The sequence below is a fragment of the Loxodonta africana genome, chromosome 25 (assembly GCF_030014295.1).
Source record: "Loxodonta africana isolate mLoxAfr1 chromosome 25, mLoxAfr1.hap2, whole genome shotgun sequence".
In the NCBI taxonomy this organism is placed as follows: Eukaryota; Metazoa; Chordata; class Mammalia; order Proboscidea; family Elephantidae; genus Loxodonta; species Loxodonta africana.
In genome coordinates, this window is record NC_087366.1 from 44,640,730 (window position 1) to 45,794,162 (window position 1,153,433).

Below are 1,153,433 nucleotides of genomic sequence, written 5' to 3' on the forward strand. Positions count from 1 at the left end.
GTTAAATGATGTAACTCCTTTGGAAAACAGCCTGGCAGTTCTTCAAAAAGTTAAACATAGAGCTACGATGTGACCCAGCAATTCCACTCCTAGGTTTACACTCGACAGAAGTAAAAGCATATACCCACACATGACTTAACCACTGATATTCACAACAGCATTATTCAAAATAGCCAACAAAATGAAAACAACCCAAATGTTCATCAGCGGAGGAACGGGTGAACAAAGTGTAGTATATTCATACAATGGAACATTATTCGGCCATAAAAAGGAATAAAATACTGATACAAACTACGACACGGATCAACCTTGAAAACATTATGCTAAGGGAAACAAGCCAGTCCAAAAAAAAAACCCCACATATTCTATGAGTCCACTTATGTGAAATGCCCAGAAAAGGCAACTCTATAAAGACAGAAAGTAGATTAGTGGTTGCCTAGGGCTGGGGGATAAGGACAAATGAGAAGTGATTGCTAACAGGTATGGGGTTTCTTTGTGAGGTGATGAAAAAGCCCTGATGGCACAGTGGTTAAGAGCTACAGCTGCTAACCAAAAGGTCAGTTCGAATCCATCAGCTGCTCCTTGGAAACCCTATGGGGCAGTTCTACTCTGTCCTATAGGGTCGCCGTGCATTGGAATCAACTTGACAGCAACAGGTTTGGGTTTTTCAGTTTATGGGGTTTCTTTGTGAGATGATGAAAATGTTCTAAAATTAGATTATGTTGATGGTTATACACAGCTCTGTGGATATACTAAAAACTCTTGAATTGTACACTTTTCATGGGGGCAATTGTATGGTAGGTCAATAAAGCTGTTTTTGAAAAAGATGTGTGTTCATGTTGTATCATAGCATACCACCCATGATTTCAAGTTGTCCCTCAGTTAATGATGCTTAGTTTGACCTCTTGGTTAAGGTGGTCGCCTTCAGAGCTCTCCAGAGTAAAGGTATGTTTTCCATTTGCAAATAGTAAGCAAACTGTGGAAGTGACAGATTAAAATCATGCAAATGGCCTACCCCTCAAAAGACATTGACAATCACTGCCTCGATCAATCATTTCTTTGGGAATTGCAGCATGAACATTTCTTTCAACGTTTCTTTCTGCAGATTCAAAAACTCACAGGGACAAACAGACCTGTCAGGGTCAATAGGCAAGTTGGTAGCAGAACAGGGACCAGAAGCCTTTCCTAGTCCACTGCTCATACCATTGTCTCAGGCTATGGCTCTACATAAGTAGAAAAAGAGCTTCTGTTTGAGGGGTAGGGAAGTGTTACACGAGGGGTGTTCGCTGCAAGGATACAGTAGCAAAAATCAGTGCCTCACTACCTGGAGGGAATCCAGGGAGACTTCCTGAAAGAAGTTGGACTTGCTTTGGGTCCTGAACGTTAATTGATAATAGACAGGAGGATTCCAGGCTGGGGCAGAACGAGCAAAGAATCCTACCAGGAACAGCTCACGCACAAAGAGGAAAAACAGGTGAGCAGCTGAATTGCAGTTAGTAGTAAAGTACCAGTAAAGAGCACAAACTCTACAGCCAAATTGCTGGGATTTGAACCCCAGCTATGCCACCTACTACCTGTGTAACCTGGTAAGTTACATCATCTCTCAGTGCCTCGTTTCCTCAGATGCAAAAAGGGGAAAAATAATAATCCATCCTCAGGAGTTCTGAGAGTATTAAATGACTTGAGAACATTTCTTGGCAATAATAAGGCCTCAAGAACATTGGCTATCATTACATTCCACAAAATGTTTGGATAGCAGTTTGCAAATAGGAGTACTGCAGAGACAAATGACAGAGAGCCATCTTTCCTTCTGTAAGAATGGCACCCTCCTCCCCTACCATTGCCCCCCTGCTCAGGAGGCACCCTGGGGACTGCTATTGCAAGCGACAAAGTAGATTCTAGAGAATGAAGTCAGGGTTGGAACAAGGAGATCTGGGTTGTAATCTCTCATCTGCCACCAACCACTGGGTGATCCAGGGCAAGTCCCCTTTCTTCTCTGAGCCTCAGTATCTGCAATGCTAAAATGCAGAGTTCAGACTAGCTCATACCCATGGTCTTTTCCAGCTCTCATCTTGTGATTCTAGGGGTTGTCAATGGGTGCCTCAGCCAGTCTGTCCTTGTCAGGGCTGCTAGGGTAATGAAGAATTGATTGGCTCTTAGAACTGTAAAATGTTGCTTCCCTGAAGTCAGGGTTGGCACACATTTGGGCATCCAAGGCCACCTCAATGTATCCTTCCAGCTCAGAAGAAGCCACCTTATTTAGCCGTAAAGCCCGCCAATGTTGGAACTCCTCTTGTCTTCTGCTTTCAGCAGCTTAACCTCAGCACAGGGCTTGTTGATCTTAAAAGGTCACAGCACCACCCACAACAGCCAAAACCAAACAAAAGTCCTCTCTAAAAGCCCACGAAAAGTTGGAGAGCGATTGTTTTGGTAGCTAAAGTTTTTTAAATGAGAATCTGAAACTCCTTCTGAACTCAGTCCCACTCGTTGCTCTCCCTAGCAAGAGTGTCCAGGGTTATTCTACCCCATGTTTGGCAGGAACTAAGAGACTGATATTCTCCACAGAGATGGTGTCAACTGTGGTAGAATGGGGTGGAGAGAACACTGAGCAGGGGACCTTAGAAACAGAAGTCTGAAATTGAGCCCTGGCTTCTCCACATCAGCAAAGATAACTAACTGGCTGATGGACTGATGTTATTACAGCCAATAGTGGGAAAGGGGGTAGGAAAAATGTCTTGAAGTGGCCCTTAACATCAAGTGCTAATGTTCATTCATGACAGCTATTCGGATGAAGCATTTGTTCTATTTACTGCTGGGTCTCCAGGACTTAGCGCCTGACACAAAGAAGACACTGGAAAAACATTGGATTCTGGAGTGGTTTTAAAATATGTTCACAAATTTTTTGATACCCTTCCCTTCAAGAGATGGAGCCTAACTTCCCTCCCCTCGAGCTGAATAAAGCAGAAGTTGGCAGTGTATGACTTCAAAGAGTAGGTCATAAAGTGTCCTGCAGCTTCCTCCTCTTTCACTCCTCCTTGGATCACCTGCAGGGCAGGAAGTTAGCCAAGACACTGTGAGCAACCCAGTGGCAAAGCCCATGTCATGAGGAGCTGAGGTCTCCAGCCAACAGCCATGTTGGTGAGCCATCTTGGAAGTAGATCCTCAGCCCTGTCAGGCCCTCAGTTTACTGCAGTCCCTGGCTGACAGCTTGACTACAGCCTCATGAGAGACCCTGAGCCAGAACCACCAGCTAAGCCACCACTAGACTCCTGAATCTCAGAAAATGTGAAATAATGAATGATTGGCATTGTAAGCCACTGAGGTTGGGGTTATTCATTATGCAGCAATAAGTAACTAAAACTGATCCATACATCAATGAGTGGAAAGTGTGTTGCATACATAGAAGAAAGCCAGTATACAGAGGTCTTCCTTTTTTTTATTTCTCCATTTTATTCCTTATTTGGTTGTATTGGGAAATATACAGTCCTTGGGTTATTTTCTAGCAGAGCTGTCAAAAGTGACCATAAAAACATAATGGAATATGAACAGACCTGATTAAGATGAAGTTAGAAATATGAAAAGCTTAGCTAAGTGAAAGAAAAGCCCTAAAAAATCATACTGACAAGAGACAAAGATTCTTTGCCTTCTCTGTTGTTTCCATACTCACATATAAGCTGCCAGGCCCCTTTTTCTTCTCTTTACAGACAGTGAAGTTGTTTTTCCTGCTATTTCCTTTTTACTTAGGAAAAAGAAAAAAAACGCCTGTGGAGTGAGCGGTGTTATCTGTGAGAAACAGGGACATTTCAATCAGGGCTAAAATGATTTCTCTAAGGATAAAGGGACAAAGATATCTCAAATGGAATTTTCCAGGAGAGGAACAGATTATGAGTCTAGCTCTGAAGTTAGTTCATGAGCTAGCTGACTAAGAAGTCCGGATTTTCTGGTTGCATCTGTTTCAGACTAGCTGGGCCAAGTTCATAGTTTATTTCAACCTGGTGTAAATAAATCCAAAATTCTGAGTTTAGTAACTGCAGTATTAAAGGTAACACTGCTTTAACAATGAGAAATTAACTGCATTGAAGTTTATTCCCCACTTGCATGAAGACCAAAAAAAAAAAAAAAAAAAGTGTTCCTGACCAGCAGGGGGCTCCCTTCTGAGACAGGGATCAGCCCCTTACCGCCTGTGGCTCCGCCATCTTCAACAAGTGGCTTTAAGCTCACTGCTTTCCCGCATCACGCCAATGGAGGGGGAACGCACAGAAAGAACCTCATGTTAGAGAACGGGTAGGCCAGGTCTTAAAGTAGCAGCTATCACATGTCATTGACTGAAAGCTTCTTGACCATAAGGAGGACTGGTATGCCCAGGAAGAAGGGGAGATGGATCCTTGAACAACTCGTCAGTGTCTGACCAGTAATGCCATCACTTAACCTTTCTATAGACATACCTCACCTCCTCAGCTGACTCCTTCCCTGGACCCCTACATGCACCCTCACCCACCCAGAACAGCGTCAACTTCAACCCCCTTCCTCTCTGCTTCCAGAGAACCTGCATCTATCTCCATCGTATCGCTCATCACCCAGTTACCTTCGTGTGTGAATCTATCCTCCCATTGCTCTATTAGCACCTGGAGAGCAGAGATCACATCTTTTTACCTATGTATCTATGGCGTCTGGCAAAGAGTGGGGGCTCCTTTCGTGGGACAAAAGGATGGATTGATGAATGAATAAAATGTTGGTCACGACAAGGCCAGGTAAGAGAGTTTAGATAGTTGTATGTGTTGGCCACTCTAACACAATATGAAAAGAAAATGTAAGAAATCCCTTAGCTGGGCCATGGACATAAACGAAGGCTCTTCTGGTTCTGCAGCCTATCTGTGGAGGGCTTACAAGTGCCAAGAACAGAGCAAGAATTCTGGTGTTCATCACAGTCTGGTAATGAACGGGCAATGTAAAATCTCACTTCAACACTCAAACATTTTAAAATTTCCACTGTTTACTGGGGACCTGACAGGGACAAAGTTGGAGAATAATTACAGGGAGGCCAAGTTTGGCTGAATTTAATAAAGAGAATAACATGGGATTAAACAGTAGGAACCCTGAAGCTCTAGTGCTGATTCTGCCTAGAACTGGCAATATGACCTTGGATAAGTCATTTAATATTTCTGTGCCTCAGGTATCTTGCCTGTAAACTAATGGTGTCCAACTAACTGGTCTCTCATATCTAGAGTTCTAAGATTCCTTGAACTAGCATTTTCCAACAAGCTACTTTATGAGGTAGTCGCTCCCCATCACGGAAAGTATTGACCTTAATAAGAGCCACATTTATCAAGTGCTTACTCGTTCCTGGCAGTGTGCTAAACACCTCTTTGCATATTTCCTCTTACAAACGCTATGAGGTAAGTACCATTATTATCCCCATTTTACAGATAAGGAAACAGACGCTTACGGAAGTTAAGCAAGTTACTGAAAGTTCCCCTGTTGCCAAATAGTGGTGCCAGAATTTGGATGCAGGCCGCTGTTCTTGCTCTGCACACTGGATTTCTACACTTGGGTCAGGGGTCTGACTGAGTGACCTCTTAGGGACACCTCCTACTTAAAGATTTTATGTATTAAGAAATTGAGCAACTGACTTAAGAAGGAGAAATTCCTGACCGAATTAAAACGAAAAAACCCAAACCTGTTGCCATCAAGTCAATTCCAACTCACGGCAACCTCATCCTGTATTACAGGGTAGGACTGTGCTCCATAGTGTTTTCTTGGCTGTAATCTTTACTGAAGTAGATCTCCAGGTCTTTCTTGCATGGCACCAGCGGATGGGTTTGAACCACCAACCTTTAGGTTAGTAGACAAGAGCAAACCGTCTGTGACACCAAGGGGCCTTGACCAAACTAATTTCTCATATCTTTAGGATCCCAGAGTTTACGATTGCACTTCAGTTACCAGTAGAACTGTACAGAGCCCCAGTGGCGCAGTGGTTAAAGAGCTCAACTGCTAAACGGAAAGGTCTGTGGTTCCAGCCCGCCAGCCACTCTACTGGAGAAAGATGTGGCGGTCTGCTTCCATAAAGATTTACAGCTTTGGAAACACTATGGGACACTTCTACTCTGTCCTGTAGGCTCAGAATTGACTCGAAGGCAATGGGTTTAAATTTTTGGTTTATTATGAGTATAGGGAAGATTTCTGAGCTAGGAGGAGTAGCTGCTCTGTCTCTCTACCAAAGTAAGTAACAAGTGCTTGGCAAAGTCTTCTGCTCAGCAACAGACTATGGAGCACCTGAGGCTTATTTTAACTTACGTGGAACAAATAGGAATCTTGAGATGATTCCGTTTCAGTGGGTTATTTAATGAGACATTGCCTTTCTAGTGAGCTTCAGAAAGCTGACGTAGCAACTTGTACCTGATGACAGCAGCTTCCTCGGTCCTGTACTCTAAGGTTCCTCAGACACATAATAAAGAACCTTTCATAAAGGAGTCAGTAGAGGGTGTTGTGAAGATGCAGGTTCTGAATACACTGCCTGCACTCTTGTCTTGACCGTGTGCTTTGGGGCAAGTGACCTGTCCTCTCTGTACCTCACCTTCCCCACCTACAAAGTAGGAGTGGTGACAGGACCTGCCTCACTAGGGTTGCGATGAGGATGACTTGAGTTCAAACATGTGAAGTTCTGACAACAGTGACTGGCACATAACGAATACTTAATGTGGCCATTCATTTAGATTCGAGTGATTTTGGTTGCTGACTGGAATTTTATTTATTTATTCCACCCCCCCACCCCCACCCCCCCACCCCCGCTCCATTTGGAACCAATGATTCAGGGGGAAAAAAAATTCATCCCAAAGTCATAAAGTGAAAGAGTGAAGAAGGTGAGTGGGCAAGAGCTAACTCAGCAGCATGGTACTGTCCTGGGAAGCCAGGATTATTCCAGAGTCATCTGGTCTCGATGTCACAGCCGTTACGAGACTGGCCAGTCCTGCCCCTGCCTGAGCCCTTGTACTAGGAAGGCCCTTTTAAAACAGCTCTACCTTGTGAAACTATTTACAATTTTGCAGAGTGCATTTTCGTTTTTAAAGATACATCCAACTGGATATATAGCATCGCTGTTGAAACTGTTTTGATCATCTTATGGAACTACAAGAAAGCTTAGGGATGAATTAGTAAATATAGAATTGACAGGCACATAACTGTAGAATAATGTCAGCCATTATCCACACATACTAATGGAAGTGGGATCCCTGGGACAGACACAGAACGTTCCCAGAGGGAGCTGGCCCATTTTATTATCTTTATGTAGGTTCAGAAGTTATTTATTTCTCATATGAGGTTTAAAACGATATCTTATTCCATCAGCTATAACCCGGGCACACAGACTCATGCCATTTCCCAAAACAATACAACCACACAAACCTTTAGGCAACGAACGGAAGTGCATTCTCCCTCTCCCGGCCTTCTGAATTAGCAGACCTTCAGAAGAGAAGGCTCTGCTCTCTCAAGGCCCATCTTCAATCCCCAAAAGGAGCAAAATGAAATCAACTCCCATAGAGATCTCCAACCCAGGGCCTTTTAATTCATTAATAAGAATTAATAAAAAAAAAAACCAAAAACTAGTGCCATCGAAGAATTAATAAAAGGACTCAATAAAGGCTGTGTTGACATGACATAAACTGCTCAATTCCATGAAGACTTAGTAAAGATGATTATTTTGCATGATGTAAACCAAACATCTTGATGGTTGACTTACTCAAATGTTGATCTGTGGGTTTTGATGTCCTCTGTACAAAGCTTAGGACAGCTATATTTTAACCAACACACCAGCTCCTCACTGAGCAATACTACTGAGTGGGTAGGAGCCTCTGGGGGTAGGCTGACCTCTCTGCACTCAGTTCAGGGGGCAGAACAGCAATGACCTGACATTTATGAAAACTTCCCTGTGGCCTGGCCTCACAGGAATTTGTTCAGTTAGTTTTATAAAAAGCCACTTGATTCCACTGATTAAGAACAAAGGAAGTCATATGAAGAGTTACAGAAAACAAACTATTTCCCTAATGGACAGCGTCGGTCAGAACTGGAGCAAGTGTGGAACTCTGATCCCCTGCTCATCTCATCACCCAAATGAAAACAAAACCAAAACCCACACTGACAGCTGGCGTCCTGCACTGCGCTCACGAACAATGCAAAGAAAATTAAAATAGGCTCCCTACCTGGAGTCTTTTCTTGGATCAGACACTTGGCTGTTTTTGTCTGACTGGCATTCTCCACAAATGCGCTCAAAATGATTGAGTCAGTAATTTGATGTGCTGCTTTCTGTAAGATTCTAAGGCACTCCAAAGAAACACTATAAAAAAATTTTCACATTTCTGCACATCTGATGCGGTCCTCTTGTTCGCAACCAATATTGGGTTCTCTGGCAAGAGACCCACAGCAGCCCTGCAAGATAGTCCTCGTGGATATTCCAACATTTTCCAGCATCTGGAGAGATGTGAGTAGGAACTGTGGCTCTGAACCCAGGACAATGGTGCCATCAAAGTGCCACCATTACTGGATGTCACCTTCTGAGATCCATCCCCACAGGGGGGCCAAAGCAATTTTGCCAGATAACTGTTCCTCCACCTCCGCCCTGGCTGGCCACATAATCATCTCTCCATGCTAACACACTCCTTCCCTGGGGCTGAATGTGGCCGCACAAGGAAGACCTGGGAAATGCCCAGATTGCTTGAAGAAAGCCCCATTTTCCAGACCTCTGCTGCTCCCTCCTCCCCTAACCCATAAAGTGGCCCATTCTGCATGTCCCGGGCAGAATCTCATGGACCTTAAGGGATTTCAAGCCAGTCTTGGTCACCTCCTGTCTTAGTCAGGGTTCTCTAGGGAAACAGAATCAGAAAGACATATATAGCTGAAATCTGTCCACCGTAGGCGACACTGTGGTATTTGAAATACCAGTGGTATAGCTTCCAGCATCATAGCAACATGCAAGCCACCACAGTATATCAAACTGACAGCTGAGTGGTGGATATATATATATATATATATGAAAACCCTGGTGGCGTAGTGGTTAAGTGCTACGGCTGCTAACCAACAGGATGGCAGTTCAAATCCACCAGGCACTCCTTGGAAACTCTATGGGGGAGTTCTATTCTGTCCTATAGGGTCGCTATGAGTCGGAATCAACTCCAGGGCACTGGGTTTGTTTTTTTGGTTTTATGTATATATACGGGGAGCGGGGGAGAAGCAGAGAGAGACCCAGGTTTGATTCCCCAGCACCAATGTACCTCGTGCACAGCCACCACCCACCTGTTAGTAGAGGCTTTCGTGATGCTATGATGCTGAACAGGTTTCAGCAGAGCTTCTAGACTAAGGTGGACTAGGAAGAGAGGCCTGGTGACCTACTTCTGAAAATCAGCCAGTGAAAACCCTAAAGATCACAACAACCTGATGTCATTGTGCACGAGGTCACTATGAGTCAGGAGCTGACTAAACCACAGTTAACAACGAGAGACAGAGAAATTTATTTTTAAGGAATTAGCTCAAGAAGTTGTGGAGGCTGGCAAGTCCAAAATCTTTAGGTCAAGCAACAGGTAGGATATTCCTGCAGCCTTGTGTCCCAAAATCTGTAGGTCAGGCACCTGGAAAAGTGAAGAGCAAGAAAGTTCTCATGAGACGTCTGTTTTTAGTTTGGAGACAGAATACATCCTCAGGAAAACTCCCTTTTTTGCTCATAAGGCCTTCAACTGATTGGTTGAAGCCCACTCACATTATGGAGGGTAGTCTGCATTATTAAGGAGCCCTGGTGGAACAGTGGATATGTGCTCAGCTGCTAACCGAAAGATCAGCGGTTCAAATCTGCCAGCTGCTCCACGGGAAAAAAGATGTGGCAGTCTGCTTCCATGAAGATTTACGTACAGCCTTGGAAACCCTATAGGGTCACTATGAGTCAGGATTGACTCTATGGCAGTGGTTTGGTTTTTGGTTTCTGGATCTGTGTTACTTAAGATCAACTGAATTCACAAAATTAATTACTTCATCAACTACTAGCCAAAAGGTTGGCAGGTCAAACTCACCCAGAGGCGTCTCAAAAGACAGGCCTGGTGATCTACTTCCAAAAAATCAGCCATTGAAAACCTTATGGAGCAGTTCTACTCTGCACACATGAGGTCACCATGAGTCAGAATCAACTCAATACCAACAGCAACAACTAGTTCATAACAGTATCTAGACGAGTGTTTGACCAAACAACTGAGCCCCACAGCCTAGCCAGGCTGACACATGAAATTAGCCATCATACCTCCCTATTCCCTCTCCCTAAAAGGAGATAGAAAGCCCATCAGTTGCCGGTGACAAGCTCCTTTGGTCCCCAAAGTTCAGGAGAAGCATCCATATTTTTCCTTCTTCGCCGTCATTCTGGCACCTTGGTTACTTGAAACAATCCATTTCTAAGCACTGACAGAGGCTCACTGTCCATAAGCAAATTCCACCTTGCGGGCTTCGCAAATGCTGAGTGAAAGAAAGTATAACCAGCCACATGACCTGGGGCCCACCTCTCACTCCCACAAGAACTCGGCACAGGCCTGGTGAGGGAGCCTACCTGCCAGGACTATCTCAGCCCATTTCCTGGTGGTTCAAGTATACAAAGCCCGATCAGGAGTCAGGGGTTTGCACCTAGTTAGTGGTTCAGAGCTGCGTTTCCTTCTGGTCTAATTACACCCGCCCTATGGGGTCCTGGTGGCACAGTGGTTAACTGTTTGGCTGCTAACCAAAAGTTTGGCAGTTCAAATCCACCAGCCGCTCCTTGGAAACCCTATGGGGTAGTTCTACTCTGTCCTATACGGTTGCTATGAGTCAGAATCAACTCAACAGCAACAGGTTTGGTTTGGTTTGGTTTGGTTATGGGGAATAGAATTTTCCAGTAGGTGTGCCCTCTGTGAAAATTTGTCTCAGCCCAAAAAGTGAGAAAAGGTTAGCAGTTAATCTCTCCCCCACACAGTGAACTGCAGACACTTATAACCCCTATTGGAATCCCCTGCTGATCCAATCCAAAGGCAGCACTGTGGGCTCCTGGCAGCCCCAGTCTGTTCCAGCTCCGCTGTGTAGGGGAGAGAACAGAGGTTCCTCCCTGCCCAAGTCTTCGCCCCTTTTATTATCTTGACCTTCAAGGTCAGCCCTCAGGGTTCCCACTGTTTTGTCCACTCCAGCAGGGCAGGAATGGGCTCTCTCAAGCTCTCTCTTTGGGGAGCCCAGTGCTGCCTCTTATCTTGCAATCGCCTCCTGTGCCTCAGGCCTTCCAGCCCTTCCTGGCACAGTACAGCCTGGCGGGGGTGAATTATCCCAAGCTGTTAAGAGTTTGAGTGAAATCACCTCTAACAGATGGAAAGGATTTTAAAGAAAGAGGTTCCCTCATCCTCGGTTATATCTGAATTCAGCTGATCGCCTTCCATTCTGGATTTTAAAAGAAATTCCTGTTTTGCTTCTGGGTTTGGATAATGGTAAAAATGGAAGGTACCTAGATGGCCCTGGGCCTGCTGAAACAGCTTGGCACCCAGAGGAGCAAGGTTGATATGGCTGAGAGTGAGGCAGGGAGCCAGGGGTCAGAAGGCCATGGGGGCTGGACAATCCTGGGAGCCCTGTCTCAGATTCAGGAGCTGACCCATAGAGTCAGAACATAGGACAGAGTGACGTCACAACAGTCTCTGTGCCAAGTTAGCAAAAGGGATAAGTGGATATTTGCTGTTTTACATCACTTAGCACCATTCATACTTCTTCTGAGAAACATCCCAATTTTCCTTTGGAAAGGAACCCCCTCCCCCAGTCTATATATTTTTGGTAGAGCTAACCACCACCACAGGAGTCCCTGGGTGAAAAAAATGGTTAAGCACTGGACTGCTAGCCAAAAGGTTCCCAATTTGAACCCACCCAGAGGCTCCATGGAAGACAGGCCTAGCGATCTGCTTCCAAAAGGTCACAGCCTGTAAACCCTACGGAGCAGTTCTACTCTGCACACATGGGGTCACCATGAGTCAGGATCAATTCAATGGCAACTAACAACAATAGTAACAATCACCACCACACCCAGCTCCAGGTGTGACATGTGACTAAGATGTGGTCATTGAGAGCCACTCATCCTCCTGAGCTCTTGTGGCTGGCTCAGGACACACATGTGACCCCATCAGAGCCAGAGAGATGCCAGGAGATCTTTGCTGGGAATTTTGGACTTGAGTTTTCTACCACACTTGAATCTGATAGGGTGTAAGGTCTAGAGTCGCTGTGGCCATTCTGTGACCATTCTGTGACAGTCATTTGTATCTGAGAATGAACCAACATAGAAGAGAGTGCAGCCAGGTGAGGAGAGAGAGAGAAACTGCCTCCCATGAGCCCCTAGATCAAGCCATGCCTCAAAGTAGTTTACCCCTGAAATTTTTAAATAAATTATCTTTTTTCTTAAATCATTTTGGATTGAGGTTTGTTCCCTTATAAACAAAAGTACACTAATGACACAGGGAATTCCAAGACAAAATTCAGAGACCCAGAAATGGGGAGTGTCCAGCACCAGAGTCCAGGCCAGCAAGGGAGGCAAAGAGACAGGGAGCATCTGAGAGGGTCATGCCCAGTATCCAGGCCCTGGATCTATGGTGTTCAAACTTTAAGGTGTGTAAGAGTCATGTGGAGAACTTAATAAGAACATAGATCCTCAGCCATTCCCATGGCCAATTCTGATCCCTAAGCCTGGAATGGGACCCAGGGTCTAGTTTGTAACCTGTGTCCAGGGAATTCGGAAGCAGATGACCCAGGGAATACACTTTGAGAAACACTACCCTACACTCTGAGCTGGGAGTTAAAGGGCTGGGTTCCATTCCCACACAGGAGTGAAGAAGAACACTTAACTGTTTGCACCACACGGGGACTCATATATATAAGCTAAAGCCCAAGCCTTGAGCAGGAAAGCAGGGACAAGCATGGCAACAGCAGCTCAGCTGGTACCTGGTGGCACACACACAGCCTGGACCACAGACAACGGTTTTAGCGCTGGAACATCACACTGCAGTTCGGAGAAGGACAAACAACGGTTTGATTAGAAGTACCATGTGAGCGCTTCCAAGTCGACAGATACCTTCATATGTTGACCTAACTGCTCCTACCAACCAATCGGAGGCAACCAGAGATTACCACCATCGTCACCAGCTGCTGTCGAGTCTGGCTCATGGTGACCGGTAGTACTATAGACAGCAGGGTTTTCAATGGCTGAGATCTTTCAGAAGTACATCACCAGAACCTTCTCCTCAGGCACCTCTGGGTGGATCCGAACCTCCAACCTTTCAGTTAGCAGCTGAGCACTTAACTTTTTGTACCACCCAGGGAGATTCCAAAAACAAAACCAAACCAGGTGCCTTCAAATCAGTTCCAACTCATGATAACCCCATGTATGTCAGAGTAGAACTGTGCTCCATAGGGCTTTCAGTGGTTGATTTTTTGGAACCAGGTTGCCAGGTCTTTCTCCCAAGGCACTTCTGGGTGGATTTGAACTGCCAACGTTTCAGCTAGTAATGGAACACTTAACCATTTGTACCACCGAGAGAGTCATATAGAAGGTAATGAGTGGTACAATAGTGATGGGGGTGGAGGCACAAAGAGGGCATGCAGCCAAGCAAGTTGGTCCCAGAATGGTCTTGGAGGCTGAGTGTTAAAAAAAGTTATCCAGATAATGAAGGAGGACCAGAATGAAAAAGAGGCTATGTCTGGTCAGAATTTTCTTCAAGGCCATGGAAGGAACTTCTGATCAAGGCATTTCAACACTCCTTAGAAATGCAGCCTAGAACTGAATTACTTTCCTAACCTGCTAAGACCAGTAGTCACCCTTCCTGACCTCACCAAAGGTCCAGCAGGTGACCCAGCATACCTTGTTCATAGCCTCTACCTGGGTAGCTCCAATCAGGGAACCTCCTGACCCTCATTGCTGGACAGTCAATCCTTGCATGTATATATAAGTGTTAAAACCAAAATCATATTACACGAATAATAGAAATTGATTGAAGTTTATTGGATATACTATTTGCAAATTGGGGTAACATTTCAACTAGAGTCAAAATGTTGCGAAGATGAGAGAACACTCTTATACCAAATCTTATCAGCATTTCTATGGAAAAAAAGTATTGGAACAGAACTGATAAACAAATTTGTGATCAGGAAGGATTTTCATATGCCATTGTCTTGAAGAACAACTAAAATAATTACCCGTTTACCCTAAGCATAGTTCCCAGTCTGACCCCTGGAGTCTGTTTCCTGAAATTCACTGAATTCTTCAAAAGAACATAAAGCCCAAGGCAAAATAGTCTTCCTGGTTTATCTAGGCCATTGTTTGACCCAAAGTTGACTTCCAGGAACCATTTCTCCAAGGTTCATGGTTCAAAAGGACATCTAAGGGCAAATGGCCTGGGTGGTAACCCCAACTCCATGGACCCAGAAATCTGAATTCCAGGGGAATTAAAACGGTTTCTCACAAGCAAGGAAATGGAACTTACCTGAATACTATTTTCTTTTTTTGAATTAACAATAAAAAAATATAAATTTAATATCAGAAAAAAAAAACTTCCCAAAACTTTATCACCTGAAGTCAACCAGTGTCTTTTTTTACTTAAAAAAAAGTGAACATATTATGCATACTGTTTTATAAACTGCCTTTTATAAGTATTCAGTGTAAACATCTTTCCATGTCAAATATGTAAACGGAATATAATTTTAATGCTTAAATAATATTTCATGCATCACTAAACAATCTCTTATTATTAAATATTTAGATTGTTTCCAATTTTGTGCTACATTAATCTTTGTATATAACCTTAATTAAATCCTTAATAGAAATCCCTAGAAATGTTATCTCAGGGTCAAATGGCTTGGATATTTTTTGAACTCCTAATATTTATTGGGAAATTGCCTTCTAGAAAGGTTATAACAATTTACCCGGTTTGGAACAGCAGCAAAATCTGGGAAGTACACCAAAAAAAAACAAATCCAGTGCCGTCGAGTCGATTCCGACTCATAGCGATCCTATAGGACAGAGTAGAGATGCCCCATAGAGTTTCCAAGGAGCGCCTGGAGGATTTGAACTGCAGACCCTTTGGTTAGCAGCTGTAGCACTTAGCAACTATGCAGTTACCTAATATTTAACTTTGATAGATGTAAATCTCTTTCTTTTTCATTGTGTCCCACCCACTTGTCAGTATCTCTTCACACTAATAAGACAGTTGGCAAATGCTAACATTCACAGCTTGCAAAGCACTTTTACATACTTTTAATCCTCCTAAGAACTGTGAGAGATAGGACTCGTGTTTCTTATTCCCATTTGCAAATGAGGTCCAGAGAACTTGGATTTATCAAAGATTAGGCAGTCAGTAGTGACCGGTAATGAGATAAAAACCAAATCACTTATCTCTCCAGTCCAATGTTCTTTCCACATCAGTGGTTCTCCATCCCAGCTGCGCATTAGAATTTACCATGCCCAGGTCCCGTCCCCCGAGATTCTGATTGAATTAGCTTGGTTAGATGTCTGGGATGGGTGAACACTCACAGACCATTTTGAGAATCTGATGAAAATAATGGATTCTCTTCCCGGAAAAGTGGACACACATGCAAAAGTTATAAACAGAATTTCTAGAGGTAATCAAAAAGACCTGACACCACAAAGGTACCCAGGGTACAAAGACTCAAAGTTAAGATTTAGGTAGTGGATTATTGATTAACCCTTATGTGTAGGCCGAGTTTTAAAATTACCCCCAGTGCCCCCCCCCCCCTTTCGAGCAAGGATGGAACCTGTGTATCCCTCTGGGGACTATGTTAAATTATAAAACAAAAGAGAGATTATCCTGGGTGGGCCTGACCTAACCAGAGGTCAGAGACTCAGGGAGTCAGATACGTGAAGCATGAGAGAAATTCCACGAAAGGGAAATTCTCCTTTTGACTTTGAACATGGATTCAACCATGTGACAAGAATCTAAGAGTGGCCTTTAGGAGCTGAGAGTGACCCTTGACTGGCAGCCAGCAAGAAAACAGGAATTTCAGTCCTATAACCACAAGGAACTGAATTCTTCCAACAACCAGTGAGCTAAGAAGAGGGTCCTGGGTCCTAGGTGAGAACACAACCCTTGATTTCAGCCCTCTGAGACTCTGAGCAGAGAATCTAGCCATGTCATGCCTGAACTTCTGACCTACAGAAACTGTGAGGTAATAAATGGAGGGCATGTTGTTCTAAGCCACCAAGTTCAAGGTAATTTGTCACACATCGATAGAAAACTAAGATAATGTAAACACCTGCTAAGTTACCATTAAGATTCCTCTTGAAATGAATAAAAGAAGACTTTCAAATGTTTATTCCCTGCCTTCTATGAGCATTTACTGATGGATGGACAAACACAGCACAACACACACACATGCCTAAAGAAGGCAAACTATGCTGAGTGCTTAAACAAGGCTCAGACTTCCTTTGCTCCGGGCGTCCAGGGAAAGGAGAGCTTAAATGGAATAGAGTCACCATGAAAAGAACACCCACAAGCAGCAGGATTGTGAAGGGGCTTTGAGGGAAGCATGGAGGGAGGTGTGCTCCGAAGGTAGGACACAAGGAACATTCTAGCCATAGGGAACTGCCTGGAGAGTAGAAACAACACAGGCCATTTTCTGGAAGTCATGATTAGATCCACCTTGCTGAAACCCAGGATAAGGGATGGATATGCTGTGGTTGTTAGGTGCCAGACTCATAGTGACCCAATGTATTGAAAAAAACACAAAACAAAACCAGTTGCCAGTGAGTCGATGCTGACTCATAGCCATCTATAGGGCAGAGTAGAACTGCCCCACAGGGTTCCCAACGAGCAGCTGGTGGACTCAAACTGCTGACCTTTTGTTTAGCAACTGTAGCTCTTAACCTCTGTGCCACCGCAGCTCCCAATCATTGTATAGTGGGAAATAATTCCAGGAAGGTAGGAAAAGATCAAATCGTGGAAATGGTTGAATCTTTGAGTGAGGCATTTGGACATCTCCCTGTGTGTAGTGGGAAGTCATGAAAGTGTCCCCACCCTAGTGGCTTTTCCAAGGTAGAAGTTACGAAGGCTGCAGCAGTGTAGAGGGCTGGGGGAGGCCATTCCGGAATCAATGGACAGATGGACCAATGTATTAATAGCCATCTTGTCATTTAATTTCTGTGGTTTCATATTCCTGAGATAGTGAGGGCTGTGCTGAGTAAGTGACAGAGGTGTGGGTCCATACCCCTTCCCACCTCACCCCACCTCTGCTGATCCGTTCTCTGATCTGTAGTTTGAGCCCCAGAAGAAATAATCTGGTTGTCCCCTCATTTAATCCTCCCTCAGGGCTGTCCCTCCTCCTCCGGCGGTGTTTCCTGGTGACTTGCTCTTGAAATACTCTGCCTCAGCAGTAGGGAAGCAGTGATGAGCTCGCTCTTCCGAAAAGAGCACATCCCCACCGGTCCCGCCCAGGCCGCCTCACACCCTTCTCTTTCTCTCCTCTCCTACTCCCTCTTCTTCACTAAGTGGGAAGGTACACTTTCTCAGCGTGTGACAGATAATTTAATCTGCACAATTGCTCTTTCTGCAGGATGGTCTAAACCAGAGACCCTTGACATCCATTCCAAAGTACATGTGGTAACTGTTAAAAGGGTTGCCATTGCTTGGAATATTCCATCTGTCTTGTGCCAAACCATCATCAACAGCAGATCAGAGTCCATCTATAAAGAGGAAAAGTAATACCAGCCTTCATTCCATCAGCTCTGGGGAGTTATAACTACCATCAGTCAGCTCCAGAGTTGTGAGAACCAAAGAAATTGAATTTAAGGCTTGGAGTTGGCTCTTCTGAGCAGAAATTTGATGTGAAAGCTCTAAATTGTTGACCCTTTTTAAAGGGCTAGATTTGGAAAGCATTCAAAGTAAAATTTGTTCCTGGTTTCCCTTCTCATCCGACAGTGGAGTCCTCAGCACACACACTGTTCTGCCTCTTCCAGCTAGTGACGTAGCAGATTTTACCTATCCTTTCTGAGTCTCAGTTTCCTTCTCAGTTAAATGGGAATAAGAACATGATCCAGGATATATCTGCCTCATGCTATGTCACAGAGGTAGACATTCTCTCCCAGGAGAAGATCATTGTGGAGGATTGAATTCTATTGCCCAAAGAGATATAAGTCCTTACCCCTGAACCAATAAATGTGACCTTGTTTAGGGAAATAACGTTTCTCTTTGCAGATGTTATCAGTCAAGTTAATGAAGTCATATAGGAGTAGGGTGGGCCCAAAACATAATCCCATCTGAGTGGTGGTTTGTAAAAGAACAAAACAGAGAGACACGGCTTGTGTGGTGCGGGGGTGGGGGGTGTGGGGGGGGGGGAACACCGAGGAGTGCTGGGAGCCCCTAGAAGCTAAGAGAGAGATGTGGAAAAGATTCTGCCTCAGACCCTTCAGAAGGGCCTGAGACTAAGACACTGATTTGGACTTCCAGCCTCTAGAACTCTGAGAAAATAGTGTTCTGTTCTTTCAAGCTACCCACTTTAGTAGTATTTTGTTATGGCCGCCCTAGGAGGCTGACAACCGTGCTACCGATTCATCGCCTGTAAGGCATGTGTGTTCATTGCACACACCTTAGGCCTATGCCTATTGCCAGGACTGTACAGGCCTGACCCCCTAGCTGTGTTTCCATCTGTGCTCTCAGCTGACCCACCATGACTCTTAGTGCAGCGGGCCTCCAGCTTGCCTGAACACTGGAAACCCCTGGGAAGTTTAAAGCATTACCAATACCCTCCCCATGCCCAAATCTGATTTAATTGATCCAGGTGAGCCAGGGCACTGGGATTTTTTAAATCTCCCCCAGATTTGAACACGCAGCCAAGTTTGAAAATACACAGGAGCCAGGGCTAGTGATGCTGTTACGGGCTGTTAGCCCAGTGGTAACTGCCTTGCTAAGTCCTTGAACTTGGCCTCATCAGCACCCAGCTGGTAACCACCTGCGCAGAAGGAGGGTGAGGAGCTGGGTCAGGAAATACCACCAGGGAGGAAGGAGAAAATTAAGAAACAGGAACCCAACAGTGACATTGTGTCCAAGGTGCCAGTACCTAGACCATGGCCTTATAATCAAGACTATTCCCCAAAAGTGAGAGCTCAGGAGGCATACCTGGCATATGACAGGTACAGCAGGTATTGCACCGGCCCTGCGCACATGGCACCACTGAGCAGTTTCTTTTAAACTGGTATGGGCAGCAGCACATCTACAGTAAATGGTGTCTGTGGCAAGCACTGAAATTGTGCCTCTGTCCAAATATCTGATACCCCTCTTTTAGGTAACTTTATCATAACATCAGGAAACCCTGCTGGAGTAGTGGTTAAGTGCTATAGCTGTTAAGCAAAAAGTCGGCAGTTCAAACCCACCAGGCGCTCCTTGGAAGCTCTATGGGGCAGTTCTACTCTGTCCTTTAGGGTCGCTATGAGTCGGAATCGACTCGACAGCAGTGGGTTTGGGTTTTCTTTTCTTTTTATCATAATATCAGCTGAAAAATACAAGTCAGCCTTGTTAATCTTTTAGTTAACATATTGCTGTGCTTGAGGAAGGACGTTGGGCCACACTGGGTTACTAGAAACTGCTCAGTAGTGCCACATGCCCAGGGCCGGTGTAATACCCTAGCTACACCACTGCCAGCCTTTTGGGGCTTGCTGTCTTTCTCATCCTTCTTTTTCTCACGTCCTGTGCAGAACACCCTTCCAACCCAATGCACCACGTTCTTGGTTAATAAATCCTGGCCTGTTATCCTCATTTGCACTCAGAATCCGTGCGAGTTCCTTGAAGTGGTTAAAATATAAAGTTGATATTGGGAGGCCCTGTTAATGAAACAACCAACCAACAAAAAGTCCCCAAAACCTTTGAAAAAGAAAAAGCAAATACCTTTCTGGTAGAGACTCCAAAGCCCCAGGAAACCTAGACATATTTGGGATGTTACAATCTCAGGACTTTCTGATCTTTCTAGATTACGCATTGTAAGCAGAAAAGAGCCCTGGTGGTACAGTGGTTAAAAGCACTCAGCTGCTAACCACAAAGTGGGTGGTTCAAACCCACCAGCAGCTCCCCGGGAGAAAGATGTAGCAGTCTTCTTCTGTAGAGATTTACAGCCTTGGAAACACCATGGGGCAGTTCTACTCTGTCCTACAGGGTCACTTACGAGTCAGAACTGGCTCGATGGCAGTGGGTTTCGTTTTTTGGTTTTGTAACCCTTCAACAGATGAAGCAGCAAGCTTAAGGGTGGGCTACATAATTAAGGTTTAATTACTGCCATGCCCCCTGTGCTGAGATTTCGACTTAATATAAGTGCTGATCTCTTAACATGAATTTTAACTCAGCTACTGATCATACAAAGGTGACTGCTGACTCCCATCCAAGTGAGTGAACCATTTCCAGGCTTCGTGCCATCACTTCTCTGAAGCCGCATAGGTACAGCTCAGGAGAGATGAGATGCCAACTCTGACCCCGAAGGAGCTGACCTCTCTTCCCCTCCAGGGCTAAAAGAAACCCCAAACTTGTTGCCTTCAAATTGATTCCAACTCATAGTGACCCTGTAGGACAGGCTAGGTAGGACTACTCCATACACTTTTCAGGGAGCACCTGGTGGATTCCAACTACCGAGCTTTTGGTTAGCAGCTATAGCTCTTAACCACAACACCACCAGGTTTCCATACCGGAAATGCAGGCAATGATTCTGCTACTTCTTGCATGCTAAGCGAGCGCTCTACCAACCGAGCTAAGAGGGCGAAATCACACCCACCACCCCTGGAATGTGTGAGTTAAGTTTTTGGCTACAAGCAGTATGACTGTTTCCAGCAGCTCTGCCTGCTGCTGTGCCCACTTCTGTTTGCCAAAGGCTCTAAAACAAAGAGACTGCAGATGTTTCTATGAAATCTTCTGGTTCTCCAGGCCAGAGGAAAGCACCGCGGGAGAATGGGTTGATCGGCGCATGAGAAAATTGCACAGCTGTTGGGCATAAAACAATAAACATGAAAGCTGTATTTTCTTCAGAGCGTTTACTGCCACCAGAGATATATTTCTTTGATTACTTATTGCATCCCTCCTGCCAGAATATAAACTCCCTGAGAGCAGGGAATTTGTGAATTGCTATATTCCAAGAGCCTAGAAACGGTGCCGTCTACCACCATTAGCTGCCGTCTAGTCAGCTCTAACCGATGGTGACCCCATGTGTTTCAGAGACCGCTCCACAGGGTTCTCAAGGCTGCGTGTGATCTTTTGGAAGCAAGGCACCTGTGAGTGTGTTTGAGCTGCCAACCTTTCAGTAATCAAGGTCTTAACTGTCCGTGCCACCCAGGGACAGAGCCTGGCACCTGGTAAACCAAAAACCAGTTCTTTGGAGTCAGTTCTGACTCATGGAGACCACATGTGAGTCAGAGTAGAACTGTGCTCCACAGGGTTTTCAACGGCTGTTTTTTCAGGAGCAGATCACAAGGCCTTTCTCCTGGGGCTCTTCTGATTAGTAGCTGAGCATGTTAACCATTGCACCACCCAGGGTTCCATGGCAGGTACTCAATAAATGTGTGAGATAGAAAGGAAAGAAGAGAGGGAGGGAACGAAGGAAGGAAGAAGGGAGAGAGGGAAGGGGAAGCCACGTGGACTGTGGAATAAGACAGACTTAGATTTAAACCCTTCCTGTACCAATTCCTAGCTGTGTGAGAAACATGAATGAATGATTGAATTTGTTTGAGTCTCTTTCTCTATCATATTACCAATTAACGGGGTAAAGATCAGCAGCATATGTAAAACTGCTTGTCGTATATTAGGCATTGGAAACATGGGAGCTAATTACTGACATTATTAGTAATATTATCATTGATAATAAGTACAGCTCTGAACACCACTCATAAAGGTATGAGTATTAGCTTCTAGCGAGAGCTTATTGGATAAGAGATGTTCATCAGTTTGTCTCTGCTCATTGTGTTGTGTTGTTGTTAGGTGCCGTTGAGTTGATTTTGACTCATGGCAACCCCATGTGACACAGTAAAACTGCCCTACAGGGTTTTCTAGCCTGTAATTTCTGCAGGAGCAGACTGCTAGGTCCTTCCATTTGAGTTGCTCCGTGGTTTCAAACCACCAACCTTTTGAACCGCCAAGCTTTTGGTTAGCAGCCAATTGCTTAACTGTTGTGCCACCAAGCTCCTTTTGCTCATTGTGTTAAGGACTCCAATTTATCCAGCAACACTCCAGGTTTTTCCGGTTTAGTGAAAGGTTTGATCTTTCCTCTTCACTCTCGTCCTTCCTGCTTTGTTGCTCCCAGTATCCCATTTTTTCTCCTGACATGAGTGTGTTAGCCATGATCCCACCCCAACCAACCTCCATATTTGGCTCTAGTCCAAGACCCTCATATCCAGAAATTAACCTCAAGTTAGCCATGAGAGAAAACAGCCCGTGTCTTAGTCATCTAGTGCTGCTATAACAGAAATACCGCAAGTGGATAGCTTCAACGAAGAGAAATTTATTCTCTCACAGATTAGCAGGCTAGAAGTCCAAACTCAGGGAGTCAGATCCAGGGGAAGGCTTTCTCTGTCAGCTCTTCCCCTGGATTAGGAGCTTCTCCACACAGGAACCCCAGGTCCAAAGGATGCGCTTTGCTCCAGGTGCTGCTTTCTTGGTGGTGGGAGGTCCTCCCTCTCTGCTTGCTTTCCTTTCCTTTTATCTCTTGTAAGATAAAAGGTGTTGCAGGCCACGCTCCAGGGAAACTCCCTTTACATTGGATCAGGGATGTGACCTCCGTAAGGGTGTTACAATCTCATCCTAATCCTCTTTAACATAAAATTACAATCACAAAACGGAGGACATCCACACAATACTAGGAATCATGGGCTAACCAAGTTGGCGCATATTTTTGGGAGACAAAATTCAATCCATGACAGCCCATTTCTATCCTTTTTACTTCTGACCAAGGGCTGGATAAAACAATTCTCATAGAATTCTTTCCAGCCTGTTTGGTTGAGTGGTCAAAGTATAATTTTCCACAAGTTATAACTGATTCTCATATAAGCACAGAGTGAGCATGTGTTATTCATTTAAGGAATGAGAGAATCAGAGGATGGTAAAGCTGTTCAAAGGATGATTTGAAGGGCAGAATTTTAGATGGCTATTCAGGGATGCTGAAGTAAGCTTGTTAACTTAGAGGCCAAACTGGTTGTTGTCCTATAGGCACTAGAATCTTTCTATGGGACAGAAATTATTCGCATCTCTACCCGACAAAAATCTACAAGTTACCATGCAACTTTGTAGAGTCTGGGCCCTAATCAATAGTAAATAGTAAGTGGAGCAAATGTACATTCCCCTAGAGAATTAAATATTAGGCAGTGTTTCTATATGATACTGAAAGGACATGTAGTCATCTTATTTTATATTTCCAAGTTTTGGATAAGTTTTCTTAATAGAGTTGACCCCAAGAGCCTAATAGATGTCCCTGAAGTATACAAAAAGAATTGTTTTGCTCTAGATGCCTGACAACACCAGATTCTTGTAATAGAAACTACCCATCCCACACCCCCTACTGACGGAGAAGCTGTGAGTGGCCATGTTCTACACTACACAACTTCCTGGAAGCAGTTAATTAGACCAGGAATAGAACCTGGCTAAAGGACAGCCCATCACATGATGGTCAATAGTCTACAACATACTCCAGGGCAAAAACTGTGTCCCAGCAGGGGCTACATAGCCCAATCCATTGTTGTTTTTTGTATGTTATAGAATTTGTCTGAAGATACCTTGAGGAATTTGTATGGGAGTTATGGGGAGAACGTCTATTAACATTGGAAGAAGAGGAAACACCAGAAAAAGAGGCAGAAAAAGTGTAGCTGAGTCACAGAGATGTGGTGTCTTAAATAAGAATCCATAGACACCTCATTCTAAGGGCACAACTTCCTTTCAGGTCAATAGGATTGGTAGCAGGGACAAGAGTGCTCTGCTGCGTCCTGAAATCTCTCTGGTCTCCATGAGCCAAGCCCTGGCCAGAAGGTTCAAATTCTTGCCTTCCTTATTTCTATGTCTTATGGGTATCCTTACCAAAAAAACATTCATTAGTCCAGGTAACCTGAGTGATTGTCTTTTTTTAGCCATCAGTGGAAACTCACAAGCACAGAAGTGACTCCTAATCCCCAGAGGTTACACAGCCCGAATTACATTCTTATCTGGAATGGCAGACACAAAACTGTCTCTGAGGGCACCAATGCTCATTTGAGTTTTGGGGCCAGAACAAGGCAACACCCAGTGTCTTATTCAAGGATCATTAGAAAAACAGAAACTCAGTCAAACTAGCTCAAGTGAAGGGGGATCTGTGGGACGGACACAGGGAGAACCCAGTTTAGTTCTAGAATCTAGGTCTCACTATACAGTTTCCCTTTCTGTCTTTCTCCCTGGGGTCTGTAATCTCTGATGTCTGCTGCTTTCTGTGGTTCTCTTTTTTTCTTTTCTTTCTACAGACTGATTTCTCTGCTCCAAAATGCCAATCTGAGTACTCAGGTCAACAGGACCTTCCAGTTACTAGTCACCTAACTTCCAGTTCTAAATTGCCAGAAGAGGGTATCTGCTCGTATCAGGTCAAGTGTCTATCTTGGTCCAAACAGCTGTGCCCAGGGAGGTCTTACTGGGCACACAAGAATGTCCATTTTCTACTACTGATACAGCACCAAAAAGTAATTGTCCTCAAGTTACCTCTGATTCATAGCAACCCCATGTGTGTCAGAGTAGAACCGTGCTCTGTAGGATTTTCAATGGCTGACATTTCAAAGGTAGATCACCAGGCCTTTCTTCCAAGGTGCCTCTGGGTGGACTCGAACCTCCAATCTTTTGGTTAGCAGCTGGCACATTTACAGTTTGTACCACCCAGAGACTCCACTAGTAGAGCAGCTTCTCCAAAAAGAGGAATAGGCTGGTATAGAAGAAAAGAGTACGAGAGATAGCACTTCATCTCATGTTACCAGAGGCTGGCCTCAGACGAGAGAATTGTGATTTCCCCAAAGTTCCCCTCTAAGAGCAATGGTTATATCCTCCAACGGCTCTAGAAGAATGTAGTGCTGCCCCTAGAAGGCTTTTAAGAATGGGGAGTGGGAGAGTTGACACGATGACTTACGACGCAAGCTGCAGTTTGAGAACAGTCCTGCTCAACAACAATTATTTCATCCCAAATATCAATATGAGAGACACCGAAAAAAGGTAAATGCTGCTTTGGCTAACATCCCTGTGCCTGAAGCAGGAAGCAAAGTATCAGAGGACGAGGCCTGACTATTATAGTCACCAGACTATTATAGCCACACAGTGGCCCACATCCAGTCCACACAGTGGCCCACAGCCAGTCCACTGGGGTTAGAAAGCATTGCTACAGTCCAAAGCCATCCATCAACTACCCATCTTCACCTGGCATTGGGCCTTTAGGTGCTCCGACAGAGTTGACCCACAGACGCTGTCTTCGATAACCTCACTGTGAGTAAAGAGAAAGAAATTGCAACAGGGAGAAAATGGCATTCCTTACAGTTACAGGAAGTGGTCCTGAGAGAGCCCCAGTTGAATGCTGCCTTCCTTACACATGTACCCAGCAGAGGACGTGTCTTAGGCAAGTGGGTAGAAAACTGAGGATCACCAGCTTGGTGCCCACAAGGGCATGTGAGCATTCAACCCTGGGTGGCGGGGGCATGAGCCCACCTAGGAGAGCCACCTCGCCCCTCCAATTCTACAGGTTTGACTCCACACTCCTGTAGACTTGTCACTAAAACCACCCTTTAGAGAGTTACACGAAATGGGAGATTTTCTGTAAAAGGAGCAACAAATGGGGCTAAGTCCATTTGGCTCTCTCCCCTCTGGGCCTCGATGGCCAGCCTTTTATTGGTATTCTTCTTATCTTAGTATAACTAATGGATCTATTTTGAGTCAGGGCAGGTACAAAGCCTTTTGAGATTGCAGGAGAAGATGAGAAGCACAAAGCATAATTATAGAATTATCATCATCACCATTATCTCCAATCAACAAGTCATTCTCAGCAACGGTTCCTAAGAGGTTTGTTTTGGAAAGGTGTAGCCTCTCGCGCAAATGCGGGCCAACCAGCGCTGCACCTCGGTCCCATCAGAATTAGGAATGCAGGTCACTATCTAGCCCCTGTGATCCCTGGGGAAGGCAGGGAGCATCATTTCCATTTGCTGAGCAGAAAGAAATGGAAACACCGTGAGATGAGGTTAGGGCAAATATTATCTGTTCTTGAGACAACCAGTCAATTTGGTATCAAAGAAAAACTCAGTCAACTCGCATCCCTTGCTGTCAACACTCAAAATAGCTAGAGTCAAAGAAAGAGCACAAAGCGAAAGGAGGATATGGTCTAGTTCCTGTGAGAGCCTGTTCATATTTACTTGTTATTGTTAGCTGCTGTTGAGCTGGCCCCCGGATTATGAGCACCCCATTCACAAAGGAACTAAACACTGCCTGGTCCTGCACTATCCCCATGATGGCTGTGGATCACACTGTTTATGAGCCACAGGGTTTTCGTTAGCTGATTTTCAGATGTAGATCACCAGGCCTTTCTTCCTAGTCTTAGTCTGGAAGCTCCGTTGAAACCTGCTCAGCGTCATAGCAACATGCAAGCCTCCACTAGCAGATTGGTGGTGTCTGCGCATGAGTGCTTTGGCTGAGAATTGAATCTGGTCTCCCACATGGAAGGCAATCTCTTCAGCCACCACTGCCCCTTCATGTTTTGTTAGGCATTGTCTAATCCAGATGACTCAGTTTCCAAAGGATCTTGCCATTTCTGATTTCAAAGCACATAAACTACGGGGCTAGTTAACCCAGTCCTTAGCTCTGTGCTCCTCCTCGGATACAAGCTCTTTGCAAGTCAGAAATGGTATGGGGGAGGCAGTGGTGACGTGCAAAGGAACAGAGCACTTAGGGTCAGACAAACCTGAGCTGACATCCGGACTCTGCCACTTGCTAATTTAACTGTATTGAGTTTCAGCTTTATTTGTAAAAATGTCCAAGTTGATTAAATCAAATTAAATGCTGTAATACACCTAAAGGACTTAGCAAGAGCCTGACGGATAATAAGCAGTTAATAAATTAAATGTTGATTCTCAAGAAGAATTTTCCAGAAAGATTCACTTTCAGTCTACTATTTTCCCAGGTTCCTTGGTCGTGGGTAGAGGGAAGGATGATACGAGGGCAAGACTAAAAGGGAGAGAGTGGGCACAAAATACCACAGGCCCTGCCAACGATAAAGAACCTGTGCCTGTGTGTTCCCGTATCCATAATTTTAACTTGAAGCAGTTGTTCTCTCTGGAGTCCCTGGATGGTACAAGCAGTTAATGTGCCCAGCTGCTAACCCAGATGTTGGAGGTTCAAGTCCAACACCTCAGAAGAAAGCCCTGGCAACCTACTTCTGAAAATCAGCTGTTGAAAACCTATGGAGCCCAGTTCTACTCTAACGCACATGAGGTCACCATGACTCAATGGCAACTGGTTTGGTTTGGTTGGGTTTCGTTATTCTCCCCAAACGCCCATCGCTCTGCGTATACCACTTACAATATTCATGAAATGTGCTGTGTTTATTGGAATGCATACATCTCCCCAAGAGGTGGGGAGCCTGTCCAGGTCGGGGGCGAGATCCATCCCTGGCTCCTGGCTTAGAATCTGGCACTTACTAAATAATAAATGTCTGTTGAATGAATAGATAAGGAAAGGTAGGAGAGTATGAAGGTGGGGATATAGGGCTCAGTCGGTAGAAATCTTAGCCGTTGTGCCTGGGCCCCATCTCTCTGAGATGAACTAAAAACCCCAGCTGCTTTCGAGCTGATTCCGACTCATGGAGATCCCATGTATGTTAAGAATAGAACTGTGCTGCGCAGAGTTTGTTTGCTATGGTGAGAACGTATGCGCTAAATCATTCCCCACACAACGACTTCCACACTTAACAGTTCGGTGACATTGACTACATTTTTCAGGTCATGACACCGTTATCTCTATCCTTTTCCAAAATATTCCACCACCGTTAATATAAACGCAGTGCCCCTAACCTAGAACTTCTCCTTTCCCTCTGCCTCCCACCCCTGGCGACCACTCATAATCTCTGGAGTCTTTTGTTTGTTTTGCTTGTCTTTAACATTTTATTGTGCTGTAGATGAAAGTTTAAAGTTTACACAGCATATTAGGGCCTTCCTCTTTTTCACCAACCCTCTCCTTTACCAAGCATGATGTCCTTTGCCAGGACTAATCCCCCCTGACATGTCCGAAGTGTGTGAGACAATTTTTTTTTTGCTCCTAAGGAGCAGTCTGGCTGTACTTCTGAGACAGATATGTTCGTTCTTCTGTCAGTCCATGGTATAGTCAATATTCTTCGCCGACACCATAATTCAAAGGCGCCAACGCTTCTTCAGTCTTCCTTATTCACTGCCCAGCTTTTGCATGCATATGAGGCAATTGAAAACACCATGGCTTGGGTCAGGCGCACCTTAGTCTTTAAAGCGACATCTTTGCTTTTTAACACTTTAAAGAGATCTTTTGAACCAGATTTGCCCAATGCAATTGTCTTTTGATTTCTTGAGTGCTGCTTCCATAGGTGTCGATTGTGGATCCAAGTAAATGAAATCCTTGACAACTTTAATCTTTTCTCTATTTGTCACGATGTTGCTCATTGGTCCAATTGTGAGAATTCTTGCTTTCTTAATGTTGAGGGGTAATCCATACTGAAGGCTGTGGTTTTTGATCTTCATCAGTGAGTGTTTTAAGTCCTCTTCACTTTCAGCAAGCACGGATGTGTCATCTGCATAATGCAGGTTGTTAATGAGTCTTTCTCCAATCCTGATGTTGCGTTCTTCTTCATATAGTCCAACTTCTCAGATTATTTGCTCAGCATACAGATTGAATAAGTATGGTAGAAGGATACAACCCTGACACACACCTTTCTTGACTTTAAACCATGCAGTATCACCTTGTTCTGTTTGGTCAACTGCCTCTTGGCCTATGTACAGGTTCTTCATGAGCACAATTACGTGTTCTGAAGTTCCTATTCTTTGCTATGCTATCCATAATTTGTTATGACCCACACAGTCAAATGCCTTTACATAGCCAATAAAACACAGGTAAACATCTTTCTGGTATTCTCTGCTTTCAGCCAGGATCCATCTGACATCAGCAGTCATATCCCTGGTTCCACCTCCCCTTCTGAATCTGGCTGGAATTTCTGGCAGCTCCCTGTCAATGTACTGCTGCAGCTGCTTTTGAATGATCTTCAGCAAAATTTTACTTGCATGTGATATTAATGATATTGTTCGATAATTTCCCTATTCAGTTGGATCACCTTTGTCTTTATGGCCAAGTAATATTCCATTATGGTATGTATACATCACATTTTGTTTATCCATTCATCTATTGTTGGGCATTAAGCTTGTTTCCACATTTTGGCTATTGTGAAAACTGCTGCAATGAACATTGGCGTGCAGGTTTCTATTTGCTTTCCTGCCTTCACTTCTTCTGGGTATGTCTTGGTCATCTAGTGCTGCTTTAACAGAAATACCACAAGCGGGGGGCTTTAACAAAGAGAAATTTATTTTCTCACAGTCTAGTGGGTTACAAGTCCAAATTCAGGGCGTCAGCTCCAGGGGAAGTCTTTCTCTCTCTGTTGGCTCTGGAAGAAGGTCTTTGTCCTCAATCTTCACCTGGTTGGGGAGCTTCTCAGGTGCAGGCACCCAAGGTCCAAAGGACGTGCTCTGTCCTGGTGCTGCTTTCTTGGTGGTATGAGGTCCCCAACTCTCTGCTTTCTTCCCTTTCCTTTTATCTCTTGAGAGATAAAAGGTGGTGCAGGCCACACCCCTGGGAAACTCCCTTTACCTTGGATCAGGGAGGTGACCTGAGTAAGGATACTATTACAATCCCACCCTAACCCTCTCAACATAAAATTACAATCAAAAAATGGAGGATTACCACACAATCCTGGGAATCATGGCCTAACCAAGGTGATACACACATTTTTGAGGGGCCATAATTCAATCCATGACATCTATAAAATACCAACTGTTTATGGAGCAGGCATGTTTTTAAAATCCAGCTTGTGCCTACAGACATAATTTTTGAATTTGCTTTGTTTCTCAATGAATAACTTGAAAGCCATTCTAATATACCAAAAAAAAAAAAAAAAAACCCAGTGCCATCGGGTTGATTCCGACTCATAGCGACCCTATAGCACAGAGTAGAACTGCCTCATAGAGTTTCCAAGGAGCACCCAGCGGATTCGAACTGTCGACCCTTTTGGTTAGCAGCCGCAGCACTTAACCACAATGCCACTAGGGTTTCCAAACAAAGGAAGGACTTAAATAAAAACCAGGAGGTGATTTTGACTATCCATGTACATACCTTCTGATTCAAGTGAATTTGCAAATAAGGACGTTAGAGAGAGTCAGCTCAAGGAAATTAACGAGCATTCTAATCACGCCTGCTGGCTGATGAACTCTATGTGATTTCCAACAATGATTTAAATATTGCACCTAAAATCAGTATACCTTAGGTATGGAATTGGATCTCCCTAAAGATAGTGGTAAAGTGCTACGGCTGCTAACCAAGGGGTCGGCAGTTTGAATCCTCCATTCGCCCTTTGGAAACTCCATGGGGCAGTTTTGCTCTGTCCTATAGGGTGGCTATGAGTCGCAATCGACTCCCCAGCACTGGGTTTGGATTTTTTTGTTTTAAAGATTACCGGAGTCCTAAATGGTCATTGTAACCATGACCGTGACAGGGAGACTTCTTGAATTTTGACCGATCACAACATACTTTACAAATTCATCTCAGGATTTCTTAGCAATAGTCAGTTGCCACTGAGTAAATTCAGACTCATGGTGACAGTAGAACTGTGCTCCATGAGGTTTTCAATGGCTGATTTTTTGGAAGTAAATTGCAGGCCTTTCTTCCAGGGAGCTTCTAAGTGGACTTGAACTGCCAACCTTTCAGTTAGCAGCTGGGCACTTTAACTGTTTGTACTACCCAGGGATTCTTCCTGAGGAGTACACTTTTTAGCCATATTCTTATCTCTCCTGCCCACCAAACAGGACTGGCTTATTCAAAATACTCACTTATCCTTTGGCCCCACTACCTAAAGTCTATAAACAATGAGATTATTTTCTTGGGTGGGACTTGACTGCTTAATAAAATAAGATGTCAGATATTTCCCCAAAACAAGGCTCAGTCTAACTTTTTTAAGCAGTATTTTTTTCAAAATACTTTCCATGGAACTTAAGTATATCAAGAACTTGATAAATAGAGAATTCTACTATATAACAAATTTGGCAAATAATGAGTATTAGACCTTCCTCTTGAGTATTTAGCCTCTCAGGTTATTACAGTCTAAGTAAACACCACAGTATTTGCTCATTTTTTGAGTGATACCTATTACCATTATGAAATGAATTCTCTATGAAATCCGCTTTGGAAAATGTATTGCTCAAGGAGACTCTTGCACATGAAAGCTGCTCATAATAAACCCATTCACAAAATCACACCAAATATATAAAATCACACCAAAAAGCTCCTAGAAATAGGTAGAATTGCCCACTTCTGAAATTGGGTGATTCTTTAGTAGCAATGACTGCTGTTCAGTGGGCCCTTGCTATCTCATTGTCTCCTCAGCACTATCTCACAAGATAGAGACAGTCCTTTTCATTAAATAGAGAAGAGGAGAGGCTCAGAGAGATTAAGTAACTCGCAAACTCAAACCTGGAAACCCTGGTGACATAATGGTTAAGTGCTATGGCTGCTAACCAAAAGGTCGGCAGTTCGAATCCACCAGGTGTTCCTTCGGAACACTATGAGGCAGTTCTACCCTGTCCTATAGGGTCACCATGAGTCAGAATCAACTCAACGGCAATGAGTGAGTGCGTGAGTGAATGTCAAACCACTGGGAAGAGGAAGAACCAGGATTTTGAAACTAAACTCAAAGATCAAGTGCTTAAAAACTATACAGTGATGAACTTTTGCACCAGAGCAGACCCTCCCTCATACTGTCTAAACTAGAGGGCACCTCTTCCTCAGAGAGCCTGGCCAGGCCTTCACCCAGGTGTTATGGATTGAATTGTGTGCCTGCCCCCTCCACAAAACTTGTGCTGGAATCCTAACCTGTGGATGTAATCACTTTCCACAATGCAATCTTATGGTATGTTAACGAGGCCATCCATATCAGTGTACGATGTGCCCTAAACCTAATTACTTCTGAGGTAGAAAAAGAGCAGATAGACACAGAGACAAACAACCAGGGAAGAGAGAGGCCACATGGAGATCACCAAGGAAGTGAGCAATCCCAGGGCTACAGAAGCTGTCCTCCAGGGCCTACAGACAGAGAAAGCCTTCCACTATAGCTGGTGCCCTGATTTTAAACTTCTAGCCTCCTACACGGTGAGAAAACACATTTCTGTTCTTTAAAGTCACCCACTTGTGGTATTTCTGTTACAGCAGCACTAGGAAGCTAAGACACTAGAACTCATGTGATGCAAACCAGACTGCAGCCCTCACGCGTGTCCAGGGAGTGCGGAGCCTGGGCCACACCAGGTCTTTCCACATCTTTCCCTCCCCCACCAATCATAGACTCAGGATCCAAGCTCAGCTCCTTCCCAGTGAGGAGCAAATGATAAATGACTTACGGTGGCCTCTGTGTTACAGTGGGGATCAAATAAGCCAACCTAAGGAATGGACTCTGGTGTGTAACTTTATAGTTGTCAGGGTGCAGTGTGAACCCTGAGATCCCAGTACTCGTCCTGGATCATGATCCAAAAACACAAGCCTGTTGCCATCAAGTCAATTTTGATTCATAGCAACCCTAAGGGGACAGAGTACAACTGTCCACAGGGTTTCTAAGGAGCGACTGGTGGCTTTGAACTGCCGACATTTTGGTTAGCAGCTGAGCTTTTAACTACTGGGCCACCAGGGCTCCGTCCTGGATCATAGGCCCTGCTTAACAAAACAAAACAAAACAGCTGTGTCAAGTCGACTCCAACTCGTGTCAGAGTAGAACCGTGCTTTTCAACGGCTGTGACCTTTCTGAAATATATTGCCAGGCCTTTCTTTCAAGGTATCGCTGAGTGGGCTCAAACTGCCAGGCTTTTGGTTGGTAGCTGAGTACTTAACCGTTTGTACCACCCAGACAGCCTGTGCCCTGCTTAGAGCTGCTGAATGCTTGGATACTCCTGAGGTTTCTTTTCTCCAGTCCTGACCTCGGGAAGCCTGAGCCCCAATACTTAACTGTCATGCAGTAAATACTTAATGAGCCCCTAAACTAAGTCTGGCCCTTTGAAGGTGCTGGTACTACAAATGAATGTGGAAAAGTCCCTGCACTCATAAAGCTTCCTTTCAAGTGGGGGAACAGTTAATACAAAAAATAAAGGGAATAACATAATGTCAGGCAGTGTTACGTACTCTAGAAAAATAAAGCAGGATAAGAAGTTGAGTGTTCTATAGGGTGCCCAGCACAGTCCTTTGTGAGAATGTTGCTTGTTGGGGTAGAGAGACAAGAATGAGGTGAAGGAGCAGCAATCAGAGGACGTCTGGAGGAAGGACGTCACACAAGGCCCTTCTCAGCTCTGTATAGCAGCGGCTGCCTACCTGCTAGATAGATGGCTCTGCACTGCCATCTTGGGGGCTGGCACAGGCTGGCTCTGGTCTGGGGAAGAGGGCTGGGCGCCGGAGGCACAGAGAGCAGGACTGTGTATTACTGCTTGCCGACCTGCTCTTTGTTTGGGAGTGAGTAGAGCAGGGGAGATTAGAAGGAACATTACGATGGAATTCAGTTGCTGAGACAGAGCTCCATTTGATTCTTTACACCTACATTCCCTTTGGTTGGATTGGACTCTAGAGCCAGATTGCCTCGTTTTGAGTTTTAGCTGCACCTCTCAACAGTCTGGCGACCTTGAGAAAGTTACTTAACCTCTCTGTGCCTCAGTTCCCTCATCTGTAAAATCAAAAGGAATGATAAAAATACCTACTTCATAGGGTTTGTTTTTTTAATTTATTTATTTATTGTGCTTTAAGTGAAAGTTTACCAATGAAGTCAGTCTCTCATACAAAAACTTATACACACTTTGCTCCATAACCCTAGCTGCTCTCCCCCTAATGAGACAGCACACTCTTCCTCTCCTCCCTGTATTCCCCGTGTCCCTTCAGCCAGCTCCTGTTCCCCTCTGCCTTCTCATCTCGCCACCAGACAGGGGTTGCCCACATAGTCTCATGTGTCTACTTGAGCCAAGAAGCTCACTCCTCACCAGGATCATTTTCTGACTTATAGTCCAGTCCAGTGCCTGTCTGGAGAGTTGGCTTTGGGAATGGTTCCAGTCTTGGGCTAACAAAAGGTCCAGGGACCATGACCTCCAGGGTCCCTCTAGTCTCAGTCAGACCATTAAGCCATAGGGTTGTTATGAGGATTAAATGAGCTAATATATATAAAATATTTAGAAGCAGTACCTGATACATCAAGGCTCTGAACAAATAATAGCTTTCGTTAAAATCCTGTGTCTGTGTCTAAGTTTGTATGCGTGGTAGATGGACCAAATGATCTCTAAAGTCTCTTTTAGCACTAATTTTTTTCAGTTTCAAGGTTTGCCTGATACTTCACATTGATAGCTGTCCCATAGGCTATCAATAAGACCTACTAATTTAGGGTCTTACTCCCATTGTCATATCAGATTTTATAGTGAAGAAAACTGAGGCAAAGTATAGGCTTACTACTCAGAAAATTAATAATTACAATGGTAATCACTGTGATTATTTGAACGGCAGCATCAGGATAAAATTGAAGCCACCTGAAATATAGAAGAGTCATTTCCCACGGCTAAAACAAGGGTCTCTTTATTTGCTTCTGCTAATTAAAAAATCAGAGCTAAAGATACTTACACACTACAGTTAAAATGGCATGGTTCTCTGTTGGCTTAACGAATTCTCTTATGAAATCAACTCGAAAATGTTACCCATCATAAATGGTGAAATGCAATCTTCCTTGTTCTCTCCTGAGCTATGCAGTTAATTTTAAAGATCCCACAGTGTTTACATCTGTTCTATAGGTTGCGGGGTAACTTTTGCCCAGAAGAAATAAAATTCTGGCTTTCTGACTTATATGTGTGCTCCTCTAACCAAAAAGGAAAATATGCTTTATTTCAAGTTGACAATTATTAGTGGTGTCAATTTTCTTGTTAGTCCACTTCTGAGGTCTATAAATGTATACTGTCTGTACAACTGCCCATCAAAATTCTACATGGGAATGCTTTCTACATCTGAATGACTTCAACTCCGGTGGCCCTGATGACATCCAGGAGGCCTAGAACTGTGGCTAGCTAAGGCAGAGAGGGTTGCACTCTGGATAAGGTGGACCTAGAAGCTCCAATCACAGAAAAATACTCTGGTTTTATTTATAGTCATTAAAAAAAAAAATTTAAAACATATAAGATACATCTATTGGTCCCATCCTGTCTGGAACAAAGGAGAATAACGAAAACAAAAACACACGGAAAACATTAGTCCAAAGGACTAAAGGACCACACAAACCACAGCCTCCACAGCCCGAGCCCAGAAGAAACAGATGGTGTCCGGCTACCACCAACCGTTCTGACATGGATCACAATAGAGGGTCCCAGACAGAGTAGGAGAAAAATGTAGAACAAAATTCAAATTCACAAAAAAAGGCCAGACTTACTGGTTTGACAGAGACTGGAGGAACACCTGAGACTATGGCCCTCCATACAACTGGTTAACTCAGAACCAAAGCCACTCCCAAAGTGGCTTTCAACCAAAGATTTTTTTTTTTTTATAAAACAAACCCCGGTGGAGAAAAAAACCCTGGTGGCGTAGTGGTTAAGTGCTACAGCTGCTAACCAAAGGGTCGGGAGTTTGAATCCGCAAGGTGCTCCTTGGAAACTCTATGGGGCAGTTCTACCCTGTCCTATAGGGTCTCAATGAGTCAGAATCAACTCGACGGCACTGGGTTTGGTTTTTTCTTTTTATAAAACAAACAATAACACAGATGAGGAACGTGCTTCTGACCAAATGGGCAGCACCTGCCCAAAAGTGAAGACAAGAAGGCAGGAAGGGACAGGAAAACTGGATGAATGAATACTGGGAATCTGGGCTGGAAAGGGGGAGAGTGCTGACACACTGTGGGGATTGCAGCCAATGTCACAAAACAATTTGTGTATAATTTAATGAGATAAATAAATAAATACCGTTTAAAAAACTAAACCCACCATCTTTCCTTCTAAGTTTTCCCTCATTCCCCCAGGATTCACTATCTCCAGGGTTGTCACCACTCTCTACCCAGTTTCCTCATCCAATCATCAAGTCCCACTAGTGTTGCCTTTTGAATATCTCTCAAGTTTTGGAATCTACTTTCTTCTCTGCAACTTCTGCTCCAGTCCTCAGCCCAACAAGTCATAAATAGACTACTACAATTGCCTCCCAAATGTTCTTCCTGCCTCCAGTCTGGGTACTTTCAAACCCATTGCCCACATAGACGACAGAGTAGCTTTCTAACATGAAGATCTGACCATGTCACTCCCTTGCCTAAACCCTTCTATAGCTTCTGATTAAGTCATAACTCCTAAAAATACGGACTATAAGGCCTTCGTGTTCTGTATTCTGATCACTGTTTAACAACGTCATCTGCAATCAATACCACTCCCACATCCATATTCTCCTAATCGTGTATCTACATGACCATGATGGGGGCATGGGACCATTTCAGTTATCCAGGGGCAGTGGTGGTACAGTGACAGAATTCTTGCCTTCCATCAGGGAAACCTGAGTTCGACTCCCGGCCAGTGCACCTCATCTTCAGCCATGGCCCACTTTTCAGTGGGGGCTTGCATGTTGCTTTGATGCTGAACAGGTTTCAGCTAAGCTCCCAGACTAGGACAGACTAGAAAGAAAGACCTGGTGAAAATCAGCCAGTAAAAACCCTATGGGTCACAACAGTCTGATCTGGTTGTGCATGAGGCTGTCATGCATTGGGGGCTGACTCGATGGCAGCTAACAATTTTAATTATTAATTGATGTATAATAAACCACCCCAGAGTTGAATGGCTTAAAACCACATAATTTATTTTCTGCCTGGGTTCATTCATGTGGCAGCATTCAGTCAGAGGATTTACTGGACTGGAAGGTCCAAAATGGCTGCACTCATATGCCTAGATATGGACTGGGGCCTCTATTCTCTTCCATTGCCTTCTCATCTACAAGCAGACTCAGCCTTCTTATTTATGCCAGTCTCAGGTCACCATTTGAAGACAGTGAAAGCAGAAGCTCCAAGGCCTCGTAAGGTTGAGTCTAGAAAGTCACATAACATCACGTCTTCCATATTTTACTGGCAAAGCAAGTTGCAAGGCCTGCCCAGATTCCAGGGTAGACAGCTCCTCCCAATGGAAGGAATGCCAAGGCCTGTTGCAAAGGGATATTCATAGCAGGTTAGAAGGATTTTGCAACCTGTGACATGTACATAAACTAAATGTTTTCCAAAAGGGGTAGGAGAAACAGGGGGAGTCCTTGACTACTCCTTTGGCCCTGATGACGTGCAGGAGGCCTAGGACTGTGGCTGACTGAGGCAGAGAGGGTTTCACCTTGGAAAAGGCAGACTAGAAGTGCCACGTACAGAAAGGTGCCATGGTTTGATTTATATTCACCACTCCCAATGTGCTGTGAGCAGGGTAGCCAACAGGAGGAGTACAAAGGAAGTAACCAGCACACCCATTCTCTCTCTGAACCTGTCATTTTAATCACTTGGAACACTTTTGTGTTTAAAATTTCCCAGAGTTAAGATATGTGTTAAAATGAATACATTTCTGGGAGAGTCAGGTTTATATCATTATGTATCAGACGTGTCTTAGTTTCTTAGTGCTGCTGTAACAGAAATACCACAAATGGGTGGCTTTCAAGAACAGAAATTTATTTTCTCGTCATTCAGAGGCTAGAAGCCTGCATTCAGTGCACTAGCTCTAGCGGAAGGCTCTCTCTCTGTCCTCTCTGGGGGAAGATCTATGTCTCAGCTTCCTTGCCGTTGTTCCTCAGCTCCTAGGAGTCGTCACATGGCATCTGTCTCCACTCCCACCCCTGTTCATGCTTGCTTATCTCTGCTCCTTGTAACTCAGAAGTGATTAGGTTTAAGACACACTGCACTGGTACGGCCATATTAACATAATAACAAAACTTATTTTCAGACAGGATTACATCCACAGGTATAGGGGTTAGAATTCCAACACACATTTTGGGGGAATACAATTTTAATAAATAACAAGAAGCAACCATTGCAATAAGAACAAAAACAGCAGCATGATGCTAGGGCACTTTCTGAGTAACAGCACATATTTCATTTGTGTGTGCTCATTGCAGAAAGTGCAGATGAGTCTAAAGAGGAAAATAAATATTTCCCGTGAGACCATAGCTCACAGATAACCACTATATAGAGTCTGGCGTAATTTTAACTAATAGGCCAATCTTGTTAAGTACCATCAAGTTGATTCCGACTCGTAATGACACCATGTGACTGGAGTAGAATGCTCTATAGGGTTTTCTAAGCTATAATCTTTACGGGAACAAATTGCCAGGTCTTTTCTCCCGGGCTACTGGTGGGTTCAAACCGCCAACAGTTCAGTTAGCAGCTCAGAGCTTCACCATTGTGCCCCCAGTGCTTTAATAGACCAATGGGCACGGTCACTTGCTGTTCTGGCCTTCCTGAGTCCCAACATGAAACACCAGCATCGCAAGTTGCTCCAAGGCTGCAGGTTTCTCGGTCTATAAAGTCTGCTCTAAGCTGGGGCCAGAGTAAACTTGGGGACCAAGCTGAAGAATCAGGGTATCCAAGCCACACTGGAGAGGGAGGGAGCATACCTACCCAAGGACACACAAGGACAAATCAAGCAAAGGAATTCAAGGAGGAGATGACACTATTTACTAGTTCTCTCCTGCTTCTCAATGTCGCTGGAAGGAGCAGTGGGAGGTCATCAAAACTGCTGAGGGGTGTCCTCCATCACAGCCTGAGAATTTTCTGCTGCCTGGGAGCCAGGAGAGGAAGGGGGTTGGAATTTATCCACACCTCTTAGGGAGATTGTGGGCACCTTCAGTGTTAGGCATACTGGGAGCCAGTTTCACAAAGGAGCCTCTGGAAGATGGAAATGTTAAGTACAGGCTGGGAGATTTATAGGTCCCAGGAAAATGTAAACTGCCAATGGAAAGAAAAAAAAAAAAACCCTCTCAATGAACTTATCTTTATGTAAGTCTTATGCCAACAGAAATTGAGATTTCCCTGGAGATGACAAGGTCACTAAACTGATGAAGTTGAAAGGGAAGCAACCCTAAAGGCAGCCCTCTATTTACCTGAGAGGGCACAGGCACAAGGCAGGTGTCTGTGTTGCTGGGGATGGGAAGGTGCTTCGAATGTTTCCATTGTTTCCTCGGTAGATAATAATGAATGGGCAAGGTCCCTAGTCCCTGTTGTTTTTGTTGTAGCTGCCGTGAAGTCAGTTCTGACTCAAGGTGACCCCATGTGTGCAGAGTAGAACTTCTCCATAGGGTTTTCAAGGCTGTGACCTTTCGGAAGCAGATCACCAGGCCTGTCTTCCAAGGAGTCTCTGGGTGGGTTTGAACTACCAACCTTTCAGCTAGTAGTAGAGTGCAAAACCATTTGCGCCACCCAGGAACCCAACAGTCACTGCCAGTAGGAGGAAATCTAAGAAAGTGATTTCTGATGCCCTTTATACGATACAGGGAGACACACACAAGGCAAAATCACAGTGAGTTATAAAAAATGGTTTTTCAAGGCTAGCAATAAATTCTGAAGGGCGAATATGGGCTCCATACTGCAGAGGGGCACACCAACACTTTACTTGCCACTGGGTTGAAAATAATTCACCAAATCTCTGCTAGTCACCACAGTGGGCTCAAAGCACACTTTTTATAAGAGCAACACCAAACTATAGACTTTGAGACTTAATGAGCTCTCAGCTTTCATTATTATTTTTTAAATATTATAGTAGCAGTTATAGGTTCCAACAGGCTAAGAAAGTGTTGATGAGTTTGATTGAGTCTGAACACATGGGTCACCATGAATGGGAATAGACTCCATGGCAACTCCTAACAACAACAAAGAGAAAGTAGCTCAGAAGGCTAATCCCTCATAAAAATAAAGCTGCCAATGTGATTGAAATTTCTGGGTCTTGGTGTGTGTGTGTGTGTGTGTGTGTGTGTGTGTGTGTGTTAAGAGACCAAGTGGTAAAAAAATGAGAAATAAAGAGTAAGAATCCTAGATCAAAGGCCTTCTATTTAACAGATGGTGTAAGAGGGGCCCTGGTGCAGTGGTTAAGTGTTTGGCTGCTAACCAAAAGGTCGGCAGTTTGAATCCACCAGCCACTCCTTGGACACCCTATGGGGCAGTTCTACTCTGTCCCATAGGGTCATTATGAGTCGGAATTGACTTGATGGCAAAGGGTTTGTTTGTTTTCCTTTTTTTTCTTTTTTCTCCCTGTAAGAAACACTAGTGCTATCTTTAGCTAAAGCTATACTTTATACTTTAGCCCGAGATGATATTTCCATAACGACACCTTGTGCTTGCTTTGTGCCATCTCTTATGTTCTTCCTGCATAGGCTCAGAACCCCAGTTTTCAGCAATAACATTCCAGGCAAATTTTGTGTTCTGAATGAACATTGGCTGTACTTATTTGATACCTAAGCTACTGCTTTATTTTGTCAGTTCAGCAAGAAATAAGACCAAACGGTGGTTTCATGCTGTATTGTCTTGGCTATCAACTTGTTTTCCCTTTTCAGCAAATTATTTAATACATGGTTAAATTGAATGATACTGATGCCACAGTCATTCCACAATTATCTTAAAAGGCTGTTTAATTTTTTCCTTTGGCCTATGTTATTCAGATTTCAACCTCAGTTCTCAGTATTTCATTTTATTGAGGATATTGAGCCCATCAGTAAAATCTCCATCAAGCCCACCATGTCAGAGTTGTAAAGTAGATCTTTAAAGGAAATGCACAATTTTTTATTTCCTTTTAAGAGCTTCCTGCCTCGTTGATAATATAGGACAATCACACAAAGAAAATAGAGTAAACTTTATAAGACAAGCTATAAGCAAGGACTGTGGTAGTGACTAGAGCTGGTTCTCCTTCCAGAAATATAATAGGACTGCACATTCTCTCTGCTCTTGAACTTAGGAAGTTAGGCAGGGCTATGTGACTTGCTTTGGCCAATGAAATATGAACAGCATATTCATTTCAATGAAATGCTGTTTCCAGCAGAAACTTTAAGAGCCTGTGAGCAATTTAATTTTTCACCTGCTGTAGCCAATAGACCATGATGGGCAGAGCAACCTGTGTTAAACCACAAAAATCGGGGGACTGTTTGTTAACACCACATAACCTAGCCCATCCTGATTGATCCAATATAAAAATGTATAATAAAGAAGTCTATCAAAGCCGAGAGAGATTGTATCAGTCAGGACCTTAGGCTCCAAGTCTCAAAATCCATTCTGAATATTATAAATAGGTTAAAAAATTAGAGAAAGTAGGAGTCAGAAGACTCACAGAAGTAACGGTGAGTTGGAGAGCAAGGCTTGGAAAACAGGTCAGAACAGAGTTCCCTACAGGAACACAGCCTGCCACAGGAACATTCTGGTCTACCTATGCCTATGTAGCATGTCTACCATCTCTCATTCTTCAAAACCCCATTGAGAATGTCTAGATGGCCAAGACTAAGTCACACATCTCCCCCACTCCAACTATACTCCCACAGTAAAGAATTCCTGATGACTATACTAATCAGAATTGTGAGATGTTTCAAAGCCAAAAAATGATAACTACAAAGGAAGATGAAGAAATCCTTTGAGTGCTGTTCATCATTTACATCAGAATCTAGACAGAAAATTAGGCAATTTATAATCCCCGGAGTTCTCAATCTCCTACCGTCCCATCCTAATATGACAGAAGCAACTCCTCAGCTACTTCTTAGACCTGTGGCTTACCTCCAAATGCTTAGCCTGCCAGATGACTTCTTGGAGAGATCACATTCACTTTTCTCTTTCTTTTATCACTGCTGACTCATTCTAGCTTTTAAAAATGCCTTCTTATCCAGGAACCTCACCTCTAGAAAGGTCATACAAGTAGTACTCAGGAGGCTACATGGCCCCTATATTCCTCCAACCATAATCAAGAGAACAACTACAATAGATAAGAGAAGCTCCAGTAAATATTATGATATGGCAGGTTAGGATACTGAAGTGAAGGTCTGTAAAAAGTGATTTTCCAATTTTCTGATATTTACTGCATGCTGTATTCTCAGTGGCATTCAGCAAATATCACTGACTAATTGATGAAATATGGCCACTTGACTTCATCATGAAAGATGCCCTTTTCCTGGCATTTAAGACATCAGAAGATGGCTTAGAGAGCAGAGCTACCTTAATTATATCTGCATAGGAGAAATACATTGATGTGTCTTACTAGTAACAGTTTTTTGAAAATCAAATATAAATGAACTTCAGTCTATTTTTGTGCATGTGATAAATGAGAGACAAGTTTATTGCTCTGTATTAAGGGGAAAAAAATGCTCTTGAGATCATAACAGAAGAGCAAAGTTCTACTCTCACCAGCCTCAGTAGCCTCTGCTTTGCTTTTCTGGCCATTGCTCAGATGCCCACCGTACACACAATGTCATTTAGCCCTTGGGAATATTCAGTGCTAAATCTGGAAAATAATGACACGGATTCAACACTGATGCTCTCAGCTGAGAACAATTAGCAAATCCTTTGTGTGTTGCTTGCTCTTCTTCAATCACATATAAACATTGTTAAAATTTCCCTTCTTTTTACCAAAAATTGTCTCCCAGGATATGGAATGAGGTTTGGTTTCCCACATGGCTGCTTGAATCTCACACCATTTCATGGTTTCAGGGACCCAGATCCAGTTACAAAATTGCATATAATAGTGAGTGCTGGTTAATACAAGTCAATGTGAACTGGGAGGGGACGCTGGTAGAGTACCACAGGGTCTCCCCTTGATTATACACGGTCTATGCTTTCATTGGGAAGTGTACGGTGATGTCAGAGAGTCTCAGGATAAGACTAGTTGTCAGATTTCCAAAAGTCCTCACACGCAATGGCTTGCTGAATTCATAAAGTTTCAAATTCTGGCTCTGAGAAGGTTTTTTGTGGGTACAAAAGATAATTTATAAATACCTGAGAGAAGATGAGTCTTTCTGGCGGTGATGTCATCACACTAACTAAGCTCACAGATAGGAATGTATAGAACTAGGTTACCAGGGTACATCAAATATAGTGAGACTTCTGTAGTCACATGGGCTGAAATGTCAGCATTGTCATACCTAGCACATTCTCTCCCTGAAGATGAAATTATATGGGGTGCTGAATTATAATAAGAATAGTATTTGGTAAGTAAGGAACCACAACAAGGAACGTTAATTGGATAATTTTTTAGAAAAATGTCTTAGTCAAAATAGCTTAAGGCTTTCTCCTTCACCATAAGGATAATCTTGCCAACGAAACAGTAATATTGAAGATGCTAGGAATGATCCCTCTACTAGGACTAGTCCTGGGCTTGCACAGCCCAGAAGCCTTCAGTTAAGCCTTATACAAGACCAGAAGTCAGTTTACCATCTTAAATTCACTCTCTATATCTCTGTTCTACTATTGCACAGTGCTCAAAACACTGAAGCAGAATAACCACGATGTTTCCTGGACCATGTGTGCTGTCCATGGTGCTGAACCACTGTTCCACCCTGAGAACTTGCTGACTCCTAATCAAAATTCCCCCAGAATTTTTAAACTTGTGCTCTAAACATCAGGCAAGGTTATATTCAGGGGGAGGGGGACAGATCTTTGTAAAGGGCAATATCCAAAATTTTGCATACAAAAAAATTTATGTCTAATTTTTATGCGTAAAAAACCATGAAGAAAAAACTTCATGAAATAAAAGTAGATACAGAAAAATGCTTTGGTAAAATGAGACGTTAATGCACGATAGAACAAGAAGTCATCAAAGAAAAGATACACATATACAAAATTATATAGCAAAGCCCATAACCAGAAAAATGAAACACACTGCATTTTTATATGTCCATGAAATATTTACAGTCATCCTTTGGAATCCATGGAAGATAGGTTCCAGGACCCATACCCCTGTGGATACCAAAACCCATGGAAGTTCAAGTTCATTATATAAAATGGTGTAGTATTTGCATATAACCTATGCACATCCTCTTGTACACTTTAAATCATCTCTAGATTACTTACAATACCTAATACAATGTAAATGCTATGAAAATAGTTGTTATACTATATTGCTTAGGGAATAATGACAAGGAAAAAAAAGGCTGTTCTTTTTTTTCCCCGAATATTTTCTATGTGCAGTTGGTTGAACCCACAGATGAGGAACCCCCCAAAATGGAGGGCTGATTGTACAAAATTGAACATATATTAGACCTCTAAAAAATCTGAGCAAAGTAGAGAAGGTAAAAAAAAAAATGCTACAGATGATGTTCTCTGATTATCATGCAATAAAACCAAAATTACAACGTGTTGTTGTTGTTGTTAGGCACTGCTGAGTCAGTTCCAACTCATAGCGACCCTATGTACAACAGAACAAAACACTGCTAGGCCCTGTGTCATCCTCACCATCACTGTTATGCTTAAGCACATTGTTGCAGCCACTATGTCAATCCATCTCATTGAGGGTCTTCCTCTTCTTCACTGACCCTATACTTTACCAAGCATGATTTCCTTCTCCAGGGACTGATCCCTCCTGATAAAATATGTGAGATGTAGTCTCGCCATCCTTGCTTCTAAGGAGCACTCTGGTCATACTTCTTCCAAGACAGATTTGTTTGTTCTTTTGGCAGTTCATGGTATATTCAGTATTCTTTGCCAACACCATAATTCGAAGGTATCGATTCTTCTTCGGTCTTCCTTACTCGTTATCCAGCTTTCACATGCATATGAGGTGATTGAAAACCATATGGCTTGGGTCAGGCATACCTTAATCTTCAAGGTGACATCACTGCTCTCCAATACTTTAGTGGGTGCAAATACAGTGAAATCCTTGACAACTTCAACCGTTTCTTTGTTTATCATGATATTGCTTATTGGTCCAGTTGTGAGGATTTTTGTTTTCTTTATGTTGATGTGTAATCCATACTGAAGGCTGTGGTCTTTGATCTTCATCAAATGATAATGTGGGGACTTAAAACCTCTCTCATAAATAATTTTTGTGTCAAAAATTAACAAAAAATTTGCAGAATATAAAGAAAATAGTGAGAATAAAAACATGACATAAAAATATCTGTAGCAGAATGAAAATGAATACTGTATATTAAGTGTTCAACAAGAGAAGGTAATAAAAGATGAAGAGCTACTCCTAGGAAAGCAGAAATAATGCATCAACAAACATGAAAGCAGAAATTAATTCATTAGAAAACAAAAACATAGAACTAATTAATAAATCAAAGTGTTATGTCTTGGCAGGAAGGTGGAAAAATTCTGAATTAGGGGAGGGAAGAGATGGCTGGAGTGAAGAAGAAAGAAGGCAGAGAGGACTCAGTGAACAAAGGCAGCTAGAGAAGGAAAGCCACTGAAAGACCGTTGTTGTTAGTAGCCGTCAAGTCTCAGCTCCAACTCATGGTGACTTCATGTAAAATGGAACAAACCATTTCCCAGTCCTGCTCCATCTTCATGATCATTGGTATGTTTGAGTCCATTGTCCTGGCTATTGTGTGCTGTCTTCCAACCTAGGGGGCTCATCTTCTGGTAGTATACTGGACAACATTCTGTTGTGATTTGTGGAATTTTCATTGGCTAATCTTCAGAAGTAAATCACAAGGCCTTTCTTCCTAGACTGTCTTCCTAGTCTGGAAGCTCCACTGAAGCCATTCCACCATGGGTGGACATGGTGGCATTTGAAATACTGGTGACATAGATTTTAGCATCACAGCAACATGCAAACCACCACAGTATGACAAACTGATATACAAGTGGGACTGAAATATTCCTGGGGTCAAAAAGAATTATTCAGTTTGCCGTCTTTTTCAAATAACTGCAGTTACAAAGAAATTCTTTTTCTCCATGGCATAGTGGTTAAGAGCTATGGCTGCTAACCAAAAGGTGAGCAGTTCAAATCTACCAGGCACTCCTTGGAAACTCTATGGGGCAGTTCTACTCTGCCCAGTAGGGTCACTATACGCTAGAATTGACTCGACGGCAATGGGTTTTGTTTTTTGGGGTTTTTTGGACAGGGAGTTACAGGGCAGGTCATTTGTCTACTCTTCTCTTTCTTTCTCTGTCTCTCTTTCACACACACACACACATGCACACAGTCCATGCTTCTTTAATTCTATGCTTACATCTCAAATGCCATTCTTTTTTCCCTTATTTCTTTTGGGGCTAACTCACACTTTCTTCCTGTAATACACATCACAGCCCCCATTTATCAAATGCCTGTCATTAGCCAACGAGGGCAAAGTGGCTTTACATTTTTGCGAAACTCACATCAAATTTTTCAGGCATTATGCTATCTTATAGATGAATAAATTAAAACTTGGGGACTTTAAGTCACATGGCTATTAATTTAAATACAGCTCTACCTACTCTAAAGACTCTTTTCCGTCCTGATATCATACTGCCCCTCCATGGATGGAAGCAGAGATCACATCTTACTAGAATTCGTATGCAGTTGGCAAATTGTTGGGAGACAATGCTAAGACCATGCATGATTAAATCAAGATCCAAATAATCTCAACAACCTAACCTAAAATGGTTAGCTGACACCAACATGAAGAGCTCCTTGAGGGGTAAATGGAAAGTACTGTATTTGGGAGTTAAAAAAAAATATATTATTTTATACATACAGAATTAAGAAGATCTACCCTGGTTGGCGTACCCTGGTGAGGTTAATGTGAACAATTGCTTAGCATTTTAATGGTTTGTATGTCTCTGTGTGCTGCAAACAGTTAAGCCCTTGACTACTAGCCTAAAGGTTGACAGTTCAAACCCACTCAGAGGCTCCTCGGGAGACAGGCCTGACGATCTGCTTCCAAAAGGTCACAGCCTTGAAAACCTTATAGAGCAGTTCTACTCTGCACACACGAGGTCACCATGGAATCAACTCAACTGCAACTAACAACAACATGCTCCCTACAGCACTCAGGGTTCCAACAGGAAATTGTGGCACTCTCAAAGTGTCTAACAGAGAAGAGTTTAATGAAGGGACTAACAAGAAATGGTGAAACACCCAGGGACTGGCAACAGCTGAAAGCCTTTACCATCCCTAGGCCTGAAGGGGTAAGAAAAGGGAGTGGTGTTACCAGAATGTGGCAAAAGCTGGGACTATGGAATAGGAGCTTCCAAACAGGAGCTAAGGCCATATATGGAAGAACACAACCACTGTTTGTTTTAAAGATCCAATATCTCTTTGCTCTTACTCTCTAAACTTCTGCCTAGGATTTTCACTGGCCAAACTCAACCTGAAACTAGAGAGCAGGGGAACCTGGATAGTGAATTCAGTAGAGCTCAGCCTCCTAAGGAATATTACAGAGAGGAGAAGGGTAGAAACTGTATCTGATAGGGGAGCAAAGAGAGAATAAGCAACACATCCACCCTTATCCAACAGAGTAACTCAGATGCTAAAAAGCAAAGCTATTTCAGTCTCAGGGTCTATTAATGTATATTCTAAGGCTCAGTCACCAGGGATCACAGTCCTACTGTCCTCTGCACAGACAAGAACACTCTTGGAGGTCATGATCAATCTGATTTGCACAAAAATAATGCATTCAGAGGCACTTACAAGAACTAGGATGTTTTGGGTAGAAAAGAGCCTTCCGTTTACGCACAAGTAGACTAATTTATGGTCCAGAAAGCAGACATTATGTACATTCAAGAGAGTAATTAAAAAGCAGAATTTATCTCAGTATAAACAATGAGTTCCTGGTCTCTGGAACTATCCATCAGTGACATGGATTGCAATTGGCAAACATAATCCCCTGCCACTTACAGGGTCAATTATAGGCTAGGCTACTACCTGCTGTTGGGGCTGCTGTAGAAGAGATGCCCTCACTTGAAAGAACATTGGGCAGGAAGAGCATTTCATCCCCTTCACAGCTGTAAGGGTCTGACTAGGTGACCTGATGCCAGTACTACACACACCAAGCCCCACTTAAACAAATGACTGCCTTCACACTGAAAGCCATGTAGACAAATCCTGAATGTGTTCAGCTTTCTTCCCTGCTAGTGATACATAAACACCTGTGGAAGCAGCAGTCAGGAAATCAAATGGTGCATTGCATTGAGCAAATCTGCTGCAAAAGACCTCTTTAAAGTATTGAAAAGCTAAGATGTCACTTTGAGGCCTAAAGTGTGCCTGGCCCAAGCCATATTTTCAACCACCTCATATACATAGGAAAGCTGGACAATGAATAAGGAAGACCGAAGAAGAATTGATGCCTTCAAATTTTGGTGTTGGCGAAGAATATTGAATATACCATGAACTGAAGAAGAATGAACAAGTCTGTCTTGGCAGAAGTACAGCCAGAGTGCTCCTTGAAAGGGAGGATGATGAGACTTTGTCTCACGTACTTTAGACATGTTATCAGGAGGGATCAGTACCTGGAGAAGGACATTATGCTTGGTAATGTAGAGGTTCAGCAAAAAAGAGGAAGACCCTTGACAAGATGGATTGACACAATGGTTGCAACAATGGGCTCAAACATAGCAACAATTGTGAGGATGGCACAGGACCAGGCAGAGTTTTGTTCTGTTGTACATAGGGTTGCTATCAGGTGGAACCAACTCAACGACACCTAACAACAGTAACAAATGACACACAAGCATTAAACTATTAATCCCTCCATAAACAGTCTTTAAATTTTGCCACTCCTCAGAGGCTAACTGTTGGTAACTAAGTACCCTGAAGCTCAGAATGGTTCTAAATCCTCTCAACACACAAAAATATTGCACAAAACAGACCAGTTCTGCACTTTAGACTTCATCTCGCATCTCCTTTCTTGGCAATAACCGCAGCCACAATAGCTCTTTCCAAACAGACTTGCTGAAAGTATGGGGCCTCCAGATAAAGAATAAGATACCTGATTCAAGAGAAGGCCTTGGCTGTGGTAATAACACAGATAGCTATTTGTAATCTATTCAGTGAAAAAAACTTATGAAACAATATGTATATAGCATGAAATTGTATGGATATAGATTCACACACCTGTATATGCATATATAGGCTCGTGTGTATTTATATATATATGGAAACCCTGGTGGCATAGTGGTTAAGTGCTACAGCTGCCAACCTAAAGGTCGGCAGTTCGAATCCACCAGGTGCATCTTGGAAACTCTGTGGGGCAGTTCTACTCCGTCCTATAGGGTCGCTATGAGTCGGAATCGACTCGACGGCAACGGGTTTGCTTTTGTTTTTTGTATGTGTATATACACACACACAATCTACATAGAGAGTTAAAAATATATATACCCAAAGAAATAATCATCATATCTGAGTAGTGGGATTATATAGTTACCTTCTATTTTCTTCCTTTTGCTTCTCTATATATTCCTTAAAAAAAGTGTATTTTTAACAAGAAAATAGAAACTTCCTGTTGTGCATTTTTGTTGTCTTTTGTTTAAGAGAGAGGGAGGCTACATAACTACATGACTAGGTAAACTTTCAGGTCACTGGGTGGCACAAATGGCTTGCACTCTATTACTAAGTTAGCAGTTCAAACCCACCCAGCAGTGATGCAGAAGAAAGGTCTGGCAATTTACTCCTAGAAAGATTATGGTCAAGAAAACTTTATGGAGCTGTTCTGGCCTGTAACACATGCGGTCACCATGAGTCGGAACTGGCTCCACGGCAATGGGTTTGGTTTTGGTTTTTAGGTAAACTTTTAGAAAAACTTGGCTACTTTGAAAGTTGATATATCCTTATGTCTTCTGTGGTTTGGATTCTGACCTAGAGGGGGCATAAAAATGTGGATTTGAGCCCTATCTCGGGTGAAACACTTCTACTGCTGAAGGAGTTTTATGGACCATGGGCTGAAAACGCCACTTCAGCAATAAGAGCATTAAAAACAGAAAGCACACGTGATCCAAGACAGACGCCAGAGAACAAAGAGCAAGTCAGGAAAAGCAGGGGCCTTTGAAAAGCCCACGATTAATTACCTTTTGAAATGAGGTTGCACTCCGCTCTGCTCCCCAAGGTCCCCTGTGCAATTATAACTTGAAATGCCTTATTCTGTAAAACCCAAGAGTCCCCCAGTGATGTACCTAGGGCAGAGCGGTGGGAGCATTCAGCCCAGAGGAACCAATAAGGCATTGTCCGTAGAAAAGTCAAAAGTAATAATAAAGCTAAGTAAAATCCACTTTCTCAAAATCACTATGCATCAACAATTCTAAATAATGCCAGTGCTGAAGCAGATGTTCCTGTCACCCTACCCTTGGGACACCGCAGAGGACATAATAAAAACACCCCAGGGGGGAATTAGCTGATGGGACAGGGGCTTTCTTTTCCAGTCTTGAACAAGATAACCATTTCTGATTTTTGTTCTATACCTTCATTCCTCTCTTACTTTTGTATTTCCTTCCCTCTCTTAACTACTCTTCCTCTCTTTCAATTGTCTTTGGGAATATGTATTCCTTTAACCCTTTTAAGCTCCAATTTTTTTGTGTTTTGCCGTTTTGGATGATGGCATGTGTTTTCTGTAGTGGAGTGAATGCTTACTAATTGAATGTGTTCAAAATTGTGGGTGGTAATATGGATTTTGAAAATTTCACTTGGGCATACATTTTCCCACAAACCGTTGGTGGTAGTCGGTGCAATGTTTAGTGGGCTTCATCTGTACGAAGGATCTTTGGAGGGTGGCACCTTCCATTTTGCTACATTGGTTTTACGAATATGACACACACACTCAAAAACCAAACCCACCAAGGCTCCCCATTAACCACACAGGAAGCTATAAATCTGCTTGCAAGGATTATCTAGCTGTAAAAAGCCGAAAGAGACAAAGGTTTGGCCCATTCACACTTCCTGCATGTACGGCCTCATACCTAAACCTTCTAGCTTAGTGAATTTTTGCCCAAGAATGTTTCTATCATTTTTTACCACATTACACAAGCCCCCACTGAAGGGCAGCATATATTTTCAGTGGGAAAAGCAGCCTCCCGAGAAGCCTGAAAATTCAAAAATATTTATGGGCACATTTTGTCCCAAGGAGTATAAAAGAGTTAACTAAGGTTCCTGGGTGGTGCAAATGGTTTGCACTAGACTACTAACCTAAAAGTTCATGGTTTAAACTCTTCCAGCAGCCCCTCAGAGAAGTAAAGACTGTTGTTGTTGTTGTTAGTTGCCATCAAGTCAATTTTAACTCATGGCAACCCCATGCGGACTTTCAGAAACAGAGCACCAGGCCTGTTTTCCTAGGTGCCTCTGGGTGGGCTCAAATCACCAAGCTTTTGGTTAGTAATTGAGCACTTAACTATTTGCGCCACCCAGGCTACAGCCAAGAAAACCCTATTGAGCAGTTCTACTCTGTAACACATGAAGTCATTATGAGTTGGAATCAACTAGATGGCCATGGGTTTGGGTTTGGGTTTGGGTTTGGGTTTGGGTTTTTTATTCCTTTAACTACAAATAGTGTCAAGAAATCACCTGTGTCCCAAAACCCTGGCAAGGAGAGATTTCAAGATGGAACCATTTCTTTTATTTATTGCTTTCATTGGCATGACAGTCCATCTTAACTGGATTTTAGGACCATATTACTTTTTCTCCACTTCGTGGCAACACATGCCCAAAAAAGCTCCCCAGTTCCTTGAAAAACTAGTTTTCTTTCTTCTTTTATTCACTTCTGCATTTGTATGCATCTTTTCTGCAAATATTAGGGTTCGATCACAAAAGAACACTTTTTGAGGTAAATTTTATTTTTTACATGCTGTACATTGTTTTCCAGATGTCTTATAATATTTTTATGCTAGTAAATTCAACATCACTATGTTATTAGACTAATGTCACCTTGTTTTTGAAAAGCTAAGCACTTTCTTACTACATCTCTGACTGTACAAGGTCGGTATAACTACAGATTTTCCAGGGATGGAAGTATCTTCAAAAATGTATGCTTTCCATTTTTATTCATATGATATTTTTAGGTTTGAAATTCTTTTCAGTTAAGGTTCAATTCCAGGTACTAGAAAAAACACCCAAAGGAGCAATTCTATTATTAAAATCCAATTGTTCAAGTTCAGCTGGATTTTTCTCATTTTAGCCACAATGAAATCTAGACAGAGAAGAATATATTTGATTTATAGACTTATATCATCTCCAAATCTTCAACCTTTTGCAAATAGCAGTGAGAAAGATCAAGGTGTTGGAAATGCTAGAACCGGTAGTTTCTCTATAACCCAGTTATATCCCATTTAAAATGTAAACTTTCATGGATTTTTTGTTTTTCTTTTCTTTTAGCATTCCTTATAGATAATGAAGAGAACTTTGGTGGTTCAGTGATAGAATTCTCACCTTCCATGCAAGAGACCCAGGTTCGATTCTTGGCCAATGTACCTCAAGCAAAACCACGACTCGTCTGTCAGTGGAGGCTTGTAAGTTGCTATGATGCTGAACAGGTTACAATGAAGTTTCCAGACAAAACAGGACTAGGAAGAAAGGCCTGGCGATCTACATTCAAAAATCGGCAAGTGAAAACCCTATAAAACACGATGATCGGATCCGCAACTGATTGTGCAGATGGCGCAGGAATGAGCAGCATTTGTTTCGTTGTGTATGGGGTCACCATGAGTTGGGTGACTCACCAACAGCTACAGCAACGTTGTAATGAGCTAGGCTCTCCCCAGCATCTAAGGTATTATCAGTCTGGAAACAGAGGAACTGAAGGCAAGTATAGTCACGTTGTAAGTTTCTAGGGCTCTAATCTTTTCTCTTTCAGCTTAGTTTATTTATGAAACCTAGCGGTACAGTGGGAACCATGGATTTTTTCAACAAAGTTATTCAGTAGTTTCACTTTTGTGAATTTTTTTTATCACAAGGTTGAATCAATTAACAAAGATGGACAAAATCTCAATGTACTGGAATAGTACAAAGAGTGTCAAGACAATCCTCCTTGTTACACAACCATATCCCCTCGGGTAGATTTATAAAGGTACAGTTCAATATTAAAAATCGTAATTATCACAAAATTAATAAACATCACTTATTGACTACATGCAATGTGCCCGGGACTGTACTAAGCACATTTTATACATTTTCGCATTTAATTCTTACAATAACTCTGGTATGTAAGCATTACTAAGCCGTTTAATGGATGAGGAAATGAGACAGTTTCATCCATGAGAACACACTTGAAAAATAAAGGTTAATATTTGCTTTACCCAAAAAGTCTAGTACTTGATCTACCTTACACAATTTGACCTTTCACGGAATATGACCTAGTAACCCTCAAAAAAACTGTATGCTTATACTATGTGTTTTCTTAGAGAATGCCTTTACTACCACGGAGACTTTCTCTTGTTCATTTTCTAAACCTAACAAAGGGTTCCTAATGTAGGCACATTTTTAATTTCCAGTAAAGAAACAGTCATGCAGACATTTCAAGTGCCTTCCCCAAATGTTACAAAGCAGGATGGATGACCAAAACTGGAACACAATACACATTTCCTTACCTCTTACCCAAATCTGCAAACAGGCAAAGGTGTACTATTTGTTTGAAAAATACGCTACTATTAAAAAATAGCTTTAGACATATTACCTTAAAATTGTGGTTTGATATAAATATCTCTTCTATTTTCTTTTTTTTTTTTATAAATGTTCTTGAGAAATAATGTTTCAGGGTACACCACAAAGTCCTCATATGGATTTTTATTTCTTAAGCCCAATGGGCCAGGAGCTTGTGGCATGCAGTGATCCTATAGTGGTTAGTACTTTGCGTTGTGGCCGCAGTAACCTCGGTTCGAGTCTGAGTCACGGCATTGTCTGGTGTCTACCATGGCTGAACTTGGTGTATCTTTGGAAACTCTGGTGGCATAATGGTTAAGTACTGTTGCTGCTAACCAAAAGGTTGGCAGCTCAAATCCTTGGAAACTCTACGGGGCAGTTCTATTCAGTCCTGTAGGGTGGCTATGAGTCGGAATTGACTTGAGCACAAGGGGTTTGGGTTTTTTGTTTTTTAAGCCCAGTGGTTGCAGCGGTGGCTCATGATGTGTGGCAGTGGCCCACCAGTAGCAGTGCTTCCTAAGTAGGGGTACTTGTGTCATGACCTGGACTGTGGTGGCAGCTACCTAACTGTCCTTAGTCCTTGAATATTCATTTTCCAAGCCTAGTTCTCCAGTCTTCCCATCCAGTTCATGAGCTACCTGATGTTCTTTTGGTAAATTGCTTTTCTGTTGTGTTCTTTCACAAGACTTGGTTTCTATTATTTGTGACCAGGAAGGCTACTACACCCAGTTTATGATACTAAACAGAAGTCAAAGCAGCCTAAAGGCTCTGTGTACTTTGTGTAGCTGAAAGTCCCAGTTGATTTTTTTTAAGGAAGTTACCCCCAAAGATGAATTGAATTCTCCCTTTGTGGTACAAAACACTGCTACAAACTCTTAAATGGCAGGCACCTGGATTAAAAAGATAATCATCTCATTCTCTGTCAAACAGCAGATTTCACCAACATACCATTGTGATACCTGCAAGTGGGTGGAGTATAATGTTAACCACATCCGGTATCTGCATCAGGACAGGAGAATTGGCTTACCTGGCTTTTGTTATTTGATTTCATTTATCATACATTGCTTGCTTGAGGCTTAACTAAAACATCCATAGAAAAGGGGAATAAATGTTTCACTTTAAGGAGGGAAAAAAACAACCCCTATTCCGCTCTACACACACACACACACACACACACACACACAGAGGGAACTTTTTTTTAAAGATATTTTGGGTACATGCCACAACATGGATGAACCTTGAAAATACGCAGAGTAAAATGAGCCAGACACAAAAGGACAAACATTGCATGATCCCACTGACATGAAATATCTAGAATAGACAACTGCATAGAGACCAAAGTTTATTAGTGGTTACCAGGGGAGAGGGGAAGGGGAGAATGCGGAGCTATTAAGAGTTTCTGTTTGGGGTGATGAAAAACCTTTGGAAATAATGATGGTGGCAAAACGTGTTGGGTGTAATTAATGTCACTGAATTTTACACTTACAAATAGTTAAATGACAAATTTTACCACAATAAAATTATTAAAAAAAAAAAAAAGATTTTGACTTAGATATATTTAGGTGACTTGGCTTAGGCAGATTCTCATATTTCTTTGCACTGAAGTTATCTTCCCAGGCAACTGTGCGCTCTCTCCACAGAACACGGCGTTGTCAGCACTCAGGGGGCTTTATCTCAAATCAAAAATGGACACCGGCCTACCAGGAAATGCTCTCTGAGGCCAGCAAAAATAGGGCAGGCATTCTTTATGGGCTGCCATTACTTCCCTGACGAAGACTTAACCTGATAACTCTCTTTCTAAATTAATGTTCTGAGACAGCTTGGCCGCCAGAACCCACTTGGTTAATCACATTCCTCTCACACTCCCCACTCGTTCCTGGCCCGGTGAAGATGCTCTGAGTATTTCTTGCTTGCCAATTACTGAGGAAATCTAAGTTCACTTCGAAATATGGAACACTGCCATGTTCAGATATTCATGACACTCAGGGAAATCTGAAGTTGCCACCCTTTCTGCAAGTTCTGTAGAAGTTTTTAATCCTTTCCCTGTACTCACTCACATCATCCCCCTGGCAGCCTGTTAGAGCCCACTGCTGATACCCAGGTTCTCCGGATCCTATCAAACAACACAACGGGGCTGCACTCTTTCCCACCCATCACACTGGCAGCTGGCCTAGGAAATACTTCCTCCCCAGATCTTGATTCCAGAGTGAATATGGGAGATTTTCTGCCTCCCTTCCACTATTCGATCCCCTCCTGCCCCGTAGAAAATAAATAGATTAAGGAGGAGGGAAGACAAAGAAATGAAATTCGTATACCTTCAGCATTCTCCAGGTGTCAGATTTCTTATCATGTCTGCATGATCATGTACCATTTATTTAGCAAGCACTCTACAAAGTGCTTTATATTTGAAATGTTGCTGTCAGTTGCTGCCAAGTCAGCTCTGACTTGTGGTGACCCCAAGTACAACAGAAGGAAACGTTGCCCAGTCCTGCACATCTTCACAATCATTGATAGGCTTGAGTCCATTGTTGTGGTCACTGTATATTTTGAGCGTCCTCCAAACTAGGGGGTTTATCTTTCAGCACTATAGCAGACAATATTCTGTAGTCATCCATAGGGTTTTCATCGGCTGATTTTCAGAAGTAGATCACTAGGCCTTTCTTGCTAGTCTGAATTTAGAAGCTCTGCTGAGGCTGTCCATCATGAGTGACCCTGATGTATTTGAAATGCCATAGCTTCCAGCATCATAGTAACATGCAAGCCACCACAGTATGACACACTGACAAACAGATGCTGGTGAGAAATGCACTGTAATTCTCTTTACAACTCCAAGAAAGGGGCCTTGGTGGCACATTGGTTAAGCACTATAAATCAAAATCAACTCAATGGCACACAACAAAACAACACAACTCTTAAGAAATTGATACTGTATTATTATCAACCCCATTTTACAGATGAGGAAACTGAGGCACAGAGAATTAAAGTTAGGTTCTGTTAAAGCTCTGAAATTCTTGCTCTTAACCATCTCCAGGCTATTCTGCATGACTACCACACCATGGGCTATGTGTTATAATTGGGTATGTACGAAATACCTTGGGAGCATCAAGGATGTGGTGATAGGCAGAAACATTTCCCCCCAAAGATGTCCGTGTTCTAATCCCCAGAACCTGTGACTAAATTAGGTTATGTGGCAAAAGAGAATTAAGACGACAGATGGAATTAAAGTTGCTGACTTTAAAATAGGGAAATTATTCTGGACTATCAGTGTAATCACAAGGGCCAGAGAAAGAGATGTGAGATGGAAGCAAGGCCAGAGAGATGTTCTGTTGCCATCTTGAAGTGGAAGGAAGGGGAGCACAAGGCCAGGAACACAGGTAGCCTCTAAAAGCTGGGAAAGGCAAGGGAATGGATTCTCCCCTACAGTCTACAGAAAGGAACACAGGCAACACTTTGATCTTAGTCCAGTGAGAGCAGTGTCACACTTCTGAACTATAGAAGTGTGAAATAATAAATGCGTATTGTTTTAAGTGACTAAGCGTGTGGTAATTTGTTATGGCCGCAATAGAAAACTAATACGGATGCCCTGTCCTGGGTGTTCAGGGAAACAGAAGAGGCAATATCGGAGCAAAGTTGGGAAAGATGTGTAGGAGCTCACTGAACAAGGAAGAAGTATGGAGAAGGGAATCCAGAAGAGGAAAAGACCAACGCTGAGGCTCTGTCATGACCCAGCATGGTGTGGGGAGGGAAGCATGGTTGTCCTGGCAGGGCTGGGCACGGGGTGTGAGTCAGCAATGGAAGGAGGTAACTCCAGATGGGCCTAAAATTCCAGGATAACAGTGGAGATTTTGTGTTACAGGTAAAGGGTAACTGTTAAAGGAATTTCAAGTAGGGGTATGATATAGTCAAATTTCGGTTTCAGAAAGCTTTGGTCACATTGTTTACCAATAGCATCGAATATGGGGAACGGGCTGGAGGAGGATTGGCCCAGAGACTGGGAGATCTAATCAGGTTTATTTGCTAAGTAGATGTAGGCAGTAGAAAACGTCAGCTTAAGGAACCCGGAGAGAAAGGGTATGAAGAGTGGTGTGGAGCTTGGTAGGAAATGAGGGGAGGGGTGGTCAAGAGCTAGGTAGAAGGATCCACCTTGGCTAGGAGGAGAGACAGATGGCTCGTCCTTCAGCAATAGGGGATTAGAAATAAAGGAAGAGAAGAAGGATGGAAACACGCAAGTTTAGAGGAAAGAGTAGAAGAAGTTGAATTTGTTTACATTTAATGTTCTGGTGGCATAGTGGTTAAGTGCTACAGCTGCTAACCAAAGGGGTGGCAGTTCAAATCCACCAGGTGCTCCTTGGAAACTCTACGGGGCAGTTCTACTCTGTCTTGTTGGGTCGCTATGAGTCGGAATCGACTCGACGGCACTGGGTTTGGTTTTTTTGGGTTTTTATGGTCTCTAGGAAGGAGCTGTGGTAACATAGTGGCTAAAGTCATCTGCTAACCAAAAGGTCAGCAGTTCCAGCCCACCAGCCACTCTATGGGAGAAAGATGCAGCGGTTGGCTTCTATAAAGATTTACAGCCTTGGAAACCCTATGGGCAGGTCTGCTCTGTCCTACAGGGGTTGCTAAGAATCAGAGCCAATTTGATGGCAATGGGTACAGCCTCTAGGGAGTCCCTGGGTGATGCAAATGTTTAAGTTCTCAGCTACTAAATGAAAGGTTGGCGGTGTGAACCTACCTAGAGGCACCTTGGAAGAAAGGTCTGGCGATCTATTTCTGAAGGTTCACAACTTCGAAAACCCTATAGAGCACAGTTCTACTCTGCAACACATGGAGTCTCCATGAGTCAGAAATAGTTTGGTTTTCAGGTAGACTCTTTTGCAGGGGGAGCAGTGATGGTTCAGTGGTAGAATTCTCGCCTTCCATACTGGAGACTTGGATTCAATTCCCGGCCAATGCACCTCATTCTCAGCCGCCACTCAACTCTCAGTGGAGGTTTACGTGTTGCTATGATGCTGAAGGAAACCCTGGAGGCATAGTGGTTAAGAACTACCACTGCTAACCAAAAGGTCAGTGGTTCAAATCCACCAGGTGCTCTCTGGAAACCCTATGGGGCAATTCTACTCTGTCCTATAGGGTCACTATGAGTCAGAATTGACTCGATGGTGGTGAGTTTTGCTGGAGTTTATGATTAACATCATAGTGTTGCTGTAAAGCTGACATGAGATGATGTTTTTAAGGTGCCCAGTACATTACCTGGCAAATAATACAGGCAGTCAGTAAACTGTCTTGGAAGAAGTACAGCCAGAATGTAACTGCTCAGGACAAACTTCATGATTCAATTTCTTTGAGTTTTTTATTAATTTTTAACAGTTTGAATCCTGAGTCCTCCATATGTTGGGAAAGATCTTCTAAAAACAAAATTTACTCCCAACCCAGAAAACCCATAGGCCAAAGCCCATTGCCGTGGAAGCAAATTGCCACATCTTTCTCCCTTGGAGTGGCTGGTGGGTTCGAACCACCAACCTTTTTGTTTAGCAGCCAAGTGCTTTAACCACTGTGCCACCAGAGCTCCTTAACTCAGAAAAGCTCTCCACAAAAAATAGAAGAGAAAAAATAGTTTTGTTATTGAATAAGCAGTAAACCAGAATGGGGTGCACCAAGCGTAATCCTTAAAGAAGTTGCAAAGACAGAAAGGAATCTGACCCTTAAATAGATGAGCGAATCTAGCTCATTACAGTCATGTTCTCAGGCAAGATTGCTAATTTTCTAATATCTTTATGGCAGGATATCTGAAGTTATGCTAATCTCCTCCCAGGAAACTAGGGGATTAGAAGTGTGATCTTTCTTGATGATTATATTTCAAAAGAGATGACTCCCAGGTCCCTGAGGAAACATCCTTTATTTATATATTTTTCAAAAAGATGAAGATTTTTACAATTTTAAGTTATCTGAAGCGAATTCTGAAGGAACAGGAGAGGGAAAATCTTCTCCAAGGAAGAAAATCTCTTCCCTTATCTTCAACAAGAATTTAAAACCTCTCGTTTTTAATTTCTATTTGTCCTAACATACTAGAAATGTGACTTTGGGAGTCACATAATTTCCCTGAGCCTCAGTTTCCTCATCGGTTAAATGAGTGTACTAAAACCTAATCTAGTGGCTAGGAGGATTAAATAAAATAATATGTGTATGAAGTTCCCAGGTCCAAACCAAAAACCAAACCCCTTGCCATCAAGTTGATTCTGACTCATAGTGACCCTATAGGACAGAGTAGAACTGCCCCACTTAGGTTCCAAGGAGCACCTGATGGATTCGAACTGCTGACTTTTTGGTAAGCAGCAGAGCTCTTAACCACTATGCCACCAGGGATTCCATAGTGTGTGACCACCGAAGTTCACTGGGCTGAACTGCAGAGGAGTTTGCTTTTGCACTAGCAGCCCCTTATATCTGGTTCCCCGCTCTGCAGATTGAGGAGCCTCAATACGTGCCTTCTTGCAGTGTTCCTGGTTGCTGATAGCTTGATGGATTTCTACTCCAATGCCATAGTCTCAGAGAGATTAAGAGATTTAAATCAATATGGTTAATTCTCTCATTTTATAAAAAACTGAGACCCACAGAGATTAAACAAGCCGCCCAGGTCACCCAGCTAGCAAAATGCAGCATGGCACAGAAGAAAGGGGAGTAAGTACGGATTCGTCTGGGTCTGCCACTTGCTTGTTGCTTGGCTTTGGGTAATAGCAATAATTACCATTCGTTGTTATTAGATGCTGTCGAGCTGGTTCTGACTCATAGTGACACTACGTACACCAGATAGAAATACTGCCCAGTCCTGCACCATCCTTACAATCATCGCTATGTTTGAGCCCATCGTTGCAGCCACTGTGCCGATCTATTTCCTTGAAGGTCTTTCTCTTTTTCGATGACCCTCTTCTTTACCAAGTGTGATGTCCTGCTCCACAGGCCAGTTCCTCCTGATAACATGTCCAAAGTATGTGAGTCGAAGTCTCGCCACCCTCGCTTCTAAGGAACATTCTGGCTTCATCTCACATACTTTGGACATGTTATCAGGAAGCACCGGTCCCTGGAGAAGAACATCATGGTTGGTAAAGTAGAGGGTCAGCAAAAAAGAGGAAGACCCTCAAGGAGATGGATTGACACATTGGTTGCAACAATGAGCTCAAGTACAACGATTGTGAGGATGGCACAAGACCAGGTAGTATTTCATTCTATTGTACATAAGATCACCATGAATGGGAATCAACTAAAAGGCACCTAACAGCAAGAACAGAGTCGCTGAATCAGGAGGCAATGGTTTTGTTGTGACTGTCCTTTTCTAGCAAGAAAAGACAAATTAACGTTGCTTTAGAGCAGGTTCTGGCAGAAACCAAATCAATGTTTTTTGCAGTTTGGGTCAGGCTTTTTAGGTTAATATTTGGTTTTGTGGACAAGAAAAACCTTAAAATCCAAGTAAGATATCTGTTCTTAATTTTCCTCTTCAACAAAACCCAGATATATTTGAATCCAGAATTCATGATATTTCTCCCACTTCAGGTCCCAGAAAGCTTCTTAAAGAGTGCCTCTCTAAGGAAAAAACAATCAGTTACAGGCATGGTGAAATTACAGCCCTTAGGTAAACTCAAGAAGGTGGACAAATTATAATAGGATAGTTCTTTTAATATACTAAACTGTAAGATAAATTGGGAAAGGCTTTGGAACTTAGTAATGAGATCATCCTTTAGAGCTATCTCCACATGTCATTGTCTTTGACCAGGCTATTTTACAACTCTGTGGAGATAGAAGTTGTGATCTTCAAGGTTGTGTGTCAATTTGGCTGGGCCATGGTTCTCAGTAGTTTGGCAGTTATGACGCAGTTTGGCAGCTATGTAATGATGTAATCATATCCATAATGAGATTTGATATAATGTAATCAGATCCATGATGAGATCTGCTGTGAGCAGCCAATCAGTTGAAAGGGAGTTTCCTTGGGGGTGTGGACCACATCCAATATATGTGGACTTTCTGGCAAAGCTCTCTAGCTTTTGCTCACTCTGGATCCTGTATCTGACCTCCAGTTCTTGGGATTTGAGCAAGCAGCTTACCTGCCAATCTTAGGATTCATGAGCCTCTTCAGCCTGTGAGCCAGTAGCCTGCCACCTTACCTCCAGATCTTGGATTTCATAGGCCTCCACAGTCGGTGAGCCCGAAGTCTGCCTTGTGACCTGCCCATCTGGGGTTCATCCACCCTGCAGCTACATGAGTCAGGAGAAGCCTCCAGTCTGACCCACGGACTTGGGAATTTTCAGTTTCTATAACCACATGAGCCATTTCCTCAATATAAATCTCTCTCTCCCTCCACACAGACAGACACACAGACACACACACACACTCTTCACTGGTTTTGCTTCTCTAGAGAACCCAGCCTAAAACAGAAGCTAACTATAGAAACCTAACAGTAATGCAAATAATTTCTGCCATAGAAATGCAAATTACATCCTTGGGCAGTTCTATTGACTTCCCACCCTGACTGTACAAGAAGCCAGTTTCTCACCTATTAAGCAAATACGCTTCAGTATTCTCGGTGGCCTATAATTGTTTCTGCTTTTGAGTTTCTCCTTTGAGCCTGTTGCAATATCTTTCTGGTTCCCACATTAATTAATGAGTTAAATAAAATCTTTAACATCTGTTCCTTTTATATTTGTGCAGGAGTCATAGTTTATTCTTTTTAAAAACCAATGCATTTTCATCCTAGGTTGTCCCTACTTTCAAAGGACTCCCTAACATTGGAATATTGTCTGATACAGCAACGATTGTGAGGATGGAGCAGGCCTGGGCAGTGTTCTGTTCTGTTGTACACCTGGTCCCTCTGAGTTGGAACCAACTCAAAGGCACCTAACAACAACAACCATAATTATAGTCTCTTCCTTAGTGTAACAGAAAGCAGCTTGTCTACTGTTAAGACTAAGCCACGATCTGTGTCCCTGCGAAGATGGAGATGATGTGAGCCAAAAGCCTGGCCTTAAGCCCTGATGGAGTGGAGAAAGAAAAAGCGAGGTGAGGAAAGATCACTCAGCAGCACCCTCCTTTCCTCATGCTTACGAATTGAGGGTGGCATGGGGATGGGTCTGAGGAAGGAATGAGGTAGGTACGAAAGCATTCAAGAAAACCGGGCCCCATTGGTAGGGTGGAAAAACCACACTCTTCTCCTGGAAATTCCATGTTCAGATTGTTAAAATGAAATTTCCACAAGATTAAATTTGTGTACAAATTTATAAACTTCATTTGCAAGTCATGAATTAGGGAGCATCTAGTTTGAAAGTCAGACTAGAGCTTTGAAGGACAAGGGGAAGCTATATAGGCAAAGTTGTATAAGAACAAGGAAGTAACACTGGGCAAATGTGAAGAGTTAGTTCTAAGTAACTTTCCTTATATGGCATGGTGGGAACTTTCATAGCCAGGTCATGCACTATAGCTGAAGCAGCAAGCTTGGATTGGTTGACTTAGGTTTCAGCTCCTGGGACGGTCAGGCATTATAGAAAATAAAAACTTAGCTAGGTTTCAGGTTTGCCAACACAGGGCTTAGAGTAAATGACTCTATCTTGGGCCTAAGTATAGTCAGGTTAACAAGATACACAAAGGTGCTGTGGGGTGGTACTGGTGCTGGTAAAAGGCTGGAGAGTTGAGCCTGAAACATCTTCTGCTCCTCTCAGCCTGTACTGGTGTGCCAAGGTTCTAGAAGTGATGTCTCCTGGCCCTTCTCAGCCTGTACTGGTGTGCCGAGGGTCTAGAAGTGATATCTTCTGGCACCTTTCAGCCTGTATGGGTGAGCCAAAGGTCTAGAAGTGATGTCTCCTGGCCCCTCTCAGCCTGTACTGATGGGCCGAGAGTCTAGAAGTGACGTCTCCTGGCCTTCTGGCCCCTCTCAGCCCATACTGGTGTGCTGAGGGTCTAGAAGTGATACCTCCTGCTCCTCTCGGCCTGGACTGGTGGGCTGAGGGTCTAGAAGTGTCTGTGCATCAGTGCAGGATGCTGCGGGGCTCCCAGACCAAATTCAGGACACCGAGTTAAATCTGAATTTCAGATAAACCCCATAAACCCATTGCCATTGAGTTGATTCCAACTCATGGTAACCCCATGTGTTACAGAGTAGAACTGCTCCGTAGGGGGGTTTTGGCTGTAATGTTAACAGACGTAGATCTCCAGGCCTTTTCTTCCACAGCGCCACTGGGTGGTTTCAAACTGCCAAACTTTAGGTTAGCAGTTGGAGCCCTTCGTGACACCTGGAGACCTGAAATATAAATAACCTGTTGCCATTGACTCAGTTTTGACTTATGGAGACCCCATGTGTTGCAGAGTAGAGCTGAGCCCCATAGAGTTTAAAATAAACCAGACTTGTTGCCATCAAGTCGATTCCAACTCACGGCAACCCAGTAGGACAGAGTAGAACTTCCCCATAGGGTTTTCCAGGCTGCAATCTTTACAGAAGCAGACTGTCACATCTTTCTCCTGTGGCTTCAAACTGCCAGTCTTTAGGTTAGCATCCAAGTGCTTAACCACTGTGCCAACAGAGCTCCTTTCCGTAGGGTTTAAACCTGAAACCAAACTCGTTGCTGAGTCAATTCTGACTCACAGTCACTCGTATAGTAAAACTACCCCATAGGGCTTCCAAGGAGTGGCTGGCTGGTAAATTCGAACTGCTGACCTTTTGGTTAGGAGCCGAGTTCTTAATCACTGTGCCACTAGGGCTCAAAATTATAAATAGACAACAAATAACTTTGAGTACTTTTTTAGTCCCATGCTTAATTTTAAAAAATTATTCATTGTTTATAATTTTTATTTGCTGTATCTGACAACGTTGGCTGAGAGGACTCAGTAGTCAGAGGCCAGAGGATATACAGAGAACTGCCCCATAGAGTTTCCAAGGAGTACCTGGAGGATTTGAACTGCTGACCTTTTGGTTAGGAGCCATAGCACTTAATCACTATGCCACCAGGGAGAAGGACAGACAGGAGAAATCTGAAAGCTAGTATAACCCAAACAGGACCACTTAAAACGGAAGAAATTTTGTTCCCGTTAATGGACAAATTTAAAGTTGTTTCCACCTCTCCTGTAGATAGGACTCATGCAGAAGACTATCGGTTGTAAAGAAAAAAGAAGCTATGTTTTTCTTTGCACATCTAAACAGTGTGGGTATTCGTTTTCACCCTGCCACATTGGCTGGAGACAGATATGTATGTGTATGTGGGAGGAGGTGGGGGGGAGTAGGTAGGGTTATGGAAATTTCCTAACAGGAAGAGCCAAGGATGGTCCAGCGTCCCCACTGAAAGAAGTGCTCAAAGTTCAAGATACACCCGAGATCTGGGCAAATGCTGCCTGCCTGCTGGAGCAGCCCACTCCGCTCCTCCCTGTCAGCGGGGCTGGAAAGTGTGTGGCTTCCCCACTTTCTATCATATAACTGTGAGGACCTGATCTCTGGTTTTGTATATTCATTGCTTTTGCCTTTGGCACATCCAGAGAACCACAGGGAACTTTTGCAAATGACTAATAGAGTAATTAAGTTAAATCCAGCAACTAAAATTTCCCTTAAACGAAAACACCTGAGGTCCTCTCGGCAGGAAGGAATTATACTTTCTACTTCACAAAGCTTTTATGAAGATTAATAAATTGATGCTTTCCAAGGTGGTTGAGAACTCAGGATAATTGTGTCTATATTGCATGCTTTAGAAAATACAAGATTTACATTAATGAGGCACTGACTTTGGATCCAAAAAAACAAACCCAAGAGTACCCAAGTACAATATGGTAGCCACTTGCCATATTGAACTATAGAACAATTAAAATGTGTCTAATGTGACTGAGAAACTGAATTTTTATCTTTATTTTATGTTAATCAAAATTTAAATGGCCACATGTCACCAGTGAGTACATGTTGGACAGCACAGCTCTAGAACAATCACAAAATAGGTACATTTAATATTTAAACGGTCTGGCTCGTGTTGTTGTTGCTAGGTATTTTAGATGTCTAGAACAGAGTTGGTTGGGTAGAACAGAGTTCTCAAATTGGCATTGCAAGTAACACTTTTCCCTCAGGAAATAATAAGTGGGCTCAGTTTAGTAAAATGATTAAACAGAATTAAACAGGGCTTGTCAAATCCTTTAAAGTTAATACGCACTGTGATTATCCAGGAATAGGTCATAGTGGGAAACCTTTTTCAATGTTTCTCCCAAACTTTAATTATTCCCAGAATCTTTGTCTATTAAGTATCTATTAATATTTCCTGAAACTTGTATTTCAGAAATCCCCTGAAACACAATTTTGTTGCTGAACCTAGAAAGGTGGGTCCTTGCCCGGCACACTCAGATCTGCCAATAACCTGGACACCAGTCTTTGAGAAAGAAACAGTAACTTTATTGCAACGCGAAGAGCAAGGAACCAGGAGGAAGCTCCTTAGATTCAACTCTCAAAGCTATGTGGAAGCAGGCCTTCTGTTGGGTTTGGGCAGTAAGGTGGCGGCCGTGCAGGCAAACCGAGGAAGGAAAATTCTAGAAGGAAGACATTGCAGGAATCACAGTGGCCAGGAAACGGGGTGACATGGTTCTTGTCAGACCTCTAACTTCGGAATGGGGTCCTGGTGATGATTTCCCTCCTGATTCATTCCGCCTGTTGCTGCGTCCTCTGTTGAGGTCAATTAACAGACACACCTGGCCTTTCTGGGCATTCATGGCAGGCCAAATCTGGTTTAAGGACTAATGGAAATTTACTGCCATTCAGGGTCAGGTTACAATTTGAGAAATGCTGGAGTAGAAAATAACAGAACTAGTCGCTGTCAAGTTGATTCCAACCCATGGCGACCCGATGTGTCTCAGAGTAGAATTACGCTCCATAGGTTTCAGTGGCTGAGAGACACAATAAAATTTAAATCTTGAATCGACGCAGTACTACCTTTGAAACGAGCCATGTCAGGGCACAGCAGTAGGACTTAATACTCTTTATTGCTTTTAGGTTTTTTTTTTTCTATCACTATTTCTCTTTTTCTATCACTATTTTTTCCTTATTCCTTGTCCCTCAACTGCCTTACCCTGAATTCTTTCTTGGTTGCTGTCTTCATCTCTTAGTGCTGTATAACAGAAATACTTCAAGTGGGTGGCTTTAACAAACAGAAATTTATTTTCTCACTCTTTAGGAGGCTGTTGTTGTTGTGTGCCCTCGAGTAGATTCCAATTAATGGCAACCCTACAGGACAGAGTAGAGCTGCCCCACAGAGTTTCCTAGGCTGTAATATTTATGGGAGCAGATCGCCAGGTTTGTCTGCCCGAGGAGCCACAGCTGCGTTCAAACCACCAAACTTTCAGTTAGCAGTCAAGCAGCAGATCTAGGGGAAATCTCTTCCGCTATAAACTCTGGGAAAAAACCTTTTTCTCAGCTTCTCTAGCTGGCCATCCCTGGAGTTCCTGGGCTTGTAGTCTGCCTCTGAAGTCTTCAAATAGTGTCAGTTTTCCCCCTGTGTCTGCCTTCTTTTATGCCTAATCTCAAAAGTGATTGGTTTAAGATATATTGTAGAGTGACATGGCCTCATTAATATAACAAAATCAATCTTATTCCCAAATGGAATTACATCCACAGGTATAGGGGTTAAGGTTTACAGCACATATTTTTCTCGGGATGCAATACAATCCGTAACAGCTGCCCCACAGAAATAATTTCCATGATAGAGCCTGTTGTTGTTAGGTGCCATCGAGTTGGTTCTGACCATAACGACCTTATATACAACAGAACAAGACACTGCCCAGTCCTGCGTCATCCTCACAATCATTGTTATGCTCAAGCCCATTGGTGCAGCCACTGTGTCAACCCGCCTCATTGAGAGTCTTCTTTTTTGCTGACCGTCTACTTTACCAAGCATGATGTCCTTCTCCAGGGACTGGTCCGTCCAGATAACATGTCCAAAGTATGTATAGACGAAATCTCGCCATCTTCTCTTCTGAGGAGCATTCTGGCTGTACTTCAAAGACAGATTTGTTTGCTCTTCTGGCAGTACATGGTATATTCAATATTTTTAAGCAACACCGTAATTCAAAGGCATCAATTCTTCTTTGGTCTTCCATATTCACTGTCCAGGTTTTGCATGTATCTGAGGTATCATGGATTGAATTCTGTCCCCCAAAAATATGTGTATCATTTTGGCTAGGCCATGATTCCCAGTATTGTGTGATTGTCCGCCATTTTGTCATCTGGTGTGATTTTCCTATGTGTGGTAAATCCTATCTCCAGGATGCTAATGAGATGGGATTAGTAGTAGTTATGTTATGAGGCAGGACTAAATCTACAAGATTAGAATGTATTTTAAGCCAACCTCTTTTGAAATATAGAAGAGAAAGGTGAGCAGGGAGACATGGGGACCTCATACCACCAAGAAAGCAGCACCGGGAGCAGAATGCTCCCTTTGAACCTGGGGTTCCTGCACAGAGAAACTCCTAGACAAGGAGAAAATTGATGACAAGGACCTTCCACAGAGCTGACAGAGAGAGAGAGCCATTCCCCAGAACTGATACCCTGCATTCGGACTTCTAGCCTACTAGGCGGTGAGAGAATAAACTTCTGTTCGTTGAAGCCATCCACTTGTGGTTTTTCCGTTAGAGCAGCACTAGATAACGGAGACATGAGGCTATTGAAAATACCATGGCTTGGTTAGGCACACATTAGTCCTCAAAGTGACATCTCTGCTTTTTAACACTTTAAAGGGGTCTTCTTTTGCTCCAGATTTGCCCAGTGCAACAAGTCATTTGATTTCTTGACCATTGCTTCCATGCACCTTGATTGTGGATCCAAATAAAATGAAATCCTTGACAACTTCAATATTTTCTCCATTTATCATGATATTGCTTACTGGTCTAGTTGCGAGGATTTTGTTTTCTTTATGTTGAGGTGCAATCCATACTGAAGTCTATAGTCTTTAATCTTCATCAGTAAGTGCTTCAAGTCATCTTCACTTTTAGCAAGCAAGGCTGTGTTGTCTACATATCACAGGTTGTCCTTCATATAATCCAAGCTGCACTGAAGGTACTGGCAAAAAACAAGGCTCTGGGAATTGACAGAATGCCAATTGAGATGTTTCAACAAACAAATGCAGCACTGGGAGTGCTCACTTGTCTATGCCAAGAAATTTGGAAGACAGCTACCTGGCCAATCAACTGAGAGAGATCCATATTTATGCCTATTCCAAAGAAAGGTGATTCAACTGAATGCAGAAATTATCAAACAATATCTGTAATATCACAGATAAAATTTTGCTGAAGATCATTCAAAAGCAGTTGCAACAGTACCTTGACAGGGAACTGCCAGAAATTCAGTCCAGATTCAGAAGAGGACACAGAATGAGGGATATCATTGCTGATGTCAGATGGATCATGGCTGAAAGCAGAGAATACCAGAAAGATGTTTACATGTGTTTTATTGACTATGCAAAGGCATTTGACTGTGTAGATCATAACAGATAATATTGCTAAGAATGGAAATTCCAAAACAGTTAATTGTGATCTGCGAAAACTATACATAGACCAAGAGGCAGTCATTTGAAGAGAACGAGGGGATACTGAGTGGTTTAAAATCAAGAAAGGTGTGTGTCAGGTTTGTACCCTTTCACCATGCTTACTCAATCTGTCCACTCCCCGTCTGTCAGTTTGTCATACTGTGGTGACTTGTGTGTTGCTGTGATGCTGGAGGCTGTGTCACTAATATTTCAAACACCAGCTGGGTCACCTTGGTAGACAGGTTTCATCAGAGCTTCCAGACAAAGACAGACTAGGAAGAAGGACCTGGCACTCTACTTCTTAAAAAAGTGGCCATGAAAAACTTATGGATAGCAACAGAACGTTGTCTGATATAATGCTGGAGGATGCGCCCCTCAGGTTGGAAGGTACACAAAATATGATTGGGAAAGAGTTGCCTCCTCAAAGTAGAGTTGACCTTAATGACTTGGATGGAGCCAATCTTTGGAGACCTCCATTTGCTGTTGTGGCATGACTCAAAATGAGAAGAAACTGCTACAAACATCCATTAATAATCAGAACGTGGAATGTATAAAGCATAACTCTAGAAAACTTGGAAGTTGTAAAAAATGAAATGGAACACACAAAAATTGATATCCTAGGCATTAGTGAGCTGAAATGAATAGATTTTGCCCATTTCGAATCAGTCATATGGTCTATTATGCCAGAAATGACAAATTGGAGAGGAATGGCATCACAGTCATTGTCAAAAAGAACATTTCACCATCTATCCTGAAGTAGCATGCTGTCAGTGATAGGATAATATCCACATGCTTACAAGGAAGGCCACTTAATATGACCATTATTCAAATTTAGGCACTGAACACTAATGACAAAGATGAGGAAATTGAAGATTTTTACCAGCTTCTGCAGTCTGAAATTGATCAAACATGCAGTCAAGATGCATTGATAATTACTGGTGATTGGAATGTGAAAGTTGGAAACAAAGAACAGGTATCGGTAGTTGGGAAATATGGCCTTGGTGATAGAAATGATGCCAGAGATCACGTGATAGAATTTTGAAAGACCAATGATTTATTCACTCAAGTACCTTTTTTCAACAAAATAAATGGCAACTATACATGCGGACCTTGCTGGATGGAAAACAGGAATCAAATCACCTATATCTGTGGAAAGAGATGATGAAAAATCTCAGTATCTTCAGTGAGAACATGGCCAGGAGCCAACTGTGGAACAGACCCTCAATTGCTCATATGCAAGTTTAAGTTGAAACTGAAGAAAATTTAAACAACTTCATGAGAACCAAAATATGACCTTGAGCATACCTTACCTGAATTTGGAGACCATCTCAAGAACAGATTTGATGCATCAAACATTAATGACTGAAGACCAGACAAGTTGTGGAATGATATCAAGGACAGCATACATGAAGAAAGCGAAGATCATTAGAAAGACAGAAAAGATCAAAATGGATGTCAGAAGAGACTCTGAAACTTGCTCTTGAATGTAGAGTAGCTAAAGTAAATGGAAGAAATGTTGAAGTAAAAGAGCTGAACAGAAGATTTTAGAGGGCGGCTTGAGAAGACAAAGGAAAGTAATACAATGAAATATGCAAAGACCTGTAGTTAGAAAACGAAAAGGGACGAATGTGCTCAGCATTTCTTAAGCTGAAGGAACTGAAGAAAAAATTCAAGTCTTAAGTTGCAATTTTGAAGGGTTCTATGAACAAAATATTGAATGATGCAGGGAGCATCAAAAGAAGATGGAAGGAATACATAGAGTAACTGTGCCAAAAAGAAATGGTCCAAGTCCAACCATTTAAGGAGATAGTATGTAATAAAGATCTGATGGCACTGAAGGAAAAGTTCCAAGCTGCACTGAAGGCACTGGCAAAAAGCAAGTCTCCAGGAATTGACGGAATATCAGTTGAGGTATTTCAACAAATGGATATAACACTGCAAGTGCTCACTCATCTATGCCAAGAAATTTGGAAGACAGCTACCTGGTCAACTGACTGGAACAGATCCATATTTGTGCCCATTCCAAATAAAGGTGATACAACAGAACGTGGAAATTATCAAACAATATCATTAATGTCATACACAAATAAAATTTTGCTGAACTTCATTCAAAAATGGTTGCAGTAGTACATGGATGAGGAACTGCCAGAAATTCAAGCCAGATTCAGAAGAGGATGTGGAGTGAAGGGTATCATTGTTGATGTTAGATGGATCTTGGCTGAAAGCAGAGAATACCAGAAAGATGTTTTCCTGTGGTTTATTGACTATGCAAAGGCATTCGACTGTGTGGATCATAATAAATTATGGATAACATTTCAAAAAATGGGAATTCCAGAACACTTAATTGTGCTAGGAGCCCTGGTGGTGAAATGGTTAAAATCTTGGCTGCTAACCAAAAAGCAGGCCATTCAAATCTACCAGTTACTCCTTGGAAACACTATGAGGCAGTTGTACTCTGTCCTATAGGGTCACTATGAGTTGGAATCGATAAATTGCAAAGGTATTGGTTTTGGTTTGCTTAAAATCGTGCTCATGTGAAACTTGTGCATAGACTTAGAGGCAGTCATTCAAACAAAGCAAGGTGATTCTGCATGGTTTAAAATTAGGAAAGGTGTGTGTCAGGGTTGTATTCTTTCACTGTATTTATTCAGTTTGTATGCTGAGCAAATAACTAGAGAAGATGGACTATATGAAGATGAACTTGGCATCAGGATTGGTGGAAGACTCATTTCAACCTGTGGTATGCAAATATCACAACCTTGCTTGCTGAAAGCAAAGAGGACTTGACGCACTTACTAATGAAGCTCAAAGACTACAGCCTTCTCTATGGATTACACCTCAACATTAAGAAAACAAAAATCCTCATAAATGAACCAGTAAGCAACATGATAAACAGAGAAAGGACTGAAGTTGTCATGGATTTCATTTTACTTGAATCCACAATCAATGTCCATGGATGCAGCACTCAAGAAATCAAATGACATATTGCAATGGGCAGATGTGCTACAAAAGGCCTCTTTAAAGTGTTAAAAAGCAAAGATGTTACTTTGAGAACTAAGTCGTGCCTGACCTAAGCCATGATATTTTTAATCACCACATATGCACGAGAATAGTGGACATTGAATAAGAAAGACTGAAGAAGAATTGATGCATTTGAATTAAGGTGTTGATAAAGAATACTGAATATACTATGGACTGCAGAAGAACAAACATATCCATCCTGGAAGAAATACAGTCAGAATGCTCCTTACAAGTGAGAATGGGGAGACTTTGTCTCACGTACTTTGAACAAGTTATCAGGTGGGACCAGTCCCTGGAGAAGCAGGTCAGGCTTGGTAAAGTAGAGTGTCAGTGAAAAAGAGGAAGACCTTCAACGAGAAGGGTTGACACAGTGGCTGCATCAATGAGCTCAAATATTGCAAGGATTGTGAGGATAGCGTAGGATCCGGCAGTGTTTCATTCCATTGTACATGGAGTTCTTATGACTGGGAGCCCACTCGGCGACACCTAACAGTAACAGGAAGAAAGACTGCTCTGATCCCATCATCCTCACAAAAACAAGTCTCAAAATAGTCACTCTGTTTTCATTTAACTTAACTGAATATGACAACAAAGCTCAAGAATATTTATAGGAATATAAAAATATCCAACACTCCAAAAGGTAAAATCCAAAATGTTCAGTATCTGATCAAATATTACCAGGCAGGCAAAGAAGGAGGAAAATGTGATCCATAATAAGGACAAAAATGAATTAATAGAATTGAAAAAAATGATAGAATCAGTAGGCAAGGACATAAAAACAGTAATTATAATCATATTTCTTTTTTCTATATTTTATTTATTTTGTTGTTGCGAGAATATACACAGCAAAACATGCACCAGTTCAACAGTTTCTACACTTACCATTCAGTGACACTGATTATATTCCTTGAGTTGTGTGACCATTCTCACTCTCCTTTTCTTAGTTGTTCCTCTCCCATTAACACAAACTCACTGCCCCCTAATGTTCCCATCTAATCTTTCAAGTTGCTGTTGTCAGTTTGATCCCATATATAGAGTTCTTAAAAAAGCATACTGCCCAAGGCAGACCTTTTTAAGCTAAACTCTTGTTTGGTTTTAAGATGGCTTCAGAGGATATTCTTGGTTTAAGGTTTTAAGTTTCAGGGGTTCATCCACCCTCCATGGTTCCAGAAAGTCTGGAGTCCATGAGAATTTGAAATTCTCTATAACCATATTTCATATGTTCAAAAAGGTAGAGGAAGGATGGAACATGGTAAGTAGTCATACTCATTACTGTTGAGTCTATATCTGACTCATAAAAAAAGTGACCCTATAATACAGGGTAGACCTGCCCCATAGGGTTTCCAAGGAGTGGCTGGTGGATTCCAACTGTCAACCTTTTGGTTAGCAGCCGAGCTCTTAACCACTGCTCCACCAGGGCTCCAAGCAGTCATGGAAGATATAAAAAGATATTTTTAAAAAGAGACACAGATCAAACTGTCTGAAGCACAAACTGGACCCCATGAAAACAGACTGCGATCCTTGTCAGTTTTTATACCTGCACTGGGTGGCATGGGTGTCGTGCAGAAGCCAAACCCTTTGTCACGAGCTAAATCCATACCCCGGCCTAGAAGCAGAAGGAAGATACAGGGGAAGGTGGTGCAGATGTTGGCCTGACAGCTGTTTCACGTCAATGAAGTGAACCAGCAGATAAGGGACAACGTGCGTGAGCTACAAAAAAAGCTGCAGCTTCACTTGCTCACTCTAAGCCTCCCATAAGAATGTGTCTTGTGGCCCACACTCACGAGAAATCAATGGGAAAGGGAATTCTATGAATGAAATTCAACCTAGATAAATTGACACATTAAAAAACCACCACAGTAACTAAAATAGCATTTGTGGGATGGCAGAGAATTTCAATTATCCATGCTCTTTCTGGTCCTAATTAGCATTGATAATCAAAGTGTGTCTGTGGGTGGTCTATTTCAGTTTATTGCATAATGAATTGCTTTATAATCACCTTTCCCTGTATTTACAGAAATCTTGCCAGAGCCCTGTGATGAATTCACCGTGTACTAGTGGCTCACATTGCCTTTTTAATGGAGAAGTCACACATTAGATAAAAAGATTACAAATCCACTAAATAATGCCAAAGAAAGATCCCATCTGTAGAGACCTTCCCCTCTATAGCCACAAAGATGCAGGAAGGAGGTGAGGGAACCTGCTCTCTGAAAGGAAGATGTTGTCAACCTACAGAAAGAGCTAGAATGGAACTAGGTAGTTAGTGAACTTGAGTCTTGCTGCCTCTAAAGGATGGTTTTCCAAGCATGAACTCTAGAGGTTAATGTCGTCTGATACAGAAAAGAGGTCAGTGGTTGACAAAAGAGGCAGCACGATCTCTCTTTCTTGGGGATGACCCAGGGGTCAGTGTCCCTATTAAGGAGGAAAACAGGAAACAGCTTAATTAGGGCCTCAGAGTATTTCAGTGCTGTTAAAAACTGGTGGGAGAAGGAGCCAGAGTTCTTCACAGACATGGTGGCTAAGGAGGTCCACTAATGAGAGCCAGACAAATTTCAAACAGTCTCCAGTGGAGGTAACTTTGGAGCAATCCTTGGTTGTCTGAGGACAGGAACACAGTATCCGGAAGAGAAACATGTGGAGATCAGCAGGCAACAGGTGGTGGTGGGGTGAGGTCTTCTCCTTAGGAATAAGGTTTCTGGGAACCAAGTAGGAAAACAGGCAGACACATCACCGCTATCACCACCACTGTTGTTGTTAGCTGGCGTCAACTCACCCCAACTCATGGTGACCCCGGGCACAACGGAACAAAACACTGCCAAACCCTGTATCATCCCAGTGATCGGTCATGGACCGAACCATTGTGATCCATAGAGTTTTCACTGGATGATTTGCAGGAAGAAAATCTCTCTGGAAGTTTGGCTGCAACCTGTTCAGCATCATAGTAACAGGCTTGTCCTTCACTGACAGACGGGTTTTGGGTGCACATGAGGTCCACTGACCGGGAATCAAACCAGGTCTCCCTCACGGAAGGCGAGAATTCAACCACTGAACTACCGCCGTCTCCCACCATTGTCTCTGTTAAAGAGTGAAAAGGACACTGTAACAATATGCGGCTTCAAGTTCTGAGTGTTGGCAACATTTTTACTTTAATTCCTATCAATAAAAAGATAATCAAGATGGAACAATGACCTATATTAGGTCATTCAAGGACTATTGACTTTTTAAAAATTCAAGGAAACTTGGGGGCAAATTTTTGTGTTAATGAGCTAAAGCATTTGTCAATTTCTTATTTCCAGGGGATCCAGGGCTTCAGATTTCTGTCTCGAGTTCCTGTTTCCTGTCACCATTACAGACAATACACTTTTGATTCTTAATACACCCCACTGAGGTAATCAGTTTGATTTTCAGAACAATTCAAGTTGACAAAAGCAGCCTAGTGACTGAGACATACTGAGGATCAGTGCACGATGGAATAGGCCAGAGTCATCCATCAGCTTCCACCAAGAGGCACCTCGTAAACTGCGTTATGAATTGGACACCTGCACTTAAGATATGCGGTGAGCTTTTTATCTGTTGACATAATTACATTTGCCCAGAAAGGATTAATGGTTTCTCAGCAGGAGGAAACTCTAGTGAGATGTGAGGTGCCTGCTTGTGGCTAAGTGAAGATTAATGAAGTTTTAGTGTCATTAAAGGAGCCCTGGTGGTGCAGCAATTAAGTGCTTGGCTGCTAAGCAAAGTGTTGGTGGTTCAAACGCGCTCAGCGGCTGCATGGGGGAAGGACCTGGTGCTCTGTTCCCTTAACAATTACAGCCTAGAAGACCCTGTGCGGCTGTTCTGCTCTGCCACATGGGGTCTGTATGATTTGAAAATCAGTTCACAGCACCTAACAACAGGAAGTGCCCTCCGCCAAGTATTAAATCACGAGCAGGTAATTTCTAGGCTTGACTACATCGATGCTTGGGTTTCAGTTCAGTTCTCCACTACACACACAAATCCCAGGGAAGCGCAAAATGGGAGGACTGAGACTATTTTTTTCTCTCTGCTGAAAACTACTATTGGCCCTTGGTATTCTTGTATTTGGTTTGTTAAAAACGTCATATGTTATGAATTATCAGTAAAAGTCTTCATCAAGCACATGAGTGGAGTTCATAATCAGTCTTATATTAGGCTTCCTAATGAATCTATGATGCAAGTAATTCACTGTCCCTCATTTCCCCAGTTCTGCACTCCAGCAAGGATTAATAACTTACTTTTGTTCAGGAATTCGCTAGCTGTGGTAGATTGAATTATTGTCCCCAAGTGATCCTCCCTCCTGAATCTGTACTTTGTACCATGTAAATTTGCAGTTCTTTCCACTAAAGATACAAAATTTACCAACCTAAAACTTTAGAGGTAGCCATGTGTCTTAGTCATGTGTTGTTGTTAGGTGACTTCGAGTTGGTTCCAACTCATAGTGACACTATAGGAGAGAGTAGAACTGCCCCGTAGGGTTTCCAAGAAGCACCTGGTAGAATGGAACTGCTGACCTTTTAGTTAGCAGCTGAGCTTCTTAGTCATCTAGTGCTGCTATAACAGAAATACCACAAGTGAATGGCTTTAAAAAACAGACTTTTATTCTCTCACAGTCTAGGAGGCCAGAAGTCCAAATTCAGGGTGCCAGCTCCAGGGGAAGTCTTTCTCTCTTTGTTGACTCTGGAGGAAGGTCCTTGTCATCAATCTTTCCCTTGTCTAGGAGCTTCTCCACGCAGGAACCACAGGTCCAAAGGACGAGCTATTTTCCTGGCTCTTGTTTCTTGGTGATACAAGTCCCCTCCCCACCCCCTCCCGTCTTTCTGCTTGCTTCTCTCTTTTGTATCTCAAAAGAGATTGACTTAATATACAACCTAATCTTGTAGATTGACTCCTGCCTCATTAACATTACCGCCTCTAATCCTGCCTCACCAACATCATAACCCAATCAACATCAACATCATAGAGGCAGGATTTACAACGCATGGGAAAATCACATCAGATGACAAAATAGTGGACAATCACACAATACTGAGAATCATGGCCTAGCCAAGCTGACAGATATTTGGGGGGGACACAATTCAATCCCTGACACCATGTAACTTCCTTTGGCTAATTGAATGGTATCAGAAGTGGTAGTTTGACAGTTCTGTGCATGACCTTTAAGAAGCTGTACGAGTTTTCTTTTTCCCTCTTGGGCTTCTTCCATTCCCATGAGAAGAACATGTCCCAACTAGCCTGCTAGTCTAAGGAGGATGAGAGACATGTGAAGCAGAGCTGGACCCAACCTGCAGCTCACAGCCAAGCCCAGCTGAGCCAAGAATAGATCAGCCCACCCCCAGCTAACCCACAGATCCTGAGTGAGAATAAGATAATTGCTTTAAGTCTTTGAATTTGGGGGTAGTTTGTTGAGCTAACTGGTCAAAATTGCTGAGCCTCTATAATATTCCAAACATGGGTTAGGAGCAGGGCACACAGAGCTACGCAAGATAAAAGTCCCTGCCCTCAAGGAGGTCCACTTTCACCCAAAGGTTCTACCCGTCCACAAGGAGACGACTTCTGATTGGGCAGGAGTTATAGGGAGTCTCGGGTTTGTAGAGACTCCAGCTTCATGTGCTCATCAGCGGTACTAATATGAACAGTAATTGCCGCCGTGCCCATAGAGAAATCTTGTTAAAGCGTAGTGGGAACTCTTAGTAGCAGCCACATTTTCAAAGGATTTTTTTTTTTTTAATTTACAAAAAACAATCATCATAGAATTCCTTTAAATCTGTGGTTCTCAAAAAGCATCATAGAAATCATTTTGGGAAGTATTTATTTTCATTTTAAGTTCAGAATTCTCAGGAATTCTGGTTCAGTACGGTCTGGGATGGGGCACCTACATCTCTGTATTTTTGCCTTTACCACGTGAAATTATGGTGCAATAAGTCTACAGGCCACATATTGAGAAAACTTGCTCAAAATAGCAAGGTTCTTGGAGACCTCATGTGACAAATTTACATACTCCATTATGGATTGGACACCTGCAGTTAAGTTTGCAGTGAGTTTTTTGCCTGTTGACATAATTGCGTTTGCCCAGAAAGGACTAATGGTTTCTCAGCATGAGGAGACTATAGCAAGATGTGTGGTGTTTGCTCGTGGCTAACTGATGATTAATGAGTGCCATCCATCAAGTAGATGAAATCCTAAGTTTCTTACTGACAGAGCCCTTTGGCCTTTTTCTAAACTTCTACCTGCTTTCTTGTTCCATTATTCCCACCATCTTACCTTCTTTCCTGATACCTGTCTCTTGACCTGATCTGCCTGTATGCTGGATATTGCTCTGCACTTAGTAGGTGCACAATAAGTATTTTTTGAATGAACCAGTAAGCTGACACCTGTCAGGACCCAGAGCCCTGCCTGTACCTTCTGGCCTAGCTGATCCATCTGTGGATTGAACGCTGGCCTGACTCTATGGGCTGGCCCACCCATGTCCAGCTGATTTTACTCTGGGCTGTGACTCATCCTCACTCCTTCGTCCTGTCCCCCACCCCACTTAGCCTTCCTGGTTGATAATTCTCAGTGCTGAGACTCTCTGCGTTTTTTGTTCTATAGCCAGTGGAAGATTAGACCCCAGACCAGAACCTTAGCTGTTGTGAAACTGGTCTGAACACCCACAGCTTCAACATCTTAAGGAGGGAGATGGAAGAAGTTGAAAACTAGTTTCTACTTGTAAATAATAACTGGCCACCTGTGAGTTGGCTAAGGCAAAGCAGAACCAAATGCCACCCCGGACATGTCAACACAGCCACAGTGCAGCAGGCACGTTTACATGCAGTTCTATGCCATGTGAGAAGCATGGAAGCACAGTCCAGAATACAGAGCAGCTGGCTCCTTAATAAGGATCAATAAATAATTCCAGCACACAGAGAAATGACAACTCAACATTGCCATCTGGGACTTGGTGCTCACACACTGACTAGAAACCAGCTACCTGGTGCCATTATATTTCTACCCTGCCTATTTTAAAAGAATTCCACAATATGCCAGAGCATAAAAGGAAAAAAAATTAGAGAGTATGAAGTTCAAATCTGGTCTTTGTGTTTAGGAGTTGCTCTCAGACATAAAACTGAAATTTGTTTTGCTCTGTCTTTATAAACGGAATTCTTTATTTAGTGGCCCCTCTGACTTTGGGATTCTGCCTTTTTAAGATGCTGTTTTACATTGTTGTTGTTGTTAGCTGCTGTCGAATCAGCCCCCAACTCACAGTGACCCTAGTACAACGGGACTGAACTGTTGTGATCCGTAAGGTTTTCACTGGCTGCTTTTTGGAGATAGATTGCAAGGCCTTTCTTCCTGGTCTGTCTTAGTCTGGAAACTCCACTGAAACCTGGAAAGTATCAGAGCAACACACAAGCCTCCACTGACCGATGGGTGGTGGCTGTGCATGAGATGCCTTGGCAGGGAATCGAACCTAGGTCTCCCATGCGGAAGGCAAATTTTACCACTGAACCACCACTGCCCTCCACTTAACATCAATTATCGCTTCAACTCAATGCAAATTGAGGAACTGTATTACAAGGAGGTCATGGAGTGATATCCTTTACCCAGTAAATACGAGGATAAAAGCGGCACATAAATTTAGTCGTGGTAGATCAAATTACGTTTTTAATTCAACCAGGAAGGCTGCCGTTTACAGAATTCCTATAGTAAAACTAAAAATCCTTTTGAAATATGTAAATAAGAACTGTTCTTTTATATTTTGGTGGACACAAATTTCACACAAATGTACACAGTGTTTTTCTGTAGCTCTCCAAAGGCACGGATTCCTTTCTTTTGCTCTAGCATCTGCTGTACTGTATGCCTGGCCAGTCTATTCACTCTTCTAGTCATGGGTCACCCTGATCTTTGAATTCTATTAGCACCGAACTCACGCCATGAGTAAAGTAGGCATTGGTATTTGTTAAACGAGTGAATATCTGGAGGGTACAATTTGTGTATCTTTATGCAGCAACCAGGACACATATAACTCTCTTTAGTATCAAGAAGTGGCATCAACTGAAAACATGAATCAGCTTTGGGAGGAGTTTAGCTATTTTCAGGATGGCAGATCTGCTGATGGTATTATCAGAATGAAATTGCCCTGAATTTTTGAGGGCAGTTAACATTTTCTCCAATAAAATTCCAGCAGTGTCATTGTCAGAAAAGAAATTTTAAACAAGTTTAGTATTCTTTGCATCATTAGGTTCCCAGAGTCATTCACAATTCTTTAGCTATAGCCCAAATAACCTTCAATTACCTCCTACAACCTGGTAAGCCTGCCTTTCCTCACAAACCTTCACTGTGCTGTCACTCAACCTTTATCAAGTGTTGTGGCATCACCTTCATGGTATTTAAATCTTGGGTTTTTTGTTTGTTTTTGTTTTTTAATTCCTGAGGTCAAGGACTGTCTTATGGTTTCGTCTGGGAGTTTTATTGTTTATTACATGGATTGTCATGGTTGTATATGCAAAATGCAGAGGGTCAGTGAAAAAGAGGAAAACCCTCAATGAGATGGATTGACAGTGACTGCAACAATGGGCTTAAACACGGTAACGATTGTGAGGATGATGAGGACTGGCCAATGTTTCTTTCAGTTGTACGGAGGGTCGCTATGAATTGGAAGTGACTGGACGGCACCTAACAACAACAACATGTGCAAAATAGGCACTCAAGGAATAAGTTTACAGATTTTGTTGAAATTAGGCTGGGAAGAAAACACACCATGGATGAGATTTTTCATGTAATTGTTGTGTGCTACTTAAATACTTTTTTTTCGGTACCATAAAGAGCAAACACACATTCAAAGTTTTGGTCATGTGACACACTCCTAAAATATTTTCCCATAAAAAGAAAGATATATTAGGTAGCACTACATACACAGAGTCATCGTGAAACTAATGTTTGAATAAACATGTCTGTGATATAGTCGTAAGGGCGTTAGTGTTGGGAGACTCTATGCATCTCCATGGGTCTCATAGCTCTCATAGGCTGGAGAAAACTACCGTAATTTTAAACTTCTTTCTATTCCTTGAAAAATCATTCTTTTTAAAGAAAGGATGAAAAGGAGCATTGATTAAAGAGAACTAAAGGAGACATGACTGTTACTGGATTTTTTTTTTTTTTCTGTAAATTGCAGGCAAAGAATTCTAATACAGAAGGAAAGAATCTAGTATTATATAAAATATTTTGACTTTGTTAATCTTCTCTAGTTAAATTTTTAATTTGAGCACAATTGTTTTTTGTATACCATTCACAATATTCACACAAATTTTATGCAACCCAAAATAGGGCTGCACAAGGGAGATCATCACAGAAGGGCAACCATTGCAGAAGCATGAACTCTCAATAAAACAGCAGTAGGTATACTTGGAGACATGTCACTTGAAATAAACACCAACTACGGATAGAGGAAAGCTACTCTGCCATCCCACCTGGGGATGAAGAGACCACATGATTCTGATTGAGGCAAGGGGGAGAGATTTGTCAAAGCTTTAACACTCAAAATGGACCAATATCAGTACTTTTCTAAACTGTCAATGTTCTAATAAACAAGGAAAGACTGAGAAACTGTCATGGATTAGAGGAGACATGATAACTAAATGCAATATGGCATCCTGGAATAGATCCTGGCACAGAAGGAGAACATTAATGGGAAAGCTGGTGAAATTCAAATAAAGTCTGGAGTTTGGTTGACAGTGTTGTTGTTAGATGCTATTGAGTCAAGAAGAAAAATTTGCTCAGTCCTGCACCACCTTCACCATCACCGGTATGCTTGAATCCACCTTCGTTAACAGTAATGTATCAACATTTGTTTCTTATTTTTGACAAATGTACCATGGTAACATAAAAAGTTACCAATAGAGGAAACTGGGGAAGGGGTATACAAAAACTCTCTATACTATCTTTGTACTTTTCCATAAATGTAAAATTATTCCAAAACAATAAAAAGTTTATTTTTAAAAAATGGATCACTAACAATTATGAGAGAAAGAAATTCTCTTCTACAGCTGTTGAAAAGGCAAAAATTTGTTTCACCCAGTCATCTAGTTGCACATTTGTTTGTTGAGTAATTATCATGATTAGATACTGTTAGAGGCACTGGACATATAGCAGTGAATAAAACAAGTGTTTTGCTCTCTTGGGGCTTGCATTTTAGCTGTGGAAAAGGTTTACCAACAATAGGCTGGTAAATAAATCAGTGTATGTCAGGCAATGAGAAATGCTATGAAGAAAATTCAGGTGAAGAGGAACAAGGGTGAATAGCTATCCTATAGGGTGTTATAGATTGAATTAAGTCCCCCCAAAACATGTGTTGAATCCTTGGCCCCTGTACCTGTGGACATAACTGTGTTTAGAATCAGATTTTTCTTTTGTTATGTTAATAAGATCATAATAGAGTAGGGTGGACCTAAACCTAATCACTTCTGAGTTATAAAAAGAGCAGAATAGATACAGAGACACAGAGGGGAAAGACAAGCACCAAGAAATGCCAAGAACACCAAGAAATGCCAAGAACACCAAGAAATTCAAAGGAGCTCCAAGAAACTTCTGGGGTTACCAACAAGAAAGAACTCTCCTGTAGAGCACATGCCCTATGTGGACTTCTAGCCTCCAAAAGTGGAAGAAAATAAGTTCCTATTCTTTAAAGCCACCCACTTGCAGTATTTCTGGTATGATGGCACTAGCAAACTAAGACAGAGGGTATTCAGAACAACTAAGTAGACCCATAACAAAAGAGATGGAAAAGGTAATCAAAACACTCCCAACAAAAAAAAGCCCTGGTCCGGATGGCTTCACTGCAGAGTCCTACGAAACTTTCAGAGAAGAGTTAACACCACTACTACTAAAGGTATTTCAGAGCATAGAAAAGGACGGAATACTACCAAACTCATTCTATGAAGCCACCATATCCCTGATACCAAAACCAGGTAAAGACACCACAAGAAAAGAAAATTATAGACCTATATCCCTCATGAATGTAGATGCAAAAATCCTCAACAAAATTCTAGCCAATAGAATTCAACAACATATCAAAAAAATAATTCACCATGACCATGTGGGATTCATACCAGGTATGCAGGAATGGTTCAAATTAGAAAAACAATTAATGTAATCCACCACATAAAAAAAACAAAGGAGAAGAATCATGTGATTTTATCAATTGATGCAGAAAAGACATTTGACAAAGTTCAACACTCATTCATGATAAAAACTCTCAGCAAAATAGGAATGGAAGGAAAATTCCTCAACATAATAAAGGCCATTTATACAAAGCCAACAGCCAGCATCATCCTAAATGGAGAGAGCCTGAAAACATTCCCATATTGAGATTAGGAACCAGGCAAGGATGTCCTTTATCACCACTCTTATTCAACATTGTGCTGGAAGTCCTAGCCAGAGTAATTAGGCTAGATAAAGAAATAAAGGGCATCCAGATTGGCAAGGAAGAAGTAAAAATATCTCTATTTGCAGATGACATGATCTTACACACAGAAAACCCTCAGGAATCCTCCAGAAACCTACTGAAACTAATAGAAGAGTTCAGCAGAGTATCAGCTACAAGATAAACATACAAAAATCAGTTGGATTCCTCTACACCAGCAAAAAGAACATCAAAGAGGAAATCATCAAATCAGTGCCATTTACGGTAGCCCCCAAGAAGATAAAATACTTAGGAATAAACCTTACCAGAGATGTAAAAGACTTATACAAAGAAAACTACAGTACACTTCTGCAAGAAGCTAAAAGAGACTTAGATAAGTGGAAGAACATACCTTGCTCGTGGATAGGAAGACTTAACATTATAAAAATGTCTATTTTACCAAAAGCGATCTATACGTTTAATGCAACTCTGATCCAAATCCCAAGGACATTCTTTAATGAGATGGAGAAGCAAATCACCAATTTCATATGGAAGGGAAAGAGGTCCCAGATAAACAAGGCATTACTGAAAAAGAACAAAGGGGGAGGCCTTACTTTACCTGATTTTAGAACCTGTTACACCGCCACAGTAGTCAAAACAGCCTGGGACTGGTACAACAACAGATAAATGGACCAATGGAACAGAATTGAGAATCCAGACATAAATGCATCCACATATGAGCAGTTGATATTTGACAAAGGCTCCAAAACAGTTAAATGGGGAAAAGACAGCCTTTTTAACAAATGGTGCTGGCATAACTGGATATCCATCTGCAAAAAAATGAAACAAGACCCATACCTCATTCCATGCACAATAACTCGAAATGAATCAAAGACCTAAATATAAAACGATAAAGATCATGGAAAAAAAAATAGGGACAATGTTAAGAGCCCTAATACATGGCATAAACAGTATACAAAACATTACAAAGTATGTAGAAGAAAAACTAGATAACTGGGAGCTCCTAAAAATCAAACACCTATGCTCATCCAAAGACTTCACCAAAAGAGTAAAAAGACTACCTACAGACTGGGAAAAAGTTTTTAGCTATGACATTTCTGATCAGCGCCTGATCTCTAAAATCTACATGATACTGCAAAAACTCAACTGCAAAAAGACAAATAACCCAATTAAAAAATGGGCAAAAGATATGAATAGACACTTCACTAAAGAAGACATTCAGTTAGCTAACAGATATATGAGGAAATGTTCACGATCATTAGCCATTAGAGAAATGCAGATCAAAACCACAACGAGATTTCATCTCACTCCCACAAGGCTAGCATTAATCCAAAAAACACAAAATAAGAAATGCTGGAGAGGCTGTGGAGAGATTGGAACGCTTATACACTGCCGGTGGGAATGTCAAATGGTACAACCACTTTGGAAATCGATTTGGTGCTTCCTTAAAAAGCTAGAAATAGAACTACCATATGATCCAGCAAACCCACTGCTTGGAATATATCCTAGAGAAATAAGAGCCTTTACATGAACAGATATATGCACACCCATGTTTATTGCAGCACTGTTTACAATAGCAAAAAGAAGAAAGCAACCAAGGTGCCTATCAATGGATGAATGGATAAATAAATTATGGTATATTCACACAGTGGAGTACTACGCATCAATAAAGAACAGCGAGGGATCTGTGAAACATTTCATAACATGGAGGAACCTGGAAGGCATTATGCTGAGTCAAATTAGTCAGCTGCAAAAGGACAAATATTGTATAAGACCACTATTATAAAAACTTCAGAAATAGTTTAAACTGAGAATAAAACATTCTTCTGTGGTTACGAGGTGGGGAGGGAGAGAGGGTGGGAGAGAGGCATTCACTAATTAGATAGTAGATAAGAACTACTTTAGGGGAAGGGAAAGACAGCACACAATACAGGGGAGGTCAGCACAATTGGACTAAACCAAAAGCAAAGAAGCTTCCTGATAAACTGAATGTTTCGAAGTCCAGAGTAGGAGGGGCAGGGGTCTGGGGACCATAGTTTCCACGGACATCTAAGTCAATTGGCTTAATAAAATCTATTAAGAAAACATTCTGCATCCCACTTTGGAGAGTGGCATCTGGGGTCTTAAATGCTAGCAAGCAGCCACCTAAGATGCATCAATTTGTCTCAACCCACCTGGATCAAAGGAGAATGAAGAACATCAAGGACACAAGGCAATTAGGAGCCCAAAAGACAGAAAGGGCCACATGAACCAGAGACTACATCATCCTGAGACCAGAAGAACTAGATGGTGCCCGGCTACAACCAATGACTGCCCTGACAGGGAACACAACAGAGAACCCCTGAGGGAGCACGAGAGCAGTGGGGTGCAGACACCAAATTCTCATAAGACCAGACTTAATGGTCTGAGACTAGAAGGATCCTGGTGGTCATGGCCCCCAGACCTTCCATTAGCCCAGAACAGAAGCCATTCCTGAAGCCAACTCTTCAGACATGGATTGGACTGGACAGTGGGTTCGAAAGGGGTGCTGGTGAGGAGTGAGCTTCTTGGAACAGGTGGACACTTGAGACTATGTTGGCATCTCCTGCATAAAGGGGAGATGAGAGGGTGGAGGGGGTTAGAAGCTGGCGAAATGGACACAAAAAGAGAGTGGAGGGAGAGAGTGAGCTGTGTCATTAGGGGGACAGTAATTGGGAGTGTGTAGCAAGGTGTATATGGGTTTCTGTGTGAGAGACTGACTTGATTTGTAAACTTTCACTTAAAGCACAATAAAAATTATATATATATAAAAAGATTTTGCTTAGAAATCTCCTTAGCTACATATTCAAGTTCATCACTTGCAAGCCCTACTTTCCATCAAACATTTGAGCATAATTCAGACAAGTTCTTTGCCACTGCATAAAAAGCATCACCTTTCCTGCATTGGTCCAATTACATGTTCATTATTTTCTTTTAAAGTCTCACCAGAAGCACATTTAACGTCTACATTTCTAGCAACATTCTGTTGCTGGTGCCATATGTATTCTCTAAGGTGATAGAGACCTTCTCTATAGCACTCCTCACTTCCTTCTGAGCCCTTACCAGAATTGCCTTTGACATCCACAATTCTACCAACAGTCTCTTCAAGGCAATCTAGGCTTTTACTATTAAGCACCTTAAAACTCTTCCAGCCTCTACCCATTATCCAATTCCAAAACTGCATTCACATTTTAGGTATCTGTCAGAACAGCACCCTATTCCTGGTACCAAATTCCGTCTTAGTTATCTAGTGCTGCTATAACAGAAATACCACAACTGAGTGGCATAGCAAACAGAAATTTATTTTCTCACAGATTGGGAGGCCTAAAGTCCAAATTCAGAGCGCCAGCTCTAGGGAAATGTTTTCTGTCTCTGTCATCTGGCTTCTGCTTCCTGGTCCCTTGGGGATTTCCATGTGTCTTGGCATCTATCTTACCCCATCTCTGCTTCTCTCATTTGCTTGTTCAATCTCTTTTGTATCTCAGGAGTCCCTGGGTGGTACAAACAGTTAATGTACTTGGCTGCTAACCAAAATGTTCAAATCCAGCTGAGGGACCTAGGGAGAAAGATCTGGTGATCTATTTCTGAAAAATCAGCCATTGAAAATCCTACGGAGCACAGTTCTACTCTGACACACGTGGGGTCACCATGAGTCTGAATCACCTCCACGACAACTGATTGCAACTGGAGGGAGTTTCAGCTCCACCTGCCCACCATGCTCTCACTGCGTGCGCCCTGGTCACCAAGACCTAGTGACAAGCAATCTCTCAGCAAGTTCACAGCATCAGCTCTGTATTTTGGTTTCCTTTTTAATTCCGGTTCCCCGGGAACTGATGAATTCAGTTATGCTGTTACAATTATTTTTATTATGTTTTATCCAGTGTTTCTATATGTTCAGAGGGAGAGGGATTTGGAAATCTGGTTGACATTGCTGGAACTAGAAGACCAGTATAACATATCCTAAAATATATCTTCTTATGGATTCCTCTCCTCCTCGGGACATACTGATGACTCTACCAGAGTTTTAATAAAATGCAATAGCTTGAAAGTCAGAGAAGGTGGTAAGTTTAGAAGCACCTTGGGGACAGATTTGCTGATCCACTGGCTACAGATTCTGAATATGAAATACTGGGATTTCAGGACAAGGCATCCATCACTTGCCTCCCTGAAGCCTCTCAAATGGGACCTTCCCTTAGAACCTACTGTAAAAGTAAATAAGTAGAGGCGATATAAGGTTTGATCCTGGAAATTCCTGCAGATTTGGGAGGAAGGCAAGAGAGATAAGTGGGCTAAAGTTCTCTCTCCAACCCACAAACCCCCAAGAGGCTTTGGGAGCTCTGAAAATTTTGTATCAGAACTGATTCCGGACTAGGAGATCAGCTTCAGCTTTCAAAACCCCAGAAAGCTCCAGAAGCTCAGGAACTTTTCTGACATTCTTATTTCTGTACTCCAGGCCAATCACAGTGGCCATAATGAGTAGATGTTCGATAAATTGTTCCTGACGAAATAGATAACCCAGTACATTTTCAAAGGACTGAAGCACTCTGGCTAGAGAGGCAGGGGGAAAGGGAAACCAAAGTCATGTTAGAGGCAGATTTACAGTGAATCCAAAGACGCTTTTGTTTAATGGCCCTTCACTTGCATAGGCCCCTTCCAAAGCCTGGGATGGACCTAGCAATGTGTTCACAGGGTCACTTGTTTTATGTAAAATTTGCAACTGGCTAAGCCTATTGTCCCTGTCCACTTTGGATACTGCTCTACCATACTTCCCCTAGTGTCAGGTGACACTGAAGTGGTCATGGACATTTTGGGGATCCAGCTAAGGGGAATTTGAGTTGGGGATATATTTAGTTTGGGTTTAGTAGGCTCCATATATGTGGTTCACAATCTCTTGTGTGCATAGTTGTTACTACCTAGTGTAGGGATGGCCTCAGTAGGTCCTCCTGCCAACCACTGGTGCCAACTCAACCTGCACAGTGACATGATGGTGCAGGCAGGATATGAATGTGTTCTGTAGTGCCCAGCACGGGAAGTATGTGGATAGTGTAGGAGAAACAGAGCTTGAAATGCAGAGCTGGAAGCTGGTCTGTATGGCATTCTTTCAGTCATCAGATGTACAACACTGTAAGTGGAGGAGTAGGTTTTCTACCGCTTAGTCAAAATTGGGGATGAGTTGCAATTGACTTGACAGCAACGGGTTTAGTCAAAATCAAAGTTCTCCTCTGCCAGGAATATGCTTGCTAGTGCAACATTAAAAAAAAAAAAAAGTTGTCATTGCATCCAGCTCACAGTGACCCCATGTGTGTCAGAGTAGAAGTGTACTCCATAGGGTTTTTGATGGCTGATTTTTTGGAAGAAGCTCACCAGTCCTTCTAACGTGCTTCTGAGTGGACTTAAAACTCCAGCCTTTCAGTTAGCAGTTGAGTACGCTAACGATTTGTACCGCCCAGGGACTCCAAAGCAGCATACACGATTATAAATGTACTATTAATAGTTTTTCTTTTTTTGATGGGAATAGCAAAAAATAGATTTCATCAGAATTTGTGTGTTTGTATGGAACAAATTACAGCAACACTATAAATACCGAGTACACCTAGGTGTAAAGTCACTTGCTTTGTGTACCCTAACAATCAAAAACTTAACTTGATCAACCATGCTGAAAGACTGAAATGTCTTTCTATCCCCTCTAAAAAAAAGTTATATTATAAAATTGTCATCCTATGTGTTTTTGTTAGGTGCTGTCAAGTCAGTTCCAACTCACAGCAACCCTATGCACAACAGAACGAAACACTGCCCAGTCCTGCACCATCCTCACAATTGTTGATATGCTTGAGCCCATTGTTGCAGCCACTGTGTCAACACGTTCTGTTGAGGGTCTTCCTCTTTTTCACTGACCCTCTACCAAGTGCGATGTCCTTCTCCGGGGACTGATCCCTCCTGACAACATGTCCAAAGTGTGTGAGACGCAGTCTTGCCATTCTTGCTTCCAAGGAGCATTCTGGTTGTACTTCTTCCAAGACATCCTATGTAGAGTCTATCGAAGGCAATGCAGCCAAAAATGCAGTGGAAAAAGGTATTGTACAGGTTTCTTTTTCTGGATTTGGTGATGCTATGGCACCTGTCATCTTGTTAAAACTTGAACTTTGTTGTAATTCCTTTTCTTATTCTAGATAAATATTTACTTCAGTGCCAAATTTTGTATCAATAATTTTATATTCCTTTTCTTTAAAATTGCACAGTGGTTAAGAGCTATGGCTGCTAACCCAAAGGTCGGCAGTTCAAATCCATCAGCCGCTCCTTGGGGGCAGTTAGTTCTACTCTGTTCTATATGGTCACTACGAGTCAGAATCGACTTGACAACGTGTATGTTTTTTTTGTTTTTTCTTTTAAACAGTATAAGCTACAGGTCAACAGAACCTGTTGGACTGGCTGACCCCAGATACTGGGGACACTAATTGAACCAGAAATGACTTATACCTCCCTTGGTGTTCTTCTGAGTCCTTCTCCTGCATGTGTCTGCAGGCATTCTGAGCATGCCCTGCGCATGGTGATGAGGGAAGAGACACTCAAAAGCCACCTCTCCAGCTGCCAGGTGCCTGACTCCATATGGCTGCCAGTACCGAGGACTTTGAAGAAAGCATCCCACCTTCAGTCCACACTGGAGTCCCAGCTTCAAGCTCCTGGACTCACTCTGGTACTCTCAGCTTTCGAGAATGAGTCAGCAAGCAGTGATGGAAAGCACTGTAGGCATCAAACTTGGGTGATCATATAATTTATTGCCCAGATGGAGACACTTTTGGGAGTGAAAGAGGTTGCTACTAATAATTGGTCAGCACTGTCCCAGACAAACTGATCTGGGCTGAAACATTGGCTCTGCTTCTACTAGACGTGTGGCCAGGGGTAAATAACCAAATCTACACTTGCTTCACTTTACCTGTTAAATGGGAATAAGAACTTCCTCACTACATTTGTAGAGCCCTGGCAGCCCAGTGGTTAAGCGCTCGGCTGCTAACCAAAAGGTCAGCAGTTCAAATTCACCAACCACTCCTTGGAAACCCTGTAGGGCAGTTCTACTGGTAAAGGGTAAATTGCTTGTATATAGAAAATAAAGCTAATATATATGTGTGTGTATATATATATATGTAACCCAAAAAACCTCATAATGACTCTATATACATAGAGAGAGAGAAATATCACATTTTACGGGTGGTACAAACAGTTAACCCTTTTGGCTGCTAACTGAAAGTTTGGAGGTTTGAGTCTACCCAGAGGTGTCTAAAGAGAGGTCTGGTGATCTACTTCTGAAAAATCAGCCATTGAAAACCCTATGGAGCCACAGTTCTACTCTGATACACATGGGGTCATTACAAGTTGGAATCAACTTGAGGGCATCTGGTTTATAAGCCCAACTTAACAATCATTTCAAGCTCCCTATCATCGCAGGCTGGGAAGATACTTTACTTCAGCCTTTTGAATTATCTCACTGACCCCCACAATACACACTATGTCACAATACACAGAATCCCACTGTGTCAAATTGTCCACAGAATTTACCCGATAGACTTATCTATCATCCCTAGGAACTTGACTCTTCAGTCTTACTGCTCTCTGCTCCTTTCATGCAATGCTTGATTAAAAAGGGACCTTTTCCAGCCTGCCCACAGTTCTGACTGCTCAGACACACTGTGAGACGGCTTTTCCTCTGGGATGCGGCCCTCAGGTGGCTCTGCTGTGATGCTATAGCAGGTCCCCTTTCCCTCTGGGGACTAAGGGTCTTCATTTTCTTGTGTGGAAGAAATCTTCTATTCAAATTACAGCCAAGACATTTTGTCAAAGCCTGAGAATTTGTTTTCATTTCTTTAAAAATCTTATCAATTCCCTTAAGGGTTTTAGTCTGTTAAAATCCTAGAACTGGAGAGAATTGCAACGTAGTTTTGCTTTCTACTCCGCCATATTCCAGAGACTACGAGCAATTGGTTTGGCCAAAGGGAGAAATATGGGGGAAAACAAAATCTCGAAATACTGCCCTGGCCACATAGTACCTCGCATATACAAGGGCTGCAGCGAGTGCCAGTTCTCTTACCCCCTCTTCCTGGAAATGTTGCTATGAATTCTAGGATGTCCTGGTTCGTCCAAGCCACCGGCGGTCTCTGTACCGGCAAAAGTGAAATGAGCAAACTATAATGGTGAAAAAAGTGAAAGATTTCATCTGGGAGAAGCAGCTTAAGGAAGAATGACATGAACAAAAGGGTGAGCAGCTGAGAAAGAAGGCGAGGAAGTGGGCAGTAAGAGAGGTCGTTACTGTACAGAAAACAATATGTGTTTCTATCATGAATCTGGGGGGAGCAGTATCTGAAGGTCACAGAAGTATAAACTAATACAGTAGGAAGATACCTTAAAGATCAGCTCATCAACTCTTGAAGAAAATAAGGCTACAGTTGAGATCACTTGCCCAAATCCAGTAACACGTTTAGTTGCAAGACTCCCAGCTCTACTGAGTGGCTTCGTACAGCAAGTGCACTAGGTTGTCTCTTCATGACTGAAAATAAAGAGCATTGAAGTAGTTGGCTGGACTCAGGTCAAATCCTGACTCATTTTGTAGTCTAGAGCCTCCTACTTGACTCAAGCTTCTACTTTTCCTGGAAAAGGAGACTAGCAATTCTTATCAAGCTGCATTGTTGTGAAGATTAAATGAGGTAACAGAGGACCTAGCACAGTGCCAGCACATACTGGTTGCTCATTTTGGGGATGATACTAAAATTCTTTTGTAGGGACCCAATATTGACTCTGAAGGTTTGTCCTGGCTTCCGGTTCTCCCTGTATAGTTCATTTTGATAAACCAAGACATTCATGAGAAAGATACCATTTTCAGTCTTTTCAAAAAGTAAACACATATCAAAGATTTTATTTCACTCATTAGTTAATGAATTGAGGGAAACAAGACCAGGCAAAGGAAAATCCAGAGGACAGATATACATAGGCAAGGAGGAATGCTAATAGATTGCAAATCTGGCCACGTTCAAGGCACAGTAACGTTGCATTTTCACCTGAAATGCATTTCTTCTTTTTTGTAATAGATTTGTTGAAATATAATTTACATACCATAGATTTCACCCATCTAAAGTGTACAATTCAATGGTATATTGGGTTGGACAGTGTCCTTCCAAATTTCATGTCCCTCCCAGGACCTCAGAAGGTGACCTTATTTGGAAGCAGGGTCTTTGCAGATGTAATTAGTTAAGATGAGGTCATACTGGAATAGGGTGGGTCCTTTATCGAATATGACTGGATAAGAAAAGATACAGACGCAGGTAAGACAGCTTCTGTGAAGACAGAGGCAGAGATTGGCCATAAGACAAGGACGCCTGGGGCTACCATAAGCTGGAAAAGGCAATAAATCATTCTCGCCTTGAGGTTTCAGAAGGGCCTGGTAGTGCAGTGGCTAAGAGCTCAGCTGATAACCAAAAGCTTGGCAGTTTGAATCCACCAGCCACTCCTTAGAAACCCTATGGGGTATTAGTTGTAATAAATTTATAATAAAACCCATTGCCATTGAGTCAATTCCAACTCATAGCGACCCTACAGGACAGGGCAGAATTGTCCCCATAGATATTCCAAGGAGCGGCTGGTGGATTCGAACTGCTGACCTTTTGATTAGCAGCAGAACTCCTAAGCACAGCACCACCAGGGCTCCTTAGTAGTAATAGTGACTCTGATTTCAATCAATTCACAATGTTTGCTGAGCATTTCATCAGTACGTACATGAGTACTAAAGAGAGTACTAACTTACTAAATACTCAAAAAAATTCGTTCTAGGTGTGAAGTGTTGTGCTAGTCAGATTGAGTGGGACAGCTGGGAACTTTTCCTTAGGGGCAAGATACAGGAAAAGAAGCTACAAGAGGTATGAGGCTAACTAACCATGCCTCAGTATTACAGATAACATTGAAAAGAACAGGATGCAAGAACACTTAATTATGCTCATGTGGAACCTGTACATAGACCAAGAGGCAGGCATTCAAAAAGAACAAGGGGATGCTGCAGGGTTTAAAATGAGGAAAGGTGTGTGTCAGGGTCATATCCTTTTGCCATACTTATTCAATCTGTATGTTGAGCAAATAATCCGAGAAACTGTCTATATGAAGAAGAACGTGGCATCACAATTGGAGGAAGACTCATTAACAACCTGTGTTATACAGATGACACAACCTTGTTTGCTGAAAGTGAAGAGGACTGGAAGCACTTTTCGATGACGATCAAAGATCACAGCCTTCAGTATGGATGACTCCTCAACATAAAGAAAACAAAAATCCTCACAACTGGACCAATAAGCAACATCATGACAAACAGAGAAAAGACTGAAGTTGTCAAGGAGTTCATTTTACTTGGATCCACAATGGTAGCCCATGGTAACAGCAGTCAAAATGACATACTGCATTGGGCAAATCTGCTGCAAAAGACATCTTTAAAGTGTTAAAAAGCAAAGATGTTACCTTGAGGACTAAGCCGTGGTATTTTCAATCACCTCATATGCACGCAAAAGCTGGACAATGAATAAGGACGACCAAAAAATTGACGCATTTGCATTATGGTGTCAGTGAAAAATACTGAATATCATGGACTGCCAGAAGAACTGGTGGCATAGTGGTTAAGAGTTCAGCTGCTAACCAAAAGGCTGGCAATTCTAATCCAACAGCAGCTCCTTGGAAACCTTACGGGACAGTTCTACTCTGTCCTCTAGGGTCACTATGAGTTGGAATCAACTCAGTGGCAATGAGTTTGGTGTTTTTGGTGCTCAGAAGAACAAACAAATCTCTTAGAAGTACAGCTAGAATGCTCCTTAGAAGTGAGGATGGTGAGACTTCCTTTCACATACTTTGGACATGTTACCAGGAGGGACCAGTCCCTGTAGAAGGACATCGTACTTGATAACGGAGGTCTCAGCAAAAAAAAAGGAAGACCCTTGTCTTAGTTATCCAGCGCTGCTCTAACAGTAACACCACAAGTGTATGGCTTCAGCAAAGAGAAATTTATTTTCTCAAAGTCTAGGATGCTAGAAGTTCGAATTCAGGGTGCCAGCTCCAGAGGAAGGCTTTCTCTCTCTGTTGGCTATGGGGGGGAAGGTCCTTGTCGTCAATCTTCCCCAGTTGAGGCGCTTCTCAGCACAGGGACCCTGGGTTCAAAGGACCCACTATTCTCCTGGTTCTTGTTTCTTGGTGGTATGAGGTCCCCATGTCTCTCTGCTCACTTCTCTCTTTTATATACCTCAAAAGAAACTGATTTGAGACACAATCTAATCTTGCAGATTGAGTCCTGTCTCATTAACATAACAGCCTCTAATCCTGCCTCATTAACATCATAGGGGTACTATTTACAACACATAGGAAAACCACATCAGATGACAAAATGGTGGACAATCACACAATACTGGGAATCATGGCCTAGCCAAATTGACAGGTATTTTGGGGGAACACAATTCAATCCATCACAATTCTCAGCAAGATGGATGGGCACAGTGGCTGCAGCAATGGGCTCAAACACAGCAATGATTGTGAAGATGCTACAGGACCAGATAGTGTTTCATTCTGTTGTATATGTGAGTTGGAACCAATTTGATGGCGCCTAATAGCAACGACCATGTCTGGAGGTAGGGAGGGAGTAGGGGACTCATTTAGGCCAGCTCAAGGAGGACATTAAACAGGCTTTGAATTGAGAGCTACAGAGTTCAGATATTCCTCTGCTGGACTCCCATTACTGGCTATTCCAACATCCAAAACACAAAAACAAAAGCAAGCATGGATTTCTCCAAAAGAATCAAAGGATTTATTCTTTCCTTTTTTTGCTAAACCTTGGAGAATATATAAGTAGTTATTTGGTTAACTGATCAGAGTATCAGCAATTCAAGTAGCAGAAGAAATAAAATAAACAATCATTGTATAAAGTTCCAGAAACACTTTATTTAAAAATGGAGTTTAAATGCATAACAAAATAACATAAGTAATAAATGTAACAAAAATAAATAAGGAGAATAATGTATTCATACAAAATAAAAATAACATAGTAAAAGGCCAAATGCTTATCAATGAACAAAACTGTGTAAACACTTAAACAATAATGTAAGTAGATTCTAATATTTTCTTAAACAACTCCTTACCTTCTACTTCCATGTGGATATAAACGGTACCCAAACATTAAATAAGAGGGAATAATGGTGATTATGGTGTTTGCTTTTTTTTTTAAATGGTGTTTGACGTTTTAAAAAATGGATTGACCCTGTTTTAATGTTTTGTTTATTCCTTCAATGCATTGTTATCTTTCCATTCGTGTTCTTTAAAACTTCTTTTTCAGTCTTCCTTTATTAGAGAGAATGAAGAATTTAGCTTTAAAAGAAATTCATTACCTTTTTTTTTACATTAAAAAAAAAATGAGATCCATTATACAACAGACTTTTGTTTTCACATCTCTACAAAAGTTTTTTTGCATCTTTATTAACTCGTCCATCAGTACAGGATTTTAAAAATCCTATAAAGTTTTGCAATGTACAGGATTAGTTTGTTCCTTAAAGAAGTGTAGCACAAGATTATGCTGAAATATTAAAGACCATTTCATAAAAGTTGCAGTTTTAACCTTTACATACTGATGGGATCAAGGGAAAAATCCTGGTCTACTAATAATATTTAACTGTATTACGATTCACCCAAATTATAGTGCTCTGGAAACACAAAGATAATTACTTTCTTATTAAACTTATCCAAATGTGAACTTACGGGAAAGAAAAAACAAGTCTATATAGAAGATAATTTTCATAGGCTTCCTGTTAAGTAGCAGGGGCCCCAAAGCCTTTGTCATTGTCGTCTTCCAGAGTCCTTATAAATGTAAAAGACTGAGGCAGGAATTACTAGTGGGTCCTACAGGGAAACACACAAGCAATTTATTGCTTGGGAGTGCAACTACCAACTAATCTTATGCCTACTGGTTCTCCAAGTCGCCTAAAAAAGACAATTTTAACCTCATGATCATTGCAAGGGAATTTTTTTTCAACTGTCACATATAAACCTGGTAACACAGGACCAATATACATGTTCTTGGTTTTAAAAATATACTCCACCTAAACTATCTGTCTAGTTTAATCTTTCTAGCTATCATCTGACCTAAAATGAGACAAAAACCTTATTTCCATTTTAAAAAAAAATTGAAAAAAGTGCCAAATTGATCTTTTCGAAAGTGGAGCAAAACACTGTGGAGTTAAAACAAATACAGTATTAGCAATTTCCTATGTACAAAAAAAGACAATTAGTCCTTATCGATATATAGATACGTCCACCTACCACTCCCAGCAAATCTTAGTGCAAACATAATAGTTAATCTCCATAAACCCCAAGACAATTTACGTAGCAACAAAGTTTATAAATCACATATATGTTGGAAAATTTCAAGACACAATGAATGTTTTGAAGGTCTGTTTTACTGTGAAAGTAATATTTCATTGTATCCAATGGTAATGAATACTAATATAAATCCTAGTATTAAGAAGCAAATATAACTGTTTAACAAATCTGTACAGATGAGGAGGAAGTCCATTTCAGGGAGCAGCTTGGCACAGGAGACAAGGGGTTTCAGAAATGTTGGGTATTTAGTTTGCTTGTAGGTCACAGCATGGCTTTAAAAAAAAAAAAAAAAAAGATCTATGAAGGGAAAGGATGCAATTATAGAATTCAATTTGAAAATCATAAAACCGCAAAAGGCAAAAATGCCACATCAGCTTTTTCCTATCTGTGCATCAAACAGTTATCTAAATGTCTTCAGAGGATTAATACACCACATTACAGATAAAAAAACAAATAAATAAAATTCAGAAGACAGGGAGAACGAAATGGTAGTTGACCAAGCTGTCTTGTTTTATGTAAGTCAACACTATGCTCCTTCCAATATTCCTAGTCACTTCACAGGTAATTATTTTTTAACAATCAAGAGAAAGTCATTCATGTACTGTAACATCTTCCTCTTCCCCATCAGGGTTGAACCTATTGAAATGTATACTGAAATCGGCTTCAGATTCGGCATTCTCAAACTCAGCTGAGACTGAGACAGCAGCAGGATGAAGAACCCTAGCTTCTGGTTGGCAAAGTGTCAGTGTCTGACCGGGGCTGCTGTGGTTATTCACAGGACTGGACTTCTGTTTTGGCGGAGATGGCAAGATAGCACTGGGAAATCCCATGTTATTCAGAGCCTCCAAAGTTCCATCTGGGTCAATCATAGCATTGATCGCTGAAAGAAAGGAAAACAAATTAAAAAAAAAGGAGTTGGGGGGAAAAATATAATTCTAGACACAGTTACATTTGGATACGAACACTGCTTATGATTTGGATAATATTTCAACCATCGGTACTTATGTGATCTTAAATCTGGCTAATCCTTTCAATACTCTATTTAAAACCCCATTCTCAGCAATTATGTGGCTGACCTATAGTACTGACTATACAGACCTGAATGCTGTTCCCGGTTGCTTGGCTAGGCTCACTTACGGGCATTTCAGAACCTGTTAGAAGACTGGGATTTGGAGATGTGAAACTCAAGACAGACCTTTTTGAAATTCGCTTTCATTAATGTGAGAGGACAGTGGAAATACCAGTTCCAATTTAGATAAATACTCCCAGCCCTACTTATCCCTCAGGTAACTGTTGCTAACAGGGGGTTCAGAGTAACCTAAAGGTTGGGGTGGCCAGAATGCTCTCAGCATGCTTTGAAAGCTACCACAGCATGCTGCTGCTCACCCTGGTGAGAGAGCTAGGACATCAGCCACGTACAAGCGTATATGTATCATTGAGCCACAAAGGTCCCCTCACAGCCTAGGTACTAATACCCCACGGCAGTCCCAACAAGCTAAACAGACTTTGTTCTCTTCCTGGGAGGAGCCAGTTAAAGACCAGCTTTCAAGCCAAAAGACCCTTCGCAGGATGAGAAAGTTCTTGGGCAGTGATTTTCAACTTCACATTTGGTAGGGTGGGGAGTTGAGAAAAGAAAACATTATAGAAATAAGAATCATTTAGGAGGTCCTTTTTTCCTGTTCTACCAGCTAACAATCATTATGATAGCAAGCCACTTTTACTCTTGGGAGTATATCAGAACCCTCAGGTGTGCTGGGACTGAATGAAAATGAAGAATCACATAGATAACCCAGTGCCGTCGAGTCGATTCCGACTCAGAGCGACCCTATAGGACAGAGCAGAACTGCCCCACAGAGTTTCCAAGGAGTACTTCGTGGATGTGAACTGCCGACCCTTTGGTTAGCAGCCGTAGCACTTAACCACTATGCCACCAGGGTTTCCATCACATAGGCAGGATCTACAAATTACGCCTATTATCAATAAGGACTGAGAATTAGCAGGTGGCTCTGGAACCTTCTTGTTGCACCACTAGGGACTTTTCTAGGTCAAGACATACAGAGCCATTCATGCATGATCTAAATGTGACACTAATGAAAACAATGTCCCTGGCAAAATTTAGAGGGCAAATTGTCTCTTTCATTTTCTTCTCTCCTTACTTTTCTCGTCCCTATGTTTGCATAGTGGTTAAAGAGCTATGGCTGCTAACGGAAGGTCAGCAGTTCGAATCTAGCAGATGTTCCTCGGAAACTCTATGGGGCAGTTTTACTCTGTCCTATAGGGTCTCTAAGAGTTGGAATCGACTTGACAGCAGTGGGTTTTTCGTTTGGTGTGGCCAATACGGAGCCCCAGTGGCTCAGTGGTTAAGAGCTCGGCTATTAACCCAAAGTTTGGCAATTTGAATCCAGCAGCTGCTCCTTGGAAACTCTATGGAGCAGTTCTCCTCCATCCTATAGGGTTCGCTATGAGTTGGAAACAACTCGACCACAAATTTTTTTTATGGCCAGTATGCACTTATTTCTTGTGGTCCATCCGAGCAACTATGATTTGTATGAGTATAAGTTTACTTGAGGTTATACCCCCAAATATAATTTAAGATTTTTCAAATCAAATAAATAATGCAAATTGCCAGTATTAAAATAAGACATATTAACAATGTGTATGTGTTTGTAGAAGTAGAGACACCAGACAAAATTTTTAACTGCATACACACATTTAATTCATTATTTTATATATATTTATACATATTATAATAGAAAACAGAAAATTGTGAACTCTTTTATAACATTTAGCCCATTATCAAATTTAAGCACCAAAACATGCCCCAAACTTAACTTTACTATCTTTTTAATTCTTTATATTAGGTTTTAAAACTTCCTTTTGATGAGTAATTTGGATATACAGAACTCTATATTTTATCTACATGTCATTACATTTAATCAAATGATAGCTTAATAAGAATATTTTAAGAAATACCACTTAGAACACACTTATCCTAAATTATTAGCTTTTTATACTTAATTCATAAATAAATATACCTTGTAGCTGCTTTTCAACTCTTTTCAGTTCTTGTAAGATAGAAGAAATCTCCTGCAGTGAAATCAATGATAAAAATTAGCTTACTTTAACTAAAACATTCTTATTTGACAAGCAATGAATCTCACTCTCGTTTTATTTGTAACAATGTTATCTACATGGTACTACATTAGTACCAATGTGAAAAAGGTAATTATGATATGTAGTCAACAAAATTCAAATTTTAAAATCTTTAATGTTGAAATATAATTTTTCAATGAAACAATGTTAGTGGGTGATAAAAAGTTCAAGACAATTTACTACCGTATGAGCAAAGATTTTGTAAAATCTCTTATAACAATGGCATAAAAGCACCTAAGGATTTTCTTTGGAAAAAAAATGCATAAACTGCAACCTCAATATGTGGATGACTCTGAGCAATGAAAATCTACTAAAATGCTTGAAGAGGAGACAAGCATTCCAATAAGTAAATGGAAACAAATCAGACCAAATGAATATTTGAGTTTGGCTCTTATTTCACAATTACATATTCATAATGCATAACTACATAAAGAACAAGAATGTGTAATAGTGAGAAACACAAAAGGTTCCTCCTTTATGCTCTGCAACTTTGAAGCAATCAATATTTTAAAGTCCTATAAGAGGGCTGAAGGCATAAACTTTCCCAAATTTGTATATTAATATCTTTTTATAAATGTAAATAAAAAATGGTTCAAAAACAGGCATGCTATCTTTTCCTTAAAACAAAACCCTGCTATTAAAATGTTTTAATATTCAGGAAAAACTACCATACCATGCTTGAAGTTTTCACAATAGGGACTTCACTCTCAGTTCTTAACTTGCTTTCTATTTCTTCCCAATTCCGATCTTTGTCTTTAAACAATATTCTATAAATAAATAAATATAACCATGTTACTTTTCATATTTAAAAAGCCTATCACACATCTTTGTAATTATAATACCAAAAACATATCTCTTTTAGAAGCTACACGAAGTGAAAAAAAAAAAAAAAACCAACAAAAACCCAACCATTGCATAAATTGAGAATACTGAGTCAACATTAACAATAAAATCATGTATGTGAGAGATCTATATTAAAAAGGAAATGGAATGATTAATACATGTATAAACACTTCACTATTTATCTCATTCTTTAGTGAAAACTAAAAATAAAAGAAATGTAGATAATGATAACCCCAAAACCAGACCCGTTCCCGTCGAGTTGATTCTGACTCATGACAAACCCACAGGACAGTGTAGAACTGCCCCATAGGGTTTTCAGGGAGCGCCTGGTGGACGTGAACCACCAACCTTTTGGTTAGCAGCTGAGCTCTTAACCACTGTGCCATCAGAACTCTGTAGATGATGATATAACCCTAAAATTTTATCTAATACTTTTAATTAATATGACTTACAATAAAAATACAACTTTATTCAGATACATGCATTATAAACATAAGATGAAATTAAGATGTAAATAGGTTGAATTAGGTATGACATAGAAAATTACATAGAAAAAGCATATCATATTACATAGAAAAAGCATCTTATTGGTTGAACAAAATATGGACATTATTTAAAAGGTTGAAAATTGAAATACTGCGCTTTTCTTTAAAAACTTGAATTCATTAAAGTATATTTGTTAACAGTAATCTATTAGAAGTTAAGATCCTTTTGATAAAAGCAATTGTCAAAAAGATAATTATCCTTATGTTAAAAACTAAATTTGAATATATTATAAAATAAAGAAGTACCACAAAATTTTCATTTTTGTATACCTTTCTCCCCAGTATTTTGGAATTTATGAGACATGATTCAACAGTTTTAGATGTAAATTCTCATCACTTTTTAGACTTCTTTTTAAATGTCTTCATTGAGTCTGGAAATCTAGTTTAACTGTCCTATATAAACATCAGTATTGTAAAACATTAAGTAAATTATTACCACTGGAAGCTGGTTAGTATTTAAGTTGTTGTTGTTAGATGCCATTGAGTCAGTTTTGACTCATAGCGACCCTACATACAATTGAACAAAATGCTGCCCAGTCCTGAGCCATCCTCACCATCATTGTTATGCTTGACCCTACTGTTGCAAGCCACTGTGTCAATCCATCTTGTTGAGGGTTTTCCTCTTTTTCTCTGACCCTACACTTTACCAAGCATAATGTCCTTCTCCAGGGATTGGTCTGACCCTGTACTTTACCAAGCATAATGTCCTTCTCCAGGGATTGGTCTGACCCTGTACTTTACCAAGCATAATGTCCTTCTTCAGGGATTGATTCCTCCTGATAACGTGTTCAAAGTGTGTAAGATGAAGTCTTGCCATTCTTGCCTCTAAGGAGTGTTCTGGTTGTACTTCTTCCAAGACAGATTTGTTGGTTCTTTTGGCAGTCCATCGTATGTTCAATATTCTTTGCCAACACCATAATTCAAAGGCATCAACAGTATTTACGTAGTAAACTAAATTAACATTCTTATTTGTACTTATTCCAAGGTCAATATGCCAGGTTCACCTTATTTAAATACATGAAATTCATCAGTATCAAATCAAGTCTGGAACATGCTTAAAAAGGTAATAATGGCTCTAGAATCTGGTTTAAGAATAGTCTTCTGACCTACTACTAAATTTTCTAAATTGAAAACATCCCTGCCAGCCATCTTTCTAAGAACTGCTATCCTGTGATATTAAAAACCGGTTGCCTTCAAGTCGATTCTGACTCCTGGTGATGCCATGTGTGTCAGAGTAGAACTGGCATACGGAGGGTTTTCACAATGGCTGGCTTTTCAGAAGTAGATAGCCACGGCCTCTCATCTGAGGCTCCTCTGGGTAGACCCGAACCTCCAACTTTTTGGTTAGCAGCCAATCACATTAATCGTTTCCACCACCCAAGAACTCCACTATGATATTAAGACATAATTATGATGTGAATTTGGAGACTTTATTTCTATATAAGATTATTTAATCAATGTTTTACTTATTCCTTTAGTTATTTCATTTATTTATTCCTTTTTTTTTTTTTGTTAATAATCCTTTTATAATGTCCCAGTTTTGGAATACAACTCTAATGGAATTATTTTCAAAATGATAACAATTAACCTTCAACTACACATTGACTTCTTGAGCCAAATCTGAGGCATGAGCCCTAGTATTAACAGTAGGCAGGTGATTGGGCCCTACAGATTTTTTAATTCAAGTATAATAACTAGTTATCATGAAAAATTTTCACAAATTTCAGCTGGGCTCTAGCCCAGAGAATAGTGGACTACGTCTGTCTCTGGCCACATGCTATATGCCCGATCAGGTGGATGGGTTGTCATAGTAAAGGAGAGCTCTCACAGTTGTGAAAGAAGATGAGATTAGCAAATCTGGGAGTGACATGGTCATTGAAGGAACCTATAAACGATACCAAACTTAAGACGGTGTTAGAGTACTAATCACTTTATCACTGAGCATGATTAAAATAAAAACAATGGGCTCATTTACAAGCCCAATCAGACTTCATTAAAAAAAAGTTATTTATAAATAACATATACTATTTCCCTAAAAGCAATTAAAAACTTAAATGTACATAATTCTTAACCTAAAATGTATACATTCAAGTGAAAAAATGAAAATAAGACAAATCAGACATAGACGGTAGAAACAGCTAACTTTAACACAAGTTGACTGGCTCAAATGAATGAGCTAAAATGTAAATTCCATGTGAGCAGAGAGATTTGTTTTGTTTAATGTCTAATTAAACAGTGCCTAGAAAGTGCTTTATGGCTATTTGTTAATGAATGAATATTAAAAGTATTATTCTATAAAAAAAATTTTATTTAAAACTTGGATAGGTGAGAAATGATAAAGGTAATTATACTAAAACACAATGTATCACAATATAATGGTAGTCATTAAAATAGTTTTTAAAACTATGTTTTCATAATCCTTACAAAAAGCCAAGCATGCAATTGCTTTTCACTATTAAGGCAGTAAGTGCCTTGTATCCCAAACAAATCTGGAGAGGCTGTCTATACGCTTTACTGATATACTCTTTTGAAAAAGTAAATATATTATTAAGTGAAATGACCAAAGTACAAAACAGTAAATATATTTGGTCCCATTTATAAAAACCTTTGAGAAATGAACCTGGATGGAAGAAGTATTCATTATACATACGTCTCCATGCATTACTTTTGTTAAAAATGTAAATTTAAAAATAAACAGAAAAAAGGATAAGATAGTGCCGATTACATTTCTTTTTAACATAGTAAGTTTTAGATTAGTATTTTTCTAGAATGTAATAAACTGAACAGAGGGTTTGGTACATTTTTAGGAAATATAAAGACATGTGTTCAAGAAGGCTCAATCCATTACTTAACATGCCAAGTAAAATTTAGCTCCATAGATCAACCTTTCAAATTTGACTGGAAGATAAAGCAAACTTCTTTTACAGTAGCTTAAAACATGTTTTTAAAATGGTTGTTCCCAAAAAACATATAAAAGTTTTAAAAAAGATACTTTTAAAATCATTTTGAAAATATCTTAATTACTTCTCTTAAACTAGATAATTAGCATTATAATACAATAAAAATGGTGTTCAATGTGCTTTTACTGTTTACTGGTACTGATGAAACACTGATAAAATGTATTATCTCAACACATAAGCAATACAAAACTACATTTGCATGTAATATTACAATTCACAAAGCATGTGCAGACATGGTTTCATTATATTTAAAATGTTTAATTATAGGAATCAGAAATAAATTATTAAAAAAACACCCACTGTCATCGAGTTGATTCCCACTCATAGTGACCCTACAGGACAGAGTAGAACTGCCCCATAGAATTTCCAAGAAGTGCCTGATAGATCCAAACTGCCAACCTTTTGGTTGGCTGCCATAACTCTTAACTACTATGCCACTAAGGTTTCCAAATTAAGTTACAGACAGCATCAATGAATTTCTGAAATATTTTTATGTAAAGTCTTCAAGTTTATGCTTTAAACGATTAATGAATTTAAAGTTGTAAAATAGGACTTGATATTTACTTTGAGGCTAACCTTTTCCAAGGTAAGCACACTCATTCCAAAGGTGGAAAATTTAATTTTGAGAAAAAGAAACAAAAAGCAAAAAGGGGTGATATTTAGTTTTAAAAACACACAGGAGATAATTATATATATATATACACACACATAGCAAAAACATAAAAAAATTTCTCATTACATACATGCACACATATATGTATACATAGTAAAAACAAAAAACTTCTCATACATACACACATGTATATACAGTAAAATAAAAATTTCATATATACGCACTTATACATGTGGGTATATATATACACACACACACATATATATATATAAGAAATTACTTTCCCCTCTCACAACAAGCCCATGAAGTATACAGTGAAAGTATACTTATTCCTGTACAAGATGATGAAATTGGGGCTCAGAGACAACAGGTAGCTTGTTCAAGGTTACATAGTAAGCGACAGAGGTAAAATGTATGCTCAAGTGTTCTGCTCATTAGTCTGGCCCACTATATTCTACACTTCATTAGGTCCTCTTTTCCTCCACCTCCTTCACACCCCCAAAGTTCATTAATATAATCCTTACTTTCTCCAGCCCCCTTTTCAATGGCTCTTTTCTAGCAGCAGTCAAGCTATAAAGAAACAAAGCTATTTCTTCATCCATTCAATTCAACAAATATCTATGGAGTATGTAATCCATAGCAGGGCACCGAGAAACATAACATTCAATACTACATAGTCCCTATTTACCATAATTCAGGCTAGTGAAGGGATCAGACACTGGAAAAATTAATATAATTCAGTATAAATACATAATTAAAAACAAAGCAAATCCAATGCCGCTGAGTTGATTCTGACTCATAGCGGCCCTACAGGACAGAAGAGAACTGCCCCATAGGGTTTCCAAGGAATGGCTGGTAGATTTGAACTGCTGACCTCTGGTTAGCAGCCTAGCTCTTAACCACTGTGCCACCAGGGCTCTAAAATATATAATAAAGGTATTAAAAAACATGAAACTAAAACTGCACCACCTATAGTATTTTCATTTTCAAGAGGTTGCTACATAAATTTTCTCTCTTGAGTCTCCTAAGAGTTCACATGTTGTCTCCATTACTGATGAGGAAAATGAGACTAGAGTGAAGTTTTAGGTCATATAAAAGAAACTCCAGAAGTCTGTTAATTTAAAATATTTACTATTATTTTGCAGAAGAGTAAAAAAGTTTCCAGTAGTTAACAAAATTAATCTATGGAATCACAGCTGTTAATTCTCAGTTATAAAAAGTCTGATTATCTAGGACATTTCTTTCTCTTCTTGTCATCTTCATGACGTCTAGCTTACGGTTATGACTTATACACAAAATGTAAGGAACATGGTAGTAGCAGCAGTGAGATTCAGTTCCAATGGCTTTACTAGTTCCCAATAGCTATGGTAGCAGATGTGAAAAGAGTTGAAAAGGTGATGGTTAATAATTTAAGTGAAAAAGGTTTAAGGAATAGAACAGTACCTGATCTTTCCAGCTGTTTTATCTATAGATTGTCTTATTTTCCTAGAGAATTGAAAGACAGATGACAGCAGTAAATTATCTCCCATGACCTGAAACATCCAAAGAAAAGAGTAAGCATTAAAATATTACCACTGTATTACATAATCACCGAGAGTACTAGTCACAGATCTATAGGGCATTTAGTATTTATGCTAATTTTAATTAAAAAATAATTGAAGAATAAAATTAGAGTAATATGTAACTAAACCGAGAAAAATAAACATTATTAACCTAGGAGTTTCTTTGTTAATTAACTTATCAAGTTTCCAGTTATTTCGGTAATATCCATTTTAAAAAAAAATCCATTTTATTCTATCTTCAGTTACTATCATAACCCTGTTTCTCATACCTTCAATTCAAATGATCATAATAGGAAAGGTGCAGTTTAGAGTACTGTATTTTTTATTCATTCTTTCACCAAATAATGTGAATACAAAGATCGAGAAGAATATATTCCTTGTACTATAACGCAGAGTCTAGAGGGAGACAGACACAAAGGTTTCCGCAAAATGGTTTATGTTTTGGTGCTGGGCGGGGGGTGGTAACACACCAGCTGAGATTCATGGGCTAACCCAGGGGTTGGCCAGCTTTTGTAAAGGGCCAGATAGCGAAGATTTTAGGCTTGCAGGCGATATGGTCTCTGTCACAACTATCCAACCCTCCTGTTGGAGCGTTAAAGCAGCCACGGGCAACACACAAATGGGCAAGGCTATATTCTGAGAAAACTTTATTTTCAAAAGCAGGTGGCAAACTGGATTTGGCCTATGGGCTGCAGTTTGCCAATACCTGGGCTTGACCTTCAAAGTCCTAACTAGTGTACTATGCTCGAAGCAGCACTGAGTTTTGGGCTGGATGTGGGTATCCGAAGCAGCTCTTACACTGTCAGAACTGCACCCAGATTCTGTAACAAAATATTAAGATGCTGTATCAAATATCAAGAGATATCAAGGAGCTTTACAGACCAGTGGAGGAGATAATAGTAATACACAGGAAATGTTAGATATTTAATAAGAAAGTATGTAAAAAAAGTTACATTGTAGATTTTGTAACTCAGTGTTATAAAAAAGAAATGGAGTTCAATGAAAAACCCGTTGCTGTCGAGCCATTTCCAATCTCACAGTGATCCTACAGGACAGAATAGAACTGCTCCATAGTTTCCAAAGAATGGCTGGTGGATTTGAACTGCTGGCCTTCTGGTTAGCAGCTGAGCTCTTAACCACTGCACCACCAGGGCTCTGGAGTTCAATGAAGGGCGACATAAATAAAGAAGTCATCGAGGAAAAACTGGAACTTCGGAATAACAAGTATTTGAATTGAGTGAGGGACAAAAGGTCATGTAGGATGTTTAATGCAACAGAAACAAAGGCAATGAAAGGATAAACAGGCAGTATGGTATTTTATGAGCCTCGAGGAAACAAGCCAAGTAAGGATGGAAAAAACCCAAAACCAAACCCAGTGCTGTTGAGTCGATTCCGACTCATAGCGACCCTATAGGACAGGGTAGAACTGCCCCATAGAGTTTCCAAGGACCGCCTGGCGGATTCGAACTGCCGACCCTTTGGTTAGCAGCTGTAGCACTTAACCACTACGCCACAAGGGTGGAAGATACATACTAATTAGGAGAAATGAGAAAGGGCAAGATAGCTTAAAGAAAGATTTTAACATAGAATAGGACATCTCCCTTTTCTATCCCATTTAGTTCAGTACCACAATTTATTAAAAATACTAAATAAATTTCTGCTATCAACCTTGAGCTAATTATCAACCTAGATGTTTCCATCCTCTTTAAAAATATAAACTTCATCTACCACCCAAAACAAAAGTGAGGACTTTACAATAACCACTGTGGCAGAGTAGATACTGTCAAAAAATATTCGCTCCCTCTACTGTCCCCACCACCACGGGAGTATACTTCCATTCCTCGCCTTTGGCTTCAGCCACATGACTTGCTCTGGCCAAGGGGATGTTGGTGGATAGGACACAAGAAAAGACTTGGAATGTGCTTGCTTGGTGGGGCTCTCTTGTGCTTCTGAGATCACCTGACAAGAACCAGTCCCAGCTAGCCCAGTGGTCCAAGATGCATAAGAGAACTTGCAGCAAACCTAGACCCAAGTCTGCAACTTTGAATTGCCCAATTGAATCCAGCTGAGTTATCTAGTAAACCTACACGTGAACGATAAAGTGCTTGTTGCTTGAAGCCATGGAGATTTTTGTGGTTGTTATGTAGAAATAGCTGACTGACATAATCTACATCTAGTCTTATGATTTCCTCCACCCCATCATCCCATCTTCCTGACTCCCTCCAAGGAAGGTAAGCATTATGCTGAATCCCATTCCATCATTCCTTTGCTTTCCTTTTTATATCATTTTGTTGGATCTTCTTTGTCCCAAGTATATATTTTAATGTTTTTATTTATGAAAAAAATCACACTGCATATAATTTTTTGAGACTTACTTTTGTTCATATAAAGTTACAGTGGTAAGATTGATCCATATTGTTGCATGTTGCTATAGTTCACTTGTTTTGACTATTTTACAATTGTTCAATTTGTGAATATACCAGTTTATACATTCACTTTTCTGCTGATATAAACACTTAAGACTTCCCAAGTTTTTATTATTGCGAACATGGCTACTATAAACGTTTTTATGCATGCCTTCTATCATCAATGTGAAAGGGTTTCTCTTGGGCCTACAGCCCCCCTGCCCCCCCCCCCAAAAAAACATTGCCGTTGAGTCAATTTCAACTTATAGTGACCCTACAGTACAGAGCAGAACTGCCACATAGGGTTTCCAAGGAGCTCCTGGTGGATCTGAACTGCTGACCTTTTGGTTAGCAGTGGTAGCTCTTAATCACTACGCCACCAGTGTTTTCCTTGGCACTACACTAGGAGTAAAACTACTGGGTTATGTGGTATGCATAAGTTCAACTTTAGGAAATAGTGTCAAATTGTTTTCCACGGTGGCTGTACCAATTCACCTCCCACCAACAACATATAAGAGAGCCTATGTATCTACATCTTCATTAACAATTAATATTTTAAGACTTTTCAATTTGTTGCCAATTGAATGGATATAAAATAATCCCACTGTAGTCTTGAAATACACGTCCCCAAACACTGAGACTTTCCCTGAATACACGGTTTCAAAGAGGTAGGTAAGTTGCCCAAAGTCAGAGTGATTAAAAGTAATGAGCTGGGATTCAAATCCAGGCCTGTGTAGCTCCAAACTTCATACACTTTCACTATAAGATCCTGTACCACTTCCGTAAGTGCTAAAAACGTCAACATGATTTGAGAAGAACTAAGACAAGCAGACAAGATGACTAATTCTGGTGTTAGCATGTTAAAAAGTTTTAACGTAAAAAATTATTGGCATATTCTGCAAAAAAAATTACGCTGCATAGCCAGAGACTATTACATACATAAAAAATGAAGAACAATAATAGAAAATTAGTGTCCACAGCTAGATTTACTTAGTTAAGGGAGAAGATTCTATGGGCAGACCCCCTTGTTTCAAATCCTGACTCTATCATTTACTAACTATGTCATACCTTGGGCAAATAATTTTACCTTTCTGTACCTTCATTTCCTCATTTGTAAATGGTACTATTTCAGCATGCTGTGAGGATTAACTGACCTTCTATTTTTATCAACTCATCATAAAGCCCGAAAAACGCTGATAGCATCTCCTCTTCTGCTGAGGAGTCAGGTGAATATTCTTTTTAAAAATAAACAAATCACTTTTCCTGATCTTTAGTCTTTTTGAGTAACCATTTTGCTTGGCTTATGTTCTATGACTTACTTCATCTCTGCTCCATGTTCTCCGCCTTGTAATTGTTAACTGATCGGGAGTCTCTGTTGGTTGAGGTCTTGGATCACCAGACCGACAGTTGTTTCCTTCTGGTGGTTTAGAATGAACTAATGGAGGAATCTTTCGGAAGTTGAGGCTTTCATCAAAAACACGATCAACCAACTAATGGGACAAAAGCAAATCCTTATGAGAACAGAGTAATTTGGAAAAGTAGAGATAATGGCATAATTTTTTTATGATTAGACAGATGTTATTCCATTCTCAAGTATTAATAGAAGCATGATATCTTCAATAAACCAATTACTCTTTCTTTTTTAAGTACTTCAATGTTATCTGCTTTATAAAATGTTTGTCCAGATAGATTTCATTTTTATAATCCAAAACATGTAACTGTGTTAAATTAGATTCTTCCATGGATAAGATTTCCCCCCTATGGAAAACAGACAGTAAACAGAAAAAAACTGAGCCATGTAGATGGACTATGAGTTCATTTTGGTCACATTGCCTTACCGGTATAGAATAATGTTTCTTTTTCTTTTAGTTTCCTAGCTTGTTTTTTTCCTTATTTTCCTCCCCAAATTCAGGCACCAAATTTCTTCACAAGATACACAAATTGCAATTAAGTTTACAAAAAGAAAAAAATTTTAAATCTACAAAGTAAGTATTTCAATCTTTGTCAGATAAACTTTCAAAAATGCTATAAAAATGACATATTCTGGTAAAAATGATATACTGCCATCTACAGTGCAAATTATACAAATACAATAGTAACTCAGGTTTACTGAAGAGGGAATAAACTCTAGTAGGATAATTTAAAATAAAAAAAGGAAAAATGGAAATATATTCAGTGAAATGTCTGAATAATTCTGCTATGTCTGAGTGAATGTATAATTGTGTTAGGTAAAATTCAGTTAGACAGCTGAAGAAATAATATCTTTATCATTTTAAATGTGCCAGAAGAATTGTGTATGTCTTGCCACCAGGAAGATCCTTTTGTTCTTCATCAATAAGGATGATTTTATATACATTTACAATTGATCGATGTGGTAACAAAACTCTACACAAACAGACCGACAAAACAATTTATGAAAATTAGATAGCAAATGAAAAAAAAATCAAACTAACATAAAGTGACCATTAAAGAACTAGATTAAAAAAGAAATGTGACAAAAGGCAATGAAAGAAAATATTATCAGCACAGGTTACCAAAATTCAATCTGTCAAAAAGGCTACCCATTTTTGGCTACTATTTACATTATTTTAAAGATTAACAAAGTGGAGTTATCTATATCAGGCTGGTACGCCTTTCTGTAAAGCACCAGATAATAAATATTTTAAGCTCTACGACCATATAGTCTCTGTCTCAATTATCCAACTGTGCCACTGTATAAAAGCATCCATGATGTTGCTGTGGGGCCGAGTTGATCTCAACTCACAGTGACCCCATGTGCCACAGACGATAAGTGAGTGTGGCTGTCTTCCAATAAAATTATTTACGGAGACTGAAATTTGAATTTCATATAATTTTCTTATCACAAAATATTCTTTTGATTTTTTTTAACCATTTAAAAATGTAGAACTCATTCCTAGCTTTTGGGTCATACAAAAACAGGTGGTGGGCCATAGGTTGCTGACCCATGAACCTCAAAAATTCATTCTCTCAAATTCCAAGCCTTTGCTTGCACTTCTGCCCCAGATCAAGATGGTCAACATGGCCAGAAAGTACAATTCATTTTGTATTATATGTTAAAGACACCTTCTGGAGCAATGTTATGTAAACAGTGCCCCCTGACGTTGTACAATAGGAAGACTTGCTTTTACATGGGCAACAGTAGTCTATGTATGTTAACTTAAGCTCCAGAGTTTACAAGAATATTTGCAACTGAAGAGATATGTATTTGTGCGTGTGTGTATGCATTTCAATTTTCAAAGTATCTTTGTGTATATATATGCATACATACATAACTCATCAACAGGATTATATAAAATAGTGAATACTGTAGAATTTTTCTATTTCTTTGCTATTAGAAATACTTCCTAGTTACCTAGGTATAAAAATATCTTTTTAATTATAGTATTTTCATAGCCAAACCTTATACAACCATTTACCAAATTTTGGTTTGCTTTTCAGGTACCATCTATATTCGTATTTTAAGTGAAACCATGGACCCATAATTAGCAAAGTATTTATTCTAAATAGTTTTACAGTTTCATGTTAATAGTAGATCAAATGTCAGCCTTTACTAGTTTGGTTACACAAACAAAAGAAATTTGTTAAAGCAAAGTTGGAAAATGCAGTGCTTCATGCAAACAGGGTGGGTGGATATAACTAAAATAAACTAAGCAAAAGGCTAAAAGCAAAAGAAATAAAGAAAAGAAAGAACCTTATGCATTTCTCCATGAAGATCTCCTACCTCTTCTCTAGTGTCTATGGCAGAGCCAGGGGTGGTGGCAGCAGTGCTTACTGTGGTACTAGGGGCAGTGCCTGATGAGGTCACTGAATCTATCTCTCCTGCTACATCGTTGATCTCCCGAGCAATGAGAGCAAGATCTTGGCTGATCCTGGTAACAATTTTAGAAAAGAAGTTTAATCCCTTTTAATTACAGCTCTAGAAAAAAAATCACGTATGACAGAATCAGTTACATACATTACATATCAAGTTAAAGGAGTTTGTACACAAAACTTAAGATTCTTTGGAAACACTATTAAATATTTTGATACTCAAAATGTTAAACTTTAATTTCACAAATTAATATTAATGAAGCTAAATTCCAAATAATCTACAATATACTACCTTAAAAAAATATATTTTTAACAGCGTAAAATAGTGCTATGTCATATTTTAAAATACCCTGTCAGTGTGACTGACCAGCATTTATATATCACAGGGGTTCTTAAATATGAAGGTGGCGATGGACAGAACTCAAGGAGGGGTCAGTGAATTTGGGTGAGAAAAATAAATCTCAACTTCATTTTCACTTCTAACTGAAGTTTAGCATTTCTTTCAATTACAAATAGAGACAATAAACTGTACTGGTATTAGGAATACTGGTGACTTTTGTCACCAATAAAAATCACATTATAGTTGCTATGAGTATTTCAAAGCATCATTTACACTCACTGTTTCTTCAAAATTACTGCAGTCACTAAACTCATGGCAATGTTTTATTTACATGTTAATAAAGAACCACATATTATTATATTACTTTAAAAATATTTTGATGGCTGTATTTTAATATAATTGAATTCCTTTGTTAATTCTAAGTTATTTTATGTTTATGTATTTAAAAATGTTATTCTGAGAAAGGAGTCCATAAGCTTCACCAGACTTAAGGTACCAAGAAAGTTAAGAGCTCGGAAGTTAGTAAACCTTACACACTACTCTATGCTAGCACTTTATACCAATACACAATTGAGGCTCACAAGATTTTTACGAGGTAGGACTCAGCTTATGATTTTTTAAATGAGGACACATTCTCAGAGAAGTTGAGTGACTTGCCAACAGACACAAAATTTAAAAGTTGCTAAGGCAGGACCAGGTTCCAAGTTTATAGCTAATTTCCATGAAGTCTTTTGTGTTTTCAGCCACATGGACTAAACCCAAAAACCCACTGTTGTCGAGTTGATTCCGACTCCTATTGACCCTATAGGACAGAGGAGAACTACCCCATAGGGTTTCCAAGGAGTGCCTGGTAGATTCAAACTGCTGACCTTTTGGTTAGCAGCCATAGTGCTTAACCACTACGCCACTAGGGTTTCCACATGGCCTAAAGAACTAAATAATTATCACTGACAATCAAAGAAGAAATAGAAATTTTTTTCCTTAGCATTGTTGCAAGTTTTCCATCTTTGACAGGGTGCAGTCTTACCACTTTTCTCTCTCTCCTTTTAGTGGAAAATATATGAGTTTTCCTTCTCTGACAGGTTTCTGCCTTTACACGAGTTCCATCTTTTAAGTTTTACTGTATACAGTTTATAACAAATGACAGATGGTTAAGCCCTCTTTTATTTACCAACACAAAAAGGCAGGAAGAAAGCCAACAAATATTTACTGAGCCCTTAGCATAAAAAAAAAAAAAAAAAAAAAATTTTTTTTTTTTTTTTTTTTTAGCATAGTGGTTAAGAGTTTGGCTGCAAACCAAAAGGTCAGCATTTGAATCTACCAGGCACTCCTTGGAAACCTTATGGGGCAGCTCTATAGGGTTGCTACGTGTTGGAATCGACTCAACGGCAATGGGTTTGGTTTTCTGGTATTATGTGCCAGGCACTGTGTTAGGCCTTTAGAGTCACAATGGTGAAGAAGGCAGACGAGGTCCCTGTCCTCATGGAGTTTAGAATAAATATAATAAGCAATATTATATCATAATATGAAAAGTATCATTATATCATAATCTACTAAGCACCATTATAGAGAACCTGTATATTCATTATCTCATTTAATTCTCACAACTACCCTGTAAGAGAGGTATAAATCATCTTGTTTTACAGATGAGGAATATGAGGCTTAGGAGAGGTTATGTGACCATCTTCTGGGCAAGGTCACAAATAGTAAATGGCACAACTAGATCTTTTTATTATGTCATGCCAAATCTCACATTATCATTCACGTGTATGTGTGTGTATACATATGTGTATATCCATATATATACACACACAAATTTTTTCTAAACTAGTTAACTACTGATGTTATTCTTTTGAGAAAGGATTTAAAATGTTCTCGTAGACACTAGGTTCAGTTCTTACCATTTTCTATAGTAAATGAATTAGGATGAGAAACAGAATAACCAAGCTTAATGAGATAAAAAAAAAAGTATTAGCTTATCTAAAAATCAATTTTTCCTTTATTTAAAACTTTTTGTGCAGACATTTTACACAATGAAGTTTCTAGTATTTATGAAAAGCAATATTAGAAAAAACAAGGACGATAACAATCTCAACATGTTTATGCAGTAAAAATTATACTCAAACATCTCTTAATGAACACAGTAAGCATCTAAAACGCATTCTTTGAATACAAGTCTGTTGTGTATATCCCAGCTGTTTTTCTGCATGGCAATTTCTATTTTAAAGCTTACTCAATAGTATAAACCACTAAATTAATTCAAATCCACATTCCTAAAAAAAACTTAGCACCTACAAAACAAGTATTGTTGTTGGTGTGTGCTATCCAGTTGATTCTGACTCATAGCGACCCTATGTGACAGAGGAGAACCGCTCCACAGGGTTTTTTAGGCTTTAATCTTTACAGGAGAAGATTGTCAGGTCTTTTCTCCCACGGAGCCAACTGGGTGGGTTTGAACTGCCAACTTTTTGGTTAGCAGCTGAGCTCGTAACTACTATGCCATCAGGGCTCCTTAAAAACCAGGATACGAATTCTAAAAGGCAAATAAAATTATGGAGAAAAAACCCAAAGTTACGAACATCTTACAAGTAGAAAAACTAGATTTAAGATTCAATACAGAGTATGGGTCTATTCATACGGTTGTTAAAATAAATCTCAGCTTTCATATTAATTTTGTAATTATTCTAGATTATGCTTACTTGAATATTTTATAGTATTGTGTTTCTCTGTATCTCTTATACATACGTCCTTCAAACTCCAAGTACACAACCTGTCCTCATTCTCTACCCCTTTCAAATCTGCTAGAGGAGGAAACTCTAGAATAACACTAAAACATTTTCTTTTGAGCTTATTTGGATTTTATAATCTATCTCCTTCCTTTGCACTACCAATAAAAATTCAATTTGAAAACCTAATAGGTAATTACATTTTATTAAGAAATTTGGATGATACGATAGTCCCTAAGGAACAAAATGTAAATTAAGGATTAAGTTCTATAACATTAATGCTAGTCTGTCAGAACCACTGATCCAATGTTAAAAAGTCAAGCATACATTATTTGTAAAATGACAAAATTTAACACAAAGGAGGCACTTAAAGTCATGAAGTTTATGATTTTCTTATGTAAACTATCTCAGCAATATTGTCTTCTCTAGATCAATTAAAGGTTATTTTTCACTGAAGGAATACACACAAGGAAAAATAATAATATGCTTTTGGTATATCTGAACTTTAAAGGAAACAGTGAAAATTAGATTCCCAGTGAAATGTATGCCTTATTAAACATAATATTTGTAACCAAAACGCATAACAAACTTTCAGATTTCATTGATTTAAACTGCCAACATAAACACTCTTTTAGGTTTTAAATTAACTATAAAAAGATAAAATCTGCTTTATCTTTTTAATAGCATATTAAGTTTCAAAAATTTTATATGTAACTAGAGTTCCAAAGGATATACTTAAAAACCATTAGAATCAAGTTTTCTTTGATGTTAATGGAAAAAAAGCAACTGATGGGCTACAAATGAAGCATACTAGCTTCAAAATCCTAACACTGAAGTTAATATCAGCAAATCAAACCTCCTGTTACCTTAACGGAAACCCTGGTGGGGAAGGGGTTAAGAGCCACGGCTGCCAACCAAACGGTTGTTGGCAGTTTGAATTCACCAGGTGCGTCTCGGAAACCATGGAGCAGTTCTACTCTGTCCTATAGGGTCACTATGAATCGGAATCGACTCAATGGCAACGGGTTTGGTTTTTGGTTTTGGTGCTGTTTTTATAGATTAGCTTTTAATCTCCATCTTGGTCATAAACTCCTTTAGATATGAGTGGTAAAGTTTTAAGTTTTTTATCTCCCCAATAGTATCAAGTACCAGGCAGGTGATTAAGAAAAAAGTATCTGATTTATAATAGGAAGTACCAGAGGAACATTTTAACTGATAAATAAAAGGGATCATGGTGATGTGACATGAAAAGAATAAAGTACTGAAGAATTCAGAAATTCCTGTTCCTCCAGCTCCTGGCAATGATGGAAACACCATTAACCCAAACAATAAAGAACCATAGTTCTTTCTGAAAGCCAAGAAGCCTGTGCTGGGCACCAAAATTTCAGAGGCAGATAAGAAGAAAAAGCTATTTGATATATAAACCTGTGACTTAAATACAAGTTTTCTTTCATTAAATGTTTGCTTTCACTTATATTTTTGTCTCAAGTGACTAGCTTCCATACATGCTTGCTTTTTCTCAAATAGAATAATCAGTATAATGGTTTAGGATTTAGAAGGCATGGAAAAAAATAAGGGCCATTGATATATTGACTTACTAAAATTTTATTTAAATTTTTAATTATTTATAATCTAGGAAAATGCACTTTTAAAAGACCATACAATAATACAAAAAATCCATTGCTGTTGAGTCGATTCTGACTCATAGAGACCCTACAGTAAAAAGCAGAACTGCTCACAGGGTTTCCAAGGCTGTCATTTTTATGGAAGCAAACTGCTACATCTTTCTTCCATGGAGTGGCTGGTGGATCCGAACCACAAACCTCTCGGTTAGCAGCCAAGCACTTAACCACTGGGCTATTATATAGGCTATTATATATTATATATGGGCTACCTATATAATAGCATACAAAGGTGGGAAAACCCTCAAGTTAAAAAGTACCCAGATGTGGCTTTAATGGTCATAAAACTGTAATTTTTAACAACTTGCTTGGTTTATAAGTACTCATAAATATATGTTCCCTTGGAGCCTTTTCCTAGTTTAGGTCCATCAATTTCAGATTATTTTTCTCAGCTGTTAAAAACAGAGACCATATGCACATTTAAATGACTACTGCACTACTTAACTAGATCTCTTCTTTCTTCTTTATTAGAAATCACACAGTTTTGATAAGGCCTTTGGCTTGTCGTGAAGCTACTCTCCAACTTCAGTTCTTCATGACATCCCTTTCATACAGGAGACATGTTATCACTGTGAATAGCTCAAGTGGATCCTACCAAATTCATTTAAGTTTTCCTAGAAATGGGATTCAGCATGATTTCTGAATTTTAAACTCTGATTTTTAAAATGAGCTAAACTATTTTGTAATAAAATCAACATATGTACGTGTGAATATAAATAGGCAAGACTGACTTCATACACGGATCTGTGAAATGTTCCATTACTGGTTAATCATATCTTATATAGTGATCAATGTAATCACTGTAAGAAAGACACAGAACTTCTCACATCCGATCCTGTTTCCAAAAAGCTTCATAATAATGGATCTATGACAAAGGATTTATGAGTAAAAACATTTTAGGTTTTGATTTTAAAAATTTGAAATTGGATGCCCATCAATAGAAGAATGGATAAACAAACACATAATGGAATACTATGCAGCCATAAAGAATAATGATTTCTCAAAATATACTATAACGTGGATGAATCTGGAAGACTTTATGCTGAGTGAAATAAGTCAATCACAAAGGAATAAGTACTGTATGGTCTCACTATTATAAAAAAACAAGAATAGGTTATACACACAGAAAGGAACATTCTTAGGTAGTTACCAGGGATGGGATGGGGGAGGGAGGGGAAATCACTTTCTAGATAGTAGACACTTGTTAGTTTTGGCGATGGGTAAGGCAATACTGAATGAGTCAGCACAACTTGACCAAGGCAAAAGATGACACTAAGAAGTACACAAAATAAGGTATGATTTTGATAAAAGCCACAACATATGCAGTTCTGCAACAACATAATAACAATCAAAAAATGTGTGTGTGGTTATATAGGTAGATATGTACGCTTATATATGTAATAAATTAATATATGGATATGCATATACCTGTTTCTGTAGGAAAATGTATATACATATTTATATGTGCTGCATGTACGTTCATATATAAAATAAAGCATATGGGGGCACAGTTATGGATACTTCCTAGACATAACCAAACACCTTGTGGGACTAGGGTACTGGTGTGAGGGCTTAGGACCATAGTCTTGGGGAACAACTCGGTCTATCGTCATAACATAGCTCATAAAGGATAATGTTCTACATCTTGGTTTAGTGAGCAGCGTCTGGGGTCTTCAAAGCTTGTGAGTGGCAATCTAAGATACAACTATTGGTCTCTACATGTCTGAAGCAAAAGAGAAAAAAGGAAACCAAAAGACTCAATGAAGAGCTAGTTTATAGGACTAACAGTCTACACAAACCATGGCCTCACATGCCTTGAGACCAGAAGAACTAGATGGTGCTCATTTACCACTGCCAACTGTTCCAACCAGGGACACAACAGATGGTCCCAGATAGAATAAGAGAAAAATGTAGACCAAACTCAAATTCCTAAAAAAGGCCAGACTTACTGGGCTGGTAGAGACTAGAGAACCCCCCAAGGCTATTGCCCTGGGATACCCTTTAAACTTGGAACTCAAACCACTCTTGGTGGTCACTTATCAGCCAAAAGACAGAGTGGCTTATAAGATAAATAATGTCACCCATGAATACTGTGCTCCTGTAAACAATCATCTAAATGAGACCTAACAGTCAACATTTACCCTAGACCAAAGACAAGAAGGTAAGGGGGGGGAGCAAAGGAAGCTGGATTAACGGAAAGAGAACCACCAGAACGGGAATGAGAACACTGACACACTGCAGAAAGTGTAACCAATGCCACTGAATAATATATACAGAAATTGTTAAATGAGAACCCAATCTGCTATGTAAATTTTCTCCAAAATCACAATAAAATATATATTTTTTAAAATTTTAATTTGGAGTCTTAGGTATTTAAACTAGTCAAGGAACGATAATGAGTTGTGAATGGACATTTTAAAAAAATACCGAAAGGAGACAAAGACAAATTTGGAGAGAATCTAGGCTTCGTTTATTCTACAACATAATTTGACATCTACAAAGCCGCGGTTATGAATGGTTCCACGATCTGACACTATAGTGAAGAATCGGATGAAGCCCAGCCCTCCTGAGTCTTAGAGATTAACTCATATATTAGATTTAGGTACAGACTAGAGGGAGGGTGAAAAAAAAAGGTTTTTTATTATTGATAAGGAAAGCTCTTCCTCTTCTTTTGGTGGAAATTGTCAGTTTACTACATGTTGTTAGCATTTTGATCCAATGTTGGAATACCTTGATGAGAAAGAATTCTGGCAAGCCATCTCTCACAAACTTTCAATGAAAGCAGAGAGAATTGGGACAAACAGGCAAACCGGATCACAAAAGACTGGTGTAGGGTGGGATAGTAATATGCTGAAATCAGAGGTTTCTCTTGAGCAGCAAGAAAAAATTAGTGGCCCAAACAGAGGGGTGGAATTTGAATCAAGTGACATCAAGTCTATTTATGGACATGAAAAGAAGTAGGGATTTAATTAAAAAAAAAAATAAATAAGGTAGGTCCCATTATTGTCAATAATGCAAGTCCAAATGCTAGCTTAGTACCACAGATAGGTTATATTTGACAAAATATAGAAAAAGTCTTAGAACCAGACTTATGAATATGTTTCAGATAAACTGAGCAAGTCATAAACAAAGAGGTGATGGTAAAATACCACTCTGAAGATCTAGCACACTGTTGTACATCAATAAACACTTGCTAAACAAATGGGAGGTGGTGGAGAACACACCATTTCCACCAGAGAGACAAATACTTGCAAATTAATAGAAGAAGATGGCCTGAAGTCATCTGAAAGGAAAATGCTATCCTTATTCAATGAGTAATATTTGAGATAGCCACACTGTTCACACAAAAGTAGTGCAAGGCACTTTTTACAAAGATGGCGCTGAAAGCAAAGAAGGAAGCCCCTGCTTCTCCCAAAATTGAAGCCAAAGCAAAGGTGTTAAACGCCAAGAAGGCAGTGTTGAAAGGCATTGACAGCCACAAAAAAAAAAGAAGATCCGTACTTCGCCAACTTTTCGGGCGGCCCAAAGACACTGAGGCCCCCAGGAAAATCAAGCTTGACCGCCAGGCCATCATCAAGTTCCCCCTGACCCTGAGTCAACCATGAAGAAGACAGAAGATAACAACACACTTATGTTCACTGTGGATGTCTAAGCCAACAAGCACCAGATCAAACAGGCTGTGAAGAAGCTCTATGACATTGATGTGGCCAGGGTCAATACCTTGATCAGGCCTGATGGAGAGAAGGAGGCAAAAGTTCGACTGGCTCCTGATTATGATGCTTGGGATGTTGCCAACAAAATTAGGATCATCTAAACTGAGTCCAGCTGGCTAATTCTAAATATAAATTTTTTTTACCACACACACACACACACACATAGTAGAACTAGGCACCCCCATGTCAGAGAACAGGACCAAGGGATGACAAAGTTGAAGGAAATGTTGAAAAACTACACAGAAACCAAAAAATAATTTTCACCTGAACCTGCGGGCAGATGTTTTATTCCCGTATTCTTGCTGTTTGGATCTGGCCTAGCCCAAAAGAAATACAGAAACAGGCTGGGTCTAGACTTTAGCCATTATGAACCGATTGATCAGGTCTTAAAACTGACTTAGCAGCTATGTTGTCTTCTTTGATAAAGTAATTTTTATCTCCATGGTATTGTCAAAGCCTGCTTCCACCCCCACCCCCAAACACACTGTCTCCTGCTATACTGTAATTAAAAACTATTTACCAAAATAGACTGCAATACAAAAAAATGTTTTATTACATTAATCTGCAGACTACATAGAAATTCACGCTATTTAATTTTGGCTACCAAGTTAAACTGGCTCTCATCAAAAAACAAAGCTAAACTAAACAAAAAGCACAGGGCATTTAGTAATGTACTTAAATGCATTTCAACTGAAAACAATCTTTTTTTTTTTCCTTTTACTGTTAGGATCAGAGCATATTCATAACTTTAACTGCAAATATTTTAGACTTGAAAAATAAGAGCCACAGCTCTATTTTTAAAATGTTTTAAAATACACTTGGTCAGTATTCTTTCCATTTGAATTTCTCTAATAAAAATAAAAGGCTTAGTAATAATACAGGCCTTTTTCATCTTGACTTTAAATGCCAAGTGATTTTATTCTGGGGCCAATCAAATGGAGGAATGGGACTGGTGAGTGTTCTGTGACACATCTATTCAACAATACTTTTAATATTAAAAAATGGACTACTTATAGACCAGTGTCCTTATCAGGAATTATATAATATTATATAATATCTTCCAGCATAATTTTTGGGTTACATACATTTTATTTGGTCATCTGTAAAGGTGGTATTATAGCTTTGTTTACACTAACATTCATAAAACCAGTATAATCTGTTACATTCACGCTGGAAGGAAATTTATACCTACATAGTAACAGAGAAACTGAGACAGGAGCTACATGTATCAGGGGTCCCTAGAATAAAAGTTTCTTCAAACTGAAAGACCCAATATGCTATACTTTCTTTTACACTTTATATTCCTGATGGATCCTGTTTTTGTGCTTTTGAGTTTAAATGCAGGTAAAGAATTACTGCATACAGGCTGAAAGAGTGATTAGGTGATACAGCCCTAAATGCAAAACAAAAAGAATAAGCCGAAGCATAAAAGACTTCTGTAATAAATTAAAATTCATCGTTACGTTTTTTAAATAAAAGTATCTTGATCTATGGCTCTTTAATAAACAACGCCCTCAGAATGTGTTTTAAGTGATTTATAGGGGTAACCCCTCTAACGAAATAAAATTATCACATTCTATTTAGTTTGTGGTTGACAACCATTTGAAAATAATATTTCTTATGTTAAGCAAGCTTGTCACTGCCCTGAAGGAATATCAAATAGTGACATTAACTTTCTTTCCATGCTTTCTATCTTCCCTTCTTCCACACCACCTCCTTTTTTTTTCCCCCTTAAAAATAACATCTTTGGCTTTGAGATAAATGGCTGAAAAATATACCCTGAAAAGTTAAAACCCCAAAGGCAAGTTTTATGAGAACAGCGCTATTGACAAACTAGTAGAAAAAAGCATAAAATCATGACAGAGTAAACGGCTGGCCTTCAACTGTTACAGACAGTGAAAACACATAATCACAAAATGAAAAACATAATGTGCAGCCCCTATTCCCTTACCCCTTTGTCATGGATTGAATTGTGTCCCCCCAAAATATCTGTCAACTTGGCTAGGTCATGATTCTCAGCATTGTATAATTGCCTACCATTTTGTCATCTGATGTGATTTCCCTATATGTTGTAAAATCCTATCACTATGATGTAATGAGGTGGATTAGCGGCAGTTATACTGAGGAGTTCTGCAAGGTTACATAGCGTCTTAAGCCAATCTCTTTTGAGATATAAAAGACAAAAGTAAGCAGAGAGACATGGGGACTTCATACCACCAGGAAAGCAGCACAGGAGCAGACCACGTCCTTTTGGCCTGGGGTTCCTGCGTAGAGAAGCTCCTAGACCAAGAGAAGACTGATGACAAGGACCTTACTCCAGAGCCGACAGAGAAAGCCTCCCCCTGGAGCTGGTGCCCTAAATTTGGACTTGTAGCCTACTAGGCTTCGAGAAAATAAATTTCTCTTTGTTAAAGCCATCCACTTGTGGTATTTCTGTTAAAGCAGCACTAGATGACCATGACAAAATTTGGTAACTGAGAGTGGGGTGCTGCTGACAGATGCCTAAAATGTGGAAGCAGTTTTGAAACTGTAAATGGATAAAGGACTGGCAGCAGCAGAGAAGCAGCAGCGGCAGAGGACTGAGAGCAGTAGACAAGTGGCAGCAGGAGAAGACCTGCAGCAGGAAAGGACCCGCAGCAGCAGGGAACTGGTAGCAGCAAAACCAGGAGACCAGCACCTGATAGCGCTGAAGCCAACCCATGGAGTGAGAAAGCTGAGTGCCTGTACATAGGAGGCTTCCTGGCAGAGTTGGTGGAGCTAGGTTTACCAATCCATGGAGCGACCGAGCTGAGTACCTTTTGGCCAAAGTTCACTGGCAGAGTGGGGTGCCTTCAGGAACTTATCGTGGAGCTACAGAGCTTTGGAACACTTGCTCCAGTAGGGGAGATGCAGGTATGAGGCCCAAGGGCCAAGAGGCCAAGGAACCAAGAAGCAGAAGCTGAAGAGATGGAAACCTCATGCCACTAAGAAGGAAGAGCAGAAGCATGTGTCCTTTGGACCCAGGGTCCCTGCAATGAGAAACTCCTTGGCCAGAGAAAGAGTGATGACAAGGACCTTCTTCCAGAGCTGAGAAGAGAAAGCCTACCCCTGGAGCCAATGTCCTGAATTTGGACTTGTAGCCTACTAGACTGAGAATAAGTTTCTCTTTTTTGAAGCCATCCACTTGTGATATTCCTGTTATAGCAGCACTAGATAACTAAGATACCCTTGGTATTATAATCTTTTCTATCTGGGAGAAGGGAAGTGGCCTTTCTAGTTTAGGGAAGACAGTTTGAGAGGGGAGGCCTCCTAGAGGAGACAGACATACACTTCAGTTCCCTCAGGCGCCACCTGAGCTTGTACAGCTGGACATCTCATCTCCACAGGAAGAGGAAAAAGGATTAGACAAGAGCAAGCCCTGGTGTTACCAATCATGTCCAGAACAACAAAAAATGTGTCAAGATTGTCTCACTACAGGCACTTTGTGAGCCCATAATGATCCGTAGCTTCAAAGAACATATATGCCCCTCTCCTAACCAGGACAACTGGTTTAAAATGTTTCAACAATTAGTCTCATAAAAAGCTATTTATACGGTACAATAAAAATGTTCTAAGCAGTATAATGAGACTAGAAGGACATGTTCTCCAATAAAAGCAAGTGAACAGTCATTAAAAACAAAAAAATAAACAGTACATTAAACTAATAAGCCAGAAAAAGCACAATTCACAGATGTCAACAAAGAAAAAAAAGACAACCACTGATTAAACTATGGTAAAGGTTTCTTTTTTTAAGCATCTATGGACTACTACATATAACCCTTTTAATAATGTTACCAAGTGCAAAACTCAAAGCATGGCTAAGGCAGAAATAATTTTAGTATGTATACGGTGAAAATATTTAGGCAACATCTAAAATCGGTATAAAACACCCACGGTCATTGAGTTCTTGACTCACAGCAAGCCTCGCTGAGTCAATTCTGAGTCATGGCAACCCATGTGTATCAGAGAAGAACTGTGCTCCACAGGGTTTTCAATGGGTGTTTTTTTGGAAGTATGTGGCTGGGCCTTTCTTCCAAGGTGCTTCTCGGTTAACAGCCAAGCAAACGTTTAATCATTTGCACCATCCAGGTACACAAAAACATGATAAAATCTAATATCTTATAAACCTTTATAAAAAGAAAAAAAAAAACACTTTAACTACTACAACATCTCTTTGAGCATAACCTCTCTTAAATGCTGAGCCATAATGTTACCAATTAAAAATTTTGTCTGCAGCACAAATTTTATTTATTTTATATAATCTGATTTAATATTCAAAATACGTATATTTTGACGTAATTAAAGATACAAGGTTGAACTAACTATACTTAGTGAATTCACAAAAGTCAGAGTAAAAAGCTACCTATTCTAATTCTCCCCAAAGAACATTAACAACCCATCTCTAACAAGCACACTATTAACCTCTTTGGACGTTAAGAATAGTAATTTACCACCAGAAGTCTTAATTATGTAGAGCTGATACTGTCTTTCAATAATTTTACTAATTCATCATCATCTCTATTAGAACTAAATAAAGGGGGAGGGAAAAGACCAAAAAATAATAATTCTACAATGTGTTAGTAGCACTGCAATTAAAAAAAAAAATGAAAAAATGCTGGGTGGAACATAACTACAGATAAAGCTGAGTTCACAGTTATGAGTGGATTTCATTTCTTGGACTACCAGTACAAATCAACTGAAAGCTAAAACTTCACACCAAGATGAAACAGGGAAAAATGTCAACTCTTAAAGATAATTCATTAAAACCAACCTCGCTATCTCCTCTCGGTGAGCAGTCCAATCTCGGATGTAGTCTTCCTGTTCTTTTATTCGATGCTTGAATGAAGAACTAGTAGACATTGCTGATCCAGTGCTCTGCAATCGAGTGGTTTTCAGGGCTGGAGAAGTACGTAGACGGGTATGTTTAGGGGAATTACGGTTTGATCCAAATTCATCTTCTGAGGTGGAAGCATAATCAGTAGGAAAGCGCCTCCATCTTGAATTTACTAAATTAGTTTAATTATTAAAAAAAGAATTATTATGTTATCTTTTAAAGGAGATAAAATAAAAATCATGATTTCAAAAACACCATGACAGTACACACAGCACAATTTTCAATAACTGACATACACATACCTCACAAAAACCGTAAGTTTACTACTCCTTAAAGAGAGAAACATTACACTTAGTGAAATAAAAACAATGAATAATTCAAATCAATTGAAAGACTGTTTTCTCTAGCATGGTAAACAGGCATTCACATGAAAAATTTCACTAATGATAACTAAGCAAGCTCTATTCATAAATGTTTCACTTGGATACCTTTTAATTGCAAATACTTCTTCTCATACAAGTGAAGATGTGGGTTTTTTTTTTTTTTTAATGACAGGAACAACACAACGAAAATAAAAACACAGGAAAAGATTTCCTCATGCCACATGGACTTTCAGCATGGAGATGGTAAAAACCCTCTTTTCCCAACATACAAATGTGCATAATTCCTGCTGTGGAAATTATGCCTTTATGGCAGGAAAAAAAAAACAAAAAAAAAAACATTACCTCTGTCATTCAACATCCTGTTACGCTATGGTTGGAAAAAATCTTTTTACATGGTAAAAAAAATACAACAAAGCATCTTCAGTACAACTCTCTGCTGCTTTGACACTGAAAGCATATGGTGAAAACAGACAATGGCATAAAAACCTACACAAGTGGATCTCTACAAGTTATTCTCACAACTACTGACATTTAAGCACAGGGGATGCTGTGAATACCCACATTAAAGAAAGTGGAAATCACTTTCTTTTTTAAGGTCAATAAAGACAGTTTAAAAATGGTATTGTCAACACATTTGAAAAATCAGAAGACAAAGCAGACACTTCAGTTCTAATATGAGAATCAAACATACAAGTAATTTGTGACACATAAGTAGAGCTAAAAATAGAGCTAAAAACAGGGAGATAATGGCTAGTTCACGTGAACTTCATGAGGGTAGGAACTCTGTACGTGTAATGAGTGGTCACGTATATCTGGCACTTAGCAGAGTGTCTGGCCAATAGGTATTTAACACATATTTTTGAATAAGTAAATGAGTTCCTAGATACAGAACATTTGCTTTTCTAAAAGCAGGAAAAACTTACTAAGCACACATGGATATTTTTGGCGGCTGAAGCGATGAAAGCTTAGCATCTGCTAAAGAGTTACAGCTGTTGTTAATAACAGGCGAGTCCTTTTCCTCTCATTCTCTCTCTATAACACAAACTCACCCTAGGCTGTGTGGGCTGGTCAAGTCCAGAATTCCTTTATCCTACTTCACTAGAATTTTATACCTTTCATGTCTTTTCCTCCCAAAGCTACATTTTTTTATTTTTCTGGCCTGGGGCTCTCTAGAACTGAGTTGGCACTAAGATAAAACATACACTGTCACTAGAGTTGGCTTAAAAAGCAGAGAAATCTACAATTAGGAATACACTATTAGAGTGTACCCATTTCTCCTGATTCTCACCCTTTATGTTTGGTCTTATTTCAAACTCCTGAGGCTTGGAACCAGACTCATGGCTGTGAGAGAATGAGCACATGCAGCAAGTCCATGGCTTCCTTTAAAAATGTATGCAAATACATATACAGAATTGTAGATAATTAATCACAGATTTTTTGAAGAGGGGTTTAGGTATAATTTCTGATTTTACTCATTTTTAAACATTTTAAAACTTCATGCACTGATCTGACCCTGAGACTTGAGCACAATAAGTAAGCTGAGAATTCTTATTTATAACAGAAAAAATCACGTATTTACTTGTGTGAATAACATTAACTGAAGTTTAGAAATAAAAGCAAAGAGGTTTAAGGAAAATTAGGAATGTAGCAAATGAACTGCCAGATTTGTACTCTTGAATAAAATCACAAATTTATTTTTATACCTTAGAATATTTTTCATAAATAAGTAAAAGATCATTTGTTAGATTAAATTTCCTAATTTTTGATGGGGAAACTATGATCACTATGTGTAAAGCTGAAAATTGTTTGTACAGAAAGCCAGTGACAGAGTTTCAATAAATAGCAGGAGATATGAAAACATAAGCAAGTATGATGGAACTAGGGCAGGTAATTTACAGGTAATTTGGCAAGAATGGCATCACTGGCTGATATATTTTATGAATGGCAGAGTACATGAAAACCAAACGAGCAATTGTGTATCAAGTGCTATTAAACAAAAAAAAAAACCCACCCTCGTTGCTGTCGAGTTGATTCTGAGTCATAGCAACCCTACAGGACAGAGTAGAACTGCCCTGTAGAGTTTCCAAGGAGTGCCTGGTGGATTTGAACTGCCGACCTTTTGGTTAGCAGCCGTAGCACTTAACTACTACGCCACCAGGGTTTCCAAAGTGCTATTAATGTATATTAAATGTCAGGTGAAAATACATTAAGTACAAGTAGCCCCCACCTTATGACAAGGTTTCGTTCTGATGACTCTGTCATAAGTCACTTCTGATGGAAGTCTAATATCACTTTTTTAATTTTAATTATTGCCTTTTATTATCAGTATCTTTATAAATCTGATCTTTATTTGTCTTTGGTGGCTGGCCTAAGAATAATAACCTCAGAAAATTATATGCTCTGACACTGTACGTAGTACACATTACTAACGATAAGATGTACCAAAAAAATAAGAAAAAAAGACAGTCACGCAGTTCATCATAACTTGAATACGTCGTAAATCGGGGACAACCTGTAGTCTGAATCTACCTGCAGTCTGTAAAACAATTACATTTGGGGGGAGGGGAGGAGTAAAACTTCCTTTTCAAAAGAAATTCATAAACTTTCCACCTATTTTTATAAGTCAATTTAGAAGACAATAAAAACAGTTAACCTTCTAATGATATCTTCAAAAAAGAAAAGCAATCAAAGGAATAAAACATATTTTAAAAACTGAAAGATATCTTTAGGTTTGTTTTCTTATAAATGAGGGCAGAGTAAGAGGATAAAACACGGAAGTATATGAATAAGTAGGGTATACCAGAGAAATGAAAGTATGATTAATAAATCTTCAGGTTGCCAAGGGATCTCTTTACCAAGGGAAAACAAACCATGCACGGTGTGCTGTGATGCAAAGCTCAAGTTACTTCACACCTCTTAGCTTGTACAACAGCAGAGAATAAAGTTGGGACTGGGTGAAATGATGACTACTAGTGGAAAAGGGACTGGGAAAGGGCAGTTTAATGCCAGGACCTCTAACCTGTTATTTTTCATAGAACTTTCAAAGCTTTTCACTTTCTTGGTCTTTGCTTCCAAACCATAACAGCTATAAATTTTATCTGAAGAAAACGGCCTAAAATTTGCTAGTTAATGCAGAGAAAACTTCAAGTTAGAATGTTTTTAGCTTTCCCAAGCCATCTTAATTTAATATTATTCTAGTACTAGAACGGACAGACACAGTGGCTGCAACAATGGGCTCAAACATAGCAACAGTTGTGAGGACGGCACAGGACTGGGGTTTCATTCTGTTGCACCTAACAAACAAGAACGACTGCAAACATGATAGTCCAAATTCTTCAGTTTATAAAGAGACAGGCTGTGCGTTTTGACTTGTTAAAATCCCTGTATAAGAACTACTGACTCCCAAAGTTCAAAATGCACAAATGCTTTACAATTAAACGTTAGCAAGCCTCTTTATTATATTTCTAATTAGATGAGTTTTTTAAAAAGACTTTTGCAATTTCTGATGGAACGACAGTTTTTCTGTTTTCTACCTGTGGAAAGTATTGAAGAAAAACTTTACTTTTTCCTCCTGGATTTTATTCTGCTTAGCTAAAATTATTTATAAAACTAAACTTAATTTTATATAACCAGGCTTATTTGACAGCAACATAAATATTACTAAGGTATTTAAGATGGATCGTTAAATTGAAAAATTTATATTGAAGATATTTAAAATGCCAGTCTCTAAGAGGTGCCTTGGCTGACAGCAGAGACTTCACCATCTAGTAAAATGAGAGACAGTTCCAAGATAGACAACCAATTCTGTAGCTCACCTGAAACTTAATTTAATTATATAATTATGCAATACTCCCTCTTGTGGCAGTACTAAGCAACTACGTTCACTATAAAAAAAACTATTCATGATTTCTAGAGTATTAAAAAGGGGAAAAGTACTTAGGATCATGTATCTGTGAATGGAAACCCCGGTGGCATAGTGGTTAAGTGCTAGGGCTGCTAACCAAAGGGTCGGCAGTTCAAATCTGCCAGGCGCTCCTTGGAAACTCTGTGGGGCGGTTCTACTCTGTCCAATAGGGTCACTATGAGTCGGAATCAACTCGACGGCACTGGATTTGGTTGTTTTTTTTTTTGGTATCTGTGAATGTTCTGATTTCTTTTGGTGTTAACCAAAACTTCCTTGACATTAACACATATTTATATCTCCAGATTTAACGAACACCTTTCAGAAAACAAACATAACCTCTTCATGCTTTGTATCAGAATATTTCCGTGAGAAATTAAACTACAAACATGTTTCCATGTACATTTATGTGCACGCAGGCATATGATCATTTGGGGGAAAAAAAATCCCTAACAATTTTCTGTATGAGCTTTTGGTATGGAGGAAGAAATAACTCAAGCTATGCGTGCTCAACACAAAATTCCTACCATCTATAAATTTTGACGATTAGAATAAGAAAGGGAAAGTAAATAGTCTAAACAAATTTCTAAGGACATAACCAATGTTTTTATTTTCTAGATTATGCACTTAAAACATTATGAAAACCAAATGTTTTATTTTGATAATTCAGGGTACTTAATCTGAAATATATCTTATGAAAAAATCTGGAATCTCTTCCTAAATGATGCTTTATTTAAATATATTCCTTTTTAAAACTAATTAATTATTTTAACTGTATTCTTAATTTTTAAAAAATGCCATGACAGTTATTTATTACAACTTGACACTGAAGGATTATTTAAGGAATTTTAGGGGAACACCACTAACTCTTAAGAGCAAATCACTTCAGAGCTAAAGAAACATAAAATAATTCTTACCCTTAATTTAGCTAAATCAGAGACTTCCATTTCTCTATTTTTGTGACACATACTTCTTTGAAAAACATTTTTAGACACAGTCTAAAATATGGAATTTGAAATAGCACACAATTATTTTTACACATGCCAATAGGCTCTACAGTTAGATCTTTCCAAGATCTTCAAAGTTTACAGTGGCATAGCAATGTTGAAAAGTCTGATTTCATATTCTTTTAAATCATATTTTGAAAGCTCAGAACTTTTCTTTTTCCATTGAAGGTATTCTAAGTCTTAAAGAGAAATATCATAATATTAAAGACATCTCATTTAGGAATACCAAAAAGGTTTTTTTGTTTTTTTTTTTTAACCTACCCCATGCAACTATTTCAATATCCTCCCCACTGACTGGTCATTTCGAGAATCCAGATATACAACCTTGGATGATCACAATGTAGCCTTAGGTCCATAAGGCAGAACAGATAACAGGAGCTGGGTAAAATACTAGCATCATAAATCCTAAAGTGAACAACACCAAAACCTTCATATGTAAAGTGATTTTGTGTACACTTGGATAGTAATTCAATACATTTTGGCTGTCCTCTGGATGCCTGCATAGGGTTCAGCACTCAGAGACTATTCTGTAGAGCTAAAGTAGATAGAGTAGAAAAAGCAAATGACTGGAAAGTAAGAAACTTGGATTCTCATCTTGTCCTTGCCATAGACAGCTATGTGACCAGGGCAGGTGAGTTCATCTCTTGGCCTTAGTTCCTAACTAAATAACTATCACAGATAACGTATCCTTCACGCTTAAATTTCGTGATTCTAATTCTTTAATACACTGCTGTTAAGTATGAAGAAGCCTAAAGTCATGTTCCACAATTTCTCCTAAGGAATTTAGTTAAGCAATTCAAGGCACTTTTCAGACACAGAAAACAAGAGTGTTTATCAAATTCTACATTTAAAGAAACAAATCAGAATTTATCTCTAAAGACACATACAGAACATGGCATCTTATAGCAGTTACTTAGTCTTGTTTAAGTAATTATATTTGATTTGAATTTCAAATAGGCATCTCCTGTTACACTGAGGAATGAAACCAGATCATTCATGTGTTAAAAGCTAGTCAACCGGTACAGAAGGAAGAGGTGCTTCATGTTATTTGGTACCATACACCTTAGGTCACAGCTTAAGTTAAAGCTGGAATACTTAGACATTTTAATGTACTTAAATGGAGATGAGGTGACTAAACAAACAGTTGACAGAAGAAATTTTATCAGAATACACACCATAGTATGCAGCACAAAGAAAATGTGAACTGAAGAGGTAGAGCCATAACAAACAACAAAATACCACCACCAGATAAACATAAACCAAAAATAGTTAAGTTTAAAAATACTTGGCAATAAATCCATTAATCACCAACCAAAGCTTGAAGTATGGAAACAAAAGGGACCGGGGTAATAAGGAAAATGCCATTTACCCTTTTTGGAACCATGATCTTATGTCATCTATCTGCAGCCTACATCCACTCCTACCACAGACTATGATCATTATCACCACACCCTCTGACCAGCAGAGAGATGGAAAGGTAAATGGGGTGAAGGAAGGCAGCAGTAAAGACAGGAGGTATAAAAAGTGGAAAAAAAAAAAAAAAAAAGCTAAGTACCACTGGTATTCCATCTTCTAGGACATACTGTGGTAGATGTAAAACAAAAATAAAAAGATTGCATACCAACTCACCTTCCACTCAAGACTTAAGGCTCATTTAGTGGCTTGTTGACTGACAATAACTGTAAATCTTCCAAGTCTTATAAACAGCTATCTCCCCCACTGGTCTTTTCAGCTACACCCCTACATGAAGCTGATTATGAAGTAATGTGACCATTCTTTCAGGATACACATCATTATCTGCCTCATTAGTCTGGTCACACATGTCCCCTCACAGTGGCTTCAGTTTTGAATATAAGGTACATAAAAAGACAAATATGCCAAAAGCAGCTAGATTCTGATAGGGAGATAAGTAGCTTCTGCAATTATTACATTTAATTATTACATGTGGCACAGTGGTTAAATGCTTGACTGCTAACCAAAAGGTCTGCAGTTCAAATTCACCAGCTATTCCTTGGAAATCCTATGGGGCTGTTCTACTCTGTCCTACAGGGTCGCTACGAGTCGGAATCAACTTGATGGCAATAAGTTTTTAAATGCTGTAACAACACCTCACAAGATAAAGCTCAGCTCAGTTAAATTCCTCCAGCCCATTCTGACCCACATGCACTGAGTGATTGCCCCATGAATTCACCTTCTTCAAGCTGAAATAAATTAAGGGTTAGTTTTCACCTGTCCCAACCATAAACAGATCTAACTTTTCAAAAAAAGTTTAAGTGAGGTATATGATCCATTTCAAAATAAGCAAAAAAAAAAAAAGGGCAGGGGGAGGGGATGTGTGAATATAGATCACTTCATTTAGCTCTGAAAGGAGAAACCGCTTACTCTAAGGATAGGTTGATCTCCTTCAAGTTCATAAGGCCTCTGAATTATGTGAGGAGACTTAAAGGTTAAAAACATGGTTTTAGAAGTACGATGTTAATTCTTATTATTTATACCAGATAATTCCTAATCTAATTTTGACACACAAATCCAGATACCTCACCTACTGAACAGTAAAAATTTCTAAATCGGTTCAATGTAATTCTAATTTTGAAATCAATATTTTGCCCCAGGACATTAACTGGAGGTCTACATAACTTTTGAATTTTCCACTTACTAATCTAAATAAAAAGTAATTAATTTTTATAGGGAAAAAAAAAAAAAACCCTCTCTCTGTCTTAATCTCTCTGCTGAATATTTTGGGAAAACAACAACTAGAGATTTATTTTTTTAATATGCTAATATTATAAAAAGTCTGAATTCAATTTACCTGAGGGAGAGCCATGCGATGAGGCCATGCTTTTGACCTTGGAGTCTGACAGTCGAGAGATACTGTTAGCTCTAATTCGAGGAGAAAACTTATCCGATGGCACTAATCTGGCTCCGCTCCGAATGACGGCTTCTGCGGCACGTGAAGAGGCACTACCTCTGGATATTGTTGCTTCAGAGTCACTACGAGCGGATAATGAACCAAGCCTTGTTCTGCGGGGCTGAGCCAATAAATCAATCCTAGAGATGCTGCGCCTTCCTGTGGGGGGCTTTGACGTAGAACTTGTCGTGGATACCTCAGAAGCAACGGATGCCTTGTCAGCATCGGCCAGTTCACTGTCTGAAGCTTCACCAAGTCGTGCTCTGCGCAACAGGGAAGTCCTGGTAGGTCGTGGCCTTGGAAGCGTGGTTGATTTACTGGATGACCCAGATGCTGCTGGAGAAGTCTTAGATTTAGTGACTTTACTTCCTTCCAGTTTGGAATGTACATGTTCATCAGCTGAGGTAAGGGGAGTCCTCCCATGAGGTTTACAAGGGTAAGTCTCCTGATCAGATGACAGAATATCAGAGATAGCAGAATGAGGTACACTAGAGGTTTGGTCGTCATCTGTTAAATCTACCGAAGGCTGTCTTATTCTTCCACTGGATTGTACAAATTTACGACCATCTGCTCGTGAGCCTACATCTGTGGATCGACTTTTTGTTTTCTTTTCAACCTTCTCCCTAGCTGAAGATGATGCTTTTGTAACATCTTTGGAAGGAGAACCTGAAGAACACCTATCTTTATAGAGACTAGTGAAGCTCTTTCGCTTTTGGGTTGACTTTCTTTCAGTTTCTCCAGTAACCAGACTGATTGTACTAGCTGTATCCACATCAGATTCTGGTGAAATAGAATTGTCTCTATTATAACTGGGAGTATCTGGGCCGTCATCAGTTTTATTATCTTCACGCAGTTTAGCTTCTAGAAAAGCCATTACTGCTTCTGTGTCTTTGAGAATAAGGGTTGTGTCCATACTAGAATCGGTATCCATAGAGTCGCTTCTGTCTCGTATTCTACTTGCAGAGGTTAATGCTAAGGAAGGGGGGGTAGACGAAGTCTGTTTATTTATATGGGGAATAAGTTCTATGGGTATGTTTGGGCTAGGCTTTTCTATAGTGAAGCTCCCTTGTCGAACTAATGACTTGGAAGATTCCCTCTTGTCGCCTCCCTTTGAAGTTTGACTTTTTAGAATTTCCTCAGCTTTTCTTCTCTTGCCTTCATTTTGTATCATTCTTTCTCCTTTACTTGTCAAATGTCCAGGAATTTTTTCTTGAGGCTGTGACTCTTGTTTAAGAGATTCTTCCCTGCATTTATCTACCTGACCTGAAACATTTTTTGAAGACAATTTAGTGGGTGTCCATTCTGCCTGCTCTTTTTGTTCTTGTTGCTGAATTTTAGCTAACGTTTGCTTTACCAAAGAAGCTTCCTTATCAGTTTCACTTTTCTCCTTCCCAGGAGCAGAGCTGCCGAAGTTAAACAGTGTTTTGTTATCTCCAGCAGTCTTAAGAGTCTCACCATTTACTGTCCTGTTCATTTTACTAAAGCATCTGTCAGCATCTTGTTTATCTTTTTGCGATACCTGTGTTGGTGTTTCTTTCTCCTGAAGTTCTGTGTCTTGTTTTTCTCCTATCTCTGACCTCTGTGTTATAACCTTTGCTCTGGAGCTCTCAAGAGACTTTTCCTCATTTGGAAGCTGGGGAAGTGTTCGTCTTCTTCTCTCTCCCTGACCAGCCAAGGAAGCTGCTAAGCCAGTACCTCTCAATGAAATGCCAGAGTCAATAATGTCTGTATCTGTAAATTAAAAACCACAAATATGAAAGTCATTAGGGCAAGAAGAAAAACATAATACTGTATCACATTACATTTTGAAGTAAGTATAAAATCAAAACACTTAAAATAAGCCAGTATTATAATCAAGTCATTTAAAAAGTACAATTCCAAGGTGCATAAATAGGCAGCTTATTAATAAAGGAGTCAGGAAAGCAAACTGTGAGTGAGACGAAAATTACGATCACTTGACCTTAAACCTACATCGGTTGCTCTCTTTTTCTTTTAATGTGTTTTGTGTCTGGGCAGTTCACTGTGTGCATTCTTTTTGTGACTTTTCCCATCCTGGAAGTTTTACTCCAGAAAACAGACCGGAACCAGTGTATTGTAGAAGAGAGATGATACTTAATAAGCATTGTTTATCTGTTATCTCTCAATTTTAAGAGTAGAAAATTACTTAACTAAAGTGGAATATGCAGAATACTTTAAGAAAAATGCTTTTTCAATTCTAAAGCTGACTAAATGAATTTTAAAATTATTAATACTTGTTATAATTTTACATATGGAGGGATTTTTAAATTTTGGCCTTCTGTTATATTAAGGTCTCAGAAAGAAATAAGATGATCACTTTCTTTGTTTCAACTAAGTAAGAAAATATATACTTCGGTGTTTCAATGTGAGGAAATTAAGAAAATATTAAGGAGGATTCTCTTGGTTGTTAAAAATGAAATAATTCCTAGAAAAAGATATATATTTTCAGGAAAATATAAATTAAAATTATAAAGTATTCTAGTCTTTTGGGAATCAGTGGCGAAAACATGCTTGATACAGCATTTGTGGATCCTTTTATCCTTTATAATTCTAAACGTTTGGCATTTAAAAGTCATGGAAATATAATGGCTATGATGCAGAAAAACATCTACCAAAACTTACTGATTAACTCAGCATTTAATCACGTTTTATCTCATTATTTATTTATTTTTCCTGTATATACATCTTATCTCCTTAGTGTGAACCGAAGCACCTAAAATCCAATGACTGTTTTACCTTTTTGTATTTTTCTAGCATTTCTCCCACGATCCTGCCCCTAAGAGATGCTCAATAAATACTTTAACAAAAAAACTTTTAAGATTTAGGAAGATTTTTCAGCTTATCTAAATTATTTATCTAAATAAACTCATTTAAAACATGGTCAAACAGGAATGAAATAATGAAGGTCAAGTGGCCTATTATTTTTTATAACGAGAATAGAATTTTGCTTTCAACAGTTAATACTTGATACTTTCTATAATGGATTTTTTGGTAAATCTATCTAGCCCCTCTGTCTGGTCTATTTGTCTGTCAAACGGTGCCTAGTGTATGTGAACCAATCTGCCAGTTCCTCTCACTGGAAAGTAAATGAACAGGACAGTAAACGGGTAGACTCTGAAGACTGCTGGAGACAATACAGCCTTGTTTAACGGAGGCAGCTTTTCTCCTGGGAAAGAGAAAAGTGAAACTGATAACGGTGTTTCCTGTACAGGTTGTCTCTTTCCCCCTTTTCCTCCTCAGTCAGGGTCACACTTTAATGCTGTCTGCATCATCAGTCAAAACAAAACCCCATCTCTTGTATGAACATGAGGGTAATATGTGAACGTAACAGTTTATTTCTCACCATCTAAATTTAGTTTGTTTTTGAAAAACTGTGATGTCTGGTCAAAAAGAGTGTGAGAGAGAATACCATTTTCTAGAGGAAGAGACGCAGACAACTCCATTATCCTTTCTTCTTGATCATGTCTTGTATGATTAGCAGCCAAACTAGCCCACTGTGAAACCCAACGTTTATTTCCAGGTGAAGGTGCGCTTTCCTAAAGGTGAAAAGCAAGAGAATAAAATAATGTAGCCTGGTCTACTCTGATTCTCACAAAACAAAATTCCATCTAGTCACAATAACATGCTATACAAAGTAATAATTAAAGCTCACACTGCTATATTATCATTTAAATTTCCTCGTATATAAAATGAAGGTTCTCTAAGGTTCCCCTTTTGACTACAACATTCTATTATTACTGTGAATGTAGCATAATTTTCAGTATTAAATACTAATAATGTTACTAAAATAAACTCTTGGAGCTTAAAATTTACTGCGTTGACAGATAGGTTCAGGTGTGTATCATAGTTTTGCGGCTACACCAGTGAGTTAGTTCCCCAGTCTAAGAACAGGGAGTCCAAAGGTTTATCCCAAGGTTGTTCTCTCTAGCTCTCTAAAGGTCTCTCAAAGTCAGATTGGTTCCAGTGTCTGAGACAGCATTAAATCTGCTAGGTCATGTCTTCAGGATTTCAACAACAAACACAACCTTTAGACGTCTCTCTACAGCACTTTAAACATTTCTAGAAGGAGTTAGAAATTACTCAACCTTTAAGAATCTTTCCATAAACTGGTCTGATCTACACCTGCCCATGTCTAGATCTGTCCTTAAGGCAAGAACTCCTTGAACTTTGAAACCGAATTTAACTCATGATATGGTCTCATGGACTTACTGACATATACTGACAATCTTTCCAACAAAGGCAATCTAGGCATTTAATATGGCAATATCTAGAGGATATAGGAAAGAAAAAAAAAGCTCCCTTTCACTAAAAATCTATGCCAAGGTTTAACACTGAAACTGGAATGACACTAGGGAATGGAAAGCTATGACTGAAAGTTTATTTTGAACTGTTCAAAACAAATATTTTATCAAAAAGTGTCAGATTTATTGTATTAATGACAACAGGTTAAATACTGATGAAATAAGTATTTCATGCAGATTCTGTACTATGTGATTTCAAAAATAGTAGATTAATTATACAGGATGCTGTACATACAATGAAGCCTCTGGGATATTATTTGATGCAAGTAAACCAAAGCCTGCTAAATCCTTGAATTCACTTTCAAGGTCTTATGGTACCTGTCTGTCCTATAGGGTCGCTATGAGTTGAAATCAATTTGATAGCACTGGGTTTGGTTTGTCTTTTTGGTATCCACAGTTCTGTGTACTAAAGACAGTACCAGGGCCATTCACACTATGCCAGGAATACAAATTCATACCATGCTAGGAATACCCACAATAAGGTGGGTTTCATTCACAGACTTTTATTTAGAGCCATTCTGTGAAAATTATTATGATTGTCTGTTTAGGTAACTCCTACCTAGGCAGGTACATGCTGGGCTATACATAGATTTTACATGGCCTGGGTTTAGAAATGGAGAACAGGGGGGTGGGGGGAGTCTAAGTTCACACTCATCAGAACCTTTCCTGGGTTAATCAGAATACTCACACAGTGCCTCGAATAAATATTACCTGTTTTCAATAAGTAAATTGAACACCTTATAGAATAAAAACCAGAGTAAAAATTCTTCAAGATCAAGGTGGGGAAAAAAGAACACTAATATACAATAATTGCTTTGACAGTTTTCAGGATATGGCAGACCATAAAGTGACAATTTTAACATTAATTCGAACACATATAGGTCTATTTACCCTTGCATAAAATAAATATTTATATTTTATTTTACTTGTAAAATAAGTAATTTTATCTGTATTTTATTTTGCTTATATCTTAAGGTTTTATTCTATTTATATTTAATTATCATTTGTATATTTTAAATTAACTCATTTCCCAAGAAGCAGTACGGTATAACAAGTAAGAGAATGAGTGGAGAAATCAAGGCTGCTTACACTTCAAATTTGGCTCTATGAGGTACTAGTTATAAGACTCAGACAAGTTAATCTCTATGTATTTCAGTTTCCTTATTTATAAAATGATGCACTGAGAGCTCTCATTGAGTATTAGCTCTTATTATTTGAATAAATTAATTAATACATCTGAGCGATATACATTTTTTACAACATTTCTGCACATCAGTATGGGATGAAACCCTAATGTCTTTTACAAGGCAATAAACATTTGCTGAATGCGTAAATCTGAAGCAGGTGCTATACTGGGTGCTTTATGTACTTCATTAACCTGTTGCCATCTAGTCAGTTCTGACTCATAGTGACCATACAAGACAGAGCAGAACTGCCCCATAGGACTTCCAAAGCTGTCATCTTTACCAAAGCAGACTGTTAGATCTTTCTCCTGGGGAGTGGCTGATGGGTTCAAACTGCTGACCATTTGGTTGGCAGCCAAGAGCTTAACCACTAGATACCAGGGCTCCTTGTACTTCATTAAACTTCCTTTAAATACAATTTAACAAAAATACTACTTACATGAGTGATCTCAGCTAGTACCTTATTTTCACATAAATAACGCATGCCTTCTACATTTGTTTGCCAACTGCTCCCTCCCCTCAACCCTGAGGTATTTTCCTAAGTGCTGCTGTGTCAGTTTTTCTTTTTCATGTTATATAGTGGCACTTGGGAAAATACCTCACGGAGGGAGGTTGTAGAAGGCACAGCATTGTTTGCATAAAAGTGCGTTAAGTGGCAGTTCTGAGATTTGAGCTCAGGTCTTTCCAGCTCTACTATACCATTCTGACTCCATACTATATTAACCAAACTCTTGTTAATTTCACATCATTTTAATTACGCCCTGGGCTATAGTGCTCTGGCATTTATTTAGGTATCTAAGTTGTATCTATCACATACTACCTTGCACGTGGTTACTGACATGACATGCAGGTCTTTCCGTTCCAGATACATGACCTCCTAGGAGGTATAAACAGTATACAATTGTTATCGACTGAACTGTGTCCCCCCAAAATATGTGTTGTAGGTCCAACCCATATACCTGTGGATGGAATACCATTTGGGAATAGGGTTTTCTTTGTTATGTGAATGCAGCCATGTCAGTGTGGGGTGTGTCTTAAACCAATCACTTTTGAGATATAAAAAGAGCAGATCAGGCACAGAAGCAAAGCAGCAGAGATAAAGGGAAGGCAGATGCCACGCCACATGAAGATCACCAAGGAGCAGAAGCTAAAAACAGACAAGGGCTTTCCCCAGAGCCAACAGAGAAAGGCTTTCCCTAGACCTGTGCCCTCAAGTCTTATTTCTAACCTCCTAAAATGTGAGAAAATAAATTTCTGTTCTTTAAAACCACCCATTTGTGGTATTTGTGTTTTAGCAGCACTAAGAAATGAAGACAACAATATTTCTTGTTTTATCTCATAATGCCAATTAGAGCAGTTACCATACAGCCCAATAACTGTTCATTGAAATTTAACATTTTCCTCACTGAATAAAGAATATAAATTAAAAAAAAAAAAACAGATTAACAAAAACTAAAACTGAATTGTTAAAAAATTGCTTTAGGCTTTCATTAGAAATTGTGAAAATTTGGTTTTTAGAAGTGTTTTATAAGAGGATATATTACTTAATATAATTAACAAATGATAAAAATTTACCTTTTGTGCATGTAAAAAGTTAAGTATGAGAAAGAGATGTGTACCTCTGAGTTGTGAAATCCAGGTGTACTCAGTGGTTTTCTTTCTTCCATTACTACTGCGGCAGAATTGATAGCCCAGTCTTTAATCAGATCTTTATGTTTTTCATTGATAATAGGCCTATTATAATCCTGATTGTCATCTACTCCAAAGACCTAGGGGGAGAAAATTATTTTATAAATAAAAATGGAAAGCCTGAGCACCAGATTAATATGTGAATATTATTATTAGTAACAGCACAGGCAAATAAAAATATTTTAAATTAATTTCAATAAGAAGGAAAACTTTTTAATGACAGAGTAACACCCAACTGGTATGATGGTTGGAGAAAAAAGAGGGAAATGACAGCTTACATAAACATAACTATCTTTTTAAAATATATAGCCAATGTACTATTGGATAAAAAGAAATATTTAGGGTATTATATTTAATTTGTTAAAAGATGTTTATAATGCTGTCAAACATCATAATAATGCAAAGAGGTAGCAAAGAGTACCTCTTCAGCTTGTTTCTTTGCTCTGTATTGTTTGAGAAGCATACTGAAAAACTATGAACATACGACTGACTTTATCTGTTCTTTCCCTAAGAAATGTCTAACATTTATATGAGTTAAATTTATACATACACTTTTGTAAGGGCCCAAATAACAAATTTTACTGTATGATCTTTGTAGAGAGTAGAGCATAACTCTCAGACTTCATTGTGCCTAAAAATTACCTAAAGACCTTTGTTTGAGAATTTCTGAGCCTACTCACACAAATCAGCATTTTCAATAAGCACGTTGTCTTGGTCCAAAGTTTTTAAAATATCCTAAATACAGAGACCACTAATTATGTTTTTTTAAAGGGCAGAACCTGAGTCTTACTCATAAGGCATATAATAGGTACATAGTAAACCAAAAAACCAAACCCATTGCCAATGAGTTGATTCCGACTCACAGCATCGCTACAGAACAGAATAGAACTGCCTCATATGGTTTCCAAGGAGCGCCTGGTGGATTCAAACTGCCGACCTTTTGGTTAGCAGCCATAGCACTTGACTACTGCGCCACCAGGGTTTCTAGGTACATAACAGGCCCTTGGAAACCCTGGTGGCATAGTGGTTAAGTGCTATGGCTGCTAACCAAAGAGTTGGCAGTTCGAATCCACCAGGCGCTCCTTGGGAACTCTATGGGGCAGTTCTACTCTGTCCTATAGGGTCGCTATGAGTCGGAATCGACTCGATGGCACTTGGTTTGGTTTTGGTTTAATAGGCCCTTGGATACCACCCAACAGACTGGAGAAAGGTGTGGCTACATAAACTTTAACATTCCATCTTACTAATAAAATCTCTGCTTCGTTCCCATTGGAGCCCTGGAGGCTCAGTGGTTGAGCACTTGGCTGCTAATCAAAAGGTTGGCCATCTGAATCTACCAGCTGCTCCTCCTAACCCTATGAGGCAGTTCTACTTTGTCTTACAGGGTCGGTATGAGTCGGAACTGACTTGGCAGCAACGGGTTTGGGTTTGGTTTTTGATTGTTCCCAATGCTTATTCTTAATTAGTTGTGGATATGATTATTGCAATCATGAAAAGTATTATGCATTTCAATGAGTAATTTGCAGAAAGGATCCTTGGAATCTACTTGAAGAGCCTTTATTTTCTGTAACAAGAGAAATACCTTGGAAACCCTGGTGGCTCAGTGGTTAAGAGCTACAGCTGCCAACCAAAAAGTTGTTAAAATTTTGTTAAATGGTCATATGTACTGCTATCAGGTAAGTTTTGAAGTCCACATTTAGTAAAATTGGTATTGGATTTTCAAATTCACTAAAGCTTGTAAATTTCACCACTAGATGGCCTTATTACTTAATATTTAATTCAAATAGAACTCTCACTTTGAAAAATTATGATCTAATATTCTGTTGAGTGGCAACTGACTTGACAGAAACAGGTTTGGGATTTTTTTTTTTTTTCTTCTGTTGAACCACTCAGTACTCAAATTATCTTTGCTTTAAAAGCAAATCGTATATTATTAACTTTAAATCCAGTATGAATTTTAATAATACTTGGGAGCAAAATATACAAAAGCAAAAAAAACAAAAACTGCTTCATTTTGTTAAACATTAGAACGAGTTAAGTTTAACAATACTAGTAAAAAAAAAAAAAAAAAACAAAAAACCTGAGTAAACCTTTCTGTATCTTCTGCGTTTAACCCCATTTGTAAAGGAAGCTAATTAGAGCTACTCAAGTTATTTCAATGTCTGTCTTTAAAAAAAAATTAATTAAAATTATTTCTAACACAAGTAATTTTCTTCCCCTAAATTTACTGGTTTGTTTCCTTATTTTTATGATTACTAGAAAAAAAATCTAACAAAATTAGAAATAAAAGGTAAAAATAACCCCATGTGATTATTTGAATTTTTACATATATTTCGCATGTTAATTTAGAAACTGCCGTAAGTAATTACCTGATTTCAGAGATTTAATTCTAATCCATATTCAAGACCTGATTTCCTCAAATATTTATTAAACACACCAGTTTAAAAATAAAATATAATATGCCCTGCAAATCACTTCTGACGCTATTCTGAAATGACAACAAAAGGCATATACAAAAAGAACTAATGGTTTAGGGAAGGGAAGCTAAAAGTTGTATGGAAAGAACATGAACAGCTTGAATCTATGTATTTTAAAGCTATCATACTTTTTAAAATTTAAAAAAGTATATATAATCTGATATATCTAACAACTGGACAGAACTTGAAAGTTCCTCAAAGCTGAAACCTGGCTTGCTTGCTTTCTTATGTTCTCATTCTATATTCTGTCCCGTGGTGATTTCATCCATGTCCAAGGCTTCGTACTTCCATTACCAACTATATATATAGCTGCTTATCTGTCAACTCTGGATGGCTGTCAAAGGTACTTGAAATGCAGTGTTTAATACTACAATTCGTTTCCCCTCTACTCCACCTTGATCTGGTCTAAACCAAAACCCCAAATTTGGTTTTGTCTATAAAATCGTGGTCTCTCACCAGCTAGGGACTTCCTTAGGCTAGAAGCCTGTAGTAAGAAATGGGGTCAGGTTCCTGTCTATTTTTATGCTGCTTCTGTAACAGAACTCACCACCCCAAGTTTGCTAGTTAGTTTCTGACTATTCCAGGGTAGAAGCAAAGGGAAGGGGAGTGGTACAGGAATAAAACATATTTCTGAACTTGTACTATCTCAGCTCTCTGGGGCTAGTGGATGTTTAGAGAGAACTCATTTATCTTGGGGCTGCGGAATGGCTCTCACATGCTCTTTCTTACAGTTCCCTTGACCTAGGAAGATGCATCTCTATTTTGAGGAGTGAACCTATGACACTTCCCCAGCCTCTAGGTTTGGGGTAAGAAGTTAGCACCTCTCTCCCCACCCTACTCCAAAAATTACGGGACATCTTTTTCTATGAATATCTGCATGTGATGATTTGGCATTTCACTTTGGGATTTCACATCTATATCTAGGTGTTTATGCTAAACATCGATTTTAACATCCTGTTGCTGAAATAAGGTACTTATTTATCTGTAGGACAGGAGGCTAGCAACTATACCAAAAAACCAAAACCACTGCCATCGAGTCAATTACGACTCATGGCGACCCAATGTGTTACAGAGCAGAGTTGCTCCGTAGGATTTTCTTGGCTGTAATCTTTACAGAAGTAGATTGCCAGGCCTTTCTTCCATGGAGCTGCTAGATGGGTTCAAACCACCAAACTTTAGGTTAGTAGTCGAGGGCAAACCACCATGACAGAGGATTTAAAAATATTTATGACTTAGTCCCTGCTCCCCCTCAGAGGTTAGAAAATGAAAAAAAACCAAACCCCGTGCCGTCGAGTCCATTCCGACTCATAGCGACCCTACAGGACAGAGTAGAACTGCCCCATAGAGTTTCCAAAGAGCGTCTGGCGGATTGGAACTGCCGACCCTTTGGTTAGCAGCCATAGCACTTAATTAACCACTACGCCACCAGGGTGGTACAGTATAAAACAAACCAAACCAAACCCGTTGCCATCAATTTTATTCTGTTCATAGTGACCCTAGAGGACGGAGTAGAACTGCCCCATAGGGTTTCTAAGGAGGAGCTGGTGGATTTGAACTGCTGACATTTTGGAGGAGGAGAAATTCTTTAAGAGGATAGAGTATCAAGCCCTGTACTGTGACCGAATGTTTTCTTTTCATTTATTGTTTAGCTTTTTGTTCTCACTACAAGTTTTTGTGATTTACCTAGAAGACTAGGAAGGAACCTGGTACTCTGATGGATTTTCTAAGGAGAGGGATATCATAGTGGCAGGAGTCAGGGGAGAGTATTATTATTATTATTATTATTAGAGGTGTTATAGTTGTTAGGTGCCATCAAGTCAGTTCTGACTCAAAGCCACCCTATGCACAACACAATGAAACACTGCCAGTCCTGCACCATCCTCACAATCGTTGCTATGTTTGAACCCAATGTTGTAGCCACTGCATCAATCCATCTCCTTGAGGGTCTTCCTTTTTTTCACTAACCCTCTACTTACTAAGCATGATGTCCTTCTTCAGGGACTGGAACCCTCCTGACAACACATTCAAGGTATGTGAGACAAAGTCTCACCATCCTCGCTTCTAAGGAGCATTCTGGCTGTACTTCTTCCAAGACAGGCTTTTTCATTCTTCTGGCAATCCACAGTATATTCAATATTCTTTACTAATACCATAATTCAAAGGTAACAACAATACCTCTTCGGTCTTCCTTATTCACTGTCCAAAAAAGCTTTCACGTATATATGAGGCAACTAGAAATACCATGGCTTGGGTCAGGCACATCTTAGTCCTCAAAGTGACATCTTTGCTTTTTGACACTTTAAAGAAGTCTTTTGCAGCAGACCTTCCCAAGGCAATCCGTTATTTGATTCTTGACTGCTGCTTCCATGGGTGCTGATTATGGATCCAGTAAAATGAAATCCCTGACAAGTTAAATCTCTTCTGTTTACCGTGATTTTGCTCATTGGTCCAGCTGTGAGGACTTCTGTTTTCTTTATGTTGAGATGTAATCCATACTGAAGGCTGTAGTCTTTGATCTTCATCAGTAAGTGCTTCAAATCCTCTTCACTTTCAGCAAGCAAGGTTGTGTCATCTGCATAACGCAGGCTGTTAATCAGTCTTCCTTCATCCTGATGCCACGTTTTTCTTCATAGGGTCCAACTTCTTGGAGTATTTGCTCCACATACAGACTGAATAAGTATGGTGAAAGGATACAACCCTGACACACACTGTTCCTGATTGCACACCAGGCAGGGTCCCTTGTTCTTTTCAAAAGTCTGCCTCTTGGTGTATGCAGTTTCCACAAGAGCACAATTACGTGTTCCAGAATTCTCATTCTTTGTAACGTTATCTACCTTTGTGACGTTAACTACCTTTAATCCAGGCAGTTAACAGCATAGTGCTCTCCTCAATATAAGTTTGGATATATAATTTAGAGGTCTTCATAAATATCATCAGGCATTATGTTAACATTATAAAACGTGAATCTTGGGACAATACATAAAATAAGGTTACCTACTGAGAACCACACAGAAAAAAAAAATGAACCAAACACTATAACTCCATAATTTGGGAATGGGTGGATAGCTCATGTTTTGAACTGAATTTTGCCCCCAAAAGTACATTGTGTAAATCCTAACCTTTAAGCCTGTGGTTATAATCTCATTTGGGAAGGAGTTGTCTTTGTTATGTTAATGAGGCAGGATTAGTGTAGGGTGTGTTTTGAGTAAATCTCTTACAAAATAGAAAAGAAGTAGATTAACACCAAGCAGAGATGGGGGAAGACAGATGCCAAGACACATACAGATATCCAAAGAATCACGTAACAGAAGCTGAAAAGACAAGGACCTTCCCCCAGAGTCAACAGAGAGAAGCCTTCTCCTAGAACTGGCACCCTGAATTCGGGCTTCTAGCCTCCTAAACTGTAGAAAATATATTTCTGTTTGTTAAAGCCATCCACCTGTAGTATTTCTGTTATAGGAGCACTACATAACTAATACATCTCAGTACCTATTAACTTCTACAGGCACAGAAAAACAAGGATATGGCATTTCCACTTGGTCATCTTTTTACAGAGATCCTATTTTAATAGCAACTTCTCCCAAGTTAAGATACAAATATATATTCTGCTCCCCTTTAGACTTAGGAATACAACGTGTTTTGGGGAAAACCTGATAAGGTGTTAGTGCTTATCTTACATCTGTGTATCATTTGGAACTTTTGCTTACTCTTGATTTCTTTTGACTCTGCTTTGCTTTTGATTTCAAGATTCTATTTTCTCTTACTCCCCTGTATGATCTTTTTCAGTCTCTGTTCACTCTTATTCTTTTGTCCATCCTATAAATTTTGTTGCTAACAATTTCATCTTATGTCTATTTTCACTCTATACATTCTCCTCAGATGTTCTCATCTCTTATTTTGTACTTAGCCATCTCCTATTCTCTAATAATCTCCAAATCTGTATTTCTGGCCTAGACCTCTTACCTAAGATCCAGACCTTTATACACAACTAACTACTGGACACATCAGCAGCTTTCTAACTACCTTCTCTACTGCTGGCCTTTCTGATTTACAATTCATTCTTCATTCTTCCACAGTAATTTGATTATGTCACTGTCCTGTTTAAATTCTTCAACAACACCCCACTACCTTCAGCATAAAAAAATTCTAAAGTCCTTTACACAACAGCCTTCAATATCTAATCCAATTTCATCTCTCCAAAAGTAACTGGGGTCATCTGAACAAGCCCTACTCTCTCTCCTACTTCTGCATTTCTCTACAGGCTGTTTCATATTTTTTTGAAAGCTCTATCCTACACCATGCCTGTTATATGCCTGTTATGGGATTACTGCACACATTTTAAAACTAACTCAGGTGGCAATTAAATTAAATGTTTATTGAGCACATTTTATAAGCCAGTATGCCAGGCACTAGATTCCTGAACTCATGGAGTTTACATTCTTTTGTGTGAGTGTGTTTGGTGGAGGGAGTGGAAATAAACAGGTAACTATCAAGTGACGATAACGGTTATGATTAAAATTAAACAAGTTGATTTGACAGTGACTCTGGGGCTTCTGTAGGATGGATGGCTAAAGAATTCTCTGAGGAATGGATGTTTAAGCTGACATCTCCTCTTGGAAACTACTGGTAGTCTTCCTCTAACATCTCGTGTCTATCAAAGCATTTATCATATTATTTTTAATTTATCTATTTTTATCTGTGTATTGCCATCCCAGTTCTTGAGGGGAAGAATTCTATCTTTTCAATCTGAATCTACCCCAGTGGTGCAATGGTTAAGAGCTCACTTGGCTGCTAACTGAAAGGCTGATGATTTGAACTCCCCCAGTGGCTCTGCAGGAGAAAAGGCCTGGCGATCTGTTCCCATAAAGATGACAGCCTAGAAAACCCTATGGGTAGTTCTACCCTGTCACATGGATAGCTACGAGACAGAACAGACCTGATGGCACCTAACAACAAAAACTCCTAACACAAAGCCTGGCACATAGTTGATGATGGATAAAAGTTGCTAAATGAATCAAGGAAACAAACCAGCTCTCAAATGATGGAGTGAAAAAGGAAAGCATTAGATTGCATGCAAACTTTCAGGACCAAAGAACGTATAAGTTCAAAAGGACAACAGCTGATGGCCTCAATCCCACCTGAGACATCCAAACTTCAAAAGGGAGAAAACAGGTGACAGAGCTCATCCAAGCAATTTGATATGATGCCTATATCTTGCTCCTTTCCTTCCAAAAGGCTTCTTATGCCTTGATTCTGATTATTCTTGGCCTTTGTTTTCTCCACACCCACAGATTACTTCATCTTCTTCAGACATTTGATCCCTGGTTCTCTGGTTTTTGTTTCTCCAGAGACTGACTTTAGTTAACCTGAATTTTTGGCTTTTATCTTTAACTACAGCTAGTGGAAACATCAGTTCTTTTTCTCTGGTATTCACAAGATAATGTAGTGATCCTGGCTTTTCCCTATAGTTATGGTCTAGTTTTGTTTTCTGGTTTATGCAAACTAAGAATGACTCTGTGCTATCTACCCAATCACATACTACTACTACTCCCTTAAATGAACCCTGATACAAAATCTTGGATTTACCTATAGTGTGCCCATAATACTTTGTTGTCAAAACAGGGTCTCTCTTTGAGAACAAAAAGATGTTATTAATAACTACACACTCAAACAACAGGTGTGAACCAGGTTTTATGGTCATCCTGTGCATCCAGGGGGTCCTGGCAGCACAGTGGTTAAAGAGCTCGGCTGTTAACCAAAAGGTCAGCAGTTCAAACCCACCAGCTGCTCCTTGGAAACCCTATGGGGGTAGTATGACTCTGTCCTACACGGTCTCTGTGAGTCGGAATCGACTTGACATCAATGGGTTTGGTGTCTAGCCAGGAGTTTCCTAAAGAGTCTCATCTGCAACAATGACTTGTTTCTTGGCATTCTGCTGTCCTGGCCTAGCGCGTCCCTTGCACTGTAGTTTCCCCCTGCACTTTATATTTGACCCTTTCAGTATTAAAAGCACTTTCAAGGACTTCTCAGTACCCTGCATAGAGAATGATATACAGAAACTTCTAATAAGGGTAATAATAAACACAAAAAAACAAAAACCAAATCCACTGCCATCGGGTTGATTCCAGCTCACAGCGACCCTATAGGACAGAGTAGAACTGCCCCGTAGAGTTTCCAAAGAGCAGCCATAGCACTTAACCACTACGCCACCACAGTTTCCATCGTTTATAAAGCTGTTATGATAAGCTCGGTATTGGGATAAGCCTTTTTACATATCTTACTGAATTCTTTTAATAACCTAAGTGAAATCTGTCCCCTTTTACAGATAAAAAACCTGAGGCTTAAACCCATTAATTTACCCAAGTGCACACAGCTAATACATGCAGAGCTTATACTTGATTTCAGACTTGACTGCTTGCAAAAGTCCATGTTCTTAAATACTACAATATAATCCCTCACTGTAAAATAATCTTTTACTAGAGAACACATCAATCATTATGAATAAAATAGCCATGAATCAAACAAGGGCATAGTAGAACAAATACTAATCTGAATTTTAAAACTTACCATTCCCTTTTTTTTTTTTTAACTTTTATTTCCTGACAGTCTTTAAAACAGCAAACTACTTGTTCTCAATAACCAATGAAAGAAAATTATGGATTTTGAGATAATTTAAAAGAACTATGTATCATTATCAACTTACAATGATGAATATAATTCAAATTCATCAAGGGTCACTCTCTATACCAACAGTGTGTCCTTATTCAACTTTCTTTAACATAAGCAGGAAACTTGCTTTATTCATCTAATGTTTCTCAAATCCTGTATTTCTTCTTCTTAACCACTACAACAGAATTTATTGCATGACATCTTTTCCTAGACTAATAGGTCTCCTAAAGTTTGGAGTCGTACACCTCAATAGTAAAACATTTTGAGCGTGCACTCCTCAATAAACATATATTTAGAAATTACATGTGTATATCAATGTAGTAAGAGAACACACTCTAAAATAGAAATAAAAAATGATATTAAAAGCAAACCTAAGTGCCAACATTCTTCCTGCATCCCAAAGAGTTATCTTGTGCACCTCCTGAGAGATCACTTTGGAGATAAGCTAAACTACAGCATCTCAAACATTATTATGTATATGAATCACTAGGCATCTTATTTTTAATGCAGATTCTGATTCAGTATGTTTGAATAACAAGAACTTAAACGAAAAAATCAATGTTCAGACAAACTTATATGGCTATTTCCGGGGGGGGGGGGGGCAGGAAATAGCTGATTCTAAAGTCAACGTTCTCTTGCTGTGGGTAAAACCGGGGGAAACTACTTTTTAAACCAAACAAAAACTATTATACACATAAACTAATAATACCAAAGAACAATCTGAAACATAAAAAATGATGATTACTAGGCATATACTTGGCTAAGTTAAGAATATCATAAACAAACTGGTTTTGTTTTCATACTTCTTTTCTATCACAAAAGACAACAGTGAATGGAAATTAAGACAAAAAGGATGAAGAAAAAATTAATTTACATATATGTATTTTCACCTGCTTCCAACATGCAATTAGAACACAGGAAACCTGTGGTTAGGTATTATCAACTAACATTTAGGTTTATGATAACAAAGTCATAGCAATCTGATTTTTTGGTTATAGGGTTTTTTTTTAGTGTTTAAATAAATAAGTGAAAATACTATTTCTGAATTGTATCTTAAATTTATACAACTTTAAATATCACAATAGTTTCAATGTACAGGATTTTTTATATTTGAAACTCAGGAAAATTCAGAATACAAGCAAAATAAAATCAGAAGGCATTTTGGTCTTATGGTTACTCTTGCCACTGTCTACTAAAACCCTAAAGTTTCAGTACCACAGACTGCATTAGGACACTTCAAGATGACTTTCCAATAATTTTAAACAGTCAAATATGCCATGCAAGAGCTAACATCATGTACACATTTCAATTATTTACCTTGTCAATCATTTTTCTTGCTTCCACTTCCTCACTGTTGGGATTCTCTAACTCAATGGTATAAGTACCCTTGTCACTTTGGTCATCATCATTATCCTTTTCAGAAGTAGCAGAAGCAGCTTGATTTTTTAACATTTTATCCATTTCCTGGCTTGGTCTGTGCCCAAGACTCCCTGAACTTCTTAATAATGCAGTTTGCAGGAAGGGTATTGACATCGATGGCTCCTCTGATTTCTGTTTTAACAATTTCCCATGTGGAACACCATGCCCCCCTCTCTGATGCGCAGAGCTAGTCTGTAAAGACAAAGAAACCACTTTGGCATCTGCTGTTGGAGAGTTTGCTTTTTCAAGTTTTGTATGTGGTGTTGAATAAGTAGTTTCCTGACACAAGATTCCCGCACTCTGAGTAAAAGAATATGACCGTCTTTTTCTGGGATTGTCTTCATCAAAGAATGCAATCATAAAAGCAGTTTGACTTACAACAGCTTGGTCTTGATGCTTTTCAGTAGCCTGGGCCTTCTGCAGCTTTTTGTGCTCTGAATGGTGGCGCCTTAAGTGTTCTTCAAGAGTTGCCCGTTTGCTACAGCGCCTGTGGGCCCCAGCATTCTCTGAATCGCTTTGTGTGCCATCATCGTGTTTATTTCCTGGACACAAAAAGAAACCATATAATAGACAAGGAAGAAAAAAATCCCATGTAGAAAATTAGAAGCATATACAGAAGTGCTATTTGTTTTGCCTTTCTCTCCCTTTTCAATCCAGAGTCATATGTTCTTTTCAGTAACAGGCTCTGCAAACTTCCCTCAATTGCAATGCTTACATTCAAATTTTATCAGCTAACAATGAGGTCCTTTATAAACAATTGAATAGGATTGCCTTTCTTTCTCCAAATTTTAACTTTATAATGACTCATCAATGCCTTAATAGATAAGCAATGCTATATCATCTGTGATAGTTTGTATTCATAACACCAATAAACATCCTGACTACAAACCTTGCCTTATTTAAGCAATCAAGACTCTAGCATTAGAGAGAACGAGAGATAGGAAAAGAGTGAGCCCACTAAAATGGTTATTTTTATACAGGAAAAGAGGGTACAAATGTAATAAAAATGTGATGAATCTTAACTTTTGATAATGTTCAATACTTCAAAAAGTATATTTCTTTTTTAATAAAAAGACTCAAATTTGTAACTCCCATCAATTATTGTACCATTTTCCCCCAAATATCTTTGGAGCTTTGAAAATTTGCATTTTTGTGCTCTAAACTCTGGTAGCTTCAGAGTTAAATAAAGCATGCCACAAGGCCTATCAAAGAAGAGTAAATCTATGAAATAACTATATAAAGCTATTGAGTAAATGGCATGATGCTAAATAAAACCAGATAAAAAAATCTACTTCTGTCTTTCCCATAAAGAACATAGAGTCAAGTTAGAATATATTTGGTTTTTGAAACATTAGCTTCCTAGAGGTTTTTCTGTATCATAATCAGTAAAAACCATTTAGTTACTCTACGTGGTTCTCTTAGTGATTAGATGTGAAACTATGAAAATTACTTGATTTTTCACTGATTTAGAATTCTCATTACCTAAAGAAGTATATTAAAAAAAATAATCAAATGGTAACTATTATACTATTACAGTATGAAATTAGTAGGAAGTCAAGAGTTATCCTGTGCATGTTTTAGAGTGTATCACAAATCAGGGCTTAAATAATGGCTTCTTTAGAAGCTACAAATGAATCTAGTCAACCAGGTACGTTCTAATACTTCTGGGCCTAAATCTGATTTTCGGATTTCCCTGGGCTACAAGTTTTAATCTGAGTACCTGCTGAATAATGTGGCACTGAACAAGATGATTATATGAGCTGAAAAGACTCAGGTACAGGGGTCTAGGAGGGAAAAAATTGAGTTTTAATGCTCATGGGTTTGTTTCTAACGGTTTAGAGCTTACCAATTGGTGCTAAGTGATTTGCAGAAAATGGCAGGTTAGAAAAATGCATACAAAAGGAAGGAAAAGGCTCAGAAGAGAGAATGGCACAGCACACAGGAAAGGTAGCATTTTGGAAAAGTAACAGGCAAGAGAAACAAAGAGAATGAGTAAGAGGAACAAATGGAGTGAGACTAAAATGAAGGAGGCTGGGGGAGTACTTCCAGCAGAGCAATAGTGACTAATATCATAAAGCTCAGGTATGATCACAAATATGAAAATCTTCCTTCAAATTAGTCATTATTCAAAGTGCAATCTGAAAAGAAAAAGCAGGTGTTTAATAAATGGAACCCTTGCCTCGGGAAATTAGGCTAAGAATCAAAGATATTGGATGGCAAGCAAAACTCAAACAAAACCACTAGTTCAAATACAAAATTAAAAATATTACATTTTACAAGCAATTTCACTGTTCTATTGGCTATATTGGAAAGGTACCTAGTTAGTAATATCTGAAAATAACTCCAATATGTATTTCTTTTGTAAAAAATATGGCATTTAAAAGTAAATTACAGTCTTGAATAATAATATATATAAATACACAAATCATTTTAATGACAATACCATCGTTACAGAATTGAATTCCTGTACCAACATATAATATTTGGTACTTCAGTGGTGTTAGGCCCTTTCAGTGTCTTTCCTATCAGTTATAGTTTAAAACTTCTCTTAGATACTAGCCATTTTCTTTTTCAGAAAATTATATTTCTCAGCATTACACAAACCAAAACTTCTGCTGAAAACTGTAATTTCCTGTTTTCACTCAACAAAAAGATCACTAGAAAACTCCCCTCACAAAGTTTCTTTCTTTCCATTTTTTCTGTCATTAACTAAGTCTACATATGTTAAAGTTCTGTCAGCGTTTTTTTAAGAGTAGAAAAAAAGCCAAATCACTTGTCATTGTTGTTAGTTGCCATCGAGTCAATTCCAACTCATGGCGACCCCACATCAGTAGCTGTACCCAAAAGAAGCTGCAACTCTCCTAAAGGGTAAAAGTGTATGGGCTTTGTGAACAATATTTTCCTCACTGTCCCAAAGCGCGTGCACTTTACTCTTGTAGGAGCAAAGTTTTTTTGGTTCTGTTTTGTTTTGTCTACTTTCAAGCTTCTGACTGATCTAAACAGTTGCTAAAAGTCTAAATATTATAAAATTGTGACTATTTCCTATAATTACAATTTTTTCCGAGTCTGGGTATGTGGGTATATACTTTTGATATCCTAAATTGTGGAAAATCTTTATCTGAGCAGGCCTGATTTTTGGAAAAAGTCAAATGTCATTTGTAAATATGTCTGCAGAAATAAAATGGATCTATCTTGGATCAAAAATGAGTTATAGTCATAAAGACATTTTCTTGGATGGCTTATAAAATGCTCTGAAGGCAAATCCAAAAAAAGGTTCTAAAACAACTTTAAGCAATGGCAATGTACTGGAATATATGTTTACCTATAAATCAGCTTTGAAGGATAATAGTAATTTGCTTGTATATTTCTGGTAAGGTCTTTACAGTCTCAAATCATTAATATGTATTGTATTTTCATGCAAATAACTTACACTTTCTACGTTTGTTTGTCAACCAGAACCCCCTCCAGTAAGGTATTTTTGTAAGAGTACTATGCTAATTTTTGTTTACAGCAACATGAAAAAAAATTGGCACAGTGGCGCTTACAAAAACTTTGTGGGAGGAGGCCACAGTCTGCAAACAAACAAAGAAGGTACATGTTATCTGTGTGAAACTACGATGTATATATACATCAAAATCAGGCTGACTCACAAATGGGCCTTGTTCGAGAGTAGAAACCATCTTAAAATCATTACTTAAAAATAATGGCTCATATAGAAAATACAATAGCACCCTGTCAAAGGTGTAAAACCTGTGAGACCCAGAAAAACAAGGCAGTCCTGTCAAGTTCCAGCTCTCACAGGTTTCACTGTGTTTTCTACAAATAGACAGCAATAGAAAAGTGGTTAGCTGCACCCTGTCAGAGGCAGAAAACTTCTGAGACCCAGAAAAAAAAGGGAGTCCCTCAAGTTCTGGCTCTCGCAGGTTTCACTGTTTTTTATAAAAAAAAATAATAATAAAATAAAATTTTTTTTTATAATGAATAAAAAAGTTATAAAAGGGTTTAATAAACATTTTTTAGAAGTTATCTTTTAAAAGGCTCTTCTAGCTCATTTTTTTGTATATTAAGAGTGGTTTAAAACAGACTAATTGAATTGTTTCTAAATTTTGAAGGTTGACACTGCCTCATATATTATACTAGGATATCAGTATTATTTATTTATTAAATCCATAAAATGGTCAATTTACAAATGGATAGTTTTTATTCGTATGCTTTAACCTACGCATACACATATAGGTCTCGATTATATATTTAATGCTGTTTTTACTTTTTTAGTAGAAGTAAAAGATCATTTGTTGCTTTGTGTGCCACTGAGTCATTTTTGACTCACAGTGACCCCATGTGACACAGCAGAACAGCCCCATGGGGTTTCTTAGCAATAATCTTTGTGGAAGCAGATCATCATATGCCAGGTAATTGCTGGTAACTACATTTTTCATAGAGTAATAGGCCCCAACAAAGAATTAGATAATCATACTGTCTCAGTAATGTAAAATAAGCACAGGAATACATTTCCTCTTTATTTGAGAATCCTAGGGTATAAAGTGCTGGTTAAGCCAGGGATCACACTGTCAATGACAGTGAATCTATTCACCATTCATTCAAATTACTGAATGCATAGCACCTGCACAAGTCCTGGGTGCGGTGTTACAGACAGCAGGTAAGTCACAGTCTGACCTCAAAGCACTTTTTTAAAGCCCATTAGCTCCCCGTATAATAAAATAGTCAGAGTAACATGCAACCACAATTTGCTCAAAACTGTTTTCCTTATGGACAGCTTGTTAAAAGTAACACAGAGAAACACAAATCTGTAGTCAATTGTAAAACAAATTTAACGGGCAAAATCAACTGGGGAAAAATGATCAGCTGACACAGGTGTGAAGATTTACTTATTCGGCCAACTGTTAAATAAAGGATATATATTAAGTAAATCACAATGAGCATTTAATTGTGACTTTCACAAAAATTTTTTAAATTAGATTAATAGATTCCTAGCAGCTATCTCTAAACCAAAAATCTTTGTTCTATGAGAACGGCTTGAAACACTATGAACAATGTGACTACATTCCCAAAGTAAAACTTTTGCCCCATTATCAAATGGCTTAAAATTTCTTTCAAAATCTAAATATTGATATTTTGCTGGAAGCATCATGATAGAGATGAATAGAATGTATCTTTTCCTTAAATTAAGCGAATGATGGGAATTATCTTCTAGGGAATTCCACTAGTAAACTAAACAAATCTTGTATTTCTATAGAAAAAAGAAACATATTTAATGATATAAATACAAATTCACAAAACCAATCTGGTTTTGGCAAGAAAATGAAGAAAGACTATTTTGAATAAGTAAGTTGGACATGAACAGTGTGGCTTGCTTTTAAGCTTTAAACTTAAATATAAACCTTTGAAAAAGCAGAAGTTTTCTACCGAACAGATAGTTCAGTGAAGAGCGAATTTTCTTTATCATAAAATAGGAAGTTCTCAAATGATCAATTCACTTTACCTTTCAACCTTTTCAAGTAAACTGGAACATCACTTTTAATGCTTTTGGAATCCACTTCTGTTCTTTCCCATATCATTTGAGGAGGGTTGTTCTGTGCTAGCCAGTCAGCCACTTTGTTTTCTGGTGCCATCATCCCTGTTTGAATTCCCAGCAGGTCTTGAGTTCCAGGAGAGGACTTCTTTGACTTGTGGCGCTGATCAGAAGTAAACTTTGTCACGTGGTCTCTAATAGTTACCTTTCCTGGGGTACTGTCATCAAATTCAATGGTAAATGAAGCATGCCCTGCACCTGTTGTGTGGGGACTTGGTGTGTCTTTTGTTGGGATTTCATGAATAGTGCTCTCTGTTATTTGTGATGGTTGCTGGAATTCTTTTGTAGGGATTTCAAAATAACTTGGTTCCCTACAGAAAGGAAAAAGTACTTCTTCACTTGCAGCTGCAGGTTGTTCCTCAACTCGCTTGGAATCTATGCTGCACCCTAATGAGAAAAATAAGAGAAAATTCAAAATATTTGGAAGCTTCTAGCACTTGAAGGAGTCCAGCAAAGACCACCTGAATTACTCCTTGAGAACCGAAAGGCAGATCCCAGTCTGGATGAAAAACAATGGCATTTGTATCAGAGAATAAATGTCACAGAGAAGAAGAATCTTGACTATCAACAGTATGCTTTAGTGAATCTGCTGACATCTATGTAGTATTCACTTAACAGGAGAAGATGCAAGTTAGGCAGCAGCAAACGCAAAAGGACAGCAAAGCAAACCGAGATGGACCTTGCATGGCTAGATCCATTATCTTTTCCAACTTGGATCTAGAAATCAGAGTACAAAAGAACTGAAATGTATACATCTAGAGCGACAGAAAAAGGATGAATATCCTTGTCAAGTCATCAGGATGAGATAAATGAAATATCTATGAATATAAGCAGAGCTCCAAAAACAGGTACTCAAAAGAGGATACAGAAGTAAATATGTAAGCGATGCTCTAGAAGTAATGACTGCACTTACCACTCTTCACCGTCACATTCACAGACATGACTTGCAGAATGATATAAAATAATATTACCGATGTATGATCCTTTCAAAGAGATACATACATTTTATAAAGAATGGTTAAAGATAAAACTTGTGGGTTTGCAGCATTGCAATCCAAGCAGCAGTGTGAAAGAAATAAGCTAAAAATAGAAAATTGAATTGCCAACCAATAATTCCTGAAAAAAATTAGTGTACGTCCGCTTATAGAAGGATGTGCACAGAATGTCAAAAATCCTTAGAGGAAAGCTGAATTATAAATCTCAGATCATTAACAATGTGGCTGAAGGAGCAAGCACCTCTAGGACACTATCACTACTCTTCTGTTGCCATAAACACTAACATAGAGGCATAAAAATAAATACATTTACAAATATATAAAGGAATATACATGAAAATAACAATTGGAAAATTTTAAGTATGTGTTATTAGTGCAAATGCAAAATAAAAAAGATTAAACTACTCCTGTTCAGGAAGTAAAAGAACCATGTCTACTATCAAGATGGTGAAGAGTGAATTCAAATGATATGTATTCCCCTAAAGCTCAGAGACGCATTCAGTTTTTAAACAGGTTGACCGAAAAATCATTTGCACAAGAATTTACTAGGAAGAAAAGGCAATACAGGGAGACTAAGTTGTTTTCAACCATTCTCTAACTAAGTGGAGTATTTAGACTTTTGAAACATCTTCTCAAATATTAAACCTTAATGGGATTCATCAGGTGTGATAACTGGTTTCTTGGCAATACTCTGAATATGAAACAATCATAAAATGGTTTCCTTTTAAGTTGTAGAATGGGTCAGCTAAATCCCTGTAATCAAATGTGTGGTGTAGGGTATGGAAGATGTCCATTTCTAAGAATGATAAACTTTCTAAAGGGGGGAAAAAAAAACTAAATAGGAGGCAAAAAGATTATATTAACAATAACAATTTTAATGTAAAAATTATCTTTTTAAGAATCTACTTAGTTTTTCTTTCCACTGAAAACAAAAGAACGTTAGAAAAATGTTATCATAACAATATAGCAATAATGACACAACTCATAATACCCTAAAGTCATTTTAATTTTTTTATTAAAGAGTTAATTTGTCTTTTTCTTATTAATTAAATGTCCACTTGGTGAATGCTTGGGCTGAAGGTCTGTCACTTAAAATTTCTATGAGAATAAAATGAATTACCTACTCCTCATATATTCACAAACTCATTAATGTTATTTGTTTTATTTTTTAGTCATAAATTCATTTACCATACATAATGTACGGAACTTTATCAATTCCGTACAGTATAATTAGTTTGTAAACCTATCCTATCAATCTTTTTGTGCTTTTGCTCATTATTAGGCTAGCAGAGTAACACTGGGGCCAAAAGGTGGTAGTTTCCTACCACTGTCTTGATACCCAAATAAAACTGATGTGGTTGAGCTATGAAGCAAAAACCTCAAATAGCTGGTACAGCATTTGTCATCCACTTGTCACTTATCCATCAAGGGAATATCTCCTCCTTTTTCCTCTAAGAAAAATTCAAAATTAATACACATATTCAATGTGTCCCATTATATTAAAACATCAGAAATGAACAACTCCGCACACCACTTTTTAAAAGGGTGCCATTCCATAAACTGGTCCTACTTCAAAACTGCCTTTACCCACACGACTAGAAGCCTGTAATTTATACAGGGTAACACCTACGTAAGTTATTCAGAACTCGCTTATCCAACAATGTCAAAGAAGCACAAGAGAGTGGAAAGGCAACACATTATGATTTAGCGATCAGAACCAGGCAGCCTGGCTTAGTGAAAACCTGACTGAGATTTGAAATCAGATAAATCCTGTCTCTATCAGTTTTGTATTCTCATTTTCCTAATCAATAAAACGGGGAGACGATATCTACCCATAAGACTGTTGTGGAGGTTTAGTGAGGTAACTATTAAGTGAGATTATTTAAATTACCCAGAACAAAAGCTTGGTACAAAGTAACCACAAAAATAAACTTTTCTTTGAATTCTCTTCCTCCAACTCTCCAACACAGGAAGAATGAGGGAACCAAGAACCTAAAACAAAAACTCTAACTCTAAAAAGCTCAAGAGACAGATAACATTTATACTCTAATGTTCATGAACTTTTCTAATAAAACACATAATCCAGAATAAACGTTCCCTTCCTTTTTATGTATTACAGTAAATAAAAATATAAAACTAATTAGAGATGACAAAGACTATAATTATGAAGGCTCATTTCATTTAAGACATTCATGCAACCTACTCTATTCCAAGTACTTTAAATTAAACAGACTTGGGAATCTCCTTTTGCTAAAAAGGAGTTACAAATTAAAAGTTATCAAAATTGGTTTGATTGGATTAAAATACATTCCTTACAGCTGGACACACATGAACACCTTTTTAAAATCTATACAACATTCAAAGGCTTTTAATTGCAACCTAAATAAATGTTTAAACCAAGCCAGCAAGTAGAAGAGAGGGTATAGCTGAGCATAGGTGAAGATAAAATGAGGACAAATTTCCCTTCTTTATAACAAAAAATCCATTGCCATCAAGTCAATTCCGACCAATGGCCATGCGTTACAGAGTATAACAGCTCCATGGGGTTTTCCTGGCTGTGATCTTTAAGGAAGCAGATGGCCAGGCCTTTCTTCCATGGTGCCACCGGGTGGTTGGAACCACCAACCTTTAGATTAGTAGTCAAGCGCAAAAAAACCAATTATGCCGCCCAAAGGCCTTTCCTTCTTATTAGGACTCAAAACACTCACGCACTTTCGGGAAGCTGTGATTGCTCTAATGTACATATTTGCTTCCAGACTACATGGCAAGCCTTTAGGAGATTTCGGATGCATGTGAACTCACAGAGAGGGACATAAAAAATTCCTACACAGCAGACACCCTATTATCCTTCCTGGAATGCTCACTTCTCAAAATAAGTACTAGATTTTTAAACTCTAAAAATTGGTAGCCAAGAAGAAAATCATTTTTTGTTTTTACCTTAAAAGTATGCTTAGAGCATAAGTTATTAAACTCATTATTTACATTGCATAATCTCAAAACTTTTTTAAAAAACTACTTTAATTTAAACATGATCAAATTAAATGAGAGCTTACTGTGGTACACATTTTCTAATCTGATTCTACAATTTCTGCTTGCTTCAGAAATTATTTTAGGCCAGTAAACTATCTCCCTCACCGTGCATTTTAAGAAAACCTCAACTTAGGAAGTTGAAACAACCACCACCTCATACTCAGATTATTATTCGGATACATCTGACAAGGCTCTTTAAGCTATTTAACACAAGAGAGACCCTCATAAGGCTATTATTCAGATACATCTGACAGGGCTCTTTAATATATTTAACCTAAGACCTTAGTGAATTAATTCTTTATTACTCAAAAACAATACAAGATTATGAGGCAGCTTCTGGTCATCTGGCAGAAATCACACTCCATGAGATACACCACACAGTCATTTAAGAATTCAGTTTCGTTCACATAGCTGGAATTACTGCTGGATGCTTCACAGTTTGAAACGCATTTTATTACAGTGAGGTATGAGGGGCCAAGTTTTTATGCCTAGCTTTCTACAGTTTAAATCTTTGCACCCTATGAAGTATGTCCTTTTGGAGTGATAGTGATTGTGTGTGTATGTTTATTTACAAGAGTATCAATCAATGAAATATCAATTGCTTATGATTAAAACCATGGACTGCCTCCACTTTTTGCCAGCTGGGTGACCATGGTAAGTTAAATTACCAAGGCTGCACCTCAGTTTTCTTATCCATAAAATGAGAAAAATAACAATACCCACCTTCAAGCATTGCTGTGAGGATTAAGTGAGTAAATGTAAGGCAAGCATTAAAAAAAAAAAAAAAAAATGGCTATAAGTCAATACCATAGAAGAGTCAGCTATTATTATAAATCGGGGTTCTGTTTCCAGTAAAAAAAAAAGAAAAAAAAGTGACGTATACATTTTATTATATTCCAGAAATTTATGTTTTTCAGATTACAGAAGTTGTTTTGTATACCGGGTAGGGCCAAATTTTTAGTGTCTACATAAAATCACTATCACAATTATTTTTAGAATTTGCAATGTTTCGATTCCACTATGTTTTCTTTTAAATTAACCACCTAACTAGTAAGGTTGCTATTTTTGTTCTGTTTTTTTCCTACCTCTCTCTACTAGGTGGCTCTAGTTCACCATGATCGTGTAATATGTGGTCCTTGAAGTCAGGAACTTACAGTTTAGATGAGAAGAAACAGTACAGTATGAGACTCACCCATTGATATCGAGTGAATTCTGACTCATAGTGACTCTATAGGACAGAGTAGAACAGCCTAGGGTTTCGAAGACTGTAAGCTTTATGGGAGCAGACTGCCAAATCTTTTTCCTTAGAAGTGGCTGGTAGGTTTGAACTGCTGACCTTTCACTTAGCAGCCAAGCACTTAACCACTGTGCCACCAGGGCTCCTTACAGAATGAGATAGTGTTTGGCAGGCAAAGGGCAGCTACTGTAGTTTCTTGAAAAAAGGGAATAAAGGACAGTTTAGGCATAAAAAAAAAAAGGCATGTTATGTGAAATAAACTGCAGGAGGGGTGAAACTGGAAGTAGGAAGCTCAATTATGACTCAGTGAAAAAAAAGACAACAGAATTAGGTAATATATTTAAACAGATGAGGGGAAGGGAACAAAAGTCACAAAGACGTCAAATAAAATGGATATTCTTGATTGCCTTCCAATATCCATTTCCTGTTCTTCCCTCCTAAAGGTATTCATTCTTCCCTGACACAGTCCACATGTCTGCCTGAGAGGATAATTAATCCCATACTCAGCTTCAGGGTGGACAACACTGGTTTAAGAATATTCTCATATTCCTCGCCAGGGATTGGTTCAGAAATAAACAGATGACCTACTCATGAATCTGTGAGAGGCCAATGAAATAAGTCTTGAGACCTACTGGGAAGTTCTTTCATTTTCTGGAAGTCTCCTGGAAGCAACCTTTGAGCTTTTCTGCTGGAAGTGATCAAAGTAGCATATAACCCTGACGGCTGCTCATAAGCAGCCCTTGACTATGAGGGGAAACCATCTCGGTACGCAGCCACTGTGGACAGCAGGGCTGAGACAGAGAGAAACTAGATACTTGATGCTGGATTCACCTACTCTGAAAGGGTTCAGTTACATGAACTAGCAAATTTCCTTCCTGTTGAGTCTTGGGTAGCATTTCTATAATTCGCATAGGAAGGCATACTAAATAATACTAAGGTTTTGAGATTGGGAAGGAAGAAAACTGTTGGTGACACAAAAGAAGCAGCGATGGAAATTTATTTGCAAACTTGACTTCAGTATGGGGCACTGTAAGATCAAGCTGATAATTCCAGCTTTCTTAGATTTGTACCCTCTTGATAGAGTATATTTAAAGAACAAGTGCTGTTATTTTCCAGCTAAGTGTCTTACTGATTTTGTAAGACTAGTGTCACGAGCAGAAAACTGACAAGAGCTCAGACTGTTTCTTCCATGCTGATGCCTGGTGCCTGTGGTTAATTTCTCCAGGTCTGGATCCTTGTTTGCTGTTATGACAGAAACTGTGTGCTCCATCCTTCAGTTTTATTGTATTTACCAGGTCCTTACGGGAAACACAACTGATACCTCGTTTATTTCCTGGAAATCTTGACTTTCTGGCTTACAGACACTTAGGTCACTACTAAACCCCTCCAACAAAAGAATATGTTCCCTGACTATCAGTCTGAGAATCTGGCCCAGAACTATTTCTTTTTTTCTGATTGCCAAACACAGCTAATCTTCCTGTTACTATATCCCAACACTGTACCCTGAGATTTAAAAAAAAAATTTAATTTCACATCACATTTCTGAACATAGTAGAAATTACTTGTTTTAAATTATGACATGATTGTAAATATAATGAAAACATGGAATATTAGTTTGTACTATTTTGGTTTCATTGATACATTTTAATAATTATTTTAAAATACTAAAAATGGCCAACTATATCATTATTTTATTTTTCAAGTTTTAGCAATCTCATCAACTAGAAAAAAAATAAAAGTGCATTATAAAGATACTGTAATAAATATACAGTGAGACTCATTCAAGAATTTAAAATTAAAATATACATCAATTATCAAGTTACAGAGTAGCAGATAACTCTTTTCAAAGCAGAATTTTGCTTAGATTATAAATTCTTCCCAATATATTCACTTAATGTCATAGTCATTGAGATCTTTTACCTGACATCCCAGTTTCATTTTTCTCTTCAGGTTTGCCATTTGACTTGACAGCACTCTGTTCATCCACCTCATCATCCCCCCACCACGATGGCTGCCCGTATAATGGAGTACCACGGGGCATAGCAGAAGTATCTGGAAAAAGGTGGGAAAAGTCTGTCAAAAGCAGATGAAACAGAAAAAAGGTACGCTTTTGCAGAATGCTAAAATTGCCTTCTTGGTTTATTAAGTGAAAAAAAAAAAAAAAAAGTATAGTCTAGATACCTGAAAAGCACCCTAAGTTGAATAACAGTATTGTCTAAGACCTTGTCAGTGTTGGACATGACTAAATAAATGAAAATTTACACAGCAAGTAAGTAATGCAACCTGCTATCTCCCAATAGTTTTTTCTTCAAGTGTACGGTTTCTTTGGTAAATAACACTTATAAAAAATGGTCCTTGACTTGAAAATTTAGACAGAAAGTGGCCTTACTAGAACAAGTTCAGAGAAACTAGGCAATAATCAGCTAGGGAAAAATGAAACCAGTCTGTCAGCAATGGCTCATTAAGTCTAAATATAAAAGGCAAAATTAACGTTTGCCATGAGCAACCGTTTTTTATTTTTTTAAAAGTCCAGTGGCATTGCACAGTAACTAGATTTAAACTAGTGTTACCAGGAGGACTAATACATTTTTGTTTGGGCAAATTTGGTATTACCTATTAATTAAAAATCTTGCTTTTGTTTGAATGAAATTATGTAAAGTATTTTTCACAGTGCATGAAATATGCTAAATATGATAATAATAATTTCAATGATGTAGCATTATCGGATATCTTATTTTTTTCCTTTAAGTCATATTTCAGTTACAATTCAGAAAAAATAGCAAATGTGAAATAAAAAAAAATTATGTGGTAAACTTTATTTCCCTCAAATAAACATTAAATACACCTACACACAAATGTCATATGTAATTATGCATCTTATTATGCTTTCTAATGAATGCATTAAAAAAATTGGCTACATTAAAACCCACAAAGAGATAAAGCATACAAAACTCTTAAATCATCATTATTATTATAACTCATTTAGTAAACACCTAACAAGACATGGCCAAGTTTTTAAGAAAAAGCATGCCATTTCTTCACACTCAGTTACAAATACGGTATTTTCAAAGAGGCCAACTTACCCATGGATTTTTCCTCAGACTTTAGTGCTTCTGTAGCTTTGTGCTGCACTTCCGTTGCAACGTCTGCTACCTTTGAGTCTATGCTTTTGGCACATGCAGATTTTGATAATTCTGATTCTGAAGATTTTTGGGACAACTGAAGCTGAATAGTAAACTTCTCATGCTATAAAACATTTAAAAATGGAATTGAAACACCCATGAGTGAAATCAACCCTAGTAAGTGGTAGGCAGGGTTACAAAACAAATAAAAATTCTTACCTTAAGAGCTTCTTCAGGGACCCTCATCTCTCCTTGTACTACAGTGAAAAGATTTGTATGTAAACAGGGCTAAGGAAGAATATAATTTCAAAATCTGCTAATTAAGCTTAAAACAATCGGAACCGTCCTGCTTTTAACAGGGAATTACAACAGGATTATTATATTCCTTTTAATGGTAAAATGTTAAAAAAAAAAAAATCCTTACGAACACGAAGTATTTCATTTTGAAATGTGAAAGAAAATACTCTCAAAATCCAGCAAGTGTTTCTAAACTTATGTGATGAGTTGCTTTTTCAAAAAGGAAACAACTAGATGAGTAAGGGCACCAAAGACATTTTCACTTTTAAATAACCACAGTGAGGAAAAAGCACCAGGATCAAATTATATTGATAGCTAATCATATACATGTGAAAAGATGTATCTCACCAGTGATAACTCAACAGCAAACCTTAAAGGAATTTGATTACTCACACTTCACAAACACTGATAAAAATGAAGTTCATTTTGTAAGTGCAAAATAAATGCTATAATTAGGGTCCTTATAGTAACCACAACCACCCCTTTCCACCACAAATTGCAATCAGGGTCATATTACATTATCAAACAACTGACCCTATACAAATGCTAGATATAATGAATGCTTTCATTATGAAACCAAATAGAACAATGCTTCTGTATATAAAAAGGGTCTATTTACTACCCAGTAGAGGTCACATTTCTCACTATTACTTAACCCTGTAATGAAAGGACTTTTTATAAGCATGCACTAAATTCTGTACTTCTTTACCCATTCAAAGCATCCACAACTACAAGGGTTGTTGTTGTTGTTAGGTGCTGTTGAGTTGGTTCTGACTCATAGCGACCCTGTGTACAACAAAATGAAACACTGCCTGGTCCTGTGCCATCCTCACAGCCATTTCTATGTTTGAACCCGCTGCTGCAATCCATCTTGTTGAGGGTCTTCCTCTTTTTCACTGACTCTCTACATTATCAAGCATGACGTCCTTCTCCAGGGACTGATCCCTCCTGATAACATATCCATAATACGTAAGATGAAGTCTCACCATCCTCGCTTCTAGGGACCATTCTGACTTTACTTCTTCTAAGACAGATTTGTTCATTCTTCTGGCAGTCTATGGTATATTCGATATTTTTCGCCAACACCATAATTCAAAGGCATCATTTCTTCTCTGGCCTTCCTTATTGTCCAGCTTTCACATGCATATGAGGTGACTGAAAATACCCTGGCTTGGGTCAGGTGCACCTTAGTCCTCAAAGTGACATTTTTTATTTTAACACTTTAAAGAGGTTTTTTGCAGCACATTTAATCAATGGAATATGTCGTTTGATTTCTTGATTGCTGCTTCCGTGGGCATTGATTGTGGATTTAAGTAAAATGAAATCCTTGACAACTTCAATAGTTTCTCCATTTATCATAATGTTTTTTTATTGGTCCAGTTGTGAGGATTTTTGCTTTATGTTGAGGTGTGACCCATACTGAAGGCTGTAGTTCTTGATCTTTATCAGCAAGTGCTTCAAGTCCTCTTTGCTTTCAGCAATCAAGGCTGTTAACATCTGCATATCACAGGTTGTTAATGAGTCTTCCTCCAATTTTGATGCCCTGTTCTTCTTCAAATAGTCCAGCTTCTCAGATTATTTTCTCAACATACAGATCGAATAAGTATGGTGAAAAGATACAACCCTGACGCACACCTTTCCTGATTTTAAGCCATACAGTATCCCCTTGTTCTGTTCGAATGGGTGCTTCTTGGTCTAAATAACAGGTTCCACGTGAGCACAATTAAGTGTTCTGGAATTCCCATTCTTCGCAATGTCATCCATAATTTGTTATGATCCACACAGTCAAGTGCCTTTGCACAGTCGATAAAATTCAGGTAAACATCTTTCTGGTATTCTCTTCTTTCAGCCAAGATCCATCTGACGTCAGAAATGATATCCCTAGTTCCATGTCTTCTTCTGAATCAAGAGGACACAATAAACCTAAGCATTTATCCAACTAATAAAAGAGGTTCAAATTACATGAAAGAAAAACTTCTGCAAGGAGAAATAGATAAAACCAAAATTAATGTATGAGATTTCAATACCTCTCTCAATAATTAGTAGAGCAAGTACACAACATATCAGTAGGATAAAAAAGATAAGAACAACAGTATCAACCACCTCAGCCTAATTGCATTTGTGGAAGTGAGTAAAAAACTTGTAACTTATGAGTCAAAGAAGGAAAATTAGAAAGTATTTTGGATGCTAAAGCAGTACTTAGGAAGAAATTTGTATCAACTAAATGCCTGTATTAGAAAAAAAGGCCTCAAATGACTGATTTCAATTTCTACCTTAATAAAGTAACAGAAGAGCAAATTAAACCAAAAGTAAGTAGAAGAAATGAAATAATAAAGGTGGCACGAGTCAAACACGAAACAGAAAAACCATAAAGAAAATTCAAGGAAGCCAAAAGCTTGTTGAGAAGTCTTCCCATTTTCTCCAAACTTGCTCCATGCACAGAATTCTCCGTATCAGTTTATGATGGACTCCATTTGACATTTTTCCAATTAAAAAAGAAAAAAGCTTAGGCCAAAATCTTGGATTCAACCTTGACTCTTCCCTTTCTTTCATTCTCTACATCCCACCTAATCAGGAAACCTTACTGATTACACCTTGAAAATACATCCAGAACTCTATCATTTCTTGCCATCTCCACTACTTCCACCCTGATCCGTACCTCCATTATTGCTCACTTGAATTACTGAAATAGCCTCCTAATTGTTCTGTTTTTTCATTCCTGCTCACTCCACCCTCAGTCTATTCTTTGAACAAGAATAGAGTAATCTTTTAAAACACGTAAGTCATATCATGTCAGTCCTCTGATCAAAACCCTGCAATGGCTCCATTTCACTTAGAATAAATATTAAAATCCTTATATTAGCCTATTAGGGCTCATACATTCTGCCCCAATACCCATCCCATCCTACTCTTCCCTGGCTCCAGCTACACTAGCTTTTAATGCTGTTTCTCAAGCATGCCAAACATGCCCCTGCCGAAAGTCTTTTGTACTTAACTCCTCAATCTACCTGAAGAGCTCTTTCTCCGTATTGTCTATATGGCTAACTCCTTCACTTTTTCGACATCTTCGCTCCAATGCTGGCTTCCCAATGAGGTATCCGTGATCATCCTTTTTAAAATAACTTCCCATGCACCACCACTGGTTGTCTGTACGCCCCTTTCATACTTTTTCTCCACAGCACTTCTAACCCTCCAACATCCCTACTTTGTTGTCTGTTGTCTGCTCTCTCCAACCCATTAAGTGTAATCTCCAAGAGGACTGGGATTTTTTTGTCTGTTTTATTCATTACTGTATTCCGAGACCACTGGGACTGTGTCTGGCAACATAGAACAAATTTAATAAATCACTTAGGCTTGCTTATCTGCCACATTTTTGGCCACCTGGAGATTTATTAGCTCTTTCTCAAGTTTATCTTGACTGTTGTGGCATTTTATTACCCCTCACAAGTTTACTGTCACTTTTAAAACTTGGACATCTCACAGAGTACTTGCTTTTGCAAATTATCACTTGATTTCTTTAGTTAGAAAAAAAGACTTTTGGCATATAAATTTTGTTTCCTCGTTCTAGTCTCAAGCCATGGTAAAATATTCTATTGCTGTGGCATTTTAATCAGTTTTACTCTCCAAGGTACAGCAGTTTGTAAACTGGCTAACAACTATGATTAATCTGGTATGTGAATAATGAAGAAATGAGTTAATAAAGAAAACACTACAATTCCTTCAGTCTATGGTAGTCCTATTCTGTCAGATGGGGTTGCTATGAGGCGGAAATCAACTCGACAGCACCTAACAGGATAGCTAAATACAGAAAAAGTAAATGTAATATATAAAATCTGTTTTTAAAATTTCATGCAATATAATTTCTGCCACTGTAACAGCCCAATGTTCACTTACGTATAACACTCAAAAATCATGACCAATATGACATGCTATTTAAAAATAACAAAATTAACTGAGTTTAGCCTAGGCCTTTGGATAGTAGCTCTGGCTCAACATTGACTGTAGAATCCTAAAAAGGACACTTGGGAGAAAACATTTATCCCAGCAATTTTAGTCAGACATATTATGAGCCGTTACATATGAAAGAAATGTTAGCTTTCAGTTAAGAAATTACTGTACAGTTTATAAAAGCATGAATTATTTCTCAATAGTTTCTTCTTGACTTAAATTTCAAAGTTAACCTTATAGAATTTTATCAAAACTTGAATGTCCTAATGTGCATTTTCTCATGTTTTGAAACAGCTGGTGTCAAGTGGATTAGAGGATGTACTTAAATTCAAAAGATACCTGTGCTTCTTTTTGATGATAATTACATAATTAATTACATAACCATAATTATATAATTAATAAGCCTATTAATCAAGACTTTAATGCTAATTCTTAATTTCTTCATGAAATACACATTTTTAAAAGTATATAACTCAAAATTACTAATGTTTAATGGTTTCACCTTTAGTATATTCCTTTGACTCTACAAGTATAAATGTTATATGCTATAAAACTACTTTTTTATAAACTTTAAGCTTAACCTAAAATAAAAACTAGTTATGCTCTAAAAACAATTTTTAAACAATGTTACTAAATTTACTTTATCTGAGCATCAACTCTATTTAGCTGACACTACATTTTCTCTGCTAAAAAAAAAAACCCACCGCCACCAAGTCGATTTGGACTCATAGCAACCTTACAGCACAGAGCAGAACTGCCCCAAAGAGTTTCCAAGAAGCACCTGGCGGATTCAAACTGTCGACCTTTTGGTTAGCAGCCATAGCACTTAACCACTACACCAGCAGGGTTTCAAAAAAAAAAAAACCCCATTACCATAGACTGGATTACAACTCATAGCAACCCTACAGGACAAAGCAGAACTGCTCCATAGAGTTTCCAAGCAGCGCCTGGTGGATCTGAACTGCCAACCTTTTGGTTAGCAGCTACAGTACCTAACCACTATGCCACCAGGGTTTCTCTGCTTGAGTGATCAAAGTCCATCAAAAAGTCCACATACATACAGTAACGCAAAAAACTAAAACTCAAGGAAAACATTCAGCATAATGTAAATATATTTTAATTGAACACAAATAAATCCTTTTGATAAACAGAAATTCTTTTATTCTTCGATCCACTGTGTACCATCTCTTCACTAGTAATTCTAGTCATATCCCTGTTCAGTTCTGAGAATCCTACTTCTAAACAAAATAATTTTAAATACACACTAAATGTATAATGCACTTAATCAGGGAGCCTTGGTCTTAAAAGCCATGGGATATTGAAAAGTTTGAATTAAATAGGCAATACAGATAAAGCTAGAAATGGAAAGAAAAGTAGGTTTAAATTATTCTATTTCTCCCAGGAGGGTGATCTGTGCCACCATCATTCACCTGAAAATATCCCTGGGCTGGGCTAAAATTAAAAATTCCTGTCGTCTCCCCAGTTACACTTTCTGATACCCAAATTACGCATGCAACAGCACTGTGGGGAGATCTCAGCAGAAATGATATAAATGTATAGTTTAAAAAAAAAAGCTGAGTCCCTCAACGTTTTCAGGATAATTTTTAGGAACAAGCATAGCAACCAAAGATAAAATATAATTTTTAAATGTATGTTAATATGCGAAGGCACCCAATAAATGGAGATTTTAGCATATTTATATTGTGAATACAAGAAATGTTCATTTACACCAAAGTAAAGATTTTTTAATATACTTAATAAATGTACAAAATCATGTAAGGATATCATATCCAAATCTCAGCTTATCTTCAAGTTTCAAGGTGATATAAGTCTGTTCTGGAATCCTTACATCATTCACAAAGGTCTATAAGAAAAAAAAGATGTTGGATTACATATGAAATTTTAATTCTTATATTTCAGACAAATTCTCAAACCTGATACTTTAAAATACGTATTATATGGTTTGTATATTGTAAGACATGCCATGCATCCTATAGGCTAATGATTTCATAGTAAGGCTAATAAGTGACTTCATATTAAGGCTAATAAATGATTTCATACTAAGCCTTTTATCACTATTACAGGTACCACAAAATGAACCAGGTTTCAGTGCCTCTACGTCCCCCATGCTGCCAAACAAATTTAGGCAGCTCAAATAGTTTCTAAAAATGATGCCAAGGAAAGCTCTTAACCCAGAATTGGCAAATTGTAAAAGGGAAAAAACTTAACTGGCAATATACCATCAGGGTCCACTGGATCCAATTTTAGCTTTTTATGAAGGCAATTCTAACTATATGTAAAGCGTGATGTATCATGACTTTTATTTTTAGAGAAAATTTACTTAAAAAATGAATAAAACTCATTTCATCCTGCAATTACCACATGGGTTCTTTGGACCCATTTATAAATCTAAGATACATTATGGGATCTTAGTGATCTTATTTTTTCCCTATCTTGAAACATTCTGCTACATCCTAGTAAATATTTCATCATTATTGTTGTTGGGTGCCATCAGTCGATTCTGACTCATAGTGGCCCCAAGTGACAGAGTAGAACTGCTCCATAAGGTCTTCTTGGCTTTAATCTTTATGGGGGCAGATGACCGAGTCTTTCTCCTGCGTAGTGGTTTGATGGGTTCAAACGATCAACCTTTCGGTTAACAGCCAAGCACTTAACCACTGTGCCACCTTATGATTATTCCTAACTATGCTGAAAAAGACTAAAATAATACAAAAACCGATTAATAATAAAATTAATGAGAACAGTCCTACTCAACAGAAATACATTGCAAGCCACAAATGCAACCCAATATATATTAGATTTTCTAGAAGGAAGATTAAAAAGGTAAAATAAAAAAAGAGGTAAAATTAATTTTATTAATATATTTTTTATTTAACCCAATATATCCCAAACATTATCACTTCAACATACAATTAATTAAAAAGTTAACAAGACACTTTGTATTTTTTTTATATGGCATAAGTTTTTGAAATTTAGACGTGTAACACTTCATGTACTCAATAGACACAAATGGCTAGTGTCTACTGTAGTGGGAAGCAGAGACCTAGAAGGATGACCCAAAAGTGAAATAAATCATCACTATTTTATCATCCTTTGGTTTTTTTATTGCACTGTCCAAAATATCATATCACTTTTCTAAGAAGATATAAAAGGCATCTGGAGACAATCTTTTTACTTTCTATTTGTTTTAGTTAGCAAGGACCACCATTGAAAATTCAAATTTTTCATTTACCATCCATAAAAGCAAAGAGAAGAAAAGTGACTAAAAGACATTTCACAATTATACAATGAATACAAAGAGACAGCTAGCAGCACTCTAGACTCCAATAATGATGGTGAAACTGATAAGGTAAGAAAAATGCCAGACTATGAGTCTTTGGATGAAGATATCCAAAATGAATTTTGTCTAACATGAATTTTTCTTAAATTTTTTCAAAATTTTCTCAAAGAGGAAAGAAGAACCAAAAGAAAATACAGTATTTTCATGCAGTCAGTCATTCAGTAAGAAGGGCTTCAGGCAGTATTTTTCAACAAGCACAACCGTTCTGTTTTTTAAAATGACTTGTGACAGTATTCTTTTCTTTATGTTTGTGCTCCAAAACTTATTTGATATGGTTAGGAAGCAGGTAAACACTCAAAGCAAGTACCTATACAAAAGTGGCTACAAGGAAATAGATGGAGAAATAAAAATACTGAATTGATCTTTCTAATTGTTCATAAATCTAAAAATGAGAAATGTTTTGCAATTATGGAACAAAGAAGATGGCCATCCTCTAACAAAACTATGAGCTGTTAAAGTTTTTAAAAATATTGCACTTTGACAATTCAAGAGCAAGAAGAACTAGAAGTAATATTGAACTAGAACCAATTAGAGATGTACTTGAAATCTGGAGTCAACATTTATGAAATGGATATATATCCCAGGTTAATAATGCATGAAAACTGGTATGCAGTTAGGTGCATTCAAAGAACATTGCCCACTTTGTATATTACATATCTTTTGAAAGCAGGAAAATATGGCATAAAAATTTGAATTCACTAGGCCTAAATTTTTACTAAAATTTCAGGCTGTTTTTCACTATTCCTTTCTTCTTACTCCTGAAAATTATCTGTAAAAAGACTATATACATATATATACAATTATATACCCGTTTCTCACTAATCAACATAGTTTAGTTCCAAAGACCAGGTTGTTACGCAAAAACGGAGGATGATCACATCAGATCACAAAAGTGGAGGATGGCTACATCATTACATTACGTAACTGCCAAATTGCATCATTACATAACTACCAGATTACATCATTACGTAACTGCCAAACCACTGAGAATCACGGCTCAGCCAAGTTGACACATAACCTTAACTATCACAGCCAAAGGTACTCTTGCCTCGCACCTCAGCATTCATTATTGCCACACATACATCATTTATGTGCAAAATAGTTGGATAGTGGATTTTTTGCTATTATTATAAATGCAAAATGTTGGATAAGGACAGAGTTGATACATAAGGAGCAGGCGTATACATACATACATGTATATATACATATATATATATACAAAAGGATACATCAAATACAGATGGTAAATGGTGATGACTATTTTTTCCTAGCACACTGAAGATTAAAAACCTAGAATCTGCTAGATTTATAGAACACAGGAAAGTGTTATACTTAACTGCCTGCTATGCAGACATCATGTAAATACCCAACCATTTTTCCTTTGATAAATTAAAACTTATTCTTTCCTTTTGAATTTCATCTTTTCCATCTTCTATTTTATTAGATTTGAGTTGGCCATAATACCTTATTTGTGAAGGCTCCCTCCATGGTGAAGAAGTTTAGAAGGCTCTTGAATGACATGCAGTAAAGCAGATAAGGGGATTTTGTTATTGCGGTCATATTCTCAAATTCCAATGCATAACTGGCACTTTGAAATATGTCATTAAATACTAGTTTCTAAGTCTACACATGCAAAAAAAAAAAAATTAGAAGAAGATACAACCTTGTTTCAAGCACAGATACATGGAAACTGTGAAATACTGCTAAAACTCCAGCTCACACCTTAGTGGTCCAAAATCATGGGCTTCCAATATACTTCACAGAAAAGTGGAAATGGTAACACAAAAAAATCCAAAGGCTTCCTGGACTTACAAACTCTAATTTCAGATTCATTTCCAAAATTAACATTTCAGAGTGTTTTAACTTATGTCTTGAATTTAACTAAACAAATTATTCTAAGTTAAATTAAAAAATAGAATATTAAGGATAATTACAAAAAAGAAAATGATGGAAAAGAGAATAAAATATTAATCCATTTACGTTATGCAGAAGATAAATGACTGGGTATGCCATGGAAGAGTAATGTCGCAGTTTTAAGTCAATTTTATTTAAAACTCTCTAATAACTTAAAATAATATATTTACTCAACAAGGCCTAAGATGACCTATAATATCCATTTAAAGCTTAAGACTGTAAAATTCTCTTAAATATTAAGTACCTAGTACATCAAAAAAAGAAAAAAAATTTTTTTTTTATATCAGGTACTCTGAGAGATCCAGAAACTTAGAATATTATCGGCTGTATTATATCTACTAGTATTTTGCCCTGCTGGCACACACAACAGAAAAAAAGACTTAGGAAGACTTAGGCTAGACTTAAAGTTTCAGCTCACAAAAATGCAAGCGAGAACACCTGGGGCAGAAAACAGGCTCCCAAAAGTCTAAAATTACAAAAAAAGGAGAGGAAATTTTTCAGAGCAGCAGGAATAAAGGCATTTGAGTAAATCAAATACAAAGCATTTTAGTAAGTTAAATACAGAAGAAAAATAGATCTTGTTTCTTATGTCAGTGCCACCTGATCACACCTCTATCTGGTAAGCAGGACAGGTAAGGAGAATAAAGCACAGAGAGTGAAGTAACGAACAATGCCTCAGAGTGAGAAGTGTAATTCTGGGACTCAAGCCTGAGTCTCTGTGATAGTGAAGGCTGGGTGTCAACTTGGCTGGGCCATGTGGTTTGGTAATTATGATGTAGCTTGGCAGTCATGTAACGATGCGATCATCTCCATGATGAGAAATCATCTCCATGATGAGATCTGATATGTGATCACCTCCACGATGGGATCTACTGTGAGCAGCCAATCAGTTGAAAGACAGTTTCCCTGGGGGTGTGGCCTGCATCAAATATTAGTGGACTTTTTGGCAAGGCTCTTGGGCTTTTGCTTACACTGGATCCTGCAGCTGGCTCCTTTTTATCTGATCTCCAGTTCTTGGGACTTGAGCTAGCAACTTACCTACTTTCTTGCCTGCCAATCTTGGGATTCATTGGTCTTTGCAGCCTGTGAACCAGAGCCCTGTTGTCTGACTTGCCGATCTTGGGTTCACCAGCCCCTGCAGCTATGTGAATCAGGAGACCAGTCTGACCCACGTTCCAACCTCTACATCCGCGTGAGTCATTTCCTTAACACAAATCTCTCTATATATATGAGTTGGAATCGACTCGACAGCAGTGGGTTGGTTTGGTTTGGTTTTTGGGTTATATATATACTTATATGCTTTATTGGTTTTGCTTCTCTAGAGAGCCCAGCCTAAGACAGTCTCTAAACTCCAAATCTCATATTCTGTCTCTGTTAAGGTTGGGTGCCCAAGCCAGACCTGCTCTGAATACACTCCTATCCAAACCACTAACCTCATAGAAGCAAACCAAATTAGATAAACACCTATTTAATTTACATAAATAAATTGCATAATTGATGGTAAAAATCATATAACCACTGTCTTAGTTATCTAGTTCTGCTATAACAGAAATACCATAAGCAGATGGCTTTAACGAAGAGAAATTTATTCTCTCACAGTCTAGGAGGCTGGAAGTCAAAATTCAGGGTGCCAGCTCCAGGGGAATGCTGTCTCTCTCTGCTGGCTCTGGAAGAAGGTCCTTGTCATTAATCTTCCCCAGTTGAGGAGCTTCTCAGTGTAGGGAACCTGGGCCCAAAGGGCATACTGTTCTCCTGGCTCTTGTTTCTTGGTGATATGAGATCCCCCCTGTCTCTCTGTTCACTTCTCTCTTTTATATCTCAGAAGAGACTGACTTAAAACACAACCTAATCTTGTAGATCGAGTCCTGCCTCATTAACATAACTGCCTCTAATCCTGCCTCATAAACATCATAGAGGTAGGATTTACAACACATAGGAAAATCACATCAGATGACAATATGGTGGACAATACTGGGAATCATGGCCTAGCCAAGTTGACACATCTTTTTCAGAGACACAATTCAATTCATGACAATCAACATTTATTTCAGTGGTGCTATGGGAAATTGAATAGAGTGGCCAGGGACACAACCACCTCAACCATTGAACCCTTTATTTCAACCCTTTAGTGAGGACCATTCCCCACTCTACGCCAAGTGAGTCTGATGTTGGCAGGAACCCCAGCGTGAAAACGGGTCACAGCAGCTACTGGAATACAGTTAGCTGAGGGGGGCAGCCTAGTAACAACATGCAGAGCTAGAAAAGAAAGAGAGTGGTATGGCAGAGACCACAGTGGCATCAGAGGGGCAAGTGCTCCAGTGGAGGAAGAAGGCAGGAAGAACTGAAGGCAAACAAGGGTTTCCACAAAAAGAGAAGCTTCAAGGGGCTTGCAGGTAAATGGCCCACCAAATGGCCCATCAGCAATAAAGTGTTCCAGCTTCCCTAAGCAGAACCACATCATTTTCACAGCAACAACATAAAGTGTGTATCTAGGGAGTATATTTTTGGGTGGGATTAAATAGCATAAGAGTGTAAGTAGTCACAGGAAGATTTATTTATACATGTGTGTAATCTAGGTCTGAACTCATCTACATCCACAAGATAAGACTCAGGATCAGCACAAAGCTGATTCCTCTGAGGTGGAGGTCAGACATATCTCCACTTTTCACCTTTGTCACCATTTCTGACACCAGCTGTCTCCCAGGACCCCCGCCACCGCTGTCACTCTCTACTTCTTTGCTGAGTCCAATAATTTGTTGCAATCGCCACACAGATATCACAGACCATACAATTATGTCATTTATTAGGGAAGTAACAGGCTACAACTTGTGATCAGGATCAACTTGGAAGTAACAGGATATAACTCAGGAGACAGCATACAGTTCATCAGTCAGAATAGCTTCCAACCAGGATAGCTCTCAGCTCCTTCTTGGTCATGCCAGCAAATGACCCTTCCCTAGGTCATTCCCGCAGGCAGGCACTTCTCTTGTCCCATGCACATAATCTTCTTGGTCATACACGTGCCCTTCTCTGCCTTTGGCTTCCCTGCCATAAGAGTTTCGACTGCTAACTGGCCCAACTCATGGCGGGGCAGCAGCATCCTTAGCTGCTGTCCTAGCAGCAGCCTTCTGGGGTCATCACCAGCTCTGCTGCCAGGCCCCTCTTCCAGACCCTTCTGCTGATAGGTCCCTCTAGGCTTCTGCCCTGCTCAGGCAAGTGTTACTGCTCTTTTGGCTCCATGACAAGTACCCATAGGCACCCCACTCTGCCAACAAGCCTCCTGCCCAAAGGTCCTCAGCTCTCTCTCTCTCTCTCTATGGGCCGACAAGCCCACCATAGCCATCTTTCTCTCTGTGGGATGGCAGGCCCACCACAGACATCTGCCAGTGCCATTGCTCCTACTGCTCATACTACTGCCTCCACTTCTCTGTCACGGGGCCCTACTGAGCTTGCTGCTGTTTCTCGCCATCTTCAGTGTTATAGCTCTCTCTTCTGGGTCTAGGAAGACCTCCATGCAGGGACCCTGGGTCCAAAGAATGTGCTTTGCTCTAGACTCTTCTTGATGGTAATTAGGCCCCCCGAACCTCTATGGGATTGGCTCTTATATAAGCCTGGCAGGTTGGCAAAACTGAACAATCCCCGAGCTGGGCGACAAGGGGCTCAATTCTATTGGATTGATTTTCAAGCCCATATTTGCACAGTAACAGACCAATCCCTTGTAAGATCGTGGCCCAGCCAATCATTTTTGGCAGAATTATAAACCTAAGGCCGGAAAGGCCATATATAAGAGAAACCTAGTGCGCTGTAATGTGTTTGTTAAGTGCTTAAAAAAAAAATTTAGCACCGTCTTCAATGAAAAGTACATAGGCTTCAGGATGCTAAACTTCTCTCAACTGCTTTTCTTATAATAATAATAACAGCAAAGAACATTTTCTGGATGTTACTGATTTATATATAACAAGTTGTTGTTTATAAAAACAACCTCTAAGGTAAATCAGTACCATTTTATCATGTTCATTTTACAGATGGGGAAATTGAGAAACAGAGAAATAAGTGTTTTGCCCAAGGTTATATCATTGGTAAGTATTCAAGCTGGCCTCAGAACCACTACACTGTGTTCCTGATTCTGAAATTACTATTTTAAACCTGATGCTCAAATTTCTGGAATTATATGAATTATTAAGAGTAAATAAGCCGTGAATAACAGTATACGAGTTCTCCTATGAATAAAATGCATGGTAGTTGGTGATTAATAGACTTTCCACATTATTTGGACTACCCAAAGTTCTTTCTGTCTTATTTCCTAGCTGTCATATGCACAACCGTACATTCATCATTTGTACAATGCTTTAAAGTGCTGGAACAGGCGCACACTCAGATGTTTTACCACATCTAATCCTCATAACAGTACTACACATCAGGAATTATTATTTCACTATTTTACAGCTCAGAAAAGCTAAAGAAATTCTCATTAAGTTTTCATTTCCATAAACTTCAACTCACTATGTTGTCAAACAACTTTGGGAGATAATATGAATACATATGAGGAAACTGAATTTCCGAGAGATTAAGTGATTTGTCCCAGGTTACGCAGCTGGTATGTTACAGATGTGGGATTCCAATCCAGGTCCTCATTTCACGTTCAAAACGCAGATAGTTATTCTCTGAGGTATTATATTTCATAAAATTGTTGAGTATTATCAAAGTATGAGAAAGGCCAGCCTAGAGAAATCTAGTTCATATTTCACCTGAGTTTTTAAAAATAGCTATTACAAGTTATGTTTATATTTGATCACAGTCTTTTAAAAGACTACAAGACTGTGATGTAATTCTTACTCGCTATGTTCCAAGATTAAGACACCATACGAGCATCACTGTGGTAAAGATGAAACTTCCTAGGCTTAAAAACAGAATATAACATTGTTATAACAATATTATAAATATAATACTATAAATATAATAAATAATATTATAAATACAGACATAGATAAAAAATTTCTCTGTAAAGTCCATCAAAGAGCAAATTATTCAATTCCACTGAAAACAGATTTACTGGGTTCACACACTATGCTAGCTAGGCACTGTGGTATATTTATGGAAGCAAAAGGCACATGACCTGTTCAGGAACCATAATCCAGCAGAGAGACAAAAGTGTAAAAGTAGACTTAATACAAGTATCCAAAATAAGAGATTAAAACAAAAGTTTATGAAAGTGAAGAAGGAAGAAAGCAATTCTGGAAAATAAGAGCTGGAGCTCGAAACCACCTACATACATGTCTCATGTTAAACCAGTTTCTACCTAGTCTGCCTATCTCTTTTCACTTTAATCCATTCGACATGCTAACAACAATATCAGCAAGTTAATATTCCTAAATATTACACAAGGGCCTTCTTTCTGTTCTCTACTTTCATAAATGGCAAAAGAGATAAGAGAGCTACTAGGCAGAAGAAAGCTATCTGGAGAAGGAAAATAGTATATCAGGAGGACTACTGTTCTGGAGGCAAGGCAAGGCAAGGGAAAGCATGATGGAGCATAAATCTGCAAGACTGAGTAGATGCCAACTGTGAGGAATTTCAATGCAAAGCCAAATAATTTAGACTTAAATCTACGTGCCATGAAAAACAAATAAAAGCTTGAGTAAGACAGAAGATTATGCCCACACATGGAAACCCTGGTGTTGCAGTGGTTAAGAGCTATGGCTCCTAACAAAAGGTCCACGGTTTGAATCTACCAGGTGCTCCTTGGAAACCCTATAGGGCAGTTCTACTGTGTTCTAAAAGGTCGCTATGAATCGGAATCGACTCAATGGCAACGGTTTTGGTTTTCTTGGTTTACACACATACATACACACAATCTCAAAGAATACAGAAACCCTTCATTAGCAGGCCAATTAAGAACTGGGGCAAAAAACGTTGAACTGAGTTTGCCATATTTCTGCACGTTTTTCCATATAATGCTTTGATGTATACTTTGAAAAGCAATAGCATTTTGAAGCAGGTGGGATACACTTCTGTTAAATTCATTTTAAGAATTTCAACAGCACAGACATGAACGATACTATATATAGAACAAAACTGCATATGCTAGTAGAGCCAAAAGAAATTTGAGAAATTGAGAAAAGATAAAATACTCAATACTTCAGCATTCTCTTATATTATGTCAATGTGGAAAAACTAAATGAAAAAAAATTACCATAGTAACACAAAAATATCTTCAAAGTAGGAATTCAAAGAAGCAATAATGAGCATTGTGTTTAGTTCCTGTTAAAGAAAATGGATGTCTCACTTCTTTTTATCCTAGTACAGAAGGTCCTCCACCATCTGGCACCAAACTACTTTTCCACTTTGATTTTCTAAAGTTAACACACACTTTTCTGTCCCCTAAGAGTGCTTTTCATTCTTACTCTCATGACTTCGCATTGTTTTCTCACATAAAAATTTAAGTCAAATATTAAGGTCAAGTGTAGGTCTCATTTCCTTCAAGAAGTAACTTTAACCATTACAAATAGAAACCAACTCCCTTATAAATTCCTGAAGTATTTATTGCTTACACAGTTTCTTGGGAACATAAGTTAGTTTCATATTCCTCTTGTGTGGTCCCCTAAGTGCTATGTACCTAGTAATCATTTAGGAGTAAAATACAAGCTAAAGAAAAAGGAAATACAATATAAACAGGGAATGTAATATAATTTGTCTTCTTATAATACGAAACAAATAGTCACCTAAAACAAAAAATAAACTCTTAACTTACCCCGTTTAGGCTGCCCAAATCCTTGACCAAGTGTTCATCCGTAGAGGCATCGTAATTGATTACAGCATGTTGCTTATCCACACTACGAGACTGAAAGGAATTTTTAAGTTAATAAATACAAGAAAATACTGAAGTGTGATATAATACCAAAACACAAAGATTTTGGTTAGATACCTATTACAATAGTATAATAGCGTAAATACAGGAAAATCTCAAAGTAAACTTTGATTAAATGAGAATAAATCTGTGCTACTTTACAACAAAAATTTGATATCACTCCCCAAAGGGGAAAGTAGACAAATTTTTAAGATACTCCTTTCTACTAAATTTACCTGATGTACTTTTAAGAGGATTTAAATCAGCTGACTTTGTTGAATGTATTAAATGCCAATCATTTTTTTATTTGAAACTGTTATATGGAAATCATGTGAATTATAATTTTATAATATGTTGTGTATCTAATTGTAAAAAACAAAAAGAATTATCTTGTAGGATATTCTTCTTTCAATACTGAAAACATAAACTGCATCAAGAAACAACAAAAAGGCACATGAAAATAAAGGATTTTACCCATAAGTGCAGTGACTCTAAAACAAAGATGAGAAGATAAGGGAGCAGAGAAACTAGAGTACTAGAAATAGAACAAGAACACAAAGAGGATGCTGACACAACTGTGACAAATGTAAAGTCACTGAACAATTTGTATAGAAGTTGTCAAATGGGAACCAAATTTACTTTGTAAACTTTCACCAAAAACACAATTTTAAAAAACTGTATAAAGAGTCCAAAGATTTAAAGAGCCATAACGTGATATGTTCCTGAATAAAATTATCCTTACTTAAAAGACTGGTTCTAAAACTGGAATTCATGAGGGAATGCTAGGACAGATAGTCATAATGAATAAATACTACAATGGCAAACTGCAGTTTCTGAAAATTGCTTTTAAATCTCTTATATTTCCTAAGTCCTCCCGTGCCTGACTGCCAAATAGGCTTTTTAGAGTATACACACACACACACACACATACACCAGAGTTCAATGAGTTGTTTGCAGATGGAAGCATCTGAAAGATGAACTCTAAGCCCATGTAATCTTTTATTGAAAGGAAATACCAGAACAGTCACAAGAAGAAATAGTCTGAGAACCACTTACTCTAAACTTGATAACCATTTATTACAGGGTTACTGTGTGAACCTTGGTAAACTAAAAGCAAAGGGAATATACAAAACGGGGAGGAGAGGTTCAGCAACTGATTAAAGTAACAATACATGGTCTCTGTTCGCCTGGAGCAGCAGAGGAAGCAAGCCAGTCAGAAATCAGAAAAGGAATCAAATACACATTCCAGTGCTTCCATGAACAACTCCCTCCTTTGCAATGAGACCAGAAAACCTGGATGACGCCTGGTTACCATTACTGAACATTCCGATCCAAGACTCTATAAAAGAATCCTGATCAGAACATGGGGATATATAGGACAGAATTTCAAATTCTCATGGAATCCCACTTTCTGGGGCCACTGAGACTGGATGATTCCCCAAAGCTACTGGCCTGGGGTAATCTTTGAACTTTAAACCAAAATTATTCCCTGAAGTCATCTTTAAACCAAACAATACCCATTGCCATAGAGTCAATTTCTACTACAGCAACCCTACAGTAGAGGGTAGACCTTCCCCACAGGGTTTCCAAGGAGGCCCTGGTGGATTCAAGCTGTCAACCTTTTGGTTAGCAGCCATAGCTCTAAACCACTATGCCACTAGGGTTTAGCTTAATTAGTAAAGAATATCTGCCTTGAGCACTGTGCTTTTTTAAAGAGTTATTTCTACGCAATCAAATTGACAACTACAAATAAAAGGTTAGATAAAAAGCTTAGGGGGCAGTGAGTTTATGCTAATGGTGGTGGAATACTGTGATGACTAAGGTTGTGCAACTTGGTTGGACCATGATTCTCAGTGGTTTGTTAGTTATGATGTAGTCTGGCAGCTATGTAATGAGGCAATCCCCTCTATAATGAGATCTGATATAATGCAATCACCTCTGTGATGAGATCTGGCATGAGGAGCCAGCCAATAGAAAAAGAGTTTCCTTGTGGGTGTGTCCTGCATCCAACATAGGTGGACTTTCTGGCAAAGCTCGTGTTTTTTTGCTCACTCTGGATCCTGCAGCTGGCTCCCGTTCATCTGACCTCCAGCTTTTGGGATTTGAGCTAGCAGCTTACCTGTCCTCTTGCCTGTCGATCTTAGGATTCATCGGCCTTTGTAGCCTATGAGCCAGAGGCTTGCTGTCTGATGTGTAGCTACTTGAGTCAGGAGAAGCCTCTAGCCTGAACCACAGGCTTGGAACTTTCCAGCCTCCATGTGAGCCATCTCCTTGATATAAATCTCTCGATATACAAATTTATAAGCTTTACTGCTTTGGCTTCCCAAGAGAACACAGCCTAGACAAATAGTTTGTAAAAGGATAGTGAGAACAGCTGCACACTGGAAAACGTAATCAGTGTCACTGAATTGTACGTGTAGAAACTGCTGAACTGGTATCTGTTTGGCTGTGTATGTTTTCACCAAAATAAATAACAACATAGCTATAAATCCTAGTTGAAGTGATACCCTTTTTTAAATATTATTGAAAATAAAAATTAAAAATCTTTTCCCCAATTAGCTCAACATTCCATATTGAAAAAGTTTTGTTTTTAATGACAAATTAATCATCAGTGATGGTCTAATGACAATTACCATATTTTTCCCAAAAATGTACCCACATAAATAATGTGCACACACATACAATGCACATAGCGCGCCTAGGAAAATGATGCGTGAGGGGCTTGCATGGTTGGCAAAAAAATGTATAATGCGTGTGTTATCTGCATAAAAATACAGTGTATTAAATGTCACTAGGAAGAAACAGTGTATTATCTAAAATGATCTATTAACAAAAGCTAACCATTTATCATACTCTTGTTCTTCTTAAAAATTTTAAACGTTTTATGTTTGTTTTTCTGAAATCTTAATTTATCTAGACCAATAAGTAACATAATGATAAACAGAGAAAACAGTGAAGTTGTCAAGGATTTCATTTTACTTGGATCCACAATCAGTGTCCATGGAAGCAGCAGTCGAGAAATCAAACGACATATTGCATTGGGCAAATCTGCTGCAAAAGACCTCTTTAAAGGTTTAAAAGCAAAGATATCTCTTTGAAGCCTAAGGTACACTTGATTCGGCCCTGGGATTTTCAATCACCTCATGTGTGTGGGAAAACCGGACAATGAATAAGAAAGACCAAAGAAGAATTGACGCCTTTGAATTACGGTGTTGAGGATACTAGGCCATGGACTGCCAGAAGAATGAACAAATTTGTCTTGGAAGAAGTATAGCCAGAATGGTCCTTAGAAGCAAAGATGGAGAGACTTCACCTCACATACTTTGGAAATGTTATCAGGATGGACCATTCCTGAGAGAAGGGCATCATGTTTGGTAAAGTAGAGGGTCAGCAAAAAAGAGGAAGACTTTCAAGGAGATGGATTGACACAGTGGCTCAACAACAGGCTCAAACACAGCAATGATTGTGAGGAAGGCATGGGACTGGGCAGTGCTTCGTTTCTGTTGTACATGGAGTCACTATGAGTCGGAACTGACTGGAAGGAACCTAACAAAACAACAATAAGACAAATTGTTAACCTGAGTATTAAGAGGAACTTTATGGATAGTATTATTACTTCTACTTCTCTACATCTTACCTGAAAAACCATCTATTGTGGCAGTTTACAACTGTCAACACTGTAAACCATCAGTATAAATCCAAAATTACTTACACTTTATTTTTTTTGTTTTAAATTGTTGCTCTGTTTAAATTAATAAAGTAGTAAATTTAGTTCATAGAATGTTAAGAAGCAACTGTAGCACCACCAGGCAAAAGGAGTTGTGGATTTACCACATTAAGTTAGCATAAGGATAAACAACTCTACACGTTACAAAGCAAGTGAAACTTCAAAGTACATGTGAGCTCTCAATAAATACTGAATATATCATCATAAATAAAGTCTCTGTGAGGAAGACAGTAGAAACAGCATAAGTCCTTTGAACAGTGTACTAAAAATTGAGAGAAAAAAACCCCGGAATTAGAGTTGAGGAAAGAAAAAACCACAGAGGAGAGTGAAAAGTGGCTGTTAGGTGTGGGAAAGAAGAGGTGGAATGGCTGCTCAGGAAGCCACAAAAGACAGCTTTCAAGAGGGAGTAGTCAATTCGATTTAGAGATATTGAGAAAGAATGGTTTGGGGAAGAAGTAATCTAGGAGAGGCCACTTCACTAAGTTCACAACTTGCTAGAAACCTGAACAGCCTGAATCTGATGTGCACCCTGCCCTCAAATTGCTTATGGGGGTAGATTAGTACATGAATATCTGTAACAAAATAAAGCACACTTAAGACACAAGAGGCTGTCCCAGACCACTGAGTCAAGATACCATTCCAACTCTGGGGGTGGGGAGTGATGGAGTGGGGAAGTTAGGTGGGATTAGAAAAAGCATCTTTTTCTGTTTTTGCTTTTTTAATAAAGAGGGTTACAACTTTTCAAGAAAAGGAGTCTTATGAATTCAAGGCATGGAAATAATATCAGCTTTGAACCCAGAGAATAAATCATTTCCTTTTGTGTAACTCTTTAAAAAAAAACCCAGTGCCATCAAGTTGATTCCGACTCATAGCGACCCTATAGGACAGAGTAGAACTGCCCCATAGGGTTTCCAAGGAGTACCTGGCGGATTTGAACTGTTGACCCTTTGGTTACCAGCCGTAGCACTTAACCACTACGCCACCAGGGTTTCCAAAACTAATGAAAGCAAATAAAAATGACCATTTTGAGTTATCATATGCAAGCAAAGCATCAATGTGTTTCAGTACTCGTCACAACAATGAAGCAGAAAAACCAAGATTACAGAACATAATGTATCTAGTAAGTGAGCAGGAAAAACCAAGGCAACAAGCAGGATATGCTATTTACATCTAACTATATAAGCGTTAAGCTATTTTCATTTCCTGACAAATTCACATTTCCTTTAGATTAAACTGAGCCAGGAGAAGGCATGTTACAATGTAATTTTTACAACCCATTTGGATGTTTCGATCAAATTTAGTAACAACTTCTTAGAAACATTTAATTTGACCCCAGACAAAGATTATTAACTTCAAGTCTCTAATACTAACGGAAAAACCTGAACAGATCCAGGGTTAAAAACCTCAGGCAGTCAGTGTAACCACTCTCCTTATTCCCCTTACCTTAGGCCTCTGGTGAGAAATGCAAGATCATCCACTCACTGTCCCCTTACAGTCTGTTTTCCCCTACAGGAATCTATGCCTTGTAAAAAGTGCTGTCAATTCTCAAGCTCTTGGAAGACAGTTACCTCCTACTTCCTTCCTTTAACTGCAATCTGGCTCTCCTCTGAGGAGACTATGTCCCCTGCATTCCTTTAGAGTGAATGCTGCCCTTCTCCTAAATCCCACATCCTGTTGAGTTCAGAGATGGAGTGTGAAATCTCCCAGTATACTACTGAGGCTTCCAGACCATTACTTACTTTTCCCCTTCGATGAAAATCCTTTTACTTTTTTGAAGTTCTTGTCATCTACCTGCACACATACCAGCCTCTCCTTGGTTGCTACAATCTATTAAATTTGTAGCCACTCAACTTTTTGACTAAAGATTTTGGATTCTGGTTCAGTTTTCCTTCTCATTCAAACTCCTATTTTATCATGAATGATTTTAAATTTCTGTGCGGATGACCCACACAAAAACTTAGCCTTGTCAGTTCCCACAACTGAAACCCCTACTGCATCTCAGCACACACTCTCGTTGATCCACCTTACAACGTGAAACTGCACCCACCCAGGGAATTCCAAACCACAGTATTTCTCTTCGACTACATTCTTCTATTCTTCCAGTTTTCTAAATTATTTACAATAATTTACAATATCTTACCTCATTTCCTTGACAGCAGCAAGACATCACCTATTCTGGCCTTTTCCTTTTCTCCCAAGGAATCATACCCTCTTACCCTGATTTTACTTCCTTCTCCGTATAACCGAGACCCCTCTGGCTTCAAATATGCCCTTTATGCCCTTCTGCTCCAACTACCCTCCTCAGCTTCAGATACTTATTTTCAGCTTCCTGCTGAATATTTCCATCTAGATGTCCTTTACCGTACCTGTTGCTGATGAGTCAATTCCAACTCATAGCTACCCTAAGGAATAGAGTAGAACTGCCCCCACAGGGTTTCCAAGGCTATGATCTTCATGGGAACAGAATGCCACATCTTTCTACCATGGAGTAAATCTTAAACTCATCATCTCATTCCCCAAAAGTATAATTTCTAAACCTCTATTTCACCTATTTCCATATCAGAAACCTTAGGTCTTTAATTCTTTTCTCTCCCTTTCTCATATATAACTAGAGATCATACTCTAACTCTTTTATCTCTCTCTTACTGTGTCTTCCTTTTCTTATTTCAAATAACACTCTCTTCTTCACAACTTTACCACCTCTTGCCTAGAAAATTAAAAAAACAAAAAATCAAACCCATTACCCTCGAGTCAATCCTGACTCACAGAGACCCTATAGGACAGAGTAGAACCACCCCTAGGGCTTCTAAGGAGGGCTGGTGAATTTGAACTGCCGACCTTTTTGTTAGCAACCGATCTCTTAACCACTGAGCTACCAGGGCTCCTCTAGATAGACTCTCCTAAATGTTCATCTTGGGAAACCCTGGTGGCATAGTGGTTAAGTGCTACGGCTGCTAACCAAAGGGTTGGCAGTTTGAATCTGCTAGGCGCTCCTTGGAAACTCTATGGGGCAGTTCTACTCTGTCCTATAGGGTTGCTATGAGTCGGAATCGACTCGATGGCACTGGGTTTGGTTTTGGGTTTTGGTTAAAAGTTTATCAATCAACTAGACGGCAATGGGAAATATTTATCCTCCTCAAATTCCTGGGGAGTAATACAGAATAGTATTTAAAGCACAGTGCTGGAGTCAGAAAGAGCTGGTCCAGCATCTGCCAGCTATGTGTCTTCGGTGGAATTACTAATCTTTGTTTAATCATCTATTTAAAAGATATGCCTACCTCATAGATTTTTTTGTGTGAGGGATAAATGAGAAAATGCGTGTAAAACATTTGGTAAGGTAATACTGCGCTGCTTAAAAGCTCCTCAGTCTTCCTACTGCCTAAGATAAAACATAAAGTCTTTAATACAGCATACAAGGTCCTCCAAGATCTGGCCTCTTTTAACCTCCAAGTCTTAATCTCTCAAAATGTTTGCCATCACATCCTACATAATAATTACAAGGAATTATATGAATTACCTGAACAGGCACTAAATGCCTGCAATCTTGAATACCATGGCCTCAACTACATGTGTTGTGAGTTGAATTGTGTCCCCCCCCAAAAGATATGTTGAAGTCCTAGCCCCCCGTACCTACGAATGTGACTTTATTTGGAACTAGGGTCTCTGCAGATGTAATCATATTAAAATGATGTCATAATGGATTAGGAAAGGCCCTTAATCTAATGACTGGGGTCCTTATAAGGAGAGATTTGAAAACAGAGACACGCAAGGGAGAATGCCACATGAAGACAGAAGCAGAGACTGCAGTGATGTGTCTACAAGCCAAGGAACACCAAAGATTGCTGTCAACCATCAGAAGCTAGGAGAAAGGCAGGGAACAGATTCTCCTTCAGAGTCCCCAGAAGGAACAAACCCTGCTGAAACCTTAATTTTGGACTTCTAGCTTCCAGAACTGTGAGAGAATAAACTCCTGCTCTTTTAAGCCATCCAATTAATAGCAGCCCTGGGAAACTAAAACAGCACCCTAACCTTCCAGAAGCCATTTACCCATCTTTAAAATTATTCAGCTCAAGTCATCTTCTCCCCATGGAGTCTTTCCAGATTTCTCATCCCCACAGTCCCCTGCAGGCAGAAATGACCAGTCTCTTCTTTTTGCATCCAGTGCAACCCACACAAACTCCCTTCGCTGCCCTTTGTCATGCTATTTATACTTAAAAGTTTACACGTCTGTCACCTTCTACAAGACTCTTAAGCTCTCAAAGATAGAGAAATCATATTTGTGTAAGTGTTGATTCCCCTAGCATCTATCATTGTGCCTAGCACATAGCAGATGATTAGTAAAGGTCTACTGGAAAGAAAATAATCCAGTGTTTTTTTCTGTTGTGCACAGGGTCGCTACAAGTCGGAACCGACTCAAAGGGAGGTAGAAAAAAAATTTTTAGATAAGAACAGAAGTACTGAAGTTACAAAGTTCAGACCAAATTTTAGGTTAGTTGCCACTGAAGCACATGTCTCAAAATAAAAATCAATAAATATTCCAGTAGCCATGATTAAAAAAAACGAAGCATTACTTTCTGGATTTGACACATTATTTTCCTGTAGAAGTCAATAAAATTGTAGGAAATGAGTAAGACACTAAACTACACAGCAAATCACGATCAAGAAATACTGTGACCTATTTTCTAGCACATACAGAAATGGATGCTTTCATGAACATCTGAAAATGCTTTGTACTATTCAGAGAGAATGGATTATACATGGATCATGGCTGAAAGCAGAGGATACTGGAAAGATGTTTACCTGTGTTTTATTTACTATGCAAAGACTTTTGACTGTGTGGATCATAAATTATAGATAACATTGTGAAAAGTGGGAATTCCAGAACACTTCATTATGCTCATGTGGAACCTGTATATAAACCAAGAGGCAGTCGTTCAAACAGAACAAGGCAATACTACGTGGTTTAAAAGCAGGAAAGGCGTGTTTCAGGGTCGTGTTCTTTCCCCATACTTATTCAGTCTGTATGCTGAGTAAGTAATCCAAGAAGATGGACTATATGAAGAAGAACATGGCATCAAGATTGGAGGAAGACTCATTAACAACCTGAGTTATGCAGATGACACAATTTTGCTTGCTGAAAGTGAAGAGGACTTGAAGCACTTACCGATGAAGATCAAAGACTACAGCCTTCGGTATGGATTATACCTCAACATAAAGAAAACAAAAATCCTCACAACTGGACCAATAAACAACATCATGATAAACAGAGAAAAGGTCGAAGTTGTCATGGATTTCAACTTACTTGGGTCCACAATCAACACCCATGGAAGCAACAGTTAAGAAATTGAACGACATACTGAATTGGGCAAATCTGCAGCAAAACACCTCTTCAAAGTGTTGAAAAGCAAAGTTGTTGCTTTGAGGATTAAGGTGCGCCTGACCCAAGCCATGGTATTTTCAATTGCCTCATATGCATGCAAAAGCTGGACAATGAGTAAGGAAGACCAAAGAAGAATTAATGCCTTTGAATTATGGTGTTGGCAAAGAATATTAAATGTATCATGGACTTCCAGAAGAATGAACAAATCTGTTTGGAAGGAGTATAGACAGAATGTTTTTGTTGTAGTTGTTAGGTGCCAGTGAATCGGTTTCGACTCATAGTGACCCTATGTACAACAGTACGACACACTGCCCGGTACTGTGCCATCCTCACAATCATGGCTATGTTGGAGCCCATTGTTGGAGCCACTGTGTCAATCCATCTCCTTGAGAGCTGTCTTCTTTTTCACTGACCCTCTACTTTACCAAGTATGATGTCCTTGTCCAGGGACTGGTCCCTCCTGATAATATGTCCAAAGTATGTGAAACTAAGATTCACTATCCTCTCTTTTTGCAAGATAGCCCAGAACCCCAAAAGCAAGAGTCCAAACAAGGCATATGCTGTATCAACTTTTCTAACTTAGCTTTGGGAATCACACATTTCTGTCACATTCTGTTGGTTACAATCAAGTCACAAACCCACACAAGTTCAAGAGGATGGAGCCAGCTTCAAAGACTGCAATCAGCCATGGGCTCTACAATGTAAAATCCCAACCACCAAACAGTGTTTGCCAGCTCTGTCATTTCTGGTTCCAGGTTAATCTCAAATGTTAATTTCTATCTTGAAGGTTAAGAAATAGGGTGGGTTTTCTCCTTAGGTTTCACCTCTGGCTCACAGTCCTTAATTTTTTGGCCTTCCTTGAGTAAAAAGTCTGTATTCCAGCTTTGAAACAAAACCAAATTCCTCAATTTCAAACTGCCTTTTGAAATTACAATATTATCTACAACTGGATAAAAAATTTCACTGTGAGGAATTCTATTTCACTATCAATCAAAATGGAATCCCTCCCCCACATTGTTGGTACTTTTCAGAATTAGAAGGAATACGATTCTTCCTTCCAAAACCAAAAATCAAACCCATTGTTGTCAAGTCAATTCCAAGTCATAGCAACTGTACAGGACAGAGAAGACTGGCCACACAGGGTTTCCAAGTAGAGGCTGGTAAATTCGAACTGCCAACTTTTTGGTTAGCAGCCCAGCTCTTAACCACTGTGAAACCAGGGCTCCAGTTCTTCCTTCAAGGTACACAAAAGAAATCAAACCAAAACAAAACAAAAATATGGCTCTGAGATATGACCACTGTAAAACCAGAAAAATTTGGAAGCTTAAAAAAAAGGAATTAAAACAAAACAATAATACCCATTCATTTGTTTAAGCAATACTTCCTTCCCTATAAAACAAAACAACAAGGAAAAGCCCGACACTGAATAAAGTCAAAATGTAAAAAACAATTTCAGGGCAAGAATAATGAAAAAAAAAAAAAAAAAATCAAGGACTCAAATCAACTAATTTCTAAATAAAAAATAACACATGAAATGGTATAAATGGCTACCTCTAAGGGTATGTAATGGCTACTGAGCAACATTATTATTACTACTAATAATAATAAAAATTCTTTTTATTACTAAAGAACTAAGAGGAAGAAAAAGAATAAAGACACAGAAAGACATGGATACATAAACTAAGTAAAACCTAAAAGGCAAAACAGATTTCCACTGCGTGCCATCACTACTTTGAATTCTTTAATATACTGTAGCTAAAAGACTCTTTAAAAGCCTAAGCACATTTTTACAATGACAGTAGTAAACAGATTTACCATTTGCTGTGCCCCTAAGGACAGATAAAAATGAGTCACCTATAATCTTCAAGGAAACCCTGGTGGCATAGTGGTTAAGTGCTATGGCTGCTAACCAAAGGGTCAGCAGTTCGAATCTACCAGGCGCTCCTTGGAAACTCTATGGGGCAGGTCTACTCTGTCCTCTAGGGTCGCTGTAAGTCGAAATCGACTTGACGGCACTGGATTTTTTTTTTTTTAATAATCTGCAAACACATTCCATATCCTCCCGGAAAATATTAAAATAAGTAAGTCATATATAATTTCATTACACTTTCCATTATGCGTTAGAAAAAAAAAACCAAACTGTTTAATTGGCATGATGACATTTCTCAGAATTCAAAATTCAAGTATACAGTATAATTAAAAATTCATGAACATAAAATTAGTAATTTAGATGTGAACTTTTCATAATGTAACTCTATTTGTATTAGAAGTATCCAATATGTTGTAACAACAATTTGAGCATGTTTACTTGCATAAGTATGTTATCAAACTCACTTTAGGGTGCATGCATGCAACAGCAGCAGCAGAGTGGTAGGATAGAAAGATCATTTGATCTTGCCTGAGTCAGGATACTGAGGTTCTAATTCCATTTTCCACCACTTAATGGCTATGTGACCTTAAGCCAGTCACAAAGTCTTTCTAAATCTTAATATTATCATCTGTAAAATGGGCATAATTCTATCTTCCAGATAACTGTTGAGAGGAACAACTGAAATAATGCAAATACACACTGAGAACTAGAAAGTATCATTCAAATGTGAAGTACTTTTAGTAGTAGTACTAACATTAACGTGTGTCACTCGAAATAAAGGCGAGTATAATTTTTATCCAGTAATTATACTTCATAGCTTTTATCCATTGCTCACCAAAGATTAACTGTATATAATGTCATGTGAACTACAGTACAAATCATCTTCCTATAGCTGGACAAACAAACACAGCAAGTCTAATTTGCCCAGCCTTCCTGACTACTTGCTAAGTGGCAGAAATAGAACTCAAATTCCAGAATCCCCAGTTAATCACCTCCTTTTTAATCTCCAACCACATTTTCTTTCTAATGATCACATTCTTTAGACTGCATTTTTTAGAATGAGGTGAAATAACAAAGGCACATTAAAAACTCAGGATGTAAATACAAGTATACCCAATGATTTTGAGAAAAATAATTTAAATTGTGGTCAAAGGGATCATGGGAATCACTTGTTTCCTTTTTGCACTGAGTTATAAGACATATGATCATGAAAGTATTTTAAAGAATGCCAGCAAATCTGTTTACAGTTGAAATCCTTATTGTAAGGAATTATCAGAATTATTCAGAGGCAGAGATTCTAAAGCCTAGCCAATTTGCTTCCAACATGTTAAAAATGAGATAAATACTTCATTTGGTTAATCAAATTTTAAGACCTTTTTCTTTTTACTCATTAAAAAGCAATCATACTATTTTTACTTCTAACAACTTTACTTATCACACTGACCCAACTAATGTATAATCATTTAAGCTATGTAAAACCTTAAAATGAAAATATAATCTCATCAACTCTCCAGCTCTAATCTTTCAAAACAAATTATATTTTACATTTATATATTTGTAAAATTCTTTACATTTTTAAGGCTATAATACATACATAATCTTAGATCACTTTTGAGAAATGATATAAAAAGAATATGCTAGTAAGTTTTCAATAATTCATCTATGCACTAACATACTATCAGAAAGTAAATTAACATTAAACCATTTTAAAACTAAAGATAACTTGCAAAATTTTATTCTTACTTACTTCCACAAGATGCGTGTCTCTGTGCTAAGGACAGTTCCATTAATTTGTAACATCGAGTCAGACTACCAGATAACCAGCATGCCAATCTAACTATGGAACTTTTTCAGAGTACACTGCATCTAGGGCAGTGCTAAAAGCACTGTACTTCTATCAGATAAAGATCAGATGTTTAGGGCTGGAGTCACAGGAACAGGTCAAAACTGTCTTGTTTTTTCTTGCCTGATTATGCAGTTTCCTCATCAACTTTATATTCTACTAAAAAAAAAAAAAAATGACAAATAAAAACTGTCATAAATAGGATAGAGGCCCATATCTGAAATATTCCTGAAGTTAAAATAAAGGTTAATTTAATTTTTGGTTTCTTTTCATTTAAAAAAAAGATGTTTGCTTTAAGTTTGTTATAATGGCAGTACTTTAACTATGAGACTTGAAACAAATATTTTAAAATTTTATCACCTTTTTTATTTTGCCAAACTCTTCAAAGCCAACAAATCTTTTATCAGTCCTTACTGTGGGTCACATCTTCCTGCTTCTTTGCAAGCCTGGTAATTTTTGACTGAATACCAGACACTGAGAGTTTTACCTCATTAAAAAAATATTTTTGCATTCTGATATATATTCTTGAGTTTTATTCTGGGACCAGTAAAATTACTTGAAAACAATTTGGTCTTTTTGGGTCTTGTTTTTAAGATTCAGGTGACCAAATAGTGCTCAATGTAGGGTTAATTATTTCTAACTATTAAGGAGTTAGAGGCTACTGTCTGATGAATCATGAGGTATTCCAGTCTGGCACTGGAGAACAAGCACCATTTCTGACCCTATGTTAGTACCAGAGACTGTTACCTCTGATCCTTTTGGGCATTTTTTTCCCCTGGCTTTTTTAGGTAGTTTCCTCACATACATGTGCTGATCAGCTGAATACTCAAGGAGGGCCATCTGCAGAGTTCTTTGTGCAACATTTTTCTCTCTGATACCATGTCCTGAGAACTGACCCCACCTTGGTTTCCTTGGACTCTTAGATCCATCTCCTCCACTCAGAAATTATCAGAAAACTTACATGTATTTCAGGACACAGGTACCTCACTGGTAATGTCTCAATGGAACATTCTTAGTATTCCTTTCCTCCATGTGAGAAGTGACTTATCCTACAAACTCCTAACCACAGGGCCACTCCTACCTTCCTTGGGATGCTTCTCTGCCAGGTGATAAAAGTACTACTCTTCCACTCCACGATGAATGAATTCTCCAAGTCGACCCAGTTCCAAGGAGCCTACACTCAAACAGTATCATTACCACCTTTTTCTCAGTTACCACTCTCACTACTCCATCACTGAGGGAGCCAGAAAATCTACGTCCCACTGTATTGTTCACTGGATTTGTTTAGTCAAGGTGTCACTGTATACACAACTTATTCATACACCTGTATACATGGTGGCCTTATTCAAAATTACAAACTAAATTCTTCAATTTTAAGGTAAAAACACGTACATACACAAATTTGATTCTCCTATGTTTCTCAAGGAAACCCTGGTGGCTTAGTGGTTAAGTGCTACAGCTGCTAACCAAAAGGTCAGCAGTTCAAATCCACCAGGCACTCCTCGGTAACTCTATGGGGCAGTTCTACTCTGAATCGACTCGACAGCACTACACACTACTGACATCTTGGGCTAGAAAATTCTTCGTTGTGTGTGTTGGTTGGGTGTGGGTGTATGCTGTGTGCCGTAGGATGTTTAGCAGCATCCATGGTCTCTACATACTAGATGTCAGTAACAACACCCCAACCCCACCAATTATGACAAAGGTCTTCCCCAGTTGACAACTGGGCTAATAAAATAAAAATTTCGGCTCCAAGTACAATTATTAACCAAATAAAGGGAAGACAGGAATAATACTTTATTCTATATTGCCAGAACCTGTCAGATTCGCCTCCTAATTCACTGCACAGGCTAACTCTAATGATGACATTATTTAGTTTTACCCAACTAATATATAATAACTAAATAACTATAATACCAAGTTCTCAATAATCTGAAGATCCATTTTTCTAATTACCCTACTCAAAAAAAAAAAAAAACCCTACTCAAAGTTATCTTAAAAGTATCTTTTATAAACAACACCTTTACACATGATTCAGTAAATACCAATAATATTTAATTATACTGAAATTACTGGAAGGCATCAGAATAAATATCTCTAAAAGAAGCAATGGAACTAATTTCAGTACCAAAATCCACGATTAAAATTCAGTTTTACTCCATGTTATTCTAATTTTATAAATTACTTGTCTTATTTTAAAAGTGTACAATGTGAAACTTCCTACTTCCTAAGAATGAACGAACTCTATTCTGAGACTTCATTTTGCAGGTCCAAAATATAATCCCCAAGAGTTAGAACTCAGATGGCTCAAGGGGGAGAAATTTACTGAACTGGTAGCTACAGCTAAAGAAGGGCTAGAAAGCCAGAAAGTTCACATCTAAATAGTGTTCTCCAAAGGAGTAGACAAATATTTTATACCAATTCCAAGTTTTGAGTAGACACACATGGAAGGCTGATGCAATTACCTGCAACATGAGCTCACAGTCATCTCTTCCAACAAAAATCATTTCTCGTGGCAGTCTGTGGCGAGTGCCTCCACTGCTCACCAAAAACCAGGATGTTAAGCTCATTTTCTGCTTAGCTTCTAAGTCTTTGGCAAAGCTACGTCATCCTGCAGAGAGAGATGCAGAAAAACACACATTGAGATTTTTTAGCTTTCGTCTCTATTCACCAAAACCCTCAAGGAGACCTAAGAACAGAACTGGATTCATCAGCATTTATACCTGACTAAACAGACTGTCCATGGGTCCCAGGAAATAACATATCTACCAAATACTCATCAGTAAAGTAAGCTCAATTAATTAATTGTGCTCAAGGAACACAAAAAAGAAACACATTAAGTCAGTTAAGCAGGTCATCAATTAGTAACCAGTTGTATACTCCTGAAAGGCTTTGGGGGCCCTGGTTGCACAGTGGTTAAGAGCTACGGCTGCTGTCATGGATTAAATTATGTCCCCCCCAAAATGTGTGTATCAACTCAGGCCATGATTCCCAGTATTGTGTGGTTATCCTCCATTTTGCAAGTGTAATTTTATGTTGAGAGGATTAGGGTCGGATTGTGACACAACCTTTACTCAGATCCAACGTAAAGGAGTGTCCCTGGGGTGTGGCCTGCACTACCTTTTATCTCTCAAGAGATGCAAAGAAAGAGAAGCAAAAAGAGAGTTGGGGACCTCATACCACCAAGAAAGCAGCACCAGGAGCAGAGCATGTCCTTTGGACCTGGTGTGCCTGTGCCTGAGAAGCTCCTCGACCAGGGGAAGATTGAGTACGAGGACCTTCCTCTAGAGCCTACGGAGAGAGAAAGCCTTCCCCTGGAGCAGACACCCTGAATTTGGACTTAAAACCTACTGGACTGTGAGAGAATAAATTTCTCTTTGTTAACATGCCACCCACTTGTGCTATTTTTGTTACAGCAGTACTAGATGACTAACACAGCTATTAAGCAAAAAGCTGGCAGTTCGAATCCACCAGGTGCTCCTTGGAAACCCTATGGGGCAGTTCCACTCTGTCCTATAGGGTCACTATAAGTTGGAATCGACTCAGCAGCAATGGATTTGGTTTTGAAAAGCTTTTAGCATAGCTTATAAATGCCTATGAGGTCCCCAGGTGGCACAGTCTGTGCTCATTTACTAAAGGTTGGCAGTTAAACCCACCCAGCAACACCATGGAAGAAAGGCCTTGTGATCTGTTTCTGTAAAGATTACAGCCAAGAAAACCCCATGGAGCAGCTCTACTCTGTACCAATGGGGTCACTATGGGGTCACCATGAGTCAGCATTGATTTGACACCAATGAATTTGGCTTTGGTTTTATAAAGTTCTATAATCCTCAAGAGCAGCCCTGGTGGTGCAGTGGTTAAGGGCTTGCCTGCAAACCTAAGGTCAGGGGTTGAAGCCACCAGCTGCTCTGCTCAGTGGGACAAAGATATGGCAGTCTGTTTTCATAAAGATTATAGCCTTGGAAACCCTATGGGGTGGTTCTATTCTATCCTCCAGGGTCAACATGAGTAGGAATCTACTCAACAGCAATGGGTTATAATCCTCAAGTAAATGATCATGTGAATATCAGAAAGAAATAGCAATATTGTACAAATAAATGTAACTTATAAATGGTTTGAGAAAGACTCAACTCCAAATGAATGTATCTGATATCTAATTAAGAACAATGGAGACCAAGCAAACTGCTTCTTTGTCTACCAAATATAGAATCAGTGACTGCAACAGTAACATTTCAAAAACATCTCTTCCCTTGAGGTAGAGTAGATTCCACTCATGGTGACCCCATGTGTATCAGAGTGGAACTGTGCTCCACAGACTCTTCAATGGCAGATTTTTCTGGGAGTAGAATTGCCAGGTCTTTCCTCCAAGACACCCTTCTCTTTTCTCACATGTACTACTTTACTTTCTTTATACATTTTCCTAGAGTAGCAATTCTTATGCTTTTTGTTCTTGGGATCCCTTTAGTCTTAAAAAAAAAAAAAAGGATCCCAAAGAGCATTTGTTTACATGGGTTATATGTATTAATATTCGCCATATTAGAAATTAAAGCTGAAAAACTGGTATTTATTTATTAATACATTTAAAATAATAAATTAATTTCATATAAACATATCTAACATTTTTATGAAAAAGAAACTATACCTTTCAAAACAAAAATAGTGATAAGAGTAGCACTACTTTACATTTTCACAAATCTCTTCAATGGTCTGGCTTAACAAAGATTCTCACCATCTGCTTCTGCATTCATTCAATCTATTGCTGTATATTGTTTAATTTGAAAGCATTTGAAGAAAATATGGCTTCACACATACATACAACTAAGAAAAAAAAAAAAAAACAAATTCATTGTCATCAAGTCAATTCCGACTCATGGTAACTCCATGTGTTACAGAGTAGAACTGTTCCATAGGTTTTCTGGGCTCTAATCTTTATGGAAACAGATTGCCAGGCCTTTCTTCCATGGCACTGCTGGGTAGGTTCAAACTACCAACCTTTAGGATAGTAAAAAACCAAACAACCCGTTGCCGTCAAGTCGAGTCCAACTCATAGCGACCCTATGGTTTAGTGGTTAAGTCCTGTGGCTGTTAACCAAACGATCAGCAGTTCAAATCCACCACGTGCTCCTTGGAAACTCTGTGGGACAGTTCTACCCTGTCCAATAGGGTCGCAATGAGTTTACGATAGTAGACAAGTACAAACCATCTGTGCCACCCCGGGGTCTATAGCTATGTCTTAGTCATTTAGTGCTGCTATAACAGAAATACCACAAGTGGGTGGCTTTAACAAAGAGAATTTTATTTTCTCACAGTAAAAGTAGACTAAAAGTCCAAATTCAGGGTATCAGCTCCAGGGGAAAGTTTTCTCTGTCGGCCTCCTCACCAATATTCCCCCAGACTAGGAGCTCCTCTGAGCAGAGACCCCAAGTCCAAAGGATGCACTCTGCTCCTGGCACTGCTTTCCTTGATGGTATTAGATTCCTCGTCTCTCTGCTAGCTTCTCTCTTTTATATCTCAAGAGACTGCCGCAAGACACAATCCAATCTTGTAGGCTGAGTCCTGCCTCACTAGTACAACTGCCGCCCATCCTCCCTCATTAACATTATAGAGGCAGGATTTACAACATATAGGAAAATCACACAATCCCTGGAATCATGGCCCAATCCAACCGATACACACATTTTTTGGGGGACATAATTTAATCCATGACATGCTAGAAAAGGGAGATGTATTCTAATAGTCTTTTCAAATAATTATAGTTTATTTGATACATCAAAACTTCGAAGGTGGTAGTTTCTTGAAGGTTATTTGCACTGTGGAATACGAAACCAATTGTATGAACCTTTCATATTCTATTCCATGAATATCCATTGGTTTATCTTACACTCTGAATGGGTTTGATTTGGTGACATCATGCATTGGTCATTTGGAAAATACAGGTTCCCTGAGTTATGCAGAGCTTCCAAATGTTCACACATTTCATTATATTATTTAAAAACATCACATTCAGTAACATTACCACCTATCACATCACGGAAGTCTTTAAAGTAGTGGGCCTTATCAAGCTCAAAGTGGCAGATTCAAGTTTTCCAAAATTCTAACTTTCTCCCGAAAAGCACAAATGTTATCACTGCGAGCAAATGAGTCAGCTGTTTTCCCTGAAGTGGTAGGCTCACTCTGTCTGCCAGATATCCAAATCTGCATAACCATAATTTGTCTGCCACTCTCAAGTAAAAATGGCATTCTCTAAAACAAGTGGTTGGTTCAGCTCACAACTTAAATAATGACACAAATACTTTGCCATGAGATGATCCCAGTACTCTAGTATGCAGCACAGGTAAGTGCTTTATGTACTAGTTGCACAGAATATTAACAAGTCATGACTCAAGAGTCAAGATTTAATAAAATTAATAATTTTTACTGCTTCATTAAGGTCGTTCTTCAGTGAAAATGACTATTTATTTATTTATTTTACTGCAAATGCATAGCAGTAAAGAATACAATTACTACTAGTACAGTTCTGGTGTCACCGCCTTGACCTAAGGAGCCAGCGGTTGTACCCATTGTTGTTCTTGTACCATCAGTGCAAATGTGAACACAATAAAAAGGCAATGATCTGATATTATGAAAACAGTTTTGACCAGTGAGTCTCTGAAAAGTTTCTCTGCGGCTCCCAGAGGCCTATGGACTAAGCTTGAGAACTGTCTCAGAGGAAATAAGGCTTTGTCATTAGGAGCATAGGCCTTGGAGTCAAACAGACAGATTGAGAGATAAGAGCTTGAGTCCTGGTTCTATCACTTTTAATCTGTGTGACTCTGGGCAAATTATTTATCCCATGTCCTTTAGTTTCCTCTTCTGTAAAACAGGGGTAACTGATAGTATCTAAAAATATTTTTTCCATGAGATGGCAATGGCATATTCTACACATGAATTAGACGGAGACTACACTACAGTGAAATGAAACATTCTGTAATAAGAAATATATCTATATACTAAATGACAATCCTAAAAATATAGGGCTTTATATTAAAGTAAAAATCCTGTATATAACAACAACCAGTTTCACCAAAAGACCAATGTTTTTCTGTAAAGCTAAAAACAATCAAGTCTTCCCTCTTCTCAGCTTATCTAATTGATAGTCAATTTACGTGGATTCTTACGTCTCCCATTCACCTAACTCCTTGATGCAGATGTTATTAGTCTTCCATCTGTCTACTTTGTGCAAAAAGATATCCTTGGAAAAAGCCATCATGCTCAGTGAAGTAGAGGGTCAGTGAAAAAGAGGAAGACCTTCAATGAGATGGATTGACACAGTGGCTGCAACAACGGGCTCAAACATAGCAAGGACTGTGGGAATGGCCCAGGATTAGGCAGTGCTTCGTTCTGTCGTACCTAGGGTCGCTATGAGTCTTGAAGGCACCTAACAACAACAGCCCAACGTTTCACCTACACAGAATGTTTGACCAGCAGTTCTTAATGAATGAATGAGTAGCTCTGGAGCTACTTACTACAAGTCTTCTTGATGAAGATGACATTGAATTCTCCAGAGTTAGGAGGTGAGAATCACCTAACTTTTGTTAGAAATTAAACCTAGTCATTAAATTCTAGTTACCACCCCTTCAGTTGTCTCTCTCTCTTAATTTTTATCCTCTTGACATGGAAGGCTTTGTTTTCAGCAGCTACCTAAAAAAGTTTCAAGCTCAGACATGTGGAGGTCATTCGGAGATAAACACTGACCCAGCATCACAGTCCCATTTCCATATTCCTGGAAGCTATAATTAGCTTTGAAAATTGACTCTCTTCCTAGATCTGAGTTCATTTCAGGATTCAATGGGCTAAAAATTTAACATTTAAGCTTTAACTGCTTCAAAATAAATAAGTAAATAAACTCCACTGCAGATGTTCAGCAGCACTCACAGCTTCACTACAATTCTAGGTTTCAATATAATATGTATTTTAGTGTTTTTATTTACATTTTAAAATGTTGCTTCCAGTCAGTTATGAGTCAAATTGAGGAGTGATGGCTCTGAGTGATCTTAATTACTATAACGCTAGAGCTGAGAGAGAGGCAACAATAGTGTACTTGATGTGGTAAAAAAAAAAAAAAAAATTACAATAGAACTACGAAATAATGCATCACACAACCCACAGCAAAGTAATAGTTGACTCAGATTAGAGGGTTTTTTTTGGGGGGGGGGGAGCTATTATACAAACGATAATAAGTGTACGCAATTACTTCGGCTAAAACACATGTTACGGGCAGTCTATCCTTATGCTTCTGGTAATCAACAGGCTGATTCATCACCAGATGGCTTTACAGAGAAAACGAGCCTCCTCTTAACACCATAACTCCTGCCACTGCAGGGTAAGAAATCACTGGCTTCGCATTAGGACTATTTGTCTACATGTTGACATGCTTTCCTCTAACCTGTACAACTGTCATTTTAATAAACCAGTATCCATTTATGCATCCATGTGTCAACTTTTCCTCTGGTATCAGGACGCATGAAAGGTTTAAGAATTTCCCTGGGTGTGGCCCAGTGCCTAGCTCTGTCTCCTGAATGAACAGTAACCCATATAAATAGAAGGAGAGACAAAATGTGATTTCCATAACAAAATAAATGAAAATTTAAAAGGGAAAAAAGTGACAAACTTTGCCTCCCAAAACTGTCATTTGAACCAGCAATAAATCTTATAAACACTAAGATGGACTTACTAAGCCACATCATCAGCTGACACACAGGCTTTCTTAACTTGTACCATGTCTTTTTAGCCCGTCATATCAACAAGGACCCAAAAGATAATTGAATAAAATTTTAAACAAATGTACAAATTCAGGATTCCTATTTCACTTTTTTTTTTTTTCTTTTTTTACCTCCTGCAAAGTCCTTAGTAGAAAATATACTCAACATAAAGTCTCTGCCTTTTGACACCGTGCATTTCAGGAAATGAAAAATATTATAATTAAGGTTACATTCCAGCTAAGAAGTCAGGATCAAATAAAGTGCAGATATAACCAATCATATGTTATAAAAAAAATACAGGCTTATGATTTTGTATAATCCTATGACTGCTTACTATGTACCAGGCATTGTAGTAAGAACTTCATATACTTATACGTAATTGTTTTAACTACGAAACACTAGTGGTGGTGTGGTTAAGGGCTACTGCTGCTAAGCAAAAGGTCTGCAGTTTGAATCTACCAAGTACTCCTTGGAAACCCTATGGGGCAGTTCTACTCCGTCCTACAGGGTCACTATGAGTCAGAATTGAGTTGACGGCAATGGGTTTGGTTTCGTTTTTTTGGTTTTAACTACAAAAGTTACAAAAGCTTAGAAAATAGACATAAATATTATACACTGATTATGCAAGAGGTCTCCATTTTATAGAGTACTACAAAATGAATCAATCCATTCTTTTCTTCATCTACAAGTACTTAAGTAGTAGGCTCTATACATACTAGAGAGCGCTGCGATCAAGAGAAGTCCCAAATCTCATGAAAGCAAAAACAGATAATAAGAGCTAAATAAATGAGTACGACAACTTCAGTGACAATGGGAAGAAAGCAACCTGAAAAAACAAAGAGAATGGTTTGTTTTAACAGTTTTAGGATAGTGCTCTTTTAGCCTGGGTGGTCCAGGGAAACATCTCTAAGAAAGTGACACAGAAATAGAAAATATTCAAAATTCAGCTCTGATTTGTAATTAAACTGAAAAGGGACATATAACAAAATGCACTCTTTGGAGAAAATTCAACTTTTAAGGCCCCACCCCCTACTTAAAACTGTACAGTTAATCCAAAAGATAAATCCACAGCTGTGCTGTTTTTGGATACCAACCAAAATACTTGTTCCATGCTCATATGAACAAACTCTGTACTACAGAAACTTTTGTTTTCATATATTCATGATTATTTTGGAATGAGTTCTCTGCATTTTACCTTTACTACCTGCCATATACATTATTGGGGCCCTAGCAGTGCAGTGGTAAAGAGCTTGGCTGCTAACCAAAAGATTGGCAGTTTGAATCCACCAGCTGCTCCTTCCTTGAAAACCCTATGGGGCAGTTCTACTCCGCCCTACAGGGTCACTACAAGTCGAAACTGACTTGATGGAAACGGGTTTGGCTTTACATACATTATTAATTAAATCTTTAAAAAGCAATTAAAGAAAATGTACATTAAGAGAAAACGTAATTTACAACTTTCATCTGAAATATCGTTGTTGTTGTTGTTAGGTGCCGTCAAGTCAGTTCTGACTCATAACAGTCCTAAGTACAACAGAACAAAACACTGCTTCGTTCTGCGCCATCCTCACAACCGTTGCTATGTAAGAGCCCACTGTTGCAGCCATTGCATCAATCAATCTCCCTGAAAGTCTTCCTCTTTTTCACTGACCCTCTACTTTACCAAGCATGATGTCCTTCTCCAGGGACTGGTCCTTCCTGATAACATGTTCAAAGTATGTGAGACAAAGTCTCGCCATCCTCACTTTTAAGGAGCATTCTGGTTGTACTTCTTCTAAGACAGATTTCTTTGTTCTGCTGGCAGTCCATGACATTATCAATATTCTTTGTCAACATCATAATTCAAAGGCATTGATTCTTCTTCAGTCTTCTTTATTCATTGCCCAGCTTTCACATGCATATGAGGCAACTGAAAACACCATAGCTTGGGTAAGGTGCACCCTACTCCTCAAAGTGACAGTTTTGCTTCTTAACACTTTTAAGAGGTCTTTCGCAGCAGATTTGCCCAAAGCAATATGTCATTTGATTTCTTGGCTGCTGCTTTCATGGGTGTTGATTGTGGATCCAAGTAAAATGAAACCCTCGACACCTTCAATCTTTTCTCTATCATGATGTTGTTTATTGGTCCAGTTGTGAGGATTTTTGTTTTCTTTATGTTGAGGGTGCAGTCCATACTGAAGCCTACAGTATTTGATTTTCATCATTAAGTGCTTCAAGTCCTTTTCATTTTCAGCAAGTAAGTTTGTGTCATTTGCATATTACAGGTTGTTAATGAGTGTTCCTCCAATTCTGATGCCACGTTCTTCTTCACATAGTCCAGCTTCTTGGACTATTTGCTCAGCACACAGATTGAATAAATACAGTGAAAGGATACAACCCTGACACACACCCTTCCTGATTTTAAACCACACAGTATCCCCCTGTTCTATTCAAACGACTGCCTATTTGTCTATGCACAGGTTCCTCATGATAACAATTAAGGGTTCTGGAATTTCCATTCTTTGCAATGTTATTCATAATTTGTTACGATCCACACAGTCAAACGCCTCTGCATAGTCAATAAAACATAGGCAAACATCTTTCTGGTATTCTCTGCTTTTAACCAATATCCACCTGATATCAGCAATGATAGCCCTGGTTCCACATCCTCTTCTGAATCTAGCCTGAATTTCTGGCAGTTCCCTGTCGATGTACTGCTGCAACCATTTTTTAATCATCTGCAGCAAAATTTTACTTGCATGTGATATTAATGGTATTGTTCGATAATTTACACATCCCACTGGATCACTTTTCTTTGGAATGGACATAAATATGGATCTCTTCTAGTCAGTTGGTGAGGCAGCAGTTTTCCAGTGTTGCATCCGTTTGTTGAAACATCTCACCTGGTATTCTCTCAATTTTTGAAGCCTTGTTTTTTGCCAATGCCTTCAGTGCAGCTTGGACTTCTTCCTTCAATATTGTCAGCTCCTGATCAAATCCTAACTCCTGAAATGGTTGAATACCCACCGATTTTTTTGGTACAGTTACTCTGTATTCCTTCCATCTTCTTTTCATGCGTCCTGTGTCAGTCAATATTTTGCTCATAGAATCCTTGAACATCGCAGCTTGAGACCTGAATTTATTCTTCAGTTCTTTCAGCTTAAGAAATGTGCTTCCCTTTTGGTTTTCTAAATCCAGATCTTTGCACATTTCCTTATAATCAGTGAAATATCATGAAGGTAAAAAAAACACTTCTCATAAAAGTGAAGATGACATTCCAAATATTAAGTCATATATTCTCTCTTATTACATATTTTCAAAAGGAAATAGTTAGATTTATGGTATAATTAGATGATTTACTAAAACATAATTTCTTCATAAATATCATGCTATAAATGCTTAAATGCTTAAGAGAAAACAAGTTACACTATTCCATAAATTACCTAGGCATTAAAAATTCTTGCCAAGCTGTCTCTAACAGTTCATGCAAAACACGAACTCTAACTTACGTCCTGCTATAAAACTGTGCTAGTTTTTAAAACACAAATCATTTAAGACTTACATTCAAACATTTAACAAGTATCTCCTCTGTGCCACTGTACTAGGTGCTTACGTTATCATCCAACTCCCAAAACAAGCATGTTAGAAACTTTTTTTCCCCTTGAAGAACGCTGAAGTTCAATGATCTGTCCAAGCTCACATCATATTAAACAGGAGCCATCTGGATTCCAGCCTGGGCCTTCAAATACCAAGTTCTGAGCTTTTTACACAGCCACTCTCTCCTATGTATTTTTCTCAAATGAAAAAAAAACCAAACCCACTGCTGTTGAGTTGATTCTGACTCATAGCAACCCTACAGGACAGAGTAGAACTGTCCCACAGGGTTTCCAAAGAGCAGCTGGTGGATTTGAACTGCTGACCTTTTAGTTAGCAGCTATGGCTCGCCTTAGCTTTTCACCACAGCACCACCAGGGCTCCATATACCTTAAAATGATGCTGGTGATACCAATTCCTACACTCCGATTTGGCTAAAGTGTTTGAGTATGGCTAATAAGCAATGTATTTTTTACCTAGGAACATGTTCTGTGACACTATCTTTTGGGCAATAAAATGCTGACGGTTCATGCAAAATCCAGGCTCCTCTTTGGCCAACAGTAGGCTCTAAGATCTTCTTCCTTAGGAGTCCATAGGCAAGAAAGAATCGATCAGTTTTGATTAGAACTGGAGACCCAAAATCAAATGACCAAATTAGGGGAATGAGGCATTCTTAGGAAATCAGGGTACAGGCATGGATCAGAAATCTAGAATCCCGGCAAAGGACTTAAAAAGACATTTCTCCCAAGGAGATATACAAAATGGCTAATAAGCACATAAAAAATGCTATATAGGTAAGTCTATTCTTTTATATACTGTAATTCTTCAGACTATTGATGCTTTAAGTGATTACGTTCATCATCACCAGAATACCACAAGGTACGGAATAGTTTGCCGGAAATTTTGTAGTGTGAGTATTTCTGAGAAGGTGAAATATAGGAGTTCTTTTAAGAGAAGAAATTTCTAGGCATAGCTGGTATGGAGCATGATTTCCCACTGACACATTATTATTTAGAGAAGAGCTTCTACAAGTTTGAGGATTAAAATTAGCTAAAAATAGATAAAAAGATTACCGGTATTTTAAGAAGAATTATTACTAGGAGATAATACTCTGAGCCCAAGTGAATATCAGAATATTTCCTCCCCCAAGCCCCCACCCAAAAAAAAGTTTTACCTTCCAAAAACTTCCCTTTCTTCAATTTTACCTTTTCCCCTCCTTTGTCAGATTCTCTTTCTCCTTTACTCATCTCTACTTACCAACATATATCACATACATCTTCCGCTTCCTTTGACATTCTTTTATTCTTGGTTTGTTACTCTAAAGGCCATAAACAAAAAACTGAATAGTCTAAATTTTTCATATAAATAATATTACTTTAAAGGTTGGGGATAACCTTAGAAATTATCTAGTTTAGGCCCTTTATTTTTACAATTGAGCAAAATGAGACACTAAGATTAAATGAGTTGTTCAAAGTCATACAGCTAGGTTGTAACAGTGCCAAAGCTAGAATGAAAACTGTAGCAGGTTGAATTGTGTCCCCAGAAATGCATGTCCTTCCTGGAACCTTCGAATGTGACCTTATTTGAAAATAAGGTCATGGCATATGCAATTAGTTAAGATGAGGTCACAGTGGAGCAGGGTGGGTCATTAATCCAGTATGACTGGTGTCCTTATAAGAAGAGAAAACAGACACACACAGGGAGAATGCAACAATGCAGCCAGAGATAGAAGTGATGGGTCTACAAGCCAAGGAATGCCAACAATTGCCGACAACACCAAAAGCATTGCCGGCAACACCAGAGGAGAAAGGTGTGGAACAGAGTCTTCAGAGCGAGCGTGGCCCTCCCAACACCTTGATTTTGGACATCTAGCCTCCAGAAGTAAGAGAGAATAAACATCTGTTGTTTTAAGTTACCCACCTTATGACGATTTGTTATGGTAGCCCCAAGAAACTAATACAGAGATCTAACTCCACGTGCAAGAATTCTTTTCTTTACACCACGATGACTAAGTATATGTAAGCGCATGTATGCAAATGTGTGTGTTTAACGTTAAGATCAGGAAATGACTGGAAGTGTTCTGTGACATAAAAGAAGCTAAGCCATCTGGTTTTTTAAGTAGCAGACATCTGATGACAGTATTTATTAAATAAAATGATATATGGGTTTTAAATTTATAAAACAGATTTAGGCTCACATAAGCATTGGCTCAAAAAAATTTTAATTATGCTCCTGCCTTCATGTGGTCCCATTTCTTTCCCAACAGTTTTACAACTTTTAACAGTAAAATGGTTCCCATGGCTGCATTAAACAGATAAAATCATGTCACACAACTAAAGACTAATCTATGGGGTAAATATTGGCAAAAGGAAATATATACTAAATTCATTGGCAAAATTTATTATTAGTGAAAGCTATTGGATTGCTACTGTTAATTTTTTTATCTGAACTAAAGTTTACTGCTACCATCAGACATTTGAGAGTCTTATCAAAAGACATAATACTGCATTTCATAGATGTTCATTAATTTCATATTTACTTCCTATAAGGACTTTGATCAGACATTTAGACATGATCAAATAAAAAACAGTCAAAATATGAAAAGAAGCAAATCATTTTTGTGCCTAATAAGTGCTTAGTGACTGATTCATAAATTCCTTAATTATTCTTCCCTGCTCTAGAGGACAGCCCTTACTCTGTCCTTGTCTTTGATAATGATACATTTCATTAAAATTTACATTTAAGCTGGATCCAACACGATACCTTCATTTTAAAACAAGTGATTTGATCAGTATATTTAAATTTTGGCATACAGTTAATAATTTGGCATATAGTAAACTTACTTTTTAGAATGTATGGTATATATAGATGTAAAAGAAAACTACAATCACCTAATCAGAAAGTAATTCTGTAACAGAACTCAGTTCACATGTTAGTAAATTTGAATTTCCAGGGTCAAAGTAACTTTTGGATTTGAACATAATACCACAAAGTTGCTTCACTAATTTTAAGTAAAGAAACTTATTTTCTGTTAAGACCCTTTAATCCAGCTCTTTATGACCAGCTCCTTGGATATGCAGCAAAGTTAACATATAAGAATACAAATGTCCACTAGAATCTGAGGATACCTTAGCCTTTCAGATGCTATATACTAAAATTAACGGACTTTCAAAATAAGGGATTGATGTATTGTGGTATGTTTTAAGAGCTTTTTTTTAATGTGAGTTTTACATGTTGAAATTAGAATTGTTAAAAATTCACCTTAAAAGAAAGTACTTAAAAGCATGAAAATGAAATTAAAAAAAGCAAATAGTTCATTTAAAGGATCATTTACCTTTTTTCCTTAAGTGCTAGGCTTTAAAGAGTAGTCTATGATTTACTAACAGGGTTTCTGTCCTCTCTCTTCCTCTCAAATTGCCTTGAGAAGCTATGGAAAAGAGTGACCTCCTGACTGATAAATCAACGGTCTCTAACATTTCTATCTGACATCAGTGATCGTTACTGTCTTCTAGAAACATCCACTTTGGTTTCCTCTCACTCCCATGGCTACTCTTCAATCTCTTTGAAAGTCTCCACTTTTCCTCTTTGCTTTAAATCTTGTTTTTTTGAATGGCATTCCTTTCTTGTACGTTATCCCTTTGGGACTTCTTTGAAGCTACAGGCTTCAAACACCGCTTAATGCATTAAGTGACGCATCTAAATTTCAAGTCAAAACCTATAAGATCCAGGCCTTACCTCTAACTGACTATAAATCATTTTGAGTTCAATGTTCCCACTGGCACCTCAGATTTAATTTGAAAAAAATTGAACTCTTCCATCACCTGAACAAAAAATCTGCATTTCCTCCTGTTTTCCCTGTCTTGGTGAATGGCATTACCAACCGCCCAAGTTCACTAGTTCTTCTGGGCTCAGGCTGGGGGAGGCTGTGGTTCATGTGCTCCATTAGTTCTTTGGACTAATATTTTCCTTGTGTCTTTAGTTTTCTTCATTCTCCTTTGCTCTGGATGGGATAGGACCAATAGATGTATCTTAGATGGCCGTAAACCAAGATTTTGTTCCTATTAAAAAAAAAAACACACAGTTGCTGTAGAGTCGATTCCAACTCATAGCAACAACAATGGGTTCCAGATGTAGTGTTGCAAACTACAGGTGTGTTTAACTAGGGCGCCCAAAACCAAAAAAAAAAAAAAAGCCAGCACTGATTTAAACACCTTATGAAACAGTGTTAACAACATCCATTTTTTACAGAAATGCCACTAGTACTGAAACAACAGCTTTGTAGATTAAACATATGGTAAGAATGCTCTGTCTCTAAAAAACTTAATTTGAACTGAATTTACAGTTCAAATGTAAAAGTATTTCGAAAGAGGAAACCCTGGCGGCGTAGTGGTTAAGTGCTACAGCTGCTAACCAAAGGGTCAGCTGTTCAAATCCAACAGGCGCTCCTTGGAAACTCTATGGGGCAGTTCTACCCTGTCCTATAGGGTCGCTATGAGTCAGATTCAACTCGATGGCACCGGGTTATTTTAAAAGATGAAGAAGGTAATGTTATGATTAGAGTTAATAAAAAGATTATCTTAACTTCATCACGAAAATGTGTTACTTCCTAATACCTTAAAAAGTCCTTCAGCTTGGACTGGATGGGTTGACAACATACAAGGATGTGGATGGGTGGAATAGGCTGTAATTGCGAAGAACTAAAAAGAAAAGAAATAGAGATACCAGCACACAGGAAATGCACAATGTGTTGATTTAGAATGCAGAGATTGGAGGAACCAAAAACCAAACCAATTATCCTGTATTTAATTGCATTCTATTTGTTCCTACCACTTCAATTTAGCAATTTTGAATTCCTGGTTTGGTACAGTTGATTCTTAACATTCTGGAATTTGTTATATACCACTTAGAATCACGGGATCAAACAGTGCTCTCACCTCAAGCGAAGGCACTAGTGTTCTACTGAACAGTCCAACACAGAGTTCTCTGAAGGGTAGGGGAACAGTGGAAGTGGAGGTAATGAGATGTAAAACCTAGAACAATATTTTCATTCCTGGATTTGCTACTGAAGGAAATAGTACAGCCACTAGATTCGCAAACACTGTATGTTTCCTTCCATAACTCTTCAGCTTAAACAAAAAACAAAATTCTATTTACCGTACTTCTCTTTAAAAGTACACACAAACACACACACATGCACACCGCCCACTCCCTCCCCCCAAAAAGGGAGAGCTCAGTGTCAATTTTTTTAGCTAGTTATTTACAGGAACAGAGTTCAGTGATACTACTGAATAAAAAATAGTGCATTTCATTTTTAAACTGTCATCTGTTCAATACAGCCATGGTAGGCTGGAAAATAATTCAATAGCATAAATCATTCAGAAAACTTAAAAGTGAAACATAATTAACACCAAAGGATTTAAGAGCACTTTACACACACACAGACACACACACAAATACTGATACCTGCATTTTACTTTGAAATGTACCCCAAAAATAAGATGAATTGATGAATAGAATGATGGATAGTTGGATGTGACAAAACTAATTTAATATAATGTTAATGGCAGCTCCAAGTTGGCAGGTATATGAGTAAAAAAAAAAAAACTGTGAAATTCTTTCAATTTCTCTGTATATTTGGTAATTCTCATAATAAAGTAAATTTGGAAAAAACAGAGAACAATAACCATACACACACACACACACACACACACAGAGCTCCTTGGGTTTAAAAAAAAAAAAGTTTCAAAAAAAGAAAAAAAACTTCCAAAATAACTAATAAAAAAGAGAATCAAATACCAAATAATTCAGAAAGTACAAACTCTGAGAATACTGTATGTGAAATCTAAGGGCTGCACCTGTAAGTTGTACTAAGAAAAAAATTATAGCCTTAGAGGTGTTTCCAACAAAACTAGAAAAAATAAAAATAAATTCATTATTCAACAAATTAGTAAAGCATTAATGATCTAAAAAGAAATTAATGAATTAAAAACATAAAAATAATTTAAAAAGCAGATTCTTTAAAAGAAATAAATATAAAAACTTGACAGGTTTTCTTATTTTCTTCACTCATCGTAAACACTTACCGTTGTAAGGAAAGGATATAACCACAAAGACTTTTTTATTAATAAAATCATTACACCTACAACTTTGTGCTTCTAAATTTGAAAACTGCAATAAATTAGTAATCTTCTAAGAAAATAAAAATGACCTAACTGACTCAAAATGAGGTAGGAACTTGAATAGATCTGAAAATACTATCAAAAACTAAGGCACCCAAACACCTATTTCAGAGTCCCCTTATCTTCTTTCAAATAAAAAATAAACCAATAAACTCAGTGCAATCTCAATCAAAACCCAAAAGGATTTTTTTTTAATGAGCTTGTCAAAATAATTCTAAAAGACATCAGGAAAAGATAAGTATATGAAAATAACCAGGTAAATTCTGAAAAAGCAATTGTAGTGTAAGAGAAATAGTCTGTCCATTTATACATATAAACTTATATTTTAAGAATATAGTAGTAATATAGCAGTGAAGGAATAGGCAGATAGGTCGATAGAACAGGATAAAAGATCCTGAAGTAAATCTATACGTATTAAGACATTTCAAATAGTGACAAAATGAAGAGTTATGCAATAAATGATACAGAGACAAAAGGGCATACCTGTCTAAATATATTTTAGATAAATTAAACATTTACATGTAAAAATTAAAATCATAAATGTAAGAAAAAATAGATATGTATTTAATAAATTTTGTGCAGTGGGATTACCTCACAAGGAAATGAGAAATTTGGGTATACACATATTAAAAATTTTAGTGGGTAAAAATAACATAAAAAGGATGAAACGACAAGCTAGACAAAAATTTTACAACATATACATGTAACGAAGGAGCTGTTACAAATGAATATGACAAACATTTCTTTAGAAGAAATGAGCAAAGGGTGCATATACAAGAATTCCTATTAGAATATAATGGACAATAAACATACATTTAAAAAAAACTGTTAATATGAACCACTCATAAGAGACATTTAAATGACATTATTATTCTATCAAATGGGCAAAAACTTGAATAATATATGTAACATCCAGCATCAGTGAAGCATATCCAGCATATTGGTATAGGAGGGCAACTTCATTAGAAAAAGTTCTAGAATTCTGCAAATTCTTTGATTCAATTAATTTCCAAAATATTGCCGAAGAAAAACCATGATATGAATAGAAACTCACATTTAAAAAATGTCCACTGCAGTGTTGTTTACAATTTCAAAATTTTCCATAAATTACAAGTTTGATAAGATGTACTCACTCCTAAGCCACCTTTAAAAAGTCGAATCAGAAAGTTGTACCTAAAGGTAAAATGTTAACAGGTTAAACCAGTATGTACACTGTGATCCCATGATTTTGGGACATGAATATGTAGCAGCGGTGTCACTGGCTGGTGGCATTATGAATGTGTGCTCTTCTTTTGACTTACTGGTATCTCCTAAATTTTACACAATGCATAAGAATTAGTTTTACAATAAGAAAAAATGAATCAAACAATAGTTAAAATAAAGTGGTCTTCAATTTGCAGTGCATTATTTATTTAATGAGAAGTTACTTATTGAGCAAAGGATCCCTGGTGGCACCAACAGTTAAGCACTTGGCTGATAACTGAAAAGCTGGCGGTTCAAACCCACCCAGCAGCTGGCGATCTGCTTCTGTAAAGATTACAACCAAGAAAGCGCTACAGAGCACTTCTCTGTCACACGGGGTCTCTATGTGTCGGAATCGACTTGATGGCATCCAGTAACATTTGTTGAGCAATCAGGGCAAGTAACATTGCATAAAGCCCTCGAGATACATATTCATAGCTATAGCCCTATTTTTGAGTTACAGTCTCAAAAAGCTTACCACAGAATGTGCTCTATTTGCAGTGTTCCTTTTTTCACCAAAATAATTGTTTTATACTTTACATCATCAAGTAGGCTCATTTCCCCATCCCCTATTTCCTTAACGCATTTTCTAGGTGGCTGCCTGGAGTTAAAGACCCCTTAACAACAAGCTTTGAATCTGTCCTTTTTCAATTCCATGTGACATATAAGAAACCGTGTGACAAACTCCTATCTGGTTGGATAACCTCTGAAAAAAACCCAGTCTTTATAAAGGAGGAAATTTCTCCTCACCAACTGGCCTGCTTACTTTTTTCTGCCTTCTTTCTCATTATTTAGATACTCTGCTTATATTGAAGAATGAGCTTAGGAATGAAGAAAGGTATTATCTCGAACCCTACTGTACTTTTCTTCTTCCAGCTTTATGCCCTTTTCTCTCCTCCTGAGAATATTATAAAATGACGTGCAAACTGCCTAGGGGGATGGAAAGCACACGAAGTGAAGAACTATTCTTACAGAGTTAGAATGAAAAAAAAAATTTACTACTTGCCCCAGACAATATATTTCTTCAAATTTATCACAATCAAGTTGGTACCACATTTGGGGCCATGCAAAAAGGATATCCCTAACTGCAATTTCACCGTTCATTTGTTTTTCACATCTTCTTCATTTGGTCAAAACAAACCTCTGAAGTAGTTTGACTATCACTAGCTTTATTTTACAGATTAAGAAAATGAGCTTCCAAAATTAAGTGACTTGCTTAAATCATACAATTCTTTTGTGGCTGTGAGGCGAATCCTAATAGCAAGCTCTTTTCTCTGAAAAGCACTGCTTTCCTGCTCAAATCTCAGTACCAGCAGCCTCCAAGTCCATCCATGGAGAAAACAGCAGAGGTCCCCCATGAGTAAACATTTCTTCAGGGCTTTAGACTTAGTAGTTTCTGGTAGAGAATAATTATGAACCCCCATCAATAAATTACAATCAAGAAAGGTCTAATAAGTAAACCTCCACCAAAAACACAATTAAAATATTTAAAAAAGAAAAAAAGGTCTAACAAAACTTTTTTTTTTTTTTGTCTTCTCAGAGATAGCTCACAAAGAAAGAGAATACCTGATTTCTTAAGAAATATTTAGGTGACAATAGGTGATTCATCACTCCTTGCTCTAAGAACACTTTCTCACTTGGCTTCAGGGACACCATTCTCTAGAGTTCTCATCTGACTGGCCACTTCTTTTCAATCTTTCTTGATGGCTTTTCACTTTCTAAGCTTTCAATGTTGGAGAATATCAGGTCTCCATCCTTGGACTTCTCAAACTAATAAACTCTCCATCTAAGTGATCTCTTCCAGTCATATGGCTTTAAGTATGGGCAAAAGGTGATGCTTAAAATTTAGATATCTTCTAACCTCTCCTTGAAGCCCTGGTGGCACAGTGGTTAAATATTTGGCTGCCAACCAAAGGTCAGCAGTTTGAATCCACCAGCTGCTCCTTGGAAACCCTACAGGACAGTTCTACTCTGTCCTATAGTTGCTGTGAGTCAGAATTGACTGGACAGCAACGAGTTTGATCTGGTTGGGTTTTAATCTCTCCTTCTAATTCTAGACTCGGAAACCCTGGTGGCATAGTGGTTAAGTGCTAGGGCTGCTAACCAAGCAGTCGGCAGTTCAAATCTGCCAGGCGCTCCTTGGAAACTCTACGGGGCAGTTCTACTCTGTCCTATAGGGTCGCTATGAGTCAGAATCGACTCGACGGCAGTGGGTTTGTTTTTTGGGTTTATAACTAACTGCCTACCTGAGATCTCCACTTGGATGTTTAACAGACATTTCCAACTTAAGATTTTTTTTTTCTTTTTAACTAGAACGTGATAACCTTCACTATCTCTACCACTCTAGTCTAAATCATTAACAACTCTTATTCTGGATTACTCCAATTATTTCTTAGCTCATCTTCCTGTTCCTATTCTTGCTCCCTCCAGTCTATTATTCACAAAACTACTAGACAGATCCTTTGAAAATATAACCCAGTCCTCTTGAAATTCCCCTGCTCAAAACCTTATAATGAACTCCAATGGCACTTGCAATAAAATCCAAATATCTATCCAACCTCATTTTCTTCCTACTCTTCCCCTTGCTCATTCACCTCCAGCCACAGTGGCCTCTTTGTTGTTCTCTGAATTTACCTGCCCCATTGCTGCATCAGGGCTTTAGCGCCCAAGTAATATACTCTCCAACTAGATACCTACATGGCTTGTTTCCTTAACTAATGCAGGTCTCTACTGAATTTCATCTTCTCAGAGAGAGGTCTTCCCTTAAAAATAAATTAAAAAATAGCAGCCCTTCATGACTTCCCAACACTTTACTCTGATTTATTTTTCTTTACAGCACCTATCCCTACTTGACTTTATATCATATCATTATAATTACCCATATCTCCACCAAACTGTAAGATTCACCCAATTCCTTTACTACTGGAGGATACAAGGCTTTTCTTCTTATTTAAAAGAACAACATTTAAATGGTTTTCATTATCTCTGTGTCACCTTTCTCTGTAGCATATTTTATTTATGTAACATGTGTTCTATTTATAAAGCTACATGGCTTTATCCTTGGCTATATCCAGAACATGGCCAGGATGAAGTCAGAGGGCTGGCTTGTTAAATTCATAAATGTCAAAAGCCAGGAAGATAGCCAACCCCTTGGATTATAGAATCAAATTAAAGACTATCTCAAGTTTTAACTATGGCTACTTTCAAGGAGATGAAATTCAATAGGGAGCAAAGGGAAAACACTGCTTCAAAAACATCACATATATGTATATACAGAATGGAAGCGACATAACTTAACATGAAAAAGATGTTAGGTTTACGCTGACTACATCAATGGTTTCCAGACAAGAAGTTTCCCAAGAAACAAAATGAAAACCTGCATAAGGTTGTCAACTTTTTTTTGGTTAATTAGGAACATTGGAAAAAAATAAAACCCCAAAACTAATGCCAAAAAAACTTACCACCTACTATCATTTCATTAAGAAGGCCATTTTAACATTAGAGAAGTACAGAATCTCAAAATAAAATATAATCTCTAGAATTATATAAATATAACTTTAAAAGAAACATTTTTTTTTTTTTTGGCCTGGAACTGGCAAAGATATTACTGTTAAAGAGTTAACACAATTTTAGAAAAAAACGAAAGGGATAGTTTCACTACACTCTGCATTCAGACCATAAATGCAGAACTAAATATTGAAAGCCAGATCAGAACAAAAAGAGTAAGACTGACAAATTGGATTGGATCAAGCTAACAGAGATGGGGAAAGGTAAAAGAAACCGTATCACAAGCAGTTATAAAAGTTGTAACATTTAATTTAGAAAAGAAAAAATCTAGCAGGGACCCAATACGTTGGGAGGTGGGATGGAGGGGGGGGACTTTCTGTATCATACACTTAAACCTTAGACAGAACTGGAACCAATGGAAAGAAGTTACAGTAAAGCAGATACTAGCTCAATTTAAGTACGATCTTTCTGTTACGCTTTTTGAAAGTCAAATGGACTCTCCTATGCCTATGCTATGAGTGTGAATGGACTCGACAGCACTGGGTGGGTCTGTCTATGAAAAGGACCCCTGCTGGTGCAGTGATTAAGCACTCCTCTGCTAACTGAAACGTTGGTGATTAGAAACTACCAGTAGCTCCAGGAGAGAAAGATGTGGCAGTCTGCTTCCATATTTGCCTGGAGCAACAGAGGAAGGAGAGTCAGGAATAGGAGAAGGATATGGAATGTACGGCTAAATTGCTTCCATGAACAACAGCCTCCTTTGCCATCACACCAGAACTGGATGATGCCCAGCTACCATTACTGAACATTCCGATCAAAGATTCTACAGAAGAATCCTGACCAAAAACGGGGAGATGTAGAGCCCAGTTTCAAATTCTCACTGACTCCAGGCTTTCTGGAGCCATGAGGGCTGGATGAATCTCTAAAACTACTGCCCTGAGATAATTTTTAAATTTTAAACCAAAAATATACCTTGAAGTCTTCTTAAAACCAAACAACAGTTTAGCTTAAAAAACAAAAAGAAAAAACCAAACCCATTCCGTCGAGTCAATTCCAACTCATAGCAACCCTTGTGCATTATACTCTTTTAAGAACTCTTCTATTTTTTTTTTTAATATATGGAGCCCTGGTGGGGCAGTGGTTAAGAGCTTGGCTGCTAACCAAAAGGTCAACAGTTTGACTCCACCAGCCGCTCCTTGGAAACCATATGGGGCACTTCTACTCTGTCCTACAGGGTCGCTGTGAGTCAGAATCAACTCAACAATAAGGGTTTTTTTGTTTTGTTTTATTTTTAACATGAGATCAAAGTGACAACAGCAACTCAAAAGATGAGACAGAAACCTTGGGGGGAGTGAGTCTATGTTAGTGGGAATGAACTAAGAGAAACAAAAAGGAGGGTGAAAATGGTTGCACAACTCAAAGACTGTAACCAATTTCACTGAATTGCAGATGCAGAAACAGTTAAATTGGTGCATGTTTCGCTGTGTATATTCTCAACAACAAAACAAATCAAAGATTATAGCAGTTCTGTCTATAGGGTTGCAGTAAGTCGGAATCGACTCAACAGCAACAGGTTATGCCCACGGAAATGTTCATGGAGAAGCTAGAGTCTATAAAATTTCAGGAATATTCTAAGTACCCTCCAATTCTAAAATTCTATGATTCAGAATAACAATTACATACATGTGGCCTTTTTAACTTACTAAAACAAACAAAAAAAGATGAATGGAAAGATTTTCAGTTTTAGTCAAAAATAGATCCACAAATGCTTCAAAGGCCAGCATAGCAGGGGAGGGGGTTTGGGGACCATGGTTTCAGGGGACATCTAGGTCAACTGGCATAACAAAATCTATTAAGAAAACATTATGTATCCCACTTTGGAGAGCGGCATCTGGGGTCTTAAACACTAGCAAGTGGCCATCTAAGATGCATCAATTGGTCTCAACCTACCTGGAGCAAAGGAGAAGAACACCAAAGGCACAAGGTAATTATGAGCCCAAGGGGCAGAAAGGGCCACAAAAAGCAGAGACTACATCATTCTGAGACCAAAAGAACTAGATAGTGTCTGGCTACAACCGATGACTGCCCTGACAGCGAACAAAACAAAGAACCCCTGATAGAGCAGGAGACCAGTGGGATGCAGACCTGAAATTCTCATAAAAAGACCAGACTTAATGCTTTGACCAACACTAGAAGGACCCCAGACCTTCTGTTAGTCCAAGACAGGAACCATTCCCAGAGCGAACTCTTCAGACAGGGATTGGACTGGACTGTAAGACAGAAAATGATACTGGTGAGGAGTGAGCTTCTTGGATCAAGTAGACACATGAGACTACATGGGCAGCTCCCATCTGGGGAGGAGATGAGAGGGCAGAGGGGTATAGAAGCTGGCCGAATGGACACAGAAATAGAGGGTGGAGAGAAAGAGTGTGCTGTCTCATTAGGGAGAGAACAACTAGGAGTATATAGCAAAGTGCAGATAAATTTTTGTATGAGAAACTGGCTTGATTCGTAAACTTTCACTTAAAGTACAATAAAAACTAAAAAATAAAAATAGATTCAGTGATTTGTGACACTGAAGCAACGTTATTCTCTAACTCAGAGCCTCAAATTTTTCAACTTTAAGTGTATAAAATCATAACTTACAAGACTTGCGTGAATTAAATACAAACACACACGACACACACACGTACAGCCTAACACCTAGTAGATACTAAATGCATGATAGGTGTTATTTATTTTTTCAGTAAATATTATGTACACCAAAGGGCAATATTGTCTACATCATTAATTACCGATATATTTAAATAATGACTTTTACTCCCTGTTATGCCTCACTTTTTGCTTTTCAAACCTAAACCATGCATGCTTGGGGTTCTTCCCACTTCTATGTCTTGTGCAAACCCTATTTGTATATAAGTAATTTTTCTAAGGTTTTTTTCTTTTTTTTTTTAATCTTGCTTTTGTTCGTTTCCTTTTACCTTTGTCTGACATAAAAGTGGGCTTTACCTTTAGTACGTATTGTCTATGGCATTCATTTTGTCAAAAAATAATTGTAATATACTGTTGCACAACCTGGCAGATTCAAACTGCTGTGACTCGATGGCAATGCGTAATGGGCTGCACAACCACTACGCAACTGTTACACAGATTACTTCAACTATGTTGTTAGCTACTATTGAGTCAGCCTCCAAATCATGGTGACCCTATGCACAACGGAATCAAATCGGTGTGGTTCACAGGGGTTTTCACTGGCTGATTTTCAGAAGTAGATCATCAGGCCTTTCTTGCTAGTCTTCGTCTGCAAGCCCCAGTGAAACCTGTTCAGCACCACAGCAATATGCAAGCCTCCACTCTATGTCCAGTTTAATCAACCATATTATCAGATACATGTTTCCTTATTCTTTTATATCCTCCACAATGGCTAACTCATTGCTGAACACATCCTTCAAGAAATCTATGAGAAAATCAAAACCTATTTCACCAAAATAATTGATACTGGAAATTGGTTAACAAAAAATCTATAAAACAAAAATGGTCTGAGAGTTCTCCCATGAGAGGAAATCCATTTCTTAATGAAACAGATCAATATTTAATACTCCAGTCAATATTATCTACTCACCAACCATTTTCAGATGGCATGTAATTCCCTTCTTGTTATAATACAGGATAATTTACAATTGTACACGTACGTTAACTGACAATTAAACACAGATGACTCTCATTCATAGTTATGTTCTATAAAGTCACTGCGTACAGTAAATTAGAAAATACCCAGGTGTGATGGTTAAGGTTTTGTATCAACCTGGCTGGGTCATGATTTTCAGTGGTTTGGCAGTTATCATGTAGTTTCGCAGTTGTGTAATGATGTAATCATCTCCGTGATGAGATTTGATATAATGTAATCACTTCCATGATGAGATCTGCAAAGCGTGGCCAATTGGTTGAAAAGGAGTTTCCTCGGCATATGGCCTGCATCCAATACATGTGCCCTTTCTGGCAAAGCTCGCTGGCTTTTGCTCTGCTTTGAATCCTGCATTCAGCTCGTCAACATCTGACCTCAAGTTCTTAGTACTTGAGCCAGCAGCCTCCCATCTGACCTGTGGACCTTGGGTTTCTCAGCCCCTGCAGGTACATGAGTGAGGAAAAGCCTCCAGCCTGATGCCTGATCCACGGACTTGGGACTTCCCAGCCTCTACAACCATTTGGGCCATTTCCTTGAGATAATCTCTCTCTCTATACATATGTGTGTGTATATACACACATATACACACACAGAGACACACACACTTCACTGGTTTTGCTTCTTTAGAGCACCCGGCCTGAGACACCAGAGAATACCAAACTCCCAGGGGAAATACAAGGTTAGGTTCCTGTAAGCCTCTGGTCACAACATTTTCCTCAACCAATCAATACATAGCCTTGTTTTGTGTGTGCTCCTGTTTAAAGACACCTTATTTAAGATATATTTCTTACGAATAACTGCTCATTATTTCCTTGTGATAAAACATTAGGTGAAAAAGGTTTAATGTTTTCCTGACCCTAAAAAACCCACTACTGTCAAGTTCATTCTGATTCACAGCAACCCTACAGAAAAGAGTAGAACCACCTCACAGGGTTTCCAAGGAGCAGCTGGTGAATTCAAACTGCTGACCTTTTGGTTAGCAGAGGGTAACATGAATTTCTTTGGTTTTTAGCCTCACGATACCAACCACTACAATTTTTCTATCCATCAACATCTTAGGAATCCACAAATTTAGCTGTGCTTCTTCCATCTTTTCTATAGCTTCATCACCCGCTATAGATACTACTTTAGTGCTTTCCAGAGTGGCCTCACATACAAAGTGGTTAATTTCCTCTTCCTTTTTCTGAATGTACCATACTGTCGATCCATTAATATTGAACTCACAATGGCACTATAACTCATGACTGAATGAAGCTTATATAAACTTCAAGCATGCATTTTCTCTGTAAGGCATATCACAGCCTTCTTACACTTAGGAACACTAGACAGCACTTCAGTACTACACTTGGCGGTCATTTTAAACACCAAAATCACCAAAAAAAAGCACAAAAATGCAAAAAATGTGGCACTAAATAGACTGCTATTCATAAGGTTTTCACTGGCTAGTGCTTTTCAAAAGTAGACTGCTGGGTCCTTCTTCCTAGTCTGTCTTAGTCTGGAAGTTCAGCTGAAACCTGTCCTCCATGGGTGACCCTACCGCTATCTGAATACTGGTGGCACAGCTTCCAGCATCAGAGCAACACGCAAGCCCCCAAAGCACGACAAACTGACAGACATGTCAGTCACCATATCTATTCAGTCTGTATGCTGAGCAAATAATATGAAAAGCTGGACTCTATGAAGAACGGGGCATCAGGATTGGAGGAAGACTCATTAACAACCTGCGTTACACAGATGACACAACCTTGCTTGCTGAAAGTGAAGAGGACTTGAAGCACTTACTAATGAAGATCAAAGACCACAGCCTTCAGTATGGATTGCACCTCAACATAAAGAAAACAAAAATCCTCACAACTGGACCAATGAGCAACATCATGATGAATGGAGAAAAGACGGAAGTTGTCAAGGATTTCATTTTACTTGGATACACAATCAACAGCCATGGAAGCAGCAGTCAAGAAATCAAAAGACACATTGCATTGGGTAAATCTGCTGCAAAGGATCTCTTTAAAGTGTTGAAGAGCAAAGATGTCACCTTGAAGACTAAGGTGTGCCTGACCCAAGCCATGGTATTTTCAATCGCATTATATGCATGTGAACGCTGGACAATGAATAAGGAAGACTGAAGAACTGACGCCTTTGAATTGTGGTGTTAGTGAAGAATATTCAACATACCATGGACTGCTAGAAGAACGAACAAATCTGTCTTAGAAGAAGTACAACCAGAATGCTCCTTAGAAGCAAGGATGGCGAGACTGCGTCTTAAATACTTTGGACATGTTGTCAGGAGGGATCAGTCTCTGGAGAAGGCCATCATGCTTGGCAGAATACAGGGTCAACGGAAAAGAGGAAGATCCTCATTGAGGTGGACTGACACAGTGGCTGCAACAATGAGCTCAAGCATAACGACTGTAAGGATGGCAAGGATGGCTCAGGACCGGGCAGAGTTGCGTTCTGTTGTGCACAGGGTCGCTATGAGTCGGAAATGACTTGACAGCACCTAACAACAATAACAAACAGACCACAAAAAGGACACTTGTTTACAATGTTGAGAATCGAAAAAAAAGAAGGTAGAGCATAGCCTTGTTGGAACTCAGCTAGGATTGTACACATAAAAGAAAAGTGATTCAAATTTTTCGCCACTCCGCACAAGTCCACAAATGACTGTGAAGCACCACAAGTATTGATTTGGGGGTTACAGGTAAATTTTAGCAAGTAGGAAAATTCACAAATACAGAATCCATGAATAAGAAGGATTGATCTTATCATGTTTTGTTAGATACTTATTATTAGAATAGCACATGTATGCTTAATGACCCCAATGTTCAAGTAAGAATAACATCATTATAATTATAATCATAAGAATTATTTTTCAGGAATATAATTTTGTTGAATAAAAACATGTTGATGAAAATAACACAATGAAGCATTATTCAGCTGTAAAAAGAAAGGAAGTTCTGACACATGCTGCGACATGGATAAACCTTGAGAACAATGTAACCCAGATACAAAGGACAAATACTGTATGATTTTACTTATATGAGTTATCCAGAATAGGCAAATGTATAGAGACAAAAGTTTGTTAGTGGTCACCACGGGCTGCAAGGAGCCCAGGGGGCACAGTGGTTAAGTGCTCAGCTGCTAATCAAAAGCCACTCCAAGGGAAACATGCCACTTCCAGGGAAAAAGGTGGCAGTCTGCTCCTGTAAAGATTTAAAGCCTTGGAAACCCTATGAGGCAATTCTGCTTTGTCCTACAGGGTCACTATGAGTTGGAATCAATTTGACAGCAGTGCGTTTGGTTTGGCAATGGGTACCAGGGGCTAGGGAGAGGAGCAAATGGGAGTAATTGCCAAAGATACACAGAGTTGCTATCTGGGGTGACATAACACTTTTTAAAAATGGATAGTCATGACAGTAGCACAACATGGTGAATGTAATTAATGTCACTGAATTGTACACTTAAAATGGCAAACTTTTTGTTATATATATTTTTAACTGTAATAAAATTTATTTTTAAAAAATAACGCTAAGCTTAAACATATACAGTATTGAGTACTAGATAAGTGATGTTTGATTACTATCAGGTGCAACAATTAAAATTATTTCTATTTTTTAGTAGATAATACAAGAAAATGATAAATCACAAATCACTAAACACAGAATTTTTAAATACACTGATATTTGCATTAACAAGTATGCAGAATGTATGCTAATGTCTACAGTGCAATTGAGAGAAAACATGCAGATTTACTTATTTTCACACACAATTTTAAAACACTGAAATTTATCAGTAAAATATATTTAAAGTCTAATTTAATTGTGCATATGGGATTTAATTACAGACTACTTTTTTAAAACTAAGTCGAAATTTAAATGAAGTATTACTAAATTCTAAAGAAAATATGTTTATAAAAATCCAATGTGGGAATTAAAGGATAAAAATTATGAGGCAACATAAAAGGATTAATGGCAAAATCAACTCAATAAAAAAGCTTAAAATTTTGAAAAACAGTCCAACATGAATTTTTTCACAGTAGGTAACTTCTAACTTAAGTTAAAAATATTATAATCCATTAATCAAAGAAAAATGAACTTAATAGGTTTTTCTTATGTGACAGTTTTAGTTTTAACACAGTTTGCAGAACTGATCATACTATAAAATGCTATTGAATACCAAGAAATATATTAAAACATGGTCGCTAATTCCAACAGTCTCTGTCTTTATGAAAAACCGATGTTAAGGCATCTTTCCTTATACCAATAAGTTACTTTAAAAAACTAAGTTCCATTTCAGCAGAATTGCTACTTTCATCACAAGGAAAAAGGACTAGATTAATACAACTGGAATACCAATGAACTTGATTCTTAAGAAACAGTCGAAAAAGCATGTAGAGAAGGTATCCATAAATCTTCACAGCGTAGGAGTACTAGGGTTAGAAGACAAGGCACACAGGAAACAGCACTCTGCAGAACAGATCGTGGTTTTATCCGGCTCTGCCTTCCATTAGCAGTCTGGCTTGGAGACAAGTCAGTTAACTTTCAGACTTTTAGTGTTTCCCTCAGTCAAGTGAAGGAACCCTGGTGATGCAGTGGCGAAGCGCTAAGCTGCTAAACTAGAGGTTGGCCATTGAAACCCACCAGCTACACTGTGGGAGAAATATGTGGCAGTCTGCTTCCGTAAAGATTTACAGGCTTGGAAATCCTATGGGGCACTTCTACTCTGTCCTACAGGGTCCTTACAAGTGGGAATCCATTCCACAGCAGTGGGGTTTTTTTCTTTTTTTTTCTGTCAAGTGCACTCAGACTCTTCTGTTTTAAAATACCAAAATTCTACAGTATCTACAAAGTTGGAAAGAACAAGCAGCAGCCCTGGGGAACATAAAATAATGGCAGAAAAAACAAAATTCTTGTAACCTGCCATTCACCAATATAATATTTCCAGAGCTGAACTCTGAAATCTTTGAAGCATGCCTGTAACTTGGGTTCTATCAGTGAAGATCTAGATACCGTATTCAGAATGTAACTCTCTCCCACAATCTTACATTTTTCCTCCATCTGCTCCTCCCCACCCTGCTTCATTCTCTCTTCTGCTAATCTTAAGTAGAAACGCCCGCAAACGTTGTAAGCTTAACGATCAAATCATCTTAAAAGATTTTTTCCCAATCACATATTATCTGCTTCACTATAATTCCTCCCAAATGGGCGAAATTTCATTAAGAGAATGAAAAATGTTAACAAACGACTTCAGAAAGAGGAAATATACCAGGCCTCTTTTTTTGTTTGTTTGGCTTTGTTTTGAGTTCTTAAAAAAATGTAACGGAAAGATGTGTCCAAATCTATTCTCTTAGGAATACGAATACGTTACCCACCCAATGAAAAAACAATTCTGCTGGTTCATTTCCCTGCTACAAACAGCTGCATTGTCAGTCCCTTCGTAGCCCGCTCTTCATCTAGTAATTTCATATTGATCACCTTGGCAGCGTTTGGGCTCCAGCAGCAGGCACAGTCCCTGCTATTCAGGACCTTACATTCTTCAAATAAAACTCAACTAAACACCCAAAGCAGATTCTACTACCTAGACTACACTTCTTCCCGCCCTGTGTTAGGCAGATATTTATTTATTTTTTTCCCCTTGCATAAAACGAAGGGGACCATACCAAACCCTACACTTGGATTTCAGGACAATGAAACCGACAGGAAGCCACTCTCTCCTCCCCCGGGTTTACTATGGAGCTGGAGCCTACGCGGTTGACATCGCCAGGCGGGGTGCGTGACACCACGTCTTCCACGCCCTCCAACTGCGTCCAAAAGGGCTCCTCGCTCGACCTCCCCCAACCGTCCCACACCCCAAAACCGACCACACGAAAAGGACCGGCTCTGTCCGCTGCCCCAGCAGGGCCGCGGATCTGGGAAAAACCCCCTCCCCGCGCCAGCGCAGCCATTCCCTCGGGCCCTGCGTCCGCACCCTCCACAAACCGCTGCTGCTACGGGGGTGGGGGTGGGGGTCGGGGGTCGGGGGTGCACCGCACAAAGCCGGCGGGGGCGCTGGAAACGACTCTAGACGTTTAGGGGAAGAGAGGCAGCGGCAGTGGCCCGGAGAAGGCCGGGCTGGCGGCACGACAGGGGGACCGGTGCGGGGGACCCTGGGGGGGGACCCGGGGTGGGGGACCCGGGGTTGGGGACCCGGGGTGGGGGATGGGAGGGGCGGGGGACCCGCGGCGGGGGATGGGAGGGGCTGCCCCGCCGAGCCCCTGAGGCGGGCGCGGGGCGGGGTGGCGGCGCCGCGCGGAGCATCCGGGAAGCGCCCCCTTCGCCTCCCGGCCCCGCACCCCGAGCCCATGCCGCAAACCCGAGGCTCTCCCAGGAAGAGGATGTGGAAAAGCGGCGGCGGCGGCGACGACATCAGCAGCGCCGAGCCAGAGCAGCCGAGCGCATCACTTACCCCTGACTGTGGCGAGAGGGACCGGACGGTGGAGGCGGGGCGCGTCGCGTCCCGTGAGTCTTTCGCACGCCGTCCTCCTCCCACCCCGTCGTCGTTGTCGCTGTCGCTGCGGTCGAGCTCCGGGCCCCTCAGCTCCGCTGGGCAATAACGTTATTCCACACACGCCCCACACATAGCGGTAACGGCAAAGAGCGACCGGCTAGTGCGCAGGCGCCTTGGGAAAGGGCGAGGAGCCGAGCCCTATCCCCTCCTCCTGCCCTGTCCCAACAATCTCTTACTGCGCAGGCGCCAAGACAGACAATGAAAAGGGGCTGTGCGGAGGGTCTCACCCACACGCTATTTCAGCTGCCCACTGCGCAGGCGTGTCCCAAGAACATCTCGAACAATGAACACGACCCAGGCATTCGCGGAACCGCAACCAACAAGGACTACAGTTCCCAGCGAGCAGTGCGCTAACGCCAACGGGAGGTCGGGTCGCCGGGCAAGCTAGGATTTGTAGTGTCGGCCGCCTTCACAAGCTAGACTGTCTAGGCTGTTCGGAGATATAGAGCTTCTTTTTCTTGAGAATTTATTTGGCCTTTGTGACAAATTTCGAGGATGAAAAGATTCAGAGCTTGTCATTTGAGTCCTTCAGAAGCCTTAGAGGTCAGCCGCGTATTAGAACATTTCGAAGACTCCCAAGGCCGACCGTGAAATCTTTCCGTCAGTTAGGTGGTCCAGACAGAAGGATGGCATGAAGGCCGAGCTATAAGAAAAGGGCGGGGCCTCCAAGCTGTTTCTTGGCAACCGGCTCTGGCAACCGAACCGCCGAAGTTGCGCCTAGAGCGCGGTGTTCTCTGGGAATTGTAGTGTAGTTGGAAGGGCTCTTAGTATCTCGAGGCTGGAGGTCCTGAGCCTGTGGACTACCACTCCCGACGTCCACCATTAGGGCCAGTGGGTGGGAAGAGCCCCCACGAGCTCCGTCCCGGGTTCCAAGCTCCCCAGTGACAGCAGCTGCAGGAAGCAGGCGGGCCCTCCCCAGGCGGTAGGCCTGTTCTCTGAGCGGAGCCCTCTGGACACGTCCCACTTAACTCCCATCTTGGGCCCCGGGTCCGGGCATGGCGAAGTCCCCAGGGAACTCTGCCGTAGAGGAGATTCTAGGGCAATATCAACGGAGCCTCCGGGGTGAGTTGCTCCGAACCTCTGTGCCCCAGCCCCTTGGTACCCAGGGCCTCGTGGACGGGAACTGACCAGATGCGTTTCCTGACACCTTGGTTAAGCCACAGCCTGGCTGTATAGGAAGGAGATGGGCGTTGCTCTAATCATTAAGGAAGGATGAAATCGTATGAGTTTGTTTCACGGTTGAGCGGCGTTGCTTCCCTTGATTCCACCCGAACCAACTCTCTGATCCTGATTTAGGCATCTTTCTCAACCAGTGCCAGCAGAAACTTGTGGACAGCTCTATGTCACTTTTGCCCAGTTCTCATACTTGGCTCTTTAATCCAATTAGTTTCTGATTCACACTTTTTACACATTCAAATTCTGATTTAGTAAGATGAAAGTGATTTATTGGATGGGGGAAAAACAATAATAATGGTTTTAATCGAAATAGCTTCTATTTAGTGGTCTAGGCTATTTACATACATTAGCTCATTTAAAACTTACAGTAACTTTATGATTATTCCTATTTTACACATGGGAAAATCGAGGCTCAGAGAGGTTTAATTACACGCTAAAGGCCACACGGCTGGTTACTGGCAAAGCCAGAGATTGAATTCAGTCCTGTCTTCCTTCAAAGCCTGTCCTTTTGTTTGTTTGTTTTAATCATGTCACAATCACTGTTACTGAAACCTTATTCATTTAATTCAGATTATTTTAGTACAGTTTCCCATAAGTGAGTATCTATGGAAGTGATGGTCATATTTGTAGTAGATGGCTCTGCCGTCTTGGACAACTTATATAACCCTAGAAAGCTCAGTTTTGTTTTTTTAAAGTAGAGGTTGATGTATTGTCTACAGGATTAAATGTGAGGAGCAAACAAAATAATCCATGTAAAGCAGAAATTTTCCTACTTGTTTTTCCATGGTACCCCAGGGTAAGAACTACATTTTACGTGGGAAGTACACATGGGGCAAATATAACAAATATCGCTAAAGAAAACTTATTCTATTACGTGTAATAGACGCTATTTTCCATTATGTTTCATTTGCATAACCCACAGTTGGAGAAAAAAAATTATTTAAACTATTTAGAACATTGACTCGTTTGGTAAATGTTCACTGCCTACTGTGTTTACACATGCTAGGTGCTGGGGACACAGTAAGGAACAAGCAAGGTCCCTTCCCCAATGGAGTCTCTGGAATAGTGGGAGATAAAGATGATAAAATAATTACAGATTATTATAATAGAAAATAAGGGTAAGAATCAGTGCTTGGCACTTAAGAAACAATCATTAAATGTTAGCTGCTATTTATACTTGGTCCTGCAACAAAGTGAAGATTTTTCTAGGAGATTACAAAGTTTATCTTCTAGTAACTCTAGACTTTATAAAGGTTATTTATTGTTTACAGCTGTCAACAATGTTACAACCTGTCGACATTCTCAATATTCAACCTACAGGAGTAAAAGAATCAGTCTAATGATGTTTCAAGCATTGTTAGATATTTATATGATCACTTAAAACTTTTTGTTTGAAAGCAAGAAAAGTACTGCACTGAATGAATGGTTCTGCTTAGTTTTTGAGGTTGGTAACATTTTTTGGCCTCCATAAAAGTTTCTCCTAATGCTTTTGACGTAATTTTGAGCCTTTATCCAAGCATTGGAAACTGTTTAATATTAGACATTTTGATACAGTAAAAGAGTTAATTGTAAATTAATGTTGCAGTAATATGCTACAGTGGTACTGCTTTCAGTAATCAAAGAGTAAATAATTTTCTTTTGAATGTAACAAAATTTAAAGTCATTTCATTTAATGTGATGACAAAATACTGAAAACATATAGCCAGAAGGCAAAGAATATAGTAAAACAGTGTTTAAATCCTACTTTTAACAGTGTATCAATAAACGGGACCTGAATTTATTGTGGGTTTTTAGGATTTATTTTATTATTTATTTAGTAGCATTTTTTAATTTTTATTTGTTTATAGAACAGCTTCTGGAAGGAAAGAAAACATAACTGACTCTAAACGTACCACTCATTTAAAGAGTTACTCATTGCCTTTGAGCCTGTTCCCACTCATAGTAACCCCACATGGCAGAGCAGAGCTGTTCCATAGGCCTTTCTTGGCTGTAACCATTATAGAAGCAGGTCACCAGGCCTTTCTTCTGCAGTGCCCCTGGGTGGGTTCGAACCATGAAAAGATAATGCCCTTTAAGACAGAAATTTGTATTCCCATATAAAGTATGTTAGAGTTATTTTATATGTGGCACTTCATTATTTTGAGTGTGCCTAATAATTTAAGAATTATGTTAGTATGCAATCAGATAAATTGCGGCTCGAAATTCGTTTGTCTTGTATTGCTTTTGTTGATTTATTTGGTTTTGTATATTCACCACTGTTTTCCCAAAATGCCTTGCCTAGTTCATGCTCAAAGGAAGGCTAATAAATATTCTTGGTCTTCCGTGACAATTATTTCTCTTTTATTAAATAACTGTACATGTCAACATTACTGATACTCCTTCATTTATGTTCAGCTAGGAAATAAAAGGGACCCCTGGGTGCCTCAGTGGTAAGAGCTTGGCTGCTAACCAGGAAGTCAGCACTTCAAATGCACCAGCCTCTCCTTGGAAACCCTGTGGGGCAGTCCTGCTCTGTCCTTTAGGGTCACTATGAGTCAGAATGGACGCGATGGCAATGGGTTTGATTTCCATTTTTTGATTAGGAAGTAAAAATGCTAAATGCTTTCACAGTTTTCCATGATAGTTCTTCCATTTTTATAGATTTTCTTAATTACTTTAAATATAATTTTTTGTACTATTATAGTATTTTAAGATTTTAAAGCTCTGACGTGAAAAGCAGAGTCAAAGTTTACTTTTTTGCTTTCAAAACTTAAGTGGAATTTTTCCTCTCCTTGATTCTGACTGTCCTGGAACAACCATGGAAGCAGTATGCCCATCTGCAGATGCCATTTTCACCTCTCATCCTTTCCTTTAAACTTTTAAATGCAGTCCTTGTTTGACCCCTCAGAGAATAGCTCCTGGTTTGAGTTGTTTGTGGCCTCTCAGCAAGAAATTGGAGAGGTTCAGTGATTCTTCTTTGATATGAGAATTCTAGCAGAAAAACTTAGTTACCTCACAGTTCTGTAATATTGTACCGACATAATAAGTTATCTCAAAGTTTCCAGTGTGATTTAAAAAGAAAAAAAGTGGGCATATCCCAGGTGTTAATCTAGAGTTGGAAGTGATTTGGGAGGTCTCCTGGCAGTATATTTAGGTGTCGTTCACTCTTATCTTCAATTATAAGTAGTTATAATTCAAGGTACACAGAGTAGCTGAGAACTATATTAGTAACTGGGAAGGATAACAAATGCCCCTCCTCTAATTTAAATTCAATGCACCATTATATAAGGCTATGAGGTTTAAAATAAACTACTTTGGGGCCAAGAAGGGGTCAGAAAAGCAAGAATAACAGGCAATCCAGGATCTGGTTTTAAGTTCTGTAAACTTGAGTGTAGGAATATATTGGACTAGCTAGGAAGAGTCTGCCTTAGTCTGGAAGCTCAGCTGAAACCTGTGTTCCATGGATGACCCTGCTGCTATCTGAATACTGGTGGCATAGCTTCGAGCATCGCAGCAACACGCTAGCCCCCACAGTACAACAAACTGACAGGCACGTGGGAGCTAGGAAGAAGGACCCCGCAGTCTACTTCAGAAAAGCATTAGCCAGTGAAAACCTTATGAATAGCAGCGGAACATTATCTGATATAGTGCTGGAAGATGAGCCCCCCAGGTTGGAAGGGACTCAGAAGATGACTGGGGAAGAGCTGCCTCCTCAAAGTGGAGTAGACCTTAATGACGTGGATGGAGTGAAGCTTTCAGGACCTCCATTTGCTGATGTGGCATGACTCAAAGTGGGAAGAAACAGCTGCAAACATCCATTAATAATCGGAACCTGGAATGTACAAAGTATGAATCTAGGAAAATTGGAAATCGTTAAAAATGAAATGGAACACATAAACAATATCCTAGGCATTAGTGAGCTGAAATGGACTGGTATTGGCCATTTTGAATCGGATAATCATATACTCTACTATGCTGGGAATGACAACTCTAAGAGGAATGGTGTTCCATTCATCATCAAAAAGAACATTTCAAGGTGTATCCTGAAATACAACGCTGTCAGTAATAGCATAATATCCATACGCCTATAAAAAAAAAAAAAAAATTTTTTTTTTTTTATAAGGAAGACGAGTTAATGTGACTATTATTCAGATTTATATACCAACCACTAGGGCCAAAGATGAATAGAAGATTTTTATCAGCTGCTGCAGTCTGAAATTGATCGAACATGCAATCAAGATGCATCAATAATTACTGGCGATTGGAATGCAAAAGATAGAAACAAAGAAGAAGGATCAGTAGTTGGAAAATACGGCCTCTGTGATAGAAACAATGCCAGAGATTGAATGATAGAATTTTGTAAGACCAACGACTTCTTCGTTGCAAATACCTTCTTTCACCAACATAAACGGCGAATATACACATGGACCTCGCCAGATGGAACACACAGAAATTAAATTGACTACATCTGTGGAAAGAGACGATGGAAAAGCTCAATATCATCAGTCAGAACAAGGCCAGGGACCAACTGTGGAACAGACCATCAATTGCTCGTATGCAAGTTCCAGTTGAAACTGAAGAAAATCAGAGCAAGTCCACGAGAGCCAAAATATGACCTTGAGTATATCCCGCCTGAATTTAGAGACCATCTCAAGAATAGATTTGACGCATTGAACACTAGTGACTGAAGACCAGATGAGTTGTGGAATGACATCAAGGACATCATCAATGAAGAAAGCAAGAGGTCATTGAAAAGACAGGAAAGAAAGAAAAGACCAAGATGGATGTCAGAGGAGACCCTGAAACTTGCTCTTGAGCGTAAGGCAGCTAAAGCAAAAGGAAGAATCGATGAAGTAAAAGAACTGAACAGAAGACTTCAAAGGGCGTCTCAAGAAGACAAAGTAAGGTATTTTAATGACATGTGCAAAGAGCTGGAGATGGAAAACCAAAAGGGAAGAACACACTCGGTGTTTCTCAAGCTGAAAGAACTGAAGAAAAAATTCAAGCCTCAAGTTGTAATAGTGAAGGATTCCATGGGGAAAATATTAAACAATGCAGGAAGCATCAAAAGAAGATGGAATACACAGAGACATTATACCAAAAAGAATTAGTCGATGTTCAAACATTTCAAGAGGTGGCATATGATCAGGAACTGATGGTATTGAAGGAAGAAGTCCAAGCTTCTCTGAAGGCATTGGTGAAAAACAAGGCTCCAGGAATTGATGGAATATCAATTGAGATGTTTCAACAAACAGATGCAGTGCTGGAGGTGCTCATTTGTCTATGCCAAGAAATGTGGAAGACAGCTTCCTGACCAACTGACTAGAAGAGATCCATATTTATGCCTATTCCCAAGAAAGGTGATCCAACCAAATGTGGAAATTATAGAACAATATCATTAATATCACGTGCAAGCAAATTTGCTGAAGATCATTCAAAAACGGCTGCAGCAGTATATGGACAGGGAAATGCAGAAATTCAGGCCGGTTTCAGAAGAGGACATGGAAGCAGGGATATCATTGCTGATGTCAGATGAATCCTGGCTAAAAGCAGAGAATACCAGAAGGATGTTTACCCGTGTTTTATTGACTATGCAAAAGCATTCGACTGTGTGGATCATAACAAACTATGGATAACGTTGCGAAGAATGGGAGTTCCAGAATACTTAATTGTGTTCATGAGGAACCTTTACATAGATCAGGAGGCGGTTGTTCAGACAGAACAATGGGATACTGATTGGTTTAAAGTCAGGAAAGATGTGCGTCAGGGTTGTATTCTTTCACCATACCTATTCAATCTGTGTGCTGAGCAAATAATACGAGAAGCTGGACTATATGAAGAAGAGTGGGGCATCAGAATTGAAGGAAGATTCATAAACAACCTGTGTTATGCAGATGACACAACCTTGCTTGCTGAAAGTGAAGAGGACTTGAAGCACTTACTAATGAAAATCAAAGACCACAGCCTTCAGTATGGATTGCACCTCAACATAAAGAAAAGAAAAATCCTCACAACTGGACCAATAAGCAACATCATGATAAAGGGGGAAAAGATTGAAGTTGTCTAGGATTTTATTTTACTTGGATCCACAATCTACAGCCATGGAAGCAGCAGTCAAGAAATCAAAAGACGCATTGCATTGGGTAAATCTACTGCAAGGGACCTCTTTAAAGTGTTGAAGAGCAAAGATGTCACCTTGAAGACAAAGGTGTGCCTGACCCAAGCCATGGTATTTTCAATCGCACCAGATGCATGTGAAAGCTGAACAGTGAATAAGGAAGACCGAAGAAGAATTGATGCCTTTGAATTGTGGTGTTGGTGAAGATTATTGAATATATCACGGACTGCCAAAAGAACGAACAAATCTGTCTTAGAAGAAGTACAGCCAGAATGCTCCTTAGAGGCAAGGATGGCGTGACTGCATATTATATACTTTGGACATGTTGTCAGGAGGAATCAGTCCCTGGGGAAGGACATCATGCTTGGCAGAGTACAGGGTCAGCGGAAAAGAGGAAGACCCTCAACGAGGTGGATTGACACAGTGGCTGCAACAGTGAGCTCAAGCATAACAACAATTGTGAGGATGGCGCAGGACCGGGCAGTGTTTCATTCTTTTGTGGATGGGGTCGCTGTGAGTTGGAATCGACTCGACAGCACCTAACAACAACAACAACAAGCTAGGAAGAGAGAGTGCTAGAAATGCAATGTCCTAAACTTAGTAACGAAATCATGTCTATTAGTGCTGTATTAGGTATGGATAGCATTTTTTATTGTAAAAATGGCACAGTGGCAGTGTCTGATCTGCTCTAACTTTACAAGGGAGGAGGAGAATCAAGATCAGTAGCCCAAGGCTGATTCCTATGAGGTGGAGGTCAGACATACCTCCTCTCTCCAACCTTTTTACCAATTCTGACACCAGCCGTCCCTCCCACAGCACTCTCTACTTCTCTGCTGGCTTTGAAATTTTGTCACAATGGCCACACAACTCACAGACAACAGTCACAATTATGGGATTTATTAGGGAAGTAACAAATGACAATTCAGGATCAGAAACAACTCAGAATACAGTACTTTGATCAGGACATCTTCTTCCCAGCCATGCCCGCAGGCAGGCCTCTGTCTGGCCCTCAGTCTCTTGGCCTGGCCTCTGCCCTGGTGGGAAAAGTGTAACAAAGCTCTTTAGCTCTGCTTGTTAAGTGCCAGAAGCACCCCACTGGTTCAGTAAGCCTCAGCCTGAAGGCACTCAGTTCTCTTGCTCCGTGGGTCGGCATGCCCACTGTAGCTGCCTCTTTCAGCGGGCCTGAAAGCCCACTGCAGCTGTCTCGTGTTGGCTGCCTGGTTCTGCTGCTGCCGTTTTTCTACTGCTGGATTCTGCCATGCTTGCCACTGATTCCCATCATCTCTGGTGTTACATCTCTGTCTCCTAGGTCTAGGAGGTTCTCAGCACAAGGACCCTGGGTCCAAAGGACATGCTCTGCTCCCATCTCTTCTTCTTGATGGCAGTGAGACCCCCTCTCCTGCTCTGGGGTTGGCTCACTTTAAGCCTAGTGGGATGACAAAACTGACCAATTCCCTTGTTAGGGTCCCATACACCTTATTTGCATGGTCCCACACAGTCATTTTGTGGGAGTTACTAGACTCACAGCTAGAAAAGACCATATAAAAGCAATTCACTGCACCACAGTTGTTTACCTAGTTCCTAGCCACCTTTGTTCGAGTGGACACACACACAAAAAAAGAGAGAAACATGTAATACGTCAGGAACACAATTTCTTTTTTATATACATTTTATATGTTGGTTCCCCTTTTTCTTTCAACATTTTTATGTTTCAGTGTTTTGATTGAATTTGATGGAAGTAATATGATGTAGTAGAGGGTGAGAGGATAGGACTAAGAACCAGGTCTCGAAAATCTTTGTTGCCTTGCTAATAACCATTTGTGTGACCTTAGAAAAGTTAATGAACTATTCTTAGGTTCCTATTTCATCATCTATAAAATAAAAGGTTTGGACAGATGTGGGAATTATTGTCTTTAGGAGCTAGACAGATGGCAAAATGTGTGATGGAATCAGTGGAAGACAGTAGGGAATGGGGAGACTTATGTCTGTTTTGGACAGTTTATGCTTTTTATTTAAAAAATTCAATTTCGTCTTTGCTCTCTCTATCTTCCATCCCTGCCTTTTTTCTCTTTTCCCTTACTCCCTCTCTTTCTTCCACACTGTGCTGGCTAAGAAAAACACACTGAGAGCAGGCTCATCCTCCAGGCCCCAGTTTCTGACTCCTGGATTTTTAATGTCCCCTCCATCAATAATTGACTCGACGGCACTGGGTTTTCCATCAATACTATTTTAGCGCATGTGGATGATAAAGGCTGGATTTCTCTCACAAAAATGAGAGTAAGGAATTAAACTAGGTATAGAGAAAGTGAGAAGATGAATATAGGAAGGGAATGTATAATTTTAGAGATGGTCCTTTTGTTTGTAAGTTGATGTAATTCAAGAAAAACTATGATAATGATATTCTGTGTTTTACTTGTATATGATTAGCACTTTTCTTCAAATCCCACAACATGTTTTTCTCCTGCTAGGGAAGGGCCCACATCTGTAGTCTTATCAGCCAATAATTTTGGTAAGTTAGCCAGCAGTGATATCATTTGGACCTTTGGCTCACTTGAGAAAACATGTGTATAACTTAAGTAAAAGTTCTTTTTGTCAGTTTTACTCAGAAAACTTAAATTTCTGATTCTAATTTTTCCTTTGCTTTTCTCGAATGTTTTCTGAATATTTTTTGTGTTTTTTATTATATATAAAGAATATATAAGTATAGGTATATATAAATATAGAGTCCTGGTGGTACAGTGGTTAAGAGCTCAGCTGCTAACCAAAAGGTCACAGTTCAAATCCACCAGCTACCCCTTGGAAACCCTGTGAGACAGTTCTACTGTGTCCTGTAGGGTCACTATTAGTCGATTTTGACTTGACAGCAATGGGTTTGGTTTTTGTTTTATATATAAATATATGTGTGTGTGTATATATAAATATATATATAAAACATATGTACTATATAAATATTAAATGTATATATATATTTATATATTCTCCACAGCTAGTATTTGTAGTATTTGTTTTACTGTCAGTCTAATTGAGACCAAATAGCCAACAACTATGTGATTCAGTGTTATGAAATTGTAAAGACATTTTTACTTTTTCTTGGCTATGAAAGGAATAGACAATTGATCTCAAGCTTCTGAATTAATTATGTTCTCTCTTTGGATGTTTAAAGACTTCTGCTCTGGTCACTTCAGTGGTCTGTGCTAAGGTTTCACCGTTTTAGTTATTGACACTCTTCTCAGGATCCAAAGGTAGAGAAGGTGGCATGAAATGTACTTGTGTACTTGCCAAAGTGACCTTAATTATGGAGGAGCTTCATTGAAGCCCACGCCACAAAACAAAAACCAAACCCATTGCTGTCAAGTCAATTTCAACGCATAGCTACTCCGTAGGACATGGTAGAACTGTTTCATAGAGTTTCCAAGGCTGTAATCTTTAAGGAAGAAGACTGCCACATTTTTCTCCTGCAGAGCAGGTGGTGGGTTCACATTGCGGACCTTTTCGGTTAGCAGCCAAGTGCTTAACCACTGTGCCACTAGGGCTCCTTTCAAAGCCCACTGACATATTGTAAAGAATGAATAACTGTGGTAGCTTTGAAAAATGATGGTGAATATTGCTTCATGTGTTAAGCCTTGAAACAAAATAAAGCTACGTATTAATACTGAGCTCCAGATTACAATGGCTACAACACCCTTCGGAGCCCTGGTGGTGCAGTGGTTAAGAGCGTGGCTACTGACCAGAAGGTTGGCAATTTGCATCCACCAGCCACTCTTTGGAAATCCTATGGGGCAGTTCTACTCTGCCCTATAGGATCACTATGAGTCAGAATCGACTCGACAGCAATGAGTGTTTTTTGTTTTTTTTTTTAATAATGCCTGTCATGGCAGTGAGGGTGGCAGGTTATGCCCTACCACCACCACTGCTGTGACAGAGTAGCTCTCTGTCCTGCCTAGCTTTCATCAAGAGTTGGCTGCATTTACAGTGTAGTAATCTCATGGATTTGATGGGAAATCTTTCCTCTAGGCTAATTTGGTAACCGTTGTGTTGATCTAGACCCGTGGTTCTCAACCAGGGATGATTTTGGGGTAGAGACCAGAATGCTGCTAAACATGCACAGGACAGCCCCTACCACAAATAATTATCTGATCCAATATGTCAGTAATGCTGAAATTAAGAAACTCTGGTCTAGAAGTAGTAAGACTCTGCTCATAGTCCTTGCTCTGCAAGAATAATACTTAAGAGTAATTACAATAAGGACACAGATTATAATGGCTGGTGATTTCACCTATGTTCTTCTGCCATCCTGGCTAGGATTACTTCTTTATGAAAAGTGACAGGTGCGTAAGCCCTGTCAGTTGATGCCAAAGAGATACCAGGTGTATCCCTCAGAATACATACAGCCAATCTTCTTGATTTGCCAAAAGCCATACATCATTAATGATCTACAGAGTGCTTTCTTAAGATCTTTATATTCTTGTTCAGATTATCTTTCACTCTTGGCGCCAAGCACTTTAGCACATTTTTTTTTTTTAGCTACGGCATTGGGTATTAGAGTCTTATGATTGTATTTTCTTTGAGGTTTTCCTGTTTCTGCATAGTACTTTTAATCTTTTTCGCCTGTTATAACTGCTGTTTACAAAGCTGGCTTTGTCTGACCTTGGATTATGCTGTTTTATCTTGGTGTGCTACCTGTCAGCCCCCTAGTGAACAGTGACAGCAATCTTCTGAACTAGGCTGAGGCCCAGTCAAGTGTGGACAGACACATATATCTCTTATCTTGCTCGGTTTCATTTTTCTGCCTTTCGGCCCTAGTCTAAGCTTGTGTGGGGAACTGCAGTGCCTCTCCTATCCCCGCCTAAGGAGGTATGCTTCATTGCGTGCTTTCCCAGAGACAGCTGGGCGCTTCACAGGGTGTGGTTTCCTCTCCCTGTCACTAAGGCAATTTGCTTTCACGTTTCCCAGTACAGATGGGGGCTGCAGAAATTAATAATTCACACACGATGTATAAGTGGTGATCCTTCCTAGACTGAGATATGTTTGCATTTTGCTTGAAAACATCTTGGTGAAGAGAAGCCCATCAGTGAGCTAGGAGTTAGAATGTACAAAACTAGATTAGGAAAACAAATAATAGAGACTTAAATTAGTTGGCAGTCATCAGCCCAATAACCAGTACTCATTGTACTGATAAATGTTTGGATTGCAGAATGGCAGTAACGTTATTTATTACATAATGTTCCAGTGAGTCTATGGGGCTCACAGGCCCTGTTTGTATTTGTATTTATAATTACCTTTTTTCTATTCAGCATGCGGTGGGGGGCACTGGGCTAAGCGGTGCTGGGGATAAAAAATCAAAATGCGTGTGAAATACCTTACTGCCCTCTCAGTAGAAAAGACAAATGAGTATTCTTTCTACACCTCTTGGTTGTAGATAGAGAAAGCTGTGTCTCACTAGCAGTGGCATACGAAATGATAACCGGAACCTCCTGTCTAATCTGGTTGCCTTACGTGTAAGCAGCAGGTAATATATCCGGGCAGTAATGCTCTTAGTGAAGATCGGGGGGCTCCGGTTACAGTGGCTCCAGTTGAAGAACAATGGTGTCTCATCTGTGTTGAATGATCTAAGAGTTATTATCTTTCAGGATTAACCGTTTGTATGTTAAAGTGTATAATTATGTTGCTCTATATATATTTGAAAGCACTTACCATGTTTTGAGATGTAGAACTGAAATAACTTAAAATACCACTCACCTCTTTAGTTTTAGTTTAAGGGCACAGTTCTTGCACGTTCCTCCTCTGCCTTTTGTGGATCAGTTCTTTGATTATTTCCTTTGTTCCTTTCCAGAAAGTTGTTTAATATCTCACTCAGTATTTTACTTAATACTGTTTTCATTGTACAGTTTAACATGTGTATGAATGCTATAAATTCTAAAAGATTAAACAAGAATATTAGAAAAGGGATTAAAAGAGTTCATAAAATCCTGCCATCATTGTAATCTAATGAAAGAACTCTATAGGGATTTTCAACTATGCAATTTTTTTTCAGATTTATTCTTTTTCCTCATATAGCTTTTCATCAGATTAGGTATAAATAAATAATTATCCTTTTGTCTTAGATGTGAAATCATTTGATAGCTCCACAGAGCACGCTTTTAATGTTAGTCAACCCATCAGTTTCCTTCCTAATGGATGCAATAAAGATAAGTGCTTGCTTTGTACATTTAAGTACATAAATCTAAAGCTCCAAGAGCTGAATTGCTTTATCATGTAACACCCTGATTTTCCTTTCTGATTAATAAGTCTCTTTTTTTTAGAAAATACTACGTTATTAGAAAACCGTTGCTCCTTTTTATTTTAATAAAACCAGGAACGCATCTTATCTGGACTTTTCTTAAACTCACGATGAGTAAGCAGAGGACAGAATTAGTTAATAAAAATACTTAATTCGAGACAGAGAAAGATCTGTCTGTAAATAAGGTTGGTGTAGGAGAAAATATAGTGATAAATTCACTGGATCTCTTGTGTAGCTGAGTAATATGAACCCTGGCTTGGAAGACCTGTTTTCTTTAGTTTCATGCTTGTCTTAGGCTGGCTTCTTTAGAGAAGCAAAACCAGTAAAGCATATAAATATATAGAGAGAGATTTACTGAAGGAAATGGCTCATGCAGTTGTAGAGGCTGGAATATCCCAAGTCCGTGATTCAGGATAGAGGCCTCTCCTGCTTCACATAGCCACAGGGGCTGGCAAACCCAAGGTCAGCAGGTCAGAGGGTAGGGCTCTTGCTTACAAGCTGTGAAGATCGATGAATCCCAAGATCAGCAGGCAAGACCGCAAGTAAGCTGCTAGCTCAAGTCCCGAGAACTGGAGGTCAGATGAACAGGAACCAGTAACAGGATCCAGAGCAAGCAAAAGCCCACAAGCCTTGCCAGAACGTCCACTTATATTTGATGCAGGTCACATGCCCAAGCGCCCAAGGAAACTCCCAGTCAACTGATGGGCTACTCACAGCAGATCCCATCATGGAGGTGATCACATTATATCGAATCTCATCATGGAAGTGATCACATCATATGACTGCCAAACCACTGAGAATCATGGCCCAGCCAAGTTGACACACAACCTTAACCATAACGGTACTCAAGGTAGAAAATGAAGTGTTATAAGTGAAGAAACTATGTTAGATATTTTGTAACATAGGGTGTATTTTTAACTTCAGTAATGTGGTTATTTTTTTCTGTTCCGAATAGCTAGATGTGCTGTTGGGGGTGCTGAGCCTGTCTCATTCTTTATGTAGTTTCAGGGCTTCTCATCTGAAAATTTAAAATTAATGAGCCTGGAGAAAATGGGGCCTGTTTTTCATAGTCCAGTAGAATATATGTTTATGAATAGGTTCCTATCTCGAAGGTACTGAGTTATATGTGATTGGTACCAAAATATATGTGTATTTGTGACTTTCTTAGGCTTCCCATATAGGTGGCAAGGAATAAATAGGTGCTTCTCCTCTTTTTTCTCCTCTAAAGGGCACAAAAAGAAATAGTCCTAAATTGTTAAAGAAGGGTCTAGGTCAGAAGAGAGCAAGAGCTTCTTGGCCATTATTGTTACATGTGTCTCTTAGGGAAAGTTCCTCCTCTGAAGATCTTAAAAAATTAGTTTAGATGGAATCCACATGAAATAGTTTTGCAAATAGCTGGGGATGTACTTACATGAGTTTCATCTTTTTCAAATACAAATGTCTTTGTGATATGTATGTAAATGATTTGTGAATCAGTAAATTAAAAATAACTTTCAAGTACAGATGTCAAAATTTGAAAGTGGGGACTAAAATCTGGGCCTCTGCTGTACTGTGCAAAGCATATTCTTTTAGTTATTATTTACTAGATAGAACCCAATGAAATTAATCATAAGAGATTAACAGGAACAAGAAATTTAAACCTGAAAAAATAACTGGACCTTAATTAATGAAACTATCAATTGATTACCTGGTTCTCCAGTTGTTGTAATGCAAAAATATCCATAACCAACCAAAAACCCATTGCCATCAAGTTGATTCTGACTCACAGCGGCCCTGCAGGACAGAGTAGACCTGCCCCACAGGGTTTCCAAGGAGTGGCTGGTGGATTCAAACTGCCAACCTTTGGTTAGCAGCCATAGCTCTTAACCTCTGTACCACCAGGGCTCCAAAAATATCCATAAGGGGGGTAAAATTTTTAGTAATGTTATCACCAATGTGTTTAGTATAGTTCTGTTACTAATGTAAGTAATACTTTGCTGCAGGCCCTTTGTTAAAAATGTTTGTAGGTGAGTATTTTATTGAATAATTATTTCTGTTATCTATTACTGTGTAACAAACCCGACTCCAAAACTTAGGGGTAGAAAACAGCAACTACAACCATTTTATTGTCTTCCTCAGATCTGTGGATTGACTAGACTCAGCTAGGCAGTTCTTGTGGTCTTCCTTGGGACCCCTTTCACAGTATTGCAGTTAGATGGCCTCTGGTACTGGAGTCATCTGGAAGCTAGATGGGCTATTGGGAGTGCTGAGCCTGTCTCCTTCTCTGTGTAATTTCAGGGCTTCTCCTCTCCATGTGGCCTGTTCACATGGTCTGTCCAGTAGTCAGACTTCTTATTAGTGGCTTAGGGCTCCCAAAAGCAGGCATTACAAGAGAGAGGAAGCGGGAGCTACCAGTCATTTTAAAGGTGAGGACTGGATCTGGCATGGTTTAACTTCCACTGCATTCTCTTCAGTTTCAGAGTGGGAGGGGACTATATAAGGGCATGATACTTAGGAGGCTGGGTTCCTTGGAGGCCATTTTTAGAGATGAACTGCCATAGTAATTGTGTGGTAAGGATCAGCATGAATCCAAACCCCACAAAGTGGAGATGGATTCAATCCTCACATTCCCATTTCCTTGTCTCCAGCCACCGCTGCAATATTCTCTCTCTCTGACCCTGGCCACCTGGACCTAGGTCAGCACTTACAAGTTCAAAGGTCACTATCCCTTGGCACAGAAAATAAAGGATGTTATCCATGAGTACAAATCAAAAATTAATTGCTATCAAGTCGATTTTGACTTATAGTGGCCCTATAGGACACAGCAGAACTGCCCCATAGGATTTCGAAGGAACAGCTGGTGGATTTAAACTGTCAACCTTTTGGTGAGCAGCCAAGCTCCTAACCACTGTCCCACCAGGTTTCATTCCATGAGTACGGTGCTCCATTAAACTATCTCTATGAGGTCAAACAAGGCCCCCACATATCTGTCAATTTGTCATACTGTGGGGGCTTGCTTGTTGCTGTGATGCCGGAAGCCATGCCACTGGTATTCGGAAACCAGCAGGGTCACCCATGGAGGACAGGTGTCAGCTGAGCTTCCAGACTAAGACAGATTAGGAAGAAGGATAATCCGAAAAGCTGGAAAATATGAAGAAGAACAGGGCATCAGGATTGGAAGAAGACTCATTAACAAGCTGGGTTATGTAGATAACACAACCTTGCTTGCTAAAAGTGAAAAGGACTTGAAGCACTTACTAATGAAGATAAAAGACCACAGCCTTCAGTATGGATTGCACCTCAACATAAAGAAAAGAAAAATCCTCACAACTGGACCAATAAGCAACATCATGATAAATGGAGAGAAGATTGAAGTTGTCAAGGATTTTGTTTTACTTGGATCCACAATCTACAGCCATGGAAGCAGCAGTCACGAAATCAAAAGACGCATTGCATTGGTTAAATCTGTTTCAAAAGACCTCTTTAAAGTGTTGAAAAGCAAAGATGTCACCTTGAAGACAAAGGTGTGCCTGACCCAAGCCATGGTATTTTCAATCTCATCATATGCATGTGAAAGCTGGACAATGAATGAGGAAGACCAAAGAAGAATTGACATCTTTGAATTGCGGTGTTGGCGAAGAATATTGAATATACCATGGACTGCCAAAAGAACGAACAATCTGTCTTGGCAGAAGTGCAACCAGAATGCTCCTTAGAAGCAAGGATGGCGAGACTGCATCTTACATACAGTGGACATGTTATCAGGAGGGATCAGTCCCTGGAGAAGGACATCATGTTAGGTAAAGTACAGGGTCAGCGGAAAAGAGGAAGACCCTCAACAAGGTGGATTGACACAGTGGCTACAACAATGAGCTCAAGCATAACAACAATTGTAAAGATGGCACAGGACCGGACAGTGTCTCGTTCTGTTCTGCATAGGGTTGCTATGACTCGGAACCAACTCGATGGCATCTAACAACAACAGCAGTAACATGAGGTCAAAAGGTCAGCAGTTACTCTAGAGCAAAGATGAGAAGATAAGGGCGCAGGGAAACTAGAGTAGTATAAACAGAAAAACCAGAACGCAATTAAAGAGGATATTGACACATTGTGAAAAGTGTAACTAATGTCACTTAACAATTTGTGTAAAAATTGTCAAATAGGAACCCAATTTGCTTTGTAAATTTTTACCAGAAACACAATAAAATATTAAAAAAAAAAAAAAAAAAAGGACATCATCCTTAAGTCTATCAGATAGGCAGTCACCAGCCACAAGTTTGAGGAGTCCATACAACACCCCAGCCTTCTGATCTGCTGGCCACAAATTCGGGGGTGATTTCCCACTATGCCTTCAAGCTCTGGAGTTCACACAACACCCTTACTTTCTGACCTGCTGGCTCCTACTACCACTTTGGGCTTGATAATTCACTGGAACAACTCACAGAATTCACGGAAAGTATACCATACTTAAAACCAGAGATTTAGACTAGCCAAAAAGGATATAAATGAAGGGATGCATAGGGTGAGGTCTGAGAGGGTTCCCAATGTGAGGCTTCCATGTTCCAAGGGTTGCACTACTCTCCCAAGAGCAGATGTTCTCACCAACCAGGAAGCTCTTTAGACCTCTGTGTTCAGGGCTTTTCTTTGCGAGTCCTGCATGATAGAGTAAATCATGCCTCCTGAAGCTAGGTGATATTTGCCTTCCAGGTGAGTCTTTTCTGACCTGGTCAGCCTCACTTGCCAGCACAAATTCTCAAGTGTCACCTAGAAGTCCCAGACTATGGTATCCCAGTTACTCCTATGGTTATTTCTCCAGAGCCAAGGATGGAGGATACCTTACTTAGGGTAAAATTAGGTCCCTTACCCCACAATAATATACCTTAAAATACTTTATTTTAGACATTAAATGTTATGTATGTGCTAATGAGTTAAAGAAGCCCTGGTGATACAGTGGTTAAGAGCTTGATTGCTAATCAAAATGTTGACAGTTTGAATCCACCATCTGCCCCTTGGAAACCCTGTGGGGCACTATGAGTCACAACTGACTCAACAGCAATGAGTAGTGAGTTGAAGCTCAATTCTAGGGGCAGTCAATTACACTAACAAAGAATTTGTATATGAAGTGCCATATATAGGAAGGACTATACTAGAGGGGCTGCCACTATAAGCACTCAGCTATTCAAATCTTGATCAAAGCTGGGCCAGAGAGGTACAGTCATAAGCAGCAGTTGGAGTCACAAGTGCGGTATGAGTTCAGGGAGCGGGGGGCCAAGAGCTAGAAGCCAGTCAGATCTCTGCAGTAAGGAAGATATCCATCATCACTCACTTCATGTATGACAGCCTTGACTGCGCCTGCCAGACAACCGTTGGAACTGACTTCCTGTCTAAGATAATGTACTTGGAGGATTGAACAGTTCAGCTACAGCTATGGAACACAGCTGACCAGGAGCATTTTTGAAGCCTATTTCCTAGATACATTTGTGATTCAGCTATTACAGTGGTTGTCTATGACATCATGAACAGTAGTTCTTTCAGGAAGACAGATAAATGGATAGAGGATGTACAAGCCGAAAGAGTTGATGATACCATCATGTTGGTGGGTAACAAGAATGATCTGAACAACAAAAGACCAGTCTCTGCAGAGAAAGGGGAAGAAAAACCCAGAGACCTCAACATAACATAATGTTTATTGAGACCAGTGCCCAAACCAGTTACAAAGTAAAATATCTATTCCAGTTTGTAGCTACCACCTTTCCTTTCAAAAGTGATTCACCTCCCCTGAAGGAAGGGGAGAGCCTTGGGTGAAACCTTCTTGCAGCACTGGGGGATTCCACCCTTTCTTCTCTGACTGCTGAAAGATAGCTATAGAGGATGCGTTTCTACAGCAGATGGGATACCTCAAAGGCCAATACAATTTATTCTTCTTTTTCTTTTTTTTTTTTATTGTGCTTTAGATGAAGGTTTACAGCGCAAATTAGTTTCTCACTAAACAATTAATACAAATATTGTTTTGTGACATTGGTTGCCAACCCCATGACGTGTCAACCCTCTCCCCTTCTCGACCTCGGGTTCCCCATTGCCAGCTTTCCTGTCCCCTCCTGCCTTCTCATCCTTGCTGCTGGGTTGGTTTGCCCATTTAGTTTCATTTTTTGAATCTGTTTAATCTTTGGCTGAAGGATGAACCTCAGGAGTGACTTCAACACTGAGTTAAAAGGGTATCTGGGGGCCATACTCTCAGGGTTTCTCCAGTCACAGTCAGACCAGTAAGTCTGATCTGTTTTTGAAATTTAGAATTTTGTTCTATATTTTTCTCCAGCTCTGTCTGGGACCCTCTACTGTGATCCCTGTCAGAGCAGTCAGTAGTGGTAGCCGGGCACCATCTAGTTGTCCTGGACTCAATTTAGTGGAGGCTGTGGTAGTTGTGGTCCATTAATCCTTTGGACTAATCTTTCCCTTGTGTCTTTGGTTTTCTCCATTCTCCCTTGCACCAGATGGGGTGAGACCAGTGGAGGATCTTAGATGGCCACTCACAAGCTTTTAAGACTGCAGATGCTACTCAGCAAAGTAGGATATAGAACATTTTCTTTACAAACTATGTTATGCCAACTGAGCTAGATGTTCCCCATCTCCACTCTTTTCTTATCTGCTCCTTCAATAATGACTGTCCTTTGAGAAAAAAAAAACAAAAAACTAGGTCACGTAGTTGAGTGTCCCTTGGTGGGAGAGGAGTATCTCAGGCCAGTGGGGACAGGGGCTTCCTGGGGCCAAGATTTGGTGTGACAGGGTCCCTGTTATCACTTGACTCCTGTGTCTCCAGGTGTGGTAGGGGATTCTTTCGCCTGGGAGGGAAGCAGCTCTTCCTCTGGCCACGTCTTGTTGGAGGGGGAGTGACTCTCCTTGCTGATGATGTTATATATAGTGAATATGAGCCATTGAGGTGACAGGGACCTTAGAGATCATCAAGTCTAACCTCTAAACCATGAACTTTATCTCCTCGTACTTACCCTGGCATGTTCCTCCACAAGCTAATCACAGAATTCTGCATTTTTTCAGAAGGTTGCTTTCTCATATACAAACTGCTATCTTGAACAAGTGTCCATGTGGTACACCCATATTTCATTGGCCTTGACTTTCATCATGTTTGTTGTAGAACGTGCCAGTAGAAGCATTCACCAGCTGAAATGCGCCCTGAGAGAAGGTGATGGCACAGTTGGAGAAGATACACTAGATCCTTCATATAGTACCAGTGCAGGAAATGATGACACTGGGGCTGCCTGGCATGAACTGCAACACAGCCATGCTGGTGAGTTTGTGAATGTCAGTTCTAGCTGGAACAATACAGAGTGAATTCTTTAACCTCCGTAGAGTAACGTCTCCAGTCAATCGTCCACGTTACTGCTAGGATTTTATTTTCGAAACACAAATCAGATAATATATTCCTTTGCTTATTTATTTATTTTTTTCCTTAGGCAGTTCCAATTCCTGTAGGCTAAGGTCCAAAATCCCTAGAATGACATAGCAATGTTTTCCTAAGGTGGCTGTGGCTTACGTCTCCAGCCTCACTTCTCTATTGTAACCATTGATCCCATGTAACCATGTTCTAGTCATACCAATTTCCTGGCCATACTTCTTTGCCTTTGCATGTTCTGTGCCTTGTAACTGGAATGTTTCTCATCCTTTTTGCTTGGTAATTCTTGTCCATCTTTCATGGTGAAAACAGGCACAATTGGCTGCTTTTCCTCTTCTCGTAGCACTATGTATAGCTCTAGGTCTGCATATAAATGTGTTATACTGTTTTGTATCTGTAAGAGTATCTTTCTTGCTCTCCAGATTCTTAGCTTTTAAGTAGCAGAGATTTTTCTTATATTTATCTTTGTATCCGCAGTGAATAACGGAGTTATTGATGCATAAAATACATTTAAACAATATCTGTTGGATGGGTAGAAGGATGGATGGGTGGTGATAAACCATGGATCTCAAGTAAGGTTAATAAACCAATTGCTTTTGCTCTGTAGTTAATCAGCTCAAAGCTTTGTTGCACCGACAAGCAGCCAAGGAAAGTGAGATATCTCCATCAAGAAGACGAAAAATGTCACCTTTGGTGAGTATCAATTTCTGCAACTGGACAAAAGCATTGTTTTTCTAGCTGTGTTTTAACTTTACAGTGTCATTTTAACAGTACATGTTGTAAGTAAATTCTAAGCGGGCATGCTAATAAAGCAAAACATTAAAAGAAAAAAAAAACAGTAAAAAGAAATTCTCTTCCCTCTGATTACTTTGGATGAAGAAGAGAGACTTCCGTGGCAAAAGGAATCCTAGTAATTTTACTTATTGTTTACTTGAAAAATGGAGCAAGAGAACAGTTTGGAGAATTTACTTTGTGACTGTTAGCAAATATATAAAGGGAACAATACATAGAAAAGATAATGTTTAATCATTCCTTTTTTAGAGGTCAAGCCGATAGCATTATTGAAGTTACTTGATTATAATTCTGCCTCCTTTGTGATACTCTTTTGAGTGTCAAAACTGAAGTGTGTGGTATTATACTGCATTTTAAAATATATGATTATAAAATTGTGAGAGATGAGAAGTTACACTCTATTTGTTCTGAAATAGTTCTTTTACTGCTTTGATAGAATGTATGATTCCTGACAGAAGCAATGTGATATGCTAAAGGCAAAAATAGGTGTGGAAAAAAGATCTCTAGATTCTGCTTAGATGGCTAAAATAAAAACCTGAGCCTTAGATTTATCTCGGGTCTACCATGTACTGTCTAGAAAAGATCTATCTCCAGAGCTTTTGTAATAATAAGATAAGATATTCAAAATTCTTTAGAAACCTCTGAAATGTGACACAGATATAAAGTATCATAGCAACAGTAAGCACTTTGCAGTTTCAATATGTGACTATAACTGGCCACAAACTCTACATGTTGGAAACTATGGAAACATGTTACTTTACTCAAAACTGAAATGTCAAAACCCCCATATTAACTCTTCATTCCAGCCTTTTATGCTTAATTCCTACTTTAGAGCAAAGACCTTCATGCTCTGATTTAAAATCAGAAAAAGCGTGTGTCAAGGTTATATCTTTTCACCATATTTATTCAATATATGCTGAGCAAATAATCTGAGAAGCTGGACTATATGAAGAAGAACATGGCATCAGGACTGGACAAAGACTTATTAACAGCCTGCTATATGCAGATGACACAACCTTGCTTGCCAAAAGTGGAGATGACTTGAGGCAGTTACTGATGAAGATCAAAGATCATGGCCTTCAGTATGGATTACACCTCAAGAAAAAGAAAAGTAAAATCCTCACACTGGGCCAACGTGATGGATTGACACAGTGGCCACAACAATGGGCTCAAGCATAACAACAATTATGAGGATGGCGCAGGACTGGGCGGTGTTTCGTTCTCTTGTACATAGGGTTGCTGTGAGTCCGAACAAACTCAACCGCACCTGACAACAACAACAGAACAACTTATTTTTTTAACTGTGGATATTCAAAATGTATATCCCAAAATGTATATAGCCTTTTCGGGTATATATAAGTGATTTCTTGGCACATTTTCCACAGAATGTTAGCTTGAGTCCCCCCCCCCATTAATTTTTCTCTATGTACACATAATAATAATTCAGATTTGCCTATCTTGTGGATCCAACTATTAATATAAAATATGTAGACATTATTGCTTTCTACTTACCACAGGTAATGCATTTAATTAAAGTTACTTGGATTTTTAAATCTCTTAAATATGTCAAAAAGCAAAGCTGTCCTTAATTATTCTGCCCTCAGAGCTGATACTTCACCATTATTTGGAATCGGCAGGACTGAGAAACAGGCTTTCCTCAGGGATCATCTAACCAAAAAAAAAAAAAAAATACCAGTCGATCCTTATTCTCCCTTTTCCTGGTTTCCTTATCTTTCTTTCTTTTTCTTTTTTTTAGCCTGATGACATGGCATACGATTTTATAAGCCGTTTCAAATTCTTCTTAGGACAATGTCAGATGTACAGTAAAGGTCAGTTCCAGGAAGGCTACAGAAGCAGGTAGCATTAACACTTTTTCTGAAATCTCTTCACTGAGCTCTTCAGAGAAGTGTATCTCACAGTTCTGTACGGTGCTTATCTGCTTCAGAGTTCTGATCTCAGAGGCTTTGTGCTCCAGAACAGCATAGTATCTCTCAAATTGCCTTCAGTACCAGGATCAAAATTCAAAAACCATCTTATTGCTAACATGGCCTTTATAAGAAGCAATTTTACCTCATGGGCATATACTTGGCATCAAACACCTATCTAAAGAGCTCTTCTTTAGAGAGCTGTTATGCAGTTTTAGCGAGTGATCCTCTTCCATGGCAGTTACTAGGAGAGCGTTGCCCCCTTGTATCTGAGCATTACTGAATGGGATGACACATATTCAGAAGGCTCAAATAGTTGGCTCATCCCAAGACTGTTACACTATTCCAGCATTTTTATGTTTGTCATGTACTTTTTAGAGCTACTTTTACTTTCTTTAAAAAATATTATTAGCATCCCTAAATCTTGTCCATTTGTGGAATGTATATGACAGAGAAATAAATACCATTAACTACATGGTGATCTCTTTCTCCTCGATGTATATATATCACAGTGTCATGGGTTAAATTGTGTCCCCCAAAAATATGTGTCAACTAGGCTGTGATTCCCATTATTTTCTGGTTGTCCTCCATTTTGTGATCTGATATAATTATCTTCCATTTTATAATGTGTTGTAAATCCTAACCTCTATATGTTAATGAGGCAGGGTCAGTATGGGGTGTATCTTTAGGTACAGCCTTACGAGAGTCATACCCTTACTCAAGTCACACCCTTTCTTGAGTCATACCTTTTATGTTACAAGAGAGAAAAGGAGAGCAAAGTGAACAGAGAGAAGAGGGACCTTACTACTACCAAGAAGGAAGAGCCTGGAATGGAGCATGTCCTTTGGACATGGGGTCCCTGTGCTGAGAACCTTCTAGACCCAGGGGAAGATTGATGACAAGACACATGGAGATCTCCGAGGAACACCAGGTCTACAGATGTTGAAAGGAGACAAGGACCTTCCTCCAGAGCTGACACAGGGAGAAGGCCTTCCTCTAGAGCCAGCAACCTGAATTTAGATTTCTAGCTTCCTAAACTGTGAGAAAATAAATTTCTGTTTGTTAAAGCCACCTGCGTATTGTATTTCTGTTATAGCAGCACTGGGTAACTAAGGCACACAGCAATGCTATATTGAGTATGGAGAGGTTATACTGATTCTTTGCTAAATTTAACATATTTAATTTGGCCTTTTTACTTCAGAGTTCATCAACAGATGAGGAAAACGATGTGCCTACTTTGCACAATCTTGTCCCTATCATTAATGATCAGTCTCAATACATTCATCACTTAGAGGCAGAAGTAAAGTTCTGCAAGGTAAGTTTTCCACTGAGAGTTTAAATCTACCTAAATTAAAGTTATATATTAATTATTGCTTGTATAAAATTTTGCTATCGTTAATTTTCATTTTTATGCAATACATTGACAATTGCCATCCTTATATGATTGAAGGGAGTCTCTGCTGGCACAAATGGTTATGAGCTGGACTACTGACTGAAAGGTTGGTGGTTCAGACTCACTCAGAGTTGCCTCAAAAGTAAGTCCTGGCTGTCCGCTTCTGAAAGGTCACCACTCTGAAAACCCTATGGAGCAGTTCTACTCTGCTTGCATACGGTTCACCATAAGTCAGAACTGACTCCGCAGCGACTGACAACAGCAACACGTGATTGAAAAGGCCAGTGTGTTACAGCAGCTTGGGGATGCTGGCTCTTGACCATACCACTGCTGAGTGCTTATTTTCCCAGTAGCCCATAACTATGTCTAATTGTTTGATAATATGCTCTCAGGTTTCCAAATTTTTCCTTTCTACCTCATTTACTTTAGCACAGCAATACTTTGGAAAACTAATACCAATCATTCTCCCACACTTGTCAACCTACTGAAACTGTAGTGCAACAAGCAGGGATTCTAAGCTGGTAAACTAAATTTGTTCTGTTGTCAGTATTAAGTGTCTTGCCTTGACCTTGAATAGTAACAATGGCTCATAGAGAATACTGAGAATAATGATGAAGAAGCCCGATGCATTTGTAGCACTGGAAGGTTACACCTCTTGACTATATGCAGCTTAGTATGTCATTAATGCCACTGGAGTCTTTCTGCCTTCCCAAAGCACATTATTTTTTTTTTCTTTTTCTTTCTTTCTCTCTCTCTCTTACTTTCTCAATACCAGTACATCATCAGACAGGGTGATATTTTTATAGAAGTTACTGACAGTTTTTACATCATGTGTTACATTTTTCACATTTTGGCTACTATTAAGATGCAAGGTCAGTATGTAGCATAAGGAGTCTTTAGACATCTCATTGTTTTGACTTTACAAGGACGTTCCTGATCTTAGCTTGTCATTTTCTGTTTCTTCCTGGAGGACAAAATCATTAATACGCAGTGTTCTTGAATTACCAGTATAACTGAAATAATATGCTGGGAATCATTCCATTAACCTTCCCCTAAGGTATTGTGGGTAAAATTTACCATCAGAATAACAAATAAAATAAACTTACCATTTTGTTGGGAAGATAGCACTATTACCTACGAATACCATGGCCAGCAGTACAATCCAAAACCCACTGCCATCAAGTCGATTCCAACTCATGGTGACCCTGTAGGACAGAGTAGAACTGCCCCATAGAGTTTCTAAGGAGCGCCTGGCAGATTTGAACTGCCAACCCCTTAGTTAACAGCTGTAGCACTTAACCACTACACTACCAGTGCCTCCAGCAGTACAACAGAGAATATAATGTAGTCCTTCACTCCCTGGTGCCAACTATAATTATAGTAAGAGGAGAATGTTACTAAAAGTTAAGAATGTTAACTTTTATGTTTTTATGGGAATGTAAGATCTTGACACAGTTTTAAAGGAAAAGGATCATTTAGGTTGGCAGAAGGGAGAAGAAAGGTATAGAGAATGGTTAACAATGAAAGGATACATTCAGGATGAATGTGGTTTGTTTGTGGGGCCATAAGGTATCCTGTCTATCTTCCTACAATGGAGGACATCTCTTAGAAATAAGTAATATATAGCAGAATTGGTAAAGTGGAAGATTATGGAAGCCTTCAAAGTCAGACAGTTTTAATTGGAGACTTTTAATAAGGGAGTAATGTTTCAGAGGCCTAGAAATACTTTTTAATAATAGCTTTGGTCTTTTTTGAATAAAATAATAAGGAATTTGCATATATTACATAATAGCTTTTGATTGCACTTGTAATGAAGAGTAAGTATTTTACCATCTGTCTATATCAATATGTTTGGCACATTTTTTCAGAGTGGCATACCATGTAATAGCAGTTCTAATTGTTCCTTATCTGTAATTCCTTGTACTACACCCTGAAGGGCCAAGGAAGCCCTCATTATCGCATAACTCTCAGAAGAACTGTTTTATTCACAATTTCCCTCCACCTGGCTACCAGTTCATAGATAATCATTTTCATTTTTTCGTGCCTTTCTGTCTCAGAGTGTCCCACTGTGTAGTCCTCTGTTGGCTTTCAACAAGCTGTTAGCATTTAATCATGAATGATAATATATTGTATCATATTTTTTCAGCAATCTAACTTGTTCTTAAAAGTCTTTTAGGTAAATATTTAATTAAAGTCTTCCTATAATCCTTTTTTATAATCCTTGATCCCTTGGAGAAAAAAAGTTGTCAGAAACCATGCATTAAGAGATATGGCTATCAGCAGGCCCTCTCCTACACACCCCCACTTTCTTTTTGTTTGGTAGCTGATGTTTGAATTACCTTTTTGGTCTACATATAATGATTGCATTTCAGGAAATACAGAGCATAAATCTCCCATGCTTAATATTATGTTGAACCCTTTAGTAATCAACAAGTAAAAGCACTGTTTAAAAATATTGAACATATTTGATCTTTACTTCTGTTTTTTATAGGAGGAACTCTCTGGAATGAAAAATAGAATACAAGTAGTTGTGCTTGAAAATGACAGGCTCCAGCAAGAGCTGAAATCTCAAAGAGGAGAAGAGACGATGAGAGAACAAACACTTCTGGATGCATCTGTGAGGATTTTTTTTTTTTTTCTTCTGGCGTCTTTTTTTTTTTTTTAATTTAAAATTTTTAAATTGTGCTTTAGATGAAGGTTTACAGGACAAACTCGCTTCTCATTAAACAGTTGGTATACATATTGTTTTATGACATTGTTTAACAACCCCATGACATATCAACACTCTCCCTTCTTCACCTTAAGCTCCCTATTAACAGTTTTCCTGTCCCCTCCTGCCTTGCCCCTGGGCTGGTGTGCCCCTTTAGTCTCGTTTCTTTTTATGGACCTGTTCAATCAAAAGTGAGCTAAAAGGGGCCATATTCTTAGGGTTTCTCAAGTCTCTGTCAGGCCAGCAAGTCTGGTATTTCTTTTTTAGTTAGAATTTTGTTCTAAATTTTTTCCCCAGCTCTGTCCAGGACCCTCTATTGTGATCCTTGTCAGAGCAGTCAGTGGTGGTAGCTGGGCACCATCTAGTTGTACTGGGCTCGGTCTGGTGGAGGCCGTGGTAGATGTGGTCCCTTAATTCTTGGACTAATATTTGCCTCGTGTCTTTAGTTTTCTGCATTCTCTCTTGCTCCCGAAGGGGTGAGACCAGTGGAATATCTTAGATGGCTGCTCACAGGCTTTTAAGACCCCAGGTGCTAGTCACCAAAGTAGAATGTAGACCATTTTCTTTATAAACTATGTTATGCCAGTTGAGCTAGATGTTCCCTGAGACCATGGTGTGAGCATTTTTTAAAGCCATAAATTTTATTTCCATTTGCTTAATTGGGAAAAAAATTCAAACCTAAAATTTACCTAAAAAAAAAATCATACACAGGAGTGTACAGTGCTGCTGGGAGAGAGAGATTTGAAGTCCTAAGAAAAGAGGGTACCTTGCTCCAATTACATTTGTCTTTCTTCTTCTCACCCCAGACATTCCCTCCTGTCCTTTCTTCTAGCATCTCAACCGCTAGAAGTTTGGCAGTACTATGCCAGGATTTGCTTGAGGCCTCAAAAATTAAAATTCACTGTGGTGGAATGAATCCTGAAATAAAATGATTTGTTAGTGGCTAATATCTACTCCAGTTTCCTCTCTGAACATACCATTTATGTTTTTTCCATATGGAAACAACAGGTTTGAAAGCAGGAAGTGTGTTATAGAGGAAGGACTTTGAGGCCTTGTGTTAAATCCAGAAGCTGCTCAAAACCTTAGCTTAGATTTCTGTTATATTTCTCTAAATTCCCCTTGAGCACTGAAATCCTGTAAGTCTGATTAGCAGCAGGGTGCCACAGAAAGAACATTGGCCTGAGGGTCAGAGGATCAAAATAGTAGTCTTAGCATTGTCCCTAACAAGCTGATTTTTAGCAAGTAATCGTGGAGGGCTTTCCATGGCTTAACCTCTTGTCTCCTCAGTTTCTTTATTAGTAGTTTGAGAAGACTGACCTACATTAGGAGTTCTTAGATTTTAGTATGAATAACAATTATTTGGGGTAATTGTGGACAGTGTAGATTTCTTTTATCCCCTAAAAGTCTGATTGAGCAGATTTGGGTTGGGTCCTAGAAAAATGAACTTTTTAACAAGTTCCCCATTTGATTTTGAGGAACAGTAGACTAGATGATCTCCAATTCTGTGACACAAGATTCTTGTGGTGATATTTAAATAGCACGCCAACTTATTATCTGTTTATGTTCTTTTTTATGTCTTATCAGAGATGCTTCTGTCTTAAAAGTTTTTCACTCTTTTGCTATAAAAACCAGACCAAGCCTGTTGCCATCCAGTCGATTCTGACTCACAGGACAGAGTAGAACTGCCCCATGGATTTCCAAGGAGCAGTCGGCGAATTTGAACTGCTGACCTTTTGGTTAGCAGGCAAGCTCTTAACCTCTGCGCCACCAGGGCTCCAGCTCTTTTGCTGTAGGAGGCAGTTAATCACAGCTTGTTTTGTTTTTTGAGACAAATTAATTCAAGTTACCATGGGGGAAGCTTTAATGCTTGTCTGTTGCAGCTTTGCAATGGACTTCGGTAGTTTTGACTTAGTCGTCATTATGCCTTAATGCTTTACCTAGACTTCCTATAATTTTTATTTTTGAAGTGTTTTTTTAACCTGATAGCTGAATCGACTCGATGGCACTGGGTTTTTTTTTTTTTTTTTTGGGAGCTAATATTTCATTTGTAATCCTTGAGTTCTGTGTGTTTTAGAATTTGCCATTTAGAAGAAGCTGATCCTCTTAACTCTGAATAATAAAGTGGGCTGATTAGTGTTTCAGTTTAGCTTTCCGCAGTTACATTTTAGTTTGTAATCAGTTCTTTTCTTTTCACCATAAAGGTTTATTTCTGAAGGTTTACGTAATTATTAATATTAATGGTTAAAAATTCAATCTTAGTTGCTTATTATTTTTGTGTCAATTTGAGGATGGCATAAACCAAAACCCATTGCGTAGATTCGGACTCATAGTGACCCTATAGGACAGAGTCGAACTGCCCCACAGGGTTTCAGGGGAGTGGCTGGTGGATTCAAACCACTGACCTTTTGGTTAGCAGCTTGAGCTCTTGGGCACTGCGCCACCAGGGCTCCTGAAGATGATATAGCCATATAGAAAATACTTAGAAGTAGCTCATTTTAAAGTTTATTCTTTTGTTTTTCTTCCAGTGATATAGTCACTTAGCAAGCATTGACTCAGTTATTCATAGTCTTCAATATTTATACAAGGCAAAGAAATGGAAGAAGGGGAAGTGAGATGAGAAAGGAAATTAGACAAGTGAATCAGAGGGCAAGAGAAGTGAGTAATGTAAAAGGGGAAGGAAATGAGGGTAAAAGCACATAGGCCTTTCCTTCACATGAACAAAGGAAACTGCAGTCATAATTACAGACGGGACAAGGTCTTAGAGAGTTTTTTTTTAGTGTTCACACGAGCTAAAATGCAATGCAAATAGTTAAATGATTGTTGTAGATATATTGTGTCACCTTGGTATCTGTTTTAAATTTTTTTAATTAAAAATTTTAAAAAATTTGGTGAAAGTATACACAGCCAAGGATATGCTATTTCAACGAATTCTACATGTACAATTCTGGGACCGTGATCATACTCTTCAGGTTGTGCTACCATCCTCGCTGTCCTTTTCCAAATTATTGTACTGTCATTATCTTAAACTCATCGCCCCCAAGCTTCCCGTCCAACCTTGTGAGGCCATTGTTAATTTGATCTCACATAAATAATTCTTTGAAAGATCACAATGCTCAAAGCAGAAGTACTTTACTAATTAAGGTAAGCTATTTTTTTATTTTTTGGTTCAAAGAAGACATCGAGATAGTTTTGGTATAAAGATTATCTCAGGGTAATAGTTTCGGGAATTCATCCAGCCTCAGTGGTTCCAGAAAGTCTGGATTCTATTGACAATTTTAAATTCTGTTCCTTTTTTTTTTTTTTAAACCCCTTTTGATCAGGATTCTTGTATAGAACTTGATACCTGCTTTGATGTTAGTTTTCTGGGTCACTTTGTTGTTACAGAATTGTCATTTTTTACTTGTGTAAGTGAATTTAAGCATATCAGCAGTGCATACATGGTGCTGTACCATGGAGTTTAACTTAAATAAAACTTTTTAGAATATCTTAGATATAAACAGATCAAGAGATGTTCTTTTTCTTTTTTTGATCCTCGTTAATGAGTCAGTTATAATATTGATATTAAATCTTGCCAAAGCAATTAGCTGATTTGAATATAAATTGAGTGTTTCATAATGCCTTCTTTTGCAAAATGATTTAAACAGTTAATATTTAAAATTATTTAATATTACTAATAATAATTAACATTTACTGATGATAATTATTAGTGGTTATAATGTGCCAGGCACTGTATCAGGCACTTTATTTACATTATCTCTTTTTGGCTTCACAGTAGCCACAGAAGGCCAATGTTATCTCTATTTCAGATGAGTAAATTAAGGTACACAGAAGTTAAGTAACCTGAGTAACTGGCATAATGTCACAAAGCTAGAAAATGGCAAAGCAAGGAAGGATTCAAGTCCAAGAATGCCTGACTCCTCAAATCCATCCTCCTAGCTTCTAAGGCTGTCCGTTCTGCATAAATTAGGAATAACTCGTTGATATTGAATCAAACCATCTTTATTTGCCAGGAAATACAAGTGTCCCACCAGCAGAGAACAGAAAAAAGCCTCTTTGTTGCCTCTCAGTTTAGCCTTGGACTTGGATAGGTCTCTACATGACTTTTAGCTTTTTGCCTCGTTTATGACTTAGAAGTTGTAGAAGTGAGCAGATTATGTTTAAAAATATAAAACCGTTAGAAGTATGTTATAATTCATTTCTATCTTCATTTTTTTTAAATCATTTTTCCTTCTTATAAAATTTCTCTTCGTGGAGGGCTTTTCTCAAAAAAAAAAAAAATACATTATTAGAAATTTTGGCATGTGTACTCATTCAAGGAACTAAGGTTTTTTTTCTACATAGAAAGTTTCTGAACCATTTCTTCCATGTCTTTTCTCATTCCCTTCCACTACCAATCCTCCTCTCAATTAAAAAGTCAGAGGCTTTCAGTGATCTTCAGGGATATAAGCATAATTAGATTTTTTTATCTTGGTCAAGTACCAGTCAAGTTTTCTAAATTATCTGTGACAGAACAAAAATTTCAATTAGACTATGACTTTTTCCAAAGACTGACAAAGGTTTTATATCATGTCAGCAATCTGTAGTCTATATGCTTTCTCCAGTTTCACCATAGGAAATTAGTATCTCACTCTCTCATTGTTCTCAAAGGCAAATATGAATGCCATCAAATCTTGAGAGATTTGCCCTTGCCTCCAGAATCAAGTACAAGCTCATTAGCGTGGCATGCTGCACTGTCAAGACCATTACCAGAAGCTTCTGCTTCATCTTCTGACACTCCTCGCCTTGTACTTTAGCCTCTGGTAATGTTGAATTGCCTAAGGGTTCCCTGAAGGCAACGTTACACCTCTGCGACTTTGCTCAGGAGGTTCCCTTTCGTGGAATGCCCTTCGCATCTAGTTGACTCTTATTCATCCTTCAAGATACCACACAGGAGTCAAACTTCTCCAGAAAACTATCCTTGAATCTCCAGTTGTTGTTAGTGTCCTTCTTCTGTTCTGGCATAGTCCCTCATGCACACCTCTGGCAGAACACTTACCTTATTAATTAAAATCATTTGCTTAAGTGTTTGTTTCCCTCCTTAAACAGTAAACTTTTCAGGGCTAAGATTGGTCCTGCTCATTTTTGCCTCTCAAGCTCTTAGCACAGTGTCTGAACATATTAGGTGATACACAAATATTTGCACTAAACTGAACTTCTGGAAGAATATAGAATAGAATCTCAGAACACTGTTTTCACTGAGTACAGTTTACCACATCCTAGCATGAGTGATGCTACCATATGTTCTGTGTACTAGGGGACCTGTCCTCCTTTATGAATATTACCATATCCTTTGGGGCTTAACAACAGTTCAATAATTATTTGTTTAATTAAATGAATGTATTTTAGTCATTGTTGCATCCATAAAGTACCCAGATCTCTGGACTGCTGATTTGATTGGACGTTGAAAGGGTGCCAGAGGTTGCAAACTGACAGTGGGTGTACCATATTCAGCTCGAAGACGTGTTGTGTTTGTTTGACAAACTTTGAGCCAATATTTAACAGTGTTGCAAATGAAGATCCAGATTTCTGGCTTATCTAAAAAAAAAATCAAAAGGTAATATAAGTTTGTGTTCCCCACATGGCAGTACTTGACTGAAACTGAGTATTGGCTGCTTCCTTTGGATGGGACATGTTTCTATGGTTCACTGTGGTCACCATGGTTCACTGTGGTCACCACCACTCCTTGTTGAATCCTTGAAACTCAGGTTGCGTATCCTTTCTGTTTATCACAACACATGTACGGTTTTTCTTATTTAACATAAATATTTTTTTTTCTAGAAAGGAAGACTAGCATAGTAGTTTAGGGCATGGCCTTTGGAGCCAGATTGTCAGGGCTCAAATCCTATCTCTGCTATTTATTAGTCACTTTCTCCCTCTGTGACCCTTAGCAAGTTACTCTGCATGACTCAGTTTCCTCATCTATAAAATGGAAATTAGAATAGAGCCTCCTCATAGGGTTGTTGAAATGATTAAATGAGTTATTATATGTAAAGCACATGAAACTGTGCCTGGAACATAGTAAATACTATGTGTGTTAACAATTGTTGTTGTTATTTCTGCCTCTCTGAAATGTGGGAAAATGAAAGACAAATCAAGAGAGGGCTTTCAAGAATGCATGTCTTCAGAAGAGTAAGGAATAATTCTGCTTGTTGAATATACTGGCATCCAGCCTTCTTTGCTCATTTACATTATTGCATGTACCTGTCGGCCTTTGAGCTGTAACACCTTATGAAGAATATGGCCCTAATAGCCCAAAACTATAAAATGGTTCCTGAGTTGTGGCGTAGAAGCATATGCTCTCCTTTTCCTTTCCTCGTAAATAAAAATCAGCGTTCCATTTGTAAAGCGTGTGTGTTTATCTTAAGTTGAATGGCAGCTGCAATTACTGGCACGCTTTATTTTAGGGGAACATGCAGAATTCTTGGATTACAACAGGTGAAGATGCTGGGGTGGATGAAGCTGCCAAGAGACCATTGTCCCAGTGCAACGCGGATCCGGTCAAAGCTGCATCTGCTGCTGAGGCTGAAAGATGGAAAGTAGAACTGGTGAGGATTTCGTCGCTTCCCTCTTCTGCATCGCTTTCGGTTCACTGCTTGGGTGTTATGTATTTAAGGCTTTGATTGCTAATCTAGGTATGGATACTAACAGTTTGTGGAAAATTATATTTTCGTTCCCAAATTGAAGAATCGTCTGAAAACTACTATTTAATAAATATGAGAAGAAATGGTTATATTTTGAAAAATAAGGCAGAATGATAATTTATATAAAAAGCATAACTGTCGAGTTTCTAAGTTGTCTTCGCTATCTTAATTTCTGTATAGTAAGAAAAGTCAGTGGGAAGCTAGGCTATCACCAGGCTTTTTAATCAGAGGAAGGGAGGCTGGTTTTAAGATTCAAATATTTCCTGACAGCCTCATGAGAATATACTTGGCAGATACTCTTAATATTTGTGTTGAGGGCTCAACTGTTTTTAAGGATACAAATTCAGGAAAGAGCCAAACTCTTTTCTCAGAGACAATAAAATACAACACTATAGATTGTGGGGAGAATTTAAATTATAAGTGCACACAGCACTAAAGTAAGTATTCACTAAAATGTTGCCTGTAAAAAAAAAAAAAAAATTGCCATCAAGTCAATTCCAACTCATAACGACCCTACAGGACACAGTAGAACTGCACCACAGGGTTTCCAAGGCCGTAATCTTTACAGAAGCAGACTGCCACACCTTTCTCCCTAGGAGCAGTTGGAGGGTTCTAACAGCAGACCCTTTGGTTAACATTCCAACGCTTAACCACTGAGTCACCAGGGCTCCATTCTTTAAAGATTATAACCCGTTGCCGCCACCCAGTCAATTCCGACTCATACAGACCCTAGAGGACAAAGTAGCACTGCCCCATAGAGTTTCCAAGGCTATAAATCTTTACTGAAGCAGACTGCCACATCTTGCTCCCATATAGCAGCTGCTGGGTTTGAACCTGACCTTTCAGTTAGCCACCCAGTGCTTAACCATTGTGCCACCGGAGCACCTTAGAATAAATAAAGAGTATTATTAATTTTCTTATGAGATCAAATCACTTGTTAGGATTCTATTCCTCTACTCTCATTAGACTTTTTGTTGTTGACGTGTGAAACATTGAATATACGAGAGATTCATGTTAGCCTATATAGCTAGCAGAACAATTTTTTATTAAAAAAAAAAAAAAACTACACTAAAACCTTAGGTGTCTGGTCTTATTATGTTAATAATTAATTAACAGGTCTATTATTCCTCCTGACTTTTGTCTGTTTGTTGTTATTTAATTATGCCACCTCTATTCAATACCTACTATATGCCAGCACTATCTTGGGAGTTACCAACCAAGGAAAGTGCATTTTCTCTCCCCTGTAAACTCACAAGCATGTAGGGGAAAAAGACTCAAGATAAGTGGCAGCACAGCAAAAAGTGCTAATATAGGTACTGACAAGGAGTCCTGGCCACACTTAGGCAGGAGAGCTTAGGAAGGGATGAGGGAAGAAGAAAAAAGGGACTCAATCCAGGAGGGGAAATTGCTTGGTCTTAATTCTGTTTTAAGACCAAAGGATACTTTTAAATCCTTTGATCTGTGTAACAAACCTTTTTTTTTTTTCTTGCTAACTGGAAGTCTGGCTTGTGTTAAATTTGACAGGTCAGAAAGATCAGCAACGATGAAAGAGCAAGAATGACACTGTAAATGGAATGCTTCCAGGGTAATTCAGAATGAATCATAGTTCAGGCTCTTATTATCATTTACAGGTGTTCCTACAGTTTCCTAAAGGCTCTCTTTGCCTTCCCTCTCTTCCCTATCTCAAACCCTAAGCCAAGCTTTATTTTACATTTTAGGGAAGAGTGCCTTCCTTTAAAAAAGCTAAAAGACTAAATTGTATCTTTTTTTCCACCAGAATAATCTATGGTCTGAAACCCAAACCAAACCCATTGCCGTTGGTTGAGTTGATTCCAACTCATAGTGACCCTGTAGGGGTTTTCCAGTCACTGCCCCTTCATTCCCTTAAAGCTAATCACTGTCCTACTTTCGATGGCACTGGGTTTTTATCCTACTTTATGAGAATTGCCCAAGCATACATCCCTAAACACTCTGCTTGAGTTCTGCCTGTTTGTTTGTTTTTAATTATATAAATGGAATCATATAGTATGCATTCTTTTTCGTCTGGCTACTTTTGTTCAACATCATTTTTGTGAGATTCATTCATATTGTTGCACGTGATAATCTTTTGTTCATTTTCTTTGGTGGGTCTGCTATATGAATATGCCACAATTATTTATTCATTCCACTGCTGTTTCCAGTTTGGGACTGCTGTGAATATCATATCTGTGAACATTCTTTATATTGGTGTGCATTGCATGTATTCATGTGGGATATGTACCTCACAGTGGAATTTTTGATCTTAGCATATATTTATGTTCAACTTCAATAGATAATGGCAAACTTTTCCAAGGTTGTTTTATGAGTTTACACTCCTACCAGCAGCATGTAAGTGATAACTATTGTTCCACATTTTTGCCAACACATGGTATTGTCAGTTTTTCTTGTAGGCTTGTAGTGCTATCTCGTTGTGGTTTTTATTTTGCATTTCCATGATTACTAGTGTGGGTGAATATCTTCTCATATTTATTGGTTATTTGATATCCTCTTTTGTGAGGTGCCTGTTCAAATTTCCTGTGTATTATTTTTATTGAATTATCTGACCTATTGATTTATGAGGGTTCTTTATATATTCTGAATACAAGCCCTTTGTTGTTTATATGTATTATAAATATATTTTCCCATTCTGTGACTTACCTTAGGACTCTCCTGGTAGCTTTACCTCCCTTCTTTTCCTTCCTTCCTTCCTACCCTTTCTCCCCATCTCTCTTTTTTTTCGATCAATAGAATTTCGACTCCACAGCAACTAACAACAGTATATATACCTCACTAACAACAACGTACCTCACTAGAGCAATTATATGTAATTGAAATTATTCTTTTGCCTTTCCATTCCTTCCTAAAATATAAGCTCCTTGGAGTTAGCAGAAACTCCATCTTAGATATCCCGTAAATATTTGCTGAATGAAAGGACAATTGGATATCAGCAGAGCCTTGTAGATAGTGTATCCATTTGGCCTGTCACTATGTGACTCGTAACTTTATCTTTTATCGTCCATCCAGCACATATTTATTGTATGTCACATATACAATAGGCACAATGGAGGATTCCAATGTATATGTAAAATTTGATCCTTGCCCTCATGGACCTTACAGGTTATAATTGAATTTTTCCTTTTAAGAGTAAAATACGATCAATGCAATTTTAAAAAACAAATTTTTTTCCAGTAATCATCATTTTTGCATCTTTGCAGGCATTCACCTAAGAAAAATTAAAAATTTTAAGGGGACTAGGAAAAGTGTCTCCTGAAAGGATGAATATTTTTTTTTCCTTCTTGGGTAAAAAGAGACAAAAATATTGAGTTTAATGTCAGTAATTAAAATTTGCTTGTAAAACACAGGACATAGGGAAATACACCTATAATATTTTTTTCTTTTCTGAAGGAGAGGCTAAAGCTTATTTACATGGACAAGAGTGAAATCCTGGAATCTCAATTGATGTTTCTGAGGTAAAGTGGAATCATCCATTTAATGTCATAGCAAAAACATAATGATCTTAAGAGATTATATTTAAATGTTTGCTGGAATGCCAGTTTTAGTCAATATCAGAATTATATGATGCTATTTTGTATTGTACGCGATACAACTTTTTTTCTCAGATTATTAAAGGGTAAAGAAAGGGGCATGAAATTGTGAAGTCCTTTTCCAAATTCCATTTCAAAGAACCATGAGCTAAACTATAAGTTTTATCCCTTCTTCAATTTTAAAATATTTGTGCTTTCTCATAAAAATAAGAATTACTAGCTGCTCTTACAGAAATTATGGTTTGAAAGTAAATTAAGTAGTAAAAGTAAAACACTCCAGTTTTCAAATTACATGCAAATGTTCTTTTCTAGGCAATTATTCTTCATTTAATTTTAAAATTGCAACAGTAATATAATAGCTTGAGTGTATACATGATGAACTTGCATATGCATTAATTTGATATACATGATGAATTTTCATATATTTTTAATATGTTTTGAAAATCTCTGGTGCCCAGCTACTACCAATGACCTCCCTGACAAGGAACAAAACAGAGAGTCTCGGACAGAGCAGGAGTAAAATACAGAACAGGATTCAAATTCACGTGAAAAGACCAGACTTAATGGTCTGACAAAGACTGGAGGAGCCTCCAAAACTATGGACCTCAGATGCACTGTTAACCCAGAACTGAAACCATTCCCAAAGCCCATTCTTCAAAGATTAGACAGGATTATAAAACAAAAAACAATACACGTGAGAAATGTGCTTCCTTACTTCAATCAGATATACAAAACCAAACGGGCAGCTCCAGCCAGAAGCAGGATGAGAAGGCAGAAAGGGACAGGAACTGGTCAGATGGACGCAGAGAACCTGGAGTGGAAAGGGGGAGTGTGCTGTCACATTGTAGGGATTGCAACTAATTCCACAAAACAATACGTGTATAAATTTTTGAGTGAGAACTTAATGTAAGCTGTAAATTTTCACCTAAAGCACAATTAAAAAAAAAAAATCCCCATAAGACCTATGTTATAGATTAATCATTAGTGATTTATCATGTGAGGTGCCTCTTCAAATTTCCAGAAATTAATTAATTTTTTTAAAGCTTATTTTAAATAGTGGCAATAAAGTAAATATTTTAAAAAGGGTCTAATTTTTGCTTTCTTGCATTTATCTTATTTTTTTATATTTTGATTTCTATTGTGATTTGATTCTTTGGTTTTTGAAGTAACATATTTCTAGGTCATTATACCTATGCAGATGTGACTTATTTTGTCACATTCAGAATTCAAACATGCCGTCCTTAATTACATTAACATATCAAGTTGTAATGAACTAGACTTGTTCTCTGCCTTCTGTTTTTTAGTTTTCTTTTGGCATAGTGTAAGATTATTAAAAGAGGCATTTTGTTAAAGATAAAATCACTACTCTTAGAAACTCTGGCTTAATAGCGCCTTTTTCTTTTTCATTTTCTCTTTTGCCATTTCAAGTAAGCAAATCTCCTTGAGTGTTTTGGGTTTGAACCTGACAGAAATAGTAATGGAGACCCTTTGACTTTGGAATGTGCTCCCAGAGTTCTTTTTATAAAGGCTTTGAAAGTCAGACTTTCTCCACATGGTACTTGGGAGAAAACTTCTTATGTGGGAGATATTATCTTGGGCATAGGGCAGAACAGCTCCCCCCCTTTTTTTAACCTCAGGCTGTCATCAGATTAGCTTGTCTTCTAACACTTACATTGCCTATGGATCCTTTCCATCTCCCCCAGGCTGCCTGAAAGCCCCCAAATCCCAAATGTTGGGGTGGTGTATGACAGCCAGCTGCCTGGGTTGTTGGCTTCTCCTTTGGGACAGTGAGCAAACTGGGATAGCTCTAGATCCCTGAGTATAGTAGAAACTTTAACTCTAGGGAGTAGACTAGTCCGGAGATAAAGTGCCTGCCTTCAGTAGTTCGAGAACTTAAGGACAACTTTCTCCTTTTTGAGCTCAGAAGTTTGTTTGCTTTTTAAACATACAGTAGGACAGTGAGGTCCAGGCAAGGAAGCTCCATTGCCCAAGTTGACTTTCTAAAAGTTTTTCTAAGGGGATGGAGAAAAATATAACCTATACACTTGTCACTTAACCTTAAATAGCCAACTTGAAGAAAAACTTCACCCAGGGGCTATCCTGTAAAGTAAAAACAAACAAACACAATTTCCCATCCCTTTCTTTTAGCCCTGGTGGTGCAGTGGTTAAAAGCTCAGCTGCCAACCAAAACGTAGGCAGTTCAAATCTACCAGCTGCTCCTTGGAAATCCTATGGCGCAGTTCTCCTCTGTCCTATAGGATCACTATGAGTCAGAATCTACTTGACGGCAACAGGTTTGGGTTTTTTGTTTGTTTTTCTTCTTTTAGCAAGCTGCATGCTTCTAGTTAATAGCGCAGCTGCCTATAACTGCTTATGACTGGCAAGTTTTATATAACTTCTTTCTTTAGCCTACTTTTTTTTAACAGCTCTTTGTAAGATAGTGTCATTAGACTTTTTTTTTTTTTTTTAATATTTTCCTCCTGAAGAAAATGAGCAATAATAGATTAGTCATGGATAAAAATCCATACTCTTTATGGTGATCTTTGATGGTATCCTTTACAAATTGTACTTTAAGGGGTTGACGTTTGAAATAGGGTATTTCCGTCACTTTAAGAACGTTGTGTTATGCCTCCTCCATCCCCTGTATTAAGCAAAACTATTTAGTGTTTGTATTTGGAGTTGTGCTTTTGTTTTGTGGGTAACGTAAGTAACAGAGGTGGGATCCTGTGGAAAGACAGCCAGCATCAGAGCCAGATGAATCCGTGTTAAACCCTTATAAGAACTTGGGCTAATTATTTTATATATCCAAGTTTCATTTTATTGAGCATATCAATATAGATACCACACCTACCTCTCAGGGCTGTAATAAGAATTAATAAGGTGTTATATGTAAAACACCTTGTATGATGTTTGGCTAATAAATGATAGCAGTAGTAATTATCACTATTATGGTACATTTGAAAGTTGTGGACTTTTATGTGGTCATTTCCTAGAATTGGTTTTCTGTTTTTTTCCCACTTTTTAGGAAAGACTTAGCTGAATATCAGAAAAAGTGTGAAGACCTTCAAGAACGACTAAAGCATAAAGAGTCTCTTCTGGCTGCTAATATTTCTAACCGTGTTGGTGGCCTTTGTTTGAAATGTGCTCAGCACGAAGCTGTTCTTTCCCAAACCCATAACAATGTTCACATACAGACCATTGAACGACTGACTAAGTAAGTATGCTTATACGCACCAGAGTCTTTGGCAACATAGAAAATTATGTCTTTAATGGGACATTGTGTATTTTTATCCCCCATGCTAAATCAGATGTGATTAATATAAGCTTCAGATAAAACGGATTTTAAAAGATTCCTTCATGGTAGCTTTATTGATGACAGAATTGCGGGGGGAGGTGGGGTTCTGCTAACTGTAGGTAACCATGTCACTTTGGACAAGTAATTTTATTTCTCTTGGTTTCAGTCTTATCTGTGAAATGAGAGAACTGAACTAGAGAATCTTTATAGTTCTGCCCAGCTCTGTGAATCTGTGGCTGTACATTCAATCCCATTAACAAAACATAAATTTGGAAGGTGTTCTTTTTACTTCCACACGTCTTGGATTATCCTGCTATAGTTTAAGTAGAGTCAGTTATTACCACGTCTTCGTTGTATGCCTGTTGTGAAGAATACGATGAGTGCACTGGCATAAGGACCCACTATGTTGTTGTTCTCGAATTATTTGCTCAGCGTACAAATTGAATAAGTACGGTGAAGGGATACAATCCTGACACACACCTTTCCTGATTTCAAACCACACAATATCCGCTTTTTCTGTTTGAGCAACTACCTCTTGGTCTATGTACAGGTTCTGTACGAGCACAATTAAGAGTTCTGGAATTCCCATTCTTCCAAATGTTATCCATAATTTGTTATGATCAACACCGTTGAATGCCTTTTCATAGTCAATAAAACACAGGTAAACATCTTTCTTAAGGAAGACCAAAGAAGAATTGACGCCTTTCAATCGTGGTGTTGGCGAAGAATATTGGATATACCATGGACTGCCAAAAGAACAAACAAATCTGTCTTGGAAGAAGTGCAGCCAGAATGCTCCTTAGAGGCAAGGATGGTGAGACTGCGTCTTACATGTTTTGGACATGTTGTCAGGAGGGATCTGTCCCTGGAGAAGGACATCGTGCTTGGCAGAGTACAGGGTCAGCAGAAAAGAGGAAGACCCTCAACAAGGTGGATTGACACAGTGGCTGCAACAATGAGCTCAAGCATAACAACAATTGTAAGGATGGCGCAGGACCGGGCAGTGTTTCGTTTTGTTGTGCATAGGGTCGCGATGAGTCGGAACCGACTTGACGGCACCTAACAACAACAACAAACATCTTTCTGGTGTTCTCTGCTTTCAGCCAAGATCCATGTATAATCCATTCTTTCTGAATAGTGCAAAGCATTTTCAGATGTTTATGAAAGCATCCATAGGTGGTAGAAAATAGGTCACGGTATTTCTTGATTGTGAATTGCTCTGTAGTTTAGTATCTTAGTTATTTCCTGCAATTTTATTCACTTCTAGGGGATACCTTACTATGTAACTGTGGTAAAGTTATTAACCTCTTGTGCCTCAGTTTCCTTGTTTTTAAAATGAGGATAGAAATACTTAACTCATAAGGTAATTTTTGGAAACCTTGGTGGTGTAATGGTTAAGTGCAATGGCTGCTAACCAAAAGGTCAGCAGTTCAAATCCACCAGGCGCTCCTTGGAAATTCTATGGGGCAGTTCTACTCTGTCTTGTAGGGTTGCTATGAGTTGAAATTGACTCGACGGCAATGGGTTTGGTTTTTTTTTTTTATGAGGAGTCATTGTGAGAATACCTATATAGTGGTTAAAACAGCCTCTGCCATATAGTAAGTCCTCAATAAATATTAAAACTCTTCTGTACTTACCATACTCCAAGAATAATCAATAAGTCTGATAGCTATGGTTTCCACACATGACTAACCTATTAGCTGTTATAAAAATTAAATTCCTCCAGTTGTAGAATGGTATTTTTTATGATCTGTGCTGATGATCCTTTTTTGTTGTTGTTGTTAACTGTTAAATACATTTTTAGATCCAAGTAATATATACCGAACATTAACTATATGTTCAAAAACCATGCCAGGCTATTTAAAAACATAATCTCTGCATCCTAGAGAAGCTTGTGTGAGGTAGATATTATTACCTTCATTTTAAAGGTAGGGAGACTGAGGCCATGAGAAGTTAAAAGTGTTCCTGTTTTTATTGGGAAAGAAAAATAGAATAACACTTAGCAAAAATAAATTCGGGATGGCTTAAGAACTTGGATATAGTTCAGACTATAAAAGTACTAGAAGAAGATACAGAAAAATATCTTTATGACCTTGGGCTAATTATAGTCTTAAAACATGACATGAGAAGTGAAAACCATAGAGGAAAAGATACATTTCTTTAAATTAAAAAAAAAAAAACTTCCCTCTTACAAAATATTAAACATTATATTAAAAGACTGAGAAAAATATTTGCACCATGTGTAACAGAAGATTGGTACAATGTATAAAGACTTTCTTTTGAAACATACAACCAAGAAAAAAAAAAAAGAAAGAAACTAAAACCAAAATCAAACCCATTTCTGTGGAGTTGATTCTACCTCCTGACTAGCCACGAGCAGAGTGTTACAGCGTAGAACTCCGCTCAGGAGGATTTTCACAGCGGTGACCTTCTGGAAGCAGGTTGTTAGATCTTTCTTCTGTGGCACTGCTGGGTGGATTTGAACCCCAACTATCTGTGCCACCCAGCAGCAACTACCCAGTTGCAAAGTACATTAAGAGTAGAATTTGATGACTAATAGAAGAAGATGTCATCAATGGAGAAGGTATTCATTCTGTGAGTATTCAAGAAAATACAATTAAAAATTTTTTAAAAACCCACCATATTGGCAAAAATGAAAGAATGATAATAGCAAAGTTGGTAAGTTCATGAGTAGGTGAATATTTTCATACCCTGTTTGTTTTTATTTTTATTTTTTTTATCTTTGAGGGGTGAGAACATTTTAATTTATTAATAAGATTTGGATAGCCTCCTCCCACCCCATCAGAAGCTAGCCTAAGGGCTGCCCTGGGAGAGGAAGAGAGTCCTGGAGGTTAGAGCCCCCAGATGGAGAGGGAGTGGCAAAGGGCCAGTGTAAGGAGACGGGGGCAGGTCCTAGAGTTCGAAGAAGCTGGTCCTGGGCTCAGCAGTTATTGGCAGAGCCTGGAATGATGAGTAGGGTGGCTTTCTCAGGTCAGGGGTTGTGCTTCTGACCGGACTCACATTTGCATTTACTACTCAAAGCCAGCATGATTCCTGCGATGTACAGAAGCCCTGCACAGATCATGCCACCAAGCTGGAGGCCTTCCCAGTCAGAGTAGAAGGGGTTATCTTTATCAAGGATGTCACTGGCTTCCAAGGCCCCATGTCACTTCTTCCACGTCACAAATCAGGCAGGGCAGGGACAGCTGTGTTGACAGGTTACTAAGACTTTCTGTGCGTTAGCGTTTTGAGCACCCCACACCTGAGAGGTGGCACAACTACTATGGAGGGTGATTTAGCACTATCCATTAATATTTTGTGCATTTCACGTTTCATGATAAAACACTGATAGGGAATGCTTTTGGTAGCATTGTTTGTAATAGTGTGAGCAACCTGAATATCTTTTAACTACATATGATTTAGCTAAACATGATTTAGTCAAACTATGAAATACTACACACAGCAAAAGACAAAAAACAAGAATGAGGTAGATCTACCTGTGCTAATGTGGGACAATATCCAACATCTGTTGTTGAAAGAAACAAAACAAGATGGCCAAAGATGCACCCGGTGTGAAAGCATTTGTGTTAAAGAAAAAGTCCACACACAACCATACGTATTTTTCTCTAGAGTCATACGTATGCGTAGAAAAGCATAGACAAAGATTTGAAAGTTTAAATGCTAAATATTTAACAGTGGTTTCCACTGGAGAAGTAGAAGAAGGCATTACAATCGGAAGTATAAGCCTAATACGTCCTTAACCGTACTGACAATTAATTTTACAATGAGAATGTAATAAATTAATTAAAAAAAGAAAAAGCATATTCAAAATCACATAGATTAAAAAATAACAGAGTTTAGAACTAGGTAGTCTAGCAAAACCAACCAAGAAATAGAACACAGGGTTTTTGTTTTTGTTTTGTTTTGTTTTCCTATTACATTGCCTTCCATATTATCATTGTAGATAACGAGAAAAATATTTTTAGAAAGAACCGTTGGTTCCAAGTCTGGCGGTCATTCAGAAATTACATTCTTGCTCAGTTATATATTCGTTTGTCTCTACCCTAAATTTGAGCTCTTAGCCTCTTAAAGTAAATGTCGACCTTCTTAGAGCAATTTTCTGCTTTGTCAGCATATCTTTGACTCATGTTCTTCTTTAGCAACAGAATACAATGAACGGTTTTTGCTTTTATTGTCTGTGGAAATCTTTGACTATATGACTCGCTTGGCCTAAGCTGGTGTGTACTTCTTTCAACTTCTTAATGCAGGATGTTGAGTACTGAGTGCCATGCTGACTTTGAAGGGTAGCCAACACTTTTTAGGTTTGCCTATCTTTTCCGCATAGTTAGAAATCTGACCCCCTCAGTACGCTGTTATCACAGCATTTCCTGGCTTACTTTCATATGGAATTTATATATGTATATCCCAAATACAATAAATCAGGAGAGCACCCTGGCCTCTTTTGGAAGCGTGGTGTTGTGACAGCAGCTAAACCTCCTTCATCGCTTCCTTTAGCATGTACTATATTGAATGAATTACACGAGAATGAGTAATGCAGTGGACAAGGAGGGGATCAGGTAGGACTTGGAGACAAGACCATCCATATTTGTGATGTTTTGCTAAGACCTTAGGACTTTCTGGAGACTATACTTAACAACGGTCGATGACATTGGATATATTTTTAAAATTGATATGGATGTCTTCATAGTGTTTCTGAACTTCTGCCTTTCGCTCGGGCCTCACTGTACCATGAGGCAGGTAAGGGAAACAGTAACCTCTTTTTCTTAGTCAATAATCAGAACATCTAGGATGGTAATTGAGATGGAACTGTTGTATATTAAATTCCTTTCTGTTGCACGTAGTATCTTGGAGAAGTTTCAGTGTACTTTTCAAAAAGGAGAAGTTATTGCTACTGTACTATCCTGGGACCTCAGTCCAGCTTGTGATTTTGGGATGGATCATTGGCAGTGTTCCTTATGGTTGGCTTAGCAAGATTATAGCCAGGAACTTCCCAGAAATGAGGAACAAGGAACTGTTGTAGTCAGCCTCCTAGACTTGCTTCTTAAAAGCAGTGGTAGTAATGCTTTGAATGATGCTTTGTAATGCTAAACATTGGTCATAACTGTGGAATAACTTAGAAATTATAAGGCATTTTTGGGGGACTCCATATATCAAGATAAAGCTATTGCATACCTATCAAACCAACTTTCTCTTTTTCTTAATCACTTGGCCAAGGTTTTTTAGGGACTTTCTCGGTTCTTTTTGCTCTGACTGTTGCACTAAATTCCTTAAATATTACATGCTCACTAGTGTTGTGTAAGTCCATGCTTTTTCATTCCAGAACTGACACCAAGCTCCTTACCTCATCTTTCTGCCTTAGCTGCTCTTTCATCTGGATCATGAAATGTTGCAGCACCAAGACTGTTTTGCTTGCTTTGCTACAAAAAACTGCTTTACCACACCCATCGAAACATTCACATGATGCTGGTGAGCGGTCACAGAACTTCTGCTGTAGGACATGGTGGTTTGGAAGAGTGCCCGCTCACTCTACATGTTATCTGTACAACTTCCTGGTGTGAAAGACTCACTCAGGCCTGTGGACTGGGCACCCTGGAGCAGGCCCCAGCTGACTGTGTTGTTACCCTGGATGGCTGGAATGGACTGTTGCTGAGGGACAGCCCAGAGGATCTCGAGCCAGATGATGAGTACATTGTTAGACCCAAAAGACAAGTGTGGGGCTGAAAATGGGAGATAAATCAAGAAGGTGACGGCTGTAGGAATAGGTAGTGTGGCTGTGGTGTGTGCTGAGGACACAACTGCCATGTCAGAGCTGCTGCTACTCTTTTTTTGGAGTGCTTGCTATTTGGTATAGGCTATGTTAGAACAAAACAAAACAAATACCAAAATGTAGCCACAAAGTGAATAATCTTAACTTGCCAAAATGGCCCCTGTACCTGCAAGTGTAGGTGTCACTTAGGACGATCTCCTGGACTACCCAGATGGTCTGAGGGCCACCTTGAAGCATATAATGTATTTGCAGGTTGGAGTGTATCAGTCTAGTGGTTACACGGATTTTTGGTACAATTATTTGGTGGTCTCATTGTTGAACCATGAATTTAACAAGACGTCAGTGTTTAGGGGTTTATCTTTGGTGATCATCTGTTGTTCAACAGTCAGATGTTGAGGAGTTAATATTCTGAAAAATTTTTGATCCAAAGGAAGCTAAACTCTTCATTTCCAATTCCAAATAGCCTAGTGACTTTTTAAATTTAGGTAATAAAATCTTAGAACTTGAAGGGAGCTTAGCATCACCTCTTTTGATGCTCACTTATAGCAGATTTTTTATTCATTTGTTATTTTGTCATTCATGTCATTGAGTATCTGCTGTGTGGCAGACACGCTGCACTCTTAGCAAGAGGATATTCTGCAGGACATTAAGTGTGTTAAATATAAGTCCCCCTCATGGAGAAATTTGTTAGATTTTAATCCTGCTGTGATATGTCTATGGAGCCCTGGTGGCTCATCCGTTAAAGCGCCTGGCTGCTAACCAAAAGGTCATTGGTTCAAACCCGTTCTGCAGGAGAAAGATGTGGCAATCAGCTTCCGTAAAGATTTACAACCTTGGAAACCCTGTGGGGCCGTTCTACTCTGTCCTGTAGGGTCAAAACAATTTGGAGTCAACTCGATGGCGGTGGGCTTAGTGATATGTCTACTTATATATTTATAAGCACAGAGGTTTTTTTCTTAATTCTTTTCATTTGGAACTTTGGCTTTGAGGAAGGCATGGTATCAGGAGCAGATAAGGATGCCATTGAATTGTAACTTGCCTTTCACTAGGTTTTAGAGCTTTAAGAAAGGTGGCTATGCGATGCCTGTACTGACTTGCTACTCTTAAAGAGTAAATTTTTATTTTCTTCCAGAACCACAGGTCCTAGCTAGATTATATGTCCTAGGTGAAGCGAGACTCTTTTATGTTGTATGGCTTTTTTTTGGGTGGGGGGAGAATACAGATGAATATTCAATTTTGATTGCATTTCATTTGTGTTTTTTATTTAACTAGAATAATTTAATCTTGCTTTGATTCTTTTACTTTTTCACATTAGTATTGTGTTTGATTATGTATCATCAATTATCTTTGATCATTTCCTTTAGAATTAAATATCTAAACCAAGTTATGTTTCTCAATTTAAAACAAAACAAATGAGGAAATTCTAAAATGGAGCTTACCATGCGACCATGAATTTTATAATACTTGAAGCAATTTATTGGCTTTTTCAACAAGAGTTTTTGTGAAAGTGTTAATAATTATAACTTAGCTCAGTATTATATATTTATGAAAATGTAGCTGATTTTCAAATACTACGAATAGTTTAAATAATTTTATCTTTAAAAGATTTTTATGTATAGACATTGCTTAATTCTGAAAGCGATTTAAGCTGTGTTTATAATTTTCTAAACGATGTCTCCTTAAAGTTAGCTAAATTTTTGAAAAATCACAGTTGGCTTTTGGCAAATAGTTTAGAATTTGGCAGTAAAACAGAAACTGCAGGCAGTATTTCAACTGAATTTGAAATCACCACTGAAGACTTGAGCTCTTACACAGTAGTTTACAGAAGAGTCCAACATGCTTTTTTTTTTTTGCTGTGTGTATAGAACGTGACTCTATTCATAAGAAATAAATTCCAAAAATCCTTCTTCCTATCTTTCCAAATAACTTTTTAACACCTCTAACAGGGACTTAATGCAGCTATCGCCTCTTCCTTTATCAATGTTCCTGCCTGTTATTTTGATTGTGCTTGGTGTATATGTTTAATGTACACATTGTCTCAGCCCCCCTCCCCCTTTGGTTTTCTGGTCATTTTTATTCAGTGGATCAATTGCAGTTAATCCTGGCATGTTTTTATATGGAATTTATTAGCCCACGAGATTGGATCCTTGCCAGTTTACATGCCAAAGCATTTTGGCATTCAGTTCACTTTTACCCCCAATAAATAGCTTAGCTTAGAGTGCTTCTGCAAATTGCTGAGTGGGGGGATGGGACTCGGCAATGAACAAACCCAGTGGGATGCGATTTGGTTAAATTATGAGTTAGGCATGACCAAGGCACTTGAGGGGTTCAACAGTTCTGCCCTTGAAGAAGAGAACGTGTTACTAAATGAGGAAGGATAGAATTTAATTGAAAGGGAAGAGAGAGAAAGAGCGTTGTGGAGGAGGATAAAAAGGAAAGAACATAACTTTGTTCAAGTAAAAGAGAGAGAATCAGCAGTGTAAACAAAACGTTAGTAGCCGCCTTTTAAAGTGTTCATTCAACATCGAGATACAATTCCTACCTTCCCTGTTTTGCTGCTTTCTTCCTTTCCAGCCTTACTTTTTTTTTTCTCCTAATTTCCCCTTTCTGGGCTTTCATCTGCAGCTATGAGTGTGCCAGTCCCTTGCACAATAGGTTATTGTCCCGCCCAGATGCAGGCCTGCCACTAATGCTCTCAGCCTTTCTGGCTGCTCTGCCTGCCTCCCTCTCGCCAAGTAAGGACAGAGGACCTTTCTCTGGGGCGCGCTCTCATACGTGCTGAGCTGGCCCGCCCTTGCTCTTCTAATACATGTGAATGCTTTTCTCTTCCTGACTTATGACTGCACAAAAGTTTGACCATTTCTTGTTGCGAATGTGCTTTTTTTTGCTGACAGAGAAAGAGATGACTTAATGGCTGCACTAGTTTCTGTAAGGAGCAGCTTGACAGATGTGCAGCAAAGAGAAGCAAGTGCTTATGAGCAGGTGAAACAAGCTGTGCTAATGACTGAGGAAGCCAACTTTGAAAAAACCAAGGCAAGTCTGATAAGATTACAATAAAGGCATGGCATAATTGCTTTAGTTTTTCTTTTGTCTGAGTAAGTCTTTGGTTATTCTTCTAGAACTAAACTCTCCTTTGCAAACACACACACAGTGAATACCAACCTGTTAATGTTAACTTTTTTCAATTAAACAATTTTACTATTTGAAGAATTGTTACTCTTCTGGGAACACTCTTATATCATTAGTCACAGAATACAGTACAATGTGGTCAAGTGCTTCCAGAGACTTGCATGTTTAATCTTTTTGTCTGCTGATTACTTTTAATGCTTTCAAAATCTTCACACCCATAGTCACCAGTTTATGTATGTTCATGTGTGACTAAAGACAAATGTCATTCCTCTATATGTGTGAAAATTTTGAGAATATCCAAATATGCCACAGAAAATAAGAAGTATGTTTTAATAGTGTCTTTAGCTATGAGTCTGGATCCATTGTATATTAAATCAAACATATTTAATAATAATGACAATAGTAGTTAACATTTATTGACCATTTACTGGGTTTCAAACATCATTCTAAGCACTTTATATTGGGTTATTTCTTTTCTATATGAAATATTAAAATATTCCATTGAATAATGGTAGGTAACAGTGATTCATTGCTGCGCATGAATTAAGGGACCACATCTTAATCCATTAAAGTTGCCATGTATTTTCCTGGCTATTTAAATTTATGTTAAATAAAATGAGAAACTCTGTTCCACAGATACACTAGCCACACTTGAAGTACTTAATAGATACATGTAGCTAATGGCTGTAGGATTGAATACACAGATATAGAATATTTTCATCATCATAGAAAGTTCTGTTGGACAGCAGTGGTCTAAACCATATAGTATTATCAATATTTTATTAAAAGTATTTTATTAAAAGATTAGGGTTGTTCAATTCTATATTATGCCTCTTCTCAGTAATTGTTTTATCCTTCCAGAAAACTTGCCCACTCTCTCTGTTTAGAAACCATGAATATGGTGGTAGCTGCAAACCCAGTTAGTCTGTAACTTCTTCTAATCAGTTGCTTCTATCCAATTCATCCTTAACTCTTTCCATGTTATTTGACCCTCACTGCCTCCATTACATTGGAGCTGTGGTGGTACAATGATAAGAGCCCAGCTGCTAACCAAAAGGTTGGCAGCTCGAATCTACCAGCCGCTTCCTGAAAACCTGTCGGGGTGGTTCTACTCTGTCCTATAGGGTCTCTATGAGTTGAAATCGACTTGACGGCAATGGATTTGGTTTTTTTTTTTTTTTTTTGGCCTCCATGATTAATGCTTTCTGTGTCTTTTAAAACTTATGTTCATTCTGGACAAACTCCCTAACATACTTGGTTGTTTCCTCAAACATTCCTCCTAGTTCTTCCTTGGTGCCAAATTCTAGCTGTTCCCTGATGATATCATGACCATAAAACCTTCAGTGAAGGTCCTTTTACCACTTACTAACCTCCTGGCACCATGATGGAGAAAGCAGCATTCACTTCACTCGTTACTGCCATTCCCAAATTTGTTTTGGCACCTAATTTCAGTTACTTCAGTTGCTCTTAGGTGTGAATGTCATCTCTCCTTTCCCTAATTCTGATTAATATAAACTATCATTGTAGAAGATACTCTGACACTTTCTAAAAGCTTTAGCATCTAACCCTTTACCCTCTCCAGTCTATCTCCTTTCATCATCCTTAAAGGTTTCAACATCCATGTTGTTAATATATGCAACACCTTACTTATGTGTTGAAAACTGATTCAGCAGCAACTGTAGCAGTCTCAGCATGCCTCTAATATTTTGCCCTCCTCCACTTTAATTCCCACGTGAACTTGTCCATATAATCTCAAATTCTGAAACTAACTGCCTTCTATGACCAGCCTTTTCTTCTCTTCCTATCTCAGATTTACGCTACATCTTCATCTTTCCTCTAATTCTTCAGCCTCCTTTTGTATTTCATTTCATTTGTTGTCTCCAGGCTGGCCTTCTCCCCTTCCTATTTAAGTAGAAATCCCAAACTGAACTCTTTGTGTTCACACCAATAAATCTGCTGCTCTTTCTATGTTCTTTAACTCACCTAATGGTACTTTGTCCACTAATGTGTCCTGGCCAGAAGACTGAATGCCATCCCCTTTCTCAGCCCCAACTTCTAATCAGTCACTAAGAACAAGTCTTACCTTCTGAATTTTTCTTGAATTCTTCCCTTACTGTTACCTTTCCTCTTTTTTTTTTTTTTTTTGCATTTTCTGCTATAGAATTTTTTCCTGTGATGAAAATATACACCCCAAAACATTCTCCAATTCAGTAATTTCCACATATATAATTCAGTGACATTGATTACATTCTTCATGTTGTACAACCTTTATTGCTATCCTTTTCTAAATCATTCCACCACCATTAGCATGCCCCCTAAGCAAAAACTTCTCCTTCCCACACCTACACTTACCAAACCCAAACTAAACTCTTTGCTGTTGAGTCAATTCTGATTCATAGTGACCCTATAGGACAGAGTAGAACTGCCCCATAGGATTTCCAAGGAGCAGCTGGTGGATTCGAGTGGCTGACCTTTTGGTTAGCAGCCCAGCTCCTTAACCACTTTAACCACTGCACCACTAGTCTTTGACTTCTATATATTTGCTTATTTCATATACATGAGATCATAACAGTATTTTGTCTTTTTACAACTCATTTATATCAGTCAGCATACTGTTTTCAAGATCCATCCATGTTGTGGCATGCATCAGGATTTCATTTTTCTTGATAAAAGACTGCATAATATTCCGTTGTATGTATACACCACATTTTGTTTATCCATTTGTTAATGAACATTTCAGTTGTTGCCACATTTTAGCTATTGTGGATAGCGCTGCAATGAACATTGGTGTACAGGTTTCTATTTGCATTCTTGCCTTCATTTTTTCTGGGTATATAACTAGAATTGGAATTGTTGGGTCATATGATGGTTCCAAAGGAGCAATGATAGTGCAGTGGTTAAGCACTCAGCTGCTAACCGAAAGGTCAAAAGTTCGAACCCACCAATTGTTCCATGGGTGAAAAGACCTGGCTATCTGCTCCTGCAAAGATTAAAAACAAAACCAAAACCCACTGCCGTAGAGTCAATTCTGACTCATAGCGACTCCATAGGGCAGAGTGGAGCAGTTCCATAGGGTTTCCAAGGAGCAGCTGGTGGACTTGAACTATCAACTTTTTGGTTAGCAGCCAATCATTATGCCAATTTTATGGTTTTAGTTTTCACATTTAGGTCTTTAATCCATTTTGAATTGGTTTTTGTGCATGGTATTAGGCATGGATCTTGATGCAGTCTTTTGCATGTGGAAATCCAGTTTTCCCAGCACCATTTCTTAAGACTGTCACCTTTCTCAGGCTACTATAATCTCTGGATTTAGGAATTACAACAGCATCCTAACTGGTCTCCTTTCCCTCAGTCCATTCTCTGCACTGCAGCCAGAAGTGATCCTTCTTAAAAGCGATTCGATCACATGACTCTCCAATTGAAAATCCTTCAGTGATTCCCCACTGCCTTCAGAATGAACTCCATCCAAACTTCTTGGCATGCTTATGAGGTCCTGAGCCTTCCCACCATCCTCACTTCCCCAGTTTCACTCTTAGCACTTCCCTTTCAGCAGATGGCCTACTTCTTACTTTACTGAGATCAAGACGAACTGATGAGCTTCCTCTCAACATTTTTTCTTCCCTCAAATATGTCTTCTACTCTTTGTTTTTTTTTCTTGATTAGCTGGCACTGTTATTTCTCAGTATGAATCTTTCTCTGTAAGTCCCTGATAGCCACTCACTTCTAGGTGTTCAGAGACCCTGAGGCATTTGTCATCACATCTTTCTTGTATCTTCAGTCCCACCCACTCAACATTGGTTTTCCCCCTCATTGTATCCATCCTACCTATAGCTGTTTTCTTGTTTGAATAAATAAAACACAGCCCTCCTGTGATCACCTTCCACTTGGTTTATTACCTTCTGTTCATCATTTCACTGGCAGACCTTTCAAAACCCTTGTCTACCCTTGCAGCTTTCCATTCACTCCTCAACACATTGCAGTCAGGCTTTCAACAACCTGTAATCTGATTTTGTGCTACTAAATTGCTCATTACTGATCACCAGTCATTTCCTGAGTGCCAAACCCAGTGACTTCATCTCAATCCTCACTCGACTCAAACTCTACAGCTTTGGAAACCATTAGCTATACTATCATGGAATTCCCTTTCCCTTGATTTCTCTGACATTTCGCTCTTGTGGGCCCTCTTTATATCTCTCTTATCTACTCTTAAGTCTCTTTCAACTTATTTCATGTAAGCCTGAAATATAGACATTGTTCAGAGTGTGTCCAAAGCGCTCCCCTCATGTTGCCCTCATTTCCAGGGGTCTGTATTCCTCTGGAGCTCTGGTGGCAAAGTCGTAAAGCACTGAGGCTGCTAACCAAAAGGTTGACAGTTTGAATCTACCAGCCACTCCTTGGAAACCCCATGGGGCAGTTCTACTGTGTCCTATTGGGTCTCTAGGAGTTGGAATTGACTCTACGGCAATGGGTTTTTTTTTTTTTTTTTTCAGTTTTGGTGTTCTCTGTCATGGCTGAACCATTACCTTCATTTGAACAACTCCAACCCCCATATTATGTCTTTAGTTATAACTGCTCTCCTGAGCCCCAGACCTACATTTCCCGCTGCTACTAGACCTCTTTTATATCAATGATATTTCACTAGCATCTGAAATCTCCACAAGAAAATTAATAATTCTCTCTACCTTCCTGTTTACTGCTCCTTTTCTTTTTACTATCTTCTTTTATGTGCTTTTTCAGGTAGTAGCATCACTACCTTGCCAATAGCCCTAGCTTGTATCCTTTAAAATACCTTGACTCTTCCCATCCCTTTCTTGGCATCTAATCAGTTGCCAACCTTCTCTCTTCAGTGTCCCTTAACCCTTTCAGGACTGACAGTGAATATAGCTTCCACTTCCTTTTTGGACCTCTGGCATTCATTGGGAAGCTGCTGTCCCACTGACAGTAAGTGCCGTCAGCAGGCAGGACCCTATATAACAGTTTAAAACAGAAAAAAAAAAAAAAAAGGCATGTGCTGTAAATTACTGTTACTACAGAGTATTGTTGGGAGAGCTCTGGTGGCGCAGTGGTTAAGAGCTCGGCTGCAAACCAAAAAGTTGGCAGTTCGAATTCATCAACCACTCCTTGGAAACCATATGGGGGCATTCTACTCTGTCCTGTAGGGTTGCTGTGAGTTGCAATTGACTTGATGGCGATGGTTTTAGGTATGAGGTGTTGCCAAACTGCTGAATTTTTGATAGGAAAAACATGAACTTTGAAAATTTTTATTCGGCACACATATGTACCCCCCGGGCTCTGGGGGTAGATTTGGTGTTCAAAAGGGGTACTCAGAACTCTGAGGGTATGATTTATAGAATGAGTCATAAAACAAAAACCATATTACCTACCAAAAATTGACACACACCCAATGATTCAGCATGCCCTCCACTACTGAAAACACTATCAATGAAAAATTAAAAGGAAAAAGTAATTGGGTCATGAAATTAAGTATCTCTGGTCCACCCTTCCATTCCTATACTCCTATCCTGGTTCAATTTTTCACCTACTCTTATGCAATCTGTGCAGATGAGTGCAATAGTCTTCTCTTGGTCCCCTCTGGGTCTCTTTCAGTTCCACTATATATTTCACATTGCTGCCTTGTCTTCCTGAATTGTAAATCTCCAAGTTCAGGTAGCTCGCCATCTTGCAGTAGAATAAAACAGGAATTCCTTAGCATGACCTTCCAGATCTTTCACAGCCTGGCCCCACTCTAACTTTTCCAGCATTATCTGTCACTATTTTTTTTTTTTTATAGTCCTTCATATAACCGATGCAGCTTCCAGAACATGACCTGCAGTTGACCATTTCCAGAATTTTTTCGTGCTGTTCTTTCCTGTATATTCACAGATACATTCACTTGTGAAATATTGATTCAACCTTTGAGAGTCAGCTTAGACGGCAGTCTTCCATAAAGATTTCCTCAGCCCCTTCTTGTTTGAATTAATCTCTGCCTCTTCTATATTCCTGTTAATGTGTTTGTTTCTTGTGGCTGTTTACGTTGTTCTCTCCACCAAAACACGATAAGCCCTTAAAGTCAGGGTCTGTGACATCTATCATTGTATATCTTACATGGTCATTTACATAGTAATTGCACAATTAATGTTTGTTGAATTAAATTAAACTAAATTATTAGTTTTAAATGTTAATGTGAATTTTTATAATTATCACTTTTTAAAATTCATAGGTAAGAACTATAGAGAATATTGTATATTATGAATCTATGGCATTTTTTCACTGAATTACTAATGAATGAAAGAATTGATTACTGAACAGTTTATAAAATATAATGGAGACCTAGTTGTCTTTATCTTGAAGGTTTGCTGAAACGTATTAGGAAGTTTGGTTTCAGAGGGTAGAAAAATGTCAGAAGGCATAGATATTCTAATTTAAAAACCAGCTACTTCACTATTGAGCCGTGAAATGATAGGTACTTTGCTCTGATGGGATAATGGTTGAGAGCTACCGAAAGGTCGCCAGTTCAAATCCACCAGCCGCTCCTTGGAAACTCTATGAGGCAGTTCTACTCTGTCCTGTAGGGTCCCTATGAGTCAGAATCAACTCCACTGCAACAGGTTTGGGTTTTTTTTTTGGTCTTATAGATCATTGATATGTGTTGCCATCTAGTGTTCCATTTGTATATTACATCCTAAATAAATAGAAATTATATACAGTATTTACATTTATAGTGGAGACGAAAAAGCCTGAAGATTTTGTAAGAAAATAATATATGATGTGAGAAAATTATAATGTCATGCTTTCTGAATGCAGTTTCTCTGAAATTGATCATTTCAACTAATCTGATATCTTAATTGTTAATTATTAAATTACTAACTAGACTTCAGTTACTATAAGTAGTCTAAACTATTTTTAAATGATTTCTTTATGAAAACACGGTATAATATATAGTTAGAATGGTAACTCTTTTTCTTGGTGTGAAGCCATGCATAGCTGATAAGGTAAGAGATCCCATGTAAATTCTATAGAATATTAGAAAAAAAGTAATATTCTTTACTCTGAAGACTTTAATTCTGAATGGAGTTTTGACTAAAGCTAATTAAAGGGTGAACTTTCTAAATCCCAGAATACCCTAACAAGGTAACACTTTTTAATTTTGAAAGAGAGCCCCTTAATAAATGAATTTTTTTTTTTTATACCAGTTGCTAATATATGCACCCTAAAAGGATGCGGTAAATTCAGGGATATAGCAAAATCCCAAATTGGTTATTAAGAGGAAAAGAGATTCTTGGATTATATCTCTCCTCTTTTGAAACCGAAGTAATTAATCTTCCCCAACCCCTCCCCTACTTTCATTATTATTCAGTGTTGCTTTCAGCTGTAAACTATTGCACCGTTTGAGACAGGATTTCATATTTCTTTAAGATGTTGCCATTCCGTTTCACCATCAGAACTTAGATGGCATGGGAAGAGAGTGCATTGCGTCTCTAAAGCTCCTGGACTACATGTCTTAGGCACATAGTCATTAGGACCCACCTGTGTATTCTAACTAATTGTGCTGTATTTCAGCAATCACAGACACTTCACATTGAAGTCAGTCAGAAAAAGTTATAGGCTTGTTTTGAAACAGCAGTTCTCTTCCTTTCACCCTCAAAATACTAATTCAGTAACCACACCCAGACCCTGTGCTATAATAGTATGCAATGTTTGCACAGATTTACTATTGTATAACTTTTCCTTGACCATGAAAAATTTGATTCCAGTGTAGGTGGGAGGCTGTATAGTAAGATAGTTAGGATCGCAGATTCTAGTGTGAAACTATGTTGGATCAAATCCCTACTCTGCCACTTTCTAGGTCTGTGATCTTAGACAAGTTAAAGTCTCAAGCCCTCAAATTTCTTCAATTTAGCAAAAAGGACATCTGTGGACTAAAGAATTTAACTTCACTCAGAGAATTTGGTCTTTGTCCTTGGTTCCTGAGAGAGAACCTCTAAAACCTTGGACTTTCCCCAGTAATTGAAATGTCTTTGATAAGAACTCCAGATCACACCTGAGGCATTATGGCTCATGTTGGGTGGGGACGGACTATGCCAGAAAGACCCACTGACTTCAGCAGGGAGGGGCTGAAGTTTGAATTACATAATGAGACCTCCATTGAAAGCTCTGGACACAGAAGCTCCATGTGCTTCCTGGTTGGTGATAGACATTGATGCAGGTGGGAGGATAGTGCATCCTCTGGGCCATAGAAGCTCTGCATTGGGATTCTTCCCAGACCTTACCCTGAGTATCTCCATATCAGATTTACTGTAATAAAACCATGATTATAAGCACAGTGCTTTCTGTAAGTTCTGTGAGTCATTCTAGCAAATTACTGAGCCCAACGGAGTAGTGAGAGCCAGCAGTTCAAATGTGGGAGGACCCCAGGGACCCCTGAGATTATAGCTGGTGTCCTGAGGGGGTAGGGAAAACCAGCAGGTCAGAAGTGAAGGGGAGCACTGGGCATCTCTGAGTTTGCGGCTGGTGTCTGAGGTCTTGGGCAGACTTGGCAGTCTGGAGGCCTGTGTCCTTTAACTTGGGAGCTCTGACCTAGCTCCAGGTGGGTAGGGTCAGGGGAAGAAGTGCCACATGTGTAGCATGTGTTAGGATAGAAGTACTACAGAGAGGAGCAGACCTGACTATAGATTTGATTTGCTTCACATTTGGTGTCAGAGGAAATGGATTTGATTTTCCCCAGCAACCACCTAAAAGTTATTGAGGAGATTAAATAAATTATCCATGCAGGCCATTTGGCAAAGTATCTGGCACATAGTAAGTGCTCAGTAAATGTTAATTTTGTTTGCTTGTATGAAAATTATAAATCATGACAACTGAGGATAATTTTAAAAGTGCCAGAAATGGAACCTGGAAATAAATGAGGGTGGAAAAGTAGAGGCTTTAGCTGTTATTCCTTGGTAAAACTATAAGAAGCAGACAAAAATGTTAATCAGGTCTTAGACCTGCCTGATTGTGTTAGAAGGGAAGTTGTTGAGAGGCTTGTGAGAGGACTGGAAGGCACAGGCTTTAGCGTGAAGCTACCATGAGCATATCCATGAGGTGATAGCCTTCCAAAGAACATTGTTTTACATACAACTGTTTTTTTTAATTCTTTTTCAAGTATTGAATTTATTCTGTTTCTTGAACTACACTGGCATCAGACAATCAGGAATTAGAAACCGGGAGTTTAAAAAAGAGAAAAAATCAGGATGGCATTGAGCATTTGAATACAGGCGCAGGCATAGAAAGTCCTGCCTTTTGGTATGCACGTTATATGCAGCAAAACAAAAACAAATTATAAACACGTTGAAAATAAAAGATAGGAAAAGACTAAGTTTCCAGTAAGCAAGAGATTATAAATTAAAATCAATAGTTTACGTTATTCGTAAGTTAAATGCTTAAAATGTTTTGGTAGTCATTTTTATTTTGTGGGATTCATTTTATTTTATAAATATGAAAACATGTTCATAAGTTTTTAAGTTCATAAGTATAAATCTTGTATTTCTCATAAGATCTTTAATTCTTTAGTCATGAATTTCCCTATCACAAAAATTTCTAGGAACCTAACCCTAACAGTTGGAAAAGACTTTCACATACCCTAAAATAAGTTGTGTATTTTAAACATGGAATTGAACAGATATAAATTTTATTAGGGGAATTTTTTTTTTTACTTGTTAAGATAGTAATGTATACCCTTTGACTTAATAAAACCAGGACTGATGATATCAAGGCCAATAAATTATGTTTTGAAAAATGTGTTACTGTGGCCACCATAGAATGGCTACAAATGAAGAAATTTCCATAAGAGAAAGGGTCCCTTCTGGATTAAGTCTGGTGGGTGGGGGCAAGTGTAATTCTATATAGCTTTCTCCCCAAGACCTGAAGCCATTTCCAGCAAGGAGGGGTTATGCCCAAGGAAAGGAAGAAGCCACCACATACATGCCGGGATCTTCTAGGGAAAATGGCCCCAACTTGGCTTGGCCAACTACAAATATCTATTAATTACTATTGATCAGTTACTGATGTAACCTTTGAGAATTCAGTTATTACGTCTTTATTTAATGGTTAGAAGACTCTAACCAATCAGCTAGAATTCTGGAAACTAGGAGAGGGAGCCCTAGAGTTAAATGAGAAAGCTTCAATGGAAATAGTATATAGATATTGGTTTGGTAGACCCAAATCTTTTAGTATGTGTGGTCAATTATAAGAGAGATGTCTTCGAAAAGATTAAATCACGTTTCTGATTCCAAGTATCACTAAGCCTTAATGCTTTCTTCATTGTGACCAGGCATGTATATTCAAATAAAAGCAAAAATTATTTTATAATTTATAATCATTGGTTACATACCAAGAGACACAGATGGCCAGTTTTTGACTTATGTTTTTTTTATTGTTTCATTTTTCCTGTTATACTTCTTGATCATCACCCATTGGTATACAGAGATCTATAGATACATAAAAATGCCATCCACAAAACCAACGCTTCAGTATTGATTTTATTTAGGTGATTTGCAACTTCTTTCTTTTTGCTTTTGTTTATATCATCTTATCTTGATGTCAGTCCAGTTATCCTGGGCTAATGTCAAGGAACAGGATCATTTCCTGTTCCTTATTCCTTGGTTGACTGAGTTATTTAAATTGCTGCTTTAGGTGCTCTTCATGCTAGCCTGACCTTCAGATCTTCAGCAACTCCCTCCCTTATCCTGTATTTAGTGATGCTGACACCTGTGTTTTTGTTCAGTTAAAAGCCTTCTTTACATAATAGGAGCCCTGGTGGCCCAGTGGTTAAATGCTACAGCTGCTAATCAAAAGGTTGGCCATTTGAATCCACCAGCCGCTCCTTGGAAACTCTATGGGGCAGTTCTGCTCTGTCCTGTAGGGTCGCTATGAGTCGGATCGACTCAGTGGCAATGGGTTTTGGTTTTTATATAATAAATATATAATATTGGTTTATATTCAGTAATTATTTTATTCATTCATACCAGTGTTTTTCATTGTATCAGCCAAAGTTATGGGCATTTTTATTAGGTTCGAATAAAACATTTTTCACAAGAACAATTGCATTCTGAAGCACAATAGTTACTAATTCATATTTCAAGCTCTGAGAGCTTAAAAAAATAGAATTATGCTTTCTCATTTCTTTTAAAGTCTAATTTAAAACTTTATTTTCCAGGCATATTCAGCTAAAACTGGACTTGGGACAAACTCCCTAGGAGAATCATTTTTAGTCGTTGTATTTGCTCATCAGTTAATATGAGACAATTGAATTTTACCTTCATACTTTATGCCTAGGAGAACAGAAACTTTCCAGAAAAGTCTGAAAGAAATTGGGCCTTAATGCTTTTCAGATGAAGAGAGGAAATTTCACATCCTGTATATGTTTTGTCTGTATTTATTTTAGCTTTCACCAGAGGGAAGCATAGCCATATGTAAAACTTAAAATGCTTCCCAAGACCCTTTTCATCTACATTAACAATGAATGTGATTATCAAAGTTATAGTCATATAATATGTAAATAATATGAGACTTGAGTGTCTTTCTACCAATTCAGGGGAAAATAGAGGTTGGGGATTTTGATATTGTAAATAACAGTCACCATACAATGACTCAGATATTCTATGTTAAATAATTTTATTGGGATTTTGAAGTCATATTTTATTCTGGGATATTACATATAAAGATATCATGAATATGGCCAAAAAAAGTTAGAGAGCTTTTATTTCTGGAAATGCCTAATGGGGAATTTAGATTAAAGGTCAATTACGGACTTTTAAATTACCTGAAATGGAAGGCAACGATTCCCATTTTATAAAACCAAGTAGTGAGTGCAGTTTTGAGCCTTTCCTTACCTTAAGTTTTGGTTGTTACCTATGTTTTACATTAGTTATGTGCGCGAGGGGAGTACGCTAAATCTCGTCTTAGTTATCTTTAGGAGACTTGATTATTATATAATGTTAAGCAATGTTGTTGTTGTTGTTAGGTGCCGTTGAGTTGGTTCTGACTCATAGCGACCCTACGCACAACAGAACGAAACACTGCCCGGTCCTGAGCCATCCTTACAATCGTTGTTATGCTTGAGCTCATTGTTGCAGCCACTGTGTCAACCCACCTCCTTGAGGGTTTTCCTCTTTTTGCCAAGCATGATGCTCTTCTCCAGGGCCTGATGCCTCCAGATAACATGTCCAAAGTATGTGAGACATAGTAATGATGTTTCTCATTTAAAGTATTCAAATAATTTTTAATCACAAGCAAGTAAAAATCAGTAATATGTATTTCATTTAGTGTAAATATGACATGTAATAAAAATACTGGAACAGTTGGTTTTTCTGGACACATTTTTTTTTTTTCCCCAAAATTCTGGCTCATCTGTGGCCCTCCTCAAGATCTATGACCTGAATTTTCTTAGCTGATTAGTCAATGTAGCCTTTGTTATGAAAAGATGTGAATAAAAGTAACATTTTAATACTGTTTTAGATCAGTGAGTGGAGCTGGTGAACAAATGTAAAATTATTCTAATGCATTTTACAGGGAACTGTAACTACTTTAAATAAAACTAAGTCTAATTGTCTCATTTTCCCCTTCCTTCTCCAAATTCTAAGCTGCCATTTCACTCTGTCTTCCCCTGGCAGGCTCTAATCCAGTGTGAGCAGTTGAAGAATGAGCTGGAGAGGCAATCAGAGCGACTTGAAAAAGAGCTTGCATCTCAGCAAGAGAAAAGGGCCTTTGAGAAAGAGATGATGAAAAAAGAAAGGACCAAAGAACGGGAGGACATGGAAGCAAAGGTACCCAGGGACTCGGTTTGTTATCCACATTGCAGAAGACACGTTTGTGGTGATGTCCTGATGATTCTGTAGCCTGCAGTTCTTGAACGAACTTTAGATTTTAAAACCTTTTATTAGTGATGCTTGGTAAAGGAGAAGGTCAGCAATAAAGAGGAAGACCCCCAAGGAGATGGATTGACACACTGGCTTCAACAGTGGGCTCAAAGGGCAACGATTGTGAGGATGGCGCAGGTCGGGGTGGTGTTTCCTTCTGTTGTGTGTGGGGTCACTATGAGTCAGAACTGACTCAATGGCACCTAACAACAGCAATTTAGTCAAATTTTCTTATAATTTAGACTTCATAAACATTTTCTGTTTTCCAAGTGTTTCTCAATAAAATTCTATTCTCTGACTTTTTCAAACAAAATAATTAAATTCCCGGATATAGAATTATGAAATTAACTTTCATCCTGCCTTTATGTTTGATTCCCTTTCTCAGGGTTTGCCAGCGGAGACCAGGTGCTCTGCACATACCCAAATTTTATTTCAACCTTTCTTCAACCTTGACTAAATCAGACAGGGATGACCCCCACCTCAGCTCCCACCCCTAAATTGAACTCGCAGAAGGTAACACACTTGTAAGAAACTGAAGCCAAGAGATAGTGATTATACACAATGTAGGATGTAGGCTTTGACAAATTACCTTATGAATAATGAGGATACTAGATGAATTGAAAGGGCAAAAGGGGCAGAGAACTTAAAATGCACAGTGTTTGGAAAAATAGTAAACTAGAACACGAAGGTGACAGGAACATAGCTTTAAAACTGCTGACAGTAGAGTAAAATTGAGTATGAAGTAAACAAAGCAACTGTGTTATATAAGGTTTTTTGTTTTCCAAGTGGACTCACTTGCGAGTTGCTGTGATGCCGGAAGCTATGCCACTGGTATTCAGATACCAGCAGGGTCACCCATGAAGGACAGGTTTCAGCTGAGCTTCCAGACTAAGACAAACTAGGAAGAAGGACCCAGCAGTCTACTTCTGAAAAGCATTAGCCAGTGAAAACCTTATGAATAGCAGCGGAACATCGTGTGATATAGTGCTGGAAGATGAGCCCCCAAGGTTGGAAGGCACTCAAAAGATGACTGGGGAAGAGCTGCCTCCTCAAAGTAGAGTCAACCTTAATGACGTGGATGGAGTAGAGCTTTCAGGACCTTCATTTGCTGATGTGGCATGACTCAAAATGAGAAGAAACAGCTGCAAACATCCATTAATAATCGGAACCTGGAATGTATGAAGTATGAATCTAGGAAAATTGGAAATCATCAAAAAGGAAATGGAACATATAAACATCGATATCCTAGGCACTAGTGAGCTGAAATGGACTGGTATTGGCCATTTTGAATTGGACAATCATATAGTCTACTATGCTGGGAATGACAACTCAAAGAGGAATGGTGTTGCATTCATTGTCAAAAAGAACGTTTCAAAATCTATTCTGAAGTACAACGCTGTCAGTGATAGGATAATATCCATACACCTACAAGGAAGACCAGTTAATACGACTATTATGTAAATTGACAGACCAACCACTAGGGCCAAAGATGAAGAAATAGAAGATTTTTATCAGCTACCGCAGTCTGAAATTGATTGAACATGCAATCAAGATGTATTGATAATTACTGGCGATTGGAATGTGAAAGTTGGAAACGAAGAAGAATCAGTAGTTAGAAAATATGGCCTTGGTGATAGAAACAATGCCAGGGATCGAATGATAGAATTTTGCAAGACCAACAACTTCTTCATTGCAAATACCTTCTTTCACCAACATGAACAGCTACTATACACATGGACCTCGCCAGATGGAACACACAGAAATTAAATTGACTACATCTGTGGAAAGAGACAATGGAAAAGCTCAATATCATCAGTCAGAACAAGGCCAGGGACCAACTGTGGAACAGACCATCAATTGCTCATATGCAAGTTCCAGTTGAAACTGAAGAAAATCAGAGCAAGTCCACAAGAGCCAAAATATGACCTTGAGTATATCCCGCCTGAATTTAGAGACCATCTCAACAATATATTTGATGCATTGAACACTAGTGACCAAAGACCAGATGAGTTGTGGAATGACATCAAGGATATCATCCATGAAGAAAGCAAGAGGTCACTGAAAAGACAGGAAAGAAAGAAAAGACCAAGATGGATGTCAGAGGAGACCCTGAAACTTGCTCTTGAGCGTAAGGCAGCTAAAGCAAAAGGAAGAATTGATGAAGTAAAAGAACTGAACAGAAGATTTCAAAGGGCGTCTCAAGAAGACAAAGTAAAGTATTATAATGACATGTGCAAAAAGCTGGAGATGGAAAACCAAAAGGCAAGAACACGCTCGGTGTTTCTTAAGCTGAAAGAACTGAAGAAAAAATTCAAGCCTCGAGTTGCAGTAGTGAAGGATTCCATGGGGAAAATATTAAACGATGCAAGAAGCATCAAAAGAAGATGGAAGGAATACACAGAGTCATTATACCAAAGAGAATTAGTCAATATTCAACCATTTCAAGAGGTGGCATATGATCAGGAACCGAAGGAACTGAAGGAAGAAGTCCAAGCTGCTCTGAAGGCATTGGCGAAAAACAAGGCTCCAGGAATTAATGGAATATCAATTGAGATGTTTCAACAAACAGATGCAGTGCTGGAGGTGCTCACTCATCTATGCCAAGATATATGGAAGACAGCTTCCTGGCCAACTGACTGGAAGAGATCCATATTTATGCCTATTCCCAAGAACGGTAATCCAACCGAATGTGGAAATTATAGAACAATATCATTAATATCACACACAAGCAAAATTTTGCTGAACATCATTCAAAAATGGCTGCAGCAGTATATCGACAGGGAACTGCCAGAAATTCAGGCTGGTTTCAGAAGAGGACGTGGAACCAGGATATCATTGCTGATGTCAGATGGATCCTGGCTGAAAGCAGAGAATACCAGAAGGATGTTTACCTGTGTTTTATTGACTATGCAAAGGCATTCGGCTGTGTGGATCATAACAAATTATGGATGACGTTGCGAAGAATGGGAATTCCAGAATACTTAATTGTGCTCATGAGGAACCTTTACATAGATCAGGAGGCAGTTGTTCAGACAGAACAAGGGTATACTGACTGGTTTAAAGTCAGGAAAGGTGTGTGTCAGGGTTGTATTCTTTCACCATACCTATTTAATCCGTATGCTGAGCAAATAATCTGAGAAGCTGGACTATATGAAGAAGACCAGGGCATCAGGATTGGAGGAAGACTCATTAACAACCTGCGTTATGCAGATGACACAACCTTTCTTGCTAAAAGTGAAGGGGACTTGAAGCACTTACTAATGAAGATCAAAGACCACAGCCTTCAATATGGATTACACCTCAACATAAAGAAAAGAAAAATCCTCACAACTGGACCAATGAGCAACATCATGATAAATGGAGAAAAGATTGAAGTTGTCAAGGATTTCGTTTTACTTGGCTCCACAATCAACAGCCATGGAAGCAGCAGTCAAGAAATCAAAAGATGCGTTGCATTGGGTAAATCTGCTGCAAAGGACCTCTTCAAAGTGTTGAAGAGCAAAGATGTCACCTTGAAGACTAAGGTGCGCCTGACCCAAGCCGTGGTATTTTCAATCAGATCAGACGCATGTGAAAGTTGGACAATGAATAAGGAAGACCAAAGAAGGGTTGATGCCTTTGAATTGTGGTGTTGGCGAAGAATACTGAATATACCATGGACTGCCAAAAGAACAAACAAATCTGTCTTGGAAAAATTGTGGCCAGAATGCTCCTTAGAACCAAGGATGGCGAGACTGCGTCTTACACAGATTGGACATGTTGTCAGGAGGGATCAGTCCCTGGAGAAGGACATCATGCTTGGCAGAGTACAGGATCAGCAGGAAAGGGGAAGACCCTCAACAAGCTGGATTGACACAGTGGCTGCAATGATGAACTCAAGCATAACGACGATTGTAAGGAAGGCCCAGGACCAGGCAGTGTTTCATTCTGTTGTGCATAGGGTCGCTATGAATCGGAACCAACCTGACGGCACCTAACAACAGCAACAAGTGGACTCACAGCTTATGCTCTGAGTGCAGTGTCATTAAAATATCCTGATGTGTGATAATTAGCTCATTCAGCAAATTTCTGCTGATTATCTGCTTTGCACTAAAAAAAAAAAAAAATTTTTTTTTTTTTTTTTGCACTAGGCAATGTGAAATCCTGAGGATATATAGTCACTAATCCTGTCCAGTGAGTGGTGAGCTGAGGCATTTAGTGTTGTCTTAGGCTGGGTTTTCTAGAGGACCAAAACCAGTGAAGTGTATATATAAATATAGAGAGAGAAAATTATTTCAGGGAAATGGTTCGTGCAATGTGGAGGCTGGCACATCTCCAAACTGTTGTTCAGGGGCTGGAGGCTTCTGACTCACATGGTGGTAGGGCCTGGTGAACCCAAGGACCAGAGGTCAGATTATGACAAAATTAATGCAGGATCGAGAGAGAGCTTTGCCAGAACACACGTTTATATCATGGTGCAGGCCACACCCCCAAAGGAATTCCTCTTCCAACTATTGGCTGCTCACATCAGATCACAAAATGAGAGTTGATTACATAGTGTTTGCCAAACCAGTGAGAATCATAGCCTAGCCAAGGTGGCACATAACATTAGCAATCACAACTATAAACTCTCTTGTCTGTCTTCCTGCCCCGTTTTAAAATTGTGCTATCGGTAAGTGTGTTTCCCTTCTTGGCACTGGCTTAGTGATTTGGGCTGGTGAAAATCCCATGACCTTGCAGATGGCACCCTGTACACTCATGGTCTCCAGTGTCAGTGGTTCTTTCAGTACTTTCTACCAGCCCCCCGCGTTACATACCTCTCTCCCTTTCATTCAACATTAAACAAATATTTATTGAATGTCTCCTATTGCCAGGGCCTGGAAATATGGTAGTCACAGGACCGTGTAATTCCCTCATGAAGCTTTGAGATTAGTGGGAGAGGTAGACATTAAACAATACCTCCATAAATGAGTTTTCATTAACATTGTGTTAAAGATAAGAAGGTACAGTATAGGGCCCTGTGAGAACGTGTATCGGGGAATCTGACCTAGTCTAGGCAGTAATGAAAGGCTTTCCTAAGAAAGAACTTCTGAATGTGAGCCTTGACGTGGGGTGAGTAGGAGTAGACTGGAGAAGTGTTGAAGAGAAGAGAGTTTCAGGACCAGAAAAACAGCACACCCAGGACTCTGAAGCTAGAGTTTCAGGGAACTTAGAGAAGGTCTAGGTGATTGGAGTGTAAGGAGTGAGGGACAGAGTGGTGGAGGATGAGTTCGGAGAAGTATGCAGGAGCCAAATCGTAATGACTTTAACAACCAGGTTAAGGATTTTAAATTTATCTAAAAAAGCAATAGGAAGTCATTGAATGGCTTTAAATTGGGCAGTGACATGATGTCGTTTATATTTGAAAAAAATTATCCTACTGGCACCATTGTCAATAGATTGAAGGGGAACCAGAATAGATGCCTGGAGATCAAGTGGGAGATAATTACAGTACTCTGGGTGGGAAGTGATAGTAACTTGGACCCATTTATTTATGTCACTTTTATTTTCCTTAAATTCTCAACTCTACCATCTCTCTTCCCCTTCTCAGCAGACAGTGTTACCTGATGAAGCACAAACCATTAAATGGTAACTACCTCTACTATTTATCACCCCCCCCTTCTGCCCTAAAATTCACCTGCATCCCAATCCTAACCAAATGGAAGAGGCTTAATCTTAGTCCTTTCCCCTGTGTTCTAGCTCCCCTTCCCCTTCCACCATCTCAGGGACCTCATTCCATTATTTCCCCCGTCTTCTGAACCTTCAGCCTTTCTCTCACTACCAGCCAGTTGCCATCAAGTTGACTGATTCATGGTAACGACCTGTGTGTCAGTGTAGAACTGTACCCCACAGGGGTTTCAGCGGCCGACTTTTTAAAAGTAGATCCCCAGGACTTTCTTCTGAGGTCCTCTGGGTGAAGTCCAAATGCTAACATGTCAGTTGGCAATGGAGTACGTTAACTGTTTGCACTACCCAGGGACTTCTTCCTTCACTGTAGCCTCTCTCTTATAAACAAGAAAATATTCTCAAATTTCTCTTACCTGTTGAAAGAAATAACCTTTCTTCTAGTGATTCTCAGCCTCGGCTACACAAGAAATTCTGAAAATCTCATTCCCCAAACTGCACCCCAAAACAATTACTTCAAAATTTTTTGATAATGAGATCCAGACATCAGTGGTTTTGAAAGTTACCCACGTGATTCCAATGTGCAGCCAAGGTAGCAAAACCAAAAAAAAAACCTGTTGTTATCAAGTAGATTCTGACTCATAGCGACCTTATAGGACAGAGTAGAAGTGGCCCATAGGGTTTCCAAGGAGCAGCTGGTGGATTCAAACTGCTGACCTTTTGTTAACAGCCAAGCTTTTAACCTCTGCACCACCAGGGCTCCTACCTCAGCAATCCCACATCCCTCTTTTCTCTTCCCTTTAATGGTCAAGCTTCTTGAAAGATTTGTCCATACATGCTGTCACCTCCTATTTCCTCTTCAGTCCACTGCGTTTGAGTGTCTATGCTCACGGCCAATAAAATTACCAACGCTATGTTTACTGATTGGAGTCCTGGTGGAACAGCCGTTAAGAGCTATGGCTGCTAACCAAAAGGTCGGCAGTTTGAATCCACCAGCACTCCTTGGAAACCCTACTGGGGCAATTCTGCTCTGTCCTATAGGATCGCTCTAAGTCAGAATCGACTCAGCGGGGTGAATATTTTTCAATTCTTATCCTCATCCTTGAAAGGTTCTCTTTCCTTGCTTTCTCTGAATCCATATTTTTGATTTGGGAGAAAGATGATATGTGCCCTCTAGATTACTCTGAGTTTAAAGTGGCTTTGAGACAATGAAGTAGACACATCTGGAAAGCAGCTCCATAGAAAGTTCTAGAGTTCAGCAGAGAATTGTGGATTTAGGTGTCTTTTATACATCTGTGACTTTAATTCCATATACAGTAAAACCTGCAAAAGCTGGAATCTGTGTAAAGTGGAAACCTATCAGAAGGAAAATGCAAATATTTTCCACTAAAGGAGCAGTAGAAAAGTGGTAAGGCTATACCCTGTCAAAGACAGAAAACTTGTGAGACCCAAAAAAACAAGGCAGTCCTGTCAGGTTCCAGCTCTCACAGGTTTCACTGTATATGCTATTTTTTCCTAAATCTTTAGCTGTCTACTGATCTTCCAAACCAGCTTCTCCTCCCATCTTCCCAGTGGAACCACTGTTCATCACAGAGGAAACACTTTTCATCCAACTGCCCAGCTCAGAAGTCTTGCTGTCATCTTTGTCTCCTCCCTTTCCTCACTCTACACATCTCTGCAATCACCATTCAGTTCTAACAGTTCAGGCCCCTAAACATTTTACATGGCCATGTCTCTCCATCCTACTGCTACCCATATTTCACCCTTGCATTCTTCCTACAGCACCTAATGGAATCCTTGTCTTCGGTCTTGCCTCCTTCTCATCTGTTCCCTAAACCATAGCTAGAGTGATCATTCTAAAATGAACCTCTCACTATCGGGCAGTTCTCTCTCTCCTATAGGGTCGCTATGAGTCGGAATTGACGTGATGGCATACAACAACAACAACAACAAAATATTTGGAGGATATCTTTTAATAATATTATAGTAGTAAAAATAAAATGAACATCTCAGTGTGCCAGTCTCTTGCTTAAAAATGCTTTAATGTCTCCCCGTGACCCCTTGAATAAAATTTAAGACCCTTTAGCATAGTGTATAGATACTATCTTCTTGCTCTTTTTGGCTCTCATTCTTCCTTGTATTCCCATCATACTGACCTATTTGCACTTTCCCAAACATGCAAACGTGTCAATTTGCCATACTGTGTTTTTATTTCAGGCTTTGCATGTGTTTTGCCCCCTGCCTAGAAGAATCTTCTTCTGCCCTCTCTGACTGATCTCGCAGGATTCATCTTCATACGGTTTCCCCTCAGAGCCTCCCACTGCTGAATTGGGAGCTTCTCTGTGTGCTCCCATAACTCAGCTTATTGCAAATGCTTGTTGAATTCAGTCTCTCCTGATTTACTGTGTCTTCAACATATGACCTGTTCACACACTCATTGTTTGGCACACTCTTCTCACATAGAATGTTCTCTCTCTCTCTCTATATGCACATATGCTATTGTTAGGTGCTGTCAAGTCAATTCTGACTCACAGCAACCCTATGTACAACGGACTGAAACACTGCCCAGCCCTGTGCCATCCTCAAAACCATTGGTGCAGCCACTGTGTTAATCCATCTCGTTGAGGGTCTTCCCGTTTTTCACTGACCCTCTACTTTACCAAGCATGACGTTCTTCTCCAGGGACTGGTCTCTCCTGATAACATGTCCAAAGTACACAAAACCTATCTATCTATCTGTCTGCACATATTTTTTTTTCCTTTTCAATGAATGAGTGTTATACAAGGGGGGAAAAGCCCTGTGCCATTAAAAAGGTGTGCCTAAAGTGCTGAGAGTTCAGAGGAACAGAATGGATCCCTGTCTGCGAGAGATCGTGGAAGACTTTGTGGAGAAGGTGGCATTTAACTGAGCATTGAAGAATAGATAAGATTTGGAAATGCAGAGTGTGGAGGAAGGACATCCTGGCTATAACCAACATGAATAAGGCATCAGGGGAGGTAAAGTTGTGAATTGGGTATTGTGTATGCAAGAGAATGGCATCAATAGCAAAGACAAGGTATTGTTTACACCTAGAAGATTTTTATTTTCTTGGTTTATAAGGTAGAAACCTTTTGTCTTGCTGAGTAGTTCTACTGTATAAAACTATGTTGATAAGAATTACTGATATGAAGGGAAAAAGGAAGGCTGAAGCAATTATTTTATGAATAAGGGTGTCAACAGAACTGCAATGCATCAGTCTTTTAAGTTTATTTTGCCCACTCTTGAGTCATGAGTAAAGATGAGTGAATAAAGAGCTGAAAGTGAAGAAAGCACCCTCACCAGGAAATGGCAAAAGTTTAGAGACAGTGGACGTAGTTGAAAGAAAGTGGCTTTAGAATAAAAGAATTTAGGATTGAATCCAAATTTCACCTCTCTGTGACCTTGAACAATTTCGCTTAACTTCTCTAAGCTTCAGAGGAGTAAATAATGGAGTTAATAACACCTACTTCAAGGAACTGATAGGATTAAATGAGATTATGTTTTGAAAATACCTAACATAATGCCTGACTTAGTGTAGACATTAATCAACTTTAGCTTGCGACTAAGAGAATAAAACCAGTAGCCTTATCGGAGAGTTCTTGGATCTTCATGTTAGTAAACGCAGAAAGACTTGGAAATGAAGCTGAGCTTTTATTTTATTAACTTGAATGAGCTTTGGGAAAATTACTTAATTTTCTGAATCTTGATTTTTTCAAACCTGAAATGAGTCCAATATAATCCCTTCACCAAGAGGATTAAAGGAGAGAATCAGTATCAAATTGCCTTTCACAGGGGCTTGGTCTAGAAGGGGGACTGACCAATTGATCACAACATTGTGAAGTGCTATATAGTTGGCATTAGACCAAGCCTCTCTGCATTCCTAACGGTAAGGACCCCTTGTAAGACTTGTAGAGCTTTCTTTTTCTTTTCTTTTATCCTTCTTTCCTTTCTGCCTTTTTTTTTTTTTTTTTTAAACTCCATCTGTATGGACATTCATGAATTACTCTAGGAGAGCAGATGCCTTCCACCTAGACAGGCTGAGTCATTCCCACACCAACGAGTTTGCTTTTGTCTTCAGTAATAGTACTTAGGAACCCTGGTGGTACACAGGTTAAAGTGTCTGGCTGCTAACCAAAAGGTGGGCAGTTGGAATCCACCAGCAGCTCCACAGGAGAAAGATGTGGCAGCCTGCTTCTGAAAAGACTTACAGCTTTGGAACTGCCGTGGGGTAGTTCTGCTCTGTCCTATAGGGTCTCTGTGAATTGGAATTGACTTGATGGCAGTGGATTTGGTTTCTTTGTTTGTTTAATAATAGTAGTTGATTGCACTCAAGTTTGTTAGTTCATTCAATCATCCATCATATATTTACTGAGCACCCCTTATGGTTGAGACATATTCTTAGTTGGTTCCCTTGATAATAGTCTATTGCTAGAGTACTTAATTCTTGTATCTCCTGTGTAGGGAGTACTGCTTCACACCATGTTCACTGCTCTAGGAACTGCTTCAGTGCAGAAATTTCTATTAAGCTTTCCCAACCTGGGTGTCCTTGTCTCTTCCTTGCCCCTGTCAAAGTTTAAAGGACTTACCTGATGTCAGTGCCCTGGACATCCAGCAGTGTTGCAGCTGTGTCTGTGTTACTTCTGTCTCCACAACAGATGTGGATGGAGAAGCTCCTGCAGGGTAATGTTGACTTCCAGATGGAGGGCGTAGGGGAAAAGAAGGTGTGACAACAGGAGGGGAGACCTTAGGAAGTGGGTGACAGGAGGGAGCAGACAGGTAGTGGGCAGAAGACAGAAGTGATGGGTGGCACAGAGAGGGAATCATATGGAAAGGGCAAGGCTTGATACATGTCTTATAATAGAAACTGTCTCAGAATATACAGTTAGAAAAATAAGTGTCTACATATTTACTTAAAAAAAAAACACACAAAGCTAATGTATCTATCATCAGATATATCTCCACATAAATAAGTAATATATGACTTTTAGTAGCTGGCGATTAAGGCTTATTACTGTTGTATGATTCCAGAAAAGCTGCAGTTATACATATATCATATGGATACATGTGAACTTGAATTTTTAAATTAAGGAAATTACATTGATATTTTTGATGTATTGCATTTCACTTCTTTTGACCTTCAACTTTAGGTTCAGACTGTAATGTGCCTAGGAATATTTTGTAACTTGGTATTAGTGAAACTAATTTTATGTGCAAATTAGATTTGTAGCCGGCCTTTTAGTGATGCAAAAGACATGTAAACAACCATAAGTCAAATATACAATTGTCCACAATCCCCAGAAAAGCTAATTAATGTGCCTACTGTCTGAATTAGAGAACAGCTACCAGGACTCGTTATTTTCCTATGTGTCAACATTAGCTAGTTCTTCAATTTAAAGGCAGACACCTATCTTGCTTTTATTGATGTAAGACACTTTATTTACCTAAAACTTTGGTTCACTGTTCGTTTTTATCACAGAATTTTAGTTACTGGTTTCAGTTTTAAGATTGAATTCACACCCATGTCAGTGTACAATGGTAGATTTCAAATGTCATTATTTCAAGTCTTTACCAGTTCTTGTTTTAATAAATACAAACTGGTAGGTATCCCTGAATGTTTTGTTCTGGGGTAGGATAGCATTTCTTCTTTATTTTAAAATTGCTCATACAATTAAGAAATTAAGTGCCCAGAAAATTTTGACTTTCTGAAAGCAGAACAAAACATAAGTGCAAACAAAAAGCCATAAAGGATAAACCTAAGCTCTAGCACTTCTAACCCCGAGAAGAAAAACTAAGAACCTGATACCCATAGAGTCACTTGGAAAAGCCATTTATTGTAATTATTCATTCATGCATCAAATGTTTGATGCCTCTTGAGGAGCTTGAGGACTTTCAGTCTAAGGAGAGAGCAAACAGGCAACTAGAAACAGTGAGATAAGGTCTTAGTTTCCTATGGCTTCCATAACAAAATACCACAAAGTGGGTGGCTTTAAAGAACAGAAATTTATCTTCTCACAGTTCTGGATGCTAACAGTCCAAGCCAGGGTGTTGGCCGTGTGGATGCCTTCTGTGGGCTTCTCTCTGAGTTTCTGATGACTGCTGCTTATAGATGCATCCGCCTCTGTCGTTACATGTTGCATGGTGTTTTCCCCTGTATGTCTGTCCCTCTGTCTGTACTCTCCTTTATAAGACATCACTCAGAAGGGATTAAGTTTAGGACCCACCCTACTTAGGTATGAACTCATTGACATAACACAAGAAAAGCTTTTTTTTTTTCAAACAGGATCACACACAGGCACAGGAGTTAGGACTTCAAGATAAATTTTGGGGGGACACAATTCAATCTACAGCAGATAATTACTGTGATAGAGATATACAGAGGTTGTCATAGGAACACATGCCAGAATGTTCAAAATATTAAACAGCCAGTACATCATGGGCAGCGGTCAGCGAGAATGGACGCCAGCTGTGAACTACAGGAACGGCTGTCGCCGTGCACATTCGCTCTGTATCAACCTGAGTATTTGAAGCGGCACCTATTTTGTACTGGGAGCTGTGGTCAAGGAAGACTTTCTAAAGGAGAGGAGATGACGCCTAAGCTGAATCCTATAGGAGGAATAGGAAGGTGCTAGGTAAATGGGAGGACTGGTGTGGTTTTCCCAGCAAAGGAAACCAGATAGAGCCTTCGTTAGGTTTGGAGGAGGGAGAATGGGATTCATAGCACACCAGTATCAGTACCAGTTGCTATTGAGTTGATTCTAACTCATGGAGACCTTGTGTGTTTCAGAGTAGAACTATGCTCTATAGGGTTTTCAAATGGCTGATTTTTCAGAATTAGATTCCCAGGCCTTTCTTCTGAATCTCCTCTGGGTAGACTTGAACGTCCAACCTTTTGGTTAGCAGCCAAGCACGTTAACCATTTATAAAAAATACCACCCAGAAACTCCTAGAAGTAGCTCTCTCTAAATAAGTCTTCACCTCTAACCCTTTTATGCCCTTCATTTGGAAGAAGGGTTTGAGTTGTATGATTCCTCAGCACCTCCTCTGAAATTTATTCATGGTGGTCTATCTCATAACTGGGTATCTGATACCTGTCATCTTAGGGTTTCAAAGCTGTGATGGTAGCATCTTGTTGTACATTTTCCAAAATGAGGGTAGAGACCAGGGGAATGATTAGGGAGGAAGTACATATTTTGAGTCATTGGAGATAGATGAGATAAGGAGGTGAAGAAATGGACTTATCCAGCCCACAGAGAGAAATCACTTACAGACAGAGCTCAGTGGCCATCCTGAGACTCTCTTAATTCAAGAAATTTTTAGTATTTATTTTTCCAAATGATGTAATTGTTTAGGACATTTATTTCTTCTTACAGATGATGACCTTGTCTCAGAACATTGCCCAGCTGGAAGCCCAGGTGGAAAAGGCTACGAGAGAGAAGATTTCAGCTGTTAACCAACTAGAGGAAGTTCAGAACCAGCTCGCTTCTAAGGAAATGGATGTTACAAAGGTACAAAGAGGAATTTTAGGCTAGTAATTATTTAGATAAATATGTTCTTTTAATAGCTTTTCCTCAATGTACAAAGCTTTTACTGGTATCAGGAAAGAGTTTGGAATGTAAAATTTTTTTTTAATTTCAAGAATAATAAAAGTCTACCAAATGATCATTCAGCAAACGTTGACTTACTCTCAGCAGGCCCTTTGCTGGGTGCCGCAGATACACAGATGAATTACATGTCCTGGCAGAACTTAAGGAGAAAGTGGCAGAGTCAGACTTGTAAACAAGTAAAGTATATTACTTTAATTATGTGAACCAAGGAGTAAAATGTTTAAAGGTCTTAACTGGCTACTATAAACCCGTTGCCATTGAGTCGATTCCAACTCACAGTGACCCTATAGGACAGAGTAGAACTGCCCCATCGGGTTTCCAAGGAGCGCCTGGTAGATTCGAACTGCTGACCTTTTGGTTAGCAGGTATAGCTCTTAACCACTGAGCCACAGGGTTTCCCAGCTGCTGTAAGGCACATCTTTAAGAAACACTGGAAGTCAATCTAGATTTCAGGAGTAAATTGCTTTGAAATTAAAAAAGTAAATATGGGCATACAAGATGTAAGAAATCAATTTATTTTTCACTACATACAGTACACTATACTATATGCTATATACAGATAATTTTTTTTTAAATGTGTCTTTTTCATATTGCACTTTACTCCTTTACATATTTTCCCAAATTTTGGCACATTTTTAGTGACATAATTCCTTTAAAATTAAGTAATTAAAAGCACTTAAAATTAAAAATTTTAAAGTGGTTATAATTACTTCTTATATATTAGGAAAGGAACCTGTTTTTTTTTTTTTTCTTTTTTTCTTGGATTTCTAAAATTCTGCATTTGCTTTCTAAGATTCAAGATAGTTAACGCAGAAGATCATAGCTGCCAGTACACTTGATGTGTTTGCGTGGGAGCAGGGTGGAGGCAGGGGACTGGTGCAGAGAGATGGAAATGGTCACCCTAGATTTATGGGTGAGAGCTGTGGGGAGATAGTTTTCAGTTCATTATAAGGAGACAACTTTCTGTTGAAATGTAATACAGCACAGAATAATTCTCTGTCTCTAAAACTGTCCAAAAGGACTCAAACGTCAGAAGAGTAATTGTACTAACTGGCCTTGAAGTTGCTCCCAACCCTGAGATAACATAATTCTAGCTCAGCTTAATTTGTCGATTCACTTTAGATGGGATTTAAGTATTATAGATAAATTTAGCACAGAGAAAACTAAAAGTAGGAAGGCAAGGGAACTTTAAAAATAAAATTAAGGGATGACATAATTTTTCTAGAACCCCGATGCTTGACATTTAGTACATTATAAGTTTGTAAAGTGTTGGGTTTTAGACATTGTGGTTGTATAATTGGTATTTTCTGACATTATCGATTAGGGATTTATCAGTTTATTCATAGACATAGATCAAATAGATAGAAACAGTGAAACATTGAGAAAGAAAGTAAATTAGGGCCCTTCTAATTGTCTCACTCTTAATTGTTAATTTTCTTTAGTTTTTAAGATTAATAGCATTTTGTAAGTTACTAATTTTTTTTAATGGGAAGTTTTAACTCACATAATGAAGGCATTGAATTTCAAATAGAATTTTTAGTAATTTACTTCTTGTTCCAGCTTTCTGACCAAAATTGAAGTGCTAAATAAGTATAACCACTGGATAATATGATTTTTAAAAACCTAGTTCTTGTACATTAGAAGCAGATCCAGCAGCGAGAGCTGTGTATTAATTGCTATTTGTACAGGTTCTCAGTTACCTCAAAGGCACATAATTTATTTACTGATTACATTTTCAAAATACACCTCTATGTCTGTAGAGGCCCTGGATTGTAAAATAAATAAGACAAATTGTGTAAGTTGTCTTTAAATTGAATTTGTATGTAGGTTGGAACAGTTAGGTACAGTTTGTATCTAATGTCAGTTAGTCAAATGTTTGTCTTAGTATATAGTGTACCTTTCTATGCATAAAAAACATTAAAGAAATGCTTCCAGATACAATAAAACATCTTTAACCTAACAATATGGTAGTAATAATAATAATGTTTTGATGCGTGTCACAAACTAGCACTTGTTTGTTATTATGAACCATTGTATGTACCTCAAATTTTTAATGTAATAGGCATTATGGAGGTTGATTCTTAACCACAAGTTATATGTAAGTTGAACATTTGTAATGCGGTGACTGCCTTATTAAAACCATTTTACTTAACGTGGTGTGTGGTTAGTTCCTGTCTAGTACTTTTGCCGGATATCTTTCTTAAATTGATTAGGCAGTATTGTATGTGATCAGATTGACTTTGTCTAGAAAATTTGCAGTAAATACTAGGTACCATCCATTTAAATGGCCAAGCAGTCTAAGGCCCTGCATTCAGGTAGCAGTCTCCCTCGGTGGCATGGGCTCCTATCCCACTTTGGACTCGAGGACTTTTTTTTTGGAGTCCTGGTGGCACAGTAGTTAACAGCTTGGCTGCTAACCAAAACAGTCTGCAGTTTGAATCCACCAGCTACTCCTTGGAAACCCTATGGGGCAGTTCTGTTCTGTCCTGTAGGGTCACTATGAGTTAGGAGTGACTTAACCACGGGTTTGGTTTGGTTTGGTACATTTAAATAAGGAGCCCTGGTTAAAACACTCTGCTGCGAGCCAAAAGGCTGGTGGCTCAAACCCACCATGGGCTCCATGCGAGAAAGATGTGGCAGTCTGCTTCTGTAAAGATTTACAGCCTTGGGAACCCTGTGGGGCAGTGCTCCTCTGTCCTGTAGGGTCACTATGAGTTGGAATCGACTTGACGGTAATGAGTTTGTTTTTCGTACACTAAATACCAATAGTATAGCCTATCAGCAGACAAAGAGAAAAATCCTTTTATAAGTTTCCTTAAATAGTTAAATGTTGAAGTCTTAAGAGGAAAATTTTATAATATTTAATTTTTTTTTAATTTATTGTGATAAAAATATACATATCAAAACATACGCTAACTCAACAATTTTCACATGTACAACTCAATAACATTGATTACATTCTTCAAGTTGTGCAGCCGTTCTTGCTATTGTTTATAATATTTAATTTAACCAAAATAATTTGAGTTGATAAGAATGTTGTTAAATATTTTAATCAATAATTTTATCTGGTTGCAATTTGGTTGATAGTACATTTTGGATGATAATGTGCAATTGAAATTGTTATTTTACATAATCTTGAGTACATTACTTAAATTCCTTTGTTAGGTGTTTATTTATCCGTAGTTTGAAGTTCTTAGATCTGATAATCCCTGATAACTCTCTCCAAATCTTAGGCTCTTCTAACAGAAAATGCCATTCTTAAGAAAACTTCTATTGTACTTTATTTATATGACCTCTAGGGGGCACCAAAAGATCTAATTGCGGGCATTGCCTGGTAGATTCCAGCAGCTATTGATCTTGTTTTTACAATCTAACAGGTGTGTGGAGAAATGCGCTATCAGTTGAATAAAACCAAAATGGAGAAGGAGGAGGCAGAAAAGGAGCACAGAGAGTACAGAACAAAAACTAAAAGGGATCTTGAAATTAAAGATCAGGTAAGAGATGACAAAAGATGCTTAGAGCAATTAAACACATAACTAATGTTCTTTCTAAAGTTGATGTGGTTTTTTGTTCCTAAGTTGTTTATTTCAATTTTATTGTATCTAACTAATAGAACCATCCGGATTATACTATTAAAAGAGTTTCATTTATAGTTGCCTAAAATTATCACCTTTCATATGAAATGGTGAGACTACAGCTGCATGCATATCAGACTCCAATCTGACAGGTCATAAATATACATTTGGGTATGTACATCTATTACTTACAAAGTAAAAAAAAAAAAAAAATCTTCTAATGCACATTTTGAACCTAAAATATACGTACATAAACTTCTTGAAAGATGCCAACTTGAATCCAATTTTAAATGAAAAAAAAGTTTAAAATTTCTAAGATGAGATGGGTTGATATGTAAATATGTCAATCAAATTGATTGTTGGCAGAGTGAAACCAGTTTAACTAAGATAACCACACGTACTTTTGCTCAGGAAACCTGAATACAGTGAACTTATAAACGTTAGGGAAAAAATGCAGCTTATTTCAGTTTCGGGTGGAGCAGATGTTTTATGTTACATCTTTGGTGCGATCATTTAGATACTCCAGTCTTAACTGACAACGCAGATAAAGTTTTTGGAGAGACAGTTCTAATAAACTGACTTTCGATTTACTATTTTTATGTGACAGTAGAGAACATTGAAGACTCATTTTTTGTAGATTCAATGAAATCAGATTGTTTGATTTGTTCTTATTAAAATAATAAGATTGAGTTCCCAGTGTCAGTATTTTAAAGAAATTACTACAATTTTAAAGTATGTAGCCCCAAGTAAATTTATTTCAAATATATTTCTAGTTCAAGGATTTTTGTCATATTTTTCAACACATCTTCCCTTTAACCTAATTAACTCTTTAAGACAAATAACACGAAAACAATGAGAAAAACATTCAAAATGAAAGTGATATGATAATGAAATTTATTACAAAAAATTGTTCAAGTTGTAACTGAAATCCCAGCCACTAAATTAAAATCCAGACAACTAAAATAAAATTCTTTGCTTGTATCACTATATTCAAAGTGTTTTAATAAGTTTTTAGTTTTCAGAAGATTTTTTCATTGTTAACATGTACAAGTAGGGAACCGATTTTATTTGATCCAGTTGGGGGCGTGCCTGGTAGAGAAATTGAAAATCCTTTCTACTGGGCTGAAGGCCTAGAACTACCAAGTCAAACACAGGGGACTTTTCTTTCCTAATTTAATATAATTGTTTTATAGAAGGTATCATATTGGCATACTCACTAGCATTATTATATTCGTTTTGTATTATTCTACAGCATCCTGCCAGTATAATATTTTGGACTTACTGGAAAAATGTAGCAAGAAAGATTCTCTGAGTTATTTGAAATTACAGTTTTCTAGAGAAAAAAACCCCTATAGGATCTATAAGAATATAATATCACTTGTAAATAAATAACCTGTTTAGAAGTTTTAGCAATACTTTTTAGCACTGTATGTCATTTCAATTAACCGGTAATAGGATGGAAGCAAAAGTTGCAAGATTTTAAAAAGAGCAGTTTTCCTTTATAAAAATTTCCTGATCAATAGTGAACCGTTAGCAATTTCCACAATGGTTTTTATTAATAAGTTTTTTTACATGGAGATGTGCCTTTTGGGGTCATAGCATTAGGAATAAAACCCCTGAACAGTTACAAGATGTTTGTGATGTGATGTGCTTTGTTACCATTTTTCTTGCACAGAAAGTGAGGAAGTCTTATAGGTGCTCTTTGTAACTATTTTGTGTTGGACAGACAGTTTCAGAAAAGAAAGTAGTGGTATCTCATTCCAGGGATAATTTGGACTCCCAAAGCAGCAATTGTTCTGTGGTCTTTCAGCCATGACCTGACCTTCTGTCTGTAAGACCAAAGAGCTACATTGCTTGGTCCCCATCTGCACTCAAGAGAGAAATTTACGTTTAACTTTTAAAAGCTGGGCATGTTCAGCATTAGTCTGAAATACCTTTAACAATATAAAATGTGTTTAATTTTGTCAGTGTTCTATATCATGCAATTCAGAGTAACAGGAAGGATACCTCTAGGTTTACAAACAAGGTGCCCTTCACAATATAGTCATTTTACCCATATTCTAGTTAATCTGACCACTTGATACATTTATAAAGTAAGTGGGAAATTGTGAGATTGGAATGTGGTGAGAACAAGAGCTTTTTTGATGTAGGCAAAATAGGGCAAATGGTTGACGACCAGAATCATTTTCCTTGTGACCTGAGCCATGACTCTGGCATAATTAGAAGGAAAGGTTACGAGAATAACAATGGCAGGCTATTCCTCCCACTTTCTCCTTTTCCTTTTTTTTTTATTGTGTCAGGAACTGATGGGTGGATTATCCTTCCCATGAACTCCTTTGTATCCCTTCAGTTTAGAGAGCTCCTGTCAACCTCAGAGGATGCTTGTTGCACACACACAAAAAAGACATTTGGTATGGAGGAGAAGGAGAAATCCATGCCCTGATTTTATTAGAAAGATTTTGTAGGCAACAGGTATACACACAAACACATACACACATACATAGATACGCACATGTAAACACTCTGTTAGGGACATTTAAAAATATATATAAGGGTAAAAGGACTATTATAATGGATTTCCACATTTTCATCACCGAGGTTCATCATTTTGCCAGTCTCATTCCATCTATGTCACTTTTTTTTCTCCCTACTTTGTCTTCTTCGTCATCATCTTTTTCTTCTTCATCTTCCTCTTCTTCTCTGTCTTCTTTGCCTTTTACTGAGGTTTTAAGGCAGTTCTCAGACATTATGTTATTTCACCCATCAGTACTTCAGAGTTTATCTATAAAGGAAATTTTTTTTACATGAACACTGTCATTATTACACCTAACAGTATTAACAATAATTCTTTAATATCATATAATGCCCAGCCCAGATTCAAATTTCTTTGACTGTCTTAAGAAACATATGTTTTATAGATGATTTATTGAAATCAGGAAAATAGATACACTTTTGTACGTTAGAATGCTATGGGATTGCCTTGTTCAGTAGGAAATAAAGGGAAGTCTCAGTAAAATTTCAGCTTTCTTTGCCTATTGTTGTCTTATGAAATTTCATACATAATATTTTTATTTTGCCCTGTATTTATAAGATGCCTTATAGTCATCGTAAAGAAACATGAATTAACCCTGTAGCAAACTCTTTGGTAGAAATGGTTACCATGCAGCATTCCCGATTACCATATCCAGAAAGCAGCCCCTTAGAGCCTGACACCAAAATGCATAGTTAATTTCAGAGCCTTACGTTTGAGAGTTAGGAATGCTGTGGGAAGCCCTGCTTAACCCTGGCATTACAAGGGTTAGCTGACTCTGAACTGAAAGATGCATGAGTGGAATTTTCTTCGTCAGCCTCCATTTTGGTAGATGAATCTCAGAAGATGATTCTTTTTATCCGTTAACCTCTGACCAGAATCCAGAGCAAAAAGAAAATGCAGGCCTCTTGTTCAAAAACAAAACAAGTTTTACTAAAATATAAAACTTTTTCCTTTCTTCTACAGCCTTTCTCATGACCTGTCATGGTGTTTTTTATTTGCTATTGAATGTCAGGCTCCCTCCAGCACAGGGATACTCACGGGCGAGTACAGACCTCACAGGTACCTGGGGGTCTGCCCCTTGGCTGGGCATGTATATGTAGTCCACTGGCTACTTCTGGGTTCCTCGTCCTGCTAGCCACTGGACCTATACACTGTGGCCCAGCTGGGGGTTGGGGAGTCATTCTTCCCTTCCCAAGGCCTCTAGGCAGGTGCCCTCCAAGAGATTGCACTAGAGCATGTTTGGTACCTATATTAGGGGTGTGCAAGCTCAGACCCAAGTTGCCTGCTGAGTGCACCATGATGTTGCCATCCTGGAGCAAGGATGGTCATCACATGCCCTATCCTGAGATGGCAGAGGTGTGTATTTCCAGGTTCACATCCTCCCACCCTCCAGGGGCAAAAAACAAGGGTAGAAGACACACCTCCCCTTTACCCACTCCTACCACCAATATGACCTAGTCCCCACCCTGGGTGGAGGATAGCAATGGTCACAGTTTGGGGCAGAAAGAAGGAGGCTGGGTGGGGAAGAAGTGTCTGAGAACTGCCCCAGGCTCCAGGGAGGCAGTGGAGAGGCAAGGCTGCAGTGGAATCAAGGCTCCAAGCTCCCAGCGAATGTTCCATTGTCCTATCAGACTTTACTTACAAAACATATTCCAAGGTAAAATTATCAAGAATTTCAAGACTTCTTAAAAATTGCCATGGTCTCGGGGAACATCTAGCTCAATTGGCCTAACATAGTTTATAAAGAAAATGTTCTACATTCTTTGGTGAGTAGCATGTGGGATCTTAAAAGCCTGTGAGCAGCCATCTAAGATACTCCACTGGTCTCACCCCTTCGGGAGCAAGGGAGAATGAAGAAAACTAAAGACACAAGGGAAAGATTAGCCCAAAGGACTAGTAGACCACAACTACCAGGACCTCCACCAGACTGAGTCCAGCACACCTAGATGGTGCCTGGCTATCCCCTCTGACTGCTCTGACGGGGATCATAATAGAAGATCTCAGAGAGAGCTGAAGAAAAATGTAGTACAAAGTTCTAACTCACAAAAAAAGGTGAGACTTACTAGTCTGACACAGAGTATGGCCCCCGGACATCCGTTTAGTTCAGTAATGAAGTCTTACCTGAGGTTCACCCTTCGGCATAAGATTAGACAGGCCCATGTAACAAAATGAGATTAAAGGAGCACACCAGCCCAGGGGCAAGGACTAGAAGGCAGGAGGGGACAGGAAAGCTGGTAATCAGGAACCCAAGGTTGAGAAGGGAGAGTGCTGACACATTGTAGAGTTGTTAACCAATGTCATAAAACAATATGTGTACTGTTTAGTGAGAATCTAGTTTGTTCTGTAAACCTTCATCTAAAGTACAATAATAATAAAAAAAAAAGAATTTCAAGACTTCAACCACAGAGCATTAAACTGCGAGTGCAGGGCCCTTCTGAACAGGAAGCCCTATGCAACTGCGCTTGTCACCTGCCCGTGAAGCTGCCCTGGCTATGGGGATAGGCCAGCAGAGATTTGGTTTGCTAATGTACGTATACAGACATGCATGCATATTTAACATGTCCATGCACCCTGTATCTGTGAAACTAAAAACCGAAAAAACTAAACCCAGTGCCGTCGAGTCGATTCCGACTCATAGTGACCCTATAGGACAGAGTAGAACTGCCCCATAGAGTTTCTAAGGAGCCCCTGGTGGATTCAAACTGCCGACCCTTATGGTTAGCAGCCATAGCACTTAACCACTATGCCACCAGAGTTTCCATCTGTGAAACAGGGTTGGCAAACTACCAGCCATGGGCCAAACCTGGCCTGCTGCCTTCTACAGGTAAAGTTTTATTGGAACACAGTCACACCTATTAATTTACATCTTGTCTATGGCTGCTTTCGTACTACAACAGCATAGTTGTGGAGTTGCAGCAGAGACCGTATGGTTTACACAGCCTAAAATATTTACTATCTGCCCCTTTACAGAAAAAAATTGCCAACTCCCATACTAAGTATAGAAATGCAGCTGTATTTTTTAAGCTTCCCCTGCGTTACTAGACTGTGGAGCTTTAAGTTTGAAGACCCATTAATCTTAAATTCTAACATAATGGTTTTTGAGTATTTTGTAGTACAGCAAATGCGCCATATCCCCGGTCTCTGAGTCATCAAGTGAGTGTACAACTGGCTTTAGTGCCATTACTAGTGGTGCATGGCTTGATGGTATTGTTTTACATTTACAAATTTGTTTTTAGATAGGTACCATTTTTCCCCCCCCAGAGGTAAGAAGAATGGTATAGAAGGCTTACATATCAGTATTGTATAGATTATAAATTTGGAGTTGTGACTACTATTGAGTATGGAGCACTGAAGTTCAAAATTCCCCTTAATGGAGTAATCAAAGGAAATATTTAAGGGTGGAGCACATAGGGCAAAAAAGAATTTGAGGATTGCTCGTGTCTACAGCAGTATGATCCAGCAATTTAATACTGACGTTAAACATGGGCTGTATTAATGCAGAAACGACTTTCTAAGTTTAGTTGAATTAACTGGATAGTTTGTTGGGAGAAACGAGTCTGTTTTTTATGGCTTTGTGTAAGATGAGAGGAAGTCCTGCACGTCCTTTATAAGACAAATTATTTCAGGCCAGAGAAATAAAGGCAGTAAAGAAGAGTTGAAGAATTATATCTTTTTACTTAAAAAAGACTGAAAAATTACTTCACTATCTTCCAGGACTTGACATACTATTTCAAGGAGAAAGTTAAACACCTGTTCTTGATCTTCAGTATGGAAAGAACAAGAACAAAATGATCTAATAACAGCCACTGGAAATCACAATAACCAAAAATAAGAACTTTTTGACAGTAAAAAGATTTAAATAGATTACTACAGCACACTTTGCAACTTTCTTCACTGAAATTTCTAGGTTTAAGTAGTAGCAGCAATATGCTTTTTGCCTGAAGAACCAGCTAATGGACCCCTTGAGGTCCACTGTCATCTACTTGATTCTGGAAACTTCCTAGAAATGTATCATTGCATCTGTTAAAAGTAGATGACAGCAGCCTTTTCTGCTTGTAACCTAGCACCTGCAATGAAAGGAAAGTCAACTCCTGCTCAGCGCTGTTCTCTGCTTCGTATTTGTAAAGCTATGCATTCGCTTAAGCAGGCTTTTTGGGAATGTATTGAGATATAGTGGTGGCTTCTTGAGAGCTAGACTTTAGAGACTTACCCAGCTACCGCCTGCAGTCTCACTTCTGTCTCTAAAAAATGACTGGGAGAGGGGCCATTGTGCATGCCTTCAGCACATGTAATCACTCTGTCCCGGTGATGACAGAGAAGCTCTCCAGTGTTCGTCACACCCTCTTTCAGTGCTGTAAGGCTTAGCACATTCCTTTCCCTGCGCCTCACTTCAAACAATAATTGTTAGAGGGTGCCTGGCTTTCCCAGACCAGTACACTAGACACTGTGGGGGTAATGACCGGAAGATCCGGGTCCTGCCCTTGGGGAGTTTATATTCTAGTTGAGGAGACAGAGTACACATACAAATGCGCCTTGTGAATATTTGCGAAGCAGTGTAAGACAAGTGCAAATTAATGTAGTGTGAACTTCATGCTGGCTACAGCCCATGAGAGGGAGAATCTGGTTCAAAGTGTGTGATGCAATAAAGCTTTTTTTTTTTTTTTAATAGCATCTTCCCTAAGTATGCCCTAAAGCATTGTTCAGCACACTTAGATACATTTGCGTTCTTACCACAGCCTTAATCAAGATTTCTGAGAAAATTCGTCAGCCTGGCGTATGTCTAATAAATCAGCCTCTTTTGTTCCTATCCTATGTGAAGCTTGAATGGGACAAATAGGATTTATTGGGTTATGCAAATAATTTAAATTATCCCCATTTAATGCAAGTCTTAAATTACTGAACTTATTATTTTTCTTAAATTTCATGCCAAATTAGTCTGTTCATTTTTAACAATAATTTTGTTGGTAAATTCACAAAATTAGCTGTGAAAAATTAAGCTTGATTTTTTAATAATATATATACAAAGGAACAGTGTAGAATTAAGTCAGTAAAAAATACCAAGGTTTTTGGAATATTTAGCATTTAGTAAGTTCGTTAATGATTTAGACTGCAGTTTTAGGTGGTAGTATGAAATTGATATGCTCAAAAAAGACCCTGCCAATTTTTACTTGTCATCTAATTTTCCAGAAAATAATTTATTTCAACCACAATGATTTATTTCAAAAAAAAAATCAAATATATAAGCATAAACAGCATCTCTGAAAACAGCCATTTCAGTCTATTTAGCACTGACAAGCATACATAAGAAATAAAATAAGTCCATTTAGAAATAATATGCCTTATAGAATAAAAATTTAGAAATAAGGGTTTGCCCTTGGATAGGGCTATAAAACTGTAAATGAACTCAAGGAATATTTTTGTATTTTAGTCATAAGGCTCGTCTGCTACTGCCCCTGAAGAAAGTTTTTGCTGTATTTTCGGTTTCAGTAAATGATATATATTTTTGTCCCTTAAAAAAAACTGCATGCTTATTGTAACTTTAAAAGTTTCGACTCACAAGGCCAACCTGCCAGCCTTGCAGAATGTCTTCTGAGGAACCAAGTCTGCAAGTCTGATAGCTACCAGGTGGCAGCAGTTTTTCAAATGTGTGTTCATGTGGGCCAGCAGGCTGAGAGGCATAGGAAAGCTACATAAGCTTTTTTACAATACAGAAATATTAGCACCAATATCCATATAAATATTGCTAATTACTACATGTGTATACACTTTAAAACAATATTTATTATATAAACATAAGCACATTCACAGAAGCCAATAATTCCATCACCCAATAGAGCAAACTGCGTTTTTCTGTTTTACCTTCCACTTTTTGTCCATATGCATATATAATATTTGATGGTAGTAAACATAGCCTAGATGTAACTACAGTTTTTGCTTGTTTCACTCCACGTTATCTTAAGCATTGTTCTGTGTTGCTTCCTAGTCTTCATAATATGGCCATTCACATGTACTTTCAAATGAAAATTATAATAGGTCCACTTTTGAAGAGAACACAGACTGTTACAATTTTAGAAATCTTTTTCCTAAACTTCACTTGTTGCTTTAGAAGGAGAGATGACATCCTTGGAGGGAAGTTAGGATATTGCCCAGCATAGATGGGAGAGAGAGACATTTGGTTGGGAAGTCCAACATGGCACCTTGAGCAAAGGAATTGGGGGGTAGGAAAATAGGATATATTCAAGAAACATACATGTCTTATGATTCCATAGCATTTTTGGATAACTGACCTCATTACCTCAAGTGCTACATCTCTGTTATAATACATTGCCTGTAGAAAAGGGGCTTCTCAAAATGCAAGTATAATTGCCTACTTATACTGCATGCTCTATCATCAGACACAGAAGCCATATTATATTTTGGGAATCTTTGAATATGTTTTTCATTTTCTTAGTAGCATCTTCTATGTAATGGAAATTTTTTAAGATTTTCACATTTCAGATAACATATGATAAAATGTAATTTTATTAAAATGTTAGAGTTCAAGTAGAATTAATTTTCTAGAAATAAGGAATTGATGATTTATTATAGATTTCTACATGCCTAATGATGGAAGGTGAAACCCAGAATATAGAGGTTACTCCTTTACCTGTGGACTGGGAGTCTTATAAAGGCTTGGCTTCTTGATTAGGCTAACCTCCTAAGAAAACCTCTCTGAGCCTCAGTTTCTCTCCCTGTGTAGTGAGAAGGTTAGGTAAGTGATTTCTAAGGTTTTCTCTAGCTCTAAACTCTTATGGTTCCAGAAATATTTCCCTCTTTCTTAATTATGAATTATATTATTAAAATCAATAAAAGTGTCACTCTACGTTTTCCAGTTATCCACTCTAAGTTTATAAAAGTAACACTTCTATTAAGATCGTAAGAATGATAATTCTATTATGAAAACATTCTGCATCCCACTTTGAAATGTGGCATCTGGGGTCTTAAATGCTAACAAGCGGCTATCTAAGATGCATCAATTGGTCTCAACCCACCTGGATCAAAGGAGAATGAAGAACACCGAGGTCACACGATAACTATGAGCTCAAGAGACAGAAAGGGCCCCATGAACCAGAGACTTACATCATCCTGAGACCTGAAGAACTAGATGGTGCCCGGCCACAACCGATGACTGCCCTGACAGGGAGCACAACAGGGAACCCCTGAGGGAGCAGGAGATCAGTGGGATGCAGACCCCAAATTCTCATAAAAAGACCAGACTTAATGGTCTGACTGAGACTAGAGGAATCCTGGCAGTCATGGTCCCCAAACCTTCTGCTGGCCCAGGACAGGAACCATTCCCGAAGACAACTCATCAGACATGGAAGGGACTGGACAATGGGCTGGAGAGAGATGCTGATGAAGAGTGAGCTACTTGTATCAGGTGGACACTTGAGACTGTGTTGGCATCTCCTGTCTGGAGGGGAGAAGGGAGGGTAGAGAGGGTTAGAAACTGGCAAAATTGTCACGAAAGGAGAGACTGGAAGGGCTGACTCATTAGGGGGAGAGTAAGTGGGAGTATGGAGTAAGGTGTATATAAGCTTATATGTGACAGACTGACTTGATTTGTAAACGTTCACTTAAAGCTCAATAAAAATTAAAAAAAAAAAGGAAAAACAAAGAAAAAAGATTGTAAGAATGAAATTTTACTGTCATCAGCAGTAAAATTTGGTTCATATTTTTTTCCATTGTGATTAATAATAGAATCATTAACAATAAAATATCTAGGCTTTTAAACAGTTGAATTTAATTACAAGACAGACATTGTTTAATTTGCAATACAGGTTAAAGCCCTATACTGAATTAAGAATGAAGTTCTACTGGAAAGATTATAGGCACCACCAACCTGTCTCTGTCAAAGATAGTATTTTTAGGGAGTAGCCAAACCCACTGCCATGGAGTTAATTCTGACTCACAGAGACCTTATAGGGTTTCCAATGCTATAGGTCTTTTTTTTTTTTTTTTTAATTGTACTTTAGATGAAGGTTTACAGAACAAACTAGATTCTCATTAAACAGTTAGTACACATATTGCTTTATGACATTGATTAACAACCCCAAGACGTGTCAACACTTTCCTTTCTCAACCTTGTGTTCCCCATTACCAGTTTTCCTGTTCCCCCCGCCTTCTAGTCCTTGCCTCTGGTCTTGTGTGCCCCTTTAGTCTCATTTTGTTTTATGGGCCTGTCTAATCTTTGGATAAAGGGTGAACCTCTGGAGTGATTTCATTACTGAGCCAAAAGGGTGTCCAGGTGCCATATTTTTGGGGTTTCTCCAATCTCTGTCAGGCCAGTAATTCTGGTCCCTAATTTACGAATATCTGCTGTATATATAGTGATTTAAGCCCTAACCAGTAAAACCAAACCTGTTGCCAGGAAGTCAATTCTGACTCATGTTGACCTCTTGTATGCAGAGTAAAACTGACCTATGAAGTTTTCATGGCTGTGACCTTTCAGAAACCAGCCTTTTCTTCAGAGGCACCTTTGAGTGGGTTCGAACCACCAACCTTTTCAGCTGGTAGCCAAATGCTTAACCATTTGTGCCCCCCAGGTACTCCTATTTGAGCCCTACAAGGGTTTATATAATAAGAAACAGGTATGTTTTAGTCTAATTTGGGAGTCAGGACAGACTAATGGATGTATCAAGTATCTATTTATGTCTATATTTTAAAAAATCGATATGTGGATATATATACATACATATATGTGTGCATGTATATATATGTATATATGTGTATATATAACTCTATAGGACAGTTCTACTCTGTCCTACAGGGTCACTATAAGTTGGAATGGACTCGGTGGCAACAGGTTGGCTACCAGCTGAAAAGGTTGGTGGTTTGTATCCAGGAACTGCCAGAAGTTCATGTGAGATTCAGAAGAGGGCGTGTAATGAGGGATATCATAGCTGATATCAGATGGATCTTAACTGAAAGAAGAGACTACCAGAAAGATGTTTACACGTTTGCATGTTTGACTATGCAAAGGTATTTGACTGTGTGGATCATAACAAATTATGTATAACATTGTGAACAATGGGAATTTCAGAACATTTAATCGCATTCATGAGGAACCTGTACATAGACCTAGAGGCAATCGTTTGAACAGAACAAGGGGATACTGCATGGCTTAAAATCAGGAAAGGTATGTGTCAGGGTTGTATCTTATCACTATACTTAGTCTGTATGCTGAGCAAATAATCCAAGAAGCTGGACTCTATGAAGAAGAATATGACATTGAGATTGAAGGAAGACTCATTAACAACCTGTGATATGCAGATGACACAACCTTGTTTACTGAAAGTGAAGAGAACTTGAAGCATTTACTGATGGAGATCAAAGATTACAGCTTTCAGTATGGATTGCACCTCGACATAAAGAAAACAGAAATCCTCATGACTGGATCAATAAGCAACATCATGATAAATAGAGAAAAGATTGAAGTCAAGGATTTCATTTTACTTGGATCCACAATCAACACCCATGGAAACAGCAGTTGACAAATCAGACAGTGCGTTGCATTGGGCAGATCTTCTGCAAGAGACCTCTTTAAAGTGTTGAAAAGCAAAGATGCCCTTTTGAGGTCTAAGGTATACCTGACCCAAGCCGTGGTATTTTCAATGGCCTCATATGCATGTGGAAGCTGAACAATGAATAAGGAAGACTGAAGAAGAATTGATGCCTTTGAATTATGGTGTTGGCAAAGAATATTGAATATACTATAGACTGCCAGAAGAATGAACAAACCTGTCTTGGAAGAAGTACAGCCAGAATGCTCCTTAGAAGTGAAGATGGTCAGACTTCATCTACCAAAGAACTTTGGACATGTTATCAGGAGGGACCAGTCCCTGGAAAAGAACATCATGCTTGGTAAATTAGAGAGTCAACAGAAGACCCTCAACAATATGGATTGACACAGCGGCTGCAATAATATGAATATGGTATATTCAGTATTCTTTGTCAACACCATAATTCAATGGCATCGATTCTTCTTCAGTCTTCCTTATTCATTGCCCAATGGGCTCAAGCATAGCAATGATTGTGAGGATATCACAGGACCAGACACTGCTTCATTCTGTTGTATATAGGGTCATTAGGAGTCGGAACAGACTAGACGGTGCCTAACAACAAAAACACAGAGACAGAAAGTAGATTAGCAGCTGATAGGGCTGGGTGCATCAGGAAAGGAAGGAAATGGAAAGTGATTGCTAGTGGATATGGAATTTCTTTTTGGGTTGGTTAAAATGTTCTAAAATTGTGATGATGGTTGCACAACTCTGAATATACTAAAATCTTTGACTTGTAAATGGGTGAATTCTATGGTATGTGAATTATATCTTAATCTGTTATTTTTTTAATGAAGTCTACAAGCAGGGTAATATTTCAGCATAGTGTGGAAGGAAGCAGAGAGAGGTGGGAAGGGAAGGCCATTCAGGCAAAAGGGATGGAATGAGCAAAGTTCCTTATATACCCAGAGGGCAAGAGAAGGTGTAACAGGTGAGAATGGAAAGATATTTACAATGATCTACAAGGTTCTATACAGTCTGGCCTCCTATTACCTTTGTGCCCTCATCTCCTGCTTTTCTCCCCCATTACTCTGCTCTTGGTACACTGGTTTCCTTGCTGTTTCTCAAATAGATACGTTCCCACTTTAGGATCCTTGTACTTGCTGTTCTGTTTTCCTGGAACAGTGTTCCCTTCTATATTTTTATGAATCACTACCTTAATGCCTTCAAGTCATTGTTCAAGTGTCACCTTCTGTAAGCCCTTTTCTGACCACCTTATTTAAAACTGTGTACTATTTTTACTATTCTCCTGCCAAAAAACAAACCAGATCTGTTGCTGTCGAGTCAATTCTGACTCATAGCAACCCTATAGGATAGAGTAGAACTGGCCTATAGGGTTTCCAAGGAGTGCCTGGTAGATTCAAACTGCTGACCTTTTGGTTAGCAGCTGTAGCTCTTAACCACTATGCCACCAGGGTTTCCACTATTCCCCCAGTAGTACTCCCTATTTCCCTTTCTGCTTTATATTACTTATTTCTTTTATTGGTTATCTGTCTTTCTTCGTAATAATTTTAACTTCATGAGAGTGTGTCCTCTTCAGTTCATACTCTACACATTAGCAAAAGCAAAATGTAAATTGAATCACATTGTTCTTCCATTTCACAACTTTGAGTTGGCTTCCCATTTGCATTTAGAAACATAAATCTGAACTCCTTTTCACGGCTTATAAGGCCCTGCATAATCTGACACTCCCTGTGGTCCCATCCTCTTCTTACACACTCTTCCATTCACTTTAGCCTTAGTGGTTTTCCTTTAGCTTCTAAAATACGCCAGAGCCTTTGTACAAACACCTACTTTGTATGTTCTTCCCCACTCTTTCCTTTACTTGATCAGCTCTTTCTTTTCATTTAGTTTCCACTTAAATGTCATGGGCTAAGACAGGACCTTTCTGACTAGTAAAGTTCACCCCCCTTTTGTTATTCTCTCCTCATGATTTGTTTGCTTCCTTCATGGTGAGTTATTATAATTTTTTTGCTGTTTTATTATTTGTTAATTAAACAAATATGTCAAGGAGGAGTCTGGAGCAAGATGTCAGTTTAAGGAGTTCATGCTCCTATTTAAAAAACACCAAAAAAAAAAAAAAAAAAAAAGCAGAAACTGCTAGAACCCAGAACCAACTTTGTCATACTCTGGAAACCAGTCAAAGAGTTACACCAGCTAAGCAAATGATGAGTCAAGAAAAAGGCAACCTCTGTATGAAAGGAAAGCTTTGGTTTTCTACTCACCTATGCTCCATACACTTCCCAGCTCAGTTTAGCTTTCTTACAGGGGGTGGTGGCCTGCCCTCCAAGAGAGGAGCCTGATCTTGGCTCTAAATGAAGCAGAGAAGACTTTATTTGCAAATTATTGTCTGTTTCTTTTTTAACTTGTCTGGGAGCGGCTTGGAAACCCTGGTGGCGTAGTGGTTTAGTGCTTCAGCTGCTAACCAAAGGGTCGGCAGTTCGAATCTGCCAGGCGCTCCTTGGAAACTCTACAGGGCAGTTCTACCCTGTCCCTTAGGGTCGCTATGAGTCAGAATTGACTCGATGGCACTGGGTTTGGTTTTTTGGTTTGGGGGCTGCTTAAAGGACTATATAGCAAGGCATTTGTCTCAGTTTGACCTGTCTTGAAGCTCACACAGTACTGAGGGGTAGCAGGCAGTAATGTAAGGCTGTAACCACCTGTAGTTGCCTGGAGCTAAAGAGTATGATCAGGCATACAATAGGCAACTAAGGATTTGAAGTGGAAGCCAGGGAGAGTTTCTTTTGAAAATTAAGCCTTCCAAAAGCACCTTGTATATGGGGGAGTTGAAAAAGTCACATGCATGTTTAGGGAAAGATACATGCTCAGAAGTTACCTAAGAAGACCTTACATTTTCACCTCAGGCTGGTCCCTAGGTTCAGTACAAGCCTGGCTAAGTGTTAAAGGAAGGCCTGGCACAGAGCCAATTTATAAGGACTGACAGAGGGCTTTTTGTTTGTTTGTTTTATTTTCCTTTCTCAGGTGGTCAAGGAAATCTCTGTCTAAACACTGAATGCACTAAGGAACAGAGACTTCAATGTTCATACAGGTCCAACAAGGCAGTCTTTGCAAAAATAGTTAGGGAAAGTCACTAAAGAAATGGATGACTACAGCCTTCAACAATTAAAAACAAAAACAAAACTATCAAACTTTGGGGAAGGGGAAGAATCTGATTTCCAGAGTTACCACATTATAATATTGAGATGTCCCAGTTTCAGCAAGAAAATCATGAGGTATGCAAAGAAACAGAAAACTGTACCCCATTCAAAAGAGCAAAATAAAGTGACAGAAAATGTCCTTGTGAAAGCTCAGATAATGGACTTATTAGAGAAAGCCTTTAAAACAACAATGTTAAATATGCTCGAAAATATAAAGGAAAATATAGAAAAAGAATAAAAGAAACCAGGAAAAAGATACATGAACAAATTGAGAATATCAATAAAGAGATACAAATTATAAAAAACCATCAAACAACAGTGAAACTGAAAAAGGCAGTAACTGAAGTGAAAAAAAAAAATCAGTATTCAACAGCAGATTTGATCTGGAGAAGAAAGATGAGTGAACTTGAAGACAGGACAATTAAAATTATTGAGTCTGAATAATATAAAAAAAAGAATAAAGAAAAGTGAACAGAGCCTAAGGGACTTGTGGGACACCATCAAGTGGACTAATGTACACATTATGCAAGTCCCCAAAGGAGAAAAGAGAAAGGAGCAGAAAGAATATTTGAAGAAATAATGACCAGAAACTTCCCAAATTTGATGAAAGACATTAACCTACACATCCAAGAAGCTCAGTGAGCTCCAGGTGGAATAAACGCAAAAAGATCCATGCTAAGATGTGTTATAATCAAACTCTCAAAAACCAAAACTAAATAGAAAATCTTGAAAGCAGCAAGAAAAAAAATGAATTGTCATATACAATGGATTCTCAATAAAATTAAACACCAATTTCTCCTCAGAAACTTAGGAAGACAGAAAGCAGCAGGATGACATATTTAAAGCAGTGAAAGAAACCAAACCAAAACCAAATCCACTACCGTCGAGTCGATTCCAACTCATAGCAACCCTATAGGACAGTGTAGAACTGCCCCATAGAGTTTCCAAGAAGCGCCTGGTGAGTTCGAACTGCCAACCTCTTGCTTAGCAGCCGTAGCACTTAATCACTATGCCACCAGGGTTTCCAGTGAAAGAAAAGGACTGTTAATAAAGAATTCTATTTCCAGCAAAACTGTTCTTAAAAAATGAGGGTGAAATTAAGACGTTTAGTTTGTCACCACAGAGACCTACTCCATAAGAAATGCTGAAAGGAGTTCTTCAGGTTGAAACAAAAGGACACTGGACAATAACCTGAAGCCATATGAAGAACAAAAGATTTCCAGTAAAGGTAATTTCATGGGCAAATTTAAAAGCAAGTTTTATGGTATTTTTGGTTTGTAACACTGTTTGTAATACCCTACATGATTTAAAGACAAATGCATAAAAAAATTATAAAGTTATGTTATTGGGCACAAAATGTAATTTGTGACAACAATATAAAGAGAAGGGAAGCAGAAGAGCCATATAGGAATGGAGTTGTTCTAAAAAAAAAAAAAAAAAATTTTTTTTTTTTTTTTTTTTTACTGAAGTTAAGTTGGTATCAATTTAAAGCTAGGTTGTTATAAATTTAGGATGTTAAATGCAAGTCTCATGATAACCACAAAAAACTAAAAATATACGGAAAGAAACGAAGAGAATTTAAGTGATACACTACAAAAAAAATCAACTAAACATAAAAAAGGCAGTATTAGAGGAAATGAAGGACAAAAAATATACATGAAACACATAAAACAAATGATGAAATAGCAGGAGTAAGTCCTTTCTCACTGGAAATTACTTTAAATGTAAATTATTTAAGCTCTCCAATCAAAAGGGAGAGACTGATAGAAAGGATAAGAAAACATTATCCAACTATATGCCGTCAGTAAGAGACCCACTTTAAGGTGAAATAAGTCAGACACAAAAGGACAAATGTCTGATTCCACTTTTGAGTTTTTGATCAGGACTAAGGCAAGGATGCTCACTTTCATCACTCACAGTCATCCCTGTACTGGAAGTTCTAGCCGGAGCAATTAGGAAGAAAAAAGAAAAAAAGGAATTCACATTGGAAAGGAGAAAGTAAAATTATTTCTATTTGCAGATGATATGATCCTATACATAGAGAATCCTAAAGAATACAAAAGAAAGCTACTAGAGCCAGTAAATGAATTCAGCAAAGTTGCAGGGCTCAAGATCAACATGCAAAAATAGGTGTTTCTGTACACCAGCAATGAACAGTCAGAAAAGAAAATTAAGAGAACAATTCCATTTACAACAGCATCTAAAAGAATAGAATACTAGGAATAAATTTAACCAGGGGGTTGACAGACTTTTACACTGAAAACTAGAAAACATAATTGAAAGAAATTAAAGAAGACATAAATAAATGGAAAGAAATTCTGTGTTCATGTATTGGAAGACTGAATATTGTTAGATGTCAATATTACCCAAAGTGATCTACAGATTTAACAAAATCCCTATCAAAATTTCATGAGCCTTTTTTGAAGAATGGAAAAGCTTATCAAATTTATAAGAAATTGAGAAGGGTCTCAAATTGCCAAAACAACCTTGAAAAAAAAAAAAAGTTGGGGTACCCAAACTTCCTAATTTCAAAATGTCCTACTAAGCTCTAGTAATCAAAATATACTAGTATAAGAATAGACATGCAGACAAATGGAATATAATTGAGATTCCAGAAATAAACCCATAAATCTATGGCCAATTGATGTTTTTACAAAGATGCCAGATCCATTCAATGGGAAAAGAATAATCTCTTTAATAAATGATGCTGGGACAACTGGATCACCCACCACACAGAAAGAATGAATTTGGGTCCATACCTCACAACATATATGAAAATTAATTCAAAATGTATCAATGACCTAATCAAACCATAAAACTCTTAGACGAACACAGAAGTAAAGCTCCAGGACCTTGTTTTTGACAATGGATTTTTAGATATGACACTAAAAGCATGAGTAACAAAAGAGAAAATAAATTTGATTTCATCAAAATGGAAAACTTTGTGCATCAAAGGACATTATCAAGAAAGTGAAGAGGCAGCCTACATAATGGAAGAAAATATTTGTAAACCATGTATCTGATAAGGGTTTAGTATGTAGAATATTTTAAAAACTCCTACAACTCAACAACATAAAGACAAACAACTCATTAAAAAATGGTCAAAGGACTTGAATAGATATTTCTCCAAAGAATATATACAAATGACCAATAATCATATAACAAGATGCTCAGCATCATTAATCATTACCCAAAAATTCATTGCCGTCAAGTCGATTCCTACTCATAGCGACCCTATAGGACAGAGTAGAACTGCCCAGTAGAGTTTCCAAGGAGCACCTGGTAGACCACTACACCATCAGGGTTTTGTCATTAGTCATTAGGGAAATGCAAATCAAAACCCCAATGAGATACCATTTCACCCGCACTAGGATGGCTGTGGGGTCCTAATGGTGCAGTGGTTAAGTGTTTGGCTGCTAACCAGCCACTCCCTGGAAACCGTATGGGGCAGTTCTACTCCATCCTATAAGGTTGCTATGAGTCAGAATCAACTTGAGGGCAACATGTTTAGGTTCTTTGTTTTGTTTTGTTTTTTTAGGATGGCTATTATCAGAAAATTGGGAAATAACAAGTGTTGGCAAGGATGTGGAGAAATTAGAATCCTCATGTTTTGCTGGTGGAATTTTAAAATGGTGCAGCCATTGGAAAACAGAAAGATGATTCTCCAAAATTTAAACAGAACTAACTACCATATGACCCAGCAATCCCACTCCTAGTTATGTAACCAGAAAAAATTGAAAGAAGGGACTCAAAGAGGTGCTTGTACACCAGTGTTCATAGCTACATTATTCACAATAGCTAAAAGGTGTGAAACAACCCAAGTGTTCATCACAGATGATTAGATAAACACAATGTAGCATATACATACAATGGAATATTATTCAGCTATAAAGAGAAACAAAGTTCTGTTACATGCTATAACATGGATGACCGTTGAAAACATTATGCTAAGTGAAATAAGCCAGATACAAAAGGACAAATATTGTATGATTTCACATATATGAAATATGTAGAACAGGCAGATCAATGTTTATGAATAGTTACCAGTGACTGGGAGAGCCCTTGGTGGTGCGACAGTTAAACTCTTGACTGCTAACCAAAAGGTCATTGGTTCCAATCCACCAGCTGCTCCACAGGAGAAAAGACCTGGCAATCTGCTCCCATAAAGATTACAGCGTAAGAAACCGTATGCAGTGATTCTACTCTGTCCTATAAGGTCACTATGAGATGGAATTGACTTGATGGCACACAACAGCAAGTGGCTGGGAGGAGGGGTGAATGGGAGTTCTTGCTTAAGGGTTACTGATTTCTATTTTGGGTGGTGAAAAACTTTTGGAAATAGATGGTGGTGATGGTTATACAAAATGGTAAATGTAATTTCTGGCACTGAATTGTGCACTTACAAATGGTCAAATTGGCAAAATGTTTGTTATATATATATATATTTGACCACAATAAAATTTAAAAATCTGTCTCTTGTATTTGAATGTAAATTGTTTGAGGGCAGGGACTCTACATGAATTGTTCACTTTTGTATTCCAGTGCTCCAGTGCCTAGCATAAAATAAGGGTCACAGCAATTATTTTGTAGATGGATAGGTCAATGAGTGAGTGGTTAGCCAAGAGTTCAGGCTCTGAAAGTCAATTGCCTGAGTCAAAGTCTCACTTCACTGCCTACCACCTAGTGAATTTAGGCAAGTTACTTAAGACTTCCAAACCTTAGTTTTCTTTATCTGTAAAATGAGGATAAATATAATCCTACCTTATGGATTTTTGGAAAATTTAAGATAATCTATGTTAACCTCATAGCACAGTGCATGGCATATAATGACTACTCAATAAAGGTTAATAATCGTGATTTTCTTAGTCTTGCTATGATTATTCAGATTCTCCATTCTCACCTCTTTCCCCTGACTTAGTTCCATTTTATCTAGTTCCTTTCCAGAGTCATGATGATAATTGAATACACTTTTGGTGTGACCCAACCAGTACACAGAAGTGGGATTGTCACCTAAATTTACATTAATCTAGCTTCAGAGTCAGTAATCCTTTGGGTTATATGTTTATCAGACATGTCACATTGTGAACTCTTACTGAGCTTAAATTCAATTAAAACCTCCAGTGGCACGTATCTATGGCCAAACACATAGGCAGTAAATACAGGCATTTGCGTTTATCTCTCTGAAACTTGGTCATATTAGTTAGTACTTATTGCTTCAGCTTGTCTGACCCTTTTGGATACTGTTTTTGATATCTCACCATAATAAATTATTCCTGTCAGATTTGTGTCACAGGTAGATTTGATCAGCACATGATCAATGTTCTCATGAAGTCAGTGGTTTAAAGAGGATAGCACCAATCTCAGGGCCGAGCCCTGCGACCCACAGCTGAAGACTTTTTTATAGCTTATTCCATTTTCCATATTATTTGTCTTAACTGACGTGTTTGTTTTCTGTTTAAGAACCAGACATTTGCCTTCTTCAAAATAATTCTAGTTCAGTAAAAAAAAAAAAAAATTCATTTTTGTACCTACTAAAAAAAAAAAAAAAATTATGTACGGTTAAACAAAAAAACAACTGGCGTAGTGGTTAAGAGCTAAGGTTGCTAACCCAAAGGTCGGCAGTTTGAATCCACCAGACGCTCCTTGGAAATTCTATGGGGCATTTCTACTCTGTCCTGTAGGATCACTATGACTCAGAATTGACTCCAGGGCAATGGATTTTTTGGTCTTTATGTACACATATTATACTTAGCTACCACCAAGCCATGTGACAGGAGATTACATTGATCACAAATGATGAAGAAATTATAAAGGGATGGCTAAGGAATCAAAGTGCCTTCGTAAATATGGAGGAAATTTGTAGTTGGCAGAATTTAAATCTGTATTAGGAAGTCCCCAATGAAAGCGGAAAACTGAAGTGGACTGCCTGAAATTCCAATTTGTTTATCTAAATAATCTGGATAAATGGGCTAAATTGGAGATTTGAGGAAGTAGGGTCTGTAAAAACACTTTTTTGAGCTTTCTTCTGTTTGTTCTATTGGCCCACTCTCCTTTTTTCAGTCTGTATTTTAGAAGTGTTTTGTCCTTGTCATTATCCTGTGTTTATCTGTTCTATGCCTATGTTATTTTTCTTCATGAAAATGAGTGAAAGCAAGAATTACGTTAGTATTCTGTCACAGCATATAAAATCAGTAATGTATGTGAAAGTGTTTTCTAAACTATGAAAAGCTGCATCCACACATAGCACTGTTATGATTGAATACATGGTCAGTAAATTGAAGAGATGAATTTACTTCTTTGTATGTGGACGATGTTAATGGAAAAGAATTACATTTGAGATATTTATTAGCTAAAGCATCTACTTCACATTGGAAGCTGCTTAAAAAAACTAGTTAGAAAATACAGGTTATTGGAGGTTAAAGAGCAATAAATTCTTAAGTGCCTCAAATAGAATTTTGCAGAAATATTTCTATAAGCCACAGCTAAAGTGAGTTTTCTAAAAACTCCCCATAAGGTGAGATCACGTATGCTAATGTCTCAGTACAGAAGGAGTTTTTTTTTTTTCTTTCAATCAGTTATGTACCTAAAAATAAACCTGATTTTGTTGCTAAAATTTGCGGTTTCCTGCTCACTTAAGAACGTGCCATTAATTTTGGTGAAAACCTTCCAACAAAATAAGGTTAAACTGACCAGTTTTCCAGTGGAAGAGGCTTCATTGTGTGTCATCTGTGAGTAGCTTTACAGAGTAGCAGCTAAGAGGTAAGTTGCACACAGACATGCTGTGTAAGTGGTCAGAATATTTTCAGTCTGACCCTTAAGTGCTCAGGTGAGAGAGCCTGGAGGTTTGAATGTTCTAGGTGAGATTTTAGTAATCCTTTCTGCCTCGCCTATTCTCTTTTTGGTTTCAGAGCCAGAGCATTGACACTGATGTTCTTGGTAATCAGGTACACCAAGGAGTAACAGAGAGACTGGGTAGGTAGAAAGAGAGGTGACCTCATCCAGGTCCAGTACATTTACACCGGCAAGAACTGTTTTCCATTGTCCGTACTGTTAAGGGCTCCAGACTGCAAAGATGGGGGGTTTCCATTTTCAGTCATTTGAAGCTGATTTTAGTGAGAAATTAAAATATGATTTCCTGTAACGTAAAATTTTTCTATTTGAAGCAAAAGGCTAAGATTTAAATGGGTACAAATGTTTGAAGTTTTATTGGTTTGGGACAAGAGAAATATAGAAAAGTAAACACTATGTTTTGTCCCAGTACCTGTATTAAACAGTAATGTTGAAAAAAACCAAATTCAAGAAAATGTATTTTTCTCTCAACTAAGGATAACCTATAAGGCTTTTTGAAACTAGTTAAAAAAAAAGAGGTCTGAGGCTTAAATTTCTTCTGATTGTCAGAGAATGACGGAGAAAATTTGACTAACAAGAGAATACACAGAGGAAAAAGAAACAGAGATAACTTGTTGAATAACAGTTGTCAGAGGAGAAACAGATGATGTGTTGTCTTTACTGCATTTAAAAAAAATTAATTATTGCCAATAGAAGCTTGTTTATGCTTGTCACTTAGCACTGTGGCTGGCGCGATTCCACATTTGAAGGGAAATGGTATCTGGGAAGGAGGCTGGAGCCTGGGTTCTAGTCCCATTGTGTGGGCATCAGTGAGGGGTTCAGTCTGACTGGGCCCCAGCCTTTTCATCTGTAAAAGAGGGGATGGATTCAGATGACGATGGGTCTCCTGTCCCTAACTGTGGGGTTTTTAAAGGGGGGAAGAGGTTATTAAGCAAATGAACAAAATTTTGATGTAAGCAGGGGAGTTAACTCCCAAATGTCTTAGGGCCCTTTTGTACCAAACCACTATTTAAGGAAGAGGAATTTTATTTGCTGAATTTAAAAATGTACGTTGAAGTCTTGAAAGTTAGATGCAAAAGAACCCAGAATGTTCGTTTTATTTTTCCACTTAGGAGTCAGAATATCAACTGTTGGTTTCCAGACAACTATAAAAAGTAACTCTGAGTTTTAATTTTTCTAGTTGAAAAGTGATAAAAATTTGTATATTATCTAAAAGACAAAGTAGTTTTGTCAGGATTGCCTGTTTTTCTAGTTAAGAATAAGTGGGCCTAATTTTTTTTACATAATAATTTTTTATTGATTATACAATAACTAAACTATGCTTACTATTGAAATAGTAATTGACCTAATATTTATCTAGTTTTTGGGGGGGAACTTGTGGTTTTGTAGATGTCAGAAATTCTATATCTACTAAAAAAAAGTTGGTTTTTAAAAGCATATCATATTGATATTCTTGTAATTATAAGTTTATCTTAAAAATATTATTTTTGAAGCATAAACTGAAAACTTAAGGAATTGTTGAAATTCCATCCTTCAATGATCTTTATAGTGCTAGTCATTTAAGATAATAGTGCCAAGTGTGAACTTACTTTTTAAAATCACAGCTATTTGTTCATTTTAGGATTATGAATAAGCATTCTCATTCTCTTTTAAGTATTTTTAATCTCCTAATGAGAACTTGGAAGCATTATAAATACATTTAATAATAAAAGATATATTTCCTACACATGAAGCAAATAATAAATATCTCCTGTTTAAATTTACTTACAAAGTTTTCCTGTGGCTAAACCAAATCTAATATTTGCAATAGCAATGTTTTCAGTTCATTTGAAATTCATTTTATTTTTATAGATAAAGTATGTTTATCTCACTATGAAAATACCTTTCATACTCTTGTTTATTAAAATCATTTTAGTGTGGTTTTTATATTTAGATTTGTATCGTATTTATGTTTAACCATATTTCTACACATGGGGAATGTTGCATGATTCAGTAACAGCAATGTTGCTAATTATAATGAGCCATGTGACAAAAGTTATTTTAATCTTATATTTCAGTCAGTTTTCAACTGAATTATTCTATTGGAAAATATTAATAACTTTAATAAACAGAGATAAAAATGAACAAAATTACCCCCCAAATATAGTAATATAATGAGAAAATGACAGATAGATTTCATTTTGCATGAATTCAGGAGTAGGATATTTCCTGCTATACATTTATAATGTTAGTTTCCAGTTTTTATAAGTGCTAAACAAGAGCAGTATAATAATTTTTATTAATTTACTGTAGTCCCGATGATTCTAAATTTCAGGGGGGAATGATATGATAAATTAGATGTATCATTGCATTTGCTGTTTTTAATAAAATGATAGGGAATGGATTTTATATTTTAATAGTCATGAAGGGCAAGGAAGAGAGTGAGGTTAATAGGTAGGGAGTTGGACAAATTAGATATTAAGGTGTGTGTGTGTGAGAGAGAGAGAAAGAGAGAGAGAGAGGGAAGTACGAGTGTGTACACGCATATAACCAGACATGATGTTTGGCACATAGTAGGTACACAGAAATAGTTACAGTGTTGAGTTGAGCTCTTGGGAAGGAGTTGTTTAAGGGAATAAACCACTGTAAAGAACATCTACTTTATTATGCTGTGATGTTCTTCTGAATTTGCGGAAAATACAGTTTTTTGGGGTTTTTTTTCCTTAGAAATTCTTTTATCTCCCAGCTTTAGTAAAAAAAAGAGAAAAGCAGATGAAACAATTTCTTGGCTTTTGAAAGACTACTGTTTTTAAATGGTGATGGCCCACCAGAAAAAGGACATTCCTGTTTTTATTATAGGTAATACGGTCGCTATGAGTCAGAATCGACTCGACAGCAGTGGGTTTTTTTTCATTTTTAATTTTGAGAGAAACAATTCCAGGTTTATTTTTCTTTTGAATATAGTTATTAAATGAGCAAAATAGTTTTGAAGTACCTTCAAAAGGATTGGGTCAGAGTCAGGCCTAACATTTTTTTTTTACATGAAGTAAATTTAGAGTTGCTGTAAAAAAGAATTGGGTTAATTTGTTAAGCAAACTCAGGTCAAAACTCACCTGCACTGGTGACTCTTGCTTCAAAAGGCAGTGGGCTTATCTTCAGCAACCACCCTCTCCTGCCTCTCCACCAGAAGGTCAGAGCCCTGTTCCCAAGGAAGGAGTTCCATTTTCTTCTTGGCTCTTTTTTTTTTTTTTTTTTTAAACAGGGATGGCTTATTAAATAGCATAAGAAGTTAACTTTAATATATTATATATATTTAGTATATGCATACATGTATTTTTCTTGTTGTTGCTGTTAACCCAGACCCAGTGCCATCATTGCTGTCTAGGTACTCTCAAGTAGGTCCTACTCATAGTGACCCTATGTACAACCAAATGAAACACTGCCTGGTCCTTCACCATCCTCACAGTCATTGAGACTTGGGCCCATTGTTGCAACTGCTATGTCAATCCATCTCATTGAGGGTCTTCCTCTTTTTCTCTGACCCTCTACTTTACCAAGCATAATGTCCTTCTCTGGGGACTGCTCTCTCCTGTCCAAATTACACAAGAGGAAGTCTCACCATCTTCGCTACTAAAGAGCATTCTGGCTGTACTTCTTCTAAGACAGATTTGTTTGTTCTTCTGGCAGTCCAGGGTATATTCAGTATTCTTCACCAACACCTTAATTCAAATGCATCGGTTCTTCTTTGATCTTCCTTGTTCATTGTCCAGCTTTCACATGCATATAAGGCGATTAAAAATACCATGGCTTGGGTCAGACACACCTTAGTCCTCAAAGTGACATCTTTGCTTTTTAACACTTTAAAGAGGTCTTTTGCAGCAGATTTATATATAAATATATTTTTAAAATATATGTGTATATTTAAATGAAGGAGCATTGGTGGTGCAGTGGTTAAATATTCGACTTCTAATCAAAAGTTCGAGTCCACCAGCTGCTCCATGGGAGAAAGATGTGGCAGTCTGCTTCTGTAAAGATTTATAGCCTTGAAAATCCTATGGGGAAGTTCTGCTCTTTCCTATAGGATCACTGTGATTCAGAATTGACCATAGAGTTAAGTATATTACATAAATATAGTTTATAAATAAAGTTATTTTATATATTAACTTCTTAAATGGAAGATGGTCTTTCCTTTATATCTCAAAAGAGATTGATTCAAGACACACCCTACACTAATACTGTCTCAACATAATAAAAAAACTGTATTCCCAAATGGGATTATAACCATAGGTATATTTTTTTTTTTTCTTATAGTAGTATTTATGACACATATTTTTGGGGAACACAGTTCAGTCCATAACAGCAGGGTAGTCTAAGATTGTATCCACTGAGGCTGTTGGCATCAAGCTCTGGCACAGAAACAGGGGACCATTCAAAGTAGAAAATGAAGAAGGATACAACCTGAGCAGCAGGCAGGTGTGGTTGTGAAATTGTAGGTTCTTTCTTTACCTCATGATTGATGGTTGTTTTTTTAATATTTACCGGTTCTTGATAAATTTTCTGATATTAAACCAATGCAAAATTTATCCTCAGACAATCTTAAAACTCCATGCCATTAATAGATGACAACTGGTGACGCTGACAATTAGCAGAGATATATATGAATTCTTTACTAAATTTAAGAGTCTCCCATTTATTTCAATATTATCTTCTTTAACTTCTTTATTATGTTTTACTCACAATTTTGGGTCTTCTTTGTCTGTTTCAATCTGTGATCTGCACTTAGGTCTTCCAGTCATTCTTAGCTATATTCATGATACCTTATCCGGTCTTCTGTCATGCATCATTTGCCACACATCATTTGAAAAAATTATCACCTCTTTTTTTTTCTTTAACAGTGGCTGTCTAACAATCACGTATTATTTCAGATTTTACCACATTCAGTGTTAAGTTAATGTTCTTTATATTGCCAACAATACTGTAATCCTAACACCAGCAAAAGAGTCAAGCTCTTTATCCATGGTGTTTACAATGTGAATGTCTAAGCATACAATGTCTTGAACACTGTTAACATTTTACTCTTTTTAGAACATTGAAGGAGTATGAGAGAATTAGGGGCAAAAAGGTGTCTCAATATTTTAAAGGAAAAAATTTCAATGTTGTAAATAGCCTGGTATATTGTCTATGATGAGAGAAGAAATTTACACTCAATATAGTACAAAGCAATCATTTTTTCCACTTCTGGAAAGCAAATTGTTTACTAAACCAGTCCAAGAAAGTAGTGTTATCATCTGAGCATTTATTGTAAACTGACTATAGAGCTGCAATGATTCTTATTTTGCCCCTGAATCTCCTGCCATCACAGAATAGCAGTATAAACATGGCTTTTCTATAAAGTCTGCCATATTGTCACGATGTAACAGAATCAACTTTAATATACTCCATTCCAGATATCTTAAATTCTTCTCTTCTTTGGATACATAAGTTCAGAAAGGTGCTTCTTTCTTCCCTTAGTCCTATCTCATCTGTTTTGAATGGTTATTTTGCCTGAAAGCTATTTTACCTCTGATGAAGTCTTTCTGAATTAAAATGATCAATTGATGTCACTTCTCTTAATATAGGAAGAAAAAAACAAACTTTACTTAAAATTCTTTAAAAAATATTTGCTCATAGTGGCCATCTAAGATGCATCAATGGGTCTCAACCTACCTGGAGCAAAGGAGAATGAAGAACACCAAAGACACAAGGTAATTATGAGCCCAAGAGACAGAAAGGACCACATAAACCAGAGACTGCATCAGCCTGACACCAGAAGAGCCAGATGGTGCCCGGCTACAACGGATGACTGCCCTGACAGGGAACACAACGGAAAACCCCTGGGGGAGCGGGGGAGCAGGAGAGCAGTGGGATGCAGACTCCAAATTCTCGTAAAGAGACCAGACTTAACTGACTGAGAGTAGAAGGACCCCAGAGGCCTTGGTCCCCAGACCTTCTGTTAGCCCAAGACAGGAGCCATTCCCAAAGCCAAATCTTCAGACAAGGATTGGACTGGACTATGGGATAGAAAATGACACTGGTGAAGAATGAGCTTCTTGGATCAAGTAGATACATGAGACTGTGTTGGCATCTCCTGTCTGGAGGGGAGATGAGAGAGCAGAGGAGGTCAGAAGCTGGCTGAATGGACACGAAAATAGAGAGTGGAGGGAAGGAGTGTGCTGTCTCATTAGGGGGAAAGCAATTAGGAGTATATAGCAAGGTGTATATAAACTTTTGTATGAGAGACTGACTTGATTTGTAAACGGTCACTTAAAGCACAATAAAAATTAAAAAAAAATTTTTTTGCTTTTGAAAAACTAGATGCTTTCCACCCTGAGATCAGGAATAAGACAACTGGACATCCACAAGACAAAGATGTTTCCTTTTGCTATTCCTATTCAGCATCATACTAGGAATTCTAGCTTAGTCAATTATACAAGAAAAAGTGTACGGATTGGGTAGTAAGAAATAAAACTGTCCTTGTTTGCAAATGATATGATTGTCTATGTAGAAAATCCTGAAGCATCAATTCAAAAAAAAAAAAAAAACCTCCTGGAACTAGTAAATGAGAATAGCAAGGTTGCTGGATACAAGACTAATATATGAAAGTTAATTGCTTTCTATATACCCAGCAATGAAAATTGTAATTTGAAATAAAAATATAACTCTATATTAACACCAAAAAAATGAAATATTTAAGTATAAATCTGACAAAATATGTATAAGATCTATATGAGGAAAACTAAAAAAACTCTGATGAAAGAGATCAAAGAAGTGCTAAATAAATGGAGAGATACTCCATGTTCATAATAGAAAGATTTAATACTATTAAGATGCCATTTCTCCCTAACATGAGCTACAGATTCAATGCAATCTCAATCAGAATCCCAGAAAGTTATTTTGTGGATATCAACAAACGGACTCAAAACTTTATATGGAAAGGCAAAAGACCCATAATAGCCAACACGATACTGAAAAAGAGAAAGTTGGAGGACTAATACTACCTGACCTCAAGACATACTACAAAACTACAATGATCAAGACACTATGGTATCGGTGAAGGAGTGGACAAATAAAAAAAATAGATCAGTGAAATAGAGTAGAGAGCCCAGAAATGGACCCAGACAAACATAATCAACTAATCTTTGACAAAGGAACAAAAGCAATTCAATGGAGAAAGGATAATCTTTTCAAGAAATGATGATAGAACAACTGGATATGCACATGCAAAAAAAAAAAAAAATGAATCTAGACACAAAAATGAATCTTTCCCCAAAAGTAACTCAAACTGATTCGTAGACCTAAATGAAAGACGTAAAATGATACAACTCCTAGAAGATAACAGCAGAAAATTTAGGTAACCTTGGGTTTGATCATTACTTTTTAGGTAAAACACCAAAAAAAACATAATCCATAAAAGAAAAATGGGTAAGTTGGACTTCTTTAAAATTAAAAACTTCTGGTGTGTGAAAGAGACTGTTAAGAGAAAGAAAAGGCAAGCCACATATTTGTGAAACACTTATCTGCTAAAAGACTTATATCCAAAATATACAAATAAATCTTAAAACTCAACAATAAGGAAACAACCCAATTACAAACTGGACAAAAGATTTGAATGAACACTTCACTAAAGAACCTATACAGATGGGAAATAAGCATATGAAAAATGCTCAACATCATGTATCCTTACAGAATTATGAATTAAAACAACAATGAGATACCACTACACACTTGTTAAAATGGCTGAAATCCAAAAAACTGACAACACCAATGCTGGTGAGGATGTGGAGGAACAGAACTTTCAGTCATTGATGGTGGGAATGCAAAATGGTACAGTACACTTTGGAAGACAGTCTGACAGTTTCTTACAAAGCTAAACATAAGCTTACCATACAACCCAGAAATTTCACCCAAATGAGATAAAAATGTATGTCCACATAAAACTCTGCTCACAATTGTTTATAGCACCTTTTTTCATACTTGTGAAATATTGGAAGTAACCAAGATGTCCTTCAGTAGGTGAATGGATAAAGAACCTATGGTACATCCATACAATGGAGTATCATTTAATGATAAAAATAATATTTGTCTAGAGTAAGAAGAAGCAATTGGAAAACTGTAAAGTTACACGGAAATGTTATCTAATTTATTGTGAAGGCTAAAAGGTCAAGTCCCATGTTGGTTCTTTTGCTGGTTGTAGAGTCATCATGTCATAAAAGTTGTAGACTGGGACCTAAGGCTAAGCAAATTCAAACTCCAAGACTTCTTCAAGTCACCAACCCTAATGGAAAAATGTTACTTTAGAGTGAAACTTGGGCCAGAGTTTTGCCAGTTGAGATCCTTGTGTTTGATAGCATGATAGTTGATCCAGTCCATTTTGAATCTTATCTTCTCCAAATGCCTTTAGGTTATTTGAACCAAATGGTGGTTCAGTGGTAGAATTCTCACCTTCCATGTGGGAGACCTGGATTCAATTCCCAGGAAGCTCACCACATGCGCTGCCACCACTTGTTCTCAGTGGAGGCTTGCTATGATGCTTAACAGGTTTCATCAGAGCTTCTAGACTAAGAAAGGACTAGCAATTTACTTCCAAAAATCAGCCAGTACAATCCCTATGGATGACAGTGGTCTGATCCTCAGCTGATCAGATCATGGGGATGATACAGTAGTGGGCAGCATTTCATTTCATTGTGCATGGGGTCACCATGAATTGGGGCTGAGTTGGCAGCATCTAACAACAACAGCAAACCATTCTAAATTGTAGGCCCAGGGGTTGTAGAAAGCAGATGATGTCATTTCCTCTTTATCTTCTGTTACATCTCAAGGGTCTATTTAGGGAGACAATATGGCGTAGTGGAAACATTATGGGACTTGAAATCAGGGCAACTCAGTTTTGAATCCCAGGTCCATCACTTTCTGACTGGATTATCTTAAGTAAGTTACTTAATGTTTGTGCATTTGAGTTTTCTCATGTGTAAAATGAGGATAAACCAAACTCAAATCCATTGCCGCCGAGTCAATTCCAACTCATAGCGACCCTATAGGACAGTAGAATTGCTCCATGGGGTTTCCAAGGAGCAGCTGATGGATTTGAACTACTGACCTTTTAATTAGCGGCCGATCTCTTAACCACAGTGCCATCGGGACTTCAATATGAGGACAGGATACTTATTTTTATAAGATTGACATGAGCATAAAATGAGACTTTAAAATACAAAACGTCTAGACAGTGCCTGGCACATGATAAGCACTCAGAAATGATAGCTAGTATCAGTATTTTTTTTTTTTTTAAGTATTACTCTTAGGCCCACAAAAAAACTTATCAAATCAATGTCATGTGCCCTCAGCAATGGTAACCATGAACAGAACTTCTAGAATGGCATCAGCAACTTTTGACATCTGCTACAGTAAAGAAGACAATCATTTTGAACATTTTTAAAGTGATATATTTATTAACAGTAATAGTCTTTTATTCATATATGCTGGTGCTACATGAGTCTAATGTGGAGATGTGTTTTACAAATAAATTTTTCTGTACTTCAAACCAGAGCCCTGGTGGCACAGTGGTTGAGAGATCGGCTGCTAACCAAAAGGTCAGCAGTTCTAATCCACCAGCTGCTCCTCGGAAACCTTATGGGGCAGTTCTGTTCTGTCCTACAGGGTCGTTATGAGTCGGAATCAGCTCAATGGCAATGGGTTTTATTTTTTTTATACTTAAACCAGTGCTATCTAATAGAATTTTCTGTGATGATGAAAATGTTTTATATCTGTACTGTGAGTTGTAGCCACTATTTATTTTAATAAACTTAAATTTAAATAGTCCAGAGTAGCTGTGTAGCTCTAGGCAAAAACTTTCCAGTGATTTGGTAAGATCATTCTTAATATCTACAAGTTAATAAAAGTATCAACTGGTAAATACAAAATTTCTAAGGAGCGCATGCTTATTACCCACACAGAGCTAGGTACTATTCTCTCCCAAGTGATAGGCTATTATGTTTCAATTTTTAATATCATCTACAACCTTAATTTTCAAAATGTGTTCTCTGAATTTTACATGAATTTTTGAGTGGTAAGTTCATATTGTCAACTTTTGTTAGCTTAAAAACTACCCAGTTCTTACTTACTATGCAAGGACTTCCAGTGTCTGTCATTTTATTGTTTTCTAAACTTTTCTCCCCATTCTTTTGCTTCTCTTACACAAATAAGTCACTGTATATCAAAGAATGTGAAATATTTTAAGTCACGTAATGTTTAGTGGAGGTCTCTGGGTGGTGCAAACAGTTTGAGCTAGGCTACTAACCTCAAGGTTGGCAGTTCAAACCCACCAAGCAGCACCACAGAAGAAAGCCCTGGCATTCTGCTTCCATAAAGGGTTCCAAAAACCAACCCAAGTCCACTGCCATCAAGTCGATTAAGACTCATAGCAACCCTGTGTGTTACAGAGTAGAACTGCTCGATAGGGTTTTCTTGGCTGTAATCTTTTATGGAAGCAGATTGCCAGGTTTTTCTTCCATGGCTATGAGTTGAAATTGACTTGACGGCAATGGATTTTTTTGGTTTTGTCAAATTGCAGGGTTCTGAAATCAGTTTTGTGGTTTGAAACCAAATGTTTAAAAAGAAATGGAATAGGATATGAAGGAATAGGAAATTGAGCGTATTAACACATAATAAGAATTAATACTGTTTCATAAAATTCTTGTTACATTTGTGCGTGTGTGTGTGTGTGTGTATTTCTGAATTGTGATATAAAATGAATTTCTCACTGTGGATCTTGGGGAAAAAAATAAGTTTGAAAGCCACTTCCTAATTTATGGTATGGTATGATGGTTTTTTTTTTTTTTATGATGGAGGTAGCGAAGTCAGATGATATGATTCAAGGCTTGGATCTACTTGTTTTGGAGAAGCATTTAATGCCTTTGACTCTCAATTTCTTATGCATAAACAGGGATGCCTGCCTTATGTATTTGTTATGGTTGTTGTGAAGATCAAATAAAATTCTAACACTCCTTATTTCTTTGAAGTGGTTTTGTCAGTCATTTTAAGTGACAATGCTCAATGGCTTACAACAGGAAGCATTTATGCTTATGTTTATGAGACTTCAAGTCAACTGGTGATTGAACTAGGCCATATTTGACTGGATATCTCTGCTTCAAGTTGTGGGATGCAATTTCCCTGGGCTATGGTTCAGGTTTGGTTCTTCTTCACATGTGTTCATTGTGTGGTCCAAGCTGAAGGGGCAGTAGCTACTGAGGCAAGCTTTTGTCATGGAGAATCACCAGAACACAGTAGCAAAGCCAAACCACATAAACATATTTATGTCTTCTGCTTGTGTTACAGCCATGAAAATTCCTTTGGCCAAGTGAAGTCTCTTGGCTAAGCCCAAAGTCAATGGAAATGGATATTGTATTCCACCCTCAGTGGGATCAGGATGGCAGTGAATATTTGCTGAACAATAATCCAAATCATTACATCACTCAAAAATCATTACACACAAGCTTTTGTTAACTGTCTCACTCTTGAATATGAAAGTACAGCGAAACATCACCATGTATTTGAAGAATGAATATATATCAGAGGAGAACACTTAAACTACTATAATACTCTAGAAGAGAGATAAGAAGAGATAAGATATTGTATTCATAAAACAAAAATAGCGTGCTACGTAGAAGGGTCAATGAAAACAAGAAAATAGTTCGTAGAAATAAATAATAAGGTAGAAATTTTTAAAAAATAGAAAGTTTGGAAGATAAAGTCAAGAAAATTTTCCAGAAATTAGAATCAGAAGATGAAGAGAAAGAAAATATAAGAAAATTAGATGACCATCCCAAGAGCCAACAACCAATGTCCAAGAGTTCCAGAAAGTACAAATATAAAAATGTATGGCATTTTACACGAAAATAAGTCTCCAGATTTAAAAGAACCCACTGAAATATGAGCACAAAGAATAAAAAAGGCTTATTCCTAGGCCCAACACTGTAAAATTTCAAAATACCAGGGGAAAATAGGTTGTTCTAAATATTTCCAGAAAGAAAGAGCAAATCATAGACCAAGAATTCAGAATCAGCATGACACAGGGCATTTCTGCCATGATATGATATAATTCTTTTGGCCAAGTAAAGTCTCTTGGCTAAGCCCAATGGAAATGGATATTGTATTATTCAAGATAGTAGAGTAGTCCCTGAAAAATTCATAGTAAAAATTAATATTTCAACCTAGAATTCTATACCTAGCCAAACTATCAAGTGTATTTATAAAGTAATTTTCAGAAATACAAATACACACATACACACACAAATGTTTCTCATGTACCCTCTCTTACAAAAGCTACCAGGAAAATGTTCTTCAACCAAAAAGGCAAGTAAACTGAGAAACAGGATGACTTGGAACTCAGAAAACAAGAAATGCAATAGGTGCACGGTGAAGGCTTGACCCAAGACAGAAATAAATCTGGCCAGATATTAGGCACCAAGAAGAATATATCCAGGAAAAAAAAAATTAAAAGTGAACTGATAATATAAGTGATGTTTTTGATTATTTGAAAAAAATGTTATTGATGGGTATTTGACAGATCTGTATGTTAAAAAAAAAATTCAGAAAATAATAAACATTCAGAAAAAAAGTCAGTTACTTAGAATAATAAACATTCAGAAAAAAAAAGTCAGTTAGTTACTTTAATGCATACTATTAAAGAAACCTAGGCATTTAATTCCAGAAAAAAAAAATGTGTAAGAAAATTAAGCTAGGTAATACTTGTCTCAGTACTGAACAGTATTTCCATAACCATTAAAGTTGGCCCTCTGTATCCTTGGGTTCCGCATCCATGCATTCAACCAATTGCAGATTGAAAATAATTGGGGAAAAAAGAAATCAAAAAAGCAAAACTTGAATTTGCCATGTGTTGAGCACTACACTGAATCCATGCAAATGAAATTATGTGTAAGCACACCTGTAGCCTCCCAGCATTTCTCAGATCCTTAGTATCCAGCACTCATCATTTGAGCATTGTTTGCCTTACATCTTATGATTATTCTCTAAACAATACAGTACTGTATGACAATTGTTTACATGACATTTACATTGTATTAGTTACTATAAGTAATATAGAGATAATTTAAAGTATATGATAGGATGTGCGTAGGTTATATGTAAATACTACGCCATTTTATGTAAGGGACTCAAGCATCCACGGATTTTGGTATCTGGGGGAGGAGGATTTTGGAACCAATCCCCCTCGGATACCACAGTATGACTGTGTAATGTAGATGAATTACTGACTAATGATTTAACCAAAATTGGTACATAACTGTATAGGAGGATTAGATGCGTATATTGGATGGGTGAAATAAGAGACCTCAATCATTACCTTTTTTAACATAGGAAGTCAGTAGGTAATGTCTAATATTGTAAAATCAAGAAATTTTGTTATTTAGAAATATGGAGATAAATATTAGATGCGTTGATAGCGTTTGCCATTGGGGATTAGGCTTGGAACGGATGAGGAGACAGGCATGGGCACTGCTCTTCTTTGTTATGAGCAATTGAGTACTGTTTGACTTAAATTAGGTACATTACTTTGATAAGAAAATTTAATCAATAATAAAAATAAAGTTACATATATCTGTGGTTAAGAAAAAAGCTTCCTACAGTGTTTTTGTTGTTAGTGGCCATCGAGTCACTTCCAACTCATGGCGACCCCATGAGTGCAGAGTAGAACGGTTCCATAGGGTTTTCAAGGCTTTGACCTTTTGGAAGTAGATTGCCAGGCCTGCCTTCCAAGGTGCCTCGGGATAGGTTTGACCTGTCAACATTTCAGTTAGTAGTAAAAAATAGTAGAAGGATATAAATGAAGCTTCATACCCCATCCCCGGTACTGTTCTTCTGAGGTAACTGCTTTTAAGAGTTTCTACGTTTCATTATTCTGGTGATTACATTTATAACTTGAAGTGTATCTCTTTGGTAAAGCATAAAGCTATCTGGACTTGCCTTTGCCTTAGTTAGCCAAAAGATGTTTAGTTGGCCACATTAAACTACACTGTAGACATTGCAGGTTAATAGTGTACTTTGAGAGCATTCTACAATTGGCCTATGACTCTTGTTGGTCTTTCATTCCTGGACCACTGTATTCAGCCAAGGAAGCAGCCCTGACCTAGTTGGGTGAGGCAAAGGGTTATTTTGCCAGTGGGAGCTTGACATTTCTGGCAAAAGATTTCTCTTCTAACTGTTGGAGTTGGTGCCATGGCAGATTTTCCTAACTCAGGGTGTAAGTGCTGAGCCCTGGTCCAGCTGGTTAGATTATTTGTTGATTTTGATTATCTGCACCAATAAGCCTTTTTGCTGGCACGGATAATCAGAAGCAGGCAGTAATTTTCCATCTTCCTAATAAAAATGCTTTCTGGATTTTAAAATTGTAATAGGTAAAGTTTTATTCCATTTTCACCAAACTAGTGGTTTATAGAGATGGGGGAAATTTTTAATGAATTAAATTGAGAACTCTTCAGTCCTCTGTGATAGCCATATATCTTTAGGCAGATTTTTTTTTTTTTTTCCTGCTTATCACTTGGCTTTTCTTGACAGATAGAGGAAAAAATCAGTAATAATGATGATAATAAAAACACTCATTGTCATTGAGTTGATTCTGAGTCATAGCCACCCTATCGGACAGAGTAGAACTGTCCCATTAGGTTTCCAAGGCTGTAATCTTTACAGAAGCAGACTGCCATATCTTTCCCCTGTGGAGCAGCTGGTGGGTTCAAACCACTGACCTTTTGATTAGCAGCCAAGTGTTTCAACCACTGCACCACTGAGCTCTTCTTATGTGCTAGGCAGTCTGCTACATATTCACTGAATCTTCACAATAGCCTTAGGAGGTTGGGGCAGCTTTCACTCCCATTTGAGACTGAAGAAACTGAGTTCTGCAGAGTGGTTGAATCATCTGTTCAAGGTTACTCAGCTGCAAAGTGCTAGAGCTGTTTCTAGAGCCCTGATTTGTGTTGACTCTAGGGCCCATGTTCTTTACCTTGTGTTTGACTAGCTTACAATTCATTATGCGGCCTCTTGCTGAGTCTTTTCCCCCATGAGAATAAGAAGTAGCTGATTTATACTTAAAACCTAATTACAGTGTAAGGTTGTTGCACAGTGCTTATAAAAATTGTTGTATCTTTTCATTTAAAGAAAGTTTGGAATTTTAGAAGTTTCCCATTTCTGTCATTCTTTTGTATCCTCTCAGTTCAAAACTCTAGAGTCATCTTTGATTTCTCCTGATACCTCTGCTTTTATTCCCATATATTTACTATGTTCTCCTTATATTTCTGTTTTAAGTCACTACTGCTCACGTTTGGAATATTGCAACTATCATTTCATTGGTCTGTCTTCTTCCAGTCTCTGCCACCTTACATTGATCTTACGTACTCAGTTTCTTAAAGCTCAGCTTCTCTCATACTGCATACCTGCTTAAACCATTAACATCTCCCCATTATTTATAAGCAAAATACAGGACCTTTCGTGATGTGGTCTAAATCTATCATTCCATGAGTTTATGTGCCCTTAATCTTCTTGCGTACTTCCCTTTTCTTGCCTGTGCTGATATACCCTCGTCTGGTCCTGAATTTTCTCCACTACTCGTTTGGCATTTTTTATATGCTTTGTATTTTGACAGTCTTTTTGTTTGTATATGTCTCATTTCTCCAACTGAATTGTTACTGAATTCCTGAATGTACCGATGGAGACTCTCTGAGTCCACCACAACATTTAGTACAGTGCCTTGTATTTTACTGTGTAAAAACACTAGTGAGTGAATTTCTGCATTTTTAAAGTCAACATATAATTCTAATTTTATACTTTTTTTTGTTTTTATGGGTTTCATAAATATTAGAGAAGTAAAAATTAATAGACTTTTCTATTATGTCCTTTTATCTCTTTAATTATATTTATAATTGGAAGTACACTGATGTAAGTTTAATAATTTAAAATATTTTAAAGAAATAAATCAGGCTTATTTAATAATCCAACCACCCAAAAGATTTTGCAAATCTACTCCGAATTAAAGTGATATACTCATTATTATATACATTAAAAAAGAAAAAAAGCAGTATTTGAGAACTTGCAATAAGTTTTCATGATTTATTATATTGTCGGTAATGTATGGTTTTGATGGGGATAAACTGAATATTTGTAGGTTACGAACATAAGAAAAAATATAGAGATGAATTGCTGAGTTTATCTTGCCTGATGAACTGCGTACACCCTGATGGGCTGAATAGGAAATTGTTCAGAATATGGAGTAATGACATAGAAAATTTTAAAATGTACTTAAATAGTAAATTTAAAACATTCTACTTTGATGTGATTTTATTTTCCAAAAGGTGGCTGCATTTTTGTGTATTGAAAATGCTTCTTGCTTTCAACTGAATTTGAAATATTTCTGCCTTTTACTCACCCTTCTCTTCTTGCTTTTTCTTGTTGTGAGAGTATAAATATTTTTTAAATGTTCATCTCTTTCATTTTCTTTTGTTTAATTTTATAGCCATTTTATAAATGCAATATTTCTACTTTAATGTATAAATTATTTAAAAGTATGTCCTATATAGATAGGGCTTTTTCCTTGACATATCTGAATTTCAGTAAGATGAGGATAATTTCATCCTGAAACCAAGAAATACACTATCATAAATTTTCATGTATTTTAGATATTCATATTTAATTATTAGCCTCAGAGTGCTTCTGTTGCCTTTTTTAAATGTAAATTTTACTGTAGTAGTTTTTTATTTTTTAGTATTTTACTTTAGCTCAGAAACCTCAGACACTCTAAATGCTTAAAGGTTCTTACACTGTATTTTTCCCAAATTATGTTTTTTCCAAATGATTTTGAACATCATAATGATGCCTTCTTTTACACCTCACATGTTTCTAAAACATATTTTAAATTATCTGATCCTTTATCTTGGCTTTTAAAACATGTAAACGGAACTTTAATTGTATCTTTCAGAATGAAGAGTCACAAATATTTGCTATAAATCCCTGCAAGTGTCTTGTCTAATCTCACAAACAAAATGTTAAATCTTAAAAGTAGTGGCGTTTTAAGTTAATATTATTTTTTAAAGGGAATGAGCCTTAGAATGAAAGGGTAGATAATCCATTTTGACCACGTACTTTCATTTAATCATTTTGTTTTTAAAATTAGGCTTTGTCTGACAATCAAAAAAACCCACTAATGTGTATTTTTGGATGTGTTAATTCCTTTTGTCATAAAATGGAAGCTAGCCTAAATTTTCTAATAATTTTTCATCACATTAAAATTCATGGCAAAAATAAAAATGAAGTTAATTTTGAACTCCAGGGCATACATTTTACATAGATACTTTTTTCCCTTTCTTTCTACCTAAGGAAATAGAGAAATTGAGATTAGAACTGAGTGAAAGCAAGCAGCATTTGGAACAGGAGCAGCAGAAGGGAGCCGGAGCCAGAGCCGAGTGCCTGAAACTGACAGAACTGCTGGGCGAATCTGAGCACCAACTGCACCTCAGCAGGTACTCCCTAATCCCATTATGTGCCACAGCACCGATTTCATTCCACTAATTTCTGCCACAGGCTTCCAAACAGTTGTTAGAGTTAGTCTTAGTCATTCAATTCACACACAGCTTTCAGGCATATTAAGAAAAGTGGGGATGTGGTAAGCAAAACACCCAGACATGTGAATGATAAGTGTGGCAGGGAATTCCTGATATATTACAAAACCTTTCATCTGCAGTGCTCAAATATTTAGGTGATTCTCTATCAATACAGGCAAAATGACATATTTCTCCTACCACTACCTCTTGTGTTAATTCTACATCTAATAAAAAAGCCGAACTGAAAAGTCAGAGAGTTAGATTTAGAAAAATAATCAGACACTGTCAGTGGTGAAAGAGTGAAAGTAAAAGACATCCTAAAAAGCAAGTTGCGATGCAACTGATACAAAATAAGAAATCTGGGTCCTGAGGAAATATAAAATTTAGAGATGAAATACGTCTACTGTCATGGTTTAAAAGTGTATTGTTTCCATCATGAAATATTGTGATGTGATCTTCATTGTCATCAAACTTCAATAAACATATAGCTCAGCCCCAAATTACAGCAAGACTTCAGGTAGCAAGCATCGTGAATTTACTATATTGGAACACACACACGCACACACACAGATAACCACACTGAGAGGAGAATTCAGAAGAGATAGTAGATATTTTACATTACCACTTAAGTAGTTTTTCTCCCTTTGAGTTTTAGTATGGTTTTTCAATTTGCAGGTCAAACCTATGGCTTTGTTCAGTTTTTAGAGAGAATTTTGTCAACATACACATGTAAGTTTGTGGTATTTGGCTTGGCTCCTAAATTAGAAAAACACTGGTCATAGTAATCATAGTAATATGTTGAATTTAGACTATGAAAAGGGGACTGATCCCTTTTACATTAAATATGACAATGTAATTCTGAGCACGGTATGGTAACAGATGGAGAAAAACACCACTTGCACAGTGCCTGCATTTGAAGAAAAAAATATTCGAGAGGTTGGTGAACCCCCCAAAGTTTTGGGTTAGTGTTAAGATGCCTCTAGTTCTGTTAAAACCAAAGTTTGTTAAAAACATTTTGTTATGATAATATTCCAAATGGTTTGCCAACTTCCTTTTTAAACAATGAAAGAAAGAGAGAGGAAAGAAAGGGGAAAGAAATCATCTAAGTGTTTGTGGTATCAGGGAAAAAATCCCAATAGATGAAACACTTCCACGAGGAAACAATCGCTTAATACTGCAGAATAATAACTGCTCTTTTAACGCTCATTTAAAGAATTATCATTGTAGAATTGAGAATGTAATGTTAGCATAGCTCCTATGGTTATTTAATCGGTTACTTAATCTTAGAAGTTTCAGATTTTAGCTTCATCATGAGACTGTTAATAGTTTTTCTTCTCTGTCAGACTTCTATTGAGAATCAACCATTTGTGTGCTGAGCACTACCAAACCACAGAACTAAGACAGCTTTTAATGTTTCAGTGTGGCTTAGCTTCAGTAAATAAATATTAATGCTGGTTTTGCCATTCTGTCTTATTCAGAGAGTTAATTTCTGAAGTCACAGTCCGTAGAGAGTTTTCTGGTGCAGTGTCTATTTGTACTGTCTGACAAGATCAAGTTCTTGCGAGTAGAGCATATTAAGATGCGGCAACTGCTGAAAATGGACGAGTGGTAACTAATTCCTTTGTTCTTAAGAAAAATGATTTTGCTTCATTCCGTGGAACGCTTTTTCTGTTGAGTTGTATTTACAGCAATGCGACAAAAAATTTAAACCTAGTTTTACAAAAAATAAAACGTAATTACCTATTTTCTAAGTACTACCCTTTTGGTAAGCATTTTGTGCTTCTTCATCTGTGTTCGTGTTTTTCCAAACTGACACCCATAAATTTAAAAATGACAATTTAAAATGCAGGGAACTGTGTGTCTATCTCTTTTGCACTGAATATGTGACTTGGTCATTGGCCTAAGTATTTCTGACAACACTTTTCAGGGATTTTTAGATTTTGCTTTCCCATACCATTCTATGTTGATTCAGAATATACAGGTGCATAACAATGAAAAGGTATGTCTTTCTTTTTTCGTTGTAAACTGGATGAAATAACTCCCAGGCAGGTGGTTCCTCACTACTTAGTCTCAAAATTTCCAACATGCTCTAAACAAAAGTTTAAAATTTAATATGGAAACCGTGTGATAAAGTAATGATGGAATAGGGACCCAGATCTTCAGGGACAAAGAAGATTTTAAAATGGGAGTAGAAACCTGTAGATTGCTTTGAAAGAAAAATAATCTACTGCCTCCTTGGTGTTTCCCTTTATTGTTCAATTGGACTTAAAAATGGAAAATAGAAATTGAGAACTTATGAAATAGGACCCAACTGACAAGCATAACATTAATTTTTTCCACAAATATTTATTGAGCACTTAATATCTTTTGAATCCTTTCTTGGCCCTGGGAATAGAGAGATAAATAAAATCCAGTGTCTACCCTTCGTTTGCTTACGCTTTGCTAGAGGAGCCAGACTTCTACGTAGCAATATAACAGAGTGTGACAGTAAGTGCAACATTAGAAGTAAAGATACCACAGGAGCACGTGGGAGGGACAGTTGGCTCATTCTGCATTGGTGGTAAAGGTGATAGTCAGGGAAAGCTTTCTGGAGAAGGAGATGCTTGGTAGGAATCTTGACTAATGAGTTCATGAATAGAACTTACCAAAGTGGAAAAAGTTCCATTAAACACAGCCACAGATGTCCTCTACATAATATCTCTGGCTGCTTTCTCACTACCATGGAAGAGGTGAGTAGTTTCGACAGAGACCAAATGGCTCTCAAAGCCTCAAAAATTTACTCTCTGGCCTTTTACAGAAAACATTTAGCAACCCCTGATTAAGAGACTCTTTAATTCAAGGAAGAAGCCAAGAGAAGCTGAACTAAGACAAGTTGAAATGGGTATTTATAGAAGGTTATTGAGAGGTATTGTGGAAAATCCACTGTTTGAGGAAGAGATCATTGGCAAAGACCCCAATTAGAGTACAGCACAACAGTCCAGGGGATAGTAATGAAATCTGGGCTGTGGCTGTACCAGTGAAACGGAAAGGAAGCTGCATATTCGAGAACTATTTAGGGTAGCAATAGGAGAGCACAGAATTAAAGGTGGTTCCAAGGTTTCTAGCCTAAATTGACTAGATGATCCATTAATCCAACTAAGGAATTTAAAAAAGATTACCAGAGAAAAATAATGAGTTTTATTTTGGAACTTGGTGGAGACGTCCAGTGCAGTCTGGTGTGAGGAGAAAGGTCCTGAGTAGAGGCTTTTACCTAAAGGTATTAGTTGTAGCCAAGGGATTAGGTGAAAGCACAGAGAGAGTACCATGTTTTAAATGTAAGGTTGAAAAAGAACCACCAGCCAAGAAGACTGAAATGGAGCCTTCAGCTAAAATATTAAAAAATGTATTATTAAGGGACCCTTGAAAGGGGAATGATTTCAAAGAATGCTTTAGTGAAGTAGCAATTAAAACCATATGCCTCTCCTCCCCAGGCAGCCTGGGGTTGAGGAAACCTGAGTTTTGGGATCCTCCCCAGGCTTTCACTATCTTTGCAACTTTTGACAGATTACTTAATTCTTTGGGCCTGCTTACTTATTTGTAAAATAAACTTAAACTAGATGATTTCTAAGTTTGCTTTTAGTTCTGATAGTCAAGCATTTTAACAATGATTTGAGACAACAATAATTAAGTTCCTGTTTCTGCATGTTAGGCATTTAAATTGTTTGGCATATCCTTTGTCTAAGAAACTTCCTTAGTTCGAATTTCAGAGGCTTTATAGAAGCGTCCTTCGTACTGTCCACTTGGATTCATCGTAATTTAGGTTCTTCTGACTTCTCAGAAAGGTTATGAAAATGCCTCCTCATACCCTTCCAGTCTCTTTTGCAAACCACTGCCAAGTGAACATTCATAAAGCACTGCCTCGACTGTGTCCCTCTACTCTCCAGACCTTCCATGGGGCTGCTCTGCCTGTCACAGAATGTTCAGATCATTCACATGGCAATTTAAGATAATTCTCGGTGAACTCCCAACCCTCCCGTCTTGCTTCATCACCACTAGCCGTCTCACATGCCGGTTTCCAGCCGGATTTGAACACATGCGTCCCCCCTTGCACTTTTAGACTTTTCTCTCCTTCTGCTGTTCCTGAGACCTAGAGCACCCCTTTGACCTTCTCTCGCCCTGTTAGAATCTTACCTTCTTTCCCAGGCCTCCCTGAAATCCTGTTTTTTCCATTGTAGCCCTCCTGGCTGACCCCTGCCAGAAGAGAAGGCTTCTCCTTCTGAATCTTCCGTCCCACTTTGAGCTGATGGCACTCACTCCATACAGAATGAATCACTCAAAAGAGGAAAAATGGAAATCTAAAAAAAAAAAAAAAATGAAGTAATTCTTTGAAGTTTTTTATGTACATGATTTTCTTCCCTTCTGGATTTCTTATCCTTCAAGCTGAGGAGAGGTCTTATTAATATTATATTTCTCAGAACACCTACCTCAGCATTTTTCAAAGAGTTGGAACTCAATAAATCATTATTATAGGAATGGTTAATATATTGCAAATTTGACTCTTTTTTCAAAGTCTAATATCCACATATAACTAAATAGATGTATCTTCTCAGATATATTAAGGTAAAAAGTCTGAGATGGAGATAATGAAATTTTTAACTGGGAATTTTATTCATTCATATCATACTACTTGTATTAAGATTTTGTAATAGTTTGTTTTTAACTTTACGTGCACATCCATATTTAAGTATAGCAGAATCAAATGATAATCATTTTAACAATGCACATTGGGTTGGTAAAGTGTACCACACATCTCAGTTAATTATACACATTTAGCACACACACTGTTTTAAACTACAGTTCCCTGTGATTAGTCAACATGATTTTTCAGCATACATGTTGTTGTTGGGTGTCGTCAAGTTAATTCAGACTCATAGTGGCCTCGTGTAACAGAGTAGAACCACCCCACAGGGTTTTCTAGACCATAGTCTTTACAGGAACAAATCACCCAATCTTCCTCGTACAGAGCCATGGACTATGTTTGAACAGCCACCCTTTCAGTTAGCAACCGAGCGCTTAACTATTGTGCTACCAGGGCTCCTTTCAGAATACATAACCTAGGCATATATCAAAACAAAGGCAAGGCTGCTTTCTTCCAGTTATCTCTTTATTATAATATTATTCAAAATACTTCTTTTGTTGTAACAAACTTTCAAGTACATTTTTATATCTGTTCATTTATTAATTTTTATGTCTGTTCATTTATTAATCATTACACATGGAGCATTTCCTGCTGCAAGACACTGTGCTAGGGATGATGGGAGATAGAGAGGTAAGATAGCCTCAGATGCTGCCCTTCAGAAGCTTATAGGCTAGTGGGGAAGAAAAGATCATACACACATAGTTGGTAAGGTAAAGGATAGGTCCAGAAGGACGGTTCCAGATAAAGTGTTAGAGGACCGCAGAAGAGGGTCAGGTTACTTCTTGCTGATCTTGGTAGGATTTGGATGTAGGAAAATGGGAGGCGAAAGACATCCATGCAGGGGAAGCAACGGCATTTGGGGCTACACAGTGTATGTATGAAAAAAAAAGAAAGGTAAATACAAGCACCCTATTATTTAAATTTGTAAAACTACAAGTCTCTGAGGTTGAGAATATTTTAGTTTCTGCCTAGTACAGTGTTACATGTAGTAGTTGTTATTATTGTTAGGTGCCATTGAGTCAGTTCCAACTCATAGCGACCCTATGTACAATAGAGTGAAACACTGCCTGGCTCTGCACCATCCTCACAAGCATTGTTACGATTGAGCCCCTTGTTGGAGCCACTGTGTCGATCCATCTCCTTGAAGGGCTTCCTCTTTTTTGCTGACCTTCTGCTTTACCAAGCATGATGTCCTTCTCCAGGGACAGGTCCTTTGTGGTAACATGTTCAAAGTATGTGAGATACAGTCTTGCCATCCTTGCTTCTAAGGAATATTCTGGCTGTATTTACATGTATTACATGTAGTAGCTCTTTAAAAAATAATGATTGAGGTAGTAGTTAACAGCAGTAGCTAATATTTACTGAGCCCTTACTGTCTTCCAGGAACCAAACTGAGTACTTTTCATTTAGTCCTTCCAATAGCTGTATAAGGTGCAGACTATTATTTTCCCTGTTTTACAGCTGAGGAAATTAAGGCACAGAGAAGTACAATGATTTAGCTATGTTCACACAGCTGATAGGTTATGGAAGCAGGCTCTGAACCCCAGTAATTTGCCTATGTAAATTATTAGGAAAATGGATTAATGCGATTATTCCTAAAAAGACAACTAAGAGAAATGGTAACAAATTTATAATAGAAATGTTAACTGCTCCCTTTTGTACTAATATAAATATGGGTCATTGGATTTTTGCCTTGGCTTTGGCACATCATTTGCCTTAATCATTTAACATACTACATTACAACTTTCTCTTTGCTTCTTCACTTCATTTTTACCCAAGAGGAAAGAGGAACTTTTATTTTTAAAAGAAAGTAGAATTTTTTTCACGTATTTGTTATTGACATGTCAAATACCTTCAAAGACCTAGGGGATTTAAATCCCTCTCACAAGATTGACATGTATGTGGGCAGATCATGAACGTTTATGTAACTGTTTTTAACCACTTACTGAGGAAAACACCCATCTCCATACTTATTGCATATGAATTGAAACACATTCTTTTGAATCCTGCATCTTTTTCTCAGAGATCATTTGGCACTGATTTGGAGGGGAAATACTGCATGAAGCCTTCTTTTGTTTAGAACATGAATTGCCCTCGGTACAAAAGGGAGACCCACCTGCCGTTATACCTGCAGTGAAGTTCCAGTTTTTATTAGCAGAGCTCTCCTTTAAAATTCTTATTTCCTGTTTTACATAAATGATGTTTTCAATGATTTATGCTTCAGAGAATTCCTCAGAGTAGGAATCTAAGTGAGAGTCCATAAACTGGATATTATGCTATGACCTACTTACACAATCCAAATGCGAAGGCCTGACCTATGGCCTAGAGAGGTAGCAACTTGAACTGTAGTATTTGTATCTTTTCCAAAAGGAGAAAGGTTATAACAGAGCATTCACCAGGTTACCCTCTCATGATGGATGGATTACCTGGGGAGAGATGATTAACGCTTCCTTTCTAGAGCTTATTATATTAACCTTTAGCTTTCACATAATAACCAAATAAATAAAACCTGGTACCGTCAAGTTGACGCCTACTCATAGTGACCCTAAAAGACAGAGTGGAACTACCCCATAGGGTTTCCAAGGAGTGCCTGGTGGATTTGAACTACTGACCTTTTGTTTAGCAGTGGTAGCTCTTAACCACTACGCCACCAGGGTTTTCTTCCACATATTAAAAAAAAAAACATAGTAGATATTATAAATTCTCTCATGAATTTAATTGACTTTTCAGACTACCAGTAGAAGTCAGGACTCTTTGGTTGAGATGACAGAAACTCAAAAAGAAGGAATTGGTTAATTTTTATAACCAGACCATGTAAGATCCAGATGCAGCTGGCCTTGGGGTCTCTTGGGTCAACACAGCACCAGAATGCTGTCTTTTCTAACTTTCATCCATTCTTTTGGAATGTCAGCTTAGTCTTCCAGGTTCTTCCACACCATGGAGTCACATCCTTTAGCCTGAAATTGAAGAAAAAGGAGATGCCCTTGATATCAAACTGTAAAGATGTGACTTACTAGCTCCTCTACTTCCAATTTTAAAAATGTCAGTTCCAGAACCACCCCTGGGACCCAGATGGAGTCATGTGCACACTGTGGGTACTTTGGCTCACAGCCTCAACAGAACCACGTGGAGTAAGGGAAGGAGAGTCACACTAAGGAAGGGGAAGTATCTTTCTAGGGGAGGGTGCCAGGGATACTGGGCACATAAAACAACAGGTGCCACTCTATTCCCTCTATTTTCTTTTTAAAAATGCAATCCTTGGTTTTTCCTTTGACTGTAGGAATGGTTTGAAGAGGGAAAACAAAGGATATCTCTTTTCATGCTGGTTTGAGAGTAATATTCCCTATGGCCAACATGTTATGTAAGTCTAAGGAGGCATAGTCAGTTCTTCACAGGGTGGTTTTTTGTTGTATTCAGAGAAATCCGAGAATATAAAAAGAGAGATGTAAAGGACACATCAATGACTGTCTAGCACGTGCCAAGCCCTGTGCCTGGTTCCCTGTGGCAGTGCTACACACAGGGTGGTCTCTGGTGGGCTGTTTGTTACCAGTTTGCGACAAGAGAAAAATCGACAAGGGACAAGTACAAAAATCAAGAGTGAGTATTTGGAAACATTTTTATCAATTTTAAGTTACTGCAGTATTCAAGGGCATGATCAGTGACTTTAAAAATATGTATTATTTTATTGTGTTTTTGGTGAAAGTTTACACAGCAAATTGGGTTCCCATTTAACAATTACTGTACCAATTGTTCAGACATTAGTTAAAATAGTCTTTCTCTCTTTTTTTATCTTTAAAAAAATCTTATTTTTCTAGTAATTCATTTTTAATGCATTTTGCAAAACTAATGTTGCAAAGGATTAGAACTTACAAAGGAAAACAAACAAAAAACCCAGATTTTTTTTTTTCTTTACCATAAAGAATTTGAAAAGCTCTGCCTTCTTAAGCCTCACAGCAACAAAAGCCTGAGGAAGAGCTGTACTTCATAGATGAGGAAGCTGAGTCTCAGAAAGATGAAGCATGAAGTCATACAGCTGGGAGGGCTGGAAAGAGTGAGCAGGGGAAGCAGGATTTGAACCGAGCCCACCAGTTCCAGACCCTGTGCGCTGGACTCACGTTCACAAATAAGTGCGAAAACATATTTCAAAGCTAAATCTCAGCTGGAGGGTCAGAAACCACAGCTCTTTCATTTTTCTGCATCCCCAGCACCAAGTTAGGCAGTAGGCATTTAGCAGATTCTCTATAAATGTTAAATTCACTTCTGGTCTGTTGTTAGAGAAAATTAAGAAGGAACTGCTCTCATCTTCAGGTGACAACTAGCTTAGGTGAAAACAACAGACTCCAGTCTCCGTTCGTTTGAGGAGAGCACCATTGACATGTAGTCTTGCAGTGTTCCACAGTGAACTTCAGCTGTTTTTTTTCCTCCTGAGTTTTATTCAAGAATTTTTAGCCTAAAGTTTCCATTTTTTCCCTTGTACTTCTTTCATGAATAAATTAAGCAGAGAATGTGTCAAAAAATAATTTTAAATGGATATATGTGCAACCAACATCTTCAAGTCTTGAAATAGATGGCCTTGGTGCTGTTTTAAATTGCGTCCTCTTCTCCTTCCCCCACCCAGTATCAGAGAACAGGCTGTCAGAGAGTCGGGAAAGAAAAATTGCATTTTACCCTGGTGGACACCACATTGCCCGAGCCCACTCGGCTCCACCTGTCTGACAGGCTGAGAACCCTGGTCTCAGGGAGACCCAGGGCAGGAGAGGCTAGAGAGCCAGAGGCTGCCAGGGAATGTGTCTGCAGGTTCAGCTTAACGTTCCATGGCTCACTTCTCTCAGTTCTGCGAAGACCAAATGTGTGTGCAAAGAACATCGGTGCTTGGGATGCGTTCTTCTCCCCTGCCACACAGGCCCACAGCCTGGAGCATGGTGGCAGTAGCAGCCAACTCATTTTCTGAAGAAGCCCAGAGGAAACTGAACAAAGTATTGCCCACACCACTTGCCTGACTTAACAACAGTGAGCATCAAGTTCAATAAAAATAGAAAAAAAAAAAAAAAACATAGAGTTGTCATCACAGTCGTCCTAACTCATAGAGTATTTTTCTTAAAAGAAACTTTTGATCTCCAATATTATTTTAAGGTAAAAAGAATAAAAGGATAAAAATCACCAACTTAATGATGTTTCATTTCTTCTTAAACACCTCCTCCTAATGGAATGTGTTGGTTAGGCCAATTATTAAGCATTACTCACTTGTTATTTAATGTTTCCCTGATACCCACAAGTGTATTACACAGTGACTCATTGATTGATAAATCTTGGATTCAAAGCTCAATTTAAGGATTCTGAGAAAGGAGGAGGCTTGGAAAATATCCAATCTTTTCAGCACCCCGTGTCAGTCTATGTCTCATGGGGGACCAGCACCCAACTCAGGTAAACATGTTTTTATTAACTACTCTGTTAGATCAGCTGACTTGAGGATACAATCGCCTGAACTCAGGAACTCAGAGTGGGCACCAAATGGATCAGAAAATGTTTGGAAGGAGGCTGTTAAGGTGTCATCCAGCTAAGGGGACAACTCTGCTCCTCCTTGACTCTGCGTGGCCTCTCCCCAGCAAGCGTGGGGCCAGCCCATGAGAAAGCCCAGCATCTCCTGCCTTGACCAAGCCATGGGCTGTTAGGGTTGCCAGGTCTCAAAGGGATTCCTTCTACAGGGAAGGCACTGGTGTCTAAGCAATGTATACCTGTAACACATGTGTTGTGTCTTCCTCCATGAAGCATATTCCTCACCAGGAGACTTACCAAACAAAAGTGTACCATGTTTTGAGGGGGTAATTATTATAAATATAATTAGACAAATGAAGTTTATAAAATAAAATATCAAGTCACTGTTGGAACACATACAAGGGACGGAGGTAGAAGGTGTTCAGGATGAGGACTTAAAAGTGAGTGTTAGAAGTGTTTAAGACTAGCCCATTTTTAATCTAGACATCATTTGACTTTGGCACTAGCCATATTTCTGTTTGTGATTATCTTTGGTCATCTTGGCAAAATCTCCTTCTGTACTTTATTCCCTACAGATCTTAACTGCAATTTTTTGAGTACATGTAAGTGTGCAAAATCACTTTAACTCATTCAGGGTTCTTGTAAATCTGTGGTGTGGTTATCTGTTAAAGGAACTCCAATTCTATTAATATAAATTCATGTAAAATAACAAAATCTGCAGTCACAATGCATTGATCAAATCTAAAAAACTTCAGGGCAGTTGAGGGTATATGATCAAATTACTCCAGCCTTTTTTGCCAAGAGGGTTGTGTTGATGAATTAGGGACACAAAGAGAGTATATTGTTAAATATATCACTTTCTGTTTTCTAAAGCTTCAGTGGCCGTCTTTGTCTTTAGAGGGAAAACCATCTTGCCATTCCTGATGTTAACTCTTTGTCAAAAGAGCATCTCATGGAAGCAGCTCTGCAACCTGGGGGCTCTTTAAGTCTGTTTTGTTGCACCAATGACAATTCTCTATTCTTATTTCTGAAATTAGGCATTTATTCAGAACCATTCTCTTTTGAATCAGTGGGCAGTGTTTGGGTTGAGGAAAGATGATAAATATATTAAGTAATAATAAAATACACGTACAGTGAAAATAGAGCCCATGGCAAAACTGTAGAGGCACTCAAATTCAGACCCTGCACCCAGACCGGTTTGCACAAAGAATTATCTGTTAAAAATGAGAGAAAGAACAACAGCATGAGACAACTCATGTAATTAATAAACTTTTTAGTTGCTGTTTCATATGTTTGCTTTTCATTAAATTCAGGAATGGTTGCGACTGTGTTGTTGTGATTCAGTCAACACTGATTCCTATCTGTTTTTCATATACAAAGGCTTCGGGATGCCAGAAAATAAACTGTTAACGGAGAATTAACTTCTTTGGCATGCTTTCATACTTATCTTCCAAATTAAAGAAAATGAAATGGGCAGAAACAGAGTGTAGATTACCTCCTTTTTGTCAAAAATGGTGGGAATTTGAAAATTAATAATAAAAAAGGGAACAGATGCAGTAACATGCCAGAGGGAGATTAATGTGGAGAGTAGAATCTGTGAGCAACAAAACTGAAGCAAACTGAATCAGTGGGAGGTGGTTGTACAATCAAAATCAGGATAAAAGAGAAATTACAAACAACCCTGCACTTGTCAAAGTAGTAGTAATGAAATCCTGACTCTGCCAGCAGTGAGAACCTGTGTTAGCACTTTGGGGTAAGGATGGTAGCCGGGTGCCAGGTAGGAGGGCAGTGTTAGGTTGCTGGGCAGCAGCCATCTTGTGTAGAACAGATGGCACTGAAAGCTGGCAGGGGAGGGGCTCCTTAGCAGAACTAATCAGACAGTAACAGATAGGGCAGCTGGGAAGACTGACCACAGAGAGGGAGTCTGCGGGGTAGCCGAGTGCCATGATGTTTGCAGTGGTGTGCCCATTGGTCTGAGATAAGACCTTGCAATGTCTTTCCCATCTACGGAAGAACTGAAACTTTTGTTCAAAAGGAAAAAATTGAGTAGAACTATCAAAATTGAGGTTGTGTGGGTTTTGGGGTAGAGACTGGGGAGGAAGAATTTGTCCATCTCTGGATTTGTTGTGAGTTTTGAATTCTAGCTTCCATGGCATTTTGATTTTTGCTGTTTGTAAATGGTTCTGCCGTTCTAATGTATACAGCGTGGCACATGGAATGATCACTTTATATATTTTATGCATCAAAGAGTTTGCAGTATCAAAGCCATAGTTAAAATTAGAAAGGACATTGGATATGATTTCTATCACATAATGCCTTTCATAAGTGAAAACTAAAAAACAACCACACAATACATGCATTTATACTTAATAATTTTTTATAACCTAATTCTGTTTGGCTCAGAGGCACTTGCCCTTCTCTTTTTCCCATGTAACTGTGGGTAGAGTATCAAAATATAAGCATAATTCAGAGTAAAAAAAAAATCTTAAAACAAAAATTAGGTTAAATCATTCTGAAAGAAATGAAAGAGAAAATTGACCTATTAAATGTAATAGCAAATTAAAGAGTCATGTTTTTTAAATATAGAGTTGGGACATTCGTGCTAGAATTATTACTTCAACAAAGAAATCCATATCTCCTACATCTGTTTTTGAACTTGTATATTTCTTTTTTTTTGCAGAAGGTTTATAGTTTGGCTCAATTTATTCATTTTGGAGGGGGAGGGGGAAACATTACCAGGATTTGAAATAGGTGGTATAACATAGCCATATGCTATTTATGCAGCAGTTTCTGCAATAAATCTAATTTGGTGCTGTCAAAAAATTAGACTTATTTGATGTAGCAGCACATTAGTAAATGATTGTGGCAGATTTAAAGTTGTCATTTAGTCTCTTCTTACTCTTAACAGAATCTCACAAATCCTTTTTTCCCCCTTGATCAACTCAGTGAAAATGTCTCAGTTCTTTGTCCTGCAGTCCTGCAAATATTTCCACATCTGAAAGAAGGTCTTGCCTTAAGGTAATTGAGGAAGGGGGTGGAAGAACAAATATCTTCTGTTGTTGAAAGGCTTCATGAATGCATAGGCAGAAAAACCAATCAACCAGAGGAAAAAATAAGTTTTTATTTCCTTATTTTCAGTTCTTAGAAAAGCAGAAACTGTTGGTCTCATTCAGAATGTAGATAAATTAAAGGCAGTTTTTTAATGTGTGAAGGAGTTTAAATATTTTTACCTCCATCCTTCATCTATATGCCATTTTAGGAAAACTGGTATTAAAGAACATGAGCGACATCAGCTCTTCGTCTTTACCTAGCAGTGCCCTTAGGAACGGCTACCCTCCTGTACTGTAACCTGGCAGCATTGCTTCGGTGCCTCTTTGTTTTCTCCTGTACAATTTGTGTTTCAGGTGTTGGTATCAAACTATCTAAAACTCTTCCTGGTTTTTCTCTTTAAAAGTAAAATAAGCATATTACACCTTAGGCAGATACGCATTAACTGTATTCCTAAATTAGTCCATTTGTAAAACTAATTGTAACATCGTTTCCCTTTTCTTTTTCTTAAATATTTATGGAGTGGAGAGTGTGTGTGTGTGCACACTCAGGCATCTGTGCGTGACTGTAAATGATATTAAACCGGGTGTTTTTTCATTTCTGTTCTTATCAGACAAATCTTCCGAAAGAACGCTACTAGTGTGTTTTTTTGAAATGCAGTTTGCTAAGATTGAAGAGCCTCTTCATGGTGATTTAAGCAGCCTCTATTAAACTAGCGTTTTGCTAATACTTCTTTTTTTTATAAAGCAAATCAGACCACGGAAGTGATCAAATTACCAGTATTCTTTCAGTGCTGTTCAGAAGCAGGTATCCAGGTAACCAGACTACCGTCAAGCACAGATTACGCTAAAGGGAAAAAATATCCAGAAAAGGGTTAACAAACTTCCTGGATAAATTAGGTAATATTTTCTGAAATATTCTCCACATAAACAGAAATTATTTAGAAATTATATTTTAGGAAGATAACAAAGAAAGCACCTCTTAGAATTCATATTTTGAGTTCAAAATCTATATTTTAAATGATGTTATATATTACATAAGAATGATTTATAGTACCTAGGATATCTTTGAGGCTAGTAATAAAATGGAAACTACAAGTCAGAAGAATGTTTCTGTGCTTGGATTTCGAACTGTTTCTTTGGGGTTATTTGCTTTTGTATTTAGCATCACAGTGATTTTCTTTAACACATTAAAAAGTTGAGTTGATAAAGTCTTTTTTTAGAAATTATAAATATTTAGTCAGGAATTTATTTTCAAACTTCAAATTTAAAATTTCATCTTTTCTGGACCACTTTTATTAATAAAATCTGCTTTCAATTTTATATCAATGAAAGAAGTTTTAATTTTTATCTAAAAAAATAACAGGAAATTTTACAGATGATTTAGTATAAGCACATACAATAAGATTAAACCTTGTAATCATCCTTCAAAATATAAAAGCAGCATTATGAACGAGGTGCCCTTTAGGTTAATATATCATGTTCACATTTGTAAACAATACTTTGGTTAAGATTTTTGCCACATATTTTCTCCTAAGAAAAAGATTTTCCTTTTTCTTAAAAGAATTTGAATTAGGTCATTGCTTTGCCTTTTTTTCCAAAAAAAAAGATTATCTAAAATAATGGTAAATAATTGAACATAAGTAATTTCATGTCTGATTTATGAAGGGAGGGTGACCACTCTAATAGCTGTGAATGACAAAATAAGTTTGAGATTATAAATTTCACTTAACTTCTCTGAGTTTTTTTTTTTTTTTTTTTCCCCACAGAGTGGGCCTGTTGATACAATTTATATTTCTTTCAGTAGATTATTCATTTGTTTGGCAGCATACATTTCAGTATTATTGAATCAGGACTGTTTATCTTTAAAATGGTGGAATCTAAAATATACATGAGTTGATTTGTATACTATGGGCTAAATTTTTCTAAGCAGTAATGGAGCTGTATGTTAATGTATGACCTACAATTGAGATGGTACATATTTATACATTTTAAGCATTTCAGTGTATAATTTCTTAATTGGAATACTTTCTCCCTTGGCTAATTCATTAGTGAAAATATTTACTCCTCAAGTTAATGCTATATAGTATGAAGCAATTTTTACATAGTGTAAACTTGTTTACAATATTTTGATTTCACTTTGAAACTTTTATTTTGCTTCCTATCCATATAGTTCATACTCAATATAATAAGAAGGGCAGACACACATGAAGAAAATACTTATCAGCTGTCTGGTTTTACAAATGATCATTAAAACACCACGTCTTCCTACTCTGACTCCAAGTTATTGTCTTCCCAAACCCAAAAAGTAATTTTCACAAGTACATTACACAACAGAACTTCATCTTTTGCTGGTTAGCAGTGGAGGATTTAAATCCGTGCCGACAGTTCATTTGACAATGACCTTGAGGGGCTTTGCTTCTTGAAGAAGAAAGCAGAAGCTTGCGGTAAACAAAGTTCACTTCTGACAGATGGATTGAATGACAGAAAGGTTGCGAGTGCCAGAATAGCCCTGGCAGAGGAGGAAATGTTCAGTGGAATCCAACAGGAGAGGAGGTGTGAACAGGTGCAGGGTTGCTGACGGAAGGGGAACCAGATGGAAGGAGCCAGAGCCAGTTTATTTAAAGGAAAAGGCAGAAAACATTGAAAGGCTGTGCGATCAGTGGCTAAAAGTGTTCATAGAGGAAGGTAAAAATTCACAAAGCAAAACTGCACAGTGGGGTAGCTCGCACTTAGCATAATGGTAGTAATTTGTGAGTTTAGTTTGGAAGTTGCAATTGAAATACATTCATCTTGGCTCTTGACACCATCAAGTATAGATATTTAAAAGTTGTTTATTTTTTTTTTTAAGTTTCTAAGCTTTTTTTTAATCCATCCATTAATTTAATTTTTTTTTTTTCCAGCCAGAAGCTCAGTTGAGATAATACTAAAATTGTATCATCAGCTAGGAGAAGATGAAAATTTTAAGTGAAGGTTAACATTCCATTCAAATGTCTCTTGCTATGCCTCAGTTTTGTTCACATATGGGAAGCAAATGCACGCACTGTTGGGTGACATCTGTAATATCTAAGAAATTTGCAATGTTAGGATATGATGCCTTTGGCTGCTTTTGTTGTTTTGAGCCCCTGTGTTCATTTCGTGAAGTCCAGTTTGACTGTTCCAGTTGGAATAATACCCTCTAAAATATACCTTTGCCTGCCATGATCCGTAGGTGAATTTCTGCTGCTGAGTTTGCCCTGATTTCCACTGACTTTCAATGACCTGCCTTCGGGCAGACACCTGCAAACTCGAGTACGATTTACAGTGGGAACAGAAGACAGTTAGATGAGGAAGGAGAACTTTCCCAGTTTCTTAGAGCTATTCAAATTGAACTTTCTCTTCTGCAAACCAAAGGCATCCTTGGTAATTCTGTGCGTGGTGAAATCAGACATGCCCTTGATGTGGGCCCAGGCCTAACACAGTTGTCCTTGAAAAGCTCCCCTACATTACACTACCGATAAAGAGATGCCAATGGAGGAGCAGCCATTACGAAGCAATTGCCAGGAAAAAACATTAAAAATGCACAATTGTTTAGAGATTTTAAAGATCTAGTAATTTCTTCACCAAAGTTTCTGCACACTTTTCACAAAGATTAAATACACAGAGTAAATTAAATGGACCCAGTATTCACATGTCCCATCTCACAGCAGCTTGGATTAAATACAGGGCATTCCATCAGACTTGGGTTTGGGGGACACTTTGGTTTTAGGGACAATGTCTGTGACCATGGCAGGCTTTTGGTCAACAGTTAAAGAAATGCGATCAGCAGTTACAGAAGTGTTTATTTATCCCTCTGTTGTTTATGGTAATCGATGGCTAACCAAAAGGTTGGCGGTTCAAAACCACCAGCAGCTACGAGGGAGAAAGCCATGGTAATCTGCTTCCATAGAGATTTACAGCCTTGGAAACCCTATGGGGTTGCTATGAGTTGGAATCAACTCGACGGCAGTGGGTTGGGTGTTGTTTATGGAGATCAGGACTTTTGGTCATTTTTGTTTGTTTTAGTCTGGGTGACTATTTTGAAGAAAAAAGTAGCAGGTGATTTCTTCTAATAAAAGGAAATTGATAACCAGCATTTTAAAATCAGCTCCAAAATGTGCCTCTCTCTCTCCACTTGTTAGAAAATTTTCTTCTAGTAACTGTTCTTATCCACATAAAATTTTACTGAAAATTGATTGATTGGTATATACTTGTTTTCATTGTAACGCACTGATTTTGCCATCCGTTCTGTCATAGCTACTGAATACCTTTGTATAATAATGCTACTAGCATAGTTGTTGTTGTTGGTTGCCATCAAATCGATTCCAACTCATGGCAACCCCATGCATGTCAGAGTAGAACTGTGCTCCATAGGGTTTTCAAGGCTGTGACCTTTCAGAAGTAGATTGCCAGGCCTGTCTTCCAAGGTTCCTCTGGGTGGATTTGAACCACCAGCCTTTTGGTTAGTAGCCAAGTGGCTAACTGTTTGCGCCACCCAGGGATTACTATTAGCATAGTGCTGCTGTAAGAACAGAAAACTTATCTGGATATGGGATTCAAATTGAAAAGCAGAAAAAAGAAACTGTAACAATTGATGTCATCATTTGATATTCACACCACAAATTAAATTGTAAGCTCTTAATAGGTGGAACTAATAGCTTCTTAGTAATATTTAATTTAGTTGTACCCAGCGTAGTATCTTACATCATAGGAATCTTGAATGTTTTTGAATGAAGGAATAACAGGTTTACTGCTGTTAAACAGACATTCACTCACCGTTTATTGAGTACATGTTCTGTTCCAGCTATACTAGGCGCCATGTAAATTTTAGAAATGAAGAAGGCATGATCTTTTGTTACAGGTATCCTATAGCCTAGTGGACAAGATTTATATAATTCCATATGTGTGTTTGTGTGTGTCTGTATGTGTGTAAAATCTAGTACCCACTATGTAGATTTACAAATTTTCCGTAATTCAAGGTCATCGTAAATGAATGAAATAATAAAACTATCCATTTTGCCCAACACTCATTATAACATATAAGAACTGAGATGCAGAGAAGCTAAGTGACTCGCTCAAGGTCAGCAGTTACTTAGTGGCAGCTAAAATGAGAATCTCCATCTCCTTGCTCTTAGTCTAGTGCTCTTTCTTGTATTCCACATTATACTCCTTTGTACTTGTTGATAATGACTTGCATGAATAAACCTATTAAGAATCTTTCTGTAGAAGTCTTCTTCAATCTTTTACTGAAAGAAAAAATCATTTTATTTTTGGACTTTGGCATATGGTTAGTAGTTCTGGACACAAAAAAAGCAAAGGAGCTGTAGCTTACAAACAGCATTTACCAAATTGTATTCCTTGGAACACTCCTTCTGGGGATGGTAGTAAAGATAGCTCCTCGCATACACTGCTTACTCTGATGGGCTCGCTATACACGTTTACTCCTCTAATCCCCATGCAGCCTAATGTGGTAGACTTTGCCATGATCCCTGTTTTACAAAGAAGGAAACTGAGGTATCCGAAGGTTAATAACTTGACCATGGTCACAGAGCTACTAAATTGTGGAGCTGGGATTCAAACCTAGGCAGTCAGGCTCCAGACTACATTGTTTTATCCATTATACTGTCTTGCCTCTGGGTATTGTGAAAAGTGGGTTCTGAGGTCAATACATTTGGTAAAGTTGTATTAAGGCTAAACAGGGTTCTTGACAGTAGCCTTTAATAGGCTAATTCACATTGTGAATTTCTTAGGAAATTACTTTGTAGTATTTCCCAAATATATATGATTATTGAGAATTTTCTATTAAATCTCCATACATCTCCCAGGAGCGTATTCAGGAATACACTTGGAGAAAACTGATCTAAATTAGTTTGTGGTAGGACAACTGAGCATTGAAAAGGGTGGAAATTACTTGTTTTTCTGTCTCCTCTGTCTATGGAACATCACTTCCCACCCCCAACCCCTACTTCTCTTCCCATATAATACATGTGGTTAATGAAGAGAACAGGTAGGTAGGTTACTTTCATATTATATTTAGTCTGTCCTCTAAAGTAGGGGTGAAGGGGAGAGTGTTTTTGACCATTACTTGAAGAGTAGCTGTGTTAGAGTTGTATTGCAGTAAATTCTTCCATATCTTACTATCCCAACTTTGCCTTTATGTGTTAATAGTTGTGGAAAATAAATTTGATAAATAACCAGATGCCAATCAGTTAACTGAATTTAGACACCTTTCAAAGCTTGACTCTTGGAATAAAAGTTCATAAAGTGTTTTCATGGATACTTTTCAATATAAATCTTTTTGGACAATCTTCTGCCAGGTATTACTGGCACATATTTAAAGTATGGGCCTCTAAGTCAGATACTGCAATCAATTTTATTCTACTTTAACCCTCAGTGTACCAATATACCCTCCTTTCCGTATGTATCCTCTCCTGTGCTCTGTAGAAATGGAGCAATCATAGGCAGTAGGCGCTAGAAAATGAGTTTAGCACTCGTAGTGTACTAATTCTTCTGTCAGTACAATTGGAGGTGCTTATAATTTATGATTATTTTAAGCAGCTTCTTCAGGTGAGATTTTCTACAATTGATGATCTTGTAATAATAACAATGACTAGTATTGTGATTCTCATGAGGGTTTATTATGTGTGGTCCTGGCTTTCTCACCCACCCCCCTTTCTGGATTCTTGGATTATACTTCTTTCCAACAAATCAACTCCAGCAATTTTTACAGAAGTTTGAAACCATTCACCAGCCTATTTGCTTTCCACAAAGCACAGATAATGTTTTGCAGTAAGTGAAAACTACAAAGGTAACAGATTAACTCACCAGGCAGTGGGATAGATTGCTAAACTGACAGATTGACTGACTGACTAATTTGACCTTCATAATCCTCTTGATGAACTTTGAAAGTGTTAGATTCTTACTGCATATGAGTAATGATATGAGAATGATTAGTGGAGACTAAGAAAAGAAATCTGTGGAGAAATATCTCTCAGAGAAACTGTTACTTCACATTTAACAATTATAACCAACCCTACTGCCGTCGAGTTGATTCCGACTCATAGCAACCCTATAGGACAGGGTAGAATTGCCCCATAGAGCTTCCAAGGAGAGCCTGGCGGATTCGAACTGCCGACCTCTTGGTTAGCAGACATAGCACTTAACCACTACGCCACCAGGGTTTCCTTTAACAATTGTAGATTTTGCAAATTGTACATACATTGACTTATTAGAAGCCTGTAATCCATGTAGATAATTGGACGTTTTTATCTAATTTGCCAGCTTAACTGTATAGAATAACTTTTTCATGTGCTTTATAACTTAATTTTAGATATGAATATATATTTTGGGAGTTGCTTCAAACCAGATCTGATTTACAGGAGAAAAAAAAAAAAGTTGTATCACTTACATTTGTATAGTATGGTGACTTCTTCAGCTGTTCTCAATTTTTTAATCAGAATTCTTCTCCTTTGCTTCTCCTTTCAAGCAGGGTTGCCAGCCGGTTTATTCCACTTCTTACAGTGGTTCTCAAAATATACATAACAATCACCTGAGTATATTGCTAAACTATAGATTCTGATTCAGTATATCTAGGTGGGAATGCACATTTTCAGCAGATGTTCAAACTGGAACAAACCAGTTCAAAGCCGTCCTTTAAAGTAATAGTGATTGGCTGACTTAAATGAGAAACCTATCAAGGTAAAAAAGCCTCATTTTAATAGTTTTTGCTTTTTATAAAAATTATGAGCTTTGATATCTTTATGAGGCGTTTAAATTTAGTAGTTCTGGCAACATGATTTTTTTTTGACTTATGGAACACCGGAATTAAAAATGATGCTTTGGTATAGGGAGGTAGACAAAGGAGTTACACTTTGTCCAACAGAAACATAATGGGAGCCACAAAATTCAAACCGCACGTGTAATTTAAAATTGTCAAATAGTTGCGTTGAAAAAAAGTAAACAACAGATGAAATTAACTTTTGGGTTAGCACCAAGTGCTTTAACCACCGTACCACAAGCGCTCCTCAGTTTTAATAATACAGTTTACTTAACCCAATATATAGAAAATAATATCATTTCAACATATAAGCAATATGTTAAATTAATAAAGACATAATTTTTACACTAAAACTTCAAAATCCGGTGTGTATTTTACACCGACAGCACCTGTCAGTTTAAACTAGCCACATCTGAAGTGCTCAGTAGCTACCTGTGGCCAGTGGCTGTCGTACTGGGCAGCACAACCCTGAACCTTTTCAGTTTTCCCAGCTTTCCCACATGTAGGTGCAGAATTGGTTTCTCATGAATATAAACCCTGAATTCTATTACTGCAATAATTGAAATCACTGTACCTATAAACAAGGACCCTGTCAGCTTTTTTTTATTATTATTTTGGAGTTAGTAACCGGAACTCACTTTGGTTAATCCTGTTCTGAAGATTTGGCTTTTGAGAATAAGGAGGATGAGGGAAGCTGCTACTTTCTGGCTGTTCCTTCAAGAGGAGCTGAACAGTTATCTAGTTACTGATACCAGCATCACATCACAATTTACATGTTAATAAAAACCCATTGCAGTCCAGTTAAGTCTGGCTCATAGCCACCCTATGGGACAGAGTAGAACTTCCCCATAGGGTTTCCAAGGAGTGGGCTGGTGGATTCGTACTACCAACCTTTTCGTTAGCAGCCGAGCTCTTAACCACTGTGCCACCAGGGCTCCCTTACATTTAATAGTTGTTGAAAATACATCTGACAGACGATCAATTAGATAACAATTAGAGGCCAGCCAGTTAACTGAGTTTCAAATGGTTATATGGCCTGGACTTTGCTGGTTCCTTTGTGTGGAATACCTCACCTAATCCTGATAATATCATTTTAGAAGTGAGAAAACTGAGGCTGGGACTGAAGTGAAATGCAACTCTATAAAGTCACATTTTGTACATGGTGGAGCCAGCGTTCAAACGTAGGTTTGTGTGTCTCCAAAGCCCAAGCTCACATCCATTTTGCAATGCCATCTTCCCGTATGTAGCATGTAGCAGTAAATTGAGGGAAACTTTTCTTCTTTCCCCGTGGGTGTATGTCTTAGAGATAATTACATTGATTGTTACACTTTGAGTATCTTCTAGGAAACAATGACAATAATAGTAGTACTAATTCATATTTTTGAACACTCACTATGTGTTGCCACTGTACTAAATATACTTTACTTAGGATATTCTGGTAGTCCTAGACGGAGAGGTACCATTGTTAACCCCATTGTGCATTTGAGTCCTAGAGAGGGTAAATAACTTGCTTAGACAGCACCGGTGGGTGGAGAGCACACAGCTGGGGCAGCTGGGGCTCCGAGGTCAAGTCTGGCTGACACCAAAAGCTGTGTCTCAACCCCTGCCCCCTCCTGTGCAAATGAATGACCCAGCCCTGCTGGCACTGGAGCCTGTGTGCTACGGGATAAAGGCCGAAAGCGTGCTTGTTTTTTTAGAGATATTTTAGGATTTCAGAAAAGGAACCCTGATGGCACAGTGGTTAAGCACATGGCTGCTAACTGAAAGTTTGCCTGTTCAAATCTACCAGCCCTTCCGTGGGAGAAAGATGTGGCAGTCTGCTTCCATAAAGATTTATAGCCTTGGAAACCCTATGGGGCAGTTCTACTCCATCCCTTAGGGTCACTATGAGTCAGAATCTACTTGACAGCAATCAGTTTGGTTTGAGTTTTTGGTTAGGATTCCAGTTGCTTATATACCTTTCCACAGGGCACCCATTCTCCTGGTTTCAGTAGGCCCAGGGCTGGCTCTTTGTGAAAATGGGTTTGAAGATGGATTTGGAATAAAAGAAGAAGAAGGTCTTCAGGAATGGAAAAGGCAGCTCTGCAGCTGTAGGACTGTTGAGGGAAAAGGCTAAGAAATGGCTATCAACAAACAACCAGTGCCGTCGAAGAGGAAAATCCAGCAAACACATTACGGAAGCAGAGGAAACCATAAGAATGTAGATAACAATAGTTACAAGCAAGTGGTGTGTTTTACAGTCAAATATGAACAATGTTAAATCATAAAGTGACTAAAAGGAAAACTGTTTTGATCAGGAAAACAATCCAGTTAGTGGCAAGAACAATAATTTTACTAATCAAAGAGTGAGACTGGACTTGATCTGTTAGAAAGAACACTGGACTAGGAATCAGACAACACAGGGTCAGGTCAGTTTCCACTTCTGTAAATGTAATACTTTTCAGCTCTAGGACTGCGCGCACGAATGGAGATGTTACAGCTCTATAAACGAATGGTGTTTGTTATTACACCAAGGTTATCAGTCAACAAATCATAATCCTAATTTCAATATACAAACACATTGGGGGTCTGATCAAAGGCACACCATTTCAGCAGTAATGAAAATCCTACAGCAGTCAGTTCTCCACTTACTCAAACTTAAACTTCTGGCAAATTCAGCCATTTGAAACATAGCCATAGTTAAGCTATAAATTTAAAAGTACTCCTAAGAGTCAAATAACTATTATGAAGTCCTTGCACTTTCCTCTGCAGGATCAATGGAACTATCCTAAGGCATTGCTTTTAGGCACTAAACAAACAAAAAATGGCAGCAAATTACAACAAAGACAAAAAATTACAAGCAGCGGATCAGTATGGTTGTGTGTGCTTTTGGTTGTTCAGGAGAGCATCCAGGGCCTTTCATGCAGCAAATGTTATTGAGTGCCCTGTGTGTTTCCAGCAACTGTTGGATGCTCAAAGATACAACAGTGAGCTTCCTAGCAGAGGAAAACTTCATTTTAAGTTAAGAACCATAGTAATCAGGAAGCTTTTGTTAGATTTGGTGTACCTTGTATTAAGAAGGCAGACACATAAGTACTATGTTTCAGACATATTTCAACAGCAAATGTTCAGAACCCTATGGGTATAATGTCTGGAAAAGTTTTTCATGTGGAGCATTTTATCTCCCAACAATTCCAGGTAAATGAAGCATTGTTCTATCATGCATGAGAAATAAGATGCTATAATGTGTATTTAATAATTGTAATTATTATTATTACAGCATATTGCTGGATAAATGTAATGGCCTCAAGGTAACCAACATATTCCCCCATTTAATAATGGATCCTGGAAACTAATTTCAGAAACATGTTAATAATAGAAGAACTCCCTTCAGTCAACTGCAATACAATTTGACCCTGGTGCGCATCCATTGGCAGGTTACAGAAATGCCATTATAATGCATATTGACCATACTGATGTCTGATTAGAAGTTACTCATCAGAGAAATTAATTACTAGGAATATCTAGATAAAAACTGATAATTTTCAGAGAGGAAAGGCAAGAGTTGACCAAAGTAATCAGTTAACACAGACAAATCAGAGCTGGAAAATACGAATATTTTGGCAGTTTGAAGGCACAAAGGCAAAATAATAGTCTCATTTATTTTATGCAATAGTGTATGTGTCTTTGTTCTTTCACCTGGAGAATTGGGCACATGGTACTTTAAAGTAGCTCACAGGAGCGCCTTACTGTCTCACAAGAAATTTTTTCCATGCAGTCACTGAATGCATTGGAGACTTCCGAGCTACCACAAGAATTTTAAGGGTGAATACTAGTGAAATGCACACTTGATGGCTGTCCAGCCTCCTATCCACCTATAGCATCTACTGTATCTAAAGAAACAATCACAGAAATTGCTCTTCCTGTTGCTGTAGTAATAAGTGCTCTCCCTGCTTCTGACGCTGTCCCTGCCCCATCTGTTCCCCACGCTGCAGCCAGAGTGATCCTTCTAAAGCGTGAGTGTGATCACAACACTCCCCGGCTTAAAACCCTACATTGGCTCCCTAGTCCCCTCAGGATGAAGTCCTTAAAAATAGCTTCATGTTCTGGCTCCCGCCTGCATCTCCAGTCTCATCTCTCTTCAATCTCCCCTACGCCAACTGCTCGCTTCTACCCCACAACATATATACTCCACCCTCCAGTCATGCCAGACTGTCTGCAGTTTTCCAAAGGCACCTGGTCACTTCTCTTTCCTGGGTCTTTGCACATGCTGTCCCCATCACTTGTAACTATATTCTTTAAGCCTCTGATTTTTTAAGCTTCTGGAAATCCTCCCTCACTGTCCCTAGCCACCCCCCCCAGCTCCTGTCCTATGCATCTGTATAATAGCAGGAACATAGTCCCATTTTAGTGTTTGCCGTACTATTTTAGTTGTTTTTGTTTTTACTTAATATATTTTCTTCACTAGACCACAGACTCTTTGAAGGTAGGGTCTGTGTCTTGTGTACCTTGGTGTTTGTGTTGTTGTGTGCCATCAAGTCGATTCCAACTCATAGCGACCCTATAGGACAGAGTAGAACTGCCCAATAGGGTTTCCAAGGCTGGAATCTTTATGGAAGCAGACTGCCAAATCTTTCTCCTGAGGAGTGGCTGGTGGGTTTGAACCACAGACCTTTTGGTTAGCAGCCAAGCACTTAACCGCTGCACCACCAGGGCTCCAGTACGGTGGTACCGCCATACTTGGCACAAGTAGGTGCTCAAGTATTTGTTGAATGGATGAGCAATACACTGTTTGATTAAACACACCGCCCCTGTGAGGCAGTGCCGTGGAGTGGAGAGAATACTGAACTTGGAGTGAGAAGACAGGTTCTGCTTCCAGCTCTGCTCAGAGTGGCTTTGAGCAAAAGCTCTTAATTCTCTGATCTTGAGATGCCTCATCGGTCCAACAGGGCTATCAGCTTCGTTTCCCTGCCTCACCAAGTTGTTACGAAGAGGGAGGTCAATGTATTTAAATGTGCTTTGTAAACTAGAAAGCACAGACGAACATGGAGGACGTAATGGTAAGAATCTGTGATTTTGTTCTAAGTCAACCTGAGTTGTACAGAAGGTGTAATAGAAGCAGGCAATATCTAGTCAAGCATACCAACCTTTGCCTGGAAGGTAAGAGTTTTTTGAATTATTTTGCAGGTACTGTCAGAGAACATTTCGGGAGGGAAAAATGTTTTTAGGAATGTTTCTGTTAAATATTTCCTTCCCTTTGTGTCTGTTTCTTGGAAACAAGTTGCCCCCTTTCTCTTCCCTGCTTTCTTTCCTAGAAGTGCTACGTGCTCTGATCCCATCATTCATCTTTCAACATTGCATTTAAAATTCTGACATACTTTGCAGTGATGAAAATAGAAATAATTTACTCTAGGAAATATATATGATCCCATTAAGTTTTTTGCATCCTTGAGGAAATAGAGGTCACTGAATCCTAGGTCTCTTTTCCTGTTTGTTCCCTCCCGTATTTCCATATTTGCTCAAATATACCAGAACTCTATTATCAATAAACAGCCATGGGATTTTGGGTTCCCCTCAAACACAGAAAGCATCATACCATCTACTAATTTTCTATTGTTTTTGTTTTGACTTGATTGTCAATAATAACAAACTAAATGAAATTCTAGGCCAAAGTGCAGATTATTTTATCACATTCCCTTCCTGTTGGGAAAATGGGAAAGCAGTCTATTATGCAGTCTTTCCCAGCCCCCACCTTGGTGGTCTAATCAGAAGCTTTGGGGCCTGGTAATGAAAGCTGGGAATGGAGCCTCTCTTTCCCAGTTTCCTCTCCTTCTCTAGGAGCCTCCCTCCCTGTTCTGGGTACACAGTAACTTTCTCTGTTCTGTTCATGCATGGGTGTTATATGGCACCTGGCCAAAGCCACTTCTATCTCTGTTCCTGGTGGGGTGGGAACACGGTCTCTCAACTACAGCACAAGAGGGGTGCACGTGGACCACCAGCCCTGTGACAGCTGTGGGGAGTGATCCACTGGCCACAGGGAGCCAGTGCCCACTCCTGAAGCTGACCTTGCTCTGTCTCTTCTCTATGTCAGTAAAGCGTTTTCTTCTACTGTCTGTGTGTAAGCTATGCTTTCATTTGCAACCCTGAACCCCTGACCTTGGCTCAACAGTTTGGTGCTGTGAGTTGGTGCAGAGAGCAGGATCAACAGTTTGATATTTCCGCTAGTCAGTAGTAAACAGTCCTTTCTGTATCAAAGCAGTTGTTCATTCATTCATTCATCAAATATATTTGTTGACCACACAACTGTGTGCCAGGCATACCACTCCAGGATCTTGGGATAAATTAGCAAGACAGATGAAGGGCGCTAACCTTGAGGTGCTTACATTACAAATAAGAAGCAACTGTCTCATATTCCCTAGGATTCTGTATCTTGAGAGGCAGGAGATGTGTTTGTTTGCCTTTTGTGGTTTTAGCAAAGGTCAATATATTTATTTGAGCAAGTACAACTAATGGTTGGTACTGCTGTAGGAAGAAGTGATCCAGTAACATATGGGAAAAATGGGAGAGGGAACTAGTTTGGGATTTGACTGTCAAGATAGATAATATAGATATGAAGTGACACACACACATACAGATAATTGAAATAAGACTCTTTTGTTGTCCTTTCAACCTTTTCTAATTTATTTGCATCCTTGGTAAAATACGAAATTGAAGCATAAGTGGTTCACACTGCAGACTTTGGCATCAGGTAGACCTGGATTTTCTGGCTCTGCCCATTAATAACTAGATGACTTTGGACAAATGTTATAACCTCTCTAGGCCTCAGTTTCCTCATTTATAACGTAAGAATAATAAGAGGATCTACCTCAAAGGGTTGTTGTGAGGGTTAAATAAAAGACTACATATAAAGAGTATAGTGTATGGTAAACATTAATAAATACCATATTTTTACACAAATAACATGCACCTTCTACGTTCGTTTGCCAACCACACACTCCCACTGTGAAGTATTTTCACAAGCGCCACTATGCCAGTCTTTTTTATATGTTTCTACAAAAAAATTAGCATAGAGTGCTTACAAAAATACCACATGGGAGGAGGACACAGTTGGCAAACAAACCTAAAAGGTGCACATTATTTGCGTTAAAAATACAGTAGTAGTTTACTAAAATTGTCAATCTTTTAAGGTAGGAGTTTTCTGTTTTGCCGTGTTTGAAGAACCCCAGGATTAAAGGAGTTAAGTCATCTGTCTATGATCACAGTAATAGGAGGGTAGGTGCCATACTTAGACCCTGTAGCTCTGTGAGTTTTCTACTATACTCCACTTCCTCTCGACATGATCTTCCCAGAACACCAAAGAGAGTCAACTGAAAATGGTATATATGAATTTGTAAAAATCAAAGTAAAATAAAAATGTGTAAATCAATATTTAATTCTAGTCACTGGTAGATTTCATTCTTGTTACTAGTAGATTTGTTTTTCATAGTACATTAGCAATCTTGAAACAACTTTCTATATATTTTAAGTTTGAGCAAATGAGTAAATATGTTCAGATAAGGGGAGGCAGGTTTCTTACTGATGAGGAAGAAAGTTACAACTATAAAAACCAGGAGGACTCAGATATACCCTATCCTGGAAATGGGAAATATCAGTATGAACATATATGTATGTATTAATGAGAACACATTTATATTCATATTTATACATTTATATTTATGTTCTTATCCTGGTTCTGCCTACAAAGATGACCTAGAAGCAATGATGTCTCAGCAATGAACACCACTTAGAGCTAGATCTTGGTTTCTAAATACCATTCTCCACTAAAGGGCACAAGAGCTCCTGGGACAATGCTGATTCCGAGACTGGTGCAGGGATAGTACAAGATGAGCCTGGAACATCTTGTGGTGCTAGAATGTCAAGACATGCATAAGAATAATGGAGATGTACCATCTTGAAGGAGTTTCCACTGGCCAAATCCAGGGCAATTTGAACATAGAAATAATGGTTGTAATAGATTATAATTCACTGAATAAAATAAGAATCCATGACTCCATTGTGATAGCAATAAATTAATAGATGGGAGAGCAGGGAAAGCTCTTCCTTACAGCAGAATGTTAACACCATTCAAAGGAATGATGAAGTTAGACAAGTTACCATTGAATGCTAAAACTAGGTGAGAGTTCTAAGACTAATAGGATATTTGCACAGTCTTCATATCTCCAAACTACTTATTAATTATAAAGAGAGGAAACAGTAACTTTACGGTAGAGAAACCTGGCAGATACCACCTAACCGGTGGTGTGCTGGGACCAGTTGGCCCCAGCTCATGACAGCCAGTTGTGGGTATTTCCTCCCAAATTTGTGTTCAGTGATGTCACTTTGGTAGCCTGAAACAGGTCATGGTGGTGGTATTGACAAATCCTACAAATCAGGGATTTTTCCCCCGGAGACTATTTTTAAACATTTTTCCAGCACACCACTGACTTTAACCTATGAACAAAGCTAATGTCATCAACGTTGGAACAAACAGACATTATAGGCCTTACCTCACAACAGGACCCAGTGCCTCCCTGCTACTTCTCTCCATCAAGAATGGCTCTCAGCTGGTGAGCATGTTAAAAAGGGTCTGTCTTAGTTATCTAGTGCTGCTATAACAGAAGTACCACAAATGGGTGGCTTTAACAAACAGAAATTTATTTTCTCACAGTTTAGGAGGCAAGAGGTCTGAATTCAGGGTGCCGTCTCTAGGGGAAGGCTTTCTTTCCCTGTCAGTTCTGGAGGAAAGTCCTTGGCTCTTCTGAGCTTCTGCTCCTGCCAGTCTTCATGTGGCTTGGCATCTCTCTTCCCTGATCTCTGCTTGCTTGCTTGTCCTAACTTGCTCTTTTTATATTTTGTAAAAGATTGACTCTAAACATACCCTACCCTAATCCTGCCTCATTAACAGAGACAACTCGTCCCCAAATGGGATTATAACCACAGGCATAGAGGTTAAGATTTACAGCACATATTTTGGGGGGCCACAACTCAGCCCATAACAGGGTCTGATAAATTTCATCACACTAATATGCAGCTGCTCCTAGAACTCTCTACGTTTTACTTTAAAAGGGAAACACCTTTCAATCAAAAGCATTGTATGTCTAATATGAGAACTTCAGACATCAGTAAACAGGTGAATAGCAACATGGCAGGCAGCTTTGCTGCCTTAAATCGCCTTCACCACCAGGTCTTTATTCTCAGGAAGGCCTGAGGCATTCATCATTTCTGTCCCAGGTTCATTATGGAATTTTAGAATCACCAGAAACTCTCAGTGCCTCAGTCTAGCTATAAAATTGAAAATGTATTTAAAAAAATCTGTTTAATAATTCATTTTTGTGTTTCGACATGCATATTTTTAAAGTAGCAAGTTTTAAAATAAAAAAATGATATGGAAAAGTTGAGAAACAGAAATGTAAAATTAATTCTTCAGTTCCATTTTTTAACAGGATGTTAAATATTGTACCAGCCAGTTTTTGGAAAATACAATTATCCACAAGTATAATTAGAAACAAGGAATGACTAAACCTCTGTGGGCCATGTTTGAGGCCATGTTTGAGGCCTATCCAGTATTCGGTCACTCCTTTTAACTCTTTCTTATAAAGAAAACATTGACATGGTTCACACATGTGTGAATTAAAGGCGATAGGAATAACTCGGGGATCAAGGGGGAAATTCCTATTCTAGTGCACTTGCTTTTTTAAAAATCAGCTTTATTGAAGTAAATTTACATATAATAAAATTAAACAATTTTAAGTGTGCAAATGAGTGTGTTTTGACAAATGTATACATCACAATAATGATATAGAACTTTCCCATCAACCAGAAGTTTCCCTCGTGCCCCTTGGTAGTCAACCCCTTCCTCTCCCTTCTTCTACCTCCAGTTCCTGGCAAAATAATTCCGCTTTCTATCACTCTAGTGTTGGCTTTTCTAAAAGTTCATAGAAGTGTAGTCATAAAATATGCAACCTTTTGTTCAGGCCTCTTTAACTTAGCACGCTGCTTTTGAGGTTCACCTGTGTGTTCTGTCAGCAGCTTGTTCTTTTTTACTGATGAGTAGTATTCCATTGTAAGGCCATGCCACAGTTTGTTATCTATTTAGCAGTTGGGCATTTGGTTTTTTTTCTGTTTTTTACTCTTATGAATAGATCCTTCAGCCCCATTTTAGTATTTACAAAGACGTTTTTCTTTACCTCTCTTGCTTTTACTCTAATTTGTAAAATAGGGCTAATTACAGGTTTGGGTAAATGAAGTTATTGATGTTTTGGGTGAACTGAAAGAAGTCTCTTTCAGTCATCTTAGCTAGCCTTCATGAGGCTGTCATAACCCAGTCTCATACCCAGCTAAAATTAACCCCCATTTTCTATGCTTGGAGCCCGCAGTGATGTAAACAGTTAATGTGCTGGGCTGCTGACTGAAAAGTTGGAGGTTTGGGTCCACCTAGATTCCCCTCAGAAGAAAGTCCTGGTAATCTACTTCTGAAAAATTAACCAGCGAAAACCCTATAGAGCACAGTCCTACTCTGACACACACGGGGTCACCATGAGTCAGAATCGACTCAATGGCAACTGGTTGGTTTGTTTCTATGCTTGGGTAGGTTTTATTTATTTATTTATTTATTTACCTTTCTTATGGTGCATTTCACCTTTTAAATTCTATTTTTGGCCGTTTTTAATCCCCTGCTAAACGGTAAACCTCTTAAGGGCAAGGACTTTGCCTTAATTTTCTTTATTTAACCCAGTGCATAGCTGAATGTCTTATATATCAGAGTTATTAAATATATTCAATGAACTGATATGAATTTTTCTCTTCCTTGGATACCTAAGTGGTTTTTTTATTAATTCTTTCAATCCGTTGTTTCATTACATCTATGGCATTATAAATTTCCCTAAATCAAGATATTTTGAATCCCACTTCTGCCTTTAAATCACTCACTATGAAACATTTGAGATTTCTAATCCTTTATGGCTCTCAGTTTTTTCAGCTATAAAGTGAAATTAAACAAATGTGAGATTCCCTTTTATTCTAACATTAAGAGGTTTTATAAAAGACTATTAAGTCAGAAAAAAACCTGTAGTAGGAAAAGGCAACATAATAGGAAATGGGCTAAAGAAGAGGTAGGAAAGCAAGAATATGTCACAGTTTTAAGCAATGAAATGTAAAATGTGTTGTTTCTTAAACAGTGAAAATTGAGGAAGGATTCAAGAAACGTCAGTTGATGTATAACTCAGCAGTTATTGATAGAGAGTTCTTTTATGGAGAACTACAATATGCTGGCAGTTCCTTTGCTATAGTAGATTTAGGATGTCAGTAATTAGGCAGCTTCTCATTCCAAAGATTGATAGTGAGATTGACAGCCCCTTTATGCAAAGGAACCAGAAACCCCAGTTTATGACTGTTTTCTCAGTACAATTATTAATAGTATCCCCTTTCACTCTCAAATAGGTGTTCGTTTTGGACAATGCATTAAATGGTCACCTGATTTTTGAGTTCTGGGAGCCCCAGGTCTCCCTACCTATATTCCCTATTCTAGCTAGGGGTTTCGACTTGGAGACGGTTTCTCAGTTAAAGATGGCACAGGCCGCTTCTTTAGGCAGGCCCCTTTGGCTGCCTGGTCTCTGGCTAGCAAACCCATTAGATCTATTTTCTTCCAAGCACTCTTCTTTGCTAATATGTCTGTAAAAGTTTTTGCCGCCTCATATGAGACTTGAGCTGATTCTCCAGCTTCACTTAAAGACTTCAGCCTTCCTCCCCCCAGCACCCCTCCCATGGCAAGGGTATAAGGCCATATCTTCATTAAACATTCACCATCCACTTCTTACGTGCCAAGTACTGAGCTAGGCTCAGGGTATAGAGAGACAGAGACGACAGAGGAAGACAGACATGTAATCCACTAACTAAAATATGATTAATATTATCTGAGTAGCATGTTCACAACATGTATTGAGATCACTGAGGAAAGAATAGTTAATTTAGGAGCAAAAGGGATGAGAGAGGATGAATTTTGAGGTAGGTCTTACAAGACAAGTATATGTTGTGCTGAGGGTGGAGGGAAGAAGGAGCAACATGTTCAACAGATCTATGGCCAGAAACTATGTGGTGTGACTGGGGAGGAAAAAAGTGGCCATTTGTTGCAATACATTAGTTTGGAACTGAGTGTGAGGCAACACCTTGGACCACATCCAAGGGGTGTTATTAGAAGTCCTAGAGGGACCTTATTTCACATTTAGCATGGCCCCCTGATGTTTCCATTTGAGCAAGGTGTGGGTGTATTTTCATTTTACACTACAACATTACTACATGCCTTGACCAATTTCAATACTGGCTTTCCTTATGTTGCTTTATAATTAGAAGCAAGTGAATTGAAGTTCCACAGCGGTACGTAGACTAGGAGTGATAGCTTTATGGAATGGTTTATTTTTAGTTTGGCAAAGGCGAGACAGTAAATATCTCAATTAGTAAACTAAAGCAGCATGGATGAGAGATGCCCACAAGGAGATCAGGAGTTAGAAACAACTGAGTCAGTTAATTGAAGGGAACTCTCATATCACTTAACCATATTTAGAGTATAAAAAACCAACATAATGTGTATCTGCACAGTGTCAGTATCTACAGTGCTGCCAGCCATGAGGTCCTTTGAATTCCTCGGGTTCTTATTGTTAGGAAATTTCTCTCTTTAGGAGTCACTGTGATTGGCTATTGACCCAGTGGGATGGGGGTCAATATTATATTACAGTGGGATGGGATGTTGTCCCTGCCTATGGAAGCTTTTTTTAATCCAGCGTGTTTTTTCGACTGGACCCAAAAAGGGATTTTATTATCAAGAACCGAGGGGGTTATTAATTTTCATATTCATATTTGTGTTCTTGGTATATGGCCTAATGTCTGAAAATATTTAATGAAAACATGCACTTGGTACCGCAGAATCATTTACTGGCCTCTAAATAGAGTCTCCTATGTTACATTTGACATTTCGTTTTAAGTTGGGGAGGAAAAACGAAGATGGTCTTCAAATCTTAGCTTTGGTGTATTGAGTCATGTTCTTCCTATAACCCCAGAATCTTTGGGAAATATTGACCATTCAGAAGATAAAAGACTGTGTGGCAGTACAAAATAGAGAGTAAGACTGTTACAGAAAAGGGCACTTGTTTTTCAAAGTTGTAAAATGCCACGGTTATAAACTAAACCATTATTTAGTTGAAAAAAATTTTTTTTTTTTTAATTTTTAAAGCTGTGTACTTTTGTCCATTTGGACTTTCGGCATGTCTTTTACATTGTACGAAAAGGTCCTTTGATTTCCCCTCTAAAACAGGTCTGTAAAAAGATGATTGCCTTCTTATTCTTAACCATTTACTACATCTCAGCTCGCTGTGGCCTGTAGGGGGTACGATGGGGGTTGTGCACCTGCAGATTAAACTTCTGTACGTCTCCTCTGTTTTGTAGGCTGGAAAAAGATAGCATTCAGCAGAGCTTTAGCAACGAAGCAAAGGCCCAAGCCCTTCAGGCCCAGCAAAGAGAGCAGGAGCTGACACAGAAGATACAGCAAATGGAGGCCCAGCATGACAAAACTGGTAGGTGGTAGGGAAAGATTAGAGCCTGGGCACTCGCTCACAAGCCAGGCCCACGCCTTACTGTGAAATGACATCAGGAACACCTGTAACCTTTGGCTGGCCGAAGGGAGCAGATGCTAACTACACCGGAGATTCCGAATTACATATTAGTTAGCGTTTAAAAGAGAAAATGGAAAGTATTGCCCACTGTCTGTTGATTTCAGAGTGCTGCTCTCACATCTGTTGCACCATCTGGATTATGAGTTTATTTACCTGTGTTCAAGAAACGTAAAGCTGAGAGAGACCACAACAAAGTAGAAAAACAAAGGGCTTGTTTTTGGCTGGGTTTTCAGGCACACATGTTATATAAAGAAAATAGCATCAGAAGCTCTGCGGGAAATGCTCTGAGCTTACAGTTAGAGTCTCCAGAATAGCACTGAACAGTTCCCACAGTACACACATTATAGCTACTCTAAAAGCCTAATGAGTTTGCTTCAGCATCCAAACTGGAGAAAAGCTTTAGCCATTAATCGGTTCTTAATTCACTGTCGCAGCTGGATGTAATTCAGTGGTTCCAAATTGATATGTTCCTTTATTTAATATTTGCAGCTTCAAACATTTTTAGCATTTGTATGATTTCCCCACCTCCCCCACCCCAGATGAGAGTGATGTTTAATCCCTTGCATTCTTCAAGTTCTCACAACTGCTGTTAAAATCCACTAATACAAGGCATTGACCACAGCTGGCAGCTTGGCTAAAAACTGCCATCTTTCATCACATTGGCACGATTCTGCAGATGGAGTTGGCCAGTAACTCTTTACCTTTAATTTGAAAGTAAAATCCACTTTGAAAATAGGCTGTTTGATTTGTTCAGTCGGAGCACTGTGTGGTGCCTTTCACTTTTGAGTTGTGTGTTCACAGACAGCGTTAGTCAAAACAAGACGGTGTCAGTCATTATAATTCCACACCACATACTCCAAGCTGATTGTACTATTAAAACAAAAGTTGAATTGATCCCGTCTCTTCCAGAAAAATGTTGCTTAATTTTAGTGCCTTGATTTATTTTGCTTTGTATGCTATATGCTTTTTTGCCAATCATTAGCTAATCTTGAAAAGAAATAAAGGGCTTTGCTTAACCTGACACTTAAAGGTAATTTCCACATGATTCAATGTGTACTGTATTTGATGATACAGTAAAAAATGATCTCTCATCCTGCAAGTGAAAAATGGCTAACATAAAATTTATTAAATACTCTATTCACTTATAAAGAGGTAAACATACCATATCGACTCAGAATTCCTTCCAGCATTTTCAGTGGAGATTTTCTTCTAACAGCCTTTGGCTGGAAGAAGTGAACATTCACCAGACTTAGTGTTTCTCCACTAAAAAGAAAAGGAGGAAATTACAGGATGCATTACTGTTTGCCTTCACAGGATCCCAGTGATCAAAGGGTCTTGGACAGAATCTCTGAGTGCTGTAGATAAGAGCATTTAACAGTTAAAACATTTAGACCACTAAAAACATCAATCTCTCTTCAATTTATTTGACCAAATCTTCACTGCAGCTCATGCTGCCGACAATGAATCCAGCCTAAGGAAAATTATGTATCTCACCTTCAAAATTACAGAAGTGTATGCCAGATGGGGGGAATGAAATAGGTGAGCAAATATGAAACATAAGCCTGGGTTACAGGGTAGAAGAGAGTTCCTCAATGATTTTAAAGTATCTGGTTGTGATCATTTTTGAAACCGTGTATAGTAAATTTGTGAAAATATGTTCATAACATCTTGCATATTATAAAGATATAAGCATCTATGACTTCACTTGGGGTATTCGGCAATTTGTTGAAATGTTACACCAACCCGATATGATCAAAAATGTTTCTGGTATGTAATTATCAGGAAAATATATGTCTCGCAAGATTTAGTATCTTGCCAGATGAGAGGTCCTTTGACTTAGAACATTAAAGTAACCTAATGGTTTATAGGAAATGTGTAGTGGGCTTCGTACTTTTGCCACTCTACAAATGGAAGCACTGCAGAGCTACCACCATAAATATCTTATCTTGGCGGGGGTTTATTGTTATTTCTAGAAAATGAACAGTATTCATTGCTGACCTCCCAGAATACATTTTTGACAAAGTTAAAGGAAGAGTGCTGTACATTAGCCAAGAAACTGGAACAAATCTCTCAAAAAAGCAGGTAGGTAATATTATACAATAGCACTGTTTGCACAAATACTGTAATTTTTCCTTAAAAATTTGTATTTCCACTACTTTATAGTCTTAATGTCAAAATTAAATATCTGTTGGTATCAGTTTTCAGTGAAAATATTTTCTTTGTATGGACATTTTTTTAATTGCTCAAACAGACATCTTGATATTTTTCCATGATTACGTATGTATACTATTATTTAACTTTTTTTAATGTTAAGATTGAAAACTCTGAAATTTCAGAAAACAAAGGTCAAGGTGGCAATTATTCTAACAAAGGATGTAGGTAAATCAGTTAAGCAGTTTTAAAATCTTGTCCTGATACAGTTAAGCCATTTTTGTCTGTTATCACAGTTCTTGATAAACACACAAAAGCTACCTTTAGGTGAAATGAGAATAAGCAAAATGTGCATATATAAAAAAAAAAGAAAGTAGATCATTTTTTAGGTCCACTGCTTTTTCACAAATCCATTGATTGGGATCTTAATGACTTTTTTTCCCTGCATATTTTATAGTTAGATTGTTTCACTGAATAAATTATTTTATATTCTAAAGTGTGAGAGGCCTGAGTTCTCATCTCAGCTCTGACAATAACTGGGTAGCCTTTGACAAGTTTATTTGATCTGTTTGGATTGTCATTTCCTCTTTCGTAAATGAATGTTATTGTGCAGAATCACTTTGAATTGAATTGTAAAAAGCAACATTCACATAACTGTGTTGATGTCAAGTATCACATTACATGAGGATCTAATGGAAAAACAATTTTTATCTTTGCTTCTGCATTTTTCAGAAACTTACTTAGATCCACAAAGAGCAAACAATATGCCTCATCCAACAAACTAATGACTTCTGAATCTCATTCAGAAAGAATTTCTATGAGGAGCAGAGCATATCTGATCATCCCGAGCCCTATCTTGGGTTCCTGCATCAACAAGCTGTCTTAGCTGATGGACTCCTCATCCCTGACATTTTAGGGAATCAGAGTGTGTGACTTTGATTTTTCCTGCTCACAGGGAGGCAGAGGTTTTTATAACCATCCAGAAAGTGCTCCAATGCTCCAACACACACACACACATTCTTATCAGATACTGGATGAATATCTTGTTCGGATGAGGGAAAAGCTCAGGGTACCAAAACACCAGATATTTTTAGGAAATTTGGTAAGGAAAACCTTTTTTTGGAGTCATGACAGAGACCCTCATAAAAGATCAGCAGTAGCTATTCCTAGCCAGAAATATTTGATTTGCCTGACATAGATCCAAAAGTTAGGAATTTGTTAGAAACAAACAACCAGGTTATTTAATTTAGGGAAAAAATGACTTTGATCTGGAGGTTATAATATTATATACTCTTTAAGCCTGCCTTGTGAATGATTATTAATTATCTTGCTCTCTAATGAGCTATAAATAGAAAAATTGAAGCCTATAAAAAAGATGGAAGTGCTACATTCCTTGATATATGTTATTTAATTCTCACAACAGCCTGAGACAGGAATTATTATCTTCTTTCACAGATGAAGAAACCAAAACTCAGAGTGTTTAACTGCTAAGTGGCAGAGCTAGAATTCTGACCTAGGTATTTCTGATTTCAAAGCCTCTGGTTTTTCTTAGCATAATTACAATATTTGACATTCACAACTAAAGAAAATCCAAGCTAAAGTAGTTATGCCTGGAAAGTTTGAGAAAGAAGATTTAATCTTTAAATTCTTGTGAACAAATAGGCGTACTTTGCATGTAGAGGTTAACCTGAGCTGCTGGGTGAACCTGTACCCTACGCCCCTAAACCAAAACCCAAACCAAACCTGTTGCTGTCAAGTCAATTCAGACTCATAACAACCCTACAGGAGAGAGGAGAACTGCCCCATAGGGTTTCCAAGGAGCAGACGGTGGATTTGAACTGCTGACCTTTTGGTTAGCAGCCAAGCTCTTAACCACTGTGCTACGGGGCTCCCCCTATGCCCCTATGTCCCCTTTTTCTTGCTTTAGGTCTATCAGCTTACCCTAGTTGAAAGACATAATGAACTCGAACCTCAGCACATCTCTGGCACTTCTTGAATTTGACTCCTATAGTTCCTGAGCACTACTTGAACATGTTCTTTTATGTCTGATACATAGATGACATTCAGTATTTCTTGAACAAATGAATGATGAATGAATGAAACAAGCAGCATTAGTGCTACATCCTACATTTTGATCTGATTCTGATGTCAGCCTGTTTCTTGATGACAGGCAGTGTGCAGTAAAGAACACTGGGGAACTGAGAACTAGGTTTGAATTTCGCTCTGCCTCTTAGCTATGCAACCTTGCATACATTGCCTAATCTCTCCAGACCTCAGCTTCTCAATCTTCAAAAAGAAAACCATGTTGCAGGATTGTTGTGGGAATGAGGGAAAAACCATATGCATACACAACTTGTGGCACAAAGTAGCTGTTATTGTTATCATGGATGGCATTCTTTTAAGAGCTTTGACTGATAATCTTGGTATCATCTCACCCAGCTATTACTGGAAGATTTGAATCTGGTTGTGTTTCCGGTCATGCTCTGCCACCTTGTTTTGTAAACCCAAAGATTTAAAATAGGCATCTATTAAAACTTTATAAGTTGATTCAAAACTAAGGACCAGCAAGTAGTAAACACTTAATAAATTATAAATAGTTAACTGTCAATGCTTTTAAAACTTTTAAACCTCATTGTCATTGAACTGGTTCTGACTCATGGCAACCCCATGTGTTATGGAGTAGAACCGCTTCATAGGGTTTTCTTGGCTGTAATCATTACGGAAGCAGATTGCCAGGCCTTTATTACATGGTGCTGTTGGGTGGCTTCAAATCCCCTATCTTTAGGTTAGTAAGTTAAGCGCAAACCACTTGCACCACCCAACGATCTTTTAAACTTTTAAGGGGCCCTAAAATATTTTGTTTGCAAAGTGTGCATTTTGTGTGCCTTACAAGAAAGATAGGATAAATTGTGATTTTGAAGTGTTCTTTAAAGTTTTTTTTGTTTTTTTATTCTTAATTTCTGTTTCATTTCTCTCTGTGTCCTTATATGAAATCTGTGGCATTTTCGGTTGCTTATTTGTGCAAAATTTAACATTCCATTTTAATGTTAATTTCTGCTTTGAAGCCACCTATAAAACTTGAAATCATTTTTTAATCTTTTAAAATAAAAAGTATAAACTTATTAAGTCTTGTGGAAGCCCTCCAAGAATATATAGCTCTGTACACCCTATACCAAGCTTTTGAAATGAAAAATTTTCCCTGTGCTTTGAGGTGTGTACATCTTGGAGTTTTTGAATCTTCAACAGTTTTATCATTGTGGAAGCTCAGTGTCCAAAAGAATTCTTTAAATCATAGGGATAATTTTGACTCAGGTTTTTCTCAGAGTACTGTATTAAAACTTTTTATGAAAGTAGATGTATTTATTTTTTATTGATCAGTAATTTAAAGCAAAAATTTTTATCCCCATTCCTTGCTAGTGACATTTCAAAATCCCATGTAAACAAATGAACTCCGACCATTTAAAATCATCCTTTTTACTCACAGATCTAGTCATTTGATTAAAGCAGAGGTTCGGTTTGGGCCCCTGCTGAGAATTTGCATTTTTAAAAAGTTCCCAGGCAATGCTAATGCTACTGGTTAGGAACCAATTCTGAGAACCACTAGTAGAGCAGTGTTGTCAAAATTTATTATACATAAGAATCACCTGGGAATCTTGTTAAACTGTAGATTCTGATTAAGTATATCTGGGTTAGAAGTGCAAATTATCAGCAGGGGTTTGAACCAGAGAGAAATGTTGGGAGCCCTCTATTGAAGCCCATGCAGACTCACTAGGAAAGCTGACGAGCCCGTGCATTCTTCCTTACTCTTTGCCCAGCCTCATGCGAGGCCGCTCTAGGAAAGTGTTTTGAAATGGCTCCTCTGCGTTTGTGTCTGCGGTAGTATTTTCTCCCCAAGTAGGCCCTAAGCTGCATTGTGGCAATGACTACTGCTTCTGTTGCCTGGAAGTCCTCCACCGTGATTAGCACGGTCCTTTCTGCACAGTGTCTATGCCACACGGCACACGTAGGCGGGTCCGTAAAGCCAAGGTTTGCGAATGGCACATTCCATTTTAAAACTAAAATTGAACTGCCGATTCTGTGCATTTTATATAGCTTGTTTTGACCATCGAACAAGAGAATTAATTCCATTTTTGCTTTTAATTAGCACCAGGCAGACAGTCTGGCTGATTTTAGTTGAAGCTCACGTACTTTAGATCCTCTCGTCTGTATTCCCAGTACTCTGAGAGCTTATTGCAGTGGCGGGTTTGTTTTAAACGGGGATATTTAAATATCTTTGGTGTAGCTGTGATTTTCCTTTACCAAAGTGGAGGAAGTGTTTCTGTCTCCCCAGACGTTTAGAATAATCAGCAGTAAAACGTTGCAGTGCTATACGCAGTGTGATCTAAAACGTGGCCGGGGGAAGGGCTCTGGAAAGATAGAGCGCTGGCTAGGGGGAAACACTTAAGGCTGCGGAGGGGAATCAACTCCGGGCTACGTGGGGTAGCCTCTCAAAACTTGCAAGTTGAAAAGAACACTGTATAGTACAGAAGCAGGGTCTCTGTGGCTGTGCTTCCCGTTTTTTTCTTCTGTCATGTCACTTTCTGGGTTGCCAGGCTTGTGGAATGATGTCTAACACTGCCCGTTGTGTATTTGTGATTTGCGTTTTGTAATTAAGAGGAACAATGGGAGTCCATTGGGTCTCGTTATATATAATGGTTGGTTTAATTTGTTTCACTTCTATCTTGTTAATTGTAAATTGATCATTAAGATTTGAATTCTAATCTGTCACCAGGGTTGTGAGCATTGAGGCTAGAGCAATGAGCCTGGTTTTAATCACTGATGATGAGAAACAAATTTTATAATTTTGGTACATATTGCAGTTCATATATTTTAACACTGTATTTTATGGTGTTATAAATATTGTTAAATGACTTTTAGTATAGTTTTACAGTGTGGACTATAATGTATAAATTATATTACTGTTTTGGCAACAGTAGGTATCCAACTGTGTGAGTTTAATTGAAGTAAAGAACACACACCCGGTTGAACTATTTTTTTTTCCCTTACATGTTTAGATGATGTTAGGGATTCTACAAAAATTACATTCTACAAGAGAACGCTGATATTGGCCTCTGCTAATTGTTACCAAAATGTCAAATCAGAATTGAAAAGAATAAAAATTAAGGTGTCATGTTTTCCCTTAAAAAGCAATTACCATTGTAATTCCAATTATAGTAGTAAAATATTATCTTATAGTTCATGCAAATGCAATTACGCAACATAACTGGTATATAAAAATGCAGAGAAAAGTTCATGCTTTTATAAAGCCAGATATTACCTAGATTTTGTATGAAAATGGATGAGAGTCAATTATCCTTTTATATGGCACGAATGTAATCTCATGCCACAAATGTAATCTCAAAACTAATGTAGAAGATGTTTAAGTTTGCTCTTTGAACTTTGCAAACTACTTGTTCTATGAATATATCATGGGCTGTGGATAGATAAGGGATAATGGCTGTGTATACACACCAAGTATTTCTTGAACAATGCAATTCTCAGACAAATGACCATTACAATTACATTATAAACAAATACATATACACACATGTACATATATATCCACATACGTAAGCAAAGCTGAAAAAAGGACTGTTGCAATAACACACTCAATAGTAATATATACTTACAAATAACATTTATATTTTTGTGTATATAAGTAATACATTCTCAGTGTAGACAATCGGGAAAATACAAAGAACTAAGGAAAAAATTTCCTGTGACATTAGCACTTAGAGATAGCTATTGTTCACTGATGCCACATTTCCTTTTAGTTATTATCCATGTGCATGTAAATGTGTGTATACTCATACATTTGTGTCTTGTCTGAGATTATCGATACCGTTTTACATCCTGCTTTTTGTCATTAGTGTCATCTAATGAGCATTTTTCTCCACCTTTACGTACTCTGGAAACATAATTTTAATTGAATCGTTTGTATGCATAATAATTTGTTAGACATTTATGGTTCTCCAATTTTTAACTGTTATGAATAATAATATAATAACTTTGTACATAAATCTGAATTTTTGATGATTCCCTTAGTTGAAATGCCTGCAAGGGGATTGCTGGTTCAAAGACTATGAACCTTTCTGAGGCTGTTAATGTGTATTACTCTGCTCAAGTATTACACTAAGTTCTGTTCTGTATGGATGTACCCATGTTTGTATGTGACATTAAAAATAAGTGAGAGACAACATTGCTGGGTGGGTGCAGCATCCCCTTTGGAGCTGGACAGACCAGCATTTGTTTCTGGGCTTGGTATTCATCATTTGGGTGACCTTAGGCCAGTAATTAAACCTCATGTTTACCTCACAGAGAAAAGGAAATAAACACCTTGTAGGGTTAATTGAGATTGTAAATGTAAAGGATGGATTGCACTATCTGGCACAGAGTAGACATACAATAAATATTTGACAATGGTATCTGGTTTTACTATGCATTTCATTGAATAATAGTGAAATTTAATATTTTATAGATGTTTAATGACCATATATGTTCCTTCTTTAGTGAATATCTTATCCTATTCCTTGTACAGTTTTTTAATTGAAATTCTCATGGGAAGGGGTCTACCACTTTAATGATGCTTTTAGCTTTTATGAAAACCCTGGTAGTGTAGTGGTTAAGTGCTACAGCTACTAAGCAAAAGGGCGGCAGTTCGAGTCCAGCAGGCATTCCTTGGTAACTCTATGGGGCAGTTTTACTCTTTTATAGGGTTGCTGGGAGTATGAGTCAACTAGACGGCAATGGGTTTATTTTTTTAGCTTTTGTTCTTTTTATAAATGTTCTTCCAGTTTTCATTTTGTTTGATTATGAATTTTTTTCAAAATCAAAATGACTTTGTTTTTTTTGTTTTAAATATAATACATAAAAAAAATACATATCCACTGTAAAAATTTAGAAAATATGGAAAAGGATAAATAGATTAATCCCACCACCCAAAAATAATAAATATTAATATTTTGATATACATGTCAAACTATTTTAACTATGAAATAGAATCACATTAACTCACTGCTACTGAATCGATTCCAACTCATAGCAACCTCTGGGACAGAGTAGAACTGCCCCACAGTGTTTCCAAGGCTATAAATCTTTATAGAAGCAGACTGCCCCACCCTTCTCCCAAAGAGCAGCTGGTGGGTTCGAGCTGCCGACCTTTTGGTTAGCAGCCGAGCACTGTAACCAGTGTGCCACGAGGGCTCCTTAGAATCCCAGCATACGTGCTGATTTACAATGGCTTTCATTTCTTACCAATATGTCACATTTTAGGTCAATAAATAGCACCAATAAATGGCCACATCATCTGAATAGCACCTTGATATTCTATTAAATAAATAATGTAACTGATTTTCTAGTGATAGATTTCTGGATTAGATTTCCAGGTATTGGATTAAGGAGCAAGTTACTTCTAGAAACAATGCTACAATGAGCATTCTCATAAAAACCTATGCTTTTTTATGTGTATAACTTTTATATTGTAAAATCTATTTTGACCTTTATAAATTTTTCTTTTAAAATGTCTCCTTTTGTGTGTAAAGTACCTGAGAGCAGATAAACATTCTTTTGCATCTTTTTCCTAATCTGATTTAAGGATATTTTTTTCTTCTTTTGGAATTCAGTGCACAATGTGATAGGAGATACTGATCTTGGAGTAGTACTAAATTAACAATTTTGTTATAAATGCCCCTAAATTCTTTTACATTGTTTGCAGTTTTGAAATGAGTAACGTAAGTCATTATTAACTGTTATTTAGACTATTTCAAGTATGGGTAAATTCTTATTAAACATAGCAACTGTAGATTGAGCCCTTAATCTGATTTTGGAAATAAGATGATCCATGCCCATGTGTGATCCAGTAAGAAAGATGAGGCACAAAACACAATTCAGAGGAATAAATTATAAGCTAATATTTGTGTAAAGCCTAGAGGTAGTTTAAAAAAATATGCTAACATATTGAGAACTGGGAGATATTCATCCGGGCAAGCTTCCCTTGAGATGACACTTAATCCAGGAAGAAAACAAAATGAGGAATGAGGTGAACTAAAGTGAGAAATTATACTGTATGTGTGAAGCAGCTTGGTGCTTGGGATGACCAACTCCTGAGGTGAGATTTTCCTTAGCAAATCTAAATCCTTTCCTGACCAAGAAGAGAAGACTATCTTACTTAAGGGAGGAATCCTTTCTTTGGAGAGAAATAATTCTATATCAAGAGCCTTACTTTAACTCAGGCAACAAATCCCCAGTCATTAAGCTGAAAACTACTTATATTACAATATGCAAGAGGTTGTATTTTTCAACTTTCACTTCTAATGATAAGGCAGCGGAGCATGAGGAGATGGTGGCAGTGGGAGCAGTGGGCAACATTTAGACTTTAACTAAAACAAGGACAGAGATATTTTGATCTTCACATTTTGAAACTTGAGATACTCATCATCCAAGACACTGAAAAGGTAACGTATTTCATGAGGGACATCAGCCAGCACCTAAGGAGATACCTGTGATTCCAAATAGGATATGTGAAGAGAGAAAGAAGCCTGGGGGAATGGTACTTGACTTAGCACAGCAGAGGAAAATGAAATTAAATGTCTACAGAGGGGGATACATATATGGGAAGCAAGCTTGTCTGCTCTCAGAATTCAAGAAAAATTTGGAAGGCAGTGTGGGACATAGGGCTGAAACCAAAATTGACAATTTTATCTGCACTCCATGCAACCAGGTGACTGTCCCTCCTTTGCCCAAAAGCCTAGAGGCATTCTCTCTGAAGAGATTAAACCAGCAGGTTCTGGTTAAAATAGGGCATAAAAAAGAATCTCAAACCCACTGCCTTCAAGTCGATCCCAACTCATAATGACCTTACAGGACAGAGTAGAACTGCCCCATAGGGTTTCCAAGGCTGTAAATCTTTATGGTGCAGACTATCACATCTTTCTCCTGAGCAGCAGCTGGTGGGTTCGAACCGCTGACCTTCTGGTTAGCAACCGAGCGTTTTCACCACTGTGCCACCAGGGCTTCTTCAAAATAGCACATGGAAGTTAAAATAGAGGAAGTAATTGAAAGTCTGCCTTCTGAAAGGTAAGATTTCCCATCCACCCTTTCCCCTAGACTGCTTACAGCCAGTGTTGTATATAACAAGCAGGAAACTGGGCGAGCCTTCTCGAGTGGTCAGAGAGGAAAGAGTTACAGATACTGGTATCTTGGAATATGCCATAGGAAAAACGGCTTACCATTCAGTCGCCCTACACTAAAGCTCACTTGTTTGGAAAAAAAAAAAACGTACACACGTACAAATGCAATCATAATACACTCCTTGCATGGCGAGGAGCAGTATTTATGTAGTTACTATAAAATTCCAAACTGTGACATACTGGTAATTACTTGACAAGTGGAGATGGAGGAAGGGGAACAGGGCATATAAAAGAGTTTAACTTCATCTCCCATATTGAGTCAGTAGGAGAATTTTAATAGAACAAGAGATAGTGGTATAAGCATATTTATAAATATGGAAGTAAATAGCAGAAGAAATAGCTTTAACAAAATTGAAAGCATTCGTTGCTGTCTAGCTGGTTTAGGAGTCAGAGGGCAAAGGACTGCTGTAGTGCCATTAAATTAAAACCCACATAAATAACCCACTGCCCTCGAGTCGATTCCAACTCATAGCTAGGTTAAATAAGAGAAACAACTCTTTGTTATAGAAATTAGTCTAAGGATTCCTCCTTTAATAGTATGATGGCTGTCCTATAATAGGCACTCAGTAAATATTTGTTAAATGAACGATTGCCTTTAAAATGGGGGATTTGATCATTAACACATTTGTTTTTCCTTAGAAAAGCCATCTCTATTAGAATAAGTTGTTATTTATTAATCTAATACTTAACCAACTCCATTGCCATCGAGTCGATTCTGACCCACAGTGACCCTATAGGACATAGTACTGTCCCATAGGGTTTCCAAGGCTATAAATATTTACGGGAGCAGACTGTCTCATCTTTCTCCCTCGGAGTAGCTGCTGAGTTGGAACTGCTGACCTTTCAGTTAGCAGCCGAGCACTTTAGCCACTGTACCACCATAGATTACATTTTATTATTTTATAATAAAATATATTATAAGTAATGTATGATAGTATAATGTTTTATATATTGTGTTATGTATATATATTTAAAAACCCAGTGCCGTCCAGTTGATTCTGACTCATAGAAAAACCAAACCCACTGCCATCGAGTCAATTCCGACTCATAGCAACTCTATAGGACAGAGTAGAACTGCCTTGTAGAGCTTTCAAGGAGTGTCTGGTGGATTCGAACTGCCGACCTCTTGGTTGACAGCCGTAGCACTTACCCACTAAGCCACCAGGGTTTCCATATATATATATATAAAAACCCACTGCCATCGAGTCGATTCTGACTCATACTGACATATATATATATATATTTATTTTATATATTGTTATATATATATTTTGTTTTACGTATATATATATATATATAGTACTTGAATCCTTGAATCTCTACAGTTCATATATCCCCTATTGGGCTTTTTGTAATTTCTGAAAATTTTCTTTTGACATAAAATAATTTTTGTTTAAACTGTTATTTTTATGCATGGAATTTAGGATAATGTTATAGTAATAAAAAACTCTTACATCTTTCATTTTCATGTTTTGGCCTCTATAGATCTGAAATAGCTCAGCTCAGTCAAGAGAAAAGGTATACATGTGACAAACTGGAGAAGTTGCAGAGAAGAAATGATGAATTGGAGGACCAGTGTGTCCAGCATGGGCGAGTACATGAGATAATGAAACAAAGGTAATAAAGATCTAATACCCTTTTTTATTGCCACATATTGAATGTGTTTGGTTCACAAACAGAATGAGAATTGCTATGAAATAAACAGAATTCATGCTTATTGTGCTATTCAAGGGACATATGCAAAATCTCAACGCTCTTATTTTATGAATTCATGCCTCCTTAACTTAGGTTGTTCTATAACTGTTATATACAGAGGAGAGCATGCCCCCATTTTGCTGTTCTCTAAAGACAGAATTTGGTTTAATATAATATATTGTAGGAAAACCATTTACCTTTAAGGTATAAGACGATAATACTGTAATAATATGGAGGAATTTAAAAACTTTTGCTCTAGAAATTAGGTTTTGTATTCTTTTTGTAAGATAAAATATGTACTAGGTCTGAAGAGGTAAAATATCTTATTAGAGGTTGTACTGGCAGTATTACTAGAGCCAGGATTTGAGTCCAAACCCTTTGCTTCTTTCTAGTGGTGTTACTTTGAGCAAGTCACTTAACTGCTCTGAGTGTTGGTTTCTTCATCTACATATTGGGGGTAATAATATTTACTTTGCAGTTTGATATAAAGATCAGATAGATATATGCGAAGTACCTGATAATAGCCACCTACTAAGAGACATCAATAATTATTACTCTGTTTTTGTAGATGAGAAAACTAAGGTTTAGAGAGACTAAGGGATTTGCTCAAAGTGACAGATTAAGCAGTGAAGTTCAGACTTGAATCTTGATCTTTGGACTCTAAATTCCTTTCCTTTTTGTGCACTACTTTTTTAAATAAACACTGTAACTTATTTTTTTTTATGTCATTTCTAATTTTTGTGTAATGATGGATTCTCCAGAAAGCAATAATTTGTGGCATACAATGAATTGGCTGCTGTAGATTTGAACTTCCACAGGCAATCGCATACATAACAACAGCCGTCAACCTTCCAATGGAGATGGTTTTCTTGAATTCCAGTTCCCAACTCCACCCTATTCCCCAGCCACCCCATGCCTTCTCTGTTTCAAAAATAGTTGTTGATACAGTTCATGGGAGATAAAGATGTTTGGGGATTCTATTTTTTTAGTTTAAAATAAACATAGAGTGGGGTTGCTTATTTTTACAACTTCAGTTACGTGCTCTATTGGATAGAAGAAAGGCAGTGAGAAAATGGCAAAATATTAAATGTAGGTATATTTGCAAAGTAGTAATTGTTCATTTATTCATTCATTCACTCATTAAAATATTTACTTAAGTCCAGACACTGTTCTAGGCCAGGAGTCAACAAACTTTTTCTATGAGTGTCAGAGAGTAAATATTTTAGGCTTTGCAGACTACATATGGTTTTTGTCACATGTTCTTTTTTTTAACAACTCTTTAAAAATATGGAAACCATTTTTAACTAGACGGTCAACAAAACAAGCCTCAGGATTTGGCCCTTGGGCCACAATGTGCCCTTCAACTAAGCAACTAAGGCATCTGTTTAATATTCCTTTCCTTATATTCGTGTATTGCATTAGAATTCACAAAATGCACTCACATATATAATCTCGTGTATCTCAAAACAAACCCAGGCAATAGCTATCAGTATCATGCCCATTTCCAGATGGGGAGGTAAGGCTCAAAAATATATATTTGCCGAGTGAAGGTCATATAGCAAATTAATGATTTGTTCATATGACAAATATTTATTGATTGTTACTGTGTCCTATGGGGTTGCTATGAGCCAGAATTGACTTGACAGCAGTGGGTTTTGGTTTACTACGTGCCAAGGAGCCCTGGTGGTGCAATAGTTAAGTGCTCAGCTGCTAGCCGAAAGGTTGGAAGTGGAACCCACCCAGCAGCTATACAAGAGAAAAGATCTAGCAGTCTGTCCCCATAAAGATTATAGCCTAGGAAACCCTAGGGAGCAATTCTGCTCTATCACGTGGGGTCGCTATGAGTTGAAAATCAACTAAAGGGCACCTAACAACAACAACTGTGTGCCACACTCTTCACCATAGTACATATGGAATAAAATAGCAAAGTAGGTAGTGTTCCTACTCCAATGTAGCTTATAACCTTATAAGGAAAATGGATTTTGACAAAAGAATTTCACAGATATTAATTATAGTAATGATCAGTACTTCAGTGAAAAAGTGACACTCGAAATGAGTCAGTCAGTGATGGGGGAGGGATTATTAGCCTTCTAGAGCGGAACTGGCAAACTACGGCCCCAGCCTATTTTGTATGGTTCAGGAACACAGCCACGCTCATTCATTTACATATAGTCTGTGGCTGCTTTCACACTGCAGTGGCAGAACTAAGTAGTTGTGACAGACACTGTATATGGCCTCTGGGCCCACAAAACCTGAGATATTTACTCCCTGGCCCTTTCTTAAAAAAGTTTATCAACTCCTGTTTGAGGGAAAGGAAACTGTAATTGAAAGTCCTGAGGTGGGAAGGAGCATGGTATTGCTGAAGAGGAGACGGAAACTGTGTGGTTAAATTAAAGAATAAAGGAAATAATGGCATGTTTAGAGAGGTAGGCAAGGGCCAGACCTAAATGCAGGGCCTTTAAGTTTTCATAGACTTTTTACTTTCCTATAACTGATGGGAGAAAGTCAAGAGGTTTTTTAAAAACAGAGGAGAATGGTATGATCAGATTTGCTTTTTAAAAATAGGGTTCTATCTAGCTCCTCAGTCGAGAATGGATTAGAGTAGAGGCATAGTATTTACACAAGACCAGTTAGGGTACTACTGAAGTAGTTTAGTCAAGTACTGAGTGCCTTATACAGGGGAGATAATAATGGTGATAGAGAGAAGTTAATAGACTGGTGAAACATATAGAAGTTAGACTCAATGTGACTTAGTAATTGATTGTGTAGAGAAGGAAACATGTCAAGGATGACACCAGATTTCTGGCACGAGTGATGGATGGATATCAATGCCACTTATCTAGACATATTCTTTTCTTTCAATTGTGTTTTAGGTGAAAGTTTCCAGAGCAAATTAGTTTCCTATTCAGTAGTTTGTACATAAAGTGTTCCATGACATTGGCTGCGTTCCCTTCAATGTGTCAGCACTCTCCCCATTTCTGCCCTAGGCTCACCATTTCTTTTCATCCAAATTTTCTACACCTTCCTGCCTTCTCATCTTTGCTTTTGGGTTAATGTTGTCCTTTTGATCTTATAGAATTGATTTTTCTAAGGAACACATTTCTCTCGGATGTTATCATTTATTTTTTAGATGGCGTTCTAATGAAGAAGTTAGTTTGTGGTTGAGATGGCCTAGATTTGGGATGAGACCAAGTGTTTGGTTTTGGCCATGTTGAATTTAATGTTTGAGTGCAGTTTACAATGCAGTGGGCATAAGAGACTAGGCTTAGGAGGCAGGTTTGGGCTGGAGATAGAAATCTGGACTATTGAGAATATTTGAAACCTTGGAAGTATATGAGATCACCTACAGACCTACAGGAAAAAAAAAAAAAATAGAGCAAGAAGAAAGGAAGGCTTGCTGAGCCCTAAAGAACACCACTGTTTTTAAAGGCAAGGTAGGAATTGGCAAATGAGACTGAGAAAAAGTAATATGAGAAATAACTGGAAACCAGAAGAATATGTTATCATACATGCCAAGGGGCGGGACTGATTCAGGAAGAGGAAGTGATCAACCAGATGTTGCTGAGTGATTAAGAAGACTGAAAAGTAGACTCTCAGTGACTTGCCATCATCAATTATATTTGTAAAAATATTTTTAATAGAAGAGTGAGTGTAGCAGCCAGATTAGAGTGAACTGACAAATTGGTGTGGATTGAAAAATGTGAAATAGAAAATTTAGACCACCTTTTCATGAGGTTTAGCTGTAAGGGAAAGCAGGAAAGATGGAGACGAATGGACCACCTGGTGGTAGGGGCGTGTATTTGGAGGGAGATTTTAGGACAGGAATTTTTTTAAGTTGGAGTAGATGCAAGTGTATCAAATGCTAATACTGACAATCCAATAAAGTTACATTTCCCAACTGGTGGTTTGGAATACCTGGGATCCACAAAGGTGGTCCAGGGAATTCATGTTGTTAAAGATAATAACGGCATCTTTTTCTATTTCAGTTTTAAAATAATGAGTATTTATTTCCATATCCCCCCTTCCTAGAAAACAGAACAGTGTGAGAGCCCCTCAGTACACACAGAGTCAGTGGAGATCCATTGAGAGTGCTCCTGTGTTTTCATGTACAACAGTCAAATTCTATGTCACCAACCACCAGCAGTCCTGGTTGTTTGGTTAGTTATACAGTTTTACATTGTTTTCCTTTCTTATAATGGTATATTGTTTAAATTATATACAAAATACCATTGTCTAAAGACATAAAGCTATTGATTGAAGCATAAAATATAATGAGTTTAAAATTGATTATAATTCTATAAACTAGCCTCAGAGCAATCCGTACCAAATCCATAAGTCCCATTTTTTCTAATACTACCCCATTGCCGTTGAGTCGATTCTGACTCATAATGACCCTATAGGACAGAGTAGAACTGCCCTCACGGTTTCCAAGGAGCACGTGGGGGATTTGAACTGCTGACCTTTTGGTTAGCAGCCATAACTCTTAACCACTACGCCACCAGGGTTTCCATTTTTCTAATAGAAGTCTTAATTATTCCAAAATCAGTGTTAAAAAGAACTATAGTGATGATTTTATCTAATTTGACATTCATGTTTGAGGAATTAACACCATCACTATTTTCAGAGAAATGCTTGAAAATTGAAGCCTGAAATCTTTTATTTCATTTTTTAAAGACAAAACTAGAAGGCTATAAAAGTAACAGTTGAATTTTACATTCAAAATATAAGAATTGCAAAAATGTCTTGAAGGTGTTTTTATTTTTCATTCTATAACATAGATTTAATTTCAAATCTATGTTTTTGTGTACATTTTGGCCCTAAAGTATATTGTTATTGGCCAATCATGCCTTTTTTCTTATAAAATTAATGTAAGAACTTACATGTTCTTACATGTAAGAACTTATTTTATGTAAATTAGATAGCACACATTATTTGTTAAATAGAAAAATTACTTTTAAAATGAATTTTATGTTGCTGTTGTTGTTGTTAGGTGCTGTTGAGTCAGTTCTGACCCCATGTACTCATACCAACTCTGTGTACAACAGAACGAAACACTGCCCAGTCCTGCACCATCCTCATAATCGTTGCTGTGTTTGAACCCATTGTTACAGCCACTGTGTCAGTCCGTCTCTTTGACGGTCTTCCTCTTTCACTCACCCTCTACTTTACCAAGTATGATGTCCTTTTCCAGGGACTGATCCCTCCTGATAATATGTCCAAAGTATGTGAGACAAAGTATCACCCTTGCTTCTAATGAGCGTTCTGGCTGTAGTTGTTCCAAGAAAGATTTGTTCTTTCTTCTGGCAGTCCATGGTATATTGAGTGTTCTTTGTCAACACCATAGTTCGAAAGCATCAATCCTTCTTCGGTCTTGTGTTTTATGTCTAGCATTTTTATCTGCCTCTCATTGTGATTTATATGGGAGAGAATGGAACTTGCTGTTGCTTCCTGAGGACGAGAGGCAATGGTATATGAGGTTGATTATTAAATTTTTAGAAATTTGTGAGTCACTTAATATCATATTGGTAGTTTAAAATCAGCCATGATTAAGTATTTCTATCACAGAAACTGGTAGACACTATGAATCAGTATTTATTTTTCCCCTCAAGAGCCAGCTGTTAAACATTTACCATCACACTGCCGATGGATTTTGCTTCTACCCCTCACTCAGTACAGTTTACCTTTTCCTAGGACCAGGGCCAAGAGAGTTTCTGTTCATCTCCTAGGGACAGATAACTTTTGCTTCTAATCTTTCCTCTGAGGTAGTGAACCTTTTCCTGGGAAGGTTTCTTGACCCTCTCCAGCAACTTGAAACTTTTGCTTCATATGAAAAATAGAGTCTGGTAACTGGGGGAGTTTTGTGCCTATGTGTCGCCTGGGGAAGATTTCTCAGGTTTCCTGCCGTGCTCCAAATCTTTCTTGTAAGCATCTTGTGGAATCACTTGGAAAAGTACTTAAAAGTGAGGGCAGACTCCTCTTGTGTCTGGGACTCCCAGGGATTCTAGACCCTCCACACTAGTCCACATTCTGAGAATCCATTGTACTTTAGCTGCCTTCTTCTCACCTACTTTGTGGTGGCCATTTCTTTTTGTCATGCTCTGCCAGAGATGAAACAGGTTGAATGCTCTGCTTCTCTGAGAGGAGCATGCTGTCCTTTTGAATTCAGTTCACCTGATTATCTTGCAACCTCAACTCTCTCACTGGCTCAGGAAAGATGATTTTGTAGGTTATCTGACCTCTTCTTATTGTTAGGGTACGAGTGATGCTCTCGTGGCTTCTATATCCTAAGAGGAAGTGGAGCCCCAAGAAGTTAAATCTTTAAGAATCTTTTTCTTGAACCAAGTAAAAATGTTTGAGATTTGAGCACTGTGAGAAACGAGCCCCTGAAGGGTTTTAAGCAAAGGGGAGATGTTTTAAGCAGGGAGTGATGTTAGCCTTTTAAACACTGTGATGCCTGGCTTATGGTTAGTGTCAAGGATTGAGTTGTGTCCCCCTAAAATACGTATAACAATTTGAATAGTCCATGATTCCCAGTCTTATGTGATTGCCCACTATTTTGTCGTCTGATATGATTTTCCTACGTGTTGTAAATCCTACCTCTATGATGTTAATGAGGTGGAATGGGAGGCAGCTATGTTAATGAGGCAGGACTCAATCCACAAGATTGGATTGTGTCTTCAGCCAATCTCTACTGAGATATAAAAGTGAGAAGTGAGCCAAGAGACAGGGGGACCTCATACCACTAAGAAAGCAGTGCTGGGAGCAGAGCATATCCTTTGGACCCAGGTTTCCTGCACGGAGAAGCTTTTAGTCCAAGGGAAGATTGACGACGAGGACCTTCCTCCAGAGCCAACAGAGAAAGCCTTTCCCTAGAGGTGACACCCTGAATTTGGACTTCTAGCCTGCTAGACTGTGAGAGAATAAACTTCTATTTGTTGAAGCCATCTACTTGTGGTATTTCTGTTAACAGCAGCACTAGATGACCAAGACAGTCAGAGTGGCTCCCTGGTAGTTTTCTGCTTACCATTTCCCATCTTTCATTTTGCAGTTTGTTTCTCATCCCTGAGTTTATTGACGTTTTCACCAGTCATTTTGCTTATATTATCAGACTACTTCCATTTCTATATCTTATGCCTCTGTCTTGTATCTTTCCAAATTGTTTTCAGATATATTAACTAACCAATTTAGCGATTTCAATGAAGATTTTGCCAATTTCTTCATTCCTATTTTCTTAGAACCTGAGCAAGGATTAAATGCTAATGTTTATTTTGGCTGCAGTCCCCGGGCAGCAAGAGTAGGGGAAAGGAAGGTGAGGTGTGGAAAGATGGGAAGCCACCTTTTCTTCATTTTCCCCCTGGAATCTCTCCTTTGACTTCTCAGCTCCAAGCAAGCATGGCCGTTGCACTCCTTGCATGCCTGAGACCTCCTTAGTATTAGCTGCCTGACACACTCCACCAGAGACAGCTACTCCACTTTCTCCAAAAGCAATTCAGCATTTACACCCCCTCCTCACTGTCAAATGGTTAGGTTCCAAAGATCAGGTCGTTAGGCAAAAATCAATGTTATGCAAAAATGGAGTTAAAAGGCAGAGTCTACTACCTTGCCTTACCTCGCACTCAAGCAGGTCATTACGCCCTGGCGTAAAGCAGTGTTCGGCTCTGGAGAGGCCTGCAACTGGACTAATGGGGCCCAGCTACAGCTGTGCTGGGCCCGCGACACCCACCTTCAGCCAGTTGCCCAAATTGCAGAATGCGCGACCAGGACCAAAAGAAGTTGACCTTGAGCATGAGCGGGGCCCTCACCTTCGTTGGTCCCAGCCTGGAGGTGTATAAGGTGTTCTCTGCCATTGACCTCCAGCGCCGAGTACCTCCTGGACATGATCCTGTGTGCTCCATCCCCCAATTGGCCACATAGAAATAATGGAGACTTGCCTCCCTCCTCCCTCTCCCCGCATGGCCTCCTCTGCCAAGAAGGGCTGCATTGTCCTGTCCTCCACCTGGAAGACACCAGGGCTAAGTGCAGTTGCCAAGCAAGTGACCTGAGAGGCTACAAAGCCTGTGCGGCATCTCAGCATTCGTTACTGCCAGGCATACATAATTGACGCGCAAAATAGTTGGATAGTAGATTTTCACTATTGTCAATGTGAGATAGTAAATGAGGAGTAGGCGTATTTCCATTTATCCATATTCTGTAACTTTCACCATTCATATTGTAAGCAGGCATCATGTCTTCAATGGAAACAGCACATTATAGTAAAGAGAGAACACTCGATAGGAAACAAAAGCTCAGGATTCGTGGGCCATGTCACTTGCTAACCATAAGATTTAGGATAGGCCAAATAAACTCTTTCAGACTCAACTTCCTTATCCATGAAATAGGGATTAAGTACCATGCAGAATAGTTAGAGGGTCAAATAAGACTATGTGTATAAATTTTTTTTTGAAAAACATAAGTTCTGTGTAAATGTGCCAGTTACCAGTTACCATGGACTCAGCTCCAACTCATGGTGACCCCACGTGTGTCAGAGTAGGACTGTGCTCCACAGAGATTTTAATTGTTGATTTTTCAGAAGTAGATAACAAGGCCTTTCTTCCAAAGCATCTCTGTGTGGACTTGAACCTCCAATCTTATGGTTAGTAGCCAAGTTCGTTAACTGTTTGTACCACCCAGGGACTCCATGTAAATATGTTGTTGTTGTTGTTAGATGCCATTGAGTGGGTTCCAACTCATAGTGACCCTGTGTACAACAGAATGAAACACTGCCCAGCCCTGTGCCATCCTCACAATCATTGCAATGTTTGAGCCCATTGTTGCAGCCACTATGTCAATCCATTTCATTGAGGGTCTTCATCTTTTTGGTTGACCTTCTGTTTTACCAAGCATGATGTCCTTACTTCTGGCAGTCCATGGCATGTTCAATATTCTTTGCCAACACCATAATTCAAAGGCATCAATCCTTCTTTGGTCTTCCTTATTCATTGTCCAGCTTTCACATGCATATAAGACTATTGAAAATACCGTGGCCTGGGTCAGGAGGACCCTAGTCTTCAAAGTGACATCTTTGCTTTTTAACACTTTAAAAAGGTCTTTTGCTGCAGATTTGCCTCAATGCAATATGTCATTTTGTTTCTCGACTGCGGTTTCCATGGACGTTGATTGTAGATCTGAGTAAAATGAAATCCTTAACAATTTCAGTCTTTTCTCTGTTTATCATGATGTTGTATGTAAATATAGTGGGGTATTATTATTATTATCAACTATAATCAATTATTATTATAATCAATCCAATCACTGACTCACAATATTTGTGAAGTACACAGGACCTTGTAAATCTCTAGTTTTATACTTGAAGAATCTGCAGCAGAGTCCATTTTAATCATCAGAGCAATTCTATTGAGATAGTATTGTCTCCTATTTAGATGGGGAAACTGAGGCTCTGAGAGGTTCTATAACTTACCCAAGGTCGCATAGCTAATATGTGTATCAGCAGTCTTGAAATGCAAGATGGTCAGCTGCCAGAGCTCATGCTTTTAATCACAGTGCTGCAGAGCCTATGCAAGGCTCCCCAACAAGCCAGCATCTGAACCAGCATGGACTCTCGGTGCCCAGATTCCCAGTTTCTGAGGCATCCTTCCTGATTTTCCCATTCCAACTCACTGGTGGCAATGTTACGTCTAAGGTCAAATTCTCTTCTGGGAGCTTTTCAGGCTAATGCTATGCCTCAGAGCTCTGCCAAGGTTACAGTAAGACTAAATGAACTTTTAAAAGTTGTTTTTTTTTTTTTTTTTGTAGTTACTAATGGGTCATATGTGCATAGCAGTTAAAATATGCAGTTTCTGAAGCCATTCTTCCTGGGTTCTAATCCCAGCCCCATGACTGAACCTGCCGTGGACCTTGGACAAGCTACTTCACCTCTCAGTGACTCAGCTTCCTCATCTGTAAAATAAAAAGAAAATAAAGAGTCCTCACCTCATAGAATTGTTATGAAACTTAAATGAGTTTCTAAACCTGGCTGATGCATAGAAAGCAAGGTGTTTTTGTTAAAGTTCTTGGGTTTGATTTGGCAGTTTAAACTTAATTGTATTTCATTATTAAATGAAAAATACAGCAATTAAAAAGAAAAAGCAAAAGAGTAGGCTTTCCTATAAAGCTGATAGAGGGGACTCCAAGACCCTCACATTCATCTCAAGAAATACTTAGTTCTAAGCTGCTTTTGTGGAGTTTTGTTCCAAGCCAGACATTTTTCACCTCACTTGGGAAGGGAGGTTAATTCTGTCTGTCAGAGAGTCTATTGGTCAGTTAAAGGAAGAATTGCTGGAATTCTCTGCAATGGTGGGAGGGCTACTTGGTGAATTGAGTATATATGTGCAGCCCTTTTGACAATAATGTTCATTGGGCTCTTTTACTACTTGATGTCGCACAAAAGATTGAAATCTAGAATCAATGGAACATGATGAATTAATTCCTTTGTGGGACACCATGTTGTTTTTGATGTTTCTTTGATAATTTTGAACAAAATAACTTCTGAAGTGATTACATAAGAAGAGCAATGCTTTTGAGTCATTTTTAAAATTGTTTCTCTTTGCTTAGTTGAATGCATATATTTAGTGGGGAAAGAGACTTCAGGCATTGCTTTGGCCTTGTATGGCACGCATACTGCTAGTGATGGAAATTTAACAGATTAAAGAAAATATTCGGGAGGCAGGGCCAAGACGGAGGAGTAGTCAGATGCTTCCAGTGAACCCTCTTACAACAAAGACCTGAAAAAAACAAGTGAAACGGTTATATTTATGACAAGCTAGGAGCCCTGAACATCAAAGGCAAAGTTAGAAAACAGACTGAGTGGCAGGAGGAGGGAGAGATGGTTCAGAAGCTGAGAGGAGTTGCCAGACCTGAATCACCGGGATCCCTCAGGCGCCATTCCTGGGAGTGGGCTGGTAGTAGCGTTCAGCAGCAGGTTCCCCAGGGAGAAACAGCCAGTTCAGCTGCAGTTTCCTCAGGGAGAAACAGCCAGCCGCACAGCCTACTCAAACCTCCGGAACCAGAGAAGAACGGCGCCCTCGGCAAAAGCTAAGTATTTGCGTATATTTTACCATGCCCCCAGCTCCGAAGCTGGCTTCAGTGGCTGTTGATTTCCCTGGGCCTGAGATGCGTCCTGCTGAGCACTCTGAGCCATTCTCCCGGCCTTGGAGAAGAAATAAATTCACAATTGGGGGAAAAGATAATCTGCCAACTCCACTAACCTGAGGAGCTCAGGACAGAAGCGGCTCTTGTCCAAGCATAAATGGTCCATGGACTCTGAATACCTTTCCCCCCGCATGACCTGTGTGAGCCTATTTTAGAAGAATAGGCACACTGCAACTGTTTCAGATGTGTGGTAGAGAGGTGGGTGTTTGATGTTTGACACCACTTTGCCTATTAAGCAGGTCCTCACCTACCCACATCAGGGGCCTAAGGACTGGTGGCTCCACTCAGGTCACCCAGCCTCCTGCAACAGGGGTCCAAGGATAACTGGTATCTCCCAGTCCTTACAACCAAAAGCATTGGGTGCCCAAGGTCCATCTGCAGAACCCACCCACCTGTGTGCTGTAGGGAACAGGGACACGCTTTCCTCACAGACACTTGGGGGACAGTTGTCAGCCCGCTGCCTTGTTCAGAGCATGACCCCCTGCTACAACCAGATACCGGTACCTATGCCAATCACCCCTGCCCCTCTAAGACTGTAGGACAGAGCCTGTACCGCACACTTGATGACTAACTACCTGGACGCCTGCGCTGAATCCATACAAGAAAAGGGAGTGGACTCCTAGGCTCATATACCTGGTATCAGCTCTAGCCATATGGTGACAGGACGTTAGAGCTTCAAGGTGAAAATAATCAAGCTAGCTCACTCAAACAACCTACTTGGGCAAAACAAAGCAAGAAACTAAGATACAGTAAGCAAACATAAAGTAATACAATAACTTATAGATGGATCAGAGACAACCGTCAATATCAAATCACATAAAGAAGCAGACCATGATTGCTTCAACAAGCTCTCAAAACAAAGAATCAAGGGATCTTCTGGATAAAGGTGACTTCCTGGAATTACCGGATGCAGAATACAAAAGATTAATGTACAGAACTCTTCAAGACATCAGGAATGAGATGAGGAAGGAGATCTGGCAATACGCAGAACAAGCCAAGGAACACACAGATAGAGCAGTTGAAGAAATTAAAAAGGTTATTCAAGAACATAATGAAAAATTTAATAAGCTGCAAGGATCCATTGAGAGACAGCAATCAGAAATTCAGAAGATTAAAACAATAAAATTACAGAATTAGACAACTCAATAGAAAGTCAGAGGAGCAGAATTGAGCAAGGGGAGGGCAGAATTGGTGAAACTGAAGATAAAGCACTTGGCACCAATATATTTGAAGAAAAATCAGATAAAAGAATTTAAAAAATAAAGAGACCCTAAGAATCATGTGGGAGTGTATCAAGAGAAATATCCTATGAGTGATTGGAATACCAGAACAGGGAGGGACAACAGAAAATACAGAGAGGATTGTTGACGATTTGTTGGCAGAAAACTTCCCTGATATCGTGAAAAATGAGAGGATATCTATCCAAGATGCTCATTGAACTCCACATAAGGTAGATCTTAAAGTCACCAAGACTTATTATAATCAAACCTGCCAAAACCAAAGACAGAGAATTTTAAGAGCAGCCAGAGATAAACGAAAAGTCACCTACAAAGGACAGTCAAGAATAAGCTCGGACTACTCGGCAGAAACCATGTAGGCAAGAAGGCAATAGGATGACTTATATAAAGCATTGAAGGAAAAAAATTGCCAGCCAAGAATCATCTATCCAGCAAAACTGTCTCTCAAATATGAAGGTGAAACTAGAGCATTTCCAGATAAACGAAAGTTTAGGGAATTTGTAAAAACCAAACCAAAAGTACAAGAAATACTAAAGAAGAGTTTTCTGGTTAGAAAATCGATAATATCAGATATCAGCCCAAGACTAGAACACTGGACAGAGCAATCAGATATCAAACCAGATAGGGAAATCACAAAAATAAATCATGATAAAAAAATGCTCAAAACAGGAAACAGCAATGTCATTATGTAAAAGAAGACAACATTAAAACAATAAAGAGGGACTAAGAAATGTAGTTATTGATCTTTCATATGGAGAGGAAGACAAGGTGATATAAAGAAATAAAAGTTAGGTTTAAACTGAGAAAATATTTGGTTTTGTGATAGTATCTTAATGATATGTAGTGATATTTTCTGGGCTTGTGTTTTTTAGAAATTAATTTCTTTTTCAGAAATAGCTATTATCCATGAAATAAATTTTTTGTGTGAGATGGGCAGAACCATTTCCCCTTTTCACCCCTGGGAAATAAGCAGCAGTTTCAAAAACAGGTATTTCAAGGGCATTTGTTATAAATATAGAAAAGCCATAACAAGTGGCTCTTGAGTAACTCTTTTCCACTAAATGCAAATTTTTGTGTTTTATATGCTAAGCAAATGCATCATTAAAAGAAAGTAGGCCTCCATCTAGCTGATGTATTGCTGACTCTGGCTGCTAAGTGAAGCTCAACCAGTTCTCTGCAAGTGTGGGTACAGGGGACGGATGGGTATTAAGATGCCAAACATGCTATTCATGCTGAATTGTTTCTAACCACCTAGTGCTGTTTATTTGCGCTTTTTTTTTTAATCTCCTCCTCCTCCTTTGCCTGTTATTCCTCTCACCTTTACATTCCTTTCCCTCTTTTACATGGTTCTGTTGATTTGCCTTCACTCTTCATTTCTAGAATATCCACATGTGGCCAAATTTTGTGCTCTTACATAGTGAAATGGTATGCTGGGGTGTGGCATTTTATTAAAATTCACTCTGGTAAGCTGTATTACCCAAAATCTGAGACTTACTCATTGTGAAACATGGACTCTTCATCAAACACCTAGTTGCCAGAAATCTCTGGGTTCCTTAAAAAAAAAAAAAAATCTAGGACATGTAGACTTTGAGCTATCTTAACATTGAGGTTGTTTTATGTAAGCCAGATCAGCACTGAGGAAGAAACAAATCACAACTGTAGCTGATCGTAATGTATTGCCCCTTCTGGACTTCGTTATAGAAAGAAGTGCCTTATATTTGGCTTGATTCTTTAGCATCACAGAAATTCATTCAGGAAGTTGGATGAATAGGAGAAATCTGTATTCACTGGCCCAAGTCTTAATTTATACTCCGTACATAACATCTGTATGTCTGTATATAACATCTGTATGGTGCCTAAATTAATAGTGCCAGTTTTTCAGGACAGAAATAGTCTCTTTCAATATTGAAGTGATTAAAATCTTGTATTTTCAATTCCTCAATTATCTCAGTTTGATAGCAGTTAAACTAAATCCATGATAGTTTATAATTGAGGGATATGGTTCATCATATTCTACCCAGAGGAGACTTTTACACCTATATCAACAGTGTCTTTGAGGCTGAGGGTTTGAGAAAAAGACCTTGGAAGGCTGCAATTAGGGGCAGATGTGCCCTGATACCTCCGGCATGACTGGTTGCAATTTAACTATAAAAACGTTGCAGCCATCTGGGTAGCAAAACGGTTGAGGTCTGCTCTTGCCCATTTTTATAAGTATGGAGAAGATTTGTTTGACTTCATGATACTGGATTTGTTAGAGGAGATATGTCAAGCAGAAACTACCGGTATGTGGTGCGCAGCCGGAATGCATCTGCTGCCAACATCTTGGGGAGGCCTTTCCCTCAGCTGTTCACATGTAACATTCAAGGGTGTCTCAGTGCCTGGGTAACACAGTGTCACTGAATTGTACGTCCATTTTACATTCAGGGTAAAGCTGTGATTCTCATAAATAGCCTAATCATTAGAAGGAAAGAACATTAAAAAAAAAAAAGCCCTTCCTACTACTAATCTGTAGATTTCCCCAATTTTTCAGAGAGAAGAAACCAAATTACAGCCTCACTGTCACTGAACCTTCGAATTCTGAAAGTTAACGGCTGGCTTCCTTTTCACAGCAAAAAGCTTACTAACCTTTTTGAACCACTGTAGCATCAGTTCTGGAGGCCACATTGTCCTTCCTGATTTAGATAAGTGTTTGGCTGTGTACCTCCACATCTAGAGCTACTAGAGTTTTTGCTGATTTGCTTGGCACATCTCCAGTAAAATAGTCCATTAAAATTCAAATCCTTTCCCAATAATTGAGACAATCAATTTGCATTAAACAAGGCACAATTATAATTTTATGTACAATTTAAATTCTATAAGAAATAATCAGTGTGTAATGAAGAGGGACACTTATTTTGATGCAAAACGATGTTTTTAGAGTCTGCATTAAACAAATCTTTCATATTTTCAAAATAGTCCTGTCATTATCTTTGGTGTAGGGGAGCTCTATTGTGTTTTAACATAGGGACTAGTGTATCCTCAGGACCACTTGCTTGGTTAGCAATGTGACTTTCTCTCAGTGGCATTTAAATTGAAAGCAGTGAGATAGAAGAAGTAGGTACTTGTTTGCTACTTAATATGCAACGTTTCTTATACAAAGAGCAAACAAAGAGGACACACCTGGAGTGGGTTTGTTGCCTCTGTACCAGCATTAGCTCAAAAGGCATCATTGATTCATCATTGCCTTTACCTTTTTGTAATAGACCAGCTACTTGTTCCTCAAGCAGAGATCTTGTGTTGGTTCCTAAGGAAATCATTCGAAGGCATTTGAGAAGGTAGCGTAGGATAGGGAGGTTAAGTTGCCCTGGTCTGCGCCTTTGTACTGAAGAGCGCCTGGGAAAGCTTCAGCCCCCCAGCTAGCAGCCGTGCTAGACAGCCCGGCGACAGGACGGTGCCTGGAGGCTCTGCGGAGTTCTCTTCCTCTCATTTGTAAGCTCTTAATGAGACTGGTATTGTCCGTTAGGAAATCTAGAACACTGGAGAAATATTATTAGGAAGAATATAGTAAAAATAATGACAAGACAGAAAACAAATCCTGTCAGAGCCCGAGAATATATTTGGCTTCGGCTTGCTGTGTCTGTCTGTTTCCATAAACGGTCCAAAATAGAAACCGGATGTTTAAAATCTCTCTCCCTCTCACATGCTCTCCTCCCCCTGCAGCCTTTCTTCCTCTTCAGTATTAGGAGACTTACTATTTTTATTTATATTCCCATTTTTCAATATTTGCCATTTGTGTGGATAACACATTAATTTTTAATGAAATATTTTCAGACTCTTGGAACTCTTGGAATAGCTGAATCATAAAAGAAAACTTGATATAGACTCAGGCAGCATATAAACTGAATAGTACACTTAACATTATTTTCCCCATTCACAAATGGCACGTGGTTCTTTTAAAAGATGAAGGCTGTTTACATTTAAATTTCTTATCATTGTATGCAAGTCTAAGTTATATAACTTTTATGATGCGAGGGTATTTAGGCACCATTCTAATTATTCATTTTAGAAAGAAATATAAAAACAGTATGTTAAGCAGTTCTCTCCAGTACTTTTCTTTTTATCTACGAACATGTTTTTGACAAGCTACATTTCTGATAAAGAAATACAGTTGTGACTTTTCATTTTAGCTCTGTTGCAGTTAGATTTTAAAGAAGAATGCATTTGTTTCTTGGGGCAGTTAATTTTTTTCAACCAGTAATTGTTTTTGTTTTGTTTTTTTTATACTTTATTTTATCTTTTCGTTTTTGAGAATATACACAGCAGCACACACACCAATTCAAGAGTTTCCACATGTACAATTCAGTGACATTCATTACATTCTTCGAGTTGTGCGGCCATTCTTACCCTCTTTGCTGAGTTGTTCCTCCCCCATTAACATGAACTCACAGATTACTATCTAATCTTCAAGTTGCTGTTATCAATTTGATCTCATATACATCTTAAAAGAGCATAATTAATACTCAAGACGTTACCGGAATAAGGTTCTTGCTTCTCACTGGTCAAGAATGAGCAGGTAAGGAACGTAGTTTTCCACAGGATCAAAGCTTTATTGAAAAGGCTCGCAAGCTGAGACAAGGAGGGCCTAGAGCAAAGTTTACCCTCCTGTCAGAAAACAAAAGATGGGCCTGAGTTTTTAAAAGTTAATGCGCAGGAAAAGATTCATGTTTATTCATAGGCACAGGCGGGAATATGTTAACTAAGGTGCTTGCGCAGCAGCTTTCCAAGATAGCTCCTGTCCTGGAGGCCTCTGGGGTTCGAAGCAGGACTTATTATGGGGTGTCACGCCTGCACAGTCTGCTGCTCTCTGGGTTCAATTCCCCGGCTGGGGCTATGGCCCCTCACTGCCCCTGGTGGAAGGTCACACGGCAGCCACAGGTGGATGTTCTGTGCCTGTCCCTGGGCCTGGTCTTCCCCATTTGCTTCTGAAAGGCAACTTTAAAGAAGTTTATGGGCTGTTTTTAGATACCCTGCCCGGTTGTTCTGGGGAATGGCTTTGTTTCTGTGCCCTGGCCCATTTCTTGTTACTTTGTTTGCAGATTTGGGGGCTCCTCTGTTTTCTGTCTTACCCTATTACCTCTCTGATGATATAGCCTATTTCTCTTTTACTTGCTTCTCCTCTAACCACAGCAGTCTCTTCACTATTTCTCAAACAGGCACCCTCTGATCTCAGGGCCTTTGCTCCCTGTCTTAAAGGCAGACATTCTTTACTTGTTAAGCTAAACTATTGTTTGGTTTAAGCAGACTTAAGGGGATGTTTTTGGTTTAAGGTTTAAAGATTATCTCAGGGCAGTAGTTTTGGGCGTTCCTCCAGCCTCCATGGCTCCAGAAAGACTGGAATCCATAAGAATTTTAAATTATGGTCTGCATTTTCCTTCTTTTGATTAAAATTCTTCTATAGCCTCTTTGACCAAAATGTTCAGTAATAGTAGCCAGGCACCATCCAGTTCTGGTCACATGGCAAAAGGGCGGAAGGGGGGCAATCAGCCATTCATTCCATTTCCTCCTCGTATTCCTGACTTTCTTTCTCTGATGTTTCAGGTGAATAGATTCCAATTGTTGTGGCTTGGATGGCCGCTTGCAAGCTTCTAAGACCCCAGGCACTATGCAACCAACTAGGAGGTAGAACAGAACCATTAAACACGTTATTAGGCCTATTAACTGGGATATCTCGTGAAACCATGACCCTAAACCTCCAAGCCAAGAACTGAATCCCATGAGGTGTTTGGTTGTACATAAGCAGCCTCAGCAACTATTCTTTTTTGTTGTTGATGTTGTTGTTGTAAATATATCACACAGTTTTTGCCAATTTAACTTTATACATTTGCCTGTTCTTGTCTTTTTATGTAAGTGAAGTCATACAGTATTTGTCCTTTTTGTGGTTGACTTACTTCACTCAGCATAATGTTTTCAAGCTCCAACCATATTGTAACGGGTATCAAGACTTCATTTCTCTAACTGGCTGAGTAGTATTCCATCATATGTATGTACCACATTTTGTTTATCCATTCATTTGTTGATGGAAATTTAGGTTGTTTCCACCTTTTGGCTATTGTGACTAGTGCTGCAATGAATGTTGGTGTACAAGTGTCTGATTGAGTCTCTGCTTTCATGTCTTCTGGGTATATACCTAGGAGTGGAATTGCTGGGTCATATGATAGTTCTGTTTTTAGTTTTTTTAGGGACTGCCACACTGTTTTCCACAACTGCTGTACAATTTTGCATTCCCACAAGCAATGGATAAGGGTTCCAATTTTCCCACATCCTCACCAAGATTTGTTATTTTCGTTTTTTATTTATTTTTTATCTTAGACATGCTAGTGGAAGTTAAATGGAATCTCACTGTACTTTTGATTGTCATCTCTCTGATGGCTAATGATGCTGAGCATCTTTTCATGTGTTTGGCAGCCATTTGAATGTCCTCTTTGGGGAAATACCTATTCAAGTCCTTTGCCTATATGTCTCGGTTATTTGTCTTTTTGTTGTTAAGTCATTGACGTTTTATGTATATTTTGGTTATTAGGTTCTTATCAGATGTATGGTTTATGAAGATATTCTTGTTGGTAGCTTGTCTTTTCACTTTTTTGGTAAAGTCTTTTGGTGAACAAAAGTTTTTAATTTTTATGAGATCCCATTTTATTTTGTGTTTTACTGTTTTTGTGCTCTTGTTATATTAGCTCATCCATTGTTAAAAGCTAGTCCCAGCAGCACTGCCCCTGTATTTTCTCCTAAGAATTTGATGTCAACTGGTAATTGTTTTGAGTTTTGTATTTGTAAAATTAAAATTAATACTAGAAATTATTTAAACAACTTTATATTGCATGTTATTCTCAGAACTAAACCCAGAACTATAGCTTTGTAATTAATTTTGGAACTGTAAACTAATAAAAATAACTTCTTCCAAATGTTTTTCATTGAAGCTAGCATGGACATTTAAAGTGTCACATCTTACAAATTTTTTCCTATTCTCAAATAACAATGATATCATTTATCAATTTTATATTGGTAATTTAAATTTTATTTTAATCTATGTATAAAGTAAGTTAACTTTGTATTTTCTTCTTCTTAATTAAAATTCCTGTATATTTTTACCCTTCCCGAGTAAATTTACTCATTTTCAACATTAAAAATGATATTTTTTCTTCAATTTTTTTTATGTAATATATCCTTAAAAACTAATAAAAGCTTTAAGGAATGCTGCCTGTCATATATGAGTTGAATTGCACAGAATGGCATTTTAAAGAACCAGAGGAGACTGGAGAGATAATCTAGTCTGACTCCGTTTCATAACCTACCACTCACCCTCCATCCCTACCCCTAACACATACACACACATTATAGATGAGAAAACTGAGGCCCAGCAAGGTAAAGTGACTTCCAAGGCTATGGTCCAGGTAATGACTAGAATCTGTTTTCTGACATCTGGTCTAGTATTTTCTACTGTACATACATACGTGGTTTGTATGTTCCCAGAAGCAGGGAGGTGGGGTAATACTAATAATCAAAAGGAAAATGATAAATGGAGGTAAATAATTACATTTTAAGTCGAAGCTGTCTTATCCATTGAGCTTGAGGTCACAAGTAGGATGGTTAATTGGAAGGTCAGGAAATCATAACAAGTGATGTATGTTGGGTCAAGGCGTTTTCTTTGTGTGTGGACAACCTGATTTGGAGTGCCACATTGTTTTTCCTGCATAAACCTGTATCTTTTTTTGTACCAATTTTGGTTTCTTTAAGCCAAATGAGGATACTTAAAGACACTGGGAAGCAGCCTCCATGCAGAATTCTCTATTTTAATGAACCCCTCCCCATAAAGTTTTTTACAGTTCTCTCATTAACACCTACCATGTTTTTACACAAGTAACACACGCCCTCTACATTTGTTTGCCAACCGTGCCCTCCCACCTCTGTGAGGTATTTTCATAAACACTGATATACCAATTTTTTTAACATGCTGCTGTAAAAAGAAATTAGCATAGCGTGCTTATGAAAATACCTCATGGGGGGAGGGCAAGGTTAGCAAACAAACATAAAAGAGTGCGTTATTTGAGTAAAACATGGTAATTTGAGACTTTTTTTTTAAGAAAACACATTTACTGAGTTTTTCTAAATCATTCTACGTTTTTAAACAATCATATTTCTGAGCTCACTAACCATTAAATTATGTTTATGTCAGCAGCATAAAAGAAAATACAACTGACTTTCAGAAGTATAACATAACTGGTGGGAGCAGAAGTGCACGGTTGTCTTAGGGAGTAGCGGCCATTGGCCACACATATTGAGTGTGCCCTGGACATTATTCATTACATCTTACAGAGAGAAAAGGAAAGTGTTGGCGAATTGGGTGATCAGCATAAGTGGTGATCCGTTCCCAGAGCTTCTATTCTACTTCGAAAGGAACTACTAGAGTCAGATAAATGAGAGTACGCAATATAATAACTGGTTTTATAAGAAGGAGCTGCGTTTTTCACACAATCTTTCCATTTCTATCAGAAAGAGACCAACCTGAAGGCAGAAGAAGGGAACTTTTTCTGTTCCTTTCTGCTTTCTCATCCCCTAGGTTAAGAAGCCCAGCCTCACACCAGCCAGGAGCTGGGCCAGTGGAATGTTCTTATACCAAGCAAACATTGCCCCAGTGTGCATGGCAGTAAAAGCAGTGGCCACATTCAGTCTAGAGAATCACCCCTCAGGTGCAAGTTCCAAGTGACCTGCTGCCCGGTTGAGGATGCCTGGAGCTGTAGCCCTGCTTTCTCAAAAGGGGAGCTGGTCTACTCCTTACACAAAGTCACAGAAGGGCTTCCCTAGGGGGCTGCACTGCTGAAGATGCGGATGGTTTCAAAATAGGTTCAGATAAATTCTTGGGTTAAAAGCCCATGTCTAATTCTTAAGAGGTACTGTGAATGTATTAGGGATCATTCCTAAGTAGTGAATAAACAAGTCAGCAAGTAATGAACAACAACCCTCCCTCTCTCAATTAAATGAATATAATCCTTCCACCTTTCCTTTTGTTGTTGTTGTGTGTGTGTGTGTGTGTGTGTGTGTGTTGATGCAAGCATCCATTCATTTTCCTTTTTTAGGACATGGTATTTATCAAGATGATGATTGTACATGGCTGCTTGACACACACACAAAAGAAAATGTTTTACCTAACTCGCTCTTCATTCCATTGCAACATTTGCAGTGACCTAAATAGGTGGTGGGTCGCTATGAGTCGGAATCGACTCGACAGCACTGGGTTTTTTCTGGGTTAAATAGGTGGGGCATAATTTTTCCAAATGTATTCTATGGACACCCAGTCCTACAAGATGGTCTTTAAAGAAAGAATTGCATAATGTTGTAGTTTGAGGACACATTGCATGAACTATTCACATTTTGGAGATTCAAAATGCACATTAATATGTTAAAAGACTTGGTAAGTCTTCGAAGTGATTCATTATTTTTAAAGCTTAAATTAATTTTAATTAAAATCATATCATGGAAATACTAGTGAAAACTTAAAACCTTTGGAATGGGCACAAATATGGACCTCTTACAGCCAATTAACTAGGAAGCTGTCTTCCAAAATTCTTGACAGAGAAGAATGAATACCTCCGGTACTGCATCTGTTTGTTGAAACATCTCTAGACATTTCTCATCAGAATTACTCTTCCAGGGGTGAGGGTTGAGGGGCTGGAAACTGTTAAGGTTTGCAGAAAACTTGAGCTCCCACTAGTGGTTAACATTCCCTAGTTCTAGGCAGTTAGTCACTCCCTGTTGTTTGTAGTAATACCCTTATTTTCTAGCACTTAGAATTCTGTATTTCATGGTGTTTTATGTCTTTCTCTCTCCTTAGATTGTGAGATCTTTAATGAGAAGCATGTGTTTTCAATCTCTGAAGTCCCAGTGCATAAAACTATGTTGAATCATGAGGAATTCACTAAGAACTGAATTTCTTTTAATTCAAAAGCTATTAGCTCATGGTTGGGATTAATACTCACTGATTCCATGAGTGTCCTCAGTTCTTTCCACCAGCCTTTAGGATTTGAAATCACCTGGCCTTATTAGCTGTTTTTCAATCTTTCCAAGCTACGGAAGTTTCATCCATTAGAACAACAACAACAAAAAGTGATTGAATACGTGTCACATGATTGAAACTCTACCAGGCCATATATGTAAGATAAATTAAACAATCACTGACTAACAGAAATTCACAGTCTGGTGGGAGCCAGAGAATTGTTAAGCCCTCACTCTACCCCAAGCGGTCAAGATTTCATAGAAATATGCATGTATCAGTATAAGGTCACAGAAGAGACACAAACCCAGCCTGCGGGACCTCAGTAACTTCATGGAAGATGGCCTATCAGAGCTTAGCTTTAGAAAACATACAGGTGTAAACTAAGGAAAGGGCAAGGATTCATGTCAGGCGTTGAGGAAAATGAAGGAAATTTCTGGAGGAGAGAAAAAAACATTACACAGCTCAGAATAACAAACTGGTCAGTGTTGGAGGAGTGGAAGGTGGGAAGCAGGGAGTGCACTGGACTTCCATGCCAGGGACCTGGCTCTTTAACCTTGTAGGTGTTGGGGAGCCAAGAAAGCATTTAGATAAGGGCATAGTAGTGGATTTGTGTTTCAAATAGCTCACTCTGGTGGCAGCATGAGGATAGATTATAGAGAGCCAGACAGAGAAACCAGATAGGAAATGATGAGTGCAGGTAACAGGAGTGGAGAGGAGGGGGTGGGCTAGAGAAATATTTAGCAGGTAAAATTGGCTAGTTATTGATGGGTCATAAGAGATGAGGAAAAGGGAGGAATCAAGTAATTTTTTCTTCTATTACTGTTAGTACCTGTTTTTTTGATCTAATCCCAGTGACGTTCTTTGTGTCACTGAGAAGGAACTTGCAGAATGCCTTAAAAGCCCATGATTTTAAAATGACATTTGTTGGTTGTGTCTTCATCTGGTTTAAATTTTCCTGAAGCAAGCCTACCTTCTTATTTTCAAATTTAGGTTTCCCTATGTCTATGACTGTTCAAACTAGATTTATTCTTTTTGTAGCATTTTTAAATCCCAAGAAATGGATCTCAAGAATTGTATCAAAAGGGGGATTGGTGCTGACTTTTTGATCATTCTATCTCTAACTGCTCACATCGCCATTATAATGCCTCCCTCATCACCCCACCGGGTTTATCTCCCCTCTCTGCACTGTGATAGCATTTTCCATCTGTGTACTTCACTTATGCAATGCACTGCCATACACCTGGTACTGTTCTTGGTGCGAGGTAGAAATCCTACCTTACAGGACAGATGTTTACATAAATAATAAAATATAGTGTGATAAGTATTATGATAGTTTTCTTTGACCAGTTCTACTAATTAGGACTCCAAAGCAATATTATTTCTAAGAGAAGAACATTGAAAATAATCTAAATAACCCAAATGTCCAACATCAGATTAGTTACATAAACAAGACACAAACCAAAAACAAACTTGTTGCTGTCAAGTTGATTCTGACTCATGGTGACCCTAAGGACAGAGTACAACTGCTCCTTAGGGTCTCCAGGGAGCAGCTGGTGGATTCAAACTCCCGACCTTTTGGTTAGCAGCCAAGTGCTTAACCATAGCACCACCATAACAGGTGATATATATTTTTTTCCTGAAATTGTAAAATGCCATTGAAGTCACTTGGGGGGGGGGGAGTACTTATTGGCATTGCAAAATGTTCAAAATATATTTCTAAGGGGAAACAGGATAAAAGTAGTATATATTATATGATACCATTTTTGTAATAAATGTGCACTCAAAATACTATATATTTTTCATACTGTAGCTTGCATATCCCACATGTGGACTCAGAGTTTCCCCATGCCAACTTATATATAAAACTCAGAATCTCCTTGAGTTCCCCCAAAGACTTCATATGCACAAAAATACTGCTGATCTAGATGGACTTCCCTGAAGATATAAGAAGATGGAGAACATTTATACTACACATCCCTCAGAAATAATGTAACAGGCTCCCTTGATCCTTACTTGTCTCCTCCCAAGTCCTTTCCTTTGTACTCCCACTCTGGAATTTTTTCCTCTCTCCTTTTCCTCCTCCCTCCAGGTAACATTCAGATTCTTTGGCTTCTCATATTCCTGCGAAAACCACAGATTCCTTACTCCTCTATCAAGCAGAATAATCCAACTCTGCCCCAGCTCTTATCTCAAATGTACATGAACTCAAACTACCCTAGTTCTTGACTAAGAGGTAAATTTAACATTGCAACCTTTTACACACACGTGTACACATGTGCACACTAGAATATAATACGTTAACGGTCTCTGGGCAGTGGGATTATTAGTGAATTTTCTTCTTTTCCATTCTGCAATAATTTCTAAGCTTTCTGCACTGGGCATGTGTTACTTTTTTTTTTTAAGGAAATGTAAACTGTTAAAAAAAAAACACTTAGCTCAGGTTTTGCCTCTTCTAGTAAACCTTCCCTGACTAACCCCCTCCAAGCAGGGTTAGATCCCTCCATCCATTTTTTCCATTTTGCCTTTTTAATTTCTTTATCCCTCTATCCATGTACTTATCTCATTCCCTTATAATTACCTTTTTTTTTTTAAATCATGTTTTCCTCCTAGTTCTCAGATCCTTCCTCCTGAGTTCCTTTGACTCGTAGGACCTATCGTAGACCTCTTCTTCTCTCCCTCTGCAACAGATTCTTAAGCTGAAATCCATAGTTGGGTGTGTACCTCCAGAAAATGTATACAGAATTTAATGTTTATTCCTCCCCCCCCCCAAAAAAAAAAGCAAACCCAGTTATTTCTTGAGTGCCTACATTATGCCTGGCAAGGTTCTAGGTGCTAATCCTTTCTCAGACTCTTAAAACCCTTAAAACTACTGCACCACTGTTCCCTGTACTCCCCCTGCTGGTTCGTTGTGGGTTTTCCTTATCTAGGACGTGAGTCCCATAAGGCGAGACCTTGTATGTCTTGATCTGATTGATATGTTTTCCTACTGCCTAGAAGACTGCCTGGAACATAGTAGCCACTCAAATAGTATAATGTTTTGAATGAGGTAGAAGGGCATTTATTGTGATCTCATTTTTCAGAGTTGAGGAGGCAGGAAGTAATCAAAAGCATTCTAAGACTCTGGGACTTCAAACTGGGCTTTACACTTAGTCCTGTCACAAAATTGATCTTGGAGGAGCGTTCAGCTTAGTGCCTGGGTAGGTGTCTGTTTCTTTGCCTATCAGGCTGCACTCTGTGATCTCCTTAGCCCTTTCTGACTCTAAAATTACACTACTCTTGGCTGACTCAAGATCCCCCTCTAGGTCAGCAGGGTCAGTGCAGTATAAAAGCCCGGGCTTCCTGGCTCTTGGGGTAGAGATGTGGCAAGGTGGCAGCTCTCAAGTTTGACGTTCCCTTTGGCTTCACCTAACATGGATCATTGTTTTGGGAGGTAGTTTTTTTCATAGAAACCAGACAGCATATTGTTTAAATAGTAGGCTTGATGTCTCAGTGTAACATATTGGCCCACTGAGATCTCCAGGAGTGTGAATCACAAACCCGCCTCTGTATGTTTCTGATATAGTGTGAATGTTCTGGGTGTAAGAAAATCCTGTTACGAATGATCAGGTTATCTCATTTTGCCATCATCACGTTTTGAAATATTAAGTTGGTAGAATAGCTACTAAAAAAACCCCACTGCCGTCGAATCAATTCACTAGTCCAGGGTAAATAGATTCTTTCAACTAGAGCAAAATATTTTAAAAAATCAGATAGTGCAGTTTCTAGCCCAACTTATATTTCCTTTATTTTCTTCAGACTGTATCTATGCCTGGGATTGTGTGTTTAAAGTTCAGCTTTGTGTGTGGTATTCCTGTGATAATTTCAGTACATAAAATAAGCTGTTTACAAAAGCCAACCTGAGACCGATACTCCACAGCAGTTTAGCAGCAAATTTCTACTCTGGGTATTTAACAATAATTGAGATCTTTCTATTGGCTTTACATAAACTCCGATTAGTAGTAAAATCTAAGTACCATCCCATTTGGCAAACCCTTAACACTTCAAGCAGTCACGAATTTGCTTCTGATTGTGCTTTTCGTTTGCACTTAGCTCAGAGTTTTGCCTGATGCTTTTTTAAATCCTCTAATTTACAGGCTGTGGTAAATTTAAAATGAGGCCAGATGAATGCTGCTGAACCTTTGTATTGCACTGATGAATATGGTATTTTGCTTCAACTATCTACCTGTTATATATTCAATGACCTTTAAAACATGGAATAGATACTTCTTTTTGTATATGCTGTGTAAGGTTGGTTATTAGTATTGTCTTCCTTTTGAGAGACATAGAGGCCAAGCAGAGCACCTGGGAGCTTATTTCAATGAAACAGAAATACAGTTTTCTGTTCATGGAGCTCACAGCTAGTCAGCTGAGCAGAGAGGCCACTTTTGTATTTGGTTCTCTTGGAGCTGTGGAAGGTGATCATCCGCCCTAAAACCATTTCTCCATCCCCTGCAGCCCCAATGTGCCACAGGGTTTGTTATGTAGGCCTGTCTATGTACCTGTTTGGGGTTGTTAGAACTTATTTTGTAGCTTTGAGTAAGAAAAAAGGTAGCTTTTTTTTTTTTTACTGGCTCCTACTAAATGCTTTTAATGTGTTATCACATTTATTATTATGGGTAATAATAGTCTTGTTCTCCAAAGAGCAAAGTGAGTCTTGGAGAGGTTAAATTACCCCTTAACGAGGTTATCTACAGCCTGCGTCATTTCTGTGATCCTGCACTGTCTTCCTGGTTACACAGACCTGTGTTTCCCCCTAGATGGTGAGCGACTAAAGAAAAGTGTTTATTATGTCACTGCATCTTGCGCAGTGAGCAGCACAGTACTTTGCACTAGGCAGACCACCTAGCTATGCAGAATTTCAGTAGACATGACAAGTGTGCCCACCACTAGGCTGGGAGTCTGGGGTGGTCGGAAAAACTTCCTAGAGCTGGTGCAAATAAATACTTGATAAAGTAAGTTGAATCTACATCATATATATAACTTTGTGATAGTGTCGATTTGGGTTACAATAACCAAAATCAATATTAATTTTAAAATTATATACACTACTTAGGATAAAAGTTCCATAATTCATAAGACAAGAAAAGCCTAGGGTACATTTTTAAAGAAAAGTACAATTTTCAAAGGAGGGAATCTTTCTATTTCAGAAAGAAAGTGAGAAAAATTTTAAAGTATAACAAAAAATTCTTAGGGAAAGGGACCACAACTACCACAGCCTCCACCAGACTGAGCCCAGCACAACTAGTTGGTACCCTGCTACCACTACTGACTGCTCTGACAGGGATCACAACAGAGGGTCCAGGACAGAGCTGGAGAACAACATAGAACAAAATTCTGACTCACAAAAAACGACCAGACTTACTGGGCTGACAGAGACTGGAGAGACTCCCAGAGTATGGCCCCTGAACACCCTTTAGCTCAGTAACGCAGTCACTCCTGAGGTTCACCCTTCAGCCAAAGATTAGACAGGCCCGTAAAACAAAATGAGACTGAAGGGGCACACCAGCCCAGGGACAAGGACTAGAAGGCAGGAGGGGACAGGAAAGCTGGTAATAGGGAACCCAAGGTCGAGAAGGGGAGCGTGTTGACATGTAGGGTTGGCAACCAACGTCACAAAACAATATGTGTATTAATTGCTTAATGAGAAGCTAGTTTTTTTTTTAGTATGCCCCGTAAAGCTTCATCTAAAGTACAATTAAAAAAAAAAATTCTCAGGGAATTTTGAGATTTTGTTTTACCCTATCATGAAAAAGTGGACCAGTTGATAAACAGTTATTGTTTTACTTCTATTTGTCTTGATCACACTCAATTGCGTTAAGAGACTGTAGGCTCCAATATTTAGTAAATGACCCTAATTCAAAATGTCTTACTTCAAATTCAGCCAGATAGAAAGCCAGACTGTTGTCACCAAATCTTACTTTAAGCAAACCCAGATTTTAAATCCACATTTACAAAAGAGGCTATTTACGTGGTCATTCTTCACTTAGCAATGTAAGTCGTCGTAGTAAGTTCTCTTTGCAATGCTTGTAAATGTGATTCAGTTCATTAGAAATCTCCTTATGCAGCACATTGCAAGTACAAAGTACATTATTCATCAAACCAGCAGCTTCTGATTGTCAAAGTATTTGGTTTTGTCGTTGTTGTTAGGTGTCATTGAGTCAATTTTGACTCATAGCGACCCCATGTGACAGACTAGAACTGCCCCATAGAGTTTTCTTGGCTGTAATCTTTATGGGAGCAGATCACCATGTCTTTCTCCCGTGGAGCAGCTGGGTGGGTTTGAACTGCCAGCCTTTAGGTTAGCAGCTGAATGAATGTTTAGCCATTGCACCACCAGGGCTCCTGATTTATTTTTTAAACAAAACCAAACTCATTGCCATCAGGTCAGTTCCGACTCTTAGCAAAGTAGAACTGCCCTATAGTGGTCAAGAGCTCAGGCTGCCAACCAGTTTGAATCCCCCAGTTGCTGCTCCTTGCAAACCCTATGGGGCAGTTCTCCTCTGTTCTATAGGGTCTCTATGAGTCTGAACTGACTCAAAGACAATGGTTTTTTGTTTTTTTTTTAAATAGGGTTCCCAAGGCTGTAAAATCTTTATGGGAGCAGACTGCCACATCTTTCTCCCATGGAGTGGCTGGTGGGTTCAAACCACCAATCTTTTGGTTAGCAGCTGGGCGCTTAACCACTGTGCCACCAGGGCTCCTTATTTGTTTTTTAAACATACACACACGCACACACACACACACACATGCATACAATTATATATATGCATGCACATAAAATCCTTCTATTGAGCACCTTCTATGTGTTGGGCACTGTCCTGGGCTCTGATGAAACAAACAGTATGTCAGTGCACAGTCAAGGAGTGAGGACCAGTAAAGCAGGGTGAGGGCAGCGATCACGGTGCCAGGGGCTGGGGAAGCTCGAAGCAGGGGCTCCCTTCTTTGGTCTTCATCATCCTCGTATTCTGTCTCTTCTAATTCCTTACCCAGTGGATGAACCAGGAGCATGCACAGTTCATCTTGGTGGAAAGCCCTGTCCCTCTGGCTCCTCTCCTTGACCTCATCCACAGAAAGGGGAAGCCTAGCGTGATCAGGCTCTCTTCTCATCCTAATCCTACCTGGGTCAGAGGGGAACTTCACTTATGAACAGTGTGGCTGGCCTGGGTCATGCAGGTGACGCAAGGCCACTGGGCTGCTCAGGTCGTTGAAAGCTAAAAGACACAGAGTGCTTCAAGGGGTTAGTTTAAATGAACCTGCAGAAATAGAGCCAGATGACTATTTAGGGATATAGTGGCAGAATAAATAGTATTTTGTTTAATGGATATACCAATTCTAATCACCTAAACCATTTGATAAACCAGGATATGAGAAACTGCTTAGAAAAAAATGTGATTAGAGAAATTAGAAGGAGCTGTTAGGTGTGCCTATAATTATTTTCATGCAAATACATAAGGAAAACCAGTCTTTTAGCTTTTGTTTTGTACCAGTATGCCTAGGTCAAAGGCATATTGAGTCATTCCTAGCATTTAAAGGGGTGTGGTGGTTTGTATTTGGTGGGGGAGAGGTTATTTTTTCTTTTCCTTTTCTTTTTATTTTGGAGACAATTTTCCATCTTTATCACTTTTTTGTTATTGTTTTTTCCCTGGACCTTTTGCTGTGATCATGTTTAACTTCCCATTATGGAATTGGGCTGGAAGAGCTAGAGTTCAGCCTGAAGATCTTTTCATCTCTAGATGATATGTTTTTAAGAAATGCTAAATACACTCATCATACTGTCTTCTAGAGAATATTTGTTTTTAAGATCCTTGTACATCCATCTGGGAAAAAAAAATAAAAAGCAACCAAATAGTCTTTATTCAAATTCTAAATTCTCTGGGAACAGATTGTCACAGAACATACAATGATGAAAGTCCAAAAAGGAAACCTGGGTTAGAGGAATCATAGGTATTCATCACACATGCCAAATACAGTAATGCTTTTTAAGTAATACATGGACCTTCTGTTGTCTTTTGGTTAGATGCGTCCTGCTTTGTAGCAATTCCTTTATTGACTGTTATTGTGTCCCATCTAGTCGATTCCAATTCATACTCAAAGCGACCCTACAGGACTGAGTAGAATTGCCCCATAGGTCTCCAAGGCTGTAATCTTTATGGGAGCAGGTTGCCATTATGCCACCAGGGCTCCTTTTTATTGATTGTTTCATACTTTTTCTTTATGGAAAAAATCTTCTAAATATTCATATTCAGCATATGTCTATTCTGCTGATCCTAAAGATGTGAAAAAGGAGGTTCATTCTCCTTGTCACATCAACAGTGAAAATTATCACAAAACCAAAATAATTGATTTGAAAGCTCATATAATTCAATAATTGGTTTTAGGACCAAACCATACTTATTTCTTTTTAAATCAGTCATTCAGAGCTGACAATTTTAGATGTCATATAGGATCCCTGTGGAAATAGGAAGAATCCATCTGTTAAGTAAAAATGCGTTGGCTTTGCTTGGCCTATCAGTCTCCATATTCGCAGTGACTTTCCAGTGTTGACTGGCATTGTGCGTTGAGAAGCAGTCTTTCAGGTACGGTGTGTGTATGTCAGAGCTTCCTACTAGTGGCACTCCTTGTGTAACCGTGACGTTTGTAATGCTGGTGATTCGTGTCAAAGTACAGTATCTAAGTCCAATTTTTCATTGGTTTTAGAAGGCTTTTGTCTTTAACATATTGCTTTAAGTCACTTAAAATTGACTCTTGAAAGAGAGACCATTCTGTGTTTACATAATTGCAACCTCAAGTGTGCCTTATGGATTTTGGTAGGCATTCTCCAAGCCTTCTGTTGTGTAGTTATCAAGGGTGGTTATTACCATTTACCATGTAGGAAACCAAGAGATGTTTACTGACTTATGCTGGGTGACAGCATTGCTGCTAGGCTTGTTAGCTGTTTTCTTCTCTTTTCTAAATAGATGAAAAAATTTACCTGCAATACAATCAGAAATATAATTGTCAGATGTCCAGGTATGAATAGAGATCTCCATGTAGGAACCTTTGGGATCCATCCCAAAAGGAAGCACAAAACAAAGTTATATTAGATCATGATTTTTGTGTGGGTTAGAATATTTTACTAATTTCAAGAGTATTCTTCTTATAAAGAACTATAGCTACCCAACACAGATAATTTTAAGATTTTTGTTATAGAAAAGCTCAGCCATACCTTTAGCCTTCTTGTCTCAGGACCTCATTTTGTGCTTTAAGCTTTCTTGGTTCCTGGCCCTCCTCTTGGTTCCTCAATTTCCATAATTTGATGGCTACTTGACATTGTATTATATGTCCTGCTACCATGTAAAAATCCCTATACACCTGTTATAATATCATTATTGTTGTGGTTATTGTTATTACAGCAGCTAACTTTATATAATGCTTACTATGTGCCAGCCACTGCTCCAAGCACTTACCTGTATTAGGCCATTTAATTCTCAGAACAACCCTATGAGGCAAATGCTAGCATTATTTACATTTTACCAGTGAGGAAACTGAGGCACAGTGAGGTTAAGTAACTTGCTCAAGGTCGGCTCACAAGTCTATGAAGAAGGGATGTTGATGTTAAAAATCTTAGGAATAGTTTAGTTGCCATAATAGCAAATTTTTGAAAAGTTCCCCCTGTATTTCTAATTAGACATGGCATTATTTTATGTTACCACCTTCTGTGCTCTCTGAGCTGCTTTCCCACCATTAAACCACTACTATTGTCCCACAAGGACCACCTGATCAGTTTCTGAATTGAGTCCCAACATACACGTCTTAAGCTGTTGCACACGTATGTTAAGGCTGAGTGTCCTCTGTCTTACATGAAATTCTTATTTTCTGATGAATGGGATAAAATACAATGGAGATAGTGAAATGTTAACAGTTCCAAATGTGTTTCTGTTACTTTAAATGTAAAGGAGATTGACAGTGAGAAGGAGAAGAAGAGAAGCAATAAGTGGAAATAAGAGAATGGCAGAAAGAAAAATCCAGTAAAGTGCCTTCCTTCTGTAATAAGGAACAAACAATTCCTGGTAATTTAGCACTTACTATAGCATTTTTTTTTTTTTTTTTTATAGCATTACACTATGTGCTCTACAACAGCCCTCCAAGGTTTACCCCAGTTTATAAACAAGGAAACTAAAGATCAGAGAGCTCAGGAAATGTGACCACAGTTGCACAGGCCGCAAAAGGCAAAGCTAGAATTTCAACAGGCTTGCTTGGCTCCAAAGCTGGTGCCTTCTTCACAACACCACGCTGTTTTCCTGCCTCTCAAGAGAAGATGTTCCCACTGGGATCAAAACTAAGTGGCTCCTACAGGCTTGTCAAGATGGAGTCACATGGAGGCCTGAGACTCAGCAGGCATTGCCCGGAACAAAAGTCATGGAAAAATTAGAAAAGAGGAATATTATAAAAAGGCTAAAAGAGGAAAAAAGTAGTTGGATAGAAAAGGAAATAAAATGGACAACCTTTTGAAAGAGTGGGAATGGAAGGCCATGGTAAAATATTTAGGAAAGCTAATAAGAAGTTTGTACTGAGTTGGCAGAGTTCCTGAGTGGTACATACAGTTAATGTGCTCAGCTGCTAACTGAGAGGTTGGAGTCCACCCAGAGAAGCCTCAGAAGAAGGCCTGGTGATTTCCTTCCAAAATAACCAGCCGTTGAAAACCCTATGGAGCACAGTTCTACTCTGACACCCATGGGGTTGCCATGAGTCAGTGTCAACTCAAAGGCAACTGTTTTTTAATCGGTTGGTCCATGGTTTTGAGTATGTTAGTTCTTTTCATGTATTACCAGTCCACAGTGAAGTGGTAATTCCAAGTTTTTTAGGAAGGGCTTTTTACCGTCAAATATCGTTGTCACATCAGGGTTTATTCCATATATGTCTTATTTTTGTTTGTCTTGCGTGGTTTTATTACGGCCTGCTCTGCCTTTCTCCTTTCTGTTACTATGGCAATATCAACACTTTGGATATGGGTGGAGTCCGATGTTATTCACCAGTGTGGCACAAGCCTGACTTATGAAGTATCTATTTAGTAGAGCAATTTATCAGGTGTTAATAATGTTCATATGCTTTATGTTTTTTTGTTTGTGTTTTTGTTGTTGTTGTTGTTATCCCTTATAGAAGCGTCAACTTAAGGTGGTTAATAAAGAGGCACAATTTTTCCACAAAATGCATGGTTTCTTATTTTGAGCACAAAATTTGTATAATGAGCACTACTTTCTAAAGGAGAATTTATAGGAAGATTTGCAGTAGCATGTTTGTCATTTTTCCCTGAGGCACCTGTGAGAATGGAAGAGGTGACAGGCAGAAACAGTCACACTGAGCAAGCCCAACTTGCCAAGTGCTCCAACGCTACCTCGACATTGTAAAAATGGGACATGTCCTGTTTTCAGGAAGTTGAAACAGATCAGTCTTGAAGAACATCTAACTGGGCATTTTAATGTGGAAGAAGATGATTCAGAAAATAAACAGCCCAACTTTCCATTTTCACAAGCTCAAGGAATTGCAGCTTCAGTTGATTTGTGGCAAAGTGTGAATGATGTGTGTTCATTGTTAAGAAAGAGGTGAACAGGCTGGAGGAGGGATTTACTTAACTTCATTTCTGTAATGTCATGGTCATACAAATAAGCTCCAACTTCCAGTGTCCCTGGTAGTTTTTCCTTCTTCTTCTTTTTTGTGTGTACTCCCACCACAGCTTCTTGGGCTTACTCCGTTTCTCTGGTGGCTGAAGGCAGCGACCCTTTAGCCTGTACCTCACAACACACCTAACCAAAACCAAACCTAACTCACTGCCATCAAGTCAATTCTGACTCTTAGCGACCCTAAAGAACAGAGTAGACCTGCCCCCATAGGGGTTCCAGGGTTGTAAATCTTTACAGAAGCAGACAGCCGCATCTTCCTTGCACAGAGTGGCTGGTGGTTCCAGCTGCAGACTTTTTGGTTGGTGGCCCAGCACGTTAACCACTGTGTCACCAGGGGTCCTAACACACCTAAAAAAATAAACCCATTGCCATCAAGTCAATTCCAACTCATAGCAACCTTATAGGATAGAGTAGAACTGCCCCATAGAGTTTCCAAGGAGCACCTGGTGGATTCGAACTGCCGACTTTTCGATTAGCAGCTGTAGCTCTTAATCACTAGCACACCTAAGGAGAGCCACAGTTCCCAGCAGGGCACTGCCTGTTGTGTCTTACTGCTTAATTATTATACCTATTTAATGCTACTTAGAACACTGTCAGCTGTTGAGAAAAGGTAATTATCACTAGTCAAATGAAAAACACTTTTTTTGGCTGCCTTACGGATACACATTTTACTGGTACCTTGATACATAATGAAGCCTGATAGCAAAACTTTTGCTTGTCTCTTCTTCAAGCCACAGCTGTTTCCCTGCTAAATTCATCCCATCTGTCTTCCCTTCCGTAAAGCTGTAGGCAGTATAGCATAAGTACAGAAGCAGTTCAGTGCTATTTTGGATAAACATAGCTGAAATTTGAATCTTTGCCATTTGCGATGCACACATTTTGTTTTACTGCTGTAAAGAGAGCTGTCAAAATACAACTACATGGATAATTTACTAAAATACAGTCAAATATAAGGTTGATCAAAGGAAAAGTACATTGGGTCAGTCTGCCGATTTATTCCAGTATGTGATCTGACGGCGTCACCGCCCTCTTGGTCCCCCGGAATTCTGGTTGGGGAGAGCAGAGTCGGAAATCTGTTTCAGTCCTGCAGCCTGATTTCCAGGGGTTACTGATTCCTTGTAACTGATTGTGACATGACTTGCAGAGTCTTTGAGACTCTGCACTTTCTTAGTCTCCAGAAAAGATTTGCATTAATGGGAAAGGTTTTTTTTTTTTTTTCTTTTTTTTTTGGCACATACAGTCAGATTTGAGCTATCTTACTATTCTACTGTGTTTTGACATTTATTGCATTGAAACCTTTGTTACCAGTGGAACAGTCTATTTCGTTTACATCCTATTCCTTACTTCTGATTATTGGTGCATATAAATGCACCATTATGCGCTTTTTTATCAACAACACCAATGCATTAGACTCAGAGGGGACATTTCTTGTGTGAATTCCTCTTCTGAATTCCAAGACCACTCACCCACTCCTAGACCATTCCCCTCACATGCACATTCACTGCTTGCTTTTTTCCATGTGCAAAGGTCTTATCTAGACCCAAATAGTTGTGACCTCTTTTGGGGAAGAGGCCAACATCTAATACATTTTGGTAGCCACTGTTCATAAAATGTATTGTGGACTTATTTAAACAAAGGTAACTGAAACACAACATCTTTGGGATGAGACCATTGAGTAATTCATTAATTTAAAGTTTAGATTTGATTTGTCTCCTCCCCAGTGCTTCTCAACCCTTTTTCTAGCTCCGATAGTGTAGCTAAGAGAGAGTAAAGAGGATTGCATGAGAGCATTTGGTGGCCAGGCCCAGGGGTGGAGCCCAGCACCAGCTCCCCACACTCCATTGGCCAGAACTGAGTTACATGGTTCCACCTAAGACGTAGAGGGCCAGGAAGTATGGTCTAGAAGATGAGAAAGTGCTGGCATTCTCTGCCCTATCATCCCTGCCCCCCCCTCAAATAATCCCCAATAAATAAAGTGATAGGCACAGGAAGCCCATGTACATAGAGCTGTGACAGAAAGCCATAATTTTTAGGTAAAGGGCTGTATGGCTACAAAGGTGAGGATACTGACCAGTGAGGTTTCTCTCCTAGCACTTTCATAGAAGCATCTTTGCAAAATACCCACAAATGTGGATCCTGTAACAACTCCGTGAGAGTAGAATCTTGTCTGTCTGCTCCACTATATCCCCATACCCGATAGAGAAGAGAAAAGACATTGTTAGTGCTTGGTAAATATCTGTCGAACAAATGAGCGAACAAGTAATAGGACAAATGAGCACTGTGGTATTTCTTTCCCCTTGCCTCAAAGTTCCTGCCTCTTGGTCAGCTAGAAAACACTGGCATCTATAGTGTATTGTATATAAACAGCTTTAGCAAAATTATGATGCTGCTGGGTCCCCAGCTGATACCAATGAAATTGTTGTTCTAGAAGTCCCCAAGGCCTTTTCTATGCACCAAGGCATTGCCCTCTTTCATATAGTTATCTTTTATTTAAAAAAAAAAAATAGCTAAAGCTCTTTGAAAGGCATAAGTAACGTCACTGACACAAATGCAACCATGGAAATGGAAGACTTGCCATTGGGTCTTCAAACTGCCAACTTTTTGGTTAGCAGTCGTAGCTCTTAACCACTACACCACCAGGGTTCCCAGTTCTTTGAAAGCTGTCCATATAAAAAGGATAAGCAAGCATTTAAGTTTACACTGTGATGCCCTCTGATCAAGGGCCAGCAGGTGCTTTAGAATCAGTCAAATGCTCTATGATGTCGTCATTAAAATTCATTCTTTCATTTAACCCTTGCATGTGCCAGACTCTGTGTTGGATACTATGGGTACCAGTAAGATTCAGCCCAAAAGGAGCTAACGTTTTAGTGGTGGAGACAGATTTTCAGACAGTCATCATACCCTGTGGTAAAAGCCATAATGTAGAGCACAGGAAAAGGAACAAGAAGTACAAGGAGACCAGAAAAGGCGCTGTAGAGGAGTGATGGTTGACTACTAAGGTGACCCAGAGTGTAGGCAGCTAGTGGAATATAGGGCACTTTCTCTCACACTATTCTTTGTATTCCACACTTTAGAAGACCATTTTAGAGTTATGACTCAAGATGAGAGCCAGTGCATGACTTCAGGCTGACCACCCTTATATGCCCAATACCATGACATGGTTCTACACCTTGTTGAACTAGCCTAGAAGTGGACCCGCACTATCCAGCTCCAAGACCACTCTGACTCAAACCACTTCTTACAGTGCCTGTGCAACACAACCCAATCACGGTGTGGGCTGATGGGCAGATTTTAACGTTGGGAGAAAATAACACAGATAACAAAAAATGTTATCTATAGCAACATTACTCATTAAACTCACCATTTGATGAGTTTTGCAAGGTTTTTCAGTAATCCTTTGACACCTTCTCCCCATCTTTATGATAATTCTAGAGCATATACCTTTGGCTCTGTTTGCATGAGAAACACTCTCTGCCATCTGTGATAGGGAAGATAACACCATGCTGCCAAATGGGCACATGCCCACACAGGCTGTGTAAATAATGATCTCTCCTGGAACTATCTGTCCAAGTAATTGATTCAGTGCTCCTGAGAGTCAGCAGGCATAGGTGGCTGTTAGAGAGAGGGCTGGAAATAACCGCCTTTCAGAACCTCGTGGAGAAAGTCGGGTTGCCTTGGGCAGGTCCTCTTGACCTGGGATCACTGAAATGGTTGGATAAGATGTTGTTCGTAGAATGAAACAAAGTTGGCTATCAAAAGTTAACAAGACCCTGATTGACGTTTCATCTCAGAATGACGTTTAATTTTGTAAATTCCAATGTAAATTATGTGGTGATGTTGGTTACTTCGAAAACTTTTTTTTTTTTTTTTTTCCTGAATGTTCTGTACTTAGGCATTGCAGTGGTGCTGTTTCTGGGGAGTTTACATACTTCTTACCATCTCTATAATGGGCTAGTTGCTATATTGTTAATTTTAACCTTCCCATCTGCTTCTGTTTATATTCGTGGATGGTCACAGCTTAAATTCTGTTTAGTATTCAAGCAAATGACTACTCAGTAGTGGATTCATCTAACTGGAGTTTGACTTGAAACGGAAAAAAGCAATTAATAGCTGTCTGAGACTGTACTTAATATTTCATTGTGCAAGTAAACTGCTACCACTTAGTCGTTGACTAAGATGCCAAGGAATTACTAAAAAAAACAAATTAATACACGTTATTAAACGTATTTACACACACCAAACTATTTCAAACCAGTAATGCTGGAATAAAGACAAAATAATACTGTGTATTTACATAACACCATAACACCTTTCGTTACAAAAATCTCAAGCCTTTGCAAACTAACTAAGCTGCACAACACGCTGTGAGGTGTGTAGGAAGGAAGGTAGAACAATAAACAACAAGATGATGAAGAGAGAAAGGCAAGTGCCCTCGGAAACGGTAGCAAAGACTCCTGCTGGGTAGTCTTGTGGCATTCAATTTTAGGTTACCCCACAGTAAGGAAATTTGGGATGAAAATGCTTGTAGAGTTCACAGGTGATTATGGATTTTAGTGTTCATTTTTTATGCTATTGTTTTCCAGACTAAAATCTGATTGACTGCAGTGATGGACCAAAAAGGACAGAGCTAAATCCACACTGAGCTATGACAGTGATTCCTCATCTGGTCGTTTGACCCATTGTTCAGCATTCCCTAGGACCAATTTGGAGCCCTGGTTGCTCACTGTTTAAGAGCTTGGCTGCTAACCAAAAGGTCAGCAGTTTGAATCTACCGGCCACTCCTTGGAAACCCAATGGGGCAGTTCTACTCTGTCCTCTAGAGTCACTGTGAGTCGGAATTGACTTGACGGCAACAAGTTTGGTTTTTTCGTTTTAGGACCAACTAAGTTACCTAGGTAGTGCAAACATTTTGTACTTGGGTACTAACATAAAGGTTAGCAGTTCAAACCCAACCAGCAGTTTCATGGAAGAAAGGCCTGGCAATCTGCTTCCATTAAGAAGCCAGGAAGACCCTATGAAGCAGTTCTACTCTGTAACACATGGGGTTGCCATGAATAGAAACCCCCTCAACAGCAATGCATTTTTGGTTTTAGGACCAACTTTCTTTAAGTACTATTTCTGTGTTTTTTCCCTTAGCCAGAATTTTTTATCCAAGTGTGACAGTCCATTCTCAGGAAATGCAAAGAGACAGCCAGTCACATTCTAGTAAGTGGGAAAGGTGTTGGTGAGCTCTGGCCTCTTCTGGGAGGGACGGAGCTGAGGAGAACTGAGTAGAGCTCAGGCCTGCCCCTGTGGCTGCCATGCCCAGCACCTCCATAACAGGCGTGACCTCAGCCCCCTGAGAACATAGAACTTACCAGGACTTCTGTGGGCACCTGTGGCAGGCCTGGAGCTTGATGTAGTGGAGTGCCAAGATGAACCAATTTGAACCCAAGAATATCAACGGGCCAATGGGAACAGTGGTTGTTGAATTTAGAATTTTAAAAATGGCATATATTAGCTTCTTTGAATAAAATTTGAATTAAATATTCTGTTGAATTTCCAAAAAGTTTAGTACTAGAACTTAGCACTCATTCCGTTATCCTACACATTGCATTTATAGACCTGATTCTTTGAGGAAAAAGAAGAACTTTCTATAAGTCTTTCTCTCAATGGAGTATCTTGGCTTAACCTTTCAGATTTTCGGATAATTTAGGTGCCACAGATACCCGTGATAGGATGGTTTTCAGACACTATAATTTAAGTGTCTCTGAAATGTAATAAATAGAGCTTTGTCTGGGTTTTGGAAATAATGTTTTCTTCCCAAACAGCTGTTCATTTGTATTAACATTTTCTCTGTCTCTAGAAAGGCAGCATTTATTTTTTATATATAATCTCCTTTCCCATTTCATCATGTTAGCTGTGTTCGGTCTGTTGCGGCGGTGTTGGTTTTAACGTCACTGTGCACTGTGGGCCAGCTGTGAACCTGAGTTCAGGGGCTTCCAGGAGAGAAGCTTCCACTTGTTCTGCTCTTGCCTATTCTATTGCTTCATCTAATTTCCCACAGTAGCAGTATCTTATTGGAAATGGCTAATTTCATTGCCTTTTCAATTCGTCTGAGACCGTTTTGGTAAAGGCATTTATGTACCAAGTGCAGTATGAACCAGTCCTAAGCAAAGCATCGGATTCTTCATTTTCACTTGGTAGGCCCCAATTGGCACCCGAAGGATGGCAATTTATGAGGCTACAATGAAACTAACATTTATGTGTGTGCGTGCGTGTGTGTGTGTAGAACCTCAGGGGGTCTTATGAGGATTAAATGAGTTATTACACAGAAATGTTCTGAACAGTGTCTGGCATGTAGTAAGGGCCCAGCAGACATTGGCTATGTGAGGTGCTAAAGTGCTCAGTGCAGGGAACAATGTGTAACAGGCAGCAGAGATTATATAATTTTCCAGGAGGCAAATGTTAAGTGGTCCTATCCAGAGGGGACAAGCTGGCTCAGGAAACCAAACTCAAGTCTGTTAGGGAAAGTCTGTCCTACCCACACTTTTAGAAAGTTAGAATAAAAATAGTATTTTAGTTGTAGAGCCACAACCCAGAACTACTCTAGCCTATGAATCAATGAAGGACAAATCGTTTTCAACGTCTGCCTCTGGGGGAGCCTAGTCTCACTGTCAGTGGGACAGTCAATATGCAGACCAGAGAGCTGGTTCAGAATTGAATGCATACCAGAAATACTCTCAAGCAGCTTTCAAGATCTACATATACCCTTTAAGTTGGAAACCGTGGGGCACTTTGCTCTTATCAGCAGCCATTCCAAGAAACATCTCTCCATTCACAATCTATTGTGCCCAGACCCTCCCTGAAACTGCTCTTGACCATTGACTGATGATGTGATCAAAGATGTGTGAAACTGGAAGCTTTGTAGTGATGACAGAGGCTTTCTTTTGTTTGCTTGTTTGTTTTAAATCCTACTTCTCTTTGAACAGGATTTAAGTCATTAATGAAATTAGGGCCCTGGAAGCCATGGTACTGGAGGAGAGACCCAGTAGAAGGGGCCTGGCTTGGGGAAATCATTCCAGATCAAATCAGGTGAAGGAGACTCAGGGAGGGAGAGATGAGAGAGGCAAGCCCACCTGGGATTGCAGCATTCTTATCCGGTGACATCAGTGACAGGGGGAGACTTCACAGAGAACCACAGCGGCATTATTTAAGGAGGCTTGTCTGGTTAAGCACATATGTGCACCATAAATCCAGATTTCAGTTACACCCGCTCACATTTCTTCCTGTTAGCATCTGATCAGCAACCTCCAAGTGTTCTAGCATCTCTCGCAAATGATTTTGATTTGGAAGACTTCTGCTGATAGTTAATTTTTATTGGAAGGCTATTCTCTTGATAAGAAATTTCTGACAATTCCAATGATGTTGAAATGGCATCCAAATATATATTGACAGCTTTGTTGATGTGTGTGTGTTTATGTGTGAGATGCATTCATATGCATACTTCACGTCCTGCCACCTTATAAGGAGCACCGCCTTAATTTTTAACCGTACTCCAAGGAGCACCAGCTTTCGGCCTACAGATGAGTGTGTATAAACACAGGTAGGACTCTTTACCGGTAGCTGTATTGAATTCGGTAGCATTTGGTATAGAATTTGGTAAGGACAAGGATTTTTATGCTAGGAAACTTCTTGTCAGATGTCCAGTAGCTTTAGGCAAGTTTCTCCCAAGGACACTGGTACCAACAAAAGGGAACAGGATTTTAAACAGAGAAAGGTGGCTTTCAGCCCTGTCTCTACTGTCTTACGGCAGTCGTTAGGGTCATGGACATAGGAGAAAAACCTGGGATTGTGTTCTGGCTCTACAACATACTACCCATGTCAACTTAGGCAAGATATCAGTAACATCCCTTGGCCTCCATTTCCTTGTTCCTGAAATGAGGATCATAATAATACCAATAATACCTTCTTTTTTTTACAAAGCATTGAGTGAAGATTAGAAAATGAATATAAAAAGTGCTCAGCACAGTAACTACACATAGAAAGGGCTCAATACATATTGTTAATTGCTTTAGTTATTTTTATTACTGAATCTCAATTACCTCATTTTTTAGATAGAAGAAGTACTTCCTGTGTTAGGGTTGTTTTCAGAATTGAATGAGCTAACATAAGTGAAAAGCATTTTGTATACTCTGGAGCACTATATTAAAATTAACAGCAATAATGACTGTCCTCTCGTTGAAGACCTACTAAGTGCCAATCACTTCCCAGACTCCAATTCTCACAAGAGAATCTCTAATTCTGACAACAGTAAAACCCATTGGTGTTGAGCCGATGCCAACTCATAGCGACCCTACAGGACAGAGTAGAACTGCCCCATAGGGTTTCTAAGGCTGTAATCTTTACAGAAGCAGATGGCCACATCGTTCTCCTGCAGAGCAGCTGGTGGATTCAGCCAAGCTCTTTAACCATGGTGCCACTAACAGTAGGTAATATTATTTGATATTGCAGATGAGGAAACAGGCTCTGAAGAATTTGCCTAGGATAAAAAGGATCACAGCAGGGCTGAAATTCATGCTCGGATTTCAACCCAGATCTGTTTTATTTTAAACTTAAACTTGTCATTCTGCATAGCTACATCTCAACAATAATAATAACCCTGAGAATTGTTAATAATAGTTGGTTCTTGTTGATGATAACACTGGGATCATACTGTCTAGCCTGGGCTGATATGTCACCTTTGAGTAGTATAGCATATTTGATATTAAATGATGTTAAAATATGTGATTTTGAAGAAATACACTTAATACAGACTCATTCACAAACCTGCATATGTATCCACTCACAAAAGACAGCTATTTGCAGCACTTCGCCCTAGGGGATGAAGGCAGTTCCGAAAGAGGAACATGTCAGCAACATCCTAGCAGTGGCGGTGGGTTTAGAGTACATATGCTATCTCCAAGGTGAATAATATGAAGGGCATACATTTTGAATGGATAAATTCTGATTTTCTATTATAATTCTCAATGTTTTTTTAAGTTCTTCTTCATGTTTTTACATTTTAGTTACATGAATTTTCATTCATATTGTAGATTACAAGCAAACTGAATTGACAGTTTGATACCCCTGCCTGCATACTAATTACAACTAGCTTATTTCTCACTAGATAACAGTGATCTACTGGGATTGACAGATCTGATCCTGGGAGTCCCAGTCAGGAAATGAGTTAAAATTGTGTGTGTATAGGTGCACCTGAAAACCCGGAAGCTGGGGTGATGTCAGGAGGGAAGCGTGGGCTTTTGTATTTGGCCGCTTCCTACTTTCAGAGCTTTGAATTTTTAAACTTTCGAAGCCTCAGCCTCCTCACCTGTAAAACTGGAATACGAATACCTATCTCTTAGAGTCCCTGGTCAGGTAAAAGAGCTGTTTCATAGAATGTGCCCAGCACTCAAAACATATAACTTGCTTTTCCACCCTTCTTTTATGAAATCCACTTTTGCAAAACTGGAACATTTGCTTTAATTTTGGGCTGTACCATATTTCCTCAGACATGGAAAACCAGGCACGACAAACGAACACATGGTTCAATAGATTTACAAGATTAGACACGTAGCTCTTCACCTGTGGCTGAGGGGGCCACCAATGGGGCCTTCTTATCAGCAGAGTGCCGTCTGCCCTGATGTGGAGCAAATGTCCTGGCAGCCCCTGATGTGGCTGAAGCTAAATAGTCACCCCGCACCACGGCCTTTCAGGGTTTTGTCCTGAAGCCAGCATCCTGTCCTTCATCACTCACATGTGTCTACCAGGTTTAACTTTTAGTTTGGAAGGAGCCCATTTTTCACCTGTGTCTTTTGGAATCCTGGCTTGACAGTATATTTTTCTAATGTCCTCTCCCACCCCCAACTGCTCAAAGTTACAAATGGCCAGATTTCAGTCATCAGGAGAGTAGAATGCACTCTTTTTTTTGCAGCCTGTCTCACTGGGGGCCGGAGTCCAAGGAGGCAGCCCGTGTGCTCACAGGCCAGGAGAGCCAGGATTTCAACAGTGTCAACAATCTTTGCTCATCATACCAAAAAAGCAGGGTGTCAGTGCCGACTCATTAGCATACAGTCACGCAGTGCTTGCTAACAAAGCAGGCTTCGGGTATTTGCTAGTTTCTCAGCTTGTCTGTCTTCTTTGATCGAAAAGAAGAGGAGAGATAAAGCTTCCAGGAAAGGTGCTGTCCCTCTCCATGGCAGGAAAGCATCGCCATGATTCCAAGAGAGAGTGCTTTGAAGTAATTTTAAAATAATCATTCTTTGGAGAAACAGCCATCATCTTTTGTTTTCCTAATCTTGTTTGAAATCGTTGACAAGCAAATTAAATTGCCATGTTGTCTAGTTAAAAATGATCTAGCCCTGAATAATTCCCAGTCATCCTTTTAATATTTTGTTTTATTTTGTAATAGTGCTTAAAGAGAAATAACGGTCCAGGCAGAGAGCTCCTTGCCTACCCTCCTCTCTGTCTGTCTCTCTATCCCTCTTTTGTTGGGGGGATGGAGGGAAGAAGAAACGTACAAGCAGATGTGCCGCTAGATCTACAGGCTTCTGCCAACCATATGGCATCTTAAAGAAAGATGGTTGGAGCGTCTGGATTAGCAAAGAGTCGGGATGGGAAGCCATGTGTCGTGTTGGTACAGGCAGTTGTTTGAGCTCTCTCTAAATGGCTTCAGGAGATTGTGTAATGGAACAAATGGTCCTGCGAGCCCAGGAACAGCCTTGCCGCTGCTGGAGAGGCAATTGGCCCTCAGGCGGGTACTGCTTCCCTTTTTTCCCCCAGTATTATGTATTCCTCTTTTAATGTTCTTCGAACTCTGAAAAATTAACTCAGAACTTTTCAAACTTATAATTACACTCGTGCGTTCTCCTGTCCCTCTGGTCTGCCTGATTTTCTCTCTCTCTCTCTTTTTCTTTCTCTCATTTGGTAATTAAAAATTTGCTCATCCCACTCTGTAGGACCCCGTCTGCAGGGAGTCCAGACACACACAGCGTGCCAGCCTCCTTGGTGCCCACGCTATTGCTCAGCTATCGGCAGGCCTGTGTTCTTCTACCAGAATTCCCAGAAACCCCAGAAGAAGGGAAACCTTTCATTTCTTAGTGAGTCAGCTGAGAGGTTTATGTGGTCCCGGGTGTCCACCACGTGAGAGATGTGTCCCTTCACCGTTTTCGACCTCGTGTGTGGCAAGTAGAGTGAGCCAAGGGCAGAGGATTGCTTGTCTCAGAGTTTTGTCTGTGGCTTCACGAGGCTGATGGATTTTTAACTCAGTTTCATGGTGCTTGCCCACAGTAAGGCTGACCTTGAAATGTTTCTGTCCCTAAGGCATGGTGCTGCCCCAGAACTTAAGTAAGAGCATTTTACTTTTCACCCATGTTGTAGGTGTTAAGATGTACATTTAAAGTGTGAGTTGGAATGGTGCCTCATGCAGAATTGTCTTTCTAAATACCTAAATAAATGTGTATAGCTATTGCTGTAGATACAGATGTATTTATAGATGTAAATATATATACCCATAAAGAGAGATAGATATATAATCTTTTAATTACGCCAATTCCATAGCAGTGAATCCATTCTACTATTATGGCACATGCCATTTAGTCAGCAATCGGAGACCTTGTGATTCTACTCCCTAATAAAAAGTAAGCTTAAAATGACAAGTTTTAAGAATTGAGACACTGGGATGCTAGCAGCACAAGGGCAAGATTTCAACTGTGGTCAAGTTCTCAGGCCGTTACTCTAGCTTTGAGAGGATGGAAGCAGAAGCAGCTGTGAGGTCCCCTGTGAACCCCAACTAGAGTAAATCTTTGCTGTTTTCTTTGCCAAGCGCTTTGTACATTTCACCTACAGTTCAGGGCAAACAGCTCTCATTCTGTTGCCATTTCAGGGCCGGTGCACAAATAATGCGTATGTGCAACTGCTAGGAAAGCTAGGCTCACCTGGTCAGTGGGATAGAGAATTAGCTCTGAGGCACCAGGTGTGTCATAAACTGTGGGTAATGGAAGGTGAAGTCACTAGTTTGATTAAGTCAAAAAAAAAAAAAAAAAAGTCAAAGAACGGGTCAATTTGGTGGAAGTAAGTAGTCAGTTTGGGTCATTGAGGGTGGCTGGTCAGTGCCTAGTTTATGCTACACACCACAGGAGCAGGGGACACTGAGATAAGACTGCCATAGGGTCTGAGCTCACCAACTTCTTCTCAGAGGCAGTGACACCAACTGTGCCACAAAAACAAAAACAAAACCAAACCCGTTGCAATGGAGTCGATTCCAACTCATAGCAATCCTGTGGAGCCTTGTAGAACCACCCAAAAGAGTTTCCAAGGAGTGGCTGGTGGATTTGAACTGCTGACCTTTTGGTTAGCAGCCTGAGCTCTTAACCACTGCGCCACCAAGACCTCCCAGAAAATGGAATCAAGTAAGAAATGCAACATCAGGTTAAAATGAATCACCTGTAGTCAACTGCGGTCGGCGAGCTGAGTTACTGCTTAGGTTACCAACTTCTATCAAAGGTACTTTGAGCAATGAAAACACATTCTAATTTATTTTGCTGTGTAATGATGAAAAGGCTTCCCCCCTCCCAAAAAAACCTAGAGACTGTGTGACTGGGATCCAATAGGCGAGAAAGACCCAGAGCACTGAGAAGTCTGAATGTGTCTTCAAAGCTGCCACCATGTTTACATACTTGCGTTCAGGAAAGTGATTTTATCATTTGAATCATTTGAAGCTTGTTACCAACTTCATTATAAATAACTATTTCTGCAAGGATAATGATCTCAGAAATTTCAAATAAAGTGCCATTTGAATTTCTTTGTATTAAAAAATTTGTATTTCATCTAATATAAATAGGTTAAAAACACTTTTCTGTTTTTTATTTCAGAGCTGATTTCAGGCTGAATAGGTTAAGTGTGAGAATATTCCTACTTTGTCTTCTGACTTTAAGGTCTGCTGTGGGGGGGGGTCTGTGGGAGCATGATTTTGATATCTACTGATTCCCTCTCAAGTGTGTACAGTCCCAAATTTGCAAGCATTAGCATCCCTTGAAACAATGCAATTAAACAGCAACATATTTCTTAACATCCTTAATTAAGACAGAGACTGAAAAATGTAGATTGACAGAAGTTACTGTTTTTATCAACATATTTTCTCTCTTTCCTGCCACCATCACATCCCCCCCATCCTCTTTTTTGCTTTAAATGTCTGATGTCAGTTTCGTCCACATGTACATTATGCACGTGGCACTGGAGAAACAAAGTAAAAAAACTCTCTCAATTCTGTGCTGTGTGCCCAGCGCCACATGCACTGTCTGTTACATGTCGCTTCTTATGAGGTTCATGCTGAGAGTTTCTTTTTAAAGGCAAAGTGTTTCTGAAGGAAAGAGTTCAGGTTGGGCAGATTGTGTTAGAAAAATCTCACTGTCTCCGAGCGGAATTAATATACTGATTATTCCATGCAGGCTCAAACTGGCAGCCTGTGCAAAAGTTCAAGAGTGTCTGGGAATTGAAATATGGAGGGGAAATCGGGAGAGTGAGCAGAAACAAAGAATTGGAAGTAGGGCTTCGAAGTGAAGCTAAATGGTAACTTTGTGAAGGGGGGAGGGAAGTCAAGTAGGAACAACTGCCTTAAAGGAACACTCAAAATACTGTTGTGGAGTCAGGAAGGCCTATCTTCCGCAGCACGAGAATGAGAAAACCAAAGAAGTGCCATGCCCATCACCTTTGTATTTTCACTTTTTTGGGCTCTTAAGACCCTTGCCAGTGTCAGTTAAGTCATTTGAGAAGTTTAATCGCTAACATAGAAATTGAAATGGATTGTACTCTTTCTTTGGCCTTTATTTGCCAAGATTTTTTTTTCCTGCTTAATTAACATTTGAGTCCTGCATGATCATGAGCACACCATGATTAATTTCTCTATTTACAAATAAGGAATTAAAAGGAAAGAAAACAAGTACAATCACGCAGCGCCTTCCACATCACGGGAGAATCAAACTTTTTCTCACTGCTTCTCAGGGGAAAGAAATTGGGACGTGAGCATGGAGTTAATGAAGCTTTCACCCATCTCCTCCTTCCCTCAACTGCCACCTCGGTTTAATCCTCTCCTTCTGCCAAAGTCCAGAGGCCCCGCGAGCCCCCGCGGAGTCTCCGCAGCCAGCTGCTCCGCACCCAGCCTCCCGCTGACCGCGGCGGGCCGCCCCCGCCCCAGCCTCTGTCTCCAGGTGCTGGGCGCCCGCCCCGAGGCTGCGGGGTCCCCCGCGGGCTGCAGGATGGCTCAGCCGAGGCTGGGGCCGGGCGTTGAGAAGCGGTGCCGCTGCGGAGTCGTGATGGGCGGGGAGCCCCGGGAGGACTGGCGGGTGCCAGCTCCAGCACTGGCTGCTGGAGCCCGAGGCCCTTGACCGTGCAGGGAGAGGGGGCGCCTCCGGGTGCTCGGCAGGGCCTAGGACGGTGGGGGCGCCTGCTCACCCCACCCCCACCCCCCGCCCCGCGCTCTCAGAGGTGGCGGAAAGCAGGTGCTGATGTGTAGGAGGCACACTTAGAACTCTGGCGAGGATTCAACCTGCAGAAGCACAATTGCTCAGTATGGGGGTGGGAGATGGGGCTGGGAGTTCCCTGGACGCAGTGTGGCTCGGCCAGTGCTGTGCTTTGTGTGCCCTCTTGGACTAGCTGAGTATCAGAGGAGGCTCGTCCCGGCTGCACACAGCCACTCCCTAATTTCCCTAAAACTCTAAGACTGAAGAAGCCTTTATTAGCAGCATTTAAGATAGGGGGTAAAATCTACCTCCCGTTTTAGGCAATTGCTCTTTTCTTAAGCAGAAAATTCTCTGGGGGTGACTTAGTTTACAGGGCACTCCCATTGCCATGTGGGTCACAGGATTAGGAGAATGTCAGCACCCTGCCTCTTCCTCTTCCTCCCATGCACCTTAAATTGGTGGTATAGCAGCCTGTGAGGAGAGGGGCTGGCAGGATAAGGCTGCCCCCAACCACCACCCCACTGCGTCCATATCCTGTAGCTCCTCCGCCCCTGTTGTAGTTTTCTGTAGGGGCAATTGTTTCTACTGCCTTTGACCCTTGTTTCTCCTCTGACCACTACCAAGGAGCTGACATAAAGAGATTAAATGCAATATGGACCATGTAACATACCTGGATTTTTTTCTTCTTAACAGCTTGGCAGTATTGTACAGGGAATTCCTAGTGTACACAGTGGGGCTCTTGGGGAATGGGGGACATGGCTGGAAACTGTGGCCTGTACTCTGAGGAGTTCAGGGTGCAATGCTGAACCCACTGCTGGGCAGGCTATGTGCTGCCTGCTATCTCAGGGCGCAGCCCCAAGGCAGGATCTACCTCTGCCCTGATTATATCTGCCGTAATTTAGAAAAACGTGCATTTTTTATTTTATAAGGAGCACACCGGCCAAGGCCTATTGAGAAAGAAAACGCCTGACCCTCTCTGGGACCATCCTGTGGGAATGCGCCCAGCCCTCTGAGTTAAATTTCAGCATCTTCCCTACTACCTGAAGGACTGCAAATCTTGTGCACAGAGGTGGTTTTTGGTTGGAACACCTAAAAGTTGATTGATGACATCGAGATGCTGTTAGACTGTATTATTCCAAAGCCATCGGAAACAGTTCTCTTTGCCACTTTCCTCAAGGCCAGGAGGTCTCCTGGGGTCCATAGGCATTCTGTTTACTTGTGCCACTTAAAAAAAAAAAAATGGAGTGAAGAGTGTTGGAAGTCTGGATTCCTTCCCTCACCACTCCTTAAAATTCAAAATTTGGCAGCCCAAATATTAAAAAATTGACATCGATTGTTCCTTCTTTCCAATGGTGGCATGTAACTTGGCAGGGTCCATCTCTTCTGCTCTTGGTGCCCACTGGAAACCAAATGAGCCCTCCAGCAGGCCTAATCACTCTGATCTGTCATGGACCTTCTAGCTGGAAGAGTTATGCCATCATATTATCCCAACACTCATCACCATGTGGAAGACCCCCTTTTACTAAATGATTTATTACTCTTAGCAGAATTCCTTTGGCTGCAGATTTTATTTCTGAGTCACTCTGTTCAGCTCAACTGGTCGCCTTCAGTTACCGTGGCAACCAGCAGTTGGGGTTCTTTGACAAGGGTCAGCAGGGAGGCTGCCTCGGTATAGACTGAAGAGGAGCTACATAAAAAGCTTTCAGCATTGGTAGTTCTATAGTGGACAGCCAGGAGTCATTATCAAATTACTTGCATTAAAATCTAATTAAGAGGTGTGCCAATAAGTGCGCTGAGTGATTGAATCTGGTTACTTAGCTGTTGTGGGCACCCTCTTGTTTGATCACACCTCTGTGACCAGTTCGCTGCCTGGAGGATGGTCAGTTATGAGGGAAATAGGGGCTGACGTCACCGCAGCATGGAACTTCATATACCATGGGCCTGTCTAGGACACTCCAAGAGGGTTTAGAGTCTGGAGCACCAGAAAGACCTCATCAGCGCACAGTCTTCCAGAAATTACAACTCTGACTCTAGAAACCCAAGGATGACAGTTATGCAAGACCCGATGCGTTCTGATAGTCCCATGTCTTCTTTTAAGACTATAGATGCTTTAGTTGCAAGTAGTATTTATCAAAATAAAAACAGGTCTGTTAACTGTTTCAGATTAAAGGGGCACGGCTTTTAAGTGCAGAGGATCCTTTCTGCAGGGGTAAAAAGGGTTATTGGGTCAATTGATGACATTGGAATTCAGTGAGTTGAAGGTATTATATCAGTGTTAAATTTACTGTAGTTGATAATATACTATGGTTTTGTAAGATAATATATCTTAGAAAGTACACACTAAAGTTTCTAGGGGCAAAGGGCAATGAGGTATACAACTTACTCTCAGCTCGAAAAAAAATCTTTTATATATATATATATATATATACTATACAAAGGGGGCAAAATGATAACAATAGGTGAATATGGATAAAGGGTATGTGAGTATCCTTTATACTTTTTTTGCAACTTATTATAATTTTGAAATTATTCCCAAATAAGCAGTTTAAAAAGGGGGGAGGTGCTTCATTTTAGGTTGGAGATGGATACAGTATGAGAATCAGTGTGGGTTTTACTTCTAGCCCTTCTGTATGGCCTTGAGTCAGATTCTTGACGTGTCAACTCCTATCCCTGTTATTTCATGGTGTCGGGTTCCTCCAAAGGTATTAGAAGTTTAGTCGTGGTCAGATGGTGCTTATACTTACTTTAAGATGGTTGCAAGGTAGCAATGCAATAGATATTCCTATTAGAAAAGCATGAACCTGTACCTCTGTTTCCTGCAGAAGCATTGTTTTAAGCAGTTGGTCCATGAGTGAGTTTGGATGACACTGTCAGAGGCCTCAAGGGGCTCTCGAGGCTGAACATCTTGCCTTGGCCATTTGTCCATCTACTGAGTATGCACTGAGGGCCACCCACTATGACGCTGTGGGAGACCATCAGCAGCAAGAGTTTCCCAAGTTGGTTTTCAGAGTGTCCAATTTCCCAATTTTACATTCTTCACACCCACCTCAATCTATGGACAGGTCAATGCTATTCAAAATGTGGTTTCCAGCCATGGTCAGTCTTAAAACTGTTACTGCTCTGTGACAAGATAAGAACAGAAATCGAGAGTGTTTAGAAACTTTTATAGCAATTAGATATTGCTACAACATTTTTATTGTATTTCACAAAAATTTCAGCCTGCAGCAGATTGGAAATTTAAACAGACGTGCGCGTGCGCGCGCACACACACACACACACACACACACACAAACTGGGCACTTCACTGAACTAGTATGGGAAACACTAGCCTAAGGATTTCTTCCTCTTCTCCTACACCCCCAACTCTCAGAAAATGATCCTATGAGTTTCCTAGTCTGTTACCTTTCTCAAGGAACTTGCCTTAAATCCTTATTTTTCAGTATGGGATAGAAGATTTTTCAGGCTTTCTAAAAAATAACTTTGAAATGCTGCAAAGACCACTGAATTCAGAGTCAAGAGACACAGGTTGCAGTCCTAGATTTGCTACAGACAGGCTGCGTGACCTTGGGCAAGTTGCTTGTACTCTCTGGGCCTCGGTTTCACTGTAATGGCCTTGGATTAAATGATCTCTAAGGTGTCTCTGTTATTGGGTAAGGTGTCTCTCAGCTCTTATATGACATAATTCCTTTGGAGAAAGAAGCAGGGGTCTTTCCCTCCATCACTGCTCCTAGGCAGCCCCTTGTTCCACCTCTCCAGACATCCAAGGCTAATTGGGACTTTGAGGGAATAAAAAATTAAAGGGGCAGTACAGGAGCAAACCCTATGGGGCTGCTCTCCTCTGTCCTATAGGGTTGCAATGAGTTGGAATTGTCTGGTTGACACACAGCAACAACACAGGAGCATACATTCTCTTTATGGGAGGTGGAAACTCTTCACAGAATTGCTCGATCCTCAGAATGAATTTCTCTATTGAAAACCATCACTGAGTATGGTAGATTTGGGTAAAGAAAATGTAAGTGGCAAATCAGCCATTGAAACTGTCCTGACTTCCTGAGTGGGGATAACTAGTAGAATGTGTGCCAGATTCCTAAGCACATTGCTTATTCTTGATGACTCTGTGTGACCATATTAATGAAATGAAATTATGACAAAGGCAGCAGCAATTTTTAAATGTTGGAACAAAGTATGCAACTTTAATGTGATTTATTTACCAAAATTAATTACCTAGATCAGTAACTAGAGTAATTGGGTTTTCAAAACCTTAAACTTGGGAAAACTAAGTGTAATGTTATGACTACATAAATGGCAATATTTGAAGATAAAACCCATTGCCATCAAGTCGATTCCAACCCACAGCAACCCTATATATATATATATGGAGGCCTGGGTGTGCAGTGGTTAAGAGCTCAGGCTGCGAACCACAAAGGTCAGCAGTTCGAATCCACCAGCTTCCCCTTTGAAACTTTATGGGGCAGTTCTACTCTGTCCTGTAGGGTCGCTATGAGTCACTATGATTTGAAGATAGGACACAGTAAAATTCTATAAAATCACAATATTATAGAAATTTGGAGTTGGGCAAGAATTTAAAGAATTTAGTCATCTTCTAACCTAGGGAATGACAATTTTTTTCTGTAAAGGGCCAAGAAATAAATATTTGAGGCTTTGCAACCCATATGGTCTCTGTCACAACTACTCAACTCTGCCATCGTAGCACAAAAGCAGCCATAGACAATACGTAAATGACTGGGTGTGGCTGTTCCAATAAAACTTTATTTGTGGACTCTGAAAGTTGAATTTCACATAATGTTCACATGTCACAAAATGTTATTCTTCTTTTGATTTTTTTTCCCCAACTATTTAAATATGTAAAAACCATTCTTAACTTTCAAATTGTACAAAAGCAGGCAGTGAGCCAGACATGGCCTGTGGACTTAAATTTGCTGACACTTGTAGCTATCCTCTCCTTTCACCTGTCGGGAAACTGAGATTCAGAGCAATCACGTGTTTGCTTACGGTCTGCTAACTGATGTCAGGACATTTTAGGAGCTGACTAGTATAGGTTCATTTTGACAGTTAGCTATTTTGGTAGTGAAAGTTGGAGTGAAACAAAAATTATCCTCCAGAAGAACTCATTTTGTATGTGTAATTAATATTGTGGATTATACTACACGTGAACGTTCATCAGAGTCACCCTGAGGGCCCATAGTGTTGGGCCCCACTCCCAGAGTTTCTCATTCAGTAGGTCTGGAGGTATTATTTTCTTGGTTTTATAAATGGAGAACCTGAGATTGAGAGAGAGATCTAGCCACTTCCTAAGGTGAAATAGCTAGTGAGGATTTTGGGGCCCGTGTTTTCAAGGCCACTGCTCATACAGCTCTTGTAGGGTTTTGTAACAGAATGGCAAATTCCATTAGTGTACTTAAAATTATTTAATATATATGTGATGCTTTTTCATGAACAAAAATATTACATATTAAAATATACTTGTTCTACAGAGGAAATTGCAGGCCTTATATTTAGTATAAATTTTGTCCACTGGTCAGTCCTTCACTCGTTCAGATGCATTTATTGAGCACGGTCAAAATGCCAGGAACCTTGTTAAGTGGTGGAGATGGAGGGCTAGACAAGATCCCCTTCCCGCCTTTAAGACATTCTTAGTTCAGTTGGGGAAGCAGGCAAGCAGTGACAGTGGTCAGCGTGGAAGGGTGCTGACCTACCACGTGGAAGGATGACTCTATGCATAAGTTGCGTGGGAGCGCAGAATAGACCCCTCTTCCTATTGTCCCCAGAGGTGAATTCGGTTAAAGTCTTAGAGGACCGAGAGGATTTAACCGTAAGAGCCAGGAGAGCTAGAGGACATTCCAGACAGAGGACAAGGCACCCTCACAGCACCTGGAGGCACTGGGGCATTTCTGCAGAGGCTGAATGTGTGGCTGGGATGCAGGGTCCAGGTGAGGGCGGGAGGAGTTGTGAGAGAGGCCAGATAGTGAAGGTCCTTGTCACCACTGCAAAGAAGCTGGGGCTTATGCTTAGAGCTATAAAAAAGCATAGGTAGCCACTTCTTTCTAGCTATTGTGGGGAGTATGGACTCTAGGAGGGCAAGTGGAAGCAGACAGCCCCTGGCAAAGGCTTTTCATAAAGTTGGATGCGGAATGCTGACAGCCTGACTTCTGGGAGTGAGGGTGGAACAGCCTGGGGAGAGGTTTAGAAGGCTTGCTGATTTGCAAAACCGGATGGATAACTGGATGTGGGTGTTGAGGGAGAAGGAGCAGGCAAGGAGGACTTGGGAGACAGGATGATTAGGGCCGGCTGACCCACCAATGTGAAAGGGAAACGGAGGTGCTCTGAAGGATGAATCCAGTGTGTACATGGTGAGTTTGAGGTGGCTTTAAAGTGCCAGTGAGACGCCCAACTACATAGTCCCATAGAGGAGATACCTGAGGCAGAGATCCGGTTTTGAGAACCGTCAGCCTCTATGCGGTATTTGGGGCTTGAGTGCATATAAAACAACTCCCAGGCTGAGGGTCTAAAGCTTGAAGACCCAGCCCTGGGGCACACCAGCATTTGAGTTCTAATGGAGAAACAGAAATGCTTGAGAAGGAGGCGCTAAAGAGGTAGGGGCCCAGGAGAGAGTTGTGTCCCGGAAGTCAAAGGAGGAGAGTGATGAGTAGCGAAGTTGGTCCTTGGCGTGTCATTGGTGGCTTCAGTAACCCTGGCTATACATACCATTGCTATCTGTGTGAATTTCGGTAAGCGACTTACTCCTCGTTGCCTCACTTTTCTCGGTGCAAAATGCAAATGATAACAGTACCTACCTTGTGGTGTTAAATTAGTGAATGTAAAATACTCACTGTAGTACTCCCTGGCACCTAGTAAATGCTCAGTATACATTAGAGGGTACTACTGGGAGTAGTAGAGAAATGAGTTCATAGTTCACAGTGAAAATAGTTGCACCTTTTAAACCCACGTATTGGTTGAAAAGGAGCCCTGGTGGCAGAGTGGTTAAGTGCTGGGCTTCAAGAGGCCAGCAGTTTGAACCCACCAGCCACTCCTCGGGAGACTCAGGAGAAAGATGTGGCAGTTTGCTTCCAAAAAGATTTACAGCCTTGGAAACTCTGTGGGGCAGTTCTACTCTGTCCTATAAGGTCGCTGTGAGTTGGAGTCTACTTGTTGGCAATGGGTTTTTTGGTTGAAAGTTTTCTTCATTTACATAAGGAGGCCCCTTCTTTCATGGAAACTGTGGGTCTGAGCATTTTAAAAAGACTTTTCTAAGAAGGGAAAGGAAAAGCTTTGCTGTAGCCAGAGTGACCACAGGAAGGGACTCTGGTCTGAAAACTTTTTAGAACAAAAGACACTTTATAACTATAAAAAAAAAAAAAAAAAAAAACTCCCATCTCCAGCTCCCAGGTGAAATGACTGAGTGAAAGGAAAACCTCTGATTAAGAAAACATGCATGCGTGAGGCTCCCGGCTGCATGTTTTCATGCTGCGCTCTTGGAGAGAGAGAACGGGGCTGGGCTGGAGAAGCAGCAGAGGGCCGTGTCCCGCGGCGCTGGTGCTAGGTTCACAAGTGTTCATTTGATTATTATATCTCATAACTTATTTACACAGTGCATATATTTTGTATGTATCACATACAACATAATAAAAAAATTCAAATATATGTACTCACTTGCTTTCACAGTATTCATAGCAAATGAGTTTGTCTGAAGGAGAGGACCAGAGCTGGCAGCTTGCACTGGTTCTGTTTTGCATAAGATATTTTTCCCAGCCCACTGAGATCTATAAAGTTGTTTTGTATTTCACCACTTGCTCCATTTTATCTTGAAGTTTTGCATATTTTAAAAAAAAATGCTAGTTCTGATCATGCTTTTGGCGTGTGGCTGAGAAGATCACCACTGGACCAATAGAGAGCTGCCCAGGCCCGGTAAGAGTCCTCTGAATGTTGTGTTCCCATGGTAACTGCTGCCCCTTCCACTCCTGTAGTTCCCGGGATGCCTTTGCTTCTGAGACCTGGTGCTGACCGCTCTGCCAGCATGGTTGCAGCTGCTTCTTCCCAAGACTCCCCAGTTCTGGCCTAGGGGTGGTGACTGTGTACCTGCAGGTCCTTAAGGAAATGGGCCCTGAGCCCCTGGTTAGGATGGCAACACTGTCCTGGGTTGCCGAATGGCCTGGAAAGGTCATTTCTCATGGGCTGGCTGGCCTGCCATGCCCCGTGAGGGCAGGGGGAGCACCAGGTGCTTCATGGGAGAATGGAGACCTCCCACTGCGTCGGGGCCAGGCCTGGCCATAGCTCCCGAGCATCACGACACCACTGCACAGATATCCAGTGTGTTCTGGGGGTCTCTGGTGAGACACAGGTCTTGGGAAAGAAGGGTCCAGATTAGGGATTGAGCTCTGAAATGGGTGTTGCTGCTGTCTCTCCTCCTTGCTGTGTGGGAGCCTGTGTGGTGTGTAGGCTGCTGGGTGTCTTTCCCGCGGTGGGAAGGGGGGGTTAGGGGAGAGGCTACTGCCTCCACAGACTTAACATAAGTTAAACGGCCCGGCTAATGGCAGTGGGCTCTCTTAATCGATCACTTTATGCCTGTAGACAAATGGCTAAAAACAAGAGTCCCAAACAGAACAAAAATTGCAACCTGTCGAAATGATAATTATGATCTGAACCTTGAAGTTTCCAGACCTATAAAGATAGAGAGGAGTAACATTCCAGGCAGAGGGAAGGGCAGTTGGAAGGTCTCAGGTGGGAGGAGCAGAAGGCAGGGGGCTTCCAGCAGGGGAGGGGAGGGCAGAGAGCTGGGCAGCACCAGGCCTTGCCTGGGTCAGAGAAGGGGTGGGGTCTATGGAAAGGTTCAGTCGAGAGTGGCTGTGGCCACAGAACCTGTGTTCCGCCTCAGCTTGGCAGGTGTACTCCTGGCCCTAGCCAGTGCTCTCATCCCCCAGGGCAGCTCTCCCACAGCTACCCTAGTGCCTTCCCTCTTTTTCTCAGCAAGCAATCATGCCTTCTACCTGGGAGAGAAAATGGAGGCTACTGAATGTGAGCTCCCTCAGCTCCTGCCTTGGTGCCTGCTTTCCCTCTTGCTTCAAAGAAGAGGCTTCCTTCCATCCATTCATCATCCGCCTTGAGAATTTCTCCTCTCCTCTAGGGTCTCTTTCCCTCAGCTCAAGTCTCTCCCATCCACTGCACTCGCCTAGCTACCCTCTCTTCAGCCAAACCCCTCAGTCTCCCCTTCTCCCACCGCTATAACCACGCCTCTGCTCCTACCTTCTGTGCAGGGCTCTGGCAGACTGCCAGGCGCCTCTTCACTCGCCCCACCACTAGGGGGCATTTCACACAAATTGGTCACTCCTTGAGATCCTGGACTTCCTTGACCTCAAAGTTCTTCTCTCCTGGATTTCCTCCTACCTTCCTTCCTCCTTCCCGGTATCTTCCTGGCTTCTTGTCCTCTTTTCAGTGTTGTCGTTCCCCAGAGCTCTGTCCCTGGCCCTTTCCTCTCTCCAGCACAAGTTCTTAGCCAGCAGGTTGTGGGAGATGTGGATATGTGTGTTTATAACAAGGTTCTCCAGCTATAAATCTCTGCTAGCCTTTCCTGGGTGAACCTGACCTCACTTTCCTGGCCTCATTCTTCAGCAGATAAAGCCCCAGTCCCGACTCATCCTTGGCCCCAGTCCACATAACTGGTTTGTGGGTGTCTCTACCTGCATGCCCCACAAGTCCCTCAGATTCATCCTAACCAAAACTGCTCCTCTTTGCTACAGACCAGCGCCTCCTCCTGTCCTGTCTTGGTAAACGGCACCATCACTGTCTGCAGGATAAAGTCCACGTCTGTCAGTCTGGCTTACAAAGCTTTGCTCAGTTCAGCATTACCTTCGTCTGAGCAGCCCTCAGGCTCTGGTCTCCCCAGGGCCCAGCTCGGAGCTCCCAGATGCTCCTATTCATTTGCAGTGCTGCCTTCCTCATGGCAATGCCCTGCCCCGGCCCCTGCCAGACCAACTCACTTGTCTCTTCACATTCCAGTGTACTAGAAGAGTGACTAGGCATTCAGCCTGTCTGTGCCTCAGTTTACTCATCCTTAAAATAGCCATAGTAGTTTCTGTCTGATGGGATTGTTGTGACCACTAAGAAAGTTTAGAAATGATAAGCACTTGTCACAGTGCCTGCCACGTGGTAAACGCTCAGCAGATGCCATTATTGTTATGATCATGATGAGCTGCCTCCTAAGTAGAACCTTCCAGAACGTCCTGCCTGCCTTGGTGACCACTTGCCTTTCTGCCTTCAGAGTATCCTGTTGAATTCAGCACCTATTTGTTTCAAAATTGGCCTCTCATTAATTCACAGGGAACGCCCTGAGGGCAGGGGCTATTTGTCATTCTTGATGTATTCCCAGGATTGAGAGATGTTTAACAAAGGCTAGTGAATTTGCTAAATTAATTTCATGAATTAGTTAACCACTAACAGTGGTTAGGAAACTCTGGTAGCGTAGTAATTAAGAGCGTAGTAGTTAAGAGCTACAGCTGCTACCAAAAGGTCGGCACTTTGAATCCACCAGGCGCTCCTTGAAACTCTATGGGGCAGGTCTACTCTGTCTTATAGGGTTGCTATGAGTTTGGAATCGACTCAGTGGCACTGGGTTTGGTTTAACAGTGGTTAAGAACACAAGTCACTGGATTTGAATCCATGCTTTACCACTTACTTGCTATGTGACTTCGCACAAGTTAATTTTGGCTCTTTTAGCCTCAGTTTTCTCATCTGTAAAATGGGGTGATAATACTGGCACCTACCTGACAGGATTGTATAGGAATTTGAATTAGATAATCAATGTAAAGTGATAAGCCCAGGGGCTCACTAAATATAAGTAGGGGTGGTAGTTGCAGCTGTGGTTGGCTGAAGACATGAACTTAAAAAGACAACAAAAATGAGAGCCATAACTACAATGGAATAAAAGATTATGTGCTTTGGGTTACCCTGAGAAATCTCTTCTAATTAACTGTAACCAAATATTCATTGACAGAGCGTAGGCTGGGTTGTGCAGTGTTTGGGGGACAGCTTTTCAAAAAATAGCTTTTTAATTTAAAAAATGTATTTATTTTTCTAATCTTCATAATGGCCCTTGAAAGAGCTGCCACTGAAATATATTTTTGTAATAACATTGCTTTTATCTAAAATCCATTTTATTTTGTTGTTTTACAAACGTGAGTCTGGCTTTGTTGTTGTTTTTACCTTTTCCAGGCTGTGATTGATTTCATTGCTGCATGTGGAATGACAGAAGAGACTAACCCCAGAAAAGGAAGGTGTATGATTTAAAAAAAAAAAAAAAAAATTTAAATTTTTATTGTGCTTTAAGTGAAAGTTTACAAATCAAGTCAGTCTCTCATACAAAAATTTATATACACCTTGCTGTATACTCATAGTTGCCCTCCCCCTAATGAGACAGCACACTGCACCCTGTATTCCCCATGTCCTTTCAGCCAGCTTCTGTCCTCCCCTGCCCTCCCATCTCCCCTCCAAACAGGAGCTGCCACATAGTCTCATGTGTCTACTTGAGCCAAGAAACTCACTCTTTACCAGTATCACTCTCTTATAGTCCAGTCCAATCCCCATTCTAAGAGTTCGCTTTGGGAATGGTTCTATTGGGCTAACAGAAGGTCTGGGGACCATGACCTCTGGGGTCCTTCTAGCCTCAGTCAGACCATTAAGTCTAGTCTTTTTATGAGAATTTGAGGTCTGCATCCCACTGCTTTCCTGCTCCATCAAGGATTCTCTGTTGTGTTCCCTGTCACAGCAGTCATCAGCTGTAACCGGGCACCATCTAGTTCTTCTGGTGTCAGGCTGGCATAGTCTCTGATTTATGTGGCCCTGTCTGTCTCTTGGGCTCATAATTATCTTGAGTCTTTGGTGTTCTTCATTCTCCTTTGGTCCAGGTGGGTTGAGACCAATTGATGCATCTTAGATGGCCGGTTGCTAGTGTTTAAGACCCCAGACGCCACTCACTAAAGTGAGATGCAGAATGTTTTCTTAATAGATTTTATTAAGGTGCATGATTTTTAAAGGGAGGAAAACATGCGTAAGAGACACTGCTTGGGGTGTTCATGTTGGAATAGAAATGAGTCAACTGTAAGTCCATGCTTAGCTCTTCAGCCTGGATGAGGGTGAGGGCTTTGGCTTCCTGGAGGGAGGGCAGGCAGGAAGGCAGGTTTTCTCAAGGGCTTCTACTCACCTCTGCGGTGCTTGGTGCTTATGCTGGGAACCCTGGTAGCAGGCTTCCTGCTATAATGCTGGCTCACACTGGGGATTTTATTCAGCCATCTGGGTGGGACCTGGGCCTACAGTTTGCACAGCACAGCCCGCCCACCAAACCCCATCTGGGCTCTGAGGACTCCACAGGAGCAAGACCTCAGCAGGATGACTCTGGATCAGGCAGTGTCCCTTTTCTGGAGCCCACAACCACATGCTGGACCCACCAGCCCACAGCCCCATTACCCCATTGAGCAAAGCCAGGCGAGGCACCACATGGAGAATGGCCACATTGGCGCCCTTCTTGCCATTCATTGAGCCTTAATGGTGGCATTTGTCTATTACGTGTTTCTGTTGCACTCCTTTCGAGCAAGTGGGAAGCCAATGGGCTGTGTCCTCAGTAGCTGTTACACCTGTGGGTCTTCCCCGCCCCACCTCCTTTTGGTTGACGGGAAAAGCCACCTGAGGGTCTAGAGAGATCAACTGCTAATGGAATTGTTGTCACCTGTCTGATTTAAATATTCAAATGGTAGCTCAGTCTGCTTCTCCAGAAGAAGGCAGTTATCATCTCTGCGTCTTCAGATGCATTTATCTGAGTGGGTGCTCAGATAAACAGAGGCTATGTGCATGTGTCAGTGGGCCAGCCTGCCCACGCAGGCTCTTGGGTGCTGGTGCCTGCACCCACCAGGCTGCTGGCCAGGGCTTCTCTCCCAGGGTCTCCCCACTCAGCACGGTGGTGACGCAGGAGCTGGGATAGGAGAAGGTACTGTTTGGTCTGCCACAGTGGGGGGTCTGGAGACCGAGGTCTCAGGAAAAGATGGTCTCATGTCACAGGCATGACCACGTGGGGGACAGATTGTGCTTCCCAAAGTGGCGGTGCCTGTGACATCACCAGAAAGAGACTTACTTCTTCCTTTTCCGAGACAGAGGTAGGACAATGGGGCGGGGTGGGGTGGGGTGGGGTGGGGAGAGTGTTATCATTTATACAATACAGAAACAGGGACCACTCATAACTGGACAGAAGACCTTAGCTGTTCTGTTTAGCTCCATCTGAGCCAGGGAACTGGAAAGCTGGGCAGGACTGCAGCCAACTTGGGGCTGAGGGAACTCGGCCCTGAACAGCTACAGACATAGGAAAAGAGAAACAACCCGTGCCCTTAGTCCCCGCAGCTCTTCTGCAGTCAAGCAGGAAGCAGGATGCAAGTGGGCCCGTGGAATCGTGGGAGGCGGTCAGGCGGCTTGAGCATGCCCAAGGTGCCAAGGCTCTGTGGACAGCTGCAGGTTTCTCCTGTGCCACCACCCCCTCACCTTTGCAAATAACTGAGAGTAGCAGAATGCTGAGAGTGATTGAAAACAGGGAGCCACAGTGTTCAGAGGAGGGGCCAGGGCTGAGGGCTGGAGCAGCAGGAAAGGCTGCCTGCTGTGGCAGCTGGAACAAAGACTCAGGAGAAATGATCCAGGTTGAGAAGGGCAGGTGGGGGCGGGCGGGGTAGAGGGTAACACTTGGCAGCAGTGTCTGAGGAGAGTGTGAGTAAAGCACTAGAACACTGCTAAGTGTCCCAGAATGCAGTTGTACCTGTCCCCAGATGCTATAAGTCTACTTGCCCCCACCCTAAGGACAAATCTGTGGCCTCGTAAAGGCCTAGTTGTGCTCAGAGCCCAGCAAACGCAGCTGCAGGAGAACCTGAGGGCAGCCTGAGGCCAGTGTCTGTGGACAGGGTCTGCAACGTCCCTGACTGTGCTGGGCGTCTGACTGGAGTTTGAAAGGCACCCTGAGCTTTTTATCCCCCTTTCTTGTGAAAACACAGGCTAATTTCCCTGTTGGTGCTTTTAATCAGGGATGGCTGTGAGGAAGGGCATATGACATCTAACTGCTTTTCCGGAATGGTCTGGGTAGTTGTTCCACTCTAAATATAATCCAAAGCCTACATTCCACGTGTGTGTGTGTGCTACTGGCCATCGGAAGCCGTTTGTGGACAAATGACGATAATAGTTTGAGTGAATTAACAAGTCTGGAGAGGAGAGCCCATCAGCAGAACGACAAATTTAGGATCTTTAAAGACATCTGGTCAGTGATGCCGCAGCTCATGATTGACTGAGTGATTAATAATGGAAAGCCCTTACTTTAGTGTTTCCATTGTCCTTCGCCCACTTCCCCAGCCAGGGCGGGCTGTCTGCTCAGCTAGTGAGAGCGTTTCCACCTGGCCACTGGAGGCATGTAGGACCTCATCTCTGACCTCTGCTTGTGAGCTTAAGGTTTCAGCTTTTCCTCTACTTACCCAACTCATCTCTGCATTTTCTAGTTGACCACTCATTGAGAATGTTCCCAGTTCCCTTCCACATTTGAGACCAGTCCAGTCAACTTAACAAATATGTACCAAGGGCCCACTGCTAGCTCAAACTTTGCACCATCAGGGCTTCCAGCTGATTACATTTTGGAATCATAGTGCTGATACAGGTAGCAGTCAAAGGTGTTTAAAGGGCCAGTGTCCTCTCCAACCTCTGATGTCTGTGAACCCCATGTCTCAGGACCTTTCTTTCATTCTGTGGTGGATTTTTCTCCAGGCTAAGGCAGCTGGACAAGCACAGGCAGGCCACCGCGCAGCAGACTGTGCAGCTCCTCAACAAGCAGACCGAGCTCCTCCTGGAGAGACAGAGCCTATCGGAGGAGGTGGCACACCTGAGATCCCAGGTACTGTATGAGCCTGGTGGCAGGGGTGGTCCTCAGTGTGGGGTCACCCACTGGAGGACACACTGGGGTCTGGAGATGGGTCCTTTTTGCAGTCTTTTTTCCAGAGCTCCATTTTTAGAATAGGCTGATGTTCCCATGATCACACTGCTCTGCTAATAAACTGGGAGAGATCTTGAGACTGTACTGGGCACAGTGGGGGACACCAGACAAGTGTGAGTCAGGGTCCTGTCCTTTAAAGGGAGCTGACATCAGGGACCACCACCTGTCTGTCGGTTTGCTGTACTGGCGTGGCTTGCATGTTGCTGTGATTCTGGGAGCTATGCTGCTGGTATTTCAAATACCGGCAGTGTCACCCACGTTGGACAGATTTTGGCAGAGCTTCCAGACTTAGACCAGGAAGAAAGGCCTAGCGATCTACTTCCAAAAATCAGCTGATGAAAACACTCTGGATCACAACAGAATATTGTTTGATATAGTGCTGGAAGATGAGCCCCCTAAGTTGGAAGGCGCTCAAAGTACACAGTGGCCACAACAATAGACTCATGGGGTCACCTTGAGTTGGAGCCAACTCAGCAGCAAGGGCAACTAACAACAACAGCAAAGTCAGGAAGGGAGGAGAGGTCATGGCCATGAGCCAGCAAGCTGGGCTGAGTTCTGAACTGCATCAAGCAGGCTATGCAGCGGAAGAGCAGGAGGGGGAGGGGAAGGGGAAGGACTGCAGGTCCAGGGAAGCTTTGGGGAAGAGGTGGGCCTTGAACGTCCTTGAAGGATGCATAGGATTTGAATTGGCTGAGGAAAGCGGTGTTCCCAAGTAAGGAGTCATCACCAACAGGATGCAGAAGGAATCTTGTCCTAAGCTAGCTGATGATTGAGCTGACATTTTGAGTGCTTGCAGAGTGCCAGGCCCCGTGTTACATTTATGATGGACATTAACTCTTTCCCCTTGAACAAGCCTGCAAGGTTGATATTATCATGTCTGTTTTACAGATAGGTAAGCCTTTTTTTTTTTTTTTAAGCCAAGCCTCAAACAAGTGTATACAGCTAGCAAGTAGGGAACCTGCAAATGGAACCTAAGGCTGATTCCACAGCCCAGGCTTTTGCTGTTCAGGTTAGATCTGGGGCCACCAGCAGGGATAATGGAGGAAAGACAGTGTCCAGGTGAGTTTAGAGTACAGAATTAAAGCTTTTTATGCTAAGTTGCTCTATTCTTGTCGGGAAGACTGTGCTTTCTGCCCCGACAAGCAATTTGTTAGGATAATGAGGAGGTCCATGGGCTGGCTGCTGTTAGTTAGGATTGCACCCAGGTGCTCCTGAGTGCCTGGCAAACTTCATGAAGAAAGTACTTGGGATGTTTAATGGGAGAAATGCATTTGGAAATGAAAATGATGAGAAATTGTATGTCCCATTCTTCTTTCAAAATGACCATGTACTGACTGGATATTGGGGAACTTCTAAATACTGACTTCTCCCACCCAGCCCACCAAATCCCTCTGCAAAGAAGTACTCATTTATGCCACAGATAGGAACTGGGTGCCTCCTGGGTGCCAGGCACTAGCTCAGGGCTGGAGTTGGGGGTTGGTATCTGCACCTGCCCTGTTCCCTCCCATGGTTCTGAAACTGCCCCCAGGGAAAAGCACAGTGCATGCTGCTTTAAGACCATGCACCCCCAGTCGTCCCAGATGCTTGTGAAAGGAATAAATAAATTCAGTTTCCAGGGACCCACCGCACATATACTGAGTCAGCGTTTTTTAAAAAGCTTCTGGGGAAATTCTGGAGGATACTCACATTTGAGAGCCTCTGAGGTGTTTGGTACCAGAAAAAGCAGAGAGTGATTCCAGACTCTGTCATTGTTCTGAGACCCTGGGAAAGTCACTTATGCCTCTTCTAAGCCTGAGTTTTCCACATCTGCACAGTGGGTATTACACCAACCTAACTCCAAGTGATATTGGAAGTGTGAAATGAGTGCAGCTGCACCATGTGTGGCAGGCCTTCGTGCACCTTGTAGGCAGTAGGCATGTCAGGATTGTCTCTTTTCCTCTCTCCTCTCCTCTAACTTGTCCTGGGGGAGAAGCACAGGACAGGACAGAGACCCCGCGGAGCCAGCGGTGACAGGAAGATGCTCACTCCTCCCTGGTCCCTTCCCCCCCACCCCCACTTCTTAGATGCCTTCAGGCATTCTGTCCTCTCTTCCACCTGTGAGGGTCCGGCTTAGGTCAGAACCCAAGCCGCGCTGGCAGTCCTGTGGGAGGGCCCCAGGTGAGCCAGCGTTAGTCCTGGTCAGCCCAAGGTTAGGGCCATTGGGGTCACTGGGGCTCCAGGCAGGTGCTAGCCTCTGTCACGACTGTAGGGACTGTTACTCATGGCATGAGCACACCTTTGGGCCTCCAGGAGCCACGACTTCCCTCAGAGCTAGTATTGTGGGGCGTCTCCCCCCCATTCTGCGCTAGATCACTGCAGTGTGGGGTTTGCCTTCTCACTCTCCATCCGCCTGCTTTACATCACACTCAGATCCTCCTTCACATGGACCATCAATGCCGAGAAACCTCTTCCAGGGCTTTAAAAATCTGGTAATTGCCAAATGAATTGCAAAATTTGCACAAAAATGCATTAAAAAAAGAAAAAAAATTTTAAAAATCCTCAGAAAAACTAGCGAGTCTTTCTTCCCTTGCCTGAAATGACAGAAGCGGTCTGACCATCCTGTGCTGTCTGATGCTGGCCCACCTGGCTCATCTCTAAAGGGACCTTCAGATCCAAATATTACATTTGGAGTTATTTTCGTATGAAGATGACAAAAGAAACTTGGTAGAGAAAATGTTGGCTTTCTGTAGCAAACACTAGTGTCCAAAGAAGAGGCAGGGATCCAGGTTTGCAGCTCTCTGCTGAGCGTCTGAACCCAAAGCCTCTTCTCTCCACGCGAATGCTGCATTAGACTCTACTCGGGCTGTCATGTGCCCGGGCCTCCCCCGGGATGCATTTTCCCACTGAACAAACTTGAATTGTCAGTTAACCTTCAAATCAGCCCTTGAGGTGAATGTGGCTACTGCCTGACACTGAGCAGGTATCTGGGAGTTCATTGCCTCCTGAGGGTTCCAGGCTGACAAGCAGCACCGACTGCTTTTCTGGGGATTCTCCTGTGGGTACAGCTCTTGGGCATCCGGCTTTTGGAGCTGCCGTCTTCTCTGGTTTAGGGCTGGTTTAGCTAAAGCCTCCTAATTTCTTAGCCTGGATGAATTAGGCTTAATAACTCAATTTTGCATGTCAAATTCTAGAAAATCTCTGGCCACCCAATGCTCAAAAGAGAATGGATACTTTCTGGCTGGCCTGGGCAGCTGCTCTGAAGCTGAGTCACTTCCCTCCAGTCCTCTCCCGGGAGCTAAGCCTGCTGCCTTAACCCCGAGGACTAATGGTAGGGCTCGGGGCTAGTCTGCGCCTCTGACAGGAAGTGTCTAGCCTATTTAGAAGGCTTTATTATTCTAAATTGCTTCTGCCTAAATTCTGCAACATGTCTGGCAGAGGGAGATACTCATAAGCGTAACTATGCCACGGTGGCATTTTTGGCCACGAGTGTTCCCATTTTCCCCTTCATTGACGTTGCTGGCAGTTAACCAGCCTGGTGAGAGTGGGGCCGGCTCTGTGGGCTGACGAGTGGGCATGGCTCGGGCGCTAACCACTAAGCTCCAGGCTTATGCTTTGGCTTGCTCTTAATTTAGGGCTGAATAAAAACAGGGTTTTTTTTAATCTGCCTCACTCTGGGGGAAAAAGAAACTTCTAGAAAACAGCTTTCAAAATGTCATAAAATGGCTGTACTGGTCCTTGGAGGAGAAATAGAGACGATAACGCATTTACTCAGCTCTACCCCAAACACACTTCCGTACCTCCCCTTCAGTCAGGTGACCGTCTCCAGATGGGCACTCTCCCCTCAGCTTTTGTGCTTGAGGGCTAGGTTGAACATAACACTCTTAACACTCTTGCCTCTTCTTAGGGAGCGAGGAGGGGTCTGGTTTGGTGGCGTGAGGGGTGGCGAGGAACTTGCCTCCCAGGGGAGGTTAGGCAAGGTCTGACAGCTGGTAGGAGGGTCAGGGGTTTGTGACCCAGAGCCCGGAGGCTCAAACATCTGGCCAGGAAGGGTGGAGCCAGCTGGTGAGGCAATAAGAGTCTTTTCTTGGGGAGGATGGCATCTGGGGAGGGGAGACACAAATTATCTGTACACTGAGAGGATTCTCTTAAGCATTGAGATGATTTTTTTTTTTTTGTTTATGTATGCATTTGGTGACAAATATGGTTGCAACTTGTTTGCACTGTGTAGCAACCATCACCCTGAGCAGGCCGTTTGGCTCAGTCCTCAGTGCTCAGCCTGGGGAGCGATTCCCCATTAGCCCCTCCGTATGAATCACTTTTACAGTTCAGAAACAGAGTCTGCAACTGACTTATCAATGGTTAATCAGTTGGACCTATGACTTTTAAGCATTCTTGGCAGTGAATTTCCTTTTTAATTTGATTTAAAGTTGTGCATGGATCCAGCAGCCATATGTGATTATAGTCAAGATTGTCAACGTTATCTCATTACACCAAAAGACTCAGAGAATAGAGCTGAAAACAAGCACAAGAAGCAGAGACACAGACAGTGATCTAGGGAGGAAAGGCCAGTGGGTGACCTGGAGCAAAGGGAGGAAGGAGGCAGTGGGAGTCTGGCAGCTCAAGTGAGGGTGCACAGGCTCGGGAAGAGCAAGAATGAGTGGCTGCGGCCCACCACGTCAGGACATAGAGGTGTTTGCCTAGTTTGCTGTATGGTCCCTGCCAGAGCCCTGGGTTCTTTGCCCAGCTGACTTAGGAGCTTCCCCAAAGTTAGCTACCTGCAAGACAGATGGTGCTTGAATAGAACAGCAAATACACTGAATAAAATAAATTAAAAAGCCTCCTCCTGAACCAAGATTTTTTGGAAAGAATTCTAAATAGAGGAAAACAAACAATTTTATTTCAACCAAATTGTTGTTTTTTTGTTTTTATCCTGATTTTCACCGGAATTGTCAGTCTCAAAAATAAACACTGATACATTCCCAGAAAATATTTTTCAAATAAAAACTGACTCTGTTAAAGTTTGCCCTGATTCTTTCAAAACTGTGTACAAGACACTGTCAACCAAAGTGACTTGCATATTTTTTTAAATAAACTTGAACATATGCAGCTAAAATGTCATTAACTCCCTGCTGCTGGAGTGTTTCTGCAGAATGACATAAGACCCCTGGAACCGCGTTTCTAACGACCCTCAGAGAAACTTCCCCATACAACTCAAACAGCAGTTTAAGTTGGTCTTTTTTTTTTCAAAGGAGGGCTTTGTGCATAATTAATATTGAAAAGCACTGAGGGCTTCATTTAAGCCAAACTTGCTCTTCCTTTAACAGTTCATTTTGTCCAAGACTGAATAATCTCAGAACAAGAATCACGGAAGAAAAATAAATTGAATTTTATATTGCTTCAGATACATTCGCTCCACTCATTGCTTCCGAAGTCAGACATTACATTTTGCTATATAAATTCACAATCAAGATTTTAAAGGGAGCTAAATATTTTAATCCAATTAGACAAGTGAACAAAACACTGAATATTACATGTAGTGTAGATAAGTGGTTCTTGCCTTTAAAAGACTGTAATTCCGTCACATTACAACCCCAAATGTCAATGTTGTCTTTATTTTTAACACTTTCAAACACGAGGCAGCCAGAGGCTCTGCTCTGTGCTGTTGGTGACACTGTCTGTCCTTTGGGAATTCTTAAAATCTATTTACCATGGAAACATGGCCCACATGAAACACAGACACCTGCCGGTGTGCAGGGGACACCATTGTGACTTGTGTGACTCCAGAACGCTGGAGGACTACTAACTTGGGTTTCCCCGAGTTGCAGAAGGAACACTGCCTGCGCTCTGGGAAGACGAGAAGGCGCGGCAAAGGGCAGGCCCGGTGCTGGCATTTCCTCCTGTGTGTGGTGGGGTGCTGTCCCCCTGGGTGGAGAGTCCCCTGTCCAGCTGAGATGCTATTTTACTGAGACCCGAAGAATCATCCTCTTCTAGCTTCTTGCCTGCCTGCAGCCTTTCCTGTGCTTGCCTTTTAATTCCGCAGCTTCCACAGTTCTGTTGCTTTTCGGGATCCCCAGACAGCCCAGCCAGGCCCCCTGGTCCAGGGAAACCAGGCTTTGAACTCTGTGCAGAGCTCCCATTGTCAGAGTCTGGCCTGGCAGTTAGGAGGAAGAATGAATTGCTGGGTGCGTGGTGACCTTGCCATGAACTCCTGCCCCGCTTTGCAGCTGGCAACAGGCAGATTCCCAGAGAGGCACTGAGGCTACCCCGAGCCAGAGGGAGGGCAGGGAGCCCCGCCGGAGTGTCTGTCACTTGTGTGGGAGGAAGAAAGGCAGAGCTACACCCACAGACGGCAGCTGGCTTGGGCCTGGAGGGCTGGTTGAGAAGGCTGCCTTCTCACAGTTGAGCGTCCACACTTAAGGCCTCATTTTCACAAAGTCTCACAGGATAATTGGTTGGGGCACCTTTCTCTGAAACAAATCAGTGACTACATAGTTCACTTGGCTTGTTTATTCCAGGTTACTTTCCAAATCTGACCTCTACTTAATTCCACAAAGATCAAATCTGGCTGCTTAGGTGCTCTCTCATTCATCTGGTCAGAATGGGCATTAAGACCCTGGACTTTGAGGTCAGGTTGCCTGCATGTAAATCTTAGCTCTGTACCACGTCAGGTTCATTTTTTGGCTTCCATATCAATTGGTTTCTGGTAAAGAAAAAAAATTACTACTAGAACTGGGCACCCTTTAAAGGGGAGCTCCCCACCTTACCCAGAGCCCAGCAATGATGATCATGAAGCCAACAGGATCGGTACTGAGAGTACTGTGGCCTTGAAAGGTGAATAATTTAACATCTCTTTTGTAGAGATGAAAAAATAAGGCCCAGAGAAATGAGGTGATTTGAACTGAGAAGTAAATGGACAGGGAAAGAATTTCTTCTAGAGAAATTCCATGGGCCACTGGCTGTGGTAAAAGGTTGCACAGAGTGGGAGCTATCCCAATGGGTGAGGTGGCTGCCATTCTCCCAGGGGAACTGCCACAGCCTCGTGTGGCCTGGAGCTGGCCCTGGCTGGGAGAACTGCAGGGCAGTAGTCCTGGCTCCCAAAACATGACTGGAGAGCCACAGAGAGAAGGTACTGGTGGCTACCGAGCAGCTCAGTCAACTCAGGGCAAGATTTTGGAATGTCCCAGATGGAGGTGGAGGAGGGGCTCTGCCCCATCTAGTTAAAAATAGATGCTTTATTGCCAAAGGCACAAGGAACAGGACCTCTTTTTTTTTTTTTTTAACCTGGCAACACAGAGACAAAAGATGCAGAGGAGCAAGGCAGAGAACAAGACAGCATCCCTGGGTACTGCCAACGGTTAAGTGTTTGACTGCTAACTGAAAGGTTGGCAGTTTGAACTCATCCAGAGGTGCCATGGAAAAAAAACCTGGTGATCTGCTTCTGAAAGTCACAGCCTTTTCAAAACCTCATACAGCAAACCGCACATGGGTTCCATGAATCGAATCAATTCAACAGCAACTGGTTTGGTTTTTTTTTTTTTCAGAGAGAGCAAGAAGGAGGGGGATATTCCATTTGGAAGGGCTACTAAGAGGCTAGGGTGGAGATGCACAGACAAACAAGGGGACAGCAGGTCAGGCCTGAGGTTGCAAGCTTTCCTATAGAGGTGAGGTGGGGCAGCAATATCCTGGGAGGGCGTCGCCTTTCAGGCCTGCTTAGGAACAAACAGAAAAGAAGAAAAGGCTCGACCCCACAGTGTGGTTGCCTGGGGAACAATTCAGGTCACCCAGAGCAACTCATTTTTTAAACTCCGAATTTAAAGTCAAACTTCAGAAATAAATTATAGGCACAAAAGTCCGGGTGTGTGGAGGTGCCCTGTTAGGAATTAAAATGAGAAAAAAGAAAATGGGTTAGCAATAGTGGGCTTGCAGACAGGGAGTGCTTATGTCCTCTGTGGACAGTATTCTACCAGAGCAGCTGCCAGGGCGCCTGCTGGTCCCCTTGTGATCTGAGAGCACCACACAACTGCAGATGTGGCCACTCCACCCTGGAGCCACAGCAAGGGGCCTGGCCACACGTAAAAGGCAGAAGGACAGAAAGATGGTGGCTGAGGGCTCGCACCGCAGCTCTGACAGGCTATTGTGGATGTGGCATTTTCATCAGTCCTGTACAGCAAGACCATGGTCAGTGTACCCTGGAACGGTGTTCTGGAAATAAGCATCCCTAAGAAGTAAAGGCAGATTGCTTCTCAGATGCCAAATGCTAGATTTTGACAGTACCTGAAGTGTCCATTATCACTGGCAGGCTATGGAATCAGCAGGGAAAGCACTCAGAAGGTCTTTACTAAAGATTCAGCAAACTGAGGGGGACATTATTTTAGCATGCCTGCATTTCGCAGACAAAACAAGGTCTGTCTTAGTCATCTAGTGCTGTTGTAACAGAAATACCACAAATGGATGGCTTTAACAAAGAGAAATTTATTCTCTCACAGTCTGATAGGTTACAAGTCCAAATTCAGTGCGTCAGCTCCAGGGAAAGGCTTTCTGTCGGCTCTGGAGAAAGGTCCTTGTATTCAGTCTTCCCCTGGTTGAAGAACTTCTCAGGTGCAGGGACCATGGGTCCAAAGGACACACTGTGCTCCTGGTGCTGCTTTCTTGGTGGTATGAGGTCCCCAGTCTTTCTGCTCCCTCCTTTTATATCTCAAGAGATTGCCTCAAGACACAGTCCAATCCTGTAGATTGAGTCCTGCCTCCCTAACACAACTGCCGCCCATCCTCCCTCGTTAACATCATAGAAGCAGGATTTACAACATATAGGAAAATCACACAATGCCAGGAATCATGGCCCAGCCCATTTGATACACATATTTTTGGGGGGACATAATTCAACCCATGACAATGACATACTAGAGTGACTTCTTCCGTCACACTTACTGAGTGCTTACCATGGGCCAGGCACAGTTGCAGGCACTGGGGTCGAACAATGAACAGTAAAGCACCACAATATAAAGTGAGGAGGAATTCAAGCCTTCACACCAAAACCAAATAAAACAGAAAACTGATGAAGAGGGAGCAAAAGCTGACTGGCTGCAGGAGAGCAGTCCAGGTCAATGCCATGGGCTCATGGGGAGGGCCCACACCTGTGTCCCTCTCACGTGGATCCGCAGAAGGAGAGGTCACAGCTTCAGCAGAGCCTGGTGTCCCCAGGGAAAGGATTGCACACTGATAAATTACTAGATGGCCCTGGATCCCTCAGGCACTGCAAGACTATGAGAAATGCCAGTTTTCCTGGAGCTTAGTTAAAAACAAAACTACATTTTACTTGTACCTCAGGTCTTTAGAAATATTTTGTATCGTGCGTGGATGGATGTGTTTTCTATCAAAAGTTTTTTTTTTTTTTGAAATTTGCCTGTTGTGGTTTATGCTTGTATCCAAAGACATCTTTGAATTTGTAAGGTGAAAAAGTAAGACTGGGTTTCCAGAGCACCAGCCACCAGGTAGCTGTCCTTACTTGGCCAACCCGGGGAGCGAGGTAGGGCATCACTGAAACCAGTCATTTGACAGAACTGAACTGCGTCAGTTGGGTCAAGACGGAAAGGCTAATATGCTCTAGGTAGAGATGCTGTGTTTGATGGTAAAATCGAGTTGGCAGCCTCTGGGCCGGGTGTATTCTACTGAGGATAGAGGGCACCCCTTCTGCAGTGGCAGGGCTCCAGAGCAGACTCCCTGCAGCTGGCGAGGAAGGGCCCAGAGAACAGAAGGCCCCTGTGGGTGCGAAGGAAGAGGATCCAGCCATCTCCCCAGCACAGGTCACACCACACATTCACTCGTCCATTTCCCCAGCACACATCACACCACAGTCACTCATCCACCATCTACCCAGCACACGTCACACCACTTGTCCACCATCTCCCCAGCACACACCTCACATCACACATCTACTTGTCCACCATTTCCCCAACACAAGTCACACCACAGTCACTCATCCACCATCTCCCCAGCACACGTCACACATCACACATCCACTCGTCCATTTCCCCAGCACGTCACACCACATATTCAGTTCTCCACCATCCCCCCAGCACACGTCATACCACATATTTACTTGTCCACCATCTCCCCAGCACACGTGACACCAGTCACTCGTCCACCATCTCCCCAGCAAACGTCACAGCACAGTCACTCATATACCACCTCCCCAGCACAGGTCACACCACATGTCCTCTCGTCCATCATCTCCCCAGCACACGTCATACCACATTCACTCGTCCACCATCTCCCCAGCACACATCACACATTCATTCGTCCACCCATCTCCCCAGCACATATTCACTCACGAGGGAGCGTGCCCTTTTGCTCTAGCCCCTACCTTAGTTCAGTGCTAGATGGAACTGAAACCAAACCGCCATCAAGTTGATTCCAGCTCATAACAACCCTACAGGACAGAGTAGAACTGCCCCACAGGGTTTCCAAGGCTATAATCTTTACAGAAGCAGATTGCCACTTTTCTCCTTCTAAGCTGCTGGTGGGTTCAAACCACAGACCTTTTTGGTCAGCAGCTGAGTGCTTTTAACCACTGTGCCACTAGGGCTCCTTGAGATGGGGCTGTACACATATTCTAATTACCCTGTGTGAAACCATCCTCCTACAGGCTGAGTCATGAAAAAGTCATGATGAGTGTCGCATGCACTAGAAGGTATTTAAATATTACCTTTTCTTTTTTTTTTGAAGGCAACAGATTGGTTTTCATGTATTTCTCTGGCATGAATTCTAAATCTCTTGGTTTCATTCATTGTTCTCTTGGAAATCCCCAAGTAATCGTGGCTTACTCTGGGAAGACAAGAGTCGTCCTGTGATTCTAGTTTAGGAAATGGGGTTGGGGAGTGCCAGCCCACTTCTTGAACATGATCCCCAGCTGACGGAGACCAGGTTTGCCCTTCGATCCTACACCGCACTCTGACCCGTCTGTGAAGTGAGAATGGGGTTTGATCAAAGTCATCTGAGCTCCCCTCTCCACTCCCAGAGGGCAAGGACTCTATCTTACTTACATTTCCATGCACTACATGACAGGCACTCAGTTAACTGTTATGTAGAGTATAACTAGTTCCAATGGTTGCTGACATGACTTCTGTCGTGGTAAAAACTAATCTGAATAGCCACATCCGCAGCAGCAGGTAACATACTACTACCCTAAATTATGATCCCCCTTCCCTGGCCCAATTTTTATGACCTAGTTTTTAAACATAACTAAGAGATCATGTACACCAAATCCCCTCTCCCAGCAAACAGGGTTTTGCATAAAAAATACCTTTATATATGTTACAACAAATTGTTTTACAGCTAAAGATTTGCAGGTCACACCAGGGACTTCCAGAGGCACACGGCCCATGTCTGTTTTTGTTCCAGCTTCACCCACTGCATGGCTGAATCAATGTCCGGTAAAGAGATTCTGGCATAAACGAGCCTCTCTGTTCCCGGACAGGGAAAACACGGCTCTCTGGCCATGTCCTAACACCATACTGTCCTTATTTAAAAGGCACAAAAAATGCCTGGAATACAGGTTGTTTTCAGATTTAAAGCATTAAAATCATTATTACTAATATGTGACAAGGGCTCTGATCTGTGGTCAAGATGAGGCACAAACCTTTACATAGTTTCCACATTTTTAGCAACAGAAATTTTTTCTCCAAAAACTGAAGTGGTAAGAGGTGACTACACCAGTAAATGAGAAGACAAGTCACATTGACGAAGATATATTTAAACTTACTTTTTATTATAATTTTTTTCCAGTTACCCAGCATGCCTCAATCTGATTGCTGACCTGGATGAAACAGAGTGAAGTCAATGATGTACAGAGAGATTTACAGTCATCTGCTTTTAATACGCCACAATCCACCACGACCTTTCCAGCGTGACGCGCCTCAGATGGCAGTGGTGCTGGGTGCTGAGCGTCTGGAAGGGCTGGGTCTGAAGTTTGATGTTCAATGAGAAGACCTATCTCCTGGTGTATGTTTTCAGAAATGATTTGCAGTCTATTATGCTTTAAACTCTGCCCATTTATATGCTGTTGCACATACGAGTTTCAATAAATGAATTTTTTAAAGACTTGAATTATACTGTTTTCTTTTTATCTTGGGGTAATGAACAAAACACACCAAAAAGGCACATAGTTTAGCTAGGCCAAAGTGTAATAAGGATCAAATCAACTTTTTTTCTGCCATTCATTTTGCTTCCCTCTTCGTGATTTTTGTATCATCCTTCAACTTTATTTGCCTTTTATCAACAACCCGTAAGAGTCCATTGTGACTTATCCTGCCAGGATGTGCACAATAAAGAGACACTGGGAAACACTAGGCATTATTCTCTCAACAACTCCATTAACAAAAAAAGAAAAGAAAAAGAGCGTCATCTTTGGCTCTGTGGTCAGATTTCTTCTTCAATATGCTATACTTGAGAAGAGCCTAAAAACATGTACTTAGGGAAATTAGAAAATTTACTTGAGTATATCAAGTATCTGTACAGAGGTCATTATTTATTTAAAATAGTATTTGCACTATACAGAGTTAAGCCTGCAAATGCTTTAAAGTAATAAAAACGGACAATGAAAATGTTGTGTTGTCTTTGAGCATGACACTAAAAGACTAAAGGCAAGGCTGCCATCAGGACACGTCACTGACCACAGGCGATTTTCCCCAGCCAGCGACCTACCAGCAGCAGCAGCAGCAGCAGTATTATTATTTCGACATAGATCTGATGTTACCATATGCTCAGCCTTGCTTCTCAAAATCCATGTGACTTAGGCTTGGGAGGCGGTGGCATGATTACAGAGCCCATCTGAGTCTCTAGAGCATGGAAAAGGTTCAAGCCTGAAACAGGGAGAACTCTTCAGATTCAGAAGTTTTTGACTTCATCAAAAATGTGCTAGACATAAAGACTGTCACCTAAGATATTTTAATTGTCCTTAATTCTGCTCTTGGAATACTGTGAATAAATTATATGATATTCTAAAAATAGCACCTTTAAAGAAATTAAGAGGTCACTTTATTCTGGAACTGTCCCCCAGTGGTTCTAAGAGAACAGCATGTGAAGAACACCCTCCGATCTGGCTGCCTGACACACATATGCCTGGCTAACTTGGGACCCAAACACCGTTGCTTCACCTGCCTTCGTCACAGGAGTGAAACCAAGCTTCTAAACCAGTAGATTACGTTGGTATGTGAGGTACAATTGGAAAACAGGCCCCATCCTGAAGAATTCCAGGTCGACCAGATTGTAGCGCACTCATCCGACTCATCTATTCCCCATGTCTAAGTCTGCCGATTTGCCGTGAAGTCTTTAAAATGCATTCTAAGGAAGGAGTGTGCGGAGCGGTGCGAATCAGGAAGACATCACTGAGGAGCTACACTCCTTCAGAGTTCTGGTCCAAACCGTCTGCTGCGAGGATTACTAGGGTCGGAAAGAATCTCCAAGGAGACCTGCTCCCCGCCGGCTTCAGAGAAGATCTGCCCTGAATCCAGTGCAGAGAGGTCGGGAAGTAGCCCCTTCCTCAACGCTGTACCACCACGCTAGTGCAATCTCACTGAAGTAATAAAATAACCCCCTGTGTGTTTTCGGCTACCGGGAATTAACATAGTTTCCTATCACATTTCATAGAGGGTAGGTTAACACCAGGTGGGGCTATTGAAAATATATATTCGTGCCAGTAAAGAATAACGTTGAATTTTCTGCGATTACAGAACCAGGTCCCACAACAATAGGCAGAGAAGTAGCAGGTTGACATAGTGCTTTATTTCAGCTGTCTGTACGAAGGAAAATCATGTGCATCCCTATCATATACGTGTAAAAATACTAAGGATGTACAGTGTACAAAAACAGGTTCTCGTGGTTATTTCACATCCTTGTGGGTCATAGACTCAAGGAAAGCAACAGTTTTAGTATGACCAATAGTAATACGGTTTCTTGGGTTCATAGTCACGTCTGCTTAAAATCCTTAACCAGATGACTAGATCTTGCACGGATGTAATGAAAGAACTAGCAAGGTCAAGAAATGTCACAAACTATAAAGCTACAGGGAGGTAATTCAATTACCAATTTAGAGGTTTTCTTTTTTATTTAAATAAATACTTTACATTTCATGCTTGCCTGTAATGCACTATCAGGAGCAAGATAAGGAAATTCTACTGTAGACAGTACGAACAGTAGCAGCAAAGTGTGTACATTGAGGTGTAATATATAGACCCTGCAGTTAGTAAGGAAGGCCCTTACTTTTGTACTCTAGGATAAGCAAGTGGCCCCTGCAAGAACAGTCAGCTTTAAGAAGCCGGAAATCAGTTATGGGGAAATGGAAAACAATACTGGAATAACGCTAATTAGTGTAGAAAGCAAAGCTGTGAGCAACCCTGTCGAAAATCCAAGCAGAAATGGCCAATTCCTCCAAGATGGCTGTGTGATTACAATAGGGCAAACGCAATGAAAGTTAGTACAAGCTGGAGTCCGCAAAGTCTGAACTGTATTCTGATGGAATGATTCCAGGTTTCGGGCCTTTCCACCTGCCAGAATCCACAACTACAGCTATGGGCAAATTACAAGGAAGTTTCAGAAATCTCCCTCGACACACATTTTTTTCTATTATTCCTCCACGCCAGCTGATTGAGATCTGGGAGCAAAAGTAAGGGATTCAAAGAATCTAAGCCAAGAGAACACTTCCGTGATGCTCACAGGCTCTTCGAGGGGACAAGTGCCAAGCAAGCCCCAGGCCTTGGCTGGGGATGGAGAGCCAGCTGTGAGGAGTGGCCAGCCCAGGGCACTGTCAGCGGTGGTCATTAATCTTAGAAAGTGTCCTTCGCCACTGTCATGGAATCACCTTAAGATTACAAAACAAACAAACAACAACAACAAAAAAACAAAAGCTATGTGCTCAGTGTGTGGTGTTACACTTTCCCTCTGAAGGAAGGAAAACTCTGATCATCAGCCAGTCTCAGCTCTCTTCTGTCCTCTTATCTGCTTCTTTCTCATAGAATGGATGGATGCAAGACAACTTACAGGACACACCTTCCGGTCTACTTTCTTGTCAAAGTGAAACATTCAACATAATTCCAAGTTTAAAAAAAAAAAAAAAGGTGAGCTATATGTGCAAGAGTGAACTACCACTTACTGTAACTTCCCACTCAATATTAAGGATGAACTTCACTCAGATAAAAATATGAAAAATGAGGACAAAATCTATGTCTGAATATGTCTTAGCTGCCTTAATAAAATGCCCTTTAACCCCCTGTCAGTCCCAGTGGCCTGCCCACCGCCAGCAGTGGTTTCATATCTATAAACCCACACTTCCAGCGTCAAGAGGCTAAGACATCTGCATATGAATATGATTCATCCTACTTAAAAAGTCACTTGCTCTTTCATACAATGCAATCATAATACTACGTAATGCTGTAGTCTTCCATTTGGGGAGCTGTCAGATAGCTGAACTAAAACACATTTCCATGGTCACTCCAGCGAGTCCGGGTTGCCGCCTGCTTGCTGCAAGAATGGCCCCCCAGCCCCTTGGACTTCATAGGCTGCTTTGGAAAATGTCAGCTCCTAGCACCAAAGGGTTTAATCTGAAGATCATCATTAATGAAGGAGAAAGATGAGGTTTGCATACATGTCCCCCGTCAGTGAGAAAGGTTGGAACTGGGGGACATGAGTATGTACAGAAAAAGGAAAGCTGGAGGTGTTCTTTTTTTGTTGTTTTTTTCCCTGATGGCTTAATTCAGTGATAAGTGTACCATGATCAGACTAAACACACCAGGTTCTAATCCTTTACTGCCTACTCGGTAAATACTCGAGATGTGTTCATATTGCCAAGGAAAGTTCATTGCTCATCATCGTTCAGGTCTCAGTTTTTTCCACCGCACTGTGCTGCCAGGCCTTCATCACAGATCAGTTCTCAACTGAGCACGTATCAACATCCATTGGTTTCATTAACCCCTTGGCATGGACAGTTGGGGATTTTCAGCACCGAGGGGTTAAACGACAGCATCTCTTCTCTCAAAGCCAAATTCTAACCACTATGTACAATTTCAGAGCCTCATCAAGATTTTTTTACAGAGGAGAAAAAGTGCGTGAGTCTCATCGGCGTGTACATTCCTTGCACATGGGTCAAAATAAGCTGCATGCAGTCTATCTTGTGTAAGTTGGAGCTGCATTTGCTAACGTGACATACACTCCTCATCACTAAAAAATAAATACTACTGCAATATAAACAAAACCATAAAAGGATATTCAAAGTTTTAACATCTGAGAGAAAGCTAATTCACGGAAAACTCAAAGTAGAAAATTAAAACAAATAAGGCAAACACCTGTCTGTCTACCTTGGTGTACAAATTTTGGTGAAAAGCAGGATCCTCATACCTGTCTATATTCTTCAGCCATCAGAGGTGATAAATATCAAGAAGGGAGAAACGTTTCCAAGCACAGGGGGAAAAATGCTCTCTGGCGTGAATCGTATCATGAGACCCTCTCTCTGCTGTGCATATGCCTTCATTTCTTGGTAGGACAATGTTCGTTTGTCCATGACTGCCCGTGAAGTCTAGATGTCCGTGTGTGATACAGGCTTCCTCTGGAGTATCCAATAGGAATTAAAAATATACATATACATATATATATATATTTATCAGCGGTTGTTCAGTCCTTTTCTCAAGTGCTTCCTAATGAATTCCAGCCAGATCTTAGCGCTCAATCCCTACTTCATGCACTGAACTGAATGGCTTCACTAACAGTCTGCATACGTGCATCACCACCCATCCACGTTGCTGTGGATTACACACTAAATCTTCTTAGCCTAGTTAGTTTTTATCTTCTAGAAAGTTTAAAAATGTACCTAGAATCAATGTCTCTCTTCCAGCCTTCACTGTTAGGGAAAACAAAACCTAAAAAGATCAAAAGATGACAACTGGGGCACAAATGAACAATGGTGGACTCATGACTTCGAAAGATTGTAAAATTATCTCTTAAAGTTGCTATAATAGTAAGACAGTAGCAGCAACAGCATGAGACCTTAGACTGAGATACAATTTCATGCAAAAACAAAAGGTCGAGTGTGTTTGCATATATGTGTGTTTTCATGTGTGTGAAAGGTTGCTAGGGGTGAAGACCCTTGATTGGTCTGGGACGTCTGAAGGTGCCCCTGCTATCTGTAAGAGCTAGGACTGGTGGTGATGTCCAGGAACCGTTTTCAGTAATAAGTCTAGGATGACAGTGAAGCAGCAGAATGAGACAATTATTCTCGTCCACTTGCAGAGTAAGAAAACTGCGGGAAATGTGGCCGCCTCTCATTGTCCACGCAGTCCATGCCATCCTCGTCATCTGTGGGCAGGAAACAGCTATTTTAATCTTACATATTTTTTTGCCAATATTATCTCTGGTCTACATTTTTCTAACTGCTAATATAGGAAAGATGAACAGAGGCTGATAACTCCTATAAACTTGTGTTTATCAATAGAACATACAGTAATTACATTTACTTTAAAAATTTCTCATTTTCATAAACCTGTGGTCTACGAGAAAATAATACTATCAAATTATCTCTTTCAAGACACTAAAATTTGAAGACGTAATGAAACGGGAAAAAATAATACTGAAGAAAACAGGATTTTAATATAAGGAGGCACACACCATCTTCAATAGCCTTCCATTTCATGAAGTTACAATTTGTTAAAATTACGGAAGTCCTGGGTGCTAAGGCACCCACAGTGTGTATAGATAATTCATTGCTAAATGTCTTCAAATGCTTTTACTTCATGGTGTTTTAGATATAAATGCAAAATCAAGGTTTCTGTTACCCCATTTCATCTGTGTCCTTGATTGCGTTTTTAAGATTTTGTCTCTATTCAACATTTAACATCTACCTTAACTTCCTGTTCCCAATCTTCTGATGATAAAACTTAATGCTGGGACAGAGGGTAAGAGGGAGGGATGTCAGCATGGAAGTCCTAGTCCATTAGGAAACAAACAGGGAGAAGAGCCGTGATAGGACGAAAGAGGAGGCTGCTTACAATGAAGTTGTTCCTCCCCATCACCTTCCCTGTTTTCCTGTAGTTCAAAGATTACAAATCTTCGCCCAACCTTTTCCCACAACAGCTCTGCTGATTAAATGCTGCCCTGTCAGGATGCCCTTCCTCATAGGTGGTCATCTGTTCAGTCCCTCATCACGAGAAGCTCTGCAAACTCAGACTCGGGGACACAGCTCCGGGCAAAGTCCCTGTCGCCCTCCAGGGCTCACTTTCGCATGGGGGAGGCGCTCCCTTTTACATCTCTCCTGCTTCGCTCCAAGCTCATCTAACTGTACGCCGTCCTAACAGCAGAAATAAAGGAAAAGGTCTTTCAAATACCCAACCTTCTTTTCATCAAGCAAAAAATTCTATTTCCTCAAATATATACAGAAAATACATTAGCAAATCTTTTAATTTCCCAACCTCTCTAACAAGCACCAATCTCATGCCATGGGAGAAAAAATACAGGCCAGATCTTGCTATTCTGTGGATACTGACCCTGCCATACAACGAAGGATAGTGCTTTGCATTTGTCTGAAGGGTACGGAACAAACATTTCTGTTCTTTTCTTCTTGCTATTCTATTCTTAATACAAAAGTTTCTAAGAAATGTGATCAAGTTAAAAGTAACCAAAATTTGTGGCCTCTGATATATCAGAAAATAGCACTGAATTAGGTGGGTATCAATCAACCAAAAAGCATCGGTGGCTCCCTGCTCCCCGAAAACCACTGAACCATGAGCACCTCTCTCCTTCGGCAAGCAGACCACAGCAGTGGTAGTTGGCATTTCTCGATAGTATTGAGTTTTAGGGAAATCTCTACCTCGTTATAAAGTATTGGTTCTGTACCAAGTAAACCACATGCATCTTTTAGATCAAATACCTTCAGCAATATTTTTAGCAACAGCAAGAACAGGAGGAGCTAGGGGATGATGGCCTATCGGCTGCTGAGTCACAGCATAAAAAAATTCTCTAGAAATATAGAAAAGGCAGCTGAAATCGTACTGTGCAGATTCTGACATACGTCAATCACATTTCCAAGCAACAGTTTTCCCCATTAACAGTCTTGTTTTGCTGGGTGTGTTTCTGCACCTCAAACATGCAGAGCCCAGGACCGCATGTGTGGGGAAGCCTGGTCCTTGTCCTTGTCCTGCCTCGTCCGCGGGAGGGATGCTGCCTGGCTCCCAGGGTGACCCAGCCAGTCAGGCTCTTGGTGGGGTTGGGGGCGGGGGAGGATGCTGGATTTCCTTTCACACAAGGAGTACTGATTGCTTTGTGGCTGGATGGGAGCTAAAAATTAAGAGTCTTCATTCTGTCAGTAACAAATTAATCACATTTCTGAATATAAAAAACCCGAATTTCATAAATAACCATGTGAACACCCCATACCTTGAGAGTCTTTTAAGGCCAATATAGCATTCTCTCACTTCAGCTCCCTGTCTTTTCCTTCTCTCTTGGTAATGAAAAACCAAAACCCACTGCTGTCGAGTTGATTCTGACTCACAGTGACCCACTGGGTCCCAAGGCTGTAAATCTTTATGGAAGCAGACTGCCAGATATTTCTCCCATGGAAACTACTTGATAATGGTGAGGGGCAAGTATAAGATCCCTATACCAAATGGTGCCACGATCCTGGGACAGGCACTGAGGCAGGCCCCTCTGGGTCCACACAGGCCCACAGCGGGATGGGGGTAGGGGGGCGCCCACTGTGAGTGACACCTGACCCTGCAGCTGAGCCTCTGAGTTAGAGACTGAAGAACATGGTACCCATCAGTATACACACAGGAAAGTCCCTGCTCTGAGAGGATGCTCACAGAGAACAACGATGACAATGAAGAGAACTCTGCCTAAAAACACATCTGGAAAAAGAAAACAGTCATCAACTCTATGTCTAAATCCCTGGGTCCAAGAAACGTCAGTTTCTTAACACGTTTAACAAGTGAAATTATATGGCAGTAAAGCTACCATATCTCAAAGAAATCCCATTTCTCTGTAACACAACCCACTGTTGTCAAGTCGATTTCAACTCACAGTGACCCTGTAAGACAGTAAACCATTGGGTTTCCACAGCTGTAAATTTTGACAGAAGTAGACTGCCACATCTTTCTCCCGCAGGAGGAAGGCAGAGGCCCATTAATGGATATAACACGAGACAGCACATTCCAAAAGCTGTTCAATTAGTTACCACCAGCAAGGGCAATCTGGCACGCTATTGCAGCTGTCTGTAGAAAATGGAACATCTCGCCTTCCTAACGGCTGGTTTGTTCTAAAAAAATAACTCCATTCTGTTTTGTAAAAGCAAGGTGGCAAGTGGGAAGACAATTGCTAACTAATGTTACTACTGCGGACTTTTATGAACAAAACGTCTGTGTTTTAGCAGTTAGAGAGCTGCAATGGTTTCTAACCAGCACCATTATTCAGGCCGCAAGGAGAAAAGACTACGTTAAATGTAATCACAGTTCATGGTTTCACTGGTTCTCCTTTAATCTGCCCCTTAAGCGGATCTAGGGTATATCCAGGGACTTTCAAACTAAAAACACTGCCCCTTTGCCCTGGAAAAACCCAGCAGCTGTAGTTAATCATCAGAGGCTGTTCTACAACAGGGCACTCTGGGCCCCAGGTGCTCAGCTGAGCTGGAGACACTGCAGGAGTGCTCCCAGGAGGGCACAGTGGGCTGCTCACCGCTGGACGGGGTGGCCTGCAGAGATACCGCTGCCCATCTCTGGCTTCACACACGCTGCTAAGCTCTTTGATCTGCCTGCCCCACTCCGAGATCCCGAGCAGGGAAAGGTAGCAAGGCCACACTACCCTGGGCTGTGGTATGCCCGGTTAGACAGAGATGCTCTGCGGGACACTCACGTTCCTGAACCATCCAGAGCCCAGCAGCCCACCCCACTTCACACTTTCCCAGGTCTACAAATTTATTCACAGGGAATGCCCAGCATGGAAATTCCTACAATGTCTGGGCTTCCTATTAGAGTCCCTGGGCCGAGCAAATGGTTGAGCACTGGGGGTTCTAACCAAAAGGGGGGTGGTTCTAACACACCCAAAGATACATCAGAAGAAAGGCCTGGAGATCTACTTATGAAAAGGAACCACTGAAAACCCTGTGGTGCACAGTCCTACTCCGCACACACGGGGTCTCCAGGAGTCAGAACTGAGTGTGTGTGTGTCGGCTTCCTGTACATCTTTGTCTCAATACAGAAACGGTCCTTTTAACCTTTAAAGACATTAATGGGTTTATACAGGAACTTTCGCTGTTAGTCACTGTCAGGTCGGCTCCAACTCACAGCCACCTTATATATAACAGAACAAAATGCTGCCTGGCTCTGTGCCATCCTCATGATCATATACAGTGCTACTCACATTTAAATTATGCATATTCTTTTAAATAACAGAGTTAATGATAAAATGTGACATGCCAGGAAAAATGTTCTATTAATGGCTTCTATGTTGTTGATGCCTGTGAAAGCTGGACAATGATTAAGGAAGACCAAAGAAGAGCTGACACCTTTGAACTGTGGTGTTGGCGAAGAATACTGAATATACCAGGACTGCCAAAAGAACGGACAAATCTGTCTTGAAAGAAGTGCAGCCAGAATGCTCCTTAGAGGCAAGGATGGCAAGACTGCGTCTTACATACTTTGGACATGTTGTCAGGAGGGATCAGTCCCTGGCGAAGGACATCATGCTCGGCAGAGTACAGGGTCAGCAGAAAAGAGGAAGACCCTTAACGAGCTGGATTGACACAGTGGCTGCAACAATGAACCCAAGCATAACAACGATTTTAAGTAAGGATGGCGCAGGACCGGGCAGTGTTTCATTCTGTTGTGCATAGGGTCGCTATGAGTCGGAACCGACTCGACGGCACCTAACAACAACATGTTGAAGAATGGGAATTCCAGAACAATTATTTGTTCTTGTGAGGAACCTGTACAGAGGCCAAGAGGCAGTCATTCAAACAGAACAAGGGGATACTGTGTGCTTTCAAGTCAAGGTGTGCGTCAGGGTTGTATCCTTTCGCCATATTTATTCAATCTGCATGCTGAGCAAATAATCCAAGAAGCTGGACTATATGAAGAAGAACGGGGCATCAGGATTGGAGGAAGACTCGTTAACAACCTGTGATATGCAGACGATGCAGCCTTGCTTGCTGCAAGTGAAGAGGACTTGAAGTACTTACTGATGAAGATCAAAGACTATAGTCTTCAGTATGGATTACACCTCAACATAAAGAAAACAAAAATCCTCACAAATGGACCAATGAGCAACATCGTGATAAATGGAGAAAAGACTGAAGCTGTCAAGGATTTCACTGATCCACAATCAATGTCCATGGAAGCAGCAGTCAAGAAATCAAAAGACACATTGCATTGGGCAAATCCACTGCAAAAAGTCTCTTTAAAGTGTTAAAAAGCAAAGACGTCACTATGAGGACTAAGGTGTGCCTGACCCAAGTCATGGTGTTTTAATTGCCTCATATGCATGTGAAAACTGGACAATGAATAAGGAAGACTGAAGAATTGATGACTTTGAATTATGGTGTTGGCAAAGAATATTGAATATACCATGAACTGCCAGAAGAATGAACAAATCTATCTTGGAAGAAGTACAGCCAGAGTGCTCCTTAGAAGCAAGGATGGTGAGACTTTGTCTCACATACTTTGGACATGTTATCAGGAAGGACCATTCCTGGAGAAGGACATCACGCTTGGCAAAGTAGAAGGTCAGCAAAAGGGAGGAAGACTCCCAATGAGATGGACTGACACAGGGGCTTCAACAATGGGCTCAAGCACAGCAAGAACTGTGAGGATGGCACAGGACTAGGCAGAGTTTCACTCTGTTGTACACAGGGTATCTAAGAGTCAGAAGTGATTCGGTGCTACCTAACAACATCAACAACATATTGCTGATCCAGGAAACTCAAGAACTAGGTTCAAGATATGTTCTAACTGTGCTGGGGGACTTAAAAAACCCTCTAACATTTTTAACAGTCTTGTTTTAGAAGTTCTAGAAAATGAGCAATAAAATGTTTATTAATGGCTAACTCTCAACAGAACAACTGGCATGAAAGTTTGGAATGAGGGATAAAGCAAGTAGGATGAGTTTTGAATGGGTTCTGGCAATGGACAGCTAGGCTTCGAAATTCAAGTCAATCATGAAAAAATAACTGACTAGCAACGGATGTATATATCAACCACTTTTAATTTAACTTACTTATGATCAAAATGGATTTGTAAACTGTCTCTCAGTGGTCTTTCTAGTCTTACATTTCCTAACGTTGTATTTCAGTCAGCCCTTTTCCCATCCCCTGCCCCCTCATAGCCATTCTTTTTAGCTAGATATTGGGTTAGGCCTATTTTCGCCCTTCAGGTAGTGGATCACAGAACAAAGTGACATAAATCGGGTGCTTAAATAAGATTAAAAATTCACACATGTAGAACTCCAGGTGTTGTTCCCAAAGCTTGTCCTAAATAGGCTCCTCAGGCACACTTAGAAAGAGGAAGGCAGGAAGACCCAGGCTTGCATACCCCCATTTACAGGTGAGGGAAACCTGGCCTCCAAGGGCAACGTGGCCTGCCCAGGGTCCAGACGTAGGAAGTGGCAGAGCCTAGGGCTAAGTCCAGCACTTTTTCAACTTTACCACTCTGTCTTTCATGTTGAGATTTTACTTTTAACTTTCTGAAGTAAAATAACTATCCAAGGCTTTGTATTTACAGAGCCTACCTATTTCTAGGACTTCCAAAATGAAATATTTAGTTGTCCTAAAGAGTCCACAGACGTCAAGAGTTCTGTTTAAGAGAGGAAACTGCCTCAAGGAGGACAAGGCATAGGACAGAGACATGTGAGGGCCTTGCTCTCTCGATGCTTTCTGTGGAAACTGAGTGAGGAGCAAGCCAGCCCAGCCAGCTTCTAGGTCCCAATGGGCAACAGCAGCATCTGTAAGTCAGTCATCCTCCTGCCCCTGAAGACCCCAGCACTCAACACAGTGTGCTTATTCATTCACCTCATAGGTAGTTATTGCGCACCTATGATGGCTAGGCATCTAGCTAGGAATTGAGGCTAGCAGTAAATAAGACAAACCAGATCCCTCCACTCTAGAACACTGCGGTCTAGTGGCAGAAACAGACAGTAAACAAAGACACAAGTTAACCAGAAAAATATCAGCAGGTAAAGGTGCTGATGTAGAGAATTAAGTGTGAGGTTATGACTAAGGAGCTATGTTGTTCTTTAGACTGGAGGTCAGAGAAGGATGTCCGCTGAAGTGACATCTAAACTGAGATCTGAAGAACAAGAAGGCACCAGCCATTCATGCACATATCTGGGAAAAGAGCATTCTAGGCAGAGAAAGCAGTAAATACAACATCCCAAGGGAAGGCGAGGTGTGGCACATTGGAGATGTGGCTGGAGCATAGAAACAATGGTGGAAGAGAGAACAGAATGAGGTCAAAGAGGTGGAGAGGGTCCAGATCAGACAGGCTGTGCAAGCCAGTTGAGTGGTTTGAATTTAAACTGCAATGGGAAGCCACTGGAAGGTTGTAAGCAGAGAAACGATGGGGCCTGATTATAATTAGAATTATATCCACGTGATGGGGCCTAGTGGATGCTATACAGAGGGAACTGCCCATGCTCCAATCTAACAACCCACGGCGCTGCCCAGCATTGCAGACAACTGCATAGCTCTAGTTCATGCTGCAGTCAGAGGAACTATGCCAAGGCCTGTGTCCATTGTTTCTACTCAGAAAGCCCTTAAGCACTTGTCCACAACTTTGAAGGCTTTCTAACATTGTTATTTAACTCTTAGAAATCATAAGATTCTACCCATGGCACATAAGACACAGTGGAAGCTCACTGCCTCACTGCCCCACCATGGGTGATGTACTATGGGTAGCACTTCAATATACTGGTATTTTGCAACTTAACCTGGATATGAGCCAAGATGATGAGTCCTGCTCCTGGCTATGATGACACTGGCTGTGGGACTTGGAGCAGCTCAGCTTTTCTCTGGATTTCAGTGTCTTCACTTATAAAAGGAAAGTTAGGAGGTTCTTAGAGTATTCTGACATTATTTAATATAACAACATAAAGTAACATTTTAAATTTCAGAATGTTCAGTCACAGGGTGTTTTTAACTTCAGACTGTTCACAAGCCATGGGCCCCAAATGAAGAACTCCGGGCCTAGATGGCTCCTAGTTTGCATCCACAGATCCGCTGACCGTGTCCATGGCTGAATCTCCTCTCGTGGACACCCAGTGTACATCAGCACTCTCAACTAATCTGCCTTTGAAAAAGGAAGGAGGAGAGAGTAAAACCCCAAAGAAAATAAAGGGAAAGAAACTAACATGATACTACCACTGTGTGAGGCAAAAGATATATGACTCGAAGAATATTTGTAGCCATCCAAATACCACCCTAAATCTCAATCCTCTCCTCCTACCTAAGGCTAGAAGGCTGGTAGATAAGGTTTGGTCTTCCCAGTCAGTAGTCTAAACACAGGCCCTTGAGAACCAACACTTGTCAGCAAATGGGAATGTTTATAAATTTTATCTAATGTTATTCTTCCATTAGAGCCCAGTTATTTAGGGTCTTTCTCAAAGTGTGGGACATATACTAGTGTATATGCAATGAAAATGTAGTTTTAACAGATATGTAATTTACATATACATACATACATACATATGCATATATAAGAAAACCAAACCCGTTGCCGTCGAGTCGATTCTGACTCAGAGCAACCCTAGAGGATAGAGTAGAACCACCCCATAGGGTTTCCAAGGAACACCTGGTGGATTCCAACTGCCGACTTTTTGGTTAGCAACCGTAGCTCTTAACCACTACGCCACCGGGGTTTCCGATATCGATATCTATACACACACATATATTGGAGCCCTGGTGGTGCAGTGGTTACAAGCTTGGCTGCTAACCAAAAGGTCAGCAGTTTGAATCCACCAGCTGCTCCCTGGAGACCGTGTGGGGCACTTCTACTCTGTCCTATACGGTCGTTATGAGTCGGAGTTGACTGGACAGCAACTTTTTTTTTTTAAACATATATGTAAATACATATATAATTACTAGCAAACTAAATTATGACTTCGCAGATATTACTGATTAAGACAAAGCCAAATAAAAGGGTAACTCAATTTAAAGTGAACTGAAAAATTATTACATTAAGCAGGAGACAGAATTGGCAAAAGTCATAAAGGTGGTACTGAATGAGTAAAGTCTGGGACACACGGGAAGTCTCTATTTCAGAATCCTTTCAGCTGATGTCAAAAGAATCTACTGGAAAGCAGAAAAAAGGGCTAATGAGATTACAATTCAGTCTGTAATTCTCAGTCTACAATCCCTCCCTATGTAACTGCTCCTACCCAGGAATACTTTTCTCTCAACTTGCTTGTCTTTTGACATATTTTCATTGAGAGCTCCATATCCTTAAAGGGGATGGAATACGTCACTGTGGGATTTCATTTTGAAGCTGTCAAATGATTTAAAAAAAATAACTAATTTCTTTAAGTATATTAAAAAGTTCTCACTGCCTTCTAGATGTACTTACATTTTTCAGGTGGTGTTATTGTAATTGTCTGAGCTGTAAATTCTTCATCAAAATATCTGGTGTCTGTCTCAGATGTTACTTGAGGCTTAAAAGGAGGTACAAGCTATAGGAAGAAAGGAAAAAGGTACTGTTAACAGATTTCAATTCAGGAAAATCCATACCAAGGATAAAATTAGAGAGACAGTAATTAAATGAACATTGCAAGACTAGAAAGCTGGTAGATATAGTACTGGACTTCCCAGTCAGCAGTCCAAACATCACCGAGTACTCAGTTGCTCTGGATAAAATTTAAGAGATTATGTGAAAGAGAACAAGGGAGAACCGCAGAATACAGTGGAAGGAGAATGCTGAGAAATCTGTCCCGACTTTTTCCCATAACAAACACATAAACAAAACCATATGGATGTAGGCCTCTGCAATAAAATGTAGGCTATTCCTTGTGCCTAAGAGCACAACCTTGCTGGCTTTTCCCTTCCTGGTGCCTGCCCGAGCAGGTTATTACTAAAAAGCACAATTTAATAACACAGCTATTCCCTATACAGAGTGCCGTCTCATACTTCACAAAAACTGTAACCACTCTGCTTGGAGGGTAGAAGTTAATGTCTGCCCCTGCTCTGGGGATTCTCGGCAGCCCCTGACATGACTGACATGCAAACGCTCTGTCCACAGCTTTCATCAGATCCTCAACAGGAGCCGTGGCCCCTGAGGAGATTTAAAGTAAAGACTCTGGGGGTCGGGAGAGCTGAATTCATTGTCTAGGACCTGCAGCAGGCATGGGTGTGGGAGAGCTGAATTCACTGTCTAGGACCTGCAGCAGGCATGGGTGTGGGAGAGCTGAATTCATTGTCTAGGACCTGCAGCAGGCATGGGTGTGGGAGAGCTGAATTCACTGTCTAGGACCTGCAGCAGGCATGGGTGTGGGAGAGCTGAATTCACTGTCTAGGACCTGCAGCAGGCATGGGTGTGGGAGGGGATCCCCTGGGTCGCTGGAGGTGGAGGTCATGGAGGTCTGAGCCGTGCGAGCCTCTACCTCAGCAAGCTCCACTGGCCAGGAGGAAGCGGAAGGCAGGGAAGGGGCTCCCCTTTCCCGGGTGCAGGTCTTGAGGGGTACGTGGATCCTGTAGGTTTCCTTTTAAGACAGGAAGCCCAGTCCCAGGGCCTGGAGTGAGCGTGTGCTCTGATAAGTAACGTTCAGGACAGAAGACACCATTTTTGGAATAAAATCCTCACGTGGATATGAAAACAGAAAACGGAATGACAGAAATTAGCATGTTTTATAAAAACTTTACAGAAACAAAAACACACAATTGGCTTTAGATCAATGCATTTTCCCACTCCTACTGTCACCAAATTTATGTTAATTAGGCAAAAATCTTCAAAGTACTCTCTACACAGACCATGTTTCTTAAAATTGTGGGATGAGTGCAATTCGAAGCACGTTTTCAAAATAAAGGACCACATTTCACTTGCCAGCACTTGTTACAAAGCACTTCTTACCTCTTTGTTTTCTACCATTTTTTACCATTTTTTCTGTTCGCCCCTCATACACAGCCATTCTAAGTCTGCAGAATCAGCAAGTACTCTACTGGGGACCAAACCAAATTCAAATTCCATTTATCAGCTAGCAACAGGTACGAAAGAACCCTGGTGGTGCAGTGGTTAAGCTCTCAGCTGCTACCTGAGAGGTTGCGGTTCAAATTCGCCAGCGGCTCCATGGGAAAAAGATGTGGCAGTCTGCTTCCTAAAGGTTACAGCCTTGGAAAACCCATAGAACAGTTCTATTCTGTCATTTAGGGTCTCTATGAGTTGGAATCAACTCTGTGGCAGTGGGTTTTTTGTTTTAATTGGTACTAAAGAGTAATGAAGATCAAAGACCACAGCCTTCAGTATGGATTACACCTCAACATAAAGAAAACAAAAATCCTCACAACTGGACCAATGAGCAACATCACGATAAATGGAGAAAAGATAAAATTTGTCAAGGATTTCATTTTACTTGGATCCACTATCAACAGCCATGGAAGCAGCAGTCAAGAAATCAGATGACCCATTGCATTAGGTAAATCTGCTGCAAAGGACCTCTTTAAAGTGTTGAAAAGCAAAGGCATTACGTTAATGCACCTGACCAAAGCCATGGTATTTTCAATCACATCATACGCATGTGAAAGCTGGACAATGAATAAGGAAGACCGAAGAACTGACACCTTTGAATTGTGGTGTTAGTGAAGAATACTGAATATACCATGGACTGACAGAAGAACGAACAAATCTGTCTTGGAAGAAGTACAACCAGAATGCTCCTTAGAAGCAAGGATGGCGAGACCGGATCCTACATACTTTGGACATGTTGTCTGGAAGGATCAGTCCCTGAAGAAGGACATCAGGCTTGGGAAAGTACAGGGTCAGTGGAAAAGAGGAAGACCCTCAACGAGGTGGAATGCCACAGTGGCTGCAACAATGAGCTCAAGCATAAGAATGATTTTAAGTAAGGGTGGCGCAGGACCGGGCAGTGTCTCGTTCTGTTGTGCATAGGGTCGCTGTGAGTTGGAACTGACTCAGCGGCACCTAACAACAACAACTACGAAGAGTAATATGGCTCGTCTCTCAGTACCCTTTAACTCCCTCACCTGGAAGAAGCTCCTCTACCAGTGTTTAAGAGAAACCTGCTATTATGCCAGAACATATTTCTCTCTAGCTGCTCTGTCAGGACAACTTGACATAAGCAAGCAGTTCACTTCACTGAAGGAAATCTTCCCTCTTCTGTTCACAATCAAGTGCATTCTCCTCACCAGCACTGTATGTGTGCACACAAAAACACTAAGGGCGATGTGTACTCTGGAGCGGTTTGGGTTTCCTTTTAGAATCCTGAGAGCTAACTGCCCCTCCCTGGCAGGGAATTGGGTGACTGAGATTCTGGCTGTTGAGTCCTCTTGACTCAACACTCTACAGATGTTCACAAAGCTGAACTGCATCCTTCCATTCAAAAATTTACAAGAAATTCGTTAGTAAAAATGGGCGTCATGGGGCGTTTGGAATAGGTTCTGCTTACTGCCGCCCCACCCTTACTATGCACTTCTTTCTGATGTCGAAAGTTTAAATGTACCTTCAGTTTAGGGGAAAGCTGCTGTTCTTTTAGACAATGAGAGAGAGAATGGTCACCTGTAACTTTATTAAAAAACCGAAATTTAAGAGCTTTCAAAAGATTCCAGGGGAGCTTAGCGTAGTCTCTGTTCGAACGTAATGTTATCACATAGGACTTCCCTGACCACCTATGTCAGTTACCCTTCCCATCACTTTCTATCCTCACAGTACTTGTTCTCCAAAAGATTTTTCAACATCTTATACACACATACAGGCACACTCTCACATATGTAAGAGATACATGTATTTGATTATTGTCACTATCATTGTATCTTTCTCCCCAGTAAAATATAAATTCCATGATGGCAGGGACTTTCTTTGTTTAAACAGTTTTACTTAGGTAGAACTGACATACAATAAACTACATATATTATGAGCATATAATTTGATAGTTCTGACATACGTATATGCCCAGAAAATACCACTGCCATCAAGATGACGCACGTATCCATCACTCCCAACGTTCTCTTGTGCCCCATTTAATCCTCCCCCTACCATGTCCCCAGCAGGCAATTACTGACATACTTCCTGTCACAGTATATTAGTTTGTATTTTCTAGATTTTTATGTAAGTGAAATCCTGTTTACTTTTTGAAAGTTTTACACTGAGAACTATGATCCATCTTGAGGTTATTTTGTATATGGTACAAATTCTTTTTTTTTTTTTGGCTTAAGGATATTTAATTCTTTTAGCAATTTGTAGATTTGTTTACTTTTTTTTGCAGTTCTGCTAGCTTTTGCTTCATGTATTTTGAGGTTCTGTTATTACGTGCATAAATAATACTGTATGTCCTTTTGATGAACTGATACCTTTATCATTATGAAATGATCCATCTTATCTTGGATAATATTACTTGCTTTGAAATCTACTTCATCTGGTATTTATAGCTACTCCAATTTTCTTTTGATTAGTGCTAGCATGGTATATCTTTTCCATCCTTTTAATTTATTTGTCTTACATTGAAAGTAGGTTTCTTGAAAGCAGGATATAGGTGTTCTTGCTTTTTATTATCTGACAATTTTAAGTGGAGCATTTAGATCATTTACATTTAATGTGATTACTGACATATCTATACAGATACACAGCAGTTACCGTCAAGTCAACATGAACTCCTGGTGACTCCATGTGTGCATAGTAGAACTGCACTCTATAGGGTTTTCAAGGCTGTGATGTTTCAGATGCAGATTGCCAGCCCTTCTTCTAAGGTGCCTCTAGGTAGGTTTGAACGGCCAACCTTTCAGTTAGCGGTCAAGTGCTTAACTATCCGCGCCACTCGGAGACTCTAATTATTGATATAGTTGAGTTTAAATCTATCATCTTGCTATTTGTTTTCCACTTTTCCCTTCTGGGACTTTGTTTCATTTAGTGATGTATCTCCAGTTCCTACTACAGTGCTTGCTACAAATTAGCACTCAACGATATTTATTGAATAAATGAATAAATCTACCCTTTAGTGTATTCTTTTAGAAATGAGAAAGTTGAGGCTGATATTGGTAAAATGGCTTACCTAAGATGATATAAATAGCAGCTGGGGCAACAAAAACCCATGTATCCTGATTCCAAGCTTGTTCTATGACAGCACTTACAATATGAAGACCACGTATGAAAGCTGCTTTATGCCTTTGCTTCTCCAGACATAAAGTCAAACTTTTACGCTGAGGGACACTACTCCTCTACACATGCGCGCGCACGCGCACGCGCGCACACACACACACAGAGGAGTAGGAAGAGACAACTCAGTGAAATAGAAACACCTGTGAAGACCCTAAATTATGTGCATGGGCAAATCTGTGGGGGAGGGCTAGCAAAATAATTGCCACAGTACCTGAACGAAGGCACTCCCATCAGAAACCACTGGAAATACTCAGATGTTGGATTTCATAACAGATTTTCAGGCCATAATACTGTAAAAAAGACTTGATAAAAATTTCAAATACTGGATTTTATAGCTTGGCTTTAAATCAGTATCTTCATCTCTTCTTTTTTTTCCTCTGGACACATTTCTCAAAACACTCCTGTATCAGTTGACACAACATAAACCCCCATTTCGACCTGAAAAGTATTGACGAAGTCACAAGCACTGTAAATCTCCGCTCCTTTTATGTGTTAATTCAACGGATGGCCATAGTGCTTTTAACTGTAAAATTAACAGACTTTTCTGACAAATGCTTTCAGCTGGGAACAGATCTTTCTTTGAAAGCACATTTTTCTTTGTAAAATGTAGTTCCCAATCATCTTAACAGGAAAATAAAGGTGCTGGGTTTAAAACACGGCTTTCAGTTTACTGAAAAGACATCTTCTGGAGCTGGGTTTACTTGTGTAGCCTCAAGTCCATAGAGTGGTAGCAAAGTCGCAGCCCCCTAAATCTTTTCATACTGACTTAACATTTAAAATTTTAAACATTACCAAACTACTCTACCACTTGCTATCTTTCTCAGAGTAGATACTGTGTTTCTCTTTTCAGTGTTAGTAACAGAACAGAGAGAAAAATTTTCTTGAATATGTTAAAGGAAGTCCCATTCGCTACTTCTGGGGTGGCTGGAAGGACAGCATGGGCACAGGAACACCAAAGTCTTTGAAGGTCAGCTTCCCCTGACCTTCCTCAGCAGGGACACAATACCACTAGGTCTCCATGCTCTTTTGTTTTCGGTTCCAGATGTGTTGGAAACAGAAAGCAGAGATTGAAAGCTGACAGAACAGAATTACGGTACCTTATATTGTCTTGCTGATCTCGACGGCACCGGGTTTGGGTATATTGCCTTCGGAGACCTGGTGAGGCAGTGGGTAAAGCACTTGGCTGCTAACCGAAAAGTTGGCGGCTCAAACCCCCCAGTCACTCTACAGGAGAAAGATGTGGCAGTCTGCTTCTGTAAAGATTACAGCCTTGGAAACTACGTGGGGCCGTTCTGCTCTGCCTTACAGGGTCACTATGGCTCAGAACTGACTCGATGGTAGTGGCGTTTGGGTATTTCTTTAAAAACTAGGTTATCGCCACCACCCTGTGTTGGCATACATGGATCAAAAATACTGGGAACACAGATAAGACAGTAAAATTGATGAACACTATAGAATGCTTAGATTTGCCACAGGCAATAACTGGTGATAGAATTTTCACCTCTGAATCATTAGAGAGCAGCTAAGCTTAGCGGGGATTCTGGTTTATTTCATTTCTATTTTCCCTGAAAATCTGGTTTTATGCTTTGCGTACATATACAAGTGCATGTATGAGCAAAGCAGGAGTATGGTAAGATGGTTTATTTCTACCAAAACTAATAGACCCGTGGCACATATTTATTTAATCACATTATCTGCTAAGCTTTACCATGCCAATTAACCCTTCTTGACACAAGACTGGAAACTAAAATAACTATATTTATGCAAAACCACACAATAGTAATTCATGTTCATAATGTTGACTTTGATCCTATAAAAAAAAATGCACCGAGGGTCAAAGTATATACCACACTAATACATAACTATTGTATCATAAATTGGACCCATCAAAATAAATATTTTAGCTATAACAAATATTAAATACATCTGCTTTCCCTGCTGGAATTTAGAAGAGCTTTTTAACATGTGATATGGGTACTTTTGGGCTGCTTTAAAAATAATCCCCAGGCATTTGAACTCATGTTTTCTTTTCCTTGATAAATTTTCCTGTTTAAAAAGAACTTCACAAGCACTCATCCCACTGGCCGTGGGTCTGTGGGCAGGTGATGTTATTCACAAACAAACATCAGTACATTACCTGACGGCCTCAGTTATGCTTGGAGAGAAGTCATTTATGAGAGTAAAAGGGTTCTCATTAACAAAACCCAGGGGCCTTTTTGAAAGGCAAAGGAAGGTAGTAAAAAGACTTTGCTTCTAAGGTACTATTTATGGGCAAGCTGTGTGTATCATAAATCTTAGGACTGCACTGAGAACCAAGTGGTGTGGGCTGTAAACCTCAGGACTGCATTGAGAACCTGCAAATGAACCACTGTGTATCCCTCCTCCAGCTGATTTCATAGGCACTGTCCAGCATCAGTGGTGCGGCAGCCACTCGTCACTATTTCTGATTAGAAATATTCAGCGACATGAGCAAAAGTTGAACAAGTAAGTAAATTGGGGAGAAATGAGGCATAAACAATTTTCAATGTATAAGCCGGTTATGTTACAAAATGTAAGTTGGAAAAAACTTGGGACCTATTTCAATACAAACACCAAAAAAAAAAAAAAAAAGAAAAAGCTATATAATGTGGGTAGGTTCTCAAGCAGTCACGTTAACATGTATTAAACTCAAAATTCAGAAAAAAATGCAATATAAATAATAATAAAGATCCCAGTCAATACTTATACTATTAGTTCTATAGAGAAATTCATATTATATTTCAGGGAGGATGGCTAAGAACCAGTCTCCTTTTGCCCAAGTTCCAGCAATGACAGCCATCCTCTTATCATCACACCAGACCAACCCCTGGAGGATTCAGTGATAAGGAGCTCCTGAGTTGGGGAATAAGATTTTGGTGAGAAGGAGGAGTAGGGGCTCTAACAGCTGAAGAGGAAGAGATGCAAGTTCAGTATGAGGGAGAAGGGCAGTGAACAGCTTCTACCACAGGTCAGGAAACTACTGGGAAAAAAACCCTATATTTATTGGGAGCTACTATATCCAGGCACTGTGCTAATTAATTAATTTTAGAAATTAACTGGAATTTCATGAAGGATCCAGAAGAAAGGAGCTAAGATATGAAGGCTGTAGCTTTAGCAAGCAACAGCTATACAGGGTTCACTCCAAAAAAAAAAAAAAGGTAGAAGAATGGAGCGGTTCTAAACACACATCCAACATAAACCAATTGTCCATCGAAAGCTGCCCATGTGGATGTACACTGGACAGTTACGTAGCACAATGGTAAAATGCAAACAAATGGCAAGTCTCACTGCCTGTTAACCTAATAAAGTCTTGGTTAACCAAGAATTTAAATTATTTTAAATACCTATTCCCTAAGTAGAACAAAGTAAGATTTTTACTATCTCTTCTTTTCCGTGGATTTTTATTGAATTATCAAATATATGCATTGAAAAGAGACTTATAGACTTAGTCTAATTCCTCTTTTTAAAATGAAAAAAATTAGAGATCTAAAATTTTCAGACTAGTCGAAGTCATCCTAAAGCATCACAGTATGAATATATGAATAAGCTCCAATTAATTTTTATCAAATTCTGAAGTACAGGCTTCATTACAGGTCCTTTAAAGACTGGACTCGGTGTCCTCTGAAATGCTCCTACGACACCTCAAACATAGCCCTACACACTGAAATACAAACGGCTTATTTATGTTTCTTCTACTAAGCACATGAGCAATTTGAGGGCAGGGACCCTATTTTGCTTATCTCGGTATCCCTGGCACCTAGCATAATGTTTGATATAAACTATGTAAGAAGTAAATGTTTGTTGAATAAAAATGGAAAACATTCATAGAAGGTTCTTTGGCCCTTTAGCTACTGATGTGTCTACTTACCACCAAAAGGCAATGAAAATCCCACATCCCCTAAAATGGTATGAGTTTGCTACTAAGAACTGGGACAAGCGAGAAAGGGAACAGCTTTGAATTGTTCGAATTGTGGTATGCACTTAACTAACGACATTCACTGATAATTCACAGGCTTAAATAAGCTCTTCTACTTACACAAGCTCTTTAGAAAGTTGCACAAATGTGATTTGTGATATATCTTTTTGCATGAATAGAAAACAAATTACTGTGTCATGAAAAGAAAAGGCTTATATTTGGCATGCAATAATATACAATTAAGAATAATTGCTTCTAGGAGTGGCCAAGTAGCTTCTATTGGACCAATCCTCATGCAGATAACTATAAACTAAATATGAAAAACTACTACCAGAAGGTACTGGGACACAACTAAAAACAGGTGACTATTGAAGGGTAGTTGGACACCGGGAAGAAGACAATGGCAAGGGGTGAATTTCCCATTTTTGTGGCTTTTAGCCTCAGGGTAGGCCCCAGCCTATGTCATGAAGGGCTAAAAATTGGATCGGAAACAATATTACTGCCATGAAGGACCAGAAAACAGAGTCTGGGAAAAGTGTAGAACTTTTAAAGTAAGGGTGGGGAAACCCCATAAAACAGAAATGCAAATTGCTTATTTATCTCTATTGCTTGTGAGTAACTTGAGAGCAAGAACTCTATTTTATCTTTGTATACGTGGCACCTAGCATAATATTTGATACAGATGATATAAGAAGTAAATGTTTGCTGAATAAAACTAAGAGGGGAACTCCAAATTCTGTGTATAATCTCTGCCCAAATCTCTGGCCAACCCTGAACCATTCATGTACAGGCTAGACTCTAAGCTTCCTAAAAGGAGGCTAAACAAACAAACAAAAAACAAGCTGACCTGAAATTTCAAACGCCACCCACTGGAGAAGAGACAGAGTTTGTAGGCTGCATTCGGCCATCATAACTTGCCTATTAAAATGAAGAGATCATTACATTTTGCTGCAACCCAAACGAATCCAGAGGCACTATAACATGTCATTCAAGATGCCCAGGATACATTCCAAAATGGCTCGACATAAAAAGAAACAGGAAAAGGAGACCAATACACCAGAAAAAGGCAATCACAGTAGGCACACACACTGGGATGACCAGCATGTTGGAATTAGCAGAAAAGGATTTCAAAGCAGCTTTTGTGCCTGTGCTAAAGGATGTAGACTAAAACATGTTCATAAGGAAAGAGAAGATGGGAAATCTCAGCAAAGAAACTGAAATTACATTTAGAAAAACCCAATGGAAGATGTAAAACAAAAAAATCAGTATCTAAAAGAAATTCACTGAATGGACTTACAACAAATTGAAGGTTACATAACAGTCAGTAAACCTGATGACCTATCAATAGAAATTATCTAAAGAACATAGGGGAAAAAATGAACCCAGTTCCAGATAGCTGTGGGACAAAATAAAAAGATCCAATGTATGTGTAACTGAGTTTCAGAAAGAGAAGAAAGAGACAATAAAGGCATAAAAAAAAAGAAACAATGGCTAAAAATTCTCCATAGTTAGTGAAGGATATGTTAAAAGGTTTAAAAAGCTCAGAGAAACCCAAGCAGAATAAATACAAAAAAATTCTCACCTAGACACATTATACTCAAAAGGCTGAAAACCAAAATGTAGCAGTCCATGGTTCAATCAAAACTACTGTGTGTATGTATGTGTGTATACACTTATATAAGATTCATCTCAAAACAAGCCAAAGATGCCAAATCAAAGAAATCTTCCCTAAATACCTCTTGGTCTTCACTGCTTTTATATTATGATTTTCTTTTCCTTAAAAAAAAAAAAAAAATCAAGCTTTAAGAGTCAGCATAAAATTAAGCTCTGAAGTCTACAACCTCCACTAGGCCCTCAAGCACTATCTGTTACCTCTTTTCATGCCCCTAGTGAGGTTTCTCTCCAGTTTCCTCTCCCTTTCATACAGGCAATACTCTACTCAAACTTCTGATTTTGACCGCCTTCTCACTCTAAGAAGGCAGAACTCCCGTAATAAAGAAAATAGGGTTCTGCAGGCAGGAACTACCCGAACTTCCTGCCCAAATGCCTCTAAACACATTTGCTTCTGTGGCCATTCCTATTTCTTTTCAATCCACATCACTACAAAGGTGCCCCATCTCTTTCATAAAGGCTAATCCTTTTAGCTATATTTCGGGGATCGTGCTCCATCTTACTTTTGCCTATATATCTCCACTATCAAAGCCCTTATTGGATCTTTCCCACAAGTATATAAGCAAAACAAAACCGAATATAATCCATTCTAAAGGCTGTGTTCCTCTTCAGCTATTGCTCCCTCTTTTTTTAGTCTTCAATTTTCTTGACAGAGTAGCCTGTGCTTCACGTTTCCATTTCTTTCACCTTCCACGTGACTTAAAAAACTATTTAAAGCACAAAGAACAGAAAATAATATAACAGAATCCAGACTTAACAGATGTTAACATTTTGCCATATGTGCTTTCAAACTTTTGTTTTTTGAAGATATAAAATATATAGATGTAACTAAATCTCTACCCTCTTCCTCTCGCTGCTGAACCATGTAACATAGCTAATGTTCAACTATTTTTAACCTACAAGAATGATAATTACATATAATTCAAACAAACCCTGTCCTGGAGTTACTGTCACTTGTGTATTTTTTTTTTTTAGTATTTTAATTATGATAAAATATAACAAAAACAATCACCATATTGTGCAACCATTGCTACCATCCACTTCCAAATGTTTTTCGTTACCTTAAACAGAAACTCTGTACCATTAAAGCAGTAACTCCTGCCTTCTCCCTCACCCTAGCCCCTGGTAACCAGTAGTTAACTCTTGTATCTATGTATTCACGTATTCTAGGTATTTCATTTAAATTGGGTTCTACAATATTTGCCCTTTTGTTTGACTTGTTTCACTCAGCAGAACGTTTCAGAATTTCATCTTTTTATGGCTGATTAACAACGATTAACAACGACTGTATGGGTGGTGCAGGACCGGGCAGTGTTTCGTTCTGTTGTGCACAGGGTTGCTATGAGTCGGAACTGACCCGACGGCACCTAACACCACCACCAAAACATTTTGTTTACATATTCACCTGATGGTGAACACTCGGGTTGTTTCTACTTTTTAGTTACCGTGAATAATGCTTCTATGAACATTGGTGTACAGTTTCTGATTCCCTGCTTTCAATTCTTTTGGGTATATGCCTAGGAGGGGAATTGCTGGGTCATTTAACTTTTTGAGGAACTGCCAAACTGTTTTCCACAACGGCTGCACCAGTTTACATTCCCCACGTCCTCCCTAACACTTGCTATTTTCTGTTTCTCTGATGATAGCCATCCTAGTGGGTGTGAAGTGGTACCTCATTGGGACTTTGATTTGCATCTCCCTAATAACCAGTGGTTAAGAGCTATGGGTGCTAATCAAAAGGTCGGCAGTTCAAATCTACCAGGCGCTCCTTGGAAGCCCTATGGGGCAGTTCTACTGTGTCCTACAGGGTTGCTATGAGTTGGAATCAACTTGATGGCAACAGGTTTAATGACCAATGACATTGAGCACGTTTTCGTGTGCTAACAGCCGCTGGTATATCTTCTTTGCAGAAATCACTATTCAAGTCTTTTTGCCCATTTTTTGATTGGGTTGTCTTTTTCTTGTTAAGCTGCAGGAGTTCTTAATATATTCTGAATATTAAACACTTACCAGATATACAGTTCCTAAAAATGTTCTCCCATTCTGTCTCTTCACTTTTTTGATAAAATCTTTTGATGCATAAATGTTTTTAATTTTTATGAAGTCCAAGATTTCTATTTTGTCTTTTGTTGCTTGTGCTTTGGTTTCATATCTAAGAATCCGCTGTCAAACACTAGGTCCATCCATTGCTTGAGAAGCTGTGAATTTCTGTTTATGCTGATGGGAAACGTGGCATCAGTTATGGGTAATGGCTGCACAAGATGATTAATATAATTGATACTGCTAAGTTGTATGCTCGAAAAAGGTTGAATTGGCAAATGTTGTGTTACATATATTTTTACAACGATGACAACAAAAGAGCAGCTGCTGATGCTAAAAAAAAAGTATAAACCAAATACATCATAGGAATTATTTTCTTGGTTCAGAGGTTTAAGGTCATGATTTTGTGGGACATTCCCATCAAATGGACTAATATAACCTTTAATGTTTCTGTGCTACCTCCTATTTTGTTATGTAGTTCTTTGAGTCTTTAAAGCTTGCATGTGGCCATCCAAATTACAATTGGTCTCTATTTGCCTAGAGCAGCAGAGGAAGAGAGGCAGAAATTGGAGAGGGAACTAGAATAAGTGTCTAACTGCCTCCGTGAACAACTTCCTCCTTTGCCACGAGACCAGAAGAACTAGATGGTACCCAGCTACCATTACTGAATGTTTTGATCAAAGATTCTATAGAAAAATCCTGATCAAAAGAGTAAAGTGTGGAACAAATTTTAAATTTCTCATGGAATCCAGGCTTTTTGGGGACACTGAGATTGAATGACCCCCCGCCAAAAAAACTGATGCCCTGAAAAAATCTTTAAATCTTAAACTGAAACTATCCCTTGAACTCATCTTGCAACCAAACAACAGTTTAGCTTAATTAGCAAAGAATGTTTGCCTTTAGCACCGTGCTTTTAAACAATTATCTATATCTGATCAAATTGACAGCAGCAACTCCAAAGATGACATGAGAAGCTTAGAAGGCAGTAAGTTTATACTAACGGGGGCGGAATAATTTGAAAAAGGATAGTGAGAATGGTTGTACATCTTGTAGAATGTAACTGATGTCACTGAATTGTACATGTAGAAATTGTTGAATTGGTATGTTTTGCTATGCATATTTTCACCAAAAAAAAAAACAAAACTAGGTTGAGAGACTTTATCCCTGTTTTCTTCTAAGAGTTTTATGGTTTTAGTTCTTACATTTATGCCATTGGCCCATTGTGAGTTAACTCTCATAGATGGTATGAGGTATGGGTATAACTTCATTCTTCTGCATGTGGAGATCCAGCTAACCGTACATCATTTATTGAAGAAACTATACTTTCCCCATTGAATGGTCTTGGCATCTTTGTTTTTCAACAACTGACCATACATATGGGTTTACTTCTGAACTCTCAATTGCATTCCATTTGTCTATGTGTCTATCTTTATACCAATACCATACTTTTTGATTACTGTAGCTTTATAGTTTGTTTTGAAATTGGGAAATATAAGTCCTTCTACTTTGTTCTTTTTTTTCAAGACTGTTTTGGCATTTTGGAACTCTTTGCAATTCCATATGAACTTGATGATGTACTTTTCAATCTCTGCAAAAAAGGCTGTTGGAATTTTGATAGGGATTGTATTGAATCTGTAGATCACTTTGGGTAATACTGACATCTTAATAATATTGAGTCTTCCAATCCATAAACATGTCTTCCCATTTATTCAGGTCTTTAATTTCTTCAACAAAGTTTTTTCTAGTTTTCAGTGTACAAGTCTGTTACCTTCCTAGTTAAATTTATTCCTGGGCTTTTTATTGTTTTAGACTACACTGTAAATGAAATTATTTTCTTTTCTGATTGTTTACTGCTGGTGTATAGAAACACAACTGATTTTTTGCATGTTAATCTTGTATCCTGAAACTTTGCTGAATTTATTTATTAGCTCTAACAGCTTTTGTTTGGATTCTTTGGGATTTTCTATATATAGGATAATGTCATCTAAAAGAGATTCGCTTCTTCCTTTCCAATTTGGATACCTTTTCTTGCCTAATTGCTCTGGTTAGAACTTCTAGTACAAGCAAGTTTTTATACTTTTTCCACATATACAAGTGGTCATAAATACAAAGTTTTCTTTAGTTCATTTTCACTTATTTAAATAATGGCATCAGTTTCTAAACATCTCTTATAATTGGCTTTTTTTGCTTACATATTTTGTGATTTATCAATCTTGATACTTGTAAATCTAAGTTATTTTTTCCTTAACAGTGCTTCACTATAAGTCAAAATTTAATTATGTATTCCCCCATCAAAAGGCAGTTTTTCCCCCTTTTAAAAATCATATACTCATTTCTTTTTCTTATTGTACTCTGCTGTCTAGAACCTATGGTAAAATGCTACCTAGAATCTTTTCTTGACAGCCTTGTTCCCAATGTTAAATATTTACAATATTTACCAGTAAGTATAATGTTTGTTGAAAGTTTTTGATAAAAGCCTATTCATGAGTTAAAGAAGGTTCCTTTTCATTCTCATTTGGTAAAAGGGTTTTTTAATATATTTTGATCATGAATTATTTCTAATTTCATATTCATGAAGTGTTCCTATAACGGTTGAGACTATCTTGTGAATTGTCTTCTTTAATCTCTAAATGTGATAAATTATATTAATAAAATTTTCTAATGTAATCACCATATTCTTAGAATAAATACTACTTGGATATGAAATCTTAAATATTTTTACACATTGTTGGAAATTTTTAAATATTTTATTTAGAATATATGAATCTGTTCATAAATGGCTATAATTTTTCTTTCTGGTATTCCTCCTGTCAGGGTTTTTGATATAAAGGTAATAAATTAGAGAAGCATTCAACTTTTTTTTTTTTTTTTTCTGAAACAAGTTGTGTAAAATGTTTATGATAGAGATTATCTTTCCTTTGAAGTTTTGATGGAAGTTACATACAAAAATCTGGGCTTGATTTACTGTTTCTGTATTGAGGAGGAAACACTGGAGTTGGAAGGTAACAGATTTAAACTCATTTAATGATCATTTTTCTTGAGTCAGTTTATAATTTACATATTTAAAAAAATTATCCATTAGTTCTCTTTTTTCAGAGAAAAATTCTTCATGGTAGTTGCATCATATTTTAATGTTTATACTTGTAGTTGTGTCCCATTTTCATTCCTAATATTTTTTGTACTTTCTCTGTTTTCTTGATTATTTTTGCTAGAGATTTGTCTATTTCAGCAATCTTTTACATAAACATATCCTAGTTTTGTTGATCCTGTCAACTGTTCATTCATTTCTACTTTTACCTTCATTATGAGCTTCTACTTATTTTCTTTGGGTTTATTCTGTTTTGGGCATTTGTTTGTCTTCTAACTCTTTTGATTTGGAAGTTTAGCTAATTAGTTTTCAACCTTGCTTTTTTGTTTTGCCCCCCACCCTCCCGCCAAGTGTTGTTACCTCCCACTGAGTCAGCCTCTGACTCACGGTGACCACATGCACAATGTAATGAAACACTGCCTGGCCCTGTGCCACCCTCACGATCAGTTGTATATTGGACTGTTGTGATCCAAAGGGTTTTCACTGGGAAGTAGATCGTGAGGCCTGTCTTCCTAGTCCCTCTTAGCTTGGAAGCTCTCCTGAAACTTGCTCAGCATCACAGTAACACACAAGCCCCTCTGACAGACGAGTGGTACCTGAACATGAAGTGCACTGGCTGGGAATTTAATCTGGGTCTCCCACATAGAAGGCAGAATTCCACCACTGAACCACAAAAGCCCGTCTTTGGCAGTATCACACAAATTTTCATTGTCATTGAGCTCTAAATATTTTCTTATTTCCATTGTAACTACTATTTTTTTTTAATTGTAAAAATATAGATTTGTCAATTCAACATTTTTCATGTCTACAATTCAGTGAGACCAATGACATTAACCATGTGCAACCATCATGAATACTCATTGCCAGATTTTCCATCACCATAATCTGTAGTTCAATTTAGGGGTCAGCACATTTTTTCTTTGAAGTGCCAGATAGTAATATTTTATGCTTTGCTGGCCACATATGATCTTGCATTTAAAAAAGTGTTTTTGGTAAGTTTCATCCCAGCATCCCTTGGTTTGTAAAGGGAAAATTTCAGTTCGTTTTAGAAGTGGTTGCTGGATTTTATTAATATTTTTATACAGATCTCTCACCATTTCCCTTCAATCAGTCCCCTCTAGATACAATGGCCTTTTCTGTTCCTCTAATTTGCTTGTTCTTGTCTGAGGGCCTTTAAACTTGCTGTTTTCTTTTTCTGGATGGTTTCTTCTCATTTTTCTGGCCTCCTCCCACCAGGCTCTATCCCATTACCTTGTTTAGATTTTCTTTATAGCTCTTACCACAATCAAAAATGATCAGCTTTGTTTATTTGTTTAGAATGTATCTCTTTTCTCTTGAATATATCATCAAGCACAAGGACTGGAACTTTTCTTGTTCATGGTATTACTCAGTACTCCAAAAAAAAAAAAAAATGACTGGCACATAATTGCATTGATAAATATTGCCAATGAAATAGATTACTGACAATAAATCTACCTGGTCAAAGTATATTTATCTTTTTCTATAGAACCAGATTTCAAATACTAATATTTATTTAGGATTCTAAAATCTACATTCATTAACCAATTCTTTTGTATTACTATGACAACTTTGTCAGGATTTAGAAATCAGGGTTATGCCAGATTGGTAAAATGAATTTGGAATTCAGCTTCTACTTAGATTACAGAAGGCTGCAAGAATTGTCATTCCCTTCCTAACAAAGTGAAAAGACTGGGAATCTACAAAATCATGACTTTTCTTGAGTCCATCAAAGAACTAAGGTGCCAGGGCAACAAACTAGACTTGAATCCCAAAGAGTAAAAATCCTCTTGGACAAGAGATTTAACACATGAACTGTTTCATCTTTGCAAGCATTAAAGGAAGAGGTGGCCATCAAACAAGTGGCCAAGAACAAAGCAGCTAAGTTCAATGAATTCTGCAAGGTCAAGTGTGGGCTAGTCTGACAGTTTAGAATAAATGAAAGAACCAGATATGGGGGAAGTACACACTCAAATCAAAAGCTCTCTTTTGCAGGCTTCTATGTGGGCTTTATGAAAAAGATTGTGGACAGGGCAAGCGAGTGGAGAGAGAACTCCTCAGTGGCAAATGGACAAAAAAATTCACCCACTTTTACCAGACGACTTTCACCATTTCACCTTCTTTCATATGAATTAACAGACAAGCTATGCGAGAGTGGCAGAAAATCCTCCTGCCCCCAGGGCTCTGATTCAGGTCCACTGCATCTGGGGAGGGAAGAAGATAATCGGTTTCTGAGGAGGTAGCAGGAACACTTTTGGGCCCAGGATTCTACTCTGATAAAAGCAGAGATCTGATACTGCTAGAGAAGCAGGGAACTCAGCTATCCAAGACCCACCAAGAGTCAAGAAACAATTCGGCTTCCATAGGGGATGGTCAGAAACTCTGGTGCACGGGGCCTGCCTAGGACAGAGACTGGATGAGGAGCACTAAGGACCCTCCTATCCCCACCACCAGTCTAGCACCCAGTAACAAGGAATAGCAGTCGACTGCGGAGGGCAGGGCAAGAGTATAGAGAGAGAATCCCTGTATGGTGCAGGTGCCATACTAGGTACATAGTAGTATCAGCATATTGCTAGAGGAATATAAAGTCTGTGGTGCACTGAAGGTGAATACAGCAACCACAAACTCAAACCTAGTTCAATACTAACTAGACCAGGGATTGGCATGTAATGGCCCATGAGCTAAGAATGGTTGCTGTATTTTTAAAGGGGTATAAAATATATATATATGTTTTTTTTTTTTATAAAAGAAACAAAAAACAAGTACTATGTGACAGCAAACCTAAAGTATTTACTATCTGACCCTTCAGAGAAAAAGTTTGAGAACCCATGGACCAAACTGATTCAATCCCCCATACTAGTGTTCTCACTGAAGAAGAGAGATGCTAATATCTACACATAAGAACAATTTGTATCAGTTACCACTCTTCTAATCCTAATAACTGACAATCAATTGAAATAAGAGATACCAAAAAAAAAAAAAGGAAGAAAAACAAACTATGGTCAAGAAACAAAACAATGAACAGCATCAGATCCACAGATGATCCAGACGTTGGAACAACAGGTGACTTTAAAATGACTATGATCAACATGTTTGAAGTGCCAATGGAAAAAGTTAACAACATGCATAAATGGATAGAGAATTTAAGCAGAAAGATGGAAACTAGAGAGTCAATGGAAATGCAAGAAATAAAAAACATGAAATCAACGATGAAGAATTCCTCTAGGACTGGCCACAGCTGTAAAAGAATCAGAGTACCTGAAGTTAGGCTAATAGAAATCATCCAAACTGAAACACCATAAAACAAAACAAACACAGGAGGAGAAAAAAGAGTAAAACAAAATAAACAACAAAAGCTACTACTGTCACAAACAAAAACAGAACAAAGCATTGAAGAGCTTGGGGACAACATGAAAAGGTCTAACACACATGTAATTGGAGATTTCACAAGGAACAGAAAGTGTAAATGGTGTGGAATAAATCTATGAAGAACTAATGGCTAAAATTTTCCAAAATTAATAAAACACAGAAAATCCCACTTCAAAAGCTCAAAAAAACACAAGATAACAACAACAACAAAAAGCAAGAAATAAACTAAAAACAAAAACACCCAACGTACCACGATCAAAATTGTTGAAATTAAAGATGAGAGAAAATCTTAAAACCAGCCAGGAAGGTAAATGCAGAGACATTTTAAAAATATTGAAAAAACAAACAACATTGCAACCCCAGAATTGTTTATCTGAAAAACATATCTTTCAAAATCAAGGCCAAATTCTTTTTCAGACAAACAAAAGAGAGAAATCATCACTGCAGTCCTGACATACAAGAAATATTAAAGAATATTCTTCTGGCAGAAGGAATATAATACCAGATGGAAATTTAAAACGATGCAAAAGAAATAAGAGAACCAAAAATGGCATGTATGAGTGTAAACATGAAAATATTTTTATTTTTTAAATCCCCTTAAAACAATTGCAACAAAAATTAATCTTGGGATTTACAACATTTACAATATATGTAAAGTAAAATATATGACAATAATAGCAAAAAGAATGGAGGTGGGTGAAAACAGAACCATACTGTACTACTCTGAAGCACATAGCAGTATCCAGAATGCTATATTTTTAGTTGAAGATGGAAAAAGAAAGAATAGATGGAACAAAAAGAAAAAAGTAGGATGGGAGAATTAAATCAAACCAACAAATCCAATAATTATATTAAATATAAATGTTCTATACACCGTAATTAAAAACACCAAGATTGTGAGATGGGACTAAAAAGCAAGACCCAACTATATGCTGTCTAAATGGAAACCACCTTAAATATAAAGACATAGTTAGGATAAACATAAAATACACACACACACACACACACACACACACACACACACACAAAGTAAACATTAATCAAAAGAAAGCCAGAATGGCTATGTTGATATCAGAACTCTGTTGATACCAGCAAAAGTAGACTACAGAACAAAGACTATCACCAGGGATATGGAGGGTCATTACAGAATGATAAAGAGGTAAATTCATCAAAAGATATAATAATTCAACATTTGGGTGCACCTAAAAACAGAGCTTTAACATTAAAAAAAATAAAAAAGCAAAACTGATAGAATTAAAAATAAAACAAGTCAAAGCCTTGATTAGAGTAAGAGATATCACTTTTCCTCTCTTAATAATTGATAAAATAAGTGGTCAAAATATCTGTAGAGATAAACGCATGAACAATACTCTCAGCTAAATTGACCTAATTGACATTTACAGAACACTTCACACAACAAGAACAGAATACACATTCTCTGGAAATATACATGGAGCTTTCATCAACATAACCCATGTTCTGGGTCATAACAAATCTCAATAAATTGAAAATAATTAAAATTATACAAAATATGTTTTCTAACAACAATAGAATTAAACTAGGGCCCCAAAACAAAAAGATAGCTGAACCATCTGGAAATATTTGTAAATCAAACAACACATTTCTAAATAACCCACAGGGTCAAAGAAGAAATGACATTAAATCAAAACACAATGTAACAAAATACACGAGATGCAGCTAGAGCAATACTTCCAGGGAAATACATAGTACTAGGTCTCTGGTGGTGAAAATGGTTAAGCATTCTACTACTTGCTGAAAGGATAGCAGTTCAAAGTCACCCAGCAGTGCCTTGGAAGAAAGTCCTGGCAGTCTGTTTCCCAAAGGTCACAGCCTTGAAAACTCTATGGAACAGTTCCACTCTGAACACATCGGTCGCCATGAGTTGAAATCGACTCAACGGCAAATAATGATAAAAACAACATGTTTATACTATGAGAAGAAAGGAGGTAAGCTTCTAATTTTAGATATTGGAAACTGAAGACTGAATTAAACAAGGGCGAGCTGAAAACAGTAAAAAAAGTTTTTTAAATACATAAAACAGAAAACCAATAAAAATAAAGGCTAGTTCTTTGAAAATAATCAATAAAATCAATAAACCTGTAGCCAGAGTGATCAGAAAAAAAGGAACAAAGTGTTAATTTCAGGATTGAAAGTGGAGTCAACACTAGAGATCCTATAGGCACTAAAAGTGTAATAGGAATATTATGACTAACTTCAAGTCAATCAATTCAACAACTTAGATGAAATTTTAAAAAGACACAAGCAACCAAATCTCATTCAAAAGAAACAGTTAACTAGTTAATTAGAATCACCCTTTATCTATTATTAAAGAAATGAGCTCCCTGGGTGGTACAAACAGTTTGCACCCAACTAACCTAAAAGATGGCAGTTCGAACCCACCCAGCAGTGCTATGGAAGAAAGGCCTGGAGATCTGCTTCTGTAAAGATTACAGAGAAGAAAACCCTATGGAGCAGTTCCACTCTGTGTCACACGGGGTCACCATGAGTTGGAATCAACTCGGCAGCAACAGGCTTGGTTTTTGTTTAAGAAATTAAGTTTCTTAAAATCTAGGCCTAGCTGGCTTCCTAGGCAATTTCTACCAAATGATATCAATTCCACTTAAACAAGAAATAGTATCAATTCCACACAAACTCTTCCATAAGATAAAAAAGACAGAAATACCACACAATTCATTTTAGAAGTCCAGCATTATCCTGGTTCCAAAATCAGAGAGAGAGTATCTGAAAATAAAAGTATACTCCAATATCTTTCACGGACAAAAATGTAGAAACTCTTAACAAATTATCAGCAAATCAAATCTAGCACAATATATAAAAAAGATAATACACCATGGCCATGTGAGGTTCATCCTAGGTACAGAGGTTGGTTAATATCTGAAAACCAATCAATGTGACTCATCATATTAACAGACTGAAAAAACCACATGGTCACCAATGAATGCAGAAAAAGTACTTGACAAAATCTAGCATTCATTTATAATAAAAACACTTAGAAAACTAGTAATAGTAGGAAATTTTCTCAACCTGGTAGATGGCATTTACAAAAACGAACAGCTAGCATCATACTCAATGGGGAAAATATTTATTTTCCTAAGATTAAGAACAAGGCAAAAATATTAGCTTTCTGACCATGGATATTTTCCAATATTCAATCCTGACCCTCTGTGTTCTAGTTCCCTCTTCCTTCTCCCTCCTGTCTCTCTCCTCTCACCATCCTTTTTTTCATCTCTCTCCTCCTTATAGAGGTAGTCCATTCTCACAAATCTAATTATACTCTAAACTTCCAGATTTCAAATGTTACTGCTGTATTTTTAGCTCTTAGACAATCCCACTTGGAATTCAATATTACCAAAACCAGCTAGAATTCTCCCCCTTAAGCTTGCTCCCATTCTCCCAGGATTGTCAGACTAGACTGCCAATTCCTATTTCTGTATAATGCTGTTGGGATTCACACTTCCTTTTCCTTCCTCACTGCCATTAATCTGCCTCAGTCAGGCCTGTCACTTCACACTTATAGCACTGCAGTCGTCTCTAAATGAGATTCTCCTTTTTTTTTCCCCAAGCCCTTCTCCCTAAAAGTCTATACCAACAAAACTCAAAAAGGTCTAATTACCTCATGTCATTTCCCTACATTAGAATCTATAATTCTGGTAAGCAACTGGGTCATGCAAAGCTAAACTTTTCAAAAATCACACAGTATTAACAGGCCCACTTCTCCATTTTCTTGCATCCAATTTCTATCTACCGTGAATTGCTGGTTCCTCCAATCGGCGTATCTTCATGTACTTCACTCGTTGCTACTTTTGTTTTTCTCACATTGTTCTCCTTTTGAAATGTCATATTTCCATTACTTTAGATCCTGTGTTTTCTTCAAATGCAATGTTTTTCCCTATGAATCTTTTCACACTCATAGAGGCCACACCACAGCACATTTCTCTGATATACACACAGGGTCACCATGAGTCCGAATCAATGGCGTTGTAGCTGGATGCTTTGAAGTGGAGTTACATGTAGCCTTAGGATAAAACCAAATCAACTGCCATTGAATCAATCCCCATTCACAGTGAGCCCCATTTGTGTCACGGTGGAACTGTGCTCCACAGGGTTTTCAATGGTTGACTTTTTCAGAAGTAGATCGCCAGGTCCTTCTTCTGAGGCATCTCTGGATTGACTTAAACTGCCAAACTTCTGGTTAGCAGCTGCGTGCTTAACCATTTACACCACCCAGGGACTTCAGTCTTAGGATTCAGGCTACTTTAAATGTACCCTAACGAAAAACCCAGACCAGTTGCCATCGAGTGGATTGCGACTCATGGCAATTCCACGTGTTTCACAGTAGAGCTGCGCTCCACAGAGTTTTAAATGGCTGTCGTCTTTTGGAAGTAGATCACCAGGTTTTTCTTCAAAGGTGTTGCCGGGTGGAGCTCAACTTCCAACCTTTTGATTAGTAGCAAAACATTTAACTGTTTGTACCACCCAGGGACTCCAAATGTACCCTAAAGGAGCTTAAAAACAAACCTTGAAAAATTCAAACAAATCTGCAAGTGACTCTGTAGCAAAAAAGAAAAAAAAAAGCCACTCTTTAAAAGAATACATATATACCTATGGATATAGCTGGAGTCTCAAAAGAAAAGGGGTGTGACGAAAGCTACTAAATCCAGAGACTCAAGAAGCTCATTTTTCTTTTGCCTGGAGAATTTCCTTTAACATTTCTTTCTGTTACATCCTACTGGCAATGAATTCTCCTAGCTTCTTTGGTGTGGTCTTCATTTTTGAAAGGTATTTTTTCTAGGTACAGAACTCTAGATTGACGATATTTTTTTCTTTTTGTACTTTAAAAGATGTCTTTCCATTGTCTTCCATTGAGAACTCTGTTGTCATTCTTACTTTTGTTCTCCATAGGTAATATGTGCCTTTTTCTGTTTTAGATTTTCTATTTCAGATTTTCTATCACTGGTTTTGAATGATCTGATTTCGATGCTCTTTGTTGTTTTTCTCTGAAACATTATTGAGAGAAATTAAAGAAGATCTAAATTAAGGGGCAGATAAACTGTTCACGAGTCAGAAGAGTCAATATGTTAAGATGCCAATCTCCCCCAATTCATCCATATATTCAACATAATCTCACATAAAATTCCAGCAGGCATTTTTGTAGAAGTTGACAAATTGCATGTAAAATGTATATGGAATTCTACACAGAAATAAATTCATCTAGATAAATTCATATTCTACAGCATCCCACCACAGAACCTTAAAGCTTGAAGGGACTTCAGGGATCCTAATTTTACGGCAGTAAATGACTTGTCCGTTTCCACACAGGAAAAAAAAAAAAGCACATCCCAGACCAGGACCCCATCCTACATGTCATAGTATGTTCTTTGGAGCAGCACATCCTATTACTCGTAACTAAGATTAGTTCATTTGTCACTTTGCCAAGGGTGGGATTTAGGCTCCCCCAAAGATACCAGCATTTCTAGACAGGCCTTTATTCTAGATTTGCCACAACACACAGAAACATGGCCAACAATTATGTCATAATGAACCTACAAAAAATAACCTTCTAAAGCTTTTTAGTAAGAGCTCTAATATAATTATCTGATCTTAGAGATAAATTAACCTTTTATGAGTACGTTACATATTAAAAGACATAAGGAATTCATAAAAATGTGTGATTTTGTAAATTATTTCATGTTTACTGTCCAAAGCACTAGAATTTTACCTGATTTCATTCAAAGAGCTACTGATATCAGGCTGGTTGCAATAATTTCTTGTTGCTTTGTGATGTAATACAAACCCAAATAGACCTACTCACACTCTCACAGCCTTCATCCTCTACTGTGAGCCTGTCCAGCCTGGCAGAGCTTTTTAACTGATGTGCAAGCTAGGTTCTCAGGGCATTCTCCAGGCAACGCCAAGCTACCATTTAGCACGACTAGTTGAAATAATGAGGAAACCATGGCAGCAAGTTTTAGTTTCATCCCAGCCCTGAGGAAGGCTCATGTTTTCCCTGTCTTTACGTTAGCCATGCCACATTGGTATCCTAACCGTTTTGACTCTTAAAGAAACATTTCCTTGTTTGGATTGAATCTTCACCAGGCAAGGTATACTGAATAAATGTTTACTTGTGGCTTATAGCTCTGTAAGCTAAAGAAAACCTCTGACCATGTATTGTTTCTGGGAGACAAAGTAAGACTGGTCTTTTTCAGGTTCTTTGGTGGTCAAACCAAATCCACTTTTGTCAATTCCATCTCATAGTGACCCAGTGTGTGTCACAGTAAACTGTGCTCCGTAGAGTTCTCAATGGCTGACTTTTTGGAAGCAGAGTGGCAGGACTTTCTTCCGTGAAGTCACTGGGTGAGTTCGAACCACCGCCCTTTAGATTAGGAGTCAAGTGCAAGCTGTTTGTGCTACCTAGGGAACCTTCAGATACACACAGTACATAGCTTATCAGTAGTCTTCCCATGTGTGCATACGACTCCTAAGAATCATCGCCAACAATATAAAATAGTTACATGAAGTCAGTAAACATCAGTACATCTAAGGATGGTCACATCCTCCTTGTAAAGGGTCTGAAGGTTTTGGTCATCACCACGTACCTTACACTGCAGAAACTCAAAAAGATGTGAGTTTAATTGAATTGAGTCTTTAAGTAGAGGTGCTGAATATACAATGCAACTATTTTAAACTCCTTATTACAAGAAGCGGAGAAGAAGTTAACACACTCCCTACGATCACCACAAAATAATAGAGAAACGAAGTACATGTATTACTTCCTTAGAATGCACATGCTATCATTCTGTCCTTACTTCAGGGGTTAACAGATGAGGATACCTTGCACAAAAGAGGCACCACACAAATGGTGATTGATAAATGCCTTTCCAGAAAAAAATATGGCAAACTGGAATAAACCAAACAGATGGAACACTTAAACAAAGTAAACAAAAATTTTAAGCCAATTACTGAATTATATAAAAATTACATCATAGAATATTTTTACATGAGCACCAGAAAATCAAAATATCAAAATCAATGTCTGCACTAGGAATGCTGGAAGCAGTAAATGAACAATCAATCGATATCTTCACATGAAACTATACAAACAGTAAAACTAATTCTTAAATGCAGAATTAAAAAAAAAAACTCTGACACGATAATTATTAACGTGAGAATAATGTGACTGTCAACCATGGGTTTACCCAGGTTTTGTGTTAAAAAGTCATCATGACTTGTATATGTTTAAAAAAATAGAAGGGTGAAAAAACACAATAATTTCCCGTTACTAAACTTAAGCAAAAACTGCAGCATTAAAAACGATAAGCATATTACAATAAAGTTATATAATTAGCAGCATCCATTTTGTGGGCAATAAAGTTCTATTTCAAATAACAGAGTATTTCCAAAAAAGACAATTAAATTTATTACTTTGTTAAAGATTAAAACTAAATTTCTTTAAACTTCTTTTGAAATATGGGCTTGTATACACAAATTGGAAGTTTTCACTTTAAATTAAAAATGTATGGGGGTAAAAAAAATTATGATTTTTTTTGCTGGTTAGTTTACATAAAGAACAACATAACATTAGGCATCTTTATTATTTTTTTAATGAAAGAAACAAAGAGTGGCAAACTAACAATTATGAAAATTAAAAACAGAAAAATCAATTCTTTGACCACATTGAATAAAACGTCAAACTCCATCTTGGGAGTCAAAATTATGAATAAAACTTTGCACTAACAAGTCAAAGAATCACTTAAATGTCAGAGTAAAATGAAAAATGTCATTACTTCGTCAAATCTTATTCATTGAACCCTCCCTTTTTTTGCTGTAAGTTCATTTTAGCGCAGTAGCCAAAATACATAACCGCTATGCCATAAATATATCCTACCTTTTTATCATATACATCTTGCCAGTTTACTCCAGAAAAGAAACTGTGCCTCATAATTTCTTTTGCATCATCTGGTCCACCACCAAGCCTACGAGGACAGAAATAAAATCTAATGAGTATGTTTACATAAGCCTGATGTGTGACCATTTTTTTGTGTGAAAGTATAATTTTCTTTGTGATAGCCTGTGTGATCGGTATCTATAAAAATAAAAACACTTTGCCATAAGATCTAATATACATCATACGCTATTAAGAAGAACTTGCCTCCGGTCAGTACAGTATTTAGAAAAGAGCACAGGCTTTGGAGAAAGACCTGAAAGGCAATACCAGCTTTGGCACTCACTGGATGTGTGACAATGGAAAGCTGCTTAACTTTGGTTTTCTTATCTGTAAAGTAGGGATCGTAATACCAATCTCGTGGGGGTCTGCAAGAGTTAGAAATAATATAGATGGGCACCTAGAACAATAAATGATATTACCATCACTGCCAATTTGATAAACCAAATTTCTTTCAGAATTATTCAAGTGAAAATGCACTCTTGTTAACACAAATTCTGAAATGACTAACTGGTTAGAAAGAAATAATTCATGAAGCCTTGTGAATGATTCATGGGTCATTTTAACCTCAAATTTTCACAGAAACAGTATTGATAATCTACAAAATATCACTGCCACTGCAGCGTAAACTAAAAAACAAGGAACACATCCCCTGGGCCCGTCATCCCCCATTTTTTGAAGGTGCTCTTATTTAACAATAGGGTTGCTATGAGTAGGCAATGACTTGACAGCAACTAGTTCAGTTTGGTTTGGGGCTTATTTAAGTGATATTTAACACAGTATTAAATTCAGGTGTTTTCTCACAGTTCCAAATCAGACAATGTGATGATTTCGTATTATTTGGTATGCAGTACTGCTTCTTCTTTATATCCTTGTAAAACGGATAATTTTTAAACTAATACCATAGAGCACACCAAGAAGGAAGGAAGGGAGATAAAGTAAGAACAAAGGAAACAGAAAGAGAAGAAAAGGAGGGAGGAGAGAGAGAAAGGGAGGGAGTGAGAAGGAAGAAAAAAGAGAGAAGGAAAGAACAGAGAAAAGGAAAGAAATGAACTCTATTTAGATCTGAATTTGACAAGCTGTTGTCGCCATTAGTTGCTGTTGTCAACTCTGACTCACGGCAACTCCATGTATAACAGAACAAAATAGTTGTCCAGTCCTGCAACATCTTCAAGATGGTTTGTATGTTTGAGCTCATGGCTGCGGTCATTGTGTTCATCTATCTACTGGTATCAAGCTTAACATACCCAAACCAAACCCGCTGCCGTTGAGTCGATTCCGACTCATAGCGACTCTGTAGGACAGAGTAGAACTGCCCCAGAGTTTCCAAGGAGCACCTGGTGGATTTGAACTACCGATCTCTTGGTTAGCAGCTGCAGCACTTAACCACGATGCCACCAGGGTTTCCAAGCTTAATATAGCAAGCTATATTTGGATTTGTTCATGGTTAGGAATGACAGTATGCTGGTAAATGCTTAACGACCAGCCCTCTGGGGGAAACTATGCATCTACAACACATGCATACATTTATTATAAGTTGTACTGATATAAAGGATGTGCAGCAGAAAATTTACAAAGAATAAAACAAACAATATTCTAGGTTGTAAATTAATTAGCCAATTGATTCTCACACAACACCTTTGTTAATTTTTGCTGAACTCTTGTATCCAAAGCCAGTCAATGGATACAAATGACTTCTAAGTAGCTCAGACATAAATATTGGTTAATGTTTTTGTTTATATAATTTATTATATTTATATTTTATTTGTAAGATGAAAGTGATACACCAGAGACATATGTCAGAATGTCACTTGTTTGTCAATGACATGAGTGACTTTATTGTTGAATGGTTAATAACTTTTGAATGGTTGCTGTTTGGTGCCGCTGAGTTGATTCTGACTCATAGTGACCCCATGTGCAACAGAATGAAACACTGCCCAGTCTTGCTACATCCTTACAAAGCAACCACTGTGTCAACCTATCTTGTTGAGGGTCTTCCTCTTTTTCACTGACCCTCTACTTTATGAAGCATGATGTCCTTCTCCAGGGACTGTTCTGTCCTGATTACATGTCCAAGGTACAGGAATAGTGGAAGAGTATTTCTTCACATTTTCTGCTATTCACAATGTAAGGGCTACAGACACAACAAACTTAAACTCTGCAATATTAACATTTTATCCATCACTTTCTAAAGTCTGAACAATCAAAAAAACAGCAAATCAAACCCTGATTTACAGTGTTTGCTGATTGCCCTGGTGTAAATACTCCCACCATGGCCAATTTCAAGCTAGCAACATGAGGTCACTCAACACGGAGGTGGTAAGAGATGCCCATTTATTATATGGCCTACCCAGAGATACAGCAGATGTAAAGAACCTTCAGACACAGAGCAGCAAAATGTAACAAAGTTATTAAGTGATGAATTTTGAGCATTACCTTTGCTTTTAATATCCTTGATTTAATGGTAAGCTCACGTAATTTAATTCTTTATAATGACTAGGTTTAATAACCAACTCACACAATTTCTGCAAATATAACAACTGGCTCTCCAGAGTTGAGGCATGCCAGTTCTAACAGGTCACTGAGCAGAAAGCAAACCAAGTATGTCACAGAAAATAAACAACTGTGTAATTCTAATGCATTCTGGTACTGCCAGGTGTAGGAAACACGGGTTGAGAAGGACCTAAGGTCCTCCCACACAGTCAGAACGGAAAATAAAACAATCAGCTGATATCTAGAAATCTCTGATGATGATAAGTGTACTTACAACCTGGGTATCCTAGCCCCAGATCCAAAGAGAATTCACTAAATGGACCATCCTCCTGATATGGGACTTTTAGCTTAGATCAGGTCATAATAGCTAAGCTCCCGTTTGGAACCTTCAGACTGGCCATTCTGTATTTAGTTAACACTCGGCACTCCCTAGAATTGTTGACGTCCCCTAGACCACTGCAGATGCCTTTGAGGGCAGAGATCAGTACTGGATTATTCGAAAGCCTTTCTAAGCTTGTGTTCAGGAAACCAGAAAAGCACAAACAGTAAAACATACTTTTTGGAAAGAATATTTCAAAATGTGCATCAAAGTAGTCTGCATGAGAAAAATCAGAACTTCATTGTATTTTTTACCCTTATGCTACGGTTTATGTCAATTTTTTTTTCATTCTGAATTATATTTGTGGGGGTGGGTGAGGTGGGAGTTGGAGTGGAGAGCCATAATTAGTTTGTTATTTAGGGCTTCTAGAAGTCTGAATCCGGCTTTTCTCATTCGTTTTCATGTAGTCCCTCCAGTTCTCTAACTGTAGTTCAACTTTGGACCTAAACCAAAAAAATCAAACTCACTGCTGTCAAGTCAATTCTAACTCATAGTGACGGTATAGGACAGAGTAGAACTGACCCACAGGGTTTCCAAGGCTGTGATCTTTATGGAAGCAAACCGCAACACCTTCTTCCTGTAGAGCTCTTGGTGGGGTTTGAACCACCAGCATTTAATCTGTGTTCATCAAATACATATAAAACTAAGGCACAGGCCATGAACACTATGCAAAGTCTAAGAATATAACCTTAGGTTGCCATTTTAGAAGCTGAGATTGTTTAACACAAACTTCTTCAAAGTGTGAAACTGTCAAAAATTTCAATGTCAAGGACTCCTTAATATATAATTCAAGACTTCAAAATACGTTTTGACCTTGACGTATTTATAGCTAAGAATACGAAACTCCAACACCAGAATGCCAAACTAAATGCCCCCCTATGGATTATTCACTATTAAGAACATCACTCAAAAAAAAAAAAAAACCCCACTGCTGTCAAGTTGATTCCGACTCACAGCAACCCTATAGGACAGAGCACAACTGTCCCATAGGGTTTCTGAGGCTGTAATCTCTTTGCAAGCAGACTACTGCATCTCTCTCCCATGGAATGGCTGGTGGGTTTGAACCACTGACCTTTTGGTTAGCAGCCCAGGGCTTAATCACTGAGCCACAAGGGTTCCTTGCAAGAACATCACAGAAATCACATTTTCCTGGTGTTTCCTGAATGCAACATGAGGTCATAGTTTTCCTATGAAGTCTATATGGGAGGATAAATGAGATACTAATAGAACGACCATAAAGTAACACACAAATAATAAATAAAAGCAAAATCAAAGCTGACCCACTGACAGGACAGCAATCCAGTAAAAAATATCAGAAAAGTTGAAGCAATATTTAAAATAGCTGAATAACAAAAATAAAGATTATAATAAACATTATAGGTACACTACCATGCAATCTGCATTATTTTTCAGAAAACTTTGAGGGTCCTACATTGACTCTTTTTCTTTCTACCTCTTACATTCTGATGTTTCTCAGGATTTTTTCCTAAGCCCTCTTCTTTTTACACCCTACCCTATTCTCTGCTACCGTCATGGCTCCAGCTACCTCCCAGATGTTTGTGGCTCCCAAATCCATGTATTCAGTTACTGTGTTTCTCTTAAACTCTAGTACTACTATTCCCAATTGGTTATTTGACATTTCCATCCAGGTTTTCTATAGAAGGCTCAGACTCAGTATGCCCAAAGCTAATATCAGCATCTACCCCATCAGTGTTTCGTTTGTGGCACAAAGTCAAAACTGACGGCATCTAACAACAACAACCCCATCAAGCCTTCTCCTTTGTCTATATTCCCGTCTGTTAATAAAACTCTGTCCTCTCAAACTGGTCACCCAACCTAGAAACCTCCAGGTCTCCCTGACTCCTCCCCCTTCTTTGCCACTCCTACTGAATCATTCACAAAGCTCCATTTATTGCTCTTTTACCACAAAAAAAAAAAATTTTTTTTTTTAAATTTCAGGAGGGGCCATAATTCGTATCTGGATAATTCCATAACTGCTCTGGCTGCCTACCCTAGCCCTTCACTCTTCTAATTCATCCATGACAAAGCTGTCAGAGTTACCTTTTCATAATGGAGTTCTGATTACGCCATCCCTTGCTTTAAATGGAAACCCTGGTTGGTGTAGTGGTTAAGAGCTATGGCTACTAACCAAAAGGTCAGGAGTTCAAATCCACCAGCCACTCCTTGGAAACTCTACAGGGCAGTTCTAATCTGCCCTATAGGGTCGCTATGAGTCGGAATCGACTTGATGGCAACGGGTTTGGTTTTTTTTGTTTTTGTTTTAAATACTCCAGGGGCTTCTCTTTCTCTTCTGAATAAAGATTAAATATTTTCTAGGAAACATAAGGTCCCTTACAATCTAACATATCGGCTTTATCTCCCAATGTTACTCAACTCATATCCCACACTCTAGTCACTGAATTTCTCAAATACCATGCTTACTTGCAATTCTGCTTTACATGTAAATTTTTCTGCTTAGAATGACATTCTCTCCGTAAATTCCAACTCTTTGATGAATCAACTCAAGTCTTTCAATTCCCTTGAAAGGCTAATAATTTCAACAGCAATCTGTACTTAGCTTGACCTGCACATTTATTATAGTCCATTGTAAGTATACGTTTTGTGAACATCTAGAGCAGAGGCTTGTTCATCTTTTTCACCCTTGCAGTCCCAATATTTAATGCACCAGTGCAGGAACTCCATACATCTATTATAAAAGGAAACATTAGAGAATTGAAAATGCCTCATCTTCTCTTTGGAACAATACCAATCTCCTGGGCAGACAAACTATTAAGAGTTGCCCTGTATACCAGGCTACTAACATTCTAGAAATTTACCTCACATTTATTCAAAAAATTACTAAGTACCTACTATGTGTTATTTATTGGAATGGAGACAATAAAAAAAAAAAAGGATGAGATATAGACATGTAAACCACAAGAACAATTTTGTTTTACCAGCCACTTACAGAGGGCCACTAAGGAAAGGGTGGTAAAAGTTACCTCAAGAAGCCAGGGAAGAATAGAATGAAGATTCACTGCCCTTGAAACCTAAGCCAAACACCAGGTCCCAAGGTCAAACAGATAAAATGGAAATCATAGCTCTATTTAAAGACTTACCTGTCACTAAGTGCAAGTAATATTTCCTCCTATAATAGATGTATCAATTACATTAATCATGAAGTAACCAAATTTAATGGCACATATTTAAAAATCTGAACCAATTGAGAAATAGATACATTGTATATGAGACATAAAAGACACACTGAATAGGCACCAGACTGATTCCTATTCTTGCTTCTGCAAGAATTTTTGGGAGACCTTAGATAAATCACTTAACCCTATCTGAGCCTCTGTCTTCTCCCCAGTCAAAAAAATATCCGTTGGCGTCCAGTTGATTCTGACTCATAGTGACCGTATAGGACAGAGTAGAACTGTTCCACAGGATTTCCAAGGAACACCTGGCAGATTCAAATTGCCAAGCTTTTGGTTAGCAGCCGAACTCTTAAACACTGTGGTACCAGGGTTTCAGGGAGCTGACAATAATATCTGCCCTATCTACTTCACAAGGCTGCCAAAAAAGGCAAGGAAGATAAACAAGGTAAAAGCTGTTTGAAAGAAAACAAACACTTTACAGATAAAACACTTTACAGATAGAGGGTGATATCGCAGTTACTATGATTATGAAGCACGTTTTAAAATGGTTTTTTGCAAAGCAAAAAGGTGTTATCTCTTTTATTATGTTTGCTTATTACCGGCTAAGGTAAAACCATGTTACTTATAAATTTAAAAGCATAGAAGTATGTAATGAAAGTCATCTCTAAAGGTAAGCAAAGCCCAAATTTTAGAATTAATTTATCCCTTCACATATTTTATTGAGACTCAACCATAAATAGAACATTACAATAAAATGTTACGTTAGGTATTATGAAAGATGAAACACTATATAAAGGTGGCCCAGTGGTTAAGACTGCTAACCAAAAAGCTCGGCAGTTCGAATTCACCAGCCATTCCTTGGAAACCCTGAGACAGTTCAACTTTGTCTTATAGAGTTACTATGACTCAGAATCGATTCCTCGGCAACGGGTTTTCCTCAAGATGCTTATAATTTTATAAACTTGCAGAGAAATACTGATATGCATATACATCTACATGGACTATATAGACACAGATAAAAACGCACACACGCATTAAGGGGCATTTTTAAATTAATAACGATTTCAAATATGATTTATAAAATGTACGTTCAAATTAAAACATAAACATGAACAAACAATGCTGTAGCTCACTGAGCAAAGCATCAAGGGCTGCAGCCTCCTTCAGGTCATAGCTATAAAAAAAAAAAAAAAAAAAAGCTACACAAAATGGGAATAATAAGTATGGAAAGACTGTTTTTTTAAAACCATCAATTCTTTTACCCATGCATGAAAAAGAGTATTTTCAAATAACAAACAAAAAAGTAGTTAGCTATGTTAACACTGGTTGCGGGGAGGGAGTGAGTATAGAGACCAGTCTATTCTTTTCACAATGTAAACCAGCAGAAATGTAAAGGTCCAGAGACTGAAAGGAAAAAAAGAGATCCTCCCCTCCCCACAATATCAAACAGGGCAATTAAGAAATTGTGGACACATAATATGGATAAGAAAACGCAACAGCCTTCTTTGGAAAAATTTGCATAAAATTTCCAAGCTAGGAAAGCATTGAGGAAATTTTTTAAATGTTCAATATTATGCAGTTAAAAATAAGTCACTAATTCAGCAGGAAGATATCTACACCAAATACACTGTATCGTGGAGTCAGTTATGTGCGGATTAGTTTCTACATCATAATTTTTAACCATGTTCATCGTTAACTCAATGAGTATTATTGGAGACTTACCGTTTATTTGGATCCTTTATTAAGAGCCCTGAAAGCAATGATTTTGCATCTGAAGAGAGCGTTCGAGGAAATTTAATGTCTTCCATTAGTATTAGTTCAAAAAGTTTCTCGTGGTCCTGGTTGTAGAAGGGTAGCCTCCCACACATCATTTCATACATGACAACACCGAGGCCCCACCAGTCCACTGCCCGACCATAGTCGTTATCTTCTAACACCTAAAAATGAAGCCAGTTAAAAAGATTATTACACTTTAACTTTCAAAGGATTATGCATAAAACATAAGATTTTTACATAAAAATGGACTGCAACTTTCAAGGCCTCAGTATGCTTGACAATTAAACGATGAAGCATCTGTCAAAAGATATAAATCACATCAAATACATGAAATGTCCAATATATACCCAGAAATCATCAGAGTACAGGCAGTCCCTGGATTATCAATGAGTTCCATTCTTAAGTCTGTCTTTTAAGTTAAATTTGTACATAAATTGGAAAAGTCAGGTACAGTTCACATCTAATGTCAGTCAGCCCAAATGTTTTAGTACATAGTAATATAGTGTACCTTTCTATGCATGAAAAATGCTAAACAAACACTTCCAGATACACTAAAATATCTTTAAGGTAATACAGTAATAGTAATAATCCTGATGCATGTTGCCAAGTAGCGCTTAATTGTTATTACAGACCATTCTATGTACCTCAGAATTTTAACATAATAGGCTTTAGAGGGGTTGGTTTGTAACTACGGATTGTACGTAAGTCAGACACTCATAACCTGGAGACCTCCCTTACAAAAAAGGGGACAGGTCATGTAACAAAAGTCCAAGTAAATGGGTATATAGAGCTCTAAGGATAAAATGAAAGCAGTTAGCATATTTGTGTATTTTCTCTTAGGGCTATTTTTCATGTGGTTCCACAACGTGGATTTTAAGTAACGACTTATGGCCAGACCATGCTGATTAAAGAGCATACAGTGTGCCTTACACATTCTTGTATTAAAAAGAACTAATATGAATTGAATAGTAAAAGACAGGAGTAAATTAATGCAGTGTCATAAACAAGTGTATAGGGCATGACAACCATTAAAATAAAACTGAAAGCTTTCAGAGGTCATGACATGCTTAAAATTTTTCAGAAAATATTTAATCAAGGAAGTGAATATTAAGGTTTACTGTTTGGGTTGCAACAAACTTTAGTATCCAAACCTTTAGTACCTTACAAGAAAAATCTTTGTTAAACTCAAAAAACAAAAATCATACTTAATATTTGTGTGGTACATGCCCTTAAATTTGTTTCCCAAACATGTATTACACACAAAATGAGTTTACTAAGAATTTACGAAACTACCAGTTAGGTTATGGGGAGCAATCTGCTCAAATCAAAAAACAGTAGTTTGCCATTTACTCAGAACAAAAATGTGGTTCTATCTATTTGTTAGGTTTGTTTCTCATCCAATGAAATTTTCCTCATTTATATACAGCCTACCAGCCACTCCCCTTGAGACAGATGTGGCAGTCTGCTTCTGTAAAGATTTACAGCCTTGGAAACCCTCTGGGGCAGTTCTACTCAATCCCATAGGGTCGCTATGAGTCAGAAGCCACTCGACGGCAGTGGGTTTGATATTTGTTTTTTAATACAGAATTTTCGATGTTTTATTTTAAATAATTATATATAACCAAAAAATTACATATAATCAAATAACTAAGATTATATCTGAATAATCCTAGAGCTTACTTTATTTGATCCTCTCAGCTTAGGGAGAACCAGATTGAGAAAACTAGATACAAGAAATTTATTAATGCAGGGAAAAAAACACTTATAACTGATTACAGTAAGAGAGAATTTGATGCAGAACAGGGTAGATCTCATGTGTTAACCTTTCTTAGTACAGATGACTTAAATACTTTACTGAAGATTATTTCCCTGTGACTTTGATTTAAACTTGACCAATAATTTCACAGAATTGCAGATAATTATATTTTTGGCAATAACATTGTAACCACCTATATATCTATAAAAAGGCATCTAGTAGAATATTTAAAGATGGAGGACATACTTTCAAGAAAAACAATTGTGACTTCAAAGATCTACTCAGTACATGCATTAGGAAAGTTATGAGAAAAAATTAAATTCAATTTTATCATTGTTCTGTGGCTGAAGAACACTTGGAATAGCACTGGCAATGTATGAACAAGTCTAGTTCCTATGTTTTTCCAAAAATCCTTTGTAAATCACAAACTAACCAAAATATTTTCTGGAAGAAAAAAAAAAACAACAAATTATAGTCTCTAAAAAGGTCAATCACAGAAGGACAAATGCTGTATGACTGCAGTTACATCAAAAGACAAATATATAGAGAACAAGGTTTACTAGTGTTTACCAGAGGTGGGAAGGAGGGGGGACGGGGGGTTAATGGTGATGGAAAAATCACATTGATTAAGGGCTGCACAGTCAATTATTGTAATTGCTGTCAATAAGTTGTATATCTGCAAAAAGTTGAATTGGCAAAAGTTGTGTGATAGACACATTTACAACAATGACAAAAAGAAAGTAAGAATGGTTGCTGGGGCTGATTATGTACGACCAACAACGTTACGGGATCTGGTTTCTTGGTTTGGAGGTTTAGGGTCATGATTTCCTAGGACATCCAGTTAATTGCTCTAATAACAGGTTTAGTGCTTCTTTTCTACCTCCTAGTTTGATGCATAGTGCCTGGGATCTTTTTAAAGGCTTGTAAGTGGCCATCCAAAGTCCAACAATTGGTTGCTATTGGTCTGGAAAAAAAGAGAGTCAGCAATAGGAGGATATGGAGTATGTGGGTAATTACTTCCATTAACAACTGCCCCTTTGTCATGAGACCAGAACTGGATGCTGCCTGGCCACTATTACTGAGCATCTTGATCAAAGATTCCTTAGGAAAACCCTCATCAAAAGGGGGAAATATAGAACAGAATTTCAAATTCTCATGGACTCCAGACTTCCTGAGGCTATGAAGGCTGGATGAATTCCTGAAACTACTGCCCTGAGATAATCTTTAAACCTTAAACCAAAAATATTTCCTGAAGTATTCCCGAAACCAAACAATAGTTTGGCTTTACTAGTAAAAAATGTCTGCCTTGAATATTCTGTTCTTTTAAGAACCACTGTATTTTTAAATAAATAATGCATGCCTTCTGCATTCATTAGTTGGCCATGGCCTCCCCCCACCCCCTCGACAAGGCACCCTCACAAGCGCCACCATGCCAATCCTCTTCCACATGTAGCTGTAAAAAAAATTAGCATAGTGCGCTTACAAAAAAACCTCATTGGGGGGGTAAGGCCAGCAAACAGAGAGGGTGTGCATTGTTTGTGTAAAAATATAGGATGAAGTTGACAATAGCACCTTAAAAGATTAGATGAGAATTTTAGGGGGCAGTGAATTGATGTTAATGGGGGAAGAACAACGCAGAAAAGGAGGGTAAGAATGGTTTCACGACTCAAAGAATGTAACCAGTGTCACTGAACAGTACATGCAGACACTGCCGAATTGATGTATGTTTTGCTGTGTATATTCACAATAATAAAAAATAAAATTATATTTAAAAAATTAGTTTCCATCTTTAGTCAAAAAAACGTGAAATTTCTACTTATTTGAAGTAAGTAACATGAGAACAAATAGAAAGCAAGAAATAAGCGAGGGGACCAGAAGGAATTCTGCTGAAAGGAGGTGCTGCATATTTAACTTTAAAATATCAGTGAGCTTTTAAAATCATACTATCGCTTCAAGGACCTATCGCATGGTCAGTGAGCAAAATGTACTGTTGGTGGCCTTCATCTAAGTGATAAAGGATTTTACCGAATTACAAAAAGTTTCCCAATCTAAGTAACCTTTTACTGCACTCTTCCAGCAGCAACAAAACGGCAGCACACAGGCAAAAAGAGCCAAATGCGGTTTTTAACCTCTTTTTTCATAAAACCATAAAAAGCATAAAAGCTGGATTAACTGCCTCCCGAACCCACACTTCGCCAGCCGGGTTCTCATCCCCAGCTGGCAAAACTGGCAATCCTTTATTTTTGTTTAAATACCTGGTTTGCAGCCAGAAGGGAAAGTGAGTACATAAAAAGGGGTTTTATTTTTGAAGAGGAATAAGCAACTGAAAAATGAAACTGCATTGTAAAGAGATCTGATATTAAAATAAACTTTATTCAGCTATGTAAAATGAATACTGACTCTCAAAGTAAGTGGTTTTGCTTCTGAACATACATGTATTAACTGATATATACATCCATAATGCTATAATTGGAACAAAACTGATGGAAGGTATTGTCTTACTGACATGTAACTTCAGCAACGTGGAGGAGAAATACCTCAACAATCTAGCCAGCCCTCTTCACCAGTCTTTGCTATCAATTAAAAAGAAAGATCTTTGCTCAACCCCTGAAGAGCTGGAAGACGAAATAAACAAGAAATAAAAATAAAATGACTGCAATATTCTGCAATCTAAAGTATCTCAAAACATAGTGTTTTGAGATGCTATGGAAATCTCAGAGTCAAATTAACTAACTCAAATAGAGCCTCATTTTTATTATGTTTAAGACAGAATTTTTCTCCCTTACTCAAAGCTCTTCTTTTTCCAAAATACACCGTTATGGTTAGGTGCCACCAAGTCGGTTCTAATTCATAGCGACCCTATGTACAACAAAAGGCAATACTGCCCAGTCCTGAGCCATCCTCACATTCCTGGCTAATGCTTAAGCTTGCTGCTGCAGCCACTGTGTCAGCTCACTTCATTGAAAGTCTTCCTCTTTTTCACTGACCCTCTAACCTTACCAAGTATGATGTCCTTCTGCAGAGACTGGTCCTTCCTGATAACATGTCCAAAGTATGTGGAATGAAGTCTCTGCATGCTTGCTATGCTTCTTCCAAGACAGATCTGTTCATTCTTCTGGCAATCCATGATATATTCAATATTCTTTGCCAACACCATAATTCAAAGGCGTCAGTTCTTCTTTGGTCTTCCTTATTCATTGTCCACCTTTCGCATGCATATGAGGTGATTGAAAATACCATGGCTTGTTCTGGAGGTGACACCTTTGCTTGTTAACACTTTAAAGAGGTCTTTCGTAGCAGATTTGCTCAAAGTACTAACATAAAAAGTTTACATTCATTGAACCTAAGTGTTTCAATTATTTCAGCCTACTTCTGATTTTTTTTTTCCTTAGCAAAAAGGCTAGTTTATTTCATGGTTATCATGAGAACTGGCAAAGAGTGATGTGAAGTAGAGGCGCAGCAATGGTAAAGAACATTTCAACGCCATTAAAATGCACTGTATCATATGATCTGGACATAACTACAGATCAAAGCCTGCTCCTGAAGAAATAATCTGGTAAAAGCTTTATTTTGGAGAGTTAATCCAAAAAAGTAGCTCTTTTCTTTAAACACCAATGTTACTAACTCAAATTAAGTGCCAGATTTAAGTGTGAACACAGACATTTGGTATTTCCTTTTTTCCTATTGTCCTTCGTAACTATACATGTTGCTTTGCATTATACCTACATTTAAAACCAATGCCCAGATGGAGATAAAAGACAAGGAGATTTGGAACACTAAAAGCAATATAAAGTACAGAAATGGTGAAGGGTCACATCAAATCAAAACCGGAACAGAGTACAAACTCAAGGAAACAATGGTTTAGCTTCAATTTTTCCACCAGGAGTCAGAGATTCTGACATAATAAAACCTAAGATTCAAGAAAGTCACAGCAAGTACCAATTACTATTAAATATTCTGGCAATACTTGATGTGGACACTTCCATTTATTTAAAAAAAAAAAAAAGTGATTTAAGAAAAATCACCATGAATAGCTTTTGAACGGTTACTAACCTCAAAGAATGATACTGAATAAGAAGCTATGCATTGTAAAATGATACTATCAATTAAAAGTTCCCAATGTAAATATTCATTTGGCTAATGAGCATTTTCCAAAAACATATTCTTTCCGATATTCTTTTACCAATTAGGATTTACTGGGAGTTTGAAGGAACATCTCTCTCGGTTGGCTCGCCAAGGCCACACAATGAACCCAAGGCAAGCAATTACAAAGTGGCTACCTATGCCCCGGAGTGGCGTACTGCTCAAGCTATAATCCTGACAGAACAGATGGGGGAAAAGAATTAAACATCTAAACAAACTGTCTGCACACCTATGTTGTGAAAGTAAACTGCGAACTGGGACTCACCAATCTACTGTTAATGCAAAAAAAAAAAAAATTTTTTTTCTGGTAACCTTACATTTCAGGTAACTGGTATGTGTACGTTTTAAATATAAACATACATCTATACACTCTCTCATCTATGGAAGCCCTTTATATATGTGTAACATCATAGGTATATGCAAAAAAAAAAAGAAGAAGAAAGAAAACAAGAACAACAAAAGAACCAATAAATCTTCTAACGTTGATTTTAAACATTATCAATGAGTTATAACTTCAGGAGGCGTACAGATTTCATTCATGAGAAATGCAAATTCCATGGTTTCTTGGTATTTTCTTAATAGGCATTTTACAACCGGTATCATCTGCTGTAATAATTCTTAAGAGACTGAAACTTTAAATGCCATTGTCTGTGAATTAGAATACTGTAAGCTTTATGGACATTTCTAAGCTTACGCACACAAACACAGACAGCGAACATCCATCGTACTTTCAAAAGCAAACTGGTTGAGCAGGCAAAATCTTTGAACAAGAAAAAGACTAAATGGACATAAGACTGGTGATTAAACCACACATACACATATCTTTCCAAAGATTTTAAACATTTCCTTTTCAACAGATATTATGGGATTCCAAGAACCTGAGTCTCCGTAGCTCAAAGTAAAAACAGTCACAGTAAAATACTATGGGGGTAATCACTAGTGTTCCCAACGAGGGCTAGTCGTGTATATATTCCCATGCTTCAGAGAATTTAAAAATGAACACTGTGCTTGTTTTAGAATTCTAGGTCTAGAATCATACCAAACTACTAAATAAAAATATTCTATTAAAGCCAAAGACCATGTAACACTTAAAAGAACTTCAGGTGGAAACAGCTGCTACGAGAACTGACAGACCTCTAGGCAAGTAAAGACTGACACATAAACACTGGTAGGCATTAACGTTGAACTAAAAAGACAATTTTAGTTCATATTTAAGCAATATCCAATTACGGGACAAAGTGGGATGGATTTTAATATTATCCAGAAGCAGTATAAAACAGCACTGTCATACAGAAAAACGTAGATTAAACACAGTCAATATTAAGTCAATTTACAAGGACAGTCAGAAATTGTTAACTATGAATTCTGACTATAAAGCAGACAGCTTCTATCTGAATTCATCGCCATTCTCCTTTACTTAATAGTCTCTTTAATACTGGCCGCAAAGCCTTTTTTTTTTTTTTTTCAGGAAGAAAAAGGTTTTCAAAACTACTTTGGGAGGACAGGTGTTATAAAAATTACTAATCATTAAATAAAATATTAGTTGTACACAGTCAATTTTAGAAAGGCTACTGAAGCAACTTGTTCTTTTTACAAAAAGCTTAGAACTTCAAAGGCTAGTTTTACAATCTATGGAAATACAATAGACTTTTGTCCGAGGGCTAATGAACATGTACCTATGAATGCTACTATTTTTACCTACAGATTAAATGTGCAAACATATGTAACTTTGGCCTTATTCATTTCCCTTAAGATTCCCTAGAGAAAACATTGATAGGGTCTGTAAAATGATATCATTTGCATTTATGCTTTGTTGGATTTAAAATAAAAAATAAAATTGCACTCAATACATTTAAATCAAGTTAGGCTCTAAGCACACCCCCAGGTACACCATGTCCTTACCAGTACCACTCTTAGCCTTCATTTACGTGACTTTCAACTCATTCTGAAGGAGTTAACGTGTATCTTTGGCTTTAAATTTAAAAAGAATTAAATTTCCATTTGTGCTATTGACGTAGCATCACAATGGCTTTGAGAAAAATCTTTGTATCAAAATATTGTGATCTACTTCAGATATTTTCAAATTATTGTATTAAAGGGATGTTAAAGATAGTAGGCTTCAGAAGAAAAACGACTAAGATTACAGCAAGTACATGTTTTCTAAAAATGGGGTTCTGAAAACTAAGACGAATACAACAAAAAATGCATTTTCAGCCACTGGCAAGGAAAAAGAAATCGTATTTTACACTTAGATGAAAAAAATTATGTATTTTTTCTAAATAGCAACCACAACTAGATACCATATATTTCCCAACAATCAAGTCATTTTTCTGCCATCTTTTTGTTAGTTCTAACTTGATTACCAAAGAATTTTTATTTTTACACTATTACAAAAGTGCATTTCTCTAGGTTTCCAAAACCACCTTACTCAACCTCCCCCATCTGTCACCATCTGCTTCTTTTCAGCATGTACTTTTTGTGTGATCACATAAGCATGTGAGAAATAACTAGCATTCAGATGATTATCGGCTGGTACATTTGAGGACTGGGCATAATAAAAGTGAACTGCCAAAACGTACTTAACACGTTTAATTTTGTTGGGTCTTGCATGTAAGCTACATTTGATTTCCAAACTGTTTTACAGTTGGAAAGTTGATCAGGTACTGCTAACTCAAGAGCAAAGCTGAGACTCTAAATAATTAGCACTGCATAAAATGGTTTGGATTCAATAGGAGCCAAATCAAATAATAAAATTTTACAGTAAGAGTTTATATGTGATTTCTAATTTCTTTTATAACTTCTAGGTGTGAGAAGACCATGTACACTACAAAAACAAAATTTTCTCAAAGATTTTTATGATCCATAATTTACTGCGGGTCAAGTTTATTCCCCTGTAATATAAGAAAGAGCAAAAATATGCTCATTTAAAACTACATACAAATGCATTTTTAGATATTTAACACACTGCTTGCTAGGACTAGATCTTTGGAGCTGCTTTTAAAGCAAGCAAGCAAGCAAACTCTATATACATACATACGTGTGTGTGTATATACATACGTATATATACACATTCCACCCCCCACCCCTTATGACGATAAAGATCTTTAATTCTTCCCAGGTTGGCAAAATTGCAACGTAAGCTCCATCCTTCATCAAAGGGGATAAGAAAACAAATACTTTATTTTTAATATTCTGTTTTCAACCAATGGCATATTTAAACTACAAGCCTTATTTTTTCTGGTGGTCTTTGCACCAAGAAGAAACTGAAGTTCATTTAAAACTTAAGTTTATTTAAAAATCTCCTATGACTCTAAATTAGTACATTTTGATGAACTGGCTTTGGACTACTTTCTAACATTCTTTCTGAAATATTTTTGAGACACCTTGATCTATCTTTTCACAGCCAAGTATTTCCACCAGATTCAAACAATTTAAAAGGTAAAGGATGACCACAAAGTATAGGTGAAGTAAAGGTTGGGACAAAGATCTCTACGTAATGGGTAAACAAGACTTATATAAGACAGAAGGGAAAATACTGACAGGGAGTCATTTCTAAGATAAGCAGTATTCAAGAATGTATTTCAGGTCTGATAAACAATGATTACTTATATTACTATCAAGAATAAAAAAAAAATAGGCTGGCATTAATAACAGCATGTACTAGAAATTTCCAAGTTCAAAAAAAGTGAGACACACCATCTGAAGGGACGAGACTAGATTCAGCTCTTGCCAATTCCTAACACCAACCATGTACATTTCATCACATCACTGCCTTGCTCTCAATTCAAGGGTGAATCTCCCACACCCACAGGATCAAATATAAACTCCTTGCATTCTAATCGCTACCAGTGTGCCCACCCTCCTCTCTTCCTGCTTCCTCTTTGCTGCCAATGGACCTTCCCCACGGCGGTAAGCACATTCCTTTTTCTTCCGCTACACTAGTACAACACTCCAGTCAAACAATTATCTTCTTGCCCAGTAAAATTACTTTATATATCTTATCATCTTGGTAGGCAGCAAGCTATATGAGGGCAAAAAATATTTCTTACTATTTTTGTATTCCCAGCAGTGGCGTCACTGGGGGGGGGGGCGGGTGCAAGATGTGGACTGCATCAGGTGATGCTGTCAGAGGGGGTAACCAAAATGACTGTCCATAAAATTCTTGGGAAGTGTTTCAGCATGAATTTATTATTTTTTATAAAAATATCCCTGCAGTTACAACAACAAAAAAATTTTTCATAAGCCCAGCTTACATGTATCAATACACCTCCATCCATCCATCCATCGCTGTTGAGTCGATTCCGACTCATAGAGACCCTACAGGACAGAGTAGAACTGCCCCATAGTGTCCAAGGAGCGCCTGGTGGGTTCAAACCGTCGACCTTTTGGTTAGCAGCTGTAGCACTTAACGACTTACACCACCAGAGTTTCCATCAGTATATCTACAAGGCCATACCTCTATGCTAATTTACTTTTTGAACATTCCAATGCACTCTGATCAGAGCTGTCATTGTCACCCAATTACAACAACTCTTTGAATCACATGGTTTTGTCTGCATACACTACAAGTGCGCGCTGGTGTTTTCGTTGCTGCTGGTGTTTTTATAGTCACTGATTCAGTCAAATTTTCTGGTGCTTTTTTTTTTTTTTTTAGCTACACTATTATGGCAATTAGCATGGGGGAGTGACACCAAGAGTTATCGCACCGGGTGACACCAACCCTAGTGATGCCACTGATCCCCAGCATCTAACAAAATGCCTGCAACCTAGTAAATATTGAATAAATATTTATTTAATGAATGAATCAATGACCATTGTACAACAAAACGGTCCATGCTGGAGACCAAATTAAGGAGTTAAATTCTTGTTTTTAAAAGAGAGGGTGAACACATTCAGAGTTACCTTGATGTAACAAAAATGCAGTATTGATACAAGCTCTTAAAATATAATCATAAGAATTAAATTACATAGAAGGTAGTTGTTTCGAGGTTTGTCGTCCTCAAACAGGAACTACAGAGATCACTCTCCCCTATAAAAATAGGGTGTCAAGACTTTAATACATTAATCAACGTGTATCAACCATGGGTATATAATCTATTTTCAAGGCCAGACTTCTGAAATATTAAAAAAAAAGGTATACAGAACTGTATTCTTGTCTTTAAAAAGAAACTGATAATTTCTTGTGAACTGTAAATTTTCTACTCAGAAACAAATGACTCTTCTTGCATTAAATTCTTGGTTTTGTTCTTCAGTTGATGACGTTCGCATAGAAAACAGTATCTTTGTTTCTTAGGAGATCATCTGCTTCTGAAATGAGATGTATTTATCTTCTTCCGAAATAATTTCCCCCTAATTGTGACACAACTAATTCTGTTACTCTAAACATGGGATATCATCATCCATGGAAAATGTATAGCAGGGGTAATTGAACTCCAGAGAAACAAAGACTTTGTTTTTCATGACACTCACAGAACCAATCTTGTTCTAGAAAATATGATCTTGTATTTAAATAAACAAGAAACAGTGTTTCTAATATTTTACCTAATTCAGGCACAAAAATGGAGAATTTTAACTTTCTGCACATTTGGTAACAGAGAAAGTGATATTTTTGCAGCCTTTGAGAAAGTAATAGTTGGAAATTCACTGTATGTCAAATATTAGCAATTATTTTCAATAACTCAACATTTGTGAGATTTAAATTTAACCCCTATTTGAAAAGAACTATTACAATAATAAACAGGCATGAGTTACTGTGAGTATAAAGAGTGCTAACACCACTGTGAATTCGTTCTTACTTCCGAATTTCTTTTGATTATCTTTTCCTATTGGGCATTTACAATACATCCATTTTAAAAATTACTACTATTTATATCTGTAAATAGCCTTAAAATTGTGACTTTTTAGCCATGAGGTAGTTTAAAAAGTAAAAGTGGGCTTTAGAGTCAGAGGGACCTAGTTAGAATCCTAATTCTACCTCCACTACCTCCTAACTGTGTAGATCATACAGATTAGGTAAAAAAAAATTCTGATCTTCAGATCCCTCATCTTTAAAAATATCACGTTTGCTATCTATCACAAAAGATTATTCTGAATATTCATTGAGTTAACAGACGCAATGCACTTATACAGTGTGTGGTCCACTACAGCAAATAGTAACCCTCACCCATCGAAGATTAATGACTCTTTAGCCCTGGTGGTGCAGTGGTTAAGAGCTCAGCTGCTAACCAAAAGGCTAGCAGTTTGAATCCATCAGCCTCTCCTTGCAAACTCTATGGGGCAGTACTACTCTGTGCTATAGAGTCACCATAAGTGAGAATCTACTCAGTGGCAACGGGTTTGGTTTGGTTGTTTATTTGGTGCTAGCCATACTAACCTTCTTGGATTTTGTGAGAAAAACTGAGTTAGTTCTAGCCTCAGGGTTTTTTACACTAGCTGCTTCCTATGTCTGGAAAACTCTTCCCTCCTGTCTTTGCATTAGCTGCTCCCCCTTCTTTCCATTCAGGTCTCTGGCCAAACATTACTTTCCCTGAATATCTTATCTATGGAAGATTTTATTTTCCAGAGATGGCTGCAACAATATCTCCCATCCTACATATCCTTCTACAATAGTCAGATGGGGTTTCTGTCTCTACCTTTTCAATCTTTGTGGGTTTAGGACTGCTTCAACCAATGAGTACATGATGGAAAAGTTGTACGACCTCTGAAACTAGGCCATACAAGGAGATGCATACATGAATGTCCACAGCAGCAGTATTCACAACAGCCAAAAAGTGGAGACAAACCAAATTTCCAGCAACTCATGAGTGGACAAACAAAATGTGGTATATCATATGAAATATGAAATATGATTTGGCCATAAAAAGCAATGAAGTACTGGTAATATGCTACAACACAGATGAACCTTGAAAACATTATGCTAAGTGAAAGAAGCCAGACACGAAAGGCTATATGTTATGATTCCATTTATATGAAATGTCCACAATAGGCACATCCACAGAAGCAGAAAACAGATTAGTGGTTGCCAGAGTCTGGGAGCAGGAAAACTGGGGACTGGCTGCTAATGGGTATGGGATTTCTTTTTTGGGGTGTGATGAAGACATTCTTGTATCAGCGGTGATGGCTGCACAACCCGTGAACATAGCAAAAACCACTGAATTTCATACTTTAAAAGGTAAAAATTACTATATTTACTATTAAAATTAACATTTTCTGATGAGTTATTAGTTTTGCTAAATGGAAAAAAAAAAAAAAACGGTGTTGCAGCTTCCACCTTGTTCTCTTGGATATTTGTTTTTAGAGTCCAGAGCCTAAGGAGTCTGACTCTTCTGAGAAAGTAGGCTACTAGAGAAAGCCTAGGCCACATGGAGGGGCTGCAGTAGTGCTCCTGTCATTAGCCCTGTGAAAGTCCCAGCTGACAGCCAGCAGTAACTGTCATACATATGAGTGAAGATGCTTCCAGATGATCCCAACCTCCAGCCAGAGTCACTCTTTGGTCTTTCTGGTGGAGGCTCTGTACACTGTGGAGCAGAACTAAGCCATCCTGCCATCCCCTCCGCATTCCTGACACACAGAATCCATGATTAGAATAATATGGTTGTTTTTCACCACTAAGGTCAGGGGTGGTTTGTTACACAGCAACAGTAACCGGGACACTATCTAACTGAGCCACCACCCCCACAGCCTTCCCCTTATCTTGTGCTTTTCTTTCTTCACAGTTCTTATTCATTATATAACACGTTATATATTTATTTTTATTCTTTTTCCTTCCATATAAGTTCCCGGAGAGCAGGGTCCTTTTCTGTCTTGTTCCTGTAACCACATTACCAGAACAATACCAAATGCATAGTACCAAAAAAAAAAAAAACTAAACCCACTGCCATTGAGTCGATTCTGACTCATGGCAACCCTACAGGACAGAGTAGAACTGCTCCATAGAGTTTCCAAGGAGCGCCTGGTGGATTCAAACTGCCGACCTTTTGGTTAGCAGCCGTAGCACTTAACCACTATGCCACCAGGGTTTCCAAATGCATAGTAGATACACAAAAATACATCATGAATGAACAAAGGAACGAATTACTGCAGAACCCTCAGCATGGGAAGCCCATCTGGTTGGAGCTTCCCTTGATGTGAAGTCCAAAACGTAGCTACCTTCATTTCATTAACTCTCCCAGTGAAATAACTTTCTATAATTAAGTACCAAAGCACACAATACTACAAATCCAGTCACTGTTTCTTTGTTTCTAAGCAAAGTCCAAAATGGTTTATGAAACTGTAAACCTTTTTTGTTGAAATCATTCCATTACTCTATTTTAATAAATGAATCAAAATGGGCATGACCAACAAATAAAATGTGTATCGCCAAGAAATAAAAACTGACTTAATCTACTTCAATAGTAACTCTGTGCTTACAAAGTTTATAAAAATTAACTTCTATATATTCTTACCCCTATAATTCCACATTAAACAAGTGGGAACAAAATAAATTTGACTCAGGTTGAAATTCAGGGAAAAGTAGGAGGTAATGCAATTTTTTAAAAGTGTAAGTGCTTTACTTTGCAAAACATGATGTCAACATAAATTTTTCCTTTGAATGAGACTAAAGCCTACCTCTGGTGCCAGGTATTCTGGTGTACCACAGAATGTCTTCATGGTGGCTGCATCTGTGATCCCTTCCTTGCAAAGTCCAAAATCTGTAATTTTTATGTGGCCATCTTTATCCAGCATCAAATTCTCCAACTGTGTATTAAGAAAAAACGACATATATGTTCTATATAGTCTTCAACAGCAGGAAAATACAGTTCTGAAAATGACTGCATGCTGAGTAAAGTATTTTGGAAACAAATTTTTTAGTACTTACAAACCCAGTAGTTTCCTAACTTTGTGTGAAAAGAGCCATGTTTTATCATGTATTTCATGATGATAAAATGATTCATTTTTAAACCAATGGAAAAGAGGGCTATGCTTTAAGAGCTATTTTTGTGTGAATAACTAAAGCCTAATCAGTTCTTCAAAGCAAATAGCAATCCTCTTTTTTCCTTCTTCTTCTTAAAATAGAACGTGATCTAAACAATCCCAAAGAGATGAGCATCTTCTGCTAGGTACATACAGATGGTTTTCAACAATTTCTCTTGGGAATCTATTGCTATTATAAAATATTCACTTACAGAAATGTTTTTTTGGTGCTGGCTGTAAATCAAACCTAAATCTTATTTTGTAAGGTAAGGTGATATCCTCTTTTGTAGTTCTTTGCAATAAAGAAATACCAACGCTTTTAAACATAAAAAGAAAAAGAATACCAAAGTCAAACATTCAACAGTTAATATAAATATATAACACGAATGTTATAAAGTTAGAATCCCTCTGAGTACATTAATTCAAGAACATATAAGTGAATGCTATATCCGAGATTTCGACAAGTGGCACAATTACCTGTCTTAGATGAAAGTCAGGATACACAAGGGGAGAGGCAGTTTGCATGAAGGCAGTGCCATTAAAAATAACAATATTTGAACCCAAAGTTACAATTCCCATAAAACAGAGATCCGTATGAGTCTACTTGTGATTCTACAGACTTAGATAGATGGGGCACCCTAACTTGGCCCAGTCATGTAGATACAACCCAAAGGTACACCAAATAGGGCCTTTTCTTATTATACACAAGAAATACAGTTGTGAAAAAAACATTATCAGGATGAATGAAAATTAACTTAAGGAGTATTTAATCTACTCCTTAATATGATGACATTTAAAAGGTTTTCCCTGAACTCTGAAGTTAACATCAAATTAAAAACAGAACACCACGTAAGAACATAAACAGATACCAATCATATAAAATGACTGTCATATTATTAAATGCCTTTTAAACCAGAAACTAGTTAAGCAAGTTATGTTCACTGAAGGAAAGATTAGAAGACACATAAGTCCTTTTATACAGTGCTTAAATCTGCTACCCAAATGAGTTAAATGCTCAATAAATAGTACATGTCTAGCATACTTCAGAGAAATCAATTTTCAATTTATCTACAGAAAGCTGAACAAACTCTAAATATATTCTTGAACCTTTAAAAAGAAAAGTCTTATTTTATATACAAAGATGTCGTCCATCTTCTTTATGATTTTCTAACTAGAATCTAGAAATCGAATCTAATTTGCAAGAATGAAAATAAGTCTTTAATAGTGAAAACTACCAGAAACATCGAGAAAAAGTCTCTCTGTCTACTTTCCTTTTTTTCCTACCTATTATTTCTTTCTCTCTGCCTTGGTCTGTCTTTTTCTTCCTCATAATCTCTGTCTGCATCCAGTTTTTTCTCATTTTTTCCTTCTCTTTCAAACATTTTCTTCCTCCATCCTACTCTAACTTGCCGCAATAGGAAAAAGAATTATATCATGGAGATTCTGTTGTTTTGTTGAATAAAAATATGTATGCCCTATTTTTAATTTTTTAAATGTTGATTATTATTTTAATATATATTAAAATAGATGAAGACAAAACAATTTAATTTTTAAAACGTAAGATCTTTAAAAATATTTAATAAATCTCACTTGCAACACATAAACATTTTCATAAAAACTTTAAATACATAGTACGAGTGAGTAACATTTGATTTGTACCACCATTTCCTTTCTTCTCTCATCCAAGTTGGGCCATGCTCTGCCAGTCCCTCTGTATGTGCAGTTGGAAAGTGTTCACAGAAATATGGCACCTGCACTGTTTCTACACATTTTGACATAGCTATTTTCAAGTGGCTGACACAGAAGTATCAAAATGTAGATGCAGCATTTTTAATACAAGCAGTATATATTAAAAAAAAAAACCTGACTCCCACTTAATTCTTTACCCTTATTGCTCATCTCTGAGCCTCACAGGAAGGGGTGTGACAAACAGGGATAAGTCAAGTCAGAGCTAGTATTTAAACCCCAGCCGGTGGCGTAGTGGTTAAGTGCTATGGCTACTAACCAAAAGGTCAGTAGTTTGAATCCACCAGGCGCTCCTTGGAAACCCTATGGGGCAGTTCTACTCTGTCCTGTAGGGTCGCTATGAGTCGGAATCGACTTGATGGCAGTGAGTTTTTTTTTTAATCCCTTACTAATGTTGGGATCAGGGTGGGTTATTAATTTCTATGTGCCTCAACTTCATCAGGTATAAAATAGGGAAATAAGTAACAGTACCAATCCAATGTGAGAGTTTTGAACATTAACTGAGATACTGGATGCAGAACTTAACACATGGTGAGCATTCAATGAAAGGAAAACTACGTGATGGATCACTCTTTTAAATGTGCAGAGTTTAATGGCTGATTCCGAAGTTGTCAAAACAGTCTGTGCTCTTCAGACTACACTGTATTTTAAAGGAAAGCGCCAAGTTCCAGAATGGACTCCGACAAAACACTTTGTCAGTTCACTGAATTTATTAAAAATACTTTTCAGTATGCAGTAATTTCTTTTGAGTAAAATAATAAAACTTCTAAATATTTCATAATTTTCAGGTCAGGTATTTGGTAACTGTACAAATATCTTCCATCAGTTATTTTGCTTCTCTCCTCTTCCTAGGACGTTACTTGCTGAGCGTGGTTGACAACTTGTCCATCAAAAGTATGAACAAACAGAGATGTGTCACCTCAAAAAAATGCTATCTGTGAAATCTCTGTTAGCCATTATATCGATAAATCAGAGGGCAACTAAAGAGATCCATGGCCTAGTTACCTGCGGTGATGGTTGTGTGGCCCTGTGAGTGTGATTAATGCCAATGGATTGTATTCTTAAAAATGGTTAAAATGGCAAATTTTAAGCTTAACATATTTTACCATAGTTAAAAAAAAAACTGAGAATGACTTCCTTAGTGTGCCTAATATTGATATTAAGGGTATTTAGTCATACATTTTAGGAACCCTTCTACTGTGTAAAAAGAGGGAAAAGAATTTATAAATGATCTTTCTTTTGTTCTCTCTTCTAATTCTCACAGCTTTCCTTCTTTCCGTCGTTAGCTATGAAATGCAAAATGAATACTGTCACTAACTGCTCAGGTGCTATTTAGGAAGCTCTAACTGTATCTGTTTTCTCTCCACTGTCAGTCTCAAGAGCAGGTAGTATGTTCATGCCTAACTCACTGACTTGCAAAAGCAATGATGGAGTTATAAGAGATAAGCTAGTTAAAAGAGATAACACTCTATATTGAGAACCTGGGTAATACATGCTATTTGTATCAGTCAGGGGGTTATCATCTAACAGTTCATACTTTCGAGAAGAGAAAAAATATTAGATAAGTCTCATAGAATTTCCACAAAAAAAAAAAAAAAAGCAATGGCAACATGTTTTTAGCCAGTTGAAATAAACAGGGATTATTTGATAGACGGTCTTGATCCACTTGTTTGAGGAAATAGCAGATTTTGAAATCTTTTTCCCTCTGTGCTTACTTGTGTGTTGAGAAGAAGAAATTAAGACAAGCAAGTGCTATGCTCCTTTCTGCTCTTGCTGGTGCACAGAATAAAGTTATACCCTAAAAACACTAGCTGTCTTTAGTACACTGCTTCCCACCTTCTGCACTTCACAGCACAGAAGAGGAAACTTGAAGAGCACACAAAGGTAACTGGACAAGCCACTCAAGGCCAGAAGAGCCTGGCCTGCAGGCTGAGGGAGGGCATATCTTGAGCATACCTGTAACCCATTTGTGGCACACAGGCTGGGAAGCTCTGTTCTACTATATGCCAGGCTAGTTATTAGAAATCTAAACACAAAAACACTACATGGGTAATTTTTGTATCCTTTTATTTAAACGGCTGACATTGTGATTAAGCAAAAAATGAAAATAGCAGCTCCTAAAGGCTTTGGGGGGAAAAAAAAAGACCCACTGCCATGGAGTCGATTCTGACTTATACAGGCCCTATAGGACAAAGGAGAACTGTAATAAAGAAGGAGACCCTCAATGAGACGCACTGACAGTTGCTGCAACAATGGGCTCAAACGTAACGACGACTATGAGGGCGACGCAGGACCACGAAGCATTTGTTTCCGTTGTACTCAGGGTCGTTATGAGTTGGAAACAAGTCCACAGCACCTAATAACAGAGACTCTAAAGCCTGTTGGAGCAGTATCAGTAAATAAATCCCTTCATGCACTCCTAACTCCCATTGTAGCACAGATGCATCAAACTCAGCTTCAGGTACCAGGACGATCTCAGGCCCATGGAGGCAGTAAGGAATTTCTCCTCTGCACCTTGCAGACCGAGGTGTAAGGCATCAAATAATGAAAGGAAAATACTTCCTCACTTTCAGCTCTCCTAATCTAGAAAGGATCCATAATGTACAATAGTGGAGACTTGTCAAATTATTTCAGAATTCACTACAAATAAGGGACGTAGCCCAATTGTACAATTTGATTTTAGAGGTGGAAGGGGTTCTTAATAGCAGAGGCTTAAAATTTCTGTAAAGGAGAATATCAAAGTAACTGTCCGGTTAGAAGTAGGAATTAGGGTGTGTCTTGAGGCTAAGCATAGGGTTTTCATTTAAACTGTACATTTATTCGGGATGAACTTCCGGTAGTCGATGAGGGAGGGTGTAAAAGACTCTCTGAAGCCAACTCTTTGTGCCATAATCTGTTACTCTCGAGTCGATTCCAACCCATAGTGACCCTGTAGGACAGAGTTGTAATCTTCATGGAGGCAGACCGGCACATTTTTCTCCAGCGGCTGGTGCATTCAAACCACCGAACTTTCGGTTAGCAGCCGGGCACTTCACCACTGCACCACCAGGGCTGCTCTGTGCCACCACTTGGAAATGATCTCAATCTACTTAGTGGTTTCTCACGTTAATAAAGCAAATGGTTAAATACTCTGTGATTAGATAGAAAACACGGTTAGATTCTCAACAAGTAGAGTACAGCAGCGATTTACGTATTGCTTTTTTTTTCTCTCATAAAATCCTGGAGAAATTAATTCTTAATGAATTCTAGTAACATTATATGAATCTTCGCAAATGCTGTTGTTCCGCCTATTCTGTACTTGGGTAGATATGGCATTTTAAATACAGGAAGTACTTGCAAAATAAAAACTGAGCAGGAAAAAACAAAAGATCTTAAAATATAATTCGTACCATTGAAGAAGTCTTAGGAAAGATTTCTTAAAATTATTATATGCTATCATGAAGCACGACCAGTTTTTCCTAAGTAATCTCAAGCAACTTGTGTCCTTAATAAAACAAAATTTTAGATCATGTCCTACAGTGATAAATTAAGCCATCTTACTTTCTAAAGTGCAACAAAGGCTTTAGAAATATATTTTTTCCTATGAATACCAAGTTATTATGATATATGAACTGATAATATGTAAAACATTTTTAAATTAATGTGCATATGAGAAAAAGCTTTGCCTCCAATGGTAACTGGACAGCAGCACAGGGTACCAATGGACGGGGAAGTGCTGTTACCACTGTCATCTCAAATGGATTTGCATTTGAATAAAAACAAAGTAATTAATAATGACACCTGAGATAAAGTTTGAGACTGATCTCAAAGTGGAAACCTACATCAGTTTTTGATGATGCTTTTTAAATATAGGTGGTATAAATACAAATATATTTGAAACCTTCATCCTTTTATGTTCAACAGCTTTATCAGAATTTTGGGTTTACAAAGGTCTCTCAGAGTTAATCCAATGCATTCTCTCATCTAGATTTTATTTATACTCTAGAAATGGAGAATGATGTCATGGAAAGAACACTAGGCCTGGAGCTAGGGTTCTTGGGTTGCAATAATCTTCACTGTGCCACCAACTTGGTCCATCACTTTGAGTGAGCCATTTACTAGACTTCTAGGCTCCGATTTCCTCACCTGTAAAACATGGACCAGCTCTAAATTTCTGTGATTCTATCTAAAGGATCTCATTCTGTTATGCATAATCCTGTGCACTAGGGATAAAATAACACTTGTGCAAATTTTGAATGTTTGGCTTATTACATTACTGTATATGTATTTTTCTTGGTGTATACTCATATGGTTTCTGTATTAAGCCGTACCATTTACTTAGACCTTTAAGTTAAAGCCATATTTTTAAAAAACAAACTTTGAGAGCGCTTAATTGTCTAGTGAAGTTTAGTGATCTCTGCATACTGCAACTACATGACTGGCATTTGTAAATAAAATAGGTACTTTCTATTACAGTTTAATAAATTTAGTCTAATTCCATTATCAGAAAGCGTAGGGAAAGAAACTCATATTTAATAACCTTCAATATACTAAGCAAATGATTCATTTAATAAGAACTGATTAATGGAGAATATTGATCAAGACCATCTCAATGATATCACTCCTTAATCTATACTGGAAATCAAATGAGCACTCTTTAGGCTAATAATCTGACCTTTCAGTTTTAAACATTCTAAATATGCTACTGAGTACTTCAAAATTATCCTTGTTTCCTTAACCCAGCCCCCCTGTCCCATCCTTCGTCTCCTTCCACCCTAAAAATAGGGATTCATGAAACACAAAGTGAGTCTGGGAAAGTGGGCTCAAGCAGAGAGCAGCCATTTCTATCATATTTGAAAATTCAATACACATTTTGCTGTGCCATATAACTAACTTCTTTTAAAAAATCCAGATGCAAGACATTTAAACATAAAAGGATTATTTCACCACCCAGATAAAAAGGATTATTTGACCATTCAGATATCTGATACAGGGATGCCGAAGTCTGCCAATATTCCTAGTTACAAAAAGCTTCATGGTTAAGTACAATCATACCATTGATTTGTATTCATCTCTAGCCCACTCTGGGATTTTTTTATAGGCAGTAATACATAGATATACCTCATTTTATATAAAACAGAATTTCATTAAAGTCATGTGTAACTTCTATTTGCAAATCAAATTATATTTTAAATAAGCTAATACTTGATAAATTCTGTGTTAAATTTTAATAGGTCAAGATGACTTACATGATTTACTTTTTAAGAAAGTAACATTTAGAATTTGTTCAAAATTTCTCATGGTACACACTTCTTTATTATGGCCAACCTAATTCAGAACAGTGTCATTAGTGTCATAAGAATTACTATTACCTTTTACGAACTACTCCAGGGCTCAGTAAACTACAGCCCATGTACCAAATCCAGTCTACTGCTTTTTTTGTAAATAAAGTTTTATTGGGATACAACCACACTCATTCATTTACATAATGTCTGGGGAGTAAAATGGCAGAGTTGAGACTGTACAGGCATATTTACTATGTAACCCGAAGGGTCTCAACAGAAAGGAACTTAGAAAAGCAAATTCACTATTAATGACTAAAAAATACTGTTTTTTAAATGTAAAGACAAAATAAATCAATGAAAGGCTATACTAAAATACTTTGATTTTTAAACCCATTAAAAAGTTTATACCAAAATCAAAATATTTTCCTTCCAACTAAGTAGTCTTATTTATTATAAAAGTTTCTTCACACGGTATTTCTTACAAGATGTTAGAATGTAATAAAGCAACTTAATTGTTTTTTAAAATAACACTTTGGAAGTTACATCTTGACGTTTAATCACATGTTTAACATTTCTAATTACAACCTTTACAGAAAAATGAACCTATTATTGGTAGATGATATTTGATCAGAGCAGTCGAGCAGAAATTATTCTGCACATCAGAAACTCGGACATAAAGGAAATACATACATATTGTGAATGCAATTTCCTGTCAAATGCAGTGACACACATTCTTAAACAGACCGCTTTTTTCCCAACTAAATCTGCTCTTCTCAAAACTGTGTAACTTTGTAATTACTTCATGTTGGTCCCTATAGTCTCCGCAAAAACAAATTTTGATTGCTTTTTTTTTTTTTTTACCTTGAGATCACGGTACACAATCTTTCCGGAATGTAGATAGTCCAAAGCAGAGACAATTTCTGCACCATAGAAACGTGTGCGGTCCTCAGAGAACACCCGCTCTCTCGACAAATGGAAAAACAGCTGCAAGGTAAACAGCAGGGACAGGATTGTAATAATTACTGAGTTAGTGGGGGAAATTAACACAAACATAAAACACCTCTCATCACCATATTGTGATGATGGATAGTGTACTCTCAGTGGACACCGAGCACTCTTAGACAGCAGCTGGCTTATCTTTTCCAGGTTTCCAAGGGGAAACTGCGAGCTGGTAAATCAGCGTTTTAATCAATATACCAATCTTGTTTAAGGCATTCTGCTTGCTACCCATTTAACCTTCAGTTTAGCAGAGGAAAAAAGTACGTATCATAAGACTGCATTTTCTCCTCACTATTTTTTTTTTATACCGTTGCTTCACTCTTTCAAGGATTTGGTATCGGGACATACTATTAAGTAGACACAAACTGAACTGTAATACTTTTTACCTTAATTGCTTGATTTACATTTGACTTCAAAACAGGACTAGTGATTTGCTGGAACTAATTTATGAGAACTTACTATATTCCATAATTTGACTGATCATAAAATCTTTTCAAGACTTCAATCATTGTTTTCCATGGTGAGAAACTGTAAGGCTTTTTTTACTTTATTTTAGTAATGCCCAAAAATAGACTGAGATCTTCCATTGTTTCCATTACAGTTCTCAACATCTGTTACTTTTCTATTTCCAACAAGAATTAACTATGACTCCAACCTTTCCTCCTGCAGTCATTTAAAACTATAAGCCAATCCATTTCCTGGGTAACCACTTAAAAGATATGCCATTCAACAGTCAACAAATGTTACTGGGTGCTCACTGTGACCAAGCACCCAGCTCTTTATTTAGGATAGCTCTTCAATGAAGAGCCTGCGTACCTCATCTCTCAGCCCAACAATGTACATGAGCACGGAGCAGGTTTCAGCACCATGAACTGACTACTGACCGGTGTTGTACTATTTCACTCTATGAAGGGATCTACCAAGAACAATGAAGGATTGTTTAAAGTGCCAAGTACACCATTGGGCGCCATGGTCAGTACTCAATACATGTGATTAAAGACATGAGTCAATTACTCTGTGTACCCTGGACTACAAGATCAGAATTTAACTGTCTTCCATGCTCCTACGGTTATCTCCAAGACATCAGGGTCAGCCAAGATTTGTTCCAGACACACCAAATCAGAATTCCAAGTAACATAAAACAGGTGTCCTACAGATTCTTCCTTACCCTTTCCCACCTCCACCCTCCACTTAATTTATGCCTAACAGTCTATCATTGTTTTCAAATAAACTTCTTGCATGACCCATAAAAATGAATCATCTATTACCAAAAAAAATTAGTTCAGCATTACCTAAAAACTAAAATATATGGCAGATAGTCTCTAAACTTTAACTGATCTCTAAAAAGTTGTCATATTTTATTAAATCTAAAATGATATTGATCAGGACTGTATCATTAATTTATATAACATGAAGAAAAAAATGTTATCGATTGAAACGATGACACACCATCAATATAAAATTCTGATTAAAAAATGTGAAATGTGTCTAAAAAAGGATGAATTACAGTACACCAAAAATCAAATAAATTTAATTAATTGCTCAGGGATATTTGTCAAAATTCATTCATTTCATATAGACAACTATATACTATTAATGTACTATTAATGAGGACAGGGCATAGAAGCAACTATGAATGATCAGTAAAACCATTCAGGAAAATTTCTGGGTCAAAATAATTTCTCCATGCTTTATACAAAATATTACTAACTTTGATTAAGGAGGCTCTCTCTTACGTAGATTTATAGTAATCTTCTAAAGAGATATAAACAGTGGGTTAAAACTCACTGCCATCGAGTCTAGCAGCCCTACAGGACAGAGTAAAACTGCCCCAAAGAGTTTCCAAGGAGCGGTTGGTGGATTCGAACTGCTGACCTTTTGGTTAACAGCTGAATGCATAACCACTGCGCCATAGTGGTTAGGTTTCTAAGTTTTCTTAAAAGATTGTTAAGCCTACTATCCACTCATCTACTTTAGGATATGGATCCTCCCCAGAACAATATAATACATGCAGGATTCTAAATCTTTCTTAGGTAATAAATCCTCAATTTGTCTGCAGGCCAATTACTATAAAACTATCAGATAAAAAAGTGCATTTAAGGAGAAGAATTCTATTTCTCATTCTGCTGACATCTAATATTTACCCCTACTACTTTATGGAATTTATTCTTGTTAAGATAATCAAAAACCTCACAATTACCAAATCACTGATCTATTTACAGTCCCCACCCTTACCTCCTTGTTCTGGAGCTGAGACCATAACTAGCACTGTCCTCTCTTTCTAGAATCAGGTTCCTTGGCTTTGCTAATAGAACTCTCTCCTGATTTTCTTCCTAACTCTCTAGATAATCCTTCTCAATTTCAACCTTAGCTTTGAACTCAGTTTTCAATGCAGCACTCAATTACTGTACTGGGTATGGAGAAGGGAAAAAGAGGGGATAGAGTGGTGACTGGGACATAATTCCTGCCCTTTAAGGAACTCCAACCCAGTGAAGGAGACATGTGTATAAATAAAAAGCAAGAGGACTGTGATACAGTTTATAACTCAGATATTAAAAATGCTTTGGAGGCAAAGTGTGATTAACTTCCAGTAGGATTATTTGGGGAGACTTCACAAATAAGGTAATATATCTCCCTTAAGTTTTAAAAGATGGGATTTTCAAAAGTGGAGAAGGTAAAATATGAAAGTAAGGGAAGTACAAAAGATCGCTTCTCAAGTTCTTATTCATCTTTGTTTCTAACAGAATCTAGTGCAGTACCTGCACAAAATAATAAATAAATGTTTGCAGAAAAAAAACTAATTCTAAAGGGAAAACAACCCCAGCAATGGCAAGGAAACACATGGGAAATACATAATGTAAGAAGCAGAAAAAAAGAATGTATTAACAGGGTGATGATAGGACTTAAAGGAAAAGAGGAGACCAGACTGTTTAGGGCCTTCATTGTCAGGATAATGAGTCAGAACTTTGTTCTGTAGAGAAGGGAACATCAAGGAGTTTGCGGTTAAAAATAAATAAACAAAACTGAACTCTAGCATAATTTTAAAAAGGCAATTCTGGCAGCAATTGGAGAATCAACTAAAAGGATCTGAGACTGCAGTCTGGTAAACAATTCATCAAGTACAACAAAAACACAGCTACTGAGCATCCATTCAGTGCTAGCTGCTGTGAAAAGCTGCAGACACAATAACGAGGAGGAAACTGCACCATTCCTCAACGATATCGCTATTGGGGAGAATAGCCAGACACATTAACAACTCAACTAAAAATATGGTAACTATTTTAAAATAGTGAGCACATTTAAAGAAGTGAATAAGTATGTTTGGCAATATCAGAAGCTACCTTTGAGCTGGATAAGAGCTTCCTAGAGTCGTTCACCTAGGGTGGGAGTAAAGGCATTTCAAGACATTTCCAGAGGGAACTGGCCTGCAGAATTTGGGCCAAGGGAGAGAGCAATATTGTTGAGGTTTCCGTATGGTTAGCTGAGTAGATGCAGCTGCCGAGACTATAGAAGAAAAGAAAGGGGATGGAGATAGAGACGTAATGGGTTTTAACCCATCGACTTGTAAACAAGCATTGACAACACAGCCTTGAAACTATGGGTTCCAGGGTACAGAAATAGATATGGAGTTATTTATGTGAAGGATATAGTTAAAACTAAGGAAGCGCAATATAGTGCAAGAATTCAGTAGGAACTGAAAAGAGAGCTAAGGTCAGAATCTAAGGGTGCCATTACACTTAAGACCAGGAAAAAGAAGCACTGCATAATACTGACATAGAGTTCTCAAAAAAGAAGTCCAAAAGGAAACAAGAACACAGTATTTTAGAGGCCAAGGTAAAAGAAAGTTTCAGCAAATAAGTTGACTGGACTTAAGAATTCGGTCAGTTGTCACCCTTTCAGGGAAAAGGTGTCATGTGAGAAGCAAATGTGAGGTAAAGACAGAAAAAGAAGATAATTACGTCAGGAAAAATGAACAAGAGGAGGCAAATATTATTCAAACAGAAGACTTTTGCTGCAAGATATTAAATGATGCTTTCAGGAAAACTTCTACAAGAAATTAAGAGATACTAAAAAACTACAATTCATACAGAACAGACACACAAATTAAAGATCAATGAAATCCAGTACCAAGAAACTGGTTATTTTATATTATAAGAATTTAACAAATGATAAGTTGATAATGACAGTGAGAGGATAAAAAGTACATGAATAAAATGACTACTGAATAAATGTTGCTATGATAATTGCTTAACTTTAGAGAAAAATAAAATTGTGTATCTCGTACCATAAAATTTCAAGCATAATTAACAGTTAAATATAATATACAAACTAATATTTTAAAAAACTAGAAGAAAATACAAAAGAAATAGTTACTGGATATCATGATAAAGAATGAATTTCTAAGTAGAAAAGAAAAGGAACCAGGAAAAAAAAAAACTGGTAGAACTATGTGAAATAACAAAAATATATATAAAATTATTTATAAGAAATATGACAAAGAGCTCATATCTTTAATATATAAAGAAATAATATGAAAAATAAAATGTTACCTTCTGCCCTGAACAACTGCACAGAAATAAAACAATGGAAATAAATACTGGACAAATTATATATTAGATATGGGACAACAGGCAGTGTAGGACCATGACCCCTCTGAGAATGGAAACAAACAAGGTAAGCCCTACAGCCATCCCACCTTCTTTTCACGAGTACTTTCTGGAACACTATGCAGGAAAGGAAATCCCAAGCAAAACTCAGAGGTCTCGATGCTGGATGGAAAATATCAAATTTTGAAAAGGGTGAGGTGGATGGCATTTGCAGGGAGAGCACCAGAGAAAAACAAGCTATACAATCTGCAGAGCTGGATCTGATGCTAAATACTAAGCAGCGCATCTATATGGCTAAACTTCCTGCGTACAAGCGGAGAAGGAACGGGGAGCTGCATGTCAAATCATTTCCAGAGCTCACGCAGAGCTTACAGGTGTTCGACTTCTGACCAGAGCAGAGATTCATCAACGAACAACCAGGTACACAGCAGATGCCTCAAAAGAGTCAGAGAAAAAGTGAAACCTACACTGAAAAAGCTAACAAACGATATTGTAAAATATCAGTTAGATATGCAAATGATCTAACTAGCTGCCAGAACACAGTCTAAAACTCTTTGAAGGAAGACAACAAAATCCAGAAAATCAACAATGTAAAGTTCAAATTGTCTAGCACCCAATCAACAATTTTCACACATGAAAAGATGCAAGAAAATGTGGTCCGCAACCAAAAGAAAAAATCGGTCATTTGAAAGAAACCAAAAAAATGAAAGACATGATAGAATTAGTACAGTACATAAGCTTGAAGATGAGAGAAACGTAAAATAAAAATAGAAACAAATGGAATTTCTAGAGATAAAAGATAAATTCTCTAAAATGAAAAACTTACTAAACTCGAGAGTAACAATAGTTTAGACACTGAAAGAGAAAAGACCAGTGAACATGAAGGCATAGCAACAGAAACTGCACAAAGTTCAAGTGAAAGGAAGGGGGGAAAAATAGCCCTAGTGAACTGTTAGAATCTAGGAGTCAAATATATGTATATCTACAGTACCTGCAAGAGGGGTGGGGAAGGGCACATTTGTGACCCAACACTTGAAAATTTCCAAAATAGGTTGGAAATGACAAATACACAGATACAAGAATCCCAACAAACCTGAACAGGATAAAAATTACAAACATGTGGGCATGCTCAAAACATAACAAGTCATAGTATATTCAAATTTCTGAAAAACCAGTGATAAACAGAAAATCTTTATAACATTCTGAGTTAAAAAAAAAAAAAAAGACATTACCATAAGGAGCCCTGGTGCCACAATGGTTAAGCACTCAGCTGCTGACTGAAAACTCAGTGGTCAAACCCACAGGAGGCTCAGTGGGAAAACAGTCCTGGTGATCTGCTCCCATAAAGATTACAGCCTACAAAAGGCTATGGAGCAGTTCTACTCTGTCCTACAGGGTCACCATAAGTTGAAATCGACTTGATGGCACACAACAACAACAATTATGTACAGAGATAAAAAAAAAAAAAAAACAAGAGAATATGCCTGGACTTCTTCACCCAGACAATATAAGTAAGAGGACATTGTAAAATTTTAAGTCCAAGTTGCTGAAAGAAAAAACGTAGCCTAAAAATCAGATTCAGTGAAAATATCCAGCAACAACAAAAAAAGATTAGACATTTCTTATTTGACAGTAATTGAGTAACAGACACCAGATTTACATTCCCTTCTTCATTCAAAACACATGAAACAAGGATTTTTTTTTTTTTTTTAACATTAAACATTAGAGAAAAGCCTAAAAGCAGCCAGAGGGAAGAGAAACAAACATTAAACACAAATGAACGAAGATAAAAATGAAGGCAGACTTCCTGTCAGAAGCTATGCAGGTCAGAAGACAGTAGAGTGACACCTTAGTAACAGTGAAAGATAAAACTAGCAAACTACTGTTCAATACCTAGCTAAAATATCTTTTGAAAAATCATAGCAAAATAAAACCTTTTCCAGAAAGATAAAAGGTTAGAAAATTCATCACCAGAAAAACTGCACTATAAGGAATGTTCAAGGTTATGTTTAAGCTGAAGGAAAATGATACCAGATAGACTACTGAATCTATAAAGGTAAAGAGACTAGAAATGATTATCAATTACATGGGCAAATAACAATTTTCTTATGTTTTAAATCTCTTTAAAGTATAATTGGCTGTTTAAAACAAAAATTACAATGCATCATGGGATTTATAGCATACATAGAAATAAAATGTATGATAACAACAGTTTAAAGACTGGAACTGGGAAAAGGGTACCGGTGAAAGGATCTTACAACACATACAAGGGGTATAATATATGTGAAGCGCTATAACATGAATATAAAATGTGTTAAAAATGAGTTTGTCCCACAAAGAAAACTGCAGCTTCAAAAAAATTACTGATTCTACCAAACATTTAAAAAAAAAAAAAATTTATGCAAATTCTTCCAGAAAACAGAAGGGAAATACTTCCCAGGACATTATATGAAGCCAGGAATATCTTAATACAATACCATACAAAAACACTACATGAAGAGAAAAGTAGAGATCAATATCCCTCATAATCAGAGATATAAAAAACCTTAGGCAGCAGAGTACAGGGACCCTAGAAAAAAGGAAAAAATACAGTGATGACTATAATTGCCCCAGCTTGCTGTCTGGGCAGAGTGTCCTGGTGGCAGCAAAGGGAGGAAAAACTGAAACAGAGCCTGTTGGTATTCCTGAGGTCAGACTTTGGGGAGATGATAGTACCCAAGATTCATGAGACAGAAAATCAGAGAAAGGATCTACAAAGACAGAGAACTCCAGATATCTGCAATGGACTACCTTTGGGTTTCACTGAGTTTCATTACCAAATCAAATCCAACAATACATATAGAGGAGAATACATCATGACTAAGGGTTAATCCCACGAAGACTACAGCCTTCAGTTTGGATTACACCTCAACATTTAAAAAAAAATTTCTCACAACTGGACCAATAAGCACCATGATAAATGGAGAAAATACTGAAGTTGTCAAGGATTTCATTTTCCTAGGATCCACAATCAACACCCATGGAAGCAGCAGTCAAGAAATCAAACTAAGTATTGCACTGGGCAAATCTGCAGCAGAAGACCTCTCGTAAGTGTTAAAAAGCAAAGATGTCACCTTGAGGACTAAGGTGCGCCTGGCCCAAGCCGTGGTGTTTTCAATCACCTCATATGCATGCAAAAGCTGGACAATGAATAAGGAAGGCTGAAGAAGAATTGATGCCTTTGAATTATGGAGTTGGTAAAGAATACTGAATAGACCATGGACTGCCAAAGAATGAGCAAATGTGTCTCGGATGGAGTACAGCCAGAATGCTCCTTAGAAGTGAGGATGCTGAGGCTTCCTCTCACGTACTTTGGACATATTTTCAGGAGGGACCAATCCCTGGAAAAGTACATCATGCTTGGTAAAGTGTCAGCAAAAAAGACGATGACCCTCAATGAGATGGACCGACACAGTGGCTGCAACAATGGACTCAAACATAACAATGATCGTGAGGATGGCGCAGGACTGGGTAGTGTTTTGTCCTCTTGTACGTAAAAACCCGTTGCTGTTGAGTAGATTCTGACTCATAACAACCCTACAGGACAACAAAACTGCCCCAGAGAGTTTCCAAGGAGCGTCTGCCAGATTTGAGCTGCCAACCTTTTGGTTAGCAGCCATAGCACTTAGTCATTATGCCATCAAGGTTTCTCTCTTGTATATAGGGTCGCTGTAAGTGGAAACTGACTCAACAGCTACTAACAACAACAATCCCAGGAAGAGCAATTTAATGTAAAAAAGTCAATCGATGTAACTTACCGTGTTAACAGACTAAAAAAAAGTAAAACCCCTATCATCTTAATTGCAGCAGAAAAAGGTTTTTAAAAAAGTCAGTGTCCACTGACAATAAATACTCTTAGTAAACAGGAGAGAACTAAATCAATCTGATAAAGGGCATATATGAAAAACTTACAGCTAACATTACACTTACCATATTTTTACACAAATAACGTGCACCTTCTATATTTGCCAACTGCATCCTCTCCCCATGAGACATTTGTTAAGCGTGATATGCTAATTTTTTAACAGCAACATGTAAAAAATGGGCATAGTGGCGATTATGAAAATCTCTCGCAGGGAGAAGGCACGGTTGGCAAACGTAGAAGATGTGTGTCATTTGCGTAAAAATATGGTAGTAATGAAAGACTGAATTCTTTCCCCTAACACTGAGAAGCAGCCTTGGTTGCACAGTGGTTAAGTGCTCGGCGATAACTAAAAGGTTGGCCGTCTGAATCCATCAGCCACTCCTTGGAAACCCTACGGGGCAACTCTATTCTGTCCGATAGGGTTGCTATGAGTCAGGGTCGACTTGACGGCAATAAGCATTGAGAACAAAAACAACGATGTTCACCACTTCGACACTGTACTAGAGCTTCTAGCCAGTGAAATGAGGCACACGTAAACAGACACCTAACAAATAAATGCCATACGGATTGAAAAAGGAGTAAAATTGCCTTTATTCGCAGATAGCAAGTTGTCTGCACAGAAAACCCTAAGAAATACACACACAAAAAGGTACCAGAATTAGTTTGTGAGTTTACAGAGGACAAGGGATACAAAATGGAAACACAAATATCAACTGTATTCGAATATGCTAGCAACAAACAATTGGAAAAGGAGAAAAATAGGAATATGTAAGGATAAATTTGAAAAAAGTTTGCAAAGCCTGTACGATGGAAACTACAAAGCATTTCAACAGAAATTAGATGAGACAGAGAGAGATACCGTGTTCACGGATCAGAAGGCTCAATATTATAAAAATGCCAACTGTCACCAAACTGATCTATAGACTCAATGCATTCTAATCTAATCTAGGCTTTTTTTTTTTTTAAAAAAAATTAGACGCCGATACTAAAATTTATATGGAAATGCAAAGGACCTAGAGGAGCCAAAATGAGTACAAAGGAGTACAAAGTTCTTGCTGATTTTAAGACATGCACTAAAGTCACTGGAATCAAGGCTGTGCGGCATTGGTATAATGAGAGACATAAGGTCAATAACAGTCCAGAAACAGAACTACGCATGTATGGCAAACTGATTTCCAACAGAGGATGCCGAGATCATTCGATAGAAGGAATGAACAGCTTTTTCAACAAAAGATGCTGGAATAAGCAAATATGCATTTGGGGGAAAAATAAATCTAAATATGTATCTTAAAGCATACATAAAAATTAACTTGAAATGGAGCACAAACCTAAGCATGGTAGGCAAAACTACAAAACTTTTAGAAGAAACTATAATACAAAGTAAGTGTGACCTAGAGAAGAAAAAGATTTCTTAGATAAGAAATGACAAAAACTGACGAACAGGACTTCAAAATTAAAAACTTCTGGTCCTCAAAAGATACCCCGGAGAAATTGAGAAAGCAAGCTACAGTGTGAAGAAGCTTTTATTTTCTTTTTAATAAATTCTATTTTTAGAGCAGTTTTAGGTTTACAAAAAAATTGTGCAGAGAGTACAAAGTTCCTATATATCCACCCCTCCACACACAAGCATTGTTTCTATTAACATCTTGCATTCCTATGGTACATTTGTTATAATTAATGAAACAATATTGATACATTATTGTAATCAGCTGAAGTCCACCATTTGCATTAGGGTTCACGCCTTATCCAATCCTGTGAGTTTTGACAAATCCACAATTATCTACGTCCCTCATTCTAACAGCACACAGAACAGCTTCACGCCCTAACAATGCCCTGTGCTCCACCTATTCATCCCTTCCTCCTACCCCTGAGCTTCTGGCAACCGTTGATCTTTTTATTCTTTTGCCTGTTCCTGAATGTCTTCTAGTTGGAATCACACAGTATGTAGCTTTTTCAGAGTGTCTTCTTTCACTTAGCAATATACATTTAAAGGCCTTTTACATCTTTTTGTGGCTTGATAGCTCATTTATTTTTAATGCTGAATAATACTCCATTTTATGGATGTACCAGTTTATTCACTCACCTATTGAAGGCTATGTCGGTTGCTTCCAATTTTGGGCAATTATGAATAAAGCTGCTATAAACATTCGTGTCCAGGATTTTATGTGGGCGTACGTTTTCAACTCACATGGATAAATACTTAAGAGCACGGCTGCTGGGGAGTAGAAGCCTATGTTTAGGTGTGTAAGAAACTGCTAGGCTGTCTTCCAAAGGGGCTGCACCATCCTGTGTTTCCACCAGCAATGGATGGGAGCTCCTGCTGCTCCAAAGCTTCCCGCTCCGCCAGTACTGGTTTTCTCAGTGTTCTGGATTTTAGCTGTTCTGATATGTTTGTAAGGTGGCCTGGTGGCACAGTAGTTAAGCGCTCAGATGCTAACTAAATGGTTGGCAGTTTGAACCTACCAGCCAGTCCACGGGAGAAAAAAGTGGCAGTCTGCCTCCACAAAGATTTACAAGCTTTGAAACCTCATGGAGCTGTTAGAACTGACTTGATTTTTTAAAAATTTTTGTTATTTAATACATTTGTAATGGTATCTCACTGTTCTTTTAACTTGCTAATCCCTAATGACATGTTGAATATCTTGTCATATGCTTCTTTTCCTTAGTGAGGTTCTCTTGAAATCTTTTGCCCATTTTGTAACTGGGCTGTTCGTTTTATTGAGCTTTAAGAGTTCTTTATATATCTTGGATACAAGTCCTTTATCAAATGTGTGTTTTCCAAGTATTTCTCCCAGTCTGTGGCATGTCTTTCCATACTCTTAATAATGTCTTTCACAGAGCAGAAATTTCTGATTTTACTGAAGCCCTACTTACCAATTTTTTCTTTTATGGATTGTGCCTTTGATGTTGTATCTAAAGATCATCACTATACCCAAGTCCACCTAGGTTTGCAGAAACTTTTCTTAACACATATATTTGGCAAAGTATTTGTAACCAGAATATACAAAGATACCATGCAAATTCAACAATAAGATAAACAACCTAATTAATGCATCAGCCAAATATTTGAACAGATAATTCACAAAAAAGTATGCAAATGGCCGGTAAGTATGTGAACCAATGTTTAGTATCACCGTAATCAGAGAAATGCAACTTAACACCACAGTAAGATACTTCTACCTACTCACTAACTCACTAGAATGGCTAAAATTAAAAAGACAGACCACACCAAGGGTTGGTGAAGCTGTGAAGTAACTGGAACTCCCAGAACACTGCCGCTGGGAATGGAAAATGACCCAACTACTTTGCTAAACAGTTTTAGAGTTTCTTCAAATGTAAACATCTGTTTACACTGATCTCAACAATTCTACTCCTAAATTTTTAATCATGTGAAAAGAAAATGCATGTTCATATAAAAACTTGTACATGAAAACGCATACCAGCTTTACTCATATTAGGTAGTAACTGGAAAGTCCAAACATACATCACTAGCAAGAAAGATTAACAGTGTCATAACCATATAATGAATCCTACTTAGTAATAAAAGGAACAAACTACTGAGAAATGCAATGAAATGGATGAATCTCAAACACATTATGCTGAGCAAAGGAAGCAGACACAAAGAGTAAATACTGTCTGATTCCATTCTATGAAATTTTACCAAGCGTAAATCAAATGTTTAGTGTCAGAAGGCAGATTAAACATTGCCTAGGGTGAGCGTACAGGGAGTGGGGAGATAGGAATTGACTGAAGACAGGCAATTCGGAATTTTTCGAGGTGATGGAAATGTCTATATCTTTATTGTGATGGGGACAACGTATGTATATTTGTCGCTGAACTATACAATAAGTGCATTTCGTTACATGTAAAGTATACCTAAATAAACTTGATTTAAACAAAGGAAACAATATAAATGTTCAATAATTTGGAAAGGATTTAATAAATTATAAGTACATAATGAATTACTCACCACCCAGAGACTTCTAGACAACTAGTACATGAACGAAACGTGCCCAGTCCTGCGCCAAATGCAACAAACTTTCCCAAGATGTTCACGATCGTTGGTATGCTCAAGTCCACTGCTGCAGCCACTGCGTAATTTGAGCGCCTTCCGTATTAGGGAGCTTCCAGCATTATATCGGACAATATTCTGTTGTGATCCATAGATTTTTTTCACTGGCTAAATTTTGGGAGTAGATCACCAGGGTTTTCTTATTAGTCTGTCTTTCTCTGGAAGCGCCACTGAAACCTGTCCACCATGGGTGACCCTGCTGGTAACTGAAATACTGGTGGCATAGCTCCCACCACCACAGCAACACGTAAGACACACAGTACAACAAAATGACAGACGGGTGATTGCTAACTGGTGAGACTTAGAGTGGTTTTCATCTTCTGCTTTATACCTTGGAAATTACTTCTAATTATTTGTTTAATATAAAAAAAAAAATTTTTTTTTATATGCATTTCTTAAAACACTATGCTCTCCTTAAACGGAGAGACCACCTGTCCTGTTCATACAATATACTGAGCACATAGCACAGTGGCTGGCTTAAGCAAGCAGTCAATAAACATTTTTTCAATTGAGCTGAAATAACTTTATGGCTTTTTAAAGTTCCCTGCAGTAAACATTTATTGTTACTTTTATAATAATAAAAAAAAATCATTTAAAGGTTTCAAATAAATGTACTGTAAACCCATGTACTGATTTAGGCTTATGACAAATTTAAGGATGCATTAATTTTTTTTTTTTTCCTAGGCAGAGGCACAGGGAAAGGAGAAAGACCATGAAAGTATTCTTTATCTTTGCATCTTCAATACCATGCCTAGTATATGGGACATGTTATGTGCTTAATGAATATGTATTGCAAAGAATACAGTTAAATTCAAAATACATCCCAAAAGAATCATTTATAATGAAAATTAGGCTTAAAGCTTTGAAGGTAAAATACTTTTATTAAAGGCATAAACGTTATATACAATAACTGAATAAACTTTGATTTGCTGCTCATGCAGGGAAGAAGCATATCGTTAAGTTCTGTCAAACAGAGGCTACATGTTCTCTTTCTTTTCTGTGTTGTGCTTAGCTATCCTGTAGGAATACAGCAATGCAAGCAGATTATCTTTAACATTAAATATACAAGTCTATCTCATCACCTACCCAGAAGGCTTATTTTAAAAATAAATTGCTATATTTTGAAAAATAATTGTATTCTTAATGCAACAAGCTTTCCCAAGAAAGAACGATAGATAGATTTGGACTTTAAAAAATGTCCTATGAATCATCACTGCAAATGGAGGTTTTAAACTCAATTTTCTCACTTCTTGCAAATACTGCCTATAAAATTTTTCATCATTCCTTTGTAATCCTAAAAGAGTGGCTATCTAGAGAGTAACAAAATATGCATAATACAAGTCTCATTAACTTCAGTGATTAGATTCATTATCATAATATTGATTGAGCTTGGAACCTGAGTATCTTTAAAGGCAACTAATTAATTAAGCAATAAGACACGCCAGTCTGGGCAATAATGCTGATTAACATCCCTTGGGTATACAAGAAGACCTGAGATGAAGAGAATGGCTCTAGCTTACCCAAGGGGAAGTTAATCAACAATACCATACTACAAAACTGAAATAGTATTAGTTATACAATAAAATGAACATTAAAAACACTTCCTTTTAAAACATAAAAGTTTGCTTAACATTTAATAACACAATTCATATTAGTGATCTTTTAGATAGTTCTGATCTTTCACAATCTGTGCTCAATAGTTTGCATGTACTTTATACAGAAAAAATTTAGGCAAAATCAATGTAAATTTACATTTAGTTTTTCAAGGAAGGTTTTTTTCAGAAAAGACAGTGATGTAGACATGACATATAAAAATGCCCTATCTTAGTAACATTTCATTATAAAAATTCTTTAAAATATAAAACTGATCCCCTAGGAATGCTACAGAACTGAAAGGTCTGTACTGCTGAATTCTGAAAGTTTCTTGTTGGTAACTGTGCTAGCTACAAATTACAAGGTATCTACCTCAAGCCCCCATCTCTTTCTCTCCCTTCTGTTTTACAATTCTGATAATGCAACAAGAGCCCTAGGTCACCAACTAGGTGCTGGAAGCCTGAAGCACTAACCTATAAGTTGGCAATTGTTAAAGAAGTGATGTGAGACAAGTTAAGGAAAGTTTCTAGGTTTTAAAAGTCACCAGATAAAAACATTTAATAAGATGATATGTATTTAAAAAAATTCTTAAAAATAAATTTAGTTTCCTAATTTTTATACTTAATTAATATTAAAATTATTTCGTTAAGAAAACTAAATTAATAAGATTAAAGAAGAGACTGCTCAATTATACTACATTAAAAGTTAACACAGTGTTTATTTGGAGAATATACTTTTAAAAGGGTAAAAATTATCAAGGTAATTATTTTAACATATTTAAGTCTATTAGGAAATATGTGAAATATCTGGGTCATTTATGGTACACATCCAATATGAATGCAATAAAAAATAATAAACACTATCATTTATTGAATATCAAGGGCATTACATTCTAACAATCATGAAAGCTACATATTACTCTCTCTATATTACACATAATTAAATATTACTAGTTTTTTTTTATTAGTATTAAAATAGGTACTATTTTTGTGAGTGCTGCTACTTGTTCAGCACTGTGTTAAGTACTTTACATGCATTATATCATTTAATCCTCAAAACAACCTTATAAGATAGTCACTACCTTATAAACAAACTAAGGCTTAGTGATGTTATCAAACTTGCCCAATATCACATAGCTAGAAAGTGGCAAAGCTGGGATTAAAAGTTAGGTCAGCTGATTCTAAAACACACCACCTTTTTATTTTACTAAGTAGTTTGTATTAATTTGAGACCATAAATGCATAAAATCATTCTATTATGAACAAATTTCACCCATCTGTCTATTTTATGATGGCATAATACAAGCTACATGAGACAATGGCCTTCATCTAAAGTCCTGCTGTCTTCCCAGAGTCTAGAATGGTACAGATAATTCAATAAATCTTTGTTAAAAGATCAGTGTATCTGCAATTATGTGCTGAAGTCTCATATTCAACAAGGTTCTCATCAGAACCCCTGCACCTGCAGTTCTTTCTGGAAACCCTCGTCCCCATACTCTTTGCCACCACGTCTCAATCAAAATGCTACTTCCACAAAGAGGGAACTCCATTTACAACAGGTTCTTCATTATTCTCTCTCATACCATGCCACTCCTCTCACTGCCATTGTAATGGTACACTTACTGGGTTTATGTTTCCCCTTCTAGAATTCACGGCTGTTTAGTTCATCCTAGTGCACCCTATGACTGTGACATAATTAATACTCAATAAACACTGTTGAATGAATAACCAAAACCCACTGCTGACCAGTCAATTCCAACTCCCAGCAACCCTACAGGATAGAGAACTGTCCCATAGGGTTTCCAAAGCTGTAAATCCTTACAGAAGCAGACTGCCATACATATATATACATACACACACACAAACACATACATACACACACAAATCTATATCACTAAATGTAAAGGCTCTAAACTTTAAAAAGTAAAAAGAAAAAATTGTCAGACTGGATTTTTAAAAAGTATAACTAAACTTGTCTATATAAGAAAGCAGAAAAGAGGAATAGATAAATCTACAATAGTGATTGGGTATTTCAGCCATCCCCTCTCAATATTTGATAAAATAAGTAGACAAAATATCAGTAAGGGTACAGAACACTTCAACAATATTACATAATCAAACAACTTGACCTAATTGGTATTTACAGAAAACTCCACCCAACACAGCAAAATACACATTCTTTCTAAGGACACACAGAAGATTCACCCAGAATAAATATATTCTGAGCTAAAAAACAAGTCTCAATAAATTAAAAAAGATGTAAATCATAAAGTATTTTCCCAGACTGCAGTTAAATTCAAATATAAATCGTTTTTGCTGTTGTTAGGTGCCGTCCAGTCACTTCTGACTCATAAAGCCAAAAACCAAACCCACTGCCATTGAGTCAATTCTGATTCATAGTGATCCTATAGGATGGAGTAGAACCGCCCCACAGAGTTTCCAAGGAGTACGTGGTGGATTAGAACTGCTAACCTTTTGGTTAGCAGCTGCAGCACTTAACCACTACACCACCACGGTTTCCAACTCACAGTGACCCTATATACAACAGAACGAATCACTGCTCATTCCTGTACCATCTGCACGATCATTGTTATGCTTGAGCCTGTCATTTCATCTACTGTATCAATCCATCTCATTGAGGGTCTTCCTCTTTTCTGCAGATCCTTTACTTTACCAAGCATGATATCTTTCTCCAGGAACCAGCACTTCTTCCATGACATTTGTTTATGTTTCTGGTAATCCATGGTATATTCAATATTCTTCACTAATGTCATAATTCGAAGGTATCAATTCTTCTTTGGTCTTCCTTATTCATTGTCCAGCTTTCGCATGTGCATCAGGCGATAGAAAATACCATGGTTTGGGTCAAGTGCACCTTAGTCCTTAAAGTGACATCTTGGCTTTTGAACACTTTAAAGAGGTCTTTTGTAGCACATTTGCCCAATACAATACGTCATTTGATTTCTTGACTTGCTGCTTTCATGGGCATCGACTACGGATCCAAGTAAAATGAAATCCTTGACAACGTCAATCTTTTCTCCGTTTATCATGATGCTGCTGTTTGGTCCAGTTGTGAGGATTTTTGTTTTCTTTATGCTGAGTTGTAACCCTTACTGAAAGCTGTAGTTTTTGATCTTCATCAGTAAGTACTTCAAGTCCCTTCTTTCAGCAAGCAAGGTTACATCATCTGCACACCGCAGGATGTTGGTAAGTCTTCCTCCAATCTTGATGCCCTGCTCTTCATATAGTCCAGCTTCTCAGATTATTTGCTCAGCCAGCATACAGGTTGAACAAGTATGATGAAGGATACAACTCTAACGCACACCTTTCCTGACTTTAAACCATGTAGTATCCCCTTGTTCTGTCTAAACAACTGCCTCTTGGTCTATGTACAGGTTCCTCATAAACACATTTAAGAGTTATGGAATTCCCATTCTTTGAAACGTTATACATAATATGTTATGATCCACATAATTGAATGCCTCTGCACAGTCAACAGAACACAGGTAAACATCTTTCTGGTATTCTTTGCTTTCAGCCAAGATTCACCTGACATCAGCAACAGTATCTCTCATTCCAATAAAACAAAGATACATGAAAACCCTCAAGTATTTTGAAATTAAACAACACACTTTTAAAGAGTTCATCAGTCAAAGAAAATATCATGAGAAATCAGTGTATTTGGAAACACAGTAACAGATGAAACAGACATGAAACATACAGAAACATCTAACAGCTATAAAGTATATTATATACGTTAACATATATAAAAATAACATAAAAGTATTGTTGCCTAGAGGGAAATTTATAACATTAAATATTTATATTAGAAAAGAAAAATGTCTTAAATAAATGATATAAGCTTCCACATTTAGAAACTAGGAAAAGAAAAAGCAAATTAAATTCGAACTAACCATAAGGAAGGAATAAAGAGTAGAAATCAATGAAAAAGGTAACCCAAAATTGATAGAAGAAAGTCAATGAAACCTAAAGCTGGATCTTTAAAAATATCAATAGAAATTATTAAATTTTGGGCAGACAGATCAGAAATCAAAAGAGAGACGGTACAAACTCCTAAATATCGACAACATGACCGCATTACTAACGTTAGCACAGATCCTACAGATAATAACAGAATAAGGCAACATCATTAACAATATGTAAATAAGTTCAATTTTTCAATGAACTGGACAAATTTCTGGGAACACACAAACTATCAAAGCTCTCTGAAATAAAATTAATAGTTCAATATATATTTTTATTGATTTTTTTTTTTAATTAAAAAATTTCAATTCATTGTTAAAATCTTCCCAGAAAGAAAACTTGTGGCTCCAAAATTTCATCGGTGAGATGAAAGTTTTTTAAATTAAAAAATTTTAAATATCTATTGAGTTAATAATGTTCCCTTATGCAGTAAGCCTTTATGTAGAAATTGACAAGTTTATTGTATAATTTATATGGAAATGCAAAGAAAATAGAATTGTCAAAACATTGTTGGAAAAAAAAAGGACACGGCTGGAAGACTCAAACTACCTAATTTCAACACTTACTCCCAAGCAAAAGTACTAAAGACAGTGTGGTACTGGCATAAGGATGGATAGCTATAGACCAGTGCAACAGAATAGAGAGCGCAGAAATGGACCCACACATATATGGTCCACTGGCTTTTGGCAAAGGTGTCAAGGTAATTCCATGGGAGAAAGGACAGTCCTGTCAACAAATGTGCTAGAACAATGAGACCTCCATTTGCAAAAAAATGAACTTTGACCCTTATACAGCACCATATACAAAAATAAACTTGAAATGGATCACAGACCTAAACATAAAAGCCAAAACTATATCACTCTTATAAGGAAACATAGTAGAAAATCTTAACCTTAGGTTAAGAAAAGATGTTTTAAATTAAAACCAAAATTCATAAACCATAGAAGAAAACAACTGAGAAATTGTACCTCATCTAAATTTAAAGGATTTTGCTCTTCAAGAGACACTGGTAAGAAGGTATTATCAGTGGTTTCCAGGGCTGAGGGTAACAGGAAGGAATTGACCGTGAAGGGGAATGAGGGACTCGCTGAGGTGACAGAAATGCTCCATCATTACTGTGATGATGGTAAAACTACTGTATACACTTGTCAAAACTCATTGAGCTGTATACTTAAAATTGGTTAACTTTATCGAATATAAATTATACATGAATAAATCTGATTGAATAAAAAGACTGAAACAAAAATACACGCAAGAAAAAATTCCCTGTTAAAAAAATAAAAAAGCAAATCACACACTGGGGGAAAATATTTGCAAAGCATATATATAAGAAAGCCCTTGTATACAAAATACATAAAGTCTGATAGCTCAATATTAAGACAAACCACCCAATTAAAAACAGGCAAAAGATTTTAACAGATACTTCAAAAAAGAAGATATACAAATGGCAAATCAACACAGTAAAAGATGTTCAATATCATTATTGCTCAAGAAATTCAAATTAAAACCACATGACACCACTACACACTCACTGTAACAGGCAATATTAAAAAAAATTAACCATACTATGTGTAGTGATAGTGTTAAACAACATGCTGGGAGTGGAAAAAAATACAGCCAATTTGGAAAACAGTTTGGTAGTGTCTTGTAAAACTGAATATACGCTTACTAAAAATCCTAGAAATTGAATACCTATGTATTTACCTATGAAAATTGAAAACATACATAAGTCCACACAAAGATATGTACTTGAATATTCACACGAGTTTTTTGTTTGTTTTTAGTTAATAGCCCCAAACTGCAAATAATCCAAATGCCAATCTACTGGTGGGTAAGTATAAACAAATTATGTTACATTCATACAATGGAGTAAAAGCCAGAAAAAGGAAGTAACTACTGATATATGCAACAACACTAATGAACTTTAAAAGTATTATACTAAGTCAGAGAAAGCAAACACAAAAGACTGTGTATTGTGGGGTTTTTTAAATTGTAATTTTAAATATTATTTTATTCTAGTATCCTGTTTTTCTTCTTCAGGGTCTCCAATTATACTTGTATTGCTTCTCTGTTTTTGTCCTCTTGAAATGCTTACTCTGTGCAAGAAGACTACCCTGAAATTGCCATGCTGTGCCATAACCATGTGCTGCAGACACATGGAGCTGAATCATGGAAATAAACAGATGCCTGGTCAGCCCCTGCAGTTCCATCCACCTCATCTGAGATTCTAGACACGTGAGTCAAAACCCTGGGTGCTGAGGCTAGTCAAGTCTTCTGATGACTTTAGCCTAATCTGGCACTTGATTGCAAATTTCCTATGAGAACTGCGTAGCTAAACCTAGCCAACCCACAGAGCCACAAGAGATAATCAATTGTTGTTTTAAGCAACCAAGTTGTGAGCAGCTTGAAATACAGTAATAGATTAAAAAAACACCATCCAATCTCCTAAGGGAACTTCTCCCTTCCTTTTGATTTCTTCCCTAGAAACAATATTTTCCCAATACCATCGTTGATAATTATGCACACTTTTAAGTCTCCTTCTTGTAGTAACTGGAGCCCTGGTGGAACTGTGGTTAAGAGCTCTGCTGCTAACCACAAGGCCAGCAGTTCGAATCCACACTTGCTCCTTGGAAACCCTATGGGGCAGTTCTACTCTGTCCTATAGAGTTGCTATGAGTTGGAATCAACTCAATGGTAACAGGTTTTGGTTCTTGTGGTAAGTACTCTGACCTATCAGGGCCCTTTTCAGGTATCTGGCAGTAAGATTGGAAATTGTCTTTCTGGTGATAACTTTAGATCAATCTTAGGCATGCCATTAGCTTGTTCTTCTTTCTTCTCTAGAGATTTTACTGACTACCTTTAGTGTTCAGAAATGCTTGGAGCAGAAGCATGAGCGTTTACTCACTGGAATTTGATATCTTTTTTTTTTTTTTTTACTGGCAATTTGAAGTTTGGAGATTCCCCATTTGTTGATTATACTACTGAGGGCACATGTTTTGGGTAGTTTTATCTGTTCATCTTATTTTTTATTATATTTTAGACAATTTTGGGAGATTCAGATTTACCTTACAATTACCTCAGCATCTTTATTCTTTTTAATGTTTTATTTAATCACAATTCTAGAAATGTTATTATCTGATTCAAACTCACATAGAACTTTTATAATCTTTCTACTATTACTGCTTAAAAATCAAGTTACTTTAGATGCAGTTAGTATTATTTATTAGAAAAGAAAAAGGTCTTAAATAAATAAGGTTCCACACATTTAGAAACTAGGAAAAGAAAAGGCAAATTAAACCCAAACTAACCATAAGGAAGGAAGTAATAAAGATAAGAGCAGAAATCAATGAAAAAGTAACCCAAAACTGATACAAGTCAACGAAACCTAAAGCTGGTTCTTAAAAACTATCAATAGAAACTATCAGCTTTTAGGCAGACAGATCAGAAATCAAAAGAGTGAAGGTACAAATTGCTAAATATCGAGAATAATGATTCATTTTAGGAAACTAACCTTGAAATGTCATAAAATTATGCACAAAAAAATATTCCAACTTTGTTTTGCCTGGAAATTTAGATATTAATTTGAATATTATAATGCCTCCTTGTCTTATGAATTTTTGAAAATGTTCTGGGTAAAAGCAATAGAATTCTGACATAACCTACATAATATAACTAATGACTAAAACAGTTAGCAAGGAAATTAGCTTGTCAGACCCCTGACAATAAAGATATTTATATTTCTATGAGTTTAGTAAAATTTTAAAAATCATCACTTCGAATATGAAATGGTATTTTTCATTTAAAAATCACCCAAATCACACCTCCATAAATTAGTAAGAAGAACTAGAATGCTGACTGCCAGCACTTCTGTCTTATATGAATTTAAAATGAGAGGATTTTGGTTCACTGAAGACAAAATGCCAGCCAAATAATGAGAAATCTGAAATAAGTCTGAGAGGATCTACAGAATGGCACGAAACTGAAAGCCGCATCCATCAAACAAAATTAGTTTTGTTAAAGAAATTAATACAGCATGTAAAACGAGCTAAGTATGGACAAGAAGAGTAAATAACCAAAAGTGGTAGTTCAGCTGTACCCACATAAGTTACGTACAGGAATGTGAAGAATTTATCAGCTAAGTAACATTTCTACACAATGATTTTCCTTTACCCCCTTAATGAATCTTGACTTTCCAGGAGATTTCGGCCTTGTGAGAGATTTACGGAAGTCCAACTTATAAGTTTTAGATAAATGAAGCTGAGTTAAGATTTTGAGGAAGAATCCTAAGTTAAGGACTTCCTAAAACAAACAACAACACCACCTTAGTCAATTTTGAGTTTATTTTTTGCCCAAAGTCTCTTTCTGCTTCTCACGGAAATTTAGTAATAACTAAGCTACTGGCGGCATAGTGGTGAAGAACTCAGCTGCTCACCAAAAGGTCAGCAGTTGGAATCCACCAATTGCTCCCTGGAAACCCTATGGGGCAGCTCTACTCTATCCTATAGGGTAGCTATGAGTCAGAATCAACCTGATGGCATTGGGTTTGAGGTTTTTTTTTTTTTTGGTAAGCTACAAAAAGAGAGTGGTTTGGATATGTTAGGAGCAGTGTAACTGGTCACCTTATTAGAGTTGTTTTACTATTGGTTCTACAAATGCTGACTACTGTCCACCATAGATTGCACTAAACTCATGTCTATAACCTTGTTCTACCGGGCTCCAAAATAACCCTTGCATATTCCGCACTACAGTCAAGGCACATGCCGTTTGTGCACCAATACAGAAATAAAGGAAGACTCCACGGTGCTCTCTTTGGGACCTACTAGACGTCAAAGCAAATGAGCATTTTTCCTTTGTTATCTTACAGAATTTAACACACTCTCTAATACTTAAAATACTCTCCCTTCTTAACTTGTAAGGTTTCTCTTGTCTGACGCCTTCCCAGGATCTTCCTTTAACTTCTCTCATCACCAACATGTCAAAGGCACCATGCTTGGCCACGAATGTTCTAATTTCACAAACTTTTCTCTCACTGGACGTTTCTTCACTTCTTTGGTTTTAGTATTGATGATAACGCCTATCTGAATCTCTGTTCTATCTTTCCTGCCTCCCTGATATCACACTTGACAACTTAAACATAAGCACCCCAGAACTCAGTCCTCTTCCTGTGTTCCTTTTCTTTATGAACTGCAACAGCATACCCAAGCCAAACAAAAAAGCCAAACCAGTTGTCATGGAGTCAATTCCGACTCATAGCGACCCTACAGGACAGAGTAGAACTGCCCCATAGGGTTTCCAAGGAGCAGCTGGTGGATCTGAACTGCTGACCTTTTGGTTAGCAGCCAAGTTCTTAACCACTGCACCACCAAAATCACTCGACATTTCTCCTTCTACAAGTAGTCATAGGTCCTGGAAATTCTAATTAGCACTAGAATGTGATTCCTTCCCACTAACACAGCCCCAATTAATGCCCTTATCTTTTTTATGACCAGTTCCTAAAAACCTCCCAACTACAATAGCCTCCCAAGCAGTTTCCCTGCTTCCGATTTTGTCTTCTCCAATCCCAGCTTCATCCTGATCCAAGTATTCTTTCTAAAACATTAGCTCACAGCGATGCTTTCATGATACTCCACTACCCCCAGAAAAAAAATCCACTTTGCTTGGGGAAGAAGATCTGTCCTACTATGACCTTGACTCCCTATTCAGACTCTTCTGGGTTTCCCCTGCAGGACTTCATGCCTCATCCATACTGTGCTACATGCAGTATGGGGGCGGCGGGGGGGGGGGGGCACTTGCATGCTTCTGCACTTTATATATTCTATTCCATCTGTGTGAGAACACTTCCCTTCCCATCCTTCCTGATGTAACTTACCCTTTAAGTCTTAGCTCAGCAACTACTTTAGAAAGTGTTTCCTGGCATCTTCCCCTTCCTTTTCTTGCTTCATGTACCTCTACTCTGTTATCTCATAACATCCAGTGTTATCGTAGTAACAAGGACACTATAAAGTATAAGCCTATTCTCTTGTCAGTCTCCCCAATCAAACACTCATCTTCATAAAGGAAAGTACCATGATTTCCTTATGTCTGCATCCTCTGAGGCCCGACCCATAGATGCTCAAAAAATATTTGCTAGATGAATGGACTATAATAGAGTAGGTTCTAAAGTTAACACATAAGTTATTAAGTATAATTAAAATGTTGTTAGTTGCCACTCAGTCAATTCCAACTCATGGCGCCCCCAGGTGAAAATTCCTTGGGAAGGTACTACACTGGAGACCAACATCCTAGTTAAGCCTAGCATGGTTTTTCCTCCAGAAATGGAACAAGAATATAGTTTCTTTAGATGAACACTTCTAGTTACAATACACTTAACGACTATGTTTTATGAAGACTGTGTATTTTTAAACACCAGAATTACATCACATGAAGCTCTAGGGATGGCAGGTAGGAACTGAAATGGAGTAAAAGAACAGCAGGTTTATGTCTCTCATCTTGAGGTCACTCTGCGAATACACTCACCGAGAAGAATAGCAGTCAGAATGACCATACATTTAAATTCCCTATCTAGCTATCTAAGCACTTTCTTGCTAAACCCATTTAGTTAAACTCATGTAAATTAAATGCAAGTATGAGGCAACTCCATTGTACTAATATGCCTATAAGTGGCCGTGCTTATTTTTAATTACCAACATTTCTCTCACAATCCACTTACATCAAGATTATTTAGTGTTTTGAGTAATACCTGCAGACACAGATAACAACAAGCACGGCCACAAGCATGTTAAACTCCTGTGTGGTCTTTTGAAAGAAGTCCAGATATTACAAAATATACAAAAATGTGAAGAAAGTGTAAGCCAAAGGAAACGTCTTAACTGTTTTTTTTTATATCTCAAGATAAACATTCTAGAACTTGGGCCAAAAGAACGCTACTGCTAATTCAAAATGAACAGATAATTAGTATGAATTGAGAAACAAAATGGCCTAGGTATGGTTAGCTGCCTCAGCGGACCCACTAAGAAGCCTGTATCAAGGCAAAAACTGGAATGGAGAGTTTTGAGAATGCTGCCATGTGGGTGAGTACTAGCAATTTACCAGAGCTTACTTTTCAACAGACCAGTGCCATCCTCTTCAAGTCTCCTAGTTAGCACACAGATATTACTCAATGGGTAAGTCATGGTATATGCATATGCACTGGTGTGGATTCCTTATGTGGGTTCATAGCTGTCCTTCGTTTACTCCCCTCTCTCTATTTCAGTCTTATTTCAAAAACATACCTATTAAGTTTGGTATTTTTTCTACAGCAATTAAGTTTTCTGCATCTCCAGAAAGCATTCCTGGACAGAATATATGGCAAGGTGAACCTAAAGCAAAACCAAAACTAAATATGTCACCATAAGGATATACTGAGCACAGATTTCCTTCCCAGCAATGATAAACTTCATAGTGACCCATGTGACGAAATAGAACTGCCCCATAGGGTTTTCTTGGTTGTAATCTTTGCAGCAGCAGATCACCAGGCCTTTCTCCCTGCTGGGTGGGTTTCAATGGCCAACCTTTCGGTTAGCAGCTAAGTGTTTAACCATCAGAATCTACTTGATGGCACCCCCAAAAAAGTAAATCAAGAATTGAAACAATCATATTAACTTCCAAGAACTAAATAACTACTGTAAGTGTACTTGATAACCTAAAAGAATAAAAAATTGGGAGATTACATATGCATAGATTTCATCTTTACCTAAGTTGTATAAATATAAATAATCCAATTTTCACTTTCTCTATATTCCTAAGGAGACATTTTAATATCAATGTTCCAAATCACTAAAAAGAACTAATTTGGACAGTAATAATGGCAGTGCTATAATTACTGCTTATGCCCTTTAAAATTACATATCACACACAGAAGCAGTTCACCTGCTTTGATAGATTAAATAATTAATCCTTATCTAGTACAGATAGCCAAAACAGAAATTATGGGGAAAAAAAAAAAAGAGAGAGAGAAGAAATCCTACACTAGAGAAATAACATAGGCGTTTCAATGCTAAAGAAAACCATCTGGCTAGTCTGAAAATCTGCTTTTGTGTGTAAAATCTTTTCAACAATCATCAATTAATTACTCTCAAAAGTACTCTAGGCTTACAATGGAAGTGCAGGTGCACCTAGCTCTCTCCGGGAACCTTCATTCAAGCCACCACGCAGAAATCCTCTCTCTCCTGTGACGTTCCATGGCCCTGAACACGTGCTCCTGATAAAGGTGATGATTATTACTTTATACTTAGGGTAGTTTTTGTCCCTTATCTTCTCCACTCAACTGTAAACTCTTTGAGCCTAAGATGTATGTTTAATTCAGATTTGTATGCCCCACAATAACTCCCAGAGTGCTGGGCTCACAGACTCAACAGTATGTATTTTATAAATATACTCAAAGATACTCCCTCTTGAATATACATTTTTAGCTTGTTCCAAAATAAACTACATTGTACATTATTTTCTATTTTTCTCCCTATTTCTTGATAGTTCCTGTTATCACTTTTACTAATTTCTCTTATCCCTGTTTCTTCAGGAAATGTGTTCACTGTTCATTCATTTATTCATTCAAATCATCTAATAAATATTTGTAGAATACCTACTTTGTACCAGGAGTGTGTAAGGTGCTGGGGTTACATCAATGAATAAGCTCCTTAAAGAGCTAAGAGTCTAGTGGAAAAAAGAGACAAGTAAACAGATAATTATAAAACAACGTGATAAATGTTATATGTGAATACATGATACTATCTAACAAAATAAAAGAGACATTTCAGAGTGTTTCCCTACATTTCTGTCTGAAGTTTATCTTTTTCCCTGTATTATTCTCTCTCTTGGTCTTTCATCCGTCTATCCGTCTGCCTGCTTGCCAAGCTTCTTTCCTTCAATTTTTTAAATAGCTAATACATGCATGTAGTATAAAATATAAAAGTTGTAGAACAGTACATAAGTGAAAAATATGTCTTCTTCCTACCTTATCCCCAGCCACCTAGTTTACCTTCCCAGAGACAAGTACCGTAATACTCAGTGCCTAATTCTAGAGATATTCTATGTACATACAAACATGTATGTACATATATATGGTCTTATTTTCTTTTAACACAAATGGTAGCAAAATTTGTACTCTGTATTTTGCTTCTTTCGCTTATAACGTATCTGTCATGGACTGAATTGTGTCCCCCCAAAATATATGTCAACCTCACTAGGCTGTGACTTCCAGTATTGTGTGGTTGTCCTCCATTTTGTGATGTGTTGTAAATTCTAACCTCTACATGTCAACAAGACACAATCAGTGTGGGGTGTATCTTGAGTCACACCTTTACTCAAGTCAAAACGCTTACTCGAGTCACAGGCTTACTCAAGTCACACCCTTACTGAGGTCACACCTTTTATCTTATAAGAGATAAAAGGACAGAGAGCTGAGCGGAGAGGGGAGGGACCTCACTACCACCAAGAATGAACAGCCAGGAGTGGAGCCCATCTTTTTTGACCTGGAGTCCCTGTGCTGAAAACCTCCTAGATCCAACGGAAGACTGATGCCAAGAAACATGGAGATCTCCAAGAAATGCCAGGCCCACAGATGTTGAAAGGAGACAAGGACCTCCTACAGAGCTGACAGAGAGAGAACGCCTTCCCCTGGCGCTGGTGCCCTAAATTCAAACTTCTAGCCTCCTAAAATGTGAGACAATAAATTTTGTTTTTTAGCACCATCCACTTGTGCTATTTCTGTTATAGCAGCACTAAATAACTAAGACAATATCTTACAAAAAGTTCCCTATCAGCCCATATTGGGCTCCCTCATTCTTTTTAATGGATATAGAGTGTTCTTCTGCATGGGTGTAACACAATTTATTTAAATCCTCATTTAACTACAATGTTGCAGTGAATATATTTATCTCTATATCATTCTCCAGTATAACTGTGAGTAGTCTGTAGTATAAATTCCTGAAAGTAAAACTGATGGGTCCAAGAGTATGTACACTTTTTATTTTGATAGATATTGCCATATAGACTTCATCAATTTCATTCCCAAGGGCAAACTTATCCACCCCCATAATTATGAACTTTATGAGAATGTCTCCCAAACCTCTTATTTAAAGCTCTAAGCCTTATTTACTCTCTATGATATTTCCACATACATATTTTCTTCAAACATTAGGAAAAACTTTTTCAAAACCAAATTTACAATCTTTATTCTCAACATGATCTTCATAATTTCCCTAGATCTGAGAATTTACTTTCGATAACTCCCCTCTTGGTTTCTATGCACATCCAATTAATTAGTTGTTAAAACCCACCTATTCTACAATTCCATTGCCCCATGTTCTTTGTATTTTCTCAACCAACGTTTGACTACAAAGGTTCATTTCTGCATGCCTGGCCCATTATCTAACCACTCCAGTTCTTCTGGCCTTCATTCACCCCACCAGTGATCTGTTCACACCATCCTCTCCGTCTTTATGATCTTCTCAAATCACTTCCCCTGTTGAAATCTCATTAAGTATTTAAGGCCTTACCCTAAATGCTAGATCATCCAGAAAGCGTTTTCTTTTATGAATTTATTTAGCACTTAGCTCTTGTATAACACATTCTAATTTATAACAGTTATAACTTATAAACTCCTTCATAACAAGGATAATGGCTTAACACATTTATATAAATCCACACTGCCTAGGCACTCAAAATAAAGGAATAAATTGTTGCAATGAACCATTTCTTATAAATAATTCCATAGGAAGAAAAATTCTATAGAGGATATTTAATTACTTCTTTTGGAAAATAAGCCTGTTTTAAGTCTATGAGATACAAGCCCCTATTTAATAATTATATTTATTTCAGAATGTTCACAATGTAAAATATTTCCACTAAATTACAATTTTTCCTCACATTAATTTTGATCAAAAAACAGAAAGGAGAAAGGATAGGGAATAAAGAAATAAGTAAAACGTACTACTAAAATGACTGAATTTCTCTTCATTACAAGACACCTTGAATCTCTTAAATATAGCCACGGTTACTCTACTACCATGTACCAAAACCAAAAAAACCAAATCCAGTGCCATCGAGTCGATTCCGACTCACAGCGGCCCTACAGGACAGAGTAGAACTGCCCCATAGAGTTTCCAAGGAGTGTCTGGAGAATTCGAACTGCCGACCCTTTGGTTAGCAGCCGTAGCTCTTAACCACTACGCCAACAGGGTTTCCCCATTACCAAGTAGGAGGAGTGAAAACACAGCCACAATGTGCCTATGGGCTAGTGTTCAATGGAGTTTAAGATGGGTAAAATGGCTTTTTTGCAAATTTCACAGTAAGCCTACTTAAGGAAAAACTTTGAAAAGCATCATAGATCCTATGTTTCTGGCTTTCAAAATTCAGTAACATTACCCCAAAATATACTTGTGACAAAACTTTTAATATTTAAAAAATATTTTCAAATATATAGTATATATAAATATGTCTATGATTATGTTTCTCAATATATAAAAGTAGTTATATAGTAAAAAAAAAAAGATCATCACATATCACTAGGAGTTATTCCGCTTTCATCTACTCAATAGTAGAAAAGAGGTGAGATGGACCCTTTTCCAGAAGCAGAGAATTGCTATATTATGGCTTGTATTTTTAAATAATGATAACACTACCATGCAAATGAAAGTGCGAGATTTACTTCTTTGACTCACCTCTCCCCCATTAACATATTCCATCACAAAACACAAACGGTCTTTTGTCTGGAAGGAATATTTCAAGGACTTGAAATGAAAAAGAAAAAATGTTATATTATATATTATAATCCCACATTCTTATCATTATAATGATACCAAAAATAGAACACTTAGAAGTAGTAAAGCATGACTGAGTACCTGGATCGTTAGTGTTCCTTAAGAGTCTACCGGCAGTGTTTAAGTAACAGTGGATGGGAAACACCGAACTCATTTGGTTTAACTCAGCAATAGTTATATTGGGGGAAAAATTAAAATTTTAGGTAAAAGTGAACTTAATAATTGTGATGAGCACTTTTCAATCTACTCTGCCATCTATCTGAAACTGCAGTGGTCTCCAAAATTCTCATCCATGCTACTTCAAAGTGCAGCCTACAAAATTCTCTGGTGGAAGTCCCTCAGGATTACGATTACGGTTGTTATATTCAGGTTCCCGGTAAAGCTGGAACATCACTTTTTGCATACTGGGTGTAAAACATGATCCAACCCAGCAGAGTTGGCTGGTGCAATTTTATAGGTTATGAAAGATATCAAAATTTTAGAGCTATCTTATTACACTGAAAAATAAACATCTAATAATGTTACAAAAGAAGTCTAGGTATCTAGTGATACCTCTGAAAATTTCTTTAGATAATCCTAAAACTCTAAAAATGTTCCCCTTTTGAAAGTCTTGCTGTTATTTTTAATCTTACTATACTATGCTGGGACGGACAACATACAGAAACTTCGCAAACGATACCTCTATTACAAGGAACCTAAAAACAGGACTAAAACGTGAATTCATTTGTTTCAAAGCAACTAAGTTATATGCAAATAAATCCGGTTTTACTCTGTCTAGTGAAGAAAACACATCATGATTTATCCTGTCTTTAACTTAATATACTCAGTATCATTGTATAACTTAACATACTCTATTCCTAAAAAAAGTCTGTTGCTATAAAAGTATCCAATAACTACTCCTCATATTTGAATACCATGTTGGCCGATTATTTAAATATTTACCAGAAGCCCATAAACAAAAGAAACATAAAAATCTTACATTTGATGTTAAGGACTGTTTTTAAAAGTCTACCATTTTCTCAGTGGTTGCCTCAAAATGCTACAGGTAGTTGGTTTGCTCTGTTTCTTTTTTTAAAAGGTCATAAAATTCATGAGAGAAAAAGTCTCAGGAAAGTAATGGGTGTACAATATTAACGTGAAGAGATAACAGATGTATACACACTGTAAACTTAATTCATACATTTAAATAATTTCCAAGAAATCTGACTCTGGTCTTTCCACAAAGAAAATGGCATGTCTAAATGAACAAGTCAAAACTACTGCCCACAACTTAGTTTCTGTAACAAAATTCCTTCAACTTAAATGTTAGGATTTTACATCTGTCCTCTAGTGACTTACTGTTAAAAAGGGATGTCTAGTATTCTTTAATACTCTGCTTTCAGTTAGAGTGTGGGCCACTTCATCCTACAAAAGACAAAGGCAAACTTTTAACATACGTTCTAAGCACGGATAATCTAAAAATTTCACGATTCCTCTAAGACCAGGAGAAGTTAAAGCTAGAGAAAAGATAGAAACAGGTTTTAAAACACAGTAGCATGCTTCCTTTAAGGCTAAGCTTCTCTTCTACCAAAAAAAGAAATTTATATATATACACACACACACACATATATCTCAAATTCATGATTTCATTCAGATATCTGTGAAGTTTTAATGCATATAAACTCACTTATACTTAACGTATATCAATAACGATGCAAAAATCAACAAGAAAAATTATCCAGGATACAGAAAATTAAATAGCAAGATTTTCCCCTTTTTTTTTTTATCACCTAATATGTAGGCATGAGATAGTTAATATTTCCATGTTTGGAATACATTTTATTCATGAGAATATAAAGGATATATTTTAGTAAAGATCATGGAATCTATATATCTTCTACTTAAAAGAAAAAGATTTAATTCTAATTTAGAATTTTTAGAAATAAAAGCAGAGCATAAAAATTGCATCTGCTTGTTTGTGGCTTTTCAATGCATCCCCTTCTTACTCTGGGTGACAATTTGAAAATTTAGGTGAATAAATTACATTTCAAACCAAAAACATATAAAACATTTATTTGTCAGTCAAATCTCTTATAGTGTTAAGAATATATTGCCCCCAAACCACTATGCACCAGAGTTTCCGGAAAGTGAAGTTGGAGAGATTTTCCCAAACATATGGAGAACAGGAAAAAAAAAGTTCCAAATCTCAGAAGTAACACGATCTTAAAGAAGGAAGAAAACTACTGAAACTAACAAGGCATCTCTGTTCCAGGCTTCTGGAAAGGTCCTAAACAAAGGCACTTCTGGTCCAATTTCTTAACACTGTCAGCAAATCAAAATTAGATTATAAGTAAGATATGGAGGTCAGAATATTAGGACACTGCACTGTATTTAACATCTTTACAAAAGCACCTGACCATAGTGAAACGCAGAAGAAATGTGCTGCCCTTGAGTTGATTCCGACTTATAGCGGCCCTACAGGACAGAGTAAAACTGCCCCACAGAGTTTCCAAGGAGCGCCTGGTAGATTCGAACTGCCGACCTCTTGGTTAGCAGCCGTAGCACTTAACCACTATGCCACCAGGGTTTCCGAACCTAGAAAATAATCAAGAAATAGATTGATCAAAGACCCCAAAGCCATGCCAAGAGGGTGAGGCCAATTATGTCTGAACAGAAAGGCAAGTATAATTAACAACCTAGTATTTAAAATCAGTGAAGAAGGCCTGAGTATGAAACCGCAGCCTCTATTTTACAGAAAAAAAATTTACAGAAGCCAGGTTTAAATGGTCAAGCGATACGCAAGCCACTGTCACATGACTATAAGCCCGAAATTAATTAGAATAGCAAACATCTTTATATGAAATAAATCAGAAGCAAAAATAGCACTGTAACATTGATCTTTTATGTCCACAGTACCTACCCTAGTATACGCTTAGCATAAGTAAGCACTCAATAGATACTTGTTGAACTGAACTGTTAATCCTAAGAATGAATTCTAAGATATTCAGGTATATGGACGTTCATTCAGTCATTCCTCCATTTAACAAATACATAACTAAGATATGCTGGGCATTGTTCTCGACACTGAAGATGGAGTAGTGAACAAAACAGCCCAAAATCCCTGCCTTCGTGGAGCTTTCATTCTAGTTAAATGGCAATCAGTGTTAATGGAAAAAAACAAAGAAGGGGATACTACAGCTTATGAATATAAAATACATAATTATGCAAGTGGCTATTTTCTATGTGATCTATAGAATCCATTTCATTCATTAGAAAAACAAAATCTTTGATGTGCACTTACTAAATACTAAGGACAGTACAGGTAGAAAGTGGTTAAAAGAATATAAAGACATGGTCCCTTTGTTCATGGAGTTGACAGGCTAGTGGGGAAGATGTAACAAACAAGTAAATGTCTAAGTGAATACATGATTACTAATGCTAATAAGTGGTACTAAGAATAAATAAGGGGAGGAGGGCTCCATGTTTTCAATGGGCAGTGAAGGAAAACTAATGCAATGGAAAGCTATTAGAAGAATTTAAGCTGGACAATGTGGAGGGAGGAGAAGTGGGGGCAAGGTGACACATTCAACTTATATTTTAACAAGTTTACCCAGGCTCCTCTGAGAAAGGCAGCAAAGATAGGACAGTAATGCCCTAGGAAAGAAAGGAGCACAGCTTGAACTGTTATGGTGGCAGCAGAAATAGGAAAAAAGGGGATAGTCTTGAGACACTGCTGAGATATAAAATCAACTGTGATAATCTAAAAGGTATATGCCTCCAATATGAGCAGGAATCCAAAGAAAAATTTCTTTAGGAGGTAAGAAAGAGCGTCACAGGAGAAATGACATTTGCCTGAGACACATTAGGGTGTTAACTGATTGGGTCAGTAAACTTGGAAAAGGCTCAAAAAAGGTAAGCATGAAACCCTTTCGGAAACAGAAAAGATAATCTAGTGCTTCAGAAAATATTTCTGTGGGAGTATCTCATCCTATTTTTAAAAAATAGGCCTATTACGTAGAGTAATCAATAGTTATTTTTTTTCCAAATCACTTGTTTCATGAGCAAAGATTAGTGTCTTTTTTTTTCCCCTAAACTCTCTCATCTGCCTTAGCACATCAAAGGAGACAAACGGAGATGCATGGAGACACAAGAAAAACCAGTATTTCTTTGTTGCACTCATGAATACCATGTGCCCATCTTTCATTTATTAAAATGTAGTTTCTGCCATATTTTACATCTGATCAGTTTAGAATTTTTTCCTGTTAATGCAAATCTAATGGTACTGTATTTCACATACTAATTAGTTTCTGCTAGGAAGATAAGGTAGGCTCAAGCTGAAAAGTAAACACAGATGCCAATAATTTTTAATTACAGTTAAAAGCAACATGTCAAAAGTTAAAAATAACAGCGATAAAACTTCGTGGTTAAAACAATGTGATGCTTATGGAAAAATCCATTCATTTACCATAATTATAAGTGAAGAGTGCTATAAATGCTTGGGTATACAATATAAATATAATGATGTTTTCATTAAAAGGCTTTTGAAATACAGATATATCCACCCATGGGAAAATACTAAAGAATGAAAAAAAAAATGAGTACTTGTTAAATCTAATTTCTTTCATAGAAAAAATTTGGCAGGGTGGGGGGGAATGGGATTGTATTTCTTCAGGGTGTGAGGCAGAAGAGTGATTCTCTTTCTCGTATTATCTTCCCAAACCTTTCCCATTTCTCACTCACTCTACTACACATGATCTAAAAATGCTTTCTTCCTTTGCCCCATTTACTGATTTGTGTTACTTGTTTGTTTTGGGGGGTGAGAGAGGGAGGAGATGGAACAGAAGAAGAGAGAAAGAGGACCTCTACCCATATCAAGGACACCGAGGGTGTCATTGTCCTCAAACCTTGTAGCAATTCGGCAAGGTCAGTTTTATTAGTTCCATTTTATATGAGGAAAATGGGGTTCATGGAAGTTAAACTGCTCAAGCTCTAGGTGGAAAAGTAAATATTGACCCTCATCTAAGTTTGATGTTAATGATCATTTCCACTTTACAGCACTGCCTCCCATCGTCAAACAGCCTAATATCTACTTAACTAGGTATCTTTACTCTGCTCACATTATTTTTTTGTTTGTTTGTTTTGACCACAAGACTATGGTGACTATCAGGAAGCTAGTTGAAATCAAGATACATCATGTCTAAAGCATTTCATTCATTCAGTCCCTGGGTAGTGGTCTGCACTAACCTACTACTCTCCAGGTTGGTGGTGTGAACCCACCCATCAGTATCACGAAAGAAAGGCCTGGTGGTCTGCTTCCACAAAGGTTACAGCCAAGAAAACACTATGGAGCAGTTCTACTCCATAAGACATGCGTTTACCATGAGTCAGAATCAATTCCACAGCAACTAACAACACCAATGGCAACATCCGGAGAAATAAATAAGACTCAGAAGAGGAGACGGAGCAAGATGGGGAGAAAGGAGGAAGAAGCTGTTACCCAGGCACACTACACTCTTCAACTACAATGACTATGGGTGATCATTATTTACTCTTCCTCTGTCTTCACAAGCCATATGTTAGCAATCTATATTTTTCCAGAGGAGAGATGTGACACTTATCAATCCCTAAATTTCTAGGATCTAACTTCCCCCCACCTTTTGAAAACCGAGTACTAGCCCAGATGCTAACTTCTAATATTTCTCCCACTCTCCAGCTGTCAGACTGTCTTCTCACTGATCCTTGATTTCTGTTTTTATTTTTACTCTATTTCTTGATTGCTATTCTCTTTTTTAAAAGATTTTTCTCCTTGATGGAGAAAATGGAAAATATCTATAAACACTATTATCATCTTTCTCAACTGTTATATCTGATACTTTGTTCTTGATCCTCCTGTTCCAATATTACCTGGATGGAGGGCTACATGAATTTCTGTCTTCCATCATGACACAATCACGTTGGACCCTAGTTCTCCTTAAACTGCAGAGTATGTCACTTGTTTGTATTGCTCATCTTTCCTTCTGCCCCTCCCGATTCCCATTATTATAACAAGTCAACCCTACTGTCTCCTCTCTATATTCCACATCTAAAGAAAAGAAAAGAAAAAAAAAAAAAAAAAAACATAAACATACAGACTAGCCCATTACAACTGCTCCTCCAAGCTCAGCTAAATCTTCTTGGGATTCTTTCACCCATCTTTATTTAGGTCACTCTTTAACTCACCAGTATAGTGCTTTCAATCTGTCCCAGGCCTCCTACTATGCCTGGAATGCATGTTGAATGTACACACTAACCCTGCAAGGTCATCCTAACCAGTTAAACTGCCGGGATTTGAACCCACGTCTGTTTGACTTTGAAGCCCAGAAGTTTTTCATTAAATTGTCTTTATCTCATCCTCAGTTCCTCACCATTTCAAAATGTGACCTTACTTCCTACTCAAAGAGAATAGAAGTTACTAATAACATCTGACACACTGAATCACTCCCTCCTCCTGAAAACATGTTCTTCCCTTGGCTTCCCGGACATCATAATCTCTTAGTTTTTCTCTTGCTCATTTTTTTTTTTTTTTCTTTTTTCAGTCTCTTGCTGGTTCCTTTTCTACAAGCCTTTCTTCTACGAGTGCCCCAGGACTCAGTCTTCAGATCTCTCCTCTTGACTAGGTACACTCGTTCCTTTGGTGACATCATTCAGACAGATGGCTCTAATGACAACCTATATTGCTGATGAACTTCCAAATTTATACCTCAAGCCCAGACTTCCTTAAACTCAAGAAATGCCTTTTCAACATGGACATTTAATAGATGTCTCAAACTTGGGGATCTAACAGAAATATCAAATTGGATAAGTTCAAAGCCTAATTCCTAACTTGCTCTCAAAAAACCATGTTTCTCCCACAACCATCTCCATTGCAGTAAATGACAACACCATCCTTCCAAGCTGCTCAGGTCAAAAAATTTGGAAAGATCTTCAATTCCCTTCTTCTCTTTCACACTCTATAGTTAATCTGTCAGGAAATCCTTTGGCTCCACATCAAAACACATCAGAATATGTTATGTCTCACCACCTTCACTGCAACTACCCCAATGTAAGCCACTATCAGCAATTACCTGACACATTGCAATTAATTCGTAATAAACTCTCTGCTTACAACCCACAGTTTATTCCAAACACTGAATCCAAAAAACTATTACAATAAAAATCAGATCATGTCACTCCATTGCTCAAAAACTTCCAAAGTCTTCACACTTCATTCAGAGTAAAACCAATATCCTTATAATACACGTTGCTGTTGTTAGGTGCTGTCGAGTTGGTTCCCACTCACAGTGACCCTGTGTACAACAGAGAAAAACACTACCCAGTCCTGTGCCATCCTCAGAATCATTGCTGTTTGAGCCCGTTGTTACAAACTTTACATACAAATATCTAAATAATTCCCCCACATCCTCTCCTATTCTCATTCTATACCAGTCATGCTAGATTAAGAACACAGTAAGTATTCTCCTTCTTCAGAGCCTTTTTCAATTGCTGTTCCCTCTATCTGGAACATTCTTCCTCCCAGATATCTGAATGGCTTGCTTCCTCACCTCTTAAAATATTTGTTGAAATTTCACTTCTCATTGAGGCTTTCCATGATCATCCTATTTAAATCCACAAAACCACAAAATCAGTACTGCCACTCTTATTTTTCCCCACAAAAAAAAAGTATGTATTAGTTTTTACATACTATATGATTTACTCATTTACTATATATGTTATTTATTGTCTCCTGACTAGAATGTAATGTACAAAAGAGGTGGAATTTTTTTGGTTTTATTTACTCACCTTAGCCCCAGTGTCTAGAATAGTACCTAGCAAGTAACTAGGTGCTCAATACACATTTATTAAAAGAATAAGTGAGTAAGTAATGAGTGAATGAAAGATGACCTCGGTACATGCTGCTAAAGACTGACAGAAGCATCACCAACTGCAAGCAGCAGCCCTAGAACACACATCAATGAAATTACACCTCTAATGGCACAATGACAGCCGATGGAGTTACAGCAGATCAAACAAAACACTCATTAACGGCTCCCTACAATAAACCACCATCACTGATGCAACGTTTAGTAAGAGTTTCAAGAAACGTGGTGAAAGGATTGTTTGGGATAAGGAAGGAGACTGGCAGTGATGAGTCTTTGAGGCTTAGATGGGTGCTGTGTCGCCCAGTGCAGCACCCAGACAGTAGCTGCACTGCCATCAGTTACTGCAGGTCAAAGTTACTGATGAATTTAGAAATGACATGCCCAATTCCTGTGGAGCTGGCTCACTGGATACATAAAGAAATGCAAACTAATGAGAAACAAGCAAACAACTCAGTCAATTGGCATAACGTAGTTCATACGATAACTTTCTATATTCTAGTTTGGTGACTAGTGTCTGGGGTCTTAAAACCTTGTGAGTGGCCATCTAAAATATACCGTTGGTCTCTCTTCGTCTGGAGCAAAAGAGAATGAAGAAAAGCAAAGACTCAAAAAAGAAACTAGTCTACAGGGCTAATCGTTCACACAGACCACAACCTCTCCTAACCTGAGAACAGAACTAGATGGTACCTGGCTACCACTACTGGCCGTTCTGACCAGGGATAAACAGAAGGTCCCGAACAGAACGGGAGGAAATGCAGAACAAAATTCAAATTCCTAAAAAGGGCCATACTGAATGAACAAGACTAGGGGAACCCCCAAGCCTACCACCCGAAGATAACCTTTGAACTAGGAACTGCAGCTACTCCAGGAAGACACCTTCCAGCCAAATAATAGACTGGCTTATAAAACAACCGATATCACCCGTGAGTGATGTGTTTTCTTAAACAATCAACTATATGAGACCAAACAGTCAACACTTAACCAAAAGCAAAGATGAGAAGGCAAGGAGGGGAAGGGAAGCTAGATCAACGGAAACTGAAATAACAGACTAGAAACAATAAGAATGCTGACATATTGTGCAAACTGTAGCCAATGTCATGGAATAATTTGTATAAAAATCGTTAAATGGGGGAAAAAAAGATATATTTAGAGGAAAAAAAAAAAACCCAGAATCCTTTCCTTCCCCTGGCCCATTTTATTAGTTATATTCTTTTAAACTATTTTATTTGTTCTTTTTCTTTTAGGAGAACTTTAAATACATGTATGCCTCTGCCTTTTTTTTTCCTTCTAATCTCAATAGCTTTAGACAATATGACTTCTCCCTTCTATTTAATATAAGGATATTAAGTCCTTACATATCCTCTATCTGCCCTCAATCTGCCTCTACCTCCTGATGCCTAACAACTATACCATTTTTTTTACACTGAGAGGGTTTCTAATAATTGCAGTCTGTTCTAGGTACTACTACATCTTGTCTGCTTTGTCTATTGATTGATTCTGAAAACTGAACACCAGTATTTGCAGTATTATAATTAATAATGCTGACTGCAGTATTATGATTAAGTAAATACAATTCACGGCATAACCAAACAATATGGTTGGACCTTTAAAGAAGGAAGCGTTACTCTACATCAATACACCGGGCTCCTCGAAAGACAATGTTCAAGTGTCTGGGTCAAATAGTCTCTTTTATACTTCATCCACTGCTCAAAATCATTCATATTTCACTGTTTCACATTTCAACTGTCTTTTCTGAGTAAATATTTGTTTCCTTGGAGTTATTAAATTTTTGTTTTCCTTCTTTATCATTAGGGTCAACCTCAGTTAAATTATCTGATATGGACTGTCTGGCTGTTACACATCTATCATCTTCAGATTTCTTATCATCACACTAAGAGTTTTTAGTTTCATCATTTCATGGATCCCATCTCTGCCTCTTTCTTGAAGTTTCCTCTAAGTTTTGCTAAAAGTAGTATGAGGCAATTTGGTTGCCATTCCTTTGTTGGGAGGTAATCTGCTGTTCACCTTCAGAAAGATTTTATTTTTTATAGCCTTGATGTTCAGAAATTTCTTGATGATGTTAAAGAGTGTCCTCTTCTTTTTATTCTTTAAATCGGAAGACTTCTTCAGCTATGATAAATTTTATCTCTTTGATTAGTTCAGTTTCCTTGATTGAGGCTTCACGTCATAACTATTCTCCCTTTCTATATTTTTAGTTCTTCATTCTGAGATATTCCCCAAATTTGTTTCCAACCCTTCTATGGAATTTTTTTACTTAGGCAATCATATGTTAAATTTACAATTATCCTTTCTTGTGCTTTACTTCTTTTTGTTTTATGCATGCTGTATGTTTTCCTATGTTTCTACAAGTATAATTTGGAGACTGTTAATTTGCTGGTCTCTGTTTTATTTGTTTTCACCAAGGTCAATTATTCTTTTGTTCCTCTGGGTCCTTCTCTTTTATGCTCTTCAGATTTTTCTCATCTGCTTAGTAACTCTCAGCAGTGTGTTCATATTCTTGAATGACAAATGAGGTGGATTAGTAGAGCATGGATTTCCTTGCTGTGACAGGAAAAGCTCACCACAGATTCTCCTACATGGATTGGGAGACATAAGCTGACATGCTTCATTTTAAAAGTATGAGGTGGGGAACTTAAAGGCAATTTGCCTATTCCACTCTCACCCCAGAAATGCCCAGCAAAAGAGAATGCCAATCCTCAAACCTAGGATCTTAGCCAAGACAGAACTCAGTAACAATACTAGTAAGTTCTGTTTTTATCCTGATAACATAAATACCACACCAAGCACTTTGTATGGCTGGGGATAAGGGTAGGATTAAACTGAGTCAGCTACTGTAACCTAAGGGAAGTTAAAACCCTGTATACTGTTCATTATTCACTCCTACTCTTAGAACTTGCTAAATAAGAGCTTGGGGGCTTCTGCGGGCTCTCCAGTTAACAACTCCCACCTCAGCTACATTCCTTTCTTTTGCCTGTTCTGGACAGTGATATCTTCTACTCTACTTACGTTAGTACTATATTATCTGCTTTTAATGTCCATGACTCTATTAAATGTTCTTATACTGTAAAAATAAGATATTTAAGCCAGGGCTCCTTGGAGAAGTGCTTGAGTCCAAGGCCTGAGTAGGGAAAATACAAGATGAGCCTATAGAAACTTACGGTGCCAAAAAGTAAGGAGATGCTGAGGAAAAAAAAAAAAAAAAAGGGATGAAAGTTCGTCAAAAGAGCACAGGTACAACCAGCAAGGCTGAAGGCGCTCCCAACACCTAAAGCTAGAACAATTTTCGCAGTAAAAAAACGATGGTATTCGATTATGAACCACAGAATAAAAGAAATAGCCATGACTCCACTAACATAAAATCAAAACCAAACCCGTTGGTGCAGAGTCGATTCTGACTTACAGCGACTCCACAGCAGAGAGTAGAATTGCTCCATAGGGTTTCCAAGGAGCGCCTGATGGATAAATACATAAGTAATTAAATAGATAAATAAATGAGGGAGAAAGACCAACTCTTCCTTACAGAAGAATTCCAATTAGCAAATGTAGAAGGAGGGAAATAGAAAAATCACCGTTAGAACACCAGAGTAATAACTGTTTTAGAAAATATTCACCGATGGATGCTACAAGTAGTAGGCAAAAGCACGATATTTGCCTAGTCTCAGAGTATTTCATCTAAGATATTTATTAATTACAAAGTGAAAAATAGTGACTTCACTGTAAAGAAACCTAGTAGACACCACTTTAATCAAGTGATCGAGGTTAACTGCACCAATAATAAGACACGTGGACATCACTGATCCCTGATACAATGCTGTTAAAGGGCACATGAGGATTCAAACTCCAGGTCTTGTCAGACTCTGAAGTCCATGTTGTTAATCACTTGGCTATGAATAAGCACATTTTCTTTCCAGAAACTGATAAATGTGCTTATTGGGGGAAACAGTAAGGAACTACATCAATCAGGATATTCTACCATTTGTGAAATATGCCCAGTTCTGTGCAGTTATCCAGATAAAGTAGAAACAATCAATGAGGTAATACGGTGCCTAGAAGAACAGAACATTCTCATGTCTGAAGAATAGAAATTAAACAATGGGGTAAAGGGAGGCTAACGAATAAAAGAAAAAACAGAATGATACTGACATTTAATGATGCTTGATACACAGCAGGTGGTAATAACAGCAAATATTTGTAACAGTAATACATTTTTATTTAATACTATTTTAATTTTAATTCAGTTTATTTAGTAAGATATGTAATTTATTAAATTTATTTAATAATAAGCACAAATGCTACTACATTTATTTACTCACTTAACCTTGACAACAATCCTATGGGGTGGGTATTATTATTATCTCCATTTTGCAGATGAAGAAATTAAGGCATAAAATGTTGTGTAATTTGCTTGAGATCATTTTAATAACTGGCAGAACCTATTATACTTTACTATTTCCTAGAACAATATCAGTTCAGTTATTAATAAGTGCCAGATAGTATGCTGAATACATATTATTCTAATCCTCATAATATTCCTGTCCAGGAGGTTTTATTCTACCTATTTTACAAATGAAACAACTAAGGCTCTGCTGGACTGTTCAACATATTGCTTGGTGTCTACCTGGTGACTGTCAGTAACATCCCTGGCCCCCGACTCCCCTACCTGTTCCCCAGTCATTGTGACAAGCAAAAATGTTCCCAACAAACATTTCCAAATGCTCCTAGGGGAGCGGTACTCCTGAAAACACTGGCTGCTAAAGGTCATTAGGTGGTAAAATGCCAAAGCTGGGATGTGAGCTAGGTCGGCATGAATCCAAAGCTGATATTATTTCCAGTTACCAGACACTGACTTGCGAAGGAGTTGAGCCTGAAACCAATGTACAAAAACAAAGACAACACAGTTTCACACAGCATATGGAACACCATATTCCAGATGAGGAAAACTCAGTTGCAAACAACTGAAAGGTAGTCTATAAAGTATAACAACTGGTATTAAATGTCATTAGTTGCATTAAGAAAGATATAAAAGCATGGAGCAATTTGTGAAGTGTATCAAACTTGTCTGTTCAAGGAACTGGGATTCAACTCAGAAACTGAGTGAGAACTGGCATCGTTAAGATATTAATGTCTGTATAGGTCTAAGTTGGATAAAGTTATGGGGAGAGGAAATTCACAAGACCTCCTGGAAGAATTTCAAAGACTACCATTCTTTTTGGTTTCACCACTCTAGTATTTTCAAATCTATTGAGGTTGTTTTCCATCTAACATCATATGAGTCTATCATAAGCTCTATAATTTGAGTACAAAATCATCTGTGCTATTCTAAGGACTAGCGTGGAAACTGAGAACTCTGGGAAGAAATATTAAAAAGCATCGTCAGTATAGTTATATAAAAACCTCATTGCTGTCAATTCTGACTCATAGTGACCCTATAGGACAGAGCAGAACTGTCCCACAGGGTTCCCAAGGAGTGGCTGGCGGATTCAAACTGCCACCTTTTTGGTCAGCAGCCATAACACTTAACCACTAGGTCACCAGGGTTATATAGGTAGGTCATAAATTACAGCAAAAAGATCCTCCCAAACCCACAAACATAGAATAAATGTCTCCATTCCCTCAAGGAAATAAAACAGATTTAATGTGTAATATTCAGATAATACTATAAACTTAAAAAAAAATTTACATCATAAATAAATATTAAAACCTAGATATTACTGTAGCAGTAGCCACCCATCAATCATTTGAGCACGTACATTCATGAGCACACACGCATTTGGACACAACAAACAAAAAGTTAGTAATCAACTCTAGGAACCTCATTTACCTTTGCAATAATAACTTCTTTCTTCAGAATCTTCATAGCATAATATTTCCCACTTGCCTTCTCTCGAACCAAAATAACTTTCCCAAAAGTGCCTTTACCTAGTAGTTTCAAATAGTCAAAATCATTCATTGTCTGAAAAATACAAATTAAACAATATGAAATATTTCAAGCAATTCTTTTGTAAACATATTTGTGTATATTTGCAATATTCACTCAGTCAAATTTTACCAATTTCTAAGCACTCTTAAATGATTAAGAATCAGACTACTACTGGCTGTCTCATTAACAATCACACCAAAAAAAAAAAACTAAACCCAGTGTCATCGAGTCGACTTCGACTCATAGCAACCCTATAAGACAGTGTAGAACTGCTCCACAGAGTTTCCAAGGAGCACTTCGCGGTTTCAAACTGCCAACCCTTTGGTTAGCAGCCATAGCACTTAACCACTACGCCACCAGGGTTTCCTTAACAATCACAGATGCTGGACATAATTTAAGCAGTTCTCAGATATTTATGAAAATTATTTTGAACCTAGAATTCATTAGCCAGTCAAATTATCAGTCAAGGATAAGGACAAAAGAAAATAAAAATCATTTTCACTCTTTTTCAAAGACTCAAGTTTTCAAGAGTTTAGTAGCACCCCTCTTCCTAGACAATGTAATAACCAAATTGTCCCCCACAAAGTTTTCAAATGCGCCTAGGGGAACAATACTTTTGGAAGGAGCTAGTTAAGAATGCACTCCAGCAGGACAGATACAGAATGTGAGAAAGAGATGTGTTTACAGGAAGTGCTGCAAACAATCTTGGAGCCCAGTAAAAAGAAATACAAGGAAGATGGGCAGAACAGTTCCTAAGAAAGCAATTGGTACAATTCAGAACAGGAAGTCACTGGGAGCTCTAATAACAGTATCTTTAATTATTCTTCCCACTTTCAATTTCTTTTTTCATTCCCAAGTTAGGTGATTCCCAGGATTCTGCCAGGCAGACCTGCTCCCTGCTCTCTACAGCCCCATGCATGCTTTCCCTGCTCTGCCTTTACCAACACTCTTCTACACTTGTCCATTAATGCCCCTCCCACCCAGCTTTTCATTTTTGTATGCTTGTTCCCTTTCAAAATTCCTTTACTATCATTTTTAGGGGCTTTTTGACGGAAGGGGAGGTAAATGTGTGTGCTCAGATTACCACATTAAACTTAAATTCAGTTTAGAGGCTTATGAATAATACATTAAGGAATTTGAGTTTTATCCTACAGAAAAACAGAAGTTACTGAAAATTTCTGTGACTTTTTATAACTATTTTTTTTCCTGTTTATTACCCATCTGAAGTGAATTTCAATGATTTCAGTTTCCACCATAAGAAACTAAAGAAGAGCAAATGAAACCCAAAGAATTGGAAGAGAGAAAATAATAAAGATGAGAGCTGAAATCAATGAAACTTTAAAAAGAAAGAAAATCAATGAGAATAAAAGCTGATTCTCTGAGCAGATCAATAAAGTTGATAAACTTCTAGTCAGACTGATCAGGGAAAAAGGACAGAAGACACAGATTTCCAGTATCAGGAATCAAAGAGGCTGCATCACTACAGATTCTAAGAGGGTCATAAAGAAATATTAAAAGTGGCTTTATGCAAATAAAATCAACAATTTGAGATACCCACTGCCGTCAAGTTGATTCCAACTCATAGCGACCCCACAGGACACAGTAGAACTGGCCCATAGTTTCCAAGGAGCGTCTGGTGGATTTGAACTGCTCATCCTTTGGTTAGCAGCCGCAGCACTTACCCACTACACCACCAGGGTTTCCAACAACTTAGATAAAATGAACAAATTCTTTGAAAGCCTCTACCTACGAAACCTCAGTGAAAAAGAAATAGAAAACCTGAATAGTCTTATAGTTTTTAAGAAAATTGAATCTGTGGTCAAAAATGTTCCAACAAAGGAAACTCCAGGCCCAGATGGTTCACTGGTGAATTCTATATTTAAGAAAGAAATGATCCCAATTCTATACATGCTCTTGCAGAAAATTAAAAAGAAAGGAATACTTTACAATTCATTGAGGCCAGCATTACCCTGATAACAAACCAGATAAACACATTACAGAAAAAGAAAACTGGAGGCCATATCCCTCATGAGCATAGATGTAAAAATTCTAAGTATTTTAGAAGCGAATGCCTACATTCGTTTTCAACATTTATTTGCTGCCTATGGTTTTTATAATTTCCACCAAATGGCAAGTTATAATGTCTTAACTGTTCAATAGTATCTCTAGCTCAAAAGAAAAGCAGCAAAGGAAAAGAAGAGAAAGTTAAGAAATAGATTTGTTAATTCACCTAAAGATCAAACATGACACCAAGAAAGCATGTGTTCTTTGAACAAATAACAGGTGATATTAGGTAGATTTCATTTTTATTAATATATTTAAAAATCAGGGAATAGTACATAATCACAAAGGTATCTATGATACATGGTCTTCAAGGAAGATCGCCATTAATTTCCCAACTCCCTGTATGCATATACTATCCTTTCCAAGAAGAGGTGGCGTCTACTTTTCTGGATTGGCCTTGTGTTTTGCTTTGAACACAAAATGTGATCAAAGTGATACTGTGCCAGTTCTAGACCTGGCCATGAAGAGGCCTGGCAGCTTATGCTTTCTCCCTCTTGGAAAACTCACTCTTGGAAGCCAGCTCTCATGCTGTAAGGAAGTCCAGGCTACTCTGCTAGATAGAAAGGCCATGTGGAAAGGCCCTAGAGGATGAGACACCATGTGGACACAGACGCCACATGTAGGAGAACCAAGGCACCACAACCAACTGTCAGCACCGAGGCTCCAGACATGTGAGCAGGCTTTCTTGGATTTTCCAGCCCAGCCCATACACCAGTGAATGTAGCTACTTGAGATCCATGTGAGACAGCAGAATCGCCCAGTCAAACCATGAAATCATGAGAAATAATACACTGTTGCCATTAAGTTTGACTGGGGTACTTTTCCCACGGCAATAAGTCACTGAAAGAATATTCTCCTAACCAGGCCACAACGCCGTTTTATTGCTCAAAGCTTCATTTGAGCAGTACCTTCCTCATTTTCATCTAAATGTATTAAAAAATGACATTTGGTCTGCCCTATCACTAAATATATAAAATGCACCTGAACTCCAGGAGAGAAGAATTTAAAAAAAGGATTTGTAAATCACTTTATGACTTTTTTTAGATGAAAAGCAATACATGATTATAAAGCATTACTATATTCCTTAAAGATTACAATTCTTAAGGGCAAGAAGGTTTTTAAAAAAAGTCTGACAGCCTTATCAAAATTTCACACCTTCTGTCAGTTTTGCTGTCAACCTTAAAAAAAACAAAACATGGAAATTATTATTAGTAAAAAGCATTCTATTTGATTAAATCAGAAACATTTAATATCTATTTTGACAAAACTTCAGAAAATTTAATAAAAAAGTATCTTTGATACCAAATGTTCATATTCAGCTCGGTATACACAGTAATTATCTAGTCTTTACAAACTAAGTGTAGCCTATTACAAAGTGTTTTCCTCTTTTGGATGATATTAAAGAGATTGTAAGACTTAAAAACGGGAGCATGGATAAACTTCCAGAAAAATTAATCCTCTAAAACCCGATCCTAAAAATTTAATAGGGACAAATGTTGCATAGTTACATTCTTTCCTTTTACATAATCTCTCTCTACCGTGTTAATGTGGCTTTGTTAGCTTAAACGATCACACAGAGATGGTGAAAAACTTTTGGAAATAGTGATGATGGCTGTGCAACTTGGTGAATGTAATTAATGCCACTGAAATACACACTTAAAATTACAATTTTTGTTATATATATTTTACCACAATAAAAATTCTAAAGAGAGATGCACTCATGATATATAAACCACTTCTTATTTTGTTGTTGTTAGTAGCCATAAGGTTGATTCCAATTCATGGGGACCCCATATGTGCAGAGTAGAAGTGTTCCATAGGATTTTATATAAATGTGTTCAAAACCTACACACACTCGGAGTATAAGAAAAAAGACTATCTTGTTCACAAATGTAGGTTTAAAAAAAAAAAAAAGAATATACAACTGATGAAGAATACAAAGAAATTCTCAGAAAACATGGTATTAGCATATTTGATTAGAAAAAAAATTAAATTCCAGATATGTACATTTACAATGTAAGAGCTAAACCAAAGAAAGCCCTGTGGGGCAGTGAGGGGAGAAGAGCTTCCATGGATTTCCACCCTCTGCCCACACTTCTGTCTAATTCCTCAGGTGCTTTTTTTTTTTTTTTCTTTTTCAAAGGAGGAGGAGGGGTTAACCTAACGGGTCAATTTCTACAACACTAGTTGTGCCACTCTTCCTCTTTGTAGTAAGCAGATCCAAGCAGGTCCTACCATCCCTTTTTCTCATACTAGCCATTGCTTTATATTACTGTAGCGAAGTATTAGTTGATAAAATTCAAAGAACTAGAATCAGACTTAATGAGAAGGTAGAGGCACTGCTTAGACTTTAAACCTAAACCATGAGATTACAATCAACTGTTACCAGAGGGACAGGACATTAGTCAGTTAAAAATTAAGTGGAACACTGATTCTCATTGGGCATTTATCCTTATACGCGGTGCCTCTTCACACAGCTTACAGGGTCAATGAGAAGCGCAGCTCGGTAGACCAAGATTAAGTACTTCAAAACTCTGTCTTCAATTCAAACACTGAACAGTACTTAAACGTGGTTGTGGAACTGCTGGCTCTTTCTCTACCAGCCAATATCTTTCCCCCTCCAAGAGAGTTTCTAACTGGCCAAGCAAATACTACGGCAATATTGTAACAAAAGGGAAGTAACCACTTGTCTGCTCCAGGCTGTCAAGAGACAGCAGTCAGGACCAGTCTCAGCATCTCAGCATAGCGACCACTATCAGTAGTTATCTTCTTCATCTTACCGCCCATTTTTCATAAAGTGAACAAATATATATATATATCGTAAATTACAAGAGAAAGGCTATTCTTATTTGAGAATATTTCTGTTTACAGTCAGAAATTAAACACAAATAATTTGCACTTTTGTACTTTTCATCGTAACTGATAAGCATAAAGTATAGTTCTAGAGTTATTTATCTTAGAAAAGTCAAAGTAATTTTCACCATTTTTAACTAATCCACTAGGACCATTATAGGATAACTGATATTGTAAAACTTTCTCTTTTCTTCTGCACACTTTGTCATTTAAAAGTAAATTAAAAAAAAAAAAAAAAAACAACTAAAAATCAAGAAGAACAATGGAAATCAGATATAGGAAAAATAAGACAGTAGACTCCAAATAAATTCAAAATATTTCTGATTCTTCCATCAATTTTTATTTTAGTGAGAGAATTATAAGAGAACCTGCTTTAGAAAAACATTTATCTTTACGTGGATATAGCAGAATACCAGCTAAACATTTCCTGACCACTTCCTATATGAGCACCTTACGCATTATCTCCTGACATTGATCCTCACAACTCTATGAATTACTATTATTAGTCCATCTTTGTAGATGAGGGAACTAAAGGACAGAAGCACTCTTGGAGCCAGGACTAGACCCCCAGCAATAGGACTCTGAAGTCCTCGCTTACCACCACCACTTGGTTATGAGTACTAAAAATACAGAGATTAGAGGTTCAGGATACATGAATCAAGAAAAAGAAATGGTGCACGTTGAAGTTGTAGAGTATAATAATTAAAAGAATTTATATTCTGCATCAGCAAGATACTTAACTTCCCTGAGTCTCAGATAACTTAATTATAAAATTATATAATAACAGTACCTACCTCAGATGATTCTCGTGAAGATTAAATAATACATAAAAAACTACTGCTCAGATCCTGGCACAAAACAAGCATACAATAAATGCTTTACAACTGATAATTAGTGATAGGGATGAATTTTAAGATGATCCACGCTGGAAGTTGTGAACAGGTGAAAATTTATTACACTTTTATAGTTACATATAACCAGCTTTAGCAGAAAAAACACCTTCTATATTTCTCCATTTTTGTATCTTTCAAAATGTTTGTCCCCATTCAAAATTCCTCTCCTGAATTTCCACATTCATTTCCAGAATTCTTCCATCACAGTGCTTCTAGCGAGGGTATCATAAACTCCACTTACAACCTATAACTACCTTGGCAGCAGATTTTTAATCTTTGTCCTTAAGCAGCATTTTAGAGATTCCACAGAATTAAATAAGGTATAGCTTTTTTTTTTTTTTTTAATTTTTATTGTGCCTTAAGTGAAAGTTTACAAATCAAGTCAGTCTCTCACACAAAAATTTATATACACCTTGCTATATACTCCTAGTTGCTCTCCCCCTAATGAGACAGTACATTCGTTCTCTCCACTCTGCGTTTCCGTGTCCAAACAGCCAGCTTCTGTCCCCCTCGGCCTTCGCATCTCCCCTCCAAATAGGAGCTGCCCACATACTCTCATGTGTCTACTTGATCCAAGAAGCTCACTCCTCACCAGTATCATTTTCTGTCTTGTAGTCCAGTCCAATCCCTGTCTGAAGAGTTAGTTTCAAGAATGATTCCTGTCTTGGGCTAACAGAAGGTCTGGGGACCATGACCTCAAAGGTCCGTCTGGTCTCAGTCAGACCATTAAGTCTGGTCTTTTTACTAGAATTTGGGGTCTGCTTCCTACTGCTCTCCTGCTCCTTCAGGGATTCTCTATTGTGCTTCCTGTCATGACAGTCATTGGTTGTAGCTAGGCACCATCTAGTTCTTCTGGTCTCAGGCTGATGTAGTCTTTGATTTCAATGTGTCCCATTCTGACTCTTGGGCTCATACTTACCTTGCATCTTTGATGATCTTCATTCTCCTTTGCTCCAGGTGGGTTGAGACCAATTGTTGCTTCTTAGATGACCGCTTGCTAATGTTTAAGACCCCAGACACCACTCTCCACAATAGGATGTGGAATGTTTTCTTAATAGTTTTTATTACGCCAACTGACCTACATGTCCCTTGAAACTATATTCCTCAAACCCCTGCCCCTGCTACTCTGGCCTTCAAAGCGTTCAGTTTATTCAGGAGACTTGTTGCTTTTGGTATACTCCAGTCGTGCTGGCCTCTCCTGTACTGTATGTTGTCCATCCCTTCACCTAAATTAGTTCTCGTCTACTATCAGTGTATCCCCCTCTCCCTCCTCCCCCTCGTGTAACCAACAAAGAGTATCTTCTTCTCTGTTTAAACTATTTCTTGAGTCCTTATAATAGTGGTCTCAAACAATATTTGTCCTTCTGCAACTAATTTCACTCAGCATAATGGCTTCCAAACTCTAAGGGGCAGTTCTACTCTGTCCTATACGGTCGCTATGAGTCGGACTCAACAACACGGGGTTTGGGTAATGCCTTCCAGGTTCCTCCATGTTACGAAACGTTTCACAGATTCCTCACTGTACTTTATTGATGCATAGTATTCCATTGTGTGAATATACCATAAATTATTTATCCATTCATCCATTGACAGGCACCTTGGTTGCTTCCAACTTTTTGCTATTGTAAACAGTGCTGCAATGAACATGGGTGTGCATATATCTGTTCATGTAAAGGCTCTTATTTCTCTAGGATATATTCCAAGGAGTGGGATTGCTGGATCGTATGGTAGTTCTATTTCTAGCTTTTTAAGGAAGCGCCAAGATTCCCACCAGCAGTGTATAAGTCCTCCAGTCTCTTTTTTGTGTTTTTTGGATTAATGCCAGCCTTGAGATAGAATCTCATTGTAGTTTTCATTTGCATTTCTCTAACAGCTAAGGAATGTGAGCATTTCCTCATGTATCTGTTAGCTACCTGAATGTCTTCTTTAGTGAAGTGCCTGTTCATATCCTTTGCCCATTTTTTAATTGGGTTATTTGTCTTTCTGTAGTTGAGTTTTTGCAGTAAGATGCAGATTTTAGAGATCAGCCACTGATCGGAGATGTCATAGCTAAAAACTTTTTCCCAATCTGTAGGTAATCTTTTTACTTTTTTGGTGAAGTTTCTGGATAAGAATAGCTGTTTTGACTTTTAGGAGCTCCCAGTTATCTAAATACTCTTTTGCTGTTTTTGCAGTTCTAGTAATGGGTTTTGGTAATGTTTTACATATTGTTTATGCCATGTATTAGGGCTCCCAGCATTTTTCTTATTTTTTCTTCCATGAACTTTATCGTTTTAGATTTTATATTTAAGTCTTTGATCCATTTTGAGTTCGTTTTTGTGCATGGTGTGAAGTATGGGTCTTGTTTCATTTTTTGCAGATCAATATCCAGTTATGCCAGCACTATTTGTTAAAGAGACTGTCCTTTCTCCATTTAACAGATTTTGGGCCTTTGTTAAATACCAATTGCACATATGTGGATGGATTTATGTCTGGATTCTCAATTCTGTTCCATTGGTCTATGTATCTGTTGTTGTACCAGTGCCAGGCTGTTTTGACTACCGTGGTGGTATAATATGTTCTAAAGTCAGGTAGTGTGAGGCCTCCCACTTTGTTCTTCGTTTTCAGTAATGCTTTACTTATCCGGGGCCTCTTTCCCTTCCATATGAAGTTGGTGATTTGTTTCTCCATCTCATTAAAAAAGGTCACTGGTATTTGGATTGGGATTGCATTGTATCTATAGATCGCTTTGGGCAGAATAGGCATTTTCACAATGTTGAGTCTTCCTATCCGTGAGCAAGGTATGTTTTCTACTTATGAATGTCTCTTTTGTTTCTTGCAGTACTATCTTAGTAATTTTCTTTGTATAGGTCTTTTACGTCCGTGGTTAGACTTATTCCTAAGTACTTTATCTTCTTAGGAGTTACTGTAAATGGTATTGATTTGGTGATTTCCTCTTCATCGCTCTCTTTGTTGATGCAGAGGAATCCTACTTATTTACGTATGTTTATCTTGTATCCTGAAATTCTACTGAACTCTTTTATTAGTTTCAGTAGTTTTCTGGAATGTTCTTTAGGTTTTTCTGTGTATAAGATCATGTCACCTACAGATAGAGATACTTCTACTTCTTCTTTGCCAATATGGATGCCCTTTATTTCCTTATCTAGCCTTATAGCTCTGACTACGACCTCCAGCACAATGCTGAATAAGAGTGGTGATCAAGGGCATCCTTGCCTAGTTCCTGTTCTCAGTGGGAATGGTTTCAATCTCTCTCCATTTAGGATGATGTTGGCTGTTGGTTCTGTATAAGTGCCCTTTATAATGTTTAGAAATTTTCCTTCTATTGGTATTTTGCTGAGAGTTTTTATCATGAATGGGTGTTGGACTTTGTGAAACGCCTTTTCTGCATCAATTGATAAGATCAGGTGGTTCTTGTCTTTTGTTTGATTTATGTGATGGATTACATTGTTTATCTAATGTTAAACCATCCCTGCATACCTGGTATGAATCCCACTTGGTCGTGGTGAATTTTTTTTTTTTTGATATGTTGTTGAATTCTACTGGCTAGAACTTTGTTGAGGATTTTTGCATCTAAGTTCATGAGGGATACTGGCCTGTAATTTCCTTATTTTGTGGAGTCTTTACCTGGTTTTGCTATCAGGGATACGTTGGCTTCACAGAATGAGTTTGGGAGTATCCCATCCTTTTCTATGCTCTGAAATACCTTTAGTAGTAGTGGTGTTAACTCTTCTCTGAAAGTTTGGTAGAATTCTCCGGTGAAGCTGTCAGGGTCAGCGCTTTTCTTCGTTGGGAGTTTTTGATTACTTTTTCCATTTCCTTTTTTGTTATAAGTTTATTTACTTGTTTTCTCTCTGCCTGTGTTAGTTTAAGTAGGTAGTGTGTTTCTAGAAATTTGTCCATTTCTTCTAGGTTTTCAGATTTATTAGAGTACAACTTTTCATAGTACTCTGTTACGATTCTTTTAACTTCAGTTGGGTCCGTTGTGATAGCGCCCATCTCATTTCTTATTCAGGTTATTTGCTTCCTCTCCAGTTTTTGTCGGTCTAGCCAATGGTTTATTGATTTTGTTAACCTTTTCAAAGAACCAGCTTTTGGTCTTGCTAATTCTTTCAATTATTTTTCTGTTTTCTACTTCATTTAATTCTGCTCTAATTTTTATTATTTATTTTCTTCTGGTGCCTGAAGGTTTCTTTTGTTGCTCTCTATTTGTTCAAGTTGTAGGGATAATTCTTGGATTTTGCCCCTTTCTTCTTTTTGTATGTGTGCATTTATCGATATAAACTGACCTCTGAGCACTGCTTTCACTCTGTCCCAAAGGTTCTGATAGGAAGTGTTTTCATTCTTATTGGACTCTATTAATTTCTTTATCCCATCCTTGATGTCTTCTATAACCCAGTCTTTTTGAGCTGGGTACTGTTCAGTTTCCAAGTGTTTGATTTCTTTTCCCCGCTTTTTCTGTTATTGACTTGTGCTTTTATGGTCTTATGATCAGAGAAGATGCTTTGTAATTATTTCGATGCTTTGGATTCTGTTAAGGCTTGCCTTATGGCCTAATATGTGGTCTATCCTAGAGAATGTTCCATGTGCGCTGGAAAAGAAAGAATACTTAGCCGCTGTTGAGTGGGGGATTCTGTTTATTTCTATAAGGTCAATTTGGTTAATTGTGGCATTTAGCTCTTCCGTGTCTTCACTTAGCTTCTTTCTGGATGTCCTGTCCCTTCACTGAAAGTGGTATGTTGATGTCTCCTACTATTATTGTGGCGCTATCTCACTTTTCCGTGCTGTTAGGGTTTGTTTTATATATCTTGAAGCCCTGTTGTTCGGTGCATAAATATTTAATATGGCAAAATCCTCCTGGTTTATTTTCCCTTTTATCATTATATAGTGTCCTTCCTTATCCTTTGTGGTAGATTTAAGTTTGAAGTCTGTTTTGTCAGAAATTAGTATAGCCATTCCTGCTCTTTTTTGATTGTTGTTTGCTTGATATATTTTTTCCATCCTTTGAATTTTAGTTTGTGTCTTTAAGCCTAAGGTGCGTCTCTTGTAGGCAGCATGTAGCAGATGGTGTTTTTTTTTATCCATTCTGAAACATTCTGCCTCTTTATTGGTGCATTTAGTCCATTTATATTTAGCGTGATTATAGATAGGTATGAGCTTAGTGCTGTCATTTTGATGCCTTCTTTTGTGTGTTGACAGTTTCGTTTTTCCACTTACTTTTTTGTGCTGAGAAGTTTTTCTTTGTAAACTGTGTGTTTCTTTTTTTCCTTGTGGTTAAATTTGTTTTTGCTGACTCTTTATGTTTATCTTGTTTTTTATTTTGAAGTGAAGGAGTGTTAGCCTTCTTGTGGTTACCTTAATATTTACCCCTATTTTTCTAAGTTTAAACCTAACTTGTATCTCCCTATATTGCCTTGATTTCCTGTCCATATGGAAAATCTGACTACTTTATTTAGCCCCTTTATTGATTATTTTCATCTTTTACATAATGACATCACTCTCTGTTTTGAGCTTTTTTTTTTTTAAATCTTGATTTAGTTTTATTATTTCCCTATCTGAGTTGATATCTAGATGCTCTGTTCTGTTTTCTAGTGAGGGGATGATATCTGATATTATTGATTTTCTATGCAGAGAATTCCCTTTAGTATTTCTTGTAGTTTTGGTTTGGTTTTTGCAAATTTCCTAAGCTTCTGTTTATCCATAAATGTCTTAATTTTGCCTTCATCTCTGAGAGACAGGTTTGCTGGATATATGTATGATTCTTGGCTGGCAATTCTTCTCCTTCAATGCTTTATATATGTCATCCCATTGCCTTCTTGCCTGCATGGTTTCTACGGAGTAGTCCTAACTTATTGATTCTCCTTTGCAGGTGACTTTTCACTTATCCCTGGCTGCTCTTAAAACTCTTTTTATCTTTGGTTTTGGCAAGTTTGATGATACTATGTCTTGATGACTTTCTTTTGGGGTCTACCTTGTATGGGGTTCGATTAGCATCTTGGGTAGATATCCTTTCATCTTTCAGGGTATCAGGGAAGTTTTCTGCCAACAAATCTTCAACAATTCTCTCTGTATTTTCTGTTATTGCTCCCTGTTCTGGTACTCCAATCACTCACAAGTTATTCTTCTTGATAGAGTTCTTCATATTCTCAGGGTTTGTTCATTTTTTTTTTAATTCTTTTATCTGATTTTTCTTCAAATATATTGGTGCCATGTGACTTATTTTCAGTCTCACAAATTCTGCATTCCATTTCCTCAATTCTGCTCCTCTGACTTTCTGTTGAGTTGTCTAATTCTGTAATCTTATTGTTAATCTTCTTAATTTCTGAATGCTGTCTCTCTATGAATTCTTGCAGTTTATTAAATTTTTCATTATGTTCTTGAATAATCTTTTTAATTTCTTGAACTTCTTTATCTGTGTGTCCCTTGGCTTTTTCTGTTTGTTGCCTGATCTCATTCCTAGTATCTTGAAGAGTTCTGTATATTAATCTTTTGTATTCAACATCTTGGGATTCAACATCTGGTAATTCCAGGAATAGATCTTTATCTGGGAGAGTCCTTGATTCTCTGTTTTGGGAGTTTGTTGAAGCAATCATGGTCTGCTTCTTTATGTGATTTGATATCGACTGTTGTCTCCGAGCCATTTATGTTATATTAATTTATTTCATGTTTGCTCACTGTGTCCTAGTTTCTTGCTTTGTTTTGTTCCGATATAGCCAAATAGGGTACTACCGTGAGCTAACTTGGTTATTGGAGGCCTTGAAGCACTACTGTCCTGTTACCAGATGGCTGGAGCTATTACCTGGTATATGAGCCTTGGAGTACATTCACTATTCTTATATTGATTCAGCACAGGTGTCCTGATAGTCACCTAGTGTGTGGTGTAGGCTCTCACCTACTATCTTACAGGAGCAGTGGTGATGGGTGTGTGCACTAGTTTCTGATAGCAGAAGGGAGTCGCACTCTGAGGAAGGCAGGGGGCTGACATCTCTCCCTCCCTGTCACTCAGACCAATTCCTTAATTTTGCCTTTGATGCTCAGGGTTTCTTGCCTGTCATATATACAATCGATTCATTTGGGCTTTTTTGGGGTCTTTGTTGTAAGAGGGATCAGCTGAAGCTTCTGGCTAGTTCACCATCTTGGCCCCCAACTCTATAGCTTTTTTTTAGTGGAGTGGTTTAGAGTTTGAGGATAAGATTAATTAGGACTTGATTTTAAAATTATGAACACAGTCAAATTTCAAGTAATTATACATGTGTGCACACATAAATACAAAAGAAGCTTGCTTATATCTGAGTAAATAGTTAAGGCTAGGTCATGTTTTTCATTTTGCAAGTACTGAGGAATGGGATGGGGGAGGTGGCTAACTCAAAAGAAAACAGGGGTTCAGTTTAACTAACAAACAGAGGATAAATTTTCAAGAATAGCAGAAAGGGTTCTCTGACATTTGGCCAAGATCAAGCACAGAATATTGTTCTAATTAGAATAGAAACTTCATATAAGGGAAGAATAATTAACCACCTCTAAGCTGTGACTGTACATCTTCAAGTTCACACAGTTAGCATGTGGAAGTGGAAGGATCTGAACTCAAGCAGTCTAATTCCAAAGAGCTCTGAATCACTGTGCTGATAACAAATCATGGATAATACTTAAAAAAGGTTTTCCTACATGAAAATTAACAATCTATTATAAAAATATATGTACAATAATGTTATACTTATAAACGTATATATATTCTAAAATGATAAAAGGCATGTTCATCCCTTTACAATACCTGTATCTTTAAACTAATCTTAAAATACCATTATTTACATAAGAAAGGAACTTTTCTGTTTTCTAGAACTGTGAAAAATATAATATGCGACTCTCATAAGAATATAAATCAGCACGTTATTATTCTGGAGCACTTTTCTTCAAAAGATTGTGTTGCTCATGGGCTCAGGCGCAGCCACTACAATGAGAAGCTATTACTTCCAAGATTGCTGACTTTCCTCCTGACATTAGTGAGGCTTGGGCACCAACAGGAGTATACCAGAGCCATTTCTGATTCTGCCTTCAGGAGAACACAGAATGCCAAACGGAAAAGGACAAAATCTTTGGTGAAAACATTGTATTTCCAAGTATTTAAAATGGCATAAAAATGCAAATTACAAGGTAATACAATGGCACATCAGTCAGGACTCCCTGGTAACAAGCCCTAGCAGCACTCAGTGGTAAAAGTGCCGAACGACTGAAATGAAGTGATGCTTCAGCTATTTGGTTTTAAACAACAATAGGTATTTCGGATTCACCTGAATAAAAACATTTGCATGTCTAAGATAATCAGCTAGCATCCATTTGCAAATGGCAGTTTATGGCATATTTCTTCCAGACAAATAAATGTGCTGAGTAGGGGAGTAAGTTATCACTAATTTCTACCTTTCTTTTATGATGTGTTGTAGAGGCATCCATCTCTTCCTCCCCAATGTTATCAATCTGTGAAGTTGGGCTACAATTCATTCTCTCCTCTTCTTGCCTCTGCAGTCTGTCTGCTACGGCCTGGATCGCTTCGGTCCATTCTTCCCTATGAAAATGAGGAAAATTTCCCATTAACAAACCAAAACCAAACCAAACCCATTGCCGTCAAGTCAATTCTGACTTGTGGTGACTGTGTGTGTTACAGAATAGAACTGTTCAACAGGGTTTTCTTGGAGCTAATCTTGAAGGAAGATCAACAGGTCTTTCTTCTGAGGCACCGCTGGGCAAGTTCAAACCACCAACCTTTAGGTTTGTAGTCAAGCACTTAACTGTTTGCATACCAAGGGATCTGTTCCCATTAATAGAAAATGATGTTATTCTCTCTCAACCAAAACCAAAACACCAAACCCACTGCCGTTGAGTCAATTCCGGCTCATAGTGACCCTATAGGACAGAGTAGAACTGCCCCACAGGGTTTCCAAGGAGCAACTGGTGGATTTGAACTGATGACCTTTTGGTCATAGCTCTTAACCACTACACCACAGCACATCTAGTGGTTCTAATTCAGTATTTCACAAGCCCCTGTTATTCGTCTACTATAACCAAAACACAAAAATCAAGGAACTATAGCATTGTACAACTATATTTACATATATCTACAAATGGCGAAGTCAGATACAATACATCTTTAGAATTATTGCTGCTTTTTCACAAGACTGGAAAAACAAGTTTCTTACCTTTCCTCTGGAGTATCTACATGAAATGTCCTCTCTATAACCGTGGTCCACTGGAGACATCTGATAATAAATGTGTTTGGCTTTGGTCGTTCCGTTTTCATTAACTGGCATTCTAGAAATAAAATAAAATGTCTCTTTAAATATATTCATATGCTTAAACCAAGAAGAAAATCGTTGAGAACTATAGATTTCTATTCTAAACAAAACCTACTGCAGCCTCACAGCTTTCTATGGATCTTCATTCAAGGTTTTCCAAAAACTGATTGCAGTATTCTTTTTAATTCCCTCGCCCACTCCAACCACATGCTCTATTATTAATCAATGAAGCCAGACTGCTTGATTTTCCCCAAACACATCTTGCTCTTTCTTCTATCTATACCTTCTCTCTAGCTGTTCTCATCATCTCAAATGCCTTCCACTTCTTCTACCCCATCCATAAGCAATCACCAACAGTCAAAACAATGCCTATCTTTTAAGGTCCAGATCAAACCCTACCCTTCCACACTTTTATATCAATCTAGCCCTAAACTGACAAATTCCCTCTCCATATTCACATTATTTATTACTGAATTCCTCACTTTTATTAGCATAATCTTGTATTGTTTATCATTTTAAGAAGGTATCCTTCTCCCTACCTAGATTGTAAGCCTTTGAGAGTATAAACTGCTTTTAATAAATTCATGTAATACTTAGCGCACTGTGTGTGACACATAACAAGCTTTTAGGTGAACACCTGAGCTTTTGAAAAACTAGGCAATATTGGACAACAAGACAAAGGGATAGGGTTGTCTACTGACACTCCTCTCTTAAAACTAATTTACCCCAAGTTGACAAATTCAACAGCCTTTTCCTGGTGCTCACTTGTTTTGTCCTTTCTCCATCATTAGCAACTATCAACTACCACTGCCATGCCTTCTGAAAACCAAGTCATTACTTACACAGGACTAATTCTTTACTGACTCTTTACATTGAAAGTGATTATCCACCCAAGGGTCTCTACTTAGCTTTCTCTTTTCTTACCACCTTCCATGGTTTCAGCCATCATCTCTCAGTCCAAAAACCAACATTCAAGTTTCTTTTGATCTTGGATCTCTATTTAAGACACTGTACAGTGGCTATTTCCACCTGGTTGAAACACTGGTACCACAACCAAATCCAAAATCAGAAGTATTCCTCCCTAAATCGGTTCCTCCTCCTGGCTTACCTAATTTTTCCTTCACTTAGATTGAATACATGGAGTGATCTTCCATCTTCGTATCTGTAGTACTTGCCATTACCTGGCTTTCCAACAATACATTCTACTTCAGACTCTGCCGAATGCTTAAACCTCCCCAGCTGCCATAAATCCAGAATCTTTTTACTCAGGTATGTTGAAAGGCCAGATAAGGTAAAGTTACCGTAGAAACTGTGTTCTAAGAAATAGCTCAACATGTCAGGAAGTGAACTCTCACTCTCTTCCAACCACTACCCCTACCAACCTCCACCTATAGCTTTCCCCATCTCAGATGATGGCAAGTCCATCCTTTCAACTGATCAAGTCCAAAACCTCGCAATCATCCTTGGTCCTTTCTTCTCTCACATCACTCCTGGAAATCCTGTTGGCTCTACTTTCAAATATATCCAGAATCTGATCAATTCCCACTACCTCCACTTCCATGGACCAAGCCATCAATATGTCTCAACCGGTGACTCTGATAATCTTCTAACACTTCTTCCCTGCCTCTCTCTACAGTTGGTTCTCAACACAGTCAGAAAACTTAAATGTCTGCAAAAAAAAAAAATCTGCAACGTTTCCAATCCACTAGGCATAGAAGATAAGTCTTTCACTGGTCTATAAGAGTCATACATGCACCCTCCCACCTGTCCTTCTTAAGTTTCTGACCTCCTCCTCTAGTACTAACTTTCAGACCCACCCTACCAGCCACCCAGCTTCCTTGCATTTCCTGAACAATGCTCTGCACTCTCTCTGCTCAGGGCCTTTGGCCCAGCTATTCACTCTACCTGGCACTCTCTCTCCTCGCTTATCCCCTTGGCTAACTCCCTTATCTTCAAGTTTTAACTTAAATCTAACCTTCACATTGAAGCCTACCTTGACCATCCTATTCAATAATTCAGTCTGCACCCCTAACCGAGAATTCCCAACCCTCCTTACCTGCTCTACTTTTTATTTTCCAAAGCATGTTACCACCTTCTAACATATCAGGTTTGTTGCTTTCTTACCTTTCTCGTTCATTGTCTATCTCCCAAACTAGAATATATGATCCACTGATATATTATCGGCACCTAGAGCAGTGCCTGACATGTAGTGGGCACTCGATTCATATTTTCCAAATGAATGAACACTGATAGTAATAATCCAACAAAGAAGGTAGTCTTGATGATGCAGGAAAGGAGAACATTTCTGAAGCAATGTCCTCTTATAGGCAAGAAGTGACGGAATTTACTGGACGAGTAAGAGGGGTGACTCTAGTCATGAGTACAAACAGTTTAGTGATGTAACAGGAGAGAAAATAGGATAAAAGGGCCCAAATGCAGTTAGAGGTACGGATGCAACTAATAGGTTTGTATAAATTATTTTCTCTATGCTTCTATTTTTTTCAATGAAATAGGAAGCAAAGTAATCAATTGAGAACAAAGTTGGAAGAGGATGCACTGGGGATTTGAATGAGAGATGATATGAAATAATCCTCTCGTAAAATGGAAGAACAAACTAGGGAAATAGGCCATGACTGCTGAGCAACACTAGGGGCCCCCTTGAATTTTATGCTCCAGAATTTAAAGCATTCGCAGGTACAAGGTGTGGACCCCCTTTGCAGTAAACAATCTGGCCTTTGTTCCTGGTTCCTGAGAGATGAACCACTCCTGGGGCCAATGTGTGGGGCTTGACAAGACCAAGATGGACCACCTGGGGGCCTGATACTGACTAAGCCTCAGAATGCATGATGTGATCTATTATGGCCAATAAAAAGCCTTGGAAGACAGAGGTTCAATGGTGCTTCCTGGGTGGTAAGCTCCAACGTCTACTTTTGAGAGGCTCAGTACATCCCCTATGGACATGGAAGCTCTGCACTGAGACCCCTCCTGGACCTCACCCTGCATGTTTGTGTTTTTTTTCACTGCTAGATTAAAGATAGCCCTTTCCTTGAAGCTTCTGAGTCATTCCAACCAGAGATGGATTATCCAATTGGCAAGGTAAGCATGGTGCTTACCTTACCTACCGGATCACCTGTAGTGAACAATTTCACATGGGTTTCACCAGATGAAACCCATGTGAAACTGTTCACTACAGATAGGTAAGCACAAGTAAACCTGTGCTTACCTCGCTTATTAGGTCACCCGTCCCTGTCAGGGACTGTAAATTTGAAAAGAGGCTTTGATTCTGTAGGAAGGTTCTGTGGGGCTGGGAGAGAGACAGATGCCAGCCATACCTAGAAGCAGAATCTTTGATGTGGTGAAAAAATATGAAATTCTTCACCACAGGTGATCTGGTAAGCAGGCTAAGCACTGTGCTTACCCCTTCCACTGGATAATCTGCCCCGGTTTCAACAGATTGTTGGATTTAAGACACAGAGAATGGTCCAGCACCCACTGACCTAGCCCCAGGTGAATGGGCATGAGAGAAAAAGGCTGTGAGGAGCAGCTGGCGTCTGAACTGACCAGGGAAGAAAGGCTGAGGTTTCTATAGGACGCAGCTGGTGTGTGGAGTGGGATTTACCCACTACACATGTGGCATGAGAGACAGATGATCTCAGCCTCCCTGAACTGGTTTGATACAATTGGTATAGTCGGCAGGATTAGCTTGAGAGAACCCTGAGAGCGCACCAGGTGACAGAGTTGTGTATCTTTCTTCAGATATTCAGCTGCATTGGGGCAGGTGGGGAATACACAGAGGAAAGGACTGAGCCAAAGCTGGAATTCAACCAAGTGAGTTTGGCAAAGCAACAAGGCGGAAAGGAGTAGGGGGTGTAAGGCAGGGGAGTGATTATGCTAAATACCTAAGAGTTTAAAACGGGCAAGGTGGGAAGTGAGAACATAGTGCGGGTTAGAGTCCTGAGAAATAATGAAAATAACGCAGAATCACATAGTGGAACTGGATCATAAATGTAATTATTTCATAGTTAAACCATGTATAGCGGTGCTACTTTTTTTTCAAATATCAAAGTTTAAAAACACTAAATACAATATAGCAATTTATATTGTTAGAAATATAAAAATTTAAAATACTAAATACCTTACACCAATTTATAGCAATAAAGAACCACATTTACTGATTTACTTTTAAACTAATTTAGAGCAATAAAGAACCATATAATTTTCCTACGATTTACTTTTAAGATACAAATCAAATCCAATTCTCCTTCCAATACAACTCTTTCTTTTTAAAACTCCTATACCTTTTATTCTTGTCTGCTGCTTCCATGGCTGTTGATTGTGGATCCAAGTAAAACGAAATCCCTGACAACTTCAGCCTTTTCTCCATTTATCATGATGTTTCTCACTGGTCCAGTTGTGAGGATTTTTGTTTTCCTTATGTCGAGGTGCAATCCATACTGAAGGCTGTGGTCTTTGATCTTCATTAGTAAGTGTTTCAAGTCCTCTTCACTTTCAGCAAGCAAGGTTGTGTCATCTGCATAACGCAGGTTGTTAATGAGTCTTCCTCCAATCCTGATACCCTGTTCTTCTTCATATAGTCCACCTTTTCGTATTATTTGTTCAGCATACAGATTAAATAGGTATGGTGAAAGAATACAACCCCGACACACACCTTTCCTGATTTTAAATCAATCAGTATCCCCTTGTTCTGTCTGAACAACTGCCTCTTGATTTATGTAAGGGTTCTTCATGAGCACAATTAAGTGTTCTGGAATTCCCACTCTTCGCAATGTTATCCATAGTTTGTTGTGATCCACACAGTCGAATGCCTTTGCATAGTCAATAAAACACAGGTAAACATCCTTCTGGTATTCTCTGCTTTCAGCCAGGATCCATCTGACATCAGCAATGGTATCTCTGGTTCCATGTCCTCTTCTGAAACCGGCCTGAATTTCTGCAGTTCCCTGTCCATATACTGCTGCAGCTGTTTTTGAATGATCTTCAGCAAAATTTTGCTTCCGTGTGATATTAATGATGTTGTTCTATAATTTCCACATTCAGTTGGATCACCTTTCTTGGGAACAGGCACAAATATGGATCTCTTCCAGTCAGTTGGTCAGGAAGCTGTCTTCCATATTTCTTGGCATAGACGAGTGAGCACCTCCAACGCTACATCTGTTTGTTGAAACATCTCAATTGATATTCCATCAATTCCTGAAGCCTTGTTTTTCGCCTTCAGAGCAGCTTGGACTTCTTCCTTCAGTACCATCAGTTCCTGATCATATGCCACCTCTTGAAATGGTTGAATATCTGCTAATTCTTTTTGGTATAATGACTGTGTATTCCTTCCATCTTCTTTTGATGCTTCCTGCATCATTTAATATTTTCCCCATGGGACCCTTCACTATTGCAACTCGAGGCTTGAATTTTTTTCTTCTGTTCTTTCAGCTTGAGAAATGCCGAGCGTGTTCTTCCCTTTTGGTTTTCCATCTCCAGCTTTTTGCACATGTCATTATAATACTTTACTTTGTCTTCTCGGGAGGCCCTTTGAAATCTTCTGTTCAGTTCTTTTACTTTATCAATTCTTCCTTTTGCTTTAGCTGCTCGACACTCAAGAGCAAGTTTCAGAGTCTCCTTTGACATCCATCTTGGTCTTTTCTTTCTTTCCTGTCTTTTCAGTGACCTCTTGCTTTCTTCATATATGATATCCTTGATGTCATTCCACAACTCATCTGGTCTTCAGTCACTAGTGTTCAATGCATCAAATCTGTTCTTCAGATGGTCTCTAAGTTCAGGTGGGATATACTCAAGGTCATATTTTGGCTCTTGTGGACTTGCTCTGATTTTCTTCAGTTTCAGCTTGAACTAGCATATGAGCAATTGATGGTCTGTTCCACAGTCGGCCCCTGGCCTTGTTCTGACTGATGATATTGAGCTTTTCCATTGTCTCTTTCCACAGATGTAGTCAATTTGATTTTTGTGTGTTCCATCTGGTGAGGTCCATGTGTATAAAAAAAAATTAAAAAAAAAATGTGTATAGCTGCTGTTTACGTTGGTGAAAGAAGGTATTTGCAATGAAGAAGTCATTGGTCTTGCAAAATTCTATCATTCAATCTCCAGAATTGTTTCTATCACCAAGGCCATATTCTCCAACTACTGATCCTTCTTCATTGTTTCCAACTTTTGCATTCCAATCGCCAGTAATTATCAATGCATCTTGATTGCATCTTTGATCAATTTCAGACTGCAGCAGCTGATAAAAATCTTTGATTTCTTCATCCTTGGCCCTAGTGGTTGGTGTGTAAATTTGAATAGTCATATTAACTGGTTTCTTTTTACGCGTATGGATATTATCCTATCACTGACAACGTTGTATTTCAGGATATTGAAACGTTCTTTTTCACGATGAATGCAACACCATTCCTCTTCGAGTTGTCATTCACAGCACAGTAGACTACATGATTGTCTGATTCAAAATGGTCAATACCAGTCCATTTCAGCTCACTAATGCCTAGGATATCAATGTTTATGTGCTCCATTTCATTTCTGACGATTTCCAATTTTCCTAGATTCATACTTCGTACATTCCAGGTTCCGATTATCAATGGATGTCTGCAGCTGTTTCTTCTCATTTTGAGTCGTGCCACATCAGCAAATGAAGGTCCTGAAAGCTTTACTCCATCGACATAATTAAGGTCGACCCTACTTTGAGGAGGCAGCTCTTCCCCAGTCATCTTTTGAGTGCCTTCCAACCTGGGGGGCTCATCTTCCAGCACTATATCAGACAATGTTCCACTACTATTCATAAGGTTTTCACTGGCTGATGCTTTTCAGAAGTAGACTGCCGGGTCCTTCTTCCTAGTCTGTCTTAGCCTTGAAGCTCAGCTGAAACCTGTCCTCCATGGGTGACCCTGCTGGTATGTGAATACCGGTGGCATAGCTTCCAGCATCACAGCAACACACAAGCCCCCACAGTACGACAAACCGACAGACACGTGGGGGTCAAGAAATCAAAAGACACATTGCATTGGGTAAATCTGCTGCAAAGGACCTCTTCAAAGTGTTGAAGAGCAAACATGTCACCCTGAAGACTAAGGTGCGCCTGACCCAAGCCATGGTATTTTCAATTGCATCATATGCATGTGAAAGCTGGACAATGAATAAGGAAAACCAACGATGAGCTGACACCTTTGAATTGTCGTGTTGGCGAAGAATATTGACTATACCATGGACTGCCAAAAGAATGAACAAATCTGTCTTGGAAGAAGTGCGTCCAGAATGCTCCTTAGAGGCAAAGATGGCGAGACTGTGTCTTACATACTCTGGACATGTGGTCAGGAGGGATCAGTCCCTGGAGAAGGACATCTTGCTTGGCAGAGTACAAGGTCGGTGGAAAAGAGGAAGACCCTCAATGAGGCGGATTAACACAGTGGCTGCAACGATGATCTCAAGCATAACAACGATTTTAAGTAAGGATGGTGCAGAACCAGGCAGTGTTTCGTTCTATTGTGCACAGGGTCGCCATGAGTCGGAGCCGACTTGACAGCACCCAACAACAACATGCCTTTAAGGAAACCCTGCTGGCTTAGTGGTTACACGCTGGGCCTCTAATAAAAGGTCCGTAGTTCGAATCCACCAGGCGCCCCTTGGAAACCCAAAGGGCAGTTCTACCCTGCCTTATAGGATCGTCATAAGTCGGAATTGACTCAACGGCAATGGGTTTTGTTTGATTTTTGGTTATACCTTTTAAAACTTCTACACTTTTTTAAACTCCTACAGCTTTTAAAATTCTTACACTTTTTAAAACACCTACGCTTTCTAAAATGCTACACAAGCAGCCCTGGTAGTGCAGTGGCTAAGTGTCCAGCTGCGAACCAAAAGGTCGGCAGTTTGAACCCACCAGCTGCTCTGAGGAGATATATGTGGCAATCTGCTTCCATAAAGCCTTAAAACCCCTATGGGGCAGTTCTACTCTGTCCTTCAGGTCTGCTGTGTGTCAGAATCAATTCAGCAGAGATGAGTATACTGTCCTATACTTGTTTAATATATGTTAATTTGATCTTCTAGCTAAAAAAAAAATACATAAAAAATAGGAATCATGTATACAACACTTCCTCAGAGCACATTTACAGCAGAGCACAGCTATAGCCCAGAGGGTACAGAGGAGATACTTGATGGCTGACTGGCTTTTAGTAAAGAATGAAGAACAAATGTTAAGAGGGACAGGCCTAACAAAAAGACTCAAGAATGAACCACGGCGTACAGTGAAGTAGGAGGAGCAGAAAAGGAAAGGAAGAACATCCAACATAGTACTTTTACATAAAGATTCCCACTATGATAATCAGCTATGAAATTAGAAGAAACCAAACCCATTGCCTTGGAGTCTATTCTGACTCCTAGTGACCCTATGCGACAGAGTAGGACTGCCCCACAAGGTTTCCAAGGTATAATCTTTACGGAAGCTGACTGCTACATCTTTCTCCCATGGAGCAGCTGGTGGGTTCAAACTACCGACCTTTTGGTTAGCAGCTGAGCACTTAACCACTGAGCCACCAGGGTTCCTTTTTAAATTAGAGTACCACATTCAAATCCAGGCTCTGCTTTTAGCTGTAAAACCAAAACCAGCTGTCATCAAGTCAGTTCTGACTCATGGTGACCCTGTATGTGTCAGAGGAGAGCTGCACGTCCCAGGGTTTTCAGTGGTCGGTTTTCTGGAAGTAGATGACCAGGGCTTTCTTCCGAGGGATCTCTGGGTAGACTCAAACCTCCAGCCTTTTGGTTAGCAGCTGACCATTTGCACCGCCCAGGGATTCCTTTATCTGTAAGACTTTAGGCAAAGTACTTTATACATTTCTAATCTAAAAGATTCCTCATCTTTTAGAATCACTATCAGGAATTAAAGTAAAAATTTTAAAGGAAGTATATTTTCAATACCACACCTAAATGAAGTTTAAATGCTGTAACTTAAAGAACTTCTCAAAGCTACAATTACAAGCGCTATTTAAACTACTACATATTTTTATATCATATTCTAAGTGATTATCAAATACGGTTAATTTATAAGGCTAAAATTGATAATAAAAGTTATTATATTAATTACCATTTCCAGGAAGAACACTGGAAAGAATTTGTTAAGAATAAAATGCATGTACTTATGGAGTAGTTTTGGAAAAAAAAATTAATATAATGATCTAAGTTGTTGTTAGTTGCCATTGAATTGACTCCAACTCATAGTGACCTTATGCATAACAGAATGAAATGTTGTCATCCTCACAATTGTTGCTGTTTGAATCCATTATTTCATATGCTGTGTCAATCCATCTCACTGAGGGTCTGCCTCTTTTTTGCTGACCCTCTATTTTACCAAATGATCTAAGTAGTTATGTACAACTTCTCTTTTTTGACTAAGTATCTGTGGACTGAGCAGCATACATGAAGTGCCAATTATGGGCCAAGCGCTCTGCCACATTCTGGACATACAACGGTGAGTAAGAAACTCTGTGAGCTCACAGTACACAGCATACTCAGTTATTAATCATTCTACACATTAATTATAAAGTACTTCACTCATGCTATAAAGGTTTTAATCAGGTCCTTGTGAAGCCTTCGGTCCAACAAAAAACTGTTACATGTAATTAAAAACACTATAATATATAAATCATTCTATAAATAAATCCAATTTCTAAGTAATAATACCCATTAGATTGAGACTGGAGAAGAGAGAGGCAGCTACCAAAAGCTGGCTCGGGATACTTCCTGCAGTAGTTGGGTCACTATCCACAGAAGAAAAGACTTTACTGTAAGTCTTAAGTTTGGAGGCTGTACAAAAACAAATGTAATTAAAGGGATGAATCTGAATTCAAACCAGTTGGAACCCTAAATTACTATGTTAAAACCAGTGAGCCAGTATAGAGGAAAATTCTACAACTTTGGGTTCCTGTATGTTAGCCATAATACAGAATCATGAACACATCCTCCAGCTCTCTGTAAAAGAAGAAAAAAATGTGCCATGAAAGCTCTAAGTTTTCCAGTCACATTGGTTCATGATCTGAAAACTCAGATTCATAAAGGGGGCAGTGGTTAATAGATTAGCCAGTATTTCTTCAGAAGAATACTTTCCTTCTCGTTATATGAAGACCCCCAATTCAAGCTGAGTGGACACTTTGGGTAGAAATTCTAAACAGCTATCAACCAAATGATTATCTATGATTTCTGGAACCACGGAATATACATGAATGACGTACACATTTTTATACAAAATGCTATAAAATACAAAATTTTATTATATTGATAACATGTGATACTTTTCAAGTTATGTTATGCTAGTATTTAAATTAGTTAAACACTGGTTAAACTTTCCTGAGCAACTTGAACTACAAGCTGAATTTCAAACGTTCTGTTTACTTTACACCATTCTGAACCACAGATGACAAAGTTTGTTGAAGCTGTAATTACTCTCTAAAGCCTGAAAACCAATTAGAGGGCCTGCAACATGCCAGTTCAAAAAAAAAAACACCAAAAAGAATTTTTTGGGAGATCATCTGTTCAGATTTTATTAAAAAGTTTAACATTTTATTTCAACCTCTTTAACCCTTTCAATGCGGATTCTATTCTTTTAAAATAAATTCTACTAATGTTCAACATTAAAAAAACAAAGGCATAACAACAGATTCTATTCCTAATTAGAGAAGCTCTGGTGGCATGGTGGTTAACGCGCTCAGCTGCTAGCTGAAAGATCAGTGGTTTGAACTCACTGGCCACTCTGCGGGAGAAAGATGTGGCAGTCTTCTTCCATAAAGATTTTAGCCTTGGAAATCCTATGGGACAGTTCTACTCTGTCCTATGGGGTTGCTATGAGTCAAAATTGACTCAAAAGCAATGAGTTCTGGTTTATTTATAATTAATCCCATTATGAAATAATGCTGAGTTAGAGTGACCATAAAGTGAGTTTAGTTTTAAGCCCCCAAATATAATACTAGCTATTGTATATACTTTAAAAGGAACAAAAATCATTTTTGTTTAATGTTTTTACTAACCTGATAAAAAATATAGTGTTCAAGTTAAGACTCAATATACCGACATTAAAGAAATTCTTTTGCTCCACTGAGAGGGCAGGGTCCTAGGAGTGGCAGGCGCCCTGGTAGAAAGCAACCCCAGGAGAGGAGGTTTGTTGAGTGATCACTATGTGCCAGGCTGGACACACCACATGGTTCAGAAATGTTACTCATTTAATCTGAAAGACAAACCTCACAAGCAAGTGTTATTTTCCTCACTTTATAGATGAGCGAATTGAGGTTCTGAAAGACTAAGTAACTGGCCTCAAAACACAGCTTGTGAGTAACGGTGTAAGGATTCATCTCAGGTTTACCTGAATCTAAATTCCACGCTCTTCTGATGAGAATACGCTGTGATGAAAAGCACCTTAAACAGTCGCTAATCATCTGTGAAAGTGATGACACTGTGTTCCCTCTTCTATACCTTCCCTTCTCTGGTCTCTGACACCTTTTCTCCATCAAGGAAATCCAGAAAGATTTTCACTTGGATGACAGTGGTGTGTCTGATCCTGGTTCTGAACACAGGGCATGGACGGACAGGAGAGGATTACCCCTCAGGAGGATCCTGCCCTTGGCATTTATTGCTACTCCAGGGAGGAGTGTAGGAAGTGGGCGGTTGGAAGGAGGAGTGGGCTAGGCTAAAGGGAAAGAAGGTAGTAAGGGGGATAGAAAGGAAGTCATCAGAGCCTCTAAGTATTTTCACTGCTGGTTCTCACACCCTCAATACAATAAGATTAATGGTAATAATATTTTAAAATGAGTAATGATAAAAAAAAAAAAGTGTTTCTCAAACTGACATTGGATTCAGGCCCATTTTCCTGATTATTTGTGTCTGAACCATTTATCTCTTACCTAGAGTCAACATATCCTGAGTTTATAACATACTAAATCCACTGCCATAGATTCGATTCATAGCGACCCAATAAGAGAGAGTAGAACTGCCCCACAAGGTTTCCAAGGAGCGCCTGGTGGATTCAAGCTGCTGACCTTTTGGTTAGCAGCTGTAGCACTTAACTATTATGCCACCAGGGCTTCCTCATAACATACTAAGTCCTTGTAAGTGCTATGCAGAAAAATTAGGCAGGGTAATAAATTACCCTGAGTGACCGGGGATGAGGGTGGGGTGGGGGGGGAGGGTGCTATTTGAGAAAACACAATTAGAAACAGTGCCTTTTAATGCAATGAGGAACTGAGCGAATCAGATACCTGTGTCAAGTGTGACCTGGCCTGAAGGAACAGTAAGTATAAAGACTCAGAGTTGGAGCGAGCCCACAAATGGGTTTGAGAAACAGCAAGGAGCCCAGTGTGCCTGACTAGAGTAAGTTTAAGCAAGTTAGAGAAGTGGTAGGAGATAAGGTCAGAAGGGTCAGCAGTGATCTGGTGAGGACTTTGGACTTTATTCTGGTAAGGCTCTCACAGGGCTTCACCTCAATTGATGACTTAAGTCTTCACTCCACTCTTATTAAGTTCCCTTCCCGTAAGGCACAAACGGAATGTTTCAAGGCCCTATCCTTACTGCATTCTCAACATATCCAAAAAGGTCTTTATTATTTTTTTTTTTTAATTTTTCAAACTAAAAATTACTTGGCCAATGCAATTTTTCTCTTCATGTTATTTCTGTACCGTTTCCCTAATCACCCAAGAATCACATCCTCAGTCAACTTGGACCAATCCCTCTCTTCAACCCACATGGCTCAACCAGCAGCATTCACGTTAATGGGTTTTCTCTGTAATGTCTCTTACAGCCATTCCTTCTTTTCACTGCTGACACCCAACTTGGAAAATTCACTACCAAAACCTGGACCACTGAGCTCTCTCCCAGTCTCCTCTCTCTCCACGTTGTCCTACACCCCACTGGACGGATTATTCTTACTCAGACTCTTAGCCACTGAGCTCTCTCCCAGTCTCCTCTCTCTCCACGCTGTCCTACACCCCACTGGACAGATTATTCTTACTCAGACTCAGCCACTGAGCTCTCTCCCAGGCTCCTCTCTCTCCACATTGTCCTACACACCACTGAACAGATTATTCTTACTCAGACTCTTAGCCACTGAGCTCTCTCCCAGTCTCCTCTCTCTCCACGTTGTCCTACTCACCACTGGACGGATTATTCTTACTCAGACTTTTAGCCCATTACATCACTCCCTTCTCAAAAAATGAAAACTCTCGCAAGACAAAGATCAAATTCCTTTGCCTGACTTTCAAGCTATTTATACAAAAGTCCTAATCTTTTTCAACCTTTATTCCTCATCACTGCAACTGTGAGTACTTTCCGATGGTAGATGTGTCTTTATCCCCTAAACACTCCCAGATTATTCTTAATTTCAGGACTTAATTCATGCTGTTTCTCTCATCGAAAGCACTCTTTCCTTCTAACTAGAATCCAGTCATTTAAGACCTTCTCTAATTATTTCAATTCATATTTTCCTGCCTCTGATCATCTACTGCACTTAGTATCTACATCCCACATCCTGGTACTTGATCATATGCTAGGACTGTCTCCTGTGCATCTCAACTATATTGTAATCTCCCAGGAATCTGCAATACTCCTCCTATTTCTCCTGTAGTCATCAGAGTCTACGTACGCACAAGCTGAATACAAATAAAGATTCTTCAGGAAATATTTCAGATTCCACAGAGCTTACCACGACTTATTCTTCTTTCTCCTCAAATAACCTGAATATTTGAAAGTTCAAATTCTGATAGAATAAAAATTTACTTTATCATCTCTTTCCCCTCAAAAATCTGACATACTTATTTCCTCAAAATCTGTACAGTCCAGTTTAGACCACTTCTGAGAACCTTAGTAATGAATATTCTTAAAGAAAACTACATGCTTGAAGCAGATACATATATAAAAAAAAAATACTTACGTATAAATAAAACCTAATAACATCCATCTGAAAAAATATACAGGAGTGGCAGGCACCCTGGTAGAAAGCAACCCCAGGAGAGGAGGTTTGTTGAGTGATCACTACATGCCAGGCTGGACACACCGCATAGTTCAGAAATGTTATTTTCCTCACTTTATAGATGAGCGGATTGAGGTTCCGAAAGACCTCACACTCTTGACATTACAGCCACAACGAATTCTGGAGACTTATGAATAGCCAACCCTAACAATTTCATCAAAAGCACATATAAAGATAATCAAAGCGTCAGTACTGGAATCCGCCCTTTATCTGGACAACACTTTAATTTCTTGAAACTTCAGGGAGATGGTACTGGTATTTTTCTTTACATTCAGGAACTCTGATTCCAAATAAGTTAGCTTGACTTTAAAAGGCTTCCAACACATCCACAAGGAGGTCTCTGGGTCTTTATTATAGCAAGAAAAAAAAAATTCCTTTTTAAATCTGATTTAAATAACGCACAGCAAGCTAAACACAGAGTTCACTTTAGAATAATCACTCATCTCTAGGAGAACAGAGAAAAAAAAAATCTCACCTTAAATCTTTTGTCAGTTTAGGTTATTAGGGAAACGTTGATTTCCATCGGGGTCAGAAACTAGCCCCATTCCCGAGTGTGTCTTTAAGAATGTGTAGGTAAGCTGGAACAGGTGCATGTGGTCCTTCTTTAGACTTACTCTAGTTTGTCAGAATGGACTTGATGGCAACGGGTTTGGTATTTTTTTAGTTAGTGCAGGAAAGGGCTCAGAGCCTTTTCAATGACTTAAAACTGCATGTGCAGCGAATGAAGGTGATTGTGATGAAGAATTTGTTTCTACTAGGGGTGAGCTCAAGTGTTTCAAAGTGAGGGCAAACTTACATAACATTAAAGGAGCCCTGGTGTTGTGGTAGTTAAGAGCTCCACTGCTAACCAAAAGGTCAGCAGTTCAAATCGACCAGCTGCTTCTTGGAAACTCTGTGGGGCAGTCCTACCGTTGTCATATAGGATCACTATAAGTCAGAATCAACTCGATTTTTTTTTTTTTTTTTTTGGTAAAGGGCAAGTAGGAGTTGTCCCGAAATCAGATGTTCGTAACTCAGGGACTGCCTATCCTTCGCCAAAATTTATTCTTTTTAAAGAATTAACTACCAAGTGATTATTTCCACTCAGTAATAGTTGTTTCACCACAACATAAGATTTCAGATATCTGACATCTCACTTAATCCTTCCAATAAAGTTCTAAAGTATTATCATAGTTTTCATTCTACAAATAAGAAAGCAAAACCTGTTTTGATTTGTAAGTCACTTGTTCAAAATCACACAGCTGGTAAGGTGGTAAAACCGACTCTCGAATCCAAGTTTCCCAGCCCTAAATCCTTGGCTCTTCTCAGTATACCACATCCTAGTTTCAGGGATGTTAGTAGCTTACAAGAGAGGAAATAAAGTTTCTTTCTTTATAATAAGCTTTATATACTTAGCTTTCTACTTCTGTGCAAATCAATGATTCAAACAGGTGACACACGGAGTATTAAAATATTTTCCCCCAAAGAAACCTAACCAAACTTATTTAGTATTCATAGTAGCCATGCATTCAAAAACAATTGCTATTTACCTGGTGAATATTACACTTAAAAGCAACAGTGGACTTGGAGCACATGATTGTAAGGTAGGGGAAGCTAATAAGCTGTCAAGAACAATAGTGTCTCAGGATTGCTTTATAGAAATTACATCTGAAAAATGCCTGTCAGATTATTGGCACATGGCTGAAAGCACATTTGAAATATTCCTTGGACAAAATGTTAAAAATCTAACATGAATTAGCATTAGTAACTACAGTTGTTCAGGTTTGTCAACCTATGCCCACTTTGCTGATTTCTTAGCTGTAATAAAATAACATGTCTATAAGCAAAACCTGGGTTTTTGGTAGTAGAAAAAGAATAGATATGTCATTTCTAAAGTCACAGAAATTCCAAATAATTTATGAGGTAAACAGTAAACCTGTAAATAAGTCTGACAAAAACATGATAACAAAACGTCCAATTTCCACAGAACTATTGTGAAGCTGAAAACCCTGGTGGCCTGATGGTGAAGAGGTTGGCTGCTAACCAAAAGGTCTGCAGTTGGAACCCACCAGGCGCTCCTTGGAAACCCTATGAGGCAGTTCTACTCTGTTCTATAGGGTCACTAAGAGTCAGAACTGACCCGATGCAAACAGGTTTGGTCTTTTGGTTTGGACTGTGAAGCCTGAAGGAAACAATGCATATGAATCATCCTACAAAGGAAGTATTTTATATTTATTTTTAACTACCTTACAAGAATATCCTATAGAGATGGAAACTTTATCTGTGTGCTTTTGGAAGCAATAACTGTTGCTGGTTGGATGATTCAATTGTCATGAACTATTCTGGCATGTTTCAAAAGCACTGCCATTTTAAAGAATAAAAAATGTCTAAAAATGCAACCGTGGTAATAGATTCTGAGGGCATGGGTTGGGGGGTGGAGGAGAAAGACAATGACAAATTGGTCCAAAAGGACACAGAGACTTCATAGTTGGAGGACTATTGTGCTGACAATTAGCAACAGAGGAAGCAGAGCACAAAACAAATGAATGAAAAAAGCTGAACTTGCAATGAAAGACCTTATTATAGTGCAGAAACACGATTGTAATAAAGAGGCAATGTACTCGCCTCTATAAAACCTTCAAACAAGCACCCTGTCTCTTCTCGCTGCCCCTGCATTTCATTTTTCGTTAGCATCTGCTTGATTATGTATTACCGCCACCCCATAAGAATGCCTCTATATCTTTCTTGCGTTCCACGGCTTAAAGCTTCTTCCCCACCACTGTGGCCTTGAACCTCATTTAACTTTACTCAAAATATAATAAATGCTTTTAAATTAACATAAAGACCTAGGGGGGGAAAAACCCAGAAAGGTGGTGATTTAGCATGTAACACAACTGGAGAGGCGCCAACATAAACACGTGTCCCTGAAATCCAGCTTGTGAAAAATGCAGCGAGTGTGTAATTCACTCTAACTAGCCAGACGATTCCACCTCTAAGAATCGGTGTTTCTCCTATGACTTTGTTGATATAATTGGAAAAGCCATGATGAAATCTTCACATGCTAGTGATTCCTCTGCAGTGAGCTTCAGTTTCCTTAAATGGAAGTACACAAAAGCCCTAAAACACATCTTCGCGTACGAGTTGAGAATGATAAGGTTAGATCAACGAAAAACCCACAAATAAAAAAAAAAAAAAAAACAACTGCCACCCAGTCAATTCTGACTCATGGCAACCCGACAGGACAGAGTAGAACCAACCCACAGGGTTTCCAACAAGTGGCTGGTGGATTTCAACTACTGACCTTTTGGTTAGCAGCCAAACGCTTAACCACAGTGCCACTAGGGCTCCTACAAACCAGTATAAAACCAAAACCCACTGCCATCCAGTCGATTCCGACTCATGGCGACCCTATAGGATAAGAGTAGAACTGCCCCCATAGAGTTTCCAAGGAGCACCTGGCAGATTCGAACTGCCGACGCTTTGGTTAACAGCCAGAGCACTTAACCACTATGCCACCAGGGTTTCCATACATTGGTATAGAGACATGGAAAGCCCATACCCTCTGAACTGCTCACACTAGAAAATCTCTCATCTTCAAGTCCTAAAGTAGCCAGAGATGCTATAGTAAAGCAGTACTATGGAAAAAGCACTGGCCCTGAAAACTGAAAGCAGTTTAGCTCCCAGCTCCATTGCTTAATAGTTGCACGCTCAGTGGCAAATTCTATGAGCCTAGTTTCCCCGGCTATAAACTAGAGATACTGTTTATCCTGCCAAGATGTTAGCAGAACTGGCAATATGTAAGTGCAGTGCACAGTACAGAGGTGCTCAGCAAATGGTAACATCATCATCACCTTTATCATTGCTACTACTTCTCAACAGACTGAAAGTTTCAAGAAATTATCATTTGCTGCTGATAGGCAAATCACTGAATTTTAGAAGAAGAAAGGACGTTAGAGATCCTTTAATTTCCTCACTCTAGAGATGACAGAAAAGAGCCCTGGTGGGGCAATGGTTAAGTGCTCTGCTGCTAACCAAAAGGTCGGCAGTTTGAACCCACCAGCCGGTTCATCAGAGAAAAGATCAGGCGATCTGCTCCCATAAAGATTATAGCCTAGGAAACCCTATGGGGCAGTTCCACTCTGTCCCATAGGGTCTCTAAGTCAGAATCGATTCTACAGCACCCAACAACAACACAGATGACAAAACTCTTGAATCCCAGGTTAACCGACAAGCTCAATATTACACAAGTTTCAAGCAAATAGTCAACCACCTGGCTATCACCTCCATGCTTGTCCCTTTGTTCTAGGACAGACAAGTACCATGTTTCGCAAAATACGCCTCTGGAGAACAGTTAGAGTTTGCTATTAACCTACTGAATACAATACTTGGCATATCACTAAGCAGTTGAAAGTGCTAACTAAACATTAATTCAAGGAGTAGTCATCATGAACCCCATATATAACTAATGCGGTTTAAGCTAGGTGTTAGACAGACCAGAGTTCAAATCACAATTCTACCATTTATTTGCTTTGAGCCTCTGGGAAAGTTTCTTAATCCCTCCACGTCTCAATTTCATTATCTAGTATTTACTTCTACAAATCTGTCTTGGAAGAAGTACAACCAGACCGCTCCACAGAAGCAAGGATAGTGAGACTGCGTCTTACATACTTTGGACATGTTGTCAGGAGGGATCAGTCCCTGGAGAAGGACATCATGCTTGGCAAAGTACCGGGTCAGTGGAAAAGAGAAAGACCCTCAACGAGGTAGACTGACACAGTGGCTGCAACAATGAGTTCAAGCATAACGTAAGGATGGTGCAGGACAGGGCAGTGTCTTGTTCTGTTGTGCACAGAGTCGCTATGAGTCGAAACTGACTCGATAGCACCTAATAACAACAACAGTATTTACTTCATGTTGTTCCTATGATGAGAAAATGTGAATATATAAATAAAGTACCAACTACAGGTAAGCTCTTAAAAAATGTCAGCTCTTTCCTTAGTTCCTTCCACCCCTATTTCCTATGAGCTAATCATAAAGTACAGTGGGGATTAAAGCACCAAATATAGGAAGCATATAGTCATTCTTCTAAGTACACTTTTTTAAAACTTATAATTACACACACACCTCTACTTTCTAAAAAATAAAAATTTAAAATGAAAGATATTTAGTATCTCTTAGTATATTTTAATAAATAAACATTAACTCAGGTAGGTATCTACATTTAATTTAACCAAAAATGATCTATGCATTTAATTAAAGTATAAATGAGTATAATCAGAAAGGCATGCAAAAATCATTATTTTTACCCTTCTAATACAGATGGGTGTCATGGAAGAAGATGCTGAGATCAGTAACAACAACAGTACAAGATTTCTTAGCTCAGCACCAAAGGCTGGCTGGTGTTGGGTGGTGGTACACATGCAGTAAACTTTTATCAGAAAAACTGAGATACATTTATTCATCATTAAATGCAAAGAAGTACAGGGTAGTCCACCAGCCTTATTACATACAGGCTGTAGGTGGTGACCAAAAGAACCCCTGGCACAGGTATGGCTTCTCTGCACACACCCCTCTCTCTACTCCCATCCACATGCCCTCAGATCTCCTACATAAAAGAAGTGAGATTTTGTTTAAACAGGTAAAGAGATAACATACACTTTTTGGGGCCCTGGTGGCACAGTGGTTAAGCATTTGGCTGCTAACCAAAGAGTCGGCAGTTCGAAACCACCAGCTGCTCCTTGGAACCTTATTGGGCAATTATACTCTGTAGGTTTTTTTACTCTGTCCTATAGCATCACTGTGAGTCGGAATCAACTTGACGGCAATGGGTTTGGTTTGGTTTGAGTACACTTTTCCAAACTAAAACTGCAGTTCGAAACTTTTCTAGCTAAACACAAAAACTGAGAGACCAATAATTTTTAAGGTGAAATTTTAAATGAAATATTGACTTGAGTCAGTAAATCTTTTTCACACTCAATATTGCTACAGAAACACATATAAAATGCCAGGCAGTTTAACAGGGTACCTAGTGCCTAACTCTGACCCTGAGAGAACTGTCTAGTGTGACTATGGTAATCTGTTAAATATTTCAAGTGCCAGACTTATTCCTATCATTTATCCTCTTCCTTCTTTTGTATTTTTCACTCTATACCAGGGATAGGGAAATAACACACCAACTGGAGCTTTCTTTCATTTCTGAGGATTTCATAGCCACTTAATTCAACAATAAGGGAATCAGCTAGTTTCTCAGAAATAATTTTTCAAATTAATGTTGGACCTATTACCTGGAATGTACTTCACTCTTTCAAATATGACACACTTTTCCGAACCATCTCAATTTCCAATGAAGCTTTTCTTGATGATCCAGTCCTTAATGACGCCTCCCCTTTCCTAAATTCTTACTGCATAGAGTCATTGTAAACTTACTTCAGAACTTAACCATAAAACACATCAAAGTACCAGTTCCAAGGGTTTATGGTGGATTTTTGCTATTTAGTCAATAAAGGCTTCAAAGCCCAGGGCAATATTATGCATCTGTGGAATAATGAAATGAGCATGGGCTTTGGAGTTACCATTCTGTAAGACATGGGTTCAAATTCTAGTGCTGCCATTTGCCAGATATGTGACCTTAAAGCAAGTCACAGAACCTCTCTGGGTCTCTTTAAAACAGGGAGTGTAATACGTACCTCACAGTGTTGTGAAAATTAAATGAGACAACATACGTTGAAGAGCCTAGCACACAGTAATCTCAAAAAAGGTTGGTTTCTTCCACCGCAGCAGCCACTGAAGAGCAGCAGCCATGGCTCTGCACTATCCCATGGCCATAGGCCTCAAATGAAGGCAACAAGGTGACCCCAAAAGTGAGCAGGTCCAGGCACAGCCACCACCATGGGTGCCTCACCAAGCATACTACGTTTATGTGGGAGCCTGTCAGAGAGGGATGCAGTTTTGCCCAGGAAGAGCCCACCATGGGGCTGCTTAAGGTCTCCAGGGACAAGCGGGATCTCAAGTTCATCAAGAAAAAGGGTGCTGACACACATCCATGCCAAGGGGAGGCCAAGAGGTGCAGAACAATGTCCTGGGCACCATGAGGAAGGAGGCTGCCAAGAAGGCCTGAGCCCCCCACCCCTGTGCATAATAAAGTCTTGACAGCTAAAAAAAGGGGGGGCGGGTGTGTGGTTTCCTTCCTTATTTCCATTCTTTTATCTCTCAGTACTTGGTACAATGTTGAGAACATAATAAATCTTCAATAAAAGTTTTTTAAATATTCACAAAAATTTGGATATCCTAAAAAATATATGTATACATTAATTTTTGATAACTCCTCTATCTCCAAATTTTGTTACTTTAAATTGTACACACACGCACAGAGGGGAGGAAATTTCAAGAAAGAATAAATGTGCAAGGAAAGACTAGGAAAGGAAGTCAAAGGAATAAGAGGTAATTTGGGGATAAATTTACATGTGGGGTGTTCCTTTACTTAAGCATCTTTGGACACAAGCGATCACTGATTTGACCTCAGGAGAAGTGGGAAGAGAGAGAAAAAGAAGGAAAGGAGGAAACAGGGGTGGAGGGGATGGGGGCAGAGAGGAAAGGAGAGGACAGTGAAGGGAAACCAGGGATAGGAAAGCTTATGCTGGGATCCCTCTTGTTTGCACAGATAACTTAATGTGAGCTGTTGAAGCTGGTCACTATTTGTCTGCCTTTTCCTAAAAACAATCCTCATTCCAGACTCCATTTTACTGAAAAGTGATCATCTAACCAAATTAATGACAATTTCCATTCCAATGGATCCTCTTAGAACAGTCCAAAAGGTACTTAATGATTTTATGATTTGTACCGAGGAGCCCTGGTGGCACAGTGGTTAAGTGCTTGGCAGCTAACCGAGAGGTCAGCAGTTCAGACCCACTAGCCGCTCCGCAGGAGAAAGATGTGGCAGTCTGCTTCTGTGAAGACTACAGCCTTGGAAACCCTATGGTGCAGTCCTACTCTGTCCTATGGGGTCGTTAGGAGTCAGAATCAATTCGACAGCAACATGTTTGGGTTTAGGGGATTATCTGTATTAAAAAACAAATCCAACTTCTGATTTAAAAGAGGTTATGAATAGCAACACAGGTCTTCCTCAGCCTACAGAAGCTTTGTCTTCAAAAGGACAGAGTTTTAAAAATTTGATCTGCACGCAGACCCTCTAGCCCCCACTCAAAGCCTTAAGGCAGATTCAGTAGTACTGCCCTTTTGGTCAATAATGTCTTATTTGCCCAGAAGGAGACCATGGGCAAAGTTTGAAGGTCTATCTTTCACTTTGTTTAGTCATGAGGACTAGCTGCTACAGATCAAACTTCTCTGCATTAAATGAAACTGGGATTTTTCCCTCAAACAAGCAGCTGGCCTAAACTGCAAGAGATTGTTGTGAACAGGTTCTCCTTAAAACTTGTAACGGACTTTAAAGACGTTTACTCTCCACTCCAATGTAATTTAGCCAGAGAGGGATGAATGTCAGCCATTTAACTGAAAATCTTCCTTCCACATTACATTAATACGAGTTTTATTTGCATAGCACTTTACAAACTGCAAAATGTTTTCACATGTATCATCTCATTTAATCCTCACCATAATCCTGGGAAATAGGTATTATTCTCATGTTTAAAGATGAGGAAAATGAAGGTCAGAGAAGTTATGTGATTAGCCCAAGGTCACACATCTAGTAAAGTTAGTAGAACCAAGACTCAAACCCAGGTCTTCTGACTCCAGGTCAGTGACCTTCCAGTATACCAGGTATTACAATAAATGCTAAAAGAAACTAAAAAATGAGCATACACAGTCATTGTCCTCTAGGTGTTAAAGCACCCCCTTGATCCTACGTAAGCTCCTACGCTCCTTTATATTCTGATGCATGGAATTCAGATGGCAAAGGCTGCAACTCAAAAGATCAGCATAGGAGCAAATCAGGAAAGAGGGGTGAGCAATCTTGAAAGGTACTTGTAGTGATATAATGAAAAAACTATTAAAGCAGTAATAGGAAACATAAATGGCACACATATAAATTTATGTTTGTAACAGCACATAACAGATGAAATCTTTTAGAGCCGCAGAGAGCTGCTCACACGTGGGAGCTAGATTTGAAACTCTAGACTGCCATAATCATTTCCATTAAAATGGGACTACACTTTTTTTTTTTTTTTTGTATATTTCTTGTATAATGTAGACAAAAAGGGAGGAAGAGTAGAAACTTGAGGAATTTTTTTTCTTGTCAAACTGGAGTGTGATTTGAATGAGAGGAAGGAAATATGTGACTAAATGTGGTATTACTACTTTTTTCTAAAAACTATCTTCTTTTAAAGTAATTTTTAAAAAGGTGGTCTCCATCCCTAATTCTAAACTTGGTTTGTAAGTTAAATTTTGAAAATATACCACCACATATAATAATCTTTGTAATACTGTGGTGGCTTGTGTGTTGCTCTGATACTGAAAGCTATGCCACCTGTATTTCAAATACCGTCAGGGTCACCCATGTTGGACAGGTTTCAGCAGAGATTCCAGACTGAGACAGACTAGGAAGAAGGACCTGGCAGTCTACTTCTGAAAAAACTGGCCAGTGGAAACTTTATGAATAACAGCAGAACACTGTCTGATATAGTGCTGGAAATGAGCCCCTGAGGTTGGAAGGCTCTCTAAATATGACTAGGGAAGAGCTGCCTCCTCTAAGTAGATTTGACCCTAATGACATGGATGGAGTAAAGCTTTCAGGACCTTCATTCGCTGAGCGGGCACGACTCAAAATGAGTCAACAGCTGCAAACATCCATTAATATTCAGAACATGGAATGTATGAAGTATAAATTAGGGATATCTGAAGTTGACAAAAATGAAACAGAATGCTTGCAGATTGACATCCTAGGCATTACTGAGTGGAAATGGACTGGTATTGGCATTTTGAATCAGACAATCACATAGTCTACTATGCTGGCAATGATAAAATGAAGAAGAATGGTGTTGCATTCACTGCCAAAAAGAACATTTCAAGATCTATCCTGAAATACAACAATGTCAGTGACAGGATAATATCCATATGCCTATAAGGAGGACCACTCAACATGGCTATTATTCAAATTTATGCCCTAATCACTAATGCCAAGGATGAAGAAACTGGACATTTTTACCAACTTCTGCAGTCTGAAATTGATCAAACATGCCATCAGGATACATTGATAATTACTGGTGATTGGAATGGCAAAGTTGGAAACAAAGTAGGATCAGTAGTTGGAAAATAAGGCCTTGGTGACAGTAACAATGTGGAAGATCACATGACAGAATTTTGCAAGACCAAGGACCTATTAATCGGAAATACTTTTTTTCAACAACATAAATGGTAACTATACAAGTGAACCTGACCAGATGGAATACACAGGAATCAAATCAACTACATCTGTGGAAAGAGTTGATGGAGAAGTTCAATATCATCAGTCAGCACAAGGCCAGGGGCTGACCATGAAACATACCATCAACTGCGCCTATGAAAGTTCAAGTTGAAGCTCAAGAAAATTAAAATAAGTACAAGAGAGCCAAAGTACAACTTTGAATATATCCCACCTGAATTCAGACAATCTCAAGAATAGATTTGACACACTGAACACTAATGACAGAAGACCAGATGAGTTGTAGGATGACATCAAGGACATCATACATGAAGAATGTAAAAGGTCATTAAAAAGACCTTCTAATCTTTGAAAAAGATCAAAATGGATCTAAAACGAGACTGTGAAACCTGCTCTTGAACGTCGAGTAGCTAAAGTGAAAAGAAGACTCGATCAAGTAAAAGAGCTGAACAGAAGACTTCAAAGGTCAGCTCAAGAAGACAAAGTTAAGTGTTATAATGAAATGTGCAAAACCAGGAGTTGGAAAAACAAAAGGGAAGAACATTCTTGATATTTCTCAAGCTTAAAGAACTGAAGAAAAAATTCAAGCCTGGAGCTGCAATACTGAACGATCCTATGGGCAAAAAAACTGAACAACGCAGGAAGCATCAAAAGAAGATAAAGGAATATACAGAGTCACTGTACCAAAAATTATTGGCTGGCGTTCAGCTATTTCAAGAAGTAGCACATGATTAAGAACTAACGGTTCTGAAGAAGTCCAAGCTGCACTGACAGCACTGCCGGAAAACAAGGCTCCAGGAATACACCAACTGAGATGTTGCAACAAATGGATGTCGTCTTAGTCATCTAGTGCTGTTACAACAGAAATACCACACGTGGACGGTTTTAACAAACAGGAGCTTATCCTCTCACAGTCTAGTAGGCTAGAAGTCCAAATTCAGGGCATCGGCTCCAGGGAAGGCTTTCTCTCTGTGTCAGCTCTGGAGGAAGGTCCTTCTCATAAATCTTCCCTTGGACTAGGAGCTTCTCAGTGCAGGAATCTCTGATGCAAAGGACACACTTTGCTCCCAGTGCTGCTTTCTTGGTGGTATGAGGTCCCTCGCTCTCTGCTTGCTTCCCTTTCCTTTTATCTCTTGTAAGATAAAAGGTAGTGCAGGCCACACCCTAGGGAAACTCCCTTTATATTGAATCAGGGATGTGACCTGAGCAAGGGGGTTACATCCCATCCTAATCGTCTTGAACATAATCTAATCTTGCCTCATTAGCCACAGGCAGAGATCAGAATTTACAACATGTAGAAAAATTATTTCAATCACAAAATGGAGGACAACAACATAATACTGGGAATCACGACCTAACCAAGTTCACAAGTATTTTCTGGGAACACAGTTCAATCCATGATAGATGCCAACACTGGAGGCACACATTTGTCTCTGCCAAGAAACTCTGAAGACAGCTACCTGGCCAACTGACTGGAAGACATCACATACTTGCCTGTTTCAAAGAAAGGTGATCTAACAGAACAGGGGAAATTATCAAACAATATCATTAATACCACATTCAAGTAAAACTATGCTGAAAATAATTCAAAAACAGTTGCAGCAGTACATCAATAGGGAACTGCCAGAAATTGAAGCCGGATTCAGAAGGGGACATGGAATGAGGGATATCACTGTTGATGTCAGATGAATCTTGGCTGAAAGGAGAGAATACCAGAAAGATGTTTACCTGTTTTATTGATTAGGCAAAGGTATTCAACCATGTGGATCATGACAAATCATGGATAATACTGCAAAAAATGGGAATTCGAGAACCCTTAATTGTGCTCATGTAGAAATACATAAACCAAGAGGCAGTCATTTGAACAGAACAAGGGGATATGCATGGTTTATTATCAGGAAAGGTATGCATCAAGGTTGTATCCTTTCACCATACTTATTCAATCTGTACTTTGAGCAGATAATCCGAGAAACTGGACTATATGAAGAAGAACATGGCATCAGGATTGGAAGAAGACGCATTAACAACCTGTGATACACAGATGATACAACCTTGCTTGCTGAAGCACTTACGGATGAAGATCAAAACACTATATAGCCTTCACTATGAATTACACATTAACATAAAGAGAACAAAAATCCTCACAATTGGACCAATAAGCAACATCGTAATAAATGGAGAAAATATTGGAGTTGTCAAGGGATTTCATTTTACTTAGGTTTACAACTAACGCTCATAGAAGCAGCAGTCTAGAAATCAAACAACATATTGCATTGGGCAAATTTGCTGCAAAAGACCTCTTTAAAGTGTTAAAAAGCAAAAATATCACTTTGAGGACTAAGGTGCACCTGACCCAAGCCATGGTATTTTCAATCGCCTCATATGCACGCAAAAGCTGGACAATGAACAAGGAAGACCAAAGGAGAACTGATGCATCTGAATTATGGTGCTAGTGAACAATACTGAATACACCATGGACTGCCAGAAGATTGAACAAATCTGTCTTGGAAGAACTGGCTAGAATACTTCTTAGAAGCAAAGATGGAGGGACTTCATCTCCTGCACTTTGGACATGTTATCAGGAGGAACCAGCCCCTAGAGAAAGACACCATGGTTGGTAAAGCAGAGGGTCAACAAAAAAGAGGAAGATCCTCAATGAGATGGACTGACACAGTAGCTGCAACAAGAAGTTCAAATATAGCAACAGCTGTTAGGATGGTGCAGGACCGGGCAGTGTTTTGTTCTGTTATATATTGGGTTGCTATGAGTCAGAACTGACTCAACGGTCCCTAAGAACAAAACAATAATGCAGGGTAGGAAAAAATTTTTGATTAACTGTAATTCATTGTGTGATGAATTTTTTAAAGCATGGCGTCTTTTCCTTACAATAAGACAAACTTATTACCAGATATCTGCCTAAAAACCTGACCACAAACAAAGATAAGAAAGCACCAAATCTTCAAATGATCAAGTATATAAAATGGCCTAAAAAAACTCACTTAAAAAAATATATATAGGGTTAGGAATTCTATATGCAATTGAACCTAACAGAAATGTAGCAATTTATGTCAAAAAAAATTTTTATGGAATATTAAGTAATAAAAGAGTAATACTGAAAATATTACAGGGTAGAGTTATGTTTTGGTATGTTTTTAATTGTGGATATATAATACATCAAAAAATGAGAATTCTGTTTATTTAAAGTCCATTTGCAAGGTTCTTTTTTAGGGGAGGGATGAGTCTTAAAAAGAATTTTTCCACAGGAGTGTTATAAATGGCGGTTAGTTTCCCTATCAACCCACGAAAGCCTATTAAATTCCAAATGCTGTTATATTTTGGTGGGGAGAGAGGTGGAGAGGCTAGCCATACAGGTGGGGTGGGCAAGAAATATAAACAGAAACTAGAATTTAATGCCAAATAATCGTTCATTTTTCTTTTTTAATCGTTCAACTTTCAAAATGACTACAACTTTAAAGAAAGTGAGGACGTAAGAGAGTCTGAACCCAAACTTTTATGGCTTCTTTAATTACTTAAGATGTGGAGGGAACTAATTCCTTATTTAGCTAATTTCCTGAGAACCTTGGAGCTTTTATTTTCCTTTTCTTGACTCTACCACTAGATGACTAGTATAATCACCTTTCATTTCCAGGAACTTTTGTCGAAGGCATTCCAGATAGAAAGAATGGCTAGAGCAGGAGAGGGGTGAGAAAAGGAGTAGATGACCAATCTGGAAGAGTTGGGAAATTCGGGTAATGATCAGATGTAGGGGGCACTAAGGGATTTTAACTTTTAGCTTATAAAAATGGAGAAAATGTGAGGTTTCTCTGGGCAGTGTGCACAAAAAAGGAGATGGTATCTGCAAAAGAATATTTTTTGAAGACAAATCTATGCTATGTGTTACTTCCAGATTACAGAAGAGAATATTTCAACGAAAAAGGGATAGACTGTTAAAGTAGGCCAGGTGGGAACCGATCAACCTCACTGAGAATTCTTTCCTCTTCCAAGCACGTACCAATCAAATATCCTCTGTCCTCCAAGGCTCAATTTAACCCCACCAACTATTTCTTCTCTCGACTCTACAATGTTTATTTTCGGTAAAATTCCCTTTGGCACTTGCGGGGAGAGGGTGGTCCTAGTTTTCCACGTCGCCCTAAGTTCCATGTGATTATCTTCCAGGGCCAACGACCAATGTCTACACACAAAGATGGCCCTGTGTACTTCTCTGAGCGTCCACTGTAGGTACGCTGTTGGTGGTGTTAGCTGCTGAGGAGCCGATTTCAACTCATGGCAACCCACGAGCACCGCACAGAACTGCTCCATAGGGTTTTCAAGGTTGCGACCTTTTAGAAACAGATCGTCAGGCCTGTTTTCTGAGGTACCTCTGGGTGGGCTGGAACCGCCAGCCTTTCAGTTAGTAGGTGGGTGCTTAACCATTCACACCACCCAAGACAGATAGACAAATGCTCAAGTCCTCCGTGGAGAAATGATTCCCATTTTTTGAGTTGGGCGAAGTACTTCATCTGAAAGACACTGGTAAGTGTCAAACTGTTTAGAGTCTGTGACTACTAGGTACCCTGAAACACAAAGGGCAGCAACCACGTTTGTGTGTATCCTACATTCTTTACAGTAGCAATGTAACGTTTCTATACACAGATGATCTCAACCTAAAATCATCAGCAAACTGTTGAAAAAAAAATCTTATTTTTTACTCACATCTTTATAGCACTATATTTACAAGACACCTTCACATATAGTTCATATTTAATCTACCCAAAGGATGTTGTTGTTGTTAGTTGTCATCAAGTTGATGCCGACTCATGGGGGCCCCGTGTGTTACACAGCAGAACTGCTTCATAGGGTTTTCTTGGCTGTAATCTCAATGAAAGTAGATTGGCAGGCCTTTTCTTTCATGATACCAAAAGCATTCAAGTACAATTTGTTTGCACCACCGAGGAACCGTCAAATATTATTACCTAAGGCTTGGGGAATTTATACATTCTACATGCAAAAGGGTATCTGGCAATTTAAGTGCTGCCACTGCCATTCAAATCCAAATTCAGGTCCCATGACTCTAAATCTGGTGAAAATGTCATCATCCTGGGAAGAAAGGGGGTATAATACTGAAATGAGGATGGAGAGATTTGAGTTTTAATCTTCATATTTAACTACCACTACCTACTAAGGTGACCTTAAATAGGTCATTGACTTTGTAAAGGCCTAATTTTTCTCATCGAAAAAGTTAAGAAATCTGGACTAGATGTTTTCAGACACTTGTTGGAAAATAATTAAGCCCTAAAATAGAGCACTGGGAGACGAAAGATAAATAAGACTAACCTCTTTCCTTAAAAGAACACATGGATTAGTGGATGAGACACACACATTGTACTGGATTGAATAGTGTCCCCCAAAATTCATGTCCACCCAGAATCTGTAATAGATCCTTTTGGAAATAGGGTTTTTGCAGGTGTAATCAAGTTAAGATGAGGTCATACCAGGCAGCGTGAATCCCAAATCCAGTATACTGTTACCCTTCTAAGAAGAGTTAAATTTAGATACACACAGAGAAGAGGATGCCATGAGAAGATGGAGACAGACATTAAAGTGATGCACGTGCAAGCCAAGGAATACCCAGGACTGTCGGCAGCTATCAGAGGCTAGGAGAGAGGCAGGGAACAGATTCTGTCCCAGAGACTTCAGAGGGAGCACGGCCCTGATGACACCCTAATTTTAGTCTTCTAGCCTCCAGAACTATGAGAAAATTAATTTCCATATTATTTCCCAGTTTTGTGCTATTTATTATGGCAACCCTAGGAAACTAACATACCCAGGAATAAGATAACCAAGAAACAGTGTGACAACAATGTAAGATAGCTTTGTGAAGTAAAGACAGAGGAGTAACTTAGCAAGTAGTAGGGGTGGGAATTTAAATCTGAAATTAATCTTAATGGATGAAAGAAAATTATTTAGGGAACTAGGGGACAGAATATTCCAGTAAGAGAGAGTAGCATTAGCAGAGGCTCAGAGGGGAAAGCAGCATGGTTTGTATGTTGTTGTTGGCTGTCACTGAGTTGATTTCAACTCATGGCAACCCTATGTGTAATAGCACTCATTGCTCCATAGGGTTTTCAAGGCTATGACCTTTCAGGAGCAGATTGCCAGGCCTGTCTTCCGAGGTACCTGTAGATGAGTTGGAACTGCCAACCTTTTGGCTAAGAGTCAAGCACTTAACTGTTTGTTCTACCCAGGGACTCTATATACAACTAGGGTTGATAAAATGTATACAATGAAAGAAAAACAGATGAGAAAAATACAGGCTGATCATGGATTCCATGGAGAATGAGATAAACAAATGAAGCCTGGGAGAATCGGGAGAGATCAATGGACTAGAGATGGTAAAGAAAAGGAATGAGGAAGTTCAGTAGGGGCGGAGGTGATTTGTATAAGGTACCAGAAAACATTTCAGTACTGCTGAAGCATAACTGCAGAGCAGAAAAGAGATGAAGTAAGAGTTGAGAGCAGAAGCCAGACTGAGGAGATCCTTTGTGATATGTTAAGGAAGACGGACTTTACCCAAGGTGCAATGGAGATCCAAGGCAGGGCTTTCACAGAGAATGGCACCATTAGAATTTAATTTTAGAAATATTGCTTTCAGCCATATTTAAAGAAAGAATATGAGGGGTACAAACTAGAGGCAGGGCATCTAATAGGAATCCAGAACAGAGATGATCACGGCTTGTTCTAGAACAATTCCATGAGAACAATTATAGGTATGGACATAATAGGTTCAACAAATAAGCAAAATAAGCAGGGCTAGAAATGAAGCCCTGGTGGCTCAAGGGTTAAGTATTTGGCAGTTAACCCAAAGGTTTGTGGTTTGAACCTACCCAACAGCTCCACAGGAGCAAGGCCTGGCAATCTGCTCCCATAAAGATTATAGCCTAGAAAGCCACATGGGGCAGTTCCACTCTGTCGCATGGGGTCACTATGATTAGAAAATTGACTGGATGGCACCTAACAACATCAACAGAAATGGATTGGGAGGAGGATTAAAGATGTGAAGGGAAAAAAGTCAAGGAATGGATCCAAGCTGCAGCTCAGGTAGAGACAGAACTGATACTAAACATGGGAGAAGAAACTGACAAAATTATCTTGAGTAAAGCTTTGGACATGTTGAATCTAAACAAAAGCTAGGTAGAGTTGGCCTGCAGCCATTTGAATATAATAATCGAATGTTCAGGAGACAGGCCTGGCCTGAAGACATGGGTGTGAGAATAAATTGCATACAGGCTGTAACTAAAACCCTGAAAGTGAATGTGACCACCCAAGAAAAGGGCTGTTGCTGTCAGGAGCAGCTGAGTCGCTTCCAACTCATAGCAACCCCATGTACAACAGAATGAAACACTGCCTGGCCCTGTACCACCCTCACAATTGTTGCTATGTTTGAACCCACTGTTGTAGCCACTGTGTCAATTTGTCTCTTTTTTACTGACCCTCTATTTTACCAAGCATGGTATCTCCTTCCAGTGACTGGTCCCTCCTGACACTATGTCCGAAGTAAGTGAGACAAAGTCCCACCCTCTCTTCTAAGGAGCATTCTGGCTGTACTTCTTCCAAGACAGATTTGTTCATTCTCCTGGCAGTCCATGGTATGTTCAATATTCTTCACCAACATCATAATTCAAAGGCATCAATTCTTCTTTGGCATGCCTGATTCACTGCCCAGCTTTCACATGCATATGAGGTGACTGAAAATACCATGGCTTGGGTTAGGCGCACTTTAGTCTTCAAGGTAAAGTCTTTGCTTTTTAACACTTTAAAGAGTGTCTTGCAGCAGATTTGCCTAATGCAATACGCTGTTTGATTTCTTGACCGCTGCTTCCATGGGCATTGACTGTGGATCCAAGTAAAATGGAATCCTTCACGACTTCAATCCTTTCTCCATTTATTATGATGTTGCTAACTGGTCCAAGGAAAGGGTACAAAAATGAAAGAGTCCTTAGTCTGAACCCAGCTAAACACCAAAATTGACGGGACAGGCAAAGGAACAAAAGCAGGACGGAGAGGCACCCCAGAGCACGATGGGAGAGACAGCCCAAGAAGGAGGTGGGGAACAACAACATAAAATGCAGCCCAGAGGTAAATCCAAGAAAAATAAGAAAAGAAAAATGTCTACTAGGCTTAGCAATTAAGTGGTGACTGGAGAACTTATTGAAAGTGATTTAAATCAAGTGAATAAAAGGAAGCTAGACTGCAGTGCGTTGAGAAGCAAAATGAAGACAATACACAGGCTATCTTTTTGGAAAATTTTAAGCAGAAGGAAAGGAATCTGAAATTATATGAAAATTGGAATGATCAATTCTGAAGTCTCTTCCAATTCTTACACTCTGTTTTTTTATACAGATAAAAAGTATATTTCAGTAAAACTCCATTAAAAACATATAAGTTTGAAGTGACATTTTTAATTACCAGAAAATAGGGGATTCAAAATGTAGCTATCGATGAAATATACGTTTACATAACATTTCCTAGCACACCTTAGAAATACCTTGTCAAACAGTCGTCTTTTACTATACTAAGGAGGCTGAGGCAGAAGTGAAATACTGACTGGTAAGGTACCTCTTGCTGAAATTGTTCCTTCTCTTTAACAGAAAAAGATTCTTTGTCCCTCTCGGCCTGGAATGTCCTCCTTTTTTAATTTGCTTAACTCCTATTCACTCTTCAAGGACCTGATCAAATACCAACCACCTCACAATATGAGACCATGTAAGAGACAAAAAGGACCAAGGACCTGATCTCACAATATGAGACCATGTAAGAGACAAAAAGGACCTTACAAATTCATTGAATCATTGAATCCAAGTGTTTTCACTACACCAATAAAGGAACTAAAGATCAGAGAGTTTGGGAGAATGATCTGAGTAACATCATACTCCTAGCTGTGGCGAAGCTGAAATTTGAACCATTTCTTCACTCGATGCCCGTTTTACTAGACTCATTTTTTCCTAAGGTGATCATTATTTATAAAGTTGAAGTTTGCAATTAAGCCAGGCTGTAAGGATAAGCCACTTAAAATAGTTTTAGTCTAAGACTGACGTTAATAACCCTTCTGAAAACTAAGGAGTTGATCTACAATTCACTGATTAGTTTGAGCCACCTGCCTGCGACCACTTGGTCATCCACACAGAGATTACAGCCGTAGACTACCGTTTCTTTCGTCCCTAGGCTGCCTCAGTCCCTGCACAGGCTTTCTCCCCAAGGGTGCAGCATTTATTTCACCCTCTGCCAGTGGAAGCGTTGGAGCAGATGTTGGCAGACTGTGACATACAGTATGTCTTTAAAACTTGTTGGGGTGTGAAATTTCATAAGGTCAAAAAATGCTGCATTTTCATCAGTGGATACAGGAGTTCTGTACTTTTATAAATTATTTCAGACAAGCCAACAGCATTTGCTAGTAAAATGGACGGACTAAGAAACTGCACTGGCTTTAGGCAGGAAATGATAACGTATGCTGCTGATGTTGCAAAAGCTGATTTCTGTCACTGTAACACAAATGTTCACCCATAAGATCTTCAGAACAGAAACGTATTCTTAAAGTCAATACAAGATATCTCAAATGACAACGGCATTTAAAAATCATTTTCTACTGAAAGAAAGCCATATATTTTGGGCATCTGAGTGGGGAAAAAGATACTTGCCTTAACTAATATATACATATGACGACTGTCTTGTTTTATTTAAAACAAAATCTCTGCATAAGAATCCACCAGTACAGAGAATTTTTTTTTTAAGGTAGTATCTTTATCATTCAAATGATTTCATAAACCCTTTGTTTATTGTTTTCTCTTTTCCCTTAAAAAAAAAAAAAACTATCCATTCTAACCTACTGAAAAGGGTTAACCTATACAAAACATTAGGGGCAAAAATGGTAAAATGAATTGTATAACATTCAAGGACTTTTGCTTTCGTAAATTTTTTGTTGTTGTTTTATTGTATTTATTTATTTTTTTGCTTAATAGTTGGGGAAATTTTCCCTTATCTATTCTCTAAATGTGGCTGGTAGACGACAACATACAACCAAAATCAAAATTAAGGATGTTATCTAGTTGATGGTTTATCTCAATGGTACACACTCTAGTTTTTATACAAGTTTATTTGATTTAACATACTTTCGAAATGCTTTACTTCTGAGTTAGCACAGAAAAACCCTTTTACTGATTAATCAGTAAATCTCAACAGCCTAAAAATAATAATCGTTGTCATCACCGTCATCACCATCATTCAGTTTTTTATTGTGCTCAAGCAAACACAGAATTTCCAAATAAGCTTAAGTCACAAGCATTTTTGTTAGATATTTGTAAGGAAGAAGAATTTGAGTATAAATAGAAAATCTCCCGGGAGGGGGGGGAACTAATGTAAAACACTTGTTTCTCATGGTACTATCAATCAGAAGAGCTAAGATTATGATAGAACACTGATTAGAAATGCACCAAGTACTCCAACATTTTACAACCAAGTTCAATCTAGCAATCAAGTTCGTAGGTTTTTGTTTAGATTTTATAAAGATAACCTACAAGTACGTATTTATCCTGTTCAAATTCTAACTATGAAAACATTCAACTATATTGCATTATGTAAGACCACATATCATCGATAATCCGTATGCTAAGGAATTCAAAGTCTATCAAAGCTGAAAAATACTTTGCTATTAAATACAAACTCAAACTTTTGCACAGGCTTCCCATAGATCCTAAGATACCTGCCACATAAAGTCGTACAAAGAAATAGCTATAAGGTGAACTAACAATTATAATGAACTTACTTGCCACTGAAAAGTTGTTGAGAGGATAAGGTAAATCCACATCTTGAGGTTTCTCTTTATATCCTATGAATGAGCCATCTGTCTTCAAAAGGAAGTATCTTGGCCTCCAGTTTTTTATATATTCTCCTACATGAGGAAAGCACGCATGTTAATGCTGGAAAAAAAAAAAAACGAACAGCACTTTTATGTGAAAAATAAATTATTGTACAATATATGTCCTACAACACTGGCCTCCAAAAATTTCGTTAGGCAATTTTCTTTTAACTTAGCTTACAAAAGAAAATACATAACCCTGCAATTAAGATTCAATAAAAACCCAAACATGTTTTGTTCTTAATGATTTCACACTTTGATAATTCATTTACACCATTATTCCTTCAGAGAATCGTTCATCTGAGTACACATTTTGTTCAGTTTCTTATTTTATCAGATGGTTGTTAGAGCATAATTTCAGCAGTTTAAAAAAGCCTTGGTAAATCATCCACACAGTATCAATGAATTTCGATGAATACTTATCATAAGAGGAATATGAAATAGATCTTTCTCTTCCATGTATCACTAATTGGGTCATTTTTTTAAGAGAGGAAAAAAGTCTATTTTCATCGTTAAATTTTGTTCACAACTCTTTTAAACATTTTATTATTCTGCATAAGAATATGACCTTTTGTACAATGCTGTAAATAAATTATGAAAATGGACATGGGTTAACAGGGCTTAAAATCACACACATGTAGACACACAGAGGAACATAAAAACTCTAAGAACAAATAACAGTCAATAAATGTATATTTTACCATGTACTGATAGGTTACCTCCTAAAAAAAAAAAAAAAATCCTAGCCACCAAAAATACAAAATTTTAAGCCACCAGATCACCATCTGATTACCTAAGCATGGGACAAAGAACAGGATTTGTCCTTTTGTCTCTGATTTCTTGAAAATAGCCCTTGGAATTCCCCACCAATCTAAGGTGTTTTTGTTTTTCTAAAACAGCCAAGCAACAATTAAGTGTGCAAATGAGGTGGGAGCCCAAGGACCCCACCTGACCAACTTGCCCTCAGGAAAAACGAGGGCAAGATGGAATCAGTAGTGCAGGTTCGGTTCACTCATTTACTACACATAAAAGGCCCTAGTCGAGCACATATATTGAGGTCCCAATAACTATTATAAACCAAAACCAAACCAAACCCACTGCTGTTAAGTCGTTCCGATTCACAGCAAACCTACGAACTGCCCCATACGTTTTCCAAGGCTGTAAATCTTTACAAAAGCAGACTGCCACATCTTTCTCGCTCAAACTATTATAAAGGATCTCTGATCTTGGAGCTTGAACTTCCGGATTGATGATTGAATCTCCGTGGACCTGAAGCTCCATGCCGAAAACCACTTCCAAACCTCACCTGTACATCTCTTCATGTACACCCTTCGTGGTTATATTAAAAGGGGGGTGGGTATACCCTTACCCGTGAGTTCTGTGAGTCATTCTTGAGAATTACTGAACCCTGCAGGGGCAGTGAGAGCCAGCAGGGCCTGGCGTCTACCTATTTGGCAGTTGATTCTACTTGTTAAGACCCCAGTCTTGGGTGGCTGGTGGACAGGAGAGGGCTGTGCAGGCAGTCATTTTGTAAAGACTTAACTCTGGGTGGTTAGGGACAGAGAAAGAAAATGCCACATGGGTGGCTGGTATTAGAGATTAAAAAGTGGGAAAGCAGGGATGTGAATTAACTCCGCACTTTGAAGATTAGCCACGTGTCTATTATTATTAACGCACTAGGTTTCTCTAACTTTAAGCAACAGGGTGTTCCATGATACCACAAGAGCTGAAAGGCTACTCTGGTCTCAATTTTAAGTTCTCTAGTGAGTATTGCTCTCTGGTTATTCTATCTTAAATGCTTATCACAGAACTACAAAAAGTTGCAAGCAGTCCAACTTTGTCTATAAATCACCTTCTTCCCTGGATCCCTAGTTATCCAAGCCAAAACCTGACATCTGACTGCTCCTTCCTTTCCCATCAGTTGCAGCTCAATGCTGCCTTCAGAAATCACTCTGGAAAAAAAAAAAAAAAAAAAAATTTTTTTTTTTTTTCTCAATCAACCAGTTGCCATCAAGTCAATTCCGACTCATGGCAACACCATGTAGAACTATGTTCCATAGGGTTCCCAATGGCTAACTTTTTTGGAAGTAAATTGCCAGGACTTTCCTCTGAGGTATCTCTGGGTAGACTTGAACCTCCAAACCTTTCAGTTAGCAGCCAAGCATGTTAACCGTTTACACAACTCAGGGACTCCAGCCTAACCTAAAGTAGGCCCTTAAGACCTTACATCAGCACTTCTGCTAATGGTCTTTGACTGCTCCCTCTCCCCCTCCCCCAATTCTTCTTCCATCCTAATATATCACCTGCGGGTTAATTTTATTTATATACGTACCACTTTCCTGCTCAAAAATATTCTGTGACTCCTTACTGTTTAGGGTAAAGTACAAGTGTCTTAGCATAAAATGTAAAACCCTCCAAAATCTCACCAACACATACTACATTTTAGATATATAATCATTCCTCTGAATCTGTAATTCTCAAACTTTTTCATAGCAGAAGCTCTTTAGACTCTTAGGAACTGCTGAGAACCACGGAGAGCTTTTATTTATGTAGGTTATATCAATATTCACCGTATTAGAAACTAAGAAAAATCTTAAATTTTCATGACTTCATTTTAAAATAGCAGCAATAAACTCACTACATGTAACATAAATAACATTTTTATGAAAAATAACCATTTTCTAAAACAACAATTTCATGAGAAAAGCGGCACTGCTTTACATTTTTTTGCCAATCCCTTTAAAGTCTGGCTTAATTCAAGACAGCTGGATTCTCGTATCTGCTTCTGCATTCAATCTGTCACAGTATGTTGTTTTTGTTGAAATATAGGAAGAAAACCTGGCTCACATGGATATGGAGCTAGAAAAGGGGGGAGAACTTTAATAGCTTTTTCAGATAGTTATGAATATCCTTCTTTGATACTACACCAGAATTCAACAAGCAGTAGTTTCTAAAAGGTTGGCTGCAGTGTGGAATCTGAAATCGTAACAATGAACTTTTCATACTCCATTATGTGAAAATCCTTCAGGCTACGCTGCACTTTGAGCGAATCTTTTACACCATGTATGACTTTGTAACACCTTGTACTGGTCTGAAAAGCCCAGGTTCAGTGAGTTATGCTGACCTCCCAAATGTTAACACCTTTCATTACACAATCACATTCGCTTTCACTTCCAATCTCATCAGAAAAGTCTGTCTAAGTATTGGGAAGCTGTCAAGCTCACTGCAACAAGTATGTTTCCCAAAAGTCTAATTTTTGTTTGAAAGTTTGAATTTCATCACTGGCAGCTAATATTGTCAGTATTGCCTTACGGTGATAACTCCAAGTGCCCAACCTAATGTCTACCAGTTGATGGATGCTCAATACTAGTGTATTAAATGAATAAATAGTATATATGAACATCTTCCCCAAAAGTATCTAATATCAGAAAAGGAATTTATGAGTCCCTCTTCCCTTCCTCTTTTATGTACCTCTTAAAGGAAAAGAAAAAGAAAACCCAACGCTCTCCCATACTCTGTCTTTCTAAAATAACTTGGCGCTAATGTCAACAAATACCAAAAAAAAAAAAACTGGTGCTGTGGAGTCAATTCCAACTCATGGTGACCCTACAGTGACCCTGTACGACAGAGTAAAAATACCCTGCAGGGTTTCCAAGGAGCAGCTGGAAGATTCGAACTGCTGACCTTTTGATTAGCAGCTGTAGCTCTCAACCACTGTGCCACCAGGGCTTCTGAACAAACACATGACTTAAGTTTATCAAACCAGGGTACTAAACTCACAGTTTCCATTTAAAAAAAAAAAAAAATGAAATAGTTCCTTTCAATTACCCTTATTATTTTATTTTTCCATTTTTATTTATACACTGCTATACAAAATTTAAAATCATTGGATATTAATTCTCTAATTAATGATGTAATATTTAGATTTCAAGTGACATAAGGCAGTATCAGATTTATCGGTACAGCATGCTGTAAGTTTATCAAGCTAAATAACAATAGTAATAGTTTAAAATGAAATTAATTAAAAATGAAACCTAAATTCACTTCCAAAATGTATACAAAGAAAACAAAATGGGATAATACGATTTGTTTTATAACAGTACTGATTACACTTATCCAAGAAATGTGAAATTAAAAGAAATAAAAAGGAAAAGCACCTAAATATTTATATCCTCAGATAAAAGACACAAAATAAACATCACATAAACCCTTTATCTTTCTTATTAAACATATCTTAGCAAATGTAAAATATTTCATGTAGTCTGTAGCAGAACTTCTTGTTGCTAAAAACTTATTTAAAAATAAATCTATTATGCATCCCTTAAATAATATATTATACCAAGATAGTGAGATAGTCATTCATGCAAAGGAAAAATGCAGAAGTCAGAATTTCCCTTCTTGATATAAAGTATTATTTCTGACAAAGTTTTATTAATAATTTTGAGTTGTTTCAATTAATCAACAATTGTACTATCATACTATATTAGTAAAAAAAAAAATTTTTTTTTTTTTTTTTAGTAGGAAACATCAAATTTCCAATGAAGGCTCTGGAATCCAGTTTATTTTGTCATTTTGCATCTACAATATGAACGGATGCTTATGAGAGATAATGATTAACTTATTAATCTGTTCTAGGTTCTGAGGACACAACATTGAAAAACACAGCTTCTAAGCACTATAACCAAAGGTTTGTTTACAGAACCTGTTTCCAAAAACAACAACAAAAAAACTATCAAGTTCTTGGCATGGGTGGTATAAGGACTTATAGTTAATACCTTCTGAATGCAAAAGGAAAAATGCCCCACCACTCCTAGAAACGGTACAGAATCTCATTTGGGAATTGTGCAGTTGGAACAGGCTGTTGAACAGAGCGGTTTTACTTAGTTATCATGACTTCAGATTCTGGATTTTTCCTACTTTCTTACCTTCCTTAATAATTATTTTCTGTAACCTGGTAAACAAAATCTGAATGTTTTGGAGTGTATGTTGGCCACAGCAAACATTTTGGATTTCCCTACACTGTGCACAAATAATATTTTATTTTGGCTCTCAGGCATAATCTTCAATAACAACCTGAGACAGGAAATGGCATGGGCTTAGAGTCTTCTCACTCACTTTCAATCTCAAATTTTTGATGGAATATTCAAATGGATCATAGTTGTCAGGGATGATAAGCAAACAACTCAGGATTACCTAACAAAGTTGGCAGTGCTCATTTTCTGTTCACCTAATTTCAAATTTCATTTTTATTTGGGAATCTTCAACCGAAATTAGTCCACACATAGTACAGACCTATTTCATTATTCATTAGCACTTTATTGAGAATCACATTTGGACTTTTTAAAAGCTGAAGTTATCAGAAAGTGCCAAAGCAGGAGCTAGGAACGAGAACATATGTCTGTTGGCTTGATTAAAATGTTCAAAGGGTCTTACATCTAGAATAACTAGGGGAAGTTTACATGGAGTCAGACATGCAAATAGAAGATTCTATTCTAATACTCTCACGAATGGATTACATTTACGAACGTCTGATTCCATTTTAAGGCTAGAATGTGTTCAGATAGATTCCCTGGGTGGTACAAACAGTTAAGCACTCAGTTACTAACTGAAGGGTTGGCAGTTTGAACCCACCCAGGGCCCCTAGGAAGAAAGGCCTGGTGACCTGCTTCTGAAAGGTCATAAACTTGAAAACCTATGATGCCCAGTTCTACCCTGTAACATACCGCGTCATCATGAGGTGGAACCGACTCAACGGCAACTGGTTTGGTTTTTGGTGTGCATCTCAGGACGTGGTCCTAACTCTAACCTCACAAGAGGTAGAAAGTTAGATATAAGTTAAAAGTGAAAATGAATGAAAACAGTGCAGAAATACTTATTTATCTACTGGAGGTCTATCCCCAACCGTCAGGGACAATGCTAAAGACACAATTAGGAGGATTAATCAAGATTTTTTTAAGCAAAACAAATACAGATAATCCAATTGAAAAAAAAACTACACAACCGTAGTACTGTTTCTCACAAATCCCATAAAACCATAATCATTTAAAATGCAATTAGACAAAACACTTAAGCATCATTTCTAAAATATGCTACTTGCCTAAGATAAAGTGTGAAAAAATAAAAGTCCCTGATTACTAACAGTTGTATAGCAAACAAACTGAAATTCCAACTTCTCTAATAGATACAGGTTATATAGCTTTTTAAGTTACCAACGGACAGTCAAGCTTGTTATAACATAGGCTTCAAGTGCTAATCACTCCCTAAGGAACAGGGTGGAAGCATTCTTACAAGTGTGTTAGGAAGAGGCATTACTGTTTTGATCTATCATAAAGCTCAAACAACTATATCCTTAGCTTTACAGAGAATACACAGTTTTTTATACTTCCATGTTTAATCACAATCCAGGTTTTTAAGATACATTACTGTTTGTCTTGGAACATGTGTGGGAAAAATAAATAGATGATATCCACACTTAATGCAAATATTAATTTAAAAAAACAATCTCTTTCACAACCTTACTTACTTACAGAGAGAGAGAGAGAAACAGCCAATAGTATTTACGCAAAAAAGAAGGCGACCAGATGGTCACTTCATCACAATGTGGCCACATTTTCAGAATCAAAGAAACTTTATTTAAAACAAATGCTATGCAGAATAATAAAAAGTTATGTAACAAATGGATGTGGCCAATATGAGGTCAATAAATTTATCAAATTAGGCTTCAGGTTCCCCTTACTACTCCACCTCATCATTGAAATCCTCTAGGATGCAACACTGCAATGCAAGGACTCTGGAGCCATAAGCCTTGGTTTCCAATCCTGATCCACCATGTATTAGCTGCACTGACTCCACCTCCCTGTACCTCAGTTTCCTCATATGAACCACAGTAGAACTACCTAAGGGATTTTGTGAGAACCTAATGACTTAATACATGTACAAGCACTTAGGACATTAAATATATAGTAAGTGTTAGATTGTTATTATTATTAAAAAAAAAATACCAGTTATGGTATTTTTGATACTTTTACAAGTTTTTGATAAATTTTATAAAAATTTTTGATTTTTTAATATAATTTACAAGCCATCTGCAAACCAGACATTAAATTTTCTACTAATCAGTATTGTACTTATTCAAGAGTATTTACTTGAATAAGTATCAATAATAACTTTACCGTATCAGGAAAAAATCTGTTTAGCTACTGTCAGGTATATTAAACATGTATCCTACCTAAAGAAATGAAAAGGCTATGCAATAACAAAACATAACAATAATTTGATTAACACTCTTATGTTTTTGTTGGGGGGGCAGGAGAGAACAATAAACTAGTCTTTCAAAAAAAATAACAAAAGACTTAGATCTCTCTTAATGATTTCTGAGTAATACACACAAATATAAAGTACCATAAAAATTCAAATAGTTTAAGAATTTCCAAACCCAAACCCATTGCCATCAAGTTGATTTCGACTCATAATGACCCTATGGCACAGAGTAGAACTGCCCCACAGGGTTTCCAAGGAGTGGCTGTTGGATTCGAACTGCTGACCTCTTGGTTAACAGCCGAGCTCTTAATCACTGTGCTACCAGGGCTCCAAGAATTTCCAGAAAGCAGCTTTAACCTCCCCCACCAAAAAAAATGGCAGCTTTCAAGGAAAATATTTAAATGACTTTAAGAAACGATCTTCAGTAAAACTCACGAGTCAATTCGGACCTAAAACAAAAAGTTGAATGTTAATTTCAGGATAAAATCTAATTTCATGGTTCATAATATTTAGTTGCTTGTTGACAGATGTCAGCCAAATATATACATCTGAACTACCTAAAAGAAAAGATAAAGCCTTTTCTCAACTCGTGGACTGCCATAAATGAATACCAGTTGCCACTGTGTCAGCTCCGACTCACGGTGACCCCATGTGTGACAGAGCAGAACTGCGCCCCCATATCGTTTTCAAAGCCGTGACCTTTTGGGAGCAGATCACCAGGCCTTTCTTCTTAGGTGCCTCTGGAGTCCGTACCACCACCCAGGGACTCCAAAATAAATACTAGTTTCACAGTAATGCACGTTAAAAGTACAGGAAGAATGTTCCTTAGAAGCGAGGACAGTGAGACTTCATCTAGCTTACTCTGGACAGACATGATCAGGAGGGACCAGTCCCTGGAGAAGGACATCATTCTCGGTAACCGAGAGTCAGCGAAAAAGAGGAAGACCCTCAGCGAGATGGACTGACACAGCAGCTGCAACGATGGGCTCAAACACAGCAACGACCGTGAGGGCGGTACGGGACCCGGCAGTGCTTCGTTCTGCTGTGCTCGGGGTAGCTGTGGGTTGGAACTGACTCGACGGCACCTTACAATAACAACAACAAATGTATATATATATTATCTGTTGCCATTTGAGTCTTTTGAAATATGATCTTATTAATCGATATTACGCAGAAAGCCATGAGAGAAAGACAGGTGTGATCAGTCTCTTAAAGCCTGAAAAGCTAAGGTGTGTTATATTATGCTAGATGAAAGTATCATAAATGATCTTACTGAGCTTCCAGCTTGTATTGTCATAAGGCTTCAGAGAAATGGGTGGTGCCTTGTCTTGGAGTCACTACAGCAGCCAATCATGGTCTTTTATATATATTATTACATACATATAATGAAATACGTACATTTCATAACAGTATGCTGTATCTCAAATGTCTTAAAAACAAATACAGTTACTGGAGAAATACATGACTGTAAACATAATAAAACATCAGGAATCTTTGAAATTGCCTGTCTATTTTATATAGATTACAAATACATTCCAATTACCCACCCAAAAACCCACAGCCTACTGAAGTCTCAAGAAGAAGAAATGTGCACTCACTGAATTCATCATCACCCTCTCTTACAGATGACTGGAAAATAATCCTACTGGATTTGTTTACGTGATCTACAGCAAACAAACCAGCATAATAACAATTTTTCAACAGCAGGGGGATAATCTGAAATGAAGTTTTTTAAAAATGAAAGTGTTCTGCATATTGCAGGTGCTTATATTAAACATACGTTGATTAGATTTTCCAGCTCTCGCAAAGTTAAAATTTTCAGGTTATCATTCTCCTTTTATTTAAGTCCATTCAAATATGTTCTTTCCTTGTCCTTAGGCAAATTACAAGTGTTAGATTCCACTGTGCCGGCTAAATAATCTCTCTGACCCATTACCATCAACCAGCTTTGAATGTGTAGTGGTAGTCTCTGAAAACTGGGTGATGTCTACAAAACATACCAAAAACATTACAGACTCCTGCCCAGCTCACTCATGATCACAATATATCACAGAATTGCGTCCTTCAAACATTTTTTTTTTAATTAAGAATTGGAGAAAATGGGTTTCTAATAGATGCACTCATTCAACAAATACTTAGTGTCAAACTGTATAAGCACTGAGAAAGCAACGATGAATGATACAGGAAGAGCCACAGCCCTCACAGAACTTTAAGTCTAGCAGGCAACCATGAGAATGGAAAACTGGAGAAAAGGTGATAATGTGAGCAGTTAAAATTCATCATGAAAATTTCTACCATTTCTTTAATTCACCTTAGTATTGGGTGTCCTGGAAGTCAAACTGAGGGACGGCAGTATCTCCTATCCCTTGGCATTTCCAAATAGCATCTTATGTGACTTGCAAAAAAAAAAAGGGAGGGGGGTTGCTCAATAGCTTGTGTTGGTTTGACACATTACTGTGGAGGAAGGGACCGGGGGAAAAATCAGCGTATGATCCTTCAATATTTCGTGAGAGGACCATGGTTGGCTGCTACGTTGATTCCAAGACGAGGCACCACCCATTTCTCCGAAGCCTCATGACAACACACAGAAACTCAGTAAGATCATTTATGATACTTTCATCTAGCATAACATAACACACCTTAGCTTTTCAGGTTTGAAGAGACTGATCACACCTGTCTTTTTCTCTCATGGCTTTCTGCACAACACTGATTAATGAGGTCGTATTTCAAAGCACTCGAATGTCTCTTTAAGATGATTTCACCCAGGTTATCTGGCAATTGATTGCGTGACATCATTGAGAGATTCGTCTGCTCTCGCACTGGTCAACGTTACCACTGCCACTGGCCAGATGGAATGTGTTTACAATTTTGGTGATTTCGCACTGTGCTTCTAAGATGCCTTAAAAGCTTTCCAGATGCACCCACATTCCCCTGCTTTACCACATATGCTCCTTCGTGATTATTTTAAAAAGTATATTATAGACAAGAAACTTTGCTTCCACTGCATAATGCATGAACTTGTCATTTTATATCAAGCACAGTTTTCGTATCTACTTCCTAAAGAAGGCTGGGGTCCAGGTTTTGCTTTGAAGCTGAAGCAATGATGAGAAAAATACCTATGCACTGAGTATCACAAGATGTTAGAACGCCAACTTCCCGAAGAACTCAGAATGGCCAGTCTGTCAATACTTTACTTGCTTTACAGTTTTCTTTTGGTATCCAGAAAATTCCACAAGCATATACTTGTTTCATGCTATTCTGTGAATTAATGAAAACCGGTTCCTTTTATTTTAGGAAGTCTATTACACTCTTAAAAAATGATACTTATTATTCTTTAAAACTCAAGAACATCTAAAAACAGTTGTAGTATCAAGTTTTATTCCAAGAGAAAAGTAAGGTGAGTGTTTAGAAGGAGAGAGGGAAGGAGGGAGGGAGCAAGGGAGAGAGAATGCAGGGTTCACACAAACTAGCCAACAGGAAAACAGCATCCTGGCATGAAATGCAGAATAAACCATAAGATTAGTTTACATAGCAGGAGATACGTTGTGGAGAATTATTCAATCTGTACTCAGCTGCCTGCTGGGTTAAATGTGTGCTAAATGATTATTTTGCTTACATTTACGCCCTTGTAGGTTGTGAAAGCAGTGCTTTCTTTTTAATCTGCTTTCTGCTTTATAGCAAAAAGTCTCCAACTGCACACACTGCATTCAACACAAAGTCATTCACGTGCTCTCTTAACAAAGGAACTGTGGTCATAGAATTTTAAATTATTTCAAGGAAATGGGCCAATTAAAAAAGATGATTTTGTTAGAAATTTTACAACTTCCATTTTGTAAATATTTTCCATTTTACCATACCACATTTAAATCAATGTAATAATACCTATATATGTTGAGCTATCGTTTACAGCCTAGGAAACATTATATATCCATGGCAGTAAATAACTTTAATGACATCAAATATGGAAGCAGCAAGTCCCTAACACAAACCGATTCACCCATGGGTTCTCAACACCCACCACGAGGTCAGGCACGGGGCAGATTAGTAATAATTAGTACTGAATAAATTAAACAAACCTCCCACTATTCAAGGAAGCCCTGGTGGCATAGTGGTTAAGTGCTACAGCTGCTAACCAAGAGTTCGGCAGTTCAAATCCGCCAGGCACTCCTTGGCAACTCTATGGGGCAGTTCTACTCTATCCTGCAAGGTCACTATGAGTTGGAATCAACTTGACGGCAACGGGTTTGTTTTTCTTTTTGTGTTTACCACTATTCACAATAGGAACTATACTCATGTCAGGGAAGTGCTCTCAAACAGAAGAGGCTTCCCAAAGACCCTGTATAGCTGGTATTCTCAGTCCATTTTTCAGTTATAACACACCTGATGGATATGATATACGACAGTTAACAGTGTCTTGTTACGGCAGTTGCTGGAAATTGACAGAGACAGCTGCAACACTTGCCCATCGCGGAGGGGTGGGGGCGTCTCTGCCATTTTAAAAACTCTCAGGCCATTCAAACTTCACCTACCCCTCTATAAAATTGACTCCATTATAGAAAAAAGGTCAATAAAACAGAATAGGGTTTTATGTTAGACTCTCATCAATGGACCTTCTCCTGTAATAAATTTCCAAAAGCATGGGCCCCAAAAATGACACTTCATCAAACTACAAGGTCTCTTATTCTGAGGGTGAGTCAAGGTTTTGAACAAACCATGCCCTTTGTATCTTCCCTCTTTCTTTTTCATTAGACAACAGATTTACTGAGATATATCATAGCGTGTAAGTGGTGAAAGGAAGATGTGAAAGAAAGGAAAGTTAAACGCAATGAGCCAAGCACTGTGCTCAGGGCTCCCCACAAGAGAGATCTTCACAATGACACCAAAAGACGAGTGTCCTCACTTTTCACAGAGCCATACTGAGCTTCAGGGACACTGATGACAGCTAAGTAGAGGGCAGAGTTGAGATTTGAAGAGATCTACTTGTATCAACAAAATCCTAGTATATCACACTGCTCACATTTTCAACATGAGGCAAAATCTCCCAGTAGCTCAGACTACACACCCTCAAGCCAGACTGCCCCAATTCAAATGTCAACTCTGCCACACACTGGGATGTGTGACTTTGATCACATCACTTACACTCTCTCTGTCTCAGCTTCCTCATCTGGAAAATGGGGATAATGATAGCACTTACCTCATAAGGTCGTTGTAAAGAAAAAATTAGTATTTGTGAAGTACACAGAACAATGGCTGGCTCATAGTAAGCACTACACGAGTGTGCGTTAAATGAACAAAACATCTTCAAGTATGGATACGGAAACCAATCAAACAAGATTTAGTGAGCGCCGTGGGGACCATAGTTTCAGGGAACTTCTAGCTCAATTGGCATAACAAAGTTTATAAAGAAAATGTTCTACATTCTATGTCGCTGAGTAGCGTCTGGGGTCTTAAAGGCCTGTGAGTGGCCATCTAGGATACTCCACTGGTCTCACCCCTTTGGGAGCAAGGAAGAATAAAGAAAACTAAAGACACAAGGGAAAGATTAGTCCAAAGGACTAATGGATCACATCTACCATGGCATCCACCAGACTGAGTTCAGCCCGGTGACCACCACTGACTGCTCTGACAAGGATCACAATAGAGGGTCCCAGACAGAGCTAGAGAAAAATACAGAACAAAATTCTAACTCAGAAAGAAAGATCAGACTTGCTGGCCTTTCAGAGACTGGAGAAACCCTGGGAGTATGGCTCTTGGACACCCTTTCAGCTCAGTAATGAGGTCACTCCTGAGGTTCTCCCTTCAGCCAAAGATTGAGCAGGCCCATAGAAAAAAACAAGACTAAAGGGGCATACCAGCCCTAGGGCAGGGACTGGAAGGTAGGACGGAACAGGAAAGCGGTAACAGGGAACCCAGGGTTGAGAAGGGAGAGTGTTGACACGTCATGGGGTTGTTAACCAATGTCATACAACAACATGTGTACTAACTGTTTGAAGAGAAACTAGTTGGTTCTGTAAGCCTTCGCCTAAAGTTCAATTAAAAAAAAAGATTTAGTGGGTGCCTAATATGTGCAATATATTAGACAATACAAGAATAAATCAAGTGTTCAAAATAAAATTGAGTTTGTTGATTTCAGTTGTCCAGACAATCACTACTCCACATCAGTTTAGCTGATTTTTGTGGAAAATTTTCAATGTTTGTTTTCCAATTTGCTTATCTGTCCTATTTCCATCCCTAATTATTACTGATAATCATAAACTGCATATTTATTTGTGCTCAACCAATTGAAATCTTTATTTCAAAACTGCTAAGTCTGTCACAGAAACTGTCTTCCTTAATTCACTATCAAATAATTCAAGGATAAAAATAATCAAAATCACTTCATTGGATTTACTACTAGACATCTTCAGTGTTTCTTTTAAATTATCTCATAAGAAAGTCACTGCACAGAAAAAGGAAAAAAGAAAAGCACATGGTTCATTAATCTGACATCAGTCTGTTCCCAGTCCTCTTTTTTTATTATACAAGTTAATCATCAATTAATCTCAAATACTCTGAATTCAGAATTATGCTAAATCACACATTAATATGATGCTTTTATAAGTGCTAAGGGATAATAGTTTATTTTAACTTCTGGCATATTTATATTCACATAAAACAACTGCATACTCCTAATTATTCTTGATTTGTATTTTAAAGATGTTGACTATGTTTAAGTTTACAAAATTGAAGGGAAAAGACGCTGCCATTTCAATGACTGTTGATACGTATTCAAAAGTTTGGCTTCAAATAATTTTGAACACCAGGATATCATTTAACAAAGAAAGAGAAAGTAAAACACAAAGTAAAATCACCCTAACTTTCCTAGGCAGTTTTCTCATCCTCTTTGTAAACTGATCTAATTTGTCCGTTTGTGGCCAGTCATCTGTCATCATTTTCTTTGAAAAGAATGAATATGCTTAAATGTTGTCATCAAACTGAAGTACACAGATATACCTAATGTTTTAAAATGAACAGAAGAAACCAACGAAATGTAACCTCAAATCAAACATTTCAGTTATTCAAGTAAGCCCACTACTATTCCCTAAAGCTTATAAAAAAAAAAAAAAAAAAGCTTATAGACAAGATAAATACCAGAAAAGCTGCTTCTGAATGTTAAAAATGAATTTACTTACCTTGGCCCTCTGAGGGCAGTATTACCTAACACATAGGCAGAAATTTCAGAAAATAATCTTTACCTACCATTCTAACAAAAATAATTTTTAAGAAACCCAAAAACTTGAAATGGGCATATATTTATTCATCATACGTAAATATTTCTTTCCTTGTCATTATCTGAATTTCTCCAGGCATACTAATGCTTGCTTTCAAACATTTAAAACAGTAACTTTAAAAATATTTAAGAAAATATTTTCTTAAAACCAAGGTATCATAAAGGAAAATGCCTGAAGCTTCAATGACATAAATCATCCAAGATGCAATGAAAAATCATACAGATAATTCTGCATTGCGTAGACATTCTATGAAGTTCCTCTTCCAATGGTCTCTGTAGGATAACTGGCTTTTAAAAATCGTATAAATGAACACATAAATCTTTCAATAAAGATAAATTTAATTCTATGAGATTAACATTCAGCACCAAACTACAGGTGAACAGGTCTCTTCTTAAAAGGAGTCAGCAGCGAATAGGCTCATTTATTACAAATCACCCGTTTATTAAGAAATGATACAAATGACAAACTGGCAGAGGAGGGTCAAAGCATCCACTTAGTTTTCATAATGATTCAGAAGCTGTAAAAATCTTAGGATAGTGTCAGAATTATCAAGTTACTTTCTAGAATCTAATATGCACAGGATGCTTTCTTCTTTACCTCAGAAAGTACATATTTCACAACAAGTAAAAGTTTTCTGGTATTGACTTGTAAAACAGTTTTTTGAATATACAAAAACACTGAATACCTACCCTATACAACCCTGTGGTAAGACAGACCGATAATTAAAGAATATGAGAAGTGCTAATCTTCACATCAAAGTTTTACATATAAATTAATTAGTGATTGTCTAAGGCTAAACTGCACCCCCTTGATTAAAAAAAAAAAAAAAAACTTGCCTAAAAAAAGAAAAAAGACCTTACACAGAGTGACCTATTGAAGGGACATAAAAATTGCCTCCAGCAGGTACATAAGCAAACCTACCTTTATGCAGTAAGACCACCTAACACATAGGTGCCATTTAGTAGACGTATGCTTTCATTTAGAATTTGTATTTACTTTTAAGAAAAGTACTTGCTTATGTAGCTTAGGATATTCTAGAACTATGTCATTATCTGGCATAACTTTGAGCAAACTAGGTTTTTTGAAATTTGTACTATGGGAATTAAACAGGGTTTTTTGTTTTGTTTTTTTAAGTTTACAGCAATAAGGTCAAAGAGAAATTTTTAACATTAAATTCCAAACTTTTTTCTATTCTTTTAACTAAAACAAAAAGTACATCCTCACAATTAGTTGAACATAATGCAGAAAAGGAAAAGGTCATTTTATGAAATTCTTCCTTATAATAAACATACATATTTAAGTTTAAATATCTCCTCAGAAAGACGTCAGGAAACAACAGCTGCTGTTCTGTGCGCTTTCACTTCACGTATAAAATTATGAACTCTGATGCTGTGTTCCAGTCTCAGGCAAATAAGTCACTTGCCTCGCCAAAAAAATGCATGCACTTCACGGTTTATGCCTTTCCTGCCTCTGTATCTAATCATCTTCTGTTCTAAAGAGTGCTACCAAGTTTACCAACATCTTTAATCAGATTTCTTGAAACTGAAACACATTAAAAATTTTAAGCCAAAACATTTAGCAAGATGCCGTAAAGAATATGTCAGACAGTGAAATACTCTTCTGTTTTTAACATACTGGCCAATATTTTTTAAGATTACTATTCATGCAGGATCTTTCTGAGGCACAATTCAAATCCATCTATATACCATCAAAGCTAAAAGTTCCTGAATTTTTTTTGAGTTATCTTGAAAATATACCACATACAATTTCATTCACATATGAAAACGTCCTCATAGTTTCATCCTCATCGGTGATATGATGTTTCACGGCTATGAGATATTTCCACCTATTTGTTTTTAGTAAACATGACATCATTATTAGAAAAAAAAAAAAAGACTAACACTTTACTGTGTATGATATTAGCTTCTATCACCACGTGCCATTAAAAATTAATATAATCTGGTAGGAAATGAGCATTACATTTTATAGTATTCAAACTGTGGTTTATTTTTTCTAGTATAACCAGTTTATTCTTTGAAATCAAAACATTAGCCTTTAGTCACTATACCCAGTCCTATTAACCACTCTTAGAAACTTAATGTATTTTTATGCAAATAATGCATGCCTTCTACATTTGCTTGCCAAAAGCGCCCTCCCCCCAACCATGAGGTATTTTCCTAAGCACACTAATCTAATTTTTTAACAGGAACATGTTAAAGAAAAAAAAACTGGCATAGCAGCACTTGGGAAAATATCTCATGTGGGGAGGGTGCAGTCGGCAAACGTAGAACATGCGTGTTATTAGCATAAAAATATAGTAGTTACTGAATAATCTCTCATACCACACCAATGGGGTGACAGCACAGCAGTGATGCTTCAGTGGTAGAACTCTCACTCTCCACGCAGGAGACCCGGGTTCCGTCCCCAGCCAATGCTGCTCATATGCAGTCATCACCCATCTGTCAGTGAAAGCCTGCATGTTGCCATGACGCTGAAAAGGTTTGAGCAGAGCTTCCAGATTAAGAAGGACTAGGAAGGAAGGTCTGACAGTCTTTTTCCAAAACTCAGCCTATGAAAGCCCTATGGATTACAACAGTCCGATCCACAACCCATGATGGGGATGAGCCAGCACCAAGCAGCTCCATTGTGCACGGGTCTCCATGAGCCAACTGGACAGCAGCTAACAATACCACCACCCCAAAGTGCTTATATTCAATAGTTTTTTGTTCTCTTTAAACAACTAATTTATCTCAAGATTTATGAAGCAAACTATTGAATGCATTCCAGGCATTCTAAATATATTATTTTAGTCCTCACCAGATTCTTGAACAGCAGTTATTGTTTCTTCCTTTTTATAGATGAAGAAATTGAAGCTCAAACAGGTTAAGCAACTTTCATAAGGTCACTCATTTAGTTAAGTGATACTTAAATTTGGTCTGTGTAACTTCAAAGACACTCTACCTAAAGTATTTCAATCACTTTAATATGCATTCTTGCCTGTAATACTAAGATTTGGCAAATGGCTGTGAAAAAATGAGAGGTAATATGATATGATAAATACAGCACAGAACTAACCACGCTTTCGTACAAGCTTGCTATTGTTCAGCCTCTCACCAGCATCCTGACCAGTGGCACGCCACACTCCAGAGTTTAATAATACCTGTAACCTGGAAAATGGCACGTTGCTTGCCCTCAAACTGAGCAAGGATATGAAGATTGACTATGAAACTATAAATATATGCACATAATTACATAATTCTACATACAAAAATATGAACATATCTGTGGCCTTCCAAGTAAAAAAATAAATATATCAGACAAAAGAATAGTCCAGTATAGCCGATGATTTTTTATGTCTTTCCAACAAATACAGGTTAGAGACACTTGAGGGAAAACTGACAGTGAGATAGAAAGTCCTCTAGATTGACCTGGCCACTCTTTGTTTAATCCTTTCAGAAAGACAATACTCTGGACACAAAGCTCTGTCAGCATCCTTTCCTGGCAACCACCCTTTCAACATGCTTTGCTAAACAATTATGCAGCAAAACCCTAAATGTTTTAGGAAAGCATGAATTTACCAAAGGTCAAAACATAAACTAATTCTCCACACCGATTTTTTTTTAATATAAATGCAAATGAAGGAGAAAAAAAGAAAGGATTTCCCTTTTTGCTTTCTATTCATTTAACTCTTACTGTGGTTGGTTCTGAAATTTTACAAAAATATGAGATGTTCTAGTAAATAAGACTGATGTACTTTTAATGATTTTTACCTAACAGAACGGTTTCTTCTCAATTACCTAAGGTCAAGGTAGTAAAACAGACATCTAAATAAAAGCGTTCATTTCAACCTAAATATAAATGTTATAGCATAGAAAAATACTCTTAATCAAACCCCTCATACCTAATGACAAGAACGGATCAGAAGGACACATACAACCAACTCAGCAGTGCTGGATGGAAAGGCATGCCTGTCATTTCTAACATCTCAGAGGCTAAAAGAACATCAGCATCAACCAGCAGGGCAGGTTAGTGCGTAACTTTGTTTCTCAACTAGAAACATCTCCGTTCAAAGTATGATGGAACTACCTTCCTAAAAGGAACCTGGTACTATCTCACCCCTAGCGGTAAGCAAAAAATCAATTCAGTTTCAAGTAACAGTTGATGAACAGCGTTAAACTTTAATGTATGCCTTCGGACCAATGGCAATTCACCTGACTGATTTTCTAGCGGTTCATATCTAACATGAACCAAATGGATCAGCTATCATCCACACAGAGAAATAAAAAAGTTTGTCCTGCCATTTAAAGAAGCTGCTTTCCAAAACTAGAGATGAATAAGGGAGGGAAGAGGAAGTATTAAACCCCTAAACTAATTAACGAAATAAGTGGTGGGGGGGGGCACGCGGGAAAACAATGATAATTAGTATGTACCCTTGGTTAACCAAATCCACACATACATTCATTCTGTATACGCACAAACATCAGCAGCATCATAAACCATCTCAAGTTCTAGCCATTATTCAGTTCGACATCTGCACATGTTTATGCGTCTCTCCAAACAACCTCTTGAACACCCTGCTGGAGCTGTCATTTTTTTCTTCTCCCTATCTGGCAGATGGCAAGTCAACAATCGACATCAACAGCAGCCGAGTATCTCCCCCTCCGTCCTACCCCCCTAAACAGACACAATAATAACTTCTTTGTGCTTCCCTACAATGCAGCTGCTTAAACCATTTCGCTACAAGGCTGCTTTGCCTTAAAAAAAAAAATCCCTTCTGTCAAGTCTAAAAAGCAGCATAATGTTAAGCAAGCTAAAGCCACAGCACAGCTGCAAACGGGCAGACACATTGACAGCTCCTCCCTTAACAAAGCCCTGTGAATTGAAGGGGGTTCATCTGAGGCTCACACAGTAATTAGTATAAAAAAGTCCGACAGCCTCTATTATGCTAAGGGAAAAAAAAAACTGGACAGAACTGGGCTGCTGTTTTGAGCAAGAGTTCTGCTGCAGAGTAGATAAATCATGTTGGGTTTTTTCCTCTCTTTTTAAAGACAGTAATAAGGAGGATGAGAGAAGCTAATTTGAAAACTTGGACACAGTAATTGTACCATATGGTGAGCATTTATCCTTTCTGAAATGCACGCTAACAGTCACTTACATGCACACTGCTTTGTTTTACAGTTGTTATTCTCTCTACCATATTCATAAAATGGATTTGAATATCTGATACTCAAGAGAAGTTGTGTGTAATTAGCAACAGAACTGCCTAAGTTTAATTTATTGGCCTTGCACTGCAATCTAGTAAAACACAAAACAAAATTAAACAATGTGTCCACTTTGTAAAACGGTTTTTCTTTAGCTCAATAACAAATGAATGGATGGAATATTTTCTAAGTTAAAGTGCAGTATATTTTGAAAATTCCACAAGAATTAGCTATGGCTGTTGGTAAGGATCTACCGACCCATTTCAAAGACAGTGTATTACCAAGATTATGACCTTTCATTAAGACGACCTGGTTCAGTTCCACATATGTCCAAGTGGCAGATATTAATCTTCATATGTCAGTAAATCTAGACGTAAGAGAATTTCCTCATATGTGTCCTAGCCATTTTTTCAAGACACTTCGTCAGTTATTGAATACTTGTTAAATGCCAAGTGCCAAGTACCACGCTAGGCACCGGGAGGACACAATAGCTGAAAGTTTTCACATTTCTAAATACAATCTAAACACAGGCTAACTCAATATTTTAGTAAGTCTATTTCAAAATTCTGTAAGATTCTGCCTACTACTTGCAAACAGGCTTCAATAATATTAGAGCATTACTGCTTACCAAGGCCCAAAATATCAAAGTACCATATATCAAACTATAAAAAACTGTATAATTAATTTTTCCCCAACCAGAAATAAATAAATTTTATTGCCAGCTGTGTGCTCCTTTAGACAAAAATGTAAAGTGTTTATCTACCTGCTATAAATTATGTTGTAACTACTCAGACATACTTCACTAGGACTCACATGCACCCTTGAAATTTCAAGTGAAGTAAAATCATAGGTCTGAATTTATACAATTTACATGTGACCACAAGTACCCATCTGCTCAATACTTTTGAGACAGGAAATAATAAAATATTTTGAGGAATTATTAGCTCAGTGCAGAACTAAACAGTCCCTACTCAAGAACGAAATAATCTGCCTTAAAAATGTATGTATCAATGGTAATAGTACCTAAATACTCCGCTAGACAACTGTGTCTGTCCCACCCAGGATGGGAGGCATAATTACATTCTGAAGGAAAAGCCCCATCCAACAAATGCCATCGATAAACTAATAAACCTCTTTCTTGGCTTAGGAAACATAAACTTCATTACCTGCTTATGGTATAGTGGATAACCTTTATGCTACTGTTATTGGGCCATAGAAGCAATTTAACTTAAGATAAAATTGCATCACTTTCGTATACTGCTTCACAGTCTACTGAACATTTCAAATATTAAAATGGTTCTCAAAAGCTCATTGTGCTGAATCAGAATTTGGTTTGATATATGCAGATGTCTTGTTTGGAAAATATTTGGCCAACAATACATGTCTGATTGTGTATACTTTCAAAACAGGTAAATTCTACTGTATTAACAAGGCCATGCCACTCTCTAGTGTTATATAATAAAGGGGCCAATGTATGGAAGGGGGAAAATCTACCTTTTTCTGAAAATGCACAGAGAAACATTATATAGTAACTATCCTGGTTAATTAAATGTGGAAAAGAGAATAATATTGCTTGGTGCCAGGATGTGACTATCTAATGAGCAACCTCTTTATCACATAATAAGTAGCTATTCTTGGTAAAGAAACAAGAACTTGATTAAACTTAGTTAAGTCGTGTTGAGGATATATTATGTAAGCCTAAAGCTCCATTTAGTTATAATACTTAGGGAGTTAGATATGAATATAAGGTCTACAAACTTAATGGAATAATGATAGACTTGACTTCAGGAAAGGTATTACCAGCATTTGATCAACAGTTTGTAGTTAAATCAGTCAAGGATTACTAAACTATCAGAAAGCATTTTGCATTATGTCGAAAAAATTAATCATCCATAAGGATAAAATAGACCATTTTAAAAACCTCTTCTAAAAAGAAGCATTTAACAAGAGTACAAATAGTTTAAATAGAATGCTTCCTTCGTGTAATTACATTTCTAAGACTATCCTTTATCTAAGGGGCTATAGAGAGAACTAATTATTTGGATAGAAGAACTTTTTTTTCTCAGTGTTGAAACTGAGATGAAACAAACCTGTAAGAAAATATTCATAAAGTAGAATCCCAGAACCATATAGTACCAGTATTTGCAGAAGGCATTCTCATTTTCATTTAACTACAAGATATCTCTTAAGAGCTCATATATGCTACAAAAGTAAAAAGTTGGTATTGTTAATTATGAATAACTGAAGTCCTCCTAACAAGTTCAACAGACACCAAACAGAATTTATAATGTATGAGATACTCTTAAATACTTAAAAATATTTGGTCAAACATTGTGACACCTACTAGGAAAACAAGGCAGTCATCCACTGATACCTTAACAATGATGGCAAAACCTGACCCAAGACCAATATTTACATATGAAATTCCTCAGGAGAAATTCGAGCAATGCATCAGTTTACAATTTCACATGTCTATTAACAGTGAATCAAGCAATAAGAATATGTATCACAGAATTCTGAAGTGAGGGGGCCTAGATGTTAAAAAAGGAATGATTACTTAATATTTTAAAATGATAACTTCCAGAAAAGAAGATGAGAGGTTATTTTAGGACAGTATTCAGAGCCAGGCCTCAGCCAACGTTGTGCCGGATACTTCAGTGCTCTACTAGGGCTCTTTAAGCTGCAAGGACAAAGACTCACTGAAGCTAACACAAGTAAATAGTCATTTATCCTAAGAATACAAACACCTCACCGAGGAGGGCAACTGCAGAGGCAGACGTTATATAATTTACATCTGGAAAGTGAGGAAACTGCCGTGTTGTTCAGGGATGGGATTTTGCACGATGTGGTATCTGTCTCTGAATCTCTCTAGGTCTCTGAACCCTGCTCCGCCCTACCCACATCTGTATCTCTCTCAGCATGTCTGCTTCACTTTCCATATTCCCTCTGCCCATTAACTCCTTAGCTTATACACAGGTTTTGTTCCCTTGCAGCTCTTCCATAATGGCAATTCTAACCCTGACACAATGCTATGGCTGCTTAGTTTCTCCACCTCTTAGCTTCTTTAGTCTTTCATGTTCCCTATTCCTTGAAGGAGCTCTTGGGTCAGATGTCTACCCATCAGCGTGACTGGTAGCAGGTACACGTACCCCAAGCCACAGAAGGTGCAGGTACAGCAGTGTCACTTAAAAGGGGCTACAGATGGAGCAATAAATCCTGGCATCTCTAGTACACTTAGCCATTCTGGTAGAGCATGTGTGTATGTGTACATGTGTGCACGTGTGTCTGTGTGTATGTCACATTCAAGAAGCAAATTTCTAGTTTACTGGATTAAAGTTCAGAAAATGGAAACATTACTAATAATTAAAGGCCTCATGGAATAAGTCACTGAAAATGTAAAAAAAAAAAAAAGGGTTTTTACAAAAAGGTCCACATAAACCACAGACTTCATCAGGCTGAGACCAGAAGAATTAGATGGTGCCCGGTTACCACCAAGGCTGCCTTGACAGGGAATACAACAAAGAGTCCCTGACGATTTGACAGGACTATAAAACGTAAAATGATACTGATGAAGAGTGTGCTTCTTAGTTCAAGCAGACACATGAGACTAAACAGGCAGTTCCTGTCCGGAGGCGAGATGACAGGGCAGAAAGGGACAGAACTGACTGAATGAACAAGGGAAATCCAAGGTGGAAAGGAGGAGTGTGCTGACATATTACAGGGACAACAACTAGGGTCACAAAACAATGTGTGTATAAATTTTTATATGAGAAACTAACGAGCTGTAAACTTTCACTTAAAGCACAATTTAAAAAACTTTATGATTTATGCTTTCTATGATCACTAGGCAGAACTAGTAAAACATCCAGGAAGAATTCGAGTCTGTTATTCACTGTTAGTACATATACCACAGTCATGTTTTCATACTAGTAAATAGCTTTTCACACAACATATTCAAGAATAACACGAACCCTGTGTCAGAAGTATAACTTCCATGTAATTTCAATTTATATTATGGTCTTTTAATTAATGCTATTGTACACCAGGCAATCTTCCCAAGAAGAGTCTTGACCATTGGCTTTTAAGTTGTGGGTCAAAGTTTTTAATTTTTTAGGGCTATGGGTTAAGGAATATCAAAAGTACTCTGAGTACTGGAGGACTCTATCCAACAAACAGGTAGGGTTCCAAAGGTTAATTTATCAGGCATTTAAAACATTATATCATAGAAAAAATATTAATGTAAATGGTAGTGAGACCCTTACTAAGTCATTAGTTGAAAAAGCACTATCTCATAATAATAACACTTGATATTTTCACAATACAGTCATAGCTTACTTTCACTCCCCTTATTTCACTTGATTCTCCCTTTAATCTGGGAGGTGCAGGGCAGGTTTTAAAACTGACATCAGTATTCTCTGATTCTCTAGATGGCACAACAAAGAATAGTGGTCAAAGTTGTAACTACCTGTCAAAACATGAGAATGAGATACTGAGTTCCCTATCACTGGATGGCCATATATCAAAGATATTATAAAAGATATTTGAGCACTGAGTGAGCAGTTGTGCTAAAATGCCCTTTAGATGACTTTCAGCACTAAGATTTTAGGATATTATAATTTTATAGATTAGGATAATCCAAGATTCCGTCATTAGGAAACATGCCCCTGGTCCAGTTCTTTTGACATCAAGTCTAGTGTTCCTCCAGCTAATTTGTCTACCACGTAAGTACATATTCTAAATCATACTTGAGGGAAATTCTGCAACTCACGTCACTTTTTACAGCATTTCTATTTTTAAAATGAATTATAACTTAAAATCCAGGCTACTAAATATAAAACATATCTATGATCCTCTACACCTATTGAAGCGTGGGAGTAAGTGGTAAGATAAAAGAAAGGAGCTATATTCTTTTTATGCTGGATGCCACCCACAGGAAGGAAAAGGACCTTCCCCTTCAATTAGAGGTACTGGTAGTCCCCCATTTACGACGTATTTGAGTTACGATGAACCGCACTTAACAACGGTTCTTTTTTTTATTTCGGCAAGAGGGTACATCTTATCATTAGTAGTACTATGTACTACATAGAGTGTTGCAGCATGTAATTTGCTGATGTTATCATTTTGGGATGTTCACTCACAGATGTTCAATTTTATGATTTACTGTTCAAAACACTGCTGCAGAGACTTAGTTTTCTAAACTAAATCAGGGGCTTCAGTTGCTTGAAAACATGGACCGAAACACTGATTGCTTTACAGAAGTCAACAAATAGATTCAGGAAGCAGTGAGATGTTACCAGCAAATATATGAAGAAAAAAAGAAAAGGAACATACAGACAACTCTCACTAGTTTTCTGACTAGAAACACCATCCCCATTCCCAGGGATAAATCTTCCACAAGTGGAGTTATTACTGCAACTGACAAAAAGCCAATGTCCTCCAACTCTTATTCATCAGCTGAGTAAACGAGCGTATTTTTTATGTATGTATTATGTATCAAAATATATCTGTATCAAAATATATCTGTAACTTTATATGTAATGTTTCCAACCCTCAAAGACAAAGATCGGATTTATAAAGATACTGATAATAAAAGGCAATAATAATGAAAACTTTAAATAAAAAAAAAAAGGAGGTATTTGACTTATGTCAGAACTGACTTTTGATGGAGCCTCAGAACGTATTCTCTCATAAGTTGGAGATTCCCTGTAGTTCCACAACAACATTCAAGGCTTAGTTCAGATGATCTCTTACCACTTGGTTAAAAGAGAATTCCATTTGCAGCTGAAGAAGCTATGCACATAGGGTAAGGAAATCCCCACATCTTACCATCATGACCTCTGCCAACATATACATGACTTGAGACATGGATGTTCGTAAGTCACTGACCTTTTGATTAGCATCTGAGTGCTTAACCACTGTGCCACCAAGGCTCCTTTATTTTAATTTACAGTTATTTTTTTAAAGCTTTTTAAAAATATCTATCTAAGCCATAAACATTTTACAAATCTGCTTTCTTATTGGCTGGTAAAATCTCGATTTGAGACCCGTGATGGTTAAGGTTGTGTGTCAACTTGGCTGGGCCATGATTCTCAATGGTTTGGCAATTATGGTATAGTTTGCCAGTTGTGTGATGATGTGATCACCTCAATGATGAGACTTAATATAATGTGACCACCTCCATGATGGGATCTGCTGTGAGTAGCTGATCAGTTGAAAAGGAGTTTCCTTGGGCATGTGGCCTGTATCCAATACGGGTGGACTCTCTGGCAAGGCTTGCAGGCTTTTGCTCAACCTAGATCCTGCAGCTGGCTCCTGTTTGTCTGACCTCTGGTTCTTGGGACTTGAGCTAGAAGCTTACCTGCCATCTTGCCTGCAGTTGTTGGGATTCATTGGTCTTCATAGCCTGTGAGCCAAAACCCTGCTGTCTGACTTGTTGATCTTGGGTTCCCCAGCCCCTGCAGCTATGCAACTCAGGAGAAGCCTCCAGCCTAAGCCACAGACTTGGGACGTTCCAGCCTCTATAGCCCCTTGAGCCATTTCCTTAATATAAATCTACCTATCTATATATACACTTCACTGGTTTTGCTTCTATAGAGAACGCAGCCTAAGATAAGACCCAAAAGGCTAAATGGTATCAAATTAAAATACGAATAGTATTAGTAAAATCAATTGAAGAGTGTTTTCCTTTTGAAATATTCTATCCAATATTTTACATGTATAAAACACAAGGTAAATGTCTCCTAAATTTAGGCATTGTTGAAACATGATACACTGAATTTTATATATGTATAAAACAGCCATAATTAAATCCTTTTTAATACAAGGAAACCTAAGAGAATGAACTAATTAGGGAAATAACTCAAGTAATGTTATCTAATGTCCCAGCACACAAGACATACAAGTTTGCAACTCTGTTCATTTAAATATGCCACCTTTTTCTGAGTATCTTGGTCAAGATATTCATTAACTAAAGCTGCAATAAGCAGAAAATACATCTGCAAATCACATGCAGAATGAGGTATTAAAAAAAAAAAACAACTAATGTTTTAAATCCTATCTAACGCTCAGAGATGTGATCTTATGTCACAATGTCCCCTGCTCATCCAATTCCGAAGAAGTTTTCTTCTAATACGTTTATACTATAACTCCCTACTATCTGTCTGTAAGTTTTTTGTATTAATTTCCTAACACAATATTCTGAACTTTTCTCACTATCTTTATCTCCCCTTTTTCCCCATCGAGGTATTCCTCCAATTAAGAGTCACATCCAATATTTCATTCCCCAATTCAACTTTGTTTTCTTGACTCCTCTGCTTCTAATTTGCTAAAAAATGAGAGTTAAATTTTAACTAAACTGAGTTCCTCACCTAACCGAAGTTGAGTGTGTTAGTGAAGCTAATGCTAACTACTGAAGGAAATGAACCATGAGTTCCTAGTGGCTTAAACAATGGAAGTTCTATCTTTGGCTTCCTGTAAGTCAAAACAAATGCTCCTTCTAAGCAGTGACTCAGGAACCCAAACTCCTTCCATCTAGAGGCTCTGTATCTCCTTGGGCTTCATGATTACCACCGGAAGGGAAAAAATAATGAGGATTGAATACGGAGATGTTTTTGGGCCAGGCCTGGAAGTGGCATCCATTAGTTTTGTCCATATTTCAGTAGCCAGAACTTCTAAGGCAGCTGGAAAACAGTCTAGCTGTGTGCCAGGAAGGGGCTGACTTAGTGAACAACTTAGTCATTATTTGCTATATTGAGCAGCTATGTATGTTCAGAATCCCTGGGTGGTGCAAATGGTTAACATTTGGCTGCTAACCTGAAAGTTAGAGGTTCACGTTGACCCAGAGGTGCCTGGAAAGAAAGGCCTGGTGATCTCCTTCTGAAAATTCAGCCATTGAAAACCATGGAGCACAGTTCTACTCTAACACACAGGGTTGCCATACGTCAGAGATGACATTGACAGTAACTGGCTTTTTGTTGTTTTTTTTTTTTTTTAATAATATTTTATTATGTTTTCAGTGAAAGTTGACACAGCAAATTAGGTTCCCAGCAACTGGTTTTTCTTTTGTATGTTGTAAATAAATCCTTAGCTACTTTGGTGTTATGAGGTAGAAATGAAAAAGAAAATACAAAAAAGAAAAAAGCAGCCTCTGCCAATAAGGAGCTTAAAATTTTTTTGGTGAGACCAAATATATATATGTATGTATACACACACACATATACATATACATACATATATAATACAGTAAAAAGACTTATTTCAATATAAGGAAGTAGTAAGTCAAACACGAACAAGCATCAAAACATAAATACAATCTTCATGTGTGCTACCCTATTCCACAGCGTTCTATAATTTTTACCTTAATATTCAGGTTTCAACCTGATTCCACATGGTTGCTCTGGTCTAAAAGATGTGAGGGAAGAAAAAGACAAAAAACCCAGGTTTGGTAATATCACAATATTACCTTAATTTAAGTTTAATTTCAACCAGCTAAAGAGACCTACTCTCCTCAAATGTAAATAAATACCATTTAAAATTAAAAAGTAGATAAGCATTAAGGTTAATGCAGTTTGGGGCCAATCAAAATGCAATAACCTCTTCTCTTTTTTACTTTTTCTATTTTCCTGGATGTTCCTTCTATTCTCAAAAGCTTACACTGTTGATATGGATCAGAAAAATAAGCATGTAAACCATTCTGTTTGCTACAACACATTCTGTTGGCAAATAAGTTTACCGAAGATAAATGTATAGTACCCTTATGATTCTTCTATCCTCTTACTATTTTTTCGCATAATGGCGAGAAAAAGGAATTAATAACAATGGGAAGTTTATTATTCCAATGAAATCCTATCTACTCACAGAATTGAAGAATTTCAGTGTTAAAAGGAAACATTAGTGTGGTATTAGGTAATTCTGCTAATTTTTTTTTTAGTAAGGCGTATCGCAGGTGAGATACCTAAAGATAACTTTTTTAAATGAATAAAAAGCAGCCCAGGCATTATAATATCTCCCAGTTTTTATACAAGATTTAAGTCTCTGCATAATAATATCTTTTAATAAAATCTTTTAAAGAGCCACACATAAAACATTCTAAATAATTTCCAAACACATTCCGGAAGAACACACATTTTAATTTTATAGCCACTAAAATCTACATAGTTTAAAAGGTCACAACAGGTGTTATGCTATCCTCTGGAAAAAAATGCTTACCAGGAAGAACGATTCATACCCTGAGACACATCTGCAATGTTCACGTGCTGGACTGTTGGCTTAAGTTTTTATTATTATGTTATGCTTACGTGTGAACCTGTTACCATAAAAAAGAAACGCTGTGATACAAAACTTTAAAGATATATAAATTGAAATAACAACCTAAATTTACTTTATAATATAAAAACATAATTTCACCTAAGCAGTTCCATCTAATTTTTTTACAACTCTAAACCATACTCTATACATGCTTAGCACGAAAATAGAAGTGCTAATAAGAAAATGACATAATAAAATTTGGTTTACAAAAGGCATTTCTAAATTATCCAACTTCAGTATTCCCAGTGGCCATCACATTCCCAAGCCAAAGCCAAAGCCAATGAAGACCCTTACACTGCACCTGGAAGGTCAGCAAATTCTTCCAGACTAAGAGGATAAATAAATTCCCAGCTGGAGAACCCTGAATGAGAAGGCTTTGCCCAGGCCCCACTGGGAAAGAAGGGAGGTGTCTTCCTAAATGCTGAAAATAGATTTAAGATCAACATCTTCAATTAAAACATCGAATAATTCAGAAAAAGAAATATGACAAATGACACCTCAAATATTCTATCGGACATGAGTACAATAAATGCAAATACCACTGTAGGGGGCTTGTCTAGGAAAGTGCTCTTTCTCAAGAAATGGAAAAAATAAATCTGGGCCATTTTCAAAATTAAAGCCACTTTTCATGCAACAATTATCATTTTCATTTTAAAAGTTCAAGGCGAAATTTCCGATATGTACAGTTTCTCTTTTTCTCCTTATACATCAGATTGTAAATAATAAATAAGGTCTGAAAGATCATTTATAAAACTGTCTAGATGTCGTCATGATCAACATAAACTAAACATATTTTACCCACTTCTTACCAGATCCTTTACCAAAAAGCATTATTACAAAGTAGCTAAAAACTCCCTCCCACTATAAGGAAACTAAAGTGGGCTGGCACAGGGGAGTGTTTGGAAGTGCTTTCTGGATACCTCAGTCTCACACTCAAATCCGGAGCATCTGGCCGCCAACTGTCAAGATAACGTCTAGCCTAGGAGTTTTCCTCAATTCATCACTATTCATGGATGCCTGTCACTGCTCAGAAAAGACAGAAAGAAAGAAACACCCATACTTTCAGAGCTATTTTCTTTTTCTGTATGTCCCAGTAGATAGAATTTTCCCCTTTAAAGCTAGGCTACTCTGATTCACCTGCCCCTCCATCTCCACATCTGAGAAGGCAAGTTAAATGTTCTCCACCCTACACTGCCACTGATTAAAGGGTCCGACCCCCCTATGCATGAACTCTGTCCCGCCATTACTTTCACAGCTAGATATAGGATAAATTGCACAATCCAGCCATCTCTCCCCAAGGAAAATGCCATAAGAAAGGATAGGAGCTGGCTTCTTTTTAGATGACACTGCAAAATTCAAGTTAAAAAAAAGTTGTCTCTCTTCAGAAGCTTCATCTAAAATCACTGATTCCTATGAAACATGCGTCATTTTTTCCCAAGCCAGATGCAACAAATTCTACTTTCTAACAGACATATGAATAATCCTTGAATTACCCAAGAAAAAAAATACATGTTTTTCTGAGCCCATTGTGCCCATGCTGTGTGAGACAGCAGGGAAAGACAGAGCCCTTGTCCCTGAGGTCCTGGAAGGAAAGTCTTCACCTAGGAACCCACTGCAACAACACAAGGCAGGATGAAAGCCAAGAAAATCTGAGCGAAACCAAAACAACAAACCAAACCTGTTGTGGTGGAGTCGATTCTGACTCCTACTGACCCTGTAAGACAGAGTAGAACTGCCACATAAGGTTTCCAAGGAGCAGCTGGTAGATTTGAACTGCCGACCTTTGGGTTACCAGTTCTTTGGGTTACCAATGGTAGCTCTTAACCACTGTTTCACCAGGGCTCTGAACAAGAATTCAGCGAAAGGTAAAAATGTCCCTTACTGAGTAAGCAGTTGTAAGATTTTCTATAGAGTAATAAATTCTCTTGGTTATAAATCTAGTTTTAAAGTGTATAAAACCTACATATATTAGAATACATACAGTAACTAAGACCAAATATTAAGAATCAGTAAGGAAGATAGTTCCCAAAGAAATATTTTTTTTAAATACAAAAGTGAAGAAATATGTTCCACCTTATAAAATGTACTGTACCTTACTATTAATTGGAAGCATTTTTGAGAAAAGTATGTCTAAAATAAATATCTCTAAGCAGAAACAACATTTTTTATTGATTTCCATCATAATGTAAAAGAATGAGTCTTAAATTTTAGTTTAAATATGAATTACCAGGGGTACTTGATGCCAATGTATCCATCTACCATGATCCCAAACCTAGAAATTATAATTCCAGTTTCTGGAAAGTTGTATTTTTAACAAACATCCCAGGGATTCTAATACAAGTGGACTAATACAGCCCACCCTTTAAGAAATATTGACTTAAGAGTTGAATTTCTACTGAGGAAAAAAAAATTCTGAATCATAAAATATAATCTATACCTTACTCTTTCAGCAAATCACAAAAACAAACACAAGATGTCAGAGAAAAAAATGACCTAAGGCTACTACTACTCTGCAATCTCTTATAATATAAAAGGGGAAACTATGAAAAGCACACTAAAGAAATGTTTGACAAAGTGTTAGCAGCGTTCTCGAAGGGAGGGTTCATTTTCATATAGGGACATCTGAAGACTGGATAAAGGAAGGGAAACTTGAACTAGATCTTGCAGGTTGGATGGGTAGGATTTCAACAGCTGATTAGGGTGAAGAAAGTACTCCAGGAGGGTAAGGTGCTAACTGCAAAGGCGCAGGAAGAGAGATCACAAGCTGTTTTGTTGAAAAGGGTGACCAATCTGGCTGGATAATGAAACAGCAGATCTCAGCCTTTTTTCTGCCTCTGCTTTACAGATAAGAATAATACACTCCAATAGTAACAAAGTTCACTGCACACAGAGGTTTTCACAGGCCAAGGGCAGGAACATCAACTAGCAAAACTAGGTCCTCAATAACAATAAAACTAAATAACATATATAAGAGGGCATATATTTTTACATTCCTTTTGAAGGTCACTTTGACTTTTTCAATATACAGCTCAAGTAATTCTTCAAAAACATCACTGTCAAAAGAATTAGTAAAAGCGGTCATCAGTGTGGGCATATTAATGAAAAGGATATACATGCCACAGAGATGTGGTTGACAGATGCCATAAATGATTGCAAATGAATAAACAATGCATTTTACTAAAATTTTCTAAGTATCAGTTAAAAGTATACAGAGAAATGAGGTTATGTATTTATCAAATGCTTAACAGAAGATCAACGTGATGAACATAATTAATGCCATGGAATTGCACATGTAAAAAATGTTGAAATGGCAAAAAAAAAAAACCTAGAATAACAACCAAAAATAGTAGTATTAAACATAAAGAAAATTCCTAAATTCCCAAGGGAGCTGAGAGGGATGCCAGGACTTTCAACAGTGTGAAATGAAAAAATATGGGGAGGGAGCAAGCAAATAAGCAACAACAAACCCGAATCACAGCATAAATAAAACTAGGCAAATAAAGAATAATTTTGTTACAAACTAGTTTAGTGCTCATAAAGGTTTAATATAGGGAGATCTGGAGCTTAACATTGACAAGGATGTGTCCGCTAGGTTCTGGGTGCCAATGGTCTTTTCAAGCCTGTTCTGATTACTCTGCTAGTGGGCACTGAAAGAGATTTCAAGTTTGATGAATTTGGAGTTCCAAATAGGGGATAAACCACTCCCCAATATACAGACCGAACCCATTTCAATTATTTATGAAAGACGGCTAACTAACAGAACAGTAACGATGATGTATGTGTTAGACGATACTTAAATAAACTCCAGTGGTACAATGAAGAAGAAATCCCCAGGTGAAGAGTCAGACGAACACGTGTCTGACTCTGTCACTTAAAGGTAAGTGAGTTAGGGCCACCATTTAATGCACTGAGATTTCATTTAATACCCGGAGGTTTCTGTTAAAAAATGGAAAAAAAAAAAAAAAAGCACAAAATGAATGAATAATGTTGTGCCTCAGTGTTTTTTAACCTGTCAAAAAATCAAGTTAATATCATTTGACCTACCTACTAGATGTAAACATTTTTTATATGTATAATACAAATTCAGCTAACGTAGATAAAAACAGCAAATATTTAAGATGGTCTTTTAGTAATATCTAAGTTCTGTTTCTATAACTTACAACAGTAATTTCTAAGAATATCAGACATAATGTTTTTCCTGAAAAATTCAACTTAGCAACCAACATTCTCTCCTAATCACTGTCATGCAGAAAGTTAAGTGTCTATGGACAAGCAGTCAGGTCCACAGCAATAGAGGCTATGCCTAAAGAGCTGTCAGAAGAAAAGAGGGGAAAATACAGATACTTATTAAACACTTTGCAGGACTGGTTTACAGAGTCTGAAGGCTTAGGAAGGCTTAGTCTCATGGGACAACTTGGTCAACTGGCATAATATAGTACATAAAGTTTATGTTCTACATCCTAGTTTGGTAAGTAGCATCTAGGGCCTTAAAAGTTTTCAAGCGGCCATCTAACATATAACTATTGGTCTCTATGCAGGAAACCAAAGAAGAAACCAATCCACAGGATTTACAGTCTGCATGAACCACTACCTCAACTCTCCTGAGAACAGAAGAACCAGATGGTGCCCGGCTAGTCTACTGACCATTCTGATCAGGAATACAACAGACGGATCCTCACAGAATGGGAACAAAATGTGGAACAGAACTCAAATTCTTAAAAAGTCCAAACTTACTGAACCAGTTGACACTGGAGGACTCCCTGAGACTACTATCTTGAGATACTCTTTAAACCTTGAACCAAAACTATTCCATGAGGTCATCTTTAAGCTAAGTAACAAAATGGCTCTTACAATAAACACTATCACCGGTAAGTACTGTGCTCCTTTAAAAGAATCAGCTATATAAGACAAAACGGTCAACACTTCTCTAAAGCAAAGACAAGAAGGCAAAGGGGCAGGGAAACTAGATTACCTGAAATGGAACAACCAGAAAGGAAATGAGAAAACCAACACACTGTGTAAAATGTAACCAATGTCAGTGAACAAATTGTGTAGAAATTATTAAATGGGAACCTAATTTGCTGTGTAAATTTTCACTGAAAACACAATAAATTATTAAAGACGAGTTTGATATTAAATCTTTAAAAGCAAAAAAAAGTGTAAAGACTGTATTTTATTAATAAAATTATATTAATAAAAAAATTATTAATAGTACCTTGCAAATAGTAAGTGCTTGGTAAATACTTATTTAATAACTAGCTAGAAGGCTAAACAAATGATTATAAAAAAAGAATTTCCAAAGTAAAAAAAAAAAACAGCTTAAAAATAAATTCTACTTTTCAAAATAATAATACTGAAAAAAAAAACCAGGGGAAAAAAAATGACCCACAGGTGTTTTTAAGATGCAGGCAAGGTCAAAATAGGTCAGATGCTCAAATTAAATATGTCCTTTTTATGATTCTCACAACCCTCAAAGTCAGAGCATCCTCGTAAAAGCAGCTTATTTGTCAGAAGGGATAAGGACAGCAGTAAGGAACCCAAGCCTGTAACATCCTCAATGAACTAGCAACATAAAGTCAATGCAAGACAGGTCGACTCTGCCAATCCCATGCAGTTGTAGGGTAGCACAGGTAGCCGGGCCAAGAGGAGAGAGATGTCAGCACTACCTACAACCTGCCTCCAGTCATGGCCTCCACTCAGTCTTCGACAGATTCTTTCCAGGTCCCCAGGTTATGACAGAAAATGAGCAATTCACACAAGTACAAATGTTTTCAGTTAATGTGCACACATTAACATGTAAAAGGAACCAAACCTACATAACACATACTGAGGCTGAATACGGGCTGCCGGTCAAAATCAGAGTGCAAAAGGACAAGGCACTTCAAGGGAGAGAAAAATAAAGAGCAGACCGACAAGAGCAGACCGACAACCGATAACATTGAATCCTAGGGTCAGTCTTCATAAATCAGCCTACAATACCAAAATTTTATTGTACAGATTCTTGCCCTTAATTGTAATTTATAGGTTGAAACATGCAAAACTGAAAACTCTACTCTTCTTTAAAGAATAGTTTAGGCTTATTTAGAACTCTTGAAAGTACATTTCACTTTCTCTAAGGCTTCAGAAAAAGAGCCTCTTATTCCAAAGTACTTCTAAACACACACAAAAAAATACTTCTAGAAAAGAAAAAAACACATGGAACCAACAAAATAAGAGAACTGCAATGTTGACATTTTATATGAAGGGACTTAATATATGACACTGGTCTAGACCTCTCTAAAATAAGTGAAAAATCACCATACCAACAGCTGGAAGTGAAAACGTTATAAGACTATGCTATTAGCAGTGTAACAGAAAACGATCCACCCCTATGCACAACTTGGGCACTGAAAATTGAAACTACAACTCTAAACAACTTCCTGTCTACATTAACGCGGCTTTATTATTCCACTGTCTTCATTGGCATGACTCTACTATTTCAGGATACTGGCTCAGGCAAATGGTTTCATTGTTCTTCACAGGAATTTCTTGGAAGGCCCAACAACTATAAAGTTTATTCCCTAAAATTTTTTAATTCCTTTCCTCAAAAATCCTTACCTTGTTGTTTCTATAACCCTTAACTGTTGTTTACTGATCCTTACCCACTCCTAATCAATCCCCATCCCTATAGTTGAAAGACAGCAAACTTTAAAAAAAAAAAAAAAGAAAAAAATTGCCATCAAATGGACCCTGACTCGTGATGACCCCATTTGTGTCAGAGTAGAAGTGAATTCCATATGGTGTTCAATGGCTTATTTTTTGGAAGTAGATAGCCAGGCCTTTCTTCCAAAGCAACTCTGGGTGGACTAAAACTGCCAACCTTTCAGTTAGCAGTCCAGTGTTCTAAGCACATTAAAGCTCTCAAAAATACCAGCATTGCCTTCTCTCCAAGACACTGTTAAAGCTCCGTCTGATGGTGTTCTCCCTTACTGCAGTAAGCAATAAACTGTTTCCTCTTATCAAGAGGTTGTGCTGATACTAAACAGACAATAGATGTTAACTGGTAACTGATGAAGCTTAAGACAGTACACAATACTGGGGAAGCCAGCACAACTTGTAAAGGCAAGGTCGTGGAAGCTCCATAGCAAAAAAAAAAAAAAAAACCCTTTGCCATTGAGTTGATTTCCGACTCATAGCAACCCTATAGGACAGAGCAGAACTGCCCCATAGAGTTTCCAAGGAGTGCCTGGTGGATTTGAACTGCTGACCTTTTGGTTAACAGCCATAGCACTTCACCACTAAGCCACCAGGGTTTCTGGAAGCTCCAAAGACACATCCAAACTTCCTGAGGGACCAAACTGCTGGGCTCAGGGCTGTGGAAACCATGCTCTCAGGGAACAGCTAGCTCAATTGGCATAACATAGTTTATGAAAAAAATGTTCTATATTCTACTTTGGCGAGTAGCATCTGGGTTCTTAAAAGCCTGTGAATGGCCATCTGAGATACTCCACTGGTCTCACCCCTTCCAGAGCAAGGAACAATGAAGAAAACTAAACATACAAGGGAACGATTAGACTAAAGGACTAATGGACCACATCTACCATGGCCTCTACCAGACTGAGCCCAGTACACCTAGATGGTGCCCGGCTACCACCATCAACCGCTCTGACAGGGATCACAAGAGGGTCCCGGACAAAGCCGGAGAAAAACATAGAACAAAATTCCAAGTCACAAAAAAAGACCAGACTTACTAGCCTGACAGAGACTGGAGAAACTCCAAGAATATGGCCCCCGAACACCCTTTTAGCTCAGTAATGAAGTCCCTTCTGAGGTTCACCCTTCAGCCAAAGATTAGATAGGCCCATAAAACAAAACGAGACTAAAGGGGCACACCAGCCTACAGGCAAGGACTAGAAGGCAGGAGAGGACCGGAAAGCTGGTACCAGGGAACCCACAGTCAAGAAAGGAGACTGTTGACATGTCATGGGGTTGTTAACCAATGTCATAAAACAATATGTGTACTAACTGTTTAATGAGAAGCTAATTTGTTCTCTAAACCTTCATCTAAAGTACAATAAATCTTTTTTTTTTTTTAATTTTTTGAAAAGTGCAAAAAAAAAAAAGTTGTGTCAGTGATACTTGGGGAGCCAGCACTGACACACATTTTATCATCATTTATAAATTTTAATCATTTCAGAAAAACATTTAAAGACTTCTTAGGAACTTTCAGCTTGCTAATGCATCATTCTAGTAACTGTGGATCTGGATCATTCTAGTAACTGTGGATCTGGATCATAAACTCTCTTAAATTCCCTAAAACTTTATGAAACCAAGGCGCTCACAATGGGCTTTGGGGAAAACTGTTCTAGGCATACAGTGTCAGTTCTTCCAAGTTTCAAAGGACAACCAACTGTAAGAAAATGTCAGAAACTAAACATCTTAATGCTCTTGAAGATCAGTGGGTTAAAATACAAATCCTCAGAATTACAAACCCCTTTACCGTCTTCAGACTCCAAGGCAAGAGTCCTGTGCCAGACATCCAGGGGAAGGGAGGAGTTATTAGGTAAAAAAGCATCAAAGAGGAGCCTCGTTTTCCTTAGAAAAGATGAGCCTAGATTGAGTCATTAGCAACTTCCAATATTTAGGCATCAAGTGGAGTTTCAAGACAAAAAAAGAATGGCCAGAGAGTTAGGAGAAGCCAACATAAGAGAATGTTTCGAGAAGGGCTGAGTTGCTAAGTGTGCTGTTAAGAGACAGAGAAAGAAAAAAGCAGACAAGTGTTCACGGGCTTGGGAAACAGGATGTCATCAGTGATTCTGAAAAGAGCCTTTTCAGCAGAGTGGTGAGAAATGCGGTGAGACTCAAGTGGTTTAGAAAAGTAACTACACAGTGAGAAAGTGGAAACTGGAGGGGTAGGCAAATCGTCCAAGGAACTTTATTAAAAGAAGAAACAGAACAGAAGCAGTAGCTGGAGTGGGAAGCCAGGTGTCAAGAACAGGGGGCTTTTAAGACGGAGGATACTGGTGTGTGTTCAGGTGTGGATGTTAACGATACAGTTTAGTAGGGGAGAGACTGGTGATGCAAGAGAGGGGATAACTAAAATTGTAATGTTTTTGAGAAGGTGAAAAGGGATGGAATCCAAAATACAAGTGAAAAGACAGAAGACCACATTCACTGAAAAGCCATCAGAATATGGTGAGAACATAAAGCGGTCCAAGCTCTGCAGAAAAAAATCAGGTACTTTTTAGAGTATAAAGAGCTTTGCAATAACCGTATCTTTTGAACCAGTAATTTCACCTGTAAAAATCTATCTTAAAAAAAAAAAAACAAAAAAACTGAATGCTACCTTAACTGTCTAACAATTAAGCAGAATTGTTAGATGATCGTAGCTCAAATGCTTAGGAAAAGTCCTTAATGACATGAGAAAACAAATATAGAATTAAGAGAAAAAAGTAGGACGCAAACTGCCAAATGTGGACTTCATATATATATAAAATATGTGCGTAGACAAAAGGCAGAAACATAAATTGTTAATAATTTATCATGGTATAGGTTTATTTTTAATTTTTCCCAATGCGAACGGGTCTTTTTAATACCAGGATAAACTAATTTATTTTCATCTTGCCTATATTTTCAATGTCTCCTTCTCTACTGGCTCCTTCCTAAAAGCATTAAATATTTATGTTTCAGAAACATCTTTAAGTTTCCTCTGTTTATAGCATACAAATTTATCATTAAGTCTCTGGACATCAAAAGCAATTCACCACAAGCCAACATAAAAACAACAGAATGTACTGACCTGCTGTGGATATACGTTACATTACTGTGGCACGTCATTCGTATTTCCTACAAACCATACTTTTAAGTTAAATGGCTTGACAAGGTCACCAGTGGTAAGGTCAGAGAGAAGAGACAACCCACAAGAACTCAGAGAATATTTACTCTGATACAGCAACAAAGAGAAGGAAGGGAGCAGGAGGAGATAACCGGGAGCTCCAAGTTGAACTTACTAGATAATCTCAGCAGAGCAGTAGCAGCAGGATGCACCCGTCTTTCCTCTAAGCACGCTGTAAGGCCAACTTCAAACAAGGAAGCACACAGCCACAGGTTTAGAAACTAGCAGCCACACGTATTTAAAAGTCAACGGAAAGATTATATTGATTAAGTCTGCTTATCCAGAAGTCCCTGGGTGGCACCAATGGTTAAGTCTGCACTACTAATCGAAAGGTTGGTGGTTCAAATCCACCCAGAGGCACCTGAGAAGACAGGCCTTTCAATCTGCTTCCAAAAGATCACAGCCTTGAAAACCCTATGGAGCAGTTCAACTCTCTACACACATAGGGTCGTCATGTGTCAGAATCCACTTGACAGCAACTAACAACAACAATCAAAAGTAGTGTTCTATGAAGAAAGAAAGAGAAAAAAAAAAGGCTATAGAACACTGAAAGATAATTTTTACATAGTTAAACATCTCAACTCCTGGCATTTACTGTATTTGTAAATTAAAGGTTCATCTCTTTTTAGGATAAAGTCTTTTGTCAGAAAGCTCTTGATCAGAATTCTAGCCCCTCTATTTACTAGCTGTGCAATCTTGAACCTTATTTTACTTAACTTCATATCCTCATTTTTAATTTGGGGATTGTAGTATCTTACTTATGAGCTTTCAAGAGGAGGAAATGAAATAAAAAATAGAAAACACCTAGTAAGATGTGTGAGACATAATTATAACAATATTTAGCTTCCTTCCCCAATTTCATTATTTACCAGCTTCACAATTTTTGTCATATCCACATTATCAACTCTATTATTATTTACTGAATATTCTCTTTATATTTGCTCACCTTTTGTACGTAAATAAATTTAGCCTCACCTTATTACAACCAACTGAGAGGCTAAGTACACAAACAGACAAAGGCCAGACCCCGTAGGACAACAGAACTCTGATCCACAGCCTCTGTAGCAAGCAGCCGGGGAAACCAAACCACAATCTCTGTGGCAACTGGCCCAGGAAGTTAAGGACCTGGACAGTGACTGCCAGCTTCCCTAATTTTTATCCTTGTTCCAACGTGGGACCAATCGAAGAAAGCCAAATACACTCCCCAAAGCAATCACATAAGACGCCTGCCTCCAGCTTCCCGTGCCAGCAGCCTCCAACCACGGCATACCTGAGCCTTCCCCCTTTTCTCCCTACTGTAAAGCTTTCCCACCCCTCTGCCTGCCTTTGAATCTCTGTCAAATACAAGTGACAAAGGTGGCTGACCCCCTGGCTGTTGCAAGTAATAATCTCTATTCTCATTTGAAAAAGCCCTGGTGGCACAGTGGTTAAGTGCTCAGTTGCTAACCAAAAGGTCAGCCGATGGAACTCACAAGCTGCTCTGAGGGAGAAAGATGTGGCAGTCTGCTTCCGTAAAGAATAGACCTGGAAACCCTATGGGGCAGTTCTACTTTGTCCTACAGGGTTGCTATGAATTGGAATTAACTCAGTGGCAATGGGTTTGGTTCCCCTTTGGGTGGTCTTCTTTTTATCCACACCATGAAAGCACAAGTTTGAGATGCTAGTCATATTTTTCTAATATATTGAGGTGCGATGGATCACTTTTGTGTGGCCTTTCTAGCCGTGGTCTTACAACTCCCACTCAAGTGACTGGGCAGAACTGTGCAGATATGGTAACTGTGGCCCACAAAAGGGACTGGTCAGTTTTGCCATCCTGCTGTGAGTCATCCCAAAGGCAGGAAAGAGAAGATTCTACCACCGCCAAGGAGAACAGCCAGCAGCCAGCACGTCCTTTGGGTCCAGGATCCCTGTGCTGAGAAGCTCCTGGAACTATGAGACAGAGACGAAACTGTAACACTAGAAACAGCGAGACCTGACAGCAGGACACAGCATGGTAGGCTTTCCAGCCCATGGAGTGAGAAAGCTGTGTGCGTTTGGGCAGAGGCCGAGGGCCAGAGAGGCATGCCTGTGAGTATGGCTGGGAGGAGAGTGTCCTGATGGAAGAACTGTATCCTGTATCCTGAGTGTTCCTGAGTCTGAATTGTAACTCATTACTTCCCTAATAAGCCCCATAATCCTAAGTATTGTCTGTGAGTTCTGTGTGGTCACTGCAACGAATTATAGAGCCCAGCAGAGAAGTAGAGTGCTGTGGCAAGGACGGTTGGTGTCAGAACTGGTAAAGATGGTGGAGACAGGAGGCATGTCTGGCCTCCACCTCATGGGAATCAGCTTTAGGTTGTTGGTCTTGATTCTCCTTCCCCTTGTGAAGTTAGAGGAGGTCAGACACCACCCCCATGCTGTTTCTACATATATAAAAATATATACTTAACTATTCAAATTTTCTAAATGCCCCCCCCCCCCCATAATAATGTACCACCTAAAACAATCTCAAATACCACACACTGAAAAATGCTGCATTGCACCTGGGTTACAGGCAGGACTGATGGCCACCTGCAAGATTCTCAGTAAACAGACTAACAGTATAACCTCGTGGGGAGATAAAGTTAAACTTCCTTCCTAACCTATAAAAAAAAGTGTCTTAACACTTCTGAATCAGAATTTCTGAAGTCCGACAACGCTATAAGAATGTTTTATGGAGACAGAAAACAACACTTAGACCTCTAGAAAGGTGTATCAGTGAGTGATCACTTGCTCACAGCTTTGCAAGGGATCAGATAGGGAAACCTGAGAGGATCTGAGTGCGGTGGGAAGGGGGAAAGGAAAACATGTATCCCGGCCTAACAGCTTCCATGGAAGGCTGTCTGAAATGCTGTGAACCTTATTTGCATCACAGTTAAAGATGCAAAGTTCTGAGGTCTAAATACTCCTACCTCAGAGCTATTCTCATCTGACACAATGCAAGAACATTAGCAAATAAGAGACTGTATTTGTGTTTTTGTTTGTTTTTCCGCTTATAGGCTAGACCTCTACATCTTAAATTTACCACCAATGTGGATTGAGTTTAACTATCCAATAAGCTTGACTGTTCCTCCATCTTTGGAATTACTAAACGTCACAATTTAAAATAATCACCTCAGACTAGCAATTTGCAACACTACTTCATAAAGAGTTCTTATACAACTGACACTGGTTCATTAAAAAGAACAAGAAAAACGGTAATAAAAACTTAACTCACGGTCAGAAAAATGAAGAATAAATATCAATGAACAAACAAGGACCCTCAACAACAATATGGTGACACATGTATTGTTCTCTGCTTTTGCCAATCAGTACTGTTATGGATCTACAAAGAATCCAGTGCACCAGACTGTAGCTAATTATGTATATTCAAGTGATTAGCAAGCACTTGTTGCCTCTTTCACACCACCCTCCAAACAGCAGCCTTTGAGAGGAGAATAGACTGCAAATTTATTGAGCGAACACTGTTAATCCTTTGGGGAGAACGTAAATGTAAACAGGACTACTCCACATCAAGGTGCTTTGACAACAACAATCATCTGCATAAACACATGCCCAACAACAAACAGGTGTTCTATTTCACAACTAGCACCCATTTGATGCTTTCAAGCAAGCATTTGCACAAACTGTCAGAAGTACTTTGAAATCAGCTGCAATTACTATAATTAGCTGCTTTCCTACACTTTGTTTTCCTGTTACCTGTTCTGTACTGTGTTACATGCCAATTCTTAAACTGTACGTAAAGTGACCACTTCAGCACTTTCACTCTTAAGGTATGGAAAAAGGACAGACTACAGTCAATTTCACCTCATCTGACCTGAGTCTTCTACAAAAGGGCTCAATCAAAAATACTAAAGGCAGAACTCAAAACTTATGACTTAAAACATAAATTAATGAGACAAAAGACAGAAGTTCCTTTTCAAAGGCTGCTTAAGTTTTGTCTCAGAAGAGACCCAGACTACTGTAGTGTCTATAAAGAGATGGGACAAGGGAAGAATATTCTAAGAGTCCATCAGTAAAAGAATAAATAAAATGTAGTGCTGTATATTCAAATAGAATACTATGCAGCAGTTAAAAGCCATGACTTACCCACATAGCTGTAATTATACAGCATGGCTAGTGCAGAAAAACATAATACTAAGAATAAAGGAAAACTTTAGAATATCAAGAAAAGCTAAACATCATAGAAATATATATATTAACCAAATCAGTATCTATTTAACAATAAACATGATTCCAAACTTAGGATGACCAAGTTTATTAACAGAAAGCACAGATAATAGAAAAGTAAAGTATGGCAGCACCTCTCAACAGGAAAAATTTGGCTTGGCTAATCCTCCTAAATCCACCCCAATGATACACTGCCCAGTCCAGGAGGACAAGGACTGTGCCAGCCCCGTGAGCTGTCTGCCCTGTACCGAGCTAGCACTTCAAGTAAGCAGTAAGTATCTGGTTGATGAAAAACTCTTGAATGGATGAATGAGTATACAAATGAAGTTCACAAACAGGTGCAGAAATGTTGATTGCTTAAAAATTAAAACATGAACTATAAAATGGGAAAAAAATACCAGTGAGTTATATTGGTTTTTAAAACTTGTGAAAATATGGTTTCACTAACATTTGTGGAACTTTAACAATAGGCTAATCACAGCTGAAAATAATTAGTAACATTATTTTATAGCTGGAAAAATGAAAGTGTTTTGTTTGTTTCCTCTCGTAACATTTTCACCACCTTCCCTCATTATTAGAGACTGTTGAAGTAAATGAGCAGCCAGGTCTTATCACCATCATCACCACCTTATCACCATCACTGTCATCACCATCATTACTAGTTCTTTGGCTATTTCCATCCTTTTTAATTAGATTGAGGTGTAGAAGTGGGTACAGGTTTGACACAATCACATATGGAAAAAATATATATAAATCTAATAAAAAGGTCACACTGTAGAAGCACTGGGAAGGAAAGGAAGAAAATGGCAGATACCTGAGATGGTGCCAAGGAAAAATAAGTAGAATGGCACATTGAATTTGAGGTTGAAAGAAAGGATTCAAATCCTATTAAAAAGTGAAATCACATCTGTTTGCTACTGTTAAACACAAAATATATCATAGAAAAGTATAACCCACTGCCATCAAGTCGATTCTAACTCCTAGCAACCCTATATTATCGAGTACAGTGGTTAAGTGATTTAGGAAGGAAACAGAGGTCTGGCAATCTACTTCTGAAATATCAGCCATCGATAACCCAATGGAACACAGTTGTACTCTGACATTCACAGGATCACCATGAGTAGGACTCAACTCAATGGCAACTGCGGTTTTTTTTTTTTTTTTTTTAATGTTTATCTTTTACTATATTCAGCCTAACATATCTGCCACATATTTTTTTTTAAAACCCGCAAAAATAAGAAAATGCAAATACCAGGCAGAAGACTTGAGATGGAGATTAAAAGTATGTGCTTTGTAGTCAGAGATGTTGTTGTCAGTTGTCGTCGAGTCAGCCCCAACCAAGAGCAACCTTATGTATATGTATCACAGAATAAAACACTGCTGGTCCTGCGGCAAATGACCTTTGATATTTTTGAGCCCGTTGTTGAGGCTATTGTGTCAGTCCACCTCATTGAGAGTTTTCCTTGTTTTTGTTGACCCTCTACTTTACCAAACATGATGTCCTTCTCTATCAACTGGTCTTTCCTGATGATGTGATCAAAGCATGCAAGATGATACTTGAATTCAAATCGTGGCTCTGCCACTGAATATCAATGTAATCTTGACAAAGTTAGTACTTAATTCCTCTGAAATGCCATTACTGTCACCATAAAATTGGATAGTAATATAATAATGCCCACCACATAAAATTGCTCCAAGGCTTAAATTACATAACGTGCATAAAAACAATTAGCCTAGTGCGCCTGGCACATACTCTACAATCACCAATCATTATCATCAGTAACATTCAAAGTTGTTTCCAAAAACAGAGATAAGGAAAAAACAAAGACCTCAAGTGGCTGCAATGGATACACAATGTTAATGGATGTTACTAGAATTAAGAAAGGTTTGAAGGAGCCGGAAGGAAGTATAGTCCTGGAAGAAAAAGGAAAGCAAGAAATGGGAAGAAAAATGGTTCAGAAGTCTGGAAAATACCAGTTATGTTAAAGAGATTTCAAAGGCAAAATAAAACAAGAATGGAGAATACATGTATAGGACAATCTTAGAGAAAGTAGGAGCCTTAGAAAGTGCTAAGTGCTCAGAGAAAGGAAACAAGAGCCTAGCTACAAAATTAGAAGGTCGGAGCATATGCTAGTTTAAAACAGAACAAAACACAGAGAGGCACAAAGACTTTGGTCAAGATTCAACTACTTCAAAAAACCCCTGACAAAGTCCATCTGATTCCATTCAGATAGATGCCATCCATCTTTCCATCTTCCCAATAGATAGGACCCACATAAATAGCACTTGATAGACTCCTACAAATATCTGCTGTATAAATGATGTACAGGTATTCTCAAACTTACAACATATTTGAGTTACAATGAACCGCACTTATAACTACCCTTTTTTTTGGGGGGGGGTACATTTTATCATTAGTAATATGTACTACATAGAACGTTACAGCATGTAATCTGCTGAAATTTTTTCTAAACTAAATCAAGGGCTTCAGTTGCTTGAAAATATGGAACCAAATGCTGATTGCTTTACTAAGGTCAATAGGCAGATTCAAGAAGCAGTGAGATGTTATCATGAAATACATGAAGGAAAAAGAAAAGGACCACTAACTTTTCTAACTAGAAATGCCATCCCCATTCCCACAGATAATCCAAATGATCCAGAACTTCCAACAGTGGAGTTATCACAGCAACTGACAAAATTCCAACATTGTCTAACTCTTCTTCATCTTTGGAGCAAAGTTTTACGATTTGTGTATTTCTTTATGTATGCATGTATTAAAATATATCTATAAGTTTATAAGTAATGTTTCCAACCCCCAAGGACAAATAAAGACCAGATTTATAAAGATACTGATAATAAAGGCAATAATAATGAAAACTAAAAAACAGGTATTTGACTTAAATCAGAACCAACTTATGACAAAGTCGTTGGAACAGAACCCCACTGTAAGTCGGGGACCACCCGTATTGCACACTCAAATAACATTTGTAAAACATTATCTGAATAGAGTACTTATCTCTCTAGCGTAACTTCTCACCAGTCCCTTCCTCACCGGGACCTCCAGGCCTACAGATCTACTTTCACTTCCAGGAAGGTGTCAGACTCCATTCTGTCACACTTTCTTGTGGGTCCCTCTTCCAGTAACCTGCTTCCCTTCACAGTGTACATGGTAACTCTCACTCTTCCTTCAGGTCTCAGCCTCAATGTCACAACCCCTAAGAAGTTTTTCTTGGTTCTGCTGCATACAAGATGTGTAAGCTTGGGTAAGTCGCTCTACCTCTCTGTGCCTCACTGTATTCATCTGTAAAATGGGGGTAATGTTTCCATCACAGGGCTGTTGCGAGAATTAAATGAGATAATGCACACGTAAAGTGCAATCGTAAGTGCTCTATAAGGCTTATCAGTCATTATCCCCGGTGTCTTTTTTTCTAAATACAGTTAAGAGCTCTTTTTATATATTATTCTTATCACCCGCTTTCCCTATAAAAGCATTTATCAAAGTATGAGTTTGCCTCCATCCTGACTAGGAATGTTACTGTTGTTACCGGGTGCCGTCAAGTCTATCCGACCCACAGCAACCCCATGTGACAGAACAGAGTTGTCTCATAGGGTGTTTTTGGCTGTAATCTTTACAGAAGCAGGTTGCTAGGTCTTTCTCCTGAGAAGCCACCGAGTGGGTTCGAACCACCAACCTGTCAGTTAGCTTTTGTGCCACCAGGGTGCCTTCCAATTAGGAATACCTTAGTATGATTTATCTCTGTGTCTTCACTGCCCAGCACAGTGTCTGATCACGTAAGTCATTCTCAATAAATATTTGTTGGATGAATACTTGATGAAGTCACTTAAAACTGACTTTTCTGTGACTACTTCATATTGTAGTATACTGTGAAATATTCCATCGTCCTGGGCATTAAGGTTTTCAATTTAAGTCAACACAGTCACACTCAGTCAGAGTGCTCTGCTCCCCTACCAGCTTGAACTGGTCTTAAAAAGTTAAAGAGTGTTATTCTGCTTATCGTTAGCCTTGAAGACTAACAAGCCTACCTGAGAAAGTGGAGGAAAAAGCCCCTAAGAGAAAAGATAAGGGTCTGGGAAAAGCCAGTTCACTGAGAACTCCTATTAAGCCAAAACAACAGTTGTATCTAAAATTCTCTACCATATAGAGGAGGGGAGGGGGGTAATCAGGGAAGAGAGATAGCAGAGGGGTGAGAGTAGCTGTGATGAAAAGACTATGATAACAGGATAAAATAAATTTGAAATTATAGCAGGTCTTTTATAATGTCTGAATGTCCTTAAGCAAAATTACTTAACTCTTCTGTGCATGAGTTTCCTCACCCAATGGTACACCCCATGAAAGAGTTGCAGGGATTAAATAAATTAACAACGTAAAATTCAGAACAGTGCCTAGCACATAGGAAGGACTCAGTAAGCATTAGCTATTACCATATTCACTCAATATAAAAGTGTTATCTACTTCTCTGGGAAAGACAACCACACCATAAAAGATCAACAGAACATCATACTGAAACAAATACAATTTAATTTAGGAAACAAGTAACAATTGAAAAGAGATCTGGGGGGTAGGTGAGGCTGAGTGAGTCATGCCAGGGATTTTAAAATGTACCTAATTTTTAAATTCAAAAGAAGGATCCTCTGAACCCACTCTTGCACCACCCGTCTGTCATTTGTCAACTGGGGTGGTTTGCGTGTTGCCGTTATAGGGAAAGTGTATGATGCTGGCAGCTATGCCACTGGTATTTCAAGTATCAGCAGGGTCGCCCATCCATGATGGACAGGTTTCAGTAGAGCTCCCAGGCTAAGGAGAGTAGGAAGAAAGGCCTGGCAATCTATCTCCAAAAATTAGTCAATGAAAGCCTTATGGACCACAACAGCCTAAACATCCATCAAGATAAATGGATATGCAAAGTGAGACATATACATACAATGGACTATTACTCAGCCGCAAAGAGAAATGAAGTCCTGATACATGCTACAGCATGGCTAAACCTTGAAAACATTATGCTGAGTGAAATACGTCAGTCACAAAAGGACAAATATCTTACAATACCACTTATGTGAAATACCTACGATAGGAACGTGTACTGAGATCAAAGTTTATTCGTGGTTATCAGTGCTGGATGGGAGAGAGGGGGAAAGGGAGACACAATGCTTAGGGTCACTGAGTTTCTGTTAAGGGTGATGGAAAAATTCGGCAATGGTTAATGGGGATGGTTGAACAACATGACGAGCATAATTAATGTCACTGAACTGTACATCTGAAGACTGAAGAAATGGCAAATGTTTTGTTACCTATGTATTTACCACAATAAATTTTTTTACATTAAAAAAACCTTACAGATCACAACAAAACACTGTCCGAATCATTCCCTTTGCGCATGTCATCAGGAGGGATTGACTGCTAAAGGAGGACATCATGTTTGACTAAGTTAAGGGCCAACAAGACCCTCAGTTAGAGAGATGGAGTGGCACAACAGCCGCAATGACGTACTTGAACACCTGGCAACTGTGAGGATGACGCGGGACTGGGCAACATCTTGTTCTGTTGTGTATGAGGTCACTTTAAGTCAGAGTTGACTCATCGGCAGCTAAAAACACCAACAACAAAGGTCATCAATGATTTCCACACTGTTAAATCCAATTCACAACCTTTACCTTACTTAACATTGCAGTTACATGGACCACATGATCATTCTTCCTTCTTGAAACACTTTCTTCTCTTGGCATCCTGGACACCACCTCTCCTGATTTTCCTCCTACCTCACTGTCTGTCCCTTCCTTGGGTTCCTCAGCTGGATATTCCTCCTCCTAGCTCTAAATGTCAGAAAGTCCCAGGGCTCAATCCTCAGACCTCTTCCCTGTCTACACTCACTTTCTGTGTGGCCTCACTGGTCTCCTAAAATCCACCGATAGGCTAATGACTCCCAAATTTGCATCTCCAGCCCAACTTTTCCCATGAACAACAGACAGATGTAACCAACTGTCTTCAGACATCTCCACTTGGCTCTCTAATAGGCATCTCCATTTAACAGTCCAAAACCGAATTCTTGATTTTTCTCCCTCAAAACCTGCTTCCCTTCCTTGGTGAATGGCACCACCGCTCTCTCAGTTGTCATGGCCAAAAGCCATGACTTCATCCTTGCCTGTTTATACCTTATGTCCAATCCATTAGCAAATCTCTGCCTTCAAAATAAATTCCAAGTCTGACTACCTCCTACTTCTTCTAACATCCTAATCTAAGCTACCCTCATCTCCTGTTTGGCCTTTGCAACAATTCCTAACTTCTCCTGCTCCACCTCGTCGGCCCCAACATTCTAATACCATACAGCAGTCAGAGGGATACTTTCAAAGCATATGTCATGAGTCACTTTCCTATTCTCAGTCCTCCAGTGGCTTCTCATTGTACTCAGAATAAATCAGTGCATGCAATGAAATACAAGGCCCTACAAGATCTCCCTGGCTTTTCCCTCCACTCCCCCTATATTAACTTTATTCCCAACACGGGACAAATTTTCTTATCTCAGGGCCTTTGCATTTGCTATTCCACTATATGGAATGTATCCACTCTAAATATTCCTAAGATTTACTCCCATGCTTCTTTCAGGTCTCTGCTCAAACACCACCTTCCCAAAGAGGCTCTGCCTGACCTCTCTATGAAAATAACATCCTCAGTCACTTTCTATCCTCTAACCTTCTTCATTTTTCCTTGATAGCACTTTTTACAATCAGGCATTATGTCTCTGTTTGTTTGTTTATTTACTGTCTGTTCCTCCATTACAATTAAGCTCCATGTGGTCTATTTTGCTAATTGCTATATCCTCAATGCCTAGAATAGCAAAAGCCTGGTTAAAAGTTTAACAATAAAATGAGCAAAGACAGGAAGAACAGAGGGAGGGAGAGAGAGGAAGATAACATCTTATTATTTGTGGGCATAGTAGCATAGCATAGTAATTAAAATTACGGGCTCTGGGAAATTGTCTGGGTTTCAAACCCAACTCTAACTTTTAGACAACTTATTTTCCACCTTTCTGTACTTTGATTCCCACATCCATAAAATAGGAACAGTCCCAACTCCTAGGGTCGCTGTAAGGATTAAATGAGTTAGTACAAGTACACTGCTGGGCACAGTGAACCACAGAGATTGCTGCTACCGCTATTAGAATGAGAGCTCTTGAGGGATGGGCTCAACCCTTCATCTTTCCATTCCCAGTCACTGGCACAGTGTCTGACGTATCTATATCTGTTGGCTAAATTCATATATAAGTAGGTTTGAAATAAATACAATACTTATACATACATAAATAAATACAATAAATACAACTTTTACTTTAGTCTATTCTTCAATTCCATATTATATTTTGCTAAGGAGGGATCAGTCCTGGAGAAGGACATCATGGTTGGTAAAGTACGTCAGCGAAAAAGAGGAAGACCCTCAACAAGATGGACTGACACAGTGGCTGCAACAATGGCTCAAGCGTAACAACAATTCTGAGGACAGAGCGGGACAGGGCAGTGTTTTGCTCTGTTGTACATAGCGTCACAGTGTCGCTATGAGTTGGAACCGACTGGATTGCTCCTAACAACAATAAAGAAGATGAAAAATGCAAAAAGATAAAGAAAAACTAACAAAGACATAGAAGGTAAAAGGCAAAGTGAGGATTCCTCATCTTAATCTAGGAATAAAAACAAAAAATGACACATAAAAACCAACCTAGGGCACACTTGTAAGGTATGAAAAGATTCCAAAACAACAAAAGTACTTTGGTCTTTTCCTACAAATTAGCCGTTCATTTTAAAATAATATAGACTAGTAGTATGGCCAGAGATTAAGATGAACTAATATACTCAAATTGCACCAACGACATGTATGGCCCAGAGAAGTTAAACAGAAGAAAGCAACAATGAATAGACTCTTCATGAAAAAAGAAATGTTTGTTTTTGCAGGTTAGCTTCACCATTTTTTTCACATTTGCATCCTAATAGTTCTACTTGGTCTCCCCATTATGCAACAGTTCTTTACAATACCGCCAGCTCCCCTGACAACTGGGTTCCTTTGCCAGAGTGGCTTTGTCTAAATCCTAAAGCTGTGCTTGGCTTTGCACTGAGCCAGTAGCTGCCTGTGATCTGAATGCCAATGAAGGGTACAGGCCCTGTTGTCTAACAAGCCAGAGACTAAAAGGTCTCACTGGGGTCAACACACTGTCTCGACTACTTTCATAAGTTTAAGAGACTGGAAAATGAAGCTAGAAATGCATTTCATTTCTTTGCAGGACAATGGGGGAAAGTATTAAACAGTCAACACTCATCAGATACTTCAGGGCTTCAACTTTAGTTAGGGAAGAGCCTAATCAAGTATTTGTTCTTTTAAATAGGAATAATCTCAATCTTAAAAATGTAAATAAATTCTATATTATTATTGTACCAAATCTGAAAATGTTTAGAGAATCTACACGACCAAAATTATATAAAAGCCTTTGGGTTCACTTGGTAATTGGTCCAAGGAGACAAATAGATTATGACAACAAGGAAATACAGAGGATAACTACTACACTGTAAAATCTAGTATTGTAAAATGGAGTATTCAGCTACAATCTAAGAAATGCAAACTTCATAACTCTAAAGAATCGATTAGTAGTACCTATTAAACAGCAAAAATTAAAAGGGCTAAAAAATTCAATGGCAGAAGCAGAATACATTGTTTTAAACATACTGTCAAAGAAAAATAACATGTACCGCTATTCTGTTTACATGTCTAGATTCAGCTACTATGCATTTTCTGATACATTAGTACTTGGAGGCTCCCTTTGTCTTTCTTCTCACTGATTCATCACCTCTCTTATTTAATCAAATGACAGATTCTGCCTGTTTTACCTCCTACATAGCTCTCAAATCCTTCCACCCTAGTTCCTGCTGCCGTAAGCCTCGCTCAGGTCACACCATGTCTCACCTGGATTCCGGCAATGGCCTCCCAACTCATCTCTAGGTCAGCAGAGCCCAACAAGTACATCATGCAAACCATGTATGTAATTTTAGATTTTCTACAAGCAGCATTTTAAAAAGTAAAAAGAAACAAAATTAATTTGAATACTGTATTTAACCAAAATGTCCAAAATATTAGTATTTCAACATGTAATTAATATAAATATTGAGACTTCTTACATTCTTTTTTTCATATCACAAATTCAAAATCCAGTATGCGTTTTAAACCTACAGTACACTTCAATTCATACACTAAATTGTTAGCAGTTAAAGTGAAACAGTCCTACTAAAATAATAAAGTTGTGTAAATCAAAAAATATTTTACACTGCCTCAAGTTTTAAATTTAAAAATTCAGTTTCCTAGGTCATAAGTCAGAAATGACTCAATGGCACCTAACAACAATTATGTCACATTAGCCCCATTTCAAGAGCTTGGTAGCCACATGTGGTTCGTGGGTGGCCTGCTGGGTGGCACAGTTCTAGGTCTTCAGTTTTTGCCTCTTCTAATCTAGTCTCAACATAATTAAAAAAATGTAGATCTCTTCACATCACCCTAGGGCTTGAAACTCTCCAACCACTTCTTATAAACACTTCTGACAAAACCTAAACTTTTACAAAGGTCCTCCAACATTGGGATCCTCTTCCTTTCTAGCCCCATCTATGTCCGCTCTCTCCCTCACGCTCTATGCTCCTGTCAATGCTTCTTCCAGACCTGGGGCACGCTGAGCGCTCTGTCACCCTTGGCGTATGCTGTTAACTCTACCTGAGCATTCTTCTCTTCTCCATCCCTGACAATTCTCCACCTCCAGCTCATCCTTCGGGTGTCAGCTGAGGTATCTATCACTTTTTCTTCTCAATACCCTAACTGTTACACCACACAGGATTAAAACCTCCTCTGAGGGCAGGAACCATGTTGTTCCTGTTGACGGTTTTATCCCTACCATCGTATCAAAATGCCTGGCACTTTGTAGGCACTTAGTAAATACGAATCCATCAACAGAGTAATCTGAGCCATCTTGAGTGAGGTGAAGGCATGTCCTCAAGCTGCCACAGGTGCAGGAAGAACACGGTCTTTGTGTGAGCTCATGACATGGTTATACTATCCCTAGCCAAAAATAGATTGACCATAAGACAAACTCTGCTGAAAATTAAAGCTGAAGCACCAACACTCTCAGAGTTGGAATACTAACTAAAGTTGATTGAGTATTTTAACACAGGAAGAACAGCAGAGGCATAATAGTATATAAAATACTTGCTATTTCAGTATTGTTGTTGTTAGGTGCTGTCGAGTCTCAGTACTAACTGAGGGTTATTTTTGTTGCTGGGAATTCTTCCTAGTACAAAAATTAGTATAAGATACAAAACTTAAAAAAAAAAAAATTAACTTTGTGTAAAGATTCATCAATGAGAGAAAGTGAAGATGAAAAGGACTTTATTTTTCTAAATAAGTCTTCATCCCAATTAGGCTATATGTTCCTTATATTCAGAACACTCAACAAATAAATACTTGCAGGCTACAATACTGTTTTCATTATATATTCTGTCACATGCCTCCTGTGATAAGATCTGTCATCCTCCTAAAATGAAGAGTTTTTTAAAAATATATAAACCAGTTAAAATCATTTTTTAATGTTATAAAAATCATGGGATTCCAGTAGGTGATAAACATGACCCTAGGATTACAAAGTTTCAACACTTACTTTCATGTTTTCTTCTCATTTGGTGGTTCAGCATTTGGTCTTTTCTTATTCTTCTTATTTTCCCAGCAGACACCTAGTTCTGCACATAAGCATAATCTCTGAACTCTAAGCTTTAAGAAAGACAGCATCCTGCTCACAAAAATCATGGGCATCAAATACCTCAGGAACTTTAGAGTATCATTTTTAAAGAATGTATAGACCACTTACTGAAGTGAAACTGTATTAGGTTTACACTGACCGCTGCAACAGACAAACTTTGGCTTCGTCTGTAAACTTTGGAACACATGGTCTCCAAGGCCACCTTGACAAGGGAAAGGAATGGAGGAGGTGCACCAGCTCCTAACTGCCTCAGCCCGCCCAAAGTGACACGTTATTTTCACTTACGGTCCCTTAGCCAGATACAAGTCATATGTACCCAACACAGCTGCAAGGAAAGCTGAAGGATGTAGGAGCACACGGAAAAGTTAGCCTCTGCCTCAGAAACACAGCTCTAAAATACTGCTCAAGGAAAACTCCAAATTCTACATTAAAAGAGAAGATTGTAATTGGCCACTAAAACTAGGATTGGTTAGACAGACCAACTTTAACTTATACTCTCTACAGTATGCTGCCTAGTTATTTTTTCTGGAAGGAAAAAACTTACTTGTTTATATGACTCCATTTTGGTAATTTTGTTTTCAAAAATAACATCTATCAACTTGTCTGAAGAACACTTAAAAGATAAGCTTTTGAAACTAATTTTATGATTTGACATACAGAGAGTAGTTTAACTCAGAAGAGATTTTCAAAGAATTTCACAACTTTTCACACAGCAAGTGATAATGCCAAATGTTTTAGATAGTATCTAATTTACAACGTCCCTCACGTAAAAGAAAAAAAATTTTTTTTTTTCACGTAAGGTAGTTTAATTTTTTAAAAAATTGAAGTGTCATAAATTATTTTAGTACTCCAAATGCCACTGGGTGAGTTTGAACCAACAACCTTGATGTTAGTAGTCAAGCACGAACCATCTGTACCACCCAGGGACTTTGGTAGGTGGCAAAAACTGTTAAGCATTCAACTACTAACTGAAAGGTTGGTGGGTGAACCTACTCACAAGTGCCTTGAAATAAAGTCCTGGTGATCTGCTTCCAAAAGGTCACAGCCATGAGAAAGAACCCTACGAAGTACAGTTCTACTCTGCATACACGGAGTCACCGTGACTTGGAATCGCCGCAGCAGCAACTGGTATAGAGTGGAATATTGTGTCGCAATGAGTATGAACAAACAGCTGTACATGCAACACGACAGATGAATCTCATGAACATAATGCTGAAATAAAGAGACCACGTGATTCCATGTTCAAAAGCAGGCAAAGCTAATCCACAGTGTAGAAGTTATCTTGCTACCTTGGTAGGGAGTGGTGAACAGAGGAGTAAAGGCGAAAGCACCTAAGGTAGTGGGAATGTTGCTTCTCCATGTGGATGTTGGTTACAAGGCGTGCTCACTTTGTGATTATTCATAAAGCTATAGTCTTATAACTTTATTTTACTTTTCTGTATGTAGCTTATACTTTAAGAACAGTTCACCTAAAAAAATTAATACTGGTACCAGAAGCAGAATCTTTTGATTTATCCTATTTTGCACCATATTCTATTAGCATTCCTTATTGGTCAATAATAATTTTTGAACTGGTATTCTTGTCACCATTTGGAAATCTCACTTGTGATAAAACTATACTTTTCATTAGTCCTTGTTCATTTCATTATTTTTATTAATTTCTCAGAAAGATTTTTTTACAAGAAATGGGGGAGATTTTAAATATTCTTATAATGATCTTGTTGAAGGTCTCGGTTCCTAAAATAGAGGTATAAGGCTTGTCAATTTTTAAGAAAATGTGATATGACACCAAAACACTGATTTTAAAATATCACAGCATGTTATGATTTAAGTCAGTCCCTCTTGTTTTATTAAAAAAAGAGGTAAAATGACTTGCCCAAGGTCAAAAAGCATCTGGTAATACAAAGAAAATTACGGAACGCTACTGCAAGAAACCAAAAGAGACCTACATAGATGGAAAAACATAACCACGCTCATGGATAGGCAGACTCAACACTGTGAAAATGACAATCTTACCCAAAGCGATTTACAAGTACAATGCAATCCTGATCCAAATACCAACAACAGTCTTTAAAGACATGGAAAAACTAATCATTAACTTTACATGGAAATGGAAGAGGCCCCAGATAAGTAAAGAATAAAGTAGGAGGACTCACACTACCTGACCTCAGAACCTGCTATATAGCTACAGCCGTCAAAACAGCCTGGTACTGGTACAACAACAGATACGCTGACCAATGGAAAAGAACTCAGAACCCAGATGTAAATCCATCCACCTACGGTCTCTTGATCTTCAACAAGGGCTCAAGGTTCGTCAAATGGGGAAAAGACAGGCTTTTTAACAAATGGTGCTGGCAAAACTAGATGTCCGTCTACAAAAAAAGAAACAGTACCCACACCTCACGCCATACACAAAAACTAATCCAAAATGGATCTAAGACCTAAATATAAAACTATAAAGATCATAGAAGAAAAAATAGGTTCAACTCTAGAAGCCCTAATACACAGCATTAACAGGATATAAACCATAGTTAACAACACACAAACTCCAGAAGATAAACTAGATAACTGCAATCTTCTAAAAATTAAACACTTATGTTCATCAAAAGACTTCACTAAAAAAAGAGAACCTACACACTGGAAAAAAAAATTGGCTACGACAAACCCAACAAAGGTCTAATCTCTAAAATCTACAGGAAATTCAACATCTCTACAACAAAAAGACAAATAATCCAATTTAAAAATGGGCAAAGGAAATAAACAGACACTTCACCAAAGAAGACATTAAAGTGGCTAACAAACTCAGGAGGAAATGCTTGTAATCACTAGCCATTAGAGAAATGCAAATCAAAACCACAATCAGATACCATCTCACCCCGACATGAGTGGCAGGAATCAAAAAAACAGAAAATAACAAATATTGGAGAGGCTGCAGGGAGACTGGAACTCTTGACGCACCATTGGTGGGAACATAAAATGGTACAACCATTTTGGAAAACGATATGGCACTTTCTTAGAAAGCTAAAAATAGAAATACCATCTGATCCAGCAATCCCACATCTAGGAATATATCCTAGAGAAATAAGAGCCATCACGCTAATAGACATAAGCACACTCGTGTTCATTGCAGCGTTGCTCACAATAGCAAAAACATGAAAACAACCTAGATGCCCATCTACAGACGAATGGATAAACTAACTATATTTTAAAAAATATGTTAGTCCTCAGTTCTCCTGAACGAGTGTATATAGCTCCTCCCTGTAGACCATCCTTCTGCCCAGTTAATCATTGGCACTAGGAATGAACATTTTACTATGTGATGGAATTTACTACAGAATTGAAGTTGAATTTAATGAATTCAACACACATAATTATTATATAAAGTGAGGGATGACAGTACCAGTACTATTCATCTTAAAAAGTTTGTTTCTTTTTAATGCATTCAATAGACCTCCAGAAGTATTAATTTAACAAAATACGCATTGATTCCAGAGCACAAATTTAATGTAAATATCAAAAAACTGCAAATATACAAATTCCCTATACAGAACTGAAATGAAAAGATCTTTTAGGTTCACTGGACAATTTTTCACTTTACTTTTCTTTATTTCTAGTTGGACCTAGTTCAGTGCTTCTTTTCTAAATTCAAATACAGGTAATATTTTATATCAGAGCCCTGGTGGCACAGCGGTTAAGAGCTTGGCTGCTAACCAAAAGGCTGGCAGTTCAAATCCACCAGCCATTCTTTGGAAACTCTATGGGGCAGTACTACTCTGTTCAATAGGGTTGCTGTGAGTCAGCAGCAAAGGGTTTGGTGGTTTTTTTTTTTTTTTACTTTATATTCTAACATGTTTTTCTCTGTACATCTTTTTCAGTAATTTAACATCTGTCTCTAACTTGGCCTATCAGTCCCCTGTCTTTTTGGATGTTTCTCAATTATGGCTGTATTATATATTTCCATACCTAAATCATATCCTACTCAGCTAAAACTTATTCCATCTTTACATTTCAAAGAAAACATAATTTACTATGAGTAATAAATCTGTTTTTTTCTCTAGATAATACCAATACAAGCTGATATTTGATAAAGCCAAATCAAGTCAAACCCGTTGCCATCGAGTCGAGGCTGACTCATAGTGACCCTATAGAACAGAGCAGAACTACCCCATAGGGTTTCCAAGGAGCACTTACCTGGTGGATTTGAACTGCCAGCCTTTTCATTAGCAGCTGTAGCTCTTAACCACTACGCCACCAGGGCTTCCAATATTTGATAAAGCTAGCTAAAATTAAAACAAAACAAAAAACAAGTTGAGAGACTACTTCTTGCCCACCCGTGTCCATGTGCTTTATGTAAGTCATTAATTACTACCTGCCAGAACCTCATCTCATCAACACAGAACAACAGAAGAGATGAAGAAACTTCCAAGTTTGGAGAACTCAGTCACAGCAAGAACTGCAGACTGAACCTCCCATTACTGGGAAGAGGGGAAGCTCCACAGCCCCTGGGTATTTGACACATTTAATATCCTTTTAGAAATGAGGAGTTTATTAAAGACAGTGAGACACCAGAGAAGACAGAGTCAAAGATCCTTCCCTTGAAAATCTCCAGTAGATATTATGGATATACCTAGGATGGAAGTGAAATAGGAGGAACGGTGGACTAAAAAGCCATCAGCAATTTTCAGTCCCATGTTTTCCCTCTGGAGAAGCCTTATTGTTGTGAACAACGTGAACAAGGGGGTGGGGGTGGGGGTACAGGAAAGGAACAACCGCAAACTGCCCTGCTGAGCTTAAAGACAATCAGCAAAAGGGGCTTTGGGAGCTCACCAGCTGCAAAGTTTTTCTATTAGGCTGTGATTCCACTGGGACGATGGAAGCCCCCAAGTGATGATGTCAAAAGGGTTTTTACACACCCAGGAAGCTATTTCAAGCAAACAAAAATCTACATTTGTGCCTAATGGAGGTTACGGACTTTCAGGATTAGAGACAGAGAGTATAGATGGTTATTATCTGAATAAATATATCGTTCTTAGAACAGCAAAGAAATATATTTCTAAAAATGTATGTATGATATTTTCACTATAAAACTCCAAAGAAATGAACACTTTTTTCGTGGGACAAGAAATAAAGTCAGGAAGAAGCTTCATTTTGAAAACTGTATGGCAAAATGAATTTAAGAATAAAAAGGAATTATAGGATTATTTCAAGAGGAATTTCATTATCAGAACATTTTTGTATGGTATTTTAAATGTTTGTTGTCCTAGAGGGTGTGATTCCTAATGACTGAGGGACAGATTTTAAGAAAAGAGAACTGGGATGCCACAGCTGGGAGTTTTCCTGACCCCCTCCCTTGTTCAGTGCTCTGCCAAGTGCACCTCAGTAAACTCAGCACTTATATGGCCACGTGTCCAAAAAGCAAAAGGATTTTTTTCCCCAAGACACAATGAAGACATTAAAGGAAGTGATTTATAGCTGATAATATTTTCAATTAATGGATGAAAATTTTACCTAACAACATTTAGTCTTGAAAATCAATGAAAAAGTTTTTTTCTCAGTCAAGGGTAAGTCTCATGCATAATTTTCAAAGCAAGTTACCTATTTCCGATTATTTCAAATAATAAGCACTTTTACATTATTGTGGCTTACCAAGCTTGTGTCACGAATTCTGTTCCTGGCCACTTGATGCAAAAGGACTTTCCTGATTAATATTTGTTTTTACACAGACTATAATGATGTTAGGTGGGACAAACAGTTTGTGCCTGACTACTAACCTAAGATTGGTGGTTCAAACTCACCCAGCAGTGCCACAGAAAAAAGGCCTGACAATCTGCTTCTGTACATTACAGCCGAGAAAACCCTATAGAGCAGGTCTACCCTATAACACATGGGGTCGCCAGGAGTCAGAGTCTACTTGAAGGCAACAAGTTTAGTTTTTTTAATGTTAGCAAAAAGGAAGCTTTCCAAATTAAAGTTTTAATATTACATTTGGATATATTTAATATTGACCTTGTCTGTAAACACAAATAAAACTCAATAGGGGTAAGTTTAAAACAGTTCACTTAAGAGACATAAAACGAAAAAAAACCAAACCCACTGCCGTCGAGTCAATTCCGACTCATAGTAACCCTAGAGAACAGAGTAGAACTGCCCCACAGAGTTTCCAAGGAGCACCTGGTAGACTCGAACTGCTGAAGAAACATAGTATAGGTTTTTTGCCAGCATGGCTAAAAATGATTTTAAGATCATAATAGATCGCAAGTTAAATAAGAGCAATGAAATGAGGTAAGTGAAAAGCACTGAGATACATGATTAGGCATGTCACATGTAGAAAATGTGGTGCTATGCTTTTTCTATGATAATGATCTTCAAATTGTCTTATGCTGAGATCTGACAGTTCTAGCAGCACTGCATAAACTCTTATCTCCGTTAAAAGGGAAAAAATTGACATGAATGAACATATAAGAATATAAACATAAAACGTACAGTTTGCCTGAGTATTGCTTATATGTGTGCTACTGGGGAAGTCTTCGGAAACCCTGGTGGCATAGTGGTTAAGTGCTATGGCTGCTAATCAAAGAGTTGGCGGTTCAAATCCTCCCGGCGCTCCTTGGAAACTCCATGGGGCAGTTCTACTCTGTTCTGTAGGGTCGCTGAGTTGGTATCAACTCAATGGCACCAGGTTTGGCTTTTTTTGGGGGGCGGGGAATCAACATGGTTTGTTTGCAAATTTATGTGCTGTTTGTGTATTTGTTTAAATAAGTATACCACATAGCTTTCCAAGTTGTTCAGCAGTTTTGAAAGAAGGCAGGAAAAAGTTGTGGGGAGGCAGAAAGTCCGACAAAGCGGCTGCAGCAATGGGCTCAAGCACCACAACAATTGTGAGGATGGCGCAGGACCAGGTGATGTTTCGTTTTGTTGTACATAATAGGGTAGCTGTGAGTCCGAATCAACTCGACAGCACCCAACAACAACAGAAAGCCTGACAGGGTTTCTACACGTGACCCCTTCATTTGGACGCGAAGATAAAGAAGCAAAACTGTACTTGGTGTTGCTTGTCCGGCTGAGACAAAAAACATGAATTGGATGCAGAAAGCTAGACAGGTACCGTGCTCTTCCTTATGGTTGAGTACATACAGAACACAGGGCCACACAGAACAGAGCTTTATACTCACAGCTGTGGTGTCCACGTGCACAACCCTGACCATTTAGAAATAAGCAGTTTCATCAATGCTTATAAAAATTAGTCCCTATAAAACCAAAGCCAATTTAGCAGACAAATAACTAAAACAATATTAAGGGAAGAAAATAACTTCACAAACTTGAATGTAGAATTTCAGAAAATTTTACAGTTCACTGGAAGAATACTGCTAGTGTGATTTACATAGTGAAAAAAATCAACAGAGCAAAGATTTAATAAAAAACATATGAACTTCTGTACGAATAAGAAATAAAGTAATAAATAAATAAATGAGTAATAAAGAATCGATCTGCTTCAGCCCTTAAACACTGACTGTTGATAGAAGCCTGATTTTCAAAGCGATGTATCAAGCGTATGTCGAAGCTAGCTAGCCTTGCCATATGAGTCAGAGTGACATCTAGTGGCAGCTCCATGGAACAGTACACACTTGGTACTTCATTACTTCTAACTATAAACAAACAGTACCTAGCACAGGGGAGGCACTCAAATATTGTTTCATGAATAAACTACTTTACCTTTAATATTTTAAACTGATATTTTAATTTCCTTACCCCTACTGAACTTCCTCATTCCTTTCCTCTACCATCTCTAGTCCTTTAATCTCTCCCGATTCTCCCAGGCTTCACTTGCTTATGTCATTCTTTACTGAAGCCATGGTCAGCCTGTATTTTTCTCATCTACTTTTTCATTGTACACATTGTATCAAACTCCACCCTAGATATATTACACAATCTGCTTTCTGTGTACCTGTGATATATTAAATCATGAAACTAAGCCAAATGAATCCACCATAATTCATGCAATCCTGGGAAATTATTCCATTCATCTCTAGTTGACTTGATCATATGCTTACTTACCAAAGCAATCATGCCAGCTCTTTATTCAAGCCCTTCTCCCCCAGTCCCAACTCTCATTTCTACTATAACCTGATTTCCTAGAGTACAGGGGAACCACTCAATGTGATAGCTTACCAACTCTCCACTGGAAAAAGTCTATTTGGAATATTCTCTTTCCCTATTTCAAACAAAGACATACACCGCCCCTCCCTCTTTTTTGCGTGTCCCATTTTTTGTCATCTATCTCTAAGCTTTGGTTACAACAATGATTATATCTCTCCTGAATCTTGAGAATTTTCTTCTGTATTGTGACCATTCTCTACAAACTCTGAACATGCTCAACACACCCCTATCCAAAAACCACCTTCCTTCGACCCTGCTGCAATCTATTTTCTTTTATCATAAAACAACTCAAAAGAATAACACATAACTTTCTCCATTTCCTCAATATCATTCGTTCTTCAACTCCTTGCAATATGACTTTTACCTTCACTACTCTATTGAAATTGATCTCTAGAAGGTCACCAATGAAGTCATCAGTGGTCTCTTTTCAGACCTCACTGTCCTTAAATCTTTACATGATGGGATAATTGATTCATTACTTACACAGTAGTCTTTCTATAGCACAGTAGTCTTTCTATTTTCTCCCTCTAACTCCTTCCCTGACTACTTCTTCTCATACGACCTAAATGTAATACGGCCTCATATGTACTTCAGTAAAATAAAGAAGAGTCTTGTTGTTATAAAGCAGTCGATTCAGTTAATAAGTGGGAATTAATACGTCTGTGAACTCAGCCCAAACTTACATTCTGCCAATCTATCTCCCCTTTCTGCAAAACTCTGCTTTAAACTTTCTTTAAATTTTCTCTGCTTATTTCTAATCATAATTCTCTATCTCTACTGAACCAAATTTTGTATTAATGCATACATTTAAATCATCTTTAGATGTAACCTAAGGTCTACCCAAATTTCACACCATGTTTACTTACAACTACCGTATGCCTCACTCTCAAGCATGTACACACACAGTGTTTTTTCTGTCTCTCTCCTCCAGCCCCCCTCTTCTTCCTCCTCCTCCTTCTCCTTTTTGTCTGTCTCCCCCTCTCATTTTAAGTGCTGCAAGAGCAACACCCTTGTCTCCAATTCTGAGTATTTCTTCAACGTTGTTGACTAAGTAATACTTAAATAACTGGTCAATTTAATAAAAGAAGAAAAAAAATCATATTTAAGGAATAAGTAGAAAAAAAACTGATTTTCCATTTATTTTACCTGCTGGTACTGACACTATTAGCTTATAAATGTATATAAAGAACGTGTAATAATAGTGATAGCGCTTTTTTAAAAAAAATTAACTTTCTAATTCTGAGCTACCTGACCCAATTTTACTCGTGAAAATTGTCCCCTAATTTATCATAACTCTAATTTGCACAAAACCAGATACAATTTTTAAATAAAAAAAGGCTACTAATGAGAAGAAAGGACTTCTAGAAAATTAATACAGAAATGTGAAAAACAGCAACACATTTCAAGTACCTACGCAACTTTTATGACATGAAGACACTTTGCCAGAAGGCAGGTTCTAGTGTGTGCAACGCTCATTCATAGACCAACTTTACAAACTGTTTAAAGTCTGTCCACGACAATGATAAATGAACTGGACATTCTTGCCAAATGCTTGAATTCGGATTTAAATATCAAGAATGCTTAAATGATGAGTACTCTAAGAAATGCATTTCTATCTAAATTTTATGTATGTGATATTCTCTTGTTCCCTATTTGAGGGGAAGGGGGAAGATGGGTACTATACTCATCTTTTAAAATAATAAATTCTTTATGTATTTTTCTTTTCTCCCAGTTTGGTGAGGAGAAGGTAGGATATTCTACTCTGCGGCCCTGTTTTAAAAAAAAAAGGGGGGGGTGGGGCCTTGGCAAATATAATCCAGCAGTTGGGGGAAATGGGCCCTTTGATCTGGGAGGGACATGGGAACTCAGATTCAGAAATGTAAAATGGAGAAGGTAGGGACATTTATTGCTGAATGGACCTTTGTCTACAGGAATAGGCCTGATACATGCATGGAAGAGCTGAAACAGGACCCAGCCCACAGGGGAATAGGGTTGGCAGGGGAAAGAGAAGAGAAAAAAAAAAAAAAAACAGAAAAGCAGGGCCTAGACAGCTATACGAGGCTGAGTTTCTAGGTATCAGGGGTTTCAGGAAGTTGGCTGGCCTCCAGGAACTTTAGCTCTGAGGCCTACAACTGCCTAAGACCACTTTGATTAGCCAATCTGCTATTCACATTGCTATCCCACCCAACCACAAGTGGCTTCATGGAAAGGTGGGGGGACCTGCAGAAGTCTGGCTATCTAACCATGGCCAGCTGCTAAGCCAGGGCTAAGGCTGGGCCAAAAAAAACTGCTGTTGAGTCAAGGTAGGGAGTTTGAAACGGTGCTTACTGGGAGACTATTTTATTTCTTAATATAATTAAAAGTTTATTTTTGGTACGAAACCAAAAATCACTAGAGGAGGAAACTTTTCAAAAGGAAAAAAGAATCTACTTAGACAATACTAGGAAGCACAAAAAAATGCAACACTCATTCAAAATCAAGCGTATAAGTATCTGAAAGGTATATTTATTAAAGTAGTATGGCAAAACAACTTTAAATAGTCATGAAATGTTACATTAATTATAGAAACCATGAGCAGTGCTTTCTGAACAGCTTTGATACTGAAATGAACATTCTTTGTATCTGATGACACTAATTCAGCCCTTTTTGTGGTTGATGCTATAAGTGTTACGGAAATTATGTACTGCCCATGTTCATTACCTCATTTTCACATAATGATAGGTCTGTTAAATTAATTTTTCCCTAAAATAGATAAAACAATTACTCCTTATTAAGGATTCATCATTTGCCAAATTTAATTTTCTAAAACAACCTCATTTCAATTGCACACAAGTGTTAGATCCAGTATTTTCAAATTTCTATTTTATTTTTTTTAAACTCAAATACAGTTTAAAATTTGAAATACCAAACCTTTTGTAGGTTGTTGTTCTGTTTACCTGTAGTTTTGGGATACTCTGAACGCTTTGCTCCAGAGCATAACGTATAAACAGTTGTAAAATTCAAGGTTGTCTTCAGAAAGGTCGATTTAACTCAGTTAAACAGTACCAGACCCTATTAGCTAAGCCAGCCCTAAATCTAGGTCCTTGGAAAGGAAGAGTGGGAGAAAGGAGGTTTATATTTTCATCCTCTTCCCAGGCACAGGACTGGCTCTAAGCAAATATCTGAAATGGGCAAGTGTACCTTTGCCATAATTCCTACCTCTTTTCCCAAAACATACTCTTCTCCCCATCCTGTTGTTATTTCTACCAGTTTCAAGGTCTCCATTCTTCTTCCATATGTCATACCATCTTGACCTGCCTTAACTTCTCAAAATGTCTCATATTTTAAAATTTCCAATCTTCCCTTCCCTGCCATCTGATCTCAGCCAGGCAACAAGAAGACTGTGAATCCATCCATAGGAAGAAAAGACATCCCTAAACCTTTTTAAAGGTAAATAAATTTTAAATAACATGATTAACTTAAATAAAAGTATAACTCAGGAGGTTCTCAGTAGTATAAGACATTAAATAAAAGTACCATTTAAAAAAAAAATCAGGGAATATGAAAATATTTTGATGCCGAAAGGTCCTATGTAAGCAGGCCAGCCCTGTTCCAAAGTAAACTTCTTAGCTTTTTACAGTTTCTTCCCTTCTTCTTTTCCAAACATTCTCAAAATCTCCTGCTTTTTTAATAACTGTCCCTAAAAATAACAAAAGAAACAGAACAACAATGTCCATTTATGCATATGGATAATCTAGGAAATTTGTTTTCAAGCAGAGACTTACAGATAGTTGACTTAATTTAAGAAGTTTATCTATTAGCACATATATGTGATAGTGGTACAATACTGGTCCTTTGTAACTCAATGTGAATACTACTAAGGCTGGCAGAGAAAAGAATGGTTTCTTCCAGAGGGAATGACTTCATCGTGTTACATTCCTCACTGAATCTCTCCAACGGTTCTCTAGTGCCCATTAACATCAAGTTCGCACTCTTCAACCAGGTAGGGCAAGTAACAGAGGGTAACAACTGAATAGGAAAGGTTGAGATGTGGTAAAGAGAACTTCAAGGGCTAAGCTGAAGGGTTGGAATCTCATCTTTCTCCAGGAATCCTTCTATAAAATGAAGATGGAGAAATTACAACGAACCCCTCCTATACAAATAATATCACATATTTTAGCACTTCCTTTATATACTGTCTTGAATTACTCTCTGTATTTCATATATTGGTCTTGTTGCCTGAGTAGATCCTGAAAATCCTTATGTAGAATTTGACTCATTTCTATTTGATGTCCCAGCTTAGTTATTACTAGTGGACTCTCACTCTCAAAAGGGTACTGGTTTGGATGGTACATTGTATGGACAGCCGATCCTTAAAATAAAAGACCATGTCTTAACTTTCTTCTCTCACACCAAGTTCCAAATACAGTCAATAAAAAAACCTGGTATATGTTTGAACTCTAAATGTATTATGGAGTCATTATTTTCTTGGTTATAATCTTATGGCTCTCTGTACTTCTTTTAATTCGCACTTATTACAGTTGATAATTACATATATATTTATATATGTATGTAAAAATACGTGTAATATATTTTTTTGAAAAGTGTTGAAGAGCGAAGATGTCACTTTGAAAACTAAGGTACACTTGACCCAAGCCATGGTATTTTCAATCGCCTCATATGCATGCAAAAGCTTGACAGTGAATAAGGAAGAACAAAGAAGAACTGACGCCTTAGAATTATGGTATTGGCAAAGAATATTGAATATACCATGGACTGCTAGAAGAACAAACAAATTTGTCTTGGAAGAAGTACAGCCAGAATGCTCCTTGGGAGTGAGGATAGCAAGACTTCTCTCATGTACTCTGAACATGTTATCAGGTAGGATATGTCCTTGCAGAAGGACATCATCCTTGGTAAAGTACAGGGTCAGCGTAAAAGAGAGATCCTCAATGAGATGGACTGACACAGTGGCTGCAACAATGGGCTCAAGCATAACAACAGTTGTGAGCATGGTGCAGGACTGAGCGCGTCTCATTCTGTCGACATAGGATCGCTGAGTTGGAACTAACATGACAGCACCTAACAACAATAACATATGTGTGTGCGTATATGCATATATATAAATATATATTATTTATATGTTTTGAATAATTACATCTTTAACACCTATATCTGCAGGGAATTTTAACTTCTGTGAGCAGAGGTTCTCAATCGGGGGTGGTGATTTTTGCCCCTCACCCCCACCTCAGGACATTTGATAATGTTTGGAGACATTTTTGGTTGTCACAACTGGGTTGAGTGGGTTGCTCCTGGCATCTAGCAGGTAGAAGCTAGAGATACTGCTAAACATCCTACAACACACAGGGCAGCCTCCCACCTCAAAAAAGAATTATTTGGTCCAAAATGTCAATAGTGCTGAGGCTGAGAAACCCTATACTATGAAGTAAAGTACCCTGCCTATTTTGACTCACAATCTTCCAGCAGGACAGTGGTGGTCAATAAATATTTAACAAATATATGAATTACAGAAGATTCTTTACTAAGCCTTTTCATACAGGCCTCTTCTTGTTCCTTGACTGCCTTTTGCCGCATCTGTAAGCACACCTAAAAAACTGGAAATTAAAGGTTAAAAACACATGGAAATATCTGAAATGTTCCAATAACTCTTATATTGATAGATTAGCTGGTAAGAGAGCAAAACTACTAGCCAAACGAGCTTTATGTTAATCATGTTCTCCATGTTATCGGAATTATCAATTAAATTATAAAGAAAACTCTCAGGGTTCCCCAAATTATTTTCTTATATAGTATAATTTCATTATGGCAAACGGTGCTTTAGGCTAGCCATTAGTAAGTTCAAAACACAGCAAACCATGTTCATCAAGTCCAGAATCAAAGTCTAAGACTTATTCACACACTGGATCCCATCAAAAATAGTTACGAAAACACTAAAAGGTCCCCTTGTTATAAGGCAATTTCACCTGGATATCATTACATGAAGTTAAGGAATTACAAAGTATTCATTAAAATGTGATGGTATTTCTTTTTTTCTTTAAGTCACCAAACATGGCCAAGGGAGGCAGGAATCTATAGGCATTATAGGGGCACCCTGAGGGATGTGGGTCAGAGCCCAATTTCTGAATATGGTCAGGAATGATTGAGATACTCGTTACATACCAGGGGACTAGTTAAATAAGCAACACACTGAGGAAAGTTAAACCCAAATTTCTCACTGAAAGTTACAAATATAGAAAGGAGAAAGCTAGACAGAATTCTGTGGTATTGGGCAGGAATTGAGATACCTGGTGAACTCAGTCTTCAATATACAGAAGCAAAAATTAATATAAATGTAAATGTGTATGTGCAAACATGTATTTCCTAACTCTGTTCACTGAGAGACCTGATAACAGTGACACCCAAAAGCAGTGAACACACTTAGTACCCAGATTTTGGATTCTAAATATCATTCTCCACTAACAGGAAACAGGGCTCCTTGGAAACAAAATCGCTGATTACAGAGCTGAGGTAGGAAAATTACTAAATGACCCTGGGACATTTCCTTGTGCTAGACAGTAAGAAGATACTCAAAGAAAGATTGCTGGTAGGTGCCCCGGAGCTGATTCCGACTCATAGCAACCCCTATGTACAACAGGTCAAAATACTGCCAGATCCTACATCATCCTCAAACTCATTGTTATATTTGAGTCCACTGCTGCAGACACTGTGTCAATCCACCTCGTTAAGGGTCTTCCTCTTTTTCACAGACCCTCTACCAAGCATGATGTCCTTCTCCAGGGACCCGTCCCACCTGATAACGTGTCCAAGGTACATGAGACAAAATCTTGCTATCCTCACTTCTAAGGAGCATTCTGGCTGTACTTCTTCCAAGACAGATTTGTTCTTTCTTCTGGCAGTCCATGGTATATTCAGTACTCTTCTCCAACACAATTCAAAGGCATCAATTCTTGTTTGGTCTTCCTAATTCACCGTCTACCTTTTGCATGCATATGAGATGACTGAAAATACCATGGCTTGGGTCAGGCACACCTCAGTTCTCTATGTGACATCTTTGTTTTTTAACACTTCAAAGAAGTCTTTTACAGCACATTTGTCCAATGCAATATGTTGTTTGATTTCTTCACTGCTGCTTCCATGGGTGTTGACTGTGGATCCAAGTAAAATGAAATCCTTGACAACTTCAACCTCTTCTCCATTTATCATGATGTTCCTTATTGGTACAGCTGTGAGGATTTTCGTTTTCTTTATGTTGAGGTGTAATCCAAATTGAAGGCTGTAGTCTCTGATCTTCATCAGTAACTGCTCCAAGTCCTCTTAACTTTCAGTAAGCAAGGTTGTGTCATCTGCCTAACACAGGTTGTTAATGAATCTTCCTCCAATCCTGATACTGTGGTCCTCTTCATGTAGTCCGGTCTCTCAGAGTATTTGCTCACCATACAGACTGAGTAAGTATGACGAAAAGATACAACCCTGACACATACCTTTCTTGATTTTAAACCATGAAGTATCCCCTTGTTCTGTTCAAACAACTGCCTCTTGATCTATCTACAGGTTCCACATGAGCACAATTAAATGTTCTGGAATTCCCCTTCTTTGCAATGTTATTCATAATTTGCTATGATCCACAAGTCTAATGCCTTCACATAGTCAATAAAACACAAGTACACATCTTTCTGGTATTCTCTGCCTTCAGCCAAGACCCATCTGACATCAACAATGATATTCCTCGTTCCACGTTCTCTTTTGAATCCAACTTGAATTTCTGGAAGTGCCCTGTCAATGTACTGCTACAATGGTTTTTCAATTATCTTTGGCATAATATTATTTGCATGTGATATTAATGACACTGTTCAATAATTTCCACAGCCTGCTGGGTCACCCTTCTTTGGAATGGGCACAAATATGGATCTCTTTCAGTCACTTGGCCAGGTAGCTGTCTTCCAAATTTCTTGGCATAGACGAGTCAGGACTTCTAGCGTTGCACCCATTTGTTTAAACATCTCAACTAGTGTTCCTGTCAATTACTGCAGCCTTGTTTTTCACAAATGCCTTCAGTGCAGCTTGGACTTCTTTAGTACCGTTGGTTCCTGATCGTATGCTACCTCCTGAAGTGGTTGAATGTCGACCAATTCATTTTGGAAAAGTGACTCTGTATGTTCCATCCACCTTCTTTTGATGCTTCCCATGTCGTTCAACATTTTGCCCGTTGAATCCGTCAATATTGCAACTCAAGGCTTGAATTTTTTTTCAGTTATATTCAGCTTGACAAATGGTGAGCATGTTCTTCCCTTTTCGTTTTCTAATTCCAGGTCTTTGCACATTTCATTATAATATTTTATTCTGTCTTCTCAAGCCGCCCTTTGAAATCTCTTCAGCTCTTTCACTTCTCATCATTTCTTCCTTTTGCTTTATCTACGCTACATCCAACAGCAACTTTCAGAGTCTCTTCTGGCATCCATTTGGGTCTTTTTTTTTCTTTTCTGTCCTTTTAATCCCTTTTTTCTTTCTTCACGTATGATGTCCTCGAGGTCATCCCACTGCTCGTCTGGTCTTTGGTCATTAGTGTTCAATGTGTCAAATCTACTCTTGAGCTGGTCTCGAAATTCAGCTGGGATATACTCAAAGTCGTACTTTGGCTCTCGTGGACTTATTTTAATTTTCTTCAGCTTCAACCTGAACTTGCATAAGGGCAAGTGATGATCTGTTCTACAGTTAGCCCATCTTTGTTCTAACTGATATTGAGCTTCTCCATTATCTCTTTCCACAGATGGTAGTCGCTTTGATTCCTGTGTATTTCATCTGGTGAGGTCCACACGTACAGTCGCCATTTATGTTGTTTAAAAAAAAGCTATTTCCAATGAATAAGCCACTGGTCTTGCAAGATTCTATCATGCAATCTCATGTCATCTCTTTCACCAAGGCCACGTTTTCCAACTATCAATCTTCTTCATTTCCAACTTCCGCATTCCAAACCTGTATCTTGACTGCACATTTGATCAATTTCAGACCGCGGAAGTTGGTAACAATCTTCAATTTCTTCACCACCGGCATGAGTGGTTGGCTGGTACATTTGGGTATTAGTTGTATTAACTGGTCTTATTTGTAGGCCTATGGATAGTATCCTATCACTGACAGCATTGTATTTCAGGACAGATCTTGAAACGTTCTTTTTGATGATGAATGTGATGCCATGTTTCTTCAATCTGTCATTCCCATATGATTGCCTGATTCAAAATGGCCAATACCAGTACAGTGTCCTTGTTTTTAGGAAAAATGCACTAAAGTATTTAAGGGTAATGGAGCATCTTACTCTCAAATGGATCAGTAAGGAAGTCTGTGTTATTCCTATAACGTTTCTGTAAATACTAAATTATTTCTAATTAATAAATATAAATAATTATAAATAAAAGTGATACTTCTCACACCTGTGTTCTCTATTTGTATTTTGATATCTAGATACATATTTATATATAAAACTGACAACAACTAATGCTTAATAGGTTCTAGTAACAAATTTCATTCATCCCTTTTGTTATTCATTCAACAAATAATTATTGAGTGCCTTGCTCTTTGACAGGCACTGGGAATACTGTAGGAAAAAGTAGACAAAATCACTGCTTTCGTGGAGTTGATACTTTAATGGGAGTGAAAGACAATGAGACAAATAAGAGTATTAAAAAAAAAAAAATCTGTTGCTGTAGAGTCAATTTCAACTCATAGCAACCCTAAAGGACAGAGCAGAACTCCTCCACAGGGTTTCCAAGGAGCACCTGGTTGATTCGAACTGCCCATCTTTCAGTTAGTAGCTAAACTCATAACCTCTATGCCACCAGGGTCTCCTAAAGTAAGTGTATAGTATGTTAGATTTTGATAAATGCTAAGCAGAAGAACATAAAACAGGGAATATACCGTGTTGGTAGGAGGGCTGAAGTTTTAGATAAGGTAACCAAGAAAGGCCTCGCTGAGAAGGTAACTTCTAAGGAAAATTCTAAAGACGAGATAATGCTAGAACTTTCTGGGCATAGAGAATAGCAAGGTTTTGAGATGGAAACGTAGCTGACACGTTCTAGGAACACAAAGGCACTGGAATGGTTAGCACACGAAGCAAAAGGGAGGGACTAGTAGGAAAATAAAGTCAGAGAGAGAATGAGGAGCCAGGGCATGGAGAGCCTTGTACATCCCAGAAATTACTCTGGCTTTTACTCTGAGTGAGATGGGAACCACATTAACTGACTTCAGTTTTAACAGGACACTGGGGCTGTTGCCTTGAAAACAGAATAAAGTGGCACAAGGACAGATCTGAAAAGAAAAGAAGCTAGCAACATTAATCAAATTTAATTTCTCCATGATACACAGTCTCATTTTATAAACACAATAAAAACTTAAGTGAAAACTACATTAAGAAGTTACGTTTTGTACATACTCTACTTTTTCAAAATAATATGGAGGCTGAGTATTCAGTTCTGTGAATTTTTTTTTTAAAAAGGAAAAAACATAACAAGTTCAGGGTATTGTTCTGACTTCCAGATCTCATTTTCTTTTAAGTCAGTGACTTTATTTCTCATATTACTAATGCAATCTGAAGGCCACATCTCAGTACCAGCCTGAGAAGTGTAAAAATGAGAACAGTCATTCAATCCTGTAACAATTAAATAAAATGTTTCAAAAAATAGAGCAAAAGGAAAAGAAGGAAAGACAGTGCTAATATGAAAAGAAGAAGGCAGGAGAAATTAAAATTAAAAGGGAAAAAGAAAGGGAGGTTCCACTTCCATAAATGTCAGATCAGGTAATTCAGATGCATACTCTACTGAGAGCAGCTTAAAATGCTGAACAAAAAGAAAACAACAAAAAAACCACCTGTCAACATCAAATCAATTCCAACTCATGGCGACGCCATGTGTGTCAGAGCAGAACTGTCCTTCACAGGGTTCTCAGTGGCTGACTTTTCAGACGCAGATTACCAGGACTTTCTTCCAAGGCACCTCCGGGTGGACTCAAGCCTCCAACATTTTGGTTAGCAGCCGAGCACACTAACCATTTTTACCACCCAGGGACTCCAGATAAAATGAAGACTCTGATAAACCAACTCCCACTTTAAGGCAGAATCACAAGTGGCTATTCTCTAATAATAACGGGGAAACGAAAAATAAACTAGATCTGGCAGGGATCTGTAGCCTGACTTCACGTCATCTGACTGGACCGGGAAGCCTCAGGCCTTGAACTTGGATCACTGGCCTCCTGGACTGCTAATGTGTCCAGGATATCTAGCAGACACAAAACAAAATCCCTTCAAGGGGAAAATAACATTATTCAAGGTTTCACATTTCTACAAATAATTTTCAAATACAAAGCTCAGCACATCTTTATAACCTTGACCTCTCCGAGTATTTACTGAATTCCTGCAATTACGTTTAACGCCTAGGAGTTGCTGGGACATCCTTCCTGGCTCCTGAAAACTCAGACAAGCATGAAGTAATAACTGAGAGAGACTTGCCAAGTCCCTGGTCAGTTAGCAGTCTGCAACAGCATCAACATGCACCCATGAAGGGTACTCCCAGTTACCTGGATGTCTGGGCTCAGATATGACACACCATCTCCACAACCATGATTAGTGATTTAAGGGTCTTTGTCTGCTCCATTCTTAACCATTTAAATGCACTAAATGACATACTACATGCAAAGCACATAGCACTATGTCTGACAAATAGTAAGGATTTAATAAATGTTGGCTGGGAGGAGATATCCGTCAACTTGAAGATGGTAAATATTTTTAAGAAAAATTTTATGAATGTATTTTAAGGCATACAGTATGTATGCGTTTTAAGAACTATAATCTGTACGTATTTTGCAGTTGAAGCAAAAATGCACAGAGCTTAGATTCCTTTATCCTGAAATCTCTTTTCCTGACTCAACTATTGATACTAATCCAAATTTAGTATCTCATCGGAAATTATCAAATAATTTCCAAAAGTCAAAAGAGCAGATTTTTGTCAGAACACCGAGCAATTGTATTTAAGTAAAGCATCTGTAGTGTCCCCAAATTTCTGAAGAATAAATTTAATATCTTTATAGTAATTCTGAGTTTCGAAGAAAATTGTGGCATATATTTAGTGGTTTAAGTATGTTAAATAGATAAGTATAAAACATGCTTATTAAAATTAATCTTTCATTCCAAGTGGCAAAAAATAACCATTTATTCTCCACCTAGACTGCTGATCAACTGGTCTTAAAATTTTTTATCTCAACAAAAAATACTAAAATGAAATCAGAGACAACAAATGTATTCTATATAACATGCTTTTTAACTGCCCTCCTTTGAAAACTTCTTTGTAATGATTTGATCAAGCTAACGCAACATTTTTCAACACTAAGTTATTTAGGGAAAGAAAGAAAATGTCAAGGTTATCTTTTTTATCTGATTGATGTATAACCAATGATCCACCCTCTGCAGATGGCCATGAAAGCATCCAAAAAAATGTTGCTACGTGACAGAGTGCATCGTGCTCCACAAAACGGACTGTTTTCCACACTATTAATAAGATATTAACATACTTCTTCTCAAATCCTTCTTTTCAATCCTAAATTCCTTCAAGACTTACTAGGTAATTTCAGAAAATAAGTACATGATTTGTTGTAACACTGACCTTAGCACATCTGGCAACACAAATCCTGCACGGCAAGGTAAAGACTGTTGATACTCTATTTAAAATGTCAATTTTCTAATCCTCCAAAATCATTTACTTACTGTTCCAGAAACATTTCTAGAACAAATCATAGCTTTCAGGATTGGGGTCAAGCTTTTACAGTGAATTTTAATGCTGACTTTTACAGGTGTGATAATCTGTCATTTACCTACTTTATAACATAAAGAAAGACTAATCGGAATAGAAAATATTTTAACTTATGAAAGCAAAAAAAAATGCTATTTTTAAGTGTTATTACTCATCTATAAACTCGAATCAAATGTCAAATGTCCCGATTCAATGAAAATTTATCATCTTTCTATTCTTCATTCAATATTGCCTACTGGCTATACAGAATTAAATGGCTTATTACTTAATAAAGAAAAATGACCCAATTTAGTTTATATTATTATTGCTGATAACTAATAAACTAAAACCAATCAGTCAAACTCTAAATTGTCATTTTACTCTACTGAAACTAAGTTTTTTAAAGTGAATAAATAGCCTATCCAATAGGGTTTAGTTTCTGTAGAGTCTTGTTCATTCTAACAATCTCATCGATTAAATTATTTGAAGTTTATAGCCCTAAGACAAATACTTCAGGTAATTTTTCAAACTGGTACACTGTTTTTCAGGGAATAGTGCTATTTTTAAAGCTGAGAGTTCATAAATAAGTAGGTAATAATTCACATTTTACGAAGGTCATAATGTGAGTAAGAAGCTAGTGTTTTACTATATAATCACTTAAAATGTTCCCCTTTTTATTTAACTTAAGGCTAAGCTCAAAGTTCGACTGGGACAAAATATTCCAGTAACCCCTCATGAATATTTGTATTTATCCACTGGCTAAAATAAATTAATAGGGACTTTTTTTTTAACAACATTTAGAATATGAAGGACTCACAGAAAAGATGTTCATACCAAAATTCTTTGTAGAATACTATAAATGAAAACAATGATGACAATATCCAAAAAGTTTAGTAAACCAGTTTAGGTGTTTTCTAGACTTGTTAGAACCTCATAACTGTACATGAATTTTTTTAAGCAAGCAAAGAGTAATATTCTGAGTAGAATCATAGAGTAGAAGCCAAGGGAATGTTATAGTTATCTGCTTAATAATTCTAGAAGTTACATACCATTTTTCCTTTAAGGTTTAAAATCGTATTCCATTTCAGTTTAATTCATTTTGAGGCACAAACACTACTTTTTTGGTTTCATTTAATTTCAGAAGACTTGTAAAATTTCCTTCTTTACGTCATCCATCTAATCAGCAGAGTACTGGGAATCAGAGAAATTAACTTGAACATACTCCAGGGGCTGGCTCTGCGGCATAACAGCAAACACTCAGAGCCTGAACTCTTACTTCACTGCAGATACTTTTGAATGACAGATAGAAAATTTTAGACTTACATACCAGATAAAAATCATATAAATTTGGGGGAAAAAGCAACCTTTACAAAATGAAAACATAAACAATAAATCACCACTATAAATTTTCAATTTTGACTTAATTTTGAATTACGACTCAAAATTTCCTCTACCAATATTTAGATAAAGTATTTTAATAACAGACTGGTCTAAGAATAATTTCAATCCCTTTTTAATCTACTGTCATGATTAAGCAATATTCCAAGAAATTGTAACTCTATGAAGGAAAAAGGCCTATCAGGAAATCAGTCAAAATGCAAAAGGTGTTTCTGAGATGAAAAAAAAGTAAATTTAAAAAACATGTAACTGTATCTTCTACATATCAAGAGACAAGCACATTTTGGTTTTGGTCCTTGTTCAAGGATAATCTGACTGAAACAATGTCAAATATTAAGAAAATTCCCCATACATTTGATTTTTTAAAATGTATACTGTAATGCATATGCTAAGGAAAAATATTAACTGGCTGTATTTTTAAGAAATCTTTTACTAAAAAGTATGCCAATTTAGAATTGAATTATATGTTCATATTAACATTTTAAATATAAATCATTAAATCCCAAATACTGACCTCTAGAATTTAGCTTAAAAATACACGGTAACAAAGAATGGTAATGAAAGAAAAGAAACCAAAAAAGCCTATATTTAACTGACTGCTCAGTCATTAGAAAGGTGCCCCATAACTACCATATGTTACTCAAATATGTTATCATACCTACAATTTCATCATATGTCTCCAAGAAATTAATTAGCTCTAACTTTTTCAACTTTGACAAAAACGTCTGCATCAGTCAGATTACTAGCTGTTGCAAACACTTCAAAATTCAAAGCTTTCTTCAGCTTATATTTAACCTTTTAATTACTATTAATCATTTAGCAACACTTAGAACAGCATTCATTAGACAGATGTCTAATTCTAGAACTTTGAATAATGTAAAGTCACTGACACATGTATTTACTTTTGGTGCAGAGTTGCTTGTTAATCATAAAAAATAAAGCCAATCTAAACTCTGAAACCACGTATTGATACAGTAATGAATTTTTACTGATATACATCATTTCACAGCTGCATTTAGGCCACAGAAAAGTACCTACAATTTTCATTCTCTTAAAAATCTAGAAAGTTGTAAGAAGTTAATATCATATGACTCGAGGTAATAAATTTAATGATTATAAAACTGATTTTAATTTTAAAAAAGAAACTTATAGGGACATGTTCATTTAAAAAGGCTTGACAAACTACGGGCAGGAAAAAGAATAAGTAACTGAGAATTTTCATATAAATGCTCTCTTTACCACGAAAATTTACAAAAGAAAGAAAGAAAACTATTCTTGTTTGATATAAAATCAGCAGCCCAGGGTAGCGTCTACCACGAAAACCAGCTTCCATCCCAACCATTTTGTTTGAACTACTCTCTTTTTTTTTTCTTATACCTAGCAACGACATCCTGAGTATAAATTCAACCAGTATTTATTGAGCAATGAACTAACTAGACAAAACTCCCTGCCTTCCTGGAGCTTTCATTCTAGCGGGAAGGAAACAAAAATAGGCACAATAAATAACTGATTTTTTTTACAGTATACTAATAGTGCTAAGTGCTAATGTCTTCTGATTCCTTTGTTAAACAAACAAGCCAAGCATGAACAACAGAAGCACACACTGGCTTCAGGAAAGACACAGAGAACGCTACTGAATTCTTTCAGCTACCTGAGCCAACAAAAAATGGATAATCTAAAAATAATCTCTATCTAGTAAGGAGTTAAGATTTAAATTCTGAATTACTCTAAGGTAAAGTAAATGTTCAAGTTATCCAGAAAAAGGGCAGCCTCAGGAACAGCCAAGAACACCCTGCTGGTAGCTATCAGTCTTTTTTTTTTTTTTTTTTGCAGCTCTTCGGGTTTTCACCTACTGCTACAGAAAATGGGAACTGTGAATTACTGTATATTTAAGCTGAAAAGGACCTTAGAGATATCATATGTCCTCTAGGAAGCTTTCTTTAACCTCTCAAGGAGACCCAAGCATTTCTTCCTCCTGATTTCTGAATTCCATAAAAAGCAGGAATGATGTTCTTAGTTATCTTTGTATTCCCTGAACCCTGTCTTACGCCTGGCACAGAAGGAGTTTGACTGGACTTTTCATTAATGAAAGTATTGTTTTAAAAAGATCAAGCTGGTGGTAACAGAGCAAAGATTCCAAATCTAAGGTCTGTAACACTTGTGAAATTACTTGCATTTGGTATATGTGCATTCCTCTGCAACTGGTAGGGACTTCTAACAAGAGGGCCCACTCTTTTATTTAATAAATATTTACTAAGGTCCTACTGTGTATAAGGCTATATTAAAGGACACAAAAATAAATAAGATTGGCATGGCCTGTACCATCATAGAGGGTATACTCTAGAGGTTTGACAATGAAATTAAAAATAATAATAAAAATTTCAAATTGCAATACAAGTTCTGTGAAGAAAATACAAAGGACATTCTGATAGAGACTCAACTGCTTTCATTAGATTCTCAAAGGGTTAATATTACTTTATTATACAGGATGGACTGCAAGAGAAATGCAAGACCTTAGGTAGAGGCTGCAGAAATATAGACACAGAGATTAGGAGTGCAACTCGCTCAACTATACATTGTTTCATGTACTATGATGGGGGCCTGGTAACACAAGTGGTTAAGTGGCTCCTAACCAAAAGGTCAGCAGTTCGAATCCACCAGCTGCTCCTTGGAAACTATGGGGGCAGTTCTACACTGTCCTATAGGGTCACTATGAGTTGGAATCGACTCAGCAGCAATGGGTCATGTTCTATGAAAGAAACATTAATAACACCCGAATTCATAGGTTTTTTTTTTTTTTAAAGAGCTTGTATTCTAATGATAGAAAAAATATTTAAATAAATATCCTTGACTGTGGAGTATGCATGAGGGTTGTGGAATCACAGAAAACAGCATTTAGCTGAACCTAGAAATAGGAAGTTTCCAACAGGAAGAAAATGCCTAGAATATGAAAATATAAATAACAACATATCACAAAGGAAAAATTAACATTACAGGATTATAGCAAGTACATAGGAGAATGAATGGTTCTACCCAGTGATCTGAAGCAGCAGCCAAGTGATCTGTCACTAAAGGAAAGCTGAAGGGGAATCAGCACTGATCAGGAAGAAGGCAGACTCAGTTTTCAAGATCTGAATTTATGATGATTACGGGATACCACGGAAAAGCACTAGTCACCTAGAATACTACAGAAAGGTTCATATATGAGTTAGTCTAACAAACATTTAGGATTACATACATAAGTAGCCACAAGTGCGAAGAGCTCACTAAGAGTTTACAGAGAGGGCAGAAGAGGCCCCAAACAGTCAGGATGGGAGATGGTCACATTTTATGGGGATCAAAAGAAACGGTGTCAGTAATGCAGCTTTCAAACGCAGGGAGTGAACCAAGAATGTCAAATGTCAGGGAAGCCAGGGGAGACGTGTGTTTCAGTAAGGAGTAGATAATCCATAGTAATCACTGTGTCTAGATATAGACACATCCAAAAGTCCAAACAGAGTAAAGGACAATGAATATGATAAAGAAAGATAATTACTAGCTGCAGAGAAGAGTTTTATCATGTCTAAGTGCTAGTTAAGGAGCCCTGGTGGCACAATGGTTAAATGCTTGGCTGCTAACCAAAAGGTCAGTGGTTCAAATCTACCAGTCACTCTGTGGGAGAAAAGACCTGGCAGTCTGTTCCTATAAAAACTGCAGCCTAGGAAACCCTCTGGAGAAGTTCTACTCTGTCATATGTGGTCACTACAAGTGGGAATCGACTCGAGGGCACACTACAATAACAAAGTCGTAGTTAATCACAACTAAACATAATGACTAATACATGAACTGCATTCTCATACTATCGGTATTATTATTTTGTACCCACAGACAGTATTTGTTTATTAGAAGGAATAATACGTAAGCAAATGAAAAACTGTTAAAGAGTAACAGACTATTCATTTCCATTAATGGACATTTTTTTAAATAATTTGTTTTCATAAGAAAAAAAATTCCAAGTTTTAAGCTTTTTAAACATATGCTCAATAGTATATGTTTAAAAAGAAAAGCATTCTTGTCATTTAAAGAAAAACAATACTTACATACAAAATGATACAATGTTTGACATTTGCTTCAAAATAATCTAGGGGGTAATGGAGTAGCTTAATACATAGATAAAATGAGTCTGGCCACGAGCTGAAAATTTCTCAAACTGTAATGGTTACATGGGAGTCAATCATGCCATTCTCTCTACTTTTGTACATTGAAATTTTTTCTTAATGTTTTATTACCTAACGGCAAATAGAAATAAATATTTGGAATTCTTCTAAACCTAGAATAAACGCTTACAAGAATATGAAATTACCCTCAAAACTGTCACAAGGAATGAAAACAACACAATTTTTATCAAATGGAAAGTTGGAAACTTGGCTTAAAATATATATATAAATAAAGGAGAGAGAAAAATCTAGCATAAACAAATTCTAGATTTTAACTTTGATTTCATGAGAAGTTAAGACTATGAAATGCCATACATTAACATGTAAAAGGATGGAGAATCAAGTAATGAAAAATACTCATTTTCCCCAGAAGAAGCTCGGATATACATATTTTCGTAATAAACATTATTACGTTGCTTTGGTTCTCCGTGGAAAAGATAATTAAATGATTTAAGGCTAGAGTCTTTGAGATTTTTACATAGTGACAGGATCTTCCCCCTCTCCCTAATGTAGCTGAAATCAGCCTTAAGCTGTTCATTCTACCTGATTCCTCTCTGTTTCCTCATTCTCACTGCTACTACTCCTTTCCCCTGACCAGCTCCCATTCATTCTTCAGGTCTCTGCTCACATATTACTCATCCCGGGAGTCTCCTCCCAGCACCACAGGCAAATATCCTACCCCTATCATATAAAAAGTGCATTTTAGCACCAAAAAGACAAGGGCCATGTCTCTATTTCTCTTTTTTAACTTTTTGGTAATTGAGATATAATTCCCAAACCATAAAAACATCACCAATTTAAAGGGCACAAGTCATGGTTTTTAGTATATTCACCCACCACTCGTCTGTAGGTCTGTCATATGTGGTGGCTTGCATATTGCTATAATGCTGGAAGGTGTTCAAATGTCAGCAGGGTCACCCATGGTGGACAGGTTTCAGCAGTTTCCAGACTAAGACAGACTAGGAAGAAAAGCCTTGGAGATCTACTTCCAAAATTAGCCAATGAAAACCCTACGGATCACAACAGAACACTGTCCAAGGTAGTGCTGGAAGACAAGCCCTCTAGGTTGGAACTCAAAATACAGTGGCCGAAACAATGTACTCAAGCACACCAATGATCTCGTGATGCTGTACGTGGAATTCTATGAACTGGAGCCAATACGGACATCAACGAACAAGAAAAGCAAGTATATTCACAAGGTTGTATGACCAAATCACCACTATCTAATTAATTCCAGAATATTCTCATCACCTCAAAAAGAATCCATGTGCCCATTAGCACTCAGTCCCCACTGTCCCCTGTTCCCAGACCCTGGCAACCACTAATCTGTTTTCTGTCTCTACGGATTTGCCTATACTGGACATTTTATACAAATGGAATAACACAATACGTGGTAGTTTCCAACTTACCACGTATTCGAGTTATGAGGAACTACACTTACAGCAGGTTTTTTTTTCTTTTGTACATTTTATCATTAGTCATAGGTACTACGTATGATGTTGCAGTACGTAATTTGCTGATGTTATCATTCTCAGACATTGATTCTCAGATGTTCAAAGATTGGATTTATAAAGATACTGATATAAAAGGCAATAATAATGAAAACTAAAATAAAAAAAAGAGAGATCTGACTTACATCAGAACTGACTTACAATGGAGTCATCGGAACAGAACCCCATTCTAAGTTGGGAGTTACCTGTATGTGACCTTTTCTGCCTAGTTTCTTTCACTGAGCAAAATGTTTTCAAGGTTCATCCGTATTATAACATGTTATCAGTGCTTCATTTCTTTTCTCGCTAGGTAATATTCCATTTTATGGATATACCATATTTTGTTTATCCATTTAACAGCTAATGGACACTGGGTTGTTTCCATTTTTTGGCTTTCTGAGGAACTGCCAAACTATTTTCCAAAGCCAATGTACCATTCTGCAATCCTACCAGCAGTGTATAAGGGTTCCAATTTCTCCGAATCCTCACCGTTATTTTTTTATTACCTTTTTATCCTGATCATCCTAGTGGGTGCGAAGTGGTATCTCTTTGTGATTTTATTTGCATTTCCCTTGCATCTAATTATACTGAGCTTCTTTTCATGTATTATTGGCCATTTGCATATCTCCTTTGGAGAAATGTTTATTCAGACCTTTTGCTCATTTTTTTTTAATTGGGTTATTTGTCTTTTTATTGTTGAATTGTAAAAGTTCTTAATACATTTGGATGCCAGACCCTTACCAGATACATGATTTGCAAATATTTTCTCCCATTCTGTGAGTCACCCTTTCACTTTCTTGATAATGTCCTTTGACACACAAAAGTTTTGAATTCTGATGAAGTACAATTTATCTATTTTTTCTTTGACTGCCTGTGCTTTTGGTGTCAAATCTAATAAACTGATGCCTAATCCAAGGACATGAAGATTTACATTTATGTTCTTCTCAGACTTTTATAGTTTTTTAGTTCTTACACTTAGGTCTTTGATACATTTTGAGTTAACTTTTATATATGGCATGAGGCTGTTGATGTCAGTTGCCACTGAGTCGATTTTGACTCATGGCGACCCTGTTTGTGCAGCGTAGAACTGCTCCATAGGGTTTTCAAAGCTGTGACCTTCCAGAAGCAGATCGCTAGGCCTGTCTTCTGAGATGCTTCTACATGAGATTTGGATCGCCACCTTTCGCTAGTAATTGAGTGCTTATACTATCTATGCCACCCAAAAACTCCTTATGGTGTGAGGTAGGGGTCAAACTTCATTCCTCTGTATGTGGAAATACAGCTGTCCCCGTACTACTTGTTGACAAGGCTATTCTTCCCCACTGAATGATCTTGGCACTCTTTTCGAAAACCAATTGACCATAGATGTAGGAATTTATTTCTGGACTCTCGATTCTATCCTGTTAATCAATATGCCTATCCTTCATGTCTCTTTTTGACTGCACCTAGCATAGCATAGGGTCTGGCTTGCAGGAAGCACTCAACAATATCTGCAAGTTGAATGAACATCTCTGACAAAGTAATAAAGTGATAGGATTTTTGAGCTGAGAAATACCTTAGTGAACATTATCATATTCAATTATTTAATAAACAAGGAAACTGAAGCCTAAGAGAGATTTAATTGACTAGTTAGAACTCAGAGATCAAATTCATTAGAGGCAAAAGTAGGATCAGAGCTTATGTTTCCTAACTTCCAATAAAGGGCTTTTTCCCTAGCATCATGGTACCTTTCAAGTAAAACTAATTGCTTCAACATTCACCAATGTGCTCATCTGTCTGTGAAAACCTTCATGTATATAAAAACACAGAGACATGTACATGCACGCTTAATCATAGTGGAACCCTTTGTAAGTATAACTCACCAAAAAGCCTTATAACCAAAATGGGCTGGAAAATGATATATAGCACAGATTACAACGTTTCCCTCCAGACAACTGTTCTCCAACTTTATTTTCAGCTCAAAAACATAGCTAGCCACACTTTGGTTTTCCAGTTATTTTTAATAGAAGAAAACAGTTTGTGTACCATTTCCTACCACTATTGTGATCCTTCATTCACTACCAAGTGTTATAAAGAACTGCAGAGAAATAGAGCTACCAATATTAATTTGGCTTTCCTTTACCACCCAGAAATACTTTGCTTGCTTCCAAAAGCCAGTGAAATTTAAGAGCTGGGGAGCAAAAAGACAAAGGGAAACAAATGAGCAGCTATAAGAGAAGCCTTCTAAAACATACACAGGTAGAGGGGATAGTTAGTATGATTTAGGGAAAACGGAAAAACTTGATTCCCAATAAGCAAGTTAGGTATAGGCTTACTTGTGCTTTCTTACTAATCTGTAGTGCACAATATCACATGGGTTCACATCTTTGCTGTGAACTGTACACTAGGGTAGTTAAAGTTAAGTAAGCACAAGCAAGCCCATGGGAATCCTGCTTCATGTAAGGCCGCGTGTACCTTGCTCACTGGTTAATCCACACCTGGAGCAGAATATAGTATTTACAAGCAGACTGTGAAATTTCTTGTAGTCAAGAAAATACTTATACTTCAGTTCAAACTACAACCTCTTTTCTGAATCTTCCGCTGAGTCCCCCAAGCACAGTAGCCTATTCCTCTCCCACTGTTGCCATTTTTCTTTCTACATCCTTCCACTACTGTAAATATTATAGTGTCTTCTAATAGTTACATCACATACTTGTTTCCCTTCTAAACTATCACTGCACTGAGGGCTGCACAATGTGTTTTCAGTGGTACAGTCACTGCAGAATCTAGCATAGCCCTGGCACATGGTAAACACTTTATAACTCTTCGTTGAATCAACACTTTAAAAGTGTTTGTAATACTGAATACATCTGTTCAAAAGTGTCAATAACAAGAAATCTATTGATTCTTGCTGTGGTAATTCCCGAACGTTACAGTTCACACATTAAGTCACCAATACTTCCTTACTCTAAGTACAAACTTCAAAGGTAGCCAATCTGCTTTAAAAAAAGAAAAGAAAACTAATTCAATATATGTAAAACTGAATGTTGTGGCTGTCAGCCATCTCTGCTTAATAAGGCATTTCTGTACTCTAAAACACAACAAAAGGTACAAGACTAATCAACTACAAGCAGCCTGGTCTCATGCGGTGTTTCACAGGTGTTGAGGGACTATCTCTACAGAGGCATGTTAAGGAACTCCTGAGGAGAAATAAAGATACTTTTATGTGCACAGAAAAGAAGTATGGGTAAAACAAAAGACTAAAATGACTGAAATACTGGAGTCTGAAAGTCCTGACTGCAAGCTGCAAGATGTGTTTCCTCTGTGGCCTCCTTAGGAAGGTCAACTCCCTGTGTCTCCTTCAGTTTACTCTTCTGTTAGATGTGAACAGGAGTGACTGCCTCACAAGCTCACTATGAGGATCAGATGACATTGTTTAGATAAAGAGTCTAGCACAGATACTCAGGACACTGGCATATAACAGATGCAAGATAATGCTAATTCCCTTCCTACCTGGCTACCACCAAAGACAAGATCTACTTTGGGATATACTGTTTGCTACACACTTTTCCAAACTGTCAACTGTGTGCGGAGTCCCTGGGTGAACTGTGACTTCAGGGGCAGAGTCAAAAACACTCTCTTCTCTCCAAATATCTCCCCCAATGCATGTCAAATGCTTGAGATTTTACCATAAGGAAATCCTGTTTGGATGTTCAAGAGTTCCAATTAAATGTAAAATAATCTGTCAATATTTAATGTGTCTATTCATCTTTTATAAGATAACCTGTCAAGGCCCAAAGGTACTGGCCACCTCTTTTGATAGGGACAAAATGGAGAAGTCTATGAATGGTGACTACTAGATGAAAAGGTTGAGGGAACAAAAAAAAAAAAAGCTGTAGAAGGGTCCTAGAAACAAATGTTTGCTACTTTATAATATTACTTACGATCAGTCCCATCTAAAAGAATAACTACCTAAATTCATAGAAAATTCATAAATTCATCAGTCAACCAGAGTACATCGATTAAGTTTATTTTTATATTGAGAAATATATACACCAGCCATCGACTGCCCGTTGCCTTTGTATGGATTCCGACATTGACCCCATATAATTTTCTCTCTTTAATACGGTTCCACTTTTACAGGCTCTACTCATCTTCCCACAATCTTTTCACAATTATAAGTCACTGCTTTCTTTGCATCATTGCTGCAATTCAAACTGTGTTGTATAAAATCACAGCTTTCAGTTTATATATTATATACTATAGTAAAGCTAATCTTGGGCACAGATTAATTTTCTCCTCAATAAAAATGTTTGTCACTTGATGATTAGTTTATATTAATACTAATTAGAGACTATCTCTGTGATTCTTCTGATTTTTCTCTGAAGTTTCATCTCTGTGGTCCCAAGAGGCTCGTTTGTCCACTTATCATAATTAAAGTAGTATTTATTATCAAGAGTTGAAATTTTTCTTATTAAAACAAAAAAGAAAAGCCCTAAACTGAAATGTCCTGATATATTCTTGACCACTACCACCGAAGACAAGATCTACTTTGAGATATACTGTTTACTACACATTTTCCCAAACTGTCAACTGCGTGCCAAGCCACTGGGTGAATTCTGATCAAATCATAGTACAGATGGCATGATAGCTATGCCATGTAAGTTATTAATAAAAATTACATAAATAAAAAAAAATCAAAACCCTTACATTGTCTTCATAGGTTTCACCAAGACAATGTAGTGTCCAAATTTATTCTTCAAATTTTATTCCTATTTTTAAGGAGCAACCACTACCACGTTTTTCCCAAGTTCCAGCCCGAATTCTCAGTCACTCACCCGCCCGCCATCTTATGAATCCTGTGCATCCTCTCCGCCTGTGGGCTCCACCAAAGAGGACTCTATAAAGTAAATGTGGAGACAATTATTGCCGAAAGTGAAAGAATTAGGGGTTCTTAATAATTCTAGAAAGGTTAATAAAATAAGCCCTTGATTCATTAACTTAGAGAAGAGAAAGTCTAAACCCAAAAGCTAGAGAGTAGTAGGAATGGATTTCACTCCAATTTATTCCAACAAAAAAGCACACTATGCCTAAGATTTAAAATGTTTGAAACAGAATTTTTCAAAATCCAGCAAAAAAATAAATACATATGCAGATAAAGATCTAAATGGTGCTGGTACTTTCTCACACTCACATAAAAACCCATCCTATTTGTATCTATAAACTTATCTATATACGTATCTGTGAACCCACTGGCATCTGTGTCCACCCCCTCTCTCCTGCTACAGTGAAGAAAGCATATCTCAGCAGCATCCCTGCAGCCCTGCGCCTCTTCCTACTTTTCCCTTCTTAATTAATGTTATCACTATGCTCAGTCATTGAGGAACAAAATCACTAAATTATTTCTAATTTTCCTCTATTACCTCATATGTAAAATTTATGCCAAGTCCAAATAATGATGATAATAACAGACTAAATAAATACAGCATTTCTTACGTTCCAAGCAGAGTGTTGAGTGCTTTCCATAAATTACGTAATTTCCATAACTACCATAGAGGATAGGTACTATTATTTCCCCATTTTATAGATGAGAAAATTATGGTTTAGATAGACTAAATAATCTCTCTACAGTGGATCTAGGCTACAGTGGTAGAGCCAGACTTAAACCTGGCTTTAAGCCCTGTTAACAGCTTTTAACCAATACTGTTCTGCTGATGCCTCTCTTATTGTTGAGTGCCTAATATGTATCACTGAGTGTGCTACGTGTAAGGGATAAAAATAGAGTTGCCCTTAAGGAACTATCTAATCACTCCGCATAGACAAACACATGGACTACCAGTGATGGACTGCCACAGTATGAGTTCCCTGAGGTCTGGTACCCAAAAATTTGTTTACTGAAATAAACAGAAAAACTATCAAACAATACTACAATGTGGTAAGTGTCGTATGAGTGGGCTAAATAAAATAATAGAGGCATTTCCAGGAGGGAACAATTAATCCTGGGGCTGATTAAGGGAATGACTCTAAGACAAGGTAGAGTAAGAGAAAAGTCAAAAGAAATAAAAATGGAGTGCACTCAGAACAGCATACAATTGATTACAACTGGAAGGAAATTTATCAGGCGAGGATTACTAGCAGAAGTAACACATAAACTGTCTCTTCAAAGATGAATGGAATCTCACTGTTGGAATGGGAAAGGATTCTACGTTGAAGGGGCTCTACGGACAAAAAAGTTAAATTTGAAAATGTGGCTGGCTGTTCCTTTTTTAAGCCCACATTCTGCCTTGTAGTTTACAGTATAAATTACCTTAACAGGTAAGATAACACCTCTCATCCTCTTCCCTTCATTAACCATTCTACATAAAACATAAAAGTAATTACCCCAAAGCACAGATCTGAACATGATGAGTCTTTGTTCAAAAACAGTTAATACTCCTACTCTGCCTACAACATAATATTGAAATTTCTTAAACTGGAATGTTAGGCCTCTCACAATCTGTCCCTGTTTTTCCTTTTCTCCCCAATTCACCTTCAGTCTGATTTCTCTAAACTGAAGCCACGCGAGATTATCTGTGGCTCCTAACCAGGCCTGTTAAAACATCTCCATCTGGACTCTGGCCCATCTTTAAGACCCATGTCAAAGGCTTCGTCTGGAAGTATAACCTTTCCATTTGCCTATTATCTGACTTATTACACTCTGTCTTATGTTACACTCCTGCTTGTCTGTCTCCATTACAGACCATAAGCTACTTGAGGGATGACCTCTACCCTACAGGCAATAATACCAAAGAGAACACACTAGAGTAAATCTTTGAGTTCTATGGCTAGGTACTATAAAGGCACTAATCATTACAATGCAATGCAACAAGAGCAACAATAGACAAATACACAGAGTATAACAGAATCACTTGATTCAGCCTGCAGAGGTTCAGGATGACTTCCTGGAGAAGACCACATCAGCTGATTCTTACCAGATGAATATGAAGGAGATATAGACAAAACGTACACAAATATGAAACACGGCTATATGTGAGAACTACAAGCAATTTGATGTTGCTAGAATATAAAATATGAACCGGGGAGGAGCAAAGTATGAGTCTGAAAAGACAAAGAGCTTTATATACTGTGTTAAGAACATCAGCCTATGGTTTGGAACTAAAAAGTATGAAGGCATGCTGTGTCAAACTCAGGTTAACTTATACTGAAAGTCGTTTTTAAAATGTAATTAATTAAACAGGTGATAGGTTCACATGTTAAAAATCCAACAAATTAAAAAGGTACAGTCTCATCCCCACCCCTGTCAATCACCTGCCAAGTTCATACTCTTCTTCCTCCACTGAAGTATTAACCCACTGCCATCAAGTCAATTCTGACTCATAGCAACTCTACAGAACAGAGCAGAATTGCCCCACAGAGATTTCCAAGAAGCAGCTGGTGGATTAGAACTGCTGACCTTTTGGTTAACAGCCAAATGCTTAATCACTGTGCCACCAAGGGTTCCTATTTTTCCTTCCAGAGTACCTTTATGCCAATATAAGCAAATACAATTATATAACCTTATTTTCTCCCCTTTCACACAAAAAAGTAATGTTTAGTATGTTCTGCACCTTGCTATTCTGCGGTGATTTTTCCAAATAAATATATAGCTTCCAATTCTTTTTCAACTGCATAATATCCCACTGTTTGCTGTACCATGATTTACTCAACCAATCACCTATTAATGGACGTTTGGGCTTTTTTCTACTCTGTTGCGATACGTTGTTTCAGTTGACATATATGAAGAAAATCCAGCCTCATGCAGACATCAGTAGAACAACTGGACAAATATGTTAAAAGATGTTTCAGGTTATTGTGAACAATCTTCAAATCTTTTGTTATTACAAACAAAACTCATAAGAATAGCCATATATATATATCGTTAAGAATATGCATAAATATATACGTAGGATACATTCCCAGAAGTGGTAATATACATTTGTAATTTCAATATATATTATCAAATTGCCCCTAGAGGGATGAAACCAATTTAGACTCCCCATGAACAATGCCTGACCATCGCAGTGCCTGGTTCTCCATGGCAAGGGCAGAAGCCTGGGGTCCTCTGCCTGTAAAACCCTAATGAAGGAAGAAGAACCCAGAAACAGAATGCGATCGACATTCAAAGAGGTCAGAAAAAATAGGAGATTACGGGTTTCTAAAGGACAACGGTCTCTGGGTGATGCATATGGTTAACGTGCTCGGCTGCAAAAAAGGGTCACTATGAGTCGGAAACAACTCGATGGCACACAACAACGACAACAAAGGACAAGGGTCTCTGGTTGGTGCAAATGGTTAACATGCTCGGCTGCTAACCAAAAGGTTGGAGGTTTGAGTCCACCCAGAGGAAGAAAAACCAAAATCCAAACCTGTTGCCGTCAAGTTGATTCCAACTCATAGCGACCCTACAGGACAGAGTATAACTGCTCCATAGAGTTTCCAAGACGTACCGACCCTTTGGTGATATACTTCTGAAAAATTAGCCATTGGAAACCCTATAGAGCACAGTTCTACTCTGACACACACAGGGTTGCCCTGAGCTGGAGTCGACTTGATGGCAAAAAAAGAAAAAAACAAGGGACAAAGTATGACTGCTCATCAGTTTCAAATATATAGCAAAGAGATTTAATCAGATAATCAGATAATTAACTAAGACATAAAGCTAAAATAATTAAAGCAGTATGATACTCGTGCAAAAATTGAACAGATCAAGATAGCATAGGAAGAAATCATATAGTAATGAAGAACAAAGGCAATTAAGAAAAAAGGAAAGATAAAACTATTCTGTTGAAATAAACCAGAGCACCCTGGAGAAAAGGCTGGTTCTAAGGCTGAGTCAGGGAAAGTATATGAGGAGCCTGGAATATCTCATTGTACCAGTAAGTAAAAAAGTCTGCAAAAATAAATGGGAAAATGTCAAAAGAATTTAAGAGCTAATTAAAGGGGCTTCCACAGGCCAAATTTAGGATAATTTGAATATTCTGGAATAATGATAATAAAAGATTATAACTCAATGAAAAAAAAAATATTTTTTTGGTAGGGGGAAAGACATCTCTTCCTTATAATAAAAAACCAACAAATGAAAAAGGAAAGACAGAATTAGAACGTCACCACTAATAATTAATAAATGATTCCGGCGAGGACCATCAACAGATGCTGAAGCCAGCAGGCCAAGGTCTGAGAAGTAACCATCTATTTATGTAGTCCCAAAGTATCTCACTACAAGATTCTTACTAATTACAAAGGGAAAAATAACTACTATATAATGGAAAAGACACTCGGTAGACACCACCTTAACCACGTGATCAAAGTTATCATCACCGGAACTGGGACAAATCAACACCATGTGCCTCCTGATTAAAGGAGACTCAGACATGACAATTAAATTGAACTCATGACCCAGGAATTTGTTTTGGACGTGGAGGGCTGTAAAGGCAATTATTGGCAATATCTGGGTAATATTAGTGTCTCAATATGGATTTCTTTACTTTGACAACTGTACTTTCATTATGTGAATAATGTCCCTCTTTAAGGAAGCATACACTTAAGAATGCAAGGTAAAGAGGGCACCACATCTGCAGTTTGCTCTCAAATGGTTCAGAAAAAATATACATATTTACATACAGATATCTCTGGGTGGGGCAGACGTCAAGCACTCAACTACTAACTGGAAGGCTGGTGGTCTGGACCCACCCAAGGACTCCTGGGAAGGGCCCAGTGATCTGATTCTGAAAGGTCACAGCCTTGAACACCTTCTCCAGTACAGCTCTAACCCTGGTACACATGGGGTCACCATGAGTTAGAATCGACTCAACAGTAACTGGGCTTTTGGTTTATATTAAAGTATCATTTTAAAATGTATTTTTAGATATATTTAAAATCTCTTGATATAAATACACGTAAAATACCATAGATAGAGAGGAAGGAGGGGCAAAGAGGAGAGAGGGAACAACAGAGGAGGGAAAGGGAAAAGAGGAAAAGAGTAAGGAAACTGTGGAAAAATGTTAATGTGAGGAATGTGTATACGGAATTATTTGTAATTCTTTTAACTCTTTTGTAGATCTGAAATTACGTCAAGATAAAACTTTAACACCAACAAAAAGGAATAATTTCTCAAAGAAACAAAACTATAGTGATGGAGAACAGATCAGTGGTGGGCAGGGGTCAGGGGTCACCAGAGGGTGAGTATTTTGGGGGTGGTGGAACTGTTCTTTATCCTGCCTGTGGTAGCTGGTATACAAATCGAGGCACGTGTTAAAATTCACAGAACGGTACGCCAAGAAAATTATTTTTACTTCACATTAATTTTATAAAAATAAAAATTTTTAAAGTGGTATCTATATACGTAGTTCACACTCTTGAGAGAAAAAAGTCCATTTTGACCAACTCGCACTATACACAAAACAAATTTTATTATCTTTAAGAGTAGAAAAACAATTTAAAAGCGAAACTATTTTTAATAAACAATTATAGTATAGAACCAAATAGCTATCAAACCATCTAGAAATAGGAAAGAGCAAAAGCAGATATCATGGGGAGAGTTAAAAGGAGGAAAAAGAAAGAACACTAGAACAGATGTACCCATACCAAAAAAGCCAAACCTACTCCCATCAAGTCGATTCCAACACAAATTTAAAAGTTCTTTAGGCTAAAAAACAGACTCACAAGCCAAACACAACAAACCCAAAACAAAAAAGCACATAAAATTCCATGACAAACAGATTTGGGAAAATATTTACAGCAACTGTAACAAAGTATTCGTGATTATCACAAAGACAGCCTAGAAAAATCATTTTGTTTAACGACAATTATACAAAGGGTATGAATGGAAAATTTTAAAAGAGAAAACATACTTCTGTATAGGAAAACATTAAAAAAAATTTCAAGTTAAAACTTAAGCTGAATATTATCCTTTGCCTCTCAAATTAATAATGCTTCTAAGAGTATAATAGAATGGTTATTCTCATGCCTTGTTCATGAAGGGTATTAAGAAGTGATATACTTTTGATATTAATTTGGCAACATGTATAAAAAGCCATAACTACAGTCATACCAAAAATAATTAAAAAATTATTTCATACTGTACAACTATTTTCTTCTTTCTTAAAAAAAGGGGGGGAGCTGAAACAATCCAAGTGCCCATCAGTTGATGAATGGATAAATAAATGCTCGACTGCTAACCAAAAGGTTGGCAATTCTAATCCACCAGGCGCTCCTTGGAAACCCTATGGGGGCAGTTCCACTCTGTCCTATGGGGTCGCTATGAGTCGGAATCAACTCGACGGCAGCAGGTTTTTTTAATACCTATATAGAAGAATAATGGCCCCAAAGGTGTCCATGGCCTCATCCCTGGAACCTGTAGGAATATGTTCGTTTACACTGTAAAAAGGAATTAAAGTTGCAGATGGAATTAGGGTTGCTAATTAAGCTAATGTTAAATTTGGGAGATTATCTTGGTTCATCCAAACGGTCCAATGTAATCATAAGCATCCTTAAAAGTGAAAGAGGGGGCAGAAAAGAGAGTCAGAGAAAAAGATGTGATGACAGACACAAAGCCAGAGTAATACGACGTGAGAAGGACTCAACCCACCACTGCTGGCTTTGAAGATGGCCAGGAGCCAAGGAATGTGGGTGGTCTCTAGAAGGTAGAAAGGGCAAGGAAGCAGCTCCCACCCCACAGCCTCCAGACAGGAATCCAGCCTTCCTGACACCTTAATGTTAGCCCAGTGAGACCCACATCAGACTTCCAACCTACAGAATTATAACATGATAAATTTGTGTTGTTTTAAGCCACTAAATTTGTGGTAATTTTTTTTTTTACTATAGCATACAATGAAATATTATTCAGAAATAAAAAGGAATGAGGTACTGACACATGCAACAACACACGGAACTTTATGCTAAGTTAAAGAGGCCACTTACAAAAGACCACAAATTGTATTTTTGCAGTTATATGAAATGTCCAGAAGAGAGAGATCTATAGAGACGGAAAGTAGACTGACGGTTACTAAGCAGTTAGTTCACTACCTGAGGAAGTTGGGGGAAAGCAGAGGGGTGGGGGAAAGGGTACTGTTAAAGGGTCTGGGGTTACTTTCTGGGGAGATAAAACATTCTAAAATTTATTACAACTCTCTAAATATACTAAATATACTAAGAACCACTCATTTGTACACCTTAAATGGTATGTGAATCAAATCTCAATAAAGCTGCTACCACAAAAAGTGGGGGGGCAGACCCAAAGAAAAAACCAAAACCAAACCCATTGCCATCGAGCTGATTCCGACTCATAGCGACCCTATAGGACAGAGGAGAGCTGGCCCATAGAGCTTCCAAGCAGTGCCTTGCGGATTCAAACTGCTGACCTTTGGTTAGCAGCTGTAGCTCTTATCCACTACGCCACCAGGGTTTCCAGACCCAAAGAAAGCATAATAAAATGCTATAGGTTGTGCCTGGGTGGCAACATTATAGGTAATTTTTATTTTCTACTCAGAATTGTTCTTTATTTATTAAATTTGCAATAACCTACTTATTGAAATGTCACATATAATGGTGAAAAATTTGTCACTTATTCATGTAACAATAGGAATATATCTAAGTAAAGTCATCTCTCTTGATTAGAATATTCTGACCACACTAAACAAAATTCTTGAAGAGCTGGAGGGAACATGAAGAATATGCTTATGATAACAACTAATGACGATGATAGCAGGTAACATTTAATGAGCAATTATTCTGTCATATTCCATGCTAAGAACAAAGTAGGACATGATTTTGAAAAAAAAATCCAAATAATACAGAATTAAAGTCTCCTCTCTTACCATCCCACTGTCTCGGGTAACTATTCTTAAGAGAGCTGCACATAATAACCTTCTAGAATTTTTTTATGGACCAACAAATAAAAACATATATGCACATATTCTTTGCTATGAACATAACACCATATTATATAAACTATTCTTTCACTTACATTTTTCATTCAACATTATGCCTTAAATATCCTTCCATATTAGCACATAACAGAATGATATACATATATATTATTTTTTAATGTCTGCTTAGAATTCTACAGTAGGGATGCACTTATTCATCGAATCCTTTTGATAGGTACTTAAGATTGTCTCCAACATTTTTCTTTCCATATATAATACTACGTTGTTACTGTCAGCTCCAACTCATGGTGACCTTACATATAACCAAATGAAACATTACCCCATCCCGCACCATTCTCACAATCATTGCTGTGTTTGAGCCCATTTTTGCAGCCACTGGGTCAATCCATCTCATGGAGGATCCCTTGTTTTCACTGCTCAGCTACATGACCAAACATGATGTCTTCTTCTAGCAATTGGTCTTCCCTGATGACCTGTCCAAAGTAAGCAAGATGAAGTCTCACTATTCTTGCTTATAAGGAGCATTCTAGAAGGACAGGAAAATCCTGTTTATTTTTGTTTTATTTTACATTTGTCTCATCTTTTCACTTACTCTTAGCCATCTGTACTTCCTCCTTTGTCACATCCTTTCTGTACTTTTCTATTGGGTGCTTCTTAGTGACTCAGAGAAGCATATTATATAGTAAGAATATTAGCCCCTATTTTTCCCCAGTATATGAAACTTACTGCTGTAGAGATGATATCATTTTTACAAGATCAAATCTTTAAGGCTTCCTAATGCCACAACAATGGTGATGTTTGGGTAATGCGGCTATGGATGATTTTTGAAAGTTTTTTCTACTTATGTGTATTTACCAATCTTAAAAAAAAAAAAATTGCTTTTCTAACAAAAAAAACAAAAGCTACATTTTTCTCCTCCTTAAAATAAGCAAAATCACAACAGGGTTTTTCCTGGAAACTGGGAAACTGATTCTAAAATTCAGATGAATATATTTAGCCATGCCTCTCTCTTTATGGATATATAATGGCTCTTTGGTGAGACGAAGAGCCAAGCCAGTCATGAAGAACAAAAAGGGAGAGGCTTACCTAGTAGGTATCAAGACTTGTTATACAGTGGAACTGACATAAGAATAGGAAATTCAGCTAAAGGCAAACAGAGAGCCCAGAAATAAATAACACAGATATATGACAGGGGTAGCATTAAAAAAAAAAAAAAATGAAGAAATAAATCAAGGGTCACACAATAAAAGGAATTAGGATAATCACCACATCTTTAGAACAATAGTAAGAGCAGATCCCCTTGCTAACATCACAGCGAGAGAGAGTGAGAGGGAGGGAGAGAGAGGGAAATTACAGATGGATTAAAGACCTAAATGTGAAAGAACTTTAGGTCTTTTAGAAAAAAAATACCAGCAACTCTAGCAGCCAGTTTCCAAGAGGGCCCCTAATGATCCTCAACCCCTGGTATTCAAGACCCTGTAAAGTCTCCTCCCACAATGGGTAAGACTGAGTGATAGAGTGTGCAACTTCCAAACCTAGGTCATCAAACACACTAGTTTCTATCGTGTTCTCTTGGATCAGCATTCTGGAGGAACCTGCATATAATGAGGATGCCCTCTAAAGGACCACAAGGAGAGAAACTAAGACTTCCTCCCAACAGCCATCATCAACTTTCCAGCCATGTGAGTGAACTACCTTTAAAAGAAAATCCTCCCATCCCAGTCAAACCTTCAGATGACTACAGCCCTGACTGTCATCTTGGCTGTGACCTCATAAGAGACCATGAGCAAAACCACCTAGCCAAGTTACTCTCAGATTCCTGAACCAAGAAACTGAGAGAGATAATAAATGTTTATGGTTTATTTTAAGGAACTAGGTTTTTGTGGTAATTTGCTATATGTAGCAATAGGTAATTAATAAAGAGACTATCTCTACATCCTCAGTGCAGGGGAAAAAAACAAACACCAGGTGCCATCAAGTGGATTCCAATTCATGGCAACTCCATGTGTGTTTTCAAAGGCTGATTTTTTTTTAAAGTACATCACCAAGCACTTCTTCTAAGGAATCTCTGGGTGAACTTGAACTTCCAACCTTTCAGTTAACAGGTGAGAATATTAACTGTTTGCACCACCCAGGGACTCCTATGTAGGGAAAGAGGATCTTAAATAAGTTAAAAAAGTTAGGCCATAAAGAAAAAAGATTGATAAATTTAACTATATTAAAATTGAAAATTCAATTACAACAAAATTCAGTACAAACACAACTAAAAAGACAAGCCACAAACTGAAAGAAGTATTTGCAATGCAAATAACAAATGATTAATAGCCAAAAAACCTGAAGAATTCCTACAAATCAGTAAGAAAAAGACAAATCATCCAGTACAAAAAAAAAAAAAAGGGACGGAAGGGTAAATGACAAAGGATAGAAAAAACAATTACAAAATAAACAGGGTAAAAGGTATCCAAATTGGAAAAGAAAAATTATCTGTACTTGCAGATCACGTAATTCTATATGTAGAAAATCCCAAAAAGTTACAAGAAAACTTTCAGAGCTAAGAGAAGAATTTAGCAAATTTTGCAGGGTAGAGGTCAATAAGCAAAAATCAGCTAGGTTTCAATGCACCAGCAATGAGAAATCTAAAAGAGAAATTAGGGAAACGACTCCATTTACATCTAAGAGAATAAAATATCTATGAATAAATTTAACCAGGGATGTAAAGGACTTCATACAATGAAAATTATAAAACATTGCTTAAAGATATTAAAGAAGAATTAAATAAACAGATGTTCCATGTTCATGGATTAGAACACTTAATATTGTTAAGACGTCATTACTACCTACAGTGATCTACAGATTCCATACAATCCCAAATTCCAACAGCCCTCTTCACAGAAACAAAAAATACCAACCCTCAACTTCATGTGGAATGGCAAGAGGTCCCAAATAGCTTTTCACCAGAGGACATTCAAATGGCCATCAAATACATGAAAAGATGTACACAGCCACTCTATGTACAACAGAACAAAACACTGCCAGGTCCTGTGCCACAATCATCGTTATGCTTGAGCCCACTGCTGCAGCCACGGTGTCAATTCATCTTGTCGAGGGTCGTTCTCTTTTTTGTTGACCCTCTACTCTACCAAGCATGATGTCCTTCTCCAGAAACTGGTCCCTCTGGACAACATGTCCGAAGTATGTGTGTGAGGGGTGTGTGTGTGTGTGTGTGTGTGTGCATGCACGCATGCGTGTGCATGTGTGCACATTAAGATTCACCCCAAGGAAACGGCTCATGCAGTTGTGGAGGCTGGCAAATCCCAAATCCGTAAGTCAGGTTGGGCTAGAGGTTTCTCCTGACTCACATGGTTGCAGGGGCTGATGAATCCCAAATTGGCAGGTCAGATTACAGGCTGTTGGTCCATTGGGCTGCAAAGGCCGGTGAATCCCAGCATCAGCAGGTCAGACGGCAGGCTGTTGGCTCACAGGGCTGCAGAAGCTGGCAGATACTGGCGAATCCCAGAACTGGCAGGTCAGGTGATGACGATCCAGGTGCAGTATCCAAAGCAAGAGTAAGTTTTGCTAGACTGTCCATATATATATTGGATGTAGGTCACACACTCGAAGAAATTCCCCCTATAGATACTTGAGTAAGGCAGTGACTTGTGTACACAATACCACAAAATGGTGGACAGTTACATCAGATCACAAAATGGAGGACAATTACAAAATACTGGGAATCACGGCCTAACCAAGTTGACACATAACATAAACCATCATACCATATATCCTACAAGAATCTAGTAACCAAAATTTATATAAAACTTTTGACAACTCTACAACAAAAATAAAATAACCCAATCAAAAAATGAGCAAAGGGTTTGAACAGGCATTTCACCAAAGAGGATATTCAAATGGCCACCAAATACATGGAAAGACGCTCAACATCATTAACCATAAGAGACACAAATCCAAATCACAATGAGATACCATTTCACTCCCACTAACATAGAACAGAAAATAACAAATGTTGGTGAAGATGTGGGGAAATTGAAAACCTTATCCACTGCTGATCGGAATGCAAAATGTTACGCCATTTTGGAAAACAGTACAGGAAGCTCCTCAAAAAACTACAAATAGAACTACCATTAAAAAAAATGACCCTTTAATTCCCCTCCTAAGTTTATATCCAAAAGACTTGAAAGTAGAGACTCAAACAGAGACTTGTACACCAATGTTCACTGCAGCACTATTCGCAATAGCCAAAAGGTGGAAACAACCTAAATGCCCATCAATGGATGAATGGATAAACAAAATGTGACACATACATACAATGCAATACCATTCTGCCAGTAAGTGAGACATTCTACAATATAAATGGAGCTTCAAGATATTATGCTGAGTGAAATAAGTCAATCACAAAATGACAAACACTGTACAAGCTCACTTATATAAAAAGACAAAATGAACTCACTGCCATCAACTCAATTCTGACACATGGTGACCCTACAGGACAGAGTAGAACTGCACCAAAGAGTTTTCAAGGCTGTAAATCTTTATGGAAGTAGACTGCCACATCTTTCTCCCATGGAGTGGATGGTGGGTTTAAACCATCGACCTTTGGTTAGCAGCTGAGCGCATTAACCACTGTGTCACCAGGGCTCCTTGTAAAAAGACAAGAAAAGGAAACATACACAGACCAAAGTTTAACAACGGCAGGAGGGAGAGGGAAAGGGAAGGTTACTGTTTATGGAGTACTGAATTTCAGTTTATAGGGACGGAAAAATCATATTAAGTGTAGGGTTGTACAGCTAATTAATGTAATTGCTGTCAATAAGTTGTACACCTGTAAAAAAGTGAATTGGCAAAAGTTGTGTGATAGATATATTTACAACAACTACACAAAAACAAAAGAAGAGTAGCTGCTGAGTTGCTTATGTACAACCAAACACTTTATGAGATCTGGTTCCTTGGCTTGGAGGTCATGGTTTCATGGGACATCCTAGTTGACTGTCCTAATAACATGTTTAGCGCTTCTGTTCTGCCTCCTAGTTCATTACATAGTGCCTAAGGTCTTAAAGGCTTCCAAGGAGCCAGTCAAGGCACAACAACTGGTCTCTATTCACTGCGAGTAACAGAGGAAGAAGAAGAGTCAGGAATAGGAGGAGGAAATAGAATGTGTGGCTAATTACCTCCATGAACAACTGCCTCCTCTGCCATGAGACCAGAAGAACTGGATGGTGCCCACCTACCATTACTGAACATTTTGATCAAAGATTTTATAGAAGAATCCTGATCAAAAGGGAGAAAATGTAGAAGAGAAATTTAAATCCTCATGGACTCCAGACATCCTAGAGCCATGGAGGCTGGATGAACCCCTGATACTACTGCCCTGAGATAATCTTTAAACCTTAAGTGTGAAACCAAAAATATCCCCTAAAGTCTTCTTAAACCAAACAATAATTGAGCTTAACGAGTAAACAATGACTGCCTTGAGCACTGTGGTCTTTTAAGATCTATCTATGTGGGATCAAAGTGACAACAGCAACTCAAAAGATTACACAGAAATTTTAGGGTACAGTGAGTTTATGTTAATGGAGAAGGAACAACGCAGAAAAGTAGGATGAGGATGGTTGCTACAACTAAAAGAATGTAATCAATGTCACTAAGTCGTACATGTAGAAATTGTTGAATTGGTATACATTCTGCTGTGTACAGTCTCAACAACAAAAATAAATCACAAAAAAACAGAATAGTCAGTGAACATATAAAAAGAACACACGACCTCTCCTCTAACTAGGGAATACAAATCTAAAACACTAAACACCATTTCTCACACATCAGATTGACAAAAGCTAACGTACGACAAAACAAAGGGATGGCAAGGACATGGAGAAATGACAAGTCTCATACTCTGCTGGCGGAAACAAACTGGTGACAACCACTTTAAAAAGCAGTATGACAAAATGTGGTAAAGGCCAAAGAAGAGCACACCCTGTGACCCAACAATATTCTGCTTTCAGTTATAAATCCTAGAAAAAACTTCACACATACACAAAGTACTTACACAAAAACATTCACTGAACCATTTTTAGTAACAGCAAAAATACTGACAACCACCTAAAGGTACCTCAACAGACGAATAATTCAATAAGGTGGTTTATCCATGAATATTACATAGCAGTGAATATGAAGAAATTAAAGCTCCGTGTGTCAACATAAATCTCAAAAACATGTTTTTAAAAAAAGGGTTCAGAGGATATATGAAGAACAATACCATCTCTATTAAGTTTGAAAACTTACCAGCTCTACTGTTCTATTTTTTATATATGAATTTATACATGTTGTTGCTGGTGGGTACCATCAAGTCAGTTCTGACTCACAGCGACCCTATGTACAACAGAACGGAACACTGCCCGGTCCTGTGCCATCGTCACAATCGTTGTTATGCTTAAGCCCATTGTTGCAGCCACTTTGTCAATCCACCTTGTTGAGGGTCTTCCTCCTCTTTGCTGACCTTCTACTTTACCAAGCATGTTGTCCTTCTCCAGGGACTGATCCCTCCTGATAACATGTCCAAAGTATTTGAGATGTAGTCTTACCATCCTGGCTTTTAAGGAGCATTCTGGTTGTACTTCTTCCAAGACAGATTTGTTCATTGTTTTGGAAGTCCATGGTATATTCGGTATTCTTCTCCAACACCACAATTCAATGGTGTCACTTTTTCTTTGCTCTTCTTTATTCATCTTCCAGCTTTCACACACATAGGAGGCAACTGAAAACACCATGGCTTGGGTCAGGTGCACCTTAGTCTTCAAGGTGACATCTTTGCTTTTCAACACTTTAAAGAGGTTCTTTGCAGCAGATTTACCCAATGCAATGCATCTTTTGATTTCCTGACTGCTGCTTCTACGGCTGTTGATTGTGGATCCAAGTAAAACGAAATCCTTGACAACTTCAATCTTTTCCCCGTTTATCATGATGTTGCTTTTTGGTCCAGCTGTAAGGATTTTTGTTTTCTTTATGTTGAGGTGTAATCCATATTGGAGGCTGTGGTCTTTGATCTTCATCAGTATCTCAAGTCCTCTTTACTTTCAGCAAGCAAGGTTGTGTCTTCTGCATAACACAGGTTGTTAATGAGTCTTCCTGCAATCCCGATGCCCCATTCTTCTTCATATAGTCTGGCTTCTCAGATTATTTGTTCAGCACACAGACTGAATAGGTATGGTGAAAGGATACAATCCTGACACACCCCTTTCCTGACTTTAAACCAGACAGTATCCCTTTGTTCTGCTCGAATGACCACCTTTTGATCTATGCACAGGTTCCTCATGAGCACAATTAAGTGTTCTGGAATTCCCATTCTCCACAATGTTATCCATAATTTGTTATGATCCACACAGTCAAATGCCTTTTATACATAGGAAATAATTTTCAGCATAAATTTAAGGTAATAATAAACACTGAACTTGATATGCCTCTGAAATAAGCAGGGAAAAAGGAGAAGGAATAACACTAGGGAGGGATTCAGAAGCATCAAGTGTATTTGTAATGTTTAATTAAAAAAAAAAAAAGGAAGGCTCTAATGCTAAAATCCACCATTTGTCTGTCAGTCTGTTGAACTGTGCTGGCTTGTGGGCTGCTATGATATTGGAAGCTCTGCCACTGGTATTTCAAATACCAGCAGGATTACCCATGGTGGATGGGTTTCAATGAAGCTTCCAGACGAAGACACACTAAGAAGAAAGTCCCGGCAGTCTACTTTTGAAAATTAGTCAATGAAAATTCTATGGATCACAAAAGAACACTGACTCTGTGCTTTGGGAATGTCATCAGGAGGGATCAATCACTGGACGACGGCATCATGAAGTGTAAGGCCAATGAGGGTGAGGGAGACCCCTAGTGTCTTAGCTTTGTAGTATTGCTATAACAGAAATACCACAAATGGGTAACCCATTCCCAAATGGGATTATAACCACAGGCATAGAGGTTAGGATTTACCACGCATATTTCTGGAGGACACAATTCAACCGTAACACCCCCAATGAGACGGACTGGCACAATAGCCTCAGCGATAAACTCAAACATGCTAGCAATTGTGAAGATGACATAGGACTGGTCAACATTTCATTCTGTTGTAATTAATAAGGTCATATGAGTTGGTGCCGACTCAAAAGCAGCTCTTCATCAATGTAATGCTAAAATATGACAAAGCTAGAGGATGGGTACTTGGGTACTCATTTTATTATTCCCTCTACCATTCTATTTGAAGTTTCTGTAACAACAATTTAACTAAAATGTAGTATTAAATAATTAGACTTAACCAATATTTGCTGCAGAAAAGATCAAAAAGGGAGTTTATGCCAACCTGATAAGACAAACCAGGATCATATTCAATAAATACACAAATGACACACAAAAAACTTACAAAATAAGAAAATGCACTAGTAAATAAATACTTGGCAAAATGTACAAGCTCAAACCCATTAGTAATTTTTCACTGAACAAATATCTACTGAGTATCTAAAATGCTTCAGGCACTACTACAGACTCTGGAAATACCACAGTGAACAATCTCTCTCATATATTGAGTTTGTATTCAAAAAGGGGGAAACAGTTAATAGCAATAAAAGCAAAATGTCAGATGTTTGTCAGTGCTGTGGAAATAAAACATGTGATACAGAAGAAGTGAAGGAAGGAGAGACACTTTAGATTACATGGTCAGAGACAGACTCTAAGAAGACACCTGCCCTGAGAACTAATACTGAGAAGTCCTTCTAAAAGCAAATGAAGGTATATGCCAGGCAAGTGCAAAAGCCCTGCTGTGAGAACAAACAGAACCATCTGAGGTACAAAAAGATTCATGTGACTGGAATGCATAGTGAGTGAAAAGGTGAGAAAAGAGGCAGACAAGAGAAGATTCAGGGGTAAAGTAAGGTTTTAATGGAGCTTGAAACTTACACCATTTGAGGAAGGGCCTCCTTTAAGTAATAAAAAATTATGAAAGCCAAAACAAAGTTCTAAGCTGAGTATTTATTTACAATGAAAAGGGAAATTACACCATCAAACTATAAATTTTTAGAAGTTGAGGATCACATTAAAAAAGGTTCTAAATAATAACACCTTATTTCCATTAGTGAACTCCCTGACATACTTTTATAATAAATGTTTCCTGTATATTTTGGGCACATAATATTAGATTGCCTCTTCATATGAAAATGACTTCGTAGTATTTTTTATAGAGAGACCAAGAAGATAGTTTAGTCTTTCATCTAGAATAAAGGAGGGATATGTTTTTTATAACTGGTAGTTCAGAAAAGTTTCTTTCAGCTTCACAACTCACTATTGGTAGTGCCACGTAAATATTTCAAATGGTCAAATTTGTGAAAAGCCCTTTCCTATTTCCTTTACATGAGCTATAAGATAAGAAGAATGTTAAACAAACTTGCAAATGGCTCCACCCATTTCAATCTGTGTTTCTCCTCTATCGCCCACATCCTTCCAGTGCTGGCTAAGTGCCACAGGACAAGTTCACGCGGGCATTCAACCTTCATACGACAACGCCAGCTGAGTCGGCAGAGGAGGCAGCTAGCAGTGACTAAATCATACATGCAAGTGACTGCCAATCACACAAACATATTCCACCACTCCCACTCTCTTCTCCTTAGGACTCCAACAATGCCTGTGGCCTCTCCAAATGCCTGTGGTCACCTCACAGGACGGGAGCTGTGACAGGGAAGGAGTCAGGGTGGCAAACTATAATAGCCTTAAACCAACGTAGGTCAAGCCTCGGAAAGGGCCTGCGCAAGTAAGAGGTCTCAGTTTTATTAGCTTCATGATAACCCACCTCTGACCGGATAATTCTGAGCCTTAAATATCATCAAGAGTAGTTTAGATTTGCTTCTACACGAGACACAAAAACCAGTGGGGGTTTTCATCCTGGGGTCTGAATTCCGTTTTACCAGCATCCTGAGAAACACACTGGCATAAGGCTACCTACCCTCAGTCTGCTCAGAAAGAGTTATTCAAGCACAGCACGGACCACAAGTATGCTTTCGTCTCCTGAAAATCTGTTTCCTCTTTCTCCTCATCCCTGAATTTAAAACCCCAGAATATACAAATTGAGTCATGCCATCATCTTCCCCCATGACCTCTACTTGAAAGAAAAAAAAAAATCCTAATTTTTCAACTTTTAAGTTTATCATTAAAGAGTATAACAGTTACAATATGCAATAAAGAACAGCAACCTTCAAAAGCAAGACACTAAGTTTGAGTGTTCCACTACAGATGTGTCAGAGATGGAGTCCCTACCCCTGGCTGTGTAGGAGCAATCCTGACAGCCTGGCCTTCGCTTTGATTCCGGAAACCCCAATATCTTTACTAAATCCTCTTTCTGCTTAAATTAGCAAAATTTACTACCGTCTTAATTTTTACTAACAATGAAGAAGTCTGAGTCTAACAGGTATGCAATAAGCAAATCATAGTAAACCAGTCAATCATGAACCCTGAAGTTAATAAAAGCACTGGGCGCAGAGATGGCAAGAGTGATTAGAAGCTACTGAACCAGCAATGCTGGTGGAGGGCTGCATTCTTCAGCCCTTGCAACTCACCCACAGGTCTCCTGTTCTGCCCTTCCATCCACGCAGTGTCATGAGAGGAGCAGGCAGTTCTCATCACACAGTTAGCCCTGCTACTGCAATGCTAAAGAAATAAAAGCTGCAAAGAAAAGGAAATTAAGGAAGGCAAAAGAACAAAAGAAATCCACGTAAGAATCCACTTGAGAAAACTTACAGCATAATGTAACACGTACAGAAGCACGTAATACAAATAAAAATAGAATGTATAAATTCAGGATTCAGAGACATGGAATAAAAGCACTGTAAAAAAAGGATTAGTTTAATACAGGAAATCTTTGCACTAGAGTGGCTGAAAGCAGCCGCGGTGGTGCAATGGTTAAGCACTCAGCTGCTGATCAAATGGTAGGCAGTCTGAACCCACCAGCGGCTCCAAAGGAGAAAAGACCTGGAATTCTGCTCCTGTAAAGATTTCAACCTTGGAAATTCTATGGGACAGTTATACTCCGTCTTACAGGGTCACTGTGAGTCTGAATCAGCTCGAGGCCACATAACAACAACAAAGAGTGGCTGGTGTGGAAGAACTGCCAGCCATCATCTCCCCCATAAATAAGGACTTGTAGCTAAATAATGAAGACAGTAAGGTGGATTTATCTGTTTCAAATCCAGTTAGACACTGTAGAACCTAACTAACCTAACTGCTAATTAAGACAATACTTAAGCGAGAAACTAAACCAATCAACAAAAATTCTGCTCTAGAACAAGTCTAAAGTAAATGGATTGATTCTCTAAAATTCCAGGTTTTAGAAACAGAGCAGAATCACAGGGTGTTGAGGTTATTTGTTTTTATTTTTATCAATGTTACACATGCATATACATGTAGTTTTTAAACATCTACTGGATGTACAAGGTCTGTCAAGAAAAACTAGTCTCTGGGGCCGCTCACCAACATGTCCTTTCCCCAAAAGCTTTCTTTAGTTAGTTGTTTCGGAATTTATCTCCACATTTCTAAGTAACGTGTGTTTGCATTGCTCCTTCTTAAATGTCTGGGTTGGGCTACTGTCTAATGGCTGACCACTGAGTAATTTTAAGATTTAGTTCTCTTCCTAGTTCTTCTACCCTCCACGCTTTCCATCCCCATCATGTCAATACAGTTTTATCCTAGTTTTAGTTAGATCAGTATTTAGGGTGTTTATGATGCTGACTAGGTCCCTAGATGGCACAAATGGTTAAGCAAGCAACTAAAAACCTAAAGGTTGGCGGTTCGAACTCACCTGGTGGCACCACCAGAAGAAAGGCCTGACAATATGCTTCCACAATAATCTGAAGAAAACTCAATGAAGCAGTTCTACTCTAACACATGGGATCGCCATGAGTCAGAATCAACTCAACAGCAAGGGGTTTTTGTTTTATTACTATGACTACATAGGGTATTCACAGTTGAGCCAAGTAATAAAAAATAATTACCTTTCTCTTTCTGCATAGCATTTTGCTTTCCTTGGAATTAATAACTGGTTTCTCACTTGTTTAGTTTTCTATACACTTATTTATATTTACTTATTTACTATATATATACTTATCGCTCATCCACCTGACTCCAGTCTGACAAATCTCCTTTGAATATATTCACTTATATCAGGTTCCTACCAATTTCATCTTCTTGAAGAATTCTCTCCCTGTGTCTTCTAACTTGCTCCAGGCTGGACTAGTTTCCCTGGACGGGTGCACAGCTATCATTCTAGGTATTCCTTTCACCCCTCTGCTGGGTCTAAACTCTTTCCTCTCTCCCAGGTCTTCTTTCTTGCTATGCTCCCTTGTTTTGATGGAAAACATCCCCAACTTCCTGAGGAAGGGTTTGTGGGAGATAAATTCCTTGAGATCTTATCGCTCTGAAAACATCTTTATTCTACCCTTACACTTGGTTAACAGTTTAGTTAGATAAGTTTGGGTATCATTTTTTTTTTTTTTTTTCAGAATTTTGAAGGCACTGCTGCTCCATTGTCTTCCTGCTTCTATTGTTGTTGAGAAGTCTAAAGTTGTCCTGATCCCTGACCCCTTTCTTTACTTGTGCTCTAGGTTCATGAATTCCATAGTGATGTGCTGTACTGGGGCTCCTTTCAGTCTGAAAAAAATTCGTGTCCTTCAGTTCTGGAATATTTTCTTGATTTAGTTCATTAATGATTTTTCCCCTCTATTCTTTCTGATTTCTTTCTGGAAGTCTATAATTCTGATGTTGGAAACTTCTGAACCTGTCTTCTAATTGTCTTAGCTTTTTCTCTCCTATTTTCAATACCTTTCTTTTTACTCTACTTTCTGGAAAATTTCTCTACTTTATCTTCTAACCCCTCCAAAAAATTGTTGATTCCTCTTTTCAAAATGCATTTATGAAATATTCAGTTTGGTCAGAATAATTCAGCATAGCATATCTTATAAGTTCTGGCATAGACAGATTTCTTGATAGTTCTCACCGTAATAATATTAACTAAAGAAAAGGAGTTATGACACAAGAAACTCCTTAAACTAGGTATTTTTTAATTCATTCAACATTTATTTAATAACCACCTATGTAATACAGGCGCATGTCACTGAGGAGGAACAGAATGATGACGGCTAAGGCTTACTGAATAACTATGCTACGCCAAGTATTTTACCTGCATTATCTTACTAAATACGACAAGATAAGAAGATACATAACTTGTCCAGGATCACATAGCTGATAAATGGTATGGACAATCTAGGTTTGTCTGACTTCAGAGTCCAGGTTTTTAAGCACTTTGTCAAACTGCCATGTGTTCGCCAAAACCATTTCCTCTTCTTCCTAGAAACATGCTTCCCCGTTTCCCACACAGTTAAAAATGGCTACATGACCGAGTTCTAGCTAATCAAATGTGAGAAATGAGATGTGCCACTCTCAGGTCTGGTCCACTCAAAAAACTTCCCACTTGTGCTCTTCCATGCTCTTTCTCTTCCCAACTTCATGTGGATGAACATGGTGCTGAAAACAGTGGAGTCACAAGACAGAAGAGTCTATTAGTCAGGAATACTGTACTTGTTTTAGACTTTACTGAGAAAGAAACAAAATTCCGTTCTACTAATCCACTGAGATTTGGAGGTTTATCTCTTGCAGCCATCAACCTCTATACTATATTGCCTCAAGAAACTTAAAATCTTAGCAGTGATAAGCTACATCTACAAATATCTATTATAATCTATATGAGTATCATATATAACAAGAGTAGTACGAAGTCCTGTCTACAGAGAAAAGTTTTATGCACAGAAAAAGTCAACAGCATTTTCAGCTGGAGAGATTATGGCGTAAGCAGCATTTAATGTGAACTTTGCCGATGGGTAAGATTTAGGTAATTAAACAGCTGGCAAAAAAAGGAGGCGCATTCCAAGTAGAAGGAATGACATTATACAACATGAGGTGGTCGTGGTGGTGGCGGTGGTTGTGTGCCGTAGAGTCGATTCTGACTCATAGGGACCCTACAGATCAAAAAAAAAAAAAAATAGAAGCTATAAAATCAAGAGCATTATAGGAAATGGTGAGTAGTAGTATCATTTGGGGATCCCTGGTGCAATGGTTAAGAGCTTGGATGCTAACCAAAAGGTCAGCAGTTCAAATCTACCAGCTGCCCCTTGCAAACGCTATGGGGCAGTTCCACTCTATCTTATAGGGTCATCATAAGTTGGAATCAACTGGAGGGCAACGGTTTTTTGTTTTTTTAATTTGGTTTCCCTCAATAGGGAGGAGAGGAAGAAAAACATTCTGCCACTGGGCAGGATAAGAACAAACTGTGCCCCTCCAGGCTTCATCCAGTAGCTTTGAGCCAAATGAATCAACATGTTTATCTGCTCATACGGCTGAGCTCATTCTAAACTGTTACGTACTTGAAAGGAAATTCACTTTTTTTTTTTAGAAAAAGGAACTAGTAAAACTTAGGAAGATTTTTTTTTCTTTTTTAGCAAATTTAGGTAGGTACTTTGTTTATGAAGACCAAAAATTAATAGAATAAATCTTTGATCATGTTAAAGTGTTTATTACACAACTGAGGAAGATTTAAGGAAACTCAGGTTCTAAAACATTTGCTAGAAGGGTCAAGGCCAGTCTGATGTCTTAGTTCGGCTAGCAGTTTTAGAAAGTTGCTTCCTGTGCTAGGCAATGTCCACTGTTCTTGCACAAACAATAATACCAGTCATTTATGCAACCACCTTGATTATTCTTTCCTTTTAAATCCATTGTTTGGTAATAGCAAAGGCTATAATCCTAACTCTAACAGGCATTTTGAGCTTTTATTTTCCATTATGTTTCTATCATTTATTATTTATGGGGAAACAATGTTAATTTATTCATTCATTCAAAAAATGTGCCCTGAATGCCAATTATGTACCAGACATTACAGAAACAAGTCAGCCAAAGGGATGTGGTCACTGCCCTCCCAGAGTTTTCAGTCGTTTCGAAGAAAGATATCACAAAATTTTATGTGTGTATAATCCAGACTGCAAAAAGGGAAAAAGACCACATAACCAAATAACATAATCTAGCCTGGGGGTCAGGGAAGGATTCCTTTGGCTGTGACATTTAAGATTAGCTTTATGAACATTACAGTGTGATTTAAAACACACACATTCCATATCATCCTAGCAGAATGATGTCCATAACTATGGTGGGGGGCAGGGAAGGTAGAAGGGTCAAGGGTGAATCCACATGACTGAAAATAAAAAGGTGATGGCATCAGGTGAACGGTAGCATCAGATCACTTATCTCTACAGCAAGAAAAGTGGTGGCCACTCCTGGTATATTTCCACCAGGAGATTTCATATCTGGAACTATTTTCCAATGATAAAGCCAAACATCAACTATCAGTCCAGTAATCTCCAATTACCTCAAGTCCTCCGAAAATACTAAGCTGAATTTATAACACTAAATGTATCCCAAGTCATGTAACACAGGTCTCAAAAAGATAACTTCAGTTTCACAGATCACAGGATCCTATAATATTAGAGTAAAATAATTTTTTAGAAATCATCTTGTCATAAAACATTTTCATTTAACAATTCAGGAATATGAGACTCAAAGTGGGTAAGTAAATACAATGTCATACATCTATCTGGTTAGTAGAACAGGAGGCTAGCTAGACCCTGGACCTCCTGAGTCCCATTTCCTATGCTTTTTCCACAGCATTACAACATCAAATCTATACAATGACAAGGAACACACACGTTGCAAATAAATAAGGCAGACTTAAAGAGAAAAAATTCCACTTAAAAAATTTTATACATCTTCAACTGGTCTGCACTTGCCTTAAATTCTAGAAAACAATGTCCCCTTCTTGCTATATGCCATAGAAGGGTGACTGTGAAGGAAACTATCATTTATTGGGTGCTTTTTTTTTTTTTTTTTTTTTTTTACCTACTTTGGAACTCCAGTGACACAGTGGCTAAGGGCTCAGCTGCTAACCAAAAGGTCTGCAGTTCAAATCCACCAGGTGCTCCGTGGAAATGCTATCAGGCAGTTCTACTCTGACTTGTAGGGTCGCTACGAGTCGAAATCAACTCAACCGCAACGGGTTTGGTCTTGGTTTTACCTACTTTAATCTCATTTAATCATCACAACTACCTTCTGAGTTAGATAATCTCATTTTACTGAGGCTCAGAACATTAAATAATTTACCCAAGGTCACACAGGAGAAAAATGGCGAGGCAGAAGGGCAATGTGACACATCAACCCTTAAAACAGATACATTCTCTTTTCTTACCAGTAAAGACCTATTTGCTTTTGATTGGAGAAGTGGACACTAAGGAAAGTATAGATAAGAGGAGCTTTAAATATTTCTACCTAGAAATATCTGATAAAAACAAAACTTTTTACTTATATTCTTGATATTATTTAATTTCCTACAGCATTTTGTTCTATTATCTTCTCTCCCTTGCCTTTAAATCTTACCCCACCACTTCTACAGCTCATTCCTAAGGCAGCAAGCAAGCATACTTATCTCCCCATTCTAAAAAATTCACTTATCTTGCTACTCATTCGACCTAAAATCCTCTCTATTCCCCTTCACCACATGAAGCTTCTTGGAAGTCTACCTTCTCATTTCCCATTCACTCTCTATCTCTCAACTTCATGGCAACAAATATGGCTGTCAACCCCTTAACACAGTCACCAATGACCTCCTCTCTTTGTTACTCATCATACTTCCCCTTCTGTTTAAATTCTGTTCCTTCTTCTAGATGATTTAAATTCTGTCAGTCTTTACAGAAGAGTAGGATAGTGGGAACCCAGGCAGATCTAGGTGTGAATCCTGGCTCTGACACTTACTATACTTTTCTGAGCTGGTTGACTCATGCGTTGGTCATCTTCCTAAGGAGTAAGCTACTTGAGGGCAGGTGTTAGTTTCATTCTTTATATGCCTGAGACTGGAATACCCTAGTACATAGCAAAAAACCCACAGTCACTGAGTTGATTCTGACTCATAGCGGCCCCGTAAGACAGAGTACAATTGCCCTATAGAGTTTCCAAGGAGCACCTGGTGGATTTGAACTGCTGACCTTTTGGTTCACATTCGTTAGCAGTTAACCACTATGCCACTAGGGTTTCCTAGTACATAGTAGACTCTCAGTACATATTTGCGGGACATAGGGAAGGAAGAAAGGAGGGGTGGAGAGGAGGGAAAAAAAAATACAGTGAACAGTTTCACTCATCTTTCGATTCCTAAATACAAAGCAGAAAAGTTGAACATGATAGAACCTCAATTAACATTTGGTAAATCTAACACAATGCATAATACAATGCTGCCTATTTAGTGGAGGTTTTTTGTTGTTGTTTTAGGAAGAGGTATGGTTTTGTTTTGTTGAATTTCACTGAAGAGTTACATTTAAAATTCTGAAATTATTCTTTTGCCTTAAAGCTCTGGTTGCAAAAACCATATTACAGATAAAAATATTGTTAACTATAAAGTTGTAGCGGCTGACTTATTAAAAACTCCATCATTTTAGAAACTACCATTGAATGAAATACTAAGACACTTTAACCTTCTTCAGTCTCCAGATGGAGATGGGGCTGGGGAGAGGGAACACAGGGAAGCTGGGGTCCACGTGAAATGAGGTGGAAATAGAAGAAACAACAATGACATTCTGGAGATGGGGTGGTGAGTAAGTTCCATACATTTCCTAAAATTAACTCATAGGTCTATGAAGAAACTGTCATAAATAAGTTAGGTCAGGTCTTAAAAGGCTTTCTATAAAGTCTTAATTCTGTTAAGGGAAAAGATATTCTTAAATTTAAAAACAAAGTAAACAAATCGCTTTAAATAAATGTTCATTTATTATATCTCAAGGAAAACCTATTTAGTACTTATCAAAGACTGAAACGGAAAATATTTCTTTCCAATTAAAAGAGGATGAACACAATTCTTGGGAGGGAAAATTAAAATCACCAAATTCAATTTTATATAAAGTCCACTCTTCTATTTTTAGCTCCTATTCTCTGTCTATGGGTCACTATGAGTCGGAATCGACTCGACAGCACTGGGGTTTTTTTTTGTTTTTTTTTTATTCTCTGCCTTATTTCCAAGTTTCTATTCACTTTACTTGCCTTCAAATATCAGTATTCTCTAGGGTTCTATCCTCATCCTTCTCCTAAGTGTGTTCACTGAACAATTTCATCTACACCAGTCGGTAGCTAGAAGCATACTCTTTAGGAACCAGCTCCGCCTGTGTTTGAATCCTAACTCTACTGCTTACCAGGTATGTGACCTGAGGCAAGTTACTTAAACACACTGTCCCTCAGTTTACTCATCTGTAAAACAAGGATAAAATTGTATCTACTTTACAGGTTGTTGTGAGGCCGAGTCAATATATGTCAAATGATTAGAATGCTAGCTGGCACACAGTAAGTGGTCTAAAAGTGTTGGCTATAGAATGACCATGTAATTCATCATTCAATCCAGAACACTTCTGAGGTTGAAAGAAGAGACTGTGTGTGTGGGTGGGTGGGTGTGTGCACTCATGCGCATCTGCACATGCACGTATGTAGCAGTGATTACCTGTTTTGTTTACTTTTTTGTTTGTTTTTTTTGCTATTACTGAAACTGACCCACAGACAGTTGCTCCATTTTTGTGAACGCCTAGAAATAGGTACCGTGTTTTACTTATAAAAAAGAAAAAGGCTTCTATAGCATCTTTATGAAACTATACACGAAGAAGCTGATGAAACGCATGTATAGAAGACTCAAAGGCTGATTCTTTCCTAAGGAATTCGATTTCAACACAAGGATTTCATTGGACTATGTGGTTTGTTACACAACGAATATATACATATGCATACAAACACACACACATACATAAGACTGGGAAGATAGGTGCCAAAATTTTATGGAAAACTGATATTAGGTGGTAAAATCATGAGTGATTGTTATTTTCATTTTAATTTTGAACAGGCAGTTCTACATTTTATTAACAATCTATTTTTTTTAATACTCATAATACACACATGGAGACTACTGAGGTTCTCAAATCATAAAAATCTAGAAACCTACCATACACCTGTCCTCCCAAGGCTTTGGGTTCCTTGCAGATGATTGAGGGGAACTTATATGGCCCTGATTCTCCTTTCTCTTCCCCTCCCTCCTCCATTCCTTTCCCCAGGCCTAGGCAGCACAGCTCTGGCAAGCTCCAAAGAGCCTGGATTGGGGATAGGTGGGAGAGTAAAGAACTTGTCCTTTTCTGCACATCTGAACCACTTCCTTCACAGAGACCCATGCAAATGGCTTATATATGATGAGAGACCCATATTCCAAAGTTATAGTAACCCAATATAGCAGCCAATTTTAAAAAGCTTGCCTATTATCAGCAGTTAAAAAGATAACACAAACCAAGCAATGAAAATTTCACCACTTTTCGAATCAGTGTAACAGATGTCCTCTGAATACTCTGTCTTTCTCACAAGTGTTAAACTATTTCAATATTTTAGACATTCTGTAAATAATGTATCTGACAGGTTGTAATGAAATGTCGATTAATATATATGCAAGCATTCCAATTTTTTAAATCAAATACAAAATAAGAATTTCCTAGGTAATATTTTCTAAAATTTATATTTTTTTGCCTCTTCCATACTATGTAAATTTAACCTCACTTAAATTTCCTAAGCAAACTGTTCATTCGTTTCTAACCTGTAAAATGCCATGCTGAGAACAAATGACTATTAACAGAAAATAACAGCTAGTATCTTGAGTTTGTTTTCAAAAGCAAGATAAAGGGTATGGAATAGGGAGGCACAAGAGGATTGGAAAGAATACATTTTCTGAATTCCATGATTATTAGATAGGTGGATTTGCAAATTACATTTCCATAGTTCAAAATCAGGCTTAGTGTAAGTTTAAGCTCAGATTTAGTATCTTTACTAATAATTTCAGGAACAGCATGAAGAGACTTCTATATGCTACCTGAGCTAATCTTGCTTCTCACTGTGAGAAATTAAGCCATCCAGTTAAGTCATCTGCTCCAAATCCTCATCACCCTCCAGGACCATCACCTCCCTTCTTGAACCAATCGTGATGAATTTGGCTCTGACGGCCCCTCTCCATTCTTTTCTCACTATCACCCTCAACAGCTTAGCACTTAAATCACAATTTATTAGACCACTGGATTTATGGTTCCTTTCCCATATCTTAACTGCTAATTTTTATCTTCATTGCAGATCTGGTATTTAAGCTTCACTCACTCTCCCCTTATTCCCTAGAAATCTGGGTCCCACACCCCAAACATTACAGAAACTGAATTCACAATGACATTCTTTTATTGTCAAATCCAATAAGTTTTTTCCATCTTTGTTTCCTTTATGTAATCTGTTACGTGCAACACTATTACCCTCCTGTAAAACTGCCACTCCTTGATTCTAACGACTCTACTATTTGAGCTCTCTTCCTTGGTAAAGATTCCTTTTGCACTGCCCTGAAGAGGTCTCCTTTCCCTCTCATCCCCAAACTGTTAGTAGACTGTTTCTTGGGCTCATTCTTCAGCCCACTGTTCATCTTTTTCTGAAAAAAACATATCTACCTTTAAAATTTCTCCTGCATCGTATGATTATACACACACACACACGAATAAATCTTCCAGAGTTCCATTCTCAGATTTATAACTGCTGAATAACCATTTCTATCATCACTCCTCACATCAGGGCCACTCCTGAATTTTGAGGAAACAGCATCACTAGTCTAAAACTAAGACATGGACAATCAGAGCTCTGAGCATTTTTGTCTATCCTCTTTGACTAGGGAATACTCTTCTTCTGATCCTCACCTAAAAAAAAATTCTACCAGATCGAAATAACACTCCTCTATAAGTCTTTTCTGTCACACACCTACAGCCCAAGGCAAATGAATTCCTAGTTCTCTCTTCTATACAACCATGAGACTAAGTAGATACCTCATTATAGCGCTGCTATGATTTTATGTAGTACAAATTCCTGTTTTTCCTAATAACAATGTTTCAGGAGCAAGAGCCATTCTTTTTGTTTCTCTGGTTGCTAACACATGGTGAAAAAAAAAAAAAAACACATGGTAGGCACTAGATAAACAGATATGAGAAAGAATGTGTGAAACGCTCAGGTCAGAATGCTTAGGACACTTCATATACTTGGGCTGCTTTGCACATGCCAAGGTTCCAAGCGACAGCTTTCTGAACACTGAAAGAATTTACTGACTATACTAGTTACTGGGCACTAAAGGCTCCCGGCTGTGAAGATTCTTCTACTTTTGTATGTATATGTGTCTTTTCTTCTCAACTGGATAAGTACTTGAGAGCTACAGTTTAAAAGGTTAAATATCTTGTACAATGATTCCTTGCACTTAGCACGCAAGGAAAGTGACAAGTAGACTGTTTGATGAGCCTTCACTGTTAGGAATTCTAAAAACTGATCAGCAGATGTTACCTTATTATTATAAAATAATAATTATTATTATTTTAAATTAATTCATAGTTTTTCAAAATGACTCATTAAAAAAAATAAGCATTCAGGGGCAGGGGTTTGGGGACCATGGTTTCAGGGGACATCTAGGTCAACTGGCATAATAAAACCTACTAAGAAAATATTCTGCATCCCACTTTGGCGAGTGGCATCTGAGGTCTTAAACGCTAGCAAGCGGCCATCTAAGATGCATCAATTGGTCTCAACCCACCTGGAGCAAAGAAGAATGAAGAACACCAAAGACACAAGGTAATTACGAGCCCAAGAGACAGGAAGGGCCACATAAATCAGACACTACCTCAGCCTGAGACCGGAAGAACTAGATGGTACCCAGCTATAACCAGTGACTGCCCTGACAGGGAACAAAACAGAGAACCCCTGAGGGAGCAGGAGAACAGTGGGATACAGACCTCAAATTCTTGTAAAAAGATCAGATGTAACTGTCTGACTGAGCCTATAGGGACCCCAGAAGTCATGGTCCCCAGATCTTCTGTTAGCCCAAGACAGGAACCATTCCCAAAGCCAACTCTTCAGACAGGGACTAGACTGGACTATAAGACAGAAAATGACACTGATGAGGAATGAGCTTCTTGGCTCAAGTAGACACATGACACTATGTAGGCAGCTCCTGTCTGAAGGAAAGATGAGAAGGCAGAGGGGGACAGAAGTTGGCTGAATGGGCACGGAAACAGAGGGTGGAGAGAAGTGTGCTGTCTCATTAGGGGGAGAGCAACCAGGAGTATACAGCCAGGTGTATGTAAATTTTTGTATGACAGACTGACTTGATTTGTAAACTGTCGCTTAAAAAGCACAGTTAAAAGAAAAAAGGATTCGAAAACCACTGGAGTAAATGAAAAAGAAAAAGAAAAAGGATTCATGGAACTCAATAAATGTCTCCAAATCCACAGTTCAAATAGTATATTGATTTTTAAAAAGGAAAATCAACTGTGCATTCTTTTAGGGTGGTACAGCTTCTTCCCTTACAAATATGGATCCAACTACACATGGCCACTAAAAGGCAATTTCCCTACAACTGACAATGTAATAACAGATTCAGGCAAGAATCTGCAACAGAGGTTTTAAAACCAAAGTGAAAGGGTGTTAGGAACTACCACCCCCACAGATTTATAAATGGGAAAATGTACCTTCACAGTGTACAGATCTAGTAGTCACTCCTTGATCCAACATACATCATCATCTATGTAGTATTCTCCCCCCAAAAAGGTTCAACCGAAATCTAACACTGAGGAAAACTCGGACAAATCCAGAATGTGGGATAGTCTACAAGAAAACTGGCATAAAGTTCCCCCTTAAAAATGAGAATAAATATCACGAAAAGCAGAACAAATGTCAGATTTTTATTATTCTAGAAAAGAAAAGTCAGGAAAGGTGTGCATCAGGGTTGCATTTTTTCACCATACCTACTTAATCTGTATGCTGAACAAATAATACGAGAAGCTGCGCTATATGAAGAAGAACGGGGCATCAGGATTGGAGGAAGACTCATTAACAGCCTGCTTTACGCAGATGACACAACCTTGCTTGCTGAAAGTGAAAAGGACTTGAAGCACTTACTAATGAAGATCAAAGACCACAGCCTTCAGTATGGATTACACCTCAACATAAAGAAAACAAAAATCCTCACAACTGGACCAATGAGCAACATCATGATAAATGGAGAAAAGACTGAAGTTGTCAAGGATTTCATTTTACTTGGATCCACAATCAACAGCCATGGAAGCAGCAGTCAAGAAATCAAAAGACATATTGCATTGGGTAAATCTGCTGCAAAGGACCTCTTCAAAGTGTCGAAGAGCAAACATGTCACCCTGAAGACTAAAGTGCGCCTGACCCAAGCCATGGTATTTTCAATCACATCATATGCATGTGAAAGCTGGACAATGAATAAGGAAGACCGAAGAAGAGTTGACACCTTTGAATCGTGGTGTTGGCGGAGAATACTGAATATACCCTGGACTGCCAGAAGAACGAACAAGTCTGTCTTGGAAGAAGTGCAGCCAGAATGCTCCTTAGAGGCAAGGATGGCGAGACTGCGCCTTACATACTTTGGACATGTTGTCAGGAGGGATCAGTCCCTGGAGAAGGACATCATGCTTGGCAGGGTACAGGGTCAGCGGAAAAGAGGAAGACCCTCAACAAGGTGGATAGACACAGTGGCTGCAACAATGAGCTCAGGCATAACAACGATCGTAAGGATGGCGCAGGACAGGGCAGTGTTTCGTTCTGTTGTGTATAGGGTCGCTATGAGTCGGAACTAACTCGATGGCACCCAGCAACAACAACAACAACAGAAAAGAAAAACAAACTAAAAAGAGGTAGCAACCAAATATACTGTATGAATCCTGACTGTATTCTAGATTAAAAAAAAATTATATAACATTTTTTGACTATCATATTACGTGTGATTATACAATAACCTAACTTTTTTGGTGTGTTAAGGATATCGTGGCTATGAATACCTTATTCCTGGAAAATCATGCTGGAAGGACTTAGGGATGAAGCATCAACATATGCAATTTCCTTATAAATGGTTTAATCAAGAAGAAAGTATATGTAAAGCAAATGTAAATGTAAGGGTGCTTATGTGCTCCCCATGCTATACTTTCAGCTCTTCTATATATTTAAAGTTTTTCACAATAAAAAGTTAATCATGAAAGTAATTTCCCCTTCTTTCCATTCTCTTTAAAGATAATTGATAGGAGGTGAGTATACAGTCCTACTATAACTAAAATTATTCAAATACTTTTACAAAATAAGTTAACCTCTGAGAATATAAACTATGTAAACAAAAGTTCATTGACTAAAACAAGGCTAAACGATGAAGCTAAATTTAAAATAAGTACAAAAATTCTTGCACATCAAAAGTTCCCACACAGAACTCTGGAGGTCTTAGCAACAATTTTTGCTGGTCAGTTAACTCCTTTCTCCCATGTTTAGTAAAACATCAATTAATGAGAATTGTTGAGTTTATGTCTTCTTCCTAATGACATCTAGTTATTTCATGATTCTAACAGTTGATGAGCTTTGAAATCAGAGGACCCATTGTTCCCTCTGCATTAAATGTTCTCCCCAAACACCACTGCCTGCCATCTTTGCAGGGTTCTCTTCTCCTCAGCCTTCAAATCTCAGTTTAAATGTCACTTCATTAGTTATCTACCACTTCATAACGAGTTAGCATAAAACTTAGTGGCTTAAAAGAACAATAAGCCTTTACTATCTCTCAGTTTCTATGGGTCAGCAATTTTAGGAACAATGTGAAGAAAGGCATAGGAAAACTACCATACACACTCATGTTCAAAAAGGGGAAAAACAGGAGGGGCGCAGGAGTCACTGGTCCACAGCAATTCTGAAATCCAGCAGAACAGCAGGAATTCCTGGATTATGATTCAAGGCCTGGTTCTGCCCTCTGGGCTCTTGGTCTGCCTCCCGAGTCCTCCTCTCTTTTCCATGGAGGGTAGGTAGCCAGTGTTCGAAGCTGTGTAGTTTTCTCAGCACGCTTCCTGCCTGAGAAGCACAAGAGTCCAAAGACTGCTTTTCATTTTGTAATGTCTCTCTCCCTTTCAGTCCAAGTTGGCAGTCTTTCTGCCAATTCAATTCTCTTAAAAAAGAAAAAAAAAACTTTGTTGGTCTTCTGTAAATCTTATTATGGCTTGCTCCATTAGACAAAGACCACATCCACAAATCTCGAGATAAGCCCTTTTCTATCTTGGGCTTCTGCTGAGACGGCTGAGCGATAACTCTACCAGGGTTCTTAGAACCCTTACTGTTTGAATGAACAGTTCTACGAGGCAATGCCTTGGATCTTTCTGAGGTCTTAAAAGATTTTAAAGTCACACCTGAGTGTGCCCTGGATCTTTTCCCAGAATCCATTTTGTAATTTTAGCATCACTGGTCATATGTAGAGGATAGGAATTTTCAAAACCAATAGTTCCTTACTTGTGTTTCACAGTACTTCTTTTAGTTTATGTCTCTTTTTGCGGTAACAAGGAGAAACCAGGCAGTAACTTCATCATTCCGCTTGAAATAGGACATGGCCAAGATTGAGGAGTAATCTGACGCTTCCGGTGAACCCTCTTACAACAAAGACCCAAAAAAAGAAGTGAAATGATTGTATTTATCACAAGCCAGGAGCCCTGAACATCAAACACAAAGTTAGAAAATGGACTGAGCAGCAGTGGGAGGGAGAGATGGTTCAGAAACGGAGAGGAGTTGCCGGACCTAACAGCTGGGAACCCTCAGGCTGCAGTGGACTGGTGATAGTGTTTGGCAGCAGTTTCCTCAGGAAGAAACAGCTGCACAGTCTACTCACACCTCCAGAACCAGAGAAGAATGGCGCTCTTGGCAAAAGCTAAATACTTGCATATATTTCACCATGCCCCCAGTCCCCAACCAGCTTCGGTGGCTGTCGATTTCCCTGGGCCTGGGATAGCCCCTACTGTGCACCCTGACCCATTCTCCCAGCCTTGGAGAAGGAAGAAATTCACGATTGGGAGATAAGATAATCTGCCAGCTCCACTAACCTGGGGAGCTCAGGACAGTAGCAGCTCTTGCCCAGGCATAAATGGTCTGTGGAGTTTGGTTACCTTTCCCCCCTGCATGGACCCGTGTGGGCCTATTTCAGGAAAATAGGCCATTGTTGGCATTATGCAACTGTTTCAGCTGTGCAGTGGAGAGGTGGGTGTTTGATGTTTGACATCACTTTGCCGATTAAACAGGGTCCTCACCTACCCACATCAGGGGCCTAAGGACTGGTAACTCCACTCAGGTCACCCAGCCATCCACGACAGGAGTCCAAAGATAACTGGTACCTCCTAGTCCTTACAACCAAGAGCACTGGGTGCCCATGGTCCATCTGCAGAGCCCAGCCACCTGTGCGCTCTAGGGAACAGGGACACGCTTTCCTCACAGACACTCAGAGGATGGCTGTCAGCCTCCCGCCGTGTTCAGAGCATGACCCCCTGCTGGAAGCTGATACCGGTAACTACACCAATCACCCCTGCCCCTCCAAGACTGTAGACAGAGCCTGTACCACAAACTTGATGACCGACTACCTGGACACCTGAGCTGAATCCATACAAGAAAAAGGAATGGACTCCTAGGCTCACATACCTGATAACAGCTCTACCCATCTGGTGACAGGACATTAGAACTTCAAAAGTGAAAATAATCAAGCTAGCTCATTCAAGCAACCAATCTGGGTGTATCAAAACAAAACAAAGCAAGAAGCTAGGATATACTAAACAAACATAAAATAAACTAATACAATAACTTATAGATGGCTCAGAGACAACAGTCAATACCAAAGCACATAAAGCAGCAGACCATGATCGCTTCAACAACCTCTTAAAACAAAGAGTCATGGGACATTCTGGATGAGGGTGTCTTCCTGGAATTACCAGGTGCAGAATACAAAACGATTAACATATAGAACTCTTCAAGACATCAGGAAGGAGATCAGGCAATATGCAGAAGAAGCCAAGGAACACACAGATAAAGCAGCTGAAGAACTTAAAAAGGTTATTCAAGAACTTAATGAACAATTTAATACACTGCAAGAATCCATAGAGAGACAGCAATCAAAAGATTAACAAAAAAAAATTACAGAAGTAGACAGCTCAATAGAAAGTCAGAGAAGCAGAATTGAGCAAGCAGAAGGCAGACCTGGTGAGACTGAAGATAAAGTACTTGGCACTAATATATTTGAAGAAAAATCAGATAAAAGAATTAAAAAAAATGAAGATACCTTAAGAATCATGTGGGACAGTATCAAGAAAAATAACCTACGACTGATTGGAATACCGGAAAAGAGAGGGATAACAGAAAATACAGAGAGAATTGTTGAAGACTTGTTGGCAGAAAACTTTCCTGATATCGTGAAAGATGAGAAGATATCCAAGATGCTCATCGAACTCCACATAAGGTAGATCTTAAAAGAAAGTCACCAACACATATTATAATCAAATTTGCAAAAACCAAAGATAAAGAGAGAATTTTAAGAGCAGCTAGAGATAAACGAAAAGTCACCTACAAAGGAGAGTCGATACGAATAAGCTTGGACTATTCGGCAGAAACCATGCAGACAAGAAGGCAATGGGATGACTTATACAAAGCACTGAAGGAAAAAAATTGCCAGCCAAGAATCATATATCCAGCAAAAATGTCTCTCAAATATGAAGGCGAAATTAGGACATTTCCAGATAAAGAGAAGTTTAGGGAGTTCGTAAAAACCAAACCAAAACTACAAGAAATACTAAAGGGAGTTCTTTGATTAGAAAATCAATAGTATCAGATGCCAGCCCAAGACTAGAAGACAGGACAGGGCAACCAGATGTCAACCCAGATAGGGAAACCACAAAAATAAATCAAGATTAAAAAAAATACTCAAAACAGGGAAACAGCGATGTAATTATGTAAAAGAAGACAACATTAAAACAATAGAGAGGGACTAAGAAATGCAGTCACAGATCTCTCACATGGAAAGAAAGACAAGGTGATATAAAGAAATAAAAGTTAGGTTTAAACACAGAAAAATAGAGGTAAATATTAAGGTAACCACAAAGGAGACTAACAATCCTACTCATCAAAATAAATAAATAGAGACTCAGCAGAAACAAATTAATAACAAAGGAGAGGAAAAGACAACATATAAACTACTCGGCACAAAAAATTAAGTGAGAAAAAGAAACTGTCAACAACACACAAAAAAAGACATCAAAATGACAGCACTAAACTTATACCTATCCATAATTACGTTGAATATAAATGGACTAAATGCACCAATAAACAGACAGAGAGTGGCAGAATGGATTAAAAAAGCACGATCTGTCTATATGCTGCCTACAAGAAACACACCTTAGACTTAGAGACACAAACAAACTAAAACTCTAAGGATGGAAAAAAATATACCAAACAAACAACAATCAAAAAAAGAGCAGAAGTGGCAGTATTCATTTCTGACAAAACAGACTTTAAAGTTAAATCCACCACAAAGGATAAGGAAAGACACTATACAATAATTAAAGGGACAATATACCAGGAGTATATAACCATATTAAATATTTATGCACCCAATGACAGGGCTGCAAGATACATAAAACAAACTCTAAGAGCATTGAAAAGTGAGAAAGACAGCTCCACAATTATAGTAGGAGGCTTCAACACACCACTTTCGGTGAAGGACACAACATCCAGAAAGAAGCTCAATAAAGACATGGAAGATCTAAATGGCACAATCAATCAACTTGACCTCACAGACATGTACAGAACACTCCACCCAACAGCAGCCAACTATACTTCCTTTTCCAACGCACATGAAACATTCTCTATAATAAACCACATATTAGCTCTTAAAGCAAGCTTTAGCAGAATCCAAAACATCGAAATATTACAAAGCATCTTCTCTGACCGTAAGGCCATAAAAGTAGAAATCAATAACAGAAAAAACAGGCAAAAGAAATCAAACACTTGGAAACTGAACAACACCTGCTCAAAAACAACTGGGTTATAGAAGACATCAAGGATAGAATAAAGAAATTCACAGAATCCAATGAAAATGAAAACACTTCCTATCAGAATCTCGGGGACACAGTGAAAGCAGTGCTCAGAAGTCAATTTCTATCAATAATTGCACACATACAAAGAGAAAGGGCCAAAATCAAAGAATTATCCCTACAACTTGAACAAATAGAAGGAGAACAACAAAAGAAACCCTCAGGCATCAAAAGGAAACAAATAATAAAAACTAGAACAGAACTAAATGAAATAGAGAACAGAAAAACAACTGAAAGAGTTAACAAGACCAAAAGCTGGCTCTTTGAAAAAAAATCAACGAAATTGATAAACCACTGGCCAAACTGACAAAAGAAAAACAAGAAAGGAAAAAAATAACCCGAATAAGAAATGAGATGGGTGCTATCACAACAGACCCAACTGAAATTAAAAGAATCCTATCAGACTACTATGAAAAATTGTGCTGTAACAAATTTGAAAACCCAGAAGAAATGGATAATTTCTAGAAACACACTACCTAGCTCAACTAACACAAACAAAGGTAGAACAATTAAATAGACCCATAAGAAAAGAAGAGATTGAAAAGGTAACCAAAAAACTCCCAGCAAAAAAAGCCCTGGCCCAGAAGGCTTCACTGCAGAGTTCTACCAAACTTTCAGAGAAGAGTTAACATCACTACTATTAAAGATATTTCAGAACATAGAAAAGGACGGAATACTCTCAAACTCATTCTATGAAGCCAGCATATCCCTGATACCAAAACCAAGTAAAGACACCACAAAAAAAGAAAATTACAGGCCTATCTCTCTCATGAACTTAGGTGCAAAAATCCTCAACAAAACTCTAGCCAATAGAATTTAACAACATATCAAAAAAACAATGCACCATGACCAAGTGGGATTCATACCAGGTATGCACAGATGGTTCAACATTAGAAAAACAATTAATGTAACCCATCACATAAATAAGACAAAAGACCTAGCTCATTAAGCACATTTTGGTATTTCCCATATTACTGCAGGTGACACAGCTGTTAAACTTCCTGACACTACAGAACAAGAATCCCCTTTCCTTAAGTATCCAATGACATTTTTCTTTCAGCCCTCACCACAGCCTCCTCAAAGTCCATCGAACTTCTACCACCAGTCTATGGAGGCTTTCACTAATGCTTCAACATCCTTCCAACTTGTACCCACTGCCAAGTTCTAAAGACAAGTCAGTATTTTATATTTTTGTTATGGCAAAATAAAACCACTCCTGATAGCAAAATCTGTATTGGTTATCTACTGCTTCATAACAAATTACCCTAAAAGTTAACAGCTTTAAGTACAACGAACATTAATTGCACAGTTTCTGAGGCAAGGGGTGGCTCAGATAGGTGGTTCTGGACCAGGGTCTCTCACGAGCTTGTAAGCAATATATTGGCTAAGGCTGTGGTCATCAGAAGGCCTGTCCTGGGCTGGAACATCTGCTTCCAAATGGCCTACTCACATGCTTAACAAGTTCATGATGGCTTCTGGCTTAGGATTACATATTCCTGGCGGGAAAGGAACCTAAAGATACCCTACCTTTACAACGCTCTGGGGGATGTTTTTCCAAGTTGTGCAGCCAGTTGAATCGCTTTTTAAACTAGCATATGAACAGCTTATTTTACATGTTTCGTATGACAAAATTTGAGCAATTCACAATTTCACTGAAATGTTATGAGTAACTTGCTGAAAACATTTTTATAACATGTTGAACTCAGCACTTAAGCTGAGGAAGTCTCAGTCAAAATGGGAGACATCTGGTCATTTTCCACTAGCTCCCTATATCAAAAATTTGGGACCCTCAATGTCAGTAACAAAACATGGCAGATACTACCCTATTGTTCCTGACTCTGCCTCTAAGCCTGCTATCACACCTGTGATCTGTGTTCTGAATGAAAAATTTTAATAGACTACATAGAATTTGAGATGAAAGATACAAAGAATAGGGAGATAGCTAAAATGTAGAATAGGTTAAAAAAGAAAAACATAAGAAAAGCACGCAGACAGAGTAAAAACACAAGGGCAGAACTAAAAGTCCACACCGTAGAAAGTAAAAATTTGTATCAGAAGAACAGAAATCTGAATCAGTAAAAGAGAAGACAAACTACAAAAATTCACTGGAAATGAAGAGAGAGAAAACTTGTGAGAGGAGAAATGACAGATATGGAAGATAGGATATAAGTATCCAATCAAAGATAATAAGGCACTATGCCACAATGGTAAATCAAAGAAAGCAATGAAGTTTTACTGCTATGGTGGATTAAAGAAGGCCACAAATTCTTTGCCACTCTTCCCAACGAGAGATGGTCTCTTTCTCCTCCCCTTGAATCAAGGGTAGCCTTGTGACCTTTTTTGACCAATAAAATGTGCTGGAAGCAATGTTGTGCCGGTTCTGTAACTAGCCTTTAGTTTCTGCTCTTGGAAGCCTGCCACATGCTGTAACAAAGTCCAAGCTATCTTGCTGGAGAAAGGCAGCATAGATGGGAACTGAGGCACTTGCAGTCAACAGTCATCACCAAGATCCCAAATATAGGAGCAAGGCCTTCTTGGACCCCCTACTTCAGCCCAGCCACCTTCTAAATGCAGTCACATGAGTGATCCCAGGTGAGATAACCATAGAACCACCCAGTTAAACCACAAAATCGAGAAACAATTGTTGTTTTTAGCCACTAAGAGTTGGGTGGTCTACTATGCAGTGGATAACTGATGCAGCAATACTGAAGTGTAACAATCCAATACTGCCCAAATACATGGATGCATCTGTAGTCTGTGCTGTAAGACACCTGCATCCCAAGTCTTTGCTAGAAAATATCTTAAACTGTTTGAAAACTCAGCTTGTTTCAAAACCTGGCTGAAGTACTTCCATTCCACACATTATCTACTATTATTTACTCAAGTGAAAAAAGATACAGAAGGTTAAACACTAAATTTTAGTATTATTATCTGCAAATTTTACTGACATCTACTTTAAGTTTTAAGAAACCATCTAAAACTCTACCTGTGTAAGTGTATTTTCATTCAACAGTTTGTAAGAGATTTTTACTATGTGCTATGGCTGCTAACCAAAAGATCTGCAGTTCAAATCCATCAGCTGCTCCTCAGAAACCCTACTGGGCAGTTCTACTCTGTCCTATATGGTGGCTATGAGTCAGAATTGACTCGATGCCAACGGGTCTGGTTGGTTCTTTAGGCATTAAAGCATTAAACAGAAAAGATGAACACAGAAAAGATGAAACTGAGTTGAGGGCAGGTAAAACTTTTACCTCTCCCCTAACTTTTCCAGAAAGCTAATCAGTGCCTCGTCTGTGCTCCCAAAGAACTTTGCAACATCTCTATATTATAGAAATAATCGTAGCTGATGTTTATGGAACACATACAATGTGTCAGGTGTAATTTTAAGCCTTTCACATGATTTAGCTCAGTTATACTTCACAACAACCCTCACAAGGTTGGGAGGTACTACCATTATTTCCATTTCATAGATGAAGAAACTGATTCATCTTAAAGAGTCTTTAAGATTAGACCCCAGGCTCCATGAGGACAGATGACCTGCCTTTTCATCTTAGTATCCTCCAGAGCACTTAAATTAAATAATCAGTGTATCCAACTATTATAAATGCATATGTTTTGCTTGTTTTTTACAAGCATAATTTTTATTCCTCCTAAGTATAAGGCAGTTATATCTTTTTGGACTAGAGAAAAAATGGCTTCGTGTTAAATAAACACCTCTAAATAATTTTTTTTTAAAATAATGGGTAAGAAACTTTTATGTAAAACAAAAGTTTATTCATTCATTGGTAAATACAACTATTAAGACCTAAGGCTTTATAAACAAGTCTAATTAGATAGTACTACATTTCATTCAGCACCATTTTAATGCTGAAGTTCCTCAACATCACAAAGACAACTATACAAACCACTATTGACACTGAAAAGCCAGATACTCGCTTTCTCGCAGCTAGGAGTGGCCACAAAACCTAGTTCTGGACAACAGGACATAAGGGACGTCTGATAGGGAGCTTCTGAGAAAGCCTTCGCTTTTCTAATAAAGAGTGACAGTGTGGCTGACACCACCCATTTGTCTGCCTCGGACAGATATGCAATGCTTGTTACTACAGCCATCTTAAAGCCTTAAAGCAACAAGAATGAAAAGCCAACAAGCTAAAGGTGATGAAGGAGAAAGAACTTGAATTTTAATGATTTTATCCTGATCCGCTAACCGAACAGCAACTGCCCAACTTGACCCTTCTAGAATGAACACAATAAACCCGCATTTGTCTGGTTACTGTTGGCTAGTTTCTCTGTCATTTTCAGCAGAGTCCATGCCTATTACATTTACAAGCATCTAGAGGATATTGTGTACAATTCATTTAATTAAAACAAGCCCTGGTGATGCAGTGGTTAAGAGCTTGGTTGCTAACCAAAAGGTTGGCAGTTCGAATCCACCAGCAGCTCCTTGGAAACCCTATGGGGCAGTTCTACTTTGTGCTACAGCGTCACTATGAGTCAGAAACCACTCAACGGCATCAGGCTTTTTTGTATAAATAAAAAGTAAAGTCATACTGATCAAAAACGTGTGGCCAATTACAATTTTTTTTCTGACAACAAAACATGTATTCTCTTTCAAATATATTACTTAAGATATCAACCAGAAACCAAACCAAACCCAGTGCCGTCAAGTTGATTGTGGCTCAAAGCAACCCTACAGGACAGAGAACTGCTCCATAGAGTTTCCAAGGAGCGCCTGGCGGATTCAAACTGCCAACCCTTTGGTTCGCAGCCATTGCACTTAACCACTACGCCACCAGGGTTTCCACTTAAGATATATAAATACATAAAACCAAACCAAACCCGTTGCCACTGAGGCAATTCTAACTCATCTTGGCCCTACAGCACAGAGTAGAACTGCCCCATAAGGTTTCCAAGGAATGGCTGGTAGATCCAAACTGCTAACCTTGGTTAGAAGTCCTAGCTCTTAACCACTGTGCCACGAGGACACCATATATGCAAGAATGTATATATAAGAATTGATGCCTCTAAATTATGGTGTTGGCAAAGAATATTGAATATACCATGGACTGCCAGAAGAACAAACAAATCTGTCTTGGAAGAAGTACAGCCAGAATGCTCATTAGAAGCAAGGATGGTGAGACTTCGTCTCACATATCTTAGACATGTTATCAGGAGGAACGAGTCCCCGGAGAAGGACATCATGCTTGGAAAAGTAGAGGGTCAGAGAAAAAGAGGAAGACCCTCAACAAGATGGACTGATGCAGTGGCTGAAACAATGGGCTCAAGCTATGACAACAAGGATTGTGAGGATGGCGCAGGACCAGGCAGTGTTTCCTTCTGTTGTACTCAGGGTCGCTACACGTTGGAAGCAACTCAACATCACCTAACAACAACATACACACACACACACATACATATATATACGAAAATAATAATCTCACCAACCAGAGATAAACACTTTTAATATTTTGTTATATTTCTTTCCATTCAATTTTATACACATATTAATATACAAAATTATGCTTTTATATTTTCATACATTGGAAACGAGCAGGATATATTTTATTATTTATAAAGTACATGTATAAAGTAGTAATAATTCAGAATAAGTAAATAATTCAACACATGAAAGAAGAGACTTAAAAGTCTCTCTTCCACTATTCAACACATACACACTCATTCTCCATCCCACTTCTCAAAAAAGGGCACTTCTGATAATGTGGCACTGTGCCTCTGTTTCGTGATTCATCACCTGCAGCCACATCAACTGACTTCCCAGTATGAAAGGTGAGAAACTGAGCTCCCTCTCCCCCTTGCTTCCCAGTTTTTGTGAATTTTCTCTCCACTTTTAGTTTTTCTATTGGCTGCTTTTGGATGACATTAAATAATACACATACACCTCTATTTCTTGACCATGAATTTTAGGGAGATTGCCCAAGCACTCCATACTATGTGAAATAAGGAAATTAGTGTTCTTATAGGACAAATATTTTTAGTCATAAAGCTTAACCACAGGATTAAAAGAGCCATTTGGCTTTACCCAATCCTGAGGTGAGGAATAAAAAAAATACGTATACTCATTGCTTTAGCACCAATTCATTTCATTTAATTAAGAAGTATTAGAAAAGACAGGAGGAGTTTCGTAACAAAGGACAAACACAGAAACAAGAGCGCTTGGAAAGTCTATAATGAATTGCAAAAAAAAAAAAAAAAAAAGAAATACTACAGACAAACATAAAGCTTCAAAAGATGAAGGCTGAGGAAGAGAGCAGAGCATTCAGACCAGATGACAGGAAAGGGACAGTCATCACGCCTCCTCTGCACCCTGTCTTCTCCAAAGAGAAACACCACAATGAGAAAACTGATGCCCAAAGTTGCTGAGAAATAGCTAGCAAGTAACATCACTTTAAGTAAGTTCCAGTTAGCATCAATGGTCTTTGAGACACACAGAGCATCAGGGGGCATTTTAAATAAAAAAAAATTTTTTAAAGACCCTGTAAAGGGCAAGCATCCTATATAAGTTTCCTATTACAGAGGAAAACAAACACTAAATACTAGGACTACTGTGGAACAGATCACTAAATAATAAATAGCAGCCAATGTTTATTAACTAGTTAGAGTATGTCCCATGCATTGTGATAAGAGCTAATCAAACATGATGATCTTTGACTCTCACAACCATATAAAATAGACACTATTATTATCTCCATTTTATAAGGAACACATTAAAAGGCATATTAAGGTTAAGTTTTTTGCCCACAGTCACTAATAAATAGCAAAGGCAGGACTTGAACTTAAGTTCCACCTTCTTAATCACTAGACTAAACTGACAGTAGGTATTTTAAAAAGATGGGACGTGAGAATGGATTCACTAAAAGCAAGTTTATTTTATTTTTTTCTGAAACGGTTACCATGTTGCAATGGCATGGGCAAACCTCCAAGACACATTGTTAAGTGACTGTGACGCCACTTATAGAAAGTGAAACAAAATAAAAATATAAAAATCTCGCTGTTTGAACTACCCCCCTTCATGGCCCAGCCCAATCTCTTGAAAAGCAGTAACTCCTTACTACAGTTGGGCGTGTATCTTTCTGGTTCTTACTGAAGGAAAATTTTGGCTTTATGTTGACACATCACACTTAACAGTGATTATTTCTGAGAAGGAAAATGGAGTGAAAGAGCCACAATTTACTCTGTAAATTAATTTACTGATTAAATCTTTTACAAGGGGAACTCATATTTTACTTAGATAGTACAATGTTTTCAATCATAAAGAAGCTCAAAAGAAAAAAAACTGGGAAAGGAGTTTCTAAGCATAACCTCTTGGAGAGGAAAATTTTGATATATTAGACTACGTAAGAATTAAAAACTATTCTATATAGAAAAAATATACCATAGAGTAAAAAAGTATGTTCAAACTAGGAAAAACATTTGCAATACGAAGAAAGATATTAATACAGATGTTCTGAGTATATTAAAAACTCATAAATAAGTAACAACATAAAATTATATAAACTTGGCTAAAGACATAGGCCTCATATATAAAAACTAAGGACAAGAACAAGCTGTTCGTTGGAGGAAAAAAAAATGGCTAAAAAGCATTGACAAAAAAGTTAGACCTCAGTAACAAAAAAAAAATACCCAGTGCCAAGATGTGTAAAATAAAATAGCAATATAATGGCAAAAACTGAAAAGAGTAACACCCAGTGATGGCTATGGTATAAGAAAGCAGAAACCTTTACATACTAGGGATAGGAATGTAAATTGGTAACATCTGGAGAACAACTTGGCATATGTAAATAATTTGTAGAACCAAAATATAATACAAGTTCCTTTAAAAGGTAAAAGGCAAAAAAGTGAATGCAGTGTTATACCGCACTGATACACATCGCAATGGATTGTGGAAGAACAGTCCTGCTGCACTCTTCCCTGCACTGACCACATCTGCAGTCGTACGTTCACTTCTGGGCACCGTGTTTTAAGGCAAACTTTCACAAACAGGTATTTCCACAATAGGACAACAAGACTAAGTAAGAGACTACTAGGAACCACATTACACAACAAATACGAGAATTCAGAACATTTACCTTAAAATGAAAATCTTGGGGAGGACATAATAGCAATCTTGGAATACCTGAAGGCCTAGCACATGGAAAACAGAAGAGACTTGTTTTACATTGCTCAGTACGACAGAACAAAGACCACCATTGCTCAGAGCTCTTAATTAATGAAACAGATAAGCCTTACATAGTGAGATTTTAGTCATCCACAATATCTGAAATGAATGATCCATCAGAAACACAGAGGAAAAGATTCTTCCGGTAGGCCTAGAAAGTTAAGTTTCATGAACTCCAAAGTACCTTCCAGTTCTAAAGAATAAAGCAAAAATTTCCCTTAAATACTTAAGATCCAGGAGGATACATAACACACAATAAAGAGTGGTTACCTCTTGCCAGCACGCTATGATTGGGCTGATGAACAGGGATGAGTGGGTGGGTGAGAAACGACACTTTCAGATTTTACTATATACAGTATATCTATATTGCCCAACTCATACAACCAGAATACATATTCATGTGTTACTTGTATACATAAATAAATGGATCTCAATGATTCTACAACATTCAACATTTTAGAGCTGATCAAGCAAATACATCTGAATGCTGAAAATGAGACAAAAGAATGCAGAATATGCAACAAAAATGGCGTCAACTAAGTGTACAGATTCCTTAATCTTTCAACCTTTCTGTGTAGCTTTTCAAAACACACATTTATAAGGAGACAAAAGCAAAAGATGGCTCAGAAATCACAGTGTAGGAGAATGAAAATAAAACAAATTGAAATAATAAATAAAACAAACTGAAATAATTCAAAACCTCTAGAATGTATCCATAACAATTCTGATTCTTTATCAAACATAACTGATACCAAGCCAACCCAATTAAAACTATAATTTAAATGCAAGATAAAAAACTATGTTTAAACCTAACCAAAACCAAAGACCCACTGCTGCCGAATTGATTCCAACTCATGGCAACCCTACAGGACACAACAGAGCTGCCCCACAGGGTTTCCAAGGAGCAGCTAGGAGTTTCAAAATGCCAACCTTTTGATTAGCAGTTGAGCTCTTACCCTCTCCACTACCAGGATTCCAAACCTAACCAAAAGTCTCCACACTAGTGCTTTCTCCTTACGCAAAAATACTGCAATAAAATTTCTTAACCCATATTACAGTGGGTACAAAACTTCTCCAAATAGTAGCAGCACTATTGAAGGGAACCCCCAATTCTCTCCAACCTAATGAAGTCGTATCTACAGCTAGCGAGACAGTAAGCTCTAAGGTGGTGATGGTTTTTACCTGGTTTTTGCTCCCTGTTGCATCACCAGTGTCCAGAAGACTATTTGCCACATGGTACCATGTAACAAATAAGAACACTAAGAACGATTTGGAAGGTTGAGTGTTCTACCTAAGGCGAGACATCCTCAAGGAGTGTAGAAGAACTGGACAATTATTCCTTTGATTACAAATATGTCTCTCTTGCACTACATTATAAACAAGTCCTCAAGGTGAAATTGTTTCCGTTCTCTGACTCTAGTGCCCAGACAGCATTATCCCTTGGTCAGCTGTTCCATCAAATTCAACATTGCAAATCAAAGCATTTAAGAATTAGAATGAGACATGGAAACGATGGTAATTAACACATCAGGGGGTAGTGATTAAGTTATAATGAATCCTTGCACATTGCCACCCAGGTGAAGAGTAAAGTAAGAAATTCTAATGCTGACCTCTGATTATGACTCATAACTAGTTCCTTTGAGAACATTTACTGCATCTGCTACTTCTTCCTTCAAACACAAACACAATGCACAAATTCATTTTCTTTACAATCCCTCTAACAAGCCCCCAAACAGAACTACAGCCTTATTTGCCTTGACTAGCCTCTGCTCCTAATCTCTAACACGTGGGCTGCTTCCTCATCAGTATGGACAAATCTTCCAGAACCATGACCATTACCATATTCCCACTTGCTGTTCCATTTTGCTACACCCAACCATCCAAAAAAAAAAAAAACCCAGGAGAAGCACAACATAGTTCTAGAATCCCACCAATGCCCTTACCAAAATCCTGTCCTGGGTATGAGGTGCTATCATAACTGTGATCTACTCTGTAGCCCCTGCCTTACCTCAGCTGTTCCAATTCTAGTTCCTTGCCCTGAAATCTCTAACTTACTGCTCTTTATACCACTGGACCTGATATTTAATTCCTCTTCCTCATTCACTCATCAAATACTGATTCAGAGAGCCTATTATGTTCAAGGTTGTGCTAGACTCTATACGGTAAAGAAAACCAGTGGTATTAAGACACAGTCCCTGCCCTCTGGGAGTTTACAGTGCAGAAGGTGAAATGACAGATAGATCTACGTAATAACTGGTCTATAAAAAGCCATAACAAAGCAAAGGCACAAAGGTGTTATAATTATTACAGAGAATTCACTCTAACGTTTAAGACTATGACCTGAGAAAATATTGATGAGATGACATTAGAATTTGGCCTTGAAGAACACAGAAGATTTCTGTTGAAAAGACAGAAGGAGAAAAATATCCCAAGCAGAAAACCCATCATAAGCCAAAACATGGAGAGAAGAAAATATGATAGGTGTATGGTTATCACATCCATAAGAAAATGTGACTGACAGAAGAATGTTGTTGTTAGGGGCCGTTGAGTCTGTTCTGACTCATAGTGACCCCTATGTCCAACAGAAAGAAACATCACCCAGTCCTGCACCATCCTAACAATCTGTTATGCTTGAGTCCACTGTTGCTGCCACCATGTCAATCCATCTCATTGCGGGTCTTCCTCGTTTTCACTGACCCTCTACCAAGCATGATGTCCTTCTCCACGGACTGGACCCTCCTGATAACATGTCCAAAGTACTTGAGACTTTGACTCACCATCCTCGCTTCTAAGCAGCATTCTGGCTGTATTTCTTTCAAGACAGATTTGTTCGTTCTTCTGGCAGTTTACGCTATATTCAATATTCTTCGCCAACACCATAATTCAAAGCATCAATTCTTGAGTCTTCTACCACTTGTCTGTCAGTCCACCACTCGTCTGCCAAGTTTGTTGTATAGTGGTGGCTTGTGCGCTACTGTGATGCTGTAAACTATGCCACTGCTATTTCAAACACTAGCAGGGTCACCCATGGTAGACAGGTTTCAGTGGAGTAAGACAGACTAGAAAGAAGGACCTGGCAGTCTCCTGAAAAAACTGGCCAGTGAAAACCTTATAAATAGCAGCGGAACATCGTCTGACAAAAGAATGCTAACAGCTAATTAATGAAAATTTCACTAGGTCAAAGGACATAGAAACTTATAGTTACTCAAAGGATAATACCACTAGTTCAAGAGATACAACCTTCCCAGGTATCCCCGTATTCCCTCCTGGGACACAGAGCAGTAGAAGATACTATTTGCACAGGGTTAGAATTCCACCAGATGAAGATATTCCCTTTTCCATTTTCAGGGAGTTTTAAACCTGCCTACCCAACAGTTCTCCAACTGGGTACTAATAATAGGTTTAAAAAAAGAATTCTAATGCATTCCTGAGAAGATTAAATTGCCACAAGCCTGTTCACGAAGGACCATGCTTCAGATAGTTTGAAGTCCACTTCTAGAAGCGGGTTTGCAAAAAGAACAAAGATAACACTAGAAATACAGGTTGGAATTCCTGAAGGTTTTTGAATAGATAATGCTAGCTTATGAAGCTAAAGATGACAGTATGAAGTTGAGGAAAATATGAAAGCAAGGATTTAGGTCCTCTGTGCCATAAGTGTCGGCTGCATCTGGTAGTACCTTTAGAACTCAAGCGGCACAAGCCATCAGCACACAGCAAGAAAAATATTTCAGGGCCACACATACACCATCCACCCAAACTAAGCCCAGGTCTCTCTCCACTCCCCTTTATTTTCCCAGTTACTATCCATGGCTTCAGCTTCTAAATCACAACTCCAGCTTCGACCCAGATTAAGCTTTGGCAGCGCTCCTTCAAAGTGAATGTTTCAACCTCAGCCTTATCCTGGGAGTTCATCACTTACCACTCAGGCTGAATAAGACACTTACCACTCTTTTTCCTACAGTTTCAATATTTCTACTCCCTTCAGCAATAGGTTTGGTTTTTGGTTTAATGTTCGGTAAGGATCCCTGGTGGCCCAGTGGTTAAGGACTCAGAGGCTAACTGAAAGGTCGGCAGTTCAAACCCACCAGCGTTCTGTGGGAGAAAGATGTGACAGTCTGCTCCTGTAGAGATTGCAGCCTGGGAAACTTTATGGGGCAGTTCTACTCTGCCCTATGAGATCGCTAGAGTTGCCATCGACTTAGTGGCAACGGGTTTGGGTTTTTTGGTTTTAATATCTGGCACCATGAGAGAAAAGCCTATGGTCTGCTTCCATAAAAATTAAAACCAAGAATATGGAATAGTGCTCTCTATAACACGAGGCTGCCATGATTCAGAATCTACTTCACAGCAATGAGTTTAATTTCCCTGGAATAACCCTACCACATGAGGTGATAAGAAAATTAATTAACGGTGGTCGCAATGGAAACAGAAAGAAACAGACTTCTTTTTTTAATTCAACACAGAACAAAAGAACTGTTTACTTCCTCATCCTTTCATATATTCTCAGCTTTCCTTTCTACCCTTTCATTCACTCCTCAGTCACCACTTATTTCCTTCTTTCCTTCCTTTCTACTCCTACTCCCCTGGGCCCTTAAAATAATTAGAATATTAAAATTAAATACAGTTTAAAATTTGGGGGGAAAAAGCTTTCATATCTCTTCTTAATATAGAAAGTGAATTAGTTGAAAATTCTGTTTAATTCTAAGGAAGATATACATTTTTAAATATAGTTCTCAAATTATCTTCTTTTAATCATTCTATTTTCCTTTTATTCAAAATTAAAAAAAAAAAAAAAAAAAAACACCCTATATTACTAACAACTTTCTAGATCACTGCCCTACTGTGGAAAGAAAACACACATCCTATAGTCCCTCCACGAGATGGCTGGACACAATGGCTGCAAGAACGGGCTTAAACATAACGATTGTAAGGGTGGCGCAGGACCGGGCAGCGTCTCGTTCTGTTGCGTGCAGGGTCACTGGGAGTCGGAACTGACGGGATGGCACCTAACAACGATAACAAGTAGTAAAGGGAAGCAGTTACGGAACACGAAATAGCATAACAATAAAAAAATTCCAAGAACTGGTCCCGGCTCTGTCCCTAATACGACCTTTGTTTTCTAATCTGTAAAATAAATGGGTATTGGACTAGACACTTCCCAAGGCCCCTCTAGCCTGAAATTCTGTAAGTGTGCTTGAAGGAAAGCACGAGCTATGCTTTCACGTACGTGACTGGACCTCAGCCTCATAAACCTTTAGTTTCCTCGAACATAACTGCAGATGGAATCTCCACTCCTCACAGGTTGTTATGGGCATTAAGTCAGGTAATAAGTAACAACCGTATGTGAATTTTGCAATTCACAAACTGTAAACAAATTCAAACAAAATTTTATACCTATACATTAAAATATGTATCTAATTAGTAGTAGAGTAGCTTAGATTAACCCCTATATATAAAATTAGAATCTCTACACAAAATACAAAAAACCACTATTTGAATGCAGTGGCAAACAGCAAAAACAGGTAGAAACCAAAGGTGAGTCGACCCTTAAAAGAAGAGAAACGCACTATGTAAGATTTCTATTTCCCATGTTTTTACACAAATAACACGCACCTTCTACATTTGTTTGCCAACCACAAATTAGCATGGTGCGCTTATAAAAATACCTTGTGAAGGGAGGGCATTGTTGGGAAACAAACATAGAAGGTACACCTTATTTGCAAAAAAATAATGTATACGGCTTTTTGCCTGAGAGGCTCCCCCATTCCATGAGATTAGGATGGTATGGCTAGAACTATGACAGAAAGCCAGTTTTAATGTTGTTAGGGGTCAGAGGATGTAGTTTAGGGCTGCCAGAATGGCTGGGAAGTAAAAGGGATATCCCCTAAAACAGGGAGACAGAGACATGGGAAGCCCCAAAATCCACATATAAATTCTGCCCAAATCTTGGTTAACTCCTGAATTATGCATGCATAAGGTAAACTCCAAGGAGCCTGGCAGGAAGTAAAGAGTGGAGGAAAATGCAGTTTTCAGGTGCTGCCTACAACAGGGGAAGTAAACTTTGGAGTCTGAAGAGAATCAAGGTAAGTACCAGCTAGAACAACAATCAACACTCTTCAGGAAGTTTAACAGATCCAGAGTCTCTACAATATGTCATCACAATAAAGTGTACACAACTCAAGATTACCAGACGTGAAGAAACAGGAAAATGTAACCACAGGCAAAGAAAAAAAGAGTCAACAGAAACCAACCCTGAGAAAATCCTGATGCTGGAATTAGTAGACAAGGACTTTAAAGGATCCATTATGCAAATATGTAAGGACTTAACAAAACATGTGGTCAAAATAAAGAAAGAGATGGAGAATCTCAGCAGAGGAACAGAACCTACAAAGAACCAAATAGAAAACTCCTCTGTATGAGCAAACAGATTAGAGACGACAGAAGAGCCCAGGAACTTAATAGATTACTAGAAATTATCCAGTCTGAAGAATAGAGAGGAAAAAAAATTAAAAAAAAAAAAAAATGAACAAAGCCTCAATGACCTGTGGGACATTATCAAGTGATGATTAAACAGATGTAACAGGAGTCCCAAAAGCAGAGACGAAAACAGAGCAATAAAATGTTTTGAAGAAATAATAGCCAATGACTTCCCAAGTTTGGTCAAAAACAAATTCATGGATCAAAAAATTTTAATTACTCTCAAGCACAATAAATACAAAGAAAACAACACCTGGGCATGTCATACTCAAACTGCTGAAAATCAAAGATCGAGAAAATCTTCAAAGCAGCCAGAGAGATATAACATATTATATATACATGTACAACAATACAAAATGACAGTTGATTTCTCATTGGAAACAATGGAGGCCAGGAGACAATGAAATGACATTTTTAAAGTGCTAAGAGAAACAAACCTATAAATCAGAATTCTATATACAATGAAAAAAATCCTTCACCTGGACCAATTTTTGCCTCACTAGGGATGATATCAGATATCACTCCCCACTGTGAGTGTAATAGAGGGATTTAAATGAAATAAAGATATTTTACGATGAACAAAAAATGAGGGTATCAGTCACCAACAGATCTTCTCTTAAAAAAATCCTAAAGAGCTTCAGACTGAAGAAAACTATCACATAGAAACATAAATCAATAGGAAGAAGCGATGAAATCAAAAAATTGTAAATGTCTATATAAATATAAAATGCTATAGTCTTCCTGCTGTTATTTTCTTTAAAATACATATGACTATTTGAAGCAAAAAATAGAGCATTATATTGTAGGGTTTATAGCATACGTAGATGTAATATATATATAACAAGAATAGCACAACAATTTGGGGTGTGGGAGTAAAAAGAACTATGGTCTGATAAAGGTATATATTTTACATGAATTTTTTTTTTTTTAACCCATTATACAGTATGATAAATTAAGGATTCATAATGTAATCCCAAGGGCAAGGTTTCTCAACCATGGCACTACTGACATTTTACACAAGGTAACTCTTTGGTGTTGGGCGCTATCCTGTCTGTGCGTTATAGAATGTTTAGCAGGATCCCTGGCCTCTACCCACTAAATGCCAGTGGCATACCCATTCTTAATTACAGCAATCAAAAATAGCTTCAAAGCCAAACCCATTCCCGTCGAGTCAATTCTGACTCATAGCAACCCTATAAATATCTTCAGACATTGCCAAATATCCCCTGGGGAGCAAAATAATCTGGGTTGAAAACCACTGCTCTAGAACCACCACTAAAAAAGCAATGCAAAGAGGTATAGCTAAAACGATGACAGAGCAGTGTTTCTAAAACCATTTTCCATTAGCGCCCACCTAAGAAGCCTTTTTAGACTTTTTCTTCGTAATTGCTCTGCCACCCATATAAAATGTTATTCTCACAGATATACTGTATATCTGTTTATATAATGTGGCCCTTTGATGAGACACAAACCACTGTAATATCTAAGTTTTTTACACCTAAGCCCCCACCATGAACAAATTTTTGCTACACTGGGAACGATATCACCGCCGCTGACGCCACTGAAAATGCCTGCTAAAGAGGAATTTAAGTGGAATGCTAAGAAATCAATTAACCCAAAAGAGTCAAGAAAGGACGAACAGAGAATTTTTTTTAATGAGACAAATAAAAGTAACAAATAGTTACTATTAAGCCTAAATTCAACCATATCAACAATAACTGTATATATATTTTTAATTTTAAATAAGAGGCATAGTTCATAAGCCAGTTTAAAAATAAAACAAAACCTGCTGCCGTCAAGTCAATTCCGACTCATAGCAAACCCTAGAGGACAGAGTAGAACTGCTCCATAGTGTTTCCAAGGAGTGTCTGATGGATTCGAACCGCCAGCCTTTTGGTTAGCAGCCCTAGTGCTTAACCACTAAGCCACCAGGGTTTCCGTAAGCCAATGTGGAGATAAAAATGAAACATTAAAATACTCAATCCAAAAGAAGGCAAGAAAGTAGTAACAAAGGATCAAAGAAAACATAGGATAAACAAAAAACGGAGCAAGACAACAGATTAAAACCCAATCATATCAATGATAATGGACTAAACACACTTTAAATAGACAAAAACTGTCCAGTAAGAAAAAAAAAAAGTAAAACCACATGTTTGAGTATGCTGCAAATATATTCATACAGGTAATAAAGCACATACGTGTCACCCACTGCCATCAAGTAGATTCCAACTCATACACAGGGAGCACAATTACAGAGACTTTCCAGACATATCCAAACGCCTTACAGCACTGGTTTACTGGCTTAAAAGACTTAGGACCATAGTCTCGTGGGATAACTCAGTCAACTGGCACAACATGATTTATAAAGATAACACTCTACATCCTAGTTTAGTGAGTAGCGTCTGGGGTCTAAAAGCTTGTGAGCAGGCACCTAAGACACACCTATTGGTCTCTACTCATCTAAAGCAAAAGAGAATGAAAGAAACCAAAGACTCTAAGAATAAACTAGTCCACACGACTAACAGTTCACAGAAACCACAGCCTCTTCTACCTTGAGACCAGAAGAACTAGATGGTACCCGGCTACCACTACTGACCATTATGACCAGGGAGACAATAGAAGCTCTCAGATAGATTGGGAGAAAATTGTAGAATAAAATTCAAATTCCTAAAAAAGGCCAGACTTACTGGACTGATAGAGACTAGGGGAACCCCCAAGATTATCACTCTAAGAGAGTCTTTGACCTTGGAACTGAAGACACTCCTGGAGGTCACCTTTCAGTCAAATAATAGATTGGCTTATAAAATAATATCACCTATGAGTAATATGCTCCCTTAAATAACCAACTATATGACACCAAACAGTCAACATTTACCCAAAAGCAAAGATGAGAAGGCAAGGCGGGGCTGGGAAGCTAAATCAATGGAAGCAGAACAAACAGAATAGAAACAATGAGAATGCTGACACATTGTGAAAACTGTAAACAATGTCACGGAACAATCTGTACAAAAATTGCTAAATGGGAACCTAATTTACTGTGTAAACTTTCACCTAAAAGCCTGTTGCCGTCGAGTTGGAAAAAAGTTAAGACCCAACAATATGCTGCCTTCCAGAGAGGCACTTTAAATACAAGACATGGATAGGCCAAAAGTAAAAGGGATGTTTGAAAAAGATGTAAGATGCAAACAGTAAGCAGAAAAAAAGCTGGACTGGTTATATTAATATTAGACACATTGAACATCAAGACACAGCATTACCAGAGATAAAGACGAACATTACATAAAAATAAAACATTCAATTCATCAAGAAAATTTAAGTCATAAATATGAATTCATCTAATAAGAACTTCCAAATATATAAAGCAAAGTAGGCAGAACTAAAGGGAGAAAGAAAAATTAACATAGTTGGAAATTCCACCTGTCTTCTCAGTAACTGATAGAACTAGAGAAAAAAAAAATCAGTAAAGCTATAGAAGATATGATTAACTATCAATTTTGACCTAATTCACATTCATAAAACAGTATACCCACAACAGCAGAAAATTAAGATAGAACATATCCTGGATCATAAAAAAAGTCACAAAAAATTTCAGAAAACTGAAATCTTATAGCATGTTCCATAACTATACTCAACTAAAAAATAGCAATCAGTAACACTAAATATATCTAGAAAACTGCTATAAATTTGGAAATTAAAAAACTGTTCTAAATAACACGAGTCAAAGAAGAAACCAAAGGAAAAATTTTTTAAAAATCCGTACTAAATGATAGTGAAAATGCATTATATTAAAACTTGTGGGATAGAGTTAAGCAGCACAGTAAGATAAATTCAAAACTTTGAAAGCTTACCTTAGAAAAAAAGAAAGATTCAAAATAAATGATCAATGTTTCTACCTTAAGAAACCAGAAAAAGACAAGCAATTTAAACCCAAGGTAAATGGAAAGAATAAACATAACAAAAAGTAATGAAATTGAAAATAAGGATAAAGAAAATAAACAAAAGTTCTCTGAAAAGATTAATAAAATGGCTAAATCCTATCAGGACTGATTAAGAACAGAAAACAGAAATTACCAATATCAGGATTTAATAGGGAGATGTCATTACAGATTCTGAAGACATTAAAAGAGAAAGGGAACGTGAAGGAGAATCTTACGCCCCATAAAGTCCACAACTGTAAAGAAACAGACAATACCTTGAAAAGCACAACTTACCCAAAATAAAGAGCCTTACATCCATCAAAGAAATTAAATTTATTATTTAAAAATCTTCCCACCCCACCCCAAAAAAAAAAAATCTAGGCAGATGGCTTCACTAGTGAATTTTATCAAACAGTTTAGGAAGAAATAAAACCAATTTTATACTTTTTTATCAAAAATAGAAGAAGAGGAACTCTTCCCAACCTACTTATAGTATATAAGCATGATATGCAAACCTGAAATGAAAATGACAGGCCAATACTCTAGTAAACATAAATACAAAAAATCTTTAACAAAATATTAGCAAATCAAAACTGGTAATACATTAAAAAGACAATAAATCATGACCAAATGAGATTTAGTCTAGCAATAAAAGAAAGTCGCCACATTAACAAAATGAAGGGGAAAACCAAATGGTCATTTCAATAGATGCAGAGAAAAAAGAAAAAAAAAAAAAACATTTTCCACAAAATCCAACACCCACACAAGATAAAAACCTCTCAGTAGACTAGGAACAGAAAGAAACTTTCTCAGCCTGATAACGGGCAGCAAGGAAAAACTTACAACTAACATGACATTTAGTGGTGAAATAATGAATGCTTTCCCCATAAGATGAGAAGTAAGGCAAAAATGTTCATTCTCAAGACTTTTGCTCAAATCGTACTAGAGGTCCTAGCCACTGAAATAAGACCAGAAAAAGAAATTAAACATATAAAGATTGGAAAGGAAGCAGCACAACTGTTGCTCTTGGCAGATGACTCGACTGTCTGTATAGAAAATCTTAAAAAGGAATTACTAAAATTAAAAAGCAAATTTAGCAAGGCTACAGATACAAGGTCAACACACAAAAAACAAGTGTTGATTGGGAAGGGACGAAAGTATGTGTGTATGTGTGAAACACAGCAACTTCAGAATTCCACAAATAACTTTAGAATGCATATGGAAGCTGGTCATTATTTGATGGTTGTCTCTTCATTTCATTGTCTTTTGGTTAAAATTTTCAAAACAAATATATTCAAATTGTTAAAAAAACAATTTTTATATTATTGTAAAAGCACTAGTCAAATCTCAGAGTTTTGATGCCATTAGAAAATGAATGCAATCCTTCCACGTATATTCTCCATTATACCCTGAACAGTCAGAGCGAGCTTCTCTAATCTATCATGTGGTTTACAGAGTCACTACCGCAGCTCTTTACGCTCTATGGAAAAAGCTGGCTGCCGGGTAGTAAACAGGAAATCGTAGTCATTTTCTTTCTCCTTAATCACTGTATAAATTATTTCTAAAGTCATACTGTGAATAAAACATGAACAAAAAAGCATACAAGTACACACAAAGTAGAGGAGAAGGAAAGGCCTGAATTTAGGTAAGGACCAAAAACAATGCGCATTCTGTTCTGAAAACTTGTAAAATTTGACGAAACCACAACAATCACACACTAAAATACAAACAGCTCACAGATTTTATGTTATTTAAGTATATTCTGCATAACAGGATTAAGCTATTTTTTAGGATATCTCACAGACTTTTAAAACTTTCAACTTGGAGTTAGCAACTATTAACACTCTAGTTGCAACATTGGACTCAAACGTAGCAACAACTCTGAGGAGGCACCAGAGGGGCAGCATTTTGTTCTGTTGTGTACAGGGTTGCTATGAGACGGCACAGAATTGATGGCACCTAACAACAACAACAACAACACTCTAGTTCATCTAAACAAACTATATGATAGAATATATGACAAATACCATGAAAAGGACAAAATTTATAGACATCCCCCAACTGGAAATCATAAGTAAAAGGCAAACTAAGGGAAAAAATTAATTGAATGCACAAAGTGGATACACAGAAATAACAGAACACAACACAAAAGTTCCACCTGTTAGTAAGAAAGACCGTAAGAAATGAACGTACGCGTGCAGCATTTTCATCAATCAAAACATTTTTGATGATAAAACAGTGTCTTAGATTTGCACCAATTCCAAAATGGTAAGATTTCAAATTGTACTTAAATGTAGCTAAATATATTATTTTTAAAAATACATTATAGATTTTAATTTGTTCTGAAGGAACTGACCTTCCACATTTAGAAGTGAATACTTAGGTTCTTAAGTAACAGTATTATTAAGCAAATGAAATTTTATATAAATTATAATAAACTCTTCATGTACATTATTGCAATTTACTTATTTTCATCATTTAGGACCTTTAAACTAAAGTCACACGTTAATAATGCACAAATAATACCTTAGATTCTAAATTATTTGGATTCTAAATAAATAATATTCAGGATAATAAAATAATTTCCACAAAGTAAATATCACCACTATCTGTAGGGGAACAAACTCTAAGAAAGCAAAATTTTTGGCATCTAGGTTAGAGATTGAGAGTATCCTAGCATAGACATACAGACTGGCCTTTGAACAAGACCATGTCCTAAGTCTTTAGTACACACACAGGCACCTCCTACACTGATGTGCGGCCAGGCTGTGAGTTGCTCTCCTAGGTCTAACACGGAGGAAAATATAGGACAATACTTTACTCCATGCTGACTATATGAAGTTTCATTTATTTTCATTTGTAACACTAACAATACTATGCTATAATGTGTTATCTCAATTAATACTTGTCATTTTTCAACCGCTCCAGCAAAGTATGGAAAAGTTTTTTTGGTAATAACCAAGGTTATACTCTACACAATATCAGTATTTATCTTTAAGTCCTTTCTTTCTTTTCCAGGACAATATTTACAGAGAAGCACTTTATTCACATTACAAACCCATTTTCGTTGAGTTGACTCTGACTCATAGCAACCCTACAGGACAGAGCAGAACTGCCCCATGCAGTTTCCAAGGAGCACCTCGTGGATTCAAACTGCCAACCTTTTGGTTAGCAGCCTTAGCTCTTAACCACTAAGCCACCAGAGTTTCCTTATTCACATCAGAAGTATAAATAAAATGACATTATATGTGAAAAGGAGCTATCAAGAACTCATTCATAAATACAGGCTTTATGAAAAAAAGACTAATATTCAAGCTAAGGGTTACATTATAGTTTTTTTACATTAATACCTTCTATTCATAAAGTATGTCATAGTTTAGAAACACTCCTAGACACATTATCTCGACCACACTGTGAGGTACAGAAGGTACACATTCTCATAATTCTTTTCAAAAGAGTACACCAAAGTTCATGTGGCAATAACCTGCCCAGGTACACAGGCAGAAAATTCTTTGAAACAAAATACAGTCAAGCAACATTTGGTATATATTGAAATTTACTTGACTGCAACCCAGAATCATTAAAATAATACTGTAAATCTCAAAAAGAATAAATTAGGATGGTGGAAGAAAAAAAAATGCCAAATTAGGTTTCCCCCTACTATTTCAATTAATGCTTTCAAGTATATGGTTAAATATTATCATAAACACTGCCATCACAAATCCTCATTTACCAAGTGAGATACTTGTAATAAACATAGCGAAAGCAGGTAAACTGTAAAAGTAGGTAAGAGGATACACAGAGCTGGTAGCAAGACCTACAAAACAGTAGATGAAACTACCAGTAAACTCAATTCTTCATTTGTAAATATAAACAGACAAACAGATCATCAGACACCTGAAAAAACTTAACACGACCAAAAAAGAATCAAAATAAACAAATTTCTCCTCTCAAAGAAGAGAAAAAAACTTAAAAATAAAATCTAGTTAGTGTCCTAAGATTCAAGACTGTTACTGTATCTATAAAATAAGAGCAGGTGGTTATAAACTTAAAAAAAAAGTTGTAATTGACTCCATTTTGACTCATGGTAACCCCACGTGTGTCAGAGTAGAACTGTGCTCCACAGGGGCTTCTTGGCTGACTTTCAGAAGGAGATCGCCAGTTCTTTCCTTCAAGGTACCTCTGGATGGACTTGAACCACCCACCTTGGGGTTAGGAGCAAGAGTATTAACCGTAGGCACCACACAGGGACTCCATGAACTAGGAAGAGTTCCCTGAAATATAAAATAATAGCTGAAATAAAAAATTCATTAAAGGACTGGGAGAAAAAACTCAAGGAAATCAAGCTCCAGGGGAAAAAAAAAAAACGTGAAAGAGAAGAAATAATCAAAGAAATACAGATTTCCTGGAACTGAAGAAAGACACTCATATTCAAAGGCCCAAAAAATACTTTACTATATGAATATCGAAAGAACTATAACTCATCCTCCTTAAACTTCGGAACCTCAAGGATAAAGAGGCATCAATATAAAAAGCTTACAGAGGAAAAAACAGGTTATTTACAAAGAAATGATTCATATTAACATAAAACTTGTAAGTAAAACTGGGTACTAAAAAGCAATGGAATGCAATCTTCAAAGTTTTGAGGGAAAATTGTTTTAAACCTGAATTCTATACCCAGCCACAGTATCAACCTGGTATGAAAGTGGAAAACATAATTTCAAAAATTGTGTTGAAAAGTATCCACACATGTTCTAAAAAAAATTACTTCAAAAAGTACTCTAGAAATACCGTAAAAGAAATCCAGAACAAAAGACAAACATGAGATCTAAGAAAGCATAGAGCTTGTCCAAGAATGCAATTAAATAGCATAATATTAACTGTGCATCAGATCCAGAAAGAAGTCAGTTTTATATTACAGCTTTGACAGATAGTATGATTAAAAAGCTGGATAACCAAGGGATATGATGAACAAGATCGTTGGTTTTTTCCCTTCTACCAATAAGGGAAAAAACCAACGATTAAGAAAATCCAGGAAAAACAAAGTCATGGTCCAAACTAGAAGCCAAACTAAGATATGTGATGATCTTAAGTACAAATTCAGTATAAGAAATCCATTATGGATCCCATCATAATGCTTCGTTTAGCAGTATTGTTTATGTAATCATAATACTGTTTATTGATTTTCAGAATCAACAAATACAACTATGCTAAACCTTGTCAATATTAAATGAACGTTATAGCTAACGTAAGTCGACAAGGGAATGTGAGGAATTCAAGGTAGAGATGGTGACAGGCACTGATTTCTATGTACCAAGTAGCATATTTAGAGATGACACCTAAAAACTTTCTAAAGTGTCCAAGAATTAGAGTTGTAACTATGAGGCAACCAAAAAAAAAGTAAAAATAAAAATATACCTAACAAAGACAGTGAGAAAAAAGGAGACTAGGTATTAAGAGTTAAATTTTTCATTGTTCACAGTGGGGAAACACTAGATTACTTAAGACTGATTGGTCAAAAAATAAAGTTTAGAATATTCTATATAAAATAGAATATATAAAATCACATATATATTAGATAATAATCAGCAAAAGAATTAAAAATGGAAAAAGTCTAAAATAGTAACCTTTGAAAAGTGAAACTAATTGACAGAGGCAGAGAGTAAAAAGATTTTTTTTACTTGTTATTTTATAGTTTTGTGTACTATTCAAATTCTTATTTTTATATGGCCATTAATCCTCTAAATAAACACACACACACACACACACACAGAGTCATTACACACCCCCTCCCCTGACCAGTGCGGGAAACACACAAATTCTTATTCATTTATGCCTTTTCCTGCCTTCCATGCACTATATACCAACCTTCTGTTACGGTATTTCAGTCCAGACACAATTAATTAAATAGACTCAACAGCCACCCTAACGCTTGGTAAAATGTGGAGACAGGAACAGCTTACAGTAGTGTTTGAACTGTCAAGGCACGTTCACATCCATTATCTCAATTAATCCTCAAGACAGTCGTGTGAGCAGACTTTAGAAACCAGTACAGTTAAACTCCAGAAGGTTGAAGTGATTTGCCACCCCCCCAAAAAAAACAAAGTAGGAAAAATAATAGACAAATTAAAAAACAAGCAACACCACAAATAAACTTCACATAGCACTGAAATCTGAAAATGCTTTCCAAATGTACAACAGCACGTGGAAGAAATGATACTTAACAATACAAATGGTCAGCCACTTGGTAATACAGTTTGGCAGTTCTCATGAATTTAAACACACACTTCTTATAAAGTTAAACATACACTTACCATACAACCCAGCATTTCATCCCTAGGTAATTACCCAAGAAAAATGAAAACATATTGGCACACAAAGATACGTAATCGAATGTTCATAGCAGATTTATTCAGAGTAGTCAAAAATTGGAAACAACCCAAATGACCATCAACTGGTAAAGAAATACGCAAATGGTGGTATATCCAGATAATGGACTACTACTCAACAATAAAAAGGAACAAACTACTTATCTACACAACAACATGGGTAGATCACAAAAGTATTACACTAGGTGAAAGACAAACAGACACAAAGGACTAGGTACTATACGAGTCCATTTATGTGAATCTCTAGTAAAATAAAACTGTAGCAACAGAAAGCTAGGACTAAGGGAAGAGGGCTGACTAAAAAGGGAACCAAAGGAATTTTTGTGGGTCATGAGCATGCTCTATATAACTGTAATATTGGTTACAAAACTGTTTTTACATTTGTCGAAATTCATCAAACTGCACAATTAAAACTGGTCACTTTCCCTGCATGTAAATTATACCTCTACAAAGCTGATTTTCAAAAACTCAGTAACACATAATCACACTTTACTACTGACAACTCTTCAGCATAGGTATTAAATACAGGCCTTCAAATGATACTAAAATCAATATCTAAGAGGTAACTTTTAACCAGACAATAGATACACAGGAACTAAAAAATTCTGGAAATGGGGTAGTCCTCATCCTTGGGCATGTGGGTAAAGAATTTGTTAGTGTGTTGCCTAGCAACTCACCTAAACTCTAGATTTCTAATAAACACATTGATGACCACACAAGCAGATGATCTCACAAAGTATAAGCTAAGCTATATATTAAGGTGTTCTTCCTTTAATTAAAAAATAAAAGATGCATTTGAATTATCTAAAGTAAGAGTGAACAAGAAATACTAAAGTAGATTATGAGAAATAAAATTATGGAACTAGATATAAATTTTAAGAAAAGTTTTTCTTATCTGGCCTTCTATTTTAGGACTTTACTTACCTAATTTATGAGATAGTTTAGTCCTTAAATTTGTAGGCAAATCCTTCCCCCTTTACTACTTTTTAAGCCCTTCCCCTGCCACCACCCAAATCAGCTTAATGTAATTAAATACTTTTATTTATGTATTTACGTGTTTTCAAATGCATACAGGACAGATACTTTTCTAGATATTAGGTCAGCTTTTTAAGATACTATGCCACATTGTAGAAATGCAGAAAATGCCATATTAACTTTCTGTAACATGAATGCACACAACACATCACAAAGTCAAACCTGGCTTCACAACTGCATTATAAATTATTAAAAACAAGAACGACAAAGAAATTCCTAAGTAACATGCAAATTCCTAACACATATGTTAAATATCATTTCACTTTTACTGAACACAGCATGCCACAACTGACTTTGTTAACAGCATCAAAAAGCAAACAAAAAACATCAATTTCCAGCACACCATTAACTGTTCAGCAGTCTTACCAACCATGTAGTTTTTGGTTTTGTGGAGCACTTACCCCTCTTCTGAACCCAACCTTCTTTCACAATGGTAACATCGCTCATGATGGCTCCCCTCTGAGCCCCAACTTGGAGAAACGGTACTTTGTGATATCAGCTTTGGGGTTTGGATTCTCTGCTGCTGCTGCCCTTCCCACTCTCTAGTGATGACTCAGCCTGGAAGGAAGTATTGAAGAAAGAATTTCTTTTTTTTTTTCCATTCTTGCAACGCACATAGCAATAACAAACAACTAATTCTTTGTAAATGTCTTCAACTGGCCTGACCTCACATAAAAGTCTAGTTCTTCAAACTTGGGAACTTATTTATTAAATAGTTCTAGAATGAATGCACTTCCCCGGTCTTGTGACGGATTTCAAATGATAGTGAAACTTTTACCATAAGATGTTGCAACAGAAATGTCTTAAGAAAAGCTCTGTCCCACCTACACATACAATAGGGAAAATCTGTAGGGTGATGTGAGTTTGAGATGAAAGTTCAGTGACCTAAAAGCAAATCTTCATGTATGCCTACTTTCAAAATCCCTGTAATTTCAGAAATAGTTTTGGCAAAGCAATTATGAATGTTTTTAATTGCTGCATGTTACGTAAAATACCATGGGCCAAGAAACCAACATTTGTGTATTCTTACTCTGTGTTGTTCCAAGAAATATTTTGGGTAGATTACAAAAAATACACAATATAAAATCAATTATTTAAGTAGACAATAAAAGTGAAACAAAGGGAATATTAAAGTGGAAAAAATATTAACTTTCAAGAAGTGTCAAGAACTAATACAGGTACTTAGATCTATTATTCTCAGGTTACTTTAACAACAATTCTAAGAGGGTACTATTAACTCCATCTTATAGACAGGGCAATTAAGGCTTTCAGAGATTAAGCAGCTTGCCCAACTCAAACACAGCTAATGAAAGATGGAGAAAAGATCTGAACCCAGGCTATCTGACTTCAAGCCTGCATTCGTAACTCCAGAACTGTACTGCCTTAGGTAAAAAGAAGCTAGAGTCAAGAGTCTACGTATGTGTGAAAGGAGGGCCACAAATCTGGCACAAAGCTTTCAGGAAGACAATGCAAGTAAGGAGATACAATCAGTTTCCATTTTACAGTATCCATAAACTTTTTAAAAAAGAAAAAAAAGAGTTTCTCAGAAGGAATACAATTACCATTCTTCCCGGGATAAAAATCAAAAATTTATTCCATGAGTCTTCATAAAATAGCTTACAGTGTAATAAACAAAGTCCTCGAAAACATCACCCCCATACACAGAGCAATGAGTTTCAGAGCTATTTCTTATTGTTCCTCTCCATCAAAAAAGCAAAACGTCAACATACAATTGAATTCACTAAACCACTTCCATAGAAGGGGACCAAAAAACATGGTCCAGACATACAGTCGTAGTGGTCCAGGAACACAGGCATAAATTTTAGGTAACCAGAAAAATGGATGGATGAACTGCATAACTATGCTACTCTCTCAACTCATGTGCCCCAAATCATCCACAGTCTCCCATCCAGCCTTTCATGTTACTAAAAACACTGATCTGCAAAAACAATAAGGTAGATATTAGGTTTGTAATTTGCTTCCTAGGACAGAGCGAATTTCACCTCCTCCAACAGTCCTCACCTGTCTAGAATTTTATGCTATCCAATGAGCTATAACAGACAAAATTTATTTTTCTTTAAAGCTTATCCCATTAAATATTTCAATGTTGAATGATCTGATTTTTTCCCCACTTTTATAAAAAGTTTCACAGAAAATTCTTGGCAAATTTGATTCAGAAGTCACACAAAGCAGTTACACTAAAAGTACCTTCATTGAGAACTATTTGAAAATTTGATAATAATTGTATTTCAATGTCATTTTACAGTTTACAAAACATTTTCATATCTTTTACTTTATTTGATCCCATTATAATTTAGGCAGGCAATCTGACAATGCTTGGGACATTCAACAAACTGGAATGAATGAAGCAAAGTAGACGCAGATTTCCACAACTATTAAAGACCAGGCAAAGCAAATTAAGTCAACAAGGAGAATGGGATTAAACCATCTTAAAAACAAAACTAAATTTAAGGACTATGGAAGCACCTATATTAAACACTTAAAGTTATAATATTCTTCCCCATTCATTAGTGTTTCCTACAGACCTCTACTAACTGCAACACATTAAACACATTAAAATTATCTTTTCCTTCAACATTCTTTTGACTGTTTTTTGGTTTTTTTGGATGTTGTTGAGCATATACACAGCAGGACATATACCAATTCAACAATTTCTACAACTCAGTGTCTCTGATTAGGTTCAAGTTGTTCCACCATTCTCACCCTCCTTTTCCAAATTGTCCCTCCCACATTAACCCTTTCAAGATCCGTGGGCCATAGGGTAGCCTACCCACTTTTTATGCCTCTGGAGTTCTTTGGAAAGGGGGCAGCCCAATTTTAACACGTTTAGCCTCAAGGTGGGAGACTCTGAAATGCGTGAAACTCAAAAATCCTGAGTGGGAACCTCATTTTTGTGTAGATCAAGCATTGTCTTAGGTGATGCCTCCCAGATGCAAGAATTTCCTAAAATGCTGACAGGTTTTGACAGGTCTGCCTCCTCAGTAGTTTCCCTTCTACTACATTTTCATGAGAATGTACTTATGGTGAGAATAAGCTATCACCAGTCTTCATTCAGTCATAGCGGCCATTTTCTCCTTTATGCCAGTCATTGTTTCCAGGTATCACTGGCTCCCTTCTTTCCTATCTTTTGAATAATGTAATATTCAGTAAATAATGCCTTTCCAATAAAGGATAATGCATTGCAGCAGCACTTTTCAAGAGACTGGAACTCCTACAAATTATTCCTATCCTGCTTTCAATCTGAGGGTCCAATCATTGCTCCGACATGTAACATGTGGAATGCACCGCTGTGAGCAGTTCTGCAGTATTCCAGGGCAGCTGTTTCTGCTTCTTAGCTGTTAGCACTGCTTTTGTTATAATGAAGAACATATAGTAGTGGTAATTTTCCTGAGATTCAAATTCCTTTAGTTTTACTTGTTTTGCCTCTGAGTACTGCTTTTGCAGTAATGAAGAATGTATTGTAGTGGTAATCGTCCTAAAATTAAAAAAAAAAAAAAAAACTCTTGGCTTTATTTATTTATTTGGGCTATAAGTACTGCTTCTGCAATAAGGAAGAATGCACTGTACCATGTTTTGAAAAGTTTCATGAAAAATAATAAAAAGGCTAAGAAGGAGACTAGAACAAAATTTATGTGCGGTCATTGCCAGGTGCCTTCATGTTTTACCTCATTTTGCAAATTTTCAAGAAATAAAATTTAAACCTAATTTTATCACTGACCCATATCAGCAAGATTTATGTCATCCAGAGACCACTAGGACATATGTGATGCCAGATAATGAGTATCAATATCCATAACTCATAACAAAAATTCTGAATTGGTCCTGTAGTCAGCATGCCTTCATTAGTGAAAACACATACTATCAACGAAAAATTCAAAAGAAAAATAATTGTGTCTTGAAAGAGTTAACTCACACCCCTCTAAACTTCCAATCTAATCTTTGAAGTTGCTGTTGTCAATTTGATCCCATAAAGATAGTTCTTAAAAGAGCACAACGCTCAAGGCGACGTTCTTTACTAATTCAACTAAACTACCAGGAGAACCTTCTGATTTAAGGTTCACAGATTTAAGGGAAATGGTTTCAGGGGTTCATCCAGCCTCCATGGCTCCAGAAGGTCTGAGTCCATGAGGATTTGAAATCTTCTGCATTTTACCCCTTTTGATCAGGATTCTGCTATTGAATCTTCGATAAAAATGTTCAGTAATGGTAGCCGGGCACCATCCAGTACTGGTCTCATGGCAAACGAGGCAATTGTTCATGGGGGCAATTAGCAACACATTCCATTTCCTCCTTCTATTCCTGACTTTCCTTCTTCCTCTGTTTCTCCAGGCAAATGAAGAACAATTGTTGTGCCTTGGTTGGCTGCCTGCAAGCCTTTAAGACCTCAGGCACTATGCAACGAACTAGCAGGTAAAACAGAAGTACTAAACAGGTTGTTTGGCCAATTAATTGGATGTCTGATGAAACCATGACCCTAAACCTCCAAACCATGGAACTAAATACCATGAGGTATTTGGTCGTATATAAGCAGCCTAAGTAAAAACCTTTTTTTTTTGGGGGGGGGGGGGTTGGGGAAGCAGCCTAAGTAGCTGCTTTTATTGTTGTTGTTGTTGTCTTTATAGTTTTGGGCTCTTAATATTGATGTCTTTTAATTATTTTTGTTGACATTAAGTTTTGGCTCTTAAAAAAAAAAAGACAAGCATCAACATTGCTCACAATTATCCATCACAGAAGAAAAACGGGAAAGAATGGCACATTTTCTTAATTATTCAAGAATTTTTAAAAAATAGTCATTTACTTATGGCAACCAACCATTCAATTTTAAGTAATAATTAAACTTTTTCACACATCTTTAAAAATTTTATCTACTCAAAAATGTGTAGTGTAACAAATCCATGATTTGTTATCAATGGGCTTTCACAAATGCCACCTCATTTGACTCTTACAAAAGATACCTGTAGAGTAGCTACTGCATTCACAATTTTGAAGCTACAAGAACTGTTAGCTGCAGAGTAACTACCTACCATTCAATCTGGGGAGTTTTCTACCAAATACCATAACATGAACTCTCAAAATTATGTAATTAACATTTCCAAATAGTTCTGAACATCTTTTCAGTGTCAAGTTTTATTCTCACCAGTCCAGTAAAGCACAATATCTTCAAATAAATTAAAAACTAAATATAATTACAGCATCACATACTAAATTATAACAACAGAAACTAAATATAGGCTGACATAAAGTTAAAAGGTACTCCAGCAATTCTTTTTATGAATAAGAACAAAATTCAAAGGGTAATAATTTCTTATACTGTTTAAGTTAAAAGCTACAATTCTACAACTTTCTCTAAACTACAAACTCTTGCTATAATTAACATTACATAAAATATACTTTTTGATATACTAGCTAAATTGAATTCATTAAAGACAACTAATGTTCAAATACAATAGAATGTTACTACCTTGAAATACTAATGATGGTCAAACTTGTTGCCGTCAAGTAAAATTTGACTCATGGCAACCCTACAGGACAGAGCAGAAGTGCCCCACAGGGTTTCCAAGGAGTGGCTGATGGATTTGAACTGCTGACCTTCTGGTTAGCAGCCAAACACTTAACCACTGTGCCACCAGGGTCCCAGTGATGGTCAAGGGCAACTGTAATATAATTTTATGGCATTTGCTGATTTCAAGAAATAGGTAAAACCAATACTTGCCATAATAAAAGCATAGGGCTATATCAAACTTTTAAACAGGGTCTGCAGAAGAAAAATACTGAGGTAGAAAGGAATTCAAGACAAAGTGGCCTGCACCTCAAATAATTCTAAGTCAGCCTGTTCCTTTTAAGAGCATTATTCTGTTAAAGGCATATCATATATGAAGTAAATCACACAAACTCTATATATTGGATAACTTTCCTCTGCTTAGAGTATATTAATGCACTTTGAAAGAGTTCTTAAAAACATTTCTATAGATATCTTCACTGAGTTTCACACTATGGCAAAATAAGCAAAGAAGAAAATTTCTAACTTTCACACAAAATAATAGTTCTTCCAAAATGCCAAGAGAATTCTTAAAAAAGCAACCTTACAAATGTTAAAACACAGATACAATTACATATTTTTCTCCTCTTCTCTATGCCTGTTTGGGGGTATCTGAGTTCCAATTCAACCAACACGTCCATGATGAATCAAATAAAATAGCAATGTGTGCTAGGTAGCATACTTAATGCCCTAATTTGAAACAACTAGGAAAAAGCTCATTGGATTGCTCTGGTTCACCTAAACCACTGAACAAGCCATTGGTAAGCTGTCACTACATTTCTCACATAAAGCATGGTTTATCTCTGTGTGAAGGCACCTGTAACAACTTGAACAGGTTGAGAATTGCTACTAAAAGGATTTTGGTTGTATAGTTGGCAATTTTTTCAATAATACTTTTCCATACACATGTAAAATCCTTCTGAAATCTGTCTTGGAGACCTCCCTGATTATAAAGTGAAAACAATCCACACATACATATGAAATACAATTGGTACATAGTCCATTAGTTGACAAAAAATCAGTCTCACAGATTTACCACCCGATTAAACTGATAGCTAACCAGTACGTATGCAATCCTCTAACAAGGCTCATCACAGTGGTGTTACTAGAATGAGCACGGGAAGGACCAAAGAACACGGGTCCTTGTTCCCAACTCTGCCTACCTGAGCGATGATGTATAAGGTCACTTTAACTGTGCCTCAGTTTCCTTAGCCATAAAACCCAGAGAATCAGAAAAACTCCCAATAGCTGTATAGCTCTCCCAGAGCTAATATTTGTGATTCTACAAAACCTACTGGTTATCTACTTCAGGTATAGACAGCACTGTAAGCGGCAGTATCACGTTTGCACACACTTTGTCCTCAAAAAGTTGAATGTATAGTTAGGAAGATAAAACATTCAAACTACAAAATTTAACTTTGATAAAATTTGAGCTAAAAACTGGTTGGTAAAACACTGGCTCTCCTCCACATCTCTCCTTCAACAAAATGTACTTAGAGGCCTTCTTACTTAAAACTAGGGGGGAAAATTCCTCACTTGAAAATCTTTTTTGTGTTTTCTCCTAGTAAAAAAAATTTTTTTTTTTTTTACTTTTTCCTCTGAGTATTAGTAAAATATACCCAGTTGGAAACACAAAATCTCTACAGTATTCTGCAGCTATAAGCAAAAAAAAAAGGTCCAAAGCAGAACCTTTAAATAGTGATATACACAACTTAAACTAAAAGTCTATGTCAAGATCATTACACTAAAAATTAATTTTAAGTTGGAAAAAAATTCACAAAATAATATCGTTTTCAGTATAAGCAATACTGAAAAGAGAACTAAAATAGAAATCCACAGGTCAAGAAGCATCTATTGACTAGTACTTGATGATAACCCAGTAAAGGAAATGTGTTTACATCTAACTTGAGAACTACTATGATGCTACAGTAAAATATGTACACATTTGAGGCATTTAATTTGGTATCTGAAACAACTGAAATGAAAAGGAATGTTAATACATCAGTCATTAACAGTTTCAGGACACTTTTCTTACTACTTTGATTCCACTACCTTACCTAAATTTAGCAATGTCACTGCAAACTCTAATAATGGTGCAAACAAGTTATGAAAGAGACTAAAATAAAAAATGTTTTAAAATTAGGAAAGTTAAAACAGATTTTTACGATGCCAAAGTAAGTGTTTTTCTCATGTGAAAATCACTTTCAAAAGTGTAGCAGAGGTTGTTGTGAAGATTAAATGAATTAATACATGGCAAATGCTCACCAGGTACTGGCTAGCATTAACTCTAAAGTGAATCTAGCCCATCATACATAAAAACTGGTGATAAAACATTTAACAGTAAATGATTCAGGGCTAGCTTCAGGCAACTCTAGAAAAGTACATACTCTGTGACACCAGGAGTTAGAATACTGATGCACACTCTAACATCTGGAGGTAAGAAGAGTTAATTTTAAATGATTTAAATATCCCAGCACAAATCTTATACAAAAACTATGTGCATTCATTGATATTAAGAAAAATTAAAATGCAAGTCAAATTACAAGGCTGAGTTGGTTAAAACAAAATGAATATGGTTGGTTTTTCTGTTCCTGAATGTTACTTAAATCTAAATGGTTTTATATTTAAATACTTTATTTCTTTAATACTATAAGAACAACCCAAAAAACCAAACCCACTGGTGATTCCGATTCATAGCAACCCTACAGGACAGAGCAGAACTGTCCCACAGGGTTTCCAAGACCGTTAAGTCCCTACAGAAGCAGACTGCCACAGCTTTCAGCCATGGAGCTGCTGGTGGGTGCTCGGGTTTGGGTTAGCAGCCCAGCACTTTAACCACTGCGCCACCAGGCCTCCTTCTATAAAGACAAGATCAAAAAAAAAAACTAACACACCGTTAACAATAATTGTCTTAACTTGTAAATGGTGAATTCTTGAACTAAACGGTAAAACAAAATAAAGTGCAGTTATCTTTTCAGAAAAGTATGCAAAGTTTGCAAAAAGTTTAAACTTCTACAAAATCAGTTTGTAAAACAGGTTCCTCTTTCAAAAGAAACCCAAATAGTTGGAAATGTCCGTTGAATTTTATAAGAAAGAAAATGTCTTATATATTTAAATCAAAATTAATACTTTTTAAAAATCCTGATTTAGTCCCTACTTTATTAGCACAAGACCCTATGCTTGGTACATTTGTCCAATAGCAAGTTTCACTAAAATGTGCTTAGATGTCCAATGATTCTGAAAGCAAGTTTTTCCTAACGCTAGTGATCTTCTGAATGAAATGTAAATATTAAAAGTTTTTATTCAAATCAGCCCCTAGCACACAGTTAGACTCAAATAGTGGAATCAGTGAAACTTAACAGTCTTTTGGCGCTGTAAGCAAAAAAGAGTCCAAAGCAGAACCTTAAATAGTGATATACACAACTTAAACTAAGAGTCAATGTCAAGATCATTAAACTAAAAATTAATTTTAAATTGGGAAACAATTCACAAATAATTAGAGGCTAAATATAGTAGGACAAAATTCATATAATAAGTTCATAAACTTTTTTGCAAAATCACCTTAGACTAAATAGTATTTTTAAAATAATAAAACTTAAAACTCTAAGTACAAAACGCAAACATGAAACTGAAAAAACCCTACATTTAACTAAACCCAAATGCCTGTCCCATTCATGTGATATATGCACTCTACCATTTCAAAATCAGAAGCTTGAATCAAAGATACCAGGGTTAATCTCAGTAAGGGAAAAAAAAGTACATCTTCAAATGCAATCTTCTTAATAAGCTTTCAAAATCAAATTATGTAATAATTTTAAAAACCCTAGAGTTCTGATATAGCTTGTATACAAATCTGTATTGTCATGTACCTCGGAAGGCTAATAACCTACTCATAAATAGACCTTTTAATAAAAACATTTTCATGTTTTAGACAACCACCTTCAAGATATATGGATATTTGTTTACATGTATTTCACGAATGACACTCAAGTTCTGAAGACCCAAAAACCCAGTGCCGTCTTAATCATTATTTCCCAAACCATCTTTACTGGACTCTTCTACCTTTGTTTTTTCAACTAGTTCCTAACTGAATATATAACCTAATCAGCTCTTACCAAAAACAAAACTCAGTAGTTGTCTTAGTGATTTTACAGCCTTAGATATAACACTCCGATGCTTTACCAAATATGTAACAAGTCTAAATTGACGATCTGAAGCAATTGGCCATGTATTAACTGCAAAAAATCATTATTTTATATTCTTTAGCTCCAAGATGAACTAAGAACAAAGCGTGACCATTTTATCCTAACTTAATCAATACAAATACATAGATTTCAATGTTCAATTTCTATTTGGAAGGGTATCAATTACAACCTACTGGGCTTTCAACCAATGTAAGACACTGGTGAAAAAAGTTGGTTTTATTTTCATCATAGCGTATTTTGATGTAAGCAATGTTTTTTTAATGTAAGCATCCTAACCTTGACTTATGCGTATGCACCGCCTCTGCTTTCAGAAGATAAACAGTAAGTACTGATATTTGAAAACCTGGCCCCAAAGAGATTCAGTATCTCTAGCCTAGCTGTGGATTCCCGGGAAATCCCAAACACCGGGTGACCCTGCCCAGGCGTCGGCACGAACACATCAACCAGCTAGGCTTTAACTCTGGCTCTGAAGGGCCCCACCAGCATCATGGCTGATGCTGACCGATGCGCAGGGGAAGGAGGTGGACGAGGAAGAGGCTGGTTTGTTTACTTGCAGCCTGAGCCGCCGCCGCCGCCGCCAGCCGCGACAGCATCTCCGCACATTTCTATTCTTAGCACACAACTCCCAAGCGGATCAAAACCCCACTACTATTAAAAACACAGACAAGCGCGTTACCCACCTCCCACACACCCCCCACCCCACCAGGGCCGTCTTTTCCTGCGCGCCGCCCGCCGGGTGGGCTGGGGAGGCAGGAGACCCCGGGGACTCCTGCGCATCCTTGCCTTCACCCCACCCCACGCGCGCAGACAGCCCCAGCGCCAGGGCGCGCGGCAGACAGCACCCTCCCCCCCACCCAAACACACAGACGCCGGCCGCTCCACGCGTTACATAACCTCGCCGCCACCCCAGGCCAGGCCGGCGCCCCCTCCCCACGCCGCGCGGCCAGGCGGGAGGGGCGCGGGGAAGCAGCGAGAGTTGCGCAGAGACTAGAGGCGCCGGGGCCGGAGCAGCCCAGACACGGACGGTACGGCTAGGCCGAGAACACCCCTCCCCGGCCCCCGTGCACCGTCGCCCCCCGGCTGCCCCCGGAAAGTGAGGGGCTGTCAGTGTCATCCGCAGCGGGCATCCCTCGGCCTCCCCACCCACACCCCAAAGCCTCCAGTGACCCAGCCCCCGCCCATGCCCCCGGCGCCCACCTCCCCGGCGCGGTGACAGCCCAGACGCCCCTGCTTCACCCCACCCCCGCCGCCACCCCCCGCCGGAGAGAGGCTGCGAGGGAGGACCGCGCCGGGGGGCCGGCGAGAGTACAGCAGACGCGGGGAGGGGGACGAGGGTGGGGGGCGGTGGCTGTTACCTGCAAAGGCGGCGGCGGCGGCCCCGCAGCTGCTCGGGCGGCGGCGGAGGATGGAGCCGGGGGGGCGGGGGGAGGAGAGGGGGCGACTCGGGGGTCCCCCCTCCCTCCTCCTCCCCTCCTGTCCTCCCCCCACCCCGCAGAGCCTCTGGCCCCCCTGGAGCCCGGTGCGGCCGGCGGGCGGGCGGGCGGGCGGACGAGCGAAGGGCTGCAGGGGTGGGAGGGAGGGAGCCGGCCGGGCCGGGCCGCGGAGCTGGAGCGGGAGGCGGCGGCGGCGGCGGGAGGAGGAGGGAGCGGGAGGCGGCGGCGGGGGGAGGAGGAGGCGGAGACTCTACATGGGAATCGGATATCGGCTACAAATTCAATTCATCACCAGAAAACACCGCTCGGGCGGGGGCCGGGGCCGGCCGGCCTGGCGGCGGGGGGCGGAGGCTCGGGGCCCCGGGGCGCGCCCCGCAGGGTCGGGGCGTCTGTGGCCTCCTCCGCCGGGCCGCGCCTCGCCTGGGGGACCCCGCCGCCGCCTCCCCGCCCCCTCCTTCCTCCCTCTCGGGGCCGCCGCTCGGTTCTCGCCGCCGCCGCAGCCGCCGCCGCCGCGGGGCTTGTTGTTGACTTTGAGGAAAACTCCTGACGTCAGGGGCTGGCTCTCGGCGACTGGCGGGAGCGGCTTCCCCGCGTCCCCGGCCCTGCCCGCCGCCTCTGCTCCCCTCCTTGCCGGGCCCCCCAAACCCGCAGCGCCCGGCGCCCCCTCTCCTTCTCTCGCGAGAACATCCCCCCAGCCAGCCAGAGCCTGGAGTGGGGGCAGTCGTTCCCGGGCGGGAAGTTCTGGGTTTCCCCGGCGCCCTCGTGGCCCCGGGCGGGCATCCGAGGCCCAGGAGCTGTGGCTGCCCTCCCGGTGGCTTTCGCGGGAAGAGCCCGCTCCCTGCCCCCACGCACCCACCCGCCCCAGCCGCAGACGCGCGCCGCCGGGAAGGGCAGCTCCGCCCGACCACCGCGGCTCCTCAGGGAGGTCAGGCGCGGCGCGAGGGCAGACACCTGGGAGCCCCTGAGGTGGGCGGGGCTCGATGGAGAGCGGACCCGGGGAGCTGGAGCCCGGCGCGGGCTACCCACCCGTCTGGACCTCAGGGAGGAGGGGCTCCTGCCCATCCCCAAACGCGAAACGAAGCCCCACTGTCCTAGGACACATCGCTGTGCTGCCCAAGCACACCTTTCCGACCTGCTAGCAATCCACAGCGCTCCCTGTGAGCACGCATAACCACACCAACTAGACAGGTTGCAAAAAAAAAAGAAAGTCCGTTGCCGTCGAGTCCATTCCGACCCCTATGGACCCTGTTAGGTAGGTTGCAGTGGAGTCCTAATTCATTCTTGAAATTACCACCTTTTTAAGAAATACTAGTTTTCATTGACTTTGGGGAAGCCATGATTTATTGCATTCACGACGAAGATAACCGTTTCATTATTTCTTTTGAAGTTCATGGCCCCTGAGAATATTTGCAATGGAGACACTTTTTGTAAAATGGCAATATTTCTTTACCATACATTATACTCCAGAGAGTTATAAAACAAGAAGGTTACTTTTTTCGGAGACCATGTTTTGTCGGTTCTGGAAACACCTGGCAAAAATCTAGTGGTTCTAGCCTTGTTGATACTCGTGTTATTTTCTCCCAAGGCAAAATTCTTTTTAATGCCTTTGGCTTCTTTCTGTAGAAGATACCACGTCCTCCTTCTGCTATACACTTCCTTCTCTGTTTTTCCATGTCCTTAAACTCAATATCGGGTCAGAAGATAATCTTTTTGCAATACTTTTCTGACAACTGCATAATAAAAGTCCTTTTATACTTTTTCCACTGGTATGTATATTGTGGGTTGTGTTTTTACCTGTATGTCTACATCTTTTCTGTTATGGAATGCATAAGTATTGGGATTGTGGGCAAAAGTAGGAAATCTAATTTTTTTTTAATATTTTAAAATCAATCTTCTCCAATTTTAAGGGAAACTTTTTTATCCGAGCATTCTAGAACAAAATTTGCCATTTTAAGAAGCAGATCTGAGAGTGAAGTCCTTGGTTGCTGTCTTTCCTTTTGCCATATTTCCCAGTAAGCCATGAACTGTTCGATAAACATAATCCATATCCTAATCCTATCCTATTCTAAAATGTACATAAATTATTTCCATAATTATCAGACCTATAACAGTCCTATTGGCAAAATGATTCAGTTATAGGCTTCTTGCTATAAAACACAAAACTGGGTCCGATTTATATTCTATAGTAACTTTTCTTTTTTTTGTAATAGTCCCTTCTGAAATCGGCACTAAAAAGAGTGTCTCTGACACTTTTAAATACTTAACTCTGAGAGTTGTAGTGGTGTCCTGAATTACCAGGTATCTTTTACCCGCTAGGATTTTCAATTGTTTCCAATTTTAACATCAAAATATGTATCTTATGAGTCAAAACCTGTTGCCTTCCAGTCAATTCCAACTCACAGTGACCCTATAATATGTCTCCTGGTCTCATCTGAGGAGTTCTAGTGGCACAGTGGTTAAAGCACTGGGCTGCTAACCAAAAGTGTGGCCGTTCAAACCACCCAGCCGCTCTGTGGGAGAAAGCTCTGGCAGTCTGCTTCCATAAAAATTTACACTCTTGGAAACCCTATGGGACGGTTCTACTCTGTCCTATAGGGTGCTATGAGTGGGACTCGACTCTCCGGCAGTATGTTGATCTTATCAAATTGTAGTAAATCTTAAGCGGATTGACATCTAAGGGTGAGTATTGTAAAACTACAATGGATTATACACTCATGTATTTGAAAAATGTGAACTTTTATTTTTGCTCTTCCACTAAGTATTTTGGTAAATTTCTGTAATAACGACCCATCAGCTCATTTTTCTATTATTTAAATATCATGGCTTTTTCTGTGAGACTGTGCCGTTATGAATTTGGCAGAATGTGCCAATTGTGATATGACAATAATCCAGACAAAGTATATACTAGAAGTTTCCTTTTCTTGCCCTCACCACATCTGTTAATCCGTGGGAATGTCCCTCCTAAATTTCAGAGAGAAAACCCTCTTCATTAAATCAGGTATTCCTAAGGCTAACATTTCTCAGTATCAGTCATTTATTCATTCTTCTTGACTGTTTGGATTCCATTTAGCATACTACCAATCACTAAATTAGATACTGAGAGATATTTCTTAGTACTTCCAGCATATCCTGGTAGTAACTTAAACTAGAAGGTACATTTAGAATTCAGATCATTCAAAACCAGTCGCCATTGAGTGGATTCCAACTCATAGTGACTCTATAGGACAGAGGAGAATTGCCCCATAGGGTTTCCAAGGGTTTAAATCTTTTAGGAAGCAGATGCCACATCTTTCTCCCTAGGAGCAGCTGGTGGGTTCGAATTGCCACCCTTTCAGTTAGCAGCTGAGCACCTTAACCACTGCACTACCAGGGCTCCTACAGGTTATTAACACCGCTTGCCATCGAGTGGATTCCAACTCATAGCAACCCTATAGAACAGAGTAGAGCTGCCCCATAGGGTTTCCAAGGAGTGGCTGGTGGATTTGAACTGCCAACCTTTTGGTTAGCAGCCAAGCTTTTAACCACTTTGCCATCAGGGCTCCTACAGATCATCATTACTGTTGTTGTTAGGTGCCGGGGAGTCGGTTCTGACTCATAGCAGCCCTGTATACAACAGTATGAAACACTTTCCAGTCCTGTGCCATTCTCACAATCGTTGCTATGCCTGAGCCCATTGTTGCAGCCACTGTGTTAATCCATCTTGTTGAGGGTCTTCCTCTTTTTGGATGACCTTCTACTTTACCAGGCACGATATCCTTCTCCAGGGACTGACTCCTCCTGATAACACGTCCAAAGTATGTGAGACATAGTCTCGCCACCCTTGCTTCTAAGAATCATTGTGATTGTACTTCTTCCAAGACAGATTTGTTCATTTTTTCGGCAGTCCATGGTATATTCGATATTCTTCGCCAACACCACAATTCAAAAGCGTCAGGTCTTCTTTATTCATCATCCAGCTTTCGCATGCATACAAGGCAATTGAAAACACCATGGCTTGGGTCAGGCTTACCTTAGTCTGCAAGTTAACATCTTTGCTTTTTAACACTTTAAAGAGGTCTTTTGCAGCAGATTTGCCCAATGCAATATGTCATTTGATTTCTTGACTGCTGCTTCCATGGGCGTTGATTGTGGATCCAAGTAAAATGAAATCCTTGACACCTTCAATCTTTGGTCCAGTTGTGAGGATTTTTGTTTTCTTTATGTTGAGGTGCAATCCATACTGAAGGCTGTGGTCTTTGATCTTCATCAGTTAAGTGCTTCAAGTCCTCTTTGCTTTCAGCAAGCAAGGTTGCATCATCTGCATAAAAGATCATTAGGTAACAAGAATTAAATTACAACTTCTCTTTCTTAATAGAAAGGATGTTTTGTCTCCAATGCCTAGGATAAGAGATGGAACAAAGTCGGCACAGAATAAATATGTGTTTAATAAATAAATGAATAAATCTGTGCCCTATGTGCAGTTTATATAGTACTTTCCTCTTGGGCTGCAGAGTGGTTTATTTTAAAGAACTCAAATAAGCTTTGGAGCCTTGCAGACCTGAGTTCAAATCCTCTCTCTGCAACCTTATGAACTGTCATCTCAGACAAGTTCCTTAGCTTTTATAAGCCTTAATTTCCTCATTTGTAAAATGGCAATTCCAACTACTTCAACAGGTTAGTATGAGTGCTAAATATTAGCTAGTGTCTTTTTTTTAAAACATAGTGAGTAGTAAGCAAACTAAAATTCCATTACCATAATGTGAATATATTTGTTAAGGTAATGCTATAGGGTCGCTATGAGTCAGAATTGACTCAATGGCTGTAGATCTGGTTTTTTGGTTTTTATGCTACCTGCTACAACAAACAAACGCAAAAATATATACTGGCACAAAACCATAGATGTGTCTTTCTCTTTCATGTAAAATCCTGAAGTACAGACAAGTCTCCTCTAAGCATTTATTTAGGGGCCCAAGTTTCTTCCATGGTAGGGTTCTGGCATGTTCAACACATCATCACAACATCATGCTGGCGGAAGGGAAGGGGGAAGGCATGGAGAATGGCCCATGGAAAGTTTTACGCAAATCACTTCCCCTTACATTTCACTGGCTACAACAGGCACAAGCCACCTAACTACAAGGCAGGTTAAGAAATGGGGTCTGGCCCAGCAAGAAAAGGCAATCGTTTTGCTGAACGGCCAGCCAGTCTGTGTCATACTTGATTTCTGAAATAACCGTGTTAAATCCACAGCTGTAACTAATGAATATCCTAGATGAATAGAGCAGTTTTCAAAGAGCACAACTTAAATCCAAGCGTAAATAGTGGAAGAGGCAGTTGGTCACAGTTACCAGTACTGTCTTTTTTCTCTTTTTCACAGATGTCTTCCTTAAGGTATAGGTCAATTGCCCGTATACTAACGCATTAGAATACCTGAGGGACAGATTAATGTCACTAATCTGGTGCCATAGGCAATTGGAATAATTAAAGCCCTGTGGAAAGTTCCTTCTTATTTCATTGTCAGATTTTTTTTTTCTTGCTATATTACTGGAGTATGAATGAAAAAAAAAATTCTCATTCATATGCCCTCTCTCTTTGACAGCTGAGTCTATTAGCAACTTCATCAATCTCTGGCCATTACCTTTAGTATTTCAGGGTGTTCAGGTCACAGACAGTTACTGACCACAATTAGATAACTGCTTGTGAGGCACTGAGCTAGAATTCATGCTTTAATTCCAGAGAAACAAGCATGCATAATTGTTATTCCTGGCTGTGCCAGAGAATCACGATATGCAATAAAACTAATACATACATATTGTAATCCCAGAGCTTCGTTTTGGTATATAATTTTAGCTTCCTTAGGTGTGTACATTTCTAGTTGTTTCAGAGTCCGCTCTGTGGAGACCGGACTTTCCAACACAGTAGCTAGCTGTGAAATGATGACAGTGAATTTCCGACCCTCAGCTAGGTAATGACCTCAACTCCTTCTTCATTTATCTCGTGTAGATGCCATCCTGTTCTGGAAAGTTTCCCTGTCCATTTTAAAACACAATTTCTTCTTGTAAGAGAAATACTTTCAGAATCAGCTAGAAAGTTTCAAAATCTACACCTGACTTACTTTTTACCCACTGTAAAGTCTAGTTGTTGAGTCTGTAATATTTCATTAAAAATACTGGTTTGTAGACTTAATGGTCTGACTGAGACTGGAAGGACCCTGGTGGTCATGGCCCCCACACCTTCTGTTGGCCCAGGACAGGAACCATTCCCAAAGCCAACTCTTCAGACATGGATTGGACTGGGCAATGGGTTGGAAAGGGATGCTGGTGAGGAGTGAGCTTCTTGGATCACGTGGACACTTGAGACTATGTTGGCATCCCCTGCCTGGAGGGGAGATGAGAGGGTGGAGGGGGTTAGAAGGTGGCGAAATGGACACAAAAAGAGAGAGTGGAGGGAGACAGCGGGCTGTCTCATTAGGGGGAGAGTACTTGAGAGTGTGCAGCAAGGTGTATATGCGTTTTTGTGTGAGAGACTGACTTGATTTGTAAACTTTCACTTAAAGCACAATAAAAATTGTAAAAAAAAAAAAATACTGGTTTGTTTGTTATAGTGGAGCCCTGGCGGTACAGTAATTAAAGCACTCGGCTGCTAACCGAAAGGTTGGCGTTTCAAACCCACCAGCTGCTCCTCAGGATAAAGATGTGGTAGTCTGCTTCTCTAAAGATTTACAGACTTGGGAACCCTATACCAAACCAAAACCAAACCCAGTGCCATCGAGTTGATTCTGACTCATAGCAACCCTATAGGACAGAGTAGAACTGCCCCATAGAGTTTCCAAGGAGCACCTGGCGGATTTGAACTGCCAACCCTTTGGTTAGCAGCTGTAGCACTTAACCACTACGCTACCAGTGTTTCCAAGGGCTATTCTACTCTGTCTTGTAGGGTTCCTGTGAGTTGGAATTGACTCCACGACAGTGGCTTTGGTTTGGTTTGTTACAGTAGGAGGAAACCCAGTCTTAGTATTTTTCTGTTGACCTTCAGGTATTAGACCAAACCATGGTCACTGTAAGTTGCAAACACCATGAATCAGTAATTAGATTTTAATCAAAACTCCAAATTTGATTTGGAATTAAACCCTCTCCCTGTCCCCATTCCTCTTCTTTAGGCTGGAAGGCTTTAGGGGGAAATGAAGGCAGGCTCGGCTTCTCTACCTTGTTTTTCTCTTTCACCACACAAGGCAGTCCATGGATGATGGACAAAGCAGTTATTATTCAAACTGGTACCATTGTAAGCTAGTTTTACATGCTCCTGGACTGGCACACAGAACCAGCAATATAATTTTCAGAGTTCTGTAAAACTCTGCAAAATCAAAATGTAGGGTACCTGATAAAAAAGAATTAAGAATTTCAAGATGGCAACCAAACCCAAAACCAAACCCGCTGCTGTCCAGTTGATTCTGGCTCATAGCAGAGCATTAAACCAAGTGCAGGACGCCACACAGGTGGCAGGCCCATGAAGCTGCTGGCACGTATATAAGGCTGGCTGGGTCTCCACCAAGGCTCTTTGGAAAATTGTTTCTGGGTTCATGTAACTGCAATCCCTGTGATGTGGGTGATGTATCTTTTCCTCCACTGGGTACTCTTGATCACCCCTCGTCTAGCTTACTCTGCTCTATGGGAGTCTCCTAGTGGAGTTCTCTCACCCTGTGGCACAAGGTCTCATAGGCAGGACTCAGCCTTGGCTCCAGGCAGTTCTCTCTCTCCCACGGGACTTTATCTGGGCTACCAGAAACACTTACACATCCTTTATCCTGCAGACTATTCTCTCCCTCTCAACTCTGTCACCAAAGCAGTTGGGCAACCTCCTCAATTTCCTGAGTGGGAGTCAGATCCCAGTCCACAGCGTTCCACAATTACAGGGAATACATTCCAAGCTCCCCACGGAATCCCGTGAAAGCCCCCTGACTTGAGATGAAGTATCCTCCACCCCCTCCCCACTGAGGGAATGCAGATCCCAAATCTCTCCAGAATGGTCTCTTCACAAATCTCCTCTGTCTCACATTTTCTTCACTGTTTCATATTCTTAAAGTGAATAAGTGTGTCCAAGTCACAGAACAGGTTTTGAACTATTTCCTTCATGAGAGTGACCTAGTTGAAATGTTGTATTTTTGTATCTTGAAGGTCTCAGTTGAAATTTCAATTTTAAAATCCCATTACAAAGCGTATTCTCTGTGTGGCGTAAGTATCTTCCCTGTTTGTCATTTAGATGTGTGCTCACATGTTTAAAAAATTATTACCTATTACCAAACAAAATATATTCAGGTTAACAGGTGTTCAAGGCATAAAATTAATTAAAAGAGTATCTTCTCCATATTTTTTAATATTTCTGTGGGACAAATATATGCCAACAAATTACCTTTTTCATACATTATTACCTACATTGATTGATGTTAAATGTTTTTACAGACTCTCACCCTTGGTTAATTCCTCAAAAATTTTTTTTCTTAAAAAATTGAGAATTGAACGCAGTGAAATTTTCCCTCTGAAGATCCTATGATATGTAAATGTGCCACAAAATCAAGAATAAAAAGATAGAAGTACAATTTATACTGAGAGTCAGTCACTTGAACAAAAATTACATTGAGCCATGAAAACCCCAAATACAAGTGTGAATCTCAAATCAGATGGACTTTTTTTTTTTTTTTTAACAGTGTTAACAAGGCCTTGATTTCACTTTAAAGTCTGTAATTACCAAAGAGGAGTTGTTGCCTTCCTTCTTTTATTTTGTATCAGGGCACAAAATTATCAGAAAATGACTGGATTTTGGTGTCTAGTTTAAATGCTTTGGCCTTTTCCTTGCTCTGTTCTAGGTGCTATTGGGAGCCATAAGCATAGAATCAGAGAATAACAATTTACTAAATGCATGTCATGGTCAGCTACATTAGGTCTCTTTCCACCCCTCATCCTCTGAAAAGTTGCTTCCTGAGCTGTCCTTTTCTTCCAAATATCTGAGGAAGTCATCAACTTACCTGACATCTAGTAACTGTATTTGTGAGCAGAAGCTTCTTTAGATAATTTATTAAGAAGACTATACTTTCATGGGTTGTTTCTATAGTTCATTACTAGAAAATCCTTTAGGGAAAACTTGTAAAGAGTTGGGAAAAAAGAAAAAAATTCCCCCTCCTTTTTTTTGTGCTTCACGTACTTTCACCTTAATGATGGGTCGTGGTAACCTCCTTTTCTTGAATCTCCAACCAACGTTTATTTGTATATTCACCTTGTCACATCATCTTCTGTGATAAAATGTTTTAAGCCTCAGATCATACAGTTTACATTTTAACATTCAATTCCATTGAATTCCATAAACATTTACTCTCTGTACAAAGATCTAGCAAGAAATGAGTACAACATGCTGCCTACCTTCAAGATGTTCTATCTACCTGGAAGTCCAAGATAAATAAGCAACTATGATACAAAAAAGTGCTACAACAGAGATGTGTATAAAAGGGTATGAGAACACATCCCAGGAACAGTTCAGTGAGGAGAGGGAAGGGGTCAGGTGAACCTAAACAGAAGTTAATGGCGTTTTACCTGGGCTTTGAAATGAGGCCAGAGGTTGATCAGGCATGGAAAGTGTTACAGATTGAATTGTGCTCCTCAAAAGTGTGTATCCATTTGGCTAGGCCATGATTCCCAGTATTGTATGATTGTTCACCATTCTGTCATCTAATGTGATTTTCCTGTGTGTTGTAAATCTTACCTGTATGATGTCAATGAGGTGGGATTTTTGGCAGTTATGTGATTGAGGCAGGACTCAATCTATAGGATTAGATTTTGTCTTAAATCAATCTCTTTTGAGATATAAAAGAGAGAAAGAAACAGAGAGACAGGGGACCTCGTATCACCAAGTAAGAAGAGCCAGGAGAATAGCACGTCCTTTGGACCCAGGGTCCCTGCGCTGAGAAGCTCCTCAACCAGGGAAGATTGATGACAAGGACCTTCTCACAACCGAGAGAGAGAGAAAGCCTTCACCTGGAGCTGGTGCCCTGAATTCAGACTTCCAGCCTTCTGGACTGTGAGAGAATAAATCTGTTTGTTAAAGCCATCCACTTGTGGTATTGCTGTTATAGTAGCAGTACATACAAAAGACAGAGAGGATATTCCCAGGAAGTGAAAAGAATACAAAGAAAAGCAAGGAAAGAGTAACATCAGGGACTCCAAGAAAAGAAAATGGGCGCAGGGGAGGCTTCAGTGAAATGAGGATGTTTGAGCTGAATTTGAAGAATCATCCTGAGTTTTGTGTGAGGAAATAGGAGTCTTTGTGAACACAAGAGCAGTACCAAGGGAGAAGGATGAGTCTCTAGTGTAATTTATGATGTAGGAGCAACAGTGCTGAGTGACCAGATGGTGGGCAGAGGGATGGTAAAAGGAGGAAGGAACAAAGATGATGCCCAGCTCCAGGAGGAAGAGGGGAGTGTGAAAGAGAGAGAGAGAGAACGAGCACCGGTACTCATATACTTAGTTGTTCTTGCTTATTTGGGTCGGGGCTGTTAGGAGGTAGGATTATGAGGAAGAAAACAGAAAATGAGCTCTGTTTGAACATGTTAAAATTGAAGTACAAGAAAGAAAGCAAAGTCTCAGAGAAGAAACTAATCTACATGGCTAATAGCCTACGTGAGCCACGGCTTCATCTACCCTGAAACCAGAACTACATGGTGCCTGGTTACCACGACCAACCATTCTGATCAGGGTCACAATAGATGGACCCCCAAAAAACTGGAGAAAAACACAGAACCAAACTCAAGTTCTTATAAAGTCCAGAATTAACTGGACCAGTTGAGACTAGAGGACTTCCTAACACTATTGCCCTGAGATACTCTTTAAACCTTGATCTGAAACTATTCCGAGGTCACCTTTTAGCAAAATAACAGATTGACACAAAAATAAAGGATATTACCCGTGAGTACTGGGCTCCATTAAAAAAAAAAAAAGCAGCTATATTAGACCAAAAGGTCAGCAATTGCTCTAAAGCAAAGATGAGGTAGGGAAACTAAAGTACTGGAAATGGAATAACTAGAATGCCATTAAAAAGAATGCTGACACATTATGGAAAATGTAACTAATGTCACTGAAAATTTTTTGTAGAAATTGTCAAATGGGAACATAATTTGCTATGTAAACTTTCAATGAAAACAAAATAAAATATTTTTTTAAAAAATTGGAAGTACACTGTGAGACTTCCAGGTAGATATAATAAGAAATACAATAGCTCACATTATTGAGTGCTTACTCTGGGCCAAGCACTAAGTAAGCACTCTACGGGAATGACCTGACTTAATAGCAGAGGCATTTGGGGATATGAAAATACGGAAGTCTGACTAAAAGGTGGGGGTCTCGAGATGCAGATCTGCATCAGAACACAGTGACGGTGGCACCCAGTAGGGATGTGTGCGCTGACAGAAAAAAACGAACCTTGGAGAGCACTAACCCTTGAGGGTGGGAGGAAATGAAGAAAGAAAAAGTAAAATGGGTAGGAAAAGAAACAGAGGAAAGATGTTATGAAAGCCAGAATTTCAAAAAGGAGGGAGTGTTCAGCAGGGTGAAATGCTGCACAGAGGTCAAATAAAAGACAAACTTTGTTAATTGCCTATTAAATTTTACAACGAGAAGTCGTTGGTTATCTTTGCGTTGATACTAGTAAGTTCATGGTATATAGGGTTTAAAACTTAATTACACTGAATTAAGGAGAAAATGGCAAATTGAGGGTATGGGGATAGTAGAGTGATGGGAGGAAGACTTTGTTGGACCTACTATGAGTTAGGAGCCCCGTGGTGCAGCAGTTAAGTGATGGTCTGGTAACCCAGAGGTTGGTGGAGAAAGATGTGGCGGTCTGCTTCCATAAAGATTTATAGCCTTGGAAACCCTGTGGGGCAGTTCTACTCTGTCCTGTAGAGTCACTGTGAGTCGGAATCTACTCCATGGCTACAGGTTTGGTTTTGGTTTGGACTATAAGCTAAGGAGTCCCTGAGTGGTTCAAAAGGTTAACACAGTCAGCTGCTAACTAAAAGGTTGGCAGTTCGAATCCACCCAGAGGCTCCTCAGAAGAAAAGCCTGGCAATCTACTTATGAAAAATCAGCCACTGAAAACCCTATGGTGCACAGTTCTACTGTGACACACATGGGGTCACCAGGAGTCAAAGTCAACTCAACCACAGCAACTAATGTGGTTTGTTTTTTGGTACTATGACCTAAGTTCTGTGCTGCCACTTTGCTCAAAAGGGTGGCAGGATACTATTTTCAAACATAACTGTTGTTTGCTTTTTCTAGGAGTTCTGATTCTCTGCAGTCCTTAAAAAAACCCAAAACCAAACTCATTGCTATCAAGTCAATTCTGACTCAGACAGAGTAGAACCGCCCCATAGGGTTTCCAAGGAATGGCTGGTGGATTTGAACTGCCGATCTTCTGCTTAGCAGCCAAGCTTTTAACCACTGTGTCACCAGGGCTCCCAGTAGTTCTTACTCCCATCCAAAATGAGTTAAGAGATTATTGGCTAAAGGAAGAGATGACAGAGCTATTAACAAGACCTTTCATGGCTTTTGAGTTTCAAAAGCCTAACCCCTCAGGGGGAAATGGAAATGACTGTAGGTAGGCCTTAAATTAGCAGTTCTGGGAAAACATGTGATAAGAACAAGGCTTCACACACTTTTATGTGCGTCACCACCACTACTAGAAAAGATTGCTCAGGCTAGCAGGAGGAGTAGAGGAGTAGATGGGTGAGTTTCTGGGGAAGGGTCAGCCCTATGCCCTGCCCCATAGAGCCAGACCAAGTGGAAAAATGAGACAACATGACCAGGCTGCAGGATTCCAAAAGAAGAGCGAAGTTGTCCTGCCTTTCTTTGTAAGCACTTGGCGGGGAGGAGGGGACCAGAAGCTGACACCTTCCCATGGTTAATCTAGCCATTTAGGGACCTGTGTGATTTGGACAGCAAACCAATGATTCCTGTGTGACCAGTATTTCCGAGGTTGCACAGGGCTTTAGCCAACTTCTGAGATCCCATGCTTTACTAATGGTGTTCCTGGAGAAGAACATCATGCTTGGTAGAGTGTCAACGAAAGAGAGAAAGGAAGACCCTCAATGAAATGGATTGACACAGTGACTGCAACAATGGACTCAAGCATAGCAGTGATTTTGAGAATGGCACAGGACTGGGCAGTGCTTTGTTCTGTTGTACATAGGGTTGCTATGAGTTGGAACCAACTCAACAGCACCTAATAACAGTAACTATGGTGTAGACCAGCATCATGGTATCAGTGCATCAGCAAATGGCATTAAAGGGACCAGTGGACAACTCAGCATCAACTTTCAAGGACTAACAACCAAGGGGCATTGGAGATGACTGACATCTCAAAGGATGCTGCTGCACATGACAAAGTCCAAAAGCCCTTCTACTTCCCAATGAATTGCTACTATGTATGTAAGCCATTCTCCCCACTTGCCTTCTTTTCAACCCCAAGTAGAAAAGAAGTTTCCAATACCTAGCCAAATGGAGGCTCAAAATAGAAATTAAGGTGAGTTACAGAAATAAAGTTACATTTCCTACACACCTGAATTTGGGGGATTAAATTCATGCCCATCATATGTGTTACATGATATTTAACCCTCATTACAACTTCATAAAATTGGAATTAGCGTTCCCACTTTAAAACAAAACAAAACAAAAAATTGTTGTTGGGTCAGCTCCAACTCATGATGACCCCATGTGTATCTGAGTAGAACTGTGTTCCACAGGGTTTTCGATGGCTGATTTTTCTAGAAGTAGATTTCCAGGCTTTTCTTCCAAAATCCCTCTGGGAGGACTTGAATCTTCAACTTTTTGGCTAGCAGCTCAGTGTGCTAAATGGTTTACACTACCCAGGAACTCCCCAATTTTCATGTTGTTGTTAGCTGCCCCCGAATTCTCCCCTGACTCAATGCTGCCGAGTCCTCTACCATCCCCATAATCAGTTGTGGATTGAACTGTTGTAGTCCATAGGGTTTTCATTGGCTGATTTTTGGGAAGTAGATTGCCATTCCTCTTAGTCCATTTTAGTCGGGAAGCTCTGCTTGCAACACGCAAGCCTCCACTGACAGACACGTGGTGGCTAAGCATGAAGTACGTTGGCTGGATATTGAACCCAGGTCTCCCATATGGAAGGGAAATTCCACCACTGAACCACAATACCTCTCTAGTATTTGCCAAAGCCAGGGCTCACACCAAGGTCTCTCACAGCCAGTGTTCTTGCCATTATACCACTTTTCTCTTTCAAAAAAATTTTGGCAGGAAAATAGCCAGAAGGAGATTCAGAGACATGAAAGTTTGTTTTTAGAATGGGAAAAGCTAGACAATATAAATGAGGAGAGGGAAAAAGCCAGTTGAGACGAAGAGATGGAAAATGAAGGAGAGAGTGGATTTATTAAGGAATAATTCTAAAGGATATGGGAGAAGAATAACATAAAGAGATAAACCTTGACCAGAAAGTGGGTACCTCTCCAAAAGAAGAGAGAAGGTGGAAATGATTGGCACGGATAGAAAGAGGTTTGTAGGCAGGTAGGAGAAATTTGACAATGTTCAAAAAAAAATTTTTTTTTTTTTTTTATGTTTCATAGCATGAAGGAGGAAGGGTCAGTTGGCAATGCTTGTAGGATGGATGTAGGATGAAGACTGAGTCATAGTGCCTTGGATTTTAATTCCTTGAAAGTAAGATTATATATCTTGCATTTGAGTTCCTTCAACACTGTCGTGGATGTTTTTGTTACTGTCAAGGTCAGCAACCCCTCTTGCAGGACTGGAGCAGGCATTACCTCAGATACTGGGAATGTTGATTGTTGACACTTCTTGATTAAGTCCCTGTTATGGATTGAATTGTATTATGGATTGAATTGTGTCCCCTCAAAATATATATCAACTTGGCTAGTCCATGATTCCCAATATTGTGTGATTTCCACCATTTTGTCATCTGATATGATTTTCCTAAGTGTTGTAAACCCTACCACTACGATGTTAATGAGGTGAGATTAGCGGCAGTTATGTTAATGAGGCAGGACTCAATCTACTTGATGAGGTTGTGTTTTAAATCAATCTCTTTTGAGATATAAAAAGAGTAGCGAACAGAGAGACAGGGGAACTTCATTACCACCAAGCAAGAAGAGCCAGGGGCACATGTCCTTTGGACCTGGAGCCCCCGCTGAAAAGCTCTAGACCGGGGAAAGATTGATAACAAGGGCCTTCTCCCAGAGCCAACAGAGAGCCCTGATTTTGGACTTGTAGCCTCCTAAACTGTGAGAGAATAAAATTCTCTTTGCTAAAGCCATCAACTTGTTGTTTTTGTTATAGCGGCACTAGATAACTAAGACAGTCTCCTTTCCAAGAACTGCCCTCTGATAAAACAGCCACTTTTAGGAGCTCTGGTGGCACAATGGTTAAGTGCTTTGACTGCTAATCGAAAGGATGGCGGTTAACCCACCCAGCAGCTCCGCGGGAGAAGTGATCTGATTTCATAAAGATTACAGCCAAGAAAATCCTATGGGGCAGTTCTACTCTGTCACATTGGTCGCTATAAGTCAAAATTGACTCTGTGGCACCTAACAACAATAACGAGAGAGCTGCTTTACCCCAGGTGACTTCCCCCGCCACCCCCCAGACACAGCCTGCATGCAATGACTGTTCAACCTGGGACATAGCATCCAGGCCCTTGTCTCAGTTCAGGACAAGTTTACAGGGCCATCCCAGCTCCAAGCCAGACCCCATGCTCCTGCACCTTCCTCCCAGCCCTGCCCGTGAGACAGGCTGAGACCTTTGTGTGATTGCAGACACTTCTCCCTCTGCCCCATCCTGCTTCCTTCACTTCCCCAAGAGTATTTACCCAAGAGCACTCCCCATGAACCTCCTGCAGATCAGTCTACGTCTCAGAGCCTATTTCACTGGGAATCCAACCTGAGAAAAACACAAACCTTTAGTGGGCGCAAGTCACTTGGAAGCAGAGTTGCACTGTAGGAATGAACGCCAGCATGCCTTTGGAGAATCGGAGTTAGTGAATGAGGAACTACGTGGTGGGACAACAGCCCTTCTTCCTGCCCTCTTGTTTTTAGGCTGACTTCTCTTCATCCCATGCTCCCTCCTCCCCAGGGACTTATCTGATTGAGGACTTTGGGGGGCTGGGGAAGTAACTGGGCACTTAGTCCATTCTCGGCTCCCCATTTATTTGGGTGCATGTCTGCATGTCTGCTCTCTGGCATGCAACAAGAGGCCTGCCCTGCGGACGTGGCTGATGGTTTTCTGGTTTTGCCAATGACTTCTGGGGTGAAGTATTATAAGTCAAGCCCACTGTCTGCAGGCCTAAGGGCACATTTCCCAACTCAATGTTCACTAATGTAAAGCTGGTCTTTTCTTTTCCAGTGCCTATTTTTTTTTTTATCTTGTATTTTATTTCTCAACCGGGATTCAAATTCTAAAGGGGGAGAGGAGTTATTTTACTCTCTGAAACCTTTAAAAATCAGTTTCCATTGAGTAGATTTTGACTCATGGCTACCCCACCTGTGTCAGAGTAGAACTGTGCTCCATAGAGTTTTCAGTGGCTGATTTTTCAGAAATAGATCACCAGGCCTTTCTTCCAAGTTACCTTTGGGTGGACTCAAAAGGCCCACCTTTCGGTTAGCAGTAGAGCATGTTAACCATTTGCACCACCCAAGGAGTCTGAAACCTTTACTCCTACAGTATATGGGGAGGAAAAGGCATACTATTTAGTGTTTGGGGCTATTTAGGGTGAGAAATGGCAACTAAAGAGGACAAGGAATGTAAAAAATAAACAAACATGTTGTGGAGTGTGAGATAAAGAAAAATAAAACTGTTCCAATTTTTAGAAAATGTCCATGAGCTCTAATCCTGGATGCAAAGCAGTCGGTGCCTGAGAGAAAGAGCCAGTTCCTAATGGAATCTACCCAAGCTCGTAGTCATTAGATTTAAATCATTGTTCCTTTATTCTCCAGATTTTGGGCTTAATTCAAAAGATTCATAAAGAACCAAGAGTGCTGGCGCCGTTACAAAGAAGAACTGCTTCAGCTTTTTGCTCAAATCAGTTTTAGCATTAACTTAATTACATTTTATTACCAAAAAGATGAGTGTGCTAAATGAATCCACGTATCAAAACATTTATTATCAGTTTGCAGAAGCGACGGTGAGGATGACACTATTTTTATTAATGCTTCCTTTTAAATTACATTGATTTGACCTCATTTCCCCCTCAAATTACCCTTTGGGATAACTTCTCAGGCTTATTCCCAAGTTAAGAATATCTTTGAAACTTTTTCTGTAGTAAGAAGTTAGGGAAAAGTTGGGTTGTCTTGGGAATAAACAAGATGAGGAAAAACGTACATTTAAGAAGATCTGCTTTGGGTATAATCTTTTACAGATTTCATATTCAATATAATCCTAACTCTGATTATAATTTTTGTTTCTCCAGAAACTAACCAGGAGGAAAAAGGTTTCAAGAGTTAAAAAATCTGTGTTTGGCTTTTCTCATCTGCTTGGGTCAGTGTTAGAATTTCTAAGGCACTATTTTTTTTTTTTCTTAAGTATGGATGAAGGGAATCCATAAATCGTTCTTTGCTTGCCAGTAGTACTGCGGGTCAATAATGCTATTAGCAGTTTCTTTTAAGGCATCCAGGTTTTATACAAAAATGGAAGGTATTCAGTTGTAATTTTGAGAATCAGGTGGTGGGGTGCAGAAGTGGAGGAGGTGTAGGCAGGCCTTCAACTTCATGACCCTACTGTAATATTCTTTGTCATATATGAGATGAAGAATGTATGAGATAACAAGTCTCTGCCCTCAGCGGTGTTGATGGGCTTGCTCTGAGCTATTGACACTCATACCTGGGCCTCCTGTGATCAATGACACACAATTTGGAGACGGCTGACTGGGGTTAATGGTGCAATCTGTGGCTTTGGAACAGAGTTCCTCTCTATGTGAAACTAATTGGCCCATATGGGGATTAAACTGGTAACGGTGTCCTCATTTGTCAACCCATCTATTCAGTGTTGGAATCTGCTTGCAGTTGAGAACTGCCCCAAATTCAGTGTGCTTCCAGATCACACTATCATAAAACTTCAGAAAGAAGAAGAGGTAATTTTTAATATACAAGCTATGTATCAACTCAAATCACTGTAAGGAATCATTCTAAATTAAATAAAAATTATTCTATTGTCAATTATTCTTAAATGAATATCCCCGCACTGTGGGAAACGGAAGAACAGGAGACAAGTTTATTTCCCATTATGTATCTTTTCCACTGAACATTCCAGAATTACTTTCCAAATTGTCAGTACCTCACTTCAGACCCCTTTCTGGCTGCTCTAGGACTGCTTTGAGGGTTGTTGTTCCAAGCTATCCTCTGCTCTTCCCCAAAAAGTCAAGTTTAAAACTGGAACCTGACAGCCTTTTTTTCCTTTCTTTGTTTCTGTGTTCACAAGAAGGCTTTCTTTAATCCTGACCCCAGAGTATTTTTTTTAAATCCATTTACCAATTACATGACTAATGTTCTGACTTTGCAAAACGGGACTATTTGCCATGAAATAGAGAGCTATCCTTTAACTCCGGCTTAAAGGACGTATCTCAACCACACAGCATATTTAAATTCAAAACTTTGTTTAGATCAATTTACATTTTTCTTTCTCAATTTTCTTCATGGTTAACCTGATTGATGCCTTTCTCCAATTCAATTTATACTTAATACCTGACTAATGTACATTAAAAAAAACAGGTCCCAGTTTGTCAATAAGTGTGCTGTGGTAGAGCCTACAGCATTGTGGAAGTGAAAGGGTTAAGAAGGAAGATTAGGAGGCACTGGTAATGAAGTGCCAGGGTATCAGGGTGATCAGGATTATATCCAATGGAAGAAGTTTTTTTTCTTTTACTTAGACGTCCAATTTGAAAAGTATTTTCCCTTTTAAAAAGATTTTTAGAATACATGGACTTTGAGCAGTTAAAGAAATGGAATTTCCCACCAATAGTAAAAAAAAGACCCCAATACAGTAAAACCTGTGAAAGTCGGAACCTGTATAAGATGCAAACCTATCAGGGAAAGAAAACTCAAATATTTTCCGCTAACAGTGATAGAAAGTGGTAAACTGCACTACTATAAAACTTATGAAAAGGTTTACACACAGGAAGAAACAATCTTTGGTGGCTACAAGGGAGTGGAGGGGTGGGGATGGAAAAACACTAAATGGGCAATAGATGAGTGGTAACTTTGTTGAAGGGTAAGACAGTACACAATATCGGGGAAGCCAGAACAACTTGTCCAAGGCAAGGTCATGGAAGCTCCACAGATATATCCAAACTCCCTGAGGGACTGAATTACTGGGCTGAGGGCTGTGGGGACCATGATCTTGGGGAACATCTAGCTCAATTGGCATAATATAGTTTATAAAGAAAATGTTCTACATTCTACTTCAGTGAGTAGCTTCTGGGGTCTTAAAAGCTTATGAGCAGCCATCTAAGATACTCTACTGGTCTCACCCCATTGGGAGCAAGGGAGAATGAAGAAAACCAAAGACACAAGGGAAAGATTGGTCCAAAGGACCAACAGACAACAGCTAGCACAGCCTCCACCAGACTGAGTCCAGCACAACTACATGGTACCCGGCTACTACCACTGCTACTCTGATAGGGATCACAACAGAGGGTCCTGCACAGAGCTGGAGAAAAATGTAGAACAAAAATTCTAACTCACAAAAAAAGGCTGGACTTACTGGCCTGCCAGAGACTGGATAACCCTGAGTGTATGGCCCTGGACACCCTTATCAGCTCAGTAATGAAGTCACTCCTGAGGTTCACCCTTCAGCCAGAGATTGGACAGGCGCATAAAACAAAACAAGACTAAAGGGGCATACCAGCCCTGAGGCAAGGACTAAAAGGCAGGAGGGGACAGGAAAGCTGGTAATAGGGAACCTAAGGTTTTTTTTTTTTTTTTTTGACATGTCATGGGGTTGGTAACCAATGTCACAAAGCAATACATGTACTAATTGTTTAATGAGAAGCTAGTTTGTTCTGTAAACTTTCATCTAAATTACAATAATTAAAAAAAAGAAATCAATATTTATACTTACAAATAAACTGAATTAGAGATACTTTTTATATTTAAAAAAAAGTGGTAAAGTGCACCCTGTCAATAGCAGAAAACTTGCAAGATCCACAAAAACAAGGCAGGCCCCTCAAGTTCCAGAGCTCACAGGTTTCACTGTATAAGAAAATGACAGAAAAGTGTAACATCAATACAGGTGTGGGATGCAGAAGGGCATCAGTAGAACCAGGACAAAGAGAGAGTTTATGCCGACTGGACTGCGTAAGCTTATGCAGCCCCACTGGAGTGGAGTTATGGCAAACTACAGTTGCAAGCCAAAAGGTCGGCAGTTCGAATCCACCAGCCGCTCCTCAGAAACCCTATGGGGGCAGCTGTACTCCGTCCAATAGGTTCGTTATGAATTAGAAGCGACTCAGTGGCAACAGGTTTGGTTTTGGTTTTCACCAGCTCCTTAATGAAGAGCGACTGGAATGTAACATCAAACTCTACGTAATTTGTAGTAATATTTACATATGCTTAAATATTTGATTCTTATGTTGCCTTTATAAATTATTAAGAGGACTTCCTTAGATAAATATAAGTATAGGATATACACTACCTTATCTTGGCAATTAAAGTTCTAATTCCAAGAGGAGACAAAAGGAAAGCTCAACAGCTTTCCTTAGAAAAGAAGGCTTTATTTAGTTAGAGGATGCAACATACTATATTTGCAGGAGAATGTGAGATTGAAGTAATATGTGTGAAATGAAAAATGTACACATAACTCTTATCCCTGTATTGATTTTTTAACTTCATTGTGTTTTGCTTATTTAAAATTAGAAATACAACATTTATGCAGAAAGTATATAAAACATATATGTACAGATTGACCAAAAATTTGAAAGTAAACATCTATGTAACTACCATGCAGGTCCAAAAAAAGAACATAACTAGCACCTCAGAATCCAGCATGCTCTTCCCTAATCATTGTTGTTAGTTGGTGTCCAGTTGGCTCCTACTCATGGCGACCCTAAGTGCAAGAGAACAAAACATTTCCTGGTCCTGTGCCATCCCCACAATCATCAGTATGCTTGAGTCCATTGTTGCAGCCGTGGTATATTTTGAGTTTCTTCTAACCAAAGGGGCTCATCTTTCAGCGCTATCTCAGACAATATTGCGTTGTCATGTGTAGCACTTTCATTGCCTAATTTTCAGAAATAGATCACCAAATCTTTCTTCCTGCACTGTCTTTGTCTGGGTGTTCCACTGAAACCTACCCACTATGGGTAACCCTGCTGGCATTTGAAATACCAGTCGCGTAACTTCCAGCAACATAGCAACATGCAAGGCACCACAGTACCACAAAATGATAGAAGAGTGGTTGTCCCTAATCATAGTCCCTTGTTATGGATTGTCTCGTGTCTCCCTCTCCCAATATATGTGTTGAAATCCTAATCCTTGTACCTGTAAATATGACCCTGTTTGAAAATAGATTTCTTTTGTTATGTTAATGTATTCATACCAGAATAGGGTGGATCTTAAACCTAATCACTTCTGAGTTATTAAAAAAAAAGCAGAATAGACAAAGATACACACACGGGGGAAGACAGGTGCTCTCTGTAGATGATGGAGACAGATGAGCCTACAAGCCCAGGAACTTCAAGGATTGCTGACGGCTAAGAGGAACCCTGGTGGCACAGTGGTTAAGCCTTTTGGTTGCTAATCAAAAGGTTGGCAGGTCAAATCCACCAGCAGCTTCTTGGAAACCCTATGGGGCAATTCAACTGTGTCCTACGGGAGTCAGAACTGACTCAAGGGCACCTAATGACAACAACATACAACAGAAGCTGAAATAGACCCAGAAGGATTTCTCCATAGAGCCACGTTCTGAATTCAGACTTCTAGCCTCCTGAACAGTAAGAAAATAAACTTCTAGTCTTTAAAGCCGCCCACTGTGCTATCTTTTGCTGAGGCAGCACCAGATAACTAAGACATCCTTTTCCTTCAAGGGTAACCACTATCCTGTGTTTTGGGATACTCATTTCCTTGGTTTTCATTATAGTGTTTGCTCCTATGTGTCAGTCCATAAATTATAAGTATTTTAAAAACTTTTCTCCTTTTTCTCAATATTATGTATTTGAGATTCACCTGAATTGTTGGAAGTAGCTGGGTTTTTTAATTAATTTTTTTGCTGTATAATATTTCATTGTATGAATATATCATGAACTTTTTTTAGGAGTTTGCTTATTTCATCTAAACTCTCAAATTTGTTAACATAGTTTTTTTTTTTTTGGTAATGTCTGTTATTTCCTTTTTAATGTCTGAAGAATCTGTAGTGTTGTCCTTTTTTTCATTCCTGATATTGGTTATGGCTTGTGTTGTCTCTCTCCATCTTCCTCTCTCTTCCAGGCTTCCTTTCGCTCCTGGTTTCTTCTCACCAGGGGTTTGTCAATTTTACCTTTTTTTTCTTTTTTTAAAGATACAACTTTGGGTTTGTTGACTCTCTCTGATTTTATATTTGTTTTCTATTTCATCAATTGCTGCTATCCTTTATTATTTTCTTCTACGTCCTTTGACATTATTTTGCTGTTCTTTTTCTAGCTTCTTGAGATAGATGATAATCTCATTCATTTCCAGCCTTTCTTCTTTTCTAATAATATGTATTTAAGACCATACATTTTTTTCTAATGACTTCTTTATATTCAAAGGTGTTATATTTTCAGTTATCTTTCAATTCAAAATGATTTGTACTTGCCTTATGATTTCTCCTTAGAATTTTATTTCTTAATTTCCTCAAATATGGGAAAATTCTGCTTGTTGCTGAACCATTAATGTCTAAAATAATTATGCCGCTGTTGGAAAACATGCTTTGTGTGATTTTTATCCTTAAAAATTTTTTCCTTAAAAATGTATTGAGTTTTGCTTTATGTTCCAGCTTTTGGTCAATTTTTGTACATGTTCCGCATGTGTGCGTGAAAAGGTAAATATTCTTCACGTGCATGGTGTGGTGCTCTATACATGCCCATTGGGACATGAAAAAAAATCACACTGTTAAAATCTTTTCTATCTTTACTATTTTTTTTGGTCTGCATGTTCTATCAGTTATTCCACTAGTATTAACAAAAACTCAATGTTCCCTAAGCAATGATTCCCTTTCCCCTCTTCCCCTCACCCTTAGTAACCACTGATAAACTTTGGTCTCTATATATTTGCTTTTTTCGTATAAATGGGTTCATACAATATTTATTCTTTTGTGACTGACTTATTTCACTCAGGATAATGTTTTCAAGGTTTATCCATGTCATACCATGAACTAGAACTTCATTTCTGTTTATGGCTGAGCAATATTCCATTGTATGTATATAACACATTTTGTTTATCCATTCATTTGTTGATAAACATTTAGGTTGCTTCCATCTTTTAGCTATTATGAACAGTGCTACAATGAACACTGGCATACAACTGTCTGTTTGCATTCCTGCTTTCAATTCTGTAGTAATGCTTTTGACCTTGAAGTCTGTTTTGTCTGGTGTTAATACACCAGCTTTCTTTTAGTTAGTATTTACATGGAACATCCTTTTTTGCCCTTTTACTTTAAAAGTTTCTGTATATTTATGCTTTTTATAGATTTTTTTATATGAAGTCTGAAATTTTATCTCTTAACCACAGCATTTAGTTCATTTACATTTAATATGGTAATTGACAAAATTGGGTTAAAAAATATGCTATTCTATTTGATGCTTTCTCTTTGTCCTATCTCTTTTAGGCTTCTTTTTCTCTCCTTTTAAAAGATACGGCCCTGATTCCCACCCTCACTTTCTAAGGCTTAGCAAGAAGCTAACTTAGCAATCCTAGTTCAGTGGAACGACATAAAGCCTTTGACAAATGACAGTAGCTGAGATCCAGAGACTCCTCCTTTCTAATAAGGCAGTTTTCTCTACTATGAAATTCCCCCCTCCAAGATCACGTTGGAGTCCCCTGACTCATTCGAAGTTCCCCATGTAGTATAGAATAGCAGAGGACTGGGTCCTTCTACTGGAGCTCGGTTCCTTAAGCATGCCTATGTATGGGGTAAAGAGAAATGGGGCCAGGGTAGCTGCTCTCTGCCTATGAATTTCCCTAATAAACCTGACATTACATTTATGTCCTGTGGTACCAGTGGTACATACATGCAGGGCCCTTTCCAGAACACCTTTCTTACCTTCTTTTTGATTGATTACTTTTTACTGTTTATTTATTTGTGTATTTATGGCATCTATTGGTTTGGCAATTATTCCAACATCATAGTAATTACTTTAGAAATTACAATATGCAAAATAACATATCAGAATCTAAAGTTAATCAATACCTGTACTCTCCTCCTGGTGTGATAGGGAAACAATGCTCGAACTCCATTTATTCCACATCCAATAATTGAATGTGTTTTTGCAATTGCGTATCTTAATTAAATCTCTTTTTTTAAAATAATTCCCACAAGACAATTTTATTAATGTTTATACAGTCAGTCATTGTTTTATTGATTCAAATATTTACCACTTTCTCTCCTTTCCATTTCTTTATGCGTCTTAGATTGTCCATATGGTATCACTTTCCTTCTTCTGAAGTCCATCCTTTAGTATACTGCTTCTTACGACTAACTATAATGAAGGACCTGTTGTTGTTTCCCTTTAATCATCATGGGCTAATATTTTTTAAAAGTATAATACAAATGAATTACTAAAAAAATTAAACAAACAAAAAAAGACATACAAAATGCAAGCCTCTCATTTTTATTATTAGATTCAATAAAACCAAACCAAACCCACTGCTATCATGTAGATTCTGACTCATAGTGATCCCACAAGGTTTCCAAGGCTGTAAATCCTTATGGAAGCAGACTGCCACATCCTTCCCGCACAGAGCCACTGGTGGTTTTGAACCACTGACCTTTCAGTTAGCAGTCAATCGCTTCCTCAGATTCAATAAAAAAAAAAATAGACTCTGTCAAATTTGCTGTAACAGTTTCTAAATTAAAACTCCCAGGTTCTGAACTTCTCTCACCTGGTCTGGTACCAAACACCTGAAGACTGGCACTAGTTCATGGACTTCACATTGAATAGCACTGCTTGAACACTTTCCTTACTGAGGATCTGCTAGTAATGTACTCAATTTTATGTGTCTGAAATGCCTTTTTAAATACAGGTTTTTAATGTAATACAATATACATACAGAGAACTGCATGTATCAAGTGTACCGCGCAATAAATCAGGACAAAGTGAACCCATCTATGTAATCACCACTAGATCAAGATATAAAGCGTTACCAGCACTCCTGAAGCCCCCCACAGACCACCCCAGTCATTACTCCTACCTTTGTCCTCCAAGGTAAACAATATCCTCACAGCTAACATCATAAATTCAGTTTGCTTGTTTTTAAGTTTAAAAACCCAGGGCCGTCGAGTGATTCCAACTCATAGCGACCCTATAGGACACGGTGGAACTGCCCCACAGAGTTTCCAAGGAGCGCCTGGCGGATTCGAACTGCCGACTCTTTGGTTAGCAGCTCTAGCACTTAACCACTATGCTTTTTAAGTTTATATGAGTGGAATCATACCATATTAAAAAAAAAAAAAATCTGGCTCATTTCTCTCAATATCGTGCTTGTAAAATTCATCTGTGTTCTTGCTTGTATAAGTGTTCCTTCATTGTATGTCACTTTTTTTTTTTTTAAATGTTCATTCTATTGTTGGATATTTGGCATCAGTTTGGAGCTGTTATAAATAAGGCTTCTATGAACATTCTTGTATGTTATTTGGTGCACATATGTATGCGTTTCTTTGGGGCAAGTAATTAGGAATGAAATTGTCCATTCTTTATAATTGTTGGGTTATATGATATGTGTATTCTCAGCTTTGCTGCCAAAGACTTTCCTCATGTGCTTGGTCCAAATAAGCCAATCTACCTGTACCAAAAACCAGAATCTCTGCTGTTACATTTGTATTTTGTATCAGGAGAATTTTTGCCTTTTTCTAGGTTGATTAATAATCCTTACTTAGAAATATATTCTGAAGTTCAATATAAATTTTATCAAGCTCCAAATTTGTTGTGAGTACAATAACTCTGCAGCACATATGTGTATGCATATTTATGAGCATAACAATTTACAGATAAATCATTATATTTGTCTTATTAATGAATGTTATTTTACCATTTGATAAGTAACTCTTTTCTAAGTGACTTGCCTTCCTTGGTATAGTACAGAGAAGCAGTGTTTTTCCTGAAGATAAAAAAATTAATTACATAACATTTTGTATTTCACAGTGATTAAAGCACTTGGCAGTTTGAATCCACCAGCTACTCTGTGGGAGAGAGATGTGGCAGTCTGCTACTGTAAAGATTACAGCCTTGGAAACCCTATGGGGCAGTTCTACTCTGTTTTACAGGGTCACTATCAGTTGGAATCAACTCATCAGCAATGGGTTTTGTTTTGGTTTTTATTCTTCAGTTAGATCATGTAGGTTAGAACCTTGACTATCATGTTACACTTGTGTCTTAGTTATCCAGCGCTGCTATAACAAAAATACCACAAGTGGATGGCTTTAACAGACAGAAATTTATTCTCTCACAGCCTAGGAGGCTACAAGTCCAAATTCAGGGTGCCAGCTCCCAGAGAAGGCTTTCTTTCTCTGTCGGTTCTGGTGGAAGGTCCTTCTCATCAATCTTCCCCTGATCTAGGAGCTTCTCAGGGCAGGGGCCCAGGTCTAAAGGTTGCCCTCCACTCCTGGTGTTTCTTTCTTGGTGGCATGAAGTCCCTATCTTCTCTGCTCACTTCTCTCTTTTATGTCTCAAAAGAGATTGACTCAGAATACAACCTAATCCTTTAGATTGTATCCTGCCTCATTAATATAACTGCCTCTAATCCTGCCTCATTAACATCATAACCCAGTAAAACCCAGTGCCGTCAAGTAGACTCCGACTCATAGCGACACTATAGGACAGAGTAGAACTACCCCATAGATTTTCCAAGGAGTGCCTGGCGTATTCGAACTGCTGACCCTTTGGTTAGCAGCTGTAGCACTTAACCACTATGCCACAACATCACAGGGGATAGGATTTATAACACATAGGAAAATTACACAAGATCGCAAAATGGTGGACAACCACACAATACTGGGAATCATGGCCTAGCAAAGGTAACACACAGTTTTGGGGGACACAATTCAGTCCATAACAACTTGTTAACAGTATGTGACTTAAAAAAGACTGTAATCCTATAAGTACAAAATGAGGGCTATCACTTAAAAATTCCTAAGGAGAGAAAGTTGAATTGGGGAGAGATTTAATACAAAGAACCGTTAAAAATTCGGTAAATGAGTTAAGAACTCAAGAGAGAAATAGTGATTTCAAGTACAATTTTAAGACTATTCCTGCTGAACAAAAGACAATAAACAAATTTACAGGTAGCTTGAGGTGACTTGCTCCTTAATTTCTTCAGAGCATTAAGGAAGAAGAGGCTTAGGTTTATTAACATGTTTTCTAGAAAAGCCTGCACGTAAATACGTGATAGAGTAGATCAGATAAAGGATTTGGAGTTGGGATTTTGTCAAAATGGGCAAAACGTCATGAAATTTCAATTTCGTCATCTGTAAAATGGAGATGATAATACTTAAGTCACTGGCTGCTGTTAAGATTAACACGAGAGACTTGTGAAAGCCTGGTAAGCTGAAGCCACAGAGCAACAATTCTGGGTCATAGGTGTATTATCTTTGGCTCATATGGTATTTTTCTAAAAATTGTAACTAGCTGTCACATTTTTAAAATTTGGATTTTCAGCTTCTTTTTTTCATTCAGCTTTTTTCAGGTATTATTTACATAAAATAAAAGGCATCTATTTTAAGAGTACAATTCAAAGAGATTTATGCAAATGTATACACCCATGTGTGTGTGTGATCACCACACAGTAAAAATAAAGAACATTTCCATCATTGCAAAAGGTTCTCTTGTGCCTCTTTGCAATCATCCTCCTCACCCCCTTTCTAGAGCCCCAGGTAAGCACTGATCTTCTTTCAATAACTATTGCTTTGTTTCATTCTTTCTAGAATTTCATATATATGGAATTATAAAACATATACTATTTGTACCTGCTTCTTTTGCTCGGTTTGCTCTTTTTGAGATTCACCCATGTTGTGCGTATCAGGTGCTCATTCTATAATAAACTACTGGATAGTTGTTCATTGTATGGATATTTCAGTATTTGTTCATTCATCTGTTGGTAGACATTGGAGATGTTTCTAACTTTTGGCTATCGTGAACAAAGCTGCTATGTCCATTTCTGTGTGTGGACATACATTGTCATTTTGTTCTGGTAAGTACCTAGAAGTTCAATCGCTGGTTGCTATGGGCAATACCAGGTGGTGCCATGGTTAAGCACTCCGCTGCTAACCAAAAGGTCAACGATTTGAACCCACCAGCGGCTCTACCGGATAAAAGATCTGACGATCTGCTCCCATAAAGATTACAGCCCAGGAAACCCTCTGGGGCAGTCCAACTCTGTCCTATTTAGTGAGTCACTATGAGTCAAAATAGACTCAACAACATACAATAACAACAATAATGCATAATATGCTTAACTTTATAAGAAACTCCAAACTTGTTTCCAAAGTAACTGTTTCCAGTTCCAGTTGTTGTGGAGTCAATTTCAACTCATGGCGATGCCATGGATTAGCAGAGTAGAACTGCACACCATAGGGTTTTCAAGTTTGTAACCTTTCAGAAGCAGATGGACAGGTCTTTCTTTAGAGGATCCTCTGGGTAAGTTCCAACTGCCAATTTTTTGGATAGTAGTCTAGTGTTTAACCGTTTGCACCACCCAGGGACTCCTTAAAGTAGCTGTACCATTTTACATTTCCATCAGTAATTTGTGAGAATTCCAGTTGCTCCAGATGCTTGCTAACAATTAGTATTATCATTAATTTTAATTTTAGCCATTCTAAAATTAGTATTACCTCATTGTGCTTTTCATTTTCATTCCTAATTTCTGTTAAGTTTTCTTCTTTGATTCATGGTTTATTTAGAGGTGTGTTGTTTGATCCACGTATTTTGGGATTTTCCAGATATCTTCTTGTTATTGATTTATAAATTTAAATTAATTGTGGGTAGATATCATGCTTTATGGTTTCAACCCTTGTAAATGCATTGAAATTTTTATGATCCTGCATGTGATCTATCTTGTTGAGAGTTCCACATTCCCTTGACAAAAACCTATATTTTGCTGTTGTTGGGTAGAGTGTTTATAAATGTCAGTTAAGTCAGTTTATTGTTAATGTTGTTTAAGTCTTCTATATCCTCACTGATTTTCTTTCTACTCGTTCTATGAATTACTGAGAGAGGAATATTGAAATTTTCAAATATAATTGTGGATTTTTCCCTTTCTCCTTTTAGTCCTGCCATGTTCTTTATTTTTTTTTAAGATCTTTGTTATTGGGTACATACACATTCAGGATTATGTTTTATTATTTTATAATTATGAAATATTCCTTTTATTCATGATAATATACTTTGTCATGATGCTTACTTCAGCCAATATTAATATAGTCACTCCCACTGCCTTAGAATAAGCATTTACATCATATGTTTTTGACTTTCTTCTACTCAGCCAATGTGTCTTTGTATTTATAGTGTTTTTTTTTTTTTCTTGTAGATAGCATATAGTTGAGTCTTGTTCTTTTACCTAGTCTGACAACCCCTGTCATTTGTGCGTGTGTGTGTGCTTTCATTGAACAAACATTTATTGTGGTAGAAGTATATATAACAAAACATTTGACATTTCAACATTTTTTACATGTACAATTCAGTGACACTGATTGTGTTTATAATGTTGTGCAACCATCACCATTAGCTGTTTACAAATTTTTCCATCACCCTTAACAGAAACTCAGTGCCCCCTAAGCAATCACGTCTTTCCCCTCCCCTCTTCTGCCTTCGATAACCACTAATGAACTTTGGTCTCTAAGCATTTCCTTATTCTAGGTATTTTATATAAGTGGAATCATACAATATTTGTCCTCTTGTGACTGACTTACTGCACTCACCATGATGCTGACAAGGTTCATCCACGTAGTAGCATGTATCGGGACTTCATTTCTCTTTGTGACTGAATGATGTTACATTGTACACATGTACCACATTTTCTTTATCCATTTTCTGCTGATGGACATTTAGGTTGTTTCCACCTTTTGGCAACTGTCACTAGTACTGCATGAACACCGGTATACAAGCATCCGTTTGCGTTTCTACTTTCAATTATTTTGAGTATATACCTGGGAGTGGAATTGCTGGGTCATATGGCAAGAATGTGGAGAAATTAGGCCCTTCATCCATTGCTAGTGGGTATGTAAAATGGTACAGCTGCTGTGGAAAACAGTTTGGCGGTTCCTCAAAAAGTTAAACATAGAATTACCATAAACCTGTTGAGGCTGATTGATTAGGTTCCAACTCACCAAGCTGTGTTCCATGGCAGCTGTACCATTTTACGTTCCCGCTAGCAATGGATGAGGGGACCCAATTTCTCCACGCTCTTGCTAACACCTGTTGTTTTCCATTTTTGTGATTATCGCATGGGGGGCGGGGTGGGCAGTGGTGAGGTGGTGCCTCGTTGTGGTTTTGATTTTTATTTCCCTAATGGCTAATGATGCCCATTATCTTTTCATACGTTTGTTGGCCATTTGTATATCTACTTTGGTGCGGTGTCAGAGAATTCTTTGGAATTTATTGAGGTTTTATTTATGACCTAAGATATGATCAACTTTCATGAATGTTAATATGTACTTGGAAAGTAAATATATTCCCTAGTTTGGGGCTTGAGAAGTCAATATATATCTGTAAATCCATCTTATTGATTTTGTTATTTAGATTTTCTCAGTCCTTACTAATTTTTTTATCCACTTGTAGTTTTTTGATCTGCCTTAGCTTGAGAAATATGTTAAATTCTTCTATTATTGGTATGCTTCTATCTTAATTCTCCTTTCATCACCTATGGTTTCTGCTGTATGGAAATTATTGCTCTTTTATTGGGTACATAAATATTAATAACTTGTATCTTCATTGTGACTGTAGCTTTTGATACTATAAAGTGTTTTCTTATCTGCTTTTATGATTTTGTTATGAATTCAACCTTGTCCGAAATCAAGATTGTACACCCTGTCGTTTACTCTGAGAGCTCCGTGTAAATATTTTTTTAATGCTGAACACTGGGCCTTGTTTTGATGTCTCTCTACTTTTTTGTTTGCTTTAAAGTTCTAGTAGATTTCTCTAGAAGTCTTCACGGGAGCAGCATTATGTGGGTAAGTATTCTATGGTATGGCTATACCATGATTTATTTAATCTTTCACTTATTTTAGGACATTTTGATTGTTTCCAGTGTTGGGCTCTTATTAACAAAGCTGGTATGAACAATCATATGTAGTAGCTCTTTGAGTGGACATAAGTTTTCATTTCTCTGGAGTAAGTACCCAGAAATACAATTGCTGAATCATAGAGTAAATATATCTCTAGTTTGCTTATTTGTTTGTTTTAAGAAACTGCCAAACTATTTTCCGGAGTGGTTGTAACATTTTTCATTTCCACTACCAATGTATAAACGATCTAGTTTCCCCCAGATCCTTGCCAGCATTTGATGTTGTCACTGTTTTTTACTTTAGTCATTCTAAAAGTGCTAGCAGTAGCTCATTGTGGCCTTAATTTGCATTTTTTTTTAATGGCTAGTGATGTTGAATAGCTAAAACAATTTTGAAACAGAAGAATAAAGCAGGAGAAATCACCCTATCTCAAGAAAACTGTGTGATATTGGCTTGTATGCCATTTGTATATCATCTTGAGTGAAATGTCTCTTTATGTCTTTTGCCCATTTTCTACTTGGATGGGTCTTTTTTTTTTTAATTTTATTGGTTTTAGGTGAAAGTTTACAGTGCAAATTAGTTTCTCTTTCAAAAATATATACGTGAATCGTTTTGTGACATTGGTTGCAATCCCTGCAAGGTGTCATCACTCTTCCCCTTTCCCTTTACATCCTGGGTTTTCCATGTCCATTCGTCCACTTTCCTGTCCCTTCCTGCCGCTTGTCTTTGCTTTTGGGCACGTGTTGCCCACTTGATCTCGTATACTTGACTGAACTCAGAAGAAATTTCCTCAGGTGTGTTATTGTTTGTTTTATAGGACTATCTAATCTTTGGCTGAAAGGTGGACTTAGGGAGTGTCTTCAGTTCTGAGTTAGCATGGTGTCTGGGGCCCATATTCTCAGAGGTTCCTCCAGTCTCTGTCAGACCAGTAAGTTCTGTCTTTTTTTTGTGAATTTGAATGTTGTTCTACATTTTTCTCCTGATCTTTTTGGGATGGTTTTCCTTTCTTTAACTGTTGAGTTTTAGGAGTTCTTTATGTACTCTAGATATGTGATTCGAAAATATTTTCTTCCAGTCTGTAACTTGTCTTTTCATTCTCTTAACAGGGTCTTTCACAAAGTAAAAGTTTTTAATTTTGATGAAATTCAATTTATTATTTTTTTCTTTTGTAAATCATGCCTTTGATCTCAAGTCTCAGAATTCTTCACCAAGCCCTAGGTCCTGAAGACTTCCTCCTATCTTCTAAGTGTTTTACAGTTCTGCATTTTACATTCAAACACATGATCTGTTTTAGGTTAGTTGTTGTATAAAATGTGAAGGTTAGGTTGCGGTTCTTTTTTTTTTTTTTTTTGCCTGTGGGTATTTAATTGTACCAACACTATTTCTTGAAAGGCGATCCCTCTTCTTTTGAGTTGTATTTTCATTTTTGTCAAAAATCAGTTGACTGTACTTGGATGGGGTTATTTCTAAGTTGTCTACGCTCTCCCATTGATACACGTGCCTATCCATCTGCCAATACCACACAGTTTCCTTGAGACAGGGTAGAGTGATATCTCCTGCTTTATTCTTCTGTTTAAAAATTGTTTTAGCTAGTCTAGTTGTTGTGCCTTTCCATATAAATTTTAGAACAGTCTTGTCTAGATTGACAAGAAATATTGTTGAAACCTTGACATAAATTGCGTTCAATCTGTATATCAGTTTTGGAAGAATTGAAAATGTTAAGTCTTCCTTCTAACCCATGAACATAGTATGTCTCTTCATTTATTTAGGTCTTTTATTTCTTTCATCAGCATTTTTTGAGCTTTTGATGAACAAGTCCTGTACATATGTTGTTAGACTTACATCTATGTATTTCATGTTTTTTTGAGAGATTAAAAATGGTATTGTATTTTAATTTCAGTGTGCCTATGTTCATTGCTAGTACCTAAAAATACAATTGATTATTTTGGCTTTAAACTTCTGGAGGCTAAAATTCCAAATCAGGGTGTTGGGTATGTAAATTCTTTCTTTGCTAGTAGTCCCTGACATTCCTTGGTTCCTGCTTGTAGATAATCCTCACATGGCATCTGTCTTCCTCAGAGTGTGCACATTTCTCAGTGAATATTCTGCTCTTTGTAGAAGTCAAAAATGATTAGGTTTAGGACCCGCCCTGTACAGGTATGACCTCAACTTATTGACTGATTACATTATATTAGATTACAGCCACAGGTATGTTATTGTTGTTAGGTATCATCAAGTCAGTTCTTAATCATTGTGACCCTAAAAATACAATTGATTTTTGCATGTCGATCTTGTATCCTGCAACCTTGCTGAACTCACTTACGAGTTTTAGGAGCTCTATTTTTTTTTTTTTTTGTAGATTCCTTGGGATTTTCTGTGTAGACTTTCATGTCATCTGTAAATAGAGACAGTTTTTCTTTTTCTGATATGTATGCCTTTTATTTCCTTTTCTTGCATTCTTTTTCTGCCTAGGACTTCCAGCACTATGTTGAGTAGCAGTGCTAAGAATGGACATCCTTGCTTTGTTCCTGTTGCTGGGAGGAAAGCACTCAGTCTTTCACCATTAAGTATGATGTTAGCTATTGTCAAGTTGAGCGGTTTTCCTCTATTCCTAATTTTTGGAGAGTGTTTGTCATAAATGGGTGTTGAATTATGTGAAATGATTTTTCTACAATTTATACGTTCTCATTTTTTTCCTCTTTAACCTGTTAACATGAAAGATTATACTGGTTAATTTCAAATACTGGACCAGTCTTGTATCCCTGGAATAAACCCTCCTTGGTCATTGTGTGGAGCCCTGGTGGCACAGTGGCTAAGCATTCAGCTGCTAATCAAAAGGTCAGCAGTTCAGATCCACCAGCTGCTACTCAGAAACCCAATGGCGCCGTTATACTCTGTCCCATAGGGTCACCATGAGTTGGAATCGACTCGGCAACAGGTTTGGTTGGTCATGGTATATAATTCTTTTCATACATTGCTGAATCCTATTTGCTAATATTTTGTTAGCAGTTTTTGCATCCATATTCATGAAGGATTTTGATCTGTAGTTTTCTTTTTTGTACTGTCCTTGTCTAGTTTTAGTATCATGATAATACTGATTTCATGAAATGATTTAGGAAGTGTTTATGCCGTTTCTATTTTCTGGAAAAGACTTTGTAGAATTAGCGTTTATTCTTCCTTAAACATTTTGTAGAATTTCCCAGTGAAACTATCTGGGTCTGGAGATTTCTTTCATGGAAGTTTTAAAAAAATTATGAATCCCGTTTCATATTTGTTATGTTGTTGTTAGATGCCATCCAGTTGATTCCAACTCATAGTGACCCTACGTACAACAAAAGGAAATACTGGCTGGTCCTGTGTCATCCTCACAATCATTGTTATGTTTGAGCCCATTATTGCATCCACTGTGTCAATCCAGCTCATTGAGGGTCTTTTGCTTTTTTGGTGACCCTCTACTTTAGCAAGCATGATGCCCTTCTCCAGGGACTGATCCCTCCTGGTAACATGTCCGAAGTATGTGAGACATAGTCTTGCCATTCTTGCTTCTAAGGAGCATGCTGGTTGTACTTCTTCCAAGACAGATTTGTTTGTTCTTTTGGCAGCCCACAGTATATTCACTATTCTTTGCCAACATCATAATTCAAAGGTGTCAATTCTTCTTTGGTCTTATTTATTGTCTAGCTTTTGCATGCATATGAGGTGATTGAAAACACCATGGCTTGGGTCCGGTTCATCTTAGCCTTCAAGGTGACATCTTTGCTTTGTAACACTTTAAAGAGGTCTTTTCAACAGATTTGCCCATTGCAATGCGTCCTTTGATTTCTTTACTGCTGCTTCCATGGGCGTTGACTGCGGATCCAAGTAAAATGAAATCCTTGACAACTTCAGTCTTTTCTCCTTTTATCACGATGTTGCTTATTGGTCCTGTTGTGAGGATTTTTGTTTTCTTTATGTTGAGATGTAATCCTGAAGTCTGTGGTCTTTGATCTTCATCAGTAAGTGCTTCAAGTCCTCTTTACTTTCAGCAAGCAAAGTTGTCTCATCTGCATAATGCAGGTTGTTAATGAGTCTTCCTCCAATCCTGATGCCCCGTTCTTCTTCATATAGTCCAGCTTCTTGGATTATTTGCTCAGCATACAGATTGAATAGGTATGGTCAAAGGATACAACTGTGATGTACACCTTTCCTGACTGTAAACCACACAGTATCCCTTGTTCTGTTTGAATGACTGACTGCCTCTTGATCTATGTACAAGTTCCTCATGAGCACAATTAAGCATCCTGGAATTCCCATTCTTCACAATGTTATCCATAATTTGCTATGATGCACACAGTCGAATGCCTTTAGTAGTCGTAGGACTGTTCAAATTATTTCATATTGGGTGATTTGTGGTACTTTGTGCTTTTCAGGGGAAAGTTTTCAGAGTTAAGTGTGTAGACTTATTATTCTTTTGATGTCTGCAGGGTCTGTGATTATGTCCCTTGCTTCATTCCTGATATCAGTAAGTTCTGTCTTCTCTATTTCTTTATAAATTCTGTCATAGGTTTGTTGATTTTATCGATCTTTTCACAGAACCAGATTTTTATTTCATTTCATTGATTTTTCTCTGTTTTTCTGCTTTCAATTTCATTGATTCCTGCTCTTTATTATTTCCTTTTTTTTTTTTTTTTTGCTTTGGATTTATTTTGTTCTTTTTCAAGTTGCTTGAGATATATTTTAGTTGGGTTCTCTAGAGGAGCAAAATCAGTGAGACATATGTGTATAAACATATAGAGAGTGATTACATCAAGGAAATGGCTCTCAAACAATTATGGGGGCTAGAAATACCCAAATCCATAGGTCAGATGGCACGTTGGAGACCTCTGCTGAATCATGGCATTGTGGGGGCTTGGGAATCCAAAATCTGCAGGCCAGGGGACAAGAAGAGTACAGGGTCAAGACAGAGCGAGCTCTGCCAGAACATCTATTTGTGTTCCGGAAGCAGCATATATTCTGGAGACAGACTACACACCCAAGGAAACCACTGGGAATCAAGCCTAGCCAAGTTGACACATAAAATTAACCATCATGAGATGGGAGCTTAGATAGATTTGAGACTTTTCTTCTTTTTTAATGCATGCAGTTAGGTGCTATAAATTTCCGTCTCAAGGCTGTTTTAGCTGTGTCCCACAAAGTTTGATATATTTTCATTTTCATTCAGTTCTGTGTATTTTTAATTTCCTTTGAGGCTTCTTCTTTGATGCATGCATTACTTAGATGTGTGTTGTTTAGTTTCCAAGCATTTGGTGATTTTTCTGTTATTGATTTTTACTTCGATTTCATTGAGGTCAGAGAATACACTGTATACAATTTCAATTCTTTTAAATTTGTTGAGGCTTGTTTTATGGCCCAAAATAGATAGGGTCTTTTTGGTATTTGTTCTGTAAGTATTTAAAAAGAATGTATATTCTATTGTTGGGTAGAATGTTCTATAAATGTCAATTAGATCCTGTTGGTTGATGGTGTGGTTCTATATTTATTTTCTGTCTAGTTTTTCTTTCAGTTGTTAAGAGAGAGGTGTGTTAATGTCTTCAACTATAATTGCTGGACTTTTCTATTTCTTACTTCAGTTCTATAAGTTTTTGCTTCATGTATTTTTCAGCTCTTTCGTTTGATCTGTACACATTTAGGATTCTTATGTCTTCTTGGTGGATTGACTCTTTTATCGTTATGTAATATCCCTCTCCGTTCCTAGTAATCTTTGCTCTGAAGTCTATTTTATCTGATATAGTGTAGCTACTCCTGCTTTTTTTTAATTTATGTTTTCAGGGTATAACTTTTTCATCATTTTTCTTTCAACCTGTCTGTATTATTATATTTGAGGTGAGTTTCTTTTAGACAGCATATAGTTGTGTTATGCTTTTTCATCTACTTTACCAATCTCTGTCTTTGGATTGGTGTATTTAGATTATTTGATTTATATTTAAGGTAATTATTGATATTTTATGGCTTAAGCTTACAATTTCATGTTTTATTTGTTTGTTCCTCTCTTTTGTTTTTCTTGCCTTTGTGTGAGTTACATGAACTTTTTTTAAAAAAGAATTCCATTTATCTATAGTATTTTTGAATGTATCTCTTTGTAGTATAGCATTTTTAGTGGTTGCTATAGATATTACAGGAAACTCTGGTGGCACAGTGGTTAAGAGCTACAGCTGCTAATGAAAAGGTTGGCGGTTCAAATCCCCAGGTGCTCCTTGGAAACTCTAAGGGGCAGTTCTACCCTGTTCTGTACAGTGGCTATGGGTTTTTTTATTATTATTATTAAATAAGTATTACAAGGAGCCCTGGCGGTGCAATGGTTAAGTGCTTGGCTGTTAATTGAAAGGTTGGTGGTTCAAATCTACCAGCCACTGTGCAGCAGAAAGATGTGGTAGTATGCTGCAGCCTTGGAAACCCTATGGGGCAGTTCTGTCCCATAAGGTTGCTGTGAGTCGGAATTGACTTAACGGCAGTGGGTTTGGTTTAGTTACAGGTGTTACATTACATATATATAACTTATCACGGTCTACTAGTCTTGACATTTTACCAGCTCAAGTGAAGTATAGAAATCTTACCTCCTCTCTTTATGTCCCTTTACCCTTATCTATTTATAATTGTCTTAAATATTTTCTTACATACATTGAGAACCACATCAGAATGTTATAATTTTTTGCTTCACTGTCAACTACGACTTAGAAAATTCAAGAGAAGGAAAATCCATCGTGTTTTCCGTATTTATGTTCTTTTCATTGTTCTTTTCTGATGTTCTGAGATTCCTTCTGTTATCATTTCTTTTCTGTTTAGAGACCTTCCTTTAGCCATTCTTTTAGGGCAGGTCTGTTAGTGACAAATTCCCCTATTTTTCTTATTCTGAGACTGTCTTCATTTTCCCTTCATTTCTGAAGAATATTTTTACTTGGTATAGGATTCTGGGTTAATAGGTGTTTTCTTCTAGTACTTCACACATGTTTCACTTCCTTATGTCTTCCATGGTTTCTGACGAGATATTGCTGTCCTTTAAAATGTTTCTCTCTTGCTGTTTTCAAGGCTCTTTTCCTTGTTTTTAGATTTCAGAAGCTTGATTATAATGTGTCTTGACATGAATCTTTAGGGTTATTTTGTTCGGGGTTCACTTGGTTTCTTGGATTTGTAGGTTTATATCTTTTGCCAAATTTTGGAATATTTCAGCTGTTATTTCTTTGAATATTTTTTCAGCCTCATTCTCTTCTACCTCTTTTTTGGGATTCCAATGACATGAATGTTTTCAGTTGTTTGTTTATTTATTTTACAGCCCCAGCCTCACAGGTCCCTGAGGCTCTATTCATTATTTTTCTGTTTTTTTTTTTTTTCCCAGTATATTTCCTCTATGTTGTTCAGATTGGTTAATTTTTACTATTCTGTCTTCAAGTTCGAGATGGATTGACACAGTGGCTTCAACAATGGGCTCAAACATATCAACAACTGTGAGGGTGGCACGGGACTAGGCAGTGTATCACTCTGTTGTACATAGTGTTGCTATGAATCGGAACTGACTCGAGGGTACCTAACAGTAACATTTTCGAGTTCATTGATTCTTTCGTCTGTTCCCTCCGTTCTGTCTTTGAGCCTCTCAATTGATTCTTTTATCTCAATTACTGTATTTTTTCAGTTCTGAAATCTCAATTTGTTTCTTTATATTTTTGCTGTGATTTTCATTTTATTTGCTGATATTTTCTATTTTTTAAATTCGTTTCAAGCATGTTTGTAATTGCTCCTTGAAGCATTTTTGTAATAGTAGCTTTAATATCCTTGTTAGATAATTCTAACATCATTGCCATATCGTTTTTGTCATCTATAATTGGCTTTTCTCATTCAATTTGAGATTTTCCCGGTTCTTGGTATGATGAGTGTTTTTTTTTAGTTGAAACCTGGACATTCTGGGTTTTAAGACACTAGATCTTATTCAAATCTTCTGTTTTTACTGGACTCCTCTGACATCACTTCTGCAGGGAAAAGGGGGGGCACCACCTCCTTACTGCCAGGTAAGGGAGGAAGTCCAGGTTCCCAAGTCAGCCTTTGTTGAAGGAGGAAGGGGTTCCTCAATACTATGGAGCAGGGTTGGGAGTTATAGCTCCCTACTGGATCTCCTCTGATACACCATGGCTGGGAGGGGTAGGGGTGTCTCATTATTGCTCCCCATGTGGCCTCCACTGACACTGTGGGGAGTGGGTTGACCTCGTTATTGATGGATGGTTGTGAAAGTCCTGTGTCTCTTCTCAGCCTCCTCTGACAACCTCAGTGGGGAAAGGGAGTGGTATCTCATTACCACTAGGAGAGGGTTGAAGTCCAGGTCCCCACATGGTCTCCACTGACACTGGGGTTAGGAGCATAAGACTTTGTTCTCACCCACTGGGAATGAAGGTTCTAGTTCCTCACCTGGCCTCCTCTGACATCACCCTTGCTGGGAGAGGTGCAACTGCAGAGGGTGGAGGTTGTTTGTGGTGCCCATCACAGCCTCATGAGAGTGGAAGTCTAGGCTCCCTACTCAGGCTTTGTTGGCGAGAGTTCGGGTGGGGTCACAGTTTTTTTCAGTGATGTATGGCTTGAGTAAATATTGTCTAAAAGTATTCTTTCTGGCTAGACTGCCTTCTTCCTGGTCCTTTGGCTAGTGAGAGTGAGATTTCGTTGGATTGTTTTTTTTTTTTTTTGTCTGTGCTCATTGGCATTTACACATTGCCAGCTTCTCCAGTATCCAGTCTGGAATATATGAGATAAAACAAAAACCCAGGAACTCACCCCTATGTTGTTCCTTGGGTTTCAAGGTCCCTAGCTAGTCAGTCTTCTACCATTCAGAGTCTTCCTGTATTTGTTTTATCGATAAGGTCCAGGATTTTTTATTTTACTTAGTGGAAGGAGTAGGGAAAGGCAGTTCCATCTTTCTGAAAGTGAAAGTGGCAGGGAAAAAAATATGCATATATATGTGTTTTTTCTGTAATATTAACTAAGACCAATTTTACTAGCAGAAAATATATGTATAATTTCATATAAGCCAAAAAAAAAAAAACTAAACCCATTGCTGTTGGGTCAATTCTGACTTATAGCAACACTATAGGGTAGAGTAGAACTGCCCCATACGGTTTCCAAAGCTAAAATCTTTATGAAGGCAGACTGCCACATCTTTCTCCCACAGAACGGGTTCAAACCATTGAATTTTAGGTTGGCAGCTGAGCACTTAATCACTGTGCCACCAGGCCTCCTTATATTGTTAGGTGTAGTATAAAATCATAGCAATGTGCAGATAAGACCACAATAAAAACTAAGCACAATTAACTGTTTCCAGGTGTTTTTGTTAATATTTATTTTCCAATTGTTTATTCATGTTGTTGCTTACTGGTGCTCAATAGCAGACAAGCAGGAACAGACAGTTAAGGATTAAGAAAAATGTATCGGGTAAAACTTAGAATTTAGAAAATCTTAGTGAACATTTTATTCTTTTTTTTTTTAATTGTGCTTTAAATGAAAGTTTACAGAGCAAATTAGTTTCTCAGTAAACAATTAATACACATATTGTTTTGTGACATTGGTTGTCAACACCGTGACCTGTCAACACTCTCCCCTTCTTGACCTTGGGTTCTCCATTTCCATTTGTCCAGCTTTGCTGTTCCCTCCTGCCATCTCGTCCTTTCCCCTGGGCTGGTGTGCCCATTTAGTCTCATATACATGGTTGAGCTACTTGTATTATTGTTTGTTTTATGGGCCTGTCTAATCTTTGGCTGAAGGGTGAACCTCAGGAGTGATTTCAGTACTGAGTTAAAAGGGTGTCCAGGAGCCATACTTCAGGCTTTTTCCAGTCTCTATTTTTTTTTTTTTTATCAGACCAGCAAGACTGGTCTTTTTTTGTGAGTTTGAATTTGTTCTACATTTTTCTCCAGCTCTGTCCAGGGCCATCTGTTGTGATCTCTGTTAGAGCAGCCGGTGGTGGTAGCTGGCCATCATCTAGGTATGCTGGACTCAGTCTGGTGGAGGCTCTGGTAGTTGTGGTGCATTAGTCCTTTGGGCTAATCTTTCCCTTGTGTCTTTGGTTTTCTTCATTCTCCTTTGCTCCAGGCAGGGTGGGAACCAGTGGAGTAGCTTAGATAGCTACTCACAGGCTTTTAAGACCCCAGATACTATGCACCAGAGTAGAACGTAGAATATCTTCTTTATGAACTATGTTATGCCACCTGAGCTAGATGTCCTCCGATTATTTCTTATTTATGAACTGGAAAAGACAATTGTTTAATTTTCCAGTTTATAGAATACCCATGTCCTATGGTATACTAACCACTATTCTAAATGATGTAGACAAGCTGAGGAAGGTTCAGACAGAAAACAAATGACTGTTTTCAATGCCAAAGACAGCTCAAACTTCCCATGCTGGATTTCCTGTTCCATCTCAGGTGAGCTTCTGTTCATGGAGGTCAAGTCCACTTAGGAGCCTCTGATTTCTATGAGCTCTTCTTGGCTATCAGGTTTTGTTGCATAACAAACCACCACAAGCCTTGAGGGCTTAAAATAACAAAGTTTATTATTCTTACAAGTCTGTAGGCTGGCCAAGCAGTTCTGCTCTAGGCAGACGTGGCTGTAGCTGTATGGTCTAGGAGAACCTTGCTCACGTGTCTGGGGCCTCAGCTAAGTTATCTTAGGCCTCTGTTTTGTGGTCTCTCATTCTCCTATTAGATAGACATGTAAATAGATAGGTTGATGATAGATAGATAATACTGTTGTTGTTGTTAGGTGCTGTCAAGTCAGTTCTGACTCATAGCGACCCTATGCACAACAGAATGAATCACTGCCTAGTCCTGCGCCATCCTCACAATCCTTGTTATGCTTGAACCCATTTTTGCAGCCACTGTGTAAATCCACGTCACTGAAGGTGTTCTCTTTTTCGCTGACCTTGTACGTTACCAAGCATGATGTCTTTCTCCAGGAACTGATTCTTCCCGACAACATGTCCAAAGTATGTAAGACACAGTCTCACCATTCTTGCTTCTAAGGAGCATTCTGGTTGTACTTCTTCTAAGACAGATTTGTTCATTCTTTTGGCAATCCGTGGTATATTCAATATTCTTCACCAACACCATAATTCAAAGGCATCAATTATTTTTCAGTCTTCCTTATTCATTGTCCATCTTTAGCATGCATATGAGGTGACTGAAAACACCATGGCTTGCGTTAGGTGCACCTTAGTCTTCAAGGGGACATCAGACAGATAAAAACCCAACCACTGCTGCTGAGAGTCCATTCTAACTCATAGTGACCCTGTAGGAGAGAGTAGAGCTTCCCCATAGGGTTTCCAAGGAGCAGCTGGTGGATCTGAACTGTGACCTTTTGGTTAGCAGCTGTAGCTCTTAACCATTGCACCACCAGGGCAATAGAGAGATAGATAGACAGAGACAGACAGATAGATAGACAGACAGACAGGCAGATAGAAAGATAGACAGATAGATAGATAATAGACAGCTGCCGTTGAGTTGACTCATGGTGATCTTTTGTACGACAGAACAAAACGTTGCCCAGTCCTGCAGCATTCTCACAATCATTGGCCCTCTACTTCACCAAACATTGTGTCCTCTCCAGCAACTGATCCCTCCAGATTACATGTCCAAAGAGAGTAAGTTGGACAATGTTCTGTTGTGATCCATCAGATTTGCACTGGCTAATTTTCAGTAGATCACTAGGCCTTTCTCCCTAGCCTGTCTTAGTGTGGAATCTCCACTGAAACCTATCCTCCATGGTGACCCTGCTGGTATCTGAAATACCGGTGGCATAGTTTCCAGCCTCATAGCAATGCACAAGCCACCACATGTGACAAACTGACAGATGAGTGGTGGTGCTATAAATTAGCCCAGGTCTATTCAAATGGTCATGGAAGGGTTCCCAGTAGCAAGAGAGTCCAATGAGCAAGGATTTTTCAAGTTTCTGCTTGTGTCATCTTTTCAGATGTCCCATTGACTAAAGCAAGTTAAATGGCCAAACCCAGATTCAAAGAATGGAAAAATGGACTCCACTTGTTGGAGGAGCAGCAAAGTCACACTACAAGGGAACATGTATATAGTGATGGACACTTTGTGATCTGCCATACCTGGTTTCTTCATTATCTATGAATTCTAAGGCCATCTGAATTCTATTGCTCTTCAGTGTCTGTTTCCTTATAGCTACCAACTGCTTGATGTCAAGCTATCTCCTGATTTTGAGTTAAGTATTTGTGGTACAGAAAACCAAAGAGTCATGATTTCTATAGTGTCGCGTTGTTGTTAGGAAGCAGCTTCTCAGTGAGGGTCTGCAGTTCCTGGTCACGCTTGCATCTATAAGCATCCATGTGATTAGTTTTCACCACTGGGATATGAGTGGAAATGATGTATATTACCTCTCGGTCAAGGAAGTTAAGAGTGTTTTCTCAACCATCACTTTTCTTATCTGCCTACCGAAGTAGAGGAGCCCTTAGAAGAGAGCTGAGCCACAGACTGGAAGGAGCTTGGGTCCCTGACTCACTATGTGAAGGCCACGCACCAACCAGGGACACCTACTGTGGACTGTTAGTTGAGAAAGAAATGTTTTTTTTTTTTTTTTGGTATCAAGCCATGGAAAGTATTGTGGTTTGCCTGTGATAGTAGCTAATATTACCGTAATTATTGCAGTAGGTGTTTGCCCCTACAGGAGTCCCTGGGTATTGCAGATGGTTTGCGCTTGACTGCTTACCTAAAGGTTGGTGCTTTGAACCCACCCAGAAGTGCCTCAGAAGAAAGGTCTAGAGATCTGTTTCGGAAAGATCACAGCCATTGAAAACCCTACGGAGCGCAGTTCTATTCTGCAACAGGTGGGGTTGCCATGAATGGAAATTGACTTGATGGCAACAGGTCTTTTTTCTTTTTTGCCTCTACAAAATGTTGTGAGCCTGATTCTAGACTTCTTTGAGGCCCACTTTCGGTATGGCATACTCCTAAGCCAGCTTCTTCATCTATATTAACACTGTGGTAGACAAAATCCTAAGATGGCCCCATGATCCCACCCTCTGGTGTGACTCCCTTGATCAGATTATGGTATAACAGTGGTTACTCTTGTGATGACAGCGGTCACTCTTGTGATTATGTTAGGTTGTATAAGACTCTGCCGTATAAGAATGGAGTGAGGTTTTCCTGCTGGCCTTGAAGAGGTAAGTCGCCATGTTGTGAGAGGGTCTTTGAGGGGACCACATGGCAGGAAACTGTTGGTGGCCTCTGGAGCTGTGAGCAGCCCTGCTGACAGCCAGCAAGAGAGCAGGGACCTCAGTCCTCTAGTTGCAAGGAATTGAATTCTGCCAACCCCTCATGAGCTTGGAAGAGGACCTGAATTCCAGAAAAGAATATAGGCTGGCTGAAACCTTGACTGCAGCCTACCAAGACCCTGAGGAGAGGCCACAGATAAGCCACACCGGACTCCTGACCCACATAAACTGTGAGATAAGAAATGTATGCTATTTTAATACATGACATTTGTGGTAATTTGTTACACAGCAATAGGAAACTAATAATACAGCACTCTAATTTCCAAGCCTTTCCTTTATCTCTGTGATCTCTTTCTCCCATATCCTACGCTCTGGATCAGAGACATAAATATAAACATTTTGGAGCATGCTTAATGATTTGTCTGCGGCAAAGACTGACAAAAACTTGATATATTTCTTGTCATACGAAGTAAGTGGGCTTGCTGGAGAATAGTATCTTCTGCCAAAAGTTGGAGGAAGCAACAGTAATAATAAAATTTAATATCTGAGGAGATGGTAACAGATGGACTGTAGGCTTTTAAAAAAATGAATACTGGAATCTCAAAGGTGAACGAATCCTTTATGACTAAAAAGTGGAAGACAGGTTTTCTAAGTATACAGCAAAAGGAATAACTAAGCAAAGTTGAATAACTAAGTAAAGTTCATGTAAGAGATTCAAAATAAAAAGTTAAACAGAAGAGATCTATGATTAGCCTCAAGAAGGACATTCGTGCCAAGAAGTTAATCAAAGAATAAAATAAAACAAGTTTAACAAGGGGGAGAGTAGTAGTAAATGTCTCATGTTAAGAAGCATGAAAGTCAAGACAAAATCACTGTGAAATAAACAATGATAATACTGGCATTGGTGCAAAAAACATCACCAAAGAAATGACTTTTCAGTCTGGAAGCACAAACATGTCAATCATTTCTTCCCCATTTCAAAACTCCAGAAGAAGTCAGGTCCAAGATACAGCATGAGTCTCATGCTAGCCAAACATCATTATTATTTTCTCCTCAATTAAGACTTCTTGGTGAGCTACAAATGTTTCCTTTGTTGTTAACCACTCCAGGTGGGCCTTGTTAGCTCCCAGTTTATTGCCAGATTGTTAAGCCCACTGCTCAACTGAGTGCTGTCATTTCCTCCTCTTCCCACATTTGCTACCTCCACTCTCTTAAATCACAGCTGCCTACTGCTCCCCCTCTTCCCTTGTACTTCCGCCTCCTCACAGTGCTTCCACAGGGCCCTGAATGGTGGAAACAAAATCCTCCTAGCCATCTGACATCACCTTTCTCCTACATACTCCTCCAAAATTGCTCACCTCTTCTGGGAAGACAATTCTGAAACTATTTGAATAACAGATTTAAGTAGCACAGAATCTACTTATCAAAGTAGCCTCTCTTTGCTCTCAGGGAGATCCATACTTACCCCTTCAAGCATAGTTCCCCTCCTTTCTGTATGTCTCGGGTCTTAAAAACCAAACCCATTGCCGTCAAGTCGATTCTGACAGTGACCCTATAGGACAGAGTAGAACTGCCCATATGGTTTCCAAGTAGTGGCTGGTAGACTCAAACTGTCGACCTTTTGGTTAGCAGCCATTGCTCTTAACCACTGTATCAACAAGTCTCCCTCTGCGTCTTACTGCTAAGCAAATATGAATAATGAGCCCAAGAGGCAGACACTAAGCCCGTGAGAATCTTCTAAGTAGTGTCTCTCCCACTGTTGGATAGCAAACAATTCTTAGCTGATGGTAAAAAATGTTGCTGAGAACTTAATTTCCCATTCTGAAAATTATATTATTTAATTCATTGATTCAATGATTAATTCAATAAATGTTTCTTGCTTGCCTGTGGATGTACTGGGCACTGCTCTGTGCTATATGGACATTCATGGGGGGAGGGCAGACTTTCCAGTCTGGGAGATGGACTAGCCAGATTAAAGAAAAAGAACAGACTGGGGTAAGTGTTGTGAAGGGAACCAAGAAAAGTTCAGTGATGAGCAGAAGGTGAGAAGGGAGTAAGATGGTTAGGGAAGTCCTCCCTAAAATTGTTGTCAGTGACCACATTTTTGCTACGTTCCTTTTCAAATCTGTTCCTTGTCTCTCTGATCTTCATGACTTCCTTTCCTGTTCCACTCTCATGCTGCTAACCCTTATCCGTTTTCTCTCTTCTTTACTCCTCAGAAGACAGCACCTACCTGCTTATCCCCTAGACAAGGAGATAAGTGTGTGCTGCATGGTGCTGGATTGAGTGGGCTCTGGGGTCAGACCTCCTCTAGCCTGTAATTCCAGTTCCTCCACTTAACACCCATTCAACCTTGGGCAAATTTCTTCTTGACATCTATATGACAAGCAGTCGCCATAGAGTCAATCCTGGCTCATGGTGACCCCATGTGTGTCAGAGTAGAACTGTGCTCTGTAGGGTTTTCAATGGCTGATTTCTTAGACGTAGATCACCAGGCCTTTCTTCCAAGGCACCTCTGAGTGAACTCAAACCTCCAAACTTTTGGCTAGCGGCTGAGCGTGTAAACCATTTGCACCACCCAGGGGCTCCATCCGCATATATATAAGATGGATTTGATATTGTTCCTTGATTCTAAAGCACAACATACAAAATCCTTAATACAGCTCTGGTGTAGAGCAAAACTCAATGAATGTTAGCTGTTGCTGTTATTTCATCTTGTCTGCATTTAAGATTAGCTGCCTCTGTGTGTGTGCTAATTTATGGTACCGTGGCCCAAAGATCCAGGAATTCCATGAGCATACATTATTAGGTTTAATTATAGATATTTTTATACAAATATACTTCTTTATTGTAATAGCTTTCCAAAAAACCCCAAACTCATCACCATCGAGTTGATTCTGGCTTATAGTGATCCTTTAGGACAGAATATACCTGCCCCATAAGGTTTCCAAGGGGAAGCTGGTGGATTCCAACTGCTGACCTTTTGGTTAGCAGCTGGGCTCCTAACCACTATAATGACTTTGCACACATGTTAAACAGCAGCGCATTCAGCTGATCTACCTTAGAGTAAAATTTAAAGAAATATAAATACCTAGGCAAATACAGCACCTTTATAATTAATTTATTTGTAATCACCGTTTCTCGCAGATCCAGTTTTCCTTTAGAATTCAACAGGAATTAATAGAACAAAGGACATCAAACTCATTCTGAATTGCTTTTGGAGTCAGACTGCTTCTACGTGAGTTCTGAGACTTTAAGCCAGGTTGGCATTAAAACGTTTCTGGGCTACCCAACCCTCAGCTGCTCTAATTAAAAGGTGACTTTATTATTCTCTTTGATTCCACTGCCCTCATCTACTTAGGTTTGTGTTAAATAGATGGGCTTCTACACAGCCCTGAATTTGGGCGTTACGGTCCCTGTAGACTCCTCCATAGCGCTAGTTATACGCTTTCTCAGCCTCTACTTCGCTTTCCTACTGTAATGATTCCCTTAGGATTTTTGACATCTTTCCCTTCAGATCTCAACTTCTCTCGTTAAGGAAAGATTAAGGGCCACATTATTAATCTCCATATTTCAGTCACAAGAATCTTCATGCTTTCGTTTTTTTTTTTTTGCTAAGTTGGCCCCATTGTCTCTGTTATGGGCTGAATGGTGTCCCCCAAAAAGATTCGCTGAAGACCTAACCCCTGTACTGGTGAATATAATCTTGTTAGGAAATAGGGTTTTTCTTTTGCTATCATTTAAGTTAAACTAAGTCATACCAGAGCATGGTGGGCCCTAATCTTAATCCCTTCTGAGCAGTGTTTTATAAAAGGGGAGAACAGACGTGGAAACAGAGCCGCACTCAGGAGGAAGACACCACGTGAAGAAACACCTACAGGCAGCAAAGGAACACCCAGGATTGCCGGAAACCACTAGAAGCCAGGAGAGAGGCATGGAACAGCTCCTCTCTCAGAACCTTCAGAAGGAAACGACATGACCAATACTCTGATTTGGACTTTTAGCCTCAGACCTGTGAGACTAAATTTCTGTTCTTTAAAGCCACTCACTTCGTGGGTTCTGTTATGGCTGTCCTAGGAACAGGGCCGGATTAAGGTATGTGAGTCCTGAACACTGATAATCTGTGGTGTGCCTCCCCTGCTTACTCATGCATTCAAATGGGATATGTGAGTTATAGTTTTGCATGTACATATATGAGAGGAGTACTGGTGGTGCAGTGGTTAAAGTGCTAGACTGCTAAAACCGAAAGGTCAGCAGTTCCAAACCAACATCAGCTCCGTGGGAGAAAGATCTGGCAGTCTGCCTCCAGAAAGATTACAGCCTCGGAAACCTTATGGAGTCACTATGAGTCAGAATCGACTCGACAGCAGTGGGTTTGGTTTTTTTTACATGTATGTGTGTGTCTTAGTTATCCATGACGTAAACTCTTTTTAAATATAGTATCAGCAATTGAACACAAAAGTGGTGTATGCCATTTTAGCGGAATGAGACAAACTGGACTATAAAATTTAAGTGGATGTATAGTACTAAAATTTTTACTATATACCACATTTTCTGCAAAAAAGAATATCCCACATATTCTATAGCAAAGACAATGAGCCTGCGAACTTAGTTTTCCTTTAGACAACTGGTGCCCCTGTTTTTTGATGCCCTAAGCACGTGCTTACCTTGCTTATTGGGTAATCTGTCCCTGCCTTGGAGACTAAGACAGGCTCCTTGATTTTAGCTCTTTGCCCTTTGAAACTAGAGCCATTCCTTCTCACCATAACGCTCCCATATCACATCCATTGGTGTGGCTATATCTCACATTGGAGGTACCTCCTGGAAGCAGAGACTGTTACCACAGCACCTAAAACAGTGCTGGACACATAGTAGGTGCTAAGAAGCTTTGCTGAATAAATAAACAAAGCTTAAGTGTATTCATACACTTGCTGCAGCCTATAATAGAGACTATTTCTTTACCACAGAATAAGACTTGTTCCCCAAATATAATAACATGTAAAATTTAACAAGGTCTGAACGCTGACATATAACTGGTTTTTTCACTGTATGTCTAGGTTTTTGTTAGGTGCCGTCAAGTTGATTCTGACTTATAGTTACCCTGAGTACAACAGAACAAAACACTGCCCGGCCCTGCGCCATCCACACAATTGTTGTTATGCTTGAGCCCGTCATTGTAGCCACTGTGTCAATCCAGCTCATTGAGGGTCTTCTTCTTCTTTGTGACCCTCTGCTTTACCAAGCATGATGCCCTTCTCCAGTGACTGGTCCCTCCTGGTAACGTGTTCAAAGTATGTGAGATGAAGTCTTACCATCCTCCCTTCTAAGGAGTATTCTGTCTGTACTTCTTCCAAGACAGATTTGTTCATTCTTTTGGCAGTGCATGGTATATTCAATATCCTTTGCCAATACCATAATTCAAGGTTAGTATGTCTTTTTTTTTTTTATGTCTAGGTTAGTAGGTGGTATTTAGATTAGCAGCACAGAACTAATTTCCTGCCCTGAAAAACCAGCTGTCATCAAGTCAACTCCAACTCATGGTGACCCCATGTGTGTCAGAGTAGAGCTGGGGTCCATAGGGTTTTCCATGGTTGATTTTTCAGGTTTTCAGGCCTTTCTTCTGAGGTACTTCTGGGTAGACTCAAATCTCCAACCAGCATCTGACCACATTAATCGTTTGCACCACCCGGGGATTTCTTTCCTGCCCTAAAGATTGTGTTAATTATTGACATGGTTGTCAATTGTGGCAATAGAATTTGGTAGAGCATAAGATAACCTGGCTGTAGTTCTAAGTGAATTAGAATATACTGTGTGGCTCAGTGGTTAAGAGCTTTGGCTGCCAACCCTAAAGGTTGGCAGTTCGAATCCACCAGCCACTCCTGGGAAGTCCCGTGGGGCAGTTTTACTCTGTGCTGTAGGGTCACTATGAGTCAGAACTCAACGGCAACAGGTTTGGTTTGGTTTTGGTACTATTTGTATCTCTGTATGGCCAAGGCCCATTCCATATCTATGATTCAATATTAGATTGTGGATGTAGAAACGCTATAGCATGCTGAAGAGTTTAAGCCCATTTGGAGAAAAGCTATTAACAACACTAAGGCGCAAAACTAATAAGTCTTAATAAATATTTAAAAAATAAAATAACAGTCCATCTGGGAGAAGCATAATTTTTTTTTCATTCATTAGGGCAATCCACTTACTGACTCATAATCCTAACTTCCTTTACTAATTTAAAAAATTAGTCACTCTACGTGGTGATATGAACATTGCAACGGAAGGTCTATTATATTTTCTACTCACATAATTTGCAAATACTATCTATAAATATATTCTAGTATTTTGCTCAAAGCTGGGGATTATATAATGACAAAAGAAAACTCGAACCAACAATTTCCTCTTAAATATCTTAAACAGAGAACTTTATTCTAAATGAAAGTAAGAATAAAGGAGCAACTTTTTGACTAAGCAACATTTCCCTTAACAACCTTTTCTATCAATGTCCACTCTTTTAGTAAAACCTTTACCTTCCCTCCTCCTCCACTACCCTCAAAACAGGTTTAAAAGAGTGTGCTCGAAAAACCCTGCCCTTTTCAAACTTCCCAGAGATCGCTCTCTTCCTCTGTCAGCTATAATCTCATTCGGTCAGTCATTATTCCAAAACAGAAGCAGTAGTTTCTCTTATACTTATTTTTCTTCCAGTCACTCCCCTTTTTAACGTAGCTTTACTTGGGGTGGTGGGAATGGCTAATAGGCTTGGCTGCTCACTGAGAGGCTGGAGGTTTGAGTCCACCCAGAGTCGTTATTCTGGAAGAAAGACTTAAAGATCTATTTCTGAGAAATCAGCCACTGAAAACCCTATGGATTGTACAACATGATTAATGTAGTTGGTGCCATTATATGGTACCTGTGTAAAACATTGAGTTGACACATGTGTTATATGTATTTTTACAACAATAAAACAAAACCCCTATGGAGCACAGTTCGACTCTGACACACATGGGGTCACCATGAGTCAGGATGGACTCGATGGCAACTGGTTACTTGGTACAGGGAGAATCTAGATAAGTTCTTTGTGTAAAAAACTTTAATGGTTGAAATATTTTTTCCTTAAACACGCTGCCACCAAGGTTCCAGAACATTCTTCTCGAAAAGTGTTTAGAACTCTTCAACGCTCTTGCCTTTCAGAAACACTTAATATCCAGAATATCGCTTTGGAAGGGAAGCGAGAGAATGCCAGATAGGAGATTGGGTTTCTGGCAGAAAAAGGAAATGATAAAAATCACAGGCACATCATTGTATCATGCCTCAGGATTTTGTTCCACATATACGAGCCTGCCTGGCACAGACCCATTTCTGTCCATCGGGCCTGACAGAATAACACTTTTTGACTCCTTGCCTGCAGAGAGTCAGCATTGTGGAGTCTGCAGCAAAGGCCTTGTTTACAAATCTTCTTTTGCTGACGCTCCGGGTTTGCAGCGGGCTGTATTGTAATTTTCCTCCAAGGGGTTTTAAGGATGTGGAACTGAACTCCTGCACAGCTAATTCTTCAATGGAAACTGCCCTCCTTTGGGGGGAGAGAAAAATCAATCGTAGAGACACGGTAGGAGTTACAGGGGCTGAAAAGTGAATTGTCAAAAGGCAATCTGCTCCAAATTCCCCAGGTTCCGATTTTTGGACTGGGAGGAATGCTTGAGAGTGAATGAGTCATGATGGGCCCTGAGTGCTTTTGCTAGAACCTCAGGGGCGAGGTGCTTGGTGCTGCTCATTGCTTGCATCCGGATGGAACTACAGCTCTTAGTTTTTCTCAAGAAGGGCTTATCAATAGCAGAGGACTAAAGAAATAAGTGTGTGCCATGTATAGCATTTGAGGAAATGACCAATGCCAAGGAAGGTTTATCAGGACTTGCTGTTTGTTCTTGCTCTTCTCCTGGGGAAACAGATGTATTGATCAGATTTTCAGAGAAAAACAGCCTGTAATGGGTTCACTGTGCTGGGATGTGACAGACAAGGAGTGTCTTTCACGATAGCCCAGGAAATAGTCTGCCGGAGACTTGAACGGCTGCTAACCTGAATGGCAAGGGGAAGGCTGTCACATACAGGGAAGCTAGAAGGTGTCAGGGCTGATTTCGGGTTTAAATTCTCTTAAGGTAGCACTGCTGACTCTGGAGATATCTTATTTAAAATCATAATATTACGAGTTGTTTTGAAAGGTTGAAGTTAAGGAGTCACTGATGAAAATAATCCTAAAGATGAACTATCTTTTTCTCCACGCCCACCACTAAGTCTCCAGCACGGTAAAATAGGCTAAAAATGAAAAACATTGCATGTAGCTATGAAACTGAAAGATGAAATATGCAAATAATTGAGATGTCAAACTAAAACTTAAGGACAAGATAAATGGGTGCAGCATTTGTGTGTGTGTGTGACTTTTAGTCGATTCCAACTCGTGGTGGTGACTCTGTAGGACAGAGTAGAACTGCTTCATAGGGTTTCCAAAGCTGAAGTCTTCACAGAAGCAGACTGCCAGGTCTTTTCTCCTGCAGAGCTGCTGGTGGGTTCAAACTGCTGACCTTTTGATTAGCAGCCGAACTCTTAACCACTGCACCACCAGGGCTCCTTGGGTACAACATAAGCCACATTATACTGGTATATGTACATGCTATAACAATTCCTGTTTTGGTTTTTATTTTTTTTCCTTGGCTGCACCCTTAAATATGAAAATATATTTTAAGTGGATGTAAGGCAAAAAATAAACAAATTTATTGGATTATATAAATGTTAAGCTCAGAATTTCAGTTTCAGGCATAGCTGGATCTAGCCACTCACATGATGTCCTCAGGATTCTCTTCCTCCATCTTTCACCTTTGTTTTCATTCTCAGGGAGGCTCTCTCCATATGATGGTTTCTGGCAGTTAGAGGCCTACATTCTCAGTATCCTCAGGAGAAGGTTTCTTTCTCCCAATAGTTCTAACTGCTGAATTTCATTGGCCTGGCTTGTGTCTGAGGCCCGTCCCTGAACCAATTACCGTAGCCATGGCAATAGAATTCTCTGACTGGTCTAGTCTAAGTTGTACACCCTTAATAGACTGATGGTGGGTAAGGGGCTGGTTTCTCAAAGGAAATTAGTACACTGATATTAGAAGGAAGGATAGGTGCTGGGCAGACAAGCAAAAAGTTTACATTCAGTTGGTAAATACGTTGGGCTTATATAAAGAAATGGTACTTCTTTTTTTTTTTTTTTTAACAAGCATATCCATCTTTTACACCTAAACATGAGTGGCTATCTTCAGAGCTGCCCCCTTAGGAAGCGATAGGCTTGTTCAAGTCATGTTGTCTTTTGCTCAACATGTTTTGTGGAACTCCTTTTCTGAATTGCCTTCTGAATCAGTTTAAAAATCATAAAATAAAATTCATCTCATTAGTTTATGGTTATGTAACTTTTTTAATATGAAATATCCAATCATCTTCAATGGATGAGGACTCTTTTCCACTGTTGGTGAATGAATATGCAAAACAACATGCCCAAAGGCCCTGAAGAAATGGCCAAATGGAATCCTAAAAATGATCCGAATGGAAAAATTATCGGATTAAAAATAGAACCTCCCCAGGTACCAATTTTAAAAGGAATAAGACATGAGTCGTAATAATTTTAACCCAGTCCTTGTCCTTAAACAAGGCCCGGCCTCACTGTGGTCTGACTGTAATGAAAAAGGACAAGAAACTTTCATGCACTCAGTTTCAGGGACTGAGTTCCTACATATGTCTTTGGAAAATGGAATGCTTAAACGCCAAGGACCAACTTATCTATCCGCGTAAGACTCAAACGTACTGCGCTCCCCCATCCTCAGTAATGCCAAGATTTGAGAAGGGTACTCCTGAGCAGATGGTTTGACAGACTAAAGCATTAGTTTGCTGAGCCTCCGTGCTTGCTAATTAATTCTTCAGTTTACTAGGATTTAAAACGATCGTTCAAAACAAGACATCCCTTAAAATAAATGCTAGGTGAAAGTCTCGACGCAGTATTGATTATTAAGATGGTTATTTCAAACAGCTGAGGGTTGTTATTAAGTAACAAAATTGCCTTACCTGCTCTGTTGGTTTAGTTAAGCTGTTTGCAGCTTATAAAAAGATTACCCACAGTTTTAATTTTCACGTTCTCCTGGATTGTGTTTTCCAATTTCCTAGTTAAAATGGTAAACAGAATTCATTGGTAGAGTTCATTTTACAATTCAGATATACGACATCGTTGACATTTATTACAGGGAAAGCAGGGTTTGCAGGTCTGTGGCTTGAATACCCTGGGAACTGAGAATTCAAAGTCGTACATTCCAGTTTTGACACTGCTGCTTATGATGTTACCACATGTCGCCTAACTTCGGTGTGTTCCTTGTTGTCATCATTGGGTGCCATCGAGTGGATTCTGACTCATAGAGACCCCATGTGACAGACCCCCACATTGGGCTTTCTTGGCTTTAATCTTTGTGAAAGCAGATCGTCAGGTCTTTCTCTTGGAGAGCCACTGAGTGGGTTTGAACCACCAACCTTTCAGTTAGCAGCAGAGCACTTAACCGTTGTGCCACCTGGGTGACCAGATGCAGAGTAGTAAGGGTTAACTAAGTATCTAATACAAAGTATATTGAGATCGTGTAGTATTTTCACTGTGCAAAAGATTAGGGAAGAAAAACCTAGGGCTTAAGATTTTTATTCTGTTGAATTATTAAAATTATTAAAAGGGTTTTGGGGTGGGTTTTTTTAATATTGGAATACTGATATTGCAACTGGGTGTGTGTAAATGTGAACCAGACAACTATTTATTTAGAGCAGAAAAGGAAATCTCAAGAGCATTTTTGTAATAAGACAGACTCTCCAAGTGTACGTTATTCCCTTAGAATGGGGAACACATTTTGAAAGATATAATAACTTGTACAGGTTGCTAGGCTCTTGTCATTTGAAAAAGAAGCACTAAAATCCAAAGGCCTGAGGTCAAAAAGAACGGGATGAGAATTAAAAGACTGAATTGGGATAACAAAATCAAAACCAAAGGCAGTTGTTTTTGAGTTGATCCTGACTCCTGGTGACCCCATGGTACAGAGTAGAACTGTGCTCCATAGGGTTTTCTTGGCTGTAGTCTTTATAGAAGTTGATTGCCAGGCCTTTCTTTTGTGGTAACCCTGGATAGGTTTGAACTGCCAACCTTTAGGTTAGTGGCCGAGTGCAAACCATTTTTTGCCACCCAGAGACCTATTGGGGATGGAGAGGGGACATGTTTTTTAGTAAACGCAGAAGTTTATATGATTTTTGTAAGCTCAATAGAACTGTGAGGGCAAGGGCTGTGCCTGCCTTGTTTATTGTATCTTCAGAGGCTGGTACACATAGTAGGTGCTGAATAAGTCTTTGCTCAATAAGGGAAAGAATCAAAGATTGCTAGAAATTAAAAAGCAAAAAGACCTGAGCCCTGCCTTCTCATCCTAGTTGAGAGACAGGCTTACATATGTTTACGATTCCCATGATGATTGCTTTAATGAAAATTTGTAGAAGGCACTGTCTGGGAGACAGGAAAGGCTTACTGAGGGAAAAGCGCGTGAGCTGAGACTTGACAAATGACTAAGAGTTTCTCAGGTGCCATCAGAGTGGAACTGAGGCAGAGGGAAAAGGGCATATAGAGACCTGGACATGAGAGATCACGAGGCAGTGGTGGCTCAGTGGTAGAACTCTCGCCTTCCATGCGGGAGACTCAGGTTTGATTCCTGGCCAATGCCCTTCACCCACAGCTACCACCCATCTGTCTGAAGCTTGTGAGCTGAACAGGTTTCAGAGGAAGATGGAGTAGGAAGAAAGACTAAGAAGGAGTAGGAAAAAAGGCCTGGCAATCTACTTCCAAAAATCAATCAATGAAAACCCTGTGGATCACCATGGTCTTATACCCAACTGATCATGGGGATAGCGCAGAGTGGGCAGTGTTGGCTGACTCCAGGGCACCTAACAACATGTGAGACAGCGTAGCACAGACTAGAGTTCACGCGGGCTGTGCATAGACAGATGCCAAGACCCGCGGAGAAAAGACGGGGTCAGGTGAGCACAGCTCAAGACTTTAGAGCTTTGTTGTATAGGGAAGGGGGTTTAAAAATTGTGAGTCAGGAACACAGATCACGTTTGTATTTTGGAGACTCATTTGCAGTTTCGAAGGAGACAGAATTAGAAAAAGTGAGTAGTGCTGGTCTGGTTCAAGTTGTAAGCTGTAAACCGACTTAGTTAATGTGGGGTGATTGAAGAGAATCATGGGGAATGGAGGGAAGACATAAAATGACCCCAGCCACTGCACAGCCAGACCTCGTGAAAACTGGAGCCGCATAGTCCCTGGTTGTACACAGCTCTGGTCCCGGTCTGTCCCCTCCAGGGTCACAGCTGCTCTCTGACATTGCTTCTGCCGCTCCTGCCACTGCTCACTGACAGCCTCTGTGCTGTCTCAGCTCCCCAGGAGGGCCATCTGACTGGCTGCCAGTTTCCATCTGGTGCAGAGCTCCTAGTGGCCAGGTCTCTATGCTGGCCCTCCCCCTAGGCCTGCGGTCAGCTGTCTTTGGGTCCGATTCTTTCATCCACTGTACCCTGCATGTGGGTCTCGTGGCATAAGACTTAACAAAATTGGCTACAGAACCCCCAGCAAGGGGGCTGCAGGCGTGACAGGCACTGGAGGACTTCTCAGAGGAGGGTATGGCTGAAAGGCCCCTCAGCTGGGGGTCAGGCCAGAGACCGAGGACCAGCGGAAAGGGTTGTGCACCTGTGGTGAGAGCTGAAACAGACTCTGGCCATGCAGACGAAGAAGGGATAAGTTAAAAAATATATTGAGGAGGTAAAATTGTCAGGGCTTGGTGACTTAGTTGGGTTTGGGACTGAGAGAGCTTTACTCCTAAGTAGGAACAAGCAAGTTCTATTTAGTAATATTCAGTGAGTTAGGAAGCATAGGAAAGAAGAAGGTGGTTCTCATGGGGGAAGGTGGGAGCTTGGCTTTGGGTATATTTCTTTTTAGGTACTTATTACCTGTTGCCATCGAGTCAGTTCTGACTCATGGCTACCCCATGTGTGTCAGAGTAGAACTGTATTCCATAGGGTTTTCACGGGCTGATTTTTTGGGAAGCAGATTGCCAGGCCTTCCTTCCAAGGCACATCTGGGTGAACTTGAACCTCCGGCCTTGGATTAGCAGCCGAGTGTATTGCCCCCAGATTGATTGGTCCAATAGGCAGTTAACTAAATCCCCTGGAGGTGATCTGGGTTGGCAATAAAGTCATTAGCATTCAGCAGGAGAATGAATGGATCTCCTGAGGAGATTACGCAGAAAGAAAAGAAAAGCAATCTGGGGAGCGAACCCAGGCCCACGATCCAGAGAAAACTGAGATGAAATAGCCCCCAGTGACATCCCTGAGGAAAAGGTGACATGATTAAATCTAATATTTTAAACATTGATGAGGTGACTTACCTATTAGTCTCCAAATATGTTTAATAATAATTATATGCAGATCTTAGATTTCTTGTTGCTTCTTGGAAGATCTAGATGTGTGTCTGAAAACTTCTAAATAGATCAGATATTTACATGACTTTCATCTTAGACTACAGGGTGGCTTGTGCAATGTGTTGAATAGATGTGGGAGAGGAAATTAAATTTGAGTAGATTTTAGCTATTCGTTTTATTCCATATTTATCATAATTTGAGGCATAATCAAGGTCTAAGATTTAGTACCCTTTATTTAATATCCTTTATAAAGTGGTATATGAAAAAAATATATAAATTTTTTGTTTATATAAAGTGGTATAGAGTCCCAGGGTGACGAAAATGGTTAAGTGATCAGCTTCTAACCGAAAAGTTGGCAGTTAAAAATCTACCCAATGGTGCCTCAGAAGAAAGTCCTGGCAATCTACTTCTGAAAGGTCACAGCCATTGAAAAACCCTGTGCAGCACAGTTTTATTCTGACACACATGGGGTCCCTGAGAGTTGGAATCAACTTGGCCGTAACTAATTTGGTTTGTTTTTGTAAGGTGGTACTTTATTAGATCTAAACTTACCACTTCAAGGTCAAAGCATGTCCCATACTTTTCTTTGGTCAGTATCTTTCTTAGGGTATGTAGTCATCCTAAATACTCTAATATTATTTTGGTAATGCCTTTTTTTTTTTTCCCAGTATACTTCTTGACAACTTTCTTGATGGTTGTAGCTGCATGCTGAGCTACAGCAGAAGACTCTCAGACCACTGCCTTCCAAACTGCAGGTTGTGATCCATTGGCGAACTATGAAATCAATTAGTTGGTCGTGTCAGCATTTCAAAAAATGAAATAAAATAGATTAGAAAATATTATAGTGTATCACATGAAGAAAGGATAAGTTTTGTGAAAATTTTGTTTCAGTTGAGTGTTGGGTGCATGAGTGTTTGCCAGTGTGTAGGAGCGTGTAAAGTGTATATATGTGTTTATATGAGTACTGGGTTGTGAGGTAAAATTTATTTCTTACTAGGAATAGTAGGAATTGATGGAATACCAACTGAGATCTTTCAACAAATGGACACGACGCTGGAAGAGCTCACTCGTCTATGCCAAGAAATTTGGAAAACAACTACCTGGTGGACCCACTGGAAGAGATCCATATTTGTGCCCATTTCAAAGAAAGGTGATCCAACAGAAAGCAGAAATTATTGAATGATATCATTAGTATCACAGGGAGTAAAATTTTGCTGAAGATAATTAAAAAATGGTTGCAGCAGTGCAACGGCAGGAAACTGCCAGAAATTCAAGCTGGATTCAGAAGAGATTGTGGAATGAGGGATATCATTGCTGATGTTGGATGGATCTTGGCTGAAAGCAGAGAATACCAGAGCAATGTTGCCCTGTGTTTTATTGACTACGCAAAGGCATTCGACTGTGTGGATCATAACAAATTATGGATAACATTGCAAAGAAAGGGAATTCCAGAAAACTTAATTGTGTTCGTGTAAAACCTGTATATACACCAAGGGGCGGTTGTTAGAACAGAACAAAGGGATACTGCATAGTTTAAAATCAGGACAGGTGTTGTATCCTTTCACCATACTTACTCAATCTGTGTACTGAGCAAATAATCCGAGAAGCTGGACTATATGAAGAAAAACAGGGCATCAGGACTGAAGGAAGACTCATTAGCAGTCTGTAATATGTGGATGACACAATTTTGATTGCTGAAAGTGAAGAGGACTTGAAGCAGTTATTGATGGTGATCAAAGACTACAGCCTTCAGTATGGATCACACCTCCACATAAAGAAAACAAAAATCCTCACAACTGGACCGATAAGCAACATCATGATAAATAGAGAAAAGATTGAAGTTGTCAAGGATTTCACTTTACTTGGATCCACAATCAACACCTATGGAAGCAGCGGTCAAGAAATCAGATGACATATTGCATTGGGCAAACCTGCAGCAAAAGACTTCTTCAGAGTGTTTAAAAACAAAGATGTCACTTTGAGGACTAAGGTACCCTTGACCCAAGCCCTGGTATTTTCAATTGCCTCATATGCATGTGAAAGCTGGGCAATGACTAAGGAAGACTGAACAGGAATTGATGCCTTTGAGTTATGATGTTGGTGAAAAATACTGAATATACGATGGACTGCCAGAAGAACAAACCAATCTGTCTTGGAAGGAGTATAGCCAGAATATTCCACAGAAGCAAGTATTGTGAGACTTCGTCTCATCTACTTTGGACATCCTATCAGGAGGGACCAGTCCCTGGAGAAAGACATCATGCTTGGTAGAGTAGAGGATCAGCGAAAAAGAGGAAGACCCTCAACAAGGTGGACTGACACAGTGGCCGCAACAAGAGGCTCAAGCATAAGAACGATTGTGAGGACGGTGCAGGGTGGAGCAGGGTTTCATCGTTCATAGGTGGCTATGAGTCAGAACTGACTCAATGGCACCTAACAACAATAACATGGATTGTAGAAAAAAAAGTTTTAATTTTACAAAACACGGTCCCAGATTTCTCTTGGGTTGATAAACGCTGACTTAGGTCCCATCACGCTGTGAACTTTTTTCCATTTAGTAAGCCTAGAATTTAGCAGTGTCTTGGATAGGGATAGCAGGTAGTCAGCAAATGTTTGTATAGTAAGTGAGTCACTGAATGAGTGTATGAGCATAAGTTTGTTGTTGTTAGGTGTCACTGAGTCAGCTCTGAATCATGGCAACCTTAGGTACAATGGAACGAATTGTTGCCGGGTCCTGCACCGTCTTTGCGATGGTTCTTATGTTTGAGCTCATTGGTGCAGCTATTGTGTCAATCCATCTCAATAAGTGTTTCTCTTGTTTTTGCTGACCCTCTGCTTTACCAAACATGATGTCCTTTTCTAGTGATCGGTCTCTCCTGATGACATGTCCAAAGTAAACAAGCTGAAGTCTAGCCATCCACGCTTCCAAGGAGCATTCTGATTGTATTTCTTCTAAGACTGATTTGTTTGTTCTTCTGGAAGTCCACAGTATATTCAGTATTCTTGGCCAACACCACAGCTGGAATGCATCAGGTCTCTTTCTGTCTTCCTTAGCATTAGTACAGTGGGGGTTAATTTTCCCTGAACTGATTATCCTACATTTGCTGATGTTCAGGAGAGGCTGTGATGCAGCGAGAAAATAAGGACAAGACACCAACTCGGTCCCTTCAGGGGCTGTAAAAAAAGAAACCTGATTTTGACAGAAACAATCATTATGCATTTCAGCCACTCTACTGGGCAGAGGATGCTGAAGCACTAAATGGAAATTCTATGTATAGCACATTTATAAAGTTTTGAAATATTATCACACAGCCACAGTCTTGTTCATTCCATTTATAGGAAATACATCACTTGTTTTTTAAAAAATTCTTTGTTCTGTTAAGAAACAATTCATCATGATTCTTGAGCTTCCTAGCTTAGCCTACTTGAGTGTCTGGTTATGGCTAGGGATAACAAAGGCAGATATTCTAACAGATACATTTTTTCTCTTTTGTGGTGAACTAAACTGCAGAGCTTTTAGTTCCCAGATACCTGGGCCATGAGAGTTTACCCAGTGACACCTTCTCAGTGGGAGCTGTTCTCTCTGGCAAGAGCTAAGCTTTGTCGGGTTCTCAGATGGGACTTGAATGCAGAGAAACTTGCAGCTAATAGAAATAGAAAAGAGCAGATGAATCCCAGGCCCCTGGCAAAAAGCAACTGAAATCACTGGTGCAGAATCCTGAAAAAATGAACCTTCCACCTCCTTCCACCTGGGAGGAAATGTCAAAGATCCTCCCTCACACTATCTGAACACCTGGTGCAATGTTATCAATACAGAAAATATGCAGTTGATTTTTTTTTCTAGTTTTTTTCTTCCAGTACTCCTCCTAGCTATTTAAGCGAGTTAGTGGGATAATGGTGAGTGACCAGAATTTACTGATGAAAGAATCAAACCATTTTCCATCAAAGCCCTAAGTAATGGCAGAGCCTCTCAAAATTTGAAATTATCCATAGCTTTGCAAATAGCTGCGCATACTCTCTAACTGAAAGTATTATTTTGTGCTAGGAGAATAATAAACGATTTTGATTCGAAAAGCTTTTGTGATCATAGCATCTCCAGGTTGAAAAAAGACTCCTAGATTATTAGCAAATAATGACCCAACGCCTGGTGCCAATCTCAGAGGAAATTTTGCTGGTTCACAATAAAATGAGAATTATGAGGAAAACGTAGTGAGTTTTTCAATAAGCTAAAGGATTATATTTACAGGACTGTTCTTTAGTCTGACATTATAGCTAAACCACTTTTTTTGGGTTAAGATAATCTTCACTTTTTAAAAAGAAAAGTATGGTGATAGTTAATTACTTTTTTTTTTTTTTTAACTTGGGGGAAATGTTGGCAACCCTAATTTGGAAACCACTGAACTAGTCCAAACCTCTATGTAGCGTTTGAATCCCTTCTCAATTGTTCTGTGGTAATTTCATTTAGTTTTGCCAGACCACTGCCAGAAATAGGGAATGTCCCTTCTCCTGCAGCACACGCCTCTGAAGAGAATGGTCTTAGAACACTGCCTGTCTTTTAGAATGTTAGACTGCTCAGTCTTCATTGAGAATGTCTCTCACTAGAAGTCCCTCTAATGGTCCTATTCCACATTTGGTATGTAAAGGAGGTGTCATGGATTGAATTGTGTACCCCGGAAATATGTGTCAAATTGGTTAGACCATGAATCCCAGTATTGTATGGTTGTCCTCCATTTTATGATTGTAATTTTACGTTAAAGAAGATTAGGGTGGGATTGTAACACCCTTACTAAGGTCACATCCCTGATCCAATGTAAAGGGAGTTTCCCTGGAGTGTGGCTTCCACCGCCTTTTATCTTACAAGAGATAAAAGGAAAGGGAAGCAAGCAGAGAGGGGGGACCTCATACCACCAAGAAAGCAGTGCCGGGACCAGAGCGAGTCTTTTGGACCCAGGGTTCCTGTGTGGAGAAGCTCCTAGTACAGGAGAAGATTGATGACAAGAACCTTCCTCCAGAGCGGACAGAGAGAGAAAGCCTTCCCTTGGAGCTGCTACCCTGAATTTGGACTTCTAGCCTACAAGACTGTGAGCAAATAAATTTCTGTTTGTTAAAGCCATCCACTTGTGGTATTTCTATTATAGCAGTACTACATGACTAAGACAGGAGGTAACTAATCAGAACATGTACAATTGCAATTGCTTCTTCTTTTTTCTTTTTCAGGTGAGAGTCTTTGAGATATATTCTAGATTATTTTAACAATCCTCTTTACAATATATCCACTAGTTGTCATCAGGATGACTCCATTCATGGTGACCCTATGTGGGTCACAGTAGAACTGTGTCCCATAAAGTTTTCAATGACTGAGATTTTGGAAGTACATTTCCATGCCTTTCTTCCAAGATGCCTCTGGGTGGACTCAAAACTCTCACCTTTCAATTAGTACGGAGTTCCTAGATGGCACAAACAGTTAAGCATTCAGCTGCCAACCAAAAGGTTCAAGTCCAGACAGGGGATCCTCAGAAGATGGGCCTGGTGATCTGCTTCTGAAAGGTCACAGTCATTGAAAACTCTATGGAGCACAATTCTACTCTAACACACACGGGGTCTCCATGAGTCAGAATTGACTCGATGGCAACTGCTTTAGTTTTTTTTTTTTGTCTTTACAGTATATGCATTATAAAGAATATTGTTAAAATGAAAAGATTTTTGTTGAACCAAATTATATTCCAACCCCTACTAGTGATCTTTCAGTTTTGAATAATTAGTCCTGTAGAATGAAATTCCAGAAGGAAAAAACTGAAGCATATTTTGAATTTATTATAATAATATTAACTTGTACTTGGTGAGAATAAGTTGATAATAATTGAAAGTGGCCATCCTTTGAACTGTGACCCTGAATCCAGACAGCTTGTCTATTTCATAGCCCCTGTGTTAAATTATTATTATAACGATTAATCCCTGACCTTGTAGAGTATATTACAGTTTGCAAACCTGGTTTACATTGTGGCCTACCCTAACCCTTATAATAATCCTTCAGTAGAGGCAGGACAGAGTTTTTACCTTATTTTAGGATGAGTAAACTAAGGCTGAAAAATAGTAAGTTACCTGCTTAAGATTAAGCAACTTGTAAGTGAGAGGCAGGGCCAGGGTTCAGTCCTTTGTCCCCTGATTCCAAATGCATAGCTTTCCCTTCCCACCATGAAAACCTCCATCTGGGTACGAGGATTAATACTTTTCCTCTTATCTTCAAGTTTGCTAACATTTGATGTTAAATCCACTGAAGAGAAGGCACATCAAAGAATACGTAATCAATGGTGAATCTCTGGTAAACAGAATTTTAGATCAATTTGTTCTATCTAAACAGAGTCAAACAGACAATAAGATCAGCCTTGTACTGTTCTGTGTACACATGAGCCCTCAGTGAATATTGCTGACAGACTGCTGTGGCAAAGTTAGCACACAGAAATGAAATGATAGCTGAAGAGTCGTGATAACTTCTGATTTGGTACAACCCCACAGGAGCCATATCAATAAAATTCTGGAGAATACACACACACACACACACACACATGCACACACAGACACACACACGCATATTTTTTAACTTGGGGGGGAATATACAATTTTTTTTTGGTGGCACAGGGAATTTCTCTCAACTTAGCTAATGATTTTGAGTGACCAACCCCAAAATAAGCTTTTCTTTCATATTTTTTCTTCCACACACACATCAGTTCAGAATAGTCAGAGCAATTAGTATTCTGAAAGTAGCAACCCATCTTCAGCTGCAATGTCAGAATCCAAACAGCCTAAGCCAGAACCCATATGACAGGAGCTCAGTTCTTTTGATTTATTTATTCTAAACACTTGTGGTCTTTGTAACTCAATGGCTTGGGATTGTGATTATAAGGGCAGATGACAATTCCGGCAAAGGCAAATGGTTATCTGCTTAGCTAAAGTTTCTGACTACTAAAGAGACTACTATGAAATAGAGATTTCATTTCTACTTTTACCTGCTGGTTCTCGCAAGTCAGCTACATTCAACAGTTTCTCAAGGGCGACAGAGAATCCATGCTGGCTTTATATCAAGAGGCTAAGTCCAAATAGACAAGGGAAACAAAAGCAAGAGCAGGGCCGATAGATAAAAGAACCCTTGTTAGTGGACTAAAGCGGTTGCTACAAATAGGACAGCGGAAGGAGAGCTGGGAGGGGGAAGAGTGAAGCAAGGTCAAAGAAGGATGATATCAATAGAATATCTCCAAATAGCACAGAATGCAGCAAGAAGTAGCAGCAGATGTCAGTCCAGCCCAATGTCAACCCCCGTGGAGCTATGTAGAAAGACTTGGAAAGAAACAGCCTCACTGCAGTTGGTATTAGGAGTAAAGAGACACCAGATGATACCTTTCTCCCCATGAATTGAAAGCCATGACTTGCCACTGGCCAAAGCCTCATCTTATTGGCCCCCTTCAAGCTTCTAGTTTTTTCTCTTTATTTCCGACCTTTACTCCCCGCCCCCCTTTCCTTTTAATTTTCTTTCATATTGCAAACTCTCTTCCTGCCAACTCTAACTCCGATCCTCACCCCACTGGCTGTTTCTCGCTTGTGCCACCAGGTACCCTGCTTCCAGATGCTTACCCTGGCCTCACCAACGTTCCAGGGCTGATGATGCATATCCAGGAGAAGAGAGTTGCTGTGGCACTCAGAAAATTCCCATCGTGATTTTAGACATTACTGGCATGGGTTGACTTTCATAGCTGTGGAGGGAAGCCAAAAAAATGTATAAAGGAAGTCTGTTTTCAGAGTTCATATCCCTTAATTTTAGTGAATGGATGTGGGTGTGTTGAAAACTTAGTTTCTTAAGAACTGCCTAAATTTCATAATTATTTCATTTCCATCCGCTCACAGATGGCTGTGCCCTGGGTGTAAAAATTGAAAAGCCAATATAAAATGATGCTACCTTTGCTCTGGCAGTTAAATTTTAAATTTCAAACATTGTTTTTCAGAACCTTGGAGAGCATCAAGCTCAGCCCTCCACTTCCCTCCCTAAGAGCCAGCTCAAGTGTAGGCTGATTTCTCCTGTTAAAAAAACACGAAATAAGAAATAACAGGATAAGATGACAGGGAAGCTAGTAAGTTTTGTAACATAAATGAGTTCTATAATTACCTATAGGAGGGTGGATTTGGAGTCAATAAGACATGGGTTCAAAGCCAGGCTCTGCCAATTGCTAGTTATATAACCTTGGGGAAGCTGATCTCCCTAAACCTTAGCCTTTCTCTTCCGTAAAATGGAGTCCAAAATAGTAGCTACTTCAAAGGATTGTTCTGATGATTCCATGAGATAGCGGACATAGAACATTCAGCACATAGCAAGCACACAGTGCTTTCTCCATGCCTTCTCATTAATTCTTTCTGACGAAGTTGACAATCAGTATGGTCACCAGGACCTAGGACTTGAGGCTTTCCAGGTGCTCTCTTTAGATTTGCTTTCTTGCCATGATGGGGCACTTGGAACCCCAGGACAGATGACATAGCCAGGAAGTAAGAAAGAAGCCCAATTCCCTCCTGGTCAGTTTCAGTTTCATGTTCTAGAGTAGGGGTGCCATTCTGACTAATCTACCACCCAGGACTTTCACTCAGATATGGTTTACCTATCTGCCAGTTTCCATGGTATTTTCAACTATTGATAGCGTTTTCCTGCTTTTCCTTGTGCTCCTCCCAGAGATAACTGAATCAAACATTCATTTGTTTCATTTCACACCTGTGTATTCAACATTGACGAAGTGCCAGGTACCGTGTTAAATGTTTGAGATACGGTAATGGACAAAAAGACATGGGTCTTTTCTTCTTTGGGAGAAATTTTCTGCCATGGAAGTCTTGCTACAGGATTCATCTAAAGTATAATAATAAAAGAAAATTTTTTAATAAATAGAGATAATAATAAACCCATTAATTTAAATTTACCATAAATAATATATTTTATGAAATATAACTCTATTTTCCAAAAAAAAAAAAAAAAAAAAAGGCTACATACTGTTGGACTCCAGCTGTACGACATTCTGGAAAAGGCAAAACTTGTAGAGACAGTAAAAACATTAGTGGTTGGCAGGAGAAAGGGGAAAGAAGGGGGAGGTATGAACTGGTAGAGCACAGGGTGTTTTTAGGACAGTGAAACTATATTCTACGATATCCTAAGAGTGGACGCATGACATTATGCATTTGTCAAAACCCAGAGTACAACACAGAGTAAACCCTAATGTAAACTATGAACTCCAGTTAATAATAATGTATCAATACTGGTTCATCAATATGACAAATGAACCATGCTAATGCAAGATGTTAATAATAGGAGAAGTTCTGAGTAGGTCAGAAAGGGGATATGGGAACCCTCTCTACTATCTGCCCAATATTCTGTAAACCTAAAACTGCTCCGAAAAATAAAGTCTATTAATTAAAAAAAAAAAAAAACCTTACTATGATTGCCACCAAGGGGAGAAAAAGAGACTAGTGAAAATAAAGTATTTCAAAACAAAAGCAGAAAATGAGGTTGAAGGACACCTAAATAAATGGAGAAACATCTTGTACTCATTGATTGGAAGACTTAATATTGTTAAGACGTCAGTACTACCCAAAGCAATCTACAGTTCAATGCCATCATTATCAAAATTTCAACAGACTTTTTGACAGAAATGGAAAAGCTGATCCTGAAATTTACATGGAATTACAAGGAGTCCGGAAGAGTCAAAAAATTTTTTAAGAAGGACAAAGTAGGAGGACTTTCCAATCTCAAAACTTACTACAAAGCTACAATAATCAAAACATTGTGGTACTGGTGTAAAGGCAGACAGAACAATAGAATAGAGAGTCCAGAAATAAACCCATTCATCTATGACAAATTGTTTTTTTATATAATTTTTATTGTGCTTTAAGTGAAAGTTTACAAATCAAGTCAGTCTCTCACACAAAAACCCGTATACACCTTGCTACACACTCCCAATTACTCTCCCCCTGATGAGATAGGCCGCTCTCTCCCTCCACTCTCTCTTTTCGTGTCCATTTCGCCACCTTCTAACCTCCTCCACCCTCTCACCTACCCTCCAGGCAGGAGATGCCAACACAGTCTCAAGCGTCCACCTGATCCAAGAAGCTCACTCCTCACCAGCATCCCTCTCCAACCCATTGTCCAGTCCAATCCATGTCTGAAGAGTTGGCTTTGGGAATGGTTCCTGTCCTGGGCCAACAGAAGGTCTTGGAGCCATGACCATCGGGGTCCTTCCAGTCTCAGTCATACCATTAAGCCTGATCTTATGAGAATTTGGGGTCTGCATCCCACTGCTCTCCTGCTCCCTCAGGGGTTCTCTGTTGTGCTCCCTGTCAGGGCAGTCATCGGTTGTAGCCGGGCAACATCTAGTTTTTCTGGTCTCAGGATGATGTAGTCGCTGGTTCATGTGGCCCTTTCTGTCTCTTGGGCTCATAATCGCCTTGTGTCCTTGGTGTTCTTCATTCTCCTTTGATCCAGGTGGGTTGAGACCAATTGATGCATCTTAGATGGCTGCTTGCTAGCGTTTAAGACCCCAGATGGCACTCTTCAAAGTGGGATGCAGAATGTTTTCTTAATAGATTTTATTACGCCAATTGACTTAGATGTCCCCTGAAACCACGGTCTCCAGACCCCTGCCCCTGCTATGCTGGCCTTTGAAGCATTCAGTTTATTCAGGAAACTGCTTTTGGTTTAGTCCAGTTGTGCTGACCTGCCCGTATTGTGTGCTGTCTTTCCCTTCACCTAAAATAGTTCTTATCTACTATCTAATTAGGGATGCCCCTCTTCCACCTTCCCTCCCTCCCCCACCCTCCCTCCCTCCCCCCTCTCGTAACCACGAAAGAATGTTTTCTTCTCAGTTTAAACTATTTCTCAAGTTCTTTTAATAGTGGTCTTATACAATATTTGTCCTTTTGCAACCGACTAATTTCACTCAGCATAATGCCCTCCAGGTTCCTCCATGTTATGAAATGTTTCACAGATTCCTCATTGTTCTTTATCGATGCATAGTATTCCATTGTGTGAATATACCATAATTTATTTATCCTTTCATCCGTTGATGGGCACCTTGTTGCTATTGTAAACAGTGCTGCAGTAAACATGGGTGTGCATATATCTGTTCGTGTAAAGGCTCTTATTTCTCTAGGATATATTCCAAGGAGTGGGATTGCTGGATCGTATGGTAGTTCTATTCCTAGCTTTTTAAGGAAGCGCTAAATCGATTTCCAAAGTGTTTGTGCCATTTGACATTTCCACCAGCAATGTAGAAGTGTTTCAATCTTTCCACGGCCTCTCCAACATTTATTATTTTGTGTTTTTTGGATTAATGCCAGCCTTATTGGAGTGAGATGAAATCTCATTGTAGTTTTGATCTGCATTTCTCTAATGGTTAATGATTGTGAACATTTTCTCATATATCTATTAGCTAACTGAACGTCTTCTTTAGTGAAATGTCTATTTATATCTTTTGCCCATTTTTTATTTGGGTTATTTGTCTTTTTGTAGTTGAGTTTTTGCAGTATCATGTAGATTTTAGAGATGAGGCGCTGATCGGAAATGTCATAGCAAAAAACTTTTTCCCAGTCTGTAGGTGGTCTTTTTACTCTTTTGGTGAAGTCTTTGGATGAGCATAGGTGTTTGATTTGTAGGAGTTCCCGGTTATCTAGTTTTTCTTCTACGTTCTTTATAATGTTTTGTATACTGTCTATGCCATGTATTAGGGCTCCTAATGTTGTCCCTATTTTTTCTTCCATGATCTTTATCGTTTTAGGTTTTATATCTAGGTCTTTGATCCATTTTGAGTTAGTTTTTGTGCATGGAGTGAGGTATGGGTCTTGTTTCATTTTTTTGCAGATGGATATCCAGTTATGCCAGCACCATTTGTTAAAGGGACTGTCTTTTCCCCATTTAACTGTTTTGGGGCCTTTGTCCAATACCAACTGCTCATATGTGGATGGATTTATGTCTGGATTCTCAATTCAGTTCCATTGGTCCATGTATCTGTTGTTGTACCAGTACCAGGCTGTTTTGACTACTGTGGCGCTGTAATAGGTTCTAAAATCAGGTAAAGTAAGGCCTCCCACTTTGTTCTTCTTTTTCAGTAATGCCTTATTTATCCAGGGCATCTTTCCCTTCCATATGAACTTGGTGATTTTTTTTCCATCTCATTATAGAATGTCGTTGGGATTTGGATCAGAATTGCATTAAATGTATAGATCGCTTTTGGCAGAATAGACATTTTTATAATGTTAAGTCTTCCTACCCACGAGCAAGGTATGTTCTTCCACTTATGTAAGTCTCTTTTGGTTTCTTGCAGAAGTGTACTGTAGTTTTCTTTGTATAAGTCTTTTACATCACTGGTGAGATTTATCCCTAAGTATTTTATCTTCTTGGGGGCTACTGTAAATGGCACTGATTTGGTGATTTCCTCTTCGATGTTCTTTTTGTTGGTATAGAGGAATCCAACTGATTTTTATATGTTTATCTTGTATCCGGTACTCTGCTGAACTCTTCTATTAGTTTCAGTAGTCTTCTGGAGGATTCCTTAGGGTTTTCTGTGTATGAGATCATGTCATCTGCAAATAGAGATAATTTTACTTCCTCCTTGCCAATCTGGATGCCCTTTATTTCTTTATCTAGCCTAACTGCTCTGGCTAGGACTTCCAGCACAATGTTGAATAAGAGTGGTGATAAAGGGCATCCTTGTCTGGTTCCCGATCTCAATGGGAATGTTTTCAGGCTCTTTCCATTTAGGGTGATGCTGGCTGTTGTCTTTGTATAAATGCCGTTTATTATGTTGAGAAATTTTCCTTCTATTCCTATTTTGCTGAGAGTTTTTATCATGAATGAGTGTCGAACTTTGTCAAATGCCTTTTCTGCATCAATTGATAAAACCATGTGATTCTTGTCTTTTGTTTTATTTATGTGGTGGATTACATTAATTGTTTTTCTAATGTTGAACCATCCCTGCACGGTATGAATCCCACTTGGTCATGGTGAATTATTTTTTTGATACGTTGTTGAATTCTATTGGCTAGGATTTTGTTGAGGATTTTTAAATCTACATTCACAAGGGATAGAAGTCAATAATTTTCTTTTCTTGTGGTGTCTTTACCTGGTTTTGGTATCAGGGATATAGCGGCTTCATAGAATGAGTTTGGTAGTATTCCGTCCTTTTCTATGCTCTGAAATACCCTTAGTAGGAGTGGTGTTAACTCTTCTCTGAAAGTTTGGTAGAACTCTGCAGTGCAGCTGTCCAAACCAGGGCTTTTTGTTGTTGTTGTTGGGAGTTTTCTGATTACCTTTTCAATCCTTCTTTTGTTATGGGTCTATTTAGTTGTTCTACCTCTGTTTGTGTTAGTTTAGGTAGGTAGCGTGTTTCTAGGAATTCACCCATTTCTTCCAGGTTTTCAAATTTGTTTGAGTACAGTTTTTCATAGTAATCTGATATGATTCTTTTAATTTCAGTTGGCTCTGTTGTAATATCGCCCCTCTCATTTCTTATTCAGGTTATTTGCTTCCTCTCCTGTTTTTCTTTTGTCAGTTTGGCCAGTGGTTTATCAATTTTGTTGATTTTTTCAAATAACAAGCTTTTGGTCTTGTTAATTCTTTCCATTGTTTTTCTGTTTTCTATTTCATTGATTTCAGCTCTAATTTTTATTATTTGTTTTCTTCTGGTGCCTGTGGGTTTCTTTTGTTGCTCTCTTTCTATTTGTTCAAGTTCTAGGCATAATTCTTTGATTTTGGCCATTTCTTCTTTTTGGATTTGTGCATTTATTGATATAAATTGGCCTCTGAACACGGCTTTTCCTGTGTTCCAGAGGTTCTGGTAGGAAGTGTTTTCATTCTCATTGTATTCTCTGAATTTGTTTATTCCATCCTTAATATCTTCTAAAATACAGTCTTTTTTGAGCAGAGTATTTTTCAGTTTCCAAGTGTTTGATTTCTTCTCCCTGCTTTTCCTGTTACTGATTTCCACTTTTATGGCCTTATGGTCAGAGAAGATGCTTTGTAATATTTCAATGTTTTGGATTCTGCTAAGGCTTGCTTTAGGACCTAATATGTGGTCTATTCTAGAGAATGTTCCATGTGCATTAAAAAAGAAAGTATAGTTGGTTGCTGTTGGGTGGAGTGTTCTGTATATGTCTACGAGGTCATGTTGGTTGATTGTGGCATTTAGATCTTCCACGTCTTTATTGAGCTTCTTTCTGGATGTCCTGCCCTTCACCAAAAGTGGTGTGTTGAAGTCTCCTACTATTATGTGGAGCTGTCTATCTCACTTTTCAATGCTGATGGAGTTTGTTTTATGTATCTTGCAGCCCTATCATTGGGTGTGTAAATATTTAATATGGTTATATCTTCTTGGTGTATTGTTCCTTTAATCATTATACAGTGCCCTTGCTTATCCTTTATGAAGGATTTAACTATAAAGTCTATTTTGTCAGAAATTAATATTGCCACTCCTGCTCTTTTTTGATTGTTGTTTGCTTGATATATATTTTTCCATCCTTTGAGTTTTAGTTTGTTTGTGTCTCTAAGTCTAAGGTGTGTCTCTTGTAGGCAGCATATAGACAGATCTTGTTTTTTAATACATTTTGCCACTCTCTGTCTCTTTACTGGTACATTTAGTCCATTTACATTCAGGGTAATTATGGATAAGTATGAGTTTAGTGCTATCATTTTGATGTCTTTTTTTGTGTGTTGACAGTTTCTTTTTCCCATTTGATTTTATGTGCTGAGTAGATTTTCTTTATATATTGTCCTTTCCTCATATTTGTTGTTGTTGATTTTGTTTCTGCTGAGTCTCTATTTTTCCCTCGTATTTTATTTTGATGAGTAGGATAGTTTGTCTCCTTATTATTTACCCCTATTTTTCTAAATTTAAAGGTAACTATTATTTCTTTGTATCCCTGTATCTTCCTCTCCATATGGAAGGTGTATGATGACATTTCTTAGTCCCTCTTTATTATTTTAATGTTGTCTTCTTTTATATAATAACATCCCTGTTACCCTGTGTTGGGCTTTTTTATTTTTTTTTTATAATCTTGTTTTGTTTTTTGGATTTCCCTGTCTGGGTTGACTTCTGGTTGCTCTGCCCAGTGTTCTAGTCTTGGATTGATGCCTGATATTATTGATTTTCTAACCAAAGAATTACCTTTAGTATTTCTTGTAGTTTTGGTTTGGTTTTTATGAATTCCCTAAACTTGTGTTTATCTGGAAATGTCTTAATATCACCTTCATATTTAAGAGACAGTTTTGCTGGCTATGTGATTCTTGGCAGGCAATTTTTTTCCTTCCATTTTTTAAATATGTTATCCCTTTGCCTTCTTGCCTGCATGGTTTCTGCCGAGTAGTCCGAGCTTATTCTTATCGGCTCTCCTCTGTAGGCGACTTTTCCTTCATTCCTCACTGCTCTTATAATTCTCTCTTTATCTTTGGTTTTGGCAAGTTTGATTATAATATGTTTTGGTGACTTTCTTTTAAGATCTACCTTATGTGGTGTTCAATGAGCATCTTGGATAGATATCTTCTCATCTTTCACAATATCAGGGAAGTTTTCTGTCAACAAATCTTCAACAATTTTCCCTGCATTTTCTGTTATCCCTCCCTGTTCTGTTACTCCGATCACTCGTAGGTTATTTCTCTTGATAGAGTCCCACATGATTCTTAAGTTTTCTTCATTTTTTAAAATTCTTTTGTGTGATTTTTCTTCAAATATATTAGTGCCAAGTGATTTATCTTTGAGTTCAGAAATTCTAGCTTCTACTTGCTCACTTCTGCTCCTCTGACTTTCTATTGAGGTGTCTAATTCTGTAATTTTATTGTTAATCTTCTGAATTTCTGATTGCTGTCTGTGTATGGATTTTTCCAGCTTATTAAACTTTTTGTTATGTTCCTGAATAATCTTTCTAATTTCTTCAGTTGCTTTATCTGTGTGTTCCTTGGCTTGTTCTGCGTATTGCCTCATTTCCTTCCTGATGTCTTGAAGGGTTCTGTGTATTAAACTTTTGTATCCTGTATCTGGTAATTCCAGGAATGCACTTTCTTGTAGAAGATCCCTGGATTCTTTGTTTTGAGAGCCTGTTGAGGTGATCATGGCCTTTTTCTTTATGTGACTTGATATTGACTGTTGTCTCCGAGCCATCTATAAGTTTTTGTATTAGTTTATGCTTGCTTACTGTGTCGAAGCTGCTTGCTTTGTTTTGTTTTGATATACCCTGATTGGTTGCTTGAGTGAGCTAGCTTGATTATTTTCACCTTTGGAGCTCTGGTGTCCTGTCCCCAGCTGGCTAGAGCTGTTATCAGGTATATCAGTCTAGGGGTCCATTCAGTTTTCTTATATGAATTCAGCTCAGGTTTCCAGGTAACTGATCATCAAGTGTTTGGTACGGGCTCTGTCTTACAGTCTTAGAGGGGCAGGGGTGATTGGCATATATACCAGTATCTGATTGCAGCAGGGGGACACACTCTGAACAAGGCAGGGGGCTGAGAACCGACACTCAAGTGTGTCTGAGGAAAACATGTCTCTGTTCCCATGCTGGTAGGTGGGTTCTGCAGAGGGACCATGGGTACCCAAAGGTTTTGGTTGTAAGGACTGGGAGGTATCAGTTATCTTTGGACCCCTGTCACGGGTGGCTGGGTGACCTGAAAGGAGCTACCAGTCCTTAGGTCCCTGATGTGGGTAGGCGAGGACCTTGTTTAATAGGCAAAGCAATGTCAAATGTCAAACACCCACCTCTCCACTGCAGCTGAAATAGTTGGAGTTTGCCAACAAGGGCCTATTCTCCTGAAATAGGCCCAAACAGGTCCATGCAGAAGGGAAAGGTACTCAAGATCCACGGATGGTTTATGCCTGGTCAGGAGCCTCTTGCGCCCTGAGCTCCCCCAGTTAAATGGAGCTAGCAAACTATCTTTTCCCCCCAGTTGCAAATTTTTTCTTCCCCAACGCCGGGAGGATGGCTCTAGGTGCTCACCAGGGTCCATCTCAGGCCCAGGGATTCAGCTGCTGAAGCCGGCTTGGGGGTGGGGGGTCATGGTAAAATATACACAAGTACTTAGCTTTTGCCGAGAGCGCCCTTCTCCTCAGGTTCCAGAGGTGTGAGTATGCTGTGTGGCTGGCTGCTTCTCCCTGAGGAAATTGCGGCAGAACACTAGTAGCAGCCCACTGCCCCCGCTCCGGGAATGGTGCCTGAGGGCTCCCCGTGATTCAGGTCTGGTAACGCCTCTCCACTTCTGAATGGTCTCTTCCTCTCCTTGCCCCTCAGTTCCTTGTCTAAGCTTGCCTTTGATGCTCAGGGCCCCCAGCTTGACACAAATATACTTGTTTCACTTGTTGTTTTGGGTCTCTGTTGTAAAGAGGGCTCAGTGGGAGTGTCTGTCTATTCCGCCATCTTGGTCCACCTCCTGACAAATTGATTTTTGGCCAAAAAAACCACTTGCCATTGAGTCAATTCCAACTCAGCAACCCTATAGGACAGAGTGAAACTGCCCCTGTAGGATTTCCAAGGATCTGCTGGTGGATTCAAGCTACTGCCCTTCTGGTTAGCAGCTGTATCTCTTAATCACTGTGCCACAGGGCTCCTAATTTTTGTTTGACAAAAGTGCCAAATTCATTCAGTGGGGAAAATAATAATCTCTTCAACAAATGGTAGTGGGACAAATGGATTTCCACATGCAAAACAATGAAGCTGGGCCCATACCTCATACCCCATATGAAATTTAACTCAAAATGGATCAACGGCCTAAATAGCTGATAAAGGTTTAATACCCAGAATACCTAAAGAACTCCTACAACTCAAAAACAAAACACAGTTAAAAAATGGGCAAAGGACTTAAACAGACATTTCTCCGAAGAAGATATACAAATGGTCATTAAACACATGAAAAGATGCTCAAAATCATTAGTCATTAGGGAAATGCAAATCAAAACAATGAGACACCACTTCACCCTCACTAGGATGGCTCTTATAATAAAAATTGAAAATAACAGGTGTTGTTAAGGATATGGATAAACTGCAACCCTCATCCATTACTGGTAGGATTGTAACCTGCTGCAGCTGCTGTGGAAAATAGTTTGGTGGTTCCTCAAAAAGTTAAACATAGAATTACCACATGACTCAGCAATTCTACTCCTAAATATGTACCCGGAAGACTTGAAAGCAGGGACTTAGATAATGTGTACACCAGTGTTTACTACAGCCTATTCACAACAGCCAAAAGGTAGAAACACCCAAGTGTCAATCAACACATGAATGGAAAAATAAAATGTGGTATGTCCACACGGTGGAATATTATTCAGTCATAAAGAGAAATGAAGTCTTGATACATACTATCTTAATCATGTAGTGTTGCTATAACAGAGATACCACAAGTGGATGACTTTAACAAAGATAAATTTATTTTCTCACAGCCTAGTAGGCTAGAAGTCCAAATTCAGGGCGTCGGCTCCAGGGGAAGGCTTTCTCTCACTGTTGGCCTTCTCATTAATTTTCCCCTGAACTAGGAAAAAAAAAAAGAGCTTCTCCAAACAGGGACCCTGGGTCCAAAGGACGCGCTGTGCTCCAGGCACTGCTTTATTGATGGTATAAGGTCCCCCGTCTCTCTGCTTGCTTCTCTCTTTTATATCTCAAAATGTTGCCTCAAGACACAATCCAGTCTTGTAGATTGAGTCCTGACTCACTAACACAACTGCCGCCCATCCTGTCTCATTAACATCACAGAGACAGGATTTACAACATATAGGGAAATCACACGATACCGGGAGTCATGGCTCAGCCAAATGGATACACACATTTTTTGGGGGGACATAATTCAATCCATGACACAAGCTATGATATGAATGAACCTTAAAAACATTATGCTGAGTGAAATAAGTCAGACACAAAAGGACAAATATTATATTACTCACTTATATGAAATATCTAGAATAGACTCATACATAGAGAAGAAAGATTATCAGTAGTTACCTGGGCCTGGGGGCAGGGGAGAAGGGGAAGTTATTGCTGAAGAGGTACCAGGTGACTGGAGTGATGAAAAACTTATGGTAATAAACAGGGGTGATCATGGCACAACATGGTGAATGTAATTAGTGTCACTATTTGAAAGAGGTAAAAATGGCAATTTTTTTCTTATATACATTTTAGCATAATGCACATTTTTTAAAAAGTAGATTAATGGTTCCTAGGGACTGGAGGGAGGAGGAGAGAGGGAGCTATTGCTTAGTGGGTACCCAGCTTCCATTTGAGGTGATGGATAGATAGTGTTGATGACTGTACAACACTGTGAATGTTCTAAATGTCACTGGACTGTACACTTAAAAATGGTTAAAATGGCCAATTCTATTCTATGCAGTGAAACCTGGGAGAGCTAGAACTCGACGGGAGTACTTTGTTTTTCTGGGTCTTGCCAATTTTCCATCTTTGACAGGGTGTAGTCTTACCACTTTTCTATTGCTCATTTCATTGAAAACATTTGAGTGTTCCTTTTCTGATAGGTATCCGCCTTACACAGGTTCTGGCTTTTGCAGGTTATACTGTATATATATTTTACCACCACATCAACAACAAAAAGCCATGAAAGTACAGATAGGTGGCAGAAATTGTGAGTAAAAGCCTGACTGTGACATACACTATTCAAACAGGAAAGAAAATGACCAAATTTATTTTAAATTATTTCAATGAGTGAGAATATTCTTGAACTGTCAAGAGGCAAGAAGGCAGGCAAGCTTTAGCCGATAAATTCTAATTCTTTCTGTTTTCAGAACATTAAATGAAATTTCCAGATACCTAGTTTTTTGTTTAATCTTCATCAAGAAGACATCAGAATGACTGATGGAACTTTTAAACTTCAACTTGATATTTCAACAACACATATACATAGATATAGAATTCATGAGGTATAAAAACCAAAACTCATTGCTGTTAAGTCAATTTCGACTCATAGTAACCCTACAGAACAGATTAGAACTGCCCCACAGAATTTCCAATGAGCACCTGATGTATTCAAATTGCTGACCTCTTGGTTAGATGCCATAGCTGTTAACCACTGTGCAACCAGAGTTTCCATAAGGGTGCTCATAAAAATCACCTATAACAAACACTTACTGTTGGTTCGTACTGGTCCTAACCATTCTGCAATTTTTCATGTCTGCCTCTCCTGTTTGTAAATGTCTCCATTTGTGATTCTCATAACCTTTCGCTAAAGGAATTGGGTGGCTGCCTTTGGCTCTGTACTCTTCCAGATGCTTCAATGGTAGTCTATCTCATTGTGCTTGTACCTTTATTATCAGTAACTTGTGTCTTAAACCCAAGCTAAATCTTTTTATAGCCAATGGCACCAATGTGCTTTGTACTGTTTATGGCCGAAATCAGCTCGGAACGATAAATGTTAGTCTTTTGGGCCATTTATTTGTGAGAACCATAGTAGAAATAGAGATAGAACTAATATGACCGTCTTACAATGGAAACTAGCATCCTTCAATACATTTTTAAAAACTTCCAAGCTTCAGTGCAAATTATTGCTTTACAGTTCGACATGGCTGTTGGTTTTTTTCTCCAGGTTATTTAATCCCACAATCTGTATAGCAGTTGTAAATTGTGCATAATTATTATCTAAGTAATTCTGGTAAAACATATTGGAAGTTCTACAAATGTGTTGATTTTAGGCAACATAACGGAAATGTTAATTATCCTGAAAGCACCTAGAGGGATGTCACTCTTATTGAGTACTTGCTAGTGTTTGCTCAGATTAACCTTATTTCCAGAATCAGCCACCAAACCAAAAGAACTTGATTAGTAAAAGTCCTAGTATGTACAGGATCCCTGGGTGGCTCAAAAGTTTAAGTGCTTGACTACTAGCCTAACGGTTGACTTTTCAAACCCACCCGGAGCCACCTTGGAAGACAGACCTGGTTATCTGCTTCTAAAAGGCCACAGCCTTGAAAATCCTATGAAGCACAGCTCTACTCTGCACACATGAGGCCACCGTGGGTTGGAATCAGCTTGATAGCAACTAATAACAACAACAACTAATATGTAGTTACCGCAATAGGTTGCCTGGAACGTAAACCCTAGCTTATAGCCCACAGAAAGATGTATCTATAGGAAAAATAATTTATTCTTAGGACAAGGGAGTGGAATGCAGAACAGTATTCACGACAGAATCAAACAAACACTGAAGAGTGGAATGACAAGTGATTTAAAAAAGGGAATTCAGGATAGATTCACATAAACTAGGAAAGCGTAGCCAAGGAATAAGTTATTGAGTAGAGGGTTTACATTTAATTAAGCAACTGGTTTCAAAAGCTTTGGTAAATAAGAAATTCCCTTCTAAAGTCAACAGCTATATTGGATTCCTTAAAAAATAATAAATAAATAAAAACCTACTTTTATCACATGAAAGAACAAGGGTTGCAAGTCAAAATTTTGTAGGAATAACTGTGGTGGGACTTACAGTCTTTACCTTGAGTACCATTATGGATTGAATTGTGTCCCCCAAAAATGTATGTCAACTTGGCTAGGCCATGATTCCGAGTATTGTGTGGTTGTCCTCCATTTTGTGATCTGGTGTAATTTTCCAATGTGTTGTAAATCCTAATGTCTATGATGTTAATGAGGCAGGATTAAAGGCAGTCATGTTAATGAGGCAGGACTCAATCTACAAGATTAGGTTGTGTCTTAAATCAGTCAATCTCTTTGGTGATATAAAAGAGAGAAGCAAGCAGGGAGAAGAGGGATCTCATATCACCAAGAAAGAAGAGCCAGGAGAAGAGCTCATCCTTTGGACCTGGGGTCTCTGCGCTGAGAAACTCCTGGATCCAAGGGAAGACTGATGACAGGGACGTTCCCCTGGAGCTGACAGAGAAAACCTTTCCCAGAGCTGGTGCCCTGAATTTGGACTTCTACCCTCCTAGGTTGTAAGAGAATAAATTTCTGTTTATTAAAGCCATCTGCTTGTGGTATTTCTGTTATAGCAGTGGTAAATAATACATCCAAAACCAAATCCACTGATGTTGAGTCAAATCTGACTCAGAGCGACCATATAGGACAGAGTAGAACTGCCCCATAGGGTTTCCAAGGAGCGTCTGGTGGATTCAAACTGCCGACATTTTGGTTAGCAGCCAAACTCTTAACCACTACCAGGGTTTCCGGATAACTAAGACAAAAAAAAAACAAGTACCAACAAATTATTTGGCACTTCATTCTGTTCAGAACAGAGTGCTTTAGTGGTTCTTGTTTTGGTATTCAGAGACTAGAATATAACCTGACCTCTTACCTCTATTTATTTGAAATTATAATGAATTTCATTAAAATTGCTAATGGAAAATCACCGACAATGAAGGACTTGTGTCGGTATATTAACGCTAGCAATTGTTTCTCATTATCCTGAGGCTCTAAATAAAACGATAGTTTTTCAAAGGGTGAAGCCACCAGCTTGAAAGATCTCTTTTCCTGTTTCATTAACGTTTTCATGCCATCCAAAACTTTTGCAATTGGTTAAGAATGCCATTGCACTTTCTTTTTTTACTTCTAATAAATGTTTAGATTCCTATATTCCTTTTTAGGTTATCACTCTGGATCTTTTCCATTCTTTTTATTTTGAGATTTCTTTTTTTTTCAGATGCTATCTTTTTTTGTTGTTGTTGTTCCTTTACTCCAGGGCTCATTTCTTCCTTTATTCCTGTTATTTGACATTTTTGAGAAGTGTGGTTTGAAAATACCCTCTTCCTGTAAACAAATAACTTTTCTTAAATACAAAAACTTCTTCAGGGTGGTGATTTGTCAAAATAGTGTGCAGTAGGTCAAAGCACTGAGGCTATTGTTTATCGATGGGAACTGCGCGTCAACTTGCGTAGAAAGATTTGAAAATTATGCCTAAAGTACAGTGGGAGTCTAAGCTGGATACGGATATGAGTCCATGTTAGCACGATTGCAGGGGAAAAGATTCATTCAAATGCAGTGCTGGCGAGAGAGAAAAATGTTTTTTATGGCATAAACGAATACTTGGTAAATTTTCCTTGTTTGTAACAGCCTATACTGTGATGTCTGTGAATTTTTTGAAGAAGTCTTCATTATGTCTTACATGAAGCACCAAAAAATGAAACAGAAGCTCTGTCAGGTTCTTTCCAACTTTAAGTACTTGATTTTTTTTGAGGACTTACTATCATGGCAAATGTAAATGATAATATAGAAAGGGCTTGCTTTGTGTCAAGTACTCATCAGCAATCCCAACCTGTAAGGTATATATTGTTATATACAGCTAAGGACACTGAGTCTGAGGAGCAATGAATAAATTGTCCCACATACGAAGCTGCATAGGAAATGATCAGGACTTGAACCAAGGACCACCCACCTCTAAAGTACATACACTTTCTGACACACACTGCATTTATTTTAATTTTATCCGCCCCTCAAAAAAAAAAACCCATTACTGACTTGTCGATTTCAACTCATAGCAACCCTATAGGACAGAGCAAAACAACCCCATAGGGTTTCCAAGGAGCGGCTGATGCATTAGAACTGCTGAACTTTTGGTTAGCAGCCAAGCTCTTAACCACTGCACCACCAGGGCTCCAATTTTACCCAAATGCGTTTCTGTTTGTGCACACAGTGTCCTTTTCCTTGATTTAAATTCAGTTCCAGCTTTATTTCTGTGCCATCCAGAGAATGCATTTGTCAGGCGAGTCATTTTTGTTCATCTCCATGGTGGTATCTATTGTGAGAGAGCAAGGGCTCCTTGGGGAAAACTGACTGAGCACTCCCCAAGTGGTGGAAATGTGCTGAATGATAGACTCGCATTATTTTATTAATCCTGAAAATAACTCTACGGTAATCAGTGGATTAAGCATTTATTCATTCAGTACATTTTTTTATTGATCTCTATCCCTGGGTGTGCAAATGGTTAATGCACTCTGCTGCCTAGGGTGCTAATCAAAAGGTTGGCAGTTCGAGTTCACCCAGAGGTACCTCAGAAGAAAGGACTGGTGATCTACTTCTGAAGAATCAGGCATCGAAAACTCTATGGAGCAAAGCTCTACTCTGGCACACAGGGGGTCACCATGAGTCAAAGACAACTGCACCGCAACTGGCTTTTCTTATGTGGTCAATATCCAGGCTGTGGGGATACAATGAATGAGACAAACAAGATCCTTGTCCTCACGGAGCTCATGTTCTGGGGGTGGGGGGGAGGAGACCGATAAGAAACATGTATGCATGATTTACAGGCTGTGAAATATGCTGTGGATGACATTTGAGCTAGGACCCAAAGGATAAGGAAGTGCCAGTCACGTGACAATCTGGAGATGCAAACAGAGGCAACAGTGAGTGTGCAAATCCTGAGATGAGAGCAAGCCTGCAGTGCTCGGGGGACAAAAAGACCTACAGTGAGGCTGGGGTGTCGAGATCAAGGGGGCAAGCTGGGGGTGTACTAAGAAGTCAGCAGGTAAAATGTACAGAACTTGGTGATGGGGTTTGAGAGAAAGATAGGAATGAAGTCCGACCCTCAGGTTCTTGATATAAACAACTGAGTGGGTGGTGAAGCCATCTACTGAGATGTGTGTGGTTAGATGGTCAGGGGAGCAACAGGTTTGGAGAGGAAAGTCCAGAGCTCTGTTTGGGATATATTAGTTTTGAGATATCTGTTAGACACTCAAATGAAGATGACAGAAGGCAGTTAACTCTATGGAGCTGGAACTCAGGGAAGGGGCCCGTGCTGCAGAGAAAACTTAGAATCATTAACAGATAGATGGTATTTAAAGTTGGTTTGAATGAGAATGTAGATGAGGAAAAGAAGGCTCTGGTTCTCTAAGAATCAGCCAGCAAAGTAGACCCAAAAGCGAAGCCAGTGAGGTGGGAAGATGACCCGATGTCTTAGATTCCTAGTGTTGCCATAACACAAATACTACAAGTGGGTGGAAAGAACAGAAATTGATTTTCTCACAGTCCTGGAGACTAATAGTCCAAATCAGGGTCTCGGCCTGTCAATTCCTTTGTTGTACGAAGTCTAAGTCATTCATTGGTTCCTTGATTTTTAGGCAATCTTCACATGGCGTCTGTCTTCCCCACCTGCTCTGTGTGTGTATACGCTGCACTTCATGTAACTCAGAAGTTCTTGGTCTGACCTCAGCTGATCGATTAATTAAATTATATTAGATTACATTATGGAAGTTCCATATATTACATTAGGCAAAAAGTAAAAACATTACATTAGATTAGATTATATCCAGAGGCATAGGGGTTAGAACTCCAACAAATAACTCCAACACATAGGTGAGAACACAGTTCAATCGACAACAGATGTCAAGCGAGGACATTGTCTCAAAAAAGAGGGAGCAGATAATGGTTTTAAATGCTTCTGAGAGGCCCAATGAGATGAGGGCAGAAAACTGTCTATTGGCTTTGGCAAGTCGGGCAGAGACCCTTGACCTTGACAAGTGCAGTTCCGTAACGCTGGGGATGGAAGCCTAGTTAGAGTGAATTGAAGAATGAACCCAAGGTGAGGAAGTGGAAGCAATGGATATAGCAACTACAGACTTTTACTATAAAGGAGAATCGAAAAAGTGGTTACTGGAGGCTGTTGTGGAGTTAGGAGCTTTGTGGTGGTTGTTGTTTGTTAAGATTGGAGATATTAGAGTGTTTTGTATGCTGGCGGGAGTGATCCAGGAAAGGAAGAGAAAGATTTTAATAGTGATGGGGAGAGAGGGAGTAACTCAAGTAAAAGGCTTTATGGAGACATTAGGAGAGGGGTCTGAAGCAAAAGAATTTGCCTTTAATAAAAGGAATTGTAGCTTTTTAGTGCCTTGGGCCTCTTGGATTGTCAGATGAATTCTATGGGCTCTTTCTCTCAGTAATGATTTTAAATGCATAAAATAAAATACATAGGATTACTAGCAAAATTCAATATAGTGAAATACAATTTTCAAAATAGTTAAAAAACCCCACAAATTTATCAAATGGTAATATGTATGTTTCTTTATTAATGTATTCAATTATAAGATCTAGCAAGTATTCTAATAATGACTGTCACTTTGGAATTGTGATGAAGCATAAATGCTATTTTAAGATACTTGCAGAACTGTAGTGTCATATGAAAACATCTGTAGTTTTATTGCTGATAAAGATAAAAGTCTTTTAAAAAGGATAAAAAGTCTTGCTAATACTACTGTGGTTTGTTAGAGTGATGAAAATAAAGATGTAATATTTTTCCCATTGAAATTCACAAAACTCCTGAATTTTCTCCATGGACCCCCTGTAGATTCCAGGTTAAGAATTTTATTGGATTTCATAAGAGCAGGACAGGACAGTTCTTTCATCATAACCAGATGGATACTGATTAATGCGTTTACAGATTTGGCAGCTTCTATTTGCTCTAGGAAGGAAGGCAAGGCTATCCGCTGAAGGTAGGAAGGGAGAAAAGGGGCAATGAGGTGTGAGGAATGTAATACTTAGCTTGGATAGAAGCAAACTTTTAGGGGAGAGTCGTAAGGTTGTGGTGCAAACAGTTAGCATTCTCAGCTGCTAACTAAAAGGTTGGTGGTTCCAGTCCACCTAGGGGCACCTTAGAAGAAAGGCCTGGTGATCTACTTCTCAAAAACCAGCCGTTGAAAGCCCTAGAGAGCACATCTATGGTCAAAGGATTTTTGGTAATGGTACTAAGTCCTTTCGATGAGGAAAGAAGAGTCTCTTCAATAAACGGTGTTGGGAATATTGGATTTCCACATGCAGAAAAAAAAAAGAGGATTCATGCCTCACACCGTATATTAAAACGAATAAAAAATGTATTAAGGACCTACATGTGAAAACTAAAACCATAAAATTCTTAGAAGAAAATGCAGGGTCAAGGCTGTCCAGCCTAGCTTTTAACGATGGATCATCTAATATGATAACAAAATCACGAATAGCCAAAGACAAAATAAATAAATGAGATCTCATAAAAATGAAATACTATTGTTAATCAAATGTTGTTACCAAAAAAGTGAAAAGACAAGCTACCAATTGGAAAAATATCTTCAGAAAACATACATCTGATAAGAATCTAACAACCAAAATATATATATAAAACTTCAACAACGTAGCAACAAGAGGACAAATAACCTAATCAAAAAATGGGCAAAGGACCTGAATAGACATTTCTCTGAAGAAGACATTCATATGGCCACCAAACACATGAAAAGATGCTCAACGTCATTAGCCATCAGAGAGCTGCAAATCAAAACCACGATGAGATGCCGTTTCACTCCCAGTAGAATGACTAAGATTAAAAAAGGGGAAAATAACAAACGTTGGTGATGGTGTGAGGAAACTGAAACACTTACCCATTGCTGCTGGGAGCGCAAAATGGTATATCCGTTGTGGGAGACAGTGTGGTGGTTCCTTAAAAACCTAAAAATAGAACTAGGATGTGATGCAGCAATTCCACAGCTAGTCAAGGGACTTGAAAGCAGCAACATGAACAGACGTATCACACCAGTGTTTGTTGGAGGACTATCCGTAATAGCCAAAAGGGGGAATAACCTAAATGCCCATCAACAGGTGAATGGATAAACAAAATATGGTAAATACATGCCATGCGCTACTACTCAACTAGAAAGAGAAATAAAGGCCTGATACATGCTACATGGATGGATCTTGAAGGAAGACATTATGCTGAGTGAAATTAATCAATCACAAAAGAATATTGTATGACCTCCCTTATATAAAAAGACAAGAATGGGCAAATGTATAGAGACCAAAGTTTATTAGTGGCTACCTGGGGCGGAAGGGAAGAAAGAAGGGGGAGTTATTGCTTATGGAGTTTAAGGTGATGGAAAACTAGCATTGATTAAGGGTAAGGATTGCACAGTTGATTAATGTAATAGATGTCAATAAGTTGTACACCTGTAAAAAGTTGAATTGACAAATGTTGTGTGATATGTATATTTACAGCAACAACAACAACAACAAAAGAAGAGAACAGCTGCTGAGGCTGCTTATTTACAACCAAATACCTCATGGGATTTTGTTTCTTGGTTTGGAGGTTTAGGGTCACGGTTTCATGGGAAATACCAATTAATTGGCTTAATATCGAGTTTAGTGCTCCTATTGTATCTCCTAGTTCACTGTGCAGTGCTTGGGTTCTTAAAAGCTTGCAAGAGGCCATCCAAGGTGCAATTGGTCTTTATTCAGCTGGAACAACAGAAGAAGGAGAATCAGGAATAGAAGGAGATAATGGAATGCATGGCAAATTGCCTCCAAGAACAACTGCTTCCTTTGCCGTTGAGACCAGAAGAACTGGATGGTGCCCAGCTACCATTACTGAACATAGTGATCAAAGATTCTATAGAATACTGACCAAAAGAGGGGAAATGTAGAACAGAATTTAAAATTCTCATGAACTTCAGACATTCTGGAGCGTTAATGCTGGGTAAACCCCTGAAAATATTGCTCTGAGGTATTATTTGATTAAATATTGCTCTGTGAACCTTAAACCAAAAATGTCCCCTGAAGTCTTCTTTAAAACAAATAGTTTAGTCTAATTAGTAAAGAATGTCTGCCTTGAACATTGTGCTCTTTTAAAGAACTATCTATATGGGATCAAAGTGACAACAGCAACTTGACAGTTTAGATAGGAAACTGGGGGGAGTGAGTTAATGTTAATGGGGTAGGCACAATTCTGAAAAGGAGGATGAGAATGCACAACGTGAAGAATGTAATCAATGTCGATGAATTGTATATGTAGAAATTGGTGATTGTTCTGCTGTGTATGTTTTCAACAACAACAACAAAATAAATTACTAAAAAAAAACAAAAACCCAAACCCTATAGAGCATAGCTCTATTCTGACACAAGCGGGGTCACCAGGAGTATGACTCGAAGGTAACTGGAAACCAGAGCCTAGTAGTAGATAGTGATGCCCTCTTCTATCAAGGAGAATACTGGAAGAATAGGTTTGTTTTATTTTTGGATGTGGTGGTAGTGGTTGAGGAAGAAGATGAGAAAAATTTGTAAGCTTGGCCAGTGAGCCATATAGTTAGACCATGGACTCTTGGACCCAAAATGATGAGTGTATCAGTCCTGGGGATTGCTCCACTTCCATGTTTGTAGACATGGCTTTGGAATTTGTTTTAATGATTGGTTGTAAGTACACTCTTTTTTTTTTTTTTTTCTTAGCCCATCTTTGCAGAGCTTGGCTATAGGGTACCAAACAGTTTAGGGCTGCCAATTATTGTTTATCAATAACCCTGCATTGAATTGTCCTATCTTTTCATAACCTCTTCTCATTCTTTCTCTTATTGCTCCTATGTGTTAATTTATCCACTTCTAGACAGGATTAAAGGCAATTTTCAGCAAAAATAATGGAGCATCCTTAGAAGAAGGAAGCATGCCTGTTTTATTCACTATTATTTCCCGTGTCTAGCACAGTGCTTTTGTATATGTATAGTAGGCATTCAATAAATGGGTTTCTTAAAAAAGATTTAAAAATAAAAATCAGGTAGAATTGGAGGAAACTATAGATATTGAGAACCTGGGCCAACTTAACTATTTTTATTCTGGGTTTCCTGGTATTCAGAGTAAAAAATGACTCTAAATAGGTTTGCACAAACCTCATAATCTCATGAATAGATCCATATAAGTCCTTCAAGAGAGACAAACATTTCCTGAACTATTATCTAATTTATTCCAGAATTGTTCTCACACTAAAAAATAGAGCCCCTTTTCAACTGAAATCTCACCTGAAAATTCAATGTATATTGTATATAAAATGAGTCTGGATATCTAAAATAGAATATTAATTTAAAACATGTGTGTTATGGATTGAATTGTGTTCCCCAAAATATACATTGTAAATCCTTAACCTCTAGGCCTGTGATCATAATCTAATTTGGGAATGGGTTGATTTGCTATGATAATGAGACAGGATTAGTGTAAAGTGTATCCTAAGTCAATCTCTTTTGAGATATAAAAGAGATTAAATAAGCAATCAAGAGAAGAAGAGATGGGGGAAGAGAGATGACAAGCCACACGAAGATTGCCCAGGAGCAGAAGTTCAAAGAGACAAAGACCTTCCTCTAGAGCTAACAGAAAGAAAGCCTCCCCCGGGAGTCAGCACCCTGAATTCAGACTTCCAGCCTCCTGAACTGTGAGAAAATAAATTTCTGTTTGTTAAAGCCATCCGCTTCTGACATTTCTGTTATAGCAGCACTAGATAACTTAGACAGAATTTGGTACTGAAAAGTGGAAGTGCTGCCCCAACAAATACCTACCATATGGAAGTGGTTTTGGAATTGGGTAATGGGTAGAGGCTGGAAGAGTTTTAAGGTGCCTTTTTTCTGGGTAATAGTAAAAGCCTAGGTCACTTTGAGGAGATCATTGGTAGAATTATGGACATCAAGTGCAAGTCTGGTGAGGGCTCAGAAGGTAGTAAGGAGAGCAATAGAGAAAGTCTCTATCATCCTGGAGAATACATACGGCACCAGCAATGGAAAATTGCTAGAAATGTGGACTTTAAACGTGCTTCTGGTGAGGTTTTAAAAGAAATGATGAACATGTAATTGGACAATGGAGGAAGGGCAATGCTTTTTATGCAGTGTCTGAATTATGTTCAAAATCTGATGGAAAGTAGAACTTGTAAGTGATGAAATTTGATATCTGGCTGATGAAATTTCTAAGCAAGATCTTAAAGGAGCCATGGGGTTTCTCCTTGCCATTTATAGTAAAATTTGAGAGGAAAGAGATGGACTTAAAAATGAACCGTGCAAAATGAAAACAGAACTTAAAGATCTGGAAAATTCTGATGTACGAACTAAGGACACCGGTCCTAAAATGTTCACCAAGGACATGGCTACACAATATTTTGTTAAAGACATTAATCCTGTGACTGATGAATCTAACCAACTATCACAGCAGAAAACCCATCAGCTGAGACTGAAGGAGATAGAGAAAGAATGAAAGGAAAGGATGGTATCTGCCTCTTGGAATTCTATAGGTAGGAAACAGACCAAAAGAGCTACATCCATTGTCTTCCAAGGAAAGAAAAGAATCATCCCTGGGATAGTTCGGAGATTAGCAGAACTTCTGGAAGAAGCACAGGAAGCAGGGCATTCTTGGTTTCGTCGGGTGGGCCCACAGTCTCTTGGATCTCAAAGGGTGGGACCACAGCCTGCTAGGTTTCATAGAATCTGATCTTCACCAACTTGGCTCTGGAGTGTGGGGCTGCTGCTCACAAGTGTCAGGGGAACATGGATGCTGCCCAAAGCTGAGGGGGCAAGGCTGTCATGCACAAGAGGCAGAATGGGGCTTGCCAGAGCTGAGGGGGTGGGGTCACCACTCAGATGGACAAAGAAATTAGGGCTGCCTGAAGCCAAGATTGCAGAATTGCCTTCCCAAAGGGCCTGGAAGGCAGAACTGAAGCCTGGGGTCAAGGGGCCTCCTCCCAGAATCCAGAGGGAATGGCCAACATCTAGAGTCTGGAGGGCAAGGCCATCGCCCAGATGGTCTCAGAAGAGAGAGGATTATTTTTAAGCCTTGAGAGCTAATGTAACATGTTCTGTTGGGTTTTGGAGTTGCTTGGTGCCTGTTATCCCTTCTTTCCCTCCAGTTTCTCCCATTTGTAGTAGAAATGTCTACCTGTGCCTGTTCTGCTACTGAATTTTGAAAACAGATAACTTATATTTTATATTTCACAGGTTCACAGATGACGAGTAATTTTGCACCAGGATGGAATATGCCTAAAGTCTCACCTATATTTGATTTAGATGATTCAGAAGATGAGATTTTGAACTTGGAGTTGATATAAGACTTTTGGGATAATGTGATGGGGAGAATGTGTTTTGCATGTGGCAAAGACATGAATTTCTGGGGGCCAAAGGGTGGGATGTTACAGACTGAATTGTGTCCCCCAAAAATATGTGTTATAAGTCCTAACCTCTATGCCTGCGTGCCTATAATCCCATTTGGGAATGAGTTGTTTTTGCTATGCTAACGAGACAGGATTTAGTATAAGGTATGTCTTAAATCGATTTCTTTTGAGATATAAAAGAGATTTAAAAAGCAAACAAGAGAAGCAGAGATGAGGGAAGAGAGATACCAAGCCACATGAAGATTGCCCAGGAGCAGAAGCTCAGAAGAGACAAGGCCCTTCCTCCAGAGCTGATAGAGAGAGAAAGCCTTCCCCTAGAGCTGGTGCCCTGAATTTGGACTTCTAGCCTCTTAAACTGTGAGAAAAATAAATTTCTGTTTGTTAAAGCCACCCATTTGTAGTATTTCTGTTAAAGCAGTACTAAATAACTAGGAAAATATGCCTTTTCAACTCTCATATATTAAGAAATAATTCTCCAAATCTTTAGTATCAGTATCATCATCGAACAAGGCTGTTTTTTGAGTCATTAACATTTTTTTTTTCAGAATATTGTCTTCTCTTCCAATTAATTTGGGAAATAGTAAATCTCCTTGGAGTTTTATCTCCAGACTCAAATATCATTTACACAAGACAAGATGGTTGATTTTTAAAAGTCTGTTCTGTAGTTACATATGTTTGGTGATGTTCATGACAAAACCACTTACTTTATTGGTTTTTTTTTTTTTTAATGATCTTTCAAAGGTTTGTTTCAGTGTCATCCAGAAACAACCCAATTTTGAGGTCATACTTCCAGAAATAATTACTTAAACCTTTGTTAAATTTCTTTGCCTTCTTGTAAAAGTGATTCCATTGACCATTTGGATCAATGGTCATGTATTCCATTTGGATACTTGACCATGAGAAGTATCCAAATCTACTGCAGTTTTGACAGAGATGATATCAGGCTAATATGTTCTCCTAAACAGTACTTGGTTTAGTATCTTGTAATATGAGGAGAGAGTTTTCAAAGGCTCAAATATAAGATGAATTCCTCTTTTCTGAGGGTAATTTTGGAGGGAGTGTGAAATTACCATGTATTTAGCATCACCTGTGGTAAAACAAACAAAAGTAGAGACCTGGAGTGGAAGAGCGGCTTGGTCCCTCAGCCCCTTCAGCAGCTCCAGAGACACCACTAGCAAGCTCCTGCTGCTTCTGGGAGCCCAGTTTAAACACCACTACTCTAGAGGGATTTTATCAGGAAAGTCAACACACAAGAGATATTACGCAACATAAAAGATAGCTTCAAAAAATAGAGTCAGCAAAGGGCGTGTAGAAAATGTATTCCTTATATGACCATTTGTTTTTTAAACCCAGATAAAAGCCAAGGGATAACATCAAAACACACCTTAGCAAAGACTTGTGTGTGGAGTGCTAATTTAGTGAGGTCTGTATATTTTTTTTGAGTATATAGAGCTGGCGATCCCATGTGTGTGGGAGTGGAAGTGAGCTCATAGGGTTTTCAATGGCTGTTTTTCCAGAAGTTGGTCACTAGACTTCTTTTCCGAGGCACCTCAGGGTCGACCCCAACCTCCAATCTTTTAAATACGTTGACCGTTTGGAACACCCTGAGGTAGACATGGGTCAACTTGACGGCAGCTTATTACTGGATGTGTAGAGCTAATGATCTAACTGATATGGAGTAATATTGTGCTAAGAATACCTACAGGAGCTGGTGGCGATCAAGCCCCTTATACTGTCATCTTTGAACATCACCTCTCTTGAACAGACATTTGCCAAGCATTGAATAACAACAACACTTTCCAGTTAAATTCCCTGGTGAAAACCTAAGACCTGAATACTCTGTTGTTGATTGAAGGGAGTGCTTATGCTTGGGTACCAGACATCCACGTGGCAAGATTCACATTCCATTAACAAAGTTATAAAGCCTGATGAGGGTTCTCTCTTGATTGGAGGGCTGTCTTACCTTTGAATCAGAGGCTGCTTTCATTTTATTACAGGGGAAACAGAAGGACTTTTCTTAAAAAATAAATGTTTTATTTTTCTTTATTACTCATTGACAATTCATTGAAGATAAATTAAAAAATACAGAAAGAAGAAAATAAAAGTGCCAATCATTGAGCATTAAGCACTCTTAACATTTTGTAAGCCCTTCCAGACAACTTTCTTTTTTTTTTTTCAGAAAAAGCACTATAATATGCATACTCTTTTGAAATTTGCTTCCCTCCCCCCATTTTCAATATTTTGTGAACATTTTCCTTTGTATGAATTACTATAACTTATTCAAGTAGTCTCAATGAAAACCCTATGGAGCACAGTTCTACTCTGACACTCCAGGGTTCACTGTGACTCAGAATACCGTGGGTTCACCGTGAGTTAGCATAGACAACAACTGTTTGTCCGTTTTTTTTTTTTTAATTTTTATTTTATTGATGGACATCTAGATCTATGTTTCCATTCCTCTGGTATTATGAACAATGTTGTATCAACTATTCTTCTATCCAAGTTATCTGGCATATTTTAAATTATTATCTTAGGATAAAGCTTCATAAGTAGAACTGCTGGGTCAAAAATAGACACATGTAAGACTTTTGATAAGTATTTCCAAATCATCTCTTAAAAGTTTACTCCAACGTGCATTCCTGCCAGCTGTATATGAAATGATATATTCTACACTACTACAAGTTGTAATTTTTTTTTTTTTTGCCAGTTTGAGAAGTAAAATTTAGTATCTCTTTGGTCTTAATTTCATTTCCTTGATGACTAATGAAGCTGAAACTCCTCCCCCCCATATTAAGCACAATTCTGTGACTAATATGCCACCAAACCTTAACAAATGTGCCTGGACTTTCTGGACTTTGTTGCCTTGCCATTTCCTGAATTATCAAATTACTCCCATGTATACAGCATGTAGGAGCAAGAGTGGCGAGACTTTGTTTCACATACTTTGAACATGTTATTAGGAGCTGACCAGTCCATGGAGAAGGACATGATACCAGGTAAGGTAGAAGGTCCGCAAAAGAGGGGAAGACCCTTAACGAGATGGATTGACACAGTGGCTGCAACAATGGGCTGAAACATAGCAATGATTGTGAGGATGGTGCAGGACCTGGCAATGTTTCATTCTGTTGCACGTAGGGTTGTGACGTGGATTGAATAATGTGCCCCCAAAAATGTGTGTATCAATTTGGCTGGGCCATGATTCTTAGCACTGTGTGGTTGTCCTCCATTTTGTAATTGTAATTTTAAGTTAAAGAGGATTTGGGTGGGATTGTAACACCCTTACTAAGTAAGGTAAGGTCACATATCTGATCCAATGTAAAGGGAGTTTCCCTGACGTGTGGCCTGCACTGCCTTTTATCTTACAAGAGCTAAAAGGAAAGGGAAGCAAGCAGAGAGTGGGGACCTCATACCACCAAGAAAACAGTGCTGGGAGCAGAGTACGTTCTCTGGACACTGGGTCCCTATGCAGAGAAGTTCCTCGTCCAGGGGAAGAGTAATGGTAAGGCCAACAGAGAGAGAAAGGCTTCCCTTGGAGCTGATGCCCTGAATTTGGACTTTCAGCCTACTTTATTATGAAGGAATAAATTTCTCTTTGTTAAAGTGATCCACTTGTGGTATTTCTGTTATAGCAGCACTAGATGGTTAAGACAGGTCCCTATGAGTCGAAACCGACTTGACGGCACCTAACAAAAGCAACAGTGATACAGCATATTATTTCAGGCATTTTCCAGAATATCAAGGAATCCACTTATCACCAGTTAACAAACCCCTGTAGGCCCTCTTTTTTTTAACCACCTAATGAGAAATGGCGGTGCAGTGGTTAAGAGCTATGGCTGCTAGCCAAAAGGTCAGCAGTTGGAATCCACCATCTGCTCCTTGAAAACCCTGTGAGGCAGTTCTACTCCATCCTATAGGGTCGCTATGAGTTGGAATTGATTAGATGGCAATGGGTTTTAACAAGAAATGCCTGGGGCATTCAGCTGTGTTTTTTACAGCTTAGTTTTTAAACTCCCCTTCTCAGAGGTAGGAGGCCCTGGGTGGTGCAATTGACGGCTCTTGGCTGCAAACTGAGAGGTTGGGGGTTCAAGTCCATCCAGAAGCACCTCAGAAGAAAGGCCTGACAATCTACTCTAAAAAAAAAAAAAAATCAGCCACTAGCAAAGAAGAATGAAAAACACCAAAGACACAAGGAAAATAGGAGCCCAAGAGACAGAAAAGGCACATAAACCAGAGACTCCATCAGCCTGAGACCAAAGCAACTAGATTGTGCCCGCGTACCACCAATGACTGCCCTGACAGGGAACATAACAGAGAATCCTTGATGCAGCAGGAGAACAGTGGGAGGCAGACCTCAAATTCTAGTAAAAAGACCAAACTTAGTGGTCTGACTGAGACTGGAGGGACCCCCGAGGTTACGGCCTCCGGACCCTCTGTTAGTCCAAAACTAAAGCCATTCCCAAAGCCAACTTTTCAAAGATTAGACTTGACTCTAAGACATAAAATGATACTGGTGAGGACTGTGCTGCTTGGCTCAAGTAGACACATGAGACTATGTTGGCAGCTCCTGTCTGGAGACCAGATGAGAAGACAGAGCGGGACAAGAACTGGTTGAATGGACGCGGGAAATACAGGGTGCAAAGGAGTGTGCTGTCACATTGTGGGGAGAGCAACTAGGGTCATATAACAATGTGTGTAAGTTTTTGTTTGAGAAACTGACTTGAATTGTAAACTTTCACTTAAAGCACGATATAAAAAAATAAATAAACAAAAATGAGCCACTGCAAACCCTGTGGAGCACAGTTCTACTCTGACACACAGGAGGTCACCATGAGTCAAAATGGATTGATGGCTGCTGCTGATGGTGGTGGTCTCAGAGGTAGCCTCTTACTCAACCCGTTTGACTGAAAAACTCCAGCTGGTCCAGGGATGCTCTCATTAAACCTGCATCCCTAGGAAGCAAGAGGAACTTCCACCCAGCCAGATTTTTGCTGGTGAAAAGCCTTGATGAACTGTGAACTGCCTCTCTTGTCTCTCCCTTCAGCTCTTCTCCGTTTGACTGACATGTGAACTCGTTGCTCTTTCCAAAGAGGCCGTTGAGATGGAAACATCGATGTATTTATGTCAGGGCGACTCCCAGTGCAGGTGGCAGGAAAGCTCTGTGCTAGTAACAGCGGCAGCGATGTGTCGCTTAGCTCTGAAGAACGTGCGCTGCGGAGATGGCCTTGGTCAGGGCTCAGGGCCTCCTGAGCCGCTGTGTGTCTCCGTTTCCTCCTCAGTCAAATGTAGGTAGCACCCACTCCACAGGGTTGTTAGGACGGTTCAGTCACTCCCTGTAAGGCTCTTAGAACACAGCCTGGAGCATTCAAAGTGCTAACTGAAACCAAGAGAACGAAAAAGGAGATGCGCGAGGAGGGGGGTGGGTGAGGAGGGGAAGCATTAAAAAAGTGGGGTGAAGGACCGGTGCAGCAGAAGTGAGCCAGCGGACCTGTTTCTTTTTCTTTTCTCTAAAGCATCACCACTGAGGAGATGGGACTTTAGCTCGTACTTTTTCCTCTCTCCTTTTCCCGCACCCTCCCCAGCCGCCTTCTGGACGGGGCACCTGGGGGCGGCGCACGTGGAGGCCGAGCAGATGCGCCCGCCGCGGCCAAGGTCAAGGCCGTGCGGAGCGGCGGCCCCGGGGCGCCTGGAGCCGGGGGAGCCCAGCCAGCGCATTGTGCGAGGAAGCTGAATGGGCCGATGTGTGTGCGCGCGGGGTTGCACGGATTAGCCGTGCTTTCCCATGAACTACAAAAGAATGCCCGAATCTGGGACATTTGTCATCAAGGGCAGGCTGCTCAGGATGCAAGGTAACCAGAGCTTTTCCCGGACGGCTTCAGTCTTTTGGGACGTGGGGTCACTCTAATCCTTCCTGTTTATATTGTGAACGCGTATGCAGTGAGGCTTAAGCCCTGCAGTGGTAAATAAGAATAGCGATGCAGGCATTCCTAAACAGCTACGTTCTCGGGTTGCTTTTTCTTTTTTTTTCTGGAAGGGGCACTGTTCCCTCCCGTTTATTCAGTCCCCTCACAGCCTCGCTGCTGAAGTGCTGCCTCAAGACTCGACTACCGCTGCTTTTCTACCCACCGAAACTCCATTTAGCTCCTGGAGAGTGCGTCTGTTTACACATTGATTTCCCTGTTTTATTTCTTCTTTCCTCATGCAACCATTTTGCCTTCCTATGATTGTGAGGGTTTCAGAAGATTGTTGATAGGTAATTTTCCAGACACATCTAATTTAGCAGTTAATTCTCAGAAAATGACAAGTATTATTATGTTGTTTGTGGAAGCCCCAAATGATATGTGTTTCTCCCTCATTCAGATTTGGTGTATTTCAGAACCTGGAATCTCCAGGCTGCAAATTTGAGCAATTAGAAGTCAGTTGTTGGTGAAGTTTAATATGGTAACCCCCACTCCTGGTCAACAGGAAAGGAAAAGCATTCTGGGTGTTGAGCCTGAAGTCAGGGCACTGAGAAGAAGGACTGCCCTGTGTGTCTGCAGGGAAGTGACCTGCTCCTCGAGATGAGGAAGAGGCAGAGAGAGGATTCCAGGATGAGCACCAAAGGCCCAGACCCCATCCGAACATTCTCGACTTCAAAACTAGGGAACACAGTTTCCCCTGATGTTTTTATTTACAGATTCATCCCTGACACGCACAAGTGACTTGCAGGACTCTGAGCCTTGTGCAAGGAGTAGGAAGAGAGGTAGAATAGAAGGGCTGCCTTGGAGGGACTCAGAGGGGCAAGGAAGGGAGACAGGCAGGGAAACACACTGTATAGTGTGGTGAGTGCTACAATCCAGGATATGAGAATGGAGGCTGGGGAAGAACAGAGGGAGCTGGGAGGGTTAGTGATGGCTTCCAAGAGAAAGGGGCATCTGAGGAGGTGTGAGCACTGGTCCCAATTTAGCCTGTGCTTTGTTGGAATGATTTAGGGAGCTGTCAAAACTTCCTATTCCCTGGCCACACCCCCCACCTACTAAATTAGAATCCCTGAAGGTGAGGCAGGCAACTTGCCTTAAACAAGCTGCTCAGCTGACTCTGTGGTTTGAGCCCAGCCTTTGGTCCCATTTAACGCAGGAGAAATGGTGGTGGTGGGAGCGAGATGGTTGGGGGCTAAGGGGACAGCAAGTGCAAATGGAGTAGAAGGAAGATCATGTTTGGGGAATGGTGAGCAGCTAAACCATTTGTCCCCAAAGCATATAACTGATATGTCTGCAACAACTATGTAGATAACCTTTCCTTCTAGAATTTGTTTGCTCCTTCAGCCTGACATTTTTATTACTCTAATAGAAATCAGTGGGAAAAAAAGCATATTATACAACTTGATTTAGTGCCCAACAATATAAACACACCCACACACTCACACACACACATTCGCGCACACACACTGCTGGAACAAACCCGTAACCTGTTGCCGTTGAGTCGATTCCGACTCCTAGCAACCCTACTGGACAGAGTAGAACTACCCCAAGGAGTGGCTGGTAGATTCGAACGGCCAACCTTTTGGTTAGCAGCTGAGCTCTTAACCACTACACCACCAGGGTTCCCACTGCTGGAATGGATCTTGTTGATACACTGAGGGACAGCTGTTTTTCTGGGCATTGTGAAATACCTGATGCAAAGTCTCAGATAAAAGATAAATTCTTACTTTAAAAAATTAGATTAAATAGGCAAATATTTATTTTATAGGTAAATATTACTTTGCCAGTGCATTATAAAAACAGTCAGCCATAAGTCTTTTCACATAATCAGCAATGATAGAAAAAAGCCTTCAAGATACTCGTGGGGGAAAGTTATACAAAGCTAAATTGTAAGCAACTGACCCTTTCCATTCTAAGCCTCATAACTAGCCAATGGCATGGAGTGTTGAATGATAGGAATGAAGAAATTTATTACTTTTTTCAACTCAGGAGATATTCAAGCTTGATTTTGTGTTTCATAATTAAAGCTTCAGGTGTTCTAATAAATACCACAGCAACCCCTGTCGCCTCTGGTCATTTTCTCCTGCTCACCCTTAATTCGGTGTCAAACTTTTAAAAGAAGTCGTTCTTTCTGTCCACATTAACATTTAATTCCACATGAGCAGGCAAAGATTTCCTTAAATCTAACCTCATGGTAAAACTTCTAATTAAATTAAGGAATTCGTACTCCCTTTTCAGCTCCAAGGATCCCTGGTGGTGTACTGGTTAAGCACTCAGCTGCTAATCAAAAGGTAGGGGATTCAAACTCACTAGCCAGTCCTCGGGAGAAGGATGGAATAATCTGCTTCCATAAAGATTTCAGATTTGGAAATTCTATGGGGCAGTTCTACTCTGTCCTATAGGGCTGCTTTGATTCAGAATCAACTCTATGGCAATGGGTTTTTCAGCTCATAGTTTAAGTAGCACTTCCTCAGTGAAGCCTTTCCTGATCCCTATACCTATGTGAGGTAAATTCCCTCACATCCTGGTCCCCATTAGCATTTGCAATTCTTCTCTTGAATTATCCATCAAAATAGTTTTTATTTTTTAAAGGCCTAAAACTTCTTCAGGACAGGGAATATATCAAGTTCAACAATGTGTCCTCAGAATCTAGCACAACACCTAACCAAAAGCAAACCAGCTGCTGTCAAGTTGATTCCAACTCATGACACTCACGACAACCCACTCATGACACTCACAACGACCCCATGTGTGCGGAGTAGAGCTGCGCTCCATAGGGTTTTTAAGGCTGTGACCTTATGGAAGCAGATCACCAGGCCTATCTTCTGAGGTGCTTCTGGGTAGGTTTGATCCACCAACCTTTTTGTTAGGAGTCAAGCACTTAAGTGTTTGTACCACACAGGGACTTCTGCATAATGCCTTGTGCATAAGTAACTGTTCAAAAAATATTTGTTGAATTAGTGACTACATATGGATTTTCATAAATTAAAATCTGTCCTTTCATTGACCAATAATTTTTGGCATTAAAAATTTTTAATTTCTTCACACAGATGCCACAGAAAATGATCGACTCATCCTGTCTTAGAGCGTCTCTTTCAAAGAGGTCAGGAGACATGTCTTTTGTGTTTTCTGTCAAAGGCTGAGTGGGAGCTCAGCAGCCATTTGCTGTCTAATCAGCAAGCAAGGGTCCCAACCCAAACCCATGGCCTGCCACTTGAGTCAAAGATTCCAACTCATGTGCTTTTTAAATCTTTTACACCAGATGCCGTTGCTTTTGTTTTACTCTGGGTATGTTTATTTCAACTCAGTAGTTGTCAGTTGAACAATTCAGTGCTCAGCCCTCTGCTAGGCAAAAATGCAGCATTAGATTTGACCCTTGCCCTTAAAGAACTTACGATCCAACGGATCAGAAAACAATATGTAGACGTATGAAACAAGCAGTGGAGGAATGAATAATAAAATGAATGATACATACAATAAATTTAGAGAAAACGTGAAAAATTAAGATGTGAGCTGGAGTGGACAGAAAAGACATCTTAAGGATGTGAGACTTAAGATAGTCTTTGAAGGATAGATGGGTCCAGACCAGGTTGAGAGGAGTCCCTGGGTGGCACAAACAGTTAAGCACTTGACTACTAGCTGAAAGATTGCTGGTTCGAAGCTACTTAGAGGTGCCCTGGATCTGCTTCTGAAAGTTCACAGGCTCGAAAGCTTTATAAAGCAGTTATACTCTGACACATGGGGTCACCATGAGCTGCGACTGGCTCTATGGCAACTAACAACAGGCTGAGAGAAAGGAATAGTGTAAAAGAAACTCAGAGTAAGGGAGATCCTGGTAGGCTGGACATCAGTGAAGACTCCATTTGCCCAAAAGAAAGTCCACAGTGAGCTAGTAAAGTCTGGATGGGAGGCATTGCTTTCAGACACTTTGCCTCAAAAAGGCCTGAAGGAAGAAAGCAAGGGAGTTGTGTTCAAATACCTGGCCTCAGAATTATGGTTACTGAGCACAGTGCGATTATCACAGAGCCTGACAAAATAAAAATCATATTGCCAATAGGAATTTGGGGGTAAGGGGTGGGAGAAGTCATAAGAAAATTAAATGTCATCTCTATTCAGTGGGACCAATCCTTACTGTCTAAAATTAGGCCTGAATTAAAAAACATATAAAAACACTAGCTTCTTGAACATTTTACTTCCCTCTTTTTTACCTTAGAGAGATATTTTAGGAACTAATGTATCCTGTAGTCAAGAAATATTTGTCTAAAATTCAGCAGTACTTTCATTACCCTTCCATTTATTTTTCCTACTGATGAAAATCAAGTAAAATTAAATGTAACACTTTTATTGTTAAGAGCATAAATAGCATGGGCATGTGTGTTAGATTATTTTTTTCTATCTAGCCCTCTGTCCCTGTCTACTACCATGTATCCATCTTCTCTCCACACACGTGCATAGAGATGTCTTCAATGATGGGCATCAAATATTAACATTCATGCCTTCTGGGCGCTGAACTTTGGGGTGATTTGTTGTTTGTTTCTTCTTTCTTTTTACTTTTCTGTATTACTCATTTTTTAAGATAATAATTATATGTCATTTTCATAAAAACAATTAACTCCTTAAAACAAACCAGACAAAAACCTGGGGAGACAAGCTAACCAAAAAGAGATAAGGAAACTAACTTTTCTAGTGGCCAGTTTGCTTGTGGAAACTCCAAGCTGTTATCTTCTCACCCCATTGCTACATAGCCATTAAAACAAAGCAAAACAAAAAACAAACCTGTTGCCATGGAGTGGATTCCAGCCCACCGCAACTCCATGTGTTGCAGATTAGAACTGAGCTGCATACCGTTTTCTTGGGTATAATTTTCACAGAAGCAGATTGCCAGGACTTTCTCCCCTTGTGAGTTCAAATTCCAATAGCCAAGAGCAAACCATTTGTGCCACCTAGGGACCTGTATAGCCGCTAAACTAGATATTTTATTTTATGGGCAGCGATGGTACAGTGGTAGAATTCTAGCCTTCTATGCGAAGACCTGGGTTCAATTCTTGGCCAACACCCTTCATGTACAGCCACCACCCATCTGTCAGTGGAGGCCTGTGTGTTGCTAGATGCTGAACAGTTTTCAGCGGAGCTTCCAGACTAACTATGAAGAAAGGCCTGGTGATACACACTTCTAAAAAAAGCCAGTGGAAACCCTGTGGATCACAATGATCCCATCCCATTGTGCATGAAGTTGCACGAGTCGAGCTTACTCCACGGCAGCTGACAACAGGTATCGAGTAGAGAATTGATGGGCTCACAGTGTCTTAGCCTAAAGATATTGTTCTGGGTGGACAGCAGGTCCAGCTGTTTGCCCACTCACCTGCCGTTTGTCCTTGTAGTCAGGGAAGAGGTCCTTCCTCACTCCAGGTGTGACTCTTGATCGGTTTGAGCCATTCATAATGCACTCATCTCTCTTGCCAGTGATTGGCTGGGCGTGGGCATGTGATGTAATGCTAGCCAATGAGATGTGAAAGCAAGACTGCTGAATAGGGATCTTCTGTGAAAGGGTTTCTTTACTTTTGACTCCTCCTTTTCCTACCTCTGTAAGTTAATGTGTAGGGATAAAGTGCTTGAGCTACTGCAGCCATCCTGAGAAAATGACTCCATAAGCCTGAGGACAAAAAGCTACTGCACTAGAACGAGAAAGTAAGGAAAGATTCTGGGTTCTTGAGTATATAGATTCAGTTGCTGATTACTCCTGGAACATTGCCACCTTTGTCTTGTTATGTGAGATAATAAATGGTCTATGGTTTGAGGGACATTTTAGTTGGGCTTTTTGTTCTTGTAACTGAAAGCATCCTAGCAAATACATGTAGCCCTGGGAAGCACTGTGACGTGTACGTTTGGCTGGAAATTGGAGCAGAAAGAGTTTTACATATACATATATATAAATGTATATTATATATATATATATATATATACATTTTTTCCCCCTACAGTAAAAGCCCAGGTAGGATCAGAGAAAAGTCCTATGCATTGAAATTCCACAGACTCCACTTTAGGCTATGACCGCACGCAGGTAAGGCTGCCATTTGTTAAATAACTGTTCTGTGCTAAGTGCTTTATGTTACTAATTCCCATCACAACTGTATACTTACTTTACAGATGAAAAATCTGAAGCACAAAGATTTCAAGGGCAAGCTCTGCTGGTAAGTAGCAGGGGCAGGATTTGAATTCAGGGCAAAGCACTTTGCAATAGCTGGCATTGGTTCTTGGTCATCAGATTGTTCCTATCTTTTGTGAGGTGGCATCATGAGCAGTTTATTACTCTTAACCAAGCACCAAAATGAAAAAGAAATGTCTTAGGGCAAGTTCAAGGTTATCCCGGCATAAACCGCTCTTGTGAACTTGCATTCCAGTGTGCTTGCTTTCTGCTGTGGGAGAGAAAACGGGGCGCTCTCCAGCATGCACACCTCTCAACCTGCTTGATCTGTGCAGCAGCCCCTAGTGTGGGAACGAGTAGAAGACCATGTACAGCCGGTGAAGGGGGTTAGGCCTGAACCGCCTGGGTGGAAAGAGTTGGAAACTGCTGCCACTGGAATGCGATAAGGGGTTCTCTGTTTATGTGAGGTAAAAAGGAACAGTTGCTATGGAGCCGACTAGGACTCAAGAGCTGGCACCTCTGGGTGGACTTCAACTGCCAACCTTTCAGTTGGCAGCTGAGCACATTAACCGTTTGCAACACGAGGGGCTTCTTACGTTAGGTACTCTCTTTGATGCCTGACCCAGTAACGACAAAGGGGTTCTGGTAATATTGTGAATTTAAAAGGAAAGCTGAATTACCAGGGGTGGGTAGGAGGGAGAAATGGGAAGTACTGAGTTTCTGTTAAGAGTGATGGAAAAATTTGAAAATGGACAGTCATGAATGTAAATTAATGTCATATAAAAATGGTTAAAATGGCAAATGTTTTGTTATATTGATTTCACCACACACACACAAAAAAAGTAAAGCTGATACATGCCTTAAAACTTATAGAATCGTACACGAAAAAGTTTAAAACATAAATTTTACTGTCTGTTAATTTAGAAAGGAAGTAAAGCCATCACTGCCAAGGTGCGTGTCCTGTTATATAAATATGAATGCCGGGCCTGCAGGATAGAACAGAACAGAGTTGTCCTGCTGAGCCCTGGGTACAAGGCCTTAGCCCTGGGGAAAAGAAATATGATTTCTTCCTGAGCGTGACACTGACTATGATGGGTATCCAAGGACATCCAGATCCTGCTCATAAGTCAGGACTACAAGGTAGGTCTAAGGCCAGTGGGAGGGGGGTGTCTGGACTCCAGGTAACCCAGGTCCTGGCGAGTGGCAGGAAGTTACAGAGGAGTACCTGGCTGATGAACAGGTTGAAACTTCTCAGGGTGCAGGTGGAAACTGACTTGATTCTTTTCCCCACTGAGTCCATTAAACTTACCCTATGGCCTCATTCTTCCCTGCCCTTTGGACAAAATCCTGGTCAGATCACATAAACTGATGGCTGTTCTTAGGTATCCGAAACCCAGGCCAGTCTAACAATCACATGGCTCTAAGTCAGCCCAGTGTCATTGCAAAATGTCACATTTTTGTCTTGTTAACAGCTTCTCCCCCTTGCACCCTGAGCCTCCTTCTCACTTAGAAACCTGCAGGGCAGGGCCGTGGATGGCTTGTTTTCCCTTTCCCTGCTTCGCCCTTGTATCAGTCAGAGACTTAGTTCAAGGAACTGGCTGTGCAATGGTGGGGTCTGGCAAGTCTGAAATCTGCCAGGCAACTCGGGGCTGGAAACTCTGAGGCAGCAGCAGAAGCTGTAGTCTTGAGGCAGAATGTCTTCATCAGGGTAACCTCAGTTTTGCTAGTAAGGCTTTAGAACCTCAGTTTTGCTAGTAAGGCTTTAGAACTGATTAGACAAGGCCAATCCACATTATTGAAGGTAATCTCCTTTACTTAAGGCTACCTGACTGTAGATGTTAACCACATCTACAGAATACCTCCCAGATTAATGTTTGATTGAATAACCAGGTCCTAAATAACCGGGTCCTAAATCCTATGGGGAGCCCTGGTGGCACAGTGGATAAGAGCTTGGCTGCTAACTAAAAGGTCAGCAGTTCAATCCACCAGTCGCTCCTTCGAAACCCTATGAGGATAGTTTTACTCTGTCCTGTGGGGTCACTATGAGTCAGAATCAATTCGATGGCAACGGGCTTGGTTTCATGTTTAAGCCCCATGGAAAGGGGTCCTGGTGGTACAGTGGTTAAGCACTCGGGCGCTAACCTGAAGGTCAGCAGTTCGAACTCACCAGCCACTCCACAGGAGAGAGATGTGGCAGCCTGCTTCGGTAAAGATTTACAGCCTTGGAAACTTTATAGGGTAGCTCTACTCTGTCCTATTGGGTTGGTGTGAGTTGGAGTCAACTCCACAGCAATAAGTTTGGTTTATTTTAAATCCTATGGAGCTCAGCTCTACTCTGTAACCCATGAGGTCTCCATAAGTCAGAATCGATGTTACAGCAGCAGGTTTTGGTTTTAGTCTAGCCAAGGTGAGACATGAAACTAAACATCGCAGTGTCTTCTCAAGCTCATTGCTGTGGCTGCAGCTCCTCCAGGGTCAAGCATGGGGGGTGGAGGAGGAGAGCTAAGCAGACACCATTGATACTGGCACTGGTCCTCTCTGGGGGTGACTGTGTCCAAAACCACTTTTCCTTTGTGGATTTGTCAGAAATTCCTCCTTGGGATCTGTCTCTGGCAAGCCCTCTCCTCCGCTGCTTGTTCACCTGTCTGTAACGCTCAGCCCCTGGGAGTCTAGCAATCTATCCCTGTAGTGGGGAAGCCTGTCCCTCCAAAGGGTTCTTGTAGATATGGCAACCCCTGACCAGCTCCTTTGCACTGTTGGTGGAAGTGCAGCTGGCTCCCTGTGCAGTCTTTCCTCTGCTCTGCCAGCTCTAGTCAGCCTCTTGCATTTAGATTTCCACCCTGGAAGAGCCAGACACCAGCTCTCTTTCCTCTTAACTCCAGAGGACTCATATCAAGCTTAGGGGTGGGTTTGTTGAATCCCTCTCCTGCTCAGGCTTAAAGTGAGGGGGAAGCCCCCCTCCTCTCCTGTGAAATCACCCTTGGCTTTCTAATGAACAATCCTTTTCACCCCTCTTCCACCTCCCTTATAGCCTCCAGGTAGGTGATGGGCTGATTCTGGCAGAACCAAGTCCACAGCTTCCCAGTTTTTCCTGCAAAGGTGGACGAGTGCCTTCCTCTTGGGCACAGTTCCTCTCTTTTTTAAATTTCATTTGTTTTGTTGTTGCTGTTATTGAGGAATACATAGCAAAACATACATAATTCAACAGTTTCAACATGTACAATTCAGAGACATTGGTTACATTCTTTGAGTTGTGCAACCATTCTCACCCTCCTTCTCTGAGTTGTTCCTCCCCCATTAGCATAAACTCACTGCCCACTAAGGTTCCTATGCTGTTGTCAGTTTGCTTCCATATAAAGCCAAAGCCAAAACCAAACCCAATGCTGTTGAGTTGATTCCAACTCATAGCAACCCTATAGGACAGAGTAGAACTGCCCCATAGGGTTTCCAAAGCTGTAATCTTTATGGAAATGGACTTCCACATCTTTCTCCTGTGGAGCAGCTGGTGGGTTTGAACCACTGACCTGCAGGTTAGCAGCTGAGCACTTTAACCACTGTACCGCGAGGGCTCCTTTGATCCCATATAGATAGTACTTAAAAGAGCATAATGCTGAAGGCAGATATTTTTTCTAGTTAAGCTATCATTTGGTTTTAAGAAAATTTGAAGGGCTATTTTTGGTTTAAGGTTTAAAGATTTTCTCAGGGCAATAGTTTCAGGGATTCATTCAGCCTCCATGGTTCCAGAAAGTCTGTATTCCATAAGAACTTGAAAGTCTGTTCTGCACTTTTCCCCTTTTGATCAGGATTCTTGTATAGAATCTTGGATCAAAATGTTCAGTAATGGTAGCCAGGCACCATCCGGCTCTGGTTTCATGACAAAAGGAGCAGTTGATCATGGAGACAATTAGCCACACATTCCGTTTCCTCCTCCTATTTCTGCCTCTTCTTTTTCCTCTGTTGCTCTAGGCAAATAGAGACCAATTGTGCCTTGAATGGCCATGAACCTCGCCCATGTAAGACAGCAAACTTAATCAATAAATGTTGTGTATGTTCTGACTGGAAACCCTGGTGGTGTAGTGGTTAAGTGCTATGGCTGCTAACCAAAGGATCGGCAGTTCAAATCCGCCAGGCACTCCTTGGAAACTCTATGGGGCCGTTCTACTCTGTCCTATAGGGTCGGTATGAGTCGGAATTGACTCGACGGCACTGGGTTTGGTTTTCTTTTTTTATGTTCTGACTGCTCCACTGACCGGCTCTTCCCCCCACCCCATTTCTCTCCCTCTCTTCAGGCCTCCCTATTCCCTGAGACACGACAATATTGAAATTAGGCCAATAAATAACCCCCTACAATGGCCTCTAAGTGTTCAAGTGAAAGGAAGAGTCACAGAGCTCTCACTTTAAATCAAAAGCTCGAAATGATTAAGCTTAGTGAGGAAGGCATGTCGAGAGATGAAGACAGGCAGAAAGCTTGGCCTCTTGTGCCAAACTAGTAGCCAAGTTGTGAATGCAAAGGAAAAGTTCTTGAAGGAAATTAAAAGTACTACTCTAGTGAACATATGAATGAGAAAGTAAAACGGCCTTATTGCTGATATGCAGAAAGTTTTAGTGGTCTGGATAGATCAAACCAGCCACAACATTCCCTTATGCCCAACCCTAACCCAGAGCAAGGTCTAACTCTCAAGTCTATGAAGGCTGAGAGAGGTGAGGAATCTGCAGAAGAAAAGTTCGAAGGTAGCAGGGATTGGGTCATGAAGTTGAAGGAAAGAAGCCCTCTCCGTATCATAAAAGTGCAAGGCGAAGAGCAAGTGCTGATGTAGAAGCTGCAGCAAGTTGTCCAGAAGGTCCAGCTAAGGTAAGTGATGAAGGGGCTACGCTAACAACAGGTTTTCAGTGTAGATGAAATCACCTCATATTGGAAGAAGATGCCATCTAGGACTTCATGACTACAGAGGAGAAGTCAATGCCTGGCTTCACAGCTTCAAAGCACAGGCTGACTCTCTCGTTAGGGGCTAGTGCAGCTGGTGACTTTAAGCTGAAGCCAGTGCTTATTTTCCATTCTGAAAATCCTAGGGCCCTTAAGAATTATGCTAAATATACCTGCCTATGCTCCATAAATGGAACAGCAAAGCCTGGATGACAGCGCATCTGTTTATAACATGGTTTCCTGCATACTTGAAGCCCACTGTTGAGACCTACTGCTCAGAAAAAAAGATTTCTTTCAAAATATTTCTGCTCACTGGCAATGCATCTGGTCACCCAAGAGCTCTAATGCAGATGTACAAGGAGACTAATATTGTTTTCATACCTGCTAGCACAACATCCATTCTGCAGCCCATGGTTTAAAGAGTAACTTTGACTTTCAAGTCTTATTATTTAAGAAATACATTTTGCAAGGCTACAGCTGCCCTAGATAGCGATTCCTCTGATGAATCTGGGCAAAGTAAATTGAAAACCTCTGGAAAGAATTCACCATTCTAGATGTCTTTAAGAACATTTGTGATTCGTGGGAAGAGGTCAAAATATCAACATTAACAGGTACTTGGAAGAAGTTAATTCCAACTCTCATGGATGACTTTGAGGGGTTCGAGGCTTCAGTAGAAGAAGTAACTGCAGATGTGGTGGAAATAGCAAGAGAACTAGAATTAGAAATGGAGTCTGAAGATGTGACTGAATTGCTACAATCTTGTGACAAAACTTAACGGATGAGGAGTTGCTTCTTATGGATGAGCAAAGAAAGTGGTTTCTTGAGATGGAAACTACTCCTGGTGAAGATGCTGTGAACATTGTTGAAATGATGAAAAAGGATTTAGAATATTGCACAAACTTAGTCGATAAAGCAGCAGCAGGGTTTAAGAGGATTGACTCCATTTTTAAAAGAAGTTCTACTGTGGATAAAATGCTATCAAACAGCATCGCATGCTACAGAGAAATTTTTCATGAAAGGAAGAGTCAATTGATGTGGCAAACTTCACTATTGTCTTATTTTAAGAAATTGTCACAGCCACCTGAACCTTCAGCAACTACCACCCTGATCAGTCAGCAGACCAGATCCTCATCAACATCAAGGCAAGACCTTCCACCAGCAAAAACATGACGACTCGCTGAAGGCTCAGATGATGGGTAGCATTTTTTAGCAATAAAGTGTTTTTAAATTAGGGTGTGTACATTTTTTTTTAGACATAATGCTATTGCACACTTAATACATTACAGTATAGTGTAAGCATAACTTTTATATGCACTGGGAAACCAAAAAATTCACGACTTGCTTTACTGAGGTGGTCTGGAACAGAACCGAGGTATGCCTGTATTTATAATCATTTTTGTTTATGTCCTTCTTCTTGTCCCTTTAGAAAAAGTCTTGTGTGGTCATTGTAACCTTGTCTCAGCTGTAGTATAGGACATCAGAAGGGAGGTGGAGGGGGCTACAGTCAGGCCTTGGGGAGGGTGTAGAGCTCCCCACCCTTCCCTGCCACATGTCAGCAAGAGCAGCTTTGCTTGTGGTGAGGTTGATGCTCAGTGAGCATTCACAGAGAACAACAATTTGTTTCATGATTCTGCTGCCTCTTCCCATGGGAAGAATCTTCCTTTGTTGTCAACTCAGGAAAATCTGGATCTCATCCTCTTTAAAGAAACCAGCAGTTTCCTCATATCGTTCTATTAGAATTGGACAAGCAGTAAGAGTACCTCTATAGTTAAACATTGAACTACCATATGACCCAGCAATTCCACTCCTAGGTACATACCCAAGAGACTGAAAAGCAGCGACATGAACAGAAACCTGTATACCAATGTTCACTGCAGCATTGTTCACAACAGCCAAAAGGTAGAAACAAGCTGAAGGTACAACAACAGATGAATAGTGTCTTAGTCATCTAGTGCTGCTACAAGAGAAATACCAAAAGTGAATGGCTTTAACGAAGAGAAATTTATTTTCTCACAGTCTAGTAGGTACAAGTCCAAATTCAGGGCATCGGCTCAGGGGAAGGCTTTCTCTCTCTGTCGGCTCTGGAGAAGGTCCTTGTCATCAATCTTCCCTTGGTCTGGGACCTTCTCCACGCAGGAACCTCAGGTCCAAAGGACATGCTCTGTTCCCGGCACTGCTTTCTAGATTGTATGAGGTCTCCATGTCTCTCTGCTAGCTTCTGTCTTTTATATCTCAAAAGAGATTGGCTTAAGACACTATCTAATCTTGTAGATCTCATCAATATAACTGCCAATAATCCATATCATTACATCACAGGAATAGGATTTACAACACATAGGAAAATCACATCAGATGACAGAATGGTAGACAATCATACAATACTGGGAATCATGACCTATCCAAGTTGATAGATATTTTGGGGGGACACAATTCAATCCATGACAAATGGATAACCAAAAAGTAGTACATACATACAATGGAGTATTACTCAGCCATAAAGAGAAATGAAGTCTTGATACATGCTACAACGTGGATGAACCTTGAAGACATTATGCTGTGTGAAGTCAGTCAGTCACCACAGGACTAAAGTGTATGATCTCACTTATATCAAATATCTAGACTAGGCAAATGTATACAGACCAAAGTTTTTAGTGGTTGCCAGAGGCCGCAGGGAGGGAGGGGACTAGGAGGTCATTTTTTAGGAAGTGGTGAGTTTCTGTTCATGAAGATGGAAATTTGAAAACAAATAGTGGTAATGATTGCACAACCTAATTAGTGTAATCGATGTCGCTAAATAGTACACGTGAAAACGTTAAACTGGCAAATGTTGTGTTTTATATATATATTTACAACAATTAAAAAAAGCAGTAACTTTATGCTGAACCACGCATGGTGTGTGGAAGGGGGCTGGTTGAGTATGTCTTGCCTCAGGCCGGGTTTGTCCCTAAGACTTGGTGTAGGAAGGAGGAACAGAAACCCACTGGTAACTAGACAGTCTGACAGGAACTCTTCTTTCAAAGAAGGTTGGTTTTTCATCTAAATGCAGGTGATAGAGGGACCACTTGTGGCCAAGGGGCTTACGGATTTCTCAGCCCAGTCACAAGACCCCTTGGTGAGCCCTGATGTCTGGGTGTCCGCCTTTGTCTGTGTTGCTATTGAGGGAACTTGCCCAGGTGGGCCAGAATCCTGCCTTGTGATTGTCAGCTCCAATCTCAGAGACTGAAGCCTCAGTTTCAACACTATATACTTGAATATAGGGCCTCCAAGCACACTCACCTGAGGTGATTTTTGGTTTTTTAATTTTATTGTGGGAAAATATATACAACATAACATTTGCCATTTTAACCATTTTTTAAGTGTACAATTCAGTGACATTAATTACATTCACATGTGCTACTGGAAACCCTGGTGGCGTAGTGGTTAAGAGCTATGGCTACTAACCAAGAGGTCGGCAGTTTGAACCCACCAGGCGTTCCCTGGAAACCCTACGGGACAATTCTACTCTGTCCGGGTCACTATGAGTTGGAATTGACTCGATGGCATGGGTTTGGTTTTTTTACAGGTTGTGTTACTATATCAGCTATTTCCCACATTTTTTATCACCCCAAACAGAAACTTAGTACCTCGTTAGCAATAACCCCCATTCCTTCCTCCCTCAGCCCCTGGTAACCACTCATCTATTTTGATCTCTCTGCATTTGCCTATTTTAGATATTCACCTGAGTTTTTTAAGTAAAATACAAATGGATGAATAGATGTAAGGAAGTGTAAGGTTTATGTAAATATGAGCGGTGATAAGAGAAAAGACTCAGAGATAAAAGAGTAACAGAGATACTTCCAGAAGAAAAATAGCATAGCTGGACCAATAGAAGAATGAAACGTATTAGGAAAATGCCTGTAATAACATAAAAGAAATATCCTATCTGGTGTGTAGCTCTTTTACTTTATTTTTTAATTTTTATTTTGGGCCATTCTTGAGAAGGTCCAAGAACATTCCATGTGATGGTTGAGTTTTTGGAGTCTGGGGAGGAAGATGAGCCTTGGCCAATTAGGGTAGCCAGTGTTCCTTGACTACCCAATAGCCATTTACCTTTATCTTCCACCTTGGCCTGTCCCTGGGTGGTACAAATGGTTAAAGTGCTTGTCTGCTAACTGAAAGGTTGGCAGTTCAAGTTCACCCAGAGGTGCCTCAGAAGAAAGGCCTGGCAATCTACTTGGGAAAAACCAGCTGTCAAAAATCCTGTGGAGCACAGTTGTACTCTGACACACATGGGGGTCACCCTGAATTTGAGTCAACACCTTGGCAAGCGCCCCCCCCCCGGCAGGTATTAGGCAGAGACTTCAGTTGAGGTAGTGAATCACGGTTGGCCTAGACCTCCTCTAGTAATCCTTATTATTTTCACCAGTGATTGGCCTAAGGATGGACCTGAGACCTAGTTCTGCCAATAAGGTACAGAGGGCTTTCCTTCTGGGATGAAAAGGACAAAACTTTTTGCCCCTGCCTCTTTGTTCCTTTTGGGATGCCAGTGAGAGAAGATGGTATCTGAAGCTTTGTTAGCCAACTTTGGACTCTGAGAGGATAAATACTAGAAAGAAAAGCCAACTTCGGATGGTGGAACAGAGGAATGGAGAGACTTTGGGCCTTTGAGGCTGCTGAGGCTGCCCTGGGGCTACTGAGCTGCCCTGAAGCCACCCACCCCCGACTACCTGTGAGGACACAAATCGATATCCTTACGGCTTAAGCCACGGCTGGTTGCTTTTTTCTGTAAATACTAAAGTCGTACTAATTGATATACCAACCAACTCCTATATTATGTGTTTCCTATTTCTTTAAATGTTCTATTAAGCCAAGTTCTTAGGAAATGCCTTACATTAAAAAAAAATAAAACAACCCTCCCCTCTTTTTTTTTTTGTTTAATCCTGAGAGCTGAGTAAAAGGTTACGGAAAGATGGAATTCTTTACAAAAATAACACACTGCATACATATTTGCTTGATATTGTGAGAACCACTCAGGCTTAGAGAAACATTTTATAATGTCTGGTTTTGTTGATCTTGGACATGGTTATCTTACTCCCTGTCAAATGATGGATTCCCACTGAGAAGCGGGCCACTTACTTTTTTTTTCTTCCCCCTTTTGCTCTGATGATGCTAACGATTCCTTGTATGACAGACACAGGAAAGAATGCAGGAGACAAATGGGGGAATGCATTCAATCCGCATAAGGATTTAATGAGTCAATCTAGATTACAAACCCCTCGCTGGCAATGTTATATCTCTGCAGTGATTTGTTCTCACCTACCTCTGTTATTGTTTATCTTCTCTATGCCAACGACAGCAGTCCCAGATTGTAGCGTGACTGTTGCTGTTTGTCAATAGAGATTTAGTGGCCTGAGGTTTTTGTGCTGTGGCTTTTGTTCCAGTTAGATATTTTCATGTAGTTTAGATTAATAAAACCTGAAGGAATTTCTAGTGTAATGTGTGTGCTCTTCTTTGCTCTGGTTGCATATTAATTATATGCATACATTTTCCCTCAAAGAAAATAGAATCACACAGCTCTAAGCTTTAGCTTGCTGTCCAGGTTCTTTTTGCTTCTTACTCTATTTTTTTAAAGAGAAGTTATGAAATAAAAACAGGGACAAGTACTTTTATTTTTTTTTTGTGGTTGCTCATAACAAAATTATTAGAGCATCTCTTTCTCTCTTCCCTCATCATGGGAAAGAGCAATGCTAGCAGCGCCTGGGACTGAAGGTCATGCTGCCTGGCTTTGTGGGGACAGATGGCCATTGCTCATCATGTTAGCAAGAAGCTCGATGCCGGCTCCTGGACATCAGCTGCTCACTATGTATATGAAGTGATACTTTAGCTTCAGGTGGCACCAGCCCTGGTGCTGTCTGATCTCATGCCACCTTAATGGAAAGTATTTGGACAGCAGTTGCCTTTTCTCCTGTAATCTACTCTAAAACAAAAGCAGAAACTCTTCAGTATATCGAATAATTACAATAATAAACTGTACTGGGCCTGATCATTGAGATTTTGCTTTGCCAACGAGCTATTCTGAATTTAGACTCTCAAAGGACAATTTTGCAAGTTATTCAGAAAAAAATCTTGTAGAAGAAAAAGAGTAGGAGCGCTGGGGCTGGGGTGGGTGGCCAGGAGCAGAGCACGACAGGGCTTAGGGGAAGATAATATTCATCAAGGCCTGAACTATTACTTGTTTCAGAAGAATCTTAACGTCCTTGCTTATTGTTGCTTTACTGATAATTTTCCGAAGCAGCTTTAAGTACTCCAGAGCGGCTAGAGCATTAATTCTCATTGAAGTGCTATAAATCAGTATTTTCCCAGGTAAAAGGAAGAGCCAAACTCAGAGCCACCAGGCAGCTGTCCCTCAGGTGATGATTATATGCTTGGGTCCCAGTTAGAGAATTTTAGAAAAATTTATTTTATAACATTCATTTATATTCCTTACCACATCCCACGATGGATTGGATATAGTATCTAGACTATGAATTGTATAATAATGGAAAACCAAAAAACCAAACCCGTTGCCATCAAGTCAATTCCAACTCATAGAGACCCTACAGGACAGAGTAGAACTACCCCATAGGGTTTCCAAGGAGCGCCTGGTGGATTCAAACTGCTGACCTTTTGGTTAGCAGCCGTAGCTCTTAATCACTACACCACCAGGGTTTTCATACTAATGATAGAGGAAATATCAATATAGAATCAGGGCTATAGAAAATAATAATAGGATTGGAAGACCACAATCCAAGCTGATATGGTAACACATGTTATTGTTGTCGTATAAATCATAAAATCTTAAACTACCATGAAAACTGACACATTTGGATCTAAGCTTCCTGGATAAAACAAACAAACAAACAAATCAGTTGCTGTTGCTTGAGTCATTTCTGACTTGTGGCGATCCCATGTGTCAGAGTACAACTGTACTCCATAGGGTTTTCGAGGGCTGCTTTTTCGGAAGCAGATTGCCAGGCCTTTGTTTCGAGAATCCTCTGGGTGGACTGGAACCTCCGGTCAAGCATGTTAACCATTTGTACTACCCAGGGACTCCAAGTTTCCTAGATGACAGAGCAAAAATAGGAAATATGGTACATTGTAAAGTCAAGGAAAATATGCCAATTTTCAGAATTCCCATTTTCATTGGGAAAAAAAAGAGCATGCCACTTTTTCAAAAGATGCACATGCTTGCCTGACCCTCAAGCCTTAACAAAAGTTCTGGCCTGCATCTTCACAGGCCAGGGATACCTCAGGTAATAGGCAACAGGCATCAACCTTACCTAATTACAAATGCAGTAGCAAGCTCATACTGTTTGTAGAGCAATATCCCCAGGTAACAGAAGTAACTCCTGGATCTATGCCACAGTGCACCTTGCTGGAGGCATTTCTTTCAGAAGCACTCCACCGTTGTGGGGTCAGATCTTTGTAGGCCAATTCTAAGGAAGCATTTGCTTTCAACTGTTTCCAGGCCAGCTGACAGCAGAATCTTGCATGCTGCCTTCTCCTTTTCAGAAGGATCTGCAGGCTACCTGGGTCAATCAGGGCAAGAAGCTTCACCCACCTTTCCCAGTTGATTATCTCAGACACTCACACATACGGTACTGAAAAAGAAGAGCTGGGCGGAAAGCCCCACCACCATAGCTGTAGAGGCATGGCTTAGGCAATGAATAAAGTATCCTGCCTAGGTCAACTCCCCACACTTCAAAAGGAAACTGGGCTTCTCTCTGCCTTCCCAGACCAGGATATTAACATACAGCCAACATGATGCCTAGTGATTTGTTTCTAAGTTACAAGGAAATACCCATGGGAAGCAACCTAAATTCAGTAGTACACTGAACAAACTGAAGGAAGAATTCTGTTAAAGGAGAAGGAGGCTTACTTGGAATCTGGGGTTCTGCAAGGTCTGGGTGATAAATAGTGGAGATGGGAGTTGCTCAGAGGGATCACGAGTACACATGGGTGCCCTTCTCAGGAGACATTTTTAAGCCCTCCATTCCAGAGATGGACCAGGACAATGAGAAATTTATCTTTTGGGAGTCCCTGGGTAATGCAAGTGGTTAATGGGCTCTGCTGCTAACCAAAAGGTCAAAGGTTGGAGTCTACCCAAAGGTACCAGGGAAGAAAGGCCTGGTGACCTACTTCTGAAAAACCAGCCATTGAAAACCCTGTGGAGCCCACTTCTACCCTGACACACATGAGGTCACTATGAGTCGTAGCTGACTTGAGAACACTAAAACAAAAACAAAAACCCACTGCCCTCGAGTTGATTCCAACTCGTAGTGACCCTTTAAGACAGAGTAGAGCTGCCCCATAGGGTTTCCAAGGAGTGGCTGGTGGATTCAGACTGCCAACCTTTTGGTAAGCAGCTGAGCACTTAACCACTGTGCCACCAGGGCTCAGAGGGCCCTGGTTAAATGCTTTTCACTTTGCAAAGTACATGCAAACACATTATCCCATTGGATTTTCACAACATTCCTGATTGTCCTCCTTCCTGATAAGGAAACTGGGGCTCAGAGGTTAAGTGGTGGAGCTAGAATTTACCTAAAACCAGGTAAATTCCTGAAGCCTTGCAAAATAGAAAAGGAACAGTACTACTAAGGGCAGTTCCTGACAGCTCTGGAGCTAGACTCTCTGGGTTCAGATGCCCATTCAATTGCAAAGTGTTTAATACCCGTGTGCTCTAGTACCCTCGTCTGCAAAACACGAATGAATTTTATCTTTGTCAAGGTCACAGAACTGTTGAGATTTAATGATACATTGTGTTTGCACAGTGTAGAACAGTACCTGGCATAAACAAACAAACAAAAAAAACCAAACCCAGTGCCGTGGAGTTGATTCCGACTCATAGTGACCCAATAGGACAGTGTAGAACTGCCCCATAGAGTTTCCAAGGACTGCCTGGTGGCTTCGGACTGCCAACCCTTTGGTTAGCAGCCACAGCACTTAACCACTAGGACACCAGGGTTTCCTGGCATAAAGATAAACCAAAAACACCAGCTGCCTTCAAGTTGATAACAACCCTATAGGACAGAGTAGAACTGCCTCATAGGATTTCTAAGGCTGTAATCTTTACAGAAGCAGATTGCCACATCTCTGCCACCTCTTTCTCCCACGGAGCATGCCCCTAACGATTTTTTGGTTAGCAGACAGCTCTTAACCACTGCGACAGCAGGGCTCTTTGATAGTGTTCAAGGAAGGTTAGTTACCGTTTTTATCGACTGTTGCTATCCCCACTCTCCTCCGAATCCCTTCCTCTCCTCTCTTACAAGTTTTCTTATTCTAAATTTTACTTCGTAGCATTATACAGAACATTACAGACCACAGTCATCCCAGGAGGAGAAAGCTCTCTCGAATCTACTCCGACGCCTCAGAAATTTGGACCCATTCCTGGCATCCTGAGCACTCAGTGAATCTGAAAAATAGCTAAAGCTAATCCATTCCCCTGGGACCTGAGAGCAAGGAGTCAGATTTTTTGAGCAGAACCTCGTGCACTTTTAAGGGTCCCGAAAGTGTTTTCGGCTCGGAGGGCCGGCGGGAGCGGCAGCGCCCTCGCCGGGCCCCAGGGTCTGGCTGGCGCCGGGTCTGCCCCCATCAGAATGCAGGGCCACGCCCGCGCCGGGAGTGTGGGAAGCGGCCGGGTTGTGCGCGCCGAGCCGCGCCGGAATCTCCGCCGCCCGCCCCGGCTGCCCCGTGCGCGTCGGCCCGGGCGGCCCAGCCAGGCCCGGCTGCTGAGCGTCTTTGGGACTTGGAAAAGGGAGAGAAATTACAAATGACCCGGTGCCTCCTGAGAGCACAAAGAGGGGATTATGACTGTGGCGGTGAAAGGGGGGGAGCTGGCTGATAATGCACGGCTGTAACCGCGGCGCATTCCTCTCATTCCTTTGAAGATTTCCGTGGTGCGCGCAGCGCGGGCCAACAGCTCCTATCGAGAGGCGGCACCAAGCGCCCGCGGAGGCCCACCTGCCGCCCGCTGAGCTCCTCCGGCCCCCAAGGACCACGGGCCTCCCCCAGGGGCCCCACACTCCACACCGAAACGCCCGCAACACTGGCCATTTTCCCATCTTCCGCCCTCCCCAGGACTGCAAAGAGAGGCAAGCGGTGTGCTGATTTCTTGTTTCGTTTTGAGCTCTTCGTCGCCTGCCAGATACAGCTGCATCCCAGCCAAACTGCTGGATGTTTAAGGAGAGACTGAATCGGAAAAAGGTAGAAAGAGAAAATGCCAAGCATATGTTTGGATCTTTTAAAATGCAGATTCAGAGCTGACTGCGGGCATGGTGGCTTTGCTCTCCTCCCTGGGCCTTGCAGACCTTTGAGCGATTCTTCTCAGAAAGAAAGCAACATTTGGGAGCTGGGCGCATTGTATGTGTTATTCATCATTTTACAGATAAGAAGACCGAGGTTGAGAAAATTATAATCGCTGTGCAAGGTCACATGGTTAATTATTAGCGAGTCTAGGATTAGAACCCAGGTCTAATGTTAGGGTTGCTGTGTGCCATGGAGTCGATTGTGACTCATGGTGACCCTATAGGACAGAGTAGAACTGCCCCATAGGGTTTCCAAGGTTGTAATCTTTAGGGAAGCAGACTACCACATCTTTCTCCCATTGAGCGGCTGGTGGGTTCTAACTGCCACCCTTTTGGTTAGCAGCCTAGTGCTTGAACCACTGCTCCACCAGGGCTCTCCTTGGGTCTAATTTACACCTACTAAAGCACTGCATTTGAATGCTGGTCACTGGGAACCTGTAAGGAAAATCAAATCACAACGCAATTCCAATCCATTCAATTCATTTCCCCTTCAGCTGCATGTCAAGTGTCCATGAAGTACTTTCTCCTCTGACTCTAACCACCCAGAGGTAGGCCAGACCTCATAAGGTAAAAGGTACAGTCTTCCAGACTGCCAAGTCTGCCCAAGATTTCAGATGCCAGCTGAAATCCCCAAGCCCTGCTTGCTTCTGACCTGCTGGCTTCCAGAACTCCTTTGGGTTTCATAATTTGCTAGAATGACAAAGAGTACTCATGGAATGTGTTATACTTAATGGTTAGTTTTATTATAGCAAAAAGGGTATAAATGAAGAGATGCACAGAGCGAAGACTGGGAGAATTCCCAACATGGAGCTTCTGTGTCTCAAAAAGGGATGTACTACCCTTCCACACAACCTTGCTTGCTGAAAGTGAAGAGGACTTGAAGCACTTACTGATGAAGATCAAAGACTATACAGCCTTCAGTCTGGATCACACTTTAACATAAAGAAAACAAAAATCCTCACAACTAGACCAATAAGTAACATCATTATAAATGGAGAAAATATTGAAGTTGTCAGGAATTCCATTTTACTTGGATCGACAATCAACGCCAATGGAAGCAGGAATTAAGAAATCAAATGATGTATTGCATTGGGTAAATCTGCTGCAAAAGACCTGTTTAAAGTGTTAAAAAGCAAAGATGTCACTTTGAAGACTAAGGTGTGCCTGACCCAAGCCATGGTATTTTCAGTTGCTTCATATGCATGCAAAAGCTGGACAATGAACAAGGAAGACCAAAGAAGAATTGAAGCAACTGAGTTATGGTGTTGGCAAAGAATACTGAATATACCATGGACTGCCAAAAGAACAAACAAATCTGTCTTGGAAGAAATACAGCCACAATACTCTGTAGAAGCAAGGATGGCAAGACTTCATCTCACATACTTTGGACATGTTATCAGGAGGGAGCAGTCCCTGGAGAAAGACATCATGCTTGGTAAAGTAGAGGGGTCAGAGAAAAAGAGGAAGACCCTCAATGAGATGGATTAGCACAGTGGTTACAACAATGGACTCAAACACAGCAAGGATTGTGAGGATGGCACAGGACCAGGCAGTGTTTTGTTCTGTTGTACATAGGGCCCCTATGAGTTGGAACTGACTCTACAGCACCTAACGACAACAACCCTCTCACGTGCATCCATGTCTTTTATCAGCCAGGAAGCCCTGGAGCATCTGCATCCAGAGCCTTTACTGGGGCCTCAGTACAAAGGCATGATTGATTGAATCATGCCCTCCCCCCCATCCCTGCCCAGGTCAGCTGTTTTCACAGGTTGGGTCTTTCTGGCATGGCCAGTCCCCACCCAAGAGTCATCTTATTAGCACAAACCCTCAGGTGTGGCCTAGAGGCCTCACAAAAGACACTTCAATGACTGGGGAAATTCCAAGATTTTAGAGTTGATCTCTCAAGAACTAAGGACAAAGAACAAATTCTTTGGGTAAAGTAAATTCTTTAGCCCACAGAGCCGTGGAAGCTTAGATTACTTTGTGCCTCTGTCAGTGTAACATTTGGTCATTGCAAACATTGGCATGGGATATTATACCAGGGAGGGAGTGGGTGGGATAGAGAGAAAGTGTGTGTATCTACGGAATGAGTTTCTTAGTTTAAGATTTTAAATCCCTGTGGATGGTATGAAGAAAGATAAGTTGATAGCTTCCAACAACTGTTGCATTCCAGTGGGTCTTCTGAATGTCAGATTCCCTTCAGCTTGTTGTTGTATGCTGTCAAGTCAAATGCGACTCATAGTGGCCCTATATGACAGAGTAGAACTGCCCCACAGGGTTTCCTAGGCTGTAATCTTTACAGGAGCAGATTGCCAGGACTTTTCTCCTGCAGAGCTGTTGGGTTTGAGCCACTGACCTTTCAGTTAACAGCCAAGTGTTTAACCATTGTGCCACCAGGACTCCTTCCCCTTTAGCTAGGGCAGTAGGGAGTGGCTAGAAGGCTGTGTCCAGGAGGAGTTGAGACTGAACTCTTGATGGGTGGGGATGTAACCTTCTTCCCGATCCTATGGGATATAAACAACCTTCTTCCACCTGTTCCTCCTCACCCAAACATCCCTGTTTCAAGCTTATAAACAAAGAGTCCAACACTCTTGCTAAAGCCTAGGCCTCTAACTGGCAATAAGGCATTATTTCCTGTCATAAAACCAGCCAAACCAAAGCAAAAGCTAGAAAGTCACCATTTAAGTCTTGCAGATACGTAAATCTATTCTTCTTAAAGCCAGGAATACAATTCAATCTTGTGGAAGCTCCTTTCTAATTAACTTTCTGTTGATTACGGTTAATACAGAGGAGTCAAGAGGCGGCTAAATTCTGACTCTTAGTCGTTCCATTTCTTCTCACCGTGACCTTGAACAAGGCACCAACCTCTCTAGCCTTGGCATTTTTATATGGAAAATGAGGAAAATTCATTGATCCACCAAAAATTATTGAGCATCTCCTATGTGGCATTTACTAAGCCAGGTACTGGGTATGCAGAACTCACATGGAGAGACATATTAAGTGAGAAGCATAAAAAAATTATATATTGCCGTAAATAGGGAGTCACCATGAGTCTAAATCAGCTCAAAGACTAGTGAGAACATCATAACGGGAGTGACCAGGTCAATGACAAAAAGTGCAACCAGAGATCCCTAAAATGCAGCAATTCTCGAAGTGTGGTCCATAGGCTCCTGGAAAGGTAGGGATAAGTTGTGGAGTGGGTGCTTGAACCCTTTCAAGGAGTCCACAAAGTCAAGACTATCTTTATAATAATACTAAGATCCCTCCCCCTCTTTTTTTTTTTTTTAATTGTGTTGATATTTGCATCGGTGAACTTAAAAACCACGGTGGGTAAAACTGACGGCGTTTCGGCAAACATTAAGGTAAAAGCACCAAAATATAGTGGAGTCCTGGTGGCACAGTGGTTAAGAGATACAGCTGCTAACCAAAAGGTCAGCAGCTCAGATCTACCAGGCACTCCTTGGAAACCCTATGGGGCAGTTCTACCCTGTCCTATAGGGCTGCTACGAGTCGGAATCAACTTGATGGCAATGGATTAGTGGTGGTTATTATATTCTTCCCCACAATGCACTTGCAGTAAAATAAATAAAAGGTCAGTTTTGCTTAAGAATGTTCTTGATGAACAGTAAAAATTATTAATTTTATTAAATCTTGAGCCTTGAATGCTTGTCTTCTTGATATTTTGTATACAAATAGTAAGTATGCATAAAGTACTTCGCTGCATACCAAAATACTATCGTTATCTTGAATTGAGGAAAAGCACTTGTCTGGTTATTTGAGTTGCTAGCTGAACTAGCCACTCCTTCGAAACTCTATGGGGAAGTTCTGCTCTGTCCCATAGGGTCACCATGAGTCAGAGTCGACTTGATGGCAACGAGTTTGGTTTGGTTTTAGCTGAACTAGTTGTTGTCTTCATGGAACACCACTTTTACTTAAAAGATAACTTCCAAATTATTGTTATACAGACTTGGGTATTTGACAGACATTTTCTCAAAAAATGAATGAAGTGAGCCTGCTGTGTCAAAGCAAATTACTTGTTCCAATAATAATGTTCAAGCTTTCAAGTAAAAATTAGAATTAGGCTTAGAGCCTCGCAGTGGGTACACCTACATTTTGGGCTAAGTGACAGCTCTCCTGAGTCACTGGGTAGTTAGGTCACTAAAATACAGCTCTATGTTCTTTGGTTTTTCTTTTAACCATTGGAATATGAGTCAAAAGATCCACCTTTAATCCTGTATCTACAGAATAACCCTGGATAAGATACATAACCCAGTTCCCTCTTATGCAATATGGTGATCATGCCTCCTTCACAGCTTTTTAAGATGATCAGGTGAAAAGGCTTATGTGAGCACAATTCAGAAAATGTGAAGAGGCTGAGTACTCAGCACTGTGTTTGCAATGAATAAAGGCTCAATGAGCATTTGTTAAAATGAATTGTGTCAGACCAATACATCTTACTTTGTTCCACTGGGACATACATTTGAAAACCAAAATCTCATAAATCCCAAGCCTTACCACCCTCCGGTGGTGTAGTGGTTAAGAGCTACAGCTGCTAACCAAAAGGTCAGCAGTTCGAATCCACCAGCATCTCCTTGGAAACCCTATGGGGCAGTTCTCCTCTGTCCCGTAGGGTCGCTTTGAGCAGGAATCCACTCGACGTCAACAGGTTTGTTTTGGTTTTACCACCCGCAAGCCACCCATGAGTTAGGAGCACAGTATCTGGAGGACAGTTCCCTGTTTGGCTCACTGAGTGTCCTGAGGGCTCAGAATGGTTCTCTAGAGCTCACGAATATGTGGTCATGAATATAGTCACCACCCTCAAATCTCATGGTTCGACTTCTAACCAATCAGGTGAATAAACTATCTTTACTATTACTTTCTGTGGTTGCCTGTGACTTACCAAATGTATCCTTAGAAATGTCCTCCAGTAGAAAGGTAAATCAGCTAAGCTGGTTCTATTTATTTCCTTAAAATAAAAAAGTTTTGAATTACCTACTATGTGTCAGGTAATTCATCCTTTGACTTCTATATGGAAAGTGCTTAGGAGGAGTTGAACTTTGTGTTTTGTGATTCCTATTGCTGTCAAGTCAATTCTGCCTTATAGCACCCCTAAAGGACAGAGTAGAAATGCCCCATAGGTCTTCTGAGGCTATAATATTTACAGAAGCAGACTGTCACATCTTTCTCCTACAGAGCGTCAAGGTTCAAACCACTAACCTTTTGGTTAGCAGCCAAGCACTTAACCTCTGTGCTACCAGGGTGATTAAAAAAGAAACCAAACCTGTTGCCGTGGAGTCCATTCCAACTTATAGTGATCCTATAAGACAGAGTAGAACTGCCCGATAGAGTTTCTAAGAAGCACCTGGTCGATTCGAATTGCCAACCTTTTGGTTAGCAGCCGAAGTTCTTAACCACCACGCCACCAGGGTCTCCTCTAGGGTGAGTAAGAGGGAAAAGCTACAGGATGCTGGCCAATTTCACATTTATAACCAGTTGCCATCTAATCGACTCCGACTCATGGCAACCCCATGTGTGTCTGAGCAGAATTGTGCTCCATAGGGTTTTCAGTGGCTGATTTTTTGGAAGTACATCTCCAGACCTTTCTTCCAAGACGCCCCTGGATGGACTCAAGCTTTCAATTAGCAGCCAAACATAATAACCATTTACTCCACTTATTATAATCTCTGGCCTTGCTTATCAAATGTATTTTTAGGGTTATTCTTAAGTTGTGCCATGTTTAAGAATAAGTTAAGAACACCTCAAACTTTGGTACTGTTGGAGGGAAGAGGAATTTTGCTATAAGCTAAGATCAGTATGTTAAGAAAAGAAAATTCAATCCACCATGCAGAAGACTCATGGGCCAATTATCTATATATTCCCTCTGGCCACACTGCAAAACAACAGAGAAAGAATGCATGTCACAGAAGAGAATGGGGAGTGCGGTGCTGCTGTTTCTACCAACACGCTGCCTCTTTTTTAAGAGGTCTTTCTTATCACTTATTTTACATTTTACAGTAACATAATCCCACTTATTTGACTCTAATTTTTCTCATTATTTATCGTAATCCTTTCAGTTTACTTTTCTCTTGCTTGAAATTTTTGTTGAAATTTAATTTTTCTTTTGCTTGAGTACTTTCTTGAATTTTTCCAGAAAGAGAATTAAGTGGGATACATCTAGAATTTTTGCGTAACAAAAATAAATATCTTTATTTTGCCCTCAAGTTTAGATAATTTATTATTAGGTATAGGAATCTTAGGAGCCCTGGTGGTGCCATTGTTAAGCATTCAGCTGCTAACAGAAAGATCAGCATTTGGGACCCACCAGCAGCTTCTCAGGAGAAAGACCTGGGGATCTACTCTCGTAAGTATTAGAGCCTAGCGAACCCTATGGGGCGATTCCACTCTGTCCTATAGGGCAGCTAGGAGTCAGAATCAACTCAATAGCACACAACAACAACAACAACAACGTAGAAATCTACCCAGAGCCCACCCAGTGCCGTCGAGTCGATTCTGATTCATAGAGGATCAGACAATTCTCTAGAAAGCCTGAAAACATTACTTACTGTCTTCTGGCTTCAGGATTGAGTATGAAAATCAAAAAACAAACCCATTGCCATTGAGTCAATTCTGATTCATAGCTACCCTATCGGACAGAGTAGAACTGCCCCATAGAGTTTCCTAGGCTGTAACCTTTACGGAAGCGGACTACCACATCTTTCTCCCAAGGAGCAGCTGGTGGGTTCGAACCACCAACCTTCCGGTTAGCAGCCAAGCACTTAACCACTGCCCCACCAGGGCTTCTATATTGAGTATGAGATGGTGCCAAAATCATTTACTTCGCTTTATAAGAAGAGTGTTTTGTCTGTCCGAGAGTTGTAAGATTTTCATTGTAAAAGAAGAACTGTCCCAAATCTGGTCTGGTTAGAACTTTTTACATGAGGTATTTCTCAACTTCCTTCTGGGAAGAAATTAATGTTCTTGATAAAATGCTCAAGCAATTTTTAAATAAACTGTAATGAGCTTAAAGAGATCCTGGCTCTGGGAAATTAGCTTCCCACCCACTCAGCTGACTGCCAGTCGAGAATCTAATGATCTTTAACTGGATTTTCTTTTCTAGCCCCTCCTTTTTTCCTATAAATGTCTCTATCAAGAGTGAAATCTTTAAATTGGTCTGTTTTTGGATGCTTCCTTTGAAAGAAGTTTGAAAGAAGACTTTGGCAAGTGCTCATAACTCAATTTTCTGGAAAGTGTTTTTCTCTTTAAGATTTATTTCTGGAGTTCAGGAATTTCCCTGGGACATATCTAATTACGAAGAATAGGGCTGCTGTTGAGGAATCACAAGTGAGGGAAGGTATCAGAAAGCTGTTAATTTTTACAAGATTTTTAACTGTCAGGTGATGGGGAGCCATTAAGGTTGTGGGGGAGAGGGCTTTGGGAAGACAGTCCTGGTGCTGGTGTGTAGAGACAAGAACACAGATGTGCTCATATCATAAAAGGCACTGTACCTGGAGAAACTGGAACCCTCATTCACTGCCAGTGGAAATATAAAATGTTACAGTCACTGCGGAAAACAGTTTGATGGTTCCTCAAAAAGTTAAACATAGAGCTACCCCATGACCCAGTAATTCTACTCCTAAGTATATACCCAAAAGAATTGAAAGCAGAGACTCAAACAGATACTTGCATGGGAATGTTCATGGCAACACTATTCACAATAGCCAAAAGGTGGTAACAACCCAAGTGTCCATCAACAGATGAATGGATAAACAAGATGTGGTACATACACACAATGGGATATTTTTCAGGCATAAAGAGAAATGAAGTTCTGATACATGCTACAACATGGATGAACCTTGAAAACATTATGCTGACTGAAATAAGTTAGAAGAAGCAATTTGCTATAAACTAAGATCAGTATGTTAAGGGGAAAAAAAATTATTCCATCAAGCAGAAGACTTGTGGGCCACATATATATATATATCCCCTCTTGCCACACTGCAAAACAACAGAGAAGGAATGGACATCACAGAAAACGGAGGGATAAATATTGTTATGATCCACTTACATAAAATATCTAGAATAGGCAGTGCATAGAGACAAAAGATAATTAGTAGTTACCAGGGGCTTGGGGAAGGGAAGTGGGGAGTTCCTATATTGCTTAAGGCGTACTGAGTTTTCTTTAGGGGTGACGGAAAAAGTTCGTAAATGGATGGCAGTGAGGCTTGCAGAACATGACAATGTAATTAGTATTACCGAATTGTATACTTAAAAATGATTAAAGTGGCACATGTTTTGTTATAGATATTTTATCACAATAAAGAAACAAAAGCACCCTTCTGTTTGTGGGGCCCCTGTGGACCTGAAGAGTCAGTAGTAAGAGCTGATTCAAATCATACTTTCACTTCCTCCAGCGGTTCCAACTTCACTCCACTCCAGTCCAGTTGAATCAAAATCTATTCGGGTGGTGTTCAAGCATTGAGATTACTTTTTTATTTGTTTGTTTGCTTGTTTTGTTTTTAAGCTTCCCAGGTGATTCTCAGAATGCTCATTAGAAGCATGGATGGTGAGACTTTGTCTCATGTACTTTGGACAAGTTATCAGGAAGGACATCTCCTTGGAGAAGAACGTCATGCTTGGTAAAAGTAGAGGGTCAGCAAAAAAGAGGAAGACACTCAACAGGATGGATTGACACAGTGGCTGCAACAATGGGCTCAAGCATAACAACGATCATGAGGATGGTGCAGGACTGGGCGGTGTTTTGTTCTGTTGTTCAAGTGTCACTACGAGTCAGAGCCCACTGGACGGCACCTAACAATAACAACAGGTGATTCTAAGTGCAACCAGTTTTGAGAACCACTAGTATAAACATCTGCACTGAGCCCCCATCCATTATTCCTTGTAGGCACAGCCTCCAGCTACTCCTAACTGTTCAAATTCCTTTATGTTTCATTGTCCACAAAGTACCTGTGTTCGCTTAGATGTATGCTCGCTCAATTCATTCATCAGTGCGACAACTATTTGTAGAAGTTTTTTTGGCCAGGACCGTGCTATATGACGGAGGACCTCCACCGTGGAAGATCCCAGTCAGTATAAATAAGCATTCTTTTCCGTTCCTGCATTGAGTCCCAGAGGTACTGCCCCCAAGCACTCACTGCCATCACTACCTGGGACAGAGAATATCCTGCTTATCCCTGGACCCTTGAAGTGCAGTATTCTCTTGTTCTTATGCCCAAATTGCCTGCCACCCAATCACTTTTGCTCATGATTCCTCCACTAGATCTAGGTCTTAGATACCTAAGGGGCCAGCAAACCTCCCTAAATAGTCCTTTATTGGGGCAAAACTACGCTTGGCTGAAACAATCTTTGATTGTTGCAGTACACAATAACTGGAGACTATAAATGAACAAAACATCCACAAGAATGTAGAAGGAAAAAAAAAAACCCTCTAAGATTAATTCTCAGAACCCTTGGCCCGCATAACATTCCTTCTTTCCCCAATCATTCCAGTGCTTTCTACTGTCCTTTTCTCATGACTAAGGCATTGGGATACTTTCTCCTTATCTTCTTTGGGTAGACAGAGCCAGGAGGCACAGTGGAGTGACTGGGAATATAGTTCATATTTAGCTGAGTATGAAAGGGAATATAAGATTTTGTGGTCAATATATTTTTACCTCATTCATTCTCAGGGGTGCAAAGTTTTCACCTCATTGATTTTCTGTGTTCATTGACTTGAAGTCTGTTGTTTACTGGAGGATGCTTATGTCTTCTCGAGCCATTTTTTTACTGCCTTGGCAACTCTGCTTTAAGCTTGAACTTTCCTTTTATTTTGAGCTAATCTCAGTGGCTTACCACTTAATGTGATGCGTGTCTTTTTAGAAGTATTATACTATACTAACCTTTATCCTATACATGTTAAGAGTTTAAAGGGATCTTACATTAATTAAATATGAGGAAACTGAAGACCAGGGAGGCTGAGGAATTTGCCTAAGGTCACACAGCTGCAGAAATAGCAGAGCTATCCTGCCTCCTTAGAAAAGAAGAAAGAATTTTACTCCAAATATGTCCATTAGGATGCCTTTGGCTGCAAGTAACTGAGCATTTGACTCAAACTGTTTTAAATCATAAAGGCATTTGTTATCTCACGTATCAAGAAGTCCTGAGGTAGGGCAGGTACCGGGTGTAGTGTGATTGGGGCTCTGGCTCCACTTCTATGTGATGCTTACCTAACCTGTCTTCAGGTGCTGGCTTTGTTCTCAGTATGGCTTCCCTCATGGCCCAGAGATGACAGCCAGCAGCAACAAGGGCACTATGAGTTCTTGCTTAATCCAGATGGAGATAGAGAAGAAGCAGAGATTGGAAGCCCTTCCCTTCAGTCTGATTGGGCCAGTTAGGTTATGTGGCCACCCTAGGCTAGTCACAGTTGCAAGAAGAATGCCATGGGCATGTATCTGCATTCCTGAGTCAGTGACTGGTGAGGAGAATGAGCTCACTGTGATTCATTTAGGCCATCAGTACCTATCTCTGGAGATGGGGATGAGGTCAGTTTCCCACGTCTCACTTCATGAGAGAAGAATTCGATCAGGCTTGGATTAGAAAGAAGGAAGGAAGGCGTGATTAGGCTGGATATGCGACCAAATGTATCCCCCACACCAGGGACGATTAGGCAGTCATCTGTCATATGCAGAGCATGTGTCAGACAGTAAATGTTCCCCTTGTTACCTGCGCTCTAGTTGGCCCATGACTCATGGCGACCCCATCCAAACCAGAAGGAAATGCAGCCTGGTCCTGCTCCATCTTATGACCCATTGTGGATCGGACTACTATAATCTACAGGATTTTCACTGGCTGATTTTCAGAAGTAGATCACCAGGCCTTTCTTCTGCTGCTGCTTGAAGTCTGGAAGCGCCACTGAAACCTGTTCAGCATCATAGCAACACACAACCATCCACTGAGAGATAAGTGGTGGCTGTGCATGAGGTGCTTTGGACCAGAATCGAACCCAGGTCTCCTGCATGGGAGGCTTTGATTCTGCTGCAGAACCATCACTGCTCCCTCTCTTCTTATTACCATCTCTTAAAGCCAGGTGACTTGTGGGATGAACTCTGCCTGTGTAGCGGAGGGGGCAGTAGGAGAAGAGGTCTAGCCATGCCTCCTCCTGCCTGTGGAAACTCTGCCCTAACTGATCTCTGTAGAAAGTGTGACTGTGTCAGGGTCAGGGTGAAATTGGGTAGCCCCTTCCAGCATGGGCCATGTAGGAGTTTCAGTCTCAGTAGGTGACTTAGTTACCTAGTGCTGTTGTAACACAAATACCACAAGTGGATGGCTTTAAATAATAGACATTTATTTTCTCACAGTTCTGGAGGCAAACCAGTGTCTCAGCCATGTGAGTTCCTTTGTTGTAGGGAGTCTTGGGCATTCCTTGGCTTCTTGGCTTGTAGGTGATCCTCACATGGCATCTTTCTGTGTCTATGCTACTCTTTATATAACTCAGATGTGATTAGGTTTAGCATCTGCCCCAACTGATGTGTGGCCTCAACTGATTGATTGCATTACATTAGATTGCATTATGGAAGATGATTATATTAGATTAGATTTACCCGAAAGTATAGAGATTAGGATTCCAACACATAATTTGGGGATACACAATTAAATCATACCAGTAGGAATCCTTATTCTCTCAGAAGGATTTGAATAGCACAGGACAGAAGGAAGAATCGAGGCTTCAATTGATAATTCTTCCTGAATTGACCACAACCCTCTCTGGCTAGAAACGCATCCTTTTCAGGAGGGGTTGACAGAGTGTGCCGTGTATCCAAGTAATAATGAGGCTCACAACCAGCCACGAGTTTGCCCCATTCTTGGGTTGCGCCTTTTCTTTCTTTCTCAAGTTTTTGTTTATTACCACCCATGAACGCTAGTCTCAGGGCAGAATTCCCTTCCCGCCAAGATGCCTTGTTTTGACTGTAGGCGATTCCTAGAACTTTTTGCTATTCTGCACACTTCTCATTTCAATTTATTGTCCTGGCCTTCCGAGACTTCTCCACTGGGTGTGTTTGATGGGGAATGCTTTGAGGTTGGTGCAAAGCATTTTTGATAAACTTGCAGTTAGATAACATCCCTGGTCTCAGCGAGCCTTTTTTAAGCATCGCCATATCTTCATTAATCATCCTGTTTTCTGTGCAAGGACAAAAGATGGGGAACTGTTTCTGGATGGGTTCAGGGAGGGGGCTGCTTCTAGGCAGTCTGGAGAAGCAGCTTCAGCCTGAGGTGTGGGGGCGGTGAGGAAAAGCTTTTGACTCCTGAATTAAAATAAAGGTTTGAATCGAGAGAGCCCACAAAGATTCTGCCCATAAAGCTGCTTCACTCTCGTTTTCTGTTTTTGGAAGTGAGGCCCCATGTATGAAGGCTTTCCCCGACTGAATGCAATTATTCATGTACAGTCCAGAAGAGAGGGGAGACCAGGAAAGCACCCCATTTCTCTCCCTCTCTCTGTCTTCATTTATTTATTTATTTTCAAATAACTTCTTTGAGTCCTCAGACTCTTGGGGAGTGTTGCTGATGTGCTCTGGGTCTGGATGACACTGTTTTATGAGGTTGGGGTGTCCTGTCATTTCCTCAGGCTTGTTGCTTCGGAGGTTGCTGTCTTCAGTCCCTCGCCCGCTGAATATTCTGACACCCTTGCTGGCTGACTTGGTCTGGCCCCAAGTCCTGAATCAATCCTGACCCCCATCTCAGCCCCATCTACCATTCAGTAGCCCTGAAAATTAAATCAAATGCCCCAGCAGACTTAATATACAATGTGACTGCCATGGCTGTGCCATGCCTGCGGACTTTCCACGCCCCCCGAGGTCCTCAGGTACCAGTCAGGCCCAGGAGCGAGTACACTGAGAGCCAGCCTTCACCTCTACTACTGCCCCTTGCATTGCTGCATCCCCCTCCCTCCTTGTGACACTCCTCCATGAGACTGGTGGCCTGCCTTGTTCTAGCTCCCCTACCTCTAATTTATTGTCATTGTGGTCAGCTGCCGTCAAGTTGGCCCCTGACTCGTGGTGACCCCCTGGACATTGGAATGAAATGCTGTCTGGTTCTGGACCATCCTAACGATCAGTTGAGGATCAGACTGTTGTGATCCATAGGGTTTTCATTGACCAATTTTCAGAAGTAGATTGTCAGACCTCTCTTCCCTGTTGTGGATTGAATTGTGTCACCCTCGAATATGTGTTGGAATCCTAACTCCTACACCTGGACCATCCCCATGATCAGTTGAGGATCAGACTGTTGTGATCCACAGGGTTTTCACTGACCAATTTTCAGAACTAGATTGTCAGACCTCTCTTCCCTGTTGTAGACTGAATTGTGTCACCCTCAAATATGTGTTGGAATCCTAACTCTTACACCTGTGGATATAATCCTGTCTGGAAATAAGGTTTGTTATGTTAATGCAGCCCTATCAGTGCAGTGGGTCCTATACCTAATCACAGAGACAAGGAAGCATGAGCAGAGATGGGAGTGGAGACAGGTGCCATATGAAAGTCTCCAAGGAACTGAGGAACGATGGGGCAACAGAAGCTGAGACAAGGATCTTCCCACAGAGCAGATAGAGAGACAGCCTTCCCCTAGAGCTAGTGCACTGAATTCAGACTTTTAGCCTCTGAATCTGTGAGAAAATAAATTTCTGTTCTTTAAAGCCACCCACTTAGGGTATTTGTTTTATAGCAGCGCTAAGAAACTAAGACATTCCCTTACCTCTACTAGCTTCTACTAAGCAGGAACCTGCCCTGACCATCAGCCTGCTGGACCCAGGTCTTCACACAGGACATGACTCTTGCCAGCCCTCCTCCCTGGAGCCGAACCACGCCTTGATCAACCATCTCACGTCCACCTGGTTTCTGATTCCTGAGGGCATGACTACGGCTTGATTTTGTCACCACACTGAACAAACCATGCTGAAGACTGTCTGCATCACGCCTGAGCAGATAGGCCCTTTGACATTGTAGCTTAGACTGATGGTTAGAGTGTGTGGGCTGCAGACGCTTGGGTTGTGTTGGAGTGTTGCAAGAGGTCTAGGCACCCATATGTTCACCAAGTCTTGCAAGTACTGAATGTGCAATGTTTTATGTAAATATAGACATTATGTTTTTAAAATGTGTGTAGGTGCCTCTGTATCTGATTTAATTAGATATCAATCCATTTAAAAAGCATCACTGATTTCATAGTCCCTTTTCGCCACTATGTATCTTCTCAATCAGTAGATACCAGAAATACAAGCACAACACGATACAGCATTGACGTCCAAGAAAGGCCTCTTCTGCAGTCATTTTCTGCAATGACCTGCTCTCACTGTCTGCTAATTCCCTTGGGTTGTAGTACTCTGACTCCAGTACAAAACTCCTAAAAGCAGTCCATTTCGCATCAAATGTGAACATTTGCTGGACATTTCTCTTACCAGCTATAATAAGTAGGCACATCAGGGAATCTCCACAGCTATTTCAAGGCAAACTGAAGACAGAGTTGTACTGGCCTCAGAACCATCAAGCATATAGTGACTGCCTTGAGGATTGTCTTAGTGCTGCTTTAACGGAAATACCACAGTGGGTGGCCTTAACAAATAGAAATTTATTTTCTCACAGTTTAGGAATAAGTAAGTCCAAATTCAGGGCCCTGGCCCTAGGGGAAGGCTCTCTCTGTCTGCTCTGGGTGAAAATCCCTATCTCAGCTTCCTTCAGCATTCCATGGAGATTGCCAAGTGGCATCTATCTTTCCCCCATCTGTGCTTCCTTGCTTCTGTGTCTAATCTCCTCTTTTTATATCTCAAAAGTGATTGGCTTAAGACACACCCTATACTGATATGGCCTCATCAATAAAATGGAGAAAGCCGTATTCCCAAATGGGATCACATCCAGAGCTATAGTGCTTAGGATCCACAACTGATATTTTAGGGGGACACAATTCAGTGCATAACAGCGGTGAATGTTTCAAGGGAAACTGTACCTCTTTCTGAGTCATGTTTGGACTCCAAGTCTCTGAGATGTCCACATCTGTAAGGCTAATGGAGGACTGGCATCCTGAATATTTCCGGGAAATTTGAGGACCCTACTCCCCCTACCCCCTTAAACTTAGAAGCAAGTTCCAGCTTCTAAGATGTCCTGAGCCAACATTCATTTAAATACCCTATTCTGTAGTTACTAACAGAAAGAAAAGACAGCTGGAATAAAGATCTCTAGAGCTAATATTTTGCCAAGACTCACCCAGACTGGACCAGACTGTAAATTCCTGATGGAAGAAGCTGGGATTCCCCTCACTCCACTCCTGCCTACATTACAGTACCAGGTGGAAGTCAGATACCCTTACAGGATTCCAAAGGAAAGTCCCTGAGCTCTGGGGCTGGGTGAAACCTGGCCTTGAACCCAATAGAATCTTTGAATGGCCCTCTGAACCTCTGAAGTTATGATAGAGGGACTGTGGCTTGAACAGTAACAGAGGAGGGTGTAGAGCAAGGGGCTGAATTCCAAAAAACTTGCTTAGCACCAGGGCAGAGCAAGAGGACCCCTGCCACCCTCAGCCCCAGAGGAGCTGTCCTTGGTGTTGAAATGGGCCATCCATTGCCTCTCTCCTTTGTAGAAAACAAAAGACCAAACCCGTCCATCCAGTTGATTCTGATTCATAGCTACCTTATAGGACGGAGTAGAACTGCCCCCATAGGTTTCCAAGGAGCACCTGGTGGGTTTGAACTGCCAACTTTTGGTTAGCAGCCAAACTCTTCACCACTGTGCCGGAGTAGAACTGCCCCCATAGGTTTCCAAGGAGCACCTGGTGGGTTTGAACTGCCAACTTTTGGTTAGCAGCCAAACTGTTCACCACTGTGCCACCAGTAGAGCAGTGTGTAAATAATGCCTTTCTCTCAGGCCTACTCCATTGTCCCAAGTGGAGGGAGACCTAGACAGAACATGGAACTTGTTAAGACCATTCAGTCTCGTATGGTGTCCACTGGTCTTGACCCTCTCTGAGTCACTAAACATGCACAGGAGAGAAAGCCAGACACCATACCATTGCCAGAAAACCCTCAAAGGGAAACTCCTGAACTCTGAAAGAGATGATAATAGCTAGGTTCCCTTGTTCCTGCCCATTTAGCAGAGTACTGTCAGGAACCTGGGAAAAACATTCTGTGTTTCTCTTTTGTCTGGATTATGAGAAAAGCCAGGATGAGCAAAATGATCTGATCTGTTGTCATGGCAATAACTGTCAGCTCTCAAATATTGACTGGGAATGCTTACATTGGACTAGGTGCTGCGCTCTGTGCTGCAAATATGATAGGAAAAAGATGGGCATGATTCTTGCCTTCATGGAGCTTGTGGCTTGAAGAAAGACAGAAAAAGAAGAAGCAAACAAACAAGTAAATATATAATTACCTATTCGATAAGGAAACACAATGTGCCAAGAGAGAATGACAGTGGGAAAGCTGGATCTCCTTTAGATAGATGGGCTTAGGGAGGACCTCTCTTAAGAGATGATATTTAATACTGAGCTATGAAGGATGGGGAGCCCTGGTGGAGCAATGGTTAAGAGCTAGGCTGCTAACCAAAAGGTCAGTAGTTTGAACTCACCAGCTGCTCTGATGGAGAAAGATGTGGCAGTCTGCTTTCTTAAAGACTACACACTTGGTAACCCTATAGGGCAGTTCTACTTTGTCCTATAGGGTTGCTATGAGTAGGAATTGACTTGATGGCAACAGGTCTTGAAGGATAGGAGTCACTGCATGGTGCAAAGGGTTAATGCACTCGGCTGCTAATTGAAAGGCTGGAGGTTTGAGTCCACCCAGAGGTGCCTGAGAAGAAAGGCCTGGTGATCTACTTCTGAGAAATCAGCTATTGAACACACTGTGGAGCACAGTTCCGCTCGGACAACATGGGATTGCTGTGAGTTGGGGCTGACTCGACAGCAACTGGTTTATGAAGAATGAGATTGAATCACTACTGAAGAGTGTGAGTAAGAGGTGCAAATGCCCTGAGACAGCAAAGAGCTTGCTCCTCAAAGCCTGTGTAAGATGAGGTCACGATGGCAGCCTCCCTATATCACACAACGACAGGGAGGAAAGCCTAAGTAAAGATGGACTAATGGGCAATTCCTATAGATGAGACTGAAGTTAACTAGTAATCCTGAGTTTAGTTCAAGTTAATATATCAAACGAAAGTCAAAATGCTCAGGGATCTGTCTCATCAGACTGACCTTGAATTCTGCTGCATTCTTTTACATTAAGACTTTCAGCAGTGCTGTGATTTTTACTGCGAATTAGAATTCTATTTATACCATGACATGTGCCTTTAAAAGCAGGAGAGAACTGTATTCTCAGCGGCAGGGAAAAAAAAAAAAGTGACTAGAAAGAGGAAGTCTTAGAAAAAACAAAGAAGCGAGCCAAGGCAGAGACAAAGCTCTTATCTGCACAACCCCAGATTCTGGTCAAGAAAAGCTCAGCGAGATCAGAGACAAGTCGTAATCTGTGATAAACAGATGGGGAGACATAGAGGGCTGTTGTCAGTGGTGGGGCCTAGCGAGAGACTAAGGAATTGGATTTGGTGAATAGAATTTTCTAGGCCAGGTCATGCTTCCGAACAGCACAGTTAGTCTGAGAATGGCTGTGATTGTGCAGGGTTTATATGAGACCAGGGACAGGTCCTGGTGTGTGGGCCAAAGCTTACGGACTTATATATGCATATACGTAAATGTATGTGAGGAGTCCCCCGGTGGTGCAAACAGTTAAGCTCTTGACTACTCACCTAAAGGCTGGTGGTTCGCACCCACCAAGAGGTGCTTCAGGAGAACGATGGTCTGCTCCTGAAAGGTCATAGCCTTGAAAACCCTATGAAGCAGTTCTACCGTGACACATATATGGTCACCATAAGTAGGAGTCAACTTGATGACAATTGGTTTGGTTTGGTCTTTTGGTATATATATGTATCAAAAAAAAAAAAAAAAACTAAACAAAACCCATTGTCATTGAGTCGATTCTGACTCATAGATGAATAGGACTCATAGAGACCCTATAGAACAGGGTAGAACTTCCCTATAGGGTTTCCAAGGAGCAGCTGGTGGATTCGAACCGCTGACCTCTTGGTTAGCAGCGAGGCTTTTAACCGCTGCACCACCAGGGCTCCTATATACACGCATATGAAAAATGTTGCATGATTACAACTATACAATTGATAAGGATGCTCTGAGAGCTTCAGAAGAGCCAGAAGAGTCCTCAGAAGTGAGGGGCCTTGAATTTTAAACTTCACTCGCTTCACGGTGTCTCCACCTGTGTGCAAGTTACTTCTTACAAGTCAGTATGACTTAGCTGTACTGGCCTTAGAAAAGGGCACCGAACGTGGATCACGTGTTGAGTCCCTGCTCTGGTGGTGGAGTAAGAGTAAGGAACCAGGTGGGTCAAAGTTCATGCTGGAGAGGATGTTAGGTTGGAACTATTTCAAAGGAGCCCGGGTGGAGGGGAGAAGTGACTGCTAATTTATTTATCAATCCTTTTTTTTTTTTTTTTTTTATCTTGGTAGAGAGCAGTGCACTGTGAGGCTGAAGTTGAGAAAGCCAAAGACAGAGTGACTTAATATTTTCAAGGTTTCTCTTTCTGACAGCCCTGTTGCCCTTTATATGGGCAATGATTTGTCAGTATTAGCTGGAGTACTAGAGCGTACCTGCAATTTTAGAGCGGCTATAAATCCATTTGTTCATGATTCCAGCATCCTGGGGCTAATCCCCACCGTTTTAGCTTCATGAGAAAAGGATGATTGTACAAGTGACTTTCCAGAAGGGGTATGGTCTAGAAAAAGCTAAACACTGCAAATTAATTTGAAAACATTTTACTGTGATGATCTGAATTGAAGGGTAATAGAGCAATTTGGTCTTTCTGGAAGAGATGATTGTCTAAAACCATCACAACAACGGTAGTTCCTTTCAAAGTAGTATGGAGTAGATGACAAATCTGGACAAACCAGGCCCACTGTTGGGTTATGGGGGTCACCCACTGCATTTCTTGCACGTGACACTAGAATAGTTACTAGGGTGCAAATATCTATGTATGCAGTTTTCTGATCTACACGCCATGTTTCTGCAGTGGAAGTCTTAAATGTTTGAAATGACTGATAGTCAGTGGAGGTGCTAAAAATACTACATGCCAATATATAATCTTTGGGGGACCAAAGAATTATTTTTATTTCCTCTTTCATGTCTCTTGCACAGTTATCCATCCAACCACCACCATAAGGTGCTGCTGTCCCTTGTAAGTCTTCATCAATCCTATCAGCCTGATTGACTCACATGTTAAAGGTTCCAAACGAAATCAAGTAAAGCTGATAACATTTTCAGATTTTTAGATCTTTTAATTGCTTTAGGGTATATCTTAAAACTATAATAAAAATACCTCTGTGTTGCATATACCATTCAAAGATTTTTTTTTTCATAAGAAAATCTGTAGATCCTGGGTTTACAAAACCCATTTCTATGTCTCCATAGTCAGGAAAGGTGTGAGTCAGGGTTCTATCCCTTCACTATACCTATTCAATCTGTATGCTGAGCAAATAATCTGAGAAGCTGGACTCTCTGAAGAAGAATGGGTCATCAAGATTGGATGAAGACTCATTAACAATCTGCATTATGCTGATGACACAACCTTGCTTGCTGAAAGTGAAGATGACTTGATGCACTTACTGATGGATTACACCTCAACATAAAACAAAATTCTCACAAATGGGCCAATAAGCAACATCATGATAAATGGAGAAAAGATAGAAATTGTCAAGGATTTCATTTTACTTGGATCCACAATCAACACCAATGGAAACAGCAGTCAAGAAATCAAAAGATGCATTGCACTGGGCAAATCTGCTCTAAAAGGCCTTTTTAAAGTATTGAAAAGCAAAGATGTCACCTTGAAGACTAAAGTGTGCCTGACCCAAGCCATGGTGTTTTCAATCGCCTCATGTGAATGCAAAAGCTGGACAATGAATAAGGAAGACTGAAGAAGAATTGACGCCTTTGAACCATGGTGCTGGTGAAGAATATCGAATATACCATGGACTGCTAAAAGAATGAACAAATCTGTCTTAGAAGAAGTACAACCAGAATGTTCCTTAGAAGCAAGGATGGTGAGGCTATGTCTCACATACTTTGTACATGTTATGTCCCTGGAGAAGGACATCATGCTTGACTAAGTAAAGGGTCAGTGAAAAAGAGGAAGACCTTAAAAAGATGGATTGACAAAGTGACTGCAACAATAGGCTCAAGCATAATGATTGTGAGGATGTTGCGGTACTGGGCGGTGTTCCGTTCTGTTGTACAACGGTCACTGTGAGTTGAGTTGGAACTGACTCTATGGCACATAACAACGACAATCTATTTCAAAAAGTAAAGGCCAAAAAGCCGCAGTTTCCTTCCTTCCCCTAAACTTGTGTATTAGATGTTGGGCCCCTGATACACTGTTTGCATTGAAAGGTTTATGAACACTTATGATTATGACTTCAGCCTTCAGTATGGATTACACCTCAACATAAAAGAAAACAAAAATCCTCACAACTGGACCAATAAGCAACATCATGATAAATGGAGAAATGATTGAGGTTGTCAAGGACTTCATTTTACTTGGATCCACAATCAACACCCATGGAAGCAGCAGTCGAAAAATCAAATGACATGTTGCAACAGGCAAATCTGCTGCAAAAGACCTTTTTAAAATATTATGACCCAGGCCATAGTATTTTCAATCACCTCATATGCATGTGAAATCTGAACAATGAATAAAGAAGGCCTAAGAAGAACTGATGCCTTTGAAAGGAGGTGAAGAATACTGAATATACCATGGACTGCCAGAAGAAGGAACAAACCTGTCTTAGAAGAAGTACAGCCAGAGTGCTCCTTACAAGTGAGGATGGTGAGACTTTGTCTCACCTACTTTGGACAGGTTGTCACCTAACAACATCAACATGATTATCTCTGGAGTCCCTGGGTGGTGCAAACAGTTAAATGCTCAACTGCTCGCCAAGAGGTTGGTGGTTCAAACCCACCCACAGGCACCCCAGAAGAAAGGCCTGGGATCTGCTTCTGAAAGATCACAGCCTTGACAGCCCTGTGGAGTATTCCACTCTGCACATGGGGTCATCATGAGTAGGAGTTGACTCGAGAGAAGTGGAATGCTTATTTCTTGGCTTTCCTGGCATAGGCAACGTTTGGTTCTGTTACATATAAGGTTGCCATAAGTCAGAGCTGACTTAATGGCAACTAACAACACAACATGCTTATTTCTGAGACAGACAAGTTGGATCACACACACGACTTCTTATCTTATGGGATGCAAAGAATTCCAGAGGAACGTCAGCAGCCAAAAGCCAAACTACGTCTCAGTGCACTGGGCTGTAGTGAAACAGCCTAAGAGATGGGTCTAGGAGGCGGCTTGCCGTGATATCTGTTATCAAAGGGCAGGAACTCGGCCTTACAGAGTTGTCCTGCTGGGTTGTTGATAACTTAGGAATTCCCCATTACAAGGAATCTGATCATCTTAGGATACCAGTGAAAGATCTGAGTTCGATTAATTGATGGCAATAAGGGTTACCCAATTCCTCTTCGGCAAATGTATCTCCTTGGGGAGAATCAAATGGACTATCCATTTAATGCGTTCTCTAAAGGAGCCAATGGCATTGGATATTATTTTATCGTTTTATAATTTGTAGTCTGAAAGTTTCATCAGTGGGGAAATTTTTCATCTCTCCTCTTCCCCAGGTACCTTCCCTGCAATTATGATAGGTGACCTCTAGACGGCTGGGAGTGTCTTGTTCTCGCAGGTGAAATCATATACCAGGTGTTTTGTCCAAAATCTGTTCTTCCTTCTTTACTTCCTTCCTCCCTCCCTCGCATCCTTCCTTCCTTTCTTTTTTGCAAAATTAACCATTATTAAAACAAATAAACATACTCGCCATAAAAGAGAAGAGTAGATACTCTTATAGCAGACAACTGGAAAATAAGTTCCTCTGTACAGTTTGATCTTTGTATATTCTTAAGCATTATACATTTATTTTGAATCCCAATCTTGTACTCAAACTCTGTGTTTTTGTTTTTGTTTTTTTGAAATTTGTAATGTACTACTGGCTTGGAGACTAGGCTGAGGTGGTAGGACACCTCTAGAATTGACAAGGTAATTCAATCAACTATGTTGGGAAGATGAAGACTTTTTTCCAGACCCACAGAGCAGGGACTAGACTGTTATTAAATGTACTAAATAAATATAAAATAATCCAGCTAACGAGACAATGTGTCCACAGAGGGGTTATGGTCAAAACAGAAAATAGGATTCAGAGAAGCAGAATTTGTCCTGGGAAGAACCCTGATCACCTCTACATTGACATATCCATTCTTAGTTGGTCTTTTGAGATTAATTTGTATTTAAAATTAATCAAATTAACATTTTGTCTAGGTATTCTAAAGACACTCAAAATCGATATGTCCAAGGCTAGTTCAGCTCCCAGCAGGCTGTAGGTGCTAAATAAGTACTTCTGAAAGATAAGTGAAAGAATGGTTCATCTGCTCTACTCCAAACCTAATATCTTAGGATTTCCTTTATTAGGCATGGCACCAACACTTAGGTGTTTCCAGCCTAGAAAACTGAGTCAATGGATTCTCCCTCTGCTTTACTACCCATATTTAAATGATCACTGTATCAAGCCAATTATCTGCCTACCATTCCCTGAAACACACACATACACACTGTCTGTGCTGCCTGCAATGAGAAGGCACTGAGCCTCCTAACTGCATGACCAATTCAGGAAAAGTCTTCTTCATCTCCTCCACGCAGTCTGAACCCCTCCCTCTGCAGTGGTCTGACATCCTGTGCAGAAACCAAAGCAAACCCATTGCTGTCAAAGTCCATTCTGACTCATGCCACCCCATGTGTTACAGACTAGAACTGCCCATAGAGTTTTCTTCACTGTATAATGTTTACAGAAACAGATCACCAGGTCTTTCTTCCACAGAGCCATGAGGTGGGTTTGAATTGCCCACCTTTGGATTAGTAGTCAAATGCAAACCCTTTGTACCACCCAGGGACCTTGACATCCTGTGCAGATTTCTGTAGAAATACAATTCACTTTTATAAGAAGAAAACAGTAGGCATGTATAAATAGACTAACATTCGCTGATGGTTACCAGGGAGAGAGGAGGGGGAATCATGTTCTAAATAGTAGATATTTGTTATTTTTGGTGATAGGGAGAGTAGTACCGATTGTGAGTGTAGAGAGCACAGCTTGACCAAAGTAGATGATGTCACTAAGAAATGTTCAAGAGAAAAGGATGTTTTTACTAAATAATTTGACATATATAATTTGACAACATCACCAACAATGACCAAAAAAAAATGTGTGTATGGTCACATATTATGTGTATAGGCATTTAGGTATATGGGTAGGCACAGGTGTATACTTATGTGAGCTCAGATAAAAGTATCTATATGTATGTGTAAGTACAGATATGTGTGTGCAGGCATATATATTAAAAGAAGACAATTACAGATACTTCTCAGACATAACCAAATGACTTACAAAATTGGTTTTCTAAATTTGAAGGCTCAGGACCTGAGTCTCATGGGACAACTCAATCAGCACAATATAGCTCACAAAGTTCATGTTCTGTGTCCTAGTAGAAGTGAGTAGTATCTGTGGCTTAAAAGCTTGTGAGCAGCCATCTGAGATACAACTATTGGTCTCTACTCCTCAGGAGCAAAAGAGTAAGAAGGAAACCAGTCTTAGAGAAGAAACAAGTCTACAGGGCTAATGGCATACATGAGCCACAATCTCATCTACCCTAAGACCAGAAGAACTAGATGGTGCCCGGCTACCACTACCGACTGCGCTGACCAGAGTCACAATAGATGTTCCTGGATAGAATGGGAGAAAAACGTAGAACAAAACTTGAATCCTTAAAAAGGCCAGATTTACTCGACCAGTAGAGACCAGAGGACTCCCTGAGACTGTTGCCCTGAGACATTCTTTAAACCTTGAATTGAAACTATCCCCTTAGATCACCTTTTAATGAAATAACAGAGTGGCACACAAAATAAAGGGTATTACCTGTAAGTACCGGGATCTGCTAAAAAGCGATCCATACGAGACCAGAAGTCAACAATTACTGTAAAGCAAAGACAATAAGACAAAGGCACAGGGAGACCAGAGTGTTGGAAATGGAACAACCAGAATGCAATTAGAGAGCATGTTGGCACATTGTGGAAAATGTACCTAATGCCACGAACAATTTGTATAGAAATTTTCAGATGGGAACCCAATTTACCATACAAACTTTCACCAAAAACACAATAAAATATTATTTAAGAAAACAAAAATAGAAAAGATTATATAAATAAATAAAAGTAATTCAATCTAAAAACACAAACTTCACGACCTTTTATCATAATTATTTATTTGTATCTGTCTCCCCAGCCTGATTATAACCTCTTCAATCAGAACCCACTGAAATGGAGTCGATTCTGACTCTTGGTGACACTATAAGACGAACTAGAACTGCCTCATAGGATTTCCAAGGCTGTAAATCTTCACGGAAGCAGACTGCCGAGAAGCAGCTGGTGGATTCAAACTACTGACCTTTTGGTTCGCAGCCGAGCACTTAACCACTGCGCCACCAGGACTCTTTCCTCAATCAGAACCCCATTCTTTTTTATCTCTGACTACCAACGTAGTGCTCAGCCTCCTCCTGTGGCGGTACAGTGGATCCTGAGGACTTGATGGTGAATGAACCAGCCAACCTTGTGGGGGGTCGAGAGGAATGCGATGGAAGGGCAAAGCCCCCTCTCTGCCCTGGCTAAACCTGGGCTGAGAAGCGGCCCCCGGGGCCGTTAGTTCAGAAGTGGCAAGAATCAGGCGCCAGAGCCTCGGGCTGGGAGGGGAACAGCTGAGGTGAGAAGTGTTTGTTATTGTAATCCACAGCAAGCCCTCTTCTGGAAGCAGATGAGTGCCCACGTGGAATTCTTGGTGTGTGCACCGCACTTGCCCAGTTCACTGTGCCCTACACTCATCGCCAGGTAGAGGATCAGACTCAGGAGTGGAGCGGAGCTGTCAGTGCCAGGACCAGTACCAGGACCAGTTGTCAACCAGTTGATTCCAACTCATGCCGACTCCATGGGGGTCAGGATAGAACTGTGCTCCACAGGATTTTCAATGACTGATTTCTTTTTTTTTGGATGTAGATCACCAGGCCTTTCTTCCAAAGCACCTCTGCATGGATTTGAATCTCCAACCTTTTGGTCAGCAGCCAAGCACATTAACTGTTTATACCACCCAACGACTCTGAGCAAAGCTACCAGTGATTAAAAATGGAAGAAGCTGCAAGTCCTCTTTCTTTCTTCTCCATGAAACACACGTTGCAGAGTGAAGGAAAAGCACCGGATAAAGCGGACAGCAGCCCCCCAAGTGCTGTCGCCCTGGGAGGAAGATACTTGGCACCCCACAAGGAGAGTTAGGTAGGTCTGCTGGGCTCTCTATTGCAGGGAAGAAACAATGTCCCAGCCCTGCAGTCTGCCCCCGCCCTGGACTTTGTGGTCATGGCTTATAATCATAATTAGCAAAACTACAGAAGACCCTCGATGAAAGTCAGGGTACCACGATAGAGATGTGCTCATGCTTGAATGTGTTTCTACTTTATTGTCCATGACTGAAAAGCTCTGCAAATAAATAGGGTGCGTGGTAATTCAGACATTCCTGGCACCAGGCAAGCTCGGGAAGCAGGCAGGGTGGGTGACGTGGCAACGTGAGCCTCTCTGCTTTGCTTCATCTGCAAGCCTTGGTCCAGTCCTGCAGAGTATCGGGGTGTTTCAGAACATTGTTACAGCATGGGGCTCTTCAGTGCTGGCCTGTGGGAGGTGCCATTCTGTGCTAAGTTATTGATACTCTATAGGGAGTAAGTTCCTGGGTTGTGCAAATGGTTAACACACTTGGCTGCTAACCAAAGGTTGGAGGGTCGCGTCCACCCAGAGGCATCTCAGAAGAGGGGCCTGGCAATCTACTTCCAAAAAATCGGCCATCAAAAACCTTATGGAACACAGTTCTGACACACGTGGGGTCACCATGAGTCAAAGTTGACTCCATGGAAACTTTTTTCTTTAAATAGGAAGTAAAATAGAGACTATGGAGAGGGTTTCTCTATGAATAAGTTCAATGTATTCACTTAGTCTGATATTATGTCTTTCCTATGTATTTTAGAGTAAAAATATCCTTTATATACCTGAGTATATACCTGGATCTAAGTCTGAATAAACAGACAAATCCAGAATATGGAACATCCTACACGACAATTTGCCTGGACTCTTCAAAAGAGTTACTGTCTTAAAAATAAACACACAAATAAACAAAGGTGGGGGGCTATTCTAGATTAAAAGACACTAAAGAGATGTAATAACCACACGCAAATCCTGGATCGGGAAAAAAATCCGTAAGGCACATGTTTGGGAACAGCTGGGAGAATTTGAGTATGAGCTCTTTACTAGGTGATGTTGAAGTCACGCTAACTTTCTTAGGTGAGGCAATAGTAGTATTGTGGTTGTTTTAGACAGTGTTTTTATCCTTAAGGCTGCAGGACAAAGTGTTTAGTTGTGAAGTGGCATGTTATCTGCAATTTTTAAATGGTTCCGCAGGAAAAAAAAAGTTAGAGGTAAAGCAAATGTGACCAAATGTAGACAGTTTACCGATGCAGGTAAAGGGCATATGGATATTCATTGTGATATTTTTTCAGCTTTTTGGTAGGTTTGAAATTTTTCAAAATAAAATTCAGGGTGACATTCTTAGGGGGCACTTAGCTTCTGTTAAGGGTGATGGAAAAATTTAGAAATGAATAATGGCGATGGTTGAACAATATGATGTACGTCACTGAATTGTACATGTAAAAAATGTTGAAATGGCTAATGTTTTGTTGCATATATACTTACCACACACACACACACACACATACTGCTTTCAAATAAAAGCACTTTAGAAACAAATAGGAAAACAACCCCCTTTCCTTTACAAAATGATTGTCATAGATGATAGTTCCTCTGTATTAGTATCCAAAATAAAAACTTAGAACTCCATAATTGGTTCAGATATATGTATTTATTAATTAATGTTACTGGTCTGTGAAATCTACATGTCTGGAGTGTGCTGCTCCAGTGCTTGGTCTATGTTATTCAGTGTCCTCCAATGTTCTTCACGTCATGGCACATGGAGAAAATAGAAATATTTGCATGGCCAATGAGGAGAGACTGCTTATGTCTGAAGGCAACTAGCCCAGAAGCTCTGGGTGCCCCAGAACGAAAGCAGTCTCCATCTTGGCACACTCACAAGCCTTGGGGCCACACGAGTGTCATGGTCCACAGGTTGGAAAGCCCTGCCCTCATGCCTAAGACTTCTTTAAACATGATTTGAAACATTTTCTTGAAAAAAGCTGTACAGTATATGCTCGCTTAACACACGATTAATTCATACTTTTACTATAAATGAGGCTGAGGTATCACACTGTGTTTGTGATAGCCCTGAATACTGTCGCAGTGACCGACGATCTCTCTAACACCTTTCTGTCTGTGGCATCACTCATCACAACGCTTGTTATGATGGATCTTGAGTGGTAATAAGGTTAACAATGAGGCAGACACCTAGAGGTACATATGGAGCAAACTCAGGGGCTAACCTTCTAGCTCTGGCTGTTGTGATTCAGCCCAACTTGAATGTATTGAGATGAGGCAAGAAAAAAATCTAAAAACAGAAGACTAAAAAAAAAAAAAAAAACAGAAGACTAGAAAGGGAAATTAACCCAGTCTAATGCAAACCTTTTTACAGAAGTCACATTTCTTTTCACGATTAAAGTTCAAAATTCTGAAGTTTGAAATAATGAATTTAAAGTAACTTACATGTCTCTAGTAGGAGACTGCTTTAGTGAAGAGGGAAGGGACTGGACTTAGAAACGTGGTTCTTAACTCTCCCAGTGAGTCAGAATAGCCTGGTGAGCTTCTTGAAAAACACAGATGCCTGGTCTTTGTCCCCGAGAGATGCGGATTCCATTGGTTTGGTATTCCATGTTTCAAAATTCCCTGCACTTGGGTCATTTTAATGTGCCTCCAGTATGGAGGACCACTGGCCTGAGTCAGAAGATGATAGTAAAAAATGGAGCTATATAAAAAAAGTGCTTCACAAATATGAGACGTTAGCTTTATTATATAACTACTATAATTTTCTTTTTGTCTTTTCCGCCTAATTTCCCAACCTGGTTAACTCATATCATTTGAAGAGTAATTTTTTCTTTTTTTTACTTCTGGAATTCCCATGGCCTCATTTTTTCATTGCTCAGCAAGGACCCACGTACTGGTGATGGGCACAAAAGACATAACTGGAAATCATCTGCCTGAGTACTTGTGAGTGTGCTACTGACCGAGAATGTGCTTTCCCAAATACCACTGTTTCTGTGTCGTTTGATGGTCTAGATCAATTGCACCTTGGTTTCCTTCCTTTACTTGGACCTCAGAGTTCACTGCATTGACTGAATATCTGCATAGTGTGCCAGGTCATACACAGAAAATCAAGTTGTTGGATCATTGCTCAATTCCAGACTCATAATCCAGCTTTTTTCATAACACAAATTTGATTGTCAAAATACAAATATGGAAGTAAGATGCTGCTATGTTGTTGTTAGCTGCCATCAAGATGACTTCAGCTCATGGTGATATTACGTACAAGAAAACAAAGTGTTGCCCAGTCCTGCATCATCCTCACGATCACCAGCATGTTCGAGTCCATTGTCGCAGCTATTGTGTCAATCCATCTTACCAAGGGTCTCCCTCTTCCTCATTGGCCATCTACTTTACCAAACATGATGGCCTCCTCTAGCAATTGATCCCACCTGGTGCCATGTCCGAAGCAAGGAAGTTGCACAATGCTCTGTTGTGATTAATAAGGTTTTCAATGGCTAATTTTTGGAAGTAGATCAACAGGCCTTTCTTTCTTTCTTGTCTGTCAGTCTGGAAGCTCCACTGAAACCTGTCCACCATGGGTGACCCTGCTGGTATTTGAAGTACAGGAGGCATAGCTTCCAGCATCATACCAACACACAAGCCACCACAGTACAACAAACTGACAGACAGGTGGTAGGATGATACTATGATCAATGATGTTGAGTCATTTCTGACTCATCGTGACCCTACAGGACAGAGTAGAACTTCCGCATAGGGTTTCCAAGGAGAGCCTGGTGGATTCAAACTGCTGAACTTTTGGTTAGCAGCCTAGCTCTTAACTACTGTGCCACCAGGGCTCCAGTACGATACTAGAGAAGTAAAAATTGCTCAGATTCAAGTATCCTAAAGATGATGATAGCCAACAAATAGTGTTTACCATCTGTGAGACACCGTTCTAAGTGCTTTACATCCCTCAACTCATTTAATCTTCACAACAACTCTATGGGGTAAGTACAATTGTTATCATTTGCATTTTACAGATAAGGAACCTAAGGTATGGAGAGTTTGGTTCTAGACTTGATTTTGCCATTAATTTGTTTTGGGAGCTTGCATAGGTCACTTAGCCTCTCAGCACCACCATTTTCTGGTTGGATTAGTGAGGTCTCTGAAGTTCCTTTCTGCTCAATGGCTCAGTGATTTAGGGAATCATTATTTCCTAATGATCTTTCTCCTTATTTTATTCAATCAAGACAATCCACTTCTGCCCATTTATCTTATTGATTTGGTGCAGTGATTTTTTCTTTTCTATCCTTGCCCTATTGCGTTTTCTATTAACCTCTTTTCCTGCTCTCTCAAACTCTTCCACATTTTGACGGATCTCACTTCTCAAACTAGACACTCACAGGCTGTGTAAAGTAGCTGAATAGCATGTTTACATATAGCAACACCGGAGTTTGGGTGCTGCCATTTAGGAGCTGAACATACGTTTTGGAACACTCATATGCCATTTACCTAGAAATAACTCAGTGTAGAAATGAGGGGAAAAAATGATGAAAATGATGATGGCAACTGAAGTGCAGCTTGGGTCATGGCACCTTAATGTACATTATTGCCACCTTTTATACTAGAAAGATATTTACCTGTGTTTTACTGACTATACAAAGGCATTTGACTGTGTGAATCATAGCAAATCATGGATAACATTGGGAAGAATGGGAATTCTAGAACACGTAATTGTGCTCTTTGGGACCCATACATAGACCAAGAGGCAGTAATTCAAACAGAACAAGGGGATGCCGTGGGGTTTAAAATCAGGAAATGTGTGTGGCAGGGTTGTATCCTCTCACTATACTTATTCAATCTGTGTGCTGCGCAATTAATCCGAGAAGTTGGACCATATGAAGAAGAACTTGGCATCAGAATCAAAGGAAGAATCATTAACAACCTGCAAAATACAGATGACATAACCTTGCTTTCTGAAAGCAAAGAGGGCTTGAAGCACTTACTGATGAAGATCAAAGACTACAGCCTTCAGTATGAGTTGAACCTAACCACAAGAAAAACAAAAATCCTCACAATTGGACCAATAAGCAACATCGTGATAAATGGAGAAAAAGATTTTACTTGAATCCACAATCAACACCCATGGAAGCAGCAGTCAAGAAACCAATAGATGCTTTGCACTGGGTAAATCTGCTGCAAACGACAAAGATGCAAAAGCAAAGATGTCACTTTGAAGACTCAGGTGCACCTGATCCGGCCATGATATTTTCAATCACCTGATACACATGCGAAAGCTGAACAATGAGACCGCAGAAGAATTGATGCCTTCGAACTGTGATGTTGGCGAAGAATATTAAATATACCATGTACTGCCAGAAGAATGAACAAGTCTGTCTTGGGAGAAGTACAGCTAAATGCTCCTTAGAAGTGAGGGTGGCGAGACTTTGTCTCACGCACTTTGGACATGTTACCAGGAGGGACCAGTCTCTGGAAAAAGACATCATGCTCGGTAAAGTAGAGGGTCAGAGAAAGAGAGGAGGACCCTCAACAAGATGGATTTGAACAGTGGCTGGAACAATGGGCTCAAATGTAGCAACAATTGTGAGTATGGTGCAACACTGGGCAGTATTTCATTCTGCTGTACACAGGGTCGCTATGAGTCAGAAGTGACTGGATAGCACCTAACAACAACAATACTATTTTCATGAATGTTGATCATTCAACTGCTATTATATTTGTGATTTAAAGAATGATACTCGTAGCATTTTAATGCAGCCCAATAATGATGCAACTAAAAAGTTTAGCTTTTCTATTCTCAATCCAAATTTGAAAGTGGAAACAGTGAGATTATAGAAATAGTTGGAAAAATATTCAGGAAACCTGAGAGGACTGAGGAATGCTGTTTACTCCAAATGCGTAGGGGTTCGATGGACTCTTTTATTCTGCATAGTGACTTACTCATTTCAGGCAAGCAACTACCCAAAAAGCCAAACCCATTGCTGTCAAGTCAATTCTGACTCATGGAGACCCCGTGTATTACAGAGTATAACTTTGTTCCATAGGGTTTTCTTGCTTGTAATCTTTATGGAAGCAGATCACCAGGGCTTTCTTCTGCAGTGCCACTGGGTGGGTTTGAACTGCCAACCTTTATGTTAAGAGCTGAGTGCAAACCATTTGTGCCACCCAACCATGGATTGAGTGTAATGGTACCAAATGTAATGGTATCAAATTTCCAAAGTATGAGGACTTTTTTTCTCTGCTTTGCCATTGGAACCTTGAAATGTGTGTTTTTCTATCTTTATCTGCAAATGTAAGGGTTCTCATGGTCACCATTTATTCGCTGAGAGTTTATATGAAAACAGCCACATACATGATGAGTGTATACCTACCTGTCCATTCTAACATTCAATTCTCTATTTTATATGAAACCATGAAATTTGTGGATTCCTTCAAGTATTCAAGTGACTCACATTAACGAAGGCGGTAAACATTTTGGGCCAAAACACCATCGGAAACATCTTTGTCAGCAGGGAGCAGAAGTTATATTAATTAAAATGTTCTGAGAAGATATGGGGTGCACTCCAATGAGTCACATAACTATTTTCATCCTAATTAAGGATGTTCCCTCCTGGCATCTAGTAAAGTAAGGAATTGGAATAAAAAAGTCTCTGGCGTTTCTAGAAGTAGGGTCAGCAGACTCAGCTGGATCCCTCAAGCTAGAAGTGGAGCGTATTTGACATAAAACTACTGTCTTAATGAGTTGGTATTTATTCAGCCTCCTTTCCATGTGCAGGGAAGATTAGGAAAAGATACTGAGTGAAAGGGTCAAAAACGGATAACATTTGGGGCAGGAGAGTGAGAGACTTGGGATATTGAGAAATAATCATTGACCCGCTAAAAGAAAAGTATGACTGAGTGGAGGGCATCCTTCCCATATAGAAATACTGCCATGTCTTGGGACTGTTGCCCATGAGCATCTGGAGCCTCTGCATAAAGACCATTGCTCTGGGAAGGTAGGGTGTCACCAGGATTTTTCATCTAAAATCTAGATAAGTTCAATGGTTTTAGAATAATTGGTGGTTCACTGTGGAAGCTTAGTATATTCTCTTTGGATTTTGAAAACCTGATAAGGTTGTGGTATAAACAGTTCAGGGCTCTGCTGCTAACTGAAAGGTTGGTGATTTGATTCCACCCAGAGATGCCTTAAAGAAAGGCTTGCTGATCTACTTCTGAAAAATCAGCCATTGAAAACTCTGTGGAGAACATGGTGTCATCTTCAGTTGGAATTGACTCAACAGTAACTGGGAATTGGTGATAAGAAGGCTGTTGAGACATTTCCTTTCTGTACCTCCCGCATGTATAGACTGGGTACAGACTTTTAGACACGATTATAAGCTATAATTTTCTCCATTGTTAAGCAAGAATTTTATTGTTCACATTTTCAAGCATTCGTGAATAGATCTGATTTTCATCATTGGAAAGGACAAATTAAATAGGCTCGGGTTGGCTAAATAGGAGGTAGACCACCTCCTATGGATCTTACACTCCTGGTAAGCCATCATTTTTGAAAAAACAAATGCTGGGCTCACCCGCCACAGCTGAAAGTGATTTGAGAGGCAAGAAACTTGAGTTAAAATTAAGACTTGGAGCTAGTAATTCTTAAAAAGACTTTCTCTAGTGAGGGGAGTGGGGAGAAAGAAGAGAAAAGCATTTATTTACTATTTTGGTTTGTGCCGATGGAGAATATTGAGGTCGAGGGTACAAAAATGCTGCTTTTTAACTTAAAAGCTGGAAGAACATATAAGTAAGAATGGTTTGTGTTGGCATCAGCAGAATTGATGTGTGGAGGAACAAGAGAAAAAAACGAGCTTCTAGTTGGAGAATGAGCTCCTTAACTTGCTTAGTTCTCCCAGGAAGCAGGGAGTATAGTAGGTCTGGCCCTACCACCATGTGCACACTTGGTTAATTAATACTCTCTAGAGCAGAACCCAGAAAATGGGAGTATTTGACATGCACATTAATCTGAACGTGTAACTCTGTCAATTACAAGAACAATAAACAGGCAGCTTAATAGAACATCATGCCATAGATTAATCTGTTCAACATATTGATTTTTGAGCATTTTCAATTTGTTTATCAGAACAAAGTTTATTCTTTTTTTAACGACTTTGTCAATTTATCGCTGCATTCTAAGCTTTTGCAGTATTTGCTTATATGTAGTTTCACGTGGTAGGAAATGCTCTCCCACAATTTATGTTGACCTGGTTATTCCAAACGGGCTTCATATGACCAAATAACATTGACTGACTTTTGTTGTCAGATCAACTGAAGACTGCAAAAAGACGGATAGATGGATGCAAAATTGTCATAAGGGGGATTTTGCCTGGATTCCATCTAAATACATCTCGAAAAATTGTAAAATAGAATCTACCAGCTAAAACTAATGAGCACAAAACTACATTGATTTGGCCCAGGGTGGACAAATAGAACATCTGGCATATTTGGCACCAATGACCCAGCTGGCATTGTTGGAAAGGTTTCTGCAGAAGGTACAGATGCAGAAATGGGAGAATTGGTACAAACAGTGCAGATGGAGCAGTTGGAACAGATGACAGTGGGCAGAGCTGGCGATGCTGGCACAGGTGTCATAACCTCAACAGCTGGCACGAGTTGTGACAATCCTGGGATTTCTTAGTACAAGGCACATGTTCATTTTGGCTTTGGCTGCAGAGAGATAAGAGCATTTTATAATTAGTAAATGTGCCATTTTAAAAAAGCACTTTTTTCCCCTACATCCTTAAGGACATCCACCTCCAACTGTTAAAGCTTGGAATATAGAGCATTTTTGCAAATTAGAATTTCACTGAGAAAGCCATAATAGATCAATACAGACTTCCTAGAAGAGGTAATTAGATATTTTTGTTCTGATATAGATAAAATTTGTGAACGGAATTTCTTCATGGGAGTTTTGTGGGAAATAAAGGTCAGAGTTTTGGAAATGAAAGTACACTTTGTGTTTCAACCAAAATTTATTTTGTTGTGAAATGAGAGGGTTATTTATTTCCGAAGTATAATGAATATTTCCCAATTATATGAAATTTCGTGTAGAATCCCACTTGGAGATGTGGTACAGAACTGGAAACCTGTCTACAGAACAGGTTGGGAAAAGAGGAAAAAAAATGCTGGAGTCTGAAATATGGAGAAATCATGATATTGCCACTTTCAAATACCAGCGGGACTTGGCTCTAATTTCATCTAAAATGCTATGATTTGGGCTTGAATTAAAAATATAATAGAGTATAATCTTCTAGGCAACTACTTTTAATACCAGCTGAAAAGTTGAGAGAACAAAGCAACTTGTTCGTCAGTGACTAGAAATCACCATTGTCTTCTAATGTTTTTATTGTAACTAAAGTCTTTGCATGTTTTTTGAAATAGCCAAAAAATGATTAAAATACTATAAAGAAAACTTTTATTATTTTATTAAAATAATGAAAGCATACCAAGGGATTAAATCTTCAATCTAGGGTGCAGTCCCTTGAATCTAGTAGGTGCTTCGTAAATTCTTGTTGAATAATGACTAAACCCGACTACAGGCTAACAAATACCGATATTCTGAATCATTAAAAACACAATCGTCCTCAATATTAATGACCGATCTTCTGTGAGAAGGAAGCAAGGCAAATTAGGCCTCTAGTTCTCCTTATAAGTCTCAAATTTGACCTTTGGATACTGGCCAACTTCCTTCCCCCAAGAGAAACCACTAGATGGCAAAGATTTGTTGGATGGAACCCATTCTATGACCCCAAGTAAATCCAGAATTCTTCACGTTTTCCAGTTTGTCTTCAACTAAAATCAGCACATTCAGTCAGCTTCTCTTCAGACTCGGTGCAAACAGTGAATGTTTCACACGTGTTCTAAGGTTTTCGGGAAACCACTACACAAGGGTTCATTATTTTTCACTAGATGCAAAGTTGTTTCCAGAAGCCCTATGTGTTGTTACCTATGTGTACTAAAAATGTTTGCAGTCATTTAGATATATTTGATTTCAATTTTTCCATTGCTTCTGGTTTGTTATAACCTCACTTTGAACTCAACTAAACTATTCTTATTATTCAGATCTTAATTCTATCACTTAACTTTACTTCATTTCTTGACTGAGCTGACAAAAATGTTTCTGTTTAAAATGGATGACACACCTTAATTTATTAACTGCGCCTTTGTGACACAGCTAGAAGAGGAAGTAGGAGAGCTTACTGTTCCCTTTGAGCATAAAGATGATGGCAGATGATTCTGTTTAGATGAACAGGCTGGAAATAGTCACCCCGTATACCTTCACCTGCTCTGAAACATGGCTTCGTGGCTGAAACTCAGAAGAACCTTGCTGCTGACTACTAAGTACCCTGTGAAAAATAATCAGCTCCCGGGAGTAACAACTAGGGATGTTTCCAGGCTTGGCATTCGAGAGCTCCACAAAAGTTTTTCTGAAGGATGAGGGTGAGTCATGCCTTTAAGCTTCTGCCTTCTTCAGGAATTAAATGAAAATTAAACATGAAAGATGCAATCTGCTGCAGCAATTCAATTCCTCTATCATTGTCCCAGCCACTGCCGATTTCTAAACGCACTGAATTTACCAATTTATTGGCGTCTCATCTTATGTAAATATCCTTTTCCTTCTCTTAGCTCCAAGACATCAGGATGTATTTTCATTCCACCCTTCAAACAGTTGCTCCACATTATGCCTCTCCACTGTCCCTGGCGGACTTTGGCGTGCCCTGTGAGCTGGGATCTGTGGTGCTGCAGTGCAAGCAAGGAATCTTTCATGTGGGGCGGCTCCTCTTCTTTGCACATGGTGACCTGAGGTATGATTTTTTTCCCTAGGACTAGAACAATATATGTTTTATGTTGGAGAAATGGTAAGGGAAAATAAAACCATTTATAAATGCAAAAAAAGGAAAATTTATATATTAATTTCAAAATTTGAGGAAATTTTAAATTCAAACATCACCTCTTACCACCTTCTTTACATTCTACTCTTGGGTCAACTACAAGCCCCTAGGAGTCCCTGGGTGGTACAAACAGTTTAATGTTTTCAGCTGTTAACTGAAAGATTAGTGCTTCAAGCCCATGCAGAGGTGCCTCAGAAGAAAAATCAGCCATTGAAAACCCTGTGGAGCACAGTTCTACTCTTGCACATATGGGGTCGCCATGAGTCAGCATTGACTCAATGGTAACTGGTTTGGTTAACTTGGTCTTAGTCCTGGCTCCTTTTTGAAGTTGTGAGTATCAACTCAAGTCCTGGGTATAGCACCATGCTGTCTGTCAGCCCTGAATCTGTTTGCATAAGAGTTATGCTATCTCCCTGTCTACCCCCATCGTGGAACATTGGGTGAAGACTGTCAGGATGCAGTGACACAGCTATAAAACGACCCACTCTTGTTGATCTGTTGGAAGGAGGGAATGAAGGACAGGTGAGAATTAGGTGGGGTGCTTTTTTATGGAAACCAGAGTAGTGTATGGAACTTATTGGGCTATTTTTTCATTGTGACTTAGAATTGAGCTTATCACTGAGCCTTTGTGGTTTAGAACTTGCAGACAAATCAGAATTTAAGCTACAATCTATTCCCCAAAACCATTGTGCAGATATCTATCATTGTGTGTGTGTGAATCTATTTAATATCTATTAAATGAAGCATAGATTCATTTACTTTTTAAAAATAAATATTTTATTGTCTTTTTGGTGAAAGTTTACACAGTGTTAGGTTCCCCTTTGACAATCTCCATACAAATTGATCAATGACATTAGTTACATTTTTCACATGGGTCAACATTCTGTCATGGTTGTTCCCTTTCCAGTACTCCAGTTTCCCTGCTCCCTTAACTTCTCATCTTTGCTTTGAATTAAATGTTGACCTTTTGGACTCATACAGGTGTTTTTTTTGTTTGTTTATTTTGTTTTTTAGTAGAGCACCGATCTAATGGGTAATATCCTTTATTGTGTGGCACTCTGCTTTCCTGTTAGAAGGTGATCTCAGGGGATAGTTTGGGTTCAAGATTTAAAGAGTATTTCAGGGCCATAGTCTCAAGGAGACCTCTCATCTCAGGTAGTCCAGTTAGTCTGGCCATTTATAAGAATTTGAGTTTCGTTCTGCATTTTTCTTTCATTATAACCAAGATCATCTATTGTGCCCCTGGTCAGACTGGTCAGTGATGGTAGCTGGGCACCATCTAGTTCTTCTGGTCTCAGGGTAGTCAAGGTCATGGCTCATGTAGGCCATCAGCCTTGTATACTTGTTTCTCCTCTGTGATTTTTGTTACCTTCTTACTCTTTCGCGTACTGATGAGTAGAGACCAACAGTTTTATCTTAGATTGCCACTCACAAGCTTTTAAGACTCCAGATGCTACTTACTTCACTAGGATACAGAACATGAACTTTGTGAACTACTGTATGCCAGTTGACAGAACTGTTCCATAAGACTATGGTCCTAAGCCTTCAAACCCAGAACACTGATCTTGGAAGGTGTTTGGTTATGTCTGAGAAGTATCTGTAGTTGTGTCTTCAATGAATATATGTACCTGCCTACACATATCTGTATTTATACATACATGTAGACATTTCTCTCTGTTCTCACATATGTATATACCTCTACCTACCCGAATACCTATATGCCACCTGTATGTGCGCCTAGACTAGTTTTTTGTTCTTTGTTGGATTTGTTGCCCTTTTATATATGTTAAATTCTTTGGTACATGCATCCTTTTCTCATGAGTGCTTTTCAGTGACATCAGATGCATTTACTCTTTTAACAATATTTCAGTGTTCAAAAATTTCAAAAGAAGTAGATAGATTGGAATAATGGGTACTGGGTTTTACTGGGTATATACTCATCATTCAGATTTAACATTTATTAACATTTTGCCAATTTGTTTCACCTTTCTTGTGCCATCTACACACACACTTTTTCCTCCTTTCCTGGAGTATTTTAAAATGTCATTTCACCCTGAAACACTTCAATATTCATCTCTAACAGACAAGGGCTATTTTTTTAAATGCAATAACCATACCATGTTTTAAAAACATGATGATACATAAAAATAGCAATATTTTCTCAATGTCCTCTAACTCCCTGTCCATATTCAGAGTTCTTGCTCATCCCAGAGGTGTGTTTATACAGTTGGTGTGTTCAAATCTGGACCTGAACAAGACCCTGCTTATGTCTCTTAAGTTTCTTTTATTCTGTTCCATTTTTTCTTTCTTGGTTAGTTGGATAAACTAGGTCAATTGTCCTTAGAAGATCGTACATTCTGTATCTGGCCATATGTTTCCTTGTAAAGATATTCAGCCTTTCCCTCTACCCCTTGTATTTCCTGTAAACTGGCATTTAGATCTTTAGGACCAGATTCATGTTCAATTTTTAGGCAAGAAGACTTCGTGGTTGGTGCTGTGTACTTCCCAGTGCCTCTCCTGACAGGGCACATAATATCTGCTTGTCTCATTTTTAGTACTGCTGAGACTGATCAGTGAATTTAGGTGGCATATGCTTTCTTTTCTGGAAAAAAAAATTGTTGTAAAAATATACAGACCACAACTTTGCCAGTTCAACATTTTTCATGGGTACAATTTAATAAAACCAATCACATCCGTCATATTGTGCAACTACCACCAACAACCGTTGCCAAGTTTTCCATGCTCATAAACAAAAACTTGGTTACCTAAACAATGATTCCCCCTTTTCTCTGTTGTTCCTGCTCCTGGTAACCACAGTTAAGCTCTAATCTCTATATATTTGCCTATTCCAGCTATTTCATATTAGTGAAATCATACGACATTGGTCATTTTGTGACTGATTCATTGCACTTAGCATGTCTTCAAGCTCCATCCGTATTGTAGCATGTATTAAGACTTCATTTCTTCTACTGGCTGAAAAGTAGTCCATCGTATGTATGTACCACATTTTGTTTATCTGCTCATCTGTTGATGGGGATTTAGGTTGTTTCCACCTTTTGGCTATTGTGAATACTGCTGTAAGAACATTGATGTACATGGTAGGTGGCATATACTCTCGATTTTTAAGACTATCAATCTGTTCCCAAGCTTCTTTTCTCATATGGATATTGTGAATTTTGTCTCAATTTCTTTGTGTAGTCACCAGGGAATCCTCCAATTTTTAATAAATAATCCTTTTATTAGAGAATTGCCAGTGGTAAATACCAACATATACATACATATATATGTAAAAAAAAAATGAGGTATATAATATGTATAGTTGTTATTAGTGGCTGTCAAGTTGATTCTGGCTCGTGTTGATCCCATGTGTGCAGAGTAGAACTGCTCCATAGGGTTTTCATACCTGTGACCTTTTGGAAACAGATCACCAGGCTTGTCTTCCAAGTACATCTGAGTGGGTTTGCACTGCCAAGCTTTCAGCTAGTAGTTGAGTGCTTAACTGTTTGTGCCACTCAGAGACTCCTAGTAGATTATTACCGAATAAATATAATTAGAATTGTATGCCATTATTTTACAGACATTTCAAATATTTTACTATTGTTAATTCCTACCTATTTTTTTTGTCTGTTTGAAAACGAAAGTACTAACATCACTGGTCTATGATTAATGATTATAAAATTGAGTGTTTTTCCATTGGTAATTAATCGTAACGACAAACATTCTTAGAAATAACAAAACACTTCAATGTTTTGCGAAATTTTAATCTTGAAAATGTCTTACTTCTGTATGAAGTTTGAGGTTCCACTTTCATTATTTCAGGTGATCATTACTACAATCCTATAAAACCCAAATCCTATAGGAGAGCATAATTGAATAGATGAGAAATCTGAGATAGGGAAAGCTCACTTGTCTAATGCAAGGCCCCACAACCAATAAATGACAAAGCCAGTGATCAAAATCACTATTAAATCCAATTTGGTCTTACCTCATCCTGTTCTAGCGAGAACTATTTAATTTACTTTCACCTGTGAAGCTTCGGGTATTCTGAAGCCTTGGTGCTGTTGAGACCATTGTGGAAACATCCAGTTTTTTCATGCTCTGTCTGCTCCAGGAAGCTTTGGTGTCAAAGGCTTTTGACAAACTATTTTCAATTTATCTGACAGAGGACATTTAGTTGCCTTCATAATTCTCTTTTCTCTCAGGGATCTCTACCTAGAAACTTCTTTCTCTTTTTTTGGCTCACAGAAAAACTGGATTTTCATGTGGTTTTCTTCCTTCTTTTATGACAGAAACAAAGTATAGTACTTAAAAAGAAATTTGTAATATCCTGTAATGTGATTCTCCCCTCACCCCCTAAATATGAAAAAATTTTCCCTGGTGACTGTCCTTCTAGGTTGTTTCTCTCTCTTTCCTAATGAATGCCCATCCATGTTGGAAAGAATTTCTTATTGAGTTCACCCAATTTTCAACATGGCTTCTTTCGGCCAGATTTAAAAAAAAAAAAAAAATGCCATTCTTATTCTCCTGGTCCCATATTAAAAAAAAAAAAATTAGAAAGCATTCAAATAGAGATACCTTGTTTTTCTTATGATGCTATACTTGTCAGTCTATGACCATTAAAATATGGAAATAATTTTTTCTCATTGATTAGTATTCCATTTTGGGTCCTTTCATTGGATATGGAGAAAGTGTACGGTGCTTTGGGGTAATGTTAAAGTGAATTTGGGGCAAGAGTAAGAATTTGGAACTAGTAAGGCTGAAGAAGAAGCAGTAAAAGGACATCTCTTCAAAACTCTATGGTAATCATTTGTAATCATTGTAAAAAAGATGTTGCCAGTCATTTTATTTGCTTTAAAAGGCAAAGTGAAATATACTTAAGTTGTAACAAAAATTTCAGAGGCCTAAGAAAATACCTTAAGAGTAATAATTGTTTAAATATCAGAGCATGACTTTAAGAAACTCTTGGAATCTTAAGAACTACAGAAACAATAAAAAGCGATCATTGGGTTTGGATTACCAGAAAACCAAGAGATAGGCTGGGAGCTCTTGGAGAACCCAGGTCTATCTTTGTAGCTCCCAGAACCTAGGAGTCTCTTTGCTTTTCAGAGTTCCCCTGCTTTAGACCTACTCCCTCCATAGGATTGAAATCTTCATTATTATCTGCTTCTAAACTTTGGGCCAGCACTTGTTTCCTCTTCCTCCTCTCAACCTCCATCTTCACTATGACAGACTGCATTCAATAATTGCTGTCTTTTGTAATTGTTCTATCTCCAAATTGGCTGATTAGGGGAGAGACACAGCTGTCCATCAAAATGGTGTAAAGTGGCTAAAGCAGCCATCCCTGGAGCTGGAGAAAGTTAATTGCACTTTCTGAGGCTCTCCCAGTAGGAGAGATGCTGAGAAGGGTCCCGGGAATCCCTGTGTTAGTGCTTTTTTTTTCCTGGGCAAGTCCATTTGTAACCTGGAAAAAAGCACAGTCAACAGCATGTTAATTAGATTTGCAGATGAAATTAAATCAGGAAGCATTGGAAACGCCAGCAAATCAAGAGAAATGCTACATAGGGTTTCTGAGGTTAAAAATATGGAAGGAATCAAACAAAATGAGAATTAACTCAGACAGGCATAACCCCAATGCTTTGGAGGAAAAAAAAAAAAAAGCTGTAAAAGTAAGCATTAAGAGGGAAAAATTCAGAAAACTGTAATGCCAGAGAGACCGGGGGAGAGTGGACAACCAATTAGATATGTTTGCAATATGCCACGGAAGCTAATGTGATTTGGGGCTGAATGTGCAGCCACACCGCATCATGAGGGAGAGGTGGAGTCATTTAGTGCATTTGGCAGAAACACACCTGGAATGTTGTATTCAGGTCTGCACATCTCAGGAGCAGACAGATAGGGAGGAACTAGAGGGAAATCAGCATAAAGCAACAAAAGTGATTAACAAGTGACGGGCTGATTTATGAGAAAAATGGGCTGTGTGATTTGGCTTGCAAGAGTAATAAGAATAGAACAGTGAATTTTGCTGAGAGTGTTTTCCTGGTTTTTTCCACTATAAAACCCAAGAATTAATAAAATGTCATTGGCATAAAAGCATGTCTTGTGGTTTAAATCGGAGGACCGAAATTTACAAGAAGGAAAACTTCTAGACCATGAAAGCCATGAGATTATGAAAGTAGCTTTGTAGGGGTGTGAAAGGAAGGCTCTGGCTGAAAAAATACTAATGACTGCTCTTGTCATGCTTTTCACTCCAAAGCAGTGAAATTTTCCCTGGCCCTGACCTCTCAACACTGAAGAACTAGTTGGAACTGCTAACCCGTCAGAGCCCCAGAAATCTTCCTGGATGTCTGATCTTCTACAAAGTTCCACTCGGAGGTGGTCGTTTTTAAATTTTGGTTTGGGTACATGACCGGCTATACAAAGCTTGTGTCAGATGGTTATCTTTTCTGTCTTTTAGGGTGCTCCTGATGGCTGCGAGAGCAGTGACCAGAAGCGGCAATTAATCTGCCACATTATTTCTATGTGTGACTGCAGACTGTCATTGAAGCCGAGGACGGGCTTCCGATGGCAAAGGAGAGATGAATCTAATTTAAAAAAATCTCAAAATGATAGCTGGCAGAGCAGCATTTTGTACTAGCTAATGAGGCTAATTTGTTCTTAAAATACAAGTTGCTGTGCTTCCTATATTAAAATTCGCTTCTGATGTAAATACAGAAGATATAAATACAGAGGAGAGATGTATGCTGTATTTTTTTTTTTTTTTTTTGTAGCTTGGAGCCCATTCTAAAAGGGACTATTTAGAAAAGTAATTTTATTCTCTAAATTCAGGGAGATCTTTGCCTTTGGGCTTCAAATTCATGGACAGACGATGAGTAGCATTAGTATTACAAGGCAGAGAAAGGGGTGAGGTGATTTCTTCCCGGCTGTTGGAGTGTAAAGTGCACTGTCCTCGAGATTATGTCCCCAACCCTGGTGACTCAACTTTCTCATCCAGGAAATGAATACCGGGAGTGTACCACTTTTAAAGCAATTAAATAGTTCACTGACAAATGCTTTATTAACATTTAGGTATTTAATTAAATCTGTCTGAGAGAAACTTCATATTCCTAAATCAGGGCCTTTCTCTTCTTTCTCTCTTCACTGGGATGGGGAAGAGATTGTTCTCATATGGTCTCACTATGGAAGGAGATTTTTTTCTTATTCTTTTTGTTTTGGAACATTACAAAGAGCAGAGTCTTTAGATAAATTAAAGCAAATATTAAACAGAAAAGCCTTAAAAAAAATGGCACTCATTTTTTAAATGCTATTGGATAAGCTGTTTAAAAGAACAGTTTTGACCACATTCTGGAAGAAATAGATACTCTTTTAATGGGTCAATAACATTTAATGCCTAAAATTATACAAAGCAATTATCTGTATCTAGTTTAATATCCAGTCTATCTAAGGGATTTATGCGACTCTAGATTTTGCTTCTTAACACTGGGCTTTGATTTTTCAGCACATAACAGAAAAACCAAGGTTTTGGCTTCCCCAGCCTTATCTCAATTTAACTTCAGATACAGGAACAAGGAAAAAGCTATGTTATTTTATATGAATAAATTAATGAATTATGTCTGGGACTTTGAATGTGTCTGTAACAGATAAATTTTGCCATTTCTGGTTTTAAAAGCTTGTGAGCGGCCATCTAAGATCTTCCACTGGTCTCACCCCACCAGGAGCAAGGGAGAATGAAGAAAACCAAAGACACAACGGAAAATTAGTCCAAAGGACTAATGGACCACAAGTACCACAGCCTCCACTAGACTGAGTCCAGCACAACTAGATGGTGCCCAGCCACCACCACTGACTGCTCTGACAGGGATCACAATAGAGGGTCCCACACAGAGCTGGAGAAAAGTGTAGAATAAAATTCTAACTCACAAAAAAAGACCAGACTTACTGGCCTGACAGAGACTGGAGAAACCCTGAAAGTATGACCTCTGGACACCTTTTTAACTCAGTATTGAAGTCACTCTTGAGGTTCACCCTTCAGCCAAAGATTAGACATGCCCATAAAACAAAACAAGACTAAATGGGCACACCAGCCCAGGGGCAAGGATGAGAAGACAGGAGGGAACAGGAAAGCTGGTAATGGGGAACCCAAGGCTGAAAAGGGGAGAATTAACACTTCATGGGGTTGGCAACCAATGTTACAAAACAATATGTGTATTAATTGTTTAATGAGAAACTAATTTGCTCTGTGAACCTTCATCTAACACATATAAAAAAGAAGAGGAAGAAGAAGAAAAAAAAGCATCTCATAAGCCTGGTGAGCATAAGTGCCCATAAGGACTCCTGGGAAACACAAATCTCTCCCAGAGTCATTGCTAAGTGCAAGGGGAAACCCTGCCTGGGGGGCAGTGATAGCAGCAGGCTGTTTCTGAGGGTCAAGCACTGTACTCAGTGCTTTGCATACACTTACTCGTGCAATCACCACCAAACCTTGTGAAACAAGTACTATTATTATTTCCATTTTACAGATAAGGAGACTTAGACACCAAGAGGGGAAGTAGTTGGCCCAGCATCAACCAGCTAGTAAGTGGCAGAGCTCACATTTGAACCTAGCTGGGCTGGCTGCAGAGCCTGTGAAGATCTAGAACTCAAGCTGTTTACCCTGCAAGCTTGGTTTTAAAACAGGGATGTTTTTGGCAGCCCTTTCAGGCATATCTTGTTATCTTTGGAAGCAGAAAAACCAGGGTCATGGATTAGGGAGTAATTTAAGGCTTTGTTGTTCTGGCTAGCTGCCGTTGAGTTGCCTCCAACTCGTGGCAACTCCATGTACAACAGAATAAAACGTTGCCCAGGTCTTGAGTCACCTTCATGGTCATGGGTATATTTGAGTCCATTGTTGTAGCCACTGTATATTTTGAGTGTCTTCCAACCTGGGGAGCTCATCTTCCAGCACTATATCAGACAATGTTCTGTTGTGATCCATAGAGTTTTCATTGGCTAATTTTTGGAAGTAGATCACCAGGCTTTTCTTCCTAGCCTGTCTTAGCCTGGAAGCTCCACTGAAACTTGTCCATCTTGGGTGACTCTACTAGTATTTGAAATACCAGTGGCATAACTTCCAGAATCATAGCAACATGCAAGCCACTACAGCATGACAAACTGACAAATGGGTGGTGTCTTATACCCCTACACCAAAAATAAAAACCAGTTGCAGTCGAATCGATTCTGACTCATGGTGAGCCCATGTATGTCAGAGTAGAACTGTGCTCCATTGGATTTTAAATGGTTGTGATGTTTTGGACATAGATTGCCAGGGCTTTCTTCCAAGGTGCCTCTGGGTAGATTCGAACCACCAACCTTTTGGTTATTAGCTGAGTGTGTAATACACCTGAGAGTGGTGATAGAATGAATGTGTAGGGATCCAGCTGTCTCTCAGCTGGTTTTAAACGGGGGTGATGGAATGGAGACCTGCTTCTTTTCATGAGTGCTGCAACATGAAGTGAAGGTAGAACAGAAAGCATTTTTGGCTTCCTGAACAGGATCCACTGGCTTCTTCTTTTGCTTCACTCCAAGTGGTGCTTGATCTTGGTAATTGTCCCACTGGTACTGCACGCATTAAGAGAGACAGTGCAGTAGAGTGGAAAGAAAATGGACTCTGGAAAGAGCCAAACTTGGATTTAAACCCTGACTCTGCCATTTTTTAGCTGTGTGACAGTTGGCAAATTATTTAACCTCACGATACCTCAAATGGAAACCCTGGTGGAGTAGTGGTTAAGTGCTACAGCTGCTAACCAAAGGGTCCGCAGTTCAAATCCACCAGGCACTCCTTGGAAACTCTATGGGGCAGTTCTACTCTGTCCTGTAGGGTCTCTATGAGTCGGAATCAACTCGACGGCACTGGGTTTGGTTTTTGGTTGGTATGCCTCAAGTCTTCTCATCCACAACATGAGGTGAGTGGTGTTTACCTTCCAGGGCTATTGTGAGCGTAATTAATGAAATACAGTCTGTGACAATGTCTAGCACATGGAAGGCACTCAATGTGTGTTAGCTCTCATTCTCCCAAACCAGACCAAAAAGTTTTTCAGCAGGAACAATGGAACATGCCAACTACTACCACCAAGACTGGTTTACCAACTTGTTTGTGTGCTAGAAATGGAAGGCATTGATCACAATTCCAAGTCACTAAGGAGTCCTGGGAAACCCTGATGGCATAAAGGTTAAGAGCTCTTAAGGTTGGCAGTTCAAATCCACCAGGCGCTCCTTGAAAACCATATTGGGCAGTTCTACTCCCTCCTACAGGGTCGCTATGAGTCGGAATTGACTCCATGGCAACAGGTTGAGGAGTCCCTGAGTGACGCAAACAGCTAAGTGCTCGGCTACTAACTGAAACACACCCAGAGGCACTTGAAAGACAGGCCTGACAGTCTGCTTCCAAAAGGTCACAGACTGAAAGCCCTATGGAGCACAGTTATACTCTGCTCATACAGGCTTGCCGTGACTCAACTCGATGGCAACTAACAGCAACAAACAGAAGCCACACCAGTTTTATTATTGAAGGTGTAGATCCAAGTTTACTGATACAGGACTTAAATGAGGGGTGATGGAGAACAATGCTTATCCTGATGGTAACAAGAGAGTTAAGGCAATTAAACTGGGTTTTACCCCTCCAGAGTCCAACACTTGTTTTCCCAAGTACAGTGAGTTACAGAGATAGCACATAATGTACCAATAATGAAAATAACTCTGTGAACAGCAAGGAAGTAAGTTGGGGCTACTTCCACCCACACAGAGATGAATGTTGTGTGCAGAAGCCCAGTGGAATACAAATGAACTGCTGTATATGAGAAATAAGAGGCTGAGGCTCTGGGACATATCGACATATCTTAAGAAGGAACTTGCACACTTTTTCTCACCTCTGTTTCCCCAAAGTAAGATCATGGACACAAGGATTCCTTTCCTGTAGGGCCATCACTGGCTGTAATAAAACACCATGCACAGTGTGATGAAAGCTTGCTGTTTGGAGGCACTCAGTATCCAGAGCTTCTGGTTCTCATCGCTAACTCTCTAGATGCTCTTCCGTGTGTCCTTATTCAGGGCACGGTTCACTGGCAGCAGGTGTTTGTTCATTCTGATAAATGTCAGCTTCTTAACATTCCCTTTGGAGAGGGAAGGGTGACAGACACTGGTCCTGCCCTTGCTGAACTGAAGGCCTTCTGCAGAGCATAGTAGAGGGCAAGAAAATTACGTACTCTGTAGCCACTGGGCTGGAGCTGGCCCCAGCCTCTCCTCCCCTCACCAGGGTAGGGATGACTTGGCATCAGCTGACATGCCCCAGGTGTCCTGCCATCATTGGCTGATCTAGACTCTGGCAACCCCCAGCCTCCCAGGATATACAAGGAGACAGGAAGCCCAAGGCTCCTAAGTGGTACCTTCAGGGTTTCTGAAGTGCATTAATGACTAATTGAGTATCACTGCTCTGCTGTCTGTCAAGCTGCTTCCATCCCTTCTCATTCCTTTTCCTAGTGTTTTGCTTTCTGAAGGCTCACTTAATCAAATATCCTGCTCAGCCAATTGAATGAGTGTGGAATCATACAACACACCAAGGCGCTGTCCAAGGTACTCAACCCTACAGTTAATTACTACAAATTGCTGTTACTACCAAAGGCTATGCTCCATTTTTGTGTCTGTGAATTCTCCTCCTTGCAAATATAAAGGATAATGATTGACAAAGAGAAGAAAAGTGATTAAGGAGCATTAATGGAGTTTTGAGATAAAATGAGAGAAGATGAGGTTTTGTGACTTGCCACGTGGCCATCTTCCAAATATGTATTTTCAACTTTAAGGGAAGCATGAAGTTGAGGTGTGTTCAACTACATGAAAATCCTTCTTAATCAATAGATAGTTATTGATATATTATCTGCTGTATCACTGCACTGCTATAAATCTTGAGAGAGGTTTAGAAAATGTCTAGACATGGTTCAAGCTTTCAGGAGACTTATCAACCTAGTGAGGAAGACATAATGTGCACGTGTGAAACAATCCAAGCAATATATGGTTAAGTGGTTGATTTTGTGGTAAAGACTAGAAGGGATTAAAAAAAAAAAAACCCATTGCCATGAATTGGGAAATATGGAAGATCAGAGAAGTCTAATGCTCTCAGAGGAGGTGTGACTTGGACTTATGTTCAAAGATGGCTAGGACTTGGCTAGATAGAGGGGGAAAGTGAAGGTGTGCATGTGGGCACCAACAGTAGTTGCCTGGATGTCCCCATCTGGGTTGAAACTGATGCAAAATATTTATTATTATCTTTTGTTGCCGCTCGAGATAAGGAATTATAAAATAAAAATAATTCTAATAAATATGGAATTTTAGAATACAAAATTATTTTACATAAATTAAGAACTTGAAGGTCATTGTGCAACCTGGTTACAGCTTTTGTTTTAATAAAAAAAAAAATGTCCCCAGCAGCTAAGTTTCAATTGTCTTCTCAAATGTCTGGTGGACTTACATAAAATGGGCAGAAAACCTGCTCTTCCTAATCTGCAAGGTTTTAAGTATGAAACTGGATTAGGGTAAAAATAAATAAATAAATGTAAAAAGAAATAGGGTATAATAATAAAATAGAAAATACTATTATTGTTACAGAGCAAATGGTATAGATAAAGGAGACAAGGATGGTAATAAGCAGCGTTTTAAGAGTTATACTTGAGGCTCCTTTGGATCGCAGAGGTGAAGACTGGACTCTTACTGGCAATTCTGAGTGCAGTTTAAAAACTTCCACCCCTGTGACTCGGACTCGTTTATAGCGACTAGATCAGCTCGTTTACACCTGTGTTTTAACCTGAATCTCTTATTACCTTTATCTGTGCAAGGCTCCTTAGATGGTATGTTCATTGAGTGGAATGATTTTTGTTTTCAGAGAGGAAAATTTTACAAATTGTGCTTCACTTGTATTTCAGGACTTGAGCTGTTTTCTCCTGGGAAAACAGCTTTTTGCTTGGCAAAAATGGATGTGAAGCATTGGCGCAAACGAAAGGCCGTTTTCATTGCAAAGAAAACTGCCTTTTGCTTTTGCCAAAAAAAGCAAAACATATGAGACAAAACCCACAAATATTTCCCTGTTTGCAAACCCTGTGAAAACGTGGTTTTTCACCAGTGGTGAGAATATTTTCCCGCACAACTCTTCCTGTTTCTAAAAAATATAATTTCAGTGGTAAAAGTCATACTTTACACCCGCAAGACCTCATTGCTATCACAGAATATCATGAATATTGTTATTGAACATGCTGACTACATTTTCTGTCAGTGTGGTATTGGAGGAGATATGGTCCCTACCCTGTAAAATTATGGTCTCAACAAAGTAAAATGAAAAATGTACTGAGAAATGGTGGACCACTGACACCAAGCAACAAAGATGGAAGAGGAAAGGTGTTTGGGTTCAATTTGGATTTGATATATAGAACCTAGGTGAATGAATAAAGACTTAAGGAAACAGTAATGAAAGAGAATTAAAAAGTGGTAATAATATAATGCGGTTGAAATAGCATTGAAATGATGTTTGAGAGAATTGGATTCCAGCCCTGGGTGCAACCTTTGGCGAATCAGCTCAGTCTCTTGTGGGCTCAGATTTACCATCTGAAAACAATATGCTTCAATGAAATGACCATTCAGATTCCTTTCAGATCTAAAATTTTGCAATAACCAGAATTCAAATGCCTTTGTAAAATACTGAAATCATGAGTATCAAGGGGTCACCACTAATTATTTGACCCTCTTGATTCCAACATGACCCACTGAAGGCAGAGGGTTACTTCAGTGTTTTTAATTGCTCTTACATGGAGGTATTCACAAAACAGATTTAATTGTTAATTTTTTTGTGCCTATGATTGCCTTTAGTATCAATATGCTTTTCCTCATGCCTATGCTAAGCCCTTCCTACTGTAATTAAGCTAATTTTTTCTCATTTTCCCCAATGAAGTAGCAAGCATCCACTCACCATTTTTATATAATTAAAATATTTAATATATTCATACAGGTGTGATTCACTTGAAGTAATAGATTTGCTCAGTAAAATGGGGTGTAAATAAATTTGTGGTGTGTGGAATATTTTTAAAAATATTCAGCTTTTAAAGCAATTCAATGGTGAGGTTTTTTATTCAGCAAGGAACCATTTTATTAAATGCATTTCCAAAAGTGAATTTATTTTACACAAATTTATTTTTGTGGGCATTGCAGAGAACTCTACATTCATGAAGCGTTCAGATATATTTATGGATGTTGGATCCATAGTGGATTTTAAAGACAAATTTAGATAAGTTTGAGGCACACTCTTAACCTGTGAGGATAACATATGGAGTGACTACACTCTCTGAGATTTGTGTTGAGATGTCGTAGGTTTGTATTTACAAAGGTAAAAAAAAAAACAAACAGTTGCCATGGAGTCTATTCCAACTCATGGTGACCCCATGTGTGTCAGAGTAGAACTGTGTTCCACAGGGTTTTCAGTGGCTGACTTTTCAGAAGTAGATTGCCAGGCCTTTCTTCTGAGGTGCCTCAAATCTCCAACCTTTTGTTTAGCAGCCAGTGTGTTAACCATTTGTACCACCCAGGGACTCCAGCATTCCCAAAATTCCTGTTTCTCCTACATGTGATACCTGAGACTGAGGTATTTGCCACCAGCTGAACAATTTTCCTGGGCAAGTGGATTTTCAATGCCCACTGCTGTTGAGTCGGTTCCAACTCATAGTGACCCTCTAGGGCAGAGTCGAACTACCCCTTAGGGTTTCCAAGGCTGTAAATCTTTACTGGAGCAGACTGCCACATTTTTCTCCTGCAGAGAAGCTGGTAGGTTCGAACCATCGACCTTTCAGTTAGCAGCCAAGCGCTTAACGACTATGCTACCGGGGTTCCTTGGATTTCTGATAGGTGTGGCTCGTAGAAAAGCAGCTTAAAGCCACATTCCACGTGTTTATATTATCTGTATAAAAACGTGATTGCTATTAAACTAATAAGCATAATTGTAACTAATCACTACTTGCACGTTCAATTAGTTATATAATTAATAAGTTCAAGGTAGCAAATTACTATTAAAGAAAATCTATGAAGAAAGCATTTAGGAACGGTCAGATACCTTTTAAACTACTTTAGGTTTATAAACACTCTACTACCAGTACACTCATACTTACTTAGGTACTTTCCTTCTCTCTCTTCACCCCTCCCCTCCCCTTCCCTCTCCTCCGTTCTCTCTTTCTTGCAGCACAGCTCACTGTAAAACAAACATTCAGGTAGAATAAGACTGTATGAAGTAAAACGAAAAGTTTTCCAAAGCCCCACTTCTCAAAAGTTACCATGGTACTCGACTGATATCCTTTCAGCCAGACATCGTCTGTGGAAATGTACACGTGCACACATTCACGTATGCGCACACGCAGACGGTGCAGATTGCATCTTGGTAAACTGTAGAGAGTAATGGTTAACAGCTCATTCTGGAACCAGGCCACCTGAGTTCAGTTCCCAACTCTGACAATCATGTGTCAGACATTACAGCAGGCACATTAATTATTATACATATATTATATGTATATATATACACATATATATAAACCCAGTGGTGTAGTGGTTAAGTGCTACGGCTGCTAACCAAAAGGCCAGCAGTTTGAATCCACTAGGTGCTCCTTGGAAACTCTATGGGGCAGTTCTACTCTGTCCTATACGACTTAATGGCAACAGGTATGGTTTGGCTTTTTTATATATATAATACATAGGTATATACATAACATACATATATATAATTTGTTTTTGTTGTTGTTGAGAATATACACGGCAGAACAAATACCAGTTCAACAGTTTCTACATGTACAATTCAGTGACATCGATTCATTCTTCGAGTTGTGCAATCTTTCTACCCTCCTTTTCCGAATTGTTGTCCCCCATGAGCATAAACTCACAGCCTCCTAAGTTTCCTATCTAACCTCTCTAGTTGCTGTGTCCATTTGATCCCATATAGATAGGTCTTAAAAGAGCACAGTGCTCAAGGCAGGCATTCTTCATTGGTTAAGCTAACCTATTCTTTGGTTTTAAGAAGTTCTCAGGGGATATTTTTGGTTTAAGCTTTAAGGTTTAAGGTTATCTCAGGGCAATAGTTTCAGGGGTTCATCCAGCCTCCTCCATGGCTCCAGAAAATCTTGATTCCGTGAGAATTTGAAATTCTTTTCTGCATTCTCCCTCTTTTGATCAGGATTCTTCTATAGACTCTTTGATCACAATGTTCAGTAATAGTAGCCGGGTACCATCCAGTTCTTCTGTTCTCAAAGGGGCGGTTGTTCATGGAGACAATTAGTAATACATCCCCTTTCCCTGTCCTATTCCTGACTCTCCTTCTCCCTCTGTTATTCCAGGTGAATAGACACCAGTTGTTGTGCCCTCCATGCCCTCTTACAAGCTCTTAAGACCCTGGGCACTGGGAGGTAGAACAGAAGCACTATCCATGATATTAGCCAATTAGTTGGAATGTCCCAAGGAATGAAATCCCATAAGGTGTTTGCTTGTACATAACCTCAGCAGCTATTTTTTTTTTGTCACTGTTGTAAATATATCTGTCCCACACTTTTTGTCAATTCAACTTTTTACAGATGTATGACTTACTGACAGTAATTACATTAATCGACTGTGCAATCCTACCCTTAATCAATGTGATTTTTTCATCACTGTAAACCGAAACTCCGTGCTCCATAAGCAATAACCTTCCTCCTCCCCCTCCCTCCTGCCCCTGGTGCCACTAAGAAACCTTGGTCTGTATACATTTGCCTGTTCTTGTGTTTTCATATAAGTGAGGTCATACAATATTTGTCCTTTTGTGACCGAGTTATTTCACTTAACATAATGTATTCAAGCTTCATCCATATTGTATCAAGACTTCATTTCTCTTACTGGCTGAGTAGTATTCCATTGTATGTATGTACCACATTTTGTTTAACCATTTATCCATCGTTGGGTATTTAGGTTGTTTCTACCTTTTGACTATTGTGAATAGTGCTGCAGTGGGCATTGGTATACTAGTCTCTGTTTGAGTCTCTGGTTTCAAGTCTTTTGGGTACATACTCAGGAGTGGAATTCCTGGGTCATATGGTAGCTCTACTTTTAGTTTTTTGAGGAACCACCACACTGTTTCCCAAATCGGGTGTACCATTTTGCATTCCCACCAGCAATGGATAAGGGTTCCAGTTTCCCCACATCCTCGCCGAGATTTGTTATTTTCTCTTTCTTTTTATTAGTATTTTTTTTTATCTTAGCCATCTAAGTGGAAGTGAAATGGAATCTCACTGTGGTTTTGATTTGCATCTCTCTGATACCGAATGATTTTGAGTATCTTTTCATGTGTTTGATGGCCATTTGAACGTCTTTTGTGAAATGTGCGTTCAATTCCTTTGCCCGGTTTTGATTGGGTTATTTATATTTTTGTTGTTAATTTGTTCAAGTTTTATATATGTTTTGGTTATTAGATTTTTATCAGATATGTGGTTTCCAAAGATATTCTCCCAGTGGGTAGTTTGTCTTTTCACTTTTTTGGCAAAGTCTTCTGATGAACAAATTTTTTAATTTACACGAGGTCCCATTTATTTTTTTTGTCTTTTGCTGTTTGTGCTTTTGTTATTATGCTAGATAATCTATAGTTAAAAGCTAGGCCTGACAGTGTTATCCCTGCTTTTTCTTCTAAGAATTGTATTGTTTTAGTTTGCACATTTAGGTCTTTTATCCATTTTGAATTTGGTTTTGTGTATGGTGTGAGGCATGGATCCTGTTTCGTTTTTCTGCAGGCGCATTCATTCTTTATCAACTTATCAGTTGTTTACGGATTGCTGAAAACATAGGAGACACTGTTGTTGTTGTTAGCTGCTATGAAATCGGCCCCAACTCATGGCAACCACATGCACAAGGGAACAAATGCTCCCCAGTCCTGTGCCATCCCCATGATTGGTTGCTGATTGGACCACTGTGATCCATAGGGTTTTCACTGGATGATTTTCAGTAGTAGACAGTCAGATCTTTCTACCTGGTCTGTCTTAGTCTGGAAGCTCCTCTGAAACCTGTTCAGCATCATAACAACATGCGAGCCTCCATTGATGGACGGGTGGTGGCTACCAGACACTGTTAGGCACTTTAAATATATTCTGTCGTTAATCATTGTAACAAGCCCCAGGAAAGAGTTGTTGTTACTATCTTTGTGTGACAGGGCAATGCTCTACATGGTTTGGATTGCTCATAAAGTATGGCTACTCAGTCCCAAGAGGTGGTGCTTCATTTGACAGCCCTCCCCTCAACATCTTGATCTGCTTATCTACAAGGCTGCAAACCTCTTAAAAGTGTTTGATGTAAATTTTTGTGTGTACGGGGTGGAGGTTGAATAGGGAATCTTGACCGGCTTTCTGCTGCCAAAGGGCACTGCTTCCTGAAAAGAGGCTGGTCTGGGAATCATACCCAAAGTGTGAAGCTAGTGAAGCCCACAGCTCCTGTGGTAGCAGCTGGCTCTAAAGAGGCTTCTCTATATTGGTAAATTTAAGGGGTGAGCTGCCCCTCCTTGAGAATCTTGGTGGAAGGACTCCAGCCACAGTTCCAGGGCTCTTAGAATTAAATCACTCTCAAATTCCCCTTCCTTATTTTATGGGAGTTCTGAGCTGAACCAGTCTGTCCCTTCCAGAGAAGCCATTTGAAGCCCATTGCCATCCTACGCACATGGTGTCAAGAGTGGCCCATGGCGGCCATTTCCTCATGAGTGTCGCCTGTGTGGCTGGCACTGTTCTAGGCACTGAGATAGAGCTTGTCACAAGGCAGGTAATGATCCTAGCCCCATGGAGCTTGCATTCTACTTGTAGGAAACAAACAAAAAAGAAACAGAAATAAAGAAAACATCAGGTACTAACGTGGCTCCCAAAGATGGCTTAGAGCCGTTGATCCTCAACCCCACCAAACACAAAGCTCTCTTTAAAATAATAACTAGGCCCCCAGGCACCCTTTTCACTCACTACTAAAGTCACTCCTGAGGTTCACCCTTCAGCCAAATATTAGGCCCATTAAACAAAACAGGGGCCAGGACGAGAAGGCAGGAGGGAAATGAGGAACCCAAGGTCAAGAAAGGGAGAGTATTGACATGTCATGGAGTTGGCAATCAATGTCACAAAACAATATGTGTATTAATTTTTTAATGAGAAACTAATTTGCTCTGTAAATGTTCTTCTAAAGCACACACACACACACAACAGATGAATGGACTAACTGTAGTACATACACACAGTGGAATACTATACAGCTTGTACTGCTCCATTTACTGCCTTGGTATGAAATTCATAGAAGATATAACAAACCTACAAATATAATTTAAAAGTTCACGATATAATACAATTTACTTGAGTATGAGTATATTTATATAAATATATAAATAAACCAAAACAAAACCCTCTGCTGTAGAGTTGATTATGACTCACAGCGACCCTATAGGGCAGAGTAGAATTGCCCCATAGAGTTTCCAAGGAGAACCTGGCAGATTCAAACCGCTGACCTTTTGGTTAGCAGCCATAGCACTTAACCACTTCACCACCAGGGTTTCCAAATATATAAATAGGAAATAAATATTTTAAAAAATTTATTTTTATTTAACATAACATAAATATATATTAAATATAATATAAAAAGATAAACAAAAGGGAAGTAATTTATCAAAATGTAATATGTATTGCAATATGTAAATGCAAGGGCACAACTACCCTAGATGTTGCTATTTCTCTGGTGGCGACCCCCAGCTTTATGTAGATTCTCACTTGTGTTTATTTTTCTCTATCACTGTTGAAAGCTTATACATATTTATGTCTTCCCTCTGAATGGGGAAAAAAAGTTTTAGCATGTTTTCTGGTCTTTTTTTTTTTTACTTTACCCTCTTCTTCTGCTATTGTTTGGAGTTTTAGGTCTGAATTATCATAGATATGATAGTCCCACATATCCACAGGGGATATGTTCCAAGATCCCCGTGGATGCCTGAAACCGCAGATAATACTGAACCCTAGTTATACTATGTTTTGTTCTATACATACATACCTATGATAAAGTTTAATTTATAAATATGGTACAGTAAGAGGTTACCAGCAGTAACTAATAATAAAATAGAACAATTATAACATATACTGTGTATAAACATACTGTATTAAAAGTTATGTGAATATAGGCCCCAGTGAGACAGAGCGGGACAGAGAGAGATTTCATCACGCCACTCATTTAACATTTGTGCACCATGGTTGACCACAGGTAGCTGAAACCATGGGTAAGGAGGGCTACCGTATTTGTGGTGGCTGGGTCGGGGGGCGGGGATCATTACCATTACCACTGGCCTGTCAGTGGAGGCTTGTGTGTTGCTGTGGTGCCAAACAGGATTCAGCAGAGCTTCCAGGCTAAAACGGACTAGGAGGAAAGACCTGACAGTCTACTTGTGAAAATCAGCCATTGAAAACCTATGGAACACAAAGACTGGATATGCAACCAGCCAGGGTATCATTTCATTCTGTCGTGCACGGGGTTGCCATGCGTTGGGGGCCAACTCAGTGGGAACTAACAACAACAACATTATGCAGAAAGGGCCAGTTTTACTTCTGTTTTCTATACCTTTTAACTTATTTCTCATTCTTTATTTTCCTGAAGCTTTCTGTGAGAGTTCCTTGATCTGATCTTCCAGATCACTAAATTGTTCTTCGGCTGTATTCATTCTGATATTTAACCTACCCATCGAATCCTTTACTTGGACAATTACATTTTTCTATATACAGTATATGTAATAGTTGTATCTTCATAGTCACTTATTCCGCTTGCACGTATCCAGTATCCTCCTTTGTGTTGGGGGCTATTTATTCTGCTCATTTAAAATTCTTGTCCTGTCTTTTCCATTACTTTTGCTTCCTCTGGAAGAGTTGTTTTGTTATTTTTCTCTGTGAGTTCATCTTTTGTTCCACTGGGACTGTTAACTGCATTACCTACCAGTGTTTGTCTTGGGGGAAGGAAGAAAGTCTACTTGTGCTTTCCAGGCTAGCTTAGGTTTGGGGAGGTGGTGGCTGCTCCTCAGGCAAATAGCCCCTTGTATTACATTCTTGCTCAACCACTTGCTGTTTTCCTTGCTATAGGCATCATTTGTTCCCCAAGGAGTCTCCCAGTGCATCTGTCCAGCAAATGTTGTGGTAGGTGGCAAGGAGAAGATGCTCCAGTTCTAGCCAGGCTGCCTGCACTCACTGCTGTAGCTTCCTTTTCCTGCAGACACTGATGCTTCCCTGATGTTACCTTTCCAGCTCCAAGCGGTGCTCGGCTGGTGTTGTTGCACAAAATGATTTCCAAAGAAAAATGCAAGTGAGAGCAAAGGGCGTGAGTGGAAAGAAGGGATCCTGTGGCTCTGGCTCTCTCCCACTCTAGACCTCATTCCTCTCATGCTAGTTGCCAAGCTCAGCTCTGCAGTCCTTCAACCTCAACCTCCCACCTCTTCTGTGCTGACTTTATCCAGGGTGGGATTCAGGGGAGTCAGCAGCCCACGCTAGTTTACTATTTTTTGGACTTGACTTATTATCACTTGTCTCTCCATAATGAAAGAAATATTAATTTGGCTTAAACCAAGGCTGTTTTAACATCTGATTGGGAGGGCATTCAGAATAAAACATATAAACTATGAGATTTTAGATGTACTTTTTTTTAAATAACTTTAATATACAAAAAGAGATTATTTCAAAACTTAATCAATGGTCTTATTAATATTTCATCTCAGTGGAAGCCCACACACTGAGCTCACCCAGTAACTTTGCCTTTAGGCAGATAGGATTTAGCTGGTTGGCTTTTTGAGCCTCAATTTCCAAATATAGAAAATGAAAAAGCACTTCTGAGGACACCTGTCTATACAGTTGTCCGTCATAATTTCAAAGGCCACCCACTAATACCACTACTGTGGAGAGTGCTTTTTGGTGGGGGAGGATAAATTGGAATCATTCCTTCATTCAAAACATATTTATTAAGTACCAACTGTGCCAGGCCCTATGCCAAGGTTCTCATAAGACATTATTTTATGTGAGTGATACCCAGAGTTTTTAAGTGTAAACTAATCATGCATCCTATGACAGTGTTTTCATGTCCTATTAAGATTCTGGACTTGTACTAAAATTTGGATTACGTTATCCACGAAACTTTAGTTCAATAATACCTTGGTGGTTCTAGAAATACTGTTTATTCGTTGGGTGACTATTTCCTTAGACCACCCCTTTTCGGCCTCTGATAAAGAAAAAAGGTGACGTCCTGGCCTGGAGACATAGGAGCTGAGAGCAAAGAGTCAACAGGGGACTGTTGTGGCTGTTACCTGCTGTTTAGTCAGCCCTGACTTATGGTGACTTCTTACAAAATGGAACAAACGTTGACCAGTCCTGTGCCATTCCCATGATCGGTTGCGGACCAGACCGTCGTAATCCATAGTGTTTCACTGGCTGATTTTCAGAAGTAGATCACCAAGGCTTTCTTCCTAGCCTGTCTTAGTCTGGAAGCTCCACTGAAATCTTTTCAGCATCATAGCAACACACAAGCCCCGCTAACAGATGGGTGGTGGCTTCACTTAAGGTACATTGGCCAGGAATTGAACCTGGGTCTCCTGCGTGGAAGATGAGAATTCCACCATTGAACCACCACTGCCCCCAGCAGAGGGCACTCCTAGGCAAATACCTGAGGTAGGTGCAATGGCCCAGATGTTGCACAATAGATTACCTGGACAGGTCACTAAAATGCAGAATCTGGGATCCTTCCAAGAGGTACTGAACTAGTGTCTCTGGGCTGGGGGGCCCAGAAGTCTGAAAGGCTTAGGGGCTTGGTTATGTGTGGGGGTCTCCTGTGAGTGTATGATAGACCAGGTGGTGGCTCTCCACATAGGAAGAAGAAAAGGAGGACCCCAATGGATGGCCAACATTGAAGAGGCACTCTGCACAGTACCCCTTGGATGGGTTGAGCCATAATAACTAAAACCTGTTGCCCTCCAGTTGATTCTGGCTCATAGTGATCCTATAGGAAGAGTATAACTGCCCCACAGGGTTTCCAAGAAGTACCTGGTGAATTTGAACTGCCAGCTTTATGGTTAGCCACCGCAGCTCTTAACCACTATGCTACCAGGGTTTCCCCTAAGTACCTAAAAAAAAAGTACCTAGCACTGTGCAAATGGTGAGGCTAGTGAGGTAGGCAGAGATCAGACTGTGCAAGGCAGGTTAAATTTTGTCTTTATCCTAAAAGCAAGTGGAAGCCATTGAACAGTTTAGGAAGGGGAGTAACATGATCAGATGGCAGGATGAAAGGCCACTCTGCTTCATTGTGGATTGGGACGGGCAGCATGGCTGCAGGCAGGACAGATGGGAGACTGTCACAGTTTCCAGATGAGAGATGATGGTAGCTTGGACTGGGGTGGTGCGGAAGTAATGAAAATGAACAGATGTGAGAAATATTTAAGTGGTTAAATTGGTAAGACATGATGCTAGATTGGATGTGGGGGTGGTTGAGAGTGGAGGAGGCTATCAGGAATCACTCCTGGATTTCTGGCTTGAGCAATTAGATGGATAATGGTGCTATTCACTGAGAGGGAAAACAGTGGGAGAAAACTGGTTGAGAATTATGATGTTTATAATCAATCTATTTCCTTTGGTTACCTCTGTTTTCTGTTGCCCAACAGGATCACTTTTATCTCCATGTTCTCTTCTCCATAATGGACTGAGTCATTGTTCAGGGCCCTGCTCTAAAGAGAAATGATTCCTAAACCAGCGGTTGATCAGTACAGGGAAGGCCATTGGGTAAAATAACTGGGAGAGACATGAAACTATCAAGTCCCACCCCAGCAATTGTGGGAAGGGAAGGACATGAATGCTTTAGTCTTGGACATTCTTCAATATGGTTATTAAGTTATTAGCATCAATCTCTCCAGCTTTCATATTCCCTTCCCCCACACATACCCACTCCCACGCATGTATCAGAGTTGGCTAACAAGCACTGACTGTTTCCAGTTTCCTTTCCTTTATTTTTTTCCTGACCCTCTGGAGCTAATGAGCAGAGAAATGTTCAAAAGGCAGGCTAAAGGCATTATTCAGGCAGTGACATTTACTGAGTCCTCTTGTGAACAAAACACCTTACTTGTTTTTCTCAAGAGGTAAAGAAGAAATAGCTCTCAAGGAAATAAAGACAAAGTGAAAGCAAAGTAATGGCTAGTCCACAGACTGTATAATCCACTCCTGAGAGACCGAGAGACATGTACCGGAAGACGGCACACAGAAGCTGGGAGGGAGGTCAGTAGAGGGAGACAACTGAGCCACTGGCTTTAATATTTTAGAGGGGAAGGCTGGCAGGCCACTTGAAGCTATTGGGTTGTTTTGATTCTAGGGTTTTATAGACTTGGGCAGCTTCCTCTTACTTTTTCACTGGAAAGTACATCTTAAATGCCCCACCTGGTGAGCAAGCTGCTGAGGTAAATCCTTGAAAGTTATAAGGGCATCTTCCTGTTTGTCTTTTGTGTGCAATTTTAGAGCAAAGGAAATTAATTCCCTCTATCTAGTGGGTGAATTGATCACATGAAATTATTGAAGTAAAGTGGAAAATAATGTTTACAAGCCCGGAAATGCCAAGGGTTGCCAGCAGCAACTAGAAGCTGAAAGAGACAAAGAAGGACCTTTCCCTAGAGCTGATGCCCTGAATTCAGACTTCAAGCCTCTAGAATGGAGAGAAAATAAATTTCCATTCTTTGAAGTCATCTATTTGCATTTTTTGTTATGGCGGCACTAGGAGGCTGACACAGATTATGTAGGGGGTGACTGGGAACACAGTGTGCTCCAGGTGTGAAGGTGAGATACAGGGAAGCACCTCCAGAAACTGAGATGACCAGTCTGGCAGGAGCCGAGGACAAGGCCGGAGAAATAGGAAGGGACCAGATGGTGGGAGGGCCTCTATATTTAGATATTGTTTTGGATATCATCTTAAAGACAATTTGAAGCTGCTGAAGAAGTTTAAGAAGAGGAACATGGTCAGACTTGCATTTTAAAAGGATCACTCTGGATTTAGTATATCAAACTAAACCAGCCCCCGGCTTGTGGCAACCCCATGTGTTACAGAGTAGAACTGCCCCATAGGGTTTTCTTGGCTGTAATCTTCTAGGCAGTTAGCCAGGTCTTTCTTCCAAGGAGCCTATGATGGATTCGAAGCACCAACTTTTAGTTTATTAGATCAGCAGCCAATCACAAACCATGTGTGCGACCCAGGCCCCTTGATTCAGTGTATAAAAGTCCCAAAAGAAAAAAAAAAATCAAAGAGATACTGAATTCTGTACTGAAGTTCAGTTTATGTATATTTATTGCACGATAATCTTTAATTTTCTACTAATCAGTATATTTCACTAACCTGAACACCATTTAACCAAATTGATCAAACAGTTATCTTGTTTGTAACAAATGGGAAAATAATTCGTGGGTAAGTGATAACTATATCATGTTCCCTTGTGTTGTGTCTCATTAACCTTCATAACAAGTGGGTCTCCTGTTAAAACTGATGGAATATAAAGTGATGTGATCAGCCTAATGAAGTATAGAGCAAAGGTTTTGTAAAGGGATGAATGATAAAGACTTCCTCCTTCAAAAATTGACCAGTGAAAACTTTATGAATAGCAGCAGAACATTGTCTGATATAGTGCCAGAAGATGAGTCTCTCAGGTTAGAAGGTACTCAAAATACAACTGGGAAAGAGCTGCCTCCTCAATGCAGTCAACCTTAATGGCATGGTTGGAGTCAAGCTTTTGGGACCTACATTTGCTTATGTGGCACAACTCAAAATAAGGAGTAACAGCTGCAAACATCCATGAATCTAGGGAAGTTGGAAGTTGTCAAAAATGAAATGGAACACTTGAAGATGGATATCCTAGGCATTAGTGAGCTGAGATGGAATGGTTTTGGTCATTTTGAATTGGTCAACCATATGGTCTACTACGCTAGGAATGACAAATGGAAGAAGAATGGCATCACATTTGTTGTCAAAAAGAGCATTTTAAGATCTATCCTGAAGTACAGCACTATCAGGGATAGGATAATATTCACATACCTATAAGGAAGATCAATTAATATGACTATTATTCAAGTTTATGTACCAACCACTAATGTCAAATATGAAGAAATTGAAGATTTTTACCAACTTCTGCAGTCAAGATGCATTGATAATTACTGGTGATTGGAATGTGAAAGCTGGAAACAAAGAGAAAATGATCAGTAGCTGGAAAACATGGTGATGGAAACAACACCAGAGATTGCATGATAGAATTTTGTAAGACCAAAGAATAATTCATTGGAAACAACTTTTTTCAACAGTATAAATGGTGACTATACATGTGGACCTAGCCAGATGGGATACACAGGAATCAAATCTACTTCATCTGTGGAAAGAGATGATGGAAAAGCTCAATATCATCAGTCAGAAAACAGGGCACGGGCCAACTTCAGAACAGATAATCAATTGCTTATAAGCAATTTCAAATTGAAGTTGAAGAAAATTAAAACAAGCCCACAAGAGCCAAAGTATGACCTCTAGTATATCGCACCTGAATTTAGAGACCATCTCAAGAACAGATTTGATGCATTGAACACTAATGACTGAAGACCAGACAAATTGTGGGATAACATCAAGGGCATGATACATGAAGAACGCATAAGGTCTTTGAAAAGACAGGAAAAAAGAAAAGACCAAAAAGGATGTCAAAAGAGATTCTGAAACTTGTTCTTGAATGTAGAATAGCTAAACCTAATGGAAGAAATGATGAAGTAAAAGAGCTAGGCAGAATTTCAAAGGGCAGCTCAAGAAGACAAACTAAAGAATTTTAATGACATGTGCAAGCACTGGAAACCCTGGTGGTGTAGTGGTTAAAAAGTCAGCAATTCGAATCCACCAGGTGTACCTTGCAAACTCTGTGGGGCATAGAGTCTCTAGGAGTCAGAATCGACTCGACAGCAACAGGTTTGTTTGTTTGTTTGTTTGTTTCTGGTGCAAAAACTTGGAGTTAGAAAACCAAATGGGAAGAACATACTTGCGTTTATCAAGCTGAAAGAACTGAAGAAAAAATTCAAACCTGGAGTTGCAATTTTGAAGGATTCTGTGGGCAAAATATTGAATGACGCAGGAAGCATCAAAAGAAGATGGAAAGAGTACACAGTCACTGTACCAAAAAGAATTGGTCGACGTTCAACCATTTCAGGAGGTAATATATGATCAAGAATGGGTGATACTGAAGGAAGAAATTCAAGTTTTACTGAAGGCATTGGTGAAAAACTGGGCTCCAGGAACTGATGGGATACCAATTGAGATGTTTCAACAAACAGATGCAATGCTGGAAGCACTCACTAGTCTGAGCCAAGAAATTAGGAAGACAGCTATCTGACCAACCAGCTGGAAGAGATCCATATCTGTGCCTATTCCAAAGAAAGGTGATCCAACACAATGTGGAAATTGTCAAACAATATCATTACTATCATGCGCAAGTAAAACTTTGCTGGTGAAAATTCAAAAACAGTCGCAGCAATACATTGACAGGGAACTGCCAGAAATTCAAGCTGGATTCAGAAGAGGACGTGGAATGAGGGACATCATTGCTGATGTTGGATGGATCATGGCTGAAAGCAGAAAATACCTGAAAGATGCGTACCTGTGTTTTATCGACTATGCAAAGGCATTAAACTGTGTGGATCACAAAAAATCATGAATAATTATGGGAATTACATAATACTTAATTGTCCCCATGCAGAAGCTGCATATAGATGAAGAGGCAGTTGTTCTAACAGAACAAGGGAGTACTGCGTGGTCTAAAATCAGGAAAGGTGTGCCTCAGGGTTGTATCCTTTCGCTGTACTTATTCAATCTGTATGCTGAGCAAATAATCCTAGAAACTGGACTATATGAGGGTAAGTCAAAAAGTTTTGTTACTACAGTTCCAGTTCACACATGCATGGGTTTTTTTCAAACAAAACATGTTTAAACATGTCTCTAGGACCAGTGGATGGCAGCAGACACGTTCTCTCAGTAATACACTTGTCTTAGTCCTGTTACGGTACCTTCTGGAAAAAAAAAAAAGAATAGCTTTTGTGCCATGGAAAAAAAAACAATTCTGAGGTCAGGGCTAATACCAAATTTTTAACGAAACTCAAGTGATCATCTCCTCAAATCATTGAAGCTTTGCAACAAGTTTATGGAAATGCTGCCCCACATAGAACAACAGTTTTTAGATGGATCAAGCATTTTAAGGAGGGTCAGGAAGATTATGGCTACTTTTTTGGGATTCCAAAGGGGTGGTCTTCATAGACTTCCTGAAAGGACACAGGACGATCACGAGGGCTCATTATGAAGAGGTTTTAAGAAAACTGAAAATCGCATTGATGAAAAGAAGGCCAGAAATTTGCACTGAGGAATTTTTTTCCATCACGACGACACACCTGCTCATTCTTTGAGGGTAGCAAAGGCTGTCCTATGAGGATTTTGTTGGGAGACCAACCCCATCCACCCTCCAGCCTTGATCTTACCCCTTCAGACTTCTTTTTGTTCCCAAAACTCAAAGAACATTTAAAAGGAACACAAGTTGAGTCTCCCGAGGGTGCCAAACCTACTGTTTTGACATGATGTAAATCGAAGAGCGCAGAGTTCCTGGGAAGGGTTAGAGAGATGGAAACACTGCCTGCTGAAGTGTATAGACCTAGATGGAGGATATGTTGAGAAACAATAGCCTCACATTTTTATATTTTTATTTAATAAAGGTTTCTATGATTTTGTAGCAATACTTTTTGACTTATCCTTGTATGAAGAAGAATGAGGGTCAGAATCGGAGGAAGATTCATTAACAACCTGCAGATGATCCAACATTGCTTGCTGAAAGGGAAGCGGTCTTGAAGCACTTACCAATGAAGGTCAAAGACTACAGCTTTCAGTATGGATTACGCCTCAACATAAACAAAACAGAAATCCTTACAGCTGGACCAATAAGCAACGTCATGATAAATAGAGAAAATATTCAAGTTGTCAAGGATTTCATTTTACTTGGAGCCACAATCAATGCTATGGAAGCAGGAGTCAAGAAATCAAATGACTCATTGCACTGGGCAAATCTACTGCAAAGGACCTCTTTAAAGTGTTAAAAACCAAAGATGTCATTTTGAGGACTAGGTGAACCTGACCCAAGCCATGGTATTTTCAGTCACCTCTTAGGCATACAAAAGTTGGACAATGAAAAGTGAAGCCCAAAAAAGAAATGATGCCTTTGAATTATGGTGTTGGCGAAGAATATTAAATATACCATGGACTTCCAGAAGAACGAACACATCTGTCTTGGAAGAAGTACAACCAGAATGCTCCTTAGAAGTGAGGATGACAAGACTTCGTCTCACATGTTTTCAGGAGAACCTGTCCCTGGAGAAGGATATCATGCTTGGTAAAGTAGAGCATCAGCAAAAAAGAGGAAGATCCTCAACAAGATGGACTCACCCAGTGGCTGCAACAATATTCTCAAACATAGCAAGGATTGTGAGGATGGCACATGACAGGGCAGTATTTCATTCTGTTGTACTCAAGGTCACTATGAGTCAGAACTGACTTGACGGCACCTGACAACAACAACAGGCAAAGAAGAAAGCAGATAGGGAGAAGACCGACAGTATCTGAATATAATATAGGTGGCCCTGTCTACAAGCCCAGGAACTCCAGAGGTTGCATGCAGCAGAAGCTGAGATAAGGATCTTCCCCCACAGCTATAGAGATAGAGCCTTCCCCTAGAGCCAGTGCCCTGAATTCAGAGTTCTTTCCTCCTAAACTGTGAGAAAACAAATTTCTGTTCAATAAAGCCACCCACTTGTGGCATTTCTCTTATAGTAGCACAAGATAACTAAGAGAGCACAGGATGGGCAGCATTTTGTTCTGTTGTGCGTGAGGTTGCCATGAGTTGGGAGCCTACCAACAACAACATCCTTTACTTACGTGCCTAGAGTTTCAAATATGGCCACCCAAGGCTTATTTGTGCTGACAGTGCCGAATGTATGAAATGTGGACATGACTGTGCTGGTATCCAAATGTTATACATTGGATTCATAAAACGCTACCACCATAATCTATGTGGAAAAAATGGGGACGAGGCCAGTACTTGAAAGTTCGGGGAAAATCTTAGCTGTCCCACCCCCTTCACTTTTGGTCTGATGTCGGCATGCCTGCCTCTCGAGGGCCATAATGAGAAGTGTTGTCTCTGGCAGCCATGACCTTCCATTATTTTTAAGTAGCTGTAGCCAAACAAAAGACAAATGAAAACTTTCTCTGCTTGACATTGAAAAAATCACTGGCATGTCATGTGGTAATTCATTAAAGAATTTTCATTCATCAGAACAATTCATTTTTGTTTGAATAGGCTGAATAAGCAGCTTCTTGCTGGTTTCACTGTCAGCTTCTCTGGCCACATGTGGCTCCAGTTCATTTGCAGTAATTTTATTCTTAAATATTAAGAGCTTTGGGGGCATATGTGGAATATTTGACATCAAATTGGGCTATTTATTTAGCTGTCTTTGTATATACTCATTTCCCCCATTTACTTTCTTTCTTTTGCAATTCTAATACCCAGGAGCTTGGGGGTGGGAGTGGGGGTGAGGAGAGACACAGCAAGTGGATTCTTTTTTTTTTTTTTTCAGAAATTGAAATAAACCCGATTGATTTGAATCCACTGGTGAACTGGACATAGGAAAATGGTCTTAGGGTTGTTAAAAAACTTCTAATAATAATATCCCAAACTAGGAGGAATTGCCTTTCCAGTTTCTTAGAAACCCAAGCCCTAATTGAACTTTGCAAATGCGTGTTTTGCAAAATCCTCAGCTATAAAGCACATCTAGCCCATTTTCTATGTTAGCTATATTTAAGCACTATAGAAAGATGGCTCTTGGATGCCTCTCAATTGTATTCTCAAAAACCTTTAGTTGGGAGTATTTCCCAATACCGAATTTACACTATATACCCAATAGATTTCCTCTGCACATACACACTCACTCACTCGCTCACTCGTACTCCACTGACATTTCCTAACTTGTTTTCCTCTTCTTACTTGCTCTTGATACTCATTTTTACTTGATTTCACCTGTATAAGAAATGTGGTGTGTCCGGTACTCCCAATGCTGCAAACAGTACGGGATAAGTGGAATGTGCTTAATTATATCAATATCCTAATTAAACCACTAGTTTGGATAATCCAGAGTTAACGTACCATAATAGTTACACTTTGGCTGGCTTTATATAGCACTTAAGCCTTTTAAAGCATTTTTGCAGTTACCATTTCATTTTTATTTTTACAAATAAACCCTGTGACTCCAGTAGAGTAGATGTCATCGTCCCCTTTAACAGATTAGGAAAATCCCACCAGAAAGGTTCAGTGACTTGCCAAATGCTGGGGTCAGACCCATGAGGGTCCACAAAGAAGTTCTGTCATCAAATATTCAAATATGACATTGGCTGACATGTATTCTTACTGAATTGTGTGTATCCCTTTTCCAACGTTTTAACTATTCTCAACGAAAGTGATTCATAACCAATGGTATCTACACACGTGACTGAACGTACATAGTATAGTTGGCTGTGGTGTCTGGTTAATCTGACCACTATGTTTATGATGCCACTCAGTTAGTTGGAGATCAGTGACCGGTAGTCATTTCCTGAGCCAGATGGTTTTTTTTTTTTTTTTTAAGTATACCAGGCCAAGCAATACAGAAAAGAAGGGTGTTAGGTTTTCATGCTATGTTAAAATTTTGTTTTGGTTTAATTTTCTTGTGGTGAAATATACATAGCAAAACTTACACAACTGCAACAATTTCCACATGTATGACTCGTTGTTGTTGTTGTTAGGTGCCATTGAGTCAGTTCCGACTCATAGCCACCCTAGGTACAATAGAAGGAAATACTGCCAGCTCCTGCACCATCCTCACAATTGTTATGCTTGAGCCAATTGTTGCAGCCACTGGGTCAATTCATCTCATGAGGGTATTCCTGTTTTTCACTCAGCCTCTACTTTACCAAGGTGATCATTGAGGTTGTGTGTCAACTGGCCTGGGCAATGATTCTCAGAGGTGTGGCAGTTATGATGTAGTTTAGCAGTTATATGATGATGTGATCACTTCCATGATGAGATTTGGTATGATGTGATCACTGCCATGATGGAATCTGCTGCAAGTAGCCAATCAGTTGAAAGGGAGTTTCCTTGGAGGAGTGGCTTGCATCAAATATATGTATGATCTTTCTGGCAAGACTAGTGGGCTCTTGCTCACTCTGGATCCTGTAGCTATCTTTTGTTCATCTGACTTCGGGCTCTTGGGGCTTGAGCTAGCAGCTTGCCTGCTTTCTTGCTTGCTAATCTGGGGATTTGTTGATCTTCTCAGCCTGTGAGCAAGAGCTCTGCTGTCTGACCTGCTGATCTTGGGATCACCAGTCCCTGCGGCTACGTGAGTCAGGAGGGGCCTCTATCCTGACCCATGGACTTGGTACGTTCCCGCCTCTACAACCATGTGAACCATTTCCTTGATATATATATATATATATATATATATATATATATATATATATACACTTTACTGGTTTTGCCTCTCTGGAGAACCCAACCTAAGACACCAAGCATTATGTCCTTCTCCAGGGAATGGTCCCTCCTGATAACATGTCAAAAGTATGTAAGCCAAAGTCTCAACATCCTCGCTTCTAAGGAGCATTCTGGTTGTACTTCTTCCTAGAGAGATTTGGTCATTCTTCTGGCAGTCCATGGTATATTCAATATTCTTCATCAACACCATAACTCAAAGGCATCAATTCTTCTTTGGTCTTCCTTATTCATTGTCCAACTCTCGCTTGCATATGTGGTGACTGAAAATACCATGGCTTGGGCCAGGTGCACCTTAGTCCTCAAGGCTACATCTTTGCTTTTTAACACTTTAAAGAGGTCTTTTTTGCAGCAGTAACATCGATTAAACTCAAGTTGTGCAACCATTCTCACTATCCTTTTCCAAATCATTCCATCACCATAACACAACCTTAATTCTCCCTAAACAAAAACTTCTCCTTCCCTCCCCCTTCCATCCCTGGTAATCACTAATAATCTTTGGTTTCTACATATTTGATTATTTCACAAAAGTGGGATCATACAATATTTGTTCTTTTGCAACTGATTTATTTCACTCAGCATGATGTTTTCAAGGTTCATTCATGTTGTGGTATGCGTCAGGACTTCATTTCTCTTTACAGAAAAATAATATTTCATTGTATGTATATACCACGTTTTGTTTATTCATTCATCTCTTGGTGGACATTTTGGCTGTTTTCACCTTTTGGCCATTGTGAATAGTGCTGCAATGAACACTGGTGTACAGGTTTCCGCTTGTGTTCCTGTCTTCACGTCTTCTGTTTATATAAGTATGTTTTAATTTTTAGTGCCACTATAACAGAAATACCACAGTTGGTGGCTTTAACAAACAGAAACCTATTTTCTCACAGTTAAGGAGGCCAGAAATTCTAATTCAGAGTGCCAGCTCTGGGGGAAGGCTCTCTCTGTCCACTCTGGGGGGAAATCCTCGTGTCAGCTTCTCTAGCATTCTTCTCGGCATTCCTTGGAGATATCCATATGGCATGTGCCATTCCCCCATTTGTGCTTGCTTCTCTGTACCTAATCTGCTCCTTTTTATATTCCCAAAAGTGAGTAGAAAATGTTGAATTGGCAAATGCTGTGTTTTATGTATATATATTTACAACAATTTTAAAAAATGAGTAGATTTAAGGCACTTTCTACAGAGATAGAAAACCCTGGTGGCATAGTGGTTAAGTGCTATGGCTGCTAAACAAAAAGTCGGCAGTTCGAATCCACCAGGCGCTCCTTGGAAACTCTATGGGGCAGTTCTACTCTGTCCTATAGGGTCGCTATGAGTCAGAATCGACTCAATGGCGGTGGGTGGTTTGGCCAGAAGAACAAACAAATCTGTCTTGGAAGGAGTATAGCCAGAATATTCCATAGAAGCAAGTATTGTGGCAGTGGGTTTTCTACAGAGATATAACCTCATTAGCATAACAAGGGAAACCCTACTCCCAAATGGGATTATATCCACAAGTATGGGAGTTGGGATTCCAACATGTTTTGGGGGCACACAATTCAATTCATAACAACCTAGGATTGGGATTTGTGAGTCACATGGTAGTTCTATTTGATAAAAGTTTTAATAGCACTGCACTGCTAACTTATTGGTAACTTATGACCTCGCAAAATCTTCTTTTGGGAAGCTATATCATTTAGTTTGTTTTTGGCTACAAGTAACAGAACACAAGCTGAAAATAGCTTTCGAAAGTATTCTCTCACCTAAAATAGGGACAGGTAGGAAGGGTCTAGAGTTGGTCAATTCAGCAGATCAACAGCTTCAGCAGAACTCAGGTCTTTGTATCTTCCTGCTCTGCTGACCTCACATGTTGGCTCTGACCTCAATTAGTCCCACAGAAGGAGAGAAACTGTTCTTTCATTATGTTTTTTTATAAGTATAAAGATCTTTTCCCCAGAAACCCCCAGAAGATCTTCCCTGGAAACCACTGGCCAGAATCATGTGACATGTCTGTTCCTGAGCCAATCACTGACAAAGCAATATGATGACCGTGGTGCCCATAGGAACTTGATTTATCCTTGAGTCTCATAGTGGGAACTGCTCTATGTAACACATGGGATCGTCATGAATCAGAATCCACTCCATGGCAATGGGTTTGGGGTTTTTTGCTCATGGTTGGGGCATCTGAAGCAAATGGGCTCTTCTAGCCCCTAAGAAGAGATCCCAACCAACCAACCAACTAGTTGCTGTCGAGTCAATTCGGACTCACAGCAGTTCTACGTGTGTCAGGGTAGAATTGTACTTCACAGGGTTTTCAATGGCTGATGTTTTGGAAGTAGATCACCAAGTCTTTCTTTAAGAAGAGCTTAGGCAACTAGCAATGCTGCTTTACAAGCTAAAGTAAAGCTAATTACTTTCCTACTTGTATTACAGTTCTGCCTGCCTCCCTAGTTTGAAGGTACCATCCTGGTCTCTATTAAACTCCATCCTCTTTCTGTGTGTCCATTTCTCCAGCTTGTGCAAGTTGTTTTGAAGATTAATCCTTAAGGATTCTATATTAAGTAGCAGGCATGTTATTTTTCTCTTTTCTTTTCAGTGGAGGCTTAGTGGCTTTCTCTCTCTCACTAGAACTCCACTTGTCTCTCTAACTGAATAGGACAAGCTGCTTGGCTGAGTTCCCTGCTTTGGGTTAGTTTGGAGGCACTTATTTGCAGTGCTTTCATATCTGGTCTCCATTTTTCAGACTCTTATTGAGCCCTGATAAGGCAAAAACCTTTCCCCCTGCGTTTCATCAGACAGATGTAGATGACATATGCATATAACAGACTCTCTGTCAGAGACCCTGAATATCTTTCCAATGCCTCAATCCTATTATGATACTGCATCCTGTCAATTTCAGTTTCTCCAAATGGTGGTAAATTTTATTACGTTAAGATGCTAGGTTTTCTGCTTGTAGTAACATGGCGTCTAATAGATTATGCAGTATTTGTAAATAATTACAACCAGTAATTATTACAGTGTTTTTTAGAGGTGAGGTAGGAGGAAAACCTTAAATATAAAATAGGTAAACTATTTATATCTTTAAGTGGAAATAAACATTGACAGAAGACAGTTATCTTTTCTCCTAAAAATAGAAAAAGGCAAGAAATAAGAGTGATAGTAGGAGTGAGCTGAAGAGCTAAATCCTCCAAGTGTACTTGTTAGAGAGTGGTGAGTCCCACGGGGACATAAACCCACCAGGTTTTGGAGCCAACTGAGAAAGAGAATCTTATTCACATGGGACTTTTTTTTTTTTTTTTTTCAAGAAAACAAAACCGAAAAAAAAAAAAAAAAACAGAGGAAGACATAGAAAGCCATATTATTTCCTGGCAGAGTGTAAGCTGAATTTGGTGAATGAGTACAGACTCAAGGAAACCCCTGGGGTAAAATTTCTCCCAACCCCCACCACCTTACTTCTCCCCTTTATCCATCAGAGCAGACAATAAGCAAAAAAAATAAAAGAAATAAACACAATTGTCTAATGATCATTTCTGAGCCTTCTATGCCCTTTTTCTCCTACCCAAATCCCTAAAGAGGGATATGGTGGGCTTGAATCTTCTAATAGCTGAAGGAACTGGTGGGGGGGGGGTGTGTATGTGTGCGTGTGTGTGTGTGTGAGTGTGATATGGTGGGCATGAGTCTTATAATAGCTGAAGGAACTGGTTCTGGAAAGTGTGTGTGTGTGTGTATGTGACTGAAGGGGGAAGGAAAGAGAAACTATGAGGACTCTTGCACACCTGTATTCATATGATTTGAAAGGAGAATGTTCTCATCCCTACCTCATCTAAAATCCACTTCAAAATCATAGAAACGCACTGAGCTTCTGTTATGGGTGATGGGAACATTTGGAAACAGGTAATGGTAATGGTTGAACAAAATAAACATAACTAATGTCACTGAATTGTACATGTGAAGAATGTCAAAAAGGCAAATGATTTGTTACATGTGTATTTACCACAATGCTTCCCTGTGAGGTATTTTTGTAAGCACACTATGCTAATTACTTCTTTTTTTTACAGCAACGTGTATGTATAGGACTGGATTCTGAAAGTGCTGGATCGAGGGGGATAGAACTATAAAGCTGAGAAAGGGAGAGTTTGTTGGTATGGGAGCATTCTCTCATGCTCCAGAATCGTCTACTCTGGCAAGGACCTGGGAAATTACACCCTGGAAATACACTTTTAGGTTGGCTCTTGGAAGCATGGGAAAAGTGATGAGCCACACGAGTGAAGTAGACCTACTAGAATCTCCATAGAAAATGAGGGAGAAAGATCAAGAAACTCGGAGATGTGGTCATGCTGGAGCAGATATACTATGAAAAGCCGGAAAATCCATCAGGTGACAATGTTATGTCAGGACCTGGAGGACACCCCAGAGGGTGGGAAATAAATCCTATAAAGTACTCTGAGGCATGCTGGAACACCTCTTCCAAAGAATATGAAGTATACTCATGAAAGGGTATTGGTGAGAACATCAGTCATGATTGTCCTCTACAGGCTATGGCTGATGGTGGGAGATGTTTGTTTTGGGTTGAATTATGTTTCCCCAAAAATTATGTTGAAATCTGAACCCCTGTACCTGTAAATATGACTCTGTTTGGAAATAGGGGTTTCCTCTGTTATGTTAATGAGGTCATACCTGAGTAGGGTGGGTCCTAACCCTAATCGCTTCTAAGTAGTGTCTTATAAAAAGCAGAATAGATGCAGACATACACATAGTGGGAAGAGACCATATGAGGAACCATCTACGAGCCAAGGAACAGCTGAGCTACTGACCAGGAAGGACTTCCTAGCACTGATGCCTTGATATGAACTTCTAGCCTCTAAAATTGTGAGATAATAAATTTCTGTTTTTTAAGGCCACCAACTTGTATTTGTGTTACAGCAGCACTAGGAAACTAAGACAATGTTGCTATTGAACTGGGCTCCCTGACAGCACTGTGGGTAATAAGATACCAAAATAAGAGAGGCCAGGTGGGCTTAATCATCAGAATCAGGTGGGTACAACTATTATAATAAGCGTCAAGGACAGAGTTGGGGGAGGGGGGAATGACCTGCAGAGAGCTGTGGTGAAGGATAATAAAACTTAGCATTCCTAGAAGCTAAAGAGATGGGGGGGGCCAAGATGGCGGACTAGGTGGATGCTACCGCCGATCCCTCTTGCAACAAAGACTCGGAAAAACAAGTGAATCGATCACATACATAACAATCTATGAACTCTGAACAACAAACACAGATTTAGAGACGGAGAACGAACAAATACAGGCAGACAGCGACCGTTTTCAGAACTAGGAGCCAGCGTACCAGGCAGGTGACCTTCGGAGCCCGATCTGGGGCAGAGCCCAGGGGCGCAGACGGCACAGACAAGGGGCCCAGCCCTACCCCCCCGAACCCATCCCGGAGAGAGTCTAGCTGGTTGGCGCGGGTGGCGTGAGGCAGTGACTGATCTTGGAGCGGGGAGAGCAGCGTCCCAGGCGGGGAGCCGTCCCGCAGGGAGTTTGGGGGGAAGCGGGCGGGGCGCGAGCCGGGGGGGGGTCAGCTATATTTCCCTAAAGCGACCCCGGGGCGGGGCCCACACGTTCGTGCGGGGGGACGCCCATCCAGTTTGCGCGTGTGGCGCGGCGCACCGGAGGGAGAAGTCCCCAGGAGGAAGTGACTGGTCTTGGAGCGGGGAGAGCAGCGTCCCAGCTGGGGAGCCGTCCTGCTGGGATTTTGGCAAAAGCGGGTGGGGCTCGAGCGCGGGGTCCAATTATATTCCCCTGAATTGACCCAGGGGGCGGGCCCACCTGGTCGTGCGAGTGACGCCCACCCAGTTCGCGTGAGCGGTGCGGCGCACCAGAGGGAGAAGTCCCCGGGAGGAAGTGACTGGTCTCGAAGCGGGGAAAGCAGCGTCCCAGCCGGGGAGCTGTCCCGCTGGGATTTTGGCGAAAGCAGGCGGGGCGTAAGCGCGGGGTCCAATTATATTCTCCTGAATAGACCCTGGGGGCGGGCCCACCCATTCGTGCGGGAGACGCCCACCCAGTTCGCGCAAGTGGTGCCGCGCACCAGAGGGAGAAGTCCCTGGGAGGAAGTGACTGGTCTCGGAGTGGGGAGAGTAGCGTCCTAACCAGGGAGCCCTCCCGCCCGGATTTTGGCGGATGGGGGCAGAGCGTGAACGCGGTGATCAGCTCTATATTCTGTGGTCCTACACTCCTAGCTCTCTGATCCCTCCCCCACCCTCCCCAGGCGGCTCCATTAACATCCAAATACCTGGAGCTAGAGGGACAATTCAGATAGGGTTTGGACTGCATTTTTTTTAGCTGATTACCTGGAAAATCTAGTTTCCCAGTGATGGCTCGGAGACAGCAGTCCATATCAAACCACATAAAGAAACAGACCATGACAGCTTCTCCAACCCCCCAAACAAAAGAATCAAAATCTTTCCCAAATGAAGATACAATCCTGGAATTATCAGATACAGAATATAAAAAACTAATTTACAGAATGCTTAAAGATATCACAAATGAAATTAGGATAAATGCAGAAAAAGCCAAGGAACACACTGATAAAACTGTTGAAGAACTCAAAAAGATTATTCAAGAACATAGTGGAAAAATTAATAAGTTGCAAGAATCCATAGAGAGAGAGCATGTAGAAATCCAAAAGATTAACAATAAAATTACAGAATTAGACAACGCAATAGAAAGGCAGAGGAGCAGACTCAAGCAATTAGAATGTAGACTGGGACTTCTGGAGGACCAGGGAATCAACACCAACATAGCTGAAAAAAAATCAGATAAAAGAATTTAAAAAAATGAAGAAACCCTAAGAATCATGTGGGACTCTATCAAGAAGGATAACTTGCGAGTGATTGGAGTCCCAGAACAGGGAGGGGGGACAGAAAACACAGAGAAAATAGTTGAAGAACTCCTGACACAAAACTTCCCTGACATCATGAAAGACGAAAGGATATCTATCCAAGATGCTCATCGAACCCCATTTAAGATTGATCCAAAAAGAAAAACACCAAGACATATTATCATCAAACTTGCCAAAACCAAAGACAAACAGAAAATTTTAAAAGCAGCCAGGGAGAAAAGAAAGGTTTCCTTCAAGGGAGAATCAATAAGAATAAGTTCAGACTACTCAGCAGAAACCATGCAGGCAAGAAGGGAATGGGACGACGTATACAGAGCACTGAACGAGAAAAACTGCCAACCAAGGATCATATATCCAGCAAAACTCTCTCTGAAATATGAAGGAGAAATTAAGGTATTTACAGATAAACACAAGTTTAGAGAATTTGCAAAAACTAAACCAAGACAGCAAGAAATGCTAAAGGAGATTGTTTGGCCTGATGACCAATAATATCAGGTACCAGCACAATACAAGGTCACAAAACAGAACGTCCTGATATCAACGCAACTCAAATAGGGAAAGCACAAAAACAAACAAATTAAGACTAATTCTAAAAAATAAATAAATAAACAAAATAATACACATAACAGGAAATCATGGAAATCAATAGATAAACGATCACAATAATCAAAAAGAGGGACTAAATATAGGAGGCATTGAACTGCCAGATGGAGAGTGATACAAGGCGATATAGAATGATACAAGTTAGGTTTTTACTTAGAAAAATAGGGGTAAATAATAAGGTAACCACAAAAAGGAATATCAATTCCATAACTCAAGAAAAAAGCCAAGAAAAACATAACGACTCAACAAACACAAAGTTAAACATTATGAAAATGAGGATCTCACAAGCTACTAAGAAAAACATCTCAGCACAAAAAAGCATGTGGAAAAATGAAATGGCCAACAACACACATGAAAAGGCATCAAAATGACAGCACTAAAAACTTATTTATCTATAATTACGCTGAATGTAAATGGACTAAATGCACCAATAAAGAGACAGAGAGTCACGGACTGGATAAAGAAACACGATCCATCTATATGCTGCCTACAAGAGACACACCTTAGACTTAGAGACACAAACAAACTAAAACTCAAAGGATGGAAAAAAATATATCAAGCAAACAATAAGCAAAAAAGAAGAGGAGTAGCAATATTAATTTCTGACAAAATAGACTTTAGACTTAAATCCGTCACAAAGGATAAAGAAGGACACTATATAATGATAAAAGGGACAATTGATCAGGAAGATATAACCATATTAAATATTTACGCACCCAATGACAGGGCTGCAAGATACATAAATCCAATTTTAACGGAATTGAAAAGTGAGATAGACACCTCCACATTTATAGTAGGAGACTTCAACACACCACTTTCGGAGGAGGACAGGACATCCAGTAAGAAGCTCAATAGAGACACGGAAGACCTACTTACAACAATCAACCAACTTGACCTCATAGACTTGTACAGAACTCTCCACCCAACTGCTGCAAAATATACTTTTTTTTCTAGTGCACATGGAACATTCTCTAGAATAGACCACATATTAGGTCATAAAACAAATCTTTGCAGAATCCAAAACATCAAAATATTACAAAGCATCTTCTTAGACCACAAGGCAATGAAGCTAGAAATCAATAACAGAAAAACTAGGGAAAAGAAATCAAATACTTGGAAAATGAACAATACCCGCCTGAAAAAAGACCGGGTTATAGAAGACATCAAGGAGGGAATAAGGAAATTCTTAGAAAGCAACGAGAATGAAAATACTTCCTAAATAGATGGGCAGCCAATAAGAGTATTGCTCAATCTATATAGTCAAAAGAAATCAAGGATGTCTATATACAAAAATCAATTGTATTCATATTCAATAGCAATGAGCACCCTGAAAATAAAATTTAAAAAACAATTCCAACTACAATAGCATCAAAAAGAATGAAATACTTAGGAATAAACTTAACAAAATAAGTTCAAAACTTATACTGTGAAAATTAAAAAAAAATTATTGAAACAAATTAAAGGAGACCTAAATAAATGGAAAGACACCTGATATTCATGGATTAGAAGATTTCATATTGTTAAGATGACAATTGAGCTACAGAGTCAACACGATTCCATCAAAATCCCAACTGTTTCTTTTCAGAAATTGAAATATGATCCTAAATTCATAGAGAAACACAAGGGACCCAGAATACCCAAAATGATCTTGAAAAAGAAGAGCAAATTTGGAGAACTCATGTGCCATTTCAAAACTTACTACAAATCTATAGTAATGAAGACACATAGATATGTTGTACTGGCATAAGGAAAGACATATAGATCAATGGAATAGAAATGAGTGTCCAGAAATAAGCCCTCACATTTACTGTTAATTAATTTTTGACAAGAATGCCAAGAAAATTCAATGAGGAAACGCTAGTCTCTTCAACAAATGGTTCTGGGACAACTGGGTTCCCACATGCAGTAGAATGAAGTTGAACCCTTCCCTCACGCCATATACAAAAACTACCTCAAAATGGATCAAAGACCTGAGTGTAAGAGCTAGAACTACAAAACTGTAAGAAGACATAGGAATACATCTTCATGACTTTGGAGTAGGCAATGATTTCTTAGATAAGACAGCAAAAGCATAAGCAACAAAAGAATAACAACAAAAAATAAATTAAAAAGAAAAAAAGAGATAAAATAGGCTTCACCAAAAAAAGGTGATAGCTAAAGGAATACTTCAAAGGACACCATCAAGAAAGTGAAAAGACAATCCACAGGATGTGTTTTGTATTGAATTGTGTCCCCCCAAAATATGTGTTATAAATCCTAACCTCTATGCCTGTAGTTATAATCTCATTTGGGAATAGGTTATTTTGTTATGTTAATGAGGCAGAATTAGTGTAGGGTGTATCTTGAGTCAAGCTCTTTTGAGGTATAAAAGAGATAAAACACAAGCTAGCAAAGGAAGATGGGGGAAGAGAGATGCCAAGCACATGAAGATTGCTCAGGAGCAGAAGCTCAGAAGAGACAAGGACCTTCTTTCAGAGGCTGCAGAGAGAGAAAACCGTCCCCTAGAGCCAGCATGTGAATTCGGGCCTTTACCTCTTAAACTGTGAGAAAATAGATTTGTTTGTTAAAGCCAAAAAAAAAAAAAAAAAAAAAACCTCAAGGATGGATAAAGGGTAGATTTTGATCCCTTGTCCAGTTTCTGTATATAGGCCAGTCTTCAGACCTGCAACCCATTGACTGGTGTCCTTGGGAGGGAAGGACCCTGCATGACCACGACAATTGTATATGATAATGATTCCCCCAGTCTCTTCCCAAAGGGACCCACAGCCAATCATTCACGTAATCACATAGTGGGGAAAGGGGGATATCCAGATGTTTTAAGGATTATTGGACATAGGATCTGATACCTGAGGATCTGAGGCATTGTCATGGTCCTCCTGTCAGAATAGAGCATATGGAACAAAGTAATAAATGGGGTTCTGGACCAGGACTGATTCACAGCGGGCCCACTGAGTCCATGAACCCACCAATGATCATTCATCAGTTTCTGAATATATAATCAGGATGCGCATACTTAGCAATTAGCAGAACCCCACATTGAGTCCATGGTTTGTGGAGTCAGAGCTATTGTAGCAGGGAAGGCTAAGTAAGATGCCTCTGAATCTGCTACTCCCACTCCACCAATGCCCAAATAAGATAGTAAATGAAAAACCATATTGCATCCTGGGGGAATGGCAGATATTAGCGCCACTTATAAAGACCTCTGTAAAGTTTTAAAAAACAAAGATGTCACTCTGATGACTAAGGTGTACCTGACCCATGCCATCGTCTTTTCAATCACCCCATATGCATAAGAAAGTTGGTAATGAAAAAAGAAGACAGAAGAAGAATTGATTCATTTAAACTGTGGTGTTGGCAAAGCATTTTGAATATAACATGGACTGCCAGAAGAATAAACAAACCGGTCTTAGAAGAAATACAAATCAATCTTAGAAGTGAGGATGGTGAGACTTTGTCTTGTTTATTTTGGACACATCATCAGGAAAGACCATCATTAGCAAAGGACATCATGTTTGGTAAAGTGGAGAGCCAATGAAAATGATGGAAACCCTCAGTGAGATGGACTGACACAATGAGTAGCAACAATGGACTCAAACATGATCATGAAGATGGTGCTGGACTGGGCAGTGTTTTGTTCTGTAATATATAAAGTCATCATGAGTTGGAGCTGACTTGATGGCAATAACAAATAAACACCTAAAGTATCCGGAAGCAGGGGTTCTAATCATATCCCTCTTTCAATTCACCAATCTGGGCCCCACAACAACCACACAGATACTGGAGAATATGTATGACTGTTGACTCAACCAAGTAGAAGACCCATTTCCTCCTGTTACGCCAAGTTTTGGTTTTTTTTTTCACCAGCACAAAGAAATATGACCTCAAGTACATGGTATATGGCCTTGATCTGGAAAATGTGTCATTTTCCATCCTTATCAGCGAAGTGCAGTTTACATTCACATGGAGTGAGCAACAGTACATATTCACACTATTGCTCCGGACCTAAGTTAACTCCTCTGTTCTCTGCAGTAATGTAGTCCAAAGGGAAATTGGACTCTCTGGACATTTGCGGAGCATCATATTGGTACATTAATTTGATGATATCAAGTTAATAGGGTCAGATGAGCAAGATGTAGCAAGTACATTAGAGGGCACACTAGTAAGTCATGTGCTCCAGTGTGGGAGATAAACCCTACAAAGATTCAAGGGTCTAATCACATCAGTAAATATTTCCTAAAGAAAAAATTATTGCATTTAATGCCTCCCATCCCTAAAAAGGAAGTACATCATCTGGCAAGCCTCCTTGGATTCTGAACATACTCTGGCACACTTAGCAAGTGACATGGAAGGCTGGCAGTTTTGACTGGGGCTCATAGCAGGAAAGGGCTCTGCATCAGGTTTAGATTGTAATGCAAAAAGCCTGCTTCTTGGACCGTATGAGTAGCAGACCTTAAGTTATTAGAGATATCTGTGGTATAGGTTCCCTATGAGTCGGAATCGACTCAATGACCATGGCTTTTTTTTTTTTTTTGGTAGTGGGAAAAGATTCCATGTGAATTTTATGGCAAGCTAAGTGGAAGATTCACAATGTAGTCTCCTAGGACTCTGGAGGCAGGCCATGCCATCTGCAGCAGAGAATTATAAACCATTCAAAAAATAGCCGTTGGCATGCTGATGGATCCTGGCAGAGATGGAACACCTAACCATGGGACATCAAGTGACCATGTGGCCAAAACTGCCTATGATGTTCTGGGTTCTGTAGATCCATCAAGTCATAAAGTCAGTCCATCATAAGTTAGAAATGGTATATCCAGGTTTAGGCAACAGCAAGGCAAGAGGGCACAGGAAGCTGCCTAAGCAGGTGGGCCAGATGCTCATGTCAACCACCACTGTCGGCCAACTCCTCTCCTTCAGCTCATGCCTACAACTATGTGATCATGATGGCTGCATGGCCCGTTACTTATCAATGATGGAGGAAGAAAAAGGTCAAGCTTAGTTTACGAAAGAGTCAAGTTAGCTTGTGGGTGTAAGCCAAAAATAGCCGCTGCATGATAGCCCCTGTTAGGAGTGGCCTTAAGAGACAGAGGTAAGGGAAAACTCTCCTCTCAATAGGAAGAGCACTGGGCCGTGCACTTGATCAATCACTTCTAAGGAAGGAGAAGTGGCTGTAAAGAGACTCATGGGCAATGGCAAATGGCTAAACCAAGGGCTTGGAGGGAGCATGACCAGAAATATCAGGAACAAGGAGTCTGGGAAGAGGTAAATAGATAGGTCTATGAGAGTAGGCATGAAGAGTGAAGGTCTTTGTGTTACCTTCTATGTCCACCAGAGAACATCTACTACAGAAGAGGCATTAAGCAACCAAATAGACAAATGATTCACCAATTGATGTCAGCCAGCCTCTGTTATTGGCCACCCAAGTAATGGTATGATTGGTGCATAAATATGGTAGCTACTACATCAATGATGGAAGCTATGTATTGGATCAACAGCATGGATTTCTCCTCATCAAGGCTGATCTAATCATTACCACTGTTGAATGTCCAACCTTCAAGTCACAGAGATAAGCCCTGAATCCCAAGTCCAGCACCAGCCTTCCAAGGGACTAAACAGCCACTTAGTGGGAAGTTAATTCCTTTGTACCCCTTCCAACCCAGAAGAGAAACTGATTTATCTTGATTAGAATTGACACATACTCCAGGCATAGGTCTATTTTTCCTGCCTTGTAGGGCCTTAGGACTATTATCTGAAGTTTTACGGAGTGTTAGATCCATTGACACAGGATGCCATGTAACACTGTGTTGGACCAGCAATCCACTTTACAGCAAAGGAGGTGCAGCAGTAAACATTTGACCATGGAGTCTGTTAGTCCTATTCTATATTCACCACCTTTAGAGGCAGAGATGTCACCCTGAAGACTAAGGTGTGCCTGACCCAAGCCGTGGTGTTTTTGATTGCCTCATATGAATGTGAAAGTTGGACAATGAAAAGGTTGAAGATGACTGAGGAAGAATTGATGTCTTTGAATTGTGGTGTTGGCAAAGAATATTGAATATACCATGGACTGCCAAAAGAATGAACAAATCTGTCTTGTAAGGAGTACGATCAGAATGTCCCTTAGAAGCAAGGATGGCGAGACTATGTCTCACATACTTTGGACATGTTATCAGGAAGCATCGGTGCCTGGAGAAGGACATCATACTCGGTAAAGGAGAGGGTCAGCGAAAAAGAGAAAGACCGTCAATGACTGACACAGTGGCTGCAACATCGGGGTCAAGCATAAGAATAATTGTGAGGATGGCGCAGGACCGGGGTGTTTTGTTCTGGCGTGCCTAGCGTCGCTATGAGTCGGAATGGACTTGACGGCACCTAACAACAATGACGACAGAAGCTGCCAGCCTGATAGGGAGATGTAACAGGATTTGAAGGAGCAGCTGAGGTCCTGGCTTGAAGATGATACCCTGCAAGCATGGAACACCAACCCACAGAATCCTAAATCAATGACAACTATGATACTGTGTCCTCAAAAGGTAGAACACATAGGCCTGGGAACCAAAAGGTGAAGAGGGAGGATGGGCCCACTTACCATCACTCCCAGTGACCTACTTGGAGAAGTTGTGTTTCTCATCCCGACAACTCTGTGTTCTGTGGATTTAGAGGTTTGGGTTCCGAGGAGAAGAAAGATTGCACCAGTGGCATAGCACGAGTCTCATTCAACTTTAAGCTATAGCTGCGATGGGCCCTTTCAGGGTCCTTGCGCCAAGAGACTATCAGGCAAGGAAAGGCATCACTGTCCTGTTGGGAATAATTGACTCTGATCCTCAGGAAGAGGTAGCAGCTGTTATACAGTGGTGTAGGGGACAGCATGCTTGCTGTGCAAGTGATCTATTTTGGCGTCTCTCAGTGCTTCCCTGGCAAATTTTAATGGTAAATGGACGAATGCAGCATCCACACCTAAGAAGTACAGGGTGAATAAGGCCAGGTTCACCACACCAGATAAGCCATCTATATCAGCAGAGGTGCTGGCTGAGGATGGGGGAATAGAGAATGGATAGTATGGGGGAAAGAGTAGCAGTTGTAGCCCAAGACCAGTTGCAGCCATATGGTTGTAGGTGGTCCTACTAATCTTCTTCTTGAAAATCCCCCAGGAAAACACATCGACTAGAATCCTGGAGACATGATTCCCAGATGGGGTGAATTTATTATACAAGTTAGGTGGACCCAAGTGGTGTAAGGACTGGATTGTGGGAGATGTGGTGATTGACCGCCAAGATCCCCCCTTCCGGATGGAGGTACGCATTTCCCCCCTACCCCCCGCCACTAGGAGTGTTGGCTGATGTCAGCTCACGAGACTTCCCCCAGCCAAAGAGAGCTGTCTTGCCCAAGTTTATGCCCTGCCCCAGGGGCAGCCCACATCCAATGCCTGATGGATGTTGGGGTAAAGAGGCTCAGCTCCCAGCCTCAGTTCAGGTCTGAAGGGATGCCACAGCTCCAGAGCACCCTGCCCCTTGCGGGTAGCTGAGGCCTCTGTTGCAACTCAACCTCTCCTCCCACCCAGTTCTGCTCCTTTCAGTCCCTCACAGGTGGGCCCCACAATGCTCCCCAGTAAATTTACTGCAGCACACCTCTGCCTCAGAGTCAGTTTCCTGGGGAGCCCAAACTTAGACAGCCTAAGCCTGACTCTGTAATAGATACCAACAGAAATAGAACAAAAACTTCTGGTTCGACTGGAACATCAACTATAAGCTTTTAAGTGTTATTTCAGCCTAAATTGCAACATTCAGATGAATGATGAAGAATGATGCTTGCAGTTTATCATTCCACAAAATTCTTCTAATTCAGGCCCAAACATCTCTTCACTGCCCATCCTCGAGCATCCTCTCACCACCCATTTGTGCAAACAAACAAATAGTTGCCGTCTAGCCGACCTTGACTCCGGGTGACACCATGTGTATCAGAGCAGAACTGTGCTCCACAGGGTTTTCAGTGGCTGATTTTTTAGAAATAGATCACCAGGCCTTTCTTCCCAGGCACCTCTGGCTGAACTAGAACCTCCAACCTTTCAGTTAGCAGTTGAGCATGTTAACCATTTGTACCACCCAAGGGCTCCACCCATTTACAGAAATACTTTAATAGGACAAACATTTTTTGGTTTGGCAGTTCATTTGTGCTGTACCCATAAAGCAGAAGGCAAAACAGAAAAAAATAAAAACAAAACAGCACAGAGAAGTGTTTCCTTTCCAGCCAATCATATAAACATCCATGGCTAACTCAACTCTTTTTGCAGAAATCACAGGTTTTTCAATTTAAACACTAATCACCAAAAGTGACTAGTTACATCCCTGAAAAGCTACAAACAAAAACAAACAAACCAGTTGCGTCTAGTAGATTCTGACTCACAGCGACCCTATAGGGCAGAGTAGAACCACCACATAGTTTCCGAGAAGCGCCTGGTGGATTCGAACTGCCGACCTTTTGGTTAGTAGCTGTAGCTCTTAACCACTATGCCACTAGGGTTTCCAAAGGAAAGATTAAAATTCCGTTTTCATAAACTCATGTCCAATTCAACGTTTTTGATGATTTTAACAGAAATTAAACATTGGGGAGAACAAGGGAAAAGATATTATTGGAGTTTAATTTGAACAGGTGTGTAAAATTCAGTGCTAGTAAACTATACTCAGATTCAGAACTTTACTTTCACTGGGCCATGAATATTCTAAATTTTTTAACTTTTTTTTTGCTGACAGAACCTTGTTTTTTTCCTCCTTTTTTTTTTTTTTTCCAGCAGGAAGGCACAATCATTCTACAATTCTGCCAAATATAACAAACATCTACAGATGGGCTGGTCTGCAGCTGGAGGCTTTAACTTTGTAGCATTTATTTGAAATCTCAAAGCCAGCGGAGCAGGGCGAAAGCGCAGTGGGCACAACCCGCAGTGTTTTGGCTCAGGAGCAGAGAGCAGTTGAACTTAGTTTTTCCAGCTAAAATGGAATTTATGCAGATGTGCTTCGCACTAAATTCATTAAACAATTACATCCTGGTGCAGTTTTCACATTTTTGTAAAGGATCTGCATAAGCACTAATTAGATCTAAAACAACGTTACTGAGCAAATTACAGCGCCGATTGTTCGCCTCGCCTTGCGCCCGCATCTGCTTTGCCAGGATGATGCTAGGGTAGGTGCACGCAATACAAATGCTACTTTTGGTTGCATTTAATAGAAATATTTATTTAAAACCTACTAAAAAAAAAAAAAAAATTAGTTTTTGTTTTTTTATAGATTAATTGATAATGTAGCCATTTTTTCAAGAGCCTCCAAATGTTTTCTTCTGGACACTCAGTGGTAAAATTCAATATGTGAAAATACAGTCGCTGAAACCTCCCACTGCTGCAGACTGGTACGTCCTCAGTGAGGGTGGCTACTGCAAAGCAACTTTGCATTTCATTTGGCTTTAAATGTAAGCCGGGCGAGCTGAATTCCAGCCGGACCTTTCGTAGTACAGCAAAGAATGTAAAGACTCTCCTACAGAGCTTCCAGTGGTGCTGACCTACAGCTGCTTCTTGGCCATTGGCTTAAAAGGGTGACTTAGTATTGAAGAATTAGTCAGTGTGTTAAATAGTTCAGATATTAATGTGTGTTTTCCATTTTCCACATTCATCTATTTTATATTGCATATATGATTAAATACAAGAAGGTATATTAACATGTAAACAGAAAATCAATTCTGCAGAAGTGAGGACATTGAGACATGGTTTCTATGGCAACTTTGAACGTACCAACTTAATTCAGGGTCTGCTCTAGCCCAGAGTCACCTGCCTCGTTGCTGTCATCCCAGATCTCCTTTAATTTCCCTGATCATCCATGTAGTTAGGAACCCTGAGCGTAACCACACTGCACGCACCCCAGAAGCTAGCGTTACCTTCATTCCTGGGAAGGAGGCCAAAATAGTGAATCAGTTTGCCCACTAGTTTTCCAAAAACCACTCCAGTTGTTTGACTTTTCAAATGGTTACTTTTTTTGTTTCATGTAGTCAGCCATAAAAGAGCAAGCCCAGTGCCAGCGCCAACAAAGGTTAAGAGGCAAGATTAAACTCCACATTTAATCAGTGCAAATGTCCAAGGTTCGAAATATCTTTTCATGCAGGAGTACTAAGTATGAATGCAAAGCACAACAAGTATTAATGGTACTTGCAAAATTCAGCATTCATGTGCGCTCTCATTACTGGATTGCTTCTCCAACCTTTAAGTGGGCCTTTATGTTTCATTCTGCCGTTCTTGCTAGGTAAGAGGAATGATAGCTAGAAAGGTGATAATTCCATCTAGAACCCTAATTGGTAAGTCTGAAAATGCTGTGCTGGTCGAATATGAAATTATATCCTCCTTGAAGGAAAACGTAATTTAGCACTGAGGCTTTGGGCTGTTGAAAGGTAAAATGTTATTATGCCCATGAAAAAATGCAAAGTAAAATTTGTAAGGAAAATGCTATTTTTTGAAGACTCAGAAAAAAGACTTGCTTTCTATTTTGCATTTTATTGTAAAGGGGACAATAACAAGGATTTCATTTTTACCAAATTACAAATAAGGTGAGAGTTATTTCTCAAACTCCCAAAGGTTGCCCTTAGACCGATAGCAAATGGGGAAAACACTAGCCAAAATGCTGACGTTTTAGAAAGGTATGAGCAACTAGAAAGAGGGTTACTATGACAACTTTTCAATCACAACAATGTCAATTTTTCCAGGAGCTGCTAAAGGGTACAACGGCCTATGAAAGCTCTGAAGAGATAATTAGATTAACTGATTGAATTCAACTGTTGTACCTTTTGGCCAAAGGGAGTCTCACTTGCAGTTGGCTGATGCGGATGGTAGCACTTGTGCCTGTTCTTTCCCTTTAAGTTCCTGGACAGTGGACATCTATGGCCCTTTGGAGCCTGAAGTGACTCTCGATTTCTTTTTATCGCTCCCCTTCTTTCCTGCTGCAAAAGATCTCTTTAAAGTGTTGAAAAAGCAAAGGTGTCACCTTGAAGGCTAAGATACACCTGACTCAAGCCATGGTGTTTTCAATTGCCTCACATACGTGAAAACTGGACAGTGAATAAGGAAGACCGAAGAAGAATTGATGCCTTTGAATTGTGGTGCTGACAAAGAATGTTGAATAGATCATGGACTGCCAAAAGAACAAATAAATCTGTCTTGGAAGAAGTAACAACCAAAACGTTCCTTAGAAGCAAGGTTGGTGAGACTATGTCTCACATATTTAGGATGTGTTATCAGGAGGAATCAGTTCCTGGAGAATGACATCATGCTTAGTAAAGTAGAGGGTCAGTGAAAAAGGGGAAGACCCTCAATGAGATGGAATGACACGAGGAATCAGTTCCTGGAGAATGACATCATGCTTAGTAAAGTAGAGGGTCAGTGAAAAAGGGGAAGACCCTCAATGAGATGGAATGACACAGTGGCTGCAACAATGGGCTCAAGCATAACAATGATTGTGAAGACAGCACAGGACCAGGCAGTGTTTCGTTCTGTTGTACATAGGGTCACTGCGAGTCAGAACCGACTTGACGGACCTAACAACAACTTCTTTCCTAGCCTTTTTCCTTCTCCCATCCAGGCCAATTCAACAAGAATTTCTGGTTCTTTCTCTGGACCAGGCACCATGTTAGGCACTGTAGATCCAGAGATGAAGGAGCCAGAGGTCCTGCCTTCACAAAGTTCACAGTCTAGTGGGGAACAGTCACATATCCTTATCCAACGTGGCGCACACTTCTCGTTCCCGGTTACCTCGGGCTGTGTATTGGGGAAAACCCTGAAGTTGGATGTCATGTGACTATAGTCATTATGAAGTAACTTTATCCATTAAACTCGTTGTCATCGAGTCGATTCTGACTCATAGCAACCCTATAGGAAAGAGTAGAACTGCCCCATAGAGTTTCCAAGGAGCGCTTGGTGGATTTGGACTGCCGACTTTATCTATTAATTGGGCTGAATTCCTGAATTGTATTAATCAGAATATATTATCCAATATAATGTTACATATCTGATAAAAGTCCCTGGGTGGCCCAAATGGTTAAATGCTCCACTACTAGTAGAAAGATTGGCCATTTGAATTTACCCAGAGGCACCTTAGAAAACAGGCCTGTTGATCTGCTTCTGAAAGGTCACAGCCTCGAAAACTGTGTGGAACAGTTCTGCTCTGCACATATGGGGTCTCCATGAGTAGGAATCCACTCAACTGCAATGAACAACAAAAGCAACATATCCGATATAATATTACATATATAAAGTGATCCACTTATGATTATCTAGGACAAACACAAATTAGATCTATAGCTGAGGATACCTAAAGGTTGGTGGTTCAAATCCACACAGTAGCATCATGAAAAAAAGGTCTGGTGATCTGTTTCCATAAAGATTACAGCCAAGAAAACCCTATGGAGCAGCTGTACTCTATAATACATGGAGTCACCATGAGTTAGGATTGACTCGATGGCAATAAGCTTTTTTTTGGTTTTGAGGACACTAAAAGGCTTCTCTGGCCCCCACAATGTGTCTCCTTACAGCTTTGTAGAAATTATCAACATTAAAATTCCTGTTTAAATAGGTCCTCTCCAAGGAGCTTATCCCTTTAGTCAGTCTAACTTCATATTAACCAGATTAGCTTTATACCATCAGGACTCTCAAGTTCTTCTGGTAGAAATTTGCCATAATCTAGAAACTGCTTCTGCAATGGACAAGTGGCTAATTCTCTACTGGAAGTCCTATTATCTCTGTATCCCAGATAGCAGGAGCTCTTTGTTCTGTATGTGAAAAATAAGAAAAATATATATATATATTTTTTTTTATGTGAAGGAAGAACTTCTGCACCAGAAAGACTGACATTATGGAGAAAGGAACATACGCTATTTTTACGCTATACAGTGTTAAATCTTCTTTAATCTGAAAGGAATGAATTTATTTAATGAATCCATTTCTATCCAATGCTTTGTAACCAAAAAAAAAAAAAAAAGGAATATTGTGATGGGACTTGGAAGCCAGGACCCCGTGGGTAGCCAAGACAATGCTGAGTTCTCGCGAACTGGTGGCCTCACAAAGTGCTAGGGGAAGCTTAAAAGTGCGCCTAAGAGACGCTACATTTCCTTCACAATTTTACCTGGAATTTGCCCTGCCCCTTACCTCCAGGGAGCCCTGTTAGCATAGTGGTTAGGAGCTCAGGCTGCTAACCAAAAGATAGGTGGTTCAACTCTACCAGCCGCTTCTTGGGAAACCTATGGGGCAGTTCTACCCTGTCTTACAGGGTCACTATGAGTTAGAATCAACTCCACAGCAACGGCTTTGTTTGTTTTTCTTACCTCCATATCATCCTTTAAAACACCCATCAACATACATGTACTAGGAGGAGGTTGAGTGCTGGGCTAGGCCGTCCTTGCCCTACATGTCAAATTCTGGTCCATTCAATATATTTTTTTTTTGTAGCGGGGAGGGTTTGGTTTGGTTTTGCTTTTTTAGTGGTTTTGTTTCCCTTTGTTTTATTTTAATTACGTTCATTGTGCTGTGCATCATCACCGCTATCCATTTCCAAATTTTTCCGTCACCCCTAACACATTTTTATTCACCTACTATGTGCCAGACATGTGCTGTGCTTTGAAGATATAACAAGGTAAAAGACATATGGTTCCTCCCTGACACCAGCCTCTGCTTAGTCAGGCAGGAACCTCGCCTGTCATTCCCCATTATACCCTGAAGGCACAGCACAGTACCTGGCCCATCTTGGCTGTTTTCTGCAGCAGTTGCCTGAACAGATAATTTCAATATAAAACAGTAAATAAGGACGTAATGAAAGTCCATAGAAGAAGCCTCTAACCCAACCTCTTCGAGTCCTAAGGGATCAGTATGTGTTAGCTGGGCCAAGAAAACCAGAAGGGTCTCCCAGACAGGGAGAATTGTATGAGCAAAACCCATTGCCATCAAGTCAATTACGACTCATAGTTACCCTACAGGACAGAGTAGAACTGCCCCACAGGGTTTCCAAGGAGCAGCTGGTAGATTTGAACTGCTGACCTTTTGGTTAGTATCCAAGCTCTTATGGAGATGTAAAACTAAGTGGTATTTGGGAAAACTGTAAGTGGTGTGATGTTAATAAAGCCAAGAGCTCAAGGTAGATTGCTGAGAGATAGAATTTAAGAGGTAGACTCTGGACCAAATTTGTGTGGTCCACATCCGTATCTCTCTCATAAATACGACAGACACTCTACAAGTTTAAGATAGACCTCTTTATCCAGCTGCAAAATGATAGCTAAAAAAGACTGTCTAAGTGTCATGTTTTTCTCTTAATTCTGCTTAAAAAATACCTGTTAGGCATAGGTAAGCACAATTACCATATAATTAGGGTTGCCAAATAAAATACAGGATGTCCAGTTAAATCCGACGTTCAGATAAGCAATGAATATTTTTAATAATAATTTTTGGTGTAAATAGGTCCCAAATTTTGCACTGTATCTCATGCAATATTTGAGACATATTTACACTAAAAAATTATTGATTATTTACCTGAAGTTCAGATTTTACTGGGTGTCCTGTTTTTATTTGCTGAATCTAGCAACGCTATTTATAACATTATTGTTTTTGTCACTTAAGTGATGAGAAGCAAGGTTAGTAGCTCCATGGGGAAGAAGACCCTGTTCGCCCCAAAACCACAGCAATTCTTCATTCTTTTCCCAACTCTTGTGTTCAGCTATTAGTGAAGAGGCCTAACGGGCATGTGGCTTGATGACTAAAATGACAACTGATAATGGGGTTTGATTTATTAATCTTCTACTTTGTTTCCTTATTACAATTGGTTTGAAACAAACAAACAGAAATGAATGGGTTAACTGCTTTATTTTCTCTTCTGCCTCTTATTTCATTAAACATCTGTGAAATATCCTCTTCTCTGTGTTGTGCCCCTCATTTTCCTCAAAAGCAGATTTTCATCTGTTAGAGTGGTGACCCTAAATTACTCCAAAGAAGCCCTGCTTTGATAACAACTAATAATGGTTAAGACAGCTATTTAACAAAACTTTAATTAGGGAATTCTCCCTACATGGAGAAGTGTCTAAGATGTCTACTGTGATTTAAATACTGTTGGTGCTCCTGGAACTCACCAGACAGTCCCCTCCTGGGGACAGTGCTGTGTCATTAAAATGGAGACCACTGTGAGAGACAACAGTCACATTCACTGAACGAAACACTAAAGCCAGGGTGAGTATTTTTTAGGCTTTATCTCAAGATTTTCATGTACTCCCTGCCTACTGGTTACTTCAGTTTGCTGCCTAGGACACCCCTGCTTCTCCATTAGAGGCTGTGCTTGGTTTCTATAAACAGTGGCAGGTGTGGTGGTGAAAATACTACAGCCAAGAGCCAGAAGAGCCAAGAACCAGAAGACACAGGTCTCAGCTTGGGTTCTGCTGCCTGGAGTCCTGTGACCTTGGGTGTGTCATGTAACCTCAGAGAGCTTCAGTTGCCACAGCCATACAGTTGAGAATAATGAGTGTCCTTGAAAGCAGATGAAACGGGATCCCCAAAAGGCTATGAGGACAACACCAGGCACGTGTGGGAAGGGCCCTTTTGGGAAGCCCTTTTCCATCCTCAGAGGTCGCTGGTGGCACAAACATTTTTTATTTGCTAAATCTTGAACTAGCAGTTCAAGTCTACCCAGTAGTGCCACGGTAAGATTAAGACAAAACAAAACAAAACAAACCCATTGCTGTCAAGTTGATTCCGACTCATGGCGACCCCATGAGACAGATTAGAAGGGCTCCATAGAGTTTTCTTGGCTGTAATCTTTACGGAAGCAGATCACCAGGCCTTTCTTCCAGTATGATGCTGGGTGGGTTTCAACTGCCAACCCTTCAGTTAGTGTAGAGCACAAACGGTATGCGCCACCCAGGGGCCTGCATGGTAAGATGAGAGCCGTTGAAAATCCTGTGTCCTTCGTTCTATTTGGACACACATGGAGTCACCATGAGTTGGAATCTGCTCCATGGCAATGGGTTTGTTTCCTCCCCTCCCCCATCATCAAGAGCTCCAGCCTCCCTTGAGCTTAAGGGAGGTGGGGGATGAATAACTGACCTTCCTCTGCTCTATCCTCATCCTCTGGACCCCTCTGGCCTTCTCCTTGCCTTCTTGTGTCATCACCAAGCTGTCATTCACACAGGAGCACTTCCTGACTGTGGTTTTCTTTGTCAAACTCAACCACATGGAGGCCCAAAGAGCAGTAGTCTGGTACCCAGGGACTGTGAGCAGCCTGCCCCCCTTCAAGGAACACAATAGAGCTGGGTTTTTAATTTAATATCCAACGTATTTAAATAACAAATTTAAGAGCTCAGTCTCCTAAAGCCTTTAAAATTATTTTACAAATGAGAAATAGTTTTAATTCTCCTGGAATCCAGATTTCTGAGGTCCATGGAGTTAGGGTGACCCACCCAGGCCTTTGATCTGAGGTAATCTTTTGAACCCTGAGCCTTGAGCAGACTGGTTTCCTAAAAGTCAACTTTAAGTCAAACAATGTTGTTGTTGTTGTTAGGTGCCAAGTGTGTTTCCACTGAAAGCGACCCTATGCGTAACAGAACGAAACACTGCCCAGTCCCATGCCATCCTCACAATTGTTGCTATGCTTAAGCCCATTGTTGCAGCCACCGTGTCAACCTATCTTGTTGAGGGTCTTCCTCTTTTTCGATGACCCGTCACCAAGTGCGATGTCCTTTTCCAGGGAGTAGTCAAACAATAGTCTTAGTGAAGACCATTTTGCCTTAGGCATCATTGTGCTCTTTTGAAGAATTCAGTCAGTTTCAGGAAACAGAAACTCCAGGGTCTGACTGGAAGCTGTGTTTTAGGGTAAATTGTTATTATGAAAACACTGTTCTGGCCCTGTTCTCACGGCAATGTTGATAAGATACGGGGTTTAAGTCTTCGGAGGTTCTCTTATCTTCAGAACATTTTTGACTCCTGAGTCGGAATCGACTTAATGGCAATGGGTAGTGGGAATGTGGAGCTCTGGTGGTGCAATGGTTAAGAGCTCGGCTGCTGACCAAAAGGTTTGCAGCTTGAATCCACCAACCACTCGTTAGAAACCCTACGGGGCAGTTCTACAGGTTTAGTGAAAATGTCACCCCACTTTATAAATTATATATTCAATAAACTTCAATTAATTTCTCTTATTGGCTTAATACGATTTTTGTTTGAACAGAAATCTAGTTGAACTGTTTAAATATCTAGTATGCTTTATATAAAATAAGAAGAAATGCCTTTGCTTAGTTTTTGATTGGCTCAAGTTGAAGAGACAAAATTCTTCTTAAACTATCAGCACCATTTATATTAATTATTAGTTTCTCTTAAGCATTTTAAACTGCACTGATAAATTTAGTATATCAAATTTTCTTTTTAAGCAATTCAAATACCTGGCCTGACAAGCTAATGACTAACAAGCAAACTCTTCCAACAAGTTTAAACTTTTAGAAATCTAGTAAATTGAGAATTGCAAATATTGTGACTCTCAAATTTTCTTAGCTCTTCCAACAGTGTTTTACAAATTTAATAAAATTATTATGTTCAACTTATCAATTATGAGTCTTAAAATTATACTTTAAAAAATGTATTCACAATGCTAAACCAAACCAAACCAAACCCACTGCCGTCGAGTCAATTCCGACTCATAGCGACGCTATAGGACAGAGTAGAACTGCCCCATAGAGTTTCCAAGGAGCACCTGGTGGATTTGAACTGCTGACCTCTTAGTTAAGAGCCGTAGCACTTAACCACTATGCCACCAGGGTTTCCTTCACAATGCTAAGTTGTTAAATTTTCAAATACGCCAAATTTTCTTAAATCTAACAATTAAATAATGCAGACACCTGTATTATTCTGAATTTAACATAAAAGTATTAATACTGTGTATGGGCTTGATATATTTGACTTACTTCATCATCTTTATGCTTAATTCTACACTGGGGCAGGGTGTACCAATAAGGGAACCTTTTTCAGCAAGCTGAGGAAGGGATACCAATTCAACACAGGCCATCCCTTCAGGAGACTGGAAGTTATTGGGGTGACAGTTTATGACCAATTTATGGGTCAGACATCCAAAAGTAGGGTTTGGGACCAGACAACTACAGACTTCTGATGTTCTCGGTGTTTTTGTTAGTTCACATTGAGCCAGATCTGACTCTTGGTGGCCTTACGTACAACAGAACAAAATGTTGCCCTGTCCTGTGCCATCTGCCTGATATTTGATATATTTGAGCCCATTATTGTGGCTGTTGTTTCAATTCATCTCACTGAGGGTTTCTCTCATTTTTGGTGCCCTTCACTTTGCTAAACGTGGTGTCCTTTCCTAGAGATTGGCTTCCTTGATGACGTGTCCAAAGAAAGCAAGACAAATATTGCCATCCTCGTTTCTAAGGAACATTCCCAATTTTAATTCTTCTAAGACTGATTTCACACTGATGCCATCTGGAGGACTAAGGTGCACCTGACCCAAGACATGCTATTTTTAATATGCATGTGAAAGCTGGACAATGAATAAGGAAGACTGAAGAATTGATGCCTTTGAATTACGGTGTTGGCGAAGAATACTGAATATACCACAGACTGCCGAAAGAATAAACAAATCTGTCTTGGGAGAAGTACAGCCAGAATACTCTCTGTCTCACCTACTTTGGACATGTTATCAGGAGGGACCAGTCCCTGGACAAGGATATCATGCTTCGTAAAGTAGAGGGTCTGCAAAAAAGAGGAACACCCTCAATGAGATGGATTGACACAGTGGCTGCAACAATGGGGTCAAACGTAATGATTGTGAGGATGGCAAAGGACTGGGTGGTGTTTCATTCTGCTGTACATAGGGTCGCTATGAGTTGGAACTGACTGAAGGCACCTAACAAAACAAAGACGGATTTGCTTGTTCTTCTGGCAGTTGATTGTATATTCAATATTCTTTGCCAACAACACAAGTCAAAGGCATCAGTGCTTCTGTCTTCTTTTTTTTGCTGTCCAGTTTTCCCATGCATGTAAGATGATTGAAAAGACCATGTCTTGGGTCAAAACCAACAACCAAACCCACTGCCATTGAGTTGATTTTGACTCATAGCGACCCTATAGGACAGAGTAGAACTGCCCCATAGAGTTTCCAAGGAGTGCCTGGCTGATTCGAACTGCCGACCTTTTGATCAGCAGCTGTAGCACGGTGTACCTTAATCATCAGATGACGTCTTTGCTGCTTCTACGGTGATTCTATCAGCACCTCCTAGAAGCACACCGAACTCTTTTTATACAGTAACTATAAAAACAAGAGACTCATTGTCCACACCTTTGAGTGGGTTGGTTTCTCAGTGGGCCCAACAGACTCCTAACATTTACCCTGAATAGATGGAAGTTTTGCAACCCACTATCCAGGTAGCCACTAAAGTCCTTCAAGTAACCTTCTTAATGCTGAATGAGTTATATATTCTTAAATAGCCTGCCTGTCTTCTTTGGTGCTGACTGGATTTTTCATACCTTTTATATCATTGTTGGCTCAGAGATGTCTGCACTGTTGTTGTTAGGTGCCTTCAAGTCGGTTCTGACTATAGCTACACTATGTACAACAGGACAAAACACTGCCCAGTCCTGCACCATCCTCACAATCATTATTATGTTTGAGCACATTGTTGCAGCCACTGTGTCAATCCATCTGTTGAGGGTCTTCTTCTCTTTTGCCGACCCTCCACTTTACCAAGCATGATGTCCTTCTCCATGACTGGTCCTTCCTAATAACATGTCTAAAATATGTGAAATGAAGTCTCGCCATTCTTGCTTCCAAGGAGCATTCTGGCTGTACTTCCTCTAAGACAGACTTATTGTTCTTTCTGCAGTCCGTGGTACATTCAATATTCTTCACCAACACCATAATTCAAAGGCATCAATTCTTCTTTGGTTTTCCTTATTCGATGTCCAGCTTTCACATGCATATGGGCGATTGAAAATACCATGGCTTGGGTCAGGTGCACCTAAGTCTTCAAAGTGACATCTTTGCTTTTTAACACTCTCAAGAGGTCTTTTGCAGCAGATTTGCCCAATGCAATGCATCTTTTGATTTCTTGACTTGCTTCCATGGGTGCTGATTGTGAATCCAAATAAAATGAAATCCTTGCCAACTTCAATCTTTTCACCGTTTATCACGAAGTTACTTATCAGTCCAGTGTGAGGATTTTTGTTTTCTTTATGTTGAGGTGTAATCCATACTGAAGGCTGTAGTCTTTGATCTTTATCAGTAAGTGCCTCAAGGCATCTTTGCTTTCAGCAAGGAAGGTTGTCTGCACTGAAGTCATGCTAATAGCAGTGAAGGAGAATCAAATAAAGTAAGAAACATTCCCTGCTCTTAAGCAGCTAAGTGTCCAACTGAAAGATTTAGAGGACAAGGGAGTAAACAACACAAACCGTAAGTGCACCTGGGTGTGGTCCTGGCAAACCTTGGGAGGCTATGGAGTAACCACTGGTAGCCGCTGTTGATCAAAACGTCTTTTAGAAGATCTCCATTCCCAGCTTCACGTACTTCTGAATAATGTTGATAAAGACAAACACTTGTCTTAGAAGATTATATTTAATTTTGGGAAATAGCTAAAGTTATTCAGAGTTAAATTTGGTGAATAAACAATGTAGGTATTCAGACTGGGTGATAAAACTTTTAGTGAAAAGGGGATGACTGTAAAGTAATAGGGAGCCCTAGTGGCGCAGTCGTTAAGAGCTCAGCTGCTAACTAAAGGTTGGCAGTTCAAATCCACCAGCCGCTCCTTAGAAACCCTGTAGGGCAGTTCTACTCTGTCCTCTAGGGTCTCTGTGAGTTGGAATCCACTCAATGGCAGCGGGTTTAGTTTTGGTTTAAACTTTACAGGAGCAAATCACCAGGTTTTTCTCTGCAGAGCCATTGGATGGGTCTGAACTGCTGACCTTCTAGTTAGCAGCCTTCCAGTTAACTGTTAGGCCACCAGGGCTCCTTGTTGTGGTGGGAAATGTTTCTCTTCCCTTCTGCATTCTACCTTGGGATGTTATGGAGAATCAAGGATTGGTGTTCTTTTTGGTGATCTACTTCATGGCTAGTTTATGGCTTCATTTTTACTCGACGAACACTTTAATTGCATGTAATATTTTTAAAGTAAGGACAATTATTATCTTCATTTTACAGGTCAGATGAGATCTAGAAGGTTTGGAACTTGCCTGGGGTTACACAGTTAAGTGGCAGAGAAGGAATTAAAACTCACTAGTTTTTTTTATTAGTCTAATTTCAGAGTCCATGCTGTTAACCTGTATACCACACCCTCCATGAAAGCGCCGGGTATACACGAGAAGAAAGGTGCTCTGTTATTTAAACAAGAATAAATGCAATTTTTTTTTTTCTGGAGAGTTAAAACGTGCCTTAAAAATGTTAATTTTCCATCTGTGGTCACTTTCCTTTCACCCAAACTAAGATTCAATAAAGTTTTATTTTTAAAGAATTGGCAATTAAAAATGGAGCTTGTTGCTCCAACAATTATATATTTTAATAGAAGAATTTGAAATTAAGTAATGTTTGTAAGGGTAAACTGAATTTCTAGAGCCTAGGGATAATTTACATTATAAAGAACTTCCTGACTGTCTTCTGTGCATGAATAGGCTTAAAACGCGGTGATGAATGTTATTGTTCACAAGACTAGAGTTATTTCTTTGAACGTACAAAGTGCTTTAAAATCACAAATTAATTATTAATGAGTATATTGTTCATTATATGAGCAATTTTGAATATGTTTGAAAGGAATATGATTGTCCCATAGAAAATGTGTTTTATATGTCATAACTCAGTGTGGGTATGCAAACTCGGAATTGACCAATCATGAAGTATTTCAGATCTCCTGTTTATTTTGTTGTTATTAGCTGCCATCAAGTCAATTCTGAGTCATGGCAACCTTATATACAACAGAACAAAACTGCTGTGGTCCTATGTCATCTTCATGGTCTCTGGTACGTTTGAGTCCATCGTTGCACCTACCAAGCCATTCCATCTCCCCAAGGGTCTCCCCCACTCTCACTGGCCCTCTACTTCACTAAATCAGATGTCCTTCTCCAGCGATTGATCCCTCCTGATGACATTTCCAAAGAAAGCTAGTTGGACAGTGTACTGTTGTGATCCATGAGGGTTTCTTTGGTCAATTTCCAGAAATAGGACACCACATCTTTCTTCCTAGCCTGTCTTAGTCTGGAAGCTTGGCTGAAACCTGTCCAACATGGGTGACCCTGCTTGTATTTGAAATACTGGTGGCATAGCTTCCAGCATTATAGCAACATGCAAGCCCCTATGACATGACAAACTGACGGACGGAAACAATAGGAGCCAAGTAAATTGCATGTCAATTCTAGATCTAATTACTGCTATTGTTTGTCCCTTACTGGACTCTTTCTCCTAAGAAGCAAATTAGGCTTCAGATAAATTTTATTCATGAGACCCTTGGCCACATCTCTAGCCAAACCAATAAATAAGCCATTCTTTGAATATAAAATGCTCCGATCACCATCAGCTTTTATGTTCTTGGTTGTTTTTCTCATAATAGTAATAGGCTTGTGTTAACCACACGTTGTCTCTCATCTAGTTCCTGTGCAGTCGATGGCCCTCCCTTTGTGAGGCGGTTTGGCCCTGCAGCCATTGCCCAGATAATGGCCTATCTTGATATATTGGCTTTGGCCTTTTAAGAACACATTCTCATGAATGAGCAAATGGTCCTTGGCTAGACTCCTAAAAATAACTTTTTTTTTTTTGCTTGCTGTCTGCACATCTGATTGCGAAGTTGGTGATATGAGTTATTAAGTAAATGCGGATCTAACAAAAATGTGCTGTGGTTTGTGCATCGTTTATCTTATGTCGTGGTTTGAAACAAAGTCAGAATTTCAACTGACTTTTCTGAGTTTACATATGCATTTGGATTTGAGTGAAATCTTTTACGCAGGATTTGGATTTCTCCTTCAGGCCTGGTGTCATGCAACAAAAACTGTACAGCACGGTCGTATTTTCATCTGTGTGCAGGCTGCCCCCTTGGGGTTTGAACATTAGTATTTGCTGATTTTTCCTGCCATGTATATTTAAGTGCAAAAGTGATTCATTTAGATGCAGAAAGGCCTGGAGGTGTGAGGGGTGTAATTTTTCAATAACAAGCTTAGTGTGTATAAATAGGTGATGGGCAGTTTTACATGAACTATTTATAAACTACTGAAGAGGGGAAAAAAGCACAGTCCATTCTTGTTATTAGGATAAGGCAAACGAGACAAGAAGACTCTGTTCATTCAAGTTTAACTGATCCATATCAAAGGCTCAGAAAAGGTGGAAGTCGGTGTTTCAAAAAGACAGCAGGCTAAATAAAAAAATACCATACAACATTAATCCCAAGTAGTCTTTTTTTTTTTTTTTTCTTTCTGGCTACAGTTTATTAGAGCACTTGTAATAATAAAAGGAACCAGAAAAATGACGATGGGAATGATCCTATTTCCGAGTTATTTGATAGTCTCATAACTGCAATCCAATATTTTGACTCTGACTGGCCTCTTGTTTGAAAGTGTCTTTGTTTATAGACCAGATTGTTCTTAAGTGGATATATAATCTACTTTCTGGGCTTTTCTAAATGAAAAAAATTAAATCGTATTTCATCCTATTCTAGCTTCTTGTTTACTGAGAAATCCACTAATTCTTTTAAAGGTATTATGTGAAGAGCCAGACTGTTAGTTAGAGTTTTCTAGTTGTTAATAGTTCACCTGCACTGATTTAATTTTTCTTTTTTCTGGTGGTCATGTGTTCACAGGAACTCAGTCCAAATGGTTAGGAGTTAGACAGATTAATTGTAAATACTTAATACAACAAACCAAAACCAAACCCTTTGTGATCAAGTGAATTCCAACTCATAGTGACCCTAGGACGGAGTAGAACTGCCCCCACAGGGTTTCCAAGGCTGTAATCTTTACGGGAACAGACTACCACATCTTTCTCCTGCAGAGAGGCTGGTGGGTTCCAACTGCCGACCTTTCAGTTAGCAGCTAAGCTTTTAACCACTGTGCTACCGGGGCTCCTTGTTTAATACAACAGCACATTATAAAGATAACCATACTATCCCCTGCCTCTAGAGGTGAGGACAGAGGCTGCAGTGAGGTTAATTATACACTTTACTCACAATCACTCAATCACTGGGGGAGCAAGGATATGGATTTAGTCCCCTTATATCAAGCTGGTGACCAAAGGCTGTGACAACTGTATTCTAAGCCCCAAGTAACACTGTTTCATTCACTGCAGAGGTGAGGCAGGCCAGGGTTTCTCCATCTTTGGCAGGAAACAGACTCAACGGGGAGGCTTTTACAGGCCCACCTCCCTGGGCCCAGTGTCTAGGCACTACCCTTGGAGATTCTGATTTGGTAAGTCTGAGGTGGGACCCTGGCAACTGTACTTAGGAAGAGCACCCAGGTGATTCTGATGAGCACCAAAGAGTGTGAATTAGCGACATTGACCCATGGTCACAGCTCCAAACCTGCATACATGGAGAAAGAGATAGGGGAATGAAGGGATTAGCCTAGTTCTAGCTCTGCCCCAGAAAGTACTGGAAGGCTGAAGAATTCCTAATGGTGTTCCTATAGTTTGGAGCCACAATCAGACAGCCAAGAAATCTCTGCTTTTGCCTTAAGCCACAAAACTCTGGCAAGATCCTTGGCAATTTCTTTACGGTAGATGAATGAACCAGTTGCCATGGAGTAATTCCAACTCATGGCGACCCCATGTGTGTCAGAGCAGAACTGTGCTTCACAGGGTTTTCAATGGCTGATTTTTCTGAACCAGATTGCCAGGCTTTTTTCTGAGGTGTCTCTGGATGGACTTGAACCTCCAACCTTTCTGTTAGCAGCCAAGCATGCTCCAAGCCACGAGCTGAATAATGACTCCATTCTATATTGACAACCTTACTCACTACACCTCTTTAGAGATGCTGGAGCCCCATTTGTCCAGGTGTGTTTCCTGATGGGGCTCTCGGGAATCTTCTCTCTGCTCACTGAAGTTCATGTGAGGACTACTTGACTATTGATCCTCCTCTTCTCCCAGTCCTATGGAGTCCCGGTAGCTCATCATTCATTCATTCAAAAAACTCTTGAATGCCTACTGTGTGACAGACTTGTTAGTTGTGTGGCCTCAGTAATCCTAAATCTAATAAAATAACCTTAAAATGGGGCCTCCTTGAAACCTACAGAAAGCAATGAGAAGTCTTTGCATTTTTAACTTAAAATTTTTGGTTTTACAAAAGCATTTCTATGCAATTTCCTTTTTTATGCCCTATGAATATTGATCCTTCAGAATTCTTTAGTTAACACAAAAATTATAAATTCACTTTTGAGTTTCCAGTGAACAAACTAAAGCATCAAAGCTTGCCTTATATTTCACCTAGGAAATAGACAAATCACCTAAAATTTACCTCTGTATATCATATGTCTGAAATAGTTGGACAAGAGCTGAACTTCAAAATCAAACCATCAGAGGAAATAACTGTTAACGGTAATATCTGCTGGACAGTCCTGAAAATAGAGGTTGTAAAATATTTACAAAAAGGCAGAAAAGATTCTTAAGTGTGACAGGCAATAACTTGTCCTATGCTGCAGTCTGTAAATTAGTACTTAAGTGGAAATGGAACTTGTCTTTAATCCTCTCGAATCTGTTATTCTTTATCCCAATCATGTTTCTGCAAATGGTTTGGTTTTAATAATTGCCCAGAATTTGAGAGAAGCATTGGTTCAATAAAACCATCACGATTGATTTTTAAAGGAAAAAAAGAGAGAGACATATATACATGTTTTTGGAATATCTAATCCTATTAAAGAAAACTTAAATGATCTTATTTTGCACAAGTATCAGGTAGCTCAAAATCACAACAGCCTACCAAATACACAATGGTGCTGTAAGAAGGAACGGAAAGCTCACTATCTTCCTTTGTCGTCTCCAGCAATGCTCTCCCCAGCCACCACTTAAATACGTTTTTAACCAGTTTGTTCAGCAATATAAAGCCCTAGGGAAGCACTTCTTAATGTTCTCCATAGATGTTAAAAAATCACCACGCATATGGGAAAAGCACAGGAAAAAGGAGAAAGAACACTGTTAGGAATGAAAAGAACAATGGTTGGCCAGGGCTTGTGATCGAAGCCATGATGTTTTGGGGAGCTCATCTTTCTTCTCAGAAACGTCTGAGTCTTAGATGTTTCAATATCAAAGGGAGCTAAGAAGAAAATTTTGCTACGTAATGAACTGTATCCTTGAACCAGTGGTCCTTGTTTAAGCTGGCCTTTTAAAAAGGAGTTAAAAATAGGGATGCTGGAAACTACATTTTCAGTTCATTTATTGTGTAACAGAAAGCTAATGCTCGTGTTTCTTCCCTTCTTCCTGGGAACACAGCTAAACTGCATCTTCGAGATGCTCTTGCCGTTACTTTAGGGCCATGTGACTGAGTTCTGGCCAGTGGAATGAAGGTAGAGGTGTCAAATGCCACTGTTGTTGTTGTTAGGTGCCGTGGAGTCGTGGTGTCAATTCCAACTCATAGCAACCCCATGTGACAGAGTAGAACTGCCCCATAGGGTTTCCTAGGCTGTAATCTTTATGGGAGCAGATCACCAGGTCTTTTTCCTGTGGAGATGCTGGGTAGGTCAAAAACTTAACCATTTGTACCACCAGGGCTCCTTAAATGCCACTGTAGGCCTGACTTATTACAAATCTCCCAAGCATGACCCTCCATTCCTCTCCCCAGTCTGTGGAGACTTGGGAGGCCATACATTGAATGTGGTCTGAATCCATGATGGTCAAGATAGAAGGAATCTTGGTCCCTGAATAACTGCATGGAACAGAGGCCCCACATAGTTCCCCTGTCCCAACCAGCCCATCTTAGACTATTATGCCAGAAGCAACTTCTGTTTATTAAGTCACTGAGGTTGGAGGGTTGGTTTTTACAGCTAGAATTACTTACCCTAATTCACATTTTTATGGAGCCCTGGTGGCATAGTGGTTAAGAGTTCAGCTGCTAACCAAAGAGTCAGCAATTTGAAACCACCAGGTGCTCCTTGGAAACACTATGGGGCAGTTCTACTCCGTCCTGTAGGGTCACTATGAGTCAGAATCAACTCGACAGCAACAGGTTTGGAGACCTGATGGCACAGTGATTAAGAGCTATGGCTGCTAACCAAAAGGTCGGTAGCTCAAATCCACCAGCTGCTCCTTGGATACCCTGAGGGGCAGTTCTACTCTGTCCTACAGGGTTGCTATGAGTTGGAACCGACTTGATGGCACCCAACAACGACAACAACAACAATACTCTTATACATATTAAATACTTGCATAAGCCTATTAGAATCTAATCTTTACCTGTAGCCTTTGTTAAGTTGCTATACTTACACGTTATATTCCATTTAAAGCTGTGAACCTTGTGTAAGCGCACACTCTACTTCCCACTGGGCTTTAAGAGAAGACATGTGTAAAGCATCAGTTAGGATTAGGCTCCGCTCTGAAGAAACTCAAAAAAAAAAAAAAAAAACAAGGCCTTCGACAAAAAAAAAAAAACTGCCTTTGAGTCAGTTCTGACTCATGGCAACCCCTATGTCTGTCAGGGTAGAACAGTACTCCACGGGGTTTTCAATGGCTGAGTTTTTGAAGTAGATTGCCAGGCCTTTTTTCAGAGGCACCTCTGGGAGAACCTTTCAGTTACCAGCTGAGCACATGAACCGTTTGTACTACCCAGGAACTCTTTAAACAAAATAGACATGGTTTATCACTTACAGCAACAAAGTCAGGAAGTGGGCAGTCCTGTGCTGGTATGGTCACTCTCTGAAGGTATTAGTTGAAAAGCTTCTTCCAGCTCACCTCTCCAGCATTCCTATAGTATGGCTGTCATTCTTGTGGTCCATTATGTCAGCCCAAACTCCAGCCATCACGTCTATATTCCAGACAGTAAAAACAGACAAAGAGGAGTTGGGTCAAAGGCCTATCGATTACCTTTTAAGAGAACTTCCCATAAACTGCCACAAAACACTTCCATTTATATGCTTGTCCGGAGCTGGTTACCTGGATAACTAGCAGCAAGGGAAGCTGGCAAGTTCAGTTTTTATTTTTGGGCAACCATTTACTTAGTAAAAATTGAAAGGTTTATTACTGAAAAAGAAAGGGAGAGCAGCTACTGGGATAGACTACTGATGTTCTCACTACATTTAGTAAGTACAAACTTCTACTCTGAAGGAAAAATTGGCTTCTACAAAATGCAATTTTTGGCATACTTAAGTGTACATAATGCCCTTTTTTGTTTATATTAAGAAACACATAACGCATATAGCTGAACACTGTCACCCTAGCCTCAGCCCAGCAGGATTCCTCTGTAGTCAGTGAACTAACTCTTCTCCAGTGTTTTGGGTGTAAACATAACGGCAGCAGAAAACAAAGGAAGACTAGGAATACTTTATTCTGGACTCAGAAGGAAAATCATTTTGTGTATCAGGATAACAGAAATCAGTAATTACCTGCACCTATGAATATAAGTAACAGGTTCTACAATTGTTTCAACATAATCAGGGCGGGTATTGTGATCACTGCATTGATCTAGGGGTAGTCTATCCTGAGTGTGTGTCTCTGAGCACGTGCGTGACGGAATGGCAAGACCTTGCTATGCTTTCTATTTCTATAATGCCTACTACTATATAGAATTACAGGAAAATTCTGGTAGAATAAATAAATATTGTCTTAAGTTGGGTTCTCTGGAGGAGCAAAACCAGTGAGGCATATACATAGAGAGAGATCTAGCCTAAGGAAATAGCTCACTAAGTTGCAGAGGCTGGCAAGTCCCAAATCTGTGGGTCAGGCATCAGGGTGGAGGCTTTTCCTGACTCAAGTGGTTGCAGGGGCTGACTAACCCCAAATCGGCAGGTCAGGCGGAAGGCTGCTGGCTCAAAGGGTTGCAGGAGTTTTCACATCCCCAAATCTGCAGGTCAGGCGCCAGGCTGCTGGCTCAAGTCCCAAGAACTGGAGGTGAGAGTATGACAGGTCATATGCAGGATGGAGAGTGAGTGAGCTTTTCCAAAACTTCCATATATATTGGATGCAGGCCACACCCCCAAGGAAACTCCCCTCACCTCAGATCACAAAATGGAGGATAATTACGTAATAGCAAGACTCATGTCCTATCCATGTAGACACATAACATTAACCATCACAAATATAAAATAGATAACTCTCTCTAAATTTGATATAGGGTAGAAATCTTTCTTTTTTGTAACGTTTCCTTTCTGTATACTCTATTTTATAGGTACATAAGGAAATGGATTGACACAGAGGCTGCAACAATGGGCTCAAGCATAACAACTATTATGAGGATGGTGCAGGATCAGGCAGTGTTTTGTCCTGCTGTACATAGGGTTGTGAAGAGTTGGAACCGAACTGATGGCACCTAATAACAACAATACATATACCACATTTCCCCCCATTTCCTATGACATTATTAATACCCTCCCCAGTGTAATACTGTATTATTTTACTTTTATCTATATCTATCTATCTATCTCTGCCCCTCATTCCCCACCCATCTATGCTTATTCCATCATTGTGTTTGCCCACAGTACCCCTAATGAAATAGAGGCAGTGGTGGTTCAGTAGTAAATATTTTGCTTGCAAAGGGGGAAATCTGGGTTCAATTCCTGTCCAATACACCTCCTGACAGACACCACCCATCTGTCAGTACAGCAAAATTGTGCATTACTATGATGCTGAACAGATTTTTGAGGCACTTCCAGACTAAGATGGGCTAGGAAGAAAGGCCTGGCAGTGTACTTCCTAAAATCAGCCAACGAAAACCCTATGGATCACAGTAGTGGAATCCACAATTGCTCAAGGGAATGGTGCAGGATTAGCCAGTGTTTCATTCCGTTGTGCACGGGATCACCATGAGCTGACAGCAACAACAACCCTTAATGAAACGGAACAAGAAATGTTTCATACCAAAGACTTTGGGTTTTGAGTGACCTCAGGGATCAGGTGTTAGGAAAGTCCAAAAAGTGGCTCCTTTCAAACTAGGGCTAATTAACTACCTGTCAGGCACTACCTAAATGCTTTATAAAAGACTATCTCTCTTAATTCCACACCAGTCCTATAATGAAGTTAGATGCTGCTATTGTCATCCCATTTTTAGAGAGGTGGGAACTAAGGCTTGGCCATGTTAAAGCAACCTGGTTACAATTATTGGGAGGAGCCTGACCTGAAATGCAGATGGTCTGCCTTCAAAGCCCATTCTTTCCATCACTACATCCTGCTGCCTCCATTATGTTGTTGTTGGTGGTGCCGACCCCTGGCCACCCCATGCACAACAGAATGAAATGTTGCCCGGTCTTCATGATCTTTGGTATGTATTGTCGAGTCCATTGTTGAGGCCATTTTGTATTTTGAGTGCCTCCCAACCTAGGAGGCTCATCCTCCAGCACTATATTAGACAATACTCTGTTGTGATCCTTAGGGTTGTCAGTGGCTAGTTGTCAGAAGTAGATCACCCAGGCCTTTCTCTGCTGAAACCTGTCCAACATGGGTGACCCTGCTGGTATTTGAAATACTGGTGGCATAGCTTCCAGCATCAGAGCAACATGCAAGCCACACTGTACAATAGTCAGATGGGTGGTGGCCTCCATTATGGATCCTTACTATATCCATGATCCCCCTAGTGCTGGTATGTCAACAAAGCACTTTTGGGGAGCTCTGCCTTAGACGGGGCACCATGGTAAAAGACACAGTCCCTTCCTGGGAAAGCCCACAGTCTAATTAGGAAAACAACACAAGGACATGGAAGTGGCCTGAATACCAAATACCTGACCCACAGGAACACGTTGATCTCAAGACTGAAGTAGCCTCATAACTGCAAAGAATTAAGAACAGGTGTACTCGACTCGGGCTGCTAACAGACTTTCTTGGACCACCTTGCCTCACTATGACTGACACAGTAGTTTGAGGCAAAGGTTTTGTTGAGATTTTTCCTCAGGCGTTTCTTGTCTTGCCACGAATTAACCACCAACTCTTCTCAGATACTCTTGCTCTTCTCTCCCCACCTCCCCCCCCCCAAGTCATTTATTTGCTGTCACGTTCAGGTATCGTGGGCACTGCAAGTTGGTTAACAAGGAAGAAGGAAACTGATAAAGACATTGTTAATGGATCTCTTTGTGCATAAAAAGAACTCCCATCTTCCCTCCCACATGCTGTCCTGAATTCCCCTTTTTCTCCTTCTCAAAGTTTTACTTTTTCTCAGAGTGTCTGCGTGTGCCATATGACAGTGATTTTCTGTGGTAATTGCTTTATTCTTCCACGCAAACCTTTCCAATCGCCAACTCCTACAATACTCACGTGTAAATTAGGTCTGTTCCCAAGGCAAAAATCGTAACTTGCGTGTCATCATTTTTAACGATGAAAAAAAATGCCCCTGGAATGTGAGTAGAATTTTGAGTGGTGCCAAATAAATAAGTAAATAATAACTTCCTTTTTAAGATTAAAAAAAAAAAAAAATCCCCTTTGCATCTAGAGTTTCACGTGTCCGGGTTTACAATTCAGGATCTCAGAGTACACTGGTCATGGGTTCCTTTCCCAATTGTCAGCTTTTCCAAGACAGAGTAGGTTGTTTCGTTCTGTTTTCTATAAAAGACCGGTGGAATTCTATATAAAAGCAATTTTTAAAAGACTCTCGGCTGACTAGCAGTGTTCAGAGCAGGCTGGCTACGGAGGTTGAGGGTGGCCCTGTCCCCAAGCAGCAGGGCCCGGCAGGAGGAAAAAGCCACACACCTTATCCGGGGGCCCCAAAAGAAAGGATGGCGGTAGCAGTAGCTTGATTTTGCTCTCTTGCAACAACAAAACGATGCCACAGACGAAAACTGTCATGTCCCACCCACTCCATCTGTCCTGTGCTGTGCACCCACAGATCCCCTCATTCTACAAATTAATCTTTCACACATTTTTTTAACAAAAAAAGTGTTAATGTTATAAAAGAAAAAAAAAAAACCCAAGGAAAACAGAAAAGGCTGTGTAGAAAATAAATTAAATTTAAATTTGATGGCAGTTATGACTTTTTTTATTGACTATAAGAGCAAACAGTCACATCAAATTGGTGCCACTGGCATGTCATTAAAACTACAGGACACCCTTAATGATCTCTGACAATGATCCCGAGCATGTTTTTTTTTTTAAATATAGCCTGCACATTTTGTCCAATTTGGGCTCTTTTTTCCTGTCGCTTTTGTCCTCTTTCTGAGTGGGTATTATTCATGAACTGAGTCTTTATTATCTATTTGGCCATCTGCATAGCATTGGCCATAGTCCCCCGTGTTGCAATTTTGAGTGAAAATCAGGACGATTGCAGACTGCAACCTAAAAATAATAATAATGATCTGTGTTAAGAACCCAAAAGTAAAAAGCTTAAAGAAAGATATTTGGGATGGAGGTAAGATCTGGAGGCTCATGGCGTGGAGGTAGGAGAATAAACATAAATCACTCGGTTCACTCATTTAGGCCAAGGGAATCAGGATAAGCTCTCAGATTAAACTAACACCTACTTGCCTTGACCACAGATAACTCTGAAAGTGACCCTTTTTTTTGTGCTAGAATGTCTTTGAAAGAAATTTTTTTTTTTTTTTTTTTTTACTCTTTTCTCGGTCCTCTCTTGCTTCAGAAGTCCACACATCTCTTAGCAGAATGGCAGTCCGAAACGGTGGCCCAGTTCCCCTTTGCTATCAAGATTTTAGTGAATATTCATCTTTACAAGCATTGGGTGCCTTGCTTGTAGTTTAATGAAGGGAGATTTTTTTTTTAATCTGAAATATTAGAGTGTATTATTTCTAATTTTAAAAAATTTGGACAAAGAACTAACCAAAAACTTGTACAATTGTTTTATTTCTAAAACTTTGCCTAATTTTATTTGGATCTCTCCATCCTTCTTTCTGTTTTTTTCCTTTTGATCTTTTCTTTCTTTCTGAAATTGTCTCTATCAGTGGTGTTGTTGTGTGCTGTCCAGTTGATTGTGACTTGTAGCAACTCTACAGGACAGAGTAGAACTGCCCTGTAGGGTTTCCAGCCGTGCCTTTTTCTCCTGCAGAGTCGGTTAGCAGCCAAGCTAACCAGGGCCCCTAATCAGTGTTAGCTTACCTTTTAAAAATTTTCCTTCCACTTGTCAGATCTTCTCTGTAGCCACTGGAAAGCCATGAAAATCAGCCGATTGGATGATGAAGATGGGTTAGCAATGAAACATCTTCCGGAGAAAAGTAAATACACAAGGTTATAATATGCTCATGACAATTATATTTTTATTTCTAATGAAAATGTATAATATCCTGTTTGTTCCTTAATGTTCTTTGGTTTTTTGCTTACAGTAGATTCCTACTAAACTTGAGGAATATCCAGTTAAAGCTGGGCTTTCACAAACACACACAGACTTCTTGGTCTTACTACCAAAGCAAGATGAACTCTGTCAATTATTTCATTATTTAGAAAACAAATGAGTGGAAACCCTAGTGGTGTAGTGGTTAAGTGCTATGGCTGCTAACCAAAAAGTTGGCAGTTCAAATCCGCCAGGAGCTCCTTGGGAACTCTATGGAGCAGTTCTACTCTGTCCTATAGGGTCGCCGTCACTTGGAATCGACACGATGGCAGTGGGTTTTGGGTTTTACCTGTGATTTAAAATAATGTTTTGTTTTTTTTTTTGTATTTATCTTTTTCCTCCCGATTGGTTCATGTATGTATATAGTAACAACCTAAGTGACATCAACTTATTCTATTGATTTACCAAAAACCAATGAAAAATTTCTAAAATCAAGGGGAAAGATAATCTGGTTTCAAACACAGGGCACTTATTCATGGTGGGTAAAATTTAGGTCATATGCTCTTATTTATTTTCACGTCTATTTACCTTGTATGGATAGGATATGCTGGCCATTTAAAAAAATTAGAATTAATTATTGGTTTTATTTTCAATACTGCTTTAATTAGAAATATTATAATAGCCTAGAAATATTACACATTTCTTTCGTTGAGTGGAGTGCAATTTTTATAATATTATAAAATGTTTATGTTTATCTATTTATATTATATATGCTACTCCCATGAGGTTTGGAGAAAATAAAAACATAATGTTATTTTACGCACCTGTTTTAGGCTATCACTTCCATTTTCACTAAATTACCGTGATAACTATTGATGTTTTTAAACCTTATACAGATGTGCATTTAATAATACAGTACAGATTTCTCTTTAACAAACTATATTTCAAGGTTAATTCTTTAAAAAAAAAAAAAAATTGCCCCAAAATAATGAAACTCACAGTCTTGAGCATTCCCAATTGAAGGCCAAAGTTTTCACTGTTGGAACACACTGAGAATAAAGTGATTAAAAAACATGAATTTAAAAATCTTCAGAAATATAGAAATACTTTAAATAATGTTAAAAAAAAAAACAAAAAAAAAAAAACACTAGCATGAAGTGGTTTTGGCCAATATCACATGTCTTAGCCTTCTTTTGGATTGCCTCCTCAACTCTCCCCCAAAGTACTACCTTGATCTGAACGTTATCTGAACGTTAAACATTATCTCTTAACCATAGCTTACAACTGGTCTGAGTCTGCTCTGAATCTAACTAGACATTCCAAGCGGGAAATAATGAATAGGGGGCCTCTCTCCATTCACTCTCATTTCAAGGGAGTTTTCGACTGGTTTAGAACAGCAGAATTGGAGAAATGAAGCACTAATATGCTTAGGTAAGACGTGCTCATTCTTGGATATTTCTATAGCTGTTTTTAAGTGTTGCAGACTGATATTAACAGGAGCTGTGTATGAAGAAGGGATCTCAGTCAGATTTCTGACCAGATCCCAGAAGCCTCCCTATGGCCGTGGAAGTTTAATTTTCATTTAAACAACAATAAATATAGGCATAAGGGTTTGAGATGAATTATGTAAGCCCTTTAGCCATAACCATTACATTCTGCCACCAAATGAGCTGCTGTTCTCACTTTGTTTTATGGGCTCTGTGTAGCCTGTGTTATTGTATCTGCCAAATAAAACCCAGCAAACCATGCAAATGAAAATATAATCTTTTATCTTTCATAGTCACCCGATGCACCCATAGATACAGTTTTATAGATTCCTCCCTACCAGATTTACTGCTATTAGGAGCCTACTGTCCTGATAGGATCTACAGAAAAGGAAAACATCTTTCTTAGAGGCATCTTCATTTATATTCACCAATGGCATATGTCCTTAGTTGAAACTACACTTGAAAAGTCAGGAAAATTCCTTTCATAATATTTTTAGCTTGCCTTCTCTCTTCTATGTAGTTAAATTGAGATCATGGATTTTTTTCCTTAAGGATAAAGACCAAATAGGCTGTATTTTTTCAAAGCATAACCAAACCCATTGCCGTTGAGTGGATCCCGACTCATAGTGACCCTACAGGACAGAGTAGAACTGCCCCATAGGGTTTCCAAGGAGCACCTGGTGGATTCGAACTGCCGACCTTTTGGTTAGCAGCCCAGCACTTAACCACTACGTCACAAGGGTTTCCTTTCAAAGCATAGCAAAATACAAATTTGTTTTTTAAAAAATGGTGTTTCTTTTATTTTCAGAGTGGCCTAAATATTTTAAGAACCTTAACTTCAGTGAATTGATGAGTAACCAATTCTGCAATTCACCAATCTTAATTTGGGGCCTTGGACAAGTCACTTAGCCAGGCTGTTTCAATATTCTCCCCAAGTTATGACAATATCAACATGTCTTATACCTATAAGAGGTGTTTTGGAGAATAACTCATTTCTAAAATGCCTCAGAGATGAAATATTCTTTATATATGCTAGAGAATTGCTGTGATTCTGCCAGGAGTGAAGTCTCTACCACATCCACCCGAGTTATTTCTGTGCTGGGTTAGAGTAGCCGCAAGAAGGTAAATACACATTTTTCTGGTAGTACATGGAATAAACTGTACTTTTCACTTTTTCCTGAGTTTGAAGGATGCATTTGAAAACATAAAAAAGCATTGCTATTCCCTCTAGCCTCTGGAAAAGTGCAAATGACAGTTGTTTCTTTCATCTCTCCCCTTCCTTCCTTCCTTCCTTCCCTCCTTCCTTCCTTCCTTCCTTCCTTCCTTCCCTCCCTCCTTCCTTCCTTCCTTCCTTCCTTCCTTCCTTCCTTCCTTCCTTCCTTCCTTCCTTCCTTCCCTCCTTCCTTCCTTCCTTCCTTCCTTCCTTCCTTCCTTCCTTCCTTCCTTCCTTCCTTCCTCCCTCCCTCCCTCCCCTCCCTCCCTCCCTCCCTCCTCCTTCTTCTTCTTTTACTCCCTATTTCCCTCCTTTCTTCCCACAGGTGTTTTTTGGGTACTTATTTTGTTCCAGAGCCGTAGTGGCACAGTGCTTAAGAGCTCAGCTGCTAACCAAAAGGTCAGCTGTTCAAATCTACCAGCCACTCCTTGGAAACGCTATGGAGCAGTTCTACTCTGTCCTATAGAGTTGCTATGAGTCAGAATCGACTTGATGGCAATGGGCTTGGGCTTTTATTATATTTCAGGAGCCCTGGTGGTGCAGTGTTTAGGAGCTTGGCTGCTAACCAAAAGGTTAGCAGTTCGAATCCACCAGCTGCTCCTTGGAAATCCTATGGGGCAATTCTACTGTGTCCTATAGAGTGGCTATGAATCAGAAGCAACTCAACAGCAATAGATTTTTATTATGTTCCAAGTGCCATTCTAGGTATAAGAGTACAGCTGTGAATTTCATAGAAAAAGTCCCCATCCTGAGGGAGCTTATTATACTTTATCAAGGGAGAATTATGGGAATTTCTGTGGTTCACATGAAGTGGTTCAACCCCGTTACTTTCCAATACTAATTCATGCATCTGGTTTTGATCTGAGCCAGATGTTTTGTCCAGAGGCTGACGTGCCTAGTACTGGGCCCTATGTATGTTAATTGTTTGGTGACTGATGGACGAATAGAAGAAATATTTGAAATGCAGTTAGGTTAATTCACAGCTCATATTCCTCAATGAAATGTCAATATTTCCCCACAAGGTCAATTTAAAATTACATAATGATTTTTGTATGAATCTATACTCAGAAAATCTAGTTTCTATCAAGCAGGTCTTATCTTTAAAAGCAGCCAAACCAGTGACCTAGGTATGTGCATGAGCACCTTGATTGTAGCAATTTAATGACCGGGAAGAGTTAAATGCCAAGTATATTCCAGTCCTGTCTTTACTTTTAGGCTATTTCATAAAGCATTGATTTCAGGACAATGAGCCGGATATGATTTTTTGTTGTTGTTGTTCTTTAGATGAAGGTTTACAGAACGAACTAGCCCCTCATTAAACAGTTACTACACGTATTGTTTTATGACATTGGTGAACAACCCCAAGACATGTCAACACTCTCCCTTCTAGACCTTGGGTTCCCTGTTACCAGCTTTCCTGTCCCCTCCTGGCTTCTAGTCCCTGCCCCAGGGCTGGTGCTCCCCTTTGATCTTGTTTTGTTTTATGGGCCTGACCAATCTTTGGCTGAAGGGTGAACCTCAGGAGTGACTTCATTACTGAGCTAAAAGGGTGTCCAGGGGCCATACTCTCAGTGTTTTTCCAGTCTCTGTCAGCCAGTAAGTCTGGCCTTTTTTTGTGAGTTAGAATTTTGTTCTACATTTTTCCAGCAGGATATGAGTTGACAAAAAACATAGTAGCACAGGATTAGCAGAACCCAGGAAGGCACATTATTATCTCTGCTTTATCTACCGTGCTGCTGTGACCACCTTCACCAGCACCACCTCTACCCCCATGGCCTCCACCTCTGACCGCTTCCGGTTGGAATCTTCCTTCACTCTGCTTCTTCAGGTAGCTTCCTCTCTATACTGCCCCGTCTTCTCACTGTTCTTTAAAGTCCTCCCTCCACTCTGAATAGCTATTGTTCCTTATTCCACTCTTCGCCATCTGTCATTTGTCTCTGTCTAAAATGTCCTATTGTGCATGTGTCTTTGTTACAAAGTCTCTTGTTGCTGTTCTGTCTTAGTGAGTCTGTGTTCCTGCATTGGTCCTATATTCCAAGTGCTAAGGCATGGGGCTTGGCATAGTAGACGAGTTGTCACTCAGGTTTTTTTTTTTTTTTTTTTTTGCCATGACCTTGCTGAATAGCTTTGATTTGTAAAACAGCTACAGAGCAATGGGTTCTCAGTTAAACATGTGCCAATACATTACTGTACAGAGACAGGAACAAGAGAAACTTCAAGGCAACTAGAAGGAATTAGAAATCTGTTTTCTCTAGTTCACATTCAAGAACCATTTTTCCTATTGTCTCACATAAAGCCATTACTGCAGCTTCAATTTAAAATGCTTATTTTTACTGGGTTTAATTTAGATACACATTTGCATTGTAAAACGGGTACTTTAAAAATAATCATTTTAGTCTTAAGCATAAATGCTAGCTCTTTGTAAGAGAAGCAAACTTCCTGAGTTACATGTTCTTGCTAAGGGCGAAGCAAATTTCTGGAGAGAGATTTAACCTTACGTCTGCTCTTATTATGAGGAATAGTTTGAATTTAGCATGTATCAAGACTTTTGTGTCAAATTTATACGACTACTTTATAATAAAGGATTTTTATGAAGACAGTTTTATATTATATACATTATATTAAAATTACGTTGGACTATAATTTTGTATTATATTACAGCAGTTAGGATTGGTATGCATTTATTAGGCACCAACAATATATTACCCACTGAAAGAAAAATGAAATGTTATCTTTGTCCAGTGGGTTCACAATGACATTTATACACAACTAAGTCATAAATATAAAGAAGAATGATATTATTTCATGTCTTGTTGGCACCTAGCACATGGTGGAAATTTTACAAGAATCATCATAAGAATTTCAGATTTCTCTAATGTATTGTAAGTTCTCAGTAGATAGTTTTGGGGTGTATCATTTTCTTTTCTGCCTGTTGAAGTCTGAGAAGGTGCTGCGTTAAAGAATGGAGAAAGCATGAAAGGAAGGGAAAACCTCCCCCCTATGGGAGACATACAAGGGGACAAAGTTTCTACCTTTTGGTAAGAAGCACAGCACGGAACACATAGTAGGCGTGCAGTGTCGTTATCTACCGATAATCTCTCTCCCTCTCCGTACTTCACCTTTTCTAAGTTCCTTTGCACCCAAAATTTCTACAAATCCCAATTTAAGAGACTGAACAGAATTAAGATTAGCACCTAAATATTTAGAAATTTTCTTCTTTCACTGGGGACATAAACTACTTCTATTTCCTACATATATTCCAGAATTTTAGAGCCATCGACACTCCTTAATGATTTACATTATGGGCCATTAATATCATGGGTTCATATTACACCTTTCTGAATAGAGCCTACTCATCTGGAAAAGTCATAGGTTTCATTAGATTATTAAAAACTTTAATCTAAAAACATCTACAGATGAAATGAAGGCATCTTCTAATGATCGAAATTAATGCAACCTCCTAAACGACAGATAAACTCCATTCTCCGGCTTTGGGAGGTAATGTGTGGTTTTCAAGGGTGGTAGACTTACCTAGACAAATTTATTTTTTATTTAGGGTGATATTTAAATGATTTTTAATTGATTGAACTCACATCAATGGACGGCAGGAAGGCTTTCTGTGTAGCAAGGAAGAGAGCTGGCCTGAGACTGGAGAAAGTTGCCTGGGGTTATACACCAAGCAAATAATGCATATGTTTATATTAACTATAAAAAGCATCATTGTATATATATTTTTTCTTCCATATGCCATAAGGCATAATGCATTTTATGAGAGAAAGAGAGAGAGGAGAGAAGTGTAGGTTGGGTAGCTAATGAAACACCTCTTGGCTTTGTTCCTAAATTCTTCAAAGTGGCCAGTCTTGGTCCCAACCAAGCCTGAACTATCAGCCTCCCTCAGCCATTATGCCGACTCTGGATTCATGGTGGCCAAGTAAAATCACTGATTACAGTAAGCAACTGAAAACTGGAAAACAGTTCTGGGAAGACTGTATCTTCTGCTGCACTCTGCCCCTAACTCTCAAACGGGCCTGAATTACTGGTGTAGGTTCATTCTGCTCTCAGTTTAGGGGCATACCCCCAAATCTCTGTATAAATCTGCTGAGGACCCTCCCTTGAGGGTTTAGGGTCACATTATTTCTTTAGGGCTGAGAATCAGGCTGAATTTCCTTCTATTTACAGATTAGCATAGTTCAGGAATTTAATAAATCAACTCAAGTCTCATAAAATTTATAACCCAGGGAATTGGTTTGGGATATAAAGGGCTTTGCAGAGTATAAATATATACATTTTAAAAACCATGCTGTGGGAAATGAGCTCCCTGCTCAAGTCATTATTGTGGTGTGTGTTCGTTTGTTCATTTACTTTTTTTGTCATTGTCTCAGATGTGTTTCTGTGTCTTCTCCTCCCTTTAGGCCATAGCAACCTGTTCATTGCTAAAATCCCGATGCTTGAGAGAGAGAGGACAGGAGCTAGACAAGTTAACAGAGTCTCATGACACTGAAAGTGAGTGGGCTTAACAGAAGCTTCAACAAATTTTTCATGTTTTTTTTTTTTCTCTCTAGATTCAAACCTGGTTAAACCTCTACTCACATTCTGTTACATTTTAATAGTTATTATATTTAAAAAATTACACCTTGGAAAATCTGGTCTTTTAGGTTTTTATCCATGTTTGTCTCCCTAATTTTTAGAGAAAAACTTTCCAATTATATATGAAGTTAATGGTGTCATTAAAAGCTAGCATTCAAAAATTACTTTTATAGGTAACTTTTTCAATGTGACCTATTTCACAAAATAATAAAAAAAAAAATTGCTGTCTTTCAAGGATTTGACCTGCGGTTCACATTTAAAAAGTCAGACATTCATTTTACAGAATTGCACATCACATTAAATTTGATGCGGTCCGTCAACATTTTATAGTGTTAAATTGTTATTGGTCAAAGTGTATATGCTATTAAAATAAAACTTGTTCTCTGGCCAGAAATCTAATCATGAATGTAGCTTCACTTGGATCATTTTTAATTTCAGGACTCCCAGAAAAGCATGGATTAACTGGACACTCTACAAGACTGTGATTCCTCCAGAGGGAAAGTTTAATTGTTTATTTTTTCCAGTAGCTAGAGACGGTAGTTTTTGTAATTTTTTTCTGTTTTCCCTGGGGGGGGGGGGCAGGGAAGACAGTAGATTACTAACCCAAAACAAAACCCTTAGCTCTTAAAAAAAATCTGCCATGAAAGTATCATGGGACTATGTTAAGCCTATTATACAGAAGTAAACAGACGCTCCTTTAAGGAGCTTACTCAAGGGAGGAGTTTAGAGTTGGACTTATTACCTTTCACAGCTCCGGTGCGTGCTGAAGAAAAATAGTAATCTTTCTGTATTATGACGTCTCTGATATCAGTCTTGTTTTTTTGGACATTTTGTATGCTGATGTCTTTCCAAAGAGGATTAAAGGTATCATTTGCACAATACACTTAACAAAAAACAGTTCAAAGTCAGAAAGTGAAAATTATTTTAAAGACATAAAAGAAAAAAAATACAATTGCACCAGGGATTGGGGATAAAATGTAGCAACTGAACATTAAATTTAACTCCGAGATTCATATCCTATTACATTGTCATATAGCGTCTCTGTTGTTTGGCATTTTAATATATTTATGCCACTTCTTTCCCAACTAAATTTAAGTTCCAGGAAGAAGAAAACTTGTCTTGCACTTTTTTGATGTCTCCCGTATCCCTAGCAGAGCACCTTCCTTGCATACAATCAATGCCCAGAAACATTTTTATTGATTTTTGACAGTGCATGAATGTTCCAGGCATTTTCATAAATTCATAAATCTTTCATATAATTGAGGGGGGCATGCTTGCTTCTCTAAATAACCATTTAGTCTATATTTCCTGGACGAGCTAGTCAGTTCTCAAAATGGAATCTAGTAATAACTGTTATGAGAAAAAAAATGGTCATAACTTTTGATCCATCAGTTTCTCCCTCCCTCTTTGCTCCCCCCAACCTCTGATGGCTGTTAATTCTACTTCTAGATGAATCTCTAAAACCTTGTTTTAAGGCTGTGATGTTGCTCTATATGGTTTACAGCTGAATTTGTAAGCTTGTTATGTACATTCTGAATGCTTTAATTTTCTCATGAAATGTACTGTTTAATACCTGAGCCCTGTCAAATACTTTGTCCATTCATCCAGAGATCTCTTATCTTCCTGATTTTTAATTTTTAGTGAGAAACAGCTTCGAGAATGCAAACTTTTTTTTTCTCTTTATTCCTGAGCTGTTAGCAAAACATGATACACGATACTCCCTTTTCCATCTCTCTCTTTTTTTTTTTTTTTTACAGTGTATATCATCTATCCAGAGTTCCCTAACTTTAAAGAGGTCGGGCTGGAGTTGGGCCTAGAATTCATCAAAGCACAGATACAGCAATAGATTGCAAGGAGTAAAACACTCTAGTTATCACAAGATGACCTTCATATCAGTGTGCAGTCATGAGGGTACAAAGAACGGTGAGTGAACAGTAGAGAGCATCATTATTGTTTCTAACAGGATATTCCAATGGTACTTTAGTTCCAGCAATTTTGTGTGCTCCTGTTTTCACTTTATTAGCAATTCAACATGTCTGATTTGCTCCAACAGTACTTTCCGACCTGTAACAAAGAGAAAACCACCACATTTTACTCTGTTGAAAGGTCTCCTGGCAAGTTGTTTAGCAACGGGCTTCTCAGTTCTCGGTCACTTAGCAAAGAATAAATACATTTCATTTGACGATGAACATTATTACACTGTCTCCCTTACTACGCTATTTTCTATTTTCTTGAAACTTTTTTTTTTCACTTGTCTTTCAACTTTTTACTTGTAATCTTTGCCTCCTCGAATTTTTAATTTCTTGAGGGTAAAAATTTCTACCCTTCTTTGTGGCCGCGGCAGTGATTAACACGATTCGTGGAGAACAGGTACTGAGCAAAAGTTTACTGGAGGGGAGAGAAAAGTGACACAAGTCCTCCCTCGTAGTTTAAAGTTGTGGCTGGATAAGTACCAATTAAGCAATCAGGCTAGGGCATCTACAAGTACCCATTTTACTGTAAACTCTCTACAATTTGGTCACTTGGGAATGCCCTTACTTTTAACACTGTAAGTACATATAGGGCATGAGAGTTCTGCGAGGAATTCAGGCGTTTTACTTTGCCCGAAACATGACGACAGAAGGAAGAAAACGCCCGGAAACTGTGCCTCTGGGCGGGTCGCGTCCTCAGCGCCCTGAGGTGCACCTGGAGACCGGACACGGCAGGACGTAGCGAGAACGTTCCGAGTCCTGCCTCGCCGCGCTCGGGCAGGCGAGGACCTGGGCGTCGTCGCCAGCAGCAGGAAGAAGCGGAGGGAGCCACCTAACGCCGGACTCGAGTCATCTGTGTCCCCGTCTACCCTGCCTCCCGAGGATACCTGCGTAACTTAGAGCAGCCAAGACCCACTGCACTTGAAAGTGCATTTACGGTTGTCACGGGGCGCACCGAAACGCTTGCTCCGCACCCCCAGGGCGCGCGAGGCCTCCTAGCCTGGAAACAAGCCCCTCCCAGCGCAGCTGTCGCCGCCGCCTGCGGGCTCCTTTCACTTTCTCACGGCCAAGTCACCCAGAGGGGCGCCGCTGCCGCCGCCGCCGCCTCCGCCGCCGCTGCGCCTCAGGACTCCACCCCTCGCCACTTCGCTGCCGGCCCCGCCCGGCCCGGGCCCCGCCCACCCCAACAGTTTCTGCCTTTGATTGGCACATGCAAGCGGCAGCCCCGGCTCGCCTCTCCCATTGGCAGGGCCCGCTTGTCAGTCCGACGATTGCCCACCACCTCCTTCACCTTCCCGAAAAGCCGCCTTCCTATTGGAAGAGACTGCGGGATGGGGGCGGGCGGGGAGCGCCGGTCCAGCCGCTTTCGGTCAATCGCTGAAGCCCAACGCCGGGAGGGCGGGAGGCAGGCGGAGGAGAGGGGCGGACTGAGGGGGGAACATCTGGCCGGCGCCGCCGCGTGCGTGCGTGGTGCGTCCTCCCGCCCCCTCCCCTCCCCCCGCCCCCGCCCCCCGCCGCAGCCCCCCCAGCCCGTGGCTCCGCGCTCGCTCCTCGCTCGCTCCCTCGCTGTGTCTGGCAGGCTGCGGCCGCCGCTGGGCTGCTGCCATGGGGAGCCGTTGAGAGTGGGGCCTCTTCGCTCCGCCGCGCTCCTCCGGCTGCCAGCGGGGGTGGGTGGGAGGGAGGGAGGGAGGGGCGGGGGGGAGCGGACGACGGAGCCGGGATTGGGGGGTGGGGGTCGGGCGGGAGGGGGGCAAGAGGAGGAGGAGGAAGCCCACCAAGTCCGGCGGCGGCGGCGGCGGCGGCGGCGGCGGCCGGGAGGAGGCGGCGGAGGACGCGGCGGCGGCGGCGGGGACGCGGTGACTTAGGGCCGCTCCGTGTGAGTCCCGGCTCCGGCCCCCGGCCCCTGACCCGGCGCCCCTTCGCCCCGGCCCTCTGGGGGCGGGGGCGCCAGCTGTGCCGCCCCGGCCGGCGGGCCAGTGCGGGCGGAGGGCGGGCCGGGCCGGGCGCCCCCACGAGTGGAGTTAGTTTGTGGGGTTGGAGCTGTTGGGGCGGCGGGGGGCGGTGCAGCTGCGGGAGGCCGGGCCGGGGCCGGGGCCGGGGCCGGGCCGCTGCAGCTGCGGGCCGGGCGGGTGCGGGCTGCCGGCTCCGCGCCGCGCTCCCCCCGGCCGGTGCAGCTGCGGCGCGGGGCGGGCTCCCGGCCGGTGCAGCTGCGGCGGCGCCTCTCGGGTGCGGAGGGCGGCCGGCGGGGGGAGGGGGCTTGGGAGCTGCCGCAGCTGCAGTGGCGCCCGGGACGGACGCGGCTCCGGGGACCGGTGCAGCTGCAGTGGCGCCCGGGGGGAGGGGGCTGGGGGAGGGGCCCCCGGGGCTGGTGCAGTTGCCGGGAGGCCCTGGGGGCTCGTGTGCAGTGGCGTCGGGGAAGCGGTAGCAACCAGCCTCCTCCGACTGGCTTCTTCTTAGGACTTTTCTTTTGTTGTTGCCGTGACCCGGGTCTGTTTCCTCGTTTGTTGTTGAAGGTGTTTGACTGCTGCACCGGCTCTATGCCCTACACCTCCTTCCCTGTGGTTTAATCTTCCTCTTTCCCCAGTGTGTTGTAGGCTCGGAGAACTACGTAGAGATTTGCATTTCTTCCCCTCCCCACTCCGCACCCCCACCCCGCCTCTTTGAAAAACAAAAACCCAACCTCACAAAACCTCTCTGGACCTCGGTAGCGAGACGTAGAGGGTTGATTTGTGGAGTGGGAGTCGCTGGCCCATTGCGGTGCTTGGGACTCATTAAACTGTCACTCACCCCCCACCCCACTGGGTAAATGGGGTGATTAATGCCTGATATATTGGAATGGGGCGAGGGCATTTGTGGAGAATAGGTTGTGTGGCTGAGAAGGAATTTATCTCCAAAAAGTGCCTCCTGAAATAGGCATTCAGAATTATGTCACTCACCGGGAAGTTAGAGAAAGTTAGGTTTGTGACTTTGGGGGAACGAAAAGGACAGAGTTGTTGGTTTTAGTTACTCTGTAACTCTTTGCCACAGTTTTCTAATGAGAACAGAGTAATTACCACCGAGGCTGGGACACTTGCGCCTCAGGCCCCAGCTCCTTTTCTTCTCCTCACCCATCCAAAATTGTGGAGTTGTATTTGACATTCACAGATGTCGCTCCTCCGGGGTTGTGTTAGAATTTCATGACCCATTCGAAAAGGCCCACAAAGTCTAGCGAAAGTTTCCCAAACTTACCAGACCCGTTTTTTTTTTTTTTTCCTTTTTCTTTCTCTCTCTCTTCTGAAAGGTTTTCTTGTGATCATGAACGTTACAGAGTGACCCAAAAAAAAGATTGTTATGGGACACAGATCAAGGAGGGGACAAGGTTCTGCTTTTTCTGAGCAGATCAGATCTGCAGGTGCGGCATTCATTTTAAGTGACCCTGGCAAGCTGTATCAGTTTATTAATTTGTCTCATTGGACCGAAGCACTTTCCAGGATTTCAGAAAGTACAGTTTCAGCTTGTTGATACTGAGAATTCAAATTTGCATTAACTGTGGCCCTGTGAGAAATTTTCCCTGAGAAAAGGTAGTTGTGGATAAGTAGTTAAGTAAGAGTGAAATAATAAAGTGAACTAGGTTGAAGTCATAATTCTCAGTAAGTCTTCCAACATTTCTGAGACATGTATCCCACTATCAGCAGGGGGAAAAAAAAAAATGAAAGTGCCGTAATGATGTTGAAATGGGGCTGGAGATGTCAAGTGGGTTGGTTTAAAAATATTCCTAAGCTGCCTTTAGAGCTAAAGGTTGGCGTTGAATAGAAGTGAATTCTGGGTTTCCTGAATAGCACGGTGGTTTGAGTGTGCTTGTCAGTATATAAGGCAGTCCACCAACTTTAAGACAGAAGTGTTGCTATTCCATAAATACAGTAGAACTTCATATGCTGAGTTTTTCAATTTCCTCTGTTAGAAAGTTTGGAAAAAAAAGGGAGACTTTGAAGTATTCTGTTTATACTAACAGAAGAGAAAAGTTCTCCTAAGAAAAAGCTGGTGGCAGGAGTGTAGAGGAGTAGCATATGGCATTAAAAGGGGCACAGCTGGAGGTAGCATTTCCATCTGAACATGATGTCAGAGCAGCTGACAGCCTGCCATCCCTCAGCCTTTTATTCTAACACACAGACAGGGAGTTAGTGTGTGCGGATCTGTGGTGGAGAAGGTATCTCATTCCTCTCTAACATCATCTCCACTTTGCATCTGTCTCTCTTAGTCTGCTTTTTTCCCACCGATGTAACAGACCTGGAGCCAGCAAGACTCAGAGGGAAGGACTTAATCAGGTTTATGTGTCCTAAAGGTAGGAGTAGCAATAGATTAGACCGAGCATATTTCTGTTTTGGTGTTTTGTTTATTTAATTTTAAAAAAATCACATTCCTTTTCTAATCCAGTTTAGGAATAATATATGAAATTGAGTACTAAATGAACATCTTACTGGAGTTGAAAGGCTTGGGCTTGTTTAGTTTTAATTTTTATCCCTTTTACTTGAGTAAGTAACTTTAATACACAAATATTTCAACTTTTGAAATGTTAAGAAAGGCTTTTGAAATACTGCTTTTTGAGATCACTTTGGATTAAAATGCCTTTTTTTTTTTCCCCCACTGCTATTTAGATTACTTTTGCTTTTGGGGGGAGAAATAGTAAACTGTCTGGAATTAAGCATTCAAACTTGTATGAGAAGATTATTCTAGTTAAGGAGCTAGATTGTTGTGTAATTAATTCCACTGTGAAACTTTATTCTTCAAAACATTCAGCAGCTCTACTGAAACGTACAGCTGTAGTGCTTTTGAAACCGAGGGTGTTTTTTTTTTTTTAAGGGAAAAAAAAAAAACTTTTGTCCCCAGGAGAATAGTTTGACTGGTTTCCTCATTTCTCTTTCGAATATATATTTAAGAGATCTTTTATTTCAGCATAACAATAATTATTTGCAGGAGTTTTTGTGTTAGCGACTAATTTAGAACTTGTAGATTTGAGCTGCCTGAATTGGCCAGACAGCTGTAATCGCACTCTTCTATTCTTAATCTCTTTATCTGGGCAGCAGCTGCCATATGGCCACAGTCAGCTGGATCAGATGTTTATAAGCTTCCTTCTTCATCCCTCTCTGTCCTCTCAGCCTCCTAATTTGATCACGGCTACCTTGTGAGCTGCCCTACAATCTTTATTTTTAGCCCTCTCAAGGATTAGGATTGATGTTAGCTGTGGGGCACTTAAAGTGATTGTATTGTAAATCTTGGTTTATTCTAGCAGTGGCATCTTGCAGAATATATTTGGGGTTAGAATCAAAGTTTTCGTCTATCTTGGGTAAAGTGTTGAAGAGACAGGGAAGTCATTTCTGAATATTACATTAATATGTGTCTATTTCCAAAATGCACTTTCTGAGGTAGATGGTCTGGGGCTTTGCTTCTGGTCACTGGCAAGGGAAATTGGGATTTCTTTAAGTTTACCTAGTGCAGTTGAATTTTGACCCTTTGTACATCTTTGCCTTTCCCCCTTTCGAATTCACCTCCCTGGCCAGAAAACCAGGGCAACAATGCTTATTTGGAAGACTAGAAGCTAGTGGGAAAACAAAATATATCAAGTGATGTTGAAACATAGTATTCTCTGTTGACTGAGTTAAAGCAGATTCAGGGGAAAAAAAAAAGTTTCTCCTTTTCTAGAAAGGCTTTTTTTTGAGGGGGGGGTTGGGGTGTTGAACCTGTAAAGCTTTTGCATTTCATTTGGAAGTGGTATGCCTGTATTTTAAAGTTTAATTTTGATAGGAAATCCATCTTGCTTTGCAAGGGATCAAAGTTGAGATGAGAATTTTCAATTAAGTAAAGCCGGTCTGGTTCCTGAGACTCTAGAAGGACAGATTCTACAAAGCAATATAACCATTTTTTTCCCCCTCAATTTAAAAAAAAAAAAAAGCTTTGGATTTGTACATAGTAAAGACGATCTTTTCCATCTGTTGGCGTCCTTCCTTCTGATCTCATACATGTGTGCTATACCTGCAAATCTTAAGGCAATAACATCTGTTTTTATACACAGGCTTTTGTTGTTGTAACACTCTGACTTTAAAAGTAAGTTGTTTGCTGATTTCTGGACTAATTATGCAATTTCATTTTTTTCTGGATTCCGCCAAATGTGTGTGTGTTTAAATTGTGCTTCCTGGGTGCAGTCAAGTATCAAAAGTAATAAAATAAAAAGGGTGGCTTGAACAAATTTTCTTAATCTTCCAGAATGTGTTTAGGACTTGCCTTTGTTCATCCTATGGGTTGTTCCCCTTGAAACAGCAGCTATTTTGTAGGTTTTGTAGGACATAATTTGATGAGCAGAATTAATTAAATTTCTCCTGAAAGACATCTCAATTCTTATTCTCAGTAAGAGGCTGTAGTTAAATTGAGGCTTTGAAAACTTGACTAAAAGTTCAAGGAAGGTCAAGCTGCATCTGAGACCGTTTTCCTGGGGTAAGGAAGTTTGGAAAGTATAAATTTTCCTTCTCGCGTTTAGGTTTTGTGCGTGTGATTTGGTTGTCCTTGGGTCATAAGCCTGATTAAAATTCAGGAACGTGTACCACAGCGACCAAAGCTTCATTATGTTTTTTTATAGGGGGACTAGGGCGTTTAAAAGTTCTTCTTGACCAAGCGCTAATGAGCAGTCTCTCTCTTCCTAGGTTATGAAGACAGTATGGAGTTTCCAGACCATAGCAGACATTTGCTGCAGTGTCTGAGCGAGCAGAGACATCAGGGCTTTCTTTGTGACTGCACTGTTCTGGTGGGAGATGCCCAGTTCCGAGCGCACCGAGCTGTGCTGGCTTCATGCAGCATGTATTTCCACCTCTTTTACAAGGACCAGCTGGACAAAAGAGACATTGTTCATCTGAACAGCGACATTGTTACAGCCCCAGCTTTCGCTCTCCTGCTTGAATTCATGTATGAAGGGAAACTCCAGTTCAAAGACTTGCCCATTGAAGACGTGCTAGCAGCTGCCAGTTATCTCCACATGTATGACATTGTCAAAGTCTGCAAAAAGAAGCTGAAAGAGAAAGCCACCACGGAGGCAGACAGCACAAAAAAGGAAGAAGATGCCTCAAGTTGTTCAGACAAAGTCGAGAGTCTCTCCGATGGCAGCAGCCACATGGCAGGCGATTTGCCCAGCGATGAAGATGAAGGAGAAGATGAAAAATTGAACATCCTGCCCAGCAAAAGGGACTTGGCGGCCGAGCCTGGGAACATGTGGATGCGATTGCCCTCAGACTCAGCAGGCATCCCCCAGGCTGGCGGAGAGGCTGAGCCACACGCCACAGCAGCTGGAAAAACAGTAGCCAGCCCCTGCAGCTCAACAGAGTCTTTGTCCCAGAGGTCTGTCACCTCCGTGAGGGATTCAGCAGATGTTGACTGTGTGCTGGACCTGTCTGTCAAGTCCAGCCTTTCAGGAGTTGAAAATCTGAACAGCTCTTATTTCTCTTCACAGGACGTGCTGAGAAGCAACCTGGTGCAGGTGAAGGTGGAGAAAGAGGCTTCCTGTGATGAGAGTGATGTTGGCACTAATGACTATGACATGGAACATAGCACTGTGAAAGAAAGTGTGAGCACTAATACCAGGGTACAGTATGAGCCGGCCCATCTGGCTTCCATGAGGGAGGACTCGGTCTTGAGGGAGCTAGATCGGGAGGACAAAGCAAGCGATGATGAAATGATGACCCCAGAGAACGAGCGAGTCCAGGTGGAAGGGAACATGGACAGCAGCTTGCTTCCTTATGTCTCAAACATACTGAGCCCTGCTGGCCAAATCTTCATGTGCCCTCTTTGCAACAAAGTCTTCCCCAGCCCCCACATCCTGCAGATCCACCTCAGCACGCACTTCCGCGAGCAGGACGGCATCCGCAGCAAGCCTGCGGCCGATGTCAACGTCCCAACATGCTCGCTGTGTGGTAAGACTTTCTCTTGCATGTATACCCTGAAGCGCCACGAGAGGACTCACTCGGGGGAGAAGCCCTACACTTGCACCCAGTGTGGCAAGAGCTTCCAGTACTCCCACAACCTGAGCCGCCATGCCGTGGTGCACACCCGCGAGAAGCCGCACGCCTGCAAGTGGTGTGAGCGCAGGTTCACACAGTCTGGAGACCTGTACAGACACATTCGGAAGTTCCACTGTGAGTTGGTGAACTCCTTGTCTGTTAAAAGCGAAGCACTGAGCTTACCTACTGTCAGAGACTGGACCTTAGAAGATAGCTCTCAAGAACTTTGGAAATAATTTTATATATATATATATATAAATAATATATATACATATATATAAATAGATCTATATATAGTTGTGGTACGGTCTAAAAGCAGTCTTGTTTCCTTGAACTAAAAAGTTGGGATATTAACTTGTTTTTGCACTTTAGAATAGCATGAGAATCTCACTAATTTAGCATTCTGGTGAAAGAAACTTTAGCGCAAGTCGGAAAATAGAGAGGTGTTTTTCTTTTGTGGGATAGGGGAAGTAAGCCAGTAAGAACCTTTTAAACAAATCATATCACAAAATGCTTTCCTACGGCTTAATTTTGTCAACACTGCATTGTCTTTTGAGCTTTTGTTCCCCCCCCCCCATTTTCTTCTTTTTTTTTTTTCTGAAGTAGAAATTCCCTCCAGTTTTATTAGCCTCTTTATATGTCTCAAATTGCATGAATCTTTTCTGGCTGTTGGAAACCTGAATGCTTTTAGACCCAAATGGAAAATTTCTGAAATGCTGGATTATCTATTTTTAAACAAGCAGTTGACTTAAAACTTTCTGTGGCAACTTCTGGTTTTCTGACGGTTCCCAATGAGAGAAATTCTGACAGTACACTGGGATCACTGGGACCTGTCTTTGTGAAGGTTTGCTTGGGATGAAAAAGGATATTGCAGCTTCAGCAGTGTTGAACTGTGTGTTTAAAAATGTGAATTACTGTTATTGTATACTGTAATTGATTACATGGGCTGGGGGGGGTGTCAAAGAACTTGACAGGTTGTGTTGATGCTCTTAGTTGAGTCTTGAAAAGTAAATATTAACGCTACAGAAATGCATGAGTTTCAATATATTTTTGTCTTTGTTTGCATTGTATAACTTTAACGAGTGAGTTTAAAATTATTTAATTTCCTTAGAGAAATAGCACCATTTGGAAACTGGTGTTATGAAGAACATAAATGCACTGTTTTTATTTTATTTTATATAATTTAAATTGACTTTCCCACTGTCTCTTAAGTTGAAACTGTTAAGCTGCAAATTGATAACTTCGCTACATAACAAGGAAAATATAAATGTTTACAAATGGCTTAAAGATTTGCATGTGCGGTGTGCATTTATAACAAACTCCTAATTGCACAAAACCCATGCCAGCTCAAAGTTTAGGTGTACACATTTACCCAGTTGAGCATTTTTAGAATAACTACTGCACAAATTGACAATAGGTCATTCTTTTTGTTGTTGTTGCTCCCCTTTTCTTTTTCTCCCCTTCTTCCTTTCCCTCCCTTCTCCCCCTCCACCCCCCCCCCCCAACTCATGAAAAGATTCTATGGACTGAAAAAGCCCCAGGCGGAAAGGACTGGACTGCCTTGATTGACAGGGGAAGGGGGTGAGACTATGTGTGTCGGCCGCGGAGGCTGCAGCCCGCCGTGGGGTTTAATGACCAGCACGCAGGGCAAAAGCATTTTGCACAGTGTTTGTTTTCCTGTCTTGCACTTACAAATAAGGTCTATGGGAGTAGCATGGAAAACGGTTGCTGTTTTTCCCCTTTTTTTTTTTTTTAATTGCTTTTGTTTAAAATTTGATCGCCTTAACTACTGTAAACATAGCCTATTTTTGTGCTTAAGATACTGAATGGAAAACTCCATTGTGTGTTGCTGGACTGTTTTGGAAATATTTGGTCAAATGTGTGTTAATTTGGCTGTAATGGCATTTAAAGCAAACAAACAAACAAAAAAAGCTGTGAAAATGGCCTTGGAGCATTATCTTTAGTTACTTGAAGAGTTTCTAGTTTTTTTTTAAATACAGTTTATGTTAAGATAATTTTTATTAATTTAGAGAAGACAATCAATGTCTGTGAGAAAACGGACTTTCTTTTGGATTTTCTTTTTGTGGTCGTTGTGAGTGATTGCTTTTTCCTCTTATTAGTTTCACATTCTTCCTTTGTTTTAAAAACTTAGACTGACATCTAGCTTTGACAATCATAGTATGTTTTATTTTCCTGAGGGGGGAATAACTTATAATGCTGTTTAGTTTTGTACTATTGGTGTGTTGGTGAATTTTTAAACTGTGTGCTAACTGCAATAAATTATATGAACTGAGAATCTTGTGTGTGTTCTTTGAATTGTGATCATGTATTACATAGATTCTAAACGTGTATCACACATGGCCTCTTTATTTCAGTATCAGTTCTATTCAGAGTTGATGCAGCCATTAGAATGCACTCAAATGGAAAGGTGCAAACATTTTTGCATCAAGCCATTTAAGAAGATACTAAATGCACATTTTAAAGATGTGACCCATTTTCTAGAATCTAGATCGAGAATGTTGAGGTAATTCCCTAGAAACGTATGGATCCATAAAACTTCAGGTGGCAACATAGGTTTTTAATCGCATGCTTCACAACTACTAATCCATATACCACAAGCCACTTTTTCATGTGTAATTGTATCCTAAGTTGATTGGTCAAATCTATTGTGTGTTCTGGTTTAAGTGGAAAATTGAAGGAGACCGGATGTCTTAATTTGGAAGACTGCTTGGCTAATGACTGGAATTCTAGGCAATCGAATTAGCAGGCATTCAGATTGTAAGAGATTCGTTTTATACATCCTTTTTGCTGCTGGGAGAATGCAGAAGGTTCCAGGTTTTAATTCTCAAGCTTTAATTTAAAAACACTAAACACAGGTGGCCGTCAAAAGGAATTCATTCCCTAATTTTTGTGATAGTCCCAACATTGGGTTTCTCTTGTTGAGCCTGCCAGGGTGAGAAACATTGCTTGTTGACCTAGGAAATTGACCAGAACTCTGACCCGCACTTGCTGGAGGGTGCTGTGGAAGAATGGTCACGTATGGTCCCAAGTATAAGCAGTGATAGGGTCGGGCCTGGGAGACTTGAGTTCAGGCTTATTATCTGTAATTGTCCGTAACTTCCAACCTCGGAGACGCATACTAAAAATAAGTCTTACATTACTGCTGTCAAAAATGAAATCTACGTTTATATTAAATGTCCTTTGCATAGGTTAATATTCTTATCTGCTATAGAAGTAGAATATAAGGTCTGGAGCTTGAAAATCTACCATTCCTACCATTCCTGATGGCTTTGGATGGGAATCCAAAAAAGATTTTAACATAAAAAAAAACACAGTCAATAATTTACAGTTTGGAATTCTATATTTCTTTGTTGTTGAAACAATTTCTATTACACGAAACCCACTTCATTTTAGCCAACTGAACTTCGTTTCACACGAAAGGGGTATGTAGAGTTGACCATCACAAAATTTCTGGAGCAGTCTCATAGAGTTTCCAAGGCTGTAAATCTTCACAGAAGCAAACTGCATATCTTCCACAGAGTTCCTGGTGGGTTTGAACCATCGACCTTTCGGTTAGTAGCCAAGTGCTTTAACCACTGTACTACCAGCGCTCCTCGTTTACTGACTAGCATCTCGAATAATTTCGGAACATTAGCTTAACAAGCTTAAATAGGTACAGTTACAAAAATAATATTTTGACACGTATTTGGAAGAAATGGTTTCTGAAAACATCATTTGCAAAACTGGATATTATACAAATTGCCACATTTGATAAGTGGAATGAAGGAATTTTGTTCACTACATGAAAATTATCTAATTAATTTGTCATGTAGTCATGTTGGAAACCATTCAAACTGATCCCCCCTTTGAATACATAAGTATATTTTAAATATGTGGTTTAATTTACTTTTGAAAACATCTGTTTCTTTGAGATAATCAATTAGGCCCTGAAACATCGATGTGGGCCCCAAATCACATGCTAGGTGTACTCTAGGGAATATCCAAGAAGTTTTTTTATACGGCATTAAGGATACTGGTTTTGGATTTCCTGTCCAGTTAATTATTTTATCAGACTAATAGGTGGATCAAGTAGAGTTTTCCTTCAACAGACTTGTCATGAACTCCTACGAACAGGTTACTGGAAAGTTAGAAAAAGGTGAATACTATATTAAAAATATATCAGAGTTCACATTAAAATGAAATACTCATTTTCCAAGTAAATCTTTTGTACTATAAGCAAAGAGTTTTTTTTTAGCCCGAGAAGTAACACTAAAAAGTTGTTACCTTCCAAGTTTTACTGATAAAAATACACAAGCTTTCTTTTTTTTTTTTTAAAAAAAAAAAAAGACTTAAAAAACCCCATTGTATCAGGCAAGAATTTTTTTTTTTTTAAGCCTTAAGATCTCAAAATTTCTTGTATTGCATGACTATATTTCTATAAAGCTTAAAACATTTTTTGTTTTCCACTATAAGAATTGTTGGAAGCTTTTACAAACCTTTGGATGGTAGGAACTTGGGTAATTTTAGATTTTAATTTGTAGACACTGATCTAAGTTTTTGTTCGAATGGTTGGTTGCAATGTTTTAAATTGTTGGTAAGGTGCAGTCAAATGGGCAAGTGTGAATTTTGGAATCCAGGACAGGAGAGCTCAGTCCTTTTCATTAAAGTCATTTGCCATTAAAATGCTAGAGATAATACCATCTTTAAAAATAAAGCTATAGCTTTTTTTTTTTTTTTTTTTTTTTAAAGCAAATAGCTTTTAGGCGTTTCATTTTAAAAGCAAATAGCTTTTAGGAGTTTCATTTGGCTGTAGTCCAAGTTTATTACACTGGCAAGATTTTGTCCCTCATTTTAAAATTATTCTACCTTTTGCCTACAAAAACAGCAAAATACCTTTGATTGCAAGGCTCTGGTCTAAAATGTAGACCCACTTATCTTTTGACTTCAAATCAAATTAGTTACATAAAAGGAAATGTTTTATGTTTACAATGCCTCTCCCTCCTCCACTTCCCACATAATATCATAAAAGGATAGTTAAAACAGTCTGATCTTATGGACAACACTGCAAGTGTTCAGAAATATTCATATTTAGAGACATTTAAAAATAAAACTTCTAAGTATTATTACAAACCAATCTCTTTAAAAAAAATCTTCACTAACTTTCTAAATTTCTTGTGAAAGAATCTTAAAGTGAAGAAGTACTTGAACTCCAAATGTAAGAAGGTGAGGTCATAGAAATGTATTTGTTAATTGAGTGTAAATTCTGATTCAACAGTGGCTTGAAAAGATTTTGTTTAAATCCAAACACTTTATAATGTATTTGCTTACACTAAAATTGTCAAATCAATTATCCAGATAATTCAGACTCATAGAATACCTTTTTCCTAAAATATTTCAGCACCTGAAAAAAATCTGGGTCTTCTTTATTCTAACGCTGACAAATTTATTGTTGATTGTAATATCTCGGTTTGTGTAAGCATGGTACTTTCCTTTGGCTGAAGGGGTATTTGCCCAAAAATGCTTTCAAAATGAACATTTTTTCCTTGAATTTTTGGGTACTTATCTCCAGGTAAGATGTCTCCTTTTCTCTTCTTCTGCAGGAACGCCTTTGCACTTGAGCTTGCATTTTGCTATAGGAGAAATTCTCTCTAGTTTGGCAGGCAAGGAATAAAAGCCCAATTTGGCTTTAAAATGTAGCACATTAGTCAGTAACAGTTTCAGTGAGGATATTTAGAGTGGCTTTGAGAGGCCGTGTGGCACCCATAGAGAATCCACGGACGGAAATTACTTATTTACAGTTGGTTATCATCTCTGTAGTTAATCATTAAATCAAGTTGTTTTTATTAAATGTCAATATGCATGCCTAGTATGACTATAGGAATTTTAAAAAGCCATATTGATCCAAATATTCAAGTTTGCAAAAAAGTATGCAATGGTACGTGAAAATCTATTTGAATATCGGTAAACATAGATTAAATCTGTTGTTTCAATATATAATGTCTATACAATGCTACTGAACTTCAAAGATAGCATAACCATGTCTGTGGGTGCTATGCCAAGCCAGAACTAACTTTTGATATGTGATGGAGCTTAAAAGTCTATCTTAACCAGGTATGATTGAAAAATATGTATTATTTAAAACTATTTGTAAAGAAGGACATGGTCCTTAGAAAGATCACACAATGTTGTATACATGTTACCTTTGGCAGGATTACTAAGAACCCTCACATTTTTGCCTGCTTGATGCTCTAAGATGATCTTTGATCAGAGTAAGAGCATTTAGGATTTTTATTGGAATCACTTAAACTTGTTTTTAAAAACAGATTCTCTCTGTCTCTATATATACACACCTTTTCTGTGGAACGTTTCCTTGGGACTGTATCACATGAATTAGCTGCTTGGTAATGTCTCAGCACCTATTGCATGTTTACCAGAGAGCAATGCTTCCTATTTGGACAATTTTTGGAAAGGTGTAACGGTACAATAATAGATCATTACAACATTTAAGACAAGTATTTACGGCCCGTGCACAGTAGAGACCATAGAAGTTAGTGCCACTTACTTGTATTCACTGTAAAAGAAAATCCATTTCTTCTAATTCGTGACTGTCCCTCTGTCACTTCAAATCCTCATCAAGTAGAGGAAATTAAAGCATAGAGACACATCCCCCTCCCCCCAATCTAATTTATAAAGTTATCTCTATAACTAACCGGCTTGGAGAAAGAGGGTCTTGTAAGCTTGCGAGAGGAGGAGAAATGGTAAGGTTTATTACATTCGAAGCACAGGCATTGTCCACGAACCCTCGGTGCACAATTTGTGTCAGATCACTTCTTAAAGCCCCAAGATTTTGCATCTGAATAAATAAACTGAAAGAAACTGAAGTCTTGCCGATGGAATATTCCTTTAGGTTCTTATTTTTGTTGAGGCTCAAACTAAAAATCACATTTTATAGTCTATTCCCTATTTTTCTCACTGCCCTTTTATTTACTATAGGAGGATACATTTTATGCATTGAGTGATTCTGGCACCACGGCACAACTAAATTTTCCAGTCAAGTTGTTTTTGTGTCTGACTTTCCACCATTTGAAAAAATTAAAACAAATTTGAAATGAAAACTCCTTTGGAGATTGGCCCTACTTAACCACTCTGCACCAGCAAACTCCATCTCCACTAGGGCAGGCCTGAGGCTGCAGAGGAAAGAGCTGAGCCATTTCAGAGGGCTCGTTACAATAAACCACATCCAACGGGGTGGCACCCTTAGGTTACAAGAAAAAAGAAAATTAGGGGCTATGTTGGGGCACAATGAAGTTTTGCTTTTTAGAGTAAGTGTGAAGTCTAGAAAATGTGGTGATTTCTCACATTCTATTTATAAGTTATTTTACTTGAGGGATGCCTCAAAGCAGTACTAGAATCACTTATGTGCAAAAGGGGGAGGAAAGAGGGGTTTGTCATCATTTATTCAATTTGCCTTGTAAAGGTGCTTGTCTTGCGGTAAAAATAATACTTTAGTCAAAATACGACAGGCGGTTTGTAGGCTTGACCAGCCTGGAAGGATTTTAAATGATTGAAGTGTTTTCTGTTTAAAAGTCAGTCAACGCCCTCGAGGAACGAGGCACTCCACCCTCATGATGTTCTTCTTCTTTAGTAATACATAGATAATTTCTCCCTCCTAAAACAACTTTCCAGCCTTATAAACAAAAACAATTCCAAGCTTACACCTGATCCTGAATTTAAAAAAAGAAAAAAAAAAAAATGCTTTCTGGACTAGTTGCTTTTGAAATAAGGAGCTAATTTTGTTATTTGAATTACAAAAATCGAATGGTTAAAATGACCTGATTATTCCCCATGATTTGAAGACCTGTGGTGTCTGATATTGTCTCCTCAGAGATTGCCGTATCATAGGTTCTTCCACAGAGAGCAATCCGAAATGATGGAATCTTAGAGCTGGAAGGGGCAAAAGTGACTTCCAGTTGATCCATCTTAAGCCATTAAAGGTAGAAGAGGAGGTATGGGGCTGGCCATGGACCCTGCCATTTATGGGGGCGTTTTTTTTAGAAGGGCAAGCATTTCATTCATTCTCCAGACCTATGGTACCTAACCTTTTAGAGATGAGGTTTTCCTCTCTTTAGAGGCACACCAAGGTTGAATTCCTCACTCAGGGCACATCTTTGATCTAGTCTGAATCAGAAACCAACATTCTGATTATGCCTAAGTGATAAAATTTGCATTATAAGGTTATATATTTACCATTTATTATTACATTTAACACTGTCTGCTCTGATTTACAAAGTGAGTCTAAGACTGGAATTTGGAAGCAGTGGCAACATACTGTTTCTTTTCCTGGTTTTAATACTATTGACTATTTAAAAAAAAAAAAAACATGTATAGCAGAACGGTCTCTCCTGGTGTCGGAGAAGGACCATTTTTGGTCCCTCTAACACGTGGATTGCCGTGAGTCAGAAACTACTTGAAGCCAAAGAGCAACGCCTCAGGCCCCTCCCCCCCACCGAGAGCTAAAACCCTGGCTGATCTACTGCGCTCCCTCTCTGCTCCCAGCCACAAAAGGGTTGCTCGGGTTTCCCAAACATGTTATTTGTTCAACCACAACGAGGCACGGCTACTTGCAAGCTAGTAGCTACAGGGCTGAGGAGCTGTTGCTGGACGTGAGAGAGGGAGAGAAAAAACAGAGATGTACGTCGGAGGATGGAAGCCAAATGGGAACCTCAGGACTCGTTTGCTGCTGAAATGGGGGAAGTGGATCTTTCTCCACTTAATCTGAAAATTGGCCTTGGTTTCTTGCACTGTTTCTCACCTCCTTCTCTCAGCGTCATCTGCAGGAAAGAACACTCAAGAGAGAGTTGGAGAAGGTCTATCACCTCACCCTCGCGCCTTCACTTCTTCGTTTGTTAGACCACGGTAATAATATCTGAATCACCTTCTTTGGAGTAATATGAAAATGAACGCACACAAGCATTCACCCTCAGGAAAAGAAACGATTAATTTGAGGAGACATAATAATTTTTAAACCAAGCGGAAGTTTCTACTTAGGACAAAGGCTTCCTACCAATTTTGATTTTTATGATTTAAATTCACTGAGAACTAATAGACTCAACTTTATTTCTACATGAAATATGGAAATACATGTACCGCAGTAATGCAAAACGTTCCATGTTCTCAGATGTGTTTGTATGTGTGTACATGCTTAGGTATACAAACCTCAGATAACTTACATCATTCGTTTAGTTCCCTTTGACACATTGCTCAAAGCCCTTTAGAATCTCTAGCTGATTAATCCAGTCCTAAAGCCTAAATTGGATACAGATATTTTTTCTCTTAAAGATGAAGAAGCCAAGACCAAAAGCTTCAGTTCACACTTACTTTTGTATCATGAGTTTAAAAAGTCAGTATGATTAATATATATAATGATAACCAACAGGCACAACTCCCCGGGGAAGCACACGGATTTAAGTGGTTCACCCAGACATGTAAATGATTTACTCAGATCTCCCCAGGAGAAAGTGGCACATGCCAGATCAGAGCTCAGAGTACCTCAATCTCAGGTCTCATGTCACCTATGTGCTATTTTATGTGCTGTTGTTGAAAAAAAAAAAATATTGTGCAATGCAAATCTATCTGCAAATCCTATCGTAACACTGTATCGTAGTGATTCTGTATCATGGTGAGCTCAGGCAGTTGGAGGGAGATGCACCTGGTGAAAGTCCACTACGCCATGCAGTGCAGCCATGCCCCATATAAGGACGCTTTGAGTAAATACTGCACGGATCCAACGTCAGCTCCAACTTTTTCACACTCCAGGGCCAAGTATTGGAGGGCTGCAGAATCCCCATTCAGCTTGTCCACTTCTCTTTGATGCAATGCCACTTCCCAAAAGCATCTGAGCCACAGTCATCTCTTTCTTTTGCTTCTTTCTCCCCTTGATATAATGACACAAATCTTCCTTTTCCTTTCGTAATTTTCATAGTTTTTTTTTTTTTTTTTTTAATGGCAATGACAATATATATTTGGTGAGATAACCCTTTTGGTTGATATATTTAATAGTTTTGTAAAAAAAAAAAAAAAAGATGTTTAAAAAAACCAACAGCAACCCAAAACAAACAAACCTCCCCACAACCCCCCTTCTGCTTGGTGCCATAGACAGAGTCCAAAGGACATTAACTGCTCCATTGCACACATTGGAAGGGAGAGTTTGCTGCGAGCTCCGTCCTTCTAATAGACTGGCAATTTTGTAAAAGGTTTAGCGGATTTTGTTTAACCATTTCTGCATGTGTTTTTAATGAGCTCATGATGGTTTAGAAGAAAGGCCAGGTTGTGCGTTTTGCAGTGGCTTTCTGCCTTGGGGACTGGGCACCTCTGCTCCTTCCCCTGGTCACCTATGGGAGTCAAGGTGTTGGGGCCGGCTCGGGCCTGTCTTCATACCAGGGATGAATCACGCAGCAGGCTGAGCGGAACGAACCCTTTTGTTGACAGCTTTCCATATGGACCTTGTATGTGGCTGATCCTTTGCGTAGAGCGTTGGTTAGCTGGAAGGGGCCACTCGAGTCACTTCCCCCTTAAGAAACCAGAAGTGTGGAAAACATCCGCAAAGAGCTGCCCAGGGTTGCATTTGCAAAGCCCAGAGGAACATGTTACACTCTTTGAGTTCCAGGTACCTAGGTTGTGAATGTGTATGAATAGCTTTTGACAATTCAGTATTTAATAGGCAATAGGATAATTCATTTATAGCCTCATTCAGATAATCCAACTGAAGGACACTTGAATAAATACATCCAGCTCAGGTGGCTAAAAGCTAACCCCTTTTGAGTTTAATAATTAAAATAAACAGAGCTATTAAGATGCATTTCAGTTTATCATGGATAAATGTAAAAAGCTCCACGGAGGATGGCGTTTTGTGATTCATATAGAAATATGATGGGTGTACGGTACGTCTTCCACAGCTATTTAAGAAAAAAAGATGATCTTAGTCATGGGGTAAAGTTATGTGATGCATTGCACCATCCAGGCTGCGTCTGGGCCAGTACAGATTTTTTTTTTTTTTTTTTTGTGAAAGATTACTTCTTGGCAAACTAGATATGCAAACGCCAGAATACAGTAAAACCACATTTAATTGGACCTACTTGCCAACTTCTTGAACACAGCTTGGATTATTCCACTGGAGGCTGCTTCTGTTAAAAGCTGGGGGAGGAGGAAGTGGCATATTGACAAGGCTTCAGATAATTTTTTTTTTTTCTTTTCACTCGAAGTACAATTATACAATGAGCCAAGTTTGGAAGTATTTTACTCTGTTTAATAATTATTATTAAAGATATTGTAAAACATATGCATTTGTTAAGTGGAATGTAATGGGAGTGAAATCATGTCATAAATTTTCCTTTGGATTTATTTTCCTATTTTGTTTTTTTTTATTTGACAGCCTTCCAAATTGATTCTAGCCAAAACCATGCACTCTAATACATATCGTACTTGATATTAAAGTGAGAACATGGGTAATTTATAGAACCCGAGTGAGAACAGTTTTCTTCTCTTAGCCAGCCTATGAAATTGCTACCTCTGTACAGGTAGCAATGGAAACATAAGCTGTACACAGACAGTACAGTAACAGGGATTGAGAAAGCCTCTACGCATTCTCTCCACGGGGCTTAAAACATGTCCTGAGCATGTTTATCATTCAACAGAACAACAGTGGCAAGAGCAGGACAACCATTTCTTTATGTTTGTGCGGATCTAGAAGACTCCCTGCTCCGTGCCATGGTCAGGCTCATTGCTGGAAGTGAGTAGGGGTTCACTGACGGTCCATAATTTTACTCAGGTGATTCTGAGCTTCAGGTGAACACTGTCATCCCTAACTCGGAGAGCCAAAAAGGCATGGCATCTGTTTGTTTCATATCTTGAGCTTAAGCAAATTTATGTTGTCTTCATAGTCTCCTTTTCAAGGGGAAAAAAATGCTCCCCCGCCCCCCCCCCTGCCAAATTGCACTTCTTGACATCAAACAGAGGTGCCATCACTAATGACTAGCAAGGCCCTGCGGGTTTTTTTGCCCTGAACCCCACCTGCTCTGTGAAAACCCCATGGTTTTCTCACGTTCCCACTCAAGCTGCTTAGCAATTGGGCTTATGTCTCAGTTTTTCTTCTGTTTGCCCTGCAATCTCGTTGTTATCTTCTGCCGTGTCCTGGCCAGCCACCAGGGGAGGAAGAAGCTTAGGAGAGGAGAAGGGCAGCTTTAGGCATCTATTCCACAGCGCTGCATTCAGGCTGGAAGCCCAGGCGCCATTGGTAGGTGTGTTTTGAACATATGCCTGGCCCAGGGAAGCCTTATGTGGCTCTGCTGCTGTGTGGGGTGGACTGCAGCGGTGCAAGCACGGAGTGTACAGAGGGGACACGGGGACGCCTGGACCACATCCCACTGCAGTTCTTTGAAAATCCTGTGACACCAGCCCCCAGCGCTCTGGAGCTCTCTCCCTAGAGGATTTAGAAAAGCCAGTGCCCTTGGTTCTTGGCTGTTGACAGCCTCCACACGTGCAGAGCCCTCCTGGAGCAGTGTAGGCCAAGGGAGGACCCAGAAGCCCTTCTGGAAAGTCCTGATTTCAAGGAGCCTGGAGGTGGGAGTGAGCTGACACGCATTCTACCCTCAAGTCCTCTGCTAAGCAGCTGTGTGATCTGGAGCAAGTTGCTTAACCTCTCTGGGCTTCTTTTTCTTCATCTTTCGAAATAAGATTTTTGGGCCAAATGGCTTTGAGGTTCTTCTTGGCTCTAAATTTTATGTTTTTTTTTTTAACCTGTTTAACTGAGATGCTGATTGAACTTGGGCTGACACTAAGGGATTGTTTTAATATTAGAGAAGAAATGGTGTCAAATGTACCACTCAGACTTTGGGGGCTCATTGCAAAGGCACAAACACGGACATGGATGAGCACAGTCAGGGCTGGAGGCATTCCACTGGCCTTGACGTCTGTAATGTCTCACTCTATGTGTGCACACACTAGGCTGTACTCCCTTTTTTGGTCAAGTCCAGTGGGTTTTGGGTTAATTTTTACTTATTCATAGGAAGACCTGAGAGATCCTAAATAGATATAAGGAAAGAGCTTATCTAATCCTGTTTTTTTTTTTTTTGTTTTGTTTTTTTTTTACACAAAACACTCCACTTTTGAGAAAGTAAATGGGAACAATATCACCTTTGTTGTTGTTTTTATCCGTTACTTTAACTAACAAGTGAACGGGGCGGGGGGAAAGAGTCCCCAGCTAAAGATGGCATTCCTGTTAGTCCTGCTAAGTGGTGTTTTACTTGCCCTGCTGCTCTGCAGAGTCTTGGTTGGACAGCTCCCTGCCGCCTTGGACAGCAGGCCCTTGCCTGCGAAAGGTTAACTCTGGTAGGTGGCTGTTGTTAGCTACCACTGACTCAAGGTGACCCCCTGCCCAATCAAATGAAATGCTGCCAGGTCCTGCGCCACCCCTGTGATTGATTATGGATCAGACTGTTGTGATCCATAGGGTTTTCACTGACTGATTTTTGGAAGCAGATCACCAGGCCTTTCTTCCTAGTCTGTCTTAGTCTGTCTTAGGGGTTCACCAGACCATTGAACGTGGATGTAGTTCCTGGGATTTAGAGTGTCCAAGGACATTGCATATAGGCCTAAAGATCAGAGATCCTTTGAGTTAAGTAAGTCATCAAAAGGGAACATAACACACCTGCAAATGGAATCTAAAACTAGGGAAGAGCAAATTCTTCCGGCCTGTTGTGATAACCCCATGTTCCACGGTGGGTAGCCAGAACAGCTTACCTGGCCACTCGCAGTCTCCCAAGTGTGTACTTGGTCCGTTGCAGCATGGAGGAAAACCCTGTCAGGTTGTGCTGTGAAAAAAATCCAAGAGAATGAGTACGACTAATTTGTATAAGAGTCTAACTCAAACTTTTTCATTTTCATTTTTTTTAATTCTGAAGTCAAAGTAAAATGGTGGAGGAATTAGCATGTAAGCGAGACAGAAATAGGACTATGTTCTTATATTAGTTGTAACTCTTTTGCTTGCAAGGAAGAGAAATCCAACGTAAACTAGTTTGAGCCAAAAAAGAATTTTATTATAAGGCTACTTGGATTTGATGGAATCCAAGAGAGGAATATGGATGGGCCTTGCAAGCAGCTCGAACTAGGAGCTCAGAGGCTGTCAGGACTTGCTCTCCTTTCCTTGCCTCTGATTCTCTTTCTGCTGATTGGCATTTTCTCTTCCTCAGTCCACATGGTGGAACAGGGCTGCCAACTGCTTCTGCATTTGCATGTCTTCATTTTCAGACACCCAGATAGAGACTGACTTCTTTTGTCAGTTGCAGTTCCCAAATCCTGGGTGAGGACTCCGATTGGTCTGCTTGGACCAGGTGCCCACCTCTGGGCCAATGGACTGTACCAAGGGCAAGGCCACCTGGAACCAACGTCACAGCCCTGTATGGCAGCCAGGTGCATGTGAGTGCGTGTGTATATCTGTGGAAGGCAGGAGAGTAGATTCCAGCAGGTGGGGAGACAGGTCCCTGAGAAGAGATGGGCACTGAACTGACAGAAAAACAGAGGCCATCATTATGTTTCTCTACAAAAATAAGGAGGAAGATACAAGAAAATATCATTTATTTGAAAGTGAGTATAGTATAGGTCTAACAACAGCTATTAATTTCTAACCCATGGCCAAACAGTTAAGTGAAACAAATAGTCATTTGTTTTCATTTAATTTAGTTCATCCAGCCTCCCTCAGGAAACCCTGGTGGCTTAGTGGTCAAGAGCCACGGCTGCTAACCAAAAGGTCGGCAGTTCGAATCCACCAAGTACTCCTTGGAAACCATATGGGGTAGTTCTACTCTGTCCTATAGGGTCGCTATGAGTCGGAATCAACTTGACAGCAATGGGTTTGGCTTTTTTTTTAATCTCCCTCAGAAGGCATTGGTGGTTTTAATGGTAGAATTCCCACCTTCCATGCAGGAGAAAAAGAAAAAAAAACACTGCCATCCAGTTGATTCCCAGCCATAGACTCATAGTGACCCTGTAGGACAGAGTAGAACTACCCCATAGGGTTTCCAAGGCTGTAAATCTTTTCTTTTCTTTTCTTTCTTTTTAAGGCTGTAAATCTTTATGGAATCCAACAGGGTGGCTAGTGGGTTCCAACTGCCAACCTTTTGGTTAGCAGCCCAGTGCTTTAACCACTGTGCCACTAGGGCTCTGGGCAGGAGACAGGGATTCAATTCCTGGCCTAGGCACCTCACGTGCAGCCACTACCCATCTGTCAGTGGAGGCCTGAATGTTGCTATGATGCTGAACAGGTTTCAGCAGAGCTTCCAGACCAAGACAGACTAGGAAGAAAGGCCGGACGGTCTGCTTCCCAAAATCAGCCATTGAAAACCCTATGGATCACAACAGGCCTGGCTGACTGGAAGGCAGCTAATGACAACAACAATCTCCCTAAAATGCCCTTCATCTTGTAATCTCTGAGCATGTTCATATAAATTCTTATGAAACCCTTACCCGGCTCTCAAACATCGATGCAAGTGTCCTGTGTGGGGGCAGCGGGTGATCAGGCAACGAAGCACAATGAACTTCAAAGATTTTCCTCCCTTTCTCCTTGTTTGGGACCTAGGAAGGAGACTCAGTTGATGAAGGGCTCTGCACTTACAGCAGGTGACACAAGTGCGATGTCTACGTGGGGACTCAAGAATGGAGTCCATGAGCCAGGAGCGTGGAGGTGCTGGGGCGTGGAGGGACCAGGAGCACCGATGTTGGTTAATGTGACTGAGGCCATCCGAGCCTGTGAGCCTAATGACCATTAGCCAGGGTGTTAGCTACCGACAAAGCTGTGTTAACCCTCTCAGGTGCACCTCTCTTGGGAGGAGACACCGAGCCCCAGGGAGATGTGGCTGTCCTGAGCTCAAGGAAGAGACACACATAGTTTTAAAAGGCACACAGGCTGCTTGAAAGTGTAGCTTCTCACTCCACAGAACTCATTGTCCTGTTGTTAAAGACTCAAAATATCCAGAATAGAGACGTTTAAGGATTGTGGGAAGCTCCTGTTTAGCTAGTCCTCAAGGTCAAGGTGGAGAAATATTTACAGCTCATTGATTCGAGTTGGCAAAGACCGTTTGGAGAAGGCACCATAGACTTTGTCGTTTTTGCTTTCTCTCAAATTATTATGATTTGTATTTAGGGAACTTTGGGGACTTTTTTCAGCCTTTGTTCATCTTCCACTACTTCTGCCTTCTTCTACTAGGAAGCCAGGCCTGTGGAAGCATATGCTTTGAAGTCAGGCAGCAGTGGGCTCACGTGGTCTCCCTACCTAATGGCTGCGTGAGCTTGGGCAGCAAGAGTCTGCCTTAAGCCCTGTTTCCTCATGAAAATAGAGATGACAACTCCCTCCTAGAAGGATTGTGGGGTTCAGTGAGATGATGCATTTAAGGTAACTGAAGCACTGCATCTGCCAGGACTCTTTCAGTAACAAATGACAGAAAATTGACTCTGATTACTTTGAAAAAGGAAGGGAATTTATTAACTCATGTCACCTGGAAGTCCAGAGGTGGTGCTGGCCTCAGGGATGACTGGATACAGGAACCAAGGATGAAGACGAGTTCTCTCATTTTCTCTTTCCCCTCCCAACACCATCTTTTTGGGTTTACATCAGTGTTTTCCAGCTGAAAATGCGATTCCTCATACTCTAGGGGCATTGGGCATGGACAAAGATGGCGCTAGGCTGGCTTCATCCTGTTAGTGACCCCAGGAGGAAGAAGGTGGTATCCTCTGAGCATCTGTATTTCAATTCCAAGGAAAGAGGGCTGGCCTGACCTAGACAATGCAATCCTTTACAAGCCAACTACAGTGACCAGGGAAACAGGAAACTGTGTTTGGGCAAGCTTAGGGACGCAATAGCTTCTTTACCCTGACTTATAAACCCTAATTCAAGCTTCCCAGAAGTGAAAGTAGAAATGTAGAAAGTTTTAAGGCATCTAAACACAGAAGAGAGAGATCTTATTAGGAAAACAAAGATGGGGTAGTTTCTATTAGCAGGTTTCTGTCTAGGAAGGGCAAATTTGAGTTCGGTGTGGGAGGGTAGGAAAAACCAGCATGGCAGAGGGAGCTAGGCACATCTTTCGTGATTACAGTACACTTGGCCCTGGGGACACAGGAACCTCTGCCCTCACGGAACTTAAAACCAGTCGCTGTCGAGCTGATTCTGACTCATTACCATCCCATATGTATCAGAATAAAACTGTGCTCCGTAGGGCTTTTTGGTGGTTGATTTTTTGAAGTAGATCACCAGGCTTTTCCTCTGAGATGCCTCTGGGTAGACTTGAACCTCCCTCTCTCACATAGCAGCAGAGCAAATTAGCCATTTACACCAGCAGCTAATGGGAGAAATCAAGAAATAATTTCAATGAAGTATCATGAGTGGTGTGATAGGGGAAGAATACAGTAGTCCCCCTTTATCTGTGGTTTCACTTTCAAAAGTTTCAGTTACCCAAGGTCAACCTCAGTCCACAGTGCTTGTGTTCAAGTAACCCTTATTTTACTTAATAATGGCCCCCAAACGAAAGAGTAGTGCTGCTGGCAATTCGGATATGCCAAAGGGAAGCCATAAAGTGCTTCTATTTTATTATTATTATTATTGTTAATCTCTTACTGTGCATAAATTATAAGTTAAACTTTATCATAGGTATGTATGTATAGGAAAAAACAGAGTATGTATGGTGTTTGGTACTATCCATGGTTTCAGGCATCCACTAGGGGGTCTTGGAACATACCTCCACAGATAAGGGGGGACTACTGTACACCAGGAGCCCTGGTGGCGCGGAGGTTAAGAGCTTGGCTGCTAAACAAAAGAATGGCAGTTCAATTCCACCAGCCAGTCCTTGGAAATACTATGGACAGTTCTACTCTGACCTATAGGGTCACTATAAGTAAGAATCGACTCAACTGCAACAGGTTTGGTTAGATGGTACAAGTGGGAGCACACAGCAAGTGGTGCCCAGGCTGGCTGATGGGTCAGAGAAGGCTTTTCAGAGGGAGTGACAGGATGAGTTGGAGTGGATTCCAACTCATGGTGACGCCATGTGTATCAGAATAGAACTGTGATCCACAGAGTTTTCAGTAGCTGGTTTTTTGGAAGTAGATCATCAGGCCTTTCTTCCAGGCACCTCTGGGTTTTATTTTTTTGAGCACGTTAACCTTTTGCATCACCTAGGCATTCTGAGCTAGAGTTAGCCATGCAATAAGGGGGTGGGAGAATGTTCCAGGTGGAGGGACCAGCGTGTGCCAAGGCTCTGAGGTCGAACCAGGCAGCTCTGAGAAGCCATCAGTTCTTTCTCAGTCCAGTTTGTGTGCTGGAGCACTGTGTGCAAGGGGAAGAGCAGGGGAGACGCGCTGGGCTGAGAGGCAAGAGCGGGGCTGTGACAGCTCAACTTGCATTCTAGAAGAACATTGGTTGTTTGGTGGAAGTGGACTGCGGGTGGGCAGTGGGACTGGAAGCAGGGAGGTCGGTTTAGGGAGGCTATGGTGGAGGCCCAGGTGAAAGCTGGTGGGGCCTGGGCTAAGGTATCAGCCGAGAGGGAGAGATGGAAAGAAGTATTTGGATCTTAGAGCTACTGAGGAAGATAAACTAACAGGACTTGGAGACTGACTGGCTGTGGGGTGGCAGGGGCACAGTGGAAGCAGAGGACTCATCATGGGTGGTATGTTTCATTATGATAAATATACCCTCCACAGTCATTTTCCCAGGAGACAGCACCAGGAGGAGTAAAGAATGTAAACCTGGGTTCAAATCCTAATTCTTCCACTTTTCAGCTTTTTTACTTTGGTTGTGTTTCCTCTTTTCTCTGGGCCTCAGTTTTCTCCTCAGTAAAGTGGGAATAAGGGTTTGTTATGAATTGAACTGTGTCCCACCAAAATATGTGTTGTAAATTCTAAACTCTATGCCTGTGGTTATAATCCCATCTGGGAATGGGTTGTCTTTGTTATGTTAATGAGGCAGGATTAGGGTAGGGTGTATCTTGAGTCAATCTCTTTTGAGATATAAAAGAGATTAAAGGAGCAAGGGAAAGAAGCAGAGATGGGGGAAGAGAGATGCCAAGCCACGTGAAGATCACCCAGGAGCAGAAGCTCAGAAGAAACAAAGACCTTCTTCCAGAGATGACAGAAAGAGAAAGCCTTCCCCTAGAGCCGGTGCTCTGAATTCAGACTTCTAGCCTCCTAACCTGTGAGAAAATAAATGCCTGTGGAGCCATCTCCTTGTGGTGTTTCTGTTATAGCAGCACTAGATAACTAAGACAGGGTTCTTGAAAGAAATAAGTGATGACACAGTGGGGCACTTGGCCCAGGGCCCAGCACCACGTGGGGACCAAGAAAGTGCTAGTTCCCTTCCTTGCCACTGCCTATCCAACCCCCCACTTCCCCCCAGTGGTACAGCTGCACCCATCCACTTCTCCCCTCTGTTTCCTGGGCAGCTGACTCCACCCCACCTGCAGCCCTTCTCTCCTGGGACCTGCTCACAAATCCCCCTGTCCAGTGTCCTAGAATCTTCAACAAAGACTCTCCTGCTTGTTATTCATACAAAGCACGAGCTGTGAAAGAAACAAGCTGTGAAATGGGTTGTCTTAGTACCTTGAGGAGGGACCTGAAGGACTTGTTTAATTTAGTTCCTGCTGCAATTTGTTCATTCACTCGCTTATTACTGCAGCTATGCAACCACTCCCCCTACGAGCACTTACAGTGGGCCAGACACTGTGCAGGCAAAGCCGAACGTGTCTGTGGTTCCCACCTCATGGGGTTCACTAATTCTGCTGCCGTGCAATCAACCCTCTCTCTGGTAATGGGTTTTCCTGACACTTTGATTTAATGGCATCACTCTCTGGCTTTCAAATCTCCCCAGGTTTAGTGAGAAGAGAGCCAGGAGAAGCATAAGTTCCATTCTCTAGTCTAATCCGAGGATAAGAGGACACTAGGAAATGCAATCAGAGTCCCAGGAGGTGGGATGCAGATGTGATCTTCTCATAGAAAGCAGATCTGCCCTGTTCTCCGGTGCAGACGTATTGATGACCTCGTTGCGATGCTCTCGTTCATCTCATTACTCACCACCCCTCTCCCGTTCGTGCTCCTAGCGCTTATTCTGGCAAGCTGGGGGAGGGGTCTCGGGGCAGGATAAATTTATATTTACTTATAACAATGCATAAAAACATGTGTGATGTCCTGGGACTGGACATCCAGAAAGTTGAAAGGGTCTACCACATTCTACCATATGGGGGGAGGGTGTCTTGCACAGTTGGGTAGTAGGGAGGCCCTTGCTTTCCACCTTCAGGCTGTCTAGGGGCTAGTGGTTCTCATCGGAGACACTTAGGCAAATGGATGTGCTTTGATGTGCACTTGAGGCATACATCAGGAATCCTCTTTTCCTAAAGGGACAGCATCTAAGACTCAGTAGAAGTTTTTGGAGATGTACTTAATCTCACCACCTCAAAGGGAAGGGAGAAACAGTGGATTGTGAAATGGTATGAGCTCTGGGAAGGCAGAACCTTAGGGAAGAACAAAGCAATAATTTCATTAATTGGTGAATTCGCTTATTTCACTAAGGTTTGTGCGAGTCACTGTGGGGTTTATCAAGAAGAATAAGAAATTGTCCCTATTCTGGAGGGCCTAAGAGCGACTAGAGAGAGAAAGGCACATGTGTCTTGCTTTATGACTACCACAAGAAGCTGACTTTTAGTGGGCACATCATACGTTCACTCAACATAAATTCCTGCTAAGCTTTCAACAACATTTCAAGGTAAGTATTAATTTATTAATACCGGTTTTACAGAGAAGGAAACTGAACTTCAGTGATTACTACTCCAGAAACCGAGGTTCCTATCCAGTTCTGCTGACTCCGAATCCTATGACCTCTCCATTAAACCCACCTGTGATAATTGAAGTTTAAAGAAAAGATGAAAAGGAATTTCAGTCATTACAAAAGTACTCTTCCTTTTACAAAAGGATCCCCATCTTCACTCTTTTAAATGTTGAGTAATTCTAGAACTTTTATGAAAAGATTTTCCACATTTTGACTTAGCTGCACTACTTCAGGAATACCCCCAGTAGGTTGCACAAGGCTTTGCTTGTTGAAATGCTTGTTGCTCAGGCTGCAAGCGCATATAGCCACAGTTTTTTGTTGTTGTTGTTTTGTTTTGTTTTTTGCTTCATTTGCTAATTCTGAAAGTTTTAGAGCCAGAAGGGGATTTAGAGTCTCTCAGCCAACCCTTTCATTCTTCACGTATGGAAATTGAGACCAGAGGGGTTAAGTGTCTTGCCTAAGGTTACACAGCTGGCTAGTGGTGGGGAGATGAGACTTGATTTTGTCCAGTGCTTCTTCTGCCATCTGGCGCTTCTCGGCACCATGGAAGAGGTGGCCATACTGCAAGTTGTCTGTGGCTCATGGAAGTGCTGGGAAATATCATAGCCACCTCTCATTTGATGGAGCAAACTGCAGTGCAATTATTTCCAACTGTTTACATGCTCTGGGGTACCCACATTCAATCTACATGTGCCCTTTGCCAGGAGTGAGACTTCCCTGGTATCATACAGACTCAAGCCAAAGAGCAGCCCCAGCCTCGGTTTCATCTCCATGCATTAGGGGATCAATTTACGTTTAATTGAAGTTTGGCATATTCTGAATGGAGGTGGCCTTGCTTTGGCCTTCTGAAAAAAGTGTGTAGCTTTGGCCTATGAGTTTGAGTTTTGTATAGTAGGCTCCAATACCCTGAGATGAAACTGGCCTATTACTTTCTATCATCTTTCTGAATTGAGCATAAACATCTGCGTGTTTGCCTTCTTTTCTGTTGTTTCTGTCTCAGAAGTGTCTAGTTCCTCAGACTTCGAGGAAGTGTGGCTGGGAGACCCCAATCATGTGGAGAACAGGCATGCCTCCCTTTCCATAGCCCTCTCTGCAGTTCCCATCGACAGACAGCTCGCAGGTCCAGGGTATTATAGCAGAAGTTTCCTCACCTCCCACCCCCCTTGGAGTTGAGGATTAAATGAGAAAGGGCATGGGAAGTATCTGGCTCCATGCCTGGCGCCCAGCAAGCCCTCAGTAAATGGCAGCGATTGCTATTGTTACTGTTGTTATCGTTTTTTTTTTCACTACTTTCTACCTCTTCTGCACCACTCCCAAGCTGCTTCTCTGTGAATGTAGAGGCCTGGAGAAAAGTAAGTGGGACAGCGGACTGGAGGCAACCAGATGTGAAGTTAGTGAGGGAAAGAAAATGCTTGTGGCCTCAGGGCCCTGCCTTACTCAGCACCTTCCCTAGCCGGGAATGTCCTTCCTCAAATCTCTGTGGAAATCCTAACAGGCTGACTTAGCTAGTGCTGCTGTAACAGAGATACCACAAGTGTGTGGGTTTAGAAAAGAGGAATTTATCACCTCACAGTTTTTGAGGCTAGGAGTTCGAATGCAGGATGTTAGCAGGGCTATGATCTGTCCAATCTAGGAAATCATCGCTTTTGTCTTTCAGCTTCTGGCAGCCCCAGGCGTTTCTTGGCGTTCCTTGGCTTGTAGGGGGTTCTCACATAGTGTCCTCCACTATGTGTGTATTTCTCTGTGTCTGTACTCCCCTTTATAAGACACTACTTAGAGGGATTAGGTTTAGGACCCACCCTACTCTGGCGAGACCTCGTTAACGTAGCAAAAGATACAGGAGTTGGGACTTCAACATAACTTTTTGAGGGACACAATTCAATCCCTCACACTGTTCTTCAAGGCTCCCACCTTCTCCCTCTACTTTTGTGTAACCAATGAACCAATTACCTGTAACTTGTGTGGCTTTTCTCATTTGCTGCCTTCTCTGGGGCTTACTTATGCCCATGGCTGTTGAGACCCTACAATGTGTCAAGCCCTTGACATTAACATCTCTCTCTCTTTTTAAAATATAATTAATTTAATTATAAGGGTATATAATTTAATTTTTAACAATGTCTGTGTTTTACAACCTGTTGCAAAGTTCCTAAAAGTTTATTATTTGGCTCTTAAAAGGCAGTACAGGCCACTCCAGCACATCACAGCTAGTAAGTGGTACAGCTGGAATTCAGACTTGGACTTTCCTTAACATCATTTTTAATTCTCACAACAATGCTACTAAGCAGGTGTTTTCCCATTGATTGTGATGGATGAAGACATAGAGGAGTTAAGTGACTCGCCCAAGGTCACCCATGGATGACAGTGCAGGGATGCAGACCTAGGCCTGCCCAGCTTCAGAGGCCACATCAGCCCCGCTCATCCCAACACTTATTGGCACTGCCGCTGATGGCGAGCGCCAAGGTCAGAAGTGGTCCCTGACTTTCAACCTACAATGTAGTAAGGGACATGGGTGATTTTCTTTTTTTCTTATTTATGCATGTCTGTGTTTTCCAAGGAGTCCTGGGTGGTACAGATGCTTCATGTGCTGGGCTGCTAACCACAGGCTGGAGATTTGAGTACATCTGGAGGCACCTTGGAAAAAAGGCCTAGTGGTCTACTTCCATAAAACCAGCCATTGAAAACCCTGTGCAGCACAGTTCTACTCTGACACACACGGGGTCACCATGAGTTGGAGTTGACTCCATGGCAACTGGTTTTTGTGGTGTTTTCCAAATGTTTTTTCAATAAGCCTGTATCACTTGAGTAACTGAAAATAACGTTAATGACTGCTGCTAGTGCTAAGCACTTACTTGGCACTGGGCATGTGCGGTCTCATTTATTCCTCATAACCCTGGGCTAGGGTTCTATTATCATCATCTTTGTCTTCTAGAGCAGGAAACTGAGTTGTAGAAATATTAAATAACCCACTCCACCATCATACAGTTGGTAAGTAGCGGAGCTAGGGGCTTAGACCCAGCTCTACCTGACCCCAAAGTTGTGCCCTTAACCACTAAGCTTACTGCTTTCAAGTGAAAAAGAAGCTGTCTTAAAAATAAAAGGAGCATTCCATTTCCATGAAGTGTCCAGAATAGGCAAATCCACAGAAACAGAAAGTAGATAATTGGTTGCCAGGGGCTGGGGGAGTGGAGAGTGACGGCTTAATAGGTGTGGGGTTTCCTTCTGAGGTGACTGGAACTAGACAGTGGTGATGGTTGCACAACCCTGTGAATATATTAAATTTAACTGATGGTGAATTTTATGTTTCACCACCTGTCAGTTTATCGTACCGAAGTGGCTTGCGTGTTGCTGTGATGCTGGAAGCTATGCCGCTGGTATTTCAAATACCAGCAGGGTCACCCAAGGCGGAGAGGTTTCGGCAGAGCTTCCAGACTAAGAGAGACTAGGAAGAAGGACCTGGTGATCTACTTCTGAAGATTAATACCAAGAACTGTATGGATCACAGCAGGACATTGACATAGTGCTGCTGTAGGAGCAAAAGGAGGAAGAGAAGAAAAAAAATTTTTTTCTTTCTTCTCCTCCTCCTTTGGGAAGGAGAAAGAAGCCACTGCCCATGGGGGTGGCAAACCTGAAAAACCTGCAATGGAAATCAGATAGCCGTTAGAATTACGTACCCTACCAAAGGAATCTGTAGGTTGAAAAGTTTTACTCCCTAAGGGGTGTAATGCTCCCGGCTGAATGCTAAGCCCCTCATGTGGATCATTCGTCTAATGCATCGCATAAACTTGGGTACATGTGTAGTTACCTCTGTTCTATCCATTTCACAGATGAGGAAACTGAGGTGTAGTGAGGTGAGATTACTTGTCCAGGATCACAGCGCTAGGAAGTTGAGACTGGGATTTGCCAGCAGGTGGTCTGAGCTTCAGGTCTACACTCTTAACTGCGGCCATCATAGATCTATCTGTGTGTCTTACTTCATGCCCTGAGTACCAGCACGGTCTGATTCAACTTAGCAAAAACTTTTCTTCCTGCTTTCATCAATAGTAGCATGTCCAGCAGGGATAAGTGCTTCGGAAATGACGAGCCAGGGGAAACTGCTGAACGTGGGCACCCAGTGAGGCTATGCTTGATGATGAAAAATCATGTGGAAATTAACCTCATGCCCTGAAGGTTGCCTTTGGTGGGGAGCAGCCCAGGAGACGTGAGCTGCTCGCCAATTCCACCCCAACACTCCCAGGCCTCCTGAGGGTGGTCCGGTCCCCGGCCAGTGTAGTGACTACCAGCCTTCGGCCAGCTGTGGCATAAGGGTTGACACTGGGCTGCCCAGGAAAGGCAAACAAGGAGACGGCTCCACCGAGGGGGCTGAGGAAAGATGCTGTGAGAGTTTTAGAGGTTGAAGAACTAAGTAAAAAGCCCATGAGGTTAACTTTACTCAAAGAATTTGATTTTTGTCTCTGATTCCTGACAGATAACCTCTAAAGCCTTGGAATTTCCCCAGGGATTGAAACTGTCTTTTATCTTAAGGGCTCCAGATCTGACCTGACAGGTTATGCTAATAAGGTGACTCAGCGCAGGGGCTGGTCATGCCAGGAAGGCCCACCCGGTGAGATCAGCCAAGCTCAGAAGATGCAGACTGAGGCCCCAATAAAGACTGGACATGGGTCTCCTGGCTGATGTCAATGCACGTGGGAGGGTAGCACGTCCCTTTATGGAGCACTGATTGATTTCCCTTCGTTGGTATCAGATTGGTATAACAAATTGCACTGATTTGCAGGGAAGTGGGATTTGATTTCCTTACAAAGCCCAACCAAAATCCTCAGCCATAGATACTCTTTAAAGGGCTGGTGTGGTTGGAGTTATGTCCTTTCTAAGTGAAGAAATACAGTTCTGCTGGGATAAACAATAACCAAACCAACAATTATAAACCAATGCTATGTAAATATCTGTCTCCAAAGGAGGGTTTGGGGCAGATTCATGCATATCTGACCCTGAAACTTCAGAGGATAAAGAACAGGCCCTAGAGATGCTCCATGCAGAAGCTGAGGGCGTCCCTGGGAAGTTTCTGAGTATATGTTATGCAAGAGGCATCCCTCTGTCAGATGCTGGTATCACCATCCCCTGGTTCGTCCCGATTTACATTCCAGAGCCACCAGCAGCCATTTCCTCTCCTATACTCACATCCCTGAGTTCCTGGGTGGTGCAAACAGTTAAGCGCTTGGCTGCTAACCAAAAGGTTGGCTGTTGGAATTCACCCAGAGAAGAAAGTCCTGGTAATCTGCTTCCTAAGGGTCGCAGCCTTGAAACCCTAAGGAGCACAGCCTACTCTGTCACACATGGGGTGGCCATGAATTAGAATTGACTTGATGGCAACCGTTTCGTTTTGTACCCACATCCCCACTTCCCCCAATGCCAATCTAATCAATTGAGGGGCTCTGTCAATGTGATTTCCTCAATGTTTCTCCCTCCTCTGGGGTCCACACCTTGGTGTCTCAGTGTGGAGGTCTCGTTACCTCCTGCCTGGACATTGGCAAGAGCCTCCTAACTGGGTTTCCTGCTTTAGGGTTCACCACTGGATAGTGCAAGTAGCTAATGTACTGGTCTGCTAACTGAAAGGCTGGGGGCTGGAGTCCATCCATAGCACCTTGGAAGAAAGGCCTGGTGATCTACTTCTGAAAAATCAGCCATTAAAAACCCTATGGAGCAGTTCTCTGACACACATGGGATCACCATGAGTCAGGGATGACTTGACAGCAACCATCCTTTTTACTCAAGCCACCAACTACTTTCCACCTGAGCAAACCATCTAAAGCTCAGGCCAGCTGAAGTCGCTCCTGTGCTCCCCAGTCCTGCAGAGGCTGCATTTCACACACAGGATGAAACACCAATCCCCACTGAATGCACATGGTGATTAGTCTCATCCCACTCTTCATACATCACTTATTCAATACAAATCCACTGATTTCCTCTATGTGCCAGGCGTTGGGCTTACCATTGTGAATACAATGATGAGAAGCAAAGTCTTGGTACCTTCTCTCAAGGACGTTACAGTCTAGTGGGCAGCACAGTCAGGTGCTGTGGAAGTGCATGGCTGGTGTCCCTCATCCAGTCCCAGGATATCAGGCAAGGCTTCCTGGAAGATGTGACTTGTCTAACATCACTTGAAGTCACCTAAAGAAGGCAGAGGAGGGACGTAGGTAAAGGGGTAAGTGTGGAGTGGACAGGGTCCAGGATAGTGAAAAAGCCCAGAGGGAAGAGAACGTGGACCATTGCCAGAGCAATTCAACATGGCTGTCACCTGTGAGAGGAAAGTGACAACAGAAGTGAGTGGGCCCAGATCACGAAAGGCTTAAAAAACCTCTCAGGGAGTTTAGACTTAGTCCTGAGGGCGTCATTGCTAGTTGCCGTTGAATTGGGTCCAACTCATGTGCCCTTGTGTATAAGAGAAGGGATCATTGCTGGTCCTGCATCACCTCCACGATCTCTGGTACATTTGAGTCCATTGTTGCGGCTTGTGTCAATCCATCTCACTGAGGGTCTCCCTCATTTCTGGTCAGGCCCAAGGTGGGGTGGGTGTGGGGTGGACAGAGAAATGGAGAGCGTCCAGGACAGTGAAAAGGCCATTAAAAGTTTTAAGTGTATCAAATCATCTCACTGAGGGTTTCCCTCATGTTTGCTAATGGGAGGCCATTAGCAGGTTTAAGCAGAAGGGTACTATGAAGAGATTTGCATTTTAGAAAGGACATTCTATCTGCAGTTTGGAGAAATGGTTGGAGAAAAGGAAGAAGAGAGGCAAGGAGAGTAGTTAGGAAGCACTTTCAGTGGTCTAGGCAAGAGGTGATTGTGGCATGGGGAGGGATGGAAAGATGTGGACAGATGCAACAAATATTTAAAATTGTGAGTGGCCAGGTCTTGGCAATTATTTGGTGTATTGGGTGAGAAAGGAGGGAGGAGACAAGTTCATCCAGCAGGTTTCTGGCTTGGGCAGCCATGTGGGTGACAGTGCCATTTCCTGTGAGGGGGAACCCAGGAAGAGCAGGTTGGAGTAGGGGTAAGGATGGGGAGAAGGAGAGCTCAGGTTTGGACATTCAGGTGCCTGTGAGACATGCAAGGAGCAATAGTTACTGCAATTGAGAAAAGCAGAGAGCATAAGACAAAACTCTGAGCAACATCAGTGCTGAAGGGCGGGGTGTGGGCAGGGGGGGGTGCTGCAAAGAGGGTGAGTGCGAAGAGCCACTGAGGTCTGATGAAAACCCGGGGAATGGGAAGTGGGCTATAGAAGTCCAGACACTGAGTAAAACAAGGATGGAAAAAGAATCCCTTGGTAGTCCTGAACAAGAGGTTGCTGAGGACCTTGGTAGGGGCAATTTCAGCAGATCTGGGGGGTGGGAGGGGGAGGGCGGGGGTCAGGTTGGGTTGCAGTGGGCTGAGAAGTGATTGGAGATAAGTAAATGGAAACTGCAAGTGAGGACAACCTCTGTCTAGAACTTAGGCCAAGAATGGGGGAGAATGAGAAAGGGCTGAGTCTGTGGAGGAAAACTCTCCAAAAGAGACTTTTTTTTTCTTTCCTTCCCTGCCTCCTTTCCTTACCTCCTCCTCTTCTTCCTCCTCCTCTCTCTCTCTCCCTGTCACCTGCCCTCCCTCTCTCCCTCTCTCTCATTCTTTCTTCTTTCCCTTTCAGTAGGGAAATCGTGAACACGCAAGGATTGGGAAGGGTCCAGTAGACCAGGAAGAGGTGAAAATACAGGAGGGAGGCGGGATGATGGATAGAGAAGACTGGGGAGGGGGAGAATCCCAGCCTGGTTGGGAAGATTTGCCCTGGAGGCCAAGAGAAGGAAGCAAGGAGGGGGCCGATGTAGATTAGCCTGAACTTTAGCCAAGGAGCTGGGGGAAGTGATCATCTCATCCTTCTAGCCTTGCCTTGAATTTCTTCTGTGCAAATGGGGTGCACGCCTTCCCTCAGATGTCCACCTTTCTCCTCTTGGCTGCATTTGTACCTCTGTTTCCTCTTTTTCCCATGCCCTCTGTTCCTTCTTTAAATGCAGAGGCATATTCAGATTTTGTGGGACCTGAAGTGCACACAATTTAGGCAACATCTTTAAGAAAAAGAATGCCAAAGTGTATGACTTTGGCAAATTTTGCAAAAAACGTTTGAGGTCTTGTGCACATTGCTAGGGCCCCTCCCAGGGGCTTGAGAGGGACCAGTGTGAGCTGGGGAGGCTGAGGCTTAAGCTTCATCAGCTTCATGTTACAGTCTCCTCCAGAATGTCCAGACTAGGCAAATACACAGGGACCAAGTCTCTTAGTGGTCACCAGGGGCGGGAGGGAGCGGGAAAGATGGAGTCATTACCTGGGGGCTCCTAAGCTTTAATTAGGGGGGACGGAAATTTTGGAAATTAATGTCACGGAATTCTACATGTAAAAAACATTTAAATGGCAAGTGGTTTGTTATCTGTACTCACCACAATTAAAAAAAAAAAAAAAAGCAGCGTGCTTAACATTCTGGAAAGCATAAAAAAAATACTGTTCTATTCAAATGCAAAAATCTTATCCAAACTTCAAGCTTTTACAACAACAATAAACAAACAAATTAAAAACAAGCAAACAAAGCCCAAAACAAACAAATAAAAAGCTTCTTCCATGAAGTATCTCTAACTGGAAAGAAGTAAGATGAGCCTTGGCTTCCTCATCTGTAAAATGGGGCTGAGAGCATCTACCTCCATGTTATGAAGATTAAATCAGGTAGCATATGGGAGAGATGGCCACCCCTCTGTCAGCTTATTGCACTGTGGTGGCTTGCATGTTGCTATGATGCTGGAAGCTATGCCGCTGGTATTATTAACAGGGTCACCCATGGTGGACAGGTTTCAGTGGAGAGTCCAGCCTCAGACAGACGAGGCAGAACGGCCTGGTGATCTACTTCTGAAAATAAACCAATGAAAACCCTATGGATCACAACAGAATATTGTCTGATATAATGCTGGACGGTGAGCCCCACAAGTTGGAAGGCACCCAAAACACACTGTGGTCACAACAATGGGCTCGAACATACCGGTGGTGGTGAAGATGGCACAGGACGGGGCGGCGTTTCATTCTGTTGTACATGGCGTTGCCATGAGTCAGAGCTGACTCGACGGCAACATGGAAGAGAACTTAGCACAGTTCCTGTCCCATGATTTGAGCGTAATATGGGATTGCTGAAGAAATAAAGGAATTTGTGTCCCTAGCTCCGGTTTTGCACTTAGCACTATCACCTACCTGTTAGTTATGCGTATGCTCATCTTTCCTATTAGACGCCAAGCACCTTCAGCGTGTCTTGATATTTCTGAGTCTTATACAGGCTCTATCAGTATGTCTTGCTTATTGAATGAATGGATGGTTGAATGAACCGCGGTATGCACATCATTAAGGAGGAAGGTCAGTGTTAGGAGACTTGCTTACAGCTTCACCTAAATGAGTTTTCCAGTTGAAGCTGTCAATTCTTGGTGCCCACGTGGGTGATCACATAACAAAAGAACAGGAAGCTCTGCAGCTGTGTCGCAGCAGATAACACACCCTTGACTGAGGAAGCAGAATGTGGGGAGGTCAGGACAAGAGACTGAAACCAACTTTTGGAGTTCAGCTGGTGGCCCTGGGAACCTTTAAGACAAGAAAGTCTGTGAAATGAAATGCTGCTTGGGCTAAACATGATAAATTAGAGTATCCCTAAACTAGGCAAAAGCTGTCAAACGCAATCCAGGAAGACGAGTCTAATGAATATGTAGTATAATATGGGTAGATTTCTTACTTTATTCGTGTTGAATAAATTGTTGCTTAGGGAAGGCTCATTTCCCAGGGCTACCAGTGTGGGGGAAAGTGCTTTTCTGTTTACTTTTCAAAGGGCTGTTGTGAAGATTAAATGAAAAAAAATGATGTAAAAGTGCTTTGCAAACTGTAAATGTCACATAAATATTCTTTATTATTGCTATTATTATTATTACCTTCCCGGCCTTTTCTCTCTTCTTCTTTTCTTGGGCCCCCCCCCCCTCTCGTTTCTCACTGATTCTATGTCCTACGAATTTTCTTGAGGCATCATCCTTTGCCAAATGCATGCCCTCCTAGGGCTTCCAGCTCACGGGACCAGGGTAGCCTGCCCACACTATGAGCCTCACCTGTGTGTCCACCTTCCCTAGATCCTGAGGTCCTTGGGAAACAGGGGTTGGGGGTCCAACTCATTTTTATCCTTCAGACCGAGAACAATTCCTGGCACATAGTAGGAGCTCAGCAAATATTTGCTGAACAGATAATGCTCTAAGGTGATGGAAAGATGTTTCTTGTGCGTCATTTGGCTGTGTGACCTCCTTAAAGGAGACAAATTTGGTTCCCCAAACACTAGCTCCCTTTATCATTCATGGGAGAGCAAGGCCATAAATCTTCCCTGTTATTCTACAAATCTTGACACGGGCTGGGGGAGAGTATGACCAATTTTCTTCTGGAAACCAGAATATTCCTGTTCTGATGTCACTTCTAAACCAAACTGAATATCGCATTGAGAGATGCAGCTTGTTGCAGGAGAAAAATATCCAAGGTTCAATATTCAAAGTGTTCATGGGTGTGGGTTTACATCCCTGTGATCTTATCTTCTTGGAGCCTCAGTTCCCTCTTGTGTAAAGTGAAGATAAGAATACTGTCCTGCCTTCCTCGTGGGGCTGTTTTCAAGATCCATAGAATAGTAAATGTATCTGCTGAAGCCCTACACTCATGCTTCCTCCTTACAGCACAATCTTTTCAGAGAGGAGCCCTGGTAGGCACAAAGACATTTATTGATAAAGAGTCACAGAAAAAAAGAAAGGGAAATACTAGGAAAATGTTGAGCAACAGCTCTCCCTGGGGGCAGATAAGTTGGTAGTTATTCCCAAGTGGATTATTATAAGACTGGCAAATGGGCCTTTTGGTGGAAAGAATAGGCCATAAAGCACAGAGGAGGAAATTCAGGGGTCTGTACTCCCCCCACCCCTTCACTCCTCTTACAACGGAGAAGCCAGGTCCAGGAACCCAACCTCTCCTGTCTCCCTGTCGCCTACGTATTGGGTATCTCCCTCAAAACTAGATCCTTCCCACTGACATGCTCAGTCTCCACCATCTTAAGAAGATCATTCCTCAAACCATTGACTTAGTTTTCTAGTGCTGCTGTAACAGAAAAACCACAAGTGGGTGGTTTTAAAGAACAGAAATTTATTTTCCCACAGTTCTGGAGACTAAACGTCCAAATCAGGGTCTTGGCCAGGTTGATTCCTTTCGTAAGCCTCTCTCCTAATTTCAGGTATCTGCCAGCAATCCTTGGCGTTCTTTGCTTGTAGACAATCCTCACAAGGCGTCTGCCTTCCCCCGTGTGTGCGTATGTCTGGGTCTAATCTGCTCTTTTTATAACTCTGAAGTGATTAGATTTAGAACCCACCCTAATCAGGTATGATCCAACTAACACAACAAAGAAAACCATATTTCCAAACAGGATCACATTCACAGGTATAAGGGTTAGGATTCCAACACGTATCTGGGGGGACCCAATTTAATCATAATACCCATATGTAGACAGAGGCATAGATATGCCTCTGTCTGCTTCTTCCCTTTCACCACCCAGCATCCAGATAGAGTTGAATGCTCACTATCACCATTTCCTCATCTCTTATTCACTCTTGTTATTTTCCATTTCTCCACAGAAATAGCTCTTTGTAAGAACGTGATGCCCATGTTTCTAAACCCATTGAACACTTTCAGGTCTTTGTTTTATTTATGATGATCACCCCCTTCTCAAAGCGCTGCTTTCCCAGTGGTGCCTAGCATGTACTCCTAGTCTTACTCCCATCTCTATGGTTGATCCTTCCAGGGCCATCATACCTTAGATGCAGGTTTGCCTCAGCACTTAGTCCCAGACCCTCTTTTCTTCACTTTTCCATGTATCCTCCTTCCTAGGCAGCCTCCTCCACACCTGGGGCTCGGCTGTGGCTTCTCCCACCTCTCAACCCCTACCCATCCTTTAGCTTTCCAGCCCACTGTTACTTCCATAGGGAAGCCTTCTTTGGCAGAAGCTGGCGGTGCCCCACCCCCACATCCCTTGGCTCTCCTCACTCTCAGTTCTGAACCTGCCGACAGCTTCTTATGGCAAGCTGCTACTCTCTGCCTGAGTGCTCTCTCTGGCTGCAGGATGCGTGGGGACAGGCCAGAGCAGTGGAGAATTAACACGCCCAGGAGCAGCCCTCAAATAATGATGGATGCCAGTTCCAGAATAAATGACCCAATTCCTCACTCCTCGGTGACCCGACCACCTCCCAGGGGTCCCAGTGAATTAATCTTTCTTGCTATAGGGTCGCTATGGGTTGGAATAGACTCGACGGCAGTGGGTTTGGTTGGGGTTTTTCTCATGGGATAACCTGCTCATTCAACTAAATCCATGCTACTCTCCTACCAGTGCTTTCTGGAGTCACCTCCGAAATAGCTCCCACTCCCCAAAAAATCAAACCTATTCCGACTCATGGCGGCCCCATGTGCTACAGAATAGAACTGCTCCATTGGGTTTTCTTGGCTGTCATCTTTACAGAAGCAGATCGCCAGGCCTTTTTTTCCAAGGCACTACTGGGTGAGCTCAAAACACCAACCTTCAGGTTAGTAGCCAAGCACAAACCATTTATGTCACCCAGTGACCTCCCCAAATAGGCAACTTGGACTCAAATCCTTATCTCAGGGTCTGCTTCTGGGAAAGCCTAATGAAGGCAGTTGATCTGACTTCCCAGCCTGGGACAGGTTCTTTGATTATTCTTTCCAGTAGCAAGAAGAACCTTGGCTGCACAGCAGCTATTGCAATGTATACGGACACATTTCTTTTTACGATTATTTGAGTAATGCCTGTTTCTTATGCTAGCCCAGGGGTCAGCAAACTACAGTCCTCAGGCAAATCCAGCCATGACTATTCATTTACGGATTGTCATTGGCTCCATTAGGGCTACAACAGCACAGTTCAGGAGTTTCAACAAAGACTTTGTTGGTTGCAGAGTCAAAATATTTACTATCTACTCCTTTACAGAAAAAGCTTGCTGACCCCTCTGCTAGGCTGTCAGGTTGTATCAGTTAGCTTTAGCTGTATAAGAAACCATCCCAAAACATAATGATTTAAAACACCACCATTTATTTAGTTCACAATTCTGCAAGTTGGCTAGGTAGCCTTTCTGGGCTAGACTTGATCAGCTGATTTCTGCTGAATCTGCAATGTGTCTATGGGCCACTCGTGGGCTGACTGGAGGCACTGATCCTGGGTTGGCCTCACTCACATTTTAGCACTTGATGGTTGTTGGTCAGGGACACAGGGGCAGTTGGGACCTGTGCCTCTTCCATCCAGCAGGCTAGCTTGGGCTTCTTTACATGATCATGGGAACAGGGGTTCTAAGAGCAGCCAGAGAGGACAAGGCCCAAGGCACAAACATTTTCCAAGCTTCTGCTTGTATTATGCTGGCTGACATCCCACCGATGAAGGCAAGTTCACGGCCGAGCTCAGAGGCAAAGTGGGAGGGTACTCAAAGGGCATGGCCAGGGTGTGGACCCAGGGAAGAATTGGTGCCTATTTTTAAAACTTTTCACAAAGTTCTATGAGAGCACAGACCCTACTCTATGTTCGAGGGCATGGTGTAGTGCCAGGCACATAGTGAGTGCTCAATAAATCTTTGTCAAGTAAGGAATGAACTTGACCTATTTGAATAGCAACTGCCTTTTATTGAGCCTTTGCTATGTAACGGAGCCGTAATGGAGCCCCGGTGGTGCAGTGGTTAAGCTCTTGGTTGTCAACCAAAAGGTCTGCAGTTCAAACCCACCATCTGCTCCATGGGAGAAAGATGTGGCAGTCTACATCCATAAAGACTACAGCCTTGGAAACACTATGGGGCAGTTCTACTCTGTCCCATAGAGTCACTGTAAGTAGGAATTGACTCAACAGCAATGGGCTTTTTTTTTTTTTGGTATCCTAAATATTCTGGAGTCCCTGAGTGGTGCAAGTGGTTAACATGCTTAACTGCTAACTGAAAGGATAGAGGTATGAGTCTACCCAGAGGCGCCTTGGAAGAAAGACCTGGCTATCTACTTCTGGAAAATCAGCCATTGAAAACCCTATGGAGCATGGTTCTACTCTGACACACATGGGGTTGTCATGAGTTGGAGTCAGCTAGACAGCAACTGGTTGTTAAAATTCTAAATACTTTACACACATGTCTGATTTAATTCTCATAGCAGCCACATGAGGTGAGCATTATCAGTACCATTTTATAGACGAGGAAACTGAGGCTTAGAAATATTGGTAACTTGTCCTATATGACGCAGCTAATAAATAAGGAATCAGAATTTGAACCAGGTTTGTTTAACTCTGAAGCCTGTGCTGTTAACCACTACTCTAGAATGCTCTCTCTCTCTTTTTAACTAAAACTTTGTATTTTTTATAGATTAAAGCTTCTTCCTTTATTCTACTATTTTAATTTTAAAATTGGGAGTAGGTTGCTCCCTGTTTCTCTTATCCTCCCCTGCCCCACCTCCTTGGAGGCTCAGAAGTCCTGTTAACACCTCGTAATCTCCCATTGCAGAGCCAGGAGCTGCTTTTGACTTAAAGAACAAGCTGTGGGGCAATAGACAGGCTTACACCTAAAACCACCGTTCTTGACAGCTCATCAAAGTTGAGGGCCAGCATTTCACCCAAGAGTGCAATAAATCCAGCTGCAAAGGTAGCCCCTGAGAGGTGCTGAAATAGCTTTGTTATCTTATCTTTCAGACCATTCGGTCCCTACATGAGGGAATCCGTGGATCAAAATCAAAATGGACGCCAGCAAACATAGTTTCTAAATAATCGCTGTTTGTTCGGAGTTCAATAATCAATTAACTCTACAAACATTTATCTAACATGTGCTCTATTCCAGTAGGCTATCTACAATGGGGGAACGTAAGTGAACGGAAACCCTGCCTTCAAGACACTCATCTAAGCAGTTAATTGTATGATGGTGCACTGAGTGTGGAGGTAGAGAGTACAGACAGGGACATTTAACTGGGTTTGGGTGGTGGGGGTTGAAGAAGAGGATAGAAAATCTCTTAAACAAATGCTAGAATCCAGTCCAGGTCCAAACAAAGCAGGGCTTCCAACACAGTATAATGGCTGGGTGGATTTGCATGAGTGTGCTGTTTCTGCCACTTGGCAGCTATGCAATTTTGGAGAAGTTACTTAACTTTTATAAGCCTTAGTTTTCTCACTTATAAAATGGGCTAAGAATAGCATATGCTTAATAATTTTTTTTTTTTTTTTTGGTGTGTGTGTGAAGATTAAATTACAAAAACATATGTCAAGCAATTAGAACAATTTTGGGCACATAATGAAAGTTCAATAAATGATAGTTGTTAGTGGTTGAGGTAGTAGAAGTAGTGGTGGTAGTAGTAATTCAACTGTACTCATCATTCATTCATTCGGCAAATATCCTTTGAGTATCTGCCATATGTCAGACACCAGGGGCACACCAACATGACAAGATACAGATATGCTCTCAAAGGCTTCCAGTGTGGTGTGGAGAAGACACATACATAAATAGCTACATGACTGTGTGGGTCCTGGCTAGTGCCCAGTAAGGATGGGCCTGCCATTCTCCTGCATAGACTGAATGGTTTCCCAGAATCCTCTTCTTTGAACCATTTTGGTTCTATTTGGTTTGAGATTTATCCCCATTGTTCATTTGTAGTCCTACCTTGGTCTCTGTTTTGGTGCTTGATAAATTTTTTTTTGCACTGACCTCTGGCTTTCATTTTTGATTAGGACTAATATTATCCTTTTGGATTATGTGATTTTGGGAGGCCACTTCAAGTAAGCATCTTAGATGCACCAGCTTGACCGACAGCCTGATCCAAATTAGTCCTTAGGGGTTGACCAGATGGGCAAAATGAAGGTAGAGATTGAAAAGAATCTTAAGGGAGGAGTGGAAAAAGACAAAGCTGGCCTGGTAGACTCCTCCATATGGGCTTGGTGGGTAGGACACAGCTAACTCTTTGCAGCCTCATAAGTGACCTCAAGCACCTCCATGAATACAAATCTCTTGCAAACATTCATGGAGAGCCTGCAGATGTTCGGCTACAACCTGATGTCTTCTAAAAACCCATTCGTTTATTAATTTTAGTAAACTTGTTTAGCTATAGAAAATTAGAAGCTAATTTTTCAATAAGCCATTTCTCCAGGGAGAGAAAATCAAAGAGGAAAATACCTGGTCAATCTAATTTATTATTGTAATTAAACGATGTTAAATGGTATTTGTGGAATAAGCTTAAGATAGGAAATCGTATTAGCAGTACTAATCATTACTGATTAATTGTCAGTCATTTTAAAATTGTTTCTAGTTTTCAGATTTTAGATAGGATTGAGATTTATCACATCCTTCTTTAATTCACTCCAATCTGTAATAAGATACATTGGAGTCTTGTCAGACAAGCACTGGACTTCCCTGGATTCATGTCATGGCTCCTTTATTTTATGGCAATCTGGGGCAAGCCAGCTACTCTGAGCCTTGGTGTCCTCATCCATAAATGGAGAATCTAATGCTGGTTTTGCAGAACCGAGGTAAGGTTTAAATGAGATTGTATTTATGAAGGCAACACCTAACAGTAACAGCTAACATTTCTTTAATGTTTATTATGTGGTAAGAACATGTGCTAGTTCTATCACATAATGGAGAGGTTTATATTTATTAACTTATTTAATCTTCATAAACCCTATGAAGTAATTACTACTATTCCCATTGTATAGACAACTGGGGCACGAGGAACTTAAATAATTTGACTGAAGTTCACACAAAGAATAAGCAAAATTTTCAACCCATCTAATGTGGTTCCAGAGTCTACACGTTTAAATATTATAATCTATGCTTAACCACTAGGCTGTATTGTCTCTTAAACCCATTGCCATGGAGTCAATTCCAACTCATGGCGACCCGATGTGTGTCAGAGTAGAACAGTGCTCTATAGGGTTTTCAATGACTGGTCTTTTTGGAAGTAGATTGTCAGGCCTTTTTTCCAAGGCACCTGGGGGTGGACTCAAACCTCCAACCTTTTAGTTAGCAGATCAGCACTTAACCGTTTGCACCACCTAGGGACTCAGATTGCCTCCTAAATCCGTTGCTGTCGAGTCAATTCCAACTCATAGTGACTCTGTAGGACAGAGGAGAACTGTCTCACAGGGTTCCAAGCGGTAAATCTTTATGGTAGCAGACTGGCACTTCTTTCTCCCAAGTAGCAGCTGGTGGGTTCAAACTGAATTAAGCTGAGTGCTTAACCACCACACACCAGGTCTCTTTTTTTTATATTGCCTCCTAAAAAAAACAAAAACCAATCCCGTTGCCGTTGACTCGATTCCGACTCATAGTGACCCTATAAGACAGAGTAGAACTGCCCCATAAGGTTTCCAAGGAGCTCCTGGTAGATTCGAACTGCCGAGCTTTTGGTTAGCAGCCATAGATCTTAACCACTACACCACCAGGGTTTCCTCATCCAAAAAACCAACCAAACCCGTTGCCGTCGAGTCGGGTCCGACTCATAGTGACCCTATAGGTTTCCTCCTAAATTCCTCATAAAATAGTGCCTCCTAATTCAGCATTCCTAATTCAGTTGGTGCTCGGTAGTCACAGGCTTAACCAACCGTTTGCACCCTCGCCAGATTGTCGGCTCTTTTGGAGATAGGGCAGTGTCTCACTCCCCTCTATATCTCTCCTTCACAGTTGCTAGTACTGGGTTTAAATACTAGAAACCTGATAACATGATGTGTGTGTGTGCACATGTGTGTGCGTGTGTGTATACATGTGTGTCTGTTTAATTAAAAGGGTGATATTGGGAGAGGGTGGGATGAGGTTAAAATGCATAACAAAAGATTTTACTAATCTCATAAGTAGCCTGAGATAAAAAGATGTTACAGTCTCCATTCAGAGTCTTTTGGGAGGAAACATCTCCTCTAACACTCATCATTATATCAGAGACAGCTAAACTCTGCCTAGACTACTCTAGGCCTGAGAAAGCAGACCCCGGACATACTTTTTTTTTTTTGAAAAATATTGGTAGGTAACAAAGAAACAAAATCTGAACAGTTGGTGAGTTAATATCTGAAATATAATTCAGATGAAGTCATATCTAGGCCCTGCCAATTTTCAATTGCTTCCAGCGTCTTGAACACCACATGCCAAAACCTTCCGTCTACCCCACTCACTCACCAACACCTCTGCTCCCAAATCACAGAGGCTCAAGATCGCATCATCTTTGCCTCCTCCTTCCCCTACAACCACCCCCATCTACTCAGTCTCCAAGACCACACTCTTGGGCTTCTCTTCCTCATTCCCACTGTACCCTGCTCCTCACTCTTCCCTCCTGTCTACTGTCGCCAAAGCCTGCTCACTGGCCTCTCTGCCCCTAGTCTCGACTTTCTCCAATCATCTCTGTACCACTGTTGCATTCATTTTTCCAGTGGCGGTTCTAAGCATATCATTCCCCTGGTGGAGACTCTTCTGTGGTTCTCCATTGCCTGCTGGAGTACACAATCCTTTACCTTGAATTCGTGGGATCTTTATCTTATGACTCAGTTGAATAGTTTAGGCTTGTTTCCCTCCCCCTACCCACATTCACCACCACCCGTCTGTCAGTTTGTCATACCGTGGTGGCTTGCATGTTGCTGGGATGCTGGAAGCTATGCCACTGGTATTTCAAATATCAGCAGGGTCACCCATGGTGGATAGATTTCAGTGGAGAAAGGTTTGGCAATGTACTTCCAAAAATTAGCCAATGAAAACCGTATGGATCACAACAGAATATTGTCCAACAGAGTGCTGGAAGATGAGCCCCCTAGGTTGGAAGGCACTCAAAATACACAGTGGTCACAATGATGGCCTTGAGCATACCAATGATTTGTGAAGATAAGAAGGACTGGGCAACATTGTGATCTGTTGTACATGCGATGGGGTTGCCATGAGTTGAAGCTGACTTGACGGCAACTAACAACAACAACCCATATTCAACCTTACATTCTAGCCACTCAAACCAAAGTGTAGTATTTATAGTTTCACACACATTACCCACTCTTCTCTCCTTCCAGGCCTTTCTGGACTATTGTTCCCTCCAGGTAGAACCTACTTTTCTCCTGCCTTTTAGTTCAGATAAATTTATTACCACTTACTAGCCATATTAGTTTCCTAGGGCAGTTGTAAAAAAGTACCACAAGTGGGTGGCTTATTAGAAGAGAAATTTATAGTCTCACAGTTCTGAAGTCTAGAAGTTGAAAATCAGGGTGCCAGCTGTGTTTCTTCCTTCCAAGGGGTCTTAGTGAGAATCTGTTCTACGTCTCTCTTCCAGTTTCTGGTACAGCCAGTGATCCTTGGCATTTATTGGCTTATAGATGCATCGCTCTAATATCTGCCTCCATCTTCATATGGCCACCTTCCCTCTGTGTCTGTCTCTGTGTTGCACCTTTCTGGGGGACACGATTCAATCCAAAACACTAGCCAATCCCAAAATGAAATGTCACCAAGGTAGGATCTTTTAATTCCTCTTCTCCAAAAGACATGGGGGCTAATATACTCATCAGCTGCCGGGGCACACCGATGGCTTCTTCAATTTACCTGCTGTGCTTTTCTACCTGTTTCATTAGTAGGTCATCAATCAAATCTGAACTTCGTCTTTTTTGTGGACAGGCCTGTCTCCCACCCTAAGCTTTACCTATCTACTTAGTAATCTGCGCCAATATCTTTTTAGAAGGCCACTGATTAAGCCTCTCTAGCTATGGACCTGCTTTCATAGAAAGAAGGGCAGATTTAAGAGAGGGACCAAGGGTAGCAGCCAGGGGTGAAGGACAAGCGTCTGGAGGTGGGTGGTGGGAGGTAAGGAGTGCAAGGAGCAGTTGTGTCCTGGTGCCAGGTGCTCGCCCATTTTAACCACTTTCAGATACACAGGCATGCATGTTATTCCTCAATTGTCATGAATAACACGACTTAGTCAAATTATTTGATTAACATCTTACCCTTCCCTCCCAAAAAGGATCTTAATAGATCTCAGTAAAAGATTTTGATGTAGGTTTTTCAGATTTGGAGACAGGCTCATCTACGGTACATAATAGATACAGAGAAAGACAGCCTGTGACCCGTGTACAACAGAACAAAATGTTCCCCAGTCCTGTGTCCTCCTCATGATCGCCAGCATGTTCAAGTTCATTGTTGAAGCTACTGTGCCAATCCATCTCACCGAATGTCTCCCTCAACCTTGCTGGCCTTGTGCTTCACCAAACATGATGTCCTCCTTCAGTGATTGATCCTTCCTGAGGAGATGCCCAAAGCAAGCCCGTTGGACAATGTTCTGTTGTGACCCATAGGTTTTCATTGGCTAATTTTTCGAAGTGGATCACCTGGACTTTCTTTCTAGTTTGTCTTCACCTAGAGGCTAGAATAGGCACTATCATCATCCTATTGGTAACTGGAAAAATTATTTCTTCCATTTCTGCCTTTTTCAGACTCTAGGGCATGTCCAGTCTGGGATTCAGTGATCTTAACTGCTTTAAATAGATGATAAATACATTACTTATTCTAGAATTCTTTAACTCCTATCCTAAGTAAAAAAAAAGTGGATGCCAATTCTTGTCAGCATGCTTATTCAGGCTAACTTCTATAAATGGTTCACTTGAGAGGGACTTAGAGTAGAATCTCACCCATACCCAGAATCGTTTCTCTCAAAATGCCAACTCCGTAGTTTTCTATGCATCCTTTCAAAGCTCTATGATAGTATTCTTCAGAGCAAATTCCAAATCTAGGTCTTCTGTATTTTGTCTGAGGAGCAAATAGGATTTAGATATACTAGCCCATAACCATTCGCCGCTATACCCTTTTTCCTTATGCCAAGAAACAAATTGAGACCAAATGAAAAATTCTGCAGAGTAGAACAGTCTTTCATATAACCACAAAATCCTAAGGGGCTTTGATTTCACATGGACCAAACAGTAAAATCTCAGAAAAGACAAGCGGTTGTTACTGTTTCTTTTCAAAGTGGAGGTCATAACTGAATTCAGCTAGCTTTTTATGAACACCAATATATATTCACAGCTCTCTACTAGGCACGGGTGTGGGCAGGGCAGGGACGGGCAAAGATGATGAGGAAAAAAGAAGTTAAACCGTATCATTGCCCTTAACGGAGTTATATTCCATAAGGCAGGTTAGCAACAAATAATAAATTATAATTATAAATTTCACAAGACAGAATTGAGGCAAAAACAAAGCATTGTGACCAGGACTGGCTACGTAATTAGCAGGGGGCTGTGCAAAATGAAAATGCAGGCCCTTTGTTAAAAAAAAGGTGATGACAACAGAGAGTGTTAAAGCAAGTGAGGGGCCCTTGAAAGCATAGGGACTGTATGGCTGCACAGGTCACAGGCCCGTGAGGCTGATCCTGAACATAGCACTTAGACTGGTACAACCTGGGGAGCACGGTTTGGGACTGGATTAAGAAAGATTTTACTGAGGTGGTAATATTTGAACTGAGCTTTGAATGGCTTGAAAAAGTAGCTCAAATGAATGGCCGAACACTAGCGGTTCACATAATGCCTACTGTAGTCACAAATAGAAGAGTATGGTTGTGTACTCTGGACCCAACAGTGCAAAAGTTGGCTAACATTCATTAACACTGACCATGTACCAGGTACCGTGGTGAATGCTTACCATGCATTGTCTCATTTAATCATTACAGCAGCCCTATGGAGGGGGTCTTAGTTATGTAGTGCTGTTATAACAGAGATACCAAGGGTGGATGGCTTTCATACACAGGAATTTATTCTTTCACAGAATTCAGGGCACCGTCCCTCTAGGGGAAGGCTTTCTCTGTTAGCTCTGAAGGAAGGTCCTTGTCTCTTTTTAGCTTCTGTTCTTGGGTGATCTTCATGTGGCTTGGCATCTCTCTCCCCATCCCTGCTTCTAGCTTGCATTTAACCTTTTTTATATTTCTAAAGAGATTGACTCAAGATACACCCTACAGTAATCCCATTTCATTAATATAACAAAGACAACCCATTCCCAAATGGGATTATAACCACAGGTATAGAGGTTAGGATTTGCAACACATGTTTTACCAGGCACAATCTGATTCATAGTAGAGGGTAATGTCCTTGTCACCCACATTTTATAGTCCAGGAAGTGGAGGCTTAGTTAAGTTAAATAACATGCCCAGTGTCATATAGCAAGGGGCGGAGAAAGGTTTTGAACCAGTGCTCTCTGATTCCAAAAACTCCTGCATTTAATCTCTTCCATACCATATTGCTCCATTTAATATGAAGTATCCAATGTCTGATTTTTCCACTGAGCCGGACTTGGCAGTCTCACCATCAAAGGGATGAGTGAAGCAAGCACAAATCAGGAGGGGATGGCCTGAAACTGAGAGGACACCTCATTCCCTAACCTGCTCTCAATCCTACTGGTTCACCCAGCAAGGAAACACAGTCAAGTCACCTGAGCATGTGCGTGTGTGTGCAGCCCTTGGGGGCAGTGGTGGCTCAGTTGTAGGATTCTCTGCCTTCCACGAAGGAGATCTGGGTTTGATTCCTGGCCAACGCAGCTCATGTTCAGCCACTGCCCATCTGTCAGTGTTGGCTTGCGTGTTGCTATGATGCTGAGCTTCCAGACTAAGACAGGCTAGGAAGAAAGGATTGGCAATCAACTTTCGAAAATCAGGCAGTGAAAACCACAAGGCTCACAACAGCCTGATCTTGTCGTGTGCGGAAGTCACCATGAGCCGGAGCCAAGCCTGTGGCAGCTAATGCAACAACAGTACAGCCCCTTATAGTCTACGAAGTGCTCTCACTTTTGTTATCCCATGGATCCTTACTTACAGCTGCCCCGTAAACCCCTTTCTCAAACTTTACAGGCAAGAAAACTGGGCACGGGAGAGGATGAGTGGTTAGTCCTATGGCATACAGGTGACAGGTGATCTCCTGGCTCCTAGCTCAACGTTCTCCTGCCTCGGCCCCTGTCTTCACCCAGTACCTTTCAGTGGCAGGTCAGAAGTGGTCTGCCTGAAGCCTCTCAGAGATGCTATTCATGTGTCCAGGTTTGTTTAGCAAATGTATTCTCCTTTTGACTCTGGTGGTTTAATAGTGGGGCATGAACACAGAGTGTTCAGTAACATAATTAATACTCTGAATAGTATCCCTGACAGGAATCCGCTGGCAGTTAAGGCTCAATCTGTGGACTGTTCGGCTGAGGGGGTTTTCTAGCCTCTCAGAACAGGGTAATTAAGCAAAGTTGCTGGAGGGGGCTCCCCTCGGTATGGGGAAGGGAGAGCAGAGCAGTGTTTGAAGGCTCAGGCACAGACTGGCATCTCTATCCAGCACGGGAAGGCTCTTCCTTGCTTCTTGCTGCCTTGGCTCTGGTCACCCCCCTGTCTCATAGCCAGTGCTCCGAGGCCCTTCTGCCCTCCCAGGCCTAATGGGGCCTCTGTCCTACAGCAGATGTGAGGGGGACGAGGGCTCTTTCTCATTCCAGCAGCGCAAAAGGAGGGAGGGCAAGGTCCTTTCTATTCCATGCTGAGCTGGGTAGTGGGGGCGAGGGAGCGAATAAAAAGAGACATTGGCTCTGTTTTCCAGAATTAATGGTTAGCGTCTGCTGAGGCTATTTGCACTGTAAACGAAATTAAACAACAAAAAGCAGGGACGAAGCAAAACAACCCAAATGATCAAAAAAACACTTTGGTGGTGGGTGTAAAATTTGATTTCTCTCAGCAGCAGAGGTCCAAGTGTGTGTACCCGTTGGAAAGATGAACTGCTGAACAGAATACCTCCGTAGTCCCTTTGTCTCGGGGACACACACATGTAGAGAGGAATGGCACAATTTGCTGCCCTGAGAAGTTTCACATGTCCATGGAGTAAGCAGTACATTTCACACAGGAATGAGGAGTCTGAATCTCAAATCTAAGTCACAGGAGATTTGGGAAAACGATCAAAAGGGGTGGGTAGAATTTTAGAAACTTTACTCCATTAAGTAAGGAATAATTCTATGATAGCTAACCATCCCCTTCTGTCTCTTCAAGAGATTTTGTGGTAGACTTGTTCTATGGAAAGTTTTGTCTACATTTTTCCATCTACTGTGATAATCATTATAAATAAGCCTGCTGTCATGCCATCTTGGGCTGTGATTTTTGTCAACTCTTCTATGCTAAATAGAATGGTCCTTGGGAAGGAAGATGTACCTCGTGTACTTTCTGCATCATGTGTAACTGTCTCTGGATTGTTAAATACCATTTTCTAAAAGAAATACAATATTTTTTCTAATAGCTAAGACTCACCCAGAAGATTTGCCTGAGATCCCATTTTAGCTGGTGTTATCAACTGAATTGTGTCCCTCCCCGCCCCCGCCAAAACTATGTGTTGGTATCCTAATCCCTACGTCTGTGGATGTAATGTAATGTAATCATTTTCCAGAATGCAATCTGATGTTATGTCAACGAGGTCATAACGGTGTAGGGTGTGTCCTAAACCTAATCACTTCTGGGCTCTAAAAGAGCAGATTGACGAGCACATATATGGCGGAGAGAGAGGCTCACTGATGATGTCAGAGGCAGATCAATCTGTAATCTCTGGAACTCCAAGAATTGCCAGCTACTCGAAGCTGAAATAGACAAAGAATGCCTACCTGCTAGAGCCACACCCTGAATTCTGGCTTCTTGCCTCCTGAACTGTGAGCAAACAGATTTCTGTTTTTTTAGTCATCTACATTGTGGTATTTCTGTTACAGCAACACTAGGAAACTAAGAGAGCTGGGAAGTCAGCTTTTTACCCCACATGTATTTACATTGAGTTTACCAAACTAAAAAAATAAATAAATAAACACATGCTGCCATTGAGTCGATTCTGTTTGGAGAGTAAAACTGCCCTGTAGAGTTTCCAAGAAGTGGCTGGCGCATTTGAGTTGCCATTCTTTTGGTGAGCAGCCATAGCTCGCTGTAGCTCTTCACCACTGGGCCACCGGGGCTCCATTGAGCTTATGGAAGTCCCCAAATCCATAGGAAACTTCCTACTCATGCCTGCCCCACAACATTGGGTTTCTCAGCCCTTGTTGACTATACACACACTTAACTCCATTCTCGGGGGATTGCCTCTCAGTGGGGAAGAGGGACTACTGGTTTCTTGTGAACCTATCTTTTCCGGAGCTGTCCCTTACTTGATGCTCTTGAGCGTGAGAGAGAATTTTTTGCCTGTTCGGTTTTTGTAATTTTTTAAACGAAAAGTAATTTAGGCTACACAATGTTTTAAGAATAATTTGAGAATTTCATGCATATGTGGAGTTATTTTAAAAATGAGAACCCCAGGCTTGCGGGACATCAAACAGAAGCTGGTAGTGGATTTCCATTTTATGATAGGACAATGGTAGAAAATTTACAAATCCTACTTTATGCCTAAATACATTAAAAGTCATCATATTGGAAATACCAATGAAATCTAATTGACCATGCCCTAACTCTTGTCAGTCCTCTCCTGGTCTCCCTACCCCATCTCCTAATATATCCCATTTTTAAGGCAGAGACAATTGAGCTCAAGAAAACACGTTTACCATATCAATAAGTGATATGGTAAACACATTCAGGCTAATGAGTAGATAAAAAAAAAAAAAAACCATTGCAGTCAAGTCGTTTCTGATACATAGCGACCTTATAGGACAGAGTAAAACTGCCCCATAGGTTTCCAAGGAGTGCCTGGTGGATTCTAACTGCTGACCTATTGGTTAGCAGCCATAGCTCTTAACCACTACGCCACCAGGGTTTCGAAATGAGTATTTATATATTTTATATCTCCTCATATAGAGTGGAAATGGTAGCAACTATGATGACAACAACAACAGAAACTTAAGATTTATTGAGTGGGATTGTGTGCCAGGCACTGTACTAAGCGATTGACATTAATTTTTTTCATTCATCCTCACAACAATCCTATGTGTTAATTTCTGTTATTCTCCCATTTTACAGATGAGTGTTAGGCAAACTGTCCCAGCCCTACAGCTAGTAAGGAATTGAGCCGGATTTGAACCCAATTTTGTGTGACTCCAGAGCCCTTGCTCTTAAACACTGCACCCAACTAGAGAAAATGGGCTCTGGCAACAAATGAGAATTGAAATTTTTGTGATGACTTAAAGTCAACAAGAATTCCTTAGTCTTCAAGGAAAGAGTTGTCATCTATCCTTACTAGGACAGTTTTAAGGGTTTCTAGGCTAACCCTTGTCTTGGAAGAAGTACAACCAGAATGCTCCTTAGAAGCAAGGATGGTGAGACTGCATCTTACATACTTTGGACATGTTGTCAGGAGGGATCAGTCCCAGGAGAAGGACATCACTCATGGCGGAGAACAGGGTCAGCGGAAAAGAGGAAGACCCTCAACAAGGTGGATTGACACAGTGGCTGCAACAATGAGCTCAAGCAAAACAACAATTGTAAGGATGGTGCAGGACTGGGCAGTGTTTCGTTTTGCTGTGCACAGGGTCGCTGTGAGTCAGAACCGACTCGACGGCACCTAACAACAACAACAACAACAGGCTAACCTGAATTATCCAGAAGTTCAGAGAACCAAAAGATCACGTTTCCAGATAATTTGGATTAGTTGAGATTTCAATTCCTTTTGATTGTTCTTTCTACCGTGCCTCAATTTTCATGTTTATGTACTTACATATCTAGGTTGCCCTTTCCATGGAGCTTCCCAACTGTACTTCAAATTTTCTGACTTTCGTGTGACTAAAATTTTTATCTTTGTGCCATAGACACTCTTTTCTTTGCTTGGAGGGATTTTTTTTTTCTTTTTGGGGGACACTTCTTGATTTCCCTTTTCCATATTTTTTTTCTGAATAAGCCAAAGGACCTCTCCTGAAGAAGGCAGGTACTGTGGTTATTGCCTATTTTCTATTGCTTTGCTCTGTACTATCCTCGCTTCTTCCATGTTTTCAACTCTCTCTCTTTCAGCATCCCCACTGCCTTTATTTACTCCATTCCTTCAATTTTCTCTCATTTTCTATCCTAGATGTTAAACACGCCTCTTCTCACTGAGCAAAACAGCCCCTCCAGGAAAGAGGATGTCCCGAGATCCAAGCTGCCAATTCAGCGTGGCAGTGGGGGAGGCAATGGAGCACACATTTAAATTGCTGATGGGCACGGAAAAGCCTGGTAGGGTAAGAGAAGACCGTGGAATTCATGCATTTACCGGGGCCTCCTTGGTTACTCAGGGAACTTTGGGAGCCTGAAGCCTGCCCACCTCTCCCGGAGGATGCATGCTCCCGCTAATGGAATTCTCCTGTTTTCCTATGGCTCGGTTTTGTTATCTTTAGGCACAGAGTCAAGTGGCATGTGCCAGTGGGGGTGGCAGCTGCCCCTGCTGTCACTGTCCTGGCACAGTGATGACCCTTCCTTCTGCATCAGCGTCAAGAGGATGCCGTCACCCCGTGGTGCACAGCAAAACCCTCTACCCCACCTAGCAGAGCACCAGGTTCCCTCCAAATCCTTTTCTTTGGCCATTAACTGTGAAATACCCAGTGCGGGGAATGAAGGCGGAAGAGCCAGCAAGTGAATTATAGGGTATTTCTGCATCCTGATGGTGACCTTCTCTTTATGGGGAGTCTCTCTTTTGCTGACTATTCTATTCTTACTATTTCAAATTCTAATGTTACTGTAACAAATTCCTGGCAGATGATGGATTTTTTTTTTGAAGCACAATTAAAGCAGATTTTTTTCTTTTGGTAAACTATTTTTAGTAAAATGTATAGAATGAAAACAAACAAACAAACAAACAAACAAACAAACAAAAACCCAAAACACTCAACCCCATGCTCACAACATGTTAAGTCTGGATGTGAAAGCCCTTTATTAACTGAAAAACATACTTTATTCTTATCGTTTAAGAAATGACAATTAGTTTATTTCTTATTAGTCTAGTAGAAATTCAACCTTGTAGAAGTAAATAAAAATACATGGCAAGGCATCTGAAAAATCTAATTCATGTACGCTTGAATGAAAGATTTTAAGCTGTTAAAAATGCTAATATGCCTATAAACAAACTATGTAATTTGCATAAAATTTTACGCTGGGAGTTACTATAAGCGAATGGTGATGCTGGCTTGTAGAAAGGGAAGCTTCTAGGCTTAGAAAACATCTAAGGACTGGCAGGGTGAGCACCTGCAATTTTAAAGTCAATTCTAAATCATGCGAACAACTGTATACCCATTATCTGGCATGTACCAGATCAACTTATTGGTTAGAAATTCAAGTGCCTAATTGCATGCTTAACAAAGAGGAAAGGCATAAATAAGATCCTTCAACAAAGATCAGTTTCAAAACTGGAAGTGTTTTATTTGATGGGACCCCCAATTCAGTCATAACATAAGTGATCCTGAAGTTCTCCTCTCGTTTTTCTCTTTCACACTGGAGAGAATTATGAGTGAGAAAATGCAACACACTGAGAAGCAAGTCAGCACCACATACCCAGTTATTGGAATTCCTGACTTGATTTATGGCCTGATGCGCTCCCTTCTCCCTGGCAGGCGCAGCCTTGGCCCTGCCCGACCACCAAGCCATCTCCTCCGAGCTGCTCACCAGACCCCCATCCATTATCCCCTCCACTCAACAGCTGCTTCCTGCTTGCACTCCACACGACAGGAGGCTTTTTTATACCTCTTGGTTTTTTGTTTTTTTTTTTTTTAAAGATGCTTATATAGTTTCCATGCTTTCCTTTTGGGATGCAACTAAATGATTGTTCTTCTTTTCCCCCGCCTTTACTATGTTTGATACCACAAAGACAAGTGTTTTCCCATTTCAGGCTCAACGTTGTCCTGTGCTGGACAAGTCAACCCAAGCAGCAGAAGGAGCCTCAGTCCCATGAGTCCTTAACGTGGAGCCGGCTCCATGACCCATAAGGAAGCCAGAGATTCACTGAGAGGGAGTCAGAAGCCCCCATCTTTCCCTCTGCTCCGAGAACCGCACAAATAGCATCAGACTCCAACCGGAAAACAGGCTGCTTTCTTTTCCTCGCAGGCAATCATGTAATGGGGACTTGAAGATCCTTAAAAGGGAAACGAACAGCAGAAAGGTTGGTGCCTTGGCTATTTCCAGCAGACTGGACAGCCCACACGGAGAAGCATCAGAATGGGCAAACCTAAAGATCCAAAATTTAAAGTTTACCACATCAACAGTAAACTCTTCTTTATAAAGAGAAGCCTTTTGCATTATTCCATAGGTAGACGGTCATATTTCCTAAGAATGTTTTTCATTTTTTTACTCTTCTTTCCACAGTTTACCCAAAGGGTAAATAATTGACTATTGTAATTCCCATTATATGTCTGATAAAATGAGAAGACAGAAGAGTTAAATAACTTGCCAGCAGACACACAGTAAGTCAGTGGTAAAATCTGAATTAGAATTCAGCGCCTTTAGAGTTCTCAGCTTGCCTTTTGTCTACTGAGACCCACAAACAATAATATTCAACAGACCAGGGAACATACAGTGCCACACTGTAAATTCTATGATCTTATAAATCTTTCAAGACAGTCTTGAGACATCATAAACCATAAAGTCATTTTTTGAGTGGTTTGCCATTCAGGTGAGCTATTTCTTCCATTTTCTTGTGGCCTATTTGTCATATTTTATAATCCAGAGTTATTATTTTGGTACTTTGGGAAATAATCTTTAATTTGCATTTGTCAAAAAACTAGAGTTACAACCTATGCAATGTGTATGGCTTTGGGATTGTGTACTTTTTGTCTCTGGATTGGAACTGTCAAAAATCAGATCCTAACCCTGTGCCCTTGACAAATAAATTTTATAGCTACCTAAAGGTTTAAAGCAATACAGATTGTCTGAGCCAATAAGTTGATTTGGTGAGAGCGGGATGCTAATGAGTCTTTGATCCGTGCAGAGGCCAGTGAGTTCGTTGCAGCGTCTCAGCCTGCACCCTCGCCATGCCAGCTGTCTCAAAAATGCCTGCCATTGGTCACAGGGGGGACCAGGCAAGCCAGGAGTGGGGCTGGATCTCACAAATCCATCATCTCTCCCCAACACATCACTCAAGTGCCGGCTGTCCACATGACAACTCAGCAACCTTCTGTGTCTGGCCAGAGATGGGCATGTTGCAGTAAAGAAATGTTCTTTCAAAATATTAGTTTCAAAGGAAGTCATTTCTTCTTGTATTTTTTAAAGGCATTGGGTATGGTGATATTAGGAGGGCAGTGATGGTTCAGTGATAAAAATTCTCGCCTTCCATGAGGGAGACTCGGGTTCGATTCCTGGATAACGTACCATAAGTACAGTCAGTGGAGGCTGGTATGTTGTTATGATGCTGACCCGGTTCTGGTGCAGCTTCCTAACTAAGGTGGACTAGGAAGAAAGGCCTAGCGATCAACTTCTGAAAATCAGCCAGTGAAAACCCTGTGGATCACAACAGTGTGATCCCGTTGCATGTAGGGTCGCCATGAGTCGGGGGCTGACTTGGTGGCAGCTAACACCATGGCGATTTGGGGAGGAGTAAGTTTTAAGTCCTCGGGAAAACTTGCTGGGTCTTAGGGACTAACCATCAGGGCAAGAGACGTCAGGCATGCAGTAGCCCTGTGAAGCAGCTGGCCTCCACTGGGGAGGGTGACTCAACCTCCAGCAGCTGGACAAACGCAGAGGTCAGCAGTGTTTGCGGACACTGACTTCTCTCTAAGTGTCCCTGGATGGGAGAACACATCAAAGCCCCTCACCCAGGATTAGCACCCAGTGGACTTTCTGTGTATAAACCCCCTCCCAAGATGCTGACCAGCAGAGGTAAGCCTTCTGTTAGCTCCAGGCCCTTGGAGGATGGAGCCACATTCCTCCTGCTGTGCTATTTCTGGGAGTAGGTGGTATGAAGGAGGAGGAAATTACCCACATTCCAATTGTATTGAGAAGGCAAAATTAAAATTCATTTCCTTTTGCTGTCCATCTTACTTGTTTTTCCTGATAAAAATGCCCTTTATCATTCAAAAGACTTTTATTAAGTACTTACAGTATGCCAGGCACAGAGGATAAGGGGTGTCAACATAGACCCTCGTGTTTTGTCTTGCTCTCAGGGATCTCAGGACGGCCTCCAATGCACACCCTTTTTCTTATTACGTCTAAGATCTGGGTATATTTAAGATAGTAGAATATGTAAACATGTAAGAAATTATTTCATTAACCAAAGGCCTATTAGGAAAAAACTAATTTAAAAATAGCAGGAAAGCATAGTCGCTAAGATTTGTGAGCCAGGATGATTATTCTTATTTTTAAATTGTTGATTGTTAAAATGGTTAAGAATGACCAAAGAGCGCACCTTTACCCATAAGAGGGAGGGACAGGATACGCCAGGAGAAACCACGGCAGGAGTTTAAAACAGTCATTGTGTATTTCGCACAAGAAAGTGTTCCAGTTTTGTATTTACAATGCCTGAACCTGAGATGGAACAGTGGGGTTTCAGATTTCAGGGCAGGCTCAGAAACTCACTTATAAGTCTGCCATTTGGAATTTGGAAAGCTTTTCCCTGTAAGAATAAAAGAATTTTAAGAATAGGGAGGTCCCCATGATAACCCTCTACCATGGCCTCAGGGTCCTCCTTACACCCTACCATCACCTCTCTGGCACCTGGTGACTGCTCCCATCAGCTCACTCTCTTCCTGCCACATTGACCTCGTGGCTTTCGCCTCAGGGGCCTCGCACTTGCTGTTTGCTCTGCCTGGAATATTGTCCCTGATCTTGGTGTCCCTCACTGACTCCCTTCCTCCAGGAAGACCTTCTCTGGCCACAGTCACCCCACTCCCACCACACTCTGAATCACCCTTGTCTGCTTCAGTTTTTTCCACAGTCCTTTTCTCCATCTTAAATACTGTATAAAACACTTTGTCATTGTGTTCATTGTGGGTCTTCCTCTGTGGGGAACGTAGGCTCCTAGTGGGCAGGGATCTTTGTCTATTTTATTCACTGCTTATCCTCAGCACCCAGAAAAATGCCCGGCACAAAACAGGTACCCATTAAATATTTGTTGAATGAATATTGTTATCTAAAAAGATATTTTAGGTTCTCCTTTGTAATAGTGAACAAGGAGCTTAGAAGCTCAGCTGAGTGCCTGTGAGCAAATGCCCTGAGTCTATCTTCTCACCTGGGAAGCCTGGTCTTTTCCCAGCTCACCTCACAGACCTGCTGGGCTGAACAAAGTACTTCTGGTGAAAATGATCTGACACTTTCCCTTTCTGAGCCACGGTTTTTCATCTTCCAAATCAGAGTGTTGTATTAGCTATTCTTTAAGATCGTTTAGAGCTCTTAACATCAGTAATAGCGGTGGAGATGGACCCGAGCCTCTTTCATGTTGCTTGGTGCTTTCTGCAACTCCTTCTTGCACCTGATGGTAGATGGTGCTGACTGGGCACTTCTGTGTTGAAGCCCCCACCTCGTGCCCGGCTGCTGGTCAGAATTCTGGTGTTCCTGTCGGGGCGCTTCCTTCCCACACTGGCTGGTCTCCACTTGAGAACTTCCTCTGTACCTTGAGTGTCTACTGTGCTCAGCTCTTCCTTCTGACCCTGCTGGACTATGATTGAAGGACTTCTCAGATCCTACCACAGATCCCTCCATCTACAGGAAGGTTCTTCCATGGGTAGAAGACTGGCTATAATTAGTGGGGATGGAAGATTCTCCAAGGACTGGGGAAGAGGACAAACTGGAGAACAGTGGTGGTTGTTAGCTGTTCTGGAGTCGCTCTGACTCAGGGCAACCCCATGCACAATGGAACTAAATCCTGCCTCATCCCTTCCCATGACTGGTTGCAGGTCAGACCACTGTGATCCATAAGGTATTCATTTCCTTATTTTTGGAAGATCAGCAGGCCTTTCTTCCTACTCTATCCTAGTCTGGAAGCTCCACTGAAACCTGTGCAGCATCATAGCAACATGCAAGCCTTCACGGACACACAGGTAGTGGCTGTGCATACGATGTACTGGCCAGGAAACAAACCCGGGTCTCTTGCATGGAAGGTGAGAATTCTATCACTGAACCACCAATGTCATAATCCTCTGCCGTATCCTGGAAGCAAAGGTGTCCCCACGAGCCTGAGCACTAATAACCCCCCTTTGAACTTTTCCTGCCCCATGGCCGACTCATCCTCAGAAAAAAAGCAAGGACCCCTCACTCGACCTGCAATTACCATTGGACACCATCTAGTTTGCTAACTTCGGGGTGTCTCTCTGGTTTCCTGTCTGTACTGCAGCCTTAAGCATACACCAAAATTTAAATTTCTAACATTTATTTTAAATTTCTTTTGAGTATGCCAGGGAGACTTCCCTTTATAAATCCTGAAATTACCTTTGAAATTTTAGACAAGGGCAGATGTCACTTAATGTGACTGGCAAGTGTTCCATACACCATTTGTTGTGTGTGGTCGTTGTTTTCCCTTTTGCTTCTCCTTCTTTTTTTTTTTTTTCCTTTTTTAAATCACCACCACACTACAAACCAATTAAAACAAAATTTTCAAGGACTCTTATTTCCTGGCTGAGATATTTCAACCTCTGACTTTTTCTGCAGCACGAGATACGACTTTCTGATTAACTGGGGGTGGGATGTTTATTCAATCTGTTCATTTTATACATTATGGGTACTGCTTTTTTTCATTTTTATGCCATGTCAGTGGCATATACTTTCTGAAATTAATAAATACAATACATACCATCAATGTGTGAAATTAAAAAAAAACATATTTCCATAGTTTGACATACAAAAATGCACTCACCCACTTTTGAAATCTACTGTCAAATCATTTCACATCTGTACCTAAAGCAAACAGACATAATGCTAACAGCTTGTTAGAATTCAGAAATGCCACCCGCTAATCAGCCCACCTGTGGCATTCTCAGTCCATCTTGCAAGCTGCATTGCCTGCTGCCAAGAAGCTTGACAAGAAAATGTATATTAAATTATCGAATAAGATTGGAAATATTGTACAGTGTGGGAGAAAGAGGAAGCACCACGTGCGGCCAATGAACACACCATACCTTTTCACCCTAATGCCTGCCTGGAGGTGACCTAGCTTTATTTCCATTTTCCATAAATTATGAAGCTACTGCTAAGTCCCTGGATGCAAAATCAGCAGCGAGGTTTGCATTGTTTCCATCGGGCTTTTGTTATGTGGAGTTGGCATTTGCTAAGACAGAAACCAAGAAAAAACATCAGAAAGCACATTTTGAACGGAGTTGAACAGAATCAACCTCGTTTTCGTACAATTCAGTCCGGCAGTTCAGTTTCTTGACATTCCTGACACTCTTTAGAAACCATGGTAGCGATGACATTAACCAAATGCAATCATTAGGTATTATTTAAAATCTCAGGACAACCATTTTTGGATCTTTCTTAGCCAAACACCAAATAAAGATGCAAAGGTGAAATAAAGCTATTAAGATCCTGGAGCAGAATGGGGCAAGAGAGTACGGAGCAAACCATGGGGTGTACTGCCCATGCTTGGAAGCTCGCGGAATCAGGGGGAAAGTGTGACATTGTATGACATGATTGCATTCCTACAAATTATTAATTTCTATAGAATATAAACTCACGTGCTCACAAAAGTATCTTCTCTGGGGGGGTCTGTGAGTAAGAAATGCTATTTTAGCATCTGTTCTTTTAAGGCTATTTGCTCTGGGAAGGCAGTGTGTTTTGCCATAAATTTAGGTCATTAATTTGTATCTGTTCTTTGTTTATTTAAGAAACAGGACAAAAGGGCAGCTGCTGAAACATTTGGCTGTGCCGAGGGGTAGTGGGCTCAACATGCTGGAGTCCTGCACATGACCAGCTTGAGTTTGTATCCACAGCTACAGGACAGAACTTTATGGAAACACTTTGCCAAGCCATGTGGTGCTCAGCTTCCCTTTGCATCAATACCCTTTTAATTACCTGATCCTGAGGGGGAAAAAGTTAGAGAAAAGTGTCAGTGCAAAAACCTCCTAACCTGCCGAGAATGAGTTTTGTTTTTTTTTTTTTTAAATCACTATAATGAAATGCCTGGCAATTATTTTACGGAACTTCAGTGTAAATCCTGCAATTGGCCTGCAAAGGTAACACGATGACCTATATAATTTGATATGTATAAACAGAAGGACAATCATATCCAGTAAATTGTTAACAACATTTAACGCTCCGAAATTGGTCATTAAGGGCAGAATCATTTGAGAGGCATTATTGTTATTACGAAGCATTGCAGAGGTTTTATTTATTACCATAAACCTAATGGACTCAGTAAATTAGGTGTATTTAAAGAGGTCATTTGCTCCTTGTTGATACTGACTTCTAAGCACTTTAATTCAAATGGATCACAAAACATAGCAGTGTTTTCAAGCATGGTCCGGATTTAAGCTGCTTTAAATAAAAAGCCTGGAAACCTAGTTGTTTGGACTTGGAAATAATGCTGATGATAACATAACGCTACTACTACTAAATAATGATAATGTGACAAGGATTGATAGGACTCGTTCCATCACCGTCATTATTTTCAAGTCCAAGGAACTGGATTTGTTAGGAATGTTTAAAAGATTGTATCTGAAATGATGAACTTTCTGTTTTAAATTACACATTAAAAAAAAAAGTAGCAGAATAAAATTAATCATAAGTGACCTTTAAGTGACAAAAAAATTTTTTTTTTTTCTAGAATGGTATTTCTTTGGCTGAAATATGCCCTCTTTGCATTTTTCTAGGAAATCCCTCACTATAAGAGGATGTGGTCCATTCATAAATCTCAGGAGTTTGTCTGTCTCGGACTGTTGGATGAGATATAAATGACTCGGGTCCCAACAAGCCACACGCCGCACTGATGAGTTTATTGAATGCATAATGGAAATCAGATACTTATCTGGGTCGAGATTTAAACCTTTGTCTCTGTCGAAGAATATATTTTTATGTGAGGTGGAATAGGTGTGTTTTTTCCAATGCTCTCTTTTGAAGATGTCGTAAGTGAAATTTGGTCAGAACTCGAGGCTACTCTTGCTATGCAAGGCCACATTCAGGGGCCTTCCCTGGATCCTCGGGGAATCTGAGGCACAGGGAGGAACGGGCCGGCAGCAGACATTTGTTTTAGAGGGACCCAGACACTCTGCATTCAGAGACAAGGATGCAAAAAAGACCCTTAGGAAGAGACTTAAGCAAGATCTGTCTTTCATTTCAGTTGACACTATCTCTGGATTAGTCATTAGGGTAGCATAGCTAAGTTGAAAGATGAAGATTTGGTCTCAGAATACATGTGAACTTGGTTCAAAGAAAGCATGCTCTGTTCTGTCATTGCATTGCCTCGTGGTCAGGTGGTGCAGAGAAAAATGTAAGAAGTGTCAAACCACATGATTTCTAGTGATGACTGAAGAGGTTCCTCCCTCAACAAAAGTAAAAAAGAAAGAAAAAAAGCCAGTCAATCAGATGTGAGATTTCTTATGCTCTGAGACTGTGTAAGACTGTGTTAGAGAAGGAAACACACATAAGATGCATCCTGAATATACACATACCGGGAACTTGGTTCTACACCTCTATTAATATCTTAAGTCCAGTAACAGACCATTGGATGGCTACTAAACAAATATCTATTTAGCACTATGAGTCAGAATTGACTTGGCGGCAACTGGTTTTTCATAGGTAAGGAAATATGCTAAAAACCAGCTGCTGCCAAGCTGATTCTTTCTGACTCATGCCAACACCATGTGTGTTAGAGTAGAACTGTGCTCCATAGGGTTTTCAAAGGCCGATTTTTCAGACGTAGATTGCCAGGCCTTTCTTCCAGGGCTCTTCAGGGTGGACTCCAACCTCTAACCTTTTGGTTAGCAGTAGAGGAGTTTAACCAGTTACCCCACCCAGGGATCCCATAGAAATATGCTAAGTATTTTAATATCTAATACTATATGAAAAATACAATCATTTTTAATTCTTTCCTGGAACTTTGCTGATATTGTATGGTATACCTAGTATACTACACCTAGGTGTACCTAGACTCATCCTTTAGGCTTAGGTTAATTTAAAGCTCCCTTTTTGGTAGCATAAAAGTAACCAAATTGAGATAATTCTAGAACAAGGAGGAAATCCTAGGGATCGATCTGTGCTAAGAAAACTGGCCACCCTTTCACTGCTGACCTGGGTCACAATACACTTTGCTCTTGTCCCATCCAGCCTTTCTGTTTCAATTCTGTCATCTCTTGATGCTGTTCATTTTGTCTGACCCCATCCAGACTCATTTTTTTCTCCCACACTAGCCTCTACTCCCCAAGGGTTTAATTGTTTAAAGACAACAACAACCGCATGTAGAAACATACTGGATTCCCAACCCCCTAGCAGAGCCAAAGGTACTTATCTTAGTTCTCTTTATTGTGCTCCGAACAAATATAAGGAAAATATGTTGTATATGTATATAAAGATAATACTATGCACTGGGTTTTTATATGAATAGAGTTGATCTGAGCCTCTCTCCTGCTACCTATAGCTCTTCCCTTCTCTGGTCCTGCTCGCTTTTCAATTCTACTCCATCATCCCTGAGCTGTTACGCTCCTCACCTTTTCTCTGTGTCTTTTTCCTTCCTAACCCAGTCCAGAGGCCCTCCATCTGATCATCTTCCCCAGGGTGGTTGTGGCCTTTGGGATGCAGTCTAGGTGTTAAATGAATGATTATTCATTGTGATCTCCAAGCACGAAAGCCTTCTTCTTCTTATAGAGGCTCCACTCCCTAGAGAACAGTTTGGCAGCATTTTTTCTCAAAGCGGAATAAAAAATGCATCACACTTAAACCCACACGGCATCTCTCATGAGGCTTTTGATGCAGGTTCCATTTCTGTCAAAAGGAGATGTATGTGGTAGTGGAAAAAGCATTGGACTGGGACTCAAGAGACCTGTACAAGTCTCTTACCTCTCTGGGGGTCTTAGGTTCTGAGTGTAATAGGATTGGGCCACAGCACACCTAGGTCCCTTCCAGCTCTGGGAGTCTAGACTCAGGGACTTTGAAAAGGAACCTTTTGTCAAAACTAGGATTTGATATCCCAGGAGCAGGGTTCTACCCCTTTGGTACTTTGCTTGCAGATCACGGTCATTTTGCCCTTTTTGCCACAGTTTCTCCAGGAAGAACATCTACTAATCATTTAAAGTATAATTTCTCTTCAGAAATGAGTTGGTTTGAAAGCAACGTTCTTTTTGTGGGGGGGGGGGGGGCAATGCCCATATAGTGAGTGGCAATCGTTTAGAAAAATGGTTAACCTAGTAATTTTATCTACTGAGGAATTACTTTTATAAAGGAAAGTTTTCTTTCTGATTCCAGAGCTGTATTTAGATTGACCCATAATGCTATATATATATACATGCATATTTAAAAAGTAAGATTAGGAAATTTCTATTTCCTCTTGTCTCAATAAATATCCAATATTAACCACTTTGTCTTATAAGATTTTCATTATTGGAATGTGCTTGAAAAATATTAGAGGATCTAAAACTAAAGAATGAGCACAACTTCTTTGATTATATGAGGGAAGGAAAAAAGAAAGAGGAGTAAGCAAGGAAGAGCAAACAAGCATAGTTGCTTGTGTGCAGATTTAAGCAAGATCCATGGTGCCTGTGTTGGGGACAGACTCCGCTACTGCCACTGAACTGAGATGCTGGAGAAACTTTACTAATATGGCGAACTAAGGTGCTTTCTTAGCTCATTACAAGTAGTGTGCCCCAATTATATGAAGTAGCCTAGGGAATTAAAAAAATACCATTTGATAGTCAATGTATCCGGAAGTAGAAGTGTAACTATTCCAGCATTTTCCATCACCCCAGCTCGGCACACACTAGTCACCATGAAGCCATCTCTGAGTTGTGGGTAAAAGCCACGCTTTTCTCAACACCAAGGATACCTGTGTCTGCGTTCCTGAGTTTCTCCCTTCTTCCCACCTCTCTGATTGCTCTCCTGAATCAGGACCCAACTCAAAGTTGGGCTGAGTTCAGCAATCAGTCTCAACGTCCTCTTGGACACCATCTCATCAAACCACACTCCCTGCCATAGCAACTCTTTCTTCCTCTTTCTTCTCTCCTCACATTTCGGATTACAGCCCAGTAGTCTCTTTAAGCCCTCTTGTCGCTATGAGTCAGAATCTACTTGACAGCAACAACGGGTTTTTTTTGTTTTTTCCCCTCTCTCTGCCACTTGACTTGGTCAGAGGAATGCTTTCATCTTAACTTCCCCTAGATGGTTGCCCAAAGGGTTAAGCTCTAGGCTGCTAACCTAAAGGCTGGAGGCTCAAGTCCACCCAGAGGCACCTTGAAAGAAAAGCCTGGCCATCTACTTCTGAAAAATCAGTCATTGGAAGCCCTATGGGGCACAGTTCTACTGTGACACACATGAGGTCTCCATGAGTCTGGGCAGCGAACAACATGGATCAACAATAACAACAGATGGGTTAAAGGAAAGGTTCAAGTTTAGCAGTAAATAAAGGGGACATTTGCAAACCACTGGGCATGGCCTAGAGAGCCAAATTCCCATCTGCAACCAAAAGTCATCACAGATGGGCCACCTCTTGGACCATTTTAACCTCTGTTCACACAAATCTTTCCAAGATACTAGGGTGCTGTTAAGGACCCTGGTAGCACAATGGTCGGTCTCTCAGCTGCTAACCAAAAGGGCAGCGGTTCGAACCTTCTCCAGCAGCTCCCTGGGAGAGAAGACCTGGTGATCTGCTCCTGTAAAGATTACAGCCTCAGAAACCCTATGGGACAGTTCTACTCTGTCACATAGGGTCACAAGAATGACAACAACAAAGGGTAGTGTTGGTGCTTCTAATGTTACTAGGGAGTGACTTAGGTGCCAAAAAGGACTAGGCTCAATGTGAACCCATATGTGACCCTGGATATTGCATGGGCTTTGAGGGAGGCCAACTTCCCAGCCTGTGGTAATTCCCTAAATTTATACTCATCCAGCATCCTTTGGATCTGGGATCCCTGTGCCTGAGAAGCTCCTCCACTGGGGGAAGATTGATGACAAGGACCTTGTCCAGAGCCAACAGAGAGGGAAAGCCTTCGCCTGGAGCCAACGCCCTGAATTTGGACTTGTAACCTACTAGGCTGTGAGAAAATAAGTTTGTCTTTGTTAAAGGCATCCACTTGTGGTATTTCTGTTATAGCAGCCCTAGATGACTAAGACAGATGCTATCCTTAGACTATTCTTAAATAGATATTTGCTGGAATATGAAGGATTAGGTTAAATATACAGAGTATTTTCCCATGGTTGGAAGTTATGAGACACAGGAATCTGTCTTCAAGGAAAATGGCAGAATCTGCTTCACCCAAGGACTTGAAAACATGGGATAGATTTTCCTTTGAACAGAAAGTGGAGAAGACCATGGGAAGGGTCCAGGACACCCTAGCTCCAGGATTCTGTATGCATAATACAGTTCTAAGTAGTCTCCAGGCACTACCTTCTTTTAGCAATAAATCATTTGATTACAGTATTCAAATACGTGCCGACCCCAGTAAGAAAAACTTGAGAGTCAAAATTGGATAAGATTACATTACTCTGATCATTAAGATTACAGTTTAGATGAGAGATGAGTCACTGCTGACGGAAGGCATGAAACAAATCAGAGGATTTTATACAGATTTAATACTTGGTAGTTAAATACAATTAGACCAGTCTCTTCCCTATTCTGGAGACATAAGACTCTATCCTATAAAGCAATCAAAAAGAGAGAAAAAAAAATTCCCCTTTTCTTTGCTCCTATAGGGGAGGTCATTTTTTTCGGTTATTGATCAGTCTTTAAATTTATAGCTCACATCTATTCTGAAAGCTTGAGAAATAAATGAACAGCTTTTTGAGACAATGGTTTTTAATTTTTATATGGTAAAGTAGTTAACTATTGATCAAAGAAAAATCTCTATGCACACAGCAATTGAATCAGGGACCCAAAATCTACTTTCAGATCCTAAGTCTGGGTTCATCTGAAGGGGATGGAGGCTTGGGGGGCCATGTCAGAGATAAATCAGTCTATGGAAGGTAAGAATTTTGGTAAAATTTGGAACTTTGATCCATAGAACTCTCTGTGTGTGTGTGTGAGTGAGAGAGAGAGAGAGTGATTTGGTAGGGCTCTGAAGGTGTACTCTCACCAAATGCATCATTATTCTGACACTATAAAATGTGAGATGGTCTGGGAAAATCTGGTGGGCTGGAAATTGCTTATGGACTAGTAGACATAGCTTTAAAAACTAATTCATTGGAGAAGATGATCACTGACTTTTTTCTTTACTGTCAGTCATAAGACACATTACTTCCTATGTGCCATTAGGAAACCCTGGTGGTGTAGTGGTTAATTGCTACGGCTGCTAACCAACAGGTCAGTGGTTCAAATTCACCAACTGCTCCTTGGAAACTCTATGGGGCAGCTCTATTCTGTCCTGTTGGGTCACTATGAGTCGGAGTCAACTCGATGGCAATGGGTTTGGTTTGATTTTGGTATGTGCCATTAAGTGTGGTAGTCTTTTTCTGGAAAACAACAATAACAGTTTCCTAACACCCAAAACATACTTCTGATCCCATTCTAAGGGAAATATACATGAGCTATGGATTTGAGCAAAATCTATTTTTAATCCAGATTATAAATTCTACAGGAGTTTAAGAGGCTGTTTTTATTTCATTGCTCAACTCTCCATTATGCCCTTGGATTCTCGTCAGAGGTTCTGATTTGGGTGTATGGTTTCCATTGTTTTCCTCTATTGATTTAATCTTAAAATGTGAAGTTTGAGACTGATTATCCAGCTTTTTATGCAGCAGTACTTTTTTTTTTTTTCTGTGTTTAACACATCGCAGAGAACTGAGTGTCAGGTTTCTATCTCATATGCTTCACAATTCTGTGTTCTGGTGTTACGCCGGCAGAACTGGTATAATTCGAGACAACCAGTGATCTTTCCAAGTTTTATAAAATAAATGCTTATAACTTATAAGAATTAGAAATGCAAATATTGAAATGCTTTAGCATAGCACATGGTACATTTAAAAAAATTTTTTAAAGCATGGAGAATTTGATAAGCTGACCCCCTGCCTCCCTACAAATTCAACTAGCATTCTAGATCATACCAGAATAAGTAGAATGGTTCTTTCAGAAGGAGGATGTAGAGAGAGAAAACACCTGTCACCCCGTCACATTGTCTGTTTCTAGTTTAGAAAGATGAGCACAAAGCTCACACGGCTGTGCACACTTGTTTGTATGTCCACTCAAAACTGAAAAAAAGAAAATTAGGTGGGTATAAGCATTACTCCTTCAGTTGCTGAAGTTCCCACTGTTGATGCCAATTGTGTTTTCCCAAATGTCTTCAAATCTGTTTAAACAAAAATGTCAAACACTCATATGGTTTCTAAAGTTGTGGGGGACATTTGAGGTGATCCACGTGGTCGGAGACAACATCTTAATTAGCTCTCTAGCTCCCACAATGCTTTGCACAGTGTTTTGCTCAGTAATTATGTGTTTAATGATGGAATAAATGACTGTATCCAGTTCAGCTGATAACTCAGTGCAGACGTCCCTTCCCTGAATACCTCATTAGCCTGCCTTAGTCTATTGCTGCTCACTTCTAATGGGTCCAAAGTTCCCCCTTGGTGTTGAGCTAAAGTTTGTCCAGCTGTAATTTCCACCCACTGATCCTGGTCTGTACTTTGGAGGGAGAAATCTACTTTCATCACTATAGTCCGGTCCTTCTAATATTTTAAGACAGTTACCAAGTTACCATGTCTTCCCTTAGACATTTCCAGAATGACATTGTTTGGTTCCTTCTACCATTGCTTGTCGGGGAGGCACTGTAACAAAGAGAAAACTACTAAAGCGGGTGCTCAGAAGACTCACAGTTGCACCCCAGCTTTGTTATTTATGAGGGACGTGACATTTCACAGGCCACTTAATCTCTCCGGGCATTTATAGCTTCTTATATAAAATGCCATATTAACACCTGCCTGCTTACCTGATAGTATTGTTTGGGGGATCAAACCCCTCCAAAAACTGTAAGATGTTATGGAAATATAAGATATTATTACTACAGTAAGATGTAGTTTCTAGCTACTTTACCAGCCTGGTCCCCTTCCTCTGGCTGTGCCTATGGTCTGTTATTGTGTTCCCCTAGAATATAATGACCAGAATTAAATTCACTAGTCCATCTATTACTGACCCTCTACAGGCTACAATAAACATTAAAGGAAGAGAAAGGGAGACACGGAGTCACAGTATTGAAAACTTATCATGTGCCAGGCCCTTCATTCTTTATGTATTGTAATCTTCATAATAACCCTTTCAGGCATGTGTTAGATAGGTAAGGAAAGGAAACCTTAGAAATTTGTACATTTGCTCATGTCACCTAGGTCACCTTGGCTCATACTGTCCATGACTTCCATTATTCCCATAACTGGGACACTCTACTTCTATGACTGAAGCAGTAGCTGGTGACAAAAAGCATAGCACAGAAGCCCTGGTCCTAGAAAGGAATCAAATACCCCAAACCTGCAGATGACAAGAACTCTCCCATGGCAGCATGTAGACATGGTGTACTTGACGGAGGACAAGGATTAGGTCAACACTGAAGATGCAGATCAAGGGGTGCCTAGCTGGAGCATAATGCTAACTCACATTAAGCCTGCAGTAGGCTAAGGGCTTTAGGTTTTCACTCTCACTCTGTTTCTCATGAATTTCTAACTATGAGTCAAATTCGACTGGATGGCAACAGGTTTTGTTTTTTTTTTTTTGGTTTTGTGCAACAGATTCGGAGGGAACTTGAAGTCAAGCCTCTGTATAGATCCATTCTAAGCTCTAAGTGCCTTCATATTAGTCACAAATTCTGTTTCATCATTCCTTGGTGATTTTTTATTTGGGATAAACATTGGGCTTAGCAATTTTTGGCTTTCCCATTTTTTGTTATCTCTCCTTTTGAAAATAGAAATATTCATTTATTTATTTTCTCATACTTGTTTTTCTCTTCTTCCCTCCCTCGTTCCCTTCCTAGTGAGTTAGTATGTATAACAGCACTAAGAAGAGTGCCTGTCATATAACAAGTGCTCAAAAATATTATCTATTATTACTATTATTTATTCAACACGTAGTTGTCAAGCATTTTCTGCGTACCAACGATGGTGCCAGAGGCAGACTATAAAAAAAAAAAAATTTTTTTTTTTTTTTTTATATATTAGTTAAAAACAAACAAACAAACAATGCTTGCCCTGTGAGCTTACAGGCCAGTTAGGAGACAGATAATCCCTTGGGATGGTCAGGGACCACTCTTTGAAGAAGTGCCATTTCAGCCACAACCTGTACAATGAGGAGTCATGCGGTGCAGCAAGCTTCCTGGCATGGCTCTGGGGTGACAGCTGCCACTTCATCTTGAGCCTGGCACACAGGTTTGAATTCACAGAAACTTCACTTAGTAGTGCCTTACTCAGTTTGGTCTCTAGTTGTGTCTTGATGGTATTTGTTAAATTCTTCTAAATTCAAAGGCCATTCTTCTCGGAAAAGGTAGAAGCAAAAACAGACGTGAGTAGCTCTATTATTGTTATCCCTGAGAAGCAAGCCTATCCCTTCTTCGTTCATCATCTCTCACTAAACGTGTCTGGCTCTAAAAGCCATTTCTGCCATCCTCAGCGTTTTCACAAGCTCATCTCTTGAGCCTTAGCCTCCTGGTAGTAAGCTAAATATGGCCCCCAAAGATACTGGAGCCTGTACGTATAACCTTACGTGGGAAACGGGCCTTCACATACGTGATAAAGTCAAAGACCTTGAGATGGGGAGATTACCCTGGATTATCTGGGTGGGTCCTACATGCAATCACAAGTGTCCTTGTAAAAGCGAAACAGAGGGAGATTTACCACAGAAAGGAAATTAAACAATGTGGCCGTGGAGGCAGAGGTTAGAGGAAAAAACCCACAAGCCAAGGAATGATGACAGCCTCAGGAACCGAAACAGGCAAGAAACATTTTCTCCCCTACAGCCTCCAGAAGGAACATGGCCCTGCTGACACCTTGATTTCAGACCTTTCTGACCTCCAGAAGTGTGAGAGAATGAAATCTCTGTTGTTTTAAGTGGCCAAATGGGTAGTAATTTGTTACAGCAACCACTGGAAACTGATATACTCCTTACATTCTTCTCAGATGTTTCAGAAGCTGTTTTGTTATCTCCTTGGGTTGTATGCTTCTCCTTCCTTTTTTTCTATACACACATTATTTACGTTTCTATAAAACACATTCCATATGTTTTCTTTTAACATCTGGGTTCACCAAACTGCTATCTGCTTCACACTGGTGTTTTTAAATGCCATTGTGTGGAGTTCAGATAATATAAAACATTGTTTGGACAGATATATAATACTTTTCAAATGTCTTTCTTTTTTGGTTTTATAGATACGGATGGCACAAGAATGCTTATCAGTTATTTTTAAAACACGGGCTCTTTTGTTCAGTAAATTCAAAATCTTGTGAGAAGCTGTATTGATGCCAATAGTCCCAGGGAGCTAGTAGCTTGAGGAGAGGCCCTGCTGTGAGGGGAGGCAGCCAGAGACCAGGGAAGCCCCCGCCTGGCTGTTCAGCTCCGCCTTCCAGCATCCTGCACAGCTGAGGAAATTTGCCTCAATTTGCAGCTATATGGGACAGACAATTGGCTACCTCTTTTGAATTACCCTATTAGAGCCTTTTTTTTTTTATTTATTAGAGCCCTGGTGGTTTAATGGTTAAGCATTCAGCTGCTAACCAAAAGAGTGGCAGTTCGAATCCACCAGCTGCTCCTTGGAAACACTATGTCAGTTCTACTCTGTCCTGCAGGGTTTCTATAGTTGGAATCGACTTGATGGCAACAGGTTTGGTTTTGGGTTTTGGTTATCAGCGGTAAAATTCTCTCTTTCCACGTGGGAAACCCAGGTTCGATTCCCAGCCACTATACCTCATGCACACCCACCATCAGTCTATCAGTGGTGACTTGCATGTTGCTATAAAGCTGAACAGGTTTCAACAGAGCTTTCAGACTAAGATGAACTAGTAAGAAAGGCCTGGTGATCTACTTCTGAAAAAAATCAGCCAGTGAAAACCCCTGTGGATCACAACGGCCTGATTCCATTGTACACAGGGCCAACAGAAGTCTGGGGCTGACTCAGTGGTGGCAGCTAACAACAACACCACCATCAGAACTGGACCCCATGTAGAGCAGCAACGGAAAATTCACGTTGACTTATATCCACTTCCCTGTTCCTTTTTTAGTTGCAAAAGATATTTCTTATTGCCTCCTGTCTAATGTTCAAAATAATCAAATCATAGAGAAGGTTTTGCATTTCAGAAGTGCCTGGAACAGCCCCATGCATAATTTATGTTTGATCTGCATAAAAAACATAATACATTGAAACTATTTAGAAATAATTTATTGCTGGCAAGTTTGCTTAATTTTTGCTCTTGCCCTTTTGGGACTATTCACCATATCTGGGTATGTGAAAAAGTCCCTGAGTGGCACAAATGGTTTACACTTGACTACTAACCTAAAAGTTGGTGGTTTGAACCCACCCAGTGGTACTGCAGAAGAAAGGCCTGGAGACCTGCTTCTGTAAAGATTAAAGCCAAGAAAACTGTGTGGACCAATTCTACTCCGTAATACCTGGGGTTGCCATGAGTTGGACACTGCAGGATAGTAACAGGTTGGTTTTTTTTTTTTTGTTTGTTTGGGTATGTGAAAGGGGATTTGGGTGGGAAAAGGGGGAGAGGGAAGGAGTTGGAAACGGAGGTGGGAGTGAAGAGGAGGAAGAGGAGATAGGGAAGGCAGTACAAAGGAGAAAGGAAGCAGATTTGACCTAGACTCCCAGCTGCCCATTCTTTGAATATCAGAACTGGATTCAGTGCCGAGCGGGTAAAGGGGAGAGGAAGAGGGGGAGAGAGCAGAACTTTTAGAAGCAGGAAGTTAATAAAGCCAGAATCCAAATATTTAATTCTACTCATTTTCAAAACGGAGTCACCAACGGCCAGGTCAGTTAGTAAAGTCCCACCTTCGGATTCATATGTGCTTATCTTGAAACACGGTACGTCTTTCTTTAGTGAGATGAAGCGAATGTATTCCACCACACGCCTCAGAAACGCTTAACCTTGTTATTTGATAGCCATGTGTTTTCACACGGAGGTGGGAGGAGCTGCCCTGACTCTTTCACTGTGACAGAGAGGGACTGTGTGGACAGAAAGGGTCTGTGACAGTTGGGAACAGCGGTTGTGGATGTGACTCACAGGTGGCCACCCCGCACTATTCCGGGGTGCTCAGGCTCGCCTCCCAGAGACCCCAGCTCAGACTGATTTTATTTTTCTATTTGTGTGCTTTCAGAATGCTTGATGAGCTACACTCAACCTCCTCGCTGATAAATTTCAAAACAAAATAACAGTGGAATAATGTGAGGATTTGGTGATTATTGCCTGTTTCTCTTCTATTTTCTCAAGATCGACATTCCTATTATTTATCTAGATGTCGTGTCTGAGGTTTCAGTCACCATCTGGCTCTTGTATTCTGTGATGCCCATCAATCTACGTTAAGCATCCACTGAGTGGAGGGCAGGGTGTTTAGCCCTGTGAAGAGTATGACGTAGGAGCCCTGGTCCTAGAGGGGGATCGGGTAGCCCCAAACTGTACATCGGCACAACACATACACGCAGGAGGCAGATAGTGCCTGCCTTACGTCGTATCAGAGTTACCATGAACCACACTTAACAACGTCTGTGTTTTTTTTTTTTTACATGTTATCATTAGTAATATGTATTATAGACAATGTTGCAGGTCATAATTTTCTGATGTTATCATTCTCAGGTGTTCACTTGCAGATATTCAAAGACAAATAAGACTGAATTTATAAAGATACTGAAAGGCAATTAAGAAAAAAAAAAGAGGTGTCTGACTTCGCTCAGAACACACTTAGGATGGGATCCTCTGAACAGAACCCCGTTGTAAGTTGGGGAGTACCTGTACTTGGTAGAGGAGACCCTGGGTGGCACAAAGCATAGTAGAGCAATTGACTACCGTGGCATTGTTATCGAGCCTCCAGGCGGGGAGGGGAGTCGCATTAGTGATAGGTACAAAGGTGTTGAGAAAGGAATGAAAAATTCACATAGTGTTGTCAGGCAAAGAAGCCTGGCAGGGAGGGAAGATCTACACACGGGGATATGAAAAGATGAAGGGAGGAATAGCAGAATGGGATCTGAAAGTCATCGATGGTAGAATAAAGTCAGAATGGGAACTAAGTAGGCATGATTCATCATAATGGATTATTGAAAATGGTGCTCCATAAAAATAATGTTTTGTAGCAGCTGTGCGTAGGAGGGATTGCTTTTAGGAAAGCCAGTTAGGATAGATATAGGATGAACAGAGGTGTCTACTAAGGGGTAAGGGTAGAATTAGAAAAAAGAAACATTTCCAAAATACATTGTAGATAAAGAGAACTGGCAGAAGTTGATCATTTCAATAAAGCAGAAAGAAGAAGCAAACAAGACCAGACATCTGCCTACCTGGCTTCTGAGTGGATATGAGTCTGAATTGTCAATGATGAGGTCTTCTCAAGCAGCTTTAGTGATGAGTCTGGAGTAACACTGAAAGATGAGGTGAGAGAAGCAGACTTGGGGGGCTTGTGTGTATATGAGATACTGGACCCCATTTGAAACAAAGTGCTCAAAAGCAGAAGTTCAAAAATAACAAATGAAAGGTCAAAAACTTGGTTTTCCCACCCAGTGCTTCTCAAAAGTGTAGCACTGTTTGCATTTTGGGCAGAACAAGTTTTTGTTGTATGGAACTGTTCTGTGTATTTCAGAAAAGTAGCATTATGGCATCGGCCCACACCTCGTGCACCCTAAATGCCCTGTACTACTTCCTAATCATTGCAGCAACCGGAAAAGGCTCCACACATTTCCAAACTCCCCCTAGGATGTGGTTCCTGGCCCTCTCACCCATGCTCACTGAGATCTCTCTGGGGAAGAAAAGAACCTGGATTTCGAGAAAGAATGGTCCAAGAGATACCAAGAAATAACTGGCAGAAAATTCAAAGGCAAAACGTTTCCCAAGCAGAAGGAAATCAGTAGTGTTAAATGTAGCAGAAAGATCAACAAGTAAAGACACACAGGAAAAAAAAAAAAAAGACAATTGGAGAGGTGTTACTCATTACATTGTTAGTTATTCTAAAACTATTAGGTGTCATCCTATAAGGTAAATAATTGGACAGCTGCGTTTTTTCAGGCAGAGTTCAATTTTTATGCTTCATTATTATAATCATGTACATACTGTTATAAAAAAATTTTTTTTTTTATCGACATGGAATATTCATGAGAAGAGTGTGGTTTTTTAAACAATAATGATAATTCATTGTTGAGTTGGCTCTGATGCATGGCAACCCCAACTCATGGCAACCCCATTTACCTTCACAATCATTGATGTGCTCGAGTCCATTGTTGCTGCCACTGTGTATTTTGAGTGCCTTTGTTAGAGGACGGAGACTCTGGTGGTGTAGTGGTTAAGAGCTACTGCTGCTAACCGAAAAGGTCGGCAGTTCGAATCCACCAGGCGCTCCTTGGAAACTCTACAGGGCAGTTCTACTCTGTCTTATAGGGTCGCTATGAGTTGGTAACTGACTTGATGGCGGTGGGTTTGGTTTGGTTTTGTTTTGTTAGAGGGCTCATCTTCCAGCACTCTATCAGACAATATTTTGTTGTGACCCATAGGATTTTCACTGTCTAATTTTCAGAAGTAGATCCCCAGGCCCTTCTTCCTAGTCTGTCTTAGTCCAGAAGCTCCTTTGAAATCTGCCCATCATGGGAGCCTCTGCTGGTATTTGAAGTACTGGAGACATAGCTTCCAATATCACAGCAACATGGAAGCAACCATACAACCACAACATGACCAGCTGACAGACAGGTGGTCGTCAGTGTTGTTAGATATCCGTTAATGCCATCAGTGAAGCTATCTGTAGGATGACAACATACACATAACAGGGAACTTATCTAAACTTTTCCTTTAACTTCTTTCTAGATGTAAACAATATTTTATGGATGTGTGTAGAAAGAAAAGGGCAACACTATCATTTGAAAATGAACTTGCTCAACTATAAGTGGTAATCTTTATAATTAAATGTAGTTAAGTAGCTGACACTGGTCTCTTCCTTAAATATCAAGCACCTTTAAAAATGTTTGTGCTCTTGAGCTGCATTTCTTTGTAAGTATAGTTTATCCTTGAACTTGCATAAAGGTTTTGTTATGGTTTCATCTTTTAAAATATTCTTTCTTGGAAGCAAATGGACAAAGTGATTTTTATGTATTATTTTTCATTCTGTTGAGTCTACTCTTGTGCTTGGACACAATTAAGCATATGGTCTTTGGACTGATTGTGGTTGCCCATTTCCATCAAGCTCTGTTGGTTGTACTGAATCAGATCTGATAAAATTGTGTGAATTTCTATTTAGTGTTCTATCAAGGTTTCTCCTAAATTGTTGGTTTTGGAGTGCTCTCTTACTCTTTAGCTCTAGCTATTGTTTTCTCCCCAGGTTGGGAAAGGGACTGGAATAGTATGTCTGAACATACACTCCTGTCCTTAAAGGTTCTTAATTCCTCTTTCCAAATCTTATATTGTCAACAGAGGTCTTTTTTCCTTCTCATAATATTCAAAATGATCTGCCCTTTTATGAATGCCTGGAGACTATCACACACAGCTAACGGTGAGGCAGCAGATGCCTCATTCGATTCCAAATAGAAGGAAATCTGTTGTCTCAAATAATCCCTAAATTCAGACACTTTCAGACAGCTATTATCAAGAGACCGCATTCTAAGAGCAGATGTGTTATTAAGGCTGAGAAATGTTATGAGGACTTCGTGATCTGACAAATGATTTCAATCTAACATTCTAACATTTCATTTTTTAGTAAATTAGAGATTAAAATATCCATTTCGGGGAGACAAGTTGTTTAAGGTGGTGGGGAACTTGAGTTGTAACTGATACTTCATTTTCATGCAAAACCTTCCCTAAATTATGCTTACAGGTTTCTTTTATATATAAAGTCTGTTCCTTTGACTAAAGCAATTATGATGTGTTTTAATCTCCATATTAAATCTTATGACTCCTTTCCATAGATAAGAAACACAACTCTTGCTTTTCAGTAAGGAATGAAAGACAAATACATCCAGCCTTCAGTTGTCCCACTTAATGTGCTCAATCACTTCTTCATGTCATTAAGTTTACATTTAAGAGTACCCTATTTAAAGTCTTTTCAGTGAGACAATTTCTGCAAATTTTTGTGGAGGGCTAATACTCTTCTTTTCTTGTCTGAGAGTGGTTATCTGTAACTAAATTTTTTTTTCTTTTTCTTTCTTTTTTTGAGGCACAATAGATTTCTTATACCTTTTTTTTTTTTTTTTTTGGATAGTAGACTCTTCTTTTGGGTTCAAGTAAAATATTTTCACAGCCCTATTCAGACTCACAGAGTATACCACCTAATAACAACGTGTTCATTCCTGAGCACTTACTTGCAAGCTGCTTATTATCCAGTAGTTGTACTTTGATCTTCCAAAAATATCTGTGGTGCCATGAGAGTTTTACATAATCTTGTCATTGTCAAACACAATAAAACTTAGATCGAGGTGAACAGCAATGACTGTAAATAATACAAAAAGCCACAAAGGAGCCCAGATTCCCTTTACCAGAGTTGTACACATGGACAGTACGATGATCTTGACCACTTTTCTTTAGTCATCTGGAATTGCTCTCCTGGCTCAACGTTTGTAGATCCTTCCTCTGTGTGAAATTCTGGGAGAAGGAGAAAATCATTTCCTAATATTCTTATGACTAGTAATATTTTTATCTCAGACCTTAAGAATCAGAATTTGACAGAACTAGTTTTTTAAAAAACGGTTTTATATTGTAATTTAACAAGTACGTTAAATTGTCAAAATTTTCAAACAAGGAAATGTAGCACAACCAAAAAGAATAGTACCCAGGGTTGGGTGGAGGGAGCAACTGTTCTTTTTAATAAGAATCCTGCAGTCAGCAGCTAAGAAGGAGCTTGGCTCCAGCCTGGTCACTGCTGGCACGGAGCAGAACTACCCCTCCTGTGGTATTGACTCTTGCCGAAACACTTCGAATTTTTATCCTTAACATATTTAAGCTTTATGGATATTATCATCCAGAAATGATTCCGACATTTATTTATTTAACATTTATTTAGCTCCTACTGTATAGGGTCACTATGAGTCAGAATCGATGTGATGGCAGTGGGTTTGTTTGTTTGTTTGGGGATGTGCAACATGGAAAATGTAACACACATCCCACCACAGTACGACAAACCAATAGATGGGCAGTGGCTTGAAGTTACTGTGATGCTAGATGTTACGCCACAGGTATTTCAAATACCAGTGGGGTCAATCGTGGTGACAGGTTTCAGTGGAGCATCCAGAGCTTCCAGGCTAGGATCTACTTCTATATATTAGCCAATGAAAACCTTACAGAAAACAATAGGATAATGTCCCATATAGTCCTGAGGGATGAACCTGCTAAGTTGGAAGACACTCTAAATACATAGTGTACAACTGAACAAATAAGTGTTTGAAAATCCCTTTGGAAAACGGGAATTCAAAAAACTCTCTAGAGACCACAAAAATGGTATAATTGTGACCTCACTGAAGCAACATTTTTCAGAATACAAGGACTGGTACAAGGAGTTAAAAAAGCATGAAAGTGTCAAACTTTGTGATTTGGGGCATGCCACTAAGACCTTCATGCCTGAGATTCCTCATCTCTCTAAAATGGCATCAAGTATCTATTGTTGTGACTACGTGCACAACAGAACCAAACACTGCCTGGTCCTGGACCATCCCCATGATCGGTTGTGGATCAGACTGCTGTGATCCATCGGGTTTTCACTGGCTGATTTTTGGAAGTAGATCACCAGACCATTCTTCCTAGTCCATCTTAGCCTGGAAGCTTCCCTTAATCCTATTCATAGCAGATTTCATTTACTACAGGAAGCTGAATAAGGCCAGACTCTGTGTCTGATTTATCTTTTTATTCCTAAAAGTGCCCAACACATACTTGCATGTAGTAGATACTATATACAGTACCTATAATCGCTCGATGGCACTGGGTTTAGGTACTTATGGAGCCCTGGCGGCGCAGTGGTTAAGAGCTCAGCTGCTAACCAAAAAGATGGAAGTTTGATTCTACCAGCCACTCCTTGGAAACCCTATGGGGCAGTTCTACTCCTTCCTGTAGGGTTCCTATGAGTCTGAATCAACTTGATGGCAATGGATATAGGTGCTCATGGGAGACAGTGGTATTTCAGTGGCAGAAATCTCATCTTCTATGCAGGAAACCTAGGTTCGATTCCAGGCCAATGCACCTCATACATAGCTACCACCCATCTGTCAGTGGAGGCCTGTGTGTTGCTATGATGTTGAACAAGTTTCAGTGGAGCTTCCGGACAAAGATGGACTAGGAAGAAAGACCTGGAGATCTACTTCTAAAAAACCAACCAGTGAAAACCCTTTGGATCACAACGGTCCAGTCCTGTTGTGTATGGGGCCTCCATGAGTCAGGGTCTGACTTGACAGTGGCTAACAGTAGCAACAAATTCAAAGAAAGCATTTTGTTGTTGCTTGCTTGCTTGTTCATTTTCGATGAAGGATATTCTTGATTTCATTTCTGGCTCAAGGGAGTCAGCCCAGGAAAAGATTTTAGAGGTGTGTTGGGAAAGGGTTGGGAAAAAGTGATGGCATATCGTCCTGCCCAGGTGAGGGGCACAGAACCAAAGGGAGGGATGGGCATTGTCAGGAAAGAAGGTGAGGCCAAGCCAAGAACAAGTGTACTCAGAGGTGCAGGTAGATCTCAAGGGAGCTGGTGACATCTGTGCTCTCTCTGACATCTGTTGAGACAAGAAGCTGGAGGAAAAAGGGGAAAATACCGAGAAGGCTGATGAAGGTTTAGAAACTTTGATGAAATGGATGGGGAAAGGGACAAATTCTGGTTACGTAGAAGAATTGCCAACAGCCGGAGGGCACAGCTGAAATCTGGGATCATACACTTGCAATAGGAGTCCCTGGGGAGGGGGGAGGCAAACAGTTTACGTGCTCAGCTGCTTGTTGAAAGATTGGAGGTTTGATTCCATCCAGAGGTGCCTTGGAAAAAAGGCCTGATGATCTACTTCCAAAAAATCAGCCACAGAAAACCCTATGGAACAAGTCTACTCTGACATACGTGGGGTTGCCATGAGTTGGAATTGACTCGATGGCAACTGGTAAATACTTGCAATGGAGCCTGACAGCAGGATAATTTCGTGATGGGGTTGGGGTCATGGAGAACTGTACAGTACAATTTTCTCTGAATAAGAGTGAGGGAGGATTTTCAGCAATCTTGTCTCTCTGATGGTTAATGTATTGGGATTTAGTTGTGCCAAGTCAAATTAACAATGGCAGATAAGAAGTACATTTTCAAGGATTTATTTTAGTGAACATTAAAAAATAATAGAAAAGAAGCATGCAAATAAGTCTTTGTGCTCCATTTTGTAAATATATCCTTAATGTAGACAACACTTGGAAAATAATCCAACTCAGGAAAGGCCAATAGATGTAAACTAGAAGCTGACTCAGCCTGCTTGATGGGGGCTGCTTGGAGCATGATGCTGAACATTCTGAGGATCAATGTGAGAGTGCTGTGGTCAGCTTGTGATGTCTGGCAGGGTCACAAAAGAGGATAGAAAGGTATACGTGCTATATACTTGCTATTCATGAAGTGTAGATAGAATATAGAAGTTTTGTGTTTTATTCTCAGGTAATTGACTAGGATTATAGTTGTCAATTTATTTGTTCAAATGAGTGTATATCTTTGATATGAACTAATTTACTAGTGGGAGGAATGTTTCGTTTAAATGAACTGTGTCCGTGGAAACATGATTCCAATTATCTTTCAGTTGCTGAATGCTTTAAAGACCCTTGTACTGTAACAGGCTGGGAAAAATAAAGAGGAATGCAATGGCTATTGCATTTATACCTCACCAAGGTAAGGTCCCTGTGTGGCACAAATGATTTGCACTTGATTACTGACCTAAAAGGTTGGTGGCTCAAACCCACCCAACAACATCATAGAAGAAAACCTTAGTGATCTGCTTCCATAAAGATTACAGCCAAGAAAACTATGGAGTACAGTTCCCTTCTGTAACACATGGGGTTGTCATGAGTCAGAACTGACTTGATGGCAAAGGGTTTGGTTTTTGATTTTATCACCAAGGTAGTAAAAAATTTCATGCAAATCTTTGATCAAAATGTTTAGTAACGGTAGCCAGGCACCGTCCAGTTCTTCTGGTCTCGTAGCAAAGACTCTATAGAGGAATCGTAGTCAAAAGGTGGAAAGTGAAGGACAGAATATCAAATTCTCATAGACTCCAGACTTTCTGGAGCCATGGAAGTTGGATGAATCCCTGATACTATTGCCCTGAGATAATCTTTAAAACTTAAACCAAAAATATCCCCTGAAGTCTTCTTAAAACCAAGCAATAGTTCAGCCTTGCTAGTAAAAAATGTCTGCCTTGAGCATTATGATCTTTTAAGAATTATCTGTATGAGATCAAATGGACAACTGCAATTTGAAAGATTAGACAGGAATCTTAGGGGGCGGTGAGTTTATGTTAGCAGGGGAGGAACAACTCAGAAAAGGAGGGTGAGAATGGCTGTACAGCTTGAAGAATGAAATCAGTGACACTGAATAGTAGATGTAGAAACTACTGAACTGGTATATGTTTGGCTGTGTATAGTCTCAACAACAACAAAATAAATACAATTTTTTTTTCAAAATTGTGCAAATTGATTAATCGGTTATTATTTTTGCCTATCAATGAAATATTATATTTAGGTATGTCCTTATAGATTTCAGATATTTTTAATTTGTAAACTCCTTTGAGCTCTTGGCATAGAAGATGACACATAATTACAAATTACAATACTATGAGCAATATGTTTGGTCAAATGAGTGTTTATCATTGATCTGAACTAAATTACAAGTGGAAGGAATGTTTCATTTAAATGAACTATGTCCATGGAAACCTGATTCTCAAATCTTTCAGCTGCTGAATATTTTAAAGACCCTCGCACTGCAACAGGTTGAAAAAAATAAAGAGGAATTCAATGGGTATTTGATATTAACAGAGAACAGAAGAGAATTAATGTTTACTGAGGCTTGTTGTAGGTTCTTTATATGTATTCTCATGAAGTCCTCAAGGTGATCCTATATTTAGGAACTGGGGCTGTGATTTGCTTAGGGGCAAACAGCCTACCAGCAGCAAATATGGACTGCAAATCTAGGTCTCACTGGCTTCAAGTCTATGTTCTTTCCATCATCAGGGAAGAGGAGGGATGTTACCACCTCTGCACATGAATAAACTAAAAACAAATGTGGAAACTCTGTTCATTATGGTCTTAAAAAAAAAAAAAAAGCACACACACACACACAAACTTGTTGCCATCGAGTCGATTTCAACTCAGCGACCCTATAGGATACAGTAGAACTGCCCCAATAGGGTTTCCAAGAAGTGGCTGGTGGATCCAAACTGCCGAAATTTTGGTTAGCAGCCACCAGGGCTCCATGTTCTTAATACATGGAAGAAACTATGACTAATGTACTGCTAGAAGGAGTCCCTGGGTGGCACAAATGGTTATGTGCTCAGCTGCTAACAAAAGGATTGGTGGTCTGAGTCCACCCAAAGGTGCCTCAGAAGAAAATCTTGGTGATCTACTTTCAAAAGATAGTAGCCATTGAAAACACTATGGAATGCAGTTTTACTCTAAAACACACGGAGTCCCTGTGAGTGAGAATCAACTTGATGGCAACTGGTTTTACTGGTATCCTGCTGGAGTTGTATGTCTTAACAATTGGTCCTATTTTTTTTATCAGGAGGACGAGAAGTTTTAAAAATGTTTCTTATCCAGGTTTCCTTCAAAAACAGATAAGGAAGGAAGGAAAGATTGTACAAATGAATATTATCAATTGATATGGAACTTCTGTGTGTGTGAACTGGGGTTGAATGACCTCTTGATAATACTAATCCAATCCTATTTGATTCCTCTTCTCTTATGCTACTAGAGCTTACATGTGGATTCATCCTGTCTCATAACTTCTTGGTTAAAATTTGAGGTCACTACAAGAGAGTCTGGTGGCCCAGCAGTTAAGAACTCAGCTGCTAACCAAAAGGTCAATGGTTTGAATTCACCAATAGTTCTTTGGAAACCCTATGGGGCAGTTCTACTCTGTCTTATAGGGTCGCTATGAGTCGAAACTGACTCAATGGCAACTGGTTTGGGTTTTTTGGTTTATAAGAAAGCCAGGGCCACATTAGCTAGCTGAACATTACAGAGTCATTGAAGAAGCAATGGACAAAAGTAACAAGTAAAGCTGGTCCTCTGAAATTCCAAAGGCAATGCCAGCTTGTAACCCTACAAAGGGTGTTTCTAAGGTTTAAAAATAAACAGTTTTTCTAACTCAAAACAAATCTAACATATTAAGTGTTTCATTGAAGGCCCCAATTATGTTGAGAGTTTTGCACTGAGTTTATTTTAAAATGTATTTCAAAAAGCCGTTGGTCCAAATTTTCCCATCGACTTACACATGATGAGAATCTGTCTCTTTATATTTAGCTGCAGGCCACCTAACAAGTTCTTAGGCGGAACACATTATTTTGCTGGTGCAAGAAGAATAAATACTGTATTTGGAAAGTTCCAGTGTTCTCCTTTAAAATATCGCTGTTTCCATAGCAATAACATAATGTACTAAAGAGGAGAAGAATGTTTCTTTAGAAATCACGTGTATGGATGCATGTTCACATGAAGGAATTTGAAGTATCTCACCTGCTTGTGGCCCAAAAATGGTACAACAATAGTAATGAAATCTATCACTGTCGTATGAAATGGAACTTGGCCAGTATTTTACTGCCTAGTTACATGTCAGCCTTCTGTTTCTAGCCATATATATATATAGTACTCTCTTAGGCCCTGTGTTCTAAGAGAGTGGAGACTAGATCTATAAAAAATAGTCATTCTTAATTCATTTAGTCAGCAAATACTTATTAAGCATCTATTATATGTGAGTCCTAAAGGAGCCTTGATGGCACAATGGTTAAGTGCTTGGCTGCTAACCAAAGGTCGGTAGTTCCAACGGACCAGCCTCTTCCCAGGAGAAAGAGGTGGCAGTCTGCTTCAGTAAAGATTACAACCTTGAAAATCCTATGGGGCAGCTCTACTCTGTTCTACAGGGTCACTATAAGTCAGAATTGACTTGATGGCAATAGGTTTACTTGGGTTAATATGTGAGTCCCTGGGTGGTGCAAGCTTTTAATGCGCTTGGCTGCTAATTGAAAGGTGGAAGTTTCAAGTCCCCTCAGAGATGCCTCAAGAAAGCTGGAGATCTACTTCCAAAAATTCAATGCTTGAAAGCTCTATAGAGTACAGTTTTACTTTGACACACATGGGATCACCATGGGTTGGAAGTGACTAGATGGTAACTGATTATATGCCAGGCACTGTTCTAGGCACTGTAGGCCTCAGTGACATTATGGAGCTTACATTCTAAGGAGGAAATCAATCTCTTTGTAACAATAAGTGATGTCACATCATGTGAGAATATGCATATTAAAATGTTTCTTGATGATGTTAGTAGTGTTTCAAATACTTGGCAACTACACACATCAAAAAATAACATTAAAAAGGTACAGAACAAGGGAAAAGGAGAGAGCTAGGGACAATTGTACCTGATAGAGTGATTTCTAGGTGGTTCCCCAGAGAGTCTACTGGGGTATATCTAGAGTGAGTTTCTCAGTGTTAAGGGCAGCAAAATGTGTTTTAGTGGGTGTTGGACAATTAAGGCATTACAAATAAATATCAAGACTTGGGAATGAGCTCTGTGTCAGTGAGCACTCTTCTAACAGATGGAGTGCATCCTTTTGGATGTGACTATTATCTTTAAAATGCATAAGTTCGGCTGGAAGATCCTCTTTGAATACCTAACCAGTCATCATCGAGTTGATTCCAATTCTCGGCAACCCCATATGTATCAAAGTAGAATTGTGCTCCATGGGATTTTCAGTGGCTTATTTTTTGGAAGTAAATCATTAGACCTTTCTTCTGAGGAGCCTCTGGGTAGACTTGAACCCCCAACCTTTCAGTTAGCAGTTGGGCACATTAACTGTTTGCGCACTCAGCTACCTCCTTTTTATTCTGACTTGGAGTTGGGTTTCCTTGCACATGATCCTCCAAATTTGTTTTGTGTGCTGATCTGGCCCTGAGAAGCCCCACCTTTCTCTGCACCCCCAGCTCCAACCAACACTTCCAAAGCCTTTCCTATTGGCAGCTCTTCTAGGAGGAGTAGATGGGTGGCAGGAATGTCACTGAAAAGGTCACTTCTCTGGTTAACTAATGGCCTTCTGGCATCTGGCAAGGGGGATGCAGGTCACAGATGTCTCCATGTTGGGTCCCTCACTATTCATAGAGAAGACAGTAAGAGGATGGCGTGTCCCCACCCCCCCCCCCCGAGGCCATGCATCTTTGTCTCCTACACAAGGCTTCACTTGTGCTTTCAGGAGCAAAACCCTGAAACCCTTCATGCCCTAAGTAGTCTGTCTCTCTGACATGTGCAAGGTCCTTTTTTGTGATGCCTCCCTGGTGCCCTGGTCATAAAAGAAAATGCAACCTCTTGACTCTCCCAGACTTTGAAAGGTTTGGCTAACTGTCCGCATTGACCCGAAGAGCACATGGTTGCAGACACCTCCTGGGCAGCAATGGGAACAGAAATCTTCATGGGCCAGCTGTGAGGTCACGGAGTCAGGAAGGTTCTGAGGGTGGCCACCCTTTCTTCAGAATCAGACAGGTTGACCAGATCCCCCAGACACCGTCCATGCTTTCCTAGGCCTTGCTAATTAATCAGTAAAGCAGCAAGGTCCCCCAAAGAATGCCAAAATGTAAGTACATATTTTGACGCAAAAGATTTCAATGTTTTGCTTTTGCCCGCAGCAGGGCCAGAGGGCATGGGGGCGGGGAGGAACTTGGTGGAAGGGGAGGGTGGGGGAGGAAAAAAATCTAACTCTGTCAAGGAGGTGACTTTTTGGTTGCCAACCACCCAGTTCTTTTAACCACTGTGATTCTGCCCAGATGTTCTCTTAAGTGCAAAGGCACCATTTTCTTGCCAAGAAATGGAATGATTGATCAAGTCTTCTTTAAATCATTTCATCTCACCCATTCCCATCTGAAGGAGCAGATACTGCATTAATATTAATGTTCTCATTGGCTCCCTTGAGAGAGAGTGCCCCTTGAACCCCCCAATTACTGCCAACACTACAGGGCTATGAAGGTAGAGGAGGGAGCAACCAGCGCAGGGGCAGCAGTTGTTTTATTGGCAACAGCTGGTGGCAGTCCCTTGCACTGCCCCCCCCCCTTTTTTTTTAATGCTATGCTTGTCAGATCTAGCTTCTTGAGGCTGGGTGGCAAAGGGTAAGACAGGAACGCGGCATAGTTCAGCTCTTGCATGCAGAAAAGGGGATTTATGCTAAAGAAGGTGTGGGCAGCATTTGCAAGCTGACGAAGAAACTTTGCAAAAGAGTTGCTATAAATACTGGGGAGATAAGATTTGAGCAATTAGACAAACATATTGAGTAACTAAAACCACCTGTAGGATTTAAAAGAATATCTTTCCGTCTCATTTGTCCAAGACACTTTAATAGGAATAAAAATGTGGGCTGCATATGTCTTACATTTATTCTTATTGTAACTTTAAGTATGTTTATAATCAAGGGTAGAGTTTGCAAGGCCAGGGCTCCTTCTAACTGTGTTGGAAACCATTGACCATCAAAAAGAACTCTGTGCCATTCGCCCACCAGAGAAATAAATCTTCCTTTACTCACTTGTGCCCTGGATTGTATCTGAGAAACCAAAGTGGACACTTTCATCTTATTTCATGTTTGGAATTCCAGGGGTTTTCAGGTATATTAAATTCACATATGGAATTTATATTTGACAGAAACTTTTGGCTTCGTGAAACATGTGCCATTGGTAATCGTAGCAATTTCATTTTCATTTATTTTTCCTGATCTGATCAAACCTGGATGATTTCATTTATGGAGCACATGCCCTACTGTCAGAATTATGCACCCTTTCCAATTTGGTAAGGTACCAATTACATAGCATGCAAATAAGAAAAACACATAAATTTGCATATAAACACGTTATAAGTATTAGAAATAAAAAGGCATTGTTAGGACATGTATTGCTTGCTCAACTCCATAAATCATGACTGCTGGGAAGAAAATGGCTAACATAATCCAAAATATGGATCCGTGATGTGCTTACCTCTTGGGGAGAGAGACTTAAAAAATGCCAAACGGAAAGAAATGCTGCCTTCCCTATTTCTTTCTTGTGTAACAAATTGAAGACATATATTTCTTCCCTATGGATCAAATAGTCTTAAAAATAAAAAAAATTTAAATGTGACAGTAGGATTAATGCTTAACACCTCTGAGGGATCTTAAAAAGAGCAGTAGCAGCAACAACAGCACCGAAATGCTGGCTCCCTCTCTAGGCAGTGCTGTTTTGTGGAGTGTGTTTTCTCTGTTCTTCTTTTGCAAGTCAGACTATGGTGAAGTTCACCACAAAGGAAGCAGATAATCCTGCTGTTGGCTGCCATGGTCTTTCCACATGCTATTTTGCTGGGTACAGACCTAGGGCGCTCATTTGTTCTTTATAAACTCACAAAATGCAATACTTCAGGTGGAAGAAAGCACTACCTCTTAAAGAATGGAGTCCTTGGGTGGTGCAAATGATGAAGCACATGGCAACTAACCAAAAGGTTGGCAGTTCTAACCCACCCAGACCTGCCTCAGAGGAAAGGCCTGGTGATCTGCTTCTGAAAGGTCACAGCCATGAAAACTCTGTGGAGCGTGGTTTTACTCTGAAACACACAGGGTCACCATACTTGGATTCAGCTCGGCAGCAACGGGTGGTTTTTGGTGGTGTGGTAGGCAGACTGATGACCCCCCGAAGACGTCCATGTCCTAATCCCCAGAACCCATGAATATGCTGCCTTACATGGCAGACAGGACTTTGAAGATGCGATTAAGTCAGTAACCTTTCGATGGGGAAATTGTCGTGGATTATCTGGGTGGGCCCAGTGTAATTAACAAACCAGTCCTCGTTGCTGTGTAGTTGTCTCTGACTCATGGTGACCCCATGTATCAGAGCAGAACTGTGCTCTGTAGGATTTTTAATGGCTGATTTTTCAGAAGTAGATCACCAGGCCTTTCTTCTGAGGTACGTGTTGGTGGACTCGAACCTCCAATCTTTTTGTTAGCAGCCAAACACATTAACTGTTTGCACTGTAATCACGAGGTCCTCAGAAATAGAAGAGAGAAGCCAAAGAAAAATTCCAGAGGAAGGTGTGATTACAAAAGAGCCAGAGTTGTGCAACCTGAGGACGACTCAACTCACTGTTGCTGGATGTGAAAATGCAAAGAAGGACTCGTGAACCAAGGAAAGCAGGTGGCCTCCAGAAACTGGAAAAGGCAAGGAAAGACATTCTCCACCAGAGTCACCAGAAAGGAATGCAGTCCTGCTGACCCCTTGGTTTTAGCCCAGCGAGACCTGTGCCAGATTTCTCAGTACAGAATGGCAAGATAATAAATTTGTGTTGTTTGAAGTCGCTAAGTTTGTGGTAATTTGCATCTGTAGCAAAAGCAAGCCAATACACTTGTGATCCGTGTTATTGTTTCTGGGGTTTCTTTTTGGAATTAATGACTCAGCCTTCAGGAAACTCTGTACCAGGAAACCCACCAAGGCTCAAATCCAGACAGAGAAGAAAACAGATATGGACGGATGAGGATGCATCCTAAGTGAGAAAGTATAACAAAACCATTTACCATTTCAGTTATATTTTCTGATGGCCCTTAGAGGAAGCTGTGTTTTAGTTTCAAGAAGTGGTACATCTTGGGTTGGCATTACTGAAATTTAGCTTTATTCAGAATTTAAAGAGAATGACAATATGCTTTTGTGTCTATGATTAAGCAAGTAGTAACACAAAATCTCAGTTTCGATGCCTCCATTTTTGGTTAATGTATTTCATCTCACACCCAGCTAAATAGGCAACAGAAAAATCGATATCTTTAATGTGATTCAAGAACCATCTTTTAAATCCGTGGGAGAAGTCTTGATCAAACAGTTTCTTTGTGATTCATTCTCTTTCATCAGGGAAGTTAGAGGCGGAAAAGACCCACTAGATCATAAATTAATGACCCTGTGTTAATGCAGATGTCTTTGCTAATTAATAAAGGGAAGTAAAACGGGAAGCCTGCCTTTCAGCCTGGGAGAAAGATTCAAAAGTTGTTTCCTCACACCTAGACAGAATTTGGGCATGTTTTACACAAAGAGTAGGTTTATAAAATCCTGGCCCTAAATCTTAGCCCCAGCGATTCTTTTTGAGCAGGTTTTCTTCCCAATTAAGGGGCGGGCAGGCAGAACTGAGCAGGCAGAGAAAATCCCCATGATTCTCTGGGACTAGACGGAATCCCTACGTGTAATCAGTCACTGCAGCCGCCTCTTCTTTTCCCCCAGCCTCTTTACCGATTACTCTAATTACCTTCTAGTGGATTCCAGGTGCTCGGTGTATTGTGCACTGCAGGCCTCAGAAAACACGGGCCTCCTGAAGGGGCATATAGTTCCACAAAATAGTACACTCTGAACTTGAAGCTAATAAGAATCAACATAAATGAAAATGATTAGTGCTCCAGGGAAAACTTTCTTATGAAGATTCACCTTAAGAGATAAATTCATAAGAATATTCCTGATAATATTATGAGACTTATAAACATCAGAAAAACTTCCCCCCAAATAAAGGCTTCTATTCAAAATATAGATATTGAGTCCTACTTAGTCAAATAGAAACTTTAAATAAATCTGTCTTGAGAAAGTACAAAAATAAGTTCTGGGAGATTGATAACAAAAATTGGTATTTTCATTACAGTACTTGTCACATCGTATTTGGAGGATTTTAGTCATTCTGAGGTCATAACTACCATTGAGAAGCCAAAAAAATCTATGGAACTCTTTTTCCACAGACGGTACCAAGACTGATATACACACAATTTTGCCTAAAATTAATCTTGCTATATTAGAAATTTATTTTTTCCAACTGAAGAATTACTAAAAATATTTACAGAGAATTGTATCGTCTCTCATTTTTCTTGTAAAAACGAATGGCTCATTCATTAAAACAGAAATGAATTTTGTAAATTAAAAAATAGTAAAACTCAATTCTGATCAAATAAAAATTTCAGTGAGAAACACATCTTGCTTACCTTGACTGAGAAGTGGAGATTATGGTGTGGGCTTTAAAAATACAGTTGACTCCAACTTTTCAATGTGATTGTGCTAAATACTGCAAACCCTGAGTCAAGAAGGTAGCAAATGGAATCAGAGCTTCAATAACTTCCTTTTCTAGGCTTATGTCTAGAAACATTAGTTTTCTAGCATTCTTTGAATTGGATTCACATTTCATCATTTCCTCTACCTTCAAGCCAATGCGAAATCTTTGGCAAAATCTGAATCATTGACTCTTTCTACATCTGTAAGAAAAGTCTTATGAATCTGTGTTTCAATTTTAAGTTTGACTAGAAGCAATCTTCGAAAGACCTCTGTCGAGTTTCACGGTGTCTATAACCCCATTGGTGTCCAGTCAATTCCAACTTCTAGTGACCCTATAGGACAGAGTACAACTGCCCTACAGAGTTTCCAACGAGCACCTGGTGGATTCGAACTGCTGACCTTTTTGTTGGCTGCCATAGCTCTTAACCACTACATCACCAGGGTTTCCAAGGTGTCTATGATTATGAATTTTTTATTGCTATGTAACAAATTATCCCAAAGCTTAGTGAGTTAAAACAATAATAAATGTTTATTATTTTACATAATTTTTGCATGTCAGGAATTTAGGATCAGCTTAGCTGGTTGATTTTGGCTTGGAGTCTTTGACGTTGTCAAGATGTCGGTCAGACTAATGAAAAGAAAAAAAACAGAAAATAACATGTTGGAGAGGTTGCTGGGAGATTGGAACTCTCATGCACTGCTGGTGGGAATGTAAAGTGGTACAGCACTATGGAAAACGATACGGTGGGTCCTTAAAAAGTTAGAAATTGAAATGCCATACCATCCAGCAGTCGCTCTTCTAAGAATATATCCTAGAGAAATAAGAGCCTTCATACGAATAGATACATGTGCACTCATGTTCACTGCAGCATTATTCCCAATAGCAAAAATACAGAGACAACCTAAGTGACCATCAACAGATGAATGGATAAACAAATTATGGTACATACACACAATGGAATACTATGCAATGATAAAGAACAATAACGAATCTTTGAACTGTCTCACAATATGGATTAATCTGGAGGGCATTATGCTGAGTGAAATAAGTCAATCACAAAAGGACAAATAGTGTATGTGCCCCCTATTACAAAAACTCGTGAAAAAGTTTACACACAGAAACAATCTTTGATGGTTACGAGTGAAGGGAGGGGTGAGAAGGGGAGATCATTAACTAGATCGTAGATAAGTGTTAACTTCGGTGAAGGGAAAGACAGAACATAATACTGGGGAAGTCAGCACAACTTGACCAAGACCAAGTCATAGAAGCTTCCAAAAAAAAAACCCAGTGCCATCGAGTTGATTCTGACTCATAGCGACCCTATAGGACAGAGTAGAACTGCCCCACAGAGTTTCCAAGGAGCGCCTGGCAGATTCCTAGACACATCCAAATACCCTGAGGGACTGAGTTACTGGGGCTGAGGTCTGGATACCATGGCCATGGGGATCATCTAGGTCAGTTGGCATAACAAAGTTCATAAAGAAAATGTTCTACAGCCAACATTGGTGAGTAGCATCTGGGGTCTTAAAAGCTTCCGAGCAGCCATCTACTGGTCCCATCCTGTCAGGAACAAAAGAGAATGAAGAAAACCAAAGACACAAGGGAAATATTAGTCCAAAGGACTAATGGACCACAAGTGCCATAGCGTTGACCAGCCTGAGCCCAGAATAACTGGATGGTGCCCTGCTACCACCACCAACAGCTCTGACAAGGATCGCAATAGAGGGTCCCAGACAGAGTGGGAGAAAAATGTAGAACAAAATTCAAATTCACACACACACACAAAAAAGACCAAGATTACTGGTCTGACAGAGAATGGAAGAGCCCTCAAACTATGGCCCCCAGGTACCCTTTTAACTCAGAACTGAAGCCACTCCCAAAGTTCACCCTTCATCCAAAGATTAGACAGGTCTGTAAAACAAACAATAACATATGTGAGGAATGTGCTTCTCAGTGCAATCATATGTACGAGACAAAAAGGGCAACACTTGCCCAAAAGCAATGATGAGAAGGAAGGAAGGGACAGGAAAAATGGACAGATGGAAACGGGGAGCTGAGGTGTAGAAGGTGAGAGTATTGTCACATCTGGGGGATTGTAACCAATGTCACAAAACTATTTGTGTATACATTTTTGAATGAGAAACTAATTTGCTCTATAAAGTTTCACCTAAAAAAAAAAAAAGCCATATTCAATTAGTGGGATGACAAAAAGCAGGTAAAATCTCTATTATAGCCTCTTGTGCCTTATGGAGCTTATGTCAGAGCCCCACTTTCACACAGATTCAAAGTTTTTCTACTTGTCTGCCTAGTTAATTCACTTTTTTTTTTTTTTTAAATAGCAGACCATCTTATGAAAAAAATTGTAGATTTCTGTGTATCAGGGCTCTGAGGACAAATTTCAACATTTCTCAACAGTGAAGTTATTTTCAACTCTACTTTGCTAATTTAATTTCCATTTTGTGAAAAGAATATTTATTTTTGCAGTGCCAAGTTGTATGAAATTATTGATCCCAACTCATCTTTTCTGCATGGTATAGTGGAAAGGGCATTTCCCAGAAGCTGAGTGATTTAAGTTCGAGCACCAACTGAATAATTTTAGGTAAATCTATTTATCTTCTCTGAATCTTGGTTTTCTCATCTATGAAAGATGGATGATAAAATTACATAGCTCACAAAACTGTTACAGAAATAAAATGAGATCATCTATGTGAAAAAAAGAAAGATGTTGGCCAGGGCTGCAGTCATCTGAAGGCTTGACTGGGGCTGGAGGATCCACTTCTGAGATGACTCACTTACATGGCTTGCAAGTTTCTATTGGCTGTTGTCAGAAAGCCTCAGCTCCTCACTGCATGGATCATCCCAGAGGGCTGTTTGAGTGTCCTCATGACATGGCAGTTGGTTTCTCCCAGAGTGAGTGATCTAGCCTCAGAAATTACACATTGTCATTGCTGCAATATCCTATTGGTCACACTCATTAGCCCTATTCATTATAGAAGGGTACTACAAAGGAGCGTGAATACTAGGAGATAAGAATCATTGAGGGCCATTTTGGAGGCTGACTACCACACAACAGATGACTTTACCTCAAAGAAATTGATAAGGTTTGGCTCCTTTTGACTTTCACCTACACAAGCTCTTCTGGCACCGGAAAGTTCACGTAATTGTCTACTTTCATTCTTTTCTTCCAGAGTGGCAGTGTCCCTAATGATGACTGTAGGGCCTTGATTGTAAAGATTGATATCATTTATACTGAAAAAATAATCTGCAAGTAAGTCAAGCCCATGACTTATCTACTCTGTGTTCTGAGAGAGAGAGAGGGAGAGCTTTTCTTTTTTACTAAATGCAAACAAACCAACAACAACACAACTTTCTGCCCTATGTTCAATAAAGTACGTGAAGACTTGTCCTTTGAAAAGTCACTGAACTTCCATGGATTGAGGAAGAATATTCTCTTCTACTTTCTCGACAAAAGTCTCCTGAACAATAAATGAATAATTCAAGGCCACGACTCTGAAGCGATTGACAAATGTTAAGCAACAGTGGGCAAGATTTCAAAACTGCTGGCCAAGCCTTAAACGTGAGCCCATGTCAACGTCAAAAGAAATGAGGCATGACGGTACGCTGTGCTTTTTTATTTACCAAAGCAGCAAAACAAGGTGTATCGATGCCTGGAGTCGCATGTTCTACATCAGTTCAACAAGTACCAAGATTCTGTGTCCAAGTCAAGCTCTTAGCTGGCAAAGAAACTTTTTACAAGTTTAGCATGTCAATGACCTTTAAGGTTTCCAAAAGGGACTCACAAAATAGGAATTCTTTGATGGTATCAGTGCACCTAATGGACAAAAATCAGTAACTAGATACTTGGAGAGATGTCAGTCATTGTTTTCATGAGAAATGGCTTATCAGCCAATTCTCCCATGATTTCAACAAATTATGAAAAGAAATGCTGGTATATTTGGAGTCATATATCTGATAAGGGATTAGTATCCAGAACATACAAAGAACTCCTATAACTCAACAACAAAAAGATAGACATCCCAATTAAAAGATGGGCAAAGGACTTGAAGAGATATTTCTCCAGTGAAGATATATAAATGGCCAATAAGCACATGAAAAAATGTTCAAAGTCATGAGTCATTAGGGAAATGAAAATCGAAATCACAATGAGATGCCACTTCTCTTCCACTAGGCGGGTTATTATCAGAAAAATAGAAATAATAAGTGTTGGAGAGGATGTAAGAAATTGGAAACCCCATACACTGCTGGTGGGAATGTAAAATGGCACAGTTGCAGCGAAAACAGTTTGGCATTTCCTCGAAAAAATTAAACACAGAGCTCTAACTGTTGTACCATCAGGGCTCCAGAATTACCATGTTATTGTTGTTGTTATGTGCCGACGAGTCAATTCCGCCTTGTAGCGACCCTATAGAACAGAGTAGAGCTGCCCCATACGGTTTCCAAGGAGTGGCTGGTGGATTCAAATTGCCGACCTTTTGGTTAGCAGCCTGAGCTCTTAACCACTTGGCCTCCAGGGCTCCAGAATTACCACATGACCCAGCAATTCCACTCCTAGGTATATACCCAAAAGACTGGAAAGCAAAGACTCAAAGAGACACTTTTACACCAATGTTCATTGCAGCATGACCGGAAGGTGGAAACAACCCAAGTGTCCATCAACAGATGAACGGATAAACAAAATGTGGCATATCCATACAATGGAGTGTTATTCAGCCATAAAGACACATGAAGTTCTGATACATGCTATGACATGGATGAACATTGAAAACATATGCTGAGTAAAATAAGCCAAACTCAAAAGGACAAATATTACATGATCCCAATTGTGTGAAATATCTGAATAGGCAAATTCATAAAGACAAGACTTCATTGGTGGATGGCAGAGGCTGGGGGGAGGAGGGAATAAGGATTTGTTGCTTGAGTTTCTGTTTGGGGTGAAGATTTTGGAGATGGGTTGTGGGGATGGCTTCACAATATGGTGAATGTAAGTCATGTCACTGAATTGTACATTTAAAAATGGCAAAAAAAAAAAAAAAAAGGAAGAAAAGAAGGCAGGCAGGCAGGTGGCATTCTGGGATTCTGTTCTGGAGTGGATGACTTTATTTGACAGAGATACTGTTGCAACATTCCTTCTGTGTTCCAAGCTACAAGCCTGTTTGACTATTTTCCAGGGCGTGTGGTTTCACAATTGTGTGTGGATCTTGTTCCTTAGGAATACTATAAGCAGCCTTGAGAGACATATGAAAACAGAGTTCTGATGTTGAGGTGAAGGCACATTTTTGGTAAGGTTTCAACCAAAAATATCTACCTTGCGTGATGTGTTGAGAGGATGGTCAGATGGTTGTGTTGGATTTGTGTTTCCACTGGGGGAACTGGGCACACAAGAACACTGTGGCTTTTGTATGGGATGCTGCAATAGTGAAAGAGGAAACAAAGATACTAAAGACTTTTCTATCCTTTCTTTTCTGTGATGTTTTCTCCAACTTCAGTTGGGCCTGTGTAAAAAGACAGAGATGTCAGATTGACTATAGAAAATTAATTTCAGTGCCATGTCATGGTGATGATGAGTATTTTTGCCTTACCTGGCCATGTACAATAGCACCCCTTGCCACCCTGCACTTTTGGAAGCAAAATGATACCATAGTAACGTGATTGACATTAAATACTATTTTTCTATGAAAGCAAATGTTGAAGCAACAGAAAGGTATATCAAAGAAAAATAATAGTCTCCCTAAGTCTCATCCATGAATCCACTGGAAACCCTTGCTGTATTCATTTGGTGTATTATCTCTTCCCCGCTAGACTGAGTTCATTGTGGACAGGAGCTGTGTGTCTTTAATCTCTTTGTTCCCACAATAGTTAGCTATTTCTTAGGAATAAGAAATAGCTTATTAAAGTAGCAATCACTCGCTGTGCTTTATATACAGTCTAAATCTCTGAGTGATTTACTCGCAATGCTGGCCTCATAGTTTGTGCGCATTCAAAGTCTGTTGAAGGAATGAATGAGAGAATCCATGAGAAAAGAAACTTATCCATGTATCTCCCTCACCAGCTAAGAGGAGAGTCCCTTGACAGAGATAATCCAATCTAACTGGCAGGTAAAATTTTATATTTTTCCCTGAACACATTAGGCTATCATAATCTTCAAGAGTGTTGAGCCTGGAATCAGAAGACCTGGATTCCAATCCTATCTCTGCTACTTACTTGCTGGGAAACAGGTGTTCATTTGTTAATTTACTCATTCATTCTAAAAAGATGTATTGCACGTCTATTTATGCTCAGCTTTTTTTTTTTTTTTAGTGGTGCTAGGGATATCAGTTAACCTCTCTGAGACTTGATTAACTCATCTGTCAAATGAGAACACAAATATGAATTTTGCTAGATTACTGTGAGGTTTAAATAAGGTTGAGTGAAATAACATGTGAAAGTACTTAGAACCTATCAGAGTGCCTGAAACATAATAGGTGCTCAATAAAATTTACATACATCTTTAGCAAGTCATTCAGTTTCCTTTATTCTGACTGCACTCGCCAATCAGCCTTCTGATGTTCTTCCTCAAGAAGACTTAGACAGAAATAAAAAATGTTAATGAAATGATATAAATGTTCTCATCTTAAGTGCAGATATGTCTCCATAGAATTCTTGCTTACAAGTCAATTTTTGAGTCTATAAGGCGTCTGTGTGTGTTTGGTTATTATGAGTCATTTTCTAGGCTCCGTTCTGATTTTTAAAAAGTCAACTTTTTGAACATACAAAACTGAGAACCAGCGTGGCCTTGTGATGACTCCATTAAGGGACAATGCCTTTTGAGGCTCAGACTCAATTAACTGTTTTTTGTCCCTGTCTTCACTCTTCACCTCCAAATCCTGGAAAAAAAAAAAAAAAAAACTAGAATTTGCTAATAGTTGTCAAGGCCACTAAGAAGTTGGAATGAGACATTGGTGTTGGGATCAGCCTGGACAAATGATTCATTCCATAGACATTCACTGAGCACCAATCATGTGCCAGCCACTGTGCTAGATCCTAGGAACTAAGGATGGAAAAAACAGGACCCCTGACCTTGAGGAGTCCACATTCTAGGAGATTCTTCTATATGCAGATGTTTACGTCAATTTGGAGAGCCTGTTTGGAGTCTGCCTGATTCACATCCCGCGTGGAACCCACCAAACACAAATTGTCCCAGAGTGAGAGATTACACATACTATCACGAGTCGCTTAACGTCCATGATACGTCCTGTGAAACAAAACGTTATGTGATTTGGCTGCTGTGCAACATGCCTAAATCACAAGCAATAGCATTCACTGATTTTCCACCTTCCTGTTGTTTAATAACTTTTTGTTTTGCTTCCAAATCAATTCTTCTCCTTCGCCTCTTGCTGCTGCTATTACTAGCACTGGTTTTTCTGTGTTTGGGAGCCTTGAAGCACTTCACAATAATATTTTCAAAAGAAAATTAAACAGAGAGATAACACTATAACACTCAAGAGACATGCGATACATGAAGTTGGATGCTGCCGCCTATAAGTAGAAGCATTCACTGTTAGGCGGTAAATTTTTTATTTTTAAGTAGAGAAAATCCATTACTGTTGAGTTTATTTTGACTCATAGCAATCCTATAGGACAGAGTAGAACGGCCCAGTAGGGTTTCCAAGGGGTGGCTGGTGGATTCGAACTGTCGACATTTTGGTTAGCAGCCAAGCTCTTAATTGCTCCACCACCAGGGCTCTAAGTAGGGAAAGCTGACACTAAAATAGTGATAGGTAGTACAGTACACGCATAAGCTAGTAACATGGGTGTTTATTTACGACTACCAAGATACATGGGTTATGGGTTATATATGTACTATACCATCATACCCCTGGCAGTGCAATCGCTTTGTATATAAGAGACGTGAGATGCACGTGTTTCATGTGGGAAGCTGTTGCATTCACTCCATCCAGTTACATACAATAAGTGCCATTCTCTGAGCTCTGTTATAACCTTAGGGGACCACAGACGTATATGTCGTCAGACGTTAACTTAACGGACGTTACGCAGTGCAAGACCGTATATGTATGCATATATACACAGGTACACGTATATTAAGGAGCCCTGGTGGCACAAACAGTTAAGCACTCAGCTGTTAACCAAAAGGTTGGCAGTTCGAACCCACCCGGCAGCTCTGTGGGAGAAGACTTGGTGATCTGCTTCCATAAAGATTACAGCCTAGGAAACCCCATGGGGTTGTTCTACTATGTCACATGGGCTGTGTGAGTTGAAAACTAATGACAACAACAACACATATACTAGCACATCTTGGCAAGTCCTGGTTTTTATAAAAATTGCACAACAGCAGCAAATTGACTTACTATAGTGGATTTACTGAGAGGTAGGTTTAGAAGACAACACATTTGAAGCTCCACCTGGTTGTCTCATCAATCAAACTGTGGTGTTTAATCTTTTGCTTGGAAGAAGTGCATATTTAATTCATTCAATTATTCAACAACTATTTATTGAGAGCCTGCTATGTGCTGGAAACTACTCTGAGCTCCACCAGTGAGTCAGCTTCGCTCTTTCAAACCTTCCCCATCGATCTAAGTCCAGCTTCAATCTCCTTAAAGACGTCTATAGGTCAGACCCTGATACATGATCCCTCTGAACTCATGTACTATGGTCTGTGTTACCTTTGGGCCTTTTAATAAAACTTTATTTGAAATATAACGTACATACAGGAAAGTTGCATATCATAAGCTACATTATTAAAATGAACAAAATCACATAAACAGCACTTAAAAAAAAAACCCAAACCAGAATGCTACCAGCACCCCAGAAACTTCTTCATGCTTCTTTAGAGTTACTATACACACACACCCAAACGAAGATAATTACCTTCCTGACTTCTAACAGCATGGATTGGTTTTGACTATTTTGTACTTTTTACCTCTTAGCATGTATAACTTACTTCCTGGATTGTTATATTTTATAAATTTTGTGTGTGCTTTTTAATGATAAGAATGCAAGTTTCTTTATGGAACGTCACAGTGGGAAACACAGAGTCTGGAGCAGTGCCTTGGACAGAATACATTAAACTGAGTGTTTATAAGCCTGTTCAAACCACCCACGATCCTGGAGGTGTAGACGTAAGACCTTACCATGAACTTGCCTGAGAATAAGGATCTAGTTTTCTATTCTAGCCATGGTTCTTGGACACCACTCTGAATGTGTGTATACGTGTGTGTAAAATTATTCTGGGTCCATTTATCGCTGCATAATTTAACCAGCGTTTACAAAAATGGGCATGAGAATAAAAAATAAGTTTCTCTGTATCCTGACAGTATTAATGGAGGGTGCTCCAGACTGGAGTTAACTTATTGCTGATCTATTCAATAAGAAATGCTATTTTGAGATTCTTAGCTTCCTTTTGGTGACTTTTCCCATTGACAAGAGGAAAGAGTGTCACCGGGTCCCATTAGTGGTAGTGTAGCGGGTGATTTAACTCCCTCCCCAACCTAGAAAACACCCAGCTGCCATAACACTATTGAAAGATTCTTATAAAAACCAGTTGCCACTGAGTTGACTCTGACCCATGGCAGCCGCATGAGTGTCAGAGTAGAACTGAGCTCCATAGGGTTGTCAATGGCTGATTTTTCAGAAGTGGATCACCAGGCCTTTCTTCCGAAGTGCCTCTAGGTGAACTTGAACCTCCAACCTTTTGGTTAATAACAGAACGCATTAACCTTTTGTACCTACGGCCTGTTCCAGCTTTCCTGTTTTTGTGGTTTGACAGATTACTGTCATTAGCTCTTGCTAAAAGCCAGAGAAGTCATTTGTCAAAAACCAACATGCAACCCTACTGAGAATTTGTTTTCTATAGAACTCACTTTATTTTTCAGCCTTGTTATAAGCCTTCTCAACTCCCATTATTCCGGTAAGCATTGACCTCCACTACACACTCGGGACCACAGCAAATGAGTTGTTGTAAGAGATAAGAAAAGGAGCCCTTGAAAGGTAGCCTCCTAATGCAGCCATTCCGGGAAAAGACTGACCTAGCAGACAGACCCGATATACTCACTGTGGATCCCCATCTCCAGATAGCCACAAACAAATCCTGTGGAGTCACAGCAGTGCAAGCTGCTTAAAGAGCTTCAAGAGAACAGAGAGACAGTGGTTGTATAATCAGGGAAATCCAGCTGACAGCCGCCTGCAGTACAGGAAGCAGGCTCCAGGTTGTGCCGGGCAGAGCTACAGATCTGATAGAACTCGAAAATCACGTCCAAGATTTTCTGCTCACTGCTTCTATTGTTATGTTTATTGCTGCCAACCCCATGTTAGATGCTGTACAAAGTCTGGGATTGGCATCCCACATTCTAGATCACTAATCCACCCACTGGCTCACTATCATAGCATCCGTCCAAAGCCTTTTAGAAGCTTCTCTTACCTGTGAGACATTGAGATTATTACTTCAAGGTCCACAGGGTTATTTCTGACCCTCTTGCCCCTATTCCTATTTGCCTGTACTTTTTCCTATTATTCATAAGGAGATCTATCATAAAAATGTTATTAAGCAGGAGTACTCATAAACCAGAACGTGCCTCTAGTGTATTAGTTTGTGTTCTGTTGCTTCCGTTCTGTTTCCAGCTACAGTTTTCCTATTTTACCAACTAGGTGAAGGTGTGGGGAGCCCGGGGACAGATGCAGAGACACCTTGTCTTCTCTTCTGGTTTGTTGTGAAGGTGACCATCAGCGGCTTCCCACGCAGGGCCAAAGAGTGACCTGTCTTCCTTCGTTGCCGTGGCAGTGGCTAACAGTGTCTCTGGGTGGACACAAGGGCCCTTCAATGGTTTAAACGAAGACAATGGGAAAGTATGTTTTCTTGACCCTTTACAGGATACCCTGCCCAACACACACCAGAATGTGGCATTTCCCTGACTGCCGGGAGCTCAGGCCTAGTGCTCCCGGGCCAGCTAGAGCAAATCTGGAAGGAAACCCTCAGGTTCTCATTGAAGGAGAAAACCTGAAGGCGCTAAAGTGGAGCCAAACTCCAGCATGAATTAGTCGGGCCTTTGGGATATGAAAAAAATGACACATGTGTTTCAAAATAGATTAAGAGAAGGGTGAGATATACACGTGGCCCTAACATTGCCTACTTTCCCTGCTTGGCTTAGTTTTTGGCTTCTTACAAAACTTCAACTCACCAAGAATAAGAGGGTGTGATATGAGTTGGAAGGAGAAGAAAGTAAGGTCTGTCTCATGACGTTAGAAACAAACGACTCCTCAATACCTTTATCCTGAAAGTGGAGGCCTCTAAATTAACAACAACAAAAAAAGCAGGTTACGAGTTCCTGCCCTGTGGCCAGTGGAAATCACAAGGATAGGGGAAGCACAGCTGTCCTGCTCTGCACTGGGGTGGCCTTCTTGGATGGTGACATGGCGAAGCAGCAATGATGTCTCAGAGCAAAAATAATGATGGAAACATCTGTCTCCCTGTTACTCTCTTTTCCAGGCAAATGGCACTTAAGAGTCTTATTTTAGACTTGTAAGTGCTCTCAAGAAGCAGCAGCTTTGGTTTTAACCGCATCTCCCTCTTCCTTGGAGCCTGTTGTTGCTTCTCCTTGACTAGTATTTTAAGACAGTTTAAAAACAAAAACAACAACAACAAAATGCAGGCCTGTCTCTGACACTGTTGGATTAAGGAAAAAGAGGTGAAGAATCCAATGGAATGGGCTGTTATGTGGGTATAGATAATTCTCCCTTTTTAAATTAAGAGAGGTAACTTTTTGGAAATGTTTGCATCTAAAATATTACAGAGGTTTAAAAACTACTGAGTGAACCAGATCATGAAAGGAATGGTGTGAACATTGGTACTCTCCTAAAATCAGGCATAATAGTTCAAATATTAAGGACCCCCTCAAGTCTGTCTGTCTTTCTGTCTCTCTTTAGTACACACCACCCTGGCCCTATGCACTAGGAAGGCTTACTTTCATGAGCTATTCAAATAACATCCTAAAGATTAAAGAATACCACCTGTCAGTTAACTGTGGTGGCTTGCGTGTTGGAAACTGTGCCATCAGTATTCCAAATACCAGCAGCGTCATGCATGGTGGATAGGTTTCAGTGGAGCTTCCTTCCAGACTAAGACAGACTGGGGAGAAAGGTTTGGTGATCTACTTCTGAAATTAGCCAAAGAATACTCCATGGATCACAACAAAACATTGTCTAATGCAATGCTATGATCATGAAGATGGTGCAGGACCAGACAGCGTTTCCTTCTGTTGTGCACGGGGCTACCAGGAGTAAGAGCTGACCTGATGGCACCTAGCAACAACAAAGATTAAAGGAGGGCTTGTGAACTAGTATCTCTAAAGCAGTGAGCTGGAAATACAGACTTTATGCTTTACCATTTGGTTAATTAGAAGAATATATATATAGATACCATTTTTTGTTTACTTGGGTTCACACAAGATCAAGACATTTTAGAGCTAGATTATTGCCGTTGATGCAGATGGCCAGGTCTTTCTCCCATGGAGCTGTTCAGTGGTTTGAACCACCAGCCTTTCGCTTAGCAGTGTAGTGTTTAACCGTTTCACAACCAGGCCTCCTTTATAGTGCTGAAAAGAACTCTCGAATCAAGCGGTTCAACCCCAAATTTTCTTAATGAAGAAACCGAGGCTCAGTGAAGTGCTGCAGCTTGGCCGAAGAGGCAGCAGGCACTCGATTCTCATTTCTGGCACATCCGGTCATCCTCTCCCTGGTCTCCAAGATCTCTCTTCTCCTCCCTCACCTCCTCAGGCATTTCAGACTGACTTCCTCCTCCAAAGAGCTCACAACCTCATCCCAATGCATTCTGCTGCTGTTATGTGGAAAACAAATAACACAGGAGAAATGTATTTCTGTGGATATTTTCGTGCTCACAGACTTGCAGCCGTATGACTAACACGAGCACTGGCAATGTGGGCATGCATAATGCAGAGCTTTGCAACGGCTGGCGCTGCTCGCTCCACAGTAAACTTGAGCAGAGCCTCTCTCCCTACCCGACTTTCTTAGTCATCAACTCAAACACTATGAACATTTTCATAGCTATTAAAAGATGACCATTTAATCAGATTTAAGACTGCCTAAAAAAAACAGGAAGAGTAAATCTGCGTAAATTCAATTCTATTCTGAAAAATGTCTTTGGTTAGCATTACAAGTTGATGTTCCATCCATCTATCCAGGCATCCAATCATCCATCCATCCAACAAAAGTTTACTCAACCAACACCTCATTCAAAAAGCAGTTACTGCGTATGTTCTAAGTGCCAGTTATTAGGTATACAAAGTCACCTGAAATACAGTCTAGTTAGGGTAAGCAATGATTATCCTCTAGTGTAATACTAGTTGCAGTTAAGTGGACTGCAACTCATGGTGACCCCATGTGTGTCAGAGTAAAATTATGCTCCATAGAGTTTTAAATGGCTTATTTTTCAGAAGTACATCACCAGGCCTTTCCTTCGAGGTGCCTCTGGATGAACTGGAACTTCCAACCTTTTGGTTAGCAGCTGAGTGTGTTAATGGTTTGCACCACACAGGGACTCCACAGTGTAGTAGATACATAGTACACGCATAGGATCCACAACAGCAAACGAAGGTTGTGAAAAGCTTGACTCCATCCACTATCCATTAAGGCTGATTCTACTTTGAGGAGGCAGCTCCTCCCCAATCCTCTTTTGAGTGCCTTCCAATCTGAGGAGCTCACCTTTCGGCACTACATTCCACTGCTATTCATAAGGTTTTCCCTGGCTATTTTTTTCAGAAGTAGACTGTCAGGTCCTTTTTCCTAGTCTGTCTTAGTCTGGAAGCTCTTCAGGACTTTCATTTGCTGATGTGGAGTGACTCAAAATGAGAAGAAACAGCTGCAAACATCCATTAATAATCTGAACATGGAATGTACAAAGTATGAATCCAGGAAAATTGGAAATTGTCAGAAATGAAATAGAATGCATAAACACCAATATCCTAGGCATCGGTGAGTTGAAATGGACTGGTATTGGCCATTTTGAATCAGACAATCATATGTTCTACTATGCCAGGAATGACAAGTAAAAGAGGAACGGCATCACATCCATCATCAAAAAGAACATTTCAAGATCTATCCTGAAGTACAACACTGTCAGTGATAGGATAATATCCACATGCCTACAAAGAAGAACAGTTAATACAACTATTATTCAAATTTAGGCACCAACCACTTATGCCAAAGATGAAGAAATGGTAGATTTTTATCAACTTCTGCTGTCTGGAATTGATCAAACATGCAATCAAGATGCATTGGTAATTACTGGTGATTGGAATGCAAAAGTTGGAAACAAAGAAGAAGGATTGGCAATTGGAAAGTATGACTTTGGTGACAGGAACAACACTGGAGATCACATGACAGAATTTTGCAAGACCAATGACTTCTTCATTGCCAATACCTTTTTCAACAACAGGAACAATGACTATACATGTGGACTTTGCCACATGGAATACACAGGAATCAAATCGACTACATCTGTGGAAAGAAACGATGGAAAAGCTCAATATCATCAGCCACAACAATGCCAAGGGCTGACTATGGAACAGACCATCAATTGTTCATATGCACATTCAAGTTGAAGTTGAAGAAAATTAGAACAAGTCCACAAGAGCTAAAGCACAACTATTCCACCAGAATTTAGAGACCATCTCAAGAATAGATTTGATGCATTGAACACTACTGACCAAATACCAGGTGAGTTGTGGAATGACATCAAGGACGTCATACACGAAGAAAGCAAGAGGTCATTAAAAAGACAGGAAAGAAAGAAAAGACCAAAATGGATGTCAGAAGAGACTCTGAAACTTGCTCTTGAACATCGAGTAGCTAAAGTGAAAGGAAGAAATGATGAAGTACAAGAGCTGAAGACAAGATTTCAAACGATAACTCAAGAAAGCAAAGTAACATAATGAAACTTGCAAAGACCTGGAGATAGAAAACCAAAAGGGAAGAACACTTTCGGCATTTCTCAAGCTGAAAGAACTGAAGAAAAAATTCAAGCCTCAAGTTGCAATATTGAAAGATTCTACGGGAGAAAAACTAAACAACGAAGGAAGAGTCAAAAGAAGATAGAAGGACTACACAGAGTCACTGTACCAAAAAGAATTGGTCGACATTGAACCATTTCAGGAGGTTGCATATGATCAAGAACCCACTGCACTGAAGGAACGGGTCCCAGCTGCACTGAAATCATAGGTGAGAAACAAGGCTCCAGGAACTGACAGAATACCAACTGAGATGTCTCAACAAACAGATGCAGAGCTGGAAGTGCTCACCCGTCTTTGCCAAGGAATTTGGAAGTCAGCTACCTGGCCAACCGACTGGAAGAAATCCATATTTGCACCCATTCCAAAGAAAGACGATCCAACAGAATGCAGAAATTATTGAACAGTATCATTAATAGCACACACAAATAAAATTTTGCTGAAGATCATTCAAAAGTGGTTGCAGTAGGACATCAACGGGGAACTGCCAGAAATTCAAGCTGGATTCAAAAAAGGATATGGAACAGGGATATCATTGCTGATGCAGGGTGGATCCTGGCTGAAAGCAGAGAATACCAGAAAGATATTTACCTGTGTTTTATTGACTATGCAAAGGCATTCGACTCTGTGGATCATAAGAAACTATGAATAAGATTGTGAAGAATGGGAATTCCAGAACACTTAATTGTGCTCACGAGGAACCTGTACATAGATTAAGAAGCAGTCATTTGAACAGAACAAGGGGGTACTGTGTGGTTTAAAGTCGGGAAAGGTGCGTGTCAGGGTTGTATCCTTTCACTACACTTATTCAATCTGAATGCTGAGCAAATAATCCGAGAAGCTGGACTATGTAAGGAACGGGGCATCAGGATTGGAGGAAGATTCATTAATAACCTGCGATATGCAGATACAACCTTGCTTGATAAAAGTGAAGAGGACTTGAAGCACTTTCTGATGAAGATCAAAGACCATGGCCCTCAGTATGGATTACACCTCACCATAAAGAAAACAAAAATCCTCACAACTGAACCAATAAGCAATATTATGATAAATGGAGAAAAAATTGAAGTTGTCAAGGATTTCATTTTACTTGGATCTGCAATCAGCACCCATGGAAGCAGCAATCAAGAAATCGAACAATGCATTGCATTGGGTAAATCTGCTGCAAAAGATCTCTTTAAAGTGCCAAAAAGCGAAGACATCATTTTAAGCACTAAGGTGTGCCTGACCCAAGCCATGGTATTTTAAATCACCTCATATGCATGTAAAGCTGGAATAAGGAAGACCAAAGAAGAATCGATGCCTTTGAATTACGGTGTTGGCAAAGAATCTTGAATATACCATGGACTGCCAAAAGAACAAACAAATCTGTCTTGGAGGAAGTACAGCCAGAATGCTCATTAGAAGGAAGGTTGGTGAGATTTCATCTCACGGAATTTAGAAATGTTATCAGGAGAATCCAGTCCCTGGAGGACATCATGCTTGGTAGAGTAGAGGGTCAACAAAAAAGAGGAAGACCTTCAATGAGATGGAGTGATACAGTGGCTGCAACAATGGGCTTAAGCATAACGACGATTTTGAAGATGGTGCAGGACCAGGCAGTGTTTTGTTCTGTTGTACATAGGGTCACTATGAGTTGGAACCGACTCAACGGCACCTAATAACAGCAACATATGCATCGGTACAACAGTATGCACTGTTGATAAAGGTATGTGTAGGGCTCTTTATTAAACACTATAAAAGTCACAATAATAAATAATATGCAGTCCCTGCCAATTAAAAACAAACCAAAAAAAAGCCAACCAAACCCAATGCTGTCAAGTCGATTCTGACTCACGGTGACCCCATGCCTTACAGAGTAGAACTACTCCATAGGATTTTCTTGGCTGTAATCTTTACAGAAGGAGATCGCCAGACCTTTCTCCTATAGTGGGTTAGTAGATGAGCACAAATAATTTGTATCACCTAGGAACCCCTCCTGCCTATTAGAAGATTTAATTAACAGTAAAGATAACACACACAGACAAAAAAACCTGTAGTGCAAAGTACAGTGTTACTTCCTGCATTACTTTGTAATTTACAACATTTAAAAAACTGGAGATGCAAGCTCAACGCATAAATACAAGACGGAATGTAGAACTGGGTGTTGCTATTTTGGAATAGGATAGTAAAAAATCCTGAGGGTCATAGTGTCCCACAGGTTAAAGATGGTAGTTAGCAAGAAGTACCATAGGTTTTTTTGTTTTTTTTTAAGTTCAATGCTTCGATGCCTAAAAAAAAAGAGAGTCGAGCAAATATGAACCATGAGGGAATCAGTACTATATCAACCAGGTTTGATCTTCATAACTTGAGAGGAAATTGGGAAAAATAGAGATCCTTCTTTTCAGAAACAGAAATGAAGATTTTCTAATAAAGAACGGTTAAAGTAGCACATTATTTCACCTAACGAAGAAAAAATGGATGTGTCTTTATTGCACAGCCATAGAGGAGGCTTGAGTAAAGGACTTAATTGAAAGTGAGAAAGAACTTCATGATACTGACTCTTGCTCTGTTCCTCACAGCCTTTAAAAGGAGGCAGGAGAGCTCGGCTGAGCTGAGTTTGGGTGTGGTCTGTCCTGGAGAGTAGAGGACTGACTTCCTAGGAGACTTCCTCCTTTCATTTTTGCAGTGTTATCATACATGGTACTGATCCTTCTGTAATTGTTTTTTTATTGCATCAGGCCACAAAATTAAGAGCCAGTATGTCCACAGTAATCTGGAAAATTCCTTAAGAGATGAAGCCTTCAGAGCCTGTAGATTTAAAAAACAATCCTTTTGTTTAACTGAGCACCAAGTTGTGATTAAAAAGTGCTGCCTTTTCAGTGTTTTCTGCCCACGTTGTTATTAGCTGCCATCAAGTCAACCATTGACTCGTGGTGACCCTATGTACAACGGAATGAAACACTGCTTGGTCCTGCGCCATCCCATGATCAGCTGCCGATCAGATCATTGTGATCCATAGGGGTTTCATTGGCTGATTTTCATGTAGACTGATGGGCCTTTCTTCCTAGTCCATCTTAGTCTGGAAGCCCAGCTGAAACCTGCTCAGCATCATAGCAACACGCAAGGTTCCACTGACAGATGGGTAGTGGCTGTGCATGAGGTGTCCTGCATGGAAGGCGAGGGAATTCTGCCACTGAACCCATAGGCCCATTAATTATGCTTGAGAAAAGGGGTTTCCCTGCATTTGCTCATGCATACTTTTTTGAAGAGTGTTTTCTATCTCCCCTCAGGGCTGTATAAGTTACACCTCACTTCTTGCTTTAATTTTACGTATTTATCTATACACTCTTATGCTTTAGATTGTCCTCCTTTATTTCAGATCCTAAAGTTCATTGAATTTTGGTAATTTTTGCAGGGCTTCTCCAGGCAACGACGTTTTTCCTTTTCCTCACGCTGAGGTTGACCCTTCCAATGTCTTTATCATATTTTCTTGAAGAAGATTTAGCCACTCTGGTCTCACAAGCCAGTGAAACCCAGCCGTTATGTAACAGCCTTCTTCTCTCCTTAGCCACTGTTTTCAAAGTGGTCGGCAAGAATTTTTAATCAGTTGCTTAAGCATTAATTAGAAAATTGAAAGCTCTCTCTACCATTTTCTTCCCATCATTTCTCTCTTAAATTAAATTAATGAAAATAAAAGCAATGATTAAGGTAGGACTAGGTAAGTTTTTACACATAACCAACCAAAACCAAACCTGTTGCTGTTGAGTCAGTTTTGACTCATAGCAACTCTATAGGACAGAGTTTCCAAGGAGCTCCCGGTGGAATTGAACTGCCAGCCTTTTAGTTAGCAGCCGTAGTTCTTACCACTGCGCCACCTGGGTTTCCTTATACATAACACCATGACTAAAATTCTAGCAGTCACTTTTCACATTCTACACTGCGTAATTTTTTTTTTTAATTGATTGGTTTTTAAATGTTCATTCATTTTTGCTTTTCCTTTTTGCCCACAAATCAGTTCTCTAAGTGAATACAGTTCTCCAAACGAGTTAAGAAAGGGGCTTGATGAGGAGATAAAAATAAAGTTTCAAATCTGAACTTTAAATACTTTTTGAATTATTTTAAATAATTTGACACTATTTAAAGCATTAAAGATCACAATGTAAGAACTTAGAAAACTGAACCGGACATCCACATGTGGAAACATCTGAATTGAGCAAAACTGTCCTTTTCAAGCTGAGTTCATTAGTTACTTAAGAACCCATGAATAGATCATGAGTAAAATCCATCTGTGATGGTTTTAAAACATGTCTGCAGATCCTTTAACACTCCTCCCATCAAAAGGGGGTGTCTTGAAAGGGACTGGACAGTGGGTAGGAAAGAGATGCTGATGAAGAGTGAGCTATTTGTATCAGGTGGACACTTGAGACTGTGTTGGCATCTCCTGTCTGGAGGGGGGATGGGAGGATAGAGAGAGTTGGAAGCTGGCAAATTTGTCACGAAAGGAGAGACTGGAAGGGCTGACTCATTAGGGGGAGAGCAAGTGGGAGTACGGAGTATGGTGTATATAAACTTATATGTGACAGTTTGACTTGATTTGTAAACGTTCACTTGAAGCTCAATAAAAGTTAATTAAAAAAAAGGGGGGGCGTCTAATTCCTTTCTCTTGGACATGGCTGGCCTAACAAAGAGAATGTGACAGACATGATACCAAGAGACTTCTGAGGCTAGGTTAGAAAGAACGCTACAGCTTCCATCTAGCTATCTCTCTTTTGGGATGCCCATCCTTGGAACACAGCAGCCATGATGTGAGAAAGCCCAAGTTACAAGGAGCTGTCACATGTAAGTAATCTGGCCAGTAGCTGAGATCCCAGCTGGCAGCCAGCATCAACTGCCAGACAAGTGTGTAAGGACTCTTTGAGATGATTCCAGCCCCAGTCACTGTAGTTTGATAACAGCCACGTGAGACACCCTGAGGGAGAACTGTCTAACTGAGCCCCATCAACGCCCCAGAACCTGTGATAGATAATAATAATAAATGGTCATTGCTGATGTTTTATGCCTTCATGGGTGGTTTGCAGAAGTAGGTAACCAGAACAACTTCTGTTCCAGGAATTGACATTATTGCATAAGTCACTTTTAAATTCTAATGCTTACACTTGAAACATTTAAAATAACCATACGCGTATGGCTAATACCATATACTCTCCCATGTAGGATATTCTTGTAAAAGCTTCATTGTGCCATTTCTAGACTGTTTGAAGCACGTAAATTGTCCTATCAATAACAATTTTTGTTTTGAAGCAAATTGCTCTCACCAGTTACTATATACAAATAAAGACGTTCACTTTAGTGATGGTCATTTTAGCTGAGGACCAGGGAATAGGGGGACACATCTGCTTGAAGACACTAAAATTATGGGGCAAAAACTTTGGTTTGGCTTCTACCTATAGAGCAGTCATAAAATTCAATAAGAGGTTATTGTAACACCCTGAGGAGAGCAGCCAGGGGTGCCAGGAGGGCTCACTGAGAGATGGGTAAGGCTAAGCTCTACATCTAATCAAATCTTTATTCACTATTATAACAAGCAGTCCTGGTGGCTTTGGTATCCATTCCTCAGTCCGTTTCTGCTATTAGCCAATCAGCTAGCAGCACGCAGAGGCTTGGCCCTGAAGGTGAAATAGGCTGAGCTCACCACCCAAGAAAAGCATTCACTGCATGAGCTAAGTGCTTACGTGTGGTGTGGTTATGAAATTTCAGGTCCTCACAGGGCAGGATCTTTCCTCAGGGGTGCTAACGGCCATCATATGCCTCACCAGAACCAGGGATGGCAGCCCCTGTCTTGCAGAAAGGGGAGGGGAAAGCCACTGCTTCCTCCCTAAACATCTCTGGGTGACAGGATCCAATGTAGGCCAGGTGATGGATGCAGCAGAGCATGATACTGGTGTTCCTCCCAGAAAATCTGTCAATGTCCCCTTCCCTTTCCAGGCTCCTTTGCCCTCTCCCAGGTGCCCCTGTCACAATCTTGCTGTCCTATAGATTTCTTATTTAAAAGAGGATTCTTGATGCCACCCCAACCCCTGTGAGACGCCAAATTATGATGTTATTATAGTAATGAGAGGTGAGAGTTGTAATTGTGGGCTAGGGACCTGGGCAGAGAACTTCGTCAAATCAGACTGGCTATTGCCAGCCCAGTTTGCTATGAGGCCAGCCTGTTCTGTAGGATTACCCCAATGAGAATTCCCAGTTCTACCTTCTACTACATGAAAAGAAAATCTGGACAAATGCAACTGAAAGCATTTCAGGAAATAATTTTAAGTGCCACAAACCAGAGACTTAAACAATTCTTTTTTCAAATCCTAGAATTCTGACATTAACACCTTAATAAAATATTATTCATACATTTCAACAGGAAACTTGAAATTATGGGTGAAGCCATACAGGAAATTTCTCTGGACACAAAGAAAGGAGGCCTCCTTTGAGTCCATCTAAATGGCTCTGGATGTTTCTGCCTTTTAAGGTTTTGTATCATCTTGTACCCCCAGCTTCTAGCACAGTGACTGGTACATAGAGGATGCTCATGGCTGAGAGAATTAATGAATAGACGTGCGAGAAAAAGACATGGTATCTTTGAAAAGCAAGGAAGTTACTTATGCACTGAACCAAATAGACCAAGGATGAAAGATATTTCTCTTAACACCAAATTCTGGAATGAAGAACAATTCGAGACAGGATCTATACTACTAATTAAATTGACAGCAGTAGCCAATTGTTCCTAAATCCGGCTGCTCTGTGAACAACAACTACCACCCCCCACCACATACATACAACATCCTGCCAAGTGAATAATCTCCTCGTTAATTCAATTAAGCTGTTCAGAAATTGGTGTCTTGCTAGATGCAGGAGCTGGTTCTCTAGAAAGCTTCTTGACTAGATTAGACATACTCTTTATTCTGTTACAGGTTAAGGTTTTAGTGGAAGGCAAGCAAAGAGTTTTGATGAATATTTTGGTTCCTGCTTGTGCCCTAATTTATGGTTTCAGCCATTGCTACCTGGATATAAATTTGGACATTTTTCCTTCATGCTATTATTGCTATTCATTAAAAAAAAAAAAAAAAAATTCATTATGAGTCTATAACTCACCACAGGCCAAAATGCAATCTTCTGAACAATGATTTGCATCTATATTAAATGCAAATATAAGCATATCTAAATGTATTCACAAAGAATTCATTTAAATGGTCGATAGCACTATTGAAAAACCAGGACTGTAAATGCAGGCAAAGACCACTGAATGTAAATGTGTCCAGTCAGCTAAATAACTGCATCATGAAACGTGGATCCTAAGCACCTGAAAATCAACACTTTCAAAGAAGGAAAAGAGAGAATGAATAAATAGAAAGATCTGAACAGTGCAATGTCTCTTATAAATGCAAAATGCTATTTAATAACTTATATACCATGGACTTGGGTGTGCAAATGGTTAACATACTCAGCTACTACCTGAAAGGTTGGCAGTTCAAGTCCACCCAGAGGCTCCTCAGAATAAAGGCCTTGTGATCTACTTTGAGAAATCAGCCATCGAAAACCCTATGGACAAATTCTAATCTGATGCACATAGGGTCGCCATGAGTCAGAATCTACTCGATGGCAAATTTTATTTTGTGGATATCTTTTAAAAAAAGGAGGGGGGTTCAGTAAGCTTGTAATAAAAACATAGGTACAATAATGCCTTAAACCATTAACAAAAAAATTAAAGAAAAAACAACAGTAATAGGCAAGAAGAGGTGAAGGGTTGGTCAAGAAATCTTGGGGAGAAGAGCTAAGCCATTTGAGCACAGAGGTCAGCTCTGAGTTTCCTGCCAGGCAAGGATAACACTTTAACGGCTCAATGTTGGACTATTTCCGGTGACCAAAGGACAGAAGCAATACATCATGCTTTCATGAAATGATTATTGAGCACCCAGTGTAGTGGTGAACAAGTCGTTCAAAGTGTCCAGCCTCACAGTTATAGAATTCCAACACTTCCAGCAGATACACTGAGGCACTGGTGGTAGAATTTTCGCTTTCCATATGGAGATCCGGGTTTGATTCCTGGCCAATGCACTTCTTGCAGTTACCACCCAGGGGCAGCTTATTCAATAGGCAAGCCAAGCACGGTGGTTACCTTGCTTGCCAGATCATCTGTAGTGAACAATTTCACATTTTTTCACATCAGAGATTCTGCTTCTTGGTATGGCTGGCACCTGTCTCTCTCCCAAATCCCACAGCACCTTCCTACAGAATCAAGCCCTCTTTAAATTTACAATTCCTGAGAGGGACAGATAACCTAGTAAGCAATGTAAGCATGGGCTTACTTGTGCTTACTTACTAATCTGTAGTGAAATTGTTCACTACAGATGATCTGGTAAGCAAGGTAAGCACCATGCTTACCTTACTGATCAGACAATCTGCCTCTGCCACCACCAGTCTGTCTGTGGAGGCTTTTGTGTTGCTATGATGCTGGACAGGTTTTAGTGGAGTTTCCAGACCAAGATGGACTAGAAAGAAAGGCCTGGCAATCTACTTCTAAAAGTCAGCCAATGGAAACCCTATGGATCTTAATGGTCCGATCTGCAACGGATCATGAGAATGGAGCAGGAGTGGGTAGTGCTTAGGTCCCTGTGCACGGGGTTGCCATGAGCCAGGGGCCAACTTAATAGCAGCTAACAACATCCAATATATCAATAAAATGCCTCTCTAAGGCAGCTGAAACACACAGACAATATGATGTAACGTTTGGTTGTTCCACCAAGGGTAACGCTTAGTTTCCTACTTTAAAGGGTAGAAAATGCATAGCTAAGGAACTTAAGACCTTGCAAGAAAAACAGAATTACTGGGGCGGAGGTTACAGATTGAATTTATGAAAACTTTGTGCATATTTTTCTATCCCGACATAAAATAGCACAGCAATTAATGATAAATATTAATGATGTTTTGCACAGCTAGGTAACAGTAAATACTAGGAAATTACTGTTTATCTATAATGCATTGCTTACTAGGAAGCTCCTAGGATTTTCAACATTTAA

The 1,153,433-nt window shown here is 39.4% G+C and overlaps 4 protein-coding genes and 2 pseudogenes across 50 annotated transcripts; 4 read left to right on the forward strand and 2 right to left on the reverse strand.

Moving 5' to 3' along the window:
- Positions 1-95,667: 95,667 nt before the first annotated feature.
- CEP170 (centrosomal protein 170) lies at positions 95,668-228,966 on the reverse strand. Of its 33 annotated transcripts, none has more exons than XM_064276737.1 (24): positions 212,408-226,285; positions 211,616-211,852; positions 209,052-209,112; positions 208,271-208,375; positions 197,946-198,091; positions 182,565-182,654; positions 175,364-175,408; positions 172,321-172,402; positions 166,513-166,568; positions 166,255-166,417; positions 165,092-165,223; positions 157,820-158,296; positions 152,215-152,858; positions 141,682-141,831; positions 137,987-138,113; positions 134,461-136,290; positions 126,298-126,532; positions 112,929-113,106; positions 110,536-110,706; positions 106,693-106,781; positions 100,962-101,055; positions 100,171-100,222; positions 97,738-98,015; positions 95,668-97,407 (listed from the first exon to the last, which is right to left on the reverse strand). In XM_064276737.1, the coding sequence occupies exons 5-24, from the start codon at positions 198,048-198,050 to the stop codon at positions 97,381-97,383; spliced, it is 5,025 nt and encodes a 1,674-aa protein (XP_064132807.1). In that variant the 5' UTR covers positions 198,051-198,091; positions 208,271-208,375; positions 209,052-209,112; positions 211,616-211,852; positions 212,408-226,285; the 3' UTR covers positions 95,668-97,380. The 33 variants fall into 33 exon arrangements, with proteins under 33 accessions (XP_064132807.1, XP_064132804.1, XP_064132798.1 ...); XM_064276734.1 differs by having other exon boundaries at positions 211,530-211,852; XM_064276728.1 differs by having other exon boundaries at positions 211,129-211,852.
- LOC111750942 (large ribosomal subunit protein uL23-like) lies at positions 119,934-121,951 on the forward strand (annotated as a pseudogene).
- Positions 228,967-229,793: 827 nt separating the features above from the next.
- SDCCAG8 (SHH signaling and ciliogenesis regulator SDCCAG8) lies at positions 229,794-472,172 on the forward strand. 8 transcript variants are annotated; one of them, XM_010591051.3, is made up of 18 exons: positions 229,809-230,015; positions 249,636-249,788; positions 250,501-250,586; positions 253,812-253,925; positions 256,495-256,620; positions 263,157-263,297; positions 266,817-266,881; positions 269,982-270,170; positions 278,934-279,072; positions 291,822-291,974; positions 305,099-305,233; positions 308,710-308,826; positions 348,441-348,583; positions 383,136-383,263; positions 385,336-385,444; positions 396,226-396,357; positions 459,863-459,989; positions 471,852-472,172. In XM_010591051.3, exons 1-18 carry the CDS (start codon positions 229,949-229,951, stop codon positions 471,879-471,881), a joined length of 2,154 nt encoding a protein of 717 aa, XP_010589353.1. In that variant the 5' UTR covers positions 229,809-229,948; the 3' UTR covers positions 471,882-472,172. The 8 variants fall into 8 exon arrangements, with proteins under 8 accessions (XP_064132832.1, XP_010589353.1, XP_023405087.1 ...); XM_064276762.1 differs by lacking the exon at positions 249,636-249,788 and having other exon boundaries at positions 229,794-230,015; XM_023549319.2 differs by lacking the exons at positions 459,863-459,989; positions 471,852-472,172 and adding an exon at positions 429,024-431,773.
- A 1,658-nt stretch (positions 472,173-473,830) lies between these two features.
- On the reverse strand, positions 473,831-799,446 carry AKT3 (AKT serine/threonine kinase 3). 4 transcript variants are annotated; one of them, XM_064276763.1, is made up of 15 exons: positions 799,367-799,446; positions 788,648-788,804; positions 743,746-743,851; positions 638,237-638,362; positions 602,945-603,056; positions 602,169-602,313; positions 587,848-587,979; positions 575,467-575,532; positions 574,030-574,098; positions 544,034-544,156; positions 535,818-535,946; positions 521,258-521,472; positions 513,452-513,539; positions 486,650-486,752; positions 473,831-477,410 (listed from the first exon to the last, which is right to left on the reverse strand). In XM_064276763.1, exons 3-15 carry the CDS (start codon positions 743,807-743,809, stop codon positions 477,325-477,327), a joined length of 1,458 nt encoding a protein of 485 aa, XP_064132833.1. In that variant the 5' UTR covers positions 743,810-743,851; positions 788,648-788,804; positions 799,367-799,446; the 3' UTR covers positions 473,831-477,324. The 4 variants fall into 4 exon arrangements, with proteins under 4 accessions (XP_064132833.1, XP_064132835.1, XP_064132834.1 ...); XM_064276764.1 differs by lacking the exons at positions 473,831-477,410; positions 743,746-743,851 and adding an exon at positions 485,213-485,377; XM_023549330.2 differs by lacking the exons at positions 473,831-477,410; positions 743,746-743,851; positions 799,367-799,446 and adding exons at positions 485,213-485,377; positions 725,054-725,115 and having other exon boundaries at positions 788,648-788,798.
- LOC135228642 (large ribosomal subunit protein eL36-like) lies at positions 623,842-624,159 on the forward strand (annotated as a pseudogene).
- Positions 799,447-1,037,831: 238,385 nt separating the features above from the next.
- ZBTB18 (zinc finger and BTB domain containing 18) lies at positions 1,037,832-1,046,347 on the forward strand. Of its 5 annotated transcripts, XM_064276769.1 has the most exons (4): positions 1,038,387-1,039,421; positions 1,040,268-1,040,351; positions 1,042,705-1,043,392; positions 1,043,505-1,043,617. In XM_064276769.1, the coding sequence occupies exons 1-4, from the start codon at positions 1,039,361-1,039,363 to the stop codon at positions 1,043,512-1,043,514; spliced, it is 843 nt and encodes a 280-aa protein (XP_064132839.1). In that variant the 5' UTR covers positions 1,038,387-1,039,360; the 3' UTR covers positions 1,043,515-1,043,617. The 5 variants fall into 5 exon arrangements, with proteins under 5 accessions (XP_064132838.1, XP_064132839.1, XP_010589357.2 ...); XM_010591055.3 differs by having other exon boundaries at positions 1,038,388-1,039,421; positions 1,042,705-1,046,347; XM_064276768.1 differs by lacking the exons at positions 1,038,387-1,039,421; positions 1,040,268-1,040,351 and adding an exon at positions 1,037,832-1,037,906 and having other exon boundaries at positions 1,042,705-1,046,347.
- The last annotated feature ends 107,086 nt before the right edge of the window (positions 1,046,348-1,153,433 follow it).

Excerpts from the sequence above, each read along its gene's own strand:
- SDCCAG8 (XM_010591051.3), top strand. The coding sequence starts at position 229,949 with ATGGCGAAGTCCCCAGGGAACTCTGCCGTAGAGGAGATTCTAGGGCAA. Across the intron at positions 250,587-253,811 it reads GACGAAAAATGTCACCTTTG|AGTTCATCAACAGATGAGGA; the intron begins GTGAGTATCAAT and ends TTTTTACTTCAG. Across the intron at positions 253,926-256,494 it reads CAGAAGTAAAGTTCTGCAAG|GAGGAACTCTCTGGAATGAA; the intron begins GTAAGTTTTCCA and ends TGTTTTTTATAG.
- AKT3 (XM_064276763.1), bottom strand. The coding sequence starts at position 743,809 with ATGAGAACTGCCTGCTCCTCTCATGACACTGCGTGGATGGAAGGGCAG. Across the intron at positions 638,363-743,745 it reads GCAGAACAGGAGACCTGTGG|GAGAATATATAAAAAACTGG; the intron begins GTGAGTTGCAAG and ends TTCCTCATGTAG. Across the intron at positions 544,157-574,029 it reads AATATGTTAATGGGGGAGAG|CTGTTTTTCCATTTGTCGAG; the intron begins GTGAGTCAAAGA and ends TTTACCTTGCAG.
- CEP170 (XM_064276741.1), bottom strand. The coding sequence starts at position 198,050 with ATGAGCTTAACATCCTGGTTTTTGGTGAGCAGTGGAGGCACTCGCCAC. Across the intron at positions 172,403-175,363 it reads AGGGAGCCTTCACAAATAAG|ACCTTTGTGAATGATGTAAG; the intron begins GTATTATGGCCA and ends TTTTTCTTATAG. Across the intron at positions 113,107-126,297 it reads CACCGAGAGGAGATAGCGAG|GATCAGCCAAGATCTTGCTC; the intron begins GTTGGTTTTAAT and ends AATTGTTACCAG.
- ZBTB18 (XM_010591055.3), top strand. The coding sequence starts at position 1,039,361 with ATGGGACACAGATCAAGGAGGGGACAAGGTTCTGCTTTTTCTGAGCAG. Across the intron at positions 1,039,422-1,040,267 it reads TGAGCAGATCAGATCTGCAG|TCTGCTTTTTTCCCACCGAT; the intron begins GTGCGGCATTCA and ends TGTCTCTCTTAG. Across the intron at positions 1,040,352-1,042,704 it reads CAGGTTTATGTGTCCTAAAG|GTTATGAAGACAGTATGGAG; the intron begins GTAGGAGTAGCA and ends CTCTCTTCCTAG.